The sequence below is a fragment of the Macaca fascicularis genome, chromosome 1 (genome assembly GCF_037993035.2).
Source record: "Macaca fascicularis isolate 582-1 chromosome 1, T2T-MFA8v1.1".
In the NCBI taxonomy this organism is placed as follows: Eukaryota; Metazoa; Chordata; class Mammalia; order Primates; family Cercopithecidae; genus Macaca; species Macaca fascicularis.
The window spans coordinates 189,481,857-190,632,530 of record NC_088375.1 but is presented as its reverse complement, the minus strand read 5'-3'; the positions used below and the strand labels follow the sequence as shown (position 1 = coordinate 190,632,530).

The 1,150,674-nt window shown below is 45.5% G+C and overlaps 19 protein-coding genes, 3 long non-coding RNA genes, 7 other non-coding genes and 5 pseudogenes across 162 annotated transcripts; 16 read left to right on the top strand and 18 right to left on the bottom strand.

Moving 5' to 3' along the window:
* The first annotated feature begins 10,886 nt into the window (after nt 1-10,886).
* On the top strand, nt 10,887-18,159 carry KLF17 (KLF transcription factor 17). The gene is made up of 3 exons (XM_005543606.4): nt 10,887-11,732; nt 12,032-12,270; nt 15,437-18,159. Exons 1-2 carry the CDS (start codon nt 10,919-10,921, stop codon nt 12,268-12,270), a joined length of 1,053 nt encoding a protein of 350 aa, XP_005543663.3. The 5' UTR covers nt 10,887-10,918; the 3' UTR covers nt 15,437-18,159.
* A 1,911-nt stretch (nt 18,160-20,070) lies between these two features.
* KLF18 (KLF transcription factor 18) lies at nt 20,071-22,939 on the bottom strand. The gene is made up of 2 exons (XM_045390011.2): nt 20,898-22,939; nt 20,071-20,261 (listed from the first exon to the last, which is right to left on the bottom strand). The coding sequence occupies exons 1-2, from the start codon at nt 22,909-22,911 to the stop codon at nt 20,071-20,073; spliced, it is 2,205 nt and encodes a 734-aa protein (XP_045245946.2). The 5' UTR covers nt 22,912-22,939.
* A 32,059-nt stretch (nt 22,940-54,998) lies between these two features.
* On the bottom strand, nt 54,999-56,677 carry LOC135966133 (uncharacterized). Its single transcript, XR_010579243.2, has 2 exons — nt 56,517-56,677; nt 54,999-55,836 (listed from the first exon to the last, which is right to left on the bottom strand). It is a non-coding gene; the product is annotated as an uncharacterized lncRNA (long non-coding RNA).
* Nucleotides 56,678-72,324: 15,647 nt separating this feature from the next.
* On the bottom strand, nt 72,325-83,651 carry LOC102144976 (metaxin-3 pseudogene; annotated as a pseudogene).
* Nucleotides 83,652-94,887: 11,236 nt separating this feature from the next.
* Nucleotides 94,888-102,141, top strand: DMAP1 (DNA methyltransferase 1 associated protein 1). Of its 4 annotated transcripts, none has more exons than XM_065523510.1 (12): nt 94,888-95,007; nt 95,174-95,283; nt 95,793-95,884; nt 96,146-96,341; nt 96,643-96,759; nt 99,788-99,946; nt 100,058-100,225; nt 100,526-100,711; nt 100,876-100,947; nt 101,272-101,344; nt 101,485-101,777; nt 102,027-102,141. In XM_065523510.1, the coding sequence occupies exons 2-12, from the start codon at nt 95,179-95,181 to the stop codon at nt 102,084-102,086; spliced, it is 1,521 nt and encodes a 506-aa protein (XP_065379582.1). In that variant the 5' UTR covers nt 94,888-95,007; nt 95,174-95,178; the 3' UTR covers nt 102,087-102,141. The 4 variants fall into 4 exon arrangements, with proteins under 4 accessions (XP_065379582.1, XP_065379581.1, XP_073864997.1 ...); XM_065523509.1 differs by having other exon boundaries at nt 95,134-95,283; XM_074008896.1 differs by lacking the exon at nt 96,643-96,759.
* A 417-nt stretch (nt 102,142-102,558) lies between these two features.
* On the bottom strand, nt 102,559-237,027 carry ERI3 (ERI1 exoribonuclease family member 3). Of its 16 annotated transcripts, none has more exons than XM_065523518.2 (9): nt 236,997-237,027; nt 234,588-234,663; nt 220,303-220,580; nt 201,304-201,420; nt 194,881-194,940; nt 190,294-190,385; nt 166,590-166,662; nt 129,462-129,561; nt 102,559-103,109 (listed from the first exon to the last, which is right to left on the bottom strand). In XM_065523518.2, the coding sequence occupies exons 3-9, from the start codon at nt 220,555-220,557 to the stop codon at nt 103,027-103,029; spliced, it is 780 nt and encodes a 259-aa protein (XP_065379590.1). In that variant the 5' UTR covers nt 220,558-220,580; nt 234,588-234,663; nt 236,997-237,027; the 3' UTR covers nt 102,559-103,026. The 16 variants fall into 16 exon arrangements, 15 of the variants coding, with proteins under 15 accessions (XP_065379590.1, XP_073865013.1, XP_005543636.1 ...); XM_074008912.1 differs by lacking the exon at nt 236,997-237,027 and adding an exon at nt 236,445-236,994; XM_005543579.5 differs by lacking the exon at nt 236,997-237,027 and adding an exon at nt 236,629-236,994.
* Nucleotides 237,028-270,404: 33,377 nt separating this feature from the next.
* Nucleotides 270,405-270,505, top strand: LOC123570885 (U6 spliceosomal RNA; annotated as a pseudogene).
* A 14,425-nt stretch (nt 270,506-284,930) lies between these two features.
* Nucleotides 284,931-536,846, top strand: RNF220 (ring finger protein 220). Of its 22 annotated transcripts, none has more exons than XR_012421011.1 (16): nt 286,464-286,750; nt 291,688-292,429; nt 499,008-499,140; nt 507,550-507,595; nt 511,139-511,240; nt 517,194-517,236; nt 517,374-517,438; nt 520,409-520,452; nt 520,892-521,024; nt 529,813-529,909; nt 530,109-530,195; nt 530,335-530,390; nt 530,524-530,602; nt 534,776-534,884; nt 535,034-535,108; nt 535,828-536,846. XR_012421011.1 is itself a non-coding variant. In XM_005543590.5 (15 exons), exons 2-15 carry the CDS (start codon nt 291,805-291,807, stop codon nt 535,897-535,899), a joined length of 1,701 nt encoding a protein of 566 aa, XP_005543647.1. In that variant the 5' UTR covers nt 284,931-285,202; nt 291,688-291,804; the 3' UTR covers nt 535,900-536,846. The 22 variants fall into 22 exon arrangements, 19 of the variants coding, with proteins under 19 accessions (XP_005543647.1, XP_005543646.1, XP_065379577.1 ...); XR_012421010.1 differs by having other exon boundaries at nt 520,409-520,530; XM_005543590.5 differs by lacking the exons at nt 286,464-286,750; nt 517,374-517,438 and adding an exon at nt 284,931-285,202.
* Nucleotides 286,141-288,738, bottom strand: LOC135964622 (uncharacterized). The gene is made up of 4 exons (XM_065518792.2): nt 288,639-288,738; nt 287,895-288,022; nt 287,316-287,721; nt 286,141-286,935 (listed from the first exon to the last, which is right to left on the bottom strand). Exons 1-4 carry the CDS (start codon nt 288,736-288,738, stop codon nt 286,682-286,684), a joined length of 888 nt encoding a protein of 295 aa, XP_065374864.1. The 3' UTR covers nt 286,141-286,681.
* On the bottom strand, nt 518,153-530,508 carry LOC107127620 (uncharacterized). Its single transcript, XR_001485581.4, has 2 exons — nt 530,474-530,508; nt 518,153-521,318 (listed from the first exon to the last, which is right to left on the bottom strand). It is a non-coding gene; the product is annotated as an uncharacterized lncRNA (long non-coding RNA).
* A 1,532-nt stretch (nt 536,847-538,378) lies between the features above and the next one.
* TMEM53 (transmembrane protein 53) lies at nt 538,379-559,671 on the bottom strand. Of its 4 annotated transcripts, none has more exons than XM_074008856.1 (3): nt 558,032-559,671; nt 545,611-545,732; nt 538,379-540,318 (listed from the first exon to the last, which is right to left on the bottom strand). In XM_074008856.1, the coding sequence occupies exon 3, from the start codon at nt 540,280-540,282 to the stop codon at nt 539,668-539,670; it is 615 nt and encodes a 204-aa protein (XP_073864957.1). In that variant the 5' UTR covers nt 540,283-540,318; nt 545,611-545,732; nt 558,032-559,671; the 3' UTR covers nt 538,379-539,667. The 4 variants fall into 4 exon arrangements, with proteins under 4 accessions (XP_073864957.1, XP_005543648.2, XP_005543649.1 ...); XM_005543591.4 differs by having other exon boundaries at nt 559,521-559,671; XM_005543592.4 differs by having other exon boundaries at nt 558,930-559,312.
* Nucleotides 559,672-559,891: 220 nt separating this feature from the next.
* ARMH1 (armadillo like helical domain containing 1) lies at nt 559,892-611,783 on the top strand. Of its 17 annotated transcripts, XR_012421054.1 has the most exons (14): nt 559,892-560,063; nt 575,556-575,679; nt 577,046-577,273; nt 585,457-585,525; nt 586,422-586,588; nt 589,414-589,610; nt 592,574-592,658; nt 610,000-610,168; nt 610,326-610,448; nt 610,524-610,596; nt 610,747-610,876; nt 610,970-611,047; nt 611,324-611,405; nt 611,479-611,783. XR_012421054.1 is itself a non-coding variant. In XM_005543598.5 (13 exons), the coding sequence occupies exons 3-13, from the start codon at nt 577,068-577,070 to the stop codon at nt 611,592-611,594; spliced, it is 1,326 nt and encodes a 441-aa protein (XP_005543655.3). In that variant the 5' UTR covers nt 559,892-560,063; nt 575,556-575,679; nt 577,046-577,067; the 3' UTR covers nt 611,595-611,783. The 17 variants fall into 17 exon arrangements, 12 of the variants coding, with proteins under 12 accessions (XP_005543655.3, XP_005543650.3, XP_073864909.1 ...); XM_005543598.5 differs by lacking the exon at nt 610,000-610,168; XR_012421053.1 differs by lacking the exons at nt 585,457-585,525; nt 610,000-610,168 and having other exon boundaries at nt 577,046-577,244; nt 611,221-611,405.
* On the bottom strand, nt 608,086-608,202 carry LOC123570761 (U5 spliceosomal RNA). The gene has a single exon (XR_006695009.2). It is a non-coding gene; the product is annotated as a U5 spliceosomal RNA (small nuclear RNA).
* Nucleotides 611,784-617,553: 5,770 nt separating the features above from the next.
* On the bottom strand, nt 617,554-617,669 carry LOC123570728 (U5 spliceosomal RNA). The gene has a single exon (XR_006694981.2). It is a non-coding gene; the product is annotated as a U5 spliceosomal RNA (small nuclear RNA).
* A 7,289-nt stretch (nt 617,670-624,958) lies between these two features.
* KIF2C (kinesin family member 2C) lies at nt 624,959-653,136 on the top strand. 4 transcript variants are annotated; one of them, XM_005543574.5, is made up of 21 exons: nt 624,959-625,124; nt 626,059-626,153; nt 632,016-632,117; nt 632,284-632,332; nt 635,043-635,165; nt 637,833-637,955; nt 638,744-638,844; nt 639,767-639,862; nt 640,951-641,005; nt 641,097-641,259; nt 642,542-642,632; nt 642,893-642,956; nt 643,034-643,125; nt 644,170-644,312; nt 645,551-645,755; nt 645,863-645,973; nt 647,182-647,249; nt 647,613-647,718; nt 647,811-647,924; nt 652,217-652,340; nt 652,489-653,136. In XM_005543574.5, exons 1-21 carry the CDS (start codon nt 625,055-625,057, stop codon nt 652,569-652,571), a joined length of 2,178 nt encoding a protein of 725 aa, XP_005543631.1. In that variant the 5' UTR covers nt 624,959-625,054; the 3' UTR covers nt 652,572-653,136. The 4 variants fall into 4 exon arrangements, with proteins under 4 accessions (XP_005543631.1, XP_045228298.1, XP_045228309.1 ...); XM_045372363.3 differs by having other exon boundaries at nt 624,959-625,164; XM_045372374.3 differs by lacking the exon at nt 637,833-637,955.
* A 10,550-nt stretch (nt 653,137-663,686) lies between these two features.
* RPS8 (ribosomal protein S8) lies at nt 663,687-666,803 on the top strand. The gene is made up of 6 exons (XM_045372345.2): nt 663,687-663,713; nt 664,144-664,250; nt 664,782-664,881; nt 665,683-665,858; nt 666,068-666,197; nt 666,639-666,803. Exons 1-6 carry the CDS (start codon nt 663,710-663,712, stop codon nt 666,746-666,748), a joined length of 627 nt encoding a protein of 208 aa, XP_045228280.1. The 5' UTR covers nt 663,687-663,709; the 3' UTR covers nt 666,749-666,803.
* LOC123571087 (small nucleolar RNA SNORD55/SNORD39) lies at nt 663,978-664,057 on the top strand. The gene has a single exon (XR_006695254.2). It is a non-coding gene; the product is annotated as a small nucleolar RNA SNORD55/SNORD39 (small nucleolar RNA).
* On the top strand, nt 664,597-664,700 carry LOC123571104 (small nucleolar RNA SNORD46). Its single transcript, XR_006695273.1, has one exon. It is a non-coding gene; the product is annotated as a small nucleolar RNA SNORD46 (small nucleolar RNA).
* LOC123571101 (small nucleolar RNA SNORD38) lies at nt 665,912-665,980 on the top strand. The gene has a single exon (XR_006695271.1). It is a non-coding gene; the product is annotated as a small nucleolar RNA SNORD38 (small nucleolar RNA).
* Nucleotides 666,453-666,521, top strand: LOC123571099 (small nucleolar RNA SNORD38). Its single transcript, XR_006695269.1, has one exon. It is a non-coding gene; the product is annotated as a small nucleolar RNA SNORD38 (small nucleolar RNA).
* Nucleotides 666,804-671,401: 4,598 nt separating the features above from the next.
* On the bottom strand, nt 671,402-675,698 carry BEST4 (bestrophin 4). The gene is made up of 9 exons (XM_045372336.3): nt 675,451-675,698; nt 675,269-675,363; nt 674,364-674,597; nt 673,976-674,130; nt 673,501-673,578; nt 673,010-673,207; nt 672,810-672,890; nt 672,450-672,604; nt 671,402-672,294 (listed from the first exon to the last, which is right to left on the bottom strand). Exons 1-9 carry the CDS (start codon nt 675,672-675,674, stop codon nt 672,021-672,023), a joined length of 1,494 nt encoding a protein of 497 aa, XP_045228271.1. The 5' UTR covers nt 675,675-675,698; the 3' UTR covers nt 671,402-672,020.
* A 12,306-nt stretch (nt 675,699-688,004) lies between these two features.
* Nucleotides 688,005-693,442, top strand: PLK3 (polo like kinase 3). 2 transcript variants are annotated; one of them, XM_045372271.2, is made up of 16 exons: nt 688,005-688,177; nt 688,580-688,747; nt 688,914-689,021; nt 689,110-689,226; nt 689,380-689,509; nt 689,599-689,686; nt 690,516-690,611; nt 690,711-690,909; nt 691,024-691,150; nt 691,359-691,450; nt 691,688-691,781; nt 691,920-692,003; nt 692,110-692,272; nt 692,421-692,550; nt 692,716-692,829; nt 692,939-693,442. In XM_045372271.2, exons 1-16 carry the CDS (start codon nt 688,085-688,087, stop codon nt 693,128-693,130), a joined length of 1,995 nt encoding a protein of 664 aa, XP_045228206.1. In that variant the 5' UTR covers nt 688,005-688,084; the 3' UTR covers nt 693,131-693,442. The 2 variants fall into 2 exon arrangements, with proteins under 2 accessions (XP_045228206.1, XP_005543618.1); XM_005543561.4 differs by lacking the exon at nt 688,005-688,177 and having other exon boundaries at nt 688,444-688,747.
* Nucleotides 693,360-695,270, bottom strand: DYNLT4 (dynein light chain Tctex-type 4). 2 transcript variants are annotated; one of them, XM_074008682.1, is made up of 3 exons: nt 695,078-695,270; nt 694,236-694,290; nt 693,360-694,131 (listed from the first exon to the last, which is right to left on the bottom strand). In XM_074008682.1, the coding sequence occupies exon 3, from the start codon at nt 694,118-694,120 to the stop codon at nt 693,584-693,586; it is 537 nt and encodes a 178-aa protein (XP_073864783.1). In that variant the 5' UTR covers nt 694,121-694,131; nt 694,236-694,290; nt 695,078-695,270; the 3' UTR covers nt 693,360-693,583. The 2 variants fall into 2 exon arrangements, with proteins under 2 accessions (XP_073864783.1, XP_065379564.1); XM_065523492.1 differs by having other exon boundaries at nt 693,360-694,127.
* Nucleotides 695,271-695,904: 634 nt separating this feature from the next.
* On the top strand, nt 695,905-702,732 carry BTBD19 (BTB domain containing 19). 5 transcript variants are annotated; one of them, XM_005543567.4, is made up of 8 exons: nt 695,905-696,291; nt 697,600-697,813; nt 697,941-697,994; nt 699,434-699,493; nt 700,386-700,454; nt 700,528-700,659; nt 700,764-700,889; nt 701,027-702,732. In XM_005543567.4, the coding sequence occupies exons 1-8, from the start codon at nt 696,206-696,208 to the stop codon at nt 701,159-701,161; spliced, it is 876 nt and encodes a 291-aa protein (XP_005543624.2). In that variant the 5' UTR covers nt 695,905-696,205; the 3' UTR covers nt 701,162-702,732. The 5 variants fall into 5 exon arrangements, with proteins under 5 accessions (XP_005543624.2, XP_015292326.2, XP_045228236.2 ...); XM_015436840.3 differs by lacking the exon at nt 699,434-699,493; XM_045372301.2 differs by having other exon boundaries at nt 697,600-698,128.
* A 3,610-nt stretch (nt 702,733-706,342) lies between these two features.
* Nucleotides 706,343-706,459, bottom strand: LOC123570750 (U5 spliceosomal RNA). The gene has a single exon (XR_006694999.1). It is a non-coding gene; the product is annotated as a U5 spliceosomal RNA (small nuclear RNA).
* A 1,958-nt stretch (nt 706,460-708,417) lies between these two features.
* PTCH2 (patched 2) lies at nt 708,418-730,536 on the bottom strand. Of its 35 annotated transcripts, none has more exons than XR_012420966.1 (23): nt 730,058-730,450; nt 729,061-729,253; nt 718,470-718,659; nt 718,293-718,362; nt 718,022-718,113; nt 717,165-717,360; nt 716,243-716,364; nt 715,948-716,095; nt 715,736-715,867; nt 715,488-715,643; nt 715,313-715,405; nt 714,840-714,965; nt 714,631-714,749; nt 714,178-714,526; nt 713,916-714,052; nt 713,740-713,827; nt 713,505-713,647; nt 713,240-713,420; nt 712,826-713,106; nt 712,577-712,714; nt 709,722-709,864; nt 709,554-709,653; nt 708,418-709,154 (listed from the first exon to the last, which is right to left on the bottom strand). XR_012420966.1 is itself a non-coding variant. In XM_005543560.4 (22 exons), the coding sequence occupies exons 1-22, from the start codon at nt 730,127-730,129 to the stop codon at nt 708,900-708,902; spliced, it is 3,612 nt and encodes a 1,203-aa protein (XP_005543617.3). In that variant the 5' UTR covers nt 730,130-730,450; the 3' UTR covers nt 708,418-708,899. The 35 variants fall into 35 exon arrangements, 24 of the variants coding, with proteins under 24 accessions (XP_005543617.3, XP_073864701.1, XP_073864698.1 ...); XR_012420969.1 differs by having other exon boundaries at nt 729,061-729,202; XR_012420953.1 differs by lacking the exon at nt 729,061-729,253 and having other exon boundaries at nt 730,058-730,536.
* A 7,689-nt stretch (nt 730,537-738,225) lies between these two features.
* On the bottom strand, nt 738,226-884,484 carry EIF2B3 (eukaryotic translation initiation factor 2B subunit gamma). Of its 8 annotated transcripts, none has more exons than XM_074008645.1 (13): nt 884,309-884,484; nt 879,543-879,699; nt 876,519-876,664; nt 868,343-868,409; nt 836,149-836,308; nt 820,908-821,019; nt 784,394-784,483; nt 767,446-767,573; nt 765,954-766,144; nt 763,240-763,317; nt 762,540-762,688; nt 742,731-742,834; nt 738,226-738,442 (listed from the first exon to the last, which is right to left on the bottom strand). In XM_074008645.1, exons 5-13 carry the CDS (start codon nt 836,213-836,215, stop codon nt 738,390-738,392), a joined length of 972 nt encoding a protein of 323 aa, XP_073864746.1. In that variant the 5' UTR covers nt 836,216-836,308; nt 868,343-868,409; nt 876,519-876,664; nt 879,543-879,699; nt 884,309-884,484; the 3' UTR covers nt 738,226-738,389. The 8 variants fall into 8 exon arrangements, with proteins under 8 accessions (XP_073864746.1, XP_073864742.1, XP_015307387.2 ...); XM_074008641.1 differs by having other exon boundaries at nt 884,382-884,484; XM_015451901.4 differs by lacking the exon at nt 868,343-868,409.
* On the top strand, nt 851,927-852,753 carry LOC102129504 (E3 ubiquitin-protein ligase CCNB1IP1 pseudogene; annotated as a pseudogene).
* A 1,130-nt stretch (nt 884,485-885,614) lies between the features above and the next one.
* LOC141408152 (peptidyl-prolyl cis-trans isomerase A-like) lies at nt 885,615-886,365 on the bottom strand (annotated as a pseudogene).
* Nucleotides 886,366-888,107: 1,742 nt separating this feature from the next.
* On the bottom strand, nt 888,108-894,393 carry LOC102128754 (small ribosomal subunit protein uS17m pseudogene; annotated as a pseudogene).
* A 4,754-nt stretch (nt 894,394-899,147) lies between these two features.
* Nucleotides 899,148-907,889, bottom strand: HECTD3 (HECT domain E3 ubiquitin protein ligase 3). 12 transcript variants are annotated; one of them, XM_074008551.1, is made up of 21 exons: nt 907,434-907,889; nt 907,011-907,251; nt 906,737-906,829; nt 906,522-906,657; nt 906,104-906,219; nt 905,905-906,018; nt 905,680-905,762; nt 904,994-905,240; nt 904,773-904,854; nt 903,954-904,136; nt 903,760-903,812; nt 903,534-903,598; nt 903,275-903,378; nt 902,597-902,716; nt 902,394-902,483; nt 901,200-901,406; nt 900,849-900,978; nt 900,656-900,730; nt 900,451-900,532; nt 900,265-900,336; nt 899,148-900,171 (listed from the first exon to the last, which is right to left on the bottom strand). In XM_074008551.1, exons 5-21 carry the CDS (start codon nt 906,124-906,126, stop codon nt 900,087-900,089), a joined length of 1,815 nt encoding a protein of 604 aa, XP_073864652.1. In that variant the 5' UTR covers nt 906,127-906,219; nt 906,522-906,657; nt 906,737-906,829; nt 907,011-907,251; nt 907,434-907,889; the 3' UTR covers nt 899,148-900,086. The 12 variants fall into 12 exon arrangements, with proteins under 12 accessions (XP_073864652.1, XP_073864653.1, XP_005543609.1 ...); XM_074008552.1 differs by having other exon boundaries at nt 905,075-905,240; XM_005543552.4 differs by having other exon boundaries at nt 907,091-907,251.
* Nucleotides 906,997-912,149, top strand: UROD (uroporphyrinogen decarboxylase). 9 transcript variants are annotated; one of them, XM_065523485.1, is made up of 10 exons: nt 906,997-908,680; nt 909,500-909,612; nt 909,725-909,804; nt 909,881-909,943; nt 910,181-910,378; nt 910,501-910,662; nt 911,026-911,163; nt 911,315-911,415; nt 911,511-911,577; nt 911,913-912,149. In XM_065523485.1, exons 2-10 carry the CDS (start codon nt 909,585-909,587, stop codon nt 912,072-912,074), a joined length of 999 nt encoding a protein of 332 aa, XP_065379557.1. In that variant the 5' UTR covers nt 906,997-908,680; nt 909,500-909,584; the 3' UTR covers nt 912,075-912,149. The 9 variants fall into 9 exon arrangements, with proteins under 9 accessions (XP_065379557.1, XP_073864661.1, XP_065379559.1 ...); XM_074008560.1 differs by having other exon boundaries at nt 910,162-910,378; XM_065523487.1 differs by having other exon boundaries at nt 909,457-909,612.
* Nucleotides 912,150-912,954: 805 nt separating this feature from the next.
* ZSWIM5 (zinc finger SWIM-type containing 5) lies at nt 912,955-1,106,193 on the bottom strand. Of its 6 annotated transcripts, none has more exons than XM_045372158.2 (14): nt 1,105,576-1,106,193; nt 987,120-987,476; nt 956,316-956,464; nt 954,820-954,970; nt 946,243-946,422; nt 939,255-939,431; nt 936,393-936,539; nt 934,941-935,078; nt 932,041-932,301; nt 931,694-931,829; nt 930,321-930,478; nt 917,181-917,344; nt 916,620-916,701; nt 912,955-915,887 (listed from the first exon to the last, which is right to left on the bottom strand). In XM_045372158.2, the coding sequence occupies exons 1-14, from the start codon at nt 1,106,168-1,106,170 to the stop codon at nt 915,025-915,027; spliced, it is 3,558 nt and encodes a 1,185-aa protein (XP_045228093.1). In that variant the 5' UTR covers nt 1,106,171-1,106,193; the 3' UTR covers nt 912,955-915,024. The 6 variants fall into 6 exon arrangements, 5 of the variants coding, with proteins under 5 accessions (XP_045228093.1, XP_045228105.1, XP_065379554.1 ...); XM_045372170.2 differs by lacking the exon at nt 1,105,576-1,106,193 and adding an exon at nt 1,092,119-1,092,333; XR_012420925.1 differs by having other exon boundaries at nt 913,748-915,887; nt 930,321-930,567.
* LOC135965815 (uncharacterized) lies at nt 971,067-979,313 on the top strand. Of its 2 annotated transcripts, XR_010578930.2 has the most exons (4): nt 971,067-971,206; nt 972,349-972,470; nt 972,726-973,248; nt 978,957-979,313. It is a non-coding gene; the product is annotated as an uncharacterized lncRNA (long non-coding RNA). The 2 variants fall into 2 exon arrangements; XR_012420926.1 differs by lacking the exon at nt 972,349-972,470 and having other exon boundaries at nt 973,145-973,248; nt 978,957-979,093.
* Nucleotides 1,106,194-1,150,674: the final 44,481 nt, after the last annotated feature.

The window sequence follows — 1,150,674 nt, the reverse complement described above, 5'->3', positions numbered from 1 at the left end:
TTACAAGTCCTGTTTTTCTTTTTCTTTTTTTTTTTTTAGAGATGGGATCTCACTATGTTGCCAAGGGTGGAGTGCACTGGCCATTCACAAGTGCAGCAATCCCATTACTGATCAGCATGAGTTTTGACCTACTCCATTTCTGACCTGGGTCGGTTCATCCCTCCTTAGGCAACCTGGTGGTGCTCCACTCCTGGGAGCTCACCATACTGATGCTGAACTTAGTGTGGACACCAGATCAGCACAGCACACTACAGCCCAGAACTCCTGGGCTCAAGTGGTCTCCCGCCTCAGCCTCCTGAGTAGCTGGGACTACAGGTGGGCACCACCTCCATGACCAAACACTGACATCTCCTTCTTGGACAGCTCCTTTAGATTTATTTATTTTATTTTATTTTTTGAGACGGAGTTTCACTCTTGTTGCCCAGGCTGGAGTGCAATGGTGCGATCTCGGCTCACTGTAACCTCCGCCTCCCAGGTTCAAGTGATTCTCCTGCCTCAGCCTCCTGAGTAGCTGGGATTACAGGCATGCACCACCACGCCTGGCTAATTTTGTATTTTTAGTAGGTTTCTCCATGTTGGTCAGGCTGGTCTCAAACTCCCAACTCAGGTGATCCGCCCACCTCAGCCTCCCAAAGTGCTGGCATTACAGACATGAACCATTGGCCCAGCCACAGCTCCTTTAGATTTCTAACTGGTGTCTCTGCACCCCTCTGGCCCTTTATAATCCATAAGGAGCCAAATGGCTTATTTTAAAAACATGTATCAGATCATATCAAGTTCCAGAATAAAATCCGAACTCCTTTCTACTGTCTTCAAGGCCCTATCCCTCTGTCCTCGTGTCACTGCCCATGCGGTATCACTGTGGTCACCCTGCCTTCAATTTCCTTCTAGCACTGTTGGGCTCTTTCTTGCCTTAGAGCCTTTCAATCTTCCTATGGCTGGCTCCTTTCAGGCATTTCGTTTTCAGCTCACATTTGTCTTTTGGTTTTCCATAGCACTCACCACCATCTAAAGTTATAATAGTTAACAACTTTATTACTCATTTCTTGTCTGCCCATGTAAAATGGAAATTGACAGCAAGGACTTTGTTCTGTCCTGTTCACCATTTTACCCCTAGTTCAGAGACCAATGCCCAACACACACTGGGCACTCAGTAAACACTGTGGAATAAATAGATTGTGCCATGAAGCTCGCAGTCTTCAGTTCGTACAGACAAGGGACAGAGGTGCACAGACTGTAGCAGAAAAGCTCCAGCCCTCCCAAAGCTTATGGCAACTCCCGACCTGATAAGAGTGCTGGTGGAGGCTCTCCTGTCGGCAGACGCCCTACACCCAGCCTCGCCTCTCTCTCCAGCCTCCTCCTGGGTGGAGTCTGAGACCTGGGGGTCCTCAGCCCCTACTTGGGTGAAACAGTTGCTCAGACTGAAGGGTGGAATGGGTGGGTTGGGTGGGCGGACCAACTTCCTTTAGGAAGCGTTCAAGGCCTAAGGTGGCTGTCCGTGATGCCGCCTTGGTTGGGGTGGGCAGCCTAGGGCAGGGCTGCGGGGGCGGCGCAGGGCGGGACGGGTGGGGCTGACTCCGCCCCCTGGCGCAGTTGTAAGTAGGTAAATAGAAGGTGATTGTGGCGTGGCGATGTCCCGATACCCGCCTGCGACGCCGTGGTGGCTGGTTTCCTGTCTGTTCAGTAGAGTCTAGACCCCACCCAGTCTTCATGTACAACCGACCGCGGGCTGAGATGGAACAGGAGGCTGGGGAGCTGAGCCGATGGCAGGTGGCGCACCAGGCTGCCCAGGTGAGTCAGGTGTCAGCTCCTGGCAGGCCGGGGGCGGGCCCAGGCTAGGGGGCGGCGGGGAGAGGAGGCCGTGTAGGAGAAGGGAGGCAGAGGGAAGCAGAAACCCGAGGGGTGGAAATCCGAGGGGAGGGGTTGCAAAGGAAGGAATGGGAGATTGGGGAGGGGCTGCAAAGGGAGGGATGCGAGATTGGGGAGGGACTGGAAAGGGAGGGTTGTGAGATTGAGGGTGTAAATCATACGTCGTTTATTCCAATAATGTTCGCCCAGCAGTAGAGCTTGTGTTGGGTGCATCGGGGGTAAGAGGGTTCCAGGCAACTTTCTGGCGAGGGATTTGAGTAGGCAGGACAGCAAAGACCAAGTTAAGAAGTGAGCAGAAAATGACAGGAAAAAAAAAATGTTAATTGGAGCCCTACTAAGTGGTAGGCTTTTTCCAGACCGTGGAAATACAATGATGAATTTACCATGAAACAGATATATATAAAATTTTATTAATAAATTGTTAGCTGAATGATTGGAATTGTACGGCGTTACATGAAGGAGAAGTCGGGGGCGCATGGGAGCAGATACCAGAGGTGTTTGACCCGATTTGGGAGGCTTAATGACAGCTGAGACTCTGTTCTGGGACTAGAGAACCGGTCAGGTGAAGGGTTCCCCGGTCTAAGACCACAGGCTGTATGCTTCCTCTTAGGAGGAACTGAAAGACCAGGGCCTAGACAGTGATGGGAGGGTGGCCCCAGGGACACATTGAGATCATTCAGGGCTTGTTTATTCCAAGAGCAGTGGGAAGCCATTGATGAGTTTAAACATAGTCTGTCTCAATTAGATTTGCATTTTCAAAGGAGTGTCCTGGTGGATGTGGGCTGGATTCAAGGCAATAGTTAGAAAGCTTTTGTGATAATCCAGGTGAGAATTCAAATGGCGGCCTACCTAGAGAAGTGAGAGTGGAGATGGAGAAGCTAGATGTATCATAGATTGTGGAGATGTTTTGGAGACAGGGATCACAATCATTGCTTCCAAGTGGTGAGGGAGACATCTAGAGTAACAGATTTCTTGCTTGCACAATTGAGTGACAGCAGTGATATTTTCTGAGCGAGAAAGAAGGGTGAGAAGGACTAGGTTAATCCGTTGTTTGGGGGAGGTGGGCAAAGATGATAGTGAATTTTGGATACAGTCCATTGGAAGAACCCGTGGGCCATCCAAAAAGACCCAAACAATAGCTAGCTGGAAAATGCAGGAGCCATCTTCGCCAGAGCCATAGATTTAGGAATAGTTGGATTGTAAACAGAAACAGATCCACTGGCATGGGGAAGCTTGCCCAGAGAGAGTAGAGGAAGAGAAATCTGCAAAAGAGACTGTGAAGGAGGGGGTCTGAGAGAAAGGAAGGAGAAAAGGTTGGAAAGTGTGTCCATGCGTGTGAGAGGCCAAGGGAAGCATTATAGGAAGGGTGTGGCCAGTAGTCGTATAAACTGAGAGGTCAAGCCAGGAGTCTGGAAAGTGCTGCTTGGTCATAGTGGGATGGAAGTTGTCAGTGGTGACCTTTATGCAAGCTGGCTCTGTGGAGAGATGGAGGCCAGAGCAAATTTGGGAGAATCATAAGGCAAAGTAGTGGTGAAGGCATGTTTAGACAACTTAATTTGCCATGAAGGACTGGGAAAATGAGAGGGCCATTGCTAAGAGTTAGGGAAGACAGGCTGAGCACCCCAGAGGTGCCCACCCAATAGTCATTTACCTAGTTCCTATTATATGTCTGTCTTATGCTAGTTGCTGAGCATATAGTGGTAAATAAAACTGATAAGGCCAGGCACGGTGGCTCACACCTGTAGTCCCAGTGGCCCGGGAGGCTGAAGCAGAAGGATTGTTTGAGCTCAGGAGTTTTAGGCTGTGGTGCACCGCAATCACGCTTGTGAATAGCCACTGCACTCCAGCCTGGGCAACATAATGAGATCCTGTCTCTAAAATTATTTAAATTAAAAATAAAACAAGATCTTCCCAACTCTTCTAGAGTTTTTTTAAAAAAGAACATTTTCCTCTATAGCCAAAACCACATAATCAAATGTATCAAAATTGTGTATATATATATATATATATGTATATGTGTATATATGTGTATATATATATATACACTGTTTTTTGAGACAGGGTCTTGGTGCTGTTGTCCAGGCTGGGATGCAGTGGCACCATCTCGGCTCACTGCAACCTCTGCTTCCCAGGTTCAAGCAATTCTGGTGCCTCAGCCTCCCCCCAAGTAGCTGGGATTATAGGCGTGTGCCACTCCACCCAGCTAATTTTTTGTATTTTCAGTAGAGAGGTTTTGCTATGTTTGTCAGGCTGGTCTCAATCTTCTGCCCTCAAGTGATTTACCCGCCTCAGCCTCCCAAAGTGCTGGGATTACAGGAGTGAGCGGCCACGCCCAGCTGATAATTCCTTTAAGTCATCTTAGATGCAAGCCTTATTCAAATGCCCCTAGCTATTCCTAAAATGTACTTCGTAGCTGGTATGTCCAACCAGAATTTAAGACCATACACTGTATCTGGTGATTATGTCCCTTGAGTCTCTGAAATTAGAATAGTTTTATTTTTTCATGATTGAGATTCAGTTTTTCATGATGCTGACTTTTGTCTTATAGCATGTTCCTTTCAGATATATCAGATTGCTTCCTCATGGTAGCATTTAGCTTTATCTTCTATCACTTGTATTACCTTTAAGTTATGATTAGAACTTACAGCTTAACTGGATTCAAGATTTTTGGCAAGAGTGCCTCATGCCTCATGCAGGTTTTATCCTGCATAACATCAGGAGACACACCTGGCTACCATTTGGTGATACTTGTATTAAGGTAGTGAAAAGCTTCATTGATCTCTCTGTTGATATTTACCTTGCGGTCGGAAAGTAATCTGTGTGATTCTGCTTTGTGTGTATCCAATGTCCAGTTCCCTACCAGCCATTCATCTACTGGTTTTAACACCACATTTAAATTTTTCCTCAATTAAATTTCCTTAGGGGTGGCAAAATACATTTTCTTTTCCTTTTTTTTTTTCTCTTTTCCTTTCCTTTCCTTTCCTTTTCTTTTCTTTTTTTTTTTTTTTTTTTTTTTTTTGAGACAGAGTCTCACTCTCTCCCCCAGGCTGGAGTGCAGTGGCACAATCTTGGCTCACTGCAACTTCTGCCTCCCAGATTCAAGCGATTCTCGTGCCTCAGCCTCCCGAGCAGCTGGGATTACAGGCATGCACTACCACGCCCGGCTAATTTTTTGTATTTTTAGTAGAGACAGGGTTTTGCCATATTGGCCAGGCTGGTCTTGAACTCCTGACCTCAAGTGATCCCAAAGTGCTAGGCCTCGGCCTCCCAAAGTGCTAGGATTACAGGCGTAAGTCACTGGACCTGGCAGAAAAATAAATTTTGTAATTCCACCATTCATTCTACATTTATTAGTTTGTATTCTTCTGTAAAGTAGGAATTAATATTTAACTGCAATCATTTGGTAATTTTGAAATTTTTTTTCTTTTAGAGGCAGAATAAATGCTTAATTTAATCACTTCAATTAGTAATGTTCAAAGTTAGGATAAGAGCTCAGCTTTTTCACTTGAGGTTGCAGTGAGCCATGATCATACCACTGTATTCCAGCTCAAAATGAGCCATGATTGATTGCACCACTCACATCTCAGCCTCTGGAGTAGCTGGGACTACAGACACTTGCCACCACACCTGGCAATTTTTAATTTTTTTTGTAGAGATGGGGGTCTCACCATGTTGCCCGGGCTGGTCTTGAACTCTGGGCCTCAAGGGATCCACCTGCTTCATAGTCTCAAAATGCTCAACCTGTGATAGTCTTGATAGGTTTTGTATTTCTAGGAATTTGTCCATTTTATCCAGGTTATCCAATTTGTTGGTGTGCAATTTTTCACAGTACTGTATTATAATGTCTCCAATTTCATTTCTCATATTTAATCATTTGAGCTTTTTCTTTTTCCTTAGTTGATCTAGCTAAATGTTTCACAATGTTGTTAATCTTTCCTAAGAACTTAGTTTCATTGATTTTTCTCATTCCTTCCTTCTGCTGGTTTGGGGTTTAGTGTATTTTTCTAGTTCCTTAAGGTATAAAGTTAGGTTGTTGGTTTGAGATCTTTTTTATTGTAAGCATTTAAACCAGTAGATTTTCCCCTTACCACTGCTTTTGCTGTATCCCATAAGATTTGGTAGCTATGTTTTCATTTTTATTGGTCTCTAAGTATTTTCTAATTTTCATTATGGTTTTTTTATTTGCCCCATTGATTGTTTCAGAGAGTGCTGTTTAATTTCCAGAGATCTGTAAATTTTCTAGTTTATCTGGTTGTGGGTCAGAGAATATTCTTTGTATGATACCTTATGATACCTTTTTTTTTTTTTTTTTTGCTTGTTTTCTAAAAGCGGCAAGAGAAAAAATATCTTTCTTTTAAAATCTATTGAGACTTAATTTGTGATCTACTATCCATTTTTAATCCATTCTACCAATATCTGTCTTTTGGAAATTATTATCCATTTACTTTTCAAAGTATTTTACTTGCAAGGAAGGATTTAATTCTGCCATTTTTTTCCTCATTTCCAGCATTGTCTTTTTGTTTAATTGATTTTTTTTATAGTGAAACTTACATTTCCTTATAACACAATTTCCTTTTGTGTGTGTGTGTGTGTGTGTGTATATATATATATTTTATTTTATTTTATTTTTTTTGAGACAGAGTCTCACTCTATCGCCCAGGCTGGAGTGCAGTGGCTGGATCTCAGCTGACTGCAACCTCCACCTCCCTGGTTCAAGCAATTCTCCTGCCTCAGCCTCCCAAATAGCTGGGACTACAGGCATGTGCCACCATGCTCGGCTAATTTTTATATTTTTAGTAGAGATGGGGTTTTACCATGTTGGCCAGGCTGGTCTCGAACTCCTGATCTCAAGTGATCCACCCACCTTGGTCTCCCAAAGTGCTGGGATTACAGGCATGAGCTGCTGTGCCCGGCCCCTTTTGCATATATTCTCTAGCTATTTTCTTTGTGGTTGCCATGGGGAATACATTTGACATCCTACTTATAACATTCTAATTTGAATTTATACCAGATTAACTTTAATAGCACATAAAAACTGCTTCTGTATAGCTCCATTCCCACCTCTTTTCAGTTACTGATCTCACAAAATGACATTTTTATGCATCGTATGTCAAAAAATAAAATTATAAATTTTATGCATTCTTTTAAATCATGTAGAAAACAAAAAGTGGAGTTATATATCAAAGTTAAAATAATACTCACTTTTATCATTGTCCATATATTTACCCTTATCAGAAATTTTTCTTATGACGGATTTCTTCACATGGCTTCAAGCTACTGTCTAGTATTGTTTCATTTCAACCTGAAGGATTGCAATTAGCGTTTCTTGCAGGACATGTCTAGTGGTAATGGTCTCTCAGCTTTTGCCTATCTTGGAATGTCTAATTTCTTCCTCATTCTGGAAAGACAGTTTTGCCATATATAGGATGGTTGATAGTTATTTTTTTTCCTTTAGTACTTTGAATATATCAACCCATGGTCTTAGTGTCCAAGGTTTTTGATTAAAGAACTACAGGTAATGTGTGGGATCCCCTATAAGCGATGAGTCACTTCTCTTGCTATTTTCAAGATTCTCTTTGTCTTGGGTTTTCAACAGTTTTATTTTTATTTTTTATTTTTGAGATAGGGTCTCGCTCTCTGGAATGCAATAGCACGATCTTGGCTTACTGCAATCTCCGCCTCCTGGGTTCAAGCGATTCTCCTGCCTCAGCCTCCCGAGTAGCTGGGATTACAGGCACCTGCCACCACACCTGGCTAATTTTTGTATTTTTAGTTGAGACGGGGTTTCACCATGTTGGCCAGCTGGCCTTGAACTTCTGACCTCAAGTGATCCACCTGCCTCAGCCTCCAAAAGTGTTGGAATTACAGGCATGAGCCACCGCGCCTGGCCTCAACCGTTTTATTATAATGTTTCTTGGTATAGGTCTGTGAGTTTATCCTACTTGAATTGTGTTGAGCTTCTTGGATGTTTGTATTCATATCTGGAAGTCTCTTCAGTGGGAAGGGGTGGGGGTTGTAACATTGGGGGTTAAGTTGCCACAATGGCTGCCTACCTCTGTCTGCTCCTCATAATCAGAAACAGCAAATAACAATCAGGACATAGATCCCCAATAGTTGGAGGACAAGGTTTTTATTGCCCATTCTGGCTCGTGCAAGTTGCTCCAGGAACATGGGGTGTGTATGGGGAGTTAATACCTACCTAAGAATTTAGGTTGACCAAAATTAACTGCAATTTACTTTCAAAGCCTTCCCTTGGAAGGTACAAGCCTTAAAACCCTGCACCATTCCAAAAAACTTATAACAGGCAAATGCTACCAGTGCGATAGTTACCTTGCTGGGGATACATGTTCCTGGTGCTTCCTACCCTGCCGTCTTCCTTGATATCACTTCCTGTCTCTTTTTGACCCAGTCCTAATCTTTGAAAGCTCTCTTATTTTCAGGCACGAAATGTACCAGCCTCCCTTAAACCTTCCTTTTCCCAGTCTTGGAGTCAGGAAATTCTTGGTCTAACTTCTAGCAAGGAATAGAATTAGAGACAAGTCTAGGTTCTAGAGGCATGCATTGTTACTAGAGTCACAGTTGCTTCGATGGGCTATTTTACTGGACAGAGCTAAAAAATATATATATATTTTTTACACTGTGAATTTGTGTAGAATATTGCCTATTTAAATTTAGCATTATTATTATTTTTTTTTTGAGATGGGGCCTCACTCTGTCACCTAGGCCGGACCGCAGTGATGCGATCACAGCTCGCTGCAGCTTCGACTTCCCAGGCTCAAGTGGTCCTTTCCACTTCAGTTTCCTGAGTGGCTGGGACCACAGGCACATGCTACCATGCCTGGCTAGTTTTTTGTTCTTTGTAGAGATGAGGATTCCCTATGCTGCTCAGGCTTGTCTTGAACTCCTAGACTCAAGCGATCCTTCCACCTGGGCCTCCCAAGGATCTAGGATCATAGGCATGAGCCACTGTGCCGAGCAATACTAACTTATTTTAAACCATATTGCTAAAAATAACACTCAAACAGAAAAGTGAATGTAAGTACAGCTTCTACAAAGTAATGAACTGTTACAAAGTAAAACCTGTGAAACTGTCATTCAGGTCAAGAAATAGAAGCCCGTCCAGTGTCCCTTTCTTATCTTTCCCCATTTCCTACTCTCTAATATAACTCCTATCCTGCTGTCTGGATGTTTTGTTTTGAATTTCCCTATTTCTGACCTGTGATGTTCCTATAATTGCTGCAAAAGTTGTAATTGCTTCAAGTTTTGCCTTATTTCCTCCCTTCCTTCCTTCTTTCCTTCCTTCCTTCTTTGAACTCCTGACCTCAAGTAATCTGCCCGCCTCGGCGAGTCGATCTCTTCTCTTCTCCCCTCCCCTCCCCTCTCCTCCCCTCCTCTCCTTTCTCTTCTCTTCTCTTCTCTTCTCTTCTCTTCTCTTCTCTTCTCTTCTCTTCTCTTTCTTGTATTTGAATGTTGTTACATTTTCCCTTGATTTGTAGTAATAATTTCTGGTGATTTTTTTTTTATTGCAATCTTCAATTTCTTTCTTGATGGTTTAGTATCTCGTATGGATACCCTACTTTAAACTTCTCTTTTGGTTGTCATATTTGAATGGATTTTTCTTTTCTGGACCATCCCAGTTGAAGAGTGAATAGGAGATGATGGGGTAGCTTTATTTGTTTCTCAACTCAACAGCTCCCTCTTCTATTGCTACAGTAATGGATTTTGTTGTTGTTGTTTGTTGCCTGTCTTGTTGAGATAGGGTCTCACTCTGTCAGCACAGGCTGGAGTACAGTGGCACAATCTCAGCTCACTGCAACCTCTGCCTCCTGGACTCAAGTGATTCTCCTGCCTCAGCCTCCCAAGTAGCTGGGATTACAGGCACACGCCACCATACCTAGCTGATTTTGTTTTTGTTTTTGAAATTTCTGAGCTCAAGCAATCCACCTGCCTTGGCCTCCCAAAGTGCTAGGATTACACAGTTGTGAGCTGCCGTGCCTGGCCTACTGACAGGTTTTAAAAACATGGTTCTTGGCTCCTATCCTATTTTAAGACCTTCTACCACCAATCTCTTTCCTACCCTTCATGCAAGTCAGTCATCGAGGGATACTGCCCCTGACTTCCAGACAACCCCCATCCCTTTTTTTAAGAAGTGTTTTTGTCATATCTGCCTTTTCCCCATATCTCCACCAATGCTTGATCTCCGACCTGCCCAGGCAGTTCCCACTCAGGGCAGATGCTCTTCCATAGGCAAATATTTGCAGATGATGTCTAAGTTTTGCTAAAGCCAAGACCCATCTGCAGCCTCAATTCCTTCTATCTTTGTGGCTTTCTGCACCCGTTCTGCTGGTTTAGGATGTTCTTTCACTTTCACACTTATGTATAATTTGGAGTTTGGGCTGGGCGCGATGGCTCACGCCTGTAATCCCAGCACTTTGGGAGGCCGAGGCAGGCAGATCACCTGAGATCGGGAGTTCGAGATCAGCCTAACCAACATGGAGAAACCCCGTCTCTACTAAAAATACAAAATTAGCCGGGCATGGTGGTGCATGCCTGTAATCCCAGCTACTCAGGAGGCTGAGACAGGAGAATCACTTGAACCCAGAAGACAGAGGTTGCGGTGAGCCGAGATTGCGCCATTGCACTCCAGTCTGGGCAACAAGAATGAAACTGTCTCAAAAAAAAAGAAAAAAATAAATTGGAGTCTGAACATTTTCTCAGAGTTTTGCTGAAGGTGTAGGTTATGGACTGTTTTATTTGTTCTCTTTGTTGCTTTGTGTGAAATAAAAACCAAAAACATGTCCGAGAGAAAGTGGCATGAGTTACGGCTAGGCTTCTATGGGGCTTGTATCAGCCAGACCGCATGTGAGAAAGCCCAAGCTGGAAAATGGTCTGGAGGCAGGATATTTTTCAAGCAAGAGATGGAAACAGAGGGCTGGATTAGGATGGGGTCTGGGAATGAAGAGGAGGGACATGTGGAACTGGAATTTGAGCAAAAATCACCTGACTCTTTCTCCCCAAGGATAACGAGAACTCAGCGCCCATCTTGAACATGTCTTCATCTTCTGGAAGCTCTGGAGTGCACACCTCTTGGAACCAAGGCCTACCAAGCATTCAGCACTTTCCTCACAGTACAGAGATGCTGAGGTCCCCCTTGGTGTCTGTTGAGGCGCCGAGGCAGAATATGGATGAAGGAGGGCCACAGTTCAGTATGCCACTGCCTGAGCGTGGTGTGAGTTACTGCCCCCAAGCGACTCTCACTCCTTCCCAGATGATTTACTGTCAGAGAGTGTCTCCCCCTCAGCAAGAGATGATGATTTTCAGTGGGCCCCAACTAATGCCCATAGGAGAGCCCAATATTCCAAGGGTGGCCAGGCCCTTCAGCGGGAATCTAAGGATGCCCCCCAGTGGGCTGCCAGTCTCGGCTTCCACTGGAATCCCAATGATGTCCCACGCTAGGAACCCTCCAATGCCTTACCCTGGCCTCTCGACAGTGCCTTCTGAAGAAACATTGTTAGGCCCGACCATGCCTTCCACTGAGGCCCAGGCAGTGCTCCCATCCATGGCTCAGATGTTGCCCCCACAAGATGCCCATGACCTTGGGATGCCTCCAGCTGAGCCCCAGTCATTGCTGGCTTTAGGGTCTCAGGACTCTCTTGTAACTCAGCCGGACTCTCAAGAAGACCCATTTCTACCAGAGCAGCCCAGACCTGCTCCACAGACAGCAGAGAAGAACTCCAGGCCTCAGGAAAGGACTGGTAGAGGGGGCTCCTCGGAGGCAAGGCCTTACCGCTGCAACTACGAGAACTGCGGAAAAGCTTATACCAAACGCTCCCACCTGGTGAGCCACCAGCGCAAGCACACAGGTGAAGGAGGTGTCAGGTGGGGTGGGGATGGAGGAGTCTCTGGGCTTTTGATTTGTCCTGGGACACTGGTGGGTAATTGTTTGGGATGAGCCTTTCCTCTTCCAAGCTTGGAACTAAGCTAGACTGGCTCCCCGACTTGCCATACAGGAGGACTGGGGTGGGCACTCCTGATTATGTTGCCGCTCCCTGGTTCCCTGGACCTTCCCTTTTGAATCCTCAACCTGGACTGCTCTGCCTCAGAGTCGGACCCCTTCCTTCCTACTCTATTCTAAATTCCATCTCTCCCTTGTCATTCCCAGGTGAGAGGCCCTATTCTTGCAACTGGGAAAGTTGTTCGTGGTCTTTCTTCCGTTCTGATGAGCTGAGACGACATACACGGGTACACACCAGATATCGACCATATAAGTGTGATCAGTGCAGCCGGGAGTTCATGAGGTCTGACCATCTCAAGCAACACCAGAAAACTCATCGGCCAGGACCCTCAGACCCACAGACCAACAGTAGAGAGCAGGACGGTCCTCCTGCTGCTGGTCCTTAGGTCAGTCTCCTCTCCTCATTCTGGCTTTTTCCTTTTTTTTTTCTTTTTTTTTGAGATGGAGTCTCACTCTGTCTCCCAGGCTGGAGTGCAGTGGCGCGATCTGGTTCACTGTACCCTCCACCTCCCAGGTTCAAGTGATTTTCCTATCTCAGCCTCCCGAGTAGCTGGGACTACAGGCACGTGCCACCATGCCTGGGTAATTTTTTGTATTTTTAGGAGAGACAGGGTTTCACCGTGTTAGCCAGGATGGTCTCAATCTCCTGACCTCGTAATCTGCCCACCTCGGCCTCCCAAAGCGCTGGGATTACAGGCATGAGCCACCACACCCAGCCTCATTCTGGCTTTTCTACACAGATCTTACCTGCCTCTGGCTAGATCTTCTCTTCAGCAGGTGTAGGATTAGATGAAGATAGGAAGATTATGGGTCAGTGTTGAAGCCCACACGAAGTTCTGCAGCCAGTTAGAGACTCCTCAAACCTTGTCTTGGATGCTGTTAACCTCTCTGGGGCCACCTGCTTCTGCTGGAGTTTAGTCAGATGGGAATGTGGAGTACAGTAGAGATTGGGAGCTTCATTTAAAAGCTCTTGATTTCTTTTTTTTTTTTTTTTTTTTTTGAGACGGAGTCTTGCTCTGTCGCCCAGGCTGGAGTGCAGTGGCCGGATCTCAGCTCACTGCAAGCTCCGCCACCCGGGTTTACGCCATTCTCCTGCCTCAGCCTCTCCAGTAGCTGGGACTACAGGCGCCCGCCACCTCGCCCGGCTAGTTTTTTGTATTTTTAGTAGAGACGGGGTTTCACCATGTTAGCCAGGATGGTCTCGATCTCCTGACCTTGTGATTTGCCCGTCTCGGCCTCCCAAAGTGCTGGGATTACAGGCTTGAGCCACCGCGCCCGGCCTTAAAAGCTCTTGATTTCTTGTCGCTCTCCAGCTTAAAACCCTTTAATGACTCCTTCGCTTGCTACATAAAATCCAGTTTCCAGAGCCAGACTATTTTTAAATCCTGAATTTGCCACTTAATATCCTTGTGACCTTGGGAAAGTTCTTGGATCCCTATGCCTTGTTTCTTCTTCCAGAAAATGAAAAAACTAGTTTTGGACTGTATTGGACATGGCACATATGGCATCAGATTCTCCCTGGCACTCACTGGCCACATACCCAGAGTTTCTGTTTCTTCCCACCATTTCACAGACTTGGATGGAATGCCCTAGCATAGGGCATGGGATCTGGCATCCCAAGTTGCTGCTAGCAAACTTAGAAGTATGGGGAAATTTATTTATTTATTTGAGACAGAGTCTTGCTCTGTCACAATGGCTGGAGTGCAGTGGTGCAATCTCAGCTCACTGCGACCTCTGCCTCCTAGGTTCAAATGATTCTCCTGAGGCAGAAGAGCCTGGATAGCTGGGATTACAAACACACGCCACCACGCCCGGCTAATTTTTGTATTTTTTGTAGAGACAGGATTTCACCATGTTGGCCAGGCTAATCTCAAACTCCTGACCTCAAACGGCCCACCTACCTCAGCCTCCCAAAATGCTGGGATTACAGGCATAAGCCACGGTGTCTGACTGGGAGTTAGTATTCGTGGGATAAAATTTGAGGCCGGGTGCGGTGGCTCATGCTTGTAATCCCAATGCTTTGGGAGGCCAAGGCAGGTGGATCATAAGGTCAGGAGTTCGAGACTAGCCTGGCCAATATGAGGAAACCCTGTCTCTACTAAAAATACAAAATTAGCTGGGCATGGTGGCGTGTGCTTGTAGTCCCAGTTACTCGGGAGGCTGAGGCAGGAGAATGGCTTGAACCTAGGAGGTAGAGGTTGTGGTGAGCTGAGATTGCACCATTGCACTCCAGCCTGAGTGACAGAGCAAGACTCCATCTAAAAAATAAAAAATTTTTGGCTGGGCGCGGTGGCTCAAGCCTGTAATCCCAGCACTTTGGGAGGCCGAGACGGGCGGATCACAAGGTCAGGAGATCGAGACCATCCTGGCTAACACGGTGAAACCCCGTCTCTACTAAAAAAAAAATACAAAAAACTAGCCGGGCGACGTGGCGGGCGCCTGTAGTCCCAGCTACTCGGGAGGCTGAGGCAGGAGAATGGTGTAAACCCGGGAGGCGCAGCTTGCAGTGAGCTGAGATCCGGCCACTGCACTCCAGCCTGGGCAACACAGTGAGACTCCGTCTCAAAAAAATAAATAAATAAATAAAATAAAAAAAATAAAAAATAAAAAACTTTTTTTAACTAGTGGAAAATGAGAGCTAGTTGAGACTCGGGCAGATCAATTCTCCCCTTTTCCCTCCCTTTCATGAATTGCTGCCTGGCACCAATTCTCCAAAACAGTACCATCAATGGGGAGACCTCCCAAGTAGCTGGTGGACACAACTACTGTGGCCTCCGCAAGGCTTGTCATGAAGCAGTGCCCAGACTGCTAAATACATCACCTTGGGTTACTTCCCTTTCTTTCCTGCCTTTCTTCCGTTTTCTCACTTCCAATGCCTTGGGTTTGCACCTCTCCAAGTAAAACACCAGTACTGAGTTCTTGTTTTCAGGCTCTATTTTCTAGGTGACTGAGGGCTAGGAGGGAAAGGAGGGCCTAAGACTGGGGCAGATAAGGATGAATCCCACTGTAACTTCTGCTCCTCCCACCTTCCTTAGGTCCCTGGACTACCAAGCACCAGATATTAAGTGGCCTATCTTTCCCTGCTGTCCCTTGGGGTTAAGGGGATAATGACTATCCTGGCAAACCAGCCAGGTTGTTTAGAACCTCATATCTAGACTTGGCAGGCTGTTTTACTCTAGCAAACTGATAGAGAGAAAGGAACTTGGCCAAGCTATCAAGTGCAGAGCTAGAATCCCAACCAGGATCTGTCTGCCCCAGAGGTGGTCTCTTCCCTAAGAAGATGGTGCCTTCTATGGGTGTTTCCTGAGCCCAGGCTGGTGCCAAGCACAGATGAATCAGAGCTGGTTTCTGTGCTCAAGGGACTGTCTTAATCTGGGGACTCAGAGGTCCACCTCTGTACAGTGGCCATGGGGAGGAGCCCCTAACTGGAGGGGTCAGAAAGGCTTGTCATGAAGCAGTGCCCAGACTGCTAAATACATCACCAGGTAATCCCTGGGCCCAGTAAGAGTGTAACACCTAGTAATCCCTCAAATTTTGAAATAAACTGAACAGGTGAATGAAGAAGGAAGAGGATTCCAGGCAGAGAACACTGGACGTGGCAACTGCTCAGAGGAGAGGCAGTCTTCAAGTTCTGCATTCGTTCAGCAAATGTTTTTTGAGCCTATAATACTGAGCGCACCAAGGCTGTGGAGACCCATGGTGAGGAGCATGAAGTTAACTAAAGGATGTGTCAGAGAAAGACTTCTCAAGGAGATGCCTCCGTGAGACCCGAAGGACTCATGGGTGCTAGCTGCACCTCCCATTTCTTGGACATATACCATTGGACATGTCTATCTTCTGGAAACTATGGCATGGACAGTAAGGATTCAGAGGTGCATGAAGGCACCCTGCCTCTGCAGAGCAGAAAGATCATAGACAACATTTTTGAATGTACCCAGGGCTGCCAAGAAGAGAAGCTGGTCCTCTGCAGGTTCAAGCCTATCTGGGCCTCTGGGGAAGCCCCACAGCCTTGGCTGTGCCTGCCCCTGCCCTCCCACCCTACCCTGACCCTGTCCTGCTTTGCTGCCTTTGTCTGTGTTACTAGTGGCCCCAGTATACCTGGGATGGACATCCAGGTGCCCTTCATCCAAGCTCCCACGTGAGGGGAGTGGACATGATTAAAAGAACAGGGGCAGAAGGGGCTCACTTATGACCCATTCCCTAGCCCCAGGGATTGAAGTCTTGGGTACTCAAAGTTTCTTTCTACCAGGGCACCAGATCCCTTCCATGGAGCAGGCCATCTCGGGTTCACTGGGCCAGGGCTGGTCTCTGTTCCCCAGCCCACCTGGCTCACACACAGCCTCGTGGGTAGGGTCAGCAAACCAGATTACTTGATATTGGAATGTAGGATGAGAGGTCTGCTTGGTGATCTAGCATTTTCACCAAGAAATGGATGTGGAGAGGACCAGAGTGATCAAGGGTGTGTGATGTGCACTACAACGGTGGGCAAAACAGGCTCCTGCTCTTGTGGAGATCACAATCTAGTGGAGGAGGGGTGTTACTAGAAGTGCACAAAGTGGGCCTGGCGTGGTGGCTTACGCCTGTAATCCCAGCACTTTTGGAGGTCGAGGCAGGCGGATCACTTGAGGTTAGAGGTTCGAGACCAGCCTAGCCAAAATGGTGAGACCCCGTCTCTACAAAATACAAAAATTAGCCTGGCATATGGTGGGTGCCTGTAATCCTAGCTACTCGGGAGGCTGATGGGAGAATCACTTGAACCCAGGAGACGGAGGTTGCAGTGAGCTGAGATCTTGCCATTGCACTCCAGCCTGGGTGACTGAGCAAGATTCTATCTCAAAACAAACAAACAAAACAAAACAAAAAAGATCTGTGAACTCTTTAGTAGATTTTGAATCCTGCCTCTGCCATTTCCTGGCTATGAGGTGTCTTGGGAAATTTACTTGTCACTCTTGCTTCTGATAGCAAAGGGGATGGTGAGATAGATTCCAGATGGAGAGATAAGGTTGAAAGTGTTTTCTTTGGCTGCAATGTGGAGATAAGATTAGAGCGAGGCTGTAAGGGAGAGGAAGGGACATAGCAGTATTTCAGGTGAGAGTCAAGGTGGCTTTGGCCAGGGTGTGAGAGTGGAGGTAGGGAGAAGTAGGAAAGTGATAGTTAACTGGATTTGGTAGATGAGGGCGAGGTCAAGGGTGACTTCCAGGTTCCTGGCTTGTGTTATAAGTAACACAGAAGAAGAATGGATGAACTTCATTTGTTTTCCATTGATTGTGATATCTATCATAACCTGCAAGAAATATTTTGTATATCTCCAATTTAATAATAAAATGCACTCATGTTAGGAGGGTCAAAAAAAAAAAAAGGAAAAAAAATAATAAAAATATTTAGTTACCCCTAAGATCAGGCCTGTAATCCCAGCACTTTGGGATGCCAAGGCAGAGGATAACTTGAGGCCAGGAGTTTGAGACCAGCAAGACCTTGTCTCTATAAAAAATAAAATAAGAAAAAGAAGGAAAAATAATGTAGTACATTTAAAAAGCTTTGAATTCCCCATCCTTCTTTGCAGAGGTAACCACTATACTGAATTTTGATTAATCTCGCCTTAGCTATTTATTGTTTTTACCACATAATGTATCTGTTCTTAAATATAGTGATTGGTTTTATATGGTTTTGAACTTACCTTTATTCTGTTTAGGATTCATTGAACTTTTTGAATCTAAATGTTTAGTAGTCTTAATAAAATTTGGAAAAATTTTGGGCATTGTTTTGTCAAATTTTGGGGTTCTCCTCCACCTTCTATTTCTGACATACAGTCTGCCTGTATGATGGAGCACTTGATATTGTCCCTCAGGTCACTGATGCCCTGTTTATTTCTTTCAGTTCTCTTTTCTTTTCTTTCTTTTTTTTTTTGAGACTGAGTCTTGCTCTGTTGCCCAGGCTGGAGTACAATGGCTCGATCTTGGCTCACCATGACCTCCACCCCCCGGTTCAAGTGATTCTTATGCCTCAGCCTCCCGAGTAGCTGGGATTACAGGTGTGTGCCACCACACCCAGTTAATTTTGTATTTGTAGTAGAGACTGTGTTTCTCCACGTTGGTCAGGCTGGTCTTGAACTCCTGACCTCAGGTGATTTGCCCTCCTCGGCCTCCCAAAGTGCTGGGACTACAGGTGTGAGCCACCACACCTGGGGGTTTTATATAATGTGAAATCCTTGGTGGATTGTTATATAAGGGTTGTAGTGAAATTTGAAGAAATATTTGGTGTTTTTGAATGGGTTGGAAATATGTTACTATTTTTCATATTTAGGTTAATGAAATAAAAACTTTAAAAATTCATGATCTAGCAGATTAGATCTGGATAATGAGGAACAGCTGTATGATCTTTTCTTTTTATAATTGTGCTTCATGTAAGACTCTAGTGCATTCTCAGATTTCTCTGGTCTCTCACACCCCCGCCCCCACCCTGGTGTGTTAACAATGTAGAGAAGTTTTGTTTGGGGTTGTTATGGATTCTTTATATTGACCTTAGTAATAACATGGATGAAATCTTAGAGATATGTGTTGAAAACAAGGGAGTTTCAGAAGACTATATATAGCTCAGTATAATATTTATGAAGCTCAAAATAAAAAAACCTACAAATTATCTTTGAATACATGCATTTTTGATAAACGTATCAAAGGGATTTATATATACAAAATTCAGGGTAGTCATCAATTCTAGAAGATAGAAGGATGGGTAGGGGAGCTCACCAGACTTGGCACACAGCCAGGGCATTGCAGTTTTCTGAAAGGAGCCACAGTCAAGGACTTGGCATCCCCACCGTAAGGCAGATTCACTGTGCACTGGTTATCAGCTTGTCTGAGTCCAGTGAGATCCAATGACACCCATACACACAACAAGTTAAATAAAACAGGTTTATTACTAACAGGCAGCAAAGGACAACAATCTAGGATTCCTTGGGAGTTAGTCCCCGAAGTTTCAGGAAAGCTGCCCGGGGGGATGGAGTCTTAACTGCATGTGCCCCACTTGTACCACAGCTGAAGGGCCCCAGAAAGCAGCCAGCCCAGAGTTTTATACCTTGGGTTTATGTGGGTCGTTGAAGGACGATCGTGCTTCCGTGCAGAGGCCTCCTTATTTGGGGTCTTGGCTAAGGCTGTCTCTCCTATCTGTTCTGTAGCAGTCAGTAAATAAGGCTTCATCATTCCTTCCATCTGGCTCATTGTTCTGACTGGCCATCTCAACACTTGATTGCATGACACTGATTGCATGACACTGGGTGATGAGCTCTTACAGGTGCTCATTTTTTTCTACTTATAACTTAAATATCTTATTCAATATATTTCATATATAATATTACACAATATCTTTTTTTTCTTTTTTTTGAGACAAGGTCTCACTATGTCACCCACGCTAGAGTGCAGTGGTGCAGTGGTGTGAATACAGCTCACTGCAACTCCAACTACTGAGCTCGTGATCCTCCCACCTCAGCCTCCCAAGTAGCTGGGGCTATAGGTGCACACCACCACACCCAGCTAATTTTTTTTTTTTTTTTTTGTAGAGGCAGAGTTTCACCATATTGCCCAGGCTAGTCTAGAACTCCCCAGGCTCAAGCAATCTGCCCATCTTGGCCTCCCAAAGTACTGGGATTACAGGTGTGAGCCACATCTGACCCAGGTTGAACTTCTGAATAGGCTAAGTACTCATCTAAGCAAAGTCCATTTAACCTGAGACCACTTTACACTGGACGTGACTGAGCATCCCCTCCTTTTCAACACAGGAATGAAACTCCAAAGAAACATAGACTCAGCTACAGACAAAAAAAAAGTTCCATATTCTTTACCCTCTAAGTTATATACATATCAATCTCAATCATCTACACAGATACATTTTTACAAGTACACATACAGGTAAATGCAGAGTAAGATCTAGAAGGATTCACAGCATGCTGATAAAAGCAGTTACCCTGAGAGAGGGCAATGAATGAAGAGTGCTTCCGGTTTCAAGTTGAAAGTCATCCAGTTTTTATACGAAAATCCATATACCTATTTTCTCTGTATGTTTTAGAAAACTTATGAATATTAAGCACCTACTAGCTACTGGCATAGGGAAATAGGGGAGCTTGTTCAAGGGAAACAAACTCAGTAGGGAGAATCTTTTAGCTGTACACATTTCCTCATGGACTGAAGGGTTCATAATCCTGGGTGAACGTTGTGGACCTTTGCATGCTGCTTTAGGTGATCAGATCTTGCAAAATTCTTGTTGCATATTGAACACAGGTAGGGCCGTTCCCCTGTGTGCCTTTTCTTGTGTCTGTTGAGCTCATCTGAGCGGGTGAATTTCCACATACATCCCTCTACATCGCATATGTAGGGCTTCTCCCCTGGACCAGACAGAGAGAGAGAGACCCGTCATACATCAGGGTGAGGTAGGGCAGGGACATTGAAAGTGAACAAGAAAAAGTTTTTGAGCAAGTTGGAGTGGGAGAGGGAGAGCCAAAGGAGACGGAGGTGGGGGAGGTGAGTGAAGGAGGGGAATGAGGGCCACAAAAGCTGGAAAGACAAGAGGAAAACTGTGAAGAAGGGAACAAAAGGAAAGGAAGAAGAAAAAAAAAAACAGGAGGAGAGACAGTTATTGGCAGGCAAGTTAGTGGGGGGAATAAGGAGGATGAGGGAAGTGGGGCCTGGGGGCGCTGTCACTATGAAGTGACGATCCCAGTAGAAATAGCGTCAAGAACATCTACCTGCAAGAGGCCAAAGAAATCCCTTCACTTCTTCCCATCAAACCAGCAGTCAACATCACTAAAGGCTATAGCCAGCCTGGCTCTGGTCCAAGACTAGAGCCTGTCCCTAGGACTGCTTTATCCCCGCTTCTGAAGGTGCCAACCTTTTCTATTATAGAATCTTCTTGAATTCTTGGCTTAAAGGAAGTGGCAGCAATCTCAAATGCTCCCAGGGCTTTGTAAAGGCACAAATCTGTAGCCACTCGCCCCTAACCCCGTTCCCAGGCCCTCACTCACCGGTGTGCTTGCGCATATGGGTTCGGAGGTGGCAAGCCTTTTTATAAGACTTCTTGCAGTTCTCGTAAGTGCAGATGTAGGGCCTCGAAACCTCAGGATTCTTCCAGAACTGGCAGCTCTGTGTCTTCTGCTTTTCTGGAACTTGTCCTTGAATCAAATGGGAACTTGAAAAGCATGGGAATCCTGGGTGTGGCAATGATGAGAACTGATGGGATATATATCCCCCATAAAGGCTGTGGTCATTAGTGAGCATTGTCATATTGCCCACCTGAAGAGTCAGCATCTGGTCCCCATAGAGGGTCGGGTTGCCACTATATGTTGCCATCTGGCCTCCACAGAGAGCCTGGTTATCAATGGAGGTCATATTCTGCCCCCCATAGAGGGTCTGATTACCAGTGGAGGTCGTCACCTGCTCCCCACAGAGGGTCTGGTTACTAGTGGAGGTCATCATCTGCTCCCCACAGAGGGTCTGGTTACTAGTGGAGGTCGTCATCTGCTCCCCACAGAGGGTCTGGTTACCAGTGGAGGTCGTCACCTGCTCCCCATAGAGGGTCTGGTTACCAGTGGAGGTCATCATCTGCTCCCCACAGAGGGTCTGGTTACTAGTGGAGGTTGTCACCTGCTCCCCATAGAGGGTCTGGTTACTAGTGGAGGTCATCATCTGTCCCCCATAAAGGGCCTGGTTACCAGTGGAGGTCGTCATCTGCTCTCCACAGAGGGTCTGGTTACCAGTGGAGGTCGTCATCTGCTCCCCATAGAGGGTCTGGTTACCAGTGGAGGTCATCATCTGCTCCCCGTAGAGGGTCTGGTTACCAGTGGAGGTCGTCATCTGCTCCCCGTAGAGGGTCTGGTTACCAGTGGATGTCGTCATCTGCTCCCCGTAGAGGGTCTGGTTACCAGTGGAGGTCGTCATCTGCTCCCCGTAGAAGGTCTGGTTACTAGTGGAGGTTGTCGCCTGCTCCCCGTAGAGGGTTTGGTTACCAGTGGAGGTTGTCATCTGCTCCCCGTAGAGGGTCTGGTTACCAGTGGAGGTTGTCATCTGCTCCCCGTAGAGGGTCTGGTTACTAGTGGAGGTCATCATCTGCTCCCCATAGAGGGTCTGGTTACTAGTGGAGGTCATCATCTGCTCCCCGTAGAGGGTCTGGTTACCAGTGGAGGTCGTCATCTGCTCCCCGTAGAGGGTCTGGTTACTAGTGGAGGTCGTCATCTGCTCCGCGTAGAGGGTCTGGTTACTAGTGGAGGTCGTCATCTGCTCCGCGTAGAGGGTCTGGTTACCAGTGGAGGTTGTCGCCTGCTCCCCATAGAGAGTCTGGTTATCAGTGGAAGTCATCATTTTCCCTCCATAGAGGTCTAGACTGGTTGTCATCTGGCCCCCAGAGAGAGCCTCATCGCCACTGGAAGTCACTGTATGACCATCAGTGAGGGTCTGGTCACTACTGAAGGTCACCTGGTCCCCACAGAGAGTCTGGTTATCACTGAGGGTCTTCATCTGATCTCCATGCAGGGCTGGTATCTGACTCTCATTGAGGGTCTGGTCACTACTTGGAGTGTTCAGCTGGTTACTTTCACTGGAGATTGTCATGTTGCTTGCAGTGATGGCTGTCTTCTGGCAATCAGTGGGTGATGACTTTGGGGTGTCTGTAACATCTGTCATCTGGGAGCCTGCTGTGTGTTTTATCTGATCAAAGGAAGTCACTTTCTGGCCCATGGAATAAGTCTCATTTAGGTCTTCAAGTGCCATATCAAGGGCTTTAAGAGGGTGCATTGTTAAGTCCTGGGTGAGAACTGTCCCAGGGATGTTAGTGTATGCAGAAGTCATCATTGTGGGCCCCAAGGGAGGCATCGTCTTGCTCCTGGTTGACTCATGTTGGCTCTCCTCAGCATGGGCAGTCAGAGGCATACAGTTCTGTGGTTCTGGTGCATCTGGGGTTTCTGCCTGTTTTGTATGTCGCTCAGAGAGATGCTGGAAAAAATTCTCAATTTCCTCAATTGCCTGGAGGAGACTGGAATCCATCTCTTTGCTGTTGCCTGATAACTAACTGAATCTTTAGTTATGGGATCCTGCAAAAAAGTTAATAGGTCAGGGGTTCATCCCAGCTCAAATTCTCCTTCTCCATCCCTGTTGAGCCCACCATTATCTCTTGCCTAGAAGCCTGTAGTTGCCTCTCAACTGACTCTGGAGTTAACTTCATCCAGTGTACCCTCCACACACAGAGTAACATTTCAAAAGCGAAAACATTTCTCAAAAGCAAACTTTTACTAAGCCACTCCTATCTACCAATGGAGGCAAGAATCTAGATGGATGCTGTGAATGTCCCATTATCCTCTGAAGAGATCTGACCCCAGAGACTTTTCCAAAGTCTCCTCTCCAGACATCTTACCGGAGATTCAGCTGATTAAACTTTCAAATAAATTATCTCATTTCATTTCCACCATGACCCCAGAAAATAAGGGTCACAATTAATCTCATTTTAAAGAAAATAGAGGTCCAGGGAGGTGAATTGGCTTGGCCCAGGTGGAAGACTCTTAACTTGTACTGGACCTATCTGGCTCTGGGTCCTTACAGTCCCCTAGATAAATGGGGACATTTCTCCCAGAGATCTCCCTGGGGGCACCCACTGATTCTGGCCTCCTGAGAACCATCCTGGAAACCACCAGCTTCTAGGAACCATTCTACTATGGACTGAATGTGTTTCTCCAAATTTTGTATGTTAAAACTGAATTTCCAATGTGATTGGAAGGTAGGGCCTTTGGGAGATGATTAGGTCATGGAGACAGAGCCTTCAAGAATGAGATGAGTGTTCTTCTAAGGGGCTGAGTTCTTTACTTCTACCAAGTGAGGACCCAGCTAAAAGGTGCCATCTATAAATCAGAAAGCATGCCCTTACCAGACACCAAATCTACCAGCTTCTGGACAGAACAGACTAAGACACATTCCAAGGAGCAGTTTCTTTGGAGACAGAGGCGTAATTGTGCTTATATTTCTGTTCAAAGTGGCCATCCATATGCTTCTAAGCTTCCTATGTCTCTGGTATGATGTGTATGTATGTATGTATGTATTTATTGTTTTCTCTGCCCCATATGATCTGCAAGAAAAGTGTCAAATTTATAATGAGCTCCCCAAAGCCATTATCTGGGTAGCCTCACATCTTTTTCATTCCCTGTGCTTCTTCCCTGCTTTTGTCCTACTCTGGCCAGATCAGTCCACTCAGTTTTGCCATGTTCCTATCCAATCCATTGCTCAGTCTGCCCTACCTAGCCAAGTTATCTTATCTAATACGTTCTCCTTTCCTATCTCTGCCATCAAAGCCTGGTCCCTCCTGCCTTGTCCTGACTCTCAGAATAGAGAAATACCATAATTCTCCCAGGCTGTATTCAAAATGTGTGACAGGACTGCCATTAAATATGGTGGACTGAGGAGACCCTGAAGTCCTTCCCTTCTATACCAAATCATAGAAATGATAGATGGCTTTAAATATGTACATATATACAATGTATATATATTATATCAATATTTATATTTATTTATATATACGTTTTTTATATTTTTTATTTTATTTATTATTTATTTTATTTTATTATTATATATATTTATAATATTTATATATAATACATATAAATTATAATATATAAAAATATTATATATAATATATAACATATAAATATAATATATAATATATAATGTTTAATATTATAATATATAAATATATATTATATACACTTAAAGAAAAAATTTTCTGTAAGTATTATATATACTTTAAAAAATTTAAAAACTGCAAAGAATATATATATAATATATATCTATTTATGGTTGGAAATAAGTGGAATTTCCCAAGAACTAGGAGGTACCCTTAAAAGAAGGGAGATAATTAAAGCCATAGTGGAAGCAGAAGCCACTTTCACTTGGAGGTCTAGGCTGATGCCACTTCCTATGGTGACACCCTACCAAGAGGAGCTCTCAAAACCTAGGAATTATTTTTATTTTTATTTTCAGAGTTGGATTCTCTCCAAGTTGCCCCAGCTGGATTTGAACTACTAGGCTCAAGCGATCTTCCTGTCTCAGACTCCCTAGTATGTGGGACTAGAGGTGCTTGCCACCACATCCACCTCTAAATCCATAATAGAAATCCATAATAGAAGTAAAACTGGAAGGCTAGGCATGGTGGCTCACACCTGTAATCCCAGCACTTTGGAAGGCCAAGGCGGGTGGATCATGAGGCCAGGAGTTCAAGACCAGCCTGGCCAAGATGGTGAAACCCTGAACCTACTAAAAATACAAAAATTAGCTGGTGGTGGGCACCTGTAATCTCAGCTACTTGGGAGGCTGAGGCAGGAGAATCGCTTGAACCTGGGAGGTGGACTCCAGCCTGGGTGACAGAGTGAGACTCCATCTCAAAAAAAAAAAAAAAAAAAAGAAGAAGAGGAAGAAGTAAAGCTGGAAAATTCACAAATTTGTGGAAATGAAAGAACATACTCTTAAACAAACAATGGATCAAAAAGAAATCACAAGGGAAGTTATAAAATGCTTAGAGATGAATGAAAATAAAAACACAATAGACCAAAATTTATGGGATGTAGCAAAAGCAATGCTAGAACAGAAATTTACAGCTATAAACACTTACATTTCAAAAAACAAGAAATAGCTCAAATCAGTAACCTAACTTTACAATTGAGGGAACTAGAAAAAGAACTAAAAGTTTGCAGAAGGAAGAAAATAATAAAGAATAGAACAGGCCAGGCACAGTGGGTTAGGCCTGTCATCCCAGCATGTTGGAAGGCTGAGGTGGGAGGATCCCTTCGCCCAGGAATTCTAGACTAACCTGGGCAACATAGTGAGATCCTGCCTCTACAATTTTTTTTTTTAATTAGTTGAGTGTGGTGGCACATACCTGTAGTCCCAGCTGCTTGGGAGGATGAGGCAGGAGGATCACTTGAGCCCAGGAGATGGAGGCTACAGTGAGCTGTTATTGTGCCACTGCACTCCAGCGTGGGTGACAAAGCAAAACCCCATCTGTAAAAAAACAAAACAAAAAAGAACACAGCAGAGATAAATGAAATGGAAATTTTTTTTAATTTTTAAAAATAGAGAAAAATTAATGAAACAAAAAATCAATCTTTGAAAAGATCAGCAAAATTGACAAACCTTTAAGCTAGGTGGACTAAGAAAAAGAGACTCAAATTACTAAAATCAGAAAGAAAAGTGGGGACATTACTACTGCTTCTACAGCAATAGAAAGGATTTTAAGACAGTACTATGAACAGTTTGTACATCAACAAATTGGATAACCTAGGTAAAATGAAGAAATTCATAGAAACACAAAACCAGGCCGGGCGCGGTGGCTCAAGCCTGTAATCCCAGCACTTTGGGAGGCAGAGAGGGGTGGATCACGAGGTCAGGAGATCGAGACTATCCTGGCTAACACGGTGAAACCCCGTCTCTACTAAAAAATACAAAAAACTAGCCGGGCGAGGTGGCGGGCGCCTGTAGTCCCAGCTACTCGGGAGGCTGAGGCAGGAGAATGGCGTGAACCCGGGAGGCGGAGCTTGCAGTGAGCTGAGATCCGGCCACTGCACTCCAGCCTGGGTGACAGAGCGAGACTCCGTCTCAAAAAAAAAAAAAAAAAAAAAAAAAGAAACACAAAACCTACCAAGACTGAACCATCATGAAGAAAGAAAATCTGAACAGGTCTATAAACTAACGAGATTGAATCAGTAATCATTATCTCCTAATGAAAAAAAAGCTGTGGACCTGATAGTTTCACTGGTCAATTCTACCAAATTTCAAAGAACTAATATCAATCCTTCAAACTTTGACAAAATATTGAAGAGGAGAGAATACTTCCTAACTTACTCTATGAGCCGAGCAAATACCCGGTGTCAAAGCCAGAAATGATGCTGCAAGAAAAGAAAACTACAAACTCATATCCCTTAAGAACATTGATGCAAAAATCCCAAGAAAATACTAGTAATCCCAATTCAGCAGCATATTACAAGGATTAAACAACAAGACCAAGTGGGATTTATTCCCAGAATGCAAGGATGGTTCAACATATGAAAATCTATTTTCAATATATTTATTGAAAAAATATAGCTATAAGTATATATGCAGTTCAAACCTATGTTGTTCAAGGGCCAAATGTATACATAAACAACTGAATATACAACTGAATATCCAGCCTTAAAATGGAAGGATATTCTGACACATGCTACAACATGGATGAACTCTGAGGATATTATGCTAAGTGAAATAATCCAGCCACAAAAAAGTGACTTGCATAAAAAAAATCATGTGATTCCACTTATATGAAGTATCTAAGAGTAATCAAACTGAGAGGCAGACAGATGGTTGGGGGGGAAGCGGGGAGGGGGAGTGAAGAGTTAACTGTAACTGGTACAGAGTTTCACTTTTATAAGATGAAAGAGTTCTGGAGATGGATGGTGGTGATGATTGCACAATATTATGACTGTATCTAAATACTGCCACTGATCTGTAAACTTAAAAATGATTAAGATGGTAATTTTATGTTATATACATTTGAAGATCATACAAATAACTGAGAAAAATTAAAAAAAAAAATCCCAAACAGGAAATCTTTGAAATTATATCCTCTGAGATTAAAATCAATCTCTAGCTATCACAGCACCTCTAGCTCTAGGTACTCAGAGGCTGTGGGGTGAGGTTCCCTTGAGCCCAGCAGTTTGAAGCCAGCTTGGGCAATATAGCAAGACCCCCTCCTCTCTAAAAAGTAAATACATAAAATTAAACTTTAAAAATCAACCTCTAATAGCATCTTACTCTTACACTTAGTTTCCCACCATTCCTGCCCATGTAAAAGCTTAACTCCTGTCTACCCCATCTCCCCACTAGAGCTCCTCTGAGCAGAACTCTATTTCATGCTGAGCAAGGCCTGATGGATCCCACTGGGAACCTTAGAAAACAGGAACTCAGTGAAGGACTCATTCCCACTCCACCTGCTCTAGGTCTGCTTCTGGTCCCTAAAGTTTCTGGCCCTTGGAAAAACAGATGGATTTCATCCCCAGTTAAAGGAATTATTAAAACGATAGTTCTGGCTGGGAGCGATAGCTCAGGTCTGTAATCCCAGCACTTTGGGAGGCCAAGGCAGGCAGATCACCTGAGGTCAGGAGTTTGAGACCAGCCTGGCCAAAACAGTGAAACTCTGTCTCTACTAAAAATACAAAAAAAAAAAAAAAAAAAAGAAAGAAAGAAAGAAAAAAAATTAGTCGGGCATGGTGGTGCACATCTGTAGTCCCAGCTACTTGGGAGGCTGAGGCATGAGAATTGCTTGAACCTGGGAGGCAGAGGTTGCAGTGTGCGGAGATCGTGCACTCCAGCCTAGGCGACACAGCAAGACTCTGTCAAAAAAACAAAAAACAAAAAACAAAAAACAAAAAAAACAAACCCATACCAAACCAAAACAAACAATAAACCCTGATAGTTCCATCCACGGGCTATGCCTCCTTCTCTTGATCTCTAATAATTCAACCGAACCCACCCAGGCCCCTCTGACTCATGGGCCTAGCATTCCTTGTATATTTCCATGAGCCTTCGACCAGACCACGATCTCATCCTGGGCTCCTGCCAACATGATAGCAAGACTTCGGGTGCCGTCGAGAGACCCCCAGGAATTACAACCACAGCTGCCTCTGCAGACCCCGCGTCTGTCTGATGAAAGGCATGCCCTGCACAGGGCAGGCTCGTGGAAGTAAAAATGATCCTCAATAAATGAACCGTTTCAGACACCTCTCTGTCCTTCCCTATTAATGGGTTCCTTTGCTAGCATTCTGGACGCCTACATCTTTGAATTTCTGACCTACCGCTCCATGACACCAACCTTTGCCCTTTCGTTTGGAGGCAGACTCACCAGAAATTGATCCGTATTGCAGGCCGGGCACTTTGCTACTTGCAGACAGAAAGGAACACACTCTGAAACTGCTGGGCGCCTTCTGGGGCCTGGGCTTTTATAGAGCCTGGCCGGATGCACCCAGGTCACTGCTTTGCGTCTTTGGTCGGCCACACCCCTCGGGGCGGAGCCCAGGGCACCAGCGACCTACCGCCTGTAAAAGCAGACTGATTGAGCTACCTACCAGAGGCCTCCGGACATTAATGCAATCACTGCCCCTGTTCTCATTGTGCCCGCAAGCAATTGGCATTAATTAGCGAATTTTACCCTCACCAGTATTAGGAGGTGGATTTTATCATTGTTATCATGTAAAGCAAAAACTGAGACTCAGAAATATTAAATATTTGCAGGAGGTCACAGAATCAAACACAGATAGTAGATTTGAACTCAAACGGTTTTGCTCCTACGATCTGAGTCCTTAAACACACTAGAGGCGTCAGATTCAATCAGCTGTTCACTTATGCAGACTCCACCTCTTTGGCAGCTGTAAACTTAATCAAATTATTTCTACTATGAAATCCTGATAATTCCATCAGTTTACCCTGAAAAAGATTATGACTTTTTTTTTTTGGCTGTGATTTTGACTTATTTACTTATTTATTTATTTAATCTTGCATAATTATCTTGATAATTCCATCAGATTACCCTAGAAATTATCATAGTACCCTTTTTTTTCTTTCTTTCTTTTCTTTCTTTTTCTTTCTTTCTTTTTTTTCTTTCTCTCTTTCTCCTTCTTCTTTCTTTGTTTTTTTCTTTCTCTCTTTTTGGCTGTAGTTTTTACTTACTTATTTTTAATTTTATCTTGCCATTTATTTAGTTTTGAGACAGGGTTTTACTGTGTTGCCCAAGCTGGAGTGCAGTGGTGCAATCATGGCTCACTGTGGCTAATTTTTAAATTCTTTGTAGAGATGGAGTCTCATCATGTTGCCCAGGATGCTCTCAAACTCCTGGACTCAAGCAGTCCTCTCACCTCAGCCTCCTAAAGTGCAAAGATTACAGGCATGAGCCACCATGCCCAGCCTTCATTTTGAATGTAAAAAAACAGATAATTTTATTTTACATACAGAGCATGTTCATCCACTCATCGTTGATAAAGTTTTAGAAATATTTGCTATACAAATTTAGTATTTGGGAATTAATTTTTGTTTCGTTCTGTTTTGTTTTGTTTTTTTTGAGATAGAGTCTCGCTCTGTTGCCCAGGCTGGAGTGCAGTGGTACGATCTCGGCTCACTGCAACCTCAGCTTCCTAGGCTTAAGTGATTCTCCTGCCTCAGCCTCCCAAGTAGCTGGGATCACAGGTTATGCTGCCACGCCCGGCTAACTTTTTATATTTTAGTAGAGACGGGGTTTCACTGTGTTGCCCAAGCTGGTCTCGAACTGAGCTCAGGCAATCCACCCACCTCGGCCTCCCAAAGTGCTGGAATTATATGTGTGAGCCACTGCACCCAGCCAGGAATGAATATTACAGCGTGATTTCCACAGGCACAGAGTTCCCATACTCACCCTCATTCCTACTAATTCTGAGAAATTCTAAAAACACGGAAAAGTATAAAAGATAAGACTAGAGATCCACATACTACAATCCAGAATTATCAGTATCTTCATCTATTTACTTGTAGTCTTTTTTTTTTCTTCTTTTTTTTTGACACGGAGTCTCGCTCTGTCGCCAAGGCTGGAGTGCAGTGGCGCGATCTAGGCTCACTACTTGCAGTCTTTTTAAAGAGAAGAAGATATTTAGACACAAAGCTGAAGTCTCACACGCACTCTTCCCTTCTTCACTCTTCACAGGCGACCACTAGCAAGTGTTGGGCTATATTCTTTCAAACCATTTCAGAAACATTTACGTACATACATGTATAGTATGTGTATAGTACTGAATTTTGTGAGGGAACTTTTTTTTTGTTTTGTTTTTTTCTTTTTTTTTTTGAGACGGAGTCTCTCTCTGTAGCCCAGGCTGGAGTGCGTGGCCGGATCTCAGCTCACTGCAAGCTCCGCCTCCCGGGTTCACGCCATTCTCCGGCCTCAGCCTCCCGAGTAGCTGGGACTACAGGCGCCCGCCACCTCGCCCGGCTAGTTTTTTGTATTTCTTAGTAGAGACGGGGTTTCACCGTGTTAGTCAGGATGGTCTCGATCTCCTGACCTTGTGATCTGCCCTCCTTGGCCTCCCAAAGTGCTGGGATTACAGGCGTGAGCCACCGTGCCCAGCTGTACATAGCTTTTTCAATGCCTGCTTTTCATCTCTGTGGATTTTACTTTTGTATATAGTTCATGGTCTATTTTCCCCCACTTGGAGAACAAATTACCTCCAAACCATTTTCAAAATTGTCCCATATTTCCTCCCATCCTGATCCACTTCTATCATTATCATATTCCAAATTCAAATAATGCATAGGTCTCTTTCTGAAATCTGTTCTGCTCTGTTCAGTTAACACAAGAGTCTTATATATTTATAGATGATCATATCTAATTTTGTGTCTTCCTTTCCAATGCTTACAACTTACTGCACTGGTGAAGATCTCCAGATCAATGCTGACAGTAATGCTAATAGGCATCTGTTTTCTGTTCCCAATTTTAGTGGAAATGTGTCTAAAGATTCATCATTGCCTTTGCTGTAGGTTTCTTTGTTGGACCTAGGCTTTTTTTTGTTTGTTTTTGAGATGGAGTCTCACTCTGTCACCCAGGCTAGAGTGCAGTGGTGCCATCTTGACTCACTGCAACCTCTGTCTCACAGGTTCAAGTGATTCTCCTGCCTCAGCCTCCCAAGTAGCTGGGATTACAGGCACCTGCTACCACACCCAGCTAATTTTTGTATTTTTGGTAGTTACAGGGTTCACCATGTCAGCCAGGCTGATCTTGTACTCTTGACCTCAGGTGATCCGCCTGCCTCAGCCTCCCAAAGTGCTGGAATTATAGGCATGAGCCACTGCACCCGGCCAGACTCAGGCTTTTTATCATATGAATACCCCTCTCTTCAGAAGGACATTGAATTTTCTGATGTCCCACAAGTTACATACATAAAGTATCTGTTAAAATTTACTTTATTGATGGTGCTTTGCTACAAAATGATTATTTCTGATGCATTATGAGGTGTACATTCCTGATAAAAGCGTTCCCATTTTCAAAGTTTTTATTAATTAATTTTTTTTTTTTTTTTTTTTTTTGTAGAGGCGGGGTCTCCCTATGTTACCCAGGCTTGTCTTGAACTCCTGGGCTCAAGTGATCCTCCTGCCTCAGCCTTTAACAGTGTTGGGATTATAGGCGTGAGTCATCACGTCCTGCTGTGGTTTTTAAATGAGTATGACTTTTCTGGAGTCTGAGGTGGTGTGACTTCTGGCTGAAAGCTTCCCACATTCACCATATTGATAAATCTTCCTACCTGTGTGGATTCTCAAATACAGAGCAAGAGTTGAGAATTAGGAGAAAGCTTCCCCGTAGCCATGGAAACCACAGGGCTGCTCACCTGCGGGGCTGCTCGCACACACAGGAAGTGATGAACTCTGGGACAAGGCTCTTCCACAGCAAGTTCATAGGGTTGATCATCTGAAATCTCACATCTACACTAAGGGGTATTTGCTGACAGAAGACGTTTTCACATTCCTTACACTCATAGCATTTCTATCCAGTGTGTATGTTTTGGTTTCTTATGAGGTACTTCTTCTGGCCAATAGCTGTTCCACACCCACTACATTTAAAGGGTTTCTCTCCAACATGAAATGTCTCTTGCTCAGTAAGGTTTGATTGTCCACTCAAGGTTCTTCCACACTCCTTACACACAAAGGGTTTCTCTTCCGTGTGCGTTCTCTGGTGCTGGATGAGGTTAGACTTCCGAATGAGAACTTTCCCACAATCTTTACACTCAGAAGGTCTCTCTTCAGTGTGAATTTTCTGACTGGTAAGCAGACTTTCCTTCTGGAAAAAGAATTTTCCACATTTCTTATATTCACCAAGCTTCTCTGTGGTGTGAGCGTTCGGATGGTTAATCAGATACTGCTTTTAGTAAAGGCTTTTCCACAGTCATTACATTTAAAGGGTTTCTCTCTACAGTGAAAATGCTCGTGCGCAGTGAAACTGACTCGTGGCTGAAGACTTTCCCACATACCATGCAGGCGGAGGGGCTTTCCCCACAGAAACCCTCTGCTGACTGAGAGGGATGTCCAAACAAAAGCTTTCCTGCATTCACGAGGTTTCTCTCTAGTGTACCTTTTTTTTTTTTTTTTTTTAATGATTTACTTTTGGCTGAAGATATTCCACACTTCTTACCTTTATAAGGTTTATCTGTGTAAGAACTTTCAAATGCAGGGTAAGGAATAAGGTGTGAGAGAAAATGTTGTCATATGTAGCACATTCAAAGCTTTCTTTGCAGTATAAATTTTCTAATATTCAATGACGTTTTTGCTGCTTTCACTGGCTTCTCTCCAGCATGAATTTTCTGCTGCTTTATGAGGCTGGTAATCTAGCTAAAGGCTTTTCAGTATTCCCTAGAGGCACAGGGTTTCTCTTCAGTGTGACTTCTATGTTCCATGAGATGGCATGTGAGTAAGTTTCCCCACATTTGGTAACTTCATACTTTCTCTTCAGTATGAATGCTCTTGTCTCAGATGGGGTACAAATTTTTTTACCCCATCTGAGGTAAAATGCCTTTTTAAACTGAAGGCATTTTCACACTGATGTATACTTAAAGGAGGTTAATATCATAAGGAGTAAACTGTGGTGGAGGGGATTCAAATTAATTAAATGAATGATTCTTTCCTACACAACATCCCTCGTGATTAACTCCAAACTGTGTTTCAAACTCAAAACTTCAAAAGTATATTTCCTAAAAAGAAATAAGGTCTGAGATCAGAGGAGGTAGTTTTCCAATTTTCTTTTTTTCATTTTTATTTTAATTTTTTGAGACAGGGTCTTGCTCTGTGGCGGAGTGCAGCAGCTTGATCTTGGCTCCCTGCAGCCTGGACCTCCTGGGCTCAAGCAATCGTCCCACTTCAGTCCCCAGATTAGCTGGGGCTGCTGGCACTCTCCACCACACCTGGCTAATTTTTAAAATTTTTTGTAGAGATGGAGGTCTCACTATGTTGCCAAGGCTAGTTTTGAACTCCTGGGCTTACACGATCCTCTTGTCTCCACCTTCTAAAGTATTGGGATTATAGGCATGAGCCACCATGCCCAGTCTGCCTTCTAAGTCTTGTTACCTCTCTATCTGCTAATCATCTTCTCAGGCTTCTGGATAGATTTCTTTTTGACTTCTTGCTCCACCATCCAGTTTGTCTTCTTGCTTCAATAGGGGATCATATAACCTACTATTGGGGAAATGACACAGCACTCCAATGTTAATGCTAGGGCTGAAGTACCATCCTAGAGCTCAGGATGAGACCTGGGGCCTCTCAGCCTTCTCCAGGATGAAGAAGGCAAGATGAAGTTTCCAAGTTTGCACAAGGAAGCAGCCCCATTGGGCAATTCCACCGGTAGCAATAGATTTTAGACATACTCCTACTTTTATTTTTAATTAATTAATTTATTTATTATTTTTATTATTTTTATTATTATTATACTTTAAATTCTAGGGTGCATGTGCACAACGTGCAGGTGTGTTACATATGTATACATGTGCCATGTTGGTGTGCTGCACCCATTAACTCGCCATTTACATTAGGTATGTCTCCTAATGCTATCCCTCCCCGCCTCCCCTCACCCCACGACAGGCCCCAGTGTGTGATGTTCCCCATCCTGTGTCCAAGTGTTCTCATTGTTCAATTCTCATCTATGAGTGGAGGTACTCCTATTTTACCCCACATGGACCCAGGGACCATACTGACCCTGCCAGTAAAGATCAAAATGTCTACCCATAATGGCGTTTTTTAAAAGCCAGCCAAATTTCGCAGTGGGGGGTTGTATACCAACTTTAGCAACACTAATGTTGATAAGTTCTGATAACCCACTATCATTGGGCCAGCCATGATAATGGCATTTTTTGATGTCCATCTCTTCCCTGTCTCCAGGTCCAGAGACTATTGCACCCTAGCAGGGCCCAACACACACTTGGAGTCACGCAAGTGACTTCTGACTTCATTCCGACTCCACTCTAAGTCTCCGTTGGGTCCTCATCACTTCTGGCTCATCCATCACCAACAAGCCCTGGGCTCTACCAATTTTTAGAACGACCAGTCCCACCCAAGGCCACCCCTCTTGGCCCAGGGTTCTATAATAAAATTTTTCACCAACATCCCCTGGAGAGTGAGGAGTTTAAAAAATGGTCCATGGTATGAGTCTGTGATTTTACCACTATGAGAAATAAACATGCAATATATCATTTTAACTGATGCAAGATTGGATTTTGTTTAAATAAAAAGGCTAAATTAATCACCTAAATTATTTAGAATTGTTTATGAGTCTTATAGTTTATTACTATTTACACTATTTTAAAGAATCCTAAATGTAAACATGGATATACAATTAAGTTGAATCCTAATTTAACCAATGTTTTTATAAATTCTGTTCTTGTAAATCTGAGACAAAACTGAAACTTATGTGAATCTGTGGAGTTATTCTATCTACACTAACTGGGGAACATTTTTATTTGTTTAGTTTTTAGAGACAGGGTCTTGCTATGTCACCTAATATTCTTGGCCTCAAGCGATGCACCCGCCTCTGCCTCTCAAAGTAATAGGATTATAGGCCTGAGCCACTGGGCCCCGCCCACCTGAATAAAGTTTTAAGGGGTCATATTTCACTGTCAGATTCTTAAGATTAACAGTGATTGTATCATTCTTTAATGACAATTTAATTATGTTATCCAAAATGAACTGACTTAAGGATCTTGGACTTAATACCACATTGAAATAATTAGTAATCACTGTTTACCTGGAAGCCTTCAAAGAAATTATAATTCGGAGAAGAGAAGTAAATAAAATTCATAATAGCCGTAGACTATTCAAATGAATTTTATTCTGAATATATATTTTAATAATACGGGCTTTATTCATAAATAAGACTCCATAAAGTTAAAAGCAGGAACAGTTCCTGTTTTAAAAAGGGAATATACAAATGCAACATGCCATTTTATTTATAATTGCAAATTAGGTTATTTTAGATGGATGAGAATTGAGATATCATTAAATCCCATTCCTGCTTCTCAGATGCCACAAAATAATAGAACCTCAAGTCCTCAGATCTAAGCAATCATAGCAGATTCCAAATGGCCTCTAAATATTGGCGGCAACAGCCCAGTTTCTTCTCTTGCAATAAATGTGCATCATTTGGTAAACAAGGGAACATGGCATTCAGATTCCTACACGATTGTGTCGTAGAAGTAACTTCCATGTCTTCATTCCCAGTGTGTATTCTCACCTTTATTTCCCATTCAGTAACACGGCCAGTTTCATCATCTTTCGTTTCAGCTTTATTTATGAGAGAATGCTGATTGCAGACAACATACAACAGAGGCATTTCAAATCAGACAGTAGAGTTACTTGAGATATACTTGATTTTAGTTTCAGGCAGAATGACTTCCTGGAGAGTCTTAGTTACAATACCACAGTAATGATGATGGCAGAAAAATTTACAATAAACATTTGGCAAAATGTTAGGTTACAAGGCAGTCATCACCTAAAAACACTTCATCAGGGTGCATATACGAATTGTGAAATATCGTGGATTTAAGCCTGGCACAGAACCAAAACTGGGTGCGCTGGACTTGAACAGCTGCTCAGTCCCCAGCACAGGTCCATATCAAGGAGTGAACCAGAAAGAGCCCTTTTAACCCCAGGAAAGTCTTCATTTGCCCAGACTAGAAACCGAATCTCATTCAGAAATCAGTTATAGGCCGTACAGTGACTCACGTCTGTAATCCCAGCACTTTGGGAGGCAGATGCAGATGGATCATTTAAGGTCAGAAGTTCGAGACCAGCCTGGCCAACATGGTGAAACCCTGTCTCCACTAAAAATACAAAAATTAGCCAGGTGTGGTGTCATGTGCCTGTAATCCCAGCTACTCGGGTGGCTGAGGCGGGAGAATTGCTTGAACCTGGGGGGCAGAGGTTGCAGTGAGCCGAGATTGCACCACTGCACTCCAGCCTGGGTGACAGAGCAAGACTCTATCTCAAAAAAAAAGAGAAAAAAAAGAAAATAGTTATGCATTTTTGACTATGTATTTGTTCTTCATGATGTTCAAATTAAGATAATAAAGCCAAGTCTTAAAATCATTGCTCCAAGATAGCACCTTTGGGCTGGGGGTGGTGGCTCACATCTGCAATCCCAGCAGTTTGGGAGGCCGAGAGAAATAGATCACCTGAGGTCAGGAGTTCAAGACCAGCCTGGTCAACATGGTGAAACCCCACCTTTACCAAAAATACAAAAAAATTAGCTGGGTGTGGTGGCACACTCCTGTAGTCCCAGCTACTCTGGAGGCTGAGACAGGAGAATCGCTTGAACCTGATTGTGCCACTGCTCTCCAGCTGGGCAAGACAGAGAGAGACTCCATCTCAAAAAACAAAACACAACAAAACAAAAAACACGAAATAGCACCTTTGCATTAACTTTAGCGTTTGTAAGCACCACCTGGAGAATACATTCAAATACAGATTTGTGGGCCCAGCCAGCCGGGCACAGTAGTTCACGCCTGTAATTCTAGCATTCTGGGAGGCCGAGGCGGGTACGTCACTTGAGGTCAGGAGTTTGAGACCAGCTTGGCCAACATAGTGAAACCCCGTCTCTACTAAAAATACAAAAATTAGCCGGGGGCGGTGGCTGCATGCCTGTAGTCCCAGCTACTTGGGAGGCTGATGCAGGAGACTCACTTGAACCCGGGAGGTGGAGGTTGCAGTGAGCCAAGATCACACCACACTCTAGCCTGGGCAACTGAGCAAGACTCCATCTCAAAAAAAAAAAAAAGAAAAGAAAAGAAAAAAGCTTTCAACAAATAATCATTTAATCATGTTGTTTGGTGTGACTATATAAATATGTAGATGTACACACATATATACCAGTGCATAATAAAATTATTGAATATAATGCCAGGCGCGGTGGCTCACGCCTGTAATCCCAGCACTTTGGGAGGCTGAGGCGGGCGGATCACAAGGTCAGGAGATCGAGACCACGGTGAAACCCCGTTTCTACTAAAAATACAAAAAATTAGCCGGGCGCGGTGGCGGGCGCCTGTAGTCCCAGCTACTCAGGAGGCTGAGGCAGGAGAATGGCGTGAACCCGGGAGGCGGAGCTTGCAGTGAGCCGAGATTGCGCCACTGCACTCCAGCCTGGGCGACAGAGCGAGACTCTGTCTCAAAAAAAAAAAAAAAAAAAAAAATTATTGAATATAAGGAATGTATAAAAGAGATACTGGTAGCTCAGAGAAAAAAGAATTGTGCTCTGGGTATATAATCTGTTTTCAAAATTCTGTACAAAAATATTCTTTGTTTTTCATATCTTAGACAAGGATCTCACTCTGTCACCCAGGCTGGAGTGCAGTGGTGCAATCACAGCTCACTGCAGCCTGGAACCCCTGGGCTCCAGAGATCCTCCCACCTCAGCCCCCAGAGTAGCTGGAACTACAGGCATGCACCACCATGCCCGACTAATTTTTGTGTTTTTTTTTTTGGTTTTTTTGGTAGAGATGAGGTTTTGCCATGTTGCCCAGGCTGGTCTCGAAGTCCTGGGTTCAAGCTCTCCGCCAGCCTTGGCCTCTCAAAGTGCTGGGACTACAGGCACGAGCCACCTCAACCAGCCGCCTGGCTAATTTTTTTTCTTCAATTTCTATTTATTTTTTTATTTTTTGAGACAGAATCTCACTGTGTCACCCAGGCTGGAGTGCAGTCGTGTAATCACAGCTCTCTGCAGCCTCAACCTCCTGGCTCAAGCGATTCTCCCACTTCAGCCCCTCAAGTAGCTGGGACTACAGGCATGCCCTACCACGCCTGGCTAAGTTTTGTATTTTTTGTAGCGATTGGGTTTCACCACATTTCCCAGACTGGCCTCTAACTGAGTTCAAGTAATCCGCCTCCCTTGTCCTCCCAAAGTGCTAGGATTACAGGCGTGAACCACTAACCGCGGCTCTGCTGATTTTTAAAATAACTTTTTTAGGTTCGGAATGATTGCTTGTGGGTGGAGTCAGTGGAAGGAAACCGTGATCAGGCACAGTGTGGCTAATTCCTGTAATCCCAGTGCTTTGGGAGGCTTCGGCAGAAGGATTGCTTGAAGCCAAAGTTGGAGACCAGCCTGGGCAACAGAGAGAGGCCGTGTCTTTAAATAATAATATGTGTGTATGTGTGTGTGTGTGTGTATATATATATATATATTTTTTTTTTTTTTTTTTTTTTTTTTTTGAGACAAAGTCTTGCTCTGCCGCCAGGCTGGAGTGCAGTGGCAAGATTTCGGCTCACTGCAACCTCGGCCTCCCAGGTTCAAGCGATTCTCCTGCCTCACCTTCCCGAGTAGCTGGGACTATAGGTGCACGCCACCATGCCCAGCTAATTTTTGTATTTATACTAAAGATGCAGTTTCACCATGTTGGCCAGGATGTTCTCAATCTCTTGACCTTGTGATCCGCCCACTTGGCCTCCCAAAGTGCTGGGATTACAGGCGTGAACCACTGTGCCTGGCCTAATAGCAATACATTAAAAAAGAAAAATAAATCAATAAATTAATAATTTTTTAGGCACGTGGCCTCACTCTGTTGCCCAGTCTGATCTGGAGCTCCTGGCCTCGAGATCTACAGCCTCAGCATCTTGAGTAGCTGAGATTACACACATGAGCCACCACGGGCTTTTATCTCTTCTGCCTATGCTGTCTCATGAGGCTACTCCCTGAGAGTGTTAACCTTCGGGTTGACTTGCATTACATTTTTGGATAGTTCGACTTGGGACATCTTTGAAACCATAAGGCATCTTCCATTTGAAGGAGTATTTCTAATAATCCTCATGTAACTTTCTGTTGAGATGTAATACAAATATTCTCACTGATTAATAACATAGGCAGACGTGTGGCTGTTGCTCATTGTCAAGTCACCTTTGGTCTTATCTCTGTGAACCGACCCGTTCTTTCTCGCCACTTTTCCTGATACTGCCTTTCTCTATGATCATGGTTTCTCTTGCACCCAGGCTCTTTTTGCCTGTGCCCCTCCCAGATGGCCACTTAATAGCATCAAAGATTTGCTTCCTCATTTTGCTTGGGCATCCAAAGGCAATGCACCCTCAAAGGCATTCTAGAAACAGTTTGCTACACTCCAACTTCTTCTAGAGTTGTTCAACGGTATATTAAAAATTGCCTTGTCATTTTTACAACGTGGGAAAAACTGGCAAGACAAAGAGAAAAACATTACGGGTGCCGTAAGGTTGTTTCTACCCGGAAGAGTACTAAGTTATCTTCTGGTCATATTCCCTGGGGAAGGTGCTTCAAGTCTGTGGAATTCTTTCCCCAAACCTATAACCTCAGCCTGATCGTGAAAAACCCAAATTGAGGGACATTCTAAAAGAATATGTGGCTGGGCATGGTGGCTCATGCCTGCAATCCCAGCACTTTGGGAGACCAAGGTGGACGGATCACTTGAGGTCAGGAGTTCAAGACCAACCTGGACAACATGGCGAAATCCTGTCTCTACTAAATATACAAAAATTAGCCAGGCGTGGTGGTGCACACCTGTAATCCCAGCTACTGGGCAGGCTAAGGCAGGAGAATCGCTTGAACACAGGAGACAGAGGTTGCAGTGAGCCGAGATTGCACCACTGCACCCCAGCCTGGGTGACACAGCAAGACTCTTCATCTCAAAAATAAATAATATAATATAATATAATATAATATAATATAATATAATATGTGACCAGCACTCTTCAAAAATGTCGAGGTCATGAAAATCAAGGCAACACAGAGAAACTCATAAATTGGTGGAGAGTGATGAAACACGCCAATTAATGCTATGTGGTATCTTGGCCTGGATTCTGCAAAAGAAAAAAGAGTCTAGTGGACAAACTGTTTTAAACCAAATATAGTCCTCTTAGTCAATCTAGTTAAAGGTTCATCAATTTTGTTAATGTTTTAGAACAACCAGCGTTAGGTCTCATTAATTTTCTATTTCTGTTTTCTATTCTTTATTTCATCTCTGCTCTAATCTTTGTTATTTCCTTCCTCTTGCTAGTTTTGGGTTAGTTTGCTGTTCTTTTTCTAACTATTAAAGTCTAAAGTTAGGTTGTTGATTTGCAATCTTTCTTTCTTTCTTTCTTTCTTTCTTTCTTTCTTTCTTTCTTTCTTTCTTTCTTTCTTTCTTTCTTTCTTTCTCTCTCTCTCTCTCTCTCTCTCTCTCTCTCTCTCTCTCTCTCTCTCTCTTTCTCTGTCTCCCCCCCATTTTTTTTTTTTTTTTGAGACAGAGTCTCACTCTGTTGCCCAGGCTGGAGTGCAGTGTTACGATCACAGTTTACTACAACCATCCAGGCTCAAGCGATCCTCCCACCTCAGCCTCCTGATAACTCTCCTGATAACCGGGACTACAGGTGCGCACCACCATGCCCAGCTAATTTTTGTATTTTTTTGTAGAGACAGGGTTTTGCCATGCCCAGGTTGGTCTCAAACTCCTGGACTTAAGGAATCCACCCGCCATGGCCACCCAAAGTGCTGGAATTACAGACGTGAGCCACAGCACATGGCCTGATTTGAGATCTTTCTTCTTTTTTAAAGTTAAACATTGACAGCTATACATTTCTCCCTTAGCACTGCTTTTACTACCTCACAGAAGTTTTCTTTATTTTTTTGAGATGGAGTCTCGCTCGTCACCCAGGCTGGAGTGCAGTGGCGTGATCTTGGCTCACTGCAAGCTCTGCCTCCCGGGTTCACGCCATTCTCCTGCCTCAGCCTTCCGAGTAGCTGGGTCTATAGCCGCCCGCCACCACGCCCGGCTAATTTTTTGTATTTTTATAGAGACGGGGTTTCACCGTGTTAGCCAGGATGGTCTCAATCTCCTGACCTCGTGATCCGCCCACCTCGGCCTCCCAAAGTGCTGGGATCACAGGCGTGAGCCACCACGCTCGGCCAGTTTTCATATTGTTATTAGGTATTTTCATTTATTGAGGAAATAAAAATAGTGTGTTTTAAATTCCATTTGTCTCTATCTCCTAATTTCTCTAGGATTTCTTGTTTGACCCATTGGTTGTTTAAGAGTGTGTTTTTTAAATTTCCACAAATTTGTGCATTTTTCAGGTTTTATTCTGTTATTGATTTTTAACTTACTTTTGTGGTCAGATAAGGTACTTTGTATCACACCTATTTTTAAAAAATCTATTGAGAATTGATTAGTGGCCTACTCTGTGGTCTATATTGGGGAAGGCCCACGTGCGCTTGAGAAGAATATGCATTGTGTTGTTGTCGGGTAGAGTGTTCTGCATATGTCTGTTAGATGTAGTCGGTATATTGTGTTGTTCAGGGCCTCTGCTTCTTTCCTTATATTCTGTCTGATTGTACTATCCATTATTGCAAGTGGGGCATTGAGGTCTCCGATTTCTTTCTTTTTTTTTTTTGAGAGATGGTCTTGTTCTATAGCCCAGGCTGGAGTGCAGTGGCACCACCTGATCTCGTCGGCTCACTGCAACCTCCATCTCCTGGGTTCAAGTGATTCTCCCGCCTCAACCTCCGAGTAGCTAGGATTACAGACATGTACTACCATGCCCAGCTAATTTTTGTATTTTTAGTAGAGACAGTGGTCTCTGCCATGTTGGCCAGGCTGGTCTTGAACTCCTGGCCTCATGTGATCTGCCCATCTCAGCCTCCGAAAGTGCTGGGATTACAGGCATGAGCTACCATGCCCAGCTCACATCTCTGACTATTATTGTAGAGCTGTTTCGTTCCCCCTTCAATTCTTTTTTTTTTTTTTTTTGAGACGGAGTCTCACTCTGTTGCCCAGGCTGGAGTGCAGTGGCCGGATCTCAGCTCACTGCAAGCTCCGCTTCCCAGGTTTATGCCATCCTCCTGCCTCAGCCTCCCGAGTAGCTGGGACTACAGGCGCCCGCCACCTTGCCCGGCTAGTTTTTTGTATTTTTTTAGTAGAGACGGGGTTTCACCGTGTTCACCAGGATGGTCTTGATCTTCTGACCTCATGATCCGCCCATCTCCCAAAGTGCTGGGATTACAGGCTTGAGCCACCGCGCCCGGCCTTCTCCCTTCAATTCTATCAGTTTTTGCTTTATATATTTTGATGGTCTGTTATTAAGTACATAAATGTTTATAATTGTTTTATCTTCATGCTTTATTTTACCTTTTATTAACATGTAATCCATTTCTTTGTCTTATGTAATCTTTTTTGATTTAAAGTCTGTTTTGTGTGATGTTAGTATAGACACCCCACTCTCTTTTGTTTACTATTTGTATATAATATCTTTTTCCATCCTTTTACTTTCAACCTATTTGTGTCTTTATCTAATGTGATCTCTTGTAGACATCATATATTTGATTCATGTTTTTTATCCATTATGCTGATTTCTGTATTTTGATTGGAGAGTTTAATCCATTTACATTTAAAGTATCTACTGACAAAGAGGGATTTAATTCTGTTTTCTATATACCTTATAGCCTTTTTGTTCTTCATTCCTTGCATTACTGTCCTGTGTTTAGTTAAGATTTTTGTAGTGAAAAGTTTTAAATGCTTGTGTGTATGTGTGTGTGTGTGTGTGTATCCTTTTGCACATATGCTATGGATGTTTTCTCTGTGGTTATCATAAGAATTACATTTGACATCCTGAAATTATAATACTAATTTGAATTTATTTATGTATTTATTTAGATGGAGTCTTGCTCTGCTTCCCAGGCTAGAGTGCAGTGGTGCAATCTCAGCTCACTACAACCTCTGCCTCCTTGTTTCAAGTGATTCTCCTGCCTCAGCCTCCTGAGTAGCTGGGATTACAGAAGTGTGCAACCATGGCTAACTTCTGTATTTTTAGTAGAGATGCGGTTTTGCCATGTTGGCCAGGCTAGCCTTGAACTCCTGACCTCAGGTGATCCACCTGCCTTGGCCTCCCAAAGTGCTAGGGTTATAGGTGTGAGCCACCGCGCCCAGCCTAATTTGAATTTATACCACCTTAACTTCAAAGGCATACAAAAACTCTGCTCCTATACAGCTCTGTGCCCATCCGTTTCAGTTACTGATGTCATAAAATTACATTTTTGTGCATTGTATGTCCAAAAACACAAGGTTCTAATTGATTTTTTTAATGCTTATTCTCTTAAATAACATAAACAAAATGTGGTGTTTTAAATGAAAGTTACATTAATGCTAGCTTTTATAATGGCACATGTATTTTTTTGTAGAGATGGGGTCTCACTATGTTGCCTATGCTGGTCTCAAACTCCTGGGTTCAAGTGATCCACCCATATTGATCTCCCAAAGTGCTGCGATTACAGTTATGAGCTACCATGGCTGGCCTCTTAATTTCTTCTTCATTTTTGATGGACAGTTTTGCCAGGTAGAGGATTCTTGCTTGACAGTTTTTTCCTTTCAGCATTTTTGCATCTATCAATCCACTGCCTTCTGGCCTCCACAGTTTCTGGTAAGAAATCAGGAGACAATCTTATTCAGAATCTCTTGTATGTAAACAGTTGCTTCTTCCTTGCTGTTTTCAAGATTTTCCCTTTGCCTTTGGCCTTCACAGTTTAGCTATATTTCCTGGTGGGACCTCTCTTGAGTTTATTCCACTTCAACTTTGTTGAACAACTTGCATGTTTGTATTCATGTCTTTCATCCAGTTTGGGGCATTTCTAGCCCTTATTTCTGGAAAAAAAAATTCCTTTTTCCCTTTCCCTCTTTTTCTTATGAAACTCCTACAGTGCATATGTTGGTCTGAATCTTCCTTCTACCTACTCAAATCTGCTTTTTAATCCCTTTAGTCAAATTTACATTGTAGTTATTGTACTTTTCAGTTCCAGAATTTTTTCTTCCTTTCTATGTTTTCTGTCTCTCTGTTGAAAGTTCCATTTTATTTATATATCATTTTCTTGACTTTGTCCACATCTTCATTTAGCTCTTTGAGCATCTTTAAGACAGTTGTTCCGGAATGTTTTCTGTTGACATTTTTTTCCTTAGATAGGCCACACTTTACTGTTTCTTTGTATGTCTTGTGATTTTGTTGTTGTAGTTGAAAACTGGACTTTTGAATCTTATAATGTGGTAACTCTGGAAATAAAATTCTCTCCTTCCCCAGGGTTTACTTTTTTTTTTTTTTTTTTTTTTTTTTGGCACATGGATAAAAAAGCATGCTGTTTTTATTTTATTTTATTTTATTTTTATGGTCATATGGTGTCTCTAAGCTGGGGATAAGATTGGAAAATAAATTGAAGGTCTTCTCTGAGTCTGTGCCTTTCCCTGGACATGCATTGTGACTTTCCATATTCCCTTGTATATGTAGTTACTTTGGATGTCCTAGTCCTTAAATGTCTGGCCCCTAAAAGGGGGAAAAGGGAAAGATGAGGGGAGAAAAAACAGTCATTGGCTTTTTAAGTCTCCTGGAAGTCACTTTTCCAGTGTGGATTGTAAAAATGGCAATGGGGGTTACAACAATGGCAGCTCACTTCTGTGTCTACACCTCTGCCATCAGAAGCAGCAATCAGAGATCAAAACATAGATCCCAGATACATGGAGGACAAGGTTCTTATTGCCTACCCTGGCTCCTGCAAGCCAAATTCAAATTGCTCCAAGATTGTGAGAGCTGAAATTGACTGAAATTAGCCACAGTCTTCTCCTGGAAGTTGCAAGCTTTGTAATAGATTCCAGAGTTCCAACATAGTTATATCAGACAGATTCTGTCAGTACAATTGACTAGATAGAGAGATTGATTCCTGGTGTTTTCTACTCTGCCACCTTCCCTGATGTCATTATGATCTTATTATTTTATTTTGAGACAGGGTCTCACTCTGTCACCCAGGCTGGTGGGTGACAATCACAGCTCACTGCAGCCACAACCTCCTGGGCTCAAGTGATCATCCCACAACAGCCTCCTGAGTAGCTGAGACTACAGGCACCATGCTACCATGCCCAGCTAATTTTTGTTGTTGTTGTTGTATTTTTGTAGAGACAGGGTTTTGACACGTTGCCCAGGCTGGTCTTGAACTCCTAGGCTCAACCGATTTACCCACCTCAGCCTCCCAAAGTGCCAGGACTATAGGCATGAGCCACCGCACTCAACCCTTATTACTTTGTATTTACTCTTTTCAATAGTTATTTCTCACTTGTCATTTATTTGATTTTTATTGTTGTTGTTGTTGATTTGTTTTTGAAACAAGATCTCACACTGTTGACTAGCTGTGTAATGTTGCAGTCACGACTCACTGCAGGCTCAACCTCCTGGGCTCAAGTAATCCTCCCGCCTCAGTCTCCAAGTAGCTGGCATGTGCTACCATGCCCAGCTAATTTTTAATTTGTTTTGTAGAGACAGGGTCTCATTATGTTGCCCAGGTTGGCCTTGAACTCCTGAGATCAAGCAGTCCCCTCACCTTCGCCTCCCAAAGTGCTGGGATTATAGGCATGAGCCACTGCATCCCATTCATTTGTCATTTCTTACTTGGTTATGCTAGATAATGGTTTTCTATAGTTTTGATATTTTTCAAGGAACTAATTTTTAATTGCTTGATTAGCATACTTTTAATTATGTAGACTTTTTTGTTTTCTGATTCAATATTTCCCGTTTTCATATTTAGCAATTTCATCCTTCTGTATTTTTTCAACTTGCTTTGCCATTCTTTTCCTTTTTGAGTTGTGTGTTTAATCCGTTTATTTTAATCCACTTATCAATCATTTATTTTTGTTTTCTTCTAATAGGTCTTTTAAGCTTATTTACATTTATTTATACAATGTATTTGTTTAGTCTCAGTTGTATTATTTTGCATTATCTTTTCTGAATTTTCTGTTTTTACCATACTCGGTTGTCTGTTTCCTTTGCTCATTTTCATCCTTAAAAAAAAAAAAAACTCAGAGCAGCTGAACCACTGCAAATGGTACAAATAACAGATTTATTATAGGTACTAGGCCTTATATAACTTTAGGATTTAGTGAATAAGTCTTTGTGAGACTTGCCTGTGTGACTGATGCTGGTCTGAAGTCAGCACGGCCAGCAGTAAGGAAGGGAAGATGGATGCGAAGTTAGGAAATCAGGGATGGGCAAACGGGAACTTTTGAGGACAAACTAGAATGGCATCCAATCTCATGCCTCAGGTCTCAATGTTGTAGGTGACCTGTAGGAGAAACTGGTTCTCTTCACCATGGGTAGCACACATACCTGGCCCAGGATTCAGAGAATTTGAGAGAGATGGGACAGGAGCTGGGGTAGCAGCTGGTCTGGCTGTCCCACTGCAACAAAGTGAGCAGTAGATCAGGAACAATGCAACTATAATTGTATCTTGTGGCCAATCCTAACTCAGAATGATACAGGGAAGGACATTTGGAGAAACCGTTTAAATGGATTTAGCTAAACTGAAACATCACAAAATCCGTGTGTGTGTGTGTGTGTGTGTGTGTGTGTGTGTGTGTGTGTGTTTAAAATGTAAGGTTTTAATTTTTTCTAATATTTTGTACTTTCAGTTCCCACTTTCCTTTAGGCAATGACTTAAACAAAATTTTTTAAACAATATTTTCTGTAAGTTGTTACTTTTTTAAGAGATGGGATCTCACTATGTTGCCCAGGCAGGTCTTGAAGTCCTGGGCTCAAGCAATTCTCCCACCTTGGCCTCTCAAAGTGCTAGGATTACAGGCATGAACCACCAGGCCTGACCTCCTTTTGTTATAAAACTATTGTTATAAAATTAACTTGTGCCAGGCACAATAGTTCATGCCTGTAATCCCAGTACTTTGGGAGGCTGAGACAGGCAGACTGCTTGAGGTCAGGAGTTCAAGACCAGCCTGGCCAACATGGTGAAACCCCATCTCTACTAAAAATGCCAAAAATCAGCTGGGTGTGATGGTGGGCGCCTGTAATCCCAGCTACTCAGGAGGTTGAGGCAGGAGAATTGCTTGAACCCAGGAGGCAGAGGTTGCAGTGAGCTGAGATTGTGTCATTACACTCCAGGCTGGGTGACAGAGCGAGACTCCTCAAAAAAAGAAAAACAAAACAAAACAAAAACTAGCTTGTAACCTCTTCCTCACTCTTCCCTCTTTTCCCCCATCATCCAAAGTTTAGTTTTTCTTTGTACTTTCAAATAAACATAGGCTTCCATGTTTTGATTTCTCCGCTTTATGTAGTATCTTGTGACATATAGCTATTGCTTCTGAATCAGTTAATGAGTTTCTGGGCTTTCCTGTCTTCTTCCCCTTTTTAAGTGATATTATTTCCATTTTGACAGAGCATATCAGATTTTCATATTAGTTACTATCCTTATCTCCACATTTGTTTTAGTCTCACATTTTCAGCTAAACGCAGTCAAGGTGTGCCACAAATATTTTTGCCAACGTTTTTCCAATTATCTTTTCTAGCCCATTCCCTCTTAGGTTCATCAAGAAGAGGCAATGGGAACATTATTCTCCAAGTTCTGGCATATTTAAAATTGCTCTCCTATAGCCTTGATATTGCAAGTTAACTTATCCACAGTGTCTTTCCTGTGTCTTCTTGTATTGAATGTTTACATCAAGAACATAATGTCAATATATGTATCATGGTCCATGGCTATTCCTGCACACGCTTTTAGTTTTTGTTTGTGTGGATTTTTTCCCCATCCCTTCATGTCTTTTTTGTTTGTTTGTTTGTTTTTATTTTGTTGAGACTGAGTTTTGCTCTTGTCGCCCAAGCTGGAATGCAATGGCGTGATCTCAGCTCCCTTCAACTTCCGCCTCTCAGGTTCAAGCTATTCTCCTGCCTCAGCCTCCTGAGTAGTTGAGATTACAAGCACGCACCACCATGCCTGGCTAATTTTTGTATTTTCAGTAGAGACGGGGTTTCACCGTGTTGCCCAAGCTGTTCTCAAACTCCTGACCTCAGGTGATCTGCCCAACTCGGCCTCTCAAAGTGCTTGGATTACAGGCATGAGCCACCACGCCTGGCCTCTCACCCGTTCATGTCTATGTATGTCTTTTTTTTTTTTTGAGAGAGTCTTGCTCTGTCACCTAAGCTAGAGTGCAGTGGCACGATCTCTGCTCACTACAACTTCCACCTCCCGGGTTTAAGCAATTCTCCTGCCTCAGCCTCCGGAGTAGCTGGGATTACAGGCGCCCACCACTGTGCCTGGCTAAGTTTTGTATTTTTAGTAGAGACGGGATTTCACCATCTTGGCCAGGCTGGTCTCAAACTCCTGACCTCAAGTGGTCCACCTGCCTCAGCCTCCCAAAGTGCTGGGGTTACAGGCGTGAGCCACCACGCCCAGCCCTAGGCAAAGTGAGTTTCCTGCAGGTGGCATACTGTTGGGTCTTGTTTGCTTTTTTTTTTTTTAATCCATTCAGGCAGTTTGTTTTTTAATTGGGGAATTTAAATCATTTACATTCAAATTCAAGGTTATTATTGATAGGTTGAAAGTAAAATACTCCTGTCATTTTGTTAGTTGTTTTCTGATTGTTTTGTATGTCTTATGTTCCTTTCTTTATCTTTTATTGTTTACCTTTATGATTTGGTGTTTTTTTGTAGTGATAATGTTTGAGTGCTTTCTCTTTCTCGTTTGCGTGTCCTCTCCACCAGTGAGTTTTATACTTTCGTAATAGTTATTGTCCTTTTTCTTTCAGATGTAGGACTTCCTTAAGCATTTCTTGTAGGGCCAGTGTAGTGATGATGAATTCCCTCAATATTTCTTTTTCATTTTTGAAGAATAGCTTTGATGGATATAGTATGCTTGTCTGAAAATTCTTTTCTTTTCGCACTTGGAATATATCATCCCATTCTTTCCAGGTCTATACAATTTCTGCTGAGAAATCCACTGTTAGTCTGATGGAAATTTCCTTATATGTGACTTGATGCTTTTTGCTTGTCGTGTTTAGAATTCCCTCTTTGTCTTTTACTTCATTTTTTATTTTTTTGAGACAAGGTCTTGCTATGTTGCCCAGGCTCGAGTGCAGTGGCTACTTTACAGGCACAAACATAGCACACTACAGCCTCAAACTCCTGGCCTCAAGCCTTCCAAGTAGCTGCCTCAGCCTCCCAAGTAGCTGGGATTACAGCTGTGTGCCCAACATCTTTGACTTTTGGTAGTTTGATGATAATGTGCTTTGATGAAGACTATTTTTGGGTTGAATCTATTTGGGGATCTTTAAGCTTCCTGTATCTCGATATCTATATATCTTAGAGAAGACTGTAAAAGTTTTCAGCTATTATTTTGTTAAATAGGTTTTCTATGCCTTTGCCCATCTCTTCTCCTTCTGAAATTGCCAAAGTTTGAATATTTGGTTGCTTTATAGTATTTCATATGTCATCCATGCTTTTTTTCATTTATTTTTGTCTGACTGGGTTATTTCAAATGACCTGACTTCAGGTTCTGAAATTCTTTCTTGTGCTTGATCTGGTTTATTGTTAAAGCTCTTGAATGAATTTTTTATTGATTCATTGAATTGTTTGGTTCTAGGATTTCTGTTTTTCTTTTACATCTTTTTGTTGTATTTTTGTTGTATTTTGTATCTTTGTTGAATTTTATCTTTTTGTTGAATTTTATCTCTGTTGAATTTCTCATTCAGATCATGAATTTTCTTGATTTATTTCTATCATTTATCTGTGTTCGCTTGTATCTCACTGAGTTTCTTTAATATCATTATTTGTATTCTTTTTCTGGCCACTTTATAGATTTTCTTTTCTTTGTGTTGCTACTGGAGAATTATTGTCTTCATTTAGAAGCATCATGTTTCCTTGCTTTTTCATGTGTCTTGTGTCCTTATATTGATATCTGCAAGTCTGGTGTAACAGTTGCTTGTTCCAGTTTTATAGACTGGCTTTTGCAGGGGAAGGCTCTTTCCTAGAGTTGCATCTATAGTTGGTTGGCAGGGTACTTTGGCTTTGACTCTGGGTGGGTGCAGTAATGTAGTCTCCATGTGATGTCTTCACCTATAATCAGCATCAGTGGTGGTTGTGAGTTCCTCAGTGGCTTGGGATGTGGTTATTAGTAGGAGCTGTGACAAGGCTTTCCTGCAGAAGGGGATACCAGTTGGGCCAATTCTCAACTGCCAGTGGTGGCAGTGGTGGGTCAAGTGTGCCAGTCCTCAGGCCCTGGATGGTGTATGTGGGTGCTGGCAGTGGTGGGTATGAGCAGGCCAGTGTTTAGGCTTCCAGGTGGTATGCTCAGGTACCAGTGGTGGCAGTAGTGAGCTGAATGGTATGCCCTTGGACCACCAGGTGGTGTGTATGGCATTGGTGGTGGTAGTAGCATCAGCGGACAACCCTTAGGCCTTGGAGCAGGATGCATAGCAGTCAGTGCTGGTGGTGGACTGGGAGGGCCAGCCCCTTGTCCCCTGAGAGGTACACATGTAATCTGGTGGTGGGTGGGTGGGCCTGTCCTTATGCCCCTAGATGGCATACACGTGCACCAGTGGTGGAGGGCAAGGTGGCCAAATTATCCCCAGGCCCCTGGATAGTATAAGTGGGTGGTGGTGGCAGATGGGGCAGACTCATCCTGAGGTCCCTGGATGATGCACATGGGTGCCAACACCTCTCCTCCAGCATAAGGACAGTACACAGGTGGGCTGTTCCCCAGGCTTTCTGTAAAGGCACATGCAGGTGCACGGTGGCCCTTCTTCTGAAAGTAGTGGGGTTGCTGTCAGTGGCAGTGGCCCTGGGGCAGGCAGCACTCAGGCTCTGGGAAACGGATGCTTTGGCTTCCTTTGTCCCAAGTCAATCTTCCTGGTGCACTCCTTTGCCTGTTCCCTAGGGTATAGAACATGGCATGGGCTAGAGTGTTGGAAACCCAGCAACACTGCTAGGTCCAGCTGGCATCTCAATACTACCGGCTTCTGAGGATGTGAGGGGATGTCACTGGGGTCCAGGGATGTGGAAGTGCAGGGGCTCTTGGGCCCCAGGGCAGGATGCAGTCTGGTGGGGAGCTCTCAAACGCCCTATGCTGCAGCTGCTTGGGTCTCGGGGGGATGTGGGACTTAGCATGAACTCCCTCTCTGAAACAATGCCATCACGTGTCTCCAGGCAGCTCCCTATTCTAGTCTCAGGGCTTGCAAGAGCCAAGGGGCCTTCCCACAGCTGGGCTTGCAGGAGTCTGCAGTGGGAATGTAGGCTGCTGGGGATCTCTCAACATCTCCCTGCAATTGGGAGTTGTAAGCCGATCCTGGCAGGCCTGGCTGCTTTACTTCTCTTGCCTTCCATGCCTCAGAGATTCCCTGCCACTTCCCTGATGAATTCCAGTGTTCTCTCTTAGAAGCTCTATTTGACATGTGGTTATCTACTTGCTGTGTTGGTCATTCTTTGTGGAGGAGGCACAGTAATCAATTATGCCTACGTAATGGCGCCTCTAGTCAGCTATCTTGAATCCCCCTCTTAAGGGTTTTTATAATCTCTTGGAGTGCAATAGCAGGCTAGTTCTCAAAGGAAGAGTGTACTGAAGAGGACGTGCTTTCCAAATGATACTCTATCTAATAGAGGAAAGCTGGCCTCCACTGGAAATTTCAAATGAATAGTCCTTGTAGCCTTAATGTACTTATATTAATATCAAACCAGAGATTCTCAAACCAAAGGTCCTAAAGCTCCCATAGTTTCATTGTTTTAACTAGTCAAGTAAGAAATTACTTCAGGCTTCAATGTTTTCCCTCATCTTCTCCTACTGATTAAGGAAAAGAAGAAAAGGAAGAATGGAGTGTTAGAAAGCCTGTGATACAATAAGAAATATACATCTGGTCTTTGTCTTCAGTTGCTGACAGTTTCCAAAACTTGGAATTTTCTGAGTGATAGGGGTGATAGGGCATCTTTTGTTATTCATAAAAAGCCCTTTCAGCCACACCTAAGTTTATGCTAATAAGGTGGCTCTTGGTGGCCCCTGGGGAGCTAGGGGGCTGGCGGCCAGAGGAACCAGTCTTGTGATTAGAGGGCTGGAACTTTCAGCCCCATCCCTGGACCTCTAGGGGGAGGAGCTGAGCTGGAGATTGAGTTAATCACCAGTGGCCACTGATTTAATCAATTACGCCTACGTAATGAAGCCTCTGTAAAAATCCCAAAACAATGGGGTTCAGGACCATCTGGGTCAGTGAACACATCCCCATGCCAGGAGGGTGATGCTCCTCAAACTCCATGGAGACAGAAGCTCCTGTGCTCAGCACCCTTCCAGACCTCGCCCTAGGTGCCTCTTCGTTTGGCTGCTCACTGGTGTCCTTTATAATATCTTTTACAATAAACCAATAAACCCAAGTAAAGGGTTTCCCTGAGTTTTGTGGGCCATTTTAGCAAATTATCAAAAGTGAAGAGGGGGTCGTGGAAACGTCCAATTTATATTTGGTTGGTCAGAAGTATGTGTGGTAACCTGGGACTTTCAACTGGTAGTTGGGGCAGTGTTGTGGGACTGAGCCCTCAACAGGTTAGGCCTGCACTAACTCCAGGTAGCTTGTATCAGAATTAAATGGAATTGTTGGACACCTAGTTGGAGAACTGGTTGTTGGTGGTGTGTAAAAAATCCACACACTGGTGTTTGAAGTGATGTGAGTAAAAACAGTGCTGAGAGTCCTCTGGGAAATTTTCCTATAGTGGGCCCTGGATCCCATAAAACTGTCATATAACTATTTATCCTTCTCAGGGGAAGCATATGGGATTAACAGACTGTGACAGTGGTCTTTTACTTTTCCATAATATTTTAACTTTTATCTGTTAAAACACATCCAAGGCCAAAGAAAGCAACTTTTCTTCCCCCCTCAAAACAAACCAGATGCTTTAATGGCCTGCCTCCAGGGCCCACGGGCTCATCACAAACCCCTAAATAAGGCCCAGAGCTTGCCAGCCTCTGGTTCAGCCCAGCACCCCACAGGCAGGTGGCCCACAGCAGGCCTGGCTGGTGGGTTCTGGCTTGGGGAGTACCAGGATTCCCAGTCCAGATCTTCAGAGACTTTCCAGGACTAAGCTGTCACTCAGCCTGCCTGCACCAGTCCCTGAGTCCCAGCAGCTGCTTGGCTTCCAGAAAACATGTTTCCCGGCATAATGCCTGGGGTGGGAGAGGCAGCTCAGGGAAGCCACTGAGGACAGGTCTGGGGCGTCCTGGGGTGGGAGCAGCAGGCCCAGAACAAGGATGCTAGCCCCAGGTGGCATCGCTGCACCAATAGCGGGGATTGGGAGTGGGCAGCGCAGGCCCCCTCGGGGAGCTCCAGGCTTGGGGGTTGGGCCAGCCCAATCCCAAATACTGATGAGGAGGTGACTCTAGAAAATGTGAGCCACATCCTCTGCACAATGTACCACTCTAAGACAGCCAAGTCCTAAGACACATGAAGACTTTCTACAGGAAGGCTCTCAGCCTCTGATTCCAGGCCCTGTCCCGGGGAGGAAGCAGAGACCAAACCTTAACGGGATATGTGTCAGGCAGCATCTCCACAACAACCCTGTGAGGTAGGTTGCGTTGTTCAATTGTACAGATGGAGGATGAGGGCTCAGCAGAGGTGAAGAGTCTTGCTCAGGTCATGCAGCAAGGAACGCCAGCCAGGATGCAAGTCCAGATCTGTCAGGTTCCGAAGCCGACATGTTTTCTCTAGGGAAGACATAGGAAGTGGTCCTATCCAATAAAGACCCTCAGGTTAAAAGCTCAGGGGCTCTCAGCCCACCCTGGACGGATCAAAAGCTGAAACCCCTCCAGGGGAGTAGCCCCAGCCCCAGCATCTACTTCTGGCCCTGGGGCAGCCAGGCAGGCAGGAGGGAGGGTTAAGAGTGATCGCTACCCACAAAGCACCAGTGACCAGTGCTACAGGTGATGGCTCTGGCTGCCCAGAAGCTGTGGGCGGGGCAAAGGCCGGTCTGGTCCTGAGGCCCTGTGGCCCCAGGTGGGCAGAGCCAGGCCATTGAGCCAGGCAGTCTCTAGCAGGCTGCAGAAGTGGGCCTTCAGTGTGGGGCCAGATGGGTTGGCACTGGCAGCAGGGGTCGGTGGGGCCCCACAGGACTCTTCCCCAGCAGCTGCTTTTGCTCAAAGAAAGCAACTTATTTGATCTAACACTTGACCTTTTTAGCTCAGTGCTTCACCTGGGGAGATGGGAATGAGGGAATTAATACCTTTTTATTATGGAAAATGTCAAACACACACAAAGCAGAGAGAATGGTATAATAAGCGTCCACACACCTATCACTCAGTTTCAACAGTGAGCAACATTCCGTTGCTTTTATTTATACTCTATCCTCCCTACCACTTTTTGTTCATTTGCTAGAGTATTTTAAAGCAATCAAGGATAAAATATCCTTTTACTTGTGAATTTTTCAAGAAAAATCTCTAACATAGACAAATTGCATAACCATAACACAAACACAATTTTATGACCATACCCAGAAAACTTAACAATAATTCCTTGTGAACACAAAATATCTGAGCCAGGTCTCAGTCAATTTAAGAAGTTTACTTTGCCAAAGTTAAGGATGCACGCCTGTGACCGAGCCTCAGGAGGTCCTGATGACATGCGCCCAAGGTGGTTGGAGCATAGCTTGCTTTTACACATTTTAGGGAGACATGATATATCAATCCATATGTGTAAGTTGTACATTGGTTCAGTCTGGAAAGGCAGGGACAACTTGAAACAGGGAGGGGGTTTCAGTTTCCAGGTCATAGGTAGGTGAGAGACTAACAGGTTGCATTCTTTTGAGTTTCTGATTAGCATTTCCAAGAGAGACAGTCAGATGTGCATTTATCTCAGTGAGCAGAGGGATGACCTTGAATAGAACTGGAGGCAGGTTTGCCCTAAGCAGTTCCCAGCTTGATCTTTCCCTTTAGCATAGTGATTTGGGGATCCCAAGTTTATTTTCCCTTCATATTTCCCCTTTTCTTTTTGAAATCTTTCAGAGAAAGCATTTTAGAAGAAAATGAGTCTCTGGTCTCAGGTTTCCTGTGATTTCTCATTGTTAGGATGGTTTTCTACCTAGACAGGTAGGTCTCATGTTATTAGGAAAGTTCATTTGTAGCAGGAGTTTCATATCCTAGGAAGAGAAAATAGAAGGAGGAAGGGAGAAAACAACAACAAACAAAAAAGAATCCACACATCAGCAGGCAGGTGTGAAAGTGGCTTATGTATGTAAATAGGTTGCTGTTATTTGCTTTGGAAATTCGTTGTCTAGCTTCAGTTTGCAGGGCTTTAAAAAAGCGCAGCTTAGTTTTCAGTGATTTCAAATTAGGAAATATGGGGCAGGGGAAAAGAAAAGAAAGAAGGCAAACAATTGAAAACATTATTTTGGAGACTGGTAGCCAGGAAAAAATAGAATTCGGTTCAAACTGTAGAAAATAATAAAAATGTAAAAAAATTAGGCAAGACTAGAATCTAATAACAGGTGTACTATAGTTTTTGAAACATTTTTCTTTCTCCAGTTTTCAATTTTTACTAAAGACCAATCATGGTAGGACCAATTTGCTTTACTATACTTGGCCCAATTATACAAAAGTGGAGCAAGAGTAATTATTTTTCACATAGGCTTTTTAAATTGGCTTTAATGGAACTGTGTTCCATAGAAGGAATCTCAGATCTAAGACTTTTTTAAAGCTGAGCCCAGTCATGGCTTTACACCATCAAATATCTACGAGTTGGGTAACTTCCTCTCCTCTTGAGGCCTCAGAATAACTTGGGGGCTTCTGGACCCATCAGAAAGTGACATTCTTTACTTACCACAGGTCAAGAATGCTGTATAGGGGCTGTGTAAACAAGGTATGAGGCCAGTTTTCTCAAGGTGCTTTTATTGGCTTTATAAGTCAAGTTTAATTCTTTAAAGGAAAGCATATCATTCCAGTCAAAGCCTTGGTAAAATAAACAGTTTCTCCAAGTATGTCCTGTTACAAAACAAAACAAAACAGATTCTTATTGCACTTATGCAAATAACTGTATTGTCATAAGAATACTCAGTCTCCAAATTCTGAAGAAATCAGATAAACAAATAGGCTCCAAATTTTGTTTACAGAAGTGTGTTTAAGAAAACTTTTCTTGACTCTGAAAAACAAAACAAAGGATCAGCAACGTTTTAAGCAGAGTCAAAAAGGATTACTTCAGTCTTCTACTAGTTCAGTCCATGCAGTTAACTCCTGTTCTGTTTGGTATTCATGAATATTTCAGCTCTCCATGAGAATCCTGAAAGTTTTTTTCCTTTGTTCTAATGTCACAGTTTCCAAAGTTGTTAGAAACCTGCATTCAAGAGCACCTATCAAAGTCCTATCACTGATTATAAATCACCTTTTGAAGAGGATCAAAACAAGACAACAATTGTCTATGGATGACAAAAAGTCATAAGACAGCCATTATTAAAACCACAATTGAGCCAGGCGTGGTGGCTCACGCCTGTAATCCCAATACTTCAGGAAGCCAAAGCAGACAGATCACGAGGTCAAGAGATCGAGACCATCCTGGCCAACATGGCAAAATCCTGTCTCTACTAAAAATACAAAATATTAGCTGGGTGTGGTGACACATGCCTATAGTCCCAGCTACTTGGGAGGCTAAGGCAGGAGAATTGCTTGAACCTGGGAGGTGGAGGTTGTAGTGAGCTGAGATTGTGCTACTGCACTCCAGCCTGGGTGACAGAGTGAAACTCTGTTTCACAAAAAAAAAAAAACACACAATTGACTTAGGAATTTTGGTTACTTCTATAGCATTCAACAATTTTACATAACAATTATAATTATTAATAATAACATACACTAAGTCATCAGAATTATAGGAGTTTCCCATAGTCTTGGAACACATACCAATAACATTTATACAAATATAGTCCAAAGAAAACTAAACAGCATTTCATATTTGACAATGCTTCTTGTATGATTTTTATACTAAATAAGCTGAATATGTCTCTTTTGGACTTCAGAGGACTGATATAAAAAAATTAATGAGAACTCAAGTTAGAATTTGACTTTGGAAAGTTGATCAAATATAAAAAATTTAAAATGCTTCTTATAACAACATAGCATCACAGGCCATTATAAAATAAGTCATTCATTTAACCAAACGGATAACTCAAAGATTTTTTTAAAAAGGTGAAAACCAGCCAGGCACGGTGGCTCATGCCTGTAATCCTGGCACTTTGGGAGGCCGAGGCAGGTGGATCATGAGGTCAGGAGTTCAAGACCAGCCTGGCCAACATGGTGAAACCCCATCTCTACTAAAAATACAAGAAAACAATTAGCTGGGCATGGTGGCACGTGCCTGTAATCCCAGCTACTCCGGAGGCTGAGGCAGAGGATTGCTTAAACCTGGAGGGGCGGAGGTTGCAGTGAGCCGAGATTGCTCCAGCCTGGGTGACAGAGTGAGACTCCATCTCAAAAAAAAAAAAAAAAAAAAGGTGAAAACCATTTTTTTAAGAGAGGAGACTTGATTTCCCAAACAATAAGCCTAATAAAAACAGCATGAGGCTGATTACATTTGTTTTTCAAAATTTTATAAACAACCTATACAATTTTAATTATCTTGACCATAAGATATAATTTCCATAAGCCTTTTATAACTTATATAATTTTTATTAAGGAATGGGTTGATGCTCCAGGAAACTTTGTTTATCTGACACAGGGGCTCATATACTGGTCTTGCACCAGTGTGCCATCGACGTTAATGGTTAATTTATAGAGAACTTGAACTTAATTTATTTCTTAAAGTCAGCCCTTACAATCTCATGTGCCCATCTCTTCTGTGATAGTACCTGAGTCTTGAGGAGTTGAATAGTTTTAATTTCTGGCCCTGTGTCTCATGAATGCAGTTTATTTTGATTGTCATCTTCTATCAGGCCTGAAGATGAGGGTTTAATTGCTGTTAGTGTTTAAGATTTAGCAGGACTTGGTGTCCTTTTTAGACCCAGAAATCAAAGCCCTGTAACTCAATGGTACAAGGACATTAAAAGTACATACAGGGCCGGGCGCAGTGGCTCATGCCTGTAATCCCAGCACTTTGGGAGGCCAAGGCTGGTGGATCACCTGAGGTTGGGAGTTTGAGACCAGACTGACCAACATGGAGAAGCCCTGTCTCTACTAAAAATACAAAATTAGCCGGGCATGGTGGCATATGCCTGTAATCCCAGCTACTAGGGAGGCTGAGGCAGGAGAATCGCTTGAACCTGGGAGGCAGAGGTCGCGATGAACCGAGATCATGTCATTGCATTCCAGCCTGGGCAACAGAAGCAAAATTCCATCTAAAAAAAATAAAAATTGGCCGGGCGCGGTGGCTCAAGCCTGTAATCCCAGCACTTTGGGAGGCCGAGATGGGCGGATCACGAGGTCAGGAGATCGAGACCATCCTGGCTAACACGGTGAAACCCCGTCTCTACTAAGAAATACAAAAAATAGCCGGGCGAGGTGGCAGCGCCTGTAGTCCCAGCTACTCGGGAGGCTGAGGCCGGAGAATGGCGTGAACCCGGGAGGCGGAGCTTGCAGTGAGCTGAGATCCGGCCACTGCACTCCAGCCTGGGCTACAGAGCGAGACTCCGTCTCAAAAAAAAAAAAAAAAAAAAAAAAAAAAAAAAAAAAATTAAAATTAAAAAAGTACGTACAGAAAGATATACTGATGTAATAACCTTAATTAAAATTTTTTTAATCTCAGTTTTCTTCCTAAGCAAACCAAAACTTTATAGTAATGGTATAGGAATTGTTTTGATAAAAATATAAAATCTGTTGGGTCAGTTACCAAAATGCAAAAGAAAAGACCTTCTGCAGTGCACAAAATATTACATTGAAAGAAAACATTTCCTTTAGACCTTTAAGAAAACATTTTTAGCATCAGACACAACAAACAGAACGCAAGGCAAAAACTACTTACATGATCTGAAAATGAGTTGAAGGAGAACATTATTATTTTGCACCTTTTAAAAGGGGAGAGGAAACCAAAAATGGTGAGATGCAATAAAAGTTGAACTTTGGGTTAAAAAAATTAAAATCTCATATAATTTATTAAGAGTAAATGAATCCCTAAAGAAAATTTCATTGTTCTAAACAATTCTTTAGTGTATACATGTTTCTTTTTTTAACATCAAGACCCCACTTCTAGAAAAACTATTATACATAATTTGTTTAATTATAGACAACTTGATACAAATCATTTATGACATACTTGTACTTCCTGTTTTATCCTAGACATCTTTCTTTCTTAAATAACCAGTTATTTTATTTTAGGACAAAAATTTACCATACAATATTCTCTCCCATAGACAATTATTTTTCTTTTAACATTTCTTGCCCAAAATACCTCTTGAGGTTTATAACTTTTTTTACATTGTTCTTATTCACTGATTGCCTTTACCTAATTTCTTAAATAACTCTTAAATACTCTTTGAATTAGATAAAAATTATTTCCCTTTGAATAAGAGCACCTTTCGTTTTTTTTTAGAAAAATGTTTTCCTGGCCGGGCGCGGTGGCTCAAGCCTGTAATCCCAGCACTTTGGGAGGCTGAGACAGGCGGATCACAAGGTCAGGAGATCGAGACCATCCTGGCTAACACGGTGAAACCCCGTCTCTACTAAAAAATACAAAAAACTAGCCGGGTGAGGTGGCGGGCGCCTGTGGTCCCAGCTACTCCGGAGGCTGAGGCAGGAGAATGGCGTAAACCCGGGAGGCGGAGCTTGCAGTGAGCTGAGATCCGGCCACTGCACTCCAGCCTGGGCGACAGAGCCAGACTCAGTCTCAAAAAAAAAAAAAAAAAAAAAGAAAAATGTTTTCCTATAATTTTAAAAAATTTGGAAATGGCCCATTTAATGAATATCTATTATTTAGTTTAATATAACTTTAGACTTTAAATTATATGACAAGATTATCTACAAGCATTTATTCCATTTACCTAAGTAGTTTTTAAAAAATAGTTTACTCAGATTACTTACTAAAACTGTTATAATTTAAAGTTATTTCCTTGTTAACCACTTTTATGACCTGTGCATTTCAGGTTTTCATAAGTAAGAAACTTAAAGTTAAATAGATGGGTTTGTTTTTTTGCCAATAATTCAGGATTTAGCTGTTTTCATTAACCAAACAATATTAACTATGTTATTTATTACATTGACCATAAACAAAGAAAACTCTCTTTTCAGCTGCATTCGCAGCTTTATAACCTTCATGCCAAATTTTGACATCTAGCAGAGATAAATAATGTATGTTGACAATTCCGAAGCCATTTCTAATTCTATTTCACCAAAAATTTTAAAACCAATTTATTTATTAAAGTTTACTTAAGTCATGTGAACTTGAAAAAGTATTTGGCTTAAAGTCTGTTTTTTTTGATAAATTATTTGATTTAAGTGCTTTTTTAAGCCAATTAATTAGAACTCTTTTATACATTGTTAGTACTAAAATATCATACGCATGACACATACATACATAGATATATTAGACACTAGATAGAAGTCGATCTTACAGATTCATAAGTCCTCTATTTTTTTTCTCCTATTTTAGACTTTCAATTTCTTGATAACCTATTTTATTACCCTAGGCAATCATCCCCTAGATAGCCCTAAATTTGCATATTAAAGGAACTCCTAGGTTAAAAAAAAAATCAGATAGCAAAATTTACATCTCCAAGTAGAGAGAGAGAATCTGGTGGTGGTAGAGGGAGATTAAAGATGGATACCAAATCAAACATAAAATTATAGAAATGTATCATAGGATTGTATAAGGAGACCATTTTATTTAGATAGGAACTACTGATATTTAAGTGGATCCCAGAGCTCTGGGAAGAGCCTACACTGAATCCTGGGTCTCCAAAAAGAAATAATTAGTATGAAGCTAGACTATAGGATGCTTTTACCGTGCACTTAAAAACAAAAAAAAATTTTTTTTTAAGTGAAGACACTTCTAAGTGTCTAAATTACACTCTTCTTTGGCCGGGCATGGTGGCTCACACCTGTAATCCCAGCACTTTGGGAGGCTGAGGTGGGCAGATCACCTGCAATCGGGAGTTTGAGACCAGCCTGGCTATCATGGTAAAACCCTGTCTCTACTAAAAATACAAAAATTAGCTGGGTGTGGTGGCATGCTTCTGTAATCCCAGCTACTCGGGAGGCTGAAGCATGAGAATCACTTGAACCTGGGAGGCGGAGGTTGCAGTGAGCTGGGATCACTCTGTCACCGCACTCCAGCTGGGTGACAGAGTGAGACTTGGTCTCAAATAAGTAAATAAATAAATAATAAGTAAATTACACTCTTCCATAAAAACCCAAGAATAGCCTCTGCTATAATAACTATTTTAGTTAAAAAAAAAAAAAAAAAAAAAAAAGCAAGCAGTTTAAGATCTGAGACAAACTTGTCTGTTTACATTCTTGGGGTTCCATAAGAAAAAACAGAGGTAACTCCCCAAAAGAAAGTCTGGTCCTTCTCCATTTTCTTTAAGGAATCCCAGGCTATTATAAACTATTTTAGTTTCCTCATGCAGCAGAAGGTGGCAAGAGGAAGTAGAGACAGCAGAAGTAGATGAAGGAAACAGAAATCAGTCAACTGAGAAGAAAAAAACGTTTTTTTTTTTTTTTGAGATGGAAAGCGATCTCAGCTCACTGCAATCTCTGCCTCCTGGGTTCAAACAATTCCCTTGCCTCAGCCTCCCGAGTAGCTGGGATTGCAGGCACACACCACCATGCCCGGCTAATTTTTTTGTATTTTTAGTAGAGACGGAGTTTCACCATGTTCGCCAGGCTGGTCTCGAACTCCTGACTTCAGGTGATCTGCCTGCCTAGGACTCCCAAAGTGCTGGGATTACAGGCGTGAGCACCCAGCCTGAAAAAAAAACTTTTGCTCAAGAAAAAGACAAGGTCCTAGGAGATAAAGAAAATAAAAAGCCTTTTAATACAAACACACATCTTGAATGTTAGCTTTTAATTAAGCTGACTTTTGAGCTCCTTTAAAAAGCCTTTTTAAATCTCGTTACCATATTTTATCTAGGACAAATTGTTGATATTTCAGAAGTAACAAGTATCAAACCAGAAAGGACATAATTAGGAACCAAACCTAGGCTGTTGCGGTGAAAAGGAAAACAAAAGAAGGCAGGACCACAGTGAGGGCACTGCAGCCTGGGGCAACCGCCATGCTCTTTGTTTGGCTTGGCTGGTAAAAAGGTGGCTTTGTTATGTAAATAAAGCTCCTTAAAGTAGTCAAAATAAAAAATCTTTCCTTTTTTTCCCCCCTTTTGCTGGTCGTTTTTCTCTACCCCCCCACCTTCTTTTTTTGGCAAGAATTTAGCCACTTCAGGGGACTTGTTCCCCGTAATCTGGAACTTTTCTTCAGATTTGATCAAGTTGAATAGAGTTGGTCAAACCCAATGGGAAAAAGACGGAAACAATAACAAAAACAGAAATAAACAACAGCAACAACAAAGCAGTTAAGCAAAACAAACAGAGGATTACTGCAAAGGATTACCGAGTACTCTAATGATAATGGGAAATGAAGACCAGCTGGTTGTTAATCTTCATTTCAGCCTAGACAAAACCCCAATTCAGGAAAAAAACTCAAACCCACTGTCACGCGCGTCCGTGTGAAGAGACCACCAAACAGGCCTTGTGTGAGCAATAAAGCTTTTTAATCACCTCAGCCCACCTGCAAACAGGTGATTAAAAAGCTTTAATGCTCACACAAAGCCTGTTTGGTGGCCTCTTCACACGGACGCCTGTGACACCCACCTTCCCTGTTGGAAGCGAGCTCAAACTCCAGAAAGGAGTTACCTGCCTTCCCTGTTGGAAGCAAGTAAAAATCCAGAAAAGGGAGTGTACAGAGAAATAAACTTCAGCTGTTTGGGATTCTCTGGAGGGCAGGGAGCTTCCAGGCCTCAGCAAATTGTCCTACAGGTTGGAGCCATAAAGATACAGCTCAGGCTGTTACCAAGCACCGGCAGGAGAATTATCAAAGGTCAGGGCCACCTCCACTCGGGGTCCCTTGTGGTTGCCAAATGTGAACACAAAATATCTGAGACAGGTCCTAGTCAATTTAAGAAGGTTATTTTGCCAAAGTTAAGAAGGCACACCCATGACACAGTCTCAGGAGGTCCTGATGACATGTGCCTAAGGTGGTCAGGACGCAGCTTGGTTTTATACATTTTAGGGAGACATGAGACATCAATCAATATATGTAAGTTGCATATTGGTTCAGTCTGGAAAGGTGGGACAACTCAAAGCCGGGAGGAGGGGAGGGGGTTTCCAGGCCATAAGTAGGTGAGAGACACAGTTACATTCTTTTGAGTTTCTGATTAACCTCTCCACAGTAGGCAATCAGATATGCATTTATCTCAGTGAGCAGAGGGATGACTGAATAGAATGGGAGGCAGGTTTGTCCTAAGCAGTCCCCAGCATGACTTTTCCCTTTAGCATAGTGATTTTGGGATCCAAGATTTATTTTCCTTTCACATCCCTAGTATAATGACCGGTCCGTGTTCAATTTCCCTAATTGTCCCTAAATGTCTTTTGAAAGTGGTTTATTTAAATCAGGACTTAAACAAGACTACATATTTCATTCGATTGATAAGTCTCTTCTCTCTCTCTCTCTCTCTCTCTCTCTCTCTCTCTGTCTTTCTCTGTCTCTCTCTCTCAAGTTAAATACAGGCTTTTCCATTGAAATAATTAATATTTTTCCTAGTTTCTAAAACAGAAATCAGATTTCTTTTCTTTTCTTTTTTTTTTGAGAGGCAGTCTTGGTCTATCGCCCAGGCTGGAGTGCAGTGATGTGATCTCAGCTCACTGCAACCTCCACCTCCCAGGTTCAAGAGATTCTCCTGTCTCAGCCTCCCAAGTAGCTGGGAATACAGGCATGCGCCACTGTGTCCAGCTAATTTTTGTATTTTCAGTAGAGACCGGGTTTCACCATGTTGGCCATACTGGTCTCGAACTACTGACCTCAAGTGATCTGCCTGCCTCAGCCTCCCAAAGTGCTGGGATTACAGGCATGAGCCACCACACCCATCCCAGAAATCAGATTTCTAAACAGAAGAAAAGGCCTTAGCCAAAGAGGTGCAGATTAAACATTCAGATTGGGCTAAAAAAACTGACAAATTCAGTAAATTAACTTGAATAAATTGAACACACATTCAGAACAGAATTGTGTCTTTTGGTCAGCAACATGTAAACCAAAGGCAAAAGTCTGCCAAGATTAAAGCAGGCTTTCTTCTTTTAAAAAACATATACAGCACAATATGTTTTCTTTTTTCCAAGTTCATTTAGAGTTCACTTTGACATTATTTAATCTAAGTTGGAATGCAAACTTTCTAGTTAAAAAAAATATATATATATAGTATAGAAAGTTCCTTTTTAGTCTTCTTCATACTTTTTAAAAACATTTCCTTTTTGACCTCACATACTTAGTGTAAGAAATTACTGCAATAATCATGTGACTTGAGGTAAAGGTTTGGGCACAAAGCATGCTGATGGTGACAACTCTTGTCGAAGTTTAAATAACAAACAGAGAGGCTTTTTAAAAGAAAAAGATATTTATATGGGACTAGAGTTGTAATAGTAATACATTATAGTATAACTATAAGACACTGTATTGTGTGAAGCCATGTGTATATTTATGGAGGTAAAGGAAGACAAAAATTTTTAAAGAAAAAAATGAGGATTTGTACAATTGTTTTGAAATAATTATCTTTCGCTATAAAGATAAATAACAAGAGTGACACCATTTGCAGTTGTTGGGCAAGTGTCCATGGAGAAGTATTGTTTTTGTGTGTATAAAATTGTGAGTCTGTGTAAGGTTGTAGTTTTTGTAGTGTTTTGTGATAGTTTCTGTTATTAGGCATGCAAGTATGAGAACTCTCACTTTATCACTTAAGTCTTATGGGTTGTTTTCTTTTTTTTGAGTGTCTTGCTCTGTCACCCAGGTTGGAGTGTGGTGGTATGAACCTAGTTCACTGCAGCCTCAACTTTCTGGGCTCAAGTGATCCTCCCACCTCAGCCTCCCAACTGGTTGGGACTATAGGTGCACACCACCACACCTGGCTACTTTTTAAATTTTTTGTAGAGACAAGGTCTTGCCATTTTGCCCAAGCTGGTCTTGAACTCCTCAGCTCAAGCAACCTGCCCACCTCAGCCTCCCAAAGTGCTGGAATTAAGGCTGGAGCCACCGCACCCAGTCAATTTGTTATCATTTTAAAAATATTCCTGATTTTATTATGATTTGGACAACTTTTATGTATTTTGATTAAAAATTTTTTTAAATAATTAATTTTTTAAAAAAGGACAAAAAGACAGAGGTCTTGACACGTCGCCCAGACTGGTCTCGAACTCCTGGGCTCAAGCGATCCACCTGCCTTGGTCTCCCAAAGTACTGGGATTACAGACATGAGCCACTGCGCCTGGCCCACATCTTTTTTTGAAAGTATTACTAATCAATTACTTTGTAGTTAGGCTCTGATGTCCTTCGGTGTCAGGATTAACCTGTCTTAGTTGTTGGTCTCATCTCTTGTTGCGGGGAATAATTGGCCATTGAGAGTCAGTGTCAAAACAATTTTAGTCACATTTGAGTAACAATGGAGTTTGAAGAAAATGGCCCTTAGGCTGTTTATCTAGTGTGTATTATTTAGTTTGATTTTGTTTGTTTTTCAGTATTTTGTTCTTATTTTAAAGTTTTGGGGCAGCATTATTTTGTTAAGAGCTGTATTTTTGTGAAAATTTAACAAGCAGTAGTTACAAAGTTTTAAAAGCGAAAATTAGAATAAATTATTAGCAATATGACAATTTTAGTTTGTATAATGGTTTTGGGCCATGAACTGAGACTTAAAGACTACCAACTGAATAAATTAAATGACCATAGGGAATTCAGTTACACTTGTTGTAATTATATGACCTGTTTTGTTAATTTTCTATGAGTGGATCTTAACTTTTTTAGAATAATTTATTTAGGTATAGAATGTAATATTAGTAATAGTATAGACTTTTAAAATTTATTTATTTTAAATTTAAATTAAATTAAATTAAATTTTGAAACAGGATCTTTCTGTCACTCAGGCTGGGTCATGCTAACTACGGCCTTGATCTCCCAGGTTCAAGCCATCTTCCCACCTCAACCTTCCGAGTAGCTGGGACTACAGGTGCATGCCACCACACCTACCTTTTTTGTTTGTTTGTTTGTTTGTTTGTTTGTAGAAATGGAGTCTTCCTATGTTGCCCTGGCTGGTCTTGAGCTGTTGGGCTCAAGCAACCCTCCCAGCTCATCCTTCCAAAGTGCTGGGATTACAGGTGTCAGTCACTGCACCTACCACTCTAGCCTTTTACAATTTTAACTAATGGATATTAAAGGATTCTTTAAAGTTCTTCTTCTTTTTCTTTTCCTTTTTTTTGGTCAAGAGACAGGGTCTTGCTCTGTCATCCAGGCTGGGGTCTAGTGGTGCCATCATAGCTCACTGTAGCCTTGAACTTCTGAGCTCCAGGGATCTTCCTGCCTCAGCCTCCTGAGTAGCTGGAACTACAGGCCTGCACCACGAAGCCTGGCTCATTTTTGTTCTTTTTTGTAGAGACAAGGTTTCATTATGTTGACCAGGCTGGTCTCAAACTCCTGGCCTCAAGTGATCCTCTTACTTTGACCTCCCAAAGCACTAGGATTACTGGCATGAGCCACCACGCCTGGCCTACATTAGCTTTTATGTTACTAGTAGAAGTTATTGATTGTGAAATTTTAATTATATCTTTTTGTTCAATGAAAAAGGTAGGCATTAAGAGGGATAAAAGTTTTATTATGATATAGACTCTTGCTTTGATATCTTGGAAAAAGTTGTCTATAACATGAAAACATTAACTTTTTTTTTTTTTTTTTTTTTACCAAGACTTTCTTCCACAAGTAAAAACCATTAACTTTTTCTGGGGGTTGCAGTTTTAATGTCATGACATTGGGTGGTTTGGTGAATGTTTTGTGTGGCATGAGACTTGGTTTTTAAAAGTTATTTCGTTTTAGTTTAGAAACAGAGTATTTTTTGTTTTTCATTGGGGAGTTGTAGCCAAATTTTGGAGGAAATTAGAAAAATTTAAGATTTAGTATAGTGTACAGGTAGACAAAAGGAATTTGAAAATAATGTAAGGGGTTATAGTCTAATAATAGGTGTTTTACAGATTTTTTAGAAACATAATTTTTTAAAAAGTTGATTACATAGAAATCTCAGATTTGTAAACTTTTTTGAGGCTGGCAAACCAAATCAAAGCAGATTTTAGATTTTTTTAATAGTCTTATGGTTTTTGAGCCTGTAAGAAAGTAACCATTTTTATTTATTTATTGTAAGATTGAGAACTCTTGAAGTTAAACATTTTATGTGCATTTAAAAATATGACAGTTTAGTCAAAATCTTAGCAATATAACTAATATTTTTAATTGTATTTTTTATAGAGTAGATTTTAATTGAATTTGTGTAAATAATTATGTTGTTATAAAAATAATACAAATAGTTTTTGAATTTTTTAAGAAATTAAGTAGGAAGAAAAAGCAAATGTTTTTATCTTTGTTTATAAAAGTATATTTTATTAAATTATTAACATTATTATTTTCGAGACAGGGTCTCACTCTGTCACCAAGGCTGGAGTACAGTGGCACTATCAAGCTCACTGCAGCCTCAATCTCCCAGGCTCAAGCGATCCATCCACCTTAGCCTCCTGAGTAGCTGGGACCACAGGGCACGTGCCACCATGCCTGGCTAGTTTTTTTTTTATTTTTAGTGGAGACGAGGTCTCGCTATTTTGCTTAGGCTATTACTGTAAACTATAGATAGCATATGAGAGAAAATTTTCTTTATTTATATTTTTTATTTTATAGAAATGGGGTCTTACTTTGCTGCCCAGGCTGGAGTGCAGTGATGCATTCATAGCTCCATTGCAGCCTCTGAACTCCTAAACTCAAGCAATCCTCCTGCCTCAGCCTCCCAAGTGGGGACTACAGGCATATGCCACCACACTTGACACATTTAAAAAAATTTGTTGTAGACATGGGGGTCTCACTTTGTCACCTAGGCTGGTGGTCTTGAACACCTGGCTTCAAGTGACACTCCTGCCTTGACCTCCCAAAATATTGGGATTACAGGTGTGAGCCACCATGTCCAGTTGAAAATTGTTTAATGGAAAAGGAAACAGTACTTAAAGCACTACTTAAAGAAGTAACAGTATTTTATTTTATTTTATTTTATTTTTTTATTTTTTTTGAGACGGAGTCTCGCTCTGTCACCCAGGCTGGAGTGCAGTGGCCGGATCTCAGCTCACTGCAAGCTCCGCCTCCCGGGTTCACGCCATTCTCCTGCCTCAGCCTCCCGAGTAGCTGGGACTACAGGCGCCTGCCACCTCGCCCGGCTAAGTTTTTGTATTTTTTTAGTAGAGACGGGGTTTCACCGTGTTAGCCAGGATGGTCTCGATCTCCTGACCTCGTGATCCGCCCGTCTTGGCCTCCCAAAGTGCTGGGATTACAGGCTTGAGCCACCGCACCCGGCCAGTATTTTATTTTATAATTGTTTAAAAAGTGATAGAGACAAGGTCTCATTATGTTGCCCAGGCAGGTCTCCAACTCCCAGGCTCAAGCAGTTCTCCCACCTTGGCTTCCCAAAGTGCTAGAATTATAGGGATGGGCCACCATGCTCAGTCAGAACTAACAGTATCTTAAATAACAGTTATAAAACATTGCTTTGATTTTTTTAATTAGTTAACTTTTTGTTTTGTTTGATCTTGTTTAGTAGTTTTTATGAACCTATTAGTTTTTTTGTTTTTTTGTGTTTTTTTTTGAGACGGAGTCTCGCTCTGTCGCCCAGGCTGGAGTGCAGTGGCCGGATCTCAGCTCACTGCAAGCTCCGCCTCCCGGGTTTACGCCATTCTCCTGCCTCAGCCTCCCAAGTAGCTGGGACTACAGGCGCCCGCCACCTCGCCCGGCTAATTTTTTGTATGTTTTAGTAGAGACGGGGTTTCACCGTGTTAGCCAGGATGGTCTCGATCTCCTGACCTCGTGAGCCTCCCAAAGTGCTGGGATTACAGGCTTGAGCCACCGCGCCCAGCCATGCACCTATTAGTTTTTTATTAGAGTTTTAATAATTTTCATTTAGTTGATTGATTTTAAAGTTATCAGAAATGTGTGTCTAAGAGTATTTGCTAGAGGCCTTTTTAGTGAAAAGTAATCTTATAGCTGATGGCAAATGTTTTTAGGAAAGAATTTAAAATAATATCTGTGGATTAAAAAAAGTCTTATAATAGCCATGGTTAAAATTTGATGAGAGTTTTTTTTTTTGCCCGAAACCATACAATTGCAGGAAAATTAAACAACCTGCTCCTGAATGGTTTTTGGGTAAACAATGACATTATCACAGAAATCAAGAAATTCTTTGAAACTAATGAGAACAAGGATACAACAAAGCAGAATTTCTGGGACACAGCTAAAGCAATGTTAAAAGGAAAGCTTATAGTTCTAAATGCCCAGATCAAAAAGTTATAAAGATCTCAAATTACCAACCTAACATCACACACAGAGGAACTAGAAAAATAGGAGCAAACCAACCCCAAAGCCAGCAGAAGACAAGAAATAACCAAAATCAGAGCTGGACTGAATGAAATTGAGATGCAAAAAATAAAATAAAATAAAAATAAATGAATCCAGAAGTTTGTTATCGGAAAGAATAGTAAGATTAATAGATCATGAGCTAGACTAATAAAGAGAAAAAGAGAGAAGACCCAAATAAACACAATTAGACATGACAAAGGGGACATTGCTACTGACCTCACAAAAATACAAAAAACTATCAGACACTATTATGGACACCTCTATTCACACAAACTAGAAAACCTACAAGAAATAAAAAAATTCCTGGAAACATATAATCTCCCAGGATTGAACTAGGAAGAAACAGAAACCCTGAACATGCCAGTAATGAGTTCTGAAATAAAGTAATAAAAGGCCTACCAAGTGGAAAAAGTCCAGGACCAGATATATTCATGACTGAATTCTACTGGATATATAAAGAAGAACTGGTACCATTCCTATCAAAACTTTTCAAAAAAATTGAGGAGACGGGACTTCTTCCTAACTCATTCTATGAGACCAACATCATTCTTTTTTTTTTTTTTTTTTTTTTCTTTTTTGAGAAAGAGTTGCTCTTGTAGCCCGGGCTGGAGTATGGTGGCACAATCTTGGCTCATTGCAACCTCTGCCTCCTGGGTTCAAGCAATTCTCCTGCATTAGCCTCCTGAGTAACTGGGATTACAGGTGTGCACACCACACCTGGTTAATTTTTGTATTTTTACAGAGTTGGGGGGTTTCACAACGTTGCTCAGGCTGGTCTCGAACTCCTGACCTCAGGCGATCCACCCACCTCGCTCTCCCAAAGTACTGGGATTACAGGCACGAGTCACTGCACTTGGCCACTGGTAGTAATTTTATTAAGTGTAAATTAATATTTTAAGAAAATCTTATTGTTTTAACATAGGGGACCAATTTTTTTTGTTTTGTATTAATGTAGTTTTAGCATTAAAGTTTAATTTTTAGAGAGATAAATAATCTTTTTAATTAGTCAATTTGATTATGCACAAAACTTTTAAAATAAAATTTTAAAATGAACCTTATTGTGACTTTTTTAGATCATTGATGACATGTTTGGACTTTTTGTCTTGCTTTATTTATGGTTGATCGTTGAACAACAGAGGTTTGAACTGTGCAAATCTACTTACATATTAATTTTTTTCAACCAAACATGGATCAAAACTGCAGTATTAATGGGATGTGAACCCCTTGTATATGGAGAGCCAACTTATTGTATATGCAGGTTCTGCAGGGCAGACTGAGGGACTTGAATATGCATCGATTTTAGTATACATGGGGGTCCTAGAACCAATCTCCCTGTGTACACCAAGGGATGACTCTGTGTGTGTGTGTGTGTGTGTGTGTGTATTTTTATTATTATTATTATTTTTATTTTTTTGAGACGGAGTCTCGCTCTGTCGCTCAGCCTGGAGTGCAATGGCACTATCTCCGCTCACTGCAACCTCTGCCTCCCAGGTTCAAGCAATTCTCCTGCCTCAGCTTCCTGAGTAGCTGGAATTACAGGCGCCTGCCACCATGCCCGGCTAAGTTTTGTATTTTTAGTAGAGACGAGGTTTCACCATGCCGACCAGGCTGGTCTAGAGCTCCCAACCTCAGGTGATCTGCCCGCCTAGGCCTCCCAAAGTGCTGGGATTACAGGCGTGAGCCACCATGCCCGGTCTTTTTTTTTTTTTTGAGATAGGCTGGAGTGCAGTGGTGTGATGATCTTGGCTCACCACAACCTCTGCCTCCTGGATTCAAACGATTCTCCTGCCTCAGTCAGATAATTTTTTGTATTTTTAGTAGAGATGGGGTTTCACCATGTTGGCCAGGCTGGTCTGGAACACCTGGCCTCAAGTGATTTGCCTACTTTGGCCTCCCAAAGTGCTGTGCTGGGATTACAGGTGTGAGCCACTGTGCCCGGCCACCTGTATATATATATATATATATATTTTTTTTTTTTTAAATAAGTAGTTATTTTAGGACAAAAATATAGCATATACAATTTTTTTTCATTTTTATTCAGAGATGGTTTCGCTCTATTGCTCAGGCTGGAGTGCAGTGGCATAATCATAGCTCATTGCAGCGTCAATGGCTCAAATGATCCTCCTGCCTCAGCCTCCTGTGTGTCTAGGACGGCAGGTGTGCCCCACCATGCCCGGCTAATTTACTTTTTACTTTTTATTTTTTATGAAGGCAGGGTCTTGCTATGTTGCCTGGGTTGGTCTTGATCTTTTGGCCTCAGGTGATCCTCCTGTCTCAGCCTCCCAAGGTGCTGGGATTACAAGCATGAGCCACCATGTCAGGCTGTTTTTTTTATTCTGTCGCCCAGGCTGGAGTGCAGTGGCGCGATCTCGGCTCACTGCAAGCTCCGCCCCCTGGGTTCACGCCATTCTTAAGCCTCAGCCTCCCCAGTAGCTGGGACTACAGGCACCTGCCACCACACCAGGCTAATTTTTGTATTTTTAGTAGAGACGGGGTTTCACCGTGTTAGCCAGGATGGTCTCGATCTCCTGACCTTGTGATCCGCCCGCCTTGGCCTCCCAAAGTGCTGGGATTACAGGTGTGAGCCACCACACCCGGCCAATATAAAATACTTTTAATCTTTTTTAATTAAAAATATATTTTCAAAAATATGTATTTTTTCATATTTACAACTTTTAATATATATTTTCCATTTATTGTTTTTTTAATTTTGCTTCCCATTTTGAAATAACCATTAAGTTAGATTAAAAACATTTTTTAAAATAAAGAGCATATTTTAAAAGTCTTTTTATAATTTTTAAATTAAAAACATTTGGAAATAAGCTGTATATTTCATGAGTACTTATTATTTAATTTAACATAAGGAATTACTTTCTTCCTCTGCTGATGTCAATTTGAATGTTGGCAGTTTCCAAGGAGGAAGTTGAGGGTTTTGGTGAAGACTGTCATCCATCTCCAACGCTAAGCCTAAAATAACTATTTAGGATAGCATCGCAAAAGGAACGCAGGTTGGAGAGAGATTCCAGATGTTCTTGTAACTGAGCTTTAGGAAAGTGCACTTTATGCAGAGGTACAAGGAAACCAAACACATAGGTAACCACAGTAGAATGCGTATCTCCAAGGAAAAGCTGAGATGTTCACCATCTATCTGCCAGAAGATTTAGGCACGTCTTAGCATCTCTATATCCACGATTCCACTTCTCACAGGTGGTAAAGGAGAGGCTCTCCTCTGGTCAGGAGAATCCGATCAGTGCTCTTGCAGACATTTTTCCAGACAGGATCAAACCCAAGGGAAAAGGAATCAATGAAGCAAACCAACACCATGGCTTTGTCACAGCAAAGTAATTGTTGCTTTCCACCCAGAATGCGTGAAGCGCTAGAGGAGGCAGCTTCTATTCAAAGAGAACAGTGAAAGCCAGTGTGTCTGCCTTTTGTTTGGCTGGAAATTCACAATAAACATTATATTTCTGTTTTCCTTAAAAGTTGAATATTTTTGCCAGCGAAGAAACAATTTTGTCTTCAGTTGTCAAAATTGATATATCTTCCCTTGAACCTCTCCAGTGGCTATCTATGACATTAACTTTATTTTCTTTTTTCTTTTCTTTTCTTTTCTTTTCTTTTTCTTTCTTTCTTTTTTTTTTTTTTTTTTTTTTTTTTTTTTTTTTTTTGAGGTAGAGTCTCCCTCTTTCACACAGGCTGAAGTGCAGTGTCACGATCGCTGCTCACTGCAACCTCCGCCTCCTGGGCTCAAGGGATCCTCCCACTTCAGCCTCCAGAATAGCTGGGACCATTGGCACACGCCACCACACCTGGCAATTTTTTTGTATTTTTAGTAGAGATGGGGTTTTGCCATGTTGCCCAAGCTAGTTTCAAACTCCTGAGCTCAAGTGATCCACCGTCTGGGCTTCCCAAAGTGCTGGGAGCCACCACGCCTGGCCCAACATTAACTTTCAAGCGTGCACCAGATAATTTGGCATAAGCCATCACCACCACATGCTCGCTGTGTACTGATAGGAGCACCTAGCCGCCTCCCAGCCACTGAGCTCCAAGGAGCCACCATCTTGACAGGGCTAATGGTTGCTGCTCTTAAGTCTCTTTTAATCAACAGAATGGCTTTTTTTTTTCATTCCTTGTGTCATTTAGTTTTAGTTTTATGCCATTTATTCATTGAAGAAACTGGGTAATTTGTCACTTGTGATTTCCCACATCCTGGACTTGAATTTGTAACCTTGGGATGTCATTTAATATATTTCTCTATCCTCCGTGTAAACTGATACTATATTTCTCAGAGTTCTCCAAAGAAACAGAAACAATAGAATACATAGAAATATAAGAGGGAATTTATTATGGGAATTGGCTCATGTGATTATGGAGGACAAAAAGTCCCACAATATGTCATCTGCAAGCTGGAGAACCAGGAACGCTGGTGGGTGGTAATTCAGTCTCAGTCTGAATGTCAGAGAACCGGGAGTGGGGAGGTAAGGGGAATGGGGGAGGATGAGTGTCACAGATCACACACATTTCTTTTTCTTATAAATTACCCAGTCTGTGGTATTCTGTTATAGCAACACAAATGGACTAAAATATACCGAAGATCTTGGTTCTTGGTGGCATTTGCTTTATCCCATTATATAAATATAATACTTTTGAGATGCCAATCCCAGTATTATTACCAGCAATAGGTCTACTGAATACTGCTTAAGATTTCTTTTTTTTTTCTTTTGAGACGGAGTCTCGCTCTGTCACCCAGGCTGGAGTGCAGTGGCGCCATCTCGACTCACTGCAAGCTCCGCCTCCCAGGTTCATGTCATTCTCCCGCCTCAGCCTCCCGAGTAACTGGGACTACAGGCGCCCAGCACCGCTCCTGGCTAATTTTTTTGTGTTTTTAGTAGAGACAGGGTTTCACCGTGTTAGCCAGGATAGTCTCGATCTCCTGACCTCGTGATCCGCCCGCCTCGGCCTCCCAAAGTGCTGGGATTACAGGCGTGAGCCACCGTGCCTGGCAAGATTTCTTTATATTTGTTTTGTTCAGATATATCTCACTATATATTGTACAGCCTATATACACTGTCCCACTGTACGCTGTACACAATTATACTGTTTCAAAATTAGGTGAAAGAATTCTCTGTGTGGTTATGACACAGCTTGATAGACCAATGGGTTTTCATTCAGTTTTTTGTAAAATTTATTTTTAATTTCGTATATATTTTTATCAAAACTATAAAACAAGGCACGTTAGAAAGTTATAGCTTACATCCCTATCCTTTTTCCAATAGGTAATTATTTCTATTAGTTTTTATTTTAATACCTTTAAATTTTGAAACTGGAAGACAATATATATGCATATGCTTTTATTTTTATTCCATTCATACACAAAAAAATGCAATACTGTTAATACTCTTCTGTATGCTACTTTTTCTCATTTTCATTCTCTAACAATTTATACAGATATTCTTTTTTTTTTTTTTTTTTTTTGAGATGGAGTCTCGCTCTGTTGCCCAGGCTGGAGTGCAAAGGCACTATCTCTACTCACTGCAACCTCCGCCTCCCAGGCTCAAGCAATTCTCCTGCCTCAGCCTCCCAAATAGCTGGAATTACAGGTGCCCATTGTGATGCCTGGCTAATGTTTGTATTTTTAGTAGAGACAGGGTTTCACCATGTTGGCCAGGCTGGTCTCGAACTCCTGACCTCAAATGATCCGCCCACCTCAGCCTCCCAAAGTGCTGGGATTACAGGCGTGAGCCACCGTGCCTGGCCTTATAAAGATATTCTTAATTTTTTTTTTTTTTAGCAGCTGAATAGTAGTTCAGTGCATGTATGTACCATTCATTGTCTATTCACCCGTTCTCTGCAGATAGAGATGTGAACTGCTTATAGTCTTTCATGATTACAAAATGTGCTGTAATAAATAGCCTTGAGCAGTCATCCTCTTGTGGTTTTGGCATTGTATTCTCAGATGCAGATACTTGGAAGAAGGGTTGCTTGGGCAGAGTAAATACATATGTAATGTTGCTAGATGTTGTCAAATCCCCCGCATAGTTGTACCATTTACATCTCCATCAGCAATACAGGAAAGTACCTATTTCTCCACTGTCCCACCAACTCAGAGTGTCAAGTTTGGGATTTTTGCAAAAATGATAGATGAGCAGTGGTATCTCCGTTTAGTTTTAATGTGCATCTCTTTTACTATTTCTCTTAATATGAGCAAAGTGAACATCTTTTCATATATTTAAGAGCCATTTTCATTTGTTTTTCTGTAATTTCCCCATTTTTCTAACAGGTTGTCAGAACAGGATTTTACATATTAGGGATGTTGGTATTTTGTGATATAAGTTACAAGTATTTGGTCTCAATTGTTTATTTAACTTTTGACTTTCCATACAGTATTTTGCACATACAATTTTAAGAATATTTAAGTAGACAAAGTTACCCATTTTTCCTTTATTAAATCTGAATATGGAATCACAGTTAGGAAAGTCCTCGTCATTTCCAGATTGTGAAAAAATTAACCTATAGTTTTCTCTAATTTTTAAATTATATATATTTTTTGACAATGAATACCTAAGAAGTTTTTCTCTAATATTTTATGACTTTACTATTTTTATGTTTAGATATTGACCAATTTGGAATTTATCCTAATATAAAGAATGAAGAATTAATCCAGTTTTACCTTTATCCACGGATTATCGGTCATCCCAACACCACTTGTGTTAGGTCATTCTTGGATTGCTATAAAGCAATATCTAAGACTGTGTAATTTATTCTTATTTTTATTATTTTTGAGATGGGGTCTTGCTCTATCACCCAGGCTGGAGTGCAGTGGCACGATCTTGGCTCACTGCAACCTCTGCCTCCTGTGCTCAAGCAAATCCTCCCACCTCAGCCTCCTGAGTAGCTGGGATTACAGGCACCCGCCACCGCACCTAGATAATTTTTGTATTTTTTGTAGATAGAGATGGGGTTTCACCATGTTACCCAGGCTGGTCCCGAACTCCTGAGCTTAAGTGATCCACCTGCCTCAGCCTCCCAAAGTGCTGGAATTGCAGGCGTGAGCCACAGCGCCTGGCCTCTCATCTGCTAGTTTCTGATGGTTTTTTCACTTCATCCCACGGAGACCAGGAAATAGTCCTGCCGGTCTCCTCCATCGTAGTGCTATGACTAGCAACCAGTCAAACTGTGGTTACAGACTGGTGCCAGTCCATGAACTGTGGCTACCAGATGCAACAAGGTGGATGCTTGCTCCAAAATATAAATCAATGCATTATTTCTTTCACAGAGAAAATCATGCTTAAAAAAAAAAAAAAAAAAAAAGGCAGTGGAGTCTAAATATGCGCTCAGTGACACAGGAGAATGGCTACTTTGAGTAGCACTGACCTAAGCATCACAGTCAATATGGAAACTTACAAATATATATAAAACTTGGAATTTCAATACTGGAAAATACACTTTTTGAAGTGCACATGGAATGTGCATAAAAGTAGATATTTTAGGCCAAAAGAAAAAACCTCAATCAAATACAAATAACACAAATAGCATTTTCTGACTACAATGCAATAAAGCTAGAAAATGATAATAATAATAAAGTTTCTACCACTGGGAAGTTTTTAAAAATGCACATATTTTAAAATAATTCCCACAATAAATGGAAAATAAAAAGTTTAGAATTACTGAAAATGGTAAGCCGGGCGAGGTGCCTCACGCCTGTAATCCCAGCACTTTGGGAGGCTGAGGCAGGCGGATCACCTGAGGTCAGGATTTTGAGACAGGCCTGGCCAACATGGGAAAACCCCGTCTCTACTGAAAATACAAAAATTAGGGCGGGCGCGGTGGCTCACATCTGTAATCCCAGCACTTTGGAAGGCCAAGGCGGGCGGATCATGAGGTCAGGAAATCAAGACCATCCTGGCTAACACTGTGAAACCCCGTCTCTATTAAAAAATACAAAAAAAGTTAGCCGAGCGTGGTGGCGGGCGCCTGTAGTCCCAGCTACGTGGGAGGCTGAGGCCGGAGAATGGCGTGAACCCGGGAGACCGAGCTTGCAGTGAGCCGAGATTGCGCCACTGCACTCCAGCCTGGGCGACAGAGCGAGACTCAGTCTCAAAAAAAAAAAAACAAAAACCATAAATAAAAAGATGATTTAATATCAGAAAGATACCAATCTACCAATCCAATTCTAAGGTAAAATTTACAAACTAAATGTGATTTCTATTTACAGTTCCAGGTTTTATAATTTTCTGGAACCAGAGAAATTGATTATAAAATTCTTTTGGAAAATAAATAGGGCCCAGGTGCAGGGTGGGTCATGCCTGTAATCCCTGCTTTTTGGGAGGCCAAGGAGGGTGGATTGCTTGAGCCCCGGAGTTCAAGATCAGCCTAGGCAAAAGGGCACAACCCCAATGTCACCAAAAATACAAAAAATTAGCTGGGAGTGGTGGCGGACGCCTGTATTCCCAGCTACTAGGGAGGCTGAGGCAAGAAAATTTCTTGAACCTGGGAGGTGGAGGCTGCAGTGAGCTCAGATGGCGCCACTGCACTCCAGCCTGGGTGACAGAGTGAGACCCTGTCTTGAAAGAAAAAAGAAAAGAAAAGAAAAGAGAAAAGAAAGAAAAGGAAGGAAAGGAAGGAAAGGAAGAAAGAAAGGAAAGAAAGGAAAGGAAGGAAACAAGCAGATGAGGACTAAAACGATCCCTAGCTGCCCTCATTTCTCATTAGCATAAGACATTCATACTAGTGCCATGACAGCTTACAAATGCCATGAAAATGACCTGGAAGTCTCCTTTCCTAGAAAGTTCTAAATAACCTGCTCCTCAGTTGGCATTAGTCCACCCCTTAATTTGCATGTAATCAAAAGTGGGTATAAGTGAGTATAAATACAACTGCCAACAACCCATAAGTTGCTGACTTTGGGCACACTGCCTATGAATTAGCTTTGCTCCAACAGGAGCAGTACCATTCAATAAAAAATTGCTGTCTAAGACTACCTTCTTGTCCTTGAATTTTTTCCTGGGGAAAGCCAAGAACCCTCCTGGGCTAAGCACCAATTTTGGGGCTCGCCTATATGGCATCAAAGATGTGACTTTCTAAATTCTTATTCACTTTTTTGTCCACTTGATTTGTCTTGGAATGAGTGTGTATTAAAATTTTCCCTTGCTAATATGCTTCTACTTTGTCTATAGCTCTTGTAGTTTTTATGAAAGTTGATTGTTGTTATTGAGTATGTATATACATTATATATGTGTACTATATATATATGTAGTATCTCCATTGTTCATTTATCCATTAACATTATGAAAAGGACCTCCTGGCCGGGCGGGGTGGCTTACGCCTATAATCCCAGCACTTTGGGATGCTAAGTGGGGGCAGATTACCTGAGGTCAGGAGTTCAAGACCATGTTTACTAAAAATACCAAAAATTAGCTGGGAGTAGTGGCGGGCGCCTGTTATCCCAGGAGGCTGAGACAGGGGAATCACTTAAACCTTGCACTCCAGCCTGGGCAACAAGAGCGAAACTCTGTCTCAAAAAAAAAAAAAAAAAAAGGTCCTCCTTTTTCTTTTTAATGCCCTTTGGTCACAATTCTATATTGACAGGTATCAGCATCATAACTTCTGCCTGTATTTTACATTTTGCCTAGTATGTGTTTGTCCTTCCTTTTATTTTTAAATGTTCTTAATTTCTTTGTTTAATTTCTTTGTTTTAGGTGTATCTTATACATAGCATAGAGCTAGACTTTGCTTTGTCTGACAACTTGAAAATACTTTTATATAATATGTGAGTTAGCCTCATTTACAGTTTAGATACAAATCAATCCACGTGCTTGTTTTTTCAGTCATGGAGTATTTTACTACATGGTCATCTATCTTCTCTCTCTCATTCTCTAGCCCTTTAAAAAATATTGCTCTTGGGATTTAGGGAGTTTAATATTTTGTTCTGTTACATTTTTTTTTTTTATTTTTTTTATTTTATTTTTTTTGAGACAGAGTCTTGCTCTGTCGCCCAAGCTGGAGTGCAGTGGCGCAACCTCGGCTCACTGCAAGCTCCGCCTCCTGGGTCCACGCCATTCGCCTGCCTCAGCTTCCCGAGTAGCTGGGACTACAGGCGCCCGCCACTGCGCCCAGCTAATTTTTTCTATTTTTAGTAGAAACGGGGTTTCACCATGGTCTCGATCTCCTGACCTTGCGATCCGCCCGCCTCGGCCTCCCAAAGTGCTGGGACTACAGGCGTGAGCCACCGCGCCCGGCCTCTGTTACATTTAAAATAATACATTTGCAGGCTGGGCACAGTGGCTCATGCCTGTAATAATCCCAGTACTTTGGGAGGCTGAGGTAGGTGGATCACCAGAGGTCAGGAGTTCAAGATCAGCCTGGCCAACATGGTGAAACTCTGTCTCTACAAAAATACAAAAATTAGCTGGGCATGATGGTGGGTTCCTGTAATCCCAGCTACTCCAGAGGCTGAGGCAGGAGAATCACTTGAACTTGGGAGGCAGAGTTTGCAGTGAGCCAAGATCGAGCCATTGAACTCCAGTCTGGGTGACAGAGCAATTCTCCATCTCAATAAATAAATAAATAAATAAATAAAATAATACATTTGCAAAATACTATTTTCCATCTTCTTAAAGATAATGGTCTGTTAGTTCCCTGATTTGAGAAATATTAAAATTCTTAACTAGTGACAACTTCCTCATCTTTCCTTCCCTCTCCCTGACATCTATGTCAAGTAATATATTATTACTTCCTCTTTATAACCACAAAGCAATTGACGAGTTTAGCCTATTTTTCATATATTCTCCCTTCTTCCCTCCCTCCCTTTTTTTTTTTTTCCCCCAGAAACAGAGTCTCACTCTGTTGCCCAAGCTGGAGTATAGTGGCAGAATCAGCTCACTGCAGCCTTGAACCCCTGGGCTCAAACGATCCTCCTGCCTCAGTCTCCCAAGTAGCTGGGACTACAGGTGTGTGCCATCACATTTGGCTATTTGTTTTTATACACATTTATTTTTGTAGAGATGGAGTCTTGCTATGTTGCCCAGGCTGTTTTTGAACTCCTAGCCTCCAGTGATCCTCCCACCTCGGCTTCCCAAAGTGCTGGGATTACAGGCGTGAGCCGCTGCACCCGGCCCTCCCCCATTTGTCACAGATGCACTTTATCTACATTGTCAGCGCATATAACAATTATACACCATTCTGTCACCTTTCTCCTCAATATTTACTTTCAGTGTTACAATTAAATATATTCAATGTTTACCACTAATCCTCATTTTGAAGCGTATCCAGGTTTTTCTTGATGTCTGAAGCTTGTTCTCTGGTAGATTCCTCAGAAATAATCTCATGGGAACAATATTTCCTGAGTTCTTACATGTTCGTCACAGTTTATCCATGGCCTTTGTACTGTATGGTCAGCTCAGCTGGATAAAAATGCTTGGCTTATATTTTATTGAATATTTTAAGCATGTCACCTTATTGTCTCCTGACATAAAGTGTTTCCATTGAAAACTCTGATGAAAATCTGATTTTTTTTTTTTTTTGAGATGGTGCCTCACTCTGTCGACCAGGCTGGAGTGCAGTGGTGCGATCTCGGCTCAATGAAACCTCGGCCTCCCGGGTTCAAGCGATTCTCCTGCCTCAGCCTCCTGAGTAGCTGGGATTACAGGTGCCCACCATGATACCCAGCTAATTTTTTTGTATTTTTAGTAGAGACGGGTTTTCACCATGTTGGCCAGGCTGGTCTCAAACTCCTGACCTCAAGTGATCCGCCCACTTGGCCTCCCAAAGTGCTGGGATTACAGGTGTGAGCCACCATGCCCGGCCTCTTTTCTTTTTTCTTTTTTTTTAAGTTCCTGCCCAGAGATCAAAAAGTTCAGTAATTTTTTTCTTCCTGTGATTAAGAGCAATGGAGAAAAGTTCAATGCTTTTATTAGTATAGTCTCAGTGTGGATCATTCCAGCTAATTTTATCAGTTATGTGGTATGCCCTTTCAATATATCTTCTTACATGGCAGGCATGTTTTCTTGAATTACAGTTCTTAGCAGTTGCTTTGTTTTATTGCTTTGACTTTCTTTTTCAAGTTCTCCTGTTATAGACATTCTGAATCATGTTTGCCTGCCCTCTATATCACTTTCTCTCAAACCTTTTCTTATTTCTTCCTTAATTTTCATTTGATTCTTTTTTCTTTTCTTTACTTTTTTTTTTTTTTTTGAGACAGAGTCTTGCTGAGTCACCCGGGCTGGAGTGCAGTGGTGTGATCTTGGCTCACTGCAACCTCTGCCTCCTGGGTTCAAGTGATTCTTCTGCCTCAGACTCCCAAGTAGCTGAGATTACAGGTGTGCGCCACCATGCCCAGCTAATTTTTTTTTTTTTTTTTTTTTTGTATTTTTAGTAGAGAGAGGGTTTCACTATGTTGGTCAGGCTGGTCTCGAATTCCTGGCCTCAAGTGATCTGCCAGCCTTGGCCTCCCAAAGTGCTGGGATTACAGGCACAAGCCACTGGGACAGGCCTTGATTCCTTTCTTTTTTCTCGTTTCCATCCTCTGTTTACTGTGTGTAATTTTTAGTGCTATTTATTATTCGCTCTTTTGTTCCTTCCAGTTTAGTCTTTATTTCTGAAACATTTTTCTGTTATTTCTAATTCTTTTCTTTCTTTTCTAAGCTCTGTTTTCTCTTTATGTCTTCTTACTGCTGACCCACTCTGAGTGAGCTTTAAAATGTTAACTTTGTATCACTCTTTCATAGCTTCTATTATTTGCTTAATTTCCTTTGTTCATTTAAAAATATTATATTACAGGCCAGTGTAGAGGTTCATGTCTGTAATCTCAGCACTTTGGGAGGCTGAGGCGGGCAGATCACCTGAGATCAGGAGTTTGAAACCAGTCTGGCCAACATGGTGAAACCCTGTCTCTACTAAAAATACAAAAATTAGCTAGTGTGGTGGCACGCACCTGTAATCCCAGCTACTCAGGAGGCTGAGGCAGGAGAATTGTTTGAACCCAGGAGATGGAGGTTGCAGTGAGCCAAGATCATGCCACTGCACTCCAGTCTGGGGCATGGAGCGAGACTCTGTCTCCAGAAAAAAAAAATATATATATATATATATTTGCCCAATGTAGCCACCTTGCCAATAGTCTTGGATATGTATCCCTCCTGTTCCGTTGCCAACAGGTATCTACACTTTCTTTCTCCTTCATCTCCAGGCTATCTGTTCAGGTCTATTTGTACACTATTCACTTAGATTTTCCTCAGTGAGTGAGGGCTTCAGGTTTCTCTCTGGAGATTTTCTGGAGCATTGAGGACCTGGGCTGCCCTGCTTCCCTCAAGCCTTCCAGTACTCCCACTGCACTCACCTGAAAACCAGAACATGCATAGCCGCCTCCAGCTGTGACTGTTCCGTTTCACCAGCCAAGGTCTCCAGTCTGAGTGGGCTCCTTCCTTTCACAGGTGAGTACTTGCTGGTGATTTCTAAATTCAGCCTTTGGCTTCTCTGTGCCTCCTCCTTCACTGTTGATGATACTGCACAGGTCCTTCTGCAGTTTGGTTGCACCAGCTCATATTCTAAGGTTTGTGGGGGATATTTTGTCCCCTGGTTTGTTGAAACAATCACATGCATCTTTTTTTTTTTTTTTCCTTTTCTGTCCTTGTTACTTTGCTTGGTGGGTTCTATGCCACATGGATCTGTCTCCCCAGCAGCTGAAAGCTAAAATTGTTTCACCGAATAGAGTTACCTTACTCAAGAATAGTCTCCTTCTCAGGACAGCTCACAACTGATGGCTGGTTGACATGGGAAGATAAGGGCCTGGGCTCCTCACCGCATCTGGGGACAGACAATTCTGAAGGGTCATTCTACCCATGGGATCAAGGAAGGCCTCATTGGGACTTCAGTCACTGTCACACTTCCCCCTTTTCCCAGTCATGCTTTTCTTTTTCCCTCCACAGGTGCTGATACTGAGAGTACGCCCTAATAAACTTCCACTGCGCTGCTCGGTTTCAGAGTCTGCTTCCAAGGAACTCAACTGGCGGCACTCTCCTTTTTTCCTTTTTTTTTTATAGAATCTCATCCCCACAACAATTTTCTTTAAAGATCTCAATTGGTTTTATTTGTCATTCTAGAATCAGGTAACACTTCATTTATAAAATAGAAAAAGTGTTTCCGGTACTCGGTTTTCATGAGGGGATATGGAGGGATACAAACAACTCCCCTGTTCTCTCCAGCTTACTCTGGCCTTTCGCTCTGGAGTAAGGTGTGTGTGCTCTTGCCTAGAGACGGGAGGCAAACATGTAACTTCAGGTCACCCCCTGCTAGAAAGACCCCCAGATAACTTTGTTTAGAACCCATCTCAGCGTTTTTTGTTTTGTTTTGTTTTGTTTTTTTTTAAAGAATAAGCTGGCCGGGTGTGGTGGCTCATGTCTAAATCCCAGCACTTTGGGAGGCTGAGGTGGGAGGATCACTTGAGGCTGGGAGTTTAAGACCAGCCTGGGCAGCATAGTGAGACTCTGTTTCTATAAAAAATAATCAAATTAGCTGAGTGTGGTGCACACCTGTAGTCCTAGCTACTCAGGAGGCTGAGGCAGGAGGATTTGGGCTTGAGCCCAAATATTCAAAATTGCAATGAGCTATGATTACCCCACTCCATGCACCCTGGGCAACAAAACTAGACCCTTTCTCAAAAAGAAAAAGAAAAAAGAACAAGCCTAGCTCATAGTATACAGAACAAGGTAAGAGGGACAGGATTTCAAAACATGCCTACACTTTCTGAGCGTGAGAACGTAATCACAACCTCATCCCCATTTTTTTGGCACCTGTTTGTCCACAGATTCTTTTTTTTTTTTTTTTTTTTTGAGAGGGAGTTTTGCTCTTGTTGCCCAGGCTGGAGTGCAATGGCGTGATCTCGGCTCACGGCAACCTATACCTCCCGGGTTCAAGCAATTCTCGTGCCTCAGCCTCCCAAGTAGCTGGGATTACAGGTGTGTGCCACCACGCCCAGCTAATTTTGTATTTTTAGTAGAGACGGGGTTTCTCCATGTTGGTCAAGCTGGTCTTGAACTCCCGACCTCAGGTGATCCACGCACCTCGGCCTCCCAAAGTGCTGGGATTACAGGCGTGAGCCACCGCACCTGGCCTATGCCCACAGGTTCTTAGCGGCATTTCAGGCACCCATCTCCGGTCTGACCCCACTGCCACAGAAGCAAAAGCAGCTGTGGGTCTTAGGACTTCTTGGACAATTAAACATTCTTTCCTTCAATCAGAGGACAAGAGCAGTGTGAGTGCTCGGCAATGAAACATTCTTTCCTTCAATCAGAGGACAAGAGCAGTGTGAGTGCTCGGCAATGGCTTTGATAGGGAAAAGGAGGAAAGACCTTTTGATCAGCCTCTGTCTCTGGGTGAAATTTCAATTTCCATCCTATGTGGAATATAAAATCAAAGTAGTCTTGTTTATAGAAGACACATGGCAAACCCTGAAAAGGGTCTATTATATGAAGCTTTTATTCCCCCTGTCAAATCCTCTGTTTCTTTTTTTTTTTTTTTTTTTTTGAGACGGAGTCTCGCTCTGCTGCCCAGGCTGGAGTGCAGTGGCCGGATCTCAGCTCACTGCAAGCTCCGCCTCCCGGGTTCACACCATTCTCCTGCCTCAGCCTCCCGAGTAGTTGGGACTACAGGCGCCCGCCACCGCGCCCGGCTAGTTTTTTTTTTTGTATTTTTTAGTAGAGACGGGGTTTCACCGTGTTAGCCAGGATGGTCTCGATCTCCTGACCTCGTGATCCGCCCGTCTCGGCCTCCCAAAGTGCTGGGATTACAGGCTTGAGCCACCGCGCCCGGCCCTCTGTTTCATTTTAACACAAAACAGTTTTGAGGGATGGTGATGGTCCCTGCATTGTTTTTGTCTTTAATGGCAATGCCTTTAATATTTAGCCAATTAATACGTTTGCTCTTAGTGTCTGAAAACAAAACCAAACACACACACAACTCTTTATCATGATTAGGAAATGTCCTTTTTCTCCTGTTTTACTTAGTGTTTTTACTAGAAATGGTTCTTGAATTTTCACCACTGCCATAAAATATAATTGTGTGGTTTTCAATTTTTTTTTTTTTTTTTTTTTTTTTTTTTTTTTTTTTTTTTTTTTTTGAGACAGGGGCTGGTTCTGTCACCCAGGCTGGAGTATAATGGCAAAATCTCAGCTCACTGCAGCCTCTGCCTCCTGGGCTCAAGTCATCCTCCCATCTCCACCTCCCAATTAGCTGGGACTACAGGTGTATACCACCATGCCTGACTAATCTTTGTGTTTTTTGTAGAGATGGATTTTCATCACGTTGCCCAGGCTGGTCTTGAACTCCTGGGCTCAGGAACTCCTCCCACCTCGGCTTCCCAAAGTGCTGGGATTAGAGGCGTGAGCCACCACACCCAGCCTGTGGTTTTCTATTTTATTTTATTGATGTGATTAATTAGATTGTTGGGTTTTCCTAATGTTGAACTATTCCCAAGGGCTTCAAATAAATTCTATTTTCAGGTTTATTCTTAGGTGCTTAATAGTTTTTGTTGCTATGGTGAATGGGATCTTACTTTCGATTACATTTTCTAATTGGTTATTGCTGTTATATAGGAAAGCTATTGATTTTGTACATTGATCTTGTATGTGGTCACCTTGCTGAATCCTCTTACTAGTTCTAATGGTTTGTCAATTGATTTTTTTAGGTTTCTCTATATAAGCGATAGTGTCATCTGCAAATAATCACAATTTGTCTCTTTTTTTCTAATGTTTATGCTTCTTAGTGCCTTCTTTCTCTTCTTGAATTAGAGAGAACATCTGGTGCCATTCTGAACAGTAGTGGTAAAGGACATTCTCATCTTACTTTCTAACTCCAGTTGGAAAGCTTCTATTGTTTCACCATTACCTAACATTTGCTGTAGGTTTTTATCATTGTTTTATTAAAAACAAGACATGTATCAATTAAGCATTTTTCCCTAGTTTGCTAGGAGAGGTTTTCTTCTTTCATATTATTAATGTGCATTTAATTTATTCAGATAATTGTGTTTTTTATGTTTACATCATTAATAAATACATATATTCTAATGCTGAACCATTTTAGAAAGCTGGGATAAATCCTCCTTACACTTGATGCATTGTTCTTTTTTTTTTTTAGACAGAGTCTCGCTTTGTCACCCAGGTTGGAGTGCAGTGGTGCGATCTCAGCTCACTGCAACCTCTGCCTCCCAGGTTTGAGTGATTCTTCTGCCTTAGCCTCCTGAGTAGCTACGATTACAGGCACACACCACCATACCCGGCCAATTTTTGTATTTTTAGTAGAGATGAGTTTTCACCATGTTGGCCAGGCTGGTCTCCAACTCCTGACCTCAACTGATCCACCTGCCTCGGCCTCCCGAAGTGCTGGGATTACAGACATGAGCCATCACTCTTGGCTGAATTGTTCTTTTAATACATTGTTATATTTAATTTGTTGTTGTTGCTTTTTGGGACAGGGTCTTGCTCTGTCACCCAGGCTGAGTGCAGTGGCACAATCACAGTGCACTGTAGCCTCCAATTCCTAGGCTGAAGAGATCCTCCTGCTTCAGTCTCCCAAGCAGCTGGGACTACAGATGCGTGCCACCATATCAGGCTAAGTTTAAAAAAAAAGTTTTGTAGAGATGGGGTCCTGCTTATGCTGCCCAGGCTGGTTTCAAATGCCTGGCCTCAAGCAATCCTCCCTCCTCCCAAAGTGCTGGCCATACAGGTGTGAGCCACTGTGCCCGGCCATGCTACATGTAATTTATTAACATTTTATTCAGGACTTTTGTTTTATTGTTCATAAATGAGTTTTGTTTTTTTTTTTTCCTGTTGTCTGGCTTTGGTTTCATGATATACTAGTCAGGAAATTGTGCTGGGTGGCATTCCATCTTTTCTTACATTCTTTTCTTCTTTCTCTCTTTTTTTTTTTTGACAGGGTCTTACTTTGTTGCCCTGGAGTGCAGTGTCCACGTCCTGGGCTCAGGCAATCCTCCTGCCTCAGCCTTCTGAGTAGCTAGGACTACAGGTGCATATCACCATGCCTAGCTAATTTTTACTTTTTTTTTTTTTTTTGTAGAGACAGGGTCTTGCCATGTTGCCCAGGTTGGTCTTGAACCCCTGGCCTCAAATGATTCTCCTGCCTTGGCCTCCCAAAGTGCTGGCAATCCATGTGTGAGCCACTGTGCCCGGCCCTTACTTTCTTAAATAGTTTACATAAGATGAGAATTACATATTCTTCAAAGGCCCTCTTGATAGGCTCTGGTATTTATATTATGCTATTTTCATAAGCTGAGAAAAATTTTAACTAATATGCTCTAAAGCTGGGGTCCCTAACCCTCAGGCCATGGACTGGTACCGGCAGACGGGCGAGCATTATCGCCTGAGCTCCACCTCCTGTCAGATCAGCAGTGGCATCACATTCTCAAAGGAGCACGAACCCTGTTGTGAACTGCGCATGCGACGGATCTAGGTTGCGTGTTCCTTAAGATAATCTAATGCCTGATGATGATCTGAGGTGGAACAGTTTCATTCTGAAACCATCCCCACCCCGTCCTTCCATCCATCTGTAGAAAAATTGTCTTCCACGAAACCGGTCCCTGGTGCCAAAAAGGTTGGGGACTGCTGCTCTAAAGTTAACTTTAATAGGCTGGGCACGGTGGCTCACGGCTATAATCCCACAACTTTGGGAGGCTGAGGTGGGCAGATCACTTGAGGTCAGGAGTTCAAGACCAACCTGGCGAACATGGTGAAGCTCCGTCTCTACTAAAAATACAAAAATTAGCTGAGCGTGGTGGCGGGCATCTATAATCCCAGCTACTCGGGAAGCTGAGGCAGGAGAACCTCTTGAACCCGGGAGGCAGAGGTTGCAGTGAACCAAGATCGTACCACTGGGCTCCAGCCTGGGCAATAGAGCGAGACTCCATCGAAAAGAAAAGAAAAGAAAAGAAAAGAAAAGAAAGTTGACTTGAATTAACAATAATCTGTTACTTGAAGGTCAAATAGAATTCACCCATTTATAATTTTCAGTCGGTTACCTTTCAAGATTGTAACTCATTCTTGTTTTTCTGTGGTTGTTGCTCTATCTGGTTCTCCAACTCTTTTTGGAACAATTTTGGCTGCTTGTACTTCCTGGAAAATATAACTAAGAACTATGACTTGTAGCTGACACAGGAATTGGTATCAGAAAGGCATGAATTTGGTATTTAGGTTTGGGCAGTAAAAATCTAGCTAAACTTAAAGATAGCATTTGGCTTGCAGAGAATAGATTACCACCTTCAATTGATTATTACCCTGAATGATAGATTCCTTGAAGGCAAAACTTTGGGGAACCAAGTAATTTTTCTCTTTTTTTTTTTTTTTGAGACGGAGTCTCGCTCTGCCGCCCAGGCTGGAGTGCAGTGGCCAGATCTCAGCTCACTGCAAGCTCTGCCTCCCGGGTTCACGCCATTCTCCTGCCTCAGCCTCCTGAGTAGCTGGGACTACAGGCGCCCGCGACCTCGCCCGGCTAGTTTTTTGTATTTTTTAGTAGAGATGGGGTTTCACCGTGTCAGCCAGGATGGTCTCGATCTCCTGACCTCGTGATCCGCCCGTCTCGGCCTCCCAAAGTGCTGGGATTACAGGCTTGAGCCACCGCACCCGGCCGGAACCAAGTAATTTTTCTCACAGAATTTGATGGGAGGCGGGGGCAGAGGGAATTTGTGAACTGTGCAGTGAAGAGGGGTTTCTGTTAACTATTCTGGTCAGACTAAAAAAAAAAAAAGACTGATAGGCTCAATACCCTAAAATTTGGCTCAAGATAAGTCTCAAATCATTGATTTTCTATGTGTATGATAAAAATAATTTATCTCTTGCAGTCGTGGAGCTGATTATAGCTGGAACTGAAATTCGAAATGTGATACTGATAATTGCTGGAGCACAATATGAGTGAAATTCACACACTGCCAGGTCTCTCGTGAATGCTGGGGTACTGATCAGAAAAGAAGGCATTTAGATAACTCAGGCCATCCCAGATTCTACCCTCTTGAGCCTCTCTCCTGCCAGCAGAAATGGCTCCTCTTCCCCTGATGTGGCTAATGCATGACTTCTTAAAATCACTGTCAGCAGGAGGAAATACAAGTGATAGTTCCGACACCTTCTGGCAAATCAAGAATGCACTAGGGTCAAAGCAACTTAGATTCACTGAAATAAAGTACGGTGGACCCTTGAATACACGGGTTTGAACTGCAGGTGTCTACTTATGCATGGGTTCTTTTGTTTTTTGTTTGTTTGTTTTTTTGAGATGGAGTCTCACTCTATTGCCACGCTAGAGTGCAGTGGCGTGATCTCGGCTCACTGCTACCTCTGCTTCCCGGGTTCAAGCAATTCTCCCGCCTCAGCCTCCCAAGTAGCTGGGACTACAGGTACATGTAACCAAAAAAATTTAAAAATTTTAAAATTTTTAGTAGAGATGGGGTTTCACCATGTTGGCCAGGATGGTCTCGATCCCTTGACCTCGTGATCCGCCCGCCTTGGCTCCCAAAGTGCTGGGATTACAGGCATGAGCCACCGTGCCCGGCCTGCACGGGTTCTGCAGGCCCAACTGCAGGACTTGAGTATGCATGGATTTGTGTATACACAGGGGTCCTGGAGACAATCCCCCAGGTACACTGAAGAACAAACTACAAATCCCATGAAAACACATCTCAGTGATATTTCTGGAGGTCCAGTGTTCTAGGATATGTCACAATGTTCCCTTAGAACAAGTTGCTTCACCTTATACCCTGCAAACATACAAAGAGGAATAATACTATATGTTATAGTTTCTAAGATGCATATTTTTTCACATTAAAAAATAATTTATTGACATGAAATCTACCTAACGTAAAATTAAGATGAACAATTCAGTGGCATTTAGTCCAGTCGCAAGGTTGTTGTCATACCCTGTCCCCCATTTTAACATCTCTGAAATGGTAATGCATGCTTATAATTAATGGTAATCATGGCTTAATTGATGGTGGGTTTTTTTTCTCTTTCTTTTCTTTTTCGTTTTTCTTTTTTTTTTTTTTTTGAGACAGGGTCTCACTCAGTCACCCAGGCTGGAGTGCAGTGACATGAACATGGCTCACTGCAGCCTTGACATCCTGGGCTCAAGAGATCTCCCTGCCTCAGCCTCCCATGTAGCTGGGGCCACAGGTGCACACCACTGAGCCTGGCTAATTTTTTTATTTTTATTTTTTTGTAGAGATGGGGTCTCACTGTGTTGCCCAGCTGGTCTCAAACTCTTGGCCTTAAGTGATCCTCCTGCCTCAGCCTTCTAGGGTGTGGGGATTATAGGCATGAGCCACCATGCCTGACCTGATGGTGTTTTTAAAAACGTTCTTTCATAGTGGAACATAAATGAAGATGTGCCTTACAGTTTATGGCATTTTTTTTTTTTTTAAGACGGAGTCTCGCTCTACCGCCCAGGCTAGAGTGCAGTGGCCAGATCTCAGCTCACTGCAAGCTCCGCCTCCCGGGTTCCCGCCATTCTCCTGCCTCAGCCTCCCGAGTAGCTGGGACCACAGGCGCCGCCACCTCGCCCGGCTAATTTTTTGTGTTTTTAGTAGAGACGGGGTTTCGCCATGTTAGCCAGGATGGTCTCGATCTCCTGACCTTGTGATCCGCCCGTCTCGGCCTCCCAAAGTGCTGGGATTACAGGCTTGAGCCACCGCGCCTGGCCTCCGCCTCCCGATTTCAAGCGATTCTCCTGCCTCAGCCTCCTGAGTAGCTGGGATTACAGGTGCTCACCACCACACCCAGATGTTTTTTGTTGTTGTTGTGTTTTTTTGTATTTTTAGTAGAGACAGGGTTTCACCATGTTGGTCAGGCTGGTCTCGAACTTCTGACCTTGTGATCTGCCCGCCTCAGCCTCCCAAAGTGCTGGGATTACAGGCGTGAGCTACCGTGCCCAGATTGCCTGAAAACTATTTTGATCCACTAGGAAATCTGTAAACAGCACTCCATCATCAAGTAGAAAGGATACAAATGAGACCCAGCCCAAGCATTTCCTCCTTTGCCATCCATTCCTCAACCAACACTGTGGGCTCAAGAGGCAGAGATTGTGCAAATTGTTTTTTTGTTTGTTTGTTTGTTTCTTTTTAAAGCAAAACTCAAATATCTGTACTTTAAATGTAACATATAAGTTGAAAGAAAATGGAAGAAGACGACATACCATGCAAACAATAAGCTTACAAAGGCTAGAGTAGTTATTGATAAAGTACACTTCAAGACAAAGCCAGAGATAAAGATGAATATTTCATAAAGAGGTCAGTTCACCAGGAAGATAATAACAATTATAAATGTGCATGTGCCCAATAACAGAGTTTCAAAATATACGGAGCAACAATAGAATTAAAGAAATAGACAAGCCGGGCATGGTGGCTCCTGCCTGTAATCCCAGCACTTTGGGAGGCTGAAGTGGGCGGATCGTTTGAGCCCAGGAGTTCGAGACCAGCCTGGGCAACACAGTGAACCCAATATCTAAAGCTGTGTGTGGTGGTGCATGCCTGCAGTCCCAGCTACTTGAGAGGCTGAGGCGGGAGGATCACCTAAGCCCAGGGAGTTGGAGAATGCAATGAGCCAAGATCACGCCACTGCACTCCAACCTGGGCGACAGAGACCCTGTCTCAGAAAAAAAAGAGAGAAGGAAGGAAGAAAGGAAGGAGGGAGGGAGGGAGGGAGGGAGGGAGGAAGGAAGGAAGGAAAGACAATTCCACGATCATAGTTGGAGACTTTAACTCCCCTCAGCAAATGACAGAAAAATAGCCAAAAAAACAAAACAAAACAAAACAAAAAAAACTGCCCTCTAGTCTCCTAAACTCTGGCCTGGTCCACCTTCCACAGCGCACAGTCTGCTTGTCTTTCCTTCTTCCTTTCCTCCTTCCCTTCGTTCCTTCCTTTTATTATAGAAGAGGTACACATTCATTATAGAAAGTATAGAAAATATAAATTGCCAGATAAAAATAACTGACAGAATCATTTTGGTTTAGTCCTTTCCAGAATTTTTTCTATGCATATGCACATTTATAAAAAGAGAGAGACCACTAACTTTCCCTGACCAGACTATGGAAAGCAGTTCTCCATCCCATCGCTCTATTTCATCTCCTTCCTAGCTCTTGTTGCCATCAAAACTTATATTATCAATTTTATTGTCTATTTGCTTAGGGTTTCTCCGTCCCCACTAAATATAAGCTCCACCAGTAGCTATTTGTATCTCGTTCACCCACTGCATGCCCAGAGTCTAGAACAGTGCCTGGCACATACATTCATTTATGTACTGTGATCCCTGTCTTCACAGAAATGAGTCTATTAGAGATATATATTAAACAAATAATTACACAATTAATTAACTACAACTAGGGTCAAGTGTTTCAGGCAGCCAATTGCTCTGTCCCCTTCCGGCTCTAAGGACCATTTCCTTACCCTGTGGACAATTTCTGCTGTAAGACTGTGGCCTTCTCTGGAAACTGGAGCTCAGTGGATCCATCCGGGAATGAAGCCCAGGTACAGGTATGTACCTCCAGGCCTGGTTCTCCAAAGTTTTGGGGCCTAGTCAGGCTTGTGGCTACAGTTGTTGCATCCCCTTGTCTTCTCCAGGCCAGAACAGGCTACAACACTTAGAGCTAACTTGTGCAAACTGTCTGCTCCTCTAGTCCCTGCTGGGATCTTTGGCAGGTCTTGACTTGGGGTCTGGCCTTCTTAATGCCTTAACAAGCCCCACCCTATCCCCCAGGCTATGTGTCCTTCAAATTGAGAGGCTGGTTTGCAGACTGCTGAAGCTGGGAGCTGCTTTCCTTGTCCCTTCTGCCCTTCCTCAGGACCTCCTGTCTGTCTCTCTCTTTCCAGGAAGATACCCAGGTTTATTCCCTTGAAGGATACTTCTAAGCTGCTTCCTGCTTGAGGCTGTGTTTGGGCTTCTTTGTAACCCAGAGTGCAGCTAGCTCCTGTACTAGTGAATTTCCAAGAAGCTGGCCTCTAGGAAAGCCCCACGAGACCACAACCCACAGATATTTCCATCAGAGGAGGTTCAAATGAGGGCCCACACCTTACTCCATTTTGGCAGCCGCCCTAGGAAGCTCTGCCTTTATTTCTTCACCCTTAAGCTTATCACAGTTTGAAGTTCACCTCCTTCATCTCTTCACCTCCAAGCTTAGCACAGTGCGGAGTACATAGCACTAAATGAAGGGGGTCAATTCAAATCATTAACTCATTTAATAAAAAAATAGTAAATGTCCCAGGCACTGTGCTAATGTTTTACACGAATTCTTGGTTTTTCATTCACACAGGTGCCAATACAATTTCCATTCTGCAAATGAAGAAAAAGGCCCAGAGAAATTAAGTTACTTCCCAAAGTCACAAAGTTCTGGTATCTCTTTTAATTGCCTGAGGTGCAACAGAGCATCGTAGACGGAAAATGCCAGAAAGCAGGCAGTGCACCAATGAGAACGGGCTCACGGGAGAACCAAACGGTGGCAAGCTCAGCACGGCCAGTAGCTTTCGCCCTCGGTTGCCAGTCGGCTCCGTTTCCTACAACACCGACCGGAAGCGTTTCTGTCGACCGCGTTTCGAATGAGCACCGCCGGAAGTTTCTGCCGCGGCTTTGCGGGGACGGGGGAGTGGTAGTGGGGGCTGCAGCCGCTGGACACGGGTGCGGAGGTTCGAGGGCCCAGGTGGCTGAAGGGGCCGTTAGGAACATCCAAGCGGTGGGACACAGGCAGAACCCTGACCTGACCTGGACCACCCTCGTCCTCTTGGCCCCCCTCTTCACCTCGCCTCCGCTTGGCTCTGGATTGGCCCCGCCCCCTGACCTGAGCCTGGTCCTCCCTCAGGCAGTGACCCTTGACCTCCGGTGGCTCCCCCCTCTCTCAGGCGCGATGGCTACGGGCGCGGATGTACGGGACATTCTAGAACTCGGGGGTCCAGAAGGGGATGCAGCCTCTGGGACCATCAGCAAGAAGGACATTATCAACCCAGACAAGGTAACAGGGGCACCAGAAAGCATTGGCTAGGGGAGAGTAGGGGAGTGAAGATGGGGAGGAGTGACAACAGAAGAGAGATGGGGCAAGGGATGGGTGCTACACTTATAGTGAGTTGGGCGATAAAAGGGGTGATATAACAGGACACAGAATGTATGTCATCCTTGATGGGAGGGAGGAGGTGGGACATCGTGGGAGACGGTGGGACCAAGAAGGTATGACACCTCTGAGAGACAAGAGGACCAGGCAAGTGTGATTTTTGCTGTAAGATATTGTTGGGGAGAAATCAAGACATTGTAACAGTCTGAGAGTTGGTGGAATGGGCAGGCGACTGCTCTGATTTCGGGGTAGGGTGGTGTCCCTGGGAGTGGGGTTTCTGTGCCTTTACAGTGTGTCAGTTTGCCTGTCATTGACCCTGTAGGTGCTGGTTTTTTCAGGGATTGAGCTGGACTAAAGAATTGTCAGGAAAGGCAGTCTAGGCTGTGGTTCCTTTCTGTGGTTTCCTTCCTCAGAAAAAATCCAAGAAGTCCTCTGAGACACTGACTTTCAAGAGGCCGGAGGGCATGCACCGGGAAGTCTATGCCTTGCTCTACTCTGACAAGAAGCAAGTATTGGAATCCCAAGTCCCCCAGGTTTTGGCCCCTGATTCACCTGCCATGCCCCTAACTCCTAGTTTTCTCTTCCAATTCTCTCCTTCCCAGCCAGGGCTCCTGCTTGCTTAGCAGGATGCAGGAGGACCAGAAATCTCTTGCTCCAGGTCATGACTTTCTTGCTATAGGGCAGGGTAGATCAGCTCCCTGGGACAAAAATCTCTTTAACACACCTTCTGATTCTAACCTGCCATCTCCCTAAACCTCACTGCCAGGGATGCACCCCCACTGCTACCCAGTGACACTGGTCAAGGATACCGTACAGTGAAGGCCAAGTTGGGCTCCAAGAAGGTGCGGCCTTGGAAGTGGATGCCATTCACCAACCCAGCCCGCAAGGACGGAGCAATGTTCTTCCACTGGCGACGTGCAGCGGAGGAGGGCAAGGACTATCCCTTTGCTAGGTTCAATAAGGTGAGCTACCTTCATTCGGACACAGGCCAAGATTGCCCTCCCACTTTGAGCCATTTGTGCAAGCTCTCCAGTCTCCTAGGGTTGGCTTCGGGGGCCTGCTCATGCCCAACTGTGATTACCCACCCAGTCCTCATGGCAAATGCATGCAGAGTAGGACTCCATGGGTCTTTTCTGCCCAAGGGATCCTGTTCTTTCCCAGACCTACTCTGGTTTTTCATGGCTTTTCTTGGTCTTTCAAATGTTGCTGTTCCTCAGAGCTATATCCTAGGTACTCCACTCTTCCTGCTCTATACTTTCTTAGTATGAACCCTGTGGCTTCAGTTACCCTCTCTACACGTCACCAATCCAGAGCAGTGGTTCCTTCGCATCCAGTCATTTACTGTCTCTTTCTGAATGCCCCACAGGTACCTTACATCAGGTAGGTACCCTGAATAGAACTCATCATGTTCCCTCTGTCAGTCCCAAATCTGTTCCCCATCTTAGTGAATGGCACCATCTTCCACCCAGTTGCCCAAACCAGAAACTTGGGGGATCGTCCTTGACTTAGTCTTCACTCTTAGTGCTCACAATATTTAAATCAACAGCAGGACAAAGAAGATAGGGAAAACAAACATGTAAGGAAATGGATTGAAGTCTTTCAAATAAGAGCCATCAATAACATGAACCAGGATTTGAATGGGTATGAAGTGAGATAAAGAGTGAAGTTGTAGGTGTGTGGCAGGGGTCCTACCTTAGGATGGTCAGGGAGGGCCTCTCAGAATGCGCACAGTATTTGAGCTAGATGCCAGTGACACATCTATTTATTGAGTCCTGTTGATTCTTTTTCCATAATAAATCACATCTCTGACTATATTCTTCATCCCCTATGCAAGCCCCCTAGTCCAAGCTGAGTTATCTCTGGTCTAGATTACTGTAGCTCAGCAGAGCAGGACCTTCCCAGACTCACCCAGCCAGTGAGAGGCAGAGCTAGATTGGGCTAGGTTTCCTAGTCCATTACTTAAGTCATTGTACAGTGTGGCCTCACAGCTGCCGCAGCCTGGAATAGCCTAGACTTAGAGCCTGAAAGCCTCATTTACGTCTTCTCTAACCAATCTTTGTCCCCAGGCTGGAGTGTCACTTGTTATATCCTATGTATCAAACTTCCCACATGGTACCAAAATTATTTTTTCAGCTGCAGTATGAGCTCTGAGAGGCTAAGACCCCTGCCTGTCATATGCAGCACTGTGTCTCCAGCATAGGTATTGCAGGCCCATGGTAAATATTTGTTGAATGAATGAAAAAATGTCTTCCTCACTTGACTATGAGCTACTTGAGAGGACTGGCTGCACGGTTCCTGAGGGTTTTTTTTTTTCCCTTCTTCTTCTTTGAGACAAGGTCTCTTTTTGTCGGCCAGGCTGGAGTACAGTGGTGTGATCTCAGCTCATTGCATCCTCCACCTCCAGGGCTCAAGCGATCCTCCCACCTCAGCCTCCCGAGTAGCTGGGACCACTGGCATGTACCAAAATGCCTGGCTAATTTTTGTGGTTTTTTTAGAGACCAGGTTTCACCGTGTTTCCCAGGCTGGTCTCAAACTCTTGGGCTCAAGCCATCTGCCCACCTCAGCCTCCCGAAGTGTGGGGATTACAGGCGTGAGCCACCGTAGCTGGTCCTGAGTTGTTGGTTTGTTTTTTAGTTAAATTGAATTAAAATGCATAGGAGAAATACGTAACCAAACCTGGCAAACCAGAGAGACTTCCCAGAGGAGATGATGCCTGAGAGCTCGAAAGGTTGAGAAAGTTATCTAGGCAGAAGGAATGTGGAAGTGGAAGGCATTTCAGGCAAGAGCAAAGGTCAAGGGGGAAGTCTGCTATGTTCTAGAAACTGCTAGTCATTTGGCTGCAATTTAGGGTTCATGAGGGACAGTGGCTGCGGGAGGAGGCCAGGTCATTTATTTGCGTGTTCATTAATTGATTTGGTAGACACTGATACGTACAGTGTGCTGAGTCCTAAAGGTGGGAGATGAACTGGACACCCTTGCGCTTGAGGAGTTTGTGAATTATCTAGAAGATGCTTTATCTTAGATGGAAAGCCTCTGAGGATTTTAATAAGGGATAGTTGGGGGTAATGATAAGATATATATTCTGAAACACTAGGACAGTGTGTCTCAAATCATCTGTGGTGAAGGACATTTTTCTATTTTTACTTCCAATCCATCAGAGACTGATAAAGATAATAAAATTATAAAGGCAAAATACAAGGCCATGTTTCCTCATATTAGATTCAACAGCATATAATTACTGTAAAATTGTTATGTAAGTTTTTTAGTGTCTACTTTCAGTTTCCATTCTCATCATAGACCGGGGTAAGTGTAAACAGCACTTGGTTTGCAGACTATCCTTTAAGTAGCACTGTTCAAAGAGATCACCTTAGCTGCAGATGGAGAATTGATTGGAGGAGGATTGAATGAGGGCGAGATCAGCAGGGAGGCTATTTCTCTGATCCAGCCAAGTGACAGCGGGTAGGCTGGACTGGGAAGTGGCAACAGAGACAGAAATTTTGGAGGTAAAAGCCACAGATTTGGTCAAGGGGAGTTGGGAGTCAAGGGGAAAGATAGGAATTAAGATGCCTCCCAGGTTTCTGGCTTGAGAACAGCTGGGTTGGGTGATGGTGATATTGACTGAAATCTGGACTGGAGAAGATAATGTTTGAGGGAGGGCCAAGAGTTCAGTACTGAGGTAAGTTTGAGGTACATGGGGGACCTCCAGTAGGAGATGTCCAAAAGGCGACCAGTTTTGGAGCTGGTTGTGGTCTTTAACTGAGAAGAGAGACTTTCCTGATCTAGTCTAGCATTGACTCCTTCCTTGGGTCTCTGACAGACCCAGCTGGTGGTAGTGCTGTTTGTCTCTGGGGGAGGTCTGTAGGATTGGGGGTATGGGAGAAGGGAGGAAGGGGCATTGGCAGGCCTGCCTATGTTGGGAGTAGGATTCAGGCCCAGCTTCTGTAGAGATGCCTGACCTTGGCAAACTCTGGGGGAGCAGCAAGTCCCACTGTCCCCACTGGGTGGCAGTAGTGCTTCAGACAAGAGTTATATGGACTAGGGGCTGCTGGGCCTTTCTCCAGGTAATTAGCCATCTGTCCTACTCCAGAGTTGACCTTTGGACTCCACAGAAGCACTTACATGTGGGCCCCTCACCTTAACCATGGGGGCAGGAGTGTGTGTCCCATGACTGAGGCTCTGGAGCTGGACACAGTGCAGTTGCTCCTGGAATGAATCAGGGGGAGGCTACAGTCCCAAACCCTGCTAGGACCTCTAGTCAAGCAGACAGGTTCTTTCCTCACTCCATGCTGCAGGGGCACAGGCCCAGGGGCTGGCAACAAACAGGAGGAGCTGTGGTCACTGGGGGCTGGAACCTGCTAGACATGATATGATGTGGGCATGCCCCTACTGTGTCCCTCTGTGCCAGCAGACTGTGCAGGTGCCTGTGTACTCAGAGCAGGAGTACCAGCTTTATCTCCACGATGATGCTTGGACTAAGGCAGAAACTGACCACCTCTTTGACCTCAGCCGCCGCTTTGACCTGCGTTTTGTTGTTATCCATGACCGGTATGACCACCAGCAGTTCAAGGTGAGCCACTGTGCATTTGCATGTGTGCCCAGCTTCTCTAGCAGGCCCTTTTATGCCATCTCTTCCACATGTCCCTGAATGTTCATTCCTCTACCCTGTCTTGCTTCTCAGAAGCGTTCTGTGGAAGACCTGAAGGAGCGGTACTACCACATCTGTGCTAAGCTTGCTAACGTGCGGGCTGTGCCAGGCACAGACCTTAAGATACCAGTATTTGATGCTGGGCATGAACGACGGCGGAAGGAACAGCTTGAGCGTCTGTACAACCGGACCCCAGAGCAGGTCAGCCCAAGGCCACATACCTGTCCTCCATGCCCCAAACTCCTTGCCCATTGCCTCCATCCTCCGTACCCCTCAACTCCCACTCCAGGTCCCCCTGCCTCTCACTGATACCCTATTAACTGCCCCAGGCCCATTCTTACCTCTCATGGGCCATCCCCCCTGCTTTTCATAGCCCTTCACCTCCCTCATGATCCCTTACTTCTCAGATTCCCTCACAGACACCCCAGCACCCCATCACCTCCGTGTCTACCCTCACTCCTAGAAGTGCCCTCACACACTTTGCATCCCTCACTTTCCCAGGTGGCAGAGGAGGAGTACCTGCTACAGGAGCTGCGCAAGATCGAGGCCCGGAAGAAGGAGCGGGAGAAACGCAGCCAGGACCTGCAGAAGCTGATCACAGCGGCAGACACCACTGCAGAGCAGCGGCGCACGGAACGCAAGGCCCCCAAGAAGAAGCTACCCCAGAAAAAGGAGGCTGAGAAGCCGGTGCGGAGGCTCAGCCAGCCCAGCTCAGGGTGGAAGGGTCACCTGGCACAAGGCCCCACCCCGAGTGGAGGGTTCTGAGAGCACCCAGTGCTGATGGGGTGCTGGGACTAACCCTGGGCTCTCTCCCCGTGACACCTTGATCTCCATAATGCCTTCTCCCCTAGGCTGTTCCTGAGACTGCAGGCATCAAGTTTCCAGACTTCAAGTCTGCAGGTGTCACGCTGCGGAGCCAACGGGTACGTGAGTCACCTCCTTTAGCATGTTTGGGCCCTGGGTTCTGCTCTGGGCTCCATGTGGCCCAAACGCTGAAGGCAGGTGGGGATGGAGCGGTAGGAGAGATTGCTGCAGACAGAGGTGGCCTTGCCAGGATCTCAGTGATGTTGCCAGGCTAAGGTCACAGCTTTCACTATATTCAGCTTCCTGGCTATTTCCTTTTCTGGCCCATAGTTAACCTCCATGTGTTACCGTCTCTTCCACACCTCTTTCCCACTGCCTTTTGTCCCCTTCATCCTAAGTCTCTTGTGGCTGGGAGAGGCTCAGCTTGCCAGCTTTCATTGCAGATGAAGCTGCCCAGCTCTGTGGGACAGAAGAAGATCAAGGCCCTGGAACAGATGCTGCTGGAGCTTGGTGTGGGTGAGTGTGGGGACTGGGCCCCACAGGGTGTACCCACCCGAGGCTGTGGATAAAGGCTGGGCACGGGGAGGGGAGTTCACGTGGCTGGCCCTCTACCACACCTGGGCTCTGCCCCTGTGCTGCCCGCCACCTGCCTGCAGAGCTGAGCCCGACACCTACGGAGGAGCTGGTGCACATGTTCAATGAGCTGCGAAGCGACCTGGTGCTGCTGTACGAGCTCAAGCAGGCCTGTGCCAACTGCGAGTATGAGCTGCAGATGCTGCGGCACCGTCACGAGGCACTGGCCCGGGCAGGTGTGCTGGGGGGCCCTGCCACACCAGCATCAGGCCCAGGCCCGGCCTCTGCTGAGCCAGCAGTGACTGAACCAGGACTTGGCCCTGACCCCAAGGACACCATCATTGATGTGGTGGGCGCACCCCTCACACCCAATTCGGTAAGAGCCTGGACAGGCTGGGAGGCATGCCTTGGCCCCGTGAGTGAGCGCATGCACATGGGTGTAGGGGCTCCTCTCCCTCTAGTACCTGCAGCAGGGATGATCATCACTTCTGTGTGGGTCTGAGACTGAGGGGTAGGAGTGGGTTGACCAGTGGGTGTCCTTGTCCCTGAGCACGTGAAACACATGCACTAAGCCTGACTCAGGCCTTGGGGGTCACTGACCTCAGTGCCTTCTGTGTGTCCTCAGAGAAAGCGACGGGAGTCGGCCTCCAGCTCATCTTCTGTGAAGAAAGCCAAGAAGCCATGAGAGACCCCACGGGGTGTGGGCGACGCTGTTATGTAAATAGAGCTGCTGAATTGGACCAGGCTGCTTCCTTTTCCTTTCCTTCACTTCTGATGCCCCTAGTGGGAAGGGTGGGCCAGGAGGGGATTGTCACAGCCACTCCACAGGGTGGCAGGTAGGTTTGCCTGTGTTCAGGCCCTTCGCAGTTCTCTGACCACTAACCACTATGAGTTTCACCCAAACTCCTGCACCTCAGAGCACCTGTGGTTTACACTTAAGATGGCTTTGCACACAGCCTGTACTGATAGTCCCCGCACTGCCACAGTTGTGTGCATATTGAGTGAGGGTGTCACAGGTGCTGCAGTGACGGCCAGTCACACACGGATGGCCTTGTGCACAGAGGCAGTCTGGAGCATGCTCTACCTACCTTCACATCCTGACAGCTTTGGCGCAGCAGCAGCCTCACATACACAGACGGCTTTGCACACACACCCACTGCCTCGTTTCCCCGACTTTATTCAGTGGCACGTTCACAGCGGGGATGGGGGTAGACACAAGGTGGGGCCTGATCTGTCCTGGAGCCCTGGGGGCACCACACACCATGCACTATGGATGGGAGGGGGCACAGGGGGGGCTTGGTGGCCCCACAGAAGCCTGTGTACCAGGGAGGAGGCAGTGAGTGCCTGGGTTCCCCTAGCCCAGGCCCGCAATGGGAGGGGCTAATACTGGGCTGAGATTGAGGGGTGGGGATGGGGGGCACAAAGTGTCTGCTCCAGAAGGGCCAAGTGGCCAAGCCCTTGCAAGGGCACAAGCCCACGCCAAGGGCACAAGCCCACAGGGCAGCTGGGGGACACTCTGGATGCAGAGCTATGCCACTCTCCCTCTTCCCCTCTGGTGAGGGAGAGGAGAATTCTGGGCTGGGCCAAACAGCTACCCTGTCCTGCCCCATCCTGTCCTCGGCCAATCAGAACGGCTTCGATGTCTGCTTGAAGATGAAGCCTCGATAGGCGAGTGTCTTCATGATGTTGGCAATGTTCTTGCAGTCGTCTAAAAAGGAGAGAAGACATTTAGATCGGCCCCAGATCCTTCCCCTCCATGCCCACAGGTGCTCTTACAAGGGCGGGGGTGGGAAGCAGGGTCAGATTCAGGAGCCACAGGCTTTAGAGAGGGTGGTCTCATCCCCTGGTGGCAGCATCCCTGGCTTCAGGTTGGGCTGGGTGATGCTGGGCCAGCAGGAAGCCTGGTCTCGATGCTTCTCAGTTCCATAATTCATGCTGGAAATTGGCCGGCATGTCCCGCCCCAGCCCCAGCGGTGATGTATGGGCGCCGTCGCAGTAAGAAAAAGGCAGAGTAAATGTGTAATTTCTCCCTTGACGGCCCCCGGCCGCTGGGCGATCCTTCTTGTTGCCGCCGCGTGGGGACGGCCCGTCCGCCACACTCCGTCTTCCCGCCACCCGCCTTGATGTCTCCATTTCATTACTGGGCGGCCATTCATCACACCCACGGCCAGGGTGACTTTGCCGGCACTTTCGTGTGTGTGGAAGATGTGACCCAGGCCATAATCACTAGTGACAAGGCACAAGGCTCGGCACTGCTGGGCCAGGGCCCTGGGAAACACACCTACCCTGTGTCCTGGGCTTGTGTGCTCAAACAGCAACTTGCCTGGGCACCTGTTCTATGCAGCTCCGATAGGATGGGGAGGGTCCAGATTTGTGGTCCTCCTCATAGCCTTGGCCATCAGCCCTCTACCAGACACTCCTGTATACGTCAGCGGAAGCCCTGCCTCTGTCCTAGTAGGCTCAAAGTGGGTGCTAGTCCCTTTTTGGGCCCTGTTTCTGCCCATACCTTGTGGAATGTCTGCCTGTATTAGACTATCACAAACAGTTTCTCCAGTATTGGATGCTTTCAACTGTCCTAGAACCCTGGAGGCTGCAGGATCAGGCCTCTGGGGCCTCAGTATCATGGACATGGGCCAGGATTTGTTTCACCACTGCCACCACCAGTAGGAGGTGCACCTGCCCAGAGCTTATTCAACTAGAGGAAACCTAGGAGAGAAGCAGCCTGAGTGCCTTGAGTTTTTCTGTTCAGCTGCCCACGCAGCCACCAACTCATTATCCCCTCACCTGCCTCTTCTCCCATCTCCCTTAGCTGCTCCTGGGCCATAACCAGGGCCTCAGCCACCACCAGCCTTCATAGGATCGATGCTGTGATTGTAGAAATATTGTACATCAATGTCATAATCAAGTGTGGGGGGTAATAAGCTCAAGGTGGGGTCAGGAGTTCTCTGCCTGTCAAGGCCCACCTTTGCTAGGACCTTAGCCTAGGAAGGGGACCCTCCAGCACTAGACAAGGGCAATAAGAGGCGCAGTCTCTGGTCGGCCCACACCCTGCATCACTAGCCAGATCCTAGCTCTGCGGAGCCTGCTTTGGGCAGGCAAGTCAGAAAGGGTCCTGTCTCGCAGAGCTCAGTGTGGATGTACCTGCAGTGGATGTGGGCATGGAGAGGTGACACCTTCCCCCAGGGACTCAGGAAGCTGTACGGGCTGGTCTGAGGCAGAACAGTGGGAAGACAGATGGGTGGGTAGTGGCGGCCATGGCAACTCCAGACGTGACCCATCTCCGTGGTTTATGGGCCGGACACGCACCCCGCTCAGCTGAGGCCCCATCATTTGTCTCTCTTAGTGTGTGCGCCTGTGCTGTGGGGGTAGAGGGTGGAGGAGGGAGGGGCTGTGCTAGGCAGTTGACAGGAAGGGGAATGGGACAGGAAGGGGCCTAAGAGGGGGAGGGGTTAGGATGGGGCCCATGGGCTGTGGTGGTGCCAATAGAGGGACTATGATAGGGTGATTTTCTTGCCAAACAAGTCTGGCCCTTTCAGGGCACCTCCAATCCTTCCTGTCTCCTGTACCCTAGGGACCATGGCCGCTGTGCATATTAAGAATAAGTCCCCTCGTTATCTGCAATTACCCAGCGGCCACACACCTCATTTCTTCCAGCAGAAAAGAAAATTAGTTTTCTATTGACTTCATCTGGCTCCTCCCTCATTGCTGGACAAATCATTCAATTTGCTTCCCCTGGCCCAAGTGAATGTCCCAGCCCCAACCCCCGGGCCACCAGCCATCCAGTGGGCAAGCACTGATCTCCCACCTGTGCCTGGCCCTGTGCTGGGAGAGGGTCCCCATGTCCCAGTCTCTGTCCTTGACCTCTCCCCACTCTACACACTGGATGACTTCATCTAAATTGTGAGTTTCGGCTACTCCCTGAAGATCACCGTCTCCAGCCTGGACAGCTCCTGGGCTCCACACCACATATTCCTGAACATCTCTTTCTAGATAAACCCTAAACGTCCAATCATGAGCTAATTTTCTCTCCAAGCTGCTGCTTACCCCTCAACCTGCTATGTTCTCTGTCCCAGTGAATGGCACCATAATCCACCCAAAATGCTCAAAGAAGAAATCTGAGTCATGTTGCCACTTTGCTCTCTCCCTCACTCTCCAAATCTAATCAAGTACGAACTTCTGCAGATTTTCTCTTCTTAGTCTCTGCCTAATCATCTTGGATTACAACAGCTGTCCTCTTTCTCCCCCGAATTCATTCTCTTACAGCCAAAGTGATTTTTCTGACATAAATCTGATCATGTTCTTCTTCCTTAAAGCCATTCAATGGCTCTCCTTGCCCTCAGTTTAAAGTCTACACTCCGTAATGTGTCTTAAAGACTCCACAAAAATTGATCCCTGCTATTTCTGGTCTCTGCCATACTCAACCCTCAATCCCTGGACTCCAATCTAAAGGACCCTCACTCACTGTTTTCTGAAAATGACAAAGTGGGTTTTGGAGCCAGAAAGACATGTTTCCAATCTAAACTTCACCCACTGGCTGCATAACACGCAGCAAGGGCTTAGCGTCTCTAATACTTAGGTTCCTCTACTAGGGTGATAATGGCCTTGCTGTTATTGTGAGGACTGAACAAGGTGTTGCACCCATATCTTTGCACATGCTGTTCTTTATGCTTGGAATACCTCCTCTTTCTGAAGAAAAGGCAAGGAAGCTAGTTTTCTGGAGGAACTAGTGGTGAGAAAGTGTATACAACTGATAGCACAGATGACTGATGGGGCCGGCAGACTTGGTGAAACCAAATTGGCATTCACTCCAAATTCTGACTTCGGATCCTGTTTACTGGGTATTTCTGGAGTCTAACTTGTTGCAGTTGGCCCACTACAATAAAGAGAAACCAGGGAGAGGAAGAAATTTGCTCCAGTTCACCTAGCAAGTCAGTGGAATGGCAGCCATGGACTTCCAGCTCCAGGCTCTTCTTCCAGCCCTTGAAGCCTTGATTTTTTTTTTTTTTTTTTTTTTTTTTTTTTTTTAAGTCTATGGCCCTACTAGAAAGTGAGGAAGCTTGGCAGAAGCACTAGAGACAGATCTGGGGCTTTTAATAGGCCAAAAATTCAGAGAGAGTGAGCAGCAGGGTGAGTCTGGTGGCAACATAGTCTCTTGGAAAGTTTTCTGCTTGAAGCTCTGGGGGCCACCTGGGTTAGCAGGCTTGCCTTCCAGGACCTCTCATTGAGCTACGGAGGCCAGCATGAAGCTGCTGTAGGGTGAGAGTGGGGTGGCAGGGAGCACAGCCTTGCACCCACAATAGAGGCCTCCAAGAGTAGGTCTACCTCACCTTCAAATTCTAGAAGGCTAACCTTTGGTTTTGTTTCCTTTTGTTTTGTTTTGAGACAGTCTCGCTCTGTCACCCAGGCTGGAGTGCAGTGGCGTGACCTCAGCTCACTGCAACCTCTGCCTCCAATTCTTGTACCTCGGCCTCCCAAAGGGCTGGGATTATAGGCGTGAGCACCTTGCCTGGCCAGGCTAACCTGTTTTTATGTTTCTGCAGGATCATCAATTTGTGACAAGATGACCCTCTCCTCTTTTTTGAGGCATTAATATTCTCAGTGTTGGAAATATTTTTATATTGCCAGGACCATAATGTGAGGAGTGCAGCTGCATAAATCCCTGAGAGAAGATTAGTGGGGCTAGCACCTAACAAGGAAGGATAAGCTTGTTGGCTGGGCCCAAGGACAGTCAAATGTCTGCCTGACAAAGAATCTGCACACAAAAGAGTTGCTCAGATCACTTAGGACACCCAGAAAGAGCTCACAAAGGGCAAACAACCTGAGGCTGATATTCTTCATTAGTGGTACTTACCTGGGAACTGAGTGGTAGTGGACAGGAAGCAGGGCCTGGACTAGGGAGACCCTCAGGAGGAAGGGGACCCAAGAAGTGAGAAGTCCATTCATTCATGTACTCATTCATTCAGCAAACATGCACTGACACCTTCTGTATGTTCAGTGATCTTGTACCATAATGCTTCTGAGGGATGTGCAAGACTCTGTAGCTCCCTGCCCTCAAGGAACTCAAAGACAGCCCTGTCAGGTGTGCAGTGCTATGAGAAAAGGATGCATGGAAAAGTAATCTAGTTCTGTTTGAGGATTAGGAAAAGACTCCAGAGTTAAGCAGAGGTCTCAGGGGATGGGAGAGGGAGCTAGCCCACCCAGTTAGGGTTGGGGTGAGGAAGGTGTTCTCAGCATAGGCACATTTATGGAGGTGAAATGTGGAGTGTCCAAAAAAAATTAAGTTTATCAGATGGGTGGGGGTGATGAAGAATCAGAAGGGAGTGTCAAGAGATGAAGCTGGTGGTCAGTGACTGACTAAAGGGAATCCTAAAGAACCCAAATGCTAAACTAAGGAGCTTAAGATGTTAATATTCTGAGAATGATGGACATTAACATGTTTAAGGAGGGGAATGACAGTACCAGATCTGTGTTTCAGAATTACCATCCTAGATGTGAGGACCGCATTAGAAGGATTAACCCTGAAGGCAGACAGATCAATTAGCAGATTGTACTGTGGTCCAGACCAGAAATAATGGCCCAGAACTAGGCCAGTGGCAGTGGAAATGGAGAAGATCTATTGATGATGTGGGGGAAGTGGATGGAGGTAAGAGAATTTTTAGGAAATAGAATGAGCAAGCCTTAATGGGGGGATTAGGATGGCAGAGGGAAAGCATCTAGGATCTCAGTGCCACTCACTGAGATAAGGCATACCAGGGAAGATGCAAATTTGGGGCAGTGATGAACTTAGCTTTGGATAAGTTAAGTCATACTCCTATAGGACATCTAAATTTGTCAGGCATTTCTTTATGGTTTCTAGGCTAATGTCTTCTCTATCTCAGCATTATTAAACACACACACACACACACACACACACACACACACACACACACACACCCCTATCCTATGTTTTCTTCTAATACTTTCAGTTTTTTTATATTAACTTTTTAATCTGTCTGGAATTTATTTTTGTGTGTGGTAAGAAATAAAAACTCTAACTTTTTTCCCCCGATAGCCAATTGTCTTGCCACCATTGATTGAACTGTCTACACTTTCCCCATCCTTTTGAAATGACACCTCTATCATATATATAATTCCCATACATGTGTCTGTTAGAGGCAGGAGAGAATGTATGTGAAATGATCAAAGAAGCCAATCAAACTGGGGGAACAGGAGGGACAGTAGGGTGGCAAGCTGCTGATCTTATGGGACTAAGAGGCAGTGTGGCCTAAAGGAACATGCAGACACATCCTGAGGTCTGCTGGAGTCTCCACAGGCCTCCTGCCTGCGGAATGCTTAGCTTGGTAACGCACTGTATTAGTGATCTTCAGGACATGGTGAGGAATGAGGCGAGAGTCCATGGAACAGGGACCAGCTGAGATAGGGTAGGGTAGTTGGGAGGTGGTATGGAAAACAGTGCAAGGAGCAGGAACCACACATGGTAAGGGTGACACAGCAGGATCCCTGGGTGTGTCCACATTCTAGAACCTCAACTATTGCCACATCTGTCTGTCTAGACATCCTGGCAGCAGTAATGCCCTGAGAGCAAAGTGCAGTGCCTAGGTCTGCTTGACACAGGACTGCCAGATTAAATGCAGCCCCAGCTCCATACAGGACATACTTATTTTTTTTTAGTACTAAAAATTATTTATCTGAAATTCAAATTTAGTGTCCTGTATTATTTGTAACCCTGTATTATCTGGCAACTCTGTGATGGGGACCCAACAGCTGGGTGCAGTTTAAGGTTTAGCATCAAATGTTAGCTTAGAAGGAAGATGGAGGCCAAGACAGTGAGTTTAGGACTGACACAGCAGACAGCCCCAGTATATCCTGCTTCTGGGTTTGAATCCAAACTCCACCACTCAGTAACTATGTGAACTTGAGCAAGTTCCTGAATTCTATTTAACTTCTCTTTGTTTTGGTTTCTTCTTCTCTAAAATGGGAATAATAATAATTATAGCAATAACTTCCCTTAAAGTGTTGTTAAAAAGATGAAATGAGTTATTTGTGAAGTGCCTAAAACAGTAGCTCGGTTAGTTATTATTTTTGTAATTCCAATAACATCTAAAAATAATATTATTCCAACAATAATATCCTGATATCCCCACCCCCCTTGTCTCAGACATGGCCTACACAGTCCCGAGCCCCCATTCACGGCCACCTAGGCCCACCTGACACACTTCCTAGACACACACTCCCTTCTCTCCACAGCCATGGCTCCCATAGCTTCCTCCCCCTCCCCCAGACGGGGTCCTTACAGCCTCCACTCCAAAGTGACCCCTTTCAGCCCCTCCCCTCAGCCCCCTCCACCCCACCGAGGTGCCTGGAGGTGCCACAGGCTGATGGTGAAGGATGACGATGGTTCCACAATAAGGGGAAAAGGCAATTTCATCTTGATTAGCAGGCGATTTCTCTCACCGTAATAAGCGTGCTCCAAATAATTAGCGTGTTTTACGTAATAATGAAATTACAGAAATGCAGTCCACTTATTCAAACAACTCACCATTACCATATTTTTAAATATTAGACTTAATTAGAGTTTATCACTTCAGAGAAGTATGCGGACCGAAGATGTTTTTAAAAAAATCCTCATAAAGTGTTTATTAAGCGCTGGTAAAGCTGGGATAATGATGTGTTTGGAAATTAAGGCAATCAAACACTTACCGCCGCTCCTGGAGGCCAGGCATGGAAATGAGGCCATTACACGCCCATTACCCGCCAGCTCACAGCCACTTGGGGGCAGTGGGGTTGGGGGGGATGTGCCTGGCCGGGAGGGCATGGTGCCCGGAAACCCCTTTGCTAGCATCCCAGAACTGCCTGACCAGTAAGCACAGCATCAAACCCCTTATGTCACTTACAGTGCATTTGGCCACCAGGAACTCAACTCAGATTTGGCCAACGGACAGGATTGGTCCCAAATGCCAAAGATGATACCCAAGACCAACCCTTATCCAGACTCCCAGGCTTGGCAGGACATGTCAACTTCATTCAAACCCCAATACAGAATGAGGACAGAAACCACACTGGGTAGCCAGGGAGGTCCACAAGAAGAGGTGGAGGGAGGATCCCACCTGCTGGCTCCAGCCCTGCAGAGGAAGCTACAGGCCCAGACCAGGTGACCACTCCCAAGTCTCGGCCACACAGGAGGAGGTAGCTGGAGTGGTGGGAAGAAACTGAGGAATTGTGCTGTGAGCCAAAGAGGCAGAAGAGTCAGGCGCCAGGCTCAAGACAGACATGGGGCCAGAACCTGGATCAGGGAAAGCAGGCAAGAACGGTGGCAGGGAGAGTGGCTGGTGGCTCCGGGCCCCATTTATCCCGGTGAATAACTAATTATAGAATTTATAGTGCTGGGTTTTTGTTCTGTGGCCATTTATATCTGCGAGGGAAGGAAATGAAGAGGCAGCACGGACGCCACATCTTTCTGTGTTATTGCTTGTCTGCCATTTGCAAATCATTATTAATTGTGGGCCCTGGTGGCAGGCTGGGTGGGGGCCGGGCTGGGTACATCCACATAGCTCTTCATCAAGGACCCCAGCCGCTGCCCCAGAGAGCCAATTACCCCGCCCTGATTGGGATCAGATAAAGAGGGAATTTTTACAAATTAGGGAATAAATAGAATTTCCACACAGGGCGCGGGCAGGACCTGAGAGGCTATAATGAAAAACCATCCGTCACCATCAGTGCGGCCTGGGCACGCAGCCCCGGCACTCCCTCCCTTGTGGGCTCACCCTAATGCTCAGGGGCCTGGGCGTACAGATCTAAGGACACCCCCAACCCTTCCAAGGCCTGGAAGCGGGAGCGAAGTTCTCAGGGGGTGCATACACCCTTTGGGCTGAAGATGCTTGGGCCCTAGCTCTGGCCTGGCCCTAATGCTGCCTCTTCCTTTCCCTACCTCTTCCTTCCTCAGGCTCTTGGGAAGGAGACTGAGGCAGTCCTGAGAAAGACCAGAGTTGGGGACCATAAGGCAAAGACCACATCCATGTCCCCACAGCCATGGCAACCCTAGGGCAGAGCCCCAGCCCCATGGACCACTCACTCGACTCCCATTAGCGCTCCTCCCCTTGGATCATTAAATATGTATATCTTATTACACGCCTTGTTAGAGTATCGAGCTCTATTGACTGATGATAAATCCTGAGCCTCGTCCTGGCCATAAATTTATCTGGAGATGATGAAGACTCAATAATCTAGTCAGGCAGATAATATCATCGGGCCTTAAAAAAGATCATTACATTATATGTCAGAATTAAAAGTGAAATACGCCGTAGTAACAGGGCGGCTGCTCTGGCCATTACATAGGATGCCCGCCTCCCCCAACTCAATTCCAGCCAAGGCCCCATCCAGGTAGAGGGGCCAGGAAGCCTCACCTTCCTCCTGGTCTGGGATGCCACAACTAGAAGTGCCAGGTTATAGCCAGATCACCTATGGCCAAGTAAAGGGAACCCAACCAGGGAGGGGTTGGCTACTGAGAACAGCTGAGCTGATCTGCCATACCTGGCAGCCTCATCAGTCTTCTGGGCCCTGTAGTGGTTCCAATAGGAACATGTCAGGGCCTCACCCTCTTCCAGAATGGCCTGAACTACCAGGACAGATTCCTTGTAAAATGAGGATACTGAGATACAGAGAGGTTATGCCACTTGCCTGTGCTGCCCCAGGTAGCTGGAAAGTACCAGGACCTGTGACCCGGCCCCAGACCCATGTACCAGCAGACTATCTGGAGACTTTCTTGTGAGCACGTGCTATCAATCCAGACCATGGCCACCTCCCTCCCGAGAGACCTGCCTGCCTAACCTCTATATCCTGACCTTTTGAGAAATCTTGTTGCCAGCCTCTTCATTCTTTGACTTTAGCACTAATGGCCTTCTCCATTGTATCTAATTTCCACCCATATTCACAGTAACACACTCAACCTTTTAAACATCCTACTACTCTTCCTTTGAAATATTAAATCCAAATATCCCTGGTTTCTGACAATAACAAGGTTATTATCCAAGTGCTTGGAGACCAGGAGTGTTTTGAATTTTGGATTTTTTTCAGATTGTGCAATATTTGCATATACATGAGATATCTTGGGGATGGGGACCCAAGTCTAAACACAGAATTCATTTATGTTTCTTCTATACTTTATGCACATACCCCGAAGGTAATTTTATATAATCGTTTATATAATTTTGTGCATAAAACAAAGTTTTGATGGCGACCCATCACATGAGGTCAGGTGTGGAATTTTCCACTTGTGGTGTTATGCTGGCAGTCAAAAAGTTTCGAATTTTGGAGCATTCTGGATTTGGGATTTTCAGATTAGGGATGCCTAACCTGTCTGTATACTTTTTTTTTTCCACTCACTGAAACCTTAAAATTTATACCCTTACTCTCTCCATATGTATTGTCTCTCCTGTATTCACATTTTTCCTTGCCCACTTCTGTTTCTTTGAATTAGAATGTTACTCTGTCACCCAGGCAGAAGTGCAGTGGCTTGGTCATAGCTCACCGCAGTCTCAGCCTCCTGGGGTCAAGCAATCCTCCTGCATCAGCCTCCCGAGCAGCTGGAACTACAAGTATGCCACCATGCCTGGCTAATTTTTTTTTTTGGTAGATATGGAGTCTTGCTATGTTACCAAGGCTGGTTCCACCTTCCCCAGCCTCCCAAAGTGCTGGGATTATAGACATGAGCCATTGGGCCCAGCCCTTGTTCACTACTGATGATGTTCCCAAGCGCCACCACCTTCTGCCCTGTTGGCAGAGCCCACTACTCCTTCAAGTAATCAGAATTAATCCTCTGTGGTCTGAGCCATTTTTGGTGACCCGTTCTCCCTTGCCAGTCATTGACATAGGGATAGGCATGTGTTCTGGCTACTGAGATGTGAGGGAGTTTGCTGAAAGGCCTTCAAGGAAAATTTCTTCTCTCTTATGAAGACAAGAGTGAGGGAAAAATAGTCCTTTATATTCTGCTGGATGTTTTCGTACCTGCACATAATGTCTGGGACTGCAGAAGCCATCTTCCAACCTTGAGGGGAGTTAGCCTATGAAGACCATGCTGAAGATGAAAGAAAACTGGAAACAAATCTGGGTCCCTGATAACATTGCTGAGATGCTGAATTAACCAACCTTAGGATCACCTTACTGCCGAATTTCTTTTGTGAGATAATAAATCCCCTTATTGTTTAAGATATTTAAAATTGGGGTTTCTTTTTCTTGCAGCTGAAAGTATACTAACTGATACAGAATGTAAAGGCAGGAAGGAGAATGACATAAGGAATGGACCTTACAACATAGAACTCACTGAATAAAGGAGGCAGGCCGAAGGACAAAGAGGACGCTGCTATTTCAGGCTGGGAAGTTGGTAACCCTTTTTTTCTTTTGCTCTCTTGAAACATTTGATCAAATTGTTTCTAGCTGTATCTCAGGACACAGGCTATGTTAGGAAAAAGGCTAAAAGAATCAAGTTTAGACTAAAACCCCAGTGAAAACAGAGAGGGAAGAAATATAGCTTTACTAAGAAAGGCATTCTACGAGTATGGCTTGCAATATAAGTTGACTAAACGCCCCTCAGTTCCACAAAGTCATCAGACTCTTCAGACTTCTTCTTTCTTTCTGCCCTGCCATTCTCAGCATGTGGTTTCCAACCCTCAGACTATTTCATAGTCCAAAACAGCTGCTGGAGCTCCAACCATCAAATCCACATTCCAGGAAAAAGAAAGAGGGAAGGTGGGAAAAGGCAAGAATAGCGTATTTCCCAGCTGAGTTGTTTCCCTTTAAACATCATTCCTGGAAGTCCCAGACAACACACTTCCTTTTGTTTCACCAGCCAGAGCTCAGAGACATGGCTGTACCTAGCTGTGTGGAAAACTAAAAAAGTAGTCTTTTAACTAGGTACACACTGATTATTATACAGGGGTTCTATAATTATACAGGGGTTCTATTTAGTGAAAAAGAAGGGAAAAGTCATAGTTTCTGTCCTAGCAACATAACTGACATGTCTGCCTTTGAAGCCTGGATTGCACAGTCCATTACTTTTCAGTCTTTTTCTTGCCAATCCTCAACTCTCTTATTCCCTTTTCCTTATCACCCTTGCCTGGAAAAACCCAAAATCTGCCTTCTCTGTGCCTGCCACCTGGAGCGTGTGACTAGAGAAAATCCCAACCATAGACTAGTGCCACTAGTGCCACTTACAAAATCAGAGTCATCAGCCTCAGTTGGGTATATAAAACTGCCCAGCCAATCTCCAGTGTTCCTGATTAGTGTGCACTCTCTCTCCCTTCAGCCCTAGTGACAATTTCAAGTTTCTCTCCTTTCCACAAATCTCAAATCCCCTGCCCTCAATATCACCACAAACCCCTCACCCATGCAAACAATCTTATCTTCTACTTCACAGGAGCCACATAGAAGCCACTCTTCTGAGTCTGCCCCAGTCCTCTTATCCTGTCACAAGAGAGGGCCAAGCCTGATGTCACTTTTTTTTTTTTGAGATGGAGTCTCGCTCTATCACACAGGCTGGAGTGCAATGGTGTGGTCTCGGCCCACTGCAACCTCTGCCTCCCGGGTTCAAGCGATTCTCCTGCCTCAGCCTCCAGAGTAGCTGGGATTATAGGCTCTTAACACTACGCACCGCTAATTGCCTGATGTCACTTTCTAAGCCCATCCCTCCGCTCCACCTGGGTAGGGTCCAACCCAGAATCCAGGCCTTTTCAGGGTCCTTACATTATTGAGTACTCCTATTTCCACTGATACAGCTTCACTTTTTTCTTCTGCATTGGCTCCTTCACATAAGCATGTAAATATATTAATTCTCTCCCATCTTGGGAGTAAACAAGTCTTCCTTTAACTCCCTTTTCCATTTGGCTAGTACCCAATCTCTCCTCCCTTTTAGAGGCAAACTTCAGAGTTGTTTACACTCAGTATCTTATTTCTTCATCTCCCGCCTTGCAATCTGATCACTGCTTTACCAACACTGCTTTCTCTAATGATCCCTATGACTCATGAGGATGAAGCTTTTCAGGTTTTGATTGATAGACAATTGGTGAACAGTTCACTCCTTAAAGCTCTCTTCCCTGGGCTTCAGTGGCCCACCCTCACTTTCCATGCAATTCTCCTTGGTTCCTTTGAACACTCCCTTTCTTTTGATCACCTCTTAGATATGGGTGTTGCTCAGAACTGTCATTGGTCCTCTTCCCTTCTCACTCTCCTTCCCTGGGCAAACTTTCCCCTCCTGGAGCTTTAATTACCATATATTTTCCAATAATTTCTAGGAGCTTTAATTACCATATATTTTCCAATAATTTCTAAGTCCATATTCCCATTACCACCATCCTGGTCCAGCCCACCATCATCTCTCAACTAGGTAATGGCAGTGCCCCTGCCAATCTTTCTTCCATGGTGTCCTATTAAACCACCAATCTGGTCATTTCATTCCCTGTCTTAAAACCCAGGCTGGGTGCGGTGGCTCAATGCCTGTAATCCCAGCACTTTGGGAGGCCAAGGTGGGCGAATCACGAGGTCAGGAGTTCGAGACCAGCCTGGCCAACATGGCAAAACCCCGTCCCTACTAAAAATACAAAAAATTAGCTGGGCATAGTGGCACCTGTAATCCCAGCTACTCAGGAGGCTGAGGCAGGAGAATCGCTTGAACCCAGGAGGCGGAGATTGCAGTGAGCCGAGATGGCACTACTGCATTCCATCCCGGGCAACAGAGTGAGACGCTGCCTCAAAAAACAACAACAGCAACAACAACAACAACAAACTCTTCAATGAACCTGGAGCAGAAAAAGGACATTAATGGAAACACTGGTGAAATTAAAATAAGGCTTTTTTTTCTGAGACAGGGTTTCTCTCTGTTGCCCAGGCTGGAGTGTAGTGGCATGATCTCGGCTCACTGCATCTCCGCCTCCCAGGTTCAGGCGAGTCCCGTGCCTCAGCCTCCCAAGTAGCTGGGATTACATAGCTGGGATTACAGGTGTGTGCCACCACACCCGGCCTAATAAGCCCTTTAATGTAGCATAGCACCAATGTTAATTTTCTGGTACTGATAACTGTATTGTGATTATGTAAGATGTTAACATGAGGGAAAGCTGGGTAAGGGATACATAGAAACTTTCCTACAAATATAAAATTAATTCAAAGTAAAAAGTTTAAGAGTCAAAAATTAAAACCACCACCACCACCACCACCACCACCTCCAGTGGCTCCTCACCCCTCTCAGGACTGCTCAGCTAATCCCTATTAAGTTAAATATTGCCACCTCGCCTGACTCAGCTCCCAATGCATCCAAACCCCTTTATAAAAGTCTGAGTTCTGGACCTGTTTACATCTCTAGTCTCATCATTCCCACTCCCCTGTTGTACAGCCAAGTTCAGGCTCATGTGCCCCTTGAGTTTTCAAATCCTCTGCCTTCTGCCTAGAAAACTCCCCACTTCTCACCTGGCTCATTGCCCTCACCTCTCAAGACCCAGGATTGCTAGTGCTTCCTCTAGGTGCCTTCCCTCCATCCTGCCTTCATGTTAGGAACCTCTTCTGTGTGCTCCCACAGCAGCCAATTTGCGTATCGTAACTGCCTCTCCTTCACCTCCTGCTAGACCATGAACTCTCTGAGGGCACAGATGTTATCCACAGAGACACGCAAGAAATACATACTGAAAAGAAGAAAGGACCAGAGGAAAAGAAAGAGGGGCAAGATTACAGGCAAACCAACTCCAGCCCTGACATTTGCCACCCAAAGCCTTGACATGCCCAGGACCTGAAACCCTGTCATGGTCTTTGTCTCCAGCTTCCAAAGCCCTGAAGGTTTCAGACCCTTCCCCACCTCCATTCCCTTCTAGCATCTTGGTTTCCCCAGGACTTTGCTGTGCAAGGAGACTGGCTGGGACCTGAGCTCTCATCTGTCTGGCCAGCCTGTCCTGCAAACCCAGGCAGCCAGGGGTGGCAGTGGTGGTGCTGGGGTGCCCCAGTCCTAGCCAATGATGCCCTGGAGAAAGGCCTAGCTATGCCTATGGTCTCCGGGAAGGGGGGATGCCCTCCCTAAGCCCTGTCCCACCTGGTAAATATTTCATCCTCAAGCTGCTCAGCTAATCCCTATTAATTTCAATACCGCCGCCTTGCCTGGCTCAGCTCCCAATGCATTATTTATCCCCTTTGTTTGTTTGTCGCTAACAGGTGGGCCCCAGCGGAGGCGCTGACTGGGGACAAGCCCACTCTATCACAGTGTGGCTGTGAATTAATCATGAGGACTAATGGGAACCACCTCAGCTCCAGGCACTTCCCTAGCTGCCTCCCCTGCCCTGGCACCCAGGGGTGGGCGAGGGCCATCTCAACTCAATTTAACTCAATACAGCACATTTTATTTACTATCTGCCTACACGTGTCAGACACTGTGCTATGCTTTGGGGATATAAGCCGAATGAAACAGACATTTCTTGCCCTCAGGGAACTTACAGTCTAGTGAGGGAGACAGGCATTAAACAACTTTCAAACAAATAATTTCTTAATTACAACTGTGATTAAATGCTATAAATGGGGAGAGCAGGGTGCTGAGAAAAAGTACATGGGGAGACGGGGACTTGATCAAGTCTAGGAGTCAGGGAAAGCATCCCCGAGGAAGCAAACTTTAAGCTGAGCTCTGAGGGATGAGGAGGAGTTAATTAGGTTGCGGGGTGGGAATATGGGGCTCTGGGGGAAAATAAAGCCACATGGGAAGGCAATGAGGTAAAAGAAGGTATGACAGGTTCCAAGAGATGAGGGAGGGGCGTGGAGTGTGGGGAGCAGGAGGAGACTGGCTTAAGGGGGACAGGAGAGGCCAGCAGAGGACAGAGGCTGAGTCTGTGCCCAAGTAGACAGGGGACTTCCCCTAAGCCAACAAGGCTCAGAGTGGGGACTCTCTTCTGCCAAAATGATTAAGCTGTCCTGATGGATCACCATGGAGCCCTCCTGAACACAGGATTTTCACTCACCACCTCCCAAACACACACTCCCACTACTTCTGCCGACTTGAGCAACTGCTGATTTCTTGACTTTGTGCTTGTGGCCTTCTGAGGCTGTCCCTTGTGCTAGGCCCACCTCCTCCAGGGACTCCTGGAGTCCTACTTGCTCTTCTTGCCCACCCTTGAGGTAGTCAAGAGCATTAACCCTCAACTGTGCTGGTCAGGGGACTCAGGGGAGCGCCTGGCCCGAGGACTTGTGAGGAGACCTGCATGAGCCTCTCAGCACCCTGAAGGCTTAGGTGCTTCCATGGAAAAACAGGGCTGGATCTGGCACCTCAACCCTGTGGTGGAACCAGGAACACAGCTGGGAACGTTGACCTGCCTCAGCCAAAAGTGCTCACTTCACCTCCCACGAAGGAGCATCTCTCACCTCTGAAGCCCTGGTACTGGCCTGGGCACCCAGAAGACCTCAGCAAACATTTTCTGAATGAATGACTGAACACAGGGAAGGCTCCATCATCTCCCACAATGATCTCTTTCCCAGACACTTCCCTCAGAAACTTTTCTAGAAATTTAAATAGATGAAGGAGCAAATATGGGCCAAGGATTTTACAGTTCTTGCTTCCAGTGAGCCTGACGGTTAGGGGCCAGCATCAACCCCATTTTAAAGAGGAAGAAATAGAGACCCCGGATGGGGAACGACTTACCTAGTAACACTCAACCTTGAAGGCATGAGCCTTAAACAGAATGAAGTCAGCCCGGCTCCAGGCTCCAGCATATCCAGAGATATGCTCCCTCTGTGGGCATTTCCCCAGGCATCCTAGCTCTCTAGAACAATCCTAAAAGGCACCTGGTTTATGAACTAGGTGTAGCTCTGCCAGGGCAGAGGCCTCACCGTGCACATGCTCAGGGTTTGTAATTCTATTCAAAGTGGCCACTTTGAAAATCCATATGTCTCCAGGCTCCCTGTACATCATGGTGTCAAGTCTTGGAGCAGAGGCATCCATCAGGGACTCCCGAAGGCCACGGTCTGCATGCCCACATGCCTGATCCCACCCACGTGCCTGGCCTTGGCTCCCGGCGGCCGGCAGCACTACCTTGTCCTGTGCACAGGCTCACTGTAGCCCTAGCCCATCTGCTTGGCCCTGTCTTACACTGGTCTTAGACTCCTCTGGTTGCCCTGCCCCACCCCCGCCCCAGAATACCTCCTTGGCCCTACCCGGCCTCTGCTCTTCTCTCTTGGAGCCAGGCAGCCAGCACGGAGGCAGCCTCGATAACTTGCTAACGTGCTGCCCATGCTGTTCTTAAAAATTTATGACTGTGCAACATGAAAAATCCGGCTGAGGAGCCATCATTAGCGGTGCTGCCTCCCTCCCCCACCACAGCCACCCTCGTAAATTGAGATTTATGGCTGCGGCAGGCGGGGCGGGGGCGTGTGCAGGCAATGAGGATGTTGGAGGGGAGACAGGGAAAGACCAATGAGGCAGCCGCGGGGCCAGGGGCTCCCCCCTGCGGCAGCTCCGGTTTATCGCAGGCCACAGTGATAATCCCTGCGGAGAATAAGGGCCAGCCTGGGTGTCAGCGCAGCGCAGCGCTAGATCCCGCCTAGCAGTGGGACTGGACAGGTCCGGAGGGGCCTAAACCAATCACCGGCTCCTTTCGGTGTATAGGGCCAGATTTTGAGGTGCCAGGTTCCAAGCAAAGGCCTCTAGGGAGGAAGCATCATCGTTGGGGAGATCACAAGGCCTGGCCACCAGAGTCAGCTTCTCCCACTAGAGTCAGCTTCTCCCACCAGAAGCATCTGGGTTGGGCTGACTGTTCTATCCCAACCCAGGAGTGATGGGGAGGCAGGAAGGATGCCTGAGAGCCTCCTCTCCCCTTCCTCTGGTAAGATGGGTCTGTGGAAGGGATATTCAGAGCAAGAGTATAGGCCTGAACCCCATCACACAGCCTCCCCTGACAGAGGCCAGGCTGGGGCTGAAAGGAAAAGGAGGTGATCCCACAGCCTGCATCCACCCTGCAGGAGGAGGGGAGGAAGAGTCCCCTCCTCCTCCTCCCCTGCTCACTTAGCCCTGTCAGCCAGGCCATTATGAAATTGGGGTTTCATTTACAGACTAATTAAACATTACAGCTTGTTCACAATTACAACGTGGGGATGAGGGAGTAACTAATTACGGAAGAAATGAGCTAACATTTATCTCTGCTCCCACCCTCCCTTTCCCCACTGCTGCCCCCTCCCCCCGCAATCTAGCTTCTTCCCACTCCCTGGTCACTACCAACTCTCTAAGCTTATTTCCTAGGGTGGGAGACTGGAAGAGGCCTAGTAACCCCCAGCCCTAGACATAAGATCTAACTGCTATTCTTAGCTATTCTGGGAGAGGGGCTGAGAACTCAGGGCCCTGTGGCAGGGGACAGTAGGTGCTTTTGTGCAAGACCCTGTGGGTATGGCCTGTGACGGTATGTGTGGCTATGATATCTGGTGTGGGGGTCTGCTCTGGGGTGTGTGACAGTGCTGTGGGGCTGCGAGGCTCTACATTATCTCCATCTTGTGGCAAAAGGTCTTGATGCGACTGCTGCAGATCACTGTGTGATGGGATATGAGCGTGAATGAATCATGCCCTCAACCCTCAGCTCCAGGCCAGGACAGAAAAGAACTAAGCGGCTGCAGGAGGTGATGGTTAATGCAGGCCTGGGATATGGCCCTGAGAGCCCAGAGCCCAAATTCCCGCTGGGCAGCCCCATTCACTCTCCTGCCCCAGAAGCAAGAGGGGCAGGGTAACCCTACCCAGGGGCTCAGCTGGCCTGGCCTTGGCCTCTGGCCAGATGCCCACTCTGGGGCCCAAGGAACCTCCTGGGGGCCTGGGGTGCCCCCTGTGGGCAGGAGTCCTGGGGTCTGGCTGGCCTGCCGCAGGGTTTAATAATAGTAACAGTGAGTGTAAGCGTTTCCATCCTTCCTGCCTTTGGGCAGAAGAAGAAAGGAAAGAGGAGGGAGAGGAGGGAGTGGAGGGAGCCGGCTGAAGGGAGGCTTTGAGGCCTCAGAACTCACATCAAACGGCAGGATCTGGGCCTAATTGTCTGACCCCTGCCCCTGCCTTCAATCAGCTCTGCGGCTCCCCGCCCGCCCCTTGCCTAACTAGCAGCCATGTTCTCCTCATTAGGACAAGCTCCCCTTGCACACGTGTCCCCGGACATGTCCCCAGCACTCCCAGCTCCCAGCCCTGCCTGGTGGGAGGGTACAGCAGGGACCCAGTTTTGGAGGGGCCTCTGGGACAGCTATACCCTCAGCCACCACAGCAGGCTGGCTTGGGCAACCCCAGCCCCTCTCCTTGAGATACACGGGCCTGGAGGCCGTATGCTGGGACACACTCCTGGGCTGGCTCAGCTGCTGGGTACATTCTGTCCTCTGTGTGTCCTTCTTGCTACAGCCCAACTGTCTCAGACACACAGCTTCTGAAAGCAGGGCCTGTTTGATTCCAGTCCCCTTTGGCCTGGTTCAGCCTGGCTTGGGCTGGTTTAGCCTAGTAGGAGGTCTGAGTCAGGGTCTGTGTTCACAGGCTAGTAGCTGAATGAACTTCTCTGCCTACGGTACAAGGATGGCTCTTTTAAATGGATCCAGGCGTGGTGACATGTTGCATGTCTACAGCTGGTGGAATGGCAGGAAAGCAGTACTCATGGTGGTGAAGAACTCCAACCCTAGACTAGGAGAGATCTGTGTTCAAATTCCTGCTCTCTCACTTCCTTGCTGAGCAGCTCTCAGTCATGACAACCTTCTGGAGCCTCAGTTTCCTCATATCCAGTAGAGATGACAGCCCTTATCACGGGGTTTGAGAATTCAGTGACAGAACAGATATAAAGCCCTCTGTACTAATACCTGGCACTCAGCAAACATAGAATGACACTGGTGTGATTCAGACCAGGCCAAATTCCCCTCTCCGCAGGCCACAGGCCCCACTTTGCTCAGTGGGGCCTATGCCTGGTCAGTAGTGTCCAGGATGGGAGAAACTAAGAGGAAGGGTCCAGAACCCTGCAGAAGGAGAGGGGCAGCCCCAGGGGGCACAGCTAATGCCGAGGACAGAGCACCTATGCTGGAGCCAAAGCATAGGGAGGGATGTCCCACAGTAGTTGCAGGTGGAGGGGCAGGGCCAAGCTTAAGGAATGTCAGCTGGCATGAGGTCAGATGGGGTGGGCCAGCAGGGCTGGTCCATGAGGTGTGGACTGCTCCATGAGTACTGTGGGCCTGAAAGGAGGGGCTGCTGTGAATGCCACTGGAGTGAAGGCTGGCTGTGCTGCTCTAGGGACTGATTCTCAGGGTACCAGGGACTGGGGGAGGGGCTGGCCTGGCCTGGGCCCTGACATTGTCTCTCACCTTAAACCAGTGTTAATGACTTGCAAATATTGATGAAAACACAAACTACAGAGATTGTGTTTTTCGGGGAGTGAAGGTGGGGAGAGGGGATAAGGAGGAAAATAAACTGAAATGAAGTCCGGTTATCTCCCATCTGTGGCTGCTCCTAATCCCCCAGCCCAAAGGAATCCAATGCAGTCCCTTATCTGCCCTGTCAATCACTCAATCACCGCCCAGTGCTTGGTGGGCACCGCACTCCCTCACACACACTCAAACACATGCTCACACATGCACACACACGCACACACTCCAGTGACTCTTGCTCTAACACTCCCGCCCACCCCCAGCCCATTACTCCTCTGAGTAGGAGCAGCCAGCACGCGGGTCCTGCCAGATGGATGCAATTTGCATAATATCAGCAGCGGAGGCTGCAAGATCACCAGGGGTCAGGGCGCTGACATCCCCACACAGTCTATCTGCAAGTGCTAATTTGGCCGGCATTGATCTGTCTTTCTGATTTCTTTGTCATTTAAGTCTGCGATGGTTTGACAGGAGATACAGAGAGAGACAAGGGGAGATGAGGCCGGGGCCTGGGGCTAGGAAGGTGGGGAAACAAAGATTGTACTTCTTGAAGAATCAAACACACAGAACACATACATACATACATACATACATACATACATACATACAGGAGAACCTTCCTCCATCCATCTGTCCATCAACTCACCCATCCATCTAGTCATTCTTCCATCTATGGTTGCTACTGAAGAGTAGTCTGGTGTCTGTTAAGAACCAATTCCTCAGATGTCTCTGGGGCTCCAAGGGGGTCAGCTCAGGGAGGAAGGAGCCAGCACCCTCTCCCAAGGCACTATCCAGGCAGGCCAGTGCAGACCCTGTCAATGATGGGGGAGTTAACCCTTCTCATGACCATCCACTTCCCTGGCTTCTCACATTCTTAGGTCCACACCAGAAAGAACTGGATGGGAGGGGGCAGTAGTGTTGGGGAAGCAAACACTCCACTGTGCACTGCCCCTCCCCATAAGGCAGCTGGGCTGACTCCTCCCCTCCCAGCCCTGAAGGTGGCCAAAGCTAGGGGAAGCAGGCAAGGTACCTCTCTGGGACAAATGGGGAGAAGGACATCAAGGTCTGTAGAGGTCTCACATCGACGCATCACCACTCAGATCATCTGAAGCCCAGAAGACTCCACGAATCTCGCTGATTCTGAGGCTCTCTAGCTGAGCCAGAAAGTCCCACATCCTATCAGATCTAAATGCTACCTCCTGAACCCTCAGCCAAGGTCCTCACATTCTTCCTTGCCTTGGGTGGGGGGTCCCCCACAGGAATGGGGACACTGCCAGGCTAGATGTCATGGAGAAAGGGGATGGGAGGAGAAGACTGCAGCTCTGGGAAGCAAGAACCCTTTGCAGAGAGGTGGACATGGTCATTCTGTCAAGGGATGCAGAGGGGCTTGAGGCTTCCCAGAGGTGCAAGGCCCCCTCCCCCAGGCCACAGTGGCTCTATCTTGGTACCACCCCCTTTCCTTGCCTATGGCAGCAGGAATAGGGTGATCAGAAGGAACTCCCTGCTGGGCAAGAGGGGGGCTGGCGTTTGGTGTGTGCTAATCCCGGGCCCGAGGTCTTCAGAGGGACCCGGGAAACTTCAAGGAGGCAAGGCAAAGCTGTACTGCAGACGAGCTCATTAGCCAGCACCCCCCTACCCCCCCAACGAGGAGGAGGGCGGGCAGCCCAGTGAGCGTGGCGGCAGAGGCGGCAGAGAAAAGGCTGTCACTGTCCTTTCTTCCTTTTGGTACAAGCGTCTCCCTGAGCCGACGATTCTCCCGCAGTGACACCTCTCACGGGCACTAATGAGATCCATGTCACAGAGCTAATGCGTTCTGACTGGACTCTTGATAGACACCCCACTCCTTCAGGGGAGACCACAGGCCAGCCCACTGCCCCCCTGGGGGCCAGGCCCCCACCCTGCCACCTTCCAGCCCAGCTCTCTTGCCAAACAGTTCTGGGTAGCAAGCTCTTGAGAGTCCACTTGGTTTTTGGCCATGCCACCTGTACCACAAGCCTCACTGGGATCCTTCTCCATCCCAGAGCAGAGGGGCCAAGCTCCTAGGCAGGACCACCCAGCCAGGCATCAGGGAAGGTTCCAGTTACTCTCCTAGCCAGCTGAAACCAGCAGTAGTCTGTGGGGCCTCCAAGTTACAACAGCAGGTGAGATTTTACTGACATTTCCTGTGCAGATTTCCAAAAAAGAAGGGAAGGAGGCCCAGGCCCTGCCCTTAGAGAACCCAAGTACGTAGGGCCAGATCATTACCTCTGACAAATTATAATAGGGCCCAAGTGTGTGTTTTGAACACTCATACTGGGAGGGCCAGGCAAGATTCCCAGAGGAGGTGGCCCCTGGAAGATTAGCAGAATTTTCCTGGGCCATGAGGTAGAGAGAGAACTGAAATCACAAAGAACCGTCAGGGCCAGAAGGAGGTCAGATGCCAACAGTTGCAGGTCCCTGGCTCAGGGTGACTGTAGCAGCAGAGAGGGAGTGGTAATACTGCCTTTGCTTTCTTCCTCAGCTGCTGCTACTAAAGCTCTGCTCAGGCCTGCATGTTTCACTTGACACTGAGGGAAATGAGGGAAGCGAGCTTGTTTTCTTCCACATCGTCTCCATTGGTAGCGCATAGCCCAATACCAAAAGGGTGCTTCATAGTTCCGCAGTGATAACACAGGCTCTGCACTCAGATGGGCTTGGGTTTGAATCCTGGCTCCTCAATCAACTGGCTGTGTGACCTTAGGCAGTTCACTTCACTGAGCCTCAGTTTCTTCATCTATAAAATGGGAATGATGATGCCTGCCTTCATAAGACTGTTGTGAAAACTGAATTAGTTAATAGAAAGTGTTTCCAACTAATGTGAGTGCTTACTGCCCCTTTGCTGAAATGAATGAAGGACCACTCATCAGTCCCCTGTGGAGGCTGCGCTCCCTCAGAGCCTGTGGTCCAAACCAAGGATGCTGACAGAGACCATCGGCAGCCCTGGAGTCGGCAGTTCTAGATGCATGCAGGCCCTACTCACCACAACCTGCTCTGGCACCAGGCTGTTCACCAGGCTCCCAAGGCAAAATCTGCTACCGCAGAAGGAAGTGCCCTCCCCTGACTATGATGTCACGCTGACAAGCCTCCAGCAGCCTTTCTGCCCAGTGCTGCACCACCTCTGGACCCTCCTTGGCCATCCCTAAACCCAACTTCACCTTCAGTCCCCAGGGCCAAGCCCACAACTCCACTTGTGAGCTCTGTGGGGGCAGAGCACTGTGTCTGCCATTGTTACCAATACATTTCTAGCACCTACCATGGTTCCTGATGTATGGTAGGTCCAAGATAGTGTGTACGGAATGAAAGAAAGTTTTACCTGGTGTCCTACCTCTATTTCCAGGGCCGATGCACTCTTGCTTACCTTGCTGCCCCTCCCCTTCAGCCTCCCTATCTGCAGTCTCTCCTCACTAGTCCTTCCCCTACAAACTATGAGCATCCTCTGACTGAAGCCAACACTGACCATGTAACTCCCCTGGCCAAAACACTCCTACAGCATGCACAACCATCCTATAGCCCTCTCCCCTATGGCCTGAGCCCCTTCCCCACACCCATCACCCCAAGCCTGCCTCTGTGCTCTCTCAGCACCTTCACACCACCCATGCCACACTCCTGTGGCACTGCAGGAGGACTGAGCAGACCCTGGACGTGGCTCAGCTGTGGGATCCACAGCACCCTTGCCTGGCAGCCACCCAATGCTGCCTCACCCCCCACCAGCCAATACACATACCACTCCCCATTCCAAGCTGGCAGCTCCTCACACAGTTAATTAGCACCATGTCACTAAGGACCAGCCTGAGTGGCCAGTGACAGGAGCTGACCTCTGACCCCCAGGGCTGGGAAGCAGTCCACATCAAACTCTTACAGCGCGACCCTTTTAGCACGCACAGTAACTCGGGGCATCGCCAGCTGAAGCTCATTAAAGCTGTCTCTTTGGTGCGAGGGCCATTAACCTCACTGCTCAAAACCCACGCCTCCCCTTCCCCGCCTCTCCCAGCCCAATTAATGCCCTATATCCTCCCTCCCTTCCAAGCACCCTCACCCACACCTCAGAGCCAGCCTGGAGGTGGCAGGGCAGCCCTCTTCATTCAAAGACTACAAAGACCAAGTGTCAAGAAGCCCAGTATCCTAGGGAGCCCCTGGTGCTGGCAACAGAGGAGGGAGCCCCTTTAGCCCCACAGTGTGCCCAGCACTGCATGAACACTTTCCCAGGGGACTCACTGAGCCTTCCCAACAACCCAGAGAGGCAGGTGGCACTGTCCTTCATCTACGGTCACAGGGTTCTGGGTGGAAGAACCAGAACGACTTCTGGCTCCAAAGCCCTTACCTCCATTGTCACTCAGAGCCTTGGGCTGCCCCATGGGGCCCACCCAGATAAAGAAACCACCTTCTCTGAAAAAGCAGGGGATACCTCAGAGGTCCTAACCTAGGGTCAACAGGTGAACAGACAACAGGGGCATTGCTGAGTCTCAAGAAGCACAGAGCGGGAACAAGGAACCCCTTCTTCTCAAACACACACCCTGGGACAGATGATAGAAGGGGCACCCAGATAAAGTGTATGTGGGGTGCATTAACCCTGGCTGTCCCTAGCCCCCAGCCAGTTCTTCCTTCCGTGGACCAATGCAAGTCTTCTCACTGGTCCTCTTTGGTTCCTCCCTTTCCCAACACTCTTTCATTGATTCATTTACTCACCTACTCATTCATTCAACCACCCACAAGCATTTATTGAGCACCTACTAAGAACTAGTTTTGTGCAACACAAACTGCCTCATTGATTCTGAACCAGAGCTTTGATCACATCATTCTCTCACTCACAAACTTCCTATGTCTCCTCAAAACTGCAGGAAAAGTCCACACCCTTTAACCAGGCATTCAAGGCCCTGCTTATGTCTCTGATAATTTTCTAGCTGTTTCCTAACCCAAATTTGCCACTTCAGTCATGGGAAGCTTCTTGTAGGTGTCTGAACTTGTCCTCAGCACACTGGGTTTCTCATGCCCACAGGCCTTTCTACTGAGTCCTCCTATCTAAAATACCCTCCCCCCATTTTTCTGACTACCAAACTCCTATTCATCCTTCAAAGATTCCAATTCAAATGTCCTCTTCTATAGGAAACTTCCTGCTGACCTCCCAGGCATATTACCCTGCTGGGTTTGGCATCTTCTCTAGATTGTTTGGAAAATATCTATGAGAGGGAACATCAGTTATGGTGGAGTAACCCCAGTTCCCCAGGCCTGTTGGTCACTTCCTCTTAGCCTGGACCCTGGGAAACCCTTGAGATGTCCCAACAAGAACATGGGGGCATCCCTCCTGGGGTGAGATGCCCCCAATATCACTACCTCTTAGTGAGAGGTAACTGAAGAAGTAGAAGCTACTTGGCAACTAAGGAGAGGGAAAACCACCTTTGGGGCAACCCATGTATTTTCTATCACGGCCCTTAGTACCCTGGGTGGCAAGCACCTACTTCAGGCAAGTCCCTGTCTCTTCCCAGGATGTGAGCTCACTGAGAACAGAAACTTGTACTCAGTGTGCCCAGAATCCACAAGGCACCAGTGAATGTCTGGAATGGATAAATGGTCTACTTTGAAGGAGGTGACTGGGTCCTTCGGACCTGGTATTCTCTCTCCAGTTCCCCCAACAATGATGCGACCCCAAAGGCTCACAGGTTGTGGTAATGTCAGAGCACTGCCCAGAGACTCTCTGGCTCTTCCCCACTTGGAATAAGGCCTATGCCTGGTCAGGTGCCCCACCTGAGAGCATGTGCATGCACACATGTGCATATGCAAACAAAATAAGATACACAGAACTGAACAGACACACTTGACAGATACACACAGAGACTGGTAGCTGCTTCCACACAGACTCATGCCCTCAGAAAAATACAGATATACTGTTAACACGCCCCCCAACAGACATGTATAATCATGGACACATTATACTCTCAGTCTGACACAGAGACATACAGCTAAAGGTGTCACACATATGCAGACACACAGATACAGACAGATATGTATTCATACTGATAGATCAGAAACTAAAAGAGGCTCCAACTGCCTGGAATCATAGCCACTCCAGTTCCCTTCCAAACAAGAATCCCCCTGAGGGTATGCCCCCATTTGGTACCCCAAGTGGCCCGCCTCAACCCAGGCACCGCTCAATGGAGGCTGCTGCTCCTGCGGGGGAGTCAATACCCTGTGGACGGAGTCATCGGTCAGAAGGACCCCGACTAATTAAAAGCTGGTGAGGTTTAAATAATTCATCTCCTTAACTCCCATTGATCGTCCAGTTTAGTGGCCACAGACTTGAAACAATATTAAACAGCCTCCTCCAGCTCCACGGGGGGTGGGTAAGCTGACATGTCCCCACCCGCTGAGGACATTGCCCACTAGAGATGCAGCCAGTGAGGGGGGACCTTGGCCTGAGTCCAAGGCCACCTGTGACTCACCAAAAGCCCGGACCCAGCCTCCTCCAAAATACCACTTTGAGTGGTGCCTTCCAGTGGTCCCATTCAGTAATTTTCTCATTCCACCCGCCTTCCGCCATTCCCCCAGCTATGTAGAGAGCCCTGTTGGGGCACTGAATGAGCCATGGAAACTCTCTGTGTGCCTGGGGACTGGGGCATGCGGGCAAGGGACGATGGATGGAGCTGCCAGGGGAATATGCGAAGGGACTGACCAATGCCGCTGTGGGGCCGGCCTATGTGTTGCAGGCTGAGGCCCTTGTTCATGTCTAGAAGTCCATTCTTGGGCCAGCAGCCCATGGCGAAGCTGTAAGCCTGGAAGACAGGAGGCAAGTGGTTAACGGAGGCCCTGACCCTCTGAACCAACCCCACTCACAAGGTCTTCCCCCCGACCCCCCAAATCTTTCCAACAAGGAATCCCTCTCACAATGCCATCTCGTGAGAATCCCTTCTCCACCCAGGTCCTCCCGCAACCCAGCAGAAAGTCCCTTCCTTCTCCAGAGTGCGCTTTCTCCTGGGCTTCTCCCCATCTGAGTCCCTGGCCCTCACCGGGTGCCCCTCACCAGAACTCCTCTCTAAGGAGTTCCCATTCACTAGGCTCCTCCTTCTCAGGAGCCCTCCTCTCACAAGGGCACACCTGTACCATGCACACCTCCTTACGATCTCCCCTTTCCAGATCCCCCAGCACTTTGCTGGGCCCCCTCCTCACAGTACTACTGTTCACAAAGACTGGCCTCAGGCAGGACCTTGGAAACCAGCACATCCAAACTGCACTCCACAGACAGAAATGTTGAAGTGAGAGCTGGCTAGCAAGGTGCCATGGTCAAGGTGCTTTTGCCCACAAGCAGGCCAGACTATGGAAGGCTCTGGGAGTTTTGTGGGGGCTCAACTGAGGAGAGGAGCAAGGTCACTTGGTCAATTCAAGCAGCTGGGAGGGGAGTACATGGGGCGTGTGTGTGTGTGTGTGTGTGTGTGTGTGTGTGTGTGTGTGTCTGTGTGTGTGTGAGTGTGAATGTGTATGTGTGTGTGTGTGGTGGGGGGAGCAGATGCTCTGCTGAAGGTCAAGTGCTCACTTATGCATATTCAAAGCGGCCACCTATCGATCTGTACTTAATTGTTTTCCTGGGGTTGGGAAAGGAAGTGCTGGGGGCATCGATCTGCTCAGGCCCCAGCACTCCACTGCCTCCCCCTCCGTCCCCTTCCCTCACCACCTGGCTGCCAGCAACCTCCACCTGGGGGGTCGGCACATGGCAGGGCAGGGGCAGCGCCTTCCCTTACAGTCCCTTTTAGCCATGACTGACCTGACACCACAGATGAGGAAACTGAGGCCCAGAAAGAAGAGACTTAACATAGGTTAGATCACTATGAAGTAGCCGAACAGGATTTAATTCCTGCTCAGCCTGTTAACCAAATCCTGGGCTTCTCCTGGTGGGCCTGGTAGCTAGTCAGGCTTTCAAACATTACCCACACCTCACTTTAGAAGTCCGCAAACACCAGGCCGCCCTTCGAGCAGTGGCAGGACAGCATACAGGGCGGTGGTCAGAATAAAGCTTGGGTGAGTTTCCAGAAGTTGGATGGGGGTCCAGTGACGGAACCAAAGTGACTGCCAGCTGTGAGCAGATGAGCACTGCAGTGGTCCAGCCCTTTGCTAGTCCCAGGAGGTCTCCATCCCACTAACACACAGGGGAGAGCACCCAGCACAGGGTCAGAAACACAAAATGGGAGGCTGCACACAGTGCCTGTGCCAGGGCCCAGGGCCCAGATTCTGTGTCCACCCTTCCTTTCCAGCTGCAGGAACCAACACTCCAGCCCCATGGGTACTAGGAGGCTAGGAGAGAGTGTACTTAAACCTTAGCACCCTCTAAAGCCATTCTCCTTGACCACAGAGGTACCAGCCACAGCCCAACTTCCCAGCCAGCCTTCCCCCACCCTTTCCCAGGCCACAGCTGAACCCACAAATCAGGGGCTGAGTGTGAGGCTCAAGGACAGGGAAGAAGATGCTGGCCCAGAGCCAGGGCAGAGCTGGGGTGGAGGCAGTGAGGGAAGCAGCCAGTGGGCGGTGCACAGTCAGAGAAGCCACTGAGCCTGGTCAGGGCTGAGGATGGAGCGCAGTGGGCCAGAGAGCAGTGGCGGCCGCTTTTCAAGTACTTTAAAATCACTTACAAAGGCCGGATTAAATGATCAGAAATTCCATTTAATAGGACAAATAAAGAAATAACAATCTACTCTATCAGCCTGGAGAAGGCGAGCTGGATGGGTTTTTTTTCCCCCTCTAAAAAGGAAAACGGGAAGGAAGGGGGAAAAAAGAAGGATAATGTGTGTTTACTCAAGCAAAGAAAAAAATATTTAAGTGATGTCGGGGAGAAGATTGCAGTAACTAGTGAAGAATAACATCGTCTACTTTGCTGTCAAATCACACCCGAATTTCAGTAATAGATTCTCGGCTGACACTCAATTCAATTCGAAGGTGATCCTGCTTTATCCCAGCCCATCAAATATTAAACACTTGCATTAGCAGGTGCTGCCGCTTCCCGGCTTAAAGCGACGGGCGGGCGGCAGGGCTGCTGGGGCCCCTCCGCTCTGCTTATGGCTCGGGGACAGGGCAGCTCAACGTTATCTGCACGTCATCCTGAGTCTTATCGCAGTTAAGTGGGAAGACCACTTCAGATAACATTAGATGCTTGCCCCGCCGCGTCACCGTGATTAGATTATTATTGTAATTATGACTCCCCAAGATCTTCCACAGACTGGGATGTGTGGAAGGGGGACGGAGAACAGCAGAGCCCAGGAGGGCCAGGCTGGACCAGGGAAAGCTGGGCCCCTGGCAGGAAAGCAGAGGTGCCAGGCAAGGCGGCAACCCGGTCCCGCCTGACGGATGCCTTTCAGGAAGGGCAGTCTGGCTTGTCAGAGCGAGGGCGAGATGAATTGGCGTCTCCACTGTGGCCACGGGTGTCATGCCGCACAGTTTCATATTCCTAGATAAGGCGTGATAACCAATTGCTGCTGTGACATGGCCTCATCCAGCACTTCCTCAGGGGGGCATGGGGCGGGGGAGGGGGCAGCGCATGCACATGGGTCTGCCAAGCTCCTAATAAGAGGGATTTAATTTTTACAAATGCTGCTTCCAGCGGGGCCTTCACATACCAGCCAAAGTCCAAAAACGATATTAAAAACGGTTAATTAAAACTGCTCTCCCTCAGCCTGGGCTCTCCCGCTGTTGGCCCTGCTGAGAACCCTGGCACGTCTTCCCCAGGTACTGACACGTGCACCTGCAGAGCCTAACCTTCTGATGTGACCGCCAGCCTCATGGGGCCGCCCTAGGCATAATACCAGGGCCCAGCACCTCATGCTCCCCTCAGCTCCTGCCATCTTGGGTACTGCTCAGGCACAGCCAACAGATGCAGATAGCTGCCCACAAAACATCGGTGGTCCCACAGCAACCTGTGCTCCTGCCAACATATGGTCTGGATCCTCACACCTGCTGCTCCTCTGCACCTAGACTCATCGGTGCCCACCACTCACTTTTAAAGCCCACGCCTCTCCCCACCAGATATGCAGGCCACGGAGTGGCCCAAGCGCATATATGCTGGCACGCCACACATGCATCGGACTTGCCCTCGGGTGACTCTGCCACCCTTCCATGACTTGCTCCCTCCATTCGCCCTCCTTAAGAGATTGTATCTGTCTACAAATCTCAGCAGAGACCTTTCTGGGAGTCCTGATCAGGGTGAGGTGTCATGGGCTATGTGTCAGAGATTCCGGCTGAGGAGCCAAGGCCAGCCAAGGCTGGCCCCACCAGAGCAGGAGGATCAGCAAGACTGAGCCCTGTGGATTGCCCACAGGGGACAATGAAGACAAGCACACCCCGGTGAGATTGGAGGAGGCTAGGAAAGCTTCCTGGAGGGAGTGGTGCTGGCAGGCTGGGAGGGTTTGACAGGTGGCAGGGGACTATAACATTCCAGACAGAAGGCACAGCAAGGACAAAGGAAAATGGCATGAGCAAGCACAATAAAGGCTTGGGTGTGGCTGGGACAGCCAAGTTAGAGAGGGGAGCGACATCTTAAGGCACTGCCTCTCAACTCTGTGTACCTGGCAGCAACATGGCATCAAGGGGCCTTGTGTCCATCCCTTTACTCCTGCCTGCTCCCTCTCACTGCTCCCTTCCCTCTCCTGCCAGCTTGGGGGAGTGGGGGTATGGGGCCCAGAAGCTTTCTGACCTTCATCAGTGTGGGGCAGGAATCTGATTTAAGAGCTCTCTCCAAGAACTTGTGCCCAAGCCTGTTTCCCAAAGCTGCTTCCAAATCCTCTGGGTGCCACTTCTTTGGCTGCAACTCTCTCAGCCATCAGGGTCCACCTGCCCAGCTATGCACAGTCAGCACCTAGCCCCTGGGGTTCCCAGCCAGAGGGTGGGGCAGGTAGAAGGATGACTGAGGAGCTCCTGAGTCCTGTCCAGGCCAGGTACTGATACGAGCCACAGGGACAGGTGGAACTGGCTGGGGTGAAAGATGCTAGGCCTACCAAGTCAACCCACCCCAGCCCTGTGCCAGGCAGGCACGCACGCTTCCCTTCCCCTGGGCTGCTGCAATTTCCATGCGCAGGGAAGCAGGTGCTGAGCTGTTCCCGGCTGGCTCTCCTCTCTCGTGGCTCTGCCCGCCTTGGCTGCTGCCCCATTAGCTTAGTGGCCAGCCATCTGCGACGGGCCTGCCGCATAGCCCTGCTGTAGGCGCGGCGGGTGGCCCCCTGTGTAACAGGGAGCTTTGCCATTAGCGCCTTTAATATTCTGACACCTCAGCACAGCCTGCTATTACATGCAAACGCTGATCGCCCTGTGAAATTACATTGCTAGGCCCGCGCGAAATGGAATCGTGTATAATCAGCCTCCTCCATGCACTGTCAGTCCCATCACAAACACGGCGCCCGGCGGCTTACGGGGGCTTAGCAGCTGCGACAAGTGTATTGGGTTTAATAGATGAAGTAGCCCTCATCGGCTGCAGCATCAGCTCCTTCAAAGAGGAAAGAAGAGGCCTAAGCAGCTGCTATGGTGTCTCTGCCCACCCATATACTACCTACCAGGACCCTGAGAGCAGGGTGGACACACAGTGGGAAGGGCTGTGGTTGGGCTAAAGGGCTAGAACCCAGTTCAGGCTGCAGACAGAATAGGCTGCTCTGCAACTTCCAGAAAACCCAGAGTTTCGAAGCCTGTGCTAGCACATTCAGCCTATCCAGCCCACCTAGAGGTGAGGAGGAGCAGGCTTTTAACCATACCTCTGGATGACTTGTCACCCTGCAGGCGATTGCTCAAGACTAGGAACCAAATCAAACCAACTGCCATTCCCCTAACCCCCAAGAGAGATGAAGCTGTGATGGTGATACTCCAGAGGATAGGGGAGAGAAAGTCTGGCAGACACAAATACTACCTAACTTTCTATCCTGACCAACATTTCCACAGCTGGCGAGCCAAATACCTAAGGCCACAGGTAAACAGTAGGGTGGAGTACACCACATATACTTATGGCACACCCAGCAGCCCATGCCTCATAGAAAGGCTCAGTTCTGCCAGCTATTAGCACTATAACTTTGGATGAATTATTAAACCTCTCTGAGTCTGTTTCTTGTACTGCAAAATGAGATGACAGTACTTTCCTCCAATTATATCTGAGATCACCCAGGACTACTCACTCCCACTGCTACCTCCAGATATTTTTGGTGCCATTGCTCAAAATGCACCTTGCCTTTGAGAATACAGTTCCCTCTCCCTTTCCCAGGGAACCCTTTTCCACGTTCAGCCTAACACCAGTTGTGGCAGAGTGTATTTTCCTGTGATGGGCTGCAACACTATCTACCATATCTCACACGCTCTTCTTTCACTGTGACTTTGACATACCTACCATCAAGACTAAGTCTATGTCACCATCCCTGCCCTTCAAGACTACTGCAAAAATGCTTAGGCAGCTTCCACCTCAATCACTGGAAAGTTTCCCTGCAGTCTCGGGCTGCTGTGTTAAGTAATGAGACTGCCCCAAGGTAGCCATGCTGTGAGGAAGCCCAAACTAACCCATGCAGAGAGAACAGAGACAGAGGCCATGAGACTCAGTGAAGAAAGAGAGAGGTCCAGCCAGCCACCAACTGCTCTGACCACATTGTGCCAGCCCCAGCCACTGCCTGACTATATAACCACACAAGAGATCCTGAGCCAGAACCACATTACCTATCCCCTCCTGAATTCTTCAGTCACAGAAGCCATGAGGGATAATACAGTATTTGTTGTTATTTTAAGTCACTAAGTGTCAGGGTGATCAGTTATGCAGCAACACTAACCGGCAAGCCAATACCTACTCAATCCTGGATATACTCTGCAGATGTCTTCAAATTCTTTCCTGCTGCTTCTAGACTATTCTTCCTCTCCCTCTGGGACTTCATTCCAAATCATCATCACTCTGGGTAACTTCAGTATCTACAGAATAACCCAGCCATGGACCTTGCCTCTCAATTTCTTGACTCCCTGTGCTCTAATGACCTTCTCCTCTACCTATTTCAGTCATCTTTCCCCACAGCCACCCCCTGAGCCTTGTTATCACCCAGAACTGCCCTCCCTCTGAAACCTCACAAGGACAGATTCCACTCTGGCCCCAGCCTCCTATCCTTCTAGCTTTTGTATGCTTTCTCCTTCTGTTCTTGCTTCCTCCCAGGCCCCGCCTGCCCCTAGTCTGTCTATCCCCTTTTCGGGCTTCAGTACTTTTCTACTAAGCCTGAACCCTTGAATCTATAACTTCAACCACCCATCCCCCAATTTTCAACGCCCTGCCCACTTGTCCTAGAGCATGCACACTGTTTCTGGAAAACCCCAACCATGACTCCATTTCTCCACACTTGCTCCTGAGCTCAGCAATGCCAGAAAAAGTCATTCTTATATACAGAAAGTGGTTACTACAGATCCAAGACCATAACCTTAGCAACCCTCAATGGTACTCACCAACCCTACTCCCTTCCTGCTTTCACAAAGATAATAAAGCCACTAGGCAGAGCTCTTTCTGCATTCCCCTTATCTACAAATGCATCTGCATCCTTCCCCACCTGTTCCTTTACCTCCCCTGTTCTAACAGGGGAGACACTAGGCTTCTTGTCTGAGGCCAACCTCGTACTTGTGCTTTACATGCCATCCTTTTCCCACCTCCTCAGGCCCTTGCTCCATCTAGTATCTTTTGTCTTTCTAAATCCTTAACCTCCTCTTCTCTGCTGGCTTCTTCATTAACATTAAAGCACACACTTAGATCTCTATCACTTTCACATAACTTCTCTGTGTCTTGGTTTCCTCTTTGTAAAATAGGGGTTATAACAGTTCCTACCCCATACAGTTGATGTGAGGATTAAATGAGTTACTGTCTGTAAAGTGCTTAAAACACTGCCTGGCTCTTTGAAAGCTATGTTAAATTTTAGATTACTTTTAAAGTTCTGTATGCATTCCACATCCTATCCAGTTACTGCTGTTCTGTTAATGACTAACTTCTCAAGACTGCCACCACTCCCTCCCTCACTCCTTCACTCCCTGCAGTCAGGTCACAGCTGCCGCCATGCTGCCCCACATCCGTGGACAGTTTCAGATTCTTACCTGCCTTCACCATTTTGCAGCCTGCTCCATCTCTGAAACCCTTCTCCCTTCTTGACACATTACTCAGTTTTCCTAGCTCTCTGCCATTTTCCTCACAGTCTCCTGTATGGTCTCCTCTGCATTGGGTCATTGTATCTGTGTACTCACCCACTCTGCACTCTTTTCCTATTTTTTTCTACATGCTACCACTCTTCTTGGGTGATTTCCTCAAGTCCATTGTCTTCAACCTTTCTAATTTCCAAATCTGTATTTCTTACCCCTACTTGTGTGTCAAACATATATACTCTATTGCCTACCTCGAATCTCCCCCTGGATTTCACACAGACGCTTGATTCTCAATATGTTTAAAGCTCATTTCAACATCTCCTCTTCAAACTGCTTCTTCTCCTGGGCTCCCAAATTCCAGTGAAAGCTATTACCATCTACCTGGTCTACCAGGCCAGAAATGTGGGAATCAATCTTGATTCCTTCCTCTTCCTTACTACCCACCAAGTCCTGGATTGCTGTTTCATGCCTTCAAGCCTTTGATGAAGCAGTTCCTTCAGCCTGCCTAGAACACCCTCTGCCTTCTCCCACATTTTGTCCTAATTTGAACACACACTCCTCTTTCAACATTCAATTCAAAAAGTGCCTTCCTTTATAGTCTTTCCTGGCTCATCCCTCCTTTAAATCCCCCATACTGTTAATGGCACCTGTAACATAGATTTTGTCTTCCATTATGCTGAGAGATTCTTGAGGGGGGTGGGGGGTTGTATTTGCTGTCTCTGAGTGGTCTCCACTGAGAAAAGGGGAAGCGAGAGAAAAACGGGAGAGGAAGAAAAGACATCTCTTCGGGTATAAGTCTACCACGCATGGAGGCCTGGTTTCCGGAGCTGCTACTCCTGCCAATCCTACCCAGTCTCCTTCAGGAACCACAGCTGTTCCTGCCCAGCAGAACATCAACGGCCTGCCCCATAGCCATTCTTGGAACTAGGGGCTCAGTTGCCTGTTTTAAGGAAGAGGGAACTGTTGCTGTCTCCTCCTTTTCTGAACTCTCAGCCTACGGATATCCCCCAGCCCATTCCTCGGGCCCAGCAGAGGCTTGACCAGCACAGCTGAAGCAGTAAAGGGGTGGTCACTTGCATCGGGTGACACAAGCCCATCCTCCCTAACCCCAGATGGCAGTTCTGTTGTGTGTACAGTGTTCTCTGGCTACCAACATACTTCAGGGGCCCCAGAGCTGCTGCTGCCTCTCTTCATCAACAGAACTTGAGTGGGATAATTATCGTCTCTGTGTACTTAACCTTACTGCTCACTGCCTCCAACACGATGGCTGCCTCTAGTGTGCTGGGCCACCACTACAGCAAAGGCAGGGGCTATGCCACAGGTCCAGGTCCCACAGCATTTGGCACTGGGGGTCCCAGGAGTGGAAGACAGCTACCAGCTCAGTTTGATCCCAAGTATTAGGGTCCCGAGTATTTTCAGGTGGAGTTACCTCCTTCTTGCTCCCAGATTTCTTGACTTCACTGCTGAGTCAGAGGGGCCTTGGGGACAGTGAAGTTTCTGGGTTGAGAATAAGATAAGTAGCTCCTGAGCCATGCTGCCTCAGTCCCTGCAGAAGAGGGTCACCTGTCTGGGGCTCCACATGCACTGTCACAGAGTCTAAGGCAGCAGGTCAGTCTGAGCCAGCTGCCCAGGGTGAGAGCTACATTGTGAGTTTTCTTTGTTTTCATTACAATTTCCTCTACTACCGCTTCTTTTTAGCCGGCCCTTTCCTCCCCGGGGTGCTGGGGATTGAATGAAACACCACCCCCGGCTCCAATAAGTGTATTTCAATTACATCTGTCACTGCATAACGATATAATGATATATCATGTGATATTAAATCCATGGTAATCATATCAGGGATTTTTTTTAATCGTGCACTAATCACATTATTACATCTCTATAATTAACAACAGGAGGTATGGAAATTCAGTTAAGGCAGTTGGCTCGATGTACTCCCCCCAACCCACCCCCATCCTAGCTCCCCCAGATCAGGACCCGATTAGGAAACAGGGACTGCAGGGCACTTGCCAGCTGGGCCAAAGCCCCACTCCCAGTGCCTCAGTCATGGGCAGAGCTTTCCACATCCAGGGCTGGCAGGGACAGTCCAGGGTTCTTGTCCATCTTGTGGCTCCTCAGGAAAGAAGCCTGGGGCAGAAGCCAAACAGAGAGGCCCAACTACAGGGCTTAGCTGGGGCCTTCCAGACCTCCCACCACTGCTGCACCAAATCATCTCCATGGGGAGGGATGTCACCTTTTCTTTCAGCAAGGCCCTCGAAGGCGCTTGTAAGGCACAGGGGTGAGTTTCTCCCTCATGTCCTCCTGCGCCAGAATTCCCTCTGCTCCTGCTACATACATACTCCCTTCCTCTAACACAGCCCTCTGGCGGCTCCCAACAGCACCAGGCCCAGCAGCTGTGATGTCTCCGCCTCTTGGTCCTATCATCCCTGGTGACAGCTGACCAAACCCAACTCCCTGGGGCCATTCCTCCTCAATCCTCTCTCAGAAGTTGGCCCTTCACATCATGTAACAGGTGAGTTCTGATAACCACTGGGATGTTCCTCCATTTCCCCAAAACAGTCTAAGTTCTATGTTCTCCCACCCAGGTCTAGATGGAGAGAGGAGGGGCTAGGGACTGCAGCTTGAACTATGTCAAATGACCCTGTCTCTCCCACCCCCCTTCCTGCTACTGAGCTGTTAGGGCTAATCCCCTCAGGGGTGTCAGAACCAGTCTGCAAAGCAGAATTCTGTGTTTCAAGTCCAAAGCTTTGAACCTGGCATGTAACTAGTCCTCAGTAAGGGGCAGGCATTTTGCTAAGTTTGACTCTCAGAAGTTGGACAGGCCTGAAGATAAAAGAGAAAAATCATGTCCTTTTTCCTAATAAAAAGGAGACACTAATAGCAGTCAGCACTTAGGTAAAGCACTTTAAGTTTCTAAAGTGCTTTCCAAATTAAAACATAATCCTTTATTGAGCATGTGGCACTACTGCCACCACCACCCACCCAGCCACCCCTCACATACAAAGGTATATGCATGCTTGCACACAGCATACACGCCTTCACTTTCTTTCCCCCTGGGAAAAAGGAGAAGGGTGTTCAAAACATTCATCCCAGATCCCCCTCCCTCTTCATTCGATTGTTCATGTAACACCCATTTATTGAGGAACTACCATGTGCCAAGCCCTGTGCTGGGTGCTGGAGATACACAGATCAAGCACACCAAGCTACTGCCCTCAAGGAGCTCCCAGGTGAGAAGGAGAGATACGTAAACATACTTGCAAAACGACACTGAAGGAAATCAGCAAGAAGGACCCACATGGCCTTCAGTGGGCCATACATAGGTGGGGCACCTGGGGAAGGTAGACATGTAGGCTAGGAATCTTAAGAAGCAGATGAGTGGTACAAGAAACTAAGAATAGATAAGATCACCCAGGAAGAAAGTAAAAACCTTTAGAATCAGATGAAGCCCTTCTCTTCTCTGATGTTTGGAGGGAAAAAAAGGATGAGAAGGTTGAAATTCCAGCCTCCAGAGCTAAGGCCCAAAGAACCTTCTCTTTGGGGTGCACCCAACATCCTGGCTCCTGTACCTTCCTTTGTCAAATCAGTCTTCACTCTACTGTAATATGATGGAAGAGTACAGGCTTTGGAATCACACTGACTCGTTCACAACATTTACTGAGAGCCTATTACATGCCAGGCTATATGCATATATATAGCAACAGAGCACAATACTGTCCTCAGAGAGCTTCCATGGCTTTCTCCAAGAGACTTAAGCTCAAAGAAGGAACTGTAATAAAGGTTCCAACAAGACACATAAGCTTTTATAATAGGACAGAAAAGGGGAGTTTGACTTAGGTGGGGAATACTTCCCTGAGGACAGGTAAGTAGAAGCTGGCTGACTGGCTGGCTGACTGGCTGACTGGAGGTGGGGTGGGGGAAGGGCAGAGGTGGGGTGACTGGGGGCATGCTAAGGCCTGGAAGGAATCAAATCAAGGCCAGAGTCCCTGAGCACAGAAAATCAAGCATGAAATGTGGCTGGTGAGGAAGGCAGGAGATGCAGTCCATGCAGGACCTCAAAGGACACGGTAAGGGATTTGTACTGTTTCCTAAGGCCATTCAGGGGCCCTCTACTATCATGTTATGTGATCTTGGGGTGCTCTACCCATATGATAAGGTAGTTCCAGCCAGGCACAGTGGCTCATGCCTGTAATCCCAGCACTGTGGGAGGCTGAATGGGGAGGATTAATTGAGCCCAGGAGTTCAAGACGAGCCTAGGCAACGTAGCAAAAATCCTATCTCCACAAAACACACACACACACACACACACAAATTAGCCAGGTATGGTGGCGTGCATGTGCACCTGTGATCCTCGTTACTAGGGAGGCTAAGGTGAGTGAGAGAATCCCTTAAGCCCAGGGGGTTGAGGCTGCAGTGAGTTGTGTTTGTGCCACTGTACTCCAGCCTGAGTGACAGAGCAAAACCCTCTAAATAAATAAATAAATAAATAAATAGTAGTTCCTTTGCACATCTACCCCTCCTTATTCCTAAGGGCAGCAAGGCCTGGGAAAAACTAATAGGGAACCAAGATAACAGATCCTTCTAGATTTTCCATCTAGAAGGAGAGGAAGAAACAACACAAGCATTCATTCACTGAATATTCACACATTCACTGAAGGCCTGCCAGAACCCAGCAACTCAAAGAGAATCACATGTAGACCCTGCCCTCACAGAACTCATAGTCCTTTGACGGGAAACAGACACAGAAACCAGTAACTCCCTCTAACTGTGATACAGCGAGTGGAGAGAGCCACAGTAGGGATTGAGAGGAGGAAAGTTCTCAGGCCCAGTGGCCTCTGGAGCCCGGAATGGTGTGTGTTGCTTCTGATCCTGCCCCACTGCACAGGCAGCAATCGGTTGGCTGTGACAGCATGACCCACACAGACTGCGGATTGAGCAGGGGCAGGAGTGTGAGGAGGACCCTAAGCCAAGGCTCCTGCGAAGGGGCTGGAGACCAAGCAGCGGTGAACCTAAGCCTGGATCTTCTGGTTACAAAGATGAAGGTTGAAAGGATGTGATCAGAGCCACAGAGGAAAGGAGACAGGCCCACTGTATAGTCTCTGGATGGCTAGAAGGGGGTACCTTTAGAACTAACAACAGGGCTTGGATAAAAAATAATTTCAGAAATGGAAACTCTAGCCCCTGGGTTTCAGCTTCTTCATTGAAAAATGAGGGACTTCACTACTGGATTTCTTAGGTCTCTTCTTGATCTGAAATTCATCAGATCTGAGGTACTTCATTCAACTCCCCCGCCTCCACCCCAAGAGTCGGGCTTATTTCTGTCCCATATGTTTGCTTATACTGTATTTCCCCACCTGGAACACTCAACTTCCTTTCTCCAAATCCTGTCTGCTAGGACACTACCTTCAGGAAGCCCTTCATGATTTCTCTTTCCCACTCCTCCATGCCCCACCCTGACCTCCACACCCAGTTCTCCCAACAGCACTTTGCTTAATCAGATATTACATAGGTCCGGTACTCTTACCTCATTGGTCTAGGGATTTTTTTTTTTTTTTTTAATCACTCCCTGACCCCTGACATCCATTTCTTACAGGTCCTAGAAGCAGGGAGGTGCTGTTCCAGCCTGAAGTCTAGGTCCCCATTCCCTCTGCCCACAGTCCTTTGAGAACTCGACAGGCCTCAACTTGAAAAGGGTGCTAAAAGCAATGATGTCTCCAAGTGCGATGGGAGATATTTGTGTCTGCTTTACCCTTGGCTTTTTGCTCCGGTTCAGGTAGGAGCGGGGTGGGCCGGCTGGCAGATCTGAGAGCGCGGCACGCCCCAGCGGGCAGGGCGCACAGCGCGGAGGAAGGCGCGAGTCAGTCTGGAGTGCTCCCCATTTATCAAGCTCACGCAGGCCGCCAGCCGAGCGAGTCTTTCTATCATTACACCTCTCAAAATCCGATTCATACCACTAATCCTGCCTTCATTCTCCCAGATTAATAACATCTCTTTCAACCTTCACAGTGTGATAAATAGACAAAGAGAGAACAAAAGGAGAGACAGAAGAGAGAGAAAGAGCTGGAGCAAGTCCCCATAATAGAGAGAGCCGAGAAAGAGGAGAGGGAAAAAAGGAGAGCGAACGAGAGCAGGCAGCGGCCAGAGACTGCAGCTACCTTAGAGAGCCGCTCTGAGGAGAGCTGGCGGCTGCGCCCCGCTATGCGCTCCGCTCCGTCCCCAAAGAGAAAGAAAGGCTCGTTAACAGCTCCTTCCTGCCTGCACTTTTGTTCAAATTCTTTTCTTCCCTTCCAATCCGGCTTTAGGTCAAATTCCAGTGAAAATGAGTCTCCTGGCTTTCCCATCTACTCCCAGCTTCCCAAACAGGCCCAGGAACCCACCTGGCCCTTGGCAGCAGGGCTGGGTCTGGGTACAAGACAGGGCTGGGAACGGGTGTGGCAAAAGCATGCCTAAAGCTTCCCCAGAGCTGTTCCCCTAACCTGAAACCTCACCCTTTCCCTGCTCTTTCAGCAGAACAGGAAGGGAACAGAGTAGACGGAGGATCTGTTGGGGTCATTCCCAAAGGCTCCGTCCTCACATCTTTCCAACCTGAGGCTCCAGACGGTAAAATCCAAGGCCCTCCACCCTCGGCAGCCCAGTCAGATGGTGAAAGTAGGTGCCCCTCAGGCTCCCTAAAGCAGAAGGTGATCCATGTCTCCATATTATGATGGAGAAGTGCGACAAGGACAATAAACCCCACTGGGCCCAGCCCCACCCTAACCAACTGATCTCTGACACTTGTCCTCCCTGCCCCACAGCTAGCCTATACTTGTCCCCACAGCACACTCCCATCCTCCACAGAGGCCCAGTTCAAGGCCCCCTTCTGGATGCCCATCTGAGCTCTCCCAAGAGAATTCAGTTACTCCCTCTCTGGAAATCCAGCAGTTCCATTAACCTTCCCTCTCCGGCTCTGCAACACCATTTATATTACCCTGTAGAGACGGTGTGCTTCTCTCACTCCCCTGGGAGTCTGTCTTCTGAGTTCTCTATCTCCAAGTCCAAGCTGCCCATGGCACAGCACTTCCATCTGGGCACCCACACCTTCACAATCCAGCAGAGTGGGGGAGGCGGGGCTACACCAGGCTCCCAAGACTACCCTATCCCTTAGCACATTTGTGACGGGTGCGGGGTCAGTGGAAGTGGCACAGGCAGAGGGAAGGTCTGCCCTGCCCAATCCAGCTTAGTGGGAGGAGCCTTCTAGGAGTGTCAAGGCTTCTCTGAGGACAATGCCTTGTGATGTACAGGAAAGACTTAAGTGGACCCTCAGCAGAAAGCTGGTGGCCTGGTGGTCTATTTAGAGCAGGTCCCATCTAGGGAACATCTTACAGACACTCTTCAGATTCTTTCCTCCCAAAAGCTTCCCCACTTCCCTCCCTCCATCCCCTGCCCCAAAACTCAGCCTTTTTCTGGGCCAGAATGGCTGCTATCTACTCCAACTGCTCACTCCCAGGAACCCCATCACTTCCAGCCACAGCTCTCAAGTTTGCCCAGTCGCAATTCCACTTGGGGAAATAACTTGAAAGCAGAAAAAAAGAGGCTTCACAGGGCCAAGTAAAAGAGCAAACCACAAGGGGAAAGAGATGTTGAAATGGGCAGTCCTTGGGATCCCTTTCATAAAAAAATCCAGAAGTTCCATTAACCTTCCCTCAGCTCCTACATCAGAAAGATTCTCACACTTTTTTCTATCCCACTAGGCCTCCAGGATCAGACACTTGCAATAGGGAGGGTGAAAATGACAGTAACTGATGTTCATCCACGGGCCCAAGCGACCCAAGGAGGTGGGGGGGCTGAAAAGGAAAAGCAAGACGGAGAGAGACTGTACAGCCTCAGTGAAGGGGAACTGTCCTCCCTACAGTAAGCCCAGCCTGCTGGTGCCCTGGCTTTCAGGGCAGGCTGGGTCCAACTGGCCACACCAGGCCCATACTGTCTCTTGGCCCAAGGTCACAGTAGGGTTCCAGAAACATGGAATGGAGCCCCAGTCCTTCTTCCACTAAGCCTGTGTTGTTGGCAGATCAGATAGCCTCAGCCGGAGTCAACTTTGTAGTACCTTAGATACACACAGGCAGCAGGCCCAGACACCCTCAGCTTTGTTCTAAACAGGTTCCACACTCTCTAAGCAGCCAGGTGGCTTCCTGGACAACTTCCCCAGGGGCTCAGAAAGATGCTCTGGTCCTTGTAGCCCCACTCCTGAAAGGAGTATAGGCTTGGGCTCTGAGAAGAGAAGTCATGGTGTCCTCTCTATTCTCTGCTGCTATTGCCAGTCCTGACCCAACACACACTCTTGCCCCTCGCCTGGCCTTGCTTCCTCCAACTCTTCTAGCCCTCTCTGAGCCCTTCCTCCCAAGATAAACCACCACCCGGGCATCCAAGGCTGACGAATAAATCTCATCTCCTCAGGAGAGGGACAACCCTAGACCCCAGTAGGGGACAGGTCTGGGGATCAGGTAGGAGGAAGTCAGTCAGATACCAAAAGTCAGCAGATCAAGAAGCCAGATCCAAGTGATGCTTTTCCCTCGCTCCCTGAGTATTCAGTTCTAGAGCTCACTCCCTCCTCCAGGCAGCCAGTAGCACAGAGCAGGAAAGGAGAAGTTGGGTCCTAATGTGTAAAAAGCTCCGGCAAAGCAAAATCATTTACTCTTCGGTGCGACTGCTCAGCAGAGCTAATAAATCTTGCATGAGCAGGGCCAATTCTAATTTCCTAATATGAAAAGGCATTTGGATTGAGAGAGAGGGGGAGATAAAAGTGATTGAATCTCCAATAGTCCAGGTTACTGACAAGAAACATCCTGCTCAGCCCTGAGAGAAGGATGGCAGCACCCGCCCGCCTGCACACACCCATCCGTTCTGCCCCCCTCTTGGCGCGATACATCTCAGTCTCTTCTATTGACAGGACGTGGCTTTAAACACAGTTACACAAGTTATCATTTCTGCCTTCTGATCAATCTGAATTTTCAGGACAATTACCCTCTTAATCAATGATTGCTATCAGCAGCCCTGCGCCTGGACGGATTTCTCAGCAAGGTAATCATGCCGCCAGGCTGGACGGCGCGTGCATAGGCAATGAAGCTCTGGGTGGGGTCTCCTCCCTCCTTCCTGAGCCCCCATATCCCAGCGCTGCTGCCAGCATCGAGGACAAGGACGGCAAAGTGTGAAGGCCACTTCAAGGAGTGGTGGGAGTACAAGGAAGGGGGGGCAGCCACCCAGTCAGCCTTCCAAACCATCTGATTACAGAACAAACCTATTAAAAGCCTAGATTTACTGTCCACCACACTGATGCATCTCCACATGCCCTCCTGCCATCATTCCTTCCTCCTAATTAGCCTAATAAAGCCCAATTCTAATTATGGGCTCAAACTATTAGGGTGAGTAAGTACAAAGAAAAGAGAACTATTGGTTTTACTAATCTCTCAGAAGCTATTGGTTCTAGAAATTCCTTTTCTTCCATGGACCTGGTTCATATGGGCTACTGACTGGAATGGCAGGGGCAGCCTCTTCTCCTCAGATGCCAGGTATCCAGAGCTATCATAAAGCCGGCCTGGCTTTGAGCCAGGAGGCCACCCAGCCCAACACTCCCTCCCGCAAGCATCCTCCCACAGATCCAGCCCTCCATGCATAAAACAATTCAGAAGCCCCCAGAAGAGGGAAGGAGAGAGAACAGTGGAGTCAGTGTTGAGTCTGCTCAAGGCCATATCTGCTACCCCGGGGACAACTCAAGAAAGTTTCCCAGATCACCTGTTGTTGGTGAAGGATTTAACTAGAGAGGCTTGGTCCAGGGCACTGATGAATGAACTTACACTCCTGCACAGGTGGCAGATACGCCTATACAGCTATACTCACAGCAGAGTGGGCTAGGGGGTAAAACAGGTCCCACCAATTTGCTATTACATCACAAGGGGGGAACGAGAATGAGAAAGCTTGCATGCTTTTATTCACTGACATTTACTGAGTATTATCCACAGGCTAAGTGGTGGGGGTACAGCAGTCAACAATATAGCAGTGACCCCTATTCTCTCGGAGCTCACAATGTACTAGGAAAGACAGATACGTGTTTTTTTAAAAAGGCAAAAACGACAAAGTGAACTCGCACATGAAAGTTCTTAACAGCCAAAAAGTAGAAACAACCCAAATATTGATCACCTGATGGGAGAATAAAAAAAAAGTGGTACTATCTATACAATGTAATATTATTTGGCAGTAAAAAGAAATGAAGTACTAAATTATAATACAACATGGATGAACCTTGAAAATATACTAAGTGAAAGAGGCTTGTCACCAAAAAACCACACATAAGAAGTTCCCAGAATTGCCAGAATAGGCAAATGAATAGAGATGGAAAGTAGATGAGTAGTTGCTTCAGGCTGGGGCATTTGTGGGGAAATGAGAAGTAGCTGTTAATGGAGTTTCTTTTAGTGGGGACAAAAATGTAAATTTAGATGGTGATGATGGTTGCACAATCCTGTAAATACACTAAAAAACAACAAATTATACACCTTAAATGGGTGAATTGTATGGTATATGAATTATATCTCAATAAAACTCTTCTTTAAAATAAGTTAATTCTGATCAAAGAAGTGCAAGGAACCCACAGCAGGCTCACCAACTGTGAACAAAGTCAGAGGAGGCTCTAGCACTATGCCTAGCCCTCTGAAGGCACTCGATATAGGTGTGTGGAGAGGGAGGAAGTTCCACTGGGAAACTGGACAAGTCTTCACAGAGGACATAAGAGGAGTTAGGTCTTGAAGGATAAGCAAGGCAAGATGTTGCCTAGATGTTCACTAGGCAAGAATGCAGCAAAGGACTTCCTAGCCAAATGGAGTAACTGTGAATAAGGCTTGGAAGTTGACCATACAGGCTATCTTGACATAGCTCAAAGGGACTTCGAGTGTCTCAAAGGTCAGGCTAGAGAGCTTTATACTTCATTCAGTAGACACTAAGATTTTTCAAGTAGAGAAGATCAGTACATTGATAGTCTAGGGTTTGATGGTTAAGGCACAGGAAATAACTTATCACAGTTGAAAGGGCAGGGTTTTTGGAATCACAATATCCAGAGTTTAAATCCTTAAGTCCTTTTCCCAATAAACTCTAATGACCAGTGACGGCTAGGATTTTGTCTATTTTGCTCACTATTTTATCCTCAGTGCTTGGCAGAGTGCCTGACCCAGTAGGTGCTCAAAAGCCATTTACTGAATGAAAATGAATGAATGAACGGCTATGTTGAATTCAATCCCATTTGACACACATTTATTGAATACCTACCATAAACCTTGGCACTCTGGTTACATAGTGTGAGCTCTTCAAGGGGAGGGTCCCTGGGAGTCTGATCTCTGATCTCTGTCCTCAGTGCCTTACACAGGTTCTGTTTGGCACAGGGTAGGTCTTCAATCTGTATTAATTCCCTTCCCTCTCATAGTCTACGTAGTTTCCTTAAGACCCAGTGAATTCTTTTTTTTTTTTTTTTTTTTTTGAGACGGAGTCTTGCTCTGTCACCCAGGCTGGAGTGCAGTGGCCGGATCTCAGCTCACTGCAAGCTCCGCCTCCCGGGTTTACGCCATTCTCCTGCCTCAGCCTCCGGAGTAGCTGGGACTACAGGCGCCCGCCACCTCGCCCGGCTAGTTTTTTTGTATTTTTTAGTAGAGACGGGGTTTCACCGTGTTAGCGGGGATGGTCTCTCGATCTCCTGACCTCGTGATCCGCCCGTCTCGGCCTCCCAAAGTGCTGGGATTACAGGCTTGAGCCACCGCGCCCGGCCAAGACCCAGTGAATTCTTGGATAGGCTCGTCCTGAACATACCACTGTAGTTAGTAAGAGAAGGGAAGCTGAAGGGGTGGAAGGCTTCAATTGAGCAATAGGAGCAGGTGGCAGTGCTAACAATATTTGCCCCAAAGCAAGCAATGGCGCTCTAGGAGGCCAGTACACAATCTGAGTTATCCAAGCTGGTAAAGAACTGGGTGGGAATGAGAGACCATTCTCACAACCCTGTCCTGCATCCAAGGCAGGGGGCCTAAAGCAGGGAGAAGCTAGCATACTTAGGTAAGGTGGAAACATAAGCTGCAAGACTTGTAGGTAGATGAGGAGGGGAAGATCTGGGGCTTATTTCCTAAGCAGTTTGTCCTGACCCTGGAGATCTGCCATTTCCATATCATCCTTCTGGTTAGGAGAGCCCTTCTGACCACAGTAGAAAGGGGCTTATTCTCCCAACCCCCAATTCCTATGGGCCTCTCCTCCCCTCTCTCTTCTTCCCTCCCTTTCTTTCCTGCAGAGCTTCCCTCAAGCCATAAAAATAAAATAAAACACAAACACCCACAGTCCAGGAGGAGGGCGTCAGACAGATAATGGGCATTTTATATCTTTTTATGACACTCCCCATAGGCAGCTCAGCAATCACAGCGCAATAAAGGCAGGCATGCAGCTTGCATAGTTAAACAACTGCCGGGTAATTAGGCACAGCAAACACACCACTGGGGAGGCCTCAGGCTTGCCCTGGGATCTGCCTGCAGCCCGCCCGCCTGCTTGCAGCCAAGTAGGTGCCAAGCCCAGGCCTAGCAACATAAGACCTGGTTGTGGTGCTGGGGACAGGCCACTGACAGCTGCCATAAGCACACCTGGGTTCATGCCTGTGCACACTCAAGCCCACCTGCCCACATCCACACAAAAACACTTCCTAAGCAGCCAGCCTGGACCTTATCTCCCCAGGGGGGCCGCCCTCTTTTCCAACGAGGGCAATCTAGGGTCTCCCGAGGGCCCTGCTTTAGGGCCTTTAAAGAAGTCACAGCAGGCACTAGCAGGGACCAGCTCATCAGGGTAGCTCAGAGCTTACCGAGTGGCACAGGCAGGAGGCACATGAACACACAGACGTGTTTACATGGATCCTCTGTCTCTTGTAAATTTTGACTCAGTACAGAGCTGAATTCAAAATAATTTTTTAACACAGATGATTCATACACACCCCATACACATATTTCTATCACTGTACTTACCACTTCTACTGTGTTTTCCCCCCATCTGCCTATTGACTCATCCATCTTCCCCACCAGACCAGGAGCTCTGTACAGGTGGAGACCAGGTCTGAGTCACCTCTGAGTCCAGAGGTCCCAACCCATAGGACTTCACAGGGTGACTGGTGGCTGGAGGTGAATACAGACGTCCCAGCCCAGGCAGAGCACAGGACTCTTGCTACCTGAGACCTAGGTCCAGGGGATCTAAGCCCAACCAAGAGAGAAATGTCTTCATTAGTGTGGAGGGCACTGTACTGTACATTGTCCACCTCTTCTCTAGCGCCCCAGCCGGTCAAATTCAGAAATTATAGGGAACTGAAAACCAATTCATGGGAAAAATAAATAAAAACCTACTACAATCCCACTTGAGACAGCCAAAGGTCCCATCTATAGCTGCCACCCAGATCAGCCCTGAGGAGTCAGCCAAGGAAAGGTAAGGCACCCAAGCTCAAACCACTCTTCCCCCAAGGGAGGTGGCAGCAGGCCAAGTCAACTCACAGAAAGACCATGGGTTGAGCCAGCATGGTCACATATGAATGTGAATACACATCCAGCTACTTTATCCTAGTCTCTACCTGGCCATCACTTGGTGTCTGCCAAGAGAACAAATAGAGGATAAGAGATCAGAGGAAGGGCCTAGGTTGTTCCCTGGCTTTAGGGTACTGAGAGGCTCCTCTCCTTTCCACCCACAAAGAAGCAGGGAGACAATGAGCTTCTTCTCATCCTGTATTCTCATGGTGAAGCCCAAAGCCTAAAGGCATTTGGCTTCAGTCCAAGCCAGCCCAAAATGTGACAAGTGACAGCTATCCAAACTCCTCCACAACGCCTGAGTCCCTAGCTCTCCTGTCCTGATGCTGAGCAATGCCCTGCCTTCCCTGGACCCTCAACTTCTTCCAGTGGGACAGTGGAGCCATCCCAAGGCCAGAGATTGAAGGTGGTAAGGGTAAAAGAGGAACTTCTGCTGTCTTCCTTGCATCTGTCTCATTTTTAGATGGGAGCAAAAAGGGAAAACCTAAGTTTCCATGAATGATCTCATAATGGCAGAGATAGAAGAGGCCAAGAGACCACAAGAAGAAACTCCCTCATCCAACTCCCTTATTTGTTAAATGAGGAAACTGAGGACTCAGAAAGGACAAGTAACCCAACACCAGAGCCCATGTCTTTCACTTCTAGAGTCAAGTTCAGTCCAGATCTCTCTGTGTTGCACCATATTGCCCTCCAAGGACAAGGGCCTCATCTGCCCACCTCCAGTACCTAGAGTCAGACCACAAATCCCATACCGACACATTCACCCACATTCCCATTTGCGGGCCCATGCACACATAAGAATATACACAGACACACTCAAGCCTGCACAGACCTCCCCAACTGGGTGAATGCACTTCTTTAAACACACACAGACACACATATACAAATGGATGCACTCTCTTACAGACACAGTGGTGTCACTCTCAAGAGACCTGGAGTACAAGGCCAATTCCTATCCTTGCCCATTCACTGACTGTCATTGACCACACAACTGATAATGGCGGCTGTGTGTTTGCCTGGGTTCAAACCAGGCCAGACTGCCTTCAGGTGGTATCTGCTATGGGCCAAGTGACAAGAGGGAAGCTATGGAAGAAGAGAAACTGAATTTGCATCCTCCTGGTCATGTGGCAGGCAGGCTTCTGAGTTTCTATTTCAGCACCCACAAAATAGAGACAATAGCCCTCGCAGCCCCTTAGTAGCTATGAGGATTAAATGCAATAATGTGTGTAAAGTATCCAACACAGATGGCATCAACTGGGGCTCAATGCATTGGTGCTCTATTATTACTGATACTGATAAACATGGTGAAACCTGCCTTTGCAGACTGACCTACAGGCAGTGTGGGAGATGGAAGGCAGGACTGTGCCTCCTGCCTTGAGGGAAGTTACCCTGTCTTTCTTTTCCTCTTCTTTTCTACAGCTACTCCCAGTTTCAGGGTCTAGAATAGCAACAGCAAAATCAAAAGAAGGGGAAACACACACACACACACACACACACACACACACACACAAACCCTGGGGACAAGGCAGACTAACTGTAACCCTCTCAGACTCAATAGATACGTTCATCTTTCCCCTGCCACCACACCCCATCTTTCTCCCAAACTTTTCTATAGTATTTATGCCTCTTAGTTTGCTGAAGTCCCCTCTGCTTGCCTAGCTCTGTGGACTAAGAGAAGCAGTATATCTAGTCCCTTTCCTCAAGTAGCTTGTGGTTCCTCACCCAGACAGACCAGCCCATACACAATAACAAAGAGGCATGGGCTCTGAGCTGCATTGGGCCCTAGTAACTGGCCCAAATGGTTGGAGTACACACTCAACAGAATACCTAGGTTTAAATCCAGGTCCCAAACACACGCAGCAGAGCTCCCAACTTTCCTGTGCTCCAGAGCGAGCCCAGAATTCACTTCCTCAAGGATGCAAGAGAAAGGCAGGTGGGGCTCATTATGGGACTAGGACTAAGAGGCTGCCTCATTTGACAGAATACAGACTGTGAGCAGCAGCCAGCAAGAGAAGGCAGGCCCTAGGGTGGGCCTGCCATAGAGGGCACTATAAGAACTCCAGTGGGGAGGTCGCTTTGCAGCAGCTGCAGGGAACCTCAAGAGAAAGAAAGAATCCCAGCTGCCTTGAGCTGATTCCCTCACCTGCTTCTTTCCTGGTCCCCCCCGCCGCCGTACCCCGTGTGGCCACACCCACCAGGGATGCAGAGCAAGGCAGGCTAGCTCTCCAGCTGAGGGTGTGCCAAGCTGCTCACCTAACACTGAGTGCCAGCATTCCTCTAAGAGCTTTACAAGCATGATCTAATTGATTCCTCACACTGTGATTTCCCACATTTACCATAAGGACATAGAGGTCTTCTGCCTACGGTCTCAGACTGTCCATAGCTAATATGCTAAAAGGTAGGGTGGCCACTTCCCTCCCTGCTATCGCTGGCCCACGGGCTCTCTCTTCCCTTCATGCACGTAAACGTGGCAGTTTTCTGGAGCTACTATACCACTCTTAGAAGGCAGTTTAGGCTGGCAGCACTCTAGACATCGGCCAATGATTCCTTACGGTACACTCTCACTCCTCTTTTCCTCCAGTAAAAGCATACACATGGCTGGTCCACACAAGTAACTTAAAACACCTGAACACTGCTGTGTGTAGTTCCCCAATCCTGCAAAGTGCTTCACCACTTCAGGCCTTTCTTCACACGCTTCCCTTTGCCTGGATGCACTTGCACCGTCACCTGAGAACGTACTCATCTTCAAGACTCAAGTATCTCCACCAAAACCTTTCTTGATTTTCTCTCACACACCCCAAATAAAAATGACTCCTCCCTCTTTTGCACTGGCAGCAACAAAGTAAAGCAGTTAAGAGCATGGACTCTGGAGTCTACTGCCTAGATTCAAATACTTACTCTATCACTCACCAGCTGACGAACCTCTCTGCCCTTCAGTTTCCTCAGCTGTACAATGGCTAATAATGGAACTTCTCCCTTAGAATTGTTTGAGGATTAAGCGAGTTAATTTGTAAAAAGCATTTAGAACAGCACCTGGTTTTATTATTAATTATTTCTACCTTACAAAAGAAAAAACCAAGGTTCAGGGAAGGTAAGTAACTTGTCCAAGATCGTAACACAGGTAGATGATAAGGCCAGGAATTGACCTAAGGTGAAAGTGCCTCTGTACTCCACTGGACAGCCAGGCATGCTGATGGCAGCCAGAATCAAGGGCGTGAGATGATCGACTCTGTTCCTCAGTGTGAGTTCAGGGTAAGCTGGTCCAATGACAGCATTAAGCTCATCCTTGCCAATGCTCACATGAACTCTGCTGTGAGAGTCTCTTTTTCCTAGCTCCTGCCCACAATGTCCTGTATGTCTACCTTGATCTCCTGTCCCCCTGACTCCTCTTCTCCCTGTAGCCTAGTCGTCTCATCTCCAGTGGCCAGTACCAGGGAAAGGGAAGGGCAGGGGCATAGAGCTATCATTTCATCCTCAGGTCAATTCTAGAAAGTGGATATGATTTTTCTTGTTTTATAGAGGGAGCTACCAAGGCTCAAAGAAGTTAAGTGACTTTTCTAAAACCCCACAGTTAGTAAATGTAGAGCCAAGATTCCATATCAGGTCTACTCGACTCCAGAGCCTAAATTCTGTGTGACAGATATTAGTCATCATTTACAGGTTGAGAGAGGGACTTGCTCCAGATCACTCAGCTAGTGAGTAGCAATATTAGAAATCCAAGCCAGACTCCTCTGGCTCCAAAGCTCTTCCTTTGCACAGCGGTTTCCAGCTGTGAGCCACATCCCACCTCCCCAGGACTCAGTGTATACACCATGTATCACCTGAAGACTAAATGAGGGGTAAATCTCACATACAGCTGTACTATTTTTCCAGGTTTCTGCAGATAATATTGTAATTAATAAAACACAGGGCAAGCACAGTGGCTCATGCCTGTAATCCCAACACTTTGGGAGGTTGAAGTGGGTGGATCATTCAAGGCCAGGAGCTCGAGACCAGCCTGGCCAACATGACGAGACCCCATCTCTACCAAAAATACAAAAATTAGCTGGGCATAGTGGCACACCCCTATAATCCCAGCTACTCTGGCAGCTGAGGCATGAGAATCGCTTGAACCTGGGAGGCGGAGATTGCAGTAAGCTGAGATCATGCCACTGCATTCTAGCCTGGGTGACAGAGCAAGAGACTGTCTCAAAAAATAAAATACAAATCCACATTTAAAAAAAAAAAAAAACGAATTTACTACAGTTTTTTTTTCCATTATGTACTTTATCACTATATACCCAAAATACAAGTTCCACAAGTCCTGAAGGAGGAAGGGAATGTCTGTGGCGTTTTCCGACATTGCTAAGAGCTCCTTGTACTCTGCCTGCTTACTTCTCTAAGAGCTCTCCAAAACAACACTTAGGTACCTTTCCGAAGGTACTGTCCTGATTCTCGGTTACAAACTCACAATCAAGAAACGTCTTCTGTATGGAATAACTGTCCAAAGGTCAACAGCAGCAACAGGAGGCACAATCCCTTCTGGGACCTGAGTCCCATAAATGCTAAGAACTAATGCAGTTTCCAGCAAAGTGGACCCAAGTCCTGGGCTATGGAAGGAAGGAGTCAGGGCAATGAATTTCTTTCGTCCCTTAACCTCTAATTCCTTCCCTGCCCACTTCCCTAAGATACATGGTCTGGAGAAAAGAGCACACTGACCTGGGTTCAAATCCTAGCTTCATCTCTTCCTGGCTATGTGCCTTTAGGCAAGTTTCTTAATTTCTCTAAGTTTATTTGTCTGGGAATTCCAGCAGAGGAATAGGCATCTGGAAGCTGGAGCTCTTTAGTCTAGCCCAAGATTCAGTGTGGATTCAATTAATGCTTGTTGATGCCTACTGTGTGCCAGGTCCAGTGCCATGCACTGGAAATTCAGAGATGGATGGTATATAGACTTCAGTGAGCTCACAGTATAGTGGGAAACAAAAACATGTAAGCAGATAATTACAAAAGCATGTAATACACTCAATACAAAGTTCTGAAGCCATACAAAGGAGGAAGTGACTTACTATTTCTACCAGAGGTGGGGGAACATCAGAGAAAGCATCACCCACAAGGGTTCTGAAGGATGAACAGGAGTTTCCCAACACACTAAAAGGGGAAGGCAACGTAAGAAAGGGAACAGTATATGTAAGGGGAGGTGAAACAGTCATGTATATTTGAAAAACAGTAAGAAGTTTGATATGCTGGAATGTTATGGAGAGACAGGAGTTGTAGAGCTAGAAATGGTGCAATCAACTAGATCATCCAGGGCCTTGGTATCTTGCTCAAGAGAGAAGATGGGGCAGAGCCTTTAATACCTACCCTTGGCTCTGGTGCTCTTCCTGTCAAAACAAGCACCCTGCAATCACACCCTTTCCTGTGCCTTTGATTTAAGAGTTCCCCTCCTGGCCCTGACAGTAAGGCATTTCTGTCCCACAGATTATAACTCACTCTGGGCTATTATTCAGCTCCCCAGCCCTGGCCCTGCTGCAGTTAGTCCAAACATAATATCCTTCATGCATATATTATCTGTCTCCCTATTATCTGGAATCATTTCGGAATTAAATTTCAGTCCTGCAATATTGGCTTCAGGAGCGGCGCGCTTTATGGGCTAGTCAAAGGTTAGAATACCAATCAAAATAACAGTGCCGATGCAGCGAGACATTTTAATATTCCAAAACCCGGTAATTGTAAAAGGACATAATATTTTTTCCCTGATTACCCCAAAGGCAACACATGTTAACAAGGCGAGGGAAGGAGTGAAAGAAATTTCAGAGTTCAGACAGCTGTAAGACATATTTAAAGGAAAAGCCCAGGCTGGGCACTACACCATGGGGGCAGGGAGATGGGAAGAAAGGAGACATTCCCTCTAGCTCTGGCAGCCCCTGACTCCAAAGACAGCACTTTCCCTCCTCTATCTCTGGACTACACTCCAAGAGCTTATTCCCAACAGCAGATGTTGCAGACAGTGGGATGAAAGGGGAAAGAGCTCAGGATCTGGAGTCTCAAGGCTCAGGTTCTTGTTTCAGCTTACAATTCAGTAGCCTCCAGCCTCCAAGACTCATCCCTCCCAGGGTTCCGGCATCAAACCCAGCAGCAAGCACTCTGGGCTGCTCTCCCACTCACTCTCTTCTTATCTTATGCCTGTGCTCACACCTCCGCCTCATCTATACCTAGTGCTCTGTGCACGTGTTTTTTCTCAAAGAGAGATGAAGGCCCTGATCTACTTGGCCTGCAGAGCCGATTCCCATCAGGACACTAGCCCACAACTGCCCACTGCCCCACAGACAATGCTCTGCACTTTGGATGATGCCCAAGACCGAGACCACAGCCCCAGTCTGGTTCTGACCTCAGAGTGACCCAGAAGTAACTGCCTTCAGCGCAAACTCTCTCCCTCTCCAAAATAAAACCAAACACCTTGCGGAGCCCCCTAGCTATTCACATCTCTCTTGGTTTTCATTTTTGTTTGTTCTTTTTCCAAGTTAGCTTCTGAAAAGCCCCAGCAGAGGAGCTCTGTGGCCAGCACCTTGCAGCCACCCTTCTACAGCATCCTAGCTTCTGTAGCAGCTTAATCCTCACAGCTCCCCAAAAGTGAACTGACTAGCAGGGTTTTCGATCCCCTCACTCCTGATGACTTCCCAGCCAGCTCAGCCCACTTGCTGAAGCCTCCAATCTGCATCATCCCGACCTGCTGACCTGCCTATGGCCCCCAGCAAAGAACTTCATTAAGGCCGAGAATTTATTCCTCCATAAGCCCTTAATTTATTACTGCACTGATTGGGACTCTGAATGCTCCAAGGTCAGGAAAAGTCGCTCTCAATCGTAGACACCAACCCTCCCTTCGGCAGTTTCTCCCGCTGCACCCTCCCAGGGGAGGGGGAGAGACAGAATGCTTCTTGGAGGGACCCAAGATTTTCTTTAAGAGCTGGTCCCAATCCTATCCTCTTTAGAGCACCCAGAAATTGCAGTAAGGCATAGTGTACAGATGGCAGAGGAAAAGTGGAGCAGCAATCTTCATACCCTGATATATCAGGGTCTGTTAAATTCTGGGTGGCCCTTGTCCCTACAGCTGCTGGATTTGACTGGCTGAGCCCTGCCTGCCAGGACTGACTCAGAATCCTCCTAAGGCTGCCTGCCTGCTTCTCCAGAAGCCCACCTCCCTCAGTCCATTTTGTGTTGCTATAAAGGAATACCTGAGGCTGGGTAATTTATTTTTAAAAAATGGTTTATTTGGCTCATGATTCTGATGCCTGGAAAAGTTAAAGACTGGGCATCAGGTGAGGGCCTCAGGCTGCTTCCACTCAAGGCAGAAAGTAAAGGGAAGCCAGCTTATTCAGAGATCACATGGCAAAAGGAAGCAAGTTGAGACAGGGGGAAGTGCCAGGCTGTTAACAACCAGCTCTCTTGGGAGTGAATACGGTGAGAACTCACTGACATCCACCACTCCTGCCCCAGGGAGGACATTAATCCATTCATTCACAATGCAGACACCTCCCATTTGGTCCCATCTCTAACATTAGGGATCAAATTTCAACATGAGATCTGGAGAGGACAAACATCCAAACCATAGCACCACCCTCTCAGGCCCAGGCGTCAGAGGGAATTCCACACAATTTGCAAGTATGTGTGATGTGCATATGCTTGTGTGGCTATATGTGTAGGTATGCATTTGTATTACATTTATACATATGTGTCCATGCACATGCAAGAGGGAAACATATTTTATAAGTGCATGCATACATACACATACTCACATCCTTATGGAGGTCTCATCCATCCTTTCTGTTTCTTGATTCCTTATTCATAATAACATTCTTTTCCATTCAACATCAGCTACCCATTTCCATGGCCATACCTTGAGACTCAGAACCTGCCAACACCTAGAACTGCCCCATCTCTGAAATCACTAATTCAGACACCTATTCTCTAACCATAATCTCTAATCCTTCCATCTGGCATGTTAAACTATACCCAGCATACCAGTTCCTCATTTTATTGGTACCTATTTACTTTTTCCACATCCATCAGACTCCCTGCTGTCTTCTTTTCCTCCAACATCCAGCTTAGATCCCATAATCCATCTTGTCAACTGCTGTCTTACCAATATTTTCAATTCCCTATCCCTTTCATCAAACCTCCTTGAGGAAAATCTCCACCCTGGATGAATCTAAATGTCTACTTTCTCCATGCCCACAACCAGGCAGCTGAGGTTCAATAAAGAAAAGTCATACAACTGAACAGAGTGGTTCCACAATGAATTAATACAATCAACCTCAACTGGATCCTCAACACTGCCTAGAAATCCTACTATACTTCTCAAGTCAGTTCATACATCTATTCTTTACTAGAACTACAGCAATCCTGTAAACCCTCCCAGCCCTTCCCTATTAGTGATCAGCAAATGACTCATCTTGTTTCACACAGAAAAATAAAAGCCATCAGATGGTAACTACCTCAACTTGCTGCCACCAAATCTATAAGCCCACCTACCTCCATTTGTGCCCATCTTCCTTTCCTTCCCTCCTGTCCCAGTAGAAGCAGGGACCTTCCTCCTAAAGAGAGCCAGTTTCAAGAGTCTAGGTTCTCCAATCCTTCTCCTCTCACCTCCTCAGATGCCTCCCTTACTGGCTGCTTCTCCCTCCTGCACCTTCAACAGGATTTCCTTTTCTAATAGATCCTACAGAAAAATGCATCTTCTACCTTAAAAACAAAACCCGCTTTAACCCCCACTTGCCCTGCCACAGCTCTTGTCCTTTCTCTCTCTTCAAAGCAACATTTCTGAAAAGGCTGAAATTTCTCTAACTCCTCATTTCTCATTTACTCTTTAGTTCACTCCAATCTGGCTCCTGTCCCTATCATGCCACTCAGGACCAAGATCACTGAGGCCCTTGTTATTAAGTTCAGGGCTCATATTTTAGTCTTCCCCTTGTGCAGCCCTCTCTGAACTGACCACTCCTCTTCTGAAACACTTTTTCTTGGTTTCTGCAGTACCACACTCTTATGACCTTTCTTCTTCTATCACTTTTTTACTCTCTCTGTCTCTTCAGCATTTAGCAAAATTAAATTTAAGTTCAAGCTCTGTCATGTACTAATATGAAACCATTCAGCAAGTTTCATTATTGCTCCACACCCTGGTTTTCTCAACCTTAAAATGTGAAAAATAATAGCAACCACTGAACTGGGTCCTGTGAGGACTAGACAATGTAGGTACATAACCATAGTGTCTAGCACAGCACTGTCCAATAGAAATATAATGTGAGCCACATATGAAACTTAGAATTTTCTAGTAGCCACACTAAAAAGTAAAATGAAACAGATAAAATTATTTTAATAATTTATTTTATTTTAGTATAGCCAAATATTATTTCACATGTAATCAATACAAAAAATTATGAGACATTTTTCATTTTTTCATACCAAGTCTTCGAAATCTGATGTATAACTTACACTTACTGTACATCTCAATTGGGATGCTAAAACTTCACCAGAAACACTTAATCTGCCAAGCGCAGTGGCTCATGCCTGTAATCCCAGCACTTTGGGAGACCAAGGCAGGTTGATTGCTAAGGCAAGGAGTTGGAAACCAGCCTGGCCAACATGGCAAAACTCTGTTTCTACTAAAAATACAAAAATTAGCTTGGCATGGTAGCACACACCTGTAGTCCCAGCTATTTGGTAGGCTGAGGCACAAGAATTACTTAAACCCAGGAGGCAGAGGCTGCAGTGAGCCAAGATCATGCCACTGCACTTTTGCCTGGGCAACAGAGCAAGACTCTGTCTCAGGGGGAAAAAAAAAAAAAGGAAATACTTAATCTGTATTTAGATTTTATACAATTAACAGTTTAAAATGTAGATTCACCAACTCACGTTGTACTAAACATAAAATTTTTCAAGAAAGTTTTTAATTAATTAATTTTTTTGAGATGGAGTCTCACTCTGTTGCCCAGCCTGGAGTGCTGTAGCACGATCTTGGCTCACTGCAACCTACACTGCCTCCTGGGTTCAAATGATTCTCATGCTTCAGCTTCCCGAGTAGCTGGGATTACAGGTGCCTGCCACCACATCCGGCTAATTTTTTTGTATTTTTTTTAATAGAGAGGAAGTTTTGCCATGTTGGCCAGGCTGGTCTCAAACTCCTGACCTCAGATGATCTGCCCACCTCAGCCTCCCAAAGTGCTGAGATTACAGGCATGAGCCACTGCACCTGGCCAAGAAAGTTTTTCATTTAAATTGATTAAAATTAAATAAAATTTAAAATGTGTTCTTCAGTCATACTAGCTATGTTTCAAGTGATATACTGCCACATGTGGCTAGTGGAAACTATGTTGGAAAACACAGGTCTAGCACACAAAATGCAATCTGTAATTCAGGACTATTTATTATATTTTCTTTCTATTTTTGACTATTCCTTCTCTATCTCGCAAATGTTGATATTTCTCAGTCCTAGGCTTTCTTCTCACCCTATGCCCTCTTCTTTGGCAATCTCATCCACTTTCATGCTTTAATTATCAATCACAGACCAATAACACTGCCAATGTTTTTTATTTCTTTGAGACAAGGTCTTGCACTCCAGGCTAGAGTGCAGTGGCACAATCATAGCTCACTGCAGCCTCAACCTCCTGGGCTCAAGGGATCCTTCTGCCTCAGCCTCCCAAGTAGCTAGGACTGCGAGCACGCATCACCAAGTCTGGCTAATTTTTTAACTTTTTTGTTGAGATGAGGTCTCACTATGTTGCTCAGGCTGGTCTTGAGCTCCTGGCCTCAAGTTATCCTCCCACCTCAGCCTCCCCAAGCACTGGGATTATAGGTATAAGCCACCATGCCTGGTCTTCAAATCTGCATCTCTTATCTAGGCTTCACCCCTAAGTCCCAGACCTATGTACTTAACTGCCTCCTCAATGTCTCAAAATCATCTTAACTCATATGCCCCACATTGACTTCACCTTCTTTTCCAATCCTGAAACTTCTCCTTCTCCCATTATCTCAGTCAACTCATTCCAGTTCAGTTGCTCAAATCATAAATCCCGGAGTCATCATGGTCTCCTCCTTCATCCTCAACCCTCACAACCAATCACCATTTCCTGTTTATTATACAATCAGTGCTACTATAATACTCGTTGAAAGAGCAAAGTTGTCCAATGCAACTGATGTATTGGGAACAATTTATAGTAACACAAATTTTACATTTGCTTATGTGCAATTTTGTTCACAAGAAACACTAGATAAACACAGGAAACTATACCTCACTGAACAGGGCTGGGTAGGAATATATAAAACACATACATGCACACATCTTAAACATCTACCAGTCACCTAGATCACTGCATGTTATGGACCACATTCATCTGGTTACAATTTTCCATCTGATTTCAGATGATCTTCTTCCACTACTTCACAATAACTCACAAGCTGCAACCCTTCTCATGCCCATTTCTATAAGCAAACTTTGGGGTTTTACAGAGTAAAGTACCGTATTTATTGTGGTATTTATGTATTTCTTAAGCATTAATGTATAAAACTATGCTACCATTTTTATTAGATTCCTATCTTTTCTTTTATGTGTCACTAACTGAATTTTTATTGCATGACTTTCTCTAGCACAGTGATTTTCAGAAATCTATATATGTTGCATTATAGCAGAACCGACTATACCATTTAATACTCAAGAATTGGCCCATTTCTCTACATTTCCACTGCTATCAGTTCAATCCAAGTAATTACCATCTTTCACCTGGACCACAGAAACAGCCTAATTCTGTGGTTCTCAACCAAGGACAGTATTCCTCCACTCCCACCCTGGCCAGGCCACTAGAAATGTATACGGGGTGATATTTTTTATTATCACAATGACTCAGAGAGGGGCACTATTGGTATTCAATCAACAGGGGCTGGGGATGCTACAAGTTCAGCAATGTCACCCACACAATGATTTGTCCCACCCAAAAATGCCATAGCCCTATAAAGAAAAACCAGCAACTGGTCTCCTGTATCTGCTCTTAACTCCTTCTACACTACGGCCAGAGAGAACTTTCTTAGAATGCAAATCAGATGATACCCCTCTTATATTTAACACCCTTTAATAGCTTCCTCTTACCCTAAACATCAAGGTCAAAATCAAAGTGTGGTCTATAGGCTCCTGACTTCCTTCTAGCCTCATCTCATGCCACTCTCCTTTTGCCACCTTCACTACGTTTTAGGCATTCATTCACTCAACAAATAAGGATTAAACATCTGTGTGCCAGGAACTATTCAGAGTGATGGCGGTAGAGCAGTGAACAAGAGACACAAATTCTTTCTCCTCCTAGAACTTACATTCTAGTTTCATAAAGTTGCCAGGCTTCTCCTCACCTCAGTCTCTCGTCACACGCTACTTTGTGCTTAGTCAATTCCAACTCACTCTTCAGGTCTCAGCTTAGACATCCTTCCTCAGGGAACAATTCTCTGACCCCACCCTACTAAGTTAGTTCCTTCTTATATGATCCATGACTCTGAACTGTTTAGTGTTACTCAATGCAACTAAAATTATTTATTCAACATCTACCTTCTTATATCCCCAGGCCCTCACACAGTACCTGGCACACAGAAGGCATTCAAAATATTTATTGGCCAGGCACAGTGACTAATGCCTGCAATCCTAACACTTGGGGAGGCTGAAGAGGGCGGACTGTTTGAGCCCAGGAGTTTGAGACCAGCCTGGGCAACATGGCAAAACCCCATGTCTACAAAAAATACAAAAACTAGCTGGGCATAGTGATGGGCACCTGTAGTCCCAGCTACTTGGAAGGCTGAAGTGAGAGGATCATCTGAGCCCAGGAGGTCAAGGCTGCAGTGAGCCGTGTTTGTACTACTGCACTCTAGCCTGCGTGACAGAGTGAGACCCATCCCCCGTCTCACAAAAAAAATAAAAGAATATTCATTTACTGATGAAGATATATATATTTTATACATATGTCTGTTTACCTGTGTGCACATATCTTTATACCTTATGAATACATATGTATAAAAACCTTCATGTCTGGGTATGTCTCCAAATACTTCTGCAGGTGACTGCTTATATGAATATGTGCATATACATGAACGCATGTATGGATACAGACATGCAATCTGGAGTATACTCACTTGGGGTGTATGCATTCACATGCATATACATGTGTATATTTATGCATGTGCGTGTGTGTGTGTGTGTGTGTGTGTGTGTGTGTGTTTATTCTTCTGGCCCCTCAGTGACAGCTCTGATCTCCTGGAGGGAGCTGGGAGCAGGGCCCCAAGTCCTCTCTATGCTGACAGCTCAATAAGAATATAAGATCATTCAGTGACATTCCAAATGTCAGCAAACACAGGCCTGCTCCACTCTGCTACAGGGGAAGTAGGTGGCAGCGGGAGATGTGGAAACTTGGCCATTGAAAAGTGCCTATTTCCTGATGCAACCCACACCATTTCTGGAGAAGTAAGGGCAGCTGAAAGACATTTTGCCTCTTCTCAGATTAGAGGTCTTAGGAAATAGGCATGGTGAATTCATCCCCAGTTGCTCACTCACTAGGCAAGTCTCAGGTGACCAAGCAGACCAGGACCTTCCCCACCTTTCTCAAGGAGTAATGCTCTGCTGGGGGAGTGGAGGACGAGGAGAGAAGAAAGGGAAGGGAGAAACACAAAGTAAGATCAAGGACAGGAGAGGACCCTATAGAGAACCAGAGCCTGGGTCACACAGGGGACACAAGGCATGGAGTAAGGCTTTTACATAATATTCCTACAACCTTGACAATGACCTCTCTGGCTTTGCTTTTATCATTACTCTTTTTAAGCAGGAATCTTAGAGCAGCCTGCACCAAGTCACACAGCATAAAGGTCAGAAAGAGTACCATGCCCCTGGGCCTCCAGGACTCAGCAGCCTCTATGTCCTGAATGGCTGTTGGTAAGGACTGAGCTAAAGTCCAGAGTTAAGCCATCTCTCCTGTCGAGCCTTTAAGCACCCTTGCAATACAAAGTGGCTAGAGTACAGAGAGGAAGGGGTTAGACCCCTTGTTCTCCCAGACTTGCTCAGCTTACCTCACACAAGGAAATCACGAGGCTAACTAGGAACAGAGTCCTCAGTTTCCCCTTGTATCTATTCCCTTCCTCTTCAGGTCAGCACAGTCTGCAGGGAAACCAAGCTGAACAGACTCTGGGCAGCCTGCCTCTACCCCCACCCTTTGGGCCAGCAGCACCAAGGTGACCCTGCGTGGCAACGTTACAACATGGGTTGGCTGCTTTCCTGCCTTTCTGCCAAGGAACCTGGAGGCAGGGAGCTATCCATACACCAAAAAGTCTAGTGAACTTCACAGGGTAATTGTTCATGGTCAGCGCCTGCCTCGCCTGGCAGGGCCTTCACATTGCATTTGCTGAGGCCAGCAAGCAGCTCAGATGTGCTCTGACAGCCGGTATGCTATATTCCAGGGTCCATGCCTCGCCACACCCACACGCCTAGCCCCATCCACATGCCTAGCTCTGCCTTGGGGGACCTCTATGGAACTAGTCCTCAAAGATGAATCCGTCAGCCAGCAATTACTCACTGAGCACATACTCTATACCCAGCCCTGGCCTAGTCACCGGAGACACAGAGAGGAACCAGACTTCATCTCTGTGATCCAGATGGCCATGTGTGGAAGGAAATACACATGGATTCAATTTCAACTGAGATAAGTAATTTCCCAAGTGCCAAGGAACCTCAAGGCAAGAGACTGACTGCTGGGCTTCTCAGAAGTGATAACTGAGTTGAATCTTCCAGGGCAGGGAATATGTCGATGAAGATGACTGAGGGACATTTCAGACAGAAGGCAGGCCATAGGGCAAGGCCCAAAGCTAGGGCAGTGCCTAGCTTCTTCAGCATAAGAGGAGTAGTAAGCAGCAGTTGCCCAGTTTCGTGGGAGATCACCAGGAAAGGGAGGTAGGAGTCAAACTGCAAACAAGCCAAGTGCAAAGCACCTGTCCACCAGTGGAAAGCAAAGGACTTCACAAATGATGCCACAAAGTATGGAACTAAGTCCAAGGTCATTGTCAGTGTCGGACAAATACTTATAAAGCTTTCTCTTCCACTGCTACTCCACATGTTTGCTTAGCTCCAGCCCCCACACACACCAAAAGCATGCTGCCCTCCCTGCCGAGAAAGCATTCTCTTCTCCTCCTATCCATATCCTACCTTCCTTGAATGCCCAGGTCAAGACTCAAATCCTCGCCATACCTAGCCTCACCCTCCTTGACCTCTCTCTTCTCTAAGCGCCCTGGGAGCCACTACCTTGACCCCTGGTGTGTTCTCTTTTCTCTGAGCTTCCTTTGACTGGTAGCATGAAGCTCCTGAGGCTGCTCCAGGACTGCTGCCCTTAGATCAGAATGATTTATGGAGGTGAGTCTCCCTAGTGCACTGGGCCTCCCAGAGCAAGGATCCCTCTAGAGCAGGGATACTCTGCTAGGAAAGTACAGTTTTCTAAGTGATTCGTTCTCTTCCAGGGCTCACTATCCTAGCCACACAGGGTCCTTGTTGGTCCATAGCCTCAGCATCAGCTCCCCAGATGTTTGATGCTACATGAGTTCCAGTCTCTGCCCTCATGTCCAAAGGGAACTGGACTCTAGATTCCATGGCTCTTCCTCACATGAACCAGGCTCTCCTGGAGCAAGGCAGGAACAAAGCCAACTTAAATGAACTCTGCCTCCCAACCAGAGTGATATATCAGGAACAGTCAGGAGGGTCAGAGGCCACATTCATGATAACAACAAAGGAGAATACTTTCCCAGAGGCTCAGCTAGTGCCACGTCTCTCCTATAGACAAGGCAGCTCTGCCCACAGACTCAGCTCTGAGCAAGAGCCCCCAAAAATCTCCTCAATTGGGACTTCTCTGCATGTCTGGGGGACACCAACTAGGGCAGTGTCATAATCTGCCCAGCTGCCTGGTCCCCAAGCAGCTCTCCACTGTCAGAAATAACCACATTTCAGTGCATATTAGCTAAGGAAAAGGAAGAGGTTAAGAAAAGAGAAGAACAAAAAGAAAAGGAAGGAGAACAGATAAAAGAAAGCAAAGGACAGGAGCTCTGAGGCACAAGAGCACCAGGGGAAGCACCCAATTGGGGCTCAGACACAGTACCTTTTTCAGATTAATCCACTGCTTGAAGTAATCCGCCACTGGCAAGCCCAAGTACTGGCACTGGCCTGGGAGCCTACAAAAAAAGGGAAGAGAGAACAAGTTGGGCGCATCCATGTCCCAGGTATGAAGTCTTAAGATAGGAAGTCCAACAGAGCCTATGAGACAAACAGACCTCAAAAGATCAATCCATTAGCCATGAGTCCCACCCCACCAAAGAAAGGGACCCCACCTCCAGCACCATGGACACCGGACTCCAGCTCTAGCCCTCAGATCCAAGTGTGAGAGCCCAAAAACTCTTTTCAAAATAACAGCAGCAGGCCACTATTTCCTAATGGCTTACAGTATGCCAAGCACCTTATATTTTCACATTTCATCTTCAATGCAATGCTGAGACATAGGTATTGTTGTCTACATTTTACAGACTAGAAAATGAGATTTAGAGAGGTTACCCAAGGTCCCACAGCTAAAACATGATAGTGCCAAGAACTGAACCCAGTTCTGTCTGACTCCAAAGCCTATGTTCTTTCTATGCACTGGTTTGTTGTTTTGCTACAGCAGAGAGGCAGACAGACAAGACAGGAGGAGAGAAAGGCAGAGCATATGATTTAGAGATAGATGAGCAGGGGTTTCAGCTCACATTTAAGCCTCTGGCTAGAGGTTTGTTTCAGATAGAGAAGAGGCCAGGCAGAAGGATAAGAAGAGGTCAGAATTTAAATCAAGGGTCTGTTCTTGTTTTTTTTCTTTAAATTAGAATTTATCAACTATCTCCCCCTCTAGTTGGTGATGCTGTTTTACTCAGACAAATCCACTCAATCAAACATGCATTGATGCTTAACGAGGGTCAGGAACTTACGAGTCAAAAAGTAAGATGTAACTCTTGCCCATAAAGGGCTCAGTTTGTTCAGAGGTACAGGCAATGAAAGAAAGACAAAAACAGCCTTAAGTTGGAGCGTGGGGGCATATGCAAGGATGGAGGAAGACAATACTGGAAATAGCAGCCAGGAAAGATCATAGTCTTATTCCTAAGAGAAGAGCTTTGTCACAGGCAATGGAGAGCCTCTGATGAGTTGTGATTTACCAAGACTGTTCTAGAGGCAGCAAAAATAATAGACTAAAAGAGCAGAGTAGGAGCCAGGAGAGAGAAACAGTAGTGGTAAAGGTGGTGATCAAGGAACAGACATTAAGATGTAAAGGAGGCCCCGGTGACTAAATAAAATGTGGGACCCAGTGAGAAAACAGTAGAGCTCTGCTTGCTAGCTTCATGCTGCTCACTAAGATGGATCCAAAGAAGGAAGCAGTGGCATGGAGAGCCTATGTGACATCTGGAGCAAGCCAGTATTTGATCAATTTTATTACGGTTTTTAAATGCTCTACCTGTAGCATACCCACTTTCTGCCCAAACTCGGGGGGAACTGCTCCCCTGCCCCATCTTTAGTATGCCACTAGAAGGAAGCATGAGGTTGGGAATGCAGTTGTAGATATATGCCTGACACACAATAAGCACTCGATGCCTGCTGAGTTTGAGGTGCCTAGGAGATACTTGGCAGTGAAATGGTGTCTCAGAGGCAACTGGATATCCAGTTTTGAAGAGAGGTCTGGAATAAAAATACAGATTGCCAAATCATTAATATCATTATTAATATAATCATTCACATAACCTAAGTAAAATTAAAGCCAGGAGAGTAAATCAGATCACCTGGGAACAGTATAGAGTGAGGTGAGCAGAGGGCCCAGGCTAATGCCTTGCAAGTTTTATTAAGCTAAAATGAAACCAGGTTACCTCCATCAGACCATCATCACACACAAGGACCTCACTTCATGAAGCGGCCAGATCTAATTTTGGACTCGATTCTTAGAACATCCTTCCTTAAATACTAAAGTCTGTCTCCCTGTAACATCTACCCATGGGTCCAAAGTATGTCTTTAGAAAATACAGAGAAAAAGACTTCCATCTTTTCCTCACAGAACCCTTCCAAGATCTGAGAGTCTAGAAAGCTTCCATGAGAGTCCCCTTCTCCAACCCACATACCCTTATCAACTTTAAGAGTTCCTCAGGAGACAATATGCCATGAGTCAGGACTTACCCAACCTATCCCCATTCCCAAAGGGCAAGGCCCCAGACCTTTCTCAGAGTATTAGACACCTAAAGTCAGACATGCTCTTTTGACCTCACTTCACATTACCTGTGGTCAATCTAAACTGTGATAAAAGCGTGCTTCCCCTTTCTGGAATATATAGAACTGATTTTTGAGTTTGAAATGTAAGTCATTAGTGTCAACTGCCATAGAGTGGTCAAGCAAGATGACAGTTGGGAAAAACCCAATGGATTTAGTAACGAGAAGGTCACAAATAATCTTCGTGAAAGGGGGATCAGTGGGCTGAGTGTGGGAGGCGGAAGGCACCTGCAAAGTGTGGAAAGAGTGAGAGATAAGACAGTGGAGATTACAAGTGCAAAATCCTTTTCTAGAAAGTTTGGCTACAAGAATCCAGTTAAGATGACTGATTCCACTCCAGAAAGTTCAAGGCCGTCCAGCCTTCCCTCCATTACCCTTCAAATATTTGACAGATACTAATAGAAAATTGATCCCCTTGTTTCAGGCAGTGTATAGTAAGGATTTACTTTTATAAGACCCAAGATATCTCACCTGAAGAACAGGTTACTCTCAAACATCCAAGTGGCACAGTGACATTAACTACAACTGGTCAGTTTCCCGGAAGGGAAATTCTGGCTGAGGCCAAGATGATGAAGGGGTATCCAGACAGATGTGCCCATGTGGGATGAAGGACCCAGAACATGAGGAAATAAGGCAAGGTTTTTAAGGATGAAAGGTAGCCTTAGGAGCTAGAATGTGGTTGCCTAAAAAGCAGAACTGTAATCTGACAATAATTCTATTTCCTTCAATCTTTCTTTCATGTTCTTTATCCTTGGTATTTGTGAAAATCCTTGCTGAACTCAGCTATTTTAGAAAAATCACATTAAGGTCTATGAGTGAAGGGGGCCACCAGAAGCAGCAGAATCTACAAAGGGAATAAGTCAGGGGGACTGGCCAGCAAAAGGCAGGGAGCCTCAATCTTATTCTCCCCTAGCCAGCTGCAGCACTCTCTTTTAGTTGACACAGGCCAGCAGTCCTTTTGGCTCTGGCTAGCCCTGGGAGAAGAAGGGGCTCTCTCTTTAGCAGAATTTTAAGGGAAGACACAGCTGTAGACATTTCCACTGTCTAGGAAGGGTCTAGGTCAGTGGGATCATACCTATCCTTCTCAGAGGAAGACCTATCCCAGAGGGGCCACTCTGAGGACAGACCAGACTGTCAGGTTGGATACTCAGCCTGAGATATGGCTCAGCAGCAGTCCTGAGTGTCATTCTGAATTCCATGTCTGACTGATGCACATGGGGGTTAGGCACTATAACTCTCAGGGGCTCTAGCGACTTGCAGGTACACACGCAGTTTGCAGATTCACTCACAGGGATTCAGGTTGCTGAGTAGTCCTCTGGGTGGTCCTAGCCCTATGACTCCAAGACACAAGCCATACAAATGTGGCAGGGCCCAGCCCCATCTTCATGAGAGACATAGGACCAAATGCCAGAATTTGAGCTCGCAGGTGCTTCATGGGAAGACAGCTACATATCTCTATCACACACCCTACCCCAGCTTAGAGAGGATCAAGACAGAAAATCTGTGAGGAAGGTGGGTTACAGTGGTCATCATCCCTTACACAAAAGAGGAAACTGAGGCTCAGAGAAGAAAAGGATTTGCTCAAACAACAAGCCAAGGGTCGTACTAGAAATGGAACCCAAAGCTGCTGACTGCACAGGCATAAGCTGTATAGATACACTCAGGGTTCTCTACAGTCCCTGGGAAGGCAAAGCCTGGGGCCTTAGAGAAGCATGTAGCATAGTGGTCACTGCTCAAGGCCACGCCTGGGTTCAAGGTTCTTAAGCGCCTAAGGTCAGTGGGTATCAGTGGGTACATGGTTCCACCAAACTGTCAAAAAAAAAAAAAGTGCCCCGGGGACAAAGGGTCTGAATGCTGTACATTCCTACCAGATCTTGATTCCAAGAAAACAGCCACTGGCAGTGGGCCCTGGACTAGCCTGCGGGCATGAATGTGCAGGCAAGTTTATGGTGCCCAGGTCTCCATGCAGCTGGATTCACTGGGCACAAAGCAACCCAACTGCCCAAACATCATCTGGTCATGCTTATTACTGCTGCCCAATGAAATTTTATGCACCGAGTCCACAGGTGTGATTTCCCCTTCTTTATGAGGCCGGAATGACATCACTGATGGCCAATAGAAAAGAGCCAATTATGTCCAGGCCATAAAAAGGAATGAGATTTTTTTCAACCAAATCAAAAGTTCCTTCAGTTTCATGAATGCAAGAGGCCTCTTTAAGGAAGGGTCCCCCAATCCTGCCTGTGGGCTCAAGGGACATGATTGCTTTCCAAAGACTACGGGTCTAAGGCCAGAAAGGTGGTCCACCCTTGGCATTTATCATGTGACCTGCTATCACCACATTAGCCCCTCAGGGTCACCAGAACAGATGAACAAACCCTACCCTCAGACCCTAGCCAGATCCTCTCTACTCCATCCAGGGGAAAATTAGAAGAGACAAGATACTCAAGTTCCTTTATTACTCCTTTTGAATAACAGAAAAGAAAGCAAAGAGCATTCTCCCCGCTTAGAAAGAAGAGAACAATATAGAGGAAACGGGGGTGTAAGAAACTGCCCCTCACCCCCATAAGCACACAGCACAAAGCAAAAGGAGCCAGCCTTCCCCACCCCACCCCTCATTCAGCTCTACCACCTGCAACTGAGCCACACTGGCTCGGCCCGAGACAGCCCTGATGGCAAACAGGTGTGGCTAGCCCGGCGCCAGCCAAGGCAGGGGAGTAGCTCATTAGGGGAACACCCCCATCGCTAATGGGTATGGCCACGGTGAAGCTATTGTGAGCAGGAGCTCAGCTTTGAAGATTAGGTGAGGCAGACGTGGGGGGAGAGCTGCTAGGCTGAGGCAAGGAAAGCTGCACATCCATGGAGGTCTGCCAGACAGACTGGCAGACAGGCCAACAGCTAGGACCAGCAAAAGAGCAGGCACCATGCTGGAAAAGGTGATGGACACTCTGCCTTCCATGCTTTCATCTCTTCAAGACTTAGGGGCAAACCCAACTCAGGGAGATGCATGTCATTCTCACTTTTAGCAAAAATTTGAAGAGGAAGGGGACCAGCAGACTCTGGAGGCCTCCTTGGCTCCTTTCTCCCTCTCAAGAAAGGCTGTGGTACCTGGATCTTGGAGTGATGTGGGCTGGCAGTCCTGGTGCCCGCCAGCTCCAGGACAGGCACATACTATTTGCCTGCAGGAGCAAACTACTGTATTCCATGTGATATGCAGAAATGACGGAGTGTGGAGAGGCTCTGTCTTCTTCAAAGTCATCATTGGACCATGGAGGCACAGAAGGCCCAGGTTTGGGGAGCAGTGGGCCAGTAGAAGCCCACCAACCAGCCAGCTGGAAGATCCTACCACAGGGATACCTGTGAGGGGTGGGTGGGCTTGCTTCTATGCAGAGTTGCCACACTTGCTCATTCCAATACACTCTCAAAGAATGCTGTCGCGAGCAACCCTGCAGCTCATAACTGCCACGATTTCCTATGCTTCTCTCCAAGTCTTGAGCCTTAGGAAAGGGCCCATTCCCACTGGATCCCAGTCAGGGAGTCCTATCTAGTCAGAGCCTCCACAGGCAGCACGATGTGAGTCTGTGTCCAGCACGTTCAGGCTACTCCAGCCGAGGCAGCACTTAGCTGGGGACACAGCTCTTTGTCTCTCCTGTTTCCGTTCCCCCACCCAGAGGAGATAAACAGACCCTGGGTGATAAACGGCCCGCCTTTCACGATCACTTTTCCTCAAGTTGAGGAGAGTAGCTAGTGATGGATGGGCTGGAATTTGGTTATCAGGAAGGGCTGTCAGCCAGAGGTGCCTATCTCCTCCCCCACTACGCAGGGCATCATTACACTGTGGCATCGAGGTAAAATATGACCAAGGGGAGGGAAGGAAGAAAGAGGGGAAGGCTGAGCTTACACACGGAGCAAATTGAGCAACAATGAGAGCAGGCACGAGGCTGGGACGTTAGTTATCTGCCCGTGACACCTTTTATCTCTGCACAAATTGGTCCTTCCTCCCCCACCGCATCCTCTTATACAAACAGAGGCAGACACGATGTGTCACCACTGCAACAGCATAGCAATTTAACCCGAATTAGTGAGGGGGTCAAGCTAGGAAATAGGGGTTTCTCATTTCAACAGGTTCCTTAGTCTCAGCTCTGAACTACCACATTGAGCGAAGGAGGGTAGAGAGAAGGCAGACTCATAATTGAATTCACTCACTTGGCCACTGCTGATGTATAAAAAATTAATGCATGAGCCTCCTACTTATCAAAGCTGGTTAGTATCTATCTCACCTGCGAGATGCACCATGTCAGAAGACACAGCATGGGCCCGCCCCAGGCAGGCCTAGCACTCAGTGCCTTTAGCCAGGATAGGAATCAGCAAGAACAGGAAGAGAAAAGCACTGCCCAAGGACATCAGCCCCAAGACATAAACCCCTGCTAGAAGCCTACAGGACAAAGTGCTGGGGAGGGCTGGGGATACTATAGGAGCAGATCGCATCAAAGGTGGTCCTTGACAGTTCAAGAATACACTTCAGCCTACACAGAAAAAAGGCATCCTGGCTCCACCTCCAACAGAAGAGGTCCAGGTTGTTCTGTGAATAACCCCTCAGACAGACAGTCCCACACTGCTGCGCCTGAAACTGAGGATGCCAATGGCAGCACTGATGGCACTGACAAGGCAAAAGAACAGGGAGGAGAGGAGCCTAGCCTTTTCCCCAGTGACCTCGCCTACTGCAGGACCTGGAGTGACAGATGGAGAAGGCACCTTGGGATTCATTCTCCCCATCAAAGTCCCCTGACGGTGCGGCATGCGGCTCAACCCCTGCCCAGTACCACGGCTCCACTACACTAAGATAACTTGGTCAAATGACCACGTGTCCTGGGGTAAGTGACTTCACCTCCATGCCCTGCTCTGTGAGGGTTAAAGGAGCCAACCAAGGGAAACATGCTTTACAAATAAAGCCTCATAGAAGGGATTCCAGCTATAAGGAGATCGATTAAGATCAAACCTGCAGCCGGGCGCGGTGGCTCAAGCCTGTAATCCCAGCACTTTGGGAGGCCGAGACGGGCGGATCACGAGGTCAGGAGATCGAGACCATCCTGGCTAACACGGTGAAACCCCGTCTCTACTAAAAATACAAAAAATTAGCCGGGCGTGTTGGCGGGCGCCTGTTGTCCCAACTACTCAGGAGGCTGAAGCAGGAGAATGGCAGGAACCCGGGAGGCGAAGCTTGCAGTGAGCTGAGATCGCGCCACTGCACTCCAGCCTGGGTGACAGAGCGAGACTCCGTCTCACAAAAAAAAAAAAAAAAAAAAAGATCAAACCTGCAATGGCCTTTGGAGATGCTTCCAGGCCACCTGCATTGACAAGACAGTGCCTTGGTCAGGAAAAGGATACTGGAGAAGGCTTGCTGGGGGTGACAGGAAAAGGGAAAGTTCCAGAACCACTCTACAGCTGCAAAATGAATTCCAAGAAGCTTGGGCTGAGGGGAGGAGTTATGAGTAGAGGAAGCACCTTGGGACTCATTCTCCAAATCCAAAGATTCAGCACACAAATACCAAGGAACAAAAGCCAAGACCCCAGGCCAGACACAAAATGAGAGAGCTTTCTACCTCAACCAATCACTTCATATTCAGGAGTATCACTGAGACCCAGGACCCTCAGACAGAGGCTAATGGAACTTGATTTCGCTCTTGAGAGAGCTTCCAGGCCCACCTAGAAGATAACCATAGCAGACACAGAACGGTCACTGTAGGAGTGACTACTGAGAAGTGGCCATCTCACTTCTGCTGGTGGGAGGGGAATGTCGAGGATACTCACAGACTCAGCTGCAATTCCCCAGGCTCAAGCAAGTGCGCAGGCGTGCACACATGCGATCCCTCCATTCTCCGCTGCTGGCCCACAGCCCTGGGGGGAATGCACTGCTGACTTATCAGCCCACTTTGCCCCCACACTTGCCCCCATCCTCTGGGACGGCTGCAGGTTACAATTCCAACCACAGGCTTCAGAAAGATGATACACTTGCTGGAGCCTGCGAAGGGTCAGGAGAGAGTACTGTTTGAAATACCAGCATGACAGCTGGCTCCTTGTCTGTCTCTTCCTCCCCAACCCCCTCCCCAAACTTGTCATGGTACAAGAAGTCTATAAGCAGCCCATCAGCTTTAAATATCAGTGTGCGTGAAGCAGGAGCACGAGAGCGAGGGAGCGGGAAGCCGACAGCGAGCGCCTCTGTCGCCACTGCCTGTCAGGGAACACTAATGAATTTCACCACCAGCAGCCAGGCTTCAGATGGGGGTGAGCTAGGGGCTGGGGGGTTTTCTAGGGAGAACTCTGGCAATATTAAAACATATTTTCCCAAAGCGCTGTTAATAAATGTCACTGCGGAGCTGAGAACTACGGCCTACCACCAGGACTTCAAGGGCAGAAAGGCATGGAGCAAGCCCCACTGTCCTCTCAAACACGGACGAGAGTGCAAGTATGAGGCTGGAGGCAGCCGGTTGAGCCCCACAGTGAGGCTGGGTGACCTTGGCAAGCCTCTCACTTCGTCTTGCCACCGTTACCCTCACTTATCTCATCAAGCCTTGGGATGCCTTGTTGAGAGGACTAGGATAAGAAGGAAAGGCCTGAGGCAGGGAGAGATGACCAGCTGTGCCTTCCTGGCCAGACTTACCACCCACCCCACCTCAACCAACTTCAGCTCACTCACTTCACAGTGAGGCCCCACAGCAAGGGGTTACAGGCCATGCTTCCAGACTCAGGTGAGGTGGGGTGAGAAACTCTGGCACCAGTCCTAACAGGAAGCTACATTTCCCCCACAGATGTCAGGAGCCAGAGCTCCTTATTATTTTACAGATAAAGAAATGGAGTGAGAGTGGGAATGTGACTTTCCCAAGACCCTACAACTAGAAAGCAGTAAAGCCAGGAATGGAAACCAGGTCTCGTCATTCTAAAAGCCCTGTTCTTTCCACAATGCCACACAGCTTCTTTGAGGCAGGGCTGATCACCTCACTGTCTCCTGTGTGTCCTCTACCCCCAGGCTCTGCCCTTCCCCTCCATTACCCCCTACTGGTACACATTCACCTCTGGCCTGGCATGGGCCACAGCTGCCATGTAGCACTGGGCTGGGCTCCAGGCCAGGGTGAACCCAGCTGGGCAGAGAAAGCCCTGGGAATGAGCCAGGCCATCACCTGGGAGTCTCTACAGCTCACAGGACATGGCTGCAGGCATAAGCCCTCCCTCGGGTGCCCTCTGCACAGCTCTGAGCAGGAGTGTCTGATCTGGCAGCGACCTGCTGTGCAGGGGGCAAATGACATTTAATTTCCTCTTGGTTTCCCTATAGTACAGACGAAAGGCCGTCACCTGCGTCTGGGTCTGGTGGCACAGCTGGAAGTGTTCCCAGACATGCTGCTCTGGAGAGTTCCCAACAGAAACCAGAACACAGGCGGTGCAGAGGGATGCCCCATGGTCCAGGTTGCTGGTGTTCCCAAGGAAAGCCAGCTTCAAATCCCTAGTGCCAAAGTTGCTCAAAGAAGGCACTGTATATGCACATAGCGCCTCCCTGCTCCATGGCTCTTTAGCCTATCTGCCAACTATCTCTCATTTCTTCCCTATGGAGACCACATGAAGCATACAAGTGCCACAAACACCCTGTGGAACCATATGACAAGCACCTCCCCAGTGCCACAAATAGTCCTTAAAATTCTATAACTTGTATTTCCCCAGCCCCTCTCTAGGGAAACAATAAGACAAGTGCCTCTCCAGTGTCCTTTCCACGGCAACTCATCAGGGAAAGGCACAGTGCCCCACCTGTCGTGACTGTAGAAGTGCTGGAATTGCCACCAGGGCCTGGCCTGAGCTCTCTTTCCCAGATGGAATGGCAGAAGCCCCAGTAGGGAGTGGGTATGGAGAGGAGGCTGAGCAAGTGGTGGGAGGTTTCCAGGACACTTTGGTCAGTGCCTCAGCTAATGAGCTATTCTCTTTTTGGTCAGGGAAACCAGGAGCTCCTTAGCAGATTGAGCTGTCTCTAAGACACCTTGCTCATCCCACTACAGTCTTCCCCTGGCCTGTGGCCATCTTGACCCTATGCCTGAGCTGCCATTGTGTGGCCTACGATGCCCTCTGGAGGCTCCGCAGAGAGGCATCCTCCTAGTGTTCAGGATCTGGGATGCAGTCTAACCTCCACTCTCAAATAGGTACTCAAGACACAGCTGTGCCCTTAACCCTCTAGCTGGTCTCCTCTGCCCTGATTCCAGCTCCCCTGACTCCTTCAAGAGGTATAGGCACTTGTCCTATACAGAGTAAGACTTCTAGATGGGCATTAGAATAAGCTAGTGATTTTTAAAGTGTGTTCCATGGAGTCCTAGGGTTCTAAGGAGGAACATCAGGCTAATTCACGGACCTGGGGAAGAGGAGGAAGAATGGGAGAGGAAGAATGGGCTGGGCTTTTCCCCATCTTCAACCAGATCACGCTGGGCTTTAAAATTCTGTTCAAAAGAAAACAAAGTTTAGTGCTAAAAAAAATACTACCATTCCATCTCTCTACAGTGCTCCTCTGGGTTCTCACAGCATTTCTTTTGTGCCTTTATTGTAGTGTCTTCATACTCTACCTTACTTACCCTATTATTAGGTATATGTGTACTGGTCTTTCTGTCCTGATCACTTGGCAGTCCCCATAGTCCCCAGCACAGTACTTACAGGGTCCAGAGCAGCTCTCAACAGGTGCTGACTTTAGGCTACTACAGGAATGCCAGCACTTCCGGGATATGCTGGGGTCAGCACCTTAAATGGCAATTTCCAACGGGATTCCTTGGGAGGGAAGAGCTGCAGTGGAGGGTAACTGGTATTTACTGAAAGGTCCTTGTGAAGATGTATAGCACATGCCACTCTTAAATCAATGAATGGGACACATCTGCTACCATGAGCAATCATCTAAATCAACTTCCAGGGGACCAAACAGACTTCTGCATTTGGCCAATCTTTGGGAAAAATGCAACAAATTTCAACAGGAAATACCACTCACTGGAAGCTTCCAAACCCTGTGTGTGGGACCATGGGAACACAGGATGACGTTCATCAGATGAGCATTCACGGGTGTGTCCCCTGGCTTCCTATAGCCTGTAGAGGAGTCACTAGTCCCGTGTTTCTGGTTATAGGACTGAGAATGGGCAAAGCCCCTTGGCCCCATCAACCAAGCCTACTGCCTGGGCCTCCTTCTCCAGCTAGGTTTAGGGAGGGGGCCAGGAAAGCAGGGGACTGTGCTCCTCCTAGCTAAAGCCACTTGTTAATAGGCCTTAGATTCCTTTATCCCTGGGGAAAGGAAGGTAGCAATGAGCTCTCTTCTCCACCCCCCTCCACCGTGCCTCCCAGCAGGGCCAGGGAGGACAGCCATTAGTGTGTGCCTCAGCAGACAATGGGGAGGAGAAGTCTCCAGAGCAAAGGACAACTGCAGCAATTAGAATGCAGGGAGGTTCAGAAGCTATTTAACTGGGTGACCCCTGAGGTCGCTGCATCTGACTCCCATCCCTGGATAAATATTGTATGAGAGGGGAGGGGGTGAGCGAGGGAGCCGGAATGCTGCTCCTCCTTCCACTCCTTTCCCCACCCCATGCGCTGCCTCCAGCCACATACACCAGGAACATTATTTACAGTCCTGACAGTCAGAACAATCACTCTGCTAACCAAGAGGGAATGGACAAAGTCGACTTACCAAAAATTGACTATGGCAATTGAAGAAGAAACCAGAGCTGAGCCAACACAGATGCAAGGCTCCCTCCACAATCTGGGTCCAGCCGAAGCAAATATTCTGTCACCCCAAAACCCCAAACTACTGGCAGGTGAGGCTGGTCTCAATGGCAGAGAGTAAATCAGAAAAATAGAGCATCCTTCCACCTTTCGGGGGCCCCACAGTGAAAAATTCCTGGCTCTCATCATTACCTAGGTGCTCCTTGGAAAAAATGGGAGTCCTAGCTACCTGCCCAGAGGAAGCCAAACCAGCTACATGCCACTTGTCCAGCTTGCCCCTTAGCTGACCTAGTCGGGTAAGGCCAAGAGCAAGAAAGTCAGATATCGCAGGAAGGGGTCAGGGTGGGGGAAGAAGAGAGTGTTTGAGAGCAGGCTGTGCCTCAGCCCCCACATGCACCGCTCCTCCAGTCCTGCTCTAATGCACCCTGACATGCCTCTGAAGACAGAGAGCTGTTTGCAGTCAGCACCGTGATTTGTTAGTAATTATTTCCATGGTGTCACATTGCTGTCACTCTGTTAACAAAGAGACAGGCTGCCTCGGGCTGCCTGCGAGAAAGAATCGCAGAGAAAAAGGCCTGTCAGGCTCCCGGGATTCTCTGGGCTGGCTGGCTTTCTTCCCCAAACCAACGTCCTCGCAAGCTTTGGAAGAAACAGTTTTACAGAACTATCAAGTCTGAGTTGTGTCACCCTTTAGCCAGGGACACTGAGAATTTATCCCACCCACTCACAGTTGCCCTTCCCAAAGCCCCACAAAGCTAAGCCCCCAGAGTCCACAAATCATTCAGGCATGGGCCACTATGCCAGTTGAAGCCTTGAGTTCCCTGGCCTTCAAATCCTAAGACCTCTGCTCCCTGACTCATCTTCTTCACTGGGGTGTTCACAGCCTCTCATGTGCTCTTAGAAACCTGACCAAAGAAACCTAATTCAGACCAAACAGAAGCAGACACCCTAATGGCATGGCTGGGGAATAAGAAGAATATGATGACAGGGTATCTTTGCCTCTTGCATCTGCCAGCCCCAGTTCAGGAGCATAGTGGCTCAGGTGCCAACACCCCTGTAGCCTTCACGTGCCTCTGCATCTGTGAAGAGACACTTGCGGAGCTGTCTCCGCATGTGACCTGTCTTTCCCAGTGCCTGGATCTGCACAGCATCTGCACTAGGAGAACTGGTGGTTTGCTTTAGCACAAAGTAATGTCTCCATTACCCTGGCTGGGAATTAGAGAACAGATTGGCAAGTGCTGACAAAACAGAGGTCACTCACCTTACAGGCATGGAAAGTTGGAGATTAATTCTCTCCTCTCACAGAGGGAATCAGACTCCAGGATAGTGGAAGGGAAGCACCAATACTGAGAAACCCTTTCACTGCCAAGCAGCAGCAGCTAATGCCACCTGTACCAATATCAGCAGAAAAGGCAGATAAAAGGCCACAAGCCCTAGAGAAGTCCTGCCAAGGTGGCAAGGCCCTCGCCATCTAGCTCCTGCAGAATCCCAAAGGACAGAAGAGCCTGGACAAGACTAAGATTCTTCAAGCATTAGATCCAAAAGGCAGACAGCTGCAAGCACTGGAATGCAAACTCCATGAAGGCAGGATGTTTGGGAAGTTTTCTTTCTATATTCACTGCTGTATCCTTAATACCTAGAGCAGTGCAGGGCACATAGCAGGTAGTCAACACATCTGCTGAAAGAATAAATAAATGAGTCAATACAGCTCAAAGGCCACTTCCACAGGGGCCCGTCTCTCCCTATCACAAGGCCTCGAGAAGAGGGAGGCCAGTGTGGGTTCCAGAATAGACAGGGAAGACCACATGGCCAAAGGACTGGAATTAGGTTTGAAAGGGTGAGGGGGATTGGGACAAGCTGATGGACATAGGGAGATTCTCATATTAAATTGAAGATTCACATATTCATTCAGCAAACACACACTAAATAACTCAATAAAGTATAAGAGATGTTCCAACAAAAAAATAAAATGTAGTATAATACGAAGGAATACTACACAGAAATATAATAAAAAGCCTAAATTCTTTTTACATACAATGCACATGAATCTCCTATACATTATGTTATGCAAAAGAAGTCAGACACAGGTCGGGTGCGGTGTGTCTCATGCCTGTAATCTCAGCACTTTGGGAGGCCAAAGCAGGCAGATTGCTTGAGCTCAGGAGTTCGAGACCAGCCTGGGCAATGTGGCAAAACCCTGTCTCCACAAAAAAAATACAAAACCTAGCTGGGTGCAGTGCACGTGCCTATAGTCCCAGCTACTCGGAAGGTTGAGGTGAGAGCATGACTTGAGCCCAGGAGGTAGAGGTTGCAGTGAGCCAAAATCACACCACTGAACTCTAGCCTGGGTGAAAGAAGTCAGACACAAAAGAGGATGCCTTGCGTGACTCCGTTTATACGAAAGCCAAGATTAGGTAAAAACTAACCAAAACTAAAAGAAGTCAAAACGGTGGTTAGTTGGCAAGGGGAAGGCATCACTGACTGGGAAGAGCCACAAGGGAACTTTCTGGGATGATGAAAAAGGTTCTTGATCTTGAGCTAGGTGGTTGTTACCCAGGTGTATACTTGTATAAAAATATATTGAGCTATACACTTCACATTTGTATATTTATGCATCTGCACCTATTTTATACCTCAATTTTTTTTTTAAGAGACAGGGGCTTACTCTGCTGTCCAGGCTGGAGTACAGTGGCACAATCATAGCTCAATGCAGCCTCAAACTCCTGGGATCAAGCAATCCTCCAGCCTCAGCCTCCTGAGTAGCTAGGATTATAGGCATGTGCCACCACACCAGGTTATACATATACATATATATATGTGTGTGTGTATATATATATATATATATATATATATATATTCTAATAGAGACGGGGCCATGCTACCCCAGGCTGGCCTCAAACTCCTGGCCTCAACAATCCCGCTTCAGCCTCCCAAAGCACTGGGATTCCAGGTGTAGGCCACTGTGCCAGGCCTTAATTTTCTTTAAAGACCCCAAAACAAGCTGATGCTCAAAAAGTGCTTTTAAAAAAACATAGATCTAAACAATATCTCATACAAAGGAAAATATTTTCCAGGAGCACCAGTGGTTCCTTCTTGGAGCTTGGGAAAAAAAGTCCTCCAGCCTTCATTCTCTATCTGACAGAGGTCAGAAAGGCCCAAGCAAATGGCCAAGGCCTAGGAAGCTGAAAAACGTTCAAAATACAAAAGAGTAGAGCCCAGGTCCCCCACCTAGGAGGTTGTGACCTGGTGGGAGGCTGCATGGAACCTCTATTCCATGCCAGGTAAGCTATAGGAAAGCAGAGAGAGGTCATACAGTGCAGCCAGGTGTCCAGCTGGTTCTGAGGCCCTCTGAAGCAGCCTGGATTCTGCCACAGAGCACAGAACCAGAATTCCAAAGACTGCCCTGAAGAGCCACCAACATAGGATCCAATTTGTCTTCCTGACAAACCAGGCAGAGACTGGCTGAGTTAGCCCAACTCTGGGCTAAGGTGAAAGTCTCAGAACATATAGCCCCTCCAGCCAGCAAGGAGGAGGTGACAAGACTCTCATCTATGGTCAAGGGGAGAGCCTCATATCAAATCCAGGGCCAGAACCAAGGCAGCAACACTCACTTCTGGACCAGTTAAGCAGTAAAGAACCACTCAGTTATCAACTCAGGCCAAAGCATGAGGCTCCTACTGCCTTGAACATCTTGAAGCCTGATCAGTCATTAAGCAAGTATCTTTATCTTTTATCAGCGTTTTCACTGAGCAGAATTTCCATTCCAGGGGTTCCTATAATCACTACAATGATTTAGATCCTCTGACACCTTCCTAGGGGGTGAGGAAATGAGGCTGCCACTGGGGTTCCACCCTACAGCCTAGAAGTACCCAGAAAGTAAAACGCCAGAGGCCCTGTCTGCCACATAGGGGCTGTGCTTGTTGACCAGACAGCAGAGCTTCTCTTCCAGCCCCCACTGAGGCACAAAGTCCTTCCAGAGCAGAGCAACTATCCCAAACTCAGGCTCCGAAGGAAGGACACAGGGTGAGATGCCTGTTGACTTGCAGCTCCAGGATCACATGGATAAGTGTGAAGGGAGCTAAGGTTGGGAACCAGAAGAGATGCTTTGGCTCCAAAGAAACCTGCTCCTACCCTCAGGCCTGCATCTAGGAAATGGTTAATCCCCAGCCAAGCCCACCATCAGGAGCCCCTTTAGTGCCAGTTCTGGGCCCGGGGACATGCGCAGGAGGGGGCTTTCACGTTTGTGAGTAGGCTAGCCCCAGGGGCATCAGGCAGAGGCGGAGCACCTCTCGTTCCTCCAAGCCCAAGAACTCTCAGCCCAAGGAGCTGTCAGGCTAACGAGGCTACCCCACCACCACTCCATCTGAGCGTGGCAGGCTGCACCGCACGACTGGCTTCAGGTGGCTCTTCTTTAATTAATGGCATCCCGGGCTCTGCAGGGAGCTTCACCCCACAATGAATGGCCCTCTCTCATTAGAGGCAAGCCTGCCATGATGTATTCAGGGTGAGGGCCAGGATTCATTTCCCTGTCTGTGGGTTGGGGATGTGAGGGAGGGGAGAGGCAGCAGGGAGAGATTTATATCGAGTGACTTGGATTAGCTGCAGCTGAAACATGACCCCATCAACTCACGCTGCCTTCTTGGGGCTAACCCGGTGCACCTCTGCTGACGAGAGGGCTCCAGGGAAACTGAAGGGAGGGCAGAAGGTCTGGTTCCCATTCTCTCTGAGCTCAGACTATAACTCTAAGTCCCAGAATTCCTATACAATCTTCAGAACCTCCACCCGTGCCCCCACTGTGCACTGGGAGCCTGGGCTGATTCTGAGCCGACCTTACCCATCAAGAGACTTTTTATGGCCAGGAAGCTGACCCACTGCCCTCATGCCCACAGGACTGAGACCCTGACTACGGCCTCAGTTGACTCTTCTGCTTTGGCAGAAGGCAATACCCTCATTCCTTACCTCACAGAAGGAGGCCATGACATAGTTTGCCCCCATAACTGCCACCTGGATAGGACCCAAATATGTTCCGCCACAGGGCATCTCAGACCTCAGGCCACCCTGCACTAGGGAAAAGGCTCCAGTCTGACACAAAAACATGCCATCAGTCATTACCTCACTATGATGATCCATCACGATGAACCCAACCTCCAGGGTGGGGAGGCTCTGGGCACACTAGTCTCCTTCCCTCCACTGCCCTGACCCACCCACTCCAATGGCTGAGCAGGGGAATTGGTGCCCTTCTAGGCAAAAAAAAAAAAAAAAACTGGGGCCTTTGGCTATCCAAGTTTCAAATGCACTTCTCACAGACTTGGAAAGAAAGTCACCCTGCACTGTGCTAGCCACATAGGTGGTTGTAGGCCTAGGAGCTAGGTTGATTCAGACTGGTAGCAAACAGCACACAGTCCTACAAATTCCTCATGCAAATATCACTAAACTTGACTTTCAACTTTGCTTGTGCTTGGAAGAAAAATACTTCAGAACCTGCCCTCTTTCCATTCTCGGCCCCCTTAGAATGTCCAATTCACTAAGAGAGCTGGAGGGTGGGCTTTCACCTGTCCCTGTCAGCCAATCAGAAGGCTGCCTGGCAGGCCTGCTGTGTCCCTAGGAAGGCCAGGCAATGCCTATCATCTGCACGCATTCACTTCATGTAATCCATGCTTCTTCCTGGCCCTTGTGGAGGAGCATTTATATCTCTTTCCTTCCCTACTCAGAAAGAGATGTAGCTCAGTTCCGCTTTGCTAAGCCCTATTTGGCAATATGTCTAAACACATGCAAACTTAATTAACTCAGGAGGGGAGCCCAAGAGCTTGCAAGGACAGATAAAAGTAATGGGAAATGAGACAAGTCAAGGCTGGCAGGGAGTTCTTACTCAAGCCCCTTCCCCCAGCAGGCTGCTAATCAAAGGTGATGCAGTTCAGTGCTGATACCAACTGGCACACCTGTGGGCAAGGGGCAAGGCTCTTGGGAGCCTGGTGACACGGTGCGATGCCCCATGTGCTTCCAAACATAAATACAGAATAGAGGTGTCCAAAGTGATGCTGGCTGAGGTTTCCTTAAAACAGATTTGAAGATTCATTAACTTGTAACCCTTCGAGGAGACTCTCAGGCAGCCCCAAATCATACCCACCACATCTCCTGGCCAACTAGGCTCCCATATCAAATGAACTTAACAGTCCAACCCCTACCAATACCAAATGAGGAACCAACAGCCTAGGGTGTCAGAAAACATCCCGAGGCTCTGCCACTCGGTGCGAACAAAGGAGAGGAGGAGGGTATTCCCACCGTGTATCACCAAACCACAGCCATGGAGGAGGATGGACAGACAGGACGTTCATTAAACACATGGTTCTAGAGTCAGAATGCCCAGGTTCAAAGCCCTGCCCTGCCACAAACAGGTTATGTGTCCTTGACAAATTACTTACCTCTCTAGGTGTCAGTTTCCTCATCTGTTAAAAAAGGGTTATAAAATGAACTTATTCCACAGAACTGTGGTAAGGACTAAATGACATCATATGAGTAAACAGCACAACAGGGCTCCTGGTAAATAATAAGTGCTCAATAAACAGTGTCTCTCTTTATTCTCTGATGTTCACTTTTCCAGGAGTCCCAACCCTCTGTTTCGGAGGCACAAATCTCTCAGAGAAAGCATTTTGCACTGCTCCTGGGACCAAGTTCCTCCTCCCTGGCCTAAGCCTGTGGGCTATCTCACCCAGTACCCACCATGGAGGGCCCAACACACAGTGGCAGTGAGGAAATCCAGGGCTTCCTGACATTAGCAGCATAATTCTCTAACCCTTAACATTCAGGCTGGTGTAGCAAGGCCTAAGAATTGCTCCTCTAGTCCATTTGTCCTGTACACTGGCAATGAATGCTTCCTGAATCTACCTACTAACAGTCCTCTGTCGTTCTTCCTGAGCAGAGATTCCACAGGAACATTCCATTACTTAGTTGTCACTTATTCAACAATTATTTATTGAACAACTACTACATGTCAAGCCTTGTCCTTGTCCTAGGGTTACAACAGTGCTCACAATGTAGTGCAAGAGACAGACAAGTAGAGGCAGCCACAGCACCATTTTATGTATTAATGTGTACATGTGCTCCAGGAAAACAAAGGAAGGCACCTAGAGAAAGAAGAGGGATCACCAGGAACCGGCCAGCTTGTGCATGTGGCTGGTGGGGAGGGGTGCAGGGGTGGCACACAGAATATTGAGAAGTGAGGCTAAAGATGTAAGCAAGAACCTTGAAAGTCCCAATAAATGGTGTGGACTTTACCCTTGAGGGCAAGGGCAAACCTTGAAGGGTATTAAGCCAAGGGGTGACATAATCTGCTGCAATTAGGAGAATGGAATAGAAGCAGCAAAACTGGAGTCAAAAGGGACTAGTTAGAAGACTTTTGTAGCAATCCAAGAAGAATATGATCATCTTGACTGGGCAGGGCAGTAGGGATGGGAAGAAAGGAATAAATCTGAGAACCTCTGGGAGGCAGAATCAACAGGATTTGGCAATTAACTGGTGTGGATAGAGAAGGGATAATTTTCAGATTTCCAACAGAACAACTCAGTAGATGGTGCCAGTCATTATTTGAGGGAATGATGGAGGAAAGGGTGTGAGGAGAAAGATAAACATCTGAGCTTGAAGGGGCCTGTGGACAACTAGGTGGACATGTAGAGTAGGTAGCTGGATATGCAGGTGTGGCGTTTAGGTGGCAGATTAAGCCGATTTCTTTTCTCCAGTTGGAGAAAAAGATTAGAAGACATCAGCATACAGAGGATAGTTGAAGCTATGGCAAAAGATGAGATCACTGATAAGTGTGAATGTGTAGAATAAACAGAAAAGACAACCAGGATAGAAATCAAAGGAACACCACTATTTAAGAAACACCAACATGAAAAAAAGGAAGAAAAGAAGTATTAATATCTACCCAAGTGACTGAGGAGGAGAAGCCAGAGAAACAGAAAACATAACAAAAGTACAGATAAAGATGATTTCAAGAAGATTGCAGTAGTCAGCTGTTGAGCAATGCCAAGAGGACCCAGCCCAACCCGCAGCAAGCATGTCACTAGGCCCCCTTCTAGCCATCTTCTACATCCCCACAGGACAGTCACGACCCCACAGTGCTCACCCAGGTGTGTGGTTCCATCATGGCACCTTTCACTCCAGGTAACAGCAGTCTCTTCAGTGGTCTTGACCGCTTGACAGCAGCCTCGAGGAAACCTCAGTAGCCCCTGCTGAGTGCATGCTCCCCATCTCCAACAGTGACAGTGTAATCTGGGCAAGTATCTTTCCATCTCCAGACCTCCTAAAACCTGAAGTGAACTCCAGGTCCACACCAGTAGAGCACAGCCAGAATGTAGTATGCACACCCCAGCAAGAAGGCAGGGGGGAAAAAGGAAGTCAAATGCCTGCATTTATGTGTTCAACCTCCCTTCTCCCTCCAGGGGGAGGAAAACTTCCTGCTCCAAAACTGAGGCTGAGCCTAAGTGAGGGTCTTCTCACCAGACTCTGAGCAGGCCCCTGGCCCCTATTCCACCAGAGAATAGCATCTGATTCTCCTACCCTCTCTAAAGGGGACTCTTCCTAGACTGCACTAAGGGCCAGGGCCTCCCTCAGGTCAGCTCTTTCCCTCCAGTCTTTCCCTCTTCTCAATCTTCCTTCTTCTCAGACTCAGGGCCCACTGGGAAAGCCTCTAGTCTAGCTTCTCAGCCATGCTGTGCTGTTTGGCTGGTGAACCTGGATCTTCAAGCTACAGGCTAAAATCTAAGTTCCTCAAGTGGGTGCCTGTGCAGGTGTCCCTCCTCAGTCTATACCAGCGCTAACCCCACCACAATAACAAAGATGGAGCCCTCTGAAAGAGGCACTTTCTACCTGGGTAAGCAGAGAAACACCACCAAACCCTATGGGAAGCTTCAAGAAACACCAAGCAAGGTGAAGAAAAAGTAGGGCAGGCAGGGAAGGCAAGCTGACCAAGAGCCAGACCCGCAACAAGTGGTGTTTCTTCAAAAACATTGAGAGGAAAATTAAACCCACACCACTAAATAACAACTCACCTTAGCAGGGTCTGTGACTACACACCAAAGCCCACGTACACCTGGAGAATCAACTCATCTGGCTTTGACAAAAGATGGACATAAAATGATTTGTCAGGATGGGAGCAGATATCTTTTCTCCAGTGGGATTTATGCTGCCACTTCAGTTCCCATTTCTCAGTGCCCCACTTATCAGCCCCTTTCCAACAAAAGTGATGTGAAGCTGCTGGGGAGAGAAGGGGAGGAGGAGGTAAGGACAGCAATGAGAAGGAACTATGGCTTCCGGAAACTAGAGTGTGAAATGAAAATGTTTGCTGAATTCCTAAGACTTAGTTAAATCTGAAAACGGATGTCAAAATAAGAAGTAAGCCACAGACTAACAAGTTGTGAGTGTCAATTTAACACCACCCTTGTCAGGCTCATCTGCAGCCTTTACCAGGCGCATAAAAAGGTGATGGCTCTGACGAGAGCCATATGACGAGCCTCTGCCAAGAGGTTCCAGGAACACCGATTAGCTGTGCGCTGTCACGCAGCACTACTTAGGTTTCCTCTCCGGCTGTTTTTATTTTGTTACACATTTAATTAAGAGCCTTCCCAGCAGTTATGCAGAGACCTGTTTATAAGAGGCAGCCACAGAGCTCCCTCCCCCAAGCCCTGCCACCTGCTTCCTTTCTGAAAACCCTTTTCTGAAGCTTCACCAGCCTTCCCAGTCCAAACCCAAACCAGACAACCAAGTCTGCCCTACCCATCTCTTTTGGAAACTACACGGTCTTAGAATTCAATTCTGTCTAGCTACATGTCTTTAGCTCTCCGAGCCACAGGGGTTTTTGGTTTGTTTCATCTATAAAAGAAAGACAATACCACCACCCACCAGAGATGGTAGTCAGGAGGTGTGGATGCGGCAAGGTATGCGCTCATTAAAACTTGGCTTCCTTTCATATACGGTTGGGTTCCACAACCCAGTCTCTCTTCTTGATGATATCATTTTTCAGGAAGAGGCAGGGCAATCTCCTGAGTCACTAACACCTGTCCAGGGTCCACTGTGCTACAAAACAGGCCAGACCAAAAGAAGACAGCACCCTCTGAAATTCCCTCTCCATCTCATGGGGAGATCAACTCCAAGTTTATAGTCTCCAACCTCATGCACGGGAAAGTTTTCATATACACACATATGTACACATCGTGCACAGTTAAAGTAGAAGATTCTGAAATGCATGTGTTTGGAAGGTGAAGATGCCAAAGAGAGAACAACACTGGATGAAGGCAGTCCTGGGGAGGCTACCTGGAGGAAGTAGAACTCTGGACTGGACCAAAGGGCCTTCCTCCTGGGCCATATGAATCCCAGAATTCTGGGTATCAGCCTGAAACTGGTCCCACCTTGAGTAGCTTCTCTTGGGCTACAGAGATCCACGTCAAGTCCCTTCCTCGCTTTAAGGACTCAAAGCTGCCCAGGATGCCATTAACAAGAACAAGAGCCTTCTTCCTCCACTCCTTCTCCATGGACTCCTTCTGAGTCATATTTGCTTCTAATTCCAGCCTGTATAATTTCCCTGACAAAGAGGTGTCACATGGGAATATGGAGACCCTCTGGAATAAACCAAGAGGGGTGCAGTCAGTGTGTGTACACACCTAAAGGGTATGAGAGATGAGGTCTGTGTGTGCTCATGTGATTTGGGGCCTTTTCTTCCTCCTGTCTCACCTAGAAAGTTGGGGTCCAATAGCAGGCTTGACACCCACCTGGGTACATAACTTCACCTCAATGTCTAGCAACCAAAAGGCTTACAAAGGGCCTTGGTGAGGAGATGACACCTGATGTGGTAGAAAATGTTACTGCAGAGCTACTACACCACACACCTCACAAACATCCCACTTTATGCTCAAAAGTTCAAACACACACACACACACGGAATACCTGTTGCTACCTTCAGTCACAATGAACACAGAGGTAACAGATTCTATGACTCCTCAGCAAACAATGCCCCCACCACCTCCATCCCACTTCAGTTCCCTGGGGGCCATCTGAAGCCATGTATTCATGAGGGCAGACAAGATGCACAAGTGTCAGCCCAGCAAAGAAACTGATTCTGTCTTCCATAACCGGGACAGGATCAGGAGACAAAGGTAAAATAAGCAGTGGGGACAAAGGAGGAAAGAGGAGGCTGGTGGCATGGGCAGCTCCCAGAGCAGCCCTCTCTCATCCCACCACTGGGCTCCTAGTTGGATCACCAGGGTCCTGCAGGCCAGATAAAGGGGCAGCATAGTATAATAGTTAAGAGCAAGGACCTGAGTTTGAATCCTGGCTCTGTGTGTCCTTCGGTAAATTACTTAACCTTTCTGTACCTTTACTTCCTCAGCTATAAAATAGGAAGAATAATAATGCCTACTTTATGTAGTTGATAAATAAGTTACTATATTTCATTACATAATAAACATGGTATTTGGCTTAATTTTTTTTTTTTTCCAAGACACTCTTTTAACTCCTCCCTTCCAGGGCAGTAACACACAGCCCCAGCAATTGGAAGGGCTGTCATGAGCAGTGAGACCTGGCAAAGGCGGGAAGGCCCCAACTGTCCAGGCAGGCCCTTGACTTGCCCACACCCTGCTCCAGAGAGACAGAAGGCAGGGCTCCCAACCCTCTTCTATCCCTGGCAGCCTCAGAGACCTGAAGAATCGCTGACCCAGCTGCCTTGTAGACATTTAAGCCTCCAAAAGGCAAGACCTGGTCCCACAGATTCCAAGCTCTGCCAGCAAAGTAGCCCTTCTCATACTCACATGACTTTTAAGTCCCAGTCTCCACAGGTGACAAAAATTGACTTGACGTTTGGATCTAAGAGGCCTTCCTTCGCCATCCACTCATCGACCCTCTGAAAAGTACACAAGAACAAATGAGATTTTCCTTTTTTTTTTCCCTGAGCCTGTGAAGAGCCACAACAGTGAAACACAGACAAGCTGCTTGTAATCAGAGCAGGAGAAAATTGTAATCTTATCCAACTATGGCCCCCGCTGTGGGCTCTCAGGCTTGGCTGAGAACCACGGAGGTATTTGGAAGACAACCCCTTAGGAAGATTCCGCAGCCCGAGTGTGTAGCCGGAGGGAGACCCTACACTCGCCTATTGCCTAGCAGCCTGCTCCAGATCCCAGCAGGTCAGTTCAAATACCTTGCTCTGACTTGGCTGTTCCTCTCACTGGTCCCCTGGCCCAGCATAGACAGGTTGTTGTCCTGGGGCATGAGAACACAGTAGAAGGAGGCCCCAAACAGGGGCTCCAACCCACAGCTTCACTCATTCATTTATCTGTTTTACTCTTCTACCAAATGTTTATCAACCAAACTTACAAATTTGGTTATTCACCAAATGAAGGTGATGAAAATTTTCACCTTAAGGGTCCCCTTTACTGGACTGGAGCCCCATCCTGACACCTGGGATAGTGCTGCCTGCTCCAGCTGCTAAAAGTTCAAAACTGGCCCCCAACTTCGTATTTCTCTTCTTCATGGTTGAGGATTCAAATTCAGCAGAATATTTTGAAGCCTGAGCTCAATTTCTACACAGGGAGAAAAATTGCTCCTAAACACTCTAAATCCTTCTTTCCCTTCAACCCTTTGATCCATTTATGTGTGCTCACACTGGAAATTCAAATACTAAAATCAGTATACAACAAGAGAAATATCATAAACAATTCAAGACTGGGTGTGGTGGCTCAGGCCTGTAATCCCAGCACTTTGGGAGGCTGAGGCAGGCAGATCACTTGAGGCCAGGAATTTGAGATCTGCCTGGCTAACATGGCAAAACCCCATCTGTACTAAAAATAAAAAAAATTAGTTGGGTGTGGTGGTGCACTCCTGTAATCCCAGCTACTTGGGAGGCTGAGGCAGAAGAATTGCTTGAGCCTGGGAGGTGGAGGTTGCAGTGAGCTGAGATCACACCACTGCACTCCAGCCTAGGTGACAGAGCGAGACTCTGTAAAAAATAAATAAATAATAAATAAAAAGAATTCATGAAGCATTGCCTATTTTTCAGAAGACCCCAGGCATGGAGAGGGAGTCACACCACTGCTTCTACCCATGCAAGAGATTATTTTTTAAGGCTATCTCACATAGTCGTTAAAAATGCAGGATTGGAAGTCAGACACATCTGGATTCCAACCCTTGGCTATTCTATATCCTGGCTGTGTCACTGATGGAGAGTCATTTAAAAGTCATGTAACCTCTCTGAACCTCAGTTTCCTTCATCTATGAAACCTTACACAGAGTTGTTCTGAGAATTAAATGTGATAATGTTTTAAGTACCTACCACAAAACAGGCAGTAGGCTGAGAAGGGGAGAAAGGCAGATCATCATAATACAACAGATCCAGCACTGGAGACGTGACCACAGTGCTACAGGACCAAGAAGAGGAAGTGGCTAGCCCTACCTTTCACAGGGAAAGGAGTCAGAAAAGGCTTCTCAAAGAAGATAACTGAAGTAGGAACCTGACATGGTGGAACATAGTAGAGGATACTACAGGTAGAGGCAAAGGTACATATGCAATAATTTTGTATTTGAAGCAATTATCTGTTAAATGTCTGCTTTCCCTGCGAATATAAGCACCACGAAGGCAGGAACTCTGCCTTACTCACTACCTTAATCTCTCACCCAGCACAGGATCTACTCAAGAGATATTTGCTGGCTGACTGAAAACATGAGTAGGTAGAAGTTTAGGGTGACTGAAGTCCACAGTATACAGAAAGAAAGGACAGAGGCTGGAGGACTAAGTTAGGCCAGACTGTAAAGGGCCTCGTGTGCTCAGCAGGAAATTGAGAGTCCATGGATATCTTTAAGTATCTTAAGTAGGATTACTTCTAGCAGGTATAGGCTGGCTCCCTGGATACCTCTGTGATGCCAGAGGCCCAGCCCACGCTAAAGTCATCCTTGACTAAGGCCAAGGATCCTACCTAGTTCCGCGGCTATAGCAGCCCTATCAACCAGAATGTCAGAGTTGCTCCCCGGTGCCAGACTATGCAGACCATGTGGTCTCTATAAACACTCTTTACAGTCTGTACACCACAGAATCCTCCTCAGCCAAAGAATCTTCCCAAAAGATAAATTCTGGATCCTCTACTGCTGAATGATCTGTCTCCTCAGTTACTCTGGCCCAACTCCTTGCATGTACAGGCATGTGAGTGTGCACGCACACACACGCGCACACACACACGCGTGCACGAACACATGCGCGCACACACACGTGCATGAATCCTTTCCCCAGGGTCACCTAAGAAAAGAGGTAAGGTGAAACTAGGGCTCCCTAAATCAGCATAACCTCCCCCAAGCTCACTGTTTTATATCCCCAAGTTAAGTGCCCCACATATTAGAGGGGCTCCCCGACGCCCCAACTCCTGCACAGTGAAAGAGAGAGCAAGACACAACAGGAGGCCACACTCAGCAAAACTGGGCCCTTATCACAGGAAGCACTCAACACTCACTGGGGTCCCTGGAAGCTTAGGACCCAGGCCATTCGCTTGCACAGCAGCTATTTAGTGAGCACCTTTTACCACGAGTCAGGTAAACATCTAGCTGGCTGCCTGCTAAGGGCCTTGGTTCGGACAAGAAATGAACTCTTTATCTCCATAAACATCTCAGGACTAATGAGATGAAGCGGAGTCCAGTCTGGTCTCCTAGTCCAGCCAGAAACTCTCTTCAAGCTGATACCAGGAATTTTCCCCCCTTACCCACAAAGCATGTAGTAGCAGAAAGTAGCTTCCTGGGTGAGACTCAGAATTCTTTGAGCACCCTGCTCCAGGGCTGGCCTAGAGTTAGCAGGGGTTGCCTCCTCAAGATCACATCTCCTCCTTGACAGGGGCCACTGAAAAAAAAACCCATAACCTCAACAGTCCTGGTTTGGTGCTGGCCCAGAGCAAGTATCTTCCTCCAGGATCCCAGCTACAGATGTTCCAGGAAAAAGGTACCTGTCTTCTGGCATCCCTCAGGAGCCAGGCCCTGGCAGGGGATGGTGGCCGGGACAGAGGAAAGAATGAGTTCCCTCTGTCTCCTTGAGTCTGTTTTAATGGGGAGCAGTCCATGCTAAGGAGCTCCCTTGGTCATAGGAATGAATCTCTTCAAAAAAAGATGGTCAATGTGGGAAGCATCTCAGAGCTCATCTTATCTTCTCCCAATATACTGCAGGTGCCCAAACTCTGACCCCCAACCAGACTGGTCACAGCCTGGGTTCCCACACTCCCAGGGAGAGGAAATACCCTCTGCCGCTGAGGTGAGCCTAAACTTGCCTCTCTGACCCTGGTTCCATCCTTCGGGGGCCCCCACGAAATTCAATCTGCATCTCTCTCCTGCATGGGACAGGATCTCCTGGCTAAAAAAAAGATATCTTGCCCTGCTCCCTGCCACTACGCTACTTCCTCTAGGATGCACACCTCCAGTGTAGATGTGCCGTGCTATTCTTGCAGATATTCTGCTTTCTCCTACGCTTTGATTAAGGTCTGAGCTTTGGCTTTATTGGTCTTAAAAAATAAATAAAGCACCTAATGAGATCCACAGGCTTTTTCTCTTCTCCCCTCACCCCGCCCATAGAGAAAGACATGGAAGGGGGACCTTCTCCCCCTGTGAAAACCTCCAGGCCAGAGGAGGGTGGGAGACAAGCTAAGACCAAGCACTGCCCTTCCTTATTCCCTCGGGCTACAGTGCAAGAAACAGCATCTTAACCTTTTCTAGCTCCCCGAGGAGAACATCCTGGAAGTGTGGTCTCTGCCAAGGGTTTTAAAGTCTTTAATTTGATTTCCCTCACATAGGCAATTGTTGTAATTATTCTGATTAGGAATCATTACCCAGTGCAGCCTCTGCACCCGACAGGCACAAAGCATCCAGCGGCAAGCTGCAGTGGGCCAGGCGGGCCCAGCCACAGCTCCTGGAGGAGCCCTCAGCAAACAAAAGCCATCGATGGGGAGTTCTGGGTGAGTTAATGAAGTGCTCACATGCCACAAGAAGCCAACACTAAAGCTAAACAAAAACACCTCCAGTCCCCGGGGCTAGTCCCACAGTACCAAGCTCAGCTCCCCTACTCCCCAGCACACCCAGCACAGGCTACCCCGGAGCCAGCCAGCACAGGGCCATAGGCCAGGAAGGGGTGGGGGCCCCTCTGCCCAACTCCTGGCAGCACTGGGACATCTTGTCAGAAACCCTGACGGGAACAGCTGGAGATGACAGATCAATGGTTCAATACTCTCAACAGCATGTCACTGATGTGACAGCAAATGTTATTCTAATCAAGCCATAATCATAGTCAAATTACACAGCTACATTCTCAGGAGGGGAGGGAGAGAAAGGCAGCAGGAAGGGGTCAGAGGTCAGGAATTAAAGGTCACTCAACCTACCTCCAGCACTTGCTGCAGGCTTGGCTGACCATCCACCATGGCTTGAATAATCCCGGTGAGCTGAAAGGAAAGAGAAATAACTGATGGGTAGAAAACCAGGGTGAAGGGACTCAAGGCTGAACAGAACCCTTTCCTTTCTGTTTTTCTCCTTCTGCTGTAAAGGGCTCTGATCTGGCACTGCTTTAGGTTCAAAGCCCAACCAGAAGACTTGAGAATAAAGACCTAGGACGCAGGACACAATGTGAGCTTCTCCCATAAAATCCTGCCCTGAAATGGGTGTACACATACACACACTGACCACAAGGCATGTTCTCACACCTGTTTCAGCTTTCAGCTTGCAAACAAATTGATGTTACATGTCTTTTGTATTCAATAGGCTCAATAACTTCCCACAATTACAGTTTCAAGTAAATTCAGCTCCTAGCTTCACAGAAGTTCCTGTAAAACTTGGGGAGTTCTCATACAGGACAGGCACACTTGGCTTCAAGTCCACCCCTTCTCTGAGCCTTGGTATCCAGCACTGCCCCCTGCCACACTCTCCCTAACACCTTCCCTAACATCTATGAAGTCCCACAGGCTCCTATCCTTCACCCTGCATACGTGGGTCATCGATATGAACTAGCCAAGCAAGAGACAGAGTCACCTTTAACTGATGGGGAAACTAAGACAAAAAGGCCTAATGTTCAGACTATGACCTAGAGAATTTCTGACTCAGGCCTATGCTCCACCTAGGTCATGCCTGGGTTCAAACAAGCTTGTTGTTTTCCTTTGTTTTGGTTTGGTTTAAAGTAAAAATATCCCTCAGGCACAGACTGGGGACAGACTACTTAACAAGGATCTGAGGGCATAAGGCCCCCATGTCCTGGACACCAACTGGAAATCACCACCCCCGGCATGTCCCTGGCTACTTTCAGAAAGAGCAGTATCTCAGACTTGCTTGGAAACTTCTTTTTTTTTAAAGTGTGTTGGGGGGGAGATTAAACTCCAATTAAACTATAATTATACTTAATGAATACCAAATACCCAATGCACAGAAATCTCTGGCTCTAAGTGGGAAGGTTATTTTCTCATGGTGACTTACATGGAATGGTAATATACACCTTTTAGGGAGAAATTTTCATTTTAAAAACGCTGAGCTCCTCTAGGTGGGTTTCTGTAGTTCATCAAGTCATTATTAGGTGGTATTTTAAGGAAGTGTAAGGACACAGCCACTCTATTTTATATTCCAGAAACTGTTTTTATATTAATCTGTATTTTAATTGGGTAACAGCTGCTGCCTACAGACTTCCCATGGTCTAAAAGGAAAATAAATTAGAAAGATTAACTACACTGTTGCTTCGCAAAGCTTTAACCCACAGCATGCCCACCCGGCTGGCACCTCCACACCCTTTCCTTGCTTGGAAGACCAAAGAACTGCCCAGGAGAGGGAGGGCCTGAGTCAAAGAGAAGAAAAGATGGTCCACTAAGGGCTGGGGGGCTGGGGGTGGGGGAGTGCCCTCGGTCAGCAGCTTCAATAATCTTGGAGTACAAAGGACTCCTCCTTTTATTTAGTCAATAACTATTCATAGAAAGTCTGCTGCGGGCTGGGCCACATTACAGGAACTAGGGATCCGGCAGTGAAGAAAAATGTAAAAACTCTGCCCTCATGGAATACGCATTCTCGGCAGCCCCTCCTACGCCCAGCCCCAACTAGTACCCAGAGCCTGTATACCTTCCAGAGCCACAAACTGAGTAAGCAGATACCCTGTTTTGCCTCAGTCATGAAGGGGCCAAAGAGAGTCAGGAGGAGGCTTATTACCAATCCCAGATTAGTGACAGACACCCACAGGCCCACCGCTGCCCGTTCTGGTCCAGCTTCTCTCCTGTTAAGCCTAGGGCTTAGACACACCTTCAAGCCTGGAGCTGAGGCTCAAGATCAGGACCATCCTGGAAAAGGCAGACCACAGCTACTCTCACTTCTTAGGAAGCTCCAGGGTCCAAATGTTAGTCTTGTGTCTGGTCTGAGTTTCAGGGGGCAAGGTAAGGTCCACTTCTTCTCTTGGCTCCCACCAACAGTCCCTCAAATGAGCTGAATGCCAAGGGCTTCAAGAAAGTCTCACTCACACAGGAAAGCAATGCACGCTTGCCAAGAGCCCTCCCTCCCTGGAGATAAGGTTTAGGTCAGCACCTGTGTACCCCATAAGCCCCTGCCCTGGGCCCCAGGAAAATCACTGATGTGGGGCAAGAAAATCACTACATCAAAATGGAAAACCAGAGTGCTGCTCCGGGGTTCTGCTGCAGGATGCCTCACTGCAGACTAAGCCCAACTCTCCCACCAGGAGCTGGGGAAATGGAGCTCCAGCATCCTGAGGCTTTCACAAACTCCACTCCAGTGCTCCGTGATCCTAGAATCATCAGCCTGGGAAGAGCCTAGTGAGGTAAGCTCCTTCTCTCGCTATGCTTCCCAGACAACAGCCATTTTCATTTGTGGCCCAGTAAAGCACGGCTCACAGCTGAGTTCCTCAAGGATTTGCATTTAGCCCCCAGAGACACAGGGGCTTGAGCAGTTGGCTCAGCTAGGCAAAGCCTTCTCAGGGAAGGCCTCAGGCCCCTGTATTAATCCCTCCAAGGATGGACCACCCCGTATCAGCTCTGCCAAGGCACTGGGCAAAGAAGGGATGAAATTAAAGTTAGTTCTGGGCTGGGCGTGGTGGCTCGGCGGGCAATCCCAGCCCTTTGGGAGGCTAAGGCAGGAGGACTGCTTGAGCCCATGAATTTGGAACCAGCCTAGGCAACATAGAGAGACCCCATCTTTTTTTTTTTTTTTAGTAAAAATTAGTTCATCTACCTGATAAGAACACCTGTAAGGCTTATACAGGATGCTATGAGGGAACGAGACAATTCTGTTAAATTAATACTGGGAAGTTCTATCTTAGGCCTAACTTAAATCCTTCATGTCACAGTTTAAGCCCAGTCCCACTTGGGTTAATACATGTTTGTAAAAAGCTTTCACTCCTCACAACGAAAGGTACTAGAGCAAAGCCAAGTATTATTAAGCTGAGAACCAGGATTCACAGGCTAAACAGAGCTCAGAGACCTTAGCCACTTAAAGCAGGAGAGGTGAGAGGAAGAATTAATGTGTGCTCTGTGGCTCCTTTCACTGAGGGATTACAGATTAACTCCCACTTCTCCAGACTCAGAAACCACAAGGCAAGGGGCTTTTGACCCTGACTGATAACATGGCTGGTTACTGAGATCCCCTACCCTCACAAGGGCTTTGTCCAGGAATGAGCTGGCTTCATCATAAACACTAGCAACTACAGGAAGCAGCCCAGGAAACTCAGTGCCAATAGCATGTCAGCATCCAGCACTTTCTCCTTTCACAGTTTATCTCCAACACAATCGTATTCTGACACCAAGACAGTTTGTTGATTACATAAGCACTTGTCTCTGGTGTGCAATCTGATAATCAGACCCACTCTTTCTCCTCAGACAAAGAGACCAATAAATCTCACCCTTTATAAGTACAGGTGCAAGACAAAGCCCTTTACTGCATTTAGCAAAATGAGTATTTCTCTAGTTTTTTTCACGATAACAACAACAAAAAGAAGACATGGTTAGGGGCTGTGCAGCAGCCCAGCTGCTAGAGACAGAGACTTGATGAGCTGGAGCAGATTCCAGAGGTCACAGGGAAAGGGCTCGGGAAGGAATGAAACACATCCCATCCTATCTCTGTCAGAACCATGTCTCCAGGCCAACTCTCAACTGAAGCTAAAAAAGGACCTCAAGAAGGGTACTAACACTTTCCTAATATGAAGCAATAAAAGTAAGAGTCTCTCTGTGTGTGCTAGAAACTTATTCAAAGTGGAATCCTTTTTCCTACTGTCCAGTACTGAGCCTGCTTCTCTCCCCACACAAGCATGTGCCCATGTATGTGCACGTCATATGCATGTGCGTGTGTGCGCGCACACACACACACATATATGCTGGGGTTAAGAACTTCTTGTGCACAAGAGAGAAAATCCTGCCAGAGGAACTACTTAAGTATAATCTGGAGGTTTGGGGTTGTTCCTCACACTTACTAATGAGAGATTTCCTCTGGTTGGAATGACCTCCATCCCTACCCGCAAAAGGCACCAACTGCCAGATTGGATGAGGTCTCAGAATGACAGTCCCCATCCTGTGTCTATGTCTCTTGGAGATACAATTCCATCTGGTATGGAGACAGGGCAAAATTTATATGATCTGAGGTTTTCCAAATAAGACTTCACTTACTCAAAATAACAAGTTAGCAGTACAGTTGTTTTTGGGAGAGACAGAAAATAACTTCTTGACAATATTCATTCATTTAAGGGACACCTATCAAGTGTCTACTTGGTAGCAGACCCTAATGATGGGATGGCGACGGATCAGGTCTAGTTTCTTCCCTCAAAGAACTTATAGTCTAGTGAAGAGAGAGATAAATAATTATAGTATAAATTATCTGATCAGTTCTATGTTGGAATAAGCACAACTCAATCTGAGGATCAGGGAAGGTGACCCTAAGCAGAGTCCTGGAGGTCAAGCAGGAGTTGGCAGGGAGAGTGGGAACTCTGTGCAGGCAGAAGGACCATCATGTGAAAAGACAGACTATAAGAGGGCAACCTCTGGGTGAGGGGAGCTAGGTGGGAGACGAAGCAGAGAGGAGATGAGGCTGGTCAAAAAGGGATGGACAAGATCATGGCGAGTTTTGAGCTCTGGAAACCTGAGACAAAGTGGCAGACCCAGTGCCTACAGAACAACCACATTTTCACTTTTAGAACAGGCTTCATAATAAGGATCCCAACCACCACTCCTACTCCCTCCAAATTATGCACGTGCGTCCTTGGATGAAGCTTTCTAGAAAGAAGAAACTGTTCATCATAGCCTCGCAATCCCTCCTCCCATCCCCACAAAAAGTAGCAGCAGCAGCCTCACTCTAAAAGAAGTCCCTCTTCTTCCTATACTCTCAAGCATCCACTCCTGCCCAGGGTCCAGCTCCAGCAGAATTCTGTTCCATTCCTAAACAGGTAGCAAACTTACCAAAATTTGGGCCTGCTTATCTATGTAAGGACAAGAGGACATTAGCCTTTCAGGCCAGTGGAGGGATCAGGGAACTGGCTGGCTTAAAGAAGTCTTTCCTTCCCTTCCCATAAGCAAGGGGATTTTCATCTTCATTAAAATGGTGATTTTTCAAATGGGGCAGAAAAGTCAGATTAGCGCCCCCTGGTGGTATAGGTAAATCCCAGGGGAAAGGGGAAAACCCAGTAGAGGAAGGAGCGAACCAGAACGCAACATCATTAGTTGGAGTAACAAAAGGCTTAAGAGGCTAGGCACCTTGGCAGATAGATGCCTACAGCAAAAGCCCCACCTGGGTCAGTTGGCAAACACTGGCATCGAATTCAGAGCAATTTCGAGGCCTCATATCTGGACTAAGTCAGCCTCAGGGCCTACCAGGGTCAGACACACTCATTCCCAGCCTTCTCACCAAGGAGATTTTTTGGGATAACTCAAGAACCCCTTTCCACCTATTTCATTCACATGTAGCAGACAGGTGTCTAAATGAAGGCACAAAGTCTCTAATGTACCTCAGCCCCAGACTCTTAAAAGATTCTCATCATCCCTGCTACCACACATTCTTAACCCGATTGCACCACAGCCTGTTGGCCACCACTGAGTGTCACAGGGAAAAGTGTGACATGTCACAGGGAAAAGTAGCCACAGAAGGCTTCACACAGTTCTGGGAGTTAGAACTTGCAGGGGCTCCTCCCCTCTGCCAATGGCTCTTTTGAGCCTCCAGCAAGCATCAAAATCTCAGTTAGGCCCAGTTTCACAACCTGTAAAATGGGATCAATACCTCCCTGCTGACAAGGAGGCCAAGTACAGTACCCGCCTAGGATAAGGAGATTTCAGCCTTGGCCAGTCAGGCCTCATGCTTCACTCAGACCACTCTTCTCTTCCCTCGGTGACAGAATGTACCTCTGACAAACAACCTACGCTTCATGCAGGGCCACTTTACAGGAGGACAGAGTAACAATGCCAGAAAGCTAAGAAGGCCTGAACATAACCCTGCCTTGCAAGTGGCTGAAATCTTTACCTCTTGCCCAGGGGCCCTAAGGGAAATTGAACTGGAAAGAACTTGAACCCCAGAAGTGCCATTCTGCTCCTGGTCTCCAAGTGCCGGTCACCAGGAAGGGATGCTGGGGAAGCAGGGGTAGACTAAGCCACTGCTCTCCCTGGGTCCCCAGTAACAACAGTGACCTGAGTGGAGCGTCAGACTTTATAAAACCTAACTGCTAGGTCCAGTGCGCACTTGCCTTAAGCACTGAGAATCCCTATGCTTTCTCTAAGTGGCCTATATAGAGCACCAAGGATTCCAAAATTCCCCTCCCAGCAGCCCTTGCTGCCCACTTCTAGGGCTCTTACCTCTGTACAGAATGGGGTAAGCTGTGGATGGACTACAGGCTGGACATACATGTGAAAGGTAGACTCAATCTCCATGGTCCGGCCATTTAGCTTCAAGATGGGGAACTCGATGATTTCCTAGAGTGCCAAAGATACAGAAAAGGAAAAATAAGTTATTGTAATCGACCATTTCCAACAGTAGCTCCAAGTCAACAAAAAATGAGTGTTTTGGGTTCATTAGCTCCTGCCAGGCCAAACCCAAGATTGAGTGAAACGGCACCAGCAGTTACAATCCTAACCCTCCCACTGCTAATATCCTCATAGGTTCTAGGGACCGGACACAGCCCTCAACCCCATTGTTTCTGGAAACGGGAAGGAAGACAGTGGTGCCATCTGCCCCAGTTTCTCCAACTGGTTCTCTAGCAGAGGCTTGCTAACTCGAGCCCCTAAGAATACCCCCTTCTTTCTCTTGCCCAGGTCCCTGTCCTGAAATGGGTCTGATCTCCTGCCATATAGACAACCAGCCATCAGACCAATGCATAGATTTCCTTGTATGAAGTTTGAACCAAGCTGTTAAGTTTCTTCATTATTTCTTAATTTTTTAAAAAGATAAAAAAGCCAAGGGGATCCCAAAGAGGAGGAGAAAAGTGAGTAACAGTAACAGGAGCTAGCACCTCCCACCTTTCTTTCAGGCAGTACACACTCCCCCTACACCGCCAGCCCAATTGCTTAGCCAGCCCTTCCCAGTCCACTGAAACATAATGGAAGAGAAGGAGGAGGAGTGACAATTTGTTTGGAGTCTCTAAGATTAATTTGTCTCCGCTATTTAATAGAGATGCACAGCACCAAGGTCCTGGTGTGCAAACAGGCTTGCAGAACGCTGGCTGTGCAGCACGCCTCATACATCGCTCCTGGGAAGGGAGGAACACACCAGAGGGAGGAGAGGGCAGGAGAGAGCACATGCGTACCAGAGAGAAGAGGGAAAGCAAGGAGAGAGAATAAAAAAAATTATTGCTTTTTAATATTCAAAAACAGTTTGCAAAATTTAATCAAAGCAGAGGAAAAGCTAACATTTTTACCACTTTGACATTTTTATTAGCGCTTTCATAAATTTTTAAAACATGAATGGAATTAGTTTACAACACACACAAAAAAAAACTGCCCTGAAAACATCTGGAAGAGACAAATAGGAAATAATAAAAAAAATAAATAAAAGCAAAATTCTCTGAGAAAAATTAGCATGTGGAAAGGGCCTCCACTGCAGAGAGAAAGAAAGGGGGCTCTGCCCATTCAGTGGCCCCAATAGCTCCGGCAGCACCCCTTCCCCGGGTCCTTCATTCTGGAGAAGACCTTTCCAGTATCATTAAAATCGAAGTAAACTGGTTCTCTCCAGAGACAGCCTGGAGAAGCAACACGAAACAGATGACACCTGACTGCACTTAGGAAATGAATGACTGGGAAAACACAAGGAGAAATGGTCAATCTCCTTGATGTCCCAGGAAAGTCAGGCATCCTCCCCGCAAAACATACCCACTAATATTGGGCTTGTTTTTAAAGCATCTATTTCAATCCAACACATAACAGTAGGACCGAAAACCAAATCAAGTCCGTCACATTTCATGCTAGAGAGATTCAAAGATTCTGGTTGCCTTGTCTCCGTGGGCTGATCTCCAAAGATGAGGAAGCTGACAGGATCTTACTCCCAGAGATAGAGAGGGCAAAATGGCTGCAAGGCTGAGGCAGAGGGGAGAGAAGGGAGGCCCAGGCTGCTGCTTAGACCAGGTGATACCTCTCCTCTCAAGGTGAAGAGAGGGGAACACTCATTTCCCAATTCCCTGGACCTTCTGTTCCCCATGAAGCATTACATACAGAGTAAACGGGGGTTTGGAACTGAATAACAAAATTGAACACACACCAAAAAAACACACATTGGTCCCCCTGCAAAAAATCAGGTATCCAGGATTTCCAAGAGCCAACTCTGAGGTGTGGCCCATGAGTCAGGCTCATCTGACTCCTGATTTTTCTGATGTGTCCTTCCTCTCCCCCTAAGAAGAAGAAACACTTCCTCAACAGAAAGAGCTCTATAGCGTGGTGAGTTTGGCTGCCCTGGTGTCTAAGGAAACAAATACAGCCAGCTCCTCACTAACAATGTTAGCTGGGCCCACAATGAAATTTAACCTGTGACACAACTGTACTTTTCATTTAAACTTTCATTTGGAGAGCAGCAGTGTTTGGAGACCTACAGTTTGTCCTGCTAATAAAGACAAGTGTTGGGACCTTTAAGGATGTCATTCATCTTTGGCTTTTTATTAAATTCAATTTTCTTAAGCCCATGATACATTATGAAATTAGGAGTTGACATTCCTCTGGAAATAAAAATATCTATCAAACATAAATAGAAAAAAACCCTCTATTACCAAGAATTTATGGCTTAAAGTTGATCTCTTTCCACTTTTTTACAAGCACATGGTTTGTTTTAGATATCCGAAATGCTATTATAGATCTAGGATTTCATTAGTATTTATTATAAAATACTATGTGCTTCAGCTTCCACTCTGACCAGCACCAAGTCAGCATCCCCAGCACACTTTCTAGAAATCTGGCCTTTGGGTTTCCCCATTGCAGCAAATAACAGCAAATACTGCAGCTCAATATTCAGACTTTCCTGATGTTCGCTTCCTCACCCAGAGGGAAATGGGGCCAACTAAGTGCTGAGACTCAGAGCCATGCTCCCAGAGAGGAAGAACAAGCCAGACTCGCATCCATGCACAAAAAAAAAAGGAAGGGGGTAGGTCCCTGAAATTCTCAGGGGGCCTAGACCCAAGGCCCAGGACACATCAAATTTGGCCTATTATAAACATATCTCTGATAATGCTAGCTTATCAGCCAAGCCTTCTTCCCAAGACCAAGAAGAGGCAGTTTCAAGGGCCAGTCTCAAAACATGACTTTTCAGGGGCCCTTTCTCCACAACATGAGGAGCTGTTGTAACAATGAGCCTGCACACTGGCATATTCACTTGAGCCACTGAGGATGCAAAAGAGAAGCTTCTGAGAAAAGACCCTCTGAGAAGTTACAGAAGCAAGGACCTCACTGAGGCACTTCTTACCTTCCCATGTTGCCCAGTCAGTACTTCCATACTTCCCAGAACCTTAAAATACTGGCCCAAACAGCCCAGTAGTGGGAGAGGTGCCCCAATCTGCATCAAGTTGGCACAACTCTGCAGCCAGGGCACCTGGAGCATGACAAACATTTTGACGATTTTTAGCTGATAATGATCAGAGATGGAACCCCATCGCTACAGGTTAGTGGCATTAATCCCAACACAAAGATTTGTGACAATGTGCCCAAGTGCCAGCCACTATGTCCAGTTGCTCAGATAATGAAACTGTTATTCCTGACCCTCACCTTTTCTCTCAGCCAATTTCATCACTCCCCTAGGAAGGTTTATTTCAGAAACAGTTTTGTGTAAAAGTAGCACCAGGAAGGAAGGAAGGACCAGTCATATTTACCAGCCCTCTTTCCCTATCCTAATAAGAGCTTCACAGTTCTTTGCCTTTGTATGCCATTTGCATTTAATTAAACTACCTGAGTGCCTACTTTGTGTAGGCTATCAGACAGGGGCTGGAGCAGGACTAGAGATAAGATGTAGTCTCCACTTTGGAGAAGTGCATGGACTATGAGTAGAAAAGACAGGCAAACAAATAAAGAACAGTACACCGTGATAAATACCTTAGTGGAGGGACGTACACTGTGTTATGTTTTTCCATTTACAAAAGCGTAGTTTCACATACATTTTCTTATTTTACCTTCCTTAATACTAGGAGATAGGTTACATCATCATCACCATCACCATCTTCAGGTCATAAATCAATACTATTAAGCATCCACTATTCACCAGGCAGGGGCTGGCTGTAGACACAGAGATGAATACAATGAAAGGTGGCTTCTTTCTCTGAGATGCTCAAGTCTGGGCAATGGGTGGAGAGGAGCTGGCCTCCAGTGCTCTCCAAGACACGTGGAAAATGCAATCATTTTATTCCATTTATTGTATACTACATGGCAGATACTGTGCTAAGAGGAATGATCTCATTTAATCCTCCTAACTCATGAGGTGGGAATCATAGTCATCCCTATTTCACAAATAAACTAAGGCCCAAAGATGTTAATTCACTTGCTCACACTTACGCTGCTTGTGAGGGACAGAGCTGGAACTCCTAAAGGGGAAAATGAGAATGAGACTTAAAAACTGAGTAGGATTAGCAGCTTTCAAAATCTGAAGGGTCAAGAAAGATCTGGTTCTCTTAGTCTAAAAGGTTATCCTGTAGAGAACTCCAGTCTACTATCTCCTAGAAACAGAGTCTGCTCTCAAATTTTAAGAGCAATGAATGTGGACTATCCAGGCAGAAAAGTTCTAGAGGTTTGCTACTGAAAAGATTCCACCATGGCTGCAGTAACACAGATGGCAAGGCAGGAACCATGTGCCTTCAGTGTGATCTCTAGCACCTAATTCCTATGCTGGCACACCAGCTTCACTCTCTCAACTTTTGTTGGGTAAACATATGAAAGAGCTGCTAAGTGGAGGATACAAGCCAAGGGCCTGGCTGTACCAGAAGACACAAAACTCTCCGCAGAATCAGAGAGGGGAAATGATCTGCCTAAGATGTCAAAGATGGTCAGTGATACAGCCAGGATTCAAACCCAGACATTTAACAGTTCAAAGCACTTTCTATCAGATCTACTCTCATCTCTAAGTGGTTTCCTCCCTCAACTACTACAAACCACCAAATCCCAGTCTTACCTAGGGTAATCAACCATCTTGTTGATCAGGACCAAGGGTTTCCTGCAACATGGACTCTTCTTTTTTTTGAGATGGAGTCTCGCTCTGTCGCCCAGGCTGGAGTGCAGTGGCGCGACCTCAGCTCTGCAAGCTCCGCCTCCTGGGTTCACGCCATTCTCCTGCCTCATCCTCCCGAACAGCAGCTGGGACTACAGGCACCCGCCACCACGCCCGGCTATTTTTGTATTTTTAGTAGAGACAGAGTTTCACCATATTGGCCAGGCTGGTCTCAAACTCCTGACCTCATGATCCGCCTGCCTTGGCCTCCCAAAGTCCTGGGGTTACAGGCTTGGGCCACCACGCCCGGCCCCTAACTGCTCTCTAATTGCTCAGCTAGGAACCCCCAATGATTTCCTTCATAAACGGAGGACACAATGGCAACAGCATTTCAAATGAAATTTCACACCCACAATCAGTAGATTACAAGAAATAAATGTGTAAGTTGCTTTTGGGGTATTCAAACTCCCTTCAACTACAGTGTCTGCAGCAATACAAATACATTTGAAGACGGAACAACAAGAAGAGGATTTAAGTAGAAGGGACTTAGGTTAGACTGTTGGAATTCATAAAAATGGGACAGAGGGTTAATAAATTCTGGTTTTTGTTTGTTTGTTTTTGAGACAGGGTTTCGCTCTGTTACTCAGGCTAGACTACAGTGGCACGATCTCAGCTCACTGCAACCTCCGCCTCCCAGGTTCAAGTGATTCTCATGCCTCAGCCTCCCAAGTAGCTGGGATTACCACACCCAGATAATTTTTGTGTTTTTACTAAAGACAGGGTTTCGCCATGTTGGCCAGGCAGGTCTCGAACTCCTGGCCTCAAGAGATCTGTCCACCTTGGCCTCCCAAAGTGCTGGGATTACAGGCCAGAGCCACTGCGCCCAGCCCAGAGGGTTTAATAGAGTAGCATTCTAGCCCTTTTTCCCTAGGCGTAGATTCTCCTCTGCCTGAGCTGATGTTTCTATGTCCTATCTGAAATAAGAGAATGATCAGATCATTTTTCATGGCTTCCCCCTCTTAACCTAGGAAGAAGGAACTGGTTTTCCTTCATAACAACTAATCTATTCCTTCAACCCTCAGAAGAAAATTCCAAAAAGTGTGTGTCCCTGCACTGAAAGGTTTGATAAAATCTAAAAGCAACACATAACACAAGGTAGAAAATGCAGTCCCTGACAAATATGTCGGTTCTACCCAAATATTTAGTTTTGGATAAAAGTCTCATGCAAAGATGGTCCCTTTCTCCAAGGATCAAGGAGCCTCCCGGCCACAGGGAAGAGGGGAAGTTGGATGGGAAAAGTGAGGGCTACACTGGGCAATGGGGTACGGTTTGCAATAACAGTTTCTCCCTTGGAAAAAAAAAAAAAAGACATTTTATGCACAAGGAGCTTATTTCTTAAACAAACACTCATGGTTTTGATTTACACCACAGTCTGCTCCTAAATAATTTATGGCGGGTTAAATTTATTGCCAAGCCCTGGATGGCTGCAAATTCGAATTGCCAAATAATTAGATTTTAGGGCAAAGCTTATAAATTACCCGTCGATTTGTCCGGACTTGTTTGTCAGTTGCTTTGTGCTTCGGGTCATCTTTGGCATTTGGCTGTTTGGGTTTTAATTGCTGATTTACACTTTGACAGATGAGAGCTGATGCTCGAAGTTTCAGGACAAGGAAGGGTAAAAAATCGGAGCTTTAAAAGCCTGATTTTTCACCTACATGTCCCCCCTCCCCATCTCCATAGACCCCAAAGCAATTAAAATATAGAAAAGAGGCTGAAAATAGACACTGCTATTCTTTATTCGAGGAAGGTATGGGCGCAGAGTGAATTATAATTTACCTTTATGGAAATCTGAATTTTTCAAACAACACAATACCAATAAATGAAGCAGACAAAGTCTTAGAAACCACATCCTCACCCGAGGTGTGCACACCTGCGTCTACCTCTGTATGCACATGACTCAGAAACAGCCACAGTTCAAACATTTTTACATACTCAATTGTAAATAACTTCAGATATTAGTGGCCTCTGGGAAGCCGACCCTTCAGGGCACCAACAACCAAATGATTTCTTTGTAGCTACCTGTATACACACATTTGTCATGAAATTAATTTAAACAAATCTCAGGTCATGTGCTAGAGAGGTCCCCTGGAGGCATCACTAAGGAAGGGCCTAGAAGTGCAAGGGTGCCAAGCCCAAAAAATCTCTCTGGATAGTACCCTGGCTCTATCACTATGTTGATAAGAGGGCCTGATCTCTCTGTGTTTCCCAGAGAAGCAGGGCCTGCCTCCCAGTCACCTGCTGTATCCCAACAGCTTACAATGAGGTTGTGGATCAGAATAATACTAGTACTAATTCTACGAATAAGAGCTAATACCTATAAGCCATTACATATCGAACACTGTTTTGAGCATTTAATATGTTTAACTCAGTTTATCCTCCCATCAGTCCTGTAAGAATGGTGCTATTATTAACCCCACTTTGCCAATAAGGCAACTGAGGCATAAAAGAGTACAAGTAACTTGCCCAAGGTCATACTACCAGTAGGTAGTCACGACTCAAATCCAGACAGTCCAGTTTTGGAGTCCATGCTTTTAAACACTATGCTCTACTGATTCTCATCAGAACAGCGTCTACCTCAGCTCCCCTCACTTTGAAGGTCCCAAGTCCACATTCTGGGACTTGGGCACATGCAGCCAAAGCCTGTTCCATCAGTTACCCAACGAAATGAAGGAAAGGCATGAGTCTTGCTCAAGATCACAAGACGAATTAGAGACTTAGTTAGACAAAGACCATTTTTCAAACCAATCCAAATATTGCCTTAAGATACACTAGCTGGGGGTGAAGAAATGGCGGTGAGTAACAAGTGATCAAGACAGGACCAGGCCCACTCAGGCAGACTGAGAGTTCTGGTCAGACCACTTGACCAGGAGCCCAGGGAAGCTGGCTGGGCTACAGGAGGCCTTACTCAGTAATCCCCATCCATAGCCCCAGGGACTGCTGATCTCTTCACAGAATACTGCATGCCCGTGGGGTGGTTCATAGATTCCCTGTTCTCTGCCCACAAGTGACAGCCAGCAGCCAGGAAGGTAAACAGTTGTGCTGGCATGACAATAGATTTTTTAAAATTCACTGACTAGTAAGCAAGCAATACACAGACTGATACCCCCCCACAATGCACTGAACACATTTCTCATACATTGTCCCATATGATCCCACATCTCTGTGAGCAGTTTTACAGATGAGAAAGCTAAGAGGGTCAACTGTTGTCAAACCACAGTCCCATCACTTGAGAACTTGTTAGAAATGCAAATTTCTGGCCTCCACCCTAGTCTTTCAGAATCAGAAGCCCTGGGGATGGGGCCAGCAGCCTTGGTTTTAACTGCCCTCCAGGTGACTCTGATGCTTGCTGAAGTTTGAAGTTTGAGAACCGCTGGTCCAGACTACAGCAGTGTTTCTCAGACTTCAAATGACCTGAGGAATGTGTCAGATTGCAGATTCTATCTCAGCTCTGGAGTAGGGCCTGCCTGACATTCTGCATTTCTAACAAGCTCCCAGGTGATAAGGATGCTGCTGGTTCTCAGACCACAATTTAAACAGCAAAGGTGTAGTCTAGAACATCTATGTGACTAACTCCTTATCGCTGAGGTACTGACCAAGTGAGAATCAGAGCCCAAGGCTCTCAGCTCCCCTCGCAGAGCGAACCCTTACTTGGCCCACTTTAAGCACCCGAGTTAAGCCCTCTAAGTCTGCTAACCATCCCTAGCTCTTACTGCCGACATTTCATCCACCTTGCTGCCAAGAGCTAGGGCAGAAAAACAGGCCTGTCACATCCAAGAACTTCATAGAGTAGACTGGCACATCTCTGTCAGGAAGCGAGCAAAAAGTCTTCTTGTCATGGCAGTGCCTGCCTCCTTTCGGAATACTGTCAAGACCAGGGCATCAGCTACCCTCAGAGTGCTCAGCACACTACTGTCTCAGCCCTGCAGAAAAAAAACCTTCCTCTGTCCAGATGGAAGCAGGACTGGATACCTCTCCTATGAGAAGACCACTCATTACATACACAAGCCAGGAGCTTATCTGGTCTATCTAACTGCCTCTGGTCCTGAGAAAGGCCTCTCCAACCCTGGCCACAAATTTGGAGCTGCATTACAGAATTCCTGTATATCCTAAGGCACCTGCTTGGGGACTCCTTGCTATCCTCACCAGCCACCACATTCAACACCATACACCATGAATTTCCTTTCAGGTCTGCCCCCGACATTGTTTCTCCAGTCACATTACCTTTCCAGTGAAAGCAGACCTGATCAAAATGCCATGTTTCATCTCATTCATCAGCCCTACCCACCATCTGCAACTACCAATCCCGTTCAGTTGATCAGTTGGCCTTTAAAATGCTGCTAGTGCTGTGAACAATGCAGACATGGTTCCTGCATTTCCAGACAATGCAATCTCAAATCTTGGCTCTGTTTTGTCACACTTTTAGAGAGCAAGATTCCAAGCTTTCTAGCCAGTTATTATCCTATCTACCTAACCATTACTACCTACCTCCTGTAGGCCAATGGCCAAACAATGCATCAAATAGGTCCTAGAGGAATAACTACCCACATTACCGCTAAGGAACTCAACTACAACAGCGCTGCCTGTTATGTTCTCCCTGATACGGATCTTCTACTCAGAGTACCCCATTTACAACAACTATAGATTCCATGCGCCACTCCTTAAGAAACGTCAGTACCACTGACTCCTCAGTAGCCCACTAGTATCCAAAAGAGTTATGAGCTACATAAGAACATGGTTCTCAAGCTTGTTTCCTTCCCAGCACACCTAAAGGTTACAACATGTAACTTCTCCCCATTTTCACCATCGCCAACCAACTAACAACCTAGTCCAACCCACTAGCATCTTTCTCAAGTACTGCATCTGTACCAGTCTCCCAACATACATTTTTAACCTCTTGGAACAACTTCCTTTCAATTCCCATAAACTTTGGTTTACAACATCTATTTCTGTTTCTTCTTTTCCACTCAGTAACACATTCAAATTTCCTTTTCAGGCTCCCCAATGAACACTCCTTTACTTTCAGCAACATCGGCATCTCCAAATAAGTGCCTCTGCCAGCACCGAACCCTCAGATTAGCCCTTGGCTGGAATGGCCTTCCAGGACTAGATACTGACCACAGCACAACAACAGAAGTAGAGCCACTTGTGTATCAGATCTGTTTTGCCGCCCACTGACCTTCCAGATCTCCTTACTGGCCAACTACATGCAGGGACAGGACTAAAACAGCAGCCTATCCCAAGGCACCTCTACATCCAAATAAAAGCTGCCCTGGGCCGGGCGCGGTGGCTCAAGCCTGTAATCCCAGCACTTTGGGAGGCCGAGACGGGCGGATCACGAGGTCAGGAGATCGAGACCATCCTGGCTAACACGGTGAAACCCCGTCTCTACTAAAAAATACAAAAAACTAGCCGGGCGAGGTGGTGGGCGCCTGTAGTCCCAGCTACTCGGGAGGCTGAGGCAGGAGAATGGCGTAAACCCGGGAGGTGGGGCTTGCGGTGAGCTGAGATCCGGCCACTGTACTCCAGCCTGGGCGACACAGCGAGACTCCGTCTCAAAAAAAAAAAAAAAAAAAAGCTGCCCTGATGTTTGTCTCTCCCTCCAGATTTCTCCTTTCTGATTTACCTCCTTTCTGACTCTCCCAACACCTGACAGGGTTTTGTCCATGGCAGCAGCATCAATACATATAAACGCCTTTCTGCCTGTGCCAGCCTGTTCACCCTTCTGCTGCAGACCTGCCAGCCTTTGATGGGGGGGGAGCTGGTGTCAACGTGGGTACACTCTTGTTTCAGGCTTTCAGGTTATGGCCCGATTTTCACAGCTAGAGCTCAAAACTCATCACATAAATGTAAGGCTGTGGGGGTTTTTTAAGTATTGTGAACACCCAGGATAAGAGGATAAAAAATAATCATCCCAATGGCATCTTAATCAAAATGATGCAAGATCCTTTTTCCCAATGAGACACAGAGATGGAGAAAGGGTCTCCTGATATCAGTTTCCTCATGTCAAACAATGGAGATCAGTCTACAAAAGAAACGTAATCAAGAGGGGAGAGGAAAAGCAGGGCAGGAAGGAGGTAGGGAGAAGTGAAGCCTATGGACTTAACCTAAACACTCTTAGATTTCACTTCCCCCACTGCCCCCACTTTCCGACCTGCTGGCTTGCTTTTTATGGCTATACCTGTTGCCAATGCTCAGAGGAAGCTCAGCCTCCACCCCCATGCCCTCCAGTCCCTTCTGCTCCCACTAATCTCCACATTACCCAGACCTTCCTGCCTCTTCATCAGTCACTCCTTCCACACTAATCTCAATGTTAGTCAGTCAGATGTTTATCTTTTTGAAGGGTCTAAACCTCCCTGGTCTATTGAAGGTGGGTCCTAGCAGATCCAGATCCAAATTCCCAGTATTTTTTTTTTTTTTAAGCAGGGGGAAGGTGAAGGGGAGGCGTCATGTCATGTCATTCCCCAGCCTCTGACTCTTCCTGGAGACCTAGCAGCCCACCCAAATGCTATGCTGAGGTATCAGCCTCCTGAAAATGCCTCAGAGCCTTAGTCTCCCTGAAAATACCTCAGAGCCTTAGCTCACACCATATCCACTTTCACCCACACCCTTTTACCCACATTTTATTGGGTAAGATGCTCTTAAGCCTCTTCTAGCTTTTGTACTTTCACTTATAGCATCCCAATAAGACCTTCTAGCTCAAATGTGAGAAACAGCATAAAACTGATATATACAATCCAACTAACTGAACAGTGAAATACTTGCCAGGTTCCAAGTCTTTATTCTCCTTCTACCTCATTTGCAACGTTTCCACAAACAAGCCTGCAATCAAGGTCAGTTTTTCCAGACTTAGGCCATTGCATTCTGGCTTACTACGTGAACCCCTTCTTCTTTTCCTGCTATAATAGTTCTGAACGGCCTCAGGCCCACTTGGCCCTCTCTGGTCTCCTGAATTTCTTACAACATGAAAACTCTGCAGCCCTCCCGCACACTGTGAGCAGGGCTGATCATTCCCATCCTTTGTGCCCCACTGTACCCAGCACTTACCCATGTCATGGTAGTTCTCATACGGCCTAATGGTTGTCACACAAATGTCTGCCCTCCTTGACTATGAGCTCCTTGAGGGGAGGGACCATTTCCTGTCTTTATACCCCCAGCATCTAACACAGAGCTTGAAGTTACTATCCAAAGAGTAAAAAGAAGCCTTTTCATTGCCTCTAAGGTGGTTACAATGAGGTCTTCCCCATTCCTTTGCTGACTTAGCTGGTTTTGTCATGTCCAACAAAAACTTTAAAAGGCAGCTCAGTGTCACTGTTATTTTACAGTCCCTGATTTCATTCACCATTTATCAATGGCCCTATTCTTTAGAGCTCTTCCCCACCACCAACCTTAGCCCAGTGTCTAAAATATCTGCATTCCAACAGCTGTCTCAGCCCTGGGGAGGCCACCAGGATAATAAGAGGCTGGGGGGATGTTTCCTGATTTGCACTAAATTATGTGGTGATTTTGTTACCAGTGACTCAGTGTTCCCCAAGGAAAGTTCCTGGCCCCACCCCCAGGCAACTCCACAGCCTACTACACACCATGGCAGCTTAAAGGTATAAGCCCTGGGGAAGGTGGAGAAGCAGTCTGAATAGAGCAAATAAACCGCTTCGATCCTGCCTCTGCTATGCCAAACACACAAGGCAGCGCCACCATGCATCAGTGCTCCATTCCCTGAGATGTATATTTTACTTCTACGTTGCTATGTCTGCTCCAAATACAGACAGGCCCTTCGTGAAGTCGCAATACGGCCAAGACTCGGACACAGCAAACGCTTGTTCCCATTCCGGGAGTACTAGTGAGGAGCCACAGTGGGAGCCAGGGGGAGGCCCAACCTTATGAGGGACCACCAGGAAACAGCAGCCTGTGGAGGAAGATGGCTTTGGAAGGAGGAGGGGCAAGTACCACATTTATGGAGGCAGTGACAAAAAAGACAAAGGGGCCTAGTGGGCTGTCCCATTCCCACCATCACTGGCCATCAATAGAGGAATTCATTTATAGTGACCCTGAAAGAAGAGATGTGTTAAAGTAGAGATATAACTAAAAAGAAAGGCAATAATTGCACTGATGGGCAGGGGAAAAATTATTCCAGGAGTCAGGAGCCTGTGCAAGAACACTTAAGGCTCACACAGTCGTCATAACTCAGCCCCCTCAAGCATTTTGTGCTCTGCTTATGGTGTTAACTTTAATGTCTTAACATATAACACCATCCACACTAACACAAAATACTACACACGCCAGATGAGGCTGAGTTATAGTTGCTGTGGGAAGCATAACTTTGAATTTCCTGATTTTGGTGCATTTAATCTCAACCATAATGTTACATTAATGTCGGTATTGCATTTCATTTCCCAGTTTAGAAGAATAGCGTCAGTGCCTTCGCCTGTCTGTACAGAAAAAAGTGCGTGCTGACTGGGGCCACAGACAGAGGGACCGCAATCCAAGGATTAGGCTCTCCAGGAAAAAGACCTGGGCCCCATCCCTCCCGACTGGAGGAGTTACAACAAGGACAAGCAAATGGGAAGGGAAGGGTGGGTTCTTTCTCCAGGGAATTGCTTTTCTGTTCACTTAGTCACGGCGGGAACCAAGAACAGAGAGAAGGAAAGAAGCTAAGCATGGAGCAAAGAGCAATGTGTGGGGCAGGGCGGGGAGGCAGTACGTGGGGTTAAGAGGATTTCTGCCTTTCAGCCTCGAACGAAGGAGAAAGAAATCAATATAGTTCGCTTTGTAGGGATCTTAACCAATTTCCTGTAAAGTTTTCCAAAATGTCTCTTTCACAAAAGACTAGTAACGATGTGGCAACTCTAGGTCACACTGAAACCCTCCGCATCTCTTCTATATCAGCCCTTTCTGTCACCATCAACCCTCCCCACCTACCCTTCAAAAATAACAGCATCTGGACAATTTTCTGGAAACGAGAAACTCCTTTACTCATAGTTCTAACTCAAAATGCAGATGGACTCTCTTCAAGGTTTCCGTAAAAGGGAAAAAAATGCCCCTGTGGACAAAGACCAAACACTAGAAACCTCAACCCCAAAGGTCATTTTTCTCCAAAGGTATGGGCACTTGAATACAGATGAGAAGGCAAACAGTCAGTGGGGCTGCTGCAGAGCAGAGACAAAAAGACTACCCAGGAGCCTGACGGATGGCCAGAGCACTCGGGGAGGAAAGCAGGTAGCCGCCAGGATGGCAGCTTCTCAGATGGGGAGAGCTGGGCTGCACCCTCCCTCCCTGGTCATCCAGACAGCTAAGGTTACCTCCTCCTCCCAACGTGCTGTGGCCTATACCTCATTTTCCTCACTTACATTTGCTTTGGTCTCTTCTGAACACTGAGGTGGTGAGCGAACTTGCCCCAAGGTTAAAGATACACAATTAAAGATCCCACCAAAGCTTTCAGGCTGCTCTCTGGGCCTCAGGGTCACAACAACCATCATTCGGTGCACATCCACACCAAAATGAGCAACATGAACTCCTGCTAGCGAGGACAAAGGAGGCACAATTCTCCTAAACCAGATACAAATCTGCCTCTATGTCAGGAAACAATTCCTAAAACAAGAAAGGAGCCGCATTCCTGAAATGTAGACCCTCTAAAACATTTTAAGCCATCTCAATTAACATTTAAGTGAAAAAAACGTTTTCAAATGAAAACCAGTCTCCTATTCAACCAATACCTATCATGTTAATCTGAATCAAAACATGTAACACAAATAAAATGAGTGCAAAAACCAGAACACCAAAGCCTATGACTGGCAAGCCAAACACTCCAGTTTCACCTAGCTGAACAAAGTACAAAAGTAAACAGCAAAACTGATGACAAATGGAAAATACCATGTTTTACCATGTTTATAACCAATACTGTTACTCACCCAACTACAACAGGGCTTACACCTGTTAGTTTTTCACAATGGCATTCCTTTAGGATAGTCCCAATAAGCTGACTCAGCTAACTTAGGGACTTCTGGAAATCATAGATAGATAAAAGAGCCCCACATTAAGCCTCCAAATAGGCCATGGCCTAAAACTGTTTCTGCCTCCTATATACTCAAGGGGTGTGACACACTCTCATAAAAACAGAAGTGTACCATGCAGAGTCTTGAGTACTGAAAGTTCCTACTGGCTGTGGTGGCTCACACCTGTAATCACAGCACTTTAGAAGGCCGAGGTGGAAGTATCACTTGAATTCAGGAGTTTGAAACCAGCCTGGGCAACATAGTGAGACCCCATCATTATAAAAAATAAATAAACAGAAAATTAGCCAGGCATGATGGGGTATACCCATAGTCCCAGCTACTTGGTAGGCTAAGATGGGAGGATTGCTTGAGCCCAGGAGTTTGAGGCTGAAGGTTGAGGCTACACTGAGCTGTGATCACACCACTGCACTCCAGCCTGAGCAAGAGAGCAAGACTCTGTCTCAAAAAAAAAAAAATAGAAAAGGGAGCTGGTCAGGAGAGGAGCCTGGATGGTTCTCATTCATGAGCCCAGCCCTACTCCCAGGAGGCATGCAGACCTTACTCATACAGAATCAGGCCGGGGGCGGTGGCTCACGCCTGTAATCCCAGCACTTTGGGAGGCCGAGGTGGGTGGATCACCCGAGGTGGGGAGTTCGAGACCAGCCTGACCAACATGGAGAAACCCCGTCTCCACTAAAAATACAAAATTAGCTGGGCATGGTGGCGTATGCCTATAATCCCGGCTACTCGGGAAGCTGAGGCAGGAGAATTGCTTGAGGCAGAGGTTGCGGTGAGCCAAGATGGTGCCATGGCACTCTAGCAGTGGACAACAAGAGCGAAACTCCATCTCAAAAAAAAAAAAAAGAATCAAAGAATCTCTGTCAAATGGACAGCCATCAGCCATTTTGAGAGAGCACTAAGGAAGGCTGATCTAAGGTGTATACCTTATTCTGGTCCTTTTGCTGTCTCTTCTGGCAGTTCACTCTCATCCCAAATCTCAATCTTTCCTGCTTCCATTTAAACTTCTTTCTTTTTTGTCCCTACTAAAATCAAGAGCAAGTTGTTATCATACTCCTTGGAATAACTACTCCTCAAATGATGAATTTATTCAGTCTGGACAAGAAATCAGTCACCAAAACTATATTCAATTTATTTTCTAAGTTCTATTTTTGTGCCTCTAATGATTTTTGGTCTAATTCCTGAGCTTTTCCAATTTCTCCACTTCCCTTGTTGACCAGAAGACCTAAACAGCACAGAGACTCTAATAAGAACCTGACCTATGTTGACCTCAATGGAAGGATGCTATTCTATCTAGGACTGACAACTTCTCCAATCCATCTTCTTGGCTTTCGCTGAATCCCATCAGGATCCTGCTACCTGCAAACCTTAAAAAAGCTCTCCCATAAAAAAGGGAGATTTTAAATTGCTATAACAGGTTTCAACCTGCCGTCCCTTTCCTGAAGGTGGTCTTTCCTGAAGGTGGTCTGATGGGTAGTCCAACACAGATGTCTGGCCCCAAACTCACCTTCCCAACTGTTGATCACAGCATTGTAGAGGTTTAATGAAGTCAAGACGCATTACATTTATCACTTGCCCTAGACCGACTCAAATCCATCACTATGTCACAGCAAGAAGTTAGATTGATCTGACAGGATTTGCTCTTCTTCACAAACCCATGTAAGTTATTACTCAGTGCCCCACGCTCTTCTAGCTGTTTGCTGATTGATTATCTGACGATCAGGTCAAGTATCTTCTCTGGAATCACAGTAAACTAACGGGTCTATAATTTCCAAGATCATTCGTATTCTCCTTTTAAAGATAAGCAAGACAGAAAATGCTTCTTCCCGAGTTCTCTAAAGCAACAGCTAATGCTTTGCTAATAATGAACCAGGGCAGCCAATTCCTTAAGTGCCCTTGGAATCACATCATCAGGGTTCATTGATTCTGGAGATAATCTTTAATCAGGCCCAGATCCTGGTAAACAATGTGAAGCCCTAACTCAGCCTGGGTCTGGAAGGTCTTGGTGCCTAAGTCTGGGAAGGAAGTTGGTGACACAAGCTGTTTAAATCTGTACTGCATGATGTCTTCAGCATTGTGATAAATAAATAAATAAGTAAAAATAAAGCCCTTGAAAGAGAGATGAAAGGAGACATTGACAGACCAAACTGAGACATGATTCAGGCTTCACCTTCAGGAATATTGGCAGGACCCTCTGCAGGACAAGAAAACAGAGCTACATAATTATCTGAGCTTATAATCTAACCGATAAGGTAAGAAAATACACATATATAAGCATATGCCAGAAAGCAGTAAATGCCATAACAGAGGTGCCAAGCGATTATGAGGGATCAGAAGAGGGATGAATCCTATGTGACAGAGATGTGTTAGATTTTAGTCTCATGTCCCACTAGGGCTTACCCAGTGACTGAAGTAAAAGAAATAATATGACATATTAAGATTTGGATCCCTGATTCCCAATGTGGGAGAATCTACAAAACCAAAATTCCCAACGTACCACCCAGCTGCCCCCCCACCACACCAGAGAAACTCCAGTAGCTTGGGGAGGCAGGGAAGAAGACTCTACAGTACAGGCAGGAGCAAGAGGCAGAGAAAGTAAGCGTGGCTTGAGTAGCTCCCAAGCTGCACTCCCTTTCACCCAAAGGACCTTCCTTTAGGATATTCTCCTTATCCAGCTCCTGTGTTCCCAGCCCTCAACAGAACTCACTCCAATGCCCCAAAGGCAGACCAATGCATTAAGGGAGTATAGAAAAGAGGAGAGGAGAAAGGGAAAACTAAAGAGGTTGTCATATCTGCTTTATGTAAAATAATCTACCATTCTATCCCTTCCTGAAAAAACCAACCATGACAAATGAACCCAGTTTATCTTTGAATGGACCACACTCCTCCCTACCTTCCAAGTGCCCAATGCTGAGGTCCCCTTCTCTCCCTCCTCCTTACGACTGAAAGTTGTTCCCAGAGCAATATGTCTATGCATCCCCAAATCACAGTCTATAACCTAACCCTGTAGAGAAGAGTTACAGTCCTAGAGCCAGGCATATTCAATGCACCAACACTACAATGAACTGCTACATCAGCCCCCAATCATTCCCTCAAAGCAAACACCACATACTTCAATATCACCTGCAGCTAATCCAAGCCTCCTAGTAGCATTAACTTAAAAGCTAAAAGGTCTTTGAACACAGCTGGTGGCTAATGAAAAAAAGCAAGGAAAGAAATTGTCCTTTCCAACAGACCAACAATGGTACTTACTCAGGTTATCTAATGCTGCATAACAAATCATCCCAAAACTTGGGGCTTAAAACGTCAATAATCATTTGTTATCCCTCACAGTTCCTGTGAGTCAGGAATTTGACCATGGCTCAGCTGGCTGGTCTGGCTCAAAGTCTCTCCTAAGGTTGAAGTCACATGTCCACTGGGGCTACAGTCATCTGAAGGCCTGACCAGGGCTGGTAGATTCACTTCTAAGAGAGCTCATTCTCATGACTGGCAAGTTGGGCACTGGATTTTGGCTAAGAGCCTCAGTTCCTACATACATGTGCCTCTCCACAGGGCTGCTTGAGTGTCCTGGCAGCATGACAGCTGGCTTCCCCCAGAGCAAGTGGTCCAAAAGAGCAAAGTGGACTGCAATACTTTTTATAACTTACCCTCAGAAGTCATACATTATCTCTTCCACTGTATTCTATTAGCTCTACAGGGATATCTTTGATTCAGTGCAGGAGGGGAACTACCAAGGGTGTGAATAGCAGCAGTTAAGGATCACTGAGGTCATCTTGAAGGCTAGCTACTATAGTATTCCTTAAAGGAACAAGTGGCAGTAGCAGGAGAATGGAGGAAAGAAGAGAACAGAGAAAGGAAGGACGGGAGAGAAGGAAGTATGTTGATTCCCAAAAGCTGAGACCAGAGAAAAACAATGTACCCAGTTCTCTCCAGAGACTTCTCAGGTCTACCTTACACTAGCATACCTGAAACAAGTCCTGCTTCCCAGACAGGAACTCTAAATGAGTAGCTAAAAGACAGGAAGGCATGAGAAAGCTCCTTTCGGTCCCAGAAAGCAAAACTATCCTCCCTCCCTCGTTGCCCACCCCACCTTTTCTAAAGCAATGATGGAACAGTTACCTGAGGATGAATCTGTGGCTTGTCGCACGTGGCCTCAAAGTCCAGCACTAAAAAGTAGTGATACCTCTGGGGAGGGAAGGACACCATTGCCGCCATGGATGCGCCAAAGCCGTGGGCCGCCAGCTTTCTGGTGGATATGGAGCAGAACTCCGGAACACCACAGGGAGAAAATAAGTGGGAGCCCAGCACTTTTCTTGCTCTTGAAAGTAAATACGAAGAAAATCGAGCTGCTCCAGTCTGTAAAGGTGCTAGCATTGAACATCCAGAAGCATCTAAAACTTAGGGGAGGAAAGTTTAAAAAAAAAAGAAAGAAAAAAAAGAAAAAAAAAAAAGAACAGAGAGCCTGGGTTACTCCCTCCCACTGTGGCCCTGTTCCATCTAGTCTTCAGGAGTATCCACGCAACATGGGCCACTCCCCAGTGTTTCTGGGCCCCTTTTCTAAATCATAGTATTCGTTACCGAAGTTCAAGACCCTAATAGCAGCACCTGCAGCATTATTACAGCTCTGAGTCTCCCAGATCATTCTCAAAACAACATGCAACACGGGCCTTCATCTTTAAATGGAGCTCTAAAGTTCAAAAGAGAGAAAAGAGAAAAATTGTGCAGTCACTTCTCAGGTGGCAACAGTTAACATTAAAGCTATGGGCCCAAAGTAACATGAGGTGACCCTGTTGTACAATCAGTCCTGGAAGCTAAGTAGACTCAGACAAGCAGCAGAAAATGTCCTAGGCTCTTTTCTCAGCTCCACTAGGAGCCATTTGCCCCTGGCTTTCCAGTCTGTATCTTGATGTCTCCACATACCCTCCTCCCCTCTCCCAAGGTGAAGGCAAACAAAGCAAATCACAGGGGAGTTTGCTCCCAGCATTCTGGTGATCCCCCAGCCCCCACACTAGTAAGTGGCACCCGGGGGGAATGAACAGTGCCTGGAGAGCACAGCTGGCAACAGCCTTAGGCCTTCTCATTTGCTGCCTTAGACTCAGTCTCTACTAGAGGCCCTGAATGACTGCAGGACTTTTTAAATAGGGAAGAAAAAGAAAACCCAGATGTGGCAGTAATAGGAGCACGGCTAAAAGTCTAGTAAAGTTTTCTGAGTTACATGTGCAAAAAAAAAAAGGAATCACTTTTCCTTTAAGTTTTCCCCTTAAATTTGCAGAATGCCTGCTCCTCAGAGGCCTAACCAAATATAAAAATCAAAGCCTAAGTTTTACTCATGAATATCTCAAACTTCCTTAAAAAGAAAGAAGGAACAAAGCAGAAATGTTGTCTTTCTCCCTTTAATACCCAACATTCAAACTTCTCTCAACTTTAATCCTCAAATAAGAAATCTCACTGTACAATACAGTAATGGCCATAGTTTGTGCTTTCTGAAGCCCCATTCCAACACAGCCAAAGGCTTGCCTCTGATGGCTGCAAGTGGGCACCTGGCTCCCTTCACACAGGGTAGAGGGGATAGCACCCTGTGAAGTCCAGCACATACTCAAAGGCAATTAGGTCACTACCTGAACAGAAGCAGATAATGCCAAGTATGGCTGTCTTCCCATCTCTCTCCTGACTCACTGAATGAGCTACAGTAACTTGCCTATATATTTACTAGGATATACGCTAGCATAGCTCCTCGATTTCCCTATCCCTATAATGAGATTTCAGGGGGATTCAGTGGAGCTAAGACCAAAAAATATTTTAAGTTCTTTGTGGATCCTGCACAAGCACAGCACTTGTTTTCACCACTGCTTTATAGCCTCACCAAAAATACAGCCAAAACTCAGCCCCAGTAGACAAACGCCAGCTTGAGTTTCACTATGGAGTTTCCTGGAAAGGCAAGAGGGCCAATATCCTTTTGAAAGCCAGAATCTTCTCATCACCTATTCCTGAACCGTACTGGAAGCCTTGATGAGATAGGAGACACCGGTCTGCTCAAATTACCCATTCTAGTTTGGATTCAAAGTGCCTCAAGGACTTAGACTCTTCTCTAACCCGATAAAAAAGTGTAAAGACTTCCAAAAGTCTTAATGTTCCACAATGTGCATAGAATATGCATTGTATGTACAGTCAGTCAGATCCTATCTACCAAATACTATAAGCAATTAAGCATGATGAGCAAGGAGGGCTTCCAAGTTTGAATCCTGGCTTTACCACTTACTACCCATGGCACCCTGGGCATGCTGTGTTCTTCAATTCCTCATCTGTAAAATGACAATAACTATAGCACCTATTCCTTAAGTGAGAATACCATGAGACAACACACGCAAAGCATTAAGAGCAGTGTCTGGCATATAAGGGCTTAATATATATTAGCCTAATGTTATTACTACTATCCTATTGGGCTATGCCTAACTGGCCAAGCCTGGATCCCCCAGATTCTGGGCCTACAAATCCAATTAATTCATAAGCCAGCCTCAGAGAGTAGTATCGATGTCTTCTGCAACCCTAAAATGCTCTAGACCTCTGACAGAGCATACTATACATACCCTATTCTGATGGCCAGTGGTTCTCTTGCCTGCAGGCCTTGCTTTTTCACCTGATTTCATCTACATCAAAAAGCTTCTTTTGGTCAAGCACAGTGACTGACACCTGTAATCCCAGCACTGTGGGAGGCTGAGGCAGAAGTATCGCTTGAGCCCAGGAGTTTGAAATCAGCCTGGGAAACACAGTGAGACCCCATCTCTACAAAAAAGAAATTAAAAATTAGCCAGGTGGGGTGGTGAATGCCTGTAGTGCCAGCTACTTGGCAGGCTGAAGTAGGAGGATCGCTTGAGCCCAGGAGGTTGAGGCTGCAGTGAGCTGTGATGACGCCACTGCACTCCAGTCTGGGTGACAGAGCAAGACTCAAAAACAAAACAAAACAAAACAAAAAAGCTTCTCTTGTAGGAAGTCTTGAGAGTAGACATTAGGAGGTCAGGCCTCTACATATCAGCAGTTACTGGATTCCACACTTCCCTTACTTCTAACAACCAAGTTCAGTTCAAGTCAAGAAACAGAGGGTAGCTCTTCCTCTTCCCTTCCTGAAAAACTCAATCCTAAAGCCATTAGGTGCAGCAGAAGAGGGCAGATATCTGTAACAGGTGGAGTAGGGTGAGCCAGAGAGGTCTGGGGGACACTGTCAGAGCCCAGGCAGGGTGAGGAAGACATCCTTGCAGAGGTGGGAAGGTGTGGTACAGCATGTCAGAACCAAGGGGGTGTGGAGAGCATCCATGTGGGCTGGCAGTCTGATGTGGGGTGACATAGGCAGGGTAAAAGAGGCACTCATGAGGGGTAAAGGGCAGTGGCAGTAACAGGAGATTAGCTACCTACAGAGGAACTGATCAAGGAAGTGCATATATTAAGGATAATGGGACCCGAGTTTCTCACTGTTACAGAAAGGACTTAAAATATGGAAAGGGAGAAAATCTGTGGTGTTGGATTGGAATTGGCAGGAAGAATGTGAACTCATGGTTTTTGATTAGATGTATATCAGATAGACAGATGGATACACACACACAAATATACATACATATGCATATATATTTCTGTTTAAGGAAGAGCCAGGGAGCAGTAACAATGGCAATGAGCACACCTAGCACTCCATTGCCTTCTAGTTTTTTTTTAAGATAGGGTCTTGCTCTGTTGTCCAGGCTGCAGTGCAGTTGCACAATCACAGCTCACTGCAGCCTCGAACTCCCAGGCTCAGGCAATCTTCCCACCTCAGCCTCCCAAGTAGCTTGGACCACAGGCACATGCCACCACATCCAGCTAATACTTTTATTTTTTTGTAGAGATGAGAGTCTCACTATGTTGCCCAGGCTGGTCTCAAACTCCTGGGCTCAAGTGTTCTTCCCACCTTGGCATCCCAAAGTGCTGGGATTACAGGCATGAGCCACAGCACCCAGCCCCAGTTGCCTTCTAAATACCATTCTCCACTAAAAGAAACAGAGGTCCGGCCGGGCGCGGTGGCTCAAGCCTGTAATCCCAGCACTTTGGGAGGCTGAGATGGGCGGATCACGAGGTCAGGAGATCGAGACCATCCTGGTTAACATGGTGAAACCCCGTCTCTACTAAAAAAAAAAAAATACAAAAAACTAGCCGGGCGAGGTGGCGGATGCCTGTAGTCCCAGCTACTCGGGAGGCTGAGGCAGGAGAATGGCGTGAACCCGGGAGGCGGAGCTTGCAGTGAGCTGAGATCCGGCCACTGCACTCCAGCCTGGGTGACAGCGCGAGACTCCGTCTCAAAAAAAAAAAAAAAAAGAAACAGAGGTCCTTGAAGAAATGGCTGATTCCAGGGATGCAGCAAGAGAAATACAAGATAAGCCCATAACATCTTATACCACAAAGCAAGGAAACACCCAAAGAATGATGGGAACATACCAAAAGGATACAGAAGCCACCTACTGGCCAAGAAACAATGATAGTAATGGATTATAATGCACTGAATAGAAAACCATGAGTCCATAAAGATATAAATCAATAAATTAAACTTTGATGTGAGATATTTACATAGTTTCAAAGTATCTCCCCCAAGAAATACTTATTAATTACAACGAGGAGTAATTTTATGATGGAGAAGCCTGGCAGACATCACCTTAATCAAGTGATCAAAGCGAACATTATCAATAATGGGATAAATCAAAATCATGTAACGAAAAGAACAAAGCATCATTTCTGATACATTCCTGAAGATACACAACCTAAATCTAATCATGAGAAAATGTCATACAAACCCTAATTGAGAGACAATCTAAACAATAACCAACCTATAATCTTCAAAAGTATCAAGGTCATGAATGCCAAGGAACGTTTACTGAGGAAAGTCTAAAGGAGACTAAAGAGACTTGATAACCAAATGCAACCCACAATTCTGAACTGGATCATTTTGCTGCAAAGAACATTCCTAGGACAACTGGCAAGACTTTAATGGGGTCCGAGGATTATATAGAGGTTTTGTATCAATGTTAATTTCCTGATTTTGATGGTTGTATTGTGACTAGGTAGGAAAATGTCCTTGTTTATAGGAAATGCACACCAAGTATTCAGGGTGATGGGGTATTAGGTCGGCAATTTAACCCTCAAATGGTTCAGGGAAAAAATTCCTTCTACTGTACTTACAACTTTTAAGTAAATTTGGGCTGTTTCAAATTGTTTTTCAAAATTGCTTTTTAAAATCAGCTGGGTGGGGTGGGGTGGCTCACACCTGTAATCCCAGCAGTCTGGGAGGCCAAGGCAGGCAGATCGCTTGAGGTCAGGAGTTCAAGATCAGCCTGGGCAACATGGCAAAACCCCATCTCTCCTAAAATTACAAAAATTAGCCAGGCATGGTAGCACATGCCTGTAATCCAGCTACTCAGGAGGCTGAGGCAGGAGAATCGCTTGAACTCAGGAGGCAGAGTTTGCAGTGAGCTGAGATCACATCACTACACTCCAGCCTGGGTGACAGAGACTCTGTCTCAATGAATTAATTAAATTGTTTTTTTTAAATCCATGTGCAATGTAGTTAAAATTTTTAAATTAAAAATATCACACAGACAGTATTTGAAGGGAGAGATCTCCCTGTAATGCCCACAGAAGGTAGGCTGCATGTTCTCTCTGGCAGAGAGGCTCAAAGCATCTCTCAGCCCAAACAGTATCTCTATCCAGCCGACTTTCCATTAGAAGAGCACCCACTCAATGCCCACCTCACTGGCACTCCCGCTACCATAGAGCCTTCTCAGGAAACACCCCTGCTCCCTGCAGCAGCATCCCACCTGCCCTCGCACCCTCTGGTGTCTTAGGGATTTCTCCTTCCTATTGATGTCTTTATGTTTTAGTCACAAATTTGCAGGCTATAAGTCTATAGCTTATAAAATCAACTGGGACTTTTAGTATCTAACTGAGGACCAAAACTCAAAAGAAAGTTTATGATTCTGCCTATTCCTGCAAACTATCTTTCATCAGAGACAAAGATTTATACACATTTATTCTCAGACATCCTTTTCCCTCTCCTAGCAAATTAAAGGTATTAAGTAGCCCATGGCAAGGAGGAAAATGAATGATTCTCTCCTCAATATGAAGGGCCCAGGTCCCCAGTGGGGACAGGGGAGGGGTAAATGGGACTGCCACGGGGCCAGCCCAATTTGGAGAAACAGGCCTGCGCCAGAGCCCCTGGAGGATGGTCTCTGTGCAGAGTATTTACACAACAGACACCAATGGCTCCTCTGCAGCCATTACTGTCTATCAGGTAAATAACACATGTGCCAAAACACACATTTAATGAGGGAAATAATATGCCTTTATAAAAAGACTCAATCTGTATTTACCTGAGAGACCAAAGAAGCACCAAATCACCAGATTAGAGGAACCACAGAGGAGTCGTTCTGGTGTCTTGGGTAAATAGACATTTTATAGCCTCCATTACTGGAGGGGTGAGTGGAGGGGGTCGACCTTTAACATCCACACACACAGGCCAAGGGAGTCCTCAGGATGGGAAAACAAGAGGAGCCCATTGTGAAACACGTGGTCTACTCCCACTCCCACCTCCCCAGCCATGTGTACTTGGGATTTCTGGGAGGGTGTATGTTTATACCATCCCTGGATTTAATTCATTCCATTAGAAGCCAGACTAAGAGGCAGGGATACATTTGAGTAACTCCAAGTTACCAGCAACAGGTTCTGAGTCCAGCTGACTGGAAGCACCTAGGAATACAACAATCACAGCTTCCTCAGTTCTCAGTCCTGGTGTAAGCCCCCGACCCAATCTGACCTGCAGTATCACAAGTGCTCAGGCACCTGAGTCACAGAAACAACAATAAAAAACACAGTAATACCTGTCTGGAACTCACTTAGTCATAGGCTTTGTCTCAAGCAGCTAAAAATAGCCTGGGAAAAATACAAATAAACTGCATGCCTTCAAAAGTCATAATCTTCCATCTAATGAATATATCCTTACTGCCAGAGCACTCTCTGTGTAAAAAACGAACTGTCAGAGGTGAAAGAAAACCTAAGAGGCAACACAGTCCAACCAGCCAGGAAAAATGAGATTAGAAAGAGAAAAGGACTGCCCAAGCTTCACATTGCAAGAAATAGTAAGAATAGAACCTAGGCTCTCGACTCCAAGGCCAGGATCTCAGGCTGGGATCCAACACAAGGAAAAGGCCTCACTAGTCATTTCCCAAGCTGTGCAGTCTCATAGAAGACGCCAGGAGCCTGAGGACTCTGTCTAGTTTGCTGAAGGCTAGAGGTTGAAGACAAAACAAAGCTTGACATGCCCTGGAACCTCCACGTGGTCCCAAAGCAGAAAGGAAGCAGGAACTCTAAAACTGGGTCCTCACCTCTCTACATCCAGTCCCTGCATTGGCCTGTAGCTACAGCTGCTTCTGCTCCAAGGCATGGCTAGGGAGAGCTCCCCCAACTCAGAAGCAGCTGCTAATAATCCCAAACTACCAGCAGAGCTAAAATCACTAAAGGCCTTCAAGAACACCAAATTCTGATGGCAACATCACAGGTCACAGCAGGCTTGCTCTCCCCTTCAACTGGTCTGTTTCAGAGGCTCCAAGAAACACATAAAAAGAGGCAATTGTTTGTGATTTGCCTGTTGTTTGCTAAACCATCAGCCATGCCCAGTAGCTTGGGCAAACTCCTTTCAGCCACCAAAGCTGGAAGACATCTTTTTGCAAAGTCCTGCAAGTCTGTTGCAACCCCATCACATATGAGAAGGGGCAAAGCCTTGCTTCCTAACACACCATAAATGGACTAGAGATGGATGGAGGGCAGGTATAGTAGCATCAACCTTTTAAGCACCTCTCACACTTGTAGACAGCATCTGATCCCAGAAGAGAGGTACCTAGAACTGTTAAATACTTCCTGTACTCTCGGTCCCAAGATGGGGAACTGGTGTAAAAGCAAGGAGTTATATAATCTAGTGTTAAAACACTGGTAATAGACAAACCTAGGTTCAAATCCTGACTCTACTATAAATTATTTGTGATAATAGCTATAATAATAATACCTGTCTTTGGGTTTCAGTTTAACCATACAATGTACAAAAAGTGCTTTGCACAGTAGCAAGTGCTCAGTAAAAGGGAGCTGTTACTACCTGAGAAAGAGAAAAGGGAAACACCCTTTTCTGAAAATCTACTCAAGCCAGGCACTGTATTGATGATTTACATATTTTATCTCATTTAATCCTCCCAGTATCAAGCAGAATGGGTAACAGTATTCTCATATTCCACATGAGGAAACTAAGGGATCGGAGTGCTCAGCTCTTTGGGGTCCTGTTCTCTACCACGACCCACATTTCCCCACATGATTGATTCCCCCCATCCAACAGAGAGCCAACAATGCATATCAACTGCAGTTTTTCTTTTGAGGCAAAGTGTAACTTTAACTAAAAGTAACTCAACCTTAAGCAATAATTAAGTCTATCCAAATCATCCTAACTTGTTTTCCTTTTTTTTTTTTTCTATATTTTAAAAAGAAAAATTACAGGCCTGAGCACAAAAGCAGAATTAAAACAACGGCAGCACAAGGAACTCGAAGCCTCTTCTCAAACAAAATTCCAGAGGAACAAATCTTTCCATCTTACAGAGTGGAAAACTGGCAGGAGGCAGGGTTATAATCAATTCTTACTCAAGTACCCAAATGTAACATTTCCTTTTACAAATCTGGGCTTTGGCAAACGCTGCTCCCTATTTTGGAATGCACTTCCATTTTTTGCCAGACAAATTATGACTGCTTCTACAAAATCCAGCTCAAATCTCCCCCCTCTTGGTGGCTTTCTCTGACACTCCATCATAAAGCTAATTGCTTAAGTATGATCCAGTGGCACAGTTTATTCCTACTTCATAACTTTTATCTCACTATGTTGTAAGGTATTAGGTATGTTTCTTCTACTACCAGTAATTTTTAAGGAGTTAAGGGAGAAGGATAGAAGACAGCAGTACAGGTATATGTGTGCATGTGCATGTAAAAAAAAAAAAAGAAAAAAAAAAGCATATTTGACATAATTCTTTGACTTATCAGACTAATGCATTTTAAAATTTCAAATAGCATTAAAGAAGAGCATAAGATTGTTTTGTTTTGTGTGTGTGTGTGTGTTTTAATCTAAACTGTGTTACGTCTAAACACAGTTTTTAAAGCCTGAGAAACACTGAGCTAGATCCCTAAGCGTAAGGACCACATTTTATTCATTTCTGTATTCCCAGCACCCAGCACAGGACCAGGCACAAAGTAAGCAAGAGTAAATGTTTGCTAAATGAATTAATATGCCCACAGTCAAGATGCCAACTGCTCTGGAATTAGAACATGCTAATTAGAACAGAGCAGGGCCTAAGCACCAAACAAAGCTTCTTCTCTTCCTTTCTTTATCCTTCCTCCTAGCCCACCCCATTCTGTCCTCCCTAGTTAAAAAGAGCGAAAGAAAGAGCGAGAGAGGGAGCGAGACAGAGAAAGAGCCAGAGAGAGAGAGAGAGAGAGAGAATTGCCTTGGTGCCGGAATACCATTAAAAGGATTAATTTAGGGACCGGTGTTTGGACTGTCACATCCAATCACTACCCACAGATCTACAGCTTCCCAAATCAGGCTCATGCAAAGAGGAATCAATTGCAAGGACACAGAGGGTCTGAACAGGCATACTAATGGCCTCCTGAGGTGCCAGCGGCCAGCTCTGACACTCCCATAAATTATCCGCCTTTTGATTTTACCTGTAGCTGTGGGGCACAAGGCACAATTTTGAACACATCAAAGCAATCCCTAGTAACCCAAAGCTCCTCAAGGAATGCCCCCAAAGAGGAAAGGCTAAAAACAATGACCCAAAGGGAATCTGCTTCCCAACAGTTCTGGTTCTAGCAATCACTAATTAAAACCCAACAGAACCAAATGGATAACGTAGGACCCAAATCAAGCCTAGTAGATCTGGACAAGGCATGCATCAGATTGCAGTTCTGGAATGACTATGCACCTCTCACTCAAGGAAAGCAAAATCATAGCAATAAACTAACACACTTTCATCTGGATGGCAAATCTGCCCTAGCTTTGACAGTACCTCACAGCAGGACCTCAGGCAACTCATTTAACCTTTCTGGGCCTCAGTTTCTTCATACGGTATCAAGGACAAGAATGCTGACCACCTGACCCACTTCCCAGAGTGCTGGTGAAAAGTAATTTTAAAAAATTTGAGAGGCACTTTACAAAGATGTAAGGCCACAGGGTGGCAACACTAATAAATGACCCCAGACAGACAGGGAGGAATGCTGGTCACACTTTGGTGAATTTCTATCGGGAAGCTGCTCACTCAATTTGCTTTACTGATGGTGCTGGAACTAAGGTCCACACTGAAAAAAGTTCTGGGATTGCTTGGTGTTTTTTTTTTGTCTTGAGTCTCACTCTGTCACCCAGACTGGAGTGCAGCAGCTCAATCTTGGCTCACTGCAACCTCCACCTCCCAGGTTCAAGCAATTCTCCTGCCTCAGCCTCCTGAATAGCTGGGTCTACAGATGTGTGTCACCATGCCTGGCTAATTTTTTGTATTTTTGTAGAGATGGGGTTTCACCATGTTGGCCAGGCTGGTCTCAAACTCCTGACCTCCTGACCTCAGGTGCAGGTGATCCACCCACCTCGACCTCCCAAAGTGTTGGGATTACAGGTGTGAGCCACCGCACCTGGCCAGTTCTGGGATTCTGAATGGAACACCCATTGTCTGAAAATTTTCCATTATGAAGAGCAGTGCCTTGCTTTAGTTGTCAATTCCTCCTGTCTGCTGGCTGCCACCATGAGCGGCTATGTTTTTATCGTATATTCACAATGACAACTGTGAGGACACAAAAAATATGAAGTCAAAAGCCAAGTCACCCAAATACTGGCTGCTTTATAAAAACTTATTAATTATATAAAATTTTATTAGTGATAAAAGTTATCAAGACACTGTGCAAAGAGTTTTACAAACATTATTAAATCCTTCAGCCAACTCGATTGTATCATTATCTCCATTTTACAGATAGCAAAGTGAAGCTCAGAGAGGTAAGTCACTTGCCCAAGGTCAAGTAAACACTGCTACCAGAAACCTACACTGGGGTTGTAGGATGAAGACCTCCTACAAAGGGAATGTAGGAAGTAAGGGAAAGCACAGACAAGGGACTCTCAGCTCTAACCTATTCATCAGACGCTCACTAAATACAATACTTTATTTGGTCCCTTTCCTTGACATATACCTGAACTAGGAGACATCTCCAAAATATCTGGAAGAGGTCATCAGTCTTCTACAAGCCAGGAAAGGAGAGACCAAGTAGGACATATATAGAATGAGGGCAATTTCCTGGAAGGCTTAGGAAAATGGGTCATCCTCTCTGTTCAAGAAGTTCAAATTAATTGACATTAAGTTATGAACCCTAAGACCGAGACCCTTTCAATGGCTCTGCTTATTCCATACTTCATTAAAATACAGTTTCCAAAGCATCTTTCTTTTTTTTTTTTTTGAGACAGAGTCTCGCTCTGTTGCCCAGGCTGGAGTATGGTGGCGCAATCTCAGCTCACTGCAACCTCCACCTCCCAGGTTCAAGTGATTCTCATGCCTCAGCCTCCCAAGTAGCTGGGATTACCAGCACACGCCACTACGCCCAGCTAATTTTTGTATTTTTGGTAGAAATAGGGTTTTGCCATGTTGGCCAGGCTGGTCTCAAACTCCTGGCCTCCAGTGATCCACCTACCTTGGCCTCCCAAAGTGCTGGGATTATGGGCATGAGCCACCGTGCTCAGCTCTTTCAATTCATTTTATACCAACTTTCCCTTTCTACATCTTTTCCAGTGTGTAAAATAGGAGCCAGTATCTCCAACAAATTCTTTGGTAGACATTCTATACATTCTAGTAGATGGGTAGGAAGTTAGTAAAGAGAACCGTTACACTCATATATGCAGATTCATTTATACTCATTTTTTTTTATTTATAAGAAAAGCGTATTTATAGATCAGTTTTTGTTGTTGTTTTGGTTTTTTTGTAGAGTTGCGTCTCAGTATGTTGACCAGGTTGGTCCTGATTTCCTGCCTCAAGCCTTGGTCTCCCAAAGTGCTGAGATTATAGGCATGAGCCATTGTGCCCAGCCATATACTCAATTTTTAAGGACCAAAATAATGCCACAAAAGGGAAAAATAAAATGGCTATCCACGTAATTTTCCACAGCCTCCTGACTAGTCTCTCTGCCTCCAGTATTGTCTGTCCCCTTCAATCCATTTTTCACAATGAAATCAGAGCAAATTTTTTTTTGGAGACAGAGTCTTGCTCTGTCACCCAGGCTGGAGTGCAGTGGTGCCATCTCAGCTCACTGCAACCTCTGCCTTCTGGGTTCAAGCGATTCTCCCACCTCAGTCTCCCAAGTAGCTAGGATTATAGACATGCACCACCACACCCAGCTAATTTTTGTATTTTTAGTAGAGACAGGGTTTCAACATGTTGGCCAGGCTGGTCTCGAACTCCTGACCTCAAGCGATCTGCCCACCTCAGCTTCCCAAAGTGCTGGGATTACAGGCGTGAGCCACCACGCTGGCCTGCCAACTTTCTAAAACACAAATCTAACATCAGTCTACTGCTTAAAACCCTTTAGTGGCTTCTTACTGTTCTTAAATCTGATCCAGAGGTCAGCAAACTATGTTCCATGGGCCAAATCTAGCTGCCACCTTTATTTATTTTATAAATAAAGTTTTACAGGAATACATCCATGCTCTTCCTTTTCATACTGTCTATGGCTACTTTCATGCATAACTGCAGAGTTTAGTAGAGTTGAGAAGTTGTGACAGAGACCCAAAGCCTAAATATTTACTATCTTATCCTTTACAGAAAAAGTTTGCAGAGCCCTAATCTTTTTTCTACTCCCTGATCTAATCCTAAGAGTTTATAAGCTAAGGCTCTGGCCTCTGCTTACCTCCTGCTTCATCTCTCCCCATATTCTCCTGTCCCCTGCCAACTAAGTACTCTGTTTCAGCCACACTGAACTTTCTCATATTCAACAAAGCTCTGACAATTGGTCCCTCATGTCTTCATCTTATTTTTTTCTTTTTCTTTTTTTAAATTTTCAGCGTTCTTTGAGGGTTTGTTTAATTCTATGTGAGGAGGTTTACTTCCTCTGAGAGGCCTTCCCTGAGTCTACAACTCTGGGTCAGAGACCCCTCTGAGTATTTCCAAAGCCTCTACACTTCCCTTACTATAGCACTCTCAGATCATATCATAACTGCCTTTTTACTATCAGTCTCTCCCATGAATTTGTAAGCTCTATGGTGTCAGGGAAGGTGGCTTTCTTGTTCACCACTATAATCCCAGGAACTAGCACAGTGCCTGGCCCTTAGCTATTGAACAAACAAGCTCAAGTCCCTGGATATCAATCATCCAGAGTATGCCTCTTTAGCTGGTCCCTGATCCTTGTAAAACAGACAGGTTGGAACTAACCATCCACCAAAAGGCGACATGCAACCTAAATTAAACCAAGATCCCAAAGGCCTTGGTCAAATACATTAGCAAAAGCCAAATGAGAGGCAGGCGTAGTGGCACATGCCTGTAGCTCCAGCTACTTGTGGGGAGGAGGATCACTTGAACCCAGGAGTTCGAGCCCAGCATGGGCAACCTAGCAAGAGTCTGTCTCTTAAATAAATAAATAAATGTTTAAAGTCAAATGAAGATGTTTCTTCCTATTTTCTTAAGATGTGTATTTCTGGCCAGGCGCGGTGGCTCAAGCCTGTAATCCCAGCACTTTGGGAGGCCGAGGTGGGTGGATCACGAGGTCAGGAGGTCGAGACCATCCTGGCTAACATGGTGAAACCCCATCTCTACTAAAAATACAAAAAAATTAGCCGGGCGTGGTGGCAAGCACCTGTAGTCCCAGCTACTCGGGAGGCTGAGTCAGGAGAATGGCGTGGACCCGGGAGGCGGAGCTTGTAGTGAGCCGAGAGCGTGCCACTGTACTCCAGCCTGGGCGACAGAGTGAGACTCCGCCTCAAAAAAAAAAAAAAAAAGATGTGTATTTCTCAGGATAATGGGCTATTCTGGTTCTATTCAACCATCCTGAACCTAAAGTAGGTGCTCATGAGATGCCCATAAAGCAATTGTGACAGAATTTCAGAGTCTGGATCTCCCACCTCCAACTCTTACCACTTTAGAAACTTTAAGTAAGTTTCTACAGACTTTGAACATACGTTACCTTATCAGAAGAAGCTACAAAAAAATACAATTTGTTTAGACTTTGGGGATACGTGGGGAAAAAAAATACAATCTGCATCAATCCCCACCCCCTACCCTCCAAGCCCAAATACTCAGAAGGAAATAAAGCCAAACTTGACCATGCAACAGGATTCTCACCTCTCCTTACTTCGAAGATGCCAAGACCGGCAGCTGGGGATGCTGAAGGTTCTGTGAGAGCTGGAAAGCCCCAATGCTGTGGATAAACACACATCTCTGCAACAAGTCTATTTCAATACCAAGGATCAAATCCCCATGAAGGATACTACACCTCAAACTCTAAACTCAAACTTTGGGATAACTGCCATCTATGTGGAAAGACAGTGCCCCCACGGAGCTTTCAGAAACTATTAGTACTATATTTGTAATGATTTTCATGTTCTCTAGTCATATACTTTTCCTCCTATGGAGGCTCACCTCCTAGAAACACTGAACATTTACCGAGAAAGATAGCCATGAAGTGGTGCCTCTTTGGGTAATTTCAGAATCCTAGTCTAGTCAAGGAGGAAGACACTGGTAAGGCTGACAATATTCAGAACTAAGGAACTAAGGCTGGGCCAGGATTGGGGGAGGGGCTGGTTGCCACAAATCCACAAGTCATACTGAAAATGGCCACATAGACTAGGAAACACTTTCGGGATACTTCCAAGCCTGCTTCAAACTCTAAGAAAGTCAAGGTAACTAAATCCCAAGTCAAAACATCAATAGATACCTATCACCCTTTTCGACTAATTCATATCCTCCAAAGGACCAGAAGTTGCAGAGATGCCCCTGTTAGTGATGTCTTTTGCATAAACACCTAGGGTTGGAACTAATATATTCCTGTCTACCATTCCACACATTTAAGACTTTCTTCTACTCAGATCCGCTGGGAAAAGGCCACTCACGGATTTACCCCACCACAAAGAAAACACTTTTCAAAATGAAAGGGAATAAAAGCACTTTTATTTGGAAATTTCAAGTTGGAAGAAAAGCTCTTAGCCAAGCTCTATGACCTAGCTAGCTGATTATTTACAGGATCTTTGGGCAGGAATTGTTAATGAGCTTTTAATTTGGAGTGCTTAAGTTGCCAAAGTGCTCTGAGCTCCAGTGAAGCACCACAGAATCCATAAAGGAAACCTTATCAATCACTTCCCGGCAGCTCCCTCCCCCCAACCCCCACCTCCTGAGGAAAAGGCAGCCAAGTGGGTTTCTAACCAGGATCACAGACACACATTAGTGGAGTCACACTTCAAGTCCCTGTTTATAAATTGGCTTTTAAATAGTAGGAGATCCAGGTATAATAAACTTAAGTTCCAAGCAAGAACCCACTAAAACAGGGCAGGCTGTATATGATAAAGTCAGAATAAAGCAGAATTTGATGAAGCCAATATCTGGAAGAAACTCTACAATCAAAACTCATTTAGCCACTCACAACCTACTATAGTTTGAATAGCATACAGTCTTTTAGCCAATATGATTCATGTTTTGCTGCCCTTCCCCTGGGAAACTGATGAAATGTCTGACAAGAGTAAATACCATTGAAGTGGCCAGAGACCTCAAGCAGACGCAACGATGGGCACTATTCGTTGCAAAATCCAGCTCTAAGGACAAAATCCAAACCCCCATTGGGGGCCCCACATCCAGCATCTTCCAAGTCAACAATGAGCAGTTAAATTTTACAAGAACTCACAGTCAAGCCTCAATCCAAATTCATGCTTTTTTTTTAAGAAAACACCTGTTGCTAGACCATTTGCAAGACAGGCACACAGAAAGATAGCCAGGTTAGGCCCCTTATTCACTCCTTCCACCATCACCACTACCACCGCTTCAGATTTACAAAGAGGTAAACTGCTAACCTGGTGTGTGTGCATGTGTTGGGGAGGGGGTCAAGGGAATGTTCTAATACAATCTCCTTGCTCCACTTCTAGCCACTCTGGTCAAACCTCTTTTTCTTTTCTAGTAATCCCAGTAAGTCAACCCCCTTAATAAACTCACCCATCCTGTCTTGCAAAGCTCTGCCCCTCTCCCCCTCCGCCAGAACGTTACTCAGTAGATTAAGCATCCAGGGTTAGCACATGGGCCAGCACCCCAGGTTGCACAAATTCTGCGCACCGCGACCCTCGGCCCGCATGCATTAACCAGGGCCCAATCTTGGAGGGGGGCATTCAGCATCACCCACCCCGGGGTGTTGCCCCCAACTTGGGCCCATCCAAGTCCAGGGGAGAGTAAGGGGAGGGGCGGGGGGCCAGGAGACCAGCCCTCCTTCCCAGGGCCGCCCCCGTCCCCCGTCAGCAGCGGGAGAGGCTGTCGCCATGGCAACGCCCCCTCCTCGGGGCCAGCGCGGCAGGCTCCCTCCAGGTGCAGGCCCCGACGTCTCCCTCGGCCTCAGCAGGCGCTCAGGGCAGTTGGCGGCGGCGGGCGCAGCCCGCGCCGACTGCGGCGCCGGCCAGGCAGAGGCAAGGCCAGCTCCGCCCGCTCCCCACCGCCCGTTCCCGGCCGCCTGAACAGCGGCAGCCAGCACCACGAGTCCACAACACACCGACTCACCTCCGCGCACTCTGACCCCGACCGACGCGACGGACGGGCGGGCGCTGTGGCCAACCGCTGAGCCCGCTGCCGGTCCCTTTGACCAATGGGCTGCAGTCGGGCGGGGCTTCTTCTCCCCAAATGCTCACTCTCCCGCCGACATGCGCGCTAAGGTATGTCAAGATGGTAAGTCCCGGCGGCCGGGCTTATGGGACTTGTAGTTTTGACGTTGCACGAACTCAGAAGAGAAGGCGGGGGCGGGGACATCACTTCTGATCTGTGAAAGCAATTTTTTTAAAACGAAACTTTCTAAGGCCTACAGCGACCCAGGTCCCCCATCTCCGTTTTCCCGCCCTCCAGTATACCCGCAAGGTAAATGTGGGCTCACAACGTGACAGATTATATTTACATGACTCTTCATGATTCGTTCATTCAACAAGTAATTATTGTCATCTACTCTGTGATGTGGGCCTGGGGGAGACCTGAGACAAAGAGGGGTTAAGCTAAGAGGAAAATGCTTAGATTTGTGAAGAGCCGTCCTAAGGAAGAGGGAACTGGCTTGTTCAGGTCCACTCAGAGGAAACTTCTGTTTAAAAGGTTTCTGGCCTCAGCTGTGAGGAACTTCCCCAGTCAGTCTCTCCAGTAAGCTGGAGAGACCTGTGTTTCTTCATCCTGGTTATGCCTTTCTGGGTAGTCATGAGTCCCAGGATATGAGCTGGGAAACCTCACCCTTAGCCAAGCCAATGATGGCTTTGACAGCTTCACAATCGGTCAGGACCCCATCTTCTGGGCCCAGCTTCAGTTACCAAGCCCCTCTGTGTGTTGTCTGCATATTTACACTTAGGATGATGTCATTTCTGGGCCCTACCACCTCTGAGATCGGACTTTAACATAACGGTTTCCACCTGAGCTGGGAGTGCCTGGTAATCCCCATATCAGGGAATGCCATCATCTATCCCACCCACATAACAGGTTAGGTGACTCTACTGTGCACCTACAGCATTTATCATATTGTTTTATAATTGTCTTTTTCCTTGTTGTCGCTCCCACAGGGTTTTAAGTCCTTCAGGAAAAGCATTTTTTTCCATATTGTTCATGTATGTTCCATTTTTTCCATTATTGTTCAGTAATACACAGCATAGTGCAGGCGTAAAGAAGGCCTGCAGTAAATGTCTGTGAACAAATGAGGGAATATACAGCATCGGGGACAGGCTTATCCCGAAGTCAGTAAGTGGAGGTACTATCCTCCAATTCTTGGAGCTGGAACAGATTCTCCTATTATTACCTAGACATTAACCCCAGTTGGTCAGTCAGTCCACCTGTATTTATAGTGCCTCTCTTAAGTGTCAGGCACTGTTTCTGTTGCTGAGGATTCATTGATTAATAACGACACACCTGTATTCTCAAGGAGCTTTTAAACTGGAGAGGGAAGCTGGGTGCCGTGGCTCATGTCTGTAATTCTAAACACTTTGGGAGGCTGAGACAGGAGGATCCTTTGAGACCAGGAGTTCAAGACCAGCTTGGGCAACATAATGAGATTTTCATCTCTACAAAAAATTTAAAAATTAGCCAGGCATGGTGGCACGTGCTTGTAGTCCCAGATACTCAGGAGGCTGAGGTGGGAGGATCACTGGAGCCTGGGAGGACAAGGCTGCAGAAAGCCATAATAAATAAATTGGAGAGGGGCTGTAGGAGGAAGGATAGATAATAAAACAAGCAAATACAAAAATAAGACAAGAGGCAGTGAGATAGCTTTGTTATATACTGAGTTATGGCCTAAGAGTAGGCACAGCCAATCTTCTTGGCTGTAAGAATGAAGTAAATCTATACTATCTGGATTCAAGGCTTTATTTAATGCCCAGCCCCAACATCCTCTGTGGAGCCTTCAATGGTCCCCTTGACTTCCCCAGAATGTGTCCTTTCCTCCTTGGTGCACCAGGGCTCAACTGTACAGCTTCCAGGACTTCACCACACTGTAAGCTCTTTTTGTACAAAGACCAGGCAAATTGATTCAAATAATAGAACAGTTTGACAGCTCAGTATACACTTGGTACCTTACACTGCCGCCTAGCACAACACTTGGATTTCTCAAGCCGTGGCTCTGTTGTGTGCTGTCTGGTTCCCTAGAAAACAGAGCCTGAGCCAGGTACAGTGGCTCATGCTTGAAATCCCAACACTTTAGCAGGACAAGGTGGAAGGATTGCTGGAGCCCAGGGGTTCATGACCAGACTGGCCAACATAGCAAGATCCCATCTCTATAAAAGGAAAAAGAAAAAAAAAGGAAACGGAGCCTGAGGCAAAACTTATGTGTTCAAATTTAATTGGGGAGTACAATCCCAAGGCATCAAGAGTGAGGGGAGCCGGGTAAGGTGACACATGTAGTAGTCCCAGCTACTCAGGAGGCAGGAGACTGAGGCAGGAGGATCGTTTGAAGTCAGGAGTTCAAGGCTAGCCTGGGCAACATGGCAAGACTCCGTGTCTTAAATAAACAAATAAATAAAAGAGTAGGGGAAAGGGGGAAGTGAAGCAGGGAAGGAGGGAAAGAAAGTACCAGATAGTGTCTTACTGAGAAGTTGGCCAGTTCCTCAAAGAAAATACAACTCGTTGCTCTGTCGTACAAGGTGTGTAGAACCATCCTGTGTGACAGGGAGAAGGAAGGGTTGTGTTACCCCACCAATGCAGTAGCCCCAGGGGGTGCCCGATTCCACACCCTGAAGTATAGTCATTCATTTGAGACTAGAAATGGTGAGAGGAATCAAAGCCTCTGGTTGGGTCAGATCAGGTCCAACTGCAGTCCCGCCACAGTGGGCACATTGGAGGCTGTGTCCAAACCTAACCCTCATCCCAAGGGAAACGAAGATAACCAGAGGTGTTAGTAAATGAAGTGGGAGTGGCAGGTGGGTTGTCCAATGAACAAGTGGCCAATGGCCAGAGTCAAGGGTGCACACAAGGCAAGGGCAAGTGAATTTGGGGAGGCAGATGAACTGAGTCCAGTACACAGACACACAAACATCCTGGCTGCTGGATTAAGCGACTGAGCTAAAGTGAACACTGAGAGCAAGAACACAAGACAGGACCAAGTTAAGTCTTCTTTTTTTTTTTTTTTGAGATGGAGTTTCACTCTTGTTGCCCAGGCTGGAGTGCAATGGCGCGATTTCAACTCACTGCAACCTCCACCTCCCGGGTTCAAGCGATTCTTCTGCATCAGCCTCCCGAGTAGCTGGGATTACAGGCATGCACCACCAGGCCTATCTAATTTTTGTATTTTTAGTAGAGACAGGACTTCTGCATGTTGATCCAGTTGGTCTCAGACTCCCTACCTCAGGTGATTCGCCCGCCTCAGCCTCCCAAAGTGTTGGGATTACAGGCATGAGCCACCGCGCCCTGTCAGTTAGGTCTTCTTATAGCCTGTCAAACCACCAGGAAAAGCAGCAAGGTGGCCATCAAAGCTAGGACCTTAACCAGCTGTCAAAGCACAGAGAATGCAGGACCCAAGGATAATGCATGGCAGCCCCCAAACCTTGGCACAGCTGAGAGAACCCAGACTGGGTCTGAAACCATTTTATGCGGCAACTGGAAGAACTGTTGCTGCCATCGTAGTCCCTGTAAGCTATATAAGACAGCATAGAAGGGTGGACTCAGAGAGAACCTGTTCAGGTTTGAGTCCTGGCTCCATCTGTGACCTTCGGCAAGTCACATACCTCTCTGAAGTTCAGTTTCTTCATCTCTAGAATGTAGATAATACTCGTATCTACCTGTTATTGGAATTAAATACGCAACTGCTTAGCACTACCTAGAATAAAGAGTTCAGTAAACAGTGGCTATTACTACTATTCTCACCCTTCCCTACCCCTTTCTCCTACCCCTCTTCCCATCATGACCACCACCACCCCACCTCCTCTTCTCCCCAACCCAATCCCCCAGCAGTCTTCTGCCGCTCTGGGAGGAGTCAGGGCTGGATCTGGCCATGCCGCTTTCTTCCGGCTTTTCCCCAGAGCTGTTCCCCAAGAGCCTGAGCCATTCATCTCCCTAGTGACCTGAATCTGAACTAAGAGATGGATGTGGGGTGGCTGAGGCCAGGATGGTAATGTGCTCCCTTATCTCCGTGCCCCTCACTAGGGCCTAGTTAATTTTCCCTTTGATTTTAATATAGATTTATTGAAAGTTTCAGTTATCAAAACAAACTGCAGCAGCAAATTGGTGTTCTTTGCAGGCCTACAAGTGCCTATAAAGCTGCCATGCTCGGGAACGAATGGCGCTCTCCGGGAGGTCAGTCATGGCAACAGGAAGTCCCTGGGGACACACACACTGCAGTTTAATATTTTTCTTATTAGCCTTTTTCTTCTTGGCTATCTAAGCCTCCCCTTTAAATCGGAAATCAAATGGAGCCACCTGCCCAGGGAGGTTCTCTTCCTTAGGCTGCGCCACTCTCTGCCTACTCTCTGTCCCCTCTCTAGTCCCAGTGTCCTTACCTCAAATCCTGTGACTCCACCCTGATTTGCCCCCGGGCCCAGAGAGAGTCATGATTCACATACTCCAGAGGTGTGGCTCACAAATGTCATGAATCCCACAGCTTTGTCCCAACTGTACAAAATCTGCTTGGGCTATCCAGCCACTAGTCAGAGGCAAAGCAGCCCTAGAAAAGATTAGGGCCCCAGATTTCTTCCCTATCTGGTGCTCAGAAGGGAGGAAAAAGCAAAGTTTGAAAACAAAGGAGTTGCTTTCAAAGAGGCAGATGATCCTGTCAGGATGTGTTGAACTCAACGGAAATAAAAAGGAGACCGTGATCCTAGACAGTGGGCAAGCTCTCCTTCCAGCCCAAGAATTTTCCGATTTCATTCTCGTAGCCCCAGTGCTACTCCCAATATGGGTCCCCCTCCTCTCAATCACAGCTTGATTTTTGAAGCTCCTCTTTCTGGCCCCAATTTGCCTAAGGACCAGCCAGCACTCTCTGGTGCCCCAGGGGTCCCATAGCTAGAACCATTCACTGCCACTTCTAGGCTCTGAATCAGTCCTGTCCCAGCAGAGGGTCTCCATGCCTGGTAATCTTTTTTTTTTTTTTTTTTTTTTTGAGACGGAGTCTCGCTCTGTCGCCCGGGCTGGAGTGCAGTGGCCAGATCTCAGCTCACTGCAAGCTCCGCCTCCCGGGTTTACGCCATTCTCCTGCCTCAGCCTCCCGAGTAGCTGGGACTACAGGCGCCCACCACCTCGCCCGGCTAGTTTTTTGTATTTTTTAGTAGAGACGGGGTTTCACCATATTAGCCAGGATGGTCTCGATCTCCTGACCTCGTGATCCGCCCGTCTCGGCCTCCCAAAGTGCTGGGATTACAGGCTTGAGCCACCGCGCCCGGCGCCTGGTAATCTTTTTTTGAGACAGGGTCTCACTCTGTCACTTAGGCTGGAGTGCAGTGGCACAATCACGGCCCACTCCCAGGCTCAAGCGATCTTTCATCCTCAGCCTCTCAAGTAGCTGGGACTATGGGTTTGTGCAACTTCGCCTGGCTACTTTTTGTTTGTTTGTTTGTGTTTTTTTGTAGAGACAGGGTTTTACCATGTTGCCCAGGCTGGTCTCGAACTCCTAGGCTCAAGTGACCTTCCTGCCTCAGCCTCCCAAAATGCTAGGATTTTAGGCATGAGCCACCCCACCCGACCCACACCTGGTAATCCTGAGGGCACCATCATCCTTTCTGGGTCTGATGTGCAGCTGCATCACGTTTGTGAGCCGCATCCCAATTCCCAATGTCCTCTCCTTGTTCTTAAACATTCCCTGCTAGGCCGAGCACGGTGGCTCATGCCTTCCTAATCCCAGCACTTTGGGAGCCTGAGGTGGGTGGGTCTCGAGGTCAGGAGTTCAAGACCAGCCTGGCCAACGTGGTGAAACCCCGTCTCTACTAAAATACAAAAAATTAGCCGGGCGTGGTGGCGTGTACCTGTAGTCCCAGCTACTCAGGAGGCTGAGGCAGGGGACTCGCTTGAACCCAGGAGGCGGAGGTTGCAGTGAGCCGAGATTGTGCCACTGTACTCCAGCCTGGCGACAGAGCAAGACTCTGTCTCAAAAAAAAAAAAAAAAAAATCCCTGCTAGTAGCAAAGGCTACTACTGCCCTTCCTCAGAACTCAGACTATGACTTAAGGGTCTGGATGACTATAGCTGTGCAGCCAGAATGGTGGAAGATGCTGAGGTTTGGACCCAGACGGTCCAGGATTTGAACCCTGGCTCTGACACCTACTGACTCTGTGACTTGGGAAATCTCTTTGTGGTTTTATTGCACCTTCTCCTTACATCTACTCTTGTCTGGGGAGCACAGTAATAAAGTGGTTTGCCTCTGTGTCTCTCTCCTACAATATTCTGAGATCCTCAAGGAACAGGACTGTGTCTCATCTTCATATTCCATGTGCATATAGTTGATGAATAACTGAAGACAGCTTCTCTGAGCCTGTTTCCTCAATTGTAAAATGGAGATAATGCCTATATCACCAATATAGTGAAGAGAGTGCCCACCCAGCATAAGGTAGGTACTTAGTGAGTAAACTTTCCTTCATCAATTTTCCTTCGAGTTTGGTCGTCAACCACGAACACTCCTACTTTTCGCCTGTTCCCACCTCAGCTTCAAGTTCAGCTCTCTCTTCTTATCTACTAGGGCTTTCGCATCACTGATCAGAGGCCAGCATTCACCCGGGTCCCTTTGGAGTGGTGCTGACTTCTCTCCTCCAGGCCAGGCTCCCTTTATCTTTCCAAACCCACTCAGAAACTGCTGCCTCCTGGTGGCTCTGTTTCTAGTCAAAAGTCCGATTCCCTAGACTGCCGTGTTAGTTCATCTGTAGCAATGCAGATATTCTCAGGCCAATAGTCTATACTGGCTTGTAGTACAAATGTGTTTACATTTATATTCATATACCAGTCTTGCTAATTCTAGGCACCCACCTGTTCCTATAAAAATACCAATCCAGGACCGGGCGCAGTGGCTCACGCCTGCGCAGTGGCTAACCCCAGCACTTTGGGAGGCTGAGGTGGGCGGATCACCTGAGGCCGGGAGCTCAAGACCAGCCTGACCAACATGGAGAAACCCTATCTCTACTAAAAATACAAAATTAGCTGGATATGGTGGCACATGCCTGTAATCCCAGCTACTCAGGAGGCTGAGGCAGGAGAATTGCTTGAACCCGGGAGGTGGAGATTGCAGTGAGCCGAGATTGTGCCATTGCACTCCAGCCTGGGCAACAGGAGCAAAACTCCATCTCAAAAACAAAAACAAAAAACAATCCCTAGCAATGCTCCCCACAAATTCTCAATTGTACCCATTGACTCAAGGTACTATGCTCTACTGGCTTCTACCACTAGGTGCATTGTGGATGCTGTACTTGAAGTTTCTGCTTAATGGGCTCAATTCTTCTGGTACCATGACAGCATGAGAACATGGCACTCTCCTGCAAAGAAGACAACTCCCTCCACATTACAGGTGGAAGATGTGGAGCCCCACAGCAGGGTTGTTCGAGCTCTTCATTCTTTCAGAGATAGCTGTTTCCACATATTCTAACAGCCCTTTTTCTTCTCACGGTGCACCTCTACTAGCACCAAAGTGGCCAAGGTAGGATGCGTTTATTTAGAGCCGTAATGCTGAACCAGAGGCAGCGAAAAACGCTTTAATCCTGTGGAAACTGGCTCACTCTACCAGTCTCTACCCTCCTCTGTCATTAAGTCACTTGCTGGAGCTCTGCCGTCCTTCCAGCAATTTGGTGTCCATTGGTTTAACCATGTACCCTTACTCTAATTGTGCTGGTATATACCTGATCAGGTTATGGGCTTGGTTCAAATTTACTTGCTTTGCTCTGAGAGGCTTTGCAGCCCCCATATAAATTAGTGCATTCAAATAGATATTTGGGTCAGACAATGTTGCCTCCCTCCCCACACTGGATGTAGCCAAGTATCAGCTGCAAACCTACTAGGACTCCATTATACTACATATTTCCCCTAGGATTTAGTGAATAAGCTGCTTTTACTGCCAGTCACCTTTCCCTGGCTTCCCAGATTAGCGGGGCCTCTTCATTATGCTGGACTCCTTGTGGTTTCACAGGTCCTCCTTCCTGGTCCTGATTTGGCAGTCAGATCCTCTATCCTCAGGTTCCAGCCTCTGCTTCTAGCCTTATTTTCTAGTCATTCTTTTGACTCCTCTTGTCTTCCAGGCCCAAGGGACAAATTACTACTCATCAGGGTACTTTGCACTTTTCAGCCTCCAAGCCTTTGCTGGCATTGTTCTCTCAATGGGAGTGCCTACCGCAGTCCTATCTCCACCTGTTGAATTCCTGGAGAATGATGCCCTGCTCCAAGAAGCATTTCCTTAGTGGCTGTTCCTTCCCGTCTTCTGAGTGCCCCAAGGCCTTCCTGCATCTTCTGCCCTGAACAGCACTCTCTAATTCACAGGGAAGGGACTTGCTGAGCAATCTTAATGTCTAACCAGTGTCTAACCACAGCCCCAAGACCTGAAGAGTTCTAGAGGGCTTTTAGGAAGGCATCTGAAGCCTTCAGAGCATCTCTTCTAGCAACCCCAGCAGAGTCCTAAGACCTTGAACCCATTGTTTGCCAAGTATATACTTTTTCAATGTTCAACAAACATTCTTTGAATACTTATGTTGTGCCATGTTCCATGAAAAAGCACAGAAGAGGAACATGAACAAGAGACACGGTCCCCGCCCTCATAGAGCTTACATTCTAATGAAGGAGACATACTGGTAAAGAAATAATTGTCATTCAGAGTGACAACTGTGATTATAAAGAGCAGTTGCAATAAGGATTTAAAGATGAGGCATCCCTTACAGCCTGGAAAGCCCTCCTAGAACAAGTGACATTTAAGTCAAGTCTTAAATGTTGAGTAGGAATTTCTTAGACCAAGAAGGGGAGAAGGGATTGAAGAAGGGAGAGCATTCCAGTAGAAGAGAGTAACATGAGCAAAGGCACTAAGCAAAGAAATGGCCCACGTGAAGATGGAAAGAAACTTAGTAGGAGTGGAACAGAACGTGTGCAAAGGGAGTGATGAAAGAGGAGTTTGAAGACATAGACAAGAGTTAGATCCTGCATAGTCTTCTGAGAGTTCTTAAGGTGTTTGGACTTGGTCTTGAGGGTAACGAGAACCGCTACTGGAGCTTCTGTGTTAGGGCAGTGCTTCTCAAACTTTAATGTGCATTCCAGTCACCTGGGCATCTTGTTATAATGTAAATTGTGATTATGTGGGTCTGGAAAAGGCCTTGACTCTGCATTTCTACCAAGTTTCCTGGGGAGGCTTGTGCTGCTGCTCTTCAGACCACACCTTGAGTAGCAAGGTTTTGAGGGCACCATCATCCTATTTTAGTAGCGCTATCTCTCTGGTCTACTTTCCCCACCTTCCCACCTTCCCACCTTCCCCAAACATGTCCACTCACATCAGCAGGCACAGAGCATTTTTCTTTCTGCTCAGTCTGGTTTAAGACTACTGTGACTCTTACTTTTTTTTAAGCATCTATATTTTAGAAGCCGTTTATTGAATATTTGTTCCATATCCAGCAAGGTATCAGGTAAAGGGTGGGGGTGGGAGGCTGGGGGAAGATAAAAAGCAAGACATTTTCCTGCCCAAAAGTGTTTGGTGTCATCTCGATCTCTGAAGGGGCAGCTTTTCCTGAGCTGCCCTCTGCCAGACCTGTCATAAACATGCTAAATGAGGCCTGTCTCAGCGGTGCTCCCTGGGGTCCCACCACTTCTGCAGCCCCATCCAGAGATGAGCCTATTTATCCCTAACTATTGTCTCTGACCTCTAAATCAATTCCCTATCTGATACAAAACCTCAGTCCTCCTCTACCCTCCTCCCGATTCCAAGCTAGGTCAATTTGTAAAACCAGAGGCCGTGAACGATGACAGTGGTTACGCGTATGGGCTCTGAAATCAGACTGCTTGGGTTCATAGCCCAACTCCACTACTTATTAGCTGAGTGAACTTGGGCAAGTGGCTTAACTTCTCTAAGCTTCAGTCTTCTCATCTGTAAATTGGGGACAGTACTTTGGCCTGTACCATGGGGCTGTGGTGATGATCAGATACAACAGTGCAGATAAAGCACAGCCTTTGAAATGCACAGGAAACACCCAGTCACTGTTATCTGTTGTTTTCATGAAAAGCTATGTGCATGGAAGCTTATAAAGCTCTTTGAAAGCCTGTATATGTAAAAGTCACTGTTGTCCCTTATACACCTATGGCTTTTCCTACTTGTATCATCCCCTCCCTGATGCTGGGGAGGCAGAACACGGCTGGAGATGTTCAACCCAGAAAGAAGCCCTGCTGGATAAGGCAGCCTTCAGAAAGCTCTCATGGAACAAGAGGTTTCAGCTCCCAAAGCTGAGGCTCAGTGTTGGAGGGGGGATGCTTTGCAGATCCCTTCCCACCTCAACCCCATCCCCATAGTGTCCCCTCAGTCCAGGGTCACCCAGACTACCCTCCTTCCAGCTGCAGTGAGAGGCAGCTTCAATCATTCATCTTAATGTCTCTATTAAGCAGGGTTATGACCAGGACGAGACAAGAAACAAGGTCTTTTAGTGTAAAAACACAGCTTCAGGGCTTGGTCCCAGGGGACTCCTTCTTGGCACTGCTGCTGCTCCTGGGCTACTGCTGCTGGGGGGCCACTGAGGTTCCAGATTGGGCAGGAAGATTCTGCTCTGAGTTCTCTCTCTTCTCTCTTCCCTTGAGCCTCCTAAGGACCTGCCCAAAGCTTCCATTTCCAACAAGAAGAGCAATGACTTGGCATTTGGAGGCAGCCATGAGGCCTCCAGGCTGTCTTTGTGTTAGGCCTGTACCCTGACTAGGGATCACTGTCCTCCTCATCCTCTCACCACTCACCAGCAATGTGGAGGTAGCTGCAGCCGTAGCCACCCGGCCCTGGGCGAAATAGCCCTCACCTGGAGTCTGGACTCAGTGCCTAGGGATAATAAGAGTATTTCTGATTATAGAAAGAGCCAAGGAGGAATCCTAACAAGGCTACACCACAAGTCCTTGTCACTCATATTAGCGAAGGTTTAGGAACCATCAGTGGAGTAAGCATGTGCTCAGACCCAGACCTCGGCTCTATGGCAATAGCTGTCAGCTCAAAGAGTCCAGTGTTTACCGACTCTCACCTACACCCATGCACGGACAGCAGCAGGTGAATCCACTCACCTGGAGAAATGGGCTGGGAGAACCAGAATTAAAAGGCAACTACCGAGAACCCATTTGGAAGGACTCAGTGGGAGCTGTGTGTACAGGCTTATCCTTCAGAGGATGCAGAGGGTTTGCAGGTAACTGCTCCCGAGTGTTAGTAACATCACCGTTAAAACACGAGTCCCTTAACTGTGGAACCCACAGTGGTGAAGATACAAAAGGGAGAGACAGGTCACCCAACACAGTTTGCTGACTGCAGTCCTGCTAATCCTCAGGTCACCAACTGCTATTTCCCACAGTGCTGCTGCTGTCTTACTGGTCCTTGTTTCTCTTTCTGTACCAAGACTTATCCTAACCATAACCTCTTCCCTGAGGTGGGCCGGCATAGAGGTAAACTTCAAGCCAGGGAGCCAGGCTAATCCTAGGCTTACATCGTGATTCCTCCTCTTCTGAGCAAAGTGATTCTGGGCAAATCATTGCTGCTCCCTGAGCTTCTGTTTCCCCTTTTGTTCCTTAAGGTCTTGAGTGAATGAGACTGTACATGTTCAGCTTAGTGTAGGACCTGGAACACAGTGGAAGGAGATAAGGGGTGGAGGAGAGAACTGGGAGTCTCGTTCCACTCTGCAGAGGAAGGAAGCCTCTGTGCCTAGAATGCAGGGGGCGTTCTAGACTCTCCTCATTGCAAACTGTGGGTGGTAGGACTGTGAGCGCAGTGGGGCGGTGGAGGGAATGCCAGAGCAGCTGAGGGCAGCACAAAGTCAGAGTGAGTTAGCACTGGTCCCAGGGGTTGTGTGAGCAAGGCAGGCTTTTACAGAGATATCCAGGGATAAGAAATACCAGCAAGGAAGTTGCCCCATTAATAAATAAGAAGGTGGGAAATTAATGATGCTCTGAAAATGGCTGAGCTACTGAACTCGTTCTTTAAATTTGTCTTTAACAAGAAAAATAAAGAAAAGAGATTTGGCCAATTAGGAGGTAATGAAGACATTGTAGAAATAGCACCTGACAAAAGTGCATATGCAGGGAGGGGCTGAATGAGCTTCCAGTGGCCTGGGCGCCCCTGCCCCTCACTGGACAGAAGAAGGGTGCCAGTGGAGGGGCCTCCTGCTTACAAGCAGGGAGGGTGGAGGATCATCCAGGGCCTGGGAAGGGACAGGGAAGAAACAAAGGTGGGGAAGCTCCAATCTGGGCTTAATTAATGTTTTTCAAGAGCCTGTTGTGAGCCCAGGCAGGATGCTCCACCTTCTCCGACATTGTCTCCTGTGAAGGCTGAGAATGAAGGTGAGGAATTGGGGGATAAAAGGAGAGCAAGAGTGGGGGCAGATGTAGAAATAAAGGGGACCCAGGAAAGGAGGGATCTCTGGGGGAAGGGAAAAAGCAGAAGGGCCCTGCTCAGAACTACAAAAAGGTTAGGCCCCTGACATCTAGGATGGTTCCTTCTAGGGAGTTTATACCTAGAAAAAAATTAAGAGAAGGGAATAGGAGACGAGGCATGGAAAGGAAAGAGAAAGAAGTCAAGAGAAGAGACCTGGAGCCTAGAAGAGCAGAGGGTAAGGTAACACATGGAAGAAGGAAAATTGGAGTCAGGCTCTAGGCAGAATTTAGGAAAGGCGCCGGGTTGGAAGGGGGGAGGGAAAAGAGCCATTCTGCTAAGTCCCTGACAAACCACACTGCTTGCCACACTGACCTAACTTCAGTACTCCACAGAGGGAGGTCCAGGTGGCCCTCCCGGTCAGCAGAATAGCAGATTCGGTGAGGTCTTGAGTAAGGGAGTGAGAATACAGGTTCAATCTAACCCCGGCCCCACCCCTTAAACACAATTGAATCTGGTCCCATGGCTAGAAAGGGGATCCAGTGCTCCCTTAGCCCTCCCCATCCTTTACCAGCCAGGGCCTACGACCTCCTGCCGCCCCTGGGTGCAGCTCCAGCGTCTGTCTCCAAATGTGGTTCCAGGATTCAATCCAAAGTGGCTGGGCTGTAACCCTGACATGGTCTGTGGTGGAGGGGAATGAGGGGTGCCCTGAAACTGCAAGAGAAAGAGAGGGCAGCTAGTGATGAATAGGGGCAGCCAGAGACTTGTTAGAGAGGGGTGTGGAGAAGAGGGCCACTACAGGGATGAGCCCTGGGCCTGATTTATCATCTTCACAGCTGATCTGAGCAAGAGGGGTTAAGTAGCGAGTTAATGAAATCTGCAGATGCTGCTAAATGGGGGAGAGCTGGGAGCACCAAGGCTGGAGGGGATACCAGGCAGGACACAGGCGGCAAGTTGGCCACCAAAGAAAGAGATTCATCTTGGGGGGAGAGACAGTCAACATATTCCAGCTGAGGGGGAGATCCTGTCTTAGTCTCTGAAATCCAGTTTTGGCAAGCCACGGAGAGAGAAGTTAGAGATCAGGGATGCAGGAAGAACCAAGGTCCCATCCCAGAGATGTCCGCAGCCAAACTTCACAGCCCCCGCTCTAATCCCAATGGGCTTCATCAAACACAGGGCAGCCCCCGAGCCCTAGAGACAAGGAAGTGAATCAGACCAGTCTCTGCCATCTCTTCTCCCAGACTGAGTGGTGAAACAAGTAACTACAGTTCTCTGTGATAAGTGCTGTTCAGCAACACAAAGGAGGGAGCAATTAATCCTGACAGGGGAGGGCAGGGAGGTCAGGATGACATTAAAGCAAGGCTTGGTAAGTATGGATTTCGCCAGGCAGACAAGGGGAAAGGGGAATTCTGGGCAGAAGGAACGGCATGAGCCAAGGCCAGGAAAAGAACAAGGGAAGCTGAGGGAAAGGAGCTGACATGGTGGAGATGCCTGTTCAGGCAAGGAAGCGGGCAAGGGAAACCAGCCCAAAGCTGCAGGCAGGCCAGAGCAGCAGGTCCTGCAGTGGTCTGGGTGTGCAGGACAAGTGAGGCTGGGGGAGCCAAGGGGCAGCAGAATCCTTCCCGAAAGAGCTGCTGCTGCATGCCAACTGCATTCTCCACCTCCAGCGCTAGCGCAGGGCCTCCATTAGAGGGTTGCCCCAAGGATGAAAGAAAATTGTTCCTGTATAGGGTTTGACACAAGGCCTGGCATACAGTAAGTGCCGACTAAATGTAAGTAGTTTTCTTGTTTTGTTTTGTTTTGACAAAGTCTGGCTCTGTTGTCCAGGCTGGAGTGCAGTGGTGTGATCTTGGCTTACTGCAACCTTTGTCTCCCAGGTTCAAGCAATTCTCCTGCCTCAACCTCCTGAGTAGCTGGGACTACAGGAGCACGCCACCATGCCCGATTAATTTTTTTAATTTTTTTTTATTTTTTAGTAGAGATGGGGTTTCACCATGTTGGCCAGGCTGGTCTTGAACTCCTGACCTCAGGTGATCCGCCTGCCTCAGCCTCCCAAAGTGCTGGGATTACAGGCATGAGCCACCACGCCCAGCCTAAATGTAAGTGATTATTATTGTGGTGGTCAATATTCCCAGGCTGAATTTAAAAACCTGGGCCAGAGGTCTGACTGCAGCTCCAAATGCACCCAGGGAGTGGCAGAAGATTGAGTGGACAGGTGGCTATTTAATAAGTAGAAGCTCAGGTGCATGAGGCAGAAAGTCGTCAATAGCTTTAATGATGAGGTGGAACAGGTTACTGCTGAGACATCAGGGACCGGAGACCTCTGAGAAGGGGAAGACTGACACACAGGCTTATATCAAAAAGAACTCTGAGGACCAGACTGTCAACACCTCTGCCCAGGACCTGCAGGGGCTGCTCTTGGAAGCAGGGAAGGAGAGCAGTTTGCATCTTAGGGCCAGATGGCTAAGCCTTCTTATCCTTCCTCCAGCCCTTAGAGCTATCCTGAGCAAGTGAATACCTCCTTTTCTACAGAGGCCTTCCTTTCTCTACTCAAAATGTGAGTAGCAACCCTCGCCTTGTAGGAAAGCCCTCCCTAAGGGAAGTCGCAAGGGTATAGTAGCAAAACATCTGTCTCAGTCCTTTTTATTCTGTATCAGAGAGGTATTCAGTGAACGTTTGCTGGATGTAGTACTGAATGAACTAGTAAGAATCTGGAAGCTCTTCAGCATAGCACAGCACAGCCACAGCTAGAAAAGTTTTCTCTACTCCCCATTGCATACACACATACATACACACACACCTCTTTCCTCGTTTTATCTCATGGCAGCTGGTGTTAAGCGAATGGATAGTAGTATATCTATTTAAAGAAACTTTGGAGTCAGACAGTCCTGGTATTCAGACTTTGTTCTTCTACTCACCAAATTATACTCCTAAGGAAGTTACTTAACCTGCCTAAATCAGTTTCCTTCTCTGTAAAATGGGTATAATGATACCTACTTCATAGGTTGTGTAGATTACATCAATAATACATGTAAAGAGCCTAGAAGAATACCTACCACACAGAAAGTAACTGTTCTACATAAAGCAGGATCAGTAAAATGAAAACAGGAGATATTTGAATTCTCCACTTGTCTCCACTGTCTTTTCAAACCTTCTCTGTGGGCCTGTGTTCTCTCCGCCCCTGCATGATTTTTTAATGCGGGTCCTTTAACTCTATTCTTTAATAAAAACTGGGTTCTGGGCTGGGCACAGTGGCTCACACCTGTGATCTCAAAACTTTGGGAGGCTGAGGCAGGAGGATTACTTAAGGTCAGGAGTTCAAGACCAGCCTGAGCAACATAGCCAGACCCTGTCTCTACAAAAATAACAATAACAAACTGGGTTCTGAGACCTACCAAGTCATAAGATTAGGCAGGCCAAGTAACAATTCATTCTAAGATGGAAGAGACACATGGTGAGATTGAGCATGAACAGGACTAGAAGACACAAGCAAGCTGCAGAGCAGGTATCCCAGCCCCCATGTCGTCTACCACATGGCATCAGTGCCTCTCCTCTGCTCACACACAGGTTGTGTGAAGAAGTGCCTTATGATCAGGGAAGAGGAGGGTAAAGCCCTACTTTGATGGATGGGTTTACCCAGTATGTGGGTACAAGCTGAAAATGGACAGTGGCTGCACTGAAAGAGGTGAGGGAAAATCCTCCCAGTGAATAAAGCACTGGTCATCTACTTTGTGTGGAAAGAGAAGTAATTCAAGGTTAGAATATATGGACTCATGGGGAGTGGACAATGATTGGGATGACTGGCCAGGGCCTGGACGCAAGATTGGAGGACCACAGACAAGACAATCTGGGGTAGTAGCAGGTGAATGGACATATGAGGATGAGTACAAAGTGTGAAGATCTTTATACCACCTGTTAATGCCCACCAGAGAGCATCCACCGTGTAAGAGGCACTAAACCATCAAGTAAACAAAATGACTCAGCCAGTTGATATCAGCCAGCCTCTGTCATTGGCTGCCCTGATGTTGGTGCAATGAATGCATAGATGAAGTAGCCATGATGGCAGGGATGGAAGGAAGTTATGCATGGGCCCACTAACACAGGTTCCCAGTTACCAAAGTTGATCTAGCTACTGCCACTGCAGAATGTCCAACCTACCAATGCTAAGGCCCCAAGATGGCAATGTCCATTGGGGAGGTCAATTGGCCACTTGTTGGCAAGTTGATTATTTTGGACCCTTTACATCCTGGAAGGAGCAGAAATTCATTTTGACAGGAATAGACCATATTCTGAGTTTGCCTTTTCTGCCTTGCAGGGCTTTAGCCAACACCACTTACTGAAGGCTTATACAGAATGTTTAATCCACCAGCATAGGATCTCATATAGTATCCACCACATCAGAAAAAAGGACCTACTTTACAGCAAAGAAGGTGCAAAAGTGAGCCCATAATGGGATCCATTGATTGTATGTATCACATACTACAGAACCCAGAAACTGCCAGCCCAACAGAGAAATGAAATGTTCTGTTGACACAGCTGAAACGCCAGCTAAGATGTGATATTTTATGAAAATGGGGCACCATTTCTTGGATACTGTCTCTCAAATGGAGGCAATTGTGCCTTCCATTTTTCCAATTCCAATTGTATAGACTTGGCAATGTCTGGCGATGTCTGGAGACAATTTTTTTTCTCTCTGAGCTTTGTCACTGAGAAAACGGAGACACAGCCAGGTGTGGTGGCTCATGTCTGTAATCCCAGCACTTTGGGAGGCCAAGACAGGCAGATCACAGGGTCAGGAGTTCGAGACCAGCCTGGCCAATATGGTGAAATCCTGTCTCTACTAAAAATATAAAAACAGTGGCCAGGTGTGGTGATGCACGCCTGTAATCCCAGCTACTCAGGAGGCTGAGGCAGGAGAATGGCGTGAACCTGGGAGGTGGAGGTTGCAGTGAGCCAAGATTGTGCCACTGCAATCCAGCCTGGGCGACAGAGTGAGACTCCATCTCAAAAAAAAAAAAAAAAAAAAAAAAAAAAAAGGGCCAGATGTGGTGGCTCATCCCTATAATCCCAGCACTTTGGAAGGCTGAGGCGGGTTGATCACCTGAGGTCAGGAGTTCAAGACCAGCCTGGCTGACATGGTGAAACTCCGTCTCTACTGAAAATACAAAAAATTAGCCAGATGTGGTGGTGCACACCTGTAATCCCAGCTACTCAGGAGGCTGAGGAAGGAAAATCTCCTGAACCCAGGAGGCAGAGGTTGTAGTGAACTGAGATTGCACCATTGCACTCCATCCTGGGTGACAAAAGCGAAACTCCATCTCAAAAAAACAAGGAAAGAAAATGGAGACACCTGTTTTATTGTCACAACTGGGGGGTGGGGACAGAGAGGAAAGGTAATACTACTAGCATGTGGTAGGTAGAGCCCATGGGTATGCATCCTACATGTAGAATAGCACCTCCCAACAAGGAATTATCCAGTCCAAAATGTCAATAGTGCAAAAGTTGAGAAACTCTGTTCTAGGACACAGTATATACTTTAAATCAAAGACCTTTATGTGGCGATGTGTCTGCAATTGGGTCTGGAAATCAAGGGATAGAAGCAGGAATATCCCCATTTACCATTACTCCTAACGATCCACTTGTGGAAATTATGGTCTTTGCAAATTTAGAGGAGCTGGTTGCCCAAGGGGAAACACTTCTGTTGGGAGACACAGTCAAATTCACATTGATCTATATAATATGGTTGCTGCCTGGATTCTTCAATCATGTTCTTCATGCTAGGGGACCAAGAGGCAAGAAGAAAAGTCACCCTATCTTGGCGGAGGTAATTGATTCTAATCATTGGAAGGCAGTAGGGTTGTCATTACACAATGGAGGGAACCAAGAGTGATCCACTTGGTACTTGAGCATTTATTGACACTGCCTTCCTATTTTGATGATATATGGACAAGTGCAACAACCGCAGTTTGAGAGGGGCATGGTGACCAGCCTGAGATCCCTCAGTGATGAGAGTCTGGGTCATGCCACAACTTAAGCTACCAAGATCAACAAATGCATTACCTGAGGGTAAGGGGAGCCTAGAATTGTTAGTAGAAAGGGAATAGAATAATTTGCAGCCCTAAGACTAGCTGTAACAGTGGGATCTATAGTCTATTCTGAAAACCTTTCTCTTCCAAATTTTTCTTAGGAAGAGAGGCCTACCAAAATCCTTGAGGAGATGTTCTAGGAACTTATGTAAAGAAGTGAATCTGGCCAGCCTTGGTGGCTCACGCCTGTAATCCCAGCACTTTGGGAGGCCGAGGCAGGTGGATCACTTGAGGTCAGGAGTTCGATCTCAGCCTGGCCAACATGGTGAAACCCCATCTCTACTAAAAATACAAAATTAGCTAGGTGCGGTGGCACACTCCTGTAATCCCAGCTACTCAGGAGGCTGAGGCAGGAGAATTACTTGAATCTGGGGAGGTGGAGGTTGCAGTGAGCCGAGATCATGCCACTGCACTCCAGCCTGGGCGACTCCATCTCAGAAAAAAAAAAAAAAAAGAAGTAAATCCAAGTGGCACCAGGGTAAATTGCAGTAGTCGCTGTGGTCTATTGACTAGACACCTTCAGGAAAAAAGGAATTATTTCACCAGTCACTGGGAGCGCTGCTTACAGCTAGGCCTCAGCTGTGTTAGCCTTGTTGAGGGACTGCTGTAGTTGCAGAAAAACTTCTTTGGCTAACATCCTTTCTCCTTCTAGGGGCCAACCAACACTAGGATAGAAAGATCCCAGCTCCCTCACCCCAATTCAAATAATTTTGAAAGACCACCCCAGCTCCAGAGCTTCCTGTAGGATTGGTTGAGGCCTTTGTTGGGACTGCATCACAGCTCAACTTCTCCCTCTGCACCAGTACTGCCTCCCTCACTTCCGTTGGTGTTGATCCCAAGAACACTCTTTAAAAACTACTTGCACGCTAAACTTTGTCTCAGAATCTGCTTCCTGGGTAACACAACCTATGACAGTCAATAAACAAAACAAAATCATTGCTATGGTCTGAATGTCTGTGGCCCACCCCCCAAAATGTATACGTGGAAATCTAGTCTCCAGTGTGAGAATACTTGGAGGTGGGGCCTTTGGGGAGTGATTAGATCATGAAGGCTCAAGGAATGTGATTAGTGCCCTATAAAAGAAACCCCATCCACACCGGAAGACAGGGTGGGAAAAAAAAGATAAAAATAAAAAACAAAAAGCCGGAGAGATCCCTTGCCTCTTCTACCATCTGAGGACACGGTGAAAGATGGCTGTCCCTCTATAAACCAGGAAATGGGTCCTCACCAGAACCTGAACCCTCCAGCACCTTGATCTTGGCCTTCTCAGTCTCCACGATTATGAGAAATACATTTCTATTGTTTATAAGCCGTCTGGTCTATGGTATTTTGTTATAGCAGCCCAAATAGACTAAGACAGTTTCTGTCCATGTTTAGCTTACTTTCTAAACATGGAGAGCCAGACAAAAACCACAAGTATAATAAATAAGTAAATCATTAGATATGTTAGAAGATAAGTTCTAAGAAAAAGAGAAAAAAGTAGAGTAGGGTAAGGAGATCAAGAGTGTCTGGGCATAGGAGTAGGCAGTGGTAGACAGGATGCAGTATTAAATCAGAGGTCAAGCTATACCTCACTGAGAAAATAATATTTGAGCAAAATTTAAAAGAGGTGAGAGAATTGAACAAGTGGGTATCTGGAGACATTACAGGTAAAGAGAAAAGCGAGAGCACAGACCCTAAGGCAGGAGTCAGTGTGTTTCAGGGGCACCCAGCAGGCCAATGAGGCTGGAGTAGAGTGAGCAAGAAGGAGAATACAGTGATAGGAATAGAAATTAGAGAGGGAATGTGGGAATTGGGAGTGTCAGATTGTGTAGGCAATTTTATTTTTTTTGAGACGGAGTTCCACTCTTGTTGCCCAGGCTGGAGTGCAATGGCACAATCCCTGCTCACGGCAACCTCTGCCTCTCAGGTTCAAGCGATTCTCCTGACTCAGCCTCTTGAGTAGCTGGAACTACAGGCATGTGCCACCACGCCTGGCTAATTTTGTATTTTTAGTAGAGATGGGGTTTCTCCATGTTGGTCAGGCTGGTCTCGAACTCCCAACCTCAGGTGATCTGCCCGCCTTGGCCTCCCAAAGCGCTGGGATTACAGGCCTCAGCCACCGCGCCCAGCCTTTGTAGGCTATTTTAAAGACTATGAGCCATTTTGAAGATGATGGATTTTGCTTTGAATAAAATGAGAACTGTATACTATTCATCCTCCTCCAGGAAGCCCTCCCTGACTGTCTCTGGTTAGATTAGGTGCCTCCTCTGTACTCTCAGAGCCTCTTGGGCTTCCCCTGTAGTAGCACTTATCTATGGTAAATAATTGCTTCATTATCATCTGTGTTGCCTCCTCAATTGTGAGCTCCATGAGGACACACTGAAATTATGTTGATTATAGGGGATCTTTGTGAGGATATAGACAGAAATAAGAAAGTCAAGTCAAGATATATAGCCACACAGTTAGACTTCACAGAGATGAAAAAAAAAAAAAAAAAAAAAACTTAGAGAACTAGAACTGGTTCAGGATACAGCATAGTTCTAGAAATTAGGTGGTTTCATTGCTGCCTCCGAATTGGGCATTCGTTGATCTCTACTCTTATGTTTCACTGTTATGGTCACGTAGTAGTCTGTCCTTGCTTCTATGCCAACACTTCCAGTCAATATGAGTTTATCTTTCCAAGGAAAAAGATCTTATTGGTTTGACCACACCCTAGTCACTAACTCTATAGGTCAGAGATTTCTTGTTGAGCCACACCGGGGATTCTTGGTCAGCCAATAGATTGGCTGTCATTGGGTCTGATCTTCACCTTTTTTGTTTTTGTTTTTGTTTTTGTTTGAGACAAAGTTTTGCTCTTGTCACCCAGGCTGGAGTGCAATGGCGTGATCTTGGCTCACTAAAGTCTTCGCCTCCCAGGTTCAAGTGATTCTCCTGCTTCAGCCTCCCGAGCATCTGGGACTACAGGTGTGCACCAGCATGCCCAGCTAATTTTTTTGTATTTTTAGTAGAGACACACCAATTCTGGTTTCAACATGTTGGCCAGGCTGGTTCCTGACCTGAGGTGATGCGCCCACCTTGGCCTCCCAAAGTGCTGGGATTACAGGTGCAACCTACCGCACCCAGCCAGGTCTTCATCCTTCATTCAGTTTGCTGTGGCCAGGGCGGTAAAGTTGCTTAACACCACATATGATCACCTATACATGTGGAAGCACCCAGGGCCCCTCCTCTTGGCCAAGAGCTGTAGAGGTAGCAGCTACTCATCGGATAATAGATTCCTCTCCAGTACAGCTTAGCACAGTGATTGGCAAATAGGAAATATCAGTAAATCCATCAATCTTGTATAGAGTCCTCATCTCTCAAGGGCCCAGCACAGTCCCTGGCACACAGTAGACTAAAATAATTATTTTGGAATAGTAGGCCAGTGTGTCCAGACAGCATAGCACAGAAAGAAGCAACATAGAGTAGTGGCTATGCATGTGGATTCTGGTCATAGACTGCTTAAGTTCAAATTCCAGCTCTGCCACCTAGCAACCATATGACCTTAAGTAAGCTACTTAACTTACCTAACACTTAGTTCTTATGCCTGTAAATGAGGCCACGAATGGCCCCAACATCATAGGAGTGTTGGGTGCATTACATGAGACAATACACAAAGTACTTTTCTGCATTCCTGGCACATGGTGGCATCTCAATGGATAGTAGTGCCAGTGCTATTATTTTTGTGAGACTCGTGCTGATGAACATGGACCTCTAGGCCAAATACTAGTCTGGATGACACTAGTCATCATACTATGCAGAGAGCTTCCTAAGGACACAACAATTCTGAGATGTGCAGGGCCATTGTCACTAGCAGACCCACTGTCTTCCCTGTGCCCTCACCCACCAGTTTATAAGTAACCTGGAGTTTATGGGTCATCCAGACAACCGTTGCTGAGTTTAACAAAGAAAGATATTAGGACCCAAACCTTTCTGGGTCCATAATAAATATCTTAGTTACTGGTCAACCCGCTGCTATACCCTTAATCTGAAGTGAGGTGGTATCCGGGCAGAGTATGGAGAGAGGGAGGCGGGGGCAATGACCATAGTCAAGGATTCTGTAAGTCATAACTCGGTTTCTATGCAAGTCAACCTTAATATATCCAGCATGGAGAAGCCGACTGGTCACCACTTCTAGGCACAAAAGGATCAATGAGAAGGTTGAGACAGAGACAGATGTTTGTGCATTTACATGAATATAGACACGTGTGAGGCTAGGGGCTCACTCAGTGCCGGGGCAAGCCCTAGCCCTGCACCTTCTTGAGCCCCTCTTCAGGCTGGCATACAAACTGGGACTGAGACCAGATGGAAGGTGAGGCTCTTCTTTGGGACCTACTTAGTCAGGAAGGGCTCACAATGGAGGAGATGACAGGAAGGTTTGGGGAAAGGAATAGGAATACCTGCCTTGGTTTGGGGTGTATTGAGGGGTTGGAGGGGTGATAGGCACTGGGAAGGAATAGAGAGAACCAAGGGAAGATGGAGTCCCTGCTGCAAACTGAGCCCTCAGTAGACTGGGCAAGGAACAAGGAGACATCCCTTTTCCACCAGAGCACTGTAGTGGCCTGCGCTGTGGGCAGGAGCCTGAACAGCTTCCCTTCAGGGCTTTCTGGGGCAATATGGCCAGGCCTCCTAGTTCCCTCCAGGTGCTCCAACTGTGACAAAGCCTTCTATTCAGCCTGCCCACACAAGGAGCACCACACAGCTGTGCCAACTCCACCTTTACTGTGCACAGCACCTGTGACTTTGAGGCACACTTGTCAAGGGAGAAGTTTTTATCCAGGCAACCAATTGTCTCTTCCCCGACTAACTCAGTTTTGAATTTCCTTTGAGGAAATGGTGCCTCAGGCACCACCAGGGGGCACTAGGGCCTCTAGGCACCAGGGGCCAAGGAAAATGAAATCCCCTTTCGTGGAGGCCCCAAGTCCAGGTTCTGAGCCCCCTGCCGCAGTTCTCTCCAGCAGCACCTTGGCGCCGCAGACCAGGGAGGCCGCGTTGTTGGCTTATCTAATGAGAAATGAGAGGACTGGGCCAAAGAGCCCTATTTCTGTCCAGCCCTACACTACCTGCCATAAAATTAAATGATCACAATGAGTACATTAATTACCTGACACGAATGCTTTAACATAACAAAATTATTAGCCATTCTAGATTTAGTGTTTGTACAGCACTTTATATTTGCAAGGGCGTTGCAATAACTTACGCTGCTGAGGGTGCGTTTCAGGCCCTGAACGACATCCTAAAGGGTTTCTTCTGGCCAGCCAGCTGTCTGGCCTCTCCACAGCTGGTCCCCTGCCCTTCTTGTCTTCACTGACTGCTTTTCTTCTCCAGCTGCTGCTTGGTGTCTCCTCCTTGCAGCTCCTTCATCTGTTCACTGAATCCCTTTTACCTTAGAGAGCCATGAGACAGTGCCTTCACTTGTGCCATGTTACCTACCTGATCCTGCGTCAGAATGAAAGGGCTCAAGGGCACCAGCCGTGGGTGGGGTGGGTCTTGGTGCCCAGCAAGCCTCTTTCCTGTTCTGCTAGTTGTGGCTGCAAGTGTGGACGCGTGATGGACTCTACACACAGTAGGGGCTCTACTATGTAGGGGCTCCGAGTTTTGGACCTGCTGTTGCTCGAACTCCACAGGAACTGACTGCACATCCTGCCTCAGTTCATTTGTTGAGTACTCACTTTACCCACATGAGAGCGAGCCCTGGGTCCTTGGGGAGCATGGCATTGAGGAGACTCACTACTGTGCAGATTCGGTTCCAGACTGGATGGGATTTCATAGGAGACCACACTAGTAAAATTTGTTGCAGTTGGCTTGAGTGTGAAATCTGCTTCCCAGGCAGAGAGATCAAAGCCCAGTTGATGGATGTGTGTGTACCCAGCTCTCCTTGCTTGCTTTCATCTTCCTTCCAGAAAGAGGAGTAAACAGTCAGCTAGTGAGCACTGCAGGTGTTCCCTTGAGTGGAAAGGAATATCACTGACAGCACATAAGACCACCAGTGAAGGTATCCATGAGGATACCAAGGGCCTCAAGGAGGATTAAAACGAAGGGCATTTGCAGCAGTAGTTCTAGAAGTTTAATGTAGGGGCATCTTTGGGGCAGCAGCCATTTGGCTGGAAGGCAGCTGGAGAGATGTATCCTGAAGCTGCATTTGTATAGCTCATATGATACAGATCAAATGTTTCCTAACATGTTTTTAGTCATACTTTATGGAAGCTGAGAAAACATCCATTTTTAACATGAAGTATATCATAGTGCATAGTATAGTGGTTAAGAGCAGAATCAAGAGGTGGATTGCTTGGTTTTAAATGCCACCTTCATCATTAACCAGCTAGGTGACTCCAGGCAAGGGCTTTAGCTTCTTTGTGCCTCAATCTCCTCATCTATAAAATGTGGATAACTGTAGTGTCTGCATCAGACTTGCCGTTAGGATTAAGTGAGTTAATCCACATAAGCCATTTAGCGTGTCATAAGTGCTCATTAAGAGTTAGCTGTTATTATTTATTGGGAGAGACTTGGAAGGGCCTGGTATTTGGGAGTAAATTTCCAAGTCATTCAAAGTGAAGGAGATAGGGAGATGGATTCAAGATTTAGGCTAACAGGGGGGTGTGCTGTGGGGTATTGAGGAGCCTCCTAGTAAGGTCCAGAGAATTCCACCTCTAAAGGGGTCTTGGAGGGGAAAGAGCTGTGTTCCAGGTGATCAAAGACCCTCAGTCTTTCTGTGTGCCTCAAGTTTGGGGATTGGGGGCTCCCCAACAACCCCTTTGGCTGGACTAGATGTTGCACCGAGCGGTAGTGAGGAAAATGAAGCATCCTCTTGCTTTTCCAGGCATAGTCTGGGGGACTCTCTCTAGTCCAGGACACAGCCCCCCTCAGGTCAGCTGGACTGGAAGGCCCTACTCCTCCTGCCCACCCTCACTGCCCTCCAGGCTCTCTGCCTCCTAGAGACTTTGAAACAGTGGCTTCACCAAGGGAGGGGACATCTAGGTTCCTGGCCCTGACCCAGTGGGGAAATGGAGTAGAAATGAGCCAGGCATGCAAGGAAACCTGGTCCCTGGTGAGGTCCTGGTAAGTCCCAGGCCCACAGGCTGAGCGTCCTGGGGCATGTAGTGCCACATCTCCCTCTTCAGTGAAACAAGAGGCTCTCACAGAGTTCCTCTGAAAGCCTCTTTCATCAACAAGTTCATTTGTGATTCTGTGTCTTCTTGTGGTGACCACCAGGAAAATGAGAGAGCAGAGCTGCATTCTAGGGTTTTGCTATGACTCTTCTAGGCCCAATCTTAAAACTGAGATGATCACTCCAAGCCCCAGCGCCCCCTCCTACACTCCAGACTCAGAGTAAGCTCATTCACCAGGCAAGTGCAAAAAGACCCAGAGGATCTGCCCAGCCAAGAAGGTATGTATTTCCTCCTTGGAACAGCATTTTCAGGAAGACTCTAGATTAAGAATCAGAAAGCCAATGGGAAAACTTCTCACCTTATTATTTGAGGCAATCCTTTTGCCTAGAGGTCTTCAAAGGTGATTCCTTAGGTCAGGAAGAAAATAGTAGAACTACAATTTATGTGTAGTTTTAATGTTAAAATAATGAGCTTTGCTGATATTTTACATGAACATTGAGATGGGCATCTTCACTTGTTAAGTCATTTGGTCACCTGTCATGTAGGGGACATGACGCACACTGAAGGCAGTTGGAGACCTCAACAATATAAGGGTTGACAGTGGTGACTATGATATGTTGCAGTTAACATGTGCCTAGTTAAGCGATTTGCTGATTGTGTTAACCAGTTTTAGCTAAACATGTTCATAGAATGAACCGATGGTTTAAAAAGATTCCTGCAGATCGGGCATGGTGGCCCACACCTATAATCCTACCACTTTGGGAGGCTGAGGTGGGTGGATCACCTGAGGTCAGGAGTTCGAGACCAGCCTGGCCAACATGGTGAAACCTCGTCTCTAATAAAAATACAAAAATTAACCTGGCGTGGTGGAAGGCGCCTGTAATCTCAGCTACTCGGGAGGCTGAGGCAAGAGAATTGCTTGAACCTGGGAGGCAGAGGTTGCAGTGAGCCGAGATTGCACCATTGCACCCCAGCCTGAGCAACAAGAGGGAAACTCCGTCTTAAAAAAGAAAAGAAAAGAAAAGATTTCTGCAAAGAAAATATGACTTGAAAATAATACAAAATTCAAACACAAGCCATCACTTCTACTCTTAGTAGGAGCTGTTAGCCAGATGATCAGATATAGTCAATTATAAGCTAATCAGATCTGAAAAGAAGTCAGCAAAAACTTTTTGAAATGATTAAGAAGAGTATTTGAAACATCGATATACATACATTATAATGAATTCCGCCCTAAGCATATATTGTACCATAAGACATTAGCTGATATTTGGTCTGTGCTGTCATTTTTTAACTATGAAAACTTACACAAGTTTCTTAAAATTATCTGAACTCTGCTTCGCTATAACTATAGATCATTATAGGGTTGTTATAAGAATTACACTAAAAATTTTAAATGTCTGCCACATTGTGGGCCCTTAATAAGTGGCTATATTATTACACATAAAGATATTGCTGAGCAGAAATAATAGGATTAAAAAATTAATAAGATAAACAACATTTTGGCACAAAATTTAAGTGCCTTGAAAGTACCAACTCACTTGAAAATTGCTATGCTGATTAAAATTGACCACTTGGCCATTCGTTGAAAATCACCACCCTGGGCTTTAGGCTAAGTGCTGAGGATAGAGAGATGAATTTGTCATAGACTCTGGAGACTAGAATTTGGAGCTGGCTTAGTTTAGATGACTATAACAGCTTCCTGCCTAGTCTCCCTGCCTGCATTGTCCCTCACTATTCCCTGGCTCCAGCTTCCACCATCATGTGACTGACAAACCAGTCTTCTTCATCATTTTCATCATTCATTTCCATGCCTGAAAACCTTCAATACCTCTCTTGTGCTATCACCTCTTCATTTGCTATACATCTTATATTATTCAGTAATCTTTATTCCAGTTAGTCTTCTTGTCTCAGCTGAAACTGTTATAGTTAGTACTTAGAACTTATAGATAAGGTTGCCTTTGAGAAAATTTAACTTAATCAACAGGTGATGAAAGGAGTCCAACCTCTCTGAGGCTCTTGGGAACAGCTTCTTGACTACTAATGAGTAGTATTAACATATCTAAGGAAAGAAAGATGTGGTCTGCAATGCAACTTGGAATAGAGGAAAGCCAGAGAGGTAAACTTTAGCTGGATGCACCCAACATTATCTTGGGACAAAGACATTGGAAATAGGGGAACCTATTCCTTCAGGGCTATTTGTTTCTTCTGGCTGGTGAGAGGTCCTGCTTTATATCTGTTCTATTTATCTGGTTAAGATACTTAGCATTCTTCTCATCTTTGATCCCCTGGATGAAATACTCTCTTTTTATTATGAGTTGTGAGAATGACATGAGGGTACTTACTAGTTTACTAATTCTACCTTCCAGGTACTCACAGACTGAGGTGAGGTGCCTCTGCTAAGATGTTATACATTCTGGTCAATGGAAAATTATATCTCCATTGTGACTTAATCAGCTGGTACTCTGGTTTACACTTTTGAATTTATTCTTTGTGAGTCTGATTATCTAAGTCTCATAACCTCAGTTTATGTGAATCTGATAGTTAAGTAAAGGTTTTAGTGAAAAAGATGTAATTATGGACCAAGAGAAAATATAGAACATTTTTTAAATCTTGTGGTTGAAATGCTTCTTTTAAGTAGGACATAAAATCTAGAAGCTGTAGAGGAAAAAAATTAAAATTTAAAACTATGTAATAAAAAATACTATAAACAAATTTGAAAGACATGATAGACTGGGATCACATATTTGCAACATACATAATAAATAAAGGATTAGTAACTATAATATATGAAAAGAACCTAATAATGAATAAGGAAAGGCCAACCTGAAAGAAAAACAGGCAAAGGGTATGAATTAGAAAAGTCATAGAAAATATGTTTGATATTAATATGTCTAATAAACATTTGAAAAATAGTTCAAGTTCACTTTTAACTAAAGAAATGAAATTAAATTAGCAGTGATATGCCCCTTCCACAAGATTGATGTAATTTTAAAAAGATATATGACAGGGTATCTTAGTTTGGGCTGCTGTAACAAAGTACCATAGACTGGGTGGCTTATAAACAACAGGAATTTATTTCTCAAAGATCTGGAGGCTGGGAAGCCTGAGATCACGGTTCTGGTGAGGGCTTGCAGACAACACAGTTGCACACAGCCAGCTCTTCTGGGTTGCAGACAGTGGACTTCTTGTATCCTCACTTGGTTGAAAGAGGACAAGAGAGCTCTCTAGGGTCTCTTTTGCAAATGACCTAATTAACTCCTGAAGGCCCTACCTCCTGATACCCTCACGTTGGCGGTTTGAATTTCGGCATATGAATCTGGAGGGGACATAAACATTCACTCCATAATGGAGAGGTGTGTCACTGCTATTCAACTGAAAAACTGATCATGTTTTTAATACAATTGATGAGGGTGTGGGGAAACAGATATTTTCAAATACTGCTAATGGGATATCCCTTGGTACAGCTTCTTTTGGAGCATTTATCAGACTGTGCCTCTTGCTATTGTATTTGAAGGGCAATTTGGCTAAGAACAAAATTCATAGACTTTATTTTCTTCCTCTCAGAACTTCCAAGTCATTGTCCTGTTGTTTTTCGGATGTTGCTTTCGTTCTTTTACCCCAGTAGCTTCATTCATCTCAGTTGGTTCAACTTAAGTATTTTTTCCCCCAGAAAATAATCTTATGCCCTTTATTCCCTATATTCTCACTTGTTTGAGAATGTCTGTCTTTGGCTTGTATACATAAATGACAACTTGACCAGATATAGTATTCTTGGGCTCACTCCATGTCTCCTGAAACTGCAGTCATTGAATGTTGCTGTGAAGTCTGAGGGCCAACCTGATTCTTCCTTCTTTTAGGTGACTTGCTTTTTCTGCTTGGATGACTGAGGAGTTCCTTTTTCATTCTTAAAGCTGAATAACTTAATCAGGACAGATCTTGGTTTCAATTATGCATTATCTGTTTTTCTTGGAGCACAGTATATTCTTTTAATGTAGAGATTCAGTTCTCCATGGTTCTTCACATCAGAAAAGTTTCTTCTGTTATATATTAAAACATTCTCCTACCTCAGCCTCCCAAGAAGCTGGGACTACAGGCACCCACCACCACACCCGGCTAATTTTTTGTATTTTTTAGTAGAGACAGGGTTTCGCTGTGTTAGCCAGGATGGCCTCGATCTCTCCTGACCTCGTGATCTGCCCACCTCGGCCTCCCAAAGTGCTGGGATTACAGGCGTGAGCCACCATGCCCGGCCTTAAATGATCTCTTTAGAGTACATTGCTGGAAGTAGGATTACTATGTCAAGAGGTACACACATTTTATATTATGTTACCCATAGCCAAACTATTTCTAGAAAGGTGGTTCACACTTATACTCTCAACAAAAGGGCAGGTGAGTCCTCATTTTCCTCACCTACAGTGGATTTAGTCAATCTTCCTAGTCTTCTCCAACCTATAAGTAAAATATGATAGTTCATTGTTTTATTTATATTTTTTCTTTAGGCTATTAGCCATTTGTAGTTCTTAATTTGGGAATTGTCCGTCATGCAATTTCACCATTTTCTATTGGGTTGTTAGTTTTTTCTTGTTCATTTATGATCAAATTGGATGTATGTTATTAGCTCTTTTAAATTAAATATTATAAACATTTTCTCTATTTGTTATTTGTCTTTCAGTCTTATTTATGGTCTTTCTTGCTAGGCAGAATATGCATATTTGTATGTAGTTAATATTTTCCCTTTATGGCTTCTGGGTTTTGGGATATGTTTTGAGAGACCTTCTTCACCTCCAAGACTATGCAAATATTTGCCCATGTTTTCTTCAAGTATTTTTATGGTTTTATGTTTTTCTCTAGGTCTAAAGAGTGAGGTAGGGATGCAGCTTTATTTTTTTCCAAACGACTGGCCAGTTATTCCAAAATCATCTGCTGAATTATTCAATGTATCTCCACTGATAACATTTAGTGATTATTTATCATGCGCCAGACACTTACTAAATCCCCTGCATACCTAATCTAGTTTAATCTTTACATCAAGTAGTGACAAAACAAGATTTTCATTTATAGCACACATGTGCAGATTTGTCTTTAATGGAGAAAATAGATTGGCAGGGTATAGATAGATAGATAACAGGGGATTTATTATGGGAATCAGCTGACGCAATTATGGAAGCCAGGAAGTCCCACAACATGCCCCCCACAAGCTGTAGATCCTAGGAAGCTGGTGGTGTAATATATCTGAGTTCAAGGCCCGAGAACTGAGAGAGCCAATGGTGTAAGTCCTGGAGTCAGAAGGCCCAAGAACCTAGAACTCTGATGTCTGAGGGCAGGAGAAGGTAGGTGTTCCAGTCAAGAAGAAAGAAAGTGAATCCACCCTTCCTCCACCTTTTCGTTCCATCTGAGCCCTCAATGATTGGATGATGCCAGCCCACATTGGTGAGGGTAGATAATCTTTACTCAGTCTACTGATTCAAATGCTAATCTCTTCCAGAAACAGTCTCATACCCAGAAATAATGTTTTACCAGCTATCTGAGCATCCCTTAGCCCAGTCAAGTTGACATATAAAATTAACCGTTGCAATTGGGGAAAGAATGATTGCAGAAGACCCATTATTTATGTCATCCAGGCAAGAGGCTCCTTTGAAGCTCTGTATTCTAACACCTTACTGTGTATGGCACATAGTAGGTAACAAGTGGAATGAAACTTGTCCATGAAAAATGATGGTGACTTGAACGGAGGTTGGGAGCGGTGGCAGTAGAGATGGAAAAAAGTGAAAAAATTTGAGAAATAACTTGAAGACAGAATTAACAGGTCTTCATGATTATTTAAATATGGCGAGATATGAGAGCAGGAAATGTCAAAGATGGCTCAGATTTCTGGCAGAGATAGATTTAATGGAATATTGATGAGTTTACTTTTGAACAGGCTGAGTTGAAGGTACCTTGGAGATATCCATTTGAAGAAGTCAGGTAAGCACTTAGATGTATCAGTCCAGAACTCCAACAACAAGGTATAAGTTTGAGGAGCATATGCATGTTGATAGTAACTGAAGCCATAGGAAAAGTTAAAATTACTTCAGGAAGGGATATTGAATGAAAAGAGAAGCACTCCTAGGACAGATCCCTGAAAAACTCTCCTACTTAAAGGTTTAATAGAACATGAAGGAGGAGTCAGTAAAAATGTTTGCAAAAGGGCAGCCAGAGAAATAAGAGGAATTGGGCGAGTGTGGTGTTTTAGAAGACCAGAAAAAGAATAATTAAGGAGAGAGTTCAGGGTAATTCTAACAGAGCAAATGAAATGATGGGCCATGAACTGTAAGCTTGACAAATGGGGAAGTGAAGACAAACAAGGAGTAATAGAAAGAAAGGGCCAATAAACTGCTATTCAAATGAAAGTGAAGAATAGTTGCAGTTGGACTAGCTTAATAATGAGCTGGGACCAGGCGCAGTGGCTCACACCTGTAATCCCAGCACTTTGGGAGGCTGAGGTGGGCGGATCACGAGGTCAGGAGATCGAGACCATTCTGGCTAACGTGGTGAAACCCCATCTCTACTAAAAAAATACAAAAAATTAGCCAGGCGTGGTGGTGGGCACCTGTAGTCCCAGCTACTTGGGAGGCTGAGGCAGGAGAATGGTGTGAACCAGGGAGGCGGAGCTTGCAGTGAGCAGAGATCGTGCCACTGCACTCCAGCCTGGGTGACAGAGTGAGACTCCATCTCAAAAAAATAAAATAAAATAAAATAAAAAATAAAAACATAATTAACTGGAAGCATAGGTGTTTGTGGTCAGAAAGTAGACTATCTGAATTAATGATTTTAGAAGTAGAGAGAGTTTTAGGTCATGATGACAAGATCGAGGGAGTGACTGTGAGGTTGGGTGGTTGAATAGCATTGTAGGAGGACATGGGAGATACTGTGGATCTCTCTCGAGGACTCTGAAGTCACTTAGGATGATGGCAGTACTCATGGCACAAGAGAAGACAGTAAGCCAAGTGCCACTGTCTTCCGTGAGGTAGGAAGATTACAGTTACCAATCACAGAGAGAGTAGCAGGGGTTTTCACAAAAGGGTGGAAAAGCCGTGGACTCTGAGTAGCCCTGGGAAGCATCCTCATCTCCTGACAGTACATAGGTGTGAGAATATGAGAGGATCTCTCTTGAGGGAGCTGCAGGGTAAGTGGTGTAGAGAGAGCCAGGTTTAGATAAAGCATCAGGTGGAAGGAACATTCAGAGGAAAGTGTTTGAGGGCGTAGGAGAGTTGAAATTCCAAAGGGCAAATGGAAGGTTTTGGCAGGGAGAGAAGAGAGGGATTGGATACTTCCACACTTAGGGAAGTATGTAGCATTTTAGGAATGATAGTTCATATAGGACAAATATGGGAAGAGACAAGGTATCTATATTTGGAGTTTTGACCTATGAAAATAGGAATGAAACTTGATAGGTTTAGTCTCACTTAGCCCTCAGAGAAGAGTGGACACAAGGGCTTAACAAAAGTCAGCTGTGGTCTGGAAAGTCCTGCAAACATTTATTTTCACACAGAGATATGATTAGTCATAGGAGATGCAGCAGAGGTTAATAGTAGAGAACAAAAAACTTGAAGTTCAAGGTTCTTTGAGGAGAGGGATGAACAGTGGCTCTAAGAAGATTGGATTAGACCCAGGATTCACTGGTACCCTGTTTAATCAAGGCTTGGAGGTCTTGATGTTTGTAGGTTGGGACAGGGTAGGTGTGAAAGGGACTGAAGAGTGGCCCAGGAGTGCTTCAGCAGCACATACACTAAAATTGGAATGATACAGAGATTAGCATGGCCCCCTGCACAAGAATGACACAAACATTTGTGAAACCTTTCATATTTAAAAAAAAAAAAAAGGCCTTTTCTTTCTTTCTTTCTTTCTTTCTTTCTTTCTTTCTTTCTTTCTTTCTTTCTTTCTTTCTTTCTTTTTTTTTTTTTTCTTTTTCTTTTTTTTTTTTTTTTGAGACGAAGTCTTGCTCTGTAGCCCAGGCTGGAATGCAGTGGCACAATCTTGACTCACTGCAACCTCTGCCTCCCAGGTCAAGCAATTCTCCTGCCTCAGCCTCACGAGTAGCTGGGATTACAGGCATGCTCCACGATGCCCAGCTAATTTTTTTTTGTATTTTTTTAGTAGAGATAGGGTTTCACCATATTGGCCAGGCTGGTCTTGAACTCCTGCCTCAGCCTCCCAAAGTGCTGGGATTACAGGCGTAAGCCACCATGCCTGGCCAAAGAATGGCCTTTTCTTGCTCCTAGATCTATAGGTGCAGATATAGTTTAGAACTTCATGTATCTGTTATATTACAAGTTTTATTTTTACTCCTCAAGTATAGAAATAACATCTAAACTATTATTTTTAAATATTTGCACTTGTTCTTACAGGTTAAATATTTAATTATTTGGGCCATTTCCCCCAAATTTCACTCTTATTTTAGCATATTCTATATTTGCTTAATTTTTAATTTAAGTAATTATTTTTATTAAGTTAATGTCAACACTAAAAATTGGTTTTGAGTTGGTATAGTGATAGAATTCAGAAGTCTTAACAAAACTGAAAGTTGTCACATTTCAGGAGGTAAAGTATAAAGCTTAGTTTTTAATTTGTCCTTTCCTTGCCAACACCTTATAGAATCAATAGAAAATACATTAGCAGAACGAGGCCAGTATCATACACAGTGCACTTTCCTCACCACCCTTAGCTCCTTGTAACTTCTTGCTTCACTGAATTTCTGAGAACCTTTTTGTCTCTAATACTCACTTGGTAATTTTGTGGATATATTCCATTCTTTTCTCTATGTGGAAGCTCTTTGTTTTTTACCTACATATAATCAGTTTAAGATGCCTATTTTTCCCCATTTTAACAGCTCTGAAATGGGAATGCATCTTATAATCTAAACTATCTTTGATTTGATAACATATAGTACTTTGTATCACTCCCCCAAACAGCCTAGTATAATTCCCAACACACAGTAAGCACTGAACAAATGTTTGTTTATTGGTTGATTATATGTACATTAAGAAGAGGTCATATAATTCGAATTATTACTTAAATACAAATGTTAACCTGACTTCTAGCACATCCTCGAACTCTTAAGGTTCATAAGTTTTTAATTCAATAAAATGTGAGATTATTTCAAAAAAGAGGAAACAGGCCAGGCGTGGTGGCTCATGCCTGTAATCCTAGCACTTTGGGAGGCTGAGGTGGGTGGATCACCTGAAGTCAGGAGTTCAAGACCAGCCTGGCCAACATGGCAAAACCTCTACTAAAAATACAAAATTAGCCGGACGTGGTGGCAAATTCCTGTAATCCCAGCTACTTGGGAGGCTGAGGCAGGAGAACTGCTTGAATCTGGGTGGCAGAGGTTGCCGTGAGCCAAGATCATGCCACTGTACTCCAGCCTGGGCAACAGAGCGAGACTCCATTAAAAAAAAAAAAAAAAAAGTAGGCCGGGCGCGGTGGCTCAAGCCTGTAATCCCAGCACTTTGGGAGGCCTAGACGGGCGGATCACAAGGTCAGGAGATCGAGACCATCCTGGCTAACATGGTGAAACCCCGTCTCTACTAAAAATACAAAAAAAAAAAAAAAACTAGCCGGGCGAGGTGGCGGGCGCCTGTAGTCCCAGCTACTCGGGAGGCTGAGGCAGGAGAATGGCGTAAACCCGGGAGGCGGAGCTTGCAGTGAGCTGAGATCCGGCCACTGCACTCCAGCCTGGGCGACAGAGCGAGACTCCGTCTCAAAAAAAAAAAAAAAAAAAAAAAAAGGAAACAAATAAGGAAAATGTAATTATTTGCCTTCTTTTATAATATTTAAAAATGGATTTAATATTTAAAAGGCATTCCGTAATGATACCTACCTTACTTTTATGTAAAATTTGTCACACACAAAAAAATTCCTATAACATAGGAAGAAAAATCTGTTAGAAGAGAGAAAGTATATGATTTACCTGAGTTCTACAACTAGTCAATGTCTTGGCTTCTTGCTTGTAGTACTTGTTCTTTTTACTAGACTCTGTTGTTCCATGGAAAGGCAGATATACAAAATGCCTTCTTAAATGCAACCCATTTTTGCAGAGTGTTTTTAAAAAGTGATTGCCATCAAGTGAAATTCTAACTGCATATGTGCTGCTGCATTCATTTCTTTCTAGTCTTCAAAAGAAAGGCATGGAAAAGATACGACAGAGCTGAAGTATAATGCTTATTAGGTGTCGTTCAATGAGGAGGGCAGTAAAAAGTGAAACTAGTATTATTGCATAATAAAGAGCACCTTATTTAGCTCTTGGGAAAGATTGAAGGATATTTACTGCAAAAATACAATTTTCACGAACTTTGAAGGAATCATCACAAGTGTCAACCCATTTTCCAACTTAGAACCTTTAAGTCATTCCCATGATGTGTTTCTATTCCTTTATTTCACGTGGTTCTTCTGCAATTTCTCTTTCGTGCCACTCCGTTGCTTAGCTTCTGTTCGACTTTTGGAGGAATTTTCACTTCTACATTTCTACATATTGATTTCTGGGCTCTCCTTAGGTTAGGTTACCCCTTTCCTGCTTTTATTTTTGTTGCAATGATATCTTTTTTTTTTTTTTTTGTGAGACGGAGTCTTGCTCCATCGCCAGGCTGGAGTGCAGTGGCCCAATCTCAGTTCACTGCAACTTCCGCCTCCCGAGTTCAAGAGATTCTCCTCCCTCAGCCTCCCGAGTAGCTGGGATTACAGGCATGTGCCACTATGCCCAGCTAATTTTTTTAGTTTTTTTTTTTTTTTTTTTTTTAATTAGAGACAGGGTTTCACTATGTTGGCCAGGATGGTCTCGATCTCTTGTCCTCAGGTGATCCGCCCATCTCGGCCTCCCAAAGTACTGGGATTACAGGCGTGAGCCACTGCGCCCGGCCAGATCTTCCTTTTTCAATTATTTCTTTACATTTAGTTAGTTAGTTTTGCTTTTTTAGCCATGTTAACTTTTTGAGAAGGTTCCTTGATCTGAGTTTCAACTATTTTATCTGTGAAATATGGATGAAAATGCCTACCTATCAGGGTTTTTTTTTTTGTGAAAATTAAGTGACACCACTTACTTAAAAGTGGCTAGTGGAATACCTGCTTCATTTTATAGTTGGCTCTGCATAAAATATTATTCAGTTCAGGCCGGGCACTGTGGCTCACGCCTGTAATCTCAACACTCTGGGAGGCCGAGGCGGGTGGATCACCTGAGGTTGGGAATTCAAGACCAGCCTGATCAACATGGAAAAACCCCATCTCTACTAAAAATACAAAATTAGCCAGGCAAGGTGGTGCGTGCCTGTAATCCCAGGTACTCAGGAGGCTGAGGCAGGAGAATTGCTTGAACCTGGTAGGTGGAGGTTGCCATGAGATGAGATCGCACCATTGCGCTCCAGCCTGGGCAACAAGAGCGAGACTCTATCTCAAAAAAAAAAGAAAAAAAATTCAGTTCAGTACATCCCTTCAACGTGAACTCACTTTAATTCCTTGCCATGCTCTTGTATTAAATGTTATTGCCCATAATTTACTTAAATTTTCCAAATTCATGTAATCTTCTTGTAGGCCAGCCATGTAACTTATCTGGACACTTTGAGAGTGTAAAGGGCCAGGCACCATCAATTATTATGTTAAGACAACAGGTGTAAATTGGGACTGTCTTAGGCAAATTAGAATGTAGCCTATCAGCCCTCTCCTGACTACAGTAGACTCTGCTTTCTACCTTGGAATTACTTTCACGGCACCCTTTTCAGGACCCCATTTCTTTTCTAACCTCCTCGTTGAGTATACATTTTCCCCTTTGTCATTACCACCACCAGTACCTATGCTTGGAACTGCATATGTTTACTTTCTAAACCACCCAGTCTCCTTCACCAACTTCTCTGTTTCCATCAAAGACTAGACCACACTTCAGAGTTTATCTGATTTTCCATATTCCTTCAAGTCTCATATCCAGTCAATTGGCAGTTTGTTTATTTAATTCTATAACTCTTTATTGAGCATTTACTTTGTGCCAGATACCAAGTGAAGTGCTAGGGATAAAACTACAAATAAGATATAATCCAACTTTGGGAGGCTGAGGTGGGAGGATCACTTGAACCCTGTAGGTGGAGGTTGCAGTGAACCAAGATCGAGCCACTGCATTCCAGCCTGGGCAACAAAGTGAGACCTTATTTCAAAGAAAAGAAAGAAAGAGAGAAAGAGAGAGAGAGAGAGAAAGAGAGAGAGAAAGAGAGAAAGAAGGAAGGAAGGAAAAGGAAAGGAAAGGAGGAAGGAGAAAGAAAGGAAGGAAGGACGGAAAGAAGGAAGAGAAAAAAGAGAAAGAGAGTTAAACGTGTAAAGAAATAATTACAATACAGGGTAAGTGCAAAAAGAGAGTCTTTGGTATATTGGTGATGCTAACATGGAAGTTATCAACTCTGCTTGGGGTGGTTCCAGGAAGGTTTTGCAGAAATAAAGACAAACTCTACCTGTAGCTGATTGTATGAATTAATAAACATGTTATTACCTACTATATGCTAGATACTATGTTATGTACCAGGAATGCACTGATAAGCAAGATAGGCATGGGTCCTGTCTCTCTGGAGTTTATAGACTATTAGGGAAGACAGACAGTATAAAAGCAAAGGGTGTTAAAAAGGAGAAGAAAGGATGAGGCATCCTGTGAACATACAAAGAGGGAACTAGCCAACTCCGCTTCCAGTTCCAGAACAGTTAAGCTGAAACCTGAAAAGATGACTAGGATTAGCTAGGTAGCTATTAAAATAGGTGGAGGTAGGGATTGATAGAAGAGGGAGAGAGCAAAGTCTTAAGGTGAGAGCATGCAAAGCACTGAAGCATTGAGAGAAGACCAATATGGCTGGAGAGCAGAGAGAAGTGGAAATGCAGGTAGATGTCAGAAAATACAAGACCTTGTGGATCACATTAAAGATTTTAGGAATTTATCCAAAGGTCAATGGGAAGCCTTTTTATTTATTTATTTATTTATTTATTTATTTAGGACGGAGTCTAGCTCAGTCGCCCAGGCTGGAGTGCAGTGGCGCCATCTCCGCTCACTGCAAGCTCCGCATCCCGAGTTCACGCCATTCTCCTGCCTCAGCCTCCCAAGTATCTGGGACTACAGGCGCCCGCGCCCGCGCCCAGCTAATTTTTTGTATTTTTAGTAGAGATGGGGTTTCACTGTGTTAGCTAGGATGGTCTCCATCTCCTGACCTCATGATCCGCCTGCCTCGGCCTCCCAAAGTGCTGGGATTACAGGCATGAGGGAAGCCATAATTTAAGCATTAAAAGTGATATACAGATTTGCTCTTTTAAAAAGGAGGCTGTTGCAATAGCTTGGACAACAGGTGATATTGGTTAAAAAAAAAAGGAGGAATTGATGGTTTTTAGAAATATCTAGGAGATCTAATGGCAAATTAGTGGCCGGGTGTGGTGGCTCACACCTGTAATCCCAGCACTTTGGGAGGCTGAGGCAGGCAGATAACCTGAGGTCGGGAGTTCGAGACCAGCCTGACCAACATGGAGAAACCCCATCTCTACTAAAAATACAAAATTAGCCGGGTGTGGTGGTGCATCCCTATAATCCCAGCTACTCGGCAGGCTGAGGCAGAATTGCTTGAACCTGGGAGGTGGAGGTTGCAGTGAGCTGAGATTGCACCATTGCACTCCAACCTGGACAACAAGATCAAAACTCTGTCTCAAAAAAAGAAAAAAAAAAAGGCAAAATTAGTAATTGATTTGGTATGGATGGTGGAGAAGGAGTAGTCAAGGATGATTCTCAGATTTCTGCCTTGAACCACTGGTTATCTGGTACTGTTATTTACTGAGTTGAGGAACACCAAAGGAGGAGAGATGGTTTGGGAATGAAGATGATGAGTCCAGATTTGGATATGCAGAGTTTGAGGTGCCAGTGAAATATTCAGGTTAGGTAGGCTATTGGGTATGAGGGTCTGAAGCTACAGATTGAAGAGCTTTAGGTATATCCATGGTAAGAAAGCATAGGAGTAAATGCATTTACCTCAGGAAAAACTCAAAGTGGGAAAAGAAGCATACATTCAACAGAACCCTAAAAACATTGAATGGACCCATAAAGAGGTGTCAAAAATGGGCAAGAATGAGCTACTAGTGAGGTAAAAAGAAAATCAGAAAGGTGTGATGTCCCCAAAGTCAAGGGAAGAAAGCATTTCAAGGAAGGAATGTCAGGTAAAATGGGAAATAAAAATTGATGACCTTACTGAGAGTCATATTTTTGAGGAATGGCAGACACAAAATCCAGATTGATGAGCTTGAAGAGTAGGTGGGAGGTGAAAAAGTAAAGATGGGGTCTGGAAGCAACACTTTCACAAGCTTGACTGGGAAGAGGGAGGAGATAGCATTAGAGCTGGAGAAGGATGTGGATGAAGGACTAAGGAGGATTTTTATTTCTTTTTAAAAAAAATCTCTCTCTCTCTCTCTCTTTTGAATGAGAAATGCTTGAGTGTGTTTAAGTGCTGAATAGAAAGAATTATTAAAGAGGACGAGATTGGAAACATGAAAAAGGTGCTACAGGTGCAAAGGGCCCCAAAGAAGACCAGGGCTCCAAAGCACAGGTGGAGTTGTCCAGCCTTTCATTGGAGGAGGGCTTCTTCCCTCTCTATAACAGGAGAGAACAAGGAAAGAGGGGACAGGTGCAAGTAAGGGGTGTGAAGTTGAAGTCTTCCACTTGACAGCTTTTAATCTTTCAAAAATAGTTGCTCAATAAATATTTATTGAATCGATGAATGAATACGAGCAAATAACATGAATCTGAAATCTGCACACTTCCCTCTTTTCCTTCAGAAGCATTCTATTATCTAGAAAAGCTTGGGGATGACAGTGAAAGTGAGCAAGATTCAGAGTACTTTTAGGAAGAGGAAGAAGAATGTTTCCAAATCAAATAATAAGGATGCTAAAATCTTGCTCCAAATGGAAATCAGCAGGGAATAGCTGCTCTATTGGATAAGGTGAAAGCAAAATGGCTGGCTATCCATTCTGTACAGGTTTGTTCTGATCTATGCTTAAAAACAAAATCCTTTTCAATTTCTACAAGTTTCAAGTCACAAACTTTCACTTTGAGGGGAGAGCATGGAGCTCTCACCTATTGAACCCTTACTATTTGCCAATAACTGTGGTGAGTACCTTTTATTTAATCTTCATATCAAGTTCATAAAGTTAACATGTCTCCATTTTAAGCTTGTGGAAACAGAGCTTCAGAGAAGGTAAATGTGACAAGGTCGTTCAACCAATAAGCAGTAGAAATAGGATTCAAACCCAGATCTGCCTTCAGTTGCTCTTAACTATGATGCTATATTTCCATGAAATTTTAATAACTCTTATCACTGCAAATACTCTTTATGACACAACTCTTGAGTAAATTGTTCCCTGACATACCATGGGCATTATTCTTGTAATATTTTCCATTCTTCAATATTCAACTTTATATCTTTTAATGTCCTACTTAAATCTTATCTTTGTCCAAAACACTTAAGGACATCTCAAACCATGATGGTTTCTCTGGCTTTTGAAAACCTACAGCAGTTTGCCTGTATTATCCGTTTGATATATTTTATCTACATTATAAAATTGAGTTTGGGTTTATTTAACCTTTCTTTTGATTATGAGTTAATGCTACAATTCTACAAGCTTCTTAGGGGATAGGAGGTGCATTTTCTGCCTTTTTGGGGGGATGGGGCAGGCATCTTTTACAGTTTCTTCCTACTGCCTTGATTCATACATAGTAAGTGGTCAGTAAATATTTGTTGCTAGATTGCCAGATGGTCAATCTTGGCATTGATATTGGTCTAATGTCTTTGGGAGCCGCCTGCAACTACTTCAGAAAGTTTCTGGTTGGAGTCAATATGAAAAATGGAGGATTTATTATTTCTGCTGTGAATTTATTTTTTCTTTTTGGGTGATAAAACTGGAAATCTCAAAAAGACTCCTGGTTTGTGTGTTGGGCATTGGTGGGGGAGATTCCTTTTGAAAGTGAGTGTGGAAAAGCAGACTTTTTATTTTGTGGAGGTTTTTTGAAGCTTACAAGTCCTTATATATATATATTTAAAAGTCCAAATTGCTCGAACTTGAAGTTCCCCTCCTCCTTTCTCCTCCTTCAGGGCCTTTTTCTAAACCTACTTCCCTTAAAATGACTTTTATTGATTTTCACTCAATGAGAGTTATTCTTCAGAATGAGGATGGAGGGGTCAGAGAGAGAAATTTACCCTGTGTTACCTGTGGAATAGGTGTGCATTTGTATCCAGTCTTGCTTTATTTGTTCTGTTTCCTGTATCCAGAAACCCACACACTGGGGATCATTAGGTCCTCTGTGTCTTGGTCGGAGCTTGAGTACAGTATACTAATAGATCAATTTATGTGTTCATTCATTCAGCAAACATTTATTGAGCTGGCATGTCCTAGGCATTGGAGATACTAAGATGAATAAGACATAGTCACTGCCCTCAATGACCTCCAGATGTACAAGAAGACACCAGCCTGAAGGGGCTTGGGTCAGGGAACAAGGCAACTGAATATCCTCCGTCAGGAAATCCTAAGAGAATAAAAAGACCAGTCTTGTAAGATAAATATAAACATCTAATCAACTTAGCCGATTAGAAAACCATTTTTAAGAAAAGGCAATCTTTTACCAATATGTCCGGTGTTTCTTTTGCATTTTTTCCTCACTAATTTCTTTGTCTCCAGTCTTACTCCTCTCCAGGCTACATTTAAAATTGCCTCCAATTTTATTTTTCTAAACCCTGATCTGATCATGTCATTCCTGTTTTGAGAATTCTCATTCATTCATTGTACACATTTTATCAATCACCTACTGGGATGTTTCCCGTGAGTGTGAAGTGTTTGGGATGCAGTGGTACGCAAGCGGGCCCTACATTCAAGAAGCTTTAGAATCTAGACCAGGTAGTACTTGCTGAATCTTGTCCTTTTATCTAAATCAGTTCAGTCCAATAGACACCAGTATCTGTTGTGGTAAGTACCATGCAAAACAACTAAGACAGAATTCTGCTTTAAGCAGATCAGAGTCTAGTAAGGAACCTGAAAACAATAGATAATTCCAGTACAATGTGATAAGTGAATAGCTGCATGCATAGACTGCTATGATAATCAGGTTTGAGGAGAAGAGAGGCTGGTGGGCAGGGTGGCTTCCTGGAAGAGACCATCCCAAGCAAAGTCTTGAAGTATAAATAGGAGTTGGTTAGACACTGGGAGTGTCCAGTTAGTTCCTTAATGTGACAAACAAGATCTTTCATAGTCCATTAATCTATTTTTCCAGTCTCCCCTTGTATCTTCTACACCTTTTTTTTTCCCCTCCCAGCCCAATTTCTGAATGTTTTTCAAGTTAGGAACGAATGCCCCTGGATTATTTAGTGTTGTGCTTTGGATTTGAGAAAGTACCAAATAAATATGGTGCATCTTTCTGGAGCATCAGTTCTACCAAATGATAAGTAATTTAAAACATGGTTTTATATTAAAGCTTAATATATTTGTGGAGTTGAAGGCAAAATTTCCATTCATTTTTCAAGATAAAACAGGATACATACATTTCAAGCTAGTGGCAAGCCATTTTAGGCTTGCCCTTAGACACCACCATCTGTACCACCTCTTTCTTGTGGAAAAATTTGAGATGTACTATTGGAATATGGCAGGAAATTTTATGTGCCTTTGCATATGCTATTTTGCTATTTGCTCATCCTGGAGTGCTCTTCCCATTTTTCTCCCTTGATAAATTCTACTTATCCTTCAAAGCCCAACTTAAGTGTCATTCCATGTAACAGTCATTTTTAACGAAGCTTAAATGTCATCCCATATGACAGTTATTTTTTAAAAACCCACTTGTGTCCCTGCCTCCTTTCCTAATAGCTCCATAACTCAGTACCTCCTTCTTTTGTATTTCTACCACCCTATACTCAGAATTTCCATTATAGCACTGCTCACATTGTACCATATATATTTGCTTTCCTATCCATCTCTGCTACTGGACTATAAACCTCTGTAGGGCAGGCACTATTATTTATCTTTCTATTCTTAGTGACTGGCACTTGGTAGACACTCAATAAATGTCTATTGAATTTGTGGACCATTCCTTACTCTGCATCACCTCTGCTCTTATATAAAGTGATATCTCCTTTACTTCTCATCTTCAGGGAATGATGTATTCCACAAAAGTATATTTTCCAGACAACTGAAATTTACTTCTTAAAGTATCAAAATCTGCTGTTTAAATCATGTTGGTAGGAATTTATTTTTCTGTATTTTCACACGTGTGCTAGCTCTCGTAAGTAAAATACACTAAGCATAATGTGTTCCTTGATGACCTATCCCCAAAAGTATCAGGGTATGTTTGGTTGGAATTCATGACATCCACTGGGACCACTGATGGGATAGGGCTTTTTGCCTTCACACCAAATAACCCCATTTTCTTGTAGTTTTTGAGTTATGGTGCTTGCTTCTTATAGTTCGGTCACCATTTCTCATTGTCAGTGTTCTTGCTCTAACAACACTACCCTTTGCTCTTTTTATATACGTTTCAATGGATATTAAAATTACAAAACTAATATATGTTCACTGAAAACAAACAGAAGTCTATGGAGTAAAAAGTCAAAGTCCTCCCTTCATTTCTGTCTAACCCCCAACCGTGTCACATCCACACTCACACTCCCTAGCCATAACCGTTGTTAACAGTTTAATGTATCCCTACAGGCCTTTTTCTGTCAATGTATGTGTACATGTATACGGACTAATATCAAATCATATTATACATACTGTTATATGACTTGTTTTTCTCACTCGACAATATATAATAGGTATCCTTCTATGTCAGTACATCTTAGTCTATATCATTCTTTTTAATGGCTGCCCCCTTTTAATTTGACAATCTTAATCAGCTGTGAATGGGAAAGCCAAATAATCAAGCTTATTAGAATTGTACCTAAGAAAGAATAAATCGGCTCTGAATGAAGGCTTGTGTAATTCTCCTAGGAGGGAAATGTGTTAACTTTAGTGCATGGACTTTGTAATGTTTATTTTGGCTATTCTGGGACCCTTTTTGCTTTATTTCCTGCTTCATTGTGTTTTGGATAGCTGAGGTTGCTGGACATATGACCTGTGAATTAGTGAGGTATTACATATTCAATTTTGCATTATATAATTTTGCTCTGGTTTTATGAGGGATTTGCATTTAATTTTTTCATTTAGATTGCTGTTATAGACAGTGATTAGTTCTTCGAGTTTCTAAGTACTTGCATCGTAGTGAGGACCACTGCGTGTGGTAGCAGCTAAAAATATTTGGCTTGATGATTGAACAGGCCTTCTTATCTGTATCATCTATCTGTGAGAATGTGCACTGGACCTATGGGAGCTCTCTAAGTTGATTTGAGGGAGCCTTTTACTACTGATGAACATTAAAGTACTGACATCATCTTGTGCTATAAATAATAAAATCTTATTTAGGATTTATATAGACTCTTCCTTCTGCTTTCATCTACCATACTAAAATGGCTAAATCTTGTTGATGCTACCTTTTAGATCTCACTGTAATGTGTCCCCTCCTCTCCACTCACTCTGCCCCAGTACCTTGGTTCAGGCTCTACTGTATCTCAACTGACTTACCTGAGATAGACTTTTTAATTGGCCTCACTGCCTCTTGTCTAACCTCCACCTTGCCCACCCAGCAACTAGTGCTTGTTTTAAAACAGAAATCCTACCATGCCACACCCCTAAAACCCTTTAGGGGTTTCTCATCATCTATAGGATAACGTCCACTTTCCTTAGCTTAGTATACAAAGCCTTTTGTGATTTGACCCACTTCTCCTGCCTATCTCTTGCTGCTCAATGTTTCATACTTCAATTTCTAGGGAAATCAGTGGCTTATAATTCCTTTAACACACCACACAAGAGAATTCTCAATAAATGCTTGTTAAATGAATGAATGAAATACCTTATGTAGCTAGGGTGACCATTCAACCTGCTTGGCCCAGGATGGCCCTTATTCACATTTGTCATCCCAGTGTAATTATTAAAAGTGTCCCTTTTTTTTATCATCAAACTTATCTCAGTTAGATCAATAAATTCTAAGGTCATCCTTATTATAGTAATTATCAGATTGATTTCTAACTCTTTCTTTTTTTCCTCTACTAGATGGTGAGCTCTTTGAGGACAGGAGTTCATTTTTACATCCTCGTTTATTCATTCAACTAAGAGACTGATGCTGTTAGGTGCTTAGGGTATGATGTAGAATGCAACAAACAAACATGGTTCTTGACATCATGAAGTTTACAATCCAGCAGGAAATAATAATTTAGTGGAAAGAATAGAGCCTAACATAATAAATGTTGGTGTATGAGTGAACAATTAAACATGAATTAGAAGTTCCTCAACAGGCCAGGCGTGGTGGCTCACCCCTGTAATCCCAGCACTTTGGGAGGCCGAAGCAAGTGGATCACTTGAAGTCAGGAGTTTGAGACCAGCCTGGCCAACATGGTGAAACCCTATTTCTACTAAAAATTATTTGGGCGTGGAGGGGCATGCCTGTAATCCCAGCTATTCAGAAGGCTGAGGTAAGAGAATCGCTTGAACTTGGGAGGCAGAGGTTGCAGTAAGCCGAGATCACACCACTGCACTCCAGCCTGGGTGAGAGAGTGAGACTCCATCTCAAAAATAAATAAATAAATAAATAAATAAATAAATAAAAATAAAGTTCCTCAACAAACAATCCTGATACCATGAATTACAGAAATAGTCATAAGTGTAGAACTCTAAGTGATCAAATTAACAATTTATTTAGAGTTGCCAATTAAAATTTTAAAATACAAACAGCACACATATATGTAAACATGCTTAATATTTAGATGCTACCTTAATGTTAAACATGAGTAAAAAGGACAACGAAATAATAGCAAGAATGAGATTCTGAGTTTCATTCTTTTTAGACAATTTATAATCCTATGTGGTTCTCTGCAAAGTGGATTATCAGTGTGTACTCCATTCCTCCCCACCCTCCCTTTTTTTTCCAGATGAGAAATCTGAGGTTTTAGACACTGAACCACGAAACAAAGGAATGACCTTTTTTTTTTTTTTTGGCTCCCAGACATGATCTCGGCTCACTGCAACCTCCACCTCCCAGGTTCAAGCGATTCTCCTGCCTTGGCCTCCTGAGTAGCTAGGATTACAGGCATGTGCCACCATGCCCGGCTACTTTTTGTATTTTTAGTAGAGATGGGGTTTCACCATGTTGGTCAGGCTGGTCTCGAACTCCTGACCTCTTGTTCCACCCGCCTCGGCCTCCCGAAGTGTTGGCATTACAGGCGTGAGCCACCGTGCCCGGCCAGGAATGACTTCTTAAACCAGGATTTGATTTTGGTTGAACTTTGCTTTCAGAACTAGAACTACCTGCTATCCAAGACTTGTTAACCACGTTCTCATGGGCAAATTACAAAACCCTTTCAACCTCAGTTTCCTCTCATAAACTAGTGGTAATATTATCTCCAGAATTAATCTTAGGAGTAAATGAGATTATGTAAAGGCATTTAGTCCCATAACCGGGCTCCTAGAAAGCACTCAGGAATGTTAGTTCTCTATCCGTTTCCCCTATTTATCTTTCTGTGTTTGATGAATTATAGGATGATATGAAGTGATTTGAAAAGAACTGTAATATAAACATCAATAAAACACCAATAAAAAGTTTATTCTCACATCTGGATGCTAAACTAGGCCTTCACCTCCTCCAAAAGGTACAGTTTTATTAATATTCATTTATTATTTTATTATTATAGTCAAAGACCCAGAGAAGCATTCCAGGAACAAAGCAGCAGGTAAGATTTTTCTGGAAAAAGGTAGAGATTTTGAGGGAGCCAGGATTTGGGGGTCATTTAAGCAGCAGTGGATGTCAGTCTTCAAGCTTTGCCCATTTACTCTTGGTCCCTTTTGGTTCAGGAAAGGAAGAAGAACAAGCACCAAACCATTCACTGAGACCTTTGCGGGTTGGGGAGGAGGGATGTAAACAAAAGTCAACGCTCTCTTTAGTTTACAATGGCTGGCGACCCCAAGACTTCCAAGCTCTTTGGTGAGGGCCAGTAGGTCTGTTCTCCAGGAGTGCCCTGGGTCTGGACTTCATTTCCCAGAGTCCCTTAGTGCCCTAATGTATTCAGTGCTCAGAGTGCCTGTATGTGTGTGAGTGTGAGAGAATGTGTGCGTGCGTGTGTGTGTGCGCGCGTGTGTGTCTCTCCGAGTCCCTGGGAGAGTGGAGGCTCATTCACTGATTAGAGCCAGCGCTGAGAGGCAGCACTGCTCCTTCTCTCACGCCAACCGAGTCTTTTGATCTGTACATGCAATCCCAGGCAGCTCGCGAACACAAACCCGGGGCCAGCCGCCTACTGCTGCTGCTGCCGCTGCCGCTGCCGCCGCCGCCGCCGCCGCTGCCTCCGCCGGCTCTGCGCACCCGGGACTTTTCATGCACCACACTCTCCGCCTGCTTCCCTCCGTGTCCTGAAAAGTGCGACCGTTCTCCCAAGGAATTTCCACGGCAAGTATGGAGAGCAGAAAGGGGTGTGGACGTGTGTGCGTACCCAAGAGGGGTGGGTGCGAGGGCAGCCGGCTTGTTCAGGAACCTGGCTAACTTTCCGGGTCCGTTTCCTAGGGATTCGGGCGGTTCCCCCCGGACGGAGGCAGGGGCTGGGACTGGGACTGGCGCGTCTTGGATCATCGCAACGGAGCCTCTCGGCATCGGCGCCCTGCGCGCTCCGTGCGCTGCCTCGCTCAAACTTTCCGTCTTGAGTTTTCCTTAATGTGTTTTATTTGGGGAGGGGGGGAGGTGCAAGGGGGAGGGACCAGACGCGGGAATTGGACAAGTAGGGAGGGTTAGGGCACTGCAAGGGAAGGGAGCAGGAGTTCTTTTCTCCATCTTTCAATAAGCCCCATTCCCACTTTGTTCGGGTCGATCGCGAGAATGCCTTCTCGCCGGGCTCCCTGGTGCACCCCCCGGTGATTTCCGGGCTCCCTTGTGTACCCCGCGTTGATTTCCGGCGAGGCCAGGGCTGGGTGGTACTCAGTGGGGAGCCCGAGGCGGCGGGCGGATGGAGAAGGGGCGATCCGAATGAGAAACGACCCCTACAGCCTCCACCCCACACACAGCCGGCTCCGCGGGGTACCGGGGGAGTGACTGTTTAGCCCGGAACCCCGGGTGCTCGGCTGACTTTTTCCTAGCCCGGGCGGGTGTGAAGGCTGTGGAGGGAGGGAGGTGGGGTGGGATAGGGGGATCCTCTGCCGGCAGGAAGGAGGCAGGTGCTAGCATAGAGGCGGATCATTCTAAATGCCACCGGTAAACTCCCCACTCCGGTGGGTTGGACCGGCCTGGCAGTAGAGCAGCCCGACACGTGGGATCTCCCGGGATTTTCGGGGTCGGGACCCCCTCTCCCATCGGTTCTACTGAGCAAGGCGGGAGGACGATCGTGGAGACAAGGGCGCCTTACTCTGTTTGTAGTTTTATTTTTATCTTAGACCTGCCTTAAACTGAGTAACAATTTCTCTTCTGACTTGAGAACAAAACTTTTTAGTGAGCACGCCGGTCGCTGCTGTCCTGCGGCCACTGCCGCCGCGCTTGTCAGCCCGGGCCGAGCGACCTTCTCTGCCCGGAGCCCAGCCCCGCCACCGCGCTCCGGAGACTCCGGCCTCCCCCACCCCACCCCCGCCCCCCAACCCGGGGCTTTTCAGGGCTCGGCCTGGGCGTTTCGCCTTTGTGCTTTGTAAGAGAAAGCCTTTTCTTCCAGGGCACAACAAACTTGGGCGGAGAGCTTCCGTGTGGCCCCCCGGGCGAGGCCGCCCACGGTGGTGAGGCCATCCTAGGGGATGCCCGGTTCGTCCCCGGCTCCAGGAGCCTCTCCGAGAGCTCGCGGCCCAGGTCGACCCAAGCTGGCGAGGGCGCGCAGGAGTCCCGAAGTAGCGGGAACTAGGGCAGCCAGGAGGCAGGGGAAGAGCTCTCGCTTCCCGTTAACACTCTGCATTCTCAGGTCTTGGATGCAGCTCCAGCGGAGAGCCCATGTTCCGGCCCTGAGCCGGGTGCGCGTCGCACTGGGTGGGTGCATGGGGCCCGGGCCATAGGTGTGGGGGCACAGCCCTGCCTGGCTGGCCCAGGTCGTCTGGGGTCTCCTGCCTGCGCCGGCCCCCTGCCCCGGGAGCCGCTGAGGGGGAGAGCACGGCGCTCGCTGCCCACGACGCCCAGCAGCCACGTCTTGCCTCTCGCCTCCGCTCCGGACTCGGCTTGAGGGGCAAAGGGGAGAGAAAGGAAAAATAAAGAGAAAAAAGGGCGTCAGTGAGGAAGCAGCGAGGAGACTAGGGGGAGCAGAGTGGGCAGGGGGCCTTTGCCTTGCCTGGCCTCCTCCTCTTTCCGTCTCGCGGGCTCTTCCTGCAAAGGGGAATGAGCAGAGGGGGGAAAGGCAGAAAGAGCGTCGAGGAAAAGCGGTGCTGGCGTCTTCTGTGCCGATCCCTCCTGGCCCTCAGAGACCCGGCAAAAGTGGCGTGAGTTCGCTCTCTGCGCTTCGGGGCGAGGTTGGGGAAGGCCGAAGAAGGGGCGGCGACGCGTCGCGCCGCTGGTGGCCGACGGGGCCGGGGCCGGGCGCGGAGCGAGCTGGGACACACACCTGTTCTGCGAGCCGCGCCGTGTGCAGCGGCCGGACGGCCGCCGTGCGGGCCGCAGAACCCTCCCTTCCGCACCGCGCATCCACAGTCCAGGAGCTGGAAGGGCCCGGCAGTCCCGCGCCGGTCCGCATTTGCAGGAGAGCCGGAGTGGAGGAGCCCGCGGCTGCCCGCTGAAGCGGTGGCGCGCGGCGGCGGGACCCGGGTGACCCCCAGGGCGGGGCTGCTCGGGGGCTGGAGGTCCTTGGACTTTGGTCGAAGGCTGGCAGCTCTGAGCCCCTGCCCCGCGGGCCCCGCGCGGCTGCGGACCAGGGGCCCTTGCACGTGTCGGTTCTTCCCGGACTGGCGCCTTGGTTGCCCAAAGTTAGGCGCAGATCGTTTCGTGCAGAGGTTGTTGGGACCTAGAGTATTCTATATACAAAGGCAACCGAGAGCCGGAGGGAGAGGTCAGGCCAAAGAGTAGTGGGCTTGGCTCCGCGTTGGCCCCAAGTTTATGTAGGTTTCGCCTTCACCTCTCTTCCCCCGTTTCTCCTGAAAGAGTTGATTTTTTCCCAGTCGAGACTCTTCCGACCTGAATAATGCACCCTCTCGCTAAGCCCGTATCCCAGCGATCCCTTACTCTCGGACTGGCCCGGGCTGTCTCGGATTCGCACCCGTTGGCCAAGCTGGGCCTGAATCCGGGTCCAAATCTGGGACCGATACCCGGCCGTGCCTGAAGCACAGGCGTCGGCCCTAGCCCGGGAACTGTGTTGGCCTTATGTTCCCTGAGCTGTCGCATATGGTGGTAAAATTTCTGTTAGAGCGGTGTTTCCAAATACCCCCTGGGCATTTGGTGTGCGGGAATTCTCTTCAAGCGAAGTCTGTGAACTTAAAAAAAAAAAAATTCTTTCCTGCGTTCTTAACAACCCCCCACTACTCTGCCTCATTTCCCATTGTTCTTTGCTTTTTAAGTTCCCTGTTAATTTTTTAAAAGTTTATTTATGCAAAGGAAAAATATCGTTTAATTTGTTCTATTATTTTAATTCCTGGCTTTTGGAAACGGTTCAGAGACCACAAAAATGTCACCTGTTGTAATAAGCAGAGGAGTGTTGTGTGTGCATTTTAATTGCCAGCAGAGCCATAGTTTGGTGGGCGCCCTGAGCTCGGCTCCGGGAAAGAGCCCTTTGCAGCTTTCTTTGTGGCAGTCATTTGCAAATGGGTTTGGCTCTCAGCTACGGCAGAGGCAGCGGCAGCAGCCACCGCTTCCTTCTACGCCGATCCCGGGCGCAGGTCAGGAAGCCCAGACCCTGGACCGGGATGGGCAGAGGATGGGATGGGAGATTACCTACTCTCTGAGACTTTGTCTTGGGCTTTCGGTTTTTCTGTGCGAAAGTGGCTAGTTCGCTCCGCAGAGCGCGGAGCGCTGCGCATCAGCCCAGCCTCAGACATTTTCACGTTCCAAACGCGGGCGTCTTCGTTTCATTTGTCTTGGTTCTGGCATGTTTAACCACGCAATTAGTAATCTCACTAATTATTCAGATAGCTGGCGTTTTGTAATCACTTTAAAGCAGGATCGGGAGTGTGATTTAAGAAACAAACTCCCACAGATACGGAACTGAACCAAACCCATCACGTCAAGGATTTGAAATTTTTTTAACTCAATATTTGTTGGTCCCTCCGTCCAGCCTCACTGCCTGCCAGACAATTTATTTAGCTTCGTGGATTGATCCCTCCTCCTTGTTTAGTTAATTCAACAAAGACTTTTTGCAATCTGTTTGGAGTTTGTCTGATGCCGTGGAAAAGTAGCTGATGATTTATTTGGTTGCTTTTCGATTTCTGTCTTCAGCCCTTCTTTCTCCTCCTTTCAGCGGGGATGTCAGCTGTTATTACTTCCTATTGATCCCTTTGCAAAGTGAGAAGTGAACTAAAATTAATGTCAATTCCACTGCTCGGATCAATAGCTGGAGTTATTTTAATCTGGATTTGCACGAAGTGCTAAATTAAAAAAAATCAGCATAGAGTCAGAAAAGTAACAGTTACTTACTTTCCCTTTGCCCAGTTCTTCACAGTCACCCAAATGCTCCATCAAGCTGATTATCTTACAATCCATATTTTTTTAATTAAGAGGGTCAGTTAGTTTTCTTATTTTGGGTTCTGTGTTTAAACCCATGACATTTTGACATTGGGAGTGTATTAACTATAGATTTTCATAATGACTGTGGTCGGCTGAAGCCTCATCTATACAAGTTGTTAATGTGAGGAGAGGGTAAGAAAGAAAAGGGAAAAGAAAAAAGCACTCCCCCTCCCCCATGGAGACCAACACGCCCACGCAGTGGAGTAAGAGAGATGTGGCCTGGAAAAATATTGTTGATTTATTTTCAGTGTAATGAAGTTTTCAAATGAATAACCAGGGTTGAGTGATTCACCGGGTTCTGTTGGAGTGTCCGGTGCTGTCACCAGATTCCTAATTTATGAAACTCATTTAAGATAATGAGGTGATCTAGGAAGTAAAAATAGCAAGTGAATCCTGGGGTGGGGGGAGGTCGTATTGTGAGGGGGAAACATTCCTCCCTTCACACTCAGTGTGTTATGTTTGTCCTTTTCTCCAGTTTGCCTCATATAATATTGCTTGTTGATAGACAAGTAGCTATTTCTGTTGTGAAGAGCTGCTTGGAACTCTTGGAACAGCCCTAGACCCACTTTCAGAGCGTCCATGTTGTGTGACCATTAATCTGACTAGAAAACAGCCAAGAACAGGATTCCCAGACTTGTCAGGCTAACTGGCTGTCCTTGGCAGATCATTCCCTGCACTGCTATAACTTGACAGGAAAGTTATTTAAAATTTGGAAGAGAGAAAAATCCGTTAATGTGAGATACATAATCTGGTAATTTAGCAATGATGTCTATAAGGAAAGATGCCAAATGAGGAAGCAGTCTGATGGTGTCCACTCATCTTCCCAATTAATAACAGTCATTGACACGTCTGCTACAGGATGGGAGAAGGAAATACTCTCTTTGCATTGCATTAAGCCAGGAGGATTCATCTACCGTTTAACTGAGGTTTCTCTATTTGAGGGAATACCAAAGATACTCCAGGTGGGCTTTTTAAAAGGAAGGAGGTAGATTTTATTTCTGATATGACTCTCCATTTAAAGGCTGTAATTTGTAGCAGACGGTGATTTTTGGTTATGCTTTGAGTTTCATTAAGTTTCTATTTCATGTATATTTTTGATGCTAATAAGTCCTGGTATTCGTCTTTATGTTGTCCTGGCTTTTGATATATAGCCCTTCTCCCAGCCCCCACTCAAAATACACTTTGGAATGGAACCAGCGACTATGAAAATGTACAACCTAAATTTACAAGGGAAACTGAAAGAAGTCTCTCCGAACTCCAATTTGTTCCGAGGGCCTTTATTGGACATCAGCTCTGACTGGGCCAATAAGCAGAGCAAAATAAGTCAGAAATTTTGTTAACATTTTCTTCTAAATGTTAATGGCAAATCCAAGGCAGTTTACAAATCTACTTAAGAGTGAGTGCATTAGTAACTAAAATTACCGATCCGTTCTTTGCTGCCCTTAGAAGACAGACGCTTCTAGAGAGCGTATGCCAAAGGCACCCATTATGGTTTTAAATATTGTCAGAGACGCCAGGCATTTTATTGATGAAGGTTTTGTTCCTTCTCAGAAAAGAGAAATAGAAAGCCCATGTGATTAGAGAGGGGTGTGCATCAAAATAAATGTTAATGCTGTTTGTTCACATAGCACTTTTTTCTGGAAACAGTCTTAGATGATACATGAAGATGTGTGTGTGTGTGTGTGTGTATGTGCCAATGTGTATCATTTATCCATGTGTATACTTTGTACTAATATGTACAAGTGCTCCTGGTCTGGATGAACTTGAATTAGGGATATTTCAGTATCAGAGAGTTGTTAGGGGAGATGAAGAGAGGATGCATATGTGGGGAATCGTATATGTAGAATGTGGTCTCTGAACATCAGGCCTGCCATGAGTGGCCTGTGGATGCAGGTGGAAGCACTTTAAAACATAGACCCCCACTTAATCTACTGGATGGCTTGGCCTTCCAAAGCTCATTTGTTCAGGGAATATCGTATTTGGAGGTTTTATGATATTTTTTTCTTTGCTGGGCTCAGGCGCATTTCACCCGGAACGTGTAGGGACCAAAGTCAGCTACGCGTACATCACAGTAAGTTGTCTATTGATTTTCCTGAATGAAAATGGTCTGATGCTGCTGCCCACTGGCTCCTAAAGCCCGTGGTGTCTCTTGCCCGAGCATCTGTAAGCCAGAAGGATGGTGTTTCGATCACTTGGGGGTTTCCCTTTTTTTCCTCCCCCTGACTTTCCTCCCCCTTCTTTTTTTCTCTTTGCTGTTTCTACAGGTCTTAAAAGGGAATGATTCCCCAGTAATATTCCCTGCCCTGACCCAAGGTGCCGCTTGGCCTCCCTCCCAGGGAAGACTGCTTCTTGTGTAACGCCGGCCACAGAAAGAGACTCCGATGGACTTACACCGGGCAGCCTTCAAGATGGAGAACTCATCCTACCTTCCCAACCCTCTGGCATCCCCAGCACTGATGGTTCTGGCATCCACGGCTGAGGCCAGCCGTGATGCTTCCATCCCTTGTCAGCAGCCACGACCCTTTGGTGTACCTGTCTCAGTTGACAAGGACGTGCATATTCCTTTCACCAACGGTTCCTATACCTTTGCCTCTATGTACCATCGGCAAGGTGGGGTGCCAGGCACTTTTGCCAATCGTGATTTCCCCCCTTCTCTACTACACCTCCATCCTCAATTTGCTCCCCCAAATCTAGATTGCACCCCAATCAGTATGCTGAATCATAGTGGTGTGGGGGCTTTCCGGCCCTTTGCCTCCACCGAGGACCGGGAGAGCTATCAGTCAGCCTTTACGCCGGCCAAGCGACTTAAGAACTGCCATGACACGGAATCTCCCCACTTACGCTTCTCAGATGCAGATGGCAAGGAATATGACTTTGGGACACAGCTGCCATCTAGCTCCCCCGGTTCACTAAAGGTTGATGACACTGGGAAGAAGATTTTTGCTGTCTCTGGCCTCATTTCTGATCGGGAAGCATCATCTAGCCCAGAGGATCGGAATGACAGATGTAAGTACTTTGGTTCGAGCCCTCCCGTACCCCCAGTAAGCCCTGCCTCACTGTGATGTTCAACAGGTCGGTGGCGTTTTGCATGCTCCTAGTAGCGGGAAGGGCCAACTACTTCCCTTTCGCTAGCTGTGGAGTGCTAACCTTTGCTTGTCTCTCATCAGTGAGCACTGATAGTTCTTGAAATGTTTTTCTGAAAGTAGCCAGAGGCAAGTTGGCCCCAGCACAGCCTTTCTCTCCGGGTCATGGTGGGCTTATTCTCTGAGGACTGGAGTGAAGAGGGGTACCACTGATGTAGTGAAGTGAATGCCATTTCATTAAGAAGTGTCGGCTCCTAGGGAATTTGGGGGGCCTAAAGAAACATGTCCACCCCTCCTCTCTTTGCTGTCCTCATTATGTTTGTCTGATCTTAGTGTTATTTTTTAGCTTTTCCATTGTATCACATCCAGCAGACTCCACGTGATTCTATTTTCACAACTCTCAGCCCTTGTCCACATCAGGCTATTTTTCAGAGAAGGACAAAGGTGTCGTCAATCACCATAAAGCATTTCAAACAGCTGTGTTTTCCTTGCGATCGCAAGGCTAGAAAGCCGACTTCTCTTGGGATTTCACAGGTTTGCTGGATGCTTATCCTGGGGCTCACTTTTAGGACTAGACACGGTTGACCTGTGGGACTGCTCCATATTTGATGTTCACAACTATTATTAATTTCTGCTTATGAAACAGTTTTTTCTCATGTTCTCCAAGTGCCTTGTTGGGCTCTGGCTACACTTACTCATAGCTGGAACTAAACCTTTATTTGGAACTTGTAGACTAGGAGTGCTGAACCCTGCAATCCTTTGCTCTAATATAATCAGAAAATAATTGTGTTTTGAAGCTTTTGGGCTGTGGGTAGACAGAGCAGTTTTCTTCAAGCCTGGTGAGAATTTATGAACTGAGGGTGTTTTTTCCACCCAACCCTTTGTTCTCAGATTTGCTTCATTTTATTTTCTTAAGAAAACTACATCTGAGGTTTGCCTTCCCCTTTTCTCTATTTTTTCATGCTCCCGTCCTCTCTATAACCACCAACACGAATACCATTTTTTCCCTCCTCTTTATGATGCCGAGGAGAGTAATAGAGACATTGCAGCTCTCTCCCCTGTCGCCACTGCTTCCTCAGGCTGTCTCCTTGAATTAGGCACTGTGTTAACTTTCCTGCGCTAAAAGGCATCTGCCTAAACCCAGCGTACCTTTTCAATAAAAGTCATCATAAAATCAACCTGCCTTGTAAATCCATCGCTCTTTGGTTTTGAAATATGTTGCAAGTGTGTCTTTTATGTCAGCGTCTGTAAGCCGGAGACCTCCCCACTTAAGGGAGAAGGCTGCTGGCTGACAGCACCACTGCTAGTGTTGTCCTCTCCCTTTGGCTTTGGCTCTCTTTCACCTTTTCACTTTCTGTTGACTTGTGTGTCTTGTGATCCTGCTTCTTGGATATACCTGCTGGACAGGTATCGGCATTGTGTTGGTCAATTTTATTTTATTTTAGTTTAGTTTAGTTTTTGCTTGTCCGGTGATGTGCAAGTGATCAAGGCTAGTTGTAATGTGACCTCCAGCTAAAACTGCCTTGTGTTAGGGTATGACAGGTTCTACCCCTTTTTTTCCCTCCAAATACAAGTTGAAAATTAAATCCTCTCATAACTAATATGCCACAAAGTAACATCTGGAGATTGAGATCCCTCTCTTCTTACCTAACAGATCCAGCTTGTCTCCATTTTTCTATCTTTTTAGCCCAAACCTGTATCAGACTCCAGAGCAGGAGGAAGCTTGTTAGTCAAGTCAGAACTCATAGACGTGGATATCCATTCCTCTCTGAGTGTCAAAGCCATAACTCTTCTGTTTGCCTGGTTTGCATTGTGTGGTGGTGGCATCCCCCATGGAGATGGATCCCTCACACAGGAATACGCCTGGGTGGAGAAAAATTAAATGAGTCTGTCTCCCAAAGTGAAATGGAATTCTGACCTTGAAATTAATGAGATTCTGATCAGAAGGGTGGGGAAACTTCTTTATTTCCAATGTAGTGTTATAGAAATTGGAGTCCTTTTCTTCTTTTATTCATTTAAAATATTCTTCCCTTATAGAGTACCTTGTGTTCTCCTTTTTTTCTTGTACACAAGCATAAAACCTAGAGGAGTGTCTGTGAGGGGAGGGTGTTTGTATACCCACGTTATTATCCAGAGTTGCATTTGTGACTAATCTTTAATAAGAAACAGAGGTGCAAAGTGAAAAGGAGGCTGTGCTACCCTGTGGTCACCCTGGATTTGTGCTCTTTCCTCCCTTCCTTACCTTAGGTGGTTAGCACATCCCTCACTGGGTCACACTGGATAGCATTTGTGCTTTTGATTGCGAATTTTTGGAAGGCAGGAGAAGTATTTTTCTGTAAGGAAGGGTTGAAGAGGCACTAAGACAAAGTCTGCAGCAGCTTTCTTGGCTCCTGTCATATGCCGACGTGTGTCGGAATATTTATGGTCTGCTTTATGTAAATACATATTTAAGGGCCGTTAGAAGGCCTGATTATTCCCACTAGATGCCTTTCAGGTCCTCCCTACAGAACCGTTTTGAAATAAGTAATATTTCTCAGATAATCGAGTGACAGTATACAAGACTGCTTCCAAAGGGAGAGAGAGCTTCAGGGGCAGATGGGGGCAGTGACGGGGGATGGGGATATGAAAAGACAGAGGATAAAAAGTGTTCAGATGAGCAGAGTGATAGGACACAGTGCTTTTGCCAGATTGCCCAAATTACCCATATATGGTTAATATATACACACACACATATATGTGTATGTATGTATATATATTTATTCTTAAAATTTAGAGTTAATTGCTGATTTGGTTGACTCGTTTTTCAGTTCTCTTCATGTAAATACCTTTTCATAAAATATTTTTTAAACATTTTAATTAAATGCAGCAGTCAAACTCCAAAGTAAGCATTTAGCTTTAGAGTTTTGTTGGTGGGTGGGGGCGGGGGGCGAGAATGGGGATGTGTGTCCTTTACTTAGAGCAGAAGTTTTTATGACTGAGTTTTAGGTCATTAAGAAATCAGTTGTATAATGGAAACACTGACAGTTTTTACTGTTGCAGCCACCCCCTGCTCACACACTGCATCAATATGCAGATATGTCCACTTGCGAGCCCACTGGAAAGAGAGGCCTGCAGACATGGTGTAATGCACACATGTTCTTTCTTAAATCTGGGTAGTGGTAGGCAGGATTTCTTTTGTGATTAAACACGCATTTTTGTAGACAGAAATATAGTTTTTTGGGTCAAACATCATCTTTCCTGGTAGGTGATTCTGGTTTGCTCGCCTGTCCATCCACCTGGCTTCACAGGTGATCCCTGAGGGAGGTGTTGGGCTCTATGGGAAACAAGCAGTCTTTACTCTACAGGACTGACTGACTTGCCCTGGAAAATGGGAGAAGCATTTTGTGAGAAGCCATTCATGGAGGATGCGTAATTCCCGAGGAAGGGGACTGAGGTAACTCCTGTTTATTGTCACTCCCCGAACCAGTCCCCAAGGCTCGTTGTCCAGGTAAATAATGCTAAAATTTATGGACCAATTACAAATAGTTCACGTGTGCCTTACATATGAAGTGTCTACAGCGATGTTTCCCAGGGCCTTTAAAATAAACATTTCCTCATTAAGGAAACTTTACAACAAAAGGGAAGATAAGTATTGTCTGCTGTCTTGTGTTAGAATCTGTACATTTATTACCCCTTTAGTATTCTGACTCCTGTCATGTGCATTTCCTGATGGTTCTCTTCAGGCTGCCCCTGTGCCCAGATTCCTGCCTGTGTGACACAGCCTTTGGCCAGCCTGCCAGCCTATCCACTCAGCCCAGATTGGAGTTGGCGAAGTATACATGCTCACCACTGGGCCGAGAGGGCCCAGAACTGCCCACGTGGAGCGGTGACTGGCGCTGCCTTCTGGCTTTACCCCAGGGATGGACACTGGGCACTGACCATAAGTGGCTTGACTTTGCCCTCTTTCCTCGCCCTTCACTGTGGTCAGGCAGAGTCACAGGGAGGCAGGAAACCTGATGGCTCACAGCAGCTCCTGGATGTTCCACTTTGCTCTCATCTTTGATGTACTTGGGCAGCCATTCTTGGGTCCCAAAAGCCCTGAGTAGGAGATGGTATTTTGTACTCTGTGTCTTTATAAAGGCGTGTATCATTGAAGACCCTGTGTTCTAACAGTCAAATCAGCTGAGCCCATCTAGGCCAAAGGCAGCCTGGAATGGGGAGGGCTGGGGTGAGGGGGATACTTTCCAAGGGCTCTGGGAGTGGAGTGGGCAGGGACTCCACTCTGGGCTTTTAGGAGAGTTGCTCTTGCTAGGGAGAATGTTTGGGGCATGCCAGGTGGCCAGGCTGCACCTCTGGGTTGCAGCTGGGACAGATGACCACTGGGAAAGGGCCAGCAAATCGCCAGAAGAGCTAGGTCAGATGCTTCCCTCTGTCCTGACTGCCCAGACCTAGCCTGACTCTCCCTCAGCTGCTCCCGGGTTCTCCCCCACTCCCCGGGGGCAAGAACTCCTGTGATGTGTATGGTTGTTTCTGGTTGTTCACTCCCCACACAGTCATGGAGACTCTTTTTCATGCTGCTGGGTTTAATTGTCTTGTTGGGATAAAGAAATGTTTGCACAGCTAAAGTGGAGCCGGGCTGGACGGGAGCGGTCCCTGATGGCTGCAGAGCCATCTGGCCTGGCTTGGCTTGGCTCGGCGCGCCGCTCGCCCGGCGGCTGGGCTCGCTCTAGCTGTGCTCCCGTTCTTCCCCTGCCCTCGCTCCACGCCGCGCCGCTCTGTGCAGCGGCTGCCTCCTCTTACGGCCGGAATGCCTAATCACCATGGTGAGAAAACGGACACCGCAGCCGTCCTCCCTCCTCGCCCCGCGCCCTCCCTCCCATCAATTGTCATGCAGAAGTGATCCGGGCTGCCGTTTCCTCGCGGCCGCCCGCCAGCCCCTCGCCGCTCCCGGCAGAAGGGTGGCTGGTAATTGATCGTCTGGGGGAGGGGGCGCGGAGAGGCTCGAGAACGGGCCCCGGGGAGACCAGGACACGAAGTGGGCCCCGTTCGCTGACTTGCAAGGGACCCCCCACCCTCCGCCACCGAGGCAGCTTGCAAGTGGTTTCAGAAATGTTGGTGATCTCGCCGTCGCTCTGCCGCACTTGGAGGCCGCGGGAGGACTCCGCGCGCCGCCTGGAGAGCCGGGAGCGCCCAGCCCGCGGCCGCACACACGAGAGCCCGTCGCGCCCCCCGCCCTGCCCCGCCTCGCCCTCCACGTCCCCGCGCCCCCAAGTCGCACTAAGAACCCAGTCCCGATCGGCTTCCTCTACGCCGTCTGAGCAGAAGAGAGTGGGGACCCGGGTGAGGGATAAGGGGGGGCGCCCACGCGACGTCGGGGTGCATGGGAGCGCGCAGGAGGCGCTAGTGGGTGCACGGGGCGTGAAGGGGACACAGCGCGGGCGTGGGGATGGCCACTGCGTGGGGAGGGTTCTGCCTGGGGGAGGAGGGATGGGAAGAGGGTGGGGGAGCAGGGCGCGTGGAGGAGGGAGGTTGGACGTGTGTACAGCGCCTGGGGACCTCGCTGGCCCCTCGGTGCCCCCAGGACTCTGAGATTTCTCCTTTCGGCTCGAAATGTTTTTCCCTTCCTGCTTTTCAAATCTGTAAAAATGTACCGGGGAATGTTTCCTAAGTCCAGGGCTCCGTGCTTCGGCGGGATTGCTGGCATTCGGGCAAGGCGAGTCGCGGTGGCCTCTGACGGTCTGAGGCTCGCAGCCAGCACAGCGGGACTTGTTAAAGTCCGGGCAATTTCTGGAACTCTTCCCACGGGAAGTTTTCCGGGGCTGCCTTCCGGTCAGCGGCCCCAGGTTGATTATTTTGTGGCCCTTTTTTGTTTGAAAACAAAAAAAAAAACACACACATTGTATCCAAATAACAAAAGTTGCTGTCCCTCCCCATCCCCTTTCCTCATTAGGCAGGGAAGAGGAAACTGGAAAATAGAATTATACTTTTATATTGGTTTTCTTATTTTTAACCCTTATTAACTATATCCATCTGGTTAATAAATGTTAGCACACATTGAAATGTATTCTTTGTAAATAATTGAGATTTGGAGTGACAACATATTTAATAGAGTTATATTTTTATAATAGTTTTTCTTATTTTTAACCCTTATTAACCACTTATTAACCACATCCATGTGGTTAATAAATATCAAAGCACACGTTGGGACGTGCTTTATAAATACTTGAGATTTGGAGTGATGGTACATTTCATTGTAAAATCCACAGTATTTTTAAACACCAAAATAGCAATATTGTTTGGACTTGCATATTTGCTCCTAAGAGTTTAACAGCATTTCCCAGCACCGTTTTATCCCGTCTTAAAGAGAGATGAACTGCAGACTGAAGGATAATTTATTGCTATATATCAGCTAAAATGCCTTTAAAAATTTTTTTTAAGTATCATTTAAATTGTGGCGTCTATGGTTGAACAGAATGTGTTGCTATGCTTTGTAACTTCACATGTGTGCTACACGGTAGGAATTTGTAAGTATCTTTTTCTTTGCAGCAAGAAGGAGAATCTTCTGCGAAAGAACTTTCTTACGCCTTTTCCAGGAAAAGATCCTGGACTGGGACTACATGTTGGGCCTGGAGAAATCACAGGCTGTGGTATGAATCAGAACACCTGGTAGATGCTAAGTAAGCAGAAGGAATTTATCATCTTCCAGCCTTACCCAATGGATCGGACCTTTCTGTTATCTTAATCACACTACTTTAGTTTTAGTGTTTAAAAAAATTACTATTTTTTGCCAGGTACCAATCATATAAAGGGGTTTAGTGTTCATTACATATTGAATACCTTAATGGTGGTGATTATAATCTAGTTTTTACTTTTAAGTTTTCATTATCTTACCACTCTTCAGCATTGCACAGAACAGTATGTGTAGGACTGTGCTATCCCAAAGGCATAGAGGTTTGAGGAAATAAAGGAAGGACTTATTTATGCCTTGAGGTGTCATGATTACAAAGGTAGGGAGGGTGTTTTCCAAGAGTTTGCGAAATAACCTTTCTCAAATATAGACTTATTTTATTACTTGGGGTACTGTTAATACAAAATTGTTTATAACTTAACAAAAATTTAAATCTGCTTATTTCTTCCAACCCTTAGAAACGTAAGATTGGAGTCTATCCCCTCTCCAAATGTTTTCCCACAACATTACATCCCCTATCGTGGAGTTCACAATACGGATCTGCTTTTGGTGTGTATTTTAGAAAAAAGTTTCTACCTAGATCCTGGCCGAAGTTGGAAACAGTCAATGATGTGGAGGTTTTGTAGACACATGTAACCATCTGGCAGTTCGGATATGTGGCTGTCAGTTTTCTCTGTGGAATGCGTTCTGGTTGAAGACGACCTAGAAGAAATCAAAGTTGTGCTTTTGGTGGGGAGACATGGTGCTGTGTCCAGTACATTCTGTTAACAGATCTGAAGCTTTAGGAAAATCTGGAGCTATGTGAGTGAAGAAGGAACCTTTTGTACAGTCTTATGAGAAATCAAGCCCAGTAAGTTTGAGTGTGACTTACCAGGCAAGAGTCGTCTTTTTCCACCGAAATTCATTTGCAGACTAGACTTATGGCTTTACATCCATCTTAGTGCTGCAGAGACAGAAAGCTGTAGGGAAGCGGCAAGGGCCAGCCCTGGAGAGGCCTTCGCTTTATTTTCAGGTATATGATTCCCATTGAGGTGCCAGCTAATCCTATATTGCTCTCATTTGACCTTGCTTCTGGGGGTTTGATTTAAAGCAAGTCAGAGTGGCCTAGCATAATAAATACCTGTTAGAGGAATAAAAGCTATATTTGCCCCTTTGAGCCTCAACTTGAAGGTGTTTCAGATCAAAGTTGGGGAGGCAATATAACATAGTCATTATGAGTTTGGCCTCTGGAGTTAAGTCCTGACCTGTTGGCTTACTTGCTTTCTGATACCAGGCAGGTTACCTAATCTCTCTGGGCCTCAGTATTCTCACCTGCAAAATGGGAATTACACAAACCTAAAGGGTTGTTGGGAAGGACTAATGAGATTAAATACACAGATAATGCTTAGAACAGTTTCTCACACATACTAAGTGTTCGATACTTAGTTACTATTATTATTTCAAGGACAATCTGGTGGTATAACCTTGCTTGTTACAAGCACTGATATAGCCAAACACAGGGTCATTAACAACTAGCAATGTATGTAGGGTCCTTTCACGTACTCATGCCTCATGGCAATGTGGAAAGAGGGAGGGAGAAAGGCTCGAAAGCCCATTTCTGTGATGGCCAGCTACTTCTCCTCCCTTCATTATTATCCATCCACCAGGATTAGCCCTGGTGTCCTCGTGACCTCTTTCTCCCTTGTTTTATTTAGAAGCAAGGTAGTAGTCGAGTTAGAGAAACTGAGTCTGGGAGTCGGGAGAGGACTTGACTAGGGTTGGATATCTAGGCAGTGGCCTGGGTTAAAAAAGCCAAATATCACGGTATTTTCTTATTCTGAGATTTTATATTACTGGATATTGTTTGAAATCAATGGGTTATTAGAATTTGTGTGTGATAGAGATTCGGACTACATGTAATGAGATTTGCTGTAATAGTATTTGACTAGTATTTGAATTCACAATCCCTGGGTTTCTCGTGTGTCCTTAGGTTTTAAGTTATACAGACACTTTTACCCTCTTGCCTATGTGAGACAGATCTGTGAACCTTCCCCCATCTGTGTGTGTCACAGTCCCACAGCATGATGGATTGTTTCTGCTTGGGGGAGGCTTAGGACAGGGCTTGAAGGGGCCTTGTAGGTCAGAAGAGAAATACAGCAGCAGGACTGAGATGGGGGTGCTGCCTGGGGAGGGATTAGCAGGGGGAAGGGGAGGGCAGGGTTGGGCGGGGCATAGTGTCTGTGTGCATTCTCCTAGGAGTAAAAGAGGGCTGTCCATTACCCTGAAGGCACAGATAAACTCAGTGTTTTTCTCTTTGTAGAAAAAAAGCCCCATGGGACTTGGGAATACCAGAGAATGACTCTGCATGTCAGTGGGAGAGGTGGGGAGTAGAAGGATGGGAGTGGGGAAGACTGACCCTGTGCCTGAGGACTTCGGATTTGAGTCTGTTATTTAAATAGAGTAGCTCATGTTTGAAGAGCCTCATGCCCACACATGTTTGTAGCAGAAATAGCTGTTGGAGGCCAGTCATCTGATACCTCAGTCTCTATCAACTCCTTCATGGCTCCATTTAAAGGAAGGGTTCAACTCGCCTTTCGAAGTAAAGTGTCTCTGAAGGTCATGGAGCACCCAATTCTGCTCCCTGTCTGTCCTCAGCCTTTCCCACATATGGTCACAAAGGTGTGTGCTAGGTAGGAAGGGAAATGCTGAATGTTCTTAATTTTTGGTTCTTAAAAAAGGGGAAAGTCTGGGATTTAGGTCCAAATGCCAAAATCATGGTTCAGAAGGAATTCTAGAAAAGGAGCGGAGCCTGAGAGGTAGCTGGAGCGGGAAGGGCAGTGGTGCATGCTCGGCTGAGGAATCAGCAGGACTGCAGTTAGGGCCTAGGCTTCAGCTTCCTTCCTGAGCAGTAAAATTAAAAAAAAAAATCCTTAGAACAACAAAAGTCTGGACGCATGGGCTTCCTTCCTGACAGGCCAACCTGGTGGGGCTTCATTCAGACCGAGCAGCAGTCAAGGCTGATTTACGGGGAAAAGAACCCAGACATGGGTTTAACCCTTTCCCAACCACAGCGAGGCTTCACTGCAAATGCTGCCTCCTTCTTCCAACTTACCATCATGGTGTGGGGAGATCTTTATTGTCATTTCTTCTTTATTTAAAGAGAGTACCTGCTGCTAAAGTGCCTACTGTCCTCTTCATGAGAAAGCTGACCCTGTGAGAAGTTGAGTGACTTTTGAGAAACCAAGTCTGTGGCTCATGGCCAGAATAGCTCTCAGGCTCTTGATGACACTGTATTGACTCTGTAGTATTGAATCCATCTTTGATCCCATAAGAAGTGCCTACTGGAGTTTGTATTGGGGTGTCGCTGTGAGCCCCAGTTTTACCTCCATAAGATACTGGTCCCACAGAAGGAATAGTACTGCTTCATCTTAGCTATTTGTTGGTGGCAGTGGATAAAACTGTGGCAGAGTATGTGAGACATGACTCAGTTGCCATATCATTGGTCAAATATGATGCAGTCATTAGTTCGTTGAATCATTCAGCTGTATTTACTGCATGCCTACATTGTTCCAGGCACCATGCTGGGTACTGGGAATAGACTGATGCGCAAGACAGATTATACTCCCTGCCTTACTGACTTCAAAGTTTAGTTAGCAATTGCAGGATGCTGCGAAAACTGCATCATAGGGTAAATATAACATGCCATGAGACTTAGACGTTGAAGCATCTAATCTTGTGTAAGAGTCAGGGATAGCTTTCTGGAGCAAGTGACCTTTTAAGCTGATATCTGAAAATCAAGAAGGAGTTGTTTATTCAAAGGAGCTAGGAGTAGCAGTTTGCTTTTTTGGACAAACTATAGTATCTGAGAGTGGAAGAAAGAACTCCAGAACTGCCAAGGATTGGTCACAGTGAAGTGAGAATAGAATTGTTCCCTGCCAGGACCTGAGACCTGACCTTGGATGTCTATAGCGCTTCATCCTATAACGAGGAATTCTTGAGAATGTCCATTCAGTGCTTATGTGGCTCTGAGGCTCATCATCATCTAGGGTCCCGCTTTTAAAGTAACTTTCTAAAGATATGTCACTAGAAAAATGCTTTCTGATGACATATGCTATCTTAACCACCAGAGGACCCGTGAGCACCCAGAACCATGCTTGGCACAGAGTAGATACTCAGGAAATACTTGCTGAGTGAAGGAGGGCCATTGCCCTGCTGATGTTTAGTGAGGTAGATTAAGGGCCCTCATCCTTTTACTAAAGTTCAGGCTTAGCTGTATCCTTTGCCCTACCCGGAAACGTGACAGGTCTCAGGGCCTAGAGTACTCGCTTGGCCGTTAAACTGAGCCACATAGCACCCGGGATTCTTGGCAGAGTTTCTTGGCAAAGTTTCCTCTGGGAGGTGCATTGCTCAGGCTTGACTTTCACAAGGGCGGTTAGGCGTGTAGTGCCAAGAGTATTGAGGAAGGGAAAAAAGAAGGCGAAGCAAACCGTTGTTCCAGCCTGGCACACGTCGGCATGCTAAAAACAGTTCCTTCTAGCCAGGGCCTCTGGACTCCACCATCCCCACTGTGGTTTTCCTTCCCTGGCCTCTTATCTTCATCATCGCTGTACATCCACGAACATTTCCTGAGCTCCTGTGTGTAGAGCGTTGTGCTCGGTGCTGTTTGCAGGGGAATCAAAGAAGTAGGAGATAATACTTCCTCTTCTTGACGGCCTTATGGTTAAGGTGAGTAGCTAAACTGTATATATGAAAAAGAAATGATAGTGTAAAATGACAAGAAGGGCACTAGGATTTCAAGAGAGAGTCATCCCTGAGGCTGGCTTTCCTAAAATGTGATCTAAGGACTGTCTGCTTCAGATCACTTGTGGTGGTGGTAGTAGAGGATGGGGACAGGGATGGGGGGGGGTGAAGAATGTTATTTATAATGCACATTCCCAGGGCCCACACTACACTTCGTATTCACAATCATAAGGAATGCAGCTTACAAACTGTATATTTAGCAAGCAGCCATCCCAGGTGAATCTTGTGCTCCTTAAGGTTTAGGAATCACTCGTCTAGGGTGAAAGTCTCAGGGGAAGGTTTCGCCGAGGTGTTTGGCCTTGCAGAAAGGGGAGTGAGGACTTGGGGGGTGAAGAAAGGAAGAGGATGGAAGCCCACTGAGGAGTCTGGGCAGGCAGGGGAAGGGTGAAGACCCAGGGATCTGCTCACAAACAGTACCTTTCTCATCCAGTCTCCTGTCTCGGGGAGGATCTGTCCACCTGTCCCAGCGCCCCCACTGCCACTGCTCCTCCTCGGATTGCCTCCCTCTGCCTCTCTTATTGCTGATCAACTGACTGTATGTACCCAGGCCTCCCCTTCTTGGTGCAATATTATAATGATGAGGTAGCCCAGCAGAGGGGCTGGAGGTGCTTAGCCAGATGCGAAGGAGGCCACTGTGCGCTGCGGTGCTCCTTGGGCTCCAGCCAGCTTATCTTCTCACTGCTGTTGTTCTGCCGAGAAGGGGCTGGAGAGGGTTTGGTGTGTGTGTTTTGCCAGCCTCCTCTCTCCTCTTCCGCAGCCCTTGAGCTTTCAAATGCTCATTTGTAAAGAAATAAAAGTTGGAGCGTTAGAGGAATCTCTCAGTGGCAGAATTAGTCACCAACACCTGCAGATTGGCTTTCTGCTTTAAGCTTTAACCCTTCCAGGGGCAGCTGCCACCAGGTAGAAGGTTCAGTGAGCCGTGACTAGGGGCTTGCTCTGAGAGGTTCAGGGGGCTTTGGGTACCTGCGCAGGAGGGGATGCTCTCGTCAACCTTGCTTCTGGAGTTGGGGATGGCATTTTTTTTCCCCCAACATAATTCCCCCTTTAAAAACACTCATCACGTTAAATTGTAACTATTTGCTTACTTATGCCTCTCCCATGGGTGCATGTCTGTCTCCTTATGTGACTCCATCTAGCGTGTCCCCTCATGTAGTGCCCGACTTGATAAATATTTGTTGTTAAAGTGAATGAACCCAGGATCACTGTTCTTCTGTTGAGTTTGCAGAGTTGCCAGCTGGCTGTACGCACTTGGACATAGTCTGAAGGGCCACACAGGATCCACCATAACACTGGGCACCTCCTGGCACGTTTACAAGTGGGAGGTGATGACTAGAAATAGAGGAACGGTTCAGTGATAGGGCAAGAGCACAGTCAGAAGCTCCGGGCCTGTCATTTACTAGCCGTGTGACACTGGGTAAGTCTCTGTTTCTCTGAGCTCCAGCTCCTCATATGTAAAATGGGAGATGGCAGATAATCCCTCCCCTACCCTACAGGGTTGCTGAGTAAGTAGATAATCCAGATGTGTTTTGTAATCTAAAAGTAACCGTATAGATGCCATACCCTCACATACACATAGGTACTTGCAATATGTCTATCTACGTCTGTCTGAAGAGCAAAATGGTCTTCCGGGGGCTAAAATAGTTTATGAAATGCCTGAGTGTTCAACCTAGAGGGAGCCCTCTGACATGCCATTCCCTCCTTGAAGTTGAGCTACAGAGGACAGTCTGCATTCCCTGAGACTGGCTGCAGCACTATTTTTCTAGGTGTTTGGAGGCAGAAGTTACCCAATTCTTGTAGACTTTTTATGAATGTAAGTTGGCAGGCCATTTTCTATACAGATCTGTGACATCTCAGCTGAAATTTTGTCTGCTAAATTCCCACTGAAAGAAGTTTACCCTTTGCCTTCTTCTCAGCAAAGCTCAGAGCGTCTTTATTTTTCCGTTTCCAGGGCCAGTGACTCTATTCCTGTTTTGTGGAGGGAGATGTTTTGGCTCAGAGGCACAGTGCTTTGGCCTGAGGAATGATAGGCAGAATCAAGACAAAGAGGGCTTTCTGCCCTAGAGACCTTTCCTAGGCTGCAAGAATAGCCATGCTCTGTCGGCCAGTATGACAAGATGAAGAGGTGCCTGTCAGATTTGGAAGGGCTTGCCCCTTGGGCGAGATCTTTAGAAGTTAAAGCTGGGCCAGGAGGATTGGAAAGAGCAAGAATTTGAAAAAGGATTTACTAGGCCGGGTGTAGTGGCTCACTCCTGTAATCCCAGCACTTTGGGAGGCCAACGCAGGCGGATCACCTGAGGTCAGAAGTTCAAGACCAGCCTGGGCAACGTGGCAAAACCCCATCACTACTAAAAAATACAAAAATTAGTTGGGCATGGTGGCACATGCCTGTAATCCCAGCTACCTGGGAGGCTAAGGCTGGAGAATTGCTTGAACTGGAGAGACAGAGGTTGCAGTGAGCCAAGATTGTGCCACTGCACTCGAGCCTGGGTAACACAGCAAGACTCTGTCTCAAAAAAAAAAAAAAAAAAAAAAGGAAAAGAAAGAAAGAAAGAAAAAGACTTTACTTGTGCGGTAAACTTCATTGTGTGATTATTTAATAGACCATTAACAAGCAGATTCATTAACAAGATCTTAATTAACAAGTTCCAGGGTTATTCCTCCAAGTTCCCAGGGGTCCTGTTCTCCTCCCATTTAGTCCCAGAGACTTCCTATCCTCCTTAAACTAACCAAGCCAGATGCATTTAAATTCAGTCTTTTTACTGCAAGTGAAATGACTGCAGGCAAAGAGAAGAACATAGTATCATTCCTAATAATAATAGCTGACACTTCAAGCACTTTCTATGTGTCAGGCACTATTCTGAATGCTTTACAGGTAATAATTTATTTAATCCTCATAAAATCCCTATGAGATAGGTGTTGTTTGTCTCCATTTTACAGATGAGGAAACTGATGCACAGTGTTTAAGCAATATGCCCATTGTCACACAAGCAAGTGTGAGAGAAGAGGTTCAGATCCCAGTCAGTCTAACTCCAGAGTCAATGAGAAGGAAGGACACTCCAGGAGAGGGAGACCTATGGGTCAGATTCACGAGGTAACAAGAATAATACTTGTATTTGTTCACCGTGTGCCAGACACTGTTCTGAGCACTTCATATATGTATGTCAGGCTGTCTCCATACTTGAAAAATTGATAGGAGCCTTTTGCAGTGTGGCAGCCCTTAGGCACAATTTATTTTGGCCCATTCACAAGCCCTTTTCACCCTCCCTGCACTGTGAGTTCCTTGAGGTAGGAGCTGTGTCCTATTCTAAGATCTCTGTTCCCAGTCCCCAGTTCATTGCCTGGAACTTACTAGTTATGATCTAAGAAAACAAATTTGTCAAACGTACCCTTTGGTGGGATGGAGGAAGATGATTTAGTATCTGCTAACGCCCAATGCGCTTTACAGACATAGTAGTTTAAGAAGAGCTAAATCTGTGAGACGAGACAGAGGCACCTACTCTTTCTGTGCCTCCATTTCCTCAGGGTAAAGTGGGATGAACACTAGTATCAATCTCTTAGGGGTGTTATAAGGATTAAATGAGTTAATAGAAAATACAAATAAAGTCCTAGGAACAGTGCCTGGCACAAAGTACGCCTTCAATAAATGTTAGGTATAATTGATATAAGGGTTTGGGCAGAGATTTGAGGTCTCTTAAACTGGGTTCCTCCACCTCTTGCCTCTACTCCTAACTGCATTCTGGGGACAGTGACTTCAGCAAGCCCTGAACTCCCACAAGTTTGTGCAGTGTATGACAAGTCTTCCTATGGCTGAAAAATCTTCCAGTTGATATTCAGGAGTTGATATCTATAATGTTGTCTTTCCTTCTTGGTTTCAGTTATATGGGGGCTGGAGCAAGGATGAGTTTAGCACTCACCCAATGACCCCCTTTTTAAAATACCCGAAAAGGCACAGAGTGGAAAGAACTAGAATTCTACACTAAACTCCCATCCGAGGAAGGACAGTAAGCCAGAAGGACTTTTTCTGGGTTTAGTAAAGGGCTTGATGAATCCTGTTCTATGCCTCTGCCTGGTCAGCCAACTCAGATAGCAAGTCTGTGGACCATTTACTCTTTACCAGCTATTTTGAGGAGAGGATGAGGAAGTGATAGAATGCCTAGAATCACTGGGAAATTTGAGCTGGGAAGGAACCATTGCAGGCTGCTTTATTTTTCCAGTTTTCTAATTACTTACATAATGCTTAAGACTGTGTTTTCCCCTTTAAGGGGAAAAAATGGCTTTGGCTCTATTTAGAGCTCATCACATTTGTACATTCTACAAATACTCTTCTCCTAAATCTCAACTTGAAGACTTCCAAGCACTGTTCTCACAGCTGGCTGCTTTCGCTCCCACTCCACTATCCCGCCCTGCCCCATCATCTTTAGTTAACGATGGATGCTCATAAACCCCCAAACTGGCCTCCCTCTTTTCCGACTTCGCATCCTTGTGTTCTTTCTAAGGAGCTCGGCCATAATATCACTTTTCTTTAGCAGCATTCTAACTTCTAAGAGGCTTAATAGGCAAGGAGATTGTGGGGTCTTTGACTTCCTCTGAGCCTTAGCCCTAAGTGGTTTATTCTATTAAGCTGATTCCTGGTGGTGGATAGAGCTTTGCTGGATAAGAAGTTGGGGTGGGGGAAAGTTGCAGTTGGAGGAATTGGATACTTTCACTCCCCCTTCCACTGTGCCCCACCCTCCAACCCACTCCTGCCCCGATTGTGTTTTTAGAGCTTTAGAATGAAGGAAGTGGTGATGAAATTAAGTAAAGAACTCTTAGAGGACTTAAGAGGTTTACATTTTCCCCAAAACTGTCTTTTGCCTCCTCACCTCTTCCCTCTCTGCACTTTCATTCCTACTCTTCAGTCTGCCACTTGTGGATTTTTTTTTCTTTCCTTCCACCTCTACTTTTGCCTCCACTCCAACACTAGCTTAAATAAAAAAGCTGGGGGGAATAAGGAATACCAATTTTGAGCTATCGTTTTAAAGAAAGGAATCCTATCCAGGTGTGGAATGTAGAAAAAAAATAACAGATAAGATTTTAACAAAGGAAACAATGCAAATTCTTCCAGATGTTTTCTCCTAGCATTACACCAAGTTGAATATATTGACCCAGATTAAGGATTTTCAGGTGTCCCTATTAACATTCTCTCTTGGTTCAGGAGGGCCAGCAGGCTGGGAGAGCAGAGGAAGTGTCTGTTCTTTATTCAGTCATGCTGAGCGGCAGAGAAACTGTAAGGGACATTTGTGAGCAGGAAGAATGATGTTAGAGAAGTGAGGAGGGGAGTCAAGAGTTTAAGTGTAGAAAAAAGTACAGGACAACCTTCACAGGGAAGGTGGGAAGAAAACCAAAACTAGCCAGAGAGCTAAAAAGAAGGAGGGAAAACGTGAGATGGAGGTCGGAAGATGGAAAATGTGAAGCATTTCAAGGAATTGTGAGTAATTTGTTTGATGGCATACAATTGTTGATGAAGGAGTGGGGAAACAGGGCCTGGATGTGTGGTTGGTAGGCTTATAAGGCAGCAGAGGCTCTTTGGAGGGCCTTTCAGCAATGTCTGTCTACAAAAAATTTAAATACAAATATCCTTTGATGGGATTCGACTTAAGAATTTATCCTGCCGGGCGCGGTGGCTCAAGCCTGTAATCCCAGCACTTTGGGAGGCCGAGACGGGCGGATCACGAGGTCAGGAGATCGAGACCATCCTGGCTAACACGGTGAAACCCCGTCTCTACTAAAAAAATACAGAAAAAACTAGCCGGGCGAGGTGGCGGGCGCCTGTAGTCCCAGTTACTCGGGAGGCTGAGGCAGGAGAATGGCGTGAACCCGGGAGGCGGAGCTTGCAGTGAGCTGAGATCCGACCACTGCACTCCAGCCTGGGCTACAGAGCGAGACTCCATCTCAAAAAAAAAAAAAAAAAAAAAAAAAGATGTATGTTCTTTATAATATTGTTTGTAAAGTGGAAAAAAACCAAACAATCTAAATGTACACTGATAGGGAATTGGTAAAATAAATAATGATATATCTATATTATAGAATACTACATAGTGGTTAAAAAAATGAGTTAGACCCAGCACCCTGGGAGGCCGAGGCGGGCGGATCACGAGGTCAGGAGATCGAGACCATCCTGGCTAACACGGTGAAACCCCGTCTCTACTAAAAAAAATACAAAAAACTAGCCGGGCGAGGTGGCGGGCGCCTGTAGTCCCAGCTATTCGGGAGGCTGAGGCAGGAGAATGGCGTAAACCCGGGAGGCGGAGCTTGCAGTGAGCTGAGATCCGGCCACTGCACTCCAGCCCGGGCGACAGAGCGAGACTCCGTCTCAAAAAAAAAAAAAAAAAAAAATGAGTTAGAGCCGTAAGTGCTTATTTGTAAAACAAGGTACAGAGAAAAAACAACCTCTTTGTATCGAAAAAAACATACATTCATGTCTATCTTTGTATATGTATATAAAACATCGGAGGGATACATACGGAACTGTTCATGCTAGTTTCCCCTGGGAAGTATGACTAGGTAGGAAGAAGCGAGTAATACTTTTTCTTGTATGCTCTTCTGCAGTATTTGAATAATTAACATGTGATGTATTATTTATATAATTAAAAAATTTAGTTTATGATTTTAAAAAGTTAATTTGGAGACACTGAAACAAAAAAGGATATTAGGAAAAAAACTAAGGAAATCTAAATATAGTTAGTAATGTATCAATATTGGTTCATTAGTTGTGATAAATCTACCATATTACTAATATATTAGTAATAGGGACAACTGGATGAAGAGTATATGGAAACCCTCTTCTACTATCTTTGCAATTTTTCCATAAATCTAGAAACTATTCCAAAATAAAAGTTTATTTTTATTTATGTTTTTATTTTTTGAGACTGAGTCTCGCTTTGTCACCAGGCTGGAGTGCAATGGCACCGTCTCGGCTCTCTGCAACCTCTGCCTCCGGGTTCAAGCAATTATCTGCCTCAGCCTCCCGAGTAGCTGGGATTATAGGCACCTGCCACCACGCCCAGCTAATTTTTTTTGTATTTTTAGTAGAGATGGGGTTTCACCATCTTGGCCAGGCTGGTCTTGAACTCCTGACCTCGTGATCCGCCCACCTCGGCCTCCCAAAGTGCTAGAATTACAGGCGTGAGCCACCGTGCCCGGCTGCCAAACGTTTATTTTTAAAAGATGATTCGGAAGACTATATTATGGGACAGACTCATAACCTAGCATTTATGACTGAATCTTGGCGAGGTGAATTGATAAAATTGAATAATTCCTCTCGTTCTATAATTACTACTTGGTTCTGTTTCTTCTAAGTGGTCAAGTGGATAGGATTATAGTCACAATTGCTGGAAAAGTGTCTGATTTGTGTATGTGTTTACAAAATCAGTTTTCTTTTCTGAATTTGTTTTTTCTTCTGAGTTAGTTTGTAAAAAGGTTAACTGATGATTATTTTAGTTTTACCGTCCAAAAAGCACAGACTGGTCTAGGAGCTATATAGTGAAGGTAGTTTAAAAATGAAATAAGACAGCTGTGTTTCCCCATGTTAAATAATACCCTGTGTTTTCCCATGTTAAAGCACTTTGAATTTTTTTTATTGTGATAAAGTATGTGTTGGGGTGGGGAACAGGATCCTACTACTCTGTAGAGGCATTTTAAAACAACAATCAACTAAAAGTTGATCTGCTTTTGTTTGTTTGTTTTATTTATTTTTTGAGATGGATTCTCGCTCTGTTGCCCAGGCTGGAGTGCAATGGCGTGATCTCGGCTCACTGCAAGCTCCACCCCCAGGTTCAAGTGATTCTTGTGTCCCAGCCTCCTGAGTATCAGGGATTACAGGTGCCCACCACCATGCCCGGCTAATTTTTGTATTTTTAGTAGAGACAGGGTTTCACCATGTTGGTCAGGCTCTTTCGAATTCCTGACCTCAAATGATCCACCTGCTTGGCCTCCCAAAGTGCTGGGATTACAGACGTGAACCACCATGCCCAGCCTGTTTGTTTGTTTAGAAGCAGGGTCTTGCTATGTTGCCCAGGCTGGAGTGCAGTGGCTCTTACAGGTGTGATTATAGTGCACTACAACCTCAAACCCCTGGGCTCAAGTGATCTTCCTGCATTAGCCTCAGCAGTAGCTGGGACTACAGGTGTGCACCACCACAAAAGGCTCTGTGTCTGCTTTTTAATATCATCATGTGCTGGCAATTTTAAACAATGTCAGCTGGAAAATATTTCTCCCCGCAAAAATACTTTGTTGGTATAAGTTTGAAAAAAATGCTGTGGTTACTCTTGAGTTTTGATATGTATGTAAGTTTCAAATTCGCTTTTTTTTTGAGTCTTGCTCTGTTGCTCAGTCTTAATTTTGAGTCTCGCTCTGTTGCCCAGGCATTGTACTGAGGAGTGCAATGATGCGATCTCAGCTCACTACAACCTCCGCCTCCGGGGTTCAAGTGATTCTCCTGCCTCAGCCTCCCAAGTAGCTGGGACTACAGGTGTGCATCACTACACCTGGCTAATTTTTGTATTTTTTGTAGAGATGGGGTTTCACCATGCTGGTCTCGAACTCTTGACCTCAAGTAATCCACCTGCCTCAGCCTCCCAAAGTGCTGGGATTACAGGTGTGAGCCACCATGCCCGGCCAAATTAGCACTTTTTAATTATTTGTCCTTTAATGAACATTGTCATCTGTAACGGAGAATTTGGAGAACTTCCAGTTGTACTGTGGGCCCCTGACATCTGCAAATTCAGCTTGATTTGGGAATAAGTATGTAACAGTTCAGAATCAGTTGAACTTCCATAGGACACAGTTTGTGTCTCCAACTCCCATGACACAGCATATTCCTTCCTGCATTTATGCAGTATATTCAAAATAGACAATGACAGCACATGAACTGTAAAAGATAAAGACACGACAATTGGAGGTTTTTCAATCTGCAGTTCTTTGTGACTACTTGGAGTTCTTACATGTTTTTAAGTTTTAAAACAGTGAAATAAACTATGAACTGCAGGGTGTAATATTTTTGTTTGGTGTGTGCAAATTTTAGTTTGCCTAGTAAATAGTTTACTAAATTTGAACATCTTTAAAAATAAAACATAATGGCCAGGTGTGGTGGCTCATGCCTGTAATCCCAGCACTTTGGGAGGCTGAGGCCGCCTGAGGCCAGGAGTTCAAGACCAGCCTGGCCAGCATGGTGAAACCTCATCTCTACTAAAAATACAAAAATTAGCTGGTGCAGTGGTGCCTGTCTGTAGTCCCAGCTACTCCGGAAGCTGAGGCACAAGAATTGTTTGAGCCCAGGAGGCAGAGATTGCAGTGAGCCGAGATTGTGCCACTATACTCCAGCCTGGGTGACAGCAAGACTCTGTCTCAAAAAATAAAATAAAATAAAATGTATTTTTTAAATCGTTAACTGCTTATGTTAAAATGAAATAATCAAGAAAATTATTATGGCTGATTATTACATGATTAGTTATTTGTCATTTAAAAAATGACCTGCTGTGTCAAATATGTTCCGTATGCCCTTGGAATAATGTTTGAATTGAAATATGAAATGATGAGCCGGGCACAACTATGTAAGGGTTTGGGAATAGGGGGTCTTGGAATGTTTGAGGAGCAGAGAGAAGGCCTGAGGGCTGGACAGAATGAATTTGGGAGAATATGGTAGGAGATGAGATGGAGAGGAGCCAGACCTCTGTAAATCTTTTAGGCCATGGAGAGTTGGATTTTATTTTGGGTTCATCAGGAAGCCACAGAGTGTTTTAAATATAAATCACCATGTTGTGATTTATCACTTTAAAAGATTACTTTGGGCTGGGCGTGGTGGCTTATGCCTGTAATCCCAGCACTTTGGGAGGCTGAGGTGGGCGGATCATGAAGTCAGGAGATCAAGACCATCCTGGCTAACTCGGTGAAACTCCGTCTCTACTAAAAAAAAAAAAAAAAAAAAAATTAGCCAGGCGTGGTGGCGGGCGCCTGTAGTCCCAGCTACTGGGGAGGCTGAGGCAGAATGGCATGGACCCAGGAAGCGGAGCTTGCAGTGAGCAGAGATCATGCCACTGCACTCCAGTCTGGGTGACAGAGCGAGACTCCGTCTTAAAAAAAAAAAAAAAAAAAAAAGGTTACTTTGGCTACTGCATGACTAACAGATTGATGTAGGAAAAGTGTAACAGAAGACTTGTGAAAAGGCCATCACACAGGAGTTTGAAACCACCTGGACAACACAGCAAGACCCCATTTCTAAAAAAAAAAAAAATTAAAAATTAGCTGGATGTGGTAGCACACACCTATAGTCTCAGCTACTCAGGAGGCTGAGTGGGAGGATCACTTGAGCCTAGTAGTTCAAGGCTGCAGTGAGCTATGATTGCACCATTGCACTCTAGCTTGGGCAACACAGCAAGATCCTGTCTCTTAAAAAAAAAAAAAAAAAGACAAGGAAGGAATAATGTCTTATAGTTTTTGAAATATCTACAGTACTTTTCCATAGTAGGTACTCAATAAATGCCAAATAAATAAATGTACAAAACGTGAAGTGACTAAAAAAACACCAAAAAATCTGCGACGGAGTGTGACATGCTGAGCAACATGGTGCTAGTCCAAGAACGTTGACTTTGGAGTGCAACAAATTGGGCTTTAATTGCATTTCTGGTACTTCTTAGCTATGTTGCTTTGGGGCAAGTAATTTAAACTCTCAGAGCCTTGGGGCTTCCATGGCTGCACAATGGGAATAAGATGACTCACTGTTTTGTTTTAATGAACAAATTAAATGAGATAATGTATTTATAACATGGTGCCTGATTTATGGTAGCCAGTCAGTAAATAGTGACTATTACAGTTAGCAGGACATGAGGATAGCTTGAGATTGTGGTCAGTGCAACTTCAGTGTGATTACAGTCATGGGGAACATGGCACCAGAGTTCCTTAGAATAAAGAGGAACACTTGGGACCTTTGCATGATGGAGACTCTGTCTTCTGAATCTGAACTTGTGCTGGCCTCTGAATAACTGGATTTTCAAGTCTAAAGAGAAAAAAAGGCTGGGCACTGTGGCTCACGCCTGTAATCCCAACACTTTGGGAGGCTGAGGTGGACGGATCACTTGAGGTCAGGAGTTTGAGACCAGCCTGGCCAACATGGTGAAACCCCATCTCTACTAAAAATACAAAAATTAGCCGGGCGTGGTGGCAGGCGCCTGAAATCCCAGCTACTCAGGAGGCTGAGGCAGGAGAATCACTTGAAGCAGAGGTTGCAGTGAGCCAAGATCGTGCCATTGCACTCTATCCTGGGTGACAGAGTGAGACTCCATCTCAAAAAAAAAAAAAAAGAAAGAAAAAAGAAAAGAAAAGAGAGGAAAAAAAAAGAAGAAACCTTTGGATAGGTTAGGGTTAGAATCTTCTCTGTCTGCTCAGTTCTTCCCTCTGATTTTAGGAGGAGTCAAATCTCTCCTTCCATTTCCAAGTTTAACAGAACCATCCTAAGGTATATGCCTCCTTGACACACAAAGTCCCTGAAGCAAGTTTCCACTTTTTTCTGTAAAAGCTCCCTGGAGCACAGGGAGCTCTTGTCTTGTACCTAGTTAAATGCCTCGATTAAGGATGTAATCATAGTTGTTTGGCTCTGTAAATCATTTGACCCTCACCTAAAGCAGCGCGGGTCTCTGGGGGGCCCAGCAATGACCATTCTGAATCTGTGAGGACAGAGTGGAGCTGGAGACTGCTTTTACCCTTAGTGGAAAGACAGCCACTTTTTGGGGGGTAATATATTTTTCTTTTTCCCTAGGTTTTCTTGTCGAGATCGTGTGTGTGCGCGCATACACACATGTGTGAGCAAAAGAGACAGAATAAAAAGAAAGAGGAAAAGGCCCAACAGTGTACAGAAACTGCTAGCACAGAGGCCGGGGAGGGACTTGCAGGGAAAGGCAAGGAAGTGATTTTGCCTGGTTTAAATCCCACTTGAACCGTGTGGTTTCTGAGTCCTGAACCTTTTGAGGTTCAAGTTGAGTGCACTCTTGACAAAACGTGATTTTCTGGTTCACATCAAAAAGGCTTTAAAAGACTTCGAAGTCTTTTCCTTAGGACATCAAACAGTCCTCAACAAAGCAGGGTGCTGATGAGATGCGTGCAAATGAACAGATTAAATTCTCCCCTGAGGATTAGATTCTCCTTAAGAAGCATGTGAAGTTGGAAACTTGGGAGATGGGGCTATGCCAAAACACTCACACTCTTGGGACCCCAGAGCGACTCTCGCCTGTTTACCCCCGACACCTCCCTGGGCCTGGAGGCTGACCTTATTTGCTATGAGGTTCACATAGAAGTGCCCAGGGAATTAGAAACTGAAAACAAACTCTTCAGGATTCTCTATCTTGCATAAGGCAACACTTATGTCCCCCAGTAAAAGGTGTAAATTAACTTAGAAAAGATAGGTCATTCCTTTGAAAAACTGACAGTTGTTTGGGTGGCTTAGAGCACAATTTTGCTTACTGAACCAGCCTCAATCTTCAGAGAAGTCAGGATTTAGAAGACTACTACTGCCTTATGGCAAATGGAATAGCACACTTTGGGAGTGGTACAGCAAACCAACCAATGCGGTAGACTTTCCGTTTCCAAGTGAGCGGCTAAAGCTAAAGTCGACTGCATAGACACAGCTGTGGGTGGGCCAACTGCATATAAGCACAGTTTCTGAGCCAAGCCGCTAAAATATTAATGATTAGCTTTAAGGAGGAGCAACTCTGATTGAGGCCACTCTCCTGTTAGAAACCATAATTAGCAATTAAAATATATTCTAAAAACTGTTCCAACCAGCAGCTTTTAAATAAATAATTGTCACTGCTGATTGAACCTGTTTTATTTCCCTGTGTTTTTTCTTATCTTCCCCCACCCCCCGACCCCTGCATAACTTACAACCCTGTAAATGCTCAGTAGCTGTTAATATGATTCTGTCAATACGTTTACCATGGTGACTTGGGCTGTATTTGGCGAGCATTTGAAGAAATCAGTCACTGGTTGGAGGGAGGAAAGACAAGCTGTCGATATCCAGGGAGAAATGCTAATAACCCTGGTGACAAATCGTCCTCTGGATTCTCCAAGGGTTAAGGAAAAGCACCTCTTAGACCTGGGAGCCCAGGGGTAAGGGATGGTGACTTGTTAGGAAGTGCAGACAGTAGCTGTCATGATCTGCAATGTCCTTTTCATTGTCTTACTTTCAACCTCTCAAAACCACAGATGAGTTCTGGAGGCAGACAGGCCTAGATTTGAATCCTGATTCAATCTGCTGTGTAACTGTGTGACCTTGCAACCACTGAACCTTCATTTTCTCATCTGTAGATTAAAGATTGTAATACCTGGCCTCATGAGGGGTTGGGAAAGGCCTTACAAAGACACTAGTTAGTGTTTCTCAGACTCTTCTGGGAAAATACACATATGGAAGAAAACTTACTTCTGCCCTCCTGCATCGCAATAGTGTATAGAAAGGATCAACTATTTGGAAGTCTTGTTTTTAGCTTCAATTTTGGTAAATTTTGTACTTTAGTTTGTTTTTTTGTTTTTGAGACAGCATTTTGCTCAGTCACCCAGGCTGGAGGGCAATGTTGTGATTGTGGCTCACTGCGGCCTCAGTCTCTTGGGCTCAAGTGATCCTCACACCTCAGCCTCCCAAGTAGCTGGGACTACAGGCACATACCCCTACACCCGGCTAGTTAAAAATTTTTTTTTTTGTAGAGATGGAGTCTCACAATGTTGCCCATGCTAGTCTCAAAACTCCTGGGCTCAAGTGATCCTCCCATCTTGACCTCCCAAAGTGCTGGGATTACAGGAGTAAGCCTCTGCGTCCAGTCTGTATTTCAGTTTTACTTTGTCAAAGTAATGTTTTAATATGCCTGTCATTATGTAAAATTGGTATGCTGATATCGTTCATTAATTCAAGTACTTATTCAATACCTACTATGTGCCAGGCAATTTTAGGCCCTCCGGATACAGTAATGAATCATACAGGTAAAGTCTAGGCTCCCATTGAGCTTACAGCTACATCAGCCAGGGAACCTAGTACTGGATGTTTCTTAGGTGGCCTGTGACCCATTTAAGGAGACAAAAACCTTATACCAGAGAATCCTATGGAGAACCTCCCGCTGGCTATCTGCCATGATTTTTAGTGGAGAAACAGAATAAAACACACAGACAAAAATCATTAGTATTTTGGTATATATCATTCCAGCTTCCTTTTAATGAGTAGATAGACACGTAGATCAGTGTGTTTTGGTATAAGTAGGGGCATACCAAATGCTGGTTTGTTACTTTCTTTTTCACTTACTCATTTACTACAGTTACTACTCTAGGTCAACATAAATCTCCATCACCATCACTACTCTTAAAAGCTTAGTATTCCATTGCACGGATGCATTACATTTTATTTAACCAATCTCTGGTTATCTAATTAGGATGTTTCCAGCTTTTCAATATTAGAAACAACACTGCAGAGAACATCTTTGTGAATTTACCTTTGTCAAGTGTCTGATCATTTTCTTAGGATATATTCCCGAAAGTCGAAATGTTGGATAAAAAGATAGGCATATTTAAATCTTTATGCCAACTGCAGATTACCTTTTTCTTTATGCTGTTATCAACACATTATGGTAAATATTTTTAATCTTTGCCAATTTAATAGACAAAATGGTTTCTTATTTATTTAATCTGTATTTCTTTATTACTAGTGAAGCTAAACATTTTTAAAAACGTTTATTGGGATTAGTTTATCTTCTTTTTTGAATTGCTTATCCATGTCCTTTACGGGGTTTCCATCTTTTTCTAATTGATTTTAAGAGCTCTTTTTTATAGGAAGGATATTAATCTTTTTTAATCTATAATATTTGTTGCATTTTTTTTCAGTTTATCATTTGTCTGGGTACTTTAGGGTGGTGGAACTTTTTGTTGTTGTTGTTTTTTGTTTTTATTTATTTTTATTTTATTTTATTTAGTTTTATGCCTTGTGGAGCAGGGCTACCCCATAGCAGTGTGCCCAGAATAGCTTTAAGTTTTTGCTTTTTAACAAGGCATTTTATCATTTTTTTCCCCTTTTGGCTTATCCTTAGACAGCTGTAAGACCACTTCTAATTAATCCCTAAAGCTATTCAAATGAGCAGTAGTTATCTCAAAGATAGTCCCCAGTTTGGGGAAAAAAAATCTAGATCCTAAGTTCCTGTGGATGTCCACTCAAAGGGAAGATGAGAGGTACCCAGACCTGAGAGAGGAGAGCCATAGGGTTTACAACTAGTGGAAAATACAGACAGACCAATCATTGAAATAAAATGTGATACGTGAGATAGGAGAAGTGTAGATGCTATAGACGGGAGCAAAAGGGAAACCTAACTGATCCAGGGACACAGGATATGCATCCTGGAGGAACATATGCTCAGGTTAAGGTTTTATGACTGAGTAGAAGTTAGCTAGGTGAAGAGTGGGGAAATACATTTCATGCAGGGAAGTAGCAAATGCAAAGACTTAAAGTCTAGAACTATAAGTCATGGTAGCCACTGGCCGTGTGGGTATGTTTAATCTAAATTAATTAAAATTAAATAAAATTAAATTTTTATTTCATCAGTGCCATCAGCTGCAGGTCAAAGGCTGACTACCCACATATGACTAGTGGCTGTTATATTGGACAGAGCAGGTACTGAACTTTTTCATCATTGCGGAGAGTTCTGTTGGACAGCTCTGTCCAGAAAGAGCTTGATGCATTCAGGGAACTGAAAAGGGTTCACTCTAGCAGGTATGCAGTATGCAAGGGTGGAGAGTGGCAAAAGATGAAGAGGACATAGCAAAGAATGGAGGGACTTAGTCAAAGCTGACCCTGGCACTGGGGCTAATGTTCCTAGCCAGTTGCTGTTACAGAGAAAGTAGAGAGGAAATAAATTTAAAATTTACTGTCTAACAACCCTGCAGGTAGACATTGTCTCCATTTTATATAATGCAGCTGAGACTCAGAGAATTTAAGACATTTGACCAATATACAGCTAGTTAGTGGCAGAGCTGGGATTCAAAGACAGACCTGTCTGATGCCAAAAATCTGTGCTCTTCCCCTTTTGTCACTCCAGCAGACTTCAGAAAGCTCTACCCAGTGATCTCTTAGATCAGGATGGAGAGAATTCTAAGAACAGACACCTTCTCAACTTGATGCTTTTTCTGTTGAGGCAGTATTAATCATGGGTGAGCTTGGGACCCAGCATGGAAGTAAAAGAGCTTAGAGCAGAGCTTTCTTTGGAGCTGTGCCTCCTGTTCCCTGAGTCTCAAAGAAAAACTCCTCCAGGTGCTCCAGAGGCCTTGACATTAGCCAGATTCAAGGATGAGCTCTTCCCAGGTGCTAACCCTCAGATCAGGACTGCATTGCCAAGGAGAGCTGCTGCCCTGCGGAGTCCCATGTGAAGCCTGTCAAGGGAGACCCCTGGATGTCAGAATATATGACTTGGCTCATCCCCTCACCTAGAACCTGTTGTGATGGCCACTTCCAAGATACTATCATTGGAAAGAAAGAATGCTGATCCCCAGTTAAAGGGGGAAATCCTTGCCCTAGTGCAATCCCATCTTGTCCAGCAGTTGAGAGAAGAGTGTGTCAGGCCTTGCCTCCCCACCCCTAAGCAGCCATAGGGACTGAGGCTTTTAATTTGCTGTCACAGCTCCAGGCATTTTTCTGAGCTAGGAAAGTCATGCCTGGCAGGATGTTAAAGAGAACATTACCATCTGAATGTGAACTCTGCATTAGTCAGTCTCCCTAAATTCAAGATCTAGTATTTTCTAGGGTAAATATGGTATCTTCACATCCTCTAAGCTGGCGTGAACGAATGGTTACGTGGGAAGATAAAATGCATGATCATACAGAACAGGAATAATAAAGGGCGTAAATCTAAGGAAGAAGTAAAAGACGCAGTCAACGTGATAGGGAGGAGGATTAGCCTTGGAGCTGAGCAATATTCTGAAAGAAGAGAACATTTTAAATGGATGAGGAGGGAGATGCTAGTGGCCTCTGCCTTGAAAGTAGGAAACATTTGTGCAGAACTGGGGAGGAAAGAATTGAGGAGCAGTTGGAAACTTAGTGGATGAAGAAGGTTTGTGATCTCTGTTAAATGTAGTGCAGAGAATACCCAAGACATGATAAGGGGAGTCAGCAGCATTTCATCATTCATTCATTCATTCCACAAATTTATTGACTACCTACTATGTGCTAGGAGCCATTAGATCATAAGAATCCAATGTAAAGAAGACCCGACTTCTATCTTCAAGCAGCTTACAGTTCTTACGGGGAACACAGATATGGAAACAGCCAAATACGTGACACTGAGGTTCACATTTTAAGAGGAATAAGTATATGGTGTAGTTCACAGGAGTAGCACCCAGCCTAGAATGATTAGGTCAGGAAACCCTTAAATACTATCTTTATACTAATGAAACCCAAAATTATAACTCTTAACCTTTACCTTGTCCTCTAAGCTCCACACTGGTGCACACAGTTGCCTACCTGATGTCCCCAGTTGGATGTCGAAAAGACATTTCTTTTTTTGTTTCTTTTTTTTTTTTGACACAGCATCTTGCTTTGTCACCTAGGCTGGAGTTCATGGCATGCTCATGGCTCACTGCAGCCTCGGCCTCCCTTCCTCAAACTCCCTAGGCTTGGGTGATCCTCCCACCTCAGCTTCATGAGTAGCTGGGACTTCAGGCGTGCGCCACCATGCCTGGTTAATTTTTGTATTTTTAGTAGAGATGGGATTTTGCCATGTTTCCCAGGCTGGTCTCCAACTCTTGGGCTCAAGCAATCGACTCTCCTCAGCCTCCTAAAGTGCTAGGATTACAGATGTGAGCCACCATGCCCAGCCTGAAAAGATGTTTCAAGCATACTATCTAAAAAAGAGTCCAAAGGAGAGCTCTTGATTCCTTGCCCCACTGCCGCACCACCCACACTCTTTTTTCTTTTCTTTTTTTTTTTATTTTGAGACGGGGTCTCCCTCCTGTTGCCGAGGCTGGAGTGCAATGATGCGGTCTTGGCTCACTGCAGCTTTGACTTCCCAGGTTCAAGCAATTCTCCCACCTCAGCCTCCTGAGTAGCTGGAGCTACAGGCATGCACCACTGTGCTCAGCTAATTTTTTTGTGTTTTTAGTAGAGACAGGATTTTACCATGTTGCTCAGGTTGGTCTTGAACTCCTGGGCTCGAGTGATCTGTCCATCTAGGCCTCCCCAAGTGCTGGGATTACAAGCATGAGCTGCCGTACCTGGCCTGCCCCTCTTTAAAAATAAACAAAGCCAGAAATAATCTTGCTTCTTTATGAGGCCTCCCCATCTCAGATGACAGCACTGTTGTTTACCCAATTGCTTTGGCTGAAAAGTTAGGAACGCTCCCTGTTTGCTCTCCACTCTCATACCCAAGGGCCCTCTTACTCCACCCTCATGCCCAGTGGAAATAAGAGTTCTCAAACAACTGGTCGTGGCCCAAACCACATTGAACCATTTCACAATTTCGAGACCTAGATATTGAATCATCAGAATCCAGAACAAATACCTCTGCTGCTGAGCTTCACTCATGTGTATCTGACTGCCTTCTAGACTTTTATTCTTGGATGTCATGTGGGCACTGAATACTCAGCAGGACCACAACCAGATTTACCGTCTTCTCCCACTAAACCTGTATCTCCCCTTGTATTGCCTATTTTGATTTATCATGCTAATGTTATTCAAATTAGAAACAGGATCCCTCCATTACCTCACCCCTTATAACTAATCAATTTTCATGGCCTAACAATTCTGCTTAATAAATACCTCCATCTGTCCCCACTTCTTTTCCCATAGTTCATGCTCTCCTGCTGTGTTAGCACACTGTTGCAGTAGGCTCCTAACATGCTCTGGCGTTAGTGTCTGCTCTCTTCCAGTTCATTCCGTATACCCTACTGATAAAGATCTTGCTAACATGCAGACTTATTCGTGTCACCTGCCTACCTAACACTCCTCATTCCTATCGCAAAAAAGTCCGCAATTCTTCAGCCTCCCGTTCCAGGCTCTTTTCTTACCATTCTCCTCTTAGCTTTTCATTTACAAGCATATCTTGCAGTATGTAGCTGTTAATGAGTGTTTTGGTTTTTTCCCCAAGTACATTAATTTTTTTCTTTCATATTTTGAAATGTTACATACATACAGAAAGGTGCACAAGACATATGTGTACAGTTAAAAAATTATATGATGGACACTCATGAAACCACATCCAGCTCAAGAAATAGAACATTAGCCGGGCGTGGTGGCTCATGCCTGTAATCCCAGCACTTTGGGAGGCCGAGGTGGGCGAATAGCCTGAAGTCAGAAGTTCGAGACCAGCCTGGCCAACATGGTGAAACCCCATCCCTACTAAAAATACAAAAATTAGCTGGACATGTTGGCGCATGCCTGTAATCGCAGCTACTGAGGAAGCTGAGGCAGGAGAATTGCTTGAACCCGGGAGGCAGAGGTTGCAGTGAGCCGAGATGGTGCCATTGCACTCCAACCTGGGCAACAGAGCAAGACTCCGTCTCAAAAAAAAAAAAAAGAAAAGAAGAAAAGAAAGAAATAGAACATTTCCAGCATGTGAGAAGCCTCTCGTATGTTTCTCCTTGATTATAACCCATCCTCTCTTACTTAGGTAATCACTAGCTTGACTTTTATGATGATTACTTTTTTGCTTTTTAAAATAATTTTATCACACATGTAAACATCCCCAAACAATATAGTTTTGTATTTTGGGATATTCAAATGAGAGAAATCATGCTTTTTTTGTACTGTTTGTGTTTTGTTCTTTCTGTTCATCACTAGGTTTGTGAGATTCATCCATATAGAGTTATTTCATTTTTATTGCTGTGTAATACCCTAATTTCTTTTCTTTTCTTTTCTTTCTTTCTTTTATGTTTTTTTGAAATGGGGGTCTCACTCTGTTGCTCAACTGGAGTGCGGTGGTGCAGTCTCAGCTCACTGCAACCTCCACCTCCCAGGCTTAAGTGATCCTCTGTCCTCAGCCTCCTGAGTAGCTGGGACTACAGGCACGCACTACCACACCAAGCTAATTTTTATATTTTTTGTAGAGACAGGATTTCACCATGTTGGTCAGGCTGGTCTCAAACTCCTGGACTGAAGCAATTTGCCTGCCTCAGCCTCCCAAAGTGCTGGGATTACAGGAGTGAGCCACCATGCTATGCCTACCCTGATTTCTATATCCATTCTGATAGTGATATACATTTGGGTTATTTCTAATTCTTTGGTTCTTATGAAAAATGCTGCTATAAACATTTGTATATGTATCCTGGTGTACAGGGCCTGAGTTTTCGGAGGGTAGAGACCCAAGAGTAGAATTGCTGCCGCATGGGGAAAGTGCTTCTTCAACTTTACTAGCTAATGTCAAACTGTATTCTGAAGACGTTCTACCAATTTGTTGTATTTGTAGCAGAGTATATAAGAATTTCTGTTGTTTCATGTTCCCACTAGTACTTGATGTTGTCAGACCTTTTAATTTTTAATCATCTTTCTGGATATAGAATGATTTCTCAATTTAGTTTTTGTCTACATTTCCGTGGTTACTGATAAGGTGGAACACGTTTTCATATGTTTATTGGCCATTTGAATGTTCTCTTTGGTGAAGTGCCTGTTCAATGTTTTGTTCATTTTTCTGTTGGGTTGTGTCTTTCCTAATTTCTTCATGTAGGCTTTGTATTTCTCCTATTCAACTATTACAACTTATTAATATCTCCTATAAATATATATTCTAACTGATCTCTGTATCTCCAGTCTCAAACACTTTTATTCCATCGTCTTCATAGCTCTCAGAGTTTTAAGAGAAACCCTGTTGTTGTAATTCCCATCCCTAAAACTCTTCAATGACTCTCCATTGCCCTTGAAGTTAAGCGAAGGACAACATGGGCTGTGAGATCCTTCATCATATGCTCTCTCATTTCTTACTCCGTCTCTCGCTGGATCCTCTCAACTCCCTCCTGTTTCTTTACTGTAACACCCATCTCTACCAAACTGCTTGCTGTTCCTTAAACACATAAAATTGTTTTACACTTGCATTTGCCATGGTTACCCTTTTTCTTCCCTTTGCTCTTAATTGGGAGAATACCTACTCACCTTTTGAAACTCAACTCAAAGCTCAGCTCCTCTATAAAACCTTTACCAGCTCTCCTTCTTATCCCTCCATCCTGTATTCTACCAAACACACTGTCTTTATTTCTAGCAAGGCACCTGTTTATTGCATTTATTGGTTAATATGCCTGCCTCTTCCATCATATTATATATAAGTCCTTTCAAGCCATGGGAAGCTCCTTGAAGGTAGAGGAATTGCTTCATCGTCTTTTTGTTCTCGTGGCCTAGCACAGTGTCTGGCACAGAGCAGGATATGATAAATAGGAGTAATTGTTATTAATGTTATTACTGGTATTGGGTACGATTGGGTGCCAATCCGTTTTCCTTATTAGACTGTAAATTCCTTGAGGAGCCTGGTACTTGGTTGGCATGTGGTAACATTTGTCTAGTGAATTAATAACTTATGAAAAACTTCTGTAAAGAACAATTGCTTTAAGCAATATTTGGAGTAGGAACATGGAAACATGAGTATTAACTTTGCAGAGAAAAAAAAGCTGGTTTACATCCATCTCATGAGGATGAAATCTTAGGCTCGAACTAATTCAGAGTAAAATTTTATAAGAACAAACAATGTTTTATGCTTCGGTTAAAAAGTAAGGGGTAAAAGTGGGAAAAGCCTAACTTGTCAGTTCGTGTAGAAAAGAAGCTCAACTCTGTTATATGGTATTGTCTTTCATCTAAAAAATTAAGTTTTTGTGGTGAACTGTAATTTTTGTGTGAGGGAAAATGAAAATCTAAAGAACACAGTGCTAGAAAGATTATGATTTGCTTAGCACCTATGTCTGCAGTCTGAAGAGCTTGTCACTGTTACAGTCAAATCTTGTAGATGTTTCAGCTAAGACTATCTTTGCTCAAAAAGAGGGCCCAGGCCGTTCCATGGAGTAACCATTCTGGTTTTTTTTTTTTTCTTTTTGAGACGGAGTCTCGCTCTGTCGTCCAGGCTGGAGTGCAGTGGCCGAATCTCAGCTCACTGCAAGCTCCGCCTCCCAGGTTTACACCATTCTCCTGCCTCAGCCTCCCGAGTAGCTGGGACTACAGACACCCACCACCTCGCCTGGCTAGTTTTTTTGTATTTTTTAGTAGAGACGGGGTTTCACCGTGTTAGCCAAGATGGTCTCAATCTCCTGACCTCGTGATCTGCCCGTCTCGGCCTCCCAAAGTGCTGGGATTACAGGCTTGAGCCACCGCGCCTGGCCTTTTTTTTTTTTTTTTTTTTTTGAGACGAGTCTCGCTCTGTCGCCCAAGCTGGAGTGCAGTGGCGTGATCTCAGCTCACTGCAACCTCCACCTCCCGGGTTCAAGCAATTCTCCTGCCTCACCCTCCCAAGTAGCTGGGATTACAGGCACACGCCACCACACCCAGCTAATTTTTGTATTTTTAGTAGAGATGGGGTTTCACCATGCTGGCCAGGCTGGTCTCGAACTCCTGACCTTGTGATCCGCCCACCTTGGCCTCCCAAAGTGCTGGGATTACAGGCATGAGCCACCGTGCCCAGCTGGAGTAACCATTCTTAAACTGTTTTCAATAAGGCATAATGGGCAAAGTTACGCAGGTAACACTGTCTCATAGACAAACCTGCAGTGATGCATAATTTCTGGTCCATGAGCTCTACCTCCACTTATTTTTGTCTCTCCCTTAAGAAAATGTATTGTAATAGAAGTAAGCAATAGTGAAATTAATTATTGTAGTGATAACCTTGATCTGCTCCACATTTTATTTCCTAAAAAGCAAATCATTTTTCTAAAGTTTCAATACTTTAATTATTAGTGTTAAGAAATTACTGTATTCCTGACAATTGACATCTTGGTTGAGAACAGTATGTACAGCGGTGTATTTTGTTTGTAGAAAGAAGAAAGGCTTTGGAGTCACTCCAGCTGTGATTCATATAGCAGTTCAGTCATTGCCCTGTGATCCTGAGCTAGTTGCTTAATATCTCTGACTTTCATCCAAAAAATAGGCTACCTACTTTACAAATTGCTGTCAGGACAATAAATAATTATGTAAAATAGCCAAGATAATACCTACCCCCTAAATATCTTTCAAATCTATATACATATCTCTGTTCCCCCCGCTACAGCCCGATTTTAAGTCACTAGCATCTATGTTCTGGATTATTTAGCAGCCTTCTAAATGGTCTTCTGCTTCCAGTCTTGCCTACCCTAGTTTTGTTCAGAGCAAAGGATATTGTGAAAGCTGACTTGAACCACTAACAGGTGTCTCCCTGGTATGGAGATGAATACGTAGCCGCTGTGGATGAATGTGTGGTAAGGAGATGAATATGTATCACATGACAGGGACTGGTTTAGCATTTTATGCATTATCTCATTTAATCTTCACCATAAGCCAGTGAAGTGTCATTCACCCTTTAAAAACTGGAGTTTAGAGATGGTGAGTGACTTGCCTACTGCCACTCTGCTGGGACGTGAATAATTCTATGTGTGACCAGCCCTCTCTGGTTCCAAAGCGGATGCTCTGCCCCTGCTTCATGCTGCCTGTGCTGTTCAGCATTCTAATCCTATTACTAAGTCCCTGCCTTCTGGGCTTACTGTGTGGTCTCCTGGTAACAGCTTTGCACATCACTTAGCTACAGGGAGATGATGGTGGATGCAAATATCTGATTTTCCTGACAGTCACATTCCTTTTAGTATATTAATAAACTGACATTGGCCAGGCAGTGTCCCGCCTGTAATCCCAGCACTTTGGGAGGCCAAGGGGGGCGGATCACTTGAGGTCAGGAGTTCAAGACCAGCCTGGCCAACATGGCAAAACTCTGTCCTACTAAAAATACAAAAATTAGCTGGGTGTGGTGGTGCGCACTTGTGATGCCAGCTACTTGGGAGGCTGAGGCACGAGAATCCCTTGAACCTGCGAGGCAGAGGTTGCAGTGTGCCTGCACTGCAGCCTGAGTGACAGAGCAAGACTCCGTCTCAATAAATAAATAAATAAATAAATAAATAAATAAATAAAATAAACTGACATTCTAGTTTTATACTTAGGTTTTTTTTAGAACCTAGCATGCATGCACCTGCCTGGGTTCTCTGGACTCTGACAGGATTGAGTCTCTGGACTAGCAAGGCTGAGGGCCAGACTCTGGTCTTTGATAAATTTGACAAGGGCAATATCATGTGGCACAAGCCTTCTTGCAGCCAACCTGCTGCTCCAAGCTGCAACTTTCTGATGCCTACAATTAACCTTGATGACACTGATGAAAAATCTTACTTGATTTGAAACCTGGATGCTTTTATAGACTTTTAGATAGTAACAGAAACGAAAACTGTCTACACTTGGTTTCCTTGAGATTTAGGAAACTTCTCAAGCATTTAATCGACAAACATGTTTTGAGACCTATAACAAGGGGAATACAAAGAAATTTAGTGTCTTGCCCTTGCCCTCGAGATGCTTCAAATGTCATTGAGAACATTAGAGGTTTTTTAAGACCCACAATTGAAAATACCGGATTACAGTACTTTCACATAGTAAACATTCTGTGTATCCAAATGGGTTTCAAGTGAATGCTTGATATACCTGAGCCTGACTTTTATGTGGAAGCTTGACAAATATTTGTTGAATGGTTATTGAGTATTGGCCTCCCAGGCACTGCTCTCTCATTGGCTTGACTCTAGCTCTGTCCTCTCTAAGAAGCTGCAGACTTAGGATATTTAGCTACTCACTGAACAGTCACACCTCAAGGAATTTCCACCAGCACTTCAAACTCAGCATGTCAAAACTGAGTGTATTAACTTTCCATGTTTGAAGAGGCAGCATAACCTCAAAGTTAGGAGCGTGGAGTCTGGAATATTGGTTTCAGTCACAGCTCTAGCTAGCTGAATGACCTGGGGAAAGGCTCTGAACTGTTCTTTCTTTGTGTGAGGAAATACAGGTTTACTCTTGGGATTTGATGAGATAGCAGACACAGCACATTCAACACAATACCTGCACACAGGCAGTAATCATTAAATGTTAGCTATTATCATCCAAAATTGCCCCCAAACTTCCAATTTTTCCTATCTGGTAATGACACCATTATCCACTCGAACCCTCTTCTTCACTCCATCTCAGCTAAAGAGTTAGCAAAAACTGGATATTCTACCTTTTTTATTCACCCTGTCACCCAGGCTGGAGTGTGATGGTGCTATTATGGCTTACCACAGCTTCAAACTCCTGGGGTCCGGTGATCCTCCTACCTCAGCCTTCTAAGTAGCTGGGACTACAGGCATGTGCCACCACGCCCAGCTAATTGTTTTATTTTTTGTAGAGACAGGGTTTTGTCATGTTGTCCAGGCTGGCCTCTGACTCCTAGACTCATATGATCCACCCCCCAGGCCTCCCAAAGTCCTGGGATTAGGACATGGGCCATGGTGCCCCTCCTATTCTACCTTTTTATTTTGTCTCAGATTATGAGTCATTCAACATACACTTATGTGCAATCTACCAAATGCCTAACACATTGCTAGGCACTGAAGACACAGAGATGAATGCTTACTAGTCTCTGTGTCTGTAGAAGCAAATACATATGTACCTGCAGACTTCAGATGATCCACATAATGGAGATACACAAAGTATGTTAAAAAATAAATAAATAAATAATAAATAAATAAATAGATATATAAATAAATAAATAAAGTCTGAACCAGGCGCAGTGTCTCACGCCTGTAATCCCAGCACTTTGGGAGGCTGAGGCGTCACCTGAGGTTGGGAGTTCGAGACCAGCCTGACCAACATAGAGAGACCCTGTTTCTACTAAAAATACAAAATTAGCCAGGCATGGTGACGCATGCCTGTAATCCCAGCTACTTGGGAGGCTGAGGCAGGAGAATCATTTGAACCTGGGAGGTAGAGGATGCAGTAAGCCGAGATTGCGCCATTGCACTCCAGCCTGGGCAACAAGAGAGAAACTCCGTGTCAAAAAAAAAAAAAAAAGTCTGAAAGAGATTTCCCGTCCTCTTTTCGAAACCAGTGCCCTTGCTGAAGCCTGCATTGCCTCTTACTGTAGATATAGCAGGAAGTTGGGTTTTTTTATTGGTGTTGAAATGTATAGGTAAAACATAAATTCATGCCCATTGCAAAAAAAAAAATAAATTACAGAAATAATTAAAAAGTAAAAGCCTCTTACTCCACCTCTTTAATCCTACTCCTTTCCATAAACATAAATAACTGGACTGTTTACTGTTTAATAGGTACCCTTGAAGACCTTTTCTATTTATACATGTATACATTTATGTATATTTATGTAGATAGAAATAGTTTTTATACAAATGGGATTATACCATAAACGTGCTTCTTGCTTTTCTCACTTAATCATGTGTGTTTTCAATTTTTCCATGTCAATACATAATAGAATTACCTTATTCTTTTTAACTCCTAAATGGTATTCCATGTTTTGGAACTACCATAATTTATTTAGTTATTTTCCTGTTGAACATGTTGTAATTTACTTCCAGTTTTTTGTAATTGCAATCAATGCTGCAGTGAACTTTTGGCACATAGGTTTTAGTTATTTCTGCAAGTAAGTTTCTAGAAGTGGAAGTACTGAGTTAAGAGGTGTTTTTGTGAGATTATGCTAACTTACCCTTAAAAAAGACTGTACTTGGCCTGGCGCGGTGGCTCACACCTGTAATCCCAGCACTTTGGGAGGCCGAGGCGGGAAGATCACAAGATCAGGAGATCGAGACCATCCTGGCTAACATGGTGAAAGCCCATCTCTACTAAAAATACAAAAAATTAGCCGGGCGTGGTGGCAGGCGCCTGTAGTCCCAGCTACTCAGGAGGCTGAGGCAGGAGAATGGTGTGAACCTGGGAGGCAGAGGTTGCAGTGAGCCAAGATTGCGCCACTGCACTCCAGCCTGGGCGACAAAGTGAGACTCCGTCTCAACAACAACAACAACAACAAAAAAGATTGTACTTGTTTACATTCCCATCTAATAGAGAATGAGAATATTCATTTACATAATGAGAATATTCATTACACATCTCACCAACACTGGATATTATCAGTTCCTTTAATTTTTGCAAATCTAATTAATAAAAAATGTATATTGTTCTTTTATAGATTTTCTGTGACTACTAGTGAAATTGAGCATGCTTTCATATATTTATAGATTATTTGTTCTGTGAATTGCCTGTTTATATTATTTGTCTGTTTCTCTGTTAGGTTGTCTTACTCTTTTTAGTTTGAAGATTCTCTCCATTACATTATGATATAAATTTTTTCTTTGTGATATGTGTTGCAAATATTTTTTCCTGGTCTATTGCTGGTCTTTACATTGTCTTACATCATACATAAGGTTTTAATTTTTGTTTCTTTTTTATTTATTTATTTGTTTATTTTTAGACCGAGTCTGGCTCTTGTCGCTGAGGCTGGATTGCAATGGCGTGATCGGCTGACTGCAACCTCAGCCTCCTCGGCTCAAGTGATTCTCCTGTCTCAGCCTCCCGAGTAGCTGGGATTACAGGCATGGGCCACCATGCCCAGCTAATTTTTGTATTTTTAGTACAGGTGGGGTTTCACTATGTTGGCCAGGGTGGTCTCAAACTCCTGATCTCATTATCTGCCCACCTGTGCCTCCCAAAGTGCTGGGATTACAGGCGTGAGCCACTGCGCCCAGCCTTAATTCTTCTGTCAGTCTTTTCTGTTATGGCTTCCGGAGTTTGTGTTTTGCTTAGGAAGGGTATTCCTACCCCCTAGAAGATGTTATATGTTTTAAATTTTCCTTTCAATAATTTGATAGTACATAGTGTGAATTAGGTTTAAAACTTTAAGAGAATTTCCAGTAGTCCCAACACAATTAAATAGTCCATCGTCCTTTTCCTACTGATTTAAAATGCCAGGTTGTACATGGGTTTGTTTCTAAACTCTATTCTACTCCTTTGGGTTTTTGTTTGTTTGTTTGTTTGTTTGTTTTTTGAGACAGAGTCTCGCTCTGTCGCCCAGGCTAGAGTGCAGTGGCGCATCTTGGCTCACTGCAAGCTCCGCCTCCCAGGTTCACTCCATTCTCCTGCCTCAGCCTCCCGAGTAGCTGGGACTACAGGTGCCCGCCACCACGCCTGGCTAATTTTTTTGTATTTTTTTAGTAGAGATGGGGTTTCACTTTGTTAGCCAGGATGGTCTTGATCTCCTGACCTCGTGATCCGCCTGCCTTGGCCTTCCAAACTGCTGCGATTACAGGCATGAGCTACTGCGTCCAGCCTCTACCTTCTTATTACCTTTCCTTTTTCTTTGTCTCAGTAGTTTTTGTCCTCATAATTTTCTTGACTGCTTTTATACATTTCTTCTCCCAGGTTAACTTTAGAATAAATTTGTCAGTTCCATAAAATGTAAGTATTTTGATCAGAAACTCATTAAATTTATAGTTTAATTTGAGTTTCATCCAGGAACATGATGTATTCCTCATTTATGTTTGTCTTCTTTTAATGTCTTTCAATAAAGTTTACAATTTCTTCTTATAAATCTTGAACATATTGGTGAGTTTAGTCACATGTATTTTACAGTTTGCTTGCTATTGTACATCTTCCACCACATCTTTCTATTTGGTTATAGTTAGTGTATAGGAAAAGGATTAATTTTTGTGGCTGATCTTTTATCAAGCCTTTACAAAAATATAGTATTAGTTTTAAATTTTACAGTTCTTAGATTTTCTAAGTTGAAAATTAAATCACTTGTAAATACTGATGGTTTTATGTATTTCTTTGTGATGGTCTTCTTTCTTTTTCTTGTCTTATTGCTCTAGTTAGGACTTCCAGTGCCATATTTAGTAGTTGCAACTATATCAATGAAAGCAGCCATCTTTATCTTGTTCCTGACTTCGATAGGTATGGTGAATATTCTTAACAAATTAAATAAATTTTCTTCTATTACTGGTTTTGTGAGAGTTTTACATTTTTTTATTTTGTTTTTCATTTGTTTGCCTGCTTGCCTCTTAAAATCAGGAATGAATATTAAAATATGTAACTTTTTGAAGGATCTTTTCATGGTGATCATGAGGTTTTACCTCCTGTAAACTGTTAGTGTAGTGTATTATATTAATAGATATGTAAATACAGAACCATCCCCTGCATTACTAAATAAATTTTATCTAGTCATGAAAACTGTTTTTTAAGAACAGTTAAGTCTAAGATATTTGCATTTATGTTCTTAATTAAGCTAATAGTCTTCTTTATTTATGCTATCTTTGTCTGTTTTTTATATTGGAGCAATATTAGTTTAGTGCTGTGGTTCTCAAACTTTTGGTCTCAGGACCCATTTGTCATCTTAAAAATTATTGAGGCTCCACAGAGAACTTTGTTTATGTCGGTTACCTATCAATGTTAGAAATTAAAACGGAGAAAATTTTAAAACAAGAATATACAAGCATGCATTTTGTTATTAATAGTTGCCAGAGCAATGCATCATCACATGGTATTCCATTAGCCTCTGGAAAACACTGTACACTTGTATGAGAGAATGAGGGAAAGAGTCAAAACATCTTAGTATCATTATCAAAATAGTTTTGGGTGTGTAGACTCCCAGATAAGTCTCAGAGATCTTCACATATCCCTAGCCTACAATCTGAGATCTGCTGATATGGCAAAATGAGTTTAGCATTCTTCCTGTGTACTAAAATAAGTAGCATAGAAATTATGTATGTGTTGAAGGTAGACCTCATCTGTAAATTATTTGAAACTGATGGTTTTTGGAATGGTATATCCATTTCCGCTACAGTTAATGGTCTACTCAGGTTTTGTATCTCTTCTTGGGTCAATTTGTAAATTTATGTATACCTGGAAAATCACGGAATTTCATGTAGATTTTCATTTTTTAAGAATAAAGTCATGCTTACATTACAGTTTTTAGATTTTCTATTGAAAATTAAATCTCCCTTTTTTTTCCTTCTAATACTGTTTACCTGTGTATTTTCTCTTTTATTCTCATTTGGATTTGCCTTAGGTTTAACTATTTTATTGCTATGTTAACGTGTTAATGTGTTTTAAAGAACAGTTTTTGGTATGATTACTCAAGTTTATTGTTTTTTGTTTGTTTTTCAGTCTATACTAATTCATTTATTTTGGTGGGTTTTTTTTTTAAGTCAGATTTATTGAGGTATAATTTTTATATAGTAAAACTTACCCTTTACAGTGTATACTTCTGTGAGTTTTGACAAACGCATATAATCATTTAACTACCACCACAGTCAGGGCATAGAAGAGTTCTACCACCCTCAAAAATTCCTTCATTCCCCTTTGTAGTCAGCCTCTTCTCTGATCCCCAGCTCCTCCTGGCATCTTGTTTCCTGTTTTGGTAGTCTCTTCCTTTTTATTTCTGAGTAGTATTCCATTATGTGGATATACCACCATTTGTTTATGCATTCACCAGTCAAAGACATTTAGATTGTTTCCAGTTTGAGGCAGTTATGAATAAGGCTACTATAAATCTTTGCCAACAAGTTTTTGTGCAAACATAAGTTTTCTTTATCCTTGAGTAAAGAACAATGAGCAGAATTCCTGGGTTAAATGGTAAGTATAAGTTTAAATTTATAAGAAATTGCCAAGCCATTTTCCTGTCATTCTCTGTTAACTGGATTTGCTTACTATTTGTTTTGCTCTTTCCTTTGCTTCTGTCAAATCTCTGTTTTTGGGATGTGAGTTTAGACTCCTTACTATGATTCCCTTTAGTGAAGGCGTAGTATACACCAAAATGCCTCAAGCACAAAATGCCATGAAGGACACCTCAGTGACAGGATGGGAAAATGGAGTCATAGGAGGGAGAGGAGAAAAATAAGAAAGAGAAAAATGGAGAACAAAAGAGGGGGAAGAAAAGAAATGAAAGTAAAATTATGCGTAGGAAGGGAGTGGTGAGTGCATAGAGCTAGCCGTGAGACTTTCTAATAGTCTTGTTGCCAGTCTCCTGGGGGCTCATGGGACTCTCAAAGAAAAACTTATGGGATGGAAAAAAATGTGGTAGGGATTTAATAACTATTCGATTAACTGATTGATTAAATCATTAAGGAGCTTGGTATTTTAAGTAGGTTATAAGAAACAAGTTTGTTAGAACTGCAAAGGCATGAACTGGAGACAGTAAAAACATTGAAAACCACATGGAAAGATGAATAAGTTGAGCAAGAAGAACCCTAAAAACTAATTTAATGGTCTGGAATAAGAAGAGGGGTTGGCACTGGAGATAATCAACTAGTCATAAAACTATATAAATATAACACAGATTGTTTTGGAATAAACATGGGAACTTCGTGAAGATCAAGGGTGACCGTCTGAGTTCTCTAGCTCTAGCACATGCCATCTGTCCCTCATTGACACCTGAGCCATCTCAGAACACCCTGGGGCCAGACAGCCAAGTGATGAGGAAGGAGTGGTACTGAGGGAGTGGAAGCTTTGGGGTGGGAGTAAGGGTTAGATTAAATGCCCCCAAAGAGCCCTCTAGCTTTCAGATCTTGTAATTCTTGTGAAAATATTGCTAGAGTGTCATATTCCTAGAATAAGGATTCTCTTAATTTGGAGAAAGGCCCTAAGACCTGCAAGGGGAAAGAATACACAAAAGCTATCAGGTAATCCAAGCCAAGACAATTACCATTAGTCTCTGGAGGTGTTTAATTTAGGAAAGAAAGAAGTTCCTTTCCACTGAAGAATTCATGGAATTATTTGGTTACCAAGGGTCCAATGTTCCTATTATGAAGTAAGGTAACTGCATGTTGTCAGAGAAGGAAAAAGTGGTGGCAGGACAGATGTCTTTTCCCTTCAGATTATATGAATTTTGTGCACAGCTTTAACATTACATTAACTATGACTTTAGTCCTTCCATTACAAGAAAGGTCATTCACTTCTCAGAGTGCTGGAAAGCCCATGGAGTTGAGATACTATATAAGTGTCATGTGAGAAATGACACTAAAAAGTTGCACTATTTAAGAAACGTTTATTAAGGACCTACTAAGTACTGGGAACTGTTTTAGGCACTGGAAATACAGCAGTGAACAAAACATACCAAGTCCCTGTCCTTGAGGAGCTTCCTAAGTTTTGGTGGGAGCACATGGGGTCAAGGAAGGCTTAAGAAAGGAGTGACATTTGCTGCACTTCCGATCTGTGGTCTACGTGGCAGCCAGAAGATTTCTAAAATCACAAACCTGAAAACGTTGTTCCCTTGCTTAGGTCTCACCAATGGCTCCCTTTTGCTTTTCTGATGAAGATTGAAGTTGTATTGCCATGGCCTGCAGAGTCCTGCAGGGTCTGACCCTCTCCTTCTCTGGCCTCATACCCCTCTGTCTCTTCCATCTGGGGTGGGACACTGCAATCCCACTACACTGGACTTCTTTCAGTTTCTCCATCATGTCGCCCCTCCTTCTGCCCCAGTGTCTTAGCATCTGCTGTTCCCTGGATCTGGAACACATGTGCCCCCAACCCCTCTTGCTCCTACCTATCCCCAACTGCCACCAGTCTTGCCCAGTTACACCCACTTATCCTTCAGCTGTAGCTCCAATGTTAATTCCTCAGACTTTTCCCAACTGTTTCCCCTTCCCTGCAAACTGTATATACTCTCCCAACACCCTCCCAACACCCTACCTTCCTCTCTCCTCTTCCTCCTCTTCTAAACAAATGAACACAAAAATAAATATAAAATAGTAAATTGAGATAAATGCTTCAAAGGAAAAGAATAGCTTATCATAACATTTTAACAGGGAAACATCACTTTATATATATTATAGATATATATTAGTTCATTCTTCACTCAGTAGGTGCCCAGAACTATTTGTTGAATGAATGAAAAAATGAATGAAAAAAATTATGAGTAAGATTTCTCCAATTAGAGAGGGAGTGAAGATAATTCCAGGCAAAGAAAATGACAGTCAAAGATACTGAAGTATGAATGAAGTAACTGGCGGATGACTAGAAATACAGGCAAGAGGGACTGGCTCCTTTACAATCAGATGGTAAAGGTAGGCGGGATGCTACTTATAACCCTGGATTTTTTTTTTCTGGTTGTGAGTAGGGGTCAATGGTGGAAATTAAAAGTAAGCAAGGAAGTGTTATATTTAGATCTGCATTTTAGGAAGATAGCTGATTCTTCCCCTAGGGCTGTTCCATGTCTGAAATTTTAAATTCTGAAACAGAGAAGTCCTTCTCATTCAGCACTGCTACTAGGTTGATTAATCAAAGTCAGTTAAAGTAGTACATCATAAAAAGTACCACATATGAGGGGCCGGGCGCGGTGGCTCAAGCCTGTAATCCCAGCACTTTGGGAGGCCGAGATGGGCGGATCACGAGGTCAGGAGATCGAGACCATCCTGGCTAACACGGTGAAACCCCGTCTCTACTAAAAAAATACAAAAAACTAGCCGGGCGAGGTGGCGAGCGCCTGTAGTCCCAGCTACTCGGGAGGCTGAGGCAGGAGAATGGCGTGAACCCGGGAGGCGGAGCTTGCAGTGAGCTGAGATCCGGCCACTGCACTCCAGCCTGGGCAATAGAGCGAAACTCCGTCTCAAAAAAAAAAAAAAAAAAAAAAAAAAAAAAAGTACCACATATGCCACATATATACTTTCAACATTGCATTCTAACTTAGACGACAGAAATGCACAACCACTTGCTAGTCTTTGGGTAGAGTGTCAGGGCCTTTTATCAAGTGTGGAGTTCTTGATTCTTGAACAACCATATCTATATCGACTTGTCTATGGATTTTGGCTTCAGCTTCTTTACAGTAGAACAAGAAAACCAGGTGTGATGGCTCACACCTGTAATCCCAGTGCTTTGGGAGGCTGAAGTGGGAGGATTGCTTGAGCTTAGGAGTTTGAGACCAGCCTGGGCAACATAGCAAGACCCTCCCTCTACACAAAATAAAAAATAAAAAATGAAAAAGTTAACTGGGCATGGTGTACGCACCTGTAGTTACAGCTACTCAGGAGGCCAAGGTGGTAGGATCACTTGAACCCAGGCGTTACAGTGAGCTATAATCACACCACTGTACCCCCAGCCTGAGCAGCAGAGTGAGATACCGTCTCTTAAAAAAAAAATAGAACAAGAAACTTAAATATTCTTATGAAAGAGCCTCTGCACAGACTCCACTGTTAGGATTTTTTCCAGTTTTTTTTTACGTGATACCATAATGGTTAGGACAGTCTCTTAAGCCAGACCGCCTGGGTTCAAATCCTGGATGTACCATTTCCTAACTTGGGTAAGTTGCTTAGCCTTTTTGTGCCTCAGTTTCCTCAGTAACCACTTCAGAGAGTTATTGTGAGGATGAAATAACTATTGTATACAAAGCCTTAGTGTACTGCCTGACATATAGTAAACATTCAATAAATGTTAACTGTTTTCTAGTTGTCTCACCCACACCCAATTCAATAGCACTTAAAAAACAGATTTACCTTTATGAAACTTCCCAAAGTATTTGATTTAGTGTTCTTAGAAACAACAATTGTCTTTCTTTTTGCACGATTGGTTTACATAATGTTTAATTAAATTATGTAAACACAATAACTACTACCACAGGAATAAAGAAATTTTGAAACAATCACAATGACTTACACTCAGCTGGTAAAAATGGAAGTAGTGAAGTAGTATATGTGTGTGGAAGAGAGTGGCCTGCCAGCCAGGAACATTCAGAGCACCGTGTCCATTAACTAGAATGTATTACAGCAGGAATGGAAAGTTTTAGTTAACCCAGTAGGTCGGTAGGGAAGAGGCTGGGTAAGAGAGCATCCACTCTTGGACAATAGCCTCTACCTTCCGGCTTCCTCTCTCCCTTGCTCCCATTATAACTGTGCTTTCATCTCATTGACTGCCTAGACCCAAGTCAGACCTTTAATGTCCCCGAGCACCAAAAAAGAGAATGTTCCCTTATGTAATTTAAAATGAAAACAATACTAACTTGTAAAATAAGTGTAAGGAAGTTCAATAAATTTCTGACTTTTACCGTGGTGATTCTTTTGGTGATTTTTTTTTTTTTTAATTTTAAGGTTTTTCTAAAAAGATGTTGTGGGGGAGGGTTCACTTTGCTTTTTGGATGCCCGAAGAATGTGTTTATCTATTGAGTAATCCAGCACCGCCTTTGACACTTCTATTTCTTCCTAATCTCTCAGCCTTCTCCCAGAATTACTTCCTTTCCTACTGAGCCTACATCTCATGATCCGTCACTTTTAAATGCTCTCTTGCCAATGTCTTCCACCCAATTTCCTTACACACTTGTCTTTACACAGAACCCAGCTAATAAACCCCCCAAAACTGGGTATGCTGCATTTGCGATAACTTTGTAGCTTCTGGGTTAAAATGTCTAAAAGGTAGTTGGACACAAAATCTGAAACCCAGGAAACAACGTAAGGGTAGATAAAGGAATCTGTGAATCTTCAACAAAAAAATGGGATTTGATCCTGTGCAGGTGGGCCACATGGCCAAAAAAGGGCATGTAGAGTAGGAAGAACAAGAGCTGGGCTATGAACTCTGGGAACACCACTGTGTAAGGGGTAGGTGGAGCGGAACTGCCGATGAAAGAGGGAATATCCACATGCAAGGAAGCCTGAATCCAAGGAAGGAGAGCTTCAAGAAGGAGTGGTTATGGATGTCAAGTGTATTAAAGAGGTGAGGTCAGATTAGACAATGCCTAGCACCTAGTAGGTTCTCAGTGCATACTTGCTAACTGATGGATTCACCAAGACCGCAACAGTCAGGACGTCATTGATGATCTTGGTGCTTAGTTTGAGTTTTCCTAAAAGTGGGCCCTGAGACAATTAGTCTGTTTGAAAGATGAAGAACACTGGTGTGTGTGGGAGAGGGGGATGAACAGGGAGGGGACGGCCAGTAAAGGGTGAATCAAGCCAGCAGCCACCGTGGGCAGTTACAGCCTAATCCATGGGGAAAGCCCTGGAAGTCATGCAGAACACCCACCTCATCGTTCCTCTCTCATGGGGTGAGGGAGCTCTTTCAGGTCATTGGTTGAGGGCTGTTCTTAGAGGGCACTAATTCACTGACATTTCCAGCCTGCTGCTTGGGCAGGAGAACAGACCCCGGCTGTGAGAGAAATCCCTCAGGCGAATGAATGCAGGTACCAGCAGCTGGAAGCCTGGGCTTCACTGAAGTAGTAAGGGCAGGGGATGCAGGTAGAGCAGTGACATCCCCTAACACCTGGTACCTGCGGTTTCACTGGCAGAAGCTAGACTGCTGTAGAGCAGTAGGAAATTGGAAGTGAGAAGTGGAGGAAATGGGTGTAGGTAACTATTTCAAGATGTTTGGCTGAAAAAATAAGATAAAAGATATGTCAGTAGGCTGACTCTGCAAAGGGTAGGAAAGAACGGGGTAAAACGGGAGATTGGACCCTCCCGGTGCTGTTCATTGAGGGTTCTCACAACACTTCCCTGTTTTTAGTTAGGGGAGAGGAGGTCAGCTGCACTAACCACTTCTAACTTCAGGATCCTCTTTTAGCTTCCCCAGACTAGTGCCCAGTGTTTCCTCTGCTAGACTTTGGGTCCTGGGTTCCCCAGCTAAAGAGGCCCTGCTGGGACAGCCTCACATGCTAGCAATTCTAAGCCTGAAATGCCAGAGGAATAGCTTGAATATAGCTGCAGAGTAGACAGGGACACATGTGGAAGATGGTGGCTAGATTCTGAACCCTAGGAGAACCACAAGGTCAGAGGAGACCTTCTGAGGGGTCTGACGCTGCTGAGGGACTCCTTGCATTCCTGGCCTTCCCCCTCCCCTGTCAGCACATCGGAATAATAGGTTTGGTTTGGGTTTAACAGACCTGCCCCCTAGAAGGAACCTTCCTGGGACATTCATCTAAATATAACTCTTTGATGTCTCTCTCTTAGCTAAAGCTTAAGCTCACGGGGGCAGGGATGGTGTTCATTTCAGCACAATTGTATCCCTAGTGTCTGGTGCCTAGTCAGTACTCAATAAATATTGCATATTTAATGCAAAAATACCCAGCAATAGGTAATGCTGTCTATTGATGGTGCCTACACCAAGAAAAAGATAAAACCAGGATTTTTATCCTTCTAGAAGTGGATTTTTTTATGCAGTTAATGAATATAAACTTCCAGGTCCCTTACTTGCATGAACTCCTTTCAAGACCCTGGAGGAGGCCTTAGCAATATTTTTACATGGTTATATTTTTTCACTTTGCAAAAATAAAATACTTTAATCAAAATTGAGACTACTGTTTTCCCTTCAAGTTCATACTTCCCCTCCTGGAGTGGCGTTGGAGTGGCCATGGATGTTTTGGTGATCTGTTTCAGGAGAAGCTGAGTTGGGAGTATATTTTATATTTAGTTTATTTGAGTATATTTTATATTTAGTTTATGCATCTGTTTATGTGGTTTGCAGTCTCTTCTGTGCATTTAACTTACTGTTGGCTGTCCTGGTGTATAAATGACTTCAGGAGTACTGCTGCTGCCCACTCTGCTAATTAACTGGGTCAGGTCATGAAGGTGCATGATCAGAGCTTGTCAGGGGACATGAATGTGTCCTATGATGCTCTGCAATGGAAGAGAAACAAGGCTTAAAATGTATGGATCCAGAAACTAGTCCTCACATATGTAAAATTGTAAGTGGAAATTTTGGTTCTTATTAATGGCTGGTCAAAACAAAACGTTGCACCTGTCAGGAGTACATCTTAATGCAGTGTATACAATTGTAAATGTATCCTTTTTTTTCTTTTTCCTTTTTCTTTTTTTTTTTTTTTTTTGAGCCAGAGTCTTGCTCTGTTGCCCAGGGTGGAGTGCAGTGGTGCAATCTTGGCTCACTGTGACCTTCGTCTCCCAGGTTGAAGCTCTTCTCCTGCCTCAGCCTCCCAAGTAGCTGGGATTACAGGTGTGCACCACCATGCCCAGCTAATTTTTTTTTTCTTGTATTTTTAGTAGAGACAGGGTATCACCATGTTGGCCAGGCTCATCTCAAACTCCTGCTCAAGTGATCTGCTTGCCTTGGCCTCCCAAAGTGCTGGGATTACAGGTGTGAGCCACCATACCTGGTGTGTGTGTGTGTGTGTGTGTGTATATATATATATATATATATATATATATATATATATACACATATATATATATATATAAATGGGAATCACGTGAAATGGAATTTATTAAAATTCCTGTGTTTATGGTGCATAAGCCTGTAGCAATACTACTAACAATGAGTGCATTCTTATGTGAAGTTATATACACATCTCCAAGATATTGACATCACCAAAGGTAACAGAAAACTCATAATTATGTCACTGTAACCAGGACACCAATAATAAACTGTGAAAGAGTATCAATAAAGTCCGAGAATATTAAGGAAAATTCCAAAGGCCATGAAATCTTACAACTCCTATATGAAAGAAACTTGATAGAGGTTTCCCTAAATTTCACATTAATCCTTAACATTTATATAACAGTACTAGTAAGGAGTTTTGAGGTGGAAAGAAATTCTCTAAGCTATCAGTTATAAACAAATTTTGGTCAACAATGGTAGAAGAAAGACAGGATTTTCTATTTTCTTTATAGAAAAATGAAGTATAGATACTTCAGAATTGTTCATATGAAGAGTCAGAGTCCATAGCTTAGAAAATACAAGAAAGGCCGGATGCAGTGGCTCACGCCTGCAATCCCAGCGCTTTGGGAGGCCAAGGCCGGCGGATCACAAGGTCAGGAGATCGAGACCATCCTGGCTAACACAGTGAAACCCCGTCTCTACTGCAAATACAAAAAATTAGCCGGGCGTGGTGGCGGGCACCTGTAGTCCCAGCTACTCAGGAGGCTGAGGCAGGAGAATGGCGTGAACCCAGGAGGCGGAAGTTGCAGTGAGCCAAGATTGCACCACTACACTCTAGCCTAGACGACAGAGCAAGACTCCGTCTCGAAAAACAAAAAAAGAAAATACAAGAAAGGTGTGGCGGGCAGATCACCTGAGGTCGGGAGTTTGAGACTAGCCTGACCAACGTGGAGAAACCACGTCTCTACTAAAAATAAAAAGTTAGCCAGGCATGGTGGCACATGCCTGCAATCCCAGCTCTTGGGAGGCTGAGGCAGGAGAATCGTTTGAACCCGGGAGGCAGAAGTTGCGGTGAGCTGAGATTGCGCCATTGTACTCCAGCCTGGGCAACAAGAGCAAAACTCTGTCTCAAAAAAAAAAAAAAAAAAAAAAAAAAAGAAAAAAAGAAAAGAAAAAGGAAAGAAAGAAAAAAAAAGAAAATATAGGAAATAAGCACTTAGAAGTATATTAATTAATTTAAAATTATGTTATTGGAATATTTTTGTGATGGTTCTCATTTTCCTCAACCTTTAAAACTTTGTAATTGTTGTGAAATGATTTGTCATTCTAATAAATACTCACTTTTGAACCTAATTTTATATTTGTAATTTTGTTTGTTTTTTTTTTAAAGGGTCCTCAAAGTGGTATATGCTAAGCTTCGGATGCCACAGAATGGGAATCTGCCCTATATCCCCCTTATCTGCCTGGCTTTAGGTGGTTTGGGATGTGAAGCAGTATCATCTTTTGAGTCCAAACTGTAGACAATTGGTGTGTAATTGGCTTCCATGTAGACATTTTAGATGTCTCTTGACCTCTGTCTTTGTTTGTAGAATAACTTGAGTTTCCAGAATTAACCAGGAGCTGAGAACCACTCCCTTCTAATTCACTCATGGAGTTTGATCTTTAATCTTCCCAAGACTCCTCATTCTAGACTCACCCTGAGCCCAGGCTCCAGGGACAGATTCCTTCTTTTTCCATAGGGTGACCTCTAGAATGGAGACAGTTGAAGGGGAGAGGAAGAGGGTCACATGTGTGCAGAATTCTAATTTGGTGATTCTTTGGAGGGGTGCCTCCTAATTGGTTCAGTTGGTATATCTTGCAGAGAAATCTGACAGAAATAAGAAAGGAGGGGGCATACTATGAACAGTTGCAGAAAATAGGGATATTTAACCTAGAGAAAAGATACCACTTTTAGAGGCCTATATCAGCAGCTCTTGCCACAACAACATTGTATAACAAACTTACTCAGAATTCAGTGTCATAGATGATGGATATATATTTCCTGAGTGTACAGTTGTATAGATCACCTGAGATTCAGCTAGTCTAGGCTGAGCTCAGATGGGCCTGACTCTAAGCTGTGGGTTAGGTCCAGGTCTGTTCCATGTGTCCTTTAATGTTCTTGAACCAGCAGCTACCAGAGGCATGTTCTTCTCATGGTGGGAGGCAGGAGCCCAAGAGACCAAGGCCGACTTTGCATGCGCATCTTTTTCTTTTTCTTTTTTTTGTGCATATCTAAAATCTCTACTTGCATTATATCTGCTAACATTCCACTGGTTAAAGGAAATCGATGGCCAAGCCCAAAGTCAGAGGGTAGGAATGTCACTTCATCCTGCTTTGAAGACTAAGCAAGTCATATGAGCAAAGCACATCTGTGTGGCAGAGAAGATGGGAGGTGGAGGAATGAAGGGAATGGATATTTGATGAACTAATATGCCACAATAGCTATCATATCAAAGAAAGAGCAACTTCCCTCATTTCCCTGTCAGTCCTCAACCCACGGAAACCTATCCTCACTCCCCACTCTTACCAAAATCATTCTCTTACTGACTGCCTCATTCCATCTAGAATCTGATTTCTCTTCTTCATTCTTACTACATTGCTTGCCTAGATTGCCGCTACAGCCTGATAACTGCTCTCCTTGTCTCTGGTGTCGTCCTTTCCTGATTCATCATCCACAGAGCTGCCAGCTATTATCGGTATCTCATCAGCATCCACATCATCATTATTGTTACCTATTTTGCATTATACTTACTGGTTTATGTGCCTGGCTCCTTCATTATACTGAGAGTTTCTGGATGGCAAGAACTGTGTTTTATTTACCTTTGAATCTCCAGCACCTTACGCAGGGTCTGACACGTAGTACAACTTCAATAAATTAATATGAAAAGAAAGAATCAAAGAAAGGAGATGGGGTTTCAGTTCAAGTCTGCTTGACCTGAAAACCCATACTGTTTCTACACTATCATAATATATCTTTAGTCACAAATGTGTTGCTGATAAAAATAAGGATACAGCTCAAACCCTCCCACTGCGACACCAGTGGAAAAGCAGGTTACTAAATCTAGATTAACTAAAGATTCCTTCTCCTATAATCACAATAATCCTTCCCAATCCTAATTCCTCTAAAATGGAAAGGCCTAGAAGCCATAAAAAATTTTAATGGCCATAAATGTATTAAATATATAAAAAGATGCTCAACTTTACTCTTAGATAAATCCATGTGCCATTTTTTTTTAAATGGACCCTCACTATATTTCAGAAGCTGGCCTCAAACTCCTGGGTTGAGGGTGATCCTTCTGCCTCAGCTTCCTGCGTAGCTGAGATTATAGGCATGCACCACCACACCTGGCTGTGATATGCCATTTTTTACCTATCAGATTGGCAGAGATCAAAAAGATTTTAATAGTGCACAAGTGTACCTTAGAGATGTTGAAGATCCAGTTCCAGACCACCACAATAAGGCAAATATCACATCAAAGCGAGTCACATGAACTTTTGGTTTTCCAGTGCATATAAAAGTTACGTTTATGCTATGTTGTAGTCTATTAAATGTGCAATAGCATTATGTCTAAAAAACAATGTACACACCTTAATTTTAAAATATTTCATTGCTAACAAATGCTAATGATCATCTGAGCCTTCAGCAAATCATATTTTTGCTAGTGGAGAGTTTTGCCTTAGTGTTGATGACTGCTGACTGATCACGGTGTCAGGCATAGCTGTAGCAATTTCTTAAAATGAGACAACAATGATGTTTGCCACATTGACTCTGTTTTTATGAAAGATTTCTCTGTCGCATGTGATGCTATTTGATAGCATTTTACTCACAGTAGAACTTCTTTCAAAATTGTAGTCAATCCTCTCAAACCCTGCAGCTACTTTATCAACTAAGTTTATGTAAGATTCTAAGTTCTTTGTTGTCATTTCAGCAATGTTCACAACATCTTCACCAGGAAGTGGATTCTATTTTAAGAAACTACTTCGTTTGCTCATCCATAAGAAGCAACTCCTCATCCAGTCAGGTTTTCTTATGAGATTGTAGCAATTCAATTACATCTTCAGGCTCCACTTATTGTAATTCTCACTATTTTGACCACATTCACAGTTACTTTCTCCACTAAGGTCTTGAAACCCTCAAAGTCACCCATGAGGGCTGGAATTAACTTCTTCCAAATTCTTGTTAATATTGATATTTTGGCCCCCTCCCATGAATCATGACTCTTCTTAATGGAATCTAAAATGATGAATCCTTTCCAGAAGATTTTCAATTTACTTTGCCCAGATCCATCAGAGGAATTACTATCTATAGCAGATATAGCTTTACAAAATGTATTCGTTAAGTAGTAAGACTTGAAAGTTGAAATTACTCCATGATCCATGGGCTGTAGAATGGATGTTGTGTTAGCAGGCATGAAAACAACATTCATATTCTTGTACATCTCCATCAGAGCGCATGGGTGACCAGGTGCATTGTCAATGAGCAGAAATATTTTGATAGGAATATTTTTATTTTAGCAGTAGATCTCAACAATGGGCCTAAAATATTATGTAAACCATGCTATAAACAGATGTGCTGTCATCATGGCTTTGTTGTTCCATTTATAGAGCACAGGCAGAATAGATTTAATTCTTAAGGGCCCTAGGATTTTTGGAATGGCAAATGAGCACTGGCTTCAACTTTAAGTCACCAAGTGCATTGTGCACCTAACACGGTCAACCTGTCCTTTGAAGCTTTGAGGCATTGACTTCTTCTCTCAAGCTTTGAAAGCTCTGGATGGCACCTTCCAATATAAGGCAGTTTCATCTACGTTGAAAATCCATTGTTTAGTGCAGCCACCTTCTTCAATTATCTTAGTTAGATCTTCTGGATAACTTGCAGCTTCTCCATCAGCACTTGCTACTCCACCTTGTAATTTTCTGTTATAGAGATACTTTCTTTCCTTAAACGTCATGAGGCAACCTCTGCTAGCTTCAAACTTTTTCTTTTTCTTTTCTCTTTTCTTTTAAGATGGAATTTCGCTCTTGTTGCCCAGGCTGGAGTGCAGTGGCACAATCTCAGCTTACTGCACCCTCCGCCTCCCGGGTTCAAGCGATTCTCCTGCCTCAGCCTTCCAAGTAGCTGGGATTACAGGCATGCGCCACCATGCCTAGCTAATTTTGTATTTTTAGTAGAGACAGGGTTTCTCCATGTTGGTCAGGCTGGTCTCAAACTCCCGACCTCAGGTGATCCGCCCACCTTGGCCTCCCAAAGTGCTGGGATTACAGGCGTGAGCCACCGCGCCCGGCTGCTTCAAACCTTTCTTCTGCAGCTTCCTCACATCTCTCAGCCTTCATAGAATTGAAGAGAGTTAGGGCCTTGGTCTGGATTAGGCTTTGGCTTCAGGGAATGTTGTGGCTGATCTTCTATCCAGACCACTAAAACTTTCTGTCAGCAATAAGACTGTTTCATTTCTTATCATTCATGTGTTCACTAGCATAGCATTTTTTATTTCTTTTAAGAACTTTTCCTTTGCATTCACAACTTGGCTAACTGTTCAGCACGAGAGGCCTGGCTCTCAGCCTGTCTCAGCTTTTGACATGCCGTCTGTACTAAGCGTAGTCATTTCCAGCTTTTGATTAAAGTGAGAGATGTGTGGCTCTTCCTTTCACTTGAACATTGAGAGCTCTTTGTAGGGTTATTAATTGGCCTAATTTCAATATGGTTGTGTCTCAGAGAATAGGGAGGCCCAAGGAAAGAGATAGGGAAATAGCCGGTTGGTGGAGCAGTCAGAACACACACAATATTTATTAAGTGTGCCATCTGATACGAGTGTGGTTCATGGCACCCCAGATCAATTACAATAGTAACATCAAAGATCAAGAATTACCAAAATGTGACACAGACACAAAGTGAGCACAGGCTGTTGAAAAAAATGGCACTGATAGGTTTGCTGAACACAGGGTTGCCACAAACCTTCAATTTGTAAAAAACATAATGTCTACAAAGTGCAATAAAACAAGGTATGCCTGTACTAGTGAAAGATGTGGAAAGAGACATTCGCATATATTGCTAATGAGAGTGCAAATTGGTTCAACCTCTATGGAGGGCAATTTGGCAGTATCAATCAGCTCTTCCTGTACTGATATGGAAAGGTCTCTGATATATCTTGTGTCGTAAGTGAAAATGCAAGATGTGGAAGCGGAGTGCATTATTACCTTTTGTGTGTGTTGTAGGAAGATAAACAGCTATACATATAAGTTGTTATTGCTTAGGCAAGCCCTGGGAAGATATACAAGAAACTTTAATAGTACTTAACGTTTGGGGAGGGGAATTGAGCTGGAAAACAAGAGTGAAGGAAGATTTATTTGTCCTTATATAATCTTTTGTATCTTTTAAATTTTGTTCCATGTAGAATAGAATTGTTTAGGCCAGGTGCAGTGGCTCATGCCTATAATTTCAGCACTGTGGGAGGCTGAGGCAGGTGGATTGCTTGAAGTCAGGAGTTTGAGACCAGCCTGGCCATCATAGTGAAACTCGGTCTCTACAAAAAAATACAAAAAATTAGCCGGGCATGGTGGCACACACCTGTGATCCCAGCTACTTGGGAGGCTGAGGCACAAGACTTGCTTGAGCCTGGGAGGCAGAGGTTGCAGTGAGCCAAGATCACACCACTGCACTCCAGCCTGGGCAACAGAGTGAGACTCCGTCTCAAAAAAAAAAAAAAAAAAAAAAAAAAGAATAGAATTGTTTAGATGCCAAAAACAATATTAGAAAGAAGATCAACAACAAACTGGAAAACACATTTACAACATAATATGACAAAGGGCTAATTTCTTTAATCTACAGAGAGTTTATAAATCAGTCTAAAAATTAACAGGAGAGGGTAAAGGATATGAGAACTCGTTTTAGAAAGAAATACAAATGGCCAATCATCATATGAAAAAGATGCCTAACTTATGTATTATTAAAGGAAAGAAAACCCACAGGGAATCCTTTGGAGAAGAATTGAACTCTATTATTAGATGTGTTTAAGTAGAGAATAAATGACCCATTATTAAGGTTGTTGTTAAGGAGTTTCTTTCAATCATCTGATAAAGGAAAGGTTTCCAACATCTGAGGGAACTAATTCCTTCCAATCCTTAGGTCTTTAATTCTTTATGGTACCCAATGGCGGTGTATAGATAAGGCCAGGCAAGCCAGCCTAAGAAAAGGAAGGGAAGGAAAATAATAGAAGTTCACCTAGAAAGCACAAATCTCAGAAATGGAAGGGCTCTTGGAGTTCATTTTTCAAACCTCCCTGCTAATACATTTCCTCTTGGGACACAGTCCCAGATCTGCCACTTAACACCACTGAGCAAGTTTATTGGTATATTATTCACTCATTCACTAAATATTTACTGAGTCCCTTCTATGTGTGAGGCACAGTCCCTGTCCTCATGGAAACAGGCATTAATCAAATGCAAAATTGCCACTGTAGCAGGCACTATGAAGAAGAATTATGCAGTGCTATAACAGCCCGAGTATGATATGACCCAGACAAAAATTTTAGGAAAGTTGTACTGATTAGGATGAATAGGCATTTAGGCAACAGAGAGGAAGAGCACTAGGCAGAGGCAATCGCAGGTGCAAAGGCCCTACCAGGAGGGATCACGACAAGCACTAGGTTGGAAAAGACGGAAAATAGTATGAAAGTGTGGTACGAGGTGAGGTTGCAGAGTCTGACATTAAGGGGTTCTTACTCTAAGAACAATGGGAATCCCTTAAAGGGTTTAAACGGGATGAAGGGGTAAAGGACACATCCTGATCAGATTCAGATTCTGAAACTATGACTCTGGCTGCAGAGTAGAGAATGGATTGCAGGGAGACAAGAGCAGATGTGCAGAGGTGAGTAAGGAGGCAGATAAAGTAGACAGGAGATGATGGGTGCTTAGACGAGCATGTAGAGCAATGCGGACATATGTGAGAGATGTTTAGGAAGTAAAAGTGGTAAGACTTGATGATGGGTTCCATCTCGAGAGTGGCAAAGAGGAAGGAAATATGTCAATAATGCTTCCTAAGATTTTGGCATGTGCAATGGAATAGATGAGACAGATAACAATGGAAGATAACTAAGTTTGGAAAGGAATCACAGTTCAGTTGAGAACATGCCAGCTATGAGATGCTTTTGAGAGCACACATCAGTCAGTTGGCAACATTTATTTATGGAGTGTCTACTAAGTAGCTAGTAGTGGAATATGCAGGTTTACTTATTTGTATAAAAGAAAAATAAAAAGGATACACACAATTCCCCCTTCTTTGAGACCCTTGCTGTTCCACTATTCTATTGTCTTCTCACTTCTGTCATTGTCTGTTCTCTGACAGTCTCCACTCCTCATTTGTTGGATGGAATGATCTGATCCCTCACATGTATAGTTTCTTGGCCTGTTAATTTCTACTGACCTTTACCACCACTCCATTTCACTGTCCAGTCCCATGGCCACACTGTGAGCCTCATCACTAAGAACTCATCAACCTTAAACTTCTTGTTTTCTAACTGGACCCTCCTGTCCTTTTGGCTCTCTCATTTCCCTCCCATCCTCTTCCTGCATCCTCCTCATTTACTTTCCTATTTCTTCCCTTCCTATTATTTCCAAAGCTTTCTGGAAGGATTTCCTCTCTACTGTGGCCTGACACATAGGAGACATTCAATGAATACTTGAGAGGTGACCTTCTCCTCTTCTTTGTCTCCCATTCATTCCCAACCCACTGGACTTCAGCATTGACCTCCACCTCCACCAAGGCTGAGGCAGGGGATCACTTGAGCTCAGGCATTCGAGGCTGCAGTGAGCAGTGACCGTGCTGCTGCACTCCATCCTGTGTGACAGAGTGAGACCCTATCTCAAAAAAAAAAAAAGATAAAATTCACCATTTTAATCATTTTGAAGTGTACAAGTCATTGGCTGAGTGCAGTGGCTCACGCCTATAATCCTAGCACTTTGGGAGTCCAAGGCTGGTGGATCACCTGAGGTCAGGAGTTCGAGACCAACCCAGCCAACATGGTGAAACCCTGTCTCTACTAAAAATACAAAAATTAGCCAGGCGAAGTGTTGGGTGCCTATAATCCCAGCTGCTCAGGAGGCTGAGGCAGGAGAATCGCTTGAACCTGGGAGGCAGAGGTTGCAGTGAGCCAAGATCGTGCCACTGCACTCCCAGCCTGGGCAAGAGAGCGATACTCCATCTCAAAATAAAATAAAATAAAATAAAGTGTACAAGTCAGTGGTTTTTAGTATAATCAGAATGTCATTCAACTATCACCATCCCCTAACTCTGGAACATTTTCATCATGCTCTAAAGAATCCCTGTACTGGCCAGGCACCGTGGCTCATGCCTGTAATCCCAGCACTTTGGGAGGCCAAGGTGGGAGGATCACCTGAGGTCAGGAATTCGAGACCAGCCTGGCTAACGTGGTGAGACCCTGTTTCTACTAAAATATAAAAAAGTAGCCGGGCTTGGTGGCACAAGCCTGTAATCCCAGCTTCTTGGCAGCCTGAGGCAGGAGAATCACTTGAACCCGGGAGGCGGAGGCTGAGCCGAGATTGCACCATTGCACTCCAGCTTGGGCAACGAGAACGAAACTCTGTCTCAAAAAACAAAAACAAAAACAAGAAGCCCTGTACTTCTGAATTCCCCCTCTTCTCCATCTCCTGGCAACCACTAATCTGCTTACCATCTCTGTGATTTTACCTATTCTAGACATTGCACATAAATAAAATCGTAAAATATGTGGCCTTTTGTGTCTAGCTTGTTTCCTTTAATATAATGTTTTCAAGTTTTACCACTATTGTAGCATGTTTCAGTACTTCATTCCTTTTTATGGCTTAATAGTATTCCATTGTATGGATATACCATATTTTGTTTAGCCATTCATTAGTTGATGGAATTGATCTCATTTCCACATTTTGGCTATTATAATAATGTTGCTATGCACATTGCTATACAAGTTTTTGTGTCGACATATGTTTTCAATTCTCTTGGGTATATATCTAGGAGTGGAATTGCTGGGTCATGTGATAACTGTATGTTTAACGTTTTGAGGAACTGCCAAACTCCTTTCCATAGCCACTGCACCATTTATACCATTCCCATCAGCCCTGCATGAGGGGTCCAGTTTTCCCACATCCTGGGTGCCACTTATTTTCTGGTTTGGTTTTTTTGTTATGTTTTGTTTGGGCTTTTAAAAAACAGCCATCCTGGTGGGTGTGAAGCAGTATCTCACTGTGGTTTTGATTTGCATTTCCCTAATGACTGATGATACTGAGTATCTTTTCATTTTGGGGCCGTTTGTGTATCTTCTTTGAATGTAGAGTCTTTTTGAAAGGCAATCTCATCAGGTTGCTTCAGTACTGAAAATTTTAAATTGTTCCCAATTGCCTATAGGATAAAATAAACATTTCTGAGTGTGCCACACAAGACCCTTCAGGATCTGGCCTCAGCCTTCCGGTCCAACAGCTTCTGTCACTCTCCTTCCCACACTTTCTGTTTCAGCTGTGTTCAACTGAGGAGAGGTGGGGATATTTTGCTTTTGTTTCCTTTTTTTTGTCAAACTAGTCTGCAACAATAGAGGATGTCAACCAAAGTTAAGGAACGGAGTGAGCTGGCCAGAGCAGGGTAATGAGATGGGTGCACATGCCTGCAGCTCCCTGCCGCCTTGCCTTTCTCCCTCTGATCCTTCTTGCCTTTTTTTTTTTTTTTGAGACAGAGTCTCGCTCTGTCACCCCGGCTGGAGTGCAGTGGCGCGATCTCGGCTCACTGCAAGCTCCGCCTCCCGGGTTCACGCCATTCTCCTGCCTCAGCCTCCCGAGTAGCTGGGACTACAGGCGCCCGCCACCACGCCCGGCTAATTTCTTTTTGTATTTTTAGTAGAGACGGGGTTTCACCGTGTTAGCCAGGATGGTCTCGATCTCCTGACCTCGTGATCCGCCCGCCTCGGCCTCCCAAAGTGCTGGGATTACAGGCTTGAGCCACCGCGCCCGGCCCCTTCTTGCCTTTTGCTTCTCGGCAGCACTCACTTCGCCCTAACTAGGCCACGTAAGTCCTGGACAGGACGATATTCATGTCTCTAGACCATACTAGAAGGTTCTGGCTTTGAAGTTTTCCTGGGCTGTGAGGTATGTGTTTCCCCGCATCTTCTGCTTTCCTGGGACTACACTAGGCAGGGCAGGAGGAGGCAGGTGGGCAGAGGAATAGCAGCCGTTTGTTCTGGAGGCCCCTTTTCTCTCCCGTCTTGACTGCAAAGGGCTGGAAAGTCAGTTTCTATTGTGATTAAGTTATAATTTAAGGCAGTGAACATGTGCTCTGCTGGCGGCTATAAAGATTCAAATCATAAAGTTTTACAGTGGAACGGTTTCTGTAAAAGCATCGTTAGGAAGTGGGAACCATGCCTTTAATTCTTATGACATATGGGACTGCCTGGTTTGTTTTGGTTTCAGTGGAGTTTAGTAGGGTGATGGTCTGACTAATTAAAGTCAGACCTTCCTCTCCACAGTGCTGTGCCCATCACAGGACAGTGTAGAGAGGTGGAACTTTTCTCCCCATCTCAGCTCATCAGGGATGGGGACTCTCAGAAATCAGGAGTAACCCTTTGAAAACTAAATATTTTAAAATCTCTTCCAACTTACTAGGCTTCATTTCTTGGGGAGTCTATGTGTTCCTCTGTTCCCTTCTGGCCAGGGGCCGACGTCAACAATGAACCAGCCTGATTGAAGATAATTTCCTTCAGAGGGGTCAGCTGAGAAGATAATCGGGCCCTGTAACTAGGTCAATGGTAGAAACAGAGAGAATAATAATATCGTAGCTATCTCAACCGACTTCCACTTAACTTACATGCCCGGTTAACCGACACTCTCTATATCCTGTATATAACATTCTAACTGATGCCCACGACATACTATCGGCTGATGGTTTTGCTAGTATACCATCCTGGCCACTTACTGTCATTCCCACGTGTTGTCTTGTGTGCTTACCAGAACTCAGCTGTACTTGTTTCTAAGCCTCTTTATACCAGTGCTAGTTATTATTGCAATTACCTAATTTCATTAAGTACAGTCATCCCTCTGTATTCACAGGTTCCTCATCCACAGATTCTACCAACCACGGATCAAAAATATTCAAGAAAAAAAAACACAATAAAAAAATAATAGGCCGGGTGCGGTAGCTCACGCCTATAATCCCAGCACTTTGGGAGGCAGAGGGGGGTGGATTACCTGAGGTCAGGAGTTCAAGACCAGCCTGGCCAACATGGTGAAAACCCGTCTCTACTAAAAATACAAAAATTAGCTGGGCCTAGTGGTGTGTGCCTGTAATCCCAGCTACCTGGGAGGCTGAGGCAGGAGAATCGCTTGAACCCAGGAGGCAGAGGTTGCAGTGAGCCGAGATCACACCATTGCATTCCAGCCTGGGTGACAGAGCGAGACTCCATCTCCAAAATAATAATAATAACAATAATAATAGGCTGGGAGTGGCATGGCTCACACCTGTAATACCAACACTTTGGGAGGCCAAGGAGGGAGAATCACTTGAGGCCAGGAATTCAAGACCAGCATGGGCTACACAGCAAGACCCTGTCTCTACAGAAAATTTAAAAATTAGCTGTGTGTGGTGGCATGCACCTAAAGTCCCAGCTACTTGGGAAGCTGAGGCAGGAATGTCACTTAAGCCCATGAGTTCCAGGCTGCAGTGAGCTATGATCACGCCATTGCACTCCAGCCCGGGTGACAAGGCGAGACCCTGTCTCCAAAAAAATAAAAATAAAAACAACACAACAATAAAAAATAATACAAATAAAAAATAAATATAAGAACTATTTACATAGCATTTGCATTATATTAGGTGTTATAAGTATCTAGAGATTATTTAAAATGTACAAAAGGATATGTGAAGGTCATATGAAAATCCTATGCCATCTTATATAAGGGAATTGAGCATCCAAGTGTTTTGGTATCTGGAGGGGGTCCTGGAACTAATCTACTGTGGATACAAAGGGACAACTGTATTTTGTAAACCCAATGATATAAAATTGGTTATTTTATTTTTTCTATGAAAGCTAAGTTAAAAACTATGGTAAATCTCTAAAATAATTGCTGTTGAAAGATATATGGGTAAGACTGAGGAAAAAAAAAATCACAACAGTCTAGGAATCTACACCCTAATTGCTTTAAGTTCTTGTTCCACTAAAAACTAAAATTGTAGACAATGTGTTATGGGTGTGATTTATGCAGGAAAGATCTAAAAAGCCAGTCAGCAGACACATACCTTTGGCCCTACATCAAAAACTTGGAGAATGAATCTATATTTATATTTTTTTAAGTTAAAATAAAATGTTCAAGGTAAGTATATATCTCTGTTTAATGATATACAGGACTTTTCAGATTAATCATCCAATGCATTGAATAAGAGAGTTTCTCTGTAATAGGATTTATCATCTATTGGGTGCCATTATTGAGTGTATTAATGTCTACAGAGGCTGAGCGCAGTGGCTCACACCTGTAATCCCAGCACTTTGGGAGGCCGAGGTAGGTGGATCACGAGGTCAAGAGATCAAGACCAGGCTGGCCAACATGGTGAAACCCCATCTCTATTAAAAATACAAAAATTGGCCAGGCGCGGTGGCTCAAGCCTGTAATCCCAGCACTTTGGGAGGCCGAGACGGGCGGATCACGAGGTCAGGAGATCGAGACCATCCTGGCTGACACAGTGAAACCCCGTCTCTACTAAAAAAATACAAAAAACTAGCCGGACGAGGTGGCGGGCGCCTGTAGTCCCAGCTACTCGGGAGGCTGAGGCAGGGGAATCACTTGAACCAGGGAGGCAGAGGTTGCAGTGAGCTAAGATCACACCACTGCACTCTAGCCTGGTGACAGAGCGAGACTGCATCTCACACACACACATAAAAAAAAAAAAGAAAGAAAATCAGTTGCAGAAGAATACATACAGTATGATATACATGCTTATAAAGTTCCAAAACAAGCAAAACTAAGCAATATATTGCTTAAGAACATATATATATTTGGTAAGCTATAAAGAAAATAGGGACCTGAGGGGAAGAAAAATCTGAGATGCTAGTTCTGTGGGTGGGATGGGGAAGTATGGACTTGGGGTCCAGAAGGAGCACATCAGAGATGCCAACTGTAAATAGTCATGTTCTCTTTCTTAAGTGGGATGGTGGTTCACAAATGTTCATTTTATTGGGCTTCATAACTTTCACATAACTCATATATAATGTTTAATAAAAGTTTAATGCCTTGAAGAAGGAAAAGAAAATAGAAAAGTGTAGAGATTAAAGTCAAAGATCTTGACTTGAAGAAATTTAGAGTTAGAAAAGCCAGAAAACCAGACCTCCAGAAACAATGAGCTTAGCTGGGTACTTGTACCGGGATCCATGCCCTGACTGCTGTTTCTACGCTGTCCTTAGGAGGAGGCCCTCTTTCTCTCACAGTGTGTGGTCTGTGGCCCTAGAAACATTGCAGAGACTGTTATTGGGACCTTGTAGTTAAGGCAGCAAATGCTACAGGGAGGAAGCTGGAGAGCACCTAGGGAAGGCAGATGTTAGAGTCACGGGGCTGTGGACTTGGAACCATCAGGTGACAGATAGCCTTGGGCTTCAGGGTTCTGTCACAGCCTTGCGGCAAGCTCTGTATGTGTGTGGGATTTTTGTGAGCGGGCTTGTGTTTTCAGGGTGGATAGACTAATCAAACTTTATGAAAAAGTTTGCTCTGGCCTTGGCAGAAATAGCAGATGGCCTGAGCTGCATCTTTGACCCAGAGTCCTAATGCTGGTCCAGAAGCAAGCAGGGAAAGTGTAAGCAAAGAGCCCATCAGTTATGTGTTTTGGCCAAATTGGTTGGTTCAGCTATCAAGCAGGCAACCTAATTCCTCGGGAAGCACAGCTCATTAGGAAGAGAACAAAATAGTTCTTATTAAAAATAAGAAGAGGAATAGAAAGAAATTGAATTACGTTTTCTAAAGCTGCTCAAAGAGTAGGCTAAGTGTTTCCTAACATATGCATATGAAGTTCATTCACTGACTTAAAAAATTCTTTTATTCAGTAAATATTTACTAGCAGTCCACTATGCACCAGTCTTAATCCTACACTTTGAGAATGCATTGGTGAATAAATCAACATGGTCCATTCCCTTGTAAGGCTTGTAGTGGAGTGGGGAAAAGAAGGAAACATATAATTATTTGTTGTTACAAATGCGGATGAGTGCTGTGAATTAAATTGCACAACTATCTAGAATAATAGGGTGATTTATCAAGAGTGGCCTCTGATGAAATGCGTTTAAATTAAGATCTGCAGTTAAGACCTGCAATGAGCAAGGAGGACAGTTCAAAAAAAAGGAACAAGTATTTTAATGGTCCTGAGGCAGGAAAATGCTTGTTTGCATTTGAAGAATGAGAAAGAACCAATCAGCTATTGCTACATAACAAGCAACCACACCCTTTGCATACAATAGCACTTACTTCTCATGCATCTGTAGGTGATCTGATCTAAGCTCAGCTTGGCCAGGAATCTCTGCTCCTTGTAGTAGGTCTGATCCAAAGATGTTTATTCTGCAGCTTAGGCTGAAAAGACAGCAGCTACCTGGTGAGAGCTCTTCTCTCCGGGAGGACCAAGCATACAAGTACTTGCTTAGGTCACATCTGCTAATGTGCCATTGGCCAAAACAATCACAAAACTGAGTCAAAAGTCAAGAAGCAGGTAAAATTCGCCATGGAGGTAGTTGGGAAGTAAATGTTTTTGAACAATAATCTAATCTACAACAGTGCATCTCTTTGTGAATATTCACATCCCTCCCACCTGCAAAATACATTCACCCACAATCCCAAGACTCCCCCAGTTTGTATTTTATTCATTTATTGAGACAGAGTCTCACTCTGTCACCCAGGCTAGAGTACAATGGCACAATCTTGGCTCACTGCAGCCTCTGCCTCCTGGGTTCAAGCAATTCTCCCGTCTCAGCCTCCCAAGTAGCTGGGATTACAAGGTATGCACTACCACACCCAGCTAATTTTTATATTTTTAGTAGAGACGGGGTTTCACCATGTTAGCCAGGCTGGTCTCGAACTCCTGACCTCAAGTGATCTCCCCAGCTCAGCCTCCCAAAGTGCTGGGATTATAGGTGTGAGCCACTGTGCCCAGCCTCCCCTAATTTTCACTCAAATTGTGGTACTTGGCTTAAGATCCAGGATCTTATCATCTGTATATCAGGCCTAAATATGGTTTCTCTTGATCTGAAGACCTAAGAACTTAAAAAAATAAATCATTGCAACTCCCCATCCCCCATCCCATTCAACATACAGTGGTAGAATACAGGATAGTAACAATACATTATTCCATTAAAAAAAAAAAAGAATCGCCGGGCGTGATAGCTCCTGCCTGTAATCCCAGCACTTTGGAAGGCCGAGGCCGGTGGATCACCTGAGGTCAGGAGCTCAAGACCAGCCTGGCCAACATGGTGAAACCCCGTCTCTACTAAAAATACAAAAATTAGCTGGGCATGGTGGCACATGCCTGTAGTCCCAGCTACTAAGAAGGCTGAGGCAAGAGAATCGCTTGAACCTGAGAGGCGGAGGTTGCAGAAAGCTGAGATCGTGCCACTGGACTCCAGCCCGGGCAACAGAGCGAGACTCTGTCTCAAAAAACAAACAACAAAAAAGGGAAGAACTAGAAGCACATAGAAATCACCAGTCCTGACCAGGCACCGAGGTTCATGCTTTTGATCCCGGTGCTTTGCAAGGCTGAGGCAGAAGAATTGCTTGAGTGCAGAGGTTTGAGAACAGCCTGGGCAACACAGCAGGATCCCATCTCTACAAAACATTTTTTTAAAAATTAGCTGGGCATGTTGATGCATGCCCGTAGTTCTAGCTATGAGGGAGGCTGAGGCAGGAGGATCATATGAGCCCAGGAGTTTGAGACTGCAGTGAGCTATAATCATACCACTGCACTCCAGCCTGGGTGACAGAGTGAGACTCTGTCTCTAAAAAAGAGAGAGAGAGAAATGAAATCAGAAATTGCCAGTCCATAGCAGTTCTGAAATTCTACTGGGCAAATGTGGACAGGCCCCGCAGTCCTAGGGGCTGAGAATGCTCTCGGATTAGGCTCTGATTCTGGATCTCCCATCCATTGTTCTCCATCGCTCTTGGTCCAGTCCTCTGGAAGACCTTCTATGTCATCCTTGGACATCACCCATGGACACTTCTGAAAAAGATATTAAATAATTTTTGTGGCTGAGCCGCTTTTTTCAGCCTACTGCCTACATGTAGAAATTTGGGGCCCCAGAAATCTTTTTACTTCTTGAATAGTCTCTGTCTCTTTCAGTTGGAGCTGGCAGTCTTTTGCCAAAACAGCTCTTTCACAAACTTTGTGGTTGTTTTTTTTTTTTTGAGACAGAGTTTCGCTATGTCGCCCAGGCTGGAGGGCAGTGGCGTGATCTCGGCTCACTGCAACCTCCGCCTCCCGGGTTCATGCCATTCTCCTGCCTCAGCCTCCCAAGTAGCTGGGACTACAGGCACCTGCCACCACGCCTGGCTAATTTTTTATATTTTTAGTAGAGACGGGGTTTCACCGTGTTAGTGATGGCCTCGATCACTAACGATAGTGATGGGATGGTGATGGGATGGTCTCGATCTCCTGACCTTGTGATCTGCCTGCCTCGGCCTCCCAAAGTGCTGGGATTACGGGTGTGAGCCACCCTGCCCAACCAACTTTGTGGATTTTTATGTGTTTCATACTCATCAACTCTATGTACCACAAGCCACATCCACAATTTTTACAAGACAGAATCTACTCAGACTTAAGTACTGGGAATGTCAGGCTGCTGTAGAACCTTGCTCTTAAGTTTTCTAGAAGCTTCATTTTCAGCTGCAAGAGGCTATTAGATGCCATCTGATTTCCTTCAAAGCTTAATACTCTTGATTTTGACTTCACCCTGAAACAATATCATTCTTACAGCACTCTCTGAATTAGGTCTTTAGCCCCAGGATGGATCTTAATTTGAAAATCTCTTACTAGAGAGATTGGAGATGAGAAAGTTTTATTTTTCAACCCCACAAGTTCTGGGTTCTCTATATTCCCACTGAATCCTGCTTGCACACTAGCCAGTTCTTTTCTCAGTTTATCACTTTCTTGTTAGTGCCTCATCAAATACAGCTAACAGCAGCCAGCTCATGCTTGCAATATTTTGCCTTAAGATCCCCTCCTTCAACTTCGCTAGTTCATAGGATACATTTCCTGCCTTCCAGATTATTGTAGTTTAGTCACATATTTACCACTAAATAATACAAGTTGCTATTATTCCCGGCTTTTAGATCAGCTTCCTTACTGCCCACTTGCCCAGTCCCAAAGCCAATGTCACATATCTTTGTGTTTTGTTGTTCTAGTTATAACAGCACCTTGCTATTTAAAATGACTGCAAAGGCAGGGCACAGTAGCTCACGTCAACTCCCAGCACTTTGGGAGGCCAAGGCAAGTGGATCACTTGAGTCCAGGAGTTCGAGACCAGCCTGGCCAGCGTGTCGAAATGCCATCTCTACTAATAATACAAAAAAAAATTAGCCGGTGTGATGGCACATACCTGTAGTCCCAGCTACTCGGGGGGCTGAGGTGGGAGGATCGCTTGAGCCCAGGAGGTGAAGGCTGCAGTGAGCCCTCATCATGCCACTGCACTCCAGCCTGGGCAACAAAGTGACCCTCTCTCAAAAATTAATTAATTAAGTGATTGCAAAATATGAAATCAAAATGAGTGGTGTAAAAGAGAGAAAATAAAAGGGCACAGACCCGAGCGTTGGATAACTCTCACATTTAAAGATGTAGTAGAGGAAAAGAAGAAAGGAGTCTGAGAAGGAATGGACGATAGAGTTCGTAAAACCAAGGAGGAAAAGGGAGTGTTTTAAAAGAGAAAATAGGCCGGGCACAGTGGCTTACGCCTGTAATCCCAGCACTTTGGGATCACTTGAGGTCAAGAGTTCAAGACCAGCCCGGTCAACATGGTGAAACCCCGTCTCTATTAAAAATACAAAAATTAGCTTGGCATGGTGGGATGCGCCTGCAGTCCCCGCTGCTTGGGAGGCTAAGGCAGAAAAATTGCTGGAACATGGGAGGCAGAGTTTGCAGTGAGCTGAGGTTGTAACACTGCACTCCAGCCTGGTCAACAGAGTGAGACTCTGTCTCAAAAAGTAAAATAAAATGAAATAAAATAAAATACAATAAAATAGAAAATGATGAGAAAATGATGAGCTATGTCAAATGCTCCTGGGAGATCAAGGACAGAGACATACGTGTCTTCAGGATTTGTCAATATGGAGGGCAATAGGTAACTTTGAGAACATTTTAGTGGAATGACAGGGCAAATTCAAGTTGACATGAATTGAAGAGCCAATAGGGGGTGAGAAAAGGTATGCAGCAGATGTAGACAACACCTTGGAGGTGTCTGGAGTAAAGAAGAGCAGAAGACTGGGCGTGGTGGCACACGCCTATAATCCCAGCACTTTGAGAGGCCGAGGTGGGAGGATTGTGTGAGCCCAGGAATTCAAGACCAGCTTGGGAAACATAGTGAGACTCCATCTCTGCAAAAGAATTTTAAAAATTAGCTGGGCTTGATGACATGCACCTGTAGTCCCAGCTACTTGGGAGGCTGAGGCAGGGGGAATCACTGAGCTCAGGAATTCGAGGCTGCAGTGAGCTGTGGTCGTGCTGCTGCACTCCATCCTGGGCTGGCCATCATCCTCAGCAAACTAACAAGAACAGAAAACCAAACACCGCATATTCTTACTCATAACTGAGAGTTGAACAATGAGAACATGGACCCAGAGAAGGGAACAACACGCACACAGGGCCTGCTGGGGGCTGGGGGTTGAGCAGGGGCTGGGGGTTGAGCGGGGGGCCGGGGGTTGGGCAGGGGCCGGGGGTTGAGCGGGGGTACTTAGAGGACAGGTCAACAGGAGCAGAAACCACCATGGCACACGTAGACCTATGGAACAAACCTGCATGTTCTGCACATGTATCCCTTTTTTTTAAATTTGTTTTTCTTTAGAAGAAATAAAGGGGGAAAAAAGAAGAGCAGAAAAATATGATGGCAAGTGGAGAGGATGTGGAATCAAGAGAGGGAACTTTTTTGTTCTTGAGAGAAGATACCAGTGCATGTGTGTGTGCGCTGATGGAAGTGATCCAGGCAAAGAAAAAGACTGACAGTCAAGAAACAGCGATGATGAAGCAGTTTTAAAAGACAAGAAGGGATGGAATCCAGACCACGTGTGAGGGATTAGACTTCATTCGTAAGAGGGTCATTCTCAGCTGTAACAGAAGAGAACAGGGAGCAGATGAAGTTAATTCAGAGATAAGAAGCCAAAACAATGAGCACCCGCTTTTCCTGGGTGCCTGCTCTGTGTCAGGCATTGCGCCACAAGTTCTGCACGCGGTGCTTGGGCCCCTTGACTTTGGTTTTATTTCATTCCCATTTTACAGACAAGAAAAGAGAAGCTTAAAAGGTTAATTTTCCTAACGTTTCTCAACTTACAGGTAGCAGAACTGGGATTTAAACCCCATGCATCTGATCCTGAACCCACATTTGATTTCTATTCCAAACGGATTCATTTTTCCGTAGAGAAATAATGTTCAAAAAATCAGACAGAACTAAGAATACACGGCCTGCAGACCAGACCCGGTCTAGTCTGGATCCCCGGGGCTCGCTTCTCAGGGGAGCAGGAGGGGTTGGGGGCAGTTGCTGTGGTGAAGACATTTGAAGGAAGTGGGGAGAGAAGACTGATACTAACTCCAGTCCGTTCGCCTTTTAGATGCTGCATAATTTTCAAAGAATTTTTGTGTTCCTTCTCTCAGTGAGCAATGAATAGCTTCAGTGGAGCTAGAAATCTTTCTGTAGGAAGAAAGGAGCTATGCTCTGGTTGTCATGAGGCATTTGAGTTCTAGGGGATCTGAAATAGGATTCTTCACATTTATCCTTGGCATAGTCTAGGGTAATTCACTAATTTTTTTTTTTTTTTTTTTTTTTTTTTAAGACAGAGTCGGCAGGCCGGGCGCGGTGGCTCAAGCCTGTAATCCCAGCACTTTGGGAGGCCGAGGCGGGCGGATCACAAGGTCAGGAGATCGAGACCACAGTGAAACCCCGTCTCTACTAAAAATACAAAAAATTAGCCGGGCGCGGTGGCGGGCGCCTGTAGTCCTAGCTACTCAGGAGGCTGAGGCAGGAGAATGGCGTGAACCCAGGAGGCGGAGCTTGCAGTGAGCCGAGATCGCGCCACTGCACTCCAGCCTGGGCAACAGCGTGAGACTCCGTCTCCAAAAAAAAAAAAAAAAAAAAAAGACAGAGTCTCGCTCTGTCACCCAGGCTGGAGTGCAGTGATGCAATCTCAGCTCACTGAAACCTCTGCCTCTCAGATTCCAGCAATTCTCTTGCCTCAGCCTACTGAGTAGGTGGGATTACAGGCATGCACCACCATACCTGGCTAATTTTTGTATTTTTAGTAGAGACAGGGTTTCACCATGTTGGCCAGGATGGTCTCAAACTCCTGACCTCAAGTGATCTGCCTGCCTCGGCCTTCCAAAGTGCTGGGATTGTAAGAGTGAGCCACCACACCCAGCCCTTTTTTTTTTTTTTTTTTTTTTCTGTCCAGATGGGATATTGCTCTGTAGCCCAGGCTGGAGTGCAGTGGCAAGATCATGGCTCACTGCAGCCTCAAACTGCGGGATTCAAGCAATCCTCCTGCCTCAGCCTCCAGAATAGGTAGAACTACAGGTGCTTGCCATCACACCTGGCTACTTTTTCTATGTTTTGTAGAGACAGGGTCTTGCTTTGTTGCCCAGGCTGGTCTCAAACTCCTGGGTTCAAGCCATCCTCCCGACTTAGCCTCCCAAAGCACCGGGATTACAGGCATGAACTACCACGCCCAGCCCAAGCATGATATTAATACACACCTTTCACAAGGATGAGTTCCATCTCTTTGCAGCTAGTTAGCCCTGTTCTACCCTGATCGATGTCAGAAGCCCCGCTTTTAAATACTGTTCTACATCAGAAGGGAAACCAAATGAAAACATGTGGAAGAACTATGTCCAGGCTCACAGTACTATTTTAGAAAGCATCTCAACAATGGAGTCAGGAAAGGGAGAAGTGCCATGCCCATATCAGAAAATATACTCGTCATACTAACACGTACGGTGCTTTGTGCTCATTCATTTAGCAGATACTGAGCTAGTACCGGGTTCCAGGCCCGGAGCTGGCTAAAGGGGTATGAAGGTAAATGAGGCTCTTCTCCAGCCCTTGAAGAACTCCTGAGCTAGTGGGCCAGCAGGTTACCCTGAAGAGGCGTTCAATGAAGATATGTCTGAGGAGCTGTGAGAACATAGCAGTGGCAGGCTAGATAAGGGGTCAGATCAGAGAGGGCCAAAGAGTGTAAGCAGTGGTGCAACTTGATCTGATTTATGATTTATAGTTTGCTTTTGCATACTTTATTATTTTGTTTAAATCAGATGTTCATAGCCTTCCCTCTTATGCTCTTTTCTGCCTTGAGCCTTCCAAAACCTATCAGAATGCAGCTTGTCAGATGTGTGAGAAACCCCTGAAGCTGTGAGCCCCGTTTCCAGGAGTCTGGGCCCACTGCTAGCCTTGGCCCTCCTAAGCCCCGTACCCTTGCTTTTCCTAGGCAAGCAGTGAAATGTCTCCAAAATCTGGGGACAACTGTTTCCCAGCCTTGGGCTGCTTCTGCTTCCTTCCTTGTTCTTCACAAGCTGTAGAGCCTCCTGAGGTGGGGTCGAGGCATCTCATTTTCAGGGTTTATTAGTCAGGGTAGGCTAATGACTACGTCCAACAAATCCTTTTTAGAAAGCAGTCACATAGCAGTGCCTTTGGAATCCAGGTTGAGCCGCCCCCTAGGGTTCAGGATCCCCCTGCTGGATGCTCTAACTGGCACAGGAGAAAAGAAAGAGCATGAAGGGTCAAGTAGGAGATTTGTATTGGCTCAGGGGAAATGGCTTACATCACCTCCACCTACGATCCAGTGAGGGGAATTCCTATCTAACTGCGAGGGAGGCTGGGAATGCAATCAAGCTGTGTGCCCAGGAAGAAGAGGAAACGGGTTTCAGTGAGCACATAGTACACTCTGCGGCACGGCGGGTAGAACTCACAGACAGTAGACTGCTGAGCACCAGCAAGTACGAAGGCAACAGCCACAGGATCCCCCTGTGCCCGTGCCTGGAGACATAGCCCATATTTAGGGCTGTAGGTGGGAGGACTGGCAGAGGCCACTCCATGGACAAAAGGAGCCTGGGCACCAGGGGCTGAGTAAGAACTGTTTTGAACAGAATGGGAGCTGACTCACATCTGGAGGAGAGTTCTCGGGTGGGTCCCTCAGTATTGCTGTAACTGGGTCAATCTGATTGTCTCTCTTCAAGCTTTTTCAACCATGGTAACCACGAATGCCCTAAGCCATTGACTGTAATTAATGAATTTCTCTCCTATGCATCTGGAATGTACAGTCTAGATGTACAAGTTGTACTGTCCTTGGGAGAACTAAGAAAATAGTTGCTCTGGTGGCCGGGCACGGTAGCTCATGCCTGTAATCCCAGCACTTTGGGAGGCCAAGGCAGGTGGATCACAAGGTCAGGAGATGGAGACCATCCTGGCTAACATGATGAAACCCCATCTCTACTAAAAATACAAAAAATTAGCTGGGCGTGGTGGCACGCACCTATAGTCCCAGCTACTTGGGAGGCTGAGGCAGGAGAATCACTTGAACCTGGGAGGTGAAGGTTGCAGTGAGCTGAGATGGTGCCACTGCACTCCAGCCTGGGCAACAGATCGAGACTCCTTCTCAAAAAAAAAAAAAAAAAGGAAAGAAAGAAAGAAAATAGTGGTCAGGTAATTCTTCTGTCTTTGTGGCTCAGTTGAGGAACCCTGGCTGAGAAACCCCTGCCTGAAGAGATACAAACAAACAGCATTTCATATTTGAGGCAAATGCTCTAGACTATTCTCTTCCTCCCCCCAATCTCCTGTGCCCTGAAAGGAAACAAACTGATGTCGTGAGAAATTCCTTTCTAATAACAAAAACAAATGGGAGGTCTCCTGGGACTGTTCCTATGGAGAGACAGTGGTCGTTTAAGAATGAGAAAATGGTGACTCCTGCTCAGGGTTCTGGTTAAGTAGCAGGTAGAATTTTTCCAACATCATTTTGAATCAAGAGAGGCACCGAAATCACTTTAGTAAAATCTTCGAGTGGGAAAAATGTAAAGAAAACAAAATCCAACTAAGGTCGTTTTTCCCCAGGAAAGGCATTAGTCAGGCAGCCGCTGGAGCCAGCCACCTCTCAAGAGCCTGGTTTTCAGTGTCACTGCGGTGACTCTCCATGCTCTGGGTTTTAATTCTAGCCTCTAATCTCAGTCGCTTCTGTGATAAATTAATTGTAATAATAGAGGCCCCAGTTACGAGGTCTGCACCGTTTGCTTGTAATATGAGCGACAGGTTTAGGGCCTGCTTTATTTAAGATGCTGGGGTAATTACATGGGAGTTAGCATATGCAGGCAGAGATATGATTCATTCTTCCAGCCACAAGCATGACACAGCTGTTTGCGGGATAAAATAGGGGAACCGTGTTGTTACAAAATGTTCCCCTTATTATACCTCATTAAAAACAAGGCTGTGATAAGTCAGGACTGGCAATGAAGAAAATCTATTGCCCCTCTGTAAAACCTGATAGGAGAGGGCTTAGAGCTCTGCTGTGTCATTTTATTTTTTATTTATTTTTACTTTTTTATTTTTTTGTCCTTTCTCTGACTCTTTTCTCCCTGTTATTCAGCAACTCTCTGAATACTTGGGGAAGGAACAGTCTCCCAGACCCTCTCGCTTTCTTCTTATGAAATAGGGGCTGCCCTTTCTTTGCTTAGCTAAAGCTGAGAATGTTCAGAAAGACAGAGCATTCGCCCAGAACAAAGTGGCGGGGGGGGTCTTTTTGGCGACCTGTCCCAATTTTGTCCTCATCACCTTTAACAGGAGCGCATAGGCTGAGAGAGCTCAGAGGCTCCAGCAGGGGCCAGAGCTTCAAAGTCGGAAAAAATCATGGGCAACAGACAGAGGCTCATTCCTTTCAAGAGTCAGACATATGTTCTCTTCCCCCATCATCTTTCTTTTTAAAAATAACTTTAAAATTTAAAATGAATTTTGGCCTCATTTTTCTTCTTCTTTGCTCTCTCTCCAAGGTTACTAGTGAGAGCTTAAACCAACATGCAGATTAACATTGAACTACGGACCCAGGGCCAAATAAATCACGCTGGTTTTTTATCAAAATGGTTGGTTAGGAAAAGTAAGCATCACAGTGTAGAATCGTCTTCAGCAGTATCTCCCTAGGGCCATTCCAGAAGAGCTGTTCAGGATACATCCATGTGTCTGTTCAACAGTAAAGCCCACCTGGGAAGCCATGGAGCTTCATGGCTAAGAGTGGGCTGGGAAGCTCGACTGCATGGGTTCAAATCTTAGCTCCACCACCTCCTAGCTGTGTGGACTTGGGAAGCTGAGCCAGTATCTCCAGGAGTCAATCTTCACAATCTAACCAATGAAATTGGCAATAATATTATCCACCTCTAGGGTTGTTCTAAGGAATAAATAAGATAATCCATGCAAAAAGCCTAGAACAATGCCTGGCAAACAGCAAGTGCTCAATAAATGTTAACTATTATTATAAGTAACACAGTTAACAGCAGCGAACTGCTTTGGCCCAGGTTGTGTGTTAGAGTTAGGACGGTTTAAAAATTGTCATCCAGGTGTGGTGGCTCACGCCTGTAAGCCCAGCACTCTGGGAGGCCGTGGTGGGCAGATCACCTGAGATCAGAAGCTCGAGACCAGCCTGGTCAACATGGCGAAACCCTGCCTCTACTAAAAATTAGCCAGGCATGGTGGTGCATGCCTGTAGTCTCAGCTACTTGAGAGGCTGAAGCAGGAGAATTGCTTGAACCCGGGAGGCAGAAGTTGCAGTGAGCTGAGATTGTGCCACTGTGCTCCAGCCTGGGTGACAGAGCGAAACTCTGTCTCAAAAATAAATAAATAAATAAATAATTTTTAAAAATAAAATAAAATTGTGGTTGCTGCAACAGAAGTAAGGACTATACCCTGATTTGTGACCCTTTTGCAGAATTTGGGCTTTGAGGGTAAAGTCTCAAAATTTAGGATGGAGATATAGGGAGAGAAGCCCCTGGGCATCCTTATTTGTTTGAGTTATAAAGTAGGAACCTGGGCCGAGCATGGTGGCTCCCGCCTGTAATCCCTACACTTTGGGAGGCTGAGGAGGGTGGATCACTTGAGGTCAGGAGTTCCAAGACCAGCCTGGCCAACATGGTGAAACCCCATCTCTACTAAAAAAATAATAAGAATAATACAAAAATTAGCTGAGCATGGTGGCGCACACCTGTAATCCCAGCTACTCAGGAGACTGAGGCAGGAGAATCGCTTGAACCTGGGAGGTGGAGGTTGCAGTGAGCCGAGATTGCACCACTGCACTCCAGCCTGGGTGACGGAGTGAGACTCTGTATCAAAAAAATAAATAAATAAATATAAAAATAAATAGGGAACTGCTCACTGTAGTAACAGGAGTGTCTTACAGTGGTGGCCTTTTGGCATTGTGATTTTTTTTTTTTTTTGAGACAGAGTTTTGCCCTTTCACCCAGGCTGGAGTGCAGTGGCATGATCACGGCCCACTGCAGCCTCGACCTCCCAAGGCTCAGGTGATTCTTCTGTCTCAGCCTCCTAAGTAGCTGGGACTACAGGCAAGCACCACTATGCCCTGCTAATTTTTATATTCTCAGTAGAGACAGGGTTTCGCCATGTCATAATTTTTTATTTTTACTAGAGATGGGGTATTGCTGTGTTTCCCAGGCTGGTCTTGAACTCCTGAGCTCAAATGATCCTCCTGCCTCAGCTTCCCAAAGTGCTGAGATTGCAGGCGTCAGCCACCATGCCCAGCCTGCACTGTGCTCTGCAGTAAGAAATATGTTTTACATCATGACTCAGTACACATGACCAAGTGAAACAGAAGTTTCACAAAAATAGTACTTAGCCTTCCTTTATGTGATATATTCTGCCATGTTCTATGTCCCTGTTCTGTTCTATTGCATTTCTTTTTTTTTTTTTTTTTTTTTTTTTTTGAGACGGAGTCTCACTGTGTCACCCAGGCTGGAGTGCAGTGGTTCTCTCGGACTCACTCTAACCTCCACCTCCCAGGTTCAAGCAATTCTCCTGCCTCAGCCTCCCAAGCAGCTGGGACCACAGGCACATGCCACCATACCCAGCTAAGTTTTCCTGTTTTTAGTGGAGATGGGGTTTCACTATGTTGGCCAGGCTGGTCTCTAACTCCTGGCCTCAAGTGATCTGCCAGCCTTGGCCTCCTGAAGTACTGGGATTGCAGGTGTGAGCCACCCCTCCTGGCTCTGTTCTATTGTATTTAATTAAAAAGCGTTCATTACCACTCTAGGTTGATATCATCCTTCAATAATGGATCTCACTTCGCAAGTAAAAGGCACTTGGTTAGTAATTGAGTTGAAGCATTCTTGTATTCTGGAGGAAAAGGAACAAGTGAACATGGCATGTGCAGGGTACAGCAAGTTATAAAACACTGCTGGAGCAAAAGAAGTACTGAAGAGGTAGCTAAGGGGCCACATGATATAAAATCTTATATAGACTACAAATAAGTAGCATCAGACAAGCATTCAATACTAAGAGATAATACACATTTCCATGTAACTATACATACTATGAAGCAGAAGATGGTAAACACTGTAAGAACAATTCTGATAAGCTGTCTTGGGAGTTCAGAGGAAAGGGAGATGGCTTTCAGCTGGGAGCTCCTGGTATTCCTTGGGATTCTGTTATACAAGTGTTTATGCATTCATGTATTTAGTGAATATGCATTGAGTTCCCACTGTGTGGCAGGCACTCACCCTTGGCTGTCATCCATCTACCTGGTTAAAACTACATGAGGATGACTTAGATTTTCAGCTGCCTGTTGCGCATTTTTCAGCACAAAAAGCAAAAGTCTTTTTCTCGAAATCTCAGGGAAAGTCCTGGCACATCCCTTCAGCTTTGATTCACGCCCATTCCTGAACCAATCATCGAGGCCAGGAAGAAGTCATGCTTCAACTGTGTGATGCCTGGGTCACATTCATGACCCCGCAGTTGAATGGAGGGGCAGAATCCGCTTCACCAGAGTCCCATTGGCTGAAACAGGGGAAAGGGTAGTCTTGAATATCTCCTTTTGTCTCACAGCTCTAAGGCTTTACTCATGCTGTTTCCACCACCTGGGAAATGGTCTGTCATCTCTGTGCCTAGCTGGTGTGTTACTCTTTGTCCTTATAAACCCTGCTCAGTCATTATCCCTGTTGTAAAATGTACTTTGTTAGAGCTAATTACTTTCTTTTCTATATTCTTTTTTGTTTTACACATAATTCTATCTTTGAATTTATCAACCTATATTATTAAACTAAACCGTTCTTCGTAAGACCAGTTGAGTAGCAAAATATTAAATCAACTAGAAAGAGAAATACTGGATATGTTTCTTAAGGATAGTTAAAGGTAAGAAATAATAAGGTATCAAAGGAAGAATCACAACAGAAATTGGTAAGTACTTTTAAATAGATCAAAATGAAAACACCACACCAAAACTTATGAGATCCAGCCACGGCAGCGCTCAGAGGGAAATTTATAGCTGTAAATGCCTATACTTTAGAAAGAAGAAAGATGTTATATCAATAACTTCACCTTCCAATTTAAAAACTAAAAAAAGGGCAAACTAAACCCAAAGCAAGCAGAAAAAAGGAAATAAAGACGAGATCATAAATAAATGAAATATAGAATTGAAAGACAAAGAAGAAAATCAACACACCCAAAAATTGGTTCTTTGGAAAGATCAATAAATTGAAAAACCATTAGCTAGAATGAATAAGAACAAGAGAGAGGACTCAAATTACTAAATCAAGAATGAAAAAGGAGACATCACTACCAGACTTACAGAAATAAAAAAGCATTATAAGAGAATATTATGAACAAATATATGCCAAAAAGTTAAGATAAATCAGATAAAACAGACAAATTTCTAGAAAGCACAAATTGCTGAAACTGACTCAAGAAGAAGGAAAATCTGCATAGACCTATAACAATTAAGGAAATTGAGTTAGTAATTTTAAAATTTCCCACAAAGAAAAGTCCAAGCCCAGATTACTTCACTGGTAAATTCTACCAAACATTTTAGAGAACAACAGTTAATACCAATTCTTCACCAAGTCTTCCAAAGAATACAAGAAGAGGGAACCTCTTCCAAATGATTTCATGAGGCCACTATTACTCTGATACCAAAACCAGGCAAAGACATCACACAAAAAAATAAAACTTTAGACCAATAACTTATGAATATATATATATAAATTTTTATATAAATATTTATATATAAATATTTATTTATATTTTTATATATAAATAAAAATATAAATATATATTTTTATATATATTTATAATATATAAATCCACAACAAAATTCTAGTGAACCAAATCCAGTGACATATAAAAAGGATTATGTAGGCCAGGCGCGGTGGCTCAAGCCTGTAATCCCAGCACTTTGGGAGGCCGAGGCGGGTGGATCATGAGGTCAGGAGATCAAGACCATCCTGACTAACACAGTGAAACCCCGTCTCTATTAAAAATACAAAAAATTAGCCGGGCGTGGTGGTGGGTGCCTGTAGTCCCAGCTACTCAGGAGGCTGAGGCAGGAGAATGGCGTGAACCCGGGAGGCGGAACTTGCAGTGAGCCGAGATTACGCCACTGCACTCCAGCCTGGGCGACAGAGCGAGACTCCGTCTCAAAAAAAAAAAAAAAAAAAAAGGATTATGTACTGTGACCACATGGGATTAACTCCAGGAATGCAACATTGGTATAACACATTGAAATAAATCAATGTAATATACCATATTAATACAAGAGAGAATAAAAGCTATATGATCATCTCAATAGATGCAAAAAAAGCATCTGACAAAATTCAGCACCACTTCATGATAAAAACATTCAACAAACTAGGAATAGAAGGGGCCTTCCTTCATGCTCAATGGGGAAAGATTGGATGCTTCCTCCCTAAGATCAGGAACAAGACAAGGATGTCTGCTCTTTTTTTTTTTTTTTTTTTCTTTTGAGACAAGGTCTCACTCTGTTGTCCAGGCTGGAGTACAATGGCATGATCTCAGCCCACTGTAAACTCTGTCTCTTGGGTTCAAGCAAGTCTCGTGCCTCGGCCTCCTGAGTAGCTGGGACCACAGGTTCACACCACCACGCCCGGCTGATTATTGTATTTTTAGTGGAGATGAGGTTTTGCCTTGTTGGCCAGGCTGGGCTTGAACTCCTGGTCTCAAGTGATCCACCGGCTTCCGCCTCCCAAAGTGCTGGAATTACAGGTGTGAGCCACTGTGCCTGGCTGGATGTCCACTCTTACCATTTGTATTCAATATGGTACTGGAGGTTTTAGCTAGCGCAGTTAGGCAAGAAAATAACAGTCATCAGATTGGAAAGAAAGAAGTAAGGTCAATAATAAAAAGAATGACTCAATTTTAAAATGGGCAAAGAATCTGAATTGTATTTATCTAAAGAAGATGTACGAATACTCGGCAAACCCATGAAACATATTCAATGTCTTTAGTCATCAGGGAGATGCAAATCAAATCCACAATGAGAGTCTGCTTTACACCCATTAGAATGGATATAATCAAAAAGTCAGATAATAGCAAGTGCTGATAAAAAATGTATAGAAATTTGAAGAACCATATGCTCCTGGTGGGGATGTAAAATAGTGTAACCACTTTGGAAAACAGTCTGGCAGTTCCTCAAAAAGCTGAAGATAGGCCGGGTGCAGTGGCTCAAGCCTGTAATCCCAGCACTTTGGGAGGCCGAGACGGGCGGATCACGAGGCCAGGAGATCGAGACCATCCTGGCTAACACGGTGAAACCCCGTCTCTACTAAAATATACAAAAAAACTAGCCGGGCGAGGTGGTGGGCGCCTGTAGTCCCAGCTACTCGGGAGGCTGAGGCAGGAGAATGGCGTGAACCCGGGAGGCGGAGCTTGCAGTGAGCTGAGATCTGGCCACTGCACTCCAGCCTGGGTGACAGAGTGAGACTCTGTCTCAAAAAAAAAAAGCTGAAGATAGAGTTGCCATTTGTCCCAGCAATTCCACTCCTAGGTATGCACCCAAAAGAACTGAAATATAGGTCCACACAAAAACTTGGACACAATGTGCATAGAAGTATTATTTGTGATAGCCAAAAGGTGGAAGCAACCCAAATAGCCATCAGCTGATGAATGGATAAACACAAACGTGATTTATTCATACAATGGGATGTTTTTAGCCATAAAAGGAATAAAATACTGTTACATGCTATAACATAGAAGAACCTTGAATACATCATGCTAATTATAAGACATCAGATACAAAAGGCCATGTATTACATGATTCCATTTATATGAAATATTCAGAATAGGCAAATTTATAGAGACAGAAAGTAGATGAGTAGTTGCCTAGGGCTGGGGTGAGGGGAGGATTGGGGGTGACCATTTAAAGGTATGGATTTCAGGGGGGATGAAAATATTCTAAAAGCCGTTTGTGGTGATGGCTAGCCAACTCTTTTAATGTACAATGTACAAATTGAGCATACCTACTGTAAAAATCCAAAATCTGAAATGCTCCAAAATCTGATTTTTTTTTTTTTTTAATATAGACGAGGTCTCATTATGTTGCTCAGGCCGGATTCACACTCCTGGGCCCAAGCATTCCTCTTGCCTCAGCTTCCTGAGTAGCTGGGACTACAGATGCATACTACCTTGCCTGGCTTTCCAAAATTTTTGAGCACCAGCATGACGCCACAAGTGGAAAACTCCATACTGACCTCATGTGATGGTTCATAATCAAAACACAGTGAAAACTTACTTTTCATGCACAAAATTATTTAAAATGTTGTGTAAAATTACCTTCAGGCTGTGTGTGTAAGGTATATGTAAAACATAAATAGGCCGGGAGCGGTAGCTTACACCTATAATCCCGGTACTTTGGGAGGCCAAGGCAGATGGATCACGAGGTCAGGAGTTCGAGGCCAGCCTGGCCAACATGGTGAAACCCTGTCTCTACTAAAAATATAAAAATTAGCCAGGCATGGTGGCGGGCACCTGTAATCCCAGCTTCTCGAGAGGCTGAGGCAGGAGAATCACTTGAACCCAGGAGATGGAGGTTGTGGTGAGCCGAGATCATGCCATTGCACTCCAGCATGGGTGACAAGAGCAAGACTCCGTCTCAAAAAATAAATAAATAAAATAAATAAATAAATAAATAAATAAATTTTGTGTTTAGATTTGGATCCTATCCCCAAGATATCTCATTATGTATATGTAAATATTCCAAAATCCCAGATCCAAAAACACTGCTGATCCTAAGCATTTCGGGTAAAAGATATGCAACCTGTAGTAAAACTACTGAATTTTAGCTGGACACAGTGGCGTGCACCTATAGTTCCAGCTACTCAGGAAGCTAATGTTGGCGGATCATTTAAGCCCAGAAGTTTGAGACCAGCCTGGGCAACATAGTGAGATTCCCCCACCTCAAAAAAAAGCAAGAACTCAAATAAAATTACTGAATTTTATGCTTCATGGGGTCTCTGTATGGCATATGAATTATATGTTAATAGAGGTATCTATAAAAAAAGAAAAAAAGGGCCAGGCACTGTGGCTCATGCCTGTAATCCCAGCATTTTAGGAGGCCAAGGCTGGTGTATGACTTGAGGTCAGCTACTTGGGAGGCTGAGGCAGGAAAATCGCTTGAACTTGGGAGGCGGAGGTTGCAGTGAGCCAAGATTACGCCACTGCACTCCAGCCTGGACAACAAGAGCGGAAACTCTGTCAAAAAAAAAGAAAAAGAAGAAGAAAGAAAAACAAAATGAATCATAAGGACTTGAATTGGAACAGTAATAGTGGGGATGGTGGAGAAGGGATGAAGGGTTAAATTTAAGAGAGATTACAGGGCTAGACAATCTATTAGACTTGCTAAAAATTGATTGATGTACAAGCGAGAAAAAGAAATTAATTCAACTAGAGATATTCTCAGACATGCATGAAATAGCATTTGCAGCATTGTTTGAAACAGCAAAAGTTTGAGACAATCTAAATGTTCCTCTCTAGGGAACAGGTTAAAAAATTATAGTACATGCATGCCATGGAGCACCACGCAGCCACCGAAATGAATGAGGCAGCTATTTAGATTACTAATATGCAGTGACCTCCAAGACATACTGTTAAAAAACAAAACAAAAAACAAGATACAGAACACTAGATTTAATATGCCTCCTTTTGTGGAAATGTATTTGTTTGCATGTGAAAAAAATCTCTGCAAAAGAAACGATAAAATTATTTCTTGGGAGGCAAACTCCAGGGGCTGGTAAAAAGAAGACTTTCGCTCTTTCTTTTGGTACCTTTTGAATTTTGAATCATGTCAATGTATTATTACCTATCAAAAAAAGTAGATAGAATTGAATAAAAATCAATCTCTAACTTGTCTTTAAAAAAAAGGAATCACTTCATAATGAAATTTCTATGGGTGCCTGGGAGTAATGAATAGCACCATTAACAGAAACAGGCCGAGCACAGTGGCTCACGCCTATAATCCCAACACTTTGGGAGGCTGAGGCAGGAGGATTGCTTGAGCCCAGGAGTTCAAGACCACCCTGGGCAACAACATCGCAAGACCTCATCTCTACCAAAAATTTTAAAATTAGCTGGGTGTGGTGACACACACCTGCAGTCCCGGCTACTCCAGAGGCTGAGGTGGGAAGATCACTTGAGGCTGGGAGGTTAAGGCTGCAGTGAGCTGTGATCATGCCACTGCACTCCAACCTGGAAAACAGAGTGAGACCCTGTCTCAAAAAACAAATAAAACAAGAAACAAAAGATACCAAAAAAAAAAAAAAAGAATAGATTTGACTGGCAAGATAAATATTTTTAGACTACAACAGTGCTTGGCACAGAGCAGTTGGTAGTTAAATATCTACTTAATTAATTCAGTAGTGCTAGGCACCAAGGTTACAACAAGATGATCTCTAAGACTGCTTTCAAAGAATAGATAGTGTAATGGGAATACAGACAACTTAAAAAGTAGTTACAATGAAATGGGGCTGGTACAAATAGCTTTGGAAGCATGTAGTTAGTAAGGAAACATAACCTAATTTAGTTAGGAGAGTGCGGGAGGCCTAAAGAATGAACAAAAGTTAGCCAGGGATTACAGGTGCGCCACCACGCCCAGCTAATTTTTGTATTTTTAATAGAGGCGGGGTTTCACCATGTTGACCAGGCTGGTCTGAAACTCCTGACCTCATGATCTGCTCGCCTCGGCCTCCCAAAGTGCTGGGATTACAGACGTTAGCCACAGCGCCTGGCGCGATAAAGAGCTTTCTAGCAGAATAAACTTTTGTATATACTGGCCCAGAGGTAAGAGGGTAACAGAAAATAGATCAGGAGAGCTATAGCTCTGGGAAGACAGACATCTGTTTTGCTCCCTGCTGTATCCCAGCATTTAGAGTAGTGTCAAGCACATTAGTAACCACTCAGCATATGTTTATTGGATGGATGGATGGATGGATGGATGGATGGATGGATGGATGATGGATGGATGGATGATGGATGGATGGATGGATGGATGAATGGATGGATGGATGAAATAGTGACAAGAGATGATGCTGGAAAGGTAGACAAGGGCCAGTTTGTGTGGGGCTTTTACATATATGCCTTGCTAAGTAAGAAGCTTGCACTGAATCCTAAAGACTATGGGAAGCTACTGAAGAGGGGCAGAACATGCTCAGATCTGTGTTTTAGAAGGAGCTGTGTAACTGCAAAGTGGAGAATAAAGAGTAGCTGAGGGATAGCCCAGGTGATGGGGTGGACGGGGGACCGTCCTCCAAGGTGTAAGGACAAATCCATTTGAAGGGGAAAATGAGTTCAGCTTTTGACAAACTGAATTTCAGGTGCCTGTGGGAAATCCCGATGAAGGTGGGGATACAGAGAGTTTTGTGAGGATGGAAATCAGAGAGATCTGGGCTGGTGATAGAGAGTCAGAGTCACTAATGTTTATGATAACCGAAGCTGTGGGAGTGAATGAGGTATCTCTGGAAGAGGGATGGACAGGCATGAGAAGGAATGAATGCATGAATTAATGAAATGCAAAGCCCTGCTCTGAACAGCTTTGGCTAAAGACCTGAGGAATGATTAATGCTAAGGAAAAGAGGGGAAGACTTAAATTAATGAACCACTGCTCCCTCTCAATCCCATGCCGCAGAGCCGAGTCCAAGGGGAGAAAGCCACATGCCCCAGAGTAGGAAAGGGAGACTTGCCACTTCAGCAGGTCCTACTTTTCACCCCTGCCCCTGGCCACCTTCACAGTGGCATGGTTTTCTAGTCCAGTGTGGTGCTGCTGCTTAGCAGATTCATGTGGCGTGGGCTGACAGCCCAGAGCGCAGCTCTTATCTAGTTCTTCCCTCCCCGCAACACTGAAACAGCCTCCCCTGTCCACCTAGCAAGTTGCTAAAATTAAAACTTAATCAAGCCAGCTCACTTGAGGATGCTGAATAATTTTGCAGCCCACCCCAGAGAGCAGGGGCTGGGGCAGACAGTGTGAGAGCTGCAGGAGGCACCACCACCTTCTCGTGGTCCTCCTCCAAACTCCTGTTGGATGGGAAAACGGTGCTGCCTGCCTCCTGCTGGCTTGGTGATTGCCTCAAAGGTGAAGAGTCCTGGTCTGTAATGTCTCCTCTATGACACTGGCCTAGGGACGGGGATAAGACCCCTGGGAGAGTTTCTCCTCTGGCCAGTTCTGCCTTTTTCCCTAGATGCTAAGCAACAGTTACACTAGTGTCCCCTTTCCAATAAATTCTGGGCCTTCGAGCCTAGAATTCCCAAGGCATCTCTAGAGGTCCCGTTAAAACAATGCCATCATGACAGACATATTTGATATGTTTGTCTCATCCTTTCCAATTGTGCCTCCCCTACCCACAGTCCAGATACTTTCTTAAGGGTCTTCTTGGTTCTTGGCACGTATCTATATGATAATCTTCCCTTCCCTCACACACACACACACACACACACACACACACACACACACACACACACAAAGTATTGCATTGTCAATACCTGATCACTCTGTGCTTAGAGACCAAGGTTTCCTGTATGAAAAACCCTGGGAGTCTCAACCACCAGTGTGGGATAATATCCTCAAGTCTTGAGGGAACATCAGGTCTCATCAGGGTGTGATCAGCCCCCAGTGTGTGCCTGTGGGTGACAATCTGCCTGTGGGTGACAATCCCTTCTTGTCCCATCACCACCATGTGATAATCCTTGTCTCCAGCCTTAATATTGTCTTACTGCATGAGACAATCTATCCAACCATGTCTTCCTGTATTAAGGTCAGACCTCGTGAGTATGTGATCATCCCCATCCCTTTCCTTGGTGCATGCAAATCTCTCCATTCCCCCAGCATTCCCCCAAGCTCAACAATTCCCCTTGTCCCTGTCCATTTACCAGCCACTTTACTGAGCACCTACTATACTGCTGCAAGCACCCCTTTCCTCATGTCTCCCCTCTTTCTGCTGGAAGTTGCTTCCTAATTGTTAGGATAAATCTTTCTGCAAAGGTAATCATAATTCTCATCTGAACTCCCAAGGGACCTGTACTGGCCCCAAAGGCAAAGGTGCTTGATACTTGGAAAGCTGCTTGTGCTTCCACGTTAAGCAAAAACCAGTGGGGAAAAGCCTGGCCTGGCCAAGAAAGCTGCTGGCTGGAGCCGTGGATCAGCAATGGCCTGGCCCAGACCGAGCTCTGACGGTGGTTGCTTCCCAAGACCCTGGTGTGCCAGAAGGAAACCAACATTTACTATGGGATATATTTGGTGAGTGGCGAAAGTTCGACCGTATTTCTTTCATTTATAGATTCATCCTTCCATCTACACTTTTTTCTGGGTTCCTAGAAAAGAAAGAACCATTGGCAGGTGGTAACTCCACAGGTCCACATGCTTCTGATAATACTGTCCTACCCTAAGCTCCAGCACACACAGCCTCACCACCCAATTCTGCCCGAGAGCGTACCAGGACCAATGTCATCAAGCTCTCCATTTGCTTCAGTCACTACAGAAGCTCCCTGACTCCCAGGAAGCCTTCGTTCCTGTAGGGCTCTGTATACCCCATTATCTCGTGGTTCTCAACCTTGCCTGCATATTGGAACCACTAAGTAAACTTGCAAAAATACTGATATCCTTAAGGTCCCCCTCCCTGCCAGATCATAAGGAAATTGATTCTGAAGCACAGGCTCAGCACTAGGAGTTTTCGTTTTACTGGTGATCCTAATGTTGTGCAGCCGTGGTTGAGACCCGCTGCCCTTATCTGACCCCGTGTCTGGCCCCTCCTCAACTGCCACAACCCATCAAAACCCTCTATACCAGGGATTCTCAAACTTACTATCATCAAGTCTTTCAACAGGGCTTGTTAAAATACGGGTCGCTGGGCCCCACGCCCAGAATTCCGTAGGTCTAAAGACCCCCAAGGGTGCGCATTTCTGAGAAGTTCCCAAGTGGTGTTGATGGTGCTGCTCTTCCAAGGGCCACACTCAGAGAATCGTTCTCAATATCCTGCTCCTTCGGTTCCTTGACCTTCTCTTCCCCAATAAACTTGTCCTCTGCCCCACCTCAGTCAGACTCTGATGTTCATCCCTGAAATCTTGTCATTACCAGTAATTGTACCCCTTCCTAATAACCAGCTTAAACATCCTGCTCTCCAGCTGCCAATTTACTCCTGGTAGTGACCCAATTCCAACTCCAGTGGGAGGGACAGCACTCTATTGACCCTGCCTGCCTTTCATGTGCCCCACCCCATCTCACCTAACTTCTCTCCTAATGTAGCTTAGATTATCTTCCAGTAATTGTGTCCCCAAATCTCATCATCACAGCTTCCCTTTCTGCTGGTTCATTCCTATGAGCACACAAACATGCAAAAATATTTACCATCTGTTTTAAAAGCCTTCCATTTCCCCCTGTAGCTACCTCTCCATTTCTCTGTTTCCCTTTAGGTCACCCCCTCTCCTTTCATTCTCAGGTGAACCCTTGCTAGTCAGATTCCTCCTCATCCTTCCTGTGAAATGGCTTTTGTCCAAGTCACTAGTGACTTCCCTATTGCCAAATCCAACAGCCAATCCTCAGTGCATATGATAATCAATCTGTCTCTCCTGCCTTCTAGAAACACTTTCTTCACTCCGCTTCTGGGACATGCCCTCTGTTGGTTCTTCTTCTTCCTCACTGCTTGTTCCTCTTGCTGGTTCCTCCTCTTCTCGGTGACGCTAAACTTTGGAGTACCCCTGACTTGGTCCTCAGATTTCCTCTCTCCTTTATCTACCCTACCTTCCCAGGTGATCCCTCCAGTTTCACAGCTTCATACCAGCTCTACAGTGACTCCCAGATTTATATGTCTAGCCTAGACCTCTCCCCTGAACTACAAATTCACCAACCCCATTGTTTACAGGACATCTCCAGTTGGATGTCTAAGAAGCAGCTCAAATTTTAAGTCCAAAACTGAACTCCTTATTCTAACTGCACCGCATCAATAATTATGTCCTTTATCTCTACCCTGCCCGTCAGTGGCCACTCCAGTCTTCCAGTTGGATCAGGCCAAAAGATGGAAGTTATCCTGGACTCTGTTCTCCCACACCATTCATACTGCCTGTCGGCAAATCCTGTTGGTTCCCAAATCTGACAGCTTCTCGCCATCTCTATCACATGGCCCTGGACCAAGCCACCACTATCTCTCACCTAGACAATTTCAACAGAGTCCTAAGGTTTTCCTGCTTCTACCCTTGTTCCAGCCCTTTTAACACATAAATCAAATTCTGTGACTCCTCTGGCTTGCCATTCATTCAGAGTAAGATCCAAACCCCTCTACAGGCATGAGAGACCTACCCTCTGTGGCCTCCCTGCCCCTCCGGGCTCACAGGCTACACACGATGCCCTTGGGTCTCCACCTTAGCCTTTTAGTTTCTTAATCAACAGCTTGGAGCCTTTGCTCTTACTGTTCCCTCGGGCTGGAAGTCTCTTTTCCCAGAAGCTCCTTCGCCAGGCCTATGTCTAAATTCTGCCTGTGTCTGGAGACTTCCCTAACACACCCCCACTGCCACCCACATCTCACATACTCCCCACCGGGCACTGTCTGGCTCCTTGTCTTGCTCTCTTTTTCTGGGTGGACTTGTGCCTGAAATATGTATTGATTTGCTGATTGTCTGTCTCACCCACTGGAATGTAAGCGCTGCGAGGAAAACTTTATTCTGTTCACTGCTGTTTCCCCAATAAGCACGTAAGATAGGTGCTCAAGGAGTACTTGTTGAATTAATTAATTAATGGAAGAGTGTTTAGGTCTTTCCTCCCCAGTGGCTGCAGCTCTGTACGAGGAGGTGTCCCAGGCTGCCTGTCTCCATTCTCTAATAGCCTCCTGGCCACCACCTGGGCACCCCCCTCCCCAGAGCCTGCCAGACCATTCTAATTGCCGCTGCTGCCAAGGGAGGGAGTCTCTAAAGAGAGAGGAGGGAGGGAGGAGCTCCATCTGGTGTCCAGGAAAATAAGGGAGCCAGCCTTGGTCTGCGGCTCCAGGTCCACCCTGGAGTCCACAGCGCAGGGCTCGGGAGCCCGGGACCGGGCACCCTTTGGCATAGATAGGCCCTTGGCTCTTCTCTCCTGTCAGAGAGTGGGCCTGGAGGCCCCATAGAGGCCCCGACTCCCCTCGATTTGGCCAACTGAGCGGGACCCAGCACAAGGCCTCCAGGCCGCAGAAGGCCGTGGGGGTGGGGGTATCGGGAGACAATAGGAGAGCCCAGAGCCAGCTCTCCCTTTCCACCAGCCCGAGTGACACAGTGACACAAAGGGAGAGTCTTGTGCTTGGGGAAGGGGGTGGGGAGAGCCCTTTGTCCTGCTATTTTCTACATTGCTGGGGGTGGGGGGAGGGAAGGGTGTGGGGGGGTGACCAGCGGCTGTCAGTATGGGGAGGAGTAGAGAGTGGTGCAGAGGCCCTGGAAAGTTTTTGAATTTCAATCAGGTTGGCTTTGAAAGAGTTTGGCTTTTGTTGAAAGAAAGAGAAAGGTTAATGCTAGAGTTGAGCGGGAGGGGGTGGATTCTGCAGATAGAGTCCTGTTTGCAGGGCGGTCAGCTGTGGGACACCCAGGCTGGCAGAAAGGCTGGGGATGGGTGAGCGGAGGAGGAGCAGGCATCCCATTTCCCTTCCCGGGCCCAGGTGGAGGAAAGCCGGGCAGAGAAGCATGGGGTTATTGGGTGTGAGCAGGAGAACTGGTCAAGAAAGGAAAGCAATGCGGCCAAGCAGGACAATTTCTTTCTTCCTTTTGCATGCCTTACAGAGCCTTTGACTTTTTAAGCCAGGAAAGAATGAAGTTCCCTCCCTCTCTCCCCTCCGTTTCTCCTCCACCCAAGCACAGCGGCGGCGGAGCACTTGCCAGGACTGACTTTGTGACAAGTGCAGGCTTGGTTGGTGCAGGAGAGGGGGACAGGGTGCCCAGGAATCAGCTGTTTTCCCTGCTCTTGCCCTCTGCTGACCCTCCTCTGCATTCTATCTGCTCCAAAAAGAAGCATAAAAATGTGGAGCTATTGTAGTCTTTGAAATAGGCAGCATACTGCTTTCTCAATGTTGGGAGAAAAAGAGGAAGGAGGAAGGGAGCTACAGCCAGGCAGCAGGCTAGAGATCTGCAATTCCAAGTTGGGGAGTGGGCACCTGGCATTCCGCAGCTGACTTCACACCACTGAAGCGCACACACACACACACACACACACACACACACACACACACACACTTCATAAGGCTCCTGGCTGCAGCATGATCCTTTGTCTCTCTCACACACACACTATACACACTCACACACACACATACACTTTATGAGGCTCCTGGCTAAGGCTGCCGCTAAATGGCACCACATGTGTTCTCAGTTCCAGGGGTTCTACAGCCATAATGATAACTCCAGAACCAATCCCTGAATTCCAGCCTGAAAATATTTGAGAGGAGAAAGATCAGAGGAAGAGGGAAAGAGAATATAAAAATGGGATTATTCTTATTTTGACATGCGTGGTGTTAGGCCTCATCTTCATGGAGCAAATATTCATGCATTAAATATTTGCTCAGCATTCCCTGTGTTAGACATTGTGCCAGGCCCTAGGAGACACAGAGGAAATAAGAACTGTCCCTGCCCTGAAGGAGCTTATTCTTAAACAGAAAAGCAAATGGATAACAAATAATTCTAATCCAATGAGATAATAATATCACACAAGCCACACAATACATTGTAACATACATGCCATTTAACTTCATTTGACAAGAGACTACTACAGAAAAACGTGTGAATTTTTATTATTCTTATTATTAAATTATTATTTTAGAAACAGAGTGCTAACTCAGTCGCCCTGGCTGGTATGCAGTGGTGAGATCATATCTCATCACAGCCTTGACTTCCTGTGCTCAAGCGATCCTCCTGCTTCAGCCTCTCCAGTAGCTGGGACTACAGAAGCACATCGTCATGCCTGACTAATTTTTTCTACTTTTATTTTTGGAGAGGTGAGGTCTTGCTATGTTGCCCAGGCTGCATTTTTTAAGATTTCATTCATATTTTTTACTTTAATGTTTGGTGCATTTGAAGTGTTTACCAAGGGCCAGGTGCGGTGGCTCACGCCTATAATCCCAGCACTTTGGGAGGCCAAGGTGGGCAGATCATTTGAGGTCAGGAGTTCAAGACCAGCCTGGCCAACATGGTGAAACCCCGTCTCTGCTGAAAATACAAAAATTAGCTGGGTGTGGTGGCACATGCCTGTAATCCCAGCTATTTATTTGGGAGGCTGAGGCAGGAGAATCACTTGAACCTGGGAGGCAGAGATTGCAGTGAACCGAGATTGTGCCACTACACTCCAGCCTGGGCGACAGAGTGAGACTCTGTGTCAAAAAAAAAAAAAAAAAAAAAGACTGGGCGCAGTGGCTCACATCTGTAATCCCAGCACTTTTGGAGGCAGAGGCGGGCCAATCGCCCGAGGTCAGGAGTTCAAGACCTGCCTGGGCAACATGGTGAAACCCCGTCTCTACTAAAAATACAAAAATTAGCCCGGTGTGGTGGCGCACTCCTGTAGTCCCAACTACTTGGGAGGCTGAGGCACCAGAATCGCTTGAACCTGGGAGGTGAGGTTGCAGTGAGCTGAGATTGCACCGTTGCACTCCAGCCTGGGCGACACAGCCAGATTCTGTCTCAAAAAAAATAAAAAAAAAAAGAAGTGTTTACCAAGGAAAGCATTCTGGAGGTGAAAACGTGTTCCACCAAGCAAGAAAGAGGATTGGACTCCAAATGCAGGCCAAGGGAAGAAGGAGGAGAATGTCCATGTGTGCACACAAATTAGTGTGCTGGGAAGACCTCCATGCCCACACTGCCCTCATCCAATACCACATTAAAAGTATTTCGCTGGTTTACTTCTCCATCTGATTTGCAGCTGAATATAATCTCAGACACCTCCTGTTCCACCCTCTGCCTCCCCCAGGAGAGAAACAGCTATCCCAGGCCATTCTGTTCCTCTTTCAAGGCCAGATCTGAGGTGAAGAGAAGGCATTGAGAAAGTTAATCCGAGGAAGAGAATTTTAGGCCAGTGTTTTCAAAGCCTGGACCAACAACATCAAAGTCACTTGGGAATGTAGAAATGCAAATCCTCAGGCCCCACCCTAGGCCTACTGAACTGGAAGCTCTGGGTGTGCGGCCCAGCCATCCGTGATTTTTTTTTTTTTTTTAATACAGAGTCTGCTGTTGGCCAGGCTGGGGTGCAGTGGTGCAGTCTTGGCTCACTGCAACCTCCACCTCTCAGGTTCAAGTGATTCTCCTGATTCAGCCTCCCAAGTAGCTGGGACTACAAGTGCGTGCCACCATGCCCAGCTAATTTTTTGTATTTTTAGTAGAAAGGGTGTTTCACCATGTTAGCCAGGATGGTCTTGATCTCCTGACCTCGTGATCTGCCTGTCTCGGCCTCTCAAAGTACTGGGATTACAGGTGTGAGCCACCGCGCCGGCCGCCATCCGTGTTTTAACAGGCTCTCAGATCATTCTGATGCTCCGTGAAGTTCTAGGCATGCTGATCAACATTGCTACCCTTGGTTAGATCTTCCTGACGCACTTCAAAAATAATTTGCTGTGGTAGAGCCAAGGGGCCAATGGGGACCAATCCAGCCCAGCACCTAAATCTTTTGATTAGTTCTTGGTCTAATCTGCCCAAAGATATGGACATGAATGGCTGGGACACAGACGCTTTAAGGACCCCATCATCTGGGGAACCTGGGCCCTGACCCTTCTGAGCCTCGACTGGCCCCCTGTGCTCATATTCAGAGCATGGGGCCTGGCAGAAGTTTTAAGGGCTGATCCAGTATGGCAGGTCCCTTTGAGAGTCCTCTCAGGGATCCGGGCTTGTGACAGCACATGACACGATTGGGCTGTCCGGAGTTTCTGGGTGGGCAGGTATAATGAATGGATGGTTAGAATTGGAAAGGGCTGTGAGGGAGAGCAAAATCCCCTCTTCCGTGTCCGATTTTGTAAGCAGCTTCTGACACCTCAGGGACAAGATCCCAGCACCTGCATCTCACTGGCATCAGTGTCTTTCGGCACAGACCGAGAACCTCTTTTTGGAAAATTCTCTTGCCAAAAGCACGTGACCATATCTGTCTTAAGAAGCTGGCATCTATCCTTTTTTTTTCAAATTTGTCTCTGGCCTCTCTTCCCTCTCCCAGTATTCCCTTTCACCGGGAGCTAGAAGCATGTGGTGTCCTCAGGGCCATTTCAGATTGATGCAACCACATCACTGGTTCTGACCTGTAAAAAGTAAAGGCTAAGAATTCCTTTCAGAGGGGAAGAAAAACTATCATGAAGTAGACATGAAATGGCCAGGCAGTGTGCACCTCGCTTTCCATGATGCTTCTCATTTATCCTGACGGCAACCCCATACATGATATGTTATTTCCTCCATTTTATAAGTAAGGAAACTGGAGTTGAGAGAGTTTGTCCCTCGTGCAGCATCACACAACTTCTAAGTGGCAGTCAGGATTTGAACCCAGATCTGCCTGACTTCAGAGCACGTGTTTGCTTCTCTTTACCACACTGTGTCAGGAGAGATCCTCTAGGTCCTGGCTCCCTCCCAGGCAACCCCAAGGAAACAGGACTCTGGCCAAGTCCACGAGCTTTGTAGGTCCTGGCTGGATTCCCTCTTGGTTAGACTCTGGTCAGGCCCTCCCTGATTTCTCCTGGCCAGCTGGCCTCTCCGCCTCCTTGGCTCTATGTGGGCTCCTGAGGGAGAAGGCAGAGTGAAGCCACCAGGCCTCTGGACAGGTTGCAGTCAGCATCCGTTCCATCACGCGTTAACCCCTGCGGCTGGCCCACAGCAGGGAAGCCCTCTTGCCTAGCTCTGCACGGACTGCTCGCTTGCCTGAGTTTGCATTATTTATTTAATGTCTTGTACCGTAAATAATGGTAACTTTATGGTTATTAGGAACGGGTTAAGGTACATGCGGGTAGCACCAGGCTGCCTTCAAAAGGAACAGTCCTGGCATAAAATGTTGCGATAATTGCTTTACTGCTGAGTGTTGGTCTTTATTTTGTGTCTGATTTGTCCCTTAAGCCAGCGTAACATTCTCCCCACGGCAGGAGAATGCAGAGAGCAAATTGAAGGGCTGAGCATGAACAATGCGACATGGCGCACTGCTGGGTTTTTCTTTTTTCTTCTTTCTTCGTTTCTCCCTTGACCTCCCTCCAATCCTCTCCGCTCCCCTCCCCCCATGCCCTGCCCCAGTCTCTGCCCTACTCTGGTTGGGAGAATCATTCTCCCCCATCCTTGACACCTCTAGAAGGTAACCCATCTTACCCCCTTACTTCCTTTTGTTGAAAATTAGGTTAATAGAGCACTCCTATTCCTTACCTCTTCTCTGGGCAGCAAACAAGACAAAACAAAAGGATAAACACATAAAAGATGCCTTCTTTTCATGGACCCAGTGCCCAAGCAATGCCCAGGCATGCTAGCCCAGAAGTTATTGTTCCTTACATTTCTTACAAGGAGGCGGTGTCCGGGCCAGTGCCCAGCCTCCGGTGCCCAGCATCATAGTGGTCAGAGAGGGCTGGGTGTGCAGAAGGACTTGGGAGGGTGGCAGGGTTGCTGGTGGCAGGTGTGGAAGGGTGAAGGGGGCAGAGTCTGCCAGCTCCTTCCTGATAGTGGGAGAGAGTGATGGTCTTCAGTGGCCAGTGGGACTCTTCCTCTTCTCTTAGGTCCATCACACCAAGGCAGGAAGGCCACTGGCACTGGCCGCCATGTGCCATACACATATTTCCCTTGTCTGCACAGGAGTGGAGTGAGGGCAGGGGTGGGGTGAGGGCCTCTCCGCTTGGGGCAGCCTTTTGCTTTGCCAGAAGTGGATCCTCCTGACCTTCATCTGTTTGCCCCTGGGGGTCATCTATCAGCCTCCAGCAATACCCTGCAGGCTGGATGGCCCAAGCCAGATGAAACCTCTCCCCTCTAGCAGAGAGCAGGTCCAGCATCTCCCAAAGCGGGCGCTCTGACTGACCTTGGGCTTCTTTGATGTTCAGAGAGCTTGGCCAAAGCACGAACACTGGAGTAGGAGCCAGGAGTCCTGTGCTCTTGTTTCAGCTTCCCCACTGACTTGCCCGGTGTGGTAAACTCGTTGACACAGAAGTTCCTTGGAAACATTCTGTCTTGGTTTCATCTGTAAAATGAGGGCAAAAATCCCTGCTTTATGGGATTATTAGGAAGATCAAAAGTAGCTAATGAGTGAATACAGACTCCAGAACCAAGCATAGATTGTTGATCATGGAGTCTCAAATAACCTATCAGGCCCTCAAGCCAAAGGCCAGTGCCTATTTCTGGGTAAGGACAAGAAGGAAGTGGGACTGGAGGGGCAGTTGGGGTGGTACAATGATGAGGAGAAGAAGGAGGCAGGGACCCTCCAGTCCCGGTCCCACTGGAGCAGAAAACCAGTGTTGCTCTCCTCCATGGGGCAGGCATCAGGGCAGACCACAGGCTGTACCCCACCTTAGAGGAATGCCTTCTCCTAGCAGCCGGATCTCTTCCCTCCCTCCAGCCACAACCCGTTCTTCTGCTTTGGCCCTTTCTCTTGCCGTTCCTCCGCTTCTTCCTCTAGGGCTTCTCCTTGGCTACAATGGAGGGGACAACGAAGTCCAAGCAAGTTGACAGCCAGTGGCTTTAAGCTACAGGAGGCTGAGGGGATTTGTGTGTCTCTCCACTTACCCCACCTCTCCAGAGCATAGTAACTCATCAATAGCGGAAATTTGAACAAAGTGGAGAACCTGGGATGAAAGGAGAAATGCTGCGGTGATTGGGGGTGGGGTGAAGGGGGAAGAAGGGATGGCTTTAATTAGGGCTTCTTGGCCTCTTCAGTCCTGGGGCTGGTCGGGGTAATCCAGTTAGAGTCCCAGCCTTTCATCTCAGCTGGCCGGCCTCTCGGGGGCCCTGTCAGAGCCTTTAGGGGGCAACAAGTAGCGGGCAGGCTTGGAGTGGTGTGGGGGTTGGTACCACACTCACTTCCAGCTGGACGCAGAGGGGGGTGCGGAATGAAGCCCCGCCAGCACAGCAGTTGGTGGTGGGCAGTGAAGTGGCCGGTGCAGGCGGCTTGGGCGCTGGGCGGCTGTCTCCTGACACCAGAAACTCTCTTTATAAAAGGATCAAGTCGGTAGCATTGTTCTCTGGCCAGGGAACCAAGGGCTCAGAATGCTCTTTTGTGTGGAGGTGCCCCCACCCGCCACCACCACACTCCCCCTTCTTTTTTCTCCCTTTGAGCCACTGCTGGCTGTGCCTCTGCCCCCATGCTTGGGGCGGGAGGCGATGGAGTGGTGGAGATGGGCTCGGGACAGACAGTCCTGGGGGAGCCATCTGTGCTGGGGTAGGATCCACTGGAGCTGAAAAATTAAACAGCATTTTCAATTAACTTTTCCTCTCCTGTTTGGGGGTGGGCGTGCGGGGGTGGTGGAGCAGGCTGGTTGAATTTAACCTTTGAAAAGCTGCTGAGGAGCAGAGGAGGAGGGAATGACCTTTCTTTCCCCAGGCAGGGTTGGGCGGGGGTGGGGAGCAGAGGAACTGTTTCCTCAGGCTAGGCGGGGGACCCTCTCCTGGTGAATATTCCAGAAGCTCTTGGTGTCCTTGGCCCCTGAGGTGCCATCTCTGTAGAGGGAGGGTTTGCTAGTGCATCTCCAGGGTGTTCGGCGTAAGGAGAGATGGGCGAGTTGCGTGGGGTCAGCAGGTGGATGAAGGCTCCCTGCCGAGCAATGGAAATCTTTTTCACCCCTCCCTCAAAGGCTGCCCCTTTTCTTTACCCATCTTCCCTTCTGCTCCCCAGGAACACCTGCATCTTAGTTTGTCCTCCTGGGCTGGGTGCCCCAAAAGATGGAAGAACATCTGTAGAAGTTGATTCTGCTGTAGATGGCATTTGCTCTAAAGACCTTTCCATTACTGTCTCATTGGCACCGTGGAACGTAACACAACCAGAAATCAGAGTCAGAGTCCAGTGTGTATCCTTCTCACAGCTTGTTGCCGCATGCCCTGGCCTTCTGCATCTTCCCTGGGAACTGGGAGCAGGTCTTCCTCACCCCTCTCTGATCTCTTTCTCACTCCCCATAGCGACCAGAAGAGGGTTTTCACCTCTTCTTTAGTCCCTCATGGTGGAAAACTTCTGTCACCATAATGATTGTTCACACCTGAAGAACACTCTGTATTTTGCAAAGAACTCATTAGAGTCTTCTTTTAATCTTTGGGGATAGATGGAAAGGAGAAAGCCCTTTTTTATGATGAAGAGACTGGGACTCAAGAGAGATTAATTTTGAAAAATGGGGCATCCCCTGGAGGGCACAGCAGCATCACCGAGGGGCCTTTTTCAATTGTCCATCCCACCCAGAGATTCCATGGTCCTCACTCCTCCTGCCCCTACCTTCACCCCAGAGTAGGTTCCTTAATGCAATTATATCTTTTGCGTTTTTCTTTAGCTAAATACAGACAGTCCCATTTATGGGTGTGAAGACTCAGGAAGGCTACTCAAGTGAGCTGAGGCAAAAGAGGTAATACAGCCAATGGTTTCATTTGGGTTTTCAGCAGTCTTGGTGTTTATCCAAGCAACAAGAAGGATGGTATTAGAAAGTAGCATAGGCTGGGTGTGCTGGATCACACCTGTAATCCGAGCACTTTGGCAGCCCAAAGCAGGCGGATCACTTGAGGCCAGGAGTTCGAGACCAGCCTGGCCAACATGGCAAAACGCCACCTCTACTAAAATTACAAAATTAGCCGGGTGTGGTGGCACACACCTGTCATCCCAGCGACTTGAGAGGCTAAAGCACAAGAATTGCTTGAATCTGGGAGTCAGAGGCTGCAGTGAGCCGAGATTGTGCCATGGTACTCCAGCCTGGGTGACAGAGCGAGACCCTGTCAAAAAAAGAGAGAGGGAGAGAGAGAGAGAGAGAGAAAGGAAAGAAAGAAAGAGAGAGAGAGAGAAGGAAGGAAGGAAGGAAGGAAGGAAGGAAGGAAGGAAGGAAAGAAAATCAGCATAGAATGATTACAGGTTCAATACCTGTTACCCCAACACTTTGGGAGGCCAAGGCGGTAGGATCGCTTGAGCCCAGGAGTTTGAGACCAGCCTGAGCTAGCTACATGGTGAGACTCTGTCTCTTTTAAAAAATAAAACAATTAGTTCAACCATTGTGGAAAACAGTGTGGCGATTCCTCAAGGATCTAGAACTAGAAATACCATTTGACCCAGCCATCCCATTACTGGGGATATACCCAAAGGATTATAAGTCATGCTGCTATAAAGACACACGCACACGTATGTTTACTGCGGCACTATTCACAATAGCAAAGACTTGGAATCAACCCAAATGTGCATCAGTGACAGACTGGATTAAGAAAATGTGGCACATGTACACCATGGAATACTATGCAGCCATAAAAAAGGATGAGTTCGTGTCCTTTTTAGGGACATGGATGCAGCTGGAAACCATCATTCTCAGCAAGAACAGAAAACCAAACACCCCATGTTCTCACTCATAGGTGGGAATTGAATAATGAGATCACTTGGACACAGGAAGGGGAACATCACACACCGGGAGGTGGGGGGAGGGGGTAGGGGGAGGGATAGCATTAGGAGATATACCTAATGTAAATGACGAGTTAATGGGTGCAGCACACCAACATGGCACATGTATACATATGTAACAAACCTGCACGTTGTGCACATGTACCCTAGAACTTAAAGTATAATTAAAAAATAAAATAAATAAAACAATTAGTCAGGCATAGTGGTGTGCACCTATAGTCCCAGCTACTCAGGAAGCTGAGGTGAGAGGATCGCTTGAGCCCAGGAAGTCAAGGCAGCAGTGAACGGAGATCACGCCACTGCACTCCAGCCTGGGTGACAGAGTGAGACCCTGAAAAAGAAAAAAAAAGGAAAGAAAGAGAGAGAGAGAAGTGAGGGAGGGAGGGAGGGAGGGAAGGAAAGAGGGAGGGAGGGAGGAAGGAAAGAAATGACATGAGCTGCTCCCTCAGCTACCCCAGGGCACAGTGGAGCAGCACCTTCCTCCCCAAACCTGTTCCTTGTGTTTCACGCTCAGTTAAGGACACTGCTCTCTAGCCTCAGCTTGGGACACTCTCCTCTTCCTGGGCTAAGTTCAGCCAAACTGCTTTTCCTTCAGTTTGTCTAATATGCAGGCTTTGCTTTTCAGGACATTAGCGTCACCCTCACCTGACTCTTACCCCTCCTTCCTGTCTCAGTGAATTTTACTGCTCAAAGAAGCCTTTCTGTCTCAATGTACATTTGGTCCTCCGGTTATACTTTCTCACAGCATTCTGTCCTTCTGGAATGTAAGGTACCATGGTTTCTAGTGACACATTGAGGTGGGACAGTAGTCGCCATCTCTCCCCTACCAGTTGTTTCACACTGGGAGCACAGGTATCCTGCTATTTTGTTCACTATTCTATTCCCAGTGCTTCTGGGAGGCACTCAGGGGCTTAATACGGTAAATGAATGAATGAATGAAAGGAGAAAAGGGAAAGGTAGTAACTCACAGAGAAAACGAGCAAAGTGAAAACCAAGATTTCCCAGAGGTAAAGATGAGAAAAGGTTGTTGCTTCAAGGTCTAAGAAATTTCTTTAGGCCCCCCAAATGGAGGCCAGTTGGCCTGAAGGGTGCAGAGAACACTCTCGCAGTGGGGGCATGAGGAGGAGTGATGTTTGAGGCCCTTTTGGCCAGGCAAAGAAAGCATGCAGCCTACTTCAGCTTTCTCCTTATTTTTCAAAGGTGCCAGTCTGTTTTTGGAGCCCTGAGAAAGAGAAGGCTAGAAGGAGAGCACTAAAGACTGCAACCAATTCTAATAAAGAATAAGGGAAAAGAAAAGGCTTTGCCTGCTGGAATAGCTTTGGGTAAGGTCACCCTAGTTTTCTACAAAATAAAGGGATTGGCTACAGGAGCCACCAGAAGATAGATCCCAGGACCTGTGGGCAGGAAGTTGAACCCCAGAGAGAAACTTTCACTGGCGAAGGGTTAAAGGGAATAAACATGCTTAGCAATGTATTGAGGGTGAGGGGAAAGGAAAGGTAGGGAGAGACCAGCGAGCATGTAGACCACTAATAAATGAAGAGAAGTGGGAGATTCATCTTACCTCCTACAGGGCAGAGATGCTCAGCTCATTTTTTAGATCAGTCTTTAAGAAGAAAAATGACAAAAAGGAATTTGGATAATTAGGAAGTAAATGCAGACTGTGCAAAAATCGTTCCTGATAGAAAGCAGGTAGGAGAATACTCAGAAAATGTAAAGGTTTCACAAATCAGCAAGCCAGGATGACATCCATCATGAGGTATTAAGGCTAGTGTTCTGGGAACATGCTAAGCGGGGCGCTGATTGAACCACTTATAATTATGTCTGGAAAATCATAGAAAGTAAAAGGGGCCATCAGGAGGCTGGAGAAGTGAAACGGATGTGACTCCTGTCTTCTAAAACATGGTACAACAAGCCTAAAAATGTCCATCCAGTCAGTTTGGAACTAGATACAATGAAAGGGGGAAAAATCTGTCATCTAGGGGAGTAAAATAAAATTGAGAAGAGTGTGTGTGTGAGTGTGTGTGTGTGTGTGTGTGTGTGTGTGTGTATAGTATGCCTAAGGGCCAAACCACACCAAACAGAACAGCGCTAAGTGGTCACATTGGAAACAGAAAAACAGATGTGCTGTAATGGGCGTGCCACAAGTGGCTGTTGTTAAAACAGGTTCAGGTTTTCGCCATGGTTGTAGGTATGTAAATGAAAACTGCACAGTAAAGAAAAACCGATGGCAGGGAATCATTCAGGGAGAGGGACACTCTGGATGAACAGAGTATTCTGAGCCAATTTAACACGGTCTCATTTTGGATGGGGAGAAAGCTGCATGTAACTGAAGAAGCTGATAGGTAGGTGTGGCTGAGGAGCAATTCAGGAAACTGAAGAAGTCAACAACCACATGAACACCTAATTCTGGGGAGAGGCGGTGGGTTGAAACACATGAACATATTTGGGGGGAAATCTCTGCTTATCCAAAAAGAGCCATAGGAAGGCCCTGGAAGCTGCCTTGCTTTGGGGGTTGCATGCACACAATTTGGATGTGGAGCTCTGGGACCTAGAAGGGAGGTGACACACTGGGGTGGTTTCAAAAAGAATGGGGACAGCCCCTAAGGGGGTTAGCTGAGAGGGAGTGGCTCCTCATGGTAATGATCCTAACTGACTCCACAGCCCCAGCGCCCTACACACTTTTACAAGGTTAAAGCAACAGCTTGAACCTGTATGGGGTGAGCATTTGTTTCCTTTCCAGATTGCCAGCTAATGAGGAAAGATTAAAGGAGCTAAATCTGTTTAGCTTGGCTAAGTGACGACGGAGGCGGCGGGAGTGGAGAGGCATGCTGGGCAGCCTGGCCAAGCGGAGGGGTGTGATAACCGTCTGCAGATTTTAGGAAGGTGTAACTACAGTGGAAGAAGAGCGGCTGCTCAGGTGGCACAAGGCCCTCAGCCTTCGGCGCGGGAAGAACCGAAGGGCGAGTTTCCCAACAGTGAGCCCGGCGGCTCCTGGAGCAGCCAGTTGACCTGAGGAAGAGAGAGCAAGGGTTGGGAACATCCCGACTGAGCCAAGAGAGGGACCAGGCCAACCCACCCAATGGGCCGGGCACTGTCCCAACAGACCAGCTTTCATTTGCCTTTTGCTAACAGCATCCTCAGCGTTCCCAAGGGTCTTCTCTGACCCTCTGCCCCCACTGCAGCCAATACCTCAAGGGATCTGGAGTCCAAAAAGGTTCCCCCGCTTTCTGGCCTGTGATAGACATTCGTAGTAGCTGGTTTGGCGATTCAGAACCTGGCTGTTATTTGATGATGTCTTCAGACAGATTATTCCAAGGCTATGAGATCAGAACCTGTGCAAGGAGCTCTTCTGGGAGTGGAAATAACTGCCCCAAAAGGGGAAGCAAGTGGCAAGACCCAGGGTGTGGCATCCCTGGGATCCCAAGCCCGGCCCCTGGGGGCCAGCCAGGCTGCCTCCCGCAGGCTTGCTGTTGGCAATCTCACGGTTAAACACTTAAACAATCTTTCTTTCTCCTCTTTTCTCTCTCCCCCTCTCTCTCTTTCACTCTCTTCTTTTCAGAGTTGACAGGGGCCAAATAAAGGCCCTTTTAAAAAAAACACACAAAACAATTTTGTTCCTTCTGAAAGTGATGGAGCGAAAGTGAGTGCAGATTATAGGCCTGTGAGGCGAGGGCCTTCCAGACGGGGGGAGAAGCGGTGACATGATGGGAACCTAATGGCGGTAATTGGCCCTGGATTTGACAGGGCCCATATCACAGCTCAGGAAAAGAGAGATGTTTAAAGTAAAAATTTACACAAAATTATATGTTTTCGGGGTGAAAAAGACTGTTTGGATTTCATTTTTTTTCTTCCTCTTCTTCCCCCCAGGGCATGTTTCATGGGTCATCCTCCGCGTGTGTGCGCGTGTGTCTGTGTGTGTGTGTGCACACATGCCCGTGCGGCTGTCTCCCCAGGTATATGGGCATCTTATGCCACATTGCCAATGTCTTCTACTTCCACTCTTCCTGGAATAGAGGCGTTTGTTAGCTTTGGAAGTTTCCCTTCAGGAAGCAGAAACAGCATAAGAGAAGAGAGAAAAGAACCATTTGAGTAATAGATCAGACCACCCTTCATAGTCTCACCACAGCAGAGCTTGTTTGGATTCAACATATAGTCGCGTAGCATCTTGTATTTATCCTTGTATCACTTAGTCCTAAATATAACCAAGTAATAGATCAAGTAGTTATACTGTTTAGTGGCTGACTCCCACTCCAAACTGTGAGCTCTTTGAGTGCAGGACCCTGTTTCTCTTGTTATGTGCCATAATCTCAGCACCTAGCCCAGTGCCTCCCACGTAGCAGGCTTCCAGGATTTGTGAAACGAGTGACCTAAAATAATGGAATTACGTAGGGACAGCTGCTATGTTGGAAGCCCGTGCCTTCCCTGAGTATAAAATGCTGATCAATCAGACTTTTGTGTAACTAGACAATACTAGAATATTCAGATATTGATTCTTCATTGCTTGTTGGAAATGTGGCCTGAGAGGAAGACTTCAGAGGTGGCAGTGAAGCTAGAATATTAGGTGTTCATCCCTGGTTCAGAATGGTTTAGGCTTCCTCCATTGTGAGCTTCACTAGTGGCTCTACAGTCAAACCCCAACTGACTCTTTAATGCTAATGACCATGCTAGTGTTGAAACGATCTCCTCTTCTGGCCTGCAGAATGTCCTGCTGCTCCCTGTTTTACTTGGGATTTAGGCATTCTCTATGGACTGAGCTAAGAACTAGCCCGCTATTGGGCTATTTTTTAGATTTTTTTTTTAAAAAAAGATGTATCTTTTGGCTAACCTGATAACAAGACCCATAAATGAAACAAAGTTGAATGTTTTATTCACGTGAGCTCAAGGGAAGTACCAGAGTCACAGAACCGCAGATTGGGGAGTGGCTTTGGAGGTTCTGAAGTTCATGCTTTACTAGTTGTGTGCATAACCTCTACAGTAACCTCTCATGCTCCAGATGCAAAGATTGGCACGTCCAGCAGGGAAGGCAAAGTTTAAAGTCAAGAAGCAAAGGGGCTAGGAGCTGGGCTGGACAAGGACCAGTCCTTGAAAATGGGTCAGTCGTAGGGGAACAAACACAGAAAGGGAAGACCTAGCAAGACTGTGCCAGGGAGTGGCTATGAAGACTGGAAATAAGTTCTGAAAGGCTAGTCCAGGAGGCTGGTGTTGAAAGGGAATGTATAGCTATCAGCAGCAGGGGCCAAGCCAACAGTCTGTACCCTTCCCATTTTGCCTCAATGTTTGAAGAAGATCTCAGCCCAGACAAACCAGGAGGTTTCAAGACCACTAGGGGAATCCAGAACACGGGGTGAATGTCGCTGGGGATGGGAGAAGGGTATCAGGGTATAGAATCACATGGAAATGGGGCTCTTAGAGCTGTGGCAGTTGCTGAGATCAACTGAGGTCAACACAACTGAGTAGATGGTTCTCGAATAATATAGGTGTAGCTCGTGTGCTGATTATTGTGTTAGGTACAGTAATAGCAGATAAAGTTGTAAATGATCTACAGGATTGGCATGCTCTAGGAATGAAGAAGTCATTGCTTATGGTGAGAATACAGGTTCTTAAAGAAAAACTGAGGCATTTGGGGTTTCGGAACCATTTATTTGTCCTGACATTTATAGGATGCCTGCTCTATTCCAGGCATCATGCTGAGTCAAAGCTCTTCAGACCTACGATTTAATTTGAGTCACTTCCCTTTTATTTTCCCTTTGTGTGATGAATTGAGAGTGCGAGTATAGGGAAAAATGGCCACCATTCCATCCATGAAAATCACACAGTATGAGAAGGCTCTCTTGGCAATCTCAGGGTTCTCCAAGCTCTGTAGATGCTCCAAGAGTCTAGGAAACAGGAGCAGCTTACAGAAATTTCCTCCTTTGGCATTTAGCGCAGAGATGGCAACCTTGTCCTTATCTTCTACCTCTGTGTAGGAATATTAAAATTGTAAATTACATGCATTTTCCTAAAATACAGTCCTTGCACCAGGACCTGAAATAATGACTTGGCTGCAGGTGTCTCTGGGTAACACTTGGCTTGCCAGTTAATGCGAATCTGAAGATGAGATGCTAAAACCTTCAGATCTGCCTCCCTTGGATGTGATCTTAGCTGCTACACCATCTCCTTCTAAAAGGATAGCAAAGTTGATATGGATGTTGTTTGCTTTTTCACTCATCTAAACTTTTTGCTTAAAATTATGGAATCTCAGAGCCTTGGAGATGATGCCACATATTTTTAAATAAACTGCCTCGTCTAAGTTAAGTGTTGGAAATACAGAGGTTTAAAAACAGTTCGCCTTTAAAGGAATTCATAGTCTACCGAGGAGACAGGCCAGCCAAAGAGGTAATGTCAAAATACTATGAGAAGTGCTAAGAGAGATGTAAGATGCAGCACCTCCTCGAAGAAGCAAACACCTAAATCAACCAGAGACCTTAAGGAAGACTTCACAGAATTAGCAAAGCTTAAAATGAATCTTTAAGAAGTTTGCTACGCAGCCAAAGAGCACAGGAAAGGTGTTCCCAGCGAAGGACGTGGCATGATAGTTGAATGTGTGAATTTTAAGCCAACTATTCCTGACCCCTTGTTCCTTAATATGTTTAGCAGCTTGTAAGAAATTTGCTGTCCTCATTTTGTGACAGTTGTGTGCAGCGTATAAGGATGGTGAGAAAAAGGGCTTGAAGAACCACCAAGAGAAAGGAAGATGGGAAGAAAGTGAAGGGAAGAAAGAAGAGAAAGGGAAGGAAACCAATATTTATTGAGTGTCTATTATGTGCCATGTGGTTTTACATGATCTCATTTCATATTATTTTCATTTCCTACATTAGGACAATGTGGTTCAGAAAGATGAGTGATTTCTTCACCTGACTTCATCTTTTCGTCCTCTCCTGTCCCGATTCTTATGCTAACCCTACCTCAGACCTTTCTTTGAAGCTTCACACTGCCTATTTACCACCACCACGTGGATCTCTAACAGACATTCTGCCTCACCAGTCCAGAATGCTGCTCATCATTTTTCCCACCAAAACTGCTCCTTCTCCCCTTTTCCCATGGCACCTCCCCATCCACTTGCCCAAGCCAGAAACCTGGGAATCACTCTTCAGCTTTTCCCTGTTCCTCAGCCCCTCAGTCTGCCTCTAAATCCTATCTCAAATGCATTCCCTTCTCCCCAGCTTGCCTGGCACCCCCCAAAATCCCGGCATCAGCATCTGTCCTCTATCACTGCTGGAACTGTCTTCTATTTGATTTCTGTCTTCCATCCTTGCCAATTCCCATTCCAGCCTCTCCACCTGGCAGCTGAGGAATCTTTCTAAGAGGCATGACCCCTAGAGTCAAGTCCATAATCCTTAACGCGGCAAGACCTGCTCCCGGTCTGCCCTGACCCCCATCTGTCCTCGGGGTCTTTCATCCTGCCCGGTTTCTTCTCCTCAGCCTCCTTACACCACTGCTTCCCCTCATCCTTCAGATCTTAGCTTCAATGCCATTTCCTCGGAGAACTCTTCCCAGTGTAAAAAAGATTTCACTTGTTTTTTTCTTTCTTTCTTTTTTGTTTTAACCTGGCCTTTGACTGTTGTCATCATCGACTTTTCTATTTCTTATCCAGTGTCTTCAAGTGTATTTGGCAAATGTAGTTAGACATTTATTTGCATGTGTAGTTGTTTCATGTCTGTCTCGTTCACTAAGTGTAAGCTCTGTGAGGGCAGCACTGTGTCTCTTTATATTTTTAGAGACCAGGGTCTTGCTCTGTCATCCAGAATCATCAACACTGTGCACAGCACTGAGCAGAGAGGAGGCACTCAAATGTTATATTTTAATACATTACATATTTTTGTTAAAAAGGAATATTAAATTGAATGTGTTCAGGATAAAGAAGAGCTTGGATTTAAATCCACCTCTAGGGCCAGGTACGGTGGTCCACACCTGTAATCCCAGCACTTTGGGAGGCCAAGGCGGTTGGATCACCTGAGGTCAGGAATTCAAGACTAGCCTGGCCAACATGGCAAAACCTTTTCTCTACTAAAAATACAAAAATTAGCTGGGCATGGTGATGCGCACCCATAATTCCAGCTACTTGGGAGGCTGAGGCAGGAGAATCACTTGAACCCAGGAGGTGGAGGTTGCATTGAGTGGAGATTGTGCCACTGCACTCCAGCCTGGGACAGAGCAAGACTCTGTCTAAAAATAAAATATAAATAAATCCATCTCTAGGCTGGGTGTGGTGGCTCACACCTGTAATCCCAGCATTTTGAGAGGCCAAGGTGGGAGGATTGCTTCAGGCCAGGAGTTTGGGAACAGCCTGGGCAACATAGCAAGACTCCATCTCTATAAAAAATTTAAAAATTAGCCAGAGCAGTGGTGAGCACTTCTAGGCCCAGCTGCTCAGGAATCTGAGGCAGGAGGATCGCTTGAGCTCAGGAGTTGGAGGCTGCAGTGAGCTATGATCACCCCACTGCACTCCAGTCCGGGTGACAGGGTGAGATCCTGTCTCTAAAAATACAAAAATAAACCCACCTCTTCCTGATGCCAAAGCCCATGATCTTTCCTCTGTCTCAGGCTTGCAGTGGGGGAAAATCCAACACGGGCCATCAGGCAGTGCACGGTATTCCTGGAGTTTGTTTCCAAGAAGAGACAGAGAGCCTTTAGAAACTTAATTCTTGGCCAGGCGCGGTGGCTTATGCCTGTAATCCCAGCACTTTAGGAGGCCAAGGCAGGCAGATCACGAGGTCAGGAGATCGAGACCATCCTGGCTAACACAGTGAAACCCCGTCTCTATTAAAAATACAAAAAATTAGCTGGGCGTGGTGGCAGTCGCCTGCAGTCCCAGCTACTGGTTGGGGGCGGTGTGGGGCGGGGGGGCGGCGCGCGGCTGAGGCAGGAGAATGGCGTGAACCCGGGAGGCAGAGCTTGCAGTGAGCCGAGATGGCGCCACTGCACTCCAGCCTGGGTGACAGAGCAAGACTCGCCACTGCACTCCAGCCTGGGTGACAGAGCAAGACTCGGTCTCAAAAAAAAAAAAACAATCCTGATTAGAAGGTGAACTCTTTGCAGCTAGAGGCCATGTCTTCATTGTTTAGTAAAGTGCCTGGCACAGGGTAGGTGCTCAATAAATAATGAATGAATGAACAAATGAACCATGAGAAACTCACAGGTTTCTAATTTGAACAAATGGGCAGAGGCACCATTCACTGAGGTAGATGAGGGAAAGGAAGAGCAGATTTGTTGGCCGGGCGGGGAGGGGTGGGGAGAAATGAAGAAAGAGTTTAGTTTTAGAATGACATGCAGAGAAAGGCACAGTTGTCAATAAGCGTGTTGTGTTTTGAGAACAATGAGAAGTTTATTCATTCAGTCATTTATTTATTTAGTCATTAATCAACAAATATCTATTTAAAGCTTAGTATATGTCAAGCACTACACTAGGCACTGAACATATAATAATCAGACAAAGTCAAGAAAGGGAAATGGATAAGAAACCCTATTAAAATGCAGAGTGGCTCATGCCATTACCAAAGCAAGCACAGGGTGCTGTGTGTGGGGCTTCAGAAGCGGAGACTGCAAGACTTCCTGGGGAAAGTAACACCTCAGTTGCATCCTGAGGAATGGAGGAAGTAGGTGCTAGCCAGACTGAAAGCCAGAGAAAGGGTGTTCGAAGCAAAGGAAGTCGCATGTGCAAAAGCCCAGCAGCAAAAGAAAGAAAAGTATTCAGAGAACTCCAGATGGTTCAGCAATGTGGGAATCCAGTGTTGAGCTCAAGGTGCTCCATGGACAGTAGTAAGAGGCCCAAGTTGTGAACCTCCTTGACACCCTTCCCTCCATCTCTCCATGTAGAGAGAAGAATAGACTGCACGGAAAGTCAAGTGCAGGTGTTAGTCAGTCACTGCGACTCACAGGAGTGTGTGTGAGGGGAAAGTGAGGAGAAAGTAGGGTTGAAATTATAACCTTGGACCACATTGTTAAGAGCCTTGTCTGCCATAATGGAGTGTGACTTCTAGGGGCAGTTGGTAACCACTGAAAGGTTTTAATTGGGAAGGCTGGTGGTGGTGACATGAGCAGATCCATATATTAGAAAGATAACTCAGGGCTAGTGTGAAAAATGGATTAGCAGGGACATGACCAGAAGCGACTGCATTTTCTGTCAAGAAGACATTCTTCAGATTGGAAAAAAAATACAATGGTATGACGATGCTGAAGTCCAATATTGTGTGTGTGTGTGTGTGTGTGTGTGTGTGTGTGTGTGTGTGTGTGAGAGAGAGAGAGAGAGAGAGAGAGAGAGAGAGAGAGAGAGAGATTGTAAGAAGCTACCTGAGTCTTGGCCGGGCGCGGTGGCTCACACCTGTAATCCCAGGACTTTGGGAGGCTGAGGCGGGCGGATCACAAGGTCAGGAGATGGAGACCATCCTGGCTAACACAGTGAAACCCCGTCTCTACTAAAAATACAAAAAATTTAACCGGGTGTGGTGGTGGGCGCCTGTAGTCCCAGCTACTTGGGAGGCTGAGGCAGGAGAATGAACCCGGGAGGCGCAGCGTGCAGTGAGCCGAGTTTGCGCCACTGCACTCCAGCCTGGGCGACACAGCGAGACTCCATCTCAAAAAAAAAAAAAAAAAAGAAAACAAAAAGAAACTACATGAGTCTCAGTTCTGACCTTCATGGACAACTGAACTCCCTGCCCTCTGCCTCTCCTGCCTTGGGTTTCCCTGACACATTTTGCCTCCTCTGCTCGAAGAGTTCTCCCTGCGTCTTGCCCATCTTGAAGTAAAACTTCAACTTCCAGCCTTCCCTACTCCTCTTCCCCCAGACAGACTGACCAGTTTCATTCTCTAGGCTGCTATATCATTCTGGACATAACAACTACATTATAATTACTGTTTTTTTCATCTGTTTCCTAAACTAGATCATATACTCCTTGAAGGCTAAGACTGCACAAGTTTCTTTGTACCCCCAACATCAGGTATGGTTCATGGCAAACAGTAGATACTCAGTGCGTACTGGATTGGAATTTATGGGAATGCTAATAAACTGGGATGATCTAATAATGTGATTTGTTTTTGTTTTTGTTTTGAGATGAGGTCTCACTCTGTCGCCCAGGCTGGAGTGCAGTGGCGCAATCATAGCTAGCTGTAACCTCAAACCCCTGGGCTCAGAGGATCCTCCCACCTCAGCCTACCAAGTAGCTAGGACTGCAGGTGTGCGCCACCATGCCCAACTAGTTTTATTAATTTTTTTGTAGAGACAGGATCTCACCATTTTGCCGAGGCTCATCTGGAACTCCTGGGCTCAAGTGATCCTCCCACCTTGGCCTCCCAAAGTGCTGGGATGACAGACATGAGCCACCACCTAAGGTGAAATTCAATAAATGTGAATTCCTACACCTGGATCTAAAACTTTAGCTGCCGCAGTACAGGATAGGAGAGCAAGATATCTATTCAGCAAACATTTGTGGACTATCAAGCACCTGCTAGGTACTGTGCTTGACACAGGACATAAAGCAGGAAACCAGGGAGACACATTCTTTGCCCTCATGGAGTTTACAAATGGGATGACAAATTTTAAACAAGTAACCAAATATAAGTAAAATGCTGTAGAGAACAATATAGAGTCCAGTGGAGACCTCACCTGGTCAGGACCGTAGAGGAGCACTCTATGAGGAAGTGATCTATGAGCTGACCTGAAAGACTGCTGGAGTTTTCTAGGCAGAGTCTAGAAAACTCTAGGGTTGGGGCTTTGTATGTGTGTGTGTGGGGGGGGGTGGGGGTAGGGGTGAGATAGCGTTTTCAGCACTGTTATCATTACTTCCTTTGGCAAGTCTTCCCTGACTTCTCTGAAGAGGTCACATCTTCTGTGGCCACATGGTTGCTCCTGCAGAACTTACCTCTACTGCAGATTTATGTTTATTTCTGCCATGACTTGATCAATGCCCAAAGCCCCCACTAGACTGTATGCGTGGTGAGGAGACCTGTCCCTGTGCCCATCAGTGTATTTCCACTGCCTGGTACAGTACCTAGCATATAATAGGCTCTCAATTGATGTCTCCTGAATGAATGAATGAATGAATGAATGAATGAATGAAGTGGGTATTCCAAGCAGAGACAACAAGCACCAAAGACCAATGTGTCACACAGTGAAGGGGAGACTGAGTGTCTCAGAAAATCTGAGTGTTTGGTCAACTGCCAACTATGCATGAAACAACAAAGCAAGATGGCCGCAACTTTAGGATTTGTTAAGAAACATCTTGTCTCTAGTCTGCCCTGGCCAGACTAAACCTACAGTGTTGTTTTCTTTCCTGGGTGCCACACTTTAGAAAACACCGCGACACATGTTTGCAAAACATTTCCATGTGGGAAGCTCCGTCGCATGATGGAAGGATGTGGGACTGGAATCAGATGGACATGGTTTGAATTCCAGCTCTATCACGTGTTCACTGAATTGTCAAATCACTGAACTTCTGAGAGCCTCTTTTCCTACCCATAAAGTGGAACTAATAATATCCAGAGTCCTGAAAGCTAAATGGAATGGCATGTAAAATGCCTAACATGGTGCCTGGCACACAGTAGGCACCCAATACATGTGAGGCCCCCTACCTATTAGAAGAAGCAGAACTCAGAGCATCTGAGTTACGGAAGACTTCCTGAAGGGGGTAAAAGTCAAACTGGTCACTTAAGGCCTGGAGGATTCTACTTTATTGAAGAAAAGAGAGAGACCTTAATTGAGGGGGGTAGACAATAATTGAGCACAGCGCTGGGCTGGGCTCTATGCATGGACAGAGAGAACCAAGTAGAGACCAGTCTGAGCTTCAAGGTTCCTGGGGGGGACCTTCTTGCTTGATGTCACCTTCCCAAAAGAAATGCAATGCCGGGGGACCATCTCTGACTAGTATACCCATTTTGGAAAGTGGGGAAATTCCATCTTAGTTTATGGTTTGCTCACAAACTTAGATAACCTCTAAGGCCCTGCCCTCCTGGAGCTGGTGTGGTACATACATGCCACTAATGGAGGTTAGAGCAAGTAGGATTGTGTGTGCATGCACATGCTTAAGCACTCACAAAGCCAAAACAAAGCATCCTACCCACACTGTCCTTGGAGCTTGGCAGTCACAACCAACAGCAGCGCATCCAGAGGGTAGCTTTGGGTCTGGAAGGACTAGTAAGGGAGAAGGAAGGCGAGAGATGGGGAAGAACATATGTTCAAAAATAAACACTGCCTCCTGCTAAATGGTCTAGAAAGCATCTGTAAGAGGGGCTTTGGGCTGTGGGGTTTCCGAGGATGGTGAGTGCGGGAATGTTTTGTCTGTAGAGTTGGGGCTGGGGGCTTCCACATCCTGCCCACTGCCACATCTGGGGAAGTCATCTGCACTGGGCTGATGGCTCCCCGAGCACTCCTGCTTTAATGGCTCGTGGTGCCGCAAGAAGTGGCCCAGTAATGGCCATTCCAGGCTGCCCCAGTGAAGGGTCTGGGCAGGCCCCAGGCAGCCTGTTTGCTTTCCTCCCACCCCAGGCCAACCAGCACCTTTCACCTCCTCTTCGCCTAGGTGAGCTGGCCTGAACCCTAGTTGGGAGCCTCCAACTGCGGGGAGACAGTGGGACTAGAGGCCTTGGATATTGAGAGTGGGGATAGGACTTGGTCCTGCGCTTCCTGACTGCCATCCCCTTGCTAAGGCACAGGCTCCTGCATCTGTCATTGTTTGCTTTCTTCTCTTGATGCAGCTCTGCCAAAACCTCATCTCTTTACAAAATGAGGCTAACGGTTTTGGGGTCAGGTCCAAGACCAAGTGGTGAAGAAGGGGCAGGAACATCGTGTTTTGAAAGAACCTGCTTCGCATGGTGTTATGGAGAGGTATGAAAGGAGAAAGCAGAGAAATGTGCTGAGGTGGCTCAGAGGGCTCCGGCCTCTGCTATCCCCCAGGGCCCAAGAGGAGCCACTGGTCATTTCTGCGCTCACAATCCAGCATCCAGCGCAGTCCCATCCTCGTCCGTCCCGAGCCTGAGACAGATAACTGCAGGTGCAGACAAACCTGCTCGCCCGTGACCTCTGGCATGGGGTATTTTAATGGCTTAGTCCCCTCGCCCTTGCTGAGGTCCCTGGGGAGTTACCTGGAGGACCCAAGAGCAGGGGCATTGCGAGTAGGGATACCTGCAAGTTGTAAGGATTGAGTGATGGGTCCTGGCTTCAGGAGGGGGAAACTCCTCCCGCCACTCTGGTGCCCCAGCAGCAGCCTGGCTAGAGTGGGGGCCCAAATGTGAATGGGGGGGACGCTGGATGGGGGCGAAGGGAGGGGAGGACTTGCACTGGCTCCTCTCAGCAAGGGCTCGTAAAGCTGCAGGTGTGAGATGTTGTTATTTAGTCTAGAGCCTGGTATGTGACAGCCCGGGCCCTCTCTCCTGCGAACTGCCGCCGCCACCGCCTCTGCTGGCCAGATAATTAGTCCATTACGACTCTCCCACCTCGGGTGGGTGGGGGCAGGGTGAGAGCCCACCCTCAGACTCCTTGTAATTCAACTTCCTGTGTTTTATGGAAGCAGGCTGTTGGGGGCAGAGAGTGAAAGGCCGGTCCCTAGGCTTGGCCAACCCCTTCCTCAGCTCCCAGCCCCCACCTCCCTCCTTCCACCCAAACCCAGTTGCTGTGGTGACCAAATGTTATTTCCCAGCTTCGTGTTGGAACTGCTTTGTAAAAGTTTTTTACATCTCTTACCTGCCTCAAACACGAATGCAGGCTGGTCTATCTCTCCCTGCGTCTTGCTCTGCCCGTCTCTTCCTCCGCCCATCTCTTCCTCCGCATCTCTCCTCTGTCTCTCTCTATTTTTATTACACGCTTATCGCCTTTTTCCCTCCTGCTTTTGAAATTGATTTCCTTTCCTTTCTCCCCCTATTCAGGACCTAAACGCTGAATGTTCGATATTTCATTTGAGACCGCTAATCGCATTACTGCCCTTGACGTTTTACAGATATCATATTATGGGCGCAAATTTGGCAAATTATTAGCGCTGTAATGTATAGCTTGTCAGAGGTATTTAAGACGCTAAGAGCCCAAGGCTTATCGGGGTTAGCAGAGAGCTCTCGTTGAGCTTTTGAAATGCAGAGAGCCAGTTATAAAACACACTGTGACTCTCTCTTCAGCTGGTGAAAAAAAGGAAAAGAGAAAAAGAGAAAGAAAAAGAAAAAAAAAATGTCACCCGTCTATCAGAGGCTTCCAGGGCTGATAACAAGCAAAATTCTTCTCTGTGGGTTTCACTGGAAATGTGAGAAGCTTTTAAAACATTTCTCAAGCTGTCTGGAAAAGAAAAAAAATCTTTATTGAAAGGATGTAGCAATCTTTTTTACTGTGGCCTATTTATCTCTGGGGAAAAAGCTGTAACAAGAAGATCCCCTACTGGTCACCAGCCGTGTCAGGGCCTGCTTGGCTTTGGTGCCAGGACTTTGGTGTGGGGGACTTGCTGAGCGAGAGGGGGGCCACCTTTGGCAAAACGGGGAAAGGCTGCTGGCTGGGTGCATTCCTGTGGAAGAGGCAGCGTCCTGCACGCCTAGCACAGTGCTCAGGGCTCAGCAGACACATCTCATCAAATCCTTTTTGAATGAATGGTTGAATGAACCAACCAACAAACACACACAAAAATAACAGAGAACCTTGAAACTGCTGCCCCGCTTTGGTCTGCCTAACTGTGCCAGGTACCTGTTTACCCCCCTACTACTGTAGCAAGTGACCTTTGCTGATACCACTGTCCACACGTGTTCCTTCACCCTCATAGAAACATCCTTGCTCTTTTGAGGCCATGCGATCCTCTCTACTTTCTTGTCACTGTCATCTGCTGATGACATCTTCCCTCTATTCAGCAGGGACGTTGGCACTCAGTATCTCCCTGCTCACCCCTATTCTGCCTTCCTCCTGTGAATTTCAGCACGCACATGGACTGTCCACATCCTGGGATCCTCTGCTGCAGCATCCTGCACTCCTACAGCAGATTCCATGGAAACAGCCCCGCCCTCAGTCTGACCATCTCCCAGTTTCTTCGTCTCAAAAATAATGAACTCTGAATCAGCTGCGTCTGCTGTCCTTAACGTCTGTTCTCCTTCCTCACTCCCACTGAATCCGTTTTTTGACCTCATTTAGACCTTCAATCCCTGGACCATTCCTAATTTAACAAGGCCACCATTCCCCTCCTAGCTTCACTTTCTTTCCTACCCAACCTTGACCCTTTGATCAATATCTTTAAAGGATTTCTTCCTGCCATTCCCTCACCCTTTTGCCTTTCTGTCCCACCTGTTTGCCTACCTCAGATCCCAAATCCATGAAAGCATTTACTTTCACCTCTATTTCTGGCCTGTGATGCTCTGGGGAGAAAAGCTGGTGTCACCATTTCAACTGGTGTCACCATTAGCAGACCCTAAGTCTCAACAGTCTATGTACTTGCCCATAATGATTTCCCATTTCCCACAGCAGTTGTTGTAAACCCTTCCCTCTCTCAAAATATTTCTCTTCACTGCCTCTGTTTACCTCATTCTCTGTAGATGACTTCATTTCCTGCTTTTCAGAGAGAATAATGGCCAAACAGTCTCAACTTTTCTCCCTCCCTAACCTTGGCCTCACCTTGGAGGCCATCTTCACCGAGTTGTGTCCTAACTCAGTACTACTCAGTACTTGTGTCCTAACTCAGTACTACTCAGCACTTTTGTCCTAACTCAGTACTACTCAGTACTTGTGTCCTAACTCAGTACTCATTCTTCCACCTGGGCCCATCACTCCTCCTTCAACCTGGCACCACCATCTATTCCCTCACATTTTAAATATCCCTTTTCCTACCAATGCCTTTCTCTCTGCCTTCACACACCCTCAAATCTCCCCTTTCAATCTTCTTTTAATCTTAACTTCCAAGCACATTACTGTCCCCTCTTCCTCTTTCCCTTTACAGATAAACTTGTTCAAAAGACATCTCACTCATATTGCCTCCACTTCCCCACCTCCCATTCAGTCAGCCCATTCACTCAATGAGCTCTATCCCACTTCTTCACTGACATTCTGATCACCTCTTCTTTCTTCAAAGCCGCTCTTCCCTTAGCTTCTCTGACTCATCTCTTTGGATCTTATCTACTTCTACTCCTGCTCATTCTCCTTCCCTAGCTTCTCCTTGATGTGCCCCTTCAGTATTGCTGCTGCCTGGAGTACACTGCTTCACTTCTCTTCTTACTTACGCATCTTCCCGGGGTGAGCTCATCATGCCTGTCGTTTCACGTCCCATCTAAAAACTGATGACTACCATGGCTGCAACTTCAGCCTCAACCTCTCTCCTGAGCTTCATGCCCATATTCCAGCTGCCAACTCACTATCTCTCCTTGAATCCTTGCAGAGCACCTTCAGACTCAACATATTTAATACTGACATCATTATATTCTTCCAAGCCTGCAACTTGGAAGCACCGTCTAACCACACAAGCAGAAACGTAGTTTGACCTAGAGTCTTCCGTTTTTCTTTCCCCCTTGTCTGTCCTCTTTCTCCAAAGGAAGGAGGAAAGGAAGGAAGGAAGAAAGGGAGGGAGGGAGTAAATAAGTAAAACTTGGGAAGCAGGAGAGAAGTGAGTTTCTTGCCTTGTACCTTATATCAAAATTAATGAATTAAGCCAGGCACTATGATGTACACCTGTAATCTCAGCCACTCGAGATACCGAGATGAGAGAATCGCTTGAGTCCAGGAGTTCAAGACCAGCCCAGACAACATAATGAGACCCTGTCTTATTTTTTTTTTTAAATAACGTGTTAAATAGATGAATTAAAAAGTTAAATGCAGGGCTGGGTGCAGTGGCTCAAGCCTGTAATCCCAGCACTTTGGGAGGCCAAGGTGGGTAGATCATCTGAGGTCAGGAGTTCAAGACCAGCCTGGCCAACATGGTGAAACTCCGACTCTACTAAAAATACAAAAATTAGCCAGGCATGGTAGCAGGCGCCCGTAGTCCCAGCTACTTGAGAGGCTGAGGCAGGAGAATCACTTTGACTCAGGAGATGAAAGTTACAGTAAGCTGAGATCGCACCACTGCACTCTAGCCTGGGTGACAGAGCAAGACTACATCACAAAAAAAAAAAAAAAAAGTTAAATGCAAAGGGTAAAAATCATAGCTGGATCTGTATTAGATATAGCTATGTATCTGGAAAGAACTTTCATAGTGTGAATGCAATGAAGTCACCAAAAATTTTAAATTACTATACAACAACAAAAGCCCCACCATAAACAAAAATAAAAGGCAAATGCCACCTGAAAAACAAAGATTTGCAGTAAGTATAGTAGAACATTTGATGTCCTTAATATGTAAAGAGTGCTTACAAATCAATAAAAAGCACTAATAGATGAATGTAAAATGGACTAAGTCATGAACAACCAGTTACTAAAAGAAATATGAACCTTCATATTAATATAGTTCATGTAAATTAAATGAGGTGATATTTTGTTTATACAAATTGTCAACTTTTTTTTTTTTTTTTTTGAGACAGAGTCTTACTCTATTGCCCAAGCTGGAGTGCAGTGGCGCAATTTTGGCTCACTGCAACCTTTGTCTCCTGGGTTTAAGTGATTCTCCTGCCTCAGCCTCCCAAGTAGCTGGGATTACAGGCATATGCCACCACACCTGGCTAATTTTGTATTTTTAGTAGAGACGGGGTTTCACCATGCTGGTCAGGCTGGTCTTTAACTCCTGATCTCAGGCAATCCACCTACTTCAGCCTCCCAAAGTGCTGGGATTACAGGCATGAGCCACCATACTTGGCCAGAATTGACAACTTTTAATATAAAGTTCAGTGCTAATAAGGGTAGAGTTAGGCAGGCATTCTTATATACTATTGGTAAAAGCACACATTTGTATAACCTTTCTAGAAGCAATTTTGTAATGTGTAGCAAAATCCTTAAAATATTCATATCCTTTATTTTACTAATTCCCTTCTTGGAATTTATTCTAAGAAAATAATTGGAAATGTGGTCAAAGATTTATGCATAAGGATCATCATTTCAGTATTATTTATAGCACAGAAAATCTGAAAACAACCTAATGTTCCACAACAATAAAATGGTTAAATAAGTTATAGTACAATCATATGATAAAATACTGTTTAGCCATTTAAAAACATATTTTTGAAGAATATTTCAGCAGAGATCCTAAAATAATGTTAAGTAAAACTATGCATGGGAAAAAAATAAAAGGAATTACACACACACACACACACACACACACACACACACACACACACACTTTTAGACACAGTCTCGCTATGTCACCCAGGATGGAGTGCTGCAGTGGCACAATCCCGGCTCACTGCAGCCTCCACCTCCCAGGTTCCAGTGATTCTCCTGCCCCAGCCACTCGAGTAGCTGGAACTACAGGCACGTGCCACCACACCCAGTTACTTTTTGTATTTTCTAGTAGAGATGGAGTCTCACTATGTTGTCCAGGCTGGTCTCGAACTCCTGGCCTCAACTAATCCACCTGCCTCGGCCTCCCAAAGTGCTGGGATTACAGGCGTGAGCCACAGTGGCTGGCCAGATATTTATTTACATTTTAAAAAGGAGATTTGGCCGGGCGCAGTGGCTCAAGCCTGTAATCCCAGCACTTTGGGAGGCCAAGACGGGCGGATCACGAGGTCAGGAGATCGAGACCATCTTGGCTAACAAGGTGAAACCCCGTCTCTACTAAAAAATACAAAACACTAGCCGGGCGAGGTGGCGGGCGCCTGTAGTCCCAGCTAGTCGGGAGGCTGAGGCAGGAGAATGGCGTAAACCCGGGAGGCGGAGCTTGCAGTGAGCTGAGATTCGGCCACTGCACTCCAGCCTGGGAGACAGAGCAAGACTCCGTCTCAAAAAAAAAAAAAAAAGTTAAAAAAAAAAAAAGTTAAAAAAAAATAATAAATAAAAATAAAAAGGAGATTTATTTGAAAAACATAAAAACACAGCAGAGGCCGGGCGCAGTGACGCACGCCTGTAATCCTAGCACTTTGGGAGGCCGAGGTGGGCGGATCACAAGGTCAGGAGATCGAGACCATCCTGGCTAACACAGTGAAACCCCATCTCTACTAAAAATACAAAAATTAGCCGGGCGTGGTGGTGGGCGCCTATAGTCCTATAGTCCCAGCTACTTGGGAGGCTGAGGCAGGAGAATGGCGTGAACCCAGGAGGTGGAGCTTGCAGTGAGCCGAGATCGCGCCACTGCACTCCAGCCTGGGCAACAAAGCGAGACTCGTCTCGGGAAAAAAAAAAAAAAACAGCAGAACACTTCATAGGCCACTTTATACAAGAAAATAAGCAACAATAGGCTGGTAATAGTGCTATAATCCCAGCATTTTGGGAGGCCAAGGTGGGCGGATTGCCTGAGCTCAGGAATTTAGATCAGCCTGGGCAATATGATGAAACTCCATCTCTACTAAAAATACAAAAAAATTTAGCTGGGTATGGTGGTGGGCACCTGTACTCCCAGCTATTTGGGAGGCTGAGGCAGGAGAATCACTTGAACCAGGGAGGTGGAGGTTGCAGTGAGCCGAGATCATGCCACTGCACTCCAGCCTGGGTGACACAGTGAGACTCTGTCTCAAAAAAAAAACCAAAAATTAAAATTAAAAAATAATAAGCAACAATAGCATATATTATTTTTGTAAGCATAAACATTTAGGTATACTAACAAAAGTTGCATGAGTATAGCATTTATGATCAGATGAACCATATTCATAAAGAAATAGGTCAAAGAGGGAAACGTATAAACACATTTCACTATAGTTTGTAATTGTGTGCAATCAGCTTTGTAACTGGGGTTATCTGAAATACCATGATGAACAACCTAAGTCTTTTGACAAGATGGAGCAAAAACTACAATGGGTCACCACCATGGGTCACCACCACATATGCAGTCACCCGAAGAGCAGAGATCTCAAGAATTTTTGTCTTTCACAAATGCAGATGCACAAAAAGGACATCTCGTCATTTACTGAGGGCGTTTCACCATTTTTACGTAGATGCACAATGCTTATACACAAAATCAGCGTGTGATAATGCACTTTCATGGAGTCAAATTTGCAAAAAAAAAAAAAAAAGCATGAAAAGAATTACAACTCTCTTAAAAGTCTCTACACAATTTATACCTCCAGTATTGGAAATGACGCAAAGATGAAATACATAGCATAGCCAATTATAACAAATAATGCTGACAATTTAAAACAGTGAAAGAGCTGGCCATGCGCGGCGGCTCACGCCTATAATCCCAGCACTTTGGGAGGCCGAGGCGGGCAGATCACAAGGTCAGGAGTTCAAGACCAGCCTGACCAACATGGTAAAACCCCATCTCTACTAAAAATACAAAATTAGCCGGGCATGGTGGTGCACTCCTGTAATCCCAGCTACTCGGGAGGCTGAGGCAAGAGAATCGTTTGAACCCAGGAGGTGGAGGTTGCAGTGAGCCGAGATTGCGACATTGCATTCCAGCCTGGGTGACAGGGCAAGACTCCATCTTAAGTAAATAAAATAGAATAGAATAAAATAGTGAAAGAAAACTAACCTGTGATTGTGATCTTGGAGATTTTGGACATTAGAGATTTACGTTTAAGGATTTTGATCTTTTGGGATGTCAACATTTAGAATTATGGCATTCGGGATTGTGTGTTTCCGAATTATGATCCAAACCCTTTTAAAACACAGGTGTGACTGGGCTGCTCTTCATAGATTCCTCCCTTGCTTCCTGTAATCCTCAAGGTAAATCCGGGCTCCTCCAGAAGTTTCACTAAGTGCTTCACAATCCAGCCCAGACTGTTTCTTCTGTCCCATTTCTCATGCAGCTCATCTTCCCCTAAACTTTCCCTGCTTTTGCCTGATTCCATGACTTTGCAGGTCTTGTCCTTTCTACCTGTTGTCCTGTTATTTCCCTTTTCCATCTAGGAAGATTATTTATTCAAAACTCAGCTCCAGTATCATCTCCCTGGTGGACTCACTCCGTTCCAAGCATTTAGTTGCTCTCTCTGATGTGCGTCCAAAGCTCTTTGCCAGTTAACCCCGTTAGACTGTAAGAGCGCAGAGGCCAAAGTCTTTTCCTTATTTTTGCTTATTTTCTCAGCAGCTAGCACAATGCCTGGCATGTAGTGGGTGTTTGATGAATATCAGATCAGTGATTAAATTGAAGATTTCTGACTTTTCCCTTCCCCTGTGATGAGAGAGAACAGGAGAGAGACAGCCCCCAAAGCCACGACACTTCAGGGTCAGAAGAGCCCTTCAAGATGATCTGGTCTCGTCTTCCATGTGTGAATTCCCTCCATTAGGACCAATTATCATCCAGTCACTGCTTGAATACCTCTTATGAGGGGCAGCTCATTATTCTTCAAAGCAGTACTCTGATTGTTAGAAAATACTTTCTTAAAATGAGTCTAAATTAGCTTTAACTTTCACCAACTGTTCTTGGCTTGGCTCATAGAGGACATATAAGAATCAGCTTCCTCTGCCTGTGTCACCCCTTTCTAAGCCTTCTCTTTATGTCCCCCTTTTTTCTAAGGTGCTGAGTCTCACTCCCCCCTCTACTGTACTGCTTTCTCCCTCTAAAGTCAGTGCAAATGATCTCTCTCAATTAATACTTTACTGCTGACGATTCAGAATGATGTTTTACATATGTACACGCTTTACGGTTTACAGTGGGCCTTCGCATACATTTATGATTATTTTGAGCTCACAAAGAATGGTGCCCAGACCTGCCCTGTCCAAAGTGGCCAAACCAGGACACAACAGGGTGAGCCTGTCACCACCTCATGAATGCGGCTGGATGTCACGTTAGCTGCTGACTCACACTGACCTTATCAACTAAAACCCCTACCTTGTTTCACTGCTGAGTCATGTCTCTTTCATCCTGTCCTTATGCTGTTGGGTTTTTAGATACAAATTCAGACTCTTACATTTATTGTTATCCTTACTTCTACTATTTATTGAGTCCCCACTATATACCACAGGTGGACACTTCAGCCATACGTGTATTTTGGCATCTTTTATCACATAGTTTATTCCTTATTAAAACTATGGGTGAGCATTATGAGTTCATTTTGCAGGTGGGATAGCTGAAGTTAAGAAAGGGAAGCAACTTCTGCAAAGTTGAATAGCTTATAAGAAGCAGAATTGTTTTCTGACTTCAAAGCCTTGCTTTGTTCTATTTTGTTTGAATTATAACAGTGTGCCTTTCAAAGGGGAAGGAGGAGCAGAACAGTATGACTTGAGTGCTTGTTGTATGACTGATGCAGTGATAGGAGCATTGCATTCATCATCTCGGTTAATCCCCACAACAATCTTATGAAAAACATCAGTAATCTACTTGCTATCCACCTATGTCTCCTGCAAATGGGAACAGCTCACAGCAGAAGGGTATACTGAGGCTTTCTGCTGAATGGTCCTGCCCCTGAAGACCTTCCTGTCACAGCATGGGAGGAAGAGGGGAGCTACAGCTCCCTAGGGGAAGTTGGGGTGCAGCGGCGTTGCTCTGTAGGATTGGGCCACTAAGTCGCTGGACCTGGTCAGTCCCTGCTTGCACCTTTAAAGACCAGACTGAAAAGAAGGAGGAAATAGATGGCAATAAAATAGAGGACTTTCAATGTTACAGACATGAGGGTTTGCCTCTTCTCTTTGGTCTTGGAAGGTATTGCCCAGCTTTGAGTCCTGAAGGGGAGAATAAGCTAAAGTCTACTGAAGGCTCTAGGTCAGCATATTGGTGTGAGTTGAAAGCTTTAAGTCCAGGCTGGGCATGGTGGCTCACACCTGTAATCCCAGCACTTTGGGAGACCAAAGTGGGGGGGTGGTCACTTGAGCCCAGGAGTTTGAGACCAGCCTGGGCAGTGTAGTGAGACCTCATCTCTAAAAAATATCAGAAAAATGAGCTGAGCATAGCGATGCATGCCTGTAGTCCTAGCTACTTGGGAGGCTGAGGCAGGAGGATTGCTTGAGCCTGTGGGAGGGCTGCAGTGAGCCCTGATGGCATCACTGAACTCCAACCTGGGCAACAGAGTGAGACCCTGTCTCAGAAAAATAAAAAGAAATCAAGTTTTAGTCCTGGTTGGTTCTCCCAAACTATGTAATAGATAGAAACATGTATTAAGTACTTGCTTTGGGCCAGTACTTCATACTGAGGTGCAAGATCCACAAAGAATAAGACACCTGCCCTGAAGAGGTTCAAAAGCTCTTGATTGACATGAGATAGGAGAAGTACGGGGTGCTTCCAGCACACAAAGGGTCACCTAGATCAGATAAGAGATGGACTGTCAGAAAAGACTTCTGCAGGAGATAACACCTGACCCAAGTTAGGAGGAGTTGGCACTGGAAAAAAGTGGGTAAGCATTCTAGGCAGAGGGATCAGAATGAGCAAAAGCAGAGAGGTAAAAGAAAGCATCCATTTTTAGGGGAAATTTGACCCAAGTCAGCATTGCAAGAACATAAAGGTAGGGCCTAGGAGATAAGCTGAAGAAGGAGGTGGGTGCCACTTCATGGAGGATCAGCTGAAGAGTCTGAACTTGATTATTTTTATTGAGACAGACTCTTGCTCTGTTGCCCAGGCTAGAATGCAGTGGCACGATCTCAACTTACTACACCTTGGCCTCCCAGGTCTAAGTGATTCTTGTGCCTTAGCCACCTGAGTAGCTGGGATTATAGGCATGTACCACCATGTCCAGCTAATGTTTTTACTTTTTGTGCGTGGAGACTGGGTTTTGCCATGTTGGCCAGGCTGGTCTCGAACTTCTGAGCTCAAGCAATCCTCCCACCTCAGCCTCCCAAAGTGTTGGGATTACAGGTATGAGCCATTGCACCTGGCCTCAACTTGATTCTTTAGTCAGTTCAAATTATGATTGCATCTAAATACCAAATATCACTTCTTCACTGCTGGACTCTGACAAAGCACTGGCATTTAATCTGGTTTGGAGACGTTAATAGCCCTTCAGCCCATTGTTCTTTCCTTAGATTTGGGGATTATCAAGTATCAGGATGAGGTGGTCATTCCTTTATCATCACTGCCATCATCATCATCACGGTTGCCGTCATCATAGTCGAATTATGAAACCTAGAATTGTATATGGGAGAGAAAGGTGATCCTCCAGTTCGTGAACCTCAAGTCTGTGATACATCAAAGCACGCCTCTGGCATTAGAAAACAGTCAAACCATTACCACTCTAGCCATTTGTTATCCGATGTGGACAGACATTTAAAGATTGGAGAGAACTAAAACAACAAAGAACATACCTGGAACAGAAATTTACTAAATGTTTTTAAGCTCTTCAAGCGGAGATGCTATTCAGAGGGGGAAAGGGGGAGCTATTGAGTTGTCCAGACTCCATGTGACCAGGAAGCAAGTTACTGTTTCTCTCGAGAGGAGTAAAGCTTTCTGGTTTCGTGGGGGCTGGGGGCTGGGAATTGGGGGTACAACATTACATTTCCTTCTGTGTGAGGAGGGGCTTCAGGAGGCAGCTTCTTCTTTTTTTTTTTTTCTTTTTTTTTTTTTTTTGAGACAGAGTCTCACTCGGTCACCCAGGTTGGAGTGCAGTGGCATGATTTTGGCTCACTGCAACCTCCACCTCCCTGGGTTCAATGATTCTCCTGGCTGAACCTCCCAAGTGGCTGGGATTACAGGCACATGTCACCACGCCCGGTTAATTTTTGTATTTTTAGTAGAAACGGGGTTTCACCATATTAGCCAGGCTGGTCTTGAACTCCTGACCTTGTGATCCACCCGCCTCGGCCTCCCAAACTGCTGGGATTATGGGCATAAGTCACCGTGCCCAGCCAGGAGGCAGCTTCTTCTGAGAAATTTGTGAGAACTCCCACTGATGTTCCTCACCTTGTTTACTATTAGGGTTCTTTGGGAGGAGCCCAGAGCCCAGGCCAGATGTATTCACAATTTGAATTTAGTTTGTGAATTAGCACATCCACTATGGATCTCTAAAGGAAATGTGACTGTTCACGTCAGTCTTTGAAGTTAATGTGCATTTCCTGATATCCACATCAGTCCTTCGATATACCAGCACAGCACAGACAAAGTGGGACTGACCCGCCGTCCTTCTGCGCAGCTCCTGGGTGACTACTGAAGCTGATGTCTGCTTAGTAGAGGTCTGGGAGAATGTACGGAGCGTGGTTGGGACTTCTGGTCAGTCAGCAGACCTTTGAAGAACTGGCTTCTTCAAATCTGTGGTCCATTCCCAACAGTGAGGCTGTTCGGAGCTGGCCACGTGCTGTGGGTCCGGGCAGTTCAAGAGACCTTCCTAGAATATATGAGAACTCTGCAAATTTTCCTTCAGCCTAGGGAGCAGTGAGAAAGGATGAAGTGTAACAGGGCCCTGAAGCCTCATCCCAACTCACTACTAGGCAAGGGTGCTCTTTTCTAATCTAATATAGTAAAACTGAGAAGGGGGCCTTCACTACTTCCCAATTCCAGGGCCTTCCCGTATTCACTGGTGATGATGGAGTAGGGTGACCTTAGGAGGTGTGACTTGGGCCCTCCAGGCTGTCTGGGAAAGTCAGAGCTTCCCTCCATACTTCTCCCAGAACACTGAGTCGGTGGCTGTGTTGTGAGAGTCCCTTGAGAGCACAGAGGCAGAAACAAACTCCTTGCAAGAACCACGCATCTCCAAAACATCTTCTCAACACAAGGCTGCCTTCGCTAGAACTCATTCAGTTAGTGCTTTAGGAATAAGGCAGTGGGGGTGAAACAGTGCTTTGAACTGGGCTACCTGAGCAGCAAGCTTGGAAGGCTGGAGAGCAGCAAGTGGTGCAGATTTACAAGACCCCGTTAAACAGCCCGTGGGATTGATAGAGGCCTTTATACTCAGAGGTTCTGGGCTGTCCAGCAGGCTGTGGGCCCTGTGTCCCCAGGGCCCTGGAACGTGGGCCTGCAGCCTTTCTCAGCTCTCACCCTTGTCGCTTTCCTCCGGGACTGCGGAGCTGAGGAAGGACGGATGTCTTTGCTTCACTCTCATGAAATGGCGCATCAGTAAGTGCTACTTAAGAAAACACATGGTCTGCCCCTTGAAAAGGCCCCCCTCTGCTGCTGCCGCCACCAACACCTTTCTTTATTCCGCCCAAACCTCACCAAGGGGAATTCGAAACAACTGTGGTGATAAATCCGCCTGCAGATAATTGGCAAGAAAACAACACTTGTGCAGTATATAACGTTTTATGGTTGTTTCATGTACTTTATTATAATACTAATGAGCAGTTATATATCAGGAGCTAACTGCACGCCGGATTAGCTTGTTAGCATGATATGAAATGGCAGAGCAAACAGTCCAGGCCCCTCGCTCCCTGCATGCCTCCCCCACCCTCCCTCCCTACCCCTCGGTCCCATTTGCACTCAGTAATTAGTATGCAAATTAGGCCCCGGGACCACACAAGTTCTAGTATATTACAAGGGCTTTATTATGCTCTTGTGAGTACATGATGGAAACGGCCCATGACAGTGTTTATCTCACTACCTCTGTCTTGCCTTCTTCTTTCTCTCTCCCCCTCTTCTACCCCCTGCATACACACACACGCAAACACACACGCACACACACCTTCCTTTGCATGGTCTACAACCAGCCCCTTCTTGTGTCAGACCTCTAAACTTGATAGCGTTCACTAGGTCTTTCTGCCCCTGTTTGAACATATCCAGTGATAGGAATCCTGCTCCTTCTGGAAGCCATAGTTCCATTCCAATTACCGTAATTGAAAGAAAATTCTCCCTTTTTCTGTGGTTCTTAATGTGTGTGTGTGTGTGTGTGTGTGTGTGTGTGTCACAGACTCCTTTAAGAATGCATTGAAAGCCATGAACCCCTTCTACAAAAAAAAATGTATATTAACATTTACACAATATTTTATATTCCATTTTAGGGACCCTAAACCCATGCATAGAGGGGGACCTCATATTAAGCCAAAATTTGCCTTTCTTTACCCTAGGAGTAAAGCTCTGCCCTTTGAATCTCTTCAGAGGGAGTCTGTTCTCTTTACTATATGATAAACCGGCAAATACTTAAGAATTCCTGTCACATTTCTCAAATTCTTTCCCCAACTTCCCCAACCAATGACCACAAGCCAGGGTTCCAAGACATCTTTCCATCCTGATCCACCTGGCCCTAGTCATCTATCACCTGAGTGGTACGAAGCCCAGAAAAGTGCAGAATGTTCCCAGTGTGTTTGTGGTGTGACCAGCCCGCCTTTGTTCTGTGCACTGCACCTCTGCCGATGTGGCCGAAGTCTTCAGAAGTCTTTTGGCAAATGTGGATTCAACCAGAATTCCTGGATCTTCTTCCCCTGAACCCTTCTCAAGGCATAACTTCTCAAACCTATACTTCCAGAAATTCTATCTTTAGCCTACATGTAGAATAGTTACTTTCCTCTGTTAAATCTCACCCGTATGCCTACTGGCAGAAGTGATTTTTGAATACTGATCCTGTACTTCATCTTGTTGGCTGTCCCTAGCCTTATTTATGTGTTAGCCATGCTGTTCATGCCTTCAAGTTGTTGATAAAAATGCTGAACAGGACAAAGGACAAATCCGGTCATATGTCACTGGGAGACCTCGTTTTGAAACTCTCATCAATATTCTTTGGGTGTGGTTATCCAGCCAGCTCTGTATCTACTTACCTTTCTCCAGTGTTTTCTCTCTTGTCATCTCTTTTCTGTCTGATTTACCCTATAAATTTTTTTTATTCCCTGCCCCTTCTTGAAAGGATCCCCTTGATCCTGTATTTCCCCTTAAGCTACTCCTATTTTTGTCATTTTCTTCTTAGCTGTGTTTCTTGAAAGATCGGTCTACACTTTCTCACATCTCATCCAGAAGTGAGCTGGCTGGTATGGCTTCTGCCCTCACTACTGCAAGTAAACTGCTCTCTCAAACAGCAGTTAACAACCTCGGAATTGCCAAATTCTGTGGACATGTTTCTGTCTTTGTCTGTCTTAATTTCACTTTTGCATTTGGCACCAAAAATCATTGCCCTCTTTAAAAGGTCTATTCTGGTCAAGCGTAGTGGCTCATGCCTGTAATCCCAGCTCTTTGGGGGGCCGACGCAGGTGGATCACCTGAGGCCAGGAGTTCAAGACCAGTCTGGCCAACATAGCGAAACCCCATCTGTACTAAAACTAAAAAATTGGCTGGGCGTGGTGGCGGGCACCTGTAATCCTACCTACTCGGGAGGCTGAGGCAGGAGAATGACTTAAACCCGGGAGGTGGAGGCCACAGTGAGCTGAGATCATGCCGCTACACTCCAGCTTGGGTGACAGAGTGAGACTCCATCTAGGAAAAAAAAAAGGCTGGGCATGGTGGCTCATGCCTATAATCCCAGCACTTTGGGAGGCTGAGGCGGGCGGATCACCTGAGGTCAGGAGTTGGAGACCAGCCTGACCAACATGGCGAAACCCCGTCTCTACCAAAATTACAAAAATTAGCCACGTGTGGTGGTAGGCACCTGTAATCCCAACTATTTGGGAGGCTGAGGCAGGAGAATCGCTTGAACATGGCATGCGAAGGTTGCAGTGAGCCAAGATCGCACCATTACACTCTAGTCTGGGTGACAGAGCGAGACTCCAGCTAAAATAAATAAATAAATGCTCTATTCCTGTGGTTCACCATGAGCCCTGACATCACTCTCCCAGGTCTTTCCTGACTCTCTGAGCATCCCCTCAGTCTCCTTGGGTGGGTCTTCTTCTTTCACTTGCCCCCAAATGCCCCAGCTTTCTACTTATAGTTCTGTCCTCCCTCCTTTTATTCATTTTTTTCATTCAAAATATGAATAAATACCATTGAGCCACTCTACATGCTATGCATATGAGAGAGCAAGACACAAGAATTCACGTAGCCTGGAGTCCACCTTCAAGGAGCTCAGGCTAATCCTCATAATGCAATGTGATGAGTGTCTGCAGAGAGGAGAGTATGGAAGGACATTACAGGAGCCAAGAGGAACTAGTGAGCCAGTCTGGAGAGTGTGGAAATGATTTCACGGAAAAGGTAACACTAAAGTCAGTCTTAAAGGATGAGTGGGGTTTACTGAGCTCTCCCCAAAATCTCTCATTTCTGAATCCATTACCTCATCATTTTTCATCCATATTAGTGCAACACTCTTCCAGAATTTTCTGATTCCCATCCTACTCTTTGCTTCCTCTAACCTGCACCTCTCCCCCAATCTGTTCTTCGCACTGATGATGCAGCAAGGTCTTTCTAAAATGCAAATCTGATTCTTTGTAAAATTCTTGATTGACCTCTTTTGCCTATTAGGACAAACTCCACACTCTTCAGCATGGTATGAATACTGTCTCTTACTAACCTGACCTCTGTCTAGCCTGCCAGCTGTCTTTGAGAGCCTTTTGCTTGGCAGGTGTTCTTGCCCACTGTGATAGGATCCATCACTGGGCCATGAAAAATCCAGCATTTAAAGGCATTCTTCCACACTGGCTTCAGCTGAACTTTGAAGAATGCTCCCCTTATGCAGCCAAGCTCAAAGTCTATGCCTGGTCTCCCCAGGGTACCTGTGAACAGCCTTCCTCATCCACTGCCCACATCTCTTCTCCAGGCTGCAGCAAGACCCCACAGCACAGACAGACAGAGGAGAGAACAGGACGGCTGCTGCCCGAAGGAGAAGATCAGAAAGGAAGAATCTGTAAAGCATGAGCACAGAATAATGGGCTTCATGAATACTTAGCATAAGGAAGAGAGAAAAAAAATCTGTGTAGCAGGCAGTTTTTGTAAAGCGTTGAACTGTACCACACATCACCCCCTGACAGGCCCTGATGTTAGCTCCTGGAATGGATCACAAGAGACTCATTAGAAAAAACAAATATTATCGCACGCTGAAATGATTTATGGAGAAAAATGAAAAATTTTGTGTTGTTGCGTTCCCTCTCACTCACTCCCCCTCGCCTCTGCCTTCTATGGGGAAGTTATTTATGGCTCCAGACCCTTAACAAGAGAACAGCAAAGCTCTGAGCTGATCACTCCTGCAAACTGCCTACATTTGATTTTTATTAGTGACTTAAAGCTTCCTTTTTTTTCTTTATTGTCCTGGGTGAACCAAAATGCATTTTAATGCCTGCTATTCAGGCCAGACAAGAAATGTGTAGATGCCTCCCACGCAAAGCAGCCACTCCAACGTCTCTGTCCAGAACCGAGGGAGACGTACAAGAAGGGACCAAGAAAGACCAAACTCTCTGAGAGCACGAGTCAGGTCTCCCTGGTGTGGAGGCCACTAGGTACAGCAAGTTGATTTCCTCGTTTGTTGAGGCAGAGACAAACCAAGTAAGTTTCAGACAAGGAAAAGAGATAGTAATTAACATTTGTTATGGTGTTTGCCATCTGCCAGGCATAATTCTAGGTGTTTTCCCTTAGATTCTTTCACTTAATCTTCCCAACAACTGAGAGGTAGGTATCCTTATGCTTATTTTATGAAAGAGGAAACTGAACCTCAGAAAAGTCAGGTAACTTACCCAAAGTCAGACAGCTAGTAGGCTTTGAGCGGTGGCTCATGCCTGTAATCCCAGCACTTCGGGAGGCCGAGGTGAGTGGATCACTTGAGACCATCCTGGCCAACATAGCAAAACCCCATCTCTACTAAAAATATGAAAATTAGCCAGGTGTGGTGGCACACACCTGTAGTCCCAGCTCCTTGGGAGGCTGAGATGGGAGAATCACTTGAACTTGGGAAGCAGAGGTTGCAGTGAGCTGAGATCGTGCCACTGCACTCCAGTCTGGGTGACACAGTGAGACTCCATCTCAAAAAAAAAAAAAAACAAAAAAAACCCCCAAAAAACTACCACAACAACAAAAAAAAGTCACGCAGCTAGTAACCAACAGAACTGGGAATCAAATCCAGGTTCATCTCACAACACTGTCAGTATTTATCCCCGTACCACATTGTCTCCTAAACTGGATCATGATATCTCTAAAATCATAACTTGTGAGCACTAACTGGAAGGTTCCTCAGAGACTTACTTCACAGTCTCATCTTCTGTCCACCGTAGGAGCTTTCCCTTTTCTGTTCTGGATGGTCATCACCACGTTCCTGTTGGAAGGTGCTGCTTCTCGAGGCAGCCCAGGGCGCTGCAGAGCAGTTCTAGACAGCCACAAGTCCTTTGCACACTGAGCGGTCATCTGGGCCTCTCCTGTTTGGTCAGGTGCTTTCCCATTTGGTCACCTTGCTCTGGAACATTGCAACTGTCAGCTTTCTTCTTCCCATGTGTCTCCTGGATGTAGTAATTTTATAAAATTAAATCTTGAGAGATTCCTCTTAAGAAAAATTTTAACTTTAGAATGCCCCCGGGTGGAGCAAGACCTTCTCTTCCCTCACTGTGACAATCAGGACCCATGCTGTGGCAGAGCCTGGGCTTGACCTAACTAAGCCTGTGGGGTCCTTTTCTGCCTGGCCTGTGTGATCCTGGACCTCTGTTCCTGTACACTGGTCCTGTTGGCGCTCTAGTCTCTCCAGCTGCTTCACACGATGCCAGCACTGGGCCAAGAATAGAGGGGGTACCAGTGCAGACCCAGTGGGCCCTCACAAGGGAGCTTTACAGTGACCATCATTTTTCCTTTTCCATTGAGCAGTGACTTCCTACTGTCAATCAGACAGTAAAGAAAGATGCACAAGAAACCTCAGTGGGCAGGAGCTGACCAAGTCTTTCATCTGTATCTGGGTGCCGTGAGTGCAAGGCTGTGGCCTCACTGAGGACAGTCAGCGGAGGGTTACACGCTGAGCCTCGAGTGACTAGTCTTGGAAAACGCCCTGCCCGTGCCCCTGTACTTTAGGATGTCCTATGGGGGAGGGAGGGGGATATAGGGAGTGTAGCAGGAAGTAAGGAACTATCATAGGGATGGCTGGGGAACCAGGCTCAGGCACACAATCCCAGCTAATCCTAATCTGTGCTTTCCCTCCACAGCGTGTCCCCAGTGGGGAGCTAGGGTTCCAGGAAAAGAGGATGGTGTTCTTGACAACAAGGGGCTGGGAGCCCCAGATGAAAGGCCATGGGGGCTGCAGTTCAGTGTGATCCGTAACTCACTCTGACATCTGAACAGAAGGAAGGGCTGCTCAGGCCCCTGCCCCCCACCGCTCATTTAATCCACAGGGAGACAGGGAGCCCAGCCTTGGGATGTTGCTAGCAGCTTCCCCTGAACCCCTGAGTTCTCCTATAGCAAATTGGGCTGACCGAAGAAAGCTGGAGAGGGGAGAAAGGCAGTGCTGGAGAAAGGAGGGGTACCTTGAGTGGGCCTGGGGGCCAGAGGGTCTGCTCCTCCCCTCCCTGCCCCAGCCCCTCCCAGGCCCACTCCAGGGCCAGCCGCACTGGGCCTCATTCCTGGAGGGCCCTGTCTCTCGGCACTGTTGCTAGGTGCGGTGAGCCCAGGCGCCTGCCACCGGCTGGCCAAGGCTCTGCCTGGAGACCATCGGGGAGCTGGGAAGAAGGAGCTGCATTATTTGGTTGATCCCTCCCTCCCTCCCCCAGCCTCAGCACAGTGAGCTTTCCGGAGGGATGGTTCTGAGCCAGCCCATCCCCAGGCCTTCCTCTTTGTGCAGAGACCTCCCCGTCAGACCCCCCACCTTCGCCAGCTACCCCCTCCCCCTTCCCTCCGGTTGAGCAGAGCCAGAGTTAAGCCTGGGGTTAATGCCCAGTGACACCTGCAGGTTGGCTAGTGTTGTTGACATGGGGCTGGGGGGAGGGGAGGGGGTGACGGGGGAGATCGTTGGTGGCTTTATTATGGAGAACTCAGCAGGCCTGGGGCCTTCTATTGTCCAAGTGGCAAATAAATAAATAGGAGAAAGTAAGTCTTCCCCATGGCTTACCGACGGGAGGTTAACAGCTGGACATGACATGACAAATTGGGCATTTTTCTTTGGGGACTGATCCTTACAGCAGCTAGCAGGGAGAATGAGAGAGAGAGGGAGGGGGGAGTAGAGAGAGAAAAAGCAAGCCAGAGCACGGAACAGGCTAGTCACAGAAGTCAACGTGGAAGCCGTGTGTGCATGGACAAGAGTACGTGACTGGGGTGTACCGGGAACATTGCATCATGTTTTGGGCATTAAAAAAAACACACGCAAGCATTTCATATGTAACGACCTCAGGAGTAAATCCCAGAACCCCGAAAGGTGGGTATCTGGCTGTGGGGGGAGATATCTCTGGGATCTGCCCTCTTGAACCCCTCCCCTCTCCTGCCAAATGGAAAAACCAAAAGGTCAACACCAGCTCTGATCCCGAAGAACCTCCTTCCTCCAGGAGAGTGGGATTACTGGGCAGTGGCAAGTGGTGGAGCAAGCACCCTATCTCCAGCCTGGGCCCGGGGTGAGGACTCTTGCATTATGCCCAGTTGCCTGGAACTGGTCCCAGCTGGACAGCAGAGCATCTCACTGGCCTCTGGAGCTGGGGTCAGGGAGCAGCAGCTCTCCCCTGACCCTGTCCCATCTTCCTCCTTGTCCCCAGGGAATCCCCAGCAGGAGGTCGGGAGGACCACAGGAGACAACCGCTCCTAAACAATGATCTCAGTTACCCGCTGTGAACTGGAGCGGGGGTGGGAGAGGAACAGAGCAAGAGCAGACGGGAAAATGCTTGATCTCTGCCGGGGCCCCAGAACCATCTGAGCCAGGAACTGCTCTCCATCCCCCGTCTGCTGAGGCTGTAGATTTTAATGGGTAGTCACTTGTGCTCTGGAGTCAGACAGACCTGGGATCACCCTGTTCCTCTTGTTCTTGGCTCTGTGATCTTGGCATGCTATTTAACCTCTCTGAGCCTCAGTTTCCTTAGAGGTAAAATGGGACTAATGCCGGTACTAGCCAGCATGAGGTTTTATTTATTTATTTATTTATTTATTTATTTATTTATTTATTTTTGGAGACAGAGTTTCGCTCTTTTTGCCCAGGCTGGAGTGCAATGGCGCGATCTCGGCTCACTCCGCCTCCCAGGTTCAAGCGATTCTCCTGCCTCAGCCTCCCGAATAGCTGGGATTACAGGCATGTGCCACCACCCTGGCTAATTTTGTATTTTTAGTAGAGATGGGGTTTCTCCATGTTGGTCAGGCTGGTCTTGAACTCCCGACCTCAGGTGATCCACCTGCCTCGGCCTCCCAAAGTGCTGGGATTACAAGCGTGAGCCACCGCGCCTGGCCAGCATGAGGTTTTAATGAGTTCATGCATTTAAGTGCTGAGTGCAGAGTCTGGCACACGATAAATCGTTTATAAATGCCACTCAGCACTGCTCTGGAGCTAGCCAACCTTTTCCTCCCTGTCGCCCTGTGTTTTAAGATTGACTGGGGGCTCTATAGAACTGTCCTCCGGAGAAGGAGGGAAGTGCATATCTAGTTCACCTTTCTGCAAGTTATCTTTTCAGTCTCCAAAGGCTGGGCATGGATTAGCCTAAAGCCTTGTGGAACTTTGCCTTCCAAGGCTTATGTTTGTTTCTAGCAGTGGGCTGCAAGGAGAAGCCTGTGGCTGTGATTCTGCTCCATGCCCACTCCACGGCGGATGCCTGGCTGGTGTTCCAAGGACATTTAGAGGAAAGAGAGGATTTCTGACTTCCGGGGGGGGGGGGCGGTTATCGTGTGTCCTAGAATGCAAGTTCTCCATTCTCTCTCTGAGAAAAACCACAGGAAAATGGTGAGAAGATGCTGAATGAATTAATGCAACCAGGAAATACTTAACTGAGCATGTACCAAGCGTCAAGCAAGGCTCTAGACCCTGGGAATAGAGCCACAAACAAAGCAGGTGAAAATCCCTGCACTTGAGGAGCTTGTGCCGTAGTTCTTTAGGAAGGCAAGCGGGACACCTCAGCGTTGCCTCCACCCCTTCCATGTGCTTTGCAGTGTGGCCATGGTCCGTTGTGATCTTCTGTGCTCTTCCTGTTGGATTCAGATCAGGCCTCACAGGAGAGCCAGTCACAAAGGGAGCTCGGGAGATGTGCAGGACAGAGAGAAGAGCTGACAGGACATCTGGTACCTTCGGCTGGAGGGAGGGCAATTTCTGAGGATTAAAAGAAGCTTTATTGAAGGGAGGTTTGAAAGGAGAAGGATTGTGGAGAAGAAAGCTACCATGTATTCCATGCTGATTCCATGCCATAACTTTCAGGCACTTTGCATACATTGTCTACTTTCATCCTTACAGGCACTCGGCAAGGCAGTTCACGTTATTTCCACCTTGAGATTCAGAGGAGGAAGTGACTGTTCCAAGATCCATAGCAGGGAAATGGGAAGAATTAGATTTGAATCCAGAGCTTTTGTTTTTCCCTTTGCCCAATCATGCTCCATGTGGTTTGCAGGAGAAAGCCTGGCAGAGGGTGCAAGAGCAACAGCAGGGGTGGGGGTGCAGAGGCTAGGAGAGCTGACCAGAATGTAGAGGGGTTCACAGGGCCAAGAAGAGGAGATATCTAGGGGGCCTTAAGATGGGTGAGACCTCTGAGCCTCCCTAAAACAGCATACTGCAACTTCTTCATCAGAAACCTTTTTTTTTTGAGATGGATTTTCACTCTTGTTGCCCAGGCTGGAGTGCAATGGCACAGACTTGGCTCACTGCAAACTCCACCTCCTGGGTTCAAGCAATTCTCTTGCCTCTGGCTCCTGAGTAGCTGGGATTACAGGCATGTGCCACCATGCTCGGCTAATTTTGTATTTCTCGTAGAGACAGGGAGAAACCCTTTCTTGCATGGTCTCCTACCTCATTGCAAACCTTTCTGAACTGAGCGAGGGGCATTCTGAACCTGAGAGAGGAAGGGGCTAGTTCTCTGAAAATCATCACCAGACCATAGAACCAAAGTGGGTAGAAGGTTTATAAAGGGAGGGTGGAAGGTGTGACAAAGACATTAAGCACCCGAGACAACTCACGCTGCTTGCCAGGTGGGCATGGGCTGCAGGGCATGGGAGGAGAAGCTGGGGAGCTCACCCTCAGCCCTGGTTGTTCCAACCACCCAGCCTCCTCATGGCCAGTACCAGAAGGCCAGATCCCTGTCCTCCTCCCCAAGCCCAGAGCCATGGCTTAGTGGCCCCCAGGCCCAGCCTAAGTGGTCCCATGGCCAGGACGTGTACCTGGAGAATCACCTCCACTGCAACATCTGACAGCAGGAGCCACACAGGAGCTTTCTTCTTCCAGGAAGTCCCTTCCCCCAGCCCCTGCTACTCACTCCCCTATATAATATTCCACGTTAGAGCTCATAAATGCTGCTGCGGGTCCCCAGCCTGATTGAATTTGGAAGCCATTGTTTACAGACGTCTGGCTGTACAGGGGGATTTATTGAATTTTCCATGAAATGTTGCTCCCCTAATGCTGTAAAAGGCAAGCAGCCCACATCAGAGGAGCCCTGCGTTACAGGATCATGTTACCCCGAGATGGAGTGCTTGCTTCAGAGTCATTGATGCACAGAGCTCTGGCTCTGAAAAGTAAGACCTCGGGCATCACTCCTGACCCCTCGCTGGCACCCCAAAGCTGGGACTTCTGAGCCAGCTCTGCCCCTGCATTCCCCTCCACCCATGTCTGGTTAGTTTCAAATCCCTGGAGGATGTATCTCAGACACCTCTCCCAAATCCATGCTCCTCTCCAGCCCACCTGCTATGGACAACTGCATTGCTACAGCAGCCTCTCCAGGCGCCTCCTGGCAGTCCTCTCTCACCTGCCCCAGTCCCGGAGTCATACCCCTTAAGGCAGATGACACAAAGGAGGGGTTCAGCAAGTAAATAAGCAAAGGAAGAGAAGGAAGCAGGGCAGAAAGGTTGGAGAAGAAACCAAGGTGTTCATGCGTGTCACACGTTGAGAGGGATGCTTCCTCCATTGTGCCTGGCACACAAGGCCCTGGGAATCTGTGAACACAAGAACCCCCAGAATGGGAAAAGGCATTGCCAACAGCCCTGCGAGACAGAGCTGAAGTGGAGATGTCCCCTTGTGTGCATCACAAAAATGCAACTGGACCAAGCCTTCCCCATTTTAAAAAACACATTCTTTAAACCCTCCTCACTCGTTGAGCTTCTGTCCCCTTCACTGCCTCACTGCTCAAAGGCTCATTTATATGTAACCACTTCCATTCTCCACTGGCTCATTTCTGCCACCATCCTTACCTCTTTGGGGGATCTGTTCTCCTAAAGATTATTCATCCAAATCTCCAAGTCCATGTTGGTGCTCACCCTTCTTAACATCTCTTCGCCTAACCCTGCGGTCACCTTCCTGAAACCCTTTTCTCTCTCAGCGTCTCTCGTACCACCTCCTGGTTCTCCTTGCAGACAGCTCTCTCTGGCTCTTTGCCCTCCTGCCACCCTAAATAAAAGTAGGTGTTTCCCAGTGTTCTGCCTCTCCTGACCCTCTTCTCTCAGTGCACACTTTAATCTGATGAGCTCATCCATTCCTGCAGCTGCAGCTATCATCTTTATTTAGAGGACTCCTGAATATAAAGCTCCAAATCTGACCTCGTGCTGCTCTGGTCCCATTTTTCCAACTGCCTGGTGAATATCTTCAGCGCTGTGTCCCACAGACATCTCAAAATTGAATCTGCCATCTAGTCCCAACTGCCATGATAATTCACCTTCAGTGGTCATTATTTCTGTTGATGACATTGTCATCCTCTCAGTTACCTGGTCATGAGATCTTGAAGTGGTCTTTGGTATAGATGCTCTAGGCCCATCTACCTACTGCATACTGAGTATCTCCACCCAGACTCTTAACACAGCCTTATGACCCCCAGCACACACACACATCAACTCGCAACTTGTTCTCTTTCCTTCATTTTCTCCCTACCACAAACAGCACCGCTATTCTCCCAGGCCCTTAAGCCAGAATCCTAGGCAACCTCACTGTCTTCTGTCTTGGCCTCACATCCCCCATGTCTCGTTAGTCACGAAATCCTGTGGATTCCTTCTCATCACTTATATATGTCCCCCTATCTCTAGCCCCTGCTACTGACTTAGTTCAGGTCCTCCCTGTAGCTCACTTAAATTGTCTAAAACATCCTTCTGACCAGTGTTCACCATTCAGTCTTTCTCCCTACCGTCCATTCTCCCCACTGCTGCTCACACGATCTTGCTAAAACGCGACTCTAACACCTGCCTAAAACCCTCCAACAGCTCCTCATTGCTCCCAGGATTACATCAGAGCTCTCTAATACCTCCTAGCATTTGCACACAAGATTTCTTTTACCTGGAATGTTTCCTTCTTCTAGGCTGCCCACTTTGACCCCTTCATTCAGCCTCTGGTACTCTCCCAATTCTTCTTTTCTTTGTTTTTTTGTTTGTTTGCTTGTTTGTTTTGAGACAAGGTCTCACTCTGTCACTGAGGCTGGAGTGCAGTGGTATGATTGCAACTCACTACAGCCTCGACCTCCAGGGCTCAAACGATCCTCTCACCTCAGCCTCCATTGTAGCTAGGACTACAGGTACCACCACATCTGGCTTAATTTTTAAAAATTATTTTTGTAGAAACAAGGTCTTGCTGTGTTGCCCAGGCTGGTCTCAAACTCCTGGCCTCAAGCAATCCTCCTACTTCAGCCTCCCAAAGTGCTGGGATTACAGGCGTGAGCCACTGCACCCAGCCTCATTCCTTTTTTGATATTGAGATAGAGTCTCGCTCTGTCGCCCAGGCTAGAGTGCAGTAGCACGATCTCAGCTCACTGCAACTTCCACTTTCCGGGTTCACTCCATTCTCCTGCCTCAGCCTCCCGAGTAGCTGGGACTACAGGCGCCCGCCACCACGCCTGGCTAATTTTTTGTATTTTTTAGTAGAGACGGGGTTTCACCTTTTTAGCCAGGATGGTCTCGATCTCCTGACCTTGTGATCTGCCGTCTCAGCCTCCCAAAGTGCTGGGATTACAGGCGTGAGCCGCCGCGTCCGGCTACCCTCATTCCTTAAAACGCAGCTCAGAGATGCTGTCTTCCCCAACCCCTCCAGACATAAGTGGAAACCCTTTCTTTCTAGTAAGCAACTACTGTACTTTGTTCATGACACTCTCAAAACAGCTATGATTGGCCGCGCGTGGTGGCTCGTGCTTGTAATCCCAGCACTTTGGGAGGCTAAGGCGGGCAGATCAGTTCCAGACCAGCCTGGGCAATGTGGTGAAACTCTGTCTCTACTAAAAATACAAAAATTAACCAGGTATGGTGGCACATGCCTATAATCCCAGGTACTCAGGAGGCTGAGGCACGAGAATCGCTTGAACCCAGGAGACGGAGGCTGCAGTGAGCCGAGATCACACCAGTGCACTCTAGCCTGGGCAACAGAGTGAGAGACTGTCTCAGAAAAAAAAATAAACAACAACAACAGCTATGATGTAGCATTGCAATGTGGATATACAAGGCCATCTTCCCCAACTATTCATTTCATTAGCCCCAGCCCCTAGCACAATGCCTTGCACATAGGAGGCTCTCTGAACAATTGCTAAGTGAAGGTCAAGTTTAAGTGAAGGAGGCAGAGCACACAGGAGGAACTTTTATCGCCGAGGGGAATTTTTCTCTCTCCACCTTTTCTGTGATTCTCAAAAGGGGTGAATTCCAAGAGGATAGTCTCTTGCTCGCAACCCATCATTCCTAGAGTCCTGGTGTTTCCAACAGTAAGAGGTGTTCACCAGCCAGGAGGTCCTGAAGTCTTGGAACTCCCTCTCTCTCTTCCCTCCTTGCCCAGCATGATCAGCCTGATGTGTCTTCCTTCCAGTTCTGCTTCCCCATTCTAGTGACCCCCTTCTCCCCGTCCTCCCCCTGCCTCTTCACTGGGGGACTCCAGTGTGCCTGAAGGGCCTCAGAGGGAAAACAGTGATCCTCCAGAGAGAGCATGTGTTCACCACGTTAGGTAAACATGCCAAGCTGCAGGGGCCGCCTGAAGGAGGGGTCTCCAGCCAGGAACGAGGAGAATCCCACCCCAGCCTCTTAGCTGGCAGACAGACCCACCTTCGCCCCGAGTAGGGGGTGGGCAGTAGCTCTGAAGAGAAGTAGCAGGACGTTGTTTTCTCAGATTTCATTGGTTTATTTATCCTACGCCTGGGCTCCATCTGTCCTGTCTCCAAAAAGTGAAGCAGCAAGGGCTCCAAGCCACCAGAGAAGCCCTGTCCTCAGCCTGCGGCTCTGTGAGGACCTAGAACCAAGCGAAGTTAGGAGTTTGTCCCCTGCAGGGTAGAAGCCTGGGAACGTTTCAGACCCTAAGCTTCAATTGCCCAAGAGGATAGAAAGAGAGCAAATAGGCCAAAAAGATAGCATGAGTGTAGGCCTGAGCCCTCCTGACTCCTGACTGGTGTCCCTCCACAGTCCCCTTGGCAAAGCCAGGAGGGCCAGGGAGTTTTGGAGAAGTGGGCCAAGAAGGCTCAAGAGGAAGCCCAGATGACCCAGATTTGACCTCTCTGCTGCAACCAAGACAGGCAGGTGTTGGGTGGGGAAGCTTGGGGTTATGGAGGCATCCCCTTGGAGGAGCCTGCTGTGTCTCTCGGGGTGCACATTAGCTGGGAAGGCTGTTGAGTGCTATGCAGCTGGTTTTGGTTTTGCAGAGTTCTGGACAGCATTCAGATCCCTGAAATCAGGGGCAACAGAGCAAATCTCCTCCCCTAGATGTGTGGGAGGATCTGCAGCCTTCTCAGCAGTGACGGGCTGATAGGAGGAATAAGAAATGGGGAATCAGGAGAGCAAGATACCTTGAAGAGATGCAGAACGGTTGCTTTCCATCTTTACGAATAGGAACCTCTCTACAAAACAAAATCATGGCAGCTCAGGACTTGCCCCACATTCATACCTTACCTTGTCCCAGCCTGAGGTTGAGCCACAGGAGCTGTACCAAAGTATAACATAGCTAGGCTTTGAATGAAGGCTTCCAGCCCTTTTAGTTCTGGGTGTATGTGTAGCTTCAGCAGCAACTCAGTGGAGATGCTCAGGGCGTTCTTGGGTCTGTTCTAGTCCCTGCAATGCTTCTCCATGGCCGGGTTGGATCCCCTGTTCATTTCACTCACCACCCCCATGTGTGTGGCCTCCTAGTGTCATATGACACACTTGAACCATGCTTTCCAGAGCCCAGATCCATCACTCAGGCATTCAGGGGATTTGGAGATCTCCTAGCACCTCCATCACAGCAGAGCGGAAACTAAAGTCATTGTCTTCCCCCTAAACCCTGCCAAAATTGGCCCCTCTCCTATCCTTTGTACATCTGGAAGTGGCACCCAAGTTTACTGTCATCTTCACTTCTTGCCTTTTTTTTTTTGAGGCGCTCTGTCACCCAGGCTGGAGTGCAATGGTGCGATCCTGGCTCACTGCAATCTTCTTCACCTTCTGGATTCAAGTGGTTCTCTTGCCTCAGCTTCCCGAGTAGATGGGATTACAGTCACGGGCCACCACACCTGGCTAATTTTTGTATTTTTAGTAGAGACAGGGTTTCACCATGTTGGCCAGGCTGGTCTCGAACTCCCGACCTCATGTGATCCACCTGCCTCGGCCTCCTAAAGTGCTGGGATTACAGACGAGAGCCACCGTGCCCGGCCATTTTTTTTGTTGTTATTATTAATAGCACTGATGAGCATTCATATTTTTGAGAATGTCTGATAATTTCCTTAGGTTGGGGTCCTAGAAAAGAAATTATTCGGTCAAAAGGTATAAAGTTTTAAAAAGCTGTTGATACGTATTGATAGACTGCTTTCTAGAAAGGTTATACCAATTCACAATCTCATCATCAGTGAATGATTACACCCATTTTCTTAACCCATCATCCACATTATCAATTTTTAAATCTTTACTAATTTGATTAGCCAAAGGGGAAAAAAATCTTTCTGCATTATGGTAGCAACCTCCCATTGGTCTCCCCACCTCCAATTCACCTTATTAATCATCACCAGGTTATACATCCTAAGACTGAGGTTTCACCACGTACTTCTTCACTGAGAATCCTTCAGCTCTGCTCCCCAACTTGCCTACTGCATAAACTGAACACCTCAAGCTCCCATTCCCACAAGCTATGCCTTAGAGCTAGTCTCCTCCTAACACATACCTCCATTTTTACTTTCTTATGGGGCATGGTTGGCAGCCACCTCCTCTGAGGGTCTGATTCCAAGCTGGAAGTCATTTGATGTGTGCCAGTGGAAGCCATTGCCCCTCTAGCGCCTGGGATATGCCACCAAACCGTGGACAGCAGGCTACTGGAACTGGAGTACAGAGGCTACTTGGTTGGGTCCCATAAGCCTCATCTAAGACTATTTCAAAAAGGCTCTGCAGCAGGCTCAGAACTTGTGAGCATGAAAACTCCAGATTCTCGCAGTGGCCTCATTTAGGCTGTCTCAGGTGTGTCCATCATGAATGAAAATGAGACTCCTGGCCGGGCGCGGTGGCTCAAGCCTGTAATCCCAGCACTTTGGGAGGCCGAGACGGGCGGATCACGAGGTCAGGAGATCGAGACCATCCTGGCTAACACAGTGAAACCCCGTCTCTACTAAAAAAAAAATACAAAAAACTAGCCGGGCGAGGTGGCGGGCGCCTGTAGTCCCAGCTACTCGGGAGGCTGAGGCAGGAGAATGGTCTAAACCCGGGAGGCGGAGCTTGCAGCGAGCTGAGATCCGGCCACTGCACCCCAGCCTGGGCGACAGAGCAAGACTCTGTCTCAAAAAAAAAAAAAAAAAGAAAATGAGACTCCTGCTGGGTGTGGTGGCGAATGCCTATAAGCCCAGCACTTTGGGAGGATTGCTTGAGCCTAGGAGTTCAAGACCAGCCTGGGCAACATAGTGAGACCCCACCTCTACAAAAAAATAGAAAAAGCTAGCCAGATGTGGCAGCACATACCTGTAGTCCCAGATACTTGGCAGGCTGAGGTAGGAGTCCCAGCTACTCGGCAGGCTGAGCCAGGAGCCTGGGAGGTGATGCAGTGAGCCATGATCATGCCACTACACTCCAGCCTGGGCAACAGAGCAAGACCTTGTCTCAAAAAACAAACAAACAACAATAACAACGGCAACAAAAACCCACCAATGGTTCCCTGCTGTTCTAAACTTCTTAAGGCAGCCTAGAAGACCACATGTCATCTGATCTCTACCACTTTTCCAGCCTAATCTCTCACCATGCCCCACCTTGAGCTACAAATTCCAGCTGTGCTGAGTTACTTTCCTTTTCCCAAGGCACCATCTTCCAGCTGCTCTCTCTGCAAGTACTGTTCTCTTCTCCTCCCTATCTCTCCCTCCCCCTGTCAACTCCAAGATTTCCTTCAGATCTTCGCTTAGACTCACTTCCTCTGGGAAGCCTTCCTCTGTCCACCCCCCAAGATTAGGATAGGTGCCACTTTTGTGTATTTCCACAGCACTCCTACCCACTCTTCTTTTTTTTTTTTTTTTTTTGAGATGGAGTTTTGCTCTTGTTGCCCAGAATGGCGCAATCTCAGCTCACCACAACCTCTGCCTCCCATGTTCAAGCAATTCTCCTGCCTCAGCCTCCCCGAGTAGCTGGGATTACAGGCATGGGTCACCACGCCTGGCTAAATTTTTTTTTATATTTTTAGTAGAGACGGGGTTTCTCCATGCTGGTCAGGCTGGTCTCGAACCCCTGACCTCAGGTGATCTGCCCATCTCGGCCTCCCAAAGTGCTGGGATTACAGGCGTGAGCCACAGTGCCCGGCTCCTTATACCCACTCTTCTAATAAGGTTATCTTCTTGTAATTGCCTACCTGCTTGTCTGTCTCTCCAACAAAATTGTATGCTTAGTGACACCAGGATTATATTTTGTTTATTGCTCGTGGGATCCACAGTGCCTAGCATAGTATCTTGAACATGATAAGTGCCCCACAAATATTTGCTGAGTATAAGAATGAGTGAATGAACGAATGAATGAATGAATGAATGAATGAATGCTTCATGGCATCCAGCTAACCAGTCCTGACATTCTCAGAGTCTCAGTTTCTCTCTCACTAAAAATGAGACAACTCTCTCTCTTTGTTGTTCTCTCTGCAAAGCTGTGGGAATGAACCCCTAGTAGCTATGAGAAGCTGCCTAGGCCAAGGGCACAGGATTCGATTTCTGTTTGGTTTCTCTACACTCTGCCCATCGACCCAACAGAAGGAGGCACTTAGTGCTGAAAGACTCATGGTAGACAAAGTAGGATAGGACTGATGAAAACTTTCTGGAATAAATATATGGTCCAGTTAGTGTCCCATCTCTGAGCATGCCTGCTGTACTAGTCAGTGTTCTAGCAGGAAACAGAGGCCCACAAGTGGGGTAACAAAGGAAAGTTTAAGGAAAGGACCATTTACAAAGAGAAGGTGAAGTTCTCCAGAGCTTGCAACAACAGGGGAGCTGTTACCACCCCGGGGACTGAAGGAGCATATACCAGCGCCCAGGAAGAACTGTGGCTATGGCCACGGCTGCAGGAGGAGCTGTGACTTTCAGGAAAGGAATGCTAACCCTTGGCTGGCAGAGAAGGAGCCAGGGCAATACTCACCCCAACTGCTTCTCTCCTCCTGTTCTCTAATGTCCTCCATGTATCAAACCTCATAGGAATCCTGAAGGCGAGCAAGCTTGGTTGTTGGGCCAGAAGACGGAAATCAGCTTCCAGGGCACAGAACAGAGCGGAGAAGGGTGATGTGTGGATCTGCAGGAGCAAACAGATATCTCTCTGCCCCTGCCCCCGGGCATGGAGGAAGGATGGAGATGAGGAGGGCTGGGTCTTCTCATCCACTCCTGCTTCACCCGGGACAAAGAACAAAAGCCGTTAAAGAGGCAAAGCCAAGAATTTGGGGAGCTGGCAGCCTGGTGGGCGTTGAGGAGGGACTTGGGCAAAAAAATTGAGGAATGTTTGCCACTGCTTAGGACATGTCCTTCTCGCCTACCCTTACTCCTTTGCCGTCTTACTCCCCTAGCATAGCACTGGGTCCCAAGCTGAGATAGAATAGGAATCTGGGCAGGAATTTCAAGATTGTGCCCTCTGATCAATTCATACTCAACAAATCTCTCTGTCCTGGAGATCTGAGAACCTGCCAATAGCATCTTTAGTGTGTATAGAGCAAAAAGCTCCAATGTCAGACCCAAGGACAGGAAACAGTTGGGCTGAAGGGGATCCCATTGATTTGGGGCTTGGAATCAGCTGAGAAGAGAATGGAGAGTCAGGAAGATCTACCCTTTCCCTAGTAATCATCTGAAGCAAACCTGTGGGGCTTGGGGACCCAATGCCCTGCATCAGAGCAGTTCCTTGCATGCAGCCAGGTGGGAAGCCAGTCTGAGTCCCAGCTGGAATTTCATAGCAAGCAAGGCAACAGCCCTCCCAGCTCACCTTCCCCACCTACCTTTTCACTCGTTTTTTGGTCTCTTCCTGTTTATCTCCACGGCTTCATTGTTCTAGTTCAGACCTGTCTTTGTCCCTCCTCGTAGATTTTTGCAATAGCTTCCTTGCTAGTCTCCCTGCCCACAGTTCTGATTCCTTAATTCCCCCTCCACACTGTTTCAAGAGTGAGATTTCTAGTCTGTAAATCCAGTCATGTCTTATTCCTTCCTTAACTTTCTTCGATTGCTCATTTTTGCCTGTAGGATCAACTCCAGTCTCCTTAGCATAGCACTCAAACTCTTTTTTGAGACAAGGTCTCACTCTGTTGCCCAGGCTGGAGTGCAGTGGCATAATCACAACTCACTGCAGCCTCAACCTCCTGGGCTCAGGCCATCCTCCCACGTCAACCTCCTGTGTGGTTGGAACCACAGGCACACACCACCACGCCTAGCTAATTTTTTGACATTTTATAGAGACAGGATCTCACTTTGTTGCTCAGGAATGTCTCGAACTCCTGGACTTCAGCCATTCTCCTGCCTTGGCCTCCCAAAGTGCTGGGATTACAGGGGTGAACCACTGCACCCGGCCTTCAACTTGGTATGATCTGACCCCACCTACCTGCCCAGTGTCAGCTCCTATGGCCTCTATGCATACCCTAAATTCCAGCTATACTGAATGTACCAATTTATTTTTACCTCTGTGACTGGTCATATAGCTTTCTCTTTGGTTAGAATGTCTTCTATCCCTTCTTCTGTCCATTGAACTCCTACTCATCTTTCAAGATCCAGCTAAAGTGATACACCCTCCTTGAAGCCTTCCTTGATGTTGCTAATCATCTCCTCTTTGGTGTCCCTACCCAGAATGTATTTCTATCACCACATCATTTTCTGATTATCTGTCCACATGTTTTTCTCCCCACAAGACTATGTGCTTCCTTTTTGTGTGTGTGTAAGATAGAATCTCGCTGTGTCGCCCAGGCTGGAGCGCAGTGGCACAATCTCGGCTCACTGTAACCTCTGCCCCCCAGGTTCAAGCAATTCTTGTACCTCAGCCTCACAAGTAGCTGGGATTACAGGCGTGAATCACCACACCTGGCTAATTTTTGTATTTTTAGTAGAGACAGGTTTCACCAAGTTGGCCAGGCTGGTCTCGAACTCCTGACTTCAAGTGATCCACCAGCCTCAGCTTCCCAAAGTGCTGAGGTTACAGGTGTGAGCCACCACACCCAGCCCTATGTGCTTCTTAAAGAAAGATACTGTATTTCCTTAGCTTCAGCACAGTGCCTGGCACATAAAACATGCTCCCTAGTCAATGAATGATGGCCTGAATGAATAAATGACGCCCCTCTCTACCTGCTGTCCTCTGGTAAACCTGCCCTCTTTTTAATGCAACTCCCTTAGACTGGCTGGACCTATTTAGGGTATCTCCTTCCCTCTCTTGTCTTTTCCTGGCTGCTCTTCCTGTTCATTTTTAAGCAAAGTTCTCCTCTTTACAGATGTTGCTAGACAGGGAGGGGAACCCATGGTGCTCACTCTATTACTGAGCTGAATGTCTTTCCCCAGTGAGAACCCCAGGTGGGCAGACATGGCTAAAACAATCCCTCCACTAATAGGGGACCCTGGGCCCTCATTCTGCATCTCTCTAGGGGCTGAGTTGAAGGAGGTTCTTTCTCAATCACTCTGAAATCCACAGTTACTTTGAGTCTTAAATTTGAGAGCTACTAGAATCTGTCTGCCCCTTTCCCTCTCAGGGTCTAATTGTCATAGGATCATGAGGGTCTTGCCTTGGGAATCCTCACCCTGCTTTTACTCCCCATAGGGTGACCAGATTCCCTTTTCCCGCTCGTTTGACATTACTGTATTCTCTTCTACCTCCCCTTTGCCCTCCCCTCTCTCCTTGCTGTTCTATTATCTGTACCTAAACATGTCCTTTATTTTCAACACCCCCAACTTCAATCTTGAGAGTGGCCATTCTCTCTTCTATTTAATAGGATGCCTTTATTTCCTTTTCCACCTGCTAAAAAACAACTTGTTCATCAAGGCCCATTACAAACATCACTTTCTCTGAAAAATCTGCGTTTTTCTTGCAGCACTCACTATATCTGCTGTGTGTTGACAGTGTTCTTTTATTGTGGGGTGGGGATGGAGTCTCGTTCTGTCTCCCAGGCTGGAGTGTGGTAGCACGATCTTGGCCCACTGCAATGTCCGCCTCCCTGGTTGAAGTGATTCTCCTGCCTCAGCCTCCCAAGTAGCTGGGATTACAGGCAGGAGCCACCACGCCTGGCTAGTTTTTGTATTTTTAGTAGAGATGGGATTTCACTACTTGGCCAGGCTGGTCTCAAACTCCTGACCTCAGGTGATCCGCCTGCCTCAGCCTCCCAAAGGGCTAGGATTACAGGCTTGAGCCACTGCACTGGCCAACAGTGTTCTTTCTAATCCCCTTAAAAAATATAAGCTTCTTGATAGAAACTGTGTTGGCTGGGCAAGGTGACTCACACCTATAATCCCAGCACCTTGGGAGGCCGAGGTGGGAGGATCTATTGAGCCCAGGTAGGCAACATAGTGAGAACCTGTCATAAAGAAAAAAAGAAAGACAAAGAAAGAGAAAGAAAGACAAAGAAAGAGAAAGAAAGAAAGAGAGAAAGAGAAAGAAAGAAAGAGAAAGAAAGAAAGAAAGAAAGAAAGAAAGAAAGAAAGAAAGAAAGAAAGAAAGAGGAAGGAAGGAAGGAAGGAAGGGACACAGGTAGGAAGGAAAGAAGGAAGGAAGGAAGGAAGGAACTGTTCATTTTTACACCTTGCACAATACTTTGCTCATAGTAGGCACTCTGAACTGAAATACCTTGAAAACCAGGATCATCCACATTCATTCCTTCATTCATTCATTCACTGAGCAAACTGATTAAGGGATGTACATGACTGTGTCTCATAAATTTGTCCAAATACGTTTAAATTCATTTATGTTTTCTTCTAGACCCACCAGTTGGGAGAATGAATTTCTTAAGTTCACTGGCCATGGTACAAAATCACCTTTATTCATCCCAAATGTGTTCGAATTTCAAAGCAAACCCATTTTGCCTACAGTTTCAGGATCTTGTAAATAAGTTTCTAGTCACCTACTCTACACCATTTGTGATTTGTGATTTCCTTCACATCCCCCACCAGCCTTCTCACTTCCAGCCTGGGGGGTGAGTCATCGACTCTTCCCTACTGAGGAGCTTTTGCACACCCTGCATCTTCTCCAGGTGGGACAGAGTGCCATGGCTGAGCCCTGCAGGTAGGACTGCTCCAGCTGGGCACCTCGAGAAGCATGTTCTCCTTCTTCCGTCACATCTTATTCACAGTTCTCTTAGCCTTTTGGCCAACAGCCTCAGGGAACTGTCTAAATGAAGAAGGATTTCTAGCTCCTTTGCCAGAACCGTGGCTGACCATGCAGAGTCGAGCACTGGAGAGGGGGTTTTGATGTGTTCATCACAAAAGGCATTGCCTTGCACTTGCCCACATTTAATTGAGTCTGTACCCTTTTGCCCTGAAATCATCCTGCCAACTAAATCCAAAAGGATGCCGGGGAATAGATTCTATGGCCCGGCCCCCACCGTATATGCGTATGCACCCCAAGGGCTATACATTTGGCTGGGTGCCTAGGGCTCTTTTCTGTCACCTGGTGAAATATCAGAATCTTTTCCATTGCTCCTGTCTAATTCAGTCTGATATAAAATGTATAAGACTTTGTCTAAACCTTCAAGGACCTCCTAGTAGGCTTGGGGAAGAAATAGACACATATGATAGTACCATTAGTGGTGGCATCTACTGCATATTAAGCATGTCCTGTATGCTGGACGCTTTGTATACATCCTTTTTATTGAGTATCAACTGTAATCCTTACAACTGCCTGCAAGGTGAGGATTTTTACTCCATTTGATAAATGGAGGCACAGAGAGGTTAAACAACCTCCCCAAGATCATGCAGCTAGAAAGTTTAAGGAGCTAGAATTCAGACCCTGGTGTGTCTTACTCCAAAGCCTGTGTTTTTTGCCACTACCTTACATGATCTCAACCTATAACAATCAATATCACATGTTATAGCCTCGGTGAAAGAGATCAGTTATTGGACTGTTCTGGTCTCTTCTAGGTTACCTGTCACCTGTCTCAGCCTAACTTTTTCAGACCTTAGCTTAAAGCTCATTTGCTAAGGGAAGCTTTCTCCAGCCCCCATGATGCATTCCCATAAAGCCAGTTCTTTCCCTAACAGCAGTTGTTTAGGCAATTGTTTGTGTAATGTGTTCCTTTCCTGCTAGAAAGCAACTCTGTGAGGGCAGAGACAATGATAGTTTCGTTCAGTGTTTTGTCCCTAGCACCTAGCCCAGTGCCTAACACATAGTAAGTGCTCATTAAACTTGCCTTCTCCCTCCAGAACCTCACTTGCTTTCCAGTCCTCCCCTACTCCCCTGCCATTTCCACCTTGCCTCCAGAACTTCTTTCAGTGGTGATGGCTCCAACATCCCCCAGCCCCAGTCCCAGCCTTCCAGACTCTTGGGTGTCCCAGGAGTTTTGTTCACACTGCCACGCTGTTCTGTGGAAGCAGGGCTTCCCCTCAGCCCCAGCAGGGCAGGTGCTGACAGGAGCAGCCAATAGCCAGGATGCCAGGTTTCCCTGTGCTAAGCTTTTTCCTGGGAATGATTTAAGGCCCTGAACAGATAAGTGAAGAGCAAACCCGCAATGAAGTCAGCACTCTGCTTATTAAGTGGAAAAAGCTGTGCTCGGCTTATTGAAATGTTCATTAGACAGATATATAGAGATGAGAAGGAGGAAGGGAGGGCGGCGGCACCGCAGGATCAGGCTGCACTCCAGCGGCGATGCAGGGGGCGTCCCGAGGGAGACTTCGGTCTAGCCCCGGGAGGAAGGGGAGTGGGGCTGGGGCAGATGAGCAGGCCTGTGAGGAAGAGGGGGCCACGGCCCTGACTCCAGGAGGCCAGAGCTGAAGGAAGGGGGCCTGCGCAGTGCGCCAGGGAGCTTTGGAAGCTGTCAGCGCTAGCTAGCTCTGTGGAGCAGCAGATAGAGAGGACTTGGCCCACTTTAGAGAATGCCCACTTCTCTGCATCGATGTTGCTGTCTTTGTCCAGGAACAGTTTCTGAAGAACTTTGACCCAGTTTATTTGCCCACTCTGAAGGCAAGAGGGTGACTGCTTCCTGAGCTCTCAGCTCCCCCAGGAAGGGCTTTTCCTGGGATGTGAGCTGAGCCTTGCCATAGGGCCCCCCTCAGCCCAGGAGGAGTCGCAGCTCCTTCAGCACCTCCCGGCTCCCTGGCTTCTGCCCTCAGTGCCCATCAGGCAGGCAACCCCAGCGAGCTCTGGAGTGGGGAGGCCTTGAACAAGCTGCAGCTACTTGATGACGGCGTCCCCTCCTGCGATGTGGGGAGGACTCCCAGTGAGTGGGGAACTGGGTCTAAATCATCCATGTCCCTGGCAGTAACCTAGAGCCTGGCCCACGGAAGGTTTCTTATTGATCAGCTCTAGATGGTGGCTGATGGAGTGAGTGAAAATTCTGCCGCTCTCCCCATTTCAGATTTCGGAAGAGGAAAGAACCGTGGTGTGACTGGAGGGGCAGGTGCAGTTTCCCAAACAGGAAAAAAAAGCCACGAGATTTTCCAGTGTCTTCAGGGTCTTTCTTGCCATCATCTGTTTGGCTCCTGGAGGTAGAGACCGTGGTGACCAAATGGACAAAAAAAAGGATGCCGGCTGGAAACTGTGTGAACAGAACAACAATATCTTTAGAGTTTCAGAGCATTTTCACAGGATCTCATTTAATTGGCAGTCATTGATTCAGCCAGTGGATGGGGTTTTTTTGTTTGTGTGTTTGTGTTTTCTGAGACAGTCTCCCTCTGTTGCCCAGGCTGGAGTGCAATGATGCGATCTCTGCTCACTGCAACCTCAGCCTCCCTGGTTCAAGTGATTCTCCTGCCTCAGCCACCCAAGTGGCTGGGATTACAGGTGTGCGCCACCATGCCCAGCTGATTTTTGTATTTTTAATACAGATGAGGTTTCACCATGTTGACCAGGCTGGTCTTGAAAGCCTGACCTCAAGTGATCCGCCCACCTCGGCCTCCCAAAGTGCTGGGATTACAGACGCAAGTCCCCACGCCCGGCCTTCAGCCAGTAGTTGCTGACCTCCTACTTCCTGCCAGGCCTGTACACGCACTACAACCTCAGTGAGTGAAACCAACACTGTCCCATCCTTGTGTAGCAAATCGCCTCATGGAAGGTAAACATCATAACAATTCTTCATTAATTCTTTCGTTCAGCAAACAGTGATGCCAAGCTGGACTCCTGGGGATGGAGAAATGAATCAGACAGGCATCCTGCCCTAGAGGAGTTTACAGTCTGGGAGGTACCTGTACAAGTAAATGGATGATTAGAAACAGTGTGATAAAGATACTGAGCTAACCCCTAAGTGCCTGAGAGGTTAGGCAAGGCTTCCTGAAGATGTGTGAACTGAATCTTAAAAGAACATATGTAGCCGGACACGGTGGCTCACGTCTGTAATCCCAGCACTTTGAGAGGCCGAGATGGATGGATCACTAGGTCAGGGGTTCAAGACCAGCCTGGTTAACATGGTGAAACCCTGTCTCTACTAAAAATACAAAAATTAGCTGGGTATAGTGGCTGGCGCCTGTAATCCCAGCTCCTCGGGAGGCTGAGGCAGAGAATCGCTTGAACCCGGGAGGCAAAGGTTGCAGTGAGCTGAGATCGCGCCACTGTGCTCCAGTCTGGACCACAGAGCAAAAAAAAAAAAAAAAAAAAAAAAGGAACATATGTTTGCTAAACATTCAGGGAGAAGGAATTTCTAGGCCAGGAGAGGTGGATTTGAGGGGAAATTCAAACAGGTCAGCCATGGAAAAAGAATGGTGGAAAACAGTGTTAGTGAGCCAGGTGCAGCAGCTCATGCCTGTAATCCCAGCACTTTGGGAGGCTGAGGGAGGAGGATTGCTTGAGGCCAGGAGTTTGAGACCAGCCTGGACAATTAGCTGGGCATGGTGGTGCACACCTGTAATCCTAGCTACTAGAGAGAGTGAGGCAGGAGGATCACTCGAACTCAGGAGGCTGAGGCTACGGTGAGCAGTGTTCACACCTCTACACTCCAGCCTGGTTGACAAAGGGAGACCCTGTCTCAAAGAGAGAGAGAGAGAGACAGAGAGAGAGAGGAGAGAGCTAGGCAGGACCAAATCCCAAAGGAATTTCCCAGCTACATTAAGGAGTTAGACCCATTCTAAAAGCTCCTGGAGGGTCAGTGAAGGGAAAAGACCACTTCAGCGGCAGTGCGGAAGAGGGCTTATCTAGAGGGGCCGTCTCAGTGGTCCAAATGAGAGATGGTGCCATCTGACTAGAGCAGCGGCACTAGGAAGGAGGGGACCAGATGGCCCAGCATGAGGTCTGAACGTAGTATGGCGCCCTGCTAGATATGGGAAGCCAACCAGAAGGTGTCCATTTCACAAGGAGGGGAGAGGGCACAGAATGCCTTGTCCAGGGGGACCTGGAGCAGTGGGGGGAGTCCAGGGCCCTGCAGAGAGCCGTGGCTGCTTAAACCCAAGTGGCAGGGCCTGCCTGTGATGCTGAGGCTGCCGACACCTGCTCCCAGGCCTTGATGACTCCATTTCCCAGCTCCCTCCCTCTGCCTCGCTGACTTAGGAGGTGATTAGTAATAAAACTTTAACAAGCATCCATAGGTGCGTCTCCCTGTCACTTTTATGAGGCCATTTCCTGAGCAAAGATATAGGAGCACCTTCAGTCTCTCTAGCCATGTTGTTGCTGCCACCATTTCAGTGTCTGCCTCAGCCTGAGCAGGTCCCAGACAGCTGCAGGGGCTAAGTCGGGGTTGCGGGGGTGGTGCCTGAAGGAAATTGGAGCATGCTTAGCTCAAGGAACCTCAAAAAGGCAGGCATAGCTCCCTGTATGCCCTCGAGGGCTCTTTGGAAATTGTCGCTGGGAAGGCTGGAGCCATTTTCACTGCCTGGGTCATTAGAAATCAAAGCGGGCCTCACTTCTTTCTTCTCCTCCTCTCCCTGAAGTATCCTCTTCCATCCCTGTCCAAGAGTTTTGCTCTCCTGCTTCATTGATCACTATGTATTTATCCAGTGCCATCACAGACGAATGTTGGAAATACAGTCAAGAATTATACTTGCTCTCAGCCTTGGGGGAGCTGTGGACCTGAACGGGACTGGGAACGATAGATACTACCCTGAAACCAAAAAACATGGTAATAAAAGTTCTCATGGGCACGAATGAGGTGCTATGGTGGGAACCCAGAGGGGGACGCACTTATGAAGCCAAGGGAGTGGGGAGAAGCTGGGGAATATTTCTCCAAGAAGGTGACAGTGGGCCTGGGCCTTGTTGAATGAGGATTTGTGTGGGCTAGGCAGAGGGAAGGCAGCCCCTTTTTCCTGGTGAGGTCCTAGGTCCTCAGGGGCAAGGCTGGGCTGGCTCTAACTGTTCTGAGCTGATGCTGAAGCAGGGCCCGTGTGCTGGTGGCCCCCCTGCTGCAGGAGGTGGCTGAAGTGGCACCGTAACTCTGGTAGAAAGGGGCTCCATCCACAACAGCTGAGGACTTGAGGGGGCCCCGCTTGCCTCCCTTCACCCTGATGGTACCTGTTTCAAGGCCATCCAGGGAGTTGGGGCCAGGTGAACAGGAAGAGGGGGAGCTGCTGCATTTGCCGCCGTGGACTCCTCCCTCGTTCTTGAAATTCTCTGCCTCTGGGTTCTGTGACACTAGTGTGTCCTGTAGTATGTATGACAGTGCAAAGACACCATAGAGCTGGACAGATACAGTTTCAAATCCTAGCTCCTGAATTTGAATCCCTGATAACATCTTAGGCAAGTTGCCCTCTCTGAACCAGTTTCACCATCTAAAAAACAGAGATAATAGTCCCTATTTCAAAGGTTGTTGTGCTGCTCAAGTGAGATGATGACTGTGAAGTATCCAGGAAAGCCTTATGTCTGTGTTCTTCTTCCACCCCTACCTTTCTTAACCTCTGTGACTGCTCCCTCCAGTCCTGTTCCTGGGCTCCTTTTCTTGCATGAGCCCCTTAAGGTTTCCCAGAGCTGACATCTCTTACATCTCTATCTTCTCTTCATAGCTCTCTCCTGAGTTAGAGACCCACACTTACAGCTGCCCATAGGTTCAGTTGAATTGAATATAGATTCAATTCAATTCAACATTTATTAGATACCTATCCTGTGAGAATGCCACTGGCCCCCTTGCCTGCCTTCAAGGACTTGGAATCCTGTAGTTTTACCCAATGGCCCCAGTTTCTTCTGTGAAGTTGGAATTGAGGTCATCTGCTAAGAGTGGTGGGAGTAGGGGATGAATGGGGGACCAGAGAGTGGTAACTGTTAAAAATAGCTATCAGAGAAATGTTCCTCAAATTCCCCCCTCCCTTCCACCTTGTCACTGCCAACCTTATTCAGATCGCTGCCATCTCTTGCCTGGACCATTGCAATCACCTTCTAATTCAGTGGTTTTCAAAGTGGGCTGAACATTGGACTCCCCTAGTTAGGTGGGTCTTTTTAAAAACTCCGAAGCCTGGATCTCTCCCCAGAGATTCTGATATAATTGATCTCAGCGTGGCCTGGGAATCACCATTTTCAAAGCACCCCAGTTAATTCTATTATACAGCCAAGGTTGAGAACCACTATTTTGGCTGGGTGCAGTGGCTCACACCTGTAATCCCAGCACTTTGGGAGGCCGAGGTGGGTGGATCACCTGAGGTCAGGAGTTCGAGACCAGCCTGGCCAACATAGTGAAAAACCCCGTCTCTACTAAAAATGCAAAAATTACGCAGGCATGGTGGCACGCACCTGTAATCCCAGTTACTTGGGAGGCTGAGACAGGAGAATCCCTTGAACCTGACAGGCAGACCTTGCAGTGAGCAGAGATTGTACTACTACACTCCAGCCTAGGCAACAGAGCAAGACTCCATCTCAAAAAAAAAAAAAAAAAAGAAAAAAGAACCACTATTCTGTTTTCCTGCCTCTGTTCTCATCCTCACTAATCTGTTCTCCACAAAACATGTGCTCATGTGCTCATGTTATAAGGGGGAATCTTATAAAACACAAGTCTGGTCGTGTCGTTCCCTTGCTTGTCTGCCCCTTAGATTGTAAGTTCCTCCAGAAGTGGGATGATACCTGAATCAACTCTATCCCTAGGACATAGTATGGGCCTGGCCTGAATCAACTCCATCCCCTGCACATAGCATGGGCCTGGCCTGAATCAGCTCTATCCCCAGCATATAGTATGGGCCTGGCCTGAATCAACTCCATCCTCTGCACATAGCACGAGCCTGGCCTTAGAAAATGCTTGGTCAGCACTCCATGAATAAATGAATGAGTGAGTGAACGAATTGATCAACCAGTAACCAACAAACTGAGAGATAGATGTTGGTTCTGTGCCTAGGAATATGTTGGTGAATTATAGCAGTTCACCACTGAATCAAGAGAATAAGGCCAGTTGGGTACCGATCTGGAAGCCTGGGGAAAATGCAGGGAAGGAGGGAGGGAGGGAGGGAAGAAGGAGGCAGTGAGAGGTCAGAAAGGCAGAGTTTCCTGAGAGGTGAATTATCAGAGGGACCACCATGGGTCGGGCAAGCACCTCAGCCAGGGAGTAATGGAGTTAGGGAGGAAGGGCCCAGGCAGAGCCAGAGAGAGCCGCAGGAGCCGCTTAATCTGCCCCCAGGAAGTGCAGGCTGGGGACAGCAGGCAGGAGGCAGCGGGCCCATTCCTCAGCGCTAATGCCCCCAGCCTAACACAATTACCCCTTCCTTCTCCCTCAGCCCAGGCAAGGGGGAGGTTGCATGGAGGGCAAGCATGCCCCGCAGCTGGGGAGAGTGGGGGGCATGGCTGGAAATCCAATCAGGAGTTCCACTTTAGTATTAGCCTGAGCTACCCATTTTAGCTGGAGGGGTTTGCATAGAGGCTGGGCTAAAGAGATGCTGCTGGAAGATCAGTGAACCACCACCTTCCCTGCCCCTCCCTGAGTGCCAATGGGACTGGATCTGGAGACTCCTATCCCCATCCTGCAACCCAGTCCTCCTGCCACAGTCTTACCTGTCCTCAGAAGCCAATTTGCTAAGTCTTGAATCCCACCTCATGGCTGGCCCCCACTGCTGCTTCTCACTCCCCACCTCAGCCTCTCGCCCTCCCTCTCTGCTCCACATTGATATAAATGAAGGCTTCGGCTGCCTTTAAATAGTCCGATCTATCAGAGGGGCACACGCTGCCCATAAATCTGCTAGGGCTGATGGCTCCCTAAGTGGACTGATAGGAGCTATTTCCGGCAAGGTGTTCAGTTACTCTGCCCCTCCCATCCTTCCCCAGCTTGCCCTTCCCCAGGGGCAGGGACCCTTTTTGTCATCTGGTAATTGGCATTTTTTCACTTGCACTTGGTCCTGCAGAGGGAGTGCAGTGCCCAGCCCAGCCCCTAACTGGATTAGCATTGGCTTTCAGAGAGGGTCCCTCTGGGGTCGACCTTCCAGTTCAAGAGATCAAGATCGAGCTGTTGGTTCAACAAGGAAGGGGGCTGAGGTGGAAGGTGGGTACCCAGGGGAGCCAAGACTAAGTGTGGAGGGAGGGAGTGAATGAAGTCCCCAGCCCCTATCTGGCTAAGCCTGCCTGTATCCAGCACCCTAGCCTATGGAGCACGGAAGAGACCAAAAGGCTCTGGAGCTGGGGGTCTCCATCCTGGCTGTCAGAGTCCCTCTAGCCCTCCCCGTCAAGGCTGCCTCAGGCAAGCCATGAGCTTTCCTTTTCTAGAAATGACCTAGGATTGAAAGGGGGATGGAAGTCTGAGACTGGGATGGGGTTTCTCCAGACAAGTGGTATGGATCTGAAACAGAAGCTGGAGAAGCCCTAGGGCCAGCTGTTAGACAGTAGGGGGCCTGGCGCAGGAGCACACACACATTACCCTAATTTGGAGGGCGGCTGCTAATGGATGGATTTCCCTAAAGGAGAGAAGAAAGACCTCTGGAAGCTGGGCCCTGCTGGGGGAGACACAGAAATGCCCTTGGAGGTCACCCCAGTGACCTGTGGTCAAGAGGTCACCATGGCCACTCAGAGATCACCACTAACATAGCTCCATTTCCTATCCCATCCCCCTATGATTTTCAGGGGCAGAAAGCTGAGCCAGCCTGGTTATACCGGCCCAGGCCCTTGCCCCTGCCAAGGATTCCTGGAATAGTCCTGTTAAGGTTCTTGTGTCTAAAGAGGAGGAAAAGCTAGAGATGGTGAAGGGAAGAGAAGACTGAATGGAGAATCACTCCTTTAATGCATCCATAAGGCACTTATCAGGCTTCTCTCCTGAAATCTGAGTTCTTGGGAATGGGACCGAGTGGAGGCGTCCGTGTTCCTTATCGGGGTGCGGGAGGTGGGATGTTCTTGCTCATGGACTCTGGTTAGGGAACCAGGAAGAGTCCAAACAGAAGACTTGGAAGAGTGTTATTTTGAGCAAAACAAGGCTTGCCTATGACAGTGACCCCATTTCTGACCCAGCTGTTGGAGATCAGGACATAGCAAGAGGGTGAAGGGAGGGGCATGTGGTGAGATTCCCAGCTGTGTACGATCCTGCGACAGGGAGAAGAGTTGGCCACATAGCCCCCGCCAGAGTCTCGGACCTGAAGCGGACCTTTTCTCCTGCTCCAGGGAAGGGGCCAACCACTCAGCAGTGACCGGCTGAGAAGCCCCGTGAGTGGCACCAAGAATGCCTGTTGAGGTCATCGGTAGCACTTCCCAAGCGATCTTGAGCGGATCGCTTCTCAAAATCAGGAGACTTGGAGAGAGCCTACCCTTCCTGGGGCAGGGGTGGGAGGGTGAGGGAAACAGACTGTTTAGGAGCAATCAAGAGAGATTCTGAAGTGGCCACCAAGACCCTAGGGATAGCCTCACACAGCCTAAGTCATTGTTCTCTCTTCTTCCCTTCACTCATTCATTCATTTGCTCACTCTGCACTCTCACTGGAGCTCATGGAGCTCACAACTACTAGGGAGAAAGACTTCTGAACAGACATGAAACTCAGTGTACCAGGCGCCATGCAAACCCAGAGGCTGTGCGAGTCCCTGCTGAAAACCTGCCTGGGAAGCCCCGTTTCCCCTTGCAGCTCCAGACTCCACCCGGACTCCTGGAGGTTCCCATTGATCCTCAGGCTCCTCAGACTCAACTTGTCCAAAGCTGAACTTCGTGATCATGCCTCTGACTCTGTTCCCCAGTGAGCGTCCCTAACTCAGTGAATGGCACACAGAGAATCAGTGCTGTGTCACCACCTGCTGGAATTCTGGTTCCTCCTGGAGTCCCTCTTCTTCAATTTCCACATCCAACTAGATATCCATCAGAGTGTCCTTTTCAACAATGTAGGTGACACTATGCCACTCCTCTGCTGAGAATCTTCCAGTAATGAGCCTTACCAGTCAAGGTAAAATCCTTACTGTGGCCACAAGGCCCTGCTGGATCTGCCTCCCTCAGCCTCCCTGCACTCATCCCCACCTCACTCTGCTCCAGCCACACTGGCCGCGTGGCAGCTTCCCAAGCATTCTAATGATATGACTCCCATGTATTATCTCACATAGGTATCTGTGCACCAATGCTTGTCTTTCCTACCTGTGACCTTGAGCACCCTGAATTTATCTTAATTCTTGTTGGATAAATTCATCTTTGTAACCCCCGTCCCTAGCACAGTGCCCGGCCACATGGTAAATGTTTGTTTAATGTCTACCAAATAAACGAATGGGCAAATGCCAGCTGGGATATCCCTGAATGAAGAAGACCCTAGAGAAATGTACTAGTCTAACTCCTCTGCAAAATTTGAAAGGCGTTTCTCTGTAGCCCTTGCCATCCTAAAGCACTCTCCAGATGCCCAGGCCAGGAACCAGTGGGGATGGAGCTGCAAAGGCAGGAGAGTGGCAGCCTGTTCAGGACAGGCTGGGAGGCATGCAGAAGGTCGCTTGGGTGGAGCCCGAGCTCTCCCACCGACACCACATTGTATGGCTTAGAACTCATTATCTCTGTGCCCTTTTATTCTTTCATTTATGGGATGGGATGGGGGATTCCATGGGAAGGCTTTGGAGGCTATTCCTCCTTGAATATTCTAGGATACTACAAAAGATGGTTTGGGTCCAGACAGACTGGGTCTGGGAGCTCAGCAAAGGAGCCTAGCTTTGGTCTTGTTGGCAGTGCTGTTTCTAAGCCGAAAAGTTTGGCTTCAGAACTTGGTCCGTTTCAGAACTTAGAGGCAAAAACTTCCTTCCAGCCCTTTAAACAGACCTTGAGGTTTTTGGAAAACTGATGAAGAACAAAGACTTCGCTTGCGGACAGTCTGAGGTGTGTGGAAGCTAACAAGAGGTTGTCTGTGGCAAATGCACTGTCTCCCCGAGGGAGACTTTGGAAAGGGGCTTTTGTCTGTTTTTAGACTAGCCTCTCTCCCCGCCCCACTATCCCCAAAAATTATTATAAAGAATTATTGCCATTAGTACGTCTTTCCTACTGAAAGGAGAAAATCGCCTCATTCATAATTTATACCCTCAATTACTATTAATAAAGAAATATTTCAGCAGAAAATCGCCTGGGAAAATTACACGTAACATTGCATTAACATTCTATTTGAACATTTTCATCACATTTGTTATAGAGTTAATAAGAGGGATACGGTCCCCTGACTTCTTCATGAAATTATGGGCTGACGATGATAGTTTAATCTTTTAGACTTTATATAATATATTCACTTTACTAATTGAGCTATCCAAGGAGCAGTTAGAGATGTTCTTAAATGTGGAGACAGAGGAATCAGGGCCATGACTTTGCTGCCAGAGGCACCGCCTGTCAGGGTGGGGCTGTGGGCAAAGCCTGCTGACTTAGGCACCGGCTCAGACCCCACCCTGGTGGAACCAGGATCTCTGTACTACCTGCTGAGGCAGCCGGGGCCTGGTGGGAAGGCGTGTGGGGCTGCTGAGGAGGAATAAGGAGGAAGGGAGAAGGAAGGCCATGGGGAGCTGAGAAAAGAAGACAAAAGGGGCATTTCTTTCTAGACCATTCCTTCAATAGTCATTTGCTTAGACACTCTCTACCTGCATCGTCCTGGGCCCCAGCGGGAGTCCGTAGTCTGAAAGGGGTAGCAGGTCTATGATGGTGTGTGGTATTACACTTGGCAGTGGTTCTAGATGCTGTGAGCTCCTAGAAGATTGGGCACCCTTGGGACCATCCTGTGAAGACCGCTAGAGACAGGTGCCAGAGACGGTGGTGCCCCTAAAGGACCTTCACAGCACAAAGGAAGGAGTTGCTGTTTTTCAGGTCCGAATGGAAGCGATGGGTATATATTTTGGGTAATGGAGAGGAGAGCTGAGCGAAGTTCAGACAGTCCAATCCTTTGTCACTGCTGTAGTCCCTGTGCTTTTCCATCCCTCGTCTCAGTGAACAGCAGCAAAGCTGAGAGGCAGATCTGGCGAGGGTGCAGGTCCTGTTCCTGACTCACCTTCCGTGATGCCTTTACTGGGGCTTTCCTTACATACCTCACCCAGCACTGTCCCCTTCCCTTGTCCACTTTTCTATGACAGTATCATGGGGGATCTTTGGTAACATTTCTTCTTAAAATTGCTTGTTTTCTCCCCTACTAGAATTTAGCCGTGTGTCCGTTCCATTTGGCGCTGAACGTCCACCACACAGGAGGCACGCCATGTGTTACGGACTAATGTTGGATTAAGGAAAGTAAAGTACAGAGGGGTCGGATAATGTCCCCGCGACTATGTGGTTAGATCAGAACAGGCTAAAGCCGAAGTCTCCTCCTTTCTATTTCACCTCTGGGTCTTGGCACCTCTTTTTACTTTACCAATCCAACGTATCAGGAATGGGAAGGTGTCCAGACTTCTCCCAGCTTCACGCTCATGTTGCGATGCAGGTCACTGTCATCCCACACTTGTGCTATTGCAGTCTTCCTCCTTCCTTTCTGGCCCTCCCCCGATCTGTTCTTTGCACAGCAGCCAAAATAAACCTTTAAAAGATCAATCAGGCCGAGTGCGGTGGCTCACACCTGTAATCCCAGCACTTTGGGAGACCAAGGCGGGTGGATCATTTGAGGCCAGGAGTTGGAGACCAGCCTGGCCAACATCGTGAAACCCCGTCTCTACTAAAAATACAAAAATTAGCTGGGCATGGTGGTGCGCACCTGTAATCCCAGCTATTCTCCTAGGAGGCTGAGGCAGGAGAATTGCTTGAACCCAGGAGGCGGAGGTTGCAGTGAGCCAAGATCACACCACTGCACTACCACCTGGGTGACAGAGAGAGACTCCATCTCAAAGAAAAAAAAAAGATAAATCAGATTATATTACTGCTCTGCTCCAAACTTTTCCAGACGTTTCTATCACACAGCATAAAATCCAGTGTCCTCCTCACAACCTACAAGACCCTACAGTCTGGCCCCTCTTCCACCTGGCCTCTCTACCACAACCACATTATCCCCATCGTTCCTTGAATACACTGAGTACCTTCCCCATCAGAGCCTTTGAACTTATTTCCTCTACCTGAAACACTTCTCCCTCGCAGATTCTCATGACTCTCTTCTTCATTTCACTCAGATATCTGCTCAAATGTCACTTCTTCAGAGAGGCCTTTCCTGGCACCTGCTATCCCTCTCAGCATCTCCTTACCCTGCTTCATTTTCCTTCATTTTTCCTGTGCCTACCTGACATACCGCTGTGTCTTTATTTGTTGGTTGTCTACTCCAGCAGTAGAAGGTAAATTCTACATTCACTGTTAGATTTCTAGCGCCTGGAACATGGTAGGTGCTCAATACATTTCTTGAATAAATGAATGAGTTTTTGCTCTGCTTTTGTCTGCACATGTTCTATCAGGGTGATCTTATGATCTTCCATGTAAATGCTACACCATGTGCCAGCAGCTTCTAAATCTTAACTTCAATCCGAATCAATCTCCTGAGCTTCCAACTCACTTTGCAGCCACCTACAGGACATCTCCCCGTGTGTCGTATGTCTAACACACATATGTCCAACATGGAACATAACTTTTTTCTCCCTTCTTTAGCTCCTATTTCGTTAAATGACACCACAATCTTAAATACCCAATCCAGAAACCTGGGATTATTACCCCTCTTCCTTTCTCAGACCTCCATCTAATCAATCCCTAAATTCTGTTCATCCTACCCATAAAGAGCTCTCAGATCAGTCCACTTCCCTCCATTTCCAAGGCTCCTAGCCTGGTCCAGGCCACATTGCCATCTCTCACCCCAGTGGCTGGGACAGCCTCCAGCAGGTCTCCCTGCCTCCAGTCCGTTCTCTACAGGATGTCTTATGGTTAATTTAGAACATAAATCCTGGAGTCAGAGATAATATCCAGGCTTCTAGTTGAGGAATTAGATGATAACGACTCCTGTCACATTAAATGGAAGAGGAGGCAGTCTGGGGACATGTGACATTTGACTACCTTTGTGGCATTTTAAAACATAGCTGTCTCCTCCCACTAGGTGGCAGAAATCATCTCATTCATCTTTATAGCCTCTGTGTCCTCAGCACCCAGCACAGTGCCTAGCACAGAGCAAGTGCTCTTGAATGTTTATTGCATGTGATTGTACCCTGAAATTCACGAGGGAAGGGACTCTTTGAAACCCAGCCTCGATGGCACCCCGCCACTGCTCTTATGATATTCATCATGTGATTCTGTAATTCCTGTTTACTCATCTGAGTCTTCACTAAGTGAAAAGCCCCTCTTTCATAATTAAAGCTCAGCACAAAGTGGGTGCTGAATAATGTTTTGTGAACTCAATGACAAAGTGAATCTCTCTCTATACATTGCAATATCCTATTTACTGCTTCTTCTACCTCCTTCTGACCTGTTGGCCTCTGTAACAGCAAAACCAGCCATTCTCCTAGGCAGGTCTTCTCTGGCCCAGCCACTTCTCAGCTCTCCCAGTGTCTGTGACTCACTGCTTCAAGGGTAGCTTTTGATATCTGCCATCAGCTGCTGCTGCTAAGGATTCAGGTCATGCTTGTGTCTCTTCTCTTCGATACCAAGTAACCATTGTTGTCTAAGAGAAGTGTTTATCTCTACATTTTTGTACTGTTACTCTACTTGGGGAGAGATACCCATGAGGAAGGATGTTGTTCACCAAGTAAACCATGAAGGGAAGGATCCTCCAGGTGGAAATCACGTAGAATGAAATGGATAAAGATGTGGAGAGCTGAAAGAGAAGTTCTCAAGACCCTCAAGGAAGAAAGCACGTAGGAGAACTGAAGAGAAAGACAGGTGCCAGAATGTGGTACAGGGTAGGGGGAGCTTATAATATAATTATAATATGAAAATGATATGATATAAATTATATAATTATTATAAGAATAATAATGGCTATTATTAATTGAATGCCTAAAATGTCCCAGGCGATGTGCCAGCTGCTTCACGTGCATTATCTCATTTACCCTTCACTAGAACACTATGCGTTGGGTGCCAAGGAGTTTGAACTTCATCTTGTTTATCTTGAGGATAATGGGGATTCATTGAAGGCTTTGAAGGAGAGTTGCATGGTCAGATTTGCCTGGGCCCTGCCCATGGGATGCTGCATCCAGAAAAGAGAGATGTCAGGATCAGGACAGCCCAGGGGTTATGACTGAGCTATCAGTCCATGAGGACACCAGGCCAGAAAGAAGAGAAGAGACCAGAACCTACAGAAGGAAACCTAGCAGTGGGCATCGTGGAAAGCAGACCTGGAGTGGAGCAGATGCCTGAAGGAGGATCAGGAGCAAGCCCGGAAGGAAATCAGGAGAGTTCATATCAGATAGCTTGAGTTTAATGAGTTTACATCCACTGACAGTTGGATAGAGGGGTCTGATACTCTCAAGAGAGGCTCAAGGGTAGAGATAGAAATTTTGGAATTAATAGACTATAGATGGTAGTGGATTTCATGGAAGTATGTCTCCAACAGGACAAAAATCTGAGCTTACCAGGCCCTACATCATCTAACCCTTGCTTACCTCTCTGGAATCATCCCTATGTCCCCTCAGAATTATTTTCCCTCTCATCATACTGTAATACTCAGGGCTGGGTGTGGTGGCTCACACCTACCTGTAATCCCAGCACTTTGGAAGTCCAAGGCAGGTGGATCACTTGAGCCCAGGAGTTCGAGACCAGCCTGTGCAACATGGCACAACCCCATCTTTACAAAAAATACCCAAAAAAATGAGCTGGATGTGGTGATGCACACCTGTAGTCCCAGCTACTCAGGAGGCTGAGGTGGGAGGATCACCTGAGCCCAGGGAGGTCAAGGCTGTCATGCCACTGGACTCCGGCCTGAGCAACAGAGTGAGACCCTGTCTCTAAATAAATGAATGGATGGATGAATGAATGAACGAATGAATGAATAAATAAATGAATAAATAAATAAATAAATTACAAATACTATAATACTCAGATTTCCCCAGCTGGGCCATGCTCTTCTTCCTACAGGTCTTGCCCTCGGGCGGGCCTTTTTCTAAACTCTGCCCTCCATTTGGAATGACCTCTGCCCTATCCCACTTCACTTGGCTAACTCTTACTTGTCCTTCAGGTCATATTTTTAAATTAAGCTTTAAATGTCTTCCCACTGAGAAAGTCTAGAACACGTGTTTATCCTGTGCTTCCTGCAACTTATAAGTATACCTTCTTACACCCTTCTGTGCTCCAGTTTAAGAAGACTGGGTAACATAGAAAAAGCCTCTCAGGGCTTCACTGTGAGTCTTTAATACATTTACTAAGAGAAGCCAGACCCAGACAGTTCACCAGCCCCAAAGCCCAAGAGCCTAAAGCCTGACCCTTCAGTACTATTTTTTTTTTATATACTTTAAGTTCTAGGGTATGTGTGCACAATGTGCAGGTTTGTTACATATGTATACATGTGCCATGTTGGTGTGCTGCACCCATTAACTAGTCATTTACATTAGGTATATCTCCTAATGCTATCCCTCCCCCCGACACACAATAGGACCCGGTGTGTGATGATCTCCTTCCTGTGTCCAAGTGGTCTCATTGTTCAGTTCCCACCTATGAGTGAGAACATGCGGAATTTAGTTTTCTGTTCTTGCAATAGTTTGCTGAGAATGATGGTTTCCAGCTGCATCCATGTCCCTTCAGTACTATTTTGTGAGGGTAAAGGAGTAAGAGAGAGCACCCAGGTCAGCCTGCCCCTGCACTGCCATTAGGGGATTCTGCACGTTCATTCCTCCTTTGTTTAATAAGCACCTGTGTTTACTGTGTCTTAGATGTCACTGCCTTTGAGAAACCTTCCCTGACCTCCAGCCCGGGTGAGGTGATTCCTCTGTGCTTCCTCAGCCTCCTGTGCTGACCCCTATGGGATTGTTGCTTTCGCTGTGGTTTTGTTGTTGTTTTGCGTTGTTTTTTTTTTAATTTTTTTATTGACTCATAATATTTGTACATATTTACAGATCACATGTGACATTTTATTACATGCATAGAATGTGCAATTATCAAATCAGGGTATTTAGGGTTTCCATCACCTTGAGTATTTGTCATTTCTACGTACTGGAAACATTTCAAGCCCTCTCTTCCAACTATTTTGAAATATACATCACTGTTAACTATAGTCACCCTACTCTGCTATCAAACATTAGAACTTATTCCTTCCATCTAACTGTGTATTTGTACCCATTAACCAACTTCTCTTCATCACACGCACTCCCTGCCCAGCCTCTGGTAGCTATCATTCTATTCTCTACCTCCATGAGATCAACTTTTTTAGCTCCCACATATCAGTGAGCACATGCAGTATTGGTCTTTCTGTGCCTGGTTTATTCCACTTAAACAATGATCTCCAGTTCCATCCATGTTGCTGAAAACGACAGGATTTCATTCTTTTTAAGGCTAAATAATATACCACATTTTCTTTATTCATTCATCTGTTGGTGGGCACTCAGGTTGATTCCGTATCTTTGCTGTTGTGATTAGTGCTGCAATAAACATGGGTGTCAATTACAGTGGGCAAAGGACATGAACAGACATTTCTCAAAATAAGACGTACAAATGGCCAACAGGTACATGAAAAAATGCTCAACATCACTAATCACCAGGGAAATGCAAACCAGAACCACAATGAGATACCATCTTACCCAGTCAGAATGGCTATTATTAAAAAGACAAAAAGTAACAGATGCTAGCAAGAATGTGGAGAAAAGGGAACTCTTACACACAGTTGGTGGGAATGTAAATTAGTACAGACGTTATGGAAAACGATATGGAGAGTCTCAAAAAACTAAAAATAGAACTACCTTGCAATTCAACAATCCCACTATTGGATATTTATCCAAAGGGAAAAAATCAGTATATCAAAGGGATCACTGTGCTTTTATTGCCTGCTCTCCCACTAGTCTGCAAGCTTTTTAAGAAACATTTGTTTAATAAATGAAATAATTGTGTCCCACTGTGCGACATGCTCCATAATGGGCCCTGGGACCACCAAGTTGACAAGGACATGGTCCCTGCCCTTGAGCAACTGCCAGTCTAGCCACTTGATCCTCATCCGTAGAGATCACTTGGGTGATCTACCACTTCACTCAGGTGAACTACCATAGATCACTTGGGTGAACTAGCATACATTATTTCATCAGAGCAACACATGCTTTCCAAGTCTGTGCACACACTTAATTTTCTTTGATGCTTATAGCAGTTTGTGGGGGATAGTGGTAGATAAGGCAGAGATTAGTTCCCAGACCTTAGTTACCAGGGAAAATAGGGGGTGGCCAGGAGGAGTGAAATTTGTTGGTGAACTTTGTTGTCACAAGTTCACCACTTGAAAGAACAGAGATGGAAACCATGGGATTCCAGCAGTTCTCCTTTCTCTGGGGCTCCTAAGGGCAGAAGTTTGGCTGCGGGACCAGATCTTACACTGTTTTCACTCCATCTTGAGGCTGATGCTTTCCCTGGCATATAGGATTCCCTCCCAATTCTAGTGCCCCCAGCCTAAGACTGGGGAGCCTTGGGCGAGGAGAAGTCAGTGGCTGGGCTGTGACTGAAGCTCCCCAGTGCAGCCAGGACAGGATGGGCCCCAGTGTAAACCGGATTTGCCTTGTAAACAGCTGAGCAGCTGGGCTCCATCTTGGCAGGGGAGCCCAGCAACCACCCAGCAGGACAGCCGCAGCCCAGCAGGGCATTGTCCAAAGAAAAAGGGGGGAAAAAAGCTGAGTAAACAAAGAGGGACAGCCAGTTTTTTCGTCTCTGACTTGTTATTTCAGCCGGACAATTGCTGTGCTGACTGCGGGTCTGGTTGGGCTGGGCCAGGCTAGCTTGGTTAAACTGGGCCAAGCTGAAGGCTCCGTGATCTTCCTTACCTCATCTCCTCTCTTCTCACCTCAACTCAACTCACTTTGCCTTCTCTACTCTAGGCTCACTTCTGGGAAAGGGGTCAAAGATGGAAACTGCAGACAAGTGGGGACAGGCTCCAGGAGCCAACAGGAGGGTAAGGAATTGAGCATTTGCCAAGTATATATAGAGGTATATCCAAGGTCTTGTTAGAACACAGAGCAGAGGCTGATACAGCAGATTCAAATAGTCAAGACAATCTGTCCAACATTGGCTCAGATACCCCCACTCTGGCTCTCATAGGCAAGTTCGCTCTACATTGCAATAATCTTGATACCAAAGTTACACGTGAAACCCTAGGACTGTCTTCCTACCAGGTTTCACATCCCAGCCATCTTCGGCCACTGCCCAAGTACAAGCCCCTGCAGCCTTCTCCAGTATTTTCAGCCCCAAACTGCAATGCACCTCCTCTTTACCTGCTGCCGCCTCTCCTCCCAGCTTCTCCCCTCTCCCCACTGCCACCTCTCTTCGAAGCTTTTCCCCTCTGCCATCTAAAGCAGATTCTCAGGTCTTGACCGCCTCAACTTTAGTGACCTTTATCACCACTTTATGTGTCCATCCCTGATCCTATGTCATTCATTCATTTGACACATATTTAGTAGGCACCTACTCTGTGTTCTCAACACTTGAGATAGTGACGAACAAAACCCTGTTACCAAGGAGCTTTTGCTTTAGAAGTGGGAAACAGACCATGAAACGATACAGGATAGTTAAGGGAGTGATCAGTACCACAAAGGAAATAAATAGCATGGTAAGATAGAGTTGTGGGGCTGGGCACGGTGGCTCACGCCTATAATCCCAGCACTCTGGGAGGCCGAGGCGGGTGGATCACCTGAGGTCAGGAGTTTGAGACCCGCCTGGCCAACGTGATGAAACCCCATCTCTACGAAAAATACAAAAATTAGCTGGACGTCTTGGTGGGCGCCTGTAATCCCAGCTACTCGGGAGGCTGAGGCAGGAGAATTGCTTGAACCTGGGAAGCTGACGTTGCAGTGAGCCAAGACCACACCATTGCACTCCAGCCTGGGCAACAGGAGCAAAACTCCATTTCAAAAAAAAAAAAAAAGAAAAAGCTGTGGTAGGATAGACTACTTTATATAGGATGATCGCAGAAAGGCTCCCTGATGTTACATTTGAGCTGACAATTCATGAATGAGATGGAGTCAAACATGCCATGAAGGGTCCCAAGACATGAAAACCTCAGGAGTGATTAAGGACCTGACAAGGAGGCCAGAGTAGCTAGAATGCAATAAGGGGAAAGCAGCACAAGAGAAAGTCAGAGAAGCAGGAAAGAGCCAGAACAGGCGGGGCCTTCGAGCCTATTGCGAGAAGTTTGGATATACTCTGAATACAACAGGAAGCTATTTAAAATGTTTAAGTCGGGCCGGGTGTGGTGGCTCAAGCCTGTAATCCCAGCACTTTGGGAGGCCGAGGCGGGTGCATCACAAGGTCAAGAGATCGAGACCATCCTGGCCAACATGGTGGAACCCAAGCTCTACTAAAATACAAAAATTAGCTAGGCATGGTGGCAGGCGCCTGTAGTCCTAGCTACTTGGGAGGCTGAGGCAGAAGAATCACTTGAACCCGGGAGGCAGAGGTTGCAGTGAGCCAAAATCACATCACTGCACTCCAGCCTGGTGACAGAATGAGACTCCATCTCAAAAAAAAAAAAGGTGTTGAAGTCATTGGTGAAAACTGTCCTACTGCTGAGAATTTCACTAGCATCCTCGGCTTTCCTTTCTCTCACATGCGTGTTCCCACCACATTTCCTACCCCTCCCACCAGAGCGGGCGAGGGCAGTATCTGTCAGGTTTCCCCCTCCCTGTATCCCTGGCACATGCTTTCCAATAAATGTTGTTTTCACGGGAGAATAAATAATCGAATAAATTAATACATAGTTAACGCCTCCTCTCTGACCTCATCAAAACCACCAGTACCCAGTTCTAACATTTTCTCCCAGTATATCAGCACACCCTGCTCACTTATTTCTGTACCTAGACTCAGCCCCATGATTGTCACCCTGAACTGTCTTACTAATATTTCTCAACTCCTCTGTACCTGTCCTTCTAGAATACTAATTGGCAACGCCCTGACTCTGTAGCATGGCTATTATCTACTTCCATGTGCATAGCTGAGAGCTGTTGAACAAAATCAGAAGACGCTGCAGACCAGTCCCACTGCAGATGCCTGTCCTCCAAATCATCTGTGTCTTGGTGTCGACCATCTTCTATTCCTTCACTCGCATTTCCTACCCTATCTAGAAAACCACGGTATGTGACACCCCCCAACTTTGAGCCTCATCCCTTTAGTTCCATCCAAACCCTTTCTTCTCCTCTTCTCTCTTTCCTGGTGGTCTACCTCTTCTTGTTCAGGGCCAGGCTTCTCTGCCCCTGTATAAGTCACCCTATGATCTGATAACCATCTATCTTTCCATCTTCAGCTCTCTTTGTGCTGTGTCTTATCCTTTATGAACCCCGAATTGTGCTGTAGCAGTACCTTATAAACAACATAACCAGCATTTATCGAGACCTTATTATGCATCTGCCTCTATTCTCAGCACTTTACATATGTTGGTTCACTTCATCGTGCTACACTATACCACTCTCTAACTATACATACTATGCTATAACTATCCCATTTTACAGATGAAGAAATGAGGCACAGAGAGGCTAGGTAAATTGCCATGGTCACACAACTAGTAAGTGATATTTAGGACTGGAATCCAGGCCAATGGACTCCAGTGCTCATGATTTTTGCTCTGTGGTTTCTCTCTTGAGCATCCTTTACCTCTGTTTCTTTGCCCAGTTTTTCTCATCCATAAGGACTAAGCTCAAGAATCATTCATTTTAGGGAACATTCCCTTCCCTAGTCTTTCTCCCAAGCCTCTAGACCCACTGCTACTGTCTAGCATGTAGTAGATGCCTGATTAAAAAAATTTAACAGCCTTATTAAGGTATCATTCATACACTGTATGATCGATGGTGTGTGTGTGTGTGTGTGTGTGTGTGTGTGTTGTGTGTTTAGTATATTCACAGGGCTGTGCAACCATACCCATAATCTAATTTTAGAACATTTTTATCCCCCTGAAAGAAACCCCATTAGCAGTGAGTCCTCATCCTCCCCTCCACAGCCCCTGGCAACCACTCATCTACTGTCTCTATAAATTTGCCTCTTCTGGACATTTATATAAATGAAACCCTACAATATGTGGGTTTTTTGTGACTGGCTTCTCTCATTTAGCATTTGCTCAAGGTTTATCCATGCCAGAACATGTGTCATTCCTTCACTCCTTTTTATGACCATAATATTCTATTGTATGGATCTACCATAATTTATTTATCATTCATTGGTTGAAGGGCCTTTGGGCTGTTTTCGCTTTTTGGTTATGATGAATAATGCTGCAATGAACATTCACATACACATTTTTGTGTGGATGTATGTTTTCAGTTCTCTTGGATTTATACCTAGGAGTGGAATTGCTGTTGGGCCATATGGTAACTCTACATTTAATATTTTTAGGAACTGCCAAACTGTTTTCTAAAGAGACGGTACCATTTTACATTCCCAGTAACAAACAGTGAGGGTCACAGTTTATCTACATCTTCACCAACACCTGGGTTTGAAATGTTCTGTCAAATGCCTTTTTTTTCTGTTTTTTTTTTTTTTTTTTTTTTTTTTGAGACAGGGTCTCACTCTGTCCCCCAGGCTGGAGTGCAGTGGCGTGAACACAGCTCACTGCAGTGATCCTCTCACCTCAGCCTCCACTCCTAGCTAATTTTTAGATTTTTTTGTAGACGGGGCCTCACCATGTTGTCCAGGCTGGTCTTGAATTTCTGGGCTCAAACAACCCTCCCACCTCAGCCTCCCAAAGTGGCTCAGACAATGGGTAGAATCTTCCAACCAGATTAATGCAACTGGGTTTTTTGTTTTTTTGTTTTTTTGGTTTTTTGGGTTTTTTTTGACAGAGTCATGCTCTGTCTCCCAGGCTGGAGTGCAGTGGTGCAATCTCAGCTCACTGCAACCTCCACCTCTTGGGTTCAAGCAATTCTCTTACCTCAGCCTCCCAAGTAGCTGGGATTACAGGCGTGGGCCACCACGCCCAGATAATTTTTTGTATTTCTAGTAGAGATGGGGTTTCACCATATTGGCCAGACTGGTCTCAAACTCCTGGCCTCAAGTGATCCACCCACCTCGGCCTCCCAAAGTGCTGGGATTACAGTCATGAGCCACCACGCCCGGCCAATGGGATAAATATTTGAATTTGAGTCCATGCCAAGGGAAGGAAGGCTAAGCTGAAGAGAAGCTCTGGGAGTTATTTGATAGTAAATTTAGAAGAAGTCAGCAGGTGCTATGGGCCCCCATGCATCTACTATTATTCGGATCCCAGAACACTTCAGGGGATAGAGAGTTCTGTTCCACTCTGCACTTGTCAGGCTAGCAGTAGATCCACCTAGAGGACAATGTCCAGTTTGGGAGAACAGACACTGATCAACAACTCTAATCACTCCCATAGACCACAGACCCTGATAGTTTGCCAAGAATGACACGTGTCTATTGTTTAGCATCCTTGATCTTCACAAATGTCCTGAGAGTGGAATAATAACAGTAGCTAACATTTATTGAGTGCTCACAGTGTGCCCAACATTCTTTGTTCTGTTTTCCACGTAGAAAATCATGCAATCCTCAGGCCGAGTGCAGTGGCTCACACCTGTAATCCCAGCACTTTGGGAGGCTGAGGCGGGCAGATGACGAGGTCAGGAGATTGAGACCATCCTGGCTAATACGGTGAAACCCCATCTCTACTAAAAATACAAAAGAATTAGCCGGGCGGGAGGCTGAGGCAGGAGAATCGCTTGAACCGAGGAGGCAGTGGTTGTAGTGAGCCGAGATCGCGCCACTGCACTCCAGCCTGGGCGACAGAGCGAGACTCCATCTTGGGAAAAAAAAAAAAAAAAGAAAATCATGCAATCCTCATAACAACCCAGAGATGGGTAGACTAACTGCATATTTCAAATGAAGAAGCAGGCAGAGGGGCTTAAGTAACTTGACCACACAGTCACTGAGCAGTAGGACCAAGACTCAGACCCAGACTACTGAGGAGTCTGAGCAAGGAAAGGATAGGGAGGCTTGATGGAAATCAACAAATCAACACTAGTTGCTTTAGTAAGTGCTGCAGTGCTAGATCTTAATCTCTCCCTAGACTTGGACCCCCAGTCTGAGCTTTGACACTTGAGTTCTGGCGCCATGGGGCCTAAGAACGGAGTGGCTCCATCACTGAGGCAAGCAACCTCTTACATTTGAGCCTGTTTGTCTGTATATAAAGGGCAAGAATGGGGAAAACTGTGTACTTTAAGCTATTTGCTAGGACTTTGGGACAGTTGGTTCTGGACACTCATCCGAGACAACCAGCTATTTGTGGATATCGTTTATTCTTTCTGCTCCTCTCCTCATACTGTGACTTCTGCTGACCTCCTCTGCTTAAGTAAGTCCCCACTGAGGTCCTGACCTATCTTTGGACCATGCCCTAAAGAAGTTGTTCCAGGCCAGGCATGGTGGCTCAAGCCTTTGGGAGGCCAAGGTGGGTAGATAGCTTGAGTCCAGGAGTTTGAGACCAGCCTGGGCAACATGGTGAGAATCCATCTCTATAAAAAATACCAAAAAATTAGCCGGGTGTGGTGGTGTGTCTGTAGTCCCACCTACTGGGAAGTGAAGGTGGGAGGATCACTTGAGCCTAGGAGGCAGAGGTTGCAGTGAGCCATGTCATGCCACTGCACTCCAGCCAGGACAACAGAGCAAGACCCTGTCTCAAAAAAAGAAAAAAAGAAAAACAAAGAAAGAAAGGAAGAAGAAATTGTTCCATGGAGAAGGTTGTCCCTTCATCTAGTATTAGGATAAAGAAACTGAATCTCAAAAAGATGAAGAAACTTACTCAAATTCATGTTGCTATTACATAATGAAACTGGGATTTTGAACCTTGGGCCTCCAACTCCAGATGCTGTGCTTTTTTCCCCTTTTCCCACCATGACAATAGAAAACGGGCCTAACATTCTCAGCGGAATAGAACTGGAGTGCCTATGGGTCAGGATATTTGAAATCGGGTCATGTTGGAAATCATTGAATGGACTAGAAATGTTCAACTTAGAGAAAAGAAGACGCCAGGGGACATTATTGTTGTTTTTAGATTTCCAAAAGGCTATTGTGTGGGACAGAGATCAAACCTTTTTTGTCTGAGCCCAAGAGTTTAAACACAGACCAGTGGGTGGAACTTCCAGGGAAATAGATTTTAGCTCAAGCTGTGTGTGAACTTTCTAAACAGCCGAAGCTCCCCAGAGCAGCAAAGCCGCCCGAGGATGTCTGGAGCCTCCTGGCCTTGGAGGTGTTTGGGCAGGCCACCTGTTAGGAAGACTGTGAAGACAGGCTAGACCATGAGACCCTTTGAGGCTTTATAGAGAACAGTCTGGGGTTCTGGGCTCCAATCCCAGCCTCTCCCAGCCTTCAGAGCTCTGGAAGCTGCTGAGCGCCACACCTGCCACCTGACCTGCTCTGCTGGTTGTGTGTCCCTCCTTCCCAAAGCATCCTCCAGCTTCTCCATGAGACTGAGGAGTGAAGAGCAGCATGCCTAGGGCCTGTGTGCAGCAGGACCTCCATTTGCTGTGTGGCTGCCTTCTCCAGGCCTTGCTCTTCCCTTGATGTTGAATAGAGCTTCCTAGAGCAGGAAGTGGAGTCAAGGCCTGGCCCAGAGCCAGAGTCTGGTCCAGGGAAACTTCGTGGGAGAAAGGCTCATCTGTGCTTAAGAGCTGAGGTTTGGCCAAGCCTTGGCTGAGAAAGGGAGTGTCCTGAAGGACTGCCTGTCTGGTGCTGATCGGGGAAGGTTCATTTGATGACATCTTCATTAGGATTTTCCTCTCGTCATACGGACTCCGCACCACACTCACACACATACATAACTATTGGAAAAACGATTTTAATACCCATGGCACATTGTCCTTGTGTGATATAAAATCCAATGACATGTGGCATTTGGAAAAGGTCACTTCTCCCATCAGGATTCATTAGCCTGTTTCAGCCTCTCCGCCTGCAGGACGGGTCCCAGCTGCTTGTCCCCTGCAGTGGGGCCAGTTGGACAGGTAGAGCCTGCAGGGACCCTCCCTGGAGAGCAAAGGGCCTCCCCAGGGTGCTGGCCAGGGAATTCCTACTTTGGCCAAGCTCTTTCCCACACATGCCTGGGGAGTAGGGAAGGGTGGTCTCCAGAAAAAATGAGACCCCTGGCCAGGCAACCATGGCTTTCAGGTCTGGAGTGCATGGGATACGGAAAGTCCGGACCAAACCCTCAGTGTTTTTCCTAAGACGATCATCCTTTGGCAGAGAGGGATATTTGAGGGACTCTGGAGAGAGAGCTGAGGGACATGGTGGATGCAAAGAGGAGGCAAAGGACATGAAGGAAGAAAGAGGCCTGGGGGGCGGGGGTGGGCAGGATCCTGGGCCTTCCTCTGGGGACCTGACTGGAACCTGGGATCTGCTGGTGTTCTCTATTCCTTCCTCTTTGGCAAAGCTAGGACTCAAGCCTGGTCTTCTTGCTCCATTCTCATGTTCTTTGTGTGCTCGGGTTTCATCTCTAGGTGTGAAGCAGCTGTGCCCACTAGCCAGGGCCATGGGAATGGGCATTATGTGTCAATGCTGGTGTTGGTGTGGCCAAGGGAAGGGCCTGCCAGCACCAGCATCTATGCCTGCCCGACTTTCCACACGCGGCCTGGCCAGCACTCACCTTGGGAAGTTACTTCCTTACCCGCTAAACGGAGCTGCTTCTCAGATCCTTGGGCTCTTGGTTTGTTTGATGGGAGTCACCAGATCACAGAAGAACTCTAGTTGCCGAGTGGAAGAACGAGGACAGTCAAAGGAAGAGAGAAGACTTTGAAAACACTAGAGCTGGAAACCAAGAAGCCAGTAAGCTTGGATGAGGGGAACGGGAAAGAGATGCACCCTAAGGCAAAGGCTGAGAAACTGGCAGCCCACAAAAGCGGGGGTCCTGTTCCTGAGCGGCAGTGTGGATTCACTCCCACACCCACGCACCCCTCTTATATGTCTGTTCTTGCCGTCCAGTATTTAAAGGATGGGAAAAGAAGGGCCCTCCAGCAAAGAGAATAACGGGCGCCCAGCGATGCAGAAAGAAACAGGGGACTGATGTGCCCAAGGCCCAGTAAAAAATTCAAGAAGCGAGTGATGCGGGGCGCGGATCATTGAGTAATCCCAGCACCTTGGGAGGCCAAGGCAGGTGGATCGGATCACTTGAGGTTAGGAGTTTGAGACCAGCCTGGCCAATACAGTGAAACCCTGTCTCTACTAAAAATACAAAAATTAGCTGGGCGTGGTGGTAGGTGCCTCTAATCCCAGCTACTCAGGAGGCTGAGGCAGGAGAATTGGTTGAATCCGGAAGGCGGAGATTGCAGTGAGCAAAGATTGCATTACTGCACTCCAGCCTGGCCAACATAGCGAGACTATATCTCAGGAAAAAAAAAAAAAAAGGCACTTTGGGAGGCCAAGGCGGGTGGATCACCCGAGGTCAGGAGTTCGAGACCAGCCTGGCCAACATGGTGAAACCCCATCTCTACTAAAAATACCAAAAATTAGCCAGACGTAGTGGCAGGCACCTGTAATCCCAGCTATTCAGGAGGCTGAGATAGGAGAATCGCTTGAACCCAGGAGGTGGAGGTTACAGTGAGTCTGGATCATGCCATTGCACTCCAGCCTGGGCAACAAGAGTGAAACTCCATCTCAAAAGAAGAAGAAGAAGGGAGTGATCTACTGAGCTCAAGTCACTGCCCATGGAGTCCGATGAGGATTACTGAGACTTAACCATCAGAACTGGCAAAAAGGGAACCCTTGGCAATCCCAGCCAGAACGCTTTCAAGAGAATATGGGAGGGGAAAAAGAGAGAATGATGAATATCAGTTTCTCTTTTGAGGAATTTTGCTCCCAGAAGCAGATATATATATACTTATACAAAGATTCGTTATTCATGTGAGAAACATTTATTGAGGCCCTAATCTCTGCAGGTTCTGTTCTAGGCTCCATGTACCCAGAAATAAGCAGCACAGTCCTTGCCCTTGGCTGCTCACAGAGTAATCAGTGAATGAATGGGATGAAGCCTCACTTCTCCCACTGACAATTGTAGCTTCATTTTCATAGCTGTTCAAACAGAGATAAATCCCTGCCCTCTCTGTTTATGAAGTTCAGCGTGTCCCAGCTTTTCTAACCTGTCCCTATTCCAAATGTTTTGACCTATTGCCATACCATGTAGTCACACTGGATTCTAATTTTTGATTTAGAAAATGTGGTCATTACTGGATTATTTCAAGAATCAAAGCACATCAGTTCTGTGATGTGCCAAGTGCTCTATCAGTAGAAGACATTATTCAAAACTGGCTTAGACTAGAGAGGCAACCTCAGCCACTTCTTTCGTTGTGCATTCAGGGTAACCCGTACGTCCTTCCTTCCTAGCACCAATCTCCTTTCTTTTTAATGTGTTTTAAGTTGTGTGCCTCTCACTCCAAATTGTATCTGACACAGGGCCTGGCATGCAGTCTAATTTCTCAGTAAAGATTTATTGAATTTCTGAATGGATGGATAAATGGTGGGGGCATGGGCAGGTAGACAGCAAATTATGATTTAAGACAGAACGAAATGATAATTACCACCACTAACATTTATTGAGGACTTACTATATACAAACCCAATGATAGTTCCTTTACATGCATTCTCTCACATCATTCTCACAGCTACACCATAGCATCATGTCTCTTCCAGATGAGGAAACAGCCTCAGAGAGGTTAAATGACTTGCCCAAGACACCAAGGTCACCTGAAAACCTGGGAACTCCAACTCAAGCAGCCCAGGCTGCTCAACTTGACCTAGCCAGAGGGCTACAGGAAATGTCCTTTGGCCCTTGGATTGTCCTTCCTTTGGTTCACTCAATTCAGAACCCAGACAACTGGCCATGAACCCACCACTTATGTCTTCGCCCCTCCTTTATCAGGGCAGGTCAAGCTAGTCCAACCCTAGCAGCCGCTGGGAAGGAGCTGTCCAGAGCGTGGTTCATTCCTCTTTTACAGCCCTTGTCAAATTCCAAAGCAAGTCGTAAATTCATTAACCTCGTAGGGATTAAGCTGTACAGCTTACTTAGCACCATAAACAAGATCATTGGGATGTTGATTTTCCCCTTTTATTGCTTCACTCAGGAAAGCTTAGCTGGCTCCAGTTCGGAAATAGGAGTTGGCTCCCCTGAAGGTTGTCAGGATGGTGGGGAGACCCTAGCTGGCTGTCCCTCAGTAGTTGCAAGTACTGGAACTTGGGGCTCTGGTATATGTAGCGCAATAATTGCTCCCCAAGCTTGTCTTGACACAGCCAAAAGTAACATTTCTTTTTGCTTTTTTTTGTTTGTTTTGTTTCTTTTGAGACTGAGTCTCACTCTGTCGCCCAGGCTGGAGTGCAGTGGTGCAGTCTGTGCTCACTGCAACCTCCACCTCCAGGGTTCAAGCGATTCTCCTGCCTCAGCCTCCCAAGTAGCTGGGATTACAGGTGCCTACCACCATGCCTGGCTACTTTTTGTATTTTTAGTAGAGACAGGGTTTCACCATGTTGGCCAGGCTGGTCTTGAACTCCTGATCTCAAGTGATCTGCCCACCTCAGCCTCCCAAAGTGCTGGGATTACAGACGTGAGCCACCATGCCCGGCCCAGAAGTAGCATTTCTAATCTGGTTGCCTGAGCTGTCACCATGCATCCTGAGGAAAGGCAGAGGAGAGAAGCCCAAATGTCCACCTGCCAGGTCACCTGGCTCTCCCGTCTCCTGACTCCCCAGCCCCTGGGGGTTTCCTAAAGCGCCTCTCGTCCCCAGGTCTGTTTAACCCATCTCTCTCTCCAGTAGACTAATGTCCCTCACGAGCAGGAACTGTTCCCTCTCCTAGCACTTGGGATCCCATTTCCTCATGTCCCTCTGAAGCCTGACTCCAGCAGCAATACTCTGTCCTGAAGCTCCAACTCTCTTCCATACACCAAAAAGAAAAACACATGATAATCCTTATCCAGACCCTGTGCTTCCTGAGAACGCCAATCCCTCTCTTTCCTCCCTCCAACTTCTGGAACGGTGTCCATGCTTGACATCTGTCTGCACTGTTTCCCTCCCATTCACTCCTTTAACCATGGCTGTTCCACCTAAGTCCTCACCTCTCCCTTGACCCTGCATTTGCCAAGGTCAGCAACAACTTCAAACTGTCAAATCCAATAGATGCATTACAGTCATATGTTTGTCATCTCTTACTCAACAGTTATTTAATGGGATCCTAGGGGCTGGTGACATAAAAGTAAGCAAAATAGAACAAAGCAGAGACCCCGAGAAGTTAAACATAGCACAGTGGCCATAAGCACAGCCTCCACCAGCCCACCTGGGTTCATACCTTGGCTCTGCTGTGTGACCTTGGGCAAGTTCCTTAACTTCTCTCTTTTTCTGATCTCTAAAATGGGATAATCATAGCACCGTTGGGAAGGTTGTTGTGAGATTGTCTGACCTTTAGGTCAGAGCATGGTACACAGTAGGTGCTCTGGCTATGTTTGGTTTAGGCAATTTGCCTAACATCATACACTGGCAAGCAGCAGACCAGGCTGTCAATCCAAATCTACCTGACTCCAAAACCTTCACTCTCTGTTGTCATCAGGCCGCCTCCCTGTTCTTCCTGCCTCCCACCTCTACCCCCATTGCCCTGTGCTATTTGGACTTTGCATAGGGTAGTTACCTGGAAAACATTTGTTTAATGTAATAATTTAATCAGTAGCTCTGTGTTTGGGGAGTCTAGGTGACCAGAATAGTTATTTAATGAGAAGAAATGAGGTGGTAGAAAGGGAGCTGTTTTGAAGAGAAGATAATTATTTCTGACTTAACATGTTTCACTGGAGGTGACAGTGGAGAGTCCAAATGGACATGTCCTTTGGGCAGTTGACAATTCGGTATGGGCTTTCAGGAGAGACATCAAATTGGAGGCAGGTTTGGGAGTCCTGGAAAGTTGATGTTCAAGAGGGTAAAAAGATAAATTCTCTAAGAGCAAAGAGCACAGGAGTGACAAGGTCTCCACATCAGGTCAGTGAAAGAGACATGAGGGACAAGGTGAGGGTAGACGGTGGCGTGGAAAGGAGGACAGGAGCGCCGGGAAGAGCCCCAGATGCCTGAGGAGGGGGTCACAGCTCCAGGGACCCAAGGAACTACTGAGGATGATGCTCAAGACAAGAGCATCAAGAGGACAGCAACGAGAGCTCCATCCCAGATGGTGGGGAAGGAGATGAGGCGACAGGCGCAGGTTCTTGTTCTCAGAGGCAGACTAGAAGCAGAAGGAAGGAAGGAGATAGAGGAAGCGGCAAGGTCCAGGGAAGGGTTGGCCCTTTTAGGAGACAGTTGCACACAAAGAGGAGAAAGGACCACTCTCGCGGCAAAAATGCAAGAGCGAGAGGAATACCGCGAGGGGAGGGTCCCTGCTGAGGATGGAGAGAAGTGACTCTGAGGGACAGTAGGCACTGGTTTTGGAGAAAAGACAAAAGTTCTGAAAATTGAGGGAAGATGGAAAATCAAGTGGAGGCAATGGATATTAAGCTGAAGAGAGGAGTGGCTAACTCCTTTTACATGGTGTTCCCAGTAACTGCATCATAACAATGATGATTAAAAGTTTATATATGAAATATTGTCCCCCTCCAGTCTCTACCAGCGACACCTCAACTGCCCTTGGATAGGTAGTTCATCCCTTAACAACATGGGCAAATTCCCCCCAATTCTCAGTTCCTTCTGTTGTTTTTAAAGTTGGTGTAGTTTGAAATTCCACTGTTGTATCTTCTTCTTTTTTTTTTTTGTTGAGACGGAGTCTTGCTCTGTCACCCAAGCTAGAGTGCAGTGGCGCGATCTTGGCTCACGGCAACCTCTGCCTCCCAGGTTCAAGTGATTCTCCTGCCTCAGCCTCCCTAGTAGCTGGGATTACAGGCACCCGCCACCACACCTGGCTAATTTTTATATCTTTAGTGGAGACAGAGTGTTGCCATGTTGGCCAGGCTGGTCTCAGACTCCTGACCTCAGGTGATCTGCCCACCTTAGCCTCCCAAATTGCTGGGATTACAGGCATGAGCCACTGTGCCTGGCCACTGTTGTATCTTCTTTAAGGCATTTTCCCCCTTCTCTTCATCACCTTGTGGCAAGGAGAGGGTGGCAAGGATGGGGAACATTCCCACCCCCTCTGTGCTAGCCTCAGCTCCTTTGACAGGGAAGAGGGAGGGGGTGTGGAATGGTCTGTCTTGCCCTGCGGGCTGCTGTAGTCTAGCTCTTTGGTGGTATTAGTTTCCCTGGCCAATGGACGGGTATCAGGGTTCTCTGTAGGGCTGATTCTCTTCTAGGGCTCATGTGTTCAGATGACTTAACCTGCTTGAGCCTTTGTTTCCTCTTCTATAAAATGAGTAGCTCTGGCTTGGACCAGCCTTACAGGAGCAGCGTTAAGGATTAGACAAATGCTTGTAAAGCACCTTAGACACAGTGCTTGCTCTACAAATGAACTCCCATTACCAGATGCGTGCATGAGAGAGTCCTGACATGAATGTGCATTTGTGGCTATGTCCAGATGTGTGTGTACCTGTGTGTGCAAGGGAGAGTTATGTGTGGGCTGGGGATGGGGCACCCTTGTGAGTCAGCTATTGTGTGTGTCATTGCCTACCGCTGACCCCGAGGCTGTAAATCCTGCCTCTATACGCGCTAGAGTGAACACTTTATAGCCCAAGGTCGGGCCCATGAATCATAAGCAGAGCTGGCAGGAAGCAATCAGGCAGGGCTGGGTGGAGCTGGGCAGGAGGAGGTCCCAGTATTTGGACCACTTGGAGAGGAGCCCTGGCCATATCCTGCAATCCTGATCTCTGGGAGCCAGGCTGTTCCCAGCAGGACTGCAGTTTCCACGGAGGCTCCCTGGCAGGGAGCCCTTCTCTACTTGACCGCATCACTCCTGCTGGGGCTGCCAAGCGGCAGACCTGCCTTGCCAGGACAGGCCTGTCCTGCATCCCGGGCACCAGCACGGCCAGTAGGCAAGCTGCTCTTCAGGCCTTTCCCTTGGAGGCTTCGGAGTCCTCAGCCCAGCGCGCGCAGCCTGGTGGATGTGGAGCGGCCGCCCTCTCAGCCAGATGCTTTCTTTTATTTCTTCTTTGCCTTTCCAATCTGTCTTGGGGAAAGTGGCCCCAATAAGGCAGCCCTTTCACTGTGAAACCTTTTTATGACTCCAACCATAATTAACTCGAGTAATAAAATTTTTCAAATCCAAATAGATATAATTAACATTTAATGCCCCTGGTTGGTGCTGGTAGCTGGGCCCATTAAGAGCACGGTATTGATTGAGAAGGTGAGCCATCTGGGCCAACTGCTGGGCCAGGGGACAGAGGTGGCTGGAGCTCAGGGCTGCCTGTGAGCAGGGCCCCGGCCCAGGTGTGAAGAGGGTGGCAGGTGACCACACCCCACCCCTACCTGGGGTTCAGGGAGTGACTACCCGGGCCGGGGTGAACTTCCTGCCGTAGTTTCTGGTGGCTCTCCCACCTTCGGACTCCGCCATCTCAGGCCTCTCCTGCCATGAAGTACTTCTCCGCCAACCCTCACCCTGCCTGTCATGGGCCTGAGGCCTGCCTCCTCTCCTAGAATTGATCAGGCTTCCCAGGACAGGGCTGCATTTTCTCCCTGAGGGGCCCTCTGGCGCCGGGTCATGCCCCTTCCCACTATTTCTCCTTTCTGACTTGCCCTGCTCAGCTGTGTGCTGCAGGGTGAACTCTAAACCCAGCTGGTCAGATGAGAAGCCATATCTGTCTTCTAGACATGACTTACACCTTCCACTGAACTTCACTTTCCCCAGGAAGCTGTACAGTGAGACAGTGCCAGAAGCATTCATTTGAATCCCAACCTTCGATTTCCCAGCTGTGCAACCTCTGGCAAGTCTCCGTGCTTCCCTGAGCCCCAGAGTTCCTATCTGTGAAATAGGGATAACAAGACTATCCACCTCCTAAAGGTGGAGTCATGACAGTCTTGACCTCACTTAGGTTTCACAGGATTCCCAGGTCGTAGGAATTACTGTCTCCATTTTACATGGAAAAACTGGCTTAAGGAGGCAGAACCCTCATCCCCTGTGTCTTATATTTCTCTGCCTCTATCAATAGTTAATATATGTTTATAAACAACACCTAAGCTGGGACTACAAAGAATATGATTCCTTGACTCTGGGTGCTCGTGGTCTGGGGGTATAAGGCAGGGAGAAGGGGTGCACACAATCAGCTGGTTTAAGTTAAGGCTGCACGGGAGGTGAGAAGGCTCTGGGCCCCGTGCAAATTAAGATGCAAAACACTATAGGAAAAATGGGTGAAGGTCATGGGCCCAAGGCAAAGCCAGATATGGGGACAGAGGCACTGCCAGGGATGGACAGGGCACAGTGGGGCTGATGTGTGTGGCTCCGTGGCAGTGCGGATGCTGGCCCAGGTATGGTCTTCAGAGAAGGCATTTTCTGTGATGATCCCTGAGCCAGGGAGCAGGCTGGTACCAAGATTCACAGGTGTGGTTTAGGACATCCCAGCTCATCCACTCAGCATGTTAGAAGGACCAGCCTTCCAGGCAATCACTCACATGAGGCCCTTTGGTGAGCTGGGCAGCCCAGGCCCTGCTGGGCAAGGAAAGTCCAGGGAGGCGCTGAAATCCTTCCTGCGTCCAACTTTGCTGCTACTGTGTGCCCTTGCTCCCAAGCTTATGGTCCTGTGCTCTCTATGGTCTGAGTATTCTCCATCCATCAAGGGGCTTCCTCTCAGTGGTACTTTCCCAGCCTGCAGGAGCCCCATGCTTCCTCAGAGCTCTCATGGTTCAACAGTGGCCTTATATGTAGGGCCCTGAATACATCCTGCTTTAGGCTAGGTCTTGCCTTGAACTAAACTTGGGTGAGTCTCTGCTGTGTCCGGTGCCCCCTCCCCAGAGTGTTTGCCCCTGCAGACTCTGTTCTTTCAGCCCAGCTCCATGCGCAGTGCTGTTACTCAGGAGGCCATGGGGAGTGGATGCTGCTGATACCAGAAATGATTAGTAGGAAGCGGGGGGCTGGGGAGGATTCATTCACCTTCCACTCATTCATTCATTTGACGTCACTCACTGTGCCAGGCCCTGCTGAAGAAATAGACAAGTAAAAGTATAATCACAATTAGGGAAGTCTTGGGGGCTGGAGGGCACACAGTCTAGCCAGACTCTTCTAATAGTACTGCCTCCTAGAAGAGTTAACCTTGAAGCTGAGCCCTGGAAGATAGTTTTCCAGGCAGAGGGAACAACATGGTTTTTGTTTTGTTTTGCTTTTTGGTTTTTCTTTGAGATGGAGTTTTGCTCTTATCACCCAGGCTGGAGTGCAGTGGCACAATCTCGGCTCACTGCAACCTCCGCCTCCTGGGTTCAAGCGATTCTCCTGCCTCAGCCTCCCAAGTAACTGGGATTACAGGCACCCGCCACCACACCCAGCTAATTTTTGTATTTTTGGTAGAGACGAGGTTTCCCCATGTTGGCCAGGTAGGTCTCGAACTCCTGTCCTCAGATGATCCGCCCACCTCGGCCTCCCAAAGTGCTGGGATTACAGGCATGAGCCTCCGCACCCAGCCAGGAACAACATATTTAAAGGCCCATTTGAGAAACCAAAAGAATTCAGTGGGACCAGGACAATGGTGTGCAAGGTGAGAGGCAGCAAGAGAGGAGGCTGGCAAGTCACCCATGGTCCACGCACAATGCCCTTGCAGGCCTTGCTAAGGAATCTAAGCCCTTTCAAGTCCCAGAGCCATTATGCACTTGCAGTGGGACTTCAGGTATCTTTTGCTTGACTTCTCTGAGTCTTGGTTTTATTCTTATTAAGTGAAGTCAGTAATTCCAGCTATATCCGCCATGTCTAAGGATCCAGCTGCTTTGTGCTGGGCCAGTCCTTGGCTTATTAGGGTGTGGTTAGAGGCATGGCCAGAGCGTGTCCTTCTGCAAAGGAATATTCTAGTCACAAGCCACAATTTCCTGTCTAAATATGGAGGGGACAACAACATGGTCTCTAAGTCCTCCCAGCTCCGAAACGCCCGCAGAAAGAAGGCCCATGGGAGGCCCCACTGACCTTTAGAGCCTGGACCCTCTCACTCCTCTGTCCTCCTCCTCCAGCCACACTAGCCCTGCTGGGCTGCCTCTTGGCCTTTGTCTTAATTTTCACTCCACTCTTCCTTCTCTTGCCATCTGACACTCCAGACTTCTCTCCTCCAGGACGCCCTCTCCACCTCCGAGCCCTGACCTCCTCCTCCTCCTCCTTACTCCTCACGTCAGCCTCACAGTAGTATCTTAGGTGCTCAAGCCATCCGCCATCCTGTGAGCTTCTGAGCCTGGGCTTCACTCCTTCCTCCACACCCCCAGAGTACTGGCCCACAATCTTTGAGTGTGTTCCAGGACTAAGTTTGGAAAAGGACATGATAAAAATGAAAGGAATGAGAGAAGAAGGAAGGGAGAAACAGACCAACAGACAGAGGGAGAGAGGGCAGAGGGAAGACGCTGCCTCGAGCCGACCTAGCCTCAGTCGTGGTATACTTCCCCGAATTCCTTCCTGCAGCCCCACTCTGTGCTTAGAACCAAGAGCTGGGAGAGCAAGGGAGCCTGGGACTGGCACCTTTCAGCTAGGGGGAGCTGGTGGTGGCAGGGCAGAGAGGCCCATTGCGCAGCTGGTAACAGGCTGTGCCTGGCCAGGCCTCCCAGCTGCCCCTCTGTCTCAGGCCCTTATTGCACACAACATCCAGCCCAACCCCCTACGCAGCTGCCTTCCTTATGACACAGGCCTGTGTTGTCCTGCTGGCCACTGACCACTGTGCCTGGGGAAGGGCCAGGCCTTCCTGGGAGGAGGAACTCGAGAGCCTGTGGGCAGAGCCTCCCCCAGGCTCCCAGATTGGCAGCCCAGGCCCCCTGCACTCGCAGGCCCATAGCTGCTCTGTGATTCCCCACCCAGGGCAGGAAGGCATGCTGAGAGCCACTCTGCAAGTCCCTGTGCTTCAGGTGGTACACCCTCCTCTCACCCATTTGTTAAAGCAAGGGGGAGGTGAGGATTGTCATCCTCAGTCTCTAGGTGGGGAAAAGAAGAGTCAGATGGGTTACAGCATTTGCCCAAAGACAGATGGCTAGCCATGCTTCCAGGTGCTTTCAAGACCAGGTCTCCCTGATGCGAAAGCTCATGTTCTGCCCTCCCAGGCTCCTTGCCTAACTCCTGTTCCCTATGTGAGCCCAGCCCTGGCCCTGGCATTCTGCCTATGATGGAGCCACCAGGATAGGACACAGGGAGTGGGAGTAGAGAGGGATGCCATGTGGAGAGAAATGAGGATACAAGCTTGAGGAGAGAGGAAGGTGTTTTTGATGGGGGGATGGGCCCAGAGCTGCCGTGGTGTCTCTACCTTTCTCTTTTGGTCACAGAAGCCCAGTAGGCAGCACAGAACAGATCCAGGAGCAGACCGTACCCAACCTTCTCTCCCAACACAGGCCCAAGCCTGAGCCAGCCCACAGGGACCCACCAGTTTGTTTGGCAAAGCCCTTTTCCCTGTACCATCCCGTGCCCTAGACCGCAGAGGGCAGGAAGAGATGAGACCCACTGTCCTATCACAGTCCTGAGAAGGATTACTTTGACCAGATGTTTTCAGTGTAGGAGTCAGAACACAGCATTGGACTATTAGGAGCCCAAAGTTTTATTTTTAAGCTTTCTACCAACGTGACCTCAGTCAAGTTTTACCTTTCCCTATCTAAAGAAATTTTTCATATCTAAAGTGCTAAATATCACAAGATATCAATAATAATAACAGGCCAGGGGTGGTGCCTCATGCCTGTAATCCCAGCATTTTGGGAGGCCAAGGCAGGAGGATCACTGGAGCCCAAGAGTTGAAGACCAGCCTGGGCAACATTATGAGAGCCTATCTCTACAAAAAATAAAAACTACCTGAGCATGGTGGCACAAACCTGTATCCCAGCTCCTCAGGAGGCTGAGGTAAGATGATCATTTGAGCTCGAGAGTTCGAGGGTTCAGTGAGCTAGGATCGCTACTGCACTCCAGCCTGGGTGACAGAGTGAGACCCTGTCTCAAAAAATTTTTTAAATGATATAAAATAAAATAATTGTACTCTTACTTAAAAATCACAAAATATGAGACTTAAAAGGGATAAACTCTTGGCCGGGCATGGTGGCTTATGCTTATAATCCCAGCACTTTCGAGGCATAGGTGGATCATTTGAGGTCAGGAGTTCGAGATCAGCCTGGCCAACATGGCGAAACCCTGTCTCTACTAAAAATACAAAAATTAGCCAGGCATGGTGGTGGACACCTGTAATCCCAGCTACTTGGGAGGCTGAGGCAGGAGAATCACTTGAGCCTGGAAGGCAGAGGTTGCAGTGAGCTGAGATGACGCCACTGCACTCCAGCCTGGGCAGCAGAGTGAGACCCCATCTCAAAAAAAAAAAAAAGGGGGGATAAACTCTTAAAGTCCAGTTTGAATAACCTACCACCCCTGCAGGAATCCGCTTCTGCACTACCCAGAAGGGCCAGGCAGCGGACAGAAAAAGGAAGGTGAAAGGCCCCCAAGAGAAACTTTGATTTGAAAAGAAAAGCCCTGGAGGGTGCTTTGCCTGCCCCCCTCCCTCGTTGTTACTTCATTCCTTCCTCCTCCCTTCACTCCCTCCATCCTACCCCCTTCACCTGCACTCGGGGCTGGGCTAATGGACATGCTTCCTCCCAGCCTTCCCCACATCCCAGGAAATAGAGCCCATCAGGCAGAGCAGAGCCACATGGGGTAAGGCAGGGACAGAACTCCTTTCCCTGGCAGAAATGGCCTTGCAGGGAGAGTCTGGGGAATGCCTATTCTCAACTAGACTGCCAAATTGCTCTTTTCCTTTGTCTGGGGCAATCCCTGAGCTCCCTTGCTGAGTCCTCTAAGAGCCTGATCCAGGCATGTGTCCCCACACCCTAATACCCCACTGCCCTGGCTCAGGCTGGTATCCAGAAGAAAGTATGGTAGAGGACTAGGAAGGTTATCGAGAGGCTAAGGGGGCGTTCAGTCTTGGGCAGGACTGAAGCAATCAACAGCCCGTTGGGAACTGGGGTTAATTGGGGAATTTGGATTGGACTGGATTGAAGTTTAGGGCTTGGGCTAGGAGGTAGGGCTGGGTTGGCTCAAAGTACTGGGGTTAGGTTTAGGTTCAGAGCTTCTCTAGAAACTGCCCAACTCATGCTGGTCTAGCTAAGCTCATCTCCAGAAAAAAAGAGGGGCTCTACCCTTGGCCTCTGATTCGGGGCCTTATTTAAAGACATAGGAGTGAGGGTGAAGATGGGCTTTGGAGGACAGCAGAGCCAGTGCCTCCCCACTATGGGGCTGTTTAGTTAGGACCTTGCTACTCAAAGAGCATCCACAGACCCGCAGCACTGGTTTCACCTAGGAGCTTGGTAGAAATGCAAAATCTTGGATCCACTCTAGAGCTGCTGAATCAGACTCTGTGTTTTAGATTAACCTCCAAGTGTTCCATGCACACTTAAAGTGTGAGAAGCCTGGTGAAGGCTCTGCCTGAAGAAAGGCCTGAGGTAGGAGTGGGAGGCCAAGGGGCACCCAGCACCTCAGCCGGCTCCGGGGCCCCTGCCTAACACCCCCTCCCAGTGCTGGAGCCACAGCGACACCTACTGGCCACGGGCACCTAAACCACCTCCTCCAGGGCGCCCAAGCCCTGTGGTCCATCTGGCCCAGCCTGTCCTGCACCCTGAAGCTGGCATTCCTGAGTTCTGGGAATCTGGCTCCCTGGGACAGTCTAGCGGAGCAGGTACAGGATGGGCCAGGGCTCAGTGCAGAGCAGGGCTGTGTGCAGACTGGGGCTCTGCGGCCTCAGTGTGAAGAAAGCAGGATCAGTAAGCAGGTGTTTTCTCAGGGGCATGACGCTCGGGTCACATCCCCAGCCCTAGCGTTCTCTCCAGACTCAGCAATACTGAGCACGTGTTTGTCTGCTCTCTTCACTGAAACCCTCAGCCAGAATGGACAGGGTACAGCTTCCCATTCCAACCAGCATCGAGCAGATGCCCTGTGAGGAGCAAAGATTTTTTTTTTTTTTTTTTTTTTTTTTTTTTTTTTTTTGAGACAGGGTCTTGCTCTGTTGCCTGGGCTGGAGTGCAGTGGCGCAATCTCGGCTCATTGCAAGCTCTGCCTCCTGGGTTTACGCCATTTTCCCGCCTCAGCCTCCCGAGTAGCTGGGACTACAGACGCCCACCACCACGCCCAGCTAATTTTTCTGTATTTTTAGTAGAGACAGGGTTTCGCCATGTTAGCCAGGATGGTCTCGATCTCCTGACCTCATGATCCGCCCACCTCAGCCTCCCAAAGTGCTGGGATTACAGACGTGAGCCACCACACCCAGCCAAGGAGCAAAGATTTTTGAACCTATGTCTACATGACTCTTCCTGGAAATGGACTTTTAGGAAGGACAACAACTAAAAAGCAACTCAAGGAAGGGGAGCAGGTAGGATATTTCCACTGTGGTGGTTGCTGGAGACTCCCATGAAAGAATTCTAAGTCAAAAGGGGAGACTGAGGCCAAAGGGCAGAGAAGTAAAAAGATAGAGAAGGGGCTGGGTGCGGTGGCTCATCCCTGTAATGCCAGCACTTTGGGAAGCTGAGGTGGGTGGATCACCTGAGGTCAGGAGACCAGCCTGGCCAATATGGTGAAACCTTGTCTCTACTAAAAATACAATAATTACCTGGGTGTAGTGGCAGGCACCTGTAATCCCAGCTACTCAGGAGGCTGAGGCAGGAGAATCGCTTGAACTCAGGAGGCAGAGGTTGTAGTGAGCCATCATGCCATTGCACTCCAACCTGGGGGACAAAAGCAAGACTCTGTCTCAAAACAAACAAACAAACAAACAAAACAGTACAGTGCTTTGCACAGAGTAAGCATTTGATTAGTGTTACCACTTCCCTCAGTCTCAAAAAAAAAAAAAAAAGATAGGGAAGGAAGCCGACCCACTTCCAAGGCAAGGCTCAGCGGACCCATCCCAAGTGGCCTGGCTGGCCCGGGGAGGAGAGAAGGGACTCTTTCTGGGCAGCTGTGAGCCTCCCCTCCCATCATTGCCAAATGCCAGTTATTGCTGGATCCCCTCCCTCTAGTCTGCTCTCAACTATGAGGAGTTTGCCCAAGAACTAAATGAATGTGATTGCCCACCAGTGTCTGCCATTAGTGGTGATTAGTTAAAACATCAGAGTCTAAACAGTCAATTGGTTCTAATAATTAATACTGTGGCTCAGCTGTGATTGAGAGAGAACAAGAAAGTGGGAGAGAGGGAGGAAGGAGGGTAAGGGAGATGGAAAAAGAAGAGAGAAAGGGATTGGCAGAGGAGCCGCAGCTCTGTAGCTACCATTTCCTGACCCGCATGCCAGATGCCATGCTGTAGAGTGCATCTAGCTCCAAATTCTGTGCCCTTTCGAGACATTTTATGTAAGTTATACCACCAAGGTATCCTAATCACCCTATTAGGCAAGTATAATTATTATCTTCTTTTTATAGGTAAGAAAAAGGAGGCACAGGAAGGTAAAAGCTAGCAGATGCTCAGTAATAATTTTGTGAATGAGTAGATAAATAAATGAATGAAGTAGCCAGAACTGAAATTCAAACCCAGGTTAGCATGGCTTCAAAAACTTTGGGGGGGAAAGGGGTAAGAAGGGGACAATTTGAAGAGACAAAGGAAAACAAGACAGAAAATGCACATCCTTCTCTGTCTCAACATACATACACGCCCTTCTCTCTCTCTCTCTCTCTCTCTCTCTCACACACACACGAACCTCTCTCACCTCCCTCTCTCACGCTGTGCCCCTCCCTCTCATCCACACCTCTCACATTCTTTTCATACACAACACATCTGTCGCGCACCCCTTTCTCTCATCCCCTCTCCCACACCCACTCTTGCACACACACCGTTTCTCATGAACATCTCCCAGATGGCTCCGGCACACACGCACCTCTCTGTCTCATAGAAGACTCTCAAACGCACATATTCACCCCTCAGCCACACTTTTTTATTTCTCCTTGCACACTTATTGGTCTTTCTCAGACTTACATGGACCTCTTTCTCTCATGTACACACCTCCTCTTCCCAGTGCCCTTGTCTGTCTTCCTCAGTGCGCTATCTCCAGTCTCAAAGAGTGTTTGGGAAATGAAATAAACATACACCTGTCTACCTCCTTCATGTACAACCCCCCACTGTCTCCTCACACCCCACCCCACCCACCTCTCTCTCTCTCTCTCTCTCTCTCGTTCTCTCTCGAACACAGGTGTACACTTTGGGACGTATCCTGAAACCAGCCCCCTCACGCCCCCTGCCCACCCCCTCCAAGAGTCAGGCCTCCAGATGTGCTCTCTCTGGCTAGACTTGCTAATCTTTGAACTGTCTCCAGATCTTGAATGGTCATGTGGACTTTCCTGCCTGGTGATGGGGAGGGGGAAACAGGGAGGGGGCTAAGCCCAGAGTCCTCAGTTATTCTGGAGCAGGTTCAGCTCGTCCCCACCCCTCCCCAGGTCATGAGCAGCAGCAGAAGCTGCAAGCGAGCAGGATGGCTGTGTGTGCATTGCTATTAATCACCCCTCCTGGTCCGCTAACGAGGCTAATGCGGTAAGTGACAATAGCCCATCTTGGTTCCTGATTTAGGGGCTCAGGACGGAAGCTGGGCTCCTGGGAGTGAAGGCGTGAATTCTCCACGACACTAAACCTTCAAATAAATCTCCTCCAGTCAGAGAAGCCCAGGGCACTAAATCCCACACGCCGGTAATTGAAACCCTTAGAGCTTTCTTGGGTAGGGAAATTGCTGAGCGAGAGAGAGAAAGCGTGCAGCCCAGGGGTTCCGGGTGGGGCACGGGCCCACCGAGAGGCCTGCAGAGGGCTCTGGGATAGGGGAGCTGCTGGGGACCCTCTAGGAGCATGTGACTGGCCGTCTGTCCTCGTGTGTATGTCTGTCAGTGTTTCTAGGCATGGGATTTTGCTGTCTGGTTATGTTCACACGGTCACTGCCCACCCATTTCCCACCAGGTCTATGAACACTTAATATTTTGGTAAGGAGAGCGGTTCTGGAGCTTCTGTCTTTTGAGAGCTTCTACACTTTGACACTCTTGGGGCCTCTGACTCTTAAACTGACCATGAAGCAAGGCTTCATTTAAGCAAAAGAAGTTTTCAGCATTGCCTCAATTGCCTTCCTTCCCCTGTTCCCATCTCTCTCACCCTCACACTTCCCCCACCCCACCTCTCTTTTTTTCCAGGCATTCTCCTGCAGGCCCTTCACTCCCATTCACTTAATCCCTGAATCATTCAACAGTTACTAATACCCACCCTATGCCAGACCCTATGCCTAGGGTCCTGAGTGTCCCAGGATGAATCAGAGAATCTCTCTGCCCTCAAAAAGCTCAGTATCAGCTACTCTGGGCACACTGCCTACAGGGTAGCCCTGCTCCACAAGGAGCAGTAAAAAATAAATAAATAAAACAAAGAGCTCAGAATCTCCCAGACAAGACAGATGAATAAACAAATAATTGCAATATTACATGACGTATGCAATAATAGACATATAGACATATGTGGAACATAGCACGAAAAAGAGAGTAATTAACTATCAGGGAAGGCTTCAAAGAGGAAGCATTGTCTGATTGTGCTCTTCAAGAATAAATACGGCTGGGCACGGTGGCTCACGCCTGTAATCTCAGCACTTTGGGAGACCGAGGTGGATGGATTGCTTGAGCTCAAGAGTTCAAGACCAGCCTGGGCAACATGACCCAACCCTATCTCTACAAAAAGTTAGCTGGGTGTAGTGGTATGTGCCTATAGTCCCAGCTACCCAGGAGGCTGAGGTGAGAGGATCACTGAGCCTAGCAGTGGAGACTGCAGTGAGCTGTAATTGCGCTACTGCACTCCAGCATGGGCAACAGAGTGAGACCCAGTCTCAAAATAAAAAAGGAATAAATCACAGTTAAAAGTTGCCCACAGGGAGATGATGGCATGGGCATGAGCATTATTGGCAGCGAGAATGCCAGATGAAGAGCTACATTTTGTCCAGGCAGAGCACACACTATTACAAGATGGGATAGGAGGCTGGAGAGGGGCTTGTATGATAAAGAGTTCAGAATGTATGCTGTGGCTTTGGGAGCCAGGGAAGGATCTTAAGCAGCTGAATGATATGATCTGATTTGTGTTTTAGGAAGATCCTTGTAACTGTAGGGATGGAATAGATTAGCGGGGAGAGAAATACATGAGGAGACCTAAGAGTAGGGACTGAATATGAAGATGCTTGAACTAGGGCAATGAAGAAAAGAAGATGGTTCTGACCAGTACTTAGGAGGTAAAAAACAGGTAAGATGTTGACTTACTGGATGTAGAGACTGGAGTAAAGAGTAAAAGTTAAGATTGTCAATTTAGGGAGGTCTCTGGATAGTGGTACCATTCACTGAAACCAAAAGCAGGAGGAGGACAGGCCTAGAGGAAGGTAAGTCCCATCTCAGACGTGTTGAGCTTAAAGATCCTTTGGGACATCCAAGCAGAGCATCTTCTACGCAGTGTTGTGCGTGGCTCAGATTGGAGGTACAGGCTGAGGGAATGAAACCAGAGTTTCAGAGATCACACATAGAATGCGGAAAGAGGGGGAAGTGAATGATGACAAGGGCAATAGCTAACATCAGAGGCAGCAGAATAGCGTGATTAAGAGCATGCATGGGGCTGTGGTACTACATAAGTCCCACATGGCCACTTACCTCGTAACCATGGGCAAGCTAAGAACTTCTCTATGCCTCTGTTCCCTTACTTACAAAATAGGGATTAGGCCGGGCGTGGTGGTTCATGCCTGTAATCCCAGCACTTTGGGAGGCCGAGGTGGATGGATCACCTGAGGTCAGGAGTTCAAGACCAGCCTGGCCAACATGGCGAAACCCCATCTCTACTAAAAATACAAAAATTAGCCAGGTGTGGTGGCACCCACCTGTAGTCCCAGCTCCTCGGGAGGCTGAGGCAGGAGAATCACTTGAACCCGGGAGGTAGAGGTTGCAGTGAGCCGAGATCACGCCATTGCACTCCAGCCTGGGCGACAAGAACAAGACTCTGTCTCAAAAAAATAAATAAAAAGTATAGTGCTTGGCACAGAGTAAGCATTTGATTAGTGTTACCACTTCCCTTCTTCCTCATCTCTTCAACAAGTACTTATCTATCACACCTCAGCTTGTGTACTCTTCCTCAGGGAAGCCTGTCTAGGTTTCTCTGAACAAGGCAAATCTCCATATCACAGGTTCCCGCAGCAATGTCGACCTCTTTTTGGCACAATTGCAATTTTACAATTGTACAAGTATTTTATTGCATCTGTTCTCTCACTAGACTGTGAGCTCCATAAGGACATGGATCTCATTGTATCCCTAGACCCCAGTATATTGCCTAGCACATGGAAGGCACTCAACAAATATTTATTGGACTAATGTATAAATATAACTGGAGTATCTATTGTGGATGATCACCAAGGACCTCATTGAGAGTAGTTTCCATAGAATGGTGGGGATGAAACTCAGGCTGTGATGAGTTAAGAAGTGGTTAGGAGGTAAAAGAGTATGGACAGCAAGCAAGTCTTTGGAGCATCTTAGGTGAGAAGAGAAGGAGAAGAAAAGGCCATTAGTAAAAGGGTGCCATATGGAAGCGAGAGCTGGGTTGTTGAGGCTGATGTTGCTGTAATATGGGAGAGATGCGGGAGTTGATATGCTGATAGAGGGAAGCATGAGGAAGGGAAGGAGAAGATGCAGTAGAGAGGGAGAACTTGGCAGCTTTCCCAGGGAACATAGGCAGGATTGGGATCGAAGCCCAGGAGAAGTGATTAGGCTAAAGTAGGAGGATGCCTCTTCCACTGAAACTGGAGGGAGCAAGGAGGTGAGAGTAGATCCATAAGCTGAGGAAATTCATGCCTAAGGACTAAATTTCAGAGTGAAGGAGGAAGCAAGGCCACCTAGCAGAGAGAGGGGGACAGGAGATGGAGAGGCGGCTCAAGATAGTAAAATATTATTGAATTGTCTCTGGGAAAGAGGAGACGGAGCTGACCAAGAGCATGTAAAAGGATTGCTTAGTGGTGCTGAGATTGGAAACTGTGAATTTTTATTGGCACATATCCACGTGGTTTTGTGATTTTCCCCAACTGTGCTTAGCCGCCTGCGTGTCTGAGACAAAAAGGAGAATAGTTGGGTTGTGGAGAAGGCAAAGGAAGTAAGAAGTTGAGTGTGTTGGCAAGATCGTGTTGAAGGTGCACAACAGGCCTGGGCTAGCATCCATGAGTATGTGGTGGCTTGGGAGTTGGGAGAAGGGAAGAGGGAGGAGCAAGTTTAATGGGTACAAGGCTTTGAGAGGGCTTAGGGGAGAGGGAGTTCCATCACAGGTCCTATTTAGGTTGATGACAAGGATCTCCAGGAGGAAGTCAAGTAAGGGAAAAAATAATAGAAGCTGAGGAGGTCAGGACAGTATGGACTTGGGGGAGAGAGGCGAGTATGAAAGTCCTGGGTGAGTGTAGAAAATGGTAGGTAACTGACCTCAAAGAGTCCAGAAAGTGGAGAGGCAATGAGCTGGAAGACACTGAGCCCACCTTCTGGCCTGAGGAGCATGGAGTTGAGAGAATAAAAAGCCTGCACCAGAGAGGACCGCAAGTGAGTGGCAGCATCTCCGGGTTCCGGGGAAAATGAGTAGAGGAAGTAAAGGGAATATCTAGAGACTGCAGATGGAGAGGAGTTTATTGGCATGGTCCTGTGTCCCAGAGGTCATGCTGGGAAGGTAGTGGAGAGACATCAGTCGGAGCCATCTCCACCACTACCTTCTGTCCACTGCATCCCTCCCAGAACTGCCTGCATCTCTAGCCTGCCTTCCCCAACTTGATGTCTCTCCTCCTTCACTGACTCCCGACTCCACCTCACACACACATACTGCTCATCTCATCCACCCCCCACACACATACCGCTCATCCCATCCATCCGTCCATTCCTCTTCTTCCCACACTCCTCCTTAGTTCTCCCCTCCCCAGACCCTTCCCCTGCCCTGCCCCACCCCATCCGGCCTGAGTGAGCAGGAACCCCTGCACCTTCATTTCTCAGGTCACTGCTTGGCTAATGGGCTATTAATTTGCTCAATCGTCCCCTGTGAGGCAAACTCAATTTCTGCCAGCCAGTCGTCCCTCCCTGTCGACAGTGTGATTGATTGGAGGAACAGCTGTCACCGCCCGGCTGCCTGCTCCCTGCCTCCTTCTCTCCGAGTCCACACCACCCCTCCTCCTCGGGCCGCCGCCCTGCGCCCACAGAGGCAGCGCACCCTGCCACCTGCCCAAGGATCTGTCGCCAGCAATGAAAAATGACAGAAATATTTAAGGACAAATAAGGTTTCCCAACGCAATTGAAAATGATTACAGGCAGCTACAGATGGGGCCAATCTGATGCGCAGCAGCAAATCAAATCGAATTTCCTTATCGGCGTATTATTTTAGGCGTTATCTGGCACGTTGATGCAGTTATCAATTCAATTTCAGCCGCCGGTCCGCTGTTTACTGTCTCGCTTTTGCTGGGAAAAGGTAAACATGCTCAGCCCAGCAAATTAATTTCTAGCTGAAGCCAGAGGCTGCAAAGAACTGCTACCCAGGACCCACGGCCCCCACCTTGGCCCCAGGCTACAGTGGGCCAGGCCAGAGCTCGCCCAGGGAGCAGAAGCCCCACTATTTGCCTGCCCAAGTCTGGCCCCAGACCCAAGCAGGATTCAGAGCTCCTGGGAGGCTGAGGTGACCGTTGTTGGCTCCGCCGCTGCTGCCAGGGAGAGGTGAAGGTCTCCCATTAATTCCCAGCTAAAAATGACAAATTCATCTTGGACGACAATTAAATGAAGTCAGTAATTGATGCTAATTGATCTCCAGATGCGAGGGCTCCCCTCAGCCTTAGCAGCACGTGGCTGGCTGTTCACTCTCCCCATCCAGCCCTTCTCTTCCTCTACCTCCCTCTGCTGCTCTCATAGTCCTTGTTCCCTCCCTAGGGTTCTGGGTCTCTTAACCCCTCAGGTGTGAGGGAGGCAGCTGGCCTGGGATGTGCTAGCAGGCAGTGCCTGAGGCCAGCAGCTGGCCCATTGCCCATCCAGCCCTGCAGGCACTTGTAATCGGTGCCCCCACGGTCCACCCATCAGCCTGGAAAGCAGGTAACACTGCCCTCCTTGGCAGCTCAGGATTTATTGCCCACAGCTGCGGAGGTTCCCACTTCATTTTTATAAGCCCATCGTCAGAACCAGCAGGGGGTAAAGCACACTTGAAGTTACTTTCCTTTAAACAGTACAGTCTTAGCATTTTGGCTGCATGGCAAGGAAGGCATGGGAGAGAGTGGAGTGTGTGGGCAGGCTAGGGAGAATAGGCAGGTATAGTGGGTCCACACCTGAACATATGCATAGGTGCTCAGGTGTTTGTCTAAATGCAAAAAAATACCCACACTGTGTGAGCACCTGTGTGTGCCAGTGCCAGCACAAGCATGTGTCCAGACACTTGAGAGGATGCATGTGCAGGTCCACATGCAGATATTTTCCAGAATCAGGCCCTTGACTGTAGTCTTTGAAGCCTAATCCCAGGGAACTCTGCGAGGCCCTGCCTGCCCCACCCACCACTGGCCCAGCCCAGCCCAGGGAGCTGTCTGGAAGTTATTAGCTAAAGAAGGAGGGAAACTGAATTGTAGCTCTGCAAGAGGAGAGAGGCTGTAGTTACGTTTGAAATAGCCAAGGTCATGGGTGTGAAACAGCTGTGGCCCCTGAAGCCCCGCCAGTCTCTGAACAGGTTGGCTGGTGCCTTTGGCTGGAACAAAGGCTCATGGGGCCAAGGGTTTAGCTTCTATGACCAAGACTCAGTGAGCTTGCTTGTGCCTTGGCCTGGAGCCTTTGGCTCCAGCTCGAGCCCAAGTCTGAGCCTAAACCTGTCCACAGACTGACCTCACCTGGCTGTCTTGCAGATGTTTGCCACTGGCCACCCAGGAGCCATGTCTGGCTCAATCCAGGCACCCTCTATTGCTAGAGACAGTAAATAGCATGCATTATAATAGGAATCAGGCTCTTGTACCTGGAGCTGGCAGGAGGCCATGTGGAATGGGCAGTGCCAGTCGGAGCTTCTGCAGGCAGAATGGAGGGAGAAGGAAAGATGGCAAGGGTATGTAGGTATGAATGTTTCACACCTGTATATTATATCTAGGTATGTGTGTCACATGTAAGGAACCTCATGCTGTGTCAGAGGGTCTATACATGCCTTATAGAAAGAAGAGGAGCAGATAAAGAAAAGCATATATAGGGGCCCGGCACGGTGGCTCACGCCTGTAATCCCAGCACTTTGGGAGGCTGAGGCAGTGGACCACGAGGTCAGGGGATGGAGACCATCCTGGCCAACATGGTGAAACCTCATCTCTACTAGAGATGCAAAAATTACCTGAGCATGGTGGTGGGCACCTGTAGTCCCAGCTTCTCGGGAGACTGAGGTGGGATAATCACTTGAACCCAGGAGGCAGAGGTTGCAGTGAGCTGAGATCATGCCACTGCACTCCAGCCTGCGACAGAGTGAGACCCCGTCTCAAAAAAAAAGAAAAGAAAAGAAAAAAGAAAAAGAAAAGAAAAGCATATGTAGAAGGGTAGATGAGCAGACTAGACCAGAGTCAGGGTAGGACAAGGAATGAGAGGAGAACTCCATGGCATCTCCCAGCTGGTATCTGCCTCTTTGGGGATTTAGCAAGGTCAGTGATCACTTATTCATTAATTCAAACAATATTTATTGATTTCTACTATTACTCTGACTATTCTCTCACTTTGGGCTATGCCCTCTGCTAGATGCTGGGGCTATAGCAGGGAACAAGTTAATTTTAGCCCTCAGTAAATTTACAATCTAAAGGAGGTGACAGAATCATAACAGGTAATAACAACACTATGACAAGTGCTGTAATAGAAGTAGCACAAGAGGCTTCGGGAACACAGAGGAGGCACCCAATACAGTCTGGGGGAGTCCAGGAAGGCCATGTGGAGGAAGGAACTCTAGGCTGAATCCTAAAGGATGAGGAAGAGTTAGCCAGCTTGTGCAACTAACCCCTGTCCTATCCTTTTTGGTTGTTTAGCAAGCCCAAAGCAGAAACAAATAGGCCTATTGGGTTCCAAGTGACTCTGGAACTGCTGAAAATGTCACGTCTGCCCCACAAGCACCGGCAACTACCCTGGGGTCTGGGCAAGAGGGTGCACAGCTGTTCCCAGGACATCCCTGGGCACCAGAGGAAAGCATGGGCCACAGCTAAATACATATCTCTCCCCTGCCCGCCCTACCCCCACCTCCTCAACCAGGGATGCCTATTAATCCTGACAAATGATGACTTACGAACATGTAATGCAAACTGATTCATCATACATTCAAATCCGCTGCCCCGCCCCAGCGGGAGGCCCCAGCCAGACAAGTGTATTACACGGATAATGTATTTGACGTATTAATAAAACCAGCCGTATTGCTCTGGCCCGGAGACTGGGGAATGCCAATATACGATGACAGATCACATATTGATGAAATCCAGATGTTTGGAATCATAGTCTTGGGGCCTCGTTCATATTGACTGAAGGTAAAAAATGCCATCTGTCAGCATGTTAACTCTTGCTGTCCCATACTCAGCAGAAGCACCAATCATAGTTTTAAGAGAAGGAGGAAGGGACTGAGTGAGGGGAGAGTAGATGAGTAATTAGGTGGTTTGGATGGATGACAGGTGGATGAACTGGAGGGTAGATGGTTGTGCTATGGATAAGATGAGTGGATGGGACACTTTTCATGCCTTGTGTTCTTGACCTCTCAACAGCATTTGACCTTACTGAGGACAGTAGAGTCCTTGAAACTCTTCCTTTCTTGGCTTCAATGACATCACACTTTCCTTGTTTTCATTCTACCTCTTGGCTCTTCCTTCTTAGTCCTTGATGCCTTAAACTTCCTCTAACTGTAAACCAAGGTTCTGTTCCAGATACTCTTCCTAGTGTATTTTCTCTCCCTAGATGAGCTTGCCTACTCTGAACTTCATTCATTTATGTATTCCATAAATATTTATTGAGTATTTACCATATGCCAGACATTGTTCCAGGCAGAGGACACAGTGGTGAGCTTTGGTTCTCTATGTCAGTGTCTCCCGGGTCTAGAACTCTAGCTCTGGCTCACATACAGTGCCTACTCAGCATTTTCACATAGATGTCTAATAGTTTCTCAAACTAAGTACATCCAAAACTCAACTCATTTTCTTTCTTACCAAGCCTGCTGCTCCTCCTCCCATTCCATAAGTTGGTCAATGGTCTACCACCTAGAAGTTGCTCAAGCCAGAAACCTGGAAGTCATCCTTAACTCTTTTCTGTCCCTTAGCTTCCATGTCCAATCCATCTGCCTCTATTCATCTCCAGCATCGTCATGCTAGAGCAAGCTGCCATCGTCTCTCCCCTGAGTTAGTGAGATAACCTCCTAAATAGCTTTCCTGCACTTGCTCTTGCCCCTTAGACCACTGGCTACTTTGCAGTTAGAATAATCTTTTTTAAATGCAAGTCTGATATATCACTCCCCTGTTTAAAACTCTCTGATGGCTTCTTATTGTATGTTAAAAAAATAATAACCAAAATCACTAATGTAGTTTAAAAGTCCTCCAGGATCTGCCCTCTCTATCATCATACCTCAGTACTCTACCCCTCACTCACTCTGTCTGCTCCAGCCACATCGGACTTTTTCTGATTCCTCACTTAGGCTCTTTCTCCTGTGTACCTTCAAATGTGCTGTTTTCTTTTTGTTTTCTTTTTTTTTTTTTTTTCGAGACGGAGTCTTGCTCTGTCACCCAGGCTGGAGTGCAGTGGTGTAATCTTGGCTCACTGCAAGCTTCGCCTCCCGGGTTCACGCCATTCTCCTTGCCTCAGCCTCCCGAGTAGCTGGGACTACAGGTGCCCGCCACCAGACCTGGCTTTTTTTTGTTGTGTGTTTTTTTTTTAGTAGAAACAGGGTTTCACCGTGTTAGCCAGGATGATTTCGATCTCCTGACCTCGTGATCCGCTCGCCTCGGCCTCCCAAAGTGCTGAGGTTACAGGCGTGAGCCACTGCCCCCAGCCAAATGTGCTGTTTTCTATCTAGAGCTCCACTTCCCACAATCACTGTTTGACTGGTTCCCACGCATCCTTCAGCCTTCATTGAATGTCACTTCCCTCACCTTCCAGACCAGATGATATACTCCCCTAGTTCTGTGTACTTTTTTTTTTTTTTTTTAAGACAGGGTCTCACTCTGTAGCCCAGGCTGGAGTGCAGTGGTGCGATCATAGCTCACTGCAACCTCAAACTCCTGGGCTCAAGCGATCCTCCTGCCTCAGCCTCCCAAGTAGCTGGGACTACAGGCACATGCCGCCACAGCTGGCTAATTTTTTAATTTTTTTGTAGAGACAGGGTCTAACCGTGTTGCCCAGGCTGACCAAACTCCTGGCCTTAAGCAATCCTCCCACTTCAGCCTCTCGAAGTGCTAGGATTACAGGTTTGAGCCACCACACCAGCCCCATGTACTTTTCTTTTCCTAAGACCACTCTGGGGACAATTGTTTCATGTTTCCATCCATAGTTAAGTCCTAAGCTCCCTGAGGGCAGAGATTGTGCCTGTCTTCATTATTGTCTGGCATCTGTGCTATAGCGACCCCTAGTGGGCATCCAGTAAACATCTGTGAAGTCGTATTTAATCATTGGCTAGGTGAGTGGGTGGGTAGGTAGGTAGTTGGGTATTCAGATCTGGACTCAGACCTGGATTTAAATCCCTGCTCTGAACTTTGTAGCTGTCACCACATTGTTCTGAGCCCCATTTTCCTCATCAGTGTGATAGAGACAGTGACACCTACCTCACGGAACCGCTGTAAGGATTAATGAGGTAAAGTATGTGTAGTACTGACCTACAGCCAAATATATAATGATACTTGATAGACAGTTGTTATTAAAAATGGACAGATAATGGATAGATGATAGTTGGATGGACAGATGGATACACTGACATATAAACCAATAAACAGATATATGGGTAATGATGGATAGGAAGAAGGAACTCCATGGGGGCCAGAGGAGCTAGGACCAGGACACCTACTGAATGGTAAAAGATCTGGATCATAGAAGGGAAGAAGGCCAGATACAGGCAAGGCAGGGCAGGTGTCAGGATGGGGCGGATATTGGCACAAACAACAAACTTTGTCAGTGTGTTACTGGAGGCACTAATGACTCCTCCCTTGTACATAGCCCTGATTTCACTGGACCTTCACAGAAGTCCTGGGAGTTAGATATCATTCTCCCCATTTCACACAAGGAGAAATGAAGCTCAATAACATTAAGTGATTTGCCCAAGGTCACACAGCTAGCAAGAGGCAGCTCTGTTGAATTCTGCTTGAAGTTCCTGTTTCCTGGTCACTAGGAAATGGAAGCCCTTCCATTGAAGGGGTAGGAGTAGGACACACATGTGTACAGATAAACACACACATATGCCCACACACATACTCTTAAAAGCCCCAGCCTCCATGGCCATCTGTCATTACAGTCACCCTCACCTTCATTTCAACCCTCCTCATCCCTATCAGACACCAGGCAGTCAAGCCATGCTTTTTGTGGTCTGTAGAGAAAAGATAATAGAGATGGGATTTGTTGCTTGGACAAGCAGAGAGGTGAGAATGGAGCTCTCATGCAGCAGAACTGGGCAAAACCAAACAGGCCAAGCCAGAGAGGCAGTCACACGGTGGGGAACTGCAAGGCCAGATGTGGGTGAGTGGTCAAGGAGGGGAGGGCTTTCCCTTTGAACAAGATCCCCGGCCTCTATGTGTCCAGTTCTTCACCAGGCTTCGCTGTGGAAGATGGCCGGGAAGGAGCAGGCTGTGCAGGCCCTTGAGTTGCCTGTTCCCAACGGTCAACCATTCCCAACAGAGGGGGGCAGCAGAGGGCTGATCTAGGACCCCAGGTATCTGAGGTCTTATTTCGAGGTGAGAGGGCTGGGCCGGCTGGAGCCTGGTCCAAGCTAGGAAGAGGGCTGCCTTGGCCTGACCTCTCCTCTCAACAGGCCTGTCCTTTGCAGCTTACCATCAGTCACTCCCTGTTGGAGCCTCACTGTTGTCCAGCAGGAAAGCTATTCTAGCAGCTCAGCAAGGAAAAGGGACTCTCTGGAGGTCATACAACTTAGGGAGCCTCCAGGCTGGGACCTGATTCCCCTGACTCCCAGCCCCTGCCTCTACAGAGTCGCCTCTCCGCTCTTGGAGCTGGAGTTGCCCTGTATAAGGCTGAGGATGGGGTCAGCGCCCCTCCCCTCCCTGCCCTCCTCCTGCTTGCGGGGATACCTGCGGCAAGCAGAGAAGTGGAGGTGGCAGGCACTCCGTGGCTGGAGCGGTGGGGAGGGAGGTGCGGTAATGAATGTGGACGGGAGGCGGAATGAGCGATCCATCTTTGCATGGGAGGGAGGGGGCTGCGGGCGTTCCCCCCACACACTCACACACTCAATCAGGCGCTGTCAGACCTCCGGCCGCCTGGCATTTTGGTGAAGAATCTCTCAGCTAAAAATTGTTGTCAGTCCCATTTCCTCGTTATCAGTGCAAGGGCTGAGGCAGCGCCCGGGGATTAGCAGGAACGGCGAGCGCCCGCACCCGCCATCCTCTGCCGATAACACTGGGCCTCCCGCGTCACCTCCCCCATTCATCATCTTTAGCACTGACAGCCCATCCCAGTCCCTGTCCCCATCCCCATCCCCTTGTGCTTCCCACATCTCCCCACTATGCTGCTCAGCCTGGCTCCTGACCTCCTGAGGGAGCAAGGCCTCCTGAGGAGGGACAGTATTCAACCGAGGCCTACATGACCTAGACCTACCTGTGGCAAAAGGGTTTGGCTGGCTTTTGGGGGTTGGGGGTGTCATGAGCTGGAGAGAGGAACACTCGAGAGGACGCCTGCTGACAGCCTGCCCCTGGTGGGCTTGGTCTGCCCACCTGTGGTGCTGCCAGCAGTGTTGGAGAAGGGATTCCTGCATCCGATGGGCAGCTGGACTAAGGATTCCAGGGGCCTCGCCAGCCTGAAATGGACTTCCAGATTCTGGGAGCTGTGGAAAGGAAGAGCCAAAGGATGCTTCCTCCCAGGCGTAGGAAGAGTATGGGGTTGAGGGCTTCATTTCCACCCCAGCAAGACCACAGCCCCCTCCTCTTGGCCATCCCCAGCGGTTTTATGGCCCGTTTTATGGCCACTGTAATGGCCCAGGTCAAAAGCTTCAGGGAGCTGTATTCTGGGAATTATGCAAACGAGGAGCAGGCCCAGGGCCAGAGTATGGATTTTGTCATTAAACCTGGGCAGGCCATGTCGTTAGTGCAGTAAAACCCACGTCATGACCACAGGTCTCAATATAAAATTATAGAGAACACAGCGGGGGAGGGGACACAGGGGGCCCATGGCCATGCTGACACCTGCCACTCTAACCCCTGAGAAAATGAGGGTGTGATGGAGGGCAGAGGCTGCAGAGTCCCTCTGCTGATCCCTGCCAGTGCTATTCCTGAAGCTTGGAGGCAGGAAGAGGGCCTGTTGTCCTGATAGGAAAACTGGGGCCAAGCTCAGAAAAGTAGAATGTCCCTGTGGCAGCAAAGCAGATGAACTCAGTACAGGTATGTGGGAATACTGACACCTGTCCCCAGGCCTGGAGTGAGACATCTGGGCTCCAGGAACCCCTAAGAGCCAGACTTGGTATACCAGGCTAACGGGGGCTGAACCCCTGATATTTCCAGCTCAGCTCAGACCCCATGTCTGGGATCCACCTCCTTCTCCATTCTCCTCTCTTACCATTGCCCCCTTCAGACCCCAGCCCGTGCCTCAATTATCTGTTCCAACAACCTGTCAACTCCCTAACTCACTCCTTGCGCCTCCTGCTGAGTGTCATCTCGCCCACAGATCCTGCCAACCTTGCTGGCCCCTTCCCACCTTCCCACGAATCCTTCATGTCCTCCTCATAGTTCTCGCCAGCACTGACTGCAGTCATGGGCTCTCTTTTTGCCTTTCCTACTAATTTGTGTTCTCCTCAAGGCCAAGGATGCATTATATTTATCTCTGAGCTCCAGTTTCTCCTAGAATAATACCTGACAGAATAATTGTTACATGTTTGCTGAGTGAATAAAGTAATGAGATCAAAAGCTGAGTACAAAGGTCTGTATCCCATTCTGAGCCTCAGTTGCCCTAGCTGTAAAGTAAAGATAATGGCCTGGAGAATGTCTAGGGTCTTGTTCACCTGTGAGATTCTCTGGCTAACTGAAGGTAGGAGCAGAGCTGAGACTGGACACCTCATCTCCCACCTCCCACACCTGGGCCACATCTGCTGCTGTTACTCAGAGCTTCCCTCCAGCTGTCCCCTGAGCATCTGAGGCACAGCCACCTGATCAGTAGGACTTCCTCCCCTCCTCAGAGACCTTGCCACACAGACTGGAGCCTCCTGGATGGCTGGAGCTGCTGTCCCAGCCCTGCGAAGGTTATCTGGCTTCTAGGACAGTCTGTTCTTCGTTCCCACCTTTCTTCTTCCCTTTTCTCTTTTCCTCTCTCTTGCTTCATCGTGGAGCATCTAGGCTATGCCAGACCTGATATAAATTGTCTATAAATATAAAGATAAATAAGAAATGGTCTGTCCCACAAGGAACTCACAACTTATTCACTAACTCATTCATTTGCCTGATATACTTCTAAGGTACAGCTTAAATTTCGCTTCTTTGGTTAAGCCTTCTCTTTTTTCCAGTCCTCAAAACACACACCCAAAATGAATTCCTTCTTCCTTTGAGCCCTCAGGTGACTCTTATCTGGGCATCCAGGGGAGCCGTAATCATCCTCAGTCTAGTGTCAAAGGGAGGTGGGTTTTGTGCTCAGCCTGAACTTGAGGCTTCCTCAAGTACAAGGTTGCTAGATTTAGCATATAAAAACATGGGACATCCAGGTAAATTTGAATTCTAGAAAAATGATAAATAACTTTTAGAATAAGTATGTCCCATGTAATACTTGGGACATACTTATACTAAAAAAAAATTTCATTATCTGAAATTCAAATTCAACTGGGCATCCTGTGTGGAATCTGGCAACCCTACTTAGGCAACCACCTTGCTCATCACTGGCATGGCCTTTATCTTTCCGAAAGCTGATTTTGACCCCCTCCAGGAACTGGTAGGAAGAAGAAGAAGAAGGAAGGAAGATCTGGGCTCAAACTAAAGTCCTTTGTGCAGTCAGAGCATCCATGGATATGCAGGGATGTTTCTAAATTAATAGGGCTCCTCAAACTCACACCTGTAAGCAGAGGCTACAGAGCATTGCATGTCCCCATGAGTGGCAAGAAAGGCGTTTAAACATCCCAGCCAGCCAGGAGCAGTGGCTCATGCCTGTAATCCTAGCACTTTGGGAGGCCAAGATGAGAGGATCACTTGAGGCCAGGATTCAAGATCAGCCTGGCCAAAATAGTGACACCCATCTCTATTAAAAATAATAATAATAATAAGGCCAGGCACAGTAATCCCAGCACTTTGGGAGACCGAGGCTGGCAGATCACTTGAGGCCAGGAGTTTGAGACCAGGCTGACCAACAAGATGAAACTCCATCTCTACAAAAAATACAAAAATTAGCCAAGCATGATGGCATACGCCTGTAATCCCAACTACTCAGGAGGCTGAGGCAGGAGAATCACTTGGACCCAGAAGGCAGAGGTTGCAGTGAGCCAAGATCACACCACTGCACTCCAGCCTGGGCAATAGACCAATACTCTGTCTCAAATTAATTAATTAATTTAAAAAAGAAAAAAAATAGACATCCCATGGGGGATGTGTCCTAATAGATTTCTGAGAGGGGTGGCTGGCTGAGGAGGTACCATTCATGGGCACAGCCTCTGGAGCTGCAAGGAAGAGGGGTGCTGGTGGGTTCTGAAACCCTTAGAAGCCCTAGAAGACAGCAGCAGGCTCGGGTTTCAGGACTGAGATGCTGGGTCTGCCTCCTGGACTAGCCCAGCTTACGTGTCTGTCTGTTCTTCTCCCCTCACCAGGTAAGAAGAAAGCAGCAGCATTGTTCGACAGCCAGGCCCCAATTTGCCCCATCTGCCAGGTGCTGCTGAGGCCCAGTGAGCTGCAGGAGCATATGGAGCAGGAACTGGAGCAGCTAGCCCAACTGCCCTCGAGGTAAGCCACCTGCCAGGGAGCCTGCCTGCTGGAGGCAGGGTTCTGGCCCCTGGATCCCAGGAGCAGCCGCCTGGACCATACCCCAGCCCCTCGGGAGAAGACAGGACCCTGCCACCCTTCTCCACAACTCTGTTTCAATCCTCAGATCTTTCCGCTGAATGAAGCCACTTTCCTCTTCTTGCTCTATTTTTGGAGATGTGAGGAGAGTGACCCCGCAGTCCCCAGCCTCAAAGGAGAACATGAGAGGAGCTAGACAGGGGTGAGCCACTGCCACAGGCCCAGCACTGCCATGTTGAGCCTCACAGCAGAATAAAAGAAGCAGGTCCTAGGCCTGGCAGGCCCCTCAGAAGTACAGCCTAGTCCCTCCAGGGGAGTGGGCACTACCTTCTCTATGAATCTCAGTATCTGAAAGATGACAATCTTGAGAATGTGCTCAGGTGTGTCCCCCACTGTCCCACCCCACCTCACCCCCAGCCTCCCTCCCTTGTCCCTGCCTGAAGGACTGGGCTGAGCCTCCTCAAGGCCTGGTGGAGGAGCCAGGTTATCAAAAAGAGTAGAAGAGAGGTGTGACAAATTACCTAAAATCTTAGCAGTTTAAAGCAACCATTTCATTGTGCTCGTGGAATCTGTGAGGTCAGGAATTCAGACAGGGCACAGAGGAGATGGCTGATGTCTGCTCCGTGATGTCTGGGGCCTTAGCTGGGAAGACTGGGTGGCTGGGAGCTGGGTCATGTGGAGGCTGCTTCCCTCACATGTCTGGGGGTTGATGCTGGCTATCAGCTGGGACCTCAGCTGAAGCTAGAATCAAAGCATGTACATAGGGCTTCTCCATGTGGCCTCGGCTTCCTCATAGCTTGCCAACCTCAGGATGGTTGGAATTCTTGCATGGCAGCTTTGGGCTCCAGAAGCAAATGTTCCAGCCAATGAGATGGAAGCTGGATCACTTTTTATAACCTAGCCTGAAAGTCATTGAGTCTCACTTCCATTGTATTCTATTTATCGAGGCAGTATTAGACCACCCAGAATTCAAGGGGAGGGGACATACACCCCCCTTTTGATGGGAGGACTGGCAAGGTCACATTGTAGAAACATATGTGGGATGGAAGATATGGTTGCAGCCGTCTTTGGACAATATAATCTGCTACTGAGGGACAGCCTGCCCCGCTCCTCCTAGTCCGACCCTTATTCAGTTTAAGTCATCAGACTTGACTGATCCTCCTTCCTTCTACCTTCTAACCGAATCCCCATGCAGGGTGCAGGGGATCCCATAGTGAATCAGAATGGTCCCTGACCTTGAAAGTTCATAGCATGAGGGTTGGGAGGGTCGGGCAGTACAAACCCGGAGGGATGGAGACTGGTCTATGGGAAGAACTGGAGCTGGGGGGTGTCAAGGAGGCACCAAACCCAGCACAGAGCACAGAAGGTTTCCTCAGGAAGGTGAGGCCTGAGCTGAATTTTGAAGGAAGAAATATTTAGTCATCTATCGCTGTGCTACAAATTATCCTAAAACCTAGCGGCTAAAACAACACACATTTATTATCTCAGTTTCTGTGGTCATCAATTCAGGAACAGCTTAGCTGGATGGTTGTGGGTAGTAGTGGCTACTGGCTGGGAATCTCTCATGAAGCTGCAGTCAAGATGTGAACCAAGGCAACAGTCATCTGAAGATCTGACTGGGACTGCAGGATCTGCTTCCAAGATGCTCATTCACATGGCTGTTGGCAGGAGGCCTCAGTTCCCCCACATGTGGGTCTCTCCATAGGACAGCTTGAATTTCCCTATGACATGGCAGCTGACTTCCCACAGAGCATGCAGTCCAAGAGAGGACTAAGGAGGATGCCACAGTGCTTCTTATAATATAGTCTGGGAAGTCACACAGTGTTGCTTCTGTTCTGTTCTGTTCTATTCTATTCTATTCTATTCTATTCTATTCTATTCTATTCTATTCACTAGGAGCAAGTCCTCAAGTCCAGCTCATTCTCAAGGGAGAATAATTAAGCTCTAGAAGCTCTATCCCTTGAAGGGAGGAGTATCCAAGAATCCATGGGCATAGAAGACTATACTAGTGATAATAATAATAATCCTTGTTGAACACTCACTGTGTGCCGAGTATTTTACATTGCATTAATTTATTTAATCTTCACAACAACCCTCTGAAGTAGGTGATAATAATTGCTCCCTTTTTACAGTGGAAGAAACTGAGGTGCAGATGAGTTAAGTGACATCTCTAAGGTTGCACAGCTAGTAAGTGATGAAGATAAGATTCAAACCTAAAGTAATCTGACTTCAGTACCCATGCTCTTAATCACTCCCATCCCCACCACTTCCCACACACGCCTGGGATTGGCCTGCCAGTGGCAGAAAGTGGGGGAAAAAAATCCTTCTGCAGTTGAGTTCCATATTTTGACTGTCCAGGGGGGGTCCTGTGTAATTTGCTCCCAGAGGAGGACTTCTCCTAACAGGGTCAGAGAATGGAAGCAGAGGATAGAGGAGTCTGCCCAGCCTTGTAAAAGCAGTGTGCCCCCTAAGGGCCTGGAGAATGGGAGCCCCCAGCTCTCTGTCTGCCTCCTCGGTGAGGGCCACATTACAGGGCAGTCCCAGGTGCTCCACACCTGCAATGTCCAGGGCGTGCACTTCTGCCAACAGCCTTCCTTGTTCCACACACCCACCCACGACCCTGCACAACCCCCTCATCCCCCACATCCTCCCAGAGCATCCCTGTGTCCATTTCCCTACCCCGAGCTCCATGCTTCTCGCGCTATGTCTTGCGTCCCCGCATCTGTACCCCTCACGTCGCGGCCCAGCCCAGCACCCCTACGCCCATGCCCCCTCCGTCTGTGCACGCCCTGCGCCCCCGGCACGCGCCCCCCTCCAACCGGGTGTCTGACAGCCGGACAGCGGGATCTGCACAGCAAGTGAAATTCCCGTCGGATCGATAAAGCCGAAGCGCTGGCGGCGACGGGTCGATGGTTTTATCTGTCTCGGCCCCGCCGCGCCCGGCGCGCTGACAGTCGGACCGGTCGGCAAAGGCGTTCAAGGGCAGCCGCGCCCGCGCCCCCTCCCCTCGCTTCTCTCGCCCTCCCTCCCTGCGGCCGCTGCGCCCACCGGACTGCGGGCTGGACCGGCCCGCCGCCGCCCTCGTGATTTATCTGGATTTTTAATTGGAAAAAATTTGCGAATTAATTGATTTCAGGAACTTGCCAATTAACATTGTAATTGGGTGCGTGATAAATTCCCAAGGAGCGTGTCAGCTCCCTCCGGGCTGACGGCCGCGCAGCGGGGAGCGCGGGGAGGGCCCCAGCCTTGGCTGCCCTTGCCCCGCCCCTGCCCGCTCTAGGGAAGCCAAGACAGCAGAGGAGGTTGGGAAAAGTTGACACACGGGTTCCTGAGACCCCTCTCCACTCCCCACCATCAGCTCCCTGAGCAGAGGGGCCTGAAACCAGCCATTTCACAGATGGGGAAACTGAGGCCCGCAGGAGGGCAGAGCCTGTGTGTGCCTCACTTCCAGGGTCCTGGCAGAGCCCACATGAGGGCAGCCCCATCCACCAAAGGCACATGGTTGGAGGTCTCCTCCCCAGCTCTCCCTCCTCCCCTCCCGTCTCCTCTCTGCCCCAGCCCTTCTTTCCCCTGCTGGCTCCTCCCTCTTCTCGCTTCCAACTGTCCCCTTTCCTCTTCTACCCTGCCTTTGCCTCCATTGCCTCTTTCGCCCTCCCTGGCCTTCCTCAGCTTAGCCAGCTCCTGAGTCTGTGGATGCTGCCGCCAGGTGCCCTCCATCAACCTGGACATGTTCCCCCTCCACTTGACTGCTTCCTAAGGGGCTCTTCAGACTGGCCTGGTGTTCTGCCTCCTGCCTCCCTTTGCCCAACAACACAAAGCACACCCCACTAGGAGCAGACTGCTATTTCAGACACACTCAGGGGCTCACAGAGAGAAGCAGGGACCTTCCAGCTCCAGAGCCAGGGCTGGCTGTGCCTCAGACACAGGCACAAACATATACAGGACATGCAGGTGCACACACACACCCATTCCAACACAGAGATGTGCCCACACACACACCCTGAAAGAAGTCTTGTCCCATGGATGTCATTCCCATAGGTACATAGGCGCACAGACACTTACAGGAAGAGTAGTCAGAACTTCCTTTGGCAAAGTCCTTACACTTTTCCAAACACTTTTTCATTTGAGATCAGAGGCTGTGCCAACACTCTCTCCCTCACCCCATCCTTTATCTTTCCCCTTCTCAGCCTCTTCACAGGGACTCCATTAGACCCCAGAACTTGGCCAGGTAGAACAAGGAGAGTGAAGTTAGATGGAGAACAGATTGTTGAGGGCTTTCAATGCTGGAGGACGTCCTTGATGGGGTGGAGAGTAAGCTGAACATTCAGGAGCCAGGGTGAAGCTCCGTCAGAGAGAGACAAGTGGGAGGGGCATGGTTGTGAGGCCAGTGTGGAGTGTGGATTGGGGGTAGAAGCAGGAGGCAAGGGAGGAGGTTGGCTGGGGTCCAGGGGAAAGTTGGTGAGGCTGACCCAGGACAGTGGCAGTGGCAGTGGGGATGCAGAAGAGGGAATGACGAGAGGTGGAGGAAGAAGCCACAGGACTTAGTTAGGGTGCTTACTGGGAGGAAGCTTTCTAACTTGGATGATTGCGAGAGTGATGGTAGCAGAGAAGCAAGTGTCTGAGGGAAGGAAGGGATGTTGGGCAAGCTCAGCCTAAGATGTCTCTGGGATGGTGATGGGGGAGGGACTGGATGTGCGGAGAAACAAACAGGGACATAAATAGATGGGGGCTGGAGGTTGAAGGGTGGGGGCGGAGGAAGGAGTTGGCCCCCAGACTTCCCAGTGGCCCTCAGGCAGGAGTTTCCACCCAGAGAGATGAAGGAGCCTTGGGCATGGAGAGATTGCACAAAAGTGGGGCTTGGCTTGGTGGGGTCTGAACTTAGAGATATTCTCTGGGAGGTTTCTGGAGCCACTCAAGATCTGGCCTCTGAGCTGGGAAACCAGCTCTCTGGCCAGCACTTTAAAAGGCCTGAAAGAAGCCAGAGGGAGGCTGGGTGACTCTAGAGGAGAGGCGGGGTGTGGAGATGGCAGTGCCCCCACCCCCACTTAAGCCTTATTTAAGGCCGGCCTCGGTGTTTGGTTGGGTAATGAACTAGATAAACAATTCCCCAAATAGATTAAAACGAAGTGTAACTTACAAAGGCGGCTGGTGATGATGGTTTATTCCCGGGCAGCACACCATTTCTTTATTTCCAAGGATAATTCAGTGTAAATCACCTTAATTAAAAGTGTCAGCCCAGCCCATGAATATTGTACTTAGGAACGCGTTTCCTGGGTCCCAGTTATAATTTAAAACCCATGGATCACTAGGCAGCGAGTGACTGAGCAAGGGAGGAAATCGTTGGGGGCGGGCTGTGGAAACAGGGAGGGACGAAGGCAGAGCTGATGGGCTGGGCGGGAGCCAGGCTGCCTACAGCTGCTGGCCTCAGACCTCTCTTCTATGAGGCAGGCCCTTCAGCAGACTGCTCAGCCTCTGGGGGGCCAAGCACACTGGGAGGTAATCAGGTTGTTTTAGGGAAGATAGGGAGGGGGTCCCTTGCTCAGAGAGAGGCAAGGAGCCTCAGGTAGTACCAATCCAATGCAAGGGACAGCAAAGAGTGTTGCTAGGAAAAGATCCAGAGGAGTGGATCACCAAGTGACAGGCTGGACATTCTGACCCTGAATGTCCCCGTTTCTGTTCACCAGCAGAGCAAACTGAAGCCCAGAGTCAGCAGTTCCCTCCCCAAAGTCACACAGCAAGCAAAGAAAAATAACTGGATTCTGCCCTCTATTCTAAGCCCTGGGTGTCTTTATGGAGGCAGCATGGTCATTTAAAAGCCAGCATTGTGGGCTTGGCCAGACACCACCTCAAATCCCAAACCCTCCACGGACTCTGTGACCATATAAATGTCATTTGACCTGGTAGTCAACTTTGTAGAGATTTTGCGAAGTTTCAATGAGATAACATATATTAAGGCCTGCCCCTGTCACATACAGTGGGTGCACAATCATTGTTCATTCCTTCCTTTTCTGCTGTCACCTGATCCAACTGGAGATAATACTCATATCCTAGGGCAGAGCAAGCATGATGTTGTACAGTAGATGCCTCATTTCTGTACCAGAAATGGTGGTGGTAGTATTTGTTTACTGAGTGAATGAAGAAGTGAACAAATGATAAAAGCCATAGACTCAAAAACTAGTTGCTTCTCAAAAGCAGTTCTGTGTCCTCCTTGAATCCCCAGTCCCTACATCAGGGCTGGCATGAACCATTTATGAGCAAAACATAATTGAATGGAACCTGTTGTAGCAGGCCTTCCTGGTCTGTGATGCCCCCACTGTGTGATTAGACTGGGTGACAGCTATGTTTTTACACTCAGACCTTGGCCTCACTCTGCTGCTGGGCCTGGTGGCCCCTGCACTGGGATGTACATATGTTGTGTGTGTGTGTGCATATGTGTCTACATTTGTGGGTACATGTGCGTCTGGGTGTGTGTTGGTACACACAGGTGTTCATATCTATGCATGTGTTTATTGGACTTGTGCACATGAGCAGCTATCATCTAATCTGTGTGGCTGTTGTAAATCTTTTTTTTTTTTTTTGAGACACAGTCTCACTCTTGTCGCCCAGGCTGGAGTACAGTGACGCAATCTCGGCTCACTCCAACTTCTCCCTCCTGGATTCAAGCGATTCTCCTGCCTCAGCCTCCCAAGTAACTGGGATTACAGGCACCTGCCACCACGCCCAGCTGATTTTTGTATTTTTAGTAGAGACAGGGTTTCACCATGGTGGCCAGGCTGGTCTCAAACTCCTGACCTCAGGCGATCCACCAGCCTCGGTCTCACAAAGTGCTGGGATTACAGGCGTGAGCCACTGTGCCAGACCATGAATCTGTATGGACATGTGTCTGGGAATATGCCTCTGTGGCCCTGTGCATCTGTATGCGTGTTTGAGTCTCCAGGTGTGACTGATTGTATCTGTGCCTGTTGGCAGAATTATAGGAAGTCTATGGGTATGTATATGTGTGCACCTTTATACCAGGGTTTCTCAACCTCGGCACAGTTGACATTTGGGGTCAGATAATTCTTTGCTGTGAGGGGCTGTCCAGTACACTGTAGGCTGTTTAACATCCTCTACCTACCACATGCCAGTAGCAACCTCCCCCTCTCCACTCAAGTTTTGACAATCAAAAATGTCTCCAGACATTGCCGGATGTCCCCTGGGCAGGCAAACATCCCTTCCCCTTCTCCCCTGTCCCCCATTGAGAGTCACTGCTGCATCCGAATCTGACTGTGCTTTTGCTGGCATGTCCGGTATGTCTGTGGGTGTCTAAGCTCATCTGTGCATGTTCCTTATGTCTACATTCGTTAAGTCCCTATGTGCCCCATGCATTCTGCCTTGGATGTGTGTCTGTGTGTTCTTGTGCGTTCTGGGTATATCTGCGGGTGTGCTGTACGTTATAGCTCATATGTGTGTCTGTACGGGGACCCTATGTGAATGGGCTGCGTCTGCCTCCGTGCATTCATCAGCCAGCACTTCTGTGAGCGTGTGTGTGTGTGAGTGCACGCGCATGAATGTGCGAGCACAGATGTGGTGAGCATAGTGGGGGCAGCAGGCAGGGAGGGACAGGAACAGGGATATTAATGTTTCTGAAGTGGATCTGATTTGATACGTCTTGTTCCATTGTCAGCATCTGTTTAGCGGGGATTTGTAATACTTTGTGGCTCTGGATCACTCATGCTTAGCGCGGGATGTGGCCTTGCATACCAATTTTGTTATTAAACACAGTCCTCGCCTCCCCCACAGCCCATCCATCACCTCCCACCCCAGCCCCCGCCTGCTCTGAGCTGCCCACCATATTTCAGGGCCCAGCTCCCGCCTGCCTGCCGCGCCCGATGCCGGAGGGCCTGGGGCTGACAAATTGAATCAGGGGGAGATCATTCCTGGCCTAACACAGTTTGCAGCATGTTGGAGGGAGAATTGACAAGAGCCATGTCAGCTCCATCACCCCAATCCCACAGGAGCTAAGAGCGGGCTAGGGACAGGGGGTGGAGAGAAGGGGGTCTCCAGGACAGGCAGAATCTTCAGGGCTGATACAAGGAGTCAGGTAAAGTCCCTTTCTTCAGATCCACTGGGGAGTCTACCATGCCTAGTGTCTGTGTCTCCCTCCCAGGGGCCACCACTAGCCCTTGGCCCATGAGAGAGGCTGAGCTAGGCTGGGCCACGGGAGTTGAAAGGACTGGGTGGAGCTTGGCGGAGCTGGGCTGGGCTAGGCTGGCTATGCCTTCTCTGTCTCTGGGGTCTTCTTGCTACTCTACTGTTGCATGCCCTGGGCGGCAGGCAGAATGGTTACCCTGTTCTCTTCTTTCTTGGCAGCAAGAATTCCCTTCTGAAGGATGCCATGGCTCCAGGCACCCCCAAGGTAGGTGGCCAATTACATGTTTTCCTCCTGCCCATACTAACCTAGGCCTATCCAGAACTGGTTCCTCCTGAGAAAAAGGAGCTTTTCTAGTATCCTCAACTATCTCCAGCTTTTCTAATATCCTCAACAATCTCCAGGTCTTGAACATCATCCTGAGGCCTAGGGCTGCACCGCGTGTGTGTGTGTGTGGTCTGTGCATGAGGGAGAGTGTGCTCATCTGACTTGCTCCTCTTCCAGCCGGGAGAGGGGTAGAGCCAAGAATGGCCTGGGAGATGTGGGTGACCCAGACACTAAGGGTGGGAAGACTCAAAGGAAGAAAGTGAGCTATAGCAGACGAAGAAAAATAAAGAAATGCAGGTCAAGATAGTGCAGGGCCCTAGATGCCAGACTATGGGGGCACAGGGGTGTGTGAGTGTGCAGGGGTGCGTGTGTGTGCGCGCGTGTGTGTGTTTGTGTGTACTTTGTCCTGAGGGCAACAAGGAGCCAAGGAAGAGGCTGGACTCATCTGGGGAACCAGTCTGCCTCTCTGAACAAACCCTGTGGGAGAAAGACTTGAAAGCATCAGATGGAGAAAGGGAAAATGAAGAGCAAGAATCTGGCTTAAAGGTGGGGCCAAGAGGCCTTTGCACAATGAAATTTGTACCAAGAACTCCCCAAAGATGGCCACAGACACTGTGGGTACTACTTACCCAAAGGTGGTTTTGAGGGGATGGATATATGGGGAGAACCAAACCCTCACTCACTGAGTATCCCCTTCCCCATTCCTCGGTAGAAGGCTGCATCCTTTCTCCCACAATTATTCAGAATGGGAGGCCACCCCTAGCCTATTTTATAGGAAGTGAGGAATGACTATGGAAGATTTGGGAAGGGTGGAATCAGTGAAGGAGAGTGTTTGGAGAGATTAGAGCAAAGGCAAAGGTGAGAATCTGGGGGACTCCTGCACTTGGTGTCAAGATAAGGTCTAGGAAGCAGGGAAGGAGACAGAGGAGGAAAGCTCAGTGAGTTAAGAGGGGCACAGGAGAGTGTGTTATCTCAGGATCCTAAGGAAGAAAGTTTCTAAATGTATCAGGTGGTCAGCAGTCAAACTGGGAAAGACTGGAGAAGGGGCTTGTTGTATTAAGAAGTCTGGCAGTGACTGGTGACCTATAAAAGGTCAGTTTTGGGAAAGGAGAAAGAGTGACAAGTATCACCTCCATGGGGTAGGCCCAAATACCCTGCAAGCCTTTCAAAGGTATAGGAATGGATCGTGTACCTTCGTTTAGAAAACTGCTCACCTGAGCAAGCTGGGAGAGGAGCAGAGCGCCTAGCCCAGCCTTGGGTGGGTGTAGGCCTTGGCCAAGGAGGCAAAGCCCCAAAGAGAAAGGGGAGGCTAGGGGTGCCAGGCAGCTGCAGACTCACAGAGGTAGGGAGCTACAGTCACTGAGTGTGGCCCAGCCTGCAGCATGTAATGGTGTGGTTCAGGAAAGTCAGAGACAAGCTTCCAAGTCGGCCACCACAGGTGACAGCTGACACCTGAGCATGGCTGGCAGGGTTGGGGACTTGGACATCAGTGAGGCCTGTGTTCTAAGGACAAACCCCTGGCAGACACAATCTACCTCCGTCCCTAGCTCCCCACATATGCAGACCCACACACACTCAGGTCACAATACAGACATAGGAAGTCTTAAACATGTGTCCTGAAACCACAGACACAGGCATACTGACCATCAGACACAGAGACAAGGGACACTTGCTCACCCACTTCCAGATATATGCCCACACCCCCAAAGCTGAACAGTTCAGGGTCTATCCTCTGCCTTGACCTAGGCTTTAGGGAAGCAGGTCATGAGTGGAAGAGGCGAGAGAGAGAAGGTTCAAACAAGAGACTGAAAGGACAGGGAGAAGGAGGGAGGGAGGAGGAGGAGAGGGCGAGGGGGCCTTAGACAAGATTGATGGCCTCGTTGCCATTAAGAAAAAAATTAGCCGGTGGCGGCTATCATATTAAAGGGTGAAGAAGCCGTGAATTATTTTCTTAAAGATCTTATCGCTTACAATGATAATTTTACCTTCCAAAAGGCCACTTTTAATGAGGCGAAGAGCCAGGCAAAAAGTCATGATTTAATGCCGGGATTTTTTTTTCAAAACACATTTTACTGCTTTTTGGTCCATGTTTAAAAAGCGCCAGTGACCTTTTTTTATTCCGCTTGCCCCAGGTGTAACGCCGAGGCCTCTCAGGGCTTCTAACCTAGAGAGAGAGAGAGAGAGAGAGAGAGACAGAGAGAGAGAGAGAGAGACAGAGAGAGAGAGAGAGAGAGAAGGCGCACAAACAGGAGCTTTTTCATGGGCCGGAGGTCGGGGTGACCCACACTGTTCCCCCTCCTTAGCATCTTCCTTGGGACCAGAGAAGGAGAAGAACATTGCCTGAGAGCACCTCCTCTCTGAGCTGAGGGCTGGGTCACCCACGAGGCCTCCCGTCGGGCTTGGGTGGGTGAAGAAGGAGCTCCACGTTGCAGAGAATCCCACGAAGGCCCTTTCCAGCCTCTTCTGCCCTCCAGCTCCTGGGGTATGGGCAAGTCAGGGAGCCCTGCCAGACCAGCAGCTGTCCCTTCCCTTTCCAGGGCCCTTTCCAGTCCAAGCCTGAGGATGCGCAGCATGGCCACCGCATGCGGGTCACATCCTAAGGCTCAGCCGGAGATGAAGGATAAATGGCTGCTCCATCTTCCCCAAATTGCTTTCTTTGGGCTGTCACTGGCGATTTGGCGTGGTTTTCTAAGCTGGGGAGGACTCCTAGGGAATTGTGTGCTTCCGGCTCAGAGCTGTACAGGCTGGAGAAGGTGGGGGGAGGAAGTATGGATTGCTTTCAGGCCTCCAGGCCCCCAGTTTGCAGCTGAACAGGCCTTGGCAAGAGCTGGCTCTCAGGCAGAATGTGCCATGTGGTATTTCAAATTGTGGTGCTTGCACACAATTTCAAGCAGACAGTTTATTAATCTAAACTGCAGGCGTATGTAGAAGAGGCCATACAAGATTGACATGGGGGGATTAGTTTTGCTGGGGTTTTTGCTGGGATCATCACCGTAGCACCAGGATAAGTGGACCAGTGTACATCCCTAGCTACACGTGGGAAGCTCACATGCTATTTAATTTACTGTCTCTATTGTGGGGCTGCCATCAGCCTGTATTAAGGGCAGGCAGGGTAGCAGGTATATGGCTTTACCCCCAACCCTTCATGGGGATCCCAGAGTCTCTGCTCTCCAAGGGAAAACAAAACATATACAGTCTCAGCCTACTGGGAGTGGACTGGGAGTCTCGCTCCACTGGGGCAGAGATTAGCCTAAGCAGGGTCCCTCAGGGGGTCTCTAACCATCCCTAAAACCAAGCCATGCTCTCCCACAACTACACTCCCAGGACTTGACCCCATGCCTTTAGAATCTCAAGAGTGGTCTTTCTATCCCTCAGCCTCCTTCTCTTTGCCTCACTCCCCAAAGTGCCACAGGACTGGGAACTCTAGAGACTGACTGTAGGTCTCATTCGGCCTGAGGCCACATGTCCTTTTTCTTCTTCCAGTCCCTCCTGTTGTCTGCTTCCATCAAGAGGGAAGGAGAGTCTCCAACGGCATCACCCCACTCATCTGCCACCGATGACCTCCACCACTCAGACAGATACCAGGTGAGGAGGGGTGGTGGGTGGCCATGAGAAGCAAGCTCACCTGGGGGAAGGTTTCAAGAGCCTACCTGGTGCTAACTCCTCCTCTCCTCCGCAGGCCACAGGAGAGGCCTGAACTGGGTTTGGTTCCCTCTGTGTCCAGTGCCCCTAAATGAACTCAGGAGGCATAGGTGTCAGGGAATAGGCCTTAAATAGATGGATTTTAGGGAGAGATGCCAAGGTCACATGGGCTCCATGGGCTCTGAGCACCTCTGAATCATTCTATCCATCAGGAAGTATCCTATGGGGTTTGGTTTCATAAGAGACCCAGATACACAGCCCAGAATCACCTGAAGATTTCAGACTTCAAAAGCATGATACTGGCCGGGCGCAGTGGCTCAGGCCTGTAATCTCAGCACTTTGGGAGTCCAAGGCAGGCAGATCACGAGGTCAGCAGTTCGAGACCATCCAAGCCAACGTGGTGAAACACCGTCTCTACTAAAAATACAAAAATTAGCCAGGTATGGTGGCAGGCACCTATAATCCCAGCTACTCCGGAGGCTAACGCAGGTGAATCACTGGAACCCGGGAGGCGAAGGTTGCAGTGAGCTGAGACCACGCCATTGCACTCCAGCCTGGGTGACAAAGCAAGGCTCCGTCTCAACAAAAAAAAAAAAAAAAAAAAGAAATAGCATGATACCTTAAGCAAATAACCATTCAATTCCACCAACCCTGGACACTGCCTGTGAGCATCTTGGGCAAATAGGAAGGGAGTCATCACACAGTCCTACAAGATCATAGCAGAGGGGCCTAAGGGTAGCATCTTAGCTATAGATGGACCTTCTCTGGAGTAGGAAGGACAAAGAACTTCCCCCAAAACTTTTGTCTAAGGAGAGGCAGAGCCCTGTCTTTCAGACCCCCAGAGCCGTTCGATGGAAGAAAACAGTTCCTATTCCAAGGAACATTTGTCCAAATGGCAACAGGGCTTCTCAGAGAGGCCCAGTGTGAGAAGGGAAGAAGACCCCTGATCTGATGTGGAAAAACAGGGCTGCAGGGACCTGTAAGCTGGGGTAGAGAACCAGGGGCCCTGCTGGCACACCTGACCCCTAATGGGAATTAGAGAAAGGTGTTCTCTCTGCACCCCTTCCTTACAGCTGACACAGCCTGGCCTGGCACAGGGTACAGAGCTTGGAGAGTAGAGTGCCCAGCACGGCTGGACAGACTCCACCGAATGCCTTCACACAGGACTCAAACTGCAGAGCCCAAGTGCAAGCCCTGGGAAGGGATCCCTGCTCTCTCTAAAGGAACCCCAGTTTCAGAGAGGAAGCCCAATAAGCCCCTGGGAGACATTGCCCCAATCCAGACAACCCTGGTTCAAGGCAGAGAAATGACCAGACCCCAGGGAATTCTGATCTGAGAGGGAACAGAGACAAGGCTTTGTTCCAGAGCATTCTGGTCCGGAGGAACAGACAGAGCCCCACCTTCAGAGGCCTGTCCTCTGTACTGCACTCATGGCATGCACCTTGCCATCTGTTCAACCAGGAAGAGTAACCACCAGGCAACAATGCCTCAACTCCCTGACCCACCTTCCTCCCCACAAATGTCAGTATTTCTTTTCTCTCCTAAAGACTATGAGGAAAGCTATGGACTCTCTTGCCTAAAAACATACACATGTGTTTTTACATACCACATAGGCACACACACATGCAGTATTATACATACAATTTCAGGAGGTTAGGAAAGCTCTAGAGCCCATCCCAGTACCACTTAGAGATCTCTGAAGCCCAGGTTAAGACCCAAGACCCTGTTCTAGACTCTAAGCACACATCTTAAAGGACAAATCAAACTACGTTGTATCCTACAAAATAAAGCTGAAGCTCCTTATCATGGCAGCAAGGCCTTCTGTGATATGGATTCAACCTATATGTCCAGCTTCTATTCCAAATACTGTCCATGAATCCTATGGGCTATGCTCACTGAACTAACGCTAACCACTCCCTGGATGACACATTCCTTTCTTGCCTCTGTATCTTTTCACATGCTATTTCTTCTAACAGAACTGTTTTACCCCACTCCATCAAATTTCTATTTATCCTTCCAAATCCTGCCCAAATATTATCTCCTCCAGGAAGCCTTTCTGGATGAGCTATCTCATGACCCTTGTGTGTCCTGGTTATTGCCCCTGTCACCCTACATTGTGATCACCTGTTTAGGTATGTTTCCGTTATCTACAAAACATCCCAAAATTTAGTGGCTTAACACAACTCATTATTTATAATGCTGTGGGTTGAGTGGGCATTTCCTCACTCATGCAGCTCATTTATCCTGGAGGACAGGCTGGGCTGGAAAGTCCAAAATGGCCTCACCGCATGTTTGGGAGATTGGGTATCTTGGCTCTCTTCCATGTGGCCTCCCATCCTCCAGTACATTCAATAGCTTTCTTTCTTAGCAATCTCAGGGCAGTGTCACACCAAGAAGGTAAATTCCAAAGCTACAAGGCCTCTTGAGGCCTAGAATCTGGAACTCACACATCACTTCTACCACTTTCTATTAAGCAAAGCAAGTCACAAAGCTAGCCCATAATCAAGGGATGAGGAAAGGCAGCTCTTGATAGGAGAAGATGCAAATAATTCTGGCCGTATTTAATCTTTCACAATGAATCTGACTCCACTAGACTTGGAGTTTCTCCAAGGCAAGGACCTTGTCTTATCCTTCCTTTTTTTTTTTTTTTTTGAGACAGAGTCTCGCTCTGTCGCCCAGGCTGGAGTGCAGTGGCGCAATCTCGGCTCACTGCAAGCTCCGCCTCCTGGGTTTACGCTATTCTCTTGCCTCAGCCTCCCGAGTAGTTGGGACTACAGGCAACCGCCACCTCGCCCGGCTAGTTTTTTTGTATTTTTTAGTAGAGACAGGGTTTCACCGTGTTAGCCAGGATGGTCTCGATCTCCTGACCTCGTGATCCACCCGTCTCGGCCTCCCAAAGTGCTGGGATTACAGGCTTGAGCCACCGCGCCCGGCCATCCTTCCTTTACTCAAACATTTATCTAGTACTCACTCATGCTCAGCTTTGTGTCCTTGCCTTCAAGGGGTTAGATTTGCAGATAGATAATTACGGTCCAGTGTTTTGAGTGCTATGACAGGAGTATAAATAAGTTTCTAGGGGCCAGGCACAGTGGCTCATGCCTGTAATCCCAGCACTTTGGGAGGCCAAGGCAGGTGAATTGCTTGAGGCCAGGAGTTCAAGAGCAGCCTGGGCAACATGGCAAAACCCTGTCTCTACTAAAAATATAAAATTTTAAAAAAATTAATAATAAAGAATAAGTTTCTAGGATACTACAGTAGAAGGAAGGGAAAATCAGAGCAAGCTTCACACAGGAGATAATGACTGAAAATGGACTCAGAGAAGGAATAGAAGTTCACGTGGCAGACAAGGAAGAAAGGTTACTCCAGATATCAAGGCAACACTATGTACAGAGAACATAGAGGTGTAACAGAATGATATATCTGGGGACCTGCCAGTAGTTTGGTTTTGTTAGAAAGTAGAACGCAAGGAAAGTTAGTAGATGAAGCTGGAAAGCAACCCAGGGACTAGCTGGGTATCCCGTCCCTTGCTCTTTACACAAGGCCTGGCATGTAGTAGTTGTTCAGCTATGTTGGATTTTTAAAGTCACTGAGCTAGGCCTTGAAAGCAGGGGGTACTGGTTTCTGGGTTTTTGTTTTTGTTTTTGTTTTTTATAGAGACAGGTGCTCACTATATTGCCCAGGCTGGTCTTGAACTCCTGGGCTCAAGCAATCCTCCTGCATTGGCCTCCCAAAGTGCTAAGATTAAAGGCATGAGCCATCGTGCCCAGCCTTGGTTTCCAGTTTGAATTCTCATTTACTTAGCCCCTGCTGACTGACTAACCCTCTTTATGATTACCTCACTTAAACCTCATAGCAACTGTATTCATCATCCCCAATCTATTACCAAGGAAACAGGCCTAGAAAGAAGTGACTTTTCTAAGAACATATAAATTGCAAGTAACAGAATTAGGACTTGAACTTGAGTCTGTTTGGCCCTAAATCCGAGATTGTTTCCCAACCCATCACTGGGCTCAGGGCTTATAAAGTCTTTCTCCCCTTCCCACTGATGTCTCTTTCATGCAAGACACTGTGCTGGGTAAATGGCTAGAGATGACCTCCCAAGTACAAGGGACAGATATGTAAACAAACAGTCAAAATATACATAATCAAAGAGAAGCAGTGGAACTGCGAAAACTCAGAGGAGGCATCAAACCCAGGCTTGGGGGACAGAACTAAGTCTTACCAGAGTCCTGAAGGATGAACAACAGTTAACCCAGCAGGGGATACTGGAGGCCATGGAGGCTCTCTGGCCTGCAGTCCAGAGCATGGAGTGCTCAAAAAGCTACAGTTAGCTCTGCAAAGCTGAGTGGCAGGAGTGTAAAGGGAGAGAATAGGAGTGGGAGAAGAGTCTGGCGAGGCAGACAGGGCAGGCCTATATGCCAGGTTGCAGATCTTGGTGGAGAACCACTGAAGGATTTAAAGAAGGAGAGGGTTAATTTTGTCCAATAGAAGGATCACATTGTGTGTAGTGTGGAGGATGGGTTGCAGAGAGAGAAGCTGGAGACCAAAAGATGAGACGGGAAACAGCTACAAATTTAGAAAGCTCGTAAGATTATGTATGACTGGAACACAACGACAACCAAGGTAGGTACAACCATGGAAAAAAACTCAGGGCTGACTTGCCTATGCCCAGCACCATGCTGGGCTCTGGGTTCACCCAAATAACTCACACATGGCCCCAACCCTGAAGTGGTCAGTCCACTGATAAAAACCTACACAAGCTATGATAACGGCGCAGAGATGAATGTACTCTTACACAAGGCAAAGCTATTTTTCAGTTACAGACCAGGAAGGATGAGTAGGAGATACAGAGGTGGAGATGAGAAAATCAGAGACCTTTCAAAGTAGACTTTCAGGATCTAGAAAAGGACTGAGTGTGAGGGATGGAGAAGGTGGGGTCAAGGGCGACTCTCAACTTTACTCTGTGGGCACACCTGAGTAGATGATGGCTTCCTCTTTTGAATAGGGAACCCAAAAGAAAGGCCTCTGTTTGGAGGATACCGAGTTTAATGTTGGCCATGTGGGTATGCAGTGCCTATGGGAGCTCCAGGGGCCGTGCAGCAGACAGCTGACATGTTGGGAGTCGTCTGATAACAAAACTGGGTGGCCTAGGGGTTGGGCAGGGATCGCCCACGGACGATCGGGAATTCCGACGCCTTGTCCCCTGCAAAGCGCCCAACGCGATGCCTCTGCCCTAAGGGCAGCCGCGCGGAAGGCAGGCACAGCAGGCGGGAGCTGGGGCCGGGCGGTGGGGCGAAAGGAGCCCCGCAGCGGGAGGGGGCGTGGAGCGGGGGGGTGGAAGGACTTTGCAGCCGCTAAAGCTGGGGTTGGTAGGCTTCACGGCGGTGGGAGGGACCCCGGGGAGGCTTCTGCCGGTTGCTACCGGAGTACAAACGGCAGCTTCCTGGTCTCGGTCCGGCCACCCCCGCGCCGAATTGTGAACTTTCACCCCCAGCGCGCGACGGCGGCAGATCACGTGATCAGGGCCAACATGGCCGCCGCCGCCGCTGGGAGCTGAGGTGCCGCCGCCGCCGGGCAGCCGGGGGGAATCCGCCCGCATCGCCGCCTTCGCCCGCCGGGCGGCCGTGGGGCCCAGAGCGCCGGAGGCCGGGGCCGGGGCGGCACCGCGCAGCGGCCACGGGGTCCCGTTAGAGCAGCGCCCGGCGGCTATGCCGAGAGCCCGGAGCGGCCGGAGGAGCAGAGGGGCTGGCGGGAGGGAGGAAGTAGGTTTGTTTACGGGCTGTTTGGGGCGGAGCAGGCTTGGTTGGGGGTCCGGTGCTGGGGCGGGGGTCAGGACTCCAGGCCGCGCCTGACGCTCTCTTTTCTTTTCTTGCATCTGCCCGCGATCTTCTCCCAGACCTTTCTGCGAGTACGAGCCAACCGGCAGACCCGACTGAATGGTGAGTCCTGCCCGGCCCGGTGAGTCCTGCCCGGCCCCTCCCTCCGCCCCACCCCCGGCCTCCTCCCTCCCTCACTGCCTGCCGCTCCTGGCTTGCCTGGGTCTCTTCGACTTTGGGGCCCATTGGCTTCTTCGCAGTCACGGCGCCTGAGTATGTGCAAACCAAAGCTGCCGCTCTCAGTTTCCCCGTCTGTCTAATGGAGGTATGGCTCCCAGCCCTTGCCCAAACCTCTCTAAAGGCCCTGAAGAGCCCTGGGGGGAGGGCAATAAGTGCCGGAGAATGAGGAACGAGCTACACAATTCTACTCGGGAGCTCAGCTTTGAATTTGCAAACTGCTGGGACCTCACTATACAAACCTGCAGGGCGCTGAGAATGTTTTTCTTCCAGTTTTTAATCAGTGCCCAGTAGTGTGAATACAGCCTCTCTGCTGAGACTTGACAATACAGTGAGATCTGGAGTTCCCACGGCAACAGGAACTAACTCATCCCAGGGCTCTTTGAGTTATCAGTCGGCCCACATTTCACAAAGGTGATCAGCGTGGGCTCGACAGCTCTTAGAGGCCTTCTCTGAAAGCAGGCCATGTATGCACTACCTAGCAGCCCCTCTTTTGGATGCAAACCTTAGAGCATTCCTGTTTGCTGAATACAATTGAACGATCCTAGCTTTTTGTGCTTACTGAGGTGTGGTATCTGGGGGGTGACTGTAAGGGGTTTAGGGTCTCTGGACCAGCTGATGAGTGAGAGAGGCCATGGAGTTCAAGATCCCCAGATCTTACCACGTGGGTTCTGCTGCCAGGCTGAGCCGTGGTCTGGAAAAGGGAGAACATTCATGATGAGCTGGCGCCATGTTAAGCACCATTCTCACAACACCTCTGAGAGGAGTATTACACACCTTTTGTGAATAAGAAAACAGGCTCTGAGAGGTGAAAGTGGTTTGTTTAAAAGTACACAGCTGGGATGTAACTGAGCCATGATTCATTTGAAGTTTGTTTCCCGCCAAAGCCCGTGTTTCTCCAACCACACCATGCTACCTCCTTGGCAAATGCTTTGATTCTTCCTACTCATACGTAGCCTCTGGATAGAGAACAGAGCTTTCCCTACTACACTTTGGTAAGCTTAGTTCAGGATTTAGAAGATGAATGGGAAGGTGAAAACCAAACCTGCCTGCCTTCTCTGAGAATTTCCAGATGAAGCCCAGTCCATCAGGGTGCTTTCCAGGGACTACAAGGGATCATCTGCTGGCCTGTGTGTCCTGAGCAAGGAGCACATCCAGTATCGTGCTTTTCTTGACCATTCCATGAGATTCGTTTCCTTAATCATCGAACATTGTGGTATCATCAGCACCTTCTTACCCAGGGAGGCATTCTCTTGGTGTAGGCATGGTAGGGAGGAAGCTTTGTGTTGGCACACTGCTCCATACTACACTTCTAAAACTCTCAGGGTCCTTTGCTCTATGCCTTTCTGAGGTTTCACGTCCATTGTCCATCCCAGCCCTGGCTCTACAGTGTCAAGGCTACCTAAGTTTGAGATTCCAAGAGTTAGGGCAGCCAAAGTGAAGAGTTCTCAATCTTTGTGCACAAAGTCAAGTGGGGCACTAGGACACAGTCATGTCACCTATAGTGAAAACACAGGAAATTGAAGAGATGGACTGGGCTACAGACCAAGTTTTCTCAGACTCCATGCCCAGTTCTGGCAGGATGGTAGCTTTCCTTTTGGTTTGGGTCTTTGTGGGGTCGCTCTGTTTTGGAGTTGGAGTAGCTCCCTGCCTCAGGCTCACAACAGGCAGGAGCTGGAGCTCTAGCACACTCACTGGGACCAGTCTTTGTTGATGCTGCTCAGTTAGGGGGTCCCCTTGGAACAGAAGGGCATTCTAGGTTATGAAGTCAGGCCTGGTTTCCTATCTTGCCTTTGCCACTTTTTAGCTACTTGGACACGTGCCTTGATCTAAGCTTCGAGTTTCTTCATCTGTTAAAATGGGATAATGCAATCTAGCTTCAGCAAGTGGTAGTAAATGAGCTACCTTGGGTAACGTACTTGGCTATGAGCCTGACACACAGTAGAAGCTCTAAATTGTAACATAGCAGCTCTCACCTGTGTTCCCCTCCTAGATTGCATTCATGAACTTCTTGTCAGAGTCACTGTCCGTGAGAAAGTTCTTCCTGGCCCTGCACTGGGGAACCTTTCCCTCCTTGGCTGGCTCTCCCGCCTCCCCATCAATTTGGTCCCAGAGTAGCCATCTCTGATCCTGCTGTGGCATTCTGGAAGGGACTAGAGGGAACAGAGTTTCTTATTTTGACCCCTTCCTGCTTCAGTGACAGGAGGGCTACAGAGAGGGATTACTGAGCTAATTAGAAATGATTGCATCGCTCAGCATTAATTAGCAGTGCTGTGGGCTTGCAGTGTGCACTTTGGAACTGAGCCCCCTGTGGGACAACATGGCAGGCAGCCCTCTGCCTCCAGGGCCTGCCAGCCCCTCTGTACTGATTAGAAATGATGGAACAGGTTCAGGTGGGCACAATAAGGGCTGCCTTCTCAGGGTTCCCTGAGCCTTCTGACCTGGCTGCCAAAGGTCTGACCCAGACCCTCTTACCTTTGTGACTGGGCCTCAGTCTCCTCTTCTGTAAAATGGGATTAGTGGACCTCAGAGAAATTCTTCCTGTTAAGATTCTAGGTGGGATGCTAGGAGTTGTACCTCAGGGCTCTTGGCCCAGGAACAAAAGAGGATTTAGCTGATGAGTGAACAGCAGGCCAAGTCAGGCCACTGGAGGGGTTAGGTTCTAGCCAAGAAATGCTCTTTAGAGTTGTATTTCCCGACACCAAAAGAGTTCATGGTCTTGGCTTTCTGGAGAGATACCTAGCAACATGGAGTGTCTTTGCTCATTGGACTCTTACTAAACACTGCAAGTAAAGGTATGGGTAGACTTTGCACCAGCTGTGGCCAAAGAGTAGACTTACTCACTGGCTTAGTTAGCACCAGTCTCCTCCCCAGGTGCTCTTGGCAAAGCCCAGTCCCCAAAGGAGCAGGAGGTACTTCAAGATGAGGGCCAGATCAGGCACTGAATAAAAACGCTAGTGGTTGGCAAGAGGTCAGGATGTGTCAGCTCCACTGGGACCTTGGGGGCTGCAGTGACCGTCTGCTTGTTCTGTGCTTTGTTTTCGGTTCCCCCGTGCAGCTCGGATTGGGAAAATGAAACGGAGGAAGCAAGATGAAGGGCAGGTATGTCCCCTGTGCAACTGCCCCCTGGCAGGATCGGAGCAGGAGATGAGTAGGCATGTGGAGCATTGCCTTTCTAAGGTAGAGGGGCCATCACCACCCACCTTCCTTCCCCACTCCCTTCCCCCGACACTAGCTGCAGACTACCCCTGAATCTGTGGGCTCTTGGGGTCTCCATGTGGTCTCAGCAGCTTCTTCACTTCTGTCCACTGCTCTCTCCCTTTGCTTTCACTCTCACTCATTCCCTCCTTGGGCCCCAGTGGAAAATTTGGGAAGAGGCCCAGGTCTTTGACCTCTAAATTGGTTTGCTTCAGAGGAGCCCTAGAGCTGAGGGCCCACTTGGCGCACCACAGCTGGGGCTAGAGCTGTGCCTTCGTCGCAGACTGTGGGGAGCAGGTGGGGATGGCCTGGGCCCAGCATGATCCTGCTCTGCTCTTCACAGAGGGAAGGCTCCTGCATGGCTGAGGATGATGCTGTGGACATCGAGCATGAGAACAACAACCGCTTTGAGGAGTATGAATGGTGTGGGCAGAAGCGGATACGGGCCACCACTCTTCTGGAAGGTGGCTTCCGAGGTACAAGCAGCTGACACATAGACAGTGGCACTCTGGTGCCAGGCCTCTGCTGGGTATCCATCTGTTGGGAGCCAAGAGGCCGAGGCTGGTGGCTGGTCATCCATCCGTTCCACCACGTGGGGACTGCTGCTGGTGGGGCTCCTTTGTGACCGTGCTGCCTGCCTGTGATGTGCATATTAAAATGGATGTATTTGGGTGGGGAAATGGAATTGTGAGGCTGCAAGCTAGGAATGACGAGGGGGGCTCTCAGCCTCGGGTGATGCATTGAAGGTGACAGCCAAGCCGCGTTAGCACCTGCATAAAATATTAAAGGGACGGTTATGCATTTATCACTCCATCCCTCTTAAGGCTGATAAATGAGAATCCAGCAACCTGCTGTACACCTCCAGCACTGGGGGCCCTGAGGGCTTCCAGGCAAACACATTGGATTTTCCTCCTCCTCCTCTTCAGCCCTAGTCAGGGAAATCAGTTACAGAGGAGAGAGTGAGTTATGGCAAAATTTGACCTCGCATGAGCTTCATTGGTGAATCTAATTTTAGCTCTGATCCCATCCCTTCTCCCTGGGCGCCCTCTGCCCTGAAGCAAGAGGGGCCTGGGCCCAGCTGCTCCCTCCTTCCCCTGGGCTCTCCCCAGTTGCTGCAAAGGAGTATGCAGGGCCCTGCCCATCTCCAGTGCCCTCCCAGCTCCTTGGAGGAGCAAGGCTTGGCACCCCCCACCAGGTCAGACAGCAGAATTGGTTGGGTGCCCAGGGTCAGTGACTTGTTAAACTCCCCAGCCTTGGGCAGGGGAAAAGGGGAGCTGTCTGCCTCTTGGCCTCCAGTTCTTCTCTCTTTCTGTGCATGAGCACAGCTGGTACTGCAGCTTGTGGTCATTAAGTGAGCCAGTCTGCTTCCCGTCTGCCTCTCGTTCTCTGGGCAACACCTTTGGGAGTACTGCTGTGTATGGTCCCTGGGGAATCTCACAGCAGCTGGGAAGAAGTTCTCTGCCTCCATGGGGCCACGCTACCTGGGCAGATGCTGAGGAGTGGTGTCTGCAGGGCCGTCCAGTGCAGACTGGTTCCACGAAGGGGCTAAGAGCCCAGATGGGACATTATGCCTCTGGGCGTCTCTCACATTACCCAGGTGTTTGGGGGCAAGCCAAAACATAAATCAGGAAGGTTAGTCAGATCAAACTGTCTCCCTGAACCGGAGCTGGAGAGTGTGAGTTTGCCATTTCACTCATCCTGTACTGGAGCCTTAGAGTGTCTGAGGCCCTAGAAGAGTGAGAAGCAGAGCTGGCGATTGTCTGTCCTGTGAGTTGGACACATGGGTGTTCGGTGGCAGCCACATAGGGTCAGTTCCAGCATGCCTCTCTGGTTAGCGCTGTTGGCAGCTGCAACTGCTCACATCCTCCATTGCTGTGGCAACTTCTTAGGTTCCTTGGCACAGACCTGGACCTGATGGCTTCTGGGCACCAGACAGGGCTTATGGAGGATAAAGCTGCGAAGGGCCTGCTGATTTGACAAGAGTATTTCCCCTGTGCCGGGATGCACTTGCAGAGCAGTGTGAGGGGCTCTTAGGCCCTGGGCGGGTATCCGTTTTCCCTGAGTGTTTACACTGTGAGGTTGTTCCTTTCAAGAATTCCTGAGGGGAGTTCAAAGGGGGCTTTTCTTTGAGCGATTTGGAGAGCGAGAATGAGAGTGAGACTTGAAGAGGGAACAGGGGCCGGAGGTGCCTTTATCTGCAGAGAATTGCTCCAGCTTTCCTGATAGAAGCTGCTGCCGCCTCTTAAACAGCTTAGTGCAGTCAAAAGACAGGCAGACTTGAAAGGCTGTTTTACAGCGAGATCAGCGGGGGCCACGAGGCAGAGAGCGGGGCGCAGTGGAGCGGAGGAGGCTGAGGCTCCTCGGTGGGGGGACTATCAAAGGGAGGCCCTGGCTGATCCCTACTGCCTCTGCCCCCAAAACCCTGTCTGCAAAAGCTGGCCATCTGTCAGCCTACCCTCCCTGGCCAGGACCAAGAGGCCCCAACTCTTGGGGGGTTGGGTGTGGCCCCGCCAGGCGGGCTGGTGTCAGTGCAGCGCATTGATCGCCCGCCGGGCGGGCCGGGCCGCAAGCCGGGCAGCGCGTGCTTAATGTGATTGAAAGGCAGTTAAAATGGCGGTGACCTTTTCAGGAGGAATTAGATTGCCTGCCAAGACCGGTTAGAGGGAGTGATAACGCCAGCTGAAGAAGCTGCCCAGCCGACTTCAGAGAGAGGGAGGCAGAGGCAGGATGAGCAGGCGAGTGGCGAGGCCCATTTAAACTGCGCTGTGCGTGCTGACAGAACAGAGATTGCTATCCTTGTTAGATATGAAAGAAGTGAAGTATTGCAGATAAGTTTCTGTATCCGATCACCCCCATTCCTCCTCCCAGACTAGGGCCCCTTGGTCATCCTCAGCAAAGCTTCCCACCAGGCCCCTGGGGGTTGGTCTTATGGATCAGATCGGTTACCTCAAATGTAATCTGCTGTGGGAAGCAGTGAACAGGCAAGAGTTTTGGTGGAGACACTTGGCCGAGGGCAACAGGCCTTAGAGATGGGGACCTGTGGTTACTGAGGAGGAGCTCCCAGATATCTCAGGCCTGGGAGTGCTCAGATTGGTATTTTAGGACAAAATAACCAGACAGAGCAGGCGAGCACTCAGGTAGGTCCCACTGGAAATAGATTTTTGAAAAGACTAAAGGAAATAGGTATTACTTCAAGTAAGTTGGAAGGAATTTTTGCTGCCTAGGAGGCACTCTGACCTTCCCAATTCTAGAAGAAATACTTAAGCTGTGTGCCTAAGCTGTTGATCGTCCTTTCAGAACCACAGATTTTCTAACCTGCTACTGCTCTTTACATAAAGGGCAGCACACAGAACCTAGTGCGCCATGAACATTCCATTAAAAGAGATCCGCAGTTAGGGAGAAAAGATGTTTTTCTTGGGTACCGTGCCAAACCTGGGCCAAGCAAGGGGCTTCTAGGCTAGAGAAGCAGACTACAGGGGAAACCTAACTCTACAGCCTTAAGACAAGCCTGCTTCCACCTGTAGTCTATGGAGGTGTGTGACTAAGGAGCCATGCCTTTCCTCTCCTGTCCTCCATCCAGCTCCTGGATCCTGGAGAAGAGACCTACAGTGGTGAGCTGTTGTCCCTCCTGTGTGTTGGTTGCCAGTGAGAGTTCACCCAACTGCATTGGGGAGCCCAGAGCTCCTCATATCTGGAAGGGACATGCTGGAATGACATGGGAATGATTGGTTTCAAATAAGGTGGCAATGATGTGGTCACAAGAGTGGTGAGATGGAGGAATTTCCCAGGAAGCATCACAGGAAATGGAAGGCTGCAGCTATATTTTTTAAGCCCTGGAGGTGAATGCATTGCTGAAATCCAGCATGAAGCCCCTTTGAACCGAACAGGTGGAGTGGGTAGGGAGAAGAAGGGTGTTAAGACAGTCAGCAGTGCATGGTCTCTGTCCTGCGGCGTTTCTTATCTTTCATGAGTTCTTTACATTTAAGCCAGTTCCAAGTAGCTGGATGAGAAGTCGTGAAGCAAACAGGCAGAGCAGCTGTGGCACAAATCTTTTCTTTTCTTTTTTTGAGACAGAGTCTCACTTTGTCACCCAGGCTGGAGAGTAGAGTGCAGTGGCACAATTTCGGCTCACTGCAACCTCCACCTTCTGAGTTCGAGAGATTCTCCTGCCTCAGCCTCCCTCCCGAGTAGCTGGGATTACAGGCATGTGCCACCACACCCGGCTAATTTTTGTATTTTTAGTAGAGACGGGGTTTCACTGTGTTGGCCAGGCTGGTCTTGAACTCCTGAAACCTCAGGTGATCCGCCCACCTCGACCTCCTGGGATTACAGGTATGAGCCACCACACCCAGCCTGGCACAAATCTTTTATCTGGCTATTTCTTGATAAAATTTCAGCGCCAGAAGTATGGGGCAAGGGGGTAAGAGGTGTTGTAAGCCCCAGGGCATGGGCACATAGGCCTTGCCCTAGCTGCTGCCTCCTTTGGTGTGCTGGTTCTCAAAAGAAAGGAGCCCCAGGTGCTAAAAATGTCCCCCAGTGCAGCTCTGCTCCTGGTCCAGTCATTGGCAGGTGTTGGAACAGCACACTGCTGGAGGCGGTCTTGGAGTGGAGAGGGTTGTGCTGCTGCCTTGTGACTCCCCACCACCTTTAGTTATCTCTGTCGCCTGTTGGGAGGGGTGAGGAGAGGTGGCAAGGAGCAAGGCACCTTCTGTCCCCTGTGGCAACTGACGGGATTTAATCGCCTTTTGGAACACAATTGTTAAGCTAGGACAGAGGGAGTGCAGGCAGAAGGAGCAAGTATCAATGGTTTTAAACGGCGTCTGTCTCTCTGCGTCTCTCCTGACGTGAGGCAGTGAAACGCGTTATCGAGGAGGCCCGGAAAGTGGCTAAGTGCGTTTGACACACGCCAACTCCCTGCCTCCACACTGGATAATTGCATTGTCAACTGTTCAGCGAGGTGGCAGGTGACACTGCAGGCCGATTGATTGTCCCGCATCGCAGCTCCCCAGACTGTCAGCTCCCCAATCGATGGCGTTTACACAAGACACCGTAACTGCATCTGTAACTAATTCCAGTGTAAAACTCTCCGGAAGCTGCTGCCCCTGCCCTCCGTGTTGGAGAGCGCAGGCCTCTGGAGGGCCCCGAGACTTTCCTTTCTCCCTGGGCTCTGGTTTTGTTGGGAGCAGCAGGTGAGGAAATCGATGCCTCCTTTTTTGTGGTTTCAGGTTCCAGGATGATACTACCCCCGGTAAACGGGCATCTCCAGTTTCTGAATCGATCATCTGATCAATTGATTAAATTAACACTGATTTTTTTTTCTCCCTTCTCAATAACCCAGGAAGAAATGAGTTTATGGGAGAAGGGTCGTTTTTATAAAATGTAGACCTGTGTTTCATTTCTGCACTTAACTCTCTCCCTCTTTGTTGCTAAGTTTTCACTGTGAGGAGAAGGATTTTTTTTTTTGCACTGCCCACCCTGCCAGGAATGGGCAACTCTGGCACCACCCTGCTGGGTATCATTGACCATCAGGCTTAGGTTGCCTATGGGTGGGGGCTCAGGCCTTTATGCCACTTTAAGGTGGAGCAGAACCGTAGCAAGGGGCCTTCCCCGGTGACTGAAGGGTACTCTGGGCCGTCTTGGAGGTCCTGGGGGCTAAGTTCCTTCCCTGGATAGCAGCAGTAGGAGTGGCAGCTTGCCTGTTATCCCTGGAGCTACATGGAAGAGGAGCCAGAGACTTGGAAATGAGCTGTCTGTGCCATCTTGCCTCTGAGTACTGGCTTGGGATATTCCAGCAGCTGAGAACATCAAACGACTGTGGAGCCTTCCTCTCCAAGCGGGAGGGGGGGCAAGCTGGCGGGGGTGCTGTCTGCATAAAACGGCTTTATGGCCGTTTCTTTTTATTATGATTCTGCCAGAAGTCAGCAAGTGACATTTCATTAAGAAAATAAAGTTTAATGTGCTGGGAAAGAGGTTGGAACAGGCTGGGGCAGCACAAGAGTGAAATTGGCAGCAGCCTGTTCTGAACACCTGTGGGGGTAGGGAGAGGTTCCCAACATCGGTCTTAGCTGGAGGATGGGGTCAGGGTCAGGGTGAATGGCTCAGACCAGAGGCAGAGCCTTTTCTTTGGCAAACAAAGTGTGTCGTGCTGTCCATCCTGCCTGACTGGCCAGAGGAACAGAAAGGTGCTGCCCGGCTGGGAGCCGGGATCTGATAAGGAAAGTTGTATCCTGAGAGATTTCTCCAGGCCACCAGCTAACTAGGACCTAATACAGCAGTGTCGCCAGTGTTTAGCCAGTACTGCTGGGATGTGCTGTGTGGCACCAGCCATCAGCCCAGCCAGCTCTGCTGGGTGCTGCTGAGATCACAACAGTGAGTCACACTTGGGACCCTTGCAGCTTCCAGTCTGGTGAGGGACAGTGACAATATGTGGTGATAAATATGATTCTGGAGTTACACAGGAGTCTAGGTGGACACCAGGGAAGGGCCACCTGTGTATAAGAAGCTGGGAAGCCCCATGTACCACTCAGAGCACCGTGAGGACAGGGATCAGGTCTTGAAGCTCTCTGTTCTCAACATGGAGCCAACCAGAGGATGAGCCCAATAAAGGTTGAAAGAATGGCGTTGAGGTGTGAGTTCTTTCCTTTAGCAGGGATTCAGAGAGCAGCTGCTCTGTGTGGGCACTGAGCTGATGGTAGGAGGCATGGCTGGGCTGAGTCAGACTTGCCAAAGGAGCAGGCCTGTGTATTGCAGACCAGGAGGGAGAAGGTTCTAGGCAGCGAGCAGGAGGTGTGGAGGCATGGGGGCATGAGAAAGCACAGAGGATTTGGGAGACCACAGTAGCTCTGTTTAATGGAGTATGAGTCCTGGGCCAGGCATGGTGGGCAGTAAGACTGCAGAGAAAAGGACTTCAGGCCACAGGGCTACTTTCTGTGTTGAGAAGCTGGAGCTTTTCCTGGCAGCTTTGGGGTACCCAGTTTTTTTTTTTTTTTTTTTTTTGAGACAGAGTCTCACTCTGTCGCCGAGGCTGGAGTGCAGTGGCACAATCTCGGCTCACTGCAAGCTCCACTTCCCGGGTTCATGCCATTCTCCTGCCTCAGCCTCCCGAGTAGCTGGGACTACAGGCGCCCACCACACTCGGCTAATTTCTTTTTGTATTTTTAGTAGAGACAGGGTTTCACCGCGTTAGCCAGGATGGTCTCGCTCTCCTGACCTTGTGATCCGCCCGCCTCAACCTCCCAAAGTGCTGGGATTACAGGCGTGAGCCTCCATGCCCGGCCTGGGGTACCCTGTTTTCTCTGCTTTGCCATGGAGCCGTATCGGGCTCACATGTGGTGCCAGGGTTCTCTGCTTTCCACTTATAAGGCAGGGCTAGGCAGGGCCAGACCGAGCAGAGGATGTGAGGCTAGCTGCTGAGCTGCGTGTACTTGGGGAAGGGGGGTTGGCAGGGCTTGGGTGCCGCAAGCTGTAAGTGAACCTGATAGCTACATTCTGATTGATGGTGGAGTTTGTCTCCCAAACTGTCAGAGGGTTTATAGAGGTGCCACTCACCCACAAGGCGGGAATTGCTTGTCAGGACACCTGGCTGTGAACAGGAGACAGAGCTGTAACTTGGTGTTTTCTCAGCTTAATGGCCCTGCTGCTGACCTGCTTGTTGCCTCAAGTGTGTCAGTGTCTCAGGGTAGAGGGCAAATGAGGACTGTCAGGGAGAGGTGGAGTCCAGGCTGTGCCCGGCGTCTTTCCTTCCCGGTGCTGCTTACCTTTGGTGGTATCTTTGTGAGACCAGAGACTGGTGGGGTAGAAGGGAGAAGGATCAAGACTCAGTGTTTTTCAGGGCTTGAAAAATGGAGAACATTCCAGATGGAGTGAATAGCATGAGCAGGGGTCTTAAGAGTGGGATATACAGGGTATGTTTGGGGTTTGGTGAGCAGCCTCTGTGTCTACATGCATGGGGTTTACAGAGTGAATTAGTAGAGAGCAAGAGTAAAGACATAGATGGACCCAGATCTTCATGGATCTGGCTGAGGAGCCTGGGCTTGGTTGTGCATGCAGTGGGGAGCCATCGATGGTTTTGGAGCAGGAGGAAAGGTGGTCAGAACTCAATGGTAAGCAGGATGAGGGAACAGATAAGAGGCCTGAGGACTCCCTACAAGACATATCCTAATGAGAGTATAAGGACCTGAGAGGAAAGAATGGACAAGCTGAAATGTCTGAAATCATCGGGCAGACACTGAGCTGCTTCCTCACTTCTTTAAGTATTTCTTTGCTGATCCCAGTAGCCACAGAGTCTCACATTCTTTTGTCCCTGCAGGGCTGTGCTGGCTAGTGAGGTGTGGTCTGAGACCCACTGGGAGGAAGTGGGGAGCTGGGGGGAACAACTCTATAGCACTTGACCCTGGGCTATCAGGAAGGGTGGTCTTGGACAACAGAGAGATCACCTGGCAGGTGAGCAGGCCTAGTGTAGCCCCAGCAGCTCGCCCCTCTCCCTGAGCTGAGAGTCCACCCGTGGCTTGCCAGATGCACCTCAGGGGTCAGCCGCCTGCCTGGCCCATGGCCTGGCCTCCGCTCAGCCTGGTTGCCTTCATGGACTGCTTTGAGAAGTAGGTGTGCATGCCTGTCCTCCCTCGTCTGTCTCTTCTTAATCCCTTCATAACTGCACTTGTCCAGGAATCTGGGCTGAGTGAGGTGGAGATGAATAATTAATGTCAGGCGCTTCAGACACCAAATATTTGAACAGCTGCCTGGTGTTTTTGCTGGCAAGGACCTAGCGGCCAAAATCAGGATGTTGTCCGGGGGTCCCACTCTGTGGCTCTGATTGGCCTTAGCCAGCCTGTTCTTTCCTCCAATGAACTTGTCAGGCTGGATAATGGGGCATAGGGGGAGGCCCCACTCCTTTCCTGTGAAATTCCTAGACCTGAATTTTTCTGTCCTCTTCCTGTTCTTCCTAGACCTGGAAGATAGGTGGACAGCAGGCCTGGGGCTGAGCGTCCCCCAAGGACGTGACATAATGTATGAATGGGCTAGTTTATGAGCAGAGACCACTTGGAGCAGCATGCAGTGGCAGAGAAAGATGAGGTTTGCCGAGTGAAGGGCCTGAAATGTCAGGGTCAGGGGCACTGAAGTATCTGGCTCTATATATCCCAGGCCCAGGTTTCCCTCTGGGCCTTAACAGGTCCAAAGCCTAACCACTACCTGCAGGCAACAGGAGGGGCGCCCTCGGCCTAGTCTTGTTGTCCGCAGGCCCTCCTCACACCCTGCTTCCCACAGGCTCTGGCTTCATCATGTGCAGCGGCAAAGAGAACCCGGACAGTGATGCGGACTTGGATGTGGATGGGGATGACACTTTGGAGTATGGGAAGCCACAGTATCCTTGGAGCACTGTGGGTGCTGGTGGGGCTGATGCGGCAGGCCACAGGGAATAAGAAAAGTAGCTCCTGTGGTATTCACCTGCACCACCCCCCCGGCCAGAGTCAGCTTTGGCCAGGAGGGGCATGCTCTCCTGAGGATTCAACCCTCATGGCCTGCTGCAAACTAGGATCCATTGTCCTTGACCACCATGCCAGATATACAGAGGCTGATGTCATCCCCTGCACAGGCGAGGAGCCTGGTGAAGCCAAGGAGAGAGAGGCACTCCGGGGTGCAGTCCTAAAGCAAGTGTGGGCACAGGCTTGGGTGGGTGGAGCAGAGAGAGAGGAAGCCCTGAGGCAGGGGTCAACCCAGTACTGACCCACAGGGCTGTCCTGCCCGCCTTCAGGCCTCACTTTGTTCTTCCTCCCTCCTTTCCTCCAGTGGCGGCCCTCCCAGCACACGCATCACGCCTGAGTTCTCTAAATGGGCCAATGACGGTAAGTCCTGCCCCAGGTTAGGAGTAATGGGGGAGACGGGGTATCCCTGGATGGTGGTGACTGACTCAAGCCCAACCCCTCACCTGTGCTGCCCAGTCTGGCCGGAGTATGAGTTGCCCCTCTGTCCCAGCAGAGATGCCATCCACCAGCAATGGGGAAAGCAGCAAGCAGGAGGCCATGCAGAAGACCTGCAAGAACAGCGACATCGAGAAGTGAGTGTTTGGCCAGGAGGGGCCCTGGGACCGCAGTTCAGTGGGAGGAGGGGCCCTTTACTAGCAGGAAGGCCTGCTGCCAGGGCTTCTGGCCCTCCCAAGTGCAGCTCAGTGCTGCTGCCCTGGGCACACAGCCGGCAGTGGAGCCCAGCTGGTGCTAAGCGTGACTCTGTGAATTGATCGCTGGGCCACGGCCCCGGGAGCCTTGGCGGAGGGAGGAGCAGTCCGCCCGCCTGCCTGCCCGCTGTGGCGGCCTCCACCCGGGGAATGTGATGTATGGCCGCCCAGCCCAGCCGGCGCACTTGATTCATCTCCAGTTTCTGTTTCTTAATCGGGAGCTAAATTGGTTTCATTTTTCTTGTCCCGGGTGGCACTCACAGTGGGTTTTAGGCAGGAACATTGGGTCTCATCACTTCTGGTAGGAATTTTTGGCCTGGGTTCTCTGGCAGAGGAAAGGGGATCCATTAGCACTTCACCCAGCGCTGGGCAATCCCTGGCCCGGATCCCCGGGAACCACAAAGATTTAGTATCAGCTGGGCATCTCCCTGACTTCCCAGAAGCCCAAGGAAAGCCAGTTCTGGCCTCAGGAGATGGCATTGTCCAGTCTGGGCTGCCTGGTGCTGCTGCCATTGGTCATTGCTTAACTCCAGTACCCACTCCACCTTCTGACTGCAGGCTAGGTTGCCTGGGGTTAAAAGGCAGCCTCTTCATTCCAGGGCCAGTGTTCCATCTTTGCCTCCTGCCAGGAGAGTGGATTGCAGGCTGGTGCAGGGCCGGGTCGGTGGCCCAGGGTCACCTCCCATTTGTTTCCCTCCATTTTGTGTTGTCATAAATTCATTCCAGCCCGTTGTGGTTGATCAGTTTATCTCGGCCGGGGCCGCGAGTGCTGCTGGCATGATGTATGGGCCGCGGCGCAGGGCCCGGCTGCCCATGAATCACCGCAGCTGCTCCGTGTCAGCGCCGGAGCGGGCCGTACGGGTTCGGTGCAACCAGCTTGTGGGGGGGAGGAATGACGTATGGATGTTTATTTAATAATTCTCTCCTACTCCAGCTGAGCGGGGCGGGCGGGGTTGTAAGGGGCACCCACCCTCGTCTGGAGGGGCTGCTCATAAATCAGAAAGACAAGATCATTAATCAGGGATGGTGCTCAAGGAGGAGGTGGGGGCAGAGCCAGTGGCTTCCATGAAGGTACAACCCACCCAAGGCTGGGGGTAGCCAGGATTTCTGTCCCACCTGTGTGAGCACAGGCACCCATAGGCAGGGATCTCTATGATGAGGTGGAGACTGGCTCAGTCATGTGCAGAGCTCTCCACTGGGTCTGGGTCTGCTGAGACTGGGGCCCGTCAGTCCCCAAGATTTCTCTATTTCTTGCCCTAGATCTGTTTTACTACGCAGGGAAAAGGAATGGTAGGATGCCATGGCTCCACCAAGAATCTCCCCACCCGCCGTGCCCTGGAGGGGCTCAGGAATAGCTCACAGCCAGCCTGGACCAGGGGTTGGAGGCTTGGGTATTTCGCCAGAGCCAAGATTGGAGGGCAGGTGTGTGCTGAGCACACCCAGGATAGGCAGGCTCTGGAGTTGGCTGTTGGCCTTCACTGTGGCCTTGTAGCTCTTGGAGATGGCATGGGAAATGACTTCGTTCTCTCCTGGCCTCATCCATTTTTGCCATTCCAGCTCCAGTTCTCTGATTTGAGGTTTGGGAGTTAGTTCTCCATTCTGGGGTAGGCTGCCCCCAGCTGCAGGCCTTAGTTTCCCCATCTTTGAAATAACCATATAGGACTAGGCAAATTCTCAGCTTAGTCCTTGGAGTGGAAGGGAGCACAGCTACAAATCCTTGTCTCCTTATCAGGAATTTACCTGTAATCCAGATGGGGATGGCATATATAGCATTGTGCAAAATGCCAGGGAAGGAGCCTGCTGTTTGAGGGCTTGTGACGAGAGAAGGGGTAGTAAAGACTTCCAGAACCAGAGGGATAAATGGAAGCCCCCAGGGAATCAGCCAGTACCAGGAGGAACGAGTCAGAGCCTTTCTTGGCATCCGTGGGAAGAGGCAAGGCAGAGGGAATCATGGACCCTAGGGTGATGGATTTAATTGTCCCTGATACAGGGACACAGCCACTAAGGAGTCAAGCTCTGTGTTGCTGCTAGCTCCCCAGAGGAAAAAGGCCAGAGATTGAAGTTTGTTATTGCCCATGAAATGTGACCACTACCCTCCCTGCACTCCCATTACCACTCACATCCAGTAATGACAGACCACCTGTAAGCTCTCAAGCTTCCTGAGCTGATTGTCTCCCCTAAACTGCAGAACAGGTGCCCCCAGGAGAATGTCCTTGCCCAAAGTCCACCTCCCTTATGATTCCCGCTGCTCTCAGTCCAGCCTCTGCTTCCTGATTAAGTACATCTGTGAAACCTGAGCTGTTCGTATCCCGCTCTTCCAGCATCCTCAGCAGCTTCCTGCTGTCCATGAGATAAACTTCAGCTCCTTCAGGTGTGGCATTTGAGGTCCTCCTGCATGCCATCTCCTTTCTCACTGTAGCACTTTGCCTACACATGGGCCTTCTAGCCAGACTAGAATCTTGGGCCTCTTGGCCTCTGTTTCTGCTGTTCTCTTGGCCTGGAAGCCCCCTCCTCCTGGGTGTAGCCAGTACAGTCATGGTCAGTCACACAGTTATTAGTTGATCATGGAATCAGTCTGCCAGGTTTGAATCCCATCTCCCTGACTCTGTGGGGACCTTGAGCAAGCTACTTAATCTTTCTGTGCTTTAGTTTCTTTGTATATAAATCGGAGATACTAGAATCTTCTCATGGGGTTTTTGTGAGGTGTAAATAAGATAATAATTATCAATCCCTCAGTACAATCCCTGGCATTTAGTAAGTGCTTAATAAATTTTAGCTATTTTATTTGTATTATCATTACTATTCCCTAAGGCCAGTCTCCTGCACCATCTTTTCTAGTCTTCCAGGAAGCATTCTCCTCCCTCTGTGAGCTCCTCTGGGTCCTGTTCACTTGTTTTAGGAGGGCGGGAAGGTTCCTTGAGAGAGTCCTAGCTATTCCCTGTTCAGCAGTGCAGCCCAAGGAGTCCCGGACATGCAGGAGGGACCTTCTGGTGCAGGGCTTGGCCCACAGACAGGACTACCAGGGCATCTGATATGCCTAGGAAGTAACAAGGAGCCCTGGAGGCAGGCCAGGCCTGTGGCAAAGGGACCTAGATCATGTGGGACCCGCCCAGTCCCTGCATCTCTCCCCCTGTCCCTGGAGGTTGGACGGGCCCTTTCTTCAGCAAGTGTTTGCTTGTGCCCCGTGCTTGAGGTGGGGCTCTTGGCCGTAGTGTTGGTGGAGTGAGCAGCGCACCCTCAGGGAACCCACACTCAGGAACTTTACACTGCTGTGGTGTTCACACGGGGCTGTGAGAGCCACTGTGCAGTGCTGGCTCGGGGGTCTAGAAAAGGCTTCTGGGAGGGCATGAGAACAAAACTAGGTCTGAATGATGAGGCAGAGCTAGTGAGTCAGGCGAGGGGGTGCAAAGGGATCACAGTGCAGAGGCCAAGGCAGTGAAAAAGGTGGCATGGATGGTGACACATAGCAGTGGAGCATAAAATGCATGGCAAGGTCCTCAGGGGTGCGGTGGGCTGGAACTGGACCAAGGAGTGCGGTGGAGCTCTACTCTGAGGGGGACATTGGAATGTTGGAAGTCACACCACAAGAGATTCGCTTTGAGAACATAAATTCTTCTAGGTGCTGGGAGAGTGGAATGGAGATGAGGGGCCTGGAGGAAGAGAGGCTGTCTGGAAAAAGTTAGTGGAGGAATTGGTGCAAGACATCTGAGAGCCTGGACTAGTGGTGGTGAGGGGCAAAAGAAGTGGAGAGATGCTGGAGATACCAGGAAAGATGACAGATTTGGGTTGTTGGGAAGACTGCGAAGGAGTGGTTGGAAACGGTTCCCTGGTATCTGTGGTGTAAAAATTCATCCGGATGGGAATGGAGGAACAGAGAGGGTGAGGAGTTTAGTTGTGGAATGTGAATTTGCAGATTCGGGCTATCAGAGGAAGGGGGCAGGCAGGGATGCCTAGGGGACATTTCTGTATTTGGTTCTGGAATTCAAGGGAGGTGTAGGCTGGAGGTGCAAATGGGAGATGCCCGCCTGCCACCCAACCATGCCTTCCTTTTTACAGAATCACCGAAGATTCAGCTGTGACCACGTTTGAGGCTCTGAAGGCTCGGGTCAGAGAACTTGAACGGCAGCTATCTCGTGGGGACCGTTACAAATGCCTCATCTGCATGGTGAGTAGAAAAGAACCTAGGGGTTCCGTTGGTCAGGCTTCTGCGCCCTCTGGGGGAGTTGGAGAGGGTCTCCGCACTGTGCTCTGGGCTCTTCAGTGGGTGGACCTGCCTCAGAGTGACCCCTTCCTTGTCTGCCCCCTCCTCCCTAGGACTCGTACTCGATGCCCCTGACGTCCATCCAGTGTTGGCACGTGCACTGCGAGGAGTGCTGGCTGCGGACCCTGGTGAGGTGGCATGGGGGTCGGGGAATGGGAGGCCGTTCCGGGCACTGCCCAGATGTCCATGCTTATGCCTGAGCCTGCCTGGGGGAAGTGGGGAGCATGGGGCAAAGGAGAACAGGATATTTACCCCCAGGCTCGCTGCCTCCTCCCCCACTGCAGGTTTAGGAACTTCTCCCCCTCCATGAGTTCACTGCATTCTCCCTTCCCCTCCCCCTGCCCCCCCGAAGGTCCACTGCATCACACAGACTGGTGAGGCCCAGGGTCAGGAGGAGGCTGGCTGTGGGTAAACAGGACCAGGGCCTTGGCCCCTCCCCCTCCCATTACTAAGCTCCTTCTGCTCCTGCCCCTGTTCCTCGCTCAGGAGCAGCCATTAAAATGTCGCCCGGAGACAGCAATAAAAGGCTCGGACGTGGGCTCTGTGTCCTGATCAAAGGCCGCGTGTAATCTCGTTAGGGCTGCGGCTGCCACAGCTGGACCCAGCCTTGTTCTCATTACCGGGGCTCCTGCTGCGGGGCTGGCCAGGCGGTTTGATCCTGGCGTCCCCCCAACACAGGAGCGTGCCTGCCTGCTCACAGAAGCTGCCTATGCGTCCCCAGCCTGTGCTGACAGGACCAAGGTCCCAGCACACACTGGTGCAGAGAGACATGGCTGCAGGCCCAGGTGCTCGCATGCGCACACGTGGCACATTGTGTAGACCAGAGCCCTCCCTGTTCTCCCTGCAGGGTGCCAAGAAGCTCTGCCCTCAGTGCAACACGATCACAGCACCCGGAGACCTGCGGAGGATCTACTTGTGAGCTATCTGCCCCAGGCAGGCCTCGCCTCCAGCAGCCCCACCTGCCCCCAGCCTCTGTGACAGTGACCCTCTCCCTTTGTACATACTTGCACACAGGTTCCCCATGTACATACATGCACATACTCACACATGCGTACACACACACACATTTACACACGCAGGACTCTGGAGCCAGAGTAGAGGCTGTGGCCCAGGCACTACCTGCTGGCTCCCACCTATGGTTTGGGGGCCATACCTGTTCCAGCTCTGTTCCCAGGGTAGGGCAGGGAGGTGGGGGTTGGGGGAGTAGTGGGGCACGGCTCCTGAGATGCAGCCCCCAGACTGACAGACGGACAGACAGACATGCAAACACCAGACTGAAGCACATGTAATATAGACCGTGTATGTTTACAATGTTGTGTATAAATGGGACGACAACTCGCCCTCTACCTGTCCCCTCCCCCTTTGGTTGTATGATTTTCTTCTTTTTTAAGAACCCCTGGAAGCAGTGCCTCCTTCAGGGTTGGCTGGGGGCTCGGCTCATCCACCTCTTGGGGTACCTGCCTCTCCCTCTCCCGTGGTGTCCCTTCCCTCTCCCACGTGCTCGGTGTTCAGTGGTGTATATTTCTTCTCCCAGACGTGGGGCACATGCCCCAAGGGACATGATCCTCTCCTTAGTCTTAGCTCATGGGACTCTTTATAAGGAGTTGGGGGGTAGAAGCAGGAAACGGGAACCGAGCTGAAGCAGAGGCTGAGATGGGGGACTGGAAGACAGTGCTCCTGGCCACCCAGCCTCTGCTGAGAACCATTTCTGGGATTAGAGCTGCCATTCCCAGGGAAAAAGTGTCGTCTCCCCGACCCTCCCGTGGGCCCTATGGTGTGATGCTGTGTCTGTATATTCTATACAAAGGTACTTGTCCTTTCCCTTTGTAAACTACATTTGACATGGATTAAACCAGTATAAACAGTTGCTGCCTGTGTGTTGTGTGGGGAGGTGGGGGAGCTAATTAGGGGAGGTGGGCTGAGGCAGTTACGGGGTTAATTCCTAGCGGCAGGATGGGGGAAAGGACCTAGCTATAGGTGTATGACACTGTGCAAGGTTGGTCTGCTCTGGGGCCCTGGAGCATTTGGTTTGGATGGGGGTGGGGCTGGGGATCTGGGCTCCTGACTATTGATGGGTAGGGGCTCTAGGTTAATTCTTTATTGATGCAGAATCGTCAGCTCATTAATCACAGAAGAGGTCAGAGCTTGGGGGTACAGAGGGGATGCAAGCTCTATACCCCAACCTAGGGCAGAAGTGGCCACAAGCTTGGTGCAAACACAAGCCCCAGGCCTCTATCCCTTTCTGGTCCCCTGAAACATACCAGAGACCACAGTGGGATCACCCTATCTGCCTCTCAGGCTTTTGTTCTATTCTCCAAATCTCTAGTGACCATCATCCCAGTGTAGCTACTGCCTAGATTCTCAAATGGAAAGAATGGAAACCCTATCATCCAGGATGGACCTTCAAGTCTCCCATGTGCTCACAGAACCGAGGCTGGGCAGCTAGCACTGGAGAGATGGCACTTTGACCCCCACAGCTCCCCACTGCCAGTGAGGTAGCTCAACTTCAAATGTGCTCAGATGTGCTCAAAGCTACATGTAAGTCCTCACCCACAACAGAAAGCTGTTTGGAGAAAAACAGTCAAGGCCCCAGGGTAACCCCATGACTCCAGACTTGCTTTGACACCTTGCTCACCAGGCCCATCTGCCCAAATCCCCAGCCTTAGTTGCCCATTTTCTCTGGGATACCCACAGTGAATTCCTCAGAATTGGGTCCAGTTGGCAGCTTCTGCCACCCCTTGCACCCAGATGAAGCACAGACAAGTCCCCCTTGGAGCCCAGCAAAGGCCCTTCACAGCCCCTCACCCAGTTTGATGGCACCCAATATCCTGAACACAGGGATCCTGGGATCCTAGGAATGTACACAGCCTCTGTCAAGCGATGGCTGAGGGTTTGGGAAAGAAACAGATTTGGAAGAGTAGAGTGGGTAGGTGAGGGCAACAGAGAGATGAAGAGGAGGCTCTTAATGCCCAGTTCCTGTCAGGCCGACTTCTTTAAAGATGTCTTTACTCTCCCCTCCCACAGGCTTGGACTCAGTAGGTCCTTGATGGCTGGTTACCGCCACCCTGGGGGCCATATGGTCTCTAAAGGAGGCCATTAACCCAGAGTGAGGGCATTCCGCCGAAGCCCGCCCTGCTGTGGGAGCCTTGAGCTGTCTCATGGCACAGGCTGCACTGCCACCTGTTGGCCATGGCTAGGAATGCAGCCACACAGCATGGGAATCCCTGCCACCACCATAGTGGGGACTCACCAAGGACTGATGGGATGCAGACAGAACGCGGCTCTGGGGACAGAGGGTCCATCATCCCCGAGAATATCAGGAGTCAGCTCCCATCCAGAGCTTTTCTAGCCATCTCCTTCACTACCCCCTAAGCCCCTTGATCACCACGGTAAGCTCATTCAATCAACAAATATTTATTGAATACCTACTACATGGCAACATTGTGCAGTAGTGACTTCTAGACTGATAAATGATACTGAACTATCAGGCTGAATTCACCTCTCCTGCCTAGAGAGTATCTAAGTGGGTCTCCCTTCCAGGAGATGAAGGAGTTTGCTATTTCAGCCCCAAATCCCCTTACCCTGGTTCTGGTCTTTAGGGCTTGGGAGTTAGCTCGTCCCAGCTCCTGTTACAGTGCTGCTGCCTTCCCGCCCCCCACTCTCTGGCAACTTTCAGCTTGCAACTTTCCCAGATCCAGCGGCTTCCTAGCAAAGTGTGGTAGAGCCAGGCAGGCCCTTAACCTCTGCATCCGTAGCTCCTCATCTGGCTTCTACCTCAGACTCTGAGTGAACTGCCAAGTGGGACCCATGTGGATGGTACTTCACACTGTAGGGCTTCACCCTGCTGGAGCAAAGACCGCAGCCCCTATCCGCAGCCTGACGCTACCCCTGACCGAGATACCTTCCCTCTGACATCTTCCCACAAAGCTCACCTTCCATTCAAGGAATCAAAACTCAACTCTGGCAACAGGCACAAAGCTTCAGTTACGCAAGATGAAGTTCTGAATTATGCAAGATGCAAGACTATTCAGTTCTAAAGGTCTGCCGTGCACATAATCTCTTAAATTTTAAGTATCGTACACACAATTTTGTTAAGAAGGAAGATCTTGGCCAGGCGTGGTGACTAACACCTGTAATCCTAGCACTTTGGGAGGCTGAAGTGGGAGGGTCACTTGAACCTGGGAGGTTGAGGCTGCAGTGAGCCAAGACTGCACCATTGGACACCAGCCTGGGTGACAAGAGTGAGACCCTGTCTCGAAATAAATAGATAAATAAATAAGTAAAGAAAAAAAGAGAGTAGGTCTCACGTTAAATGTTCTTACCACAGTTTAAATTTAAAAAAATCAACTAGGGCTCACCCTCAACACCCCCCTCCGTTTGTCAACCTTTCCAGCCTGCATGCCACAGGAATCAGCAGCCTGACTGTTGCGCTTGTCCAAAGACAAATGACTACAAGGCTTCCACAGACACATGCCCAGGCACTCCTGCCCTCTAGGATTCTGTGGTAAGCAGACCACCAGCAGACGGAGGCCCCCAGGAGACAGGCCCATAGGAATTTTCTACTTAGGGGACTGCAAAGTCCCAAAGGGCTACAGAGAGTTGAACCAGAAGAGTGCCCCACAGATGCAGGTTGTGGGGAGGCGTCAGACATTTATTTCTGGAGCAGAGGTGAGGTGGAGCAATGACCTCAGCAGTGGACACAGTTGCGCATGAAGTCGACACAGAGGCTTGTGTAGTAAGTAGGGTAGTCACGGAGGTGGCTGACGTGTGCAGATGACACAAAGTCCACAGAACGTGCCAGGACCCGACGTGCCAGGCGTGCCTCCACCATGCGTTCTACGTCTCTGGCCGGGACTACTTCGTCAGCCCTTGAGTAGAGGTAAAGTTCAGGCCAGCGAGAGCCCGCGTCCTGTAGCCTGTCATAGAAGTGGGTGTGGAAGAGGGCTGTGATGGGAGCAAGCAGGACGTGGAACAGGACAACCACCAGGGCAAAGGCCACCAGCAGCAACAGGCGCAGCACGGCAGCCCGGCGCTCCAGGATGGCTGCCAGGGCCCGCAGAGCCCCTACCAGGTTGCTGTCACCAGGAGCGCTGTCAAAGATGGTGCCCACCACACGCAGGTGACAGAAGCGACGGGTCTGCAGGAGCTCCAGCACGTAGCGGTACAGCATGACGCCACCGTTGCTGAAGACATGGAAGAGCAGGGGCTCCTTCTCAATCTCATAATCAAAGAGCAGCTCGAGCAGCTTCTGGGCCAAAACACGAAGTGAAGGGATGCCCAGCGACTCGGAGAAGAAGACCATGTGCCACGGGGCTGTGTATCGGATTACAATGCAGCCCTGGGGAGAGATGCCTGGTCAGTCCTCACAGATGAGGTGGGGGTAGTGGGTACAAGCTAAGGTCAGAGGGGCCCAGCAACCCCAGCCTGCAGGACGTAAGCCATGGGCCCACAGAGTCAGCAATGCTCTGGGTCCTGCTTCAGCCTGAGCCCGCCAGCTCGCCGCCCACAGACACAGGTGCCTTCTGGCGGGGGAGGGTAGACTCAAGGCCCATTTTTGGACTAATTGCTTCATGCTGGCCAAGCCCTCTTGACCTGTAGTGGTATTTGAGGCCCAGAGCCCGAAGCATGTACTGGAGACATCTGGGCTGACCAGAGGAAGTGTCTTTACTCTGGTTCCCTCCTGTCTGCACCCCACCCTCCCATCCTAAGCCTTGCACATTTGGGGCGGGGCCTCACTGCTTGGCTATACCCTGCCTCAGCACCTCAGATCTGTACTGTCCCTGCCTCCCAGACACAAGTAGTACCCCCATGAGACCAGTACCCGAGAGGTGGCCTGCAGGCCCCAGCCCTGACCACCAGAGGCCACTTCTGAGCTAGACCCACATCACTGTCATCACTGGTCACTGTCACCTTTCCTCTCTCCCAGGCTCCTAAGAACAGGGTCCATACCCTCTGGACTCAAGGACCTGACACCCAAATGTCTCTGGTTCCTAGGCCTGGGATCACTCCTCATACTTGTTCTGAAATTCCAAATACAGTAAACACTTGTTCCCCAAATTCTAAAATCTGGGCCCAAAATCCCTGTAGGCTTCTATGCTCCTCATGCCTGGGCCAAGGGTGCCACAGTCTCCACACAGGTCCCCTTCTAGGTCAGTTAGAAAAGCCACCATGCCCGGCTCCTAATCCCCTCTCATCCTCCTGTTCCAGAGACAAAGGGCCCTTTGTAGGGGGAATGTGACTTTGGAGAGTGCTGGGGTCAGAAGGTCTGGGTTCAACTCCTGGCACCACTATGTATCAATAGTAAGAACAAGGAACAGCTTACTACTTTTTTTTTTTTTTTTTTTTTTTGAGACGGAGTTTCACTCTGCCACCCAGGCTGGAGTGCAGTGGCCGGATCTCAGCTCACTGCAAGCTCCGCCTCCCGGGTTTACACCATTCTCCTGCCTCAGCCTCCCAAGTAGCTGGGACTATAGGCGCTCGACACCTCGCCCGGCTAGTTTTTTGTATTTTTTTAGTAGAGATGGGGTTTCACCATGTTAGCCAGGATGGTCTTTATCTCCTGACCTCGTGATCCACCCGTCTCGGCCTCCCAAAGTGCTGGGATTACAGGCTTGAGCCACTGCGCCCGGCTGGCTTACTACTTTCTGAGTCTGGGTCCCCATCTATAAGATTACGGTGAAATTGGGATAACACCCATCTCATAAGGTTATGGGTAAAATTAGATGGAAAAAAAAATGTATCTCAAATGACCAAAGCAGCACCTGACACAAAGTAAACTCTCAACCAATAGCAGCAGTAATTAGTGACGTGGTAGTAACAAGGAGAAAATCGTATGCCCACAGTAGTTAAATGACCCATGGCTAAACAGGGATGGTCAGCAGAGGTACCTTGCCATCAGTCGCCTGACCTCCTAGCCCTGGAGTGCCTAAGCATCCCTCCCAAGACTCTGAAGAGGAGGCTGCTTAAGGCTACCCACATTCTCCCAAATGCTCAAATCCGACAGAGGCCTTTCAGTCCCCATTGTATGTTTCTCCCTGGCAGCATCTGGAATCCCACACTCGTAGAAATATCTTGCAGCCCAGTCTCTTCAAGTCAGTAACATGAAAAAAAGGGGCTGTTCTACAGCCTGGACAACATAGTGAGATCCCATCTCTAAAAAAGAAAAAAAAAAATGGTCAGGCACAGTGGCTCACGCCTGTTATCCCAAGACTTTCGGAGGCCGAGGTGGGCAGATGATGAAGTCAGGAGTTTGAGACCAGCCTGACCAACATGATGAAACCCCGTCTCTACTAGAAATAGAAAAATTAGCCAGGTGTAGTGGCACATGCCTGTAATCCCAGATACTTGGGAGGCTGAGGCAGGAGAATTGCTTGAACCCGGGAGGCAGAGGTTGCAGTGAGCCGAGATCACGCCATTGTACTCCAGCCTGGGTGACAGAGCAAGACTCCATTTAAAAAAAAAAAAAAGAAGAAGAAAAAAATATTAGCTTGGTGTGGTGGTGCATGCCTGCAGTCCCAGATACTTGGGAGGCTGGAGGCAGGATGATTACTTGAGCCCAAGAGTTGAGGCTGCAGTGAGCTATGACTGCACCACTGCACTCCAGCCTGGGTGACAGAGCAAGACATTTAATCTAAAATCAGGTGGGGAGGGGAACAGTTCCGGATTTAAAAGAGCCTTAAGAAGAAACAAAATAACTAAATGCAATGTATGATCTTAGATTGGATCCTGGTTTGGGCACATCCACTGTAAAGGATGCTTTAGGGACAATTAGGGAATCTGAATATGGACTGGAAACTACATGAGATGAAACAAGAAGGTGGAGATCATGATCTGAAAAAAGCAGGATACAAAGCAGTACATTCAATAGGTCTCATGTAGGTAAAGAAAATATATACTCCCCAAAAAAAGCTGGAAGGATATACACTAAGTGTAAATAGAGATCATCTCTAGGTGCTGGAACATGGTGCTTTCATTTTGTTTTGTTTTGCTTGTTTTGTTTGAGACAGGGTCTCACTCTGTCACCCAGGCTGGAGTCCAGTGGCACAATCACAGCTCACTGCAGCCTCAACTTTCCAGGCTCAGGTGATCCTCCCACCTCACACTGCCGAGTAGTTAAGACTACAGACATGCACCACCGTGCCTGGCTAATTTTTTAAATTTTTTTGTGGAGATCAGGTTTCACCATGCTGCCCAGGCTGGTCTCAAACTCCTGGGCTCAAGTGATCCTCCTGTCTCAGCCTCCCAAAGTGCTGGGATTACAGGCATGAGTCACAGCATCCACCCTGTTTTCTTTTAAATAATAAAATATTAAGAGTTTTGGATTGGACTTTTTTTTTCTCTACATTCATCCTGTCCTCCCTATTGGAAAGTCTTCCTTTCCAAGACTACCCCCGCCCCAACCCTGCAACCTCAACACCTCTGCCTTCTCTGGGATCTTACTCCATCTACTTTCTCCCTCGTGCCTTCTGCCCAAATAGCATCTTTACTCCCGCTCTGTACAATGGTCCATTTCCCAAAGGCTCTTTCTGCAGATTCTGTCACACCTTCCTGGGTTTTCAGATCCATCTCTAGCCACTCCTCCTTTCCTCACAGCACCCTCTTCATCTTCCACTCCATTAAGTTTGGGTTCCTCAAGACTGTCCTAGGTCCCTCTTCTGTCCCTCTACACACTCCCTGGGGGATCTCATCCACTCCACAGCCTATGGATTCTCTTCTAGTGTTCCTGTCTCAAAAAACACACTCCCCTCTACCCAGGACGTACCCAGCCAGAAACCTGGCGAACCTGGGAATCTCCCTATCCCTGTGCCCATGCCCAGTCTCTCATTAAATTACCATTCTACCTCCTGACAAGCTCCTCAGTCCATCACCTTACCTCTACTGACGCTCCCAGCTCCAAGGTCCTGACTACCCTCTGTCCCTGGATCATGGCAAGCCCCTCTGAACTCATTTCTGGCTTCCAGCTCCGGCCCTCCAATCTCCCCGCTCCTCTGCAGCAAGGGACTTGGTTTGTTTTGAGACAGGGTCTCGCTTTGTTGACCAGGCTGGAGTGCAGTGGTGCGATTTTGGCTCACTGCAACCTCCACCTCCCGGGTTCAAGCGATCCCTACCACCTCAGCCTCCCTGGTAGCTGGGACTACAGGTGTGCGCCACCATGCCCGGCTAATTTTTGTATTTTTAGTAGAGACGGGGTTTCACCATGTTGGCCAGGCTGGTCTCTAACTCCTAACTTCAAGTGATCTGCCTGCCTCGGCCTTCCAAAGTGCTGGGATTACAGACGTGAGCCACTGCTCCAGGCCAAGAGGGACTTTCTGATTCACGAATCTAACATCACATCCCTGCTTAAATCCCCTAAGGACCCCCTCCAAGCCCCACCTCTTGCCGGGTACCTGTCCCTTCGTTCTTCCTCCCAGCCACACTTGACTATTCCTGGTCCCCTGCCTGCCCTCAAGGATCTCAGGCTAATAAAGAAGCCAGACAAGCCGAGCCCAGTGAGCAGAACGCAGAAGCAGCTGACTGCCCGCGGAGTGAGGCTGTCTGTCATCGGCAACACCAGAGCTCCAGCCTCGGAGCTGGGGAGAGGCTTCAAGCCCAGAACTACATTTTCCCCCAATCCCTCTGCCACTCCAGGGCCACCACACACCTCGGGCAGGTGGGATGTGGATGTGAGTGAGTGGAGGGATGCCAAGAGGAAGGGGGCTCAGCTGGCCTTTCTCCCAGGTGCCCCCCACTGCTCAGTCCAGGGCTTCCAGCTGGCAGTCGGAGCTGTCTGTATGGGTGCCCCAGCAGGAGGCTGTTTTGGGGAGAGATCTGGGGAGGGGAGGGTAGAGTTGGAGGCCCAAGATGTGAGACAGGCTTCCAAAATATAACCAGGTCCTGCTAAGGCCCTCTGCAGTTACCACAGTCTCTATATGCAACTCTTGGTTGGATGAGAAGCAGCATCATCTCTTTTCCAAGAGGCCCTACTAGTCTGGGAATGTGAAAGGTGCCATGGGCAGTCACAAGACAGAAACTCACCTGGTGGGAAAGGAGGAGGTCCTGGGAGTACAAGCTATGCCCAGATACCCAGTCCCAGCTCCTGCTGCCCGCAGAGGCACTGACCAGTTAACAGGGACGGGAGCCTGGGCCAACTCCACAACTGTGAGGCACATCAAGTGTGGGCTGCCCACTGTGGGAGGCAGGGAGGAAGGAAGGGGAAGCCATCAGGAGACCAAAGGGGTCACACCAGGCCACAGAGCCGGCAGCCAAGTGGGGATAATCCCACCAAGTCCCTATAACCCCATGGCCTTCCTCACAGTTTTTTGTTTGTTTGTTTGTTTGTTTTGAGACGGAGTCTCTGTCGCCCAGGCTGGACTGCAATGGCACAATCTCTGCTCACTGCAACCTCCACCTCCCAGGCTCAAGTGATTCTCCTGCCTCAGCCTCCCAAGTAGCTGGGATTACAGGCATGCACCACCATGCCAGCTAATTTTTGTATTTTTAGTAGAGACGAGGTTTCACCATGTTTCACCAAGCTTGGTTTCACCAGGCTGGTCTTGATCTCCACAGGCTGTTCTTAAAGCCATTCCCAGGCCTGCCTCAAAGGTGGTCAGCCCTCACGGCAGCTCCGGGGTGAGGGCACCAGAGTACTCACCCTTTTGTGGTAGATGGCGCTGTACTTGGCAAGGTTCTTGTCCTTGCAGCCACCCCAGCCCAAGAGAATCACCACAGGCTGCCGAGTTTCTGCCTCCTTCCCACCTGGGCTGGGGATGTTCTCTGAAACACAGATGTGGACTGTCAACACCAGAGCTGGGGTGGGGGCGGGGGTGACTGCCCAATCCAGAGCTAGCAGCACTCTGGCTGCTGCAGGCAGGGAACCAATGGGTGCCAGGCCCAGGCATCCTGCCAGCACGTATGCACCAGCTCCCACCCCATGTTGCTCCAGCTCCTTTCTGTCGGCCTCTCAGGAGGCACCGTGGGGTCACCGGACAAACCAACACAAGAGCACCTTTCTTTAGAGACTCGAAGACAGCCCAAGTGAGGAAAGTAAATACCTTCTCCATGCCCTTTCACCTTCTGATCCAGGGCTCAGCGAACTACAACCCCAGGGTCAAACTGAGCCCACTGTCTATTTTTGTATGGCCTGCGAGCTAAAATAATTTTCACATTTTTAAATGGTTAAAAAAAATCAAAAGAATATTTTGTGACACGTGAAAATTATATGGAATTTAAATTTCAGTGTCCACAAATAAAGTTTTATTGAAACATGCCACACTCATTATTTACTTAGGGTCTATGGCTACTTTTACGCTAGGAGCAGCAGAGTGGAGTAGTTTCAACAAGATCAGGTGACTCGCACAGCCTAAAATATTGACTGGCCCTTTACAGAAAAAGTTTGCCAGCCCCTGTTCTAATTCCATGAGCAGATGGAAGAAGAGGGTCTTTTTTGAGATGGAGTCTTGCTCTGTCACCCAGGCTGGATGGCAGTGGCACAATCTCAGTTCAGGGCAACCTCCATCTCCTGGGTTCAAGCAATTCTCCTGCCTCAGCCTCCTGAGTAGCTGGGATTACAGGCGCCCACCACCACGTGCAGCTTTTTTTTTTTTTTTTTTTTTTTTATAGTAGAGGAGTTTTGCCATGTTGGCCAGGCTGGTCTTGAACTCCTGACCTCAAGTGATTTGCCCACCTCAGCCTCCTGGGAAGAAGAAGGTCTTAAAAGGAGAAATGGATGGGACAGTGCAGGCAGGGACATGAGTTTGACTGACTCTGACCTGTACCAAGCCATCTACCCTGTCCTGCCAGAGAATAATAACAGCCTATATTTATTGAGGTTTAACCCTTATAACAATACTCTAAGGAAGGTCCTCTTATTACAGATGAAGAAACTGAGGCAGAGTGAGGTTAAGGTACTTGTCTAAGCAAAGTGTAGGGCTGGGAATCTGGTCCCTGCTCCCTACCCTAAACTACTCCAGCACCATCTGTGCTGCCACCCCATCCACAGCTGGTGATATGCTAAGAGGCACAAGCCAGCCGCCACCACCACCAGGGCTGCCTTTAACGAAGCCTCCCTGCAACCTTGTCAAACAGACCTCATCTCATTTCCCCTGCAAAGTGAATACCCACCCCCTCAGGGGGACTTCTGTACAAGGACCGTCTGCAGCCAGTTAATCTGCCCTCCCAAAAGGGCCGGCATGTACCCTTCCAAGGACCAAGCCACTTGGCTATGCTCAGCTGCCACCCTGAAATTTATGGATGCCGGTGGTGACCTGGCAACAGTAAATTTCAAGGCTAGTTAAGAGGATGGTAAATATAAATCACTAACCTTTGGACAAAAGGAAGACAACAATTTCCTGTGGAAATTAATGTGATTGAAAAGTTCAATGTTCCTGCTCTCTAGTGGTGGTGACTCCGGCCTTCGGAGATTAACTGCCCGCAGCGGTGGGGGTCCCAGGCCTGGTTGCAACTCAGCCTGGAGCAGAAGCTGCCAAAGCCTCAGTCCCCTGCTGACACCTGCCAGCCCTCCCGGCCTCCATGGTTGCTGGCTCGGCCTCTGATGAGGGACAGTCCCACAGGTCTATCTCAAGCAGCTCCAAATATTCTCACTACTTTTCTCAGCCTAGTGTCCCCATCTTCTGCCAGATGGCTCTTCACCTGCACTGGCCTTTCTGGTGGAAAGGCCCTGGGCCTCAGTGGGGTCCCAGCCCAACCTTGCTGGGTATGACTCTGCCCACGAGGCTCGGGCTGCGGCGGCCTCAGGGAGGGTAATCAGCAGCTACCGTTTGCACCTGCTTTTCCATTTCCAAGACCCAGTAACTCGATTTCCAAGACCCTGTTCTGGGAGGCTCCCTTACCTCTGCAGCTCTCTGAGAACAGGTTCCCCTTCCCCTGCCTACAGGGTTTCTCCCACGTGCCACCACCGAGACACCAGCAAAGGGCTTTGGGATTTATCGCCAGTACAGAGAAAGCAACCAAAGGAGGTCACATCCCCTGGTGGCCACGGGATGTCAAGGCCAGCCCCCACCAGCAGAGATGGTGTACTCCCAATTGCCAGAGGTTCAAACAGCTGCTGCTGGGCTTCCCAACTGCCCCTCCTCCTGAGGCTGGGATTTGTAACTCCGTTTTGCTGGCAACCTTGGCTTTACCAACTCAGGCAGGAATGACTCTTCATCCTCCATGAAGGTGAAGAAACCCTCAGAATACTGGCACCCTGGACAGACTGCCTACTCCCATAGCCCAAGCTTTCTATAATATTCTTTATTGATTTCTTTATTTTTGGAGACATGGTCTCGCTTTGTTGCCCAAGCTGGAGTGCAGTGGCACAATCACAGCTCACTGCAGCCTCACTCTCCTTGGGCTCAAGCGATCCTTCTACCTCTGCCTTCTGGGTAGCTGGGACCACAGGCACGCGCCACCATGCCCGGCTCATTTAAAAACGCTTTTGTTGTTGTTGTTTGAGAAGGAGTTTCACTCTGTTGCCCAGGCTGGAGTGAGTGGCGTGATCTTGGCTCACTGCAACCTCCACCCCCTGGGTTCAAGCGATTCCCCTGCCTCAGCCTCCTGAGTAGCTGGGATTATAGGCGCCCACTACACCTTGCTAATTTTTTTATTTTCAGTAGCGACGGGGTTTCACCACATTGACCAGGCTGGTCTCAAACACCTGAGCTCAGGCAATCCACCCGCCTCAGCCTCCCAAAGTGCTAGATTACAGGCGTGAGCCACCGCGCCTGGTCAAAAGTAATTGCTGTCGCTATTGTTATTTACTGCCACATCAGGATCACGATTCTTCCACCCTCTTGTACAAACTCCTCCCCTTTTTTTACTTATTCTACTGGCGATATCACCCTCTTCCCATCCTGCTGCTGACATCTCCAGGCCTCTGGCAGCTAACTTTGAGGCACTGAAAACTTTGGCCCCTGGCTGGATCTCCCACTCTATTCAGACTTAACAGAATCCTGTACAACCAATCAAATATACCTTGTTCCTAAACCATTACAAACTTCTCCAGCAAAAAGTGCTAACACACACAGCATGATATGTCAGGCACTATTCTAAGCATTTTACATATCAACTCATTTATTATTCACAACACACCGGTAATCCCAGCACTTTGGGAGGCCAAAGCAGGCAGATCACTTGAGTCCAAGAGTTCAAGACCAGGTTAGGCAACATGGCGAAACCTCATCTCTACAAAAATTAGCTTGGCAAGGTGGCACATGCCTGTAGCCCCAGCTCCTCAGGGTGCTGAGGCAGGAGGATAGCTTAAGCCCAGGATATCAAGGCTGCAGTGAACCAAGATCATGCCACTGTACTCCAGCCTGGGTGACAGAATGAAACCCTATTATGAAGGAAAAAAAAAAAAAAAAAAGGCCAGGTGCAGTGGCTCATACCTGTAATCCCAGCAATTTGGGAGGCCAAGGCGGGCTGATCACCTGAGGTCAGGAGTTCGAGACCAGCCTGACCAACGTGGAGAAACCTAATCTCTACTAAAAATACAAAAATTAGCCAGGCGTGGCGGCGCATGCCTGTAGTCCCAGCTACTCTGGAGGCTGAGGCAGGAGAATCACTTGAACCCGGTTGCGGGGAGGTTGCAGTGATCACGCCATTGCACTCCAGACTGGGCAACAAGAGCAAAACTCCATCTTTAAAAACAAAAACAAAAACAAAAAAAATTGCAATACTCTTATGAGCAAGAATTCTCATTTTACAGACAAAAACCTGAGGCACATAGGAAACGGCTTGCTCAAGGTCACGTAACTAACAAGCAGTGAAGCTGAAATCCAAACCCAGGTGGTCTAACTCTAAAGACCAGCTTGTATCCGCTACCCTAGCCAGCCCTTTAGCTAACAAAACCATCTCCATCACCTCAGCTCCAAACCTGCATACACAGCTGCCTCCTGTACATCAAGAGACCCCATAATGACCTCATCTGCCTGCTTCTCCCAGCCACAACTTCAATATATGCTGCATCATTTGGTCTTGCAACCACCCTAGGAGTTAGCTACTATTACTATCCCCATTTTACAGTTGAGAAAACTAAAACACAGAGAGGGGAAGTCCCTTTCCCCCAAAAGCACACAGCCAGGAAGCAGCAGAGCCAGCGCCCACTCTCCAGACCAGCGTGCTCGGCCGCCTCCACCACTGCGACCTTGTGCGTGCTCTCTGCTCTCCAGCCCACAATGCTGATGCTCCGTGTTCATGCCGTGCTAATGCCCATTCCACCTACAGAGTCAGCTCACTGCTTACTTCCAGGAAGCCTTCCTTGATGCCCTCCCCAACCCCTTCTCACCACCCCCCACCCCAAACCATCAGACTGAGAGAGCTGCCCCTCCTCTGTACTGTCACAGCACCCACCACCACACCAGTACCCTTAACACACGCTGCACTGACAGTGTTCATCAGGAACAGGCGGAAGGCTACCATAAAATTCAACGCAAGAGATGCCGAAGGCCGGAACCAGAGCAGTGGAGAGACAGATAGGGAGGGGTAGAAATGACAGGGAGAAAACAGTCACAAGAAGTCTCAAAAACATGCAATCTTTGCCAGCACGGTGGCACAAGCCTATAATCCCAGCACTTTGGGAGGCTGAGGCAGGTGGATCACCTGAGGTCAGGAGTTTGGGACCAGCCTGACCAACATGGGGAAACCCCGTCTCTACTAAATACAAAAAATTAGATGGGCGTGGTGGCGAGCTACTCGGGAGGCTGAGGCAGAGAATCACTTGAACCCAGGAGGCGGAGGTTGCAGTGAGCAGAGATTGCGCCACTGCACTCCAGCCAGGGCAACAAGAGCAAAACTCCATCTCAGAAAAAAAAAAAGAAAAACCATGCAATCTTGGTAATTCCACTTATAAGAAAGAAAAATGTTAAATCATAGAGAAGTATTCAATAATACATTAAGCAGATCACAGATATAAATGTAAGAGCTGAAACTACAAAACCGTTAGAAGAGAACATAGGAGTAAATCTTTGGATTAGGTAGCAGTTTCATAGACATGCCACCAAAAGTATAAGGAACAAACAAACAAAAGAGATAAATTGAGACTTCATCAAAATAAAAACTTTTTACTTCAAAGGACATAATCCAAAAAAAAGTGAAAAAAAGAAAAATCCCACAGCATGGAGAAAGTATTTGCAAATCATGTATCTTATAAGGAAGTAATATCCAGAATACAGAGAAAACTCTTAAAACCCAACAGCAAAAAGTAAACCCAACTCAAAAATGGGCGAAGGACCTGAATATATTACGCAGGTCTTTCTCCAAAGAAGATTTACAAGTGGCCAATAAGCACACGAAAAGATGCTCCACATCATAGCCATTAGGGAAACCAAAATCAAAACCACTATGAGGTATCTCTTTATACCCAGGATGGCTATAATTAAAAAGTCAGATAATAAACAAGCGTTGGTTGTGGATGAAACCAGGACCCTCACACACTGCTGGTGGGAATGCATAATGGTGCAGCCACTTTGGAAAACAGTATGGCAGATCCTCAAAAAAATTAAATGTAGAGTTACCACATGACCCCACAATTTCACTCCTAGGGATATATCCAAGAGAACTAAAAACATACATCCACATGAAAACTTTCCCATGAATGTTCATAGCAGTCATAATAACCAAAAGGTGGAAACATTTCTCCTATCATCTGTGAATAGATAAACAAAATGTGATACATCCATACAATTAAATACTATTCAGTCATAAAAAGGAATGAAGTACTAATACATGTGATAGCATGCATGAACCTTGAAAACATCATTCTAAGTGAAAGAAGTCAGATACAAAGGGCCACATATTATATGACTTCATTTATATAAAATATCAAGAATAGGCAAATCCATAGAGAATGAAAGATTAGTGGTTGCCAAGGGCTGGGGGGAGGAGGGAATAGACAGTGACTACTAACGGGAATGGGGTTTCTTTTTCAGATGATGAAAATGTTTTGGAATTAGATGGCAGTGATACTCTTACAATTCTGTGAATATTCCAAAAGCCAGTGAATTGTACTTTTTTTTTTTTTTTTTTTTTTTGAGACAGGGTCTCGCTCTGTCACCCAGGCTGGAGTGCAGCAGTAAGATCATGGCTTACTACAGCCTCAACCTCCCAGGCTCAAGCGATCCTCCCACCACAGCCTCCTGAATGGTAAGACTACAGGCACATGGTACCACGCCTGGCTAATTTTTTATTTTTTGTAGAGACAGGGTCTTACTATGCTGCCCACGCTGGTCTTGAACTCCTGGGCTCAAGCAATCCTCCCACCTTAGCCTCCCAAAGTACTGGGATTACAGGCATGAGCCACTGCACCTGGCCAGAAGTGCACATTTTTAAAGGGTGGATTTTATGGTATATAAATTATTTCTCAATAATGCTATTATTTTTAAAAATAATAGTAATACATTAAATGAAAACACAAGTTATAAAGCAATATCATAACAGAATACCCCTATACACACACATACTACACAAACACACACTTTTTTTGTTGTTTTTGACAGTCTCACTCTGTCACCCAGGTTGGAGTGCAGTGGTGCAATCATGGCTCACTACAACCTCCGTCGTCCGGGTTCAAGCGATTCTCCTGCCTCAGCCTCCCTAGTAGCTGGGATTACAGGCGCCCACCATCACACCTGGCTAATTTTTGTAGTTTTAGTAGAAACAGGGTTTCACCATGTTGGCCAGGCTGGTCTCGAACTCCTGACTTCAGGTGATCTGCCTACCTCGGCCTCCCAAAGTGCTGGAATTACAGGCATGAGTCACCGCGCCCAGCCACATATTTTTTTATGCATAGAAAAAAATACATCAAATATTAATAGCAATTATTTCTGGGATTAGAGGCAATTTCCTTTTCATGATTTTTTTCCTGTTTTCTAAAATCAGTATGTATAACTTCTGCAATGAGAGTTAAAATATTATCTCAAACAACAGGGCAGGTGGTCCAGCAGAGTCAAAAGCAGTTGGTAAGTCAAAAAGGCCAGGGATGCCCAGCAGCCCCTCAGCAATGCGGAAGGATTCTTTTCAACCCTCGCACTTCTCGAGTACCCGACAAAACAATTTAATCTCACAAGCTCCCTGTCCTCTAGAATTTCTCAACAAATAACACTGACACAGATAGTGTAAGAATTACAAATACATATATTGTACAACAGTTCAAGTCATAAAACTCAAGCACAAATTAGATTGTGTATATCCCAGGGGCATATGGGGAGGACAAAGGAAAGGGCTGATAAGGCTTAAGGGTCTGCTGCACAACATGTACTTTTTATTTGGAAGCCGGAATGAAAATAGAAACTATGTTATCTTTTCAAAATGCAAAAAAGCCGGGCACCGTGGCTCACGCCTGCAATGCCAGCACTTTGGGAGGCCGAGGCGGGCGGATCACGAGGTCAGGAGAGACCATCCTGGCGAACACTGTGAAATCCCGTTTCTACCAAAAATACAAAAAATTAGCCGGGCGAGGTGGCGGATGCCTGTAGTCCCAGCTACTCCGGAGGCTGAGGCAGGAGAATGGCGTGAACTCGGGAGGCGGAGCTTGCAGTGAGCTGAGACTGCGCCACTGCACTCCAGCCTGGGCGACAGAACAAGATTCCCTCTCAAAAATAAAATAAAAATAAAAATAAAATAAAATGCAAAAAATTAAAAGATTCTTAATTTTCTCTACTGGGTATTTCTCTACCCAGAAATATTTTCTAGTGTCTCACAGTTCCTATATTTAAACCAAATTTTTTTTCTTCTTTGAGTCAAGGTCTTTCTGTGTTGCCCAGGCTGGAGGGCAATGGCACAGTCATGGCTCACTGCAGCCTCAACCTTTCAGGCTCAGGTAATCCTCTTACCTCAGCCTCCCAAGTAGCTGGGACTATAGGCAAGCACCACCATGCTCAGCTAATTTTTGTATTATTTTGCAGAGACAGGGTTTGGCCATGTTGCCCGGGCTGGTCTTAAACTCTCGGGCTCAAGCAATCCACCTTCCTCGGCCTCCCAAAGTGTTTGGAATTACAGGTGTGAGCCACTGTACCCAGCCAAATTACTTTATTTTTTATTTACTTTTTAAAAGAAGAGTAGAGCAGAGTAGCATAGTATCTAAGAGTACATACTGTACAAAATCATATCTCAGTTCAAATCTCTGCCTCTGCCACTTAATAACTATGACACGGACATTAATCAAGTTCTCTAAGCATCAGTTTCCTTATCTGTGAAATGGGGATAATGATACAAAGAATTAAATAAGATAATAGCTATAGAGGGCTTAGCATGGTGCCTGGCAGAAGGAAAGAGTTCAATAAATTGAAATTATTATTACTTCACGAGTAATGCATACTCACTGTAGAAAAAGTAGAAAATGAGTATCTAATAAAATTGGAATCATATTGTTTGTAATCTGCTTTCTTCCGTTCGACAATATATTGTGAACATTTTGCCCTGTCAGTTTATATATTTCTACACCATTACTTTTAGTGGCTTCAGAGAGGCTATAGAATGTTTCATAATTTATGGTGACCAAATCTCCCATTATTGGATATGATGCTGTTTCCAATTTTTTGCTGTTATAAAAATACTTTAATGGACACTCCTTTCTTTTTGCATGTCCCTAATTGTTTCCTAGAAATGGCATCATATTCAGGCAGCCCCTCCTAATGGCAACTGAAACCTCGACAGGCACAAGCCCTGGAGTAAGGCTCTTAAGCTGAGATCTGGAATTACTTTGGGCAAGACACTTTACCTCCCCACGAGCGTCTGTTCTTCATCTGTAAAACAGGATTAAGGGTTCTCCCTACTTCACAAGGTGGTTGTGAGGATTAATAAAATAATGAAAGGAGCTCCTGGTGGGCCTGGCATGTGGATAGAACATGGTTAACAGTGTAAGTACCACAGACACTCAGAGAAAGAGGCCTGCGAAGAGGCCTGGATCTCAAATCCAGGATCTAGTACAGCACTGGCACCTGGCATAGAGCAGACACTTGGAAAACAAGATACTTGGTTCTTTTTTTTTTTTTTTTTTTTTTTTTTTGAGACAAAGTTTTGCTCTTGTTGCCCAGGCTGGAGTGCAATGGCACAATCTTGGCTCACCACAACCTCCGCCTCCCGGGTTCAAGCGATTCTCCTGCCTCAGCCTCCTGAGTAGCTGGGATTACAGGTACGCACCACCACACTTGGCTAATTTTGTATTTTTAGTAGAGACGGGGTTTCTCCATATGGGTCAGGCTGGTCTCCAACTCCTGATCTCATGTGATCCGCCCACCTCGGCCTCCCAAGGTGCTGGGATTACAGGCGTGACCCACCACGCCTGGCCAGAAAGTGTTCTTATCTAGAGGTGAAAGAAAAGAGATAATGATTCCAAAAATAAACACAACTCCTCTGTATTTAAAAAAAAAAAAAAAAAAAAAAGGCCTTTGGGGTCCTTGCAGACAAGCCAAGGATCAAATCCCAAATGACTTTGCCTGGGTCTTTGACGTCTGTCCGTCATGACAGTTCTTTAGGTTTTCATCTCATTCTCCACCCATAAAAGCACAGCGCAGCCTCCTGCCAGGCCCCTTTTCCCTCCAGCCACTTGCTGTCCCCCCTCAGGGCTTTACTTCTGGACTTTCTCCCATCTAAGTTCCAAGCAGACCTAACACTGCTTAGCTTCTGGATCAGCATGTTCAAGGTGGTATGGCCGTGGACTTGATTTCGGCACTTTCTGCTGCTCACCGGGGGTCTGTGAGCCCTCCTGAAGCTTCAGGTCCAGCTTGGGCTGCTCTTCTCCAGGAAGCCTCCCCACCACAGGGCCCACCATGGTGGTCCAGACCCTTTAGCACTGTTTCTTGGGTGCCCGTGACGACTTCCTGAGGGTTAAGATGCTGTCTATATTTCTTTGATCTCAGTCAGTGGTGAGCAAAAAAGGCACACAGTAAAACCTGGGGAGCAAAAGTCCCCTCACGTCCGCTCTCTGTGATCCCCTTAAGACCTTCTGTTTACTCTAAGAGCAAAATGTTTGTCCCAGGCCCAGGCCCCAGCCCCATTAATTCTATGAATGAATTATGTTTTTATGTTTACTGAACATGAGAGCCACATGGTGCCTTTAGAAGGCTGCCGGCCTACGAGCAAGTCACAGAGGGGATCTAGGTGGGACTTGGCTGACCATTCTCTGGATGGGAGGAGGGGTGGCACGGCCTGGGCCTGGGATGTCAGAGCAGCTCTGGCTTGGGCCTACGGTGCTGCCAAGTGATTCCATTCAGCTCACTTGGCACCTCATCCCTCCCAGGCCCCGGTGACAGTGAGTGAAGCCATCAAAAACACAACAACAGGAAAATATAGTGCTTATGGGAGCCCCAGGAGAGACCCTTTCCAAATGAAATGAAGTAAGAGAGGGTATTGAGAGAGTGAGGGGATCACTGGCCTGGGAAAAAGAGAGGGAAGGCAGATTCTGGGTCAAAGCACCAGCTTTAGCAAAGGCCTGGGCAGACGACCATCAGCATGGGCAGCCATAGGTACTGGCTGGTAGGATTCCCAGCAGGAGGATTTTGGGCTGCCAAGCCTGACCTACAAGACCCAGGGCTCTGAATGACCCCAAATCTGCAGCTGCCTTCCAGCTAGCTAATGTGCCAGCATCAGCTTCTCTGTCAGCTCACAGCAGTGATGGGCTCTGTGGTTTTGATTTTCAAATACAGGGGAAAAGTAATTTCAGGCCAGGTGCAGTGGCTCATACCTGTAATCGTAGCACTTTGGGAGGCTGCGATAGGAGGACTGCTTGAGCCCAGGAGTTTCAAACCGGTCTGGGCAACCTAGTAAGACTCTGTCTCCATATATGAAAATGAAAAATTTTTTTAAACTGAAAAAAAAAAAAGTTTTTAAAGGCTGGGCACAGTGGCTCACGCCTGTAATCCCAGCACTTTGGGAGGCTGAGGCGGGTGGATCACCTGAGGTCAGGAGTTCAAGACCAGCCTAACCAATATGGTGAAACCCCTGTCTCTACTAAAACTACAAAAAGTAGCCAGGCGGGGTGGTGTGTGCCTGTAGTCCTAGCTACTTGGGAGGCTGAGACAGGAGAATTGCTTGAACCTGGGAGGCAGAATTGCTTGAACCTGGGAGGCAGAGGTTGCAGTGAGCTGAGATTGCGCCACTGCACTCCAGCCTGGGTGACAGAGGAAGACTCATCTCAAAAACAAAAAAAGTTTTTAAAAAGTAATTTCAGAAATGAAATATGACTGTCCTACACACTTCTCCACCATTAAACAGTAATTGCAAAAGACAGACGATCTCTGGGCTCCAAAAGACTGTCACTCTATGAGGCCATGTTGGCCTGGAGGGAAGCTCTACAGATAGGAAGCAAACGGATTCAGGGGACCACAGTGTCGTGATCTCCTTCTGAGGGGTTTGACAACCTCTAGCTCACCTCTGGAGCATGCACTGTGAGAGGCAAGGACGATGAATTAAAGCCAGTCAGGAGGAGCAATATGGAGAAGAAACAACTGAAGGCCTTGGAAGTGTTTCTCTTGGAGGAAATGTGAAGGCACAAAGCCATCCTCTTGAAGAGAGGAAGCGAGATTCCTTGCTCTGTATCGTTCCCACCACAATGCTCTAGCCCTGCAGTCAGCACATCATTTTGAAACCACCTGCTTATAAATTCACTCCACTCCCCAAAACCTCAGCTCCTTGGGCGTGTGAGCCACTTCTGAGGCGCCAACAACAATCCCACGGCCAGGACACAGCAAATGCTGAACTGAGAGCGGAAATGACAGGAAGGCCTACTGTGGCTCAAGAAAGGGAAGTGCTTTCTAACAATCCCAGCTGCCTCCAACAGGCTAGGATGTTTGGGCAGAAGCATCCCCTCAGGGAACGATCGGCTAGCAGTGGAATGCACTCATGCCAACGGAGGGATGCAGGACAAAACAGTCCCTGAGATTTCTTCCAGTTCTAAGACCCAGCCTCCTGGAACAGCAAAGGGAGACATAGGATCGCGCCACTGCACTCCGACCTGGGTGACAGGGCAGACTCCATCTCTTAAAAAAAAAAAGAAAGGGGGACGGAGGGGGAACCATAGGGGAAGCAATGCAATGGCAGCATCCGCACTGTACCAGGGACACACATCCAAACGCTACCTCGTAACCCTTGCAATCCCACGAGGAGGCAGGCACTAGTGCTGTTCCCATTTCACGGTGGAGGAATCTGAGGCTCGAGGAGGTTCAGTAACTTGCCAAAGACACATAACTAGTAGGACGTGGAGCTGAAATGCGAACCAGGACCACCAGGCTGCCCTCCTGGCTGTGCAGAAGGCAGCTCCAGCCCGTCGCTGCCGAAAGCGCTCCAAAGGAAATAATATTAACTGACTTCATGGCTTGTTGACGCCAAAACATGTCCGAAGTATTTTTACATCTATAAACCCAAAAGTGCTAAGCCAACAGCTCCAGCTCTAGGGGAAAACAGCTGGTCTGGGACCATCTGTTCTGTGGGAGCCTAAGGGCTGCCCTCTCCTAGACTCTAACCAAAGAACATGAGATGCTACAGGAGGGGTCTGGGAAGGTCTGAAGGAGTTAAATTTTATGGAGAGCAGAGCATAAGATCAAACCTTTGCATTAGGAAGATCACTGTGGTAGCAATTTAAGAGGCTGGGCTGCAGGCAGTCAGACAGGAGGCGTGAAGGCGATGCTGGACTAATGCAAGTGAGAGATACTCTGGCCTCAGGCTGATCATACTTTAAGGCCCTTCTGCCAGAATTCCCAGAGAGACCAAACTTTCCACTCTCTGGGCCCCTATCTACTCACACTGTCATGGACGCGGGCCTGCTGTCAAGCCTACTAATTTTGTGGAGCCTCCTACATGTCTTTCTTTAACGTAAGGAGAGAAACAATGCTGATGGTAAATGCCAATTACTGAACTCGCTCCATGCCAGGCCCTTTACACAATCTCCAGATGGCCCCAACAGCCCTGTGAGGAAGGTTACTATCCCTATCCCTGTTTTGCAGAGGAGGAAACTGAAGTTTAGAGAAGGTAGCTTACCAAAGGTCATCCAGCTCCTAAAGAAAGGAGTCAGGATTTCTATCGAGTTCTACCTGACGGCAGAGACTGCACTGTTAACCACTGCCAAGAAGAGTGGAGAGGGACGGCTAAGGGTTCTGAGTCCCGGGCTTCTGCGAGGACCGGTGACCCCGCGAGGCTCCCCTTCCACGCCTTCGGGAAAATAATAAGTGATACCCCCAGCCACAACCGCCGAAGAAAGGCTAGATGTGAGAAGCCCAATCCCAAACAAAGGAATCAGGAGGGATCCAGCTTTCGGCAGCCTTCAGCTATGATAAGTGATTAAAGGGTATGGACCTGAGCACCCCGGACAGGAAAGACAAAAAAAAGGGGTCCCAAGCTAGCAGCTGACTCGGGGCAGAGGCGGGGCTCGCCAGGGAGGAACACTCTGGGGCGGGGCTTACGAGGGGCGGGGCTCTCTGAGCCTCTCTAAGTCTAGGACCTGCCGGACCCTATGAGGGGGCGGCCCGCGGGAGGGCGGGGCCGCATGAGGGGCGGGGCTACAGCTGCGCTCGCAACCCACGGATTCATGAGGTCACCTCCCCGCGCCCGGACCCAACCCTCATTCCATACTCTGGCTCCAGCAGGGTTGATCTGGGATCTCGATGGCGTAGTCCAGCTCTGCCGAGGCCATGGTGAAGGCGCCGGCCCCGAGCACGGGCCTCCAGCCGGAACTCTAGCTTGCGCACCCTTGCCTCACCCGGGCGCCTCCTGGGCGCCGCCCAATCACCACACACCTCCCCCGACACGGCCCAATCCCTGCGCCGCGCTCTGTGACCTCCCGCCTTAGCAACCACCAAGTCTCTTCCAGAGCCTCTCGCCTCACCCCACTAGCTCGGCCCTAGCAACCGTGCCCCGCCCCTGTTACTGGCCCGCAGCCATTGGCTAACTCGCTTGATCTGGATCAGGTATTGGTCAGCCGGGGCGCCGGTCAGGAAAAGTCCGCACCCTCTTATGTAGGTGAGAGGAGGCTGGAGACTTGCTGTATTCTGGGAATGGGCAGGGTCGCTCGTCCGAACAGAGTCCTATCCTACGCGGCGGAAGCGTGTGCCCTTTGACTTGCATCGTCTAGCTACCTCTGCCATCCTCTACCAGCCGCAGCTCCGAGGGCTGGAGGTAGAAAAACGTACAAAACGGCCTAGGGGGCGCGTGCCGACCCAACCTCCACCCAGTGGGGTCGAGGCATATTCTGGATGGATGGATGGATGGATGGATGGATGGATGGATGGGTGGGAGGCAGTCTTCAGTTGATGACTTCAGAGAATGCCCTGTTGATAGGATCCACCGAGGAGCTGGGAGTGCAACTTTCTTGCATTTATCTATATTTACATACTGTGTGCCAGTATATTTACATACTATGTGCCAGAGACTGGGTGGGCTAAATAAGGTTCCTTAGGCCCTAGTGAGGATCAGGCTTTGGCCCTCTCTCTCCCATGTCTTAACGGGAGAGGGAGAGAAACCACGCACGAAGCAACTCTGATTCTGCATGTGAGATAAATACTACAGAAGAGTAAGGATTTGAGGAGCTCATAATCAGAGAAGGGGCATTTCTGGCAGTGTGATTGGCTCTTGAGCTGGGTCTTGAAAGACTTTTAGAGAGAGGGAGGGGAAAAGACTCTGTATGCCAGGCGCGGTGGCTCAAACTCGTAATCCCAGCACTTTGGAAGCCCAAGACGGGAGAATGGTTTGAAGGAGTTCAAGACCAGCCTGGGCAACATAGTGAGACCTTCATCTCTACAAAATAAAAATTTTTTAAATTAGCGAGGCATGGTAGCTCATGCCTGAAGTCCCAGCTACTTGGAAAGCTGAGGTGGGAGGATCACTTGAGTCGGGGAGGTCAAAGCTGCAGTGAGCCATGATTGTGCCACTGCACTCCTGCTTGGGTGACAGAGTGAGACCCTGTCTCAAAAAACAAAACAAAGAGTCCGGTGTGGTGGCTCACGCCTGTAATCCCAGCGCTTTGGGAGGCTGAGGTGGGCAGATCACTTCAGGTCAGGAGTTCAAGACCAGCCTGGCCAACATGGCAAAACCCCATCTCTACTAAAAATACAAAAATTAGCCAGGCATGGTGGTGGGCACCTGTAATCCCAGCTACTTGGGAGGCTGAGGCAGGAGAATGGCTTGAACCCGGGAGATAGAGGTGGCAGTGAGCCGAGATTGTGCCACTGCACTCCAGCCTGGGTGACGGAGTGAGACTCCATCTCAAAAACAAAAAAAGACTCCCTTCAGGAGCTCAAAGAGGTGAATGTGCCAGAAATTACATGAAGCATACCCTAGCCAGGCTAGAGACTCATGTGAGGGGAACCTTGGAAAATTAGACCCAGATCCTGGAGAGTCTTTGATGCCAAGCTCAGCTTTGTGCTTACAGGTAGATCTTGCTGATGGTAAAAATTTTCCAATGCATTTTACACCCATGAGCACAAGGGCTTAGACTTTATCATTAAGACAGCAGGGAGTCATTGCAGGGCTTTAAGCAGGGGAGTAACAATCAGATTTGTGTCTAGAAAGATTAGTGCAGGGGGCCAGGCAAGGTGACTCATGCCTGCAATCCCACCACTTTGGGAGGCCAAGGCAGGCAGATCACCTGAGGTCAGGAGTTTGAGACCAGCCTGGCCAACATGGCAAACCCTCGTCTCTACTGAAAATACAAAAATTACCTGGACATGGTGGCGGGTGCCTGTAATCCCAGCTACTCGGGAGGCTGAAGCAGGAGAATCGCTTGAATCCGGGAGGCAGTGGTTGCAGTGAGCCAAAATCGCACCACTGCGCTCCAGCCTGCGCAACAGACCGAGACTCCCTCTCAAAAAAAAGAAAGATTAGTGCAAGAACTGGATTGGGGATTGGGAGAAGGAGGGAGACCAGTTAGGAGGTTGTTTCAGTAGTGGGGAAGGATTATGGTAGCATAAAGCATGGAGTGGCAGCTGAAATGGAAAGGGCAGAATGAATTCCTTAGACACCTACAGCAAGAAAAAACTGGACTTGGTTACTGATTGGGTATGGGGAAGTAAGGGAAATGAAGGATGACTTCTAGATTCCTGGTTTGGGCAAACAGGAAGGAGAGGAAGCAGGGTTTTTAGGAGAGGGTCAGCTCTGGGCATGGTGAGCTTGAGGTGCCAATGGAACATCCAAGTGGAGGTATCCAGAAGGCCATTGGATATGCCTAACTGGAGTTCGCCAGATAAGTCTAACTCGAAGTTGCAATGTGGGAGTCTTTGGGGCCTTATAGATGCCAGCCACACCAATAGATTTGTTGAGCTTGCCCAGGGAGTAAGTGTAGAGTCGGAAGAGACCTAGGACAGAACCCTGAGAAACACCCAAGTTTTGAGGGTCTGGCAAAGGAAGAGGAACCTGCAAAGGTAATCAAGATGAAGTGTCCAAAATGGTAAGAAGATCAGTAGTAGAATGTGGTGTTTCAGAAGCCAAGGAAGGAAAATGTTGAAGGCTTATGACTAATCAAGTAAAATGAAGCCTGAAAGAATCCACTGGATGTAGAAACAAGGAAGTTGTTGGTGACCTTTGCAAGTACAGTTTCAGTGGAGTGATGGGAGCAGAGGTCAAATTACAGCGGTTTGAGAAGCAGATGGGATTGAGGAAGTGAAGATTCATGTAAGATACATTTTCAGAAAGCTTGGCTATTTAGAAGAAAAATAAGGCAATAGCCAGAAGGAAACGCAGGTTTTTATTTGGATGGGAGAAACGTTGGTGTAGATCCAGCAAGAGGGGAAAAGGTAAAATTATAAGGGAAAGAAGATAACTGAGAATGGTGCCCCTGAAAAAAAGGCTTCACCAAAGTGTTGGTGAAGAAATTCACTTAGAAGGGTGGAGGAATATTTGTTTTGTGGCAGAAGGGAAGCATTATGTTGAGGGTTAATTGGTAGTTTTCGTGACAGGAAGTTGAGGTAATTCTTCTTTGATGGTTTCCATTTTCTCTGTCATATAAGAACATGATATCAGCCAGTGAGAGTGGGATTGGAGATAGTGTGCGAGATTGAAAAGAGCAGAGAAAGATTGAAATATCAGCAGTGGAGAGTGGCAGTGAGATGACTAAGGTAGCAAACAGATTTCTGGGCAGTTATGATGGCCCTGTTGAGGTTAGTGACTGTCAATTTTCAAGAGCAGCGGTCTGCAAGGTTATGTAATATGCATTTTTCCCTCAACAACATTCAGCCACCTAGTGGTGGGTACAGAGAGATTAGTTTAATTGATCTAGGTTTGAGTTTTACCGGGCGGATAGATGGAAGGACAAAGGACCAGGAAGTTGAAGATTGTGGCAAAACAGTGATTGAAAGAAGGACTTTAGTATCTAAACTGGATAGGAGAGTGAAAAAGAATGTATGGACTAGAGGTCCCAGTGAAGTCAGAGAATCCGTATCTGAGATCATTGAATGAGAAAGTTGTGAACAGAAAGTGGAAGAATGAAGTTTGAGTAGTTTCCGGTGATGACAAGGTCCAGGGTGTGGCCGTGGGAGTCAGGGGCCAAAGTGGAGTACAGGAGACACTCAGGATGCTGACGTGGCCACTGAACTCCCCCTGGATGATAGGAAGACTTGAGGGGAGGGAAGGGAAGAGGATGCCTGTGAGCTAGGTACCAGTCTTTGATGGGTAGAGCAAGTTTTTCTGGAGTCTCTAGGTGACAGCATGAGGAGGGGCAAAGGCTGAGACAGCTAAATGGTATGACCCTTGAAGTAGTAAGGGCTTTTACAAGAAGGAGGTGGAATAAGGAACTGAGTTGGGCTTTGGCAAGGAGACATGAGGCCCCCTCCTAACCGTGAAATCCTGGGGGTGTAAGAGTCTAAACAGCTTCTACCAGGAGGGCCTTGCAGAAGGGGAGCCCTGGAGTAGAGCCAGCTTTGGATGCAGGCTGGAGGTGGGCGGGTGACGGGAGAGGCTGAGAATGGAGGAGACTTAGCTGATTGGGAAGAAGGGTTTTCAAGAGCAGAGTAAAAAGGTTGGGAAGGGAAGGAAGGCTGGGAAATGGGTCAAGGAAGATGAAGCATAGAGCAGTGAAGGGGCGAGGAGAGTGTGGTTCACCTCGCCAGTTACATGTTGTGGAGAGAGGATGAGAGATGATGAAGGTCCTTGGAGCGGGGTTGGAGGCAGAAGTGAGTCTGGGGAGAAGAAGAGTGGGGGCTGTGGGTAGGGATGAAGCAAGTAGGGAGAAGATGAAGGCAGAGGATTTCATAGGAAGGAGATGAGGGAAAGGAGTTCCTGTGGGGAGAGGATGGAGAAAATGGACAGATGTGGGGAAAATATGGGGGCAGATTGGAGTCTACCAGGAAGTGATGGGTAGCAGGGGTAGGGGTGTCTGTCAGGGTATGAGTGGGGAGCAGAAGAGGGTCCGCGAGAAGGAAGTGACAAATTGAAGTGCATATGCCCCTGGGAGAGAAGTAAGGACACCTTGTTTGGAAGTTTGAGGAGATAATGTTTCTCTCTCCCTGTCTCTGAATGGAGAACTAAGAGTGAGGAGTCAGGGATGGGAGCCCAAGGAGAAGGCCTGTCTCATTCTGCATGTGAAACCTACAGGAATAGGAGACAGTGACTCGCTTGTTGTCTCCAAGGCCATTTGGGGACAGTGAGCCAGGCTGGCAGCCCATGCCTTGGAGGCCTCTCGCGTTCAGAAGGTGTCTTTTGATTTCAGGGGGTTGGGGAAGCCCTCTGGGAAATTTTATTTAGAAACAAGACCTATTGACCTCTTGATTTTTAATACCTCCCCTTCGCTTGTTGCTAAGGACCTTTGGCTTAGCGTGAGAGCTGGGGCTTTTGAGATTGTGTGATTTTAGTTTCCTTGCATGAAGAAGAACCATTTGGCCACTATAGAAATGATTTATGGATGAGTCCAGATTTATTAATCACCTCTGAAGGTGGAGAGGAAATTAAAAACAAAGAGTCCAGTCTGGGCTGAAGACAAAGTAGGTCTGTCATCCTTGCAGAAGACGTTGCCAAGGTTAGAAGGCCACGAACAAACCAATTTGGACCGAGGTTCCTAATCTGGATTTTTAATTTTGCGTGCTTGATTTTTCGCACCATTTTCTCTCCGAGGTAAAATAATGACTATTTTAATTGGCTGCCACTTACAGAGAGATCCCAATAAGCATGATGGCATACATATATTTTTCTCTGGCATTCCATGCGTGCTCCAGTTCTTATGACCAGGCTGGTGAAGCTGACTCTTACTGCATGCTGCGTGCCATGATCAGTTGACTCTAAATTAAATCCTCTTTTCCAAAAGCCATTTTCCATTAGTGCTAATTTGTTTGCTTCTCATTTCCACTGATCATTAGAGTCTCTGGTTGTGAGCACCAAATTGGAAATAATTTCTTTGACATTTCAAAAAAATTTCTCCCCTCCTTGAATGCCATTTGGCTGCAGCTAAATAACATTATGGTTTGCAGAAGAACAGTTCACTCCAATTACAATTTAACTGACCGCTCATGGCACTGAATCCCTGTCCGTAGTGTCCAAAGATGACACCGCTGCTGACACTGCTATTTCCTGTCATAGCTGTAAAACACCTCATAGACTTTGCACTGGCCTTCTTGGATGGAGATTCTGCCACTCCGCACATGGCAGCTTTGGGAAGTTGGTAGTTTTATGGACCTGCATATCATGGACATTCAGATCTAACCATCTCAACAGGAGCTGGCTGATTTCTTCACACATTCACTCAGTGAGCCTTTATTCAACATCTGTTTTGTGCCAAGCATTATGCCAGGCCCTAAGGACACAGAGACAGGGAAGAACAACTCCTGCCCTTGAGGAACTCACACTCTAGTGGGAAGGATGGGTAAGTTTTACAGCATAGTAGAGGAAGAGGTGGCATGGATGGGACCAGAACTGCAAACCCCAAAGGAACCTGGCCATTCCTGATGGCAGAGCAACACTGAGATGCAGAGGGCCCTGGAAGGGCCTGGGGAGTTGAGAGTGCAAGGTTGTTGTAATGTGGAAGTGACTAGAGATGAAGTTAGACTGGGCCCAAGTTTGTTTGTTTGTTTGTTGTTTTGAGACAGAGTCTCACTCTGTCACCCAGGCTGGAGGTCAATGGCACCGTCTCGGCTCACTGCAACCTTAGCCTCCCAGGTTCAAGTGATTGTCGCGCCTCAGCCTCCCGAGTAGCTGGGACCACAGGTGCATGCCACCACACCTGGCTCATTTTCGTATTTCTAGTAGAGATGGGGTTTCACTATGTTGGCCAGGCTGGTCTTGAACTCCTGACCTCATGATCCACCCACTTCAGCCTCCTAAAGTGCTGGGATTATCGGCGTGAGCCACAGCACCCAGCTGGGGCCAAGTTTTGAATGGCCCTGAGTGTCATATTGAGTTTAGACTTTATCTAGTAGGCCACAGTGAGCTAATGGAGAAATTTGGGAGTGAAGCAAGTAGGAAGGGTAGAAGCTTAAGGAAAAAGTAGTTAGGGGATGGCTTTGTTTGTATATTTATTTGGGTTGGTGGGAATTGAGCAAGTGTTTAAGAGCAATCAGGGAAGATGGGAAGATTGAAGATGGGGCAGAATCTAGCACGCACGGAGAGGGTGGGTGCTGATATGATGATGTTAAGAGGAGAGGGTTGTGCTTGTTGGCCCCTATATTCTCTGTGAAGTTGGAAGCAAAGTTATCCAGGCATCCTCCTTGATTCCTCCCGTCTTTCATCTGCCACAGCCAGTCAGTCAACAGGTCCTGTTTGTTCAAACTGTGTGACGTTTCTACTTCTCTCCAACCCTAATATCATCAGCATCTTTGGCAAGGCCGTAGGAATGACTTCCTAACTGGTGCCCCCCTCCAGCTTGCCCCCTTCCGATCCCCTTTCTACACTACAGTCAAGATATTTGTAAAACAAAGTCTTTTTTTGTCCCTCTCGCTTTAACCCTTCAGGACCTGTTCATTGCCCTCAGGGTGGAGTGTGAACCTTGCAGCCAGCATATGAGGCCCTTCGTTCTCTGGCCTCTGCCTGATTTTCCAGCCTCACCTCCTGCTGCTTCCATCTTCACACTGTGCTCCAGCTATTCTGAGCAATCTCAATAATAAAAATAAGAGCTACGTTTTACTGAGGGTTTTCGACACGTTAGATAGTTTATTGACCCTTATGAAACATTTCTACCTCTTCACAATTAAGGAAACCGAAACCTAAAGAGGTTAAGTAATTTGCCTAAGGTCACATAGCCAGGAAGTGGAAGATCATCCAAAACCACAGTCTGTGTTCCTAACCACTGTCTCTACTGCCTCCCACTTGCAATTCTTTATGTCCTACACTCCCACCTCTGAGCCATTGCAGATTTGATTCCCTCTACCTAAAAGACACTTTCCTCACCTCTTCCATAGCTGCAGATTGCTTTTCAGCCTGGATGACATCTCCTCTGGAAAGCCCTTCACTGCAGCCAGCACCCAAACCAAAGCCAGGTTAGGTGTCCCCCTCTCTCATTCTAGCGTGTCTTGTACCTACTCCATCACAGCACTTGCCACGCTATTGGAATTGAAATCACCTCTTTACAAGGCTCTATGCCACCCTCAAACTGTACTTGCGGGCAGGGACTGTGTCTTTTTTACATTTATCCCCAAAGGCCTAGGATAAGGCGTGGGACATACTTGTCACTATTTGTTGAAGTTAGTGAGGTTGGAGGTGGGGCAGAGGGATTCCTAGTCATGTCTGAATGTCTTAATGAGGCAACTTACTGAGGACTTTCAATATAATGTGACAATATAATGTGACACCGGAGACTCAAATAATGCAGGGAGGTAGCAGCCAGAGACTTAGGCAAACCAAAAGAAGATGCCATGATACAGAGGTGTCAAGCAAGAAAGCATTTTGAGTAAGAGGAATGGTCAATGATATTAGTTGTTGCAGTAAGAGGGACAAATGAGCAAAGTACTAAGACATCCTCACTGAACTGGGCAATTCAGAGGTTACCGGAGACGTTGGCTAACGTGATGGAAGGGAGGTGGCGGGGTAGAAGCCCAGCTGTGATGGGTTGAGGAGAGAATGGTCAGTGGGGAAACAGAAAAGAGTATGAACACTGTTTTTCAGAAGCTTTGCTGTGAAGTCAGAAAACCAGAGAGATGATGAAGAGAATGTGAGGTTGAGGTTTTTGTCTTCGTTTTTGCTTATTTTTGTTTAAAGATAGGCAAAACTTAGGCCAGGCACAGTGGGTGGTTCACGCCTATAATCCCAGAATCCCAGCACTTTGGGAGGCCAGGGTGGGAGGATTGCTTGAGGCTAGAGGTTCCAAACCAGCCTGGGCAACATAGTGAGGCTCCGTTTCTTTTTTCTTTTTTTTTTTTTTTTTTGAGACAGAGTCTCGCTCTATTGCCCAGGCTGGAGTGCAGTGGCGTAATCTTGGCTCACTGCAAGCTCCACCTCTTGGGTTCACGCCATTCTCCCGCCTCAGCCTCCTGAGTAGCTGAGACTACAGGCGTCTGCCACCACGCCCGGCTAATTTTGTATTTTTTAGAGATGGGGTTTCACCATGTTAGCCAAGATGGTCTCAATCTCCTAACCTCGTGATCCAACCGCCTCGGCCTCCCAAAGTGCTGGAATTACAGGCGTGAGCCACTGTTCCTGGCCGTGAGGCTCCGTTTCTAAAAAATTTTTTAAGTTAGCCAGGCGTGGTGGTGTACACCCTTAGTCCTAGCTACTCAGGAGGCTGAGGCAGGAGGATCGCTTGAGCCCAGTAGTTCAAGACTGCACTGAGCTATGATGGTGCTGTGCACTCCAGCCTGGGTGACAGAGTGAGCCCCTATCTCGAATAAATACATTGATAAATAATAATAAAGATAGGTAAAAATCAAGGCTAACAAGAAAAATGCCTAAATAGAGGGGTTGAGGATCCAAGGGAGGTAGGAGTAATGAGTAGAATGAGGGCCCTGAGGAGGCAGGGTGGATGGATGCAGAGCTCTGGTAGACGGCTAGAGGAGAGGAGAAGGATGGGTGTGAATAGAGATGAAGAAAGAAGAGGAGTATGACGGCATTCTTACCTAATGGCCTGTAACTTTCTTTGTTAAACCCAAAAGTAGGTCGTCTGAGAATAGATGGAAGAGGTGGGAAGGTAAGGAGCTTGGAATTGTAGACTTCACAGGAGGGATGGTGCTAGCCAGTCACAGTTTTGGGGTGTGGGTCTTGGGTATGAAAGCTGCATTGGTTGGAGGTGAAAGCTGGAGGTCGCTGGAGTCTGCATTCCATGTCTGTCCTCTGTTCGCCGACAGAACCTGGGATATATCCCATCAAAGCGCTCTCCGCTGTTGGTTAAAATCACCTTTTTGCTTGTCTCTCTGCCCTGCCAGTCTGTAAGCACCCAAGGGCAAGGTCTATGTTTGTCACATTAGCCAATCCCAAGCCCAGTGCTTGGCTCAGAGTTGGCACCTGGGAATCTGTTTAATTAATTAATGTGCAGAGCTAAGGAAATTAAAGTGTGCATTCTGAGCACAGTGTGTTGGATGTCAGTTTAAATAACACTTATTGAGTGCCCGTGATTTGCCAGAGACCATGCTAGCCACCCAAATTACAAAGATGGAGCACATTGATGTTGAAATTGCCTAGTGGCTCTTGAGTAAACAGGAAGGCTTACGTGTCGAAGTCATTGATCAGCACTGAGGCAAGGTAGAAAGGGAAAGACAGACGGCCTGACCTCAGAGGAGGAGGAAGGGTTCAGGAACGGTAGTAGGGATTTAGAGAATGGTGTTTGTGGTGTAGGATAGTGGGCAGCCCCCTTCAGCAGCATGGGTTGAGGCAAGGGGTGGGGTGGGGTGTCAGGTTTCACTTGGGGCCGAATTTAGATGGAAATTCTTTGGCCTGAAATGTTTGAAATTGTATCCTCAGGTAGTAAGGAACCATTGAAGAGTTTGAAGCAGGGTAATCTGTCAGATTTGTACTTTTAAAAATCTCACATCAAAGCCTGGCCTGGTGCCTCACACCTGTAATCCCAATACTTTGGGAGGCTGAGGCAGGAGGATTGCTTGAGCCCAGGAGTTTGATACCAGCCTGGGCAACAAAGCAAGACCCCACCACTACAAAAAATAAACAAATATAAAAATTAGGTGGGCATGGTGGCATGCACCTATAGTCCCAGCTACTCAGGAGGCTGAGGTGGGAGGATCACTCGAGCCCAGGAGGTTGAGGCTGCAGTGAGTTATGATCATGCCACTGCATTCCAGCCTGCATTCCAGGCTGGGGCAAGCCTGAAGACCAGTAGGAGGCTGTTGCAGTAATCCATATGAGGAACAACGGTGTGAAACTAAAATAGTGGCAGTGGAGGTGAAGATAGATAGACTGATCTCAGGGAGATTTAGGACATATAGTTGGCAGGAGCTGGCAACAGTTCAGATGAGGGCAAGGGAGAGGAATAAGTCAAAGACAACTTTTGGCTGGCTAGGAGGGTGGTGACCCAAGCACTGAAATAGGACCAACACAGGGCAAGGGGCAGGTGTGAGTTGATGAGCTCAGTTTGGGACCTATTGACTTGAGGAGCCTGTGACACATACCAGTGAAGAGTCTGCCAGTCACTTAAGTACATAAAGAGATCTGGAACTCAGTTGGGAGGCCCAGACTGAGGAGACGAATTTGAGAGTCGTGTGCCTATAGATGTAATTTGAAGTGATGGGGTGAATGAGGTCATCCAGGGATTACAAAGCATGAGAAGAGAACTGAGAATGGGAAAACGACCTGCAAAGGCAGTATCCTGCAAAGGCAACTGAGGATTCAGAGAGTGTGGAGTAGAACCAGGGGAGACTGGGGTTAGGGAAAGAGTTCTGAGAAGAGTCAGAGTCATTCACAATCCATCAGAGACCGAGCACGGTGGGACTGTGAGCTAACCACTAAATTTGACAACAAGAGATTATTGGTGACACCTTGGAGCACAGAGGAGAACAGGATCCATGCCCTTGGCTTAGTGGCGGAAACCCTGGACTTTGGAGTTATATACAGATCCCATTCCTATCCCTATTTAGCTTTGAGGCCTTCAATAAATGAGGCCGGGCGCGGTGGCTCAAGCCTGTAATCCCAGCACTTTGGGAGGCCGAGACGGGCGGATCACGATGTCAGGAGTTCGAGACCATCCTGGCTAACACGGTGAAACCCCGTCTCTACTAAAAAATACAAAAAACTAGCCGGGCGAGGTGGTGGGCGCCTGTAGTCCCGGCTACTCGGGAGGCTGAGGCAGGAGAATGGCGTAAAAACCCGGGAGGCGGAGCTTGCAGTGAGCTGAGATCCGGCCACTGCACTCCACCCTGGGCGACATAGCGAGACTCCGTCTCAAAAAAAAAAAAAAAAATGAGCAAACCCTTCTAAACCTTAGTTTCTTCATCTGAAAATTGTGGATAATGATGACCTCATGAGGATCTTAAGAGGATTAAAACAAAGAATATAGGTCAGGTGTGGTGACTCACACCTGTAATTCCAGCAGTTTGGGAGGCCAAGGTGGGAAGATAGCTTGAGGCCAGGAGTTTGAGATCAGCCTAGGCAACACAGAGAGACCCTATCTCTATAAACAAAAACAACCACAGAGAGAGAGAGAGAGAGAGTATGGTGTATGGATAGCTCTTAATCAATACTCAAAAAATGTCAGTTTCTTCTCCCTGCCTTCATTCCTTCTCCCTTCACCAGGAAAAACAGCTAACATCCCTTTTTCCTTAGCAGTCAACAAGCTTACATACAAAATTTATCCCAGCAACTGACTCTTGAAATTGACACATTTTGCTCTTTTTTCCATTGTTTTCATCTTATTAATTATTTTTTAAAATGGTAGTTAATGGGTCTTTTTTTTTTTTACCCTCATCAAGCTTACTATTAAAGAAAAGTTGAGAAAAATAATACATGGCTGGAGGCTCTTAACTAAATATACTTAATGTCTTTTATCTCCCCCTACTTCTCAAAAACCTCAGTGACATAACCCCGCTGAAGAAATATAAAAAGGCATTCAGTCACAAAAGTTCACAGAAGGAGGCAACAGGAGATGAAAGAATTCAACAAATATTTGGAAGGTAGAAGGCAGGCGCAGGGAGGTTAACCAACTTGAAGCAGAGGAAATTGCAAGCAAGTGCCAAAAAGAGGAGCTTACCAACAAGAAACCAGCCAATTCAGCCAGTTTGAGCTCTAAGAGGCTTAATGATTGAAAGCACAAATTACCACCGAAGGTCAGAAATGAGGTATGGAGCCCAACCTAGGGGAATTCACTGACCTCTGTGTGCAGAGCACTTCGCCCGCACTCCAGAGCCTCAACCGCCAAGAAAGAAATGACTCTCAACTCTCTTGCTGCATGAAGAGGAAAGAAGTTGGGCTCTGTAGGCCTCCTTGCACAGGGACCTCAGGCAGAGTTTGAAGGGCAGGAATGAGACATCGAGTGGAAAACTGATCAGCAGAGGGAAGGTCTGCACACAGCATTGCGTGAGCCCTTCCCCCACCTGACTCCCAACATGCCATGGCAAGGTGTCTGTCATAGCACCCCTACTCTCTCACCCTCCCTGGGAAAGTAGGAAGGTCTTCTCCAGAGACCCTGATATCTCTATGAGGGGGTTAAAAAAAAACCCTCCACTGGCTGATGTTTATGAATTCCCCAGTGAGAAGACTAGTTGCCTAATAAATATCTAAACACTGAAGGATACAGTGATTTAAAGAGCCCACCAAGGGCTTACTATAGTAAATGAAAAAAGACCTTCACCAAAGCATATCATCATACAACTTCAGAAAGATTTCAAAATCATCAGGAGTGAAAAAAAATAGACAAAGGCACAGGAATCAGAATGACTTCACATTTCTCATCAGCAACAGCAACTGCGGAGGGTGAACCTGAGGGAGGCTTTTATTTATTTATTTATGTATTTATTTTGAGACACAGTCTTGCTCTGTTGCCCAGGCTGGGGTGCAGTGGTGGGATCACAGATCACTATAGCCCCAACATCCTGGTCTCATTCGATCCTCCCACCTCAGCCACCTTAGCCTCCCAAGTAGCTGAAAGTACAAGTGTGTGCCATTGTACCAGGCTAATTTGGGGGTGGAGGGATGGAGGTCTCACTGTGTTGCCCAGGCTGGTCGCAAACTCCTGGGCTCAAGTGATCCTCCTGCCTCAGCCTCCCAACATACTGGAATTATAGACATGAGCCACCACATCTGGCTAGATAGCTTTTCTTTTCTTTTTTCTTTTTTTTTTTTTTGAGACAGAGTCTCACTCTGTCACCAGGCTAGAGTGCCAGAGAGTGCAGTGGCACAATCTGGCTCACTGCAACTTCCACTTCCCGGGTTCAAGGGATTCTCCTGCCTCAGCCTCCCAAGTAGCTGGGACTACAGTTGCGTGACACCACGCCTGGCTAATTTTTGTATTTTTAGTAGAGATGGGGTTTCACCATGTTGGCCAGGATGGTCTCAATCTCTTGACCTTATGATCTGCCCGCCTTAGCCTCCCAAAGTGCTGGGATTACAGGCGTGAGCCACCGCACCCAGACCAGATAGCTTATTTCTAATACGGAGTTATATACCCAGCCAATCCAACATGTGGTCAAAAACGATATTTTTAGACCTTCCAGGACAAAACAAGGGAGTACACAAAGAAGGAAGAAGATGTGAGAGCCAGGAAATGGGCATCCATCGAAAAACTCGGCAAAAGGAAATCCCGACATTTACATACCAGCCTTAGTGAGCAACCAGTCTAAACTATAGTAGAAAGAGATCTGTGGGACAGAGGTTTCCAGGAAAAGATAGAATTAATCAGTTACGAATTGAACATTTGGAAGAATAATCACTACATATTTGGAACATTTGGAAGAAAATAGCCCTTGGTACTTCAAACCAAACAATAGAAAAAACAAAATGACAATTATTAACTCCAGATAAAACCAAACTGTAAGAAAAAAATGTAATAGTAGTTTGCTACTTGAGTGAAGAGTTTATTTACTTGATCAATCATGTTAATATGCCGGGCGCAGCAGCTCACACCTGTAATCCCAGCACTTTGGGAGACCGAGGCAGGCAGATCACTTGAGCTCAGGATTTTGAGACCAGCCTGGCCAGCACAGCAAAATCCCATCTCCACTAAAAATACAAAAATTAGCCAGGCGTAGTGACACATGCCTGTAATCCCAGCTACTCAGGAGTCTGAGGCAGGAGCATCGCAGGAACCTGGGAGGCAGAGCCTGCAGTGAGCAGAGATCATGCCACTGCACTCCAGCCTAGGTGACAGAGTGAGACTGCATCTCATAAAATAGTAATAATAATAATGTAAACACTATTGATTTAACTGTAAAGTATGGCAAATTATGTTAGAGGATAGAAAGAGAAAAAATGGGAGTTAGAGTGGAGCTAATCAAACTGATTCCTCTGCTGGGCAAGGTGGCATGCACCTGTAGCCCCAGCTACTCAGGAGGCTGAGGCAGGAGGACTGCTTGAGGCCAGAAGTTTGAGGCTGCATGCAGTATGCTATGATCATACCTGTGAATAGCCATCGCACTCCAGGCCGGGCAACATAGTGAGATCCCATCTCAGAAAAAAAAAATGAAGACCTAATTCCTCAACTGCCAGAACGATAAATACATAAATATTACCTAAGGTTGATACATCGAATGATAGCAGTGTATTAGTTTGCTAGAGCTGCCATAACAAAGTGTTATAGACTAGATAACTAGGCCTCTTTCCTTGGCTTGCAGATGGCCATCTTTTCCCTGTGTCTTCACCTGGTTTTCTCTCTGTGTGTCTGTATCCTAATCACCGCTTATAAGGACACCAGTCATATTGGATAAGGGCCCACCCTAATGACATAGTTTAAGCCTAATTTCGTCTTTAAATACCATAGCTGCAGTTACAACCACATCCTGAGGTACTGGTGGTTAGGACTTCAACATAGGAATTTGGGGAAAACACAGTTCAGCCCATAACAAGTAGTATAAGCTCGTTATTTGGAAATACAAGGGTAAACAGCAGAAGAAATAGCCAAAAGAGTTTAAAGTGGCCTCTGTGAGGAGAGACTGGAGGGCAGCAAAGGGTGAGGCAGGTGCTATTACTATTTGATTTTTTCAAAATAGCCAGTGGCGGAGCTGAGCCTTGAACCCAGTCTGACTCCACATCTCATGTTCTTCCACTCTCCCCCAAGCGTAGGAGCTCCTCCAGGGCCCTGCAGTGCCATATTCATCTTTGCGTCTCCCATGGTACCTTACACAGAGCCGTATGATGGGCCTTCAGCACATACATAAGATTTACAGCTGCATCACAGTGACTTTTAAAGCTGCCATTTGTTGATACTTCTTTTCCTGTCTTCAAAGAAGATAGGGGAGACTGAGGTCCAAGGAAACATGGAGGAGCCGTAATGTGGAGTGCCCTGCTTAGAGTTCCCTGCCTTTGGTGTCCTGGAATCGCTGGGTGCATCTCTAATAGCACATTGAATTTTGATACTAGAAAGGGTCCATTTAAGGCAGGGTCGGGGCACAGGATGCTTTCCTGCCTGATAAAGCTAGTGGTGGTGTCTCAACCCCACCTCCCTGGGGTCTAGAACAGATATTCACCCCATTTTCTTGGTGTCAGTTTGGCCGTTGAAGGCAGCCAGAGCTCCCTAAGTTATTCACAGACTTAGGACTGCAATGGCATTCACGGTGATTGATGCATGATCCCATGAGGGGCTTTGTTCATTTTTGTGTTTAGGTTGGTCTGCAGTCATTCACCTGGTTCTTAAGTCCAGCTAGATTTCGTGGTTGTCTCCATCCCAGAGGCTGCGTGGACGCCCTTCTGGAAGCACACATCCCATGTCCTCTGGGGAGCAGTAGAGGTTGGTGTGTATGTATGTCTGTCTCCGCATGCCTCAGATTATTGCTTCCTAATAAAATTCTGATAGCTGGGCCCCATCAATATCTCAAATACATGTGAGCAAACGTTAATTTAGAATCAATTTTAGGATGTTTCAGACTGTAAAGTCCTTTTAACTAGATCTCTGGCGAAGATGTAGAAGCACTTTATGGGACTGTAAATTTCATGTTGAACAGTCTTCGTGAAATACACATCTCTCCTACACACAAGCTGTTCTCTCCATATCAATCATGGCCCCTGCAAGTAATGTTTCACAAATATTCTGTAAATCACAGAAAACCCCATGATAATGTGAAATATGACTTTCACTTGTCTGTTAGACAAAAGAATCGCACATGCCTCTCTCCCATCAGCACTAACATTTGTTATGGATAATAACACTTTCAATCACAACTATTTTTGGAAAGTGGGGTTATCTTAAACCTTCCCTCCCCCACTGAAAACACTCTCCCAAGGACACAGACTCCTACAAACCACAGCCCATTAATCCAACTATGGAATGGGAACTTTTTCTTCCCACTAACTTTTTTTAAGTTGTTTTTAAGAGTTAGTGTAAAAGCCCGAGGTACAAGGTTAAGGAGCACTTTAACTTAGGTGATTGGCGTAAGAGGGAGGCCATGTCCCTCAAGACCTCAAGCCTCTGACCCTGTATGAAGTAAGCCACAAGAGAGGCCCAGATTTTGTTTTTTGGGGGGTTTTTTTGTTTTGTTTTTTGTTTTTTGGGTTTTTTTAAACACAGTCTCACTCTGTCGCCCAGGCTGGAGTGCAGTGGTGCGATCTCGGCTCACTGCAACCTGCCCCCCGGGTTCAAGAGATTTCGCCTGCTTCAGCCTCCCAAGTAGCTGGAATTACAGGTGCCCGCCACCACGCCCGGCTAATTTTTTGTATTTTTAGTAGAGACGAGCTTTCGCCATGTTGGCCAGGCTGATCTCAAACTCCTGACCTCAGGTGATCCGCCCTCCTGGGCCTTCCAAAGTGCTGGAATTACAGGCATGAATCACCACGCCCAGCCTTAGCAAGCACTTTTATCTCAGCTGGATGCTGTGGTCTTTTAGTTGCTGGCATCAGTAGAGAAGCCAAAGAGCTAAAATTTTAGTTCTTAAAGAGCAGACATTTAGCACATTGATATTCTTAATCGCATTAAGAATCTCCAGCTAGAGCCTCCCTGTTCAAGCAGCAGATGACCAGTCCTAGAGTATATTTTGCATATAACTACACCCATGTGCATGATAGAGCCACACCCTGCCTTCAGTTGATTGCTAGAAAAATAATGGAGTTGCATGATTCTAAACATTCTGGTAACCTCTCTGTTTTCCCTCCCTCTGTAGCCAACTTCAGGACTGATTGATCATGACTTCTATAAAGGAACAGGCAGCAATTAGCAGGCTCTTAAGTTTTTTACAGGAGTGGGACAATGCTGGGAAAGTCGCAAGGAGTCACATCCTTGACAAATTTATTGAAACCAACCGAGGCAAGACTGCCCCTGAACTGGAGCAGGAGTTTTCCCAGGGAGCCAGTTTGTTCCTGGTACGCTTGACCACCTCGCTTAGAATCACGTATCCTTTGCCGAACAGAAAAAAAAATAAATTAGGCACCGGGCACAGTGGCTCAAGCCTGTAATCCCAGCACTTTGGGAGACTGAGGTGGGCAGATCACAAGGTCGGGAGTTCGAGACCAGCCTAACCAACATGGTGAATCCCTGTCTCTGCTAAAAATACAAAAATTAGCTGGGCATGGTGGCAGGTGCCTGTAATCCCAGCTACTCAAGAGGCTGAGGCAGGAGAATCACTTGAACCCGGGAGGCAGAGGTCGCAGTGAGCTGAGATCACGCCACTGCCCTCCAGACTGGGTGACAGAGTGAGACTCTGTCTCAAAAAAAAAAAAAAAAAAATTAGGCAACCTTCAAAAATGAAAAGGAGAGGAGATTGTCAAAGGAGTTTTCTCTTGATTCTAGTATTTTAGAACAGGACATCTGGTGTTAAAAAAAGGTGATTAAAAAAATCCTTAGAGTCAAGAACTCTCTCAGCTTCCTGTCTTCCCAACCTATGATTGTATCTTCTTTCTCACCCCTAACCTCTTTTGCTACCATCAGAGTTGCAGTAGGTATACCTTCTGTCTAGGGCTAATCCTCTATTTGTACTGCACTTGAACCCCTTCCTATCTCCTTATTCTTTCTCTCCTATAGCTTTCACCTTTGCCTCATAACCAGCATTTTTTTTAGCATTTATATATGCTGAAATATCTTCTACTTTAAAAAGTAAAATTGAATCCCTGTTTCAAATCTATATTCCACTTCTGCCCTTCATGGTGAAGCTTCTTTTTTTGTTTGTTTGTTTGTTTGTTTGTTTGAAACAGAGTCTCTCTCTGTGGCCCAGGCTAGAGTGCAATGGCTCAATCTCAGCTCACCACAACCTCTGCCTCCCCGGTTCAAGCGATTCTTCTGCCTCAGCCTCCCGAGTAGCTGAGACTACAGCCATGTACCACCACACCTGGCTAATTTTTGTATTTTTAGTAGAGACAGGGTTTCACCATGTTTGCCAGGCTGGTCTCAAACTCCTGACCTCAAAGTGCTGGGAGTACAGGCATGAGCCACCGTACCCAATGAAGCTTCTTGAAAAGATTGCTGAGGGGCTGGGCGCAGTGACTCACGCCTGTAACCCCAACACTTTGCAAGGCGGAGGTGGGCGATCACCTGATGTCAGGAGTTTGAGACCAGCGTGGCCAACATGGGAAACCCTGTCTCTACTACAAATACAAAACTTAGCAGGGCATGGTGGCACACGCCTGTAATCCCAGCTACCCAGGAGGCTGAGGCAGAAGAATCATTTGAACCTGGGAGGCGGAGTTTGCAGTGAGCCAAGATCACGCCACTGCACTCCAGCGTGGGCCACAGAGACAGACCCCATCTCAAAACATTTTTTAAAAATTACAAAAATAAAGGTTGTTGAGTCTCTCTGTCTCCACTTCCTCTCCTCCCTTTTCTCCACTCACTGCCATCTGACTTCTGTGCCTCCCACTCTACTGATGCAGGTCTTGCTAAGATTACCCACGTTTTTCCAGTTGCAAAACCCAGGGACTGCATCCTCAGTCCTTTTATGTGACCTCTCAGTGGCATTTGTCAGTCAACCTTTCCCACTTCTCAAAACACTCCTGGTTTCTGTGATACCGATTATCTTGGTTTCTATGCATTTCCTGCCCTTCTTCAGCCACCCCTTAAATGCTGTTCCTTGGGATTCCATTGTCATCCCTCTTCTGTACTCACTCTCAGATTCTCCCTGAGGGACTAGCTCACTGTCAAGATTCAACACCACTCTTGTATGAGGGCTTTCAAATAAGTATCCCTGCCCAAATTTCTCTCTTGAATCAATATATCCAACTATTCCATACCCATACATCCATCTTCACTCATATGCCACAAGATGAGTGTCACATATCTGGCTTAGTAAACTAGGGGAATAGAGTGCCATTATGTGGAAGAGAACATAAGAAGATGAGTAAGTTTGAGGGTAGATAAGCTTGCTTTGGGACATGTTGAGTTTGAGATGTCTGTGCTCAGGATCCCTGGAGGCAGGTCAAGGCTAGAGACAGATCTGGTCACCATCAAGGTGATACTTCAAGTTATAGGTAGATTTGAGGATATTCCTGCTCTGTGTGCCCATGGCACTCTACGGATTTATCTCAGACCCTTTTATTGTATATTTCTCTCCTTGCCTGAACCCTCTCGCCTTCTCTAAACCCCCTCCTTGACCCATGCACAGTGGCTTACACCTATAATCCCAGCTACTTGGGAGGCTGAGGAGGGAGGATCACTTGGGCCTTGGAGTTTGAAGCTGCAGTAAGCTATGATCACACCACTGTGCTCCATCCTGGGCAACAGAGCAAGACCTCGTCTCTATAAAAATAAATAAATAGGCCAGGCGCGGTGGCTCATGCCTGTAATCCCAGCACTTTGGGAGGCTGAGGTGGGCAGATCACGAGGTCAGGAGATTGAGACCATCCTGGCTAACATGGTGAAACCCCGTCTCTACTAAAAAACACAAAAAATTAGCCAGGTGTGGTGGCGGGCGCCTGTAGTCCCAGCTACTCGGGAGGCTGAGGCAGGAGAATGGCGTGAAACCAGTAGGTGGAGCTTGCAGTGAGCCGAGATCGCACCACTGCACTCCAGCCTGGGCAACAGAGCAAGACTCCATCTCAAAAATAATAATAAATAAATAAATAAATAAACCCCCTCCTTATTTGACCAACTCCTGCTCTATTATTCAGGTCTCAATTTAAACATCACTTTCTCAGGAAGCCCATTTCTGAGTCCTAGGCTAGCTTAGGTTCCCTTCTTATATATGTTCATAGACTTCCTCTGTCTTAATAATCATAACATTTTATTGTTATTACCTGCTTAATACCACTCTTTTCCCCCACTGGATTTTAAGATCTCTGTGGGCAAGCATCGCATCTGTTCTACTTATGCCTATATTTCTAACATGTAGCACGACACCTGGCACCTGTTTGCTGAGTAGAGGAACGAATGACCCAGCGTCTGCAGCTGGGCAGAATTAAAGGTGTAAGTAAACACCGCTCTCTTTCTTACATTTAAGTTAGCGATAAAATTATTTTTCAGACTCAGACCTATAACACAGGGCAAAGGGAATAACCATGGAAAACATCTGTAGGTTTACCCAAATGTTCTTACCCTATTTTTATTTTTATTTTTTTGAGATAGGGTCTTGCTCTGTTACCCAGGCTGGAGTACAGCAGCGCAATCTCAGCTCACTGCAGCCCCAAATTCCTGGAGACTCAAAGGATCCTCTCACCTCAGCCTCCCAAGCAGCTAGGACTACAGGCATGCACCACCACACCCAGCTAATTTTTCTGGTTTTTTTTTTTTTTTTTTTTTTGAGACAGAGTCGCCCAGGCTAGAGTGCAGTGGCCAGATCTCGGCTCACTGCAAGCTCCGCCTCCCGGGTTTAGGCCATTCTCCTGCCTCAGCCTCCCGAGTAGCTGGGACTACAGACGCCTGCCACCTCGCCTGGCTAGTTTTTTTGTATTTTTTTTAGTAGAGATGGGGTTTCACCGTGTTAGCCAGGATGGTCTTGATCTCCTGACCTCGTTATCCGCCCGTCTCGGCCTCCCAAAGTGCTGGGATTACAGGCTTGAGCCACTGCGCCCGGCCAATTTTTCTGTTTTTAAAATTTTTGTAGACATGTGGTCTTGCTATGTTGCCCAAGCTGTTCTCAAACTCCTGGCCTCGTGATCTTCCCACTTCAGCCTCCCAAAGTGCTGGGACTATAGGTGTGAGCCATCATACCTAGTCTGTTCTCAGATATTATTGTGCATAAAAGAGGTTTAAAATGCAGATTACCAGTTACCTATCCACCCGCACCCCCAAGGTTCTGCTTTAGTAGATTGAGGGTGGAACCCCGGACCCTTATTTCTTTTTTTTTTTTTTTTTTTTTTTTTTTTTTTTGAGACGGAGTCTCGCTCTGTCGCCCAGGCTGGAGTGCAGTGGCCGGGTCTCAGCTCACTGCAAGCTCCGCCTCCCGGGTTCACGCCATTCTCCTGCCTCAGCCTCCGGAGTAGCTGGGACTACAGGCGCCCGCCACCTCGCCCGGCTAGTTTTTTGTATTTTTAGTAGAGACGGGGTTTCACCATGTTAGCCAGGATGGTCTCGATCTCCTGACCTTGTGATCCGCCCGTCTCGGCCTCCCAAAGTGCTGGGATTACAGGCTTGAGCCACCGCGCCCGGCCCCCGGACCCTTATTTCTAACAAGTACTCTGTGTGGCTCGAGTGCCAGTGGTCCACGGGTTATGCTTTGAGAAACATTGCTGCCTATAACCTGGCTCCTGTCCCCACAACCCATGACACTACCCTAACCAAGGCCCTAGCTTTGTTGCCAAGACTTTTTTTCCTTCCTTGTCTTACTGGACAATATTTTCCATTTGGCCACAGGATGAAATGACTAGGGGTTGTACAGGGTGGGATGAGGAAGGCAGGGTCACACAGGGTGAGACAAGTAAGGCAGGGTCGTACAGGTGCAGGGTCAGATCCTGTCTGTTTAACACTGTGATGTCTTATTCATCTCATCATAGATTTGTTGTTGTTGTTTGAGACAGAGTCTCACTCTCACTCTGTCACCCAGGCTGGAGCACAGTGGTGCCATCACAGCTCACTGCAGCCTCAACCCCCCGGGCTCAAGCCATCCTGCCACCTCAACCTCCCAAGTGGCTGGGACTACAGGCATGCACCACCACACCCCCAACTAATTTTATTATTTTTTGTAGAGACAGGATCTTGCTGTTGCTGTTTCCCAGGCTGGTCTCAAACTCCTGTGCTCAAGCAACCCTCCCACCTTGACCTCTCAAAGTGCTGGGATTATAAGTGTGAGCTACCATGTCTGGCCCATCATGGACTTCTTAATATTAATTTGATTATTTTAAATAGCGCATTGAAATATTATTTGATAACTGAATTTTTTGGTGCCCCTTTAAATTTCAGACCCCAGGCAAGTGTCTCCCTCACCTCACCCTAGTCCTGGCCTTGCTTGACCACTGCCTCCTCTTCAGCTGTCCTCTCTTCTACCTTCTGCTATTTCTCAGTTGCTATTGCAGGATCTCTCCCACCCCAATCCCCCACTGAAATGTCAGTGTGTCTGAGCATTCTGTGTTTTTCTTACTTGGTCATTGCACTTATTACATTAGGCATTACATCATTCTTCTTCATTTCTCAAGTGCCAATCATAGTGCCTAACATTTAGTGGGTACTCAGTCAGTGCTTACTAAATGAATGAACCATGCTTTTACTAAACAGTTGTAGAATCAGTGTTCTACACCTAGAGTTATTCATAATTCCCTAACCTTTTGCAACCTTGTCATACAACAGAAAAAATAGACTGCCTGAGGTGATAACAGTGTTTTGAATTAATAAACCGACTTCTCCTACTGAGCCCTCCAGTTACGGTGGATTTTGGAGGAAAACAAGTCAATATAATAGCATCATAGCATCATTATTTTTTGCAAAATTGACTACCACAAAGTCCCATATAAGCCTAAACCCTTTTTCCAACCTTGAACTTTCAGAATAGATCAGTAAAACTAAGGATTTGCATATTAAATGATAAAATTAGTTACCATTTATTGAGTCTTTTTTTGTTTTTTTTTTTTTTTGAGACAAAACCTCACTCTGTTGCCCAGGCTGGAGTGCAATGCACAATCTTGGCTCACTGCAACCTCCACCTCCCGGGTTCAAGCGATTCTCCTTCCTCAGCCTCCCGAGTAGCTGGGATTACAGGCATGCGCCACCATGCCCAGCTGATTTTTATATTTTTAGTAGAGATGGGGTTTCACCATGTGGTCCAGGCTGGTCTTGAACTCCTGACCTCAAGTGATTCACCCTCCTCAGTGCTGGGATCCCAAAGTGCTGGGATTACAGGCATGAGCCACTGGGCCCAGCCTATTGAGTCTTCTTATGTTCTAGGCACTGAGATTATATACTGTGCAAATATTATCTCATTTGGGCCTAACACCCAGCCTAATAGGTGATTGGTATTATTCTATTTTATAGATAAGAAAGATGAGCCTTGAAAAGGTTGAGTAATTTACTAGCAAATGGTAGAGATAAGGTTATAACTGGGTGTCTGTCCGAAAGCCTGTACGCCATCGCGTCTCCTACTCAGTGAACCATGCAGACCACAGCTCCACCTGCGACACCATACTGGGAGTTCATCTGCAAAGCCCCCTCCATCCATTTGTCTACAAGCCAGAAAGCCTAACAGTAAGAGTTAGAATCGGAGTCAGACTGTCTAGGTTCAAATCCCGGTTCCAGCAGTTCACTGTGGGACCTTGTACAAGTTACTGACCTGAGATTGTTACCTCATGTTAGTAAGTAAATGGAAATGCTAACAGCACCCACTGGAGGGCCATGGTGAGGATTATATGAGACAATGCAAGCAAAGCAGTTAGCACAGTGCCCCGCACACAACAGGAGCTGGTACTTGTTAGCTACTGCTGACCTTGTGGCCTCAACATTGCTCCTTCATCCCCTGTTCTCTAGATCCAGGACTCAAACAATGTGTTCTGGAACCAATTCCTGGAAATAGTAGACCAGAAATATGTACAGTGAGTGACTATGAAAACAAGACTAGCTGGATGTGGTGGCTCACGCCAGTAATCTCAGTACTTATGGGAGGCAGAGACAGGAGGATTGCGTGAGCCCAGGAGTTCAAAACCAGCCTGGGCAACATAGCAAAACTCCATTCTCCACAAAAAGGAAGAAAAAAACAAACAAAAAATAAAGCTGGCATGCTGGCTCACGCCTGTAATCCCAACACTTTGGAAGGCTGAAGCAGGAGGACTGCTTGAATCCAGGAGTTCGAAACCAGTCTGGGCAACATAGTGAGACCCGTGTCTCTACAAAAAAATACAGAAAAAAAATAACTGGGCATGGTGGCACGTACCTGTAGTCCCAGCTACTCAGGAGATTGAGACAGGAGGACTGCTTGGGCCCAGGAGTTCAAGGCTACAGTGAGCCGTGATTGCACCACTGTGCTCCAGCCTGGGCAACAGAGACCCTCTCTCAAAAAAAAAAAAAAAAAGAAAGAAAAGAAAAGACTAGCCCAGGACAGAGGAAACAGAAGGTGACAAAAACAAAAGTTTGTCAGCCTAGCCTGAAGAAAAAGGGGAAAATGCACTGAGGCAGGAACGGGGCAGAGGTTGAGGGAGCAGGGTGGGGACAATGTAGGAATAAAAAGACCACCACGTGGGCTGATGCCTGGCCCCAGCTATGGCGGCAACAGGCAGGGGAGCCTGGCTCCAGAGCAAACACTATTTTTGCAGTAAAGAGCCTTTCCTAATGAGCCAATCTGTCTCTACTTCTATTGGCATCCTGGGAACCAGGGTGCAGCAGAGATAATTTGCTTCACACACCCCCCGCCCAAACAAAGCACCATTACCTCCAACCCATTACATTAGCCTTTATCAGCCTTGGAAGCTCTCAGTCATCCTCCATGAGCTGCAATAATTTCAGCTAATTTCTTAAGTGTTCTAAGAGCCTCTGATGTGTTATGAGCCTAGTAATTGTTGACTGGTTCCTTTTCTGTTGTGGCTTGATTTCATACCTTGTATCTGAGCTGATGCGTGCTTTGGGTACTTGATTATAATGAGGCTTTTTGCAAAGACTCACATTAAAAAATAACATTAAATACTGAGGTTGGTTTAAATCAGAGTTTAATTTTTCCACCATCTCCTATTATTCTTATTAGGAAGCCAATTCTTCATAAGGATAGCGACCTCCAGTGTAAAACTTTGAACAAGTACAAAAATTGAGAATTAATGATGAAGCTGGTTCTTTTTAGGGAAATCTAAGAATGAGGCACAAAGTCATGAACTATGCTGAGACCAAGGCTGCAACGGGCATGGCTTAGAGAGGTTTGGGATATTGACTCCCAGCCTTCTCCAGGGGTCCTTAATTCATCAGAGCCTCCATGTTCCCTAGAGAGCCTGTAAGAGCCAAGGTGGCTGAACGGCCGCAGAGGAGCTTCCTGGAGAACAGTGAACAGCCAGCACCCCCTTCCCCCGCATCCTGTGTGTATTGCCACTTCCCCTTCAGCCGGTAGCCCCTCTCAGGGTAAAGGGGCACAGTTCAGCTACTTGGCCACCCTGAACCCTGGGTGGTACCAGAAATTAGGCACAGACTCTGGCTTCTGTGTGAAAAACCACCCTGAAAGTCACTCTTTAACGTGTCATACAGCTATGTCACTGACTCATGTTTAGAAAAGCTTCTCAGGTCCATTGGCATCTTCTTATCAGCTGTAAGCAGGTGAGTTCTGTTCTAGCGTGATTCTGGGGGTCTCAGTGGCATTTCAGGCTCATGATGTCCTTGGCATTCACACCACCCAGGGCCACGGATTCCTGTTAGCAGTGGGTTCCTCATAGCTCTCGGGATGGGCCCAGAGGTAATGTCCACCGGGCTCCTGCTCTAGTTGCTCCCCCATCCCGTGCTCTCCAGTGGCGCTTCACTAGACAGCACTCTCTTGGTTGTCAACTGCAGAAAACCACCTCATATTGGACTTAGAAAAAGAAAAATTATTGGCTCACTTAACTGGAAAAGCCCAGAGGGTAGAAATATATATTTCAGCCCTGACTAGATCCAGGCCTCAAACAATGTCATCAGTACTTAGCCTCACTCTCTGTCTTTTTCCCCATTTCTGTGTCTTCTCCTCTGTGTTCATAGACCTGTGTGTGCCGTGGTCCTCAGGAGCTCCAGACACACCAAAAACAGAGCAGATCCTTTCCACAGCTTCCCAAGAGAGTCCTAGGCTTTGAGCCTCATTGGATCAATTTAGGTCCCATGCCCAGCCGCAAACCAACTTCTACAGTCAGAAGGGTGACATACCCTGTCACCTCCTCACCCCACCAAAACTGCATGGCCCATGAGAGGCAGAGGGGTGATTCCCCAAGTGACAGTTGAGGTGGTATTACAAGAAGAAGGAGAAGAGATGCTGGAATGGCAAAACCAAAAACTGTCCCTAGTATAGAATTCCAGCATTTCCTGCTGGAAGGAAGAATTTCCACACTCTTGTGTCACTTGACCTATGGACATTTCCTGGATAGGAGGGCAAAGTATGTGAAAGGGGACCTTGGGATCTCTTTGAAAGCTCAGTGCAAAGGAACTTGACAAGAATCTTATTTCTACTTTTCTATCCCTCTGGACAGTAATCGGTACCTTATAGAATTTCTTGAGGTTGGAGGTGTCCTGACACTCTTGGAAATACTTGGGCTGGAGAAGATCAAGGAGGAGGCCAAGAAGGAATCCATCAAACTACTTCAGGTTATTGCAAACTCTGGCAGGACGTACAAGGAGCTCATTTGTGAAAGCTATGGTGGGTACTGTGTATGACAAGATGTGTCTCCCTAGGGACCTCAATGAAATGGTGGCAGAACCCACCACTGCTATAGGAAAAACACATCATAGAACTGGTTGAACAGGAAGCTTTTTGTGCTCTTGTTCATGTCACCACTAGAAAACCCAGATTTATGATTCTCCTGATTCATCATTTGGTCACATTTTTCAGTAGTGGTTTTAGAAATACTTCTCCTTTTTAAATATATCCTGTTTCAGGCATCCATTCAAAGATTTATTGAGCTGTGGCCCAATATCTTTTGTGAAATTGAGTTATGAGGCCGGGCCCGGTGGCTCACACCTGTAATCCTAGCACTTTGGGACACCGAGGGGGGAAGATCATCTGAGGTCGGGAGTTTGAGACCAGCCTGACCAACATGGAGAAACCCCGTCTCTACTAAAAATACAAAAAAATTAGCCAGGTGCGGTGGCGGGGGCCTGTAATCCCAGCTACTTGGGAGGCTGAGGCAGGAGAATTGCTTGAACCCAGGAGGCGGAGGTTGCAGTGAGTTAAGATCTCACCATTGCACTCCAGCCTGGGCAACAAAAGTGAAACTCCATCTCAAAAAAAAAAAAGAAAAAAGAAATTGAATTATGAATAACTCAAGAAATAAAATTGAAGGCCAGGTGCAGTGCTTCACACCTATAATCCCAGCACTTTGGGAGGCCAAGGCGGGTGGATCACCTGAGGTCAGGAATTTGAGACCAGCCTGGCCAACGTGGCAAAAACCCCTCTCTACTAAAAATACAAAAATTAGGCCAGGCGCAGTGGCTCACGCCTGTAATCTCAGCACTTTGGGAGGCAGAGGCAGTCGTATCACAAGGTCAGGAAATCGAGACCATCCTGGCTAACACGGTGAAACCCCGTCTCTACTAAAAATACAAAAAAATTAGCTGGGCATGGTGGCGGGCGCTTATAATGGCAGCTACTCAGGAGGCTGAGGCAGGAGAATCATTTGAACCCCGGAGCTGGACGTTGCAGTGAGCTGAGATCGCGCCATTGCACTCCAGCCTGGGCTACAGAGCAAGACTCTGTCTCAAAAAAAAAAAAAAGGAAAAAAAGGAAAAAAAAATTTGAAATAAAATTATTGAATACCTACTGTGTGGTAGATATATGCCAAGTGCTAGGGATACAAAAATGAATACAATATAGTCCCTGTCCTCAGAGAGTTTAGAGTCTGGTGAGAAAAGTAAATAATCTAGTTGGTTTTTTTTCTTTTTTGAGACAGAGTCTCACTCTATCGCCCAGACTGGAGTGCAGTGGCGCAATATCAGCTCACTGCAACCTCTGCCTCCTAGGTTCAAGCAGTTCTCATGCCGTAGCCTCCCATGTAGCTGGAATTGCAGGCAAGCACCACCATGCCTGGCTAATCTTTGTTATTTTTAGTAGAGACAGGGTTTTGCCATGTTAGCCATGACTGGTCTCGAACTCATGAGCTCAAGCGATCCACCCAACTTTGCCTCCCAAAGTGCTGGAATTATAGGCATGAGCCACCACACCCGGCTCAATAATTGTAATATAATCTATGAAGTGCTCCAAGTGAGGCATGTAAAAGAGATACCACCCCCTATATCTTCCTTTTTCTTTTTCTTTTTTTTTTTTTTTGGAGTTGGAGTCTCACTCTGTAGCTCAGGCTGGAGTGCAGTGGCGCAGTCTTGGCTCACTGCAAGCTCCACTTCCTGGGTTCAAGTGATTCTCCTGCCTCAGCCTCCCCAGTAGCTGAGACTATAGGTGCATGCCACCAGACCCAGCTAATTTTTGTATTTTTAATACAGACGGGGTTTCACCATGTTGGCCAGGCTGGTCTCGAACTCCTGAACTCAAACCATCTACCTGCCTCGGCCTCCCATAGTGCTGGGATTACAGGCGTGAGCCACCGCACCTGACTCACATCTCCCTTTTCCAAAGCACTTCCCACCCTGCATTCTCATCAAGGTTCTCCTGGCTGTCTACCCCATGGCCTCTCAAAGCCTCAGTGTCTTCATCCGTAAAGTGGGAGTAACACCTTCCTCTTGGTATGGTTTCTGGGATTAAGTGAGTTAGTATTCATAAAACCATTTTGCAAACTGCTGAGTGCTATACAAGTGTTATCATGGCCAGGCGCCGTGGCTCACACCTGTAATCCCAGCACTTTGGGAGGCCAAGGCGGGCAGAACACGAGGTCAGGAGATCGAGACCATCCTGGCTAACACAGTGATATCCTGTCTCTATTAAAAATACAAAAATTGGCCGGGCACGGTGGCTCAAGCCTGTAATCCCAGCACTTTGGGAGGCCGAGACGGGCGGATCACTGGGTCAGGAGATCGAGACCATCCTGGCTAACACGGTGAAACCCTGTCTCTACTAAAAAAAAAAAAATACAAAAAACTAGCCGGGCGAGGTGGCGGGTGCCTGTAGTCGCAGCTACTTGGGAGGCTGAGGCAGGAGGATAGCGTGAACCCGGGAGGCGGAGCTTGCAGTGAGCCCAGATCGCGCCACTGCACTCCAGCCTAGGCAACGGAGACTCCAGCTCAAAAAAAAAAAAAAGTGTTATCATATAGCAATAAAAAATGCACGTTTTATTTGTAAATTGTGCAGAGCCATTTTAAACTTTAAAACACAGACTTTGACATGCCTACGCTGAAAGCCACATAGCTCTAAGGTAAACAAGACAGTGATGCAACATCAGAACCAAGCCTCAGTTTTGCTTTGGGTGAACAGGCTTAGTTGAAGAGCTATTAATCCTATTCATATTATGTAATCTTGGGTGGGGATTATTTTCATAAAGCCCTTCCAATTTAGAATTTCCTCTCTTCTTTGCTCAGGTGTACGATCCATAGCAGAATTTTTGGCAAAGTCTAAGTCAGAAGAGACCCAGGAGGAAGTGCAGGTTCTGTTGGATTCTTTGGTCCATGGCAATCCCAAGTACCAAAATCAAGTGTATAAAGGTCTAATAGCTTTGCTGCCCTGCGAGTCCCCCAAAGCCCAGCAGCTGTCCCTGCAGACTATCAGGACTGCCCAGGTGAGCCAAGGCTGCATGCTCCTGTGGTTCTGATTCAGATACAATAATCTTACAATTACTTTCCGCAGTTGCACTCCACACAGGCATGAGAAACGGAGCTCAGCCTCCCACTGCATGTCTGTTGTTCAATCAGTGTTACTTCCAGAAGGCCAAGGTAGGGCAGAGAGTTCATGACTCCCAGCAGAGTGATTTGTCCTGTTTACTTAAGGATCAGAAAGATGTTGGCAGACTTAAAAGTGGTTGAGACAAGCAACAAGGATGATGAAAGGGCTGTAGAAAAGATTAAAGGAGTCGATTTGATAGGGAAAGAATAATGGTGCATTTGTAGACAGCATGTAAGTGAAGAGGCCAGATCTCCAGTGCTGGGGAAGGCTTTTTTTTTTCCTTGTTGGCTTTTGCCCTTCTCTCAGACAGTACCCTTGGATGCAAGTGAAACCGAATTTGGGGCATGGTGAGCGTATGAAGACATTGTGCCTAGTAAAGAGGGGATAGAGGCTTAAAAAGTGGCTTTAAGATGAACCATCAGGCTGGGTGCAGTGGCTCAGGCCTGTAATCCCAGCACTTTGGGAGACTGCAGCGGGCGGATCACTTGAGGTCAGGAGTTTGAGACCAACCTGGCCAACATGGTGAAACCCCGTCTCTACTAAAAGTACAAAAATTAGCTGGGCGTGGTGGCACACGCCTGTGATCCCAGCTACTTGGGAGGCTGAGTTCAGAGGATCGTTTAGCCTGAGAGGCAGAGGTTACAGTGAGCCAAGATCATGCCACTGTATTCCCTGGGCAAAAAAGTGAGATCTGTCCCCCCCCCCCAAAAAAAAGACAAATTCAAAAATAATAATAACTGGCTGCCGTGGCATGTGCTTATAGTCCCAGCTGCTCAGGAGGCTGTGGTGGGAGGATCGCTTGAGCCCAGGAGTTTGAGGCTGCAATGAGCTATGATGGCACCACTGCACTGCAGCCTGAGTGATAGAGTGAGATCCTGTCTCTAAAACAATTTTAAAAACAGATCAGATTATCATTATTATCTTATTTCCACAGTTCCCATTTCTTAAGTGCCTCATACATGCCAGCCACTGTGTTAGGGGCGTAGCTACACTCTCTCTCTTAGTCTTCAGTATACCTGATGGAGGCAGATACTATTCTCCCTTTTTTCAAAGATGGTGGAACTGAGCTCAGGAAAGTGTGTTAAGTGACTTATCCAAGGCCACATGATAAATAAAAGGTGTTTACCAAGCGAGAATTTAAATCCGCCCTCTCCTAAGTCCTTACTCTTTCCACATACCACTCTGCCTCTTCAAAAAAGGGCAATGATAGGGCCGGGTGCAGTGGCTTAGGCCTGTAATCTCAGCACTTTGGGAGACCGAGGTGGGCGGATCATGAGTTCAAGAGTTCGAGATCAGCCTGGCCAGCATGGTGAAACCCCATCTCTACTAACAATACAAAAATTAGCTAGGCGTGGTGGTGTGTGCCTGTAATCCCAGCTACTCGGGAGGCTGAGGCAGGAGAATTGTTTGAACCCGGGAGGCGGAGGTTGCAGTGAGCCGAGATCACGCCACTGCACTCCAGCCTGGCAACAGAGCGAGACTCCATCTCAAAAAAAAAAAAAAAAAAAAAGAAAGAAAGAAAGAAAAGAAAAGAAAAAGAGCAATGACAGTGATAGATGGAAAACAGAAAAAATGGGGCTGGAAAATCAAGGGAAAAGAGTTTCCATAAGGAGGACATGATCAGCTGGGTCAGATGCAACAAAGGGAGTCAGTAAGGGTAGAATAGAAAGATGGTCCCAGCAGGAAAAGTTTTGGTGAATTAGGAGACTGCCTATGGCAGGAAAAATTAAATCACAGCAGCCTGTCAAAGGATGAATAGGGGATGAAGAAGTGGCTTCTCTTGGGAAGCTTAGATGTAAAGGGAAAAAAGAGCAATAGCAAAGGAGAAGACAGAGTTGAAGGACGATGTTAAATATGGATGAGCTTAAGGATGTTTAATGCTAAAAGAAAAGAACCAATGCATAGGTAAAGTTTGAAGAGAGAGAAAAAGGGGGCTGTCTGATGGGATGAGGTTCCTGAGGAAGGGAAGATTTTAGGATCTTGGATGAGTTCCATTCTCCTTGCCCTGTATCCTCTCTCCCCCAGTCAGAGTAGCCAGCTTTGTTCCTGCACCTCTGGCAGGTAGCCTCATTTAATGCCTCCTGAGTTAGAGAGTTCAGTGGCAGCCTCAGCCTAGGCCCACTGACTCACCACTGCCCTCCCTTCCTCTCCCCCATTCACCCAGGCGCCTGGCTGTTTGGAAGTCTGTTTGGAAGTTCCTTTCTTCCAGGTAGACAAGATCTAAAGACTAACCAGCTTGGGTGGGCACAGGCTCACGCTTGTAATCCCAGCACTTTGGAAGGCTGAGATGGGCGGATCACTTGAGGTCAGGAGTTCGAGACCAGCCTGGTCAACATGGTGAAACCCCGTCTCTACTTAAAAAAATAAAATTAGCTGGGCGTGGTGGCGGGCACCTGTAATCCCAGCTACTCAGAGGCTGAAGCAGGAGAATCGCTTGAGCCCGGCAGGCAGAGGTTGCAGTGAGCCAAGATCGCACCACTGCACTCCAGCCCTGGTGACAGAGTGAGAATCTATCTTTTTTTTTTTTTTTTTTTTGAAATGGCTCTGTCGTGCAGTGGGGCGATCTCGGCTCACTGCAAGCTCCGCCTCCCGGGTTCACGCCATTCTCCTGCCTCAGCCTCCAGAGTAGCTGGGACTACAGGCACCCGTCACCACGCCTGGCTAATTTTTTGCATTTTTAGTAGAGACGGGGTTTCACTTTGTTAGCCAGGATGGTCTCGATCTCCTGACCTCATGATCCACCCGCCTTGGCCTCCCAAAGTGCTGGGATTACAGGCGTGAGCCACCGCGCCCGGCCAAGAATCCATCTTAAAAAAAAAAAAAAGACTAACCACCTTGTCCTGTTGTCTGTCTGGTCAGTCAATCATTGGGACCACACACCCCAGCATCGTCGACTGCGTGCTGAAGGTGCTGGGCACGATGCACCTGGAAGTCCAGTATGAAGGTAGGGAGGCTACTCTAGATTGCAGAAAGGGGTACCGAGAGCCAGGTGTATCAGCTCTCAAAAGCTTTCTCTTAGTCACAAAGAGCCTTGATGTGGAGTGTCTGGGACAGCCTTGGCAGATGGAAGACGCTGGTTCAGAAAATGTCAGTCACACCTATGCCTTGCGTCAGCCACAGGGTGCCTAGGGTGCCTGAATGGTTGCAAGAACCTGCCTGGGTCCAGAGCTGGCTCTGGCTCCCAGTCTTATGTGGTGCTTCCTGGCTAAACAGAAATCACCCTGAGGAATGTCCTTCTTCTTTTTTTTTTTTTTTTTTTTTTTTGAGACGGAGTCTCGCTCTGTCACCCAGGCTGGAGTGCAGTGGCCAGATCTCAGCTCACTGCAAGCTCCGCCTCCCAGGTTTACGCCATTCTCCTGCCTCAGCCTCCCGAGTAGCTGGGACTACAGGCGCCTGCCACCTCGCCCGGCTAGTTTTTTGTATTTTTTAGTAGAGACGGGGTTTCACCATGTTAGCCAGGATGGTCTCGATCTCCTGACCTCATGATCCGCCTGTCTTGGCCTCCCAAAGTGCTGGGATTACAGGCTTGAGCCACCGCGCCCGGCCGGAATGCCCTTCTTCTAAGAAACTAAACTGAATAGTCATAGTATTAATTTGGTTGGTTGTTTTTCCTGGGTTTTTTTTGAGACAGGGTCTTGCTTTGCTGCTCAGGCTGGAGTGCAGTGGTGCCATCATAGCTCACTGTGGCCTCAAACTCCTAGGCTCAAGAGATCCTCCCTCCTCAACCTCCCAAGTAGCTAGGACCACAGGTGTGCACCACTACGTCCATCTAACTTTTTAATTTTTTGCAGAAACGAGGTCTCACTATGTTGCCCAGGCTGGTCTTGAACTCCAGGCCTCAAGCGATCCTCTCACCTCAGCCTCTCAAAGTGCTGGGATTACAGGCATGAGCCACTGCACCCGGCCTATTTATTGAGAACCTCTGTGTGCCCGCCACTTTCCATACATCACCTCATTTACTTCTCAAAATAACCATAAGAGGCCAGGCATGGTGGCTCAAGCCTGTAGCCCCACCATTTTGGGAGGCCAAGGCAGGCAGATCACCTGAGGCCAGGAGTTTGAGACCAGCCCGGCCAACGCAGCAAAACCCCGTCTCTACTAAGAATACAAAAAAATTAGCTGGGGGTGGTGGCATGTGCCTGTAATCCCAGCTACTAGAGTGGCCGAGGCACAAGAATCACTTGAACCCAGGAGGCGGAGGTTACAATGAGCCGAGATCTCGCCACTGCGCTCCAGCCTGGGCGACAGAGCAAGATTCTGTCTCAAAACAACAACAACAAAACAACAACAGTAACAACAAAATAACCAGAAGAGTACAAAACCTGGTACATACTAGGTATTCAAATGTTTCCATGAATGAATGGTAAAGATATGTAGTTTTATGTTTTTCAAGATACAGCAATAAAGCCCAGAGAGATTAAGTATGCTTCCCAAGGTTACACAGCTATTGGATTCTAGCCGGATTTGCCTGACTCTAAAGTTTATGCTTTTAACACATAGCGCATGGCAGATATTTAAACGATATAATTTCCTTCCCTTTTCCTATAGTGGTTCAGAGGAAGGAGATTCTATTTTCAACAGGAGGAGATTAAAGAAGGGTTCACCGAGACGGTGGTGTTTGAACTGAGCTGTGGACAATAGGGAGGATTTGGGAAGGTCGAAAGGAGGAGAGGAGGTCGTTCAGGAAAGGGGGATGGTAGAAAGGAAGGCAGACAGGGAAGTGCAAGGTGTGTCCTGGGAATAATGGGTAGGTCACTTAGAAAAGGGATGGTAAAGGTCTAGGAAAGGTAAGCTAGGAGCAATGGAGGGGCACCTTGAATGCCATGTGGGTAGGTGGCAGTCTCTCCAGTAGGCAGCGTGGAGCCACTGAAAAGTGAGCTGTGCACAGGTGAGGGCTGAGAGAGTGCAGTGCCTCCGAAGATGGCCTGGGTGGTGCTATGCCAGGTGAGCCAGAGCCACAGGGAGCCACTTGAGGCTGGAGGCCAATTAGGAGGCATTTGGGGTGGTTCAAATGACAAAAGAAGAATGTGCTGGTCCAGCTGGGTACATAGCCCCAGGAAGAGAGCATGGACAGCACAGGGAACTGCCTGGTGAGGAGAATGAGGCAGTGTTTGGATGTCGGAGTGGGCGGGACCCAAGAGACCAGGACAGACAGGCCCAGTAATCAGGAATGGTCTGGCCATTAGTATAGGGACAGGGACTCCTGTGTCTAGGATGACAGGCTGAGCCCTAGGTTCAGGAAGCCTGGGGAGGAGAGCATGAGGAGCAGCCAGGCACTGAGGTTCAGGTACACAAGTGAGATCCTGGGGAAGATCAACAAAGCTCTGGAGGCCACTTCCAACCTAGGTTATTTTTGGGCAACAGTGCTTAAACTGAATGTCAGGCATATTATTCCTTCAGTAACATTGTCAGTTTTGTATTTTTTGACCCCTGCAAGCTCTGTGTGCATATGTGGGCCTTGTATGTTGAGAAATAATGCTATGCTAAAATCTGTTAGCAGCTGGAGCAGAGTGTCCTGGCTGGAGAGGAGTTGCCAGTGAAGGGGTGGAGTGGTACAGGGACCTAAGTAATAGTCAGACCCTGCACCAGAGGGTTGTCACTGGCATTGAAGCAAGGGGATGACCTGGTAGTAGAATCATGTTAGGAAGCTTAATCAAACGATCCCAAAGATTAGATTGGGTAGCACTGAGACCTTCCTCTCCCCACCCCACCTCTGTGTGGCAAACATGCCCACTCCTCCTCATCCATCCATCACTTCTCAGCTTAAGCATTGCCTGTCTAAGCCCTTCCCTGACCCTGGCTTCAATCCCTGCCCAAATGTCAGCCCTTCTTCCTTTGAACCACCCTGCCCCCCCCTTTAGCCCCTCTCCATCAGAGCTGTGTTCTCTAAAATGGTACCTTCCCCTTACATAGACTGTGTGCAGTTTCAGGTCAACCATCATGGCTTTTATCCTTATATCCTCAGCACAGCCCTAGCATGTTAGGTCCTCGTCGCATGTTTGTTGAGTGAATGAGTGAGCAAGTGAGTGAGGACTGCACATACGCACTGCATTAGTCATTACTCGCCTCTATGCCTTTCTCCTCCAGACCTCCCAACAACTCCAAGGCAGGTACTGGGTCTGATTCATCTTATTCCAACTCAGGACCTGGAACATAATGGGTGCTCAGTGGAAGTCTGTGGAAAAAAAAAAAAAACAACTTTGTTCTTTTTTGAGACAGGGTTTCACCCTCTGTTGCCCAGGCGGGAGCACAATAGCACAGTCATGCCTCACTCCAGCCTCAACCTCCTAGGCTCAGGTCATCCTCCCACCTAGGCCTCCCAAGTAGCTGGGACTACAGGCACAGATCACCATGCCCAGTTAATTATTTGTAGAGATGGGGTCTCCCTATGTTGCCCAGGCTGCCCTCAAACTCCCAGGCTCAAGTGATCCTCCTGCCTCCACATCCCAAAGTGCTGGGATCACAAGCGCAAGCCACTGCACCCGACCAAAACAAAACCTCTTATGCTGATGAAGTCCTCCGGAGTTGTAACCGGCCACAGCTTCCTCCAATATCGCCCTAAGTTCAAGTCCTTCTGCATTTATTCAGTAACAGCTAACAGTGTGCAAGAGGCAGTGGGAATGCGACTCTGTGACTGCATTTGGTTTGTTATAGGATCATGTGATAACAGTGAAACTACGTGCCTCAAGGTCATTTCAGATATGCCAGACTCATAACAGATGCGCACAAGAAAAAAGGTCTGTTGAATGAATGTATTATTATTATTTTTTTAACCAGGCCCTTCAAAATAGTCTTCATATAACTCCAAATGTAGAGAATGCGTATGCAATAATTGCCCACTAGAGGGCACTGTTTCACATGGTCCGCTTAGACCGGAAGTTGAGAGAAAGAAGAAATTCGCACGCCTTCAGTTTCCAATGAAACTCTGCCCGAGGGAGGGAAGGAAAGTTCCCACGGGTCCTCCATGTGATCCTAAACAGTGGGTGACCGGGGAGGATTAGAGAGTAATTTCTTTGAGTTTGCGTATACCAAATTGCAAAACCAGAGTGAAGCCCCAGGATGCTGGCAGCAGTCAGCACGGAGAAGCAGCCTGTGTCCAAGAGGAGCCTGAGTGACTGCGGGGAGAAGAGTTTAGTGGGTGACAGGGACTGATCTCAAAAGGGCAGGATTGGTTTGTTTCTTTAAACAGATATTTACTGATTATCTGTGATGTGCCAAGAACTGTGCCAGGCACTGGGGTTTTGTTTGCGTTTGCTTGTTTGCATTGAGAAGGAGAAAACTGAATGTCTTGGAAGGAGAAGGGTCGGGGGTACCCACTCCACTCCCATGTGGCATGTGTGTGGGGCAGAGTGGAGGGTTATTGGCATCCTTCCCCTGAGAAAGCTACAGGGGAAGTGGCATCCTCAGGGCAGTGTCCACTGACAACAGGAGGCGGAGAGGCTTAGGGGGCCTGGCGATTGTTTATCTTGCAGTGGGTGTCAGTGGTGGAGGAAGCTGCTGGTGGCCTCACCTCCTTTTTCATGAAGAACGCCACCTTCCCCCACCACAGCTACCAACCTGCCTGACCGGTGAGTCAGGTTAGCCACATCCTCTACTCTCCTTCCCATTATGAGAGTGTCCCCGGTTCCTATCACAGGCCCCCTCTTCTGCTTATTCTCTGAAGCACATTCCCTCAAACACTTCCCTTCTGTAGCTCACCTCTCCCTTTTTCTCTGCTGGACCATCTCCATTGACGTGCAAATATGCTTTCTATCTTCCATTTTTAAAAGAGCCCCTCTTTGGGAATTTATGGATTAAAAGAGATTTAAAAGACATGTACCAAAAAAAAAAAAAAAGGTAAAATTATAGCATTTAGGGATGTACCTCCCTCCTTGACCCCAAGTTGCCCCCCAGCTATTCATTTCTTTACCATTTCATTCCTACTTTACTTCCCAGCTGCTTTCAACCCTGTTGATCACTCCCTCGCTTTCTTTTGTTGGCTTCTGTGATAGACGTTTTCCTCCCACCGTCTGGTTTTGCCTTAGTCTCCTTTGCTTGTTTCTCCTATTTCCCTACAAGACTGTTAGGTCACCCTCTTCCTTCTCATCTCTGTATACTTTTTCCCTAAGTGGCTTCCCATGTGGATGTCTAACAGACATCTTAAATTTATGGCCAGAATTCTTGATTTTCTTCCCAAAGCTTGTCCTTCCTGTTTTCTCTATCTCGGCCAGGCACTGTGGCTCACGCCTTTAATCCCAGCACTTTGGGAGGCAGAGGCAGTCAGATCCCGAGGTCAGGAGATCGAGACCATCCTGGCTAACACAGTGAAACCCCGTCTCCACTAAAAATACAAAAAATTAGCCGGGCGTAGTGGTATGTGCCTGTAGTCCCACCTACACAGGAGGCTGAGGCAGGAGAATAGCTTGAACCCAGGAGGCAGAGGTTGCAGTGAGCTGAGATCATGCCATTTCACTCCAGCCTGGCAACAGAGCAAGACTCTGTCTCAAAAAAAAAAAAAAAAAAAAATTATCTGGGTGTGGTGGCGCACACCTGTAGTCCCAGCTACTCAGGGAGGCTGAGGCAGGAGAATTGCTCAACCCAGGAGGCAGAGGTTGCAGTGAGCCAAGATCATGCCACTGCACTCCAGTCTGGGTGACAGAGGGAGACTCCATCTCAAAAAAAAAAAAAAAATTGCGAAAATATGCTAACAAATATGTATAAGAAACAAGTTCATAGTAAAATTCAACTGTTTATAAATTTGGAAAGTGATCATTTGTAGAATACAATTTTTGTCTACTTGACCTAGAACCTGGAATTAACTTGACTTGCTAATAGAATTATCATTTCATATGTTAATATCAAAGTTGAAAGTATGGTTCTTCAGCCCCAGAGTACGACAGTGGGGCTTGTAGCTGAGCGAACTACTGCACTAACACAGTGGAATCCTCTAGAGACACTAGTGCAGGGAAACAGTGGCCATAACTGACCAAACCGAACAGACATGGACAAGGCTTTGAATGTGTGACACCTCCTCCCCTGGCCCCCTGAAACCTGGAGAGACTGGTGGTGGCAAGAACCTCATTGTTAATTTCCTTCAGTTCTTGGCTGTATAAAGTTACTTAGGTTCCTAATTCTAAGAGGTATGATTGATCTAGAAATTAATCAGAGATTTGGTTTACTTCTTTCTTCTTCATAAAAGCACATTTTTTAACTGAGATGACATTCACATAACAAAATTAACCATTTTAAAATGAACAATTCAGTGGCATTTAGTATACATTAACGGTGTTGTACAACCACCATCTCTAGTTCCAAAACGTTTTCATCCCCGCACAAGGAAACCCTGAATTCAGTGAGCATCTGTTCCCCTTCCACTCCCTTCAGTCCCTGGGAAGCCCCAGTCTTCATTCTGTCTCTATGGATTTACCTATTCCATATATTTCACATAAATGGAATCATACAATACATGACTTTATGTCTGGCTTCTTTCACTTAGCGTAATATTTTCAAGGTTCACCCACATTGTAACATGTATCAGTACTTCATTCCTTTTCATGGCTGAATAATATTCCATTGTATGTATATACCACAATTTGTTTATCCATTCATTCATTATTAGACATTTGGGCTATTTCCAGCTTTTGGCTCTTGTGAACCAGTGCTTCTATGAACATCCACATACATGTAATTGTTTGAGTACCTGTTTTCAGTTCTTTGGGGTATATACCTAGGAGTGGAATTGCTGGATCATATGGTAATTCTGTTTAACTCATTGAGGAGCCCTCTAAACTGTTTTCCACAGTAGTTGTACCATTTTACATTCCCAGCAGCAATATATGAGCATTCCAATTTCTGCACGTCCTCACCAACACTTGTTATTCTGGGGATTCTTTAGTTATAGCCATCTTAGTGGATGTGAAGCGCATTTTCCTGATGAATACGGACGGTGAACATAGACTTGTTTTATAGACTTGTTGGCCATTTGTATTTCTTCTTTGGAGAAATGTCTATTCAGGTCCTTTTTCCATTTTAAAAATTGGGTTGTCTTTTGGTTGTTGGTTTGTAAGAGTTCTTTATATATTCTAGTTTCTGTGCTCATCAAATATATGGTTTCTCCCATTCTGTAGGTTCTTTTCATCTTCTTGATAATGTCCTTTGTTGTTTTCATTTTCAATGATTTAAGTTTCTCATTTATTCATTTACTTATTCAAAAAGAATGGCGCTGGGGTGGGCACTGAGCGTATAGTGACAAATGAAACAAGTCCTTTTTCTCACAGAGCTTTGTTGCAACAGTAATACTAATGGTGATGTTAACTCATAACTACTACTAGTGACCAACAATGACTGTGTGCCCAGCATCGTTCTAAGCTCTTTTATGGTCTCATCTATTCCTCAGAACAACTCTGTGAAGTAGGTACTATTTTCCTCCCCAGTTTACAGATGAGGGAACTGAGGCACAAAGCAATTAAATAACCTGTCCACAGTCTCAAAATGATAAGTGAGAAAGCTGTAGATGGAACCCAGGCAGTCTGCCTCCTGCACCCATGCCCTCACCACCACACTGTTCTGTCTTCAGTATGAGGAGAACAAGACTTGCCTTGTTTTTACCAGCTTTGAGAATCTAATAAAAACCCAAGGACACCCTTGTAGTCCCAGAACTTTGGGAGGCCGAGGCGGGCAGATCACTTGAGGCCAAGAGTTTGAGACCTGGCTGGGTGCAGGGGCTCACACCTGTAATCCCAAAGGCAGAACTTTGGGAAGCCAAGGCGGGCAGATCCAACCTGAGGCCAGAAGTTGGAGACCAGCCCGGCCAACATAGTGAAATCCTCTCTCTACTAAAAATACAAAACTTATCCGGACATGTGGCAGGAGCCTGTAATTCCAGCTACTTGGGAGGCTGAGGCAGGAGAATTGCTTGAACCTGGGAGGCAGAGGTTGCAGTGAGCCAAGATCGTGCCACAGCACTTCAGTGTGGGCAACAAGAGCGAAACTCCATGAAACCCTGTCTCTGTCTCTTCTAAAACTACAAAGATTGGCTGGGCATGGTGGCTCACACCTGTGGTCCCAGCTACTGGGAACCACGAAAAAAAAAAAAAAAAGACAACATTATTAAGATTACAGTAAGCCATATTTTAAAAATTATGTTTTCTTAGCTTCATACCCCTCACATGGTTAAGCAAATACATCAGGATCTCTCTTTTTTTTTTTTTTTTTTTTTTTTGCAATGGAGTCTTGCTCTGTCACCCAGGCTGGAGTACAGTGGTGTGATCTTGGCTCACTGGAACCTCTGCCTCCCAGGTTCAAGCAATTCTCCTGCCTCAGCCTCCCAAGAAGCTAGAAGCTGGGATTACAGGCATGTGCCACCACACCCAGCTAATTTTTGTATTTTTAGTAGAGACAGGGTTTCACCACGTTGGTCAGGCTGGTCTCGAACTCCTAACCCTAAGTGATATACCCGCCTCAGCCTCCTAAAGTGCTGGGATTACAGGTGTGAGCCACCACACCATCTGGATCTCGTTTTAAAACTAGTATTTTTGCCTTATAGAACATGATGCCTTTGCTTTACACTTTTTTTTTTTTTTTTTTTTAGATGGAGTCTCGCTCTGTCACCCAGGCTGGAGTGCAATGGCAAGAGCCACTGAGCCTGGCCTTTTTTTTTTTTTGAGACAGTCTTTCTTTGTCACCCAGGCTGAAGTGCAGTGGCGTGATCTTGGCTCACTGCAACCTACACCTCCTGGACTCAAGAGATTCTCGTGCCTCAGCCTCCCAAGTAGCTGGAACCACAAGCACACGGTACCACGCCTGGGTAATTTTCATATTTTTAGTGAAATATGGGGTTTCACCATGTTGGCCAGGCTGGTGTCCAACTCCTGGGCTCAAGCCATCCACCCGCCTGAGGCTCCCAAAGTGCTGGGATTACAGGTGTGAGTCACTGCGCCCGGCCCTGCTTTGTACTTCTCAGCTGACGTGGGCAGTAATTTTAGCCTTTCCTGCTGTATAAGAGGCCACCTGTCCTGTACAGCTTCACTGAACAGCAGTCAGAAGGCTCTGACACTGAGGGAGACTTTCACATAAAAACCTGCTATTTTTAAAAGATGCATTACTTCCCCAAAAGTATATGAGCACTTCAACTGTGACACTTTATTTAGCGTTTATGAGAGTCTGTAAAACAGTCTTCCAAGGGATTTAACTGAAAATCTTGGGGGAAAACTTATTTCCAACTTCCCCATTTGCCGGCCCCTCAAAACATCTGTGTCCTGCCCTTGGCTTATACTGCCTCCTTTTTCAGGACAGTGGTGCTTGACTCAGGTCTCAGGGATGGTTCAAAACATCAGTACACGGACTGGTTGGGCTGGGTGAAAGCAGATACCAGTGGAAGACACACCATAGTAATTCTTTTTTTTTTTTTTTTGAGACGGAGTCTGGCTCTGTTGCCCAGGCTGGAGTGCAGTGGCCGGATCTCAGCTCACTGCAAGCTCCGCCTCCCGGGTTTACGCCATTCTCCTGCCTCAGCCTCCCGAGTAGCTGGGACTACAGGCGCCCGCCACCTCACCCGGCTAGTTTTTTGTATTTTTTAGTAGAGATGGGGTTTCACCATGTTAGCCAGGATGGTCTCGATCTCCTGACCTCGTGATCCACCCGTCTCAGCCTCCCAAAGTGCTGGGATTACAGGCTTGAGCCACCACGCCCGGCCGCACCATAGTAATTCTTGATCCAGCAATAAAAATACCACCATAGCACATACATTAGTTACTTTGTTGCCTGACTTTAAAAACAAAAGGTGTGCATAAAAGATATTTTTATTGTTTCGACATTGGACTTTGAACATGTTGTAGTTAAAGAGGTAGCAGGGGGCCGGGCGCGGTGACTCACGCCTGTAATCCCAGCACTTTGGGAGGCTGAGGCCGGTGGATCACGAGGTCAGGAGATCAAGACCATCCTGGCTAACACGGTGAAACCGTGTCTCTACTGAAAATACAAAAAAATTAGCCGGACGTGGTGGCGGGCACCTGTAGTCCCAGCTATTCGGGAGGCTGACGCAGGAGAACGGTATGAACCTGGGAGGCGGAGCTTGCAGTGAGCCGAGATCGTGCCACTGCACTCCAGCCTGAGTGACAGAGTGAGGCTCCGTCTCCGCGAGAGAGGGGGAAGAGGTAACGGGGGCCAGGTATGGTGGCTTACGCCTGTAATCTCAGTACTTTGGGAGGCCAAGGCAGGCCGATCACCTGAGGTCGGAAGTTCGAGAACACCCTGACCAACATGGAGAAACCCCCATCTCTACTAAAAATACAAAATTAGCCAGGCACGGTGGCGCATGCCTGTAATCCTAGCTACTCAGGAGGCTGAGGCAGGAGAATCGCTTGAACCCAGGAGGCAGAGGTTGCAGTGAGCTGAGATCGTGCCATTGCACTCCAGCCTGGGCAACAAGAGCAAAACTCCGCCTCAAAAAAAGTAGCAGGGTATACAGAAATCAGAGACAGACACAGAATTAATTACAGAATGTCAGGAAGATGCCTGACACTGGTCTCTTCCTTTTTTTTTTTTTTTTTTGAGACAGAGCCTTACTCTGTCACCCAGGCTGGAGTGCAGTGCGCATGCACAGCTCATTGCGGCCTCAACCTCCTGAGCTCAAGTAAGCAGCTGGGACTACAGGCACATACCACTATGCCTGGCTAATTTTTTAAATTTTTTTGTAGAGATGGGATCTCACGATGTGGCCCAAGCTGATTTGACTGCCCCCGGCCTTTTTTTTTTTTTTTTTGGAAACAGTTTTACTGTTTCCCAGACTGGAGTTGAGTGGCTTGACAGCTCACTGCAGCCTCAAACTCTTGGGCTCAAGTGATCCTCCCGCCTCAGCCTCTTACAGTGTTGGGATTGCAGGCATGAGCCACCACGCCTGACTGGTCTGTTTCTTACAGCAGTGCAACATGCCAAACATGTTCATGCTAGTGCCCTGCTGGAAAAGGAAGCAAACCTCTGTAAGGAAGAGCATTTCTCATAGGTGTCCAGTAGGTGGCAGTCTTGTCTGGACCTGCAGAGAAAGACCCGGAACCCTGGTTTTGCAAGGCTCTGGGAGCAAAGAATTATAAAACATCAGTGCTGTTAGCACCCTGGAAATGGCTGCATGGAATATCCACAGTTCCCAGATACAATGCCATTTCTGTGGCTCCTTCTGCCAAAGCAATACTAAGCCTGCTGCTACAGCCCTGTCTCTTGTTCACTGTGGTTTCCTGGGCAAGTCATTTATTCTTGGTTTCTTCATCTATTCAATATGATGATCAGACAACTGATCGCTGAGGTTTCCGCTGATGCTGATAGGCTGAGGATTCCAAAGTTCTTCTTTGGACTGGAGGAATGAATGTGTCTCTTGCACCACTAAAGTTTCCATGGAGTGTGAGTGGCAAGCATCTCACACCTGTCTTTTGTTTTCTTGAGATGGAGTCTCACTCCATTGCCCAGGCTGGAGTGCAGTGGCACAATCTTGGCTCACTGCAACCTCTACCTCCCGGGCTCAAGCGATTTTCCTGCCTCAGCCTCCTGAGTAGCTGGGATTACAGGCGCCTGCTATCACACTTGGCTAATTTTTGTATTTTTAGCAGAGACAGGGTTTCACCATGTTGGCCAGGCTAGTCTTGAACTCCTGGCCTCAAGGGATCTGCTTGCTTCAGCTTCCCAAAGTGCTAGGATTACAGGCATGAGCCACTGAGCCCAGTCACATCTGTTTCATTTACTGCTGTTTCATCAGCACCAGCACTGCACCTAGCACGAGCTCAATCCCTGTTTGTCAAATGCATGAGGATGGGCCCCACAGAGCATCCCCTCAGCTTCATGGGGCCTGAACTCTCAAACATTCAAACTCTCCTGATGATACCTCCTCCTTGAATACTCTCATCCCTCCCGAACCCGTACTCTCCTGGCTTCCTCCTATGGCTCTAGAAACTGCTTCTTGGTCTTTTATACATTCCCATTCCTCTACCAGTCCCCTAGGTGTCAATTTTTTTTTTTCCAGCATTCAACCCCAGGTTCTCTTCTCCTTCTTTGCTGTCTGTGGCACCTCGTCCACTCCCACAGCTTTAATTACCACCTACCACCTACCACCTTGATGACAGAAACAATAGTCGCTAACCTTTATAGAGTGTTAACTCTATGCTGGGTACTGCCCTTGATCTTTACTCACTTACCCATCACAACAAGCCAAGGAGGTGGACACTATTACTTTCCCCATTTTATGGGTGGAGGACAGAGTAGCTGAGTGACCTCTCTACAGCTCTAGACTCGTGTGTCCATTTGCCTTCAGAACACCTCCCCTCAGATGTCACCAGTGGACTTCTGATATTCCAGTTTCAAAGCCTTTCTTCTCCAAGGTCCCAATCTCAGTGAAATATTGAGTGAAATATTCTTGGCAGCTCAGTGAAATATCTACCCAGGCTAGAAATATTGGTAATTGTCATGTCTTTTTGCTTCCCACCTTCAACCAGCTTCTAACAAGACCAGTCAATTCTAACTCCTCAATATTCAGATCTGTTCCCTCTTCTCTATTCTGTCTCCACTGCTGTAATTCAGGTCTTCATACTGTTCACCTGCACTGGCCTCTACACCAATCTTCATCTCTCCAGTACGGCAGCCACACATGGTTCATTTTCCTAGTCCACCACCAGAGTGGAGGCAGTAGAGCTTAGTGAAGAATGTGGGCTTTGGAATCAGAACTTTTTTTTTTTTTTTTTTTTTTTTTTTGAGATGGTGTCTCACTCTGTCACCTTGACTGGAGTGCAGTGATGCAGTCTCGGCTCACTGCAATCTCTGCCGCCTGGGTTCAAGAGATTCTCCTGCCTCAGCCTCCCAAGTAGCTGGGATTACAGGCACCTGACACTGCACCTGGCTCATTTTTGTAGTTTTAGTAGAGACGGGGTTTCACCATCTTGGCCAGGCTGGTCTTGAACTCCTGACCTCGTGATCCACCCGCCTCAGCCTCCCAAAGTGCTGGGATTACAGGCATGAGCCACCGCGCCTGGCCTGCAATCAAAACTATTCTTATTAGCTATCTCATCCTGGGCGAGCTACCCAACTTTTTTGAGCCTTCCTTTTCTCTGAAATGAAAGATGAGAAAAATACCTGCTGTATTGGGTTGTTGGCACATGCAAAGCCACTCAGAAGATGGAGCTGGCCCACCTCCACAGGCTTAGCTGTGATGCATGGCCCAGCATCCCTGTTTCTCAACCAGATCTCCCTTGCCTGGCCACAAGTGTGACATGGCACTATCCAACATAGCACTTGCCACATTCTACATTCCAGCCCCTCCCTTCTCCCCATGGTTTTGCCAATTCAAGCATCACCTTCTCCAAGGAATCCTTCTCCTGATTCTCCATCCCCTATCATCTCCACTCCATCAACCAGCCTGGCTTCCTTTGTGTTCCCATGGCCCTGATAACACTGCATCATAAATGCCAGTCTCCCTATTGGTGTCCCCCACTCAGCTGTGATGTCCCTAAGGCCAGTGATTAGATCTTAGTCCTCTTCATAGCCCAAGCCCAGAGGCCTGGCACAGACAAGATGCTCAATGAGAATTTTGTTAAATGAATGAATCAATGAATAAATCAGTGATTGCTCAGCTTTAGGACATTTGGGTGTTATCAGCACCACAGGCTTTAGGCAAAGCTGCCAAAGATAGTCTTTTGTTGTCCTTTGCTTTCTGAAGGAATTGCCCTTCGTAGTAACTGCCATGATAGATGAAGAGTTGTAACTGGCTGTGGTTCCTGTGAAGACATTTGGGCAGAGACCAGTACTTTCACTTTGGGTATAAACAGTGACAGCTGTGAATTTTAAAACTCAGTCAAAAACGATTCAGTGAATAAATCTTCATTTTTCCAAGTAGCTCCAAGTGTTACAAATACACAATTAGCAAAAGATTAAGCATTTAGTGTAAAGTGAATAGTCAGAACTAGACGTTTGTCTTCTGGAGTATTTGGTTCTACATGGGCAGAAAATGCTATTTGTGGTCAGGAAATTTTCATAAAAATATCTTCACCCATTCGTTTCTACCCTGAATGTCCACCAAGTCATGTCTCGCTGCAGGAAGAGCTCTTAGGCATAGGCAGACATTTTGCCCAGGATGTCCTGGCATTACATGCTGCCAGCTTGTGCCTGGAAAGAGCCCAACTACTAATGAGGGATGTGCTGCAGGCAACAAAGCCAAGTGTCATCAGATGCATGAGGGGCCAGGCTCCAAAAAAATGAGCTGCACCAATTCAAGAAGAGGGAAGAAACCAAATAGTAGAACAAGTGAGAAACACTTTCAGGCACCAGCCAGTGCAGGCTGCGGCTGCCACGCAGCCAGAGATGTCCAGTCTGCCATTCTATTCAGATCAGAGTGTTTGGGGGAAGCCAGGGAAGCTCAAGTGCTTTGCACCTTCCCGGGGCTTGTCCCTTTCCCTCCACAATGTTGCTGGGCCTTTGATTCCAAAATAGGACCACATCTGGGCAACCAGAGGCTGCAGAGGATGGGCAGATGGGATTGCGAGGGCTACCCTGGAAGACCTGGAAGAAAGAGGCAGCCCAACGGCAGTGGCTGGTTGGTCATACGAAGCGTTTCTGGACCGGGCATGGTGGCTCACACCTGTAATCCCAGGACTTTGGGAGGCCGAGGCGGGTGGATCACCTAAGATCGGGAGTTAGACACCAGCCTGACCACCATGGAGAAACCCGTCTCTACTAAAAGTACAAAAAATTAGCTGGGCATGGTGGTGCATGCCTGTAATCCCAGCTAGTCGGGAGGCTGAGGCAGGAGAATCGTTTGACCTGGGAGGCGGAGGTTGTGGTGAGCCAAGATCGCACCATAGCACTCCAGCCTGGGCAACAAGAGTGAAATTCCATCTCCAGGAAAAAAAAGAAGACTTATCTTTCTGATCATAGTGGGCTGGGCAATTTCAACAAATATCCCTCCTGGAACTACTAAAATATCTCCAAAAAAAAAGAATGTAGTCTTATTAATAGCATTGGAGAGCAGTACAATGAAGAATTATCATACCGAAATCCAGGGGAAGCTGAGAACCCAAAAAGGTAAGCCAGCCCTCAAAGTTGAGGCCGTTTGCTGATCCTGAAGCAACTAACAGCATCAAAAGGCAAAGCACGCCAGGCATGGTGGCTCATGCCTGTAATCTCAGCACTTTAGGAGGCTGAGGCAGGTGGATCACTTGAGGTCAGGAGTTCCAGACCAGCCTGACCAACATAGTGAAACCCTTAACCTACCCCAGAACCGCAAGTAACTAGGATTAGCGGTACCCCCAACACACTAAGTTAGATTTTAGTAGGTCCACCCCATCCTCCCAGAATGCCAAGACCAACAAACATAAAACACTACATTAAGATATCTATCTTTGTCAAACTAGATATTTAGCCCTGCCTAAGCAGGACGTCAAAAAATTTGGTGGTAAACTCACAATTGTTTCTCTCCACGGAAATCTTTAGTAAAAGGCGAAAGATTTATTCGTTATGAAGAGAAACTAGAGCATAGCTACTGCTCTTGTGCCTGGCGTCCCTGATATTGACTGATCCCCCTACACTTACGGTGCCTTTGGACCCGCAGACAGAAGCTTTTCTTCCACTCTAGAAAATTGTCCTAAACATTTCTCACTGGGTAAAATCTCCTGACAAAGAAAAAAATTTTTTAAATATTATTATTCAAGCAGATAACCCTGGTAATAATTCTCATATCTACATTGCATTATGGGATGCAAATGAGCTGAGTGGGGAACAAGGACTTTCCCTAAACCCTCTATCTTACTGGTAAATGGAGAGAGAGAGGCACTTGACTACTGAGCTGGTAGTCAAGTTCTATCTTCCATGTAGCCGCCACATGTGTTCAGAGTAGCAGTGGCGGGTGCACAGTGACTCACACCTGTAATCCTGCACCTCAGGAGGCAGAGGTAGGAGGATCGCTTGAGCCCAGGAGTTCAAGACCAGCCTGGACAACATAGTAAGACCTTGTCTCAGAAAAAAAGTAAAATTTAAATAATAAAAAAAAAAGGCCAGCGAAGTGGCTCATGCCTGTAATCCCAGCACTTTGAGAGGCCGAGGCAGGTGGATCACCTGAGGTCAGGAGTTCAAGCCCAGCCTTGCCAACATAGTGAAACCCTGTCTCTACTAAAAATACAAAAATTAGCAGGGCGTGGTGGCAGACGCCTGTAATCCCAGCTACTTGGGAGGCTGAGGCAGGAGTATCGCTTGAACCTGGGAGGCAGAGGTTGCAGTGAGGGATTGCACTCCAGCCTGAGTGACGAGAGTGAAACTCTGTCTCAAAAAAAAAAAAAAAAAAAAAAAGTAGCATTTACCTGCCAGGTGCAGTGGCTCATGCCTGCAATCCCAGCACTTTGGGAGGCCGAGGAGGGTGGATCACGAGGGCAGGAGTTCAACACCAGCCTGGCCAAGATGGTGAAACCCTGTCTCTACTAAAAATACCAAAAAAAAATTAGCCAGGCGTGGTGGTGGGCGCCTGTAATCCCAGCTACTCGGGAGACTGAGGCAGGAGAATCTCTTGAACCCAGGAGGTGGAGGTTGCAGTGAGCCAAGATCGTGCCACTGCACTCCAGCCTGAGCGACAGACTCCGTCTCAAAAAAAAAAAAAAAGGTAGCATTTACGCTGGTGTGCCATCACCTTAGCATCTCCTCCTGCCCCCTCTACCTCTGTGGTTCCTTCCTCTTCTTTACAAAAACAATCCTTGCCGATTTTCTCTGGTGCTCCCACAGCCCAACCACTGACTCCTTCCACAGCACCTGTCACCGTATCATCGCTGCCTGTTTGTGCATGCTTACGGAGGGTTGGTCGAATGAATGAATTCAGTCTGTATCTTCAACACCCAATGCCGCGCCTGGCACGATAGGTATTCACATGCAGCCGTGCCGAAAGGCTGAGTGAATGCTGGACTGAATGAACGCCTGTAAAATATCTACAGGAAAGCCTGCAGGAAACGCCCTCCATAAATTCTAGTCCCTTTCTCCTTCCTAACCAAATCCTCCCCTCCTTCTGCTTCCACCATTTCCTAGCTGTGTAGCTTAGGCAAAGTGGTTTACCTCTCTGTGCCTAATTTTGGCAAAGGTAAAACGGGGAAGTGAACCTCATCTGGTTCTGGAGAGCTTCCACGGATGCTGTATGGGAAGCCTGGCACCGTGCCTGGTGGAGAGGGCTCGACGATAGTTAGAAGGAGTGCCTACCTTGCTTCCCCTTTCTCATTTCCTGCCACAAGTCTCTCACCCACTTTCTCTGTCTCCCTCTCACCCCTTGTCTTTCTCCATCTTGTCTTCCTATAAAGACCCAGCACTTCCCTCCTCCATGAAACCTGGATTCCTCCAAGGCGAAGGTCCACCTCTGTGGGGCCTCTCAGCTTCCAGCGCTGACATCCTAGGCCGCCTCGACAGATGGACCACCATACAACCCTTCCTCCTCCCCCTTCAGCCCCCGCCTCCTGTTCTTCAACTGAGGTTCGCTTTCCCAGCTCCCCCACGCCCTGCACAGCCCTGGTCAGTAAAAGGTCGAGAGGAGGACAGTGACGAGTGGCGACTTGGTTCACGGAGTTCTTTGCTTCCTCGGTGGTGGAGGGGCCTGGGGCCTCTCACCAGCACCTCTGCCCTTCCCCAGCCATCGAGTTGATCAAGGACCTCGTGGGTTACGATGTGCGCCAGGCGCTGCTCAAGGGCCTCGTGGCGCTGCTGATACCGTCGGTCAAGGAGACCTCCAAATTGCAGGCCAAGATCCTCAGTGGTAGGGACCTGCTCAGATGGGGCTGCCTGGGCCAAGGGAGGGGGGTCTCCTGCCTCACGGCCGCCCCCTCCTCAGACCCCTCAGTTCTCCAGCTCGCCCCCAGCCTGCCGATGTTTTTGCAGCAGGCCGCGGCCGCCAAGGCCATCGGGTAAGCGGGCAGAGGGTAGTGGGTGGCTACAAGCCTGGTTTGGCGCTGCCCGCGGGCCCCGGGAGCGCTCAGGACGCTGTGCGCCGGGTGGGCGGGGGTGTGCGCTGGGTGAGCCCAGGGCATCGGCCCAGCCCGAATCCCCCGGCCCAGGGTCCTGGCACGCAACGACATGAGCATCGCCGAGGAGCTGCTGTACCTGCACGTGGTGCACGGCCTAATGGCCGCCATGGGCAACATGGACCACAGCAACAGCCAGCGGCTGGCCAGCCTCACGCTGGAGGTGCGCACTGCGGCTAGCGAGGGGGCGGGAAGGGCTGCGGCAGCCACAGTCCCGCCGCCCCCGCAGTCACGCCGCCCCGCCCGCGCGGCGCAGTGCTTCGTGCAGATGTTCCCGTTGGTAGCGGAGCACGTGCGCAAGGGCATGGGAGAGGAACTCTACCAGCTCTTCCTGGTAAGTGCGCCCTCAGACGGCGACTCGGACAGTGTGGTGCCCCTTCACACAGTCCCCATCCTGGAGCGTTCCACATGCAGAGTGGACCTGGCCACCAGCTGCAGGAGGGACTGCTCTGGCCTAGGCTCCTCCACCCGCCACTTTCCTGTTCCCTTTCCTGCCCTTTCGGTCAGGCTGCCAACTCGCCCCCCACCTGCAACATCCCTCTGCCAAGCCCAACTCCAAGTCCAGACTGCCCTGGCACCCCAGCCGGGTCCCCCTTGCTCCTGTCCTCAGAGCAACGCTGAGGACTTGTACATGAAATTAGACAGCATTCAGGCGGACATCTTGGCGGCCAACAAAGTCAATATTACCAAAGGTGAGTGTGGGACGAAGGAAGCCGGGCACAGGCGCCGCCAGCACAGCCTCACGTCCGCCTTTCTTGCCTGCAGCCCTGCGCCTCCATGGCGGCTCCTACAGCATGAACATTCTCTATGGCTCGCATGATTCGGCTCAGATGGCCTACCTCACACACTTCGAGAAGGAGGATGTGGAATCAAAGGAGTAACAACCCCTGTGGCAAACCAGGAAGGCCAAGGCTGCGGGGCAGGGAAGCCTGGCAAGAGGAAGGCGTCTGGGGTCAAGCTCAGAGCCACTCCACTTGGCTCCAGGGGGGGAGACGGGGATTAGGCACCCCGGAAGGGCAGAGGGAGAACCGCTGGCTGTGAAGAGTCAATAAACAGCCTTGATACCTGTCTGTTCTTTGTGTGTGTGGAGGGGGAGGGAGGTCAAGTGAGAGCTATGATGACAGGTGGTGGTGCCTGTGCTCCTCAAGTTAAAAAGCACATCCAAGTTTAAGACAGTGGCTTGCACCTGTAATCCTAGCTACTCTGCAGGCTGAAGGAAGAGGATCTCTTGAGCCTGGGAGTTGGAAGCCAGCATGGACAACAAAGCAAGACCCCATCTCAAAAACAGGCCAGGCACAGTGGCTCACGCCTGTAATCCTGGCACTTTGGGAGGCTGAGGCAGGCGGATCACCTGAGGTCAGGAGTTCGAGACCAGCCTGACCAACATGGTCAAACTCCATCTCTACTAAAAAAATTAAAAATAAATAAAAAATTAGCCGGGTGTGGTGGCACACACCTGTAATTGCAGCTACTCGGGAGGCTGGGGCAGGAGGATCACTTCAACCCAGGAGGTAGAGGCTGCAGTGAGCCAAGATCACACTACTGCACTCCTGCCTGGGCGACAGGGCGAGACTCCTTCTCAAAAAAAAAAAAAAAAAAAAAAAAAAAGCAGATCCAGAGGGAAGGGCCACCAACACCCTGGAAGGTTCAAGGGCATAGCCTGAATAGAGGGCCTCCCCTCCATTCCCTGGGTCCCTCCAGAACTCCCTGCCCACCTGGTTTTTCTCCGGCTGTTACATTAAAGGGGGTCATTTGATCCTAATGGGTCCTTTCCTTGCCTGGTACCATTTGCACCAACAGAACAAGGCCAGGTTCCATAAAGCAGAGCAGAAGCTTTATTCATTGATCTAGGAGACAGCAACAGGAGAAGGCCAAATGCCTAGGCAGATAGGGGTGGGTCCCCAGTGAAACCCCACCTTCAAGCCAAAAACAGCCTGAAGGCTGAAAGACCGATTGCTGGTCCTGGATGAAACCCACAATCCAGAGTGAGAACTTCTGTTTCTGTTTGCCTACCCTTTCCTGATTGATTCTTTTTGAATAATGCCTTTTAACCAACTGAATGTTGCCTTTTCCAGTACTACCTATGGCCTGCCCTTCCCCCATTCTGAGCCCATAGAAGCACTGGACTCAGCCATATTAGGGGAACTTTCCCACTTTCAGGTAGGGGGACCACCCCCCACGGCCACCAAAAGCTGTTTTATCACTCAGTAAAACCCCACCTTGCTCACTCTTCAATTGTCAGTGCCTCCTCATTCTTCTTGGGCTCATGGGATGAGAACTCCAGAACCAGTGCTTAAACTAGACTCCGCCAACTGGGCTGAGTGGGTGGGTCGCCTCCTGCAGCAAGTAAAGGCCATGTCCTGCAGCAGGTAACCTGGCGAGTGAGACCTGGTAGGGCATTGCTAGCCGGAGGTCCCCAGCTTGCAAAGTCACCAAGAAGAAAATCTTGAATCATAGGAATGGAGAAGGGGAGCTAATGCTCCAAGCACCTTCTCCCAGGGGGAGGGGCCTGGTAAAGGGGAAATCTTAAGGGTTCTTAGGGCAGGTAGGCGGAGACTGGGTTGAGGATTTCTGGAAAAAGGTAGGTTCTTCCAGGAGGGGCTGGAGTGTGCATAGTCTTTGTTTTTTTGTTTTTTGTTGTTTTGGGTTTTTTTGTTTTGAGGCAGAGTCTTGCTGTATCGCTAGGCTGGAGTGCAGTGGCACCATCTCAGCTCACTGCAACCTCGGCCTCCCGAGTAGCTGGGACTACAGGCGCGCACTATCATGCCCAGCTAATTTTTGTATTTTTAGTAGAGATAGGGTTTCACCATCTTAGCCAGACTGGTCACGAACTCCTGACCTCATGATCTGCCTGCCTCGGCTTCCCAAAGTGCTGGGATTATAGGCCTGAGCCACCACACCCAGCCTTTTTTTTCTTTTTTTTTTTGACAGGGTCTCACTCTGTTGCTCAGGCTGGAGTGCAGGGGTGCAATCTCGACTCACTGCAACCTCTGCTTCCCAGGCTCAAGCAATTCTCATGCCTTAGCCTCCAGAGTAGCTGGGGCTACATGTGTGCGCCACCACCACACTCAGCTAATTTTTTTTTCTTTTTTTGTAGAGATGAGGTCTCACTATGTTGTCCAGGGTGGTCTCCAACTCCTGGGCTCAAGTGATCCCCTGCCTTGGCCCCCCAAAGTGCTGGGATTGTAGGCATGAGCCACTGTGCCTGGCTTGAGTGTGCCTAGTCTTGTTTTTTCTTTTGAAGATTTCTCCTCTTCAATTCAGTCTCATTCAAGTTGGAGTGAGGCAGGGCTCCTGGTCTGGAGTCTCTTTTTTATCTGCTTTACACCCTGCTGATTTCATCCTGTCTCAGAACTTTAAGTATCATTATAGGCCAATGACTCCTACATTTCTATTTCCAGCAAAATATTTCTACCTCATTGTGTCTAAAACTGAACTCCTAATCTCGCGCCGCTTTCCCCAATTCAACTCATGGCAACTCATCCTTCCTATAAAACAAAACAAAATAGTGGAGTGCTTTTTGATGTCTGTCTTTAGCATCCATATCTATTAGATCTGTTGGCTCTATCTTCCAAATACATCCAGAATCCAACCATATCTCACTACCTCTATTGCTAATATTCTGGGCTGAGCCACTATCATCTCTCTGCAATGTTATTCTGCTTTTCTCCCTCTTCCTCTTCTCTTTTCTTTTTTTTTTTTTTTTTGAGATGAAATGTCACTCTGTCACCCAGGCTGGAGTGCAGTGGTATGATCTAGGCTCACTGACACTCACCACCTCCTGGACTCAAGCAGTTCTCCTGCCTCAGCCTCCCAAGTAGTTAGGATTACAGGCTCCTGCCACCACGCCTAGCTAATTTTTGTATTTTTAGTAGAGACGGGGTTTCACCATGTTGGCCAAGGTGGTCTCGAACTCCTGACCTCAAATTATCCACTCACTTCAGCCTCCCAAAGTACTGGGATTACAGGCATGAGCCACCGGGCCCAGCCTATTATTATTTTATTACTTTAGAGATCCGGTTTCACTGTGTTGCCCAGGGTGGTCTCGAACGCCTGGGCTCAAGTAATGTGCCCACCTTGGCCTCCCAAAGTGCTGGGATTACAGGCGTGAACCACCGTACCTGGTCAATACCTGTTCTAATATGACAGCCAGGGTTATCCTTTTAAGCTTCAGATTTATCACTGTGCTGAAACCTTGCAGGGCTCCCCATTTCGCTGAATGAAGGCCCTAGGTGCTCAGGTTTCCCTCTTCTGCCTCTGTCTCTCCTTCACTCTGCTCCAGGCACAATGGACTCCCTTGCGGTTGTTTTTTTTTTTTTTTTTTTTTTTTTTTTTTTTGCAATTGGCAAACAGGCTGGGCACGGTGGCTCACGCCTGTAATCCCAACACTTTGGGAGGCCAAGGCGGGCGGACCATGAGGTCAGAAGATTGAGACCATCCTGGCTAACACAGTGAAACCCCGTCTCTACTAAAAATACAAAAATTTAGCCGGGCGTGGTGATGGGCGCCTCTAGTCCCAGCTACTCGGGAGGCTGAGGCAGGAGAATGGCATGAGCCAGGGAGGCAGAGCTTGGAGTGAGCCGAGATCAGGCCACTGCCCTCCAGCCTGGGCGACAGAACAAGACTCTGTCTCAAAAAAAAAAAAAAAAAAAAAAAGGCAAACAAGCTCTTGTCTCAAGGCTATTGTACTGACTGTTCACTCTGCCTAGAACTTCACCCCATATATCCACATGGCTCACTCCCCTACCTCTCTTCAACTCTACAAGAAGGCCTACTCTTTTTAAATTGCAATGCACACTACGACTCTCTATACTCATCATCTCCCTTCCCATCTTACTCTGTTTTTTTTTTTCCACGGCATTACTTTATTATGTTTATTAATTGTATGTCCTCCGCCTGACTGTAAACTCCACGAGGACAGGGATACTGTTAGGACAATGCCTGGCATGCATGAATCAGTGACTGAGGTATTGTGAGGGAATAGTCCCTCCAAGTCGGAGGAAATGAAGTCAGATGGCAGTAATTCTCCAGGATGCCACAAGAGGGCATCACCAGCCCTGACATTGTTGGTCTAAGGCAGTTCTGCTTTCCCCAAACTTATTTTAAGCCTCAGCTTTCCTTTTTTTGTACCTACAGAGGAGAGAAGAGTTAACTATACATATATATATGTTTTGTTATGTTTTCTTTAAAGCTAAATGGATTTCCTATTTTTTTTAATTAATTAATTAATTTATTTATTTGTTTGTTTATTTTGAGACAGAGTCTCACTCTGTTCCCAGGCTGGAGTGCAGTGGCGTGGTCTTGGCTCACTGCAACCTCCGCCTCCTGGGTTCAAGCGATTCTCCTGTAACTGGGACTACAGGCATGCGGCACCACGCCTGGCTAATTTTTTATCTCGGTTTACTGCAAGCTCCGCCTCCCAGGTTCATGCCATTCTCCCGCCTCAGCCTCACTAGTAGCTGGGACTACAGGTGCCTGCCACCTTGCCCTGCTAATTTTTTTTGTATTTTTAATAGAGATGGGGTTTCACCGTGTTAGCCAGGATGGTCTTGATCTCCTGACCTCGTGATCCGCCCGCCTTGGCCTCCCAAAGTGCTGGGATTACAGGCATGCACCACCGCGCCCGGCCTATTTTACTTTTTTGACAGAGTCTCTCTGTCACCCAGGCTGGAGTGCAATGTCACAATCTCGGCGCACTGCAACCTCCACCTCCCGGGTTCAAGCGATTATCCTGCTTCAGCCTCCCGAGTAGCTGGGATTACAGGCGCCTGCCACCGTGCCCACGCCCAGCTAACTTTTGTATTTTCAGTAGAGACGGGGGATCACCATGTTGGCCAGGCTGGTCTTGAACTCCTAACCTCAAGTGATCCACCCGCCTTGGCCTCCCAAAGTGCTGGGATTACAGGTGTGAGCCACCGTGTCAGGCTGGATTTCCTATCCTTTACGTTGCGATCAAGTCATTTTTAGTTTTTAGTCTTTTTTCTTTTTCTTTTTCTTTCTTTTTTTTTTTTGTCATTTGGTTTTAGTTTTAGTCTTGAAATGTTTTCTTTTGTATAATGGTAAAAAATAGTACCCCAGAACTTTTCTGGAAATTTTAATAATTGGGAAATCCAAAAATCTAGGAACCACTGGGCTAAAGTGATCATAATTTAAAAAAAAAAAATTTTTTTTTTTTTTTTTGAGACGGAGTCTCGCTCTGTCGCCCAGGCTGGAGTGCAGTGGCGCGATCTCGGCTCACTGCAAGCTCCGCCTCCCGGGTTCACGCCATTCTCCTGCCTCAGCCTCCCGAGTAGCTGGGACTACAGGCGCCCACAACCGCGCCCGGCTAATTTTTTGTATTTTTAGTAGAGACGGGGTTTCACCGTGGTCTCGATCTCCTGACCTTGTGATCCGCCCGCCTCGGCCTCCCAAAGTGCTGGGATTACAGGCGTGAGCCACCGCGCCCGGCAATTTTTTTAAATAAAATAAAAAAACCTTTAAAAACTAAACTGGCCAAGCGGGAAGCGGTGGCTCACGGGAGGCCGAGGTGCTTGAATCAGTTGAGGCCAGGAGTTCTAAGGCTGCAGTGAGCTATGATCGTGCCACTGCACTCCAGACTGAATGACACAGTGAGACCCTGTTTCTAGAATTAATCCAGGAGGCAGAGATTAGTCACTGTTCTCCATCCTAGAGAATGAGTAAAACTCCATTTACAAAAAAATAAGTGACACCCCCAATAACAGTATGGTTTAAGCTGAATGAACAAACGAAATGCCACTTCACACACAGCAACGAGCAAACAGCTTCAAGAATGTTACAGTATACAGATGATCTTCGTCTGACTTTTGAACACTCTTAGTTAGTCCCACAAACGTGAGACCTCAAAAAATTGGCTTAAGACTCGGAATTGTTCCTCTCCACGGAAATCTTTAGTAAAAGGCGAAAGATTTATACGATTTGAAGAGAAACCAGAGTATACCCTGCCATTCGTTGCACACAGTCCTCGGGTGACGGTCACTACTAGATTAGCAATGGTTACTATTAACCAAAGGAGCTAGCGACTTCTGTTTTTATCTCAGACAATTGTGTGAAAGGAGCTTCGTTTTTATGATAAAGGAAAAAGGGGAAAAAAGGGAGAATCTCCTTTTAAAGTAGGACGTGTTCTGTGTGCAATGCATTGTGGGTATGTAAATGATGTGCTGAGTCACCACCCCCCCTCGGTTTCCAGAAATACCCTAAATAGTTCGTTACTTTTTCTAGGCGTTGGGCCACCACCAGGGGACAGAGCAGAAGCCAGATTTTCAGAACTATAGATGCCTGGTCTAACTAGAAAGTGACTTTATTTTGGGCGGATCACCTGAGGTCAGGAGTTCAGGACTGGCCTGACTGACATGGAGAAACCCCGTCTATACTTAAAAAAAAAAAAGGCCGGGCGCGGTGGCTCACGCCTGTAATCCCAGCACTTTGGGAGGCCGAGACGGGCGGATCACGAGGTCAGCAGATCGAGACCATCCTGGCTAACACAGTGAAACCCCGTCTCTACTAAAAAAAATACAAAAAACTAGCCGGGCGAGGTGGCGGGCGCCTGTAGTCCCAGCTATTCGGGAGGCTGAGGCGGGAGAATGGCGTAAACCCGGGAGGCGGAGCTTGCAGTGAGCTGAGATCCGGCCACTGCACTCCAGCCTGGGCGACAGAGCGAGACTCCGTCTCAAAAAAAAAAAAAAAGTACAAAATAAGTTGGGCGTGGTGGTGCATGACTGCAATCCCAGCTACTTGGGAGGCTGAGGCAGGAGAATCGCTTGAACCCAGGGGGTGAAGGTTGCAGTGAGCCGAGGTCGCACCACTGCACTCCAGCTTGGGCAACAAGAGCGAAACTCCGTCAAAAAAAAAAAGTGACCTTATTTTGTAATTGGCACTTAAAGTAAAAAAAAAAAAAAAAAAAAAAAGAGCCGTAAAATAATTGTATTCACACAGTCATTTACCAAAAATTTATTGAGTACTAGGAAATCCTGTGCTAGGAGACAGGCACGTGTGATGAGCGCTGATAATAGAATGTTCAGTGAGTGACATGTGCCAAGCATGAAAGGATCCAAAGAAGTAGGGTGGTGATGACATTCTAGGCAGAGGGACACCCTAAGCAGTGTGAGCCAAGTGGTGACAGGGCAAGTGGCTAAATCACAGGGACCACATCTTGATGGACCTTCCATACCAAGCTAACTTGGATTTACCTTAAGGACAATGAGGAGTCACTGAAAAGCTTTAAAGGAGAACATGATCAGATTAGTGTTTTTTTTGTTTGTTTGGTGTGGTTTTTTTTGGAGACAGGGTCTCACTCTGTCACCCAGGTTGGATGGCAGTGGCGGGATCATGGCTCACCACAGCCTCGATCTCCAGGCTCAGGTTCAGGTGATCCTCCCACCTCAGCCTCCCAACTAGCTGGGACTACAGGTATGTGTCTTCACGCCCAGCTAATTTTTGTATTTTTTCTTTTTTTTTTTTTTTGAGACGGAGTCTAGCTCTGTTGCCCAGGCTGGAGTGCAGTGGCCGGATCTCAGCTCACTGCAAGCCCCGCCTCCCGGGTTCACGCCATTCTCCTGCCTCAGCCTCCCGAGTAGCTGGGAGTACAGGCGCCCGCCACCTCGCCCGGCTAATTTTTTTTGTATTTTAGTAGAGACGGGGTTTCACCGTGTTAGCCAGGATGGTCTCGATCTCCTGAACTCGTGATCCGCCCGTCTCGGCCTCCCAAAGTGCTGGGATTACAGGCTTGAGCCACCGCGCCCGGCCTAATTTTTGTATTTTTTATATGGACAAGTTTTTGCTGTGTGGCCCAGGCTGCTCTAGAACTCCTGAGCTCAAGTGATCCTCATGCCTCAGCCTCCCAAAGTGCTGGGATTACAGGCATGAGCCACTCACTGCGCCTGACCAGATTAGTGTTTTAAAGCATCATCAGCATCACTTCCTGTTACAGGTGAATTGTGTCCCCCACCTCCACCCCACCCCCAAAATTCATATATTGAAGTCCTAATTCCCATCACCTCAGAATGTGACTTTGTTTGGAAAAGGATCATTGCAGATGTAATATATTAAGATGAGGGCTCTAGAACTGCAAGACAACAAGTTTCTGTCATGTAAGCCACCAGTTTTGTGGTACTTTGTTCAGGGATCGCTAGCAAAGACACCTATTGCACCTGGGTACTTCTTAGAAATGCAAATTATCAGGCCCCACTCCAGACCAGATGACTCAGGAAAGAGAGGAAAAAATCTAGGCTAGGTCCAAGAGAAAAGGGACATAAAGAAGAGGTGCAGCAGAAGGAGCATGTGAAGGAGAAGAGGAGGCAGGAGGGAAACCAGCGCAGAAACCAAGGGCAGAAAGAAGTTGCAAGAAGGGGCCGGGCGCGGTGGCTCACGCCTGTAATCCCAGCACTTTGGGAGGCTGAGGCGGGCGGATCACAAGGTCAGGAGATCAAGACCATCCTGGCTAACACAGTGAAACCCTGTTTCTACTAAAAATACAAAAAATTAGCCGGGCGTTGTGGCTGGGTGACAGAGCGAGACTCCATCTCAAAAAAAAAAAAAAAAAAAAAAAAACAAACAAAGTTGCAAGAAGGGGATGGTCAGGCCAGGTGCCTAAAATCCCAGCACTTTGAGAGGCCGAGGCAGGCAGATCACCTGAGGTCCGGAGTTCGAGACTAGCCTGGCCAAAATGGTGAAACTCCATCTCTACTAAAACTACAAAAATTACCCGGGCGTAGTAGCGGGCATCTGTAATCCCAGCTACTCGGGAGGCTGAGGCAGGAGAATCCCTTGAACCCAAAAGGCAGAGGTTGCAATCAGCCAAGATCATGCCACCACACTCCAGCCTGGGTGACAGAATGAGACTCTGTCTCAAAAAAAAAAAAAAAAAAGGCTGAGTGTGGTGGTTCACGCCTGTAATCTCAGCACTTTGGGAGGACAAGGCAGGCGGATCACCAGGTCAGGAGTTCGAGACCTGCCTGGTCAATATGGTGAAACCCCACCTCTACTAAAAGTAAAAAACTTAGGCAGGCATGGTGGCGTGTGCCTGTAGTCCCAGACACTCAGGAAGCTGAGGCAGAAGACTCTCTTTTTTTTTTTTTGAGACGGAGTCTCGCTCTGTCGCCCAGGCTGGAGTCCAGTGGCCGGATCACTGCAAGTTCCGCCTCCCGGGTTTAGGCCATTCTCCTGCCTCAGCCTTCCGAGTAGCTGGGACTACAGGCACCCGCCACCTCGCCCAGCTAGTTTTTTTTTTTGGTATTTTTTATTAGAGACGGAGTTTCACCGTGTTAGCTAGGATGGTCTTGATCTCCTGACCTTGTGATCCGCCCGTCTCAGCCTCCCAAAGTGCTGGGATTACAGGCTTGAGCCACCTAGCGCGGCCCTAGAGGACTCTCTTGAACCTAGGAGGCAGAGATTGCAGTGAGCCAAGATCATGCCATTGCACTCTAGCCTGGTGACAGAGCAAGAGTCTGTGTCAAAAAAAAAAAAAGGACTGGGCGTGGTGGCTCACGCTTGTAATCCCAGCACTTTAGGAGGCCAAGGAGGGCAGATCACGAGGTCAGGAGATCGAGACCATCCTGGCTAACACAGTGAAACCCCGTATCTACTTAAAAAAAAAAAAGTACAACAATTAGCTGGGCGTGGGGGCATGTGCCTGTAATTTCAGCTACTCGAGAGGCTGAGGCAGGAGAATCGCTTGAACCCGGGAGGCAGAGGTTGCAGTGAGCCGAGATCGTATCACTGCACTCCAGCCTGGCGACAAAGCTAGACTCCGTCTCAAAAAAAAAAGAAAGGACTGGTCACCTATGTCAAATGAATGGTCAAGTGAGATAGGGACTACAAACACCACCGGATTTCTTTTTTTTTTTTTTTTGAGACGGAGTCTCGCTCAGTTGCCCAGGCTGGAGTGCAGTGACGCGATCTTGGCTCACGGCAAGCTCCGCCTCCCGGGTTCACGCCATTCTCCTGCCTCAGCCTCCCAAAGTGCTGGGATTACAGGCGTGAGCCACCGCACCCAGCCTTTTCTCTGGTTTTTTTTTTTTTTTTTTGAGATAGAGTCTCTGTCACCCAGCCTGTAGTACAGTGGTGCGATCTCAGCTCACTGCAACTGGCAACTCCCGCCTTCTGGGTTCAAGCGATTCCTGTGCCTCAGCCTCCCGAGTACCTGGGATTACAGACGTGTGCCATCACACCCAGCTGATTTTTGTATTTTTAGTAGAGATAGGGTCTCGCTATGTTGGCCAGACTGGTCTTGAACTCCTGGCCTCAAGTGATTCTCTTGCCTCAGCCTCCCCAAGTGCTGGGATTACAGGTGTGAATCACCACGGCTGGCCCACCTTCTTTTTTTTGTTTGAAACAGGGTCTCATTCTGTTCCCCAGGCTGAAGTGCAGTTGCACGATCACAGCACACTGTGGCCTCGAACTCCCCAGGCTCAGGTGATCCTCCCACCTCAGCCTCCTGAGTAGCTGGGACTACAGGCATGTGCCATGACACCCAGCTAATTTTTGTATTTTTTGCAGAGATAGGGGTCTCACTGTGTCACCCATGGTGGTCTGGATCTGCTGAGCTCAAGCAATCTGCCTATCTTGGCCTCCCAAAGTGCTGGGATTACAGGTATGAGCCACTGCATCCAGCTTAGTCCATTTTCTGTTGCTACAACAAAATACTGGGGACTGGGTAATTTATAATGAACATAAATTTATTTCATCCATGGTTCTGGAGGCTGAGAAGTCTAAGAGCATGGTGCTTGGATCTTGTGAGGGCCTTTTTGCTATATTATAACATGGCAGACAGTATAACATCGTGACAGGGCAAGAGCATGTCAGCTCAAGTCCTTCTTCTTCTTATAAAGCTACCATTCCATCGTGGGGCCCCATCCTGATGACTTTATTAATCCTAATTACCTCCCAAAGGCCCCACCTTCAAATGCCATCAATATATGAATTGGGGGATTAAGTTTCCAGCACATGAAATTTGGGGGACTCATTCAAACCACAGCATATCTCTAAACAATATTCCATCTATTCTTGTCTCTCTAGTCTGGTTCTCCCCCTCAATAGTTCACCAAGACTGCAAAAGGTCAGCAATGACTTAGGTGCTAATAAATCCAAAGGATACTAAAATGTCCTCATCTTATTTGGCCTCTGAGTAGCTCTCCAGAGTTACTTTCACCTTCTTCATTCCATCGGTTGACTTCTAAGGAACTGCCCCCAACTCTTTTGTTTTCTTCATCCCTTCAAACCACCCTAATCCCATCTCCTTTGCTGGCTCCTCCTCCCCTGCCCTACCTCAAAATATTGGCAAGTCCCATGGCTTAAGTATACATGTTCTTCTCATCTCCATCTATGCTCTTTGCCTAGATAGTATTCAGCTCATGACTCCAAATATCATCTACATAACGCAGACTGCCAAATCTCAATCTCTGACTTCTACCTTAGCTCCCAGTTTGTACATCCAGCTGCTCAGTTGACACCTACACTCAGATGTGTTGTAGACATCTCAAATTCAAAATGAACAAAATGAAACCCTGGACTTAACCCCCAACTCATTCCTTCACAATCCCACTCTCCCTTTTCAGTATATGGTCCATCATGCAGCCAGGTGCTCTAGCCAGAAACCAGGAGTCATCCATGACCACCCCTGTCATTCACATCCATCAGCAAAATCCATTCACTTCACTTCCCAAACATGGGGTATCTTGAATCAATTCTCTCAGCTGTACTTCCAATCCAGTATCACCACCCTGGCCTATGCCAGCATAATCTCTTGCCTACTAAGTGCTCTCTGCACTCTGTCTTGCCCCTTTCAACTCTACTCTCCACACAACAGCAAGTTTGCCTGACATAAAAGTAAAATGTAGGCTGGGCGCGGTGGCTCACACCTGTAATCCCAGCACTTTGGGAGGCGGAGGCAGGTGGATCACCTGAGGTCGGGAGTTCACGACCAGCTTGACCAACAGGGTGAAACCTCATCTCTACTAAAGATACCAAATTAGCCAGGCATGGTGGCGCATCCCTGTAATCCCAGCTACTTTGGAGGCTGAGGCAGGAGAATTGCTTGAACCCGGGAAGTGGAGGTCGCGTGAGCCAAGATCACGCCACTGCACTCCAGCCTGGGCAACAAGAGTGAAATTCTGTCTCAAAAGAAAAAAAAGAGAAAGTAAAATGTAAATCAGATCTTCTTAGTCCCCTGCTTAAAACTTTCAATGACTTCTCATTAGCATAAAAGCCAAAATTACTACTACAGGCCACAAGATGCTCAATGATTTTGCCCCTGCCCACCTCTTCAACTTCTTCTGATGTTCCTCTCCCCCACTGCCTTCCAGCCATCTTCAAACAAGACCTTTCCTGGCCAGGCACAGTGGTTCACACCTGTAATCCCAGCACTTTGGGAGGCTGAGGCAGGCAGATCGTCAAGAACAGGAGGCTGGAATTCGTGGTTCACATATGTAATCCTAGCAGTTTGGGGGGCGAAGGAGGGAGGATCTTTGAGCCCAGGAATTCAAGACCAGCCTGGGCAACACAGCAAGAACACTGTCTCTAGTTTAAAAAAAAAGAGGACAGGAACTGTGTGTCTAGTTGACTACTATTATCTCCATTTCCTAGTACCATGCCTAGCACGTGGTAGACATTCACTCAATAAATATCTGGTGAATCGTGTCTTCCTGGAAATTTATACGTAACTCCTTGAATGACGAAACATGCTTCTCCACTGTGCAATGAGAAAAACTAAGTCAAGTTTCTAACCTGTGGTTTTATTTTGCTTAGAGAACAGGGTCTTGGCTACGTTGCCCTTGCTGGTCTCGAACTTCTGATCTCAAGCGATCACTCCCACCTCTAGCCTTCCTAAGTGCAAGGATTACAGGAGTGAGCCACCGCGCCCGGTCAAGTCTCCAATTTGCTCGAGGTCATTGAACTAGCAACTGAAGAAGCTAGGATTCGAACCCATGTCTGTAGTATTCCAGAGCCCTCACTCTGAAATACATACCGAAGTTTCCCAGTTTTCGGGAACCCGGCTGTACAAGATGACCAAACACAATACCAGGAAGCGGGAGCCCCAGACCCCGCGGAGCGCCAAAGTTCCCAGGAGGCACAGCGCTCGGGGGTGTGGCCAGACGCATGGGCGGTGCCGGGCGTCGGAAGACGGTTCGGAACTGCGTATCCCCCAAGGCTCTGCAGGGCGCCGCTGACCGCCGGAAGCGGGGGCGGGGACAGCGGGATGACGTTTTAAGGACGCTTGCGCGCGGGATTTAAACTGCGGCGGTTTACGCGGCGTTAAGACTTCCTAGGGTTAGCGGAATTGAGGTTTCCTAGCATTGCGCGTTTCTTTTCCTTGCTGACCCTCCGAATGGCCATGGACTCGTCGCTTCAGGCCCGCCTGTTTCCCGGTCTCGCCATCAAGATCCAACGCAGTAATGGTGAGGAGCGGGGTCCCTAGGTCAAGGGGACTCGTGAGCGGTGAGACGACGGAAATTACTGCCCCTCCCCAGACACACAAATGGGCTCTCACTCTCTTTCTCTCCCTCCCTCCTTTTCACACGCACTAACTCCTGGTCTCTGCACTGGCAGTCATTCTTCCCTACACAGGGGTGAGAGTCTGCGCTGGACGTGGGTCCCTTTCGCTGTCCTCCGGGAGTGGGCGGACCTTCTCCAAGGCTGGTAGATCCAGGGAAGTTGGGGCTTCTAAATTCACTTCCCTTCCAAAATTCACCCCGGAAAATGCCCTGCTCTTACGGGGACCTCGGTCTCCTGGCCCCTCTACTCTGGAATAATATTGCACAGTTGCAGTATGTCAGGTACTGGGACTTAGGGTTAACGGGACAGACAAGATCCCTGCTCTTGAGCAGCTTGTAGTCGTTCTCTCTTTTGCTTAAGCAGCTACCGCACTTCTGGCACGTCTAATACCCGTGTCATTAGGGAAATGGACAGATATGACCGCCAGAAGTGAGTTAGGAAAACCCCAAGAGGGCCAGATCCTTAATGCTATGTTGAGGAAAAGTTCATTTAAGGGCTTTAAGGAATCCTCTGCTCAAACATACTTTTGTGTGTTCTCTTCTGTAGGCTCCCGCTCTCTTTTTTTTTGTAGGCTCTCTTTTGAGTAGGGGTGAATCCTTATCCCATGCAGCTCAATTTAAAAACCTGTCCCCTGCCCACCTCACTGTGGATATTCTAAAGGTGAAGCCCAGGAGATTTATTTCTCTTAGTTTTGTTTGTTTGTTTGTTTGTTTGTTTGTTTTTTAAAGGCAGCCGCCTGTTCCTTCAGGTTAACTCCACTTTGGGAATCTCTGTGGAATCCTAAAAGTGAAGCTCTCAGGAAGGAGAGGGTAACTCTGGTTTTTTCATACTTTATAGGTTTAATTCACAGTGCCAATGTAAGGACTGTGAACTTGGAGAAATCCTGTGTTTCAGTGGAATGGGCAGAAGGAGGTGCCACAAAGGGCAAAGAGGTAGGTTCTATGAGAATTCCTCTACCACATTTAATGCCTTCCTACATAAAGGATCTGTGCAGAAGTGGAATCTGTGAGAGCCTAGTTTCTGATGCTGTGCTCTTTTCACTCACGCCTGTAATCCTAGCACTTTGGGAGGCTGAGGCGAGTGGACCATCTGAGGTCAGGGGTTCGAGACCATCCTGGCCAACATGGCGAAACCTGTCTCTACTGAAAATACAAAAATTAGCCGGTCATGGTGGTGCTAGCCTGTAATCCCAGCTATTCGGGAGGCTGAGGCAGGAGAATTGCTTGAACCCAGGAGGTGGAGGTTGCAGTGAGCCGAAACTGTGCCACTGCGCTCCAGCCTGGGCGACAGAGTGAGAATCTGACTCAAAAAAAAAAAAAAAAAAAAAATTGGCTGGGTGCGGTGGCTCTTGCCTCTAATCCCGGCACTTTGAGAGGCCTCATCTGGAGGACTGCTTGAGCCCAGGAGTTCGAAACCAGCCTGGGAAAAATGTTGAGACCTTGTCTCTACAAAAAATAAAAAATTAGCAGGGTGTGGTTGCTTGCATCTGTGGTTCCAGCTACTCGGAAAGCTGAGGTGGGAGGATCGATTTAGCCTGGGAGGTTGAGGCTGCAGTGAACCATGATCGAGCCACTGCACTCTGACCTGGATGACGGAGTGAGACCTTTCCTCAAAAAAAATAATTGGTCTTCTTGGCTGGGCACAGTGGCTCACATCTATAATCCCAGCACTTTGGGAGGTCGAGGCGGGCAGATCGCTTTGAGCTGAGGAGTTCAAGACCAGGCTGGGCAACATGGCAAAACCGCATTTCTACAAAAAATACAAAAAAACATTAGCCGGGCATGGTGGTGCATGCCTGTGGTCCCAGCTACTCTGGAGGCTGAGGCTGGAGAATTGCTTGAGTCTGGGAAAGCACAGGTTTCAATGAGCTGAAATTGTGCTACTGCTCTCCAGCCTCCTGGGCGACAGAATAAGGACTTGTCAAAAAAAAGAATGGTCCCCTTCCAGATGCATTGGGATTTTATTTAGTCAGGTCCATTTAAATTGAAGCAATCAATCGTTTTCTGGTATGTCTGTAGAAAGCAAACTGCAAACTGTAGCCTGGTATGGTGGCTCACACCTGTAATCCCAGCACTTTGGGAGGCCGAGGTGGGCGGATCACTTGAGATCAGGAGTTTGAGACCAGCCTGGCCAACATGGTGAAACCCCATCTCTACTAAACATACAAAAATTAGCTGGGCCTGGTGGCAGAGGGCTGTAATCCCAGCTACTTGGGAGGCTGGGGCAGGAGAATCACTTGAACTCGGGAAGCAGAGGTTGCAGTGAGCTGAGATCACGCCACTGCATTCCAGCCTGGGCAACAGAGTGACACTCCGTCTCAAAAAAAAAGAAAAAGCAAACTGCACAAAATTTTAGGTTTTAGAAAACTTTGCTTGCCCAAGCTAGGTTCTGCATGCACACTACCTGTGATATCAGTTAGGTGAATGAAATCAATAACCTGGTTGAGGAGACAAAAATACGTTTCTGAATCACCAAATAACAAAAGGCAACTTGTGACGAATGGCCCAGATGAGCATTGCTAGAGCAGCTCAGAGGTGGAAACTTTCTGAGAATGGGCTGGGCTTGGAGAGTGGAGTGTGAAGGCTTAGCCAAAGCAGCAAGATGGCACACATAGGGACCATAAAGAAGCTGGCCACAAGCAGTGCAGGGCCCAGGATGCTTGGCAGCAGCAAAACAGCTGAAAAAGGAGACAAAGGTCTTCGTGTCTGGCACTGAGCTGGTTAGGTTTTCTTCTGTAGGCAGTGGGGATTTTGAGGAGAGCACTGTGACTAAGACACTTCTGTTCTAGCGGCATTGTGGTGTAGTGAAAAGGTCACTGGGCTAGGAGTATGAAAACCTGGATTCTAGTCTGGCTCTGCCACTGCTTTGTGTTCTCAGGCATGTTTCTGCCCCTCTTCGAAGTTTGGTTTCCTCATCTATAAAGTGAGGATGATGATAATGTCTACCTCACAGGGTTGTTGTGAGGATTTACTCAGCAGATATTTTGGACTGCTTCCAAAATGCTAGACACTTATGGGGTGCTAGGGATACAGAGGTGAAGGAGACAGACTCTTGGACCCTCTTCCATGGAGCGTAATAAAATAATACATGTAGCTGGGCACAGTACCTATAATCTCAGCACTTTGGGAGGCTGAGGCAGGGGGACCTCTTGAAGCCAAGAGTTTGAGCCCAGCCTGGGCAAATACAGCAAGACCTCATCTCTACTAAAAATAAAAAACAATTAGCTAGTCATAGTGGCTTGCGTCTGTGGTCCCAGCTACTCCAGAGGCTAAGGCAGGAGGATTGCTTGAGCCCAGGAGTTCAAGGCTACAGTGAGGCACAACACTCCAGCCTGCGTGACAGAGTGAGACCCTGTCTCAAAAAAATATAAGTAAAAAAGATAAAACATGTAAAAAGCTTGCTTAGCATGGTACGTCTAGTAGAGATATTTAGGTGGTATATTTGAGAAATAAAAGGATTGAATACTTTCCATTATCTGCCGCTAAAGAATCAAGAGGTTCCTAAAATTCCTTTCAGCCAGCTATTATCAGTCCTTTGTGATTCGTTTTTTGTTTTTGTTGTTTGTTCAGAAATATATCCCTTGTCTTACCTCAGATCAAATACTGCTTTTGGAATAAGATCCAAACTTCTTAATGGTGCATTCAGGCCTTTTCAAGCTCTGATATTTTTTCTTTTGAGACGAAGTCTTACTCTGTCACCAGGCTGGAGTGCAGTGGCACGATCTCCCTCAGTGAGCCAATCTTGGCTCACTACAACCTCCATCCTCCAGGTTCAAGCGATTCTCCTGCCTTAGTCTCCCAAGAAGCTGGGATTACAGGCACCTGCCACCACAGCCATCTAATTTTTGTATTTTTAGTAGAGACAGGGTTTCACCATGTTAACCAGGCTGGTCTCAAACTCCTGACCTCAAGTGATCTGGCCGTCTTGGCCTCCTAAAGTGCTGGGATTACAAGCATGAGCCACCGCGCCTGGCTTGAGCTCTGATTCCAATCACCCTTTTTCTTTGTACCACACACTCTTCTTCCACATATCCTATCCCCTGGCAAATGAGGTGGTTTACTGCTCTGTGACTGTGCCTAATTCCCTGCTGCTCTTACACGCTTATTCCTTTCTCCTGGGATGTTCACCCTGAATTATCAACATGAGAACCAGCTGATTGTCAGAGCAAGGCTTAAAACTCTGTTTTTTGCGGGGTGCAGTGGCTCATGCCTGTAATCCCAGCACTTTGGGAGGCTGAGGCGGGCGGATCACGAGGTCAGGAATTCAAGACCAGCCTGGCCAATACGGTGAAACCGCGTTTCTACTAAAAATCCAAAAAATTAGCGGGGCATGGTGGTAGGCACCTGTAGTCCCAGCTACTCAGGAGGCTGAGGCAGAAGAATCGCTTGAACCCGGGAGGTGGAGGTTGCAGCAAGCTGTGATCGCGCCATTGCACTCCAGCAGCCTGGGTAACAGTGAGATTCCGTCTAAAAAAAGCTGGACACAGTGATTCACGCCTGTAATCCCAGCACTTTGGGAGGCTGAGGCGGATGGATCACCTGAGGTCAGGAGCACAAGACCAGCCTGGCCAACGTGGTGAAATCCCGTCTCTACTAAAAATACAAAATTAGCTGGGCATAGTGCCGCGTGCCTATAATCCCAGCTACTCGGGAGGCTGAGGCAGGATAATCACTTGAACCCGGGAGGTGGAGGTTGCAGTGAGCTGAGATCACGCCACTGCATTCCAGCATGGGTGCTAAGAGTGAAACTCTGTTTCAAAAAACAAGAAAACAAAAAACTGATTTTCCTTGTTGTTTATGCTCTCTGTAGTTTAGGGGTTGGAAATGGGGGAGGTGTGTACCAATAGTCTGTGGCTGTCCCAGAAATGTGGATAGAAGTGTGATTACTGAAGTGCTTGCCGGCTTCTGCATTTAGTGATTCTATCCCTTTTTTTTTTTTTTTTTTTGAGGTGGAGTCTCGCTCTGTTGCCCAGGCTAGAGTGCAGTGGCACGATCTTGGCTCACTGCATGCTCTGCCTCCCAAGTTCACACCATTCTCCTGCCTCAGCCTCCTGAGTAGCTGGGACTACAGGCGCCTGCCACCACACCTGGCTAATTTTTTGTATTTTTGGTAGAGACGGGGTTTCACTGTGTTAGCCAGGATGGTCTCAATCTCCTGACCTCGTGATCCAGCTGCCTCGGCCTCCCAAAGTGCTGGGATTACGGGCATGAGCCACCGTGCCTGGCTTTTTTTTTTTTGAGACAGTTTTGCTCTTGTTGCTCTGGAGTGCAATGGCGCTATCACGGCTCACTGCAGCCTCCGCCTCCCGGCTTCAAGCGATTCTTCTGTCTCAGCCTCCTGAGTAGCTGGGATTACAGGCGTGCGCCACACTGGCTAATTTTGTAATTTTAGTAGAGACGGGGTTTTTCCATGTTGGTGAGGCTGGTTTCGAACTCCCAACCTCAGGTGATCTGCCCGCCTCAGCCTCCAAAAGTGCTGGGATTACAGGCGTGAGCCACTGTGCCCGGCCTACATATGTCGTAATGCATCTTTGACTACTTTCCCCCTGCAGGCTGCTGTCTTCGTGGTGCCTAACAAATGCTTGAATAGGCAGCTAATAACTGCAGGTTTCGTATCTAAGCAGTAAAGCCCTCACCCTGGAGTACATGCTTCAGCTCTGTCACATTTTAAAATACAAATAACAAGTTGGGACAAATTTGATATGTCTGAACCTGTTGTAAAGTTATCCTGGTGAAGTTTGAGTTGTTCCTGGAGGATTGCAGGACTCTGATGATGTAAACTTAGAATTGTGACCTCATTGCAGGCATCAACAGGAAATAGGTAAGGCATGGGCAGGAAGCCATAACTGGGGAAGAAGTTTCTGGGCCCAGAAGAAAATGTAGGTAGTCTTAGGGTTAGGTAGCAGCTGTCGGGAACTTGCCCCTGCCCATAAGATCCTAAAGGGCCTCCATTGGACTCTCACCAGACAGTTAGAACTTGTTTCCTCCTCCGTGTCAGCCAGCAAGAGGTGCTTAGGGGGCTGTGCCCAGCAGGACCTCACTGCCCAGCAAAACAGCAGGGGAGCCAAGTGGCCTAGATCTGCTGTGGAGTACCCAACAGTTTGCCTGCCTGTCTGCCCTCCTCTTCACCTTATTCTCATCACTGACGTCTACCATTGGCTTGGAAATCAGAAACCCATATCCATCTAGATGGTAAACCATTATTAAGGAGTAACTATTTGTTTTATAGCTATTCATACTTAGTGGAACTTAAAGCTGGTAAAGTTTGAATTTAGGGGTAGCCCTATCGACTTTTTTTTTTTTTTTTTTTATGTTTTTGTGTTTTTTTGAGACAGAGTCTCACTCTGTCGCCCAGGCTGGAGGGCAGTGGCATAATCTCAACTCAATGCAACCTCCACCTCCTAGATTCCAGCGATTCTCCCACCTCAGCCTGGGGGGACCAGGCACAGTGTCTCATACCTGTAATCCCAGCACTTTAGGAGGCCAAGGTGGGGAGATCACCTGAGGCCAGGAGGTTGAGACCATCCTGGCCAACATGGTGAAACCTGGTCTCTACTAAAACTACAAAAATTATCTGGGCTTGGTGGCACACGCCTATAGTCCCAGCTACTCGGGAGGCTGAGGCAGGAGAATTGCTTGGACCCAGGAGGCGGAGGTTGCGTTGAACCGAAATCATGCCACTGCCCTCCAGCCTGGGTGACAGAGCGAGACTCTGTCTCAGAAAAAAAGAAAAGAAAAAAGAAATGTATTTGGATTGAACAATGTTTCATTGAAACTTTTACTTGCTCCTTGCAGATTGATTTTGATGATGTGGCTGCAATAAACCCAGAACTCTTACAGCTTCTTCCCTTACATCCAAAGGACAATCTGCCCCTGCAGGAAAATGTAACAATCCAGGTAGGTGCCTGTCATCTGGTTGCAGCCAGTGCCCCACAGGATTCACTTTGCTTATTGGCTCTTTGCTGATTGATTGTCTGACATTTTAGCATAATACATGGGCCCAGGATAGGCCCTTGAGAATTGATAAGAGCCATATATTGTGACAATTTGATTTGTTTTTCAGAAACAAAAACGGAGATCCGTCAACTCCAAAATTCCTGCTCCAAAAGAAAGTAAGTGGATTTCTACTAGCTTACTGTCATGGAATTTGTGTCAGGAATTGTTTCTAGGACTCAGAGTTGTGGAAGCTCCTCTTTTGCAGGTGGTTTCTATGTGGGCTGAGTCCTGCCTATGTTCCAAGCTTCCTTCTCTATGAGGAAGAATCCAACCTACAGCTATCAGGCCAACCTTTAAGAGACCTGGTGCATTTAGGAAATTTGCTGCCTGGCCTGGAAACCTTTTCTGTATAATCCAGAGCCTGATGCTAAGAAGAGTGGGAATCAGCCATTGGTAGGCCTGTTTTCTTCCCTCAGGGGAACAGTATGCCCTGGAAAGAGGCTTTGAAAAAGGGAGACACTAGGTCTGTGGGTTGTTTAGAAGTACAGTTGGTGGCACTATAGAGAGGGATGGCTGGGGCTGGAGAGAATAACAGCATTGCCTCGTGGTCTAGGAGGTTGGGCTCTCTCTGCAGAAGTAGTCTGTGAAAACCTACTTTGACGACATGATAGACTGTGACTCTAGGGGGTAAGCTTCCCAAAAGATCCAGCTTAAAGCCAGTTGTACCTTGAAGGCTGGTGACCTGCACAGCTCTCCAGGTCTAGGGGTCATCATTGCCGCAAAAGGATCCAGCTACCTCAGGGACTCCCAGAATACTGGAGCTTCAGGTTCTGGGGGCCCTGGGTGGAGGGTGGTGCCATTGCAAGCTTGGGCCTGACTGTTGTGGTGCTGGCCCTTTCTTGCTGGGTGTACCATAAGGGAATGCAGGAGAGTTGGGACTCGCAGCAGTCCCATTCCATGTTCATGTCCTCAAAGGATATTGCCACAGCTTTTTGTTTTTTATTTTTCAAAGGCAGGGTCTCACTTGGTTGTCCATGCTGGAATACCATGATATGATCGTAGCTCACTGTAGCCTTGAACTCCTGGGCTCAGGCAATCCTCCCACCTCAGCCTCCCATGTAGCTGGGACTACAGGTGTGCCTCATCACACCTGGCTAATTTTTTTTTTTTTTTCCGTAGAGACAAGGTCTCACTATGTTGCCTGGTCTGGTCTCAAACTCCTGGCCTCAAGGGATCCTCCTGCTTCAGCCTCCCAAAGTGCCAGGATTGCAGGCGTGAGCCACCATGCCCAGCCAATAGCTTTTTTTTTTTTTTTTTAGGATGGGGTCTCACTTTGTTGCCTAAGCTGGTCTTGAACTCCTAGCTTCAAGCAGTCCTCCTGCCTCAGCCTCCAAAAGTGCTGGGACTACAGGCACATACCACCATGCCCAGCTACACAGCTCATTTTAATTAAAAAAAAAAGCCTTTAAGGCCCTGAGCGCTGGCTCATGCCTGTAATCCCAGCACTTTGGGGGGCCAAGGTGGGGAGATCACCTGAGGTCAGGTGTTCCAGACCAGCCTGGTCAACATGGTGAAACCCTGTCTCTATTAAAAATACAAAAAACTGGCCAGGCGCAGTGTGGCTCATGCCTGTAATCCCAGCACTTTAGGAGGCCTAGGTGGGTGGATCATCTGAGGTCAGGAGTTTGAGACCAGCCTGGCCAACATGGTGAAACCCCTGTCTCTCCTAAAAATACAAAAATTAGCCAGGCGTGGTGACGGGCACCTGTAATCCCAGCTACTCAGGAAGCTGAGGCAAGAGAATTGTTTGAGCCCAGGGGGTGGAGGTTGCAGTGAGCAGAGATCGTGCTACTGTACTCCAGCCTGGGCGACAGAGCAAGACTCGGTCTTAAAAAAAAAAATTACAGATCATTTGGGGCTAGATGTAATGGCTCACACCTGTAAGCCCAGTGCTTTGGGAGGTTGAGGCAGGAAGATGGCTTGAACCTAGGAGTTTGAGACCAGCCTGGGCAACATAGCAAGACCCAATCTTATTATAAAAACTAAAATAAAATCATTAGGGAAACAGGAAGATTGTAAAAATTCAAGATATGGATTATATATAGCCATCAGCTTGAACTTTCAATACTCAGAAACTCGGTAGAAGTTGGTTTTGGCAGAGGTTGCAGTGAGCCAAGATTGCACCACTGCACTCCAGCCTGGCTGACAGTGTGAGACTCTGTCTCAAGAAAAAGATGGGCTGGGCGTGGTGGTTCACGCCTGTAATCCCAGCACTTTGGGAGGCTGAGGCGGGTGGATCACAAGGTCAAGAGATAAAGACCATCCTGGCCAACATGGTGAAACCCCATCTCTACTAAAAAAAAAAATACAAAAATTAGCTGGGTGTGGTGGCACACGCCTGTAGTCCCAGCTACTCGGGAGGCTGAGGCAGGGGAATTGCTTGAACCCGGGAGGCAGAGGTTGCAGTGAGCCAAGATTGTACCACTGCACTCCAGCCTGGGCAACAAGAGCAAAACTCCTCAAAAAAAAAAAAAAATAAAATAGTAATAATAATACTTTTTCTCAAGGACTTAGATTAGGTCTCTCTCTCTCCAGAAATGTTTTCAAGATAGCTATAGGTCCCTGTACTTACTCAAGACAGATGCTCTTTGTGGGAGATGTCCTTGCCCTCAGGAGCTCCTGGATTTGCACAATGTGGACAAAATTTGCACAATTTGGGGGTACTGGTACTTGGTCTAATTTTTCCTTTCTAAGGAATATGGGAAGTTGGTGAGCCCCTTTCCTGGTGGCTGGGACCAGTTTCACCTTGTACAAAACTTGGAGGTTTGCCCCTGACCACCCTCCAGATCATGCAGCACTGACTGGCTACTGCTCTCGGTTCTCCAGGTCTTCGAACTCGCTCCACTCGCATGTCCACTGTCTCAGAGCTTCGCGTCACTGCTCAGGAGAATGACATGGAGGTGGAGCTGCCTGCAGCTGCAAACACCCGCAAGCAATTTTCAGTTCCTCGTGAGTAACGAAAGTGCCCCGCACCTGCCATGTTTGAGGCCCTGAAGCACATTGCTTGGTCCCTGTGCTAGAATATCCTGAGATTCATCCATTCCCCCAGCTTCAGAACTGGTCTGCTCCTTCCCTACCAACACGGCTTGCTTATTTGGAAATCATCTCTTTTTTAAAAAACTTAATTGAAACATTACACACACATACACACAGACATGTACACATAGCATTGAGTACATAGTTCTGTGAATTTTCGTAAACTGAACACACTTATGTATCTAACATGATCAGAGCATTACCAGTACTTCAAAGCACCTGAGTGCAAGCCTTGTTTCTCACATGCGGGCATGTTTTCCTGTGGCCATGGAATCAGTCTTTCACAAGCAGTGAAAGACTGGGCAGAAGCCCTCTGACATAGTTGAGGAGTCTAAGGTCTAAGTACACATAGCATTGAGTTCAGTGAATTTTCATAAACAGAACTCACTTGTAACTAATATGATCAGAGCATTACCAGAACTTCAAAAGTCCCTGTTGGGCACATTTCCAGCTCCTAATCCCCTCAAGGGTACCTATAATCCTGACTTCTAATAGCATTAATTAGCTTTTTTTCTTTCTGTATTTTTTTATTTATTTATTGAGACGGAGTCTCACTCTGTCATCCAGGCTGGAGTGCAATGGCATGATCTTGGCTTACCACAACTTCCGCCTCCTAGGTTCAACCAATTCTCCCGCCTCAGCCTCCTGAGTAGCTGGGATTACAGGCATGTGCCACTATGCCTGGCTAATTTTTGTATTTCTAGTAGAGATGGGGTATTGCCATTTTGGCCAGGCTGGTCTCGAACTCCTGGCCTCAAGTGATCCGCCCACCTTGGCCTCCTAAAGTGCTGCGATTACAGGCGTGAGCCACTGTGCTCAGCCTTCTTTTTGTACTTTGTTTTTCTTTTGAGATGGAGTTTTGCTCTTGTTGCCCAGGCTGGAGTGCAATACTCAATCTTGGCTCACCTCAATCTCCGCCTCCTGGGTTCCAGCGATTCTCCTGCCTCAGCCTCCCAAGTAGCTGGGATTACAGGCATGTGCCACCATGCCCGGCTAATTTTGTCTTTTTAGTAGAGACGGGATTTCTCCATGTTGGTCAGGCTGGTCTCAAACACCTGACCTCATGTGATCCGCCTGCCTTGGCCTCCCAAAGTTCTGGGATTACAGGTGTGAGCTACCGCACCTGGCCCTCTTTTTATACTTTTTTTTTTTTTTTTTGAGACAGAGTCTCGCTCCATCACCCAGGCTGGAGTGCTATGGCTTGATCTCGGCTCACTGCAACCTCTGCCTCCCAGGTTCAAGTGATCATCTTGGCTCAGCCTCCCGACTAGCTAGGACTACAGGTGCACACCACCACACCCAGCTAATTTTTGTATTTTTAGTAGAGACAGGGTTTCATCACATTGGCCAGGCTGATCTCAAACTCCTGACCTCATGATCTGCCCGCCTCAGCCTCACAAAGTGCTGGGATTACAGGCATAAGCCACTGCGCCCAGCCCTTTTTTGTACTTTATATAAATTGAATTTTTTTTTTTTTTTTGAGATGGAGTCTCGCTCTGTCACCCAGGCTGGAGTGCAGTGGCGCGATTTTGGCTTACTGTGAGCTCCGCCTCCCGGGTTCATGCAATTCTTCTGCTTCAGCCTCCTGAGTAGCTGGGACTACAGGCACCCACCACCATGCCCGGCTAATTTTTCTGTATTTTTTTAGTAGAGATGGGGTTTCACAGTGTTAGCCAGGATGGTCTCAATCTCCTGACCTCGTGATCTACCCACCTCGGCCTCCCAGCTGGGATTACAGGTGTGAGCAAGCCACTGTGCCCAGCCTATATAAATTAAATTTAAAATTTTTTTTTTTTTTGAGACGGAGTCTCTGTTGCCCAGGCTGGAATGCAGTGGCGTGATCTCGGCTCACTGCAAAGTCTGCCTCCCGGGTTCGCACAATTTTAAAATTTTTTAAGTGAGTCAGATGAGGTGTGGAAAATTAGTAAATATAAACAAAAATTTTTAATGTGAATTGTTTGTCAGTCTTTAATAGATTATATAAAGTAGATGCAAATTTTGTAAGACACACAACCATTACACTTTACATATATCAAATTCAACTCTAATAGGATGAAAGTAAATGAATGGGTCATGACCAAGTATGGGAAGTAATGAGGTGTTGTGGATTGGACCTTTCTGTATTGAATCAATCTGGTTAGTTGTTTCCCCAGTTCCCCATCACCCTAGCTTTTCAGTCTTTGCTCCTGTTAACCACCTGGGTTGCTGAGGCTTGGGAGAAGTCAGAAAGGCCTGGCTTTTCTCCCTAAGACCAGACCTGGCCTGACCTGAGAACCCAGGCTTGGGTGAAGCCTAAAGAGTTCATGTCCTCAGAGGCTTTTCCCTTCATGTCAAAGCCCATACTAAACTGTTCACATACCCTTGAAGATATTTTGACCCTAGGAGCCAGCCCTTGCAGAAAACGTGGTCAGGGTGAGAGTGTGGGCTGAGGTGAAGGGAAAAGTACAAGCTCTGCACATACTGTAAGAGCCTTGCTGAGCACGCAGGTCACTCTCCCGGCCCATAACCAGGGCCATGGGCTCAGGTGAGATGCCTGTGGTATACCTGCCTGCTTCTCCAGTGACTCTTGTTCCCCTACAGCTACCCACCCTAGGCCTTCCTGCCCCGCAGTGGCTGAAATACCATCGAGGATGGTCAGCGAGGAGGTGGAAGAGCAAGTCCATTCCATCCGAGGCAGCTCTTCTGCAAACCCTGTGAACTCAGGTAGACACACTGAGCTGTCTGCTGTTCTGTTTCCAGTGAGGCACAGATAGTTAACATCCTGTCCTAAACCTGGCTTACCTTGGCACCTGAGTTCAAGCCCTGTTTGTCACATGGGGGCATGTTTTCCTTTGGCCATGGAATCAGTCTTTCATTATCAAGACAAAACAAGAACCGTCTGGCCGGGCGCGGTGGCTCAAGCCTGTAATCCCAGCACTTTGGGAGGCCGAGACGGGCGGATCACGAGGTCAGGAGATCGAGACCATCCTGGCTGACACGGTGAAACCCCGTCTCTACTAAAAAATACAAAAAACTAGCCGGGCGAGGTGGCGGGCCCCTGTAGTCCCAGCTACTCGGGAAGCTGAGGCAAGACAATGGCGTAAACCCGGGAGGCGGAGCTTGCAGTGAGCTGAGATCCGGCCACTGCACTCCAGCCTACGTGACAGAGAAAGACTCCGTCTCAAAAAAAAAAAAAAAAAAAAAAACAAGAACTGTCTCACCTCTGTGGTTGTTGAGAAAGTAGCCAAGATGCTTAGGGAAAGTTTGGGTTAGAACTGGAGTACAGTTATCACTATTTGACTTCACACTGACCAGGCCACTACTTTGTGGACTTGTCCATCCCGAGAGTCACATCTATTACTTCTTTTTGCATATAGTGATTTAAGAGTAAGGATCTAGAGAAGGCCTCTCCCTGGGAAAGGCCCAGTACTCAGTAAATAGCCAGAAAAGAGCAGGCTGGCTTAGACTGGTAACAGAGTGGGCTTCCTTTTTTTTTTTTAATGTTTTTGTAGTTCGGAGGAAATCATGTATTGTGAAGGAAGTGGAAAAAATGAAGAACAAGCGAGAAGAGAAGAAGGCCCAGAACTCTGAAATGAGAATGAAACGAGCTCAGGTACCTTTCTTGGGAGGCTAGGGCAAGGGTTTTTGGACAGGTGTCCTTAACCGAAACCCTACATGCAGCCGAGATACAGTTGGGCCCCAGCATTTCTGAGGCTCCAGTTCTTGAGGCCCCAATTCTTTTTTTTTTTTTTTTTTTTGAGACAGAGTCTTGCTCTGTTGCCCAGGCTGGAGTGCAGTGGTGTGATCTCGGCTCACTGCAACCTCCACCTCTGAGTTCAAGTGATTCTTGTGCCTCAGCCTCCCAAGTAGCTGGGATTACAGGCGTGTGCCAGCTACTTTTTTGTATTTTTAGTAGAGACGGAGTTTCGCTATTTTGCCCAGGCTGGTCTGGAACTCTTGGCCTTCTAAAGTGCTGGGATTGTAGGCATAAGCCATTGCATCTGGCCTCTGAGGCTCCAATTCTGATATCCAGGAAATTTAACTGGTTTATCAGGATTCAGAGAACAAGTAATTCATAAATGTTTCTGAAGGGCCTTAGATGAGGAATATTTCATGCTGATTGTCTAGTAAGCAAGCCACATGCTCACATGGCAGGATGGCCAGAGGGGCTGCAGGGCATAATTGGTCTGCTTTCTCCCACCCTCCCCTGAGTTGTACGCATTTGGAGGGCAGGGACTGCAGTACAGTCCCCTTATTTGGGTTCATTGCTTCTAGGTAGCCCAGTCTGCTGCTGTGCCTCCTAGAATGTGGAACTGGCCCTAGTCCCAGTTTCTAGCATGCTTTGGTGTATGCTTAGGCCCCTCTGCCAGTCTCTTCCCCAGTGCTTTGTACCTGGCTTCTCAACCTACAGCCAGGGCGGGGACTTTGACAACTGTGAAGGGTGGTGAGCAAAGAGCTATTGCTGCTGCCGCATAGGGGTCTGAGAGCACTTATATCTTAACAATCTGCCCTTTTTCACTCTCGTCTCAAACCAGGAGTATGACAGTAGTTTTCCAAACTGGGAATTTGCCCGAATGATTAAAGAATTTCGGGCTACTTTGGAATGTCATCCACTTACTATGACTGATCCTGTAAGTACATCTAAAGAACTTCTCTTTCTTGAGTAAGTGTACAATTGAGGGACAGAAAACTTCTCTTTACAGGAATGAGGGCATGCAGGAATCTTTACTCACCTTTGAGCGTTTTTTTTGTTTTTTTTTTTTTTTGAGATGGGGTCTCTGTCACGCAGGCTGGAGTGCAGTGGTGCGATCTTGGATCACTGCAACCTCCACTTCCCTGGGCTTGAGTGATCCTCCCTACCTCAGCCTCCCGGGTAGCTGGGACCACAGATGCATTCCACCGCACCCTGCTGATTTTTTGTATTTTTGGCAGACGGGGGTTTCACCATGTTGCCCAGGCCAATCTCGAACTTCTAGGTTCAAGCGATCTGCCCGCCTCGACTTCCCAAAGTGCTGGGATTACAGGTGTAAGCCACCGTGCCTGGCAGAGGCTATTTTATTTTATTTTATTTTTTGAGACGGAGTCTCACTCTGTCGCCCAGGCTGGAGTACAATGGCATGATCTTGGCTCACTGCAGCCTCTGCCTCCCGGGTTCAAGCAATTCTCCTGCCTCAGCCTCCCCATTAGCTGGGATTACAGGCATGTGCCACCAAGTCCAGCTAATTCTTGTATTTTTAGTAGAGATGGGGTTTCACCATGTTGGCCAGGCTGGTTTTGAACTCCTGACCTCATGATCTGCCCACCTTGGCCTCCCAAAGTTCTGGAATTACAGGCGTGAGCCAATATGTCCAGCCGAGGTTATTTTTTAATATCCTTTGGTGGGCTGAAGCTAGTGAGGCCCGCATGGGAGGGGTCTGATCTTTATAAACTGGGTTCCACTCCCACTACCATAGGTTGGCTAGATTCCTGCATTAGTAAGAATCATGAAAGTAGTGCTGAAACTCCTGTAGACAGCAGAGTGAGAAAAATGGGAACAAAATCCAGTGCTCTCATCTTGTGCTCTGGAGTATCTAATGGAGGATGCAGGGGTCCTAGTGTTAGACCTTGTCCTCTGACTGGGCCAGACATGGGATTGAAAGGGGTGGAAGTTCTGGACAAGCTTGCTTTTGAAATTGCTCTGACCCTTTGCTGTTGGTTGCCTCCTCTCATCCACTTGCAGATCGAAGAGCACAGAATATGTGTCTGTGTTAGGAAACGCCCACTGAATAAGCAAGGTAAGTCCTGTTCAGTCAGGAAGAGGCTTCAGACTGATTAAGGGGCCTTCTGTTTCCAGGGAGCACCCCCTGAAATACTCTCCTTCTGCAGAATTGGCCAAGAAGGAAATTGATGTGATTTCCATTCCTAGCAAGTGTCTCCTCTTGGTACATGAACCCAAGTTGAAAGTGGACTTAACAAAGTATTTGGAGAACCAAGCATTCTGCTTTGACTTTGCATTTGATGAAACAGCTTCAAATGAAGTTGTCTACAGGTTAGTCCCTTGCATCTATTTTTCCCTCCTTGTGCCCTTCCATTTTTGTTGTGGGACATGGTGGTAACACTACTCACAGACATGCTGAATTCTGAGGCTCTTCCTCGCTTCTGTGTTTTCTTTGGGTCATACCCTTTGAGCTTAGTGGCCCATCCTTGAGTGGATCCTGAATAATGAGGTATTACCCATTATGCGCTGAGGCAGGGCTGGCCAGGCTCCAGGGATTCTTCCTGTGCCTTATGCAGCCATCTTATTGTCCACTGGGATCTGCTCTGCTGCTTTTTTTTTTTTTTTTTGAGACAGAATTTCACTCTTGTTGCCCAGACTAGAGTGCAGGGGCACAATCTCAGCTCACTGCAACCTCCGCCTCCCAGGTTCCAGCAATTCTCCTGCCTCAGCCTCCTGAGTAGCTGAGATTACAGGTGCCCACCATCACACCTGGCTAATTTTGTGTTTTTAGTAAAGACAGGGTTTCGCCCTGTTGGTCAGGCTGGTCTCGAACTCCTGACCTCAGGTGATCTGTTCGCCTTGGCCTCCCAAAGTGCTGCGATTAAAGGTGTGAGCCACTGCGCCCGGCCCCGGATCTGCCCTTTCTAATACAGCACCCAGTACCCTCATAGGGATATTTATTTTATTTTATTTTTATTTATTTATTTTTTGAGACGGGGTCTCAGTCAGTCTGTCACCCAGGCTGGAGTGCAGTGGTGAGATCTCAGCTCATTGCAACCCCCGCCTCCCGGGTTTAAGCAATTCTCCTGCCCCAGCCTCCCAAGTAGCTGGGATTACAGGCATGTATCACCACACCTGGCTAATTTTTTGTATTTTTAGTACAGACAGTTTCACCATGTTGGTCAGGCTGGTCTCAAACTCCTGAGCTCAGGTGATCCACACACTTCAGCCTCTCAAAGTTCTGGGATTACAGGCGTGAGCCACCATGCCCAGCCAGTAGTGTCTCTTCTGCTGGAAGTTGGATGCTGAGCTTAGGCTTTCATCCTGTGTCTCCAGGGTCAGAGGAAAGATTAGATGACTTAGAGTATGGGCCATCAGCTTGCTCCTGGGTAGTCAGCCCAGGGATCCCCCAACCCCCATCCCACTGCCAGTTTGCTAAGAGTATTTAGATTTGTAAGTGGGGTTGGGGTCAGGTGGGATCACTGAGGCAAGAGAGGAGTGCTATTCTTAGAAGGAGGAATCGACCCTGAGAACTCTGCAGTGGAAGGGTGGCAGGACATGTTCCAAGGAGCACATTTTGGGAACAGATACAAATACTCTACTCCTCTTCTAGGTTCACAGCAAGGCCACTGGTACAGACAATCTTCGAAGGTGGAAAAGCAACTTGTTTTGCATACGGCCAGACAGGAAGTGGCAAGACACATGTGAGTATTGAGGCCTGGCAGGGAAAGAGCCTTTCCATTGTGCATCCCTGGCTCCCTATAAAAGGAGACCATGAGTTTCTTAAGAAAGGCCCCTTGTTGCAGATGCCCCATCACCAGATGGCCTTGCCATGTCAGACACAGGGAGGGGCTTTAGGTCCAGCCTTCTGGCTTTGTTGTGGCCCACTGTGGTGATGGGCCAGTAGTGCTCTGCCCTAGGCCAACGGCCGTTTTCCATGGTCATCTACCCCTTCCCTTTGCAGACTATGGGCGGAGACCTCTCTGGGAAAGCCCAGAATGCATCCAAAGGGATTTACGCCATGGCCTGTAAGTACTGTGTACTGCTGCTTCAGGGTTGGGTACCAAAAGGCATGTTGTTTGCTTAGCAAGGTTCTCTCCCTCAGCCCGGGACGTCTTCCTCCTGAAGAATCAACCCTGCTACCGGAAATTGGGCTTGGAAGTCTATGTGACATTCTTCGAGATCTACAATGGGAAGGTAGCTGGTGGGAAGCCCCTTGTTTACACTGTTGGGACCCAGCACATTTTAAAACCTTGAAGTTGGCTAGAAGTTGAAGCCAAAAACCTATTAGCTGTCAAGCCACTGATGGGCCACTCTGCCCTGGCATGCACGTGTAGGGGGTTTCATCTGATGGTGAGATGGCACCTAAGTTCAACAAATATGGCAAGAATACTCCTCAGGGCCCCCTCTCAGGTGCCAGGTTTGCCTGTGTGTGTCCTGACCTCCCTCAGCCTATTTCCTTCATCCCTTCTTCCCTGATTGTGCACATTCAGTCTCATATTCATTCTTTCCCTTCCCGCACCTCCATATATCTCTTTCCACCCCTCTCTGTATGCACTGTGTGCTTCTACAGAGTTGCTTTCCCTAGAGTGGGATCTAGATAATAAAATAGCTAATGTTTATCATTAATAAGATATTAGGGACTGGGCGTGGTGACTCATGCCTATAATCCCAGCACTTGGGGAGGCTGTGGCAGGCAAGTCACCTGAGGTCAGGAGTTCGAGACCAGCCCGGCTAACATGGTGAAACCCCATCTCTACTAAAAACACACAACAAATTAGCTGGGCATGGTTGTGGGCACCTGTAATCCCAGCTACTCAGGAAGCTGAGGCAGGAGAATCACTTGAACCCAGGAGGCAGAGCTTGTGCCATTGCACTCCAGCCTGGGCAACAAGAGCTAAACTCCGTCTCAAAATAATAATAAGATATTAGGATTAGGAGCTATGTGCTATTCTAAGTGCTATCTGTCTCGGCTTTACAGATGAGATGCAAGGCTAGAGTGGTTATTAACTTGCCCAGGCTCACACAGCTAGTAAGGTACCAGAGTCACAGTAAACTGAGGCAGTTTGGCTCAGATCCCAAGTATATTGCCCTCTGCTAGGCTGACATCCATTATCTCATGTTCTCTGCCTTTCCTGCTGCTGGCTTTTGTCTGAGCTGGGCAGGCTCTGTAGGAGGGAGCAGTCGGGTAGGGTCCCTGGTGCCCAGTGGCCTTAGCCTCATTCCCCCTGCCTGGCACAGCTGTTTGACCTGCTCAACAAGAAGGCCAAGCTGCGCGTGCTGGAGGACGGCAAGCAACAGGTGCAAGTGGTGGGGCTGCAGGAGCACCTGGTTAACTCTGCTGATGACGTCATTAAGATGATCGACATGGGCAGCGCCTGCAGGTCAGAGTCCTGGTGCGGGGGAAGGAGCGACCTTCTCATGTCTGGTTCATGAGTAAAGTCTAACTCTGAGCACATTTCTATTTACACAGAGTGCTGCTTTGCCCAGTTTGGTAAGGGCTGCGAAGGCCTCTGCTTAATAGGGTCTCTATAAGACATATGAGGGCCGGGCGCGGTGGCTCAAGCCTGTAATCCCAGCACTTTGGGAGGCCGAGACGGGCGGATCACGAGGTCAGGAGATCGAGACCATCCTGGCTAACACGGGGAAACCCCGTCTCTACTAAAAAATACAAAAAACTAGCCGGGCGAGGCGGCGGGCGCCTGTAGTCCCAGCTACTAGGGAGGCTGAGGCAGGAGAATGGCTTGAACCCGGGAGGCGGAGCTTGCAGTGAGCTGAGATCTGGCCACTGCACTCCAGCCTGGGCGAGAGCGACACTCCGTCTCAAAAAAAAAGACATATGACCCCAGGGCCAGAGGCTAATCAGAACCAAGTCAGGTCGGGTACAGTGGCTCACACCTATAATCTCAGCAGTTTGGGAAAACAAAGCAAGAGGATCACTTCAGGCCAGGAGTTCGAGGTTGCAGTGAGCTATGATCGCACCACTGCACTCCAGTCTGCATGGCAGAGCAAGACTCTCTCAAAAAAATTAAAAAAACAAGTCAAAGTGTTACCCCAAAGTCATGCTTCCTGGCTTCTCTGGGTTCCTCTTTGCTCTTCCCTCCCTTTGTGGTGGAAGTCAGGAGCTCTGGGTCTGTTCTGGGCTGGAAGTAATGGGTTCATACCCCCTCTGCACAGAAGTAGGGGAGCACTTTTCCACTAGGGCTGTGGATATTGGTACAGTGGAGCGCTAGGCAGCTATGGAGGCCCAGGGAGGGGGCTGCCCTCTACAGGGTCCTCAAGTTCTGGCAGGTGGTTCATGACAGCTTCCCCGTTCCTTGTGGGCCCTTTGTAGCAGAGGCAATTTATCCTTCCCCATGTCCTTCTAGGGCTCCAGGTCTGGCAAAGGACTGGATTCCCTAGTCCAGAATCCAGTACTAATTTGGCTGCCAGGAAAATGTATTAGGTCCAGAGCTGGAGGGAGAATTGCTACCCAGGGAGGGCAAGATGGAAGCCTGGGACAGGAAGACACAGGATTTCTTCGCCTCCTAATCTGTGTCCTTCCCTTCCTAGAGAACGTCTGTGGACTTGGGTGCCTTGGGGGCTGGTGACCACAGAATCTCATAACCTTTCTTTACCACAGAACCTCTGGGCAGACATTTGCCAACTCCAATTCCTCCCGCTCCCACGCCTGCTTCCAGATTCTTCTTCGAGCTAAAGGGAGAATGCATGGCAAGTTCTCTTTGGTAGATCTGGCAGGGAATGAGCGAGGTGCAGACACTTCCAGTGCTGACCGGCAGACCCGCATGGAGGGCGCAGAAATCAACAAGAGTCTCTTAGCCCTGAAGGTAGTGGGGCAGTTAGAGCTGGTTGGCCGGGAGAGCTGCTGGGAAGGGATGGGGAGGGGTCAGTGCAAGGAAAGAAGGGACCTCAGTTGTTCCTGCTGCCCCCACAGGAGTGCATCAGGGCCCTGGGACAGAACAAGGCTCACACCCCGTTCCGTGAGAGCAAGCTGACACAGGTGCTGAGGGACTCCTTCATTGGGGAGAACTCTAGGACTTGCATGGTGAGTAGGGTCACTTTGAAGGTGATGGTGCAAGAGGAGACAGAGTTGCCTTCCACAGACAGTCCTGTCCCTGGGCTGGAAGCTCAGCACTGCCAGCTGCCTGCATTTCCAGGCTCTACTGTGACTACTGAGATTCCAGATCCTGCTTTAATGCACCAGCCTCCTCGTGGCCTAACCAAGCGGGGAGGAAGGGATCTATTCCCTTTAAGATGTGTAGATGCAGCTCTTGCTTTGGGAGAGGTCATTCCTCCATTACCGGATGAAAAAGGGGTTCCAGAATTCAGAAGATGGGCCTTTGGGTCAGCAGGAAAGGGAAGTCCTTGTTTCTTCCATGGCTTCCCTCAGGTTCATTGGCTCCCAGCCTAGAAAATAGAAATAGCCTGGATCATAAAGCTGTGTTCTTGAATGACTTCCTCTTCCCTGTTTTATCCCCAAGCCCTTGTATGTGAGATCTGCCATCCTTCCCCTCAAGAGAATATTCTCCCCTACCCTTTGGGTAGGGGCCTTTTTCATAAGGAAGGTAGGATTTTCTGACTAAGCTCTAAACCCTGTACCTAAGGCATTATCCCTTGGCCTAAGGGAACTGAAGTTTCCAGCAGAAGCCACAGAGCTTTAAGATGGGACCTTGGGCTGGGCGCGGTGGCTCACGCCTGTAATCCCAGCACTTTGGGAGGCGGAGGTGGGTGGATCACAAGGTCAGGAGATTGAGACCATCCTGGCTAATGTGGTGAAACCCCATCTCTACTAAAAAATACAAAAATTAGCCGGGTGTGGTGGCAGGCACCTGTAGTCCCAGCTACTCAGGAGGCTGAGGGAGGAGAATGGCATGAACCCGGAAGGCGGAGCTTGCGGTGAGCCAAGATCGCACCACTGCACTCTTGTCTAGGCAACAGAGTGAGACTCCGTCTCAAAAAAAAGAAAAGAAAAGATAGGACCTCGGTAGGAAGACTGTCTCAGTAAAGGAATAATGAAGCGAAAGATAATTAGATGTGTCTTTGAAAGTAGGAAACCAAAGTCTGAGGCATCTTAATTTGCAATGCCCATGGGGCAAGTGGCCTAGCACAGCACAGTGCTAAATGAGTCCTCCCATCAATACCATGTGGGTCTCCGAAGCTTGAAGAAACTCCAAGTGGAGGCCCCTCGGGGGCAGGCTATCTAGCATCCTCACTGTGCCTCTCAGCCTTTAATCACCCATCCCTCTTTTGCAGATTGCCACGATCTCACCGGGCATAAGCTCCTGTGAATATACTTTAAACACACTGAGATATGCAGACAGGTACTAGTACCTACAGCTAGGTGGGATGGGGAACAGGACTGGGCAAGGGAAGGGCAGTGATGAGAGGGGAGGAGGCTCTGGGGCCTCGGGGCCTACTGTATAGTCCTCTGTGACTCTGAACCTGGGACTTGGGAGTTCAGCCATAAAGCTAGGTCTGTCCCAGTCCTCTCTGGGCCCTGCTGGGGAGTCAGCAAGGTGAGGGGCTTTTCCAGTCCAGCTTTAGTTGACTCTCTCCTGGCTGAAGGCAAGGTTGCCATTCCATTCCCTTGGAGCCTCAAGCCTCGAAGCCTGGATGGTACCGCGCTTCTGTGGTGAGTACCAAGGGGGCTGCTGTGGGGATCTGAGACCTCCTTGTTTCCTCAGGGTCAAGGAGCTGAGCCCCCACAGTGGGCCCAGTGGAGAGCAGTTGATTCAAATGGAAACAGAAGAGATGGAAGCCTGCTCTAACGGGGCGCTGATTCCAGGCAATGTAAGGACCAGGATGGGGCCAAGCAAGACAGAAGTGTGGCCTGCTGAGGTGGCAACTGATCACACAATTGTCTTTCTTTTTGGCCCTCTCAGTTATCCAAGGAAGAGGAGGAACTGTCTTCCCAGATGTCCAGCTTTAACGAAGCCATGACTCAGATCAGGGAGCTGGAGGAGAGGGCTGTGGAAGAGCTCAAGGAGATCATACAGGTAGGCAGCTGGCCCTGGCCAGAGAACTGGATGCATCACGGCCCTCAGTGTGTTCCGTACCATTCCCAGAACATGACCTGGGTCTTGTTCCCACAGGTGTTCACATTGGGGTAGCAAGAAGCAGCCCTCTACACCAGCACTCTTTAATGCTTTGCCTATTAACCCAGCTGTTCTTCTAATTATCACAACCCCTTCTGCAGGTTGGCACACGTAGGCTTTCTGACATCACACTAACCAGAGCCAGTCTCTCCTCCATGCTCCTGATAGAGGATTTGAAGGGTGATCCATATGCAGGGATCTTCTCTTGTTTTTTTGGTGAATGTTGCAACTCTTGTGCTGGATCCAAGGGCCAAAAAACATGAAGTATAGGTAATAGGCCCTAAGGGTGTGACTTGAGATCAATCCTATCTCTTCCATTAACAAGCTGATTTCCTTATGAAAGTCATTTAGCCTCACTGGGCCTCAGTTTTTGCATCTCTGAAATGGTCAAGGTAGGATGGTTGTATTTGAGGGTTCCGTAATATGCTTATAAAGCATCAGCACAGTACCCAGTGTGTGGCCAGGGTTTAGTAAGTGGTAGGTGCCCCTGCTACTGTAATCCCTACTGTGGAAGAGGAAGTGACCAGGAGGCAGGAATTTACGTCCTAATGGTGGGGCGCTCAGGATTGCAGAGCAGGAAGGAAGAACTTGGGGCAGGTGTAACTGAGGAGGGACTGTGAAGAGTAAGTGCTCAGGCCTGTCCTCCCCTTCCTGGAGTGCTCAGGGGTACAGAGTTTTGTAAGCACATGGCACTTTCAGGATGAATGAGAGGCTCACTGTGGTCAAAGCAAAAGGAATGAACAGGTGATGGAGGGTAATTAAGGCTGTGGACAGGTCAGCAGGGATCTGATGCTAAAGAGCCTTCTAGATGGTCACAGGCCTGGACTGCATCATGAGGACAGTGGAAGCCTTTGGAGGGTGTTAAGCAGAGTGGTGACATGGGCATGTCAGAGCTTTAGATATATCATATGGTCACCATGTGGAGCCTGGTTTGGGAGCTTGGGAAAAGCAAAAGTAGAGGCAGTTAGGAGATTGTTGGAAAGGGTTCAAGAAAAACTAGTGCCAGCCAGACACGGTGGCTCATGCTTGTAATCCCAACACCTTGGGAGGCCGAGGTAGGTGGATCATGAGGTCAGGAGTTTGAGACCAGCCCGGCCAACATGGCGAAACCCCGTGTCTACTAAAAATACAAAAAACTAGCCAAGTGTGGTGGCGGGTGCCTGTAATCCCAGCTGCTTGGGAGGCTGAGGCAGGAGAATTACTGGAACCCGGGAGGCGAAGGTTGCAGTGAGCCGAGATCGCACCACTGCACTCTAGCCTGGGTGACAGAGCAAGACTCCATCTCGGGGGAAAAAAAAAAAGAGAGAAACTAGTGCCTATACCAAGCTGTGTCCGTGTTCATGGGATTGGAATGAGGGCATGAGATTCACGAACCATTTAGATATACAAGCATCAAAATCTTAAAAGGTACCCCCCAAAATATGTACTCTCTCTATATATATGCTTTTGTTTTTGAGAGAATCTCACTCTGTCACCCAGACTGGAGTTTAGTGGTGCAATCTTGGCTCACTGCAGCCTCCGCCTCCTGGGTTCAAGCAATTCTCCTGCCTCAGCCTCCTGAGTACCTGGGATTACAGGTGCTTGCCACCATGCCCGTCTAATTTTTCGTATTTTTTTTTTTTTTGAGACGGAGTCCCGCTCTGTCGCCCAGGCTGGAGTGCAGTGGCCGGATCTCAGCTCACTGCAAGCTCCGCCTCCCGGGTTCATGCCATTCTCCTGCCTCAGCCTCCCGAGTAGCTGGGACTACAGGCGCCCGCCACCTCGCCCAGCTAATTTTTTGTATTTTTTAGTAGAGACGGGGTTTCACCGTGTTAGCCAGCATGGTCTCGATCTCCTGACCTCGTGATCCGCCCATCTCGGCCTCCCAAAGTGCTGGGATTACAGGCTTGAGCCACCGCGCCCGGCCTTTTTTTTTTTTTGAGACAGAGTCTCACTCTGTCCCCCAGGCTGGAGTGCAGTGGTGGGATCTCAGCTCGCTGCAAGCTCTGCCTCTCGGGTTCACGCCATTCTCCTGCCTCAGCCTCCCGAGTAGCTGGGACTACAAGCGCCCGCCACCTCACCTGGCTAGTTTTTTGTATTTTTTAGTAGAGACGGGGTTTCACTGTGTTAGCCAGGATGGTCTCGATCTCCTGACCTCGTGATCTGCCCGTCTCGGCCTCCCAAAGTGCTGGGATTACAGGCTTGAGCCACCGCGCCCGGCCATTTTTTGTATTTTTAGTAGAGATGGGGTTTTATCATGTTGGCCAGGCTGGTCTTGAGCTCCTGACTTCAAGTGATCCGCCTGCCTCAGCCTCCCAAAGTGCTGGGATTACGAGTGTGAGCCACCATGCTCAGCCTATTATCTGGTTGTTTTATGTTTGCTTGTTTTGGGGTTGAGGGTGGAATGCAATGGCACGATCACGGCTCACCGCAACCTCCGCCTCCCAGGTTCAAACAATTCTCCTGCCTCAGCCTCCCAAGTAACTGGAGTTACAGGCATGTGCCACCACGCCCAGCTAATTTTGTATTTTTAGTAGAGACAGGGTTTCTCCATGTTGGTCGGACTGGTCTCGAACTCCAACCTCAGGTGATCCACCCGCCTCGACCTCCCAAAGTGCTGGGATTACAGGCGTGAGCCACTGCGCCCGGCTGTATATTTATTATTTTAAAAGAATCAGGTGATCAGGTAGGCAATCACCTGAGGTCAAGTGTTCGAGACCAGCCTGGCCAACATGGTGAAACCCCGTCTCTACTAAAAATACAAAAATTAGCCAGGCGTGGTGGCAGGTGCCTGTAATCCCAGCTACTTGGGAGGCTAAGGCAGAAGAATCACTTGAGCCCAGGAGGCGAAGGTTGTAGTGAGCCGAGATGGTGCCACTGCACTCCGGCCTGGGCGATAGAGCAAGATTGTCTCAAAAATAAAATAATCATTTGGCCAGGTGAAGTGGGTCATGCCTGTAATCTCAACACTTTGGGAGGTCAAGGAAGGAAGATCACTTGAGCCCAGGAGTTCGAGACCAGCCTGGGCAACATGGCCCCATCTCTACAAAAAATAAAAATAAATAAATATCCCAAAGGTGGTGTGAGCAGCAAAAATTGTAATAAAAAGAACCATTTAGGGAGCAGAATTGGGGAAGATTTGGTGACAAGTAGGGTGAAAGAATAAAGTCACTCAGACTGGGCATGGTGGCTTACGCCTGTAATCCCAGCACTTTGGGAGGCTGAGGCAGGTGGATCACAAGGTCAGGAGATCAAGACCATCCTGGCCAACATGGTGAAACCCCATCTCTACTAAAAAATAAAATTAGCTGGGCGTGGTGGCACGCACCTGTAGTCCCAGCTACTTGGGAGGCTGAGGCAGGGGAATCGCTTGAACCCGGGAGGCGGAGGTTGCAATGAGCCGAGATCGCGCCACTGCACTCCAGCCTGACGACAGAGCAAGACTCTGTCTCAAAGAAAAAAGAAAATTAGCTGGATGTGGTGGCGTGCACCTGTAGTCCCAGCTAGTCGGGAGACTGAGATAGGAGAATCGCTTAAACTTGGGAGGCGGAAGTTGCAGTGAGCCAGGATTGCACGCCACTTCACTCCAGCCTAGGTGACAAAGTGAGACTCCATCTCAAAAAAAATAAAAATAAAATCACTCAAATTTCTAGCTTGGGCATCAGGACCAATGATGTTATTCGTTTGATATAAGAGATGGGGATAAGCTTGGGGTAGGAGGCCAGGAATGGTTCCTCAGGCCTGTAATCCCAGCACTTTGGGAGGCTGAGGCTGGTGGATCACCTAAGGTCGGGAGTTCGAGACCAGCCTGGCCAACATGGAGAAACCCTGTTTCTACTAAAAATACAAAATTAGCCAGGCGTGGTGGCACATGCCTGTAATCCCAGCTACTTGGGAGGCTGAGGCAGGAGAATCCCTTAAACTCGGGGAGTGGAGGTTGTGGTGATCCGAGATCGCACCATGGCACTCCAGCCTGGGCAACAAGAGTGAAACTCCGTCTCAAAAAAAAAAAAAGAAAAGAAGAAAGAAGCTTGGGTTAGGAAGAGGGTGAATTCAAGCTAAAGATTTCCTTGGGAAGAGGGTGCACAGGCAGGGTGTGGGTCATGGACCAGAGGTAAGGCATCTTGCTCAGTTGTCTGCATTGCAGTTGTTAGGACCCCAGGAATGATTTGCTAAATGGTTAGTGAACTGACAAGGTCCTCCCTGTGTTGTAGCAAGGACCAGATTGGCTTGAGCTCTCTGAGATGACTGAGCAGCCGGACTATGACCTAGAGACCTTTGTGAACAAAGCGGAATTTGCTCTGGCCCAGCAAGCCAAGCATTTCTCGGCCCTGCGAGGTGGGTATGGCTGGATGGGGTGCAGGTGGACGATGGTGGCCTCTGCTGGCTCTTGGGCAGCTGCAAGTGATAGCAGCTCTGCCTTGAGTGAATGGGGGCTCCTCAGACTCTCACTAACCCCATATGTACCACTACCCCTTTCTTCCAGATGTCATCAAGGCCTTGCGCCTGGCCATGCAGCTGGAAGAGCAGGCTAGCAGACAAATAAGTAGCAAGAAACGGCCCCAGTGATGACTGCAAATAAAGATCTGTTTGCTTTGACACCCAGCCTCTTCCCTGGCCCTCCCCAGAGAATTTTGGGCACCTGGTGGGTCTAGGCAGGGTCTGAGCTGGGACAGGTTCTGGTAAACGCCACATATGGGGGCATCTGGGCCCAAGGCAGCTGGGGAGGGGTCCGAGTGACATGGAACACTCCTTTTCTTTTCCTCGGTTGTCGCCCTCGTGGGAGGAAGGAGCTCTTAGTTACCCTTTTGTGTTGCCCTTCTTCCCATCAAGGAGAATGTTCTCAGCATAGAGCTTTCTCCACAGCATCCTGCCTGTGTGGACTGGCTGCTAATGGAGAGCTCCCTGGGGTTGTCCTGGCTCTGGGGAGAGAGAGGGAGCCTTTAGTCCAGCTATCTGCTGGCTCTAAACCTTCTACACCTTTGGTCCGAGCACTGAATGTCTTGTACTTCAAAAAAATGTTTCTGAGATGACTTTCTACCTTACTGTCTTCCTAGAGATCCAAGAGGATCCCTACTGTTTTCCGTTTTATGTGTTTATACATTGTATGTAACAATAAAGAGAAAAAAATAAATTAGCTGTTTAAGTGTGTGGAAAGGGCCTGGGATATGTCTGAGCCTTCTGGGACTAAGGACATGACTGTACCTTTGGCCTCTCGGTAGTACTAATTCTGTACTTCCAGGAGGCCATATCCACGCCTACAATTCCAATGACAAGCTGAAGACTCCTGTGACTTGTTTGATGTCTATGAGATGCTTACTAGGCCTGGGAACAGGAACTCTAAGTAGAAGGAAGATGGCTGCCAGGCGTGGTGGCCCACGCCTATAATCCCAGCACTTTGGAAGGCTAAGGCGGGCAGATCTCGAGGTAAGGAGTTCGAGACCAGCCTGGCCAACGTGGTGAAACCCCATCTCTACTAAAAATACAAAAATTAGCCGGGCATAGTGCATGGTGGCACGCACCTATAGTTCTAGCTATTCTGGAGGCTGAGGCAGGAGAATTGCTTGAACCTGGGAGGTGGAGGTTGCAGTGACCCAAGACTGTGCCACAGCACTCCAGCCTAGATGACAGAGCAAGACTCTGTCTCAAAAAAAAAAAAGAGGCCGGGCGCGGTGGCTCAAGCCTGTAATCCCAGCACTTTGGGAGGCCGAGACGGGCGGATCACGAGGTCAGGAGATCGAGACCATCCTGGCTAACACGATGAAACCCCGTCTCTACTAAAAAAAATACAAAAAACTAGCCGGGCGAGGTGGCGGGCGCCTGTAGTCCCAGCTACTCGGGAGGCTGAGGCAGGAGAATGGCGTAAACCCGGGAGGTGGAGCTTGCAGTGAGCTGAGATCCGGCCACTGCACTCCAGCCTGGGCGACAGAGCAGACTCCGTCTCAAAAAAAAAAAAAAAAAAAAAAAAAAAGAAAGCCGGGCATGGTGGCTCACACCTGTAATCCTAGCACATTGGGAGGCCGAGGCGGGCGGATCACCTGAGGTCAGGAGTTTGTGACCAACATGGTGAAACCCCATCTCTACTAAAAATCCAAAAAATTAGCCAGGCGTGGTGGCAGGCACCTGTAATCCCAGCTACTCAGGAGGCTGAGGCAGGAGAATCGCTTGAACCCGGGAGGCGGAGGTTGCAGTAAGTTGAGATTGTGCCATCGCACTCCAGCCTGGGGAACAAGAGCAAGACTTGTCTCAAAAAACAGAAACAAAAAAGCCGGGCTCGGTGGCTCATGCCTGTAATCCCAGCACTTTGGGAGACTGAGGTGGGCAGATCACCTGACATCAGGAGTTCAAGACCAGCCTGACCAACATGGAGAAACCCTGTCTCTACTAAAAATACAAAATTAGCTGGCCGTGGTGACACATACCTGTAATCCCAGGAGGCGGAGGTTGTGGTGAGCGAAGATCACGCCATTGCACTCCAGCTCAGGCAACAAGAGCAAAACTCCAACTCAAAAAAAAAAAAAAAGAAAAAGAAGGCACCCTATTATAGTCAGCCCAGGGCCTGTTAGATTCTGTGGGGTTGAGGCAAGGAGTCTCCCTGACTGAGGGCTCCCTAAACACATTTGGTTGTAAGGTTCCTAGCCTTAAACCTTTTAGTGATGCCTCATTACCATTCATACAAAGGCTGAATAAAGCACTTAACCTGCTGGTCAGGGAAGGATCCAAAGGGAAACACCAATTTGGTCTTGAAGAAAAAGTCTGCCCAGTGGACTGAGGGCCCAGTCACAGGGCATGAACAGCTTAGGAACTGGAGAACTCTATATTCCATGTCATGGAGCATGGATTATCGGAATGGTAATGAGGTGCCACTAAAAGGTTTAACCTAGGAACCATACAAGCAAATGAGTGTTTGGGAAGCCCTCAGTCACAGAGACTCCTGGCCTCCCAAAGTGTTGGGATTACAGGCATGAGCCACTGCACTACGCCAGGAGTTTGCTTTTACTTCTAGTTTGTTGAGTCTTTTAATCGCCAGAGGGTATTGGATTTTGTCAAATGCTTTTTCTGTGTTTTGAAGTGATCATGTGGTTTTGTTTCTTCCTTTACTCCATTAATATGCTGTATTAAACCTGGGAAAACCAAGTAAATACAATGTGAGTAGAACAATAATTAGATGGAATATTTAAGTGCCATTTAAATATTTATTGAGTGCTGTACTCTGGGAGGCCGAGGTGGGCAGACTGCTTGAGCTCAGGAGTTCAAGACCATTCTGGGCAACAAAATGAGACCCAGTCTTGGCTGGGTGCTGTGGCTCACGCCTATAATCCCAGCACTCTGGGAGGGCAAGATGGGCGGAAAACGAGGCCAGGAGTTGGAGACCAGCCTGGCCAACCTGGTGAAACCCTGTCTCTACAAAAATGAGCTGGATGTGGTGGCGCACGCTTATAATCCCAGCTACTCGGGAGGCTGAGGCAGAAGAATCGCTTGAACCTGGGAGGCAGAGGCTGCAGTGCGCACCACTGCACTCCTGCCTGGGCAACAGAGCGAGGCTATCTCAAAAAAAAGAGACCCAATCTCTAAAGAAAATATAAAAATAAGCCAGGCGTGGTGGCATGTGCCTGTGGTCCCAACTCATTGGGAGGGTAAGGTGGGAGGATGGCTTATGCCTGGGAGGCAGAGGTTACAATGAGCTGAGATTGCACCATTGCACTCCAGCCTGGGCGACAGAGCCAGTCCCCGTATCAAAAACAAAAAAAGGCCGGGCACGGTGGCTCATGCCTGTAATCTCAGCACTTTGGGAGGCCGAGGCGGGCAGATCACAAGGTCAGGAGATCGAGGCCATCCTGGCTAACATGGTGAAACCCCGTCTCTACTAAAAATACACACACACACACAAAATTAGCTGGGTGTGGTGGTGGGCACCTTTAGTCCCAGCTACTCCGGAGGCTGAGGCAGAAGAATGGCATGAACCTGGGAGGCAGAGCTTGCAGTGAGCCGAGATCACGCCACTGCACTCCAGATTGGGAGGCAGAGTGAGACTCCATCTCCAAAAAAAAAAAAAAAAAGTATTGAGTACTTATTAAATAGCAAGCATTATTCTATGTATAGGTGTTAGAAATATGGCAGTGAATAAGAATAAGTTTCTACCCTTATGTACATTGTATTTCAGTGGAGAAAACAGATAATGTGCATGTAAACAAATGATAGGTAGTAAGTGGGTAGAGAAAGATGAGAGAGTGTCGCTACTTTAGAAAGCAGACTCAGAACTCTGGCCTGAGCAGTATAATGAGACCCTGTGTCTAAAACTTAAAAAAAAAAAAAAAAAAAAAAAAGGCCACGCATGGTGGCTCACACCTGTAATCCCAGCACTTTGGGAGGCTGAGGCAGGCAGATCACCTGAGGTCGGGAGTTCAAGACCAGCCTGACCAACATGGAGAAACCCCATCTCTACTAAAAAAAAAAAAAAAATACAAAAATTAGCCGGGCGTGGTGGTGTATGCCTGTAATCCCAGCTGCTCGGGAGGCTGAGGCAGGAGAATCGCTTGAATCTGGGAGGCAGAGGTTGTGGTGAGCTGAGATTGTACCATTGCACTCCAGCCTGGGCGACAAGAGCAAAACTCCGTCTCAAAACAAAACAAAACAAAACAAAAAACAGGCTCAGAAAAGGCCTCCCAGTGTGTGTAGAGGGGTGACATTCTGAGCAGACTTGAATGAATTGAAGGAGGGAGCCATGCTAAGACCTGGGTGAAGAGCATTTCCTGCCAGAGCAAGAAGGCCTGAGGCACAGCCTGAAGGTTTAAGGCAGGCACAGCAATGTCCATGTGCCAGAGATTGGAGAGGTAGGAAATAAGCAAAGAGATAAGCAGAGGCCTAACACTGGGGTTGTCTAGGCCCAAGTAAGGAATTTAGATTTTATTCTAAATGTGCTGGGAAACCACTGGAAGGTTGAAGATACAAGAAAGAAGGGATAGGCCGGGCACTGTGGCTCATGCCTGTACTCCTAGCACTTTAGGAGGCTGAGGTGGGCGGATCACTTGAGGTCAGGAGTTCAAGACCAGCCAGGCCAATATGGTGAAACCCTGTCTCTACTAAAAATACAAAAATTATCTGGGCATGGTGGTGTGTGCCTATAATCCCAGCTACTCAGGAAGCTGAGACAGGAGAATCACTTGAATCTGGGAGGCAGAGGTTGCAGTGAGCCAACATCACGCCATTGCAGTCTAGCCTGGGGGACAAGAGCAAAATTCCATCACAAAAAAAAAAAAAAAGAAGGGATAAAGTTAAGAGAATTTCTTCCACAGGATCTGCAGCCAAGTGTAGTAGAAGCTACTCATCAGTTTACTCCCTTAAAAAACTACCCTTCTGGCCGGGCGCGGTGGCTCAAGCCTGTAATCCCAGCACTTTGGGAGGCTGAGACGGGCGGATCACCAGGTCAGGAGATCGAGACCATCCTGGCTAACCCGGTGAAACCCCATCTCTACTAAAAAATACAAAAAACTAGCCGGGCGAGGTGGCGGGTGCCTGTAGTCCCAGCTACTTGGGAGGCTGAGGCAGGAGAATGGCGTGAACCCGGGAGGCGGAGCTTGCAGTGAGCTGAGATCTGGCCACTGCACTCCAGCCTGGGTGACAGAGTGAGATTCCTCAAAAAAAAAAAAAAACACTACCCTTCTGCTCTACATTCCTTTCCAGTCAACAACCTAATTCTCTCTTTCCCCTTTAAAGTCATACCTCTCAAAAGAATCGTCTACATACACTGGATTTTTTAACTTCCCAGTCTATTTCAAGATTTTTCTCACTGTACTACACAGAAACTGCTCCCGCCAATATCACCAAGGACTTTCAGGTTACTAAATCCAATAATCACCTTTTTTTTTTTTTCCTTTGAGACAGAGTTTCGCTCTTGTAGTCCAGGCTAGAGTGCAGTGAAGTGATCTCGGCTCACTGCAGCCTCTGCCCCCTAGGTTCAAGCGATTCTTCTGCCTCAGCCTCCAGGGTAGCTGGGACTACAGGCGTCCACCACCACACTCGAGTAATTTTTGTATTTTTAGTAGAGATGGGGTTTCACCATGTTAGCCAGGCTGGTCTCGAACTCCTAACCTCAGGTGATCCACCTGCTTGGCATCCCCAAATGCTGGATTACAGGCATAAGCCACCACACCCAGCCTAATCACTTTTTAGTCCTCATTTTAACTAGCATCCACAGAAGCATTAAGCTATGGCAGCACCCTGTGCTGGCTTTCCTCTAGCCACTCTAATTTCTCTTTCTGTGTCCTTTACCAGCTGTTTTTCTCTATCTGGCCTTGAAATGACAACATTCCTTTTTTTTTTTTTTTTTTTTTTTTTTTTGAGACGGAGTCTTGCTCTGTCACCCAGGCTGGAGTGCAGTGGCCGGATCTCAGCTCACTGCAAGCTCCGCCTCCCGGGTTTACGCCATTCTCCTGCCTCAGCCTCCCGAGTAGCTGGGACTACAGGCGCCCGCCACCTCGCCCGGCTATTTTTTTGTATTTTTTTAGTAGAGACGGGGTTTCACCGTGTTAGCCGGGATCGTCTCTCGATCTCCTGACCTCGTGATCCGCCCGTCTCGGCCTCCCAAAGTGCTGGGATTACAGGCTTGAGCCACCGCGCCCGGCCCAACATTCCTTTTTTTTTTTTGAGATGGAGTTTCGCTGTTGTTGTCCAGGCTGGAGTACAATGGCGCAATCTCAGCTCACTGCAACCTCTGCCTCCCGGGTTCAAGCAATTCTCCTGCCTCAGCCTCCTGAGTAGCTGGGATTACAGGCTTGTGCCACCACACCCGGCTAATTTTGTATTTTCAGTTGAGATGGGGTTTTGCCATGTTGGTCAGGCAGGTCTCCAACTCCTGACCTCAGGTGATGTGCCCACCTTGGCTTCCCAAAGTGCTGGGATTACAGTCATGAGCCACCGCACCCGGCCGGAATGTAGACATTCCTAAAGCCTTGGACCTATGCTTTTTACTTGTATTTCTTTTATTTTTTATTATTTTATTATTACTTTTTTAAAGGCAGCTGGAGAGGCTGCTTAGGTCAATTCTTTTCTTTTCTTTTTTTTTTTTTTTTTTTGAGACAGGATCTTGCTCTGTTGCCTAGGCTAGAGTGCAGTGGCATGATCATAGCTCACTGTACCTTGAATTGCTGGCTCAAGTAATCCTACAGCCTCAGTCTCCCAAGTAGCTAGGACTACAGGTGCATACCAGCATGCCTGGCTGCTACGTTTTTTTCTTTTTATTTTTTTTGAGACGGAGTCTTGCTCTGTCGCCAGACTGGAGTGCAATGGCGTGATCTCGGCTCACTGCAACCTCTGCCTCCCGGGTTCAAGCGATTCTCCTGCCTCAGCCTCCCAAGTAGCTGGGACTACAGATGCACGCCACCACGGCCAGCTAATATTTGTATTTTTAATAGAGACGGGGTTTCATCATGTTGGCCAGGATTGTCTTGATCTCTTGACCTCGTGATCCACCTGCCTCAGCCTCCCGACAGGGTGGCATTACAGGTGTGAGCCACCGCCCCTGGCCTCCTACATATTCTTTTTAAGAAATGTTAAAGACTATACTTTAGGGATCATCTCTATAGTTTGTTGCTAAGAAAGTTTCTCTGGGCCGGGCGCGGTGGCTCAAGCCTGTAATCCCAGCACTTTGGGAGGCCGAGACGGGCGGATCACCAGGTCAGGAGATCGAGACCATCCTGGCTAACCCGGTGAAACCCCGTCTCTACTAAAAAAATACAAAAAACTAGCCGGGTGAGGTGGCGGGCGCCTGTAGTCCCAGCTACTCGGGAGGCTGAGGCAGGAGAATGGCGTGAACCCGGGAGGCAGAGCTTGCAATGAGCTGAGATCCGGCCACTGCACTCCAGCCTGGGTGACAGAGCGAGACTCCGTCTCAAAAAAAAAAAAAAAAAAGAAAGTTTCTCTGAATGTGTACAAAAATCAAATCAAAATGGATTAAAGACTTAAATCTAAGACCTCAAACTATGAAACTACTACTAAAAAAACATTGGGGGAAATCTCCAGGATATTGGTCTGGGCAAAAATTCCTTGAGCAATACCCCATAAACACAGGCAACCAAAGCAAAAATGGACAAATGGGATCACATCAAGTTAAAAAGCTTCTGCACACCAAAGGATACCATCAACAAAGTAAAGAGACAACCCACAAAACGGGAGAAAATATTTGCAAACTACCCATCTGCAAGGGATTAATAACTAGAATATATAAGGAGCTCAACTCTACAGGAAAAAACTAATAATCCAATCAAAAAATGGGCAAAAGATTTGAATAGACATTTCTCAAAAGAAGACATACAGATGGCAAACAGGCATATGTAAGGTACTTAACATCATTGATCATCAGAGAAATGCAAATCAAAACTACCATGAGATATCATCTCACCCCAGTTCAAATGGCTTATTTCTAAAACACAGGCAATCACAAATGCTGGCGAGGATGTGGAGGAAAGGGAACCCTCCTACACTGTTGTTGGGAATGTAAATTAGTACAACCACTATGGAGAACAGTTTGGAGGTTCCTACACTGCTGGGTATATGCTCAAAAGAAAGGAAATCAGGCTGGGCACAGTGACTCATGCCTGTAATCTCAGCACTCTGGGAGGCCTAGGCCGGCGGATCACTTAAGGTCAAGAGTTCAAGACCAGCCTGGCCAACATGGTGAAACCCCATCTCTACTACAAATACAAAAATTTGCCGGGCATGGTGGCCCATACCTGTAACCCCAGCTACTTGGCAAGCTGAGGCAGGAGAATAGCTTGAACCCGGGAGATGAAGGTTGCAGCAAGCCAACGTCGCACCACTGCACTCCAGCCTGGGCGACAGAGCAAGACTGTCTCAAAAAAAATTAAAATTAAAATTAAAAAAGATGAATGGGGCTGGGCGCGGTTGCTCACACCTGTAATCCTAGCACTTTGGGAGGCCGAGCCGGAGTTGGGCAGATCACCTGAGGTCAGGAGTTCGAGACAAGCCTGGCTAACATGGTGAAACCCTGTTTCTGCTAAAAACACAAAAATTTAGCCGAGCATGGTGGCGCATGCCTATAATCCCAACTACTCAGGAGGCAGGAGAATTCCTTGAACCTGGGAGGCAGAGGTTGCAGTGAGCTGAGATCATGCCACTGCACTGCAGCCTGGGTGACAGAGCAAGACTCCATCTCAAAAAGAAGAAAAAAAATGATGAATGGATAAAATGTGGTACATATACACAATGGATTACTATTCAGCCATAAAAAAGAATGAGATCCTGTCATTTGCAACATCATGGGTTGAACTGGAGGTCATTATGTTAAGTGAAATAAGCTGGGCACAGAAAGACAAATACATGCAAAGAGAATCGCATGTTCTCACTTATTTGTGGGATCTAAAAATCAAAACAATTGAACTCATGGACCTCTAGAGAGTAGAAGGATGGTTACCAGAGGCTAGAAAAGGTAGTGGGAGGGTGGGGGGGAGTGGGGATCTCTAATGGATACAGAAATAAAATATCAGGATAAATAAGACCTACTATTTGATAGCAAAACAGGGTGACTATAATCAATAACTTAATTGTGTATTTTATTTTTTTGAGACACAGTCTTACTCCATCACCCAGGCTGGAGTGAGTGCATTGGTGCCATCTCGGCTCACTGGAACCTCCACCTCCCCATTTAAGCGATGCTCCTTCCTCAGCCTCCCAACCGAGTTGCTGGGATTACAGGTGCCCACCACCATGCCCGGCTAATTTTTTTTGTTTTGTTTGTTTTGTTTTGTTTGAGACGGAGTTTCACTCTCACCAGGATGGAGTGCAGTGGTGCGATCTCAGCTCACTGCAACCTCCGACTCCCTGGTTAAAGCGATTCTCCTGCCTCAGCCTCCATAGTAGCTGGGATTACAAGTACGCGCCACCATGCCCAGCTAATTTTTGTATTTTTAGTAGAGACGGGACTTCACCATGTTAGCCAGGACGGTCTTGAATTCCTGATCTCAGGTGATCTGCCCCACCTCGACCTACCAAAGTGCTGGGATTAAAGGCGTGAGTCAGCACGCCCGGCCTGGGTTCAAGCAATTCTTATGTCTCAGCCTCCTAAGTAGCTGGAATTATAGGTACCCGCCACCATGCCCAGCTAACTTTTGTATTTTTAGGAAAGACGTGATTTAGCCATGTTGGCCAGGCTTGTCTCGAACTGCTGGCCTCAAGTGATCTGCCCGCCTCAGCCTCCCAAAGTGCTAGGATTAATTGGATTGTTTGTAACTCATAGGATAAATGCTTGAGGGGATGGATACCCCATTCTCCATGATGTGCTTACTTCACACTGCATGCTTGAAACAAAATATCTCATGTACTCCATAAATATATATACCTACTATGTACCCACAAAGATTAAAAAAAATTTTTTTTGAGATGGAGTCTTGCTGTGTTGCCCAGGCTGGACTCTGCCTCCCGGGTTCAAGCGATTCTCTTGCCTCAGCCTCCCTGAGTAGCTGGGACTACAGGTGAGCGCCACCATGCTCAGCTAAATTTTGTATTTTTTTAGTAGAGACGTGGTTTCACCATGTTGGCCAGGCTGGTCTCAAACTCCTGACCTCGCGATCCGCCCGCCTCCGCCTCCCAAAAATGCTGAGATTACAGGCATGAGCCACCGCACCAGGCCTAAAAATTTTTTTTTTTTATTAAAAAATATATATCCGGCCGGGCACGGTGGCTCACGCCTGTAATCCCAGCAGTTTGGGAGGTCGAGGCGGACGGATCAAGAGGTCAGGAGATCGAGACCATCCTGGCGAACACGGTGAAACTCCGTCTCTACTAAAAATACTAAAAAAAAAAAAAAAATGAGCCGGGCGTGGTGGCGGGCGCCTGTAGTTCCAGCTTCTCCGGAGGCTGAGACAGGAGAATGGCTTGAACCCGGGAGGCGGCGGAGCTTGCAGTGAGCCGAGATCGCGCCACTCACTCCAGCCTGGGCGACAGAGCGAGACTTCGTCTCAAAAAAAGAAAAAAAAATACATATATATATTCTTCCAGCTCAGAAAAGTTAACTGATCCCTTCTTTATACTCTCTAAGTTCCGTTCATTCTGGTGGCATTTATAAACCAACGATTCCCAAAACATCTTCAGTGCAGGTCCCTTATAAGGATGACCAGCTTCCTACCTGTCATTCCCACTTACATGACTTAGCAAGATCTCAAAATGAACGTGTCCAGAACAGCTCCTACCTTAGGAGCCTACCCCATCTCAGTAAGTGGCCCCAATATTTATTCGATTGATCAAGTGAGAATCTTAGGAATCCTTGACACCACCCTCTCCCTCAATCCCCATGTCCAACCTACCACCAAACCCTTCAAAACAAAACCCAAGTCCACAGTCGTTTCCAACTCCATTGCCTTCCACCCTTTTTCAACGCAGCCGCACCCACATCTCATCCTAAACGACCGCAGCAGCCTCTGAAACTAGTCTCAACACGCCCGGATGTGCCGACGCCGCAGACCCCCTTCCCCCAACCCAAGGTCGGAGGCGGGTCAGTTAGGGTCTGCGGATGAAGGCAGCCTGCGGGAGCCTCCCAGACTCGTTGCCCTAGGCGCGGCAGCAAACACGTAAGTCTAGTCGCCCGACGTTGTTTCGGCGCTCAGAAACAACGTAAAGTAAAGGGGCGGGGCAGCGTTTTACAAACCGTACCGTGAATCTTTGCGATTTCTCTTTCCAGCCAGCGCCGAGCGATGGGTGAGTGTCGCTCTGCGTTTAGGCGCGTGATGGGGGGGTTGAGCTCAATCAGGCCCCATCCTGCTTCACAGCCTACTGAGGAGTCCAGGCGCCCCGACCCCCGGCCAGGGACAGCCACAAGGAGTGGTGGCCCTCGGGTTTCGGCCGCCGAGCCCCTCTCTGGGGGCTGCGAAGGCTCTGGACTCCGAGTTCCGGGCCGCGGGCTGCAGGCTCCAAGCGGCGCTAACATGGCTGCCGCGCGGTGGTGGCCCCGGCCGGGCCGCACGTGTATGATGACGACTCGGTAATGCTGCATACTCCCGAGTGCGCGGTGGGGAAGCCAACCTTGGAGAGCTGAGCGTGCGGCCTGCCGGCGCGGGGGTCGGGAGCTGGCGAGTCGCTACCACCGAGTTACAGTGGCTCAAGCTTCCTTCCCCGCTTCCACATGCAGGCATTTCTCGGGACAACTGGCACAAGCGCCGCAAAACCGGGGGCAAGAGAAAGCCCTACCACAAGAAGCGGAAATATGAGTTGGGGCGCCCGGCTGCCAACACCAAGGTGGGTGCGAGCGTGGGCCTGTCCGCCCGGGAGGTCGCCTTCCCCGGCTCTCCAGCGTGCTCGGGCCTCTCCGTGTGACAGTTGTGCGTTCTTTCTTGGGCTCTGATTTCTCTGTAATAGGGCCTGGGTGTCCTTCCCCCTTTACCTGCTGTATAAGTAAGTACCAAAGAGGGAATGCTCCCTCAGGCCCCCAACCCCGGAGCTTAGGGTCTCAGAAGGATACTGTGTGGGGGACTTGAGCTTCTGGAGAGGGTGGCACCTCGGCTAATAGAATCCTAGTCTTTTGGGTTTTTTTTAACAGAGGCTTAATTTTTAGCATTTGGGGTCAGGCTTTCCTCTTGGAGGCAAGTAAGGTGATGAAAAAGAATCCTTAGGCGTGGTTGTGGCCGTCTTGGTCACCTGTGTGCCACTTGCCAATGCAAGGACTTGTCATAGTTACACTGACTGTTGCCTCCTTCCTGCCGCGGTTCCTCTCCCTTTCTTGCCTTGCTCTCCTTGGTAACCTAGTTCCTGTAACCTTGTGTTTTCCAGATTGGCCCCCGCCGCATCCACACAGTCCGTGTGCGGGGAGGTAACAAGAAATACCGTGCCCTGAGGCTGGACGTAGGGAATTTCTCCTGGGGCTCAGAGTGTGAGTGAGGCCCTTTGGGAGTGGGTGGGAAAATGCACCTAAACCTTCTTAAGATTTACCAAGTGGGCCTGGTGCGGTGGCTCGTGCCTGTAAGCCCAGCACTTTGGAAGGCCGAGACGGGCGGATCACCTGAGGTCAGGAGTTCGAGTCCAGCCTGGGCAACAGAGCGAGACTCTCAGAAAAAAAAAAAAAAAAAAGATTCAAGTGCTTTTAGCAGGTAGTCTGTGGCTTAGACCAAGGCATTTGAAGTTTCTTCTTGCTGAAAGATCTTAAGGTAGCTGGAGAGGTTCTCTCCACCCAGGCTGTCCTCCTTCAATCTCTTTTTTTGAGACTGGGTCTCTGTTGCCCAGGCTGGAGTGCCAGTGGTGTGATCTTGCCTCACTGCAACTTCCGCCTCCTGGGTTCAAGTGATTCTTCTGCCTCAACCTCCCAAATAACTGGGATTACAGGCATGCGCTATCACACCTGGCTACTTCTGTATTTTTAGTAGAGAAGGAGTTTCACCATGTTGGCCAGGCTGGTCTCAAATTCTTGGCTTCGCGTGAGCCACTGTGCCCGACCTGCTCTGATCTCTCTCAACTCTGCAGCCTGAGAGATTGGGGCTGATAAAGACTGGTTGCCAAACATCACTAGAAACGTGGGTTAGGGGTTTATGGAAGACGAACTGATGCCCCATGGCTTGTAAAGGCTGGGCGTTCCCTTATTTCTCCTTAAGGCCTCATGGGGCTGAAGAACCTGGAGGGGTGTGCCAGAGCCATTTGTCCTCCAGTTTACTTGATGCCAAATTTCTCCTGTGAGCAGGTTGTACTCGTAAAACAAGGATCATTGATGTTGTCTACAATGCATCTAATAATGAGCTGGTCCGTACCAAGACTCTGGTGAAGAATTGCATCGTGCTTATCGACAGCACACCGTACCGACAGTGGTACGAGTCACACTACGCGCTGCCCCTGGGCCGCAAGAAGGGAGCCAAGCTGGTGCGTGTTACTTCTCTGTAGGGGTTGTGGGAAGGGCAGCCTGACTCCAGCCTTCTCGTGATGAAACCTCTGTCCAGTTCTGCTACTGAAGGGAGAGAGATGAGAGCCTTTAGGCTGAGGAAGGCCAGCACTGGGGTGTGCAGGGTTCGAAAAGGCTCCCAAGGCCTGCCTGCCTTCCCTGAGCTCATAAATTTGTATCCCCTTTTCAGACTCCTGAAGAAGAAGAGATTTTAAACAAAAAAAGATCTAAAAAAATTCAGAAGAAATATGATGAAAGGAAAAAGAATGCCAAAATCAGCAGTCTCCTGGAGGAGCAGTTCCAGCAGGGCAAGCTTCTTGGTGAGAAGGCTGTTGTGTTGGAGGTGGGGAGTTGCAGAGATCAAGTGTGTTGAGTCACTTTTCCCTTGTCTAAGTCCTTTGCCAGCCATGTGGTCTAAAGGGTTCACCAATAACAGGCTGTGAGCAAAATGGGGAATGTTTCACCGTCCTATTCATGTGAGGCTGAAATGGAAAGCATTGGGTAGAAGAGCCTGCATAGGCCCATGCTTGGAGTTTTAGTATTTGGGGAAGTCCCTTCCCAGGCTGAGGGGGCTGTCTCAGTGATGAAAACTTTGTCCAGTTCTGCTACTGACAGTAAGTGACGATAAAGTGTGTCTGAGGAGACAGCTGGCTTCATGCTTGCCCCTAGGATACCTAAACCCACAGAGATTCTTAAGGGGGTGGAGAGGTTTGGGTGGGGCCACCTTGTCATGGAGCTAAGGATCACCTACTCTCTTCCAGCGTGCATTGCTTCCAGGCCGGGACAGTGTGGCCGAGCAGATGGTTATGTGCTAGAGGGCAAAGAGTTGGAGTTCTATCTTAGGAAAATCAAAGCCCGGAAAGGCAAATAAATCCTCGTTTTGTCTTCACCCGTGTAATAAAGGTGTTTATTGTTCTGTTTCCCCATTTGTGTTGCCTGAATATTTGACTATTTGCTTTATTTCCTTGCCCTGCAAAACTGATCTGGGTGGGTGGCTGCAACCCATTGCTTTCCCTCTACCTCCTACTGTCTTGATCCAGACTCACCACACTGTAAAGTCCCTGTTCTCAACTCCATGTCCCTGAAGGCTAGATTTATAATGTGGGCTGTGTCTATAGTGGGAACATTTCTCCACGTTTTGGTGGGGATAGGGATGTGGCAGAGGCTATGAGAGGGGGTATCCCAACCTTGGGGTTCAACAATGTTGTGCTGACTGAGTCATGATTAGAATCTCAGGCTATATTGCTTCTAAAAAGTTGTAAGGATCCTGCACCCACTGTAAGATTAACAGTGATTTCTGCCTTGCTTGGTCTCCAAGGGTCACTTTGACTTAAACTTGTCCTGTCAAATGCTTACCTTTAGTCTTGACCTGCTTGACATCTGCACTTGGATTTTTTTTTGAGATCTCCGTCACCCAGGATGGAGTGCAGTGGCATGATCTTGGTTCACTGCAGCCTTGACATTGGGGCTCAGGTGATACTGCCTCAGCCTCCCAAGTAGCTGAGATGATAGGCGCTACACCTTTTTTTTTTTTTTTGAGACGGAGTTTGACTCTTGTTGCCCAGCCTGGAGTGCAATGGCACGATCTTAGCTTACCACAACCTCCGCCTCCTGGGTTCAAGCGATTGTTTTGCCGCAGCCTCCCAAGCAGCTGGGGTTATAGGCATACGCCACCACGCCCAGCTAATTTTGTATTTTTAGTAGAGACGGGTTTCAGGCTGGTGCTGAACTCCTGACCTCAGATGATCTGCCTGCCTCAGACTCCCAAAGTGCTGGGATTGCAGGCGTGAGCCACCATGCCTGGCCTATACCCATTTTTTTGAATTGTTTTTTTTGGTAGAGACAGGGTCTCACTTAATTGCCCAGGTCTTGAAATCTTGGGCTCAAGCAATCTTCCCACCTTTGTCTCCCAAAGCACTAGGTTTCAGGCATAACCCACCACACCCAGCTTTGCACTTGGGTTTTTTGTTTTTTGAGAAAGGAGTCTTTGCTCTGTCGCCCAGGCTGGAGTGCAGTGGCACGATCTCGGCTCACTGCAAGCTACACCTCCTGGGTTCATGCCATTTCTCCTGCCTCAGCCTCCTGTAGCTGAGACTACAGGGACCTGCCACCATGCCTGGCTAACTTTTTGTATGTTTTTAGTAGAGACAGGTTTCACTGTGTTAGCCAGGATGGTCTGGGTCTCCTGACCTCGTGATCCACCTGCCTTGGCCTCCCAAAGTGCTGGGATTACAAGCATGAGCCATCGCGCCCGGCCTGTACTTGGGTTTTTTGTTTGTTTGCTTTTTGGGTGTTTTTAGACAGTCGCTCCGTTGCCCAGGCTGGATTGCAGTGGTGTGTAATCTCGGCTCACTGGAACCTCCGCCTCCTAGGTTCAAGCAATTCTCATGCCTCAGCCTCCTGAGTAGCTGGAATTATAGGTGTGTACTGCCACGCCCAACTAACTTCTTGTATTTTTAGTAGAGACAGGGTTTCACTGTTGGGTAGGGTGGTCTCCAACTCCTGTCCTCAAGCAATCCACCTGCCTTGGCCTCCCAAAGTGCTAGGATTATAGGCATGAGCCATTGCGCCCAGCTTCGTGCTTGGACATTATAATAGGGCTTTCAAAGGCCAACATTTTCAAAACTGAACTCTTGTCTGCCCCCACCTGCCATATTCCTCAGTTTCAAGAGTCAGGATCTCACACTAGGCTGGAGTGCAGTGGAGTGATCATTGCTCACTGTAGTCTCAACCTACTGAGTAGCTGGGACTACAGCTATGGTGCAGGGCCCAGAATGATCATTTTTTGTAGAGATGGGGTTTCATGTTGCCCAAGCTAATCCTGAGCTCCTGGCCTCAAGCAATGCTCCTGCCTTGGCCTTCCAAAGTGCTGGGATTACATGTGTGAGGTGCTGTACCTCACCAAGATTATATTTTTAATGCAACAGCTTCCTGTCTCATCAATGAAAATTGTTACCAAGTATTATGACTTGATGTGACCTAGCTCCTATAGTGACTCCCTCCATCAACCACACAGCCACCCTAGCTTACTGAACATACATGTACACATGCTATTCCCTTTGTTAGGCACACTCCTTCATATATCCACTTGGGGCTGGACACGGGGCATGGTGGCTCATGCCTGTAATCCCAGCACTTTGGGAGGCAGAGGCCAAGGCAGGAGGATTGCTTGAGGTCAGGAGATTGAGACCAACCTGGGCAACAAAGTGACACCCTGTTTCTACAAAAAATCCCCACATGGTTCATTCCCTCCAGGTCTTTGCTATGTCACCCTAGTGAGTTATTGCCGGATCACAATATTCTAAGTTGCAGTTGCCCCTCTGAACTCTTATACTTTGCCCATTTTTTTCTCTTTATTCCTTAATCTGACAAAGTTTGCTCTTTTCCCTTTGGAATGGTACTCCAGGGAAACGAGGATATTTGTTTCCTGCTGTGTCTCTGGCACCTGGAAAAGTGTATGGACATATACTAGATACTCAGATATATGTAAAATTAATTGGGAAAAGAGTCTTGAGATTTTATTAAATTTGAAGTTTGGCCAGGCATTGTGGTTTATGCCTGTAATCCCAGCACTTTGGGAAGCTGAGGCAGGTGGATCACTTGAGGTCAGGAGTTCAAAAACCAGCCTGGCCAACATGGTGAAACCCCATCTCTACTAAACATACAAAAAATTAGCAGGGCGTGGTGGCACGTGCCTGTAATCCCAGCTACTTGAGAGGCTGAGGCATGAGAATCTCTTGAACCCGGGCAGGTGAAGGTTGCAGTGAGCCAAGATCTGTCCATAGAACCAGTGGGTTCTTTTCCCTAAAGTCTTGAAATCCATCCACTCTCCATTTCTACCACCTTCACAGATGACCGTTCTCACCATGGAACAAGGCTTGTAAAAGCTGCAACAACAACAAAAATAAAACAATCCTCAAATACCTTGTGAATGAATGGCTATCATTGTGGGGTGCTACTGTCTCCACATTATAGATTTGGAAACTTGAGGCTTAGAAATATTCACTATTGGCTGGGCGCGGTGGCTCACACCTGTAATTCCAGCACTTTGGGAGGCCTAGCAGGCAGATCACCTGAGGTCAGGAGTTAGAGACAAGCCTGGCCAACATGGTGAAACCCTGTCTTTACTAAAAATACAAAAAATTAGCCAGGCATGGTGGTGGACACCCAGCTACTTAGGAGGCTGAGGCAGGAGAATTGCTTGAACCTAGGAGGCGAGGTTGTAGTGAGCTGAGATCATGCCACTGCATTCCAGACTGGGTGACAGTGCAAGATTCCGTCTCAAATAAATAAGAAATATTCACTATCCCATGGACATACAGATGGAAAGAAGCAAAGCCAGCATTAGAATCCAGTCAACTGACCCTGCCAGAGGCTGGAGTCTACTCAACTGCACTCTAGGGTCCCCCCTGTCTTCCTCCTTTGTTCTGGCATTTATCCTGTGGCCTTAATATTCAGTTTTGGCCTTCACCGATGTCTTTAGGTGGAGACTGGGATTTAGAAGGTAAGAATCTTAGAGGAGCATAGTTTTACCACAATTCCAATGTAGTGGTCTGTGGCAGACTGTTTCCAGAAGACGTTTTTTTTTTTTTTTTGGAGACAGAGCCTGGCTCTGTAACCGGGAGCTAGAGTGCACTGGAGTGATCTCGGCTCACTGCAACCTCCGCTTCCCAGGTTCAAGCAATTCTCATGCCTCAGCCTCCCAAGCAACTGGGATTACAGGCATCCACCACCACACCCAGCTAATTTTTGTATTTTTAGTAGAGACGGAGTTTTACCATGTTGGCCAGGCTGGTATCTAACTCCTGGCCTCTGGGGATCCGTCCACCTCGGCCTCCCAAAGTGCTGGGATTACAGGCGTGAGCCGCTGTGCCTGGCCACAGAAGGCTTTTTCTGACATCAGCCAAGTGCCCGCAGCGCTGCAGGCCCACCATCGAGATGTGCCTAGGCTTCCACCCGTAAACTGTACTTTTCCCCCTGTGTGGTTGGCGGGAGTGGAGAAGAGTTTGGCACACTGAAGTCCAAATGCTAGGTCTAGGGTGGGTGGTGAATAGCTGCCTTCACATCTGACTTTAATCAGCTTCCCAGACAGATTCCCAAACTCTTCCTTCCTTCATCTTCATCCTACTGCATGCATGCCAATTCAATTTTTTTTTTTTTTTTTTTTGAGACGGAGTCTCGCTCTGTCGCCCAGGTTGGAGTACAGTGGCCGGATCTCAGCTCACTGCAAGCTCCGCCTCCCGGGTTCACGCCATTCTCCTGCCTCAGCCTCCGGAATAGCTGGGACTACAGGCGCCCGCCACCTCGCCCGGCTAGTTTTTTGTATTTTTTAGTAGAGACGGGGTTTCACCGTGTTAGCCAGGATGGTCTCGATCTCCTGACCTCGTGATCCACCCGTCTCGGCCTCCCAAAGTGCTGGGATTACAGGCTTGAGCCACCGCGCCCGGCGCCAATTCAATTTTAAACAATCATAACTGCACAAGTAATAAATATATTCTCGATATAAACAAAAACTAAACAAAACTTTAAAACTTGAATATATTCTTAATGTAAACAAAAACTTGAACATTACAGACAAGGCAAAACTCCCCCAACACACACTGACCCCTCTTCTGAGGAAGGTTACCAGGGTAACGTATACCCCTTCAAGCAGTTTTCACGTGACTTTCAAACTGTGCTTCCTGGACCAGCAGCACAGCATCACCTGGGAACTTGTTAGAAATGCAAGTTATCGGGCGCCATCCCAAATCTAATGTGCCAGAAATGCTGGGAGTGGTGCTCGGCACTCTTTTGACAAGACCTTCCGTGATGCTGATCCTTCCTCAAGTTTGAGAACCACTGGCCTAGCTCCCTGTTGCTCTGAAGCTAACCGTGCACCTGGTCCTCTGTGCCTGGGTTCATTTATTTGTCTAGCTTCACCTCCCCCAAGCAGCCCATCCGACCTTCTCTCCCACCAAAGTGGACACATTCCTAGCCCTGGCTCAGGCCCTTCTCGCCATCTTCTCTTTTAAGTTCTGTCCCTAAATGCTCTGGCCTTCCAGGCACACAGGAAAAGCTGCTCTAATAGAGCTGGCTGGCAGGACCGGGCACGGGAGGGACGGGGGGCAGTGGGTGGGAGGAACCGGGCGGGGGCAGGCAAGACCTCAGGGCTCCAGGGCCTCGTCCCCGGACTCCGCCGTCTCCTCCTCGATGCGGGCTGCGGCCTCAGGGTCGCCGCCCTCCTCGGCCCGGAAGCGTAGCAGATGCGGGGGGCGCGGGGTCCCTCGCGCGCGGCCGAAGTTCCGGAGGCTGATGGCCGGGGAGGGCGCCCCTACGCCCAGGAAGCGGCCGAGCAACGGGGTCTGCGCGGCGGGCGCGGGCCGACCCGGCCCGGGGGACGCCTCCACCTGCAGGCTCTGCTCAGGGTCGTCGCTCATGCTGCGGGCGGGAGAGTGGGCTGAGCCCGGGCACAGGGCGGGAGCGGGGACGCGGGGTCGGCTCTCGGGGAGGGACGGAGGCATCCGTGCCCCAGAGGCTGAGCGAGGACCCGCGTGCCGGGTCAGGTCCGGTCTCCGCCGGCGCAGGCCACTCACCGCAGGTTGAAGGTGGAGCCCAGGAATGAGGGCCGCAGAGACTCGGCCGCCGTGGCCACAGTGTAGGGTGGCTGCGGCTGGTCCTCATCCCAGTACTGGTCCTTCTCAGCAGGGGGAAGGTTCTGGTACATTTCGTCCACAGATAGCAAGGACACCTGGGCCACCAGCAAGTTACAAGGATCCTCCTCTCCTCTCCTCTCCTCTCCTCTCCTTCCCACGGCCGGGCTGAGAGCTGACCGGGAGAGGGGGCCCAGGAGCTGCCCTGGACTCCTGATCTTCCCACCGCCGGACTGAGAGCTGACCGGGAGAGGGGGCCCAGGAGCTGCCCTGGACTCCTGATCCTTCCTGATGCTTGCTCACCTGCAAGTTGCGGTCTATGAGCTGGTTTGTCTCAAAGTCGTCATCATCCTCACCAAACGGGTTGATGATCTGTTCAGCCACCTATAGGTGGCAGAGATAGTGTTTTCTGGGCTCAGAGCCCCACTCTTTGTCCCCAAAGTTGGGGCCCCTGTGCCCACATCTCCACAGAGCAGGCTGGCATGCCCATCTGCAGTGCCCACCTTGAGCCAGCCAGCATAGAAGAAGAACTGCAGCAGAGTGGTGAGAGGCACATACATGTCCGGGTCTCCCAAGGCTGGGGCTGGCTCCTGGTCTGGCTTCAGAAGCTTCTGAGGTTTGGCAGCCCCTGCCTCTGGCTCCACAAACTGGCGGCCAACCAGGGAGAGGGCAAAGAAGGAGTAGACAGCTATGGTCACCACCTGGAGAAGGAAGAGCCAGGCTCAGTGCAGGATGCAGTGGGACAGGGAGAAATGCTGCCCCTGCCTCTGAGGATCTATGGGAAGTCTGACAAGTAATCAAACATGTATCCTGGCGTGGCAGTACCAGTGGGGACAGGGTCACCTTGGTGGGGGTGGTGGAAGGCTTTGAGGATGAACCCAGTGCCTCAGGGGACTGAAATGGTCAGGCAAGTACCATCTCTAATTCTTCTCATCTCACACACAGCACAGGACATACAGTAGGCACTGGGACTGGGGAGGGGAGAGGCAGTTACTTGGGTGTAGACGAGGGGGATGCTGATCCAGTCATAGTGGAATAGCATGCTGCACTTGGCTCGGTACTTGTTCAGCTCCTGGAGGAACAGCAGGAACAGGAAGTCAGCAGAAGCGAGGAAGGAACAGGGGTGCCCAGCACAAACTAGACCTGGGCCGGGCCAGGAGGCTTTTTTCCATTCTGCTTTCAGAGGTGTATTAGGCTGGGGTGCTTGAATCTCAGCTCTGCTAACTAGCTGTGTAACTTAGGCAAATTTAGTTTCCACTCTGTGCCTCAGTTTCCACAACTGTGCAAGGAGGATGATAGTACCTATCTCAGGAGTTGCTGTAAGGGATGAATGAGTTAACATGGGTACAGGGCTTCCAAAAGGCCGAGGTACACAGTTGGTGCCATACAAGTGTTAGGTACTAAAATTATTATTCCTCTTCAAAATTAGAGGGAGGAGGGCAGATAGGTCTGGTCCGGGGCCCACTCACTTCCAAAAGTAGACAGAGAGCGATGTCGTCACGGATTCGCCCGTCCCTCCGGGCCTGGGCCGCCAGATTGGTGAACCAGACGCAGGGCACCCAGTACTTGTTGAAGTCGGATTTCAGGCTCTCAAACTTTTTCCTCTCTTCCTGGGACATGAAACCTGAGGGGGTAAAGCGGAAGGGGTGCAGTTGCAACCTCTGCCGCCGTGGGGGCCTGCTGTTCCGCCGTCTGACTCCCCTCTCTCGCGTCTACCGGCGGTCCCAGGACTCGTGGTTCCGCGTTCCTGCCGCAGTCCAGACCCTTCCCTGGAGCCCCTGCTCCCAGGACTTTCCCAGGCGGCACCTGCATCCAGCCGTGGGCCTGGCCCCCAGAGGCTCCCGGCGGGCGGCGCACCTGCGTCCACCACGTGCTCCATGGTGGGGAAGCGCTTGAGCACGCGGGTGCTGACCGAGCGCAGCACCAGCACCGACGCCAGGTTCGCGTAGCGGATGAGGGTGCGGCGCAGCAGGCGGCCCCGCTGGTCTACGCCGTGCACGCTAGCCGAGATGACGCACATCAGCTGGTCTGGCAGCGGGATGCTTGTGTACTGGGACCACCAGCGGTTCACCACGAGAGTCACATAGAAACCTGCTTGGCCACCGTGGTAGAGGGAGTAGGAAGGGAGGGGTGGAGAGCCTGGGGGTCTGAGCGCCTCGCCTCCCCCAGCAAAGGGCCTCGTCCAAGCCAGTTGAAATGTGGCAGGGGGAAGGAAACATTCAGCTCCAGTACCCTGCTGTGCGAGGCCAGGAGGAGGGAGGAGGGCAAATTTCCTTCAGCAGAGGGAAAATGGGGATTCAAAGCCAGGAGACTGCTTCCCAGGAGGGTGGGGAAGGGGCTGTCACCTCTGTCCAGCTCCCCTCCAGTGCCCAGGGTGGGCTTGTGAGGCCAGCAGGTGTCTTGTGCCTTGCTGGAAGTGAGGGTCCGGCAAGTGATAGGGCCCTGCCCTCCGGAAGTCCTGGACCCAGCACCCAGCTCCTGTGCCTGCTGGGCCTGCTCTGGCTGACCAGGCAGGCTCTGCCACTCTGTTGAGTAATTCTTTTTTTTTTTTTTTTTAAGCAGAGTCTCGCTACATTGCCCAGGCTGGACTGGAACTCCTGGGCTCAAGCGATCCTCTCACCTCAGCCTCTCGAGTAGCTGAGACTGCAGGTGCGTCACCACACCATCTGTTGGGTAATTCTGACCCTCAGGGCTGTCAGCCCAACCCAGAGGTCAGGGAACACAGTAAGGAGGACACAGGGAAAACTAGAAGGGGGCCTTACCCAATACAAAGGACAAGGGGATGAGGTCCGCTGAACGGTTGCAGTACCGGGCCACCTGAGCATACACGTGCTTCTGCTCCTGGGTCAGCAGCAGCCTGGGGAAGGCAGGTGTAGGCTTGGGTTAGAGGGAGGTGGGTGGCCCAGTCTCCCCACTTCCGCCAGCTCTAAGACCCTGCCCTTACCGGTAGGTGATGCTAAGCACAGCGTACAAGGCCCCGAAGAGGAGGAATTCCTTGTAGAGGAGCTTGTAGATGCTTCCCCTCCAACGGAGAAGCAGGCCAGAGAAACCTCCGAAGCGGGCCTCCGCCACTTTGAGGGTATATGAAACCGTCATGGTGCTGGGAGCCTGGGGCAGAAGGTCACAAGAGTTGCCCCTAGGGCTGTCCTTTAGTTCCCCAGACAACATCCCTTCCACTCTGGTCTCACACACCCCAACCTTCACCCTGCATCAGTGGAAAAGGGGTAGGAGCCTGCAGAGCAGAAAAGCACACCCCACCCTCTGCAGAACTCAGTAGTACATGGGCACAGCCAGGCTAGAGCTAGACAAAGTAGAACTGAGTTCTGTGTCCCGTCACGCATGAGGCTTCCTCAAGCTCCTCTTCAGCCTGCAGGGCTAGGGATAACCAGATCCTGAACTGCTGTGGACAAGAGACGCAGCTCCAGCCCAAACCCACTGCTATTCCTTGGGGCCTTGCTCTGGAAGCTGATTAACTAGACTACCAGGGCCCAGAGCACTCTCACCCCCATCCCATACCTGCCTACCTGGTCTGGGCAGCAGCCCGTGTGGAAGAACTGGGCTAGACTTCACCCCCCACAGACTTAAGTACCTATGCAGTCCATAAAGTTAGGCTGGACCAAGGCCTATCATTGATGGATTGAAGCTGTCATCCAGCTTCCCCTGATGCTGGGAACTGGGTGTGTCTCCCTACCCCTGTAGGGCTGGGCTGGCCTTTGAGTGACAGAATTGCCACCTATACTGACCCCACAGCTCACACAGAAGACACCATGTCCTTCAAGCCAGTGTGACAGGGGTTATTGTCCCACGTTTCAGGTGGGAAGACAGATGCATGATAAACTGTTACAGTAATACCAGCTGCTGATCACAGAGCACTGACTAAGTGACAGGCACCATGCCAAGGGCACTACTAGGTCATCCTCTCATGAAATCCTCATCACAGCCCCATAAGGTAGGGAATCAATCATCCACATTTCACAGATGAGGCTCCAAAAGGTAAATGACTTGCTCGCAGTCGGCCATACAGCTAGAACATGTTGGAGGCAGGATTCAAAGCTAGGGCTGATGGACTTCCAAGGCTGGAAGTGGCCTAGCAAGGGCATGAGCTCCAGGACCCATCCTGTGCACTGGCCACACTCCCAGGCTTCTTGTACACGGTCTGGAGGTCTTGGTCAGGCTCTTCCCCGTCCATGCCACGGGGCTGACAGCCACAGATCTGGAAGCTCAGGCCTAGGAGTGCAGGCCCCGTTAAGCCCTGTGTCCAACATCCTGACTCCTAGGGGTGCCCAGGATTTGAGTGGCCACTTTTACCTCTGGGCCTCGATTTCTTCATCTAACAAACAGAGGAAGTAATACCTAAGGCACCCATAGAAATAGAACCGCCAGGCAAGGTGGCTCACGCCTGTAATCCTAGCACTTTGGGCAGCCTTGAGGCAGTCGGATCACTTGAGGTCAGGAGTTCGAGACTAGCCTGGCCCAACATGGTAAAACCCTGTCTCTACCAAAAATATAAAAATTAGCTGGGCATGGTGGCACGAACCTGTAGTTCCAGGTACGTGGGAGGCTGATGCAGGAGAATTGCTTGAACCTGGGGAGGCGCAGGTTGCAATGAGTCGAGCTCGTGCCACTGCACTGCGGCCTGGGAAAAAAAAAGAAAAAAGAGAGAGAGAAAGAGAGAAAGAAAGAAAGAAAGAGAATCTCAATGGGAGAATCCCTTGAACCCGGGAGGGAGAGGTTGCTGTGAGCTGAGATTGTGAGATTGTGCCACTGCATTTCAGCTTGGGTGACAAAGCGAGACTCTGTCTCAAAAAAAAAAAAAAAAAAAAAGGGCCGGGCACTGTGGCTCATACCTGTAGTCCCAGCACTTTGGGAGGCAGAGGCAGGCAGATCACCTGAGATCGGGAGTTCGAGATCAGCCTGACCAACATGGAGAAACCCCATCTCTACTAAAAATACAAAATTAGCTAAGCATGGTGGCACAAGCCTGTAATCCCAGCTACTTGGGAGCTGAGACAGGAGAATCGCTTGAACTCGGGAGGCAGAGATTGCAGTGAGCTGAGATAATGCCATTGCACTCCAGCCTGGGCAACAAGAGTGAAACTTTGTCTCAAAAAAAAAAAAAAAAAAGAAAGAAAGAAAGAAAAGAACAAAGAAATAGAACCTCAAAATGTAAGAGAATTGGCAGCTCACTTACCGTCCCAGACCGTCCCAGTGCTGAGGCAAGTGAATACTGAAAAATCCCAAGAGTGGTGGTCCTGCCTCTGTCTTGCTTTGGGAAGCTCCTCCCCCTGCACCATGAGCTGGTTCCCTTCTGCAAGTTTCCTAAAGAGAGGAAGCACAGAGAGGTGATTAGGAGCACAGGCTTGGGAGTTGGACAAACCTGGGTCTGAATCCCAGCTCTCTGTAACTGCAAGTTACCTATCTCTCTGAACCTCAGTTTCCTCCTCTGCAAAGCAGGATCAAGAATGCCTAACCTCGGCCGGGCACGGTGGCTCAAGCCTGTAATCCCAGCACTTTGGGAGGCCGAGGCGGGCGGATCACTAGGTCAGGAGATCGAGACCATCCTGGCTAACACGGTGAAACCCCGTCTCTACTAAAAAATACAAAAAACTAGCCGGGCGAGGTGGCGGGCGCCTGTAGTCCCAGCTACTCAGGAGGCTGAGACAGGAGAATGGCCCGAACCCGGGAGGCGGAGCTTGCAGTGAGCTGAGATCCGGCCACTGCACTCCAGCCTGGGCGACAGAGCAAGACTCCGTCTCAAAAAAAAAAAAAAAAAAGAATGCCTAACCTCATGGGGCAATTTTGAGTATTCACAGAAACAATGCCTACGGCCTAGAGCACTGTGGCTTGGGCTGCTGTTACTATGAAAATTTGAATCTGTTCTCTTTGGTTTCCTACTACTGGTCCACTCTTGCCTCCCAAGCCTTCCAAGCCAGACAGTCCTTGAGAAATGAGGAGGCAGAGACCTTTCCCTCATGTCCTGCTAACCTGCCCCAGACCAAACAGTGCTGGATCCTGGTTTTTAAGTTGGATACACAAGGCCCTCTGAGACTTACCCACCTCTACCCTCATCACCAGCCTCTGCCTAGCTCATTTTTAAGTTTTTGTTTTTTTTTTTTGAGACGGAGTCTCGCTCTGTCACCCAGGCTGGAGTGCAGTGGCAGGATCTCGGCTCACTGCAAGCTCCGCCTCCTGGGTTCACGCCATTCTCCGGCCTCAGCCTCCCGAGTCGCTGGGACTACAGGCGCCCGCCACCTCGCCCGGCTAGTTTTTTTGTGTTTTTTTTTAGTAGAGACGGGGTTTCACCATGTTAGCCAGGATGGTCTCCACCTCCTGACCTCGTGATCTGCCCGTCTCTGCCTCCCAAAGTGCCGAGATTACAGGCTTGAGCCACCGCGCTCGGCCAATTTTTTTTTTTAATTTTAATTTTTGTGAGTGCATAGTAGGTGTATATGCCTAGCTCATTTGTAACTGTTCCTTCAAGGTGTAGCTCAGAGCACCCTCTAGGAAGCCTTCCATGATCTTTCCCAGGTTACTCCTCAAAACCCTCTGGGTTTTGTCTCTTGCAGCAGTTAATCACAGTGGTCTATGATCTGTTCACAGGGAGATCTCTCCTCTAGCCTGTGAGATGCCTGAGAAGTTTTGAATTTGATTCATCTAGGTAAAGCTAGATTACAGTGGCTCATGCCTGTAATCCTGACACTTTGGGAGGCTGAGGTGGGAGGATCACTTAAGCGCAGGAGTTTGGGACCAGCCTGGGCAACATAGTGTGACCTGTCTCTACAAAATATTGTTTAAAATTAGCTGGGTATGGTGGTGTGCGCCTAGAGTCCAGGCACTTAAGAGGCTGAGGTATGGCCGGGCGCGGTGGCTCAAGCCTGTAATCCCGGCACTTTGGGAGGCTGAGACGGGCGGATCACGAGGTCAGGAGATCGAGACCATCCTGGCTGACACGGTGAAACCCTGTCTCTACTAAAAAATACAAAAAAACTAGTCGGGCGAGGTGGCGGGCACCTGTAGTCCCAGCTACTGGGGAGGCTGAGGCAGGAGAATGGCATAAACCCGGGAGGCGGAGCTTGCAGTGAGTTGAGATCCGCCCACTGCACTCCAGCCTGGGCGACAGAGCAAGACTCCGTCTCAAAAAAAGAAAAAAAAAAAAAAGAGGCTGAGGTGGGAGGATCACTTGAGCCCAGGAGTCTGAGGCTGCAGTGAGCCTTGATACAGCCATTGCACTCCAGCTTGGGTGACAGAGTGAGACCCTGTCTCAAAACAAAACAAAAAAAAACAGCAAAAAAAAAAAAAAAAAAGAAAAGAAAAAGTTGGGGAGGAAAACTTGAAACCAAGCAAGCTTCTTTTTCTTTCTTTCTTCTCATCCTTCTCTCCTTCTCACCTCCCTCCACCCACTCTTTTGTTTTCCATTTCTCTCTTCCCTTTTAAGATGAAAGACATCTGGTCCCCCAGCCCCTCCCTACTATTTTGTGAGATTTCCCAGATGAGGCAAGATGTGGAAAACTACTCATGGCCTGACTGGAGTTACGTTCTCCTTCCAGGTCTCCCATGTGAGATGTCAATATAAGGAAAGAACAGGACAGAGAGAGAGAGAGAGAGAGAGAATGTGTGTGTGTCTAGGACCTGACCTGGGGAGGGTGAGATACCAGCTCCTGGGCCTCAGGCATCATGGCCAGGCAGTTCATTCCCATGCTGTGATCTGTGGCTTTCCTAGAGCATCTGGGCTGCTTACCACTTAAAGATGTTCTAGGACTTGGAAAGCCAGGTCCTGGGAGTACAAGAGCTCAGGCTGTGTCTCCCTGACAGCTCTACGCCAGGAAGACCAGCTGGCTGCATTTCAGTCCTGTACCCCACCCGCACCTGTGGCCCTCACACCTCTGCTTGTTCCCAGCCCTGTGGTCTGTGATTTTCCCACAGAGCCCAGGATAAAAGTACATGACCTGAAGCCTCTGCCAGAGGAAGAGGGCGGTCCCCAGGCCCACCCAGTCCCTACCTCCTGAATCACCTTATCTCCCTTCTCTGCTGCTGACCAGTCCCTTTGTTTATGGTGCAGGAGAGGGAACCACTCAGCCCATAAATCACCTGCCCCACCTTTCCTTATCCTCCAGCTCTGCCTCTCCCTCCCTATTGGTCCTGCCCACCCATTCCCCTGTCCCCTCCTCACAACTGAGAGCTGGTTGTATAGCTTGGCAGTGAAATGGATTCTGGAGCCACACTGCCCAGGTTCCCAAGTCCATGCTTCACCGTGGCCACCAAAGTCACCAAGCTTTGTGACCTTGAGAAAGCCAATGAACCTTTTAAATTCCCCATGAGGGCCGGGCGCGGTGGCTCACGCCTGTAATCCCAGCACTTTGGGAGGCCGAGACGGGCGGATCACGAGGTCAGGAGATCGAGACCATCCTGGCTAACACGGTGAAACCCCGTCTCTACTAAAAAATACAAAAAACTAGCCGGGCGAGGTGGCGGGCGCCTATAGTCCCAGCTACTCGGGAGGCTGAGGCAGGAGAATGGCGGGAACCCGGGAGGCGGAGCTTGCAGTGAGCTGAGATCCGGCCACCGCACTCCAGCCTGGGTGACAGAGCGAGACTCTGTCTCAAAAAAAAAAAAAAAAAAAATTAAATAAATAAATAAATAAATAAATTCCCCATGAGAGGCTGGGTGTGGTAGCTCATGCCTGTAATCCCAGCACTTTGGGAGGCCAAGACAGGTGGATCACTTGAGGTCAGGAGTGAGACCAGCCTGACAAACATGGCAAAATCCTGTCACTACTAAAAATACAAAAATTAGCTGGGCTTGGTGGCAGGTGCCAGTAATCCCAGCTACTCAGAAGGTTGAGGTGAGAGAATCACTTGAATCTAGGAGGTGGAGGTTACAGTGAGCCCTGATCATACCATTGCACTCCAGCCTGGCCAACAGAGCAAGACTCCATCTCAAAAAAAAAAAAAAAAAAATTTCCCCATGGGGACATGCGGATGATGATGCCTATCGCATGGAGTGGTTGTGAATATCAGGTGAGTTAATAGTATAAAGTGCTCACAATAGCACTAGGTAAGTGGGAAGTGCTACTGTGGCTATCAGCACATCTCTTATTTCAGGTTGCCTTTATCCCTTCTACCTCTGCACCCACCAAGGATACCTGCCATCTCCTTATTGCTGAAGTCAATAGCCCTTCCCAAGTCCTAACCTTACCTTGCATCTCTCATTCTTGACCCTACTCCGTTGGCCTCTGTGACATGACACTCAAGAGATTCTGGCCCAAGCATGGTGGCTCATGCCTGTAATCCCAGCACTTTGGGAGGCCAAGGCGGGATCACTTGAGTCCAGGAATTCGAGACCAGCCTGGACAACATGGCAAAACCCTGTCTCTACAAAAATACAAAAAATTAGCCGGGTGTGGTGGTGCATGCCTCTAGTCCCAGCTACTTGGAGGCTGAGGTGGGAGGATCGCTTGAGCCAGGAGGTCGAGGCTGCAGTGAGCTGTGATTGCACCGCCTGCACTCCAGCCTGGGTGACAGAGTGAGACTCCATCTAAACAAACAACGACAAAAGACAGAGAGAACAAGAAGACAAGAGAATAAGCTCACAGCCCCAGCCCGGGTGTAGGCCCACCCAGCCCGTTGAGGGAGCCACAAGACAACAGCAAGAAAGGCCAGATGGGATTTCATTTTGTGCCTGAGTGGTGGCCCCTGCCAGGGTCCTGTGTGGCAGAGGTTAGAGAGGTAACATGGCCATGGATCAGACAGCCTGAGCTCAACCTTAAACCCCAGCCTGGGAGGAGAAGGGAACCCAGTCTTAGGCTCAGCACATATGTGCTTGGCAGGAGCTCCTCAGCTTTGGGGAGGAGGCTCTAGGGAACCAGGCCACGAGGGCAAATCAGCTTTCTCTCCCAAGGAGCCTGTCCTAGCCCCCTCCTTCCCACTTCCCAGACCCACTGCCTGGCTATATTGTCAGACTTCACCTGAACTCACCAGGTTCAAAACTTAGGGCAGCTTGGGAACTTGGCAAATTGGGGGAGGAGCAAGTAGACCTTCACTCCTCCACACACATTGCAAAGCCTTTGGAGGTCTGGCCCCTGGACTGTTCCAGTCACCCTTCCCCCTTTCCTCCAGCTACTCTAAACTTTCAGTTTTTCCAAGGACCAATAGCTCTCACTCCAGGCCTCAAGGAGCATACTTTCTCCTCCTGTCCATCCTGTTCCTGGCTAACTCCTCCTCAGCTCTCAGGTTTCAACTTAGAAATTTCAGCCTACGTACATTCCCCAAACTGGGTGTGATCCCACCTCTGGGATCTCATAGGCCACCCCCATACCCTGTCTGTCTTCACCACTATAGCACTAATTACAGTCCAGTGTTGTTGTCCTACCTACAGGTCACTCCAGGGTGCAGCACAGGACCTGACACATAGAGGCTGCTCAAGAAAACATTTGTTGAAAAAATGGACAAGTGGCCTGGCGCAGTGGCTCATGTCTGTAATCCCAGCACATTGGGAAGCCTAGGCAGGCGGATCACTTGAGGTCAGTAGTTCAAGACCAGCCTGACCAACATGGTGAAACTCCATCTCTACTAAAAATACAAAAATTAGCCAGGCGTGGTGGCGGGGGCCTGTAACCCCAGCCACTCGGGAGGCTGAGGCACAAGAATCTCTTGAACCCGGGAGGTGGAGGTTGCAGTGAGCTGAGATTGTGTCACTGCACTCCAGCCTGGGCAACAGTGTGAGACTCTGTCTAAAAAAAAAAAAAAAAAAGTTAGCTCGGTGTGGTGGTGCATGCCTGTAATCCCAGCTACTTGGGGGGCTGAAGCAGGAGAATTGCTTGAACCCAGGAGGCGGAGGTTGCAGTGACCTGCCATCCTGTCACTGCATCACTGCACTCCAGCCTGGGTGACAGAGCGAGACTCTGTTTAAAAAAAAAAAAAAAATTAGCTGGGTGTGGTGGCATGCACCAGCTGTAGTCCCAGCTACTTGGGAGGCTGAGTTGGGAGGATTGCCTGAGCCAGGGAGGTGGAGGCTTCAGGGAGCCAGGATTACGCCACTGCACTCCAGCCTGGGCCTCAGAGTGAAACCTTGTGTCAAAAAACAAAAAAAACAGAGTGTGTTAGATCTTGCTAGACTTGGTGATATAATTAAGAGGCCGTTATGGGCAGAACTGTGCCCCCTTCCAAAATTCATTTTTATATATATATATTTTTTTCTTTTTCTTTTTCTTTTTCTTTTCCTTTTTTTTTTTTTTTGAGACAGAGTCTCGCTCAGCCACCCAGGCTGGAGTGCAGTGGCGCGATCTCGGCTCACTGCAACCACCGTCTCCCGAGTCCAAGCAATTCTCCTGTCTCAGCCTCCCGAGTAGCTGGGATTACAGGCACCTGCCATCATGCCTGGCTAATTTTTGTATTTTAGTAGAGACAGGGTTTCACCACGTTGGTCAGGCTGGTCTCGAATTCCTGACCTCAGGTGATCCGCCCACCTCAGCCTCCCAGTACTGGGATTACAGGCATGAGCCACCGCACCCAGCCCTATATATATATTTGAGACAAGCTCTCTGTTGCCCAGGCTGGAGTGTAGCAGCATGATCATGACTCACTGTAGCCTAGACCTCCAGGGCTCAAGGGATTCTCCCACCTCAGCCTCCCAAGTCGCTGGGATTACAGGTGTGCACCACCACACCCCAGCTAATTTTTGTTTTGTTTTGGAGACAGAATCTCCATCTGTCACCCAGGCTGGCATGCAGTGGTGTGATCTCAGCTCAATGCAACCTCCATCTCCTGGGTTCAAGTGAGTCTTATGCCTCAGGCTCCCGAGTAACTGGGACTACAGGCGTGAGCCACTAGGCCCCGATAAATTTTGTATTTTTTTTTTTAAGACGGAGTCTCACTCTGTCACACTCAGGCTGGAGTGCAGTGGCATGCTGCCTCCTGGGTTCAAGCGATTCTCCTGCCTCAGCCTCCAGAGTAGCTGGGATTACAGGCGCCTGCCGCCATGCCTGGCTAACTTTTTTTTTTTTTTTTTTTTTGAGACGGAGTCTCGCTCTGTCGCCCAGGCTAGAGTGCAGTGGCCGGATCTCAGCTCACTGCAAGCTCCGCCTCCCGGGTTCATGCCATTCTCCGGCCTCAGCCTCCCCAGTAGCTGGGACTACAGGCGCCCGCCACCTCGCCCGGCTAGTTTTTTGTATTTCTTTTTTTTTTTTTTTTTTTTTGAGACGGAGTCTCACTCTGTCGCCCAGGCTGGAGTGCAGTGGCGCGATCTCGGCTCACTGCAAGCTCCGCCTCCCGGGTTCACGCCATTCTCCTGCCTCAGCCTCCCGAGTAGCTGGGACTACAGGCGCCCACAACCGCGCCCGGCTAATTTTTTGTATTTTTAGTAGAGACGGGGTTTCACCGTGGTCTCGATCTCCTGACCTTGTGATCCGCCCGCCTCGGCCTCCCAAAGTGCTGGGATTACAGGCGTGAGCCACCGCGCCCGGCGTTTTTTGTATTTCTTAATACAGACGGGGTTTCACCGTGTTAGCCAGGATGGTTTCGATCTCCTGACCTCGTGATCCGCCCGTCTCGGCCTCCCAAAGTGCTGGGATTACAGGCTTGAGCCACCGCGCCCGGCCTTTTTTTTTTTTTTTTTTTGAGATAGAGTCTCACTTTGTCACCCAAGCTGGAGGGCAATGGCACGATATTGGCTCACTACAACCTCCACCTTCCAGGTTCAAGCGATTCTCCTGCCTCAGCCTCCAGAGTAGCTGGGATTATAGGTGGGTGCCACCACACCAGGCTAATTTTTGTATTATTAGTAGAGATAGGGTTTCACCATGTTGGTCAGGCTGGTTTCGAACTCCTGGCCTCAGGTGATCTGCCTGCCTCCCAAAGTGCTGGGATTACAGGTGTGAGCCACTGTGACTGGCCCAATTTTTGTATTTTTTTTTTTTTTTTTAGTAGAGAACGGGGTTTTACTGTGTTTCCCAGGCTGGTCTCAAACTCCTGTACTCAAGTGATCTGCCTGTCTCAGCCTCCCAAAGTGCTGGGATTACAGGCATGAGCCACCACTGCACGGCCCCCGAATTTATTTATTTTATTATTGTTATTATTATTATTATTATTATTATTATTTTAGACAGAGTCTCCCTCTGTTGCCAGACTGGAATGTAGTGTTGCGATCTCAGCTTACTGCAACCTCCCTCTCCTGGGTTCAAGCAATTCTTGAATCGCTTTTTTGAGACTCTGTCTCAAAAAAAAAAAAAAATATATATATATATATATATATATATATATATATATATTTGAATTTTGGGCCAGGCAGAGTGGCTCACACCTGTAATCCCAGCACTTTGGGAGGGCCGAGGTGGATGGATCACAAGGTCAGGAGTTCAAGACCAGCCTGGCCAATATGGTGAAACCCTGTCTCTACTAAAAAATACAAAAATTAGCTGGACATGGTGGCACGAGCCTGTAATCCAGGCTACTCTGGAGGCTGGGGCAGGAGAATCCCTTGAACCCGAGAGGCGGAGGGAACCCGAGAGGCAGAGGTTGCAGTGAGCAGAGATTGCGTCACTGCACTCCAGCCTGGGCAACAGAGCAAGACTCCGTCTCAAAAAACAAACAAAACAAAACAAAATAAATAACATTGCAAAATTGAATATGCCCTTTGACTCTCTAAATGCCTCAGATCCATTTACCCTGGGGATTTGTCCTTTCTAGCCCCACCACCATCTCCCCCTGGAAGATTGCTGACCTGTAAGGATAAAGACCAGACACTTGAGCAGACACTTAGGGTCTTCCTGCCCATCCCTATCCCCCACTCGCCCTCAGTCATTTTGGCTACTAGTGTTTCTCCACATCTGAGGTTGTCCTGGGTCTCCCTTCAGTGGTCATGAAGGACAAGGTTGGAGAAGTTGGCTCTCATGGGTCTGATGAGGGATTGGGTGGGATCCCTCTAACAGCATATGGAGGGGGATGAAATGGGCATGAGACCAAAGGCCAGGAGAGCAGCAAGGAGCTGTGGCAATCATCCTGACAAGAGAGACTGTGGCCCAGGCCAGGGTGTGAGGGGAAGATAGAGCCAAGGGGATAGATATCAGAGCTATCTGGGAGATAAAATTGACAGGAATCAGGTACTCAGCAAATATTTGTTGACTTTCCTGGCTACTCTTTCTAAAGTAGGCTCTTTGTTTGCTCTTCTGTTTATTCTTCCTCCATAGCACTTTTCACAGCCTGCAATCACCTTCTTTATCTGCTTGCCTATTGTCTGTTTCCATCAAGCAGAATGTAAACTAAATGAGGGCTGCAAGCTTGATTAGTTTTATTTGAGATAGTGTCCAGCACTTAGCAGATGCTCTCAATAAATCTTTTGAGGAATGGCATGGTAATTGATTGGCTGGTGCAGAGGGTGGGCAGAGAGGTGAGAGACAAGGCTAGGAGACCTGTGGTCTTGGGCCTCTGTCTCGGGCATTGCGCAGGGGTCTAGGGGTCCACATGGTCCAGAGACTAGCTGCCCAATTGCCCGTGTCTAGCATTTGAGAAAATCCAATTCCCGGCCAGGCGCGGTGGCTCACGCCTGTAATCCCAACACTTTGGGAGGCTGAAGTGGGCAGATCACCTGAGGCTGGGAGTTCCAGATCAGTCTGACCAACGTGGAGAAACCCTATCTCTACTTAAAAAAAAAAAAAATACAAAATTAGCCGGGTGTGATGGCGCACGCCTGTAATCCCAGCTGCTTGGGAGGCTGAGGCAGGAGAATCGCTTGAACTTGGAAGGCAGAGTTTGGGGTGAGTCAAGATCGCGCCATTGCACTCCAGCCTGGGCAACAAGAGCGAAACTCTGTCTCAAAAAAAAAAAAAAAAAAAAAAAAAAAAGGGCCGGGCGCGGTGGCTCACGCCTGTAATCCCAGCACTTTGGGAGGCCGAGGCGGGCGGATCACGAGGTCAGGAGATCGAGATCATCCTGGCAAACACGATGAAACCCCATCTCTACTATACTAAAAATACAAAAAAAATTAGCCGGGCGTGGTGGCGGGCACCCTGTAGTCCCAGCTTCTAGGGTGGCTGAGCCAGGAGAATGGCGTGAACCTGGGAGGCGGCAGAGCTTGCAGTGAGCGGAGATTGCGCCACTGCACTCCAACCTGGGCGACACAGTGAGACTCCGTCTCAAAAAAAAAAAAAAAAGAAAAAAGAAAATCCAATTCCCATTCACTTTCTGGCCTTCTGGCTGCTGACCCAGGCCCGCGGGTATTTTCAGAGGAAGGGAATTGGGGACCCCGCAGGAACCCGAAATCTGCCCCTCAAGAGTGTAGAAGTGGGTAGCGGAAGATGTGGCCTGGAGCATGGTAAAAGGGTCCAGTCTCTGCTTGACTGGACTCCTAAACCTGGCAAGGCAGCCCTCAGGCCAGGCAAGCCAGGCGCGAGACTGTGCCTTCCTTCCAGGCCCTAAAGAGGGCAGCACTGGGCCGGGCCCCGGGCGAGGGGGAGGGACACACGCGGTCCGGCACACTGAAAGGGGAGTGTCGGGTGACACGCCTGGGGAAAAGCGAGCGCCGCCCCTGCCTCTCAGCTGCTGGCTGGAACGCTGATCTATCTAGTTGCTGGGGGACGCCCCCAGATGCCCGGGCCCCACTCGGACTTCAGCACACGCCCCGAAGGATGGGGAAAGAAAGAGGCCCCCATGAGCGGGACTCGCAGTGGCCAAGGAGGGGTGAGAAGCGGACAGGGATCAGCTGGCCCCGGCGGCCTGGTAGCACCTGCATGGTGACTAGCTGCCGGGCTGCGCCCCGGGGCGCAGCCAGGAGGCGGGGCCTGGCAGTGCGTTGCGGGGGGGAGGAGCTTCTGGGTGATGTAAGGCCGGGCATGGGAGGGGCCTCTCCTCGACTCGCTGCCAGGAAGGGGGCGGGACTCTTGGTGACGAGACGCCGGGGAGGGGGCAGGCGTTCATTGATAAAAACGCTGGGCTCCCCCGGGCGCGAGCGCAGCGTAGCAAATACAGGCAGCGCCACGCGCGGCCGGGGCCGGGCGGAACCGAGAAGAAGCCGGGCCCGCGCTGCGACGCGCCGCCCGCATGGAGCCCGCCACTGGTTTCCTGTCCCCGCGCCCCTTCCAGCGTGCGGCCGCCGAGCCCGCTCCCCCGGCCGGGCCCGGGCCGCCTCCGAGTGCCTTGCCCGGACCTGAGCTGGAGATGCTGGCCGGGCTACCGACGTCAGACCCCGGGCGCCTCATCACGGACCCGCGCAGTGGCCGCACCTACTTCAAAGGCCGCTTGTTGGGCAAGGTGGGCCGGGGGACGTCCGCGGGGTGGTGATGGTGGAGGTGGGGGTCTCGGCCGGCCTCATTTCTGGCACCAAGCCGGGCGTGGCCACTTGACCCCCAACGCGGGGACGCCCGCGGGCCAGAGTCGGCCCCCCTGGAACACCCAGCCTGACGCCCCCTCTTCACAGGGGGGCTTCGCCCGCTGCTACGAGGCCACTGACACAGAGACTGGCAGCGCCTACGCTGTCAAAGTCATCCCGCAGAGCCGCGTCGCCAAGCCGCATCAGCGCGAGAAGGTAGGTCCAGGCTCAGCGGGCGAGGGGTGGGGTGGGGACGGTGGCATGGGAACCATGGAAGGATGACGACCCTGCGCCCTCATCGCAGATCCTAAATGAGATTGAGCTGCACCGAGACCTGCAGCACCGCCACATCGTGCGTTTTTCGCACCACTTTGAGGACGCTGACAACATCTACATTTTCCTGGAGCTCTGCAGTCGAAAGGTGAAAGATGGTGATACCCGCAGGGATGAGGGTGAAGGAGAGAAGAGAGTCTTAAGACCCAAAGCTCGGGCCTTGTTTCTTCCTCTGGGAGCACAGATGGAGGGGAAGGGGGAGGGAGGGCTCACCAGGGGCTGAGGCAGTGGCTCTTTGCAGTCCCTGGCCCACATCTGGAAGGCCCGGCACACCCTGTTGGAGCCAGAAGTGCGCTACTACCTGCGGCAGATTCTTTCCGGCCTCAAGTACTTGCACCAGCGCGGCATCTTGCACCGGGACCTCAAGTTGGGTGAGACTCCTGAGCCTGGAGGATGGGAGGTTGGGGAGGGAGGGAGGAAGGAAGGAAAGAATCTGACACACCTCTCTTTCCCCATCTAGGAAATTTTTTCATCACTGAGAACATGGAACTGAAGGTGGGGGATTTTGGGCTGGCAGCCCGGTTGGAGCCTCCGGAGCAGAGGAAGAAGTGAGTTTTGAAGAAAGGAGCCTGTGTGTGATACAGATGACATGCGTGACAGACAGTGCATATGTATGTGGGAGGCAAGGTGACTGCTTGATGTGTGCATGAGATAAATGGGAAGGGATGAGGGGCTGTTTATGCATGTGTGAAGGTGGAGGTGGCAGCCTGTGTTACCGGGACCAGTGGAGAGGGGTAGAATCCTATAGGTGTGTGACACAGATAGGGTAGGTGACCCTGAGTCCCTGAGACAGATAGGGGTGTACAGATTCTTGGAGGCATATGACTTACCCTTCGTGTGGATAGGGGAAGGTTACAGGCAGCGTGTGTGTGTGTTTGTGTGTGAGAGACAGACTGAGAGTGTGGGAATGGTAGGATATGACACTGGGTGTAAGAAGACCCTGCTGTGGCCATCGTACTTTGTGTGTGTGACACAGACAGCATATGTGGCAGATAAGTGTTTATGGGGGTTGTGACAGCTGGTGTTGGTGTGTGTGTGGCACAAACCATGGGAGGTGACAGCCTGATGACTGTCTGAGAGACAGGAGTGAGGAAGGGGGAAGGGATCAGCTGTGGACTCTCTGTGTTGACCCTGGAGGAGGGGACTGGGCTGGGGGTCAGGCCCTCCCCCTGTCATGAAGAGCAGCTGAGCAGCTGGGCCAGGCGGGTGGGCGGGGACTCAGCTGCCATCCCTGGCATCCATTGTCCCAGGACAAGCAGGAGTTCTCTGGCCTTTGGTGACAGGCAGCTGCTTTGTCTGGACTCACAGTGGGGGAAGGGGTGGGGGGGCTGCTGGGCTGGGTCTCAGCCTTTTCTCCTCCTCCCCACCCTCTTTCAGGACCATCTGTGGCACCCCCAACTATGTGGCTCCAGAAGTGCTACTGAGACAGGGCCATGGGCCCGAGGCGGATGTGTGGTCACTGGGCTGTGTCATGTGAGTCGCAGGGTCCAGGTTCGGCAGCAGACAGGTGGTGGGTGTGTGGGTGGGGTATCCCCTCCACTTTACTCCTGACCCCTTGGCCCTGCCCTATAGGTACACGCTGCTCTGCGGGAGCCCTCCCTTTGAGACAGCTGACCTGAAGGAGACGTACCGCTGCATCAAGCAGGTTCACTACACGCTGCCTGCCAGCCTCTCACTGCCTGCTCGGCAGCTCCTGGCTGCCATCCTTCGGGCCTCACCCCGAGACCGCCCCTCTATTGACCAGATCTTGCGCCATGACTTCTTTACCAAGGTCTGTGGCTCCCCAGACCTCTAAGTCCATCTGCGTATTCCCAGGGATTGAAAGAGTGCAGGTGACAGGGCCCCTGGAGCCCCTCTTCTCTGTTCACACGGCTCCCCTCCCTAGGGCTACACCCCCGATCGACTCCCTATCAGCAGCTGCGTGACAGTCCCAGACCTGACACCCCCCAACCCGGCTAGGAGTCTGTTTGCCAAAGTTACCAAGAGCCTCTTTGGCAGAAAGAAGAACAAGAGTGAGTCTGGGGTGTCAGTGGGTTGAGGGGGCAGAGCAGCAGAGCAGCTTGTCCCATTCATCTCGGGTGTGTGAGTGTGGGTGCCTGGTAACTCCTGGGGAGAGCATGTGCAGTACAGGCACTTGGGGAGGCCAATCTCTGTGTCATCCCTGTGGGAAGTGGAGGGGCTGGGCAGGATACTGAGGATGGTATCATCCTTCACCTCCAGGTAAGAATCATGCCCAGGAGAGGGACGAGGTCTCCTGTTTGGTAAGCGGCCTCATGCGCACGTCGGTTGGCCATCAGGATGCCAGGCCAGAGGTGAGGTGCTCACGTGGACACTGTTCCCCTGACTCACCCCCACCCTAGCAGCTGAGGGAAGCCCAGGATAAAAGGCTGCTGAAGCATCCAACCTCGTGGTGGCCTAATTGGCTGTGTGTCACCAGCCTGGCGGGGCTGACCTGGGGTGCCCTGGGAGGCAGGGCAGGGCCGGGCCATGGACTCAAGGGTTTGGATTTTGGGGCCTGTCTCACTCCCTTTCCCTGCCCAACCCTCCAGGCTCCAGCAGCTTCTGGCCCAGCCCCTGTCAGCCTAGTAGAGACAGCACCTGAGGACAGCTCACCCCGTGGGACACTGGCAAGCAGTGGAGATGGTGAGGAGCCAGGGAGGATGAGAGGTGCCAGAGGTTTCTGGAGCTGAGATCAGGGACCAGAGGGAAGGAGTGGGCAGAGGGGCCTGGCCTGGGTCCTGGGGTGCTAATTCCTAAATCTCCGTGCCCTGTCTCCTTCAGGATTTGAAGAAGGTCTGACTGTGGCCACAGTAGTGGAGTCAGCCCTCTGTGCGCTGAGAAACTGTGTGGCCTTCATGCCCCCAGGTAAGGCTGGGGTCTGGTACATGCTGCTGTCGTGGGAGTTCTGTGGCTGGGAGTTCTGCTCCTGGCAGCCAGGAGCAGGTCCTGACTCCCTCCGTTCCCATGACAGCGGAACAGAACCCGGCCCCGCTGGCCCAGCCAGAGCCTCTGGTGTGGGTCAGCAAGTGGGTTGACTACTCCAATAAGTTCGGCTTTGGGTATCAACTGTCCAGCCGCCGTGTGGCTGTGCTCTTCAACGATGGCACACATATGGCCCTGTCAGCCAACAGAAAGTAAGTGCGGTTATGGGGTGCCTTGTATTCAGGCCACTAACCCAGCAGGGCCGCACCCTCCTGCGTGCTCCTGGGCTCAGGGGTCTGGGTTTCTCAGGGGAGGGGCATCGGTGTAGGGCTCCCTCTGACCTCTGCCTCCCCATTCTAGGACTGTGCACTACAACCCCACCAGCACAAAGCACTTCTCCTTCTCCGTGGGTGCTGTGCCCCGGGCCCTGCAGCCTCAGCTGAGTATCCTGCGGTACTTCACCTCCTACATGGAGCAGCACCTCATGAAGGTGTGAGCGCTGGGGCTGTGGTACATTGAAAACTAACCCATCCTGAGCTCTCTGATTCCCCCTTGGTGGTGGTGGGGGTGCTCCAAGCTAGAGGATAAGACATACACTAATGGGGAGGGGGCTGTCTCACGCTGGATCAGTGACCTGCTCCGATCCTGCTCCCAGGGTGGAGATCTGCCCAGTGTGGAAGAGGTAGAGGTACCTGCTCCACCCTTGCTGCTGCAGTGGGTCAAGACGGACCAGGCTCTCCTCATGCTGTTTAGTGATGGCACGGTCCAGGTAAGAGCCTATCCAGGAGTTTCGGGGAAGGTCTGGGAGGCCCAGGGTGCTGGGGAGGAAGCTGGGTCTGGAGCCTAGGTCCTGACCACTGTCATGCTCCTGTGTGCAGGTGAACTTCTACGGGGATCACACCAAGCTGATTCTCAGTGGCTGGGAGCCCCTCCTTGTGACTTTTGTAGCCCGAAATCGTAGTGCTTGTACTTACCTCGCTTCCCACCTTCGGCAGCTGGGCTGCTCTCCAGACCTGCGGCAGCGACTCCGCTATGCTCTGCGCCTGCTCCGGGACCGCAGCCCAGCCTAGGACCCAAGCCCTGAGGCCTGAGGCCTGTGCCTGTAAGGCTCTGGCCCTTGCCTTTGTGGCCCTCCCCATTCCTTTGGTGCCTCACTGGGGGCTTTGGGCCGAATCCCCCAGGGAATCAGGGACCAGCTTTACTGGAGTTGGGGGCGGCTTGTCTTCGCTGGCTCCTACCCCCTCTCCAAGATAAGCCTGAGCCTTAGCTCCCAGCTAGGGGGCGTTATTTATGGACCACTTTTATTTATTGTCAGACACTTATTTATTGGGATGTGAGCCCCAGGGGGGCCTCCTCCTAGGATAATAAACAATTTTGCAGAATTGGACTCCCCCTCACTCGCAGTAGAGCCCGTGGACCGTGGCCACCGCGAAGAGCGAGGTGTTGGTATAAGAGACCGAGGCCAGCCCATCGCGCGCCACGTCCCAGAGTGCGCGGCTGACCACGTGAATGCCCTGGCCCGCTCACGGCCCCAGCACCACGCTGCACACCAGCTTGTACCGCGGCGGGCTAAGCTCGCGCAGGCGAACGTGCACCTGCTCGCAGAGCTCCTGCACCAGCCTCGCGGCCTCGGCGCTGGAGTAGCACGCGTCGCGCAGCCCTGCGGACAGTGCCGCCTCCAGGGCACGCTGTGCGCGCGCAGCCTCCCAGCGCTCCCCGGGCACCGGCTCCGTGCGGTAGGAGGGCGCCACCTGACGGGCGGGCGCCAGAGGCAACCCTGAGCAGCTGACCCGTGAGCCCAGAGGGGGCACCGGGCCCAGGGATGGCCGCCGACCCCCAGGACCCGCGCCTGGCCCGGCTAGCGAGTTGCGACGGGAGAAGGACGTGGCCACGCCCAGCATGGAGCCCCGGCGGGAGGCCGGGCCAGGACCTGGACCTGCCGGTCGCGCCTCATCAATGCTGGGCAGGCGGCCTCGGGGCCGCACTGGTGAGGGTTTCGGCCCGTAGTCTTTGGCATTCTCCTCCTCCTGGCGTCCCGGCGGCAGAGGCCTGCTGGCCATGGACCTGCTGGCTAGAGGACCCACACTCAGGGTGGCCTTCCTTGGGCATCTGTCTACCCACCCCAGCCTCCTGCTCAGTGATGTCAAGGGTTTTTACCTTCTACTCCCTTCTTACCTGTGTTTTAGAACAAGTGGATCAGATAGTCCCAGGCTGCCTGGGTTCCTAGGTGCTGAGAAGGTTAAAGGTTGTTAGACACATGAGCAAGGGACAGGAGGCTGCTGGGACTGGGATCCTGGGCTAGTCCCTGCCTGCTGAGCTCCTTCTCTGGGCACTATGGAGGTTAGCCAGGTACGCTCAGAGTCTTAGAGACTGCCAGTTCTCCCTTCCACCCTACTTCTCAGCCTGGACTATGGAGGCAGTGCCTCCAACCCCTAACCAGGAAAGACTGACAGATCACCTCTTTCAACCCCACAGATCCTTCCAGCCCTGGGGGTGTTGAATCCAGTCATCTTCCACCCAGATCTACTCTAGGGTGGCTGGCACAAAGGTCTCCCCTACACCTGGCCCAGGCTGAGGGCAGACGACTTGTGAAGCCCCTTCCACCTTCTGCCTTTGGCATCTGATCCCACTTCCTCCAGAATCAGTTCTGGGATGGCTGCCCTCTGCTCCTGAAACTCCCTCAGGCACCTGAGTCACCTGCAGGCTTTGGCTTCTGAGTTCTGTCAGGCTCCACAGCCCTAGCCCCACTGGCCTGAAGGGCAAGTGGGAGGGGAAGGACCTGTGTTGTGGAGTTGCCATGGGTTGCTGGAGCAAACACTCCTCCCTCCAAGGATCCCTCCCTCCAGTCCGGCTCTGGCTTAACCTGAGAGCCCTGTTAACTGTGAGCATGTGCTGCGCGTGGGGTCATCAGGGAGAGCGGCCGACAGGGTCTTGCAGCTCAGTGGCAAACTTCCTAAGCGCAGGCGACAGAGGGGCAGATGTAGAGGGAGGCTGTGGTCAGAAAGGCTTCGTCCTACCCCAGGGCGCTTGAGCCAGGGCCCGTTTTCTCCCCTTGTGGAGACTGGCCATTATGAACAAGTCACAGAGGCCTAGGATAGGGGGAGATCTTGAGGCTGCGGGGGCGGTGGCTCAGGAATCCAGGGTCTGGGCCCACAGGAAGGAACACGTCATGGCTCTGTTGTCTCCCCGTCAGTCAGCCTCGACAAGGACAAACATTTCCGCTCCCGGCGCACAGTTAGGGTGGGGCTTGGATGACTTCCTCAGTTCAGGGCTATGTGCGGGGGAGGGGAGGTCCATTGGCTCAGCTGGTAGGAACCAGGCCTTACAAAGTGGCAGTGACTCGGCGGTGAACACCGAGTCCAGCCTCGTGACCCTTGCTGACCCAAGTGTCCTGGGGCTTGTCCCTAGCTGGCTACACCTCTTGTGTGCCCTAGTACCTAGATTTCCCCAGAGGCTGTGACACCTCTGCCAGAGCTGACAACTCATGTGACTCCCCCTCTGGCGGGGACGGGACTGTCCCCTCCCAAACAAGCCAGGTCTGGGCCCTGACCCATCTATGGGGGCGAGGATTTTCCCTGTTGAGTGGGGGATTCCCAGGCCTGGCTAAGCAGATCCTGACCCTGTGTGCCTGTGGAGGAGGGAAGGGTTATGAGGGTAAGGAGTTTGAACTCTGAACCTAGGGCAGGCTCGGCTTCGGGGGCTAAGACCCTCATACGGCGCTTAGTGCCCCTCTAAGGGCTGAAGTTTTCCCTGGGCCTGCCTGGGAGATGGGTGGAGTCTCTTCTCAGGCCCGCTCCAGTTTCCATGGAAACCCACAGGCTTCCCACCCGGCGGCTGCCTGGGCAGACTCCCAGCCAGGGCCTCTTTCGCCGCCGCCAGCCAGCCAGCCTCTTCCCAGGACCATAGGCCACTCCAGCCTCAGCTTCTCCCGGTCCCCTCCCTGTGTCTGTTCCTGTCCCTGAGCCTCTGGCCCCTGATGCCTTCAGTAGTTTGGGCCCCTCCTGCTCCACTCCTAAACTTCAGCTTCTCAGCAAACAGGCCTCCCAAGTCCCTGCTTCTCCCTCTCGGGCCTTGCTAGCCTCACCAGCTCTAGGACCTGGCCAGGCCTCCTAGGCTCCCTCCTCCACCCCCACCCCTTCTCACCCATGGAGCCCCTGGGACTGGTCGTGCATGGGAAAGCTGAACCTTTTTCCGCAGCACTTCGAAGCCTCGTCAACAACCCACGATACAGGTGAGGGGTGGGCCCTGCCTGCGGGTTTTCCTTAGCTGGCTCTGAGGGCCCCAGGACTCTAAGGAGGCCCTGGTGAGAAGAGGCTGGGAATTAGAACTTGGCCGTCCTCCCTGGTGAACTCACGCTGTGGGGAGGTCAAATGTGGAACATGGCTGCTGGTCACTCAGTGTCTGTGAGACCCTGAGGGCCAGAGGCAAGGCTGGCAGGGTCCTGGGGGCTAGAGCCTGGAGCTGCTGTGTGAGCTCAGGCAAAGCCCTTCCTTCTTTGGACTTTGAGCTCCTGGCAGAAGAGAATGATTCTCGGCCCCTGGGATCCTGAGAGATGGTGGGTCATGATCCCCCTCCTCCCTCCACTCACTCAGCTTGGTGTTGAGGCCTCCCTGCTTGAAGAAAAGGAACAGATGACCTGTTCTGGGAACTGAGGCTTCACAGGAAGAACAGAGCTCGAGGGATTGAGGCTTCGAGTCCCTGACAGGAAGCCTCGGGAGTGCTGGCTGCTCCCTGCTGGCCAGGATGCCAGTGGTGTCTGAAACCAGGGGTAGAGTTTACAGGAGGCCGGGCTGCTCAGGAGAGCTAGAATGAAGCTCTCTGTCCTCATGGTCTCAGATCTGAGCTCTTCCCCAAAGGGTGGTGACTTCCATCACCCTGCTTCTTTGGGGTCACAGTCTGGTCTGGGTAATGTGAACGCCCCAGGCTTTGGACCTGGGACTAAGAGGCTCTAGGAGGCTCCAGCCTCATCTGCCTCCTATCCCCTGCCTTGTTTAGAGGCCCAGAGCTGGGGCCGGAAGTGATCATGAAGATGGAAACTGTGGTCTGGCTCATGATGGTGCATCACTGCTGTGTCTGTTTGCAGTCAGTGCGCACTCTGTGCCCCACACCCCCACACCCGCCTGTCTGGAGGAGGGCTGAAAAAAGCTGAGTTTGCAGCTGGTGGAGGAGGAGCCAAAAGAAGCTTCCCTTCCCCCAAGACTCAGGCTGGGGAGGAGAGGGAAAGGTGGGATCAACCGTGCTTCTGTTCGTCCAGATGCCCCTCAGTAATCAAGCATAGTCACCTCCTCTGCGACCTGAGGTTTAGGATTATTGTCCCATTTCATGGGTGAGAAACCTGAGATTCAAAGACAGGAAGTCACCAGGTGGCGCTGGGACTAGAACTCAGGGCTTTGGGTCCCAGACCTTCTGCTGGAGGGACCAAGCCCTGTCTCTTACATTCTGGATAGGAAACTAAGACCCAGAGTGGGCAAAGGCACAGCCCAAGTTGCACTCCAGGTGCTGGCCTCCTCTCCGCTGGCTCTCTGCCTCTCTCCCACAGTGATGTTTGCTTCGTGGTCGGTCAAGAACGGCAGGAGGTATTTGCCCATCGGTGCTTGTTGGCCTGTAGATGCAACTTCTTCCAGCGACTTCTGGGCACAGAGCCAGGCCCCGGGGTGCCTAGTCCTGTGGTGCTAAGCACTGTGCCAACTGAGGCCTTCCTGGCAGTGCTGGAGTTCCTATATACCAACAGTGTCAAGCTTCAGCGTCACTCTGTGAGCCCGCTGACCAGGGTCCTGGGTGGGAGAGGCGGGGGGTGCCAGAGGCAAGAGTTTGCCCATTACACTGTGGGCATAGGGCAGGGGAAACTCCCTTCCACTCCCCCCACCACCCACTCTACAGGTGCTAGAAGTGCTGACAGCGGCTGTGGAATATGGGCTGGAGGAACTGAGAGAGGTGGGTTTGTGTGCCAGGTCCATGTCTCATTTCCCTTGCTTCTCACTGGCTCACTACCCGCCCTGCCTCACACACACTCTGGCCTGGAGAGGAACGTGTGCCCACACAGAGAGAAGTATGTATGTCTCTCCCGTGTAAGTAGGGCATGTATGTGTGCCTGTGTGCAAAAGGATCCATGCATGCCTGCCCTGTGTGTGCTGTGGCCAAGAGGGGGTGATTATGGCTAGTGCTGTAGATACAAAGATGTCAGCCTTGATCCCTGTTCTCCAGAGAGGGAGAGGAGACAGACACATGAAAACTCTTATCTGGGTGGCATAAGAAGTGTGATAGAGGCCGGGTGCGGTGGCTCATGCCTGTAATCCCAGCACTTTGGGAGGCTGAAACGGGTGGATCGCTCGAGCCCAGAAGCTCCAGACCAGCCTGGGCAACATGGTGACACCCCGTCTCTACTAAAGGCACAAAAATTAGCCAGGTGTGGTGGCATACACCTGTAATTCCAGCTACTTGGGAGGCTGAGGCACAAGAATCGCTTGAACCTGGGAGGCAGAGGTTGCAGTAAGCTGAGATCGCATGACTGCATTCCAGCCTGGGTGACAGATCGAGAGTTGCTCTCAAAAAAAAAAAAAAAAAAAGAAAGTGACAGAGAGGCGTGAATGGTGCCAAGACTGTATGGGGGACCTCTCCAGTCCCACCACTAGGGAGAGGAGAAGACTTCCTGGAGGAGGAAACATATGTGTTGGATCTGGTAGAACAAATAGGATTTTGTTCCTAGGGGAAGTGGGAAGATGGCATTCTAGTCACAGAGGCACCAAAGGAGCCAGTGAGACATTTGGTGTGTCTGTGTCTGGACTGTGAGGAGAGGGCAAGATGAGACTGCAGAGGACGCCAGGGCCTGATTCATGTAGGGCCCTCAAGCTTTTGGACTTCTTTTAAGCAGAGGGCAGTGGAGATTCACTGAAGGTTTCCGATAAGGGAGTGAAGAACTGGAAGCTCAGGGGAGAAGGGATTGGAAGAGGTGGAGAGGACTTGCTAGTCCATTCAGGAGGCGAGTGTAGCAGTCAAGAGATGAGAGATGTCACGGATGAAATTCAAGTTTCTGCTAAAAACAGAAGTATCCTTGAGTTAGGAAGGGAACAAGTGGAGGAAGATAAGCATCCTGAAAGAAGGAGAGAATTTTGCATGGCTTTTATCTGGTCTTGCTTAGTGGCAAATGTGCTAGAAGGTGGGTGGCTGGGCTTGGTTTTGCTAGTCTCCAGTTCCTGTGAGCCCGCTCTCTCAGGCTCTAGCAATTCCCTGCCTCCCTTGGCCTGGGAGGTCAGGATGGGGTCTGGGGCTGCTGGGTGACTCACCAATCCAAGCCTGCTCACTGCTTCTGGGGTGGAACTAGTGTCTTGGAGCAGGGACACCGCCACACAACCCACATTCATTTCTGTTCCCAGCTGTGCCTGCAGTTTGTGCTGAAGGTGCTGGATGTGGAGTTGGTTTGTGAGGCCCTGCAGGTGGGTGCTGCTGGACAGGCATGGGAGGAGTCTGGCTGTGTGTGTGGAAATGGGCTCCCAGGTGCTGGGAGCCTGGGCCTGCTGTGTCTGGCCTTGAAATAACTTGGGTACATGGTGGTGGTGGCGGTGCTCCAAGGAGGTTTACAAGATGAATTCTGTGCCTAGATATGTGGGATCCTGGGTATATCAGCAGGGTCAGGTGCAGGAGCAGGTGTTGAAGGGGCTGGAGGTCTTTGCTGGTCTTCTCTCTATCAGCGCTGGGGAATGGTTCTCAGCTGGACTTGAGGTAGGGGGAAGGGTGGCTGTAGACTTTAGAAGCCAAGTTGGGTCAGGCACGATGGCTCACACCTGTAATCCCAGCACTTTGGGAGGCCGAGGCGGGCGGATCAAGAGGTCAGAAGATTGAGACCATCCTGGCTAAAACGGTGAAACTCCCATCTCTATTAAATATACAAAAAATTAGCTGGGTGTGGTGGCATGCTCCCAGCTACTCTGGAGCCTGAGGCAGGAGAATTGCTTGAACCCGGGAGGCAGAGGTTGCAGTGAGCCGAGATCGCACCCACACTCCAGCCTGGGCGACAGAGGGAGACTCTGTCTCAAAAAAAAAAAAAAAAAAAAAAAAGCCAAGCCTAGGCCCCAGGTGGGGTTTGAAGGCCATGGCGTGGTCTCCTGTAGGGAAGAGCAGGTTGTACAGTGAGTCCACGTATGTGTATGTGTGTGTGTGTGTGTGTGTACCAGGCTTTCACTGGGTCCAGTTTCCTGGAAGGCCGAGGGCCCTGTCAGCCTCCCCAGCTAGGGCTAGGGTCAGGCTTGCAGTGGTGGGTCCCAGTGAGCAGGTTGGGCTACACGGCCTCTCCAGTCTCCAACCTGATCTCCCTCATTGTGCTCGCAGGTGGCCGTAACCTTTGGCCTGGGGCCGCTGCAGGAGCGCTGCGTGGCTTTCATAGAGGCCCACAGCCAGGTACTGCTCCCTTCATACTCCTCACCCCACGCACCGCATTCTGCTCCTCCCTGACCCATTTGCCGGCTTGCAGGAGGCCCTCAGGTCCCAAGGCTTCCTGGAGCTGTCAGCGGCCGCGCTGCTGCCCCTGCTCCGCAGCGACAAGCTCTGCGTGGACGAGGCTGAGCTGGTCCGCGCGGCCCGGAGCTGGGCGCGCGTGGGCGCGGTGAGTGGGGCTGGGGGAGCGCAAGGGCACGGAAAGAGGTGCGGGCCACAAGCCCAGCGAGCGGGTGGCAGGACAAGTGCCTGACTCAGGGCTGGCGTTGGCAGGCGGTGCTGGAGAGGCCAGTGGCCGAGGTGGCGGCCCCGGTGGTGAAAGAGCTGAGACTAGCCTTGCTGGCCCCGGCGGAGCTGAGCGCCCTGGAAGAGCAGAACCGGCAGGAACCACTTATCCCGGTGCGGACGCGGGGAACCGGCCCAGCTTCACTCAGCAGGGGGTACAGGGCGCTGGGAGGGGGCAGGAGCGGCCCGGCCACGGTCCTCGGGGCGAGGGGCCACCGCGGGACTGCGCACTGACTGGCCTTGCTCTGCAGGCGGAGCAGATTGTGGAGGCGTGGAAATGCCATGCCCTGCGGAGAGGGGATGAGGCCCGGGGCGCCCCGTGTCGCCGCCGGAGAGGCACCCTGCCCCGGGAGCATCACCGCTTTCTGGACCTGTCCTTTAAATGATCCAACGTCGGGACTCAAGGGGAGCCTTGGACCCGCCCAGTTGAGCCTGCCCCAAACTACAGCTCCCGAAGTGCTCGGCGTTCGGAGCGGGCTTCCGTTCCCAGCGTGCCCAGTAAGCCGGGCGCCGGAAGAACCGTTGTCTGCCACGTGCAGCCTCTTGTGCGGGGTCAAACCCGAGTGGGCGAGGTGGGTCGGGGCTGGGTCGGGCAGGGCTTGGGCTGGACCTCCCTGCGGGGACGAAACTCGAAAACGAGGATTTCCGTCGCTCCACGCCCTCACTCTACGCCCTGCCCCTGGGGGCATTGTCGTCTACTAGTCTATTCTGATGACTCCCACATATCTATCTGTTCAGCTCAACTCTTTTCTTTCTTTCTTTCTTCTTTCTTTCTTTCTCTCTTTCTTTCTTTCTTTCTTTCTTTCTTTCTTTCTTTCTTTCTTTCTTTCTTTCTTCCTTCCTTCCTTCCTTCCTTCCTTCCTTCCTTCCTTTCTTTCCTTTCTTTCTCTTTCTTTCTTTCCTTTCTTTCTTTCCTTTCTCTGTCTTTTTTTTTTCTTTCTTTTTCTTTCTCGCTCGCTCTCTCTTTCTTTCTTTTTTCTTTTTCTTTTTTTGAGATAGTCTTGCTCTGTTGCCGATGCTGGAGTGTAGTGGTGCGATTTCGGCTCACTTCAACCTCTGCCTCCCTGATTCAAGCGATTCTTGTGCCTCAGCCTCCTGAGTAGCTGGGATTACAGACATGCACCACCACGCCCCGCTGATTTTTGTATTTTTAGTTTCACCATGTTGGCCAGCTGGTCTGGAACTCCTGACTTCATGTGATCCGCTGGCCTCAGCCTCCCAAAGTGCTAGGATTACAGGTGTGAGCCACCGCGCCCGGCTTCAGCTCCTTCTTTCATTACATTCCTGCCCCCCTGGAGATCGCTCCCTGAATGCCCCTCAGACACCACAGGCTCAGTGTGAAATTGATCTCCCCAGCTTTCCCTTATCGTGTTTCTCATTTCCGTGCCAGAAATCTGGATCTCATCCTTGCCTTATCCCTCTTCCTCACACCTGCCTTAAGTCTCTTTTACCTTGTAGGAGACCTTTCCAGTTGGTTCAGTTCTCACAGCCCCAGGTTCAACCTGTCCTGTCTGACACATCTCACAGCCTTCCTGCCTTCACTCCAGCGCCCCCTCAGTCCATTTCCCACAGTGCAACCAGACCGGTCTTTGTCAGTCCTATGGGACTTAAGTCCTGGAACATCCCATTGACCTCCAGGACAAAATTCAATCTATTTCACTTTCAGGGCACTCAAAACTACTAGTGAGTGGTTCCTCACCTCTTCTCTCAAATACGATCTTTGCATAAATTCACTTATCCTGGAGGTATTAGTCCTCTAGCTCCATACTTACTCAGTTACTGCAGACCCCTCTGCCACCTCCTTCATTCACCATACATCTTGTTTTCCCGAGGATGTGAATCTCCCTCAAGAAAGATCCCTGGGGCCGGGAGTGGTGTCTTACTGGTTTTTGCTTCCTCAGTCTCTGTCAGATAATCAGTGTTATGTAAATGTTAAGTAAATGACTTTATTTATTTATTTATTTATTTATTTATTTATGACACAACCTTATTCTCACCCAGGCTAGAGTGCAGTGGTGCGATCTCAGCTCACTGCAGCCTCAGCCTCCCCGGCTCAAGCGATCCTTCCACTTCAGCCTGCCTAACAGCTGGGACTACGGGCATGTTTGATCACATTCGGCTAATTTTTTTTTCTTTTTGTAGAGATGAGGTCTCCCTATGTTGTCCAGGCTGGTCTCAAACTCCTGGGCTCAAGCAGTCGTCCCACTCTGTCCTCCCAAAGTGCTGGGATTACATGAAGCACCACCACACCTGGCCTATTTCCTCATTTAAATGCCACTTTATTCCATAAAGAGTTTTAAAGGTGCTGCAAAGCAAGATACTATCAATCTAAAATGAGAGACAGTTGACTATTTAGAAGAAAATAAAGTTAGATTTCTGTCTCAGGGACTTCATATGAAAATATGCTGTACAGGAGGAGGCCAGGCACTGTGGCTGGCACCTGTAATCCTAGAACTTTGGGAGGCTGAGGTGGGTGGATCGCCTGAGCTCAGGAGTTTGGGATCAGTCTGGGCAACATGGCAAAACCCTGTCTCTAAAATACAAAAAACTAGCCAGGTGTAGTGGCACATGCCTGTAATTCCAGCTACTTAGGAGGCTGAGGCACGAGAATTGCTTGAATCTGGGAGGCGGAGGTTGCAGTGAGCTGAGATTGTGCCAGTGCACTCAGCCTGGGCAACAGAGTGAGACTCTGTCTAAAAAAAAAAAAAAAAAAAAAATATATATATATATATATATACACACACACACACACTCAAAAAATATATATATATATACACACACACACGTGTGTGTATATATATTGCACAGGGATTAAAAACAGTTATTTAGCATTATCTCTCAAGACAGAAAATGTGCTTAGTAGTACCATGTCATGACAGCATTGGTTGGATAGTAGAAATTGAAAATCATCTATATGTCCATTACCAGAGGACTGGTAATATTAACTATGGTATATTCCTATAATATTTTAAAAATCCATGATGTTTGGTGAAAAAAAGCACAGAATAGACCAATTACAGCATGATTCCTCTTGTTAAAAGAAAAAAGGTAGCATAGGGATTAAGAGCGTGTCTCCTGGAGCCAGAATGCTTGCCTATGAATCCCAGCTCCGCCACATATTGTCTTTGTGATTAACCTTTCTTTGCCTCAGTTTCCTTATTTATAAAATGGAGGTAATGGAACCTATTTAGTGGAGTTTTTAGGAAGATGAAATTAATTTTATAAAATACTTAGAGTTGTAGTGTTACAGATTAAATTCTGTATGTGTGTTTAGAAACATATTCATTCATTTGTTCCCCAACTATTCACTGAGTGCCCACACACTAGACATTGATTTAGGGTCATGGAATAAATACATCAGAGAACAAGTCAAGTCTTTGCCTCATGGAGCTAACATTCTAAGAGGAGAAACATGCAGTAAACAAGTAATGTATGATCTATTCAGGGAGTAGTTTGTGCTATGAAGAAAAGCACCTGTTTTGGTTAAAAAAATAGCTATGTGGTGGGAGTGGGACTATTTTGTACAGGGCAGTGATTGTAGACCTCTGATGAGATAACATTTGACGAGAGATCTGCAGGGAGTCATGTGTCATGGGGAAAGGCATTGGAGGGTTTTGTGCAGGACAGTGATGTGTGATCAGATTTACTTTAAAAGAATAATTTGGGCTGGGCATGGTAGCTCCTGCCTGTAATCCCAGCACTTTGGGAGGGTGAGGTGGGCGAATCACTTGAGTCCGGGAGTTCGATACCAGCTTGGGCAACATGGCGAAATCCCGTCTCTACAAAAAATACAAAAATTAGCCAGTGTGGTGGCATGCGCCTGCAGTCCCAGCTACTTGGGAGGCTGAGGTGGGAGAATTGCTTGAATCTGGGAGGTGGAGGTTGCAGTGAACTGATATTATGCCACTGCACTCCAGCAAGACCCTGTCAGAGAAAAAAAAAAAAAAAAGTTTGGCTGTTATGTGGAGGACTGGGATAGAGAAGGGCAAGAGCGAAGTAGAAGAGTGGTCTAGGGAGAACGGTTAGGGGCTATTGCAATTATCCAGCAAGAGATCTTGTACCAGGATGGCAGCAGTGGAGGTGGTAAAATGTGGTTGGATGAAACATACGCTTTGAAGAGGACCAGCTGATGGAAGGGAGTCAACAGGACCAGCTGATGGCTGTAAACTAGGGGGTCACTAGCTATCAGATGGCATTTACTTAAAGCCATGGAAGTAGATGAGCTCCCTTATGGAGAGGGAATAGGAAGGAGGTAGACCATTCTATTAAAATTCTCTTTCTACAGGGCACTTCTCACTGAGATATTATTCATCTGGGATTTATGTTATTTATTCAATTTGTTTTGTGTTTGGTTCCATTAGAAAAGCTCCATAGGGGCCGGGCGCGTTGGTTTATGCCTGTAATCTCAACACTTTGGAAGGCCGAGGTGGGCGGATTACCTGAGGTCAGGAGTTTGAGACTAGCCTGGCCAAAATGGTGAAACACCGTCTCTACTAAAAATACAAAAATTAGTTGGGTGTGGTGGTGCACGCTTGTAGTCCCAGGTACTCGGGAGGCTGAGGCAGGAGAATCGCTTGAATCCAGGAGGCGGAGGTTGTAGTAAGCCGAGATTGTGCCACTGCACTCCAGCCTGGGTGACAGAGACTCTATCTCACACACACACACAAAAAAGCTTTGTAGAAGAAGGAACCTTGTATCTTCACCACATAGACTGTGTTTGGATTCGCAGTCGAGTTGGGGAAAAAAAAATCAGTCTGGAAGAGTCTCACCAAACCAGCTCCTATCTCTGGGGATAGAACAAGGAGTTTGGTTGGCGAGATATACCGTTCCTGAACCTCTAGCCACACTAAGGCTTAATTAATGACCCGACGACTTGAAAGTGCCTTCCACTGTTTATCTCTTAAATCTGCAACGAAATGCAACAAAAACGCGAGAAATAAAAGAAGCCAGTCTTACTACACACTGCAGAAGCCAATAAACCCCAAATGCAGCTCAAAACCAGGTGTCACACAAACTTGTTTTTTTCCTTTTATTTGAGACGGAGTCTCTGTCGCCCTGGCTGGAGTGCAAGTGGTGCGATCTCAGATCACCGCAACCTCCGTTCCGGGATTCAAGAGACTCTACTGCAGTAGCTTCTTTTTTTTTTTTTTTTTTTTGAGACGGAGTCTAGCTCTGTTGCCCAGGCTGGAGTGCAATGGCCGGATCTCAGCTCACTGCAAGCCCCGCCTCCCGGGTTCACGCCATTCTCCTGCCTCAGCCTTCCGAGTAGCTGGGAGTACAGGCGCCGCCACCTCCCCCGGCTAATTTTTTTTGTATTTTAGTAGAGACGGGGTTTCACCGTGTTAGCCAGGATGGTCTTGATCTCCTGAACTCGTGATCCGCCCGTCTCGGCCTCCCAAAGTGCTGGGATTACAGGCTTGAGCCACCGCGCCCGGCCTGCAGTAGCTTCTTGAGCAACTAAGGTTACAGACGTGCACTACCACACGCGAATAATCTTTCGGATATGTCATAAAAACGAGATTCTATTAAATTGATAACAATAATCTAACTTTCCACACTCACAATTTAGCCTCGCGAAACACGAGGCCTCAAAAAATTTTTTAAAGACTCATAACTGTTTCTCTCCACGGAAATCTTTAGTAAAAGGCGAAAGATTTGTACGATTTGAAGGGAAACTAGAGTATACTAGCAAGTATAGCTTCGAACCTCGCGGGGAGAACTAACACTTAACCCAGTTATGGTTGTTGGGTGCTTGCGTGGTACACACTCCCTGCGTGTAGTTTATGCATAAAGATGCTGTAAGAGGCATCATGCCCTAAAATAGTGCAGAAACGCCCGCACGGAGGGAGTGCAAGCATCGTGAGTGTATCTTTTTGTGGTGCACCATGGGTATGCAAATCACAGCTGGCTCCGGGCTGTCCCGCGCCGCCGGGGCTGGGTCCTCGGGGCGGGACCCCGGGGACCCGTGGATCACTGGTCTCCTTTGCTCTCCTATTCTCCTGTCTGCTGGTCCTCCTGGGACCCGCACCCCGTGGGTGCCGAGTCCTTTGCGGAGCTGGTGTTTGTCTCAGGGGTTAAGGTCCTGTCCCGCAGTCCTTACCCGCAGTAAGCTTCCGGGCTTAGGGAGAGGGACGGGGAAACAGACGGGCATAGACACTCAGGGGCAGTGGGAACTCACAGGAGGCACGACATTACCTCTCCTGGAGGAGATGGCATCCGATCCAATTCACCTCGAAGGGTGATACGGAGTCACGTCAAGGGAATGTGGGAAAGTGTTCTAGGCAGAGGGAATGGCGTATGAGAAATTATGGACCCGAAGACCAGTTCAGCCTGTCCAGACAGTGGCGCTCCGTGTGTCTGATGAAGGGGTACTGGGGTGGGAGGTACAGGCTAGATCTCTGGCCTGGGAAGATGAAGATGAGGAGGCTTAGTGAGGCTGGCTAACTTGCCCAGGGTTACTCCGCTGGAAAGTGGCACAGAGGGCTGACCCCCTTTGCACTATTCTAACCTGGTGAGCTCTCTCTGCTCCACCTAGAAGGCCCTCCTTGGTGACCCAAACACTGCTGGACCCAAATCCAGCCTCCCTCCCTTGGGCCTGCTGGTTGCACCCCCTACTCTAGGTTCTCTGCCAACTACCCACTTCTCTTGAGCTTTTTAGGCATGTTGGTGTGAATTCAATTGCAATAGGCGTTTCCTTTTTTTTGTTTCTTTTTTTGTATCTTTTGGTCAGAACATGATTTCCTGGCCTTTGTCCAGGTGGGGTGGGATGTGAGAAGGCATTGTTGGTGGGGTGGGATCATTCCTGGTGAGTGGGTGATTGGAGCCCAGGGTCTGTGCGAACTAGACCATGGGTCCTAAGCTATGGCTGGGAAAGGGCAGTTGCAAACCTCCCCACACCTCTGGGTGAGGCTCTGTGCTCTATTCCAGGGCTGTGGCCACTCTTCAAGGCCTGTGCTCAGTGGGGCTGTTCAACCTTCACAGAACAAACAGCTTAAATTGTGTCCTCACTAGCTGCTAGCACTTTCGTTTCTGGGCAGTTCCTGCAACTGACCCACTGGCTGACTGGCCAAAGATGCCTCTCGAGTGTCAGGCCAACCACCAACTTGCAGAAGCCTTTGCCTTGGAGGTTGCTCTGGGAACTGGCTCCTTTCCCTCGGTCCACAAACCTCCTGAGAAGCTCCCCAGACCCTGTTGCCCTCTCTCTGCTTCAACTGACCGCTTTCCTGATCTGCCTCCACCTCACCTTCCAGCTGCTGCATGGCCTTGCCCCTCCGCCTTGCCATTTCCCGTGCGGGTGAAGCAGGTAGGTGGAGGTGAGTCTGGAGAGGTGGGCGGGCTGGAATATGGTGGCTTGGAAAGCCACACAGTGTGGCTTTTTTTTTTTTCTGCTCCCGATCTCCAGATTGAACCCAGTAGGATTTCACACCAACAAAATTTGTTATTGTTTTGTATACTAAGCACTTAATCCAGATGATGTTACCAAGTATATGACAAAAATCCAGAATCTGGGGTCTTTTCCACCCAGAACTAGAGAAGCTAATACCTCAGGTCCTGGCACCAAAGCCCCTTCCAATAGCGAATGTTCACTTGCAAACTCCCCACTCTGTCCAAAAAAAAAAAAAGGCACTGAAGTCATTTGAGATGAGTTCACATAGAATATATTTAATTCTTTAAAAAATAAAACTTTCAACATAGCTAACATCTATGTACACTACAAAAATAGACATTTTCATATAAATAATGGACATGGTAGGAGGTGGGCAGGGATATGAAGAGCCTGCCCAGGAGTCACCAGGCGGTGGGGCCAGGACTGAGGAAGGGTGCTGGAGGGTCTCTCAGGCTTGGTCAGCTGAGTGGGCAGCGGTGTGGGGTGGGAAGGGGGACAGGGCTGCACTGCAGCCTGAAGTGCTGGCTTTCACTCTCAAGTGACACAGACATAGGTTCACACAGGCCTGGGTGTGCAAGGTGCTGGCTGTTCTGTATGGATATCAGGGAGGCCCATGATGGCTGGGTCGGGAGAGGGGGTGCAGCAGCAGCAGGGCCCTCCAGGGGTCCATCCTGCGTCTAACACCTGACCCAGTGCTTCCCAGTGAGCCCACATGGCCCACACACGGTCTCTGTGCTTCAGCTGCTCTTTTCACCCAGTGGCTGGACCTGGTCCCCTGGAACTGAGGTGGTAGCAGGGGACCAAGGATGCTCATCAGAGGCTGGATGGACATAGGCACCAGGTAGGGGGGGTGGGTGGATGGCCACGGTCATGGAGGTAGTCACTCTGGCAAAGCTCTGGGACAGGGAGGGGGATGCCCCCCACCTAAGCCCGCCTCCCTGTGGAGCTGGTGGACTCAGGACCTCTGGGCTTTCCTTGTACATCTGTATCACCTGTGGGGAGACACCAGCCACAGTAAGCCCACGGGCCCATGGGGCTCCCGTCCCCTTCAGCATCTCCCTGGGGATCACCATGACTGTTGGGAAGCTGGGGTCCTTGTTGGTCTCCAGCAGGATATGAGAGCTGGCAGGTAACAGGATGTTGAGGCCTGGGGCAAACTCTGCACCTTGCTCTGGATCCTAAAAGGCTAAGGTGGGTCCCATGAAGAAACCAGGGGGGCTGAGGGGCAGGAATATGGTGTCTGGGGAAAGAAGGAGGCTGCCACCTTCAGCTCATGGCACCTGTTGGGGAGGTACCTGTCTGTGGACCACAGGGCTCTGTCCCTTCCCTTGCCTATCCCTACCCCATCCCCTGGGCTGGGAGCAGAGGGATGGAGCCGAGGGTGTGGTCACCTCTGGCGGTGGGCCCAGGATGGACAGCAGCACAGGCAGCAGCACAAGTCCATGGAGGAGGCCCAGGAGCGTGAGCACCGTCAGCGCCGCAAAGAAGTACCTGGGGGCGGGGGGAGTCAGCCCAGGCCTGCCCTGAGCCCTGCCTCCCCGCCCCCGAGCCCTCCCTACCTTACAATGAAGTCAAAGTGGGAACCAGCAAGCATGAGCAGACCCAGCAATGTGGAGATGGCCCCGTCAGTCACAGGGGCAAATGTGTGCTCAAGGGCACGGGCGGCCCGCAGGTTCCGGCTGCCCTGGGTGGTCAGAAAGCCCTGGGAAAATAGAGTGGTCCTGGAGCTGCTCCTCTGCCAGTCATGGCCAGCTCAGCCATGTCCCCAGCTGTAACTGTCTTCAGAGCTCAACAATACCTTGGCCCACCGAAGGCCAGGTGAACTAAGTTCATGGGAACTGTACAGGGAGCGTGCGTGAGTCCTTTTAGGTAACACTGTATGGATGGGTTTGGTGAGCTTAGACACAGAGACGTGTAGAAAATAGGGTACAGCCTGGGTAACAGAGTGAGACTCTGTCTCTAAAAACAAACAAGGCTGGGCGCGGTGGCTCATGCCTGTTATCTCAGGCCGAGGTGGGTGGATCACCTGAGGTTGGGAGTTCGAGACCAGCCTGGGAAACATGGTGAAACCGTGTCTCTATAACAAATACAAAAATTATCTGGGTGTGGTTGTTTGCGCCTGTAGTCTCAGCTACTCAGGAGGCTGAGGTGGGAGGATCGCTTGGCTAGGGAGGTGGAGGTCACAGTGAACCGAGATTGCACTGCTACACTCCAGCCTGCACAACAGAGTGAAACTGTTTCAAACAAACAAACAAACAACAAAAATAGGTTGGGCAGACTACAGCCTGTTACTTGTTTTGTAAATGAAATTTTGTTGAAACAGCCATACCCATTGGTTAATGTATTGTCTAGACAATTTTGTGTTTCTATGGCAGAGTTGCAGCAGAGACTCTATGGCCTACCAAGCCACAAATGGTTACTATTTGGTCCTATAAATAGAAGAAGTTTGCCAACCACTAGTCCTTCAAGAAGAGGGATGCCAAAGTGATAACAGTTATTTCTCAGAGTAGTGTTTCAGAGGATTTCTAATTCTTCTTTTGTACCTTTCTGCATACTGACTTTGTTTTCAAGGACCATATATTGTTCTTACAATCAGAATAATAATAGAGATATTTGGTGGGGGAAGGGAAGGGAGCTGTTTGTGGAGTCTGGCTGGTCTGTGGGTCCCCCCTTTCCTCTGTCAGAGAATATGCAGCCCTGGGTAAGGCCCTCCTTGGTTCTGGCATCTGTGTATCTCTGATATCTCTGTAGAACCCCTCCATTAAGCCCACATTGCCATCCGCTACCATCCCTTTTTTTTTTTTTTTTTTTTTTGAGACAGGATCTTACTGTGTTGCTCAGGCTGGAGTGCAGTGGTATAATCATGGCTCACTGCAACCTCAAACTCTGAGGTTCAAGTGATCCTCCCGCCTCAACCTCCCAAGTGGCTGGGACTACAGGCACGTGCCACCATGCCCAGCTAATTATTTACTTTTTTTTTTTTTTTTTTGAGACAGAGTCCTGCTCTGTTGCCCAGGTTGGAGTGCAGTGGCGTGGTCTTGGCTCATGGCAACCTCCGCCCTCCCGGGTTCAAGTGATTCTCCTGCCTCAGCCTCCCCAAGTAGCTGGGATTACAGGCGCTCACCCCCACACCCAGCTAATTTTCGTATTTTTAGTAGAGACGGGGTTTCACCATGTCGGCCAGGCTGGTCTGGAACCCCTGACTTCAAGTGATGTGCCCACCTCGGCATCCCAAAGTGCTAGGATTACAGGCATGAGCCACCACACCCAGCCCTTATTGTCTATATCCCTAGAATATAAGTTCCTTGGAGGTAAAAAACTGTATTGCTATTATATCCCTTATTCTTTTTTATTTTTATTTTCCAAATTCTTTTCCTTTTTGAGATTGAATCTTGCTCTTTTGCCCAGGCTGGAGTGCAGTGATACGATTTGGCTCACTGTAACCTCTGCCTCCTGGGTTCAAGCGACTTTCCTGCCTCAGCCTCCTGAGTAGCTAGGATTACAGGCATGTACCACCACGCCCGGCTAAATTTTGTATTTTCAGTAGAGACGGGATTTTGCCATGTTGGCCAGCTAGTCTTGAACTCCTGACTTCAGGGGATCCTCCTGCCTTGGCCTCCCAAAATGCCCCAGCATCATCCCAATTACAGGCATGAGCCACTGTGCCCAGCCCAAATTCTTCTTCTTCTTCTTCTTCTTTTTTTGAGACGGAGAGTTTCACTCTTGTTGCCCAGGCTGGAGTGCAATGGCTCGATCTCAGCTCACCGCAACCTCTGCCTCCCAGGTTCAAGCAAGTCTCCTGCCTCAGTCTCCAAAGTAGCTGGGATTACTGGCATGTGCCACCACGCCTGGCTAATTTTTTGTATTTTTAGTAGAGATGGGGTTTTACCATGTTGGCCGGACTGGTTTCAAACTTCTGACCTCAGGTGATCCACCTGCCTTGGCCTCCCAAAGTGCTGGGATTACAGGCGTGAGCCACCATGTCCAGCCAGCCCAAATTTTTTTTTTTTTTTTTTTTTTTTTTTTTTTTTTTAGATGGAGTCTCGCTCTGTCGCCCAGGCTGGAGTGTAGTGGCGCGATCTTGACTCACTGCAAGCTCCGCCTCCTGGGTTCACACCATTCTCCTGCCTCAGCCTCCCAAGTAGCTGGGACTACAGGTGCCCAACACCATGCTCGGCTAATTTTTTGTATTTTTAGTAGAGACAGGGTTTCACCGTGTTAGCCAGGATGGTCTTGATCTCCTGACCTCGTGATCTGCCTGCCTTGGCCTCCCAAAGTGCTGGGATTACAGGCGTGAGCCACCGCGCCTGGCCCCAAATCCTTAAACAGTACCTAGCACATCGTAGGGGCTTGAACAATATGCGTTGAATACTGAATCAGCTGACTGGTCCCTCCCCGGGGTGCCTGTGCTCACCAGAGCCATGTGGACTGTGAACTCAACACCGATGCCTACAGAGGCCACGAGGATCACCACGGGGATGGCGCTCAGCTTGATGCCCAGGAAACCCATGATACCAAAGAGCTCCACCGTCATCATCGCCAGGACCAGCACCTGGGGGAGACAAGGCTCACGGAGGGCTCCTGGCAGGAGGGAAGACAGGCTGGGCAGGGAAGGGTGCAGGTGCCTCTGGGTCTCTCTGTCTCCACTCCTGCAAGCACTCACTATGAGGCCAGCCGTCCAGGGGTTGAGGAGCAGCAGGGCACAGACGAGGAATGTGCACACCAGCAGGATGCAGACTGCCAGAAGGAAGCAGCGTCGCAGGCCCAGATACTGCTCCCAGAAGAGGAAGGGGGAGCCGCTGGGGTAGGCGTGCACCCCAGCCTGGCCGGCCTCTGCACATGCTGCCCGGGCCCCCTCGATGGCCTCCACAAAGTCTGCAGTCTTCTGGAGGCCACGCAGCAGGAAGGGGAACTGGGCAAACTCCAAGGGCTGAGCCGGCGGGACTGCGGAGGGGAGGGAAAGGGAGAAGAGGGAGAGGGACGGGGCAGTGAGCACGGGGCAGAGCGGGCAGGGCCTCAGGCTCAGGGTTTGTGTGGGTGAGGCTGAGGCTCTTGCTGAGCTCCCCCCAGGACTCACTGCGAAGGTTCTCCCCCGTGGTGTCGTATTTGTCGTGCAGCCATTCAGGAGGTGGGGGGTAGAAGTTGGCCTGTGAGGCTGCCAGACCCAGGGGGTCACTGCTCACCCACACGGTCAGCCCCATGTAGAAGAGCTCGGGTGGAATCAGTCCCTCCCTGTCTACCAGCTTCCTTGTGGTCAGCTGCAGAGGCAGAGAGGGCTGAAGGCCTGGGCCCAGGAGGCCTGCAGCCCCTGTGCTACTCCACCCCTCCAGCCCTCTCCCAACCTGGCTGAAATCCAGAGGCTCCTGGGCGTCTCCGGTCTGGATGAGCAGCTTGTAGGCCAGGGCCCCATCCTCAGAGCCATTGCGGTACGAGTGGCGGGTGATGCGCCCAGAAGCCCAGTCCTGGTCAAAGGCAGCCTGGATTCCTAGGGGAGACCAGGATAGAGTTCTCTTGGCTGGTGGCCCCAGGGCGTTTCTCCCTGCAGCACCCCTCCCTGCCAGTCTCCTCGCCTCTCACCCTGTAGCCAGCTGCGGTAATAGTGCAGCCAGGTGCGGGGTGCCTGGGTGGCCGGTGGGGGCAGCACTGCCTTGAGGGAACTGAAGCGCTGGTGCAGATCAAAGAGGGCGCGTTGGGAGTGGGCGTAGTCAAAGCCACCCTGGGTCACCAGGGCCACCTCGTACAGGGAGAAGTACCTGAGCTGGGCGCTCAGGAAGGCATGCTCCTTGGTGCCCCGGGGCACCACATCCGTCAGGGCCAGGCCGTCTTGCACCAAGGTGGCTCCGTAGAGGCTCAGGCCCAGAAGAGCGCCAAAGAGCACCAGCACAATGGCCTGTGGGAAGTGGCAACTAAGCTGGAGGCCCCAGGGCTGCCCCCAGCCCCTCAGGGGTGGACTGAGCCCTCTGCCCTTCTGGACCCACAGATGCTAAGTCTCTGCCCTGCTCGGCCCAGTCTTACCTTGGCATGTGACTGCAGCAGCAAGGGGGCAAACTGGTAGCGGGCAAAATGGGCAAGATTCCAGCGGGCACAGGGCAGGGACTTGCAGGCTGCCTTCTGCCTTGTCTCCTCCTCCTGGCCTAGAAGGTCCCGTGTGGACCCTCCAGGGCTGAAGACCTCAGAGCCCAGTGGGTCGGAAGGTGGGGGCACCAGGTGGGCTTGGGGAGGCAGGATGGTGACCACATGCTGGCTGCTGGCTTCACAGTGTGTAAAGGCTTGAACTGTGGCAGTGAGGTGGGCAATGCCCACTGGAACCGTCTCGTCCTCTAGCTCCTGGGGCAGGATCTGAATCACCCGAGCAGAGCAGGGACTGGAAGAAGTAGAGAGTGGATGACAGGTCTGTGCCTTGAAATGCTGGTGAGGGGACAGGCTGGCGTGGGTCACGGGAGGAAGGGGCTGGGGTGCAGGCAGTACCTGGAGAAGCAGCAGAGCACATCGAGGCGCTGGCAGTGGCGCCGCCGTAGGTCCAGGCTGAGGATGGCTGGGAAGACAAGCATCACGGCTACAAAGGTGCAGCCAACCACTATGGCCGCCTGGGGGACGGACAGGAGGGGCATGAAGGCTGGATGAAGCTTGGCCTCAGCCCCACACCCACCCTGAGCCGCCCGTGTAAGCAGCCTCACCTGTAGGGAGAAGGCTCGCAGCGCGGGGATGGGAACGAGGGCAGCCATGAGGAAGGCGGCCATGTTGTTGATGGATGTGAGTACAACACTGGTGCCCGTGCGCTGCAGACACTCGCCCATGCGCTCCTGCCAGGACAGAGTGGGGACCTGCCCTCAGGTCACAAAGGAGGGGCTGTGTCAAGGTGGAGTGAAGGGGAGGCTCAGGAACTTGGGGTGCAGAGGTGGGGCAGTCATAACATAGCAGCTAGCATTTACTGGGTACCATGTACGTGTGATGGGGTGTTCTAAGCATTCAGCTTGAGTTACCTCACTGATCCAAACACAACTTAGGACACAGTACTATTATTTCCCCTGTTTACAGATGGGGACAAGAGGCACTGAGGTTCATTAGCAGCCCAGGGTCACTTGAACCAAGAGGCTCTTAACCAGTAAGCTGAGCTGCCTCAGATGAGCCCTGGGGGACGAGGCCCCACCTGGAGAGGGGTGCCAGGCAGAGCCTCTGTGAAGGCGTGCGCCAGCAGGAATACATCATCCACGCCGATTCCCAGAGCCAAGAAGGGCAGCACCTAGAGGGGCAGAGGAGCGGGCAGCTGAGGACCCGTGAAGCCTGGTGACTGGCACTGAATCTGCCCTGCAGTCCAGGCGTACCTGGGTAGTGGCAGCATTGAAGGTGATGCCGAGCAGGGCACAGAGCCCAAGGCCTGAGGCCACCGCCAGGGCCACCAGCAGTACCCCGGCAAGGCCCACAGCACCCTGGGACTGGGCACAGTCCCACCGTAGCATTGTCACACAGGCATAGGCCAGCTGTGGGGAGAAAGGGCAGTCTCAGACAGGGGCTCCCAGGGTGGGCACTGGCTGGAGGTGGAGTGGGGCAAGGTGCCAGGTGCAAAACCCACCATGAGCAGATAGCCTCCCACCACACGGGCAGCGCTGACTTCAGAGAACGCATGCAGGATGTCGTCCAGGGTGGTGGAGGAGAAGGCGTGGATCTGCTGGGAAGCGTTCTCAGGCAGGGCCTCCTGGGCCAGCTGGAGAAACAGGGTAGATTGGAGGGGGCAGGAGGAGGGAGTGGCCTCAGGGCACCCACCTTGTCCTTGTCCATACCGACCTGCACAAAGCGCCGCTGCCAGGCTTGTAGCACTGTGCCAGCCTGTTCCTCACTCCAGCCAATGTCATGCGTCTGATAGTCACCCCGGAAATGCTCGTATAGTTGGCGGGGACTCATCAGCAAGAAGGTGCTTTGCAGGGCCTCTGCCCTGGTGGGGGTGCGGGAGAACCAGGGGTCAGAGCTGGCCCAAACACCTGGTGAGGGATGTGCAGGGCCTTTTGCCAGAGCTGCCTGGCATTACAGTATGGGTTCTCATGCACGGAGTCCCCTCATCACCTCCCAGAGGAGACCCTACCTCAGCAGCTGTCCCTGGGGGTCTCTGGCCATGCCTCCCAGCAGCAATTCCTCCTGCCAGTGCATGAATTTGTGGGAGAAGCCATGGCAGCCCCCGCTCAGCTCGTGAGCCACGTTGGGAGCCTGGAGGGGAAAAGGAGGGGTTAATGCTCAAGGCCCTGGCTGCGGATAACTGAGTGTCCCTGGGCTTCCACCTCCAGGAACCAAGCCACCATGGAGCTCCGTGGGCCTGGAGTGTAGGTAACTATTCTGAGCCTCTTGACTGCTCTGCAGAAGTGAACAGCTAGTATCCCGAAGACAGGAAGCCCGAAGGGGGAGTAGAGGCCTGGAAGTAGGCTTCTGGGAGAAGCTGGTGTAACTGGCGGATTCTGGGAAAAGTACCACATTGGCAGGGCCATAAAGAAACCAGGGAGACCAGGTATGATATTCATGCTTACCTACTGTGTTCTTAGTTTCCCTGTATTAGTCTATTTTGACAAAAAGTCCAGCCTTGGCCAGCGCAGTGGCTCACGCCTGTAATCCCAGCCCTTGGGGCGGGCTAACAAAAATTAGCCAGGCATGGTGGTGGGCACCTGTAATCCCAGCTACTCAGGAGGCTGAGGCAGGAGAATTGCTTGAACCAAGATCCAGCTACTGTACTCCAGCCTGGACGACAGAGTGAGACTCAAAAAATAAATAAATAAATAAAATTTAAAAAAGTCCAGCCTTATCTAGGCTCAGAAAAGGAAAAAGGGATTCATATACCACGTGAGGGCTCCGTAGGATAACTGAATGGGAATGGAACACTGGGGGCCTGGCACTGCGGGAGCAGGGTAATGCCAGGAAGTGAGGGTCAGGGCACAGAGCAGTCAGCTTCCCCGGAACATAGGAGTGTATGAGGGAAGGAAAACAGTCTTTCCCTGGCAGACCTGGTTGGAACCCACCTGCCTGCTGTGATGGTTGGGGGCACTAGGTGGGCAGTGGAGGTCATCAGGGTGTAGACAGGGCCGCCCCACGTAGGCCTGGCCCACCTGTGCCTTGTCTAGCAGCTCCCGGAAGCCCTCAAGGGAGGCAAAGGGACCCAGCTCCTCCAGCAGCTGCTCTGGATCCAGGTTGGTCCACTGGATATCCGGACGGCCGCTGAGGGAAGAGCCCATAGTTGGTGAGGGTCAGGGATGAAAACCCAGGCTCCAAACTGCTGCTGGGGCCCCATGCTGTACCCCACCCTCCTCTTATCTGCCCATTTGTCCCTCCATATGGAGGGTGTGCAAGCCTCAGCTTCTCAGAACTGCCAGGCAGCATGGGCCCACCAGGGTGCCACAGTGAGCGGTAGATGAGTACAAGGGGCTGAGACGGATATCAGGGCAGGGTTACCTAATACACAGAAAGGGCCTAGAAAGGCCCCACTGAGTCCCTTACCAAGCTGTGTGCTTGGTTCTAATATATAACCAGCAGGCACACGCCTGTAGCAGGTTTTCTTTCTGGCCTGGGCAACAGCTTAGCAAACACCTAGGTAATTCCCCCCAACAAAGCCTCTTTCTGGGGATCTTTTTCTCCTTTGCTCAGATCTTACAGATCTTTGTGTTTAGTTTTGTGTAAATAAGTCAGGTCTTCCTTCCTTCAGAGGGAAGGAGAAGGGGGATGTTGAGAGAGCCCTGGGGAAGCCCGTGCTCTCTGTTGCTGGCCTGGGAGCACTTAGGACCTTGGTAAGGTTTTGATCATCCTCATTCCCCCAACCCCTCCTTTCTGCTGGGAGAGTCCCCAGCGGGAGATGAAGCAGGGCCCCAGGAGTGGCACTCACGGCAGGTAGGCGGAGCCCCCTTGGAGTTTGGCTCCCTCCCAGAAGCAGTCGAGGGGAGTGAGGATCACGCACGGAAACAGCTTCTCAATCATCTGCCAGGGATACCCCGGGCCACATCAGTCCTGCCCCACAACCTTTGTAGGATGCCCTCTGCAATCCCCCTCCTTAGTTTTAAGGGGGCGGATTGCAGGCTGTGGAGCTTGCTCGGTCTCTCTGAGTCCTTCCACGCCACAGAAAAGGTTCTGCCTCTATTCCCTCTCAGGACACTTACCCGCTCAATCATTCCATTTTCAATAAGGGGAACTCCTGACTTGTAGCAGATTTTGTTCAAATCCCAGGACCTGCAATAGCCAGGGGCATAGGAGATCAGCAGAAGAGGGGGATTCCCACTCCAGAACCCCCACAGCAAGCCTCAACCCCAGCTGCTCAGGGGCTCAGCCAGACTCACTTCCCATAGAGTGATACTTGGACTTTACTGGCAGTGAGGGCTGCCTGGAGGTGGAGGCCAAGTGCTTCGGGCGTGAGGATGTTCTCTCCCTCCTGCCGTGCGGTCTGTATCAGCATCTGAGAGGTGTATGCAGCCTCCTCCCCCAGCTTCTCCTTGGTGTAATGCAGCTCCTGGCTCACCCGGCTGCCCACTGCAGGAGCAAAGAGAGAAAGCTGGGGGGAAAGGGCCTAGGTGCATCAGAACTCGGGAAGGGGGCTTCTAACTTTGAGGCCTCCCCAGACAAGTGGGAGAGGTGGAGCAGAGAGGAGCCCCTGCCTTATCCCTGAGGGCCTGGTCATGGCCCAGGCTGACTCCCCAGGCTTCTGGGTCCTGGAGCTCTGCCAGGGAAGTGGAGAGGCCTCGGTTGTGTGGCTCTGTGGATTTCCTGTGTGGTCTAGGGCTTAAGCATGAACCAGGTTGGCTGGGTTTTGGGCATAAACTTAAAAATGACAATCAGCATGAGCGGGCCGTGGGCTGTGGGGGTTGTAGAGGCATCTTGGTAAGGAACCCTCAGTCCCTCTGTGCTCTGGTAGGGAGGACAAGGAGGGCCAATGGGGCCAATAGGGAGGCTGCTGCTGGGAGGGTTTCCTGAAAGAACAAGTGTAGGGCTGGGGCTGGTTCTTAGTTCAGGTTGCTCTGGGCAGTGATTTATATCCACACACCTTTCTGCAAAGTGTGCTGGGGAGAGGGCAGGGATAGGAGTGTCTGATAATAATGGGTGATAATAGTGAGCCTGTGTCGGTGTGGGGAAGGTGGGGGATGGGACAGTCATTCAGTGTGCTGCTCCTGCTCAGGCAGGAAGTGCATGGAACCAGCTCACAAACCCTGGCAGGGGTGAAATCAAAGTGAGCCCAGGGGAGGAAGGTGTCCAGATCCCTTTCACCGCCCTCACTGTCCAGACCACAGGGAGTCCCGGCGCCAGGCCTGCCTTAGTGTCCTGGATCTTAGCGCCCCTCCAGTCCTGCGTTATGCTGGCCACAGGCTCCTGCTGTGTGACTGGGACCTGGGGGAGGTGGGGACATTGTGAGGGGATATCACTTAACTATGATGTGGGGGAGAATGGGGGCCAAATTTACCTCTGGAGGCTTTGTGGATTTGGTCCGATCTCAGACCCTGCGCTGTTTCCATCTGTCTGGGGGTCTCCTCCTGTTAGTCTTTGCTGCCTGCTGGGACCCACACATACTGCTTCTCTGAGACTCAAGTCCCATCTGAGATCGTCATGTTTCCCAATCTCTTTTCCTTTTTCTTTCTTTTTTTTTTTTTGAGACGGAGTCTCACGCTGTTGCCCAGGCTGGAGTGCAGTGGCGCGATCTCGGCTCACTGCAAGCTCCGCCTCCTGGGTTCACGCCATTCTCCTGCCTCAGCCTCCTGAGTAGCTAGGACTACAGGCGCCCGCCACCGCGCCTGGCTAATTTTTTGTATTTTTAGTAGAGACGGGGTTTCACTGTGGTCTCGATCTCCTGACCTTGTGATCCGCCCGCCTCAGCCTCCCAAAGTGCTGGGATTACAGGCTTGAGCCACCGCGCCCGGCCTTCCTTTTTCTCTTTTTTCCTTTCTTTCTTTTTTTTAGACAGGGTCTTGCTGTGTTGCCCAGGCTGGAGTGCAGTGGCCTGATCACAGCTCACTATAGCTTTGACTTCCTGGGCTCAGGTGATCTTCCCACCTCAGCCTCCCGAGTGGCTGGGACCACAGGCGCCCGCCACCGTGCCTGGCTAATTTTTAAATTTTTTGTAGAGAGAAGGTCTCATCACTATGTTGCCCAAGCTGGTCTTTTTTTTGGCTCACTGCAACATTCTGCCTCAGCCTTCCAAGTAGCTGGGATTACAGGCGCCCATCACTATGCCTAGCTAATTTTTTGCATTTTTAGTAGAGACGGGGTTTCACTATGTTGGCCAGGCTGGTCTCGAACTCCTGACCTCCCTTTTGGGAGGCCCTCCTCGGCCTCCCAAAGTGCTGGGATTACAGGCATGAGCCACCACCGCTCCCGGCCCCAAGCTGGTCTTAAATTCCTGGGCTCAAGCGATCCTCCCACCCCAGCCTCCTAAAGTGCTAGGATTACAGGCGTGAGTCACTGCGCCTGGCCCTCCAATCTCTTTTTCAAACCCATGTAATCTTCTTACTCACAAAAGCCCCAAATCCTTGGTAGCCCCCAACACATACTTACCCATATGCTCACATGTGCCCTCGTGCCCCAAAAGTCACATTCCTGGCCTTCACCTCACGAAAACAGTCTTCCTGTCCTGCTCCCCACACTGCCAGTTCCTTCTCTTTTTTTTTTGAGACAGAGTTTCACTCTTGTTGCCCAGGCTGGAGTGCAATAGTGCAATCTTGGCTCACTGCAACCTCTGCCTCCCGGGTTCAAGTGATTCTTCTGCCTCAGCCTCCCGAGTAGCTGGGATTACAGGTGCCTGCCACTACGCCCGGCTAATTTTTGTATTATTAGTAGAGACGGGGTTTCACCCTGTTGGCCAGGCTGATCTTGAACTCCTGACCTGAGGTGATCCGCCAGCCTCGGCCTCACAAAATGCTGAGATTACAGGTGTGAGCCACCATGCCTGGCCTCTCCTTCTCTGACTCTTCCCTACTCCCCACTCCTTTGCCAGGCCTGTACTGCAGTGTTTATTTCACCAGGATTAGGCCGAAGACTGCCGCATGGAGGGGAAGAGGAGGACAGAGATAAGCTTTCCATAGTAAGTGGGTTTGCTAAGAGGAAGGAGGCATGGGAGGAGGAAGGAACCCAGAGAGATCTGACGAGAAACCAAGAGAAAGAAACATGGATAATTTAAAATGGAGCATCAAAGACAATAAAGACTCCTCAGGGGAGAAAATGGGGAAGAGAAAAAGATAAACCTTAGTTGACAAAGATAGATATGGACAGATGAACTGGGATGCATTGTGGTGCAGGAAGGAAGAGACGATAATGCTTAGTCTGTTCCTTGGGCTAATTACTTATTCTCTCTGGGTCTCCAGCTCCTCATCTGTCAAATGGAAACAGTGACTACCTTGGTAGAATTAGCATCAGTGCAGGCAAAGTACTTAGGAAATTGCATGGCACACAGTAGGTACAGATGTGGAGTTATTTTTCAATGGTTGCTGGTAGAGAAATGATGTGACAGAAAAATGAGAAGGAACTGAAGGAAAGAAAGACTGCAGGTGACAGGGGAGGAAATAGGACAGAGGAGGGAGAATATCAAGATTGATACGTTAGGCCGGGCGCGGTGTTTCACGCCTGTAATCCTAGCACTTTGGGAACCTGAGGCGGGTGGATCATGAGGTCAGGAGTTCACGACCAGCTTGGCAAACATGGTGAAACCCTGTCTCTACTAAAAGAAAATACAAAAAATTAGCCAGGCGTGGTGGCGGGTGCCTGTAGTCTCAGCTACTTGGGAGGCTGAGGCAGGACAATGGCATGAACCCAGGAGGTGGAGCTTGCAGTGAGCTGAGATTGCGCCACTGCACTCCAGCCTGGGCGATGGAGCGAGACTTCGTCTCAAAAATAAATAAATAAATAAATAAAAAATAAAAGATTGATACATTAAAAAAAACTCGTCCCTTTTTTTTTTTGAGACAGGGTCTTGCTTTGTCACCCAGGCTGGAGTGCAGTGGTGCGATCACAGCTCACTGTAGCCTTGACCTCCTGGCTCAAACAATCCTCCCAGGTCGCTGGAACTACAGGTGTGTGCCACCATGCCCAGCTAATGTTTGTATTTTTTGTAGAGACAGGGTCTTCCTATGTTGCCCAGGCTATTCTCGAACTCCTGGGCTCAAGTGATCCTCCCGCCTCAGCCTCTGAAAGGGCTGGGATTACAGGTGTGAGTCACTGTGCTCGGCCATACTTTTATGTCTTTTCCAAATGAGAAAATATAACTGGTTAACCAATATGGAAAAAGAGTCTACCTTATAAGTAATCCTCTAAATGCAAATAAAAACATCAATAAGTTACTATCTAACAATTTAGCAAAAATTTTAAAATTGATAGCACTCATTGCTGGTTTACAGGAGTACACTCTAACCCACTATGGGAGTGTAACATGGCATACTCTATGGGGAAAAGCAACATTGCAATATGTAGGTTCCATAATCTTTGGTCCAGAAGTTTCACGTGTAAGGGCCTATATACCATGGTAGGGACTTAAGCTTTCTCTGGGTGAAATGGGAGTCATGGGAGATTTTGGGCAGAGAGGATCTGACGTTTTCATCACTTAACAATGTATTTTTGTGAATACACGGTTGTAAGAGGTGCCCACGAGAAGAAGTCAGGAAAGGTGTCCTGGACCAAGTGTGTGCAGGGAACTGTCAAAGACTCCATGTTTCGGTACTGCTAAGAGTGAGCCAGGGAGGAGCCAGCGGCAATGCTGGAGAAGCAATCAAGTCCAATTATGGAGGGCCTAGAGTGTGTGCTATGGAGTTTATATTTGATTTTACAGAATCTGGTGGAAATCGGTGGAAGGGCACTAAGAAGGGGACTGACTTGGCCAGATGGAGATTGGCCACAGGGTGGTGCTGTGGAGGCAGATTTGAAGGTGAGGCTGTCAGCACCTTCCTCCTTTCTAACAGACCCTGATTTCCCTGGCCATCCTCAGAAAGGCCTAGCGATTAAGGACAGCTGGGCTCCTCCCCAGCATCAGAAGGTGAAACTTGATTAGTTTAAGAAGCCGGACCAGGCGCGGTGGCTCAAGCCTGTAATCCCAGCACTTTGGGAGGCCAAGACGGGTGGATCACAAGGTCAGGAGATTGAGACCATCCTGGCTAGCACGGTGAAACCCCATCTCTACTAAAAAGTACAAAAAAAAACTAGCCGGGCGAGGTGGCAGCGCCTGTAGTCCCAGCTACTCGGGAGGCTGAGGCAGGAGAATGGCATAAACCCGGGAGGCGGAGCTTGCAGTGAGCTAAGATCCGGCCACTGCACTCCAGCCTGGGTGACAGAGTGAGACTCTGTCTCAAAAAAAAAAAAAAAAAAAAAAAAAGCCACTCAGTAATTCCATTGCCTTTGCCATGTGAAGGATTTCGGCATAGGATGCTACACAGTTCTTGCTAAAGAGAACAAATGAGAAGTTGGCTGGGAGGCTACTAATAAATTTTTCCTCACTTTCAAAAATAGATGCAAGATCAGGCATGGTGGCTCATGCCTGTAATCCCAGCACTTCAGGAGGCCAAGGCAGGAGGATCACTTGAGACCAGGAGTTCAAGACCAGCCTAAGGGCCGGCTGGGTGCGATGGCTCATACCTGTAATCCCAGCACTTTGGGAAGCCGAGGTGGGTGGATCACGAGGTCAGGAGGTTGAGACTAGCTTGGCCAACATGGTGAAACCCTGTCTTTACTAAAAATACAAAAACTAGTCAGGCATGGTGCGCGCCTGTAATCCCAGCTACTGAGGTGGCTGAGGCAGAAGAATCGCTTGAACCTGGGAGGCAGAGGTTATAGTGAGCTGAGATTGATCCACTGCACTCCAGCCTGGGTGACAGAGCAAGACTTCATCTCAGGGGATGGAAAAAAAAAAAGAAAGAAAAAAAAGACCAGTCTGGGCAACATAGTGGGACTGCGTCTCTACAAAAAACAAACAAACAAAAAAATTAGCTGCACATGGTGACATGTGCCTGTAGTCCCAGATACTATGGAGAAAGAGGCAGGAGGACTGTGTGAACCTAGGAGTTCGAGGCTGCAGTGAGATGTGATTGTGTCACTGCACTCCAGCCTGGGTGAAAGAGTGAGATCCTGTCTCTATAAAACAAAACAAAACAAAAACAAAAAGACGTGCGAGACAAGAATGACTTCTTTTTCCTGACACTGCAGCAGCTACTTTGAGATAAGCCTGAGGACAAAAGTCCAACATGTTGAAGATGGCAGAGGAGAAAGAAAGAAACTGGGTGCTTGCTAATGTCCTTGGGCTGCTGAATTAACAAAATCAACCAGGCTTCCTGTTACAGAGAATAATAAATCAATCTTCTTTCTTCCTTCTTCCCTCCTTCCTTTCCTTTTTTTTCTCTTTCATGTTGCTAAAAGCAATTCTATTATTTTATTTTATTTATTTATATATATTTTTGAGACAGAGTCTTGCTGTTACCCAGCCTGGAGTGCAGTGGTGCGATCTCTGCTCACTGCAACCTCCACCTCCCAGGTTCAAGTGATTCTCCTGCTTCAGCCTCCCGAGTAGCTGGGATTACAGGCACATGCCATCACGCCTGGCCAAATTTTGTATTTTTAGTAGAGACAAGGTTTTGCCACATTGGCCAGGCTGGTCTCAAACTCCTGACCTCAGGTGATCCACCCCACCCTGGACTCCCAAAATGCTGGGATTACAGGTGTGAGCCACTGCGCCAGCCTTATTTTTTAATTTTTAATTTTTTAGAAATAGAGATGGGGTTTTGCCATGTTGCCCAGGCTGGTCTTGAATTCCTGGGCTCAGTCAAGCTTCCCACCTTGGCCTCCCAAAGTGCTAGGATTACAAGCATGAGCCACCACGCCTGGCCTAAAAGCATTCTAAATGATACAATCAGGAGTGTATTGCCAGGGATGGAACAAGACCTCAACTAGAGCAGTAACCACAAGGTAGAAAGGATGGGTCTGTTATGAGAGAGGTTAAGAAGCAAGGATTTACTAGTTTACTAAACAAGTGGGTGAACGGGCCAGGCGCGGTGGCTCACGCCTGTAATCCCAGCACTTGGGAGGCCCAGGCAGGCGGATCACGAGGTCAGGAGATTGAGACCATCCTGGCTAACACGGTGAAACCTCGTCCGTACTAAAGATACAAAAAATTAGCCGGGCGTGGTGGCAGGTGCCTGTAGTCCCAGCTACTCAGGAGGCTGAGGCAGGAGAATGGCGTGAACACAGGAGGCAGAGCTTGCAGTGAGCCAAGATTGTGCCACTGCACTCCAGCCTGGGCAACAGAGCGAGACGCCGTCTCAAAAATAAATAAATAAAACAATTGGGTAAACAAGAACTGAGGATGACTCCTAAGGTTTTAGCTTTAGATATTTAAGTGGGTGGTGATTCTACCAACATAAGGCCATCCTCTGTCTTCTATACAGAATGGCAGCTCTTGTTGCGCAAGCTGGAGTACAATGGCGCGATCTCGGCTCACTGCAACTTCTGCCTCCCGGATTCAATTGATTCTCTTGCCTCAGTGTCCTGAGTAGCTGGGATTACAGGCATGCACCACTACGCCTGGCTAATTTTGTATTTGGAGTAGAAGCAGTGTTTCAACATGTTGGTCAGGCTTATCTCAAACTCTTGACCTCAGGTGATCCACCCACTTCGACCTCCCAAAGTGGTAGGATTACAGGCGTTAGCCTCCATGCCCGGCCTTTGTAATTTTCTTTTTTTTTCTTTTTTTTTTTTTTTTTTGAGGCGGAGTCTCGCTCTGTCGCCCAGGTTGGAGTGCAGTGGCACGATCTCGGCTCACTGCAAGCTCCGCCTCCCGGGTTCCCGCCATTCTCCTGCCTCAGCCTCCCGAGTAGCTGGGACCACAGGCGCCGCCACCACGCCCGGCTAATTTTTTTGTATTTTTAGTGGAGACGGGGTTTCATTGTGTTAGCCAGGATGGTCTCGATCTCCTGACCTCGTGATCCGCCCGTCTCGGCCTCCCAAAGTGCTGGGATTACAGGCTTGAGCCACCACGCCCGGCCTGTAATTTTCATTTTAGAGAACAATCTACCTCTGAACGCTTGACTTTACAGTTGGCCAGGAAAGACAAACCAGTCACATTCCAAGTCTCACCATGGCAAAGTTAAGGAGGTCTGGAACACTGGTCTGGAACACTGAGAGCCAATGTTTGCTTTCTTCCTCTGCTTTCTGTTTCTGTTTCTGTTTCTGTTTCTCCTTCTCCTTCTCCTTTCCTTTTCTCTCTCTCTCTCTTTTTTTTTTTTTTTTGAGATAAAGTCTCGCTCTGTCGCCAGGCTGGAGTGCAGTGGCGCAATCTTGGCTCACTGCAACCTCCGCCTCCTGGGTTCAAGCGATTCTCCTGCCTTGGCCTCCGGAGTAGCTGGGACTACAGGCGCAAATCACTGCACTTGGATAATTTTTGTATTTTTAGTAGAGATGGAGTTTTACCAAGTGAGCCAGGCTGGTGTTGAACTCCTGACCTCAGGTGATCCACCCACTTCGGCCTCCTAAAGTGCTGGAATTACAGATGTGAGCCACTGCACCCTGTCTGCTTACTCTTTCTTTGAGACTGGGTCTCATAGTGAGACTCCATCTCTATGAAAAAAAAGACTGGCCAGGCGCGGTGGCTCAGACCCGTAATCCTCAGCCCGGGCTGAGACGGGCAGATCACAAGGTCAGGAGATCAAGACCAGCACGGCCAACATGATGACACCCGGTCTCTACTAAAAATACAAAAAAATTAGCGGGGTATGGTGGCGCAGGCCTATAGTGTCAGCTACTCTGGAGGCTCAGGCAGGAGAATCGCTTGAACCCGGGAGGCAGAAGTTGCAGTGAGCCAAGATCGCGTCATTGCACTACAGCCTGGGCGACAGAGCAAGACTCGTTCTCAAAAAAAACAAAAAAAGAAAGAAAGAAAAAAATGATCACTGCTTTTACCTCACCCCCAGCCAATACAGGACAAGAATGATATTCTGAAATAAAGGAAAAAAGCCTAGGAATTGGCTACCATCCTCTTATAAAACCTTCCCCCAAACAACAGCAAAAAACTGCTGGGGTCTAGCCTATCCTATGCTGGAGTGTAGGAGAGATGAGGAAACATGGAGGTTCAAACAGTGCTTAGATGGGGAAAATGTGGGGAATGGAGAGGGAGGAAGGGAAGGGAGACTGCCTCTGTTGTGGCAGGAAATCCAAGAGTCATCTGGGACCACCCAGGCAGCAGTGGTGTGGGTGGGGGTACGTGTATGTGCATGTATGCACATCTGTGTCCTGGGGCTGGGGGCAGGCAGGCAGAGCGAAACATCTGCTCTGGACCCCAGCGCTGGCCTAGAGTGTGTATGGATGTGAGAGTCTGCAGGGCTGTGGGTAGATAGGGTGGGGATGGCGTGTGGGAGCCCAACAGGCAGGCAAGCTCTGAGAAACATCTGCTCTGGATCCTAGGACTTGCCAGTATTTGAAATAACTCAAGGGTGTGAGACTCCAACGTGGGCTCTGCCTTTGGGTATGGGCCAGGGCTGAGGGAGCCTACAAAATGCAAACTTCCCAGGGAAAAACAGACTGGAGTTTGACTCCTATCAAAGGGCTGCCATATGAAACCAGCCCTCAGTAAAGAAGAGTCATGCTGAAAAAAAATTTTTTTAATTAAAAAAAAAATTCTTTTGTTGGGACAGAGTGTCCCTCTGTCGCCCAGGCTGGAATGCAGTGGCGCAATCTCGGCTCACTGCAACCTCCACCTCCCAGGTTCAAGCGATTCTCCTGCCTCAGCCTCCCAAGTAGCTGGGACTATAGGCGCTTGCCACCACACCTGGCTAATTTTTGTATTTTTAGTAGAGATGAGGTTTCACTATGTTGGTCAGGGTGGTCTTGAACTCCTGACCTTGTGATCTGCCCGCCTCGATCTCCCAAAGTGCTGGGATTACAGGCGGGAGCCACCACGCCTGGCCTGCTGAAATTATTAATAAGAAATCATTCTGGCCAGGCACGGTGGCTCACACCTGTAATCCCAGCACTTTGGGAGACTGAGGTGAGCAGATTACTTGAGGCCAGGAGTTTAAGACCAGTCTGGCCTACATGGTGAAACCTGGTCTCTACTAATAATACAAAAATTAGCAGAGCATGGTGGCGCCCACCTGTAATCCCAGCTACTCGGGAGGCTGAGGCACGAAAATCACTTGAATCGGGGAAGCGGAGGTTGTAGTGATCTAGGATTGTGCCACTGCACTCCAGCCTGAGCAACAGAGTGAGACTCCATCTCAAAACAAAACAAAACAAAACAAAAAATAAAACTGCCCCCCGCCCCGCAAAAAAAAAAATCCCAAGAGAATCATTCTTTTATGCTTCCTTAAGAAAGTGAGGATTTGATCCCATCTGACCCTGGCTATTGCCTCAAAGTGTGGATTCTGTATTGCTTTTCCATTAAATGGGCCTGGGTGCCTAAGCCCTCTCCCTGGAGGCTTGGCCAGATGATTTACTCAGTTTCCCCAGCCTTCTAGTTCTAACTTTTCTGATACTCCTGGTCATAAGTGATTTCTCCCTGCTTTCTCTTATACAACATAATCACAGGATGCTCTGTATTGTATTTTAGTTATTCCAGCACATATTTTACTTTCCTTGCTACTGAAAAATGAATCTTGTTTTAGCTGCTTTTGTAAACCCTGATGCATTGTCAAAAACACACATAGAAAGTTAACAATAAATGCTAAATAAACACATACAAAATCACAGACAAATATTCTATACAGCCAATTCACAGGGTCTACCATCTGCAGATGTCCATTTATGGTTGTGGGAGGGAACAGTGTTCCTAGATGCCCAGGTGTACAGACTCTGACCAGCAAGAGCCCCTCCAGCCCCAGGGCCAGGCCTACTAGAGCTAGGTAGCCAAGCTCCTCACCCCGTTCTTGTCTTGGGCTCACCATACCTGAGCAGCTATGGCCAGTGGCCACAACTTACCTTCTACCCAGAGCTGTTCCAAGTTTGTCTCAATAATGGCCACGCGGAGACCTAATGCCAGGGCCCCAAAGGCCAACAGTCCCAGAAAGAGCACTTTGCCACAGTGTCTCTGGATCCCGCAGCCCAGAGAAAAGAGCAGGCCCTGGAAGTAAGCACGAAGCCAGAGTGGAGCCTTCAGGCTCCCAGCTAGGATCTGGGATGGAAAGAGAAGGGTCAGCTAGGCATCACTGCAACAATGCATGAAATCCTTCCCTTCTCACCCTATATATCTGCTGCCCAGCCCTAGCTTCTTGATTTCTGGATGTGGGACAGGGAGCACCAACACAGACACAGGCCCATACTTGGAAGATGTAACACCCACCACCTCCAGCACACACCTGAGGAAGGCATAGGCCTATTTTCTTTTTTTCCGTTTTCTCTCTCTCTCTCTTTTTTTTTTTTTTGAGATGGAGTCTCGCTCTGTAGCCCTGGCTGGAGTGCAGTGGTGTGATCTCAGCTGACTGCAACCTCCGCCTCCCTGGTTCAAGAGATTCTCCTGCCTCAGCCTCCCAAGTAGATGGGACTACAGGCGCCCGCCACCACGCCCTGCTGATTTTTTATTTTTAGTAGAGACAGGGTTTCACCATGTTGGCCTGGCTGGTCTCGAACTCCTGACCTCAGGTGATCTGCCCGCCTCAGCCTCCCAGTGTTGGGATTACAGGTGTGAGCTACTGCGCCCGGCCGTCATAGGCCCATTTTCTGAGAGCAGGATACATATGTACACACACCTGTCGTCGGGTGGACAGAGGTGAACCCACAGACATTCTCACTGGCCAGACGAGGGGGAGACACAAGGACAGACACACCGACACACACGCACAACTTGCTTGCCGTGCTAGCTCTCGCTAGTGTCAGACACCCAATGACACTCGGCACTTGAAGACATCACAAACCTTGCAGAGGCCCGAGTGACAGACCTGGCCCCGCTTTTCCTTCTTCCAGCTCCCCCTCTACTCACCTGGGGTGCTGCGGTTCGAGCTGGGGGTGTGTAACTCGGGGGCAGCTCTCTGAGGGGCGGCGATCGAGTCATGCTGGCGGGGATGGGGGGCGCGGGCGCCCCCAACCCGCGTTATCTGGGCGCTCCCATAGGCTAGCCCGGTCTCCCAGTACCGCTGGGCCCCGCGTGGGGATTCAGTGGGGCCGCCAAGGCGCAGGCGTGGGAGAGACTGTGGGGTGCCGGTGTTAAGACGGCTGCGAGGGAGGAGTGCAGGGAGCTGCGGGCCCGGGGCGCGGCGCCGGGGTTCACCCGCTCTGTGGGCCGTGGGCCGCGGCGGCTGGAGGAGGAATGGGTTCCGCGCGCAGACGGAATTGCTGGCCCGAGACGCACAGCAGGGTTCGAGGTGGCGACTGCAGTGCCCGGGAGGCGGCTGGAGCTTCAGAAAAGGGAGCTGGCCGGGGCGACGCCCTCCCATTGGCTGAGGGGCCCGCAAATTACCCTAGCCGTGCGGCCGGGCCCGCTGCTAGGTAACGGCGCCGCAGGGGGCGGGGCAGGAGACCACCCAGGCTGGGCCACCCTGCGCCTCCCTCCCGCCCGCGGGGCCACAGGGAGGAGGAGGGAGGGAGATCCCGGAGAGGCGCAGCGCTGCCAAGTGTAAGTCCAGAGGCTGACGCTAAGAAAGGGCGTTTGCGGGCTCTGTTAGGGCTACACTTTTTTTTTTTTTTTTTTTTTAAGACGGGGTCTCACTCTGTCACCTAAGCTGGAGTGCCGTGGCTCCATCTCGGCTTGCAGCCTCCGCCTTCCAGGCTCAAGCCATCCTCCCACCTCAGCCTCCCAAGTAGCTGGGACCACAGGCATGCACCACCACGCCCTGCTTTTTGTACTTTTGGTGGAGAACAGGTTTCCGCCATGTTGCCCAGGCTGGTCTCAAACTCCCGAGCTCAGACTATCAGCCCACCTCAGCCTCTCGAAGTGCTGGGATGACAAGCGTGAGCCACCGCGCCTGGCCTAGGACCACACTTTCTTTTTCTTTCTTTTGTCTTCAGGCTTAATTCACTTTATTTTTCTTGTATAAAAACCCTGTGTTGTAGCCACAGCTGGAGCCTGGATCCTGTGCACGGAGACTCTGGTGTGGGTCTTGACGAGGTGGTCAGTGAATCGTGATAGGGAGTCTTGGTGAATACAGTCTCCTTCCAGAGGTCGGGGGTGAGGTAGCTGTAGGTCTTAGAGATGGCATCAAAGCGCGTAGGGCCACACTTTCTTTCCGACCCAATCAAAGCCCAAGATTTCTGTTCACTCTTCCTGGCCTCCATTCTTGCCCTCTTCAGTCCACTCTCTCCACTGAGACCAGAGTCATTTCTCTAACATGCAAATCTGATAGCTCCAAAGCACAAGGCCCACTTGGAGCACAGGGCCCTGTGTGATCTAGCTAGCTAAAGCCTCCTCTCCCATAGTTCCCTCACATCAGTGTTCCCTCGTTCCTACCTTTGCACATGTTTTGGCCCTTTTGTCTTGGCAGATAATCTTCAAAAAACTGAACTTGAATCACTGCTCCCCTCCCCCCCCCTTTTTTTTCTGAGGCAGGATCTCCCTCTGTTGCCCAGGTAGGAGTGCAGTGGCGCCTTCACAGCACACTGCAGCCTTGAGCTCCCAGTCTCAAGGGATCCTCCCATCTCAGCCTCCCAAACGGCTGGGACTATAGGTGTGCACCACCACACCCGGCTAATTTTTATAATTTTGTATAGACAGGGTTTCGCCATGTTGCCCAGGTTGGTCTCGAACTCCTGGGCTCACGTCATTTTCCCACCTGGGCCTTCCAAAGTGCTGGAATTATAGGCGTGAGCCACTGTACCCAGCCTACACCCTCTTTGAAACCTTCCTTGATTCATGTCTCTCTCCTGGCAGATAATTGCTTATTTGTGCTCTCTATAACAACTCAATTTATATATGTATAATTGCATTTATGACAAAATAACTTATGTACTTGAAAGTCTGCCTTCTTCACCAGACAATAAATAGGTGCTTAATAATTGTTGAGTGAGTCACTAAGAGTTGCAGAATTCAGGGTGTAAAGGATTGGAAACAGGGAAGAATAGAGGCAATAGTCCCTCTATTAAACTTTCAACTATCCTATTTGAGTGTGCTGTTTCTATTGGGTTCCTGACTGATAAACCCCAAGTGGCAGAGTTGGGTAAAATCAATATTCCAATATGTAAAGTTTGGGAAAGAGAAAAATAATCTACAATAAACTCATTTTTCTAACACAACTACTATTATCTCTGGCCAATTTCTTGGTCAGTTCTCCCAGACTTTAAAAAAAAATCATTACATCATAAATATTTCATGTTACTACATAGTTTTTTTTTTTTTTTTTGAGACAGAGTCTTGCTCTGTCACCCAGGCTGGAGTGCAGTGGCCGGATCTCAGCTCACTGCAAGCTCCGCCTCCTGGGTTTACGCCATTCTCCTGCCTCAGCCTCCCAAGTAACTGGGACTACAGGGGCCCGCCACCTCGCCCAACTAGTTTTTTGTATTTTTTTTAGTAGAGACGGGGTTTCACCGTGTTAGCCAGGATGGTCTTGATCTCCTGACCTCGTGATCCGCCCGTCTCGGCCTCCCAAAGTGCTGGGATTACAGGCTTGAGCCACCGCGCCCGGCCACTACATAGTTTTTGTAATCAATCATTTGGAGAATATCCTCAGGACAGATTCCCAGAAGTGGTGTTGTTTGGGTCAAAGAGTATGTACATTTTTATGGCTCTTGCTACACACTGCTCAACTGATTTTTGAAAGCTTGTGCTAATTAACATCATCTCTAGCACCTCAGTCCTGGGGAAGAGGAACATTTAGGTTGAGGGGGTGAACACCTAAGGGGTTTGCCATTTCCATTTGTCCATTCACCCAGAAAAATGCCTATGGAGGAACTAATATATGTATGATGCTATTGGCCAAATAGTAACTGCACATGAAAAGCAGCCTACCTGAATAGTACTTTCTTCTCCCTGTTATACAGTGTGTCCTGCTGAGGATAAAGTGGCATGGTAGCTCACACTTGTAATCCCAGCACTTTGGGAGGCTGAGGCGGGAGGATTGCTTGAGGCCGGGAGTTCAAGCCCTGGCAACATAGTGAGACCTCATCTCTACAAAAAAATAAAAAATTAGCTGGGTGTGGTGGAGCACACCTGTAGTCCCAGCTACTTGGGAGGCTCAGGCAGGAGGGTTGATTGAATCCAGAAGGTAGAGGCTGCAGCGAGCTGTGATTGTGCCATTGCACTCCAGCCTGGGCGACAGAGTGAGACCCTGCCTCAAAAAACAATAATAATGATAACATAAAAAATTTAAGGTTAAAAAAAAAGTGTATCCCTAGCAAGTCTCTGAAATAGAAACAGCTAGAAAGAGCCTAGCAAGTCTCTGAAATAGAAACTAAACGACACTTAGTCTGTATGGGCTCCTAGTTTGCTCTTGGGGCAACAGCTGAAGACAGGGAGAAGCCTGGAATCAGCACTGGTTGTCATCAGGAGTGCAACTCCTGATGCTATGCTTTAAGTAGCTCTTCATCTCCTTCCTTTTTTACCAGACTCTGCAAGACATAAGGTCCTTGGAGAAATAGATTTGTAACCACTTGGGCCTTGGGACTCTGCTTTCATCATAGGCCCATCACTGCTAACAATTGTGGCAAAGTTGATCATTCTATGGATGCTTTCAAGGCAAAGTCTGTTATTAAGGAAACCTCTTGCCTTATAGTTGAAAGACTAGGGTGGGAGAAATGGGTCTACAGTTTCCAGCCTTTCCAACCTAGGGCCTAGTGCTGTCTGGCTGCTCCAAGCTACAAAATGACTTCTCTTCTCCCAAACAAAATGGTTTCCTGAGCCCAGCTAAGCCTAAACTAGACATATTCTCCAAATAACAGGAGAAAAGCAATCTAATTAAATCTCATTACTGACTCATGAGACAAACGTGTCTTGGGATCTCTTTTTAAAATTTTTTTAATGAGACAGGGTCTCACTCTGTCACCCAGGCTGCAGTGCAGTGGCACGATCTTGGTGCACTGCCACCTCCACCACCCAGGCTCAAGTGATCCTCCCATCTCAGCCTCCCAAGTAGCTGGGACCACAGGCACGTGACACCATGCCTAGCTAATTTTTTGTATTTTAGTAAAGACAGAGTTTCACCGTTTTGCCCAAGCTGGTCTTGAACTCTGAGCTCAGGAAATTCGCCCGCCTCGGCCTCCCAAAGTGCTGGGATTACAGGCGTGAGCCACCGCGCCCAGCCTTGGGATCTCTTGTGTGTCCATTCCTTTGCTGGGTTCTGGTGTTGCAGGGTACCTGCTTTAAAGTTCATAGCCTGAGGGGGAGCACAGAGACCACAGGGGAAACCACTGAGTTGGGGGTACTCAGGGATGTTTCCAGAAGTGAAAGGAACTGGATGGGGGAGGTGGGAGGATGACAGAGTCTAAAACGAAAAGGAATGGCTCATGGTCTGGATCTTTTGTTTGCTGGTTGTGAGATCTTGGGGAAGTCACATAATCTATGACATTAACATAAGGATTAAATGAGATAATCCATATGGCTGAGGAACAGTGCCAGGAAAAGTGGGGTGGACCACACTCACACACACACAGTGCTGGGTAAAGTGACCAGTCTGGCTTCAGGGGTGGGTTCATGTGGGAGTTAATTCATGGTGGACGCAAGGCAGGCTTTCTTTCTCTGGCATTCCTCTAGGCTTCTCACTCACCAGCTTTTGGCGGCTTCTGTTATCTAGGCCAAGCAGAGTCAATGACCCTGAGATGTGGAGGAGGGAAGTGGGGGTCCTGGGCAGCCCCATCACCACCTGTTACATTTAGGGGCCAAGCCTGGGTGTGTATGCTCCTTCCCTGTGGGCAGGCTGAGGCCAGTAGCATGTATCAAGTATTTGTGTGTCTGAGATGGATTTTGCTCTTGTTGCACAGGCTGGAGTGCAGTGGTGTGATCTTGGCTCACTATAACCTTCACCTCCTGGGTTCAAGCAATTCTTCTGCCTCAGCCTCCTGAATAGCTGGGATTACAGGCGCCTGTCACCATGTCAGGTTAATTTTTTGTATTTTTAGTAGAGATAGGGTTTCATCATGTTGGCCAGGCTGGTCTTGAACTCCTGACCTCAGGTGATCTACCCGCTTTGGCGTCCCAAAGTGCAGGGACTACAGGCGTGAGCCACTGTGCCTGTCGCACTTATCAAGTATTTGGTACCAGGGCTGCAAGCAGAGATTAGGGAATGGTCCTTCACTTTAAGTGTGGGGGAAGGAGAGAGGCTAAGAACAAATGCAGCCTCTCTCCATTTATCCATGGCAGAAAGCCCCCTAATGCAATCATCCTGGGTAGTGGCAGATGGCTCAGGCCAAGGACAGGTCATACTGGCTTCCAATAGAATGTGTTCTCCTGCCCAGTCTCTCCCTCCGGGTCAGCTTCATTAGAGCAGAGCTTTCTAGACTTTCTGTCTGGGTGGTCCTTTCCATGGGCCTCCCCCTTCTTCAGACATATTTAACTACTTAGAAAGCTGCATACAAAGGCCTGGTTTATGTACCTCCTTAGGAGTAGGGATAGCTATGGATAAAGAAAGTGTATCCCCTGCAATTCTCTGGAAATAGAAACAACTTCTCAACTAGGCCATGAAGGCCCTAGATTCCTGCTGGGGCTTCAGCTAAACACAATTTCCCTCCCTCCATTGGTTATGGAAGTGGGATGGTAATAATAATGTAGTAATAGTAATGTAGTTAAGAACTGGGAAGAAGTTTGACCTTTGGCCTTGGGAAACAGCTTGGAGGGCAATCTTGGCAGTCTTATAGGCTCACAGGAGCTTATGGCCCCTCACTTCAAGTATGGGGAAAGGAAAGAGGCTAAGAACCAATGCAGCAGCTCCCCATTTATCCATGGCAGAAGGCCCCTGATGTAATCATCCTGGGTAGTAGTAGTCTTCTCAGCTCAAGGAACTCTTGCCAGCAGGGAAGGATGAGTTGTAACTGGGGGATGGATTCCTGGAGTAGCAGCTGTCAAGTTATGTCTGAGACGGCAAGCTCCTGGAACTCTGTTTCTCAGCACATCCCCAGGGCCCTCCCTGATTCAGCATTCGAGGTCCCCTTTCTCCTCTTGCTCCACTCCCCTCACTGAGCATCACTGGGAGGGGCAGGGCAGGCTCTATTAACTCTTCTGCCTTCCTGGCTTTTCTGATTTCTGTCCATAGAGAAATCCACTGGCCGGCCAGTGGACATTCAGTTGCTCATTATGTTTCAGACATACTCAACCCCTCTGTAGCTGCTACCAAAAGAAAACAAAAACTGTCCCTGCCTTCTGGCAGACAAACAGAGCAAAGAGAAGAAAAATCAAAGCATCTTGGGCACCCAGCCAGTCCTGAAACTGTCAGACAATAGCAGCAGTGTCCTGAGCTGGGGGCTGCTCCCAGCTGGGACTCAAACTCAACAACGCCTTCCTCTGGGAAAGCTTTTACCTTTTGTTTTCTCCAGCTCCTTCCTTTCCTTGATGCAGAGGCCGTTCGATGGACTTGTGCAAAGGGAAGGCACAGGAGAGGTTTTTCCTCTGTCTCACTGTCAGGGGTTCTAAGGCCTCCGTGGGGAAGGACAGGAAAGAGTGTATAGGAGGGCTCTGAGACAGTTTAATCAATGCCCTTTACTCCTCCACCCCACTTTCCCTCCCAACCCTTTTCTGTGGTCAAGGGCTCCTTGGGAGACCCAGGCCCTAAGGGGAAGAAAGTTCAGGGAAAGAGGACAAAACCTGAGAACCAGAAGGGCCTTTAACAGTCAAGCATTCTAACTTTCTCATTTTGCAGATGGAAACACTCAAGGTCAGAGAGGAGAGAGTGATTTGACCCAAACCAAACAACATTACAGAGGACAGATTTTCTTCCACCCAGGCCAGGACTCTGTCTCCAGCACCATCTAGGCCCCACCAATTTAATTTTGGTTCCAAAGGGGACCATGCTGGGCACCACCACAGCTCTTTATTCCCACATCCCCCTCAGCCCTAGTGGTTTCAACCACTTCTGCTGGGCCATTTCAGCTCCTGCCTGATGAGGGCAAACTTTCAGGAGCCTTGTTCTGACCAGTGGGAGGAATGTGGAGCTCCAGGGCTCTCAAGAAGGCTGACAGAGGTGGAGATCCCCCAGGGTCGAAATACTCATCGAGTCTCTCACAAGTTCTGTGACTAAGATAGGCAAGATTACTCAAGTAAACTTGAGAGCCTTGAGGTTTTTGAAGCAATGCAGAAACCAGTATTTCAAATAATTCTTTCTAATTACTGCCACCCACAGTGAAGACATCAAGAGAAACCTTTACTTTGATAATTCTAGGAGGTGAACTCTCACCCCAGGAATCACTTTTATCTTCCACCAAGCACCTGCACGTTGTAAAAGCAATGCAGGGAGAGAGCAGAGTGAATGTGTTTGGAAGCAGGGGTGGTGGAGGGAAGGTGGATACGCCTCTAGAAGGGCTGTGAATATGGAAATTTCATTCTTCAATTATCTGAAGCAGGAGAGTCTGCAGAATTAGGATATAAAGGAGTGCAGGTGGAGGACAGTCAGAAGGAATTTCAAGTCATGATACAGGTTTCTGGCTCTTCCTTCCCAGGTTGGGCAAACCTCAGTGAGGTGAGGTGCAGCGGGGTCTGACTTGGCTCAAACCATGGCTCTTCATGTTATCTCTACTAAAACCTGTGGGAATAGACTTGTTGGCTAGGCAGGGGCCGCCCCTGCTTCTGTTCAGAGTCTTCAAGGGATATTAGTTGAATTGGGGAAAATGGCTAGAGGCTGGGAGGTGAGGGAGTGAATGGTGAGCATGGAGGGTGGGGCTGTGGGTGAGGTGGGGGAAGGGGCTGGGAATCCGTATGGCAGGTATGGGAGCAGAGTCTTGGGCTGATGCTTAGCGTTGGCACTGCCAGCAGCTAGGCCTATGGGTCTAGAAAGGCTGATTAGGATAAGGGACTGAAGTACTCCCAGGTCCTTTTAGGTGGGGGATACTTTCAGGACTGGGCTGGGTCAGCCGGTCAGAAAGTAGCCATCCTAGGAGCTTTACATCGATCGGATAGCTGCTGCCCCCACCTGATGCACCTTGGCACACAAGAGTTAGGCCACTATGTCTGTCCTGTCACATACCCTTGCTCCAGATGATCTTTACCATCTGACTCATGAACATAAACACTGTGTACACTCGGAGCCCACCTGACATGGAGCTTGGGACTGCTCCACAAGTCTCCAGCATGCCTTTGGAAGCCCTTCTTTATTGGGGAATAAATACAGAGTGAAACATGTGGGCCAGCCAACATCTGTGATTTTGGAGGCCAAAAGGAAGGAGTCTGACTTGCTCAGAACTCAGATCTCCATGAGCTGGTCGCTCCCCACGATCACCTCGTTCACTCGTTTAGCTACAAAACAAAAGGGAAAACGTTTCCTGAGAACTGGCAGCAAGATGACATTTCTTTTTTTTTTTTTTTTTTGAGACGGAGTCTCGCTCTGTCGCCCAGGCTGGAGTGCAGTGGCCGGATCTCAGCTCACTGCAAGCTCCGCCTCCCGGGTTCACGCCATTCTCCTGCCTCAGCCTCCCGAGTAGCTGGGACTACAGGCGCCCGCCACCTCGCCCGGCTAGTTTTTTGTATTTCTTAATAGAGACGGGGTTTCACCGTGTTAGCCAGGATGGTTTCGATCTCCTGACCTCGTGATCCGCCCGTCTCGGCCTCCCAAAGTGCTGGGATTACAGGCTTGAGCCACCGTGCCCGGCCAAGATGATATTTCAAACCCAAACCCAACTGCTTTTTTTTTTGGGGGGGTACAGAGTTTCACTCTTGTCACCCAGGCTGGAGTGCGAAGGCGCAATCTCTGCTCACTGCATCCTCCATCTCCCAGGTTCATGCGATTCTCCTGCTTCAGCCTCCCGAGTAGCTGGGATTACAGGCACCCACCACCAGGCCTGGCTAATTTTTGTACTTTTAGTAGAGATAGGGTTTCATCATGTTGGCCAGGCTGGTCTCGAACTCCTGACCTCAGGTGATCTGCCAGCCTCAGCCTCCCAAAGTGCTGGGATTACAGGTGTGAGCCACCACGCCCAGTCAAACCCAACTGCTTCTAATTCTGTGTTCACAAAAATTTATTTCTCTACTATTGTGGCTCTGTTCTTGAGAAACTCTTGGGAATAGGGGTATGAGAGAGGGAGCACTTTCCTATGCAGGAGGATGGGACCAACTTTCTACATACCTGGCTGTGGTGAGCTTTAAATAGGAGAACTGAAACTGGGTCTTAAAGGGTGAACAGTTTCTCCAGGCAGTGATGGAAAGGAAGATATTCTAGGCTGTGAGAACAGCAAGGGCAAAAACAGTGAGATGGGAGAAAAGGGACCATGAAGTACTGTGGTGTGGCCAGAGGATAGGAAACGAGGGGATAAGAGTAAGAAATGAGGCTAAAAGGATAAATGGAGATAGTCAAAGAAAGGGCAATACCTTATATATAATATGGAAATAATGACACCTACTGCATAGGGTTGTTGTGAGAATTAAATTAGTTAAAGGTAAGTGAATGCTCAATAAGTTGTGGCTATTACTATTTCTATAAAGGTCAAATCCATAAGGCCCTCCATGACATCTTTGCCTACCTCTCCAGCTTCATTTCCCACTGTTCTCCATTTTATTCTCCATTTTACCAATAAGCCATACTGTTTTAATATCCCCCCCTCCTTTTTTTTGAGACAGGGTTTTGCTTTGTCACCTAGGCTGGAGTGCAGTGGGACCATCTTGGCTCACTGCAACCTCTGCCTCCTGGGTTCAAGTGATTCTCCCACCTCATCCTCTCCAGTAGCTGGGACTACAGGCATATGATGCCACACGTGGCTAATTTTGTTTTTTTTTTGTGTGTGTGTGTGTGTTTTTAGTAGAGACGGGGTTTCACCATGTTGGCCAGGCTGGTCTTGGAACTCCTGGGCTCAAGTGATCCGCCCTGTCTCGGCCTCCCAAAGTGCTGGGATTACAGGTGTGAGCCACTGCGCTTGGCCCTGTTTTATACCTTTGAACTTTGGCACATGCTGTTGCCTCTGCCTAGAATACTTCCTCCTCCATTTTTTCCCATTGCACTCTTATTACCCTATGTGCCCTAATGTAGTACCTGTAATATGTCATGCCTTCCCTTTTGAACTGTCCCTTTCCTGCTTTGTGAAACCACTGTACCTAATACAGTGGTTAATACAGGTACCTAATACCTAATACCTAATCTCTATTCCTACATCATTATACCATTCTCCTCTACTTCACTATAAGAACATTGAGGGCGCCAGGCACGGAGACTCACGCCTCTAATCCCAGCACTTTGGGAGGCCGAAGGGGGCGAATTACCTGAGGTCGGGAGTTCAAGACCAGCCTGGCCAACATGATGAAACCCTGTCTCTACTAAAAATACAAAATTGGCTGGGCATGGTGGTACATGCTTGTAATCCCAGCTTCTCGGGAGGCTGAGGCAGGAGAATTGCTTGAACCCATGAGGCGGAGGTTGCGGTGAGCCGAGATGGCACCATTACACTCCAGCCTGGGCAACAAGAGTGAAACTGTCTCAAAACAAACAAACAAACAAACAAACAAACAAAAAAACCAAGAACGTTGAGAGGAGAGATGGAACAGTGTAGTTATGATTATATCCCCAGTGTATAGCATAGCTACTGCCCCATGATGATTTTAGAGGTTTTGGGTAATGACAAAGATAGGATATGGTCATGTAAGTGGAGAGCTAAAGCTGAATGGAGATGAAGGTTGGTAGAGAAGTTCAGGGAATCATGAAGCTGGAGAGCTGATGAATACGTTTAAGTTGTCCAAGATGTTGTGGACAAGTGAGGGAGAGGAGAGGAAGACTGTGAACCATAGGCTAAAGCTCTTAATAAATGTAGGGAATTACCCTGGAAGCTGACCAATGACGGGGTGAAAGGTAAGAAGAGTTATAGAAAACTTTCAAGGAAAAAGAACTATAGAAAGGAGGCAGTGAGCCAATGACCTGGAAGGGGCAGGGGGAGCTAGGGAACAGAGACTATATCTGGCATGTTGGGGTTGATGTATTTTCACAGAGATTTAGTAAGCTGGAGGAAACCTGTAGGGGCACAACAAGCAGAACGAGGCCGGGTGTGGTGGCTCACTCCTGCAATCCCAGCACTTTGGGAGGCCAAGGTGGGTGGACTGCCTAAGCCCAGGAGTTTGAGACCAGCCTGGGCAAGACACCACCTCTACAAAAAATAAAAATATTAACTGGATGTGGTGGCACATGCTTGGGGTCTCAGCTACTCAGGGGCCGGGGTGGGAGGTCGCTTGAGCCCGGGAGGTCAAGGCTACAGTGAGCTGTGACTGTGCCACCTACACTTCAGCCTGGTGACAGAGCAAGACCCTGTCTCAAAAAAACAAAAAACTAAGCAAAGCTAGTGATGTTTGGTCAGGGATGGGAGTAGGCTCCAGTAAATACACTGGAAAATCTCTGGGCTGGAATCAGGTTGGGAAAGATCCCAAGGGGAAAAATACAAGGGAGGATGATAAGTTGGGAAAATAGCAATGGGATAGAAGGGAAAAACGTCACAAATAAAAAGTGCACTGTTGGGAAACTGGGAAGGCTTCCTGCTGGCCAGGAGGATTTGACCTATGTCAAGTATACGTCAACCCCCTGACCTATACCAGGTCTACCTTCATGGTCAAAGAACTGATCACTCTGGCCACAGGGAAGAGATCCCAGTTCTCTCACTGACTGTAAGAAGAGACTCAGATGAAACATGCTTTTAGCAGTTAGTGGATTTTTTTTTTTTTTTTTTTTTTTTGAGATGGAGTCTTGCTCTGTCACCCAGGCTGGAGTGCAGTGGTGTGATCTGCGCTTACTACAACCTCTGCCTCCCAGGTTCAAGTGATTCTCCTGCCTCAGCCTCCCAAGTAGTTGGGACTACAAGTGTGTGCCATCATGAACAGCTGATTTTTGTATGTTTAGTAGAGATGAGGTTTCACCATATTGGCTGGGCTGGTCTCGAACTCCTGACCTCAAGTGATCCAATTCTTCCAGTTGCCACATAAAATGGTTTCAGACCCAGTCTGGGTTCTCTCAGCTGTGCCAAGGTTTGGGGGCTGCCATGCATTATCCTTGGGTCCTGCATTCTCTGTGCTTTGACCGCTGGTTAAGGTCCTAGCTTTGATGGCCACCTTGCTGCTTTTCCTGGTGGTTTGACAGGCTATGAGAAGACCTAACTGACTGGGCGCGGTGGCTCATGCCTGTAATCCCAACACTTTGGGAGGCCGAGGCGGGCGAATCACCTGAGGTCGGGAGTTCGCAACCAGCCTGACCAACATGGAGAAACCCCGTCTCTACTAAAAACACAAAAAATTAGCCGGGTGTGGTGGCACATGCCTGTAATTCCAGCTACTCAGGAGACTGAGGCAGGAGAATTGCTTGAACCTGGGAGGCGGAGGTTTTGGTGAGCTGAGATTGCACCACTGTACTCTAGCCTGGGCAACAAGAGTGAAACTCCGAATCAAAAAAAAAAAAAAAATTGACAGTGATGTCAACTGCTCTCTAAAGATGGCTTTATCAATTTATGTTCTCGCCCGCAGTGTATGTATGTGCTTGTTTCCCACATCCTCACCAGCCTTTGGCATTATCGGTGCTGGTGTGAGAAGTAAAAATGGAATCTGTGATTGTAATCTGGTTTACCTTTGGCTTCAATCCTCTGGCCACTTCCAATCAAGCAGTCCTTGATGTCTGCACCCTTCTCGATCACAGCATTGTTGCAGATGACACTGCCTTGGATGTTGCTTCTGTAACACAGTAGCCAAGTTAGGGAGGACCCAGGGCTTGCATCACCATCCTCATTACTACTGGTTGGGGGTTCTGGCTCCTCCCTAGGCCAGGAACAGCTGGGAAGTCTAGTTAATAGCTACCTACCTCAAGTTATGAGTGAAAGACAGAATGGTAAGCCAAGGGAGGACCTGGCTTCAGAGAAATCCAGATTTGGGACTATGCTTGTAACGATCTTTCTCTAAGGCCTGAAAAGATATTCTGACTTCAGTTCCTTTTTTTTTTTTTTTTGAGACAGAGTTTCACTGTGTCACTGGGGCTGGAGTGCAGTGGTGTGATCATAGCTCACTGCAGCCTCTAAAACTTCTGGGTTCAAGTGATCCTCCCACCTCAGTCTGTAGCTAGGACTACAGGTGCACACCACCATGCCTGGCCAATTACTTCAGTTCTAGGATCCCAGAACCTAGAGGTCTAAATTCCATCCAACCTCTTCTTTGGTCTGGGGCTGGTCCTTAGGCTGACCCATCACTGCTACTTCTCATCTGAGAATATATACCAAATTTCATTTGAAGCTCAGAAATCGCAAATCCTCCTAGGAGATCATCTCTGGAAACAATGGGCTCCCTGCCGGGCACGGTGGCTCACGCCTGTAATCCCAGCACTTTGGGAGGCCGAGGCGGGCGGATCACAAGGTCAGGAGATCGAGACCACGGTGAAACCCCATCTCTACTAAAAATACAAAAAATTAGCCGGGCGTAGTGGCGGGCACCTGTAGTCCCAGCTACTCGGGAGGCTGAGGGAGGAGAATGGCGTGAACCCAGGAGGCGGAGCTTGCAGTGAGCCGAGATCGCGCCACTGCACTCCAGCCTGGGTGACAGAGCAAGACTCTGTCTCAAAAAAACAAACAAACAAAAAAAAAACAATGGGCTCCCCACACTCTCACCACAGACTCTGGTTAAGCAAAGCAATACCCATTCAAAAAAAAATTTTTTAGGCCAGGCGCAGTGGCTCATGCCTGTAATCCCAGCACTTTGGGAGGCCAAGACGGGCGGATCACGAGGTCAGGAGATTGAGACCATCCCAGCTAACACAGTGAAACCCCATCTCTACCAAAAATATAAAAAAATTAGCCGGGCGTGGTGGCGGGCGCCTATAGTCCCAGCTACTCGGGAGGCTGAGGCAGGAGAATGGCGTGAACCCGGGAGGCGGAGCTTGCAGTGAGCTGAGATCAAGCCACTGCACTCCAGCCTGGGTGACAGAGTGAGACTCCGTCTCAAAAAAAAAAAAAAAAAATTTTTTTTTTCTTTGAGATATGGTCTCAGTCTATTGCCCAGGCTGGAATGCAGTGGCATGATCTTGGCTTACTACAGCCTCCACCTCGTGGGTTCAAGCAATTCTGCCTCAGCCTCCCAAGTAGCTGGGACTACAGGGCCACCACACCCGGCTAATTTTTATATTTTTAGTACAGATAGGGTTTCACCATGTTGGCCGGGATGGTCTTGAACTCCTGGCCTCAAGTGATCCACCTGCCTCGACCTCCCAATGGGCTGGGATTATAGGAGTGAGCCACCGTGCCTGGCCTAAACAATTTTTTAAGAGATAAGGTATCATTATGTTGCCCAGGCTGGCCTCGAATTTGAGCTCAAGCAATTCTCCTACCTCAGCCTCCCAAGTCTCTGGGACTATAGGTGCCCATCACTATGCCTGGCTAAAAAGGATTTTTTTTTTTTTTTTTTTTTGAGACGGAGTCTCGCTCTGTCGCCCAGGCTGGAGTGCAATGGCGCGATCTCGGCTCACTGCAAGCTCCGCCTCCCGGGTTCCCGCCATTCTCCTGCCTCAGCCTCCCGAGTAGCTGGGACTACAGGCGCCGCCACCACGCCCGGCTAATTTTTTTGTATTTTTAGTGGAGACGGGGTTTCATTGTGTTAGCCAGGATGGTCTCGATCTCCTGACCTCGTGATCCGCCCGTCTCGGCCTCCCAAAGTGCTGGGATTACAGGCTTGAGCCACCGCGCCCGGCCTAAAAAGGATTTTTTAAAAATCAACTCCATTCCACATAAAAGACTACTCCAGATCCTAAAGCATACCCCAAGAGCAGCACCACTTGCTCATGGCATTTAAATGTATTTAAAAAGCATCCTCCTAGGCCAGGTGTTGTGGCTCACCCCTGTAATACCAGCACTTTGGGAGGCTGAGGTGGAAGGATCACTTGGGCCCAGGAGTTCAAGACCAGGTTGGGCAGCATTGTGAGACTCTCTACAAAAAATAAAAAAGCTAGCTGCATGGTGGTGCATGCCTGTAGTACCAGTTATTCAGGAGGCTGAGGCAGGAGGATTGCTTGAGCGCAGGAGGTAGAGGCTACGGTGAGCTGTGATCGCACCACCGCACTCTAGCTTAGGTGATAGAGGGATATCTTGTCACAAACGGAGCATCTTCTTGGCTCTTAAAGACTGCCAGGTTGGAGGAAGGGTCCTTTTGAAAATTATGACTAACGTGGCTGGGTGTGGTGGCTTATACCTGTAATCCCAGCACTTTGGGAGGCCGAGGCAGGTAATCACCTGAGGTCAGGAGTTCGAGACCAGCCATGGCCAACATGGTGAAACCCCACCTCTACTAAAAATACAAAAATTAGCCAGGCATGGTGGTGCGCACCTGCGATCCCAGCAACTCAGCAGGCTGAGGCAGCACAATCAATTGAACCCAGGAGGTGGAGGTTGCAGTGAGCTGAGATTGCAACATTGCACTCCAGCCTGGGCAATAAGAGCGGAACTCCATCTCAAAAAAAAAAAAAGAAATTTATGACTAACCTTTATTGCACATCTACTCTATGCCAGGTATTGTGCTAAATAAATACTCTCTGTACATTATAGGAGTGACTTTTACAAATCTAGTAATTTCTTTTTTGAGACAGAGTCTTGCTCTGTCGCACAGGCTGGAGTGCAATGGTGCGATCTCAGTTCACTGCAACCTCTTGTGTCCCAGGTTCAAGTAATTCTTCTGCCTCAGCCTCACCAAGTAGCTGGAATTACAGGTGCCCGACACCACGCCTGGCTAATTTTTTGTATTTTTAGTAGAGGCAGGGTTTTGTCATGTTGACCAGGCTAGACTCAAACTCCTGACTTGAGGTGATCCAGCCTTTTTTTTTTTTTTTTTTCTTTTGAGACAGAGTCTTGCTCTGTCTCCCAGACTGGAGTGCAGTGGCATGATCTGCCTCATGTAAACCTCAAGTGATCTGCCTGCCTCAGCCTCCCAAAGTGTTGGGATTACAGACATGAGCTACTGTGCCTGCCTGGCCACAAATCTAATAATTTCTTTTATTTGAGACAAGGTCTCACTTTGTCACCCAGGCTGGAGTGCAGTGGCGTTATCTCGACTCACTGCAGCCTCCATCTCCTGGGCTCAAGTGATCCTCCTGCTTCAGCCCCCCAAGTAGCTGAGACTCTATAGGCACATCCCATCATGCCTGGCTAACAAATCTAGTAATTTCATCTGAAAATCACCTGAGCAGTGTAAAAAATAACAAATAAAGCCACCCTCAGTGACCTGGCCCCCATCAATTATTTTGGTAGCTCTTGGATAGGTATTTAACTAGAAGAAAACCTGGCCGGGTGTGGTGGCTCACGCCTGTAATCCCAGCACTTTGGGAGGCTGAGGCGGGCGGATCATGAGGTCAGGAGATCAAGACCATCCTGGCTAACATGATGAAACCCCATCTCTATTAAAAACACACACACACACACACACACACACACACACACACACACACACACACACACATTAGCCAGGCGTGGTGGCAGGTGCCTGTAGTCCCAGCTAGTCAGGAGGCTGAGGCAGGAGAATGGAGTGAACCTGGGAGGCGGAGCTTGCAGTGAGCAGAGATTGAGCCACTACACTCCAGCCTGGGTGACAAAGCAAGACTCTGTCTCAAAAAAAAAAAAAAAAAAAAAAAAAAAAGAAAACCCCTCCTAGATGATTCTGGGAGTACTATTTTTATCTCTGATGCAGTAAAAAAGAGCAACTACATTTTGCAGATGAGGTAACAGATTCAGAGAAGTTAAACCATTCACCCAAAACCATATAATGGCTAGTAACAGATTTCAAATCTAGGTTTGCCTGACTTCAGAATCCATAATTTAATCATAATGCAATAGAAAGAAATTAAGAAAATACTAGAGGAGACCTAGAACTGCCTTATTCTGAGCTGATAAGGCTCAGTGGAAGAAGCACTTTCCTAACAAGGGAATCATCAGTACCCCTGAGTCAGAAATGGGAAGAGAAAAAATGGGCAGCTGGAGGGGAGAAGGAGGAGGATAGAAAGGGTGTAAGCACTCTTTTTAACAAAACAAAACTAAGGAAAAATTCCGAACCCAAGAGGCATGAGGGGGTTGGAAAGAGGACATTCCAAGGACTAAAAACACTGATACACAGACCATTAAAAAAGATTCTTCCCAAATGCCAAAACTTAGTAAAATGCATAAAGAAATACTAGCACTTTATGGCATTTCAGAGTCTTCTTTATCTCTGTTCTCCTAGGAGGTTAAAGCCTTTTGGAAAGTAACAAAAGGCCAAAACCACAGCACCTCTGTGGTGTAGGCTAGAGATGGGCAGAGACAGCACTAGTTTGCCCTTTGGCAGACTTGGGATATACTCAGTGGGTGGGCTTTAAGAGAGCTTCCATAACTTTCCAACTTGCCCAACTTGCAAAGCAGTCCAGTAAGCAGTTAGGGTGGTTCCTGCTTTTTGGGGAAAATTCCTCCAAAAGGGGTAATAAGGAAGTACAGAAAGCTTTAGATACAGAGGCTCCTGGGACAGAGCTGCCTTTCAGTTGGCTACTAGTTTATCATGGAAAAGTCTTATTTCTCTTTCCAAGGTGGTAGTAGGGGTATGCTTCCTACTTAGTCATAAGAGCCAAAGAATGTATGCTCTGAAGCTGGGCAAGAGGTAAACATAGTCAGCAGACAAGAAACAGCCAAGAGGAACTCAAGCAGCCATAATTAGAGACAGTTAAATGTCTATTTTGGAATCTGGGATATAAGTGGGAGAGATTTCTGGAAGGAAGAGACAAGAATAACTGAGGTCAGATTTCCACAGCAATAAACAGCCTGGTTTTCCTTAGGCTCAGTGGATCTGACTGGGGTCTTCAGGGACCTCCCATATTGTCTGTCTCATCCAGTTTATGTGTAACTCTTTCTGAGACACATAAACCACTGCTGTGGAGCCTGCAGATATGATAGGGAAAGTGGGGTGACTAATGGAAAACTGTGGGCTCTCCTGAAGCTCCTGGTAAGTGGATCGATGGAAGGCTTTGAGATGAATACCTGACAACAGCTTACTGGGTGTGAAGCTCTTTTGTGACCATATGTATCCTCAATTGTTCCCCAGTATTATTGTGCAGCCAAAATCACCTCCAATGGCAAGGCTGAGGTATTTTGGAAAAATTTCAACCCAACACAGTTTCTCCCCATCCAAGAAGAAACTCCAGAATCAAGGACTTTACTGGGAGTGTATCTGTTCATGCTACAGGGAATGGAAAGATAGGACTATATCAAACAAGCCCTCTCCAGGTTGCCAATTGGCAGCAAGGACTCTGTCTTTTTTGTTTAGTGCCTAAGGAGAGAGAAGAGGTGAGTTCTATAGTCCAACAAAAGAACTTGCTTCAGACTAGAACCACAGCTTCTGCATCCTAGTTTTAACTCTCAGGTTGGCACGAAGCACTCCTCCGTGCTAATGTCTAGCTGTGTTCTCTAAGATGCTGCTCAGTGATGGCTAAGACTAATGGAGACTTGGTCCTCATTTCTCCTTGGTGGGTTCAAATTTCAAGCGCAGGTGCAGGTTTTGCAAAATTACTCCGAAAATTGTAATGCTTCACTGGAAAGGAGGCCATGAGAAAAACAGAGTTCTATAGTAAGATCACTGCTTGGCCAGGCACACCACACTATACTATGTGGTGGCACATCACATATGAGGAAGAAGGCTTACTGGGAAGCAAGACTGCCTCCAATTTCTTGCTCCTCTTCTGGCTTTAGGTAGGACTTTTCTTCAGTTCTTTCAAGGGAGGAAAGGGAACTCCCATATATCTAATGTCTAATACATCTCAGTCATTATATACAGCACTTTGCACTAATTTTGTTTTATTTATTATTATTATTATTATTATTATTATTATTTGAGACGGGAGTCTCGCACTGTTGCCCGGACTGGAGTGCAGTGGCGCAATCTCGGCTCACTGCGATTCTCCTGCCTCAGCCTCCCAAGTAGCTGGGATTACAGGCATCTGCCACCATGCCCGGCTAATTTTTTGTATTTTTAGTAGAGATGCGGTTTCACTATGTTGATCAGGCTGGTCTCAAACACCTGACCCACCCACCTTGGCCTCCCAAAGTGCTGGGATTGAGCCACCACACCCGGCCTACACTCATTTTATAACTGAATCCTTTCAGCAAACTTGTAGGGATGGTGGCATTTATTCCAATTTTTACAGAGAAAATTGAGACTCACAGATATCAGGCAATGTGCCCAGGCCTAAAGTGACACTCCACTGTATCACAGGTTCCTACCTCAGATATTGACTTAGAGAACATTCGGCAAAGAGCCATGAAACTTCTCAGTAACTCTGAGGATGGGCAGGTTCTTTTCTTTTTTGAGGATTAGTTGGCAGGCTTTCTAAACTACTCATGACCCTGGGGGAAAGGGAATAAAACTGAAGATACGTGTAGCTTTTCCAGGCCTGTGACTAAGGTCTGCTTTAGGCCAACTCAACACTTGGGCCCAAAGATTATGGCTGAGTCACCTATATCTCTCTAGGTACTGGGAGCCTCCTAACCTAAGCCCTTCTAAGCTGGTCCAAGAATCTCTCTACAGGAAGAGCCATGTGTTATTTTTATTAAAAATTATTTTTTATTATTTATAATTTAAAACTTTTTTTTTTTGGGAGAGATGGAATCTTGCTATGTTACCCAGGCTGGTCTCAAACTCCTGGCCTCAAGTGATTCTTCTGTCTCAGCCTTCAAACTGTTGGGATTACATGTGTGAGCCACTGCATCCGGCAACTATGTATTATTATTATTATTATTTTTTGAGACGGAGTCTTGCTCTGTCGCCCAGGCTGGAGTGCAGTGGCCGGATCTCAGCTCACTGCAAGCTCCGCCTCCCAGGTTTACGCCATTCTCCTGCCTCAGCCTCCCGAGAAGCTGGGACTATAGGCGCCTGCCACCTCGCCCGGCTAGTTTTTTTTATTTATTTTTATTTTTTTTTTAGTAGAGATGGGGTTTCTTTTTTTTTTTTTTTTTTTTGAGACGGAGTCTCGCTGTGTCTCCCAGGCTGGAGTGCAGTGGCGCGATCTCGGCTCACTGCAAGCTCCGCCTCCCGGGTTTACGCCATTCTCCTGCCTCAGCCTCCGAGTAGCTGGGACTACAGGCGCCTGCCACCACGCCCGGCTAGTTTTTTGTATTTTTAGTAGAGACGGGGTTTCACCATGTTAGCCAGGATGGCCTCGATCTCCTGACTTCGTGATCCACCTGCCTCGGCCTCCCAAAGTACTGGGATTACAGGCTTGAGCCACCGCGCCCGGCCAGAGATGGGGTTTCATCGTGTTAGCCAGATGGTCTCGATCTTCTGACCTCGTGATCCGCCCGTCTCGGCCTCCCAAAGTGCTGGGATTATAGGCTTGAGCCACCGTGTCCGGCTAACTATGTATTATTTTTAATGAAATATTTTACGTATAGAAAAAAGCCTGGAGAATAATATCAAGAACACTTGTGCATCCACCAAACAGCTTAAGAAACCAACAATCCAACTTGCTAAGCGTCTTTCTTTCATCCCATTTCCTTCCTTCTTCCACCAGGGTATCCATTATTTGACTGTGGTGTTTATTGTTCCTAAGCATTTTTACTACATATGTTAAACATACAATATTGTTTTGAATGTTTTAAAATTGTACATACATGTTACCATTCTCTGTGTATCCTTCTGCAACTTGCTTTCTCCAACATCATATTTGAGATTTATCCAGGTTAATTGAGATAATGAGATATAATACTTGAAGAAATGATCTTACCTTTTCCCTGTTTTCTGGTCACTCTTGCTCTTCAGTCCTCTAGATTAAAATGTACTGCTCCAGTGAGCAGGCTAAAAATTTCTTCCTTTTAGTTCTGTATGCCCCCCCTTCACTATACAAGGTTTAGTGGTGAGAAATGTCCCCCTCCTAAGAAATCTAAGTCCTTATATTCCGTAAGCAGAGGCTAGGGAGCTTAGGGGAAATCAAAAGATGTAACAGCCTTAAAGAGTTAAGCTGCAGAATTCTTCATCTAAGAAGATGGGTTTAGTGCAAATGGTTCAAAGGTAGGGAATAAACTAAAAGCCATTAGGAGTCCCTTTAATCCAGGGGATCTTCCCAAAGTGTCATAATTTGGTGTCTTCAAGAGTATGACAGAAGTGCTGGGCGTGGTGGCTCATCTTGTAATCCCAGCATTTTGGGAGGTTGAGGCAGACGGATCACCTGTGGTCAGGAGTTCAAGACCAGCCTGGCCAACACAGCAAAACTCCATCTACTAAAAATACAAAAATTAGCCTGGTGCGGTGGTGTGTGCCTGTAGTCCCAGCTACTCAGACAGCTGAGGTGGGAGGATAGCTCGAACCCAGGAGGCAGAGGTTGCAATGAGGCAAGATTATGCCACTGCACTCCAGCCTGGGTGACACAGCGAGACTCTGTCTCCAAAAAAAATTCTTTTAACAATTATGTTCTTTTCTGCAACTCTAATTACCTCTAATTAGACTTATATTTAAGAGGATTCACTTTTATACCTTAAACTATCCATTTTCATTTCTTCCTTGGCTATACTATGCCTTCAAGTAGAGTTTTCCGGAGGGTTCTTGGGTGACACATGTCCTGAGCCCTGGAATACTTCTGATGCTTTTACTTAGCAACCATAACTGGCTACAGGATGCTTTTGTGTTTTCTTTCCTTGTAGGGATGAAATATGGAAGGTTATAAGATTCTTAGGTCACAAACGTTTCCCTTCTAAATTCTCTAAATGTTGTTTCACTGTCTTCTGGCCTGAAATGTTATCATAGAAAAGTCTGAAGCCAGGCTGGGTGTGGTGGCTCATGCCTGTAATCCCAGCACTTTGGGAGGCCAAGGCAGGCGGATCACTTGAGGTCAAGAGTTTGAGACCAGGCTGGTCCAACATGGTGAAAACCCGTCTCTACTAAAAATACAAAAATTAGCTGGGTGTGGTGGCGCACACCTATAATCCCAGCTGCTTGGGAGGCTGAGGCAGGAGAATTGCTTGAACCTGGGAGGCGGAGGTTGCAGTGAGCTGAAATTGTCACTGCACTCCAGCCTGGGTGACAGAGTGAGACTCTGTTTAAAAAAAAAAAAAAAAGAAATGTGTGAGGCCAGCCTGATTTTCTCCCTTCTACGTGGCCTAACGTTTTTTTCTTTCAGTTCTGCATGCCTCGGTATTCTGAAAAAATGATGTTTGATGTTTTTTCTTTGGTTCACCCATGTTCCCATTCCTTCTTCTCCTTATGTTGAATCTTGGTGTTCTCTTTGGGTTTAATCTAAATTTCATTGTATCTGGCAGATATTCTGTAGTCAGTGCACAGGTATGTGTAGGTTATTTCATTTTATTATAGATGAAGCTTCCTTCTGTGGTTTTGTTTTTTAAATTTGGTGAGCTTTAAGGAATGAAGCACTCATCCACAAATTTTTTTCTATATTTGTGACATTCTTACCAACTTTTTTTTTGAGATGGAGTTTTTCTCTTATTGCCCAGGCTGGAGTGCAATGGCATGAACTGGGCTCACTGCAACCTCCACCTTCTGGGTTCAAGAGATTCTCCTGCCTCAGCCAACCGAGTAGCTGGGATTACAGACCTGTCCCACCACACCCGACTAATTTTTTATGGGGATTTCTCCATGTTGGTCAGGCTGGTCTCAAACTCCTGACCTCAGGTGATCTACGTGCTTTGGCCTCCCAAAGTGCTGGGATTACAGGCATGAGCCACTGAGCTCGGCCATCACTGGTACCAACTTTTAAAATTTTTATTTATTTATTTTCTTTTTCTCCCTCTCTATAATCATGTGCAATATTTTTTTTCTAGAAGCAGAGAGGGATCTCTTAACAGATATTTAGCCAGTTATAGTAGAGGGGTTAAATCAGAGATCTCCATTTTTCATTCAGTAAATGCTTATAAGATATCTACTATGTAAAAAATGCAGTATTAAGAAGTTAGGGGATATAAAGACATATAAAATTATTTCTATATTTAGCCAGGCACGGTGGCTCATGCCTGTAATCCCAGCACTTTGGGAGGCTGAGGTGGGCGGATAATGAGGTCAGGAATTTGAGACCAGCGTGGCCAGCATGGAGAAACCCCATCTCTATTAAAAATCCAAAAAATTAGCTGGGCATGGTAGTGCACGCCAATAGTCCCAGCTACTTGGGAGGCTGAGGCAGGAGAACTGCTTAAACCTGGCAGGTGGAGGTTGCAGTGAGCCCAGTTCATGCCACTGCACTCCAGCTGGAGTGACAGAGTGAGATTCCCTCAAAAAAAAAAAAAAAAAAAAAAAATATATATATATATATATATATATATTCAAGGAATTTATAGTTTAGTTGAAGAGGGAAGAAAGATGCAGTAAGTGCCACAGTACCACGTGAGCATGAATAAAGTGTTATGGGTGCACAGGGAGCACAGAGGTGGGGGAAACAGTTTATGGCTATGACAATTTTTTTTTGAGACGGAGTCTTGCTCTGTCATCCAGTCTGGAGTCCAGCAGTGCAATCTCGGGTCACCACAACCTCTGCCTCCCAAGTTTAAGTGATTCTCCTGCCTCAGCCTACTGAGTAGCTAGAATTACAGGCATGCACCACCAGGCCCAGTTAATTTTTGTATTTTTAGTAGAGACGGGGTTTCACCATGTTGGCCAGGGTGGTCTCGAACTCCTGACCTCAGACGATTGGCCCACCTTGGCCTCTCAAAGTGTTGGGATTACAGGTGTGAACCACCATGCCTGGCCGGCTATGACATCTTAAGAAGGCTGCATGCAAGAGTTGGAATATGCATTGGATCTTGCAAGATGGGTAGGATTTTTACAGGAAAGAGCTCCAAAGAGAGGCAATTCAGGCAGAGTGAATGTCAGAAATAAAGGGAAGTAGGAATGGGCAGGGCAGTCAGTCAGTTGAGTTGAATGGTACACTCAGGGTAATGATGAGAAGTAGTAATTTCTTACCTGGCGCTGAGGGCTACATTTGGTAACTGCAAAGAGCATGGAAAACCTAGGTGAGAACCTGGCTTTCTAGCCGGCCAGCATGTGAAGATGCACTCTAGACTGCTGCTTGAGTCATGTGCCTTGGATTAGGGGGAAATGCAGGAGAGGTTGCTTGGGACCAGGGGACCAAAGATGCAGAATACAGGGCTGACACTCAAGCCTTGACAATGAAGTGTTCACTACACTGCAGATTCCTGAGCATCAGCTGTCATATAAAATGCCAGAACATGAGAAAGATGGGCAGGAGCTTTCTCTGAATAGTCTCGCCTACACCTTCTCCAAGGTGGTCCTATTAGCATCCCTCAAACCCTGAAGACCTTGGGCAGGTGTCCAGAAAACCTCAGCAAGCTTTCAAGCCTCAGCAGCCCACCACTGTTGGCAGAGACAAGCACACAACGAATATGAGAAACTCCCTTCTGAACAATTTTATGCTCCTACTCTGCCACTTAGCCAAGATGTAATAGCAGCAGGGTAATCAAGTCTCACTTGACTGCAATTTAATTACCTTTCCCAGATTTACCATAAGTAATTAAAACGAAGTGACCCCAAAATAATGGGAAAAAGTTCGTATGGGATGTAGGATGTCTGATCTTATCAGCAGGAGCTCATTCGCAGGATTGGGTAATTGTTAATGGCCTTCCCAGTCATTAGCCTTGCGTGGGCTGCCTATAGCTTTACCTCAACTTTTTTATTTAAAAAAAAAAAGAAGTAGCCAGCCTAGGCAACATAGAGACTCTGTCTCTAAAAAAAAAAATAAATAAATAAAAAGAAAAAAAATTAGCCATGTAGTGGCACACGCCCGTAATCCCAGCTACTTGGGAGGCTGAGGTGGGAAGATCACTTGAGCCCAGGAGGTTGAGGCTTACAGTGAGCCATGATTGCGCCATTGCACTCTAGCCTGGGTGACAGAATGAGAACTTGTCTCCTCCAAGACAGCAAATGACTATGAGATATGCTAGGCCTTTTCTCTGAACTTCTTTTCTCACACAGAAAGCTGTAGTGTCTTAAGGAGTCATGGTTTCCTCACCAAGTCTCTTCATGTCAATTAGGATACTAACACTAACACTGGACTTTTTTTTTTTTTTTTGAAACAGGGTTTTGCCATGTTTCCCAGACTGTCTTGAACTCCTGAGCTCAGGCAATCTGCCTGCCTCAGCCTCCCAAAGTGCTGGGATTATAGGTTGTAGGTGTGACCCACTGTGCCTGGCCCTGCCCACCCACAGAAGGGCAGGGAAAGGTTGTTAATTAGAACATATGGGGAAAGTTATGCCATTGTCTTCCTTGGAAGGTCTGAGAGAATGGAAGCCACAAAGCCTCATGAGTTACTTGGAATCAGGTGATCAAATGGATGAAGGCAAGTGTAGTTCTGGTTTAGAGAATGGTGATGTCTGTCAGTCCTATCCAGGAGTCTAGAAGAGGACGTGGCGTAGCAGGGGTGCAACAAGAAAAATGTCTGGAATGCTACATTTATTCATCTATAAAAATACAGGAGTTCAGCTGGATGACTTCTAAGGCCTCATCTCACACTAGCATTCTAGACTCAGTGCTGGAGCCAGACCATGAGAAATCATGAAGTTCCGATTTCTTTTAAAGGTAAGAGGGAGCTTTCAAAAGGTTTTTAACAGAACAAGGATGTGATCAGAGATATTCTTTAGAAAGACAATGTTGGCAACATGCCATCCTTGTGAAATGGGATAAAGTAGTAATATAATAACAACAACAATAATAAATAAATAAAAACAGCAACTAACTATCCTAAATGCTTTGTATGACAGGGCACAGTGGCTTAGGCCTGTAATCCCAGCACTTTGGGAGGCTGAGACAGGCAAATCACTTGAGGTCAGGAGTTCGTGACCAGCGTGGCCAACATGGTGAAACCCTGTCTCTACTAAAAATACAAAAACTAGCCAGGTGTGGGAGTGCGCACCTGTAATCCCAGCTACTTGGGAGGTTGAGGCAGGAGAATTGCTTGAACCCGGGAGGCGGAGGTTGCAGCGAGCTGAGATCATGCCATTGCACTCCAGGCTGGGCGACAGAGTGAGACTGTCTCAGGGGGGAAGAAAAAAGCTTTATATTTACTAACTAATTTAGTATTCCCCATAAACCTACACGGTAGTTCACTTTTACCCCATTTTATAATGAGAAAATCAGGCACAAAGAGGTAAGGCCATTTTTTTTTTTTTGAGATGGAGTCTCGCTCTGTCACCCAGGCTGGAGTGCAGTGGCATGATCTCAGCTCACTGCAACCTCTGCCTGCCAGGTTCAAGCAATTCTTCTGCCTCAGCCTCCTGAGTAGCTGGGACTACAGGCGTGCGCCACCACACCCAGCTAATTTGGCCAATTCTTTAAGAGGCGAATAAGTGACAGACCCAGGATTCAGTTTGTCAGTCTGACTCAAAGCGCATGTTCTTTTTTTTTTTTTTTTTTTTTTTTTGAGACGGAGTCTCGCTCTGTCGCCCAGGCTGGAGTGTAGTGGCGCGATCTCGGCTCACTGCAAGCTCCGCCTCCCGGGTTCACGCCATTCTCCTGCCTCAGCCTCCCGAGTAGCTGGGACTACAGGCGCCCACAACCACGCCCGGCTAATTTTTTGTATTTTTAGTAGAGACGGGGTTTCACCGTGGTCTCGATCTCCTGACCTTGTGATCCGCCCGCCTCGGCCTCCCAAAGTGCTGGGATTACAGGCGTGAGCCACCGCGCCCGGCCTCAAAGCGCATGTTCTAATTCATAAGAACAACAGGGGAAGGGTAAATATAGAAGACAAAGAATGATGAAGACAGGAAAAGTAAGTTAGAGAACACCACAATGTAGTGGTGTAGTGGCTCATGCCTGTAATCTCAGCATTTTAGGAGGCACTCAGGAATTCAAGCCTGAGCAACATAGTGAGACCTGGTCTCTACTAAAAATAGAGTGGCGCATGCCTGTGGTCCCAGCTACTCAGGAAGCTGAGGTGAGAGGATCATCTGAGCCCAGGGTGTCGAGGCTGCAGTGAGCCATGATCACATCACTGCACTCCAGCCTGGGGGACAAAGAGAGACCCCATCTCAAAAGAGAGAGAGAGAAAGAGAGAGAGAGAGAGAGAGAGAGAGAGAGAGAGAGAGAATATCACAAGAATGATTCGGGAAGGAGACAAAGACTTTATCTCTGGGTCTGACCTCTTCTCCTGAGCTCTAACCACAAACTGAATACCAGACATCTCCACATACCTGATGCCCTACAGGAACTTCCAACCTCTTGTGCCCTACACAGACCTTGTCTCCCATAAATCTGTCCCTCCTTCCTCATCTCAGTTGAGTGCACCACCATCCACTCTTTCCCTAACTGGAAACCTGGGCTTCACCTGTCATCTCTCCTCTTCCTTACCCCACATGTCCCCTCTTTGCTCATTCCTTGTCAGTCTCCTTAGATTCCTTTTCTTATGTCTAAAATTGCTTGCTGTTAGTTCCCATTCCCCAAGGTTTTGTTTTGGTTTATTTTCTTTTCATGTCACACACTCTCCCTGGGTGATTTCATCTACTCCCATGGCTTCAGCTATCAGTTCTTTTTTTTTTTTTTTTTTTTTGAGACCGAGTCTTGCTCTGTCACCCAGGCTGGAGTGCAGTGGTGCAAACTCTGCTCACTGCAACCTCCACCTCCAGGGTTCAAGTGATCCTCCTGCCTTAGCCACCCGAGTAGCTGGTGTTACAGGCGTGTGCCACCACACCCAGCTAATTTTTGTATTTTTGGTAGAGATGGGGTTTCGCCACATTGCCCAGGCTGGTTTCGAACTCCTGGGCTCATCCGCCCACCTCAGCCTCCCAAAGTGCTGGGACTACAGGCATGAGCCACCATGCCCAGCCTTCAGTTATCACTTCTGTGCCTGCCACTTCCAAATTTGTACCTCAAGCACAAGCTTCTTTCCTAAGCTCCAGCCCTGTAGATCAAGGCCTCCTGCACACCACCATGCATTCAACTTGTCCCAGATGGAATTTATACTCTCCCCACCTCCCAGCCTGCCAATCTTGCTCTTCCTCTACTAATTTCTATCTTGAATAGCACACCAGAAATCTTATTGCTCAAGCAACAAATCTGTTTTTTTCCTTAATTTCTCTTTGACCTCATATATCTAGGCAGACATATGTTTTATAGTTTTTAATCACCTTATTGTCTGTCGTCTTCATCTCTACTGCTATTTATTGCCTTAGTTTAGGACCTCTTCTGTTTTACCAGAATTATTTCAATGGCCTTTCTGCCTCCATGTTTACCCTCTTCAGGCCAACCTTCCTAATGTAGCCCAAATAATCTTCCTGAAATGCTAATTTAATCATGCTGTTCTTTTGCTTTCAGCTCTTCAATTACCATTACGTATCAAACTCCTCAGGGAATAATCCATTACTTGGCCCTTGTCCATCTGCATGTATAGCCTTCTCTCTTGTATCCATCCCTCTCTGAATCATATTCTGGACATGGTGAATTGTTTATCATTCTTTCTTTTTTTTTTTGAGACGGAGTCTCGCTCTGTCACCCAGGCTGGAGTGCAGTGGCCGGATCTCAGCTCACTGCAAGCTCCTCCTCTCGGGTTCACGCCATTCTCCTGCCTCAGCCTCCCGAGTAGCTGGGACTACAGGCACCCGCCACTTCGCCCGGCTAGTTTTTTGTATTTTTTAGTAGAGACGGGGTTTCACCGTATTAGCCAGGATGGTCTCGATCTCCTGACCTCATGATCCGCCCGTCTCGGCCTCCCAAAGTGCTGGGATTACAGGCTTGAGCCACCGCGCCCGGCCATCATTCTTTCATATAACAAATACATTTATTGAGTTCCTGTAGGCCCTCAGGGTATAAAAGTGAATAAGAGAGATAAGGTACTTACATTCTGAAACTAATATTTTACTTGTGAGAGACAAGTAAAGATAGGACTAGATAGTGATGGTGTTATGAAGGAAATAAAACAGGTTGATGTGATGGCGGTCAGTGGGACAGATTATTTCTAACAGGGTAGTTGGGGAAGGTTCCTCTGAAGAGGTGACATTTGAGTTAAGATCAAAATAAGGAGATGTTTCTGGAATAAGATATACTCTTTCATAATTCACAATCTTTTTTTTTTTTTTTTGACAGGGTCTCACTGCAACCTCTACTTCCTGGGCTCAGTTGATCCTCCCACCTCAGGGGTTATAGGTGCACACCACCATGCTCAACTAATTCTTTTTTTTTTTTTTTTTTTTTTGAGACGGAGTCTCGCTGTGTCTCCCAGGCTGGAGTGCAGTGGCGTGATCTCGGCTCACTGCAAGCTCCGCCTCCCGGGTTCACGCCATTCTCCCGCCTCAGCCTCCCAAGTAGCTGAGACTACAGGCGCCCGCCACCACACCCGGCTAGTTTTTTGTATTTTTAGTAGAGACGGGGTTTCACCATGTTAGCCAGGACAGTCTCGATCTCCTGACCTCGTGATCCACCCGCCTCGGCCTCCCAAAGTGCTGGGATTACAGGCTTGAGCCACCGCGCCCGGCCAACTAATTCTTGCATATATATGTATTTTAAGACAGGCTCTCAGTCTGTTACCCAGGCTGCAGTATAGTAGCACAATCTTGGCTCACTGCAGCCTTGACATACTAGACTCGGTGGATCCTCCCACCTCAGCCTTCCAAGTAGCTGGGACTACTGACGTATGCCACCACTCCTGGCTAATTTTTATAGTTTTTGTAGAGATGTGGTTTCGTCATGTTGCTCAGGCTGGTCTCAAACTCTTGGGCTGAAGTAATCTGCCCACCTTGACCTTCCAAAGTGCCGGGACTATAGGTATGAGTCACCGTGGCTGGCCACTTCACTTTTTATGTATCTAGAATACCCTTGGCCAGGTGCAGTGGCTCATGCCTGTAATCCCAGCACTTTGGGAGGCTTCAGGCCAGGAGTTCAAGACTAGCCTGGGCAACATAGTGAGATCCCTATCTCTATAAAAATTTTTTTAAAAATTAGCTGGGCCTGGTGGTGTGCGCCTGTAGTCCTAGCTACTCGGGAAGCTGAGGCAGGAGGGTTGCTGGAGCTCAGGAGTTTGAGGTTGTAGTGAGCTGTGATCATGCCACTGTACTTCAGCCTGGGCAAGAGAGGGAAACCTTGTCTTGAAAAAAAAAACAAAAAACAAAACAAAAAAACACCACCTCCAAAACCACTCCTTTCTCCAGCTCAGGTGGCTCTACTCATTGTCTAAGATTCAGCTCAAGGGTCATTTCCTTAAGCCTTTCCTGACCCTTTCCTCCCTTCTGACCTTACAGATCTTTACCACAGCACCTATCACTTCTTACTGCACATAGTATAAATTCCTTGAGGGAAGAGATTAAGCCTTATGTCGTTTCGTTTCTTTCATTGCCTAGCACAATCTTAATCATAGAGTGGGTCTGTTATATCTGATAAATCAGTGAAATGCTTGAGATGGGTCTCTATTAGTGGTGTGCTGAAGCTGGCTTGTTTCAGCTTGGGAGAGGCAATTATTAGCATCTCTTCTCAACTCAGCGTTCAGTGATACCATTGGCTATAGTGGAATAATTTACACCACAGAAATTAGCAAATGCTTTGAATTACGTCACTTATTTTTTCCTTTGGAGAGCTGGTTGTCAACAATTTATCAGCACACCACTGGTAGCAGCGTACCACAAAACTCTGGATATTTTTGGCCAATTGATGTTAGCAGTTTAAGGCAAATACTTCTGAAGGTTTTGTTATGAAAAATAGCAGTCCCCTGCAACTCCTATTCATTTCTCTCTTCCCAGAGGCAACTCTTCTAATTCTTTCTGCTGAGTATTTTGGTATTACTTCCATGCCTCTAGGTATTAACATAATTGTATTACTAGTTCTTTATTTTTTCAGCTTTAGGCATTATCAATTGACTTTCTACAATGAAAAATGAGAATTTAGCTCTCCTTTCTCCCTTACCCCCATTTCCCTTTCCATCTTTCATCCTTTCAACAGAGTTATAGCATAACTTTGGCCAGTAGTCAGGTTTACTTTATTATGACTATGTAAATTCTATTCTGTAGCTGATTCACAGCAAACTATGGTCTTTTCATTTCTTATACAGGTTATGTATCCCTTATCTGAAATACTTGGGACCAGAAGTGTTTTATTTATTTATTTATTTATTTATTTATTTATTTATTTATCTGAGACAGAGTCTTGCTCTGTCACCCAGGCTGGAGTGCAGTGGTGCAATCTTGGCTCATCGCAACCTCTGCCTCCCGGGTTCAAGCCATTCTCCTGCCTCAGCCTCCCGAGTAGCTGGGACTACAGGTGCACACCACCACACCTGGCTACTTTTTTTTTTGTATTATTTTTAGTAGAGATGGGGTTACACCATGTTGGCCAGGCTAATCTTGAACTCCCGACCTCAGGTGATCCACCTGCCTCAGCCTCCCAAAGTGCTGGGATTACAAGCGTGAGCCACTGCGCCAGGCCAGAAGTGTTTTAGATTTTGGATTTTCCTTTTTTTGGATTTTGGAATATTTGCATTATACTTACCATTTCAGCATCCCTAATTCAAAAATTGGAACTTTCAAATGTTCCAATGAGAATTTCCTTTGAGTGTCAAGTTGGTGCTCAAAAAGTTTCAGATTTTGGAGCATTTGATTTTGGGTTTTTGGATTAGGGACATTCAATTTGTACAACTTCTTCATTTTCCCAGAGTTAATAACTGTCTTGTTTTTGTTAGTGTTGTTTTTTCTATGTTATCCCCAATTCAACTTCAAACTTTTAGCCAGTTGTCTAAATTGCCTTTCAAATGTTTGTATGTATCTAGTATTTTATCAGTTGCATCTTGCTGAATAGATCTTTTCTGGATTCTTGGGTTTTGTTCCACTTTGGATTAACTAATCCCTTTATGCCCCATTTAAAGCTGACATTCTTATCTCTGTTCACTGTTATCCCATGGATTCTTTTTGCCTTTTTTCTGAGTTGAATCTCTTGTTTCTTTTTTTTTTTTTTTTTTTTTTTTTGAGACGGAGTCTCGCTCTGTCGCCCAGGCTGGAGTGCAGTGGCGCGATCTCGGCTCACTGCAAGCTCCGCCTCCCGGGTTCACGCCATTCTCCTGCCTCAGCCTCCCGAGTAGCTGGGACTACAGGCGCCCACAACCGCGCCCGGCTAATTTTTTGTATTTTTAGTAGAGACGGGGTTTCACCGTGGTCTCGATCTCCTGACCTTGTGATCTGCCCGCCTCGGCCTCCCAAAGTGCTGGGATTACAGGCGTGAGCCACCGCGCCCGGCGAATCTCTTGTTTCTGATCTTTCTCTTTTTGGTTTATTTTCCATTTTGGAGGAATAAATTTCCTAGTAAAGTTGAGACTTTTCATATCTGAAAATGTTTTTATTCTATTGCCCTCCTGATTAGCACTTTGCCTCGGTATACACTTTTCGGTTAAAATGAACTTTCCTTCAGAATTTTGAAGGCATTTTTCCATTATCTTTGCCTCAAGTGGGTACATGGGGAAACATACCCTTCCTCCACAGTGACTGAGTTCATGAGAAGGCAATTGGTAATAGTCACTCTATCTTTTATGAGACAGGATGAACCAATGACTGAGCGCTTAATGGATGACTTCTCTCCAATCTGTGTCTCTGGCCCGATGAGGCTGTCAACTCCAACCTGTAAAAGGCAAAATATAAAACTCTGTCCATCCATCTCAACCAACTGCAAACCACTCTCCAGATCTTTCAAGCTGGGATCTAATGGGATCTTTCCATAGAGACACTTCAGTAAGAGGGGCCATCATCAGTATTTCTCAGGGCCACAAGGTCATACAACACCTCTGAGACCAACTCAAAACTAACTGAAGCATGGGCCCTCCTCCCTTGCCAAGAAAACAAAACAAAACAAAACAACAGACACACATACACACTCATGCATTTGTGTGTACAGATGTGCTCTCTTAAAGAGAGTGCTCAAATCAGAATTAGAAGGGGGACAGATTGAGAGCTCCTGTGCCTGAGTCCCAGCACTATAATGGACCCTTCCTTACAACGTAATTACTTGCCCAGGCAGTCTTGTTGAGTGAGATTTTATTCTTAGAACCCAGCTGTGATTTCCCTGGGGCTAACGAGGTTCAGGACTTGAAGGCCTCAATCCGGCTTCTCAAGGACAAGTCTCAGTGCTCCCAAAGAACATCCCACCCCTGCTCTGGCCACACTAGCACTTACCAGGTGTTTGCTGACAATCTGGGCTGATGAATGGACCAGTGGTTCTTCTGGACAGAGAGCAGACAGCAATTTGGGCACCTTAAGGACAGAGATTTGGTCACTAAAGATCAGAAAACACCTTAGGTAGAACCCAGGGCTCAATCAGAGATATGGGGAGTTCTCAGCCATAGCTTCCTGTCTGAGTGAGGGAGAGCAGGAGGCTGCTGCATTCCCCCTAGGATGAAGATAATTCATGCTGCAGCTTCTAGATGGCCTTATTGTCAGTCTCTTAGCTGTGAATGCTCCTCCTTGAAAGTAATGCCATGTCCCTTGGCTGGGAGGCACTGAGACAAGTCTTTGAGTTACCCACATAGCACCTCTTGGAAAAGGAGTCCTGATCAGGTTAAGGAACACCCTGAATCCTGATCACAGGCATCCTGGGTTCCGGGTCACCTCCTGGACCACTGTGACCATGCATGAGGTAAGGATGAGATCCATTTTAGACAAATTCCAAAATAAGGAAAGACCCTGAGAAGGCATCCATCCACCAGCCAAAAGAAAACATGAAGGGGAAGTTCACACTATTCCCTCTCCAGTGTGAGAAACCTGGAAAGGTTAGAGGTATGGGGGGCTTTGGCTACTAGTCCATTAGGAAGGCACAGGTAGTGTACCTGTCTGTGATTCTCCAGCACAGACAGAATGCTGGTCAGAGCACTGTGCGTGGCAGCCACACTAGCTGACGGAGGCCTTGTCAGCATGGCTACACTGGAATGTGAAGGTTAATTCTGAGTCCCCAGCCCTAGGATCTCTTCTTCCACACTCCACCCACGGCCCTTCAGGCCTGTCTGCTGCATAGCCCCTGTTGGCACTTCAGGGGATACTTTTCCCAGCATGCTCACTCGAGAGCAGGGCCCCTCTTTCATGATGTGGACACAGCAGTGATCTGGACAAGTCTTCCCACTCAGGTTATCCATGAACATCTTTCCAGACCAGCCTGAAAGACTCTAGTCATGGGTAAATGTGGGACTAGATATGATTTCTCATAAGCTTTCTGGCTTGGGATTCCCTTGGATCTGTAACCAATCCAGGTTGAGGCTCACCTGAGCTTTTATCTGGTGTGGGTCCTACAGATTCCTGAGCCAGGTTTTCTTCAGGGACTCAATCCCAATTTTCTTTTTCTTTTTTTTGAGACAGAGTCTCACTCTGTTGCCCAGGCTGGAGTGCAGGGGCACAATCTCGGCTCACTGCAACCTCCACCTCCCAGGTTCAAGCGATTCTCCCTGCTTCAGCCTCCGGAGAAGCTTGGATTACAGGTGTGTGCCACCATGCTTGGCTAATTTTTGTATTTTTAGTAGAGACAGGGTTTCACCATGTTGGCCAGGCTAGTCTCGAACTCCTGACCTCAGGTGATTCACCTGCCTCGGCCTCCCAAAGTGCTGGGATTATAGGCGTGAGCCACTGCGCCTGGCCTCAATCCCAATTTTCAACAATTTATTTTATATTATTCTGCGCCCCACTGCCACCCCGGTCTGCACCTACAATTATACTTTCATAGGGTTCTACCAGGTGCAATGTAAATACCTAATCTTTTCATTATGTCACCTCTGTTATCCTTGAATGCCACCGCAATGTAGTTCCCTCAATTATTTATCTTTTCCTATCCTCTTTTTTTTTTTTTTTTTTTTTTTTAAATACAGAGTCCCACTCTGTTGCTTAGGCTGGAGTGTTGTGGTGCGATCTCAGCTCACTGCAGCCTCCACATCCCAGGCTCAGGTGATCCTCCCACCTTAGCCTTCCAAGTAGCTGGGACGACAGCCACATGCCACCACTTGGCTAATTTTTGTAGTATTTTTGTAGAGACAGGATTTTCTCCATGTTGCCCAGGCTGGTCTCGAACTCCTGGGCTCAAGCGATCCACCCGCCTCGGCCTCCCAAATTGCGAGGATTACAGGCGTAAGTCACTGTGCCCGGATGCTTTTCTTATTCTCATCTAAACCATCTGCTGCTCTGCATTTCCTTTTCCTAGTCTCATTATCCCTCCCTCCAAAAACCTTCCTCCTGGGCCTACTATACAATACAGAGTTCCTCTACATCTTCAGCCTCTTTACTGTACCCCTCTCCACCCTCTGCCTTCATTAAGGCCTGGCTTATCTTTGAGGACACTGCTTCTCCTTCAGTGGAAGCTATTTGTTCCCTGTATCTCACAAACTTTAAGGTTAAAAGGAGGGGCTAGCAAGAGACTCCTCATTAATGCTGTTTGCAGATAATTCTCTCTCATAGTCATTCCTTTCCTGAGGCTTTGCCATCTGGCCACTCTACACTCTGCTCCTTCACCTTCTCAGGGAAGCCTCCTCCATATGCCTATGTTTACTTCATCAGAGTAATGATTACAGAGTATTTACCTGCTTATTATGAAGTAAGTACTGCAGATATCCCCATGTTGAACAGAATAGGAGGAACCTGCTGACCCAGAGGCCAGAAGTTAGCCTTCCTGAAGATCTTAGCCTTTCCCTGGAGCCACAGAGGCCCTGACTATGGACCAGGCCCCCTGCTTCCTTTTTTGCTGCACCTGAGTACCCTAGTAGTCTCCCTTGACATGCCAGGTCTTGCTCAACCTTGGGAATGACAGGGATTCTTAACAAGTTACTATGTACCTAATGAAGAAACAGACAAATGGCTCAGTCGGTTTCTAGGACAAGAGCCCCATGATTTTCTTTCTAAACTTATGCTCTCACCTGTCTGTTTGCTTCCATGTAGAGTCCCAGTGTGCTCACTCGAGAGCAGAGCCCCTCTTTCATGATGTGGACATAGCAGCGCACCTGTGATCTGGGCAAGTCTTCCCACCTGTCTCCTCGACAGGCATTCCAGCAGGCATCATAGGGAGCCAGGTTCAGTGTATTGGCTTCTTTTATAAAACTGTAAATATCTTCAGAACAAACACCCACAACAAGGAAATAAATGAGAGAGAGGTAACAGAACAGATATAGACTCAGTCAAGTTGTTTTTTGTTTTTTTAAGAGACAAGGTCTTGCTATGTTGCCTAGGCTGGTCTCAAACTCCCAGACCCAAGCGATCCTCCCACCTCAACCTCCTGAGCAGCTGGGACTACAGGTGTGCACCACTATGCTTGGCTCTGAGTTAAGTTTTAAAAGAGGTTACAGCTCACACTTCTCCCTTTGGAACTCACCCACAAAACAGGAGCCCTGAGGAAATCCCACTAAAATCTGTAAGAGAAAGTCAAACTAAAACAGGCAATGTACTTCCCTAAAATATCATATGATATAAAAATGCTTAATATGAGGTCCTAAAAGCATGTGACCAGTAATCAAGACCACTAGGGAAAATAAAACAGATGGCCCTTGTAAATCATGAAATAACACAAGCCAGCATCCAGGCTTTAGTGGCCAGCCAGGTTGACTTTGTGCTGCTAGTCTCTATTGCCATTATCTGGTAGCTGTACTATGACAGAAAGCACAGAACTTGGAGCCCAGTGTACCAGGGCTCTAGTTTTTCAGCTCTCACAACGACTCTTTGAGATCTTTTACTTTCTGATTAAAAAACTGGGGCTCAGAGAACTGAGTAACCTGCCTTAAGACACAATGCTAGTAAGAAGGCAGTCAGATTTCAAATCCAGAACTGTCTGATGTCCAGTTCTACAATCCTAATCATCATGCTGTACTGTCAGTTTATTAATTTGAGAAATACTTTTTCAGAACATCTACTGAGCCTACGACTGGGCCAGGGATTAGGGATATGAGAGCACACGAGACAGCTCCGATCTTCAGATCCTGGCATGGAGACACCTGGGCTGGCCTGCGGTTGGACTGCAGTTGTACATTCTTTCACCTTCCTTCCCTTGATAAGACAGGCTGAGTTTAATCAGGAACAGGGCTGCCTAGAGCCTAGAGAACGGGGGAACTAAGAAGTGGCAGGTGGAGTTTAAAGGCAAAATGGTCTAGTGAGGAACACAGCCAAACCAGAGCTGTGAATCAGAGAATGGGGCTAGAGGCACGATTAGCCTGTTGCTGAGAGCATAGTGGCAGGATCTGCCTGAGCAAGCTTACCCAGAGCTCAGGGAGTGGGTTGGCAAGCCTGTCTTGCCTAGTAGGCTAGAAAATAGTCTGCTGCCTTGAGACAGGCATCTTGGGCTGGGCTAAGCTGCCAAACCACTCTTTCCAAAGGTGCTGCTACCCTTGCCCCTCTTACTGAACCAACCCAAGAACTGACCTAAGGACTTCAGCTCCTTTTTCTTTAGATCCTCTTCTTTTTCTTCTTGTCCCTGTTGTGAGGAAGCTGAGGAAAACTGTTTTCTCACTAGATACGGAATCAGTTCACTCCGGATAGAAGTGATTGACCTAGGAAGAAAGAATGGCCAAATATGAGAAACCTGACTGTCTGGAACATACCGGAATCAAAAGCTCTGTGCATACAAGGAAAAACCAAGTCCTTTCCTGTCATGGCACCTTGGGACTGTCAGAGATCAAATGTGGCATCGACTTGGAAGTTCGGAGAAGGAGAGTGCTTCCTGGTGGGTACTGAGACAGGATGTTGGTTCTAAATGACCAGGAATCTGTGCCAGGGGAAGAAGGGACCTGATCTTTAGTACAGTGTGTGTTTTTTATTTATGTTTTTATTTATACTTAGCAATGGAAAGCAGAGAGGTGAGAGACTAGTACATGTTTTCCAGTGTTCTCTCACACTATGACCTTATTAGAATTTTATATTGCTAATTAATTTATGTAGCATTTACCAAGCATGTACCAGTTACTGTGCTAGGCCTTGGAAATATATCAGTTCTGATCTCAAGGAATTCATAATCCAGTGGACAGTAGCCTGCATGAGTTTAAGAGGAAAGGCAGAAGGAGATGAAGCTAATCAGGTGGGGCCAGATCATGAAAGCTTTCTGTGGTGAAACCACCTTTGCAAAAATAACAGTGACAAAATTATGACTGAAAGAGATCTGACCTAATCAACTCCATCTTGCTGTTAACCTCCAAACTGCTCTTGCTCATTCCTGGGTGTCGACTGAGCTAACTTTGGAAGAAAGCTTTTTTTATTTTTATTTTTCTGAGACAGGGTCTCACTCTGTCACCCAGGCTGGAGTACAGTGGTGCGATTTCAGCTTGCTGCAACCTTCGCCTCCCAGGTTCAAACAATTCTCTCACCTCAGCCTCCTGAGTAGCTACGAAGCTGGGATTACAGTTGTGAGAGCCACTATGCCCAGCTAATTTTTTTTTTTTTTTTTTTTTTTGAGACAGTCTTGCTCTATCATCCACGCTGGAGTGCAGTGGCATGATCTCAGCTCACCGCAACCTCTGCCTCCTGGGTTTAAGTGATTCTTGTGCTCCAGTCTCCCAAGTAGCTGGGACTACAGACACATGCCACAATGCCTGGCTAATATTTTTGTATTTTTTGGTAGAGATGGGGTTTTGCCATGTTGGCCAGGCTGATCTTTAACTCCTGGCATCAAGTGATCCGTCTGCTTCAGCCTCTTGAAGTGCTTGGATTACAGGCATGAGCCACTGTGCCCCACGTTTTTTTTTTGAGATGCAGTCTCGCTCCGTGGCCCAGGCTGGAGTGTAGTGGTGCGATCTTGGCTTACCGCAACCTCCACCTCCCAGTTCAAGTGACTCTCCTGCCTCAGCCACCCAAGTAGCTGGGATTACAGGTGCCGGCCACCATGCCTGATTAATTTTTGTATTTTTAGTAGAGATGGTGTCTCACCATGTTGACCATGCTGGTCTTGAACTCCTGACCTCAGGTGATCCACCTGCTCTGGCCTCTCAAAGTGCTGGGATTACAGGTGTGAGCCACCATGCCTGGCGAGAAATTTATTACAGTTCATAGTTTAAATGATAGCCCTTCTCAAAATGAAACCACCTTTATAAAACTAATAAAAGGGCACAAGTTTAGGATTACAAGAGGCGCCTGAATTCTCATGATTACCAGTCATTGTTGCAAAGGTCACAAGATTTGCAACTTCCCCAGTTACTCCTGTAAATAACATCACTATTGTGGAACCTAAGATTGGCTTTTTAGGATGTCTTTTCTGACTTTTGCATTTCTGATGACTGGATGACTCCACTGGGACCAGTGACCCCTCTGTGGCCCCCACCCAGAACTGGACTCAGCGGAGGACTGTCTTCCACACCCCTGTGATTGCATCCCCAACCAATCAGCAGCACCCATTCCCTACCCTGCCTACCAAACTATCCTTGAAAAGCCCTAGCCTCAGAATTTTGGGGGAAGCTGATTTGAGTAATAATAAAATTCTGGTTTCCCATTTAGCTGCCACTATGTGTATTAAACTCTTTATTGCAATTGTCCCATCTTGATAAATCGTCTCTATCTCGGCAGCAGGTAAGATGAACCCACTGGGGAGTTACAGTGGCAGTCTAGAAAGTCTGGACTGAAAAGCCAGTGGTAATTTTTTCTTTTTAGACAGGGTCTCGCTCTGCTGCCCAGGCTAGAGTGCAGTGGTGCAATCACAACTCACTGCAGTCTTGACCACCCGGGCTCAAGTGATCCTCCTGCCTTGGCCTCCCAAGTAGCTGGGACCACAGGCACGTGCCACCATGCCCAGCTAATTTTTTTATTATTTGTAGAGGCAAAGTCTCACTGTGTTGCCCAGGCTGGTCTCGAACTCCTGGACTCAAGCAATCCTCCCACCTTGCACTCCCAAAGTGCTGGGATTACAGGTGTGAGCCACAGCACCCGGCTGCCAGTGGTAGTTTATTTTTTATTTTTGAGATGGAGTCTCGCTCTGTCGCCCAGGCTGGAGTGTAGTGGCCGGATCTCAGCTCACTGCAAGCTCCGCCTCCTGAGTTCACGCCATTCTCCCGCCTCAGCCTCCCGAGTAGCTGGGACTACAGGCGCCCACCACCTCGCCCGACTAGTTTTTTGTATTTTTGGTAGAGATGGGGTTTCACAGTGTTAGCCAGGATGGTCTCGATCTCCTGACCTTGTGATCCGCCCGTCTCGGCCTCCCAAAGTGCTGGGATTACAGGCTTGAGGCACCGCGCCCAGCCGACAGTGGTAGTTTTTAAGTAAGAAAGTGACCTGATCAGTTTTCTCTCTTAGTAAGGTAATTCTGGTAGCAGTGTGGAAGAAAGCCTGGAATAAGGAAACTGAAGAAAGGGAGACCAGTTACAATATTCTGAGAGATGAGATAATGAGGCCTGAGAGAGGGGTTAAAGTATGGGCAGCTCTATAAACCCGACTTGCTGAATACTTCCCACCACCTCTCCCAGCCCCCATTCAAAGAAGCTCTGCATGCTGACACAGGACCACACAGATGGAGTGTAGGTAGGAAGGCAAGACAGAGGCAGAGGCTGAGGAGGATAAGGAAAATTATGAACCCTGGAGCTATACAGTTCACGGTTTTTGTAATTTTTAAAGGATCAAGTCAAATATCTTTGAAAAATTCTGTGTTAAGCTATGAGCTCTTGTGTTGAATTTCAATGTGATTTTTCTTCTGATCCTTTGATGGAGATTTAAAAATTTCCATGTGAATGCGAAGAATGAAACAACACTTACTCTTAGCTCTTTTTCTCCCCTTTTAATGCTTCAAACTAGTGTGGGCAGCAAATGTTCCTCTTCCATTGGAAAACAAGTCAGTTCCCTTTGAAGAAATGACAAAGCACGGACAGCTGGGGGATTTCAGGGCCATGATATTTACATTATGGACCAAAAAGAACTGTCACTGCAAGAGGCAAGCAGACGAGCCTTGGCACGTGGCCCCATCAGGCAGAGCCATTTGAGAGGATCTGTGATTTTGAAGAGACGCTATGAAACAGCCCTGCCAAGTCCCACCCACCTCTGCTGAAGCTCAACATTAGGTCAATCCCCATAATGCAGTTGGCTTAGAAGCATAATAAAGGAAACAATTACTCTTCCTGCTTCCTAAAGTGGAGGCAGCTCAGAGCTGTGCCAAGAAATGTTACAAAGCTACAGTGAACCATTATGAACATCCTGGGCCTAAAGGCCACAAGCTGGATACAGTGCCCTGGGTCAACCTTACTTTCTCCTTTCCCTCTGATACACAGCCTTCCTAGAAACACCTGTTTTATCTTATGAAATCATAAGCTCTTCTCAAGCAATCACAAAGGAGAACAATAGACTTGACTACTAGCCGTAAACAAACAATCCCACCAAATAAAAAGATAAAATAATTGCTATGAATAGGGCAAAGAATATTCTTAATAAGCAGATATAAATGTTCAAAAAACACATAAAATATTTTCAAAGAAGTAAAAAACTAAAATAAGATGCAGTTTCTCCTCTAACTAAATTAACTGATTTAAAACAATTTTCATTACTGATAAGAGTGCTTTGAGAACAGTTACTGTCACATAATGGGAGTTGAAATATAAAGTGATAAAATCTCTGAAAAATAATTGGCAACACTATAGCAAAAGACTTTAAAATATTCATATAATTTCACCCAAGTCTATCCTCAGAAAAATACATTACTCAGTAAATATTTGCTGAATAGATGAAATCATCAGATTATAAACAAGAATCTTTCAAAAAAAGGTATTCCCCTGTTATTTATAAAAATGGAGAACAATAAAATATTCAACAATGAAAGATCAAAATACTTCTATAACAGAATGTCATATAGGCAAAACTGTGACTGTAAAGAATTTTTTTTTTTTTTTTTTTTTAGACGGAGTCTTGCTTGGAGTGCAATGGCATGATCTTGGCTCACTGCAACCTCTGCCTCCCGGGTTCAAGTGATTCTCCTGCTTCAGCCTCCTGAGTAGCTGGGATTACAGGCGCCTGACACCACGCTTGGCTAATTTTTTTTTTTTTTGTATTTTTAGTAGAGATGGGGTTTCACCAGGTTGGTCAGGCTGGTCTCAAACTCCTGACCTCGTGATCCGCCCACCTTGGACTCCCAAAGTGCTGGGATTACAGGCATGAGCCACGGTGCTCAGCCAAGAATTTTTTAATGATAGAAAAAAAAATGCTTATAATACTCAATGAAAAAAGCAAATTATTTTTTTAGACGGAGTCTCACTAGAGTGCAGTGGTGTGGTCTCGGCCCACTGCAACCTCTGCCTCCTGGGTTCAAGCGATTCTCCTGTCTCAGCCTCCCGAGTAGCTGGGATTACAGGCACCTGCCACCACACTGGGCTAATTTTTTGTATTTTTGGTAGAGATGGGGTTTCACCATGTTGGCCAGGCTGGTCTCGAACTCCTGACCTCATGATTTGACCTGCTTCAGCTTCCCAAAGTGATGGGATTACAGGCGTGAGCCACTGCACCTGATCCAGATTATTTTTAAAGTGTGACTTCAAGCATGTATTCTCACTATATATATGAAAATAAAACCATGGAAATACACTAAAATGTTCACAATAGTTATCTCACAGTAGTGAAATTATGAATGTTAAAGCAAACTAAATATGGCCTGAGAAGGACTTTGTACTTCTATATTTGAGTGCTTGTGGACAAACTGCATCCTAACTTAATAGGTAGACGAGACTGAAAACCTAATTTAGGAGTATGTGCCTATACCAACAGCTGAGAATTGGCCAATCCAAGCAGCCATACTTCAACCACTCATACACTGCTGAGTGTTCAAACTGTGTTCAAATAACGCAAATGCTGAGCTGTAACCAATCCAGTTGTTTCTGTATCTCACTTCTGATTTCTGTACGTCACTTCATTTTTTTGTCTAAAAATTGTCAAATGCCTCTGACCATGAGGCATCCTTGGAGTCTTTCTGAATTTGCTGTGCTTCTGGGGGCTTCCTGATTCATGAGTCATTAATAGATCAAATAAACTCCTTTAAACTTAATTTGGCTTGAGTTTTTCTTTTAACAGATGGTGTCAGAAGTGGGATCTGAAGTAGAGCTTTAATGACCCCCAGGAGCTGAGGGAACAAACAAGGTACCTGCAAGGACCCACTTATGTCCACTGATCTCTCAGAGTGACTGGGGATTGTGGGTAAGCTCTCTCTCTCAGATTTCAGAGCTCCAAGGATTTGTGTTTTGAGCTATCCAAGTTTATTTGAGCAAATTTCTTGATCCAAACTGGGTCCAGGATTGGATTTGATCCAGTAATTAGCTGGCTTGGATCCAGTTAGAAGCTTCTTACATCTGACTGGGTCAGAAAGAAACTGGTTGTAAATGGTAATATTGTAGGGGTTGTAAACTTTGGCTCTTAAAAATTCACAGGGATGTTTGTGTTCTACCCCTTTGTTTCATTTTTCTTGTGTGCTTAGGTAGGAAAAATCATTGGCTAAATTCATCAAGGGAACCTGAGAGCAAAGTGAATATTTTAGGTAAAAATGGGATCCTTAATTTCTGGAAAACTGAATTCCTTCCAGCTTATACATTAGCTGGTAAGCAGTGAAGTCTTACAGAAATGGCGAAATCTTACGAAAGATAACTTACAGTAGAACGTTCCAAATGAACAATGCACTGAAGTGCATCGAGACTCATCTAGCAATGCTTATTGATATGCAGACACTTCTAAAAATATTTCAGTATTTTTATTTAAAGACTTTACGAAGGCTGGGCACGGTGGCTCACATCTGTAATCCCAGCACTTTGGGAGGCCAAGGCAGGTGGATCACTTGAGGTCAGGAGTTCAAGACCAGTCTGGTCAACATGGTGAAACCCCATCTCTACTAAAAGTACAAAAAGTAGCCAGGCATGATGGTGCAGGCCTGTAATCCCAGCTACTTGGGAGGCTGAGGCATGCTTGAATTCAGGAGGCGGAGGTTGCAGTGACCTGAGATCGCACTACTGTACTCACTCCAGCCTGGGTGACAGAGCCAGACTGTCCCCCCCTCCCAAAAAAAGAGGCACCTAAATGATTAATTGATTACAAAATTAGATTTGCTAATCTTTTAGCTTAGTTACCATATGATCCAAAGGAAACAGACTGCAGCACCAATTGGCTGACTTTGGATATGTAATGGGGGTACATCTTACCTGAGTAAAGGATGGGACTGGGTGAGAGGCCCTCCCCTTAATAAAGTCCCTCTTGGTTAAAAATGGATAAAGATGACAGGGCCCAATCGGGGGCAAGTTTGGGTCTTGCCATTTCAATAGTGGGTGCTAAGCATCCATATGGTGGCTAATGTCTATGTTTTGTCACATGTGTTTTGCTATGTCCAGAATGGAAAATATTAGAATTCAAGTCCACCATGCAGCCGTTTGGGTGGCAACTTGCAAAACTGAGAGGAATTTGTCTGTGGTTCCATGATTTTCCTTTGTGATGCAGCTTGGCCCCCGGAGCGACGCTGTGGCAAGCAGTGTTGCTAGGGCTGCTCAGGGAAGGGGAACCCAGAAACAGGACATGCTGGCAAAGGGGTAAAAATTTCTTACCAGTGAGACTTCTGGCCTCTCTCTCTCTCTGCAAATTGGCTGATGAATAGTAAAAATCACTGTTTATCTCCTCTGTAAAGTTTTGATTAATGAGAAAAAGAATTCTAAGGCTAGTAATTAAGTCATAATGAATCTAATGTATTTTGTGCTATGAATTTGTCTGTGTTCTGTCATGAAGAGGGGTACCTTAGGGGCTTAGGACCCCATAAACTGCTCAAGATGGCCAGCAAGCTGGTCAGTAATAGACTTTGCTGCAGGTCCTTGAAACAAACAAAAAAACTGGGTGAGGTCTCCATTTTGTTCTATGTCCTTGGGAACTTGACCTTGTAACCATGTGGCCATACTTTCTCTCGGTCTCTTCCTTCCAGGGAATAGGAATTCTGGGATTCATGTCATAGCTACCTCTAAAAATTATCTTGAGTAGTTAAAAGCCTTTGCAAGCACAAAATTAACTACTCTAGGCTCTTTCTGGGAAGAGCGGGAAGAGCAATGGAAACTCCTAGTGCTGTAGCTCAGCAGCTAAGGCTTTGACTTTTCACAGTGATGCCCTGGGTTCAATTCCTGGCTTAGGGAATGAGTCCTTTCTGGTTTGACATGTGCGTGACCTTTACCATTAGTTGATTATCTTCCCCTCCACAAACCATCTTGAATTCTCCTTTCCCTAAGCACCTGTGAAGTTACCTTTGGTCAAGTTCAAAAGCCAGAAATATTGTCAGTGTGGCCTGGCTAGAGTTGGGTAATAAGAAATTTAAAAGGGCTTTTTAAAAGAGGCTTATAGCTGGGAGTGGTGACTCACGCCTGTAATCCCAGCACTCTGGGAGGCCAAAGCGGGTGGATCACTTGAGGTCAGGAGTTCAAGACCAGCCTGGTCAACATGGTGAAATGGCATCTCTACTAAAAATACAAAACACTAGCCGGATGTGGTGGCGCATGCCTGTAATCCCTGCTACTCAAGCTGAGGCAGTAGAATTGCTGGAACCTGGGAGGTGGAGGTTGCAGTGAGCTGAGATTGTGTCACTGTACTCCAGCCTGGGTGACAGAGCGAGGCTCCATCTTAAAAAAGGAAAAGAAAAAAAAAAAAAGAAATTAAGCTGACTTTTAACCATAGTGCTTTTATTTTTATTTATTTTATTTTTTATCTTTTTTTTTGAAACGGAGTCTTGCTCTGTTCCAGGGATTCTCCTGCCTCAGCCTCCTGAGTAGCTGGGATTACAGGCACATGCCACCACGCCTGGATACTTTTTATATTTTTAGTAGAGATGGGGTTTCACCATGTTGCCCAGGCTGGTCTCAAACTCCTGACCTCCAGTGATCTACCTGCCTTGGTCTCCCAAAGTGCTGGGATTACAGGTGTGAGCCACTGCACCTGGCCAGTCAGCTTAATTAAAAGTGGATATTCAAGCTCTAACAGACTGGGACTCCTTGCAAAAAACAGAGCAGGTGTCACAGACCTCATTCTGGGAAAAAACTCTGTTTTCCTCATGAAACCCCAGGAATGGGTGGTGGATAGATTCCTCTGAAAATCTAAGGCTAAATATACTTTTAACAATGGCTAATGGCAGTTATTAGGGAATACGTGGCTCTTTGCACATTTACATCAGAGAAGCATGCTCTTGGCCACCTAGAAGTTATGGAAATGTCCCCACTCCCCACTGAGAGATAAGACTTCCATGGGAGCTGGGCTGATTCCCTCTTTTTGGGATCCAGGATCTGGTATAAAAATGGGACCCATAATTTTTGGGGGTCTGTTTTTGTCTTTCAGCTGTACCTGCTTATTAGGCCCTAGAAACTGCATGTTTTCCTAGCCCTGTTTCTTGAAGGGCTCTACCATGAGGCCAGTAATCCAATTAAGAAACTGGCAAATGAAAAATCTTACAACTAGGCCGGGCGCGGTGGCTCAAGCCTGTAATCCCAGCACTTTGGGAGGCCGAGACGGGTGGATCACAAGGTCAGGAGATCGAGACCATCCTGGTTAACATGGTGAAACCCCATCTCTACTAAAAAATACAAAAAACTAGCCGGGCGAGGTGACGGGCGCCTGTAGTCCCAGCTACTCGGGAGGCTGAGGCAGGAGAATGGCGTAAACCCGGGAGGCGGAGCTTGCAGTGAGCTGAGATCCGGCCACAGCACTCCAGCCTGGGCGACAGAGCAAGACTCCGTCTCAAAAAAAAAAAAAAAAAAAAAAAAAAAAAGAAAAATCTTACAACTACCAGATCTTCTTCTGTCTGTCTGTGTAGTTTATATATGTGTTATGTGTGTGATATTTATGTAAAAGAGCTCTAATTAATTGGCATAAAGAAAAATAAGCGCTTAAATATTTTGAAAGAAAAATAAAAACTGTAATGCCTTTTAGTTTATGTAACTTTAGTAATCTTTGGGAAATAAAAAATGTTAAAGATTATCGGTAAAACAAAGACATTTGGTCTAAATTAGGTAGGTCAGATATTAGGTTTGCTAAATGCCTTAAGGTCACAAACTGCTTTGATTTTTGAAAATTCCTTCCAAAGCATATGTTTTTTTCCCCAAGGTATAGGTTCTGGGTCTGGGGGGTTGCAGTATGGAGATCTACCTGTCTTGCACCCACCCAAGATCACGATTCTGTCTATAAGTTGCCCTAATAATGGCCAAAATAATGAAACCCCGTTTCTACTAAAAATACAAAAATTAGCTGGGCATGGTAGCACATGCCTGTAGTCCCACATACTCGGGAGGCTGAGACAGGAGAATTGCTTGAACCTGGGAGGTGGAGGTTGCAGTGAGCAGAGATTGCTCCACTGCACTCCAGCCTGGTGACAGAGTGAGGCTCTGTCTCAAAAAAAAAAAAAGCCGGGCGCGGTGGCTCAAGCCTGTAATCCCAGCACTTTGGGAGGCCGAGACGGGCGGATCACGAGGTCAGGAGATCGAGACCATCCTGGCTAACACGGTGAAACCCCGTCTCTACTAAAAAATACAAAAAACTAGCCGGGCGAGGTGGCTGGCGCCTGTAGTCCCAGCTACTCGGGAGGCTGAGGCAGGAGAATGGCGTGAACCCGGGAGGCGGAGCTTGCAGTGAGCTGAGATCCGGCCACTGCACTCCAGTCTGGGCGACAGAGCGAGACTCCGTCTCAAAAAAAAAAAAAAAAAAAAAATTCCAATACTTGAAAAAACACATGATTATTAGTTCTAGTCAAACCTGATACTTCTATTATTTTGCCTTGATCTGAGATCAGGCCCTCCTTGTGACCACAAGATTCCAGATGCCTAAAAGTGATGTCCATGGCAAAAGAAAAAGTTTGGCTACTTTTGCATTCTGGCTTTTCTGTCTTTGTAAGCAAATCAAAAGAGACTAACAATTGCCCAAATGTCTCACTTCAACTCAGTCCTTCAAAGAATTAGGAAGGAGGGAGAACAGAAAACCTACTTTTATAGGGCCTGGAACTCAAGTCAGCCAAGCAGAGGACTAAAAACTTGGGTTTTCTTGCCTCTTCTCTCAGTGGAGCTATAATTGGGAAGAAAAGGCAATTGCTGAGTTAACCCTATGCTTTGTTCTCAGTTTTTTTTTTTTTCCTCCAAAGAAAGCTGGAAAGTAAACACGAAATTATCTTAAAGGGTCCTGATTTAAAAGCTAGATATTTGGTATACAGTTCTGTGATACCCTTTTTTCCTTGTTGACAAAATACTGACGTCTTCCATAAGAATAAAATTTCAATGCTGGTGCACAGGACTTGAGAAAGAAAAACATGTTCAGATCCTACTCCTACTGGCTGGAGAGGTCAAATCAATAAACTTTTTTTTTTTTTTTTTGAGACAGCCTTTTGCTCTGTTACCCAGGCTTAAGTGCAGTGGCGTGATCACAGCCTCAAATTCTCTCCTAGGCTCAAGTGATCCTCCCACCTCACAGCTTCCAGAGTAGCTGAACTATAGGCACATGCCACCACACCTGACTAATTTTTCTATTTCCTATTTTCTGTAGAGACGGGGTCTCACTTTGTTGTCCAGGCTGGTTTCAAACTCCTGGGCCCAAGTGAGTCAACCACCTCAGCCTCCCAGAGTGCTGGGATTACAGGTGTGAGCCACCTCACCTGGCTAATCAACATTCTATTTATTCAGTTTATTCACAGAGCGCCCAAAACGTGCCAGGCACTCTTCTAGACAGTAGGACTACAACAATGAAACAAAACAGGCAAATCCATGGCCTCAGATGCACTTGACAGTTTGGTTGCCTTTATATTTACTGAGCATCTATTATTGTGTCACAAGATGAATCAGGGATGAAGTCTGTCCTCAAGGACTTCAAAAAGATGGAAAAGACAGACATGTAAATACAATTTAATGGGATGCATGTAATAATTTAAGACTATACAAGATCAGAAGAGGGAATGGTTAATTATGCCTGATGGAGACAAGCAGAGAATATTATTATGGTAGCACAGTAAGGATATCCAATCTAAGTGGTAGTAAAAGGGGAAAAAATTGAGAGACATTTCCTACAGGAATAACATCTAGGGATGTTTCAACAAATATTTAGGAATGTGCCAGAGAACAAAGATAGATGGAAAGGACATCAATTAACCATTATACTTACAGGGAGATTATTCTTAAATCTTCATCAAACCAAACATACCTTTCCCTCTGGTTTTAGATTTTCTGGCTCCATGATGATGCTTCTTTGTGGGAGTGCTTTAATTATATATATTCTTCCAGTTTTTAAGTCCTCTTTAAAAAGGTTATCTTTCCTACCATAGGCTGACCCATGATACCCTCAGATAGCACAGGCTAGCTCAACTGGGGACTCTTTATTTATAAGTCATACAATGTGCTGTGCTGCTAGAACTTTGTCCCTTCCCCAGCAGCTGATGATTTCTAGAAGTCCCAGAGATAAAAATGAATGCAACTAAGAAGTTCAAAGAGACTACCTTGATTTATTCTTGGTAGCACCTGCATCTTCAGATATCAGTATGCAGTCACCCAATAACAGCCCTGTTGAGAAGGTGTGTAAGTCATATACTCCTAGCTTAATCTTGTTGTTACTGAAGTAAAGGACACATCATGAAACCTCTGGGACATCTAAGGACATGTAAGGAAACCAAGTACAGCCAAATTAATGGATGCCCGAACTGAACAGTAAGAAACCAAGACTACTACTGTCTACCTCTCATGGCACTATCTGGTCCCTCATCTCTGCTTCTTACCTCCACTCTGCTGTCTTGTGCTTACTCGTGGCTTTCTAGCTATTCCACACTTTTATCTTTTTAAATTTTTAACTTTTTTTAGAGACAGGGTCTCTTTGTGTCTACCAGGCTGGAGTGCAGTGTGCCATCATATATAGCTCACTGTAGCATCAACCTCATGGGCTCAAGTGCTCCTCCTACCTCAGCCTCCTGAGTAGGTGAGACTAGAGGTATATGCCATCATGCCCAGCTAACATAACTTCATTTTGTGTGTGGCTTTAATTATTACCATGATTCTGACCTTACCATGGCTGCCTATCCCCAACTCTTGACTTCACTTTGTGGGTCCTATCCTTACTTCTCTGCATCCCGACATAGCTGAGGCAAGGAAGTTGTGACTGCTCTGTTATTCTTCCAAGTGTGAGTCATGTGCATGTGCGCATAAGCATGTTAGCAATGGAGATATCCAACATCTGTGGTGGACGTTGCTGGCAATCAATTAAATAGTGATGGATTTTGTTGAGGCTGTAGCTGCATGACATTGAGCAAATGACTTTTGAGCATTTTCTTCCTCTATAATATAATACCTAATGAAAGAACTATTGTTAAGAAGTGAATATATGTGAAAAGCACCCAGCATAGGGCCTGGTACATGATAGGTGCTGTTAAATCTTTTTCTTTCCTCTCTCTTCCTGCTCTGAAGGTCCAGCCCCAAGACTATAAGCACTGCACGGCAATATCAGATTCTAACACTATAAGAGGGTGACTGTAACCATGGATACTTCTGGACAAGAAGGAAGTAATCAGTCTCAATTCTCCCTGTTAAGGAGACTAATCTTTAAGTCTCTTAAAGAGAGAAAGATAAATTTGCGGGGGGGGGGCGGGGTTGGGAGAAGTTCTGTACTAAAAGGAAGTCAAGACTAATCCTGGTATATATTGCCTGGCATATATTGCCCATGGCTTTAGCTCACAAAGTTGGCATACTGGCATATTGCTTGAGGCCTTCATAGGGTCAGTGCCAATCTAGGGCCCTGACTCAGGTCTAGGAGCAACTCCTACTAAGGCAAGCAAAGAGCTGGGCCAATACCTGGGCTTCTAGATCTCCTAAGAGATCAGCTTCTTTAGGCTTAATCCAGCTGACATTGTAAAAGAGGGAGGAACACTCAGTTATCAAGAGGTATCACAGTCACAATACTCAGACTAAGCTCTGCTTTGGCCCTGGACATAGAATCCAACACATTTTGAATTAAAATGTTCAACAGATTCTGTGGAACATTCATCTATCATACCACATTCAGAAGTGGATAAAAAACTTGTAAAGTGTGTATAGTTACTAACTTCTCATCAAAGAGAGTACAGATTTTCTTCTCTCTGCAGTTCTCCTTATAGCTTTTCTGCTTAGTCAACTGTGGAAACCCACCTCTCTTCTTTCATTATTATTAATACTAAATTGCTTCTGTTACCTGTCACTACATCTCCTTTCCCCCATTCACCAAGTATATAGTGAATGCCTTACAAATCCAGGTAGCTATCCATTCTCAAAGAATTTGAGTGGAAAATGTTAACATGTAAACAACTAACAAAACCTAAGTGTGACTTTGTAGAAAACATGAAGCTTTCCTACATAAAGAACACAGGGTAGAATATGTTAACTCTCAGAGGTGAAATATAACAAAGGATTGCTATAGCAGTCCTTTCTTGAAGCTGGGTCTCCTAGGTTTACTCTTTCCATTAAAAGGAGTCATCATTTGATGACCAGATGATTATAAATGCCTCCTACTTATCTTGAAGAAATCTCTTTCCCATGCAGAATGGTTTATGTTCACTTGCCAGGTTGCATCATTGCTTATTTCCTATAAGACTATTCTGTTTAAAGATTTGTAACTCCCTGCTCAGCTTTCAAGACCTTCTACATGCTGCTATCTACCACCAACCAATTCAATCCCATCTCCCACAACTTTTCAAAGACCTTCACTATTCCAGCCAGGAACAAAGACTCTCCCTCAAGTAACATTCCAATTTGCCCTGCTGTGCCTTTTTACTTTTTCCAATATATTGAAATATATCAATTTTCAGTATATGCTCTTTGATTGCAGCAATTCTGAGAGGTGAAGGTAGATGCGGGGAGGAAAGAGATAAGGGTCTCCTAAACAGATCTGGAGGTGGGGAAACAGTATGTGCTGAGGCTCTGTATCATTCTCTACTGCAGCAGGTTCTGGGAAAGTCCCATTTGGCAGAGCTTCTGGCCAGGACCTATAGCCGTCACCAACTTCAGGTTTGTCCTCAAGGTACACACACCATTGCACTACACTTGCCAGGTGTGGGAATAACTAACTGGTACTGGCCAAATGAGCTACAAATAAGCCATAACAACCAGGATGAGATGACTAGGTTTGCTGTAAAACTGCCTGCATATACAGACACTGAAAGCCACAATCCTCTTTGATAGTATTAAGAAAATACTGTCAGTTTTTTGTAGGTGTGATAATGATATTAAGGTATTTATTAAAAAAAAAAAAAAGAGCCTCTCTCTCTCTCTCTCTATATATATATGTATACGTAAAATATATATCTATTTTAAATATCATCTTTATCCTGGAAGGGTCCTTTCATGCTGAAATATATTTACAGATGAAATTATATCAAAATATTTACAGATGAAATTATATCAAAATGCCTTACTTTAAAACAATTTACGGTAATGGGGGGAGAGAAATGGTGGCATATATAAAACAAAATTGACAATGAGTTGATAATTGTTGAAACTGTGTGATGGATACATGGGAGTTCATTATTTTCCTTACTTTTGCATTTATGTGAAATTTTCCACAGTAAATCATTTTTTAAAAAGTCATCCTTTCTAACACAGTTGTGTCCCCTCTGCCCATCAAGACCTAGGCTCATTTCGTATGACTTCATTTTTATTTGAGAGTGAAAAATAAACTCTTCAATGGCCAAGAGTTAATTTCATTTTTGGAATACAAACAGCCCAGACTGGTCACTAAGAAATAGGTCTTGGATCACCCTCTAAATCTTGGCAACAAGTTACCCTGCTATCTAAAAAGCAAGGTCTCCACGTTCCACCATGGAGCTCAGGCTGTAATTTCTATGAGGGCAGGGCCATATCTGTTTATTTATCATTGATCCCATGGCTGATTTAGCACAATGCCTGCCTCATAATGAGTGCTTAATAAGTATGCGTTGATGGAATGAAAACATTTTTCAGAGGTCAGAAGGGAGCAGGGCAACAGTGTCCTTGGTAGGGGAAACAGAGATATAACAATCCTTGGGAAAGCTTTCTAAAAGTCCAAATGATTTGTTTTACCATTGGCTCTACATGGGCCTCCCCATAGGAACTTAGCAAGTGTTGTGGGGGGTGGGGGGTGAGGGGTAGGACACCGCAAGAAAGATCATACTGGGCAGGGGAACAATCCTCCTTCCTCTTAATATTCTGATATATATTCAAGTCCATCAGCCAAAGGCAGAGCTAGCATTTAAACTCAGGTTCTCTGGCCGGGCGCGGTGGCTCAAGCCTGTAATCCCAGCACTTTGGGAGGCCGAGACGGGTGGATCACGAGGTCAGGAGATCGAGACCATCCTGGCTAACACGGTGAAACCCCGTCTCTATTAAGAAATACAAAAAACTAGCCGGGCGAGGTGGCGGGCGCCTGTAGTCCCAGCTACTCGGGAGGCTGAGGCCGGAGAATGGCGTAAACCCGGGAGGCGGAGCTTGCAGTGAGCTGAGATCCGGCCACTGCACTCCAGCCTGGGCTACAGAGTGAGAGTCCGTCTCAAAAAAATAAAAAAAAAAAAAAATAAAATAAACTCAGGTTCTCAAATTCTTTTCTCCAGATGGTCTGAGATACCTCTTCCTACTGTGGTATCTGTTCACCTAGATAAGTTTCTGCCTTGAATAGCACTGGTGAACTTTCCAAACTTATCCAGCAGTCATCAAGGGAAGCTAGCTGCTCCTATTCTTAACCATGCAGTTATTAAATCTTTTCCCACCTGTTCCTTTGAGGACTGTAGCTGCTTTTCTTATAAAAAATCCTTGAGATTAACTGCAAAAGGGGTTTTCTCTTTGAAAACTCAAGTCCAGTGATCTGCCAAACACAATCTCTGGAAACTATTTAAGTCCTACAATTCTGTTCTCAAAAAAAAAAAAAAAAAAAATCAGAAAGTGTGCCACATTTTGTTTCTCTGCACTCATTGAAGTGGACTTCTTTTCTAAAATTGGGGGGAAACTTGCTCTCCTTCTTCTCTTCTGTGGTTAAGTCTCTAGCTCTTTGCTAAGAGGGCCCATCTATAGGATAACTGCCTAGGAGAAGAACATGTAATTAGAGACAAATAGCATAAGGGCTGTGGAGCTCGATCCTGTTGAAGGAGGGAAGAAGAGCCTGGAACTGGGCAGAAAGAGGCACCATGGGTTACTACAAGTGTTACAAAATATTTTGTTGACGTATTATAACACACGCTGCAAAAATACAAGCAGGGGACTCTGTGGTACAGATAAAACAACACTATGTTGATGACATAATTTCATTTCTAAAACAAAAATGAGAACTGTGCTATTGTGCTATTTTTAGAAACTGGTTATCTAAAATATGAAGGTTTAAAACTTAAAGAATTCACAAAGTAGCTAGTTAAGCACTGTAGGTTTGACTCTACCACCCTTTTTCTTACCCATTTTCCATTAGGAAATCCACGACGTATTTTTTTAAACAGTAGAGGTGGGCATCCACAAGATCCGTGTGGAAACGTATTCTAGGGTACCTGCCAAAAAAAGTAAGAAGAAGAAGAAGAAAGAAGAGGCTCACAATCAGGTAACATGGTCTCCATTCTATTATTAGGTAGTAGGCACTGGTAAGTTTATGAGGGTCACAGCCATGCTGCCTACACCCCTTTCTGGGGAGACCAGGACAGTGGACCCCAGCCCTGATTCTACCACATAAAAGGTCTTTTCCCTAGAAACCCTATGGCATACTTTCTGAGGCTTTTAGGATTCTAAAGAAATCTGGTGAGATATCATATCATGATAATCTACCTTCTTCTATTCGATCATTAACATTTTTTTTTTTTTGAGACAGTCTTGCTCTGTTGCCCAGGCTGGAGTTCAGTGGTGTGATCTCAGCTCACTGCAACCTCTGTCTCCCAGGTTCAAGCAATTCTTGTGCCTCAGCCTACCAAGTAGCTGAAACTATAGTTGTGCACCACCATGCCCAGTTAATTTTTGTATTTTAGTAGAGATGGGGTTTCACCGTGTTGGCCAGGCTGGTTTTGAACTCCTGGTCTCAAGTGATCCACCCACCTCAGCCTCCCAGAGTGGTGAGATTCACAGGTGTGACCCACTGCACCTGGCCTCTATTATAAATTCTTATACACAATTCTTGTAACAAACATTTTCCTGCTTCTTACCCTAATTATCCTACTTTCCCCAGACCATACCTTAGCCATGCTTTCTTTTGCCTCCATGATTTGGTATGTATTCTCCATCTTTGCAGAAGATGAAGTAAAATTATATGAACAATCCTAACTTCCTACTCTTACTTATTTCTCAGGACTCACCCCAGGATACACTTCCTGTAGGAATCCTTCACTGACAACAGTGAAGTCTGTGCTCCCTCAACACTTGGTATCTACCTCGATTGGATAACTTAACATACAGTAAAGAAACAGACTATTTACTTTCTCTCTCTCCCACTAGACTGAATTTCAGTAGAGCAGAGATTTATCTTCACATCCTTAGCACTTAGCATTATGCCTGACACAGACTAAATGTCCAATAAATAGTTGTTGAATAAACAAATAAATGAATAAATTAGGTCAAATTAAGGCATCTGCCTAGGTTTAAAAAATGCCACGCTGGTAACGTCTGGGGTCACTTTATTTAATAAAAATAGACACCCAGGGAAGAGAAGGGGAGTATGGTTAAAAAAAAAAAAAAAAAAAGATTCCAGTCACAGATGCCTGGTTGTCGTTTTTCTTCTAACTCTGTGTTGCTTTGCTTTGACTGCCTTGTAGGTTTTTATTTTTATTTTTAGAGACAGGGTCTTGCTGTGGCTGGAGACAGCCACTTGTCTAGGCTGGAGTGCAGTGGTGCAATCATTGCTCACTGTAGCCTCTATCTCCTGGGCTCAAGTGATCCTCCTGCCTCAGCCTCCTGTAGCTGGGACTGCAGGCATGCACCACTATACCTGGCTAATTTTTTTTTTTTTTTTTTAATTTTTAGTAGAGACAAGATCCCACTATGTTTCTCAGGCTGGTCTTGGACTCCTGAGCTCAAGCAATCCCCCTGCCTTGGCCTCCCAAAGTGCTGGGATTACAGGTATGAGTCACCACACCTGGCTGCCTTATAGTTTTAAGGAAAATTATTATCATGGGATCTAGATACCCCAGAAGCAATTTATCCAATAAGTCATGGTGTACCAATCTGGGCTTCTATTCTTCTGCGAAAAGTGCAATATAAGAGTCAGAGACTTGGGAATCCCACACCCATACCATACACAAGCTAATTAATGTATACAATGAGGATGAAGAAGAAAGTAAAAGGTACTTTCACGGTTTAACTTTCTGAAATTCTCAAGTTCTACAAAAGTCCTCAAGGAATAGATTGTAGCAAATGTGGGTGTGACTGTAGCAAATACGATTTGTGGTACCAGTGTTTCACTTGAACTCTACGTCTTAATATTTCTTTCTTTTGATCTAACCAATTTGAAGAGTTGCAATCTCCTGTTCACTCCCTTGGTTTATAAATTCCTTTCATCATTCATACACTCCATATTATTTAATATTCACAACTACCTTCTGAGGTAGATGTACTACTCTAATGTTTATAGTTGAGTCAACTTGTACTGATCGAGCCAGGATACAAATAACTTAAAAGTCTGAATAAGTATCTTCTAAACTGTTACCAATCCCTAGTATATATGGCATAAAATCTATATGGTATTTTATAAATGCTTTTTCAGTTTTAAAAAACTCTCGTTCTTCCATTTTTTATAAGACAAAATGTTCCAAAAATGTAACTGATATACTTAAGGATAGAGATGTAACTAGCTACCAAGCTGGAATATGATGCAGGAACAGAAATGGATGATTTGGAATTTTTTTTTTTTCCTTTCAGGTTAAATGTGTAGTGAATATAAATCTTGGCACTGGGACATTAATGACATTTAAGTTACCAAAAAGGAGGTTGCCTTATTTCATTTTATTGTTTTTATAATTATATTAGAAATAAAGATTGATATTTTAAAACAAAACCAAAAACCTCAAAGAGGTACCAATGAAATGTGAATAACTGGCTTATGGCTCTGGGCCAGGATAATGTTTTGAGTCTATATATAATACAGAAAGAAATCAATAAATGGAAGTAAATAAGATATTTATAAATAGTTTTTTTTTTTTTTTTTGAGACAGAGTCTCGCTCTGTTGCCGAGATGGAGTACAGTGGCATGATCTCAGCTCACTACAAGCTCTGCCTCCGGGGTTCACACCATTCTCCTGCCTCAGCCTCCCGAGTAGCTGGGACTACAGGTGCCAGCCACCAGGCCCAGCTAATTTTTTGTATTTTTTTTTTTAGTAATCGGGGTTTCACCATGTTAGCCAGGATGGTCTCAATCTCCTGACCTCATGATCCGCCCGCCTCGGCCTCCCAAAGTGCTGGGATTACAGGCGTGAGCCACTGCGCCTGGCCAATTTTATGTTTTAAAAAAGAAAATATGGCCAGGTGCAGTGGCTCATGCCTGTAATCCCAACACTTTGGGAGGCCGAGGCAGAAGGATCGCTTGAGCTCAGGAGTTCAAGACCAGCCTGAGCAACATGGTGAAACCCAATCTCTATAAAAAATACAAATAGCCAGGTGTGGTGGCATGACATGCATCTGTAGTCCCAGCTACTAAGCAGGCTGAGGCGGGAAGATTGTTTGAGCCTGGGAGATTGAAGTTGTGGTGAGCCATGATCATGCCACTGCACTCCAGCTTAGAGGACAACAAAGTAAGATCCTTTTGTTTTGTCTCAAAACAAAACAAAAAACAAAACAAAAGACCATCATTTGCCAACCATAGAAAAAGTCCATTGCAAATCACTTAAACCAGGAGCTGGAGGTTGCAGTGAGCCGAGATTGTGCCACTGCACTCCAGCCTGGTGACAGAACAAGAACTCATCTTAAAAAAAAATAAGTCCACCGCAATTTTAAAAAGTCCATTGCAATAAAAAATTTATCGGAATTCTTTCGATGAATAAATAAAAATGAGAAATTATATAAAAATTTAACCTTCATGATCCGCCCGCCTCGGCCTCCCAAAGTGCTGGGATTACAGGCATGAGCCACCGCGCCTGGCCAATTTTGTGTTTTAAAAAAGAAAACATGGCCGGGTGCAGTGGCTCACGCCTGTAAAGTCTATAAGACCTCTGAAGAACCACACATTTTTCCTTCTCTTCACCTAACTCTTTAAATTAAAAAAATGATTTTTATTTTTAACTTTTTCTTTTGGAGATGGAGTCTCATTCCATTGCACAGGCTGGAGTGCAGTGGCGTGATATCGGCTCACTGAAACCTCCGCCTCCCGGGTTCAAGCAATTCTCCTGCCTCAGCCTCCTGAGTAGCTGGGATTACAGGTGTGCACCACCACGCTGGCTAATTTTTGTATTTTTAGTAGAGACGGGGTTTCACCATGTTGTCCAGGCTGGTCTTGAACTTCTGACCTCAGGTGATCCATCCATTTCAGCCTCTCAGAGTGCAGGGATTACAGGCGTGAGCCACTGCGCCTGGCCTGAGCACAATTCTAAAAGTGTTACTCTGTGTGTGTGTGTATTTGTGTGTGACATGGTTTGGCTCTGTGTCCCCATGCAAATCTCATCTTGAACTGTAATCCCCACGTGTGGAGGGAGGGAAGTGATTGGATCATGGGGGCGTTTTCCCCCCATGCTGTTGTCATGATAGTGAGTGAATGCTCACAAGATCTGATGGTTTTATTTATTTTTTGAGATGGAGTCTTGCTCTGTCGCCCAGGCTGGAGTACAGTGGTGTGATCTCAGCTCACTGCAACCTCCACCTCCCAGGTTCAAGTGATTCTCCTGCCTCAGCCCCCAAGTAGCTGGGATTACAGGTGCCCACCACCATGCCCGGCTAATTTCTTTTGTATTTTTAGTAGAGACGGGGTTTTACCATGTTGGCCAGGCTGGTCTCGAACTCCTGACCTCAAGTGATCTGCCTGCCTCGGCCTCCCAAAGTGTTGGGAATACAGGTGCGTGCCACCATGGTTGGCTAATTTATTTTTTATTATTTTATTTTTAGTATAGATGGGGTTTTGCCATGTTGGCCAGGCTGGTCTCCAACTCCTGACCCCAGGTGATTGACCGCTTGGGCTTCCCAAAGTGCTGGGATGACAGGTACAAGCCACTGCACCTGGCTGAACTCAGAATTTCTGCTGTCAATTTCACCTTATCCAAAATTCTCTCCAAATTCTTTTTCTTTTTTTTTGAGACAGAGTCTCACTCTGTCACCCATGCTGAAGTGCAGTGGCGCCATCTCGGCTCACTGCAAACTCTGCCTCCCGCGTTCACGACATTCTCCTGCCTCAGCCTCCCAAGTCGCTGGGACTACAGGCGCCCGCCACCACTCCTGGCTAATATTTTGTAATTTTAGTAGGGATGGGGTTTCACCATGTTAGCCAGGATGGTCTCGATCTCCTGACTTCGCGATCTGCCCGCCTCGGCCTCCCAAAGTGCTGAGATTACAGGGGTGAGCCATCGCACCCGGCCTGTACTTGTGATCTGATTATCTTCATTTGTTCAAAAGTTATCCTTTCTAGCCAGGTGCCTTGGCATTGCACCTACAGTCCCAGCCACTTGGCAGGCTGGGGGTGGGAAGATCACTTGAGCCTGGGAGTTTGAGGCCAGCCAACACAGTGAGACCTTGTTTTTTTGTTTGTTTTTTTTTTAAAAAAGTAGGCCAGGCATGGTAGCCCTCACCTATAATCTAAGCACTGTGGGAAGCCAAGGCAGGAAGAATGCTTTGGCTCAGGAGTTCAAGACCACCTGGGCAACATGGAAAGGCCCTGTCTCTACTAAAAATTTAAAAATTAGCTGGGTGTGGTAGTGTATACTTGTGGTTCCAACTACATGGGAGGCTGAGGCAGGAGGATCACTTGAGCCTGGGAGGTCGAGGCTGCAGTGAGCCATGACTGTGCCACTACACTCCAGTCTGGGCGCCAGAGGGAGACCCTGTCTCAAAAGAAAAGAAAAAAAAAGTACATAATGCAGTACTATAATGCAGTGTAATTGTAATAGGGAAGATGAAATTACTTCTGAAAAATGATTTTTGGAATTAAACACTCCTATGAATCTACCACTGCAGACTAGGTATGATGGCTCACACCTGTAATCCCAGCACTTTGGGAGGCTGAGGTGGGCCGATCACTTGAGGTCAGGAGTTTGAGACCAGCCTGGCCAATATGGTGAAACCCTGTCTCTACTAAAAATACAAAAAATAGCCGAGTGTGGTGGCATATGCTTGTAGTCCCAGCTACTCGGGAGGCTGAGGTGGGAGGACTACTTGAACCCAGGAGGTGGAGGTTGCAGTGAGTTGAGAGTTTGCCACCACACTCCAGTCTGGGCAACAAGTGAGACTGTCTAAAAAAAAAAAAAAACAAAAAAAACCTAGATGCAGTTGTTCACACCTGTAATCCCAGCACTTTGGGACGCCGAGGCAGATGGATCATCTGAGGTTGGGAGTTCGAGACCAGCCTGGAGTTCGCCAACATGGTGAAACCCCGTCTCTACTAAAAACACAAAAATTAGCCAGGTATGGTGGCGCATGCGTATAATCCCAGCTACTCATGAGGCTGAGGTAGGAGAATCGCTTGAACTTGGGAGGTGGACATTGCAGTGAGCTGAGATTGTACCACTGCACTCCAGCCTGGGCGACAGAGTCAGACTCTTTCTCAAAAAACAGGAATCATACAATATTTATCCTTTTGTGACTGGCTTATTTCATTTAGCATAATGTTGTCAAGGTTTATCTGTGTTGCAACATGTGTCAAAATTTCCTTCCTTTTTAAGGCTGAATACATTCCCTTGTATGTATAGACCACATTTTGTTTATCCATTCATCTGTTGATGAACATTGGGTTTCTCCCACCTTTTGGCCATTGTGAGTAATGCTATGAACATGGGTGTACAAATATTTATTCAAGTCTCTGCTTTGACACATATACTTCTTAAAAAATTTTTTTTAAGGAAATAAAATTTCAAATATACATAAAATTCAGGATAAATTCTCATATATCCATCAATCAGGTTAAATAATTTTCAACATTTTGCCAATCTTTTTTATTTTTGCTATAGTACTTATCATGAGTTGAATTGTGTTCTCCACAAAAGATATTGAAGTCGTAACCCTCCAGTACCTGTAAATGTGATCATATTTGGAAACAGAGTCTTTGCAGATGATCGAGTTAAGATGAAGTCTTTTTTTTTTTTGGGGGGGGGGCCATCAATCCAATATAGGTAGTGTCCTTATAGAAAGGGAAATTTGGACACAGAGACAGATATGTAGAGGGAAGATGAGGTAGAGATATGGGGAGAATGTCATCTATAAGCCAAAGATGCCTGAGGCTACTAGAAGATAGGAGAGAGGCATGAACAGATTCTCCCTTACCACCCTCAGAAGGAACCACCTGCTGACACCTTGGAATTTGGACTTCTGCCCTCCAGAACTGTAAGACAATAAATTTCTGCTGTTCTAAGTCACCCAATTTATGTACTTTGTTATGGCAATCCTGGCAAACTATACAGTATTTTAAAGCAAATGCCAGATATTGTGTCATTTTACCTATAAATATTTCAGTATGTGTAGTATATATTTCTAATTGCTAAGAACTTTACAATATAATTTTGATGTCATTATCAATGATTTAATAATGTCATCTAGTATCCTATCTGTATTGATTTGTCTTTTTCCATCTGGTTTATCTGATTTGAGATCCATTGAAGTTCTCACATTACTTTTGCTTATTTTATTTTATTATTTATTTATTTATTTATTTTTGAGACGGAGTCTCGCTCTGCCGCCCAGGCTGGAGTGCAGTGGCCGGATCTCAGCTTAATGCAAGCTCCGCCTCCCGGGTTCACGCCATTCTCCTGCCTCAGCCTCCCGAGTAGCTGGGACTACAGGCGCCCGCCACCTCGCCCGGCTAGTTTTTTTGTATTTTTTAGTAGAGACGGGGTTTCACCGTGTTAGCCAGGATGGTTTCGATCTCCTGACCTCGTGATCCGCCCGTCTCGGCCTCCCAAAATGCTGGGATTACAGGCTTGAGCCACCGCGCCCGGCCTGCTTATTTTATTTTTTTGAGATGGAGTCTTGCTCTGTGACCCAGGCTGGAGTGCAGTGGCGTGATCTTGGCTCACTGCAACCTCTGCCTCCCAGGTTCAAGCGATTCTCCTACCTCAGCCTCCAGAGTAGCTGGGGTTACAGGCATGCACCACTACACCTGGCTAATTTTTGTATTTTTGGTAGAGATGGGGTATTACCATACTGGCCATGCTGGTCTCGAACTCCTGGCCTCAAGTGATCTGCCTGCCTCAACCTCCCAAAGTGCTGGGATTACAGGCATGAGCCACCGTGCCTGGCCACATTTGCTTATTTCATTTTTAAAAATTCCAGCTGGGTGAGGTGGAGCATGCCTGTAGTTCCAGTTACGGGGAAGGCTAGTCTGGGCCTGTCTCTCTCTCTCTGTGTGTGTGTGTGTGTGTGTGAGAGAGAGAGAGAGAGACAGGGTGCTCTGTCGCCCAGGCTGGAGTGGAGTGGGGCAATCACAGCTCACTGTAGCCTTGAACTCCTCAGCTCAAGCTATTCTCCTGCCTCAACCTTCTGAGTAGCTAGGACTACAGGCACGCGTCACCATGCCCAGTTAACTTTTCAGATTATTTGTAGACAGGGTCTCACTATGTTGTCCAGGCTGGTCTTGAACTCCTGGGCTCAAGGGATCCTCCTGTCTTGGCCTTCCAAAATGTTAGGATGACAGGCATGGGCCACCATGCCTGGCTGAGACCTTGACTCTTAAAAAAAAAAAATTTCCCTTTCTTATTTCCCTATGAAGCCATTAATCTGTTAGATTGGGTCACCTGTCTCATAGAACATTCATGTTCTGAATTTGGCTGATTGCTTTATTTTAGTGTCTTCTAGCTTTATTTATTTACTTATTTATTTATTTAGAGCTGGGATCTTACTCTGTCACCCAGGCTGGAATGCAGTGGCACTATCTTAGCTTACTGCAGCTTCCAACTCTTCAGTTCAAGCAATCCCCCTACCTCAGCCTCCCAAGTAGCTAGGACCACAGGTGCAAGCTGCCACACCTGGCTAATTTTGTATTTTTGTATGGGGCTTCACTATGTTGTCCAGGCTAATCTTGAGCTCCCAGCCTCAAGTGATACTCCTACCTTGGCCTCTCAAAGTGCTGGGATTACGGGCATGAACCACTGCACCCAGCCTATGTCTTAAACAAAACAAAACAAAACAAAACAAAAACAGCTTTATGGAAGTATAATTTACATACCATAAAATTCACCTGTTTTAGACATACAATTTAATGATTTTTAGAAAATGTACAGAGCTATGAAACTATCACTACAATCCAGTTACAGAACATTTACTTTACTCAAACGATATCACATGACTGTTTATAATCAAACATTCCCCTTTCCACCTCATTAAAGACCTTCTGCACAGCAAAATAAACTAGCAACAGAGTAAACAGACAACCCACAGAATGGGAGGAAATATTCTCAAACTATGCAACTGACAAAGGTGTAATATCCAGCATCTATAAGGAACTTAAATCAACAAGCAAAAAACAAGCCCATTAAAAAGTGGGCAAAGGACATGAACAGACACTTCTCAAAAGAAGACATACAGGCAGACAACAAACACATGAAAAAATGAGGTGGACTCTTAGTTCTGTTCCATAGATCTGTATGTCTGTCCTCAATATCACTAATCATCAGAGAAATACAAATCAAAGCCACAATGCGATACCACCTCATGCCAGTCAGAATGGCTACTATTAAAAAGTCAAACAACAACAACAACAGATGCTGGTGAGACTGTGGAGAAAAAGAAATGTTTATACACTGTTGGTGGGAATGTAAACCAGTTAAGCCACTATGGAAAGCAGTTTGGAGATATTTCAAAGCACTAAAAATAGAACTACCATTCAACCCAGCAATCCATTACTGGGCATATATCCAAACGAAAAGACATTGTTCTACCAAAAAGACAAGTGCCCTGGTATGTTCATCACAGTACTAGTCACAATAGCAAAGACATGGATTCAACCTAGGTGCCCATCAACAGTGGACTGGATAAAGAAAATGTAGTGCAATATGTATCATGAAATACTATGCAGCTATAAAAAAGAACAAAATCATGTCCTTTGCAGCAACATGGATGTAGCTGGAGGCCATTATCCTAAGCAAAGTAATGTAGAAACAGAAAACCAGGTATCACGTGGTCTCACTTATAAGTGGGAGCTAAACACTGGATACACATAGACATTAAGACGGGAACAATAGGCTGGGCGCAGTGCCTCACGCTTGCAATCCCAGCACTTTGGGAGGCCAAGGCGTGTGGATCACTTGAGGTTAGGAGTTTGAGACCAGCCTGGCCAAAACGTGGTGAAACCCCATCTCTACTAAAAATACAAAAATTAGCCAGGCATGCTGGCAGATACCTGTAATCCCAGCTACTCAGGAGGTTGAGGCAGGAGAATTGCTTGCACCCGGGAGGTGGAGGCTGCTGTTAGCTGATATCATGCCAGTGCACTCCAGCCTGGGCAACAGAGTGAGAATCATCTCAAAAACAAAAAAACAAAAAAACAAAAAACGGGAACAATAGACATTGAGGATACATAATGCGGGGGAGGGAGGAGAGCAAGAGTTGAAAAAACACCTGTTTTGTTCTACGCTCACTACCTGGATGATGGGTTCAATCACACCCAAATCTCACCATCACACAATATACCATGTAACATACTTGCACATCTAAGTAACAGTTGAAATAATAATAATAATTTAAAAAAAAACAATCCCCTTTCTTATCACATCTCAGGCAATCACTAATCTACCTCCTGTCTCTATAGATTTATAGATTTGCTTTTTCTGTCACTTAAAAAAAAACTGTAGCCATTCTATTGGGTGTGAAGTGGTATCATCAAGGTTTTGGTTTGCATTTCCCTATGACATGATGTTAAGGATCTTTTCATGTGCTTGTCAGCCATTTGTATATCTTCTTTGGTGAAATGTTCATTCAAGTCTTTTGCCTATTTTGAAATTAGGTTGTTAGTGATTTTTTTGAGTTGGAAGAGTTCTTATCTTTTCATTTCCTTATTTTCTTTCTTTTCTCAGAGACAGGGTCTTGCTCCATCACCCAGACATGATCAAAACTGCAGTCTAGAACTCCTGGGCTCAACTGATCCTAATGCCTCAGTTTCCCAAGGAGGTGGGACTACAGGCTCATGCCATGCCTGGCTAATTAAAGAAAAAAAATTTTTTTGACATGCAGTTTCACTCTTGTTGCCCAGGCTGGAGGGCAATGGTGTGATCTCAGCTCACTGCAACCCCTGCCTCCCAGGTTTAAGCAATTCTCCCGCCTCAGCCTCCTGAGGAGCTGAGATTACAGGCGTACACCACCACAACTGACTTATTTTTGTATTTTCAGTAGAGATGCGGTTTCGCCACGTTGGCCAGGCTGGTCTCAAACTCCTGACCTCAGGTGATCCACCCGCCTTGGCCTCCCAAAGCGCTAGGATTACAGGTGTGAGCCACTACGCCTGGCCCCTTTAAGATTTTTTATAGAGATAGGGTCTCACTTTGTTGCCCAGGCTTTTCTCACACTCCCAGCTCCAAACGATCCTCCTGCCTCAGATTCCCAAAGTGCTGGGATTACAGGCATGAGCCACTGGGCCTGGCCTCTTTTTTTTCTTCTTGAGACAGAGTCTCATTCTGTCATCCAGGCTGGAGTGCTGTGGCGTGATCACAGCTTACTGCCCCCTCAACCTCCCTGAGCTCAGGTGATCCTCCCTCCTCAGCCTCCTGAGTAGCTAGGACTATAGGTGCATGACACCACACCTGGCTAATTTTTGCGTTTTCTTTGTAGAGACGTGTTTTGCCATGTTCTCCAGGCTGGTCTTGAACTCCTGGTTCAAGCGATCCACTTGGTTTGGCCTCCCAAAATGCTGGGATTACCTGCATGAGCCACTGTACCTGACCCTCATTTTCTTAATGGTGTCTTTGGGGTTCAAAATCTTTAATTTTTAAGAAATAAAATTTATAAAACTCTTACAGTTTTAGCTCTCATGTTAGGTCTGTAATCCAAGTAAAGATCAAACTGCTCTAGCACAATTTGTGTAAAAATCTATCCTTTTCCTGTTGAGTTGCCTGGAGATCTCAGGTGAAAATCAATGACCATAAACCTAAGGGTTTATTTTTGGACTCTTAGTTCTGTTCCACAGATCTGTATGTCTGTCTTTATGCCAGTACCATACTTGTCTTTTTTTTTTTTTTTTTTTTTTGAGACAGAGTCTCGCTCTGTCACCCAGGCTGGAGTGCAGTGGCACAATCTTGGCTCACTGCAAGCTCTGCCTCCTGGGTTCACACCATTCTCCTGCCTCAGCCTCCCGAGTAGCTGGGACTACAGGCGCCTGCCACCACGCCCGGCTAATTTTTTTGTATTTTTAGTAGAGACGGGGTTTCACCGTGTTAGCCAGGATGGTCTCAATCTCCGGACCTCGTGATCCACCCGCCTCGGCCTCCCAAAGTGCTGGGATTATAGGCATGAGCCACCGCGTCCGGCCTTGACATCATACTTGTCTTGACTACCATAGCTTTATAGTAAGTTTTGAGCTTGGGAAGTATAAGTTCTTCAACTTTTTTGTTGTTTTTCAACATTGTTCTGGATATTCTGTGTTCTTTGTATTTCCATATAACTTTTAAGATGAGCTTGTCAATTTCAGCAAAAAAATCCAACTGAGATTCTAATATGGTTTGTGATAATCCTATAGATCGGTGAGAGCTGCCCTCTTAGATCACTTGGGCCCAGGAAGTCGAGGCTGCAGTGAGCTATGACTGCACTACTGCACCCCAGCACCTGAGTGACTAAGCAAGACCCTGTCTCAAAATAATTAAAAAAAAAAAAAAGAAAGAAAAAAAAAAAGAAATGTTCCCAGTCGGGCACAGTGGCTCATGCATGTAATCTCAACACTTTGGGAAGCCAACGTGGGAGGACTGCTCAAGCTCAGGATTTCAAGACCAGCCTGGGCAATATAAGGAGACCTCGTCTCCACAAAAAATAAAGAAATAAAAATTAGCTAGGCATGGTGGCATATGCCTGAGGTCCCAGCTACTTTGGCGTCTAAGGTGGGAGGACTGTTTGAGCCCAGGAGCTTGAGGCTGCTGTGAGGCATGAATGTGCCACTGCACTCCAGCTTGGGCAACAGAAAAGAGACCCTCTCTTAAAATAAAATAAAATAAAATAAAATAAAATAAAATAAAATAAAATAGATCCCAAAGAAGCAGCCGCCTGCTTTGGGCAGATTACTTTTAAATTTCAAGGAGTTCAAGAACCAAGCTGTACCTGTGTTTCAATATTTATTTACCCAAGTTTGTTCCAAATATTAACAACACATACTGTATGTCAGGGACAAAGCTTTAGGATTTCTAGGGAAGCTGTAAGAAAGACTAACACACAGCCACTGGTCTATGAGATCATGCAGGATTGCATACTTTGAACTCTCCTGAGATTTGCTTTAATTTAAAGAAAACTGAACACAAAGATGTATATACCATGAACATTGTACAAAACATCTGTGAACTATAGAGCTAGGGAATAAAAAAAGCAGTTCAGAAAGGTAGCCTTGAAAGAAGGAAATATGTCCATGAAAGACAAAATTAGTACTTCAAATGTCCAAAGCTCTTAGTGACTCTAAAAAAAGGTCTTTAGTTAACAACAAGATCTTTAATTTTCCCCCAAAAGATCTCCAGGGATTTTCAGATCCTGATTCCCTTCAAATCTACAAAGGTCCCTAGGCTCAGGGCAATGCCAAATGTTCTTGAGGTCTGCTCCCTTCTTCCCCGTTCCCAGCATCATCATGTGTGTGGGAGGAACTGAGTTGTTTTTATCCTGCTCACTGCATAAGTACAGCAGAAGCCAACTGGGAGTTCTATTCCCCAATATGCTCATTGTACAATGCTTAGCTCCTAGAAGGGTGGGTAGAAAAGAGCTGACAGGCAAAGAAGCAGTTTATAGTAGCTGCATGTTTAAAAACTGAAATTCATCTAGACACCCTATGTGAACACATTTAGATTTTCGGCACTGCTGTGAATGAGATCGTAAGAATTTCTAGCCTAGTGCGAGAAATGGTGTGCATGTTGATATAGTCCACAGTGACTCAGTGAGGAAGGAAAGCCATCATTAATTTAAACTGAGTGTGTTGGCTAGGTGTAATGGCTCATGCCATAATCCCAGCACTTTGGGAGGCCGAGGTGGATGGATCACCCGAGGTCAGGAGTTTGAGACCAGCCTCCCAACATGGCAAAACCCCACCTCTACTAGAACTACAAAAAATTAGCCAGGTGTGGAGGCACGCACCTGTAATCTCAGCTACTCAGGAGGCCGAGGCAGGAGACTCACTTGAACCCGGGAGGTAGAGGTTGCAGTGAGCTAAGATTATGCCACTGTACTCCAGCCTGGGAGACAGAGCAGACTCCGTTTCAAAAAAAAAAAAGGAAAAAAAAAAAAAAACAAAAAAACCCAAAACTGAGTGTGTCTTGCCAGCTTATATGGCTGCACAGAATGACTTTTTCCAAACCAAGCTAAGTTCAAAGTTTGGGGACCAGAGAAAGGTATTGGGTGAGAACAGAATGAAGAAAACCCAGTTGCACAAAAAAATGTCAAATACAAGAGAAACTTAATTTTATCACAGGCTTCTCTTTGCCTAAATATGAATGTTAACAGAGAGGAAGTGTCATGGATGGCTTCTGAATTCAGATGCCAGTGGAACTGGAGCTTGAAACTAGAGACAACAATTCGGATGAGGATAAAAGCTTCCTACAGTAACTTAACTATCTTGCAGTGTTCAATGCAACAACGTAACTCCTCTATTTGAAGACCTTCAGATAATCACCTTCTACTTTATTTGGCAATCTTTTTTTTTCTTTTTTTTAATTGAGATGGAGTCTTGTTCTGTCACCCAGGCTGGAGTGCAGTGGCACGATCGCGGCTCACTGCAAGCTCTGCCTTCTGGGTTCACGCCATTCTCCTGCCTCAGCCTCCTGAGTAGCTGGGACTACAGGCGCCCGCCCCCACACCCGGCTAATTTTTTTGTATTTTTAGTAGAGATGGGGTTTCACCATGTTAGCGAGGATGGTCTCGATCTCCTGACCTTGTGATCTGCCCACCTCGGCCTCCCAAAGTGCTGGGATTACAGGCGTGAGCCACTGCGCCCAGCCAGATTTGGCAATCTTAAACATGTTCCAACAAAGAAGTGTCTTCTCTCCCACTAAAAGAATCAGAGCTAATTCACTACTTCCTAATCACTGCAATTTAGAAGAAACTAGAGACCAAGATATGCTTGAAATAATCAAGTATGCTCAGAACTAGGGAAAAGGGAATGACCTACGGCTACTACTTACTAGCTACCTTTAATTTTAACAAGAGATGCTGGGGCAAGCACCTGTGGTGTGGCTATCTGGTATTTGCTATATAGGAAGGCACTAGCCATACCACCCCAATGCCTGATCTTGGTCTCACTGTAAGTGGTAGGAATAACAGATTCTTGATTGTTAGGAGTGCATATGGAGTTATCAAACTAGACGTCTGCCTGTTCAGCAGGGTAGGCTATCTCACCATAGCCCTGAGGTGCTCAGGCCCTCTCAAAAAAAAAGCAGTTGTGTTGAGGTGAAAACCCTGGACTCAAAGCAGCAGAGTCTGCCAACAGTGGAAGGATTCTTAAGAGTTCCAAGTGCTGCTCCAGGTCCAGTTTTTAGGTGACCTTGTGGGTTTGTTCTTGTTCTTGTCCACATCCAGCTTTCCTTTCTGACTGATGGCCCGGCTGACTGATAGTGATTTCAGGCTCAACACTAGACACAGAAACAACAGCATACATACACTACTCTATCAGCTTCCATTAATTGTGTAATAAATTCTTTATTTTCTATGACTCACAGCATTTCTGTTTCTCTGATATAAAAATTGCTACTAGAAGTGGTCCTGGGGAAAAGAAAAAAAAAAAACCAGAATCTTGAAGATGGGTTTGCTGAACTTGTTCTGTGTTATTTGGAATTGGTTCTCTGATTTGATTAGATTTAAAGGCCTATCAACTAATTGGATGAGGCCCACCCAGATTAGCCAAGATAATCTCTCTTACTTAAAATCAATGGATTGTTGCTATTAATTACATACAAAAATACCTTCATAACAACACCTAGATTAGTATTTGACGGAATAAATGGATACTACAGACTAGCAAAATTGATACATAAAACTAACCATCACACAGACTAATGAGAGCCACATGTCTAATAAGTAACACAGGAATTGGCAAAGCCTTCCTAGGCAGAATCACACTGCTGTTCACCCTCACCCATCTCAACTCAGCGTGCCAGAACCTGCTGAGATCTAGAAGTCTCTCACTCCCCAAGAGGTGCTCAAGAAAGCACTCTGCACAGCACCACTGACGAGAAGCTTCTACTCAAAGATAAGCCCAAGAGTGTTATGTCTCTCAAGTTATCCCTCAAAGCTGCCTGGCCCATACAACACTGGGTGAAAACTGACACATTCATTTGCACTCCACTCTAGTCTCACTGGTCTAGCCAATATGACATTTCAGCAGGTCATGCCCATCATGAGGTAGAGTCTGTTTTCTCATCTCATGAATCTAGGCTGGCCTTGTGACAGCCTTGACCAGAATTCTCCCAAGTACACTAAGCAATATTCCTACTGTCTTCAGGCCTGGTTCTAAGCTGGTTGTGTAGGAGATGGTCATGGCAAAGGTTCATTGAAGGATCACTCAAGAGTTCATGCCTCAAAGCTTTGTTTCAGCTTCTGCATGGCTAGAGTTATACTAAATTTAAATATATATATATTTGAGATGGAGTTTTACTCTTGTTGCCCAGGCTGGAGGGCAGTGGCACGATCTCGGCTCACTGCAACCTCTGCCTCTCAGGTTCAAGCGATTCTCCTGCCTCAGCCTCCCAAGTAGCTGGGATTACAGGCATGTGCCACCACACCCGGCTCATTTCTTATATTTAGTAGAGACAGGGTTTCATTATGTTGGTCAGGCTGGTCTTGAACTCCTGACCTCAGGTGATCCACCCACCTCGGCCTCCCAACGTGCTGGGATTACAGGCATGAGACACCGTGCCCGTGATAAAAGAGATTATAAAACAACCTAGCTCAGACATTCCCCACCCTTGAGGTTCAACAGCTGGGTAAGTAACTTTCTCCTAAGTACCAGGTATCTACAAGACACTAAGTTGACATCTATATATTAATGCTTACAAATTTATATCTGAAGCATAGTCCTATCCTCTGAGCACTGAGTCTATACATGAATTCCTCCTGTTTACCTGGATCCCCAAATGAACTTTGGATTTCCCTGCTACAAACCCTGTGCTCCCTATCTCATTACTATCCTGCTGCTCAAACCTGAAATGTGAGTCTTTTTTGACACCACTCCACTTCTCAACCCCAAGGTTCAAACACCAAGTCCTCAGATTTTACCTGCTAAATCCTTCTCTAATTTATCTACTTTTCTCCAACTCTACTGTCAATACCCTAGTTCAAATACCATTACTTCTTACCTGGATTACTACAATACCCTCCTTTACTTGGTCTCTCTGCATCCTCTTTTACCCAACTCCAATCCCTTCTCCATATTGCATCCAGAGTTATCTTTCGAAGGCAAATTTGATCTTGTCATTCCCTAATAAAATGCTTTGGTAGTAGCTGGGCGCGGTGGCTCATGCCTGTAATCCCAGCACTTTGGGAGGCCGAGGTGGGCGGATCACGAGGCCAGGAGATGGAGACCACCCTGGCCAACATGGTGAAACCCTATCTCTACTAAAAATACAAAAATTAGCTGGGTGTGGTGGGGCATGCCTGTAATCCCAGCTACTTGGGAGGCTGAGGCAGGAGAATCGCTTGAATCAGGGAGTTGGAGATGGCAGTGAGCCAAGATCGTGCCATTGCACTCCAGCCTGGCGGCAGAGTGAAGCTCTGTCTCAAAAACAAACAAAAAATGCTTCGGTAGTTGGGACTCTAGTAGATTGTTTTAAAAATGGTCACAGCTGGGCGTGGTGGCTCACACCTGTAATCCCAGCACTTTGGGAGGCTAAGGTGGGCGAATCACCTGAGGTTGGGAGTTCGAGACCAGTCTAACCAACATGGAGAAACCCTATCTCTACTAAAAATACAAAATTAGCTGGGCGTGGTGGCGCATGACAGCTACTCAGGTGGTTGAGGCAGCAGAATTGCTTGAACCTGGTAGGTGGAGGTTGAGGTGAGCCGAGATCGTGCCACTGCACTCCAGCCTGGGCAACAAGAACAAAACTCCATATCAAAAAAAAGAAAAAAAAAAAAAGATGACCACAATTATTCCCCTCTCTGTACCCGTATCCTTTTGTAAAGTGACTTTGCAGCTCCTCCCATCATGAGGTAGAGTCTATTTTGTTATCTCATGACTCTGGGCTGGGCTTGTGACTGCTCTGATCCAAAGAATGTGGTGCAAATGATGCTGTTCCAGCCCTTTCTCCAATACACAAGGTCAAGAAGTCTCATCTCTGCCCACAAAGACTCTGTTGCCAGAGCACATTCAAACACAAGATGATACTCTGGCTCCATTAATGTCCTCTTTCAACAAATTTACTAGGATTCTACTATATGTCAGGCCATGTATTAGACCTTAGGTCTACAAAGACAAAATACAACCACTATCCTTATGTAACTTATAATCCAGAGCAATACAGGATTATAGATGTTACCACAGAACTTTCCTTAGGATATAGGGGAGCACAAAGGAAGAAGGACAGTTCTGCCTATAACAGGAAAGACTAGAAAAATCTTCACAGAAAAATGATACTTGAGCTGAGTCTTGAAAGAAAAATGGGTGCTTAGCCAGGGAGAGAAGAGTAACTTTGGCTGAAGGATTACCAGGAATGGTGAAAAGTAAAAGGACAGAGGCATTAAAAGGAATGCAGAAGTTAAGAGAACTATAAGCAATTTTCCATAGCTACTGATAGAATGTTGAGAATGGGGTTGTGGTAGAGAAAGATATAAGGCTGGAGGGGTAAGCATGATTAGATAACTGAGGGCTTTAGGAATTTGTGCTTTATTCTATAAGCAATGTATTTATAGGTTTGGGGTAAAGAGATAGCAGAAAGCAAAGTTGAAAATTCTAGAGAGTGTTGAAAAATCTAATGGAGAAAAGGTTCCAGGAGTGGCAGAAGAAAGGGGGTAAAAGGCATAAATTGAAGGGAGTGGCCCCAAACTTCTTCCAATGCTGGAGGAAAGGAATCGAAGGTGGGTCTGAATAAAGGCAAAGTCATGGATGGGGTAGCTGGGGAAATCAGCAGGCCTGTGTTTTGACAGGAGAGTGGTGATGGCAGAGAACAGCTTCTGAGAGGAGTGAAAAGCTGGCCCAGGACAAATAGAACAATGCAGAGTGATTCTGAGGGTTCAGCTAAGATAGGAGCCATGAATTTATAGTGCTGCCAATTTATATCCGTACATAATATTTCTCCTAAAGACTTTGGACTTGGAGAGAAATGCCTGAAGGCACAGGACCTAGACTGGATGAAGAAGGAAATGAGGGAAGAGAGAGAGAGAGAGAGAGGGAGAGAAAAAAGAGGGGGTAGGAGTGGTAGTAGTAAGGGACTAGAAAGATTTGAGGCTGAAATGAAGGAAACAGGATTCTGAGTAAAGATGGCAGATTAAACACAAGTGTTAACCCATCCTCCTTCTGAAAACTCATTGAAGTGTCAGTACAGAATTTTTTTTTAAGACATAAACCCACAAGGACAAAGACCACAAGAAGAGATGATGACAAAATTTCGGAAGCTGGAAAACCAAAGGATGGTGGTGGTAACAGATTCGGCATATCCAAGAAAGCTGAATCCTAAACCATCTATAAGGAAAGCTAAGAAGCAACTTGATTTGTATCTCAGGAGCCCTGAAATGATCATGAATTGGCAGCACAGCTTTTACCCACCCAGGCAGGAGATTGGAAGATTGTTCTCTGAAGTCTATACAACCAGCTCCAAAGAAAAGACTTAAAGATATTGACATGGGTTCTCTTATAGCCATATCATTTTATAGAAGTAAATTAAAAGTACAGAAGAGTAACAATACACTGGACAAGATACCTTGGGAAAGGTTTGTGATCCTAATTTCCACAAGCCCCTTTCCCCACCTATACTTGCCCCCACCCTAAACTGCAAATTAGAGATGTATTTTGGGAATTAGGGCTGGTTAGTACCAGTGGAGGTACTAATTTACATAAATAGTATTTCAAGACTTCCACACCATTGGGAAAATAATCAAGGGTTTAAACCATTTCTCACCATCTGTAGTCCCAGAAATACATATCTGGCCATGATCTTTGAGGTCTTGACTGAAGTCCTTGACTCCCCAGATATAAATGTCTAAACCTTCCAAGATGACCTTGTGAACATTTTATTCCATTATAAAGATATCCTTTAGGAGCTTGTTTTAATATTTTCATTACTCTTCCAGTAAAAAGACTTGACAACTATTCAAAAGAAAACAATGTAACATTGGGGAAAAGCTACATGATTTTCTTATTAAATATTTGGCACAAATATCTTTTACTTAATGAACTATTAAAAACATATGTCTGTCAGAAATAAAGCAGGAATTTTAGAGCTGGTGGTGGGGGGGGCGTTTCTTTAAAGACCAACTAAGCCAATTTCAGCCGGGGAAAACTGAGGCTTAGAAAAATAAAGTTATTTGCTCAAGGTCACACAGCTGGTTTTCTCCAGCCTAGATTGCAAATTCTCTGAACTTGAATTTTCAATATCAAGCTCTTTCTACCAGTAACATTGTTTCCCACTACATGTAATGCCTCTCCAAGTCAGAAAGGCATCAATCAGACATGTAGGAAAGGTGTTGTGCTTTGTTTAAATCCAATGAGGTCATAAGAATCTGGGCCCTTTGGAGTAAAGTTACTAGTACTGACTGATGACTAAATAGCTTGCTGCGGGGGTTGCCTCTGCATCTGACCATATTCTAACAAGTGTCTTTGAAATCAAGCAAACATTTTATCCCTCCCTGCCCCCCAGTAATGCTTTTTTTTTCTTTCTTTCTTTCTTTCTATTTTTTTAAGAGAGAAATGGGTCTTGCTATGTTGCCGAGGCTGGTCTGAAACTTCTGGGTTCAAGCAATCCTCCCACCTCAGTCTCCTAAAGTGCTGGGATTACAGGTGTGAGCCACCACACCCAGCCTCTCTCTCAGAAAGAGAGAAAACTGACAATGACATTCTATCATTGTCCTTTCCTCTCTTTTTTAAAATTTTTTTTTTAAATTTTCATAGGTTTTGGGGGAAGAGGTGGTATTTCATTACGTGAGTAAGTTATTCAGCAGTAATTTGTGAGATTTTGGCGCACCCATCTCCTGAGCAGTATACACTGAATCCAATTTACAAAAGTTAAAAAAACTTTACAAGAAGTTTCTGATTTTCCTATACACATGAAGGCCTTATCCATGATAACTGGTGTTTGCCCACTAGGAACTAGCCTCCATCTTTAGAAATTCAGCTTTTTAAAAAAGATAAAAGACAGCAGGAAGTACTGTATTCTTATAATCAGAAAGTGCTTGAAAATTTGAATCTAATTAGCTTTTAACCAGCATCTCACTGAGGCAGGAGGGGCACAACACCCCAGAGGGTCATAGGAATGAGAGAACATTTTTATGCATATTTATCCAGCCAGCAACCCTTTTATAACTACACACCAAAGATCCTGAATCACTGGGGTGTGGATTACAAATTAAAATAACAAGGAAAACAATCTGCCAACAAATAAAAATGCAACCTACTCTTAGGAAACTGACAGAAGATCTATCTGGTCTCAGTGACTCCAGTGCTTAGTCAAGGCCCTGAGCTTGACATCTATGAAGGAAAAAGACACATCCACCTGCTTTTCATTATCACCTCACCTCTGACTATGTCCATCTTCTTTGCTGCCATCATGCCCAAGCCTTGCTCTTGTTGTCAAATATAATTACAATTAAGGCATTTACTAACACTCCATTGTATGGAGCCATAAACTAGTTCCCAGGGAGGTTAAAAAGAAAGCAGAAAACAACCTCCACCAACCCTTTAGTTGTAACCAGAGAAACAGATGACTCTTGCTTTTAAGAACTTAATGTCTAAGGCTGCTATCTCTAATACAGAACAAAGCATAAACATCAGTGCTTGATGGATGCATGTGAGTCAGGTCCTCATTTCACATAATAATTGCTAATCACAATTAGTTTTCCTTTCTGTATTCCAAAGGACATAATTCCTTGAGAGTCTTGAATTTAGCAATGTAACACTGTGATACTTTTCAAGTCTTATACCTTAAATCTATCCTACACATTTCTGTCAGATTATTTTTTTTCAGAATCCTATATTTGAATAATCATTTCCTTCCTCAAAAGTCTTTAATAATTCCCTGGTATTCAAGGCCCTCTATTTTTAGACCAACCTAACATCTCAGCCAAGTTTCCCAACATGAACCTTCCATTCAGGTGAAATTATCCTTCCCCACCTTTGCTCATGGCATTCTCTGTATATAGGATTCAGCTAGCTTCCCATGTCCCTTTCCATATCTGGACCAAATCAATCTTTCAAGTCCGAATTATTCTATTCGGTTTCCCTGACCACCTCAGCCCCTAGGATTAGATACCTCCTTTGAATTCTTAGAATACTGTCTGTTGGCCATAACTGTTCAGTATCTGATATTCCTTGCTATTGTTAGTTAACCTTTTACATGCATATTTCTATCTTCCACCAAGGCTGATGAGCTATTTGAGATAAAGTCCCCTGCCTCAAGGAGAAAGTCTTCTGCCTTAAATACCAAAACAGTGGTTTGACCAGATTTGAAGGATGTGTGCCTGAAAAGTAGAATGTCCTCATGAATAAGGACCAGTTCTGCCCCTAACTAGAGATGACACTGAACAAAACCCCTTCTTCCTCGCTTTCAGAATCACTGCCTGAAATATAGAAGACTGGACTAACTAAATGACCTTCCAGCTGTGGCAGTTTATAATTCTAGAAATATTACTTTGGGGCAAAAGCAATTGCGTTTTTTTAAATGGCAAAAACCGCAACTACTTTTGCACCAACCCAATAGCTACAAATAAGATCATATTTTTTAATACGTTAAGAGATATTTATTGTTTAATTGCATCTTGTGGCGAGCTTTTCTGAAATATAAAAAAACTCCCTCTGCTTCCTACGTTTTGATTTTGATAAATGGATTTAGGAAAAAAAAAAAATCCAAAACAAAACCCTTACTTCTTTCTTCACAGAATTCCAGAGCTAGTCAGCTATTTCCTGACCACTGTAAGAAACAAGCTGTGCTCACAAGGCTCCATCACAGATATTCTTTATGGAGAAAAAAAAGAACCTGAGTGGGGTCAGCAAACTACAGCCTGCCAGTTAGATGGCCCTATTGCCTGTTTTAATGGAAAAAAAAGAAAAATTCTTGTACAGATAGGGTCTCGCTCTGTCACCCAGGCTGGAGTGGAGGGGCATGAAAAAAGTTCACTGTAGCCTTAAATTCCTGAGTGCAAGGGATCCTCCCGTCTCTGCCCCCAAATAGCTGGGACTACAGGCATGCGTCACCATGCCCAGGTAATTTTTCAAAAACTTTTTGTAGAGATGGGGGTCACAGGATGTTGCCCAGGCTGGTCTCAAACTCCTGGCCTCAAGTGATCCTCTTGTCTCGGTCTCCCAAAGTGGACATTAGAGGTGTGAGCCACCACACTCAACCTTACTTGCTTTTAAAACTTTTTAAATTGGGAATTTTTTCTCTTTTTTTTTTTAGACAGAGTTTCGCTTTTGTTGCTCAAGCTGGAGTGCAATGGCGCGATCTCGGCTCACTGCAACCTCCGCCTCCCGGGTTCAAGTGATTCTCCAGCCTCAGCCTCCCAAGTAGCTGGGACTATAGGTGTGCGCCACCATGCCTGGGTAACTTTTTGTCTTTTTAGTAGAAATGGGTTTCACTATGTTAGCCAGGCTGGTCTCGCACTCCTTACCTCAGGTGATCCACCCACCTCGGCCTCCCAAAGTGTTGGGATTATAGGTGTGAGCCACCGTGCCCAGCCGGAGTTTTTAAAATACAGAAAAGTATAAAGAAAAAAAATAATCATCATCAATACTTCCACATTCCAGAATTGTTACTATCTCAGCTAAATGTTGTTTTTAAAAAAGAAACATCACATTTATTTTATGAAAAAGGATGTACTTATCTTACAGAATTCAAGGACTTTAGAGAATTACTAAGTTTAAAAAATTCCCTCCCTCCCTCCCTCCCTCCCTCCCTTCCTTCCTTCCATTTATTTTTTTGAGACGGAGTCTCGCTCTGTCACCCAGGCTGGAGTGCAGTGGTGCGATCTCGGCTCACTGCCAGCTCCGCCTCCCGGCTTCATGCCATTCTCCTGCCTCAGCCTCCCAAGTGGCTGGGACTACAGGCACCCGCCACCACGCCCGGCTAATTTTTTGTATTTTTAGTAGAGATGAGGTTTCACCGTGTTAGCCAGGATGGTCTCAATCTCCTGACCTTGTGATCCGCCCGCCTTGGCCTCCCAAAGTGCTGGGATTACAGGCGTGAGTTAATGTGCCTGGCCCATTATTTATTTTTAAATTTTATATATATTTTTTGGCCAGGTGCGGTGCCTCACACCTGTAATCCCAGCAGTTTGGGAGGCTGAGGCAGGTGGATCATTTGAGGACAGGAGTTCAAGACTAGCCTGGCCAACATGGTGAAATCCTGTCTCTACTAAAAATACAAAAATTAGCTGGGTGGTAGTGGCGCATGCCTGTAATCCCAGCTACTCGGGAGGCTGAGGCAGGAGAATCGTTTGAGCCTGGAAGGCGGAGATTGTGGTGAGCAGAGATTGCACCACTGCACTCCAGTCTGGGCGACAGAGTGAGACCGTGTCTCAGAAAAAAAAAAAAAAAAAAATTTTTTATTTTTTGAGATAGGGTCTCGCTCTGTTGCCCAGGCTGGAATGTAATAGCATGATCACAACGCACTGCAGCCTCGACCTCCCAGGTACTTTCTCTCAAGAATGATGAAAATTAACTGCAGCCTTGACCTCTCAGGCTCAAGCAATCCTCCTGCCTCAGCCACCTCAGCAGCTGGGATTAGAGGCACGTGCCACCATGCTCAGTGAATTAAAAAAAATAATTTGTAGAGATGAGGTCCTGCTATGTTGCCCAGGCTGGTCTTGAAATCCTGGGCAAAAGTGATTCTCCAGCTTAGGTCTCCCAAAGTGCTGGGATTACAGGAGTGAGCCATTGTGCCTGGCTTTAATTCTCATTACCTAGGAGTAATAATCATTATAGACACTTCTTTATGTACATATACAAATAGATAGATGTACTGTTATAAAAAACAAAATGCTATTTTAAAAATTTTATTTTATTTTTAATATAAAAATGACTATTCGCCGGGCGCGGTGGCTCACGCCTGTCATTCCAGCACTTTGGGAGGCCGAGGCGGGCGGATCAGGAGGTCAGGAGATCGAGACCATCCTGGCTAACATGGTGAAACCCCGTCTCTACTAAAAATACAAAAAATTAGCCGGGCGTGGTGGTGCGCGCCTGTAGTCCCAGCTACTCGGAGGCTGAGGCAGGAGAATGGCGTGAACCCGGGAGGCGGAGCTTGCAGTGAGCCGAGATCGCGCCACTGCACTCCAGCCTGGGCGGCAGAGCGAGACTCCATCTCAAAAAAAAAAAAAAATTCAATTTTAGTGGTATTTAACAAAAGAAAAAGTAAAAATGAAGGAAAAAGTAAACTTAATATATCTTCACCATTACAGATACTATTTCTTAGAAGATCTCGTGCCTAAAAACAGATTAAGAACAAAAGATTAAGAGGCTGGAATTATTATGGCATTTTTTTAGGTTTGTTAATTTTTTCTAACTTCCTACTATGAAAGATGATGTTATTAATATCTAGCAATGTTTTTTCTTCCCACACTTTTATCTCTTGATTTTTGGCAGTTATATATATATATATATATATATATATATATATATATATTTTTTTTTTTTTTTTTTTGAGATGGAATCTCGCTGTTACCCAGGCTGGAGTGCAGTGGCGCGATCTCGGCTCACTGCAAGCTCCGCCCCCCGGGTTCACGCCATTCTCCTGCCTCAGCCTCCCGAGTAGCTGGGACTACAGGTGTCCGCCACCACGCCCGGCTAATTTTTTGTATTTTTAGTAGAGACGGGGTTTCACTGTGTTAGCCAGGATGATCTCGATCTCCTGACCTCAAGATCCACCTGCCTCGGCCTCCCAAAGTGCTGGGATTACAGGCGTGAGCCACCATGCCCGGCAATGGCAGTTATATTTTTATGTTGTCCAGGTTCAAGATATTTAAATTACATTCTGCAACCATAATTCCTATAGTTGTTGTGTGTCAGTTCTACATATAAATGGGCTAAATGTTAACGACCATGGTTTCTCTATTACCATATTCTTTATTTTGACTCAATTCTTGGCATTTTATTTTATTTTAATTTTGAGACAGGGTCTCTCTCTGTCGCCTAGGCTAGAGTGCAGTGGCGTGATCTTGGCTCACTGCAGCCTCTGCCTCCTGTTCTCAAGCAATCCTCTCACCTTGGCCTCCGGAGTAGCTGGGACTACAGGGATATGCCACTGCACTTGGCAATTTTTGTTTGTTTGTTTGTTTGTTTCATACAGATGAGATCTCACCATATTGCCCAGGTTTATCTTGAACTCCAGGGCTCAAGTGATCCGCCTACCTTGGCCTCCAAAAGTGCTAGGATTACAGGCTGGTTGAAGTTTTATTTTCAAGAAGGGCTCAGGCCTGGCATGGTGGCTCCCTCCTGTAATCCCAACACTTTGGGAGGCCAAGGTGGGAGCATCACTTGAGCCCAGGGGTTTGAGACCAGCCTGGGCAATATGAGACTTTATCTCAACAAAAAGCAAACAAAAGTTAGCCAAGTGTGGTGGTGCACACCTGGCTCTTTTAGTGGTGGCTACTCAGGAGGCTGAGGTAGGAGGATTGATTGAGCCCAGGAGGCAGAGGCTGCAGTGAGCCGAGATCACGCCACTGTACTCCAGTCTTGAAGAAGAGCAAGATTCTGTCTAAAAAAAAAAAAAAAAAAAAAGAGCTCAGGGCTCATATGTCACAAGTCTTTTCATGCCTGAGAATGTCTTCCTACTGCTTTCATATTTGAATAAAATCTTCATTGTTTATAATATTCTTTTTTTTCTGGTTATCTATCAATCTGCATACTCAGTTTATAATATTCTTGAGTTCTACTTTCTTTCCCTGAAAAGTATGTGGACAGGATATTGTTCCTCTTGTATTAAATGTTGGGAATAACTCAGAGGTAAGCCTAATTTTTTCCTCCATGTAAATGATTTGCTTTTTGCCTCTGGATACTTGAAGAATTCTTTCTTTATCCCCAAAGCTTAATAAGTACATAAGGATATATCTGGCCAAATTATATTAGAACACACTATACTCTTAAAATCTGCAGATTTGCCAGGCATGATGGCTCACGCCTGTAATCCCAGCACTTTGGGAGGCTGAGGTGGGCTGATCACTTGAGGTCAGCAGTTTGAGACCAGCCTGACCAACATGGTGAAATCCCATCTCTACCAAAAATACAAAATTAGCCAGGCATAGTGGCACATGCCTGTAATCCCAGCTACTCGGGTGGCTCAGGTAGGAGAATTGCTTGAACCCGGGAGGCGGAGGTTGCGGTGAGCCAAGATCGCGCCATTATACTCCAGCCTGGGCAACAACAGCAAAAACTCCATCTCAAAAACAAACAAACAAACAAACAACAAAAAAAAACCTTTAGATTTTACTTGATTCAGAAACTTTTAATGTATTATACCTTGTTCTTATTTTTAAAAATTAAAATTGAAGTTACATATGCACATAAAACGGCAAGTCGCTTCTCAAGCTTTTAAGGAAAAAATTGACCATCTATTCCCTTTCCTGCGCATTTTCTGTTCCCCAGATATGCCCATTTTTAACTCTTTTAGCAGATCCACTTAGTATTTATTTTTCCACCAATAACACTTTTTTTTCTTTCTTTTTTTTTTTGAGATGGAGTCTTGCTCTGTCTTCCAAGTCCAGGTTGGAGTGCAGTGCAGTGGCACAATCTTGGCTCCACTGTAACCTCCGCCTCCCAAGTTCAAGCGATTCTCCTGCCTCAGCCTCCCGAGTAACTGGGATTACAGGTATTTGTCACCACACTCAAATAATTTTTCTAATTTGAGTAGAGAGGATTTCACCATGTTGACCAGGCTGGTCTCGAACTCCTGACCTCAAGTGATCTGGCCATCTTGGCCTCCCAAAGTGCTGGGATTATAGGAGTGAGCCTCTGTGCCCAGCAATAGCATAGTTGCTTTTTTTTTTTTTTTTTTTAGACAGAATTTCACTCTTGCTGCCCAAGCGGGAGTGCAATGGCGCCAGCTTGGCTCACTGTAACCTCTGCCTCCCAGGTTCAAGCAATTCTCCTGCCTCAGCCTCCCGAGTAGCTGAGACTATAGGTATGCGCCACCAAACCTGGCCAATTTTCTGTATTTTTAGTAGAAACGGGGTTTCACCAAGTTAGACAGGCTGGTCTCAAACTCCTGACCTCAGGTGATCCGCCTGCCTCTGCCTCCCAAAGTGCTGCCAGTAGCATTCTTATACTGGTATTTCTCGGGTTTTCCATTTCAGGAATAATCTGATTTTCCATTGTGGAAAACAGGACTTAACTTATTTTCATCATCAACCCTGCTCCCATCATATACACCCATACTTCCTTATGCCTTTTACCTTCCCAATAATTGTTATATTATTTTGGTCAGCTCAATAATCGATGCTTAAATTATTATGACTTCAGCTCCATGTATTAGCTACTAACTATAGAAGAGGACGATTTCACTCTTCCCTCATGTGTCCAACATACTAACCTCCTCTCATCATTCCAAAGTAATTAAATCATAATTTGGGTTAGACTGTATCAGTGATTGCATTAGCATGCATATTTAAATATTAGTTACAGGCCAGGCTTGGTGGCTTAGGCCTGTAATCTTAGCATTTTGGGAGGCTGAGGTGGGTGGATCACTTGAGGTCAGGAGTTCGAAACCAGCCTGGCCAACATGGTGAAACTCCATCTCTGTTAAAAATACAAAAAAAATTAGCCACGCGTGATGGTGCATCCTATAATCCCAACTACTTGGGAGGCTGAGGCAGGAGAATCACTTGAACTCAGGAGGCAGAGGCTGCAGTGAGCTGAGATCAGCCACTGCACTCGAGCCTGGGCAACAGAGTGAGACTCTGTCTCAAAAAAAAAGAAAAAAAAAAAAACTAGTTACAGCTGAACCACGCAGTCGCTAAGAATTTTTTCACCTGCACATTTTTGTAGTTTGCCTTGGTGTGAATAATCGCCTTCTTGATTTTCTAGGTGCTTACCAATACAACTCCAAACTAACTACTAAGTGCTCCAAATCATCTCAAAATGTTGAAACACATTACATTGTGTCATTTTCATCAGAAGAAATATGATCATCTTGAATAAATCATTCCCAAGTTTTCTGACCTATTCCATTCTGGTCTGGTTGCCATTTACACTGGGTGTACATGTGTTAGCCTGGAATCTCCCTTCATCATCATCGTGGGGATTCATTTTATCTTAATTGAATGTCCTTTTTTTTTTTTTTTTTTGAGACGGAGGCTCACTCTGTCGCCAGGCTGGAGGGCAGTGGTGCAATCTTGGCTCACTGCAATCTCCGCCTCCCAGATTCAAGTGATTCTCCTGCCTCAGCCTCCTGAGTAGCTGGGATTACAGGCATGCACCACCATGCCCGGCAAATTTTTTTTTTTTTTTGTATTTTTAGTAGAGATGGGGTTTCTCCATGTTGGCCAGGATGGTCTTGATCTCATGACCTCGTGATCTGCCCATTTTGGCCTCCCAAAGTGCTGGGATTACAGGCATGAACCACCACACCTGGCCTGAATGTCCTTTTTCCTTCCTTTCCTTCCCTTCCTTTCCTTCCTTCCCTCCCTCCCTCCCTCCCTTCCTTCCTTCCTTCACACCCAGCCTGAATGTCCTTTGTCCCTCCTTTTTTTCCTTTTTTCCTTTCTTCCTTCCTTCCTTCCTCCCTCCCTCCCTCCCCCCTCCCCTCCCCTCCCCTCCCCTCCCTTCTCCTTCCTTCCTTCCCTCCCTCTATCCCTCCCTCCCTCCCTCTCTTTCTTCTCTTTCTTTCTTCTCTCTCTCTCTCTTTTTTTTTGAGCAGAGTCTCCCTCTGTTGCTCAGGCTGGAGTGCAATGATGTGATCTAGGCTCACTGCAACCTCTGCCTCCCAGGTTCAAGCATGAATGCCCTTTTTCTTATATCCTGTGTCTTCCTCTTTCTTAGTTTATGCTAAGGTTTTGGTGTTACATAAACTCTAGCAGCTTTCCTTTTTTGATTTAATCTTTAATTTTTGTGGGTACATGCTAGGTACATATACTGATGGGTTACATGAGATATTTTGATACAGGCATACAATATGTAATAATCACATCGGGGTAAACGGAGGTATCCATTACCTCAAGCATTTATCCCTTGAGTGACAAACAATCCAATTATACTCTCGTAGTTATTTTAAAATGTACAATTAAATTGTTTTTGACTATAGTTACCCTGTTGCACTAGCAAATATTAGGTTTTATTCATTCTTTCTAACTAATTTTTTGTACCCATTAACCATTCCCCCCTCCCCCCACGACCCCACACTCTCTACCCTTTCCAGCCTCTGGTAGCCAACCTTCTACTCTCTATCTCCATGAGTTACATTGATTTTTAGCTCACACAAGCAAGTAAGTGAAAACATGTAGTTTGTCTTTCCATGCCTGGTTTATTTCACTTAACATAATGACCTCCAGTTCCATCCATGTTGTAGCAAATGACAGGATCTCATTCTTTTTTATGTCTGAATAGTACTCAATAGTGTATTTGTACCACGTTTTCTTTATCCATTCATCTGTTGATGGACACTTAGGTTGCTTCCAGATCTTGGCTATTGTGAATAGTGCTGCAATAAACATGGGAACGCAAATATCTCTTCAATATACTGATTTCCTTTCTTGTGGGTATATACCTAGGAGTGGGATTGCTGGATTGTATGGTAGCTCCATTTTTCGTTTTTTGAGGAGCCTTCAAACTGTTACTCATAGTGGCTGTACTAATTTACATTCCCATCAACAGCATATGAGAGTTCCCCTTTCTCCACAACCTTGCCAGGATTTGCTACTGCCTCACTTTTGGATAAAAGGCATTTTAACTAAGGTGAGATGACATCTCATTGTTTTTATTTGCATTTCTCTGATGATCAATGATGTTGAGCACCTTTTCATATATCTGCTTGACATTTATTTGTATACAGACTTCTTTTGAGAAATGTCTATTCAGATCTTTTGCCCATTTAAAAGCCCAGATTAGGTTTTTTCCTATAGAGTTGTTTGAGTTCCTTCTATATTTTGGTTATTAATCCCTTGTCAGATGGGTAGTTTGCAAATATTTTCTCTCATTCTGTGGGTTGTCTCTTCACTTTATTGATTGTTTCCTCTGCTGTACAAAAGCTTTTTAACTTGATATGATCCCATTTGTCCATTTTTGCTTTGGCTGCCTATGCTTGTGGGGTATTACTCTAGAAATCTTTGCTCCGACTAATGTCCTGGAGACTTTCCTCAATGGTTTCTTGTAGTAGCTTCAAAGTTTGAGGTCTTAGATTTAGGTCTTTAACCATTTTGATTTGATTTTTGTATATGGAAAGAGACAGGGGTTTAGTTTCATTCTTTTGCATATGGATATCCAGTTTTCCTAGCACCATTTATTAAAGAGATTGTCCTTTCCCCAACGTATATTCTTGGCACCTTTGTCAAAAATGAGTTCACTGAAGGTGTATGGATTTATCTCTGGTTCTTTATTCTGTTCCACTGACCTATATGTCTGTTTTTATGCCAGTACCATGCTGTTTTGGTTACCAAAGCTCTGTAGTATAATTTGAAGTCAGGTAATATGATTCCTGTAGTTTTGTTCTTTTTGCTTAGGATAGCTTTGGCTATTCTGGGTCTTTTGTAATTCCATGTAATTTTTTTTTTTTTTGAGATGGAGTCTTGCTCTGTTGCCCAGGCTGGAGTGCAATGGCACAGTCTCAGCTCACTGTAACCTCCGTCTCATGTGATTCTCCCACCTCAGTCTCCCAAGTAGCTGGGATCACAGGTGCCCACCACCACGCTCAGCTAATTTTTGTATTTTTAGTAGAGATGGGGTTTCACCACATTGGCCAGGCTGGTCTCGAACTCCTGACCTCAAATGATTCACCTGCCTTGGCCTCCCAAAGTGCTGGGATTACAGGCATGAGCCACCATGCCCAGCCAATTTCATATAAATTTTAGGATTGCTTTTTCTATTTCTGTGAAGCATGTTATTGGTATTTTGATAGGGATTGCATAAAATCTGTAGATTGCAGCCAGGCGTGGTGGCTCATGCCTGTAATCTCAGCACTTTGGGAGGCTGAGGTGGGTGGGTCACGTGAGGTCAAGAGTTCGAGACCAGCCTGGGCAACATGGTGAAACCCCGTCTCCACTAAAAATACAAAAATTAGCTGGGCGTGGTGGTGGGCGCCTGTAATCCCAGCAACTTGGGCAGCTGAGGCAGGAGAATCGCTTGAGCCTGGGAGGTGGAAGGTGCAGTGAGCTGAGATCATGCCACTGTACTCTAACCTGGGATATAGAGCAAGATGCTCTCTCAAGAAAAAAAAAAAAAAATCTGTAGATTGCTTTGAGGAGTAATTGTAACAACTACATTGTAATAATACTGATTTTTTTCAATCCATGAACATGGAATATCTTCCCACTTTTTGTGTCCTCTTCAAATTATTGCATCAATATTTTATAATGTTCATTGTAGACATCTTTTGCTTCTTTGGTTAAGTTAATCCCCAGGTATTTTATTTTATTTGTAGCTATTATAATAGAAATACTTTCTTGATTTCTTTTTCAGATTCTTTTTTTTTTTTTTGAGACTGAGTCTTGCTCTGTTGCCCAGGCTGGAGTGCAGCGGCACCATCTTGGCTCACTGCAAGCTCTGCCTCCCAGCTTCAAGCACTACTCATGCGTCAGCCTCCCAAGTAGCTGGGACTACAGGCACATGCCACCATGCCCGGCTAATTCTTTTTCAGATTCTTTGCTGTTAGCACATAGAAATACTACTGATTTTCATATGTTGATTTTGTATCCTGGAACTTTACTGTATTTATCAGTTCTAATAGTTTTTCATGGAGTCTTTAGGTTTTTCCAAATATAAAATTATATCATCTGCAAACACAGATAATTTGACTTCTTCCTTTCCAATTTAGATGCCCTTTATTTCCTTCTCTTGTTTGACTGCTTTAGCTAGGACTTCCAGTACTATGTTGGGTAACAGCAGTAAAAGTGTGCATCCTTGTCTAGTAGCTTTCTGAAAACAGATGCATGGAAAGCAAATGTCTAAAAAGTTCTCATTCTACTCTCATATTTGATTGATAGTTTGATTAGATAGAAATAAGAATGTTAAAGGCATTGTTTATAGTTGCCAGTGTTGCTGTTAGGAAGTTCAAAGCTATTTTAATTCCTTTGTATATGATATCCTCTCTCCTTTCCGGGAGCTTGTAAGGTCTCTTTGTTAGCAGTTATAAAATTTCACAATGATAAACTTGGTATGTTTCTTTTCTCCATTTTACTGGGAACTCAGTTTCCTTTCAGTCTAGAAATCCAGCTCCTTTTATCCTAAGAAAAATTAAAAAATAATTTCACTGATGTTTTCTTCCCCCTTCATTTCTTTCTTTCTAGAAATCCATGTTCTAATTCGGAGGCATTAATTCATTAATTACATTTAATCATCTTTGTATTTCATTTCTATGAAATTCTAATTTCTTTCTTTTCTTTCTTTCCCTCCCTTCCTTCCTCCCTCCCTCCTTCTCTTTCTCCCTCTCTTTCTTTCATTTTTTGAGACAGGGTCTCGCTCTGTCACCCAGCCTGGAGTACAGTAGTACAACCATGGCTCACTGCAGCCTCAACCTCTTAGACTCAAGCGATCCTCCAACCTCAGAGATTCCAATTTCTTAAACGATTTTCTTTTTTACCTAGATCACTCATATCTGAAACCATTCCTTTTTGCCAACAATTTGATTTTCAGTGGTGTTTATTCCATTCTTTTGCTATTTTAAAATGTATTAATTCTGTAATTATTTAAACCTGGTTTTTTTTTTTTTTTTTTTTTGAGACCGAGTCTCACTCTGTCGCCCAGGCTGGAGTGCAATGGCACGAGATTGGCTCACTGCAACCTCTGCCTCCCCAGTTCAAGTGATTCTCCTGCCTCAGCCTCCCAAGTACCTGGGACTACAGGCACATGCCACCACGCCCGGCTAATTTTTGTATTTTTAGTAGACACGGGGTTTCACTGTGTTAGCCAGGATGGTCTCCATCTCCTGACCTTGTGATCCACCCGCCTCTGCCTCCCAAAGTGCTGGGATTATAGGCATGAGCCATTGCAACCGGCCAATCCTCTTTTTTTTTAGTTCTATAATATCCTCTTTTTTATCATCTCATTGCTGAACTTTTATTTATTAAATTCATGTTTTAATAAGTAGTTTTATGGTTATGCAGTTGCATAGTTTTAAGAAAATTTCTTTTATTTCGTGAGCTATATTCGTTTCAGGATAGCTTCTTTGTCTTTTACAGGATATTTTTCTTGCTTTCATTTTGTTTTCTGTAGCATATTTGTACGGCTGACATTCTGATTCTTTTGATCTTATTCATGCTTGAGTCACGGCTCTGCCTGGATGTTTTGTTTGTTTTGATATAACACAAATGAATTGTCTCTTTTCCTTCTGTATCTGATATCAGTTACCATGTAAGTACTGGTGTGGAGAAACTGGGGATCTTAATCCCACTTGGTGGGATTATAAAACAGTGAAAATGCCATGGAAACAGTATGTAGCTTCCTCAAAAAATTAAACATCATAGTTCTCTATCATATGATCCAGTAATCTCACTTCTAAATATATATCCAAAAGAACTGAAAGCAAGGTCTTGAAGAGATGTCTGTACACCCACGTTCACTGCAGCACTATTCACAACAGTCAAGAGGTGGCAGCAACTCAAATGTCTGTCAGAAGATAAATGGATGACAAAATGTGGTATATACATACAATGGAATATTATTCAGTCTTTAAAAAAAGGAAATCCAGTTATATGCTACAACATGGACATTATGCTAAGTAAAATAAGTAAATAAGTAAAATAAAAAGACAGTCACAAAAAGACAAATATTGTATGATTTCACTTACATGAGACATTTAAAGTAGAATCATAGGTAGCAAGGACTTGTGGGGAGAAAAAAAATGGGGAGTTGTTGTTTGATGGGTATAGAATTTCAGATTTGCAAGATGAAAGTTCTCGAGATCTGTTTCACCACAATTTGAACACATTTAACACTACTGAACTGTTCACTTAAAAATAGCCAGTTAGGGCCGGGCGCGGTGGCTCAAGCCTGTAATCCCAGCACTTTGGGAGGCCGAGATGGGCGGATCACGAGGTCAGGAGATCGAGAGACGATCCCGGCTAACACGGTGAAACCCCGTCTCTACTAAAAAATACAAAAAAATAGCCAGGCGAGGTGGCGGGCGCCTGCAGTCCCAGCTACTCGGGAGGCTGAGGCAGGAGAATGGCGTAAACCCGGGAGGCGGAGCTTGCAGTGAGCTGAGATCCGGCCACTGCACTCCAGCCTGGGTGACAGAGCAAGACTCCGTCTCAAAAAAAAAAAAAAAAAAAAAAAAAAAAAAAATATATATATATATATATATATAGCCAGTATATATATATATATATATATATATATATGGCCAGTTAGGGCCGGGCATGGTGGCTCACGCCTGTAATCCCAGCACTTTGGGAGACTGAGGCGGGTGGACTACGGGTCAGGAGTTCAAGACCAGCCCGGTCAATATGATGAAACCCCGTATCTACTAAAAATACAAAAATTAGCTGGGTGTGGTGGTGGGTGCCTGTAGTCCCAGCTGCTTGGGAGGCTGAGGCAGGAGAATCGCTTGAATCTGGGAGGCAGAGGTTGCAGTGAGCCCAGATTGCACCATTGCATTCCAGCCTGGGCAATAGAGCAAGACTCCATCTCAAAAAAAAAGTCCACTTAGAATGGGCCGGGCATGGTGGCTCATGCCTGTAATCTCAGCACTTTGGGAGGCCAAGGTAGGTAGATCACTTGAGGTCAGGAGTTCGAGACCAGCCTGGCCAACATGGTGAAACTCCATCTCTACTAAAAATACAAAAAATAGCTGGGCATGGTGGTGCATACCTGTAATCCCAGCTACTCAGGAGGCTGAGGCAGGAGAATCACTTGAACCCAGGAGGCAGAGTCGCAGTAAGCCAAGATTATACCACTGCACTCTAGCCTGGGTGACAGAGTGAGACTCCATCTCAAACAACGAAAAACAAAAACAAAAAACAAACCAAAACAAAACAAACCAAAAAAACAAAACAAAACAAAGACAAACAAAAAACCAAAGGTTAGAATGGTACATTTTATGTTGTTTTTTTCACCGCTTTTTTTTTTTAAAGGGGGTTTTATAACATTGTCAGAAAGACAGTCTTGTTCTTCTCACAGCTGCTTTGCCTGACTCTTATGCAGGATTTGGCTCTACCTTGGCAAGAAAAGACAGAGAAACAGGCTTATGCAGTGAAGAAAAGCCTTCATCTTGTCTCATGGGAAAAATATTCACATACTTTTGTCAATTTCACACAGTATAGTCTAGTTTTCATTCCCTCTTTCCCACCCACTGGGTGGTTTTATTTTGTTTTAAGACAAGGATAATTGCCAGAAGAAAACACCCTAGGGCTTACTTCTGTAGGATGGATCCCTTAATGACCAGCTCTTCATCCAAGTCTGCTTCATTAGCCATGAAGAGCAGCCTCTTTCCTGTGCTGTCCACTCCAATGAAGTCACGCTGCTCCACTGAATCATACAAAAGAAAAAAAAAAATCAAATAAAGCCATTTGCCCTGCCTGCATGAATAAGCCAGGGAACACAGTATCTGCTCAGTGCTCTTGGAACCAACACAGGATTGAAGGGTGGGTGCAGTGGCTCACGCCTGTAATCCCAATACTTTGGGAGGCCGAGTTGGGTGGATCACCTGGGGTCAGGAGTTTGAGACCAGCCTGGCCAACATGGTGAAACACTGTCTCTACTAAAAATACAAAAATTAGCCGAGTGTGGTAGTATGCCCTGTAGTCCCAGCTGCTTGGGAGGCTGAGGCAGAATTACTTGAACCTGGGAGGTGGAGGTTGCAGTGAGCTGAGATCGTGCCACTGTAGTACACTCCAGCGTGGGTGACAGAGTGAGATTCCATCTCAAAAAAAACAAAAACAAACAAACAAAAAAACCACAGGATTGAGATGAGAGAGGAGCCATAATAAGTGTGTTAGGCCATTCTGCGTTACCATAAAGAATCTGTGACTAGGTAATTTACAAAGAAATACTTATAATTTATAATTGTCTCATGGTTCTGCAGGGTATACAGGAAGCATACAGGAGGTTTCTGCGGAAGCCTCAGGGACCTTTTTACTCATGGTAGAAGGTAAAGTGAGAGCAGAATAGTCACATGGCAAGAGAGGGGAATAAGAGAGAGCTGGGGGCAAGATGCCACATACCTTTAAACGAGAACTCACTCACTATCACAAGAACAGCACCAAGCCATGAGAGATCCGCACCCATGACCCAAACACCTCCCCCGAGGCCCTATCTCCAAAACTGGGGATTACATTTCAATATGAGATTTGGGGGAACATGCAAACTATACCAATGAGTGTCCTATAGCACATGCCATGGTATTTAAAACATGGGTGATCAAATTTGTTTTGTACTGCTCTAAAGGATATTATCAAGTTAATTGGTGAAGTTTAAATAAAGTCTGTATATTGAAGTATGGTACCAACGTAATTTCCTGTTTTTAGAGACTATCATTTTTGGAGGAGATGGAGGAAATACATATCGACATATTTAAAGACAAAGGAAAATCATATCTGCAACTTATTCTCAGATAGCTCAGAAAATAATTATATATATTATATTATGTATGCCTTATATATATATATTGAATATATATTACAAAGAAAGAGAGATGCTGGGCAGTGGTTCATGCCTGTAATTCCAGCACTTTGGGAGGCTGAGGCAGAAGCATCATTTAAGCCCAGGAATTCGAGATCAGCCTGGGCAACACTGCAAGACCTCATCTCTACAAATAATTAAAAAATTAGCTGGGCATGGTGGCACGTACCTATAGTGAGGAAGCTGAGACAGGGGGATCCCTTTAGCCTGGGAGGCTAAGGCTGCAGTGAGCCATGACTGCTGTAGTACACTCCAGCTTGGATGACAGACCAAGACCTTCTCTCAAAAATAAATAAATAGGCCGGGCATGGTGGCTCACGCCTGTAATCCCAGCACTTTGGGAGGCCAAGGCAGGTGGATCACCTGAGGTCAGGAGTTCCAGCCCAGCCTGGCCAACATGGTGAAACCCATCTCTACTGAAAATAAAAAAATCAGCTGCTGAGTGTGGTGGCGGGCGCCTGTAACCCCAGCTACTTGGGAGACTGAGGCAGGAGACTCACTTGAACCCAGGAGGCAGAGGCTGCACTGAGCTGAGATCACGCCACTGCACTCCAGCCTGGGCAACAGAGCGAGACTCCATCTCAGTAAATAAATAAATAAATAAGTAAGTAATGTTACTTTATTTATTTAGGGCACTTCATTTTTTTTTTTTTTTTAAAGAATTTTCTCTCTGCAAATAATAACCCAGGTCTTCTTACTGTGAAAATGGGAATAATATTATTTAAATCATTCACATTCAATCAACATTAACTACAGGCAGTAGATTCTATGCTATGTATAAGGCATTTAAAAAAGTGTATATTTTATTATGTGTGAATGGTTCTTGGTAGACAGTGATCTTACAGGCTGCTATATTATTGCTATTTTCTATGTCATACTTCTCTTCCCCAACTAGATTATAAACTTTTCAAAGGCAGGCTTCTGATTCTTTTATATCTTCCATAACATCTAGTACAGTGTTACATACTTAATAATATGTGCTACTAAACTGTACAGTATCTATACCTTACAGAAACATTTTCACATAGTGACAAAATAGCAGAATGATTAAGAACAGAAGTTCTGGAGCCAGAACACCTGGGTATGAATCCCAGCTTAGCCAATTATCAGTTTATGTTACAGCAATTTACTTAACTTCTCTGTTCCTCAGTTTCATCTATAAAATGGGGATAATAATAGTGTTTGTCTCATGGGTTTATTATGTAGATTAAGTGAATTAATATTTGTAAAGCATTTATAATAGTGTTATTAACTAAAACATTAAATAAAATGTTAAGTTTAAAAATTAAACAAAATACACCCTCTAATTCTCACAACAACCAAATAAAGCAATGCCTCAATACCTCTTTATAAAGGAGAAACAGAAAGTTTAGCTCTAGAAAAAATGAGATCTGTAAAGATGAATTTGCTTCCTACTGACAGACAATGGCTGCTAAATAACAGAATATGTTTCACTGTTGGCTAAAGCTGCCTGTATACCTATAACCAAATATACTATTCAATTGTGCAATATGTTTAGTTCAGGTACTTGAAAATATTTAAAGTCACCAATCAGATGGTGTCTGGTCATCTTATATGCAGTGTTTGAATATAAATGAGGAAAAACAATTATAAAAAAAAATATATGTTAGGGTTTTTTGTTCAATAACCAAATGAAATCCAAAAAAGGAAGAGCAAATGCTGCCAATTTGAAGCTAAATTTTGCAGAGAATTTCAAATGCCACATAGCAGCTTAGACATATATCAATTTATACATTACATGGAAACTTGAGAATGTAACAAAGTCTGTAAGGGTCTCATTATGAGTCAGCCATTTAAAAAAGAAACACGGAGATGTTATTTTTGGATATAATTTGGAATGCTTTCCCTACCCAAGTCCTAAGGCTCACAGAAACCTTGAATCACTGATGTCCTGGGAGCAATAATTTCCAGCCAGCCAATTTTTTAGCTATGTTGCACTTTAGTCCCTTTTCTCTCCCTCTCAGACCCTCCACCTTGTATTGCTTCTTTACAGCTATCATAGTAACTGGGACTTCAGAATGTGATACAAATTATAGAAACTTGGAAAGGTTTCTTTCTGTTCTGCTTTAGCAAAATATGAATTTCACTTTGGGAGCAGAGCAGGTAATTGTAGAATGTCTTCCTAAGAAGAAAGGCTACACAAACTTAAGAAAGCAGATAAAACTGAACTTCTATTTAAAAAAAAAAAAAATCTGTCATATTCAAGTATTCACGTTTTTTCCCCTAGTTGACTTTTACTTCTCTGACTGATTCTTCTGTCTCATCTACACACATTTTGCTTATCCATTCATTCATTGATTCATTCATTCTACCAATAAATATCTTTGTACACCTACCCTATGGCAGGTGCTATGTCTAGAGCTGGGAATTCCAACTCATTTTATAAGGCCAGCATGATCCTGATGCCAAAACCAGGCAAGGATATCATGAGAAAGGAAAAGGCAAATTTACTCATTAGCAAGTCAAAATAGTATGTCAAGTAGATTAAGAAGGCTCACAAACTTGTTGGAGCTCCTCCTATCCAAAAGTAAGGTTAGTTCCTTATCCTTTATATCTGGGCTTGCTCAGTAACTAGCTTTGAACAGAGTGCAGCTGAAGTGACAGTGTGTGTTCTGAGTTTAGGCTTCAAGAGACTTTGTAGCTTCTGCAGTCATGCTTAGAACCTGTAAACAAGCCTGGGCTTGTAAACAAGCCTGGGCTAACCCCCTGGATGGTAAGAGACTAGTCGAAAAGAAAAATCCAGCTGTCAAGGCTGAGGCTCTCTATGTATATTTTTCTTTTTTTTTGGAGGTGCGGTCTTACTCTGTCGCCCAGGTTGGAGTGCAGTGGCACGACCTTGGCTCACTGCAACCTCCGCCTCTTGGGTTCAAGCAATTCTCCTGCCTCAACCTCCCAAGTAGCTGGGACCACAGGCATGTGCTACCATGTCCAGCTAACTTTTGTATTTTTAGTAGAGATGGGGTTTTGCCATGCTGGCCAGGCTGGTCTCGAACTCCTGACCTCAGGTGATCCACCCACCTCCCAAAGTGCTGAGATTACAGGTGTGAGCCACTGGGTCCAGCCAAGGCTCCATACATATTAATGAGCCCAGTTACGGGAGACTAAGATAAGAATGATAGTTGCCTCCTGGTATTCACATCCTTGTATATCCCTTCTTGAATGTGGGCTGGCCTAGTGACTTGCTTCTAACCAACAGAACGTGGCAAAGGTAATAAAATGTTACTTCTATAATTAGGTTACATAAGATTGTGACTTCTGTCTTTCTAGAAGAGTTTTTCCCTTGCTGGCTTTGATGAAGTAAGTTTCCATGCTGGAAAGGCCCAAGTAATAAAGAAAGGAAGGTAGCTTCTGGCTAATAGCTTGGTGGAAACTGAGGCTCAGTCCAACAGTCCTGAGGGAAATGAAATTCTCCCAATAACCAAGTAAGCTTGGAACCAAATCTCTTCCCAGTTGAGCCTTCAGATGAGACTCCAGCCCTAGCTGATATCTTGACTGCAGCCTTCTGAAAGACTCTGGTGGACCCAGCTAAGCCATGCCTGGATTATTGGCTCACAGTATTGTTTTAAACTGTTAAATGTGTGGCAACTTTTATAAGTAATTGTTAATACATGAGCTGACATCACTTGAACAGAGATGAGCCATCTCAGCTACACTTAGGCCAAACTGCCAACCTACAGACTCATAAGCAAGTAAATGTTTGTTGTTTTAAGCCACTAGAGTTTAGGAACGTTTGTTATGTAGTAAAAATTAATACAATGTGTAAAAGGATAATAAGCCATGACCAAGTTGGGTTTATCCCAGGTATCATCATCATATCATCAGAGAAAAACCATATAACCACTTGACAGATGCAGAAAAAGCATCTGATAAAATTTATATACTTAGGCCAAGAAACTCCCAATAAATCAGAACTTAGGAACTTTCTAAATCTGATGAGAAGTACCTATAAAAATGTATAATAGGCTGGGCATGGTGGCTCATGCCTATAATCCCAGCACTTTGGGAGGCCAAGGCAGGTGGATCATTTGAGGCTAGGAGTTGGAGATCAGCCTGGCTAACATGGTAAAATCTCATCTCTACCAAAAACACAAATATTAGCTGGGCGTGGTGGCACATGCCTGTAATCCCAGCTACTTGGGAGGCTGAGGCAGTAGAATCGCTTGAACCCAGGAGGTGGAGGTTGCAGTGAGCCAAGACTGTGCCGCTGCACTCTAGCCTGGATGACAGAGAGAGACTGTCTCAAAACAAACACACACACCTATAGTAATAAACATCATTTTAACTGGAGGGATGTTGAAAATATTCCTTTTAAAATCAGGAATGAGAAAAGGGTGCCAACTAGCATCATTTTGTACTCACAATTTTATTGGAGGTCCTGGCCAGCACAGTAAGACAAGAAAAAGAAACTAGAAACTTAGACTATGGGGTGGGGGTGGGGGGGTCTACAGCCATATCACCCTGAAGGCATCTGATTTCATCAGATCTATGCTGGGTCAGGCCTAGTTAGTACTTGCATGGAAGTCTGCTTGGGAATACCATGTGATAAAAAAACAAACAAACAAACAAAGAAAAAACTATTGTGAGACCTTTGTCAAATAATACAAAATTTCACTTAGATAGGAGGAATAAGTTCATGAAGAGACCTAACACAACCTGGTGACTAGTAAGTAACAATGTACTGTATTCTTGAAAATTCCTAAGAGAGTAGATTTTAAGTGTTTACACTTGAAGCACTTTGGAAACAAAAAGATCCTATAAGCTCCCCCTCCCATCCCAAGAAAAAGAGAGGAAAACAATGTTTCATGCAAATAATCAAGAATCAGAATGATGTTGGGCTTCTTAATAGAAAAGCTAGAAGAGAGTAAAACAAAACAAAACAAACAAAAACCTTCAAAATTCTGAGGGGATATGATTTCCAAGAGAAGTTTATATCCAGCCAAAATATCAAACAACTATGTGGGCAGAATAAAGACATTTTCAGGGATGCAAAAGCTCAAAAATTTACTTCTTACAATCTCTATCTCAGGAGGCTTCCAGGGGATATGTCCTACAGAAAATGTGGGTGTAAAGAAAGAAAGAAGAAAACATGAGGTTCAAGACAGTGAAGGCTGAACCTAAAATGACAGCTCTACAGCAGGGCAACTAACTCAGATTAGAAAAGCTTTAGGAGAGGTACCTTGAAGAATTTGAAATTGAGAGGACATCTAGTGTGTTGCAATGTAAGGAGAGGAAATTCACACAACTGGAGCTTGGGTTGAATTAGTAATAAATACAAAGAAAATAAGCAAATGAAAAAGCAATACAATCTTTAGGAAAACAAGGGGAGGAAAGAGAAAAGTAATCATATACTACAAGGCTCAACTGTGAATACTATTTATATAGTCATGATAATATAAACATAAAATATTCAGTTAATTAACAATACAATATGAATAATTATATTAGGAAATTGGGCCGAATACAACGTTGCATACACGTATCGGGGGCAGAGCATGTGGTAAAACACAACCAAATCTTTACATTCTATAGTAAGAAGTGAACAGATAATTCTTAAAGCTAAAAAAATTAAGATACAGCAAATAAAAGCAGGTTATTTGGAGATATGGAGTTAAATGCCAAAAAATTAGCTAAAAACGTTGAAAGTGGCATCTCTAGGGTGAGGATAGATAGGGTGAGGGGCTGCTACTTATTAATTAGATACTCTTTAAATTTTGGGCATATAAAACTTTGATAAAGACAAAAACTAAATTCAAAAAAGAAATAGAAAACACAGGTTATGAAATCAGAAGGCATGAGTTCGAGTTCTGGCTCTTACCACTTACCACTGATGCTATCTTGAGCAACTGTCCACATAATGCTGTTAGGCCATAAATAGGTTAAAAAACAAAACAAAAACTTGGTAAATTAGAAAATTATGGCCGGGTGTGGTGGCTCACGCCTGTAATCCCAGCACTTTGGGAGGCCGAGGCGGGTGGATCACCTGAGGTTGGGAGTTTGAGACCAGCCTGACCAACATGGAGACACCCCGTCTCTACTAAGAATACAAAATTAGCCGGGCATGGTGGCACATGCCTGTAATCCCAGCTACTTGGGAGGCTGAGGCAAGAGAATCACTTGAACTCAGGAGGCAGAGGTTGCAGTGAGCCAAGATCGTGCCATTGCACTCCTTCCTGTGCAACAAGAGTGAAACAGGCCGGGCGTGGTGGCTCATGCCTGTAATCCCAGCATTTTGGGAGGCTGAGGCTGGTGGATCATGAGACCAGCCTGGCCAAGACGGTGACACCCCGTCTCTACTAAAAAATACAAAAAATTAGCTGGGTGCGGTGGCAGGCACCTGTAATCCCAGCTAGTTGGTAGGCTAAGGCAGGAGACTCGCTTGAACTTGGAGGGCAGAGGTTGCAGTGAGCCAAGATTGCGCCACTGCACTCCAGCCTGGGCAACAGAGTGAGACTCTGTCTCAAAAGAAAAAAAAAAATTGAGTATGTGGGAATTTCAAGTCATTTTATTCTTATTTTTTAAATTTTTTATTATTTTTTATTTTCTTTTTCTTTTCTTTTTTTTTGAGAAGTTTTGTTCTTGTTGCCCAGGCTGGAGTGCAGTGGTGATCCCAGCTCACTACAACCTCTGCCTCCCAGGTTCAAGCGATTCTCCTGCTTCAGCCTCCTGAATAGCTGGGATTACAGGCACCCACCTCCACGCCCAGCTAATTTTTGAATTTTTAGTAGAGACAGGGTTTCACCAAGTTGGCCAGACTGGTCTTGAACTCCTGACCTCAGGCGATCCACCCGCCTCAGCCTCCCAAAGTGCTGGGATTACAGGCGTGAGCCACCGTGCCCGGCCCACTTTAAGTTTTTTTTTTTAATGGGGTGGGATTTGGAAGACTGAGAGGAGAAAATAGTTAACACAGAAGCCCAAACAGGTTTTTTTTTTTTGGTAGTACAGCTTCAAGAGAAATAAAGAAAGCTGTAGCAAAAGAAATACTGTACTGGCTCAGAACTGCCTGCCAACATCTGTTAGTGCAGAGGGAGCTAAGCTGATCAAGAGGTGACAGCCAAGTAAGAGTTTTCACTCATGGTTCTGAAGTACATTAACATGTACTGATTCCAGTCTGGGCCAAGGCTATATAACTCTGAGAAGTGAGGAGTTTGGGAAATACTACAGTGAATTGGATTGGTTAAATAAAGTAGTTTCCTAGAACATTTTCTTTTCTTTTTTTTGAGACGGAGTCTCGCTCTGTCGCCCAGGCTGGAATGCAGTGGCGCGATCTCGGCTCACTGCAAGCTCCGCCCCCCAGGTTCACACCATTCTCCTGCCTCAGCCTCGCGTGTAGCTGGGACCACAGGCGCCTGCCACCACGCCCGGCTAATATTTTTTTTTTTTTTTTTTTTTTTTGTATTTTTAGTAGAGACGGGGTTTCACCGTGTTAGCCAGGGTGGTCTCAATCTCCTGACCTCGTGATCCACCCGTCTCAGCCTCCCAAAGTGCTGGGATTATAGGAGTGAGCCACCGCACCCGGCCCCTAGAACATTTTCTATTTCAAGTATTCCAAGAGATACAGTGGGACTATAGAGACAATAGTCAATAATTTGTGTCATTAAATCATAATAGTATTAAACAATTACATAGAGGAATGTACAGGGAAAAAAGCCCCCTAACAAACATATTATCTGCAATAAAGCAATATAAATATATTATCTTCTCACTGAAATTGAGAAAAGGAAAGTTAAGTTTCTAACAAGGAATGGAAAACAAATTATTTTTACATATTATTGCAACTTTAAGACATACATGTATATATGGTATCACTGAAATTCTCTTCATATGTGTTGCCTTTACTGTTTGATGTTTGTGAATGTAAACAATTACAGATGTGAGGCTTTTATAAATTCTTTTTTGGTTTTTTGGAGACGGGAGTCTTGCTCTGTTGCTCAGGGTGGAGTGCAGTGGCGCAATCTCAGCTCACAGAAACCTCTGCCTCCCGGGTTCAAGTAATTCTCCTGCCTCAGCCTCCCGAGTAGCTGAGACTATAGGCATGCGCCACCATGCCCAGCTAATTTTTTTGTATTTTTTGTAGAGATAGGGTTTCACCATGTTGATCAGACTGGTCTCGAACTACTGACCTCAAATGATCCTCCTGCCTTGGCCTCCCAAACTGCTGGGATTACAGGCGTGAGCCAGTGCGCCCAGCCTGTAAATTCTTTTAAAAACACAATAGCTAATCTAATTTTCCCCATCAGGTTCCAAGTTTCTTAAAATGCCCTATGATTGGGGAGAGTACAATGAACACTTGTTTGTGTCTCCTTGAGGGGTGGGATATTGTGGCATTTTGGGCTTTTTTTTCCATTTCTATAGCCTTGGTGCCTAGTTCAAGAGTTGGCATAACACATACCCAGTAACTGTGGTAGGCTGATCTCTTCACCCTTTCACTCAGGAAGTAGTATCAAGCAATGGTGAAACAGTGGCTGAATAATAATGGTATCTACTGCTAAAAAAAAAGGAAATGAGGTTTCTCAGAGTTTAGAACCCCAGTTCCCAGCACGGCCTTAGCTGGGTTTCTGGGTCTTGCTTACACTTCTAACTTGTCCATTTTTTTCCTGAGAAAAAAAATTTTTTTTCCCAAAAGTTGGTACCTTCTAGAAAATGCTAGAAACACAGGGCTGTTTGAATCACTAGAAAAGTTACATGTGGGCCAGGCGCGGTGGTTCACGGCTGTAATCCTAGCACTTTGGGAGGCTGAGGCGGGTGGATCACTTGAGGTCAGGAGTTCAAAACCAGCCTGGCCAACATAGTGAAACCCTGTCTCTACTAAAAATACAAAAAAAAAAAAAAAAAAAAATTAGCTGGGCATGGTGGTGGACGCGTATAATCCCACCTACTCGGGAGGCTGAGGCAGGAGAATTGTTTGAACCCGGGAGGTGGAGGTTGCAGTGAGCCAAGATCCCGCCATTGCACTCCAGCCTGGGCAACAGAGCAAGACTCTGTCTCAAAAAAAAAGTTACATGTGAGCCTTCCAAAGAGGCTTGTCTAGACATTTGCCACTATGAGTTTCCCTTCAAACTTACAAGCTATTATGGTAAAAATGCAAACAAAAACACTCTGATATTCTGTGGCTTTTAAAGCACTGCCATTTTACATGAAATAAATATGTGATATAAAATGTTTACAAAGTTATTAAATGAGATTTGTTAAGTTTCAGTACCAAATTACAATAGCAATTACAAATTATTAAGCATCTACTATCTTTCAGGTAATGAATGGGCCACATGCCTTATAACCATGATACTTAATTCTCACAAAAATCCTGAAAGGATTCAGGCTCACTTTACAACAGAAGAAAATGAAATTCATGAAGATCAAAGTAATTTGCCCAAAATCCCACAGCTTTTGAGTACTGAAACCCAGTCTGAACTCTAGACCTTGTGCTCTTAACAATCATGGTACAGTGCTAGGTATTTATTTAAAAATCTTGAAACCATTTCTAAACACAAAATTAATAGACAATGTAGTTAGTCTGCTAGATCCATATTGCTAAAAGCATTACAAGCTCACACACTCTTATAATATCTACTCATGAATTCAACTACAGCTCAGATTAACATCTTTAGGATTTTAAACTGCTAGTGCTCAGGTCTACCTTCACTTACCTGGGTGGCGGGGGGGGGCAAGAAGAGCTGCCTTTATAAGCAGGCCATTCAATAATATTTATTGATTGCTCACCATGGGCCATAACTGGGCCAGGTGCTGGGAATAAAATAAACAAAAGAGATATGATCCCTTCCCTTATGGAGCTTATAGTCCAGTAGGGGAAAGAGTAAATAAGAGAGCAAGCTGCTATATGTAGGCCAACAAAAGGATATAATTTATATTAAAAGGTCAGGAAAGGTCTTTCTCAGAAAATAACTTGAAGGCTAAGCTGGATTTGGAATATATGTGTTGGGAGGAGAAAGGGGCTAGAGAGCATTTCAGGCAAGGAAGCTGTGTAAAGACCTGTAGCAGGAATGAAATACTCTAAAAAGTCTAAACATGAATTTGATCCTGCCCTCTTTAGTATTTACATCTCCTATAAATCTTCTGAGACGAAAGTGGCAAGGGGAAGAAAGGTGGCTCCAGAAACATCTAGACATTAGTCATTCTCCTATAAGTCAGTAAGAACACCATTTGAGGAAATTGGGTAGAAGATCTAGACTATTAAACCGTATCTGGGAATCAGTGGACTGCAGGCTGTTCTGGCACACAACAGCAGCCAAGAGGCATGCCAAATACATAATCTGAAAAACTTAGGATCCTTTAAAAAATGCTTGTGATGGAAATGCATAGCATGCTATGGGAGGAATTTAAAACTCAGTTATTTAGGTGAATCTTAGCCTTCAAATGTAACAAAATATAGGTATTGAGGAGTTTAAAATTTCATGTTAAGAATGAAAATTTGAGCCAGAAGTGATGGCTGGTACCTGTAATATCAGCTACTTGGCAGGCTGAGGTGGGAGGACTGCTTGAGGTCAAGAGTTTGAGACCAGCCTGGGCAACATAATGAGACCTAATTTCTCTCTCTCTCTCTTTTTTTTTTTTTTTTGTTTGTTTTTTTGTTTGTTTGTGACAGAGTGAGGCTCTGGAGTGCAGTGGCATGATCATGGCTCACTGTAGCCTCGACATCCCAGGCTCTAGTGATCCTCCCACCTCAGCCTCCCAGGTAGCTGGGACTACAGGCTCACATGCCACCATGTCCAGCTAATTTTTAAAACATTGTTTGTTGAGATGGGGTTTCACCATGTTACCCAGGCTGGTCTCAAACTCCTGGGCTCAAGCCATCTGTCTGCCTCAGCTTCCCAAAGTGCTAGGATTATAGTCCTGAGCCATGGTGCCCCCTGTCTCTTTAAAGAAAGAAAGAAAGAGGCCAAGTGTGGTGACTCATGCCTGTAATCCCAGTACTTTGGGAGGCTGAGGCAGGGAGATCACTTTTGAGCTCAGGAGTTTGAGGCCAGCCTGGACATTGTGAAACACCGTCCCTACAAAAAATACAAAAAGTTAGCCAGGCATGGTGGCGCGTGCCTATAGTCCCAGCTACTCGGGAGGCTGAGGTGGGAGGATTGCTTGAGCCCGGGAAGCGGAGGTTGCAGCGAGCCAAGATTGAGCCACTGCACTCCAGCCTTAGCAACAGGGTAAGACCTTTCTCAAAAAAAAAAAAAAAAAAAAAAAAAAAAAAAAAAAAAAAAAAAAAAGAAGAAGAAAAAGAAAAAAAGAAAGAAAAGGAAAGAAAAATCTTCTTAAAACATTAATCTAATCTAATTATGACATTACCTTGTTTACTTCAACAACTCCCCCACTGTTTTGGGCAAGAATTCAAACTCTTTCGTCTGATATCTGGCTCTTCTTTAGTCCTATCTGCTTCTCTGCCTCCTATACTCGGACTCCAGCTATAGAAAGTTACCAATGTACATCACACTTTTTCAAAGAGGATAAAGGATCCAGCTTAAAGGAACTTTCACTGGTCAAACTGACAATTTAAGCATGAAAACATTTTTAAATGAATGGTAGGTAGCTAATAGTTACAGTTAATTTAAAATATAATTACATTGTAAATATAGTTAACAATAGAGTATTGTACATTTCAAAATTGCTAAGAGGATAAATTTCAAATGTTCTCACCATGAAAAATGTTATTTGAAGGATGGATATGTTAACTTGTTTGATTTAATTATTCCACATTGTATACATAAATTATAACATTGCTTTGTATCCCATAAATTTATACAATTATAAATTGTTAATTTACAATAAAAGAAAGGGAACTGTGAAAATCTGTGCATTTATAATGATACTTAAGAGATAAAAGCTATATATAAAGTGTATTAAAAAGTTCTATCGGCCGGGCGCGGTGGCTCACGCCTGTAATCCCAGCACTTTGGGAGGCCGAGACGGGCGGATCATGAGGTCAGGAAATCGAGACCATCCTGGCTAACCCGGTGAAACCCCATCTCTACTAAAAAATACAAAAAACTAGCCAGGCGAGGTGGTAGGCGCCTGTAATCCCAGTTACTCGGGAGGCTGAGGCAGGAGAATGGCCTAAACCCGGGAGGCGGAGCTTGCAGTGAGCTGAGATCCGGCCACTGCACTCCAGCCTGGGTGACAGAGCGAGACTGTCTCAAAAAAAAAAAAAAAAAAAAAAGTTCTATCAATGCCTATGAAAAGGGAGAAAATTTAAAGAAAAGTTCTAATGACAAGAATAAGGATAAGTTTATTTTTTAATTGATTTTTATAAATAAGAGTACAGACAAAGGAAACAAAAAAAATTCATTATAAAACATTTATCTGTTTATAAAATCTGGTTATATATTTATTTCTATCTGTGTAGGCAGAAAAGAATGAATACAGGGAATTGTACGTAAACCAGACCTTGCAAAAGCAGAAACCATATGAAGAACAAAAAGACTGATCAGCATGAGTACCATTACATAACAATAATGTAGAAAAAGTATCCAACAACTAATCTGCACCAGTGATCATCTGAACACAAAAAGCAACTAGAAACAAGTTTCAACGTTATACTGGAAAATTATAATTTAACCAAACGTCCTAAAAAGGAGAGCTAAAAATATTAACTAGAGTATTCAAATCCTAAGTATGAAGGTTCTAAGTGGCTCTATTTATTAATAATAGTAAGAAGTTAATAAGCTATACATAGTCTAATAATTGTAACAAAATATGCCAATATATAATAAAGACAAAATAGTGGGTTACATAATGCTGGCAAAGCAAAACCTAATTCCAGAGGAAAACTTCAAGGAAAAAAACACATCATTCAGGAAAAATTCAAACTCATAAAAGGACTACTAGAATCCTCGGAAAATAAATATCAAAATAAGTATGTTATAAGTAAAATAAGTATGTTATAATCCTAGGAAGATAAGCATGATCAACAACTATTGGCCGGGCACGGTGGTTCATGCCTGTAATCCTAGCACTTTGGGAGGCAGAGGCGGGTGGATCATGAGGTCAAGAGATAAGAGACCATCCTGGCCAACATGGTGAAACCCCATCTCTACTAAAAATACAAAAATTAGCTGGGTGTGGTGGCGTGTGCCTGTAGTCCCAGCTACTCGAGAGGCTGAGGCAGGAGAATCACTTGAACCCGGGAGGTGGAGACTGGACTGAGCTGAGATCTTGCCACTGCACTCCAGCCTGGCAACAGAGTGAGACTCCATCTCAAAACAAAAACAAAAACAAAAACAAAAAAACAAAAAGAAAAAGAAAGAACTATCACATTTATTAGTCATTCAGGGTGACTGAAGCGGTGAAAAGAACCAGCCATACTAAATTTGTGATAGTAACTTTAATTCCTTTCCCCCCCCACCCCCGAGACAGAGTCTTGCTCTGCTGCCTAGGCTGGAGTGCAGTGGCATGATCTTGGCTTACTGCAACCTCCCCATCCTGGGTTCAAGTGATTCTCCTGCCTCAGCCTCCTGAGTAACTGGGATTACAGGCACATGCCACCATGCCCGGCTAATTTTTGTATTTTTAGTAGAGACGGGGTTTCACCATGCTGGCCAGGCTGGTCTCAAACTCTTGACCTTGTGATCCACCCGCCTCGGCCTCCCAAAGTGCTGGGATCACAGGTGTGAGCCACTGCACCTGGCCTATTTTTAAAAGTTAATTTTAAATTAGATTTGTCTTTGTTTGTTTCTTAGATATATGCATTCAATTATTTGAGTCTTAAATACAATGCAAATAGTTCTGAATGCTCCCCTCTGCATACGAAAGGACATTAAAGAATCTAAGCAATAGTTATAAGCATTTTCCATTCAGGGACTGTGTCTTATTTGACTTTATGTCATCAACTCCTAGCACAGCATCTGTGGTGCAGAGTAGATTCTTAATAAATGTTTTTTCAGGGAAAGCATGAATGACAATAATAATTATGAAAACCCAACAAACAAAACAAACCCCAATCTTCCTTACCTGCTTTTTTTTTCCCCTTTTGACCAGGAACAGGTTCTAAGCTATCTTGGCCTTTTCTCATCAACATAGCAAGTGATGCATCATAAGCTCTAAACAGGTCCACAACCTCATGTAAAGCAACATCTGTTATCAGATCACAGCTCAGGACCAGCACATCTGTCTGTTAAATGGAGATGGGAAAAGTCAATATCATAAACGACGATGGATTACACAAATCACCACAAAACAAAATTATGATGGCTTAAAAACACACAAATCAGACAATACTCTTCAAACATTTTTCATAGCCAAACAAGTAAAATAAATGGGGTTGTTCTCATTGAATTGTGCTGGTATAGGGTCTGGAATCTCTACCTCTCCCTTGTGTACCTCAGGAACTGTGTGGGCAGTCCCTGAGACACCTCTGGAACCCTAGGTTCTAAGAAACAGTCTGAAAACCACCACATTGTCTATTTCTATGACTATGGAATATATGATCTTATATTTATACATCTCTTTATAGTTTAAAAAAGCATTTTCGCATAGTTTGATGATTTAGTATGGCAAAGAACAATCACTTTACTACAGTACTAGGAAATAACAGAATGAACACAATACAATGCCTCATTCTCAGGAACTTAATATTCTATAGTAAATAATTACAATATAACCTCAGGTATGTATAAGGCATCCATTCAATCTTATAATAGGGTAAGAATGACAGAAAGGCACTTTTATTATTAACATTACTGGCCTCTATTTTTATAGATGAGAAAAATAAGGCCTATTACCAGTGTCTGACACACAGTAGGCATTTAATAAGTGTTTAACAAATGAATGAAAAAAATCAATGAAGAAAAGGTTTTCTCATAGTGGTGGGCTTTCTGAATATATATATATATATATATATATATATATATTTTTTTTTTTTTTTTTTCCAGACAGGGTCTTACTCTGTCACCTAGGCTGGAATGCAGTGGTGCAGTCACAGCTCACTGCAGCCTTGACCTTCCAGGCTCAAGTGATCCTCCTGCCTCAGCCTCCCAATTAGCTGGAACTACAGGTGTGTGCCACTACTCTTGGCTAATTTTTACATTTTTTGTAGAGATGGTGTCTCCCTATGTTGCCTAGGCTAGTGACAAACTCCTGGGCTCAAGGGATCCACTCACCTCGGCCTCCCAAAGTGCTGGGATTACAGGCATGAGCTACCATGCCTGATTATAATTCTAATAACTAAGATTAATCATAATAAAAACTAATAATGATAACTAATATTTACTGAATGCTTACTATTGGCCAGGAATTGTGATAACACTTTGCAAACATTATTTCTTTTATTATTTTTTATTTTAATTTTATTTTTAAATTAAAAAAATAGAGATAGGGTCTCACTGTTTCTCACTATGTTGCCCAGGTTGGTCTTGAACTGGTGGGCTCAAACAATCCTACAATCCTTCTGTCTCAGCCTCCCAAAGTGCTGAGATTACAGGCGTGAGCCACCGTGCCTGGCGGAAAACATTTCAATCTTCACAACAACCATATGCAGTAAGAACTATATATACACACATACACACATACATATACATATATACACATACATATATATGTGTGTATACGTATATGCACATATATATATATATTATTATTTATTTTTTTTCCTGAGACAGGGTCTTGCTCTGTCACCCAGGCTGGAGTACAGTGGCATGATCATGGCTTATAGGAGCCTCAACTTCCTGGGCTCAAGTGATCCTCCCACCTCAGCCTCCCTAGTAGCTGGGACTACAGGCATGCACTACCACACCTGGCTAATTTTTATTTTTATTTTTAGTAGAGACAGGGTCTTCCTGTGTTTCCCAGGCTGGACTCGAACTCCTGGGCTCAAGCAATCTGCCCGCTTTGGCCTCCCAAAGTGCTAGGATTACAGGCATGAGCCACCGTGCCTAGCCCAGAGCTGTTATTATTAGTACTTTACCAACAAAGAAACAGATTTATAGTAGTTATGTAACTAAGATTTAGTTACATAAATTAGTAACAATTAGTAATGGTTATTTGTATAACTGAAGAATCTGTATTACTGAATAGTATTAAAGAAATATAGTTTAGGCTGGGCACAGTGGCTCACGCCTGTATCCTAGCACTTTGGGATGCCAAGGTAGGCGGAGTACCTGAGTTCACGAGTTTGAGACCAGTCCGAGCAATATAGTGAAACCCCATCTCTACTAAAATACAAAAATTAGCCAGGCATGGTGGCACATGCCTATAGTCCCAGCTACTCGGGAGGCTGAGGCAGGAGAATTGCCTGAACCCAGGAGGCGGAAACTGCAGTGGGCCAAGATAGCACCACTGCACTCCAGCCTGGGTGACAGAGCAAGACTCCATCTCCAAAGAAAGAAAAAAAGAAATATAGTTTAGGGCCAGGCACAGTAGCACATGCCTGTAATCCCAGAGGTGCCTCAGGCAAAGGCAGGTTCTGATTTGCCCTTCGTGAATCAACCAGGGCAGCTCCTCTTTTATTAATTTTATTTTCTAGGCTTCTGGATAAGCTTTGTCTTGGAAAACCAATTCTGCTACTTTAAAAAAGTCTAGGCTAGACAGAGTGGCTTACACCTGTAATCCCAGTGTTTTGGGAAGCCAAGGCAGGAGGACTGCATGAGCCCAGGAGTTCAAGGTTAGAGTGAGCTAAGATCACATCACTGCACTTCTGCCTGGGTGACAGTGCAAGATGCTATCTCAAAAAAAAAAAAAAAAGGCCTGGCACAGTGTCTTGCACCTGTGAGCCAAGCTACTCTGGAGGCTGAGGCAGGAGCATCACTTAAGGCCAGGAGTTTGAGGCCAGCCTGAACAACATAGTAAGACTCCATCTCTAAAAATATATCAAACATTTTTTAAATTAGCAAATAAAATTTTTTAAAAGTTAGCCAGGTGTGGTGGCACGCACTTATAGTACCAGCTACTTGGGAGGCTGAGGCGGGTGGATCATGAGGTCAGGAGATCGAGACCATCCTGGCTACCACAGTGAAACCTTGTCTCTACTAAAAATACAAAAAATTAGCTGGACATGGTGGCGGGCGCCTGTAGTACCAGCTACTCGGGAGGCTGAGGCAGGAGAATGGCACTAACCCGGGGGTGGAGCTTGCAGTGAGCCAAGATCACGCCACTGCACTCCAGCCTGGGCAACAGTGCAAGACTCCGTCTCAAAAAGAAAAAAAGAAGTTCCCATAAACATCTCTTTAGAAAAAAAAAAAAAAAAAACCCTACACCTGCAACTCCCCATGCTAGCAGCAAACATGAACAAATCAGACCACATACATAAAACTAAAGAAGACACAGCCTGAAGAATCCTACTTAGAACAATGCTTAGAAAGGCAAGGAGACAAATCATTACTAAAGACATCCACAGAGTTGTCATTACCACAATACAGAAGTTGCCCCATTTCATCAGAATGAAAATGACAATTTGCTGAGGGAAAAAAATCTCCTTTCTATTTTTCTAAGTTTCTCTAAAAAGATGGCTGTTTTTTTGCAAGTTGACTGATCTACAATAAATTGAACTATTAAGTGTACTCCAAAATCAAGAAAATGACTCTAATGCAGATGCCTCAGAAGTGGTAACAATGTTGTCTTGGCAAATAAATGCTGTTATCATTCAATAGCTGTAAAACTGTTTAAATCTGTCAGTACAATGAATGCCAAACAAGTCCTGCATAATTGTGAACAGGCTGTAGGCTCATTTCTCTCTTTGCGTTTTGATGACTTTTTGCTAAACTGAATGCGAAATCCCCAAGGATCGCAAGGAACAGACCCCTCCACTAAATGTCTGGTTGCCATCTGTTCTTAGTGTGAAAAGAAAGGCGTGGGTCTGAAAGAACAGGGCCTAGCATACAGATGGAGGTGCTGTTCCATCAGTCCCTCTCCTGCCTCTGTTCCCAGAGAATGCACCAAGTGAGAGTCACTTGAGACCAAACACATCTCATCCTCTTTGCAACTCCACCACTTCCAAAGGAAAGTGTTTGTTGTCTGATAAATTTCCAAAGCTGGAAATCTCAGAAGAAGAAAGAAAGGAAAGCTAAATCATACTTATACCTTCATAATACCATTTTTTTTTTGAGACTGGGTCTCAGTCTGTTGCCCAGGCTGGAGTGCAGAGGTATGATCATAGCTCACTGTAACCTCAAATTCTTGGACTCAAGCATCCTACCACCTCAGCTTCCTAAGTAGCTGGGACTACAAGCATCACATGCCACTATGCCTGCTAATTTTATTTTATTTTATTTTATTTTTTAAAAAATTTTTGTAGAGACAGGGTCTCACTCTGTTGCCAGGGCTGGTCTCGAACCCTTAGGCTGAAGTGATCCTTCTGTCTCAGCCTCCCAAAGTGCTGGAATTACAGGCATAAGCCACTGCGCCTGGCCTATGATTTTATAAAAGCTGTAATAGAAAGAAATGATCATTGTTTTTATTTTTACTCTAAAATGTAAAGCCCATTCTAGGAATGCAAATGGACTTCTAGTAACTAGAGCCCAGAGAGAGAAAGTAGAAAAACTGATAAGACCCAGATAAGTATTTTTGATCATGTGTGACCACAAGCCATGAACAAACATGGACTGTTTGGGCTGTGAAGCAACTGTATGTCAGAAATGCAGTTACTCTGAAAGTTCCCTGAACATGTCAACACTCAGCTGCCTGCGTTTCATGGACCCACTTCTTTTCTAATGCCAACAGTATGCCTCTTCTGCAGAGACCAACTGGCCTCTCCAAAGACCTCCCTACCCACTATTCCAACAGTCCTTGGTATGCCTCATCCCAAGCCTGCTCCTCTAGAGAAGCCAGGGCAATGTCAAGGGCAGAAAGCACAACTCAGAAGGAAAGCAGATGTGTGCACTGTTGACAATATAGAAACACGCAAAGTTTCAAGGGAAGGCAGCAGTTTAGTGTTTAAAGTGTCCAAGACACCCAGGAATTCAAAATCCAAACTGCCGCCAGTTAGTCTTGACTAAAGTAAACAAATTAAGCTCAGAAAACCCAATTACCAAGCCATGGCAAAGCCCAGAAATCTCTCATTACAAGAACATTTTCAATCAAGTCAAAACCACTGAGTAAAATTAGCTGGGAAAAAAAAAAGTTAAATCAGAACACCGGATGTGTGTGTGTGTGGCTGTAGTGGTGGGGTGGGAGGTGAGGAGAGCTACTGGGAATAGCCTCTTTTCTTTTCCTGGCAGCTGTTCCATGACAGATTGTTATAAATAACACAATCTGGCAACTGATTTCTTATGACAAGGAGAAAGAAAAACACATTTACTCCCTTGGAAAAAAACTGTCAGGGCAAGGTAACTACCATACTTCTACTCACCCAGTGCTTCCACAAATAATGGCTATGATCCAAATCACCAGCCTGCATGCCACCCCTGCCCATATGGAACTCATGAATTCAGCTACTTGGTGTGACTACGAAGGTTACAATTTACATTTTCCTACGTGGTCCAATCCCAATCAAATCCCCAAGAGTAGTTTGTGTGTTTTTTCTTTTCTTTTCTTTTAGACAGGGGGTCTCCCTGTATTGCCCAGGCTGGTCTCAAACTCCTGGGCTCAAGGAATCCTCCTGCTTCAGCCTCCCAAAGTGCTGGGATTACATGCATGAGTCACTGCCCCGGCATAGTTTGTGTACTTTAATAAACACCAAAGGTTAACTGCAATGGGGACCCCAGTTTTGGTTTAAAATGCTTGGAAAAGATTCTAGTCTATAGTCCTCAAAGTGCAAGGCCAAGGGCCAACTGCCACATTGTTTTCACTGAAGTTGGGGTAGTAGGTCTAGGAAGGGAAACGACCAACTCAGTCAGTAAGAAAGAAATGTGATAATCCTTGGGCTCACAGCTAAATATTCTTACTATATTCCTTAGTTTAATCATGGTGTTGCTACCATCCAGAATTGATGCCAGAAATCCGCCCATAGTCCAGGACGGAAGTCCTCCCTCTCCTGCCTGTCCCCTACTCTTCCCCTATTGCACTGCCTTAGTTCAGCTCTCAAAATCTTTTTCCAGTCTCTTGGCTGGTGTCTCTCTTGCTCCAGTTTTCCTTATTCTAATCCATACTCTAATTTCTACTGCATATGTCATTTTCCTGCTTAAAGACACCCTAAAATGGTGTTTTCCAAACAATAAGTTGAACTTATTGACACTTACTTTAAAATTTTTTTTAAAATATACAGATCACTATACGATATGCTCTTTATATAATATATATGTAAAGATAGATATTTAAAAAGGAAGAAATAAAACATTTAAAAACTAGAAATTCTAATATTTTCCTCTAGTACTTAATTCTGTACACCACCTATTTTGGAGATTGCTGCTCAACAAGATTAAGTTGGAATTCCTTAGTATGACATTAAGGGTCTTCAAAATATGACTCCACCTACCTAATTCAGTCTTCTCTCACACAAGTCCCCTCCACAGAGCCAATGTTAACTTTTTTTTTTTTTTTTGAGACAGAGTCTCACTCTATTGCCCAGGTTGGAGTAAAATGGCACGATCATGGCTCACTGCAACCTCTGCCCCACAGGTTCAAGCAATTCTTGTGCCTCAGCCTCCTGAGTAGCTGGGATTACAGGTGCATGCCACCATGCCCAGCTAATTAGTACATACAGTATTTCGCCATGTTGGCCAGGCTGGTTCTCAGACTCCTGACCTCAAGTGATCCTCCTGCCTTGGCTTCCCCAGGTGCTGGGATTACAGGCATGAGCCAACGCACCTGGCCGCCAGTGTTACTTTGATAGAGTCGACTGCCAATAATGCATTTCCTAGTCTGTCTTCCTACTCTATTATATATTTATCCATCAAAATTCAGGTATTGTCACAGTTACTAGAAAGGGCAATTATCTTCCCTAGAGATGATGCATTTTCTGATCCATTACAGACCTTAAATCACGAATTGGATTACATATATATTTTTTTCCATCTAGACTTTGCCCTCCATAAGGAGCCCCTTTATCTTTGTATACCCAGAGTTCAACCCAGTGCCGGCAAACACGCATGAGTAAATGTCAGTAATTTTCCTGTTATCTCCTTCTCTTTAATTTGACTCAAATATTAAAACATCTGATTTTAAATGTTTAGAAACAGTATACATTCTGACAGAGGTGAGTGCTCCCTTTGTAGAGACTGACTATTCAGAGTTAGGACAGGGGCCACAGAGACAACTTGCAGTTCCCCAATGCAAGAAGGTAGGAAATGAACCTGCTGCTTCCCAAGAAGCAAAAGGCAGAGATATCTAAGGAAAGAAATCAAAAGCAGCTGTCCTGGAGGGCACGGCTGAAGAATGACGATATGCTTGCTAGGATTTACAACTTAAAATGAAGGCTCAACATTTATGGTTCTAATATTCATAATTCATTCATATCCTCAAAGGAAATTTTCCTCTTCAGATTAAGAACAAATAGAGGAATTGTATTCTTCCTTCCTGTGTGAAGCTAGGAAAGAAGCACCTAAGAATATATTCATTTTTAATTCTGTTCAAATGAGTTCCCTATAAAAATGCCTGTCACTTCTCTTCCAGGATTTAGATTTATGCAATTTAATTTTCATCTCTAAATGCACTGACTTGGAATAGAAAAAAACAAGAGTTTTTTTTGTTCTCCCAAATGAAACTTTCACTCTAAAGGGAAGTTCATTAACAATGAGAAAAATACAACTAATACATCTTTTTAAAACTTAGGGTTGGCTGAGCATGGTGGCTCACGCCTGTAATCCCAGCATTTTGGGAGGCGAAGGTGGGAGAAGTGTTTGAGGCCAGGAGTTTGAAACCAGCCTGGGCAACATAGCGAGACCTTATCTCTACAAACAATTTTAAAAATTAGCCAGGCATGGTGGTGCAAGCCTGTAGTCCCAGCTATTTGAGAGGTTGAGGCAGGAGGATCATTTGAGCCCAGGTTTCAGACTGCAGTGAGCTATGACGGTGCCACTGCACTCCAGCACCCGTGACAGAGTGAGATCCTGTTTCTAAAAAATAAACAAACAAAAATTCAAGACATAACAATGTAAGCATGTTATTTAGCAACATACAGATAAAAAACAAAGTAGCTAAAAGAAGAGAACCTTTAGGGTTAGGGATATGGGGTGGGGGTGGTCAGGGGACTATATTTTTAGGAACAAAGCTTGAATTACTGAATTATTTAAATTATTAAATTATTAATTTATTAAATTATATTGAATTATTTAAGTGATATGTACATATAACTTCAATAAGTATAAGGTGTTTATTTATTTATTTATTTATTTTTGAGACAAGATCTTTGCTCTATTGCCCAGACTGGAGTGCAATGGTGCAATCTCAGCTCACTGCAACCTCCACTTCTGGGGTTCAAGAGATTCTCGTGCCTCAGCCTCCAGAGTAGCTAGGATTACATGCATGTGCCACCGTGCCTGGCTGATTTTTGTATTTTTAGTAGAGACAGGATTATGCCATGTTGGCCAGGCTGGTTTCGAACTCCTGGCCTCAAGTAATCCACCCACCTCGTGCTCCCAAAGTGTTGGGATTATAGGCATAAGCCACTGCACCTGGCCAGTATGAGTTTTTAAAAAAAGATATTAGGACTATTTTCTTATCTCTCTTTTTAAAAAAAATTACTTCAGTGACTTTAACATCCTTATGGCTGAAACTCCATGACTTCATCATTTTCAATTATTTTTTCTCCTTCTCACCTTAGTCACTCAACCACTTTGTTATACCCTACTCCTTGGCATTACCAATAACTGCACCAACTCCAAAATCTCACTTTAAAATATCCTATTAATTCATGTAACACACATATATTGAACCCCGAATATGGCCAGGCATTACAGAGATACAGCAATGAACAAACAAAAATCCCTGACCTCAAAGAGTTTATATCCTATTGTCTGATCACCACCTTCTTCTATTTTTCCAACTCACTGACTTTTTACTCTGGCTCCAGCAATTCTGATTCTAACAGGATCCTCAATCCATTTGTTACATTGATTTATCACACCCTAATTCCTTTGGTGGTCTCATTTATATAGCTTATGGTGGTCCATCACTATAAATACTCCTTCATACACATCACCATCGTCCTTACTACTCTCATCCCTTGTACTCACCAGGTAAAGATGCTAGTTAAATCCTAACTCTCTGCCTACTTTGCATATGAACCCAAGAAGCTAAACATGGATAGAAAAAACTCGTAACAGCACTGGCTAGTCTCCTTTTAAACTGATAACCCAAATCTCAAGGGGATCCTGCGCACTATCCAGCAATACATTTCCTAGCCCATTAACTTTTACATTCTCAGAGACAATTTCACATATTCTCATCCTTCCTTAAAACTTCAGCAGCTTCTCCCTTCCTCTTTTTTTTTTTTTTTTTTTGAGACGGGGTCACGCTCTGTCACCCAGGCTGGAGTGCAGTGGCTCAATCTCGGCTTACTGCAGCCTCAGCTTCACAGGTTCAAGCAATTCTCCCACCTCAGCCTCCCAAGTAGCTGGGATTACAGGGGAGCACCACCATGCCTGGCTAATTTTTGCATTTTTAATAGAGACCATGTTTAATTTCACCATGTTAGCCAGGCTGGTCTTGAACTCCTGACCTCAGGTGATCCACCTGCCTTGGCCTCCCAAAGTGCTGGGATTACAAGCATGAGCCACTGAGCCTGGCCCTACTGACTCTTAACTGGTGGCTTTACATCTTATTTCAATAAGAAAACATAAGCAATTAGAAGCAGCAAACATCTTTCTGACACAAAATTAATCTATATGCATTACATATTATACATTCTGCCTATACAATAAATTAAATGTCCTTTCTCCAATCTTTTTTTTTTTTTTTTGAGACGGAGTCTCGCTCTGTCCCCCAGGCTAGAGTGCAGTGGCACGATCTCGGCTCACTGCAAGCTCTGCCTCCTGGCTTCACGCCATTCTCCTGCCTCAGCCTCCTGAGTAGCTAGGACTACAGGCACCCGCCACCACACCCAGCTAATTTTTTGTATTTTTAGTAGAGATGGGTTTTCACCGTGTTAGCCAGGACGGTCTCGATTTCCTGACCTCGTGATCCGCCCGCCTCGGCTTCCCAAAGTGCTGGGAGTACAGGTGTGAGCCACAGCGCCTGGCCGTCCTTTCTCCAATTTAAGGGAAACCCATCCACTCGTGCACCAGATCACATTCCCTCTCATCTACTCAAAAAACTGCATAAGGGCAGGAACTTTGTTTTACGCTATGTTCATCCCAAGCATATATCATACAGTGATTAGTTCCTTGCAGGTAGCAAAAATATAGTTGTTGAATCGAATAATTGAATGCTTTCTTTTCTCTATCATCAATTTATTCCTCTCCTCTTGGAATCACTCCCATCAGTATAGAACATATACAAATCCTTAAAAAAACACAACTTGCCTCCATAAGTGTAAAAAAAAAAAAAAAAACACGCAAAACCCAGAAAACACACACTTTATTTTTATAAGCTGGGCAAGGAAGTACTTTTTTGTATCACACTCTTTTATAGGTATGAAATTTTTCATTGAAAAAAACGAACAAAAAAAGAACCAGCCTCACTCTGGTCCCATTTCTGCCCTGTTTTTCATCTTCCTTCATATCATAATTTCTCAAAAAAAGTTAGCTGTCTCACTGTCTTCATTTTCTCATTCCTCTCCCATTCTCTCTAATCAGGCTTTTGTCCCTACCACTCCAGCAAGGGTTTAAGTCATCACTGAACCTAACTTGCCAATTCTTATTATTAATATCAGTTGTTGCCAGGTGCAATGGCTCATGCCTGTAATCCCAGCACTTTGGGAAGCTAGTGTCGTATCACTTGAGCCCAGGAGTTCGAGACCAGCGTGGGCAACATGGCGAAAAAAACACAAAAATTTAGCCATCTCTACAAAAAATACAAAAATTTAGCCAGGTGTGGTGGTGTGTGCCTCTAGTCCCAGCTACCAGGGAGGCTGAGGTGGGAGGATTGCTTGAGCCCAGGAGGTCGAGGCTACAGTGAGCCATGATCACGTCACTGCACTCCAGCTTGGGCGTTGGAGTGATATTCTGTCTCAAAAATAAATTATTAAAATAACAGCATTTACAACAGGGATGTCAGTCATATCAATAAATGGAAATGAGCATAATTCACTCATTGAAAGTGAAAGATTTTCAACTGGCTTGAAAGTAAAATCTAACTCCATGCTGTATACAAGAGATAGACCTAAATCAGAGATTTAGAAAGGTTAAAAATTGTTTTAAAAGCAAACATATACCAGGCAAATGGAAACAATAAGAAAGTGATCCTGCTATCAAAGTAGAATTATGCCAAAATCATTAAATAAAACAAAAGATCTTTTATAACGCTAGAAGCCAAAATTAAAAGTGAAGATACAATAATTCTTCATATCTATGCAGCAAAAAAGACAAAACTACTCATATAAAGCAAAAACATCAGGAGATGAATTACGAAATCAATAGAATTGTCTGGCTATACAGGCTCTTTTTGGTTCCATATGAAATTTAAAGTAGTTTTTTCTAATTCTGTGAAGAAAGTCAATGGTAGCTTGATGGGGATAGCATTGAATCTATAAATTACTTTGGACAGTATGGCCATTTTCACGATATTGAGTCTTCCCATCCATGAGCATGGAATGTTTTTCCATTTGTTTGTGCCCTCTCTTATTTCCTTGAGCAGTGGTTTGTAGCGCTCCTTGAAGAGGTCCTTCACATCCCTTGTGAGTTGTATTCCCAGGTATTTTATTCTCTTTGTAGCAATTGTGAATGGGCGTTCACTCATGATTTGGCTCTCTGTTTATTACTGGTGTATAGGAATGCTTGTGATTTTTGCACATTGATTTTGTATCCTGAGACTTTGCTGAAGTTGCTTATCAGCTTAAGGAGATTTTGGGCTGAGAGGACGATGGGGTTATCTAAATATACACCCATGTCGTCCGCAAACAGAAACAATTTGACTTCCTCTCTTCCTATTTGAATACACTTTATTTCTTTCTCTTGCCTGATTGCCCTGGCCAGAACTTCCAATATTATGTTGAATAGGAGTGGTAAGAGAGGGCATCCTTGTCTTGTGTTGGTTTTCAAAGGGAATGCTTCCAGCTTCTGCCCATTCAGTATGATATTGGCTGTGGGTTTGTCATAAATAGCTCTTATTATTACGAGATACGTTCCATCAATACCTAGTTTATTGAGAGTTTTTTTAGCATGAAGGGGTGCTGAATTTTATTGAAGGCCTTTTCTGCATCTATTAAGATAGTCATGTGGTTTTTGTTACTGCTTCTGTTTATGTAAAGGATTACGTTTATTGATTTGCATATGTTGAACCAGCCTTGCATCCCAAGGATGAAGCTGATTTGATTGTGCTGGCTGGAGGCATCATGCTACCTGACTTCAAACTATACTACAAGGCTACAGTAACCAAAACAGTACGGTACTGGTACCAAAACAGATATATAGACCAGTGGAACAGAGGCCTCAGAAATAACACTACACATCTACAACCATCTGATCTTTAACAAACCTGACAAAAACAAGAAATGGGGAAAGGATTCCCTATTTAATAAATAGTGTTGGGAAAACTGGCTAGTCATATGCAGAAAACTGAAACCGGACCCCTTCCTTACACCTTATACAAAAATTAAATCAAGATGGATTAAAGACTTAAACATAAGTCCCAAAACCATAAAAACCCTAGAAGAAAACCTAGGCAATACCATTTAGGAGACAGGCATGGGCAAAGACTCCACGACTAAAACACCAAAAGCAATGGCAATAAAAGCCAAAATTGACAAATGGGATCTAATAAAAGAGCTTCTGCATAGCAAAAGAAACTATCATCAGAGTGAACAGGCAACCTACAGAATGGGAGAAAATTTTGCAATCTATCCATCTGACAAAGGACTAATATCCAGAATCTACAAGGAACTTAAACAAATTTATAAGAAAAAAACAACCCCATCAAAAAGTGGGCAAATGATATGAACAGACACCTCTCAAAAGACATTTATGTGACCAACAAACATATGAAAAAAAGGTCATCATCACTGGTCATTAGAAAAATCCAAATCAAAACCACAATGAGATGCCATCTCATGTCAGTTAGAATGGCGATCATTAAAAAGTCAGGAAACAACCAGATGCTGGAGAGGAGGTGGAGAAACAGGAACGCTTTTACGCTGTTGGTGGCAGTGTAAATCAGTTCAACTGTGGTGATTCCTCAAGGATCTAGAACCAGAAATATACCATTTGACCCAGCAATCCCATTATGGGGTATATACCCAAAGGATTATAAATCATTCTACTATAAAGACACATGCACATGTATGTTTATTGCAGCACTGTTCACAATAGCTAAGACTTGGAACCAACCCAAATGCCCATCGATGATAGATTAGATAAAGAAAATGTGGCACACATACACCATGAAATACTATGCAATCATAAAAAAAGGATGCATTCACGTCCTCTGCAGAGACATGGATGAAGATGGAAACCATCATTCTCAGCAAACTAACACAGGAGCAGAAAGCCAAACACTACATGTTCTCAGTCACCAGAGCCCGTCGGGGGTGGGGGGACTAGGAGAGGGATAGCATTACGAGAAATACCTAATGTAGATGTAGGTTGATGGGTGCAGCAAACCACCATGGCACATGTATTCCTATATAACCTGCAACTTAAAGTATAAAAAAAAAAATCAATAGAAAACACTAATAATAGGGAGCTTTAACACACTACTATTAGTAAAAGACAGATGAAGTGGATAAAAAATAAAAGTGGATATAGAAAATTTAACAATATGATCAATAAGATTTTATGGCTATATATATGTATATGTATATATGTGTGTATATAAATTGACTTGGGTTGGGAATTTAGTATATGATAATCATGAAACTTAAATAACAAGGGCAAAATGAATATTTTAATAAATGGTGATGGGAAACTGAATAAATATTTGGAAAAAGGATAAAATTAGATCCACTGTTCATACGGTACACAAGACAAACGTCAAATGGATCAGAGACCTAAATGTAAAAAAGTGAAACTATACAAGTACTAGAAGGAAACAAAAGTAGGTTTCTCTATGACCTAAATGTGGGAAGAAACTTTCTAACTATTATTCAAAATCCAGATGAATTGAAGATTATTAAATTTGACTACATAAATATAAAAACAAGGCTGGGAGTGGTGGCTCATGCCTGTAATCCTAGCACCTTGAGAGACCCAAGGTGTGAGGATTACTTGAGCTCATGAGTTTGAGACTAGCTAGTCTAGGCAACATCAAGACTCTGTCTCTACAAAAAAGAAAAAAAATTAGCCAGATGTGGTGACGTGTGCATGTAGTTCCAGCTACGTGGGAGGCTGAGGTAGGAAGATCACTTGAGCTCAGGGGATGGAGGCTGCAGTAAGGCGAGATCGTGCCATGGCACTCTAGCCTAGGCGACAAAGGCGACAGGGCAAGACCCTGTATCAAAACAAAACCAAAAAGTTTTCCATGCCCCCAAACACCACAAAGTCAAAAGACATCAAACTGCTACAGTTATAGAACTTCTCAAATTCAAGAGGGAAAACAACAAAAACTGAAGGTACTTTTAAAAATGAGAAAAAATAAAGTACATGAACAATTTACAAAGAAAGATCACAATGTGTTCAATTTTTAAATGGTCCTTAAACATATAAAAGGATATTTAACTTCACTCATAATAAGAAAAATGCAGCTCACACCTGTGATCCCAGTACTTTAGGAGGCAGAGGCAGGCAGATCACTTGAGCCCAGGAGTTCGAGACCAGCCTGGCCAACATGACAAAATCCGATCTCTACCAAAAATACAAATATCAGCGCATGGTGGCATGTGCTGTAATCCCAGCTACTTCGGAGGCTGAGGCAGGCGAAGTTTGCAGTGAGCTGAGATTGCGCCATTGCATTCCAGCCTGGGTGACAGAGTGAGATTCCAACTCCAAAAAAAAAAAAAAGAAAAGAAAAAGAAAAATGCAAATTAAAATTAAAATGACTCTGAGCTATCATTTCTCACCAATTAGACTGGTAAAATAAAGTAGGGCAACTCATTAGCTTGGTGAGTCCATGTGGAAATAAACACTCTCATATATTGTAGCTAGGAATGCTAACTAGTACAACACTTTTGGATGGAAATTTGGTAATTTTAAACAAAGCTACACGTGCAGTTTTATCCTTTGACCCAGTAATCCCACTTGTAAGAATTTATCATACAACAATATCAAACTACTAATTTCAAAGTTATTCATTGCAGCAAAATATTGGAAGCTACCTAAAAACCCAAACATAGGAGTTGGTTGAGTAAAATATGTACAATGACTTTTTTTCCCTCTCCATTTTGGTAGGCTGGGTGAAGATGAAATTCACTGAGGAGGGAAGGCCTGGGTCTGCAGCACCCCGTGTGCCAGTCCAGAACTGGCCTATCTACAGACCCCCTGAAAATCAAATGGGCTTGGATTTGGACATTCTCAATAAAAAGGGTTAAAGGCTGATGGGATCTAAAGCCTGGTACTTGAATTTTGAGCAAGATAAGCTGCCTTAAGTTCTCTTCATTACACAGACGATCCTAGGTAATTGATAGATCCTGTGGTTCAACTTGATTTCTAGATAGAAGCTGGATTCATGTGATGCCAGAGAAGTAAAATTCCAAGAGACCGAAACCAGAGCTGAGTCTCACTGTTCCAGTCTGGACCTCTTTGGTGCTGTAAATCCTGTATATACAGTAGATGATTATTGCATTTTTCTTTTATGGACTCTCTTCAGCTTCTGGAGTCCTCATTATCCTATTATGTCTTTGTGTGAAGACATGCTGCTTTGTAATTATCGAAAGTGTCGCATCAAACTCTGGCTATGCATGGGTCACTGCCTGCTCTCACGTCTTCTGTGATCAGCATGGCAGTGGTGAGTTAAGTTGCTCACCAGCTATCTGTGATGCCTGAAAAGTACCCTTTCTGGAAAGCTAGATATTGTCCACACAGAACTCAGTCCATCAGAGAAATATAAAGCTATGGTATTGGCAGGACTGCGACAAGAGATCGTGTAGGACATTAACTCCCGAGCAGTGGCCTTCAGGACATATCAGGTACATCAGGAACGTCTCTATCAAGAACACAATTTCATCAAGGCTGAGGGCCATCTGAAACAAATGGATAAGATATATACTCAGCAAATACAAAGCAAGGATGTAGAATTGATCTCTATGAAAGGGGAGGTCACCTCCATGAAGAAAGTGCTAGAAGAATACAAGAAAAAGTTCAGTGACATCTCTGAGAAACTTAAGGAACGCAATCTTCAGTATCAAAAGCTCCAAGGCCTCTATGATAGCCTTAGGCTATGTAACATCCCTATTGCTAACCATGAAGGCACCTTGAACCATCTGTGATTGCACAGTCTGGTGTTTTTGGCTTCCCATTAGGAATAACAACCCCAAGTTTCCTTTGGATAGTACACCTGTTTGAAATCGGGGCGATGGAGATTTTCAGTTCAGACCATTTTTTTGTAGGCTCTCCCATAGCACCTGAACCCAGCAACAGCTTATTTAGTTTTGCCTCTCCAAGTGGCGAATTAGAGCAGCAGCAAGTTTCTAGCAGGGCCTTCAAAGTAAAAAGAATTTGAGCCAGGAATGGTGTCACACACCTGTGATCCCAGCTACTTAGGAGGTTGAGGCTGGGAGGATCACTTGAGCCCAGGAGTCTAAGGCTGTAATGATCTAAGATCATGCCACTGCACTCCAGCCTGGGCAATAGAGTGAGACCCTGTTTCTAAAAAATGTAAAGATAATTTCCTTAACTTTACAGAATGTTTCTATGTTCACCTTCAGTAATTTCATTTAGCAAATCTTTTATCTAGATAGGACACCCCAGTCTCCCTGTACTTTTAAGTCTCTGAAGTTGTCTTCACATTATCAACATAACAAACTCATTGGCAATGGGGAATGGCTTAGAGTCTGGTTTCTCTATTATTTAAAGCATGAGCATTTTATTAATCTCAATTTCATTGTGAACTGCTGAATTTTCATCCCTAGTGAAAAGGTCACAATAGTATTTGTTTCAACTCTCGGCTGTTTCTGACTAAGCTATGTTGTTTATGCCTTAAGTACCTTTGTTATATGCCATGTCACTTTGAATTCTGGTATTTATGCATATCTGTATATGTAAGTATGTTAATTTACACTGATATTTTGCTGTATTTGCCACTATGTTTATGTGAAAAATGGAAAATGGTGGGTGATATGTGGCTTGTTATTTGGGTATGTGTATTTATTTGTATATATTTATGTATTTACCTTCATATTAACTTGTTTGGAGGTGTGTTTATGTCAGTGAATAAGAGTACAATTTGATGCATGTATGTTCAGTCCCTGTTTGTATTTAAAAATAACTCACATTGATCAAGTTATTTTTAAAAGTTGACTTTTCTGGCATTTACAGTTAGCCCTATGTATCCAAATGTGCTGCATCCGCAGATTCAGCCAACCATATATCAAAAATATTCTAGAAAAAAATGAAAATAATAATATAAAAATAAAAAATACAAATTAAAAACTAATACCGTTTAAAAACCAATACTGTACAACTACTATTTGGATAGCATTTACGCTGTAGGTATTATAAATAATTTAGAGGTGATTTAAAATATTTGGGAGAATTTGTAGGTTATATGCAAATACCATGCCATTTTAAAAAAGCGACATGAGCATCCAAGGATTTTGGTATCTGTGAGGGTTCCTGGAACCAATATCTCAAAGCTACCAAAGGACGACTGTATTTTAAAATAAAGCTACTTCTTTCTTTACCTTTTTGTCAACTGTTGCCTTTGGTTTACTTATTCAGGAATGTATTTCTGCAGAAAGTTTACCAATGTGTTACTGACCTCAAGAGACTGTTAAAATAATTTAAAAGATTTTTAAAAATATATGTACAATGAGGTACTATGTAGCTGTTAAAAAAAAATCTGGTCAAGCAGTCTCTTACACTTGTCATCCCAGCAGTCTGGTAGGCTGAAGCAGGAGGACTGCTTGAGGCCAGAAGTTCAAGAGCAGCCTAGACAACAAAGCAAGACCCCCTTTCTTTTTTTTTTTTTTTTTGAGACGGAGTCTCGCTCTGTAGCCCGGGCTGGAGTGCAGTGGCCGGATCTCAGCTCACTGCAAGCTCCGCCTCCCAGGTTTACGCCATTCTCCTGCCTCAGCCTCCCGAGTAGCTGGGACTACAGGCGCCCGCCACCTCGCCCGGCTAGTTTTTTGTATTTTTTAGTAGAGACGGGGGTTTCACGGTGTTCGCCAGGATGGTCTCGATCTCCTGACCTCGTGATCCGCCCGTCTCGGCCTCCCAAAGTGCTGGGATTACAGGCTTGAGCCACCGCGCCCGGCCACAAGACCCCCTTTCTACAAAAAATAAAAAAAGATCAGCTGGGAGTGGTGGTGAGTACCTCTAGTCCCAGCTACAGGCTTGAGCCCAGGAGGATGAGGCTGCAGTGAACCATGATCGTGCCACTGCACTCCAACCTGGGCAACAGAGTGAGACCCTGTCTCAAAAAAAAAAAAAAAAAAAAAAAAAAGGCTCCATTAACTGAAATGGAGTGATTTCCAGGATATACTGTCAAGTGAAAAACAGGGCTGGGTGCAGTGGCTCATCACACCTGTAAACCTAGCACTTTAGGAGGCGGAGACAGGAGGACTGCTTGAGCCCAGAAGTTTGAGACCAGCCTGGGTAACACAGTAAGACCTCATCTCTACAGAAAGAATTTTTTAAATTAGGCAGGTATGGTGGTGTGTGCCTGTATTCCCAGCTACTTGGGGCTGAAGTGGAAGGATCGCCTTGTTTATTTCTCTCTCCTTATAGAGTAGATCTAAGAGGACAAGTATCTTTTTTATCTGGATTACCACTATATTTATAGCATCTAGAATAGGATATATACTAAGTATTCAACACATATTTGTTGAACAAGCTAAAAATATTAATATTTTATAGATGAATCAAATGCAAGTTTGGAAGGGACTCATAACTTCCAAGGTCACACAGCTAGTGAAGACAGAACAAGTATTATCTATCCAGGTCTACCTGTCTTGTGAAAGCCTGTGTTCTTTTCACCACATCACCCTACCTTATCACAAAAAATAAAATAATCCTGCCAGGCACAGTGGCTCACGCCTGTAATCCCAGCACTTTGGGGTGGATCACCTGAGGTCAGGAGTTCGAGACCAGCGTGGGCAACATGGTGAAACATCGTCTCTACTAAAAATACAAAAATTAGCTGGGTGTAGTGGCATGCGCCCATAATCCCAGCTACTCAGGAGGCTGAGACAAGAGAATCACTTGAACCTGGGAGGCAGAGGTTGCAGTGAGCTGAGACTGCACCACTGCATTCCAGTGCACTCCAGCCTGGGTGACAAGAGCGAAACTCTGTCTCAATAATAATAATAATAATAATAATAACAACAACAACAACAAAACAACAACAACAACAACAATAATAATTGGCCGGGCACAGTGGCTCACGCCTGTAATCCCAGCACTTTGGGAGGCTGAGGCGGGCGGATCATGAGGTCAGGAGATCGAGACCATCCTGACTAACATGGTGAAACCCCGTCTCTACTAAAAAAATACAAAAAACTAGCCGGGCGAGGTGGCGGGTGCCTGTAGTCCCAGCTACTCGGGAGGCTGAGGCAGGAGAATGGCATGAACCCGGGAGGCGGAGCTTGCAGTGAGCTGAGATCCGGCCACTGCACTCCAGACTGGGCGACAGAGCGAGACTCCGTCTCAAAAAAAAAAAAAAAAAAAAGATTAGCCGGGCGTGGCAGTGGGCGCCTGTAGTCCCAGCTACTCGGGAGGCTGAGGCAGAAGAATGCAGCTACCCGGGAGGCGGAGCTTGCAGTGAGCAGAGACGGTGCCACTGCACTCCAGCCTGGGCGAAAGAGTGAGACTCCATCTCAAAAAAAAAAAAAATCATCATCATCATCATCCTTTCTCTGGGAGAACATTCTTGGGGTAGAGGACCAGCCAGATGCAAATAAAGTGAACACCAAGCAGTCAATGCTATAATCAATTCTTCTAACTACAATCACTGAAATTCATCCTTAGGCTCACATAAACATGCATCTATTTTTTAGAGATGAGTTTCTCATTTTATTGGCCAGGTTGGAGAGCAGTGCAGCAGTCACAGCTCACTGCTGCCTAAAATTCTTGGGCTCAGGGGATCCTCCCTCTTCGGTTTCCCAAGTAGCTGGGACTACTGGTGCACGCCACTGCGCCTGGCTAATCTAAAAAATATTTTGTAGTGATGAGGGAGTCTCACCATCTTGCCCAGGTTGGCCTCAAACTCCTGGGCTCAAGCGATCCTCCTGCCTTGGCCTCCCAAAGTGCTGGGATTACAGGTGTGAGCCACTGTACCTGACCTAAACATGCGCGTCTATATTAAGGGAGTAAGGAACTTGAGGAACTTATTTTAAATGTTTACAAAGAACTTGCTTCCAGCTGTCATTCAATCATTCATTCATTCATTCAGCAAATAATATTGGACAAACTCTTTGTGCCAGGCCCAGATACAGTTCTTGCCTCACAGTATAGCAACAATATGACAGATTTTTTTAATCCCTATGTAAGTACAGAAAAATGACACCGGATCCAATCTTAAAAAACCAGACAGCTGGGCACAGTGGCTCATGCCTGTAATCCCAACATTTTGGGAGGCCTAGGTGAGCAGGCTGCTTGAGCCCAGGAGTTTGAGCCTGGGCACCACAGCAAAACCCTGTCTCTTCAAAAAATTAGATAGGCATGGTGGTACACACTTGTAGCCCCAGCAACTGGGAAGGCTGAGGTGACAGGTTCACCTGATCCCAGCAAGCTGAGGTTGCAGTGGGTCGAGATTGTGCCACTGTACTCCAGCCTGGGCAAGAGTGAGATCCTGTCTCAAAAAACAAACAAACAAACAAAAAAACAGAAAACCAGGGAGGAAGTTTTTTTTTGTTTTTTTTTTTTTTTTGAGACAGAGTCTCGCTCTGTCTCCCAGGCTGGAGTACAGTGGCTGATCTCAGCTCACTGTAACCTCCATCTCTCAGGCTCAGGTGATCCTCCCACCTCAGACTCCTGAGTAGCTGGGACTACAGGCACATGCCATCACACCTGGCTAATTGTTACATTGTTTGTAGAGACAGGGTTTTGCCACGTTGTCCAGGCTAGTCTCAAACTCCTGGGCTCAACCAATTCACCCGCCTCAGCCTCCCAAAGTGCTGGGATTGCAGGCATGAGCCACTGTGCCTGGCCAACCAGGGAAGTCTTGTTGGTGCGGATGATGCCTAAGTTAAGAGCCTATGTAGCTACAGGCTACTTCAAATGAACTCCCTGGTCATGGTGACAGAATGCTTACTGACTTCCCATAAATTGTACTGCACCATTCCACTACTCGGGCTGTAGTGTTACTTTATGATTCAGAGTAGAATAAGTGGCCCTACTAAGAGCTTCCAAAAATCTAAGTCATGCGGGCTGCTTATTATCCAATGGTAGAGTAAGTTTGTGATGACAGTCTGTGTTATCACAATTGCTAGCTAGTACCTTTTCCCTCTACCCTGTAGCCCTTCATTACCTGACAGGGTCCTAAAGGAAGGAAAATGACTCAAAAGAATCAGGCTCAAACACAGGGCTTGTAAGTTTTTTGGCTGTCAAATTAAGTACAGGGCTACAGAAGTCCTATCCCACAGATCAGAGTTCCAACAAGTAACAGTCTGTGAGAAAGTAAGATGAAAACATTTCAGTGTTGTAGATACATATACTATAGGTTAGTAAAGTCAAAAGAAAAGCTCCACTGAGATTTCTTGGCCAAAAAAAAAAAAAAAAAGGCTCTAAAATTTCTACATCCAACTTGTTTCTGCCAGTAAGGCTGGGCTTTTCACTGTGCCACCAGTAAACTCAAGGAAGGCTTCATCAGGATTACACTGAGGTTGTCCTAAGCAACCACAGCCCACCAAAGCAGTCTTAAGGAATGTTGCCACTTAATAAAGTCTTTAAGCAAGTTGGGACCAAGTTCTTAGATCTTCCCTTGACCAACTGTATTTACTCTTTTCAAGCTGATAGAAATCTGACAAACAAAAATCCCTGGGAAAAATGAAAGATTCCAGGAAAGAATGACAGAGATTCGTAATTTGATAAAGACATCAAACACTCAACTGAAAATAACTTGCATTTAGCTTTTTGAACATCTAAAAATAGTACATATGCTCATTCTTTCTAATAAGCTGTCTCCAGCATGGGGATTTCATTGGCATAGTTTGTTCTTTGTTGTAACATGTTAGCTGTTTCTTAAGACATAACAATAGTCCTTTTTCTACATCAAAGGACTTAAGTAACTACACCTCTAACAACTAGTGTGTTGGTATCATTATCCCTACTTTCTTGGTTGTGAAACTGAGGCCCAGGGTAAATGAGGCTTGCTTGAGGCCAAAGATTCCTGTCTAGATTAAATAGAGAATTATCAACTCTGGAATTTCTAAATTAAAAGAAGCAATGAGACCAGCAATATAAAACAAATGTTTTAAACATAGGCTACAGAATTCTATTATAGATTTAGTCTGCTTGAAGCCTCTAAAATATACCTCACGAACTTGTTCTCGAAACACTGAGGAATAATCACAGTCTGTTTCTAAAGCACACAAAAACAGCACCAATGGCTGATTACCCCAGAGAGAGCAACAGCTCTAATATGGGTCAGGATCCATGTCCAAGGAGTCAGTCAGCTTTGTTTTATGTGCTGATCACAGACCGTACCTTTACTGAACAACACTTCTTGTTCACATGGCTCTAGACATAGGACAAAAATTTCTCCTATAAGACTGGAATTCCCTCCACTTAAGAGAAAGAGATCAACAAGCAATCGCTGCACACCCGCAAGACAAGGATACTACATGAGTCCTGTTAGGAGATTTGTTCATTTTTAAGTATGTTTTACACAAAAATAATTAAGAGTTTATACCTATTAAGAACCACCGAATTGTACACTTTAAAAGAGTTCTGTACATACATACAACTATGTAATCTACATATAAAATTCTACATAACTGAATGCCACAGAAAAGAACACTACTTAAAAAAAGAAATTTTGAAAATACCAGACCAAGTAAACCTGGTAGAATCTTTAGAACAGGTTTAGAGGCTGAGGTGGGAGGATCGCTTGAACCCAGGAGGCAGAGGTTAGAGTGCGCCGAGATGGTGCCACTGGACTCCAGCCTTGGTGACAGAGTGAGACTCTCTCAAAAAACAAAACAAAACAAAACAAAAAAAATGCTAGGTGCGGTAGCCTAGCCTGTAATCCCTGCACTTTGGGAGGCTGAGGTAGGCAGATCACTTGAGGCCAGGAGTTTGAGATCAGCCTGACTGACATGGCAAAACCCCATTGCTACTAAAAATACAAAAAAATTAGCCAGGCATGGTGGCACACCCCTGTAATCCCAGCTACTCGGACGGCTGCGGCAGGAGAATCACTTGAACCCAAGAGGTGGAGGTTGCAGTGAGCCGAGATTGCGCTACTGCACTCCAGCCTGAGTGACAGAGCAAGACTCTGTCTCAAAGAAACAAAAACAAAAACAAGCAAACAAAAAAACCCCACAGTTGTGTTCTAACTGTGGCTCAGCAATTAACCGGAGTGGGATTTGGGGCAGCTTAGTTAAATTTTCTGAGTATCAGGTTTGTCATTTGCAAAACAGAATAATACCATCTACCTTTCAATGTGGCTGTTAGATTAGAAATCCAGACACACATAATATGTATGAAAGATCTTCCTGGTGATCTTCAGAGCCAATGTTCCAGGCAACCCCGAGGAAAACAAAAATTACATCCCCATAATCATAATCAGTTAATAAGTTAACTCCCTACCTTCCAGTGGTCTCTGAGAAGAGAAACCAAGGTTCTAAAGTAACAAATGAATTTCTCAAATGTATTCATTATAAAGCTTTAGCAAATTTAATTATCATCAGAAATGCTCAGTAGGCTATAAACAGAGATCTTGTGTGAATAATCAGTTGTTACTATTACTGCAAAGCAGAGTTTCTGCTGCTTCTCAGTACCTTTCATTTTCCACCTCCCTTTCTGTGCTCCCTAAAGAGTTCAACTCAAAATCAAATTAAACCTTAAATGTATATAATTCCACCTGCCACCAGAAAGAAAATAAACAATCATCCCTCCTCAGCCTCCCAAGTAGCCAGGACTGTAGGCACACACCACCACACCTGGCTAATTTTTTTTTCCCCAGCTAATTTTTACAATTTTTTTTGTAGAGACAAGGTCTCACTATGTTACGCAGACTGGTCTCAAACTCCTGGGCTCAAGCAATCCTCTTGTCAAGGCCTCCCTAAGTGCTGGGATTACAAGCATGAGCCACCATGCCCAGGCCTGACCCACCATGCCCAGGCCTGACCCACGTAAAAGTTTTAGAGGTATATGCTTACTTACATTGAGTGAGGTCTTCATTTCACACAATTTGGAGCTAAAAACATACCTGCATATTTCAGCTTTGTAGTAATTCCTCAACTGTTAAAGTATAGGATTTTCATGCTTTCTCAGGAGTTATTCTATCCTAGTACTATTAGGAATGTCTATCCCTGCTCATGTCCCCATCATCACAAATTCTTATTCTTCCTACAAGACTCAATTTGAATGTCACATTCATGAGGTGTTCCTTTTTCTTCAACAAGCACATTCAAGCAGTGTTTCCTGATGTTCCTCTAGAGGACACAGAGTACTGTCCTAATTCCTCTTTGCTATGTCCGTGACCTACTCCACTACTGCATCTCAAATAAAAATTCAATTTTGAGACACGTGTCATCTGGCTGTACCTAGCAGAAATCATCCTCTTAATCCTCTGGTTACTCAATGCATTTACTGAGACTTTGGCACCTAATACATAATATTTCTTTCCGCTTGAACTTTAGGCAAGTCACTCAAGTTCCTCGAGACCTACTTTCCCCATTTTTTGAAAATTTATTTTTATTTTTATTTTTAGACAGAGTCTCCCTCTGTCGCCCAGACTGGAGTGCGGTGGCACAATTTCAGCTCACTGCAACCTTCGCCTCCCAGGTTCAAGCGATTCTCCTGCCTCAGTCTCCTGAGTAGCTGGGATTACAGGCGCCTGCCACCACGCCCGGCTAATTTTTATATTTTTAGTAGAGATGGAGTTTTGCAATGTTGGTCAGGCTGGTCTCGAACTCCTGGCCTCAGGTGATCCACCTGCCTCAGCCTCCCAAAGTACTGGGATTACAGGCATGAGCCACCTCTCCCGGCCTACTTTCACATTTTTAAGATGGGGACAAAGATAGTTTCTATCTCAGAGTGTCGCTGGGGATTAAATGAAATAATGCACACAAGCACATAGCATGTAGGTTTCTGGTGTTGGAAAACTGGTGGGTTAAGACAACCCAAAAATTCTGTCACAAACATCTAAAAATTTTGAGTAAGACATAACAAAAAATTATTTCAAATACATATCTGAACTTATAAGAAAGAAAGAGAAAATTGATGAGGGAAGTTAAAACAGGAGAACTTCAGCTGCACTAACTGGGAATTTTAAGGGGTACACTGGGCCAAAAGATGTGGGTCTGGCTGGGCATGGTGGCTCACGCATGCAATCCCAGCACTTTGGGAGGACAAGGCAGGCAGATTACCTGAGGTTAGGAGTTCGAGACCAGCCTGGCCAACATGGTGAAACCCCATCTCTACTAAAAACACAAAAATTAGCCGGGCGTGGTGGCACGTGCCCAGCTACTCAGGAGGTTGAGGCAGGAGAAATGCTTGAACCAGGAGATGGAAGTTGTAGTAAGCTGGGATCGCACCACCGTACTCCAACCTGGGTGACAGAGTAAGACTCCGTCTCAAAACAAAAACAAAAACGTAAAGTGGCTGGTCTAACCATTTACTATCCCTTAGGTTCTGTCATCTGAAATAAGAAAAATTTTCCTTCAGACTCTAACTCCATCCCAATCTATCAAGATATAGGAAATATAAAGGGGAAACAGATAAGTAATAGCAATTCCAATAATAGTATTATATTAAAATGCTATGCAATAAGTATAGAGGTGGCCACGCGCATGGCTCACGCCTGTAATCCCACCACTTTGGGAGGCCCAGACTGGTGGATCACCTGAGGTCAGGAGTTTGAGATCAGCCTGGCCACCATGGCGACACCCTGTCTCTACTAAAAATACAAAAAATTAGCAGGGTGTGGTGATGCAGGCCTGTAGTCCCAGCTACTCAGGAGGCTGAGGCAGGAGAATCGCTTGAGCTCAGAAGGCAGAAGTTGCAAGGAACCGAGATCCCACAACTGCACTCCAGCCTGGGAGACAGAGCGAGACTCCGTCTCAAAATAAATAAATAAATAAATAATAAAAAAGAAGTATGGAGGTGTATAGGGAATAATTAAGAAGGGCAATTAACCCAGACCTGGAGGCTAAGGAAGGCTTCCAGAGGTAATGAAATTTTAGCTAAATCTTGAAAGCTAATGAATAAGAAGATATCTCTTGTGCTCCGCTTCACATTCTGTGGGCCCAACTCTTTATTCCAGCCATTGCTCTGGCAATCATCTGTGTAACCTGATAGCATTTCACTTTGTGTACTGGTCATCTCTTATTTTTTGTCTTCAGACTTCTAGTAACCACATTTGGAATACCTACAGGAACCTATTCGGCCATTCTGGCGCACATACAAACCTTGAAGTGTGAGGAAATTTATACCCATGGGGCAACCTTTGACCAATGGGGAAAGGAAGACAGTGAATAAATACTTTTCTTTTCTGATCTTTAGCATCTCTGAGGCACAGTCTACAAAGCGCCTTAGAGGGTCTCCAGTGGAACTGAGCCTCAGTTGCCCACAGGAGTAACAAAGTCAATAACACACCCTCAGACACTCAGACTGGTCTTCCCTCTTTCCCTGTTTTCCTCTTTCCAAATCCCACTCATATTACTAATTGTACAAATACTCTTATCTCAGGCTCTGCTTTGGGGGGAAACCGAGGTTAAGACAGATTACCAGGAATTCATTATTTATATAGGAATGGAGGGAACTGAGAGTGTACCAGGTAGATATGCAAGTATCCAAATGTGTAGAATTGCAAATGCATACTACGTTTAGTAAAGTTAACTGCAGTTACCCATATGATTATTGCTACAAATTTATTCCTTGTCCTGTGGCCTCTAAATTTTGAATGCCACCACTATCCATCTAGTTGCTCTTGCTGGAAACCTGGACATCATGTTTGACCCCTCCCTCTCTTTATCCTTCCACATCTAATCAATTAGTCACAAAGTTTTCCTAAATACTCTTCAATTTTTCCCTATCTCTCTATTACTATTGCCATTGCCTTGTTTTGCTCTTTCATTTTTTCTTGCCAGGATTATTGCAATAACCATTCACTGGTGACTGATTCTCCTCATTTATGTAGTGAATATTTATAAATATTAACCTGTTAGTAATCTTTCAATCTGTCCCTATAGGATATAAAGATATAAGATATATACTTTTTTTGTTTGTTTGTTTGTTTTATCTTTTTTTGGAGACAGGGTCTCACTTTATCACCCAGGCTGGAGTGCAGTGACGTGATCTTGGCTCACTGCAGCCTCAATCTCCCAAACTCAAACGATCCTCCCACCTCAGGCTCCCAAGTAGCTGGGACTACAGGCACACACCACCATGCCTGGCTAATTTTTTATATTTTTGGTAGAAATGAGATTTTTGCCATGTTGCCTAGGCTGGTCTAGAACTCCTGAGCTCAAGCGATACGCCTGCCTCAGCCTCCCCAAGTGCTGGGACTAAAAGTGTGAGAGACCATGCCTGCCTCAGACTCCCAAAGTGCTGGGATTGAAGATGTGAGCCACCGTGCCTGGCCAAAAGTGCATACTGTATTCTGACTTCTCTCCTAGACTGTAAAGCATAGTTAAGAGCATAGGCTTTGAAGTAAGAGAACCGGTTCAATTACTAATTCTTCCATTAAACTCTCTGAAGACTCAGTCCCCTTATCTATTCACGGTAAGATATGAAAGGGCTAGAGCAGTCTTAGCCCTATGAACTCTCAAAACTAATAAACCAACACTCTCTTTAAAAATGAAGGCCGGGTGCAGTGGCTTAAGCCTGTAATCCCAGCACTTTGGGAGGCCGAGGCAGGCAGATCACAAGGTCAGGAGATCGAGACCATCCTGGTTAACACAGTGAAATCCCGTCTCTACTAAAAACACAAAAAATTGGCCAGGTGTGTGGTGGGCACCTGTAGTCCCAGCTACTTGGGAGGCTGAGGCAGGAGAATGGTGTGAACCTGGGAGGCGGAGCTTGCCGTGAGCCGAGATCATGCCACTGCACTCCAGCCTGGGTGACATACCAAGACTCCATCTCAAAAAAAAAAAAAAAAAAAAAAGGAAGAAGCGCAGCACTAAATAGAAATTGCCAGGAGTATAATCCAAATTAAGGAAGACAAAGACAATCCTCAGAGCACAGGAACCAGAAAAGCCAGATAAAATGGAGATAAAGGAGCAGTGGAGGAAGATCTTAAAGGAGGGGGATCTAGAGCTGTGAAGCTAAAAAAGCAATTCTGACTCACCCTTCTTTTCTAAAAATGTAAAAAGACCAACTTCAGATAAAAATTAGAAACAAAACGATTACAGTCAAATCCCATACAAAGTTATTATCAAAAAAGATAATAAAGATTAAAATAACATTCCTATAATGAAAGCACACGTAAGAACGACATGCCCACAAAACAGATGAAATCCATAACCTAATATTCCTGGGTTTTTTTTGAGACAGAGTCTCACTCTGTCACCAGGCTGGAATGCAATGGCACGACCTCAGCTCACTGCAACCTCAGCTCACTGCAACCTCCGCATCCTGGGTTCAAGCCATTCTCCTGCCTCAGCCTCCCGAGTAGCTAGGACTACATGTGCACGCCACTACTATGCTCAGCTAATTTTTGTATTTTTAGTAGAGACAGGGTTTCACCATGTTGGCCAGGATGGTCTCGATCTCCTGACCTCGTGATCCGCCTGCCTCGGCCTCCCAGGGTGCTGGGATTACAGGCGTGAGCCACCACGCCGGCCCTCCATAGCCTAATATTTCAAAATAAGCTAAAGTAAGAAAATGATAAATGTGGCCAGGCGCGGTGGCTCACACTTGTAATCCCAGAACTTTGGGAGGCCAAGGCAGGCAGATCACTTGAGTTCAGAGTTCGAGACCAGCCTGGCCAATATGGTGAAGCCCCATCTCTAATAAAAATACAAAAATTAGCTGGGCGTGGTAGCGCACACCTGTAGTCCCAGCTACTTGAGGGGCTGAGGCAGGGGAATCACTTGAACCCAGGAGGCAGAGGTTGCGATGAGCCAAGATCACACCACTGCACTCTAGCCTGAACAGAGCAAGACGCTATCTCAAAAAAAAAAAAAAAAAAAAAAAAATAGGCCAGGTGTGGTGGCTTATGCCTGTAATCCCAGAACTTTGGGAGGTGGAGGCAGAGGCGGGTGGATCACAAGGTCAGGAGTTTAAGACCATCCTGGCTAACATGGTGAAACCCTGTCTCTACTAAAAATACAAAAAATTAGCCGGGCGTGGTGGCACACGCTTGTAGTCCCAGCTTCTTGGGAGGATGAGGCAGGAGAATCGCTTGAACCCAGGAGGCAGAGGTTGCAGTGAGTCAAGATTGTGCCATTGCACTCCAGCCTGGTGACAGAGCGAGATGCCGTCTCCAAAAAAAAAAAAAAAAAAAAAAGGCCAGGCACAGTGGCTCACACCTGTAATCCCAGCACTTTGGGAGGCCGAGGTGGGCAGATCACAAGGTCAGGAATTTGAGACCAGCCTGACCAACGGGGTGAAACCCTGTCTTCACTAAAAGTACAAAAATTAGCCAGGTGGGGTGGCGCATACCTGTAATCCCAGCTACTCAGGGGGCTGAGACAGGAGAATCGCTTGAACCTGGGAGGTGGAAGTTGTGGTGAGCCGAGATTGTGCCACTGCACTCCAGCCTGGGCGACAGAGTGAGACTCCATTTTGAAAATAAATAAATAAATAAATAATAAAAAAATAAAAGAAAAGGCCTGGTGCAGTGACTCTTGCCTCTAAATCCCATCACTTTGGGAAGCTGAGGCAGGCAGATCACTTGAGCCCAGGAGTGTGAGAACAGCCTAGGTAACAAGGCAAAACCCTGTCTCTGCAAAAAAGAAGAAGAAATTAGCTGGGTGTGGTGGCATGTACCTGTAGTCCCAGTCACTCAGGAGGCTGTGATGGGAGGGTGGCTTGAGCCCAGGAGGTCAGGGCTGAAGTGAGTCATGTTTGGCAGCACTCCAGCCTGGGCAACAGAGTGACACCCTGTCTCTTAAAAAAAGAAAAAAGAAAAAAAGACAGAAACTTCACATGAAAAGAACTCACTACATATCTAAAAAATATGATTCAGAACAATCAATAAGATATGTTATATAGAAAAACCACAAGATATTAAAGAAAAATAAAAACTCCTTTGGGAATCCAGACAAAAGGACCAAGTCACTCATAAGGGAAAGAAAAACAGATTTTATCTGGACTGTTTTGACAACAACACTGTATGTCAAAAGATAATGAAAGAATACATTTAGGCTGGGTGTGGTGGCTCACACCTGTAATCCCAGCACTTTGGGAGGCCAAGGCGGGTGGATCATGAGGTCAGGAGTTCGAGGCCAGCCTGGCCAACATGGTGAAGCCCTGTCTTTACTAAAAATACAAAAATTCGCCAGGCATGGTGGCGGGTGCCTATAATCCCAGCTACTTGGAAGGCTAAGGCAGGAGATCGCTTGAACCTGGGAGGCAGAGGTTACAGTGAGCTGAGATTGTGCCACTGCACTCCAGCCTAGGCAACAAGAGCAAAACTCCATCTCAAAAAAAACCATTTAATATATTCAAGGAATACATGTGAGTCACGGATTCTATATCCAAATAAATTGGCTGTGAAACATAAAGGCAGCAGATAACTTATTGAACATTACCATGCACCCTCCTTTAGGAATCTATTAGAAATAAGCTTCAGATAAATGACTGGAGACACAAGGAATAAGGACTGGTGTGCAATGATCATCAACAGCTGCTAATATCATAAAATGAAAGACAACCAGATAATCATGTGCCTTCAGATGGAAGAACACACCACTACCTTGCCAAAAATTCAAACCTAAACCTAATCAAGCCTCAAGTTCAACTACCAATTTATAGAATATACATACAAGAAACACTCATTAGCCGGGCGCGGTGGCTCAAGCCTGTAATCCCAGCACTTTGGGAGGCCGAGACGGGCGGATCACGAGGTCAGGAGATCGAGACCATCCTGGCTAACCCGGTGAAACCCCGTCTCTACTAAAAAATACAAAAAACTAGCCGGGCGAGGTGGCGGGCGCCTGTAGTCCCAGTTACTTGGGAGGCTGAGGCAGGAGAATGGCATAAACCCAGGAGGCGGAGCTTGCAGTTAGCTGAGATCCGGCCACTGCACTCCAGGCCGGGCGACAGAGCGAGGCCGGGTGACAGAGCGAGACTCCGTCTCACCAAAAAAAAAAAAAACAAACAAACAAAAAAAACACTCATTAAATCAACAAAATGCAGACTGTGGGAAAACTACACCAAAAACCCAGTTTCTTCAACAATTAAATTACAAGGGGAAAAAAAAGAAATGGAGGGAAAATCTATATGTTAAGAGACTTAAAAAACATTTCAACCAATTATAATGTGTAATTCTTATTCACTTCCTAAGTTAAATAAACACATTTGAAAAAACATGCTGAAATTATATTTATGAGGCAACTGGAAACTCAAACACTGATTAAATACTTAATGATACCAAAGAATTCTTATTGATTTGGTTTTTTACTGTTAGGAGAAAGCAAGTTGGGTAAAATATAGATAAAATAAGATTTGCTGTAGGTTGTCAACTGTTGATGCTGGGTGACAGATACGTGGGCAATGTTGTTTACTTTTGTACATGTTTTAAAATTTCCACATAAGGAGTTAAAATATTAACTATGTCTGGTCTACAACTTGTGTGTTTAACAAACGGCAATTATCATTATTATTATTAGTTAACTCTGAATATTTACTAAATGAATGAGTTTAGACATAGATAAGAATGAATGATTTATCAACAAATATGAAACATTATTATGGAGAAAATATGAAATCTAAGAGCATTCATGTCATCAATGTCAGTTGTAAGAGTGGAGCTCACTCACCCAGGGCCTGGGAGAATGAATGAACCAATAATCTCTCTTGATAAGTCAGGGAAAGAGGTTTGGGTAGCTGAAATAAAAAGTGAGAACCAGTAAATCAGTAAAATTGTGGGGTTAGATAAAGCAAAATGAAGTAGAAAATGGTGCCGGAAATTATAAAGCCAAATGAAATATGTGTCCTTTAAGTGAAAAAACATAACTTAGCAAATATGGTATCCAACTTCAATATCCTATAAGCACATATGATTATGGAGGTTCCACATTTAAGCAGGACTGCAATACATTTAGCAAATGTAAGGTAAAGGAAAAAGATTATAAGTTAAAAATTATTTAAACAAAAAAAAGCCAAATAAAGTGAATGTACTACTCTGGCCTTTCTCTGAGAACAGAAGTCAAACACAAAGACCTCACAAAAATAGCTGGGAAACTCAATCTGGAGGAAGTGGTAAAGATAAAACCAAAAGCTAATAAACCCCAAACTTTCAGGGAATGTTCTTATCTTACCTAAAATCTTATTGGAAACAGACCAAAAGAGCCTCTTAATGTTTAGGAGCTCTTTTGTGGGCACAGGGGAAGAAAAAACATGGGCTTAAAGGGTCACTGTGCCACGCATGGCACAGTTGCTCAGTACAACTTTCTCCTTTAGAGAGATAACTGACATCCCTTAGCAAACACTGACAACTTCCTTCTTACGCTGTCTCACTTTCTTCAACCATTTATATGCCCTTCCACTGCCTTTTCTACAAGTTTATGTTAATTCTAATCAGTTAATTCTGAATTTTGGCTTAGCTCAGTTCCTAACAGCTATTTGGGAGTCTATTTACGTTCTTCCAACAGTTAGCCTTGTTGCCTTCTACTCCCAGTTGGAAGGCAAGCTGATATGAAGCCAGGATTTCAGGAGCTACTGTAGTAAGAAAAAACCAAGTAAAGATAGCAAAGACTTGCTGGCCAAAGTCACAGCTTGGAAGATGGCTCAGAGGTAGGATTATATGTAAGAGATGCTGTGTAAATGATACGGGGGAAACAGGTAAGGGAGGAAAAGAAATTAGACTGCAGAAGGACTTAGTAAAGATTCTGATTTTAGTTGCAAGGGGAAGCCCTAAAATAAGGAGTAAAAGATCAAAGTCATGGCCATGCACGGTGGCTCATGCCTGTAATCCCAGCACTTTAGGGGGCCGAGGCCGGCAGATCATGAAGTCAGGAGATCTAGACCTTCCTGGCTAACACGGTGAGACCCTGTCTCTATTAAAAATACAAAAAAATTAGCCAGGTGTGATGGTGGGCGCCTGTAGTCCCAGCTACTCAGGAGGCTGAGGCAGGAGAATGGCGTGAACCTGGGAGGCAGAGCTTGCAGCGAGCCGAGACTGCGCCACTGCACTCCAGCCTGGGCGACAGAGCAAGACTCCGTTTCCGGAAAAAACAAAAAAACAAAAAAAACAAAAAACAAAAAAACAAAGTCATAAGAAAAGGCAGTAACTTGGAGAGTAAAGTACCCCTTTGGTGGTTACTTTCCTTCTCATGCCTTCTCTCCTAATAGTTGACACTATTACTTCTCAAGCCTCCAAGTGTTAGAGGAACTTACTTGCATGGGACTTCCAAGATTTCTAATTCTAAACTGGGCCAAAAATAACTTTTCTAAAATTCAGAGATTATAGAGCAAAGAAAGTTTACACATCCATTATAAACTTTTAGATGGTAGCTAATACAGCCCTGCGAAGACCATCAAAAATCCCAAGCTCTTTGCAAATCAAAACTACAGTAAGATACTAACTCATGCTTATTGGGATGACTACTATTAAGAAAAAAATATGCTGGGCGTGGTGGCTCATGCCTGTAATCCCAGCACATTGGGAGGCTGAGGTGGGTGGATCACGAGGTCAGGAGTTCGAGACCAGCCTGGCCAACATGGTGAAACCCTGTCTCGATACTAAAAATACAAAAATTAGCTGGGTGTGGTGGTATGCACCTGTAATCCTAGCTACTCAGGAGGCTGAGGCAGGAGAATCACTTGAACCTGGGAGGAGAGGTTGCAGTAAGCTGAGATTGCGTCATTGCACTCCAGCCTGGGCAACAGAGCAAGACTCCTTCTCAAAAACAAAAAACAAACAAACAAAAATAAGCAGAAAATACGTATCGGGAAGGAAGTGGAGAAACTGGAACTATAGACTAGGCATGGTGGCTCACCCTTGTAAATCCAGCACTTTGAGAGGCCAAGGTAGAGGATCACTTGAGCCCAGCAGTTCGAGACCAGACTGAGCAACATAGTGAGACTCTGTCTCTTAAAAAAAAAGAAAAAAGAAAAAATACACACACACACACACACACACACACATATATATACACACACACATACATATATCTATATATGTAGCCACGCATGGTGGCTCATGCCTGTAATCCCAGCACTTTGGGAGGCCAAGGTGGGTGGATCATCTGAGATCAGGAGTTTGAGACCAGCCTGATCAACATGGAGAAACCCCATCTCTACTAAAAATACAAAATTATTGTATGTGTATTAAAAAATATATATATATACACACACACACACGTTTATTTTAATTTATTTATATATATATTTTGAGACAGAATTTCCCTCTGTTGCCAAGGCTAGAGTGCAGTGGTACGATCTCAGCTCACTGCAACCTTCACCTCTTGGGTGCAAGCAATCCTCACACCTCAGCCTCCTGAGTATCTGGGACTACAGGTGTGTGCCACCATGCCTGGCTAATTTTTGTATTTTGGGAGCAATATAGTGAGACCCCCTCATCTCAACAAAAAATAAAAAGTTAGCTGGGTGTGGCAATGTATGACCATGGTTCCAGCTACTCAGGAGGCTGAGATAGGAGCATCACTTGACCATAGAAGGTCAGTGCTGCAGTGAGCCATGATCACACCATGGCACTCCAGCCTGGGTGTCAGAACGAAATCCTGTCTCACAAACAAAACAAGTAAAGAAAGAAAGAGGTTGGAGCCCTTGTACACTGTTGGTGGGAATGTAAAATGGTATAGCCACTGCAGAAAATAGTATGGCAGTTCGTTAAAAAATTAAACACAGAAATAGCATATAATCTAGCAACTACACTTCTCAGTATAAACCCAAAGAACTGAAAGAGGGTCTCAAAGAAATATTTGTACATCCATATTCACAGCTGCATTATTCACAATAGCTAAAATGTGGAGGCAACCCAAGTGTCCGTGGATGGATGAATGGCTAAGCAAAATGTGGTATATCCATAAAATAGAATATTCCTCAGTCTTAAAAAGGAAGTAAATTCTGCAGAATGCTACGATGTGGATGAACCTTGAGGATGTTATGCTAAGTAAGCCAATCATGAAAAGATTGGAGGTGGAGGCGGGCAGATCACTTGAGGCCAGAAGTTCAAGACTAGCCTGGCCAACATGGCGAAACCCCATTTCCACCAAAAATACAAAAACTAGCCGGGTGTAGTGGCATGCACCTGTAGTCCCTGCTACTCATGAGGCTGAGGCACAAGACATGCTTGAACCCAGGAGGCAGAGGCTGCAGTGAGCTGAGATCATGCCACTGTACCCCAGCCAGGGTGATGGAGCGAGACTGTATCAAAAAAAAAAAAAAAAAAAGACAAATACTGTATGATTCCACTTACATGAGGTACTTAGAGGTAGTCAAAATCATAGAAACAGAAAGTAGAATGGTAGCTGCCACGGGCTAGGAGGAGGAGGACGTTAGTATTTAATGGTAATAGAGTTTCAGTTTTACAAGATAAAGGTTATAGAGATGGAGGGTGGTAATGGTTGCACAACATTATAAATGTGCTTAATACCACTGAACTGTACACTTGACCCGAATTTTCTTCCCATTACCCTAATGGAATTCCCCATCTATTCTCTAAACAAATAAGCAGCTGTACCCCAGAAAGCAACACACCCAACATTATTTTATTGGAAGCCCCCACCCTAATCAGAAGCACCCAAAATCCACTTGAGAGAAAATACAGAAAAGTAGGAAAGGAAGGCCAAAAGTGAATGGAAATGCATATATACACTGTACTGGAGGTCCTGGCCAGGGCAATGAGATAATTTTTTTTTTCTTTTTTTCTTTTTTTAAAGAGTCGGGCATGGTGGCTCACGCCTGTAATCACAACATTTTGAGAGGGCAAGGTTGGGGGTATCACTTCTGTCCAAGGAGTTCTAGACCAGGCCTAGGCAATATAGTGAGATCCTGTCTCTATACAAAAAAAAAAGTCCAGGTGTGGTGGTGCATGCCTGTAGTCTCAGCTGCTTGGGAGGCTTAAGGAGAATCACCTGAGCCTGGGGAGGTCGAGGTTACAGTGAGCTGTGATTGAGTCACTGCACTCCAGCCTGGACAACAAAGTGAGACTCTGCCTAAAAAAAAAAAAAGAAAAAAAGAAAGTAGCCGGGCATGGTGGCACATGCCTGTAGTCCTAGTTACTTAGTTACTTGGGAGCCTGAGGTGGGAGGGCTGCTTGAGCCCAGGAGTTTGGGGTTACAGTGAGCTATGACCACACAACTGCACACAAGCCTCGGTGACAGAGTGAGACTGTCTCCAAAAATAAAATTAATGTAATTTAATTTTTAAAAAGAATAAAGATTAGAAGGAAAATATAATACTGTTTTTATTTACAGGCAATATGATGATAAGGTCCTAATCAAATCTATAATTTAAAAGGTCACAGCACATAATGCCAAAATACAAAAATCAATTGTGTTTCTATACACATGCAATAAACAATGAAAACAGAAAAACTACCAATTACAATATCATTAAAAATATTTACCTAGGAATAAATTTATCAAGACATGTTCAAAATCTCTACATTGGGCTGGGTGTGGTGGCCCATGCCTATTATCCCAGCACTTTAGGAGACTGAAGTGGGAGGACAGCTTGAGCCCAGGAGTTTGAAACTAGCCTGAGCAACATAGTGAGACATCTCTACTAAAATAAAAATTTAAAAAATTAGCTGGGCATGGTGGCATATGCCTGTAGTCCCACCTACTCGGGAGGCTGATGTGGAGATCACTTGAGTCCAGGAGGTTGAGGCTGCAGTGAGCTTTGATCATACCACTGCACTCCAGCCTGGACGACAGAGTAAGACTGTCTCAAGAAAAAAAAAAAAAAAAATCATCACTGAAAATTACAAAACTCAGTTGAGAGAAACTAAGGGAAACTTAAATAAATACATACACAATTATGTGTTAATGACAGCGATATGTTCTGAGAAATGCATTGTTAGGTGACTTCCTTGTGCAAACATCATAGAATGTACTTACACAAACCTAGATAGTATAGCCTACTACATACTTAGGCTATATGGTATAGTCTATTGCTCCTAGGCTACAAACCTGTATAACATGTTATTACATACCATAGGTAATAGTAACACAATGGTAAGTATTTGTGTACTTAAACATATCTAAACATAGAAAAGGTACAGTAAAAATATGGTATTACAATCTTATGGGACCACATATGCAGCCAGTCATTGACCAGAAATCGTTATGTGGCACATGACTATATATACCATGTTCAAAGATCAAAAGATTCAATATTAAGATGTCAAATCTGAGCTGGGTGAGGTGGCTCATGCATGTAATCCTAGCACTTTGGGAGGCCAAGGTGGGTGGATCGCTTGAACCCGGGAGTTCAAGACCAGCCTGGCCAACATGGTGAAACCCTGTCTCTATAAACTACAAAAATTAGCCAGGTGTGGTGGCACACACCTGTAATCCTAGCTAATTGGGAGGCTGAGGCACGAGAATCAGTTGAACCTGGGAGGTGGAGGCTGCAGTGAGGTAGTGCAGTGAGAAGGTGCAGTAGAGGTGGAGATTGCACCACTGCACTCAGCCTGGGTGACAGAGCAAGACTCTGTCTCAAAAAGAATACAAAACAAAGACAAAACCATAAACAAACATCTACACAAAGGTCAGATGGGCAGAGATTTCTTAGACTGGACACAAAAAGCAATAACCATAAAAGACAAAATCAGTAATTTGGATTTCATCGACATTAAAAACTTTTCTCCAAGAGACACCATTAAATAAAAAGACAAGCCACAGACTGGTGGAAAATATTCACAACACATATCTCACAAAAGACTTGAATCTAGACTATATTAAGAATTCCTATAATCAATAATGGAAAGGCAAACAACTCAATTAAAAAAATAGACAAAGGCTTTGAGCAGACACTTCATGAACATATATAAATGGCCAATAAACATATGAAAAGGTTTTCAGCATCATTACCATCAGGGAAATGTAAATTAAAACCACAATGAGATACCACTACATACATACCTACTAGAATGGTTAAAATGAAAAAGACTGACAACACCAAGGGTTGATGAAGACGTGAAGCAAACACAACTCTTATAAACTGTTTCATAAAATGGTACAACCACTTTAGAAAACCGGTAGTTTCTAATAAAGTAAACCCTACAGCCGAGAATATTTTCACAAAAAGACCTGCAGAAAAATGCTCATAATAGCTTTATGCAAGATAGCCAAAAATTAGAAACAACCCAAATAACTGTCAATAGGACAGATAAATAAATAGTAGTATATTCATTCAATGGAATACTACTCAGCCTAAAAAGCAACAGATTAGTTATACTTTCAATAACATGAATGAATCTGAAAAATATGTTGAACAAAAGAAGCCAGAACAAAACTGTATGATTCCATTTATATGAAGTTTATAAACAAATAAAATTAATATGTAGTGATAGAAACAGAAGAGTAGTTGACTCCGAAGATCGAATACTTACTAGAAAGAAGCACAAAGGAACTTTCAGAGGTGATGGAATTGTTCTAGATTCAGATAATGGTAATTTAGGTGTATATTTAGTATCTGTGCATTTTACTGTGTATAAATTATTTCCCAATAAAAGGGGTGAAAAAGCCATGTATTTGCATTAATTTTTTGTTTTATAGTACAAAAGTCAGTTGAAAATAACACATCCTTTTAATCACCAGAAATAACAGAAGAAAGTTTGTCTCCCATTTCAAGTAATATGGCAACATCACGATTGAATTTTTCCAAAGAAAAACAATTTTAGAACAATCTACAGTGGATCTTTCTCAGCTTTTGGGCCACCAACCATTGGGGAGACTATGTTCTCATATCTACATGCTCCTTAGTTTCTTAACCAAAGGTGACTAAAGTTCAAATATTACATGGGAAGTCTATGAATTTTTTAACGTTCCTTCGTGCTTCTTTCCAGTCAATTCTCAACTGCAGAGTCAACTGCTCCTCTGATTTATATATTAACATTTCTTGTTCATGAACTTCATATAAATAGAATCTTTTGAAGCACATTTAGAGTATATCTTTTTTTTTTTTTGAGATGGGGTCTCGCTCTGTTGCCCAGGCTGGAGTGCAGTGGCGTGATCTCGGCTCACTGCAACCTTCACCTCCTGGGTTCAAGCAAATCTCCTGCCTCAGCCTCCCCAGTAGCTAGGAATACAGATGTGCGCTACCACGCCCAGCTAATTTTTGTCTTTTTAGTAGAGACAGGGTCTCACCACATTGGCCAGGCTGGTCTCAAAACTCCTGACCTCAAGTGATCCACCCGCCTTGGCCTCCCAAAGGGATTACAGGCATGAGCCACTATGCCTGGCCTAGAGTATGTCTTTTTTTTTTTTTTAAATAAAAATGTACCATTACTCAAAAACATAGGAAACCAGTGACTATGACAAATGAATATCTAAATCCTTCCTAGTAACCAAATCAAAGAGCAACTAAAGAGTACATGGCTAACAAAGTATGTGATGTAAAAATATATTAGAAATAAAGTTTTGTAAACTATAATGCACTAGGGGCCAGGCATGATGGCTCACACCTGTAATTCCAGCACTTTGGGAGGCTGAGGTAGGCAGATCACCTGAGGTCAGGAGTTCGAGACTAGCCTGGTCAACATGGCGAAATCTCGTCTATACTAAAAATACAAAATCAGTCAGGCATGGTGGCGTGCGCCTGTAATCCCAGTTACTTCGGAGGCTGAGGCAGGAGAATTGCTTGAACCTGGGAGGTGGAGGTTGCAGTGAACTGAGATCACATTACTGCACTGTAGCCTGGGTGACAGAGCCTTGCTCTGTCAAAACAAAACAAAACTATAATGCATGTATTGGATATTATTTATCTTCAATAAACTAGAAGAGTCAAAAAATCGCTTTTCACCTTAAGTTTTGGATATATGTAGCACAAAGAATCTGCAGTTCCCATGTCAGCATCATCAGGAATACACACAATATCTGGCTTCATTTTCATCTTGAATTCTGCACATAGAGCCTTTTGAACATCCCTGGTTGTAACCACAATGACTTCTATAGGACAAAAGAAAAAAAGAAAGAAAAGCAAAAACTTATTCATGTAGACAGTGGTTTCACTATTTCAATTAGATTTGGTCTATTTCTAGGTATAATAACAACTGCTAATATTATTGCGCCTCTTCAATGTGTTTTACCTGCATTCCCCCAATTAATTCTTTTTTTTTTTTTTTTTTTTACAGACAAGGTCTTAGCCACTCAGGCTGGAGTGCAGTGGCACTATCACAGCTCACTGCAGCCTCAACCTCCCGAGGTCAGGCAATCCTCCCACCTCAGCCTCCCAAGTAGCTGAGACTACAGGCATGTGCCACCATGCTTGGCTAATTTTTGTACATTCTGTAGAAATGAGGTTTTACTCTGTTGCCCAGGCTGGTCTCCAACTCCTGGGCTCAAAGGATCCACCAGCCTTGGCCTCCCAAAGGGTTGCAATTGCAGGCGTGAACCACTGCGTCTGGCCTCCCCTAATTAATTCTTACAGCAGTCTCATCTTATAAATAAGGTATCTTGGATTAAAAGACATGCTGGTTGGGCGCAGTGGCTCATGCTTGTAAATCCCAGCACTTTGGGAGGCCGAGGGAGGCGGATCACTTGAGCCCGGGAGTTCAAGACCAGCCTGGGCAACATGGCAAAACCTTGTCTCTACAAAAAACTTCAAAAAACCGGAGGTTTAGGTGGGAGGATTGCTTGAGTCTGGGAGGCAGAGGTTTCAGTGGGCCAAGATCACCCCACTGCACTCCAGCCTGGGCAACAGTGTGAGTCTCTCTCAAAAAAACAAACAAACAAACAAAAAATCAGGTCTATATGAATGGTGCCCACACTTTAATATATTATATGCCACTTCTCCTTGATATGAAGAATTCAGAAGAACATTCATCAAATATACAAATGGGAAGAAATACAAAAAACACTTTGGGAAGCCAAGGCGGGTGGATAACTTCAGCCCAGGAACTCAAGACCAGCCTGGGTAACATGGCGAAACCCTGTCTCTGCCAAAAAAAAAAAGAAAAAAAAGAAAAATTATCCAGACGTGGTGGCGTGCATGTAGTCGCAGCTACTCAAGAGGCTAAGATATGGCCGGGCACGGTGGCTCAAGCCTGTAATCCCAGCACTTTGGGAGGCTGAGATGGGCGGATCACGAGGTCAGGAGATCGAGACCATCCTGACTAACACGGTGAAACCCCGTCTCTACTAAAAAAATACAAAAAACTAGCCGGGCGAGGTGGCGGGTGCCTGTAGTCCCAGCTACTCGGGAGGCTGAGGCAGGAGAATGGCGTGAACCCGGGAGGCAGAGCTTGCAGTGAGCTGAGATCCGGCCACTGCACTCCAGCCTGGGCGACAGAGCGAGACTCCATCTCAAAAAAAAAAAAAAAAAAAAGAGGCTAAGATGGGAGGATCGCTTGAGCCCAGGAGGCAGAGGTTGCAATGAGCTGAAATCATGCCACTGTACTCCACCCTTGGGCAAAAGAGTAAGACCCTATATCAAAAAATCAAAAAAACCAAATGGGGCCATGCGTAGTGGCTCACGCCTGTAATTCCAACACTTTGGAAGGCCGAGACAGGCAGATCACTTGAGGTCAGAAGTTCAAGACCAGCCTGGACAACATGGTGAAACCCTGTCTCTATCAAAAATAAAAAAAAATTAGCTGGGAGTGGTGGTGCATGCCTGTAGTCCCAGGTACTTGGGAGACTGAGGCAGGAGAATTGCTTAAACCAGGGAGGTGGAGGCTGCAGTGAGCTGAGATCACATCACTGCACTCCAGCCTGGGCGACAGAGTGAGACTCCAACATTTTAAATCTTCATTCAATACAAAGAGAGAGCTATTAAGCTACCACCCCTTCCTATTGGAGGCAACTCTAATAATGGAATGAACACTGGATCACAAGACTGGGCCTCAGGCTTTGGCACCCTGATTTATTATATTTAAATATAGGACACCTCAAACTCAATGTGACCAAAGCTGAACTCATTATTTTAATGAAGACAAAATTCATTAAAACCTTTTCCTGGCCAGGCACAGTGGCTCATACCTGTAATCCCGGCACTTTGGGAGGCCGAAGTGGGTGGATCACAAGGTCACAAGATCGAGACCATCCTAGCTAACATGGTGTAAACCCGTCTCTACTAAAAATACAAAAAATTAGCCAGGCGTGGTGGCACATGCCTGTAGTCCCAGCTACTCAGGAGGCCGAAGCAGGAGAATCGCTTGAACCTGGGAGAGGTTGAACCCTGGCAGAGGTTGCAGTGAGCCGAGATCATGCCATTGCACTCCAGCCTGGGTGACAGAGCAAGACTCTGTCTCAGAAAAAAAAAAACAACAAAACTGTTCCTTCTCTCCTATTCCTTTGCCTACTTAATGGCATAACTATCTACCTAGTAATGGCATGACTATCTACGTACTTACCCAAGCAAAAAGTAGAGAGGATCACTAGACTTTAAGGTTCTGGAAGTCAGGGCCTGAGCTGTCTTTTCAATTCTGTACCTCCATGCTTAATAGAGAACCTAGTATTTACATCAAAACACAATTTAAAACATATATATATTATGTATCAGATAATACAAATATTACCTGGTACATAATAGACTCTAAGTACTGACTATGAGGCATTTAAGAGTCTCAATCTGCTCTTTCTGATATCCTTACAGGGTTCGTCTTGGATCACTGTGGACATGAGCTCCATAACGACAACACTTAGTGCTATCCTCTCAACCTTTTTCACACAGCAATAGAGTACTCCTACATTCCTTATTTTAAAAAGCCAGTCTTCAGCCAATGAGTTCTAGTCATCCTCTCTCACTCTCATAATGCTGACAAATCATGGGGATCAAATCCCCTAAAAGTTTTATGAGTTCACAGCTCACTTTGTCATAGCTCACCTTCAAATCCAACACGCTCAAGCAGGTTCAATGGGTACCAAATTAAAGGTTTATTCCCAACTGGAAGCAGAGGTTTGGGAATGCTGGAAGTTAGGTCTGTCATCCGAGATCCTCCACCTACTGCCATCACTACTGCTTGAAATTCCATTTTTACAAACTGCAAGTACAGAAAAAACAATTAACAGAAAAAAACCAATGTAACAAAAATCAAAGCACACACAATATTAGTCTATTTTTATTTAGGTTACTGATATCCACTATGTCAAATGCATAATTCCCAACTCTAGCAATCAGAGTAAGAAAAGCTTAGCTGCAGATAAACATTATGTCTACCAATACGTATTCTCAGTTCTACCCTTGGTAAAAGTGGGAGGATATGAATGAAGGGCCCTTGCCCTTGAGTTATTCACAATTAAGTGGAGAAGACAAATTCAGTAAATCGCAATATATGTCATTAGTGCCACAGCAGAAAAATATCCAAGATATAGTGGGCATACAACAAAAGGAACATCTAGTTGTCATTGAAAACACAGGGAAGGTTTTAGAGGAAGTGATGCTTGAGCTGACACTGAAGAAGTAAGAGTTTACCAAGTGGGCTTCTGATGTATGAATTTTTATTCTTTGAAAATATTAGGCTGGGTGAGGTGACTCACATCTGTAATCCCAGCACTTTGGGAGGCTGAGGTGTGTGGATCACATGAGCTCAGGAGTTCGAGACCAGCCTGGGAAACATGGCGAGACGCCATCTCTACCAAAAATACAAAAAATTAGTCAGGCGTGATGGCTTGTGCCTCTGGTTCCAGCTACTTGGGAAGCTGAAGTGGGAGGATCATTTGAGCCTGGGAGGCAGGTGTTGCAGTGAGCCGAGACTGGACCACTGCACTCCAACCTGTGTGACAGAGTGAGATCCTGTCACAAAAAAAAAAAAAAAAAAAGAGAAAAAAAGAAAACGTTAAAAGATGTCTGACTAGAATTAACAGCAGAAACACAAGCATGTTAGGATTCTGAAAAGTATGAAATGACTTAAGACTCCAATAATTCAGCCATCGGCTCATCTTCTTATTCCTCCAATTTTTAAAGATATCACTATAAACACAAACGTAGGCTTGTATCTGAACCTAGATTTACAGAACACAATTATAAAAACAAACCAAACGGTTAATTCCTTTTTTCAAACTCAAGGTAATAAACAAACCTATTTGACTTTGAAAAGAATCTCTTTACAGAAACTACCACAGAACAGAAACACAGTAAAAGGTCATAAATATTTATTTATTTATTTATTTATTTATTTATTTATTTATTTTTAGAGATAGAGTTTCACACTTGTTGCCAGGCTGGAGTGAAATGGCGTGATCTCGGCTCACTGCAACCTCCACCTCCCAAGTTTAAGCGATTCACCTGCCTCAGCCTCCCAAGTAGCTGGGATCACAGGCATGGGCCACCATGCCCAGCTAATTTTGTATTTTTAGTAGAGATGGGGTTTCACCATGTTGGCCAGGCTGGTCCCAAACTCCTGACCTCAGGTGATCCACCCGAGTCGGCCTCCCAAAGTGCTGGGATTACAGGCGTGAGTCACCACGCCTAGCCTATTTACTTATTATTTATTCAGAGACAGTCTTGCTCCACTGCCCAGTCTGGAAGTGCAGTGGCAAGATCATGGCTCACTACAGCCTCAACCTCCTGCACTAAAGCAATCCTCCTGCCCCAGTCTCTGGAGTAGCTGGGACTACAGGTGGGTGCCACCATGCCTGGTTTTTTTTGTTTGTTTGTTTTTTTCTTTTTGAGATGGAGTTTCTCTCTTATTGCCCAGGCTGCAGTGCAGTAGTGCAATCTCAGCTCACCGCAACCTCTGCCTCCTGGGTTCAAGCGATTCTCCTGCCTCAGCCTCCCAAGTAGCTGGGATTACAGGCATGCATCACCACGCCCAGCTAATTTTGTATTTTTAGTAGAGACGGGGTTTCTCCATGTTGGTCAGGCTGGTCTCAAACTCCCAACCTCAGGTCATCTGCCCGCCTCGGCCTCCCAAAGTGCTGGGATTACAAGTGTGAGCCACTGCACCTGGCTGCCTGGCTAATTCTTTTAATTAATTTTTTATAGAGACAGGGTTTCACTATGCTTCTCAGGCTGGTCTCAAACTCCTGGCCTCAAGCCTCCTGCCTGGGCCTCCCAAAGTGCTGAGATGAGAGGCATGAGCCACTGTGCCTGACCCATCTTTATTGATTTAAACTGAAACTACTTTCTCTGACTTACAACGATGTAATTTTAAATGTGTTAAAAGGTAACATTCAGAAGAAACAATGTATTCAACATCAAATTGCCAAATAACTTGTTGCAACTTTACTATAATTATTATTACTCCTGGGCCCAGGGACATCAACATCTAAAGTGCAGCGCTTAACACCTACTATACTCAAGGCACAAAGTGAAGGCTCTTGCATAACATTCACAATGTAAAGATATGGTCATTTAGATTCTAGCAAGCATTGCCTCAGACTGGAATTTAATTTCATTTTGGCATTATGTAACATCCACCACATCTAATGTTATTATGAAAAGAGCACTGGATGCTTAAGAGTCAAAAGATGGGCTGGGCGTGGTGGCTCACACCTGTAATCTCAGCACTTTGGGAGGCCCAGGTAGGCGGATCACCTGAGGTCAGGAGTTCAAGAGCAGCCTGGCCAACTTGGTGAAACCCTGTCTCTACTAAAAATAATTTTAAAAGTAGCCAAACATGGTGTCAGGTGCCTGTAATCCCAGCTACTCGGGTGGCTGAGGCAGGAGAATCACTTGAACCTGGGAGGCAGAGGTTGCAGTGAGCTAAGATCACACCAGTCGCACTCCAGCCTGGGCGACAGAGCGAGACTGTCTCAAAACAAATAAAAATAAAAAAGAGCCAAAAGATGGCCGGGCACAGTGGCTCATGCTCCCAGCACTTTGGGAGGCCAAGATGGGAGGATTGCTTGAGCCCAGGAATTCTAGAACAGCCTTGGGCAACATGGTGAGACCCCATCTCTATAAAAAATTAGCCAGTTGTGGTGGTGCATGCATGTAGTCCCAGATACTCGGGAGACTGAGGTGAGAGAATCACCTAAGCCTGGGAGGTTAAGGCTGCACACCACTGCACTCCAGTCTTGGCAACAGAATGAGACCCTGTCTCAAAAAAAAAAGAGTCAAAAGATGAGTTTGAGTCACGATTCTGTCACTCATAGGTGGTGTGATCAGGGGCCTGACATTTAAAACTCTCAGTGTCCTCAGCTTCCAGAAGGAAGCCTGGTGGTTAGGTTCACAGACCATAGAGTCAGAATGCCTAGGTTTGAATTCTAGATCTACTATTTATTATTAGCTGTGTGAACTAGGGCAAACTAAACTTTTCTATGCCTGTTTTTGCATTTTATGATGGGGATAATTACAGTTTTACTTCACAGAGTTGTTGTTAAGATTAAATGTTATTCTACGTAAAGTAGACAAAATAATGTCCATCCCATGAGAAGCACTATATTTGTATTTGCTTTATTAGACAGAGACTAGATCAGGGAAAACCTTCCTACTAACTGAACATGCTGCTTCATAATTCTGGTCTCTACACTGCTACTGTTGCTTCCTAGTCTGCCTTCTCTCGCATCTAGCAATCACCTATTAAACTCTGAAGACAGCTCAAGAATCCTCTTGCCTACAAAGCCATTCCTAACCATTCCCACCCCTCCAGAAGTGACTCCTTTCCCCGAAGTGCTTCCACTCTGCCATGTGCGGATTATCTTAGCCTTTACAGGGTTTCATTGCACATGTGTTTAAATGTCTACTTAAGTATAATATTAATGTCTCTTAAATGTCTATATAAGAGTCTAAAAGTGACTTTCTTGGACTGTGTGTGCATCATCACTGTATTCCCAGTCAGATGTCAGAAATCAGAGTGGAATGAGGACCTGTGAACTTCACAACTGTGTAAGAGTCAAACTCAAACATGTGCACAAGGGCATTAGAATCCAGGTCACTAGGAACTGAGGTTCCAGCTCTCAGGGAGGCTCTGGGTGAAGAAAGGCAACCTAGGAAGCATGAATAGTTACATAACTAATCATGTTACCAGGCAGACTGTCAAATGCTCATGTCACTGCCACGACTATGGGTGACGGGAATCCTGGCAACGAGTCTCGCTGCCTCCCAAGCTTTAGAGAGGGTGCTCGCCGCATCTCAGACTTGCCTGCATCATAGCACTCATGCCTTTTCCAGTTGTAAATAGATACGAAAACTGTAACAGAATTGGTCTGTCATTCCACGTGTGCTGCCTGAAGGCAGAGACCTTGCTGCATTCCTCCTTGTATTTCACTGCCCTGCATCCAAACAACTAAAGGAAGGCTGAATAAACGAATGAAGGGCTGGGGCGAAAGAGTGCAGGCACAGTGCTAAAGGCGTCTGGTGCCTGTCTGGTGCTCGCTCGCTAGCTGTGACTTCAAACAGAACCTCCCCTCCTCGAAACTTCCTTTCTTTCTTTTCTTTTTTCTTTCTTTCTTTTTTTTTGAAACGAAGAGTCTCACTATGTTGCCCAGGTTGGAGTGCAATGGCGCGAATTCGGCTCACTGCAACAAACGATTCTCCCGCCTCAGACTCTCGAGTAGCTGAGATTAGAAACTTAGTTTCTCCATCTGTTGCATAAGGTAGTTGGCTCGGATTCTCCCCCAACCTCCCTTCTACTTCGGACACAGCTACACGGTCGGGTCGAGCAGGGAGTCGAGCTGGCAACTTCGGGGCTCAGCACCCCCTCCTACCCCTTGGGGTCCACCTCGGCCCAGTTCGACATGCCCGCCTCCCTCAGATGAGTGGTCCCACCGCGCTGCTCACCCGGGTCAGCCAGCTCGTGCGCGGCCTGGCAGGGCAGAAGTCACAGCTATACCTCAGCTCCCCGCACGCCACAACCGCTCCCAGTGCTCTCCACGCCGCCTCTGACTGACAGCCCAATGGCGCAGGCGCGCGATGGCCGAGAAACTCGATGGAACGCTCTGAGCAGACCCACGGAGAAGGGACGAGCGCCGAGCGATGGATGACGGAGGGGACGCAATCGCCGCAGAGAGGAGGGGGCGGGGCCGGAGGGGGCGGGGCCACCGAGGAGCATTCGACACTTGTCCCACATTACCAACGCCTTTTGAGTATTCCAGCGCAGGGTTCCAGGAACCCAGACGGAGCAACTCAGCCTTTTTCCTCAGGGAGTAAGTCTAGGACTTGGCTCCGAGTACATTCAGTGAAAGAAAGCTCATTGGGATCCGCAATTTTGGCCAGCTAGTGAAAAAAAATCACCGAATGCTCCTGCAGGGGTTGCCAGGGCTTCCTATTTGTGAGACGTATAACAAGGCCACTCACATTAACTTTAGTCATCAAAACTGGGGGCGGCTGGGCATGGTGGCTCATGCCTGTAATCTCCGCAATTTGGGAAGCCGAGGTGAGAGGACTGCTTGAAACCGGGAGTTCAAGACCAGCCTGTGCGAGAGAGACTCCAGTCTCTAAAAAAATAAAAATTAGCTGGGTAGTGTGTGCCTGTAGTCCCCGCTGTTCGGGAGGCTGAGGTGGGAGAATCGCTTGAGCCCAGGAGTTCGAGGCTGCAGGGAACTATGATCGGGCCACTGCACTCCTCCTGCCTAGATGACAGAGACAGACGCTGGTTTTTTTGTTTGTTTGTTTGTTTAATTTAGTTTTTATTTCATAATCATAAACTGAACTCTGCAATCCAGTTAGGCATGGAAAGGAACAAGGAAAACGTGAAACCCAAAGGGAACTGCAGCGAGAGCACAAAGATAAGATACTGCGAGCAGGCCGGGTGTGGTGGCTCACGTCTGTAATCCTAGCACTTTGGGAGGCCGAGGTGGGCGGATTGCCTGAGCTCAGGAGTTCAAGATCAGCCTGGGCAACATGATGAAACCCCATCTCCACTAAAAAAAAAAAAAAAAAAAAAAATTAGCCAGGCGTGGCAGCATGCGCCTGTAGTCCCAGCAACTCGGGAGGCCGAGGAGAGAGAATTGCTTGAACCCGGGAGGTGGAGGTTACAGTGAACCGAGATTGTGCCACTGCACTCCAGCCTGGGAAAGGGCGACAGGGCGAAACTCCGTCTCAAAAAAAAAAAATACTGCAAGCAAATGAGGTGAAGGGGGTGCTCTCCTGAGCTACAAAAGGAATGGTCTAGCGGTTAAGATAAAACACAAGCCAAACTTGTTAGAGTTGTCCACAGTCAGCAATGGTGATCTTCTTGCTGGTCTTGCCATTCCCGGACCCAAAGTGCCCCATGGCCTCCACAATATTCATGTCTTCTTTCACCTTGCCAAAGACCCCATGCTTGCCATCCAATCACTCAGTCTCGCAGTTGAAAAACTGGGAACTGTTTGTGTTGGGTCCAGCATTTGCCATGGACAAGATGCCAGAAGCTGTATGCTTTAGGACGAAGCTCTAGTCATCAAATTTCTCCCCGTAGGTAGACTTGCCACCAGTACCATTATTTTGGCGTGTGAGGTCACAACCCTGACACATAAACCCTGAAATAATTCTGTGAAAGCAGGAACATTTATAACCACATCTTTTCTCTACATTGCTCAGAGCACGAAAGTTTTCTGCTGTCTTTGGAACCTTGTCTGCAAATGGCTGGAAGGAGACACGGCCCAAGGGCTTGCCGTGGGCGATGTGGAACACGGTGGGGTTAACCATGGCTGATAGTACAGAGCTCCCGGCGGCGGCTGCTTCTGCAAAGCCAAGACCCTGTTTTTAACAAAACAGTAATTGGCCAGGTGCAGTGGCTCAGGTTTATAATCCCAGCACTTTGGGAAGCCAGGAGGATGGATCCCTTGGGCCCAGGAGTTCGAGACCAGCCTGGGCAACATAGTGAAACACCCTCTCTACTAAAAATACAAAAATTAGCCAGGTGTGGTGGCGCATTGTGGGGTCCCAGCTACTTGGAAGGCAGGAGGATCTCTGGATCCCAAGAGGCAGAGGTAGCAGTGAGCCAAGATGGTATCACTGCACTTCAACCTGGGTAACAAAGAGATGGGATCTCTAAGTAAATGAAATAAATATTAAAAAATGACGAATAGATAATAAAATAATTGCTGTTCTAAGCTCTATGTTTTGGAGTGGTTTATCAAGTTGCACTAGATAACAGGACCAATGGCCATTCTCTTTTTCCCATGCATTCCTGCAATTTCATAATTTTTTTTTGAGACGGAGTCTTACTCTGTCACCAGGCTGAAGTTCAGAGGCACAATCTCGGCTCACTGCAACCTCTGCCTCCTGGGTTCAAGCGATTCTCCTGCCTCAGCCTCCCGAGTAGCTGGGACTACAGGCGTGTGGCACCACGCGTGGGTAATTTTTGTATTTTTAGTAGGGATGGGGTTTCGTCAGATTGGCCAGGATGGTCTTGAACTCCTGACCTAGTGATCTGCCTGCCTCGGCCTCCCAAAGTGGTAGGATTACAGGCGTGAGCCACTGTGCCAGATCTGATTCATCTCTTAAATCTTGAGTTGCTTTACCTCCCTGCCAGCTAAAAGGTAGAGTATGATTTCTGTAATAAAAATAAAGGAGCTTGACTTCATTCAACAATATTTATTCATTTATTTTTAGAAATGAGGTCAGCTTATGCTGCCCAGGCTGGACTCAAACTCCGGGGTTCAATGATCCTCTTGCCTCAGCTTCCCAAGTAGCTAGGACTATAGGTATGTGCCATGGAGGAATGACTTCAACAATATCTATTGAGTGCCTAATATATGCCAAGCAGTGTCTTAGATGCTTGGTGTTGCAGATACAGCAGTCAGTGATTATTAGGACTTGTCGTTTTTTCCAGAAGGAGTTCTGCTTAGACCCTGAGAAAAAAAAAAAAAAAAGGGACTCATATCCTAAAACCAGCCTATCTTTGCCTTGCCATGAACTGATTGATCTGGCCACAGGAGGCCTGAAGTCTGACTACCCCTCTATGGAAACATAGAGATATTCTCTCTTTGGTATTACCTCAACCAAGCTTTGGAAATTACAGCATGGTTTTGAGGTAAGAACTAATTATAAATAAGAAATTATAAGAACAGCAGTCAGCCCCGTATCTGCCATCCGTTTCATATCCTTATGTTTAAACTAGGGAATGTTTTTCAAGGAACTAGAGGGCTTTCTCTTCTATTGTGGAAAGTAGTTGAGAGATTGCTTCAATTTAAACTCACTTTAAATTATTCCCCGAGGGCAATAATTCTCAAGTTTTTTCATCTCTGGACTCTTTATACTTAAAAATTACTGAGGACCCCAGAAAGCTTTTGTTTATATGGATTGTATTTATCAATATTTACCATATCAAAAATTCTTTTTTTTTTTTTTTTGAGACAGAGTTTCGCTCTTGTTGCCCAGGCTGGAGTGCAACTGCACGATCTCAGTTCACTGAGACCTCTGTCCCCTGGGTTCAAGTGATTCTCCTGTCTCAGCCTCCAAGTAACTGGAATTTACAGGCATGCGCCACCACGCCCAGCTGATTTTGTCTTTGTAGTAGAGACGGCGTTTCTCCATGTTGGTCAGGCTAGTCTCAAACTCCTGACCTCAGGTGATCTGCCTGCCTTGACCTCCCAAGTGCTGGGATTACATGCGTGAGCCATTGTGCCAGGCCAACTACATTTTCAAAACAAAAAGTTTAGTGAGATGAATGCCATTGTTTCACCTTTTTGAAGTCTCTTTAGTGACTGGCTTAACAGAAAACAGCTTGATTTTTCCATTACTGTGATATATTATTTTGGTTTAATTTTATCATAAAAATGTGACTTCACATAGATACGTAGTTGGTAAGAGAGCTTTTAATAACCTTTTCAGATAATTTTAGATATTCTTTGATACTATACCAAAATTCAACAAGTGGTAGTTTGTTAAAGGTTTGTTGCAATGTAGAATCGGAAATTATATCAATGAACATTTTGTACTTTGTTACAATACTTGCACTTTGAATGGACATTTTCCCCATGCATGACCTTGCAACTTGGTATACTAATAATATGTAAAATATTGGTTCACAGAGTTACGCAGATGTTCCTAACACTGACTCATTATACAATATTTTAAAATCACATTTGTTAATATTACTAACAACCTCATCAGAAAAATTCTTAAATATTGGAAAGCTGGGAAGCTGATGATGACAGATACAAGTTTTATAAAATTCTAATTTTTGGCCAGGCGTGGTGGTTCAAGCCTGTACTCCCAGCACTTTGGGAGGCCGAGGCAGGTGGATCACGAGGTCAGGAGATCGAGACCATCCTGGCTAACACAGTGAAACCCCGTCTCCACTAAAAATACAAAATTAGCTGGACATGGTGGCAGGCGCCTATAGTCCCAGCTACTCGGGAGCCTGAGTCAGAAGAATGGCATGAACCTGGGAAGCGGAGCTTACAGTGAGCTGAGATTGCGCCACTGCACTCCAGCCTGGGTGACAGAGCAAGACTCCATCTCAAAAACAAAACAAAACAAAAAAACAACAAAAAACAAATAAACAATTCTAATTTTCTCTTCAAAGCTCAAATATTATCATTGGCAGCAAATACTGTTAGTGGTTTCCCTTGAAGTAGCTGGCTCACTTTGTTTATACATTGGCAGGCATAGTTGGTCAGTTGTTCTTCTTTCTTTTTTTTTTTTAAATGAAAAACCGTAATATGCCCTTCATTTGCTTTTAGCTATTTCATAAACACCACAAACTGGACACAGTTTGCGATGAAACTTAGAAAAAATTCTTTTTCCATAACATAAACATGTCAATCTTTCCCTTTAGCTCCTTCTTCCACTCTCCCGCCACTGTGCTGAAGAGGTATTAAGTTCTTCCAGATTTTTGCTTAACTGGGTGGCTTCCAAACTCAATGGACTCTCCAGGTAGGTAATTCCTGCACAGGGCTTTCCTGTCACTGGATCTATGATTTTTCCAACTTTGAAAACAATCTCAGCCAGTTCATGTTTCACATGCTTTGTTTGTGGAACAGGTAAAGCTCTGAGAAGCACAATATCCCCAACTGTGCACTGCTGAAGGGCATCACGAGCAAAGTAGGTTTTCCGCTTATTATAATACTCTAACAAATAGGCATCCAGAACAAGCCTGGTCACTCTCACTTTAGCAGTCTTTTGCACTTTTGTCCTAATCACCTTCTCCACCATCCATTTGGCATGGATGGATGCATGAACTACGGACATTATGTGGCTTTGGTCACCTCCGCCATGACTGTGCAGCCACCTCCACTTGTTCTTTCGATTAAATATAGTGCTCCATGAAAAAGCAGTAGTTCAACTTGCAGCTCAAACTATCACAAAACTGTTTCTGTTGGAGACAACAATCATACTTCTTTTGTATGCACAGAAGGCTAAATGTGTACTTCCCACCTCATTATACAGAGTATTAAAAAGACACGTACTCAGTAAACTAGGATATTTGGTAGCCAAAAAAAAGAGAGAGAGAGACATGGGCTGGGCATGGTAGCTCACGCCTGTAATCCCAGCACTTTGGGAGGCCAAGGCGGGTGGATCACGAGGTCAGGAGTTCAAGACCAGCCTGGCCAATATAGTGGAACCCTGTCTCTACTAAAAATACAAAAATTAGCTGGGCGTGGTGGCGTGTGCCTGTATTCCCAGTTATTTGGGAGGCTGAGGCAGGAGAATCACTTGAACCCGGGAGGTGGAGGTCTCAGTGAGCTGAGATCGTGCCACTGCACTCCAACTTGGGCAACAGAGTGAGATTTCATCTCAAAAAAAAAAAAAAAAAAAAAGACATGTACTCAGGCCAATGTTTAATAAAATTAATATAGCTTACTGCTTAATCAAAGACTTTCTTAAGTGTAAGTGACTTTGTTTAATTTTTTTTCTTTTTTCTTTTTTTTTTTTCTTTTGAGACGGAGTCTCACTCTTTCGCCCAGGCTGGACGGAGTGCAGTGGCGCGATCTCGGCTCACTGCAAGCTCTGCCTCCCAGGTTCACGCCATTCTCCTGCCTCAGCCTCCCTAGTAGCTGGGATTACAGGCATGCACCACCCTGCTAATTTTTGTATTTTTAGTGGAGATGGGGCTTCACCACATTGGCCAGGCTGGTGTCAAACTCCTGACCTTAAGTGATCTATTCGTCTCGGCCTCCCAAAGTGCTGGGATTACAGGTGTGAGCCACTGTGCCTGGCCAATTTTTTTTTTCTTTAAGACAGGGTCTCACTCTGTTGACCAGGCTAGAGTAGAGTGGCATGATCTTGGCACCTCTGCCTCCTTGGCTCAAGGGATCCTCCCACCTCAGCCTCCCAAAGTGCTAGGATTACAGGGGTAAGCCACTGTGCCTGGCCTTAATGTTTATTCTTACTTTTATTGCAAGTGTATGGGACTAAAAAATAAAATGACTATTGTACAGTTTGGTGCCAATGCTTCGATTCATGCTCAGTAAAGCACCAGAAGTTTTACCCACCATTGCTTTGGCACCATCAATGCAAATATCAATACGATGAAAAACATAAATATATTTTAATATTATTATGAAAATAGTTCTGACCTGACAGATCCCCTGAAAGGGTCTTAGGGATTCTCAGAAACCCATGGAGCACATTTGAAAAACTACTGCCTTATGGATTCCTCCTGGCTCTTACTGCTTCTAGGACTTACATTATGGCACTCACCATAAAGGACTGTCATCCTCTTTTCCATGACTTTATCACACTAGGAGCGCCTTGCATAGAACCTGGGACATGCTCAGTGAATAATATTGGATGAATTGAAATCTTACGATTTTCCCTTGACATCCCATTTGGTGGTGGGAAAACTGGGCTGAGAGCCAGGTTGCTGACAGCATCTCTTCTTCTGAACTTTCCTCCTCACTGTCAATTCATATTATTATCCATGCCTAGCCCCATGCTTATTTATTATTATTTATTAAGTACACAGGTGATACTTAATAAATGCTTATTAAATACAGGGTATTCCCTGAAATGTTTGTTTCATCTTGACCTCAATTATCCTCATTTCTTCCCTAAGGGATATTTGTGTGTATATATGTGTGTGTGTGTTTGTGTGTTCATATGTGGTGGGGGAATAACTTAACAAGGGCAAGCTCTCTAAACTGTGGAAGACAAAAGAAACCTTTCAAAATTTGGGCCTTGGCTCACAAACTCTCTTCCCACGGTCTGCTAGAGATCTCGCTGGGAATTTGCTGGCCACCTCACAATATCCATCTACTCCATTTGGCCAGAGACTTGTCAGTGGGGCGGGGAATTATTGTTTTTAGAGTAGTGAATGAAAGATAAAAATGAAAAAAGAAATTCCACTTTGGCAAACAATTGCAGGTCCTAAAATATTTGCATTTTGTTGATTGATTGAGACAGGGTCTTGCTCTGTCACCCAGGCTGAAGCGCAGTGGCACGATCACAGCTCACTGCAGCCTTGACCTGCTGAGCTTAAGTGATCTTCCCACCTCAGCCGCCAGAGTAGCTGTGACTACAGGTGCCTGCCACCATGCCTCATTAATTAAAATTTTTGTTTTTAGTAGAGACAAGTTCTGACTATGTTGCCAAGGCTGGTCTTGAACTCCTGGGCTCAAGATATTCCCCCGCTTCAGCCTCCTAAAGAACTAGGATTACAGGCGTGACCACTGTACCCAGCCTTGTGCTGTAGTTTTGTACATAAGCCCAGTAATTGCCCAATAGATCCATGATAAGTTAGAGATAAAATGATGCTACAGTATTTAACAAAAGGAACTTGGAAACAGTTTTCATTAATTAGAACTTTAGTATTTCTTTTCAAGCACACAGAATTTTCTTCATTGGTGGTTTTAAAGGTCAGAATCTGGGCATTCATGTTCTAAAATGGTGAGTAACTTTTAAAAAATAAGTGATTTAATCAATTTGGTGATTTTTTTCCCCTTTATGGAAAACGACTTTTCAACTGGCTGATTTTTCCCTTGTTTTTAAATTGGAGCCTAGCACAGTGGCTCACACCTGAAATCCCAGCACTTCAGGAGGCCGAGGTCAGAGGATGGCTTAAGTCCAGGAGATTGAGGTTGCAGTGAGCCAAGATGGTGCCACTGCACTCTAGCCTGGGCAGTAGAATGAGACCTTTCCTCAACAAGCAAACAAATAAACAAGCAAAACCCAAAAACCATAACACTAAAAAAGAATTACCTTATGATCCAGCAATACCACATCTGGGTATATATCCAAAGAAATTGAAATCAGAATGTTGAAGAGATATCTGCACTCCCATGTTCATTTCAGCATTATTCACAATAGCCAAAATAAGGAAGTAACCTCAGTGTGTATCAGTAGATAAACAGTACACACACACACACACATCCACACACACATACATACACACATACACAGGAATATTATACAGCCTTTAAAAAGAAATATCTTCTGTCATTCATAACAGCATGGGTGGAACTGGAGAACATTATGCTAAGTGAAATAAGCCAGGCACACACACACACACAAAAACAAAAAACACTGTATGATCTCACTTATATGTGAAATCTAAAAAAAAAGTTCATTTTGGCCCAGAACCTGGGAGGTGGAGGTTGCGGTGAGTGGAGATCGTGCCATTGCACTCCAGCCTGGGCAACAAGAGTGAAACTCCATCTCAAAAAATAAGTAAATAAATTTAAAGGTGGAATCTGAGGCACAGGAAGGTTAAGCAACTTGCCCATGGTCAATAGCTAGTATGTGGCATAGCCAGAATATGGATATAGTCAAGCTGACTCCAAAGAATGTGCTCTTAACTAGTACACAACAGTATATTGCCTCCCCATGGTATATATCCAATATAGGTTTTCCATAAAGAAAAAATTTTGAGCTCATAAACATGTTGAGGTCTAAAAATCAAAACAATTGAACCCATAGAGATAGAGAAGGATGGTTACCAGAGGCTGGGAAGGGGAGTGGGGGGATTAGGGGGAGATAAAGATGGTTAACGAGTACAAAAAAGAGTCTGAATGAGTAATGCCTTGTGTCTGACAGCACAACAGGTTGACTATAGTCAATAATAATTTAACTGCACACTTTAAAACAGCTAAAAGAGGCCAGGCATGGTGGTTCACATCTGTAATCCCAGCACTTCGGGAGGCTGAGGTGGGCGGATCGCCTGAGGTCAGGAGTTCAAGACCAGCCTGGCCAACATGGTGAAACCCCCATCTCTACTAAAAATACAAAAATTAGCCAGGCATGGTGGCTGGCACCTGTAGGCCCAGCTACTTGGGAGGCTGAGGTGGGATAATCGCTTGAACCCGGGAGGTGGAGGTTGTAGTGAGCCGAGATTGCACCACTGCACTCCAGCCTGCAGAGCAAGACTCTCTCAAAAAACCAAACCAAACCAAACCAACTAAAATGGTATAAACGGATTGTTTGCAACACAAAGGATAAATGCTTGAGGGGATGAATACCCCCATTTACCCTGATGTGACTATAACACATTGCATGCCTGTATCAAAACATCTCACGTACCCCATAAATATATAAACCTACTATGTACCCATAAAAATTAAAAAAAAAAAATTATTGGCCAGGCGTGGTGGCTCATGCCTGTAATCCTAGCACTTTGGGAGGCTGAGGCGGGCCGATTGCTTGAGCCCAGGAGTTCAAGACCAGCCTAGGCAACATGCTGAGACCCTGGCTCTACAAAAAAAAAAAAAAGAAAGAAAAAAAAAAGTTGGCTGGGTGTGGTGGTGCATGCCTGTAGTCTCAGCTACTTGGGAGGCTGAGGTGGGAGGATCGCCTGGCCTGGAGGTGGAGGTTGCAGTGAGCCAAGCTTATGCCACTATAGTCCAGCCTGGGGGACAGAGTGACCCTGTCTAAAATAAAATCATAACAAAAATAAATAAATAAAAAAATCTGGCTGGGCGAAGTGGCTCACGCCCCTAATCCCAGCACTTACTTTTTTTTTTTTTTTTTTTGAGACGGAATCTTGCTCTGTTCCCCCAAGCTGGAGTGCAGTGGCGCGATCTTGGCTCACTGCAAGCTCTGCCTCCCGGGTTCATGCCATTCTCCTGCCTCAGCCTCCTGAGTAGCTGGGACTACAGGTGCCCGCCACCTCGCCCGGCTTATTTTTTTTATTTTTAGTAGAAACGGGGTTTCACCGTGGTCTCGATCTCCTGACCTTGTGATCCGCCCGCCTCGGCCTCCCAAAGTGCTGGGATTACAGGCGTGAGCCACCGCGCCCAGCCTATAATCCCAGCACTTTGGGAGGCCGAGGCGAGCTGATCACCTGAGGTCGGGAGTTCCAGACCAGCCTGACCAATGTGGGGAAACCCCGTCTCTACTAAAAATACAAAATTAGCCAGGCATGGTGGCACATGCCTATAATCCTAGCTACTAAGGAGGCTGAGGCAGGAAAATTGCTTGAACCCAGCAGGCAGAGGTTGTGATGAGCAGAGATTGTGCCATGGCACTTCAGCCTGGGCAACAACAGCGAAACTCCATCTCAAAAAAAAAATTATGGCCGGGCGCGGTGGCTCAAGCCTGTAATCCCAGCACTTTGGGAGGCCGAGACGGGCGGATCACGAGGTCAGGAGATCGAGACCATCCTGGCTAACACGGTGAAACCCCGTCTCTATTAAGAAATACAAAAAAAACTAGCCGGGCGAGGTGGCGGGCGCCTGTAGTCCCAGCTACTCGGGAGGCTGAGGCCGGAGAATGGCGTGAACCCGGGAGGCGGAGCTTGTAGTGAGCTGAGATCCGGCCACTGCACTCCAGCCTGGGTGACAGAGCGAGACTCCGTCTCAAAAAAAAAAAAAAAAAAAAAATTATTAAAAAAATTTTGAACTTTTTACATTAGAAAAGAACATACATGAAATTAAAAGGCAAAGGACAGACTATGAAAACATTTGCAACATCTGACATGACAGACAACGGGGTTAGGATATAACACCTTAGTGACTTGAGTCAGTAGGCTTTGGAGCTGGCAGACTACCATCCTAATCTCCATCACTTAACCACTTATCCTGGGCAAGTAATTTAATTCCTCGTTGCTCTAGGTTTCTCATCTGGAAAGGGGCATAATAATAGTACTTACTTCACGGAGTTGTTGAAAAGATAAAACAAGACAGTGAATGTATGTTACACAGCACAGTGCTTTGCTAAGAGGATGATCGGCAACTACCAAGCTTTTATTATTTTAGTACCACGCAAAGGTTGCTAAAAATCATTAAGAAAAATATAATGAAAACAACAGAAAAATGGACAAAAATATACGAAGGTAGCTCATAAAGAAGAAAAATCATGGCTCCATATACTAAACAAAGCAATGCAAATAAAACATAACAATTTTACCATTTCCCAGCACACTGAATTGACAGAAAACATTTTTAAGTGTGGTGAGATTTTAGGAAATCGACATTAGAGGGAATGAAATCGATTCATTCTTTTTACAGGGCAGTTTTGCAGTTTGATGATTTTAAGAAGTTATTCTAGGCTGGGCATGGTGGCTCGCGCCAGTAATCCCAGCACTTTGGGAGGCCAAGGCAGGCAGATCACAAGGTCAGGAGATCAAGACCATCCTGGCTAACACGGTGAAATTCCATCTCTACTAAAAATACAAAAAAATTAGCTGGGCGTGGTGGCAGGCGCCTGTAGTCCCAGCTACTCGGGAGGCTGAGTCAGGAGAATGGTGTGAACCCAAGAGGCAGAGCTTGCAGTGAGCCAAGATCATGCCACTGCACTCCAGCCTGGGAGACGGAGGGAGACTCTGTCTCAAAAAAAAAGAAGTTATTCTAAGGAAATAAATAGATATTGCAACAGTATATGCACGAGGATGTTTATTGCAACATCTGTAGTTTCTGGTGTTGAAAATTTGTGAACAATCTTAATGTCCATCTGTAGAGGTTTTAAAATAAATACAAATTATGAAAGTTCCTTACAATGTAATACAATTGCCACCTATAAAAATAATGGTCAGCCAGGCACACTGGCTCACGCCTGTAATCCCAGCACTTTGGGAGGCTGAGGCAGGCACATCACATGAGGTCAGGAGTTCGAGACCAGCCTGGCCAACATGGTAAAACCCCATCTCTACTAAAAATACAAAATTTAGCTGGGCATGGTGGCGGGCGCCTGTAATCCCAGCTACTCGGGAGGCTGGGGCAGGAGAATAATTTGAACCCGGGAGGCGGAGGTTGCAGTGAGCCGAGATCGCACCACTGCACTCCAACCTGGGTGATGGTGAGACTCGGTATTAATAATAATAATAATAATAATGGTTAAAATGAGTGCCCCCTTGTCCCAGTCGTCATCATTTCCTGCTTTGATTAATCCCTGCCACCTGTCTCCTTCTCAACCCATTCTCTACACAGCCACCAAGGCAAATATAGTTATGTCACTTTCTTGCTTAACGCCCTCAGGGCTGCTCACTATAAAATCCTAAAACTGGCCTTATAAGGCTGGAGTCTCATTTCTCTCCTCCCTTTACACTCCAGCAACACAGTACTCAACAGGCTTCTCAGTTGACCTTTGTGTTCATTTACATGCCTTGGGAGTTTCACATTTCATTGAGCTGCATTGGTTAGAACGATCCTGTTTTGTCCCCTAACAATTTTCACTTCTTTGTAGTTTTTACAAAAATGTTGTGTTGTTTATGGAACTCTTTGTTTATATATGTCTCTCCCATTAGAGTTTAAATCCCATGAGAGTAACAATTATCACTGCTTTAGCCACTATTTTATCCATTCACCTAGTGTAGTGCCTGACCTAGGTGCTTGATGCATATTAGTTTATTGAATGGATGAATGGTTAAATGAAATGCAGGCTACGAAATATACAGTGTGAGTAAAAGAGGGACTAAAGACTTCATGTGACCATACCAGGCACAGAAACTGGCTACTTCCTGTAGGTGCATGTGGCCTGGGCCCTTTCCTGAAGGGAGAGAAGGAAGAGGTGCACCTCTTACCTGGGAAAAGCACAGCCTTGGGGGTTCCCATGCCTTCTGCTCCCTGGGAGGGAAGGGGGTTCACCACCCAAGGTGCAGGGGGCCAGGGAAGGCGGTGGCAGCCGAGAGACTGAGCTATTAAGTTCTGTGTTTTGGGACAGGCCTCAGGGTGTACCCGGTGCAGGCAGAGATCAACCTCTTGCACAGTAAGTTTCCCAACTAGGGCAGCGTCAGGGCGCGCCCTAGAGGACAGGAAGGGGAAGAGTTGCCAGGGCGAGACTCCGCACAAGCCACTTCTCTGGGCAATCAGCCACCACAAGGTCTCACATTGTACCTGGACTCTGATACGACTGGGACCCTGGGGCTGTGCTTGAGGGTGTGACTGGCCACTGTGGGGGTGTAGGGGGGCTGTTCATACACAGGGTTCTCCCAGATATTCCTTTTCTTTTTTTTTTGAGATGGAGTCTCACTGTGTCGCTCAGGCTGGAGTGCGGTGGCACAATCTTGGCTCACTGCAAGCTCTGCATCCCGGGTTTACGCCATTCTCCTGCCTCAGCCTCCCGAGTAGCTGGGACTACAGGCGCCTGCCACCATGCCTGGCTGATTTTTTTTGTATTTTTAGTAGAGACGGGGTTTCACCATGTTAGCCAGGATGGTCTCGATCTCCTGACCTTGTGATCCGCCCATCTCGGCCTCCCAAAGTGCTGGGATTACAGGCATGAGCCACAGCGCCTGACCTTTTTTTTGTTTTTTTGATACAGGGTCTCACTCTGTTGCCCAGGCTGGAGTGCAGTGGCATGATTGGCTCACTGCAACCTCCACCTCCCGGGCTCAAGCGATCCTCCCACCTCAGTCTCCCAAGTAACTGGCACCACAGACACGCACCAAGCCCTGCTCATTTTTGTATTTTTAATAGAGACAGGGTTTCACCATGTTGGCCAGGCTGGTCTCCAACTCCTGGGCTCAAGTGATCTGCCCACCTCAGCCTCCCAAAGTGCTGGAATTCCAGGTGTGAGTCACTGTGTCTGGCCCCAGGTACTTGTTCTTGAAGACTACTCAGGCCTATAATCCTAGCACTCTGGGAGGCTGAGGTGGGAGGAATGCCTGAGGCCAGGAGTTCAAGAACCATCTGCTCAACATAGGGAGACCCCCCATCTCTGCAAAAAATTACCTGGAAGCGGTGGCATACCTGTGGTCCCGGCTACTCAGGAGGCTGAGGTGGGAGGATCACTGGAGCCCAGGAGGCCCAGGCTGGAGTGAGCCGTGATTCCACCACTGCACACGAGCCTAGGCAACAGAGACCCAAACAAACAAACAAACAAACAAAAAACAAAAAGACTGCACGGGGTTGGGGGCAGGGTAATAAAGACGCTACTGCCTCCACTTCTGTCAACAACCCTGACCTGGCTGGTCTGTCAGCCCTCCCGGGTCTCTGTCTTCTATGATGTCAAATTCTTTTGCTTGCTTGGTTCCAGAAGTGGACTCCCTTCCTCCAAATCACCATATCCGTGCCAGAAAATGCCAGGCCAGCCTGTTTGCTTGTTTTCTCTTTTCTGGGCAGTGGGGCCCTTACGTCCCAGGTCCCTGCTCAGCCCCAGATATGTAACTGTGCAACGTTTGTCACTGAGAAGCCTCTACTTGCACTTCACATTCATCTTCTTGGCTCCAAGCAGGGCACTAAAGTCGATTTCTCTTTGTGATCCCTGTGCCTAAGCCCAGGGCCCAATAAACACATTCTGAAGGAATGAACTCATCCATTTATTCAACTTTCCGGTATGCAAGAACTTCTTTTCATGGAGTGTCACGGAGGCCCTGAGGGAGGAATGGTAAACGGGTAGGGGTGTGCATAGCTCTAGGAACAGGTTTAAGGTCTAGGCTTTAGAGTTGGGGAAAGGGGAGCTATTACAGATTTCAAAAAGGTCATAACTGGCCTTAACCTGTGCAAAATCTCGGGGGTGAAAGGGCAGACAGGGAGTCAGGCCGGAGGCGATGCAGAAGTGAGGAACATGGGGAGGTCTTGGTAGTGAAGAGTTCACATTGAGTGGATGTGGGTTCTGAGTTAGGGAAGCTGGTGGCACTTTGTGTGTTGAGACTGGGTTGGAAGAAGAACAGAGCTCACCACATCTCTGGTATGGAGGGAGAGGAGGAAAAGAGCAGTATGCGAGGGCAGGTGGCTCAGCTACTGCTTCCTTCTTGGAGCAGGTGACCAAGGAGTTTGGCTATCACTCCCTGCCCATCCCAGGCTTCTTGCTTGGGGAGGGGCCTCCACCAACCTCCAGTGTTTTATGTTTTGAGTCATGGCTGAAGGAAGCCAGAGAGAAAATAGAAGAAAAAAGGTGGAGCTGAACATGGAGGCAAAGTCCATGAGTTGGGGACCTACATGGCCCCCTTCAAGTAGCTCAGGCCTGGCAGCTTGTGCTGGGCTTGTGGAAGATTCCCTCTTAAGAGGTGAAATACCTCAGGAAGCAAGCCCCAGCACGGGGAGGGCTTGTGGGTCTGCGGGGCTGGGCCACTGGTGTTCACCTGACCACGCCAGCTGCCCGCACGCCAGCTGCCCACAGGAGCGGGCCACACGGGGTTTTGCTGAGCACGTCAGCCAAACCAGGGCGGGGACGGTGTCTTCGCCCTGGGCAAGGCCAAGAGGGACACGTGCTGTCCTGACGGTCCTGCAGCCTGCGCACACCTCACTCCTCCCAAGGGCTCATGTCGGTGTCGATGGCCACGCAGTTGTAGGCCGCATAGCGGAGCTTCTCCTCACATACCTTAGCGCTGTGGGAATGGGGACTTGGTCAGATCCATCCATCACTACCAGGGGTGATGGGGCTCCCCTGGGCCCCAACTTGAGCCTAGGAAAAAACCCACCTGGCATAGTGTGGCAGGAAGAGGGTGCTGGAGCAGGTGGAAGACTCGGGCAGCGCGTCTGTGGTCTCGTAGCTAGGGGCATTGAGGGACCATAGGTCAGGAAGATGTGTTGGGGCACATGTATGTGTGTGGGGAGGGAGGACAGCAAGTGGCCGTGGCACCTTCGGGCCTCCCTCCAGCACTCACCCCAGCTTGTCTGGATAGATGTAGATTCGTGCTGGCAGGCGGCTGCGGCCTGTGACAAAGCGCAGGAAGCGGCTCCGGTCCTCTGGAGGGAGAAGGAAATCAGTGCCCGCGTGGATGGTGAGGGAGGGTCTACAACTTCTACCCTGCCTCTGCATCCCAGCAACAGAGTCCAAACCCAGGCGTCACCCTGCCCTCCTCCACTGACCGTTGGTGAAGTTGTTCAGTGCCTCCCAGAAATACTGCACCCGCGAGTCAGATGGCTCGAAGTCCTCAAACCGGGCTAGTGGAGACAAGGCCAGCACTCATTCTTGGGTCTCATCTTGCCCAGTCCTTGAGCCCCAACCCCTGTGCTGTGCTGTGCTGTGCTGCCCTGCCCTGCCTTGCCTTGGGGAACTCACTGAGCTTGCGCAGAGCATCCACAGTGACCTCTGGATCCCCACACACTTTCTTCTCCAACTCTTGCCAGGTCAGCAAGTCCAGCACAGCCTGTGGCACCACCTTCAGCAGACCTGCCTGCATAGCTGCCACCTGGAGAGTGGGTAAAAGGCTTGGCTGGGGAAGAGGTCACACCTCCTGCCTTACACTGGGGGGCATCACTGTAGCCTCTGAGCAGCACAAAGGTGGCACCGAGGAATGCTGGGGGCCAGAGTTCTTGGAGTATTGGTGGCCTACAGGCTGCACTCTGGGTCCCAGGAGCTGGGGCTCAGAAGGGGCCAAAGCTCTCTGTTCTACTGGCCTCTGGGTACTACCTGCTCCTTGCTCTCCTCTAGCCGTGCCTTCTGGACCAGCTGGATGAAACGAGAACGGTCTCCATATCCCACGATGATGCCTGCGCCCCCAGGGATCAGCTCCACCACCTGCTGGTCACTCAGTACAGTGGTGAATGTTAGTTCCTTCCCAAACTTGAACTCAAATGTCTCCTTGTCCATTCCTTCCATCACTTCCAGGAGCTTCACCTAGGGGTTGAAGAGAGGCAGGGAAGTAACCTTTTCACTGTGGAGACAGTCCCTGTCTTTCCACAAGATGCTCACAGGGAAGCAGAGACAGCCAGGCAAGGCAGTCACCATGCAGGCAGCAGGGAATGAGGGTGTCAGTACAAGAGCTGTAAAAGCATCAAGACAACACCTAACCAGCCTTGGAGGCCAGAGGAGGCATCCTGTGGGAAATGGCGTCTCAGCTGAGACCCAAATAATGGCTGGGCTATAAGGGAAGTTAGGGGAGAGAACATCTTGGAGAAAGCTGGAAAGACCAAAAGGCCTAAGGAAACTATTTGGCTGGAGCCTGAATGTGAACCAAGTGCCTGGAGATATAGAGTTCATGTAAGGCCTTTACAGCTTCTGCATTCTATCCTAAGCCCAGGGCCAAGCCACCAATGAGTTTAAATAAGGAAAGTGAAATGAATTATTCTGGCTGCATGGAGACCAAATGGGTAAGAACGGAGACAGGGACACCAGCTTTTCAGTAAGTGATTAGCTCAGGAGGAAAGGTGTCCTCAACCAGGCAGGGAGATAGTAGTGAGATAGGAAAAGCAGACAGATTACAGAGACAGACTTAAGAGTGTGGGGGTGAGGGAGAAGAAGGGGTGAAGGATGGCCCTGTGGGCTTTGGGATGGGGAGGAGTGGGACATGGTGTCCTTTTGAGGCAGGAGCCCTAGAGGGGAGCAGTCTTGGGAGAAGATAAAGAATACATTGAGCCTGAGATGTGACCTTGGGGCAAACGTTGAGGATGCAGATACATATATGGCCCCAGGCTTAGGAGAGGCTGGGGCTAGAGGTCAGGATTTTAGGGGTCACAAGTCTACAGACAGTAGTTGAAGCCATGGGAGTGGATGGATTGGAGAGGGATCTTGTGTGTGGTGAAAGAACACGGTACAGAACAGCCTTAGGGAGGACCAACCTTTAGGGGCTAGGCAGAGGAACCATTGGTTCCAGGCCCTACTCACCAGCACAGAGTCCACAGCTGGGAAGTCCTTGCTCCAGCTCACCTCTTCGCCAGAAAGCTGCTTCCACACAAAACCAGGCAGGGCCAGGACCTATGTGACAAATACTCCCTACTGTCTTCTCACCCTGAGCTGCCCAGATTTGGCTGGCCTTTCCTCGCAGGGGCCAGGGCTGATCAGATGGGGGTGTGGATAAGGCTACTCACCAGGAACTCCTTGCCCCGAAGGGCAGCCCCCATCAGCTGTCCAATCCATTCATACTTGGCAAAGTCTCGGCAGGAGGGGTTGGGCACATACATGTCCCGGGCCTCACCAGTGCCATTGCCCTGCCCCAGAGACAGAGCTGTCAGTGTAGCATGAGACATACCCTACTTTCCTGGCCCGAAGACTTCCCTGAACATTTTCCACTGGGAACATTTTCCACTAAATGATCCCTTCAAATGTACAGTGGCTCCTCCTCTCCCTGTCTGCCCAGATGTTGCCCTGAGCAACTCAGTCCCTCCTCTGCCCCATTTCTATTTTTTTTTTTTTTGAGACAGAGTCTCACTGTGTCACCCAGGCTGGAGTGCAGTGGTACGATCTCGGCTCACTGTAACCTCCACCTCCCAGGTTCAAGCGAGTCGCCTGCCTTAGCCTCCCAAGTAGCTGGAACTACAGGCACGTACCACCACACCCGGCTAATTTTTTTTGTATTTTTAGTAGAGATGGGGTTTCACTACATCGGCCAGGCTGATCTTGAACTCCTGACCTCGTGATCTGCCCGCCTTGGCCTCCCAAAGTGCTAGGATTACAGGTGTGAGCCACCACGCCCGGCCCCCTCCTCTGCCCCCTTTCTAGCTCAAGCTGGCACCTGGGAAGTCTGCAGAGATGGAAACGGAGATTACCTGGTTGGCCGTGCGTACAAAGAAGGGCAGAGGCACGGGGGTATCCGCTGAGCTAGGGCACAGCTCTTCTGACATATCTGCCAGGCTGTCCCGGAAACCACCGCCTGAAATGACAGATGTCCTCAACTGGGCACTCAAGAGCCCAGCTCCCATAATGGGGTAATGAATAGGTCCCCCATCATCATTAGCTTGTGAAAAGCCTCTACCACTTTAATAGGACAGCAAGAAGGATCCTTGGGATCCTCCCTCAGGGCCTCACCTTGGTCAATGATGCCTTCTGCAATGAATTTACACTCCCACCACTGGTCATAGCGCATGGGCCACCTGCAAAAAACGTGGGCAAATTTGTCATCGTGCGGGGCCAGGTGCAGCACAATTCATCAGCCCAGAGAGCACCTAGGAAAAGCAGTCATGGCGAGGGGTGCCTCGAGGAGTTGTGTGTACACACAGGTGTCCCGAGTAAGTCCCTCACTCTCATGCCATACCTGTAGTCCAGGGGCTTTTCATATTTGTCAGAGGGCTTGAGGCCTTCATATACCTGGGGGCAAGGAGGAAAGGAGTCACAGGAAAGCAAGACCTGGCCCCATACTCGCCCCAAGAACTTGTTCAGGTTCCTCTTGGCCTAGTCCCCTTGGCCCTTCACTGATCCTATCTCAGCCTGACCCTAGGTGGTGCAGACCTGTGTGAAGACTGCATTCTTGCAGGCAGGGTCTCGAGAGGGGCAGGCACGGTGTTCCATGGCAAGGCGGCGGTTGATGTATAGGCGTGGCATGAAGCTGGGCTTGCTGCTCTCTGAGTCACGCAGGCACTGAGCCACCAGGCCAGGCCGCTGGCGGGACAGCAGTAGGAACTGCTTCACTTGCTAGTGAGGAGAAGTGGCCAGAGCAGGAATGAGTGGGCAGTCAGCCTCTGTCCAGGCTCTGGAACTTTCCTCTCTGCCTGTATCCAATTCCACCATTTTAGTCCAAGTCTAGTCCATTCCTGTCCTTGTCTCCAGTCCCTTCCTTAGTTCAGCCACCAGGGAGAGCTTTCTAAAACAAAAAAATTCTAATACTGTCATTACCTTACTTACTTTTCCAATAGCTCCACTATCCTGGGACAAAGTCCTTGCTTCACAGCCTGGCCCACAGGGCCCTCTGCAACCAGGGCCTGCCTCCTGCCCACATCCTCCCACCCTCATCCCTCTGTCATACTCACACCTACCTGTACACTTTTCTCAAGTCATCTTGAGCTGCTGTTAACTCCCGGTATGTACCTTTCACGCAACCTGCCCTGCCTGTGCTGTCAATAGCTCTTGGGTATTCCACACACTCATCTGGGCAGCGGCCTCCCAAACACTAAATTTGGACCATCTGTTCTGGCTTTCTTCCTGTGTTCCCAGACCCAGCAAAGGTCTTGCCCTAGAGCAGGTTTCAGGAACTCTGCTAAGGCATGAACAACTACATGAGCAGGAAGGGGGAACGCACTGCCGAGACCAGCACTGGGTGGGATGGCTCACCTTAATCTCACTGAAGGTGCCCAGTGTGTGGTCCCAGGCAGGTACCAGGTGGTGCAAGACACTATCGAGGATCTTGATGAATCTGGCATGGGTGGGTAAAGACTGACTGCAGCTAAAGAGTTTGGCATACATTTAAGACCCCCAACTCCCCAACATACAGGGACAGGAGAAGGCAGGACCTGGGGGCTTCTCTGACCCTTGAACAGCTTATACTATGAGACCTTGGGAACCTCCTCCATGCAGACACACAAGGCTCAATGCTGGGGGAAGGGAAGGGCCCACAGGTCCAGGGCCACAGCCACCTCTGCAGGAGGACAGCTCTGCGGTACAGTACTTCAGGGTCGGTGCCTTCCAGGCGTGGGTATCGCACCAGACTAGTCGGCTGGAACAGGTCTGCATTCAACCCTAGCTCCCGCTGTCTAGAGGACTTGATCTTGACCCCTCGGAGACGAACATCAATCCCATCATCTGGGGAAAGGGGTCAGAGTGAGGTCATTTACGGCACCTGCTGGCTCCTCGGCCCTCACACCTAGGAATGGCTCCTTGAACGCTCAGCCTTTTGTCACCCTTAACCCTAGAAACTTGGGACCTTCGGGATCACCTTCTATCACCTGACTCTGATTTATCTATTCCTGCTGATTCCTCCGTCTTCCACTATAATGCTGGCATGCCTGAGGGTCCCAACTCAGTTCCTTTTCCAGGTGAGCCCAACCACCTGTATGGCTTTAAGGCAGGCCTATACCTGGCACATCCCAGCTGCTCAGGCCCCAAAGCTCCAAATCTCGGAGTTAGTTCAGCATCACCTTCACCCCAACTCCAAGCCTATCCTCTTCTCTCCACACTCACTGTCTGTCTGCCCCATCTCCACATCGGGCTCTCTTTCCCTCCTTAGAGCCTTAAGCCTCACCTCGGCACTCCACGATGCGGATCTCGATGATCGGGAGGTGGACAGTCATGTCCTCCAGGACACAGACATCACCAATCAGGGTCCTGAGGAGACGAGTGTGAGGCACTTCGGATACCTCCTGCCTCAGGCCTTCAGAGACTGCTGGAGTCTCACTCAAACTTAGGCTTCCAAGCTGGGCTAGGCTTGGAACACACCCTACTTCCCTCCCCAGGCCAGTGTGCTCACTCGTCAATGCTCACGTCACTCAGCTTCTTCAGGTTGTCCCCTTCGCCCCCATAGACCACCACCCGCTTTGGCATAAAGTTGTCATCTGTGGTATCTACTGTAAGTAGCAGCTTCCTGAAAGGTCAGAGTGTGAACATGAGTCTTTGTGAACCCACAGGAATGTGGCTCACCCATCCTGTCCTGCCCAGAGCCTACTTACTTGACAATGGTGCCCTTCTTCATGGTAAGCCGTACCCAGTGCTGGCACTGGGACCCATCGCTCTCCCAGTAGGTATCGGCATTGCTGTCTGTCAGGCAGGATACATTGAACTCCTCCTGGGGAGGGGCAGAGAGGTGGAGTCAGTAGTTACCCTCCCTCGCTGAGCTGGGCTTGTGCTCTGGACCAGGAGGACCAGAGAGAAAGCAGAGTGAAGCTGGGCTAACAGGCAACTGGTATGGGATAGGGGGCCGCTGGGTATGTAGGGGTTCCTACAGACTTCCAAGATAGGGAGCTGAAGTGAGTGTGGCCCGTGGGGACCCTGTTTTGGTCCTGGCCTGGAGGTGGGGGTTCTTTCTGGATCTAGCCTTGAGGGGTGTGACTATATCTTGCCTGGGGTGGGAGGAGCCCCAGCACCCACCGTGTAGGAGGAAACGTCTATGCTCTCCACATACTGCTTCACGCTACCCAGGTTCTCATCCTCCTTGCCCAGGTGGTCATACAAGAAGTGGATCAGGTCCTCGTCGCACTCGTAGGTCCATGTCGGGGGTACATAGCTAAGCAACCCCAAGCCCCTAATTAGACTGGGCCCAGACGCAGAGCTCCTTCCTCCCCACCCCATTCCAGCTCACTCACAGTAGCCTTTGTACAGCTTCTGCGTATGCCTCTGCTGGCTGAGGTCTCGATCCCAGGCGATGTGAGTATGTCAGGTCCACCACCTGTTCCCACCTGTGGGCACAGAGTAGGGAGTGGGAAAGGGAGACATCAGCGGGCAGCAGGACACTACCTCCATGCCGTGTAGCCTTCTCCTGGGCTCTATCTCCCGGTCTCCAGACGCCCCACCCGAGCCCCCTTCATGTCCCGCCCCTTCCTGTTCTTAACCCTGCCTCCACTCCAGTATCCCACCCACCCCAGGGTGCGGCTGAAGTGTTCCCAAGCCGTCCTGGCCTGGCCTTCGGACAGCAAGCCCCGCTCCTTCAAGTGCAGGACCTGAGCACCGGCCGATAATCCACGCCAAAGAGCTGCTGCTGCCGCTGGAGGTGGTTGGGAGTGTCGATGGGTACCAGGCGGGCTCCGCCCTCCGCCGGGCGGCACACCAGCAGCCAGCCTTCCTGCAGCCCGCAGTCGCCCAGGTGCTCTGCCAGCTGCTCCTGCCGGGACGCGCCGGATGGGGACAGCCGTCAGGGAACTGCCCAGCCGCCTGTCCTACCCAGCCCAGGGCAAAGGGCACCGAACGCAATGCCAACTCAATACAGGGGAGGAAAGGGAAACAGCCAGAGGTTTCTCTGGCCCCGGGGGTCTTTTACCTGGTCCTGGGTGGGGAAGAGCTCACCTTTGTCAGCTTCACCCAGAGCCCGTGGCCGTTGCACAGCTCCTCGCCCGTGGTGCGCACGCAGGCGCCGCGCCGGAGCTCGATGCTGTCGCGGGCGGCGCGGAGGGGCCCGGAGCCGGTTCCGGGGGCTGGGCCTGCGGCGCCCACACGCAACCCCAGGCCCTCTGCCTCCCACACGGGCAGGAGCACGCGCGACGGTCCTGCCGGGTCCTTGTAAAGCTTGTAGAGCACCTCTTGCGGCACGAAAGCCAGCGCTGCCGGCAGCGGCCGCCCAGCGCGGAGGCTCCGCGCTGCCTCCGCCAAGAAGCGCACGCGGCCCAGCAGCTGCCGCGGGGACTCCAGCACCGCGCCCGGGCCAGGACCCGCCATGGCTAAGTGGCGGAGGTGAGCGCCTAAGGGCGATCCTACCCGGTGAACAGCTGGCGCGACCGCGGACGGAGCTTCCCACCACGCCCTGCCCCGCCTTTGGCCAGCCTTCGCCGTATGTTCTGGACTAAGCGCACCCAGCGCTCACCGTATTGCACTGTGTACTCCTACACTCAATCATATTACCTACCTCTGTGCCACCCTAACCCAGCCGACCAAACCCAAGATTGGTGATTTCTACCTGATCAATCTCCTTCTCTCCATTTCCTTGCTACTACCATTTTATCTCTACTGCTACTACCCTCATTCAATAACCGTTCTATCTGGCCTGGATCATTGCCAACATTTTTCTGGTTCTTCGGCCTGCTCTTTTTCCTCCCACTCCCAACGAATTTGCTGGACTCCCTATCCTATAGGTGGTGTGACTAAAATGTTTGAGACAATGGCTCCTTCCCCTGCCACTGACAGGAGTCTTGAGTCATTCGGGTTCTGTTTGTCACTCCTAATCCCAAGGACACTGGTAATCGTTATTCATTTTAATGTGATTACTGATTTCTGTTTTCCCAGTCTTATAGCTTCTTAAAGACCGGGGCTGTCTTGAGCAGAGCTAACCTCTACACCTACTGTAGGTCCAGGCTCTTAGTAGGTAATGTAAGTATATGACGATTTCAGTTTCCTGAGCAGCCTGGTTCCATCATCCTCAGTATGCCTGGCTGAATAAGACTATTAGAATCATGAGTGGGACTTGAGCCAAGCCTCCGGATACCCAGACCGTCAGATGAGAACAAATTCCTCATGTCACCGTAACATACAGTTACAGCGGAGTTCTCTTTTCAGCGTTTGTTGTTGCGTCGCTACAGCGGACTTTACGGTGAAAAAAGGTAGGGGTCCTACGGGCAGCAGCCAGGGCAGCCCTGGAGCTGTCGCGGGAGTCTGATCATGTGATCTTCAACATGGCGACGCCCTTGATTCCCTACAGAAAGGGGCGGAGCCTGGACGGGGTGGGGGCAGGCTCACATTCAGGTTAAGTTGCGAATTGAGCTCGCAGTTACAGACAGCTGACCATGGAAGCGAACGGGTTGGGGTGAGTTCTCCAGAGCACGCGGTGTGGCTAGTTGAGCTTCTGAGTCTTCCAACTCAGGACTCTATCCCTGTACTCCCCTTTCCCCACCTTGGAGATCTCTCAACCTGGACTCTGTTAGCTGGGATCCTGAATCCTAAAACCATGGATTTTTGAGACGTTCATCCCAGGGGCCTTAATTCAAGGGATGCCTCAGGATTTCCAACCAGGATCTCTATTCTGGGACCATCAACTCTCATCCCTCTTTATCCCCCAGCCTGGGGATCTCTCAGCCTCTGAACCAGCCCAGTGACATTCCCGTTTCTGAGACTCCGTAGTCCGAAGACCCCCAAACTATCCTTCCTGGGCCTTATTTCCTCCCCCTAGTCCCTCTAGTTGCTTCGAGCTTGGGAGAGTAGGGACTAAGTGGAGGGAAGAGGCCCCAGGGCGGGCCCTTCTAGAGTTTGTGCACCACCTGATAGGCAGAGAGGCGGCGGAACGGGCGGAAAGCCAGGGTTTGGGAGCTGGCCTGGAGGAGGTAGATAGCGGTCCTCGACTAAATCAGCCTTATGAATCCGCACTTTACCCAACCTCCAGCCTAGCATACTGACACCTACCCCTACCCCCACCTGATTGCCAGACCTCAGGGTTTTCCGGAGCTGAAGAATGACACATTCCTGCGAGCAGCCTGGGGAGAGGAAACAGACTACACTCCCGTTTGGTGCATGCGCCAGGCAGGCCGTTACTTACCAGGTAAGAGGCCCTGGAAATCTAGATAAAACTCCGGAAGGCGAAAAGTTTTCAAGGGGCAGGGGAGGGCTCTGGAGGGCCTCAAGGCTGAGCCCCGTCTTCCCTCTGTATGCAGAGTTTAGGGAAACCCGGGCTGCCCAGGACTTTTTCAGCACTTGTCGCTCTCCTGAGGCCTGCTGTGAACTGACTCTGCAGGTGAGGGGTGCACAAAAGAGGGAAAGATTTATGCCTTCAGTCTGCCACCTAGCAACCCGTCTCCTGTTTCCTACAGCCACTGCGTCGCTTCCCTCTGGATGCTGCCATCATTTTCTCCGACATCCTTGTTGTACCCCAGGTACCTACTCAAATCTGATCCTGGAATATAATCCAAGGACCCCTTGAAAATCCTTCTATCAGTCCAGTCAAGGTTTACAATAAGCACTTATCCTAACTGGATCGAGGGAAAAACTAAGGTTGAAAGAGATGGAGTTTGGCAGTTTTATTCTCCTTTTCCTTCCTTCTGGAATGAGCTGAACAGAACCTTTCCTCCTGGATTCCATTTTGGGAACCCAGATGTTTTCTCCCCCTCCAGGCACTGGGCATGGAGGTGACCATGGTACCTGGCAAAGGACCCAGCTTCCCAGAGCCACTAAGAGAAGAGCAGGACCTAGAACGCCTACGGGATCCAGCAGTGGTAGCCTCTGAGCTAGGCTATGTGTTCCAAGCCATCACCCTTACCCGACAACGACTGGCTGGACGTGTGCCGCTGATTGGCTTTGCTGGTGCCCCAGTAATGTGGGACAGGGCAGGGACTGGCGGCGTGGGAAAATCACTCTGGCAGGTCTGGGGTAGACAAAGGAAGGGTCAGTCTGGCTTCTGTACATGTGACACCATCTTTCTATCCTTCTGTAGTGGACCCTGATGACATACATGGTTGAGGGTGGTGGCTCAAGCACCATGGCTCAGGCCAAGCGCTGGCTCTATCAGAGACCTCAGGCTAGTCACCAGCTGCTTCGCATCCTCACTGATGCTCTGGTCCCATATCTGGTAGGACAAGTGGCGGCTGGTGCCCAGGTGAGTCCTGAGAGAGAGAGAAATAGGCTGAGATTTGGTCTGTAAGGACGAGAAGCAAGTGTCCTAAACCTGAGAGGGCAGGGGTCTTAATGCCAGGGATGAAAGAACCTTGGCCTCCAGTGATCTAGCTGAGCAGCCAAGCCCATCCTGACACTGGCAGTGGGGCTTAATGCTCTGAGTATTCAGAGACCAAAGCTAGTGCTGGGATCTGGAGAAAGTAAAACTTTTTTTTTTTTAATTACTGGATTTATAGGGTCAGGCAGTATCAGGGATTGAAGTCATTTGGGGAAAATTGAGGTGGATTTTGTATGTGGGGGGAGCTTCCTCTTTGTTACATATTTGTCTTCACCATACCCTAACTAGGCATTGCAGCTGTTTGAGTCCCATGCAGGGCATCTTGGCCCACAGCTCTTCAACAAGTTTGCACTGCCCTACATCCGTGATGTGGCCAAGCGAGTGAAGGCCAGGTTGCGGGAGGCAGGCCTGGCACCAGTGCCCATGGTGAGGATTGGGATGGGTTGAGTGAAGGTGGGCCTGTGGAGCTTTCAGGCTAAGTCCTGCATGGACTGGAGTGACCACTGGAGGGCAGCAGAAGTACAGTCAAGAAAGATTAGCAAGGCCCTCTGTAGCCTAAGATCTGCTTTTTTTCCAGATCATCTTTGCTAAGGATGGGCATTTTGCCCTGGAGGAGCTGTCCCAGGCTGGCTATGAGGTGGTTGGGCTTGACTGGACAGTGGCCCCAAAGAAAGCCCGGTAAGCTATGGAAGGGTGAGGCCTTGAGGTTGAGGTGGGGGTGTGGAGCTGCCACGTATGCGGTTACCAGAACGTGGCGCTGGCTTTGCTTCCAGGGAGTGTGTGGGGAAGACGGTGACATTGCAGGGCAACCTGGACCCCTGTGCCCTGTATGCATCAGAGGTAACAGACAGGGCCCCTCTGTGTATCTGTTACGGTGCACTCCTGTGGCTGTGGTTGTATTATTCTGTGTGCTTTTCTTTTTTAAATGTCTGTCTGTCCTTCTCTTCTACTCTGTATGTACAACATAAGCCCTAGGAAGACCGGACTTTTTGTTGCTGTTGTTCATTTGTATTTATGCTTCATGTCCAGACTAGGGATCTGATAAATTTTATTGAATGACTGAATGAGTTAACACTGAGTAGAAGCATACCTACATATGTGTTTGTCACTAGTATATGTAGGGAGGACAGAAGCTTGCTGGTCCTCCTGTAGCCAGTGCCCTGTTGGTCCCCTAGGAGGAGATTGGGCAGCTGGTGAAGCAGATGCTGGATGACTTTGGGCCACAGCGCTACATTGCCAACCTGGGCCATGGGCTTTATCCTGACATGGACCCAGAACATGTGGGTGCCTTTGTGGATGCTGTGCATAAACACTCACGTCTGCTTCGACAGAACTGAGTGTACACGTTTACCCTCAAGTACCACTAACAGATGATTGATCATTTCCAGGACAATAAAAGTTTCAGTGTTGAACTGTTGTGTAGTTTTGTTTGTGAAAGATGTGTGCCCATATCCTCAGTTCTTCTTAGCTTCTGCTCCTTCCCTGGGAACCCTCTCTATGTCCTCTTCACAAGTCATAGGGGTTAGGTATCACTGAATATGTACCAGAGCACTGAAGGATTCTCACTCCTATCTTACCTAAGTCCCAGAACTACATGGGGTAGGGTAGAGCTTTCGTAGCAGTTCAGGTTGTGACATTTGCAGAAAAATGGGTGGGGTCCTCACAGTATACAAAGGCTAAATTGATAGGGCTTTATGTCTGGGGAGGAAGGGAAGTATAATACATCAAAAAGGGGCACAGAAGGGGTTAGAATACTTCAGAGAGGCATGGGGAAGAAGATGGAGTCTAGGTGAGCAAGGAGAACATGAGGGACCCTCAGCTTTGACACCAAAATATAGGGAGGACATCAAAGCTCAGAGCTAGGTTGCTTAGGATTAGAGCTTTAGACAAGTCCATCATCAAGGCAAGAAGTCCTCTGAAACCAAAAGACCCTCTGGCACTCAAGGTTGCTTTATATTATTTTCTGAGCATCCCCTTTAATTTTCTCAAGATCTTGGTGTTTCCACCCTTCCTGGTGGTACCTGCTTCCCAGGACAAGGCTCTGAGGTGTCTGTAAGCTCTGGAGAAGGGTCTGGTATGGCAAGAAATTCTTTATCTGTCATTCTGCATCTCCTTGGACCACTAGGAGCCCACTGTGCTGTAGGCTGAACCAGCTCCCCGGCCCAGCCAGGGCAATGCAGAAGGTAGAGATGGGTTTCATTTAATGAAGGAACACAATTTCTGCTTTTAGAAAAATGATCGTTTATGTGATCCATGATTTATTCATAGAAAAGCACTGTGAGTTCACACACTTGCTAAAAAAGGGCAACTGTGATACAGAATGAGAGTGGCTTCTCTCTTTTTTTTAACCAACCCATTGGGCTGAGACGTAGGGGCCCTTGGCTGGACAGTAAGACTTGAGTAGCCACAAACGGCAAATACAACTTCTTCGTCAGTTTGGAGTAAAAAAAGTGATAGTTTGTCAAATAAAAAGTAAAGCAGATGGAGAAGTTCTTAGTTCACATTCTAGCTATACCACCCCTTCCCTATCACACCCCACCCCTAACTCAGGAACTAAGATATGAAACAGTAAACACCAAGACACTGGTATCCAACTGACTCTTCTGAATGCCTTTGCTACCTCCTGTAACAATTCCAGGCCGAGCATAGAGGTCAGGAAGGTAGCAGGAACATGATACACTGTGGAGGTCAGCCAGGGCTAAGACAGGGCTGCCCACTAGGGCTAGAAATTAGGAAGGGAGAGGCTAAGAGCAGACCAGCCCTAGCCTCCAAGTCAGCGAGCAATGAGACTGTGACAAAAGCAGGCAGAGGAAGCTTGAGGTAGAAAGGCAGGGGAAGAAAGCAAGTATGGGGTGAGAAGAGAACTGTGGAGCTAAAGCAGCCAATCTGATGGCAGAGGGAGATTGGTGCTTAGAAGCTTGTTTGGTGAGAGAATGAATAGAGGCGGCACAGAGATGGGGAACAAACGTTTAGCTGGTGAGAGAGATTTAAGAGGAACAGCAAAGAGAAATTTGGCAAAAAGGAAGGACACATTCATGCAGATCCTCAAACATGAATACACAGACATCCCTACATGTAGAAATATGCTCAGTTACACATATAAAGACACGGGCGCATGGATAACAAGCATACACACAGATACAAACATGTTTATACACATGCACTCATGTGTGCCCAGATACACATACACACTAAATATGCACAAACAGTGCATTTGCACATAGATGTGCATCCTCACATGTATGCAAAATGTGTATATCCTCAGGTAGAAACCCAGTCCAGTGTGCACATATTCACACAGGTACACAGCCATAGAACTGACACATACACATAAATATATATGTGCACATACAGACAGGCATGCACAGATGTATCTATGCACATAGACACATGTACTTAGCCATACAGATACACACACACGATTATAGATGAAACCACACACTCTCTAACACAAAGGTGACCAGAGTAGATGAATATTATGAACTCAGCAGCTTCCCAGACCTTCATCTTCTCCCTGCACTTGTTTCTCAGGTGTTCAGCAGGCTCCTGAAGAAGCTGTGTGAGGCAGGAGCTTCAATGTCCTCATAGTTTTGTGAGGCAAAAGTCTAAGTCCAGTCCTGGCCTCTGTCCCTCACTCACCACCGGGCTATAAATGCCCTGTCTGTAGGTGGGGGATTCTGCATAGACTAGACTTGGGATTGATTCTAACTGGCCATTTTTCTCCTTGGCACCCCCACTCTTCCACTGCTACCAGCATACACTCTGCAAGGGAAACCTGAGAAATGGTTGTGAGTCTCCTCAGAAAATAAGCATATCCTCCTACCCACAGCTACTTCAAGTGCCCATCAAATCAAAACCACAATGATAAATAGTTGTAAGTTTACAATAATTAGCAACACATATACTATAGTATTTACAGTCCCATAGATGTGTTTGTTTCTCTGGTTAAGCAATCCCTGAGACGGAACAGTGTTCTGTGTTTGCCAAGGGAGACAGGGCCAATGCTCAGGACACGCTGGATACAGGGACATGAGGTGGCATGTTGTGGGGTTTCTGGTCGATCTGCAGGGCCCAGCTCCTCCATGAACAGTAGGCTGTAGTGAGAAGCTTGCCAAGGTAGGCATATCAACTAGAGTTAGACTTTCCCCATCCTTAGCCCTGTGGTCCTTTGGCCTCAGCCACAGGTGCTCAGAGTCCTCTCAGGGTGGACAAATGTTTCAGTGTCCTTGGCCTGACGTGATACTACCTGGGAACCCAGGCTGCCCTGGCGGTGAGCTATCTGCTCTCTCAGCCAAAGCGCTCTCGCACCAGCAGCATCAGTTTTTTCTTGCCTTTGTAGATCTGTTTGAGGTTGTCGATGAACTGGGCAAATTGCAGGTGGCCATCCTGGGGCAGCAGGAAGGTCTCCCGAGCCTTGCTTAGAAACTCAATGAACTCTCCATAGTGGCGAGGGCTGATGTGTGTTAGGCGTGAGTGTGTAGTGTTGATATAGGCATTGATGGTGGCATCTAACAACTGGCGCAATGGAGCTTTGTCAGTGGACATGAGCTTTCCAGAGCTGCGGCGGCCTGGGATGCCCGCCAGGCCAGGTGCAGTCACTGTGCAGCGTCGTAAGATGTCTGAAAGCACTGTGGCACAGTGCACACTCTTCACCACCAGGGGGATGAGAGCTGCCAGCTCATTCTTGCCCAGAGAGTGGCTGAGAGCACAAGCCCAGAGCACATCATTGATGGCGGGATGAGTATCCTGGTTGTAGGCCAGGTTAAGATGGCTCATGGCCAGTGAGGCCAGCTTGAAGGCACGGAGCGGGTAGCCACGGAGCTCCATGTAGCGGGCGATGGTGAACAGCTGCGAATGGGTCATGCCACCAGCAGCAGCATCAATGGCAATCTGATAGGCTGCCTCAAAGGCGATGTGGTCTTTCTCACAGAGGGTAAGGGCTGACAGGGCACAGCTCTGTGGATCCTTCATAGCACACTGTAGGGCCAGCGTGCGAGCACAGCTAGCCAGTTCCTCCCGCTGTGGATAGTCAAGACTGAGGCGCAGGATAGTGGTGTGGGATACGGCTGTGGCAGCTACAATACTAGTAGCCTCAGTAGGGGTGAAGAGTGTGTACCAGCTCTGCAAGATGCTCACCAGGGCCCGCACACCTGTCAGGGAGAGCCTGAGCTCAGCCGTGGCCATCTGGGTCCTGATTCAGGTCTACCGAGATTACCATTTGGGGTTTGAACTTGGCCTGCAGCGATGAGTTCTCCCTCCTCAGCAACCCTGAGATGATATGAGGCAAACCAGGGCAAGGGGAGCATCCCAGATGGCCAGACCCTGTTTGGGGTCTCTTTCTATCCCTTCTTTCCCCAGGTTAGAGGGTTGAAGGTTTCTGCAGGTGCTCTTGACCCCTCACAAGGATGGGACAGTACAGCCTGGGGTTTGCTTGCCCTGAGGCATGGGTTGCAGATCTGCCAGGGGTTCTAGCTGAAGTGGGGCCTCTCAGGGTAGAGTCTTGTGCTGGGGCTTTGGGCTTTAGAAAGGGTCCTGAGCCTCCAAGTTGTCTGGGGTTTTTCACAAGCATGGACAGGGATGGGGACCAAACCACTGGGCCCACTACCTCCGAAGGGAGCACTTGAGTAACAACTGAAAATTCATTCTCTTAGACATGTCTCTGATGAGAGAATCAAGTGCTGCTGACATCAGGATATGGTTCAAGCAATGAGGACAGGGCTTGGGCTGGCTGAACAGAGGCTACCTTCTCCTACCAGCAGCCCCATCCTTTCTTAGGCCATCAGGAATAGGAATATGAGAGCTCTAAGGATTCACTGTCCTGTCCCAAGAGTAGGGCCTAGAAACCCCTTTCCGCTGGGAGTAGAGGGAGGTGGGAGACTCACCCACTTCTGTAGCACAGGTCACCAACCATCGTACCATCTCCCTGCGTCTCCAGTTAAGGGTTGATAAGGTCATCCGCATCACCTGGGCACAAAAGAGGCCTTTCCAGTGGGCTATGCCTAACTGTTGTGACCTCTCCCTCCCCTTGCCATTCATTTATGCAACAAATATTTTCTGGTGCTTTAAACAGTGGTCTTTCCCCTGATAAATATAAAATACAGTTTAATTTCTTTCCTAGCTCTCTCACCAATCAGATAGGAGGCTTCTCTGATGATGTGCAGCAAAGTCCTTATTATCATACCTTACTTGACTTGCAGAAATGGGGAGGTAGACAGAAGACAGGGACCCCATGGAGCCTAAAGCTGTATCTTGCTTCTGGCCTTAACTTAAAAGTGGAGCCCAATTTATGAAATCCTTGCCTTTTCCCTTGTCTAGAACTTGTGTTCTGGGCACAAAGAAAGAGCCAGACTTGGCCTATGCCCAGTCTCCCAGAGATCTTACCTTCTCCCAAGTGTCACTAGGGCAGAAGTCTAAACTGAGGATGGCCCACTCTTCTTCCATACCTGTAACCCAAGTTCCAGGGCAACGTTGAGCAGGGTGCTGTCAGTACTACTGTCAGTGGGAGTAGCAATCTTGAATGCATCTTGGGCCAGTTTGAAGATGAGGGAGGAAGAATGAATGTGCTTCTGTATTGCTTCCAGAATTGTTCGGAGTCTCAAAGTGTCTCCTATAGATGCCAAGAGCAGGAGCAGGGTCTATTTTAATGTTTTACTGAACAGTCAGCTGATCGCAACAGGTAGTTCAACAGGTGGTTGAAATGGCTGCTATTAATTCATTGAATGCTTCTGAATGCTACCGCCCCTTCTGGGTTATCAAGCTGTCTCCACTAAACACATTGAGGCTCCTCCCTTCCCCAGACCCCATGTGAGTCCTATTCTCTCCACCTTTTCATCTGTCTCTACTGAATACCCTCTGCCCTCAGGATCTTTAAGTACCAGAAATAATTTTCTTGAACACTTGAATTTCCAGAGCTATACAGTAGACAGAAAGCCACATTACTGCCAAAAAAGAATGCCAGTCCCACTGTCGACTTCTCACTACAGCTCCCTGGAGCAAAAAGGAGCAGGGCCACCACTTCTTATTCAATAGGCAGGGATTCTATACAAAGCACAAAGAGTTAAGGAATATAACATCATATGAAGTGAAGGTTGCTGGATGAAGGCAGTAGTGTATGAAAGACTGCTACATCTTATAAAGGACAAACATGTTAAGTAAAGATAGAACAAAAAGTAGGCCTTATGTTTTGCTTTGTAACTGCTGATAAAGTCAAAGAGGAGGAATGGCGGTATGACTATAGGCTTTGGAATAAAACACACTGGGGACTGAACCTGGTTCAGCCATTTAAGAGTTTAATGACTTCAGGTTGGGCGCAGTGGCTCTTGCCGGTAATCCCAGCACTTTGTGAGGCTGAGGTGGGTGAATCACTTGAGGTCAGGAGTTCGAGACCAGCCTGGCCAAATGGTGAAACCCTGTCTCTACTAAAAAAAATACAAAAATTAGTCAGGCATGGTGGCATGCGCCTGTAGTCCCAGCTACTCAGGAGGCTGAGGCAGGAGAATGACTTGAACCTGGGAGGTGGAGGTTGCAGTGAGCCAAGATTGGGCCACTGCACTCTAGCCTGGGTGACACAGTGAGACTCTGTCTCAAAAAAAAAAAAAAAAGGAAAGAGTTCAATAACTTCATCTATAAAATGGAAACAATAACCTTTAGGATTGTTGTGAGAATTATAAATAATTTATAATATTCTATGATTCTATTTTTATAAAAAAGATACATAGTGTGTGTAAACATATATGAATAGAAAATCTCCAGGAATATTTATGCAAATGTCTTTTTTTTTTTTTGAGACTGAGTCTTGCTCTGTCGCCCAGGCTGGAGTGCAGTGGCTGGATCTCAGCTCACTGCAAGCTCCGCCTCTCGGGTTCACGCCATTCTCCTGCCTCAGCCTCCCAAGTAGCTGGGACTACAGGCCCCCGCCACCTCGCCCAGCTAGTTTTTTGTATTTTTTTTTTTTTTTTTTTTTGAGACGGAGTCTGGCTCTGTCGCCCAGGCTGGAGTGCAGTGGCCGGATCTCAGCTCACTGCAAGCGCCGCCTCCCAGGTTTACGCCATTCTCCTGCCTCAGCCTCCCGAGTAGCTGGTACTACAGGCGCCCGCCACCTTGCCCGGCTAGTTTTTTTGTATTTTTTAGTAGAGACGGGGTTTCACCGTGTTAGCCAGGATGGTCTCGATCTCCTGACCTCGTGATCCGCCCGTCTCGGCCTCCCAAAGTGCTGGGATTACAGGCTTGAGCCACCGCGCCTGGCCACAAATGTCTTATTCATAGTTGTTTTTGGGTGCCAGGATTATGCAAGAGATTTCCTTTATTCTTCTATCATCTTTAAAAAGTTTTTTAAGTTAATAGACTACGTCTTTAGAGCAGTTTCAGGTTTACAGGAAATTGATCAGATAGTACAGAGAATTCCCATATATCCCCTATTATTAACATCTTATATTAATGTGGTATATTTGGTAAACCAATATTAATACAGTAATCCCTCCGCACCTGTGGGAGATTGGTTCCATGACTTCCCCTGGATACCAAAATCTGAGGATGCTCAAGTCTCTCATAACCTACCATCATATCCTCCCCTATACTTTAAATCACCTCTAGATTATTTATAATATCTAATACAATGTTTATACATCATTACATGTAGATTCAACATAGTGCTTTGTGCCCAGCAAATTAAAGTTTTGCTTTCTGGAGCTTTGACGAGTTTTTTTTCCTGAATATTTTTGATCCACGGTTGGTTGAATCCACAGATGCAGAACCCACAGATACAAAGGGCTGACTGTACATTATTATTAGTGTGGTACATTTGATGAACCAATATACATATATTATTAACTCAAGTCTACAGTTTACATTAGGGTTCACTCTGTGTTATACAGTTGTATGGGTTTTGACAAATGTGTGTTATTAATCTGCTATTACAGTGTCATATAAAATAGTTTCACTTCTCTACAAATCTCCTGTGTTCTATCTGTTCATCCCTTTCTCCATTCCCTCTAAGTCCCTGGCAACTATTGATCTTTTTTTTTTTTTTTTTTTTTTGAGACGGAGTCTCGCTCTGTCGCCCAGGCTGGAGTGCAGTGGCCGGATCTCAGCTCACTGCAAGCTCCGCCTCCCGAGTTCACGCCATTCTCCTTTCTCAGCCTCCCGAGTAGCTGGGACTACAGGCGCCCGCCACCTTGCCCGGCTAGTTTTTTGTATTTTTTAGTAGAGGCGGGGTTTCACCGTGTTAGCCAGGATGGTCTCGATCTCCTGACCTCGTGATCCGCCCGTCTCGGCCTCCCAAAGTGCTGGGATTACAGGCTTGAGCCACCATGCCCGGCCATGATCTTTTTACTGTTTTCATAGTTTTGCCTTTTCCAGAATATCATATACTTGGAAGCATACAGTAAGTAGCCTTTTCAGACTGGCTTTTTTCTTTCTTTCTTTTTTTTTTTTTAAACTTAAAGGCTAGTGTGATAATACAGATTGGCTTCTTACAACATGCAATACACATTTAAGGTTCCTCCATATCTTTGTTTCCCTCAGAGTTTACACCCAAAACTTCCATGTCTTTTTTTTTTTTTTTTTTTTGAGTGTGTGTGGCTTGAGAAGCCATGTCTTTTTATTTAGAAATAATAATCAATTCTATGGATATACGACAATTTATTTATCCATCTACCTTTTGAAGAACATCTTGGTTACTTCCAGTTTGGAGCAATTATAAATAAAGATGCTCCAAACATTCATGTGTAGGCTAACTGCGACCTCCGCCTCCTGGGTTAAAGATATTCTCCTGGTCTCAGCCTCCTGAGTAGCTTGGATTACAGGTGCGTGACACCACGCCCAGCTAATTTTTATATTTTTAGTAGAGATGGGGTTTCACCATGTTGGCCAGGCTGGTCTTGAACTCCTGACCTCAGATGATCCACCTGCCTCAGCCTCCCAAAGTGCTGGGATTGCAGGCGTGAGCCACTGCGCCTGGCCATCCTCTAGACATTTTATAGTTTTGTGTTTTACCTTTAGGTCTATGATCCATTTTGAGTTAATTTTTGTGAAAGGTCTAAGGTCAGTGTCTATATTAATTTCTTTTTGCATGTGAATGTCCAGATTTTCTAGCACCATTTGTTGAAAAGACAATCTTTTGGTCCTTTCTCAATATCAGTTGACTATATTTGTGTGAGTCTATTTCTGAGCTTTTAATTTTGTTCCATTGATCTATTTGTCAGTTTTTCAACAGTACCACACTGTCTTGATTAATATTACAGTAAGTGTTTCCACTGGGTAGTATCAGGCCTCTGACTTGTTCTTCAATATTATGTTGGCTATTCTAGGTCTTTTGTTTTTCAACATAAAGTTTAGAAAGTGTTTGTTGATATGCACAAAATAAATTGCTGGGATTTTGATTGGGATTGTGTTAAATCTATAAATCAAGTTGGGAAGAACTGACCTTCTAATATACATTCTTTTTATCCATGAACATGGACCATTTCTATTTATTTAAATCATCTTTGATTTTTTTCATCCAAGTTTTACAGTATTCCTCATATCGATCTTATACATATTTTGTTAGATTTATTCCTAAGTACTTCATTTTTGGGGTGCTAATGTAAATAGTACTGTGTTTTAAATTTCAAAGTCCAATTGTTCTTTGCTGGCATATAGGAAAGCAATTGAATTTTGCATATTAACCTTATATACTGCAAACTTGCTATAATTACTTGTTAGTTCCAGTTTTTAAAAAAATTGATTCTTTGGGATTCACACATAGTCAATCATGTCATTTGTGAACAAAGACAGATTTATTTCTTCCTTTCCAATTGGCTTACAATGATTTCACTTAAGAATTTTTGATCCTTATGATGGGTTTATTGGGACATAACCCTGTCATTAGTCAGGGAGCATCTGTGTATCATTTATTTCCTTTTCCTATCTTATTGTATTAGTTAGGAACTTCCAGTATGATGCTGAATAGAGGTGGCAAGAGGGAACATCCTTGTCTTATTCCTGATCTTAAAGGGAAAGCATCTAGTTTCTCACCATTAAGTGTAATGGTAGTTATAGCTGTAGGTTTTAATTTTTTGTCTTTAAGCTCTTTTGCCCAGACTGGAGTGCAGTACACAATCACGGTTCACTGCAGCCTTGACTTCCCAGGCTCAAGTGATCCTCTTGCCTCAGCCTCCCAAGTAGCTGGAACTACAGGAGTGTGCCCACCACAACTGGCTATTTTTTATTTTTTAGTAGTGATGAGGTCTTGCTATGTTGTCCAGGCTGGTCTTGAACTCCCAGGCTCAAGCAATTCTCTCATCTTGGCCTCCCAAAGTGCTAGGATTACAAGTGTGAGCCACCACACCCAGACGGTAACTGTAGGTTTTTTGGTAGAAGTTCTTTATCAAGTTGAGGCAGTTCTCCTCTATTCCTAGTTTGCTAAGCATTTTTTAAAATTATGAATGGGTGTCAGTTATGCTTTTCCTGCATTTACTGATGAATGACTTTTCTTCTTTGCCTGTGGAAAGAATAAATTCCATTAATGGAATTAATGGATTCCATTAATTGATTTTCAAGCATTGAGACAACTAACATACCTGAAATAAATCCTACTTATGGTTCATTCTTTTTATACACTATTGGGTTTGATTTGCTAAAATTTGTTCAGGATTTTTGCATTTATGCTCATGAGTCATACTGATCTGTACTTTTCCTTTCTTGTAATGTCTTTATTTAGTTTTGTTTTAGAGTAATGCTGGCCTCATAGAATAAGCAAGTGTTTCCTCTGCTTCTATTTTCTGGAAGAGACTTTAGACAATCAGTACCATTTATTCCTTAAATATTTGGTAGAACTCACCAGTGAAATAATCTGAGCCTGGTGTTTTCTGTTTTGGAAGGTTATTATTAATTCAATTTCTCTAACAAATATGGGCCTATTCAGATTATTTATTTCTCCTTCTGTGAGTTTTTGTAGTGTTTTTCAAGAAATTGGTCCAACTAATTATCTAAGTTATCAAATTGGTGGGCATAGAGTTCAAAAAAATTTTTATTAACCTTTTAATGTCCATGGGATCAGTACTGATGGCCCCTCTTTCATTTATAATATTAGTAATTTATATCTCCTCTCTTTTTTCTTGGTTAGCCTAAAGGTTTATCAATTTTATTGGTCTTTTCAAAGAATCACTCTTGCTTTTATTGATTTTTGCCTGCTGTTTTTCTACTTTCAATTTCACTGATTTCTGCTCTAATTTTTGTTATTTATTTTCTTCCACTAACTTTAGATTTACATTGCTCTTCTTTCGCTATTTGCCCAATGTGGAAGCTTAACTTATAAACTTTGTTATTCTTTCTCTATTTTACTAATGTGCAAGCTTAGATTATTTATTTTATAATTATTTTTATTAAAATTATTATTATTTTTTTTTTGAGGCAGAGTCTCGCTCTGTTGCCCAGGCTGGAGTGCAGCGGCATGATCTCAGCTCACTGCAACCTCTGCCTCCTGGTTCAAGTGATTCTTCTGCCTCAGCCTCCTGAGTAGCTGGGATTACAGGCACCTGCCACCATGCCTGGCTAATTTTTGTATTTTTGTAGAGACAGGGTTTGTCCATGTTCGTCAGTCTGGTCTCAAACTCCTAACCTCACGTGATTGCCTCGGCCTCTCAAAGTGCTGGGATTACAGGCATGAACCACTTCACCTGGCCTATTTTTTGAGAAAAGGTCTTACTCTTGCCTAGGCTGCAGTGTAGTCATGTGATCATGGTTCACTTCAGCCTTGACCTCCCAGGCTCAAGTGATCCTCCCAAACCACTGGGATTATGGGTGTGAATCACCATGTCTCGCTCTTTCTTTTCTTTCTTTCTCTTTTTTTTTTTTTTTTGGTGGAGTTTCACTCTGTCGCCCAGGCTGGAATGCAGTGGCATGATCTTGGCTCACTGCAACCTCTGCCTCCAGGTTCAAGTGATTCTCCTGCCTCAGCCTCCCAAGTAGCTGGGACTACAGGCATGCGCTACCACATCTAGCTAATTTTTGTATTTTTAGTACATGTGGGGTTTCACCCTGTTGGCCAGGCTGGTCTTGAACTCCTGACCTCAGGTGATCCGCCCACCTCAGCCTTCCAAAGTGCTGGGATTACAGGCATAAGCCACCATGCCTGGCTGCTCTTTTCACTTTCTTGATAATGCTCTTTGATGCACACAATATTTAAATTTTGATGAAATCTAATTTACCTATCTATATATATTTTTTTGTTGCTCATGCTTTTGATGTCATAGCTAAGAATCCATTGGCTTACCCAAGGTCATGAAGACTTATTCCTATGTTTTCATGTAAGAGTTTTAAGGCTTTAGCTCTTACATTTAGGTTACTGGTTCCATCTCTACTTTTAATCTATCTGTGTCTTTAAAGTGGGTTTCTTACAGACAACATATAGTTGAATTTTAAAAAGGTTTCTCCACACCTTTGTCAACATAATTTTTTATCAAAAATTCTCCTTGCTGTCCAGGAGTGGTGGCTCATGCCTGTAATCCCAGCACTTTGGGAGGCCAAGGTGGGTGGATCACCTGAGGTCAGGAGTTCAAGACCAGCCTGGCCATCATGGCAAAACCCTATCTCTACTAAAAATACAAAAATTAGCTGGGCGTGGTGGTGGGCGCTTGTAGTCCCAGCTCCTTGGGAGGCTGAGGCATGAGAATCATTTGAACCCAGGAGGTGGAGGTTGCAGTGAGCCGAGATCACGCCACTGCATTCCAGCCTGGGTGACAGAGCGAGACTCTGTCTCAAAAAATAAAAATAAATAAATAAAAATAATAATTTTTCCTTGGCTAAGTGTGGTGGCTCACACCTGTAATCCCAGCATTTTGGGAGCTCAAGGTGGGAGGATTACTTGAGGCCAGGGGTTCAAGGCCAGCTAGGGTAACATAGCAAGACCTCATCTCTACTAAAAAATAAAATTTAAAACAAATCCTTTAGTTTGAAATAATTTTACGTAAAGAAAAGTTTGAAGAATAGAACAGAAATGTTTTTTTCTTCTCTCTGAACCATTTGAAAGTAAGTGACTTGATGCCCCATCACTCCTATCGTGGTGTGTATTTCCTACAAAGACACTCTTCTACACCCGCAAGACAACCATCAAAAGCAGCAAATTAACAGATACATTCCTACCATCTACCACCAACCACATTCAAGTTCCACCAATTGTCCCCAAAATGTCTTTTATAGCAAAAAGATTTTATACAAGTTCACGTGTTGCACTTAGTTTGTCATGTGTCTTAAGTCTTCAATTCGGAAAAATTTCCCCATCTTTCCTTGACATTCACAACCTTGACACTTTTGCAGGCTAGTTATTTTGTAGCATGTCCTTTATTTGGTATTCCTGATGTTTCCTTATTAGATGTACATTTGCACTTTTGGCTGTAACATCACAGAAGTGATGCTGAGTTCTTATTGTTTCCTATCAGGTAATCTATGTTTTTTTTTTTTTTTTTTTTTTTTTGAGACGGAGTCTTGCTCTGTCACCCAGGCTGGAGTGCAGTGGCGCGAGTCTCCGCTCACTGCAAGCTCCACCTCCTGGGTTTACGCCATTCTCCTGCCTCAGCCTCCCGAGTAGCTGGGACTACAGGCGCCTGCCACCTCACCCGGCTAGTTTTTTTGGTATTTTTAGTAGAGACGGGGTTTCACCGGGTTAGCCAGGATGGTCTCGATCTCCTGACCTCGTGATCCACCCGCCTTGGCCTCCCAAAGTGCTGGGATTACAGGCTTGAGACACCGCGCCCAGCTAATCTATGTTTTTGACTTCATCCATTTCTGATGATATTAACTGTGACTAGTTGATTAAAGTGGTGTTGGCCAGGTTTCCCAATTTGTAAAGTTACACATTTTTCCTCTATAATTGATAAGTACTTTGTGAAGAGATACTTTGAGACTATATGAATATCTTGTTCTTCAAATGTTCATGCACTAGCTTTGAATCCATTGATATTTCCTGACTGCAGCTATTTTAGGTATCTCATATAAGTCAAATCATACAATATTTATCCTTTTGTGTCTAGTTTATTTCACTTAGCATGTTCTCAAGGTTCACTCATGTTGTAGCATGTATCAGACTTTCATTCCTTTTATGGCTCAATAATATTCCATTGTCTATATATACCACATTTTGTTTATCCATTCACCTGTTGATGAACATTTGGCTATAATGAATAATGTTACTATAAACACTGTTGTACAACTATCTGTTTGAGTTCCTGCTTGCAATTCTTTTGGACATATAGCTGGTTCATTTTTTTTTGACCTACCTACCTGTTTATAGTTATGTTTTTAGAGACAGGGTCTCACTTTCTCATCCAGGCAGTGGCACGATAGCTCACTGTAACCTCAAACTCCTGGGCTCAAGCAATTGTCTTGCTTTAGCCTCCTGAGTAGCTGGGACTACAGGTGGGTGCCACCATGCCCAGCTAGTTTTTAAATTTCTTGCAGAGAGAAGGTCTCACTATGTTACCCAGGCTGGTCTCTAACTCCTGTCCTCTAACTGATTTTCCCACCTCAGCCTCCCTAAGTGTTAGGATTACAGGTGTGAGTCACTTTGGCCTTTAATGATTGATTGATTGAGATGGAGTCTCGCTCTGTTGCCCAGGCTGGAGTGCAGTGGCATGATCTCGGGGCTCACTGCAACCTCTGCCTCCCAGTTCAAGCGATTCTTGTGCCTCAGCCTCCTGAGTAGCTGGGGTTACAGGCATGTGCCACCATGCCCGGCTAATTTTTTTTTTTTTTTGAGACTTGTTCTGTCACTCAGGCTGGAGCGCAGTGGCGCAATCTCGGCACACTGCAAGCTCCGCCTCCCAGGTTCACGCCATTCTCCTGCCTCAGCCTTCCGAGTAGCTGGGACTACAGGCATGCGCCACCACGCCTGGCTAATTTTTTTGTATTTTTAGTAGAGATGGGGTTTCACCATGTTAGCCAGGATGATCTCGATCTCCTGACCTCGTGATCCACCCGCCTCGGCCTCCCAAAGTGCTGGGATTACAGGCGTGAGCCACCGCAGCCGGCCCATGCCCGGCTAATTTTTGTATTTTTAGTAGAAACAGGGTTTTGCCGTGTTGGCCAGGCTGGTCTTGAACTCCTAACTTCAGGTTATCCACCTGCCTCGGCCTCCCAAAGTGCTGGGATTACAGGTGTGAGCCTGGCCCTGGCTTTTATTTATTCTTAAGCGAAGTTTGACAGTTTTGTTTTCGAAGGAGTTAGTCCATTTCATCTGTGTTGTTGAATTTACTGGCATAAAGCTGTTTGTAATATTCTCCTATTACCATTTTGATATCTTTAGAATCTGTAGTGATATCACCTTTCTCATTCCTGATATTGGTCATTTCTGCCTTTTATCTCCTTTTTTCTTGATCAGTCTAGATAGGGATTTCAATTTGATTTATGTTTTCATTCATTCCTTTTTTTTTTTTTTTGAGATAGAGCCTTACTCTGTCCTCCAGGATGGAGTGTAGTGGCGTGATTTCGGCTCATTGCAATGTCTGCCTCCCTGGTTCAAGCAATTCTCCCTGCCTCGGCCTCCTGAGTAGCTGGGATTACAGGCGCCCACCACCATGCCCGGCTAATTTTTGTATTTTTTAGGACAGACAGGGTTTCGCCATTGCGCCAGCCTTGTCTCGAACTCCTGATCTCAAGCAATCCACCTGCCTCGGCTCCCAAAGTGTTGGGATTACAGGCGTGAGCCACCGTGCCCAGCCTTAATTGATCTTTTCAAAGAATCAGCTTTTGGTTTCATTGATTATTCTCTATTTCATTGGTTTTTGCTCTGGTTTTTTTTTTTCTTGAGACAGAGTCTTACTCTGTTGCCCAGGATGGAGTGCATTGGTGTGATCTTGGCTCACTGCAGCCTCCAACTCCTGTGTTCAGATGATTATAGTACCTCAGCCTCCCGAGTAGCTGGGATTATAGGCGTGTGCCACCATGCCCACTTAATTTTTTTTTTTTGGTAGAGATGGAGTTTTGCCATGTTAGCCAGGCTGGTCTTGAACTCTTGGCTTCAAGTCATCTGCCTTCCTTGCCTCTCAAAGGGGTGGGATTACAGGCATGAGCCACTGCACCTGTCTGCTCTGATCTTTATTATTTCCTTTCCTATGCTTACTTTGGGTTTTATTTTTCTGACTTCTTAAAGTAAAATCTGGGCTGGGTGCAGCAGCTCACGCCTGTAATCCCAGCACTTTGGGAGGCTGAGGCAGGCGGATCATGAGGTCAAGAGATCGAGACCATCCTGGCGAACACTGTGAAACCCTGTCTCTACTAAAAATACAAAAAAATTAGCCGGGCATGGTGGCGGGCACCTGTAGTCCCAGCTACTCGGGAGGCTGAGGCAGGAGAATAGCATGAATCTGGGGTGGTGGAGCTTGCAGTGAGCAGAGATTGCACCACTGCACTCCAGCCTGGGAAACAGAGCGAGACTCCGTCTCAAAAAAAAAAAAAAAAAAAAAAAGTGAAATCTGAGATCACTGATTTGAAGCAGTTTTCATTTATTGCTAAAAATGTGTAAGAAAACCTTAGCTACATTCCACTAATTTTGACTTGTGCTTTCATTTTCATATAGTCAAAAGATTTTCTAATTTTCTTGTGATTTTTTTTCTTTGCTCCATGAGTAATATACATGTACGTGGTTTAATTTCCACAAACTTAAGATATTTTCTAAATATCTTTTTATCATCGATTTTTAATTGTACTGTGGTTGTCTGAAAAAGATTTTCAGTTCCTCTCTCTCTCTGTCTCTTTTTTTAAGAGTCAGGGTCTTGCTCTGTCACCCAGGTTGGAGTGCAGTGTCATGATGGTAGCTTACTGCAGTTTCTAACTCCTGCGCTCATGCAGTTCTTCTACCTTAGCCTCCTCAGTAGCTGGGACTACGGGTGCTTGCCAGTACATCTGGCTAATTTTTAAAATTTTTTGTAAAGACAGGATCTTGCTATGTTGCCCAGGCTAGTCTCAAACTCCTGGTTTCAAGTGATCCTTCTGCCTTGGCCTCCTGAAGTGCTGGGATTACAGGTGTGAGCCACTGCACCTGGCTTCATCTTTGTTTCTGAAATATATTTTCATTGGTATAAAATTCTAGTTTGATAGTTTTTGGTTTTGTTTTGAGATGGAGTCTCACTTTGTCACCCAGGCAGGAGTGCAGTGGTGAGATCTCGGCTCACCGCAACCTCTGCCTCCCAGGTTCAAGCGATTCTCGTGCCTCAGCCTCCTGAGTAGCTGGGACTACAGGTGTGCACTACGATGCCCAGCTAATTTTTGTATTTTTAGTAGAGATGGGGTTCTCAAACTCCTGACCTCAAGTGATCTGCCCGCCTTGGCCTCCCAAAGTGCTGGGATTATAGGCGTGAGCCACCATGCTTGGCCTGATGATTTTTTTAAAAAAAGCACTTTCAGGGATTTTTTTTCCCACTGTTTTCTGGCTTACATTGTTTCTAATGATAAATCTGTTCTCATACTTGTTTTTTTGTCCTTTGTCTGTAATGTATCTTTTTTACTCTGATTGCTAAGTAGATTTTCTCTTCTATTATTGGTTTTAAGCATTTTGGTTATGATGTGCCTTGGTATAGTTTTCTTCATGTTTATTATGCTTATCATTCATTTATTTCCTTAGATCTGTAGTCCTCCTCCTTATCCTGCTTGGAATCTGAAACTCCATGCAGGCTACCACCACTCCCCACTTGGCACTCCTCACATGAATGCACATTATCAAATTTGTTGATTTTTGCCAATAAGATCCGTAAAAAATGTTATCTCAGGCTAATTTTAATTTGTATTTCTAATGTGATACCAGACATTTTAGTTGTCTAAAAACCACTTGTATCTCCTTTCCTGTGAACTGTCTGATCATATCCTTTGTTCTATTTTTGTATTTGTTTGCTGATCATTTTTATATTAATTTGTATGTAACTTTTACCTTTTCTGTAATGAGCGGTGTTTTTGGGGGGACAATAATAAGATACCATATAAACTTATTTTTAATTTTAAAAAATCTTCAAAATCCATGTAGCTTCCTGGTCCAAAATATTCAGGAGCTCATGGTGGCTAGCATTTTATCATAGCTCCTTCTTATGTAGCGGCTTACTTTCACTTCTGTTTGTGGTGAAACCTGCATAGCTAACAGGATGTATGTGAGCTTAAAGGCCTGAGAATCACTTTGGACTGCCTATCTTTTACTAGGGCACTGAAAAAAACCCACAAACTCTTCTATCTGTAAGAAGTTCAGCTCTATCTTAGTCATCACTTCATTAGATCTTCCAGTGGCCCTGGGAGGCTGACAGGTCATTGACAATGATTCCCATTTTATAGATTTGAAACTGAGGCTTAGAAAGGTGAAGTGATTTTATCAAACAGAAGGTTAGATTTAAAAGTAACTTAAAGATCAATTAATTTTAAATATTCGGGATCCTACAATTAGTTACTAGGGTAAAGTTTTGGCTTGGATCCAGGTGCTCTTTCTAATGGCAGCAAAGTGAGGATCACTATCACTCTAAATGATCAAGGAGCTTCTCTTCCTCAGGAGACTGCAGGCCAAGCCTTTGACAGGCCATGCTGGGCAGGCAGATGGGTGATGCTGGAGCTTAAGGTCTATCTATGCTCACCTTTGGCAGCAGTCAGCATGGTGGAGGCCAGTTCACACTGCTGTGATTCCAAGTGTCCAAGCGTGAACCAGCGAGGATAACGGCTGGGCACCACAGACACCGTATGGTGAGGGTGGGCTGTGTCGCCTGCAGAAGCTGAGTTTTCTAAAACAGGTAACCTGGAAGACCCAGGAAGAATCATCAGCCACCATCCAGACCCTGGGCTTCTGAACCACCTTAGAGAAGCTTGCTCTTTGCTGGGGAGGAACTGGGGAGAGGAAAGGATTAACTAAGAGCTTTGAAGGTTTTTACACCTGTGGTACTATACACTATATGAGGTGAGTGCCTTGGTACTTAAGAGAACTCAACGCTGAATAGTTTCCACTACAAATGGATGCGAAAGGCAGTTTAAGAGCTACCGGGTTGAGTAGTATGATATACTGTAAGAAGAGAGAAAAGTTAATACATTTTAAAAAAGAATCATAGGGTTGTTTATTTTATTTATTTTTGAGACAATGTCTCTATCACATAGGCTGGAGTGTAGTGGCGCAATCACAGCTCACTGCAGCCCTGACCTCCTGGGCTCAAGCAATCCTCCCACCTCAGCCTCTTGAGTAGCTGGGACTTCAGGTATGCACCACCATGCCTGGCTAATTTTTGTATTTTTTGTTTTTGGAGAGACGGAGTTTCACCATGCTGCCCAGGCTGGTCTCAAACTCCTAGGCTCAAGCAATCTACCTGCCTCAGCCTCCCAAAGTGCTAGGACTATAGGCTTGAGCCACTGTACCCAGCCTGGTTATTTCTAAAAGTATAAGAAATACGTGCCAAGGAATTTCCTGTTTTAGCTAATGTATTGTCCCAGCCTTACAGTCTGACTAAAATTGTTCTGTATAGTCTGCTACATCACAGAGTTAAGTTTAACTGCCTAAACCAAGGATCTTATTCTAGCTTGGAAACAAAATGCCCATAGCTCATTGTTCTCAAGTCTTGGGGTAAATATATTTACCTCTACTTCCCCCAGCTGCTTCTGGGGACCTGTGCTGGGGAACCTTGATTCAGCTGAACTATAGAAGGGCTCAGACCCCTTCTCAGCTTGCCAGACTAACCACTGAACAGGAAGACTCAGGTCTTAAGTGCTCCTTATTTATTAACATCTCAGGGGCTTCCTCAGACAATCAACCATGAGTACTGCCAGGGAACCAAGTCACCAACAAGGAATCCAGATATGAATCCTAGATCATATAAAAATATCTGAGCTATTTTAAGGTACACTTGGTAGCAGGTCCAACAGAATGACAAAGAGGGACAGAAAAGAAAGTGAAATAAGCAAAGAAAAAGAACACTGGACACTTCTGCTTTGATGGAGGCAACTGGACTGGGAAAGGGCTACCCACCTCATGGCACGTAAAGCTAATTTATAGGACAAGTCTGGATCATGAGGCAGCAGAGCTGAGAACAAATACTTGGCAAAGGTATGCATGGGAACACTCTCTCGGTGGATGACTTCTCCCAGACCGCTGAAAGGGCCCCCTGGAGGAAGATAAGTCAGCCAGTTATTTATCTGTATGCTTCCATTTGCCAGTCTGGACTTGAGCCCCAATATCTCATGCATGTTTGCTAATCATGGGAACCTTCACTACATTTTAATGTCATAAATATTCCTGTACTTGTACGCTATTGAAGAGGGGAGCTCAGGGTCATGGGTCAAAGACACCATGACAAGAGACTCTTTTCTACTTACCTTCCAGCAGTAAGATGCATTGCTTTTGCAGTGTTTGCACTAGCTCATCGTCCAGCTGCAGCTCTTGGAGTTGGCTCAGGAGCTGTTCCTCATTACGGCATACCTTGTCCTGTGCGTAGAGGCCTTCAGGCATTACCCTCTGTTGACCCAGGCCCATCAGTGCAACTTCCAAGGCCAATGACAGGTAGGACTCACTGCTGTTTGGGGAGCCTGCAGCCATAGGTACATGCTGGTACACAGGGGGTCTGCTTTCATTCATATCTGAGGGCAACAGGGCACCAAATTCTTTAGGTCAGGCTTGGTAGAGTCTTCTTTCTTTCTTTCTTTTTTTTTTTGGAGACAGAATCTTGCTCTGTTGTCCAGGCTGGAGTGCAGTGGTGCGATCTCAGCTCATTGCAGCCTCCGCCTCCCAGGTTCAAGCGATTTTCCTGCCTCAGCCTCCCAAGTAGCTGGGATTACAGGAGCATGCCACAACATCTGTCTAATTTTTGTATTTTTAGTAGAGAGGGGTTTCATCATGTTGGCTAGGATGGACTCAAACTCCTGACCTCAGGTGATCTGCCTACCTCAGTCTCCCAAAGTGCTGGGATTACAGGTGTGAGCCACCGTGTCTGTCCTAGTCTTCTGTCTTTCCCTCCCATCTTTGGGATACAGCTTGGTCAACAGCTATCACAGGGAAGCTGAATCAGAACCCCAGAATAGTAAGGAAAATATACTGAAAAGAAGGTTACACAGAGCCACAAAGATTCCCACTTCTGTCTTTTTTTATTTTTTTGGAGACAGAGTCTTGCTCGGTTGCTAAGGCTGGAGTGTAGTGGTGCAATCATGGCTCACTGATGCAGCCTCAACCTCTTGGGCTCAAGCAACCCTCCCACCTCAGCTTCCTGAGTAGCTGGGACTACAGGCACATGCCACCATGCCCAGATACTTTTTAAATTTTTTTTGTAGAGATAGGGTCTCATTATGATGCCCAGAGATATAGTCTCAAACTCCTGGGCTCAAGTGATTCTCCCACCTTGGCCTCCCAAAATGCTGGGATTATAGGCATAAGCCACCATGCCCAGCCCCACCTCTTTTTTTTGTTTGCTTGTTTTTTGAGATAGAGTCTCGCTCTGTTTCCCAGGCTGGAGAGCAGTGGTACGATATCGGCTTACTGCAACCTCCGCCTCCACGGTTCAAGCAATTCGTCTGCCTCAGCCTCCCAAGTAGCTGGGATTACAGGCGCACACCACCACACCCAGTTAATTTTTATATTTTTAGCAGAGACGGGGTTTCACCATGTTGGCCAGGGTGGTCTCGAACTCCTGACCTCAGGTGATCTGCCTGTCTTGGCCTCCCAAAGTGCTGGGATTACAGGCCACAGCTACCGCGCCCGGCCCACCTCCTTCTCAATATATGAACTGGCTAAGCCAGTTAGGGAAGTATAAAATCTTATCTTTTGCTAGCACATTATGTAATGTTGTAATTGTCTGTTTTTGTTTCTGTCTCTTTCATAGAATGTGAACACCTTAAAGGGATTAGACCATCTTGTTGTTCTAGGTATTGCTATGTGTTAGTGGTGAATGAATAAACCCAAGTGCAAACTCAGGTTTCCAAGATGTAAATGTCACTGTACAGATGAAACAGACCAAAGATGATGATTCACTTTGCAAGGGGTCAGAGGGAAGACAAGGAGCAGTCCTCACCTGACTTGGGGCCATCCCTTGTATCTCTACCCAGAGAAATCTGAATCCATACAGTTAAACTCTTACTTTTGTAACATGTGCAACCTTTATGTTACTATTATCTCATATGCTCCACCACTGGATGCATAATTTCAGGAAGTAAGCACAGTTTAAAAGTCAAAGTCTTGGTTTCTTTTCTTTTCTCCCTCATCTATCCAATAAGTATTTATGAAAGATTGTTAAATGTCAGGTCCTCCACTAAGTGCTAGGAACACAAAGATAAAGAAGTCATAATTTCTGTTTTTAAGTAGCTGACAGTCTAGTAAAAGAGAACTATTTGTAAATAAATTGTAATGTAGCGTGCTAAATACTAAAGTAGATATATGTATACAGTAAGTGAAGGCATAAAAGCAAAAAGAATCAATTTTGTATCTATTCTTGGCTACTCTTAATAAGGTCTTGAGACTCTATTAAATTATTCTCCTCTAGTTCTTATTTGTAAAATTGGTACAAAACCATCATTTAAAAGAAAGTTCAAAGGAAACCAGAAAATATTATTATGCAATTGCAAGGGATACACGGATTCTCGATGGAAGTTCTTTCCCACTTTCAGACTGCTCTAGCTTCTCGCCTCTGACTGATGAAATTTCTCTATTACTTGTTATTCTTCTTGGATTACATTCTTTAGGCATTTATGATAGGGAAATAAAAGGAACAAGGAAGGCTGGCAAGGTAAAATGTGAAATCAGGACAAGGCCAGACCACAGGGTAGGAAAGGAAGGTGGGAAATGGGCAAGTATGAAGAAACCTCTTAGGGTGCTCTAGTTTGGACAAGAGGGGGACAAAAACTTCAAAAGGAGGTAGAACAGAGTCTGGAAGGGAGAAAAGGGCTGACAAGGGCAGTCTTTTTTTTTTTTTTTTAATGAAATAGGGTCTCACTTTGTCACCCAGATTGCAGTGCAGTGGTGCAATCTTGACTCACTGCAGCCTCGATCTCCTGGGATCAAGTGATCCTAGTGCCTCAGCCCCCAAGTAGCTGGGACTACAGGTGACTGCCACCACACCTGGCTAATATTTTGTAGAGACAGGGTTTTGCCATGTTGCCCAGGCTGGTCTTGAACTCCTGAACTCAAGTAATCCACCAACTTGGCCTCCCAAAATGCTAGGATTACAGGTGTAAGCCACTATTCTAGCCAACAAGGGCAGTCTTGGTTTGCCTCAGGCTGACCCCTGTACCTGACATCTCCAGATAGCCATCATCATTCAGGCGGCAGGCCTCAGTCAAAGTGAGAAACAGGCAGCCAATGGGATCCAGGGGGTGGCCCACCCAGCCCTCCAGGTTTGTGATGGTTGTGGTTCCTCTCTGCAACAGTTCTGGAAACAAGCAGGTTAAAATTTTAGACAGTGATAGAGACAAACTGCTATCTGTCCCTGCCTGGGTCTTCTTATCAGTCTCTCCAGCCTTGACCCTGAGAGTCAAATAAAAGCTTCTCTATTGTCTTGCTTTGGGTTGAAAGGGCTGGCCTCAAACATACCAGCCAGCTATAAGGTCATGTGGTCTGCATTTGGGTTGCCTGCTGGTAGTGCATACATGGATACAGCTTTACAGGTTTTTGTTTTAAGAGATACCTGAGTCTTCTGAATAGCTGGTACTACAGGCACATGCTACCATGCTCTGCTAATTTTATTTTATTTAAAAATTTATTTTTGAGACAGAGTCTCACTCTATTGCCCAGGCTGGAGTGCAGTGGCGTGATCTTGGCTCATTGCAACCTCTGCCTCCTGGGTTCAAATGATTCTCGTGCCTCAGCCTCCAGAGTAGCTGGGACTACAGGCATGTGCCACCATGACTGACAAATTTTTGTATTTTTGGTAGAACTGGGGTTTGCTATGTTGGCCAGGCTGGTTTCGACCTCCTGGCCTAAGTGAGCCACCTGCCTCAGCCTCCCAAAGTCCTGGGATTACAGGTGTGAGCCACTGTGCCTGGCATATTTAGTTTAATTAAATTAATTAATTATTTATTTTGAGATGGAGTTCTGCTCTTGTTGCCCAGGCTGAAGTGGAATGGTGTGATCTTGGCTTACTGCAACCTCTGCCTCTCAGGTTCAAGCAATTCTTCTGCCTCAGCCTCCCGAGCAGCTGGGATTACAGGCATGCACCACCATGCCTGGCTAATTTTTTGTATTTTTAGTAGAGATGGGGTTTCTCCATGTTGGTTAGGCTGGTCTTGAACTCCCGACCTCAGGTGATCACCTGCCTCGGCCTCCCAAAGTGCTGGGATTACAGGGGTAAGCCACTGTGCCCAGCCTTTATTTTATTTTTGTAAAGACAGGGTCTCACCATGTTGCCCAGCCTGGTCTCAACTCCTGGCCTCAAGCAATTCTCCTACCTGGGCCTCCCAGAGTGCTGGGATTATAGGTGTGAGTCACCATGCCTGTCTACAGCTTTACAGTTTAAACATGGTCTTCTCATACAAGATCTTAATGAGCCTTCTAACTGCCTTATGAGGGAGGCAAACAGGTATTATTCCCAAATTAACAGATGAGAAAACTGAGATTCATAAAGTGAAGCATTCCACACAGCAAGGAGAATGACCTGGAATTCCCTAGCTCTTCCGGGCCTTGTATCCTCCGAGGATCCTCATCAGCTTTGGGCCTAAGGGGGTTAGATGGCTCCTAATTACTATACCTTTCTTCTGATGCTTGTAGATTTCCAGTTGCCGCTGCTGCTGCAACCTCAGAGTATTAATAATGGCCACTGTGAGTCTGAGGGCCTCTTTTGGATAACCATGGGAACGTAGGGCATCAACCCGAGCACAGGCTGTAGGCACATGCTCTACCAAATAAGAAGAAGATATTTTGGTCTAGTTAAAATTTCAAATCAGGAAAATTTACACCTGACAAAGAGGGTTTGTATTCAGTCCAGTTCCTCAAATTCAACCTGACATCTACTATATACCAGAAACTGTGTCTTTATCTTTGAAGATATAAAAAGTTGAATAAATCACAGGTGATATCTTGAAAGAGCTACCTTGCAGCCTCAGCGTGGTCTATGGTGTTGAAAGGGACACACAAGTAGGATAATAAAATGTAGTTTCTCTCTTTGCAAACATATATTATACTATGGGAAACCAATGGAGGTAGCAACTAACTGCCTAATGGGAAAAGTCTCATTCATTTAATTAATCCTACATTTCCTGAAAACCTATTATATGCCACGGAGTATGCTTGGCAAAGGAAGTACATAGATGAATAAGAAATGGTCATTGCTCTCAAAGAGCACACAAATGATACATAAACATAATTATAAAGCAGCTAAAAAGAAGTAACATGATAGGAATATATATAGAGAAAATAATATTTGAGCTGTGCTTTGAAGGACAAGTAAGATTTCAAACAGGTAGACAAACAGGGAAAGACATTCCTGACAAAGGAAACATAAGCAGGGGCATATTGTAAAAGCATAAAAATTATTCAATATATTAACAGCATCCATCTTCAGAGTATGGCAAATAGTTCCATGTAGTTAAGAATTATGTTATGTGGCTTAAGATAGCCTGGAAAAGGTAGAGTCTGGAATATAAACAGCTTTGAATGCCATTCTATGGAGTTTGAATTTACCTTAGGGATAATGGAAGACTACCAAACCAAAGACTTACAAATAGGTGAGTAATTATAACAAGCTTTATGGTTTATTTTGTGCTTTTTTCTTAAAGATAAAATTAAAAATTACAGAAGTAATTGCAGAAAATTTGAAAATACTTATAAAGAAATATAAAATAAAAATCAGAAATAATCACTCTTTCCAGTGTCATGTATATTTACTCACACTTTTCTATTAATTTTTTTTTTTAGATGGAGTTTCACTCTGTCACCCAGACTGGAGTACAGTGGCGTGATCTCGGCTCACTGCAACCTCCAGCATCCAGGTTCAGGCAATTCTCCTGCCTCAGCCTCCTGAGTAGCTGGTATTACAGATGTGTGCCACCACACCCGGATAATTTCTGTACTTTTACTAGAGACAGGGTTTCACCATGTTGGCCAGGCTGGTCTCAAACTCCTGACCTCAGGTGATCCGCCCACCTCAGTCTCTCAAAGTGCTGGGATAACAGGTGTGAACCACTATGCCCAGTCTAGTAAGTTTTTACTAAAAATGGGATGGTATTAACACTTACTGTTTTGTAACTGGGCTTCCACTTAATAATACATTGTAAATATTTTTCCATGTTATCAAATATACATCTATAACATTAAAAATGATTACATATCATTCTGGTGAATACATGTATATCTATTGAGCTAATCAATCCCCTATTGTTGGACATTTATATGGTTTCCATTTTTTCTCATCTACCTTATTTTTGTACATGCTGTAATGAACCCCTTAGCTATATGCATATCCTTAGTTAATTATGGCTCAGGATAAATTCCTACAGGTAGAATTCCTGGATCACATGGTATGAACATATTTTAAAAGCTTTTGATAAGAAGAAATACCCTTCAGAAAGACTGTAAGTATTTACACTCCTATAAGTAGTGGTAACCTAGCTCCATGCAACTTCTCCCACACCAGAAACTAATTATCTTAATTAAAAACGCCTGACCATTTGAAAATCAAAAAATGCTAACTCAGTGTTGTTTTAATTTGCATCTTTGTTAATGAGGTGTATATTCTTTCACATGCTTATTAGATTTATGTTTTAGAAGTGCTGGATCACAGAAGAAAGATGATCAGAGGGAACTTCAGGTGGTGACTCAGTGTGTCTGGCTATTGCTTTCAAGAGAGAGACGGGCATATCTAGATTCAGCAAAATCTTGAGAAAGACAAAGATATGGTTTGAGAGATGGAGGTAGGTAATTGCGAGAAGACAATGAAAATGTATGTCATTGCTGTAAGACTCGGAAAATGAATATTTTTAAAAAAGAATGTCTCTTTTGAAATGGGTATCCTGTGATAAAGTCAGAGACAGGCTGATTGAGGGAAAGCCAGGAAACTATTTCAGAGGAGGGTTTAAACTCACAATGAAACAGCTCTATCCTGTTATCATGAAGGAAGGTAGGAAGGTGGGAAGGAGAAAAGGAAGACTGCTTGGTGACAAATGTAGATTATGTCCTATTTACTAGCATAGGAGACTAAAAAAAATTCAAATTCAAATTAGTGCTTTTTTTAGCAAAACATGTAATTTTAGAGTAGACTATAATGTTGCTCAATAACTACTGAGTAGACTATTGTTGCTTAATAACTCAGAGAAGCTGTGAACTGAGGCCTAATTGCTTTGTTAGTGCTCTTTGAGATGCATTAACTCCTTTCACCCCTGCCAAAGCTTAGAGGACAGGATGCAAATTCTTATTTGAGGTTGCTGTATCACAACTGAGTATACATGCAAATGGCTTAGGCTTCACATAAATATCCCTAATAAAAGCCCCAAAAGATCTGTGTGAAAACTGTCCAAATTGTAGTTTGAGTTGTAGGTACGTATGAAGATGGCTCATTTGGGCCTGGCATGAAGTGAGGGTGGCTCTCAAGTTCTTAGAGGAGGGCTAGACTTACCAAGCCACAGTGGCTGGCCTTGGGAATTAAAGAGTAGTCTTTCACTTTCCCGCTGGCAGGCAGGAGCTGTATAAACATCACTGCTGATTATTCGCTGTAGGTGGCTATCCTGCCAATGTAATTCACGGCCCTCAATGGCTCTAGTGAACACTGTTCGTCTTGGTCTGGATAAGGAGTCTGGAGAAAGAAGAACATGCAGCAGTACAGTGACAGGCAATTTGAAGTTTTAAGCCCTGGGTCTTCTTCAGGGTGGGAGGTTGGCTGAATAATAGTATTTTAAAAGAATAACTCTGGCAGCAGTATTGAGAACAGGTTATAAGGTGGAAGGGCAATGAGAGCAGCCACTTGCAATCTCTGAGTATCTGTTGTGTTGCCTCCTTCTTGGATAAGCTTTTAGTGTGTGTGTGCTCTTTATAGGAATAACCTTCCCACAGAGATCTATGGCTTCCTTCCTCCTCCTACAGAAGACTAATTTCTCCAGAGATCCAGAAGCTACATGAAATACAAGAGGAGTAGTGGTGCTTAGCCACTCAATCATGAAGATATAAACTGCTTCTATCGAGGTCAAAGGTAGAGAGAAGCAGCTAGGCAATATCCTTGGCCAATCTGTAACTTGTTTCATACCAAGTTTCCCTTATCAGACCAAGGACTTTCATGAAATTCATATTAAGAGTTGAAAGAGAGCTGAAGTTACAGTGGCTTCTGCCTGTAATCCCAGAACTTTGGGGGGCTAAAGTGGGAGGATCACTTGAGGCCAGGAGTTCAAGACCAGCCTGGGCAACATAGCAAGACACTGTCTCTACAAAAAATAAAAAATTTAAAAATTAGCCAGGCATGGTGGCACATGCCTGTAGTCCTAGCTACTTGGGAGGCTAAGGCAGGAGGATCACTTGAACTCAGGAGGTAGACGCTGCAGTGAGCCAAGATTACACCACTGCACTCTAGCCTGGGTGACAGAGCAAAACCCCATTTCAAAAAAAAAAAAAAGAGAAAGAGCTGAAGCTCTGTATATTCAGGTACCTTTATTACACTGGTATCTGCGGCTTACAGTCTTGTTCCCCAATAAGAAAAAACTGATGAGGCCAGGTGTGATAACTCGCACTTGTTATCCCAGCACTTTGGGAGGCTGAGGCTGGCGGATTGCTTGAGTCTAGGAGTTTGAGACCAGTCTGGGGAATGTGGTGAAACCCTGTCTCTACAAAAAATATAAAAATTAGCCGGGCATGGTGGCGTGGGCCTGTAGTCCCAGCTATTCAGGGGCTGAGTCAGGAGGATCACTTGAGCCCGGGAGGTTAAGGCCACAGTGAGCCGAGATCGTGCCACTGGTCTCCAGCCTAGGTAACAAAGCGAGATCATGCCTCAGAAAAAAGAAAAAGAAAAAACTGGCTAATAAAAGACAAACTTGTTTTCTCACTGGAGTCTTATCATGCCATCTCTCTTCAGGAAAAGGGCTGCAGGGAAACCAAAACTGCAGATAAAAATGTAGGCTCAACTCTTAAGGGTGGTATGTAGGAGGACCAAATGAAGATATCTTGCCATAAACCATGGACTTAGGGAGGATCATGGAAATGATATTTAAGGTAATAAGAAACCATGAGGGAGTCACTTAACTGATGCTTTGCCAGATTAATGGCAATTTAAACTATTTTGGGATCAAGAACTGACGTATTGTACCGTATGGACATTTACAGAGATGCCCAAATGAGGTGTGTACCTACTGATTCTGTGCAAAAAAATTATGAGGGAATGTCAGATAATTCATACTGAATATGAAACAACCTAACATATTCAACCATTCAGGAAAAGTCCTTGGAATCTGGTCATTTCTTTAGAATTTAATATATCCCATTGGGTACAGGCTCAGATGGCTGAAGGATATTATCATTCAAGTAGCACTGACAGTATTTACTGAAATTGCTTCTCCTTCATGTTGTCCTCACTGAAAGCACAATGACTCTTCTACTGGCTGGAATCTAAGCTCATCTATTGCTGAACTGAGAATCCACTGGTCTGCTCAACCCACAGTGGACACTGGGCTCCCAATATATTTTTAAATTGATTAAATCAGCGAATAATTACTGCCTACTATACAGTAGGTACTGTTCTTAGTGCTTAGGACATACAAAGTCCCTGTCTTTTTTTTTTTTTTTTTGAGACGGAGTCTCACTCTGTCGCCCAGGCTGGAGTGCAGTGGCCGGATCTCAGCTCACTGCAAGCTCCGCCTCCCGGGTTCACGCCATTCTCCGGCCTCAGCCTCCCGAGTAGCTGGGACTACAGGTGCCCGCCACCTCGCCCGGCTAGTTTTTTTTTTTGTATTTCTTAATAGAGACGGGGTTTCACCGTGTTAGCCAGGATGGTCTCAATCTCCTGACCTCGTGATCCGCCCGTCTCGGCCTCCCAAAGTGCTGGGATTACAGGCTTGAGCCACCGCGCCCGGCCCAAAGTCCCTGTCTTTATGGACCTTTACATTCAATTGGGGAGAGACAGTTAAGTAAATATATAGTGTATCAGATATATCATACAGTTATAAGTGCTATGAAAAAGTCTAAAGCAGAGTTAGGGAGAAAAGCAAGCTGGGGTTAGGCAGGGGGTTATTGTTCTATTCATATATAGAATGGTCTCCAGGCAAAAGGAACAGCAAGTACTAAGTCCTAAGGCAGAAGTATATTTGGAGTGTTTGAGAACAGTGAGGAGGCTAGTATAGTTGGATGGAATGAGCAAGCAGGAGAATCACAGGAGATTAAGTCCGAGACATATTAGAGAACTAGATCATGGAGGGCCAATGTAGGCCATGAGAAAAAGATGACTTTGGGTTTTTGAGAAAGATGAGAGGCTACTGAAGAGCTCTGAGCTGTGAAGGTATATGATGGGACTTGCATTTTATTTATTTATTTATTTTTTTTGAGACAGAGTCTCGCTCTGTAGCCCAGGCTGGAGTGCAGTGGCCGGATCTCAGCTCACTGCAAGCTCCGCCTCCCGGGTTCACGCCATTCTCCGGCCTCAGCCTCCCGAGTAGCTGGGACTACAGGCGCCCGCCACTTCGCCCGGCTATTTTTTTTTTGTATTTCTTAGTAGAGACGGGGTTTCACCGTGTTAGCCAGGATGGTCTCCATCTCCTGACCTCGTGATCCGCCCATCTCGGCCTCCCAAAGTGCTGGGATTACAGGCTTGAGCCACCGCGCCCGGCCGGGACTTGCATTTTAAAAGGATAACTCTGGCAGCAGTATTGAGAACAGGTTATAAGGTGGAAGGGCAGAAGAAGGGGGAGCAATCAGGTGGGCACTACAATAATTTGTGAGAGATGATGGTAGCTGGCAGAGAAATAAAGAGTGGAGATGATGAGCAGTAGTTGGATTCTGCATATATTTCAAATTGGATTTGCTCATGGATTAGAGCTGGGGTGAGAGAGAGTAAAGAATTAAGAATGACTCCAAGGTTTTTTAGAGAGTTGCCATATATGGAGACAGGAAGACTGCAAGAGGAGCAGGTTTGGGTGGGGCTTGAGGGGTAGGAATCCTACTGAGATGCCTGTTAATAGATAAATGGGGATATCAAAAAGGCAGTCTGAATATCAAATATACATGTCTGGAGTTGAGAGGAAAGGTCTGGGCAAGATCTATATATACGAGTTGTTAGTATTTAGATGATTACTAAAACAATGCAACCAACGAAGAAGTATAGAAAGAGGGTGGTGGCCAGGCACGGTGGCTCACTCCTGTAATTCCAGCACTTTGAGAGGCAGAGGTAGGCGGATCACAAGGTCAGGAGTTCGAGACCAGCCAGGCTAACATAGTGAAACCCCATCTCTACTAAAAATACAAAAATTATCAAGCGTGGTGGCGGGCACCTGTAATCCTAGCTACTGAGGAGGCTGAGGCAGGAGAATCACTTGAACCTGGGAGGCGGAGGTTGTGGTGAGCCGAGACCACACCAGTGCACTTCAGCCTGGGCAACAGAGCAAGACTCTATCTCAAACAAAAAAAAAAAAAAAAGAAAGAGAGGTGGTCTGATGACAGATCCCTGGGCACTATGGCATTTTAGGTTGGGAACTGGGGAAGAGACAGTAAAGAGACTTATAAGGAATGGCCAATGAAGTAAGGAGAACCGAGAGAGAATGGTTTCTTGGAAGTCAAATGACAAAGAAGTTTCAAGGAGAGTGTGACCAATGTGTCAAACAGTGCTGATAGGTCAAGTAAGGTTATGACTGAGAACAACTAGTAGATTTAGCAACAGTTAGCATTAGTAACTGATACAAGAGCTGTTTCAGTAGTGGTAGGGATTGAAAGCCTGACTTGGAGTGAATTCAGGGAGATTAAGAACAGAAGAAATGGAGATGGAAAATCTGTACTATTCTTTTTAACTGATTTTTCCTAATTCTACCACCTATTTCTACCACCCAGAGATGCACGTGGAATCACAAGAGTGTTTTCTGTTTTGTTTTGGTAAACAAAACAAAAACCTGTAAAACCCTGTCTTACACAGTAAGACAAAATTCCTACTGGGTCAAAGAATTACTAAAATTGGGATACTAAAGAAAAGCTAGCAAGAATGATGGTGGTAACTGGTGATGCATGAAGAGGGTGTAGTTTTTGGTAATGTCAAGGTTTAGGGTATGATTTTGGGGTTGAATGGCTAAGTTATGGTGGAGGATGAGACTACTGGAAAAGAGGAGATCAAATAATTGAGAGGCCAGGGTATTGAAAGGGTCATCTATGTGGCTACTGAAGTCATCAAGAATTATGATGGGAATCAGCGTGGTGGCTCATGCCTATAATCCCAGCACTTGGGGAGGCCAAGGCAGGAGGACTGCTTGAGCTCAGGAGTTCAAGACTAGCTTGCGCAACATGACGAAACCATCTCTACAAAAAATACACACACACAAAAATTTGGCTGTGAGTGGTGGCTCACGGCGGTAGTCCCAACTACTCGGCAGGCTGAGATAGGAGGATCACTGAAGTCTGGGAGACGGAAGTTGCAGTGAGATGAGAACACGCCACTTCACTCTAGCGTGGGTGACAGAGTGAGACCCAGTCTCAAAAAAAAAAAAAATTAAACAAAAAGAATTACGATAGGAACAGTGATAGAAAGTAGTATTAGTAAGCCAATAGCTAAAAATCTTCAATGAATGAGAGGGATTGACCCAGAGGTCTACAGATGACAAAAACCAGCAGGGTGGCAGACAGTATAGTTTGATGGCATAAACTTAAACCTGGGGTATTTTAAGAAGGTAGGAAGGAGAATTATGTAGAAATGACTTTGAAGAATAGGCAGGAATCAACTGCTTCTCCAGCCCCAAAGGTAAAGGGATGTGAAAGAGGTATCAATCACAACCTGAGAAGGCTTTAGAAGAAGCAACATCTTCAAAGGAGAGCTAACAACAACAAAGAACCAATATATTATGACAGGAAGAAACTGCCAGACCAGGCTGGGTGCGGTGGCTCACGCCTGTAATACTAGCACTTTGGGAGGCCAAGACGGGCAGATCACTTGAGGAGTTTGACACAAGCCTGGCCAATATGGTGAAACCCTGTATCTACCAAATATACAAAAATTAGCCAGGTGTGGTGGCCCGCGCCTGTAGTACCAACTACTCAGGAAGCTGAGGCAGGAGAATTGCTTGAACCTGGAAGGCGGAGGTTGCAGTGAGCTGAGATCACACTACTGCACTCCAGCCTGGGCAACAGAACAAGGCATGTGTTTGTATGCATTTGACCCTCTCTATGCTATCCAAAGCCACTATCAAAGAGATGGCTTCCTGTGTTGTGGAAGCTAGATGAGTGCCAGGAAAGGGTAAATAAGTGGCAAAATTGTAGCCTTTTCATCTTCCATTACCTTAGTTGTCTTAAATATACTGACAACTAATTATGGTACAGAAGAAGACCAAACAAAAACAATAATTTTCGTGATTTCCTTCTTGAGACTGAAAATACCAATGGAGTTATTTAAAATAAAAGGAACTGCCAGGCGCAGTGACTCATGGCTGTAATCCCAGCACTTTGAGAGGTTGAGGTGGGTGGATCACCTGAGGTCAGGAGTTCGAGACCATGCTGGCCAACATGGCAAAACCCTGTCTCTACTAAAAATACAAAAATTAGCCAGGTGTGGTGGCTGTCACACCTGCAATCTCAGCTACTCGGGAGGCTGAGGCATGAGAATCACTTGAACCCTGGAGGCAGAGGTTGCAGTGAGCCAAGATCGCACCACTGTACTCCAGCCTGGGGGATAGAGCAAGACCTTGTCTCCAAATAAAATAAAATAAAATAAAATAAAATAAAAGGAACCAATTGTAAAATCAGTGTCTGATAAAATCTTCTACCAATAAAGGCTCTCAATAGGCTAAAGAATAATCAATTGACAACATCAAATAGATCAATTGACAACATCAAATAGACTGAATTAGTTGAACTAAAACTGATACGAATGCTGATGTCAAGTGATATCTGCAGGCCAGTGGGCTCAAAAGGTGGAGTGTATGGTATCACTGTACTGGAAGTGTCTTAAAATGGGGCAGGAATCCTACCAATAATATGGGAGGATGATCCCACCCAGCTATTTGCTGTATAAAAATTTGAGGAAAACAGAAGTAAGAAAAGTTTTTAAAAGTTTTTAAAACTGCTTTTTATAGGTCTTTTGTTCCTCCCCTAAGTTAGGTCTGAGCTAAACCAACCCCAACTGAAGCCAAGACATTTAATACATTAGACAGGAAGAACCTGAAGAGTAGACCAGGAGTCATGCAGAGGGCTCTAGGACATTATGCTAGGCACTGTAAGGACACTAGATGTGGAAAAGGATAGCAACTCAATGTCAAAGATAAAAGCTTATCCTTACTTAAGGTTCGGCATTTCAAGATGAATAAAAACACAGGGTTTTCTTATTTAGAATAGCAATTCTGACAGCCAAAAGGCTATCCAGCTGCCATTGTTCTAGGTTTACCCTCCCACCTTTCGAAGTTCCAGGTACAAAGAGCCTAAAAGGACACCTGGCTCACCTGGGCTGTGAATGGCATTCTGGGGAAGTGCATTGGTGATGTTGGGCAGCTCATGTCCATAGTTTCCATCCTCCAGGGGACAGACATCCAGGTCGCTCCACTTCTGCAGCTGCTGCAGCCAGCAGGATTTCTCCTCCAGTTTGCAGTGTGGATTTAAAATTATGCACACCCATAAAGCCCCTGGAAAATAAAGCAACCCATATTCTTAACATCTCTCCTTTGATGTAAGCCTTAATGTTTCAGTTTCATTTTTAGATGGTAGAGAAACTTTCCAAAGCATTAACTTTTCTTAATGTAAAAAATTCGCTAAGATTTTTAGAACTGGCTTGTTTTTCCTTCCCAACACTTCCTTAAAGTAGAGTGACTGTCTTATTTGAATCTGTGTGCCTGTGATATAAAGACAGACTTAGGCTTGAACTCTGAGCTCAAATCTGCAGTGTAATAAATATTTATTAAGAGCCTTCTATGTTAAGGCTCTGTGCTGGTGAATAAAACCGACACTGTTCCTACCCTTGAGGAACTGTCTAGTGAGGGAGACAGATAAATAAACATAATTCCATTTGAATATGATAAGTATTAAGATAAAGATACGTTCAGGGTATGAAAGCATATGCATAGAGGAAGGGCATTTAGTACAAGGACATGGTTGGAAGCGAGGAAGTCAGAAAAAGTTTTATTTTTTTGCTTAGCTGAACTTCCTGAGCTTCATCAAATCATTCAATTGTCAAACTGAGATCATAAAAATACCTACTTTGTAGGGCTATTGTGAGAATTAAATGAGATAACCTTTGTCAAGGGTCTAGCATATTACCTAGCACATAGTAGAATCTTAGTATTTGCTTATTCAAAAAAAATAAAGTATTTGGACTTGGATTTTCAAACTGCTGATAACTTGTGATGCCTTAAAACTATTCCTTTCTTGGGATTTTTTTTTTCTTTTTTTTTTTTTTTGAAACGAAGTCTCGCTCTTGTCCCTCCAAGCTGGAGTGTGATGGGGCGATCTTGGCTTATTGCAACCTCCGCCTCCTGAGTTCAAGGGATTCTCCTGCCTCGGTGCCCCAACCCCACGCCCCCCACCCCGAGTAGCTGGGATTACAGGCGCCTGCCACCACGCCTGGCTAATTTTTGTATTTTGTTGCCCAGGCTGGAGTGCAGCGGCGCGATGTCAGCTCACTGCAAGCTCCGACTCCCGGGTTCACGCCATTCTCCTGCCTCAGCCTCCCAAGTAGCTGGGACTACAGCCACCTGCCACCAAGCCTGGCTAATTTTTTGTATTTGTAGTAGAGACGGGGTTTCACCGTGTTAGCCAGGATGGTCTCGATCTCCTGATCTCATGATCTGCCCACCTTGGCCTCCCAAAGTGCTGGGATTACAGGCGGTGCAACTGGCTGCAGTGTGTCTTAATATAAACATCCTTTAGGATGTAGTTACATCCATGGATGGAAGTACATTTGGACACTATTTCAAAGCCAAATAGGAATGTTTTAAAAAGCCATATTAGCCTCAATTTCAGATATTAATTGAAGATGAAAATTAATTTCTGGCTGGGTGCTGTGGCTCACACTTATAAACCCAGCGCTTCGGCAGGCCGAGGAGGGCAGATCACTTGAGCTCAGGAGTTTGAGACCAGCCTGGGCAACATGGTGAAACGCTGTCTCTCCCAAAAATACAAAAAATTAGCTGGGCATGGTGGTGCGCACCCAGCTGGTCCCAGCTACTCAGGAGGCTGAGGTGAGAGGATTGTTTGAGCCCAGGAGGTGGAAGTTACAGTGAGCGGAGATCACACCACTGCACTCCAGCATGGGTGACTGAAAAAAAAAAAAGAAAAAACCCTCATTTCTACTGTTTCAATTCAATTTTTTAAATGTACCATGAAAAAGAAACTATATGATGTGTTGGGTACAGTGGCTCACGCCTGTAATCCCAGCACTTTGGGAGGCGGAGGCCGGCTGATCACCTGAGATCGTGAGTTCAAGACCAGCCTGACCACCATGGAGAAACCCTATCTCTACTAAAAATACAAAAAATTAGCCAGGTGTGGTGGTGCATGCCTGTAATGCCAGCTACTTGGGAGGCTGTGGTAGGAGAATCGCTTGAACCTGGTAGGTACAGGTTGCAGTGAGACGAGATCCCGCCATTGCACTCCAGCCTGGGCAACAAAAGCGAAACTCCGTTTCAAAAAAAAAAAAAAAAGAAAAAGAAAAAAGGAACTAATACTTACAACAGTGACTCTTCAGGGGATTATAGTAACATTTATTTTACAGTTTAACAAGGGCTTTTCATCTATAGTGTAGAAACAGATTTTCATATTTAATCTTCACAGGTAAAAAAGAGGACCAAAAAAGAAGCTACTAAATCTGGCAACTTCAGAAGAACTCTGGTGATCTTAGGAATCGCAAAATCAGTAGGATAATAGGAAGGGAAAACAGATTGGGTGAGATGAGAGGCTTAAGAGGTAAAGAAACAGGGTGCTAATTCTAGTCCTGGAGGAGTTCCTATTTCCTAGGCATTTTGATATTAAGAAGGGGATCCTGGCTGGGCGCGGTGGCTCATGCCTGTAATCCCAGCACTTTGGGAGGCGGAGGTGGCTGGATTGCTTGGGGTCAGGAGTTCGAGACCAGCCTGGCCAACATGGCGAAACTCCATCTCTACTAAAAATACAAAAAATTAGCCAGGCATCATGGTGTGTGCCTATAATCCCAGTTACTCAGGACGCTGAGGCAGGAGAATCTCTTGAGTCCAGGAGGCGAAGGTTGTAGTGAGCCAAGATTGAGCTATTGCACTCCAGCCTGGGCGACAGAGCGAGACTCTGTTTAAAAAAAAAAAAATCCCTAGAAAGTGAGCACGAGTACTTTCACCTATAAGTTAAAAATGAGTTTTCTGTCTTGTTAATTATGTCCTTATAAATTTGTTTCAATACAATTACAACCCTGAGAAAGAGACAAAGCAAAAAATCCTACCAGTTGCCTGTATAAAACAGCACTCACAGGACTGTTATCAGTATCCAGAAGCATATTTTCCTACAACTTAAAAAAAAGTGTTGGCTGGGTACAGTGTCTCATGCTTGTAATACCAGTGCTTGCGGAGGCTGAGGTGGGAGGATCACAAGGCCAGCAGTTTGAGATCAGCCTGGGCAACAGTGAGACCCTATCTCTACAACAAATTAGAATTGGCTGAATGTGGTAGCCTGTGCCTGTAATCCTAGCTACTTGGGAAGCTGAGGTGGAAGTATTTCTTGAGCCCAGGAGTTTGAGTTGCAGTGAGTTATGATCACACCACTGTATTCCAGCCTAGGGGACAGTGAGATCCTGTCTCAAAGTAAATCAATAAAAAGACATTTGGCTTGGGCTTGGTGGCTCATGTCTGTGGTCCCAGCACTTTGGGAGGCTGAGGCAGGTGGATCACTGGAGTTCAGGAGTTTGAGACCAGCCTCGCCAACATGGTGAAAGCCTGTCTCTACAAAAGTAGAAAAATTAGCCAGGCGTGGTGGTGCGCGCCTGTAGTCCCAGCTACTTGGGAGGCTGAGGCAGGAAAATCAAGTGAACCGAGGAGGCAGAGGTTGTAGTGAGCTGAGACCACACCACTGCACTCCAGACTGGGCAACAGAGTGAGACTCTTTCTCAAAAAACAACAAAAAATTTTAAAAGCATCAACTCTAAGCAAAGGTAGCTACTATGGAAATTAAAATTTTATATAATTATTAAATATTAAATATAATAATAAAATAATAGCTATCATTGATTTCTTTTTATCAGCTAGGGATTAAGGTGTTAAGCACTTTATCTCATTCAGTCCTTTAACTCTGAGGGTCAACAGGTCTTGATTTGGATGTAAAAGACAGAAAATAGGGAATCAAGGATAACCCTTAAATTTTCTTCTTGAGCAATGATGGAATCTTGCTCTGTCACCCAGGCTAAAGTGCAGTGGCATGATCTCAGCTCACTGAAATGTCTGCCTCCCAGGTTCAAGCAATTCTCCTGCCTCAGCCTCCTGAGTAACTGGGATTACAGGCACCCGCCACCATGCCCGGTTAATTTTTTTTTTTTTTTTTTTTTTGGAGACAGAGTCTCGCTCTGTCGTCCAGGCTGGAGTGCAGTGGCCGGATCTCAGCTCACTGCAAGCTCCGCCTCCCGGGTTCACGCCATTCTCCTGCCTCAGCCTCCCGAGTAGCTGGGACTACAGGCGCCCGCCACCTCGCCCGGCTAGTTTTTTGTATTTTTTAGTAGAGACGAGGTTTCACCGTGTTAGCCAGGATAGTCTCGATCTCTTGACCTCGTGATCCACCCGTCTCGGCCTCCCAAAGTGCTGGGATTACAGGCTTGAGCCACCGCACCCGGCCAATTTTTTTTTTTTTTAATTTTTTTTTTTTTTTTTTTTTTTAGATGGAGTCTCACTCTGTCACCCAGGCTGGAGTGGCATAGTTTCGGCTCACTGCAAGCTCCGCCTCCCGGGTTCACGCCGTTCTCCTGCCTCAGCCTCCCGAGTAGCTGGGACTACAGGTGCCCACCACCACGCCTGGCTAATTTTTTGTATTTTTAGTAGAGACAGGGTTTCACCGTGTCAGCCAGGATGGTCTCAATCTCCTGACCTCGTCATCCACCCGCTTCAGCCTCCCAAAGTGCTGGAATTACAGGCGTGAGCCACCGCGCCTGGCCAATTTTTTGTATTTTTAGTAGAGACAGGGTTTCACCATGTTGGCCAGACTTGTCTTGAACTCCTGAACTCAGGCGATCTGCCCGCCTTGGCCTCCCAATGTGCGAGGATTACAGGCGTGATCCTAGCTCAATGGCGCCTGGCCGTTGAGCAACAAGATAATACATCTTGATGCTATATATTGAGATGGCAATAACAAGTGGAAAATAAGGCTTTGGCAGAAAAATTAAGAGTTCTGTGATGTCTGTATTAAGTTGGAGATGTGATGGGCAGCTGGACACAGCCTGGAGCTCAGGGGAAAGATCAGGGCTAGAGACATACATTTGTGATTTACCTGCATCTGGGTAGTATTTAAAGCCATGGGACTGAATATATAATCATTTAGGTAAAGAATGTAAACAGGAAAGTGGATGCTAGGGGGCACTCAATATTTAGAAGGGTTAAGGAAAGGCAGAGAAGCCTGCAAAGGTGACTGAGTGAAAGTCACCAGGAACACAGTGGGGAAACCCAGTGGGTATGCAGTTATGGAGACCAAGAGAAGAGTGTTTCAAAAAGAGTATGGGCATGTGGCTCGTGCCTATAATCCCAGCACTTTGGGAGATGGAGGTGGTAGAATTGCTTGAGGCTAGGAGTTCAAGACCAGCCTGGGCAATATAGCGAGAGCCTGTTGCTACAAAAGAAAGGAAAAATAAAAGAGTATGGTCAAGTTTAGTGAAAACCGCTAAGAATTTTGAAGTAAGATGAGAACAGAGAAGTGACTGTTGTATTTAGCAATATGGAAATTACTTGTGATTTCGAGAACAGCTACTTCAGGAGACTGGCAGCAATGGGCAATGGAAACCCAACTAGAGTGGGCTCAAGAAAGAACGGAGGGGAGCAAATGGAAAGAGTGACCACAGATAATTTTTTAAAGAAGTGTTGTTTCAAAGGGGAGAAGAGAAATGGGTTAATAGTTGGTGGGGACAGTTGGATCATCAAAGGAGTATTTTTTAAAATTTGAGATTAAAGATATTAGAGCAGGCGAGGCACGGTGGCTGACACCTGTAATCCCAACACTTTGGGAGGCCGAGGCAGGTGGATCACCTGAGGTCTGGAGTTTGAGACCTGCCCGGCCAACATGGCGAAACCCCATCTCTACTAAAAATACAAAAATTAGCCAGGCATGGTGGTACACGCCTGTAGTTCCAGCTACTCAGGGGGCTGAGGCAGAAGAATTGCTTCAATCCAGGAGGCAGAGGTTGCAGTGAGCCAAGACTGTGCCACTGTACTCCATCCTGCGTGACAGAGTGAGACTCTGTCTCAAAAAAAAAAAAAAAAAAAAGATACTAGAGCATATTTGTATGCTGATGGGAATGATCTTGTAGAGAAAGAAAAGTTAATAATGCCCAAGCAAAGAAATAATTGTAGCAGCAACATTCTTGAGAAAAGGAGATAGAACAGAACCCAGAGCAAACACGTAAGGGTTGGCCTTTCATGACAGCAGAGATACTTTATGGATTTTAACAAAGGAGAAGGCAAACCATATGGGTAGAGACATAGAAAGTATTAGTAGATTTGTAGATGGGGAGATGATGAAACTTCATGTCTGATTGGTCCCAATTTCTCTAGTTCAGAAACAGAAAGTAGTGAGCCATTTCTCTCTATATTTGTAGTTACTACAAACCCTGCCTAGGTTCTCCATAGGTGTATAGGCCTTGTGATCTGTAAGGAGCCCTAAAAATAGCTAGGGGAGCCCTTAGAATACTTAGGGGAAGCATGAATGCACTGTTCCAGTGTCTAACCTAATAAGCCTTCTCTAAGTGCAGTGGTTCTCAAAGTGTGGTCTCTGGATCAGCAGCATCAGCATCCCCAGGGAATTTGTTAGAAATGCAAATTCTCAGGCTCCACTCCAAACCTACTGAAACAGAAACTCGGGATAGGGCCCAGTGATCTGTTTAAACAAGTACTCTCGGTGATTCTGAAAGGTTTGAGAACCACTGTCTTAACAGAATGCTGAAGGTTTCTCGGAAGGTTGATATAGTAATTTGTTAGATATGAAAATGCCAGAAGCAAGAGTTTTTCATAATGAACCCAAGTATATAACAAGAACTTTAAAAGCACCAGGAGCCAACTCTACTTACTTCCTCCCAACTACCTCTGTCCCAAAGGCAAAGCCCAAGTCCACAGCACAATCCTGTGGTACAGAAATTAAGACATTCAGGCCTCAGATGAAACTGACTCTCCCAAGGCTAACTTCAAGTTCTTAAGGAATATGCACTTTGAAAAAATAAAAGGACTTAAGATAGAATTGAGGGAGATGTTACAGAGGGGGATGTCAGACAGATTGGGCTTCCAGTGTTAGAGCTAAAACTTACCAGTGTGTGACCCTGAGTTCAGGGTATGGAAGATTCTGAAAGCAGGGTGAGAAGTATTAGCATTGCAAAACTGGTCTTAGAGGAAGGGAATGCTAAAGAGAAATGATGGCCACAGAGGACTGCCTTGATAAGGGAGAAGCAAGAACAGTGAGGCCATTAGAAGGTCACAGTTCTAATCTAATCTAAAAGTTTCAAGGGGGAATGGACACTACATTGCATTTTAAAGGTTGAGAAATCAAAAAAAGTTGGTGACTGGATGTAGGGAATGAAAGAAAAATGAGTGCTTGGCAGTAAGTTTGGTAAAGTAAGGAATAGTGGTGCCAATAACAGTCACAAGAGCCTTTGTTTGTAAGAGAAAGCCTGAGTTCATTTTTGATTTCTCACTGGAAATGGTCAATGGACATCTACTCATGTGGGACTAAAACTCAGATGAGTAGAAAGAAGCTAAAGGTGAAATGACCGTATAAGTAAGCTCTGAAGCTATAATATATATATATATCTATATATATATATATTTTTTTGAGACGGAGTCTTGCTCAGTCGCCCAGGCTGGAGTGCCGTGGCACGATCTTGACTCACTGCAAGCTCCGCCTCCCAGGTTCACACCATTCTCCTGCCTCAGCCTCCCGAGTAGCTGGGACTATAGGCGCCTGCCACTACGCCCGGCTAATTTTTTTGTATTTTTAGTAGAGACAGGGTTTCACTGTGTTAGCCAGGATGGTCTTGATCTCCTGACCTCGTGATCCGCCCGTCTCGGCCTCCCAAAGTGCTGGGATTACAGGCATGAGCCACCGTGCCTGGCCTGAGGCTATGATTTTTTTTTTTTTTTTTTTTTTTTGAGACGGAGTCTCGCACTGTCGCCCAGGCTGGAGTGCAGTGGCGCAATCTCGGCTCACTGCAAGCTCCGTCTCCCAGGTTCACGCCATTCTCCTGCCTCAGCCTCCTGAGTAGCTGGGACTACAGGCGCCCGCCACCGCGCCTGGGTAATTTTTTGTATTTTTAGTAGAGACGGGGTTTCACCGTGGTCTCGATCTCCTGACCTTGTGATCCGCCCGCCTCGGCCTCCCAAAGTGCTGGGATTACAGGCGTGAGCCACCGTGCCCGGCCGAAGCTATGATATTTTTTAAAAAGTTACCAAGGGAATATAGAGAAGGAAGAATAGAAGGTCAAGTCCAAGTACTGGAAATTGCCCTGTGTCTTAAAGGTCTGGCTGGGAGTGATACAGAAGAGCAGACTCGGGGAAGCAACAAAAGTGAGGCTGATAAGTATTTGGAGAGCCAGGCTACTGCCATGCAACAGAAGCCAAGCAAAGAGGTTTTCTCTCAACAAAGGTTTCCACCTTTATGGTAACATCTGGAACAGAATGCTTGATGTCAATAGCAAAGCACAATGCTGTGGAAAAAACAAAAGTGAGTTCAGTGTTACTCTGGGTGGCCCTTGTAGAGCCTAAGTCTTCTACCAGTTGGACTTAGCAAGATCCATGCAATGATTGATGGCAAGGGTTCATAAACACTGTTGCCACAGGGCAAGATGGAAGGACGAAGCACTTCTCTGAATGATGGGAACTTACCTAGCTCATCCCAGAGCTGCCTGCACTTGTCTGTCATGTTTGTTCCTTGCTGCCTCCAGAGCGTGAGTCGTGGGTCAGCCATAAACTGCTCAGTTATTAGTGTCAGCATCCTTGCTCCATTGGAATCTCTCATCCGCAGCATTTCTCGAACCTGACACATAAGAAGTGGCAAGGGATTGGTGATTGTGCATCACAAAAAAGTAGGAGGAGAAGGAAGTGGGGGAGGGGGAAGTGAAGATGAAGTATCTGAGTACACCATATCCAAAAGAGCCAGAAAGGCGGCCTCTTGTTCTGTAAGCAAGATCTCTGCATGTACCAAGAAAGCCTGATGTTCACAATGAGATACCATTTCACACCCACTAGGATGGCTAGAATTAAAAAGTCAGATAACAAGTGTTGGACAGGATGCAAAGAAATTGACACATCATACACTGTTGGTAGGAATGTAAAATGATACAGCCACCTTGGAAAACAGACTGGCAGTTCCTCAAATGATTAAGCATAGAGTTACTATATGACCCATCAATTCCACTCCAAGAAAGAAATGAAAATACATGTCCACATGTCCACATAGAACCTTATACAAGAATGTTTATAGCAGCACTATTCATAATAGCCAAAAGGTGGAAACAACTCAAATGTTCACTAACAGATGAATGGATAAACAAAACGTAGGCTATCCACATTTTGAACAATAAATCCACATTTATTGTTCAGCCGTAAAAAGGAATGAAGTACTGATTCATGCTATGACACCGATGAATCTTAAAAACATTATGCTGAGTGAAGGAAGCCAATCATAAAAGACTACATACTATATGAATGATTCCATTCATATGAAAGTCCAGAATAGGGAAATCTATAGAGACAGAAAGTAGATTAGTGGTTTCTTAGGGCTGGGGGAGGAAGACATAGAGGACAAGGGAGGGATAGGTAAGGGTATGGGTTTCTTTTTGAGGTGATGAAAATGTTCTTAAGTTGATTGTGGTGATGGCTGCATATAACTATGAATATACTAAAAAACACTGAACTGAACTTTAACACTTTAAATAGGTGAATTGTATAGTATATGAATTATATCTCACTGAAGGTATTAAGGGGGAAAAAAAAGAAAAGAAAAACAGCCTGCTGTGAGAGCCCCTAGTTTCAAAATACTAAGTGTCTTTAGGAACAGTGTTGAAACTCTAGCCTTCAAGCTTCATCAGGCAGCACTGAATTAAAAGCAGAGGGAAGATAGTTTCCTTGCTAAAATGCCCCAGCAATACTAACTCATTTACAGAGCAGAGCAGAAGGAACAGGACTACCAGGCTGAGGTGGTAGGACTCCCTGGAGGCAGCCTGCTCAAGTCTGGTCAGCCTCTCCCACTAGATTTCAAGTATTCAGTTCAGCTATGTCAAGTGAGCTAGGTATATTGCATGAAGCCTGAAGTGGTGTGCCCAGTCTAACTTAAGCTTCTTTTGTCAACAACAAAAGAAAAACACCTTTTCATATCTTACCTTGGCAAACATTGAGCTGAGCTGCTTTCCAGAGCCACAGTAACCGCCCTGGGAGAGAAAAAGCTTCACTTGTTCTTTCACCTGTTCTTCATCCAAATGCCAACAGTTTTCATCGTCAATGCTGGCCCCAGCTGTGGGGTCAGGGGCACCTATGAAGAATGGGAACAGTGAAATGAATCCCCAGAGTTCACATGCTACACATTCAGCTGGAGGGGCACTTTGTGAACATATTGAAATAGAGATGGGTCATTCTGCTTTCATACGGGTTTTGTCAACTATATAGTCCTAAACAAAATAAATAAATACATAAAATTAATTTTTCAAAAAGCCTAAATTAAAAGATCTAATGCTAGTTGCATGTTCACTTAAGTCTCAGTTATAGCTTCATCTAAGATCTACAGATACCACTGTAGGGGAAAAAAGGCCAGAAGAAATATACAATATGTAAATTGTGCATTTTTTCCCCCAGGAGAGTAACATTTTGTTTCTTCTTTTTGCTTTTCTATGAAGTTCAAATATGCCTTAATAGGCACGCATTATTTTAAAATACAAATACATTCTCTGAACATGAAAAATTCTTTTTGTTTGTTTGAGACAGGGTCTCACTCTGTCGCCCAGGCTGCTGGAGTGCAGTAGCATGATCATGGTTCACTGCAGCCTCAACCTCCCAGGCTCAATCAATGCTTCCACCTCAGCCTCCCAAGTAGCTGGCACCACAGGACAGGGCCACCACACCCAACTATTTTAAAACATTTTTTGTAGAGACAGGGTTTTGCCATGTTGCCCAGGCTGGTCTCAAATTCTTGGGCTCAAGCAATCCTCCCAACTCAAGTCTCCCAAAGTACTGGGATTACAGGCCAAAAAATTCTGTTTTTTAAAGTTCACTAGAAAACCGTCCCCTAAAGCATAGGTAGACTTGCATACAGGGTGATATGATTTTATAAATTTATACAAAATATATTTTCATAGTGGGCTCACCTTGACAAAACCACTTAAAACATAGTTACAGTTATTTACACATCCCTCTCTCCTAGTAGTCTGTTAACTCCTTACTCACGGTTGAATCCCCAGTTGAATCCAAAGCTGTATCACCTACAGCATAGTGCTGATAATGTGACAAGCACTCTGGAAATGTCTGTGAAATGAAAACTGAATCATCTTCTTTCACTCTGTTATAGACAGAGTGCTGTAACAATTTTTTTGTTTGTTTTTTTTAAATGTTAACTGACAAATAATTGTGTGTATATATGGGGTACAATGTAATGTTTTAATCTATGTATATATTTTTTTGAGACAGAGTCTCACTCTGTCATCCAGGTTGGAGTGCAGTGGCACGATTTTGGCTCACTGCAACCTCCACCTCCCAGGTTCAAGTGATTTTTGTGCCTCAGCCTCTCAAGTAGCTGGGATTTCAGGCATGTGCCACCACACCTGGATAATTCTTGTATTTCTGGCAGAGATGAGGTTTCGCCATGTTGGCCAGGCTGGTCTCAAACTCCTGGCCTTAAGTGATCTGCCTGCCTTGGCCTCCCAAAGTGCTGGGATTACAGGCGTGAGCCACTGCACCCGGCCTGACCTATGTATACATTATAGGAAGAGTTGATCGAGCCAATTAACATACCCATCACCTCACCAGTTTGTCTTTTTTTTTTTTTTTTTTGATGTGGTAAGAATGTTAAAAATCTATTTTAGTAATTTTGAAATATACATTATTGGTTGGGTGCAGTGGCTCATGCCTGTAATCCCAGCACTTTGGGAGGCTGAGGCATGTGGATCACTTGAGGCCAGGAGTTTGAGACTAGCCTGGCCAACATGGTGAAACCCATCTCTACCAAAAGTACAAAAATTAGCTGGGTGTGGTGGCAAATGCCTGTAATTCCAGCCACTTGGGAGACTGAGGCATGAGAATTGCTTGAACCTGGGAGGTGGAGGTTGCAGTGAGCCAAGATCATGCCACTGCATTCCCGCCTGGGCAACAGAGTGAGACCCTGTCTCAAAAAACAAGAAAAACGACAACATTATTATTAACTGTGGTCACCATGTAGTGCAATACATTACTAAAACTTATTCTGTGACAAATTTTTAGAAACCTACCTCCAAGTGACAACAGGCCATAAATCAATACTCTATAGGTGTGGTCATGCAATAGGTTACAAATTCATGTCATGTTTAATCAGTTTGCCTTACTCCTTGTCTCCCTATGTCAGAACTCTGCTTACATAAGATTTGGGTCAGCATAACAAAGCTACTCCTCTGCTATGCTTTGTTGTAGTACATCTTATTCGCTAGGGAATTAGGAGGGCTCACATTATTCATTCATTCCACAAATACAAATTAACACATATGATCTGCCAGTTTATTGTATCTATTCTATGCTTCTTTTCTTCAAATGTTTTGTTCTATACACAGTTTTTTGTTGTTTGTTCTAGACAGGGTCTCATTCTGTTGCCCAGGCTGGAGTGTAGTAGTGCGATCATGGCTAACTGCATCCTCAACCTCCTGTGCTCAAGTGATCCCACCACCTTAGCTTCCCAAGTAGCTGGGACTAAAGACATGCACCACTATGCCCAACTAATTTATTTTTTAATTTTTTTGTAGAGATGGGGTCTTGCTATATTGCCCAGGCTGGTCTCGAACTTCTGGGCTCAAGAGACCCTCCAAAGTGTTAGGATTATAGGCATAACCCACCATACCGGGCCAAGTTTTTGAAAAAATAATTTCAACTCTTATTGTAGATTCAGGGGATATATGTATAGGTGTGTTATATGGGTATATTGTGTGATGCTGAGGTTTGGGGTAAAAATGATCCCATCACCCAGGTAGTGAGCATAGTACCCAATAGGTACTTTTTCAGATCTTGTCCCTTCCTTTTCTCTCCTCTCAAGTAGTTCCCAGTGTCTATTGTGCCCATCTTTATGACCATGTGTAACCAATGCTTAGCTTCCACTTATAAGTGAGAACATGTGGCATTTGGCTTCCTGTTTCTGAATTAATTTACTTAGGATAATGGCCTCCAGCTGCATCCACGTTACTGCCGAGGAAATTATTTTGGTCTTTTTTTTTTTGGCTGCATTGAATTCCATGATGTATATGTACCACATCTTCTTTATCCAATCCACTGCTGTTGGGCATCTAGGTTGATTCCACATCTTTGCTGTTGTGAACATATGAGTGCCTGTATCTTTTCAGTAGAATGATTTATTCTCCTTTGGGCATATGCCCAGTAATGGGATTGCTGGGTGGCCTAGTAGTTCTGTTTTAAGTGCTTTGAGAACTCTCCAAATAAACATAGTTCTGATCATAATCACTTCCCCGATCAAAAATATTCAGTCATGCCCTATTCTTACTAAATTATGTCCAAATGCCCTAGAATGGCCTTCAAGGTCCTCTATGCTCAGGCCCTATCTTTCATTTTTCGTCTTGTCTTCCCCTACACTTATGATATGCTTCAGCCAGAAACAGTGTTCCCAGAACTCAACCACATTGGCTTATGACATACTTTTCCTCCTCCTTCCTCTAACCTGTTCTTTGACCAAAAAACCCAACAGTTTTCACTGTCAATATTATTTCGGTACCAGAGTCAGGGCTGCAATGAGAAACAGAAACCATAGGCCGGGCGTGGTGGCTCACACCTGTAATCCCAGCACTTTGGGAGGCAGAGGTGGGCAGATCACGAGGTCAGGAGATGGAGACCATCCTGGCTAACGTGGTGAAACCCCGTCTCTACTAAAATACAAAAAATTAGCCAGGCGTGGTGGCGGGCGCACGTAGTCCCAGCTACTCAGAAGGCTGAGGCAGGAGAATGGCGTGAACCCGGAGGGTGGAGCTTGCAGTGAGCCGAGACCGTGCCACTGCACTCCAGCCTGGGTGACAGAGCGAGACTCCATCTCAAAAAAAAAAAAAAAAAAAGACATCATAAAATTAGTGTATAGAGAGGCTAACACTGCTGAGGTTCATGTATTGCTAGTTTACCTGGCAATAGGAGCTTTCTTTTTTAACCTTCTCACTGAATTAGCCATATACTCCATTGCCACCTGACGAAAGTATGCCCATCTTATGCTCATGTGCTCAGCATATAAAGGCAGTAACACTATTTTTTGTATTTGTAGTCTCCTGATATTAATTCACTTACTAATTAACATTCTACATAGTACTTTATTATTACGTTCATTAAATGTTCTTCATAGCACTTTATTATTACTTCTCTTGCACCTTGTTTTACATTAGAATTTTGCATTTCTCATATATTCCCAACTAAGTTGAAATTTTTAAAAAATAGGGATTCATTTTTCTACTTCATAGTGTCAGGCTCATTACAGCACTGAGTTAATATTTACAGAATGAATAAATACACATCTCACTGACCATCTAGATTTAAGCACCACACAGGCATATATTGTGTCCTATCCTCCTTTTATATCCCAAAAGTGGCAAAGCAAAACAAATATACTCCTTATCCTTAAATATTTGTAAGTAACAAGAATTTATTCAGTTTTTCCTATGCTAGAGGCACTTTTTATACATATACCCATTAGAATGTGTGCTCCTTGAGGGCAAAAGTTTTTGTTTGCTGGTATATTCACAACACATAGAAAAGTGCCTGGCATATAGTAGGTGCTCAATAAATATTTATTGAATAAATTCCAAGGAACGTTCATAACAACTCTATGAGGCCATATTATTCTCCTAATTTTAAAATGAAGAAACTAAAGTTTACACAGGGTAACTTAGATGTAAAGTATATCAGCCAGGATCTATATATTGGTCTCTCTCCAAAGCCTGTCTCTTTACTACAAGGCTATACTTTGGCCTTCGTCTCATGCTGCTGTGATTCACCAGTTGGTTTTAGGCCCCCTGAAGCTGTAACTGATGGTGTATCTGAAGATAGCCAAATACCATCTTTCCTTGGCTTATTCTGCTACATAGAATATGGAATTAGTCAGAATAATGCATTTTTCCCACAGTGAGGATAACTAGAGTTCTCATCAGTACAGTGATTCTCTGATATTAATATACAAAATAATTACTTGGGGTTTATGTGAAAAATGCAGATTATGGAGTCTAACTCCTAACAATTCTGGTTTTCAGGAGCTCCATAGAGATAAAACTGAGATAAATTAGGTTAATCCAAGAACTGGTTGTTGAGTACCTTGGAGCTAAGGATTGGGGTTGGAATGAACAGCAATGGTGCTCCAGCAGCAGAGGGCAGAGATGGCTTGAATACCAATTCTGTCCCTCGGATGGTTAAGTTAGGATATGAAAAAGCAGGAACAGGATCTAGTCTTTTAGGGGAGTCGGCCTTAAACAACTGGCTGGAAGTATGGACTGATACCCTCTCCTCTGAGGGTTTGAAGGGGTATGGAAAAAAGTGGAGAACACTTGGCACCCAGGTGATAATAGTGGCAGTAGCTGGGGAAGAAATAAGGCACAGTTTATAAATACCTAGAGTGTATCTAAAGAAAACTGCTGGGATAGGGCTAGGACGAATCAAAACCTTGAGAGTTACTAACAGTACAACTTCATTTAAAACTTCAAAAGGGTTTGTTTATTTTATAGGAGAGAAAGGAAAGTAAATTGTACAAATGTTTGCTGGTCTACAATGGACCCCAGGAGATGAGAAACTGAGCTGCTAAAATGGGTGACAGCAGCAAAAAAGGAAGTGAGTTAATATTTGGGGCATTGAGGTAACAAACTACTAGGAGTTTGTGTGATTGCTGAGGCAAGCAAAGTCATTTGGGAAGAGAACAAACTGGCAAGAGACCCAATGGAGAATTTTCTAAGACACTTTCATTTTCATTTCTAAGACATTTTCATTTATTCAGCCAATATTTATAGAGAGCCTCATATGTACAGAACCTGTGCCTGTGCCAAATACTGGATATATAACGGTAAACAAAGCAGATACAGAGCTTATAGTTGGGGAGAGAGACCTTAAGCAAATAATCACATGTACATATTTTTGTGTGGAAAGGAAGAAGAGTCAAACGCTTCTCTGAGAAAGTGACATTTAAGCTGACACTTGAAGAATAAACAGGAGTTAGCCTGGCAGAGAGTGGAAGAAATACTGTGTACTTTTTGTTCAAAAAAAGCATTACTTTGGTAATTAAATACAACTATAATAAGGGAGGGAGGACAGAAACAGGATGGGAAAGGAGGATATTCTCTCAAGGAGAGGGAATATTATGTGAAAATACAGGCAAAAACCAGATCATGCAAAGTTTTGCATGCCACAGAAATTTGGATTCGATCCTAACAGTAATAGGAGGCCACTGAAGGATTTTAAACAAGAAGTGATATGATAATACCTGCAGTTATAGAAAAGTTACTTTGGATGGTGGTATGAAGAATGGAATAGAGGGGATTAATAGTGGAAACTGAAAGATCAGTTAGATGGCTACTATAACAATTTACATGAGAGATTATAGTGGTTTGATTTAATAGGGAGAAGTAGAAAATTATGAAATATATTTCAGAGGTAAAATTAACAGATCTTGCAATGTATTGCATGTGGAATACACAAAAGACAAAGGTGTTAGGAGTAACTACAAGGTTTTCATCATGATTCCATGGCTAGATGGTGGTGCTATACGGTGAATACAGGAGGATAAATAAATTTGGGGAAGAAGATCATAAAATCACATTTGGATATGTTGATCTTGGGATGCCTTTATGACATTAAATAGTTGCACATAGAGTCTAACGCTCAATAGATATGGGCTGAAGAAATACATCTGTGAGGTTGGGCACAGTGGCTCATGCCTGTAATCCTAGCACTTTGGGAGGCCAAGGTGGGTGTGTTGCTTGAGCCCAAGAGCTCAAGACCAGCCTCCGCAACACAGTGAGACCCTGTCTCTACAAAAAACACAAAAATTAGCCAAGCATGGTGGCATGAGCCTGTGGTCCCAGCTACTTGGGAGGCTGACGTGGGAGGATCACCTGAGCCCAGGGAAACTGAGGCTGTAGTGAACTGTGATTGTGCCACTGCATTCCAGCCTAGGTGACAGAGTAATACCCTGCCTCAAAAAAAAAAAAAAAAAAAAAAAGAAAGAAATACATTTGTGAGTCATGGAATGTAGATAATATTTGAAGACAAGGATGTAACTGAGATTGCCTACAGGAATCATATAAAATAAGAAGAGGAGAAAATGTAAGATAATTTATAAGAAATGTCAATATTCAAAGGTCAAATAGTACAGTAGAGGACAGCATTAAGGAATAAACAAGGGCACAAATCATTTAACTAGATAAACTAGGTGTGGAGTTCACAAACTGGCTTCTTCAGCTGTCTTTCACTAACTCCCAGGCAGCATCTTTTCTAAAAATCCTTTCTTTACTTTAAAAATCAAATTAAATTAAAATGCCCTTATATGTTCACTGGTTAGAACATTTTAGTCTTTCCACAGAAAGAGATGAGTATGAAACCACTCATCTTTAGTAACAGTAAAGTAGGCCTAGTCAATGTAAATAATACTTTAACATTATACTCTGAATTTTTTCCTAAGGACTAATAACAGAAATGATGACAAGTGAAGATAAGATAGAAAGGATGTCTTTCATAAATAATTATGAAACAAACCATTGTGTGGGTTCAGCCTTCACGTAAGCATTGAAGCTTATATAATGAGATCTGTCCTGAGGGTGTTTTTAAGTCTAAGGATCCAATTTTTCTTTCATTCTTTTTTTTTTTTTTTTTTGAGATGGAGTCTCACTCTGCTGCCCAGGCTGGAGTGCAGTGGTGTGATCTCAGTTCACTGCAACCTCCGCCTCCAGGGTTCAAGCCATTCTCCTGCCTCAGCCTCCCAAATGGCTGGGATTACAGGTGGTGCACACTACCATGCCTGGCTAATTTTTGTATTTTTAGTAGAGACGGGATTTCACCATGTTGGCCAGGCTGGTCTTGAACTCCTGACCTTAGGTGATCTGTCTACTCCAGCCTCCCAAAGTGCTGGGATTACAGGCGTGAGCCACGGTGTCTGGCCAATAAATAGTAATTTAAAAATTTTAATGTAAGGTGAGCCAAAATCATGCCATTGCACTCCAGCCTGGGCAAAGAGAGCAAAGTTCCATCTCAAAAAAAAAATAAAAAAAAAAAAAAATTAATGTATTCCATTTTGTTGATCTTTTCCTACTAAAAAAAATTTTCTCTACCTCAAGGACATGAAGGTGTTCTCTTATCTTAGGTTTTACTCTTCTACTTTTCACATTTATATCTGCAATCCATCTGCAACTGATTTTTCTAAGTGTTATCAGGTAGAAATCAAGTTTCCAGTTGAAACTGGAATCTCATTATAGTTCTGATTTGCATTTCTTTGATAACCAGTGATGTTGAGCACCTTTTCATATGCCTGTTTGCCATTTGTATGTCTTCTTTCGGGAAATGTCTATTCAGACCTTTTGCCCATTTAAAAATAGGATTATTAGATTTTTTCTTATAGAGTTGTTTGAGCTCCTTTTATATTCAAGGATTATTAATCCCTTGTCAGAAGGATAGTTTGAAGGAATTTTCTCCTATTCTGTGGGTTGTTTCTTCACTTTGTTGATTATATCCTTTCTGTACAGAAGCTTTTTAACTTGATGTGATCCCATTTATCCATTTTTGCTTTGGTTGCCTGTGCTTGTGGGTTATTACTCAAAAAATCTTTGCCCAGTCCAGTGTCCTAGAGAGCTTCCCCAATGTTTTCTTGTAGTAGTTTCATAGTTTCAGGTCTTAGATGTAAGTCTTTAATCCATTTTTATCTGATTTTTGTATATGGTTAGAGATGGGGGTCAAGTTTCATTTCTTCTGCATACGGATATCCAGTTTCCCAGCATCCATTTATTGAAAAAACTGTCTTTTCCTCAGTGTATGTTCTTGGCATCTTTGTAACAAATGAGTTCAGTGTAGGTGTGTGGATTTGTTTCTGGGTTTTCTATTCTGTTCCATTGGTCTATGTGTCTATTTTATGACAGTACCATGCTATTTTAGTTACTATAGCTCTGTAGTAAAATGTTAAGTCAAGTAATATGATAACTCCAGTTTTGTTCTTTTTGCTTAGGATAGCTTTGGTTATTCCAGGTCTTTGTGGTTTCATATAACAAAAAACAATTTTAGAATTGTTTTTTCTATTTCTGTTAATAATGTCATTGGTATTTTGATAGGGATTACATTGAATCTGTAGATTAAGTAGTATGAGTATTTTAACAATATTGATTTTTCCAATTCATGAACATGGAATATCTTTCCATTTTTTGGTGTCTTCTTCGATTTCTTTTATCAGTGTTTTATAGTTTTCATTATAGAGAACTTTCACTTCTTTGGTTAACTCCTAGGCATTTATTTGTGGCTACTGTAAATGGGATTACTTTTCAAATTTATTTTTTAGATGGTTCACTGTTTGCATATACAATTGCTACTGATTTTTTTTTTTTATTTTTATTTTTTAGGTGGAGTCTCACTGTTGTCGCCCTGGCTGGAGTTGCAGTGGCACGATCTTAGCTCACTGCTACCTCTGCCTCCTGGGTTCAAGCAATTTCCCTGCTTCAGCCACCTGAGTAGCTGAGATTACAGGTGCCCACCATCACGCCTGGGTAATTTTTGTATTTTTAGTAGGGGTAGAGTTTCACCATGTTGGCCAGGCTTGTCTCAAACTCCTGACCTTACGTGATCCACCTGCCTTGGCCTCCCAAAGTGATGGGATAACAGACGTGAGCCACTGCGCCCGGCCTGCTGATTTTTTGTATGTTGATTTTGTATCCTGCAATTTTACTGAATTTATTCATCAATTCTAATAGTTTCTTGGTGGAGTCTTTAGGTTTTTCCAAATACAAGATCATATCATCTGCAAACGAGGATAATTTGACTTCTTCCTTTCCAATTTAAATGCCCCTTATTTCCTTCTCTTGTTTGCTTGCTCTAGCTAGGACCTCCAGCATTATGTTGAATAACAGTGGTAACATGGGGCATCCTTGTCACGTTCCAGATCTTAGAGAAAAGGTTTTCAGTTTTTCCCCATTCAGTATATTAGCTGTGGGTCTGCCATATATGTCTTTTATTACGTTGAGGTATGTTCCTTCTATACCCATTTTAAAAGTGTTTTTATCATGAAGAGATGTTAGATTTTATCAAGTGCTTTTTCAGCATCAATTGAAATGATCATACGGTTTTTATCCTTTATTCTGCTGATATGATGTATCACATTGATTGATTTCCATATATTGAAACATCCTTGCATCCCAGGGATAAATCCCACTTGATCATGATGAATGATCTTTTTAATGTATTTTGAATTCAGTTTGCTAGTATTTCGTTGAGGACTTTTTGCATCAATATTCATCAGAGATATTGGCATGTAGTTTTATTTTTTTGATATGTCTTTGTCTGGTTTTGGTATCAGGGTAATACTTGCCTTGTAGAATGAGTTTGGAAGTATTTCTTCCTCCTCTATTTTCAGAATAGTTTGAGTAAGATTGGTATTAATCCTTCTTTAAATGTTTGGTAGAATTCAGCTGGGTCTCAGGCTTTTCATTACTGGGTGACTTTTTATTATGGCTTTGATCTTGTTACTTTATTTGGTCTGTTCAAGTTTTGGATTTTTTCATGGTTCAGTCTTGATAGGTTATATGCATCTTGAAATTTGTCCATTGCTTTTAGATTTTCTGATTTATTGGCATATAGTTGTTCACAGTAACCACTAATGATCCTTTGAATTTCTGTGTTATCAGCTGTAATGTCTCCTTTTTCACCTCTGATTTTATTTATTTGGGTCATCTCTCTTTTTTTCTTAGTCTGGCTAAAGGTTTGTCAATTTTGTTTAACTTTTCAAAAAACCAACCTTTTGTTTTATTGATTTTTTGTATTGTTTTCTTCATTTCAATTTATTTCTGCTCTGATCTTTATTATTTCTTTTTTCTATCAATATTAATTTTGGGTTTGGCTTGCTCTTGCTTTTCTACTTCTTTAAGATACATCATTAGATTGTTTATTTGAAGTTTTTCTTCTTTTTGATCTAGGTACTTATAGCTATACATTTCCCTCTTAGTACTGGTTTTGCTGTATCCTATAGATTTTAGTACATTGTGTTTCCATTATCATTGGTTTTAAGAAATTTTTCAATTTCCTCTTAATTTCTTTATTGACCCACTGGTCATTCAGAAGCATATTGTTTAATTTCCATGTATTTGTATAGTTTCCAAAATTCCTCTTGTTATTAATTTCTAGTTTTATTCCATTGTGGTCAGAGAAGATGCTTATTTCAGTTTTTGTTTGTTTGTTTGTTTACTGTTTTAAGACTTGTTTTGTAACCTAACATGTGGTTTATCTCTGAGAATAATCCATGTGCTGAGGAAAATAATGTGTATTCTGCAGTTGCTGGCTGAAATGTTCTGTAAATATCTATTAGTTGCATTTGGTCTATAGTGCAGATTAAATCCAATGTTTCTTTGTTGATTTTCTGTCTGGAAGATGTGTCCAATGCTAATAGTGGGATGTTGAAGTCTCCAGCTATTACTATACTGAAGTCTATCTCTCTATTTAGCTGTAATAGTGTTTGCTCTATATATTTGGGTGCTCCAGTGTTGGGTGTATATATATTTACAATTACTATATACTCTTACTGAACTAACCCCTTTATCATTATATTGTCACCTTCTTATAGTTTTTGTCTTGAAATCTATTTTGTCTGACAAAAGTATAGCTACTCCTGCTCCTTTTTGTTTTCATTGACATGAAATACCTTTTTCAATCCCTTTTCGGTCTATGTTTGTCTTTATAAGTGAAGTGTGTTTCTTGTAGGTAACAGATCATTGGGTCTAATTTTTTTTTAATCCATGCAGCCACTTTATGTCTTTTTATTGGAGAGCTTAGTCTATTTACATTCAGTGTTGTTATTGATAAGTAAGGACTTAGTCCTGCCATTTTGTTATTTGTTTTCTGGTTGTTTTGTGGTCTTCTCTTCCTTCTTTCCTTCCTGTTTTCCTTTAGTGAAGGTGATTTTCTCTGGTGATATGATTTAGTTTCTTACTTTTAACTTTTTGTGTATTTGTTGTATTGTTTTTGGCTTGAAGTTACCACGAAGCTTGCAAATACTATCTTATAACCCATTATTTTAAACTGATAAAAAACTTACACCATTTGAATAAGCAAACAAGCCAAAAGAAACCTAATAAAAACTCTACAACTTACCTTTGTCCCCCTGCTTTTTAACTTTTTGTTGTTTCTACTTGTATCTTATTATGCTATGTCTTGAAAGTTGTAGTTATTATTTGTGATTGGTTCATAGTTTAGTCTTTCTACTTAAGAGTAGTTTACACATCACAGTTAAAGCATTATAATATTTTGTGTTCTTCTGTCTACTTACTATCACCAGTGAGTTCTGTGCCTTCATATGATTTTTTCTTGTTCACGAACATCCTTTTTGTACTGATAGAAGTACTCCCTTTTAGCATTTCTTGTAGGCCATTTCTGGTGTTGATGAAATCCCTCAGTTTTTGTTTGTCTGGGAAAGTCTTTATTTCTCCTTCATGTTTGAAGGATATTTTTGCCAAACATACTATTTTAGGATAAAAGTTTTTTTTCCTTCACTTTAAACATGTCATGCCACTCTCTCCTGGCCCGTAAAGTTTCCACTGAAAAGTCTGCTGCCAGACTCCATTGTATGTTACTTTTTAATTTTCTCTTGCTGCTTTTAGGATCCTTTCTATATCCTTGACCTTTGGGAGTTTGATTATTAAATGTCTTGAACTAGTCTTCTTTGGGTTAAATATGCTTGGTATTCTATAACCTACTTGTACTTGGATACTGATATATCTTCCTCTAGGTCTGGGAAGTTCTCTGATATAATCCCTTTGAATAAATTCTCTATCCCCAATCTCTTTCTCTATGTCCTCTTTAAGGCCAATAACTCTTAGATTTGCCCCTTGAAGCTATATTCCAGATCTTTCAGGTATGTATCACTCATTTTATTCTTTTTTTCTTTTATCTCCTCAGACTGTGAATTTTCAAATAGCCTGTCTTCAAGCTCACTAATTCCTTCTTCTGCTTGATGAATTCTGCTATTAAAAGACTCTGATGCATTCTTCTGTATGCTAATTGCATTTTTCAGCTCCAGAATTTCTGCTTCTTTTGAATTATTTCAATCTCTTTGTTAAATTTATCTGATAGAAGTCTAAATTCCTTCTTTGTGTTATCTTGAATTTCTTTGAGTTTCCTCAAAACAGCTATTTTGAATTCTTTCTGAAAGGTTACACATCTCTGTTTCTCCAGGATTGGTTTCTGGTACCTTTAGTTCATTTGATGAGGTCATGTTTTCCTGGATGATGTTGATGCTTGTAGATGTTTGTCAGTGTCCAGGCATTGAAGAGTTAGGTATTTGGTGTAGTCTTCTCAGCCTGGGCTTGTTTGTACCTGTCCTTCTTGGGAAGGCTTTCCAGATATGTGAAAGGACTTGGGTATTGTGATCTAAGCTGTATCTGCTTTAGTGGTCACCCCAACCCCAGTAATGCTGTGGTTCTTGCAGACCCATAGAGGTACCTCCTTGGTGGTCTAGAACAAGATCCAGAAGAATTCTCTGGGAAACCAGGCAAAGACTCTTGTTCTCTTCCCTTAGTTTCTTCCAAACAAATGGGATCTTTCTCTATTCTGAGCTACCTGGAAGTGGTGTGACATAAGTACCCTTGTGGTCACCACCATTAGGACTGTGCTTGGTCAAATCTGAAGCCAGCACCAAATTAGGTCTCACCTAAGGTTTGCTGTAACCACTCCCTGGCTATTACCTGTGTTCACTCAAGGCCCTGAGGCTCCACAATCAGCAGGTGGCAAAGCCAGCCTGGCCTGTGTCCTTCTCTTCAGGATGGTGGGTTCCTCCAGACTCTGGGTGTGTCCAGAGGTGCCATCCCGGAGCCAGGGACCAGAGTAAAAAAACCTTAGATGTTCACCTGCTGTTCCATTGTACTGTGGCTGAACTGGCACTCAAACCACAAAACATAGTCCTTCCTGTCAGGCCTCTGAGCCCAAGCTAAGCCATCGTATCCCCTGTGACCTGCATGTATGTAAGTCCAGATGGCCCAAAGCAAGTGAAGAATCACAAAAGAAGTGAAAATGGCCAGTTCCTGCCTTAACTGATGACATTCCACCACAAAAGAAGTGAAAATGGCTGGTCCCTGCCTTAACTGATGATATTACCTTGTGAAATTCCTTCTCTTGGCTCATCCTGGCTCAAAAGCTCCCCAACTGAGCACCTGGTGACCCCCACCCCTGTCAGCCAGAGAACAATCCCCTTTAATTGTAATTTTCCACTACCTACCCAAATCTTATCAAATGGCCCCACCCCTATCTCCCTTCGCTGACTCTCTTTTCGGACTCAGCCTGCCTGCACCCAGGTGAAATAAGCAGCCTTGTTGCTCACACAAAGCCTGTTTGGTGGTCTCTTCACACGGACGCATGTGACAATTGGTGCTGAAGATCCAGGACAAGAAGACTCCTTTGGGAGACCAGTCCCCTGTCCTCGCCCTCACTCCGTGAGGAGATCCACCCACAACCTTGGGTCCTCAGACCAACTAGCCCAAGGAACATCTCACCAATTTCTTTTTCTTTTTTGGGGGGCGGGGGCGGGGATGGAGTTTCGCTCTTTTTGCCCAGGCTGGAGTGCAATGGCACGACCTCAGCTCACTGCAAGCTCCACCTCCCAGGTTCAAGCGATTCTCCTATCTCAGCCTCCCAAGTAGCTGGGATTACAGGCACCTGCCACCACGCCAGGCTAATTTTTTTGTATTTTTAGTAGAGACGGGGTTTCACCATGTTGGCCAGGATGGTCTCGATCTCTTGCTCATGATCTGCCTGCCTTGGCCTCCCAAAGTGCTGGGATTACAGGCGTGAGCCACCGCACCTAGCCAATATCTCACCAATTTCAAATCAGGTAAGCAGTCTTTTCACTCTCTTCTCCAGCCTCTTTTGCTACCCTTCAATCTCCCTTTCTTGCTACCCTTCAATCTCCCCATCCTTCCAATTCCAGTTCTTTTTCCTCTCTAGTAGAGACAAAGGAGACACATTTTATCTGTGGACCTAAAACTCCGGCGCCAGTCACGGACTCAGGAAGACAGCCTTCCCTTGGTGTCTGACCACCGCAGGGATGCCTGCCTTGGTCATTCACCCACATTCTCTTGGTGGCAAGTCAACTGCAGGGACACCTGCTTTGGCTGGTCACCCACATTGCAGCCCTGGGCTGCTCACCCACCCCCTTCTCCGTGTCTCCACCTTTCTCTTTAAACTTACCTCCTTCACTATGGGCAACCTTCCACCCTCCATTCCCCCTTCTTCTCCCTTAGCCTGTGTTCTTAAAAACCTAAAACCTCTTCAACTCACACCTGACCTAAAACCTAAACACCTTATTTTCTTCTGCAACACCGCCTGGCACCAATACAAACTTGATAATGACTCTAAATGGCCAGAAAACGGCACTTTTGATTTCTCCATCCTACAAGACCTTGATAATTTTTGTTGAAAAATGGGCAAACGGTCTAAGGTGCCTTACATCCGGGCATTTTTCATACTTCGTCCCCTCCCTAGTCTCTGTTCTCAATGCAATTCCTCTCAAATCCTCCTTTCCCTCTCGTCTGTCCCTTCAGTCCCAACCCCAAGCGTAGATGAGTCTTTCCAATCTTCCTTTTCTACAGACCCATCTGATCTCTCCCCTCCTCCCCAGGCTGTTCGTCGCCAGGCCGACGAACAGGTCCCAATTTTTCCTCAGTCTCCGCTTCTCTACTCTATAATCCTTCTATCACCTCCCCTCCTCACACCTGGTCCAGTTTACAGTTTGGTTCGTGACTAGCTCTTTCCTACCTGTCCAATAATTTCCTCTTAGAGAGGTGGCTGGAGCTGAAGGCACAGTCAGGATACATGTGCCTTTTTCCCTATCAGACCTCTCTCAGATCAGTCAGGGTTCAGGCTCTTTCTCATCAGACCCCACTAAATATATACAGGAATTCAGATATCTAACTCTGTCCTACAATTTAACCTGGAGTGACTTAAACGTTATCCTAACTTCTAACCTCTCCCTAGATGAACCAGCAAGAGTTTTTTCTCTAGCCCAATCTCATGCTGACAACCGCCAGCTCCATGAGCCAGAGCTCCAGGAAGGCATTAGAGCAGTTCCCCGAGAGGATCCCCAATGGAACTATCAGGTAGATTCCCTGGGTATAGTTAGGTGAGATTACATGATTTCCTGCCTAGCTTTGAAGGGCTTAAAAAGGCAGCTTACAAAGCTGTTAATTATGACAAGCTTAAAGAAACTACCCAAGGAAAAGAAGAAAACCCAGGCCAGTTCATGGCCCGCTTAGCAGCAACCCTTAGATGCTTTACCGCCCTAGACCCAGAGGGGCCAGAGGCCGCCTTATTCTTAATATGCATTTTATCACCCAATCCGCTCCTGACATTAGGAAAAAACTCCAGAAGTTGGATTCCGGCCCTTAAACCCTACAACAGGACTTAACTAACCTCGCCTTCAAGGTGTACACTTATAATAGTGAAGAGGCAGACAAACAACAACGCATCTATGAGTCACAGCTACTTGCCTCCAATGTAAGATGACCCACAACCACGTCTCCAGCATACAAAAACTTCAGAACACCCAAGCCACGGCTCCTAGGGGCTCCTTCAAAACCTCCTCGTGGACCTTGCTTCAAATGCCAAAAGCCTGGCCACTGGGCCTTGGAATACCCGCAGCCCAGGATTCCTCCTAAGCCATGCCCTGTCTGTACGGGCCTCCACTGGAGGTCGGACTGTCTGACTCACACCGCTGCTGCTCCTAAAGCCCCTGGAGCCCAAACCCAATGTTCCTTGGCCAACTCCTTCCCAGATCACCTCAGCTTAGCAGCTGAAGACTGACGCTGCCTGCTCGCCTCGGAAGCCCCCTGGACCATCATGGATGCTGAGCTTCGGGTAACTCTTACAGTGGAGAGGGTAAGTCCGTCCCCCATTTAATCGATACAGGGGCTAGCCACTCCACATTACCTTCTTTTCAAGGGCCTGTTTCCCTTGCCCCTGTAACTGTTGTGGGTATTGACGGCCAAGCTTCAAAACCCCTTAAAACTCCCCCACCCTGGTGCCAATTTGGACATTCTTTTTGCACTCTTTTTGAGTTATCCCCACCTGCCCAGTTCCCTTATTAGGCCGAGACATTTTAACCAAATTATCTGCTTCCCTGACTATTCCTGGACTACAGCCACATCTCACTGCTGCCCTTTTTCCTAACCCAAAGCCTCCTTTGCATCTTCCTCTCGTATACCCCCACCTTAACCCACCAGTATGGGACACCTCTACTCCCTCCCTGGCAACTGATCACATGCTCATTACTATCCCATTAAAACCTAATCACCCTTACCCCACTCAACGCCAATATCCTATCCTGCAGCAGGCTTTAAAAGGATTAAAGACTGTTATCACTCGCCTGCTACAGCATGGGCTTCTAAAACCTATAAACTCTCCTTACAATTCCCCCATTTTACCTGTCCAAAAATCGGATAAGTCTTACAGGTTAGTTCGGGATCTGCACCTTATCAACCAAATTGTTTTGCCTATCCACCCTACAGTGCCCAACCCGTACACTCTTTTGTCCTCAATACCTTCCTCTACAACTCACTATTCCATTTTGTTCTTAAAGATGCTTTTTTTCACTATTCCCCTGCATCCCTCTTCCCAGCCTCTCTTTGCTTTTACCTGGACTGACCCTGACACCCATCAGTCTCAGCAGCTTACCTGGGATGTGATGCCTCAAGGTTTCAGGGATAGCCCTCATTACTTCAGCCAAGCTCTTTCTCATGATTTCCTTTCTTTCCACCCCTCTGCTTCTCACCTTATTCAATATATTGATGACCTTCTACTTTGTAGCCCCTCCTTTGAATCTTCTCAACAAGACACCCTCCTGCTCCTTCAACATTTATTCTCCAAAGGATATTGGGTATCCCCCTCCAAAGCTCAAATTTCTTCTCCATCTGTTACCTACCTTGGCATAATTCTTCGTAAAAACACACATGCTCTCCCTGACGATCGTGTCCGACTGATCTCTCAAATCCCAACACCTTCTACAAAACAACAACTCCTTTCCTTCATTAGCATGGTTGGATACTTTCACCTCTGGACACTTGGTTTTGCCATCCTAACAAAACCATTATATAAACTCACAAAAGAAAACCTAGCTGACCCCATAGATCCTAAATCCTTTCCCCACTCCTCTTTCTATTCCTTGAAGACAGCTTTAGAGACTGCCACCATGCTAGCTCTCCCTGACTCATCCCAACCCTTTTCATTACACACAGCCAAAGTGCAGGGCTGTGCAGTCAGAATTCTTACACGAGGACCAGGACCACGCCCTGTAGCCTTTTTGTCCAAACAACTTGACTTTACTGTTTTAGGCTGGCCATCGTGTCTCTGTGCAGCAGCTGCCACCACCCTAATACTTCTAGAGGCCCTCAAAAATCACAAACTGTGCTCAACTCACTCTCTACAGCTCTCATAACTTCCAAAATCGATTTTCTTCCTCACACCTGATGCATATACTTTCTGCTCCCCGGCTCCTTCAGCTATACTCACTCTTTGTTGAGTCTCCCACACTTACCATTGTTCCTGGCCCAGACTTCAATCCAGCCTCCCACATTATTCCAGATACCACACCTGACTCTCATGACTGTATCTCTCTGTGATCGACCTGACATTCACCCTATTTCCCCATATTTCCTTCTTAACTATTCCTCACCCTGATCACATTTGGTTTATTGATGGTAGTTCCACCACGCCTAATCACCACTCATCAGCAAAGGCAGGCTATGCTATAGTATCTTCCACATCTGTCTTTGAGGCCACCACTCTGCCCGCCTCCACTACCTCTCAGCAAGCCCAACTCATTGCCTTAACTCGGGCCCTCACTCTTGCAAAGGCACTACGTGTCAATATTTACACTGACTCTAAATATGCCTTCCATATCCTGCACAATCATGCTGTTATATGGGCAGAAAGAGGTTTCCTCACTACACAAGGGTCCTCTATCATTAATGCTTCTTTAACAAAAACTCTTCTCAAGGCCGCTTTACTTCCAAAGGAAGCTGGAGTCATTGACTGCAAGAGCCATCAAAAGGCATCAGATCCCATTGCTCTAGGCAACGTTTATGCTGATAAGGTGGCTAAAGAAGCAGCTAGCATTCCAACTTCTGAACCTCATGGCCAGTTTTTCTCCTTCTCATCGGTCACTCCCACCTACTCCCCTGCTGAAACTACCACTTATCAATCTCTTCCCACACAAGCAAATGGTTCTTGGACCAAGGAAAATATTTCCTTCCAGCCTCACAGGCCCATTCTATTCTGTCGTCATTTCATAACCTCTTCCATGTAGGTTACAAGCCGCTAGCCCATCTCTTAGAACCTCTCATTTCCTTCCCATCGTGGAAATCTATCCTCAAGGAAATCACTTCTCAGTGTTCCATCTGCTATTCTACTACCCCTCAGGGATTGTTCAGGCCCCCTCCCTTTCCTACACATCAAGTTCGGGGATTTGCCCCTGCCCAGGACTGGCAAATTGACTTTACTCACATATCCCGAGTCAGAAAACTAAAATACCTCTTGGTCTGGGTAGACACTTTCACTGGATGGGTAGAGACCTTTCCCACAGGGTTTGAGAAGGCCATCACAGTCATTTCTTCCCTTCTGTCAGACATAATTCCTCAGTTTGGCCTTCCCACCTCTATATGGTCTGATAATGGACAGGCCTTTACTAGTCAAATCACCCAAGCAGTTTCTCAGGCTCTTGGTATTCAGTGGAATCCTCATATCACTTACCATCCTCAATCTTCAGGAAAGGTAGAACGGATTAATAGTCTTAATTTTAAAGACACACCTCACCAAGCTCAGCCTCCAACTTAAAAAGGACTGGACAGTACTTTTGCCTCTTGTCCTTCTTAGAATTAGAACCCATCCTTGAGATGCTACAGGGTACAATCCATTTGAACTTTTATATGGACGCACTTTCTTGCTCGGTCCCAACCTCATCCCAGACACCAGCCCTCCAGGCGACTATCTTTCAGTCCTCCTGAAGGCTAGACAGGAAATTCACCAGGCTACTAATCTTTTCTTGCCTACTCCAGATTCTCAGCCATATGAAGACACCCTAGCTGGACGATCAGTTCTTGTTAAGAATCTGACCCCTCAAACTCTACAACCTTAATGGATCAGACCCTACTTAGTCATCTATAGTACCCCAACTGCCATCTGCCTGCAGGATCCTCCCCACTGGGTTCACCATTCCAGGATAAAGCTGTGTCCGTCGGACAGCCAGCCTAATCTCTCCTCTTCCTCCTGGAAGTTGCAAGTATTCTCCCCTACTTCCCTTAAACTCACTCGCATTTCTGAAGAACAGTAATAACCCTTATGAGCCTAATACATCCCTTCATTCTATTAGGTCTGTTCATCCTTACCCTACTTTTTGCAACAGGGCTTTACGAAGTGACCCCCACTACTTGGACTGAGCCCCAAAAACTAGTCATCCCTACTATCTTCTGTCTAGTCACACTCCTATTCACCATTCTCAACTACTCATAAATGCCTTACTCTTGTTTACACTGCCGGTTTACAGTTTCTTCAAGCCATCATAGCTGATATCTCTTGGTGCTATCCCTAAACTGCCACTCTTAACTCCCTCTTAGAGTGGATAGATGATCTTTGCTGGCAGGGGACCCTCCAATACTTTCACCCTGATGAAGTTCTATTCTTTACTTTTATATTCACTTGTGTTCTCATTCCCACTCTTATGCCACCCTCTACCTCTCCCCAGCTATCTCTAACACACTATCAATCTTACCCACTCTCTCCTAGCCATTTCTAATCACTCCTTAGCGAACAATTGCTGGCTTTGCATTTCCCTTTCTTCCAGCGCCTACACAGCTGTCCCCGCCTTACATACAGACTGGGCAACATCTCCTGTCTCCCTACACCTCCAAGCTTCCTTTAACAGCCCTCATCTTTACCCTCCTGAAGAACTCATTTACTTTCTAGGCAGGTCCAGCAAGACCTCCCCAGACATTTCACATCAGCAAGCTGCGGCCCTCCTCCGCACTTACTTAACAAACCTTCCTCCTTATATCAACTCTACTCCCCCCATATTTGGACCCCTCACAACACAAACTACTATTCCTGTGGCCGCTCCTTTATGCATCTCTCGGCAAAGACCCACTGGAATTCCCCTGGGTAACCTTTCACCTTCTCGATGTTCCTTCACTCTTCATCTCCAAAGCCCAACTACATATATCACTGAAACAACTGGAGCCTTCCAGCTCCGCATTACAGATAAGCCCTCTATCAGTACTGGCAAACTTAAAAACATTAGCAGTAATTATTGCTCAGGAAGATACTTACTCTGTATTTCACTCCATCCTTGGCTACCTTCCCCTCGCTCGTCAGACTCTCCTCCCAGGCCCTCTTCTTGTTTCCTTATACCCAGCCCCGTAAATAACAGTGAAAGGTTGCTCGTAGACACTCAACGTTTTCTCATACATCATGAAAAGAGAACCTCCCCCTCTACACAGTTACCCCATCAGTCCCCATGACAACCTCTGATGGTTGCCGCCCTAGCTGGATCCCTAGGAGTCTGGGTACATGACACCCCTTTCAGCACTCCTTCTCACCTTTTTACTTTGCATCTCTGGTTTTGCCTTGTACAAGGTTTCTTCTTCCTCTGTGGATCCTCTACCTATGTGTGTCTACTTGCTAATTGGACAGGCACATGCACACTAGTTTTCCTTACTCTCAAAATTCTTTTTGCAAATGGGACTGAAGAGCTCCCTGTTCCCCTCATGACACCAACAGGACAAAAAAGAGTTATTCCACTAATTCCCTTGCTTGTTGGTTTAGGACTTTCTGCCTCCACTATTGCTCTCAGTACTAGAATAGCAGGCATTTCAACCTCTGTCACGACCTTCCGTAGCCTCTGTAATGACTTCTCTGCTAGCATCACAGACATATCACAAACGTTATCAGTCCTCCAGACCCACGTTGACTCTTTAGCTGCGGTTGTCCTCCAAAACCGCCAAGGCCTTGACTTACTCACTGCTGAAAAAGGAGGACTCTGTATATTTTTAAATGAAGAGTGTTGTTTTTACCTAACTCAGTCTGGCCTGGTATATGACAACATAAAAAAAACTCAAGGATAGAGCCCAAAAACTCGCCAACCAAGCAAGTAATTACGCTGAACCCCCTTGGGCACTCTCTAATTGGATGTCCTGGGTCCTCCCAATTCTTAGTCCTTTAATACCTATTTTCTCCTTCTTTTATTCAGACTGTGTATCTCCGTTTAGTTTCTCAATTCATCCAAAACTGTATCCAGGACATCACCAATCATTCTATACAACAAATGCTCCTTCTAACAACCCCACAATATCACCCCTTACCACAAAATCCTCCTTCAACTTCACCTCTCCCACTCTAGGTTCCCACGCCACCCCTAATCTCGCTCAAAGCAGCCCTGAGAAACATCACCCATTATCTCTCCATGCCACCCCCCAAAAAATTTTTGCTGCTCCAACACTTCAATACTATTTTATGTTATTTTTCTTATTAATATAAGAAGGCAGGAATGTCAGGCCTCTGAGCCCAAGCTAAGCCATCGTATCCCCTGTGACCTGCAGGTATGTTCGGATGGCCCGAAGCAAGTGAAGAATCACAAAAGAATTGAAAATGGCCAGTTCCTGCCTTAACTGATGACATTCCACCACAAAAGAAGTGAAAATGGCTGGTCCCTGCCTTTACTGATGACATTACCATGTGAAATTCCTTCTCTTGGCCAATCGTGGCTCAAAAGCTCCCCCACTGAGCACGTTGTGACCCCCACCCCTGCCAGCCAGGGAACAACCCCCTTTGATTGTAATTTTCCACTACCTACCCAAATCTTATAAAACCTCCCCACCCCTATCTCTCTTCATTGACTCTCTTTTTGGACTCAGCCCACCTGCACCCAAGTAAAATAAAAAGCCTTTTTGCTCACACACAGTCTGTTTGGTGGTCTCTTCACACGGACACACGTGACACTTCCCACTCTTCCTGCCCCTTTCCAAAGGCAGAGGAGCCTCCCATGGTCACCACTACCACAGGCCCATGAGGAGTACTGCTAGACTACCACTTAAGGCCCAAGGCCTCTCCAGTCAGCTTGTGGTGAATGCTGCCTGGCTTGGGACTCACCCTTCAGGGCAGTGCACTCTCCAATGGCCCTGGGCAGGTCTAGAAAAGCCATCCAAGAGCCAAGTCCTGGAATTGAGGACCCCAAGAGGCCACTTGGTGCTCTAGACCCTGTGGCTGAGCTGGTACCTAAGGTGCAAGACAAAGTCCCCTTTGTTTTTACTTCCACTTTTCTCAAGTGGAAGGCATCTTGTCCCATAGCCACCATAGCTGGGAATGTCCTGAGACTCACCTTAAGCCAGCAAGTTTCAGAGTCTCACCCAAGGTTCTCAATGTAGTACATGGGTATCACTGCTGGTTATTCAGGGCCCCCAGGGCTCTTCAGTTAGCAGGCAATGAATCCTGTCAGGACTAGTTCCTTCCCTTCAAAGGCAGCAGGTTCCTTTCTGGCCCAAGGTGTGTCAAGAAATGTAGTACAGGGAGCTAGGACCTGGAAAGGGGGCTTCACGACTCTGACTGGTGCCCTATCCTGGTGTGGGTGAGCTGGTATCCAAGATACAAGACAAACTCATCCCCACTCTTCCCTCTCCTCTCCTCAAGCAAAGGGATGGGACCTCTTTTGGAGTTGTAAACTGAACTGCCTGGGGTTAAGGGAAGGGTGATGCCATCACTCCCTCAGCTACCCTAGCTGGTGTCTCAGTAGGTCACATGTCTCCCCACAGTCCACTGTCTCTGGGCCCAGTTCAGCATTGGGACTTGCCTAGGAGATGCAGTCCTTGCAGCCTAGACTGCCTTTCGAGTTTATTTAAGGCCCCAGAGCACTTTAGCCCACAGATGTGAGGCTTGCTGGAACTCAAGTTTGGACTGCTGGGACTGGTAATTCCTCTTTGGCTAGGGCCAATTTAAATGCTCCCTCTATGGGGAGGTGTCAGCTGAGTTTGGTCTGGTTTTGTTTTCTGTTATAATAGGGCAGCCCTGAGTTTAATGCCTCAGAAATGCTGCAATTTATGTTTTCCCAATGCACCAAAATGCTTTCCACACCATGCTATGACTGCAGGGCGACTGGAGAGGTGTGGACTGGTGAGTCAAGACTTTTTCCTACTTCCTCAGTGCCTCTTTTAGCAATATGAAGTTAAAACCAGGCATTATGAGTGCTCACCTGATTTTTGGTTCTTATGTGGGTACTGCTTTTGTGTGTAGATGGTTCTTAGATTGGTGTCCTCATGTGAGGAAGTAGGGAACAAATGGTGTAGCCTTCTATTCTGCCATCTTGTTCTGCCTCCTTCCTCAATCTTTCTTTTTGGATAAGAGAAACTGAAGTCCTGGCCAGGATGCTGTATTCCAGAGAATCTTGGGGTATGGAGTTACCAGAGCAAATCACAAATAGGGCATAGAGTAGTGCTAGAGGCAGAGCTGGAAGGATAGTCAAATCTGAGTAACCAATCCCCAAAAGATAAGGCAATGTCTAGCTACAAACACATATAGGGACTAATACAAGAAGTGGTCTCAGGGAAGTGGGGAGCAGAGCAAAGCTTGGATCTGTTCTTAAAATTCAAAGCAGGCAGCTAGCAGTTTTAGGAATTTTATTCCTGCTGTTTTAGGTTTGTTTTGGTGAGGAATGGGGTTAAAAAGAAAGGAGAAGGAAAATGTTCTAAGTGTTTAAAGATTTAGCAGGGAACAGAAATACGATTTCAAACATCATTTTTATCTAAAATTTTTGATTCCAAAAATTCTGACTTTCTCCCTCAGTTCCAGGTCCATATATTTAACTGTTTATCAGAATTCTTTATCTAAATGTCCTAGAAGTATCTCAAACTTAAATTTATCTTCCTCCTAAATTCATTTATCCTCTTTTGTTCCCTAATGAATGGCAACATCATTATCAAAACCATCAATGCCATTCTAGCTAGACATTTTGGAATTCAGTTTTACGTCGTCTTCTTCACTCCTCACTCATCCAATACACTTGGGTTTTCAGTCTAGTCTATTTTACCTCTATGATATCTCCTTTGTGTATCATTGCTTATACCAGTACTGGTTAAGAAATAGATCAAGAAAGGGCCTGTAGAATACTATGGAACCTGTCGTAGAAAGCTAATATAAGTATGGGATAAACATGTATACAGAAGTAGTAGTTCCTGGGGAAGGTTGAGAATCACATCTCGAGTTGATTGTGGCAACTGCAGCCTAATTTCAGACAAAAATTAAGATATGGGAATGGGAAGCGTAATGAGGAATATAGGTTTCTTCAGCACAGTAGTAATGAGGGAAGAGGGTTGTTTTGGTGACAGTTGTGGTGAAAAAGACAGGCCAATACTGGTCCTGAACCAAGGCAGCCAGTTCAAGAAGAGGCCAGAGAGCTTGGAAATAATTCTGGGGGAAAAGATAGTGGGAATGAGGCACAAAAGCAGGCCATAGCCCAGCTGTCAGGGTACAGAGCTATTCTTCCCTCTGGTGCTACAGGCCTGGGGGATGGGGGCAGAACTCAGGTCTCAAAAAGGAGGTCAGAGAAGTAGAACAGCCTCTCTGTGTGGGATAGGAAGAGATATAGAGAGCTACTCTTTGACAGTATCACTCAAATAGAGAGAGCTCAGTTATTATATAAACACTGCAACTTTGAGTGTAAAGCAATAACATTTTTGCTAGTTAGCAAGAGCTCCTGAAAGCCTGTCTGACTGTTCTTTCTTTATTCCTTTTAAATTTTTTTTTTTTTTTTGAGACAGGGTCTTACTCTGTTGTCCATGCTGAGGACAGTAGCATGACACTGTTCATTGCAGCCTCGACATCCTGGGCTCAAGCAATTCTCCTGCATCAGCTTCCCAAGTAGCTGGGACCAAAAGCACACACCACCATGCATGGCTAATTTTTTTATTTTTTGTAGAGATGAGGTCTCACTATGTTGTTCAGGCTGTTCTCCTGGACTCCGGCAATCCTGTTGCCTTGACCTCCCAAAGTGTTGGGATTACAGGCGTTGAGCCACCATGCCCAGCTCTGACTGTTCTTTCTGAGGTTGTTAGTAGGACTTGATTGGCTCTGTTGAACAACTGGGAAAGGCAGGTCCTTTGGCATGTGGACTACTCTATTATACAGGCCACCCACCCAGTCTCATTGCCTCTTCCACACTAGTAGTTAAGTTATTGTATTAGTCCGTTCTTGCACTGCTATAAAGAAATAACTGAAACTGGGTAATTTATAAAGAAAAGTTTAATTGGATCACGGTTCCACAGGATGTACAGGAAGCATGTCTGGGGAGGCCTCAGGAAACTTACAAGACAAAGGGGAAGCAGGCATGTCTTACATGGCTGGTGCAGAAGGAAGAGAGAGAAGTGGGAGGTGCTAAACACTTTTATTTATATTTATTTATTATTTTGAGACAAAGTCTGGTTCTATCACCAGGCTGGAGTGCAGTGGTGCAATTTTGGTTCACTGCAATCTCTGCCTCCTGGGCTCAAGCCATCCTCCCACCTCAGCCTCCCAAGTAGCTGGGACTACACGTACGCACCACAATGCCCAGCTAATTTTTGAATTTTTTGTGGAGACAGGGTTTTTCCATGTTTCCTGGGCTGATCTCAAACTCTGGTGTGCAAGCAATCCACCCACCTTGGCTTCCCAAAGTGCTGGGATTACAGGTGTGAGCCTCTGCGCCCGGCCTACACACTTTTAAATAACCAGATCTCATGAGAACTCACTCACTATCATGAGAACAGCAAGGGGTAAATCCACCTCCATGATCCAATCACCTCCCATCATGCCCCTTCTCCAACAGTGGGGATTACAAATTCAAGATGAGATTTGGGTAGGGACAAAAATCCAAACCATATCATTCTGCCCCTGGCCCCTTCTAAATCTCATATCCTTCTTACAATGCAAAATACAATCATCCCTTCTCAACAGTCCCCCAAGTCTTAACTCATTTCAGCATTAACTCAAAAGTCCACCGTCCAAAATCTCATCTGAGACAAGGCAAGTCCCTTCCACCTATGAGCCTGTAAAATCAAAAACAAGTTAGTTACTTCCAAGATACAATGGAAATATAAGCATTGGGTAAATACACCTGCCATTTCAAAAGGGAGAAATCAGCCAAAAGAGAGGGGCTACAGGTCCCAGGCAAGTCCAAAACCCAGCAGGGCAGTCACTAAACCTTAAAGCTCCAAAATAATCCCTTTTGACTCCAAGTCTCACATCCAAGTCACAGTGATGCAATGGGTGGGCACCTAAGTCCTTGAGCAGCTCCACCCACTGAGAGCTCGGCTCCCATGGCTGCTTTCAAGGGCTAGTATTGAGTGCCTGTGGCTTTTTCAAGTGCACAGTATAAGCTATTGGTGGATATACCATCCTGGGATCTGGAGGACAGCAGCCCCCTTCTCACAGCTCCACTAGGCAGTGCTCCAGTGGGGAATCTGTGTGGGGGCTCCAACCCACATTTCCCCTCCACACTGCCCTAGTAGAGGCTCTCCATGAAGGCTTTGCCCCTGCAGCAGACTTGTGCCTAGACATCCAGGCATTTTCATATATCCTCTGAAATCTAGGCAAAGGCTCTCAAGCCTCAACTCTTGGCCTCTGTGCTTAACACCATGTGGACGCCGCCAAGGCTTATGGCTTGCACCCTCTGGAGCAGTGGCCTAAGACCTATCTGGGGCCCTTTTAGCCACAGCTGGAGCTGGAGTGGCTGGGATGCAGGGAGCAGTGTCCTAAGGAGCAAGGTAGTGGAGCCTTGGGCCTGGCCTATGAAACCATTCTTCCCTCCTCGGTCTCTGGGCCTGTGATGGGAGGGGCTACCATGAAGGTGTCTGAAATGCTTTTGAGACATTTTCCTCATTGTCTTGTCTTTACTTAAGCAAATTTCTGCAGCCAGCTTGAATTCCTCCCCTGAAAGGGGGAATTCTTTTCTACCATATGGCCAGGCTGCAAATTTTCCAAACTTTTACACTCTGTTTCCCTTTTAAATATAATTTCTAGTTTTAGGTTAGTTTTTTTTTGTTTGTTTGTTTTTGTTTTTTTTTTTTTTGCTCACGAATATGAGATGAGGTTGCTAAAAGCAGTCAGGCTATATCTTCAACTCTGCTGCACAGAAATTTCTTCTGCCAGGTACCCCAAATCACCACTCTCAAGTTCAAAGTTCCACAGATCCCAAGGGCAGGGGCACAGTGCCTCAAACATCTTTGCTCCAGTTCCCAAAAAGCACCCCATATTCATCTGAGACCATCTCAGCCTGGACTTCACTGTCAATATCACTATCAGCATTTTGGTCACAACAATTTAACAAGTGTCTAGGAAGTTCCAAACTTTCCTTCATCCTCCTGTCTTCTTCTAAGCCCTCCACACTTTTCTAACCTCTGCCTGTTACCCAGTTCCAAAGCTGCTTTCACATTTTCAGGTATCTTTATGGCAATGCCTGACTTTCCAATACCAATTTTTTGTATTGGTACATTCTTGCACTGCTATAAAAAAATACCTGAGAATGGGTAATTTATTTTTAAAAAAGAGGTTTAATTGGCTCATGGTTCTGCAGGCTGTACAGGAAGCATGGCTTGGGAGGCCTCAGGAAACTTAAAATCATGGTGGAAGGCAAAGGGGAAGCAGGCACATCTTACATGGCTGGAGCAGGAGGAAGAGAGAGAAGGGGCAGGTGCTTACACACTTTTCAATAACCGGATCTTGTAAAAACTCACTCATTATCAGGAGAACAGAAAGAGGGAAGGATATCTGCCCCCATGATCTATTCACCTCCCACAAGGCCCCTCCTCCAACGTGGGAGATTACAACTGGATATGACATTTCAGCAGGGACGCAAATCCAAACCGTATCAGTTATCGTCCAAAAGAGAAAGGTAGTTTAGGGAAACTCAAAAAACTTTAGAGAAATTCAAAAAATTCTTTTTTTTTTTTTTTTTTTTTTGAGACGGAGTCTCGCTCTGTCATCCAGGCTGGAGTGCAGTGGCCGGATCTAAGCTCACTGCAAGGTCCGCCTCCCGGGTTTACCCCATTCTCCTGCCTCAGCCTCCCGAGTAGCTGGGACTACAGACGCCCGCCACCTCGCCTGGCTAGTTTTTTGTATTTTTTAGTAGAGACAGGGTTTCACTGTGTTAGCCAGGATGGTCTCGATCTCCTGACCTCGTGATCCGTCCGTCTCGGCCTCCCAAAGTGCTGGGATTACAGGCTTGAGCCACCGTGTCCGGCCCTAAAAAAATTCTTAAGTCAAATGAACCTAGGTTATAAATAACTTCCTTATTCATAAAGTAGAAATTATTATACCCCACAAAGTAGTTTTGAAAGCTGAATGAATTAACATATATAAAGTCCTCTGTGGACAGAAAACCAAACACTGCATGTTCTCACTCATAGGTGGGAATTGAACAATGAGAACACTTGGACACAGGAAGGGGAACATCACACCCTGGGGCCTGTCGTGGGGTGCAGGGCAGGGGGAAGAATAGCATTAGGAGAAATACCTAATGTAAATGATGAGTTAACAGGTGCAGCAAAGCAACACGGCACATGTATACCTATGTAACAAACCTGCACGTTGTGCACATGTACCCTAGAACTTAAAGTATAATAAAAAATAAAAATAAAAAATAAAGTGCTTTGCATGATGCTTGGAACACAGTGGGATCTAAAAAGCAAAATGAAAACTGGCTTATATAACTCTTCTTCTTAAAATTTTTCTTTTTCCTTTTTTTTTTTTTTTTTTTGAGATGGAGTCTCACTCTGTCATCCAGGCTGGAGTGCAGTGGCATGATCATCTCGGCTCACTGCAGCCTCCACCTCCCAGGTTCAAGCAATTCTCCCACCTCAGCCTCCAAAGTAGCTGGGATTACAGGCATGCACCACCATGCCTGGATGATTTTTGTATTTTTAGTAGAGACAGAGTTTCACCATGTTGGCCAGGCTGGTCTTGAACTCCTGACCTCAAGTGATCCACCCACCTTGACCTCCCAAAGTGCTAGGATCACAGGCGTGAGCCACCGTGCCTGGCCCCTTCTTTAAAATTGTCAATGGTTTTCTATGATTAGGCTTCTACAATCTGGTTTCGTTATAAAAACAAGCATTTGTTTCAGACCTGTCTGTTGTTGCTACTAGGTTATAAGCTACTTTAAAAACCATGTCTGTTTTAGACCCTCAACAATCAGCACTACTCCCTGCACATGGTACTTAATAAATTTGTTGAATGAATGAGTGAACATAAACTCTTTCTCCATTAATGCACCCCCAATATATAGTTCATATGCACAATGCTAACACATGCTCCTTAGGATAACTCTGATGCTAATGTAGGGTCCTGAAATATCAAGGGAATTCTCATATCCATATCAATTCACTGAATGATACAAATTATTTTGTGCTTTCTTTCACTGTTTGAATACTTCAGGCTCCTAGGGACAGGGACTGCACTGACAAAGTCCATAAACTAGACCAATATATAATACTATCATTCTCTGTTCTTTTTCACCAAAATCTTTTTGAGATACACAGTTAGACTGCTTTAAGAAACCTAGAGTTAAACACAGTTGTTTGGATAGAATGAAATGATTAAAGTTAAGTAACTGCAACTGCAGAAATATCCCAATCTCCTAACATGCAATAAAGCAACAAAGTAGAGGTAAGAGGGTTGCTTTGGTGACAGTGGTGATGAATAAGACTTTTTTTTTTTCAATAAAAAAGTTGTACGATTACCGTTCACTTGGTTGATTTCTGAGTTGGAGGATAGAATCTCATCTGCCAGTTTCTGTGCAGTAGGAAGAACTTCAGTGTGGTGTGCCGTGATTAAATATTGAATAAACTTTTGTAGCTGGTCCCTATTCATCTGGAAAAGGGTTTCAGAGATAGGAAGACGCAATTTGACTTGGTCTGGTTTACGGATCCTGTAGAGTGAGAGCGCTACCACATGGGCACAGTAGAATATGTCCTTGTTCCCACAGCCACATGTTACTGAGGTGATTTTGCATCGATCAAAACTGATTGCAACTTTGTAAGTCACTGCTGGTTCAGAGGCAGTGGCCAGCTCAGTTACTGTGCCACTCAGATGAAAGCCTAAGGAAACAAAAAAGAAACTGTGTTTAGAGATTCTATAGTAATAAACTTAAGATTCTCACTTTACATGTGAATTCATCAATTCATAAATTATGTACTGGGTATCTCCTACACACGTACATGATAGGCTTTGCCACAGACACAGAGGTCAATGAAATTCAGTTACTGCTCTGAAGAAACACACAATATAGAAAGAGTCCCTACCCTGGAGTTCATGAACCTCCTGAACTCATACTGATATGAAAACTTTAGCTTGTATGTGTATACATTTTTCTGGGGGGAGGGGATAGTTCATAGCTATCATCATAGTCTCAGAAAGACTAAGAAGGAATCCTAAATAACTTAAAGACTCCTGCAGTAGATTTTCAGCTCTAGGTGGTAGGCAAAGACAAGTCTACAAATAATATCTGTATTATCTAGAGTAAGGTAGATGTCACAAATGAAAGAGAATCCAAAATGCCAAGAGGAAGGACAGAAGGAAGATCAAAGAAGACTAAGGAAAATAATTATTCTTTAAAACATAAAATTCCACGTGGAATACATAAAAGGCAAGAAATTTAAGACATGAAAGGCACAGCTAGGTGCAATGAAACTACGTAGTGTTACACCTCTACTCACTAGGCACACAGTGACAGTAATTTTGAAATGTAGGAGAATCCATTTTTAACTTAACAAAATTAAAAGATAAAATCAATAGCAAATTAATTCTGTAATATTAATTGTTCTTTATTATTATTTTTATCTTTTAGCTCTGTCACCGAGGCTGGAGTGCAGTGGTGCAATCTCAGCTCACTTCAGCCTCTGTCTCCTGGGCTCAAGTGATCCTCCCACTCTCAGCCTCGAGTACAAAAATAGAGGAAAATAAAGGAAAGGCTAATGAAAAACAAGCCAGGTGCAGTGGCTCATTTTTGTATTTTTAGTGCAGACGGGGTTTTACCATGTTGCCCAGGCTGGTTTTGAACTCCAGGGCTCAAGCAATCCGCCTGACTCAGCCTCCCAAAGTGCTGGGATTACAGGCACGAGCCACCATGCCTGGCTATTCTTTACTTTAAATATGATTTTTCTTCTTTGAAAAGAATATGTATTCATCTAATCATTAAGTCATTCAACAAAAGTTTAAGGAGACCTTAAGTACTGAACTGCTAGGCCTAGGGATGCTAACAAAAAAAGAAGATATTTGTGAAGCATCTGCTATGTAGCAGAACTGTTTTGGGTACTTTTAATAATTTATCACAGCAACCTTATAAAATCAGTACTATTTTCCTTATTTTAAAGGTATGTAAACTGAGGTTCAGAAAGTTTAAGTAATTTGCCCAAGGCGCTAGCAAATGTGACAGACCTGAGATTTGGAACCAGGAGGTCTGACTGACTCCAATGTTAATTTTCTTTCCATTGTATGTCATTACCTCTAAAAGGTGCCACAACAAAGTTCTTTTCAAAACCCACAGACATGCTTAGTGTAGTGGCTCACATATGTAATCCCAACGGCTCAAGAGGTTCAGGTGAGAGGATTACTTGAGGCCAGGAGTTGGGAGACCAGCCTGGGCAACACAGTGAGACCCTGTCTCTACACAAAATTAAAAAAAGTAGCCGGTATGGTGGCACATGCCTGTAGTCCCAGCTACACATGTAAGTAAATGGTAACAATATGATGTGCCAAATGCTATAGCACAGACAGGAACAAAGGTGAGACTAATTTCAGAGACTTTCCTGTTTAACTGGACTAGACACTGTGAACAGGAAAGCAATTTTAAATAATCTTGTATCTGTTGGAGAAATATTTGTCAAGTAATAAAAGGTACATATGTAAGTTTCAGAGCTACCATTGTGACCTGGCAGAATTAACAAATGCAGAGAAAACTTTCCAAAATTCAAGTTTCAGACAGTTATGGTTAATTAAAATAAGACCCAAATTTACAAGTACACTCATAAAACCTAGCCAAATTATCACATAAAGGTACATTTATGTCTAATCCAAAGAAAGGTACACATTACTGAAAACATTCAGATTAATTTCCAGAGCAAGAAAAAGATAAAAATAAACTCACTAACTTCATAGCCTCCAGGTTTGGTTAAACCCCAGAGAGGCTTTTTCTCAGCAAAACAAACTGCAGGTTTAAAAATATTTACTGTCACTTGTTTAAAGCAAAGTCAAAAAGTTACATTCAAATTAATTATAGGTAAAGATTAATTATAGGTAAAGACTGCCTTCACTTAAAAACTAAGGAAGCTGGGCAACGTGGCTCAGATGCCAGCACTTTTGGAGGCCAAGGTGGGAGGATCGCTTGAGGCTAGGAGTTCAAGACCAGCCTCAGTAACATAGCAAAACCCCATATCTACAAAAAATCAAGCTGGGTGTGGTGGCATACACCTGTAGTCCCAGCTACTTCAGGACTGAGGTGGGAGGAATGCTTGGGTCCAGGAGTTTGAGGTTGCTAGACAGCTATGATGGTGCCACTGTACTCCAGCCTGGGATACAGAGTGAGATCCTGTCTCTTTAAGAAAAAGAAAAAGAAAAAGAAAAAAAGAACTAAAGAAGAGAGAGCTGTAGGGTTGGGAAGCAGCTCCTCTCCAGACCTATACCCACCAGACATTGCCAGCAGAGTAATATATAGCAAAGAGCACATTACACTAGGAATTAGGCCGCTAGAACCTGATATTTACTATGGAGTCTTGGGCCACACACTTTACAACTCTTGAGCCTTAGATATCTTCTAAGTAGTATAATAATACTTGCTCTGCTTACCTCTCAAAAGTACTCTGTAAAACTATAAAATGTCCTACGGATGTGTTACTAATGTTTTAATGCAATTATTAATGGCTCTCCATGTAAAGGGGATAAGAGACAACTTCTCCAATGGCCAAGTTTCACAGTGGTTGAAAACTAGGTGCTAAGAAAGTACATTCTTAATTTCCCTTGCGCCAAAAAAAAAAATTTCAAACAAAATAGTAATGTCAATGTGGAAAAGCCTAGTTACTAAGCCCCTGAGTCTAAAGGTGGCTCATGCCTGTAATCCCAGCACTGTGGGGGGACAAGATAGGAGGATCACTTGAGGCCAGGAGTTCAAGACCAGCCTGGGCAACATAGAAAGACCCTGTCTCTAAAAAAAAAAAAAAAAAAAAAAAAAAACTGCTACACGAGCCCAGGAGGTTGAGGCTGCAATGAGCCATGATGACACCACTGCGCTCCAGATTGAGTGACAGAGTAAGACTTTCTCAAAATAAAAACAAACAAATAAAAACCAACCAACCAACCAACCAAACAAACAAACAAACAAAATGATACATAGAAACATTTCTGCTTCATCCGTTCAATGTTTTAGGCACACTTGGCTTGCAGCAGCACAGTCTCTGAGCCTAATTTCTCCTTCCCTTCCTGTGTGAAAACTGAGTAAGAATATTGGTTAGATTTGAGACTGAAATAGTCATCAATGGGTATCTTATTAGGACATAAGGCTCATGAGGTCAGGGCTTTCTCTGCGTATTGTTCATCACTAATATTAAAAAAAACCAACAAACTACCCTGGTTGTATATTTACAAAAACATTGGACCTCAGCTTCTACAGTTTTAAGATGAGAGGCTGGCCTAAATGATCTCCATGGTTTAATCCTGTGCAGATACATTATGATTCTATAGTGACTATCACTGAATTTCCCACAATGTTAGACACAGAACTTTGCATATTAAAGTTATTTAATAAATGGTGGCTGATCTTACAAAGCAAAGCTCTTTTACTTAGCCTTTATGAGGGCTTCCTATGTGTTAGGCTCCATTCTAAGTGCTTTATATGCATTAACACATTTAATTGTCACAGTTTTATGAATTTGATAGTAGGTATGATGGTAAGTTTTGTTTTGTTTTGTTTTGAGATGGAGTTTCACTCTGTCGCACAGGCAGGAGTGCAGTGGTCCGATCTCAGCTCACTGCAACCTTCACTCTCCGGGTTCAAGTGATTCTCCTGCCTCAGCCTACCAAGTAGCTGGGATTACAGGCACCTGCCAACACGCCTGGCTAATTTTTGCATTTTTAGTAGAGACAGGGTTTCACCATCTTGGCCAGGCTGGTCTTGAATTCGTGACCTCGTGATCCACCCCCTCTCAGCCTTCCAAACTGCTAGAATTACAGGTGTGAGCCACCGTGCCTGGCCCGATGGTTAGTTTTATGTGTTAATTTGACTAGGCTATGGTACCCAGCTATTCAACCAAACACTAATCTAGGTGTTGCTGTGCAGGTAATTTGTAGATGTGCTTAATATTTACAATCAGCTGACTTTATCTAATGCAGATTATCCTCAATTATGTGGGTGGGCCTCATACATCAACTGAAAAGTCTTACAAGCAAAAGTCTGAGGTTTCTCTGAGAAATAACAAATTCTGCCTCAAGATTGCAGCACCAGGTCCTGCCCCAAAATTTCCGGCCTGCTCTACAGATTTCATACTTCTCAGCTGCCCATATCACATAGGCCAATTCCTTGAAATAAATCCTATGTATGTATGTATGTATGTATGTATGTATGTATGTATCTATCTATCTATCTATCTATCTATCTATCTATCATCGCTCACTAGTTTTGTTTCTCTGGAAAATTTTGATTACTATTACTACTCCCATATTTATGTATGAGAAAACATAAGCATAGAAAGCTTAAGTAACTCATTCAAAGGTCACTCTGCTAGGAAGTGACAAAGCCAGGATTCACACCTAGGCAGTCTGGTTCTAAAGCTCAAACTCTTAACTATCACACCATACTACATCTCTATAATATTGTACTATAGGCAATTAATACCACATTTAACTAATGGAATTACAAACTATAAAACAATATAACTAGAAATATTATTAGAAAATAATGGTCAGTTTATTAAAATTCTAAAATTTCAGTTTTTACAGCATTGGTATGGCTTGAAACCACTAGGTTAATCTAGAATTAGAGCTCAAGTATCAATTTAGATTACAGCTGTCTTCAAAATAGATCAATATTAAAACAACCGAGAAACTTTCTGCAAAATATTTTTCAAAGCATTGAAAAATACATGGCTCCCTAGAGGCTTTGGCTAGGGCTCATGATTGATGCTCTTGGGAACATGTTCATTTGAGCTGTGTAAATGTTTGGGCTCTGTCAGCTGTATTAACACTGGTATAGCTCATGCTTCGGACCTAGGCTCATCTGAAAGGCAGAAGGCCATGTAAGTTTCCTTGTTGGGAGTTTCTTTTTCTCCTCATATATCTTAGAATGTAAAAGGGAAGTCCCTTTCAAACATCTATACTCCTTGCCTTATTGTAACCTAGCAACATTTTTTAAAAAGTCTGATTACTCCTGAGAATAAAGCTAAGTAGACTAGGTTTAATGTAGTGTTTCTTTCCCATTGCCAACCTAACAGCCATAAACATGTCCATCAATAATCTATTAATTTAAGCAAACATGTAGAAGCTTTTTTTTTTTTTTTGAGTCAGGGTCTTGCTCTGTTATCTAGGCTGGAGTGCAGTGGCGCGACCACGGCTTGCGGCGACCTTGACCTCCTGGGCTCAAGGAATTCTCCCAACTTAGTTTCCCAAGATGCCACTATGCCTGGCTAATTATTTTTTATTTTTTAATTTTTTTGAGACGAACTCTCACTCTGTCGCCAGGTTGGAGTGCAGTGGCGTGATTTCGGCTCACCGCAACCTCCAACTTTCTGGTTCAAGCGATTCTCCTGCCTCAGCCTCCCGAGTAGCTGGGATTACAGGCACGCACCACCACGCCCAGCTAATTTTTTATATTTTTAGTAAAGTTGGGTTTTCACCATGTTGGCCAGGATGGTCTTGATTTCCTCACTTTGTGATCCGCTTGCCTCAGCCTCCCAAAGTACTGGGGTTACAGGCACAAGCACCGCGCCCGGCTGCCTGGCTAATTTTTTTGCATTTTTTTGTAGAGATGGGGTTTCACCATGTTGCCCAGGGTGATCTCAAACTCCGGGGCTCAGAAGGTTGGTTTTTAAAAATCTTTACCGGCTAGGTGTGGTGGCTCATGCCTGTAATTGCAGCACTTTGGGAGCCCAAGGTGGGAGGACTGCTTGAGCCCAGCAGTTCAAGACCAGCCTGGCAATCAAACAAAAAAGTACAGAGACAGGGCCAGGTGTGGCGGCTCACGCCTGTAATCTCAGAGCTTTGGGAGGCTGAGGCAGGTGGATCACTTGAGCTCAGGAGTTCAAGACCAGCCTGGCAATATGGCGAAACCCTGCCTCTATGGAAAGTACAAAAAATTAGCCAGGTGTGGTGGTGCACACCTGTAGTCCCATAGCCACAGTCCCAGCTACTTGGGGGGAGCTGGCTGAGGTGGGAAGATCACTGGAGCCTGGGAGATCGAGGTTACAGTGAGCCAAGATCATATCACTGTCCTCCAGAGCAAGGCAAGCAAAAAAAAAAAAAAAAAAGGACAGAAACAGCAGTATGTTGAGTCCCCATGATGTATACATCACTTAACTTCAATAATTATCAACACAAAGACAAATTTCTTTAACCTACTGTTTACCAACTCCTTTCCTACCTCCTCCATAGATTACTTTGAAAGCAAATCTCGCAAATATCATTTCATTGGTAAACACCTCTGATATGAATCTCTAAAAGATAAGAAGTAAAATTAGTAATTCCTTAATATCAAATATTGAGTGTTCAGATTTCCATAATTAACTTTTCTTTTTCTTTTCTTTCTTTTTTTTTTTTTTTTTTTGAGACAGGGTCTCTCTCTGTTACCTAAGCTAGAGTGCAGTGGTGTGATCATGGCTCACTGCAGCCTCAACCTCCTGGGCTCAAGTGAACCTCCCACCTCAGCCTCCTGAAAAGTTGGAACTTTTCAGGTGCTACCATTCCTAATTTTTTCATTTTTTGTAGAGATGGGGTCTCAATGTGTTGTCCAGGCTGGTCTTGAACTCCTAACCTCAACTGATCCTCCTGCCTCAGCCTCCCAAAGTCCTGGGATTATAGGCATGAACCACTGTGCCTGGTTCTTTATTTTTATTTTTCTTTAATACAGGATGTTTGTTCAAATCAAGATGCAAACAAGGCGCAGACATTTAATTTGGTTATTATGTCTCTTAAACTACAAGTTCTCTTCTTCCCCAACATCCTAATATTGAAAAATAATAGTGAGTTCTAGAGACTTGATAAGATTTGGGTTTTTTGCGGGAATTACTTCACAGGCTGTGTTGCATACTTTCTATTGCATCACATCGGGAGACATACAATGCCTGATTGTCTTTCTTTTCATGCTGTTAGAAATGATCAGTGGGTTTTGGTGTTTTTGACCTGATCTCTCTCTTACAAAGTTCCTTGTCAGCTTTTCACCTAATGGTTTTAACAGTCATTGATGATGTTGCTTTGACTTATTATTTCATTAGGGGTGACTTAATTTTTTATTTAAAGTTTTGACTGCCTTTGACTCTTAACACCCTTATCTGTAAAATAAAGAAAAAAACCACGTAAAGTGGTTAGGTCAGTGCCTGGAACCTGGTGGGCTCTTAACAAAAACAGTAACAGAAACAACCGCCACAAAAATTGCTTAGAAACTCATGTGAAAAACAACTACTTTATAGATGAAGTTTTCCTAAATATCATCTTTGTGATACTCCTTCATTCACATTTTCCTTAGATACAAAAAGAAAATACATACATTGTGAAGTTATTCTACTTATCAAATATTCAAATGCCCAAGAACTATATAGGCTTTTAAAACAGTCTATTTTATTAGTTGTAGGTCTTCAACTGATTAGGATATGGATAAATTGTGGGGAGGAATAAGCAGGTGTAAAGAGAAGCAATATATAATGTTAGATTTGGTAGTGTACCACAGTTAAAACACACACACGTGCGCGCACACACACACACAAACACACACACACCCCTACCTGCTTTACTAGTGATTCCAGTGGGTCATAAAGGTAAAACATCCCTATTTTGTTCCTTCCTACAGTCTGTTTTTTGACACAAAGCAATCAGAGGTGGTGGACCTGATAGATAACTGTGTGTGTGTGTGTGTGTGTGTGTGTGTGTGTGTGTGTGTAAGAAAATGGACAATCAGGCAGCTGCTTGCCTTGTGGCCCTATCACCTCATACACACACACACACACACACACACACACACACACACACACACACACACACACAAAAAGCCCTTAAGTGCTTTAACACTGAGCAGGCCCTGCATAAAGCACCAAACATTTTCAAGGAGTTCTCGTTTAGTTTTACAACCAGTGCATTTACCCACCCCTTGCCCCTCGGATCACAAAGCAAGCCTTGCCCTGAGAAGAAGAGATGCTTCATGCCAACTTTCTGTTCTATGGCTTAGACAGCTTCCCTACCTGACCTGTAGACTGTTTAGAACTATAAGAATAAAACTCTACCACAGCTGCTTCTCCATTACATATCACACTGGCTGTGACATCTCCACTTCCAGAAAAATCACTAGCCTTCTATAAATACCTGCTATTATGAGAACCCCCACCAGCATGTCATCCTATAAATGAGCCATGCTTTCTTTGCCTTCAACGTGCTTCAAGTGCCACTTAGGCAAGATTTTAAAATGTATCAAAATGGCCTCACAGGCTCCTAACAACCAAGTACTTTGCAGGTGGTCCTCGCAAGAGCTAGACATGCCTAAATGTGCAGCAAGAGCTCTGAGAACCACAAGATCAGTAAGAAACTTAAAAATCCATGGTTTAAAAGAGTTCTGATTCTCCTACCTTCTAAACTGAGGACATGGGAATTGACTGAAATTGTTCACTTAACAGTTTTCTTTCCCAGGATTAAGGATGGGGAATCCCGGGCATGGGCTAGACTCCACCTTGGATTAAACAGAAAGTACTAAAGACCATTCTTCTGTTTGGACATGTGTGACAGACAGATACATACAAATTTCCCCTCTCCAAATAAGGAAATTCTATGTTCTTCATGGCTTAGCTCAAATATCACCTCTATATAAACTACTTGGTACCCCAATTGTTGAAATGAATCATATTAAGTGAAAAAGCCTTAACATTGATGGGTATGGAGCTTATATTCTAGTTTATATGAGTGAGATTTTACTCAAAATCAAGTAATAAAGGACTTGAGACATAATCATTTCATAGATGAGGAACAAGGTTCAGAGAAGTTATGTGATTTGCCCTAATCTTATTGCATGATTACAGTCATGGTAACATAAATTATTATAAAATGATCATAATTTCACATTCTGAAACAATGTTGGGCTTTAAAAACTAGGAAAAATAAATTTACAGCATTTCTTTCAACTCAAGGTGCTTCCTTTTTTTTTTCAGATAAGGTCTCGCTCTGTCGCCCAGACTGGAGAGCAGTGGTGCGATCTCAGCTCACCGCAACCTCTGCCTCCCAGGTTCAAGCAATTCTCCTGCCTCAGTCTCCCGAGAAGCTGGGATTATAGGCCCCGACCACCACAGCCGGCTAGTTTTTGTATTTTTAGTGGAGACAGGGTTTCGCCATGTTGGTCAGGTTGGTCTCGAACTCTTGGCCTTAAGTGATTTGCCTGCCTCGGCCTCCCAAAGTGCTGGGATTACAGGCGTGAGCCAACGTGCCCAGCCAATATACTTCTTCTTCTTCTTCTTCTTCTTTTTTTTTTTTTTTTTTTTTTTAAGACGGAGTCTTGCTCTGTCACCCAGGCTGGAGTGCAGTGGCGTGATCTTGGCTCACTGCAACTTCTGCCTCCTGGGTTCAAGCCATTCTCCTGCCTCAGCCTCCCAGGTAGCTGGGACTACAGGGATGCGCCACCACCCCTGACTAATTTTTTTGCATTTTTAGTGGAGATGGGGTTTCACCATGCAGGCCAGACTGGTCTTGAACTCCTGACCTCAAGTGATCCACTCGCCTCGGCCTCCCAAAGTGCTGGGATTACAGACATGAGCCACCGTGCCCAGCCTATACTTCTTAAATATAGCTAATTATTTATTTTGATCAAAAAAGAAAAATAATTTTTAATCATTAACAGTTTTGGGCACTTACCACGTACTAGGTACTAATTTCTTTTACATACTTTATATCATTTAACCCTTACCACAACATTATGTATTTAATACTATTATTATCCCCATTTTTGTTGGTAAAGAAACTGAGACAAGAGCTAGGATTTAGGATTTGGACCTAGGAAGTTCGGCTTGAAAGTCTAACCTCCTAACAACCACATTTTAGTTCCATTATAAATTTCCAAAACATCAATCTTATTTTCCTAGATCCTCTTGAAAAAATTTAGATCAAGGTTCATTCATTCATTCAATTAAAAATTATTTAACATTTACTATATGTTAGGTTCCAAGGATACATCTGTTGAAAAGACCTAATGATCCTTGACCTTATGAGATTTATCTTCTAGTTGTGGAGAAAAATAATTATTGAATTCTAATTGTGTTAAGTACTATAAAGAAGTAGTATAAAATGATAGGGTAGTATATAATAGGGGGGAACCTGACCTGATTCAGGGACGGAGGTGGTAAGGGATGAGTTTTTGAGGAAATAACATTTTGTCCAGAATTCTATAGAATAAGTAGGAATTAATTAGGTGAAAGGATGGAGAATGGCAGAATAGTGGTAAAGAAGACTCCAGGCAAGAAAGAGAGAGAGAGACAGAAAGAGAGAGAGAGACAGACAGATAGAAGGAGACAGAGACAGATATGCAGAAGTGCTGAGTCATACAGGATCATGGAATGTTCAAAGAACAGAAAGAAGACCAGCGACAGGAAAGCCAACAGGAAGCGGTAAAGTGACAAGTGATGGAGCTGTAGAGTCAGGCAGGAGCCACTGATCTGGGGTTCATCCTTGGCTTCTCCTTCTGATTCATATACAAAAGGTCACTAAATCCTGTGGATTCTGCCTCCTAAATATTTCTCCATTCTAGTTCCTCCCCTTTAACTCCCCTAATACCACCTCAATTTGAGATCATAATAATCTCTTGCCTGAGTTAACTAATCTTCCTGCCTTTAAGTCTTATTTCCTCTACTCATCTTCCATAAACACAAGCAGAAGCTCTTTCCAATGGGGAAATAATATTATGTCATTCCTATAAAACTGTGAACTCAGCTCTGCACCAAGCAGACCTAACAGACATCTACAGAACTCTCCACCCCAAATCAACAGAATATACATTCTTCTTAGCACCACATCACACTTATTCCAAAATTGACCACATAATTGGAAGTAAAGCACTCCTCAGCAAATGTAAAAGAACAGAAATCACAACAAACTGTCTCTCAGACCGCAGTGCAATCAAATTAGAACTCAGGATTAAGAAACTCACTCAAAACCGCTCAACCACATGGAAACTGAAAACCTGCTCCTGAATGACTACTGGGTATATAACGAAATGAAGGCAGAAATAAAGATGTTCTTTGAAACCAATGAGAACAAAGACACAACATACCAGAATCTCTGGGACACATTTAAAGCAGTGTGTAGAGGGAAATTTATAGCACTAAATGCCCACAAGAGAAAGCAGGGAAGATCTAAAATCAACACCCTAACATTACAATTAAAAGAACTAGAGAAGCAAGAGCAAACACATTCAAAAGCTAGCAGAAGGCAAGAAATGACTAAGATCAGAGCAGAACTGAAGGAGATAGAGACATAAAAAACCCTTCAAAAAATCCACGAATCCAGCAGCTGGTTTTTTATAAAGATCAACAAAATGGATAGACTGCTAGCAAGACTAATAAGAAAAGAGAGAAGAATCAAATAGACACAATAAAAAATGATAAAAGGGATATTGCCACCAATCCCACAGAAATACAAACTACCATCAGAGAATATTATAAACACCTCTACGAAAATAAACTAGAAAATCTAGAAGATATGGATAAATTCCTGGACACATACACCCTCCCAAGACTAAACCAGGAAGAAGTTGAATCTCTGAATAGACCAATAACAAGCTCTGAAATTGAGGCAATAATTAATAGCCTATCAACCAAAAAAAGTCTAGGACCAGATGGACTCACAACCAAATTCTACCAGAGGCACAAAGAGGAGCTGGTACCATTCCTTCTGAAACTATTCCAATCAATAGAAAAAGAGGGAATCTTCCCTAACTCATTTTATGAGGCCAGCATCATCCTGATAACAAAGCCTGGCAGAGACACACAAAAAAAGAGAATTTTAAACCAATATCCCTGATGAATATCAATGCGAAAATCCTCAACAAAATACTAGCAAGCCGAATCCAGCAGCATATCAAAAAGCTTATCTACCATGATCAAGTCGGCTTCATCCCTGGGATGCAAGGCTGGTTCAACATACGCAAATCAATAAACGTAATCCATCACATAAACAGAACCAACAACAAAACCCACATGATTATCTCAATGGATGCAGAAAAGGCCTTCAACAAAATTCAACAGCCCTTCATGCTAAAAACTCTCAATAAACTAGGTATTGATGGAACATATCTCAAAATAATAAGAGCTATTTATGACAAACCCACAGCCAATATCATACTGAATGGGCAAAAACTGGAAGCATTCCCTTTGAAAACCGGCATAAGACAGGGATGCCCTCTCTCACCACTCCTATTCAACATAGTGTTGGAAGTTCTGGCCAGGGAAATCAGGCAAGAGAAAGAAAGGAAGGGTATTCAATCAGGAAAAGAGGAAATCAAATGTCCCTGTTTGCAGATGACATGGGTGTATATTTAGAAAACTCCATTGTCGCAGCCCAAAATCTCCTTAAGCTGATAAGCAACGTCAGCAAAGTCTCAGGATACAAAATCAATGTGCAAAAAATCACAAGCATTCCTATACACCAATAACAGACAGAGAGCCAAATCATAAGTCAACTCCCATTCACAATTGCTTCAAAGAGAATAAAATACCTAGGAATCCAACTTACAAGGGATGTGAAGGACTTCTTCAAGGAGAACTACAAACCACTGCTCAACAAAATAAAAGAGAACACAAACAAATGGAAGAACATTCCATGCTCATGGATAGGAAGAATCAATATCACAAAATGGCCATACTGCCCAAAGTAATTTATAGATTCAATGCCATCCACATCAAACTATGACTTTCTTCACAGAATTGGAAAAAACTACTTTAAAGTTCATATGGAACCAAAAAAGAGCAAAGCTGGGGCATCATGCTACCTGACTTCAAATTATACTACAAGGATACAGTAACCAAAACAATATGGTACTGGTACCAAAAGAGATATAGACCAATGGAACGGAACAGAGCCCTCAGAAATAATACCACATATCTACAACCATCTGATCTTTGACAAACCTGACAAAAACAAGAAATGGGAAAGGATTTCCTATTTAATAAATGGTGCTGGGAAAACTGGCTAGCCATACGTAGAAAGCCGAAACTGGATCCCTTCCTTACACCTTATATAAAAATTAATTCAAGATGGATTAAAGACTTAAATGTTAGACCTAAAACCATAAAAACCCTAGAAGAAAACCTAGGCAATACCATTCAGGACATAGGCACGGGCAAGGACTTCATGACTAAAATACCAAAGCAATGGCAACAAAAGCCAAAACAGACTAATGGGATCTAATTAAACTGAAGAGCTTCTGCACAGCAAAAGAAACTACCATCAGAGTGAACAGGCACCCTACAGAATGGGAGACAATTTTTGCAATCTACTCATCTGACAAAGGGCTAATATCCAGATTCTACAAAGAACTTAAACAAACTTTCAAGAAAAAAAAAACCCCATCAAAAAGTGGGCAAAGGATATGAACAGACACTTCTCAAAAGAAGACATTTAGGCAGCCAACAGACACATGAAAAAATACTCATCATCACTGGTCATCAGAGAAATGCAAATCAAAACCACAATGAGATACCATCTCATACCAGTTAGAATGGCGATCATTAAAAAGTCAGGAAACAACAGATGTTGGAGAGGATGTGGAGAAATAAGAACGCTTTACACTGTTAGTGGGAGTTCAACCATTGTGGAAGATAGTGTGGCAATTCCTCAAGGATCTAGAACTAGAAATACCATTTGACCCAGAGATTCCACTACTGAGTATATACCCAAAGGATTATAAATCATGCTACTATAAAGACACATGCACACGTTTATTTACTGTGGTACTATTCACAATAGCAAAGACTCGGAACCAACCGAAATATCCATCAATGGATAAGAAAATGTGGCACATATACACCATGGAATAGTATGCAGCCATAAAAAAGGATGAGTTAGTGTCCTTTGCAGGGACATGGATGCAGCTAGAAACCATCATTCTGAGCAAACTATCACAAGAACAGAAAACCAAACACTGCATGTTCTCACTCATAGGTGGGAAATGAACAATGAGAACACTTGGACACGGGGCAGGCAGGGAACATTACACCCCGGGGCCTGTCGTGGGGGTTGGGGGCAGGGGAAGGGATAGCATTAGCAGAAATACCTAATGTAAATGACGAGTTAATGAGTGCAGCAAACCAACATGACACAGGTATACCTATGTAACAAACTTGCACATTGTGCACATGTACCCTAGAACTTAAATAAAAAAAACAGAACAAAACTGTGAACTATGTATTTTATATTTCTGCTTCCTAACAGTCTGGCATAGAATAAACATTTATAAAAGTGTTTGCTGAACTGAATTGCTTGATGGTTCTCCACTGATTACAAGATAAAGTTCAAACTTCTTACGATATGATTTCTTTCTATCTCTTCAGACTTGCTTCCTGTCACTCTCCCATATTCCAAACACACCAAACTGTTTGCAGATTCTTGACTATGCTGTTTTCTCCATTTTCTTTTCCTTTATGCCTTTGCATGTGAAGTTCCCTATACCAGGCATGACCTTCTCATTTCCTTCTCATGCTAATTCTTGACTCAAATGAGTCCCTACTCTGGGAAGTCTTCCCTCATCTCTTTGGACAGCTAGTTAAGTGCTTCTTCCTGAGCGCTCATTTTTCATCAATCATATCTCCATTATAGTACTTGACATCAATGTAATTGTCTTCACATTTATCTTTTCCCTTTAGATTGTGAGCTCCTTGAATAAAGGAGTTATGTATATCTTTTTCATCTCTATATTTTCAACTCAGGCACATGGTAAGGGCTTAGTAACTGACTGTGTATGGATGAATGAATAAACGAACACTAAACTGAATCTTTTACATATTTATATCTACAATTCACATAGGATTAAGCATGTTTATAAAATTCCTGATTTTGTGATTAAAATAAGCCAGTAATGAAATAATTTTACTGAGATGGTGAGCAAAGTAACAATAATTTGTATATTTGGTATAATATTGAAACACCAAGATTATTTTCCATAATGTATGTATATAGATTTTTTAATTAATTAATTAATTATTTATATGGCTGGAGGATGGGGTCTTGCTTTGTAGCCTAGGTTGGAATGTACTGGCATGATTACGGCTCACTGCAACTTTGACCTCCAGGGTCAAGTGATCCTCTCACCTCAGCCTCCCAAGCAGCTGAGACCACAGGCATGTGCCACCATACCTGGCTAATTATTATTTTTTTAATGTTTGTAGAGCTGAGTCTTGCTATATTGCCTAGGCTGTTCTCAAACTCCTGGTCTCAAGTGATCTTCCTGCCTTGGCCTCCCAAAGTGCTGAGACTGGAGGTGTGAGCTGAGCCACCAGCCTGGCTCATAATTGATATTTATGCCTGTTATGCTTCTGCCAGTTTTTATAACCTATTTTCAAAAATATAAAATATAAGCAGTTTTTATCAGCCAACATTTACTAGATATACTTACTATATGACAGATAGTATTCTAAGTGCTTCCCATGTATTAACTAATTAATTAAATGCTCAAAGCAACCCTACAAAGTAGATTCTGTTATCTCCCTTTTTCAGATAAGAAAACTAGGATAAGAGAGATAGAAGAACTTGTCTGAGATCACACAACCTGTAAAATGTAAAGTTGGGATCTGAACACAGGCAGTCTGGCTCCAGAGCCTGTATTCTTAAGGACTACAATGTATTAAATATGACTCTGCAGTTTAAATTTGCATACAAAACTTTGTAAAGGTAATGAGTAAGTATAATTCTACAAAGACAGAGTCCTGCACTAATAACAAGTCAGTAAACTCTGACATTTGCCTGTTTTCCTGGGCATATGTTCAAGGTAACTGAAACTGACAAGTGCTGTGATGCTCTCATAGTTGGAATGAAGGTGGGCTCATGAACTCATCTGTACAAGAAAAAGCATCAGGACATGAGTGCATCAATCTGCTTAGAGTTCTAAAGGAAAGCACTTCTCAGTACAGCCCTTTGACACCATTCAAAGCCTTTTGTTTTTCTAAGTGCAAGAAAGGCTCTAGTAAAGCTTGGGCAATTAAAACCACTTTGCTCACTGCTCTTTTGATTCACCAGGCCCCTAGGCAGGTGTTAATGCATGAAAATGAATATCATTTCAGCCAAGAGCAAGGAAAAGAAGAGATGAGGTTTATGAAAAGAATATTTTTTCTTATAGTCAGTTAAAAAAGATATGCAAATATATAAACTAAGTAACTCCTTTGACTGACAATGCTTCCTCTTGAATAAATTTGGTTTTGATGAAACTGCATAGTATAAATGAGACCTTCTCACTTAATTCCTGTCTCCTGGAAGGCCATAGCAGTATACCAGCAGAAAGTAAAGCAGCCACTCTTTCTCTCCTTTTTGTCATTTAGCAAAACAGTAACCAGGAGAATTAAAACAATGAGAGTGACATCTATAAAACAACTAATTTTCTTTCCAGAGAGCCTTTCTCAAAAGCTGGGTAACAACTGCCTAAACAAGAGCACCGGAATGGCTCTATATACTATTGATACAAAGAGATTAGGAATCAGAATGCTTGAGTTGTAATTCTAGTACCCCTCAATTCCTCTTTGCCTCAGTTTCCTAATTATACAAATAGATATAATACTACTTATCTGCCTATCAGACTCATGTGAAAGTAATTTGTAAAGAACACAGTTCCCAAAGATATCATTCAACAGCAATCCCAACTGGCCCCTAGTAAGTTCACAAGAAGCAGATGGTGCCCAAACACTGGGTGAGGGTGTGAGAGATTGCAAAGTGAGGAGCAGTATTGTTATTTGGGAATAGAAATGATGCTGCCCCATTACCCTGAGAACTACTTGGTTTGTTTGTATTACAGAGGTCACCCTTAGCTTCTCAGAGCAGCTGAGTAAGTTAGAGGGCCCTTCTTGCAGCCATCTGCTCCCCTCCCAGACTCCTCTGGCAAATCAAGTGGTTTTCCTTGTGTTAACCTCCGAAGAACAGCCATTGGCCCCTCTCAGCACCAGCTTCAGCAGCCAGTGGTCTCTGTTCTCCATCTGTACCAGAAACCACAGTTCAAGAACAACAAGGCTTCCAAAGCACAGGCATTCACTTACAGCGATAACCTTGCATTTACCTAGTTTTTTAGTGTTCTTTCACTTGCGCCTCTCCAAGGAAATTAGATGTATATTTTAAAAGACTGAGATCTTATTTTTGTTATTTTGGAAAAATTTCGTGTACAAAAAAAGGTAAAACAAGAGGAATCTGTCTGGAAAATTCATTTAAAAACCTAACATGCGTAAAACATAATTACTTTAAAAATAGTTATTCAGGCCAGGCGCGGTGGCTCATGCCTGTAATCCCAGCACTTTGGGAGGCTGAGGTGGGCGGATCACGAGGTCAGGCGATCGAGACCATCCTGGCTAACACGGTGAAATCCTGTCTCTTCTAAAGAAAATACAAAAAAATTAGCCAGGCGTGGTGGTGGGCGCCTGTAGTCCCAGCTATTTGGGAGGCTGAGGCAGGAGAATGGCGTGAACCCGGGAGGTGGAACTTGCAGTGAGCCGAGATCGCGCCACTGCACTCCAGCCTGGGCGACAGAGTGAGACTCCTCAAAAAAAAAAAAAAATAGTGATTTAATTTTCCCCCAACAACTTGGTTGCACATAAGATTTACAGAACAAGTTACCTCATATAATGGTGGATAACCAATCAATTCAGAACTGCAGATCAGATGCCTCCTTTTCTTTCTTTTCTTTTACTTTTTTTTTTTTTTTTTTTTGAGACAGGGTCTTGCTATGTCGCCTATGCTGGAGTGCAGTAGCACAATCACAGCTTACTGCAGCCTTGATCTCCCTGGCTTGGCTTAAGTGATCCTCCCATCTCAGCCTCCCAAGTGGCTGGGACTACAGGCATGCATCACCCCATGCCCAGCTAATTTTTTACTTTTCGTAGAGATGGGATCTCACTATATTGCCCAGGCTGGCCTTGAACTCCTGAACTCAAGGGATCCTCCTGCCTCAGCCTCACAAAGGGTTGGGATTAATTACAGGTGCGAGCCACTGTGCCAAGTCCAAATGCCTCCTTTTCAGCTCACAGATTTGAACACAGATTGGGAAAAATAAATCACCCTCCTCCAGCATTTATTTGGAGAAATAATGCGCACATATATAAGGTACATATGTTGCCAAAATGGTGGTTAGAGGCTAATGTCTACCACCTGACTTACTGATTCAAACAGAGAAAAGGGCAACATATAATTGTACACTGATTTCAGAAATTACTCTGTTCCATTACATCAATGTTGGGGGGACAGTCGGGGAGGAGGCAGAATAAAAAGTAAACAATAAACAGATTTCAAAAGGAAAAGGACATAGGCAGCTATTTTTGACCAACCACAGTACCGCATGATCAACTGTTTATTTTTGAGAGCCTTCAAAATAGTTTTCAGATTTATTTTAAAGTATTAAAAAATTACTCATACCCTTTTCCAGAAAGAAAGAGATTTCCTGGCTACTTCTCTTGAGACTGAGAAGCCGCCTTCTGTGAGTTATATTCTGTGCACTGAATCAAGTCATCAAAATATACTGAAATTATATTTAAATGTGTTTTACATATAATATATATTACATATAATGCTCTTATAATAGTGTCTGGCATACCGTAAGCATTCAAAAAATATTATTATGTTAATGTTCTGCCTATAATTCCAGCTAGCTCCTTTATTCAAATACTTAAAAAACTCCTCATTTCAAGCAGAGTCAAACCTCAAATAATCTAAAGAAAAATGCCTATGCATAAATATCATATAAACTATAATCAAATTCTCACAGTAATCAAAAGACTAATTTTCAAGTGATCTTAATCCTCATCTTTTAAAAACTCCATGATATTTTATTTCCAACATGGCCTTTTTAATATGGAGATGAATGCATATTCCCTATTACATTCTTTATTTAAAGATTTCATATGCTAGTAAGAATGCCATTCCAAACATTTACAGCATTTTGGTCAAGGCCCTCTAGCTCTAGTCTTTTGTTCCATCTTGCAACTTGACCTGTATGAAGCAGCAAGAATGTCAAAACAATTTCAATTAGGACAATGCTTATCATTTTGTTTAGGAACTGGAGCAAAACCATTTTTCCACATTCTACAGTAACCTGATTCCATATAAACACCAATCAGGCAGAAGACATTCTCATTAAGTCTTTACTCAGGGTTGTATATACATTCACATCACCCATGGGATCTAAGGAATAGTTATTCATAGGAAACACCTCTAGCGTCAGCAACTCTTGTGAATCAAAATTATATTGCTGTACAACCCCAATAATTGGCCGGCATCTCCTTGTGTTCTTATATGGCTTTTAACTACTTTGCTGCTCTAACCCAATGGCAGGGAACAAAACTGCTAAAAGAATGTTATTCCTGGGCGCTGTGGCTCACTCCTGTAATCACAGCACTTTGGGAGACTGAGGCAGGCAGATCCCAAGGTCAGGAGTTCGAGACAAGCCCGCCCAACATGGTGAAACCTCGTCTCTACCAAAAATACAAAAAATTTGCCGGGCATGGTGGCACGCGCCTGTAGTCCCAGCTACTCAGGAGGCTGAGGCAGAACAATCACTTGAACCTGGGAGGCGGAGGTTGTAGTGAGCCAAGATCGAGCCACTGCACTCCAGCCTGGGCGACAGAGCTAGACTTCGTCTGGAAAAAAAAAAAGAATGTTATTCCTCACATATACTATTTCTTTAGAAAGATTCCCTGAACATCTTTTTGAATACCTAAACTGTCAATTATGTATTTATGAATTCTCACACTCTATGTACTATAATTTATTTTTCCTTTTTTTTTTTTTAGATAAGGTCTCGCTTTGTTACACAGGCTAGAGTGCAGTGGCATGAAGACAGCTCACTGCACTCTCAATCTCCCAGGCTCAAGCGATCCTCCTGTCTCAGCCTCCCAACAAGTTGGGACCACAGATGCGCACCACCACACGCGGCTAATTTTTAATTTTAATTTTTTTTTTTTTTTGCAGAGATGGGGTATCACTATGTTGCCCAGGCTGGTCTTGAACTTCTGGGCTCAAACAATCCTCCCACCTTGGCCTCCCAAAGTGCTGGGATTATAGATGTGAGCCACCACACCTGCCCTTGTATTTAAACGACGTTTAAATTTGTTTATATAACAGCCATGATCTGAGCTGAAGCTCAATTTACCCTGGTCTGTTCTCAGAATTAAAGCAGACTATAGCTCAGAAAGTATACAGACATCAAGAAAAAGAAAAGTTACCTTCTGTGAGTTGTGAGAATCAAACTCATTTGCGGAGTCTGTAGGAGAAACAAAAAATCTAGAGGAAGCCTTCTCCCATCTAATCCAGGTCTAGATTCAAGAGTTCATCTATAGTTCATGAAGAGGCTTCCAAGACTAAGAATGCTGGTGAAGAAGAGAGCTCTGGGATGTTTTTGCAAAAATGAATACGCAGAGTCCTGGAGGGTGAATGGAAATACTCTTACCTGCGAGGTAGCTGAAAGATAAAAATCTAAAGAATTCATGTAGATCAACAGCCAACTAAGTTTCTTTGGCTCAAAAGTCTTGGACCACACAGTAGAATCCTATTCCCTGTGCCAAAATATTATGCCAGGTAAAGTAGTTGATCTTTTCTCATGCAAAATTGACAAGAAAAAGAAAAATAACCAAGCAAGTCTCTATGGAAATAGTGCTAAAATTTAATAATCATTTGCGAGAATGAATGCTGAAAGGGATAAATCTCTGATCAGCAAGATGAGGACTCACATTTTTTTTACAGTGGCCACAGTGAGCTCTTTATCTTAATTTCTGTACCCTAATGGAGAAAAACATTGACTTTAAGCTCAGGATGTAATATTCCAACAGCAATCCCAATATATCGATTTGGTGACTGACTAATTGATTTACTCATTCATCAAACATGTAAGCCCTTACAGTACACTAGGTACTAAGCTGGGTATACAGGATACTAAGATGAGAAGGAATGTCGTCTAGTGGGAGAGAGAGACAAGTAAACATTTATAATTGGGGAAGTAAATGTTATAGCAAAACTCAGCAAGTGGTAGAACAAAGTAGGAACACTTGTCCAGTCTAGGGGGCTCAGGAAAATCTTCCAGGCAGTAGCAACATTTGAGTTAAACCCTGAAATGTGAGTAGGAAGGAGGCAGATAGTTGTTAAGATCTGCATTATTTGACATGCAATATGAGAATGGCTACAGAGTAAGTTAAAAACACAAAGGTGAACCAACCAATCCAGACTGAAGAGGGGGCCAGGAAAGGTTCTCCAGAAGTGGGTAAAGGAGACAGACTGTTATACGCAGAAACAAAACAGCAGTGGGAAGGCCTGGCAACAAGCAGCATAGTACAGTATGTGATGCGATGGAATATAGTGAGTGTATTAGTGTCCTGTTGCTGCTATAACAAATGACCACAAAGTTGGTGGATTAAAATAACACAAATATATTATTTTACAGTTCTGGAAATCAGAAGTCCAAAATGGGTCTCAATGGGCTAAAATCAAAGTGTTGGCAGGACTGCATTCCTTCTGGAGGCTCTAGGGGAAAATCTGTTTCCTTGCCTTTCCAGCTTCTGGAGGTTGCCTGTATTCCTTGGCTCATAGCCCCTTCCTCCACGTTCAATGCTAGCAATGGCTGTATCTTACACTGTATCAATCCAACATTGAATCTCTTTCACTGATTTCCTCTTTCACTTATAAGGAAGTATGTGGTTGCATTGGGCCTGCCCAGATAATCCAGGAAAATATCTCTGTATCAAAGTCAGCTAATTAGTAAATTTATTCTCTCTGCAACCTTAACTCCCTCTTGCTATGTAATATTAACATATTCATAGGTTCTGATGGCTTGTATGCTGACATCTTTGGAGAACTAGTATTCTGCCTAACATAATGATTGAAATTGCACATGCTGGAGTCATACTGCCTGGGTTCATATTATAGGATTTTTTTTAAAGCTGATTTATTAAGGTATAATTGACATACCATAATTGCACATATTTAAAGAGTACAATTTGTTAAGTTTTGACACATGTATGCACTCACAAAACTATCTTCGCAAACAAGACAGTGAATCTATCTATCACCCCCAAGGCTATCTTCATACCCCTGGCTCCCTGATCCCCATTCCAGACAACAACTGATCTGTTACTAAACATTAATTTTCATTTCTCAGAATTTTACATAAATGAAGTCACACAGTATGTAGTTATGCTTCTTTTACCCAGCATAGTTATTTTGAGATTCATCAAGTTCTGGCATTTTTATAATTAGTTTTGTGATCTTCGGCAAGTTACATAACTTCTCTGTGCCTGAAGTACAGATAAGTATACTTATCTGTAAAATGGAATAATAATAGTAACTACTTTATTTCATTGTTGTGAGAAATCAATGAGTTTATTTATGTATGTAGGTAAAGGGAAACTGTTTTATATGAGATTTTGACTTTTGATTCAATTTTTAACTATGTTCCCCTGAAAATCTGATAAAGATAAAATGTCGGCTATGTTCCTGAACAACATTATGATTACAAAGGACTCCTGATTGGTAAGAACTGGAAGAATTATAAATACCTAGCTGGAAGTCAAATCTGCGGGCTTCCCTAAGTGTAGTGACTCTTGTGATTTAGCATGACCCTTAAGGGGACTCTGACTACTATGCCTACGGAATTGCTACAAGAGATACTAGTTCCTGTGGAATGTGAAGATTTATACACAGGGCAACTCCTAAATCTATCCAGTGTGGATCTCATTGCTTTGTACCAGAGCATCACCCAGGGAAACAAAGGCAAAGAGTAGCTCATGGACAACTGTGTAGACAGTTCTACAAACTGCTACAAGGTCTCACTGAAGATGAATGTCTTGCTAGCAAGCTTTGGCTACTGTCCTACGTACTTCTGAGTAGACTGATCTCAAGTGTGGCCTATTATAGGCTTGTAAGTCTGAATGTTTAATTCTAAGTAGATAACCCTCGTAGATGTGGAAAAGTGTAAAGCTCTTAAAAAGTGCTGCTACATGATAGGTGTTAAGTGTTAGCTATTTTCAATTACATATAAACCGTTTAGAGTAATGACGGGCACATTTCTAACACTTGTTGAAAAAATATTGCTATGATTAGTAGTATCAACACCACCTCTATCACCAGCACTGTAATGTGGTCTATATATGGAATTATAAATGGTCCTATATGGCTGAAGGTTAGATTACAAAAAAGAGAATGGCAGAGATGATATTGAAGAGGTAGGGAGGGATGGGATTATAAAGGAAACTGGTAAAGAGTTTTCATTCTCAAGACAAGGAAGAGTCATTTACATTTTATTTATTTATTTTTTAGAGACAGGGTCTTGCTGTGCTGCCTAGGCTGGCCTCAAACTCCTGGGCTCAAGCAATCCTCCCACCTCAGCCTCCTAAGTAACTGGGACTGCAGGTACATGCCAATGCACCAGGCTAAAAGGTTATTTTAAATAAGGAAATGTCATGATCAGATCTACGTTTTAGAAAGATCATTCTTTTAGAAATGTGGAGGATGGATTAAAAGAGAGAAACTGGAACAGAAGCAGAAAGATTAGTTAGGAGGCTGCCATGATTATTTACAGGAGATAAAATGATGGTAAGAATTAAGATAGCTTAAAATATGTCATTGATTGCTTTTTGCTGGTAATATCAAAATAATATCTCCAGAAATCTAGGCGCCAGACCTCCATTTCCAACCGCCTGCTGGACATCCCCTCAAGAAGTCACTTCAAACTCAATTTGTCCCAAACTGAACTCATCATTGTTCTCCTAAAAATTATGCTCCTCCTGATTTCCCAGAATCTGTTGAAGAAACCATCCTGATCACTTAGTGTTGAACTTTGCTTAGTCTAATGTTCTACAACTTGTACTTTTCCTTGCCTTCCACATACATAGTTTATAAGTTCTCCCAAAATGATTTTAGAAACTACCTGTTCATTCACTCGGCCAACCATTCAAGCAAACAATCAAATAACATCTTTTGAAGAATGTGCTAAATATGAGCAGTGACAATACATAATTAAACACAATCCTTAAGTATAGTGTGCAAGTCCAAAATCAAGAAAGTTCAGGGGATCATGTGATGTCAGCTCCATGGAAGAAATCAACCTAAATAACTATCCTTCGGCATGGAAGGTTGGGGAGAAGATCATTCATGGGGGAAAAAAGCAACACAAGCATTATAAGGAGAGTATACTAGTTTGTCTGGTACAAATTTGACTTGTGTCTATTGTCTCAATATAATTATAAAAAAGCTAGTGTGGTTATATTAATATAAAATAAAATAAACTAAGACAAGGAATGTTACTAGAGATAAAGAAGGACATTTTATAATGATAAAAAGGATCAATAGGAAGAAAATAATTATCATAAATACACACATATTTAATAACAGAGCTTCAAAATACATGAAGCAAAAACTAATAGAATTGAAAGAAGATATGGGTAAATTTGCTATTTTAGTGAAGACTTCAATACTTCCTTTTCCAATAATTGATAGGAAAAAATAGATAGTTCCGCTTTTTCAGATGACAGCTGGTCAAGTCTTGCAGACAGCATGTTTGTACTCTGTATCTTTTCCTTTTGTAGCCAAACATATTAATCAATCCTGTATCACTCTGTTCAACGAAATTCCAAAATTCCGTATATTACAGCAATGAGTTTCATTGCTTTCATAACTTATAAAATTAGAAATAAGGAACTGGTTGCAATTCCCCAGATTTTTCTCCCTAGAGAATATAGGAGATTTTAATCAGAACCTGAGCTATTGATATGGTTGTCAGTTTTTTTCATCTTGAGGAATGCTTCATGAGCAATCTCTTTTCTCCTCTTTCTAGCACATGCTCCATTTATAACACAAGTACATTCTCTTTTCTCCTCCTTACTAGTAAATACCTCATTAATAAGACAAGTACAGAGTCTGAAGCTGGAAGTATAGACAGCAGACTATGATTTAAAAAAACAAAACAATACCACTTTCTGCTCTATTTACATAGCTTCTTTTTAGTAATGTTAAACTGCAGAAGAAAGCCCTCCTATGAGGCTGGAGTACAACTGAAGGCACTAAGGTATGGTAGGAAAAATCAATGGCCAAATAGTATAACCTCCGAAAATGATAAGCAATTACCTTGAGGAATTAAAAAAATTATTTGACTACCTTCCAGTTTACTATCTAGGACTTTTTTTTTTTTTTTTTTTTAAGGATGATATTACTCAGTATGGTCAGCAAGGATATACCAACTGGCAACATAAAGAATTCCAAACGATAAGTTAGAAATTCAGGACACTATGCTATATTTGCTCCTCACCCCTGTCCATACCCACCTTGGATAAGAGAGGAAGAACACAGATAAAAAACACAAAATAACTTTATTTTAAGTAACTATATTCAGGGTAGACTGTTTACAATAAGCCAAAGGTAACACACTTAGTCAAAACATTTTAAACTTTGAAGAATTCAAGTCATTTATTATGCAATAGTTGGGATCCACAACAGGAACCTACACAGAAGGCAGCCTATTTGTATGAGGGTGAAAGGAAGCTCAAAAGATAGAACAAAGGAATTTTTATAAGCTTGATAACTAAGACCCGAATCAGAAGGAGCAAGGTATAAAACAGTGGGGTGTTAGGGTGAAGGCAGCAGCAATGACTGAAGAGGAAATGTAGCAAGAGTGTTTGCATCCAGTCACTGGTTGAGAAACTCCTTCAACCGCTAGAGGATTCTTATCAGATCATTCAGAATAGAGAGATCATATCCTATATAACTCTGCCTGGTTACATGGTTGACCAGTTAAATTCACTTCAAGAAAGTAACAGGCAGGCCAGTCACAGTGGCTCACACCTGTAATCCCAGAACGTTGGCAGGCCAAAGTGGGAGGACTGCTGGAGCCTAGAAGTTTGAGACCAGCCCTGGTAACACAGTGAAACCCTGTCTACTAAAAATAAAAAAATTAGCCAGGCATGATAGTACATACTTGTAGTCCCTGCTACCTGGGAGATGAGGTGGGAGGATGGCTTGAGCCTGGGAGATTGAGGCTGCAGTGAGCCATATCATGCCACTGCACTCTTGTCTGGGTAACAGAGAGAGACCTTGTTTCAAAAAAAAGTAATGAGGAGCTCATCCTCAATCATTTCCTACACTAGTTTAAACCAACAGGGTTGGGTTGTATGAAGTATAAAGTGGTACAGAGACTGGTTACTGTAACTTAAGTGGCCTTGTTTAAATTCAGCAAAAATGGCAGAAAATATTCAGTAGCTTTAATAAAAGAGAATGGCAAGTCAATCAGTTTGTATGAAAAAGCAGGTGTCAATCATTCAGGTCCAGATTATTCAAGGGTTGCATCTGAGAACAGGTCATATAGTGGTTTGGGTAGTTGTTCATGTGGAAGGTGGAGGTGTGAGAATCACTTGAACCGGGCAGGCAGAGCTTGCAGGGAGCTGAGATCATGCCACTGCACTCCAGCCTGGACAACAGAGCAAGACCTGTCTTAAAAACAACAACAAAAAAAAAACTCTTGTTGTAAATCTATAACTACCACTTCAAATCAATATCCCTATCATGATACTCACATTTGAAGATTTGTACTTAAATGCTTTAAAGTACAACTAACTCCACAGGTATTGCCAGACAATCGTTAAGAAATAAACTGTAGTCCAAGATGGTTACTTTTTCTCATCAAAAACAGTAAGCAAAATGAGAAAGTTTAAATGTCTATCACATTGCTAAATGTAACAGCAATTTTCAGATGATGCAGAGAGCCACAAAAGTGAGGAATACTTAATCACTTAGTTTGACACTAAGATCCCGAGTACTAAGAAAAATAAACTCAGGTAAAGTTTTATTTTGGTGGGGTGAGGTGGCCCATGCCTGTAATCCCAGCACTTCGGGATGCTGAGGCAGGCAGATTGTGTGAGTCCAGGAGTTTGAGATCAGCCTGGGCAACATGGTGAAACCCCATCTCTACAAAAAATACAAAAAATTAGCCAAGTGTGGTGGTGATGCTTGTAGTCCCAGCTACTCTGGAGGCTGAGGTGGGAAGATCACCTGAGCCTGGGAGGTGGAGGTTGCAGTGAGCTGAGATTAAGCCACTGCAGTCCAGCCTGGGCGACAGAGTGAAACCTATCTCAAAAAAAAAAAAAGAAAGAAAAAAGTATTTTATTGGATGAATTAATCACTTATCAAATATTTATTGAGCACTACTATGTACTAGACAGTGTTTGAGGTACTGAAAATACAGTAGTAAATAAGAGAAACAGGGCCCTGTCTTCATGGAGCTTATATTAGAATAGAGAGGGGCAGGCATTTAATGAATAGACAAAATAACTTCTTATGGTAGTACAATAAAAGAATTAAAATGTGATGTACATTCAGGGGTGTAGAGAGGGGAGGAGAGCAGAGTGACCATTTCAGATGATATGGTTAAGAATGGCCTAAGGACATGATATTTTAACTGAAACTGGAAGAAAAGCAGCAAACAGGTTCAACAGAAGCCCACCCAAGAATTTTAAACAGGGAAATGATATGATTCTCTAGCATTTACCATGATTTGAGAAAATCTTAATCTGGGCTTAAGGCCATTTTTCCCCCCATTCTTTTCCCCAAGTTTATATTCCTGCTTACCTCACTCTAGTTTCTCATCAGCATCCTAACCCCCTTGTTCTTATTCTAGACCTTCCTCACGCTGCAATAAAAGGTCATTGTATCACAGGAGTCTCCAACTGTGAAATAATTATAAAATCCACCCTTTATGCTACTGTATTTAAGCTCAGAAATACTCAGGCCCATCCCTTTAGACACTGCACTTTTCTAATGCTCTTTTCTGAGCATTAAAATTCAATTTCAAAACTTCCTTCTTTAAAGATATCTAAGATGACTATGCAACCTTATTTCAAGTGCTATTATCTTGCCGGGTAAGGATGGTCAACTAGTTGAGTTTCCTCAGGCCTTAGAAGCATACTAAAGAAATATTATAAACTTGTCAATGTATGCTGTTACAAATTAATGGTTTCCAATCTCAGTTTCTCTGAGAAACTCTTTCTTTCACTCATCATCAGTAGCTGTCTTAAATTTTGTCACACTAACTATAAATTACCCAACAGTAGGAGTTTTGTCTTATTATTATTTACCTTTGTATCTCCAAACCTAGCACAGTCTGGTAGAAATCACTTAGAATCTCAAAACTTCTCATTCTCACATCTCTTCTGATGATCTCATCTTACACCTCCCAGAGAAATTAGAAGCTAACAGTCATTTCCCATTGTTCTACCCACAAAATTATCTTTATCACATCCACTCTGTTTTACTCACTTCAGCTCTACTTTGCACAACCGTCCTTTCATTTTACCCAATGGCAAAACCCTAATTCTAGATGAACCCAATTGCCTGTTCTTTCCAAATTCAACCACAGTTGCTGAACATTGCTATCAAAACCCATACAACAAGCCGAGGGCAGCTGCTCACACCTGTAATCCCAGCACTTTGGGAGGCCGAAGTGGACGGATCACTTGAGGTCAGGCATTCTAGACTAGCCAGGCCAACATGGCGAAACCTCACTCCTACTGAAAATACAAAAATTAGCTGGGCGTGCTGGCACATGCCTGTAGTCTCAGCTACTCGAGAGGCTGAGGCAGGAGAATCACTTGAACCCGGGAGGGGAAGGTCGCAGTGAGCTGAGATTGCACCACTGCACTCCAGTCTGGGTGACAGGGCGAAAAACAACAACAACAAAAACCACACAGCAGTGCAAATTGACACTAATACGTTAATTATAGCTATCAACCTCAAACACACTCTCAATTTCTCATATCATTCCAATGGTTTCCATATTCAGTTCTCTATCTTAGTCCACACAGGTTACTTCTTTCAAGGTATTGCTCTGTTGCCCAGGCTGGAGAGTGCAACGGTGTGACCATGGCTCAGTGCAGCCTTGACCTCCCGGGCTCAAGCAATCCTCCTGCCTCAGCATCCTTCTGAGTAGCTCGGACCACAGGTGCATGCTACCATACCTGGCTAGTTTTTCTTTCTTTTCTTCTTTTCTTTTCTTTCTTTTCTTCCTTTCTTCCTTTCCTTTCTTTCTTTTTTTTTTTTTTTTTTTGACGTAGGGGTCTTCCTATGTTGCCCAGGCTAGTGTTGAACTCCTGGGCTCAAGTGATCCTCCTGCCTTGGCCTCTCAAAGTGCTGGGATTATAAGTGTGAGTCGCCATGCCCACCCCACAGGTGCTATTTCGTTCTCCACTACTCTCAAGCTTCCAACCTCCCCGACTTCCCATCTCACTTGTAACAAATGACATTACCTCATAGTTCACAGAGTAACAGAAGCAAGCCCCCAGCATTCTGCTTCTAAACCTATAAACTATTCTTCATCCCCAGCCCTCCTTTCATTTTTCTTCTTGTCAAAATAGATGCTTCCCTCTTAGTTAAGGCTAATTCTTCCACCTCTGCTCTGGATCCCATCACCTTTCATCTTTTTTTTTTTTTTCTTTTGAGACAGTCTCGCTCTGTCGCCCAGGCTGGAGTGCAGTGGCGCGATCTCGGCTCACTGCAAGCTCCGCCTCCCGGGTTCACGCCATTCTCCTGCCTCAGTCTCCCAAATAGCTGGGACTACAGGTGCCCGCCACCACGCCCGGCTAATTTTTTGTATTTTTTTAGTAGAGACGGGGTTTCGCCATGTTAGCCGGGATGGTCTCAATCTCCCGACCTTGTGATCCGCCTGCCTCAGCCTCCCAAAGTGCTGGGATTACAGGCGTGAGCCACAGAGCCCAGCCCACCTTTCGTCTTAATTCAACTCTTTGGATTATTTTTTCTCATACAGTAGTCAGTTTTCCTTATTCATTGGCTTCTTCTCAACAGTCCCCTCTGAAGGCTCTTATTCCTCTGCCTATCACTTTAATATTCCTCAGGATTCTGTCTTAAATCGCTGTCTCCTTTTATCCTCTCTCATGATCCCATGGCTTCAGTAACCACAAGTCTAGTCCAAACCCATGTAACCAACTTCATTATCTCTTGGATTTTCCGCAGGGACTTAGACTTAATGTGTATAAAACTTGACTCTTCTTCTTTACCCTAAACCTCTTTCTTTATCCACTCATTTATAGATAGGAATCTTTTTTTTCTTTTTGAGACAGGGTCTTGCTGTTGCCCAGGCTGGAGTGCAGTGGCACAATCATAGCTCACTGTAGCCTTGAATTTCTGGGCTCAAACGAGCCTCCTGCCTCAGTCTCTCAAGTAGCTAGGACTATGGGTATGTGTCACCACACCCAGCTAATTTTTCCTTTGTAGAGACAGTGTCTCACTAGGTTGCCCAGTCTGGTCTAAATGACGGGGCTCAAGTGATCCCCTCACCTCAGCCTCTTAAAGTGCTGGGATTAGAGGCATGAGCCACCCCACCTGGCCAAGAATCATTCTTGATGCTTCCTCTTCCTAATCCTTGTCTTTCTCTGTCTATCCAAATTCCATTAATCTCTCTTAAACAGTTCAAATCTCATGAACTCCAAGATATCTTCCTTGATGATCTGAAATTATACTGATTTCTCACTCTGCTAACCTGTTTGGCACCTATTATCTATAGTACACAATTAATTGCATTCTGTCTTACTCATTAACTTATTTAATAGTTTTAAATAATATCAGTTTATTGAGGCCAATACCTAGAGAAACAGTATTATCAAGTGTTAAACAAAACAGGTTCTGGAATCAGACCTGGGTTCAAATGCTGACTCTGTCACTTAACAGCTGTATGTCTTGAGAAAGCTGCTTGACCTCTCAGGACCGTAGCTTCTTCATATGTAAAATGGTGACAAAAGTCTGCATTTCATGTCATTGTAAGGATTAAATAAACAAATGTATGCAAAATATTTAGACTAGTGCTTAACATATAGTAAACACTCAATGACAAGTAATGATAGTTAGAACTTACGTAACAGCCACTAGTAACTTCTTCTGGGAAGATGGAGTAGATATACTTTTTCCTATTCTTCCCATGAATACATCCAACAAACCCTGGAGATTATATACAAAACAAACATAAAAAGACTCTGAAAGGTGGAGGACAGAAGGCAGACTGGTTAGGAACTTCAGGACCCGAGGAATGACACAGTGAGGATTTCCCTGGGTTTTCTTTGTTTCATGTATCTCAGACTTGGAGGTGTGAAGAAGTCTGCAACCAAGAAATGCCAACAGATGCAGACCAAAAAACATATAGAAAACCCCAAAAAATCCAACCCCAACAAAAAAGCCTGCTCTCTCTAGCTAAAGGGCAGCCTAGGAAGACAAAGGCACTTTTAGACAATAACAGTTCTACTCCAGACAAGCAACACAGAGAACACTGAAACCAAACCCCCACCAAGGCTGAGTGGGGAGCCTTCTATATCCGTCAGGCTATAACAAGGTGCCCCCTATGTCCTCCTCTCCCCGCTGCAGTGGTGTCAGATGAAGCCCAGTGGAAAATCGGACTTTCACTACCCAGTGGTAACGAGGCCACCACCCTTCTACCCCTGGTGTCAGTAGAAGCCATGCAAGGAACAGTAATGAAGGATTCCTAATTCTCTAAGCATGGAGGGGGCTGAGTGGAGAACCAGACTTCTATCTCCACTTAGCAATAATGAGGCAGCTCCCTTCCTACCTCTGCCACAAGAGGTGTCAGAGGAAACCAGCTAAAATGGAAGTTTAAATAAAATCCAGAGTCTTATATATAATGCCCCAAATGTCCAGGTTTAAAATCACTCAATACACCAAGAACAAGGAAAATCTCAACTTGAATTAAAAAAAGACAATAAATAGATACAAACACCAAAGTGACAGGGATATTAGAATTTTGTAACAAAGATTTTAAAGTATCCATTATAAAAATACTTCAATGAGTAATGACAACTGCATGTGAAAGAAATGAAAAAACAGAATCTCTCAGCAGAGAAACAGAAGATATAAAGAACAACAAAGTGGAAATTTTAAAACTGAAAAATACAATAACTGGAAATAAAAAAATGTATGGACTCAACAGCAGATGGATGAAACAGAGAAAGAAATCAGTAAACTTGAAGACAGAACAACAGAAATTACCTAATCTGAAAAACCGAGAATAGACTAAAACAAAACAAAACAGAAAACACCAGATTATCAGGGACCTGTCAGACTATAACAAAAGATCTAATGTCACTGGAATCCCAGAAGGAGAAAAAAAAGAGGGCAGAGCTGAAAAAATACTTGAAATAATGTCTGAAAACTCCCCAAATTTGGCAAAATACATAAAGCTACAGATTCAAGAAGCTGAGTAAAACCCAAAGAGGATTATATCCAAAGAAATCCATGTCAAGATATATCATAGTCAAACTTCTGAAAACTAAAGACAAGACAACCAAACAAGTAAACAAAACCCCAGACCTTAAAAGCAGCAAGATAAATAACACCTTACCTACAGGAGAAAACAATTCTGATGAGCAGATTTCTCATCAGAAACCATGCAGGCCAGAAGTAACACAGTATTTTTCAAGTGTTGAAAGAAAAAAACTATAAACCCAAAATTCTATCTCCAGTAAAAACAAAAACAAAAACCCTTCAGAAATGAAGGCAAATCAAGACATTAAAACAAATCTGCTGTCTATCCTAAAACAGTAGCTAAAGGAAGTTCCCCAAACAGAGGGGAAATGATAAAAGATATCTCAAAACACCAAGAAGAAAAAAGGCAGTAAACAAAAATATGAGTAAATTAAATAGGCTTTCCTTCTCCAATTGAGTTTTCTAAATTGTATTTGACACTTGGAAAAAAAATTATAACATTGTCTGATCTGCTTCTAAATGTATGTACAGAAAACATTTAAGCCAATTATAAATGGAGAAAGTAAAGAGATGTAGAGAAAAGTAAGGTTTCTATACTTCACTTGAAGTGGTAAAATATCAACATCAAGTATATTACGATTAAATTATGTATACAGAACATAATACCTAGCATAGCTATTATATAAAAACTGTAAAAAGAGATACACTACAAATGCTATAGACAGATCAAAACTGAATTCTAAAAAATGTTCAAGTAACAACCCACAGAAAAAGAAAGGCAAAAGAAAATGGAAACAGAAATCGGCAATAAACAGAAAACAAAAAATAAAATGAAAGACATGTCAAAACATACATTAAATGAAAATGGTCTAAATATACCAGCTAAAAGACAAGAGATTGGTAGAGCAGATATTTTAAAAACACGACCCAAGTATATCCTGTCTAGAAGGAGCTCACTTAAAATATAACAATACAGGTAAGATTGTAAAAGAAAGGAAAAAGATGTATCATGAAAACATTAATCAAAAGAAAGTAGGAGTAGTTATATTACCAGATGGACTTTAGAGCAAATAAAATTTTCAGAAAGTGAGGGACATTACATAATGATAGTCAATTAACCCAGAAGACACAGCAATCCTAAATTTGTATGAACCAACATGCTGCAAAACATGTGAAGCAAAATCTGACCTGAAAAATGATACAGACAAATCCACAATACAGTTAATACCTCTCTCAACAACTGACAGAACAACTGTACAGAAAATCAACAAGGAACAAGTATATAGAACTCAACAGTGCCATCAACCAAGAGAATTCAATTGATATTTATAAAACATCTCCTCCAGCAACAGCAGAATAAACATTGTTTTTCACATACTTGTGAAACATATGCCAAAATAGACCATTTCCAGGTAATGAGGCAAATTTCAATGAATTTAAAAGAATGAGAATAATACAGAGTGTGTTATCTGACCATATTTTTTTTAAACAATCAAATTAGAAGTCAATAACAGAAAGATAACAGGAAAATCACCCAACACTTGGAAACTAAACAGCATACTTCTAAATAGTCCATGGGTCAAAGAAGTCTCAAGGAAAATGAAGAACATATACTAAACTGAATAAAAATGAAAATATAACACACAAATATTTGTGGAATGCAGGTAGAGCAATGCTGAGAGGGGAATTTATAGCAGTAACTGCTTTACATTAAAAAAAAAAAAAAAAGGCCACACCTATAATCCCAGCACTTTGGGAGGCTGACGCTGAGGGCAATCACGAGGTCAGGAGTTTGAGACCAGCCTGGCTAACAGAGTGAAACCCTGTCTCTACTAAAAATACAAAAATTAGTCGGGCATGGTGGCAGGTGCCTGTAATCCCAGCTACTAGGGAGGCTGCGGCAGGAGAATCGCTTAATCCTGGGAGGCAGAGATTGCGTCAATGCACTCCAGCCTGGGTAACAAAAGCAAAACTCCGTCTCAAAAAAAAAAAAAAGGAAGGCCGGCACAGTGACTCATGCCTACAATCCCAGCATTTTGGGAGGCCAAGGCAGGAGAATCACTTGAGGCTAGGAGCTTGAGATCAGCTTGGGCAGCATAGCAATATCCTATCTCTACAAAAAATTTTAAAAATTACCTGGGCGTGGTGGCAAGCGCTTGCACCCCTAGCTACTCTGGAGGCTGAGGTGGGAGGATCGCTCGAACCCAGGAGTTTGAGGTTACAGTGAGCCTTGATTGCACCACTGCACTCCAGCTTGGGTGACAGAGTGAGACCTTGTTTCAAAAATAATTTAATTAATTAAATTTTTAAAAAGTTTAAAAGGAAAAAAAAATCTCAAATTAACATAAGTTCCACCTGAAAAATCTAGAAAAATTGAAATAAACCAAGCAGAAAGGAGAAAATAATAAAGATAAAGAGAAGAAATCCATGAAACTGAAAAAAAAAAAATCAATGAAACAAAAATCTGGTTCACTGAAAAAAATAAGTAAAATTGATAAACCTTTAGCAAGAATGACAAAGAAAAAAAGACACAATACCAACATGAGGAATGAAACAAGGAATATCACTACCAGCCCTACAGACCTCAAAAGAATAATAAGTAAATACTATGAACAACTCTATGCACAAACACATTTGAGGACACAGATGAAAAGAAAAAAAAGAAACAATTCCTTAGCAAGCACAAACTACCAGAACTCATCCAATAAGAAACATTAACTGAAACAGCTCTAACACTATCAAGAAAATTGAATTCATAATTTTCAAAACTCCCAAGGGAAATCCTTGTGCCCAAATTATTTTACTGGGAAATCCTATCAAATGTTCAAAAATGAATTAATGCTGGGCACAGTGGCTCTCACACCTGCAATCCCAGCACTTAGGGAGGCAGAAGCAGGAGGATAGCTTGAGCTCAGGAGTTCAACACCTACCTGTACAACATAGTGAAACTCTGTTCTCTACAAAAAGAAAAAAAAGACTTTTTTTTTTTTTTTTTTGAGACGGAGTCTCGCTCTGCCGCCCAGGCTGGAGTGCAGTGGCCGGATCTCAGCTCACTGCAAGCTCCGCCTCCCGGGTTCACGCCATTCTCCTGCCTCAGCCTCCCGAGTATTTGGGACTACAGGCGCCCGCCACCGCGCCGGGCTAGTTTTTTGTATTTTTTTTTTTAGTAGAGACGGGGTTTCACCGTGTTAGCCAGGATGGTCTCGATCTCCTGACCTCGTGATCCGCCCGTCTCGGCCTCCCAAAGTGCTGGGATTACAGGCTTGAGCCACCGCGCCCGGCCAAAAAAAGACTTTATATCAATTCTACATAATCGCTTATAGAAATGTAAGAGAAGAGAACACTCCCCAAATTATTTTATTAAAACAACAACAACTTGTTTTAAGAGGTGGGGTCTCACTCTGTCAACTATCCTGGAGGGAAATGGCACAATCACAGCTCACTCCGGCCTGGAACTCCTAGGCTCAAGCAGCCCTACCACTTCATTCTCCCAAGCAGCTGGGATTACAGGCACAAGACACTGGACCAGCTGCCAAATCATTTTATTAAGCTACTTTTGCGCTGATACCAAAACCAAAGACAGTACCAAGTAAGAAAACTAAGGATAAATATCCCTCATAAATATGACACAAAAATCCTTAACAAAACATAAGCACTCAGAAGTCAACGATATATAAAAAGAATAGTATACCATGACCAAGTAGAATTCATTCCAGGGATGCAAGGTTGATACAATATTTGAAAATCAATCAATGCAATCCATCATATTAATGGGCTAAAAAAAAAAATCACCCAGTAATCATAGAATTGTATCAGTTGGCACAGAAAAAGTATTTGGACAAAATTTAATACACATTAAATTCCTCAATTTGATACAGAGCATCTACAAACATACTTAACGGTGAAAGATTAAATGCTTTACCCTAAGATAGGGAACAAGGCAAGATTCTGCTCTCACTTTTTTTTTTTTTTTTTAAAGAGACAGGGTCTCATTCTGTCACCTAGGCTGGAGTGCCGTGCTGCCATCATAGTTCACTGCATCCTTGAACTCCCAGGTTTAAGGGATCCTCCTGGGTAGCTGGGCCTACAGGTCCAGGGGCACACCACGATGCCAGGCTAATTAAAAAAAAAATTTTTTTTTTTTTAGAGATGGGTTCTTGCTTTGTTGCCCAGGCTGGTCTCAAACTCTTGGCCTCAAGTCATCCTTCCACCTCAGCCTCCTGAAGTGCTAGGACTGCAGGCTTGAGCCCTCACCACTCTTACTGTACAAAGCAGTGGTAAATCAGTGAGTTGTCAGGTCACATGACATAAGATAAACATATATTAAAAATAAACTATTTCTATATACTAGTAATGAACATATAGAAACCCAAACTAAATACTATTTAGAGTCACTGAAAAAAAAAGAAAAGATGAGGGAGGTATAAATCTAACAAAACATATACAGAACTTTTATGCTGGAAACTATAAAATACTGGTGAAAGAAAACACAGATCTAAATAAATGAAGAGACATTCCATGTTCATATATTAGAAGACTCAATATAGTAAAGATGCCAATTCTTTCTAAATCCAATTAACATAATTCCATCAAAATTCTAGAAAGACTTTTTTTGCAGACATAGACAACATAGACAAGATTATTCTGAAATTTATATGGAAAGTCAAAGGCATTTAAATACAGAAAAAGAAGAATAAGGTAGAAAGAAATAGTCTACACTCTTTCTTTCTCTCTCTCTCTCTTTGGCACCATCTTACTCTATCATCACAGCTCACTGTGGCCTCAACCCCCTGGGCTCAAGCAATCCTCCCACCTCCAGCCTCCCAAATAGCTGTGACTACAGGCACACACCATGCCCAGCTAGTTTTTTGTTTGTTTAATTTTTGTAGAAACAGGGTCTCACTATGTTGCCCAGGCTGGTCTTGAACTCCTGGCCTCAAGCAATCCTCCAGCCTTGGCCTCCCAAAGTGCTGGGATTACAGGTGTGTGCCACCACGCCTGGCCCACTATTTTAAGAGTTGTTACAGAGGTACAGTAATTAAAACTATGTAGCACTGGAGGGAGAGGCACATAAATCAATGGAATAGGGAATCCAAAAATAGACTCATATAAATGTGCCATAAACAAATATTTGTTTTAAAGTACATTTGTTAATATTAGGGTCCATTCTTTATGTTGTATAGGTCTAAGAGTTTGATAAATGCATAATGTCATGTATCTACTATTACAGTATCATACAGAATAGTTTCACTGCCCCAAATATCCCTAGTGCTCCACTTACTCATCCTTTCCCTGCTACTACTCCCCAAACCTCTGGCAACCACTAGGTTTTTTTTCTTTTTTTTTTAACTGTCTAAAGTTTTACCTTTTCCCAAATACCATATACTTGGAATCATACAGTATGTAGCCTTTCTATACTGATTTCTTTCACTTAACAATATGCATTCAAAGTTCCTCCATGTCTTCTCATGGCTTGACAGCTCTTTTTAGCACCTAAAAATATTCCATTGTCTGGAAACACCACAGATTAGCTACCCATTCACCTACTGACATCTTAATAATACTGAGTCTTCCTATCCATGATCATGAAACATCTTTCCCCTTATTTAGGTCTTCTTTGATTTCTTTCATCAGATTTTTATACTTTTCCTCATATAGATCTTGCTTTTTTTTTTTTTTTGAGACGGAGTCTCCCTCTGTTGCCCAGGCTGAAGTGCAATGGCATGATCTCGGCTCACTGCAAGCTCCACCTCCTGGGTTCATGCCATTCTCCTGCCTCACCCTCACGAGCAGCTAGGACTACAGGCGCCCACCACCACACCCAGCTAATTTTTTGTATTTTAATAGAGACGGGGTTTCACAGTGTTAACCAGGATGGTCTAGATCTCCTGACCTTGTGATCCACCTGCCTCGGCCTCCCAAAGTGCTGGGATTACAGGTATGAGCCACCACGCCCGGCCAGATCTTGCCTTTTTTTTAAGATTTATGTATGTTTCTCTTTCTTTTTTTGGTGGGGAGAAGTGCTAATATAAATAGTGTTGTTTTAAATTTCAAATTCCAGTTGTTCATTGCTGACATACAGGAAAGCAACTGACTTTCATATATTTACCTGCTTCCTTCAATCTTGCTATAATCCTGATTTTTTACAAAGGTACAAAAGCAATATAATGGAGAGAAAATAAAGTCTTTTGAACAAATGATACAACTAAATGTCATAAATAGGCAAAAAAATAATACAAGTAATACATAGGCAAAAAATGATAGAAGTAATAAACTTTGACTTAAACTTCACACCTTACACAAAAATGAACTCAAAATGAATCACAGATTAAATGTAAAGTTATAAAAGTTTTAGAAGAAATAAAAGAAAATCTTCAGGATCAAGGGCTAAGTAAAGAGTTCCTAGACTTGACACCAAAAACACAATCCATAAAAGGAAATTTTTTTTTTTTTTTTTTTGAGAAGGAGTCCTGCTCTGTCACCCAGGCTGCAGTGCAGCGGCGTGATCTCAGCTCACTGCAACCTCTGCCTCCCAAGTTCAAGTGATTCTCCTGCCTCAGCCTCCTGAGTAGCTGGAATTACAGGTGCCTGTCACCATACCTGGCTAATTTTTTTAATTTTAGTAGAGACGGGGTTTCGCCATGTTGGCCAGGCCAGTCTCGAACTCCTGACCTCAAGTGATCCACACGCCTTGGCCTCCCAAAGTGTTGGGATTACAGGAGTGGGCCACCATGCCCAGCCTCATAAAAGGAAATACTGTAAACTGGAGTTCGTCAAAATTACAAACTCTTGCTCTATTAAAGAACCTATTAATGGGACGAAAGGACAAGCTACAGACTGGGAGAAAATATCTGCAAACTAATTATCAAACAAAGGAACACTATTTATAATATACAAAAAACACTTAAAATTCAAAAAAAACAAAAAAAATGCAATTAGCGAATGGGCAAAAGACGTGAAGAGACATCTCACTAAAAAGGATAGACAGATGGCAAATGAAAAAGACGTTCAATGTAACAGGCCATTAGGGAAAAACAAATTAAAACCACAATGAGATATATTACAACACACCTATCAGAATGGCTAAAATTAAAAAAAAAAAAAATAGCAACACCACCAAACATTGAAGAGAATGCAGAAAAACTGAATCACTTATAAGTTGTTGGTGGAAATGTAAATTGGTACAGTGAACTGAAAAACAGATTTAGAGTGTCTTAAAATATTAAACATACAACTAACAAATGACTTAGCAATTGCACTCCTGGGCATTCAGGAAAATTAAAACTGAACACATAAACCTGTTGAAAGTAGCTTTATTCATTATTCATATTCATATTCAGCTAAAAACTGGAAGTCATTCAGATGTCCCTCAGTGGGTGAACAGTTAAACTGTGTGTACATTCATACCATGGAATACTACTCAACAATAAAAAAAACATGCAACTGATAACACACAACAGCACCATGCAACTTAAAATCTCCAGAGAATTACGCTGAGTGAAAAGAGACAATCCCCCAAAGCTACATTATACCATTCCATCTACGTAACATTTACATTTTTGAAACGGTAAAATTATAGGAGAATTTGAAACCAGCCTCGTCAACATGGCGAAACGCAGTCTCTACTAAAAATACAAAAAATTAGCTGGGCACGGTGGTGTGTACCTGTAGTCCCAGCTACTTGGGAGGCTGAGGCACGAGAATTACTTAAACGCAAGAGGTGGAGGTTGCAGTGAGCCAAGACTGGGCCACCAAATTCCAGCCTGGGAGACAAAGCAAGACTCTATCTCAAAAAAAAAATCACTATCACAATTAATCAACGATGACAGTAGCTACTAAAAGGTAGTACTATTATTACTGTTATTATTTTATGGATGACCAAACTGAAGTATAGAGCTGTTTGGTGACTTCTTACAATTAGTAGCTAACAAGTGACATAAAAGTTATATACAGTGTATGGAGAGAACATAAAGATGGGAGCAACCAATTTATGTGCTAGGGTGGGGGGGGCAGTTGACACAAAATTTCACTGAATAACTGAATCTTGACGATACTAAGGAGTTGATCAGGTATTCTAAGCAGAAAGATCAAAAAATTTTATAATTTTATAATAAATTATATATAATTTTATAAAAATTTTATAATTTCACTATGCATGTATGTAATTGCATATCACTATATATGTATATATGTACTTGTATATCAAAACATGTTATATACATTAAATTTATACAACAAAAAATAAGAAAAAAACATGCAAATTTCACTGATGTGTGGTGAGAAGATGCTACTAAAAGAGACGTCATTTATAATAGCTTCCCCGGCTCTCAGTTTTCTCCCTCATAAAATAAGCAGTTAAGATAATTTTATCTCTGAAGTCCCTTCTAGTTCATACAGTCTATGATTCTATGCTGGTAGCATTGAAAGGTGAACAAATTCCTGGGACACTGCAGGCACAGTACTTTTCTCTATGCAATACTAGAATAACTCATGGGAAATGTGTCCCTGTGCCCTAAAAACGAGGATATAGCTACTGTCACTTATAAATTAAATGGCACTGTGATTCAAGTTAAAAAAGACTTAGGAGTTTAAGACATTGAACCGCCATTTATAATGTGTCTATGGGAAAATAACTTTTTTTTTCTTTAAGATGAAAAGTTTATTTTGCTTTTTGCCTAGAAGCAAAAGTAGTGAAAATAAAAGTATAAAAATAAATACAATTTACATTAATGTAAATAAATAATTTTTATACTAAATATGGCATATAAAGCAATTGTTTAAAAACTATCCATACTCTGCTCAAATGTATTCTAAATGTTTGTTAAGGAGAAAGGAAAAAGATGAGTCCTTTAAAAATATTAGACTCAGGCTTGGAAGGGGCTGTAAGTCTTGACGAGAAAAGTTAATGAATAATCTTTTGTGTCTGATGCCAATTAGTGTTTATAACAGTTTCAAGGCTTCAAAGGACAGGAAGTGGTAGAGCAGAGTTCAAGAGAAAATTTCCATCCAGACTGGAAAAAGCAGCAGAGGGTAATCCCAGGAAAACAGTGCATATGTAAACAGAATCACTTCCTTTCTTTTTGGTTTAGACTGGAAAAAAGCATAATGCTGAAAGATAGTGGAAGGCAAGCAAAACCTGAGCTGGGAAGAAAAACAGAACAGAAATAGCTTCTAGTAGACAGGTGCAGTGGCTCACGCCTGTAATGGCCAACCACTTTTATGTGAGATACTTCATATGAACAGAATCATACAATATTTGTCCTTTAGTGGTTGGCTATTTCACTTAGCACAATGTCCTCAAGGTTAATCCACGTTGTAGCATATGACAGGAATTCTTTCTTCTTAAAGCCTCTATTATACATCATTGTATGTATATAACACCTTTTCTCCATTCATTCATCAGTGGACATTTGGGTTGTGTCTACCTCTTGTCTATTGTGAATAATGCTACAATGAACACGGGATTATTTTAAGATTCTGCTTTGAATTCTTTTGGATATATACTCAGAAATGGGATTGCGAGATCATATGGTAATTCTGTTTTTAGTTTTTTTGTTTTTTTGAGGAACCTTCATACTGTTTCCATAATGTAAAAATGCTATTTTACATTCCCACTCACAGTGCATGTGGGTTCCAATTTTTCTGCATCAGTCATAGAAACAGAAAGCATAAAAGGGGTTGCTAACAGAAGAGGTAGGGGGAGAGGAAATTAGTGTTTAATGGGTATAGAGTTTCTGTTTTGCAAGATGAAAAAGTTCTAGAGAACTGTTGCATGACAATGTGAATATACTTAACACTACTGAACTTAAAAATGGTTAAGATGATAAACTTAATGCTATGTGTTTTCTCTTAAAAAACAGATTATGTCACACTGAAATTTTCTAACGGTTTAGCTTTATATAAACAACTGACTGCAATTATTGGTCAAATCTTCATTATCTACGCTTATGGGATGTCTTAACAGCTTGAACTGTGTGATTTACAGCCTCCAATTATACTCTGACATTTCTTGATTACTTTTGAAAAAGTGTCTTTTATTTTCAAAGAGACACATGTCTACTAAGATTTAAAATTAGTGAATTTAATAATCCTGATAAGAAAACTGAAAATAAGACTATAAGCCATTTTTTATTTGATTTTTAATCTTCCATTATCAGAACAAACCAATTCTCATTGTCCCCTGGATACATCTACTCCTCCCATTCACCTACTTCCTAATGGTAGAAATTTTTCAGGATTTTTTAGTTGTACAGCTGTCCAACTTAGAACGACTTCTCAATGTGTGAAGTTTTTTTTTTTTTTTTTTTTTTTTTTTTTTTGAGATGGTGTCTCACTCTGTCACCCAGGCTGCAGTGCAGTGGCGTGACATAGGCTCACTGCAACCTCCACCTGACAGACTCAAGTGATCCTCCCACCTCAGCCTCCCGAGTAGCTAGGACCACAGGCATGCTCCATCACGCCTGGCTAATTTTTCTATTTTTGGTAGAGATGGGGTTTCTCCACGTTGTCCAGGCTGGTCTCGAACTCCTGAGCTCAAAGGATCCACCTGCCTCAGCCTCCCAAAGTGCTAGGATTACAGGCATGAGCCAACATGCCCAGCCTCAATTTGTGAAGTCTTAGTAGGGCTTTTTATTATTTAGAAAACCTTGAAATATTAAAGTTCACAACGGATCATTAAAAACTAACACTTCCTTTCAGCCATCTACATTAATCTTAAATCCATAATTTATTTCATATATTAAATAATACATCAAATTCATAATACATAAAATATAATTTATCATGGTTGCAAAATTTCATAGCAAAAATAAAAGCAACTGGGAATACAAGTGTGAGCCACCGCACCCGGCCAATTCGGGTTTTCTTTAACTTTTTTTCCCTTTTTTTTGCTCCTACTACAGACGTGGAGGGTCTTCTTTAATGACTTTAACATATACATCTGATAAGTACAATATCTGGATTTCCTGGGCCTGTTTCTCTTGTCTTTTTTTGTTTTCCCTCTTGGTGTTTAGTCAAATCTTGTCAGTTTGCATAACTGGTTATTTTATACTGAGTTTCAGTTATAGTATATGGAAAACTGTAGAAATAAACTGAGGCTCTGGAACATGTACCTTCCTTCAGAAATTTACTTTTCTTATTTGACAGGTAATTAAGCTAAAGGAAGATTGTTTTAAGCAGGATCAAGATGATAAAAATTAGGTTTCAGCACTTTTGAATACTAGTCTATTTTTGGCTCACCCTTACTGCTAGGGTATAATTCTTCAGGGTTCCAATAAAAAGCCTGGGGTGTTTACCAGGGCCTCTCCTCCTTAAAGCTCTCTGCACTTTGCCTTTCTAGCTCCACAAGACTGCTGAAAGCCCTATTCAGTTTCTCAGCCTCTTATCCTTGCTAATTTTGTAAACAGCAATCACCTTGAGTGGTCCTAAATGTTGGGCTCACCTCTCTTAGCTTTTCCCTTCTACCAGATCTTAGCCTCACAAATTCTCATTGCCTTGGTATTTTCTGATGCCTTCAGATTTTTTTATTTTTTAGACACAGGGTCTCACTGTGTCGGCCAGGCTAGAGTGCAAAGGTGCAATCATAGCTCATTGGGGCCAAGTGATTCCCCTGCCTCAGCATCCCAAGTAGCTGGAACTCCAGACATACACCACTATGCCCAGCTAATTTTTTTTATTTTTTGAAAAGAGAGGGTCTTGCTATGTTGCCCAGGCTGGTTTTGAACTCCTGGCTTCAAGTGATCCTCCTGCCATGGCCTCCCAAAGCATTGGGATTGCAGGCATAAGCCACAGCACCTAATCCATACAGATTTTTAAAAATATTTATCCAGCCCTTGTGGACCTTCTATTTTAGTAGAAGAAAGGCGATAAAAAATAAGTAAATTGCAGTATATTAGAAGACAAGTGCTATAGAAAAAAAAGTAGATCAAGGTTGGGTATAAAGGGCTGGAAGGTAAATTGTAATTTTAAATATGGTGGACAGGGTAGGCCTTCTTCATGAGAAGGTAACAACTAAGCAAAAACTTGAAGAAGATGAGGGATTTGCCCATGTGAATATCTGAGTCAAAAACTTTACAAGCTGAGGCAATAGACAATATAAAGATCCAAAGACAGGAACATGCCTGGCATGTTCAAAGAATAGCAAGGAGGACATTATGATTGGTGCAGGATGAGCTAGTGGGACAGTAAAAGAGAAGTTAGAGAAGTAACGCAGGGAAGGGTGACAGATTAGTTGGAGTCTTGTAAACTACTGTATGGAATTTGGCTTTTACTCTAAGTTAAATGAGGAACCTTTGCAGCATTTTAAGCAGACTACTAACACCCTGGCTGCTGTGTTGAGAATATACTGTACTGAGGCAAGGGTAGGAACAGGGAGGCCAGTTACATGGCTATTGTAAATAATTCAAGTGAGAGATCACATTGGCCTGAATTAGGGTGGTAACAGTGGAAAGTGTTGGAAGCAGTTCCTCGAACACTGGGGGTTTACTTTCTTACCAATCTCATTTCTATGAAACTGCCAAAATACGTATCTCCACAAACAGGAAACATGCACAAGGGACCCCTAACAACATGGGATTGAACAACATGGGTCAACTTATACAAGGATTTTTTCAACCAAACATAAATAGAAAATACAGTATTCATGAAAATTTTTTAAAAATGAAAAGAAAGGCTGGGCGCGGGGGTTCACACCTGTAATCCCAGCACTTTGGGAGGCCGAGGTGGGTGGATCACCTGAGGTCAGGAGTTCAAGACCAGCCTGGCCAACATGGTGAAACCCCCATCTCTACTAAAAATACAAAAATTAGCCGGGTATGGTGGTGTGTGCCTGTAGTCCCAGTTACTCCGGAGGCTGAGGCAGGAGAACCGCGTGAACCCAGGAGAAGGAGGTTACAGTGAGCCGAGACCATGCCATTGCCCTCCAGCCTGGGCGACAAGAGTGAAACTCCATCTTAAAAAAAAAAAAAAAAAGGCTGGGCGCGGTGGCTCACGCCTGTAATCCCAGCACTTTGGGAGGCCGAGGCGGGTGGATCACAAGGTCAGGAGATCGAGACCATGGTGAAACCGCGTCTCTACTAAAAATAGAAAAAATTAGCCGGGCGCGGTGGTGGGCACCTGTAGTCCCAGCTACTCGGGAGGCTGAGGCAGGAGAATGGCGTGAACCCGGGAGGCGGAGCTTGCAGTGAGCTGAGATTGCGCCACTGCACTCCAGCCTGGGCGACAGACCGAGACTCCGTCTCAAAAAAAAAAAAAAAAAAAAAAAAAGGGAAAAGGAAAGAGAAAAGAAAATACAGTATTCATGAGACTTGCAATCCACGCATATGGGAGGTCAACTTTTCAAATAAGCAGGTTCCACAGGGCTGACCATGGGACATGAGGATAGAGGCTTCATTATATAGCCATGATTGATTAAATCATTGGCCACTGGTGATTAGCTCAAAACGCAACCCCTCTCCCCTCCCCAGGGAGGTCAGGGGGTCGGGTGGAGTGAAGGTTCCAAACCACTAATCTCATGAGTGATTCACCTGGCAACCAGCTCCTATCCTCACTAACATTAACTCACATGTAGATGACAAGGGCTTATTATGAAAAGCTGAAATAATTCATCAATAGCAGAAATTTCTTTTCTCCTTTTTTTTTTTTTTTTTTTTTTTTTTGTTTTTTGAGACTGAGTCTTGCTCTATTGCCCAGGCTGGAGTGCAGTGGAACAATCTCAGCTCACTGCAACCTTCGCCTCCTGGGTTTATGCGATTCTCCTGCCTCAGCCTCCCGAGTAGCTGGGATTACAAGCACCTGCCACCATGCCCGGCTAATTTTTGTATTTTTTAGTAGAGACGGGGTTTCACCACACTGCTCTCAAATTCCTGACCTCAAATGGTCCACCTGCCTCAGCCTCCCAAAGTGCTGGGATTACAGGTGTGAGCCACTGCACTGGCCCTTTTTCCTTTTTTTTAAGAGACACAGTCTCACTCTGTTACCCAGGCTGTGGTGCCATGGCACAATCACGGTACATAGCAGCCTTGACCTCTGGGTTCAAGTGTTCTTCCCACCTCAGCCTCCCTACTAGCTGGGACTACAGACGCATGCTACCATGGTGGCTAATTTCTTTTTCTTTTCTTTTCTTTTCTTTTCTTCCCTTTCCCCTCCTTTCCTTTCATTTCCTTTCTTTCTCTCTCCCTCTCTCTTTCTCTCTCTCTCCTTCTCTCCCTCCCTCCCCTCTCCCTCCCTCTCTTTCTCTCTCTCTTTTTTTTTTTTGTAGAGACAGAGTCTCAAGCAATCTTCCCATCTTGGCCACCCAAAGTGCTGGGATTACGGCATGAGCCACCATGCCCAGCTTCAAACTCTTGGGCTCAAGAAATTCCCCCTCCTGCCTGAGCCTCCTGAGTAGCTGAGACTACAGGTATATGCCACCATGCCCAGCTAATCTTTTCTTTTCTTTTTCTTTCTTTCTTTTCTTTTCTTTCGCTTTCTTCCTTTTTTTTTTTTTTTTGGTAGAGACAGGGTCTTGCTTTGTTGCCCAGGCTGGTCTCAAACTCCTGAACTCAAGTGATCCTCCCACCTCAGCCTCCCAAAATTCTAGGATTACAGGTGTGAGACATCCTGCCCAGCAATAGCAAAAATTTTAAATGAAGTCCTTCAGGCGGAAGGAAATAATACCAAATGAAAAATATGCATCTGCACGTAAAAATGAAGAACAGTAGAAACAGTAGCAATGTAGATAAATTCAAATGACTTCATTTATTATTTAAATCTCCTGAAAACACAACTATTAAAAGAAAAACAGTAACAATGTATTTTAAGGTTTACATTTTGTATAAAAGTAAATGTGTGAAAACATTAGCACAAAGGCTGGTAGAGAAGAAATGGAAGTATGCTGTGATAAGGTACTAATACTATTAGTGAAATAGTACAGTATCACTTGAAAGTAGATGTTGCTAAAGGTACAACCAAAGGTTGGCAAACTACAGCCTGCAGGCCAGATCTGACCTGCCACCTGTTTCTGTAAATAAAGTTTTATTGGGATACAGCCACGGTTATTCATTTATCTATTGTCTATGGCTGCTTTTGTGCAACAATGGCAGAATTGTAGTTGCAACAGATAGTGTGATCTACAAAACCTATAACATTTAGGCTATCTGGACATTTATAGAAAAAGTTTGCTGACCTCTGGTATATACTATACACTCTCAAATAAGCACAAAAAGATACAGCTAATATGCCAACAAAGGAGATAAAACGGAATCATGGAAGATAATGAAAAAGGAGGCAGAAAAATAAAAAGAAGAGAACAAAGAGCAGATGACAAACAGAAAACAAATAGCAAGATGGTAGATTTAAACACAACCATATCAACAACCATGTTAAATGTAAGCAGACTAAACAGCCTAATAAAAAAGGCAGAGATTATTACATTGGATAAAAAGGCAAGATCTGATCATACACTGCCTACAACAAGCTCGCTTAAAATATAAAGACATTAATAGGTTAAAAAGATTAGGCTTCTAGAGATTGATAAGATGGAGTAAGCACACTTTACTCTCTCTCTCCCACAGAAGGCAGCTTTCAAACCTGGAAAGAATATACGGAGTAGTATTTGAAGATGCTGAAAAGTCATTAGTAGTAGACAGACTGGGAAAGGAGACCAGAATCTGAAGTACCACTAAACCAGCAGTGAGTTTATCCTTTTTTTTTTCCCTCTAGTATACCCAGCCTGAATTTAACACATTCAAAAGCCCAGTAGTGATCACTGGGTGCATACAGAAAGAAATCCAGGAAAAGCCTCTCAAAGAATGGGAAAGAGAACTCCTCATACTCAGAGAGTGTGAAAAATGCCCCATTTTTTCCACTTTCTTTTCTCCATTTTCTCATACCCCAACCTCCGGGCAATCCTATAGTGATGGCAGTGAAAGCAGCAGCAGCAGCAGCTGCACCAGTAGCAACAGGAATCATCAGAAGTCAAAATTCTGAAAAAGGGAGACTTTCTTCTCTTTTGGTGAAGCAGTAGTTTTAAGAGGATGAGGCCAATTCTCACTTTATCTTTTTCCATTTTCCTGCTGCTTGGACCTAGATATGCAAGTATACATCAGAAAGGGGTAACTGTTCTAAGTTCCTGGTGAGAGAACAGAAAAGGATTCTGTTTCTCAGGGAACCAGAAAGTACTAGGGAGATCAAGACGATGAAGAACAGAGATGAAGAACTCAGGAGAGCAAGCCCATAAACTGGTTTATGAACTTCTGGCCCCAGCCCAAGTAGAGAAATGTAGATCTGTCCAATTCAGCATATAATAAACAGAAGTGACATTCACTGGAATTGTAGGCTATAGCAGCCAGGTTGAAACTTGGGGTCTGAACCCAACCAGACAGACTGCCTACTAAACAAGAACTATCAATATACTCCATAAGATTTATCAAAAACCAGCTGAGTACAAAAAACTCACTTCAAATATAATGATATAGGTAGACCAAAACGATTAAATGTTTACACATGGAAAATGTATGTACCATGTAAACACTAATCAAAACAAAACTGGAATGTTTATAGTAATATGAGACAAAGTAGACTCTGAACACACAAAAAAACAACACAGATAAAGAAGAATATCATGTAACAATAAAAGGGTCAGGCAGTAATCCCACGGTGGCTGGGATTTTGTCTCATATTACTATATGAGAGGTGGGTGCATTGCTTGAGCCCAGGAGTTCTAGACCAGCCAAGGCAACATGGTGAAACCTCATCTCTACAAAAACTACAAAAATTAGCCAGCCATGGTTGTGCATGTCTGTGGTCCCAGCTACTCAGGAGAACAAAGTAAGAGGATCACTTGAGCCCAGGCAAGTTGAGGCTGCAGTGAGCCGAGATCGCACCACTGCACTCCAGCCTAGGTGACAAAGTGAGACCCTGTCTCAAAAAAATTAATAAATAAAAAGAATTATTAGAGATAACTACACATACAAATTGGACAACTTTAATGAAATGGACTGATTTTTCACAAACTACCAACATTCACCAAAGATTAAACAGATATCTGAATAGTCTTTTTGTTTTTTGTTGTTGTTTTGAGATAAGGTCTTACTCTGTCACCCAGGCTAGAGAATACAGTGGCACAATCATGGCTCACTGCAGTCTTGACATCCCAGGCTGAGAAGATCCTCCCAACTTGGTCTCCTAGCAGCTTGGACCACAGGTGCATGCCACCATGCCTGGCTAATTTTTTGTATTTTTTGTAGAGATGGAGTTTTGCCACGTTGCCCAGGCTGGTCTCAAACTCCTGGACTCAAGCAACTGGGATTACAGGTAGGAGCCATGGTGCCTGGCCAATAGTTCTATATTTACAAGAGAAATTGAATATGTGGCCAAAAACTTTCTGAAAAATAAATCTCCAGTGACAGATGGTTTCACAGGCAAATTCTTCCAAATATTTAAAGAAAAAATATACCAATTTTATAAAATTTCATCCAGAAAAAAGAAAGAGGAATACATCCAAACTCGTTTCATGATCCCAACACTACTCTATACTAAAACCAGACAATAACAGTATTAAAAAAAAAAAAAAAAGACAAGGAAGAAAACTACAGACTGCTGGACACAGTGGCTCAAATCTATAATCCCAGCACTTCGGGAGGCCGAGGTGGGCGGGTCATACAAGCCCAGGAGTTTGAGACCAGCCTGGGCAACATGGTGAAACCCTGACTCTACCAAAAAAAAAAAAAAAAAAAAATTAGCTGGGTGTGGTGCATGCCTATGGTCCCAGCTACTTGGGAGGCTGAAGTGGGAGAACTGCTTACACCTGGGAGGCAGAGGTTACAATGAGCTGAGATTGCACTACTGCACTCCAGCCTGGGCAATAGAGTGAGACTTTGTCTCAAAATAAAAAAAAATTAAAAAAAAGAAGGAGAAGAAAAGAAAACACAGACCAATATTTTTCATGAACATAGACACAAAAATTCTCAACAAAATATCAGCATACCAACTCCAGAAACATATATAAAAAATAATATACCAAAACAAAGTGGGCTTTCTTTTGTGAATGCAAAGCTGGTTCAATATTTGAAAAGCAATTTATGTAATCTACCATATTAACAGTCTAAAGAAGAAAAAACATATGATCATACAATTTGACACAGAAAAAAGGATTTGACAAAATACAACATCTGCTCATGACTAAAAACAACAGCAACATCAAAACTCTTAGCAAACCTAGAATGGAATTAAATTTCTTCAACCTGATAAAGGGTATCTACAAAAATCCTCCATCGTACAAAATATTAAATGTTGAAAGACTCAATGCCTTCTTCCTAATAGCAGGAATAAGGCAATGATGTACATTCTCCCCATTCCTATTCAACATTGTACTGAAAATCTTAGCTGGTGCAACACAGGAAGAAAATGTAATAAAAATATACGGATTGGAAAGGAAGATATAAAACTGTCCTTATTCAAAAATAACATGATTGTCTACCTAGAAACTCCCAAGGAATTTACTAAAAAGTACATTTAACAAGGACTCAGTTACAAGATCATCATACAAAAACCAAACATATTTCTTTATGCTAGCAATATACAAATACAAACATAAAATTTTTAAAACCAATTATAATAACTTCAAAAAGTAAAATATTTAGGTATAAGTCTAACAAAACATTTAGGCATCTATAGACTGAAAACTATAAAACAGTGATGAAAGAAATCCAGGAAGACCTAAATAAATAGCGAGATATACAGTGTTCACAGATTGAGGACTCAATATAGTGAAGATTTCAATTTTCCTAAAATTGATATATAGGTTTAATATAATATCAGTCAAAATCTCAGATTTCTTAAAATACAGACGAGCTAATTTTAAAATTTATACAGAAAGGCAAAGGAAATGGAAGAGCTAAAATAATTTTGAAAGGGAAGAATAAAGTTAGAGGAATCACATGAACTTTAAGAAATACTATAAAGCAGCCAGGCATGGTGGTTTAAGCCTGTAATCCCAGCACTTTGGGAGGCTGAGGCAGGAGGATCATTTGAGACCAGGAGTTCGAGACCAGCAAGGGCAGTATCACGAAATCTTGTCTCTAGAAAAAAAAAAAAGAAAAAATTGCCGGCCATGATGGTGCACAACTGTTGTGTCCCAGCTCCTTGGGAGGTTGAGACAGGAGGTTTGCTTGAACCCAGGAGTTTGAGGCTGCAAGTGAGCTATGATCGTGCCACTGGACTCCAGCCTGGGCAACAGCGTGAGACCCTATCTCCACACAAATATGGCCAATCGATTTTGAAAAAGAAAGAAAATCAATTCAATGAAGAGTGGACAGTCTTTTTAATATATAGGATTGGACACTGAACACTAAACATTGAACATCAATATACAAAATGAATAAACAAACCTCAATCTAAACCTCACATTTTGTACAAAAACGTATAAAATGTTTAGAATAAAACACAGCAGAATATCTTTGTGACCTGGGATTAGGCAAAGAGTTTTTATACACGTCACCAAAAGCAGAATCCATAAAAGAAGAAACTGGTAAGTTGGACTTCATTAATATCAAAAACTCTTGCTCTAGCAAAAACGCTATTAAAATATCGAAGAAACAAGCCACAGACTGGGAGAAAATATTTGCAAGACACATATCCAATAAAGGACTTGCATCTAGGATATATAACAAACTCTAAAAACTAAAAATAAGGATATGAACAAGTCAATTTAAAAATAGGCAAAAGATGTGGGTACTACTCTGAAGAGAATATACAAATGGCAAATAAGTACATGAAAAAATGTTCAGCATCATTAGCTCTTAGAAAAATGCAAATTAAAATCATTATGAATATTACTACATACCTATGAAAATGAGTAAAATTAAAAATATTGACAATACCAAGTGCTGATGAAGATGCAGAACCAGAACTGTCACGCTTTGCTGGCGTGAATGCAAAATGGTACAGGCACTCTGGAAAACCATTTGTCAGTTTCTTAAATATACACTTACTTACCATATTACCCAGCAATCCCACTCCTGGGATTTCTCCCTAGAGAAATGAAAACTTCTGTTAACAAACAAACAAACAAACAAACAAACGAAAACTGGTTATCAACATTTATAGCAGCTCTATTCATAACTGCCAAAAATTAGAAACAACCCAAATATCCTTTAACAGGATAAACAATTTGTAGTACATTTATATAACAGAATACTACCCAGCAAAAAGAAAGAACAAACCATAGATACAGGCAACAACTTAGAGGAATATATCAAAGGCGTTATGCTGAGTAAAAGAAGCCATCTAGAAAGGTAACACACTACATATTTCCATTTATATAACGTTCTTTAAAAAACCCAAAACTATAGTGATGGAGAACAGATCAGTGGCTGCCAAGTGTTAAGGCTGTAACTATAATGGAGTGAGTTTTTTGGGGTGATGGAACTGTTCATATCCTGGCTACGGTATAGGTTACAAAAATGTATACATCTGTTAAAATTCACAGAACTGTACATCGAAAGAAAAAAGTCACCTTTATTGTGTGATATTTTTTAAAATACTATTTATTTTTAGATTTCAAGGAAAAAAGAGAACAGGAAGAGCGAGCAAAGGAGACTGAGATGGAGCTGCTAACAACGTAGGAGAAAAACTAGGACAGTGTGGTACTCTAAGAGCCTCATGAAGAAAATGAATCAAGGATGACAGTGAACAACTATACCAAAAACTGCTGATATTCAAGTAAGAAAAGGACTGAGAAATGACAACTGGCAATGCAGAGGTGGCTCTGATGAGAATGGATCTGGCATAGTAAACACTGGTTGAAACAGATTTAAGAGAAAATGATTTAAGACAGAAATTGGAGTTAACAAGTATAGCTAACTCTTTAAGTATTGCTACAAAAGACAGTAAAGATATAGGACAATAGCTGGTAGAAGTAGAGTTAAGAGAAGATTTTTACTAAGAAATAGAAGTATGTTTTTATGCCAGTGGGAATATCCAATAGAGAATAAAAAGTTGATGATGTAGTCCAGCTTTCTTCAGCACTTAGAACTATTCATTTATACATATACCTACCATGTTACCACGTTGTAACCATAGTCTGGAAACATAAGCAAATATCATGCCATCAAAAACTTAACTGATTTGAAAAAAAAAAAAAGTATAAAATAGAAATGTCTGTTTCTAGACTTTTTTTTTTTTTTTGAGACAGGGTCTCGCTCTCACCCAGGCTGGAGTGCAGTGGTGCAATCTTGGCTCACTGCAACCTCCGCTTCTCCGGTTCAAGTAATTCTCGTGCCTCAGCCTCCTGAGTAGCTGGGATTACAGGTGTACGTCACCACGCCTGGCTAATTTTTGTATTTTTAGTAGAGACAGGGTTTCATCATGCTGGCCAGGTTGGTCTCAAACTCCTGGCCTCAAGGGATCCACCTGCCTCAGCATTCCAAAGTTGTTTCCAGACTTTATAGATTATACACACACATGCAATTGCATACATACATACTCATATTGACTACAAGCTCCATTGGCCAGCTCTATAAATCATCTTACTTTCCTATGAATATGCTTTATAGTACAGTCAAAGTAACTCCCTGATTTCCCAGTCCACTCCTGACTCACTACATGACCATACTTGGTCCTACACTACCCACATTTCTGTTATTAACTATGAACCTAACTGAATTCTAAGTTTTCAAGGCTGAGAAATACAGTTCTGTTATTATAAATGTTCTATGGTTTCCCCATGTCCCAATGGACAAAAATGGTATGTTTTGAATAACAAGTGACATCATCTTTAATAAAAGAAAAAATTAGCATTATCAACTTTTTTTTTTATTTTAAAAACAGAGTCTCACTCTGTTGCCCAGGCTGGAGTGCAGTGGTACAATCTTGGCTCACTGCAACCTCTGCCTCTCAGGCTCAGGAGATCTCCTGCCTCAACTTCCTAAGTAGCTGGGACCAACAGGCATTAACCATCATGCCCGGCGAGCATTATCAACTTTCAAAAGGGCTAAACATTATACCTAAACATCTAAATCTTGAAAGTGAGAAATTCTAAATCAAAACATGGCTAAACTTCTATATAGACACTAGTTTAAATAAAATGTCATACTAATTCAAGAGACAACTTTCTAAAAATTTCCCTCCAATTACCACAAAGGAAAAGAGATAGACAGATAGATGTATTTATCAACTTGCCAGCACTTGTAAGTGTAGAATTACCATATAGAAAATGTTTTCTGCTTTGCAGAACACAATTGTGCATTCAAATACAGTTCTAAGAAAGACCTCTTAATCTGTTCCATTGTTAGTTAAGTGGTTATACATGCAGGAAAAAAGGAAGAAACCAGTTGGACATAAATAATATGGAAAGAAAAAAATGGGGATAGGAGAAATAATCTCAACATTTCTTACTTTTCTCCTTTCTAAAAACCCCTTCTTCTTACTCTTCCCTTTTCTCATCACCCACACCCCCGAAAAACACAAGATCCATGCCAAACCCCACAAAAGCTCTTAGGCCTCTCTCAAACATGCAAATGTAATTTTCTACCCAGACAACACACTTCCTTTTTAATGAACTCCAAAAACAATCTGTGAATGCCCACAGAAAAGAGGAAAATTGCAATAAAAAAAAATAAAAACAGAGAGATGTGGGGGAGGGTCAAGATGGATACGGCAAATCCAGAGTTTAAATAGACATAAAAGATAATGAAGGTGAAAGGAATGTAATCAAACAAAATGGTCTGCAATCTGTCATTTCATATAAATGAGACTCAGAGAAATATATGAATATTCACTTGAATCAAAATCATTCATTACAGGAGTGGTCCTTCAAGTGAAAGGATCTCTGTCAAGGCCCAATGTGGCTGTCATTCTTTTTTCCATTTTGTAACTTAAAAACAAAAAAATTGTATATGGATAAAAAGAGAAAAAATAATGTTACATATGCACAAACCCATAAAGCCATCAAGAGAGGGAACACATTTATTCATGATATAACCAAATACTACTAATCAAAATTAGACCTTCAAAGAGTGTTCATAAATGATGAGACACTTAAGTCAGTCACATGATTCAGGATCCCTCCAGATGCACATTATGATTCAGATTTGAACACTAAATAGAGTAGGCCAAAGGGTAGGGTGGGAGGACTTGAAGAAAAACATAATGCAAAAAAGGTCATCAAAATGAAAACTGTCTTCTTGCCACACAATTTGAAGAGAAGTTTCATTGAAAAAAAAAATAGCTGTAAACCAATTTAGGCCGAAATAATTGCTACATTTTATAATCTAACCTCTTAATAGTGAATAGAATTCTTCTCCCTGCTTAAGGATCAAATTGGTTGGGCTCTGCACTTGTCTGGCACCATGCTGTGGGCTATTTCCTTTAATATATAACCAATCAAAGATGTATTCAGGCTTTTGTGAGATCCAAAGCTTTGTAACTAACGGCATATTCTAGAGCATCATGAAGTTTCTCTAAAAGGAGCAGACAAAGCTATACACAGTGATAGCCTCCTCGAATAGTTAATATTCATTTCTCAAAGGTAGACACTGAACCCTTTATAATATACCAAATACAGACACTTTTTCTTATAGTACTTGTCCTGTAATATTTATACTAATTTTTTTCTTCCTTCAATTTGTATCAACACACCATAAGATCACAGCTGCTTAAGGAAATAACAACAACAACAAAACTCTTCAAAATACATATTAATAATTGTGGCTGGGCATGGCGGCTCACGCCTTGTAAGCCCAGCACTTTAGGAGGCCAAGACACCAGGACTTCTTGAGGCCAGGAGTTTGAGACCAGCCTGGCCAATATAGTAAGACTCTATTTCTACAAAAAAAAAATTTTTTTTTTTTTTTAATTAGCAGGGCATGGTGGCACATCTATAGTCCTAACTGAGACTGATGCAGGAGGGTTGCTTGAGTCTAGGAGTTTGAGGCTGCAGTGGGCTAGGATCGTACCACATCACGCTAGCCTGGTCAACAGAGCAAGACCTTGTCTCTAAAACTAAAAGAAAAACAAAAACATGATTGTTACATGTACAAACACAGTAAAATAATCTACCAATAGTAAGTACCAACTGAAAATCATACTGCGTTTTCAGGCTTCATGATAAATGTCATCAACTGAATATATAATTTAGCACAAATCTTTACGGAATGATTATGCTCACATAAGGCATACAGAAACACTGTATCATTGTTAAATTTATACCTGATGGATGAAAGTAATTTCACATATTGGCATACATGTTACAAAACACTAACAAGAGACTGATCTATGGCTTTTTAAAACCTTCCTAACAAAATACATTAAGGTAACCAAATTAAATCATGGAGTTAAGGATGAAAGAACATATATAACTGTAGCATATGAGTTAAATCTTCCTTTCATTTATCTATAACAGGCTCATTACCCATTGCATCCACATGGAAATACAGAACACAGAGTTAAATATTTGTTTATATTGAAAAATAACATCTTCATAATAAATCTATTTCAAGTTTATCACATTCTTTATAAAATAATACTTTGTTCATTTTTCCATATAAATTATGCTGAAACAAAAATTAATCCATCAACTTTTAAACTACCATATAAAAGGGACTAGAAGGAACATATAGTCTGAGCATGGTGGCTCACACCTATAACCCCAGCTTTGGGAGGCCAAACTGGGAGGACCACTTGAGGCCAGGGTTTAAAGATCAGCCCAGGAAACATAGCAAGACCACATCTCTACAAAAAAATTTAAATATTAGCTGGACATGGTGGTGTACACCTGTAATCCCAGCTACTCAGGAGGCTAAGGCAGGAGGATTGTTCGAGCCCAGGAGTTCAAGGCTGCAATGAGCTCTGATCACACTACCGTACTCCAGCCTGGGCAACAAAGTGAGACCCTATCTCTTAAAAAAAAAAAAAAGATACACGAATGGGCAGTAACCATTTTGAAAAGATAGTTACATCAATCATTAAGAAAATGCAGGCTGGGCACGGTGGCTCAAGCCTGTAATCCCAGCACTTTGGGAGGCCGAGATGGGCGGATCATGAGGTCAGGAGATCGAGACCATCTTGGCTAACACGGTGAAACCCCGTCTCTACTAAAAAATACAAAAAACTAGGCGGGCGAGGTGGTGGGCGCCTGTAGTCCCAGCTACTCGGGAGGCTGAGGCAGGAGAACAGCGTAAACCCGGGAGGCAGAGCTTGCAGTGAGCTGAGATCTGGCCACTGCATCCAGCCTGGGTGACAGAGACAGACTCCATCTCAAAAAAAAAAAAAAAAAGAGAAAATGCAAATAACCACAGTGAGATACCATTTCACACCCACTAGGATGGCTATAATAAAAACACCAGAAACTATCAAGGATTGACGAGGATCAGGAGAAATAGGAACCCTTGTAACATCGCTAGTACGTATGTAAAATGGTACAGCTACTGTGGAAAACAGTTTGCCAGTTCCTTAAAATGTTGAACACAATTACCATATGACCCAGCCATTCTACTCCTAGGTATGTAACCAAGAGAAATGAAAACACACGACTACTCAGAAATGTGTAATAGCCAAAAGACGGAAACAACCCACTGTCCATCAACTGATGAATAGATAAACAAATTGTGGCATATTTACACAATGGAATATTATCCAGTCATAAAAAGGAATAAACTGCTGATGCATGCTACAACTTTGATAAACCTCAAAAACATTACGCTAAGAGGAAGAAACCAGACATAAAAGATCACATATTGTTAGGATTCCTTTTACATGAAATATCCAGAATAAGCAAATCCATAGAGACAGAAAGTAGATTAGAGGTTGCCAAGGGATGCATGAAGAGGGAAATGGGGAATAATTACTTAATGGGTATAGGATATTCTCCTGGGATGATGAAAAAGTTTTGAGAGAGGTGGTGGTTGCATAACATTTTGAATGCACCAAATGCCACTAAACTTTAAAATGGCTGTGTTGCGTGAATTTATTCTCAATAAAAAACAAAGGAAAAGCTTCTATATTTTTTTCAAATTAGAACTTAAAAGTAGTGTATTAATATCATGTATGTTCTGTGAAGAAAAAAAGAAAGTGTAAAGTAAAAAAAGATCATTAACTATGGTAAAGGTAATAGTGTGATTCAAAGGATACCATTTAAAATGGACAAACCACATAGTAAAACATTAAGTTAAAGAAAAGGTCATTGTGGGCATGATAAAAGGCATAAATAGGCCAGGAGCGGTGGCTCACACCTGTAATCCCAGCACTTTGGGAGGCTGAGGTGGGTGGATCACTTGAGCTCAGGAGTTCAAGATCAGCCTAGGCAACATGACAAAACTTCACCTCTACTAAAAATACAAAAAAAATAGCCAGCGTGATGGCACACGCCTGTGGTTCCAGCTACTAGGGAGGCTGAGGTTGAAGGATCGCTTGAATCTAGGGGGCAGTGGTTGCAATGAGTGGTGGCTCATGCTTGTAATCCCAGCACTTTGGGTGTCCGAGGTGGGTGGATCACCTGAGGTAAGGAGTTTGAGACCAGCCTGGCCAAATGATGAAACCCCGTCTCTACTAAAAATATAAAAATTAGCTGGGTGTGATGGTGTGTGCCTGTAGTCCTAGCTACTCAGGAGGCTGAGGCAGGAGGACAGCTTGAACTCAGGCAGCAGAGGTTGCAGTAAGCTGAGAAGATGCTACTGCACTCCAGTCTGGGCAACAGAGTGAGACTCCGTCTCAAAAACAAAAACAAAAACAACAACAACAAAAAAGGAAACTAACAAGTACTAGTAGAAAACATAGAAGAGTTTCTCTACAACCTAGATGTGGGGAGAAGTTTTCTAATTATTATGCAAAATCCAGATGAATTAAAGAAAAGATTGTTATATTTGGCTATATAAAAATGGTAACAAAAACAAATATTCTTCTATGGCTCCAAATAACATAAAGTCAAAAGACAACAAATTGCTACTTAACTTATAAAAATCAAGAGGACAAATAACAAAAATGGAAGCTCCTTTTAAAAACTGAGAGAAAAAAACAAGATTCCTTCTAAAATGTGAGGCAAAACCCCTCACAAATCCCTTTTAAATACTGAAAGAAAACAATAGGGGGAAGACATGAACAGATAATTTACAAGGAAAGATATTAAAATGCATTCAATTTTTAAATGGTCCTTACACATATGAAAAGATGTTCAACCACACTCATAATAAGAAACTGCAGGCCAGGTGAGGTGGCTTACACCTGTAATCCCGGCACTTTAGGAGGCCAAGTTGGGAGGATCATTTGAGGCCAGGAGTTCAAGGCCAGCCTGAGCAACATACGAAGACCCTGTCTCTACCAAAAAAAATTAGCCAAGCATGGTGGTGTGTGCCTGTAGTCCCAACTACTCGGCAGACTGAGGTGGGAGGACTGCCTGAACCTGGGAGGTTGAGGCTGCAATGAGCTATCATTGTGCCAGCCTGCTAATCAGTAGTCCACTGTATGAATCTATCATAGTTTGTTTAAGTATTCCCCTAATGATGATATTTCCAATTTATGCTACTATACATGGTTTTTCTGTGGACATGTTTCATGTCTTTTTTTTTTTTTTGAGACAGAGTTTCCTTCTGTCACCCAGGCTGCCAGGCTGGAATGCAGTGGTGCAATCTCAGCTTACTGTAAGCTCTGCCTCCCGGGTTCAAGCCATTCTCCTGCCTCAGACTCCCAAGTAGCTGGGATTACACGCACCTACCACCACGCCAGGCTAACTTTTGTATTTTTAGTAGAGACAGGGTTTTACCACGTTGACCAGGCTGGTCTCAAACTCCTGACCTCAAGTGATCTGCCCACCTTGGCCTCCCAAAGTGCTGGGATTACAGGGATGAGCCACCATGCCTGGCCAACATGTTTTATTTCTACTGATAAATACCTACGAGTGGAAGTGCTGGGTCATATGTAGTTGCATATGTTGTTTCATAAGAAACTGCCAGACCTTTTTCCAAAGTGGTTTGGACCATTTCCACTACGAAGGTACGAGAGGAGAGGTCTAGTTGCTCCACATCCTCACATTTGTTGTTGGCATCTCTATACTATTCTTACAACTTTGCTATATGTTTTAAATTATATTAAAACAAATACAGTCACGTGCTGCATAACAACAATTTGGTCAACGGGGGTCGCATGTATAATGGTGGTCCTGTATGATTATAATGAAGCTGAAAAATTCCTGTCACTTAGTGACATCATAGCTGTCATAACATCATGGTGTAAAGCTTCATGTGCTTGTGGTAATGCTAGTATAAACAGACCTACTAAACTACCAGTCACACATAAGTATAGCACATACAATTATGTATAGTACATAACACTTGATAATTATAATGAACAACTATGTTACTAGATTAGGTATTTACTCTGTACTATACTTTTTAATCATTATTTTTGAGTGTACTCCTAGTTATATTTTAAAAGTTAACTGTAAAACAATATCGAGCAGGTTCTTCAAAAAGCATTTCAGAGGAAGGAATTGTTACCCTACATGACAGCTCCATGCATGTTATTGTCCCTGAAGACCTTCCAATGGGACAGGATAAAGAGGCGGAAGACAGTGATGTTGATCCTGACCCTGTGTAGGCCTAGGCTAATGTGTATCTTTGTGTCTTCATTTTTAACAAAAAAGTGTACAAAGTAAAAATTTTTAAAAATAAAAATAGAAAAAAGCTTACAGAATAAAGATGAAGAAGGAAATTTTTTTAGACCTGTACAATGTATTTGTGCTTCAAGCTAAGTGTTATTACAAAAGGGCGAAAAGTTAAAAACAAATTTTAAAGGTTAAAGTAAGCTAAAGTTAATTTATTATTAAAGAAAGAAAAATGTTTTTAAAACCCTAATCAATTGGAGTACTAAGAGAATATACTTGTCTATGGAATCATCTTCATTTAAAAAGACCTTACTGGCCTTTGCCAAAAGATGGAGTAGTGAAATTTTGCTGTGTAGGGACCAGTAGCATCAGACAGTGGGGATAAGTGTTTGACATCTGTACACCTGGCAACAAAGAACAGCAATAGCAGACTGTGAGTCACCAACCAAGATTCTTCCTTACTTAGAAGCAGAAATCAGATACACCTTCTGTCTGGAATGAACAAACTCTCTGAAGTTTTCAGACAATACAGGGGAAAGGAAAATGACTGTATTACAGATAATACATAGGAAAGGATAATACTGATCTCTGCTAAATATAGTATATAGGGATTGGGGTGGTTTAATTTAAATTAGAAAAATAAGAGATAGATTGCATTTTCACTCTGAATGTTGTGAGGCAGATCATACCAGTTGCATGATCATGTATGTAAAACATCTACACGGTGTTATTACAATTAATCAGTAAGTGGTAATCATTGTCATTACTATTTGAGAGAGAGAGAAGATGGTTATAAGGTTCATAGTTTGTCTATATGGGAGAATGATTATATATAGGGAAATAGGGAGAAAGATCTGAGTTTGTCAAAAATCTGAGGCTTCAGACATGCTGAGTTTGAGGCAGAAGAAAGGTATCCAAATAAAGATGTTCATTTGCTTAGAATGCATTTACTATGATTTCTGCTTGCTGAAATTTTATCTTTCCTCTATCCACCTTCCATCTCCCCTTTCTGCCCCTATACCCTTAACTCTTTGCAATTATTCTTGCCTTCTGTGATCCTTTACAACATTTACATTTCTACTACTACTCTTATTACATTGTTTTATATCATAATTATTTTTCTATACATTTGTCTTGTTGACCAGATAGTGAGTTCCTTGAAAGGAGGAAGAAAATGAAGTCTGGTATATTACTTTCATTTATCCCACAAGATCTTGCCCATGATCAGTACTTAATAAATCTATCAACAATAACCCAGGGAAAGACCCAGACCTTTATATAACTTAGATAACATCACCTAAACTTCCACATCGCCATTTGCAAGATGAACAGAAGGAACCCAGGATTCTGTGTAATCCTAGCATGACTCCTGATCTTCCCTTTGCTCAACACTCACAACTTCACTATGCCTTGAGATTTTCAGAACTAATTTCATAATGTCTTCTATGCCCTGTCACTCCAAGGAGTCCAGAGCTTCCAGGTCATCCCTCAGTGCCCAGGTTCTAATCCACATATGTCTCTATGGGCAATGAGACAAATTCTCCACATGCCTCAGCACTACTTATTTCCCCCACTTCTCTGCTTTATTTTTCACCATAGTATTTACTACCATCTGATTATTGAGTCAATATATATACTTAAAAGTTATATATTTCATATATACTTAAAAATGGTCTATGTCAACCTTTAAGTATAAGTTCCATGAGGGCTGAGATAAAAGTTGTTTTATTCATTGTGGTAACTCCAGAACCTACAGTAGTACCTGGTTCATGGTACGGCTTGACAGATGTTTGCAGAATAAATAAATGAATATATATTTCATTTGTTAATTCAGCCGACAAATATTAAGTGCCTATAATATATCCCTAGGATGTATCAGTGAAGAAGAAAGGCATGTTTTCTATAATTATGAAGGATTATAAGGGAAGAGAAGACATTAAACATTACATAATTATATATAATTATTATATATAATAATGACAAATGTTCTCAAGGAAAGTATAGGATATACAATAGGGATACCTAACCTACTGGGATTAGGAAGGCTGATTCCGAACTAGAACTAAGGAAATACACTGAAGCAAAGACTGAAGGATAAGCAGGAATTAGGTAAGCAAAGAAGGGTAAAAAAGGCAAGATAAGGGGGCGGAGCAAGATGGCCGAATAGGAACAGCTCCAGTCTCCAGCTCCCAGCACGAGCGACATAGAAGACAGGTGATTTCTGCATTATCAACTGAGGTACTGGGTTCATCTCACTGGGGAGTGCCGGACAATCGGTGCTGGTCAGCTGTTGCAGCCCGACCAGTGAGAGCTGAAGCAGGGCGAGGCATCGCCTCACCTGGGAAGCGCAAGGGGGAAGGGAATCCCTTTTCCTAGCCAGGGGAACTGAGACACACACACCTGGAAAATCGGGTAACTCCCACCCCAATACTGTGCTTTAAGCAAATGGGCACACCAGGAGATTATATCCCACACCTGGCCGGGAGGGTCCCACGCCCACGGAGCCTTCCTCATGGCTAGCACACCAGTCTGCGATCTAACCACAAGGCAGCAGCGAGGCTGGGGGAAGGGTGCCCACCATTGCTGAGGCTTAAGTAGGTAAACAAAGCCCTGGGAAGATCGAACTGGGTGGAGCTCACAGCAGCTCAAGGAAACCTGCCTGTCTCTGTAGACTCCACCTCTGGGGACAGGGCACAGCTAAACAACAACAACAACAACAACAACAACAAAAAGCAGCAGAAACCTCTGCAGATGCAAGCGACTCTGTCTGACAGCTTTGAAGAGTGCAGTGGATCTCCCAACACGGAGGTTGAGATCTGAGAACGGACAGACTGCCTGCTCAAGTGGGTCCCTGACCCCTGAGTAGCCTAACTGGGAGACATCCTCCACTAGGGGCAGACCGACACCCCACACCTCACACAGTGGGGTACACCCCTGAGAGGAAGCTTCCAAAGCAAGAATCAGCCAGGTACACTCGCTGTTCAGCAGTATTCTATCTTCTGCAGCCTCTGCTGCTGACACCCAGGCAAACAGGGTCTGGAGTGGACCTCAAGCAATCTCCAACAGACCTACAGCTGAGGGTCCTGACTGTTAGAAGGAAAACTAACAAACAGGAAGGACATTCACACCAAAACCCCATCAGTACGTCACCATCATCAAAGACCAGAGGCAGATAAAACCACAAAGATGGGGAAAAAGCAGGGCAGAAAAGCTGGAAATTCAAAAAATAAGAGCGCATCTCCCCCTCCAAAGGAACGCAGCTCATCGCCAGCAACGGATCAAAGCTGGACGGAGAATGACTTTGACGAGATGACAGAAGGCGGCTTAAGTCCATCAAACTTCTCAGAGCTAAAGGAGGAATTACATACCCAGCCCAAAGAAACTAAAAATCTTGAAAAAAGAGTGGAAGAATTGATAACCAGAATAATTAATGCAGAGAAGGCCATAAACGAACGGACAGAGATGAAAACCATGACACGAGAAATACGTGACAAATGCACAAGCTTCAGTAACCAACTCGATCAACTGGAAGAAAGAGTATCAGCGATTGAGGATCAAACGAATGAAATGAAGCGAGAAGAGAAATCTAAAGAAAAAAGAAGAAAAAGAAATGAACAAAGCCTGCAAGAAGTATGGGATTATGTAAAAAGACCAAATCTATGTCTGATTGGGGTGCCTGAAAGTGAGGGGGAAAATGGAACCAAGTTGGAAAACACTCTTCAGGATATCATCCAGGAGAACTTCCCCAACCTAGTAGGGCAGGCCAACATTCAAATTCAGGAAATACAGAGAATGCCACATACTCCTCGAGAAGAGCAACTCCAAGACACATAATTGCCAGATTCACCAAAGTTGAAATGAAGGAAAAAATCTTAAGGGCAGCCAGAGAGAAAGGTCGGGTTACCCACAAAGGGAAGCCCATCAGACTAACAGCAGATCTCTCAGCAGAAACTCTACAAGCCAGAAGAGAGTGGGGGCCAATATTCAACATTCTTAAAGAAAAGAATTTTAAACCCAGAATTTCATATCCAGCCAAACTAAGTTTCACAAGTGAAGGAGAAATAAAATCCTTTACAGATAAGCAAATGCTTAGAGATTTTGTCACCACCAGGCCTGCCTTACAAGAGACCCTGAAGGAAGCACTAAACATGGAAAGGAACAACCGGTACCAGCCATTGCAAAAACATGCCAAAATGTAAAGACCATCGAGGCTAGGAAGAAACTGCATCAACTAACGAGCAAAATAACCAGTTAATATCATAATGGCAGGATCAAGTTCACACATAACAATATTAACCTTAAATGTAAATGGACTAAATGCGCCAATTAAAAGACACAGACTGGCATACTGGATAAAGAGTCAAGACCCATCAGTCTGCTGTATTCAGGAGACCCATCTCACATGCAGAGACATACACAGGCTCAAAATAAAGGGATGGAGGAAGATCTACCAAGCAAATAGAGAACAAAAAAAAGCAGGGGTTGCAATACTAGTCTCTGATAAAACAGACTTTAAACCATCAAAGATCAAAAGAGACAAAGAAGGCCATTACATAATGGTAAAGGGATCAATTCAACAGGAAGAGCTAACTATCCTAAATATATATGCACCCAATACAGGAGCACCCAGATTCATAAAGCAAGTCCTTAGAGACTTACAAAGAGACTTAGACTCCCATACAATAATAATGGGAGACTTCAACACCCCACTGTCAACATTAGACAGATCAACGAGACAGAAAGTTAACAAGGATATCCAGGAATTGAACTCATCTCTGCAGCAAGCAGAACTAATAGACATCTACAGAACTCTCCACCCCAAATCAACAGAATATACATTCTTCTCAGCACCACATCACACTTATTCCAAAATTGACCACATAATTGGAAGTAAAGCACTCCTCAGCAAATGTACAAGAAGAGAAATTATAACAAACTGTCTCTCAGACCACAGTGCAATCAAACTAGAACTCAGGACTAAGAAACTCAATCAAAACCGCTCAACTACATGGAAACTGAATAACCTGCTCCTGAATGACTACTGGGTACACAACGAAATGAAGGCAGAAATAAAGATGTTCTTTGAAACCAATGAGAACAAAGACACAACATACCAGAATCTCTGGGATACATTTAAAGCGGTGTGTAGAGGGAAATTTATAGCACTAAATGCCCACAAGAGAAAGCTGGAAAGAGCTAAAATTGACACTCTAACATCACAATTAAAAGAACTAGAGAAGCAAGAACAAACACATTCAAAAGCTAGCAGAAGGCAAGAAATTTAAGATCAGAGCAGAACTGAAGGAGATAGAGACACAAAAAACCCTCCAAAAAATCAATGAATCCAGGAGTTGGTTTTTTGAAAAGATCAACAAAATTGGTAGACCACTAGCAAGACAAATAAAGAAGAAAAGAGAGAAGAATCAAATAGATGCAATAAAAAAGGATAAGGGGGATATCACCACCGACCCCACAGAAATACAGACTACCATCAGAGAATACTATAAACACCTCTACGCAAATAAACTAGAAAACCTAGAAGAAATGGATAATTTCCTGGACACTTACACTCTCCCAAGACCAAACCAGGAAGAAGCTGAATCCCTGAATAGACCAATAGCAGGCTCTGAAATTGAGGCAATAATTAATAGCCTACCAACCAAAAAAAGTCCAGGACCAGATGGATTCACAGCCGAATTCTACCAGAGGTACAAGGAGGAGCTGGTACCATTCCTTCTGAAACTATTCCAATCAATAGAAAAAGAGGGAATCCTCCCTAACTCATTTTATGAGGCCAACATCATCCTGATACCAAAGCCTGGCAAAGACACAACAGAAAAAGAGAATTTTAGACCAATATCCCTGATGAACATCAATGCAAAAATCCTCAATAAAATACTGGCAAACCAGATCCAGCAGCACATCAAAAAGCTTATCCACCATGATCAAGTGGGCTTCATCCCTGGGATGCAAGGCTGGTTCAACATATGCAAATCAATAAACATAATCCAGCATATAAACAGAACCAAAGACAAAAACCACATGTTATCTCAATAGATGCAGAAAAGGCCTTTGACAAAATTCAACAGCCCTTCATGCTAAAAACTCTCAATAAATTCGGTATTGATGGAACGTATCTCAAAATAATAAGAGCTATTTATGACAAACCCACAGCCAATATCATACTGAATGGGCAAAAACTGGAAAAATTCCCTTTGAAAACTGGCACAAGACAGGGATGCCCTCTCTCACCACTCCTATTCAACATAGTGTTGGAAGTTCTGGCCAGGGCAATCAGGCAAGAGAGAGAAATAAAGGGTATTCAGTTAGGAAAAGAAGAAGTCAAATTGTCCCTGTTTTCAGATGACATGATTGTATATTTAGAAAACCCCATTGTCTCAGCCCCAAATCTCCTTAAGCTGGTAAGAAACTTCAGCAAAGTCTCAGGATACAAAATTAATGTGCAAAAATCACAAGCATTCTTATACACCAGTAACAGACAAACAGAGAGCCAAATCATGAATGAACTTCCATTCACAATTGCTTCAAAGAGAATAAAATACCTAGGAATCCAACTGACAAGGGATGTAAAGGACCTCTTCAAGGAGAACTACAAACCACTGCTCAGTGAAATAAAAGAGGACACAAACAAATGGAAGAACATACCATGATCATGGATAGGAAGAATCAATATCATGAAAATGGCCATACTCCCCAAGGTAATTTATAGATTCAATGCCATCCCCATCAAGCTACCAATGAGTTTCTTCACAGAATTGGAAAAAACTGCTTTAAAGTTCATATGGAACCAAAAAAGAGCCCACATTGCCAAGACAATCCTAAGTCAAAAGAACAACGCTGGAGGCATCACGCTACCTGACTTCAAACTATATTACAAGGCTACAGTAACCAAAACAGCATGGCACTGGTACCAAAACAGAGATAGAGACCAATGGAACAGAACAGAGTCCTCAGAAATAATACCACACATCTACAGCCATCTGATCTTTGATAAACCTGAGAAAAACAAGAAATGGGGAAAGGATTCCCTATTTAATAAATGGTGCTGGGAAAATTGGCTAGCCGTAAGTAGAAAGCTGAAACTGGATCCTTTCCTTACTCCTTATACGAAAATTAATTCAAGATGGATTAGAGACTTAAATGTTAGACCTAATACCATAAAAACCCTAGAAGAAAACCTATAATACCATTCAGGACATAGGCATGGGCAAGGACTTCATGTCTTAAACACCAAAAGCAACAGCAACAAAAGCCAAAATTGACAAATGGGATCTCATTAAACTAAAGAGCTTCTGCACAGCAAAAGAAACTACCATCAGAGTGAACAGGCAACCTACAGAATGGGAGAACATTTTTGCAATCTACTCATCAGACAAAGGGCTAATATCCAGAACCTACAAAGAACTCAAACAAATTTACAAGAAAAAAACAAACAACCCCATCAAAAAGTAGGCAAAGGATATGAACAGACACTTCTCAAAAGAGGACATTCATACAGCCAACAGACTCATGAAAAAATGCTCATCATCACTCACCATCAGAGAAATGCACATCAAAACCATAATGAGATACCATCTCACACCAGTTAGAATGGCAATCATTACAAAATCAGGAAACAACAGCTGCTGGAGAGGATGTGGAGAAACAGGAACACTTTTATACTGTTGGTGGGATTGTAAACTAGTTCAACCATTATGGAAAACAGTATGGCGATTCCTCAAGGATCTAGAACTAGAAGTACCATATGACCCAGCCATCCCATTACTGGGGATATACCCAAAGGATTATAAATCATGCTGCTATAAAGACACATGCACACGTATGTTTACTGCGGCACCATTCACAATAGCAAAGACTTGGAATCAACCCAAATGTCCATCAGTGACAGACTGGATTAAGAAAATGTGGCACATATACACCATGGAATACTATGCAGCCATAAAAAAGGATGAGTTTGTGTCCTTTGTAGGGACATGGATGCAGCTGGAAACCATCATTCTCAGCAAACTATTGCAAGAACAGAAAACCAAACACCACATATTCTCACTCATAGGTGGGAACTGAACAATGAGATCACTTGGACTCGGGAAGGAGAACATCACACATCGGGGCCTATCATGGGGAGGGGGGAGGGGGGAGGGATTGCACTGGGAGTTATACTTGATGTAAATGACGAGTTGATGGGTGCAGCACACCAACATGGCACAAGTATACATATGTAACAAACCTGCACGTTATGCACATGTACCCTAGAACTTAAAGTATAATTTAAAAAAAAAAGGCAAGATAAAAAAAATGTGCCAAGACTCGAAAAAGGAACATGATTTTTGTTTAACAGTTTCACTGAGAAAAAATTGACATGCAATAAATTGTACCTATTTAAATCATATAATTTGTTAAGTTTTGACATGTGTTAAGTTTGATGTAAGTTTTAACATACATGAAACCATCACCACTATCCAGAAAATGAACATATCCATCTCCATCTTGGCACACCATTTTTATTTACTCGACTGATATTTATTGGTATCTACCATGTGTCAGGTCTTGAGTATGCATTGGTGTATGATCCCTGCCCTTTTACAGTTCAACAGATGTCTAATTCAAGGAAGCAAGAGAAGGGCAGGGCAACAATGTCTGGGGAGGTAGGCAAGGGCTATATTCTGCAGGTCCATGTATACTATACTTGGGATTTTTATACAAAGACCAGTGAGAGGCAAGCAAGCCCAAGACATGCTGAACTTGAACAGGACGTCATTAGAATGTGTTCAGTAGGGCAATGATATAATCACATTTGTCTTTTCGGAAAGATCTCACTGACAACAACAACAACAAAAAGTGAAGAACAGAGAAGAGAAAGTCAAGAGTGGTTTCTGGGGGAACCAGTTAGGCAAGTGCAATAATCCTGGCAAGAGATGATGGTAGTTTGGCCAAGGTGGTGGTGGCAGATAAATTTTACACTGATTCAAGAGGTAATTAGAAAGCAGAACCATCAGGAGTTGGTGATGGGTTAAATATGATGAGTAAAGAAAATGGAGCACATCTATAGCCATCTGATCTTTGACAAAGCCAACAAAAATAAGCAATGGGGAAAGGACTCCCTATTCAATAAATGGTGCTGGGTAGCTGGTTAGAGATATGCAGAAAAATGAAACTGGACCACTACCTTTCACCATATACAAAAATAAATCAAGATGGATTAAAGATTTAAATATAAGATCTCAAACTGTAAGAATCATCTATAAGAAAACCCAGAAAACACCATTCTGGACGCTGGCCTTGTGAAAGAATTTATGACTAGGTCCTCAAAAATATTTGCAGCAAAAACAAAAATTGAGACAAGTGAGACCTAATTAAGCTAGAGGGCTTTTACACAGCAAAAGAAACTATCAACAGAATAAACAGACAACCTACAGAATGGGAGAAAATATTCTCAATCTATGCATCTGACAAAGGGCTAATATCCAGAATCTATAAAGAACTTAAACAATTCAACAAACAAAAAACAAACAACCTCATTAAAAATGGGCAAAAATGCAAACAGGCACTTCTCAAAAGAAGACATACAAACAGCTAGCAAACATGAAAAAATACTCAACATCACTAATCATCAGAGAAATGCAAACCAAAACTACAACGAGGTGCTATTTCACACCAATCAGAATGGCTACTATTAAAAAGTTAAAAAAAAAAAAAAGATGCTGGTGAGACTGCAAAGAAAACAAACAAACAAAAAAAACACTTGCACACTATTGGTAATTTAATTCAGCCACACGGAAAGCAGCTTGGAGACTTCTCAAATAATTAAAAATAGAGGCCAGGCACGGTGGTTTACGCCTGTAATCCCAGCACTTTGGGAGGCTGAGGTGGGCAGATTACCTGAAGTCAGGAGTTGGAGACCAGCCTGATCAACATGGTGAAAAATATAAAAATTAGCCAGATGTGGTGGTGCGTGCCTGTAGTCACCACTACTTGGGAGGCTGAGGCACAAGAATCGCTTGAACCTGGGAGGCGGAGGTTGTGGTGAGCCAAAATTGTGCCACTGCACTCCAATCTGGGCGACAGAGCGAGACTCTGTCTCAAAAAAAAAAAAAAAAAAAAGAATTACAAATAGAATTACTATTAGACTCCCCAACATTACCAGGTATATATCCAAAAGAAAGTAAATCATTCCACCAAAAACACACATGCACTCATCATGTTTATTGCAGCACTATTCACAATAGCAAAGACATGGGATCAATCTAGGTATTCATCAACAGTGGACTGGATAAAGAAAACGTGTATTGGTAGTCATAGTATTGGAAGTCCTAGCCAGAGCAATCAGACGAGAGAAAGAAATAAAGGGTATCTAAATTGGTAAAGAAGAAGTCAAACTGTCGCTGTTTGCATCTGATGATATGACTGTATGCCTAGAAAACCCTAACGACTCTTCCAAAAAGCTCCTAGAACTGATTAATGAATTCAGCAAAGATTTAGGATACAAAATTAATGTACACAAATCAATAGCTCTACTATACAACAAGAGCAACCAAGGTGAGAATCAAATCAAGAACTCAACCCCTTTTATAATAGCTGCGAAAACAATAAAATACTTAGGAATATACCTAACCAAAGAGGTGAAAGACCTCTACAAGGAAAACTACAAAACACTGCTGAAAGAAATCATAGACGACACAAACAAACGGAAACACATCCCGTGTTCATGGATGGGTAGAATCAGTATTCTGAAAATGACCATACTGCCAAAAGCAATCTATAAATTCAATGCAATTCCCATCAAAATACCACCATCATTCTTCACAAAACTAGAAAAAAAAATCCTAAAATTCATATGGAACCAAAAAAGAGCCCACATAGCCAAAGCTGGACTAAGCAAAAAGTACAAATCTGGAGGCATCACATTACCCGATTTCAAACTATAAGGTCACAGTCACCAAAACATCATGGTACTGATATAAAAATAGGCACAAAGACTATGGAACAGAATAGAGAACCCATAAATAAACCCAAATACTTACAGCCAACTGATCTTCGACAAAGCAAACAAAAACATAAAATGGGGAAAGGACACCCTATTCAACAAATGGTGCTGGGATAATTGGCAAGCCACATGTAGGAGAATGAAACTGGATCCTCATCTCCCACCTTACGCAAAAGTCAGCTCAAGACTGGCCGGGTGTGGTGGCTCACGCCTGTAATCCCAACACTTTGGGAGACCGAGGTGGGCAGATCACCTGAGATCAGGAGTTCGAGACCAGCCTGGCCAACAATGGTGAAACCCCATCTCTACTAAAAATAAAAAATTAGCCAGGCATGGTGGCAGGCACCTGTAATTCCAGCTACTCAGGAGGCTGAGGCAGGAGAATCACTTGTACACTGGAGGGGGAGGCTGCAGTGAACCAAGATTGTGCCATTGCACTCTAGCCTGAGTGACAAGAGTGAAACTCCATCTAAAGAAAAAAATCTCAAGATGGATCAAGGACTTAAATCTAAGACCTGAAATAAAAATTCTAGAAGATAACATTGGAAAAACCCTTCCAGGCAAATATTTCATGACCAACAACCCAAAAGCAAATGCAACAAAAACAAAAGATAAATAGGTGGAACTTAAACTAAAGAGCTTCTGCACAGCAAAAGAAACAGCAGAGTAAACAGACAACCCACAGAGTGGAAGAAAATCTTCATGATCTATACATCCTACAAAGGACTAATATCCAGAGTCTACAAGGAACTCAAACAAATTAGCAAGAAAAAAAAAAGCAATCCCATCAAAAAGTGGGCTAAGGACATGAATAGAAAATTCTCAAAAGAAGATATACAAATGGCAAACAAACATGAAAAAATGCTCATAATAAATGACCAGAAAAATGCAAATCAAAACCACAGTGCAATACCACCTTACTCCTGCAAGAATGGCCATTATCAAAATATAATTTTTAAAAATGTTGGCATCAACGAGGTGAAAAGGGAACACGTCTACATTGCTGGGGGGAATGTAAACTAGTACAGCCACTATGAAAAACAGTGTGAAGATTCCTTAAAGAACAAAAGTAGAACTACCATTTGATCCAGCAATCCCACTGCTGGGTATCTACCCAGAGGAAAAGAAGTCATTATATAAAAAAGAAACTTGCACATGCATGTTTACAGCAGCACTATAAACATGCAACTGCAAAAATGTGGAACTAGCCCAAATGCCCTGCCCATCAATCAAGGACTGGATAAAGAAACTGTGGTATATACATAAGATGGAATACACTCAGCCATAAAAAGGAATGAATTAATGGCATTCACAGCAACCTGGACGGGATTGGACACTATCATTCTAACCAAAGTAACTCAGGAATGGAAAATCAAACATCGTATGTTCTCACTCACAAGCAGGAGCTAAGTTATGAGGATGCAAAGGCATAAGAAGGATTCAATGAACTTTGAGGACTCGGGGGGAAAGAGTGGGAAGTGGGTGAGGAATACAAGACTACAAATTGGGTTCAGCATATACTGCTCAGGTGATGGGTGCACCAACATCTCACAAATCACCACTAAGGAACTTACGCATGTAATCAAATACCACCTGTTCCCCAAAAACCTATGGAAATAAAAATTTGTTAAAAAAAAAAAAAAGGAAAAAAAATTAAAACTCAGAAAAAAAGAAAACATGGTATATATACACCATGGAATACTACACAGCCATAAAAAAAGAATATCATGGATGCACACGGAGACCACTATCCTAAGTGAATTAATGCAGAAACAGAAAATCAAATACCACATGTTCTCACTTATAAGTGGGAGCTAAACACTGGATACACATGGACGCAAAGATGGCAATAATAGACACTGGGGATTACCAGAGAGAAAGGAGGGAGGGGGCAAAGACTGAAAAACTAACTATTGAGTACTATCCTCACTATCTGGGTGACAGGATCAATCACACCCAAACATCAGCATCTCACAATATACCCATGTAACAAGTCTACATATGTACCCCTGAATCTAAAATAAAAGTTGAAATTATTTTTTAAAAAAAAAGAAAGAAAGAAAATGGAGAAGTCAAAGATAATTCTCAGTTTTCTGGCTGTACAATTAGTTGAATGTGATGTCATTTCCAAGACAGGGGACTCTGGAGGAGGAGGACTTTGATGGGAAAAGAGTTCAGTCTTGGACATACTGAGTTTGATGGGCTAAAAAGATATGTAAGTGGACATACCCAGAAGGCACTTTACTATACCTAAGTTGGGTAGAGTAGGAAGATACTGCATACATCGGGGTAGTGTGGGAAGTTAAAAAAAAAAAAAAAAGAACACATGGCAAAGGTGATTGCGAAAGGCCAATTGAGCAAATAAAACAAAAGGCATCTAGACCAGAAAGGAGTAAGGAGTAAGTAAAACTATTCTCTCTATTCACAGATAGCATGATCTTGTATGTAGAAAATCTTAAAGAATCTAAACAAACACTAACAGAGACAATAAGAGAGTTCAGCAAAGTTAAAGCCTCAAAGCACAACCTCAATTGAACTTTACACACTTCCAATGAACAATCCAAAACTGCAAATAAGAAAATAATAAAAATAGAACCTTATCATTATCCCAGAAAGTTCCCTCATGCTCTTACTTGTCAATCCCCATTGTTCTGATTTTTTTAACCATTAACTAATTTTGCCTATTTTAGAACTTCATATAATGAAATTATACAATATGTAGTTTTGATGTAGTTTTGAGTAAGGTTTCTTTTTTCACTCAGCATATTATTATTGTTATGATTACTTTTGAGACAGGGTCTTCCTCTATTGCCCAGGCTAAAGTGCAGTCGCATGGCTCACTGCAGCCTCGACCTCCTGCGCTCAGGTGATCCTCCTGCCTCAGCCTCCCAAGTAGCTGGGACTACAGGCACATGCCACCACATCTGGCTAATTTTTGTTGTTGTTGTTGTTGGTAGAGACAAGGTCTCCTTATGTTGTCCAGGCTGGTTTCGAACTCCTGGGCTCAAGTGATCCTCCCACCTTGGCCTCCCAAAGTTCTGGGATTATAGGCATGAGCCACCATGCCTGGCCAACGTATTATTTTTGAGATACATTCATGTTCTTTTTATGTATCAATAGTTTATTTTTATTGCTGAATAGTAGTCCATTGTATGAATATGTCAGTTTGTTTAGTCATTCGCCTATCCATGTACAACTGGGATGTTTCCAGCTTGGGACTATTATGACCAAAACTGCTTTGAATATTTTTATACAAGGTTTTTTTGTTGACATTGTTGAAATGCACTTTCATTTGGCTTGCATAAATACTTAGGAGAATTTCTGGGTCACAGGGTAAGTGTATGTATAGACCTTTTTCCAAAGAGGTTATACCATTTTATATTCCCAACAACAATGTATGTCTGAGACTTCTGATTGCTCTATGTCTTTATCAACATTTGGCTTTTGAATTTTAGTCATTATGGTGGGAATGTAGTATTATCTCATTGTGGTTTTAATTTACATTTCCCTGATGACTAATGATTGTTTTTTCATGTGTTTATTATCCATTTGTACATAACCTTTTGTGATGTGTTTGCTCACATTTTTTGTCCATATCTCACTGGGTTTTCTTTTCATAATTGAGTTGTAAGCATTCTGTAGATATCTTAAATACCAATTTCTTGTCAACTATAAGTTTGGTGACTATCATCTCCCAAAGGACAAGTATTTATTGACTGAACTACATATATTTTGTATGTATACTACTATACATATATTTTTTAATTTATTTTTTAATTTTGAGACACTCTTGCTCTGTCACCCAGGCTGGAGTGCTGTGGCATGATCTCGGTTTGCTCACTGCAACCTCCACCTCCCAGGTTTAAGCAATTATCATGCCTCGGCCTCCAGAGTAGCTGGGATTACAGGTGTGTGCCACCATAACTGGCTAATTTTTGTATTTTTAGTAGAAACAGGGTTTTCCCATGTTGCCCAGGCTGGTCTCAAACTCCTGGCCTCAAGTGATCCACCCGCCTTGGCCTCCCAAAGTGCTGGGATTACAGATGTGAGCCACCGTGCCTGGTCTGAGCTACTTACAGATTTTAAGTAATGTTACAGAACTCCTCTATTTATTTATTTATTTGTTTGTTTATTTTTTTATTATACTTTTAAGTTCTAGGGTACATGTGCACAACGTGCAAGTTTGTTACATATGTATACATGTGCCATGTGGGTGTGCTACACCCATTAACTTGTCATTTACATTAGGTATATCTCCTAATGCTATCCCTCCCCACCCCCTCCCCACAATAGGACCCAGTGTGTGATGTTCCCCTTCCTGTGTCCAAGTGATCTCATTGTTCAATTCCCACCTATGAGTGAGAACATGTGGTATTTGGTTTTCTGTTCTTGTGATAGTTTGCTGAGAATGATGGTTTCCAGCTGCATCCATGTCCCTACAAAGGACACAAACTCATCCTTTTTTATGGCTGCATAGTATTCCATGGTGTATATGTGCCACATTTTCTTAATCCAGTCTGTCACTGATGGACATTTGGGTTGATTCCAAGTCTTTGCTATTGTGAATGGTGCTGCAGTAAACATACGTGTGCATGTGTCTTTATAGCAGCATGATTTATAATCCTTTGGGTATATCCCCAGTAATGGGATGGCTGGGTCAAATGGTATTTCTAGTTCTAGATCCTTGAGGAATCGCCACACTGTTTTCCACAATGGTTGAACTAGTTTACAGTCCCACCAACAGTGTAAAAGTGTTCCTGTTTCTCCACATCCTCTCCAGCAGCTGTTGTTTCCTGATTTTGTAATGATTGCCATTCTAACTGGTGTGAGATGGTATCTCATTGTGGTTTTGATTTGCATTTCTCTGATGGTGAGTGATGATGAGCATTTTTTCATGTGTCTGTTGGCTGTATGAATGTCTTCTTTTGAGAAATGTCAGTTCATAACCTTTGCCCACTTTTTGATGGGGTTGTTTGTTTTTTTCTTGTAAATTTGATTGATCTCTTTATAGGTTCTAGATATTAGCCCTTTGTCAGATGAGTAGATTGCAAAAATTTACTCTGATGGCAGTTTCTTTTGCTGTGCAGAAGCTCTTTAGTTTAATTAGATCCCATTTGTCAATTTTGGCTTTTGTTGCCATTGCTTTTGGTGTTTTAGACATGAAGTCCTTGCCCATGCCTATGTCCTGAATGGTATTACCTAGGTTTTCTTCTAGGGATTTTATCGTTTTAGGTCTAACATTTAAGTCTCTAATCCATCTTGAATTAATTTTCGTATAAGGAGTAAGGAAAGGATCCAGTTTCAGCTTTCTACTTACGGCTAGCCAATTTTCCCAGCACCATTTATTAAATAGGGAATCCTTTCCCCGTTTCTTGTTTTTGTCAGGTTTGTCAAAGATCAGATGGTTGTAGATGTGTGGTATTATTTCTGAGGGCTCTGTTCTGTTTCATTGGTCTCTATCTCTGTTTTGGTACCAGTACCATGCTGTTTTGGTTACTGTAGCCTTGTAGTATAGTTTGAAGTCAGGTAGCATGATGCCTCCTGTTTTGTTCTTTTTGCTTAGGATTGTCTTGGCAATGCAGGCTCTTTTTTGGCTCCATATGAACTTTAAAGCAGTTTTTTCCAATTCTGTGAAGAAAGTCATTGGTAGCTTAATGGAGATGGCACTGAATCTATAAATTACCTTGGGCAGTATGGCCATTTTCATGATATTGATCCTTCCTATCCATGATCATGGTATGTTCTTCCATTTGTTTGTGTCCTCTTTTATTTCACTGAGCAGTGGTTTGTAGTTCTCCTTGAAGAGGTCCTTTACATCCCTTGTCAGTTGGATTCCTAGGTATTTTATTCTCTTTGAAGCTATTGTGAATGGGAGTTCACTCATGATTTGGCTCTCTGTTTGTCTGTTACTGGTGTATAAGAATGCTTGTGATTTTTGCACATTGATTTTGTATCCTGAGACTTTGCTGAAGTTTCTTATCAGCTTAAGGAGATTTGGGGCTGAGACAATGGGGTTTTCTAAATATACAATCATGTCATCTGCAAACAGGGATAATTTGACTTCTTCTTTTCCTAACTGAATACCCTTTATTTCTTTCTCTTGCCTGATTGCCCTGGCCAGAACTTCCAACACTATGTTGAATAGAAGTGGTGAGAGAGGGCATCCCTGTCTTGTGCCAGTTTTCAAAGGGAATGCTTCCAGTTTTTGCCCATTCAGTATGATATTGGCTATGGGTTTGTCATAAATAGCTCTTATTATTTTGAGATACGTTCCATCAATACCGAATTTATTGAGAGTTTTTAGCATGAAGGGCTGTTGAATTTTGTCAAGGCCTTTTCTGCATCTATTGAGATAATCATGTGGTTTTTGTCTTTGGTTCTGTTTATATGCTGGATTATGTTTATTGATTTGCATATGTTGAACCAGCCTTACATCCCAGGGATGAAGCCCACTTGATCATGGTGGATAAGCTTTTTGATGTGCTGCTGGATCCGGTTTGCCAGTATTTTATTGAGGATTTTTGCATCGATGTTCATCAAGGATATTGGTCTAAAATTCTCTCTTTTTGTTGTATCTCTGTCAGGCTTTGGTATCAGGATGATGCTGGCCTCATAAAATGAGTTAGGGAGGATTCCCTCTTTTTCTATTGATTGGAATAGTTTCAGAAGGAATGGTATCAGCTCCTCCTTGTACCTCTGGTAGAATTCGGCTGTGAATCCATCTGGTCCTGGACTTTTTTTGGTTGGTAGGCTATTAATTATTGCCTCAATTTCAGAGCCTGCTATTGGTCTATTCAGGGATTCAACTTCTTCCTGGTTTAGTCTTGGGAGAGTGTAAGTGTCCACGAAATTATCCATTTCTTTTAGGTTTTCTAGTTTATTTGTGTAGAGGTGTTTACAGTATTCTCTGATGGTAGAACTCCTCTCTTTAAAATGAAATAGCCTTGGATTTAAAACCTGGCTCTGCATATAACTAGCTGTAACAATTTGGGCATGTTATTTAACTTTTCTGGGCACCTTTCTGCATCTGTAAAATAGATATAATAATTACCTTTATAGGGTTGTTGTGATGATTTAGACAATGAATTTCAACATGTCTGGTATATAAAAGATCCTTAATAAATGTCAGTTTTATAATGTGGCAGTTGCTGCCTTAAATAGCTGAACTGCAAATCTTAGACTGCAAAAGTCTAAAAATTTAAATTTTCACAATAGTACAAATCATTACAATAGAGAAGATATAAAGATTTAGGGCTCCTGGAAACAGATTAATTTGTCTTTCTTTCATTCTAGTTCACTAACATATGCAAACTAAGGCTAAATCTAAAAATACTCAAATCAAATGAAATTCAGCTGGAGGTGAAATTGGAAAGAAAAAGGTGAATAATTTATATTAGGCTACCATTTATCTCCTATAGCTTAGTGGAAAAGTTAAATGACATGCTACTGCAAATACAACTGTACTGAATCCTATCTACACCAGAATTAGTTGTATTTCACCTCCTACAGAGATTCACATTTTAAAAAGTTTAACCTAAAAGCATTTTTAAGACAATAACTTCAGCATGTTAATATTTTAAGTAACTAAGTTATACTAATAATTTCATATAAGTTAGTGTAAGTTATAGTAATTATTATAAATAAGAGCTATATTACATAATACACAACTTGCTTTAATTGCTTTCTGTTCCCGTATTTATTTATTGCTATAAAAATTTCAAGTTCTGGATCCAAATTCTGCCCACTTAACTAGTCAAGTTAATTAGTTCTTCTAAATGTCACTTCTTTCATTTGTAAAATGGGGATAATAATATTATCTTATATCACTATAATGAGGATTAAATAAGCTTATAAACCCCTTACTTAACATAGAATACTTTTAGCATACAGTAAGTACCAAGTAAATATTATTTATTATTGTTGTTAAAGAATGTTAATCAAAGTTTTTTAAATTTTCTATGACTAGTTTGGGCTTCATATTTTCCAATCTGGAGAGGTAACTGAGATACGATTATGATTCAATTTTTTTTTGTTGTTTGTTTGTTGTTTTTTTTTTTTTTTAGACAGAGTCTTGCTCTATCAGCCAGGCTGGAGTGCAGTGGCACAATCTTGGCTCACTGCAACCTTTGCCTCCTGTGATTCAAGTGATTATCCTGCCTCAGCCTCCTGAGTAGCTGGGATTACAGGCACCCGATACCACACCCAGCTAATTTTTGTATTTTGAGTAGAGACAGGGTTTCACCATGTTAGCCAGGCTAGTCTTGAACTCCTGACCTCAAGTGATCTGCTCACCTTGGCCTCCCAAAGTGCTGGGATTACAGGCGTGAGCCACCATGCCCGGCCCCTCAATTGTTAAACTGACTAAAAATCACTGATAGAAAGAATATACTTTGCAACTTTCAGATCTCAGTTTAAATGTCACTTTCTTGATGAACTCTACTCTCTAAAGGCCCTTCATTTAAGTTTTAATTTCTAATATAGTAAATATTAATAGGTGTGACTCAAATAAATACTCTTTAGGGGTCTGCTATAATTTTTAAAAATAGAAAAGAGTCCTGAAACCAAAGTATTTTAGACTGATAATAAGGCATTGATTAGAAAATATAATTTTTTTTGTTGATCCAAAATATTTTACATATTTATTGGGTACATGTGAGTATCTGTCACATGCACAGAATGTGTAATGATCAAGTCAGGGTATTTGAGGTGTTCATCATCCTGAGTATTTATCATTTCTATGTGTTGGTAACATTTCAAGTCCTCTCTTATAGCTAATTTGAAATATACAATACATTGTTGCTAACTATCATCACCCCACTCTGCTATGTAATATTGAGGTTTATTTCTTCTATCATCAACCTCTCTTTATCCCACCTTCCTACTCATGTACTCTTCCCAACCTTTGGTATCCATCATTTTACTATTTCCATGAGATCAACTTTTTTAGCTTTCACCTTTGAGTGAGAACATGTGGTATCTGTCTTTCTGTGCCTGGCTTATCTTGCTTAATATAATGACCTCCAGCTGCACCCATGTTGCTGCAAGTGACAAAATTTCATTCATTGTTATGGCCGAATAGTATTTCATTGTGTATATATGTACCACTTTTTTTTTTTTTTTTTTTTTAAGAAGTAGTTTCATTCTTGTTGCCCAGGCTGGAGGGTAATGGCATGATCTCAGCTCACTGCAACCTCTGCTTCCCAGGGTTCAAGCGATTCTCCTCCTGCCTCAGGCTCCTGAGTAGCTGGGACTACAGGTACACTCCACCATGCCTGGCTAATTTTTTTTTTTTTTTTTAGATGGAGTCTCGCTTTGTTGCCCAGGCTGAAGTGGAGCGGTGCGATCTCGGTTCACTGCAAGCTCCGCCTTCCGGGTTCACACCATTCTCCTGCCTCAGCCTCCGAAGTAGCTAGGCCTACAGGCACCTGCACCATGCCAGGCTAATTTTTTTTTTTTTTTTTGTATTTTTAGCAGAGACAGCGTTTCACCATGTTGGCCAGGCTGGTCAACCCCTGACCTCAGGTGATCCTCCTGCCTTGGCCTCCCAAAGTGCTGGGATTACAAGCGTAAGCCACCATGCCTGGCCTATATACCACATTTTAAAAATCCATTTGTCTGTAGATGGACACTTAGGTTGATTCCAAATTTTTGCTATTATAAATAGTGCTATGATAAACATGCAAGTGCAGGATCCCTTTGATACAGAGATTTACTTTCCTATGGATAAACACCTAGTAGTGAGACTGCTGTATCAAATGGTAGTTCTATTTTAGTTTTTTGAGAAATCTCCATATCGTTTTCAATAGCGGTTGTACTAATTTACATTCCCACCATTAGTGTGTAAGAGTTCCCTCCTCTCTGCATCCTTGCAAGCATCTGTTATTTTTTGTATTTTTAATAATAGCCATTCTATGTGGGGTAAGATTGTATCTCACTGTGGATTTGATGTGCATTTGCCTAATGATTGGTGATGTTGAACACTTGGAAAATATGCATTCTCTTGATTCAAAGTATACTATGGTCTGTCAAACTTCTGGGTGAGTTGTTCCCTCCCCCCACCTTTTTTTGGCTAGATTGATTTTGAGTGGTAACTAAGAAGTGTGCACATTCACTTTTCCCTATTGTAGTTATAATTACAATAAAGTTGCAAAGTCTAACTACGACTTCAGGCTTTTCTTTCTATTTCTTTTTACCATGAACTAGAATTTCATCAACTCAATAAGGGTCACACTAGTTACCTTATGCCTATAGGAACTTATAACTGACAATTAAATTTTTATGGTAATAATGATTACTAATAAACACAGCTTACTTGTACGATAAAAATATTTCCAAACAGTAAATCCACACTGCCCCATGAAAGTGAAAGTATTAGGAATCACTGCACTGAAAGTATCTATTCAATCCATCTCCCACTTCTAGCTCTAATGCCACTTTTAGGTTAGTCACTCCTCTTCTCTCACTTTTTCTATTACAACAGCCATCCTATGTTCATCCTTTAATTTCCACATTGAGACCAGTATAATGTAGATGAAAATTAAATCTGGCAAATCATGTCACTATACAAGATGAAAGCTGGGCATGGTGGCCCACGCCTGTAATTCCAGCACTTTGGGAGGAGGCCAAGACAGGTGGATCACCTGATGTCAGGAGTTCAAGACCAGCCTGGCCAACACGGTGAAATGCCACCTCCGCTAAAAATTCAAAAATTGGAAGAGGAGGTTCTAAGATGGCTGAATGGGAACAGCTCCAGTCTATAGCTCCCAGTGTGAGCAACACAAAGACGAGTGGTATCTACATTTCCAACTGAGGTACCGGGTTCATCTCATTGGGGCTTGTCAGACAGTGGGTGCAGGAAAGTGGGTGCAGCCTACGGACCATGAGCCAAAGCAAGGTGAGGCATCATCTCACCCGGGAAGCATAAGGGATCCAGGAATTCCCTTTCCTAGCCAAGGGAAGTTGTGACAGACGGCACCTGGACAATCGGGTCACTCCCACCCTAATACTGTGCTTTTCCAGTGGTCTTAGCAAATGGCGCACCAGGAGATTATATCCTGCGCCTGGCTCAGAGGGTCCCACACCCATGGAACCTTGCTGACTGCTAGCACAGCACTCTTTGATCGAACTGCAAGGTGGCAGCAAGGCTGGGGGAAGGGCACCCACCATTGCTGAGGCTTGAGTAGGTAAACAAAGTGGCAGGGAAGCTTGAACTGGATGGAGCCCACCCCAGCTCAAAGAGGCCTGCCTGCCTCTGTAGACTCCACCTCTGGGGGCAGGGCATAGCTAAACAAAGGGCAGCAGAAACTTCTGCAGACTTAAATGTCCCTGTCTGACAGCTCTGAAGACAGTAGTGGTTCTCCCAGCACCGAGATGGAGATCTGAGAACGGACAGATTGCCTCCTCAAGTGGGTCCCTGACCCCCAAGTAGCCTAACTGGCAGGCACCTCCCAGTAGGGGCCGACTGACACCTCGTACGGCCAGGTGCCCCACTCTGAGACAAAGCTTCCAGAGGAACAATCAGGCAGCAACATTTGCCATTCTGCAATATTTGCGGTTCTGCAGCCTCCGCTGGTGATACCCAGGCAAATAGGGTCTGGAGTGGACCTCCAGCAAATTCCAACAGACCTGCAGCTTAGGGTCCTGACTGTTAGAAGGAAAACTAACAAACAGAAAGGACATCCACACCAAAACCCCATCTGTATGCCACCATCATTAAAGACCAAAGGTAGATAAAACCACAAAGATGAGGGGAAACCAGAACAGAACAGCCGAAAATTCTAAAAATTAGAGCACCTCTTCTCCTCCAAAGGAACACAGCTCCTTGCCAGCAACGGAACAAAGCTGGACGGAGAATGACATTGACGAGTTGAGACAAGGTTTCAGAAGATTGGTAATAAATTTCTCTGAGCTAAAGGAGGATGTTCAAACCCATCGCAAAGAAGCTAAAAACCTTGAAAAAAGATTGGATGAATGGCTAACTAGAATAAACAGTGTAGAGAAGATCTTAAATGGCCTGGTGGAGCTGAAAACCACAGCACAAGAACTACATGATGTATGCACAAGCTTCAGTAGCCGATTCAATCAACTGGAAGAAAGAGTATCAGTGACTGAAGATCAAATGAATGAAATGAAGTGAGAAGAGAAGTTTAGAGAAAAAGAGTGAAAAGAAATGAACAAAGCCTCCGAGAAATACGGGACTATATGAAAAGACCAAGTCTACATCTGGTTGGTGTACCTGAAAGTGACAGGGAGAATGGAACCAAGTTAGAAAACACACTTCAGGATATTATCCAGGAGAACTTTCCCAACCTAACAAGGCAGGCCAACATTCAAATTCAGGAAATACAGAGAACGCCACAAAGATACTCCTTAAGAAGAGTAACCCAAAGACACATAATTGTCAGATTCACCAAAGTTGAAATGAAGGAAAAAATGTTAAGGGCAGCCTTTGTGGGTTGGGTTACCCACAAAGGGAAGCCCATCAGGCTAACAGCGGATCTCTCAGCAGAAACTCTACAAGCCAGAAGAGAGTGGGGGCCAATATTCAACATTCTTAAAGAAAAGAATTTTAAACCCAGAATTTCATATCCAGCCAAACTAAGCTTCATAAGTGAAGGAGAAATAAAATCCTTTACAGACAAGCAAATGCTGAGAGATTTTGTCACCACCAGGCCTGCCCTACAAGAGCTCCTGATGGAAGCACTAAACATGGAGAGGAACAACCAGTATCAGCCACTGCAAAAACAGTAAAGACCATCAATCACAGGAAGACACTGCATCAATTAATGAGCAAAATAACCAGATAACATCATAATGACAAGATCATATTCACACATAACAATATTAACCTCAAATTTAAATGGGCTAAATGCTCCAATTAAAAGACACAGACTGGCAAATTGGATAAAGAGTCAAGACCCATCAGTGTGCTGTATTCAGGAGACCCATCTCACGTGCAGACACACATAAGCTCAAAATAAAGGGATGGAGGAAGATCTACCAAGCAAATGGAAAACAAAAAAAAAGCAGGAGTTGCAATACTAGTCTCTATAAAACAGACTTTAAACCAACAAAAATCAGAAGAGACAAAGAAGACCATTACCTAATGGTAAAGGGATCAATTCAACAAGAAGAGCTAACTATCCTAAATATATATGCACCCAATACAGGAGCACCTAGATTCATAAAGCAAGTCCTTAGAGACCTACAAAGAGACTTAGACCCCCACACAATAATAATCGGAGACTTTAACACCCCACTGTCAACGTTAGACAGATCAACAAGACAGAAAGTTAACAAGGATATCCAGGAATTGAACTCAGCTCTGCACCAAGTGGACCTAATAGACATCTACAGAACTCTCCACCCCAAATCAACAGAACATACATTCTTCTCAGTGCCACATCACATTTATTCCAAAACTGACCACATAGTTGGAAGTAAAGCACTCCTCAGCAAATGTAAAAGAATAGAAATTATAACAAACTGTCTCTCAGACCACAGTGCAATCAAATTAGAACTCAGGATTAAGAAACTCACTCAAAACCACTCAACCACATGGAAACTGAACAACTTGCTCCTGAACGACTACTGGGTACATAACGAAATGAAGGCAGAAATAAAGATGTTCTTTGAAACCAATGAGAACAAAGACACGATACACCAGAATCTCTGGGACGCATTTAAAGCAGTGTGTAGAGGGAAATTTATAGCACTAAATGCCCACAAGAGAAAGCAGGAAAGATCTAAAATAGACACCCTAACATCACAATTAAAAGAACTAGAGAAGCAAGAGCAAACACATTCAAAAACTAGCAGAAGGCAAGAAATAACTAAGATCAGAGCAGAACTGAAGGAGATAGAGACACAAAAAACCCTTCAAAAAAATCAATGAATCCAGCAGCTGATTTTTTGAAACGATCAACAAAATAGATAGACCGCTAGCAAGACTAATAAAGAAGAAAAGAGAGAAGAATCAAATAGATGCAATAAAACATGATAAAAGGGATATCACCACCAATCCCACAGAGATACAAACTATCATCAGAGAATACTATAAACACCTATACACAAACTAGAAAATCTAGAAAAAATTGATAAATTCCTGGACACATACACCCTCCCAAGACTAAACCAGGAAGAAGCAGAATCCCTGAATAGACCAATAGCAGGCTCTGAAATTGAGGCAATAATTAATAGTCTACCAACCAAAAAAAGTCCAGGACGAGACAGATTCACCACCGAATTCTACCAGAGGTACAAAGAGGAGCTGGTACCATTCCTTCTGAAACTATTCCAATCAATAGAAAAAGAGGGAATCCTCCCTAACTCATTTTAGAGGCCAGCATCATCCTGATACCAAAGCCTGACAGAGATACAACAAAAAAAGAGAATTTTAGACCAATATCCGTGATGAACATCGATGCAAAAATCCTCAATAAAATACTGGCAAACCGAATCCAGCAGCACATCAAAAAGCTTATCCACCATGATCAAGTGGGCTTCATCCCTGGGAAGCAAGGCTGGTTCAACATATGCAAATCAATAAACATAATTCAGCATATAAACAGAACTAAAGATAAAAACCACATGATTATCTCAATAGATGCAGAAAAGGCCTTTGACAAAATTCAACAGCCCTTCATGCTAAAAACTTTCAAAAAATTAGGTATTGATGGGACGTATCTCAAAATAGTAAGAGCTATTTGTGACAAACCCACAGCCAATATCATACTGAATGGGCAAAACAGGAAGCATTCCTTTGGAAAACTGGCACAAGATAGGGATGCCCTCTCTCTTGACTCCTATTCAACATAGGGTTGGAAGTTCTGGCCAGGGCAATCAGGCAAGAGAAAGAAATAAAGCATATTCAATTAGGAAAAGAGGAAATCAAATTATCCCTGTTTGCAGATGACATGATTGTATATTTAGAAAACCCCATTGTCTCAGCCCCAAATCTCCTTAAGCTGATAAGAAACTTCAGCAAAGTCTCAGGATACAAAATCAATGTGCAAAAATCACAAGCATTCCTATACACCAATAACAGACAAACAGAGAGCCAAATCATGAGTGAACTCCCATTCACAATAGCTTCAACGAGAATAAAATACCTAGGAATCCAACTGACAAGGGATGTGAAGGACCTCTTCAAGGAGAATTACAAACCACTGATCAATGAAATAAAAGAGGACACAAACAAATGGAAGAACATTCCATGCTCATGGATAGGAAGAATCAATATCATGAAAATGGCCATACTGCCCAAGGTAATTTATAGATTCAATGCCATCCCCATCAAGCTACCAATGAGTTTCTTCACAGAATTGGAAAAAACTGCTTTAAAGTTCATTTGGAACCAAAAAAAGAGCCTGCATTGCCAAGACAATCCTAAGCAAAAAGAACAAAACAGGAGGCATCATGCTACCTGACTTCAAACTATACTACAAGGCTACAGTAACCAAAACAACATGGTACTGGTACCAAAACAGAGATATAGACCAATGGAACAGAACAGAGCCCTCAGAAATAATACCACACATCTACAACCATCTGATCTTTGACAAACCTGACAAAAACAAGAGATGGGGAAAAGATCCCCTATTTAATAAACGGTGTTGGGAAAACTGGCTAGCCATATGTAGAAAGCTGAAACTGGATCCCTTCTTTACACCTTATATAAAAACTAATTCAAGGTGGATTAAAGACTTAAATGTTAGACCTAAAACCATAAAAACCCTAGAACAAAACCTAGGCAATACCATTTGGGAGATAGGCATGGGCAAGGACTTCATGACTAAAATACCAAAAGCAACGGCAACAAAAGCCAAAATTGACAAATAGGATCTAATTAAACTAAAGAGCTTCTGCACAGCAAAAGAAACTACCATCAGAGTGAACAGGCAACCTACAGAATGGGAGAACATTTTTGCAATCTACCCATCTGACAAAGGGCTAATATTCAGAATCTATAAAGAACTTAAACAAATTTACAAGCAAAAACCAAACAACTCCATCAAAAAGCGGGCAAAGGATATGAACAGAAACTTCTCAAAAGAAGACATTTATGCAGCCAACAGACACATGAAAAAATGCTCATCATCACTGGCCATCAGAGAAATGCAAATCAAAATCACAATGAGATACCATCTCACACCAGTTAGAATGGCGATCATTAAAAAGTCAGGAAACAATAGGTGCTGGAGAGGATGTGGAGAAATAGGAACACGTTTACACTGTTGGTGGGACTGTAAACTAGTTCAACCATTGTGGAAAACAGTGTGGCGATTCCTCAAGGATCTAGAACTAGAAATACCATTTGACCCAGCCATCCCATTACTGGATATATACCCAAAGGATTATAAATCATGCTGCTATAAAGACACATGCAAACGTATGTTTATTTTGGCACTATTCACAATAGCAAAGACTTGGAACAAACCCAAATGTCCATCAATGATAGACTAGATTAAGAAAATGTGGCACATATACACCATGGAATACTCTGCAGCCATAAAAATGGATGAGTTCACGTCCTTTGTAAGGACATGGATGAAGCTGGAAACCATCATTCTGAGCAAACTATCACAACGACAGAAACCAGACACCGCATGTTCTCACTCATAGGTGGGAACTGAACAATGAGAACACTTGGACACAGGGTGGGGAACACCACACATCGGGGCCTGTCATGTGGTGGGGGGAGGGGGGAGGGATAGCATTAGGAGATATACCTAATGTAAATGACGAGTTATGCATACCAACATGGCACATGTATACATACCTGCACGTTGTGCACATGTACCTTAGAACTTAAAATATTTTATATATATATATTTTTTAAATACAAAAATTAGCTGGGTGAGGTAGCATACATCTGTAATCCCAGCTACTCGGGAGGCTGAGGCAGGACAATCGCTTGAACCCAGAAGACAGAAGTTGCAGTGAGCTGAGATTGTGCCACTGCACTCCAGCCTGGGTGACAGTGAGACTGCATCTCAAAAAAAAAAAAAAAAAAAAAAGAATACTGAATTTTTTTTCCTACATGGGTGTTTTTAATTTTTAAAGTTAGTTTTGAAAATAGGAAAATTTCACATTTAAAAATACTTGCTTTCACTTTTAAAAATTAGAAAATTTGGCAACACTGGGCCCAAATTTCCACATAGCAAAACTCAGCTAGAACAGAGGAAAGGACATCTAGGTAAAATGGCATATGTGATCCGCAATTTTCAATTTATCACAGTCCTTATCAAGTCCAATTCATTCATTTTATCTTACCTTCGTGGTTCCCCATAAACAACTGAATTTGTGCTATCTGCTTTACAAAGTAAAACCCAAACTCTTCAGAAAGATACACAAAACTCTTGATATTCTGGCTCAAGCTAACTTTCCACTATCAATGCCCATCTCTTACACACTCATAAACAGGCTCATCTTTCTTCCAACACACCATGTTCCTTTATACGTTCTTTTACACTTCCAACATGTATATCTAGTTTCTTCTGCTTGGAATGCCCTCTCACATTCATTTCCCTACATATCCAAGCATCTGAAGAACTCTTCTAATCCCTCCTCCTTTAAAACTCAACCATACCAAAAGGTGGGAAAACAGACAATCTTATATAAATGAGATAATGCATGTAAACATTGAGCACAGAGACTGGCATACAGTAAGTTCTCATTAAATGTCTTTACAACAACTCTAAGAGGTAGGAATTATTACACCATAAATGAGATAAAGATATCGCTACTTAAAAAAGACATGTAACTTAATCAAGACTAACTTAATCAAGACCAAGGAGCTAGTGATACAGTTGGAATATGAATCCTAAACTCTCTAATTCTAAAGCCCATGTAATCATCATCAGACCATACTGTCTCTTCTTATTCCAATTTAAATGACATAGAACTGCCAGATTAAATTTCCTAATATATTTCATCATGTCACTTTTCTATTCAGGTACCTCCAACAGTTGCCTACTGGAAGCAAATCCAAACCATTCTACCTTTGTATCCCTAACTCAGCAATACAAGCTTAATATATACTCTCAACTAATTCAACTCATATTATTAAATGAACAAATAAATAAGAAAACTTCCATTGTACCAGTGTTCTGTATTAGGTGGTAGAATCTGAATACTTTCTTTAGCATTTCTTACATCACTTAATGCACAGCATGCACCAAAAAAAAAGTATAAAAGTATTAAAACCTATATGATACACACAAACACTAGTTATGAAACATCATCCTCCTTTTAAAAAAAATTTCCACACAGTTAACATTTCACCTCTAAGCTAGTGAAATACTAAAACTCAGCAACATTTCTGTGTGTGTGTGTGTGTGTGTGTAAATTGCTATTTTATTTCATTTTAAAGAAAAGTTGCAAAACATTTTAAAAGTTGCAGAATAATGCCTTATTATAGCCTATTTATATAACACTGGATGGCTACACTGCTGTACTTATATACTGAAAAAGCCATCTGAAAGCTAGAACAATGTCCAGCTGGACTTTTACCTTTTTTCTCTGAATTTTTATATATTGTTTGATTTATAAATAAGTATGTAATTTTTGAAAAACAATAAAGCTATTTAAACAACTTTAAGAAACAATTATTTTGAATCCTCAACAGTAACGAGATATTCCCTCCCACCTTACTCAAAAACATACTGAGTCACACTGGCAAAGTAAATATTAAAGCCCTAAGAAGAGGTAACTACATAAATTAGAAGACAATTTTAATTTTAGAAAGACATGCTATACAAACGAAGGCTATGAAATAACTTTTTTTTTATTTTGGAAACAGGATCTTGCTCTGTCACCCCAGGTGGAGTGTGGTGGCAGGATCATGACTCACTCACTGCAGCTTTGAACTTTTGGGTTCAAGCGATCCTCCTGCCTCAGCCTCCCAAATAGCTGGGATTACAGGCACATACCACCATGCCTGGCTAATTTTTTTACTTTCCTTTTGTAGAGACAGAGTCTTACTATGTTGACTAGGCTGGCTTTGAACTCCTTGCCTCAAGCAATCCTCTTGCCTTGGCCTCCCAAAGTGCTGGGATTACAGGTGCACAGGTGTACCTGTAATCCCTGTAATTTTAAATTACAGGGATTTAAAACCTGTAAAAGTACCTGTAATTTTAAATTAACGACGTTAATTTAAAAATTATTGGTTTCTGTTGAGATGGGGTCTTGCTTTGTTGCCCAGGCTGCCAGGCTGGTCTCAAACTCTTGGCCTCAAGTGATCCTCCGGCCTCAGCCTCCCAAAGGGCTGGGAATATAGGCATGAGGCACCACACCTGGCTGAAATGACTTTTTATTAAATCAAAAATGACTAGAATATTACCAATATTTGGCACAACACTGAATTTACAATATTTCACATGATTATTGAAAAGTAATTCCATTTATTTCACAATGCAGAAATCTTTTTAAAAATAAATCATATGTTTTCACATCTACTTTAGAAGATGCAAATTTTGGAAAAACAACATTTAACAGTGCAGAACTAAGAAAATTCAACATGAGGATTTATACAAATAATTAACTGCCTTATCAGTTACTGAAAAATTCTACCACTGGAATAACTGCTCTTTGTTGGTTTCCAGAATAGCCCATATTCCTCCATGTACATTTTCAATTCTCTAAAATCAAGCTTATTTCAAAAAAGTAATACAAATGCCAAATACATTCCTCTGTTGTCTCTTCAACAAGTTCTAGCACTATACCACAGCAACTAAGACTCAAAAAATTAATTTTATATTAAAAAAACTAGTGTATGGTATTTGTTATAAGGTCAGAAAATCAATTGAATTTGAATTACCTACAGTGGCAGGTATCTGACAAAGATTAATCTAAAACAGATATTGTCCCTGAAATGGAAGTCTACTAACCGTTTTACAGCCTATCAAAATCATGTGAAAGATTCTTGCTACAGCTGTTAGTATACTTCTTTCAGCTATAGTTCAGCCTATTTTCATAAGATAGAACGTCATATTATTATAATTCCATAAACCTCATCAGAACCACAAAAGTGCAAAGGTATAATTAAAAAGACATAAAGCACTATCAAAGGGCCTTCTAAGAGTGAACATTAACCAATACTATCAAAAAATGCTGAGGGAATACTGTAGAGAACATTACATCACCATAACCAATTTTTACTAAAAATGAATAACTCAACAAATACACTTTAACAGAAATTTAACCAACTTACCACAAGTTATTTAAATTTAACCAACTCACCAGAAGTTATTTTAGCAAAATTTTTACACAATTATTTGGAACTACAATTGTTTCTATAACATAAAAAGTGTAACAAAATTTGAGATTTAAATGAGGCTATCCAAGTAATACTTCATATTTATTCACTCTCTGCTTTAAAGAATCATAAGTTCATTATATGAATTTTTCAGCCCCAATTTTTTCCCTAAAATCTTCTCAAATTCATAGTCCAAAATGCAGAGGAAAATCTATTAATATTATAAGAATGCTCAGTGGTGTGAACTCAGATGTAATGTTCAAAAAAAAAAAGGAAAGATAATCCATTTAGTGTTAGAACCAAAATGTGACTCATGCTTGTGAAACTAAACAAACATGATTCTGGTTGGGGGCTTCCCTATACTTTGTTTTGACCGTATTTGTTGAGCAAATATTAATAGTTGTACTCGTCTCTCAAAAAGTTAACTTGTCCAAAAAGGAAGATAAAATATCAACTTCAGTTGGTAATAAATAGCAAATATATTGGTTAAAGGCAGTATTATCATAACTGAAGAACCCAGAACCAAATTAGCAGTACAGATATATTCTTAGTGAAGTGAAGTGAAATGAACAAAATTTTCTGGCCGGGCGCAGTGGCTCAACCCTGTAATCCCAGCACTTTGGGAGGCCGAGGCAGGCGGATCACGAGGTCAGGAGGTCGAGACCATCCTGGCTAACATGGTGAAACCCCGTCTCTACTAAAAAAAAAAATACAAAAAACTAGCCGGGCAAGGTGGCGGGCGCCTGTAGTCCCAGCTACTCAGGAGGCTGAGGCAGGAAAATGGCGTAAACCCGGGAGGCGGAACATGCAGTGAGCTGAGATCCGGCCACTGCGTTCCAGCCTGGGCGACAGAGCGAGACTCCGTCTCAAAAAATAAAAATAAAAAAAAGAAATGAACAAAATTTTCTTTAAATATTTTATTTTAAAATAATTTATTTGTTAAAAATATTTTACTAAGCAAAATAGCTGAAAAAGTGCTACTTTGTATTTTTGAACTGTTTATTTTGCAACATGATAAAGAATGGCTGTTATAATTGGTAGTTCTGCAGCAAACAAGCTACTTAAGACCTTAGACAAGACACTAATACCAACAATACAGAGCTTTACATTTTAATAGGTACTTCAGATACACTACCTCTTGCAGCTGAACTCTTTGGAGAAAAATATCCTCCCACAAAAGGAACTACAAAGATTGCTACATATCTTTTTCTCCCACAGTATGTCCTTGTCCTACAGGATCCCAGTTTAGAGCAGTTAAACAAAGGAATCATATATATAGTTTAAAAGTATTATGCAAATCATTCTTAAAATCACTCTTCAGAATGTTGTGCCTCTTTTCTTCCTTTGTTAAACCTTACTGCTGCTGGGCATTGTGTTCATGCCTATGATCCCAAAGCTTTCGGAAGCCAAGGTGGGAAGATTGCTTGAGACCAGGGATTTGAGGCCAACCTGGGCAACACAGTGAGATCCAGTCTCTACAATAAAAAAATTAGCCGGGCATGGTGGCGTGTGCCTGTGGTCCCAACTTCTTGGGAGGCTGAGGCAGGAGGACTGCTTAAGCTCAGGAGCTCAAGGCTGCAGTGCACTATGATCATACCACTGTACTCCAGCCTGGGTGATGTAGCAAGACCTTGTCTCAAAAATTATAACCATCACCAATTTAAACAATTTGGTACCACTAGAGAAAATGTTACTTTTGCATGAATACATAATAGGTCTACAATATATGAACTGAATATATTAGTCTCAATAATGGAGTTACTGCTCTGGTACAGCGCCAACTAATTAATTTCTTTTTAAGTCTGTACATTAAAAGTATGATATTACATAAAAGGCAAGAATGGATGTTACTAAGGCAATAAATATTAGTGTCACACACCAAATACAAAACCTATGTCTGAATTTTCTTATTTATAGACAGAAAAGGAAACAATTTCAGTATATAATTGCTAAATTTAACTGAGTTTTTTTCATTCTTTTCAAACTCTATAGGACTTAAGTTACCCATTTATTTTTCCCTGTGCATAATTGAACAGTGATTAAGATCTTGAACACAGGAGCCGGGCTCTAACCCCAGTTCTCCCACATAGCCATATAAATTTGGACTAGTTTCTTATCAGGGTCTCACTTCCTCATGTGTAAAATTGGCATAATAACAACAGTACATACCTCAAAAGAATATTATATGGATTAAATAAATTATAACACATTAAATACTTGGCAAAGCGCCCAGCACTTTGTGTTAGCTTTTAATATTATTGTTGTTATTATTGTTATGCAAATAAAAAGTGAAACTATATTAAGTGCCAATATTTACACAGTTTTAAAATTTAAAAGGCTGTAAATTTATATAACCAATAAAGACATAATTGCTTAAAAAAACTTTAGCTTGTAATCTGAGTAAGAACCAAATATCATTTAAAACAAAATTAGATGAGTTGTATATGTTTGCACTGATTATAATTTAACCTTTAAAATGAATTTATGAAGGCTGGGTGCGGTGGTTCATGACTGTAATCCCAGCACTTTGGGAGGCCAAAGTGGATCACTTGAGGTCAGGAGTTTGAGACCAGCCTGGCCAACAAGGTGAAACCCCATCTCAACAAAAAATACAAAAATTAGCCAAGAGTGGTGGCATACACCTGTATTCCCAGCTACTCAGGAGACTGAGGCAGGAGAATTGCTTGAACCTGGAGGCAGAGGTTGCAGTGAGCCAAGATTGGGCCACTGCATTCCAGCCTGGGCAAGAAAGTGAGAGCCTGTCTCAAAAAAATAATAAAATAAAATAAAACTAAAACATTCAAAAGTGATCTTTTTATAAAAATAATTGGAGATTTTTAATGTAAGCTAAGAAGAACATATTCTCTTAAACAATTCAAAATAAATAGGTAATTGGAGGAGTACTCACTATTAATCAAAGTTCATTCAAGTTGATTATCAGCTGGGTACAGTGACTCACACCTGTAATCCCAGCACTCTGGGAAGCTGAGGTGGGTGGATCACTTGAGGCCAGGAGTTTGAGACCAGCCAGGCCGACACGGTGAAACCCTGTCTCTACTTAAAAAAAAAAAAAAAAAAATAGCTGGGCAGGACATATTAGTGTCACACACCCAATACAAAATACTCTCCTACTCAGGGAGCTGGGGCAGCAGAATTGCTTGAACCCGGGAAGTGGAGTTTGCAGTGAGTTGAGATTGCACCGCTGCACTCCAGCCTGGGCCACAGAGCGAGATTCTGTCTCCAAAGGAAAGAAAGAGATTATTATATTTACCCCTTTTTACTTTCAAACAATCTCAAACTTACAAAGAAGTTGCAAGTACAGTTCAAATAATTTTTAACATTGGAGAGTAAGTTGTCAACATACTGCCTCATTACCCCAGAACACTTTTTTTGTGTATTTCCTTCAAACAAAGATATTCTTCTACAGAACTATAAAAATCATGATAATCAGAAATCAATACCATAACATTATCATATCATGCACAGACCCCATTCAACTGTTGCCAATTGTCCCAAAAATGTCCCGATAAGGATCCAGTCCAAAGTCATACAATGCATTTAGTTTTTATGTCTCCCTATTCTCCTTCAATCTGGAACCACCTGTAGTCTTTTCTTAACTTTCTGACTTCTGACACTTTTGAAGACTTCAGGCTAGCTATTTTGAAGAATGTCCCTCAGTAGTGCCTGTTATTTCATCATGATTAGATTCAAGTTATGCATCTTTGGCAGAAATATCATAGAAGAGGAGCCATGTTCTTATTGTTTCCTATCAAATGGCACTCAATTTTTGATTTCTCCCATCACTGGTGAGCTTAACTTTGCTCATTTGATCACAGTAGTGTTTGCCTGGCTTCCTCATTTTAAAGTTACCTTTTTCCCCTTATAAAGTATCTCATGGGAACCATATTGCGTATACCAATATACTCATCAAACTTTCAACTTACTCTTTTTAAAAATACTTTATTTTGGAGACAGGGTTTCATTCTGTAACCCAGGCTGCAGTGCAGTAGAGCAATCCCAGCTCACTGCAGCCTTGACCTTCTGGGCCTAAGCGATCCTCCCACTTCAGCCTCCTAAAGTAGCTGAGACCACAGGTATACACCACCATGCCTGGCTAATGTTTTTAAATTTTTGTAGAGATAGGGTTTTGTCATGTTGCCCAGACTGGTCTCAAACTCCTAGGCTCATGTGATCTTCCCTCCTCAGCCTCTCAAAGTGCTGGGATTATAGGCATGAGCCATAGCACCTGGCCTTTAAAAAAAAAAAAAATTATTAACACAATGACCTCATGGGTTTCTATTTCATTCAATGGGTTGGTTATATCCATTACTATCATTATTTTGACACTCAATTCATCCCATATTTGGCTAATGGGAATCCCTTCAAAGCTGGCTTTTGTGTCCTTTTTGATATGTTGCTATAATTCTTTAAGAACCTCCCTGCTTTCTGGCACAAGAACATGTTCAAGGCTCATTTGATACTTTCTCTGCCTCAGCCCTAAATTCAGCCATTTCTCCAAGGAGACTTTGTTGTTTTTATTGGAGAAAAGTACTTGGAAACCAAGATATGGACATTAGGTGTGCTTATTGCTATTGGGATATTACTGCTCTAACGCCCTCTCAGTGAACAGAATACCATATATATATTCCAATACATACTAAAAACCGTAAGTTCACATGGGTATCTCCAATTATAATCCAATATCCAGAGTTCATTCACGTTTTCTCCCTGGTCTTTATCTTATCTTCTCTTATCTTACCTTATCTAATCTTTCAGACGGAGTCTTGCTCTGTTGCCCAGACTGGAGTGCAGTGGCGTGATCTCTGCTCACTGCAACCCCCACCTTCCGGGTTCAAGCGATTCTCCTGCCTCAGTCTCCTGAGTAGCTGAGACTACAGATACACGCCACCACACCCAGCTAATTTTTGTATTTTTAGTAGAGACGGAGTTTCGTCATGTTGGTTAGGCTGGTCTTGAACTCGTAACCTCAGGTGATCCACTCACCTCGGCCTCCCAACATGCTGGGATTACAGGCGTGAGCCACTGCGCCCAGCTGGTCTATATTTTAGCTACCTTTTCTGATAGTGAGAAATTTGGCTCCTGTTATCCTTAATTGATTTACTTAGTTGATCAATATCTATAAATAACCATTCTTTCATTGCCGCCACAGCTCCTCCCCGCCAGTAAGGACACTCTTCTCACTCTGCTCATGTTCAAAAAACCTGCATCTACTGCTGCCACCCCCTGCTATGCCATCCTCACCCCAGTTGAACACTGACACCCTATGGCTCTATGCTCCCCTTCACCCCTATAAAAAAGTCATCCTCAACCCTTTCAGACTCTGACATCTCAAATTATATCCCCCTTCATGTGGATACCCTCCTCACCCCACTTCAGCTCTAGCACTCCATGCTAGGCCACTGCTCCAGCTGGGCTCCAATACACCCTTTCAGGCCACTGCTACTATCCCTTCTTCCCGTCTCACTTCCTTTTCTCTTGCTTCTCCCAGGTTTGGACTAAAGTTTCCAGGAAGGGAAGTCAGAAGAAAAGGGAATGATTAAGGATTCGGGAACTAGAGAGAGGAGGGAATAGAAGAGCAGTATCATTGTATGATACCTTACAATTAGTTATTTTGCTATACAATGATTCTTTATGTTTCTAAAACATATGCAGAAAATAAGGAATAAACACTAAAGAACATAATAGGAAAGAAGAAAAGAATATGATACTGAAAAAGAAAAAAAATTTATTAAATGTACTAAATATTTGTCCTTATTTATTTTACACTTCCAATCATTAAGAGTTGTTATAGACTATAACAAGGCTATGAACTATGGCCAACCCCCTTTTCCACCTTGGAATTGAAAAACCTATACCATATACACAGGGAATTTACGGTACTTAAGTTTGTAGGTTATACAGAGTGGTAACAGCAGTAGAGCAATTCCTACAATTCCTACAACCCAAACTGTGAAATCAATAATGGTGAAAGAGTTGTCTCAAAAACAAAACAAAAAAAAGTTAGACAAATGCTACATTAATGTTTGGGTGGTCAGATTCTATTTTGAAGTCTGAAGTTTGCAGATATGCCTATAGATTTTTGGAGTTTACCACTTTCTTATTCTGTATCATTAATATAATATTTTAAGTTACTATATACTCTACCATTTTTCTGTATTTAGCAAGAAATTTGCATTTTTTATTTGATATAATAAAAGTTTTAATGTAATTTATATTAGATTTTGCATTTTTTTCATTACTGTTATATTTTAACCTGACTAAATGACTGATCTAATTGTATTAGTATTGTGAACAATCATGTGGAATGTTTTGAGACAGAGTACTATATTTGTGAATATAATTTTATGGCTTTTTTCACTTAGTAAGAACCTATCAGTGTGGAAAACTAAGAAAATTGCTCTCTGCTGTATAATCTGGTATTCATTGTAGATTAAAGCTTATTTTTCTTTTTTTTTTTCTTTTTGAGACAGAGTCTCGCTCTGTTGCCCAGGCTGGAGTGCAGTGGCGCAATCTCGGCTCACTGCAAGCTCTGCCTTCCGGGTTCACGCCATTCTCCTGCCTCAGCCTCCCGAGTAGTGGGACTACAGGCGCCTGCCACCACACCCGGCTAATTTTTTGTATGTTTAGTAGAGATGGGGTTTCACTGTGTTAGCCAGGATGGTCTCAATCTCCTGACCTTGTGATCCACCTGCCTCGGGCTTCCAAAGTGCTGGGATTACAGGCGTAAGATATATAGATATATAGATTATATCTATATACACTAGCAACGAACAATTCAAAAATGAAATAAAGGAAACAATTCCATTTATGATAGCATGAAAAAGAATAAAATACATTAGGAGTAAATCTAACCAAGGAAAACAAGTCATTCTACCAAAAAGACACATACATGCACCTGAATGTTCATTACAGCACTATTCAAAATAGCAAAAACATAGAATCAGCTCAGGTGCCAAACAACAGTGGACTGAATAAAGAAAATGAGGTATATCCCATGGTACATATACACCATGGAATACTACACAGCCATGTACTTCACAACAACATGGATGCAGCTGGAAACTACAGTTTCCAGCTATGTTAATTAGCAGAATGTTAGCAGCTATGTTAATTAATGCAGAAACAGAAATTCAAAGACAAAGTGTGGGAGTGGGGTGAGGGATAAAAGACTATACACTGGATACAGTGTACACTGTTCAGGTGATGGGTGCACCAAAATCTCAGAAATCACCACTAAATAACTTACTCATGTAACCAACCACCACTTGTTCCCCAAAAACCTATTGAAGTAAAAAAATTTAAAAAAAAGAAAAAAGAAAAAAAATTCAAAGACTAAATGTTCTCACTTATAAGAAGGTGCTGAACACTAGGTATATGTAGTTGTAAAAATGGGAACAACAGACACTGACGAATACAAGACAGGGAAGGGAGAGGGTTAGGGTTGGAAAAAAAAATACCTATTGGGTACTATGCTCACTACCTGGGTAACAGATTCATTTGTACTCCAAACTTCAGCACCATGAAATATTCCTTTGTAGCAAACCTGCCCGTGCCTCCCTAGTTCTAAAATAAAAGTTGAAAAAAGATAAAATAAAATAAAAGTTCAATAAAACATTGTTGAAATAAATTAAGATCCAACAAATGGGGAGACATCCCATGTTCACAGATCAGAAGATGAGATGTTGTTAAGATGGCATGGTAAACAGAATAATGCTCCTCACCAAATATGTCCACACCCTAACATCCAGAACCTGACAAAACAGACTTTACAGATGTGATTAAGATTCTTCAGATGTAGCAATTATCCTAGATTATCTGAGTGGGTTCAATGTAATCACATAGTCCTTATAAGAGGGAGGCAAGAGGCTTAAAGTCAGAGACAGGAAAGGTGACAATGGAAGCAGAGGTTAAAATGGTATGGTATAAATAAGAAGGAAGGGGCTGTGAGCCACAAAATGCAGGTAGCTTCTAGAAACTGGAAAAAGACATGGAAAGAGATTCTTTCCAAGAAAAGCCTCTAGATGGAATACAGCTCTGCCAACAACTTGGTTTTATTTATTATTTATTTATTTTTGAGACAGTGTCTCGCTCGGTCACCGAGGCTAGAGTGCAGTGGCATGATCTCGGCTCACTGCAACCTCTGCCTCTCGGGTGCTTCAGCCACCCAAGTAGCTGGGAATACAGGCGTGCACCACCATGCCTGGCTAAATTTTTGTATTTTTAGTAGAGACCGGGTTTTGCCATGTTGGCCAGGCTGGTCTCGAACTCCTGGCTTCAAGTGACCCACCTGCCTCACGCTCCCAAAGTGTTGGGATTACAGATGTGAGCCATCACACCTGCCCTCAATAACTTGATTTTAGCCCAGAAAACCCCCAGACCTGTAAAATATTAAATATGTGTTGTTTTAAATCACTAAGTTTGTGGTAATTTGTTATAGTAGTAGTTTCCTTACAGAACACTAATAGAGATGCCAAAACTTCCAAACTGATCTACAGATTCGATACAATAGCTTTCAAAATCCCAACTAGATTTTTTTTGCAAAAAATAAACTGATACTAAAATTCATAGGGAAATTCAAGGGAATGAGAATAGCCAAAACAATCTTGAAAAAGAAGAATAAAGTTGGAGGACTCACACTTTGCAATTTCAAAACTTACTAGAGCAAGAGTAATAAAGACAATGTGGTACTAACGTAAGGATAGACGTAAAGATCAATGGAACAGAACTGAGAGTCCTGAAATAAACTCATTTATGGTTAACTGGCTTTCAACAGCATGTCAAGATCATTCAATGGAGAAAGACTAGTCATTTCACCAAATAATGCTGGAACAAATGGATATTCATATAAAAAAAAGTTGGAGCCCCTTCTGACATCACAAAAATCAACTCAAAATGAAACATAAACCAAAATATAAGAGCTAAAACTAGAAAACACTTAGACATGGCAGTAAATCTTCTTGATCATGGGTTAGGCAATGGTTTCTTAGCTATACTTTATCAAAAGAAAGAAAGAAAAAAGCAACTAAAAAAAAGGTAAATTGTACTCCATCAAAATTTAACACTTTTGTGCTTCAAAGGACACTATCAAGAAAGTTAAGACACCTCACAAAATGGGAAAATGTATTTGCAAATCATGTATCTGATAAGGGACTAGTATCTAGAATGAATAAGGAACTCTCACAACTTAACAATAAAAAGACAACCCAATTAAAAAATGGGCAAAGGATCCGAATAAACATTTTTTTCCAAAGAAGTTATACAAATGACCAACACATACATGAAAAGATGCTCAACATCATTAGTCACCAGAGAAATGCAAATCCAAACCAACCACAATGAGATACTACTTCCGGGCCTCCACCAGGATGGATATAATAAAAAAGATAGACAATAACAGGCATTGGCAAAGATGTGGAGAAACTGAAACACTCATACATTGATAGCAGAATTATAAAGTGATGCACTTTGCAAAATAGTTTGGCAGTTCCTCAAAATGTTATACATAGTTACTGCATGATCCAACAATTCTACTCCTAGATGTATACCCAAGAGAAATGAAAACATGTATCCACACAAAAGCTAGTATGCAAATGTTCACAGCAGCATTAGTCACAATAACCAAAAGGAAAACAACCCAAACATGCAACAACCAATTAATGGATAAACAAAATGTGGTATATCCATACAATGTAATATTATTCACCATTAAAAAAGAATAAAGTACAGATACATGTTACACATTTATGGACCTTGAAAACATTATGCTAAGTGAAAGAAGCCAGTCACGAAAGACTACATATTCTTACTCAATTTATATAAAATGGCTAGAATAAGCAAATCCATAGAGACAGAAAGTAGACTGGTAGTTGCTTAGGACCATATGGGATTGGATTGGGGAGTGATAGCTAAAGGATACAGGGTTCTTTTGGGGTAAGGAAAATCTTCTAAAATTGACTGTGGTGAAGGCAGCCCCTACCTGTGAATATAGTAAAAGCCACTGAATTGTACACTTTAAATGGATGAGTTGTACAGTACATGAAGTATATCTCACTAAAGATATTAGCGGGGGAAAACTTGCTGTAAGGTCCCCTCATTCCAGACTACAAAGTCTTCAGGGATACTGCTGGAGACTGGTTTTCAAGGCCTCATTAGGCAGCCTAGACGTCAAAACAGAGGGAAGATAGCCTCTTTAATAAAAACAAAACAAACAAAAACCCTAGCAAGGCTAACCTGTCTTGATGGTCTGCTAGAAGGCATATTTATCACACGGATATATGACTGAGGAAAGTTAAAATCCAACTCCTCAATTCTAATCTCCAAGTGAATAGATAAAAGGGAGTAGGTACTGAAAAACCATTCACTACTAAATGAAGTTCTAAATAAAACTATACTAACATACTGGATAACATTTTGGTTGAGTGACTTTTGTTGCTAATTACCTTGATGCTATATTAATAATATTTGCAAGGGACCAAGCACAGTGGTTCACACCTGTAATCCCAGAAATTTTGGGAGGTTGAGGCAGGCAGATCACCTGAAGTCAGGAGTTCAAGACCAGCCTGGTCAACATGGCAAAACTCTGTCTCTACTAATAATACAAAAATTAGCCAGGGATGGTGGTGCACACCTACAATCCCAGCTACTTGGGAGGCTGAGGCAGGAGAATCACTTCAACCCGGGAGGCAGAGGCTACAGTGAGCTGAGATCATGCCACTGCACTCTAGCCTGGTCAACAGACAGAGACTCTGTCTCAAAGAAAATAATAATAATAATAATAATAACAACAATAATATTTGCAAGGGACAATATATAATCTGAAAACTTTCGCAATCAGTACTTTAAAAACATATCAAAGAACTATTAATAAAGCATATTCAACGATACTATATTTGATCTTTAAAACCTACATAATAGGCCGGGCTGGTGACTCACATCTGCAATCCTAGCACTTTGGGAGGCCGAGGTGGGTGGATCGCTTGAGCCCAGGAGTTCAGGACCAGCGGGGCAACATAGCAAAACCTTATCTCTACAAAAAATTAGCCAGGCATGGTGGCATGTACCTGCAGTCCCAGCCACTCAGGAGGCTGAGGTGAGGGAATTACCTGAGCCTAGAAGGTAGGGGCTGCAGTAAGCCATGATCTTGTCGCTGCATTCCAGCCTGGGTGACAGAGCTGGACCTTGTCTCAAACAAAACAAAACAAAACAAAACAAAAACAACCTAATTACCTGATTTTAATGTCACATAATGTGCTACCTCAGCAACAGATGGTGTTTATGAAAAAAGGAGATTTACCAATACAAAGAAAAGTAACATCAGGGAGTAGAGGACATTTAGCATCTAATTTACCACTGGGGCATCTCTTGATACTTCCCTGCCCAATGTTGACAGTAAATGAACAAACGCAGTGGGCAAGGCCTGAGAAACGTCACAGTAACTAGGCTCAGGCTTTTCTATAAAACAGTTGCTGGGTACAGTGGCTCACACCTGTAATCCCAGCATTGTGGGAGGCTGAAGCAGGCAGACTGCTTGAGCTCAGGAGTTCGAGACCAGCTTGGGCAATATGGCAAAACCCTGTCTCCACAAAAAAAAATAAAAATTAGCCAAATTAGCCAGGCATGGTGGTACATGCCTATAGTCCCAGCTACTCGGGAGGCTGAAGTAGGAGGATCACCTGGGCCAGGAAGGTGGAGGTTGCAGTGAGCTGAGATCATACCACTGTATTCCAGCCTGGGTGACAGAGCCAGACACCGCCTCAAAAAAAAAAACCAAAAAAACAAAAAAACAGTCACTACCCATTCCCAGGTAAAACACTCAGACCAGCCGAGATTCTGGCTAAGAATCCGTAATAGAGTTTAGAGAAGGGGGACAAGATCAGCTGTGTTCTAGGGACTACTTTCAGTGACAGAAGTTGTGATTTGCCTCCTAATTTTACTCTTGTAAGTATCCCCAGAAAAAGAGACCAAACAATCCTGGAGGGGCTGTTCCCTTATAGGGTGAATTTACTCTACGAAAAGAATCCAAGAGTCAGAGGAAATGCAGTGCTCAGATCCTTCCTTCAGGACCAAGGCATTTATTCCTCTAACTGCCAGGAGAGTTGGCTGCTGAGAGGTTACAGCTATGTCCTCCTCCACAAGCTGCCCTCAACCAAAGTATAACAGGTTGAGTTCTCTGAAAGGAAACACCAAGATAGAATGAGAAATGCAAGACACTTACTAGGGATCGACATCTGTGAAAGAACGGCAACAGAAGCAGGACTGGGAAGAGGAAGAAATCAAACTGTAATGCAGGCCTGACAAAAGCTCAGTCAACGAGGTATGGCTCTCTGGAGCAGGTATTGCCTGTCGAAGGGTTCCATGTTTGACTGAAATAGCTGGATCTTTACACTCCTACCTTGCTCAGTCATTTGTAAGCTGCCCCTAGAAAAGTATGACCTCAGATGAAGCAGATCTCTGCTGCTGAGACAGACCGTGAATCAGCTGACAGTTGGAAGCTGTCTGATGAAAGCACTTCCTGCAGCTGGGCAGCAAGTAGTTCCCTGAAGAGAAACAGTGTAGTTCACCTTCATCTCTACCACATAAAGAAAAATGCCCCACCCAGGGTTATGCCTCTTCTCCCTCAGGTCAGCCCACATCTATTTTCAGATAACTGTCAAGTGCCATCCCAGCTGCAGAGCTCCCCATAGGATTGACTGAAGTCTCCATTGTGACTGCATCAGTTCAACTTCTCTGCCCACCTAATTGTGCTTTCCTCACTCCTTTATAAGTGTCCTGAAAGTACATAGGGAATTGAGGCTCAGAGAGGTTAAGTAACTTGTCCAAGGTTACACAGCTAGAAAGTGGCAGAACTGGGATTTGGGCCCAGGTCTCCAAACACAGCACTTAGGAATTTAGACCTCATTCTCTACGAAACAGAATGTTTGAAGGTTTTCCTTTCCTTTTTGTTTTATTGGAATATTTGCTTTTCTAATGATAGCTTTATTATGTAATTCATACATAATAGAGCTCACCCTTGAGAGGCACACAACTGTGAAAAGTACACAATTTGGTGTTATTTAGTATATTCACAGATTTGTGCAACCATTGCCACTATCTAATTTTGGAACATTTTCACCCCAAAAGGAAATCCCATACTCATTAGTAATCACTCCCCTTACTCACAGGCCCTACAAACCACTAACCTACTACTTTCTGTCTCCAGGATTTGCCTATTCTGGACATTTTGGATAAATAAAATAATATATGTGGCTTTTAACTTTTTTATTGTGGTAAAATATATATAAGATTTATCATTTTTAAATGGACAGTTCAGTGGTATTAAGTACATTCACACTGTTGTGCAATCATCACTCCTACCTATCTCCAGAATTTTTCATCCTCGCATACTAAAATTCTAGTTCAACAGAACAATAACTCTTCACTTCTCTCTCCTCTCAGCCCCTGGCAACCTCTAAATTCTACTTCTATCTCTATGAATTTGCCTACCCAAATACTGCATATAAGTGGAATCATAATAATGTTTGTCCTTTGGTGTCTGGCTTATTCACTTAGCATAATCTTTAACATTCATCCACGTTGTAGCATGTATCAGGATTTCCTTCCTTTTTAGGGCTAAATAACATTTCCTGTAGGTAGACAGAAAGACAGAGGAAGGAAGGAAAGAAGGAAGGGAGGGAGGGAGGGAGGGAGGGAAGGAAGGAAGGAAGGAAAATAGACCACCTTTTGTTTATCCATTCATCTGTCGATGGACACTTGGGTTGTTTTCATCTTCTGCCTATTGTGAATAATCCTACTGTAAAACACGGTTGTATAAATATCTATTCAATTCCCTGCTTTCGATTATTTTGGTTATACACCCAGAAGCAGAATTTCTGGCTCATATGGTTATTCTATGTTTAATTTTTTGAGGAACTGCCATACTGTTTTCTACAGCAGCTACACCATTTTATATTTCCAAATGGTTCCAACTTCTCCACATCCTTGCCAACATTTGTTATTTTCTGGCTTTTTAAAAAAATAATATCCATCCTAACGGGTGTGAAGTAGTATTTCATTGTAGTTTTGATTTTCATTACTCTAATAATGAGTGCTGTTGATCATCTTTTCTTGTGCTTATTGGTCATCTGTACATTGTCTCTGGAGAAATGTTTATTCAAGTCCTTTGCCATTTTTGAATTAGGTTGTTTCTTGTGGCTGAGTTGTAGTTTAATATATTCTGGATATTAATCCCCTTATCATGCAGTTTGGTTTTGAGTGTCTAGTAAGATATCCATTTAGAAATATCTGGCAGGCAAATATATATGCTGATCTTTGGATTATTTGGAAGTGCTTCAGAGTTTCAAAGGGAAGAAGTAGCTGGCCATGCTGATGAAGTTCTAGGCTCCATCGCAATCCCCAACACAGCTCAGATTTTATCTGCTTCAAAAGCTGGAATTCCAGCTTAAGACTTCATTTGAAAGTGAGCGTACAGTTGCTTTAAACAAATTTTAAACCACTACATTATATCATGCTATCTTATGTTCATAAAATTGTAGTTGAAACTGTAGAAATAAATTAGATTCTAAATTAGAAGACTTGATATAAGAAGGAACATCCTACTTTTGTGGGGTAAGAGAATAAAAGAAAATAGAAAGCCAGAATAATGAAGTAAAACAGAAATCTAGGAAGAAGCATTTCAAGAGAAATGTACAGTAGACTACAGAAAATTCTATACAGAGGTCATGAAGAATGAGGACTAGAAAAAAGATACTGTGTTTGGCAATCATGAGGTCACTAGCGACCTTTAAGAGATCAATTTTAATTTAGTGACTGAAAGCATAAGTCAGACTACAAAACCTTTAGAAGGTGGAATGAAGGTTGAGGGAGGAAAGGTAACCAATACAGAATACTCTCAATTTTGGTACAGGCTGTAATAATAATAGTGAATATTTACATAGCACTTAATATGTGTTCAGCCTCATTATAAATGCTTTACATATTAACTAATTTAATCCTCAAAACAACCTATGAAGTAGGTACCATCATTTTGCCCTTTTACAGTTGAAAAAACTGAGACTTTGAAGGAGCCAGAATTGCATATTTGTGATAGTATGTATGTGTACATATGTGTATATATACACACACACATATGGTAGATATATACAAATACGTGTGATGGTAAAGACTACAATAATATAATATTGAGTGAGACAAAACATAAAGAGTTTTTCACAATAGGGAGCCATAATGTGGGGAAGGATTTTATATTACCAATAACATCAATGTATGTTGGTGATGTTGGCTAGTCATGTCAGTTAGCAGGTATTGATAGATTTAAACAAAATAAGAACAAGCTGGCTTTTCCAGAACCTATCAGTGCTACAGGCCTCTATTCAACAAAACCATGAATGAATAGGGGGGAAAATGTAATTATCTCCAAGGCTTTCAAAGACACAATACATTTTCTTGTTGCTCACAGACCAAAAGATAATGGAGGGACAAAAAGCTATTTTGCTGATTAGTTCCATTGTATGTTTATGCCTAAAAGAAGCAATAATTTTTTTTGAACAAAAAAGGAAAGGATTATCTGAAGATAACAAAAAGCTATTCTAAAACCAGAAATCTGTAGTTTACTCTGAGAAAAAAGGATTCGTATTTGGCAACATTCTGTCATCTTCCTTCCTACTAGTATTATCCCTTTGGATCAACTATGCACTAAAGTATTAGAGGGCATACAAAATGTTAATACAGAAAGAATTTTATTAAAGGTTAATCTAACTTGTAAGCAGTAAAGTGTTTTCGATCTTTACTGCAATATTGGACATAATTCTAAAATTTCTTACAATTGTAATTATATTAAAATAGAGCAATGTATCCAGTAGTACCCACTTCCCAAGTTAATCACTTCCTACTCTCTGCCCCCATAGTAACTTCTTCTATTATTACAAAACACTGTGGTAAATGCCATTTTATTTATTCAGACCCTTAACTGATTTAACAGAAAATTTTTAAATGCCATTTTTATATGTACATTCCATAGTAAACTGTGTGCCTCTTAAATATAGAAATTATGTTGTTTTGCACAGAACATACTAAAAAATTAAAAGTTTTTTTTGTTGTTGTTGTTTTTGAGACAGGGTCTTGCTCTGTTGCCCAGGCTGGAGTACAATGGCCTGTGATCACAGCTCACTGTAGCCCCAACTTTCCAGGCTCAAGCATTCCTCCCACCTCAGCTCCCCAAGTAGTTGGGACTACAAGTGTGTGCCAACATGCCTGGCTAATTTTTTAATAGGGACAGGGACTCCCTATGTTGCCCAGGCTGTTCTTGAACTTCTGGGGTCAAGTGATCCTCCCACCTAAGCATCCCAAAGTGCTGGGATCCCAAGTGTGAGCCACTGTGCTCAGCTAAAAAAAATTAGGTTTTATAAATAAATAAATGGGTGAACAAACACGAAGAAAATTATAGCTTGGCATTGCATTAAACACAAACATCTTTTGATGACAGTAACAATGACAATTTTTACTTTGGAATAAGACCTCTCCAAAATACAGAGAGAAACATTCTTTGAGTAGTTAAGAGAATGATTTTCCTTCACATCCATTAATAAAGATAGGTGAAACAATAAATAGAAAATAAAGTTGACATGGTCCATAGCATTTGTAGAATGAAAATTACATAACGTTTTGACTGCCAACAATAGGTTCAGAAACAATGATAATACTAATAAAGGTGTTCATTTTTCTTTTCCTTTTTTTTTTTAAAGACAGGGTCTCACTCTGTCACCTAGGCTGGAGAGCAGTGACGCCATCATGGCTTACTGCAGCCTCAACCTCTTGGGCTCAAGCGATCCTCCCATCTCAGCCTCCCAAGTAGCCGGGACTATAGGTGAGCACCACTACGCCCAGCTAATTTTTTTTTTAAAGATAAGGTCTCACTATGCTGCCCAGGCTGGTCTCAAACCCCTGGGCTCAAGTGATCCTCCTGTCTCGCCTCCCAAAGCACTGGGATTTCAGGTGTGAGCCACCATGCCAGGCCAGGTGATCATTTTTCTACACGGCATTTCTGAACTTTAGCTGCATATAAAATTACCTGGGAGCTTTTTAACAATTCTGAAATTTGGTCCTAATTCTCAGCAGATTCTGACGTGATTAATTTGGAGTGAGTCTCAGGTACCGTTTTTTTTTTTTTTTTTTAATCTCCCCAGGTGATTTTAATGTGAAACCAAGATGGAAGCCCACAATTCTTTTCTTTAAAATCAAATCTTTGAGGTAGAATTTACATTCAGTAAAATCTGCCAATTTAAGCATACAATTTAATAACTTTTGACAAATGAATGTAGTCATGTAACCACTACAGTCATTAACATTTCCATCACCCAAAAGTTTTCTCACATCTACGAACCTGAGCCAATCCCTCAAGATGAATCCTGAGTGGCTAACTGGGCCTACATTTAAAATAGAGCCAAACAGCCATTTACTGACTAGAAGTTACACACTTATCTGAGTTCCTGGAAAACTCACACCTCTGCTTAACTTTGGGACTTTCATAGCTGACTATGCCTATTCACATTGCCCAAAACAACCAATAGGCTGTCGCTTGCATACTACAAATATTCAAGTACAAGTATTTATATGAACATATGAGGGTCTTCAAAAAGTTTGTGGAAAATGAGTATTATAAAAAAACTACACATGGATTTCACTTTTTTTTTTTTTTGCACTGAAATAAACTCATACTAACTTGCTATAATATATCTGGATAGGATCTAGTTTAAGGCACGAAAAAGGACAAGACGTAAGTTTGAAAAGAGCCCCTATCAGAGAAACATGAATTCTGCTAAAATTAAAGCAAGAACAAACACCAAATTTATGGTGAAGCTTGGGAGGAAGAATGGTGAAACCACTGATGCTTTATAAAATGTGTATGGGCAATGCCCCCAAAGAAATCAGCAGTTTACAAACGGATAACTTATTTTAAAAGGGTGAGACAATGCTGAACATGAAGCCTACAGCAGTAGACCATCCACATCAATTTGTGAGGAAAAACATTCATGTTGTTTGTGCTCTAATCAAGGAGGACAGACAATTAACAGCAGAAACAACAGACAATACCATAGACATCTCAATTTGTACAGCTTACATAATTCTGCTGAGAAATTAAAGTTGAACAAAACTTCCACTTAACAGGTGCCAAAACCACTGCATCCAGATCAGCTAATAAGAGCAGGGCTTTCACTGGAAATTCTAAACAAGCAGGATCAAGACCCTGAGGCATTTCATTGAAGAACTGTGACAGGAGATGAAACATGACTTTACCAGTATGATCCTGAAGACAAAGCACAATTAAAGCAACGGCTACCAAGAGGCAGGAGTGGTCCAATGAAAGCAAGACCAGACTGATCAAGAGCAAAGGTCATGGCAACAGTTTTTTAGGATATTCAAGTCATTTTACTTGCTGACTTTCTGGAGGGACAAAGAATGGTAACATTTGATTTATTATGTGAGTGTTTTCAGAAAGTTAGCCAAAGCATTAGCAGAAAAATGCCCAGGAAAGCTTTACCAGAGTTTTTCTCCACCACAACAATGTTCCTGCTTATTCCTCTCATCAAACAAGGGCAATTCTATGAGAGTTTTGATGAGAAATCATTAGGCATCCACCTTACAGTCCTGATTTGGCTCCTTCTGACTTCTTTTTGTTCCCTAATCTTTAAAAAAGTCTTCAGAAGGCACCAATTTTTCTTCAGTCAATAATGTAAAAAAGACTGCATTGACATGGCTGAATTCCTAGGACCGTCACTTCTTTAGGGATGAGCTAAGTGGCTTGTATCATTACTTATAAAAGTTCTTGAACTTGATGGAGTTTATGTTGAAAAATAAAGTTTATACTTCTAATTTTTATCCTTTAATTCCATTTTTCCATGAGCTTTTGAAATCCCCTTATATGTTTTCATTTCTCTCAGGTAAATACCTAAGAGTAGGATTGCTGAATCTTTTGTTTAAGTACATGATTAGCTACAATAGGACATTGTTTTCCATGTAGCTGCACCATTTTGCATTCATACCATACTTTACATACCAGCAATGTATGAGAGTTCCAGTTACTCCATATACTTGTCAGCTCTTGGTACAGTCTTTTTTTTTTCTTTAACCATTTTAGTGTGTGTGTAATGTAGGTATTTCCTTGAATTTTAATTTGTATTTCTCTAAGGACTAAATTATACAAAGTATACAAACAACTGTTGTGAAGGCAAGAAAACCACTAGGCAGAAGGGTACTTCAGCTTTTGCTTCAGTAGTCTTTTTTTTTTTTTTTTTTTGAGGCAGAGTCTCACTCTGTCGCCCAGGCTAGAGTGCAGTGGCACGATCTTGGCTCACTGCAACCTCTGCCTCCTGGGTTCCAGCAATTTTCCTGCCTCAGACTCCGGAGTAGCTGGGACTACAGGCGTACGCCACCACGCTTGGCTAATATTTTTGTATTTTTAGTAGAGACAGGGTTTCCCCATGTTGGCCAGGATGATCTTGATCTCCTGAACTCGTGATCCACCCGCTTCAGCCTCCCAAAGTGCTGGGAGTGAGCTACCACGCCTGGCCTCAACAGTCTACTTTTAAAGAAGGTAACTATGTTATACTCCCCTAAATACCACATTCATCACTCCATTATAAAGAACAGGCAAATGATCAAAAAACACGTATGCAAGGAACTTTTCAAAAACCGGTTTCAGAAACTCTCAGAGTCAAATATTCACTCAGTTTATAACTTCCTCCCTACATAAGGAAGGCAACGTAATATAGTCCTTAGAAGTTTAGGCTTTGATGCCCAACCTAACTTTGCATTCTAAGATAGGAAAATGCAAAGTATTACAGAAAGACTTCCACCAAAAACAGGTAAACAATTATTTACTGAGCCTTACGCATAATAAGTGACTAAATGCTAATTCAAGGAATGAATCAAGAACAAGTTAATAATAAGCTTCAAGGATAATTTTTATCTATGTAATGCTTTAAAAATCAGAAGCATCCAGAAATTGAGCCACAAAATGCCAGTATATCTTTTAGGCTTTAGTCACATATAAAGCAATTAAGAGAGATGTCATACTACACAAATATAAAAAATGACATGACAATTTACTCATTCATTCAATAAACATTTTCTGAGCATCAACTTAGGACAAACCACATTATATATCCTAAGGGGGAGAACAATTACATTGAAAACCAAAAATTAATCAGTTGACTATATATGATTACAAAAACTATCACAGAGTAATTTAGCATATAATCACATAATACTACAGCTAATATTTAAATAAGTATGATTTTCTTAGTCTACTAGCTCCATGATAGGCTAAAAGTGTCCAAGAAGCATGCTGCCCATATTAGAAAGAAATAAGCCTATAAATAAACCACAAGGTAAAAAAATTCACATAAAAGTTATCTGGAATAAATTATTATCTATTTCTAATACCAAACACTAATTCTAAACCATAGTAATTTAGGGTTTGGAAACAGACATTAAAACACTGTTCATAGGCTTTCAAGGTTATCCATTTCTAAAGCTGAGTTATAAATGGTGTGCGTGAAAAAAACCCACAGTAATCTATTCATTCATATATGTATACCCTGAGTGCTATATCACACAGTCATCATTTTTTATCAAGAATGATAATTTTAACCTTTAAGTAACCACTTATTTGTCAAAAACATTCCACATGTATTAAGATTAAATAATCAATCATGCAAATTGAATCAAGCAAGTCTAAATAATGCTTACCTAATAAAATTAATATGGTGATTTCCTAACTTAAGCCATACTTAATGTAATAAAGTTTAAAATTCACATGAAACTCAGATATGCAACAAGAAACAAGTATGAGAAGCTGTTAAGGGCTGAATTATGTCACCCCCCCAAAAAATATGCTGAAGTCCTAATCCCCAATACCTCAGAACATAACCTCAGTCCCTCATGATGTGACCTTGGAAATAGGGTTGTTGCAAATGTGATTAGTTGAGATAAGGTCATACTGAAGTAGGGTGAGCCCCTAATCCAATATGACCGGTGTCCTTGTAAGAAGGCTATGTGAAAACAGACACACACAGGGAGAATGCCACATGACCACAAAAGCAGACACTGGAATTTGGGGGCTACAAGTCAAAGAATGCCAAAGACAGCCAACAAACCACCAGAACTAGCAAGAGGCAACAAGGGATTCCCCTGTAGGTTGCAGAAGGAGTATAGCACTGCCAACACCTTGATTTTGGATTTCTAGCCTCCAGAACTCTGAGACAATACATTTCTGTGGTTTTAAGCCAATTCAGTTTGTGATACTTTGTTACAGCAGCCATAGGAAACTAATACAGCATGTATATGTTTCTCTTATACATTATATTAATGCACTGATTTTTTAAAATTTTATTTTCTATGGTATCATACAGTAAACTTGACTTTTTTGGTGTATAGTTCCATACATTTTAACACATGTATATATTCATATAACCTTCATCATAATAGATTACTGACAGTTAATGTCTTGTTTTTTAATTGCCATTAGTGAAACAAGAGAAATAAAATTGTTTCCCATAGGCATAAATTTCCAGCCTTTTCATTAATATATTTTTAAAATTCCTAAAATAAAGATAACCTCTAAAATAAAATTCACTATCTTTAGTTTATCCATCATCTTTAAAATCCAAAGCTGTATCCTTGAGAAAGTCACCTTTAGGAAAATTCATTTAAAGCTTTCATTTGAAGAAATTGATAAATCACCATTCTTCACAAAAAAACAGATGGTCAAAGACAGAAGATTCACCTAAGTTGTAACACTCATGCTACTTAATGCTATCAGTTTATTATATGCACAAGTCTGGAGTTTTCCCCATATATTCCAATACCACTCATTCTCAAAATTCATGTCTCTCTGTTTTACAACACTGAGAAATCCATTCTTAACATTCAGTCATTCAACAAGCACTTATTGAACATTAAAATGTGTGTATATGTGATGTGTTAGGGTGGAGGGAGAGAACTCATTGCTCAAAAAAAAAAAGAAGATAATGTGATTTAAAACTTGAAAAATTTCTATGCTAAAAAGCACACCCGCTTAAAGGAATGCAGCTGCCTTCTGTGATGGAATATCTTAAATATAAATAAAGTCATTTTTCTCCACATGAAATTTTATTATAATTTTATTCATTCTAACTTACATATGATGCTATAGTTTTCTCAATGTAGGTATCTTTTATTCCCCAAACAATATAGATTAAAGGAAATTACATATAAAAATCAACAACCGTAATACTTGTTACTGACAAATTTCACAAAAGTTGTACTACAGAAAAATTTCACAGACCTGTTTACTGATGATATACAAGTGTACACAATTTAAAACTTACTACTTGATGTTTAAGTTATAGATAACTTCCTGAAATAGGCCACTTTTTATATTTCCATTATTGACTTTATAATTGTACCTCTTCCACATAAGGTAATACTTAGCATTCTGGTTCCAGTCTAGAAGACTTCAAGAATAAATCATGTACTTATTTAAAAATGTGTGGACTAAAACTATGGGGTTTTGTTGAAGTCACCTGTCAAAATCTACTTAAAATTTCTGGATAAATATGTATATAACTCAGATGTACCAGGTGCAGAAGGCCCCTGCATTCCTTTACCCAATTTTTAAAACTAAATATCCAAGTAATTATAATATTTCTGTGTTTAAGTGAGAAAAATTGTTAATGCTTTTTTCCTTCAATCAATTCAGATTTTCCTGAGAAACAGCAAAGCTTCTTTAAGTTTTACCAAACACAAAGAAATCAATTTAAAATACAGTGGATAGCAAAAGGGTCAAAATGTTACAACCATTAGTAAATTATAGTTGTCTTATTCTTACGCCATCTGCAGACTTCTGAATAAGTATTTTCCCAAGGTTTATACTACTACTATACCCATGGGCTTCTGAAACAAGTTAAAAATGCCGACGCTGAAACATATGAATTCTATTATCTTTACAATACTGAGATCAGACTGTAAGTCTATTTACATAGCTTCAAACTTACAGACATCCATGAAGAGACTAACTTGCAATTTCCCCCTTTTAAAGGGAATACCACTTCTGATGCAGTACTTACATAAAAGAAATGTATCCTTTGAGCATAGCTGGAAAAGTTTTAGTTTTGATTTAAAATCTGAAGTATCCAATTTTTAACCGGAATTCATGACTTTCTATTACCAGATTACAGAATTTAGTCTACCTACTATTTCTATAAGTTTTTGTTTGTTTTTAATTTATTTGCCTTGAAGGCTTTTTTGTTTGTGCTTTCTTTTTTCATTTAAATTCCCTTTTTCATTAAATTTCCTTATGACTCTTTTTCCTAAAAGGATGTTGTCACAGAAGTACCCCAACTTTCTGTTCTTCCTAAAACATCGGCCTTCAGTAACTTCCCAAATCTGAGGTTCTATTGTTTAGAAACAGTAAGGAAATATGTAGAATTCTTAATTAGCATCACTTAGTAATATTGAGTTTGAAGTGCACTTATAAACTGAAGAACACGATTACTATCTTGGTATATACAAATCACTTCATTCCTCATCTCTTGGCAATACTTTAGAAAGCCTACTTTCTAGATTAAGTAATTTACTTATAATTTTAAGTTTAGGAGACGGGGGATATGTCTCTATTAAAGGTGGTTCATACCAAAATACAGAACTCAAAAAGATGCAGAACAGGCTATCCTTCTCTCCTATACTTACTAACCTAAATTAAGGTCAGAATAATAAAAATTACACAGCTCATGGTTCTCAAGTAGCATAAACTTAAAGGGATAACTTTATTCACCGGTCTTCGTCTTTGAAATCCAAAGGCAATCACAAAACATGTTTGTTTATATGTGTCTTTTCTCAAGATCCCTGAAACTATAATATGAGAGCCTATAACTCCAGAACCACATTAACTTTCATATTATAAAGGGGAAATATCTGATTTAAACATGATCTAGATTAACAAAAATATCCGATTTCATTTGCAACGTGACACTTCAGTCACTTTAAAAATAGACACTTCTTTAAAACTCTTCCTCTCTTTCATTTGCTCCCTCAAGTTTGAAAACTCTTCCTTATCCATCTCTTACTACAAAACGACCACTTAAATTGACCCTTTTCAATTTAAAATATTTGAAACAAGAATCTTAAAAGTTAAATGATCTAAACTCAGAAAAATTAAAATTTACAGACTAATAGGAAAATGCATTTATTTTCATGTTTTCAGTGTTTCAGTATTAAAGCTGTACACCTTAATTACATGTTTATTCAAGTCACTCTTTCAAAAATATACACAAATAAACAAAGGACTAACCTCTTTCAAATAAACAAAACTTGCTCAAGCCACTGTCACTATATTCTGGCACAGGATAAATTTATATTTCACATTTGCAAAATAAATTGTGGTATGCTGTTGTTTTGGTTAGAAACACAGGAATCAATGATTCTCAATAACCAGAAGCAGATTACTTTATATCAAACAGCACGATTCAGAGAAAAACATTTTTCAAATATGTTGGTTTTACCTGGAGAGCTAGATGTCTGGGGTTTGTGTCTCTCTGTGCTTAATTCTAAAAACGACCTCCCTCCAACTCCTTTCAAAAATCAGTATTTTCTTCGATTTATATGAGCATATAGTGTACAACAAAACAAGATCTAGATTAACATAAAGTAAAGATATGTACTTCCAGAAGGCTATAATAATCCAAATAGAAAATTAATTCCACATGTTTTAATTTTCCACATAGCAAAGTCAATGTTAATCAATGTCATTTTTTTCTCTTTCTCCTTAACCATTCCACAAATCAGATGCACTGTATTTATATATTTAATAAGATTAACAAACTGACTAGAAGCTCCGGAGGAGTAAAGGAAGAAATCACTTGTATATTTTCCCATAACAAAAAGATAAAAGCAAGTACGACTTGTAAAATGAGAAGCTTTTGAAAAACCCAGCGTGATCAGCTTTTGATTTACCCCAGTCTGACAAGGAAGAGAGACCCCACCCCCACTCCAGATTGTATGGCTTTTTTTTTTTTTTTCCTTGGGTGGGGGTGTGGAGGAGAAGCTGTCACATTTCCATCTTCGGTTATTGTTAGTCCGCAGCCTAGATTCCCAAGCATCACTGATCCAGGGGAAAAATCCTAACGCAGACAACTAAAACTGTCTGAAATATGCAGGATTTTGTTGGGGCTCTTTTCCCAGTGTTAAAGTTAATTTCATCGAGGCTTAATCGGCTAGGGCTATTGATTGCCTCTGACAGTCTGTCCCTCAAACGCTCCCTCTAAAACCGCTTGTTCCAGATTTACTAACAATCCTCCCCTCTCCAAACTTAAATTAGGACAATGCATTTGTGAAATTATTACATCCAAAAAGGCATACCTCCCCATTCTCTTTGCCTTGGTGTGGGGAGTAGAAAGAGTGAAGAAGAGAGATCTATTCGCCCTTCAAACAAAAAGAAATGGGGGTAGAGGATCAGTGGAGGAAAAGAGCAGTGGTGGACCTGAGTGAAAGGTTGAAAAAAGTTTTTGTGACTTGTTCGTCCTTCGGCAGGGGTACAGGAGTTGGGCAGAAGGCGGGGTCTCGGCCCCAGGGCTCAGGCAAAGAGGCACCTGCGGAAGAGGAGGCTGAGCACCCGAGAGCGCCCGGGCGAGCACCTACCGACTTGCAGCACGTTCTCCACGGAGCCGCTGTCCAGCAGACGGATGCCCCGGCGGAAAGGGAGCCCTTCGCCACCGCAGCCGGCCGCGCCGGCCCCAGCGCCCAGCCCGGGGGATGCCCCAGCCGCGACGCCCCCGGGGGCGGAGCCGGCCGGAGCGGCGGCCCCGGGGGGTGGCGGCGGCCCCTCCTCGGCCGGTGAAGCCCCCGCGGCGCCGCCAGCCGCGCTGGCGCCGGGGCCGCCCCGGTACTGGAAGCTGGAGTACATGCAGATCTCCCGCTCATTCCGCGGGAAGGACCAGTAGACGATGCGGCGCTGCACGGGCTCCGGGATCCGCTCGAAGCGCTCCTCCACCCGTTCGTACGCCCACTTTTCCGCCACCGTCTTGGCGGCGCAGTCCAGTAAGGACTCCGGCTGCAGGTGGGGGCGGGCCCCGAGGACCAGGCAGCTGCTGCCGACGCCCCCTGCCCCTCCGCCGGCTGCCCCGGGTGAACCGCGAGGGTGGTGAGCCTGCGGGCTGGGCCACGAACACAGCCGCTTGGCCGGAGAGACCGGTGACGGGGAGAGCAGCTCCTCTTGCTCACCTCCGTCCGCCATTGCTGGGGACTGACTGACTGACTGAGGCGGCGGCAGCGGCTCGGGCTGCGGTGGAGACCCCGGCCACGGCCACGCGCCCCGCGCAAGCGCCCAGTGGCGGCGCCGAGGGGGGCGGGGCGAGAGAACCGGGAGCCCGCCGGCCCGAGTGGGGAACCTGGGCCGGGCCCGGGCGCGCGCCGCGAGGGCAGACGCTGGCGGCCTGCGGAGTAGCGTGAGGCGGCGCGCGCTGTCCGTGCCTCCGCGGACGCGAAGACAGGCGGGAGCGAGCGCGGGCCCGCGGCGCGCTTCAGGCGCAAACAGCCCAGAACGCGAGCCGAGCGCTCGCGCGGATCCGGCGGCCGCGGAGGGGAGAGGAGCGCCGGGCGCTCTCGCACGCCCGCCCGCGCACCCCCAACCCACCTGCCGCCGGCCAGACAGGAATGGACTGTGTGACCGAATGAAATGGCGGGGCCATAAGCCATCCAAGGAGCTGCCTCCGTGAAGTTATAGGCTCGCGGGGCACAAGGAGAAAAAACCAATCCAGCTCCAACGGTACTGATGTGACAGGAGGCTGTCACAGCCGAGCGGAAGATCTGGCAGAAAGACCCTGGGAAAGAAGACACTAGGGGAAAAAAATCAGAAAGTTCGAGTGATAAAAACTCGCCTTACGCTACAACAATGTAGGATAAAGCTGGCGGTCACCCCACCCCACCCCAGAATGGGACAAAGTCGCACCACCCCTTGACAATGGGGCACCAAGATCTTATCGCCACAGCGGCTGCATCCTTGTGGGGTCTTTTGGAGGGTTTAGCACCTTGCATCCTAGGATACAAAACACTTTGTGTGTGTGTTTTCTGGTAGAATTCTCTGATCCCCTACCTCCAATCTGATTTAGGTTTTTCATGTTTTCCTCACCTGGCTCAGTCTTCTACACCTTTACACAGTTGTATTTTTATATATTTGTTTAATGTCTGACTGTCAACTCCATGAGAGTGAGAATCATGTCTGTTTCCTTCACTATAATTTATCCTCTACCTGGCATTTAGTGGGTCCTCAAGAATGGCAACTTCATCACTAACTCCATAAACAACACGCAATTGTATGTGACTCTCTTGCTCGGTCAAGAAAACTCAGATTATTTCAGAATTTGCTGACAAACTGATCTCTACAACTTTAAAACATTCCAAGAATTGTATTAAAAGAGTTTCTATAGTTGAGTTTGCCTTTCAAAATGAGCAAGATTTAGAGTGTAGGATAAAGTAAGAGTAAGAAGAGAGTAAATGATTGGAGACAGGCTGGAGCCACGGTTTGGTTTTGCTGTAATCTCAGAATTAAAGAGCACAGGCTATAGAGTCAGAATTGGGTGTGAATCACACTTGCTGTGTGTGATGTTATTCATGATTCAGTTACATCATTTGTAAAAGGGAGCTAGTAATAATGCTTCTACACATAAATGTTGTAAGAATTAGAAATAATTCACTTTAAAAAGTTTTTTTAGAGACAGGATCTCACTCTGATGTCCAGTCCCGAGTGCAGTGGGGTGATCACTACAATCTCAAACTCTTGGGCTCAAACCATCCTCCCACCTCAGCCTCCAGAATGACTAGGATTACAGATGCACAGCACCACACCCAGTTAATTCTTTAAATTTTTTGTAGAGAGTAGGTCTCCCTATGTTGCCCCGGCTAGCTGGGATTAGAAGTAATTCACATTGTGTGCTTATTCAGTGTAGTGGGTACTCAATAAGTATCTGTTTAGGCCAGATGCAGTGGCGCATGCCTGTAATCCCAAGGCTTTGGGAGACCAAAGTGGGAGGATCCCTTGAGGCCAGGAGTTCTAGACCAGCCTGGGCAACAGAGCTGACTGGAGACCCCATCTCTACACAAGAGATAAAAAAAATAGCAGGGATTGGTGGCCTACACCCTGTAGTCCTAGCTACCCTGAAGGCTGATGGAGGAGGATTGCTTGAGCCCAGGAGTTCAAGGTTACAGTAAGCTATGATCATGCCACTGCACTCTAGCCTGGGCAACAGAGCAAGAACCTCTCTCAAAAAAAAAGAAAAAGAAATCTGTTTATATTGGTAAATGGATTTATATCTGTAAATATCTATAAATAGATCACTGCAAAATAGCATAATCCCTACTCCACCTTGAATCTGGTACCACATTTACAGGCTTCCATAACGCACATTATTTTCCCTGCTATAATTTATCAGTTTTTTGGGAGAATGAATATTCCTTTAATGCCTGTCTCCCTAACTAGACTATGAGCTATGGAAGGGCAGGAACCATTTCCATGTAAGGGCCTATTTCTACAACCTGCCAAAATGCCTACACATAGAAGATGTTCAGAAAATATTTGCACTTTGAATCAATAAATATGTTACTCTGATTTAATCAGTTACTGCCTTTTTTTTTTTTTTTTTTGAGATGCAGTCTCACTCTGTCACACCCAGGTTGGAGTGCAGTGGCACAATCTTGGCTCACTGCAATTTCCGCCTCCTGGGTTCAAACGATTCTCTTGCCTCAGCCTCCTAAGTAGCTGGGACTACAGGCGCATATGCCAGCATGCCCAGCTAATTTTTGTATTTTTAGTAGAGATGGGGTTTTACCATATTGACCAGGCTGGTCTCAAACTCTGGCTTCAAGTGATCTGCCCGCTTCAGCCTCCCAAAGTGCTGGGATTACAAGTGTGAGCCATGGCGCCTAGCCTATATTTATGTGTTTATTTGCTTAATGTCTGTTTCCCAAAATAGACAATAAGCTCCGTGTTAGGTGGGCATGGTGGCTCATACCTGTAATTCCAGCACTTTGGGAGGCTGAGGTGGGTGGATCACTTGAGGCCAGGAATTCAAGACCAGCCTGGTCAACATGGTGAAACTCCATCTCTACCAAAAATACCAAAATTAGCTGGGCATGATGGCGGACATCTGTAATCCCAGCTACTCGGGAGGCTGAGGCAGGAGAATTGCTTGAACCTAGGAGGCGGAGGTTGCACTGAGCCAAGATTGTGCCACTGCCAGCCTGGGAGACACAGCGAGACCGCATCTCAAAAAATAAATAAATAAAAAATTTGAAAAATAAGCACATAAATATATAAATACAGATGGTAATAACATGTCAAATAAGACATTTGGGAATATGCAATATGTGGTTGGGAATAACAAGAATGATAGATTAATTGGACTATAAGTTCCTGGTAAGAAATAGTGGGAAAAGACTGCAAGAGAGACAGGAGACGTTGTGAAAAGATTTTAAAAGCGTTGTAAAATGCTAACTTGAGGAATCTGCATTTTCTTAAGTTGGTAGAGGGAAGCTAATAAAAGTATTTTGAGCAGGAGAGTTATATGATAAAAGGCAGTGTTTTAGGAATATTAATCAGACAGAAATATGTAGGATGAATCAGGAGAAAGATAAAGTCTGGAGGCAAAGGAAGAGTTTGGAGATAAACCAACAGTGTGGGAAGGAGGTAATAAAGGCTTGTAGAAGGCATTGGATGAAAAGATATCTAGACATCAGGCAAAAAGGGGCTGAAATCTGGCCTGCACTCCATTTGCCCATTGCTGCTCCAACCAGGTTGCATCTGGGTGCCTCTTTCATTCTCACCAAGTAACCATATGGGCTAGCAATGGTTCTGGGCCTGTGTTACCTCTCTCTCTGTTTGATCCCTCTTCTCTGATGAGAGAATTGACATGTTTCAAGGAGACTGTGGGAGTGTAAGGATACTTCTTTTACAGCATTGCCATCTCCAGGGTGAAAACACAAATACCAAAAATCAATGACCAGGAAGAATACATCACATCTTAAGACAACTCTTTTGATGTCAGCAAAATGTTGATCCAACCTTAGAAATAAATCTTTAAATTTGCATTTGTGAAACATCCTCAACCCCTCTGCATGGAACGAAATGTTGAGATGAATGTGAGAGATAGAGTGAGGCTCAGAGATGAGGATTTAGGTATCATTTGACAAGCAAACTTATGCAACCGAGTGATTTATTTAATAAAATTTATTTTGGCTTCTATTTCAAACTGTAGAAGATAGACACCTGTGCTTCCTGGTAACACTTTGTTTGGGTATATAATAAACACTGAATGAAGTGGGATTGAGAAACATTTAGGAGCTAGAAAGGAAGACCATGATTTTTGTTTTCATTTTTTCTTTTTTTTCAGACGGGGTCTGGCTCTGTTTTTCAGGCTGGAGTGCAGTGGTGCAATCTTGGCTCACTGAAACCTCTGCTTCCTAGGCTTAAGCGATCCTACCTCCTCAGCCTTCCAAGTAGCTGGAACCACAGGCATTCGCTACACACTTGTAGAGACAAGGTCTTCCTATATTGCCCAGGCTGGTCTGAAACTCCTGGGCTCAAGCAGTCCTCCCATCTTGACCTCCCAAAGTGCTGGGATTACCGATATGAGCTACCACGCCTGACTGGAAGACCATGATTTGAATTGATTGGACCTATTACCCAACTGTACTTTTTTTTTTTTTGATACAGAGTTTCACTGTTGTTGCCCCGGCTGGAGTGCAATGATGTGATCTCAGCTCACTGCAACCCCCACCACTAGAGTTCAAGCGATTCTCCTGCCTTAGCCTCCTGAGTAGCTGGGATTACAGGTGCCTGCCACCATGCCTGGCTAATTTTTGTATTTTTAGTAGAGACAGGGTTTCACCATGTTGGCCAGGCTGGTCTTGAACTCCAGATCTCGGGTGATCCACCCACTTCAGCCTCCCAAAGTGTTGGGATTACAGGCGTGAGCCACCGCACCCAGTCAACTCTGCTATTTTTCTTGTGGTAGACTTTGTGGTTATCTTCCTTCAGTTATGGAGCAGCCATAAAATTAGAGGACTTTAGCTCCAAGGGTAAACGCTAACTTGTCTGATCAACTGGCATAATTCCATATCTCATTCTAAAGTGATTCATTCAGGGATAGGCAGAGATAAGTCAATCAATGTATGGCATTTCCCTGGTCATAGGGATTAGTTCAGGAATGAGCATAACCTATTGGGCCAATAAGATATGTGGTTTGCTAGCAACTTCCAGGAAAGAAGAAAGTTCTTACTCTTTTAAGACAGCTTACAAAAGCAATTCTCTTAGTGCTTTGACCCAGAAAAGGAGGTTGTTGGTAGCATGCTGTGAATACAAAAGTAAGTCAGCCTTGGGTTGAAGCTGACATACCAAAACACTTACGGGAAAGATGAAAAAAAAAATGAGATTTCTGATGGCATTGCTAAACAGCTGAATCAAACCTACCTGAAGCCCTCTAAGTCTATCGACATCCAGTTACATGAACCAATAAATCCCCTTTATTATTTTTTCAATACTTTATTGAGGCGGAATTTTCGTGCATTAAAATGCACAAATCGCTGGGCACGGTGGCTCACACCTGTAATCCCAGCACTTTGGGAGGCTGAGGTGGGCGGATCATGAGGTCAGGAGTTCAAGATCAGCCTGGCTAACATGGCGAAACCCCATCTCTACTAAAAATACAAAAGTTAGCCGGGCATGGTGGCAGGCACCTGTAATCCCAGCTACTCAAGAGGCTGAGGCAGGAGAATCGCTTGAACCTGGGAGGCAGAGGTTACAGTGAGCCAAGATCGTGCCACTGCACTCCAGCCTGGGCGACAGAGCAAGACTCTGTCTCAAAAAACAAAGAAAAAAAAGCACCAATCTTTTTTTTTTTTGAGTACTTTCAATTAAAAGGCACAGATGTCAGGTGTACAGCTTGATGGCTTTTCCCCCCTGAGTCTGCTTTCTAGGAAGACCTTTTACAAATGTATACACTCATGAGGTCTTTACATAGAAAAAAAATGTAGAAGTTTCTGTCATTCCAGACAGTTCCCTTATGTCCCTTTCAGCTTGATACCCACCTCCCAGAGATACCAATTATTCATTTAAATGGGCTAATATAGCATAAATTCTTTTATGTCTGGTTTTATTATTAAGCATAATAATAATTGAGAGTCACCTATGTTATTCTCATGGCAGTTTGTTCTGTTTTTATACTTAGTAGTATTCCACTATATAAATTTACCACATGTTGTTTGTCTATTCTCCCTCTAATGGACATTTAGGGTGTGAATTAGTCAAAATGGGATTAGATGTGCAAGAGATTTATTAGACGTTATGCTTAATAGGGAACATGGAGAAGAAGCTAGGAGCTAGGGAAGACTGTAAGAGATGTCAGATCTCAATGCAGATGAAAGAGAAAAGAAAGGAAGGAAGGTTGAGTGGGAGGGTCTTAGAGTGCAGTACAGTTCTAAGAAAGTTAGGCAAGACCAAATGTGCCCATCAGAGGAATCCTGCACCTTCTAGGAATGGGCCTGTCTTAGTACTACTTCTCGTTGTACCAAATCACTGGGTGGCAGCAGCCTGTGGAAGGCATTCATCCAGAGGTAAATGCAGGGATAGATTCTGGAGCACAGCAGCTAAAGTGGTCAGTAAAGTATGCCCCCCACAGCTAGAAATCTGAGAAGAGCATTTTCTTGGCTGCCACAGTTCACCTCTTGTACCTCACCAATTTACCTCTTCATGCAAAATCAGGGAGCAGATCTTCCATGGTTCTCTTCCTGAGGGGAAACTCAGAAGAGGATAGTTAATGGGATGAGCTATATTCCCTATTGTTACAATGGTCTTGGGGCTACAACTAGAACTCATCTTTTTCTTCTTCCACCATCCATTCTGAATTCCCCTCACCCTCAGTTATCACCTCAGTGGGTCTTGGAGCTTGCTTAGAGAAATGATCCAAGCCCTCAGTCCTTAGAGTTCTGAGCTCTCAGCAATCATACTTTTATAGGCCAGGATTATTCCATGTGTCTGTTCACAGTTACAGTGGGGCAGGGAGGCAATCAGGAAGATCTGTTCAGTTCTACATGTATTCCTTCCTGCTTGCACTGTATAAGAGGAATACCGCCTCCTGCTTACAGGTCAATGACTCCTGCCAGTATGCTAACTCCTTTTCTCACCTGCTAGACCCAAGGAGTCTCTGATGCCCTGGCAGCAGCCATAACTTAGGGTGCAATGGATTCAAATCTTTAGTCCTGTAGAACCTAGAGTTGTGGGGACAGAAAGCACAGAATCTCCCAGAAGTTCATTGTAAATGATAAATAATGAGGCCCACTCTTGCTTCTACTCCTTGGTTTCTAAACCTATGTCTCATTTCTGTTGGAGCCACAGCACTATATAGAGGTGCCTAATTTATTGCATACTCATCATCTTGAAGGATGCCACCCCATCCCTTCAAAATGTGGTCTCTGAAGTAGGCATATCAAATGTGTCTATAGAAGGACATTTGAGCATTCTATAAGGCTGGCTGCTTCTATGCCTGTAGAGGGTCTTCCCAGCACTTTATGAGGCTGGCTGGATAATGTGCTATATGATATGACTGGGGTATTCAATGGTCATGCCAGATGTCTTAGGCCACTTTGTGCTGCAATAACAGAATACCACAGACTGGGTAATTTACAAAGAATATAAGTTTATTTAACACATGATTTGGAGGCTGGGAATTCCAAGAGCATGGCACCAACATCTAGTGAGGGCCTTTGTGCTGTGCTTTCCCACAATGGAAGAAATTGAGCCTGTGAGACAGAAAGAGGATGGGGGCCAAACTTCATCCTTTTATCAGGAATCCACTCCTGTGATAACTAACCTACTCTCCTGATAATGATGGCAGGGTCCTCATGACCTAATCACCTCTTAAAGGTCCTGACTCTCAATGCTGTTATAATGGCAATTAAATTTCAACATGAGTTTTAGAAGGGACATTCACACTATAGTACCAGATGACTCTCAAACACCGGTTGCTGTGAAGTGGGTTCCCTGGTTGGATGCTATTCCAGGTTGAATTCTATGCCTGTGGATAAGGCATTTCATAAGCCCTTGGGTACTGGTGCTATTTGAGGTCTGTAGGCAGGAAAGGGAAACTCATATGCAGGTATCTCTCCCTTTGAAATCAAACTCTTGACCCTTTTAGAATGAAAGGGACTGGTATGCTACATCTGCCACCGGAGACCAGTTGGCCTGTATCAGCAACAGTGCTATATCAGGAGGTTAGTTGTTCATTTTGGTTGACAACAGGTTAGACATTTAAGGCAGCAATGCCTAGATAAATCTTGATAGGTGGGAATGCCTGCTGTTGAGCCTATATATAATTTCCACTTATGCCACCATGAGTTATCTGTCATGTCCCCGTCATACCAGTCCTGGGGCAGCCAACTAATTAGCTCCAGGCTAGTTAGCAATATCTGGCCAAGTCATTTTTGTCTGCTTGACTGTTCAATGCCTCTTTCATGTTGGATGCTTTTAAGTGGCCATTAATATGTGACACAAAAATCCTTTCCCTTCTAGGTCCCTGGCCAGAGGGCTCAAGCCCTCTGGTCACTGCCTTCTGGTCACTACCCAAGATTCTATATATATATTCACCTCTCTAGCCACTTTTCACCTGCTCACAAAGCAGTTAGCCAGATGCACTGCTCCTAGCTCTACTCATTTGGAAGGGTTTTCCTTTCCACCATTTTTCAGGGCCACTGCTGAAGATGACTATAATGCCATTACTAGCCACATTCCAAACAGGCCTACCCATAAACCAAGCTCAGGCCTTTTCTTCCTTTTTCAGCTCTCATATCAGACTTACCTTCTCTCATATAGATATAAGCGCAAGCTTAGAGAAGAGCAATAATGCAACTATAGCAGGTGGTATAGGAGGCCTAGACTTCCTGCTCATGCTCTCTGTTCCTCCTAAGGCTCCTATAGTCCTGGATGTAATGTCTTTATCTAATGACAGATGCTGGTATGGCTGAATTTATGACTTGGCAGGTCTAACAGAACCCAGCTCATAATGGAAAGTTTCATACTCAAAGTAACTTGGTGCCCCAGAGTCAAGTGTCCTATCTCTACCAGGGCCCAGTAAGGCACCAGGAGCTATTTCTCTTAGGGTGTATAATCCTCTTCTGTGACTAACATGACCTTGTTCCAAATTCCCAGGACCTGCACTGTGATTCTTCCACTGGGGCTTCCCATAAACTCCACATTGCATCTTTTCCCACCACAGATACCTTCAACTGGGCCTGTTGGCTTATATGGCCCAAGCATCAAGGCTGCTTCCCCTACTGCTTGGCCCTGCTTCAGAGCCCCTTCCCACTCCAAGCACCATAAAGGATGATAGCATTCTGTGTTACCTCAGTATAGGGGCTAGAACAGTATTCCTAGGTGTGAAATATCTTACTTTCAGAACCTGAAGAGGCCTATCTGGCACTGTGCTTCTTTCAATGTACTTTGGATGCAAGATGAAACAATTTTTTCTTTCACTTTGGAGGGGATATCCTAGCATTCCCTGAAACTGGGCCCCTAAGTGTTTTACCAAAATGACATGTCTCCAGTTCACTGCAGTTTTTCTCCCACCCTGCACAGCACGTATGTGTCTTAATAAGGCCACCAGCATCCTAGCAAACTTTTGCTTATGTTGTTCAGTCAACTTGATGTCATCAATGTAATGAATCAACATGATATTCTTTGAGATGGTCCGGATCATACTACATTATGACAAAGGGCAGGAAATGTAATATAATCCCAGGGCAAAACTATAAATAACTACAGTGGTTAATTTTATGTGTCAACTTGACTAGGCCACGAGATGCCCAGATATTTGGTCAAACATTATTCTAGGTGTTTCTCTGAGGGTATTTTTGAATGAAATTAGCATTTAAATCAGTAGACTGAGTTAAGCAGATTGCCCTCCTGGATGTGGGTGGGCCTCATCCAACTAGTTGAAGGTCTGAATAGAACAAAAAGGCTGACCTTCCCCTTACTGAAATAGAGTTTTTTCCTGCTTGACTGCCTTTGAACTGGGACATCAGCTTTTTTCCTGCCTTCAGACTCAAACTGAAATATTGGTTTTTCCTGGGTCTCAAGCCTGGCATAATTCAGACTGGAACTATACTCTCAGTTTTCCCAGTTCTTACACCTTCCGACTCAGACTAGAACTAAGCCATTGGCTCCTGGGTCTCCAGGCAAGGTAAGCTTGCCCACTTACCTTATAGATCTTCCCTGGAAAACCCTGACTAATATAATAACTGTGTTTCATGTGAATGTATGTCATTCTGATTCTTTCTTGATTAGGACAGAAAAGAAATGCATTTGTCAACAAAATGGTTACATACTATGTACCTGAGGCCATATTAATCTAATCTAGTGATGGTACCATGTCCAGTATGGCAGTTGCTACTGCCATACAATCAAGGCTGCTACTTGGTTGAGATTGTGGTAATCTACAGGCATCATGTGGAAACTTTTTAGATTCTGCAGGGGCCATACTGGCAAGTTAAATGGGGGTTACAGTAGAGATCACAACCCCTTGCATCCTCTCAATCTTTAAACATGGCACTAATCTCCTCCACTGTCCCCACCCCAACTCTGAGGGTTCACAGGGATGGGGCATTTTCAGAGGCATGGTGGGGTCAGACAGGCAGAATGGCCAGACCATGGTGCCAACCTTTCAAGGTCTTTGCAGCTGAATAGAGGTCTTCAGGGCAAAGATTTCCCATTAAAGGAGTCCTGCATTAAGCACAAATGGCAAGGCACATGTACAGTCATTGGCTAGAGCCTCCCTGAGAAAAGCATGCCTTCAGCTCACAAACTGAGGTAGACCCTGGTGAAACTAACAGCTGGAAACTATTAGCTAAACACATTCCTTGCAGTGGAGCAAATAAAGGGGATATCAGTGACACAGTTGTGTGTCTGCCATTTTTTCCTTTCTTCCTATACACCCACCCTTATCAACTTTTCCAGGCACCTGGTATCTCCAAGCCCTGAGTTTTTCTAAGGTTTGTAATATAAACAAACCTTCTTCGTGGATTCCACCCCCTGAAGATTTCCGGGTTTCTTCTTACTCCATTCAGCAAAGACAATTTGTCCATCTGCTTTTCATCTTCCAGATTTTTAAAAAATGTTGATCCTCTGTTGTTATGTCATTTGTTCTTTCCAAGGGTTTATACTTTTCTCATTCTCTTTTTGCCATCTAGATCAGGGGTTGGCAAAACTTTTTCTATATAGAGCCAGATGGTATATCTTTTAGGCTTAATAGTCCATGCAAAAAACAGGCTGTGGCTGTAGTTTTGGGTTCACGGATAAAATGTGTCTCCTTTGTCTCTACCAGAAAAGGAAAGGAACTGAAATTAAGAGAAGGGAGAGATTGAAGTGTGGCGCCAAGATTGAAAGGAGAAAGAGGTTGAGGGGTAGTGAGAAAGGTTGGAGAAGAGAGTAAGAAGAGGCCGCTTACCAGATTTAAAATTGGTGAGATGTTCCTTGGGCTGGTCAGAGGACCCGAGGTCGTAGGTGGATCTTTCTCACAGAGCAAAGAGCAGGAGGACAGGGGATTTATCTCCCAAGAGAGGTCCCCCGATCCGAGTCACGGCACCAAATTTCACACGCATCCGTGCGAAGAGACCACCAAACAGGCTTTGTGTGAGCAATAAAGCTTTTTGATCACCTGGATGCAGGTGGCTGAGTCCGAAAAGAGAGTCAGTGAAGGGAGATAGGGGGTGGGCTGTTTTATAGGATTTGGGTAGGTAAAGGAAAATTACAGTCAAAGGGGGTTGTTCTCTGGCAGGCAGGGGTGGGGGTCACAAGGTGCTCAGTGGAGGAGTTTTTGAGCCAGGATGAGCCAGGAGAAGGAATTTCACTAGGTAATGTCATCAGTTAAGGCAAGGACCGGCCATTTTCACTTCTTTCCTGGTGGAATGTCATCAGTTAAGGCAAGAACAGGCCATTTGAATTTCCCTTCTTTTGTGATTCTTCAGTTACTTCAGGCCATCTGAATGTATATGTGCAGGTCACAGGGGATATGATGGCTTAGCTTGGGCTCAGAGGCCTGACACTGGCCCCATTTAAACTCTTGTAACTAATTTGCTTTTGTGCTTAATCTTACATTCATAATTGTGTTCCTTTTCTTAAAGAGAGCACCTAGATTGCATAGGCTCCTGGTCCCACAAAACTTGGACCTGCCTCAATTTCTGAAAAGTAATAAGGGCCAGGCGCAGTGGCTCAAGCCTGTAATCCCAGCACTTTGGGAGGCCGAGACGGGCAGATCACAAGGTCAGGAGATCGAGACCATCCTGGCTAACACGGTGAAACCCCGTCTCTACTAAAAAGTACAAAAAACTAGCCGGGCGTGGTGGCGGGCGCCTGTAGTCCCAGTTACTCGGGAGGCTGAGGTAGGAGAATGGCGTAAACCCGGGAGGCGGAGCTTGCAGTGAGCTGAGATCTGGCCACTGCACTCCAGCCTGGGTGACAGAGCGAGACTCTGTCTCAAAAAAAAAAAAAGCAAAGTAATAAGGAATAATTACCAGAATCATATATAAGAAGAGAACGACCGGGTGCAGTGGCTCACGCCTGTAATCCCAGCACTTTGGGAGGCCAAGGCGGGTGGATCACAAGGTCAGGAGTTCAAGACCAGCCTGGCCAAGATGGTGAAACCCCATCTCTACTAAAAACAACAAAAATTAGCCCAGCGTGGTGGCAGTCGCCTATAGTCCCAGCTACTCGGGAGGCTGAGACAGGAGAATCACTTGAAATGGGTGGCAGAGGTTGCAATGAGCCAAGATCACGCCACTGCACTCCAGCCTGGGCAACAGAGCAAGACTTCATATCAAAAAAAAAAAAAAACAACAAAGCAAAACAAAACTCTGAATGCATTATCCTCAGAAGATGAGTTATCCACTTATTCTACAAAAAATGATATAGGCCATTGCACTGACTTCTTCCTTTCCTTCTCTAAAGATCACAGCATCCTGCCTTCTTTTTATCCTGCCTCCTACCAAATTTAAGCTCTTTGCCTATGCCCTCCAACTTACCTTCTCTGGGTCCTTCAGGATCTTCCTGTCATAATTAGCCCCTGTTTTTCAGACCTTCTCAGTTTCTGTCTCTCCACTGGGGATTTTCACTTTCCCTTCCAATATGTACAAACTCTCTTATTCTGAGAGGAAAAGAGTATCTGTTTGACCCCTCGGTTCTCTCTGACTTGTGTTATATTTCACACTCTCTTTTCATTGTCATACTTGAATAAGCAGTCTAGATGTAAACGTCTCTATGTCTTCACCACTATCTCCTTAATGCCCAAACATTAATAAAATCTGGCAGTATCAATTACTTCTGAAACTAAGGATGAAGGAGAGTGGCTAAAACGAGGATTGGGTAAAAGCTATTTGAGTAGTGATTACTTTCCTACATCTCCTCCCCCATTTCCCTATGGCTACATGACCGTCCCTCTCCCACTACAGTAGAAGTTTGGAGGCTGATTTTCTGGGGAAGGCATGATGAATACCTCTGGACTGGGGGTGCCAGGTTTAGTTAAAGGGTTGGATACCTTGTAAAAACAGGGAAATCAGATGACAATACACATAGTAAATGCTGAGACCCTCTTAGTTCATCTCCCACACCACTCCCAGAACACTGACTGCAGCTGGACCTCTGCAGGCAGGAAATGCAAGACTCTCACCAGGGAGTCTGACCATCCCAAAAGAAAGACCTAAAAATACTGACATTAGGGGTTTTTCCAACAAATGGCTCATGTTGATCTGTTCACAGAGATACTCAAAATGAACAAGCCCCACCTCATGCTCAAGCTTCCAATCAGCTCTTTAACTTGTAATCATGAGCAGATAACCAAGAATTTTTATATCTTTGAAGAAAATCTCTCACACAAAAGACATATATCAAAATAACCAAACAACAAATGGAAAAAAATTCTTTGGGAAAATAAAGCATCTGCCAGGAGAAGAAAATTCCACAGAGAGGAGAGAAAATAACACATGCATAAAACAAGAATAAGGTGTCATATAGGGTGTCATCAACAACGAATTAATAAAAGGAGCATTTAGAGGACAAATGAAAAAGAATTTTGGAAATTAAATACATAATAGCAAAAATTCACATATTAATAAAGTTGAAGAAATCTCTTTAAGTAGTGCAAAATGAGTTAGAAATGGAAAATAGGAGAGAAAAGATGAGAAAATTAGATGACCAGTTCAAAATGTACCACATCAGAATAATAGCAGTCCCCAAAAATAATCAGAGGGGAGGGAATCATCAATGAAATAATTTAAGCTGGGCAAAGTGGCTCATGCCTGTAATCCCAGCACTTTGGAAGGTCAAGGCAGGAAGTTTGCTTGAGGCCAGGAGTTTGGGAACAGTCTGGGCAACACAGTGGGACCCCACCTCTACAAAAAAAATTTTAAAAACTTAGCCAGGCTTGGTGGCACATGCCTGTAGTTCTAACTACTGAGGAGGATAAGGTGAGAGGATCTTTTTTTTTTTTTTTTTTTTTTGAGAGGATCTCTTGAGTTCAGGAATTTGAGGTTACAGTGAGCTACGATCACACAACTACACTCCAGCCTGAGTTACAGAGCAAGACCCTATCTCTAAAAAAAGAAAAAGGAAAGGAAGAACTCAAGAAAACTTCCCAGAATTGAGGCACACAAATTTCTAGATTTGAAAGAGCTACGGCAAAAAGTTGGAAATGACTAGAACATGAGGAGGTTAGTGACGCCTGCTGAAGGACCCTTTATGCCATTCCAAGGAGCTTACATTTTATCCTGTAAGCACTTAGGAGCCAGCAGAGATTTTTAAGAGGGAACGACCAGATTAAATTGTATACAAAGAGGAGGTAGAAATGTGACAGGAGAATGAAAATGGTGTGGAGAGGACAGAAAATAATGGCAATGAGAATGGTTCCATGGATATTTCAATGGGTTAGGAGAAGAATGTTAAAGCAGATTTAAGAACTATTTGGGAGGTGGACTAAGCAGACCTGGAGCGATAAAGAAGTTTTGATGAAAAATAAAGAAAGTAGCAAATGGTTTCAAATGTTTAACTTGAACTATGTAGTAAAAGTTGAAGTCAATAACCAAAATAGAAAATTCAGGAGTAGCAGACTTCAAGGAAAGAATGATGAGTTCACTTTTGGGACATTTTAGGCTTGAGGTACTTGTGAGAAATCCAAGTGTAAATTGGTCTGAAGCCTAGGAGAATAGCTTAGGACAAAGAAGAATTTGGTTAGGGTTAGGGTAAGAGCTGGGATCTTATAGAAAAAGTTGAGGTCACCCAGAACAAGTATATAGAGTTGAGGGGTGGGGAGGGAGGGAGGAACTAGAATGAAACCAAGTGACCACTAACAATTGAGGGGTAGACACATAGGGAGAAGCAACAAAAGAGACTGAGTCATACAAGAAGTAGAGAGTGTGGTCATACAAGCCCAGTGAGGAATGGAATTTAAGAAGGAAAAGCAAAACAAGGAAACAAGGAAAGAACAAAAGCCTTAGAAGAGCCCCACTACTAAGCTAAGACTCAGACCTCTTTGGAGAGGGAGTAGCTGCCTCAGGAACAAGATGCCTTCAGGTGATGAAGGAACTCCTCAAACGTTGCAGACCAGAGCTGGCTCACAGGACTGACTCACCAGAGGGCGGAAAAACTTGCCAGACTATGCAGGTAGCTGGATCTGTTTAGGAGCACCCCACTGGCTGATGGAAAAACTTGCTGAAGGGCACAGGTTGGCGGTAGCTGGTCAGTAAAGCAACCTGCTAGGTAGCAGAGGCAAAAGGATGCAGGGCAAAGCTGGCTGCTGAGGTGAGCAATACCAGACCTCCTTCATGATGTCAAAAACCAGCTCAGTGGAACCAGGAAAGGAAGTATCTTTCTTCTTCTACGGCCTTGCAGTGTTTCTCCAGAACTCCCTATTGACAAGACTAATATCAAGAAGCTGACAAAGTAAACCTGTTTACAGGGTCCATCTCCAATACTAACTAGCAGGGCAAAGAAGGGTACATTTGGATCTGAGAAGCAATAAATTAATAAATGGTACAGTTCATCCCTTTGGCTTCCATATGCACCCATTTACATACATTCAAACTTCCATACAACAATAAAACGACTCTATGTTTCTACCTAAAAAGATTCAGCTCAGATGATGATGCCTTTCATGTCCACATTCAAAATACCTGTTTCAGCTGAGCACAGTGGCTCATGCCTGTAATCCCAGCATTTTGGGAGGCCGAGCCAGGCAGATCACTTGAGGTCAGGAGTTTGAGACCAGCCGAACCAACATGGTGAAACCCCATCTCTACCAAAAATGCAAAAATTAACCGGGCATGGTGGCACATGCCTGTAATGCCAGCTACTCGGGAGACTGAGACAGGAGAATCACTTGAACCCAGGAGGCGGAGGTTACAGTGAGCTGAGATGTGCTCCAGCCTGGGAGACAAAGTGAGATTCCGTCTCAAAACAAAACAAAACAAAACAAACAAACAAAAACACCTGTTGGGCCTCTACAGAGACTGGATGGGTCTTAGAGAATGACTATAGATGATCAGGTCACAAGACAACACCATGAAAGGATGGGATTTTGTCTTACAGCATTCAGTGTATGCTTTGAATCAGATATCATTATATGGCACTGTCTCTTCTATAACCTGGATCATGGAGGCAGATTTCCCCTTGCTGTTCTCATGATATTGAGTGAGTTCTTATGAGATCTGGTTGTTTAACCAGATCTCTCCCCCTTTCTCTCTCTTCCTCCTGCTCTGGCCATGTACGATGTTCCTGCTTCCCATTCCATCATGATTGAAAGTTTCCTGAGGCCTCCCCAGTCATGCTTCCTGTGCAGCCTGCAGAACTGTAAGCCAATTAAATGTCTTCTCTTTATCAATTACCAAGTTTCAGGGATTTCTTTATAGCAGTGCAAGAATGGACTAATACAATATCCAACTCCCTAGAGCAGACTGAGATTGGATCCTACTCATGATTCTAGTGGCAACCAAGTGTGATTGTAGTGATTCTTGAGGAGGATGCACATCCCTTTGCAAAACTGTCCCAGTTAGGTTGTTACCAGTTTTCAACCAAAGCAAGGCTAGTGTACGCAAACACAGGAAGACAAGCTACTTTCTTTGGCAAGGAAGGTTCATGGTGTCTTGGTTTGAGACAAAATTTTGTTTTGTAATTTTTTACAAAAACCCAGGGCTGAAATGGTTATTTGTTGGAGGCAGACACCCAGGCTTCTTTTATTTTGTTATTCAGGGATCCTCTACATGCGGTTTGCATCTTGTCCAAGATGCACCCTCAATTAAGTCTGGTAAGAGGGGCAATTATAGACCGGGCGCGGTGGCTCAAGCCTGTAATCCCAGCACTTTGGGAGGCCGAGACGGGTGGATCACGCGGTCAGGAGATCGAGAGCATCCTGGCTAACACGGTGAAACCCCGTCTCTACTAAAAAAAAGTACAAAAAACTAGCCGGGCGAGGTGGCTGGCGCCTGTAGTCCCAGCTACTCGGAGGCTGAGGCAGGAGAATGGCGTGAACCCGGGAGGCGGAGCTTGTAGTGAGCCGAGATCGCGCCACTGCACTCCAGCCTGGGCGACAGAGCGAGACTCCGTCTCAAAAAAAAAAAAAAAAAAGAGGGGCAATTATTGTGTAGATGGTAAGAGGGGCAATTATTGTGTAGATCATGCCCCTTCCTTTGTCTGAAGACACACATGTCACTTTCACCCACATTCCGCTGGCCAGAACTTAATCATACAGTCGCAACTATCTAAAAGAAAGACCAAAAACAAAAGAATAAAGAAAAATTTTGTCTTTGTTCTGAGTACCCATGTGCCCAGTACAGATTTGGGGATAGTAATACCAAAGGAAGATAGAAAGAATAAATCCTGGGACTGAACAATCAGCAGCTTCTGCCACAAGTGTTAGGTTGTAAAAGAAAATCACATCAAATACTTTTTGGAAATTATGTGTTAAACAAATGGGACCTTATCTTTTTCTTGACAGCAGAATATATGGTTATGCCGATTGTGAGTCACCAAGACTTCTTTGGCCATGAACGTTTTTTTTCAGACTACTTTAAAGGACTAGTGTCTCACAAAATACATTTTGCCAAATACTACACGTATCAATAAATACAAACGATTTTGAAAAAAAACTCAAGAAAAGGCACAAGATTCATCTATTAATAATTTTAAAGGTGAATTATTTCAAGACATAAATAAACATACAATTTCAATATTCTTTAAAATTTTCCAGACCAAGAAAAAGGAGAAAATGTTCATGATTTATTTTACAATGCTACCATAACCCCAATTCAGAGACCTGACAAATACAGCACAGAAAAAAAGTTACAGACAAACCTCACTTGACCAAAATTCATAAATAAAACTTTAGCACACGGATTCAGCAGAATATTAAAGAGTTATTCACCACAACTATGTAAGATTTGTTCCAGGAACGTAAGAATGGTTCAATATTAGGAAATCTATTAATACAACTTATCACATACATTTTCAAGGTAGAAAAACTATACGAACACCTTAAAAGGTGCCAAAAGGTTGAACATGATCTTAAAAAAAAGATGCCAAAGGCATTTAAGAATGTATAGCATATATTCCTTATGATTTAAAGATGTTTTAGTAATATAGGAAAGAAGAAAGAATACCTCTCTAACATTAAAAAAAAAAAAACTATATCAAACCACCAACAAATGTTGTATATTAATGTTGACACTCCAGGAATGTTCCTACAAAACTCAAAAACAAAGATTATCTGCTAACAATCCTATATGTTAACAATAGTTAACCTATTGTACTAGCAAAATAAACAGATCCTTAACACTGACCATGGGTGAGAATATGGGGAAATAGACACTTTCATCCACCTTTCTGGAGACCAAGTTGACAACCTGTATCAAAAAGTTAAGAATTATTCGTACACCTTCAACTGAACAATTTTCAGCTGTAGATATATATTACAAAGGAATAATCAGACAAGTTCACCTGTGCACAGCAACATGTATTGTAGCACTGGTAGGTCGTGAAATGAGAAAACCCAGGAAAAATCCAAATGTGCAATCTTAGAGGATTAGTTGAGGCATAGTTGTATTTGGTCAGGGCTTCATTGCCTTAACTTTGCCCACTCCTCTACCAGAGAAAGAGGGAGATTTGTGGGAGGTTTACCACTGCTCAGAAAGTTCTTCCTTGATCCTTCCTTCTAGGGTGTTGCTGCCACCTGGAACAGGTAGGCAGGAAGCAGCCTCTCACTGTCTCACTATAACCAACACATACCACCTACTCTTGCCAGTTGCCCCCGAGTGTAACCTGAGTGTTAGATCAACTTTCCTAAGTCAATATGAATTTTTTAAATGCAGAAAACATACCAAGACATAGAGTTTATTTGACAAGATGAAATCTAGTAAGCTTTTACTTATCTTAGTTACCCCATTTAGAAAGAATACAGATTTAGGAGTAATGAAGCCTAAAATTTTGGAGAGAGGGGTTTTAAGAAAAGACAACTCTTGGCCAGGCACGGTGGCTCACGCCTGTAATCCCAGCACTTTGGGAGGCTGAGGCAGGCGGATCACCTGAGGTCGGGAGTTCAAGACCATCCTGACCAACATGGAGAAACCTGTCTCTACTAAAAATACAAAATTAGCCGGGCATGGTGTATGCCTGTAATCCCAGCTACTCGGGAGGCTGAGGCAGGAGAATGGCGTGAACCCGGGAGGCGGAGCTTGCAGTGAGCCGAGATTGTGCCACTGCACTCCAGCCTGGGCGACAGAGCGAGACTCTGTCTAAAAAAAAAAAGAAAAAAGAAAAAACAGCTCTTAAGATCATTGGGAATGATCCTTGATGATAAATAGTGGGTGCCTTAGGTCCAAATAGCATGGCGAAACAATGCTATTTGGCAGCATGGGGAAAGCAGCATTAGAAACATAATTGAGGCTGGGTGTGGTGGCTCATGTCTGTAATCCCAGCACTTTGGGAGGCCATGGTGGGTGGATCACTTGAGGTCAGGAGTTTGAGACCAGCCTGGCCAACATGTGAAACCCCATCTCTGCTAAAAATACAAAAATTAGCCAGGTGTCGTGGCACCCGTCTGTAATCCCAGCTACTTGGGAGGCTGAGGTAGGAGAATTGCTTGAATACAGGAGACAGATGTTGCAGTGAGCCGAGATCGTGTGACTGCACTCCAGCCTGGGCGACAGAGCAAGACTCCATCTCAAACAAACAAACAAAACCCATCATCGAGTCATATAAATCATGTGAAATTTCTAGGAATGATCATATATTTACTGGAAGCTTCTTCTTCTTGGGCTGAAATGAGAGATCTGAAGAAGAAAAAATAGACAAGTAATGTAGTCATCAGAGAATATATAAAATTTTGAGGGAGAATGAAAAGTGCATCTGTGAATTGAATATGTTCATACCTTCTTTTGGTTACACTAAAACATTACATCTAATGTCATGCTCTCTAATTTGTACATTAGATGATACATCTTTTCTGGGCCTCTAAACCATACTGTTCGGTCTCCCACATCCATCCACAGGAAAATTATGAACTAGCTATGCTTCTTAAGTTCAAACCATAACTCTCTCATTTTAACCCAACAAATATTATTTCAACACGTTACTCATATGGTGAGTGGAGTCCTGGCCATGAGGACATCGGGACTCCTCACTAGAAAATATGTCTAGCCAGGAGAATGGCATACACCCGGGAGGCGGAACTTGCAGTGAGCCGAAATCTGGCCACTGCACTCCAGCCTGGGCAACAGAGCGAGACTCCGTCTCAAAAAAAAAAAAAAAAAAAAAAAGGAAGAAAGAAAATATGCCTAGCCACCTAATTATTAGATTGGTGCAAAAGTAATTGTGGTTTTCCATTAAAAGTAATGGCAAAAACCGCAATTACTTTTGCACCAACCTAATACTTTGTATTTATATTAAATTCACTTGTTTTTTATGCCACAAGTTCTATGGGAATCAGTATTTTTTAATATATAAAATTTGTTGGTTGACGGCATATTCAGACCTAGAAAAAAAATCACAATATCTTTCCTCCCAGGAACAAAAGCTAAGAGCAGGTAAGAACCCAGAAAGTTACTCATCAGTGCAGAAGAATAGGCTTAGGGTCTTTCCTTTGCTGCCAGAGTAGTGCTGATTTCAGCATAAAGACATCCTTCAGTTGAGAGGCCTTGCCACTGATCAGTGATGTTCACTTTGGTTAATTAGAAATACTAAACTAACGTGGGAATAATTCTGTTAGCCTAAAAGTGCATGAATAAATTATATAAAAGCCACAAAGAAACAGAACATTCACATTAGCTTTTCTTTTCTTCTTCTTCTTTTTTTTTTTTTTTTCTGAGATGGAGTCTGGCTCTGTAGCCCAGGTTGGAATGCAATGGTGCGATCTCGGCTCACTGCAACCTCTGCCTCCCGGGTTCAACCGATCCTCCCGCCTCAACCTCCTGAGTAGCTGGGATTACAGGTGCCCACCACTGTGCCTGGCTAGTTTTTTGTATTTTTAGTAGAGACAGGGTTTTACTATGTTGGTCAAGCTGGTCTCGAACTCCTGACCTCGTGATCTGCCCACCTCAGCCTTCCAAAGTGTTGGGATTACAGGAGTGAGCCACTGCACCTGGCCCACATTAGCTTTTCATAATGGTTCCCATCTCAACTTCACAGACTTGAAAAGGCTCCAAAGTTCAATATGATGGAAAGTCAGAATAAGACTCAACCGGGCTCATTCACACTTCAGGTACATAACTAGCTCTTGTGCAACAGACAACATGCTGCAGGGGTAAGGAATCAGTTTCCCTGAAATGTATTTTTGCCATGCTTTCATATGTACTTAAATAGAAATAACGGGTAAATTTTTGGTCAAGGATGCAGTTATGATAAGTTACTTTCCTATGATGATCCATTTCAGAGGCTTTGGTGAGATTGGGGGAAATATGGTGAACTACCTTTCTCTCAGGTCCCAGAAGGATAGAGTAGTGGTTCTTGCCAGAACGAATGTTCTCACAAAGAGGAGAACAGAACTCTCCTGACATGCTCTTTCTCTCCTCCACCAGGGGGGACAACCACACACCTGGTTAGGGCTGCCCCTAAAAAGTAAAGGGTACTGGAAAAAATTTTTCTAGGGCCCCTACCCATATAAACAATTTAATTCACCCCAAGTCAGCATGTCAGCACCATTTTGGTAGTTCAATTTCATGCAGTTCTATGAAATAAATGCCTTGTTGGGTAGGGAGTATCCAATCTCCAGGCCACCTTTCTGGAACTGGGACCCAGCCATGGAAGCCTGGAATTACCCCATAGCATGAGTCAGACAGTTCCTCAGAATATCTGATCAACTTCATAAATGAGGTATAAATAAATAATTGAAAAATGAGATTTAAAATAATTCAATTTTTGGCCAGGCACAGTGGCTCACACCTGTAATCCCAATACTTTGGGAGTCCGAGGCGGGTGGATCACCTGAGGTCAGGAGTTTGAGATCAGCCTGGCCAACATGGTGAAACCCAGTCTCTACTAAAAATACAAAAATTAGCCAGACATGGTGGCATGTGCCTATAATCCTGGCTACTTGGGAGGCTGAGGCTGGAGAATCACTTGAACCCGAGAGGCAGAGGTCACAATGAGCTGAGATCGTGCCACTGCACTCCAGCCTGGGTGACACAGGGAGACTTAGCCTCAAAAAAAAAAAAAAAAAAAAAAAATTCAATTTTCAATAGCATCAAAAAACATGAAATACTTAGGTATAAATTTAACAAAGTATGTGAAAAATCTGTACACTGAAAACTACAAAACAGTTGTAAGAGATATATCAAAAGATCTATATAAATGGAGAAATACACCAGGTTCATGGATCAGAAGACTCTATCTTGTTAAGGTGTCAATTCTCCCCAAATTTATCTGTAGATTCAATCAGGTTAGTCTACCAAAAAAAAAATTTTTTTAAGTAGAAATTGACAAGCAGTTTTTTAAATGTATATGAGAACGCAAAGGACCTAGAATCTAAATGCAAAGGACTAAACAACCCTGAAAGGGAAACAAGCTAGAGGACTCATACTACCTGACTTCAAGACCTGTTATAAAACTATAGCATTAAGACTGCATGGGCTAAATGGGATCTAATTAAACTGAAGAGCTTCTGCACAGCAAAAGAAACTACCATCAGAGTGAACAGGCAACCTACAGAATGGGAGAAAAGTTTTGCAATCTACCCATCTGACAAAGGGCTAATATCCAGAACCTACAAAGAACTCAAACAAATTTACAAGAAAAAACCAAACAACCCCATCAAAAAGTGGGCAAAGGATATGAACAGACATTTCTCAAAAGAAGACATTCATACAGCCACTAGACACATGAAAAAATGCTCATCATCACCGGCCATCAGCGAAATGCAAATCAAAACCACAATGAGATACCATCTCACACGAGTTAGAATGGCAATCATTAAAAAGTCAGGAAACAACAGGTGCTGGAGAGGATGTGGAGAAACAGGAACACTTTTACACTGTTGGTGGGATTGTAAACTAGTTCAACCATTATGGAAAACAGTGTGGCGATTCCTCAAGGATCTAGAACTAGAAGTACCATATGACCCAGCCATCCCATTACTGGGTATATACCCAAAGGATTATAAGTCATGCTGCTATAAAGACACATGCACACGTATGTTTATTGCGGCACTATTCACAATAGCAAAGACTTGGAATCAACCCAAATGTCCATCAGTGACAGACTGGATTAAGAAAATGTGGCACATATACACCGTGGAATACTATGCAGCCATAGAAAAGGATGAGTTTGTGTCCTTTGTAGGGACATGGATGTAGCTGGAAACCATCATTCTCAGCAAACTATCGCAAGAACGGAAAACCAAACACCGCATGTTCTCACTCATAGGTGGGAACTGAACAATGAGATCACTTGGACTCGGGAAGGGGAACATCACACATCAGGGCCTATCATGGGGAGGGGGGAGGGGGGAGGGGGGAGGGATTGCATTGGGAGTTATACCTGATGTAAATGATGAGTTGATGGGTGCAGCACACCAACATGGCACAAGTATACATATGTAACAAACCTGCACGTTATGCACTGTACCCTAGAACTTAAAGTATAATTAAAAAAAAAAAAAAAAAAAAAGACTGTATGGGCTAGGCTCAGTGGCTCATGTCTGTAATTCCAGCACTTTGAGAAGCCAAGGTGGGTGAATCATTTGAGCCCAGGAATTTGAGACCAGCCTGGGTAACATGGCAGAACCCCATCTCTACAAAAAAAAAAATACAAAAATTAGCTGGGCATGGTGGCACACGCCTGTTATACCAGCTACTCAGGGGACTGAGGCAGAAGGATTGCTTGAGCCCAGGAGGTCAAGGCTACAGTAAGCCATGATTGCACCACTGTACTCCAGCTTGGGAGACAAAGTGAGACCCTGTCTCAAAAAAACAAAGACAAAAAAACAAAACTTATGGTGGCATAAAAGATAGACATATGGACCATTGGAACTGAATAGAGAACCCATAAATAAACTCACATATATATGATGAGTCAAAGGCACGAATATAGTTTTGACGTTTGTCCCCTCCAAATCTCATGTTGAAATAAAATCCCCAAGGTTGAAGGTAGGGCCTGGTGGAAGGTGTTTAGATCACGGGGGGAAAGATCTCTTATGAATAGCTTGGTGCCATTCTCATGGTAATGAGTGAATTCAAACAAGATCTGGTTGTTTAAAAGAATGTGGCACCTCTTCCCTCCCTCTCTCTTGCTCCCAATCTTGACATGTGACATGCTGGTTCCCTGTCACCTTCTACCATGATTGTAAGTTTCCTGAGGCCCTCACCAGGAGCAGATGCCCGTAGCATGCTTCCTGTAAAGCCTGCAGAACTGTAAGCCAACAAAACCTCTTTTCTTCATAAATTACCCAGCCTCAGGTATTTATAGCAATGCAAAAAATGGCCTAATATAGAAAATTGGTACTGAGAGTGGGGTATTGCTATAAAGATATCTGAAAATGTTCAAGTGGCTTTGGAACTGGGTAATGGGCAGAGGTTGGAAGTTTGCAGGGCTCAGAAGAAGACAGGAAGATGAGAGGAAGTTGGAACTTCATACAGTCTGGTTATGTAGTTGTGACCAAAATGTTGATAGAGATAGAGAGAGTTGGCCAGGCCTGGTGGTTCACATCTCTAATCCCAGCACTTTGGGAGGCCGAGGCAGGCAGATCACAAGGTCAGGAGTTCAAGACTAGCCTGACCAACATGGTGAAAACCCTGTATCTACTAAAAATACAAAAAAATTAGCTGGGCATGGTGGGGTGCACCTGTAATCCCAGTTACTTGGGGGGCTGAGGCAGGAGAATAGCTTGAACTCGGGAGGCGGAGGCTGCAGTGAGCTGAGATTGTGCCATTGCATTCCAGCCTGGGTGACAGAGCGAGACTCCATCTCAAAAAAAAAAAAAAAAAAAATAGAGACAGTGAAGGCCAGGCTGACGAAATCTCAGATGGAAATTGAGAAGTTATTAGGAACTGGATTAAAGTTCACCCATGCTAAGCCCTACCAAAGAGTTTGGCTGCCTTGTGTCCACATCCTAGAGATCTATGGAAGGTTGAGCTTAAGAGTGACAGCTTAGAGTATCTTGCAGAAGAAACATTTAAGTGGCAAGGTATTCAAGAATTAGTGTGACTGCTTCTAACACCTACAATCAGATGCAGGAGCAAAGGAATGACTTAAAGTTGGAACTTATACTTAAAAGGGAAGCATAGTGTAAAAGTTTGGAAAATTTGCCACCTGGCCAAGTGGGAGAGAAAGAAGTCAAGCAGGCTATAGAGCAACCAATTGCTAAAGAGATTTGCATCACCAAAAGGGAACCAGGTGCCGATAGCCAAGACAATGGGAAAAGGGCCTTGAAGGCATTTCAGAGATCTGTGAGGCAGCTCCTCCCATCACAGGCCCAGAGGCCTAGGAGGAAAGAATAGCTTCATGGGCCAGGCCTGGAGCACCAAAGCACTGAACCACCTCCCTTCATCCTTGCTGCTCCAGCTACAGCCACAGCTCAAATGGACCCAAGTACTGCTTGGACCACCACTTTGGAAAGCACAAGCTTTGGTGGCTTCCACATGGTGTTAAGTCTGTGGACACATGGAATGCAAGAGTGAAGGAGGCTTGGCAGCTTCCACCTAGATTTCAGGGGATGTATGAGAAACCCTGCATGCCCATGCAGAAGCCTGCCTTAGGGGTGGAGCACTCACAGATAACTTCTATTAGGATAATGCTGAGGGTAAATGTGGGGTTGGAGCCCCTACACAGAGCCATCATCAGGGAACTGACTTGGACAGCTGTGGAAAGGGGGCCATGCCCTCTAGACCCAAGAATGGTAGAGCACCAGCAAGCTTGCAACCTCAGTATGGGAAAGCTACAGGCACTCAACTCCAGCTGTGAGAGCAGCCACAGAGGCTGCATCCTGCAAAACCACAGGGGCAGAGCTGCCCAAGACTTGGGAGCCCACCTCTGGCACCAGTGCACCCTGGATACAGAACATGGGGTCAAAGGAGATTATTTTGGAGCTTTAAGTTTTAATAACTGCCCTGCTGGGTTTAGGACTTCCATGGTGCCTGTTGCCCCTTTCTTTTGGTCTATTACTCTCTTTAGAAATAGGAATGCTCACCCAATGACTATACCACCATTTTATCTTGGAAATAAATAACTTGTTTAATTTCATAGGATTATAGGTGGAAGGAGATGAGTCTCAAATGAGACTTAGGACTTTGGACTTGATGTTGGAATGAGTTAAGACTCTGGGGGACTGTTGGGAAAAGTTGATTGCATTTTACAATGTGAGAAGTACAGGAGATTTGGAGGGTCAGGGGTGGAATGATATGGTTTGGATATTTGTCCCCTCCAAATCTCATGTTGAAATGTGATTTTCAGTGTTGGAGGTGGGACCTGGTGGGAGGTATTTGTATCATGGAGGCAGATCCCTCCTGAACAGCTTCACACCATCCCCTTGGTGATGACAGTTCTCACTCAGTTCGGGCAAGAGCTGGTTATTTGAAAGCATGTGGCACACCCCCACTCTCTCTTTTGCTCCAACTCTCACCATGTGACATGCTTTCTCTCCCTTTGCCTTCCACCATGTTTATAAGCTTCCTGAGGCCCTCACCAGGAGCAGATGCTGGAGTCATGCTTGAGCATGTGTTGCTATAAATAAATATCTGGGATTTGATAATTTATAAAGTTCTGCAGGCTCTGGCAGAACTGTGAGCCAATTAATCCTCTTTTCTTTATAAACTATCCAGCCTCAGATATTTATTTATAGCTACACAAGGATAAGTTCACAGAAAATCAAAGCAATCTAACAGAAAAGGGAAATCCTTTTAACAAATAGTGCTAGAATAGATGAATATCCATATAAAAAAATGAACCTCAACTCCTACCTCACATCATATACAAAAATTAATTCATGACACCTAAATGTAAAACTTACAACTAAAACCTTTGGCAGGGAAAAAAGGAGGCTTGGGAGTAGACAAATTTTCTTAAACATGACATGGAAAGCAATAATAATTTTTTAAGTAATAAGTTAGACTTCATCAAAATCTTCTATTCATCAAAAAATATCATTAAGAAAATAATAGGAAGCCAGATAGAATTGTTGATGCCCATAATCCCAGCATTTTGGGAGGCCAACATGGGAGGATCACTTGAGTCCAGGAATTTAAGATCAGCCTGGGCAACAAAGCAAGACCCCGTCTCTACAATGGAATACTATTTAACCTTAAAAAGAATAAAATCATGTTATTTTTAGCAACATAGATGGAACTTGGGGTCATTATGTTAGATGAAATAAGCCAGGCACAGAAAGATAAATGTTGCATGTTTTTACTCATATGTGGAATCTAAAAAAGTTGATCTCATGGAGGTAAAGTAGCATGAGAGTTACCAGAGACTGGGAAGAGTGTGTGAAGCATGGGAGATGAAGAGAGGTGGGTTAATAGGTGTAAACATATAGCTAGGCAGAAATAAAAAGTTATAATGTTCAATAGCAGAGTAGGGTGACTATGGTTAATAATGTATTGTATATTTCAAATTAGCTAGAAGAGAGGATTTGAAATGTTCCCAATGCAAATAAATGATACGTGCTCAAGGTGATGATAGCCTAAATATGCTGACTTGATTATTACACATTCCTATGCATGTGTCAAAGTACCCTATGTATCCCATAAATATGTACAAATATTATGTATTAATTTTAAAAACACCAAAAAAAAAAACCAGTGATTTATCTTCTTTCAGAAGAATTATAAATAATACATATAGATATTCTCAACTTGAGGAGTTGGAGCTTAATTTCTACCCTCTCCCTTTTAAAGATGAGCTATGCAGAGTAACTCTCTATAAAAGGATGAAGCAGGGAAAGGGAGAAATAGTAACTTTACAGCATGGAAAGCTAGCAGATACCACTTTAACCAAGTGATGAAAGTTAACATCATTAGTAATATCATGTGGGTATCACTCATTGTTGATGGGATCTAATGAGAAGGGCACTTTATTTCTCTGATACTCTTTCCAAAAACCTAAAAGTCCAGTATAATCATGAGGAAACATTGGACAAACCCAGACTGAGGAGCATTCTATGAACTACCTAGCCAGTACTCTTCAAGAACACCAAGGTCATGAAAAACAAGGGAGGACTGAGAAACTATTACAGACTAGAGAGACCGAGAAGACATGGTAACTAAATACTAGCCTGTAGGCATACAGGTAGAGAAAAAACTGATGTATCAGAAATGTATTTAGGCTGGGCGCAGTGACCCATACCTGTAATCCCAACATTTTGGGAGACCAAAGTGTGAGGGTTGCTTGAAGCCAAGAGTTCAAGACAGGCCTGGGCAATATAGCAAGACTCCATCTCTATTTAAAAATTTATATATGTATATATATATGTGTGTGTGTGTGTATATATATATATATTTAGAGACAGAGCCAATAGACTTTGGTGTTGGGACTGATGTGAGAGTAAAGAAATTTGAGGACTAGCCGGGCGCGGTGGCTCAAGCCTGTAATCCCAGCACTTTGGGAGGCCGAGACGGGCGGATCACGAGGTCAGGAGATCGAGACCATCCTGGCTAACACGGTGAAACCTCGTCTCTACTAAAAAATACAAAAAACTAGCCGGGCGAGGCGGCAGGCGCCTGTAGTCCCAGCTACGCGGGAGGCTGAGGCAGGAGAATGGCATGAACCCAGGAGGCGGAGCTTGCAGTGAGCTGAGATCCGGCCACTGCACTCCAGCCTGGGCGACAGAGCAAGACTCCGTCTCAAAAAAAAAAAAAAAGAAATTTGAGGACTCATGAATAAACCCCTTCAATTCAGCAATTACTGGATGGTGGAACCATTTTGTAAAATGGAGAACAACGGAGATGAAGATGGGAGTGGGCAGAGATAATAATGTCAGTTTTATATGTCTACAGTTGAAGAGAAAATTCTGGCCTGGAGACAAAGTTGAGCACAACTGACATATAGATGGTAACCGAAATGATGACAATGAATGAAATCATCTAAGGAGAGAAGTTAGTGTGGCAAGAATAGAAAAGAGCTGAAGAAATAACCCTAAAGCACCCTAACACTGGAGGATGAATAGCAGAAGAAGAGCCAGCCATTAGTTGAGGAAGAAGCAGAGATATGTAATAAACTCCAAAAGAGAATGGCAACATGAAAGCCAAGAATAGAAATTGTTAAATGCCGCTAAAGGCTGAAGCGTCCCTTGGATTTAGTAACGAGAGGTTACTGATAATCTTAGTAACAGCATTGGAATGATAGAAATGAAAGACAGATTAAGTGGTTTGAAAAGGGAAAGGCTTAGGACTTCTGATTTTAAGATGGCAGAATGATTACTTACAGTAATCTCCTAAAAACATAGGAGACTCCTTTAACCCAAGCTTTGAGAAGTGCATTGGTGAGAGGAACACTACCATCCTTGAAAGGCTCTGTATTGGCCATTCTCTGTAAGTCAGGAATGACAGTGGGTGATATTGTTTGGCTGTGTTCCCACTCAAATCTCATTTTGAATTGTAGCTCCCATAATTCCCACGTGTTGTGGGAGGGAGTTGGTGGGAGATAATTGAATCATGGAGGCAGTTTCCCCCATACTGTTCTCGTGGTAGTGAATAAGTCTCACAAGATTGGATGATTTTATAAGGGGTTTCCCCTTTTGCTTGGCTCTCATTCTCTCCTTGCCTGCTGTCATGTAAGATGTGCCTTTTGCCTTCTGCCATGATTGGGAGGCCTCCCCAGCCATGTGCGACTGTGAGTCCATTAAACCTCTTTTTCTTTATAAATTACCCGGTCTCAGGTATGTCTTTATCAGCAGTGTGAAAACGGACTAATACAGTGGGCAATGTTACATTGAAATGGGCTCCTTGAATTCAATGTTTTTGATAAGATCCCAGAATGGCAGAGGCCAAGTGGAATGCTTAAGTGTCAGAGATAAGGTGGCCATCTCTCTTTCTCTCTCTCTCTTTCTGGTGTGTGTGTGTGTGTGTGTGTGTGTGTGTGTGTGTGTGTGTGTGTGTGTAAAGACAACCAGAAGCAGTGTACTCTGGTAGAGACAGACAAAAGTACACCTTCACTATCTTGCCTCAAGTCTGTGTTTACTCTCCAACTCTGTCATAATCTAGATTGTAGAGACTTTGATTGTATCGTCTTTCCATATCACCTAACCAACTTCTGTAAGTAGTTGACATTTTGCTGACTGTATAATAAACAGGAAGTCACATAACAAATACCCCCCCAGATGCTTTTGTAAGACACGTGCACAGCCGGGAGTGGAAAATAAACATTGTAAAAGTTCAGGAAATTGCTTTATTCTGAATGTCTGTGTTCCCCTGCCAAATTCATATGTTGAAATTGAATCACCAAGGTCATGGTATTAGGAAGTGGGGCCTTTGAGAAGTGACTAAGACATGAGGGTTCTGCCCTCATGAATGGGATTAGTGCCTTTATAAAAGAGGCCCCAGAGAACTAGCTAGCTCTTTCCATCATATGGGGATACAGCTTAAAGATACCATTTATGAACCAGGAACCAGGTCCCCACCAAACACCAAATCTGCCAATGCCTTGATTTTGGACTTCTCAGCCTCTAGAACTGTGAGAAGTAAATATGTGTATTTACTTCTTTATATAAGGAATATCTAATATCTTCATATAAGGTGCCCATTCTATGGTATGATATTTTGTTATAGTAGCTAAACAGATTAAGACAGAGACTATTACATCAGTGAAGTTTTTCAGGGGTCTAATGGTGTGTGGGATGGCAAGATATATTCTTCAAGGTGAAGAACAAGTTGCAGCTTGTACTTCTACCCCTAAGAAAAAGGTTCAGTGCCTAGTGGGTCTCTTTAGATTTTGAAAGTAGGACCACTTTGTTCTTGAGTCCATTAAGCAAAAATGGTGGGAGGTAGGGGGCTGGAGAAAGAGGCTGACTATACCACATTTGGGACCGTTTCCTTCACCAAATAATCCATAAGGCAGCCAGAATTTTTTTTTTTTTTTTTTTTTTTTTAAGATGCAGTCTCGCTTTGTCATCCAGGCTGATGTGCATTGGCATGATCTCAGCTCACTGCAACTTCCACCTCCCAGGTTCAAGTGATTCTCCTGCCTCAGCCTTCCAAGTAGCTGGGATTACAGGTGCCTGCCACCATGCCCATCTAATTTTTGTATTTTTATTAGAGACCGGGTTTCACCATGTTGGCCAGGCTGGTCTCAAACTCCTGACTTCAAGTGATCCACCCACCTTGACCTTCCAAAGTGCTGGGATTACAGGCGTGAGCTGCCATGCCCAGCCAAGGCTGCCAGATTTTTTAAATTTTTTGTTGTTTTTTAGAAATAGGGTCTCACTATGTTGCCCAGGCTAGAGTGCAGTGGCTATTCACAGGTGTGATCATAGCACACTACAGCCTTGAACTCCCGACCTCAAGGGATCCTCCTGCCTCAGCCTCCCAAATAGCTGAGACTATAGGTGCATGCCACCATGCCTGATTAGGCTGCCAGTTTCAAATGGGGCACAAATCAAGGAAAGGAGGAAATAGATCCGGATATCCATGCAAGCTGAATGCAGTGGTGCTCAAAGTGTCTGTAGCAGACAGAGATAAAATAAAGCCTCTGCCACATCATAATAGGATAATCATAGTTTAAACTCTCAGTATTTGGGAACAAAATTATGCTTTCTACTGTAGACAAGCATTCTTTTTATGAAAAACAACTCCTGTAGAGACTAAATAATATCACGTGACTTGAGTTGCCCATTATAAACTGGATATTCTCTGATCCTTCAAGCCATAAATTTGACAGGTATAGCAGCATTCTATCATCAAGTGTAAGAGAAAAAGGTATGTATATACAAATATGTTACATACATATCTCATATATCACATGTATGAGATTACCTTTGAGCTGGTCCTGAAGACACATGTGAGTTGCATGAGCAAGTGACTCAGACTCCTACAGCACCTACTCTTACTCCATTAACACCTTCAACTCAGTTACATGAGGAAGAAAAAATCCAGACCTGATTTTCTGATGAGTCTGTACAATGTGGTGATACCACCTGAAAGGGAATGGTCACAGCATCACAGCCCCACTCAATGGCAGCTCTAAATGAACAGGAAATCTTCCCAATGTACATAACTTAAAGCAATGCACCTGTTTGTTCATTTTGCCTGGAAGAAGAGATAGCCAGAGGCATGTATTTATATTAATTCAAGGATAATGGTTACTTAATAGCTAAAGACTTGAAAGAAATGAGATTGAAAGGAAGTCTGAGAAAGAGCTCACTATAGCCTTGACCTCCTAGGCTCAAATGATCCTCCTGCCTCAGCCTCCTGAGTAGCCAGGACCACAGGTGCACGCCACCATGCCCGGCTTATTTATTTATTTATTTAGTGGACATGGGGTCTCCCTATGTTGCCCAGGCTGGTCTCAAACTCCTGGGCTCAGTAATCCTCCTGCCTCAGCCTCCCAAAGTGCTGGGATTACAGGCATGAGCCACTGTTTTAATTTTTTAATAAAAATTTGAAAATTAGCTTGGCATAGTGGCATGTGTCTGTAGTCCCACCTGCTTGGGAGGCTGAGACAGGAGGATCACTTCAGCCCAGGAGTTAGAGATATGATCATGCCACTGCACTCCAGTCTAGGTGACAGAGTGGGACCCTGTCTGTGAAAGAAAGAGAGACAGAGGGAGAGAGGAAGGAAAGGAGGGAGGGAGGGAGGGAGGGAGGGAGGGAGGGAGGGAGGGAGGGAGGGAGAGAGGAAGGAAGGAAGGAAGGAAGGAAGGAAGGAAGGAAGGAAGGAAGGAAGGAAGGAAGGAAGGAAGGAAGGGGAAGGGAAGGGAAGGGAAGGGAAGGGAAGGGAAGGGAAGGGAGGGAGGGAGGAAGGAAGGAAGGGAGGAAGGGAAGGAGAGAGAGAGAAGGAGAAAAAGAAAGAAAGAAAAAGAAAGGAAAGAAGGAAGGAAGGGAGGGAGGGGGGAAGGAGGGAGGGGGGAGGGAAGGAGGGAAGGGAAGGAAAGAAAGAGAGAAAGAAAAAGATTGTTAAAAAAAAGGAAAAAAACAGTTGACGCTGGAATTAGTTAAGACTTCTGGATATGTTGAGATGGGATGAATGTATTTTGTACATGAGACATATGTGAATTTGAGGGACTGAAGGGCATACTCTACAGGGTTGAATATCCCTCAAAATCCATGTGCACAGGAACCTCAGAATGTGATCTTATTTGGAAATAGGGTCTTTGCAAATGGAATCAAGTGAAGATGAGGTCATATTAGATTAGAGTGGGCACTAACTATGACTAGCATCCTTCTAAGAAGCACATTTGAAGGCACAGACAAACACAGGAAAGAAGGCTATGTGAAGACAGAGGCAGAGATTGAGGTGATGCAGCTACAATCCAAGAGAGGCCGAAGATTGGTGGCAACCACTAGGAGCTAGGGGAGGAGCACAGAATGATTCTCCCTTAGAGCCTCCAGAAGAAACCAGCGCTGCTAACACCTTGATTTTGGACTTGTGGACACCAGAACTGAGATAGGATGAATTTCTGTGGTTTTAGGCTACCCAGTTTTGATAATTTGTTACAGTAGTTGGTGTTTAGGTATTAATTGGTACTTCATTACATTCTTAATAGATATCTTTTGTTGAATATCTGGGTCACAAATCATTTCTTCCAATTCACCACTTAGCTTTTGACTTTGTCTATGATGCCATTGATATATGTAGTTTTAAATGTAAAATGTATCAACCTTTTCTTTCATGTTTTGTGCTTTTTGTGTCCTGTGTAAGAAATCCTTCTTACTCTGAAACAATAAAGATATTTCCTACATTTTCTTGTACAAGTTTACCTAATAATGTGAGAGAATTGTATTTTTTTCAATCAGTTGCTCCAGCACCATTTAGTAAAGAGCCTATCCCTTCTCCACTGAGATGTAATTCCATCTCTATCATGGATCACACTCCCTATATGCATGGGTATGTTTTTAGTCTCTCTCTTCTGTTCTGTGGATCTATTTGTCTATCCTCGTACCAAAAACACATTAATTACCCTAACTTTATAGCAGTGGTTCTCAACAAGAGGCAATTTTGCCTTCCAGGTCACATTTGGCAATATCTGGAGACATTTTTATCTATCACAACTGGGTTGTTGGGGGACTACTGGCATCCAGTGGGTAGGGGCCAGAGATGCTGCTAAACAACAATGCACAGGACAGTACCCCACAGCAACGAACCATCCAGCTGAAAATGTCAACGCTGCTGAGGTTGAGAAACCCTGTCTTATAGTAAGACTTGGTATCTAAGTATCTAATGTACAGTAGGACCATACATTATCTCACTAAATCCTTGCAATAACTCTATACGATATGTATTATCACTAGCTTCACTTCACAGATGAGAAAACTAAGGCTCTGGGAGGTTGAATGACTTGTCCTAGATCACACATTTCTCAATAATTGGTGTAACCGGGTACAAACTAAGTAAAACTCCCCCTAATATATTTCTCACTATGTCCTAAGGCAGGGCTCCCAAATCTCAGCATGTTTTCTTTGATTGATTAGTTTTATCAGAAAATTCACTGTGTACCCTTTATGTGCCAAGTCCTAGGCTGAATGGTGGGAATGCCTGGCAAACAAACCAAGGCCCTTGCCCTCATGGAAGTTCAGAATCTAGTGGGGAGCTAAACCTTGGAAGAATCTCTCCTAAAATTGCTGTTGCAATTTTAGGGCAACCATCGCTTTGGTTTCCAGTTTTTTTAATTCTTCAAGGAAACTTATCATCTTATGTACTCCCAAATTTTGTTTAAAATATGAATTTTAATATACAATGGGAGGGGTTTGCTAAGCAAAGTTTAACTTTAACCTGACCCCGTTCAAAATATTGCACATTCCAAGCAAACTTACCAAGTGAAATTTTACTGTGTATAGGGGTATTTAAATGTTGGGCAATATATATATATAAAGGTGTATACAGATTGGATAGCAATGTTTATGAAAAGATTAACCATTAAATCTCTTCTTTGTTTACAGAAAATGCTTGTCAATTGTATCTGAATTAATAGCAGGGAATCTGTAATGAAACAGCAGAATGAAAGTTAGCAGCACCATTTAACCTCTCTCCACCTTTCAAAAGTTTGGAATGAAGATCTGCAGGGTCATTAAGTTCTCTCTGTGGTAGCAGGATGGATGTGGTAGTCTCAAACCATCCATAATAGATGGGTGTCTGATCTAGCCTTAGACATCTACTCATATGATGATGGTTCCACAGCCTCCCTGGGCAGTTTTTAAGTGTTCTTAGAATTTTAATGTTTATTAAATCCAAACCTCATCAACTTATTTCCAAAGTCCAGACAATGGCGGGCGGAATCTGTGGTAATTGATTAGTCACCTGTCCCTCCCTTGCCAGATTCTCCTCTTACATGCCAGGCACTTTCCAACGTCAAACTACTGCTTCCTTTCTCTCCTAATTGCCAGACTCTCTTCTGACTCTCAGTCTCCTCTAGACTCAATTCTGGGAGTGTTCCTGATTTTACTTGCTGGATTTTGAAACTTTACAGTTACCTGTCTTACTTTTCTAAACAGCAATGCTTTAGGCATGAGATTAAAACTATTTGATTGCCTATTACTGTACCTGGCTAAGGAAAATTGATGCCTATTTTGTAATGTTCCATTTATGAGAAATAACCTGGCTTTGAAACTTTTCACCTAGTGATGCTCACATTACCAATTTAGCCATTTTTACACAATTTTCAGCGATGTATTTCTTTTGTTCTTAAGTAGATTGACAAAGGAGACCAAACTTCCCTCAGGATGGTTTGGCCAATGTTTGGTTGAAGAGTCATGAAAAAAGCAATTCAATTTTAAATGTTCCTGCTCTGATCATTCATCCAAGAAATACTCACTTAGTACCTATTGTGTTCCAAACACTGGTCCTTTAGCATGAATAAGACTCAAGATCCTGTCTTCCTGGAGCTCACCTCCTTGGTGAGGTGCCAGGCATTTTGATTAATAATAACAATAATAAAATGTAATATCGGCTTTAAATGTTAAAGGAGCCCAGTGGAAACTGGGTCCCAAACATTTCCTGAGCGACTTCAGTCTGACTGGCAGGTACTATATCGAGTAGGGTGGGGATGGCGGGCTACGAAGATGAACCATAGGCCAGGTGTGGTGGCTTACGCACTTTGGGAGGCCGAGGTGATGGATCACCTGAGGTCAGGAGTTTGAAACCAGCCTGGCCAACATAGTGAAACTCCGTCTGTACCAAAAATCCAAAAATTAGCCAGGCATGATGGCTCATGCCCATAGTCCCAGCTGCTCAGGAGGTTGGGGCAGGAGAATCACTTGAACCCAGGAGGCAGAGGTTGCAGTGAGCCAACATCATGCCACTGCACTCCAGCCTGGGTGACAAAACGAGACTCCATCTCAAAAACAAACAAGCAAACAAACAAACAAACAGATGAACCATATATGGTACCTACCCTCAGGAACTTACAGTCTAGTGAGGAAGACTGAATGTGGCTAGATGTCTTGAAGTTTACAAAGATAAAATGTTGGGCTGAATCTTGAAGGATAAGAAGATAGTGGGCAGACAGAGGTGGAAGAGGGAACTCTTCCAGACAAGGTAATAGCCTGAACAAAAACACAGAGGCATAAACCACAGGGTATGCTCAATGAACCACAGGTCATTTGGTGCTTATGAGGGTAGAAAACAAGCCCAGGAATGGTAAAAGTTGAAACCAAAGAGGGAAATAGAAGTCTTGAGAGAGGATTTAATATTTTAGACATGGCAGTGGTGATATAGACAGACTTAATGTTTTAGAAAGATCACTCAGGTTGTAAGGCGGAGGGTGGGTTTTTGGCTCAGGTAAATGGATAGATTTGGTTCCATTCACTGAGCTAGAGAACACTGGAGGAGAAGATGTGGGTCATGCAGAGATTGATGGAGGGGACACAAAAAGTTCAGCTTAGGGTACATTGAACGTGAAGTGTCTCCGAAACTTCACAGGGGAAATATTTTATAGGAGATTGAATACATTAAGTAGCCAACCTCCCACAGCCTGATGAGCTCTTGCCTGCTGCCCAGAAAAGCCAATGCACTGAGAACAGCAGATAATGCTGAAAAGAAAGAGTTTAATATCACAGGACCAGCCAAGCAGGACAGGAGGCATTTCTCAAATTCATGTCCCCAACAATTTGGAGGCTAGGGTTTTTAAGGGCATTTTGGCAGACAGGGGTCTAGGGAACTGAAACAATTGATTGGCTGGGGATAAAATCACAGGAGTGTTTAAATTGTCTTTGCACAGTCTAATCAGTTCCTGGGAGCGGGGCGTCTCAGGACCAGGTAGCATCTCTTGTGCTGCCAAAATGCTAAATCTGAAAAATATCTCCAAGACGAGTTCTTTAGGTTTTACAAATAGTGATGTTAATCCATTTGAGTAGTTGGGGAAGTTACAAATCTTGTGACCCCCAGTTACATGACTCTGGGACAGCAAGCAACTTATAGAAAAGCAAGCTTATCTGGGCACAGTGGCTCACATCTGTAATTCCAGCACTTTGGGAGGCTGAGGTGGGTGGATCACCTGAGGTCAGGAGTTTGAGACCAGCCTAGCCAACATGGTAAAATCCCATCTCTACCAAAAATACAAAGTTAGCCGGGTGTGGTGGTGCATGCCTGTAATCCCAGCTACTTGGGAGGCCAAGGCAGGAGAATTTCTTGAACCTGGGAGGCAGAGGTTGCAGTGAGCCGAGACTGTGCCACTGCACTCCAGCCTGGGCAACAAGAGCAAAACTCTGTCTCAGAAAGAAAAGAAGAGGAGAGTAGAGGAGAGGAGAGGAGAGGAGAAAAGAAAGCTAAACAATGACAGGTTATTGTTTAACTATGCCTATTCTTTAGCAAAGTTCAAGTCCCTACCGTGATTCTAATCTTGTTTTATGAAAGCATCTTCAATCTCCAAACATGGAAGGGGGTCAGTTTTCCTTGCCTCAAAGTTTAACTATAAACTAAATTCCTCTCATAGTTATCTTGGCCTCCATACCAGAATAAGCAAAAAGCAATTTAGCCTGTGAGATTAGAAGCGAGATGCAATTGGTCATGTTAGATTTGTCTCTCATTACTGGCCTGGCGTGATGGCTCATGCCTGTAATCCCAGCACTTTGGGAAGCTGAGGCAGGCAGATCACTTGAGGTCAGGAGTTTGAGACCAGCCTAGCCAACATGGCGAAACCCTGTCTCTACTTCAAAAAAAAAAATACAAAAATTAGCTGGGCATAGTGGCGTGCAACTGTAATCCCAGCTACTTGGGACACTGAGGCAGGAGAATTGCTTGAACACGGGGGGCAGAGGTTGCAGTGAACCAAGATTGCACCACTGCACTCTAGCCTGGGTGACAGAGCAAGACCCTGTCTCACAAAAAAAAAAAAAAAAAAAGAAAAGATTTATCTCTTGTTACTTATAATTCTGCAAGGGTGGTTTCAGATCCAGGGAGTGATCAGGACCTGGGAAGATTTATGAGTCATCAACTTATAGATGGTAGTTAAAACCAAGGGAAGTGATAAGGCCAAATATGCTCAGACACTAAAATATTAATGGATAAAAAGTAATGCCAATTTCTTTATGACAAACTTCTGGTGAATAGTGAATAACCTAAGTTCCAGTAACATAATTTCCCCCCATGGTATTTTTTTTGGTGGGCTGGAATGTAGGGTTTCACTCCTATCACCCAGGCTGGAGTACAGTGACATGATGTTGGCTCACTGCAACAACCTCTGCCTCCCAGGCTCCAGTGATCCTCCCACCTCAGCCTCCCAAGTATCTGGGACTACAGGTACGTGCCACTGTACCTAGTTAATTTTTGTTTTTGTAGAGACAGGGTTTTGCCATGTTGCCCAGGATGGGATTTAACTCCTGAGCTCGAGTGATCCACCTGCCTCGGCGGCCCAAAGTGCTGGGAATATAGGCATGAGCCATCGCTCCTGCACATCCCCCATGATATTTAATAAAGCTTCATTTAGTTTTCCATTTCATTTTTTATTCCATTTAAAAACTTTTAAATGCAACAAGAAAGGAGCAGTGGGGGACAACTATATAGTAAGGAAACCTGTCAAATACTAACTCAGCTTGTTTATCAAGGTTAACGCCATCACTGACAGGTCATGTGATGTGGTTTGGATCTGTGTCCTGGCCCAAATCTCATGCTGAATTGTAATCCCCAATGTTGGAGGTGGTGCCTGGTGGGAGGTGATTATATGATGGGGGTGAACTTCTTGTGAATGGTTTGGCACCATCATTTTGGTGCTGTCCTCATAATAGTGAGTGAGTTATTGTGAGACCTGGTCATTTAAAAGTGTGTGGCACCTCCTTCCCCTCTCTTTCTTGCTCCTGCTTTCACCATGTGACATGCCTGCTCTCCCTTTGCCTTCCACCATAATTGGAAGCTTTCTGAGGTCTCCCAAGAAGCTGCTATGCTTCCTGTACAGCCTGCAGAACCATGAGCCAATTAAACCTCCTTTCTTTATAAATTACCCAGTCTCAGGTATTTCTTTATAGCAGTGCAAGAACAGACTAATACAGAAAATTGGTATCAAGGAATGGGGCATTGCTATAAAGACACCTTAAAATGTGGAAACAACTTTGGAACAGGCAGGGTAACAGGCAGAGGTTGGAAGAGTGTGGAGGGCTCAGAAGAAGAAAAGATAATGAGGGAAAATTTGGAATGTTCTAGAGACTTGTTGAATAGTTGTGACCAAAATGCTGATAGTGACATGGACAGAGATTGGACAGGCTGAGGAGGTCTCAGATGGAAATGTGGAACTTATTGGGAACTGGAGCAAAGGTCACTTTTGCTATGCTTTAGCAAAGAGCTTGGTTGAATTGTGCCCCTGCCCTAGGGATCTATGGAATTTTGAACTTGAAAGAGATGATTTAGGGTATCTGGTGGAAGAAATTTCTAAGCAGAAAAGTGTTCAAGACGTGGCCTGGCTGCTTATAATAACCTATAGCTCATATGTATGAACAAAGAAATGACCTAAAACTAAAACTTATATTTAAAGGGGAAGCAGAGCATTAAAGTTTGGAAAATTTGCAGCCTGGCCATGTGGTAGAAAAGAAAGGCCCATTTTCAGGAAAGAAATTCAAGCAGGCTGCAGAAATTTTCATAAGTAAAGAGGAGCCAAGTGATAACATCCAAGACAATGGGGGAAGAGCTTCAAAGGCATTTCAGAGACCTTCAAGGCATCCCCTCCCATCACAGGCCTGGAGGTCTAGGAGGACAAAATGGTTTGTGGGTCAGGCACAGGGCAGCCTTGGGACACTTCTCCCTGTGTCCCAGTCACTCTAGCTCCAGCTGTGGCTCAAACGGCCCAAGTACAGCTTGGGCCATTGCTTCAGAGAGTGCAAGTCATAAGTCTTGACAGTTTGCATATGGTGTTAAGCCTACAGGTGCACAGAATACACAAGTTGAGGCTTGGGAGCCTCTGCCTAGATTTCAGAGGATGTATGGAAAACCCTGTATGTCCATGCAGAAGCCTGCTGCAGGAGTGAAGCCCCCAGGGAGAACCTCTTCTAGGGTGATGCAGAGGGAAAATGTGAGGTTGGACCCCATACAGAGTCCCCACTGGGGTACTGCCTAGTGGAGCTGTAAGAACCAGACCCTGGAATGGTAGATCCACTGGCAGCTTGCACCCTGTGCCTGGAAAGCCATAGGCACTCAATGCCAGCCCCTGAGAGCCACTGTTCTGGGGGCTGAACCAGCAAAGCCACAGGTGCAGAGCTGCCCAAGGCCTTGGGAGCCCCTTCCCTTGCATCAGAGTGCCCTGGATGTGAGACATGAATTCAAAAGAGATTATTTTGGAGCTTTAAGATTTAATGGTTGCCCTGCTGGGTTTTGGTCTTGCGTGGTGCCTGTGGCCCCTTTCTTTTGGCTGATTTCTCCCTTTTGAAATAGGAGTATTTACCCCAGGGGTGTTCAATCTTTTGGTTCCCTGAGCCACAGTGGAAGAAGAATTGTCTTGGTCCACACATAAAATACACTGACACTAACAAGAGCTGATAAACTAAAAAAAAGTTGCAAAATATATCTCATAGTTCCTTAAGAAATTTGTGCTGAGCCACATCCAAAGTTGTCCTGGGCTACATGTGGCTCATGGCCATGGGTTGGACAAGCTTGATTTACACAACAGCTATACCCCCACTGTATCTGGAAGTAACTAACTTGTTTTTGATTTTATAGACTCATAGGTGGAAGGGACTTCCCATTTCAGATGAGACTTTGGACTTTGGACTTTGGGTTAATGCTAGAATAAGTTAAAATTTTGGGGGACTTTTGGGAATGCACGGGGTTGTTCTTTGAAATGTGAAAATGACATGAGATTTGGGAGAAGCTGGGGGTAGAATGACATGGTTTGGATCTGTGTTCCTGTCCAAATCTTATGTCAAATCGTAATCCCCAATGTTGGGGCCTGGTGGAAGGTAATTGAATCATGGGAGTGTTTCTCATGGATGGCTTAACACCATAACCCTGGTTGCTGTTCTCATGATAGTGAGTGAGATCTCATGAGATCTGGTTGTTTAAAAGTGTGTAGCACCTTCCCCCTCTCTCTCTTCCTCTTGCTCTGGCCATGTGAGATGCCTCACTTCCCCTTCACCTTCCACCATGATTATAAGTTTCCTGAGGCCTCTCCAGAAGCTGCCATGCTTCCTTACAGTCTGCAGAACCATCAGCCAATTAAACCGCATTTCTTTATAAATTACCCAGTCTCTGGTATTTCTTCATAGCAGTGTGAGAGAAGACTAATACCTCATGTTAATGGCAATGTACCCTTGATATTGAAACTGAGGACTAACCTGATTAGGCCCACCAAATTTAACGTACCTTGCTTGTCTTTATTAATTTGCTTTTAGTTGATTTTAAAACCTATATAGCTAAAAGTCACATTGCTAAGTAATACATAACTAAACGTCCACTAGCTTTCTTGTAGATAACATCTCTGATGCATAGGTCACCATGGTAATTGTTGCTTAAGTTGTTTTTCAGGAACTTAGAGAGTCAGTTCTTGTCCAGTTCAAGTCAGCCGAGACCACCAAACTTTCAACTGGGCCTGTGTGAGCATCTGATGGGTCACCTTTTGATGTCAGAAGGCCAAAAACTCCACCCTCAGATCATGCTAATGCTGTAATTTTCTGAACATATATTCTACGAAGAGCCATGAAGTCTGATCGTGCTTGCACAGATGACCAATTACCTCACTTTTCCTTACTACAATCACCTTTCTCCATGCTTTGGACCATCTTGCTCCTCTATTCTATACATATCCCTAAATTCCATCTTCAGGGAGGCAGATTTGAGACCTGTTTTCCCATATCCTTGTTTGGCTGCCTCATGAATAAACTCTCTGCTGCAAAACTAATCATCTCAGTGATTGACATACTGCCTGACAGGAAGAAGAAGCCTGGTTCAGTAACAACATCATGGAATGAGAATGGTATTTCACCTCTGTGATTTTTTTCAAAACCTATGACCCCAGTCTAACCATGAGAAAAACACTAGACAAACACAAATTGAGGGACATTTGCAAAAACAAACAAACAAACAAACCCTGGCCAGTGCTTCTCAAAACTGTGAATGTCATCAAGGACAACAAAGTAAGAGAAACTATCAGACCAGAAGAGGCTAGGGAGACATGATGACAGAATGTAACGTGGTATCATGAAGAGGATCCTCAAACAGCAAAAGAACTTTGGGGAGAAAACTGGTGAAATGCTAATAAAATGTTTAATTTATAGTCATGTACCAACGTTGATTTCTTAGTTGTGATATATGTCCCATGGTAATATAGGATGTTAACAGTAGGAGAAACTGATTACCTTTGGTGGTTCCAAAATGGTCAAATAGGAACAGCTCCAGTCTACAGCTCCCAGCATGAGCGACACAGAAGACGGGTGATTTCTGCATTTTCAACAGAGGTACTGGGTTCATCTCACTGGGGCTTGTTGGATAGTGGGTGCAGGACAGTGGGTGCAGTGCACCGAGTGTGAGCCAAAGAAGGGTGAGGCATCCCCTCACCAGGGAAGCGCAAGAGGTCCGGGAATTACCTTTCCTACCCAAGCGAAGTTGCGACAGTTGGCACCTAAAATTTGTGTCACTCCCACCCTAATACTGCGCTTTTCCAATGGTCTTAGCAAACAGCACACCAGGAGATTATATCCCGCACCTGGCTTGGAGGGTCCCACGCCCATGGAGCCTCGCTCACTGGTAGCACACCACTCTGAGATTGAACTGCAAGGTGGCAGCAAGGCTGGGGGAGGGGCGCCCACCATTGCTGAGGCTTGAGTAGGTAAACAAAGCAGTCAGGAAGTTCAAACTGCATGGAGCCCACCGCAGCTCAAGGAGGCCTGCCTGCCTCTGTAGACTCCACTTCTGGGGACAGGCATAGCCGAACAAAAGGCAGCAGAAACCTCTGCAGACTTAAATGTCTCTGTCTGACAGCTTTGAAGAGAGTAGTGGTTCTCCCAGCATAGAGTTTGAGATCTGAGAAAGGACAGACTGCCTCCCTAAGTGGGTCCCTGACCCCCGAGTAGCCTAACTAGGAGGCACCCTCCAGTAGGGGCAGACTGACACCTCATACAGCCAGGTACCCCTCTGAGACGAAACTTCCAGAGGAACAATCAGGCAGCAACATTTGCTGTTCAGTAATATTCACTGTTTTGTAGCCTCCACTGGTGATACCCAGGCAAACAGCATCTGGAGTGGACCTCCAGCAAACTCCAACAGACCTGCAGCTGAGGGTCCTGACTGTTAGAAGGAAAACTAACAAAGGACATCCACACCAAAACCTCATCCGTACGTCACCATCATCAAAGACCAAAGGTAGATAAAACCGCAAAGATGGGGAAAAAACAGAGCAGAAAAGCTGAAAATTCTAAAAATCGGCACCTCTCCCCCTCCAAAGGAATGCAGCTCCTTGCCAGCAATGGAACAAAGCCAGACAGAGAATGACTTTGACGAGTTGAGAGAAGGCTTCAGATGATGAAACTTCTCTGAGCTAAAGGAGGAAGTTCAAACCCATCGCAAAGAAGCTAAAAACCTTGAAAAAAGATTAGACAAATGGCTAACTAGAATAACCAGTGTAGAGAAGTCCTTAAATGACCTGATGGAGCTGAAAACCATGGCAC

Excerpts from the sequence above, each read along its gene's own strand:
- KLF17 (XM_005543606.4), top strand. The coding sequence starts at position 10,919 with ATGTCTTCATCTTCTGGAAGCTCTGGAGTGCACACCTCTTGGAACCAA. Across the intron at positions 11,733-12,031 it reads CCACCAGCGCAAGCACACAG|GTGAGAGGCCCTATTCTTGC; the intron begins GTGAAGGAGGTG and ends TGTCATTCCCAG.
- KLF18 (XM_045390011.2), bottom strand. The coding sequence starts at position 22,911 with ATGGATTCCAGTCTCCTCCAGGCAATTGAGGAAATTGAGAATTTTTTC. Across the intron at positions 20,262-20,897 it reads CCATATGCGCAAGCACACCG|GGGAGAAGCCCTACATATGC; the intron begins GTGAGTGAGGGC and ends TGTCTGGTCCAG.
- DMAP1 (XM_065523510.1), top strand. The coding sequence starts at position 95,179 with ATGGCTACGGGCGCGGATGTACGGGACATTCTAGAACTCGGGGGTCCA. Across the intron at positions 96,342-96,642 it reads CCTTTGCTAGGTTCAATAAG|TATGAACCCTGTGGCTTCAG; the intron begins GTGAGCTACCTT and ends ATACTTTCTTAG. Across the intron at positions 101,345-101,484 it reads GCTGCTGGAGCTTGGTGTGG|AGCTGAGCCCGACACCTACG; the intron begins GTGAGTGTGGGG and ends ACCTGCCTGCAG.
- ERI3 (XM_005543579.5), bottom strand. The coding sequence starts at position 236,763 with ATGGCGACAGCCTCTCCCGCTGCTGACGGGGGACGGGGGCGGCCCTGG. Across the intron at positions 166,663-190,293 it reads GACTGGGACTTAAAAGTCAT|GCTCCCAGGCCAGTGCCAGT; the intron begins GTGAGTATGAGA and ends CTTTTTTTGTAG. Across the intron at positions 129,562-166,589 it reads AGTGGATTAATCTGAAAAAG|GCTTACAGCTTCGCCATGGG; the intron begins GTACTGTGTCTG and ends CCTGTCTTCCAG.
- LOC135964622 (XM_065518792.2), bottom strand. The coding sequence starts at position 288,738 with ATGTCTGAGGCTGGGCTGATGCGCAGCGCTCCGCGCTCTGCGGAGCGA. Across the intron at positions 288,023-288,638 it reads CCAAGACAAAGTCTCAGAGA|GCACGGCCGGGTATCGGTCC; the intron begins GTAGGTAATCTC and ends CCTGTGCTTCAG. Across the intron at positions 287,722-287,894 it reads GATACGGGCTTAGCGAGAGG|AATACTCTAGGTCCCAACAA; the intron begins GTGCATTATTCA and ends CTTTGTATATAG.
- RNF220 (XM_005543589.5), top strand. The coding sequence starts at position 291,805 with ATGGACTTACACCGGGCAGCCTTCAAGATGGAGAACTCATCCTACCTT. Across the intron at positions 507,596-511,138 it reads TGGCTCCAGGCACCCCCAAG|TCCCTCCTGTTGTCTGCTTC; the intron begins GTAGGTGGCCAA and ends TTCTTCTTCCAG. Across the intron at positions 529,910-530,108 it reads TTGGAGTATGGGAAGCCACA|ATATACAGAGGCTGATGTCA; the intron begins GTATCCTTGGAG and ends CCACCATGCCAG.
- TMEM53 (XM_005543591.4), bottom strand. The coding sequence starts at position 559,581 with ATGGCCTCGGCAGAGCTGGACTACGCCATCGAGATCCCAGATCAACCC. Across the intron at positions 545,733-559,520 it reads TCAACCCTGCTGGAGCCAGA|AGAACATCCCCAGCCCAGGT; the intron begins GTATGGAATGAG and ends TCTGTGTTTCAG. Across the intron at positions 540,319-545,610 it reads GCGCCATCTACCACAAAAGG|GGCTGCATTGTAATCCGATA; the intron begins GTGAGTACTCTG and ends ATCTCTCCCCAG.
- ARMH1 (XM_045386545.3), top strand. The coding sequence starts at position 577,068 with ATGACTTCTATAAAGGAACAGGCAGCAATTAGCAGGCTCTTAAGTTTT. Across the intron at positions 610,597-610,746 it reads GCGGCCGCCAAGGCCATCGG|GGTCCTGGCACGCAACGACA; the intron begins GTAAGCGGGCAG and ends CCCCCGGCCCAG. Across the intron at positions 611,406-611,478 it reads CAAAGTCAATATTACCAAAG|CCCTGCGCCTCCATGGCGGC; the intron begins GTGAGTGTGGGA and ends TCTTGCCTGCAG.
- KIF2C (XM_005543574.5), top strand. The coding sequence starts at position 625,055 with ATGGCCATGGACTCGTCGCTTCAGGCCCGCCTGTTTCCCGGTCTCGCC. Across the intron at positions 632,333-635,042 it reads AATTCCTGCTCCAAAAGAAA|GTCTTCGAACTCGCTCCACT; the intron begins GTAAGTGGATTT and ends TCGGTTCTCCAG. Across the intron at positions 638,845-639,766 it reads TGAGAATGAAACGAGCTCAG|GAGTATGACAGTAGTTTTCC; the intron begins GTACCTTTCTTG and ends GTCTCAAACCAG.
- RPS8 (XM_045372345.2), top strand. Across the intron at positions 664,882-665,682 it reads TTTCTCCTGGGGCTCAGAGT|GTTGTACTCGTAAAACAAGG; the intron begins GTGAGTGAGGCC and ends TCCTGTGAGCAG. Across the intron at positions 665,859-666,067 it reads GCAAGAAGGGAGCCAAGCTG|ACTCCTGAAGAAGAAGAGAT; the intron begins GTGCGTGTTACT and ends TCCCCTTTTCAG.
- BEST4 (XM_045372336.3), bottom strand. The coding sequence starts at position 675,674 with ATGTTGTCTGGGGAACTAAAGGACAGCCCTAGGGGCAACTCTTGTGAC. Across the intron at positions 675,364-675,450 it reads GTGCTTAGCATCACCTACCG|GCTGCTGCTGACCCAGGAGC; the intron begins GTAAGGGCAGGG and ends TGCCTTCCCCAG. Across the intron at positions 673,579-673,975 it reads CTCTCTGTCTACTTTTGGAA|GAGCTGAACAAGTACCGAGC; the intron begins GTGAGTGGGCCC and ends CTGTTCCTCCAG.
- PLK3 (XM_045372271.2), top strand. The coding sequence starts at position 688,085 with ATGCCCGGGCCCCACTCGGACTTCAGCACACGCCCCGAAGGATGGGGA. Across the intron at positions 689,510-689,598 it reads GCACCGGGACCTCAAGTTGG|GAAATTTTTTCATCACTGAG; the intron begins GTGAGACTCCTG and ends TTCCCCATCTAG. Across the intron at positions 692,830-692,938 it reads TTAGTGATGGCACGGTCCAG|GTGAACTTCTACGGGGATCA; the intron begins GTAAGAGCCTAT and ends TCCTGTGTGCAG.
- DYNLT4 (XM_065523492.1), bottom strand. The coding sequence starts at position 695,129 with ATGGCCAGTCTCCACAAGGGGAGAAAACGGGCCCTGGCTCAAGCGCCC. Across the intron at positions 694,291-695,077 it reads CCTGGCTCAAGCGCCCTGGG|CACCTAGGAACCCAGGCAGC; the intron begins GTAGGACGAAGC and ends TAACCTTCTCAG. Across the intron at positions 694,128-694,235 it reads CCACTTGTTCTAAAACACAG|CAGGTCCATGGCCAGCAGGC; the intron begins GTAAGAAGGGAG and ends TCCTCTAGCCAG.
- BTBD19 (XM_045372301.2), top strand. The coding sequence starts at position 696,206 with ATGGAGCCCCTGGGACTGGTCGTGCATGGGAAAGCTGAACCTTTTTCC. Across the intron at positions 699,494-700,385 it reads TGGTTTGTGAGGCCCTGCAG|GTGGCCGTAACCTTTGGCCT; the intron begins GTGGGTGCTGCT and ends TTGTGCTCGCAG. Across the intron at positions 700,455-700,527 it reads TCATAGAGGCCCACAGCCAG|GAGGCCCTCAGGTCCCAAGG; the intron begins GTACTGCTCCCT and ends GCCGGCTTGCAG.
- PTCH2 (XM_045372226.2), bottom strand. The coding sequence starts at position 730,511 with ATGGGAGGGCGTCGCCCCGGCCAGCTCCCTTTTCTGAAGCTCCAGCCG. Across the intron at positions 715,868-715,947 it reads GGCAGCGGCGCTTTGTGCAG|CTGGCCCAGGAGGCCCTGCC; the intron begins GTCGGTATGGAC and ends CTGTTTCTCCAG. Across the intron at positions 709,155-709,553 it reads TCCTGGGCCCACCGCCAGAG|GTGATACAGATGTACAAGGA; the intron begins GTGACCACACCC and ends GTCTCCCCACAG.
- EIF2B3 (XM_015451901.4), bottom strand. The coding sequence starts at position 879,690 with ATGGAATTTCAAGCAGTAGTGATGGCAGTAGGTGGAGGATCTCGGATG. Across the intron at positions 821,020-836,148 it reads AAAGGGGAAAAAAAAAGCAG|TGGAGCAGCGTGACTTCATT; the intron begins GTAAGGAAGATT and ends TGTATGATTCAG. Across the intron at positions 767,574-784,393 it reads GATTTCCTAATGGAAAATGG|GTCAATCACTTCTATCCGGA; the intron begins GTAAGAAAAAGG and ends CTTTCTTCCTAG.
- HECTD3 (XM_005543552.4), bottom strand. The coding sequence starts at position 907,802 with ATGGCGGGTCCTGGCCCGGGCGCGGTGCTGGAGTCCCCGCGGCAGCTG. Across the intron at positions 905,241-905,679 it reads CCGCATCGTGGAGTGCCGAG|ATGATGGGATTGATGTTCGT; the intron begins GTGAGGCTTAAG and ends CCCTTTCCCCAG. Across the intron at positions 900,533-900,655 it reads ACTGAACAACTTCACCAACG|AGGACCGGAGCCGCTTCCTG; the intron begins GTCAGTGGAGGA and ends TTCTCCCTCCAG.
- UROD (XM_005543554.3), top strand. The coding sequence starts at position 908,864 with ATGGAAGCGAACGGGTTGGG. Across the intron at positions 909,944-910,180 it reads ACATCCTTGTTGTACCCCAG|GCACTGGGCATGGAGGTGAC; the intron begins GTACCTACTCAA and ends CTCCCCCTCCAG. Across the intron at positions 911,164-911,314 it reads GCCTGGCACCAGTGCCCATG|ATCATCTTTGCTAAGGATGG; the intron begins GTGAGGATTGGG and ends CTTTTTTTCCAG.
- ZSWIM5 (XM_045372158.2), bottom strand. The coding sequence starts at position 1,106,170 with ATGGCGGACGGAGGTGAGCAAGAGGAGCTGCTCTCCCCGTCACCGGTC. Across the intron at positions 987,477-1,105,575 it reads GGAGAACGTGCTGCAAGTCG|GCTTTCATCTGAGTGGCACA; the intron begins GTAGGTGCTCGC and ends TTGTTTCCTTAG. Across the intron at positions 956,465-987,119 it reads AGAAATCAACCAAGTGAACG|GTGCCCCTGACCCCACAGCT; the intron begins GTAATCGTACAA and ends CATTCTTCATAG.